This window comes from Sciurus vulgaris, assembly GCF_902686455.1.
Source record: "Sciurus vulgaris genome assembly, chromosome: 12".
In the NCBI taxonomy this organism is placed as follows: Eukaryota; Metazoa; Chordata; class Mammalia; order Rodentia; family Sciuridae; genus Sciurus; species Sciurus vulgaris.
The window spans coordinates 50,839,579-51,878,607 of record NC_136473.1 but is presented as its reverse complement, the minus strand read 5'-3'; the positions used below and the strand labels follow the sequence as shown (position 1 = coordinate 51,878,607).

The window sequence follows — 1,039,029 nt, the reverse complement described above, 5'->3', positions numbered from 1 at the left end:
CTTAGGTCATTAATGTTCAAGGTTGCTATTGAGATTTGATTTGTATTCCTCGTCATTTGGGTTTACTTCTAATTTTTCATTTGAATTAGTTTCTCCTTTGATTGATTATTTAGTTCCTCCCTTTATTGGTTTTCACTTTTGTTCTTTATTTCATCTTCATGGAATATTTTGTGGAGAATATTCTGTAGTGCAGGCTTTCTAGTTGCAAATTTTCAAGTTTTGTTTATCATGGAAGGTTTTTAATTTATCTTCAAAGCTGAAGCTTAATTTTGCTGAATATGGAATTCTTGGTTGGTATCCATTTTCTTCCAGAGCTTGGTATATGTTATTCCAAGACCTCCTAGCTTTGAGGATCTGGGTTGAGAAATCAGCTGAGATCCAAATTGGTTTCCCCCAATATGTTGTCTGATATTTTTCTCTCACAGTCTTTAAAATTCTATCCTTATTCTGTATGCTAGGCATTTTCATTATAATGTACCTTGGTATGAGTCTGTTGTAATTTTGTACATTGGGGGTCCTGTAAGTCTCTTGTATTTTATTTTCCATTTCATTCTTTAGTTTGGGGAAATTTTGGATACTATGTCATTGAAAGATTGTGCATTCCTTTGGTTTGTATCTCCATGTCTTCATCTATCCTGTTAAATCTTAAATTTGATCTTTTCATGTTATCCCACAATTCTTGGAAGTTCTGTTCATGGCTTTTTAACCTCTTCTCTCCACTTTTCAAGATTTTATATTTTGTCTTCATTGCCTGAGGTTTTCTCTTCCAAGTGATCTAGTGTGTTGGTGATGCTTTCTATGGAATTTTTAATTTGGTTTAATGTTTCTTCATTTCAAGGATTTCTCTTGGTTTTTGTTTTGTTTTCTTTCAGAATCTCTGCCTCTTGATTGAAGTGATCTTTCACTTCCTGCATTTTCTCTCTGATTTCATTTCTTATACCACCCTTTATTTCGCACACCAGTTTATATACATTCTTAACTCCTTACCTGACATTTCTTCCCCTGTGGTGTCAATGGATTCTGTTATTGGAGTATATTTGTTTGCTTGGGGCAATTTGTTCCCTTGCTTTTTCACATTGTTTATGTCTCTACCCATATAACAGTATGGATCTGAGGCAGTAGAGTTACCCTGTGGACTAATCGTGTCCCTGAAGATTTTCCAGCACCTGTTTAGGAGGAGACAAATAATAACAATAACCAATGCAAACAATGTATAGTATTAAACCAAATAGTTCCTACTATGATACCTACAATGTTAATTATCACAATAAACAGAAATGATATGCTCCATTATTGCCTACAATAAAAACAGCAAGTTTGCAAAAGAGTTTATAATTTCAAATGGTGGACAGGGAGAGAATAAAACTGATATAGAATGTGATGATTATGAGGGAGGAGGAGAGAAGAAGTAAAAAATTCAAGGAAAAGTGAAAGAGAGAACAATAGAGATTGGTTGTTAGCAAAAGAAAAGAATCAAGGGAAATGAGTAGGAGGAAAAATATATTTATAAAGTAAAAATTTTAACAAATTAAAAAGAAGGGTAAAAGAATACAAAACAAAACTTAAATATACTAATCAAATATTCTATTTCACAAAAAAACTAATCCATGAAAAATAACTGGCTTCAGAAGTGCTAGAAATAAGAAAAAAATATGAATACATATGAATATGACCATTAATGTCACAATTAAACAGAGAAAATGAATAAAAAACTGATCTTTGAAGAAAAGTTAAGGAAGTCTTTCTGTTGGAGTTCAAAGCATTCTCAGTTTCTCTTCTCAGCAGATTGAGGTGGGGTGGTCTGGAGCATGACGTTCCACCCTCTGGATTGCCACAGTGAGAGAGGTAGTCTCATAGGTGGAATTTCTGGAGACACATTTTAGGCGTAGATGGGCTCCAGGCTCTTTGCTGAGGGCCATTGGGTCCTGAGTTTAAATCAGAGCACATCCAACACCCAGTACTTGCTGGTCCACACTGGAACCCTGTACCCCAGGGACCTGCCCTGGGTTCCACTTATGTGGTGGGAGAGTCAATTCTTAGTCCCCTACATCACCTTTGGACCCATGTTTCCTGGTCTTGGGTGCAGTCTCCAAGCAGTTTCTCCTGCCCCCACCAGATAGATGTGTCTCTCCCAGCTAGTCCTGCAAGCTGTTGGATTGGAGGGAGATGGGTGAAGCTGGGTGGGTTTCCATACCAGTTGTCCCCTGTGTAAACCTCTCTCCATGTTTGATTTTCTCTTGATTACTTAAACATGCTGTATGTTGTGCAGTGTGTGTTTACTAGGCCTGTATTTCAGGTCAAACTCAGGTTTGCCATGAATTAGCCCCATCATCTGCCGGTCTCCATGCAGCAGCTGCAGAAATGTTCCTTCCTATGTCCTCCACACACCCCTGGAGAGATGGCAGTTTCTTTTTCTGCACAGGGATATTGTACAGCATGTCTTTCAGGTTTGCCAGGCAATGCCCTTGCTCTCTATATGATCTGTACCCAGAGGGGCCTTGGGCCTCCCCAAAATGCGGGTTCCTTTAATTCCCTTTATCCTCCACTATGCTCACAGAGGGACTACTCTGGCTGGTGCTTCCACCCCAGCTGCTGCAGTGATTTTTTTCCTTATTTTAATATATCCAACCTCCTGAGTCCCTAGTATGCTTTGAATGTCCAGTTTTAAATTCCAGTAAAGCCCCCCTCCTTTTTTTGTTCACCCACCTTGCTGAGAAGCTGCCTGCCTGTTTTCTTGGTTTCATTCCATGGAGCAGACAGAAAAGCAATCTCCTCTATTCCACCATCTTGAAAACTTCTATAGAATGATTTAGCTTTTGCCAGACAAACCAATCATCCTTCCTAACCAGTGATGTAATCACCGTCTTGCAGTTTAAAGCTATAAATATAGCTCCACTTTGTAAAGCCTTGAAGCACATTTTCAAGACTGCTTGGACCTGTGTTTTCCCAAATTGCGATCTTAATTAACTCCAAACATGTAATTTTCTTTGTGATCTACTAGATTTATTTTATTTTATTTATTTGCAGTGCTGAGGATCGAATCCAAGGCCTTGTGCTTGACAGGCAAGCACTCTATAAACTGAGCTATATCCCCAGCCCCTTAATTTTATTCTTGAATGACAATCTGGAAACACCAAAGGTAGAACACAGTGAAGATATCACATAAAATCATTCTTTATAACTCTTCTTGGTAATTGACACCTTTGTAAAAAATGCATTCTTTTTAGTTGGCAATTTACTTCTTTCTTGTTACATTATGATAGTAATAAACAGTGTGGGCAGTTAAGCCTCAGTGGAAAATTAGGATGTTTGTGTCTAGGTTGCTTTGGTTAAATTATGGAATTTTATGTTTCTCATCTTTTTTAACTTCAAAAACTGGATCAAAGACTTTCTGTTACCTAGCTTCAGTTCATTTTTCCCAGCTGTGAGACTGGCATCCTAGTGTTTGCCACACTGACCACCTGCTGTTTTTATTTTGCTTTATTTTATTAAGCTTTTTACTTTGAACTATTTTAGACATATAGCAAGGTTGAGAAAATAATGGACAGATTCCTGTAAATCTCTCACCCAGCTTCCCCCAATGTTAACATCTTACATAACCATAGTACAATGGTCAAGAACAGGAAATTCACCTCTGTATGGCAGTTTTAGCTAAACTATAGATTTTTTTCTCAAATTTCACAAAATTTTCCACTGTTATTCTTTCTTTGTTCCAGGATCCTATCCAGCACCCTGGATTACATTCAGTTGTAAATTTTCCTTTGATCCTTCTTGTAACAATTTCTCAGCTCCTTGTTATTTTTTTTAAATCATGTGATAGTTATACAGGATGCATATCAGGTATTTTATAGATTGTCTTTCAATTGAATTTTGATTTTCTCACAATTGGAGTGAAGTTATGCATTCTGGGAAGAATACCACAGGGATGATATTGTAATATCCTCTGTGTATCCTAGTAAGGGGCTTGTGCTCTTCATATCTTGTTACAGATGATATTTACCTCCATCATTTGGTTAAGAGGGTGTCTGTCATGTTTCTATAGTGTAAAGTTACTATTTCTCTCTTTGTAGTTAATAAGTATCTTGGAAAGATATATTGAAAACACATAAATATTTTCCTCCAATTTTCACCCATTAATATTTGATCCATGGTGAATCTTGTCTGCAGCTGTCACTGTAATAGTTGTCTAAGACTGATTCTCTATGAGTGTTTCCTTTCCTTCTATGTTTTTAAATTGGAATTCTACAATAAGGAAAAGCTGTTTTCTCTCCCCATTTACTTGCTCATTTCATTATTTGTTTATAACAGTATGGAACAATGGATATTTATTTTAATCTGTATGTCCAATACTATCATTACTTTATGACTCAGTTTGCTTTGGTTGTGGACATTCAGGTAGAACTCAGTGTGCTTTTGAGAACCCTCAGAAATTTTATGAGTGTTTCTTTATTTTCCCAGCACCACAAGATGTTCACTTTATATGCTTATGATCTCCAAACACTTTTATAATATAATATGACTGATCCTCTGAGGATATGATATTATCTTTAAAGTAGTAAGATGAGTTAAGGTAACTGGTAGTTATGTATGAATTAGTTCACTTCTATGTCATAAGTTATATAACTCTAAAATAATAATCACCTGTACCTCAGTGATAATACTGTCACATAACACTAGTGCATAATTGGATATTGACCAATAAATGAAAAACAGTAAACTGAATACATGCTTTTTTTGGAGAATTAGATTTTCATTGTGTCTAGTGAACCTTGGAATTGTAGGAGCTTTGGGTCATATGGAGGGCTGATCAAACAAAAAGTGGCAAGAATACACTCAGGCTTTATCAGATGCTACTTTGCAGGTCTGCATGAGGTAGAAGTCCTTCATAGTATGAGACCTCCTAGAGACCAAGACGCAGGGTTCACTCCTCAGAAAGGGAAGAGGTCAATGGAAGTCCCAGGGTTGATGGGAGACAGAGAAGAACACATATGTCAGTTTGCAGCACAGCAGCAATCTCTGCATCAGAGAACTCCAGAGCGCAGCAGCAGCTTCGGGGCTTTATGGACTGAGATTATTTTATCTATTTCTAGCAGATGTTGGCTGCATTTTTACAGGCTACACAGAACAGCAGTGTTTAAATGACTAACAATCTTCTTATTTTGGACGATCTGCTTATTTAGATTGATTTAACAACTGGACGTGTAGAAATTTGAGTTTGGAGCTGGTGGGTTTTTGAGCTCCTGGGTCTCTGCCTGCAGTGAGGAAATAAAGAAACCAACGGCCAATACACAGCCATGACTGGTTTATTTATGTCACACTTTTCATGCAACGTCAACTCTTAATTTCCTGACTATAAGGAACGATGATTGAGGGTGAACTGGAGGGCTGAACAGCCTGTCAACAAAGTGACATAAGAGGAGTGTGAGTAGTGAATGACAGACTGTGCCTACAGCAAAAACACCAGACAGGAAAAGACTAATTGAAATCAACCCTCAGTGACACACTGACATTTTGGGGGGAAAATTAATGAGGCGAAGGGCATAGAGGGTGCTAGCTGATGACTCCAGCCAGTAGTAACACGATAACAGTGATGTGTTATTGAGTGTTATGATTAGCATGGAACTACTGAAATAATATTTTAAAACCTGCATTGCAACTTCATTTTCCTACCATCTGTACACCTAGTTAGATACTGAAGATATCCTGCAGTTCTGATACTCTGTTCCCTACCTATCCAAGGGGACCTTGGGGAGGTTCTGAGATAACACCTGTGGTAGAGCCGGCAGTGCTGCACTTGGAATTCAAAGTGACCTCCAGATTCTGACAATGCTCCTTGCCTGTTCTCTGACCATAGGTGGAAGACTTTCGTAAAGCTAGTTTCTTCTGAAAAATGGGATTAGAGTGCACACATGTAGTTGTTGTTTGTTCTGAAATAAGTCCCAGAATAAATTCTACAGAGGATGACCTTCTAAAGATTGTCTGTAGTTCATATGGTGACAGAGCAAATGGTCTCCCGCTGTGTTATTTAGAGGGTATGAAGACAGCCACTCTAAAATGATGACCTAAAGACATTATAATGCCCCATAAAAATAGTTACCCTGTACAAACTGTCTACCTCTGAATACATAACATTCTACACAATGCCTAAGATATAGGCGATACTGTATGCCTATAGTATGCTCACTTGAAGGACTGGAGATGTAAATTAGTGGCAGTGCATTTACCTAGTATGTGTGAGGTCCTGTGTTCCATACCCAGTACAAAACAAAGACAAACAAACAAAACCCCACATCATTTGAATCACTTTTTGAGAAAACCACCATTTAAGACATTTACGTAAGATGAGGAAGTTCTAGAACTCTACTATACAACTTAATGATAGAGTATTATATAGTTGAAAATCTATTAAAGGGGAAGATTTTATGTTAAGTGTTTGTGTTAGTCAACTTTTCACCAATATAATAAAATACCTGAGTTAGCTAACTTACAAAATCAAAGTGTTTATTTTGGCTCACAGTTTTGGAGGCTTCAGCATGTGACCAATGGACCCTATAACTTTGGTCCTGAGGTAGCACATCATGGCAGGAATGTGCGTAGAGCAAACCTTTTTGCCTCATGACCAGAAAAAAAGCAAAAAGAGGACTGGGCCAGGATCATACCTTCCCTTTCAAGGGCCAATGACCTAAAGACTTCTCACTAGGCTCCACCTATTAAAGTTTCCGGGACATCCCAATAGCTCATCCTGGGGACCAAACCTTTAACACATGGGCTCTTGAATGCATTCAAAATCCAAAGTATAGTGGCAGTCGCAGCACCATAATGAAAATAATAATGAAAAGGGCCTTGATAAACGTAAATATCTATTAAGTCAATAATGTCTTGACTTATAGTGACCAATCAAATTAGCTTCAGGCACTTAGCAGTATCCGAGGGGAACTGGACACAGCAGTCTAGGTCTCGGGATGTTGTGGAGGTAGGAAAGCATGGTATGGAGGTGGGATAGGTGGCAGCTGAGCAGGCAGCAGGGAGTCAGATGAGGTTAAATGCTTTGGCGGAACACTTAAAACTAGAAGAGGGCTCATGAAATGAACATTTAATACAAATATGGACAACTTCCCAGGGATGAGTTTGATGTCTATACAACTTTTGAGTATGTATGATTATCTCACTAAGGATAAGATATTATGAAATTAATTTTATCTTGGACATGGTTAGCAGTTCCTAGAGGAGCGGTAGAAAGGAATAGACACCCACTTTTCACAGGCTGCATAACCCAGTTATCTCCTAGGGCTAAACTTCAGAAGGTTGCTATGCACAAAGAGAAGCACAGGAAAAGGTAGATGGAGGAGAGGAGTGGGAAACAGAAGTGACAGAAACATGGATCAAATGAAGGAAGGGAGCATCAGGGGAACATAAAGAAGAGAGAGAAAAAAAATGAGATGCCAACAATGTAGAGCTGCTGCCTTTGGAACCAGATCTCCTGCTTTACTCAATGATTTCTTGAAATAGGCCAAAGTCCTCAGATATCTTTTTTCCCTTGTCTTTCTCACTCACAAATCTTAACTACAATTGCCTTTGAACTCATCTGCTTCTCACATGTTGTTCCTACAGAAAGAAGTCTTTAGAATCTGAATACTATTGTGTTTCTCAGCCACCAAAAAGAACATTTATGGAGAGTAATTGGGCAAATTGAGGGTATGAACCCCACAAGAAATAATGCATTTTGACAAGAAAAATTGGTTGGCAAATGTTAAGGTTTTTATGAGTAATCATGATGATTCTTTAAGTAATTATAATTTGTTCTGCAGTCTGTCACAATTGTTTTGATTTGTGCCTTTTTGTCAGTGAATAAAGTTATTTAGTTGTTCTTATTTTTAGGAACAGATTCACAGTATTGAAATATTTCTAATACCAGTGATGTTAAATTTCTTGAATAGTTTTCCTTTTTCACGCCGGATGAATCATTGGACTTTCATTCTGTCCCCAGAACATGATGGTGACACCAGTCTTAGTCACAAAATCATCACTGTGGTAGGTGGGGTGGGAAGGATATGGGAGGAAGTCCACACAAGGAGAAGAAACTAGCTTAATCTTAAACTGAAATTGTTATGCATATTTTTAAAGCAAATTTATTTTAAAGTGAGTTTCCAAATTCTCTAATACTCAGCTGTCCTGTTACTAGGCTACCTCAGGCAAATAAAGCATTGTGGCTGCAAAGAGATATTCTGTGAACACTATACCTTCATAATTCAATTTTCACAAGTATGATAAATGAAGATTAAGAATATTATCCTCCAGAAAGTCTAAGTATGGTAATTGAACATAAGCCCAGATGTTCAGAGGCATAACACTAGAGCACATCCAAATGCTCTCTGGTTCAGACCCTGGTTGAAGCATAAAACTCACAGTAATAATGATCTTATGAACTTTCACATGGAGGAGACAGAGACTGAATATTGGCTGACTACTAAAGCATGGGGATTACTAAAGCATTGCATACTGTTGAAAAATCTAAACAAAAGAGCTGTTTGCAAATATGATAAATAGATGGAATAGTTCTTTTGTGAGAATTAAACCAGACAGCTTTCCTAGTTATGTTACAACACATCAAAATATAACACAATATTGTGATTTCCATTTTTGCAATGTGACAGTGAATCACAAATGGAACAAGAAGTAGGATTAACTTCCTTTTTCACTACACCTCAGAACCAGGGTGGTCATGAATTTGAGAATGCACAAGACAGAAGACCTGAAGAGTGAATGCTACAAATTTATCTGCTTTATTAATAAACTCAAACTCTAAGAAACTGGTGAAGAATACCTATGCTATTCAACAAATATTTATGCAAAAATAAGTGTTTAAACTTTACCATGTCCTTGGCTTTTCATTAAGCCTAAGGTTTAAAAGTCAGTCTTTTTTTTTTTTTTTAAATACTGATACTAAGTAGTATTAGCATTAACACTTTTTACTTACCTTTTAATTTTATTTTATTTGTAGTACTTGAGATTGCACCCAGAGCTTCATTCATGCTAGGCAAGTGCTCTACCACTGAGCTATAACCCCAGGCCAAATAAATCAATCTTAACCTAAAACATACGTGATGTCTCAGGGAATCATGGGAGACAAACACAGTGATGGGCAAGTATCCCTAGAAAATATACACTAACAAATATTTCATAATTTCCTTTAGTGGCTTCATTTACTCATGGGAAAATTATGATTTGGAAAAATCTTCAAATAGGTCATCCTTCAGTGGAACCCATATTTAAACCATTCAAAATAATTGGCATTTGTTGAGTTTATTAAACTATCAAGTATCAGATTACTACAGCTTTTGGGCAGAGTCTGATACTTTATTTTGGATGGGACTTGCTTTCTGATTTCGCTCTGAATTGTTTGGGTATTTAAAGTTGTTGACTTTGACTTTGTCACTAAATAATGCCATTTGCTAGAACAAAAAAAGTCATTCTTGAACTATGATTTCTTTTTATTAGTTAAAAGTGTGGTTCTCTTAATTTTTTTTCAGATCTATTTTTCATCCCATTGATTTTCTCTGGACCTTTTCCTTTTTGGAACATGTTATTAAATGGACCTGATCATTGGTAAAAAGAGCATTCAATGATGAACAACAACTATTAAGTATCTACTTTGATAGGGATGGGTTCTGCAAATACAAATTACCTGTGGTTCCTGTTTTGGGGTCTGATGGAATAGTAAAGAGAGATCAATAATCAGACAAATGTTCAAAAATATGTGACAAGATGTTATGGATACCATAATGAATATGAAAGGTCAAAGGTTGGCAAAAAAAAAAAAAAAAAAGACCAGTTTTGCGTCATTGGGCTCCACAGAAGAAGTGACCCTTGAGATTTCTGATGTTTGAAATGGTCAACTAATGACTGGAACAAAGTATAACCTGTCCAAATCTAGCTGTCTACCTTGAGTCCTTCTGAGAGACAGAAAAACAAAGAAGACAAGACAAAAGAAAAATTTGTTTTTCCTCCAATCTTTTATAATTTATGGCTTAGTTTATAGTCAGTTTAGTGAACTTCCATCTGCACTTGAAAAAAAAAAGTATTGTTATTATCAAATGTAGTGTTTTGTAAATGTCGTTAGGTCAACTTAGCTGATAGCACTATTCAGAACTTTTACATCCTTATTGATAATTTCATCTATTTGTTGCTGTCTATCTGTTAATTTGTTGAAGATTTTAATTTCCAACCCAGATGGTGAATTTGTCTATTTCTCCATTTCATTTCATGATTTTTTCTCATGAATTTTAAAACTATATATTATATGCGTTAATGTTATGTCTTCTTGATAAATTTCCCCTGTTGTTATTATCAACATCCCATTTATCTCATAAGATTCCTTGTTTTGAAGCCAGCTTTCTAATTATTTGCATGGCATTTCCCCCCATTCTTACATTTTCAAACTTCTTGAGTTTTATAATGGTGGTAATTGGGAGGGGGTAGTGATGGGTTGTTGTTGGTGATATGGTGCTGTTTTTAAAAAAATGTTACTGATGATATTAGATGATAGTTTGTATTGGTAGTGATGGTAGCAAAAGGGTTCTTGATATATCTAATGTACAAAGTTGTACAATAAGGTGACTAAGAAAATCCATCTTATCAATTTTTTTCATTGCTAAGAAAAGGTAGATAGCATTGTATTTTCTAACTCTGGCCTCTTTCTGATCCCAGTTAGTTAAAATAGTCTTTTTGTGAACTGAAGTTAAGCAAAGAAAAGCAGATAGATGAGATTGGGTCATCTCAATACTAAGTAAACCTTTGTTTTCCAAGATCTTGGTTTTTTTTTTCTTTTGGCAGTCTGGGAATTGAACCCAGGGGCACTTGGTTACATCCTTGAGTTACATCCTTAACCTTGTTATTTATTTGAGACAGAATCTCACAAATTTGTTGAGGCTGGTCTCAAACGAGATCCTCCCACCTGGGCCTCCTGAGTTACTGGGATTACAGGCATGCTGCACTGTGCCTGGCTCCATGATCTAAATCTATTGAAGAATTAACCTTGTTTGTCCTTTGGGGAAGGAAATTGATGTTTACTGCTTTGGGAGGCAAAGACGCCTTACCTCCAATGTAGAGGTGACTGAATCTGCAAAAATTGAGTCAAAGAGAAAGACAACAGTTTCCTGAAAGGATGTAGGCAATGCAGTCAGCTGGAATAATAATCTCTAGAGCTTGGATGAGAATTTTAGTGGCTAAGCTTGGACCAGATGGAGCCTGGAGTCAGAGGGGAGCAGAAGAGGCAACGGCCCGAGGTTGAGGACCAGGGCTCACTACCATTTTTCCAAACTTTAAAAAAGTTAACATAGCTACTATAATTTTGATTCCTTTACTTTTCTCCCTGTATACTAAATTCATTTAATTGCCTTTTGTTAATAATGTGAAGTATGGGCTGGGGAGATAGCTCAGTTGGTAGAGTGCTTGCCTAGTAAGCACAAGGCCCTGAGTTCAATCCCCAGTACTGCCCAAAATAATAATAATAATAATAATAACAATAATAATAATAATGATGATGTGAAATAATCTCAAATAATCTTACTAATATATGCATATATTTGACACAGTGTTTTGATTCAAAGGTTATTTGAAGTAACCTGAGAAATTAATCAGATGTCCTTCATTTTATTTAATAATCAAGAAATAGGTGTAGAGCTAAAACTCATCTCATTCTTCTCTACCTCCATCGACAGGGTGGCTGTGGGAAGAAAAAAGTGGGAACAGCCTGTCTGTTGGAAGCCGTGTATAAATTATGGGTTTGTTTGAGTCAACATAAGGCAGGGAAGCTGCTTTTCTGGGAACTCCTGGGTGAAATTCCCTGATTTGAGAAAGCCCAGATCATGCTGGCACCCTGCCTTAGCTCACAGCCTCAGGAATGGGCGTACCCTGCCAAGTACCCAGCAACCTGTTTCCCCTACTCTTACTCTGTTTACCTCAGAAGTCTGCTGCACTGAAATCTATGATGTATATTCCCCCTTAAATGCAGGATTGGGGCCTTTTTTGGTTTTCAGTTCCAGTTCCTATCAGGGCTGGAAGACCCAGCAGGTGCCTCCCCTTATAAAATCTAACTTCTGTCTTTGTATTTTATTCCTTATTGATTATTTTCAGACTTTTTATTTTCCCAGGCAGCTCACACCTCCAAGCAGGAATCTGCTCTACCAGGGTGCTGATCACTCTGGCCTATCTGCCCTTGACTTTGCTCCATGAAATAGAAGAGCTGTATTGCTACTCCTGCATCTGCAGATGATAGGCTGTCACGAGTCTGGGTGGACATCACACTGGGCTTTGAATTAATCTTATTTTGCGTATATTTTAGTTTTAAGTGGATTAAGAAGCATAGATTCTGTTATTCAGGCATTGGTTTATTAGGGTCTATGTCATTAGAATTAACTAATACTGTAAGTTAATAAAGAGCTTTATAAACTGTTAAGTCCTCACAGAAGCTCTATATATAAAAGTACTATTATTGTTATTGTATACAAATTGTACATAGATTGAAAAAGACCCTCAACAGGGTATGTGGAAAGAAATGGACACTTAACTTAGATTAAAAATTAGTTGTGTTGATCTGTTTTCATTGTTTCTCGAGAAACTGACCAAATCTGCCATTTGCTTTGTCCTTTTATAGGTCTACCATGATGACACACATTATGAAGCTTTCCAAGTGCTTATCTGTAGGTGCTTTTTGTAAGTCTTTCCATTTTTGTGTTTAGATTGACTGTTAATGAGCAAATATATTTTTTACTTGTTTCTGCCTATTAAGCACAGCAGGTAAAGTTGGAAGGAAGAATATCATTTATTTGGCTGGTCAGTGACTCAACATTATAAGAAGCTTTTTAGAGTCTGAGAAAATCATCATTTTATAGAGAAAACTGAAATTTACTTACTTATGAAGAGGTCACTTTATTTCTAATAGAGATTTCTGATTTATTTTTTTCATACTGGGGATTGAATCCAGGGGTGCTTTAACACCAAGCTCCATTCCAGTCATTTTTATTTTTTATTTTGAGACAGGGTCTCACTAAGTTGCTGAGGATGGTCTTGAACTTATGATTCTCCTGCCACAAGCTCCAGAGTTACTAAGATTACAGGTGTGTGCCACTCTGCCCAGCTAGAAGAAAATCCCCGATTCTTATGAAAATCATTTATACTTTTCCATTTGTGAATTATTTAAACCACTTTATTTGTAAATTATTTTTAATAATTTTTACTATGAAATTTTTGAAAAAATACATATAAGGAACTCTTAAAATTCAGCAATAAGAAAACAACTCAAGTAAAATGTGAGCAAATGAACAGACACTTCATCAAAGAAGATATAATGATGGAAAGCTTACTAGCTTTTCTACTGATGGAAAGATGCTACATTACCATCATTAGGACATTGCCAGATGTAACAAGGAAATGCACTATTCACCTGCTAGAATGGTGAATTTCCAAAACATTGACAATCCCAAATGCTGGTGAGAATATGAAGCAAAAGGAACTCTTATTTGCTTGTGGGAATGCAGAAGCACATTGCCAAAATGTACTATTATCATACGATTGAGTAATTGCACTCTTTGATGTTTAAACAAATGGATTGGAAGCATACCTACACAAAACTTGCATGCAAAGCTTATTGCAGCTTTATATATAATTTCCAAAAATTCGAAACAACCAAGGTGTTCATTAATTGGTATCTTTTACTAGGATAAGCAAAATGTAGTAATTTTGTTTGTAGAAATATTACTTAGTGACAAAAAGAAATGATTATCAAGCCACGTAAAAGCACAGAGAAACCTTATATGCACACTGCTAAATGAAAGAAGCTCATCTTAAAAGACTACATACCATATGAATCCAACTATAAGTATATACTTACAGAGTGACATTTCAGTCAACAATTGCCCACATGTACAACAGTGGTCCCAGAAGTTATATTGCCTGGTGGTGTCATAACCATCTTAGTTTGCATAATTACTTTATAAGATGCTCATAAAACATACCCCCATAATTAGCGATGTGTGATTTATCTATGACATTCCAAAAAGGGCAAAACTATGGGGACAGTAAAAAAATTAGTGGTTTACAGGGGTGTGTGTGTATGGGGGGTTGAGGGCTGAGGTGTGAATAGGAATAGGCAGAGCAGAGGCATGTTTAGGACAGTGAGATTATTATGCATGATACTATAACTGTGGATACAGGACATCATGCATCTGTTAATATCCATATAACACAGTGAATGAGCCCAAATGTAAACTATGGGCTTTAGTTAACAATAATGTCTCAATATTGGCTTATTGATTATAACAATCCTCTATATAAATAATGCCTATATGAATAATAAGGAAAACTGTAGACAGGGGTGGAGGATATATGGAAACTTCCTGAACTTTCTACTCTATCTTTCTGTAAACCTAAAACTGCTTTAAAAATAGCTAATTAAAAATATTAAAAATACATGAAAGTGTATAAAATTAAAAGGTATTAAAATACATAAAAGTATATAAAATATAAGCAATCTATATTAATGAATTTTCATGAAGAAAATACCATAGAGTCACTGACTATAAAATAAGTTTACTATAAAACAAGCAGCTGGTTGAAGTTGGTGAACAAACCACCTGGGCCTGGCGTGGTTCTCATTGTTATCTGGGAGTGAAAGTGGAGTATTCAGCCTGCACAAACATCTGATTTATTTGGGAACAGTAGAGATTTCTATTTTATCAACTCTACAATGCTTTAAAAAATTTTAGTATCTCTTAAACTGAATGCATTTTGTAATCAGTGGCACTTCATGATTGATGGGCCTTTTTTTTTCTCTTGGTGGTATGTAAATATGTGACATCCTGAAAATATGGCAGCTTCTTTGTATTTCTCTTAGAAGAAGACTATGTGTCCTAACTTAAAGGGAGCTCTTCAAAGCTCCAGGAGACCAGGGCTCTAGTCTTGACTTTGTTATTAACTAGGTATTGACCTTGGAGGTATCCATTAACTCTTTTGATCTTGAGTTTCATCATCCATAAAATGGTCTGTTAAAAGATTCTTAAGGTTCCCACTAGCTCAACATTTAAACCTAGGCCACCTTGTTAGAATAGGCCAGGGAAGGTGCCAGTGTAATATAAATGAAATTGAAATTGCTCTGCTCTCCTTATGAAGCACCTGGGCTGTTTCCAAATGGAAAATGCAGCTTAGTAATTGTTGTGAGCAAGAAATGTTCTAGCTGAGTTCAGTGAGGAAATAGCAGCAGAATCGTGGGACTCAGGGCATGAAATCACACGTTTTATATATTTGGCACCACCTCGGACTTTCACATGAATAGAAATGAAAAACTTTTTAGTTTTCAAAAATAAAATGCTTCAGATTTAAATTTGATTTGCTTCTGAATTATTCTTAGGAATAGGGGGAAAATAAGCTAAATCTCCAAGTCACCCTCCAACCTTCCATCTGTCAGCTCACCCCCGTGCCTCCCCAACAACTTCTGCACTACTGTTCCACCGCCAGTGCCCACTGTTTATTGTTCCCAGGGCCCCCACCCCACCTTAGGCTGTAGGCTCTGTATATAGGTCTACAGGTGACAAATTGTCTTCAACACCAAAGTTACTTTAGAGTGTGGACTCCATCCTTCTAAACACTCCCTGGCAAGCCTCAAGCCTCAATAACTCTCCAAACACAGTAATACGGCTACTGTCATAAGCCAGTGAGCCAGTGGACCAATTTTGAAATCCTGGATTTTATGTCTCCAATAGTTGCAATTTGGGAGCAAATTAACAAACCCAGAAAGGCTACTAATCTTAGCTACTCTCCTGTGTGAGCGTATTGTTAATAACGAAATTATATTATCTGTTAATCACAATTACATATTTTGTTATTGTAATGATCTATTGTTCTTTCAGGTTAACTTCACACAGGCATTAGTCTGGCTTGTAGTATTGCTTAAATTTATTAGTTAAAAAACAAGGAGAGCTATATAAATCAGTCATTCCACCCACCATGGAACCTAACAGCTGTCTGACACAGAACTGTTGTTTGCTTCCTTGAAAAGCTGTCTCTCTACAGTTCTGGCGGGAAATGAAGATGAGTGACATAATGAACAGGCATCATAAAGGGAAATTCAGGGCAATTTAAATTTAACCATTTTTGCTTTGCTGATTTTTTAAATCATGGAGATGTGAAATCCTACCATTGCTCTTTTATTAGAACTTGAGAATTGATAAAAGGATTTCCTCTCCTTCAGCTTATTCTTATTTATTATTTTTATGAATCTTGTGCTTACAGGTATCTTGGTTTGGGGAGTACAATAGATATTGTTAAAATTCTTTTCTATACCCAGATTTCCTGCACTCCTGGTAGTTTAACTGAATAAAAAAATGATTACTCATCTCGCTTTAATTTTTTTCCTTTCTTCCACATCACCTGGTCCATATCCATCATCATTCCCTTAGATTTAGATAATTATAAAGATTTTGATATACATGGTCATGATGTTTTATGCATTCAAAACAACCAAAATTGATTTAATTTGATACAGTGTTCAATTATATTAAGTGCCAACGAGCAAGTTGGCTAAGAGAATTGTTCCTCAGATATTTTTGTAGCATGCTTACTACTGAGTAAAATACAAAGAAATTACTTTTGAGCAAGATAGTCCCATGAGGGAAAGCAATTTTTGTTCCTCCTTCCAAATTCTATTTAAATTACTGATAAAATGTATAAATGTATTTTGAAAACTAGAGATAAATACCATTCATACACTCTAAACTTTCATTTGGAGGAAAGCTATGATGATTATTTTTGAGAAATCAGTGTCATGGAAGTGCAGACAGAGTAGAAAGCTTTGAAGAGTTCCTCTGGCAAGAGCTGGAGGAAGGACTGAGCTTTGGGGCTGTGGACTTCCCATTCATATTCATGTGCCTAGAAAATAGCACTCCAAAATAATTCCTCTACTGTCTTCCTCTGCAATGGATTTTCTGCCTGATTGAGAAGGGAAATTCTAATTATGAGTCTATTGCATACATGATTTTATGGTGTTTGTGTAGTGAAGACATCTGTAGATCAGAAGAGATTACATGGAGGCAAAAAACAAATATTAAAAATTAGAAGATGGTCAGGTAAGGACATAGGCAAAGTAGTAGTTATTGATTTATTAATTGCAAATAACAGGGAGAGAAAACAAGTTAATCTTTTATCTCTGATAGAATTAGAGAAAACTACAGAACAGTTGAGGGGAAAACAGTTTTCAAAATTCAGTTCATATAAGCTAAATATGAAAAAGACAAGAAGAATATGGACATCTTTAAAAACAAAAAGAAAGAAACAATAATTGGCATAAGTTAAACATTTAAACAATGAAAGTGAATTATATTTTCTGATAAAAGTGAATTTTTTTCACATTGATTATAAATAAAATCAAACAATCCCAGAGTACATACTACAGTGCTTATAAGGAATTTACCTTAAATAAGGAAATGAACTGATACACATAAACACAAAGATTTATTAGATAAATATTAAAATGGAAATATTAAAATGAAACAGATAAAGGCAGATTGAGGTATCCTAAAATACTGGCTGAGAGTACATGAGAGACCAGGCTTCAGTCACATCTGCCTTAAAATAAACTTTTGGTTCTGTGGAGGTAAGCATCCTTTTCCCAACAGATATTGAAACCCCACCAGTCCAAAACTCACATCCTGTAGTTCACATGCTGAGACTTGTAGTTTTCATTAGAACAGAACATTCCATTCTTATATTAGCCACCAGGGTCATCTTGTCCATAATTCCCTTCCTTTCCCCCAAATTTCTTTGTTCTTGTTCTCTCCACTCTCCCTTTTGGAGAACTGCCTCATGTTTATCTTTAAGTTACCCAATTGCTTTCTTAAAAGTCAACTCACTGCCTTGCCTATGCCATTCTAAATTCTTGACAAACAACTGATGTAAATCCCTTCCCTACTTGTGGTGGTTGCCTCTAAAATTTATTTGAACTCCATAAGACCCTGGAGCACATGTTGCAGTCTGCCTGAATCTGTGTCTCCCAGACTATAACTCTGATCAGCCCAAATAAATTCTCTTTGTTATTTAATCAATTTGTGCCTTAGTTTCTCTTAAGTGTCCAATGCACAAGATAAAGGAAAGCGGGAACATTGGCCAGGCATTTTGCTAGGGACTGCGGATGTAACTGAGTAAAACAGAGAAAGTTCCTACCTAGATAAGAGTATGAGCTTGTGGGGAAGATGCTTTGAACAAATAATACATAATATAAAGTTAAATAATAAATGCTACAAAGGAAACCAGAAGATAGTCATTGAAACAGTATTTTAGAAGGGACTGCTTTTTTGAAGAACTGACAATAATTCAGGGACCCTAGAGGAATGAAGGAGATTTGTGCCAATACTTGGGGGATGTTTCAGTGATCTAGAACAGTACTTCTCAAAGGATGGTCCATGAAATATTTGTTTGTAGTTAGTGATAAGAAGATTGCCCTAGAAAGCAAACCAACTACATCACTAAGCCCTTTGTTCACTGCTGCTGACATTTGCAATGTGCGTCATACTTTTTATCTTGTTGCATTTTGAGTAACCTTGGTAGATGGAACAAAGTGCAAAGGCCAGAGGCTAAAGCAAAATTAGCATATCAGACAAGACAGACAGATCCAGCTGACAAAGCTATATTAGTATACTTGGTTTAAATATATTTAACAATTGATTTAAAATTACCTGACTTAGATATTATCTGAATCATTTAAAGAATTAATAAGATTTCTTTCAGAGATATGAAGATCCCAAATCTCCAAAGATCTCCTCTCACCCAAGTTCATTACTTGACTCTGTCCTCCATCTAAATTTTCAACTATGTAGCTCCACTTTAATATCTAATAAGCATATAAAGCATAATGTGTTCCAAATTGAAGTCCTAATTCCAATCCCCCACATTCTGTCTTTTCACACAACAATCTGCCACCACTTGGGTCCAAGCCACTATCTTCCCTTGCAAGTATTATTGCAATGAGTTCCCCAATGGTCTCCATGATTCTGTGATTGCTTTTCCTTAGTCAATTCTTCACTTAGAATCCAGAGTAGTTATTTTTAAATGATAGATCTTGACCCTACTGTTCAACACCCTTATTGATTTTCCATCTTATTAAAGTAAAAGTCAAAAACAAGTCCTTACAATGGTCTATAAGCACTGCGTGATGTAGAACACACCTTTCCTCTAATTTTATCTTCTACCCCTTGCTTACTGTGTTCCAACTACATTGTCTTCCTTGCTCTTCCTTAAACACCCCAAACATCTCAAGGTCTTCACACTTGTCAGTGCTCTCCATAATTTCTTTTAGGTCTACTGGTACCTCTGAAATCTGATCTATCACATATACATCAACCTATTCCCAAGGAAGATATTCTTCTCATTTGCTCAGCCTTAATTTTACTCCAAAGCACTTTGTATCATTTGATAGCTATTTGTTTCTTGTATGTCTCTTATTCATTCCCCCAGGAGAATGGAGAGTTTATTGTTTAAATTTTATCTTCAGCACCAAGGATAACCTGTGCGTGTGTGTGTGTGTGTGTGTGTGTACACATTTGTTTAATAGATGAATATAAGAAAAATATATTTAAAAGAAAAGACCAGGGGCAGAATAGAAAGTGTAACTTTCCATGTCAAATGAAAAAAAAATCTGGACTTTGGTAGGGAGAAAGAGTAAGGACTATTGCAAAAAGAGAAGGGTTACTACTATGTCAGGGAGAATACCAACTCTGACATTAACAAGTGTCTCAGACAGCAATGAACTTCTATAGGAAGGAGTGAAGAAGCCTAGGAAGAACTGGATGTGAGGAAGTGGCATGAACAGGTGGCATTCAATTCGAACAGGAAAGTGCCACCCAGGGGAAGATGGTTTTCAGCCAAGTGCTTGCTTAAGCTTAAGAGAAAGCCAGAATTCAGTGACCTGGTAAGAGAGAAACCTGATAAAGTTCAATCAAGTAAAGTTAGCAGGCAATTTGTTCAGATTAGTCAGTGGGAATCAAAGGATGGAAATTAGGAAGACTGCCTGTTAGGATGCTATAACAGAATACTATAGTCTGATGGCTTATAAACAATAGAAATTTATTCCTCATTGTTTTGGAGGTTGAAATTCCAAGAACAAGGCACTGGTAGATTAGGAGTGTTAAAAGCCCATTTTCTGGTTCATAGATGGCAGCTTTTTACTGTGTCTTCACATGGTCTAAGGAGAAACTGAGCTTCTTTGGGTGTGCATTATAAGGGTGCTGTTATAGTTTGAATATGAGCTGCCCCTGAAAAGTTCATATTGTAGTGCAGGAATTTTTAGAGGTGAAATTTTTAGATTATGAAGGTGTAACCTAATCAATGGATCAATCCATTTGATGGATTTATAATTTGAATGGATTACTGGGTGGTAGTTACAGGCAGGTGGGGCATGGCTGGAGGAAGTAGGTTACTGAGGTCATGTCCTTAGGGATTATATTTTGTCCCTGGCTTCTTATTCTCTCCCTCTCTGCTTTCTGGCTACCCCGAGCTGAGCAGCTTTCCTCCACTATGCTCTTTGACCATGAAGTTCCAGCCTCACCTCATGCCCAGAGCAATGGAGTTAGCTGACTATGGACTGAGACCTTTGAAACCCTGAGCCCCAAATAAACTTTTACTACTCTGATTTGTTCTTATCAGGTTTATTTTTGTCACAGTGAAGAAAACCTGGCTAACATAGGTACTAATCACATTGATCAGGACTCTGTTTTCACGTCCCAATCACTTCCCCAAAGGTCCCACCTCCTAATGCTATCATTTTGGGGATTATGGGTTCCACATCTAGCTTCGTCATAGGTGCACAAGGGAGTCATCCATCCAAAGTCATGTCTAAATCTAAATCATATGAGGAAAGCAGATTTTCTGTAGTCAGTCATTTCTCAAAACACAAAAGCATGGGGGGATTTCTTGAGTGCTCCCGTTTTCCACATTCTTAGCTCACAGAGGTTTGGTCATGTGGAGGTCATAACCAACTTTAAGACTGGAGAGTGGCAGCTGTGGGAATTCTCTCTTAGCCATTCCTTCCACTGCTATGTGCTGCCGATAACAGGCTTAATGGGGTCATTCCTAATGTCCCCCTCATGAATCTTTGCTGTCAACATTACATCCAGGTATGTCTCCACCTACAATCTAACTCATAAACTCTTGAAACTCATTTTGCCACTTTTTCTCTGAGTCATTGAAAGACAGAGATTGAAGGTGTTTCAGTGAAGGAAATTGAAATGTATTTCTTATTTTATTCACTGCTCTACCAGTGTTATATGATATTACTAGAGTTGAACAGTGATGATCTCAGTTATAAATTATTTATTATCCCCAAAGAAAGTTAGAATTAAGTTGTTTATGTTTTCTTCCACTTAAATAGCGTGCTCTGGGAAGCAGCTCTGTTTCCTAGACCTATTTTGGCACTAAATTCCAACATTCTGTAGACCTTATTAAATACATAAATCTTGTTTCCTAAAACACTGCTGTTTATAAACAACCTCAAGCTCTTGCTCTAATTATTTTTTGAGATAGGGTCTTTCTATGTTGCCCAGGCTGGTCTCAAATTTCTGGCCTCATGTGATCCTCCCATCTCAGTCTCCTGAATATCTGGGACTATAGGTGTGTGCCACCGTACCCTCTTAATCTAATTTAAAAGGATAAGAACTTTGGAGAATTCTAGGAACACATTGGTCTAAGTTAAAAATGCAAATGTTCAAAGCATATATACAGCAGAATGGCCTTGGAGAGTTCATGCCCAGCCACCCAGATATTGACCAAGTCTTCTACAACCTCAGGATACCAGTCCCATGAACATTTTTTCCCCATCCCTTCCTATGATAACTTTAAGATCAAAGGAAAGTGGTCACATAAGGGAAGGGTTAAATTTAAACCGTCTTATACTCTGGCACTTGAGAATGGTGGCATTTTTTCAACAAGCAGTGAAAAATGGTGACATACATTTGTCTGGTTTTATACTTTACAAGGTGCTTTTAAATATACCATGGCATTATGTTTCAGAACAACTTGGCAAGAAAGAAATGATAATCTCGGTTTTGTTGATGAGTAATAAAAGCTATTATCTGTATCACACTTATTTCTTGCCAGGCATCATGCTAAGCACTCACTTGATGTTTGCAACAATCTTATGTTATACATGCTATTATTATCCTTGGAATACACACGTTACAAGTGAGGCTTACAAAAATTAAAGCATTTGCCTGGGGTCAGGCAACTAGAAGGGGCAGAGTAGAGATTAGAATGTGTGCTTTTCCTACTCAGGGTGCTATCAACTATTGCTCTCCATATTATTTTGGCTCTATAATTTAAAAATTATCTATGCGTTACTGTACTACCTTTAAAAATATATACAAAAATAAATGTTAGCTGGATACAGTGGCATACACCTGTGATCCCGGAGCTCAGGAGGCTGAGACTGGAGAATTGCAAGTTCAAGGCCAGCCTCAGCAATTCAGTGAGTCCTTAAGCAACTTAGCAAGACCCTGTCTCAAAATAAAAAAAAAAAAAAAAAAAATTAAAATGGCTGGAAGTGTGGTTCAGTGGTAAATTGCCCTTGGGTTAAATTCCCAGTACCAAATAAAATAAAATCAAACAAAATTTTTAAAAAAGAGTAAGAAAAAATGCAACTAGAAATTAAAATCATTTCTCCCATGCTCCAGTAGAAGGTCTGTATATCCCATGAACTTAATCATGATGAACCTACTCCTGTAACTAATTATTCTTTAGGGACTGTGCAGATGAGGAAGCTGTGTCTGAGAAATGTGCCATAACCACACAATCAGCACAGGATTCAGCAAGCTCTCCAACTCTCCTCTCCTAACTCCAGGTCCTTTCCCATCCCAACTCGTTGCTTCTTGGTCAGCCTCTGCCCTCACATTCTCTGTCATGCTCTTGGTTAAAAGACTACAATCCTTATTCTGATTACAAAAGCACACCCTCTCAGTAGTATCGCCCTCAGACTCTGAAGAGTCAGTTAAATCAGCACACTATTATGATTGAATGACTCAGGCCCAAATCTTCTTCAGTCCCAATTCCTCTTGACAGAGAACATCTCTACTTTCATTGGATAATTGCTAACTGTTCCTTCCCCCTTAAACAGGGCAGCCTGTTTAGCATAATTGAAAAAAGATCTAATTTTTTTCTAGGGTTTGTATCGGATTGTGCTCTCATTGGGGGATCCAATGACACTATCCCAAATTTAGTATCCATCATTTTACTTGAGTGTTTTTCACTAATGTACAGTAATTCTGGGAGTTCATGTTAACATGAGCAATAAACATTTGTTGCTCTAGCTACTTACAGATTCACGCAATGTGGTTGTGCTTAGCATTGGTAGAGTCCTTGGTACACAGAATTCATGGTATCTGGCCCCTCAGTGCTCACTTTCACCTCTGAATCTGGGACCCATAGTGGCACAGCAAGGTGGCAAAAGCGGTGGAGATGCTGGGCGTAGGATGAATGGAAGGTGGAAGCCCAGTGTTACTCATTTCCCAGAGGAGAGTCTGAGCTTAAACAAGAAATGTCTCACCACTAAGTATCCTTAGCAAGAGTCCACCAGGGCCACTGTGGAAATACAGGAAAAGGAAAGTGAACCCTGAAGGTGGAAGCCACCGAGGGGAGCAAACGCTTCATGCTGTTTCTCAGTCCAGAGTGGTTTGAAAGTTTATGCAAAGCACAGCATTTACTTAACTGCCTTTATCTCATTTATGTCTCTGATACTAAGACTTTGGATGGGCTAGACATTTTATACAAAGGCAAAAATAAAGACCTGTGGTCATGGTCCCTCAATGAATTCCAAGACTTGAGCCAGTTTACAGACCTTGAGTGAAGAAGAGGCCAGGTCCCTTGGAAGGAGCACAGTATGATACTACAAATTTATATTATTAATCTTTCTTCCTGCCTTCCCCAAGGGAACCTACAGCCTTTTACTAGGGTAAGTATGTATAGGGTAAAGGAAATAGTCAGACCTCTGGGGGACTACTGGATCCTGGCTCTGAATTGGTACTGATTTCAGAACTCCCAAAGCATCACTGTCGTCCTCTTTGTGGAGCAGAGGCTTTTGGAACTCAAATGATCAATGGAGTTTTGCATCTGACACACAGTGAGTCCAGTGGGTCCTTGTCTGAAATGCATGTTTGGAATAAACATGCTTAGCAGCTACTAGTTGTTTCCTTGACCTGTGGAATGAGGGCTATGGTGGTGGGAGAAACCAAATGGAAGCCAGCAGAACTGGCCATACCTAGAAATGTAGTAGATCTAAAGCAATACCACATCCATGGAGGAATTATAGAAATTAGTCCTATCCTTAAAGACTTTAAAGGTGCAGGAATGGTGATATCCACCATAGCCACATTTAACTATTATTTGACCTGTGCAGAGGACAGGTAGGTCAAAATTTAATCAGGGGCTGGGGTTGTAGCTCAGTGGTAGAGCGCTTGCCTAGCACGTGTGAGGCACTGGTTTGATCCTCAGCACCACATACTATAATGGTGGCTATATGCCATTTTGTATCTGTCCAAACCCATATAAGGTAAAACACCAAGAGTGAATCCTAATGTAAACCCTTATGTAAACTATGAACTTTGGGTAATAATGATGTATCAATGTAGGTTCATCAATTTCAACAAATGTAGGGGGATGTTAATCAAAGAGAAGGCTGTTCATATGTGGGGGAAAGGGATAAATGGGAAATCTCTGTACCTTTCTCCCAACTGTACTGTGAATCTCAAACTGCTCTAAAAAAAAACACTGAAAAAAAAATTTAAAGATCTTTGATCATAACAATTCTGTCAATAAAAAAAAGACCAGAAAAAAAAATAAAGGTATTATGTCCATCTACAATTTTTAAAAAATTAGAAAAAAAACTTAATCAGGTGGTAACTAATTGTAGCTGCTCTATCAGATGTATTTTTATTGCTTGAGTAAATTGGCCTATAACCCAGAACCTGGCATATAGCTATTGAAACAGGCCTTTATCTCCATCATTGTCCATAAGCCCCAGCAAAATCAGTTTGCTTTCTAGCAAGGCCAGCACTTCACTGTCCTATCTCAGGAATAGATCAGCTTTCCAGTCCTATGATATAATCTAGTTCTCAAAAATCTTGATCAGCTTTCCCTTACACAAGATATCACAGGGATGACATGTTGCTGACTGGACCCGGGAGCTAGAAGTAGCCACTACTGTAGACTTATTGGTAAGTACTTTGGGTGGGAAATAAGTCTAATTAAAATCTAGGGAATTTTTATATCAGTAAAATTTCTATTTTTTCAGTGATGTGGGGCATACCAAGATATCCTTTTTAAAGTTAGTAATAAGTTGTTGAAACTGTCTCCTCCTATAACAAAGAAAGAAGCGTGACACCTAATGGACTCTGGATTTTGGAGACCACGTATTCATCATTTGAGTGTGTTACTTTGGCTCATCTACTGAGTGACCCAAGAAGTTTTGAGTGGAATTTAGAGCAAACAATACAAGACTCTACAACAGATCCAGGCTACTGCACAAGCTACTCTGCCACGTGGACTATATGATCCAGCAGATCCAGTGGTGCTTGCAATAGAAATGGGAGATAGGGATGCTGTTTAGGGTCCTTGACAGGCCAGCACAGGTGAACAAAAGTGCAGGCCTTTAGGATTCTGAAGCAAAGCTCTGCCTTTATCTACAGATAATTACTCTGTACTTGAAAGATAGCTCTTGATCTACTAATGGACTGAATGTTTAACCATATAGCACCAAGTTACCATGTGACCTGACTGTCCATTATAAACAGAGCATTATCTGGCCTTTAGGCCAGAACATTGAGTATGAATATCAATCTTACATCATCAAATGAAAGTGGTAGATGTGTTATCAGGCCTGATCAGGTCCTGAAGGCACAGATGACTTACATAAGAAGTCGCCCAAATGTTCATGGGCTCCACTACTGCTCTACAGTCTTTTCCCTAGCACATACCTCTGGTCCCAAGAGACGTTCTCTATAATTGGTTGGCAAAAGAATAAAAGACTTGAACCTGGTTTAAAATGGGAGTGGGAGGGAGAACAGGAGAGAAAAGGGGGGATCATGAACTGAAAATAATTTCTATGCGTGTACGAATTTGTCGAGATGAACCCAATTACTATGTATAACTATAAAGCTCTGATAATGAAAAAAATGGTTCTTCTTCATATGTAGGTACCCCTGAAAGTGGACAGCTGTAGCACTTCAGTTCCTCTCTGATATATCCCTGAGGGACATCAGGGAAGGGAAGTCCTTCCAGTGGGCCGAACTCTGGGCATTGCACCTGATCATGCACTTTACTTGGCAAAAGAAATGGCCATATGTAGAATTATACATTGATTCAAGGACTGTGGATGATGGTTTTGTTGGATGGTCAGGAAGTTGGGCGGAACATGATTGGAAAATTGGTGACAAAGACATTTAGGCAAGTGAATAAACTCCTCTACATTAACAAAAAAATGTGATGATGTTTATGTTCCATGTAATGCTCACCAAAGAGTAATCTCAGCATAAGTATTTTAATAATCAAATAGATAAGATGACCCATCTGAAGATACTAGTCAGCCTCTTTCCTTAGCCACCCCTGTAATTGTTCAATGGACTCATGAAAAAAGCAACTATGGTGGAAGGGACAGAGGTCATGCCTGGGCTCAGCAACTTGGGTTTTCACTAAGGTCAACCTAGCTATGGCCACTGTTGAGTGGCCAGTCAGCCAGCAGGAGAGGCTGACACTGAGATGACACCATTTACTGGGGTAATTAGCCAGCTACCTGGTGACTGGGTGGTTATATTGAACAGCTTCCATCATGTGAGGTATATAGAGTTTTGTCCTTACTTAACTAGACACTTCTCTGGATATGGATTTGCCATTCCTGAACACAGTGATCTTGTAAAAGCTACTGTCTGTGGACTTACAGAATGTCCTGTCCACAGTCATGGTGTTCCACCCAGCACTGCTTGTGATCAAGGAACTCACTTCATAGAAGAATAATTGCAGCAGTGGGTCCTGCTTATGGAATCTGCTGGTATTTCTCTGCTCCCCACTATCCTGAAGAATGGTATGATGGTATTTGTGTGTCAGGCGCGTGTATAGTACTAAGGATTGAACCCAGGGTCGTTACTAAGCTACATCTCCAGCCCCTTTTAAAAAATTTTTCATGTGTACCAGGTTGCACTCAAACTTGGCAATCCTGCCCCAGCCTCCTGAGTCTCTGAGATTACAGGTGTGTGCTACTCTGCCCTAGGGTATAAGGCGTTTTTAAAAATGCTTTTATTTGTGCATGATAGTTATATATAATATAGCATATTTATACAACATATAGAGTTATACATAATATAACATATAGTTATACATAAATAGTTATATATTTTATAATATATAATATAATGCTTATTTTGACATAATGCATGGAATTTGATTTATTCCATTTCAGTTATTAGTACCCCTGCCTTTCTCTCTCCTCCTCCCTCTCCCTCTACTCTACTGATCTTTCTCCCACTCATTAATTCATTTATTTATTTTTAATTGGTGCTTTATAGAGATGCATAAAGTGGAATTCTCTGTGGTATATTTATATATGTACACAGCACAATGTTAAGTTCATTTCACATTTCCTCTTCTTTTCTATCCCTTCTCCCTCCCCTTCAAACTACTTCTTCTATTCCACTGATCTTCCCTTTATCTTTATGACATCTCCCTTTTATCCCTTTACTTTGCTCTAGCTTCTGCATATTAAAGAAAACACTTGACCTTGATTTTCTGAGTTTCCTTATTTCACTTAGCATGATGTTCTTCATTTCCATCCATTTACTGGCAAATGACATAATTTCATTCTTTTTTTATGACTGAGTAAAACTCCATTGTGTATGATACCATATTTTCTTAATCCATTCATCTATTAATGGGTACTTCAACTGGTTCCATAACTTGGCTATTGTGAATCAAGATGCTATAAATCTTGATGTGGCTATCATTATAGAATGATGGTTTTAATTCTTTGGGATAAATATTGAGGAAGGGGTAGCTGGGTCATATGGTGGTTCCATTCCTAGTTTTTAAAGAAATCTCCATACTGCTTTCCAAATTGGTCGTACTAATTTCTTATCTCATCAACAATATATGAGTGTACCTTTCCCCCAACATCTTCACCAGCATTTATTATTTGTATTCTTCATAATTGTTATTCTGACTGGAGTGAGATGAAATCCCAGAATAGTTTTGATTTGCATTTCCATGGTTGCTAAGGATGTTAAGCATTTTTTCATGTATTTGTTGGCAATTTGGAGTTCTTCTTTTGAGAAATATCTGTATAGTTATTTTGCCCATTTATTGATTGGGTTATTATTATTGTTATTTTCAGTGTTAAGTTTTTTGAGTTCTTTATATATTCTGAATTTTAATCCCCTGTCAATTGAATAGCTAGCAAAGAGTTTCTCCCATTCTGTAGGTTTGCTATTCATGCTCTTAATAATTTCCTTTGCTATGCAAAAGCTTTTTAATTTGATGCTGTTCCATTTATAGATTCTTGATTTTATTTCTTGAGCTTTGGGGGTCTTGTTTAGTAAGTTGGTGCCTGCACCAATAAGTTGGAGTGTTTACCCTGTTTTCTTCTAGCAATTGAAAGTTTCTGGTCTAATTCCTAAGTCTCTGATCCACTTTGACTTAATTTTTGTGCAGAGTGAGAGATAGGGATCTACTTTCAAACTTCTATGTATGGATATCCAGTTTTTCCAGTACCATTTTTAAAAATAGGCTATCTTTCCCCCTCCATGTATTTTTGGCATCTTTGTCAAGTACAAGATGACTGTTAGTATGTGGGTTTATCTCTGTGTCTTCTGTTCCACTGGTGTTCATCTCTGTTTTGGTGCCAATACCATGCTGTTTTTGTTACTATAGCTCTGTAGCATAATTTGAAATCAGGTATTATGATGCCTCCAGCATTACTCTTCTTGATCAAGATTGCTTTGATGATTTTGGGTCTTTTATTACTCTAAATGAATTTTAGGAGTTTTTCTAATTTGGTGAAGAATGTCTTTGGTATGTTGATGCAGATTGCATTGAATCTATATAGTGCTTTTGGGAACATGGCCATTTTGATAACATCAATTTTGCCTATCTAAGAATATAGGTCTTTCCATCTTTTAAGATCTTCAATTTCTTTCTTCAGCATTCTATAATTATCTGTAATGGAATTTCGGAGACACAGTTATGATGTTAGTAAGGTGACAATACGATTGCAGAGGTGGGGCAAGATTCTCTAGGATGCTGTATATGTTCTGAATTGGCTTCCAATATATGGTGCTATTTCTCTCATATGCAAAATTACAAGTCCAGGAATCAAGGGGTGGAAATGGAAGTGGCACTACCCACTATTAGCCCTAATGACCCACTAGCAAAAGTTTGCTTCTTGTTCCTGTAACTTTATGCTCTGCTGGCCTAAAAGTATCAGTTCTGAGGAGAACACAATGGTTCCTTTAAATTGGAAGCTAAGACCACATCCCAGACACTTTGGGCTTCTCATGTCTCTATCAACAAGGCACAGAAGGGAAACATGATGTTGGCTAAAGTGATTGATCCAGACAATCAAAGGAATTGAACTATTGTTCTACAATGGAGGCAAAGAGGAGTATATCTGGAACATAGGAGGTGTCTTTTAGCATCATCATGCATGTGAGTAAAGTAAATGGAAAACCACAACAACCCAATTAAGCTAGGACTACTATTGGCCCAGACCCTTTGAGGTTTGGGTTACCCTGCCAGGTGAAGGTGTTTGCTAAGGAGTCTTCTGAAGGTAAAAGGCATACAGAATAAATAGTGGAAGAAGGAAGTTATAAATACTAATAGTAAGCGACCAGTTACAAAAATGAGAATTATAATTGTCTCGTGAATTTCCTCCTTTTTTTATGAATACATTTGTATGTATACATATATTAAGCAAACATCTTTTTTCTTTCATTTTTTATTCCCTTATCCTGTAACAAGATGTTTCAATGTTATGTCAATATTTAGGTATGGTTAATTTTACCATACCTAAATATTTTATTTTTATTAACAGTAAATATTTACATAGTAAATGCACAATATTTACATATGGTGAAATTATATACTATGTTACTGTTACACAATATATAAGTTATGAGATAAGAGGGAGAACTTTGCCTTCTCTTTTGGAGAAGAGATTAGTACATTTTTGATTGTGTATTATGTTAGCTGAAACTATGACCTGATTATTTCCTTTATTTGGAGATTGTGATTTAAGATGTGTACAGGTACCAAATTAAGAAAAGTTGGACTTGTGAAGGCTAACTTTATGTTTTAACTTGACTGAGCTAACAGTTGCCCAGGTAACTGGTGGAACATTTTACTTGGTGTGTCTGTGAATGTGTTTCCAGAAAAGATTAGTGTTTGAATCGGTAGACTGAGTAAAGAAGATAACACTCAGCAATGTAAGTGGGCATCATCCAACCCACTGAGGATCTGAATAGAACAAGGATGAATAGAAAAGGATGAATTTGCTCTTTCTGTTGGAGCTGCGACATTCATCTTCTGCCATCTGACATGGGTGTGCCCGGTTCTCAGGACTTTAAACTTAGACAAGCACCCTTACTGCTTTCAAGTGCTTGGGGCTCCGAACTCACACTGAATTACACTACTGTCTTTTCTGGTTCTCAAACTTGTAGATGGCAGACTGTGAGACTTCTTGACCTCCATAATAATGTAAGCCAATTCCTATAATAACTGTGAGTGTGTGTGTGTATGTGTGTATTTGTGGGCACGTGTGTGTCTATATCTATGTCTATATGTATATGGTATAAATGATTTGTTATATATGTTGTTATGTGTATTATGCAATAGATATAGTACATATGTATTCTATTTCTCTGGAGAACCATGACGAATACAGTACTTTAAGAATTTAAATAAAATCATGTTTCTTAGCAGAAAATCCTGAGATTCTTTCCTTCAATGGCACAGATTCAAGGTAGTCAGGCTCCACAGCACAGCTGTGACCACTGAGCTTTGTGAAATGACTCTCTCTAGAGAAACCTCATGCAGTTTCATAAAATTACTTTTGTCTTCAGGATGGAGGCTTATTGATTCTCTGTACAACCAAGAAATTGTCCCTTTTGGACTATGGAGAGTCTTGATTACTCTTTCCAAATTAGTTTTTTCTTTCTCTGTTAGAACTTTTAATCAGTACAGTTTGCCAGGCATGAGGCAGTATATCCAGAAAGTGGAATACCTCCAGGCTTCACAGATTGTTGTTCCCCAAGGGTAGTATTTCTTACTTCATCCTGTAAAGAAATTTGGTAGAGGAATGGAAACAAACTGAGGTTTATTGAGTTCCTGGTCCTATGTGAGGTAATTCATATGGAATATTTCATTGAATACTGACAACCATCTTATGATATAGATGACATTTTTGGAAGACCACCTGAAATCCAAAGCGACTGAGCAATTTACTCATGGTCTACACTGTTTGAAGAGGTGGGTCTTGAATCCGAATCCAAATATTGCTCTTCATATGATAGATGGTTACTATCTATTAGCTCTCAATTAGGCCTGATCCAAAAACAAGGTTGAAATAATGCTAAACTAATAAGGTTAATGCAGTTGAATCACTTCATTGTTGTGTATAGGGAGAGACAAAAAAAGTCTTACAAGTCAGCCCTGCCTCCACCCCACTGCCGCAATCCCCATTTACCCAGTGCGCCACACACTCGGCTCTAATTTTGATCCTGGAGGAAAATAGAGACACCATTTTAAAACATTCCTCTTATGTTTTTCTATTTTATTAATGCAATTTTCTTTCTTTCCCACTCCTTAGACTTTTCTTCCATTAAGGTAAATAAGTGAGATTCATTGCCTTAGTGAAAGGCAGGCAGGTATAGCCAAGTTCACAGGGTAGAAGAGAAGATAATGACTGGGGTTTTCCTCCCATGAAGGATGGGGAAATAAAAACTCTTCCTGGGATATAGGACATAAAGAAAGAGATTTGGAGGAGATGATCTAAGGGTCCAGATGTTACCTGAATCTACCAGTAACCAAGAATGTCCAGACTTCAGGAATTAAACACTGAGATAAAAGGAGGACACACACCAGTGAGAAGGAACAGAGGCTCCCTGTCAATGCCAAGAGACTCCATCAGTTCCTGTGGGCATTCACACCTATGGCAAAAGATGCGGAAGGCAGATACTGTGGAGGAAAGAAACATCGAGGATAGGAAATTGAAATTTAGGTCATTAGACATGAAATGTCTGGGGTTTTTTGTTTGTTTGTGTGTGTGTGTGTGTGTACCGGGGATTGAACTCAGTGGAGCCACATCCCCAGCCCTGTTTTGTGTTTTGCTTAGAGACAGGGTCTTGCTGAGTTGTTTAGTGTCTTGCTTTTGCAGAGGCTCGTTTTGAACTCATGATCCTCCTGCCTCAGCCTCCTTAGCTGCTGGGATTACAGGCATGCACCACCACACCTGGCATGAAATGTCTTTTATCAGAAAAGATAAAGTTATCTTATTCTGGCAAATTCCAGAGTTCTTTACCAACTGCCACTTGTGAGAACAGTGAATTCAGATTAGGATGAAAGCACCTTTTTCTTTTGCAGTATGTTAATTTTGGGCAATACTATGCCTCAATAACTCATTCTTTTGGATGATTAATAATGATTACAATCAAAATACAAAATGATTATCTAGGTGGCACTAAATATCAAGCCATGCTGAGCACCAACATCACAGCATGAATTTGGTTATTGAACCTAGAGAAATCTGCAAGATCCAGAAGATGCTGATACACTGGGACCATGACCCACAGGCTGAGTTCCTGGTGAGAAAATGCATGTCAGGAAAGATCTTACAATGCAGAAACATAAGTCAAGGGCCAATTAGACACCTGGGCCCTGGATACTTGGGAAAGGTTGGAAAGAAAACATGAAAAGGTAGAGTTGAGGGATATTGGGATGGAATAAATGCATTTTATATGTGAGAGGAACATATAAAGCAAACTTCTCTAACTCAGCACAGAACTGTGAAAGAGTGGTAGACATTCCCCAGGCAGATCAGAGAATAGATTTTCCTAACAACTTACTTCTTGGTGCCTTTGGACAGAATCATTTGCATAAGGGAAAAACATTGCTTAAAGTTGTCATGTGAGTTAAATGAGAGAATAATGGTCAAATGTCCAAAGCTGTGTCTGTCATACAGTAGTTACCATGCCTGTATAATTATAGATTTTTAAGTCTGAAAACAAGGGCCACCCTAATATCTTCTGCATGTTTCCTGAAAGGGATAACCAATAAAAAATTTTTAGTAAATGAATGATATGATTTGTGTCCTAGGTGGTTTTGAGTCACTCTAGACACAAAAAGATAACCCCACATAAGCAACTGACTCCATGGTAGTCAACTTAGTGGTTTAGAAAATCAAACAATAGTATCTCCCCAAGTTAAAAAAAATCCCCAAATCTCACACTTCTTTTGAACTTGTTAACTTTCTACCTTTCTATGTGGATTATGTGATTTGTGGTTCTTCCAATTAATTCAACAGTGGTTTTGCCATTGATGTCATTTCCACTAAATTGGAAGAAAGAACATTTCGAGCATCAGCCCAGGAAATCCATGTGTCATTCCGTACAGAAGTTCTGGCAGCACTAATTGGCAGTAAAGAGGAATGGATGCTCCCTTCCTGAGATTATGTCTTAATCCATTCATGCTGCTATAACATGCTATACCTGGGGTTAGCTCATTTATGAAAAACAGAAATATATTTCTCACAGTTCTGGAGACTGGGAAGTCCAAGATTGAGGTGCTGGCATTCAGTTCTGGAGAGGGCTACTCTCTGCTTCCAAGATGGTGCCTTGTTGCTATGGCTTCACATGACAGAAGGTAGGTGGGCAAAAGGAGTCTAAGCTAGTGCCTTCCATCCCTTATAGAGTAATAAATTACTGAGGATGGAGCCCTTATGACTTAACTACTTCCTAAGAGGTCCCACCTCTTAATGGAATTAAGTTTTCATATGAAGCGTGAATTAAATTTTCATATGAAGTTTGAAACTATAGCATTCAACTCTGGTCCCCTAAAATTCATACCCTTCTCACATACAAAATATATTAATTTCATCCTAATATCCACTAAAATATTAACTCATACCAGCATTAACTTTAAAATCTAAGTCCAAAGTCTAGCTAAGTATCATCTGAATCAGGTATGAATGAGACTTGAGGTATGATTTCTCTTGAAAATTCCCACTCCTGCTGAGAGCCTGTGAAATCAAACAAGCTATGTGCTTCCAAAATACACCAGTAGGGCAGGTATATGACAGACATTGTCATTCCAAAAGAGAGCAACAGAAAAGAAGAAAGGAGTAATAGGTTCCATGTGAGTCTAAAATCCAACAAGGCAAACAACAATAAATCTCGATTATTGTGGTCATACTGTTATTTGACTCCATGTCTGACCCTCCACACACACTGGGGCAGAGGTTGAGACTCCAAGCTCTAAGGGTCTTCTCCCACGGCTTTGCTGGGTGCAGCCTTTGCCACATTTCTTAGAGGTTGGAGGCAAATGCTGTGGCTTTCCCAAGCTGGCACTAAATGCTGCTAGATCCAGATCTCTGGGGCCTCAATGACTGTCCTGTCCTTATGACTCCGCTGGTCATTGTTCATGTGGGGGTTCTTTGTGGTGCCCCCGACCTCATGGCTCTGCTGAACATTTACTTAGGGGCTTTGATAGTGGCCCTGCTGCCACAGTTCCAGTAGGCATTGTGCTCATGGAGACTTTCCCATGTAGCAGGGCCACAACAGAGAGCTCTTTCACCTCTGCAGCAGTTTTCTTTTCTTTTCTTTCTTTCTTTCTTTATTTATTTAATTTATTTTTATTGTAAACAAATGCGATACATGTTGTTTCTGTTTGTACATGGAGTAACAGCATACCATTTGCATATTCATATATTTACATAGAGTAATGATGTTTGATCCATTCCGTTATTTTTTCCTTCCCCCCACCCCTCCCACCTCTCTTTTCCCTCTATACAGTCCCTCCTTCCTCCATTCTTGTCCCCCTCCCACCCCCCATTAAGTGTCATCATCCGCTTATCAGTGAGATCATTCGTCTTTTGGATTTTTGAGATTGGCTTATCTCACTTAGCATGATAGTCTCCAATTTCATCCATTTGCCTGCAAATGTCATAATTTTATTATTCTTTATCTGCAGCAGTTTTCTGTCTGGACAGCAAGGCTCTCCAAGGCATCCTTTGACATCTAGATGGAACAGCCGTGGTTCCACAGTTCTTATTGACCTGCCCCTCAGTCACTTAAGACCATGAACACGACAGTCTTTTTCCTCTCTCCTGTACCCAACTCTGCACTCACTGGTGTATCCATCTAGAAAAAAGCACTTCTAGCATGTCCTGGTTTATAAGTGCCTATTTAAATGTTCATGTATATTTCTCTAACATTTCTATGTAAAAATGATAATTTAAAAAAGACAAAACTGGCTGCTACATGGATAAACCAATATAAGAGGCTGAGAAAACTTGTCCTCTACATTAGAAAAAGAAATACTTGAAAAAGTGAGAGCTGTTCTGAGTGACACATTTAGTTCTGTAAAATGATCACTTCACCCTAAAAGATCATGACCCATCTAATCCTGAGAAACCCTGCAGCCAAAGAATAATTGATGCAGTGGAAAGGCTGGGATAGAAGCTTGTCACTGTGGCCTCAAGTCAGGACAATTCTGTGGTGCTGTTCACATGACTGTGCTTCATGGGACTGGGCCAAGGCTAAGCTTCAAGTGAAACCATATCCTTGCTTGGCTTATTCCTCTGCCCAGTCCTGTATCTCTCTCTTTTTTTTTTTTTCTCACAGTCTCCTTTTGAAAGCATTTTTAAAATAAGTCATGGCATGAGAGCCTCCTTCTCAGTTTTCTGGAAGATCCAATCTAAGCCAGGTGCTATGGTTCATATAGGATAATGGAATGGTCTGTAGGGCTGTGAATTTTGGTCAGTGATATCACACCCATTCAACCCTTCCTCTGGGGTTATAGTTTTACTGTTATCTTGGTGGTTACATAAGGTAGATTACCAAAATGGCCACTTACTCTGTCCCTTCCCTTTAAAGAGATGGAGTCAATTTGTCTATTCTTTGAATTGGTGACGGGCATGTGACTTGTTTTGACACAATATGACACAAAGAAAGTTTTGTAATGCCTATGCACACTGAACTTGCTCTTTTGCTGTTCTTGGAGCCCAGGGCTACTAAGTGAGTGATCCCAGACAGACCTGCCAGATGATGAGAGGCATAAGCCCCACTTACTTCTGTTGTTCCCCAGACGCAAAGATGACAAGGTAATCAGCATCACATATTAGATACATGTGTGGATCCAGCTGTTAGCAGCCAAGGAACCACACATCCTGAAATGCTGATCCTTACAATCATGAATTAAATACATTTTTAGCCTATTAAAATATTAAAATATGTTTGCTGTATAGCATAAGCTAATAGATACAGAATAATAAATTGTGATGGCTTATATTCACATATATATTTGCAGATAACATCTATTTTAGGCTCGACTTGCTACCATGAAAATAGAAAATATATAGAACATGATATAGGTGTATAAAATATAAGCACATTAATATGCATGTATATTGAAAAAGCTTTTAAAATCAATGTGATTTTCGAGATCTAGACAGATAAATATTACAAATATCACTAGTTTGCATTCAGGGTAAGCAATCTATGTGGTAGAATGAAGGAAAAGAATCTTACATTTATTGAGTTACTTCTGAATGTCGGGAGCTTTCAGATATGCTATCTCATTAATCTTAACAATTATGTGGTTAGTGAGTTATATCTACTTTTACAAGAGAAGAAACCAATGCTCAGATAGGGAATATAACTTGCCCAAGGTGATTCAATAAGCAGATGGATTTGAAGATTCCTTTTCTTGACTTCAAAGATGCTATAATCAAGTACCTCCTGTAAGGGTAAGAGTTTTCTTTAAGTGGTTATTTGAAAATGCAGAGATTCTTGCTGCAAAATGTAAATTCATAGTAGCACAAGTATAACTGGATGAATCAGTGAATGCTTTTTGATACTTTTTTCATCTTGGCCTCCAAGAATTATATGGAGTTTCATATTTCTAAGAAATATTCCAACAATGTATCATTTAATAGAGTATCTACCAACCTTCCAAGTAAGGGATGCACCTCCAAATGTTTAAATAGGTCCTTCCAATCATATGTGATCTAAACTGTGTCCTTCAGCAGAATATGTATTATGTTTTATATGAATATTCCTCCTCTTTGTCCTAAGCTCTGGAGAGGGAAAGGAGAATACAATATAGTTTATTTTCTTAAGGAGCTCACATCTTAGTGAAGAAAAAAAATGCGCACATAATTATAAAAAACACTAATAAAAGAATGTGGGAGTGTTAAAAGGAGCACTAAAAATAGCATGATAGGTGGAGGGGTGGAGTGGTTCTGAAAAATTTATCAAAGTTAATACTGAATCTAGGTCTCAAAGGAGTTCACCTGGGTGGGTGGGAGGTGGGAGATAATGGCATATAGTTTCTTTAATGAAGAAACCTTGAAATTTCAGTGACCAACATAGTAAAAGTTTATTTGTTGTTCATGTGAAAGTTCAGTGCAGGTGTTCCCATTGATGGGGATGGGTGGGTTCGGATGAAGGGTGACAGGGGGCTCTGCCACTGGAGTCATTGAAGGTCAAGATTGAAGAAGTTCATCAATCTCTAGAAGAGAGAAAGCACAGGGTATGGAAAGTACATTTGTATCTTAACCACTTCAACATGTATTATTTCTAGGAATATTGCATGGTGAGACTAATTACCTTGCCCCACCATGGGACAGGGACTTTGTTTTGTTTATTACTGTGTTCCCTACACAAGGAGGGGTCCCTAACACATACTAAGTATATAACAAGTGTTTATTGAATTATTTGAGATTGCCTGAATCTCTGTACTATGAGCATATCATGCAACACAAATTCCATTCAATAAATACTTGGAGAAATAAAATGTAGTTTCCCATCTCCCACTTTTCCTTATGTTAAAGACTGTCAAAATGTGGTGAGAAACCTAAGATATCAGAATATACAGACTTCTTGAGTAATGAATCTGAGAGCTATGACAAATTGAAAGAATTCTAGAAAATATTTGTCCGTTGAACACCAAAAAGAAACTGTAGCCTTGTAGTCAGACTACCAAAGACATTTCCTCCTCGATCCCTCTCTCTCCCTTCCTTCCTTCTCTCCATTTCTATGATCATGAATATATTCCATGAAGCAGGTGTCCTCCGTGTTTCGGGAGGTGCAAAGATTTATTAGGCGCAACTTTTTCTTTTCAAAGCCCAGACACATCAGCAAAAACAAGAACACAAGGAAAACAGTGGCAAGTACCACATTAGAGGCATGGATAGACTCACTCCTTGCCTGTTCTGTGGGTCTGAAGTGGGGCTAGCTTAAAACAGCTCCCAAATCAGCTTACCCTTTTCCCCATCTGGAGACCCTGGTACCATGTTACTTTCTACTTCCTCATTCCAATGAGAAGAAAGTGTCAGAGAAAATGACTGGTTCTGCTAGTAACATAATTTGCATGTCAAACATGCCTCCAAAGATCATTCTTATCATACACAAGTATTTTAAAGTGGTTCCTGCCATGAAAAATCTTGCTTCTCAGACCCAAAGATTAGAATTTCATGTCAGAAGGACATTTTCACTTAATGTATATAAATAGCAAGCACAAACACACAGAATTCATACAAATAGCTGTTTTTATGAACACAGTTGAGTTTGGAGGAGCCCCCTAATCAACAAGGTAAAGTTGATCCACCATTGTGCTCCCACCATGATTTGTTTCCTTGCTACAGATCCAAAAGCAACAAAGACAGGTGTTTTCGGACTGGGATCTCCATAACTTATGAGTCAAGTTTTCTTTTTATAAGTCAATTATCTCAGGTATTTGTCATGGCAAAAGAAAGCTGAATAACACAAAGAATCTTCAGTACCCTAAAGTAAATTCCCAGTATTTTAATGTGTCTTGAAGTAGGAATTGCTATATTTCTGCATGAAATCAATACAACTGACTTCTAAAAGATGAAAAGAATGAACCTTAATCTATATTACTCTGAATGTGAAATTTACTGAATAGTCACTGATGATTTTACAACATCAGCTAGAATGTGAATTTGGTTGATTAAAGACCAAACTCTTGACAAGGTAGGATAAATAAAAGGTAACATTCTTTACAAATAAGCATTTAATCCCAATGCGATTTTATACCTGCTCATCTCTTTTACTATGAAATGTTAGTTACAGGACTGTAGGGACAAAAGCTCCAACTGGAGGGATCTTTGGTGTACTTTAAATTTGGGTGCAGGCTGTTATATTTTGATGCTTTGGGGAGGATGTGAAAGTGAGCATTGCAAATGACACTGTCTCTCACTTTGAAGCTCGTCATTTACTGCTGATGTATGCATGCAGTCAATGATGAGTCTTCTAGATCACAGAAATATCTTGATTGATACTAGAAGAAATTATTCTCTTTAAACATTTTGGAGAACTAGTTGAGTTTTGTTTTGTTTTAACACATACCATCAATAAGCAACAACGCAATGTCATAAAACACATATTTGCTTCATACTTCATTATTAAAGGTACAACAAAAACTTTTGTTAGAACATGAAAAATATTTAATTTAATCCTTGTGAAAATCTGTATGAAGTTATGTTTATTAGCTCCCAATTCTCATTGAAAGATCAGAAAATTGAGGTATAGAAATTGCAAGTGAGTTTATAGCATTTGTTGTCATATGTTTGTGAGAGTAAATTAATGCAAACACCCAAGTACATGCAAATAATGAGTTGACTGTATCTGACTGCACATAGTAAAATAAGTTCCAAAAGTCAACGTGGCAACTGTAGTGGATTGAAGTGTATTTTCCCCAAATTCAGGTCTACTTGGAAGCCCAGAATATGATCTTATTTGAAAAGAAGTTCTTTCCAAAGATACAATTATTAAGGATCTTGGACTTAGAGTGGGCTCCAATTTCTATCACTGTCATCCTAACAAGACGAGGAGAAGACAAAAGAGAAACATGGAGAAGACCATGTGAAAACAGAGGCAGAGATTGAAGTTATGCTTCTACAAGCCAAGGAATGCTAACAGCTGGAAGAGTCAAGAAATAATTCTTCCCCAGAGGCTTTAGAAGGAGTATGGCTTTGATGTCACCTTAATTATAAATTTATGGTCTCTGAAAGTATGCAAGAATAAATTTATGTGATTTTAGGCCGTGGAGTTTGTGGTAATTTGTTGCAGCAGATCTACAGAACTAATGCTAAAACACAGAGGCAGGACTTGCAGTACAGTAGAGTGAGAACTTTGGTGCTTGCTTTTCTTCCAAAGCAGCAGCCTAAAACAAAACTATTTTAGGACTCTAGAAGTTGATAAAATCATAAAAATTGAGAAGTGATTATTCATCAAAAAAACAAAAAAAAATGTAAAAAATAACATTCTGCTCCCATTCTTCCTCTGATTTAGGTGATCAGAAGTCCAATTTGAGAAGGAGAATCAGTGAATTTGAGGATGGATCAATAGAAATGACCAATCTGGAACCCACAGAAAAGAAAGAACAATGAAAAAAATAAAAACAGATCTTCAGTGGCTTGGGGGACAACCTCAAGAGTACCAACAGTCCCTGTTACTCAGGTTCCACTTTCCATGGTTTCTCTTATCCAGGGCCAAACACAATAAAAGTATATTAAACATAAAATTCCAGAAATCACTAGTTCATAAATTTTAGATAACTGTTATTATAGTGGGTTGTTATAATTGTCCAATTTTATTATTGTTGCTACTTTCACTGTATCTGTTTTAAATTATACTTAATCACAGGTATGTCTATATAGGAGAAAACATAGTATATTATATAGGGTTTGGTACCATCTGCAGTTTCAGGCATCCACTAAGGGTCTGAGACTGTGTCCCTGTTGATAAGGGGGGACTACTCTATACGTATAATAGGAGTTGCAGAAGGTGCAGAGAGAGGGGAAGATCAGGTTAAATTGTTTTTTCAAAAAAGATAGACAAAAATGATCATATTTGACTAAAAGCATTCATTTATGGATCTAGAAATTCAAAGGACTCCAAGTAGCATGCACACTGACAATGGTAGCTGAAAAATAATAATCAAGCTGTCAAAACCCAAACAAGATAAAGAGAAAAATCTTGGACATAGCGTGACAAAAATGGCCCATCATGTAGGGGAGACCAACAATATGATTAAATCACTTGCCTTGTCATTTCTAAAAAAGGAGTCCAGAATGTGATAAGAGGAAAATTATCTCACTTATCTCTAGAGTCTAGACAAGGTGATCTCACTGAAGTTGAGACTAGAATAATGGTTATCAGGATCTGGGGAGACCGGGGTGAGGGGGATGGGAAGAGGTGGGTCAGAGGGTATGATGTTATAGTTAGATGAGGAATAGGTCTCATGCTCAGTAGCATAGCAGGGAGAACACTGTTAAAGTAATGCATTTTATATCTCAAAATTGCCAGAAGACATGATTTTGAATGTATTCATCAAAAAAGAAATGGTAAAAGTTGAAAGTGATGACTCCTAGTTACCCTGATTTGATCACTACCCAACTAATGCATGAAATAAAACATCATATTTCATAAATATGTACAATTTTTATGTCAATCAAAATTTTTATAAAGATTTTGTAAAGTGACAAAATTCAATGCGCTAATAAATATAAGAGAGTTTATGACCAGCAAAACTGTCCTTCAAAAATCAAGAGAGAATAGAGAAATTTGGAGACAAAAAAGACCAAAAAATGTTGTTGGCTTCTGACTAGCCTCACAGAAAACAGTAAAGGAAGTCATTCAGGCAAAACCAAAACAAAACAAAGGAACAAACCAGGAAATTATATCAGATTGTAACTTTACAAGAAAATGAACACCACTGGAAAAGGTAGATATGTTGGTAAATAAAAAATATTGTAAGCCCCGGGGCCCGCGGGGGCACGGCCTGGGCCAGGCGGGGGATCTAGACCGAGGCCGCGGGCCGGCCGCCCGGGGCTGGGCGGTTTTTTTCGCCCCCGCGTGGTGCAGAGTGGAAGCGCAGTAAGACGTCCACTTGGACCCCTTTGCCAACCGGGAATGAAGGAGACGCTGAAAACCACACCTCACATGGAGATGGGCGACAGGAAGTCACCTCCCGCACTGGGCGCTCTGGAGCTCGGTGCAGAAACGCCATAGCTTCCTGTGCTGATGAGCAGCCTCACATCGGAAACTGCCGCCTGTTGAAAACGATCGGCAAGGGGAACTTGGCAAAAGTGTGATTGGCACGACACATCCTTACAGGCAGAGAGGTTGCAATAAAAATAATTGACGAAACTCAGTTGAATCCAACAAGTCTACAAAAGCTCTTCAGAGAAGTAAGAATAATGAAGATTTTAAATCATCCAAACATAGTGAAGTTGTTCGAAGTCATTGAAACTGAAAAAACACTCTACTTAATCATGGAGTATGCAAGTGGAGGTGAAGTATTTGACTATTTGGTTGCACATGGAAGAATGAAGGAAAAAGAAGCAAGAGCTAAATTTAGACAGGCATAAGAAGAGAAAATTATACTTGATGAATTCTATAGTTCTTTCCATTTCTAATATTATTTCATCGGTTGTATATGAAAGGAAACTCAGATATTTATTAGAAAACAAACCAGTATAGCTCTTTCGCTAACTGTGTTCTTGATAGAAATTGGCCACCATAGGGTTATAAGATGGCAGCGTGAAGCAGGGCCAGGCTCTGTTCAACGGGGACATGGAGTTGGAGGCTGGCGCCGCCGCCTCTTTGCGGATCTGGCCATCCCCCAGGAGACATTGATCACAAATATCTAAAAATGGGATCAGATGTTGAGAGTGACCAATCTTCTGGAAGTCATCTGATGAAGTCCAGTCACCGACAGATGTTTGTCTCAGAAATCATAAACATAGATGGATCTCAATGGAGTTTCACTCTTAAAGGATTTAAAACATGCAAACATAGTAACCTTACAAGACATCATTTACACACATAAATCTTTGACTCTGGTCCTTGAGTATCTGATGTTTCTATACCAAATTCTACATGGATTAACTTATCACCACAGAAGAATGGTGTCAATTGGAGACTTGAAACCACAGAACATTCTCATTAATAAAAAAGGGAAGTCTGGTCCTGGGCCGACATGTTGAAGATCTGGACCTACATTTTCTTCTGTAAGATGAAGGGTCTCTGGTCTGATTCCGAGGTCCTTGATCCATTTTGAGTTGATTTTTGTGCATGGTGAGAGATATGGGTTTAGTTTCATTCTGTTGCATATGGTTTTCCAGTTTTCCCAGCACCATTTGTTGAAGAGGCTATCTTTTCTCCAATGCATATTTTTGGCCCCTTTGTCTAGTATGAGAAAATTGTATTTATTTGGGTTTGTGTCCGTGTCCTCTATTCTGTACCATTGATCTATCTGTCTATTTTGGTGCCAATACCATGCCATTTTTGTTAGTATTGCTTTGTAGTAGAGTTGAAGATCTGGTATTGCTATACCCCCTGCTTCGCTCTTCCTGCTAAGGATTGCTTTAGCTATTCTGGGTTTCTTATTTTTCCAGATGAATTTCATGATTGCTTGCTCTATTTCTGTGAGGTACGTCAACTGGGATTTTAATTGGAATTGCATTGAATCTGTATAGCACTTTTGGTAGTATGGCCATAGCCTTCCTTAACAGGACTCCCATAGCACAAGAAATAAAAGCAAGAATCAATAACTGGGATAGATTCAAACTAAAAAGCTTTCTCTCAGTGAAGGAAACTATCAGCAATGTGAAGAGAGAGCCTACAGAGTGGGAGAAAATCTTTGCCACTCATACTTCAGATAGAGCACTATTTCCAGAATATAGAAAGAACTCAAAAAACTCTACACCAAGAATACAAATAATCCAATCAACAAATGAGCTAAGGAAATGAACAGACACTTCACAGAAGATCATCTACAAGAAATCAACAGATATATGAAAAAATGTTCCACATCTCTAGTAATAAGAGAAATGCAAATCAAAACTACCCTAAGAATATAAGCAACAATAGGTGTTGGCGAGGATGTGGGGAAAAAGTTAAACTCATACATTGCTGGTGGGGCTGCAAATTAGTGCAGCCACTCTGGAAAGCAGTGTGGAGATTCCTCAGAAAGGTTGGAATGGAACCACCATTTGACCCAGCTATCCCACTCCTTGGCCTATACCCAAAGGACTTAAAATCAGCATACGACAGAGATGCAGCCACATCAATGTTCATAGCTGCTCAATTCACGATAGCCAGATTGTGGAACCAACCTAGATGTCCTTCAATTGATAAATGGATAAAGAAACTGTGGTATATATACACAATGGAATATTACTCAGCCATAAAGAATAATAAAATTATGGCATTTGCAGGCAAATGGATGAAATTGGAGAATATCATGCTAAGTGAGATAAGCCAATCTCAAAAAACCAAAGGAAGAATGATCTCACTGATAAGCGGATGATGACACATAATGGGGGTGGGAGGGGGCAAGAATGGAGGAAGGAGGGACTGTATAGAGGGAAAAGAGGGGTGAGGGGAGGGAAAAAAATAACAGAATGAATCAAACAACATTACCCTATGTAAATGTATGATTACACAAATGGTATGCATTTACTCCATGTGCAAACAGAGAAACAACATGTATCCCATTTTGTTTACAATAAAAATAAATTTTAAAAAAATTTAAAAAAGAAAAAAATTGTATATTATATGAATTGTATTTTTTCCTTTTTTTCTTCCTTGAAAAATACACAATTGTATAAGACACTACAACAATATATTTTTAGGTTTGTAATATACACATTGTCCAGAAGGGAGAAGGAATAGAGCTATATAGGAACATAGTTCTTATATTTTACAAGAATTAAGGTGTGTAATATGAAATATCCATTTTATGATAGCAATTAGCTAAAGAAGAGTTTAATAACTTACTACAAATGATTTTGTTAAACATTTGTAGTTTTTGTTAAAAAACTACAAAAAAGGCAGGCAGTACCAGAGGAAGAGGGGATCAAAAATAACCGAAACATATAGATATATAGTAGCAAAGTTGCCAATTAAAATCCCACTTTGTAACATTATATTAGATGTGATTAAATATATGATTAAATTGATGTGAACATGCTAAGCACTCCAATCAAAAGAGACATTGAATGCATTACAATATATTACATTGAATTTAAATGACTAAACTCTAATGAAAATGAAATATTATTGAACTGTGTTCAAAAATTAAAATCAAAATCCAATTATAGGATGTCTACATAATAATCCTAAAAAAGTTGACAGTAAAACCTAAAAGACATAACATGCAAATAGTAACCACAACAGAGATAAAGTGGCTACATTAATATAGACTAGATTAATATAGATAGAAGTCACTTGATGACAAGACAAATTACTAGAGATAAAGAGGAACATTTTACAATGATGAAATGGTTAATTTGCCAAGAAGTATAACAAAAATGAAGGTATATGCAACTATCAACAGAACTTCAAAGTCCATGGAAGCAAAAATTGGCAGAATTAAATGGGGAAGTATACAGTTCAATAATAGTTGGAGACTTCAATAACTATTCACAAGAAGAGATAGCACAATACAGGAAATCAGCAGGATTTATAAGATTCGAACAAAACTACCAGTCTACTTGTACTAATTGATACTTACCAAAGTCTTCTTCCAATGACAGCAGAATATACATTCTTTTAAAGTGTATGTGAAGCATTATGTAAAATAGATCAATATACCTGGGTATAATACAAATTTTAATACACTTTAAGAGAAGTGGAATATAAAATACGATTCAGTTAGAATTCATAGAATCGAATTTGGGAAATTGCCAAAATTTGGAAATCATATTTAAATTACCCATTGTTTAAAGAATAATTCATAAGGGGAATTAGAAAATATTTAAACTGAATGTACACAAAAACACAATACATGAAATGCTATCAGAGACTGTAAAATGGTACAGCCACTTTGGAAAACAACTTGGACGTTTCTTAAGAAGTTAAATGTGATCTTACCATATGATACAGTAATTCCACTTTTAGGTGTCTAGAAGAGAAAAGAAAACATATGCCCACATAAAGACTCTACATGAATGTTTTCAGCAGAATTATTCCATAACAGACAAAAACTAGAAACAAATCAAATGTGAATCAATGAGTGAATGAATAAATGAAATGCAGTGTAGCCCTGTAATAGATTATTTGGCAGCGAAAAAAGCCTACTGATTCATGGTATAAAATGGACAAGCCTCAAAAACATGCTAAGTAAAATAAGCTAGATGCAAAATACAGCATACTGTTTGATTCCATTTATATAAAATGTCCAGAAAAGGCAAATCTATAGAGACAGAAAGCAGACTGTGGTTGCCTGGATCTGGGGTTGAAAAGGAGACTTCAAATGAACATGAGGGAATGAATGTTGGGAGGAGGGGAATAAAAATGTTTTAAAATTAGATTTGTATGATAGTTACATGATTCTATACATTGGCTAAAATGTAGTGAACTGTGTAGTGCAGTATGATGGGCAAATGTTATGGTTTATAACTTATACCTTAATAGGTTTTGTCCAAAAAATAACAAATAGCAAAAGGCAGTGGGTGAAGAAATACAGATAAAACAAGATTGACAATGCATTTACAATTGTTGAAGCTGGCTAATTCATAAGAGGGTTCATCACACTCTCTTTTATACTTTTATGTCTGCTTGAATATTTTCATAATTAAAAGGTTTTTAGAAATCAATATTACCAACTGTAGTGGTACATGTCTGTAAATTCAGCTACTTGGGAGGCTGAGGCAGGAGGTTTCCAAATTTGAGGCCAGCCTCTCCAATTTAGTAAGGCTATCTCCTTGCTTAAAAAAGAAAAAAAGAAAAGAAAAAGAAAAGGAAAGGACTGGAGGAAGGCTGGGGCATGTAGTTCAGTGGTAGAGTGCCGCTGGGTTCAATCCCCAGTACTGCAGAAAATAAAAAGAAGTCAATAATACTACAAAATTAATAAAACATAAGCTTGACTTTACAGACTTCTGGTGTTTAACTATCTCTGCTTAAAGAGACACAGTATCAATTCTTCCAAGTCTCATTAGGTAAGTGGATGATTAATTCACTGAGATCAATTCATTTCCAATTAGAAATTTCTATTGAGCTTAAATTATGAGCAGGGTTTATTTAGTCTTATTTTCCTTCCTAACTTTTTGAATCAGATTCATGTTATTCTTACATTCGGTGGGTTTGTTCTTTTTTCACTGAACTTTTATTATTGTTAATAGTAAACATTTAGAAATATTCTACCTCTTTCTCTCTCTCTTGGTTACCTGCTCTTCCCATATTTTGTATGCAAAGTTTCTTTATGAATAATGGAATTTGCCCTCACAATCCAAAACACCTAATTGCTAAAGTAAAATACTTGGCAATGTGGTAAGATAATTGGGTTTTGGAAAAAGTAATTAGCCCCCTTAGGTGATGTCCAGCAGTGACAGTCGTTCAAAGCTATGCTCTGAGTGGCAACAAGGTCTCCCTTTATAAAGGTGATTTACTTTAGAGATGACATGGGTAAATTCCACTTATCAAAGGGCAATGCCATTACTCAGTAGCCACTGATATTTCTAGCTTCATCTATTTGAAAATCTCAAAAGGAATAGAGAGAATAAGGAACCGTTTCAGAATGTTTTACATTACCTGTTTCCCCTGAAAATAGAATCACCTGTAGTAGGACGTTTGAGATACTGCATGCACAAATCTCATGAAAGTGTTTGTATGGTGTGATGGGCTGACAGATCTGGCTCCATGAGAATGTCATAGCCCAGACTCTAAGGGAAATGACTAAACAGACTCCATTTTGCTCTGAGACTCCATGTTATGTAGGAAATAAGATTCTCCCATGGGAACACCCTGCCTCTGTGCCCATCATCAGTTACTTGGTGTGACATGTTTAATAATATACAATGGCAACTCCTAAGTAGTAAAGAATTGCTCTCTTTTGATTCCTGTTGCTCCTAAACAATGTACCATGTGAACAGTGATTGTGTGGATGTTAGTAACCATTCTCTAGTTTGTACCTAGATAAGGATCATTTTGACCACTTCCCCCTCTGTTGATGATCTCATTATGTTAATGTGTAATTTCAAATCATAGCAACAGGCACTTATGATTAATGTGATTTTTGGTATAAGAACCCCTACAACCCTGTGGTCAGGGCTGTTCTGCCAATAACCATTTTTGGGGGCATTGTGTGAGACAGCCAGCCGGTTTAATAAAGACTCTCAAATTTGGACTTCTCAGTGGTGATGGGTCTGTTCTTAACATAACCCATAACAATGGGGGAGGTGATAACGGTCAACAGAAGACTGACTTCTCTCTCTTGATGGTCCCCATGGATCATTAGGTCCCAAACAGTACTAATTTACAGAATTGAGGCACACCATCAGCAAAGTCAATATAAATTAAACATATTAACTTTCTGTAACCAAACATACATGACAAACTTATCAAAGGCATGGGAAAATCTCTGAAATATTATCAAAATATTGAGGTGTTTCTGAAATTCCATCCCTCTCATGGCACCTGCAAAGAGCAGAACTTAGTAAATATGCATTGAACCAAATGTTCTATTTATCACCTTTTGAAGTAATTAACGTAAGATAAACTGTTAAGCCTATTAATGGTGTTATGCCTCAGGTAATAACTATGTAAGACAAAGAAAATTAAATGTATGTACATGTGTAGAGATTAAGGGAAAAATTATCTCAGAGACATAAGAATTTCTGTCACTAGAAAAGTAGATGAAATAGCAAAATCACCACGTTACAACACAATCTAGATGAAATGACTTACAAGACTCTCTTGATTTCTCTGCTCTGTTTCACAACCATCTGATTATTTAATCTGTTTGGGAAAACCTTTCAACTTGGAAGGTACTAGGCAACAGATACAAGTACGTTGGTAACTGGAAAGACAGCTTCCACTGGAAATTAAAATTGAAATTGTTTTGTAGAACAGTATTCAGTCTCAATTTAGCCATCATTAATTGTGTGACCTTGAGAAAATCAATTCACTTCTCTGTGAAGAAAATCAATTTCTTCACTTTTACAATTATCATGTGAGATTAGGTCAGCATTTCCCCAACTGTATGCTTTGGAATGAATGAGAGTCTTAGCAAAGTGCTCCATTTCTAGAACTGGACATCCACATGAGAAAGGAAATGAAACTGTATGACCGTGGGTAAATGGAAGAAACTGCTAAGTGAGATAAACCAAACTCAAAAAGTCGAGGTTCATATGTTTTCTCTCATAGGTGGAACATAGGGAGTAAAAAAAAAAGACCTCAGGGAAATAGAAGAGAGTCCAGAGGAATAGAAAAATGATCTAGAGTGGAATGTAGAGAGGGGTAGAGAGGGATAATACTCGGGAATGAAATAGACCAAATCAAGCTATGTGCATGTACAAATATATCATGACGAATCCCCCTTTTATGTATAATAATAGTGCACCAATAAAAGATTTAAAAACTAACTAAATAAAACTCTTCACACATGGAAAAATGTCTTTCAATCATTAAAAGTCTGAGGCATGGTAAAATGGACTTGGAAGCTCAATAATTGTAAGTACTCCAGGGTAGACTCATAAACTACTAGTAGTGTCTGAATTTATATTAGGGAAACATGACATAATAGTTTAATGTATAGGCTTTTGAGTCTCTACCTGATGTTTGAATCTTGGCGTGTTCTTGGGCAAGTCATTTAATCTCTCTAAGCCTCAGTTTCTTCTACATATATTGGGGAATAAATTTAGTAATGCCTATATCATGTGGTATTTGGGGGGATTAAATAAATTAATTTATGTAATAACTACAGTGCCCCATATTTCAAAGTACTCAATAAATGTTGGTTCTTATCATCAATAAAAAAGAAAGAAAAGGAATCTAGACACAGACCTTATTCTTTTCATGAAAACTAAATAAAATGATTCATAGGTCTAAATATAAAACACGAAATGATAATACTCCTAGAACATAACATGGGAGAAAATCTAGGTTTCCTGGGGTTTGGCAATGACTTTTTAAATAAACACCAAAAGCAAGATTAATGAAAGAAAAAATTGATAAATTGAATTTCATTAAAGTAAAAAATTCTTGCCCTGTGAAAGACTACTCATAACATGAAACAAGCAATAGAAAGGGAAGGAGTATTTGCAAAATACATTATAAAGAATTAATATCCAAAATATACAAATAACTCCTAAAACTCAACAATAAGAAAACAAAACAAAAGTTTAAAATGGACAAAAATCTGAATGGACTCCTCACCATATAAGATATACAGATGGCAAAGAAGCTCATGAAAATATCATATTTCATTAGGAAATTACAAATCAGAACAATAATAGGCACCCATTGGGGTCATAAAATTTTAAAAATTGAACAAATGCTGATGAGGATGTGCACAGCCACAGGGACTCCCATTCATTGCTTTCGGGAATGCAAAACAATACGCCAACTAGGGAAGACAGTTTGATAATTTCTTTAAAAACCAAACATATGTTTAACTATGTGATCAAACAATTGCTCTCCTAGCTATTTATCCAAACGAACTGAATTTTTTTTGTACACACAAAAACCTGTTTATTGCAGCTTTATTCATAATTGTTAAAACTTGGAAGCAACCAACACGATCTTCAAATGGATAAACATTGTGGTAAATCCATAAAATTGAACAATGTTGAGAGGTAAAAAGAAATGAGCTATTAAATCATGAAAAGACATGAATGAAACTTGAATGCATATTACTAAGTGAAAGAAGCCATGACAAGACCACATACTGAATGATTCCAACTATAAAAGGGGAAACCACAGAGACAGTAAAAAGGTCAGTGGTTGCAAAGAGCTCAGGGAGGAGGGTGGGGTGAATATGTGGAGTATAGATTTTTAGACAGTGAGAGGATTCTGTATTATTCTGTAGTGGTGGATACATGTAACTTTGCATTTGTCAAGACCTATAGAATATTCAATCCAAAGAGTGAATCCTGATGCAAACTATGGACTTTTAGTTGATAGTAATGTTATCTGTCTTGTCTCATCAGTTGTAGCAACTGCACTACACTAATGCAAAATGTTAATAATATGGACAACTGAATAGTGGTGGAAGGTTAAGAAGGTAAATGGGAATTCTGTGCTTTCTGCCCAATTTTCTGTAAATCCAAAATAGCACATACACACAGACATCAATTAAGAAAAAATGATGCTTGGTGAAAAAGGATGTTAAGGGCAAGTAATTTTGGGAGATACTTTATGCTATGTGAAATTTTTTGTGATTCATATTAGAGTATTAGGTATAAAAGACTGAAATCTTGCAGGAGAGAATATACTTAATATTTATTTATCCTTGCATTTCCTAAACTTACTTGATCACGGACTGCCCACCCCTTCACCAGGAAAAGCTATTAACATCCCAAGGAGCTAGTGTTTCATGGAACATTCTTTGGGGATTACTAACTTTGATGATCATTGAGATTCCTTCCAAATGTGTAAGTCTGATTTTGCATGTTTACCTTTTTAGCAGAAATCAGACCATCCCCAGATGATTCTATAAAATCAAGTTTCTGAACCCACGAAGTGAGAGCCAAACTCCAGGCCCCCAGTGGTTCCAGGAGAGGATGTTGGTGTTTTGTGAACCCCATCTTTTCAGCTTGCTGACTGAGCTTGCCACCTTTAATAGAGCAAGTTCATTTTTGCATAAATGCCTTTAAGAGGATTTAAGAAGTCAGTCACTTAATTAGAATACAAAATGTGCCATATTCATATCTAAGATCAAAAAATCCAAAAGCATTCCATGTCTTACTGATTGGTTTTATTGAAAGGATTTCTCAATCAAAATCACTCCAAAAGGAGAAGTTGGGAGATTAGAAGCTAAAAAAGGCTGTTTTCATGAAAGGTGTGGGCCACAGTTGCACATTTTGAGGACACTTACTCAGTAAATACTGGTTTACTGACTTGCTGTTGATTTTTCATTGCATCCATGGAAACAGTGGAAAATTGGCTCAAACTTACTCTTATTTTTTAAAAAAATACCATATTTTCACTTCAGTTATCCTTCTGGCTTCAGAATATGAAAAAAAAAAAATATTCACCAGTCCTGCTTTTTTTCCCAATTTTCTCAAGCTGAGAGGCTCCTTTAGGAACGTGAGAAAAGAATGAAGACAAAAGTCCCAGATTGCTAGAGAAAGGTGTGGCATGGCTACAGAGGCTGCTGTCCATTCTGTGCATTGCTTTTCAATGGACTTGGGTCATCCCCTTCTAGAAGTACCATATGTGTCCTCTCCTCCGTCCACCCTCAGGACATGATAACTTGGCACATGTGATGACTTCCCATTTTCCCTCGAGCTGCATCCGACCTTCCTATGCTTGATTCCTTTACCTCTGCAGTCCTGTGACTTAGCAATTAAGCTCTGACTCCAAGGTTGGAATGTTGTCACTTTGATGCTATATTCTGTCAGTTTTCCATGAATCTGAATGACATTCTCTACTATCTGGTCCCTGTTTGATTTCTGTCTCCTTCCACCACATCATGGGTAAGAGGTACTCTGGGTATCTATTTTTATTCTTGAGTATCCCCACTGACCAGGCCCTCCAGTGATGAACTAGAAAAGTTTTGATACCTTCTTTGATATAGAGGTCTGGGGACTCACTATGGCTCTTTGCAAATGCCTTGTCCATCCCTGATGTCCTACCACCTGGGTACTGCTGAGGGGTTAGAGAAAGAAAATGGAAAAACTCTAATTATCATGTGCCTCATGAACCTGGAAATGTGCTAGTTGTTCCCTGAATATTTATAGCACTGTCATTTTACAAAGGAGATCACTAAAGCTCATGAAATTTGCTTAACTTTTCCATAGCTAGCAAGGGACAGACCTATGATTTGAACACAGTTGTAGATGATCCCCAAGCTGATCCATTTCTGTCCATTTCAATGCCTCACTAGAACATTGATGTAAACATATAGATATGTATGACCCAAGTCTTGAGAATCAGATATAATTAGTTCACATTATTTTTTCTGATATGACTTAATGATAATAAATACTCAATATATTCCCTCCTTTTTCATGCATTCATTCAGTAATCATTTATTGAGCAACTACTTTTAACAGGCACTCTTTTTTTTTTTTTTTTTTTTTGTGTGTGTGTGGTTCTGGGGATTGAACCCAGGGCCTTGTGTTTGCAAGGCAAGCACTCTACCAACTGAGCTATATCCCCAGCCCAGGCACTCTTTTAAGTATTTGGAATGCATCAGTTTTTAAAAGTGACAGAAATCCCTATCTGGTAAAGTTTTCATCCTAGTGGGTGGACAAAAATAAGCAATACACAACAATAACTAAGTAAATAATATAGTATATTAAAATGTGATAAATAAACTGAAAAAAATTTAAATGAGCAGAGAAAGAAGGATTTGCATTAGCTGTGAATGGAAGGGTGGTTCTATTTTAAAATACAGTGGCGATTGAGAAGATGGCATTAGAAAAAGACTTGAAGACATACAGGTGATTAATATTTACATGAAAATGTGTTCAGCATCTCTAGTAATTAGAGAAATGCATATTAAAATAACTAAGATTTCATCTTACTCTAATTAGAATGGCTATTATCAAGAACACAAACAATAATAGATGTTGACGTGGATGTAGGGAAAAAGGCACACTTTTACATTGCTGGTGAAGTTGCAAATTGGTGCAGCCACTCTGGAAAGCAGTGTGGAGAATCTTCAGGAAACTTGGAATGAACCCACCTTTTGACCTAGTTATCCCACTCCTCAGTTTATACCCAAAGGACTTAAAATTAGCATATTACAGTAATGCAATCACATTAATGTTTATAGCAGCTCAATTAACAATAGCTAGATTGTGGAACTAATCTAAATGCCCTTCAACAGAGGAATGGATAAAGAAACTGTGGTATGTATACACGATGGAATATTATTCAGCCATAAAGAAGAATTATGGCATTTGCAGATAAATGGATGGAATTGGAGAGTATTATGCTAAGTGAAATGAGCCAAATCTAAAGGACCAAAGGTTGAATGTTTTCCCTGATAAGTGGATGATGATATTTAACGGGGGTGGGGAGGGTGGGAGGTAAGAGAAGAGTGGAGGAACTTGGATTACATAGAGGGAAACAAGAGGGAGGGGGGTATGAAAAATGGTGGAATGAGACTGACATCATTATCCTAAGCACATGTATGATGACACGAATGGTGTGAATCTACATTGTGCACAACCATAGAAATGAAAAGTTGTACCCCATTTGTGTACCATGAATCAAAATGCAGTGTGTAAAAAATAAAAAATTTTAAAAAACAGTAAAGCATAAAATAGAGAAAATTCTCAGTTATACTTCAGTATCTTAATGATGATCACATTCTGCGTCTGTGATTAAAGATTGTTTTACCATTTCAAAAAAAGACCTGAAGGAAACAAGAGAGTGACTGGCTGGTGGAAGATTTTCTGAGGAAACTGGTGTGACTGGAGAGGAGTGAGCCATATGTGCTGAGGACAAGAAGAGGGAGTAATGTGGAGACATGAACACATAAAGGTCATGGGAAAGCCTTGTCATTTTACTTCACTGAAATAGTGAGCCACTGTGGGTATTTAAGCGAAAGAGTGATTAACTTAAGTTTGAAAGATTACTATGCAGAGAATAGACTGAGATAATTTCCACATCTAATATATGGCTGTGTGTTCACAATAACTTATTAGTTTAAGATTAGATTGGATTTAATAAGATTAAAATCATGACAAAAGTTCGCTGTGCCAGATGAACCAGTAAAAGCCGGGTAAAGTCAAGTCCAGAGTTAATACATGGGCATGTGACCCAAGGTACAGAAAAGTAATTAGAAAAGTGTGGCCTCTGATTTGGCAATCCATATTTATAATCTCAGCTCTACTCTTAAATTTGTTTCCTTGCATGCACATCTCTCTTTTCTCTATCTTGTGGAAAGATTTCAATTTCAGAAATGGAATGTGCCCTAAAAGATTCCATTTTTAGTTACACATAAAACTTTCAATTTCAATGTGAGTGTTCAAAAAAAAAAAGACAACTTTGGACCCAATTCATCCTTTCTGAGCATATACCATCAGTTACATGAGAGTCTTTTAACATCTATTGATTGATTCCCTTGTATCCACTGTTTTCCCTCCTTTTTTTTTTTTTTTTTTTTTTTGCCTATCTAGTTCCACTTAAAGAATCTAAGACATGATGAATAGAATAATAGAATAGCTTTCCAAATGAAAGTGGCAATCTTCTCTCTTGTCCTCCTTTGATTGTACCAAAAATTCTCCTTCCCCCAATTTAGAATTTGGACAGTGATACAAGACATTTCTTCTTTCATATAGCCACATGTACTACTTTAATCCTTCTTTCCTTTAGAATCATGAATCTTACTTATATTTACTAATCATAAATTAAAATACATTCACAGAGTACCTCTTATATTTAAGTCTCCATGACGGAGACTGAAATATGGACATGGACAGGTATACCCTGGGTTCAGGGAGCCGAAAAGCTGAGTGAGGGTCAATCACTTCAGTGGGACCCTTCTCATAGCACCCTGTTCAAGGTGGTCTTTATGATTCGACACAGGATGGCCATGCAGAACTCACTGAATATGACTGCAGCATTGACTGCCAGATAAGACTTTAGAAACCCTCATGTTTCTAGACAAAGAATAGCCTAAAGTCACCATTAACTCTTTTTTAAAAAATATTTTTACGTGTACAAAATTTTTACTTTACAAAATAAAGGCATTGGACACATGCCTTTATTTTGTTTATTTAGCTTTTTGTGGTGCTGAGGATCAGTGCCTCAACACATATTAGGCATGCGCTCTCCCACTGAACCTCCACCCCAGCTCCACCATTCAGTCTTGGTGACTTTCTCTGTTCTTTCTGATGTTGTAAAATCACTTTGGGGATTCAGACTTGTGGGATGTATACATCTGAAATATTTATGAATAAATCCAGTACATGTAAATCTGTACTTAAATGATAGGTCAATAGATGACCATTATTTTTATCAACAATTCATAACAAATTAAGAGGAAAGATCTATGCATTTAAAACATGATCCAAACCATTAAATATTCACAATTAACATAGTCCTCTTTAAGGAAGTGAGTATTATATATGTAGAGAGGTTTAATTGTATCTGGGCAATAGTATTGTACAGTGAGAAGATAACAGCACTACAATGGGGAGTTCCTGAAGATAAAAATCCATACCAAAGAATGTTTATTGCATTAAAAAGAGAGAGGGAAGGAGACCGTCTGCTGTCTGCTGTCATTTTTCAAGGACATGCCAAGGAAAAGCAAAAGGAGCTGTGCTTTTCCACTTCTTCTAACAAGAGGGACAGTTTTTAGATGAGACTGGATTTTTAAAATGCTTTTTCTGTTTTTTTGTGTATTCATTTATTCATGCCTATGTTTGCTACATACCTATATGTATATAGTTAGATCTGTCTCATGTTAGTCAACTTTCTGTTATGGTAGCAAATTCTTGAGATAATCAGCTTATTAAATTAAAGGTTGATTTTGGCTCCTGATTTTGGACATTTCAGCCCATGACTGATTGGCACTGCTGCTTTGGGGCCTGTGGTAAGGCATCACATCAGGGCAACTGTGTGCTGCAAAACTATCCATCGCATGTCTGGGACACAAAAGAGAATGGGGAAGAGGAAGAGGTTGGGGTCTCAATAGCCCTTTCAAGGGCACTTCAATGACTGGAAGATTTTCCTCTAAACCTCACCTCAACCAAGCCTTTAACACATAGGCTTTCGAAGGGCATTTATTCAAACCATAGTGTAAGATAAACAACTTAAAAGGAGGAAGGGTTTATTTTGGCTCATGGTTTCAGAGGTTTCGATCCACATTCAGTCATCCTGTTGCCTTTGGGCCTGTTGCAGCACAGTATATCATGGCAGAAGTGCGTGGCAGTGGAACTGCTCCCTCATGATGCCAGGAAGTCCAGGGAGAGACAGGAAGAGGCCTGGATCTCAGTATCCCCTTCTAGGGCACGTCCCCAATGACCTAGCTTTCTTCAACTAGGCCTCGCCTACTCATGTTTCCTTCACCTCCCAAAAGTGCCACAGCCTGCTGAACAAACTTTCAACATGTAAGCTTTAGAGGGACATTCAAGATTTAAAATAGAACACTATCTAATATGTAATTTTATGTATATCTGTCTTTGTATATGTAAAAACTGTTCAATGTAACTATTTTACACAAAAATCTATGTCTAGTTCTAATCCACTGTGGAATCTTGTGTCATAGTGCAAAAATAACTTACAAGTGAAAGATTATTAAGGGTCTTTTCCAATTCTCTATATAACGTATTTCAGGGTACTTTAACAAGTCAGATGGCAAAGCCACCGTTGCTACATTAGAGACTATGGAAAATAACCATAGTCACTTATACATAGCTACAGCCACATGCACGTGCACGTGCATGCACACGTGCACACACACACACACACACACACACACAAACACATACCTTCTTAGTTTATCATCTACTGAAGAGAAAAAAATTAAATGTGTGATCTAATTATGTAGGTTCAGAAAAATCAGCTCTGGGGCAGAAGACATGGGACCATGGGCAGATTCTGTATGCCCAGATGTCCTGTTACATCCTTGATATGAAACCAGCAGCAACATCCCAAAACCTCTTTAATTATTCTCCTCAAGGAGTAAACATTCACCTCTCTTTTTCATGTGTCTACCTCAGTTTGAAATAGCCCTGCTTTCATCTGAAAGATCCAAGAGCCCAAAGGTCCAGTGACCCTCAACTGTCTGTATGGCAGGCACACTCAGCTCTGAGACACCTGCAACTCACATGGGCCATGGCTGAAGGTAGGTGTCCTTACGAACTCCAAGTCTACTGCTGGTATATCCCAGGGTGTGAGAGAACATGAATGTCCATATTAAATGGACTTAATTTATCCACTGCATGCCATACATCACATTTTGATGGAAGGAAGTTGTAGGGGAGTAATAGTATACAATTTCGATCCAAGAGAGTATGCGCCATTTCCAAAGAGAGCACGTGCCATGGTTCAAAGGACCTGGTAACTCAGGCTCCATAGAAGGTACTGCTCAAGAGGCCCCATAGGGGAGGCAAGTGGAAAAACCCTTTGGGTTTACTTGTCAAAACCCTGTCAACCACCTCAGTCAAGCATCTCTTTCTGGTCCCCAGGCCAGAAAGAGCCCAGAAGCCATGATCTTCCTGTGGTGATTTAGTGGCCTGAAGGAGCATTTGGCAGTGATTATACAATGTTGGCTCAGGGAAGAAGCATATGGCTCAGGAGAGCCTGACTCATTATTTTTCTGATAATGTTTATAACTAAGCCGTCTGCCCAGATCAAAAATATCATGCGTTCGGCAGTGGCGTGTTACGTGGCTCTGACTTGCAGTGCAATAGCATTGGCTCCTTTCCGCGCAAGTCAAAGACTCACCTGGTTTCCACAATGCTGCCGTGATGTGGCTACAGTCAACATGACTTGCACTGTGGTTTTCCTTTTTGTCCTCTGTGGTGCAGTTTTGCCTTAATCATCACAAATTACATGACCAAAACGATTACATGATTTTAAAAAGTCAACTTTTGCATCATTCTGTTCTGGGTTCAAATCTCAGCTCCACCCTTCACAAATGGGAACAAGTCACTTAGGCTCTGAGCTTTGGTTTACTCAGCTATAAAATGGGATAATAATAGACCATCCATCACAAAGGGCCAATGTGAGTGATAAATTAGAACATGTGCCTAAGCTGCTCTTCATGGAGGTCGGCATGAAGAGAGTACAAGAAATGCTGGTTGTACCATTGACAGATCTGCATTCTGAATATTTCCATGAGCCAGGTTATGGGTGTCTGGGTTCCTACCAATTTTCTCAGTAGCTACAGAATGCATTCCAGTAGATAAAGAATTTTCTACCTGGAACGGGATGCTGCAAGTAAGATTCTAAAATGTGGAATTGACTGAGTGGAGGAGGTAGGGTTTGGACTGTGACGTCTCAGCTATTTCAGGCTGCAAATCTGGTGGCCTTGATTTGGTGGCCAAACATTTGGTCAGCTTGTTACCTGCTGTTCTTTGGGATACAGACCATGTGCCATGGCAGCTTTGCTATTAGGGTAAGTAGTAGGAGAAATTCAGAACCTTGGCATATGGTCATAGGTTTTTTTTTTTTCTCAAGGAGAGATCTGTACTCAGACTAGAGTTAGCCTGTCTGCAAGCAGAAATGGGAGATGTATTCTTTACCTGCAGCCTATATTCTAAATTGACTGAGAATTCTTTATTTTGGGTCCTACAGAGTTTTAAAAAGAAATTTATTCTTAACAAACTGAGTAGGCAAGGAGAATGACAGCAAGCCTGCCTGCTTAGCAGGTTGGTACCTTAAGAATTTCCCATCAGTCTCTTAAGATTGTTTTTCAGACAGAAACAAATTTGCATTGCACTTGACATATACCCATCATTATTTCTGAATAACCTCAAGGCATTAGCCATTAAGGTGTAAAACAGAGGACTGGGAAAAGGCCAGAGATCAGTAGGTAAGGGAAAGGAATCTCTGTGTTTAATATCATGTCTAGATGAAATCTTCACCTGTGGTTGTTCAACACAGAATTAATTGACCAAGAGCAATTATTCCAAGATTGGAAATTCTGTAAGCTTTTATGCGAATTGTATTGCCAAAGGCTAATAGGAATCTGTAATTGTTAAACCTTCTTATTTTATTTAAAAAATAGAAAGTAAGCCAAAAATACCTGTGGCCCCCAAAGGAAATTATCTTCCACAATATCTGCTTCATATGTGGTCAAGGAAAAGAGTCCCAGAGAGCAGGGCCTAAGGACCCTGGAATAGATAACCAAGGGACAGCTCCTAGTGACACAGCACAAGAATCGTGAGTTTTCTTGCCAAGCAGAGTTTGGTATTTACTCTAGCACTGTCCCTTTCATTATTGTTCCTTCTGAATAGGAGTAATAATAGGGCCCTTTGGCATTATTATATGCTGAAATACCTGAGGTTGAGTGACTATATAAAGAAAAGAGATGATTTAGCTCAATGCTGGGATTCAATCTGAAGAGGCCTTCTTGCTGGCAGAGTGGTGAGGTAGAACAGGGCATCACGTGGCAAGGCACAGACATGTGTGTGCCAAGAAATGTGTGTCTCTTTTGCTCCCAGTCCCTCTTCTTAAAAAGCCACCAGCATTCAGTCACAGGAACTCGACCCTGATGACTTTATCTAGTCCTAATCTCCGCCCAAAAGTCCCACTTCAAAACAACAAAAGTCAAGTTTCCTCTTTCTTCATGCCTCACAATGGTGACTAAATTTCAATATATGAAGCTGTGGAGGATACTCTCAAACCATAAACTAATTATTGCAGGAGTTAATATTTCACTTTCCCTGCTCCTTTAAAAAAATCACTAAATATTGAGTTGGGTTTGGAAAGAGAACTTGTCTTTCTGTTAAGAAATCATTTGTCTATGTGAAGTTCTATCTAGATCTAATGAAAGGACTGCATTTGGAGACCCTGAAGAGTTGAATGAGGCAAATAAATTAGGCTTTGGGCTTGTTGCCATTTGGGACTGATGCTGTTTGTTCTGCTTTGAAAAGAAGGTTGAGTGTGAACAGTGGGCAGTCAACAGTGTTGACAGTGACAGACAGAGCTCATTGTCTACTCTTTCCCCTTCTTATTTAGTGAAGACTCTAACTTTGAAGTGCCCACTTACCAATCACCTCCCCTGACTTCCTTGCAGCTGGAAATGACCAGAGAAGCCACATACCTCAATGAGGTATAAGTATAAATCTATTGGCAGGAATCCAGAACTTTTGCTTTCCTGAAATAAAATAAATAGAAAGATGGAGACATCTTGCCTTTGTTATTTGCCCTTTATCCTTCTTCTCTACTCTTTTTTTGACTGGCATGAAGACTCAGTGCCTGGAGCTAGAAGAGTCATTTGAAGATCATTAAGAAGAAGCCATATGCTAACCATGGAAGAGCAAGTAGCCAGAAGAAACCTAGTTCCAGATGACTTCCCTGAGCTCTGATTGAATTTCATTTTCTAGATTTCTTGGCATAGAAAAAAAGAGCTCTACTTATTTAGTCATTTGAAGTTGACTAAAATAAATGTTATGATCAAATTTTAATAAATTGTGGCTTTGTCACTGCTATATTTTGGATCTTAAGGGTCCTCCAAAAGCCCATGTCCCCAAGCAGGGTCCCCAAGGTGACACTGTTGGGAGGTGGTAGAACCTTTAAGGAATGGGGTTGAGTGGGAGATCTTCAGGTCACTGAGTGACCTTAAAAGGGATTGTGGGACCCTGTCCTTGCCTCATTCTTCCTCTTCTTTCAGACCACAAAGTGAATGACTGCTCCACCACATCCTCCTGCTGCCCCACCATAGGCCCAGATCAATGTAACCAGCTGACCACAAACTGGGATCTCCAAAATACGAGCCTCCAGTGTGAACCTTTTATCTTATAAGTTGATTATCTAATAGTAATGAAAAGCTGACTAACACAGTTGCCAAGAGAAATCAGAGGACACGGAAAGGAGGAAAGTCAAATGTTCTTCTCTTTGGGGAAGTTGACAGAATCAGTAATTGAATTGGTGAGATCGTGGGGCAGTGGGTTATGAAGTGTCTAATCAAGTTGAGGAGACAGGAAAATGTGAAGAATGTGACAGGGCCTGGACCAAAACAGCAGCTGAGGGCCAGGCATGATGGTTAGAGGGATGGTATGGCCAAGGAAGGGCCAGTAATTTCCTCTCCAGGCAGGTTAGGACCTGGGTCCACCATGGTATGCTTTACTTTGGCTCAGGTACATTCTGTCAAGTGTTGCCTGCTGCAAGTTGGAGATCATTGCTGGAAGAGTCTGCAGGACAATTTGCCCAACTTCTTCACCTCTTATGTAGAGACACGTTGGAGTTGATATGTAGCTGCTCATATCATGGGTTTTCCACTCTTCCACCTTTGCACAGCATCTGCCTGAAAGCACTCATTCAGGGAACTAGAGTGTCTGGGGTTAGATGTGAGTGCTGGCTACTCTGAGGATTTGTCTAGGTGTACTGGTTTCTTGCTTCTGGTGAACTAGAGGGAAGTTGGTTTTAGTGAGTCAGGGGAGTCATCATTCAGGCAAGGGGCCTCCAAAATCACCCACAGTTAAGCCTGTTGGACTTTCCACAACCAGAGATGTATACATACATCTTTTAAATATATATATATATACATGTATATATATATGTGTGTATATATATCATATATATGTATATATATATAGTATATATGTACACACATACATATATATGTGTATATATCTGGTTTCCAAGTTTTATTCAAGAACTCATACAAAATATTACAGATAAAAGAGTTTTAACCATCCTCCTCTTCCTCTTCTCCATCCTGATTAATCTGGAAGTAGCATAATTTGTAACTCTCTTTGCTGTTAGTGACTATGTGCGACCAGTCATGTAGATTATTCTTCTTCAAATAATTTTTGGTGAGATATTTCAAATACCTTTTAGAAAAAGTCACCTCAGATGTTACAGTGATCTTGCTGTTGTTCTTCCACCAAGATTCCCAACTTTTAGTTTCCTTTGAATCTCACTTGGAGAAACTGCTGAAATTGGCAGCGTTCATGCTTCCATCTTCTATAAGGTGGTGTAGTCAAGGGTGAAATTGGCTTCAGATTCTGCTTTTTTTGTTTTGCCCCACTTCACAAGTTTTTTCACAGACTCCAGTGGGGTAGTGGATACCAAGAGGGAGGTGGTGCTTTCCACATATTTTTATTTGCTAATTGCATTTCTTTTTTCTTTCTTTGTTTCTTATCTATTTATTTGATTGGGGGTTGAACCACTCTACCACTGAGCTACATCCCCAAACCTTTCTATTTCGAGACAAGTTCTATGTTAATGATGGTCTCATTAAGTGACCGAGGTTGGCCTCAAACTTGTGATGCTTCTGCCACAGCCTCTGAAATCACTAAGATTACAGGCATGGGCCACAACTAATTACATTTCTAACAATGAGATGTGATATTAAAAATAGCATCTCCTTGTCCAATGAAAGTATAACTGAATTGGAAACAAGAAAAGCAACATTTTAACTACCTGCCTAGACATCAAAATCATTGTGTTGCTTTCTCTAATGCTTCCTGATTTCTGTTCTTGTGTTTTAAGAAACTATGAAGAAAGAAGCACTCTCAATCATAAATAGTCTTCCAAGCCCCAAGTGGACCTAAATTTGGAAAGCCTGAAATTGAAAGCATTGATAATGGATTTGCTCAAATCAATCAGAAAAAGTCCTCTCTCCTGACATGAATAAAAATGATTGCAACCTTTGCTTTGAATAGTGTTACTAGGTTTTGTAATTCTCTGCCCCATTTTAATCTACTGAGGAAGAAAATAGAAAATGGTGTTAAGAAGATGGAAAAAAATCTGCCCACCCCTATTACATCATCCTTTTTCTTCTGCATTAGCCAGAGTTCTCCAGAGCAACAGAACCAGTAGAGAAATATAGATATAGATATACAGATATACAAGTATACAGATAAATATATACATGTCATACATATTATGAATGTATATACATACAGAGAGGATGAGGAAGAAAAAGAAACAGAGATATTTATGTAAGAAATTGGCTCATATGATTAAATCAAAGGCCCAGAAGTGTCCAAAACCCATCAGACTTGAGACCTGGGAGACCTGATGTTTTAGTTCGAGTCCAAAGGCAGGAGAAAGTTCAGTGTCCCAGCTGAAGGCAGCTACAAGGAGTATTCTACACTGTAGGTTTTTGTTCAGTTGACTGGATGAGGCCCACCCACTTTACAGAGGGCAATCTGCTGTACTCAGTCTACTGATGTACTAATATCCTCTAAAACACTCTCACAGGCACACCCAAAATTGTTCGATCAAATGTCCAGGCACTTCATGGCTCAGTCACATTGATAGGTAAAATTGATCATTGCAGCTTACCAGAAATTAAAAGGTAGGTATTTATTACCTAGATCTGACTCAGAAGCCAGTGTCCTTTATAAGTACTTCTTAAACTAATGGATCAGACTACCAGGGACACATCTGTAGTGGAAAAGCTGTTTTGTTATATCGTTGCAACAGGAGTGGTTTTATTCTGGGAAAGCCACAGGCATACGCCCAGTAAGGTGTTGTTGGGGGGTGTCTTTTTTTTTTTTTTTTTTTTTTACGAATTGGGCCGTGTTAGATGATTTTCAGGAGCAAAGAAGCTGGGTCAGTTCAGAGAGTGAGTAACATAGATTTTTACCTAGGAAGTAGAGGAATTAAAGTGAGCTTAGAGGTACCATTGTTACAGTGTCCTCTCAATGACAGATCATGCTAGTCAGAAGAGGGGAATGTTTAGTCATATTTGTGCTAAAGAGGGGCCTCATTTATGTCTTTCTCTTAACATGGATGTGGAATGACCTTATCTATGTCTTTTTTGAACATGATTTGTGATCTTTCGGAAACACTGGGTTTGGTTGTCAGTATGGCCATTTTTCACTTTCCAATTATAACTGGGAAATCTTTTGCCTAAAATCCAAGTGTATCTTCTCTTGAAAATAAAATTTGAGAATTTGGACAGTGAGTGGTGGGCTTTTATTTCCAGATGACACTAATTGGCTATTTCATCTCTAGTTTGCCACAATTCCCACCCACTTATTGTTATTTGATGCCAGACACACTTTATTCTTTCTTGCTATCTTTCTGTCCTTCGTAGACATACACAATTTCAATCATGATTTCAATCTCTAGTCTAGATGATTAATCAGAGATTTGCAGTGGCCTAGGTTTTTCCAATTATTGAAAATGTTCACTTCTTAAAATTCCCTCACAGTTATTGAAATGAAAGCATTTATCATCACTTAACTATATCACACTATGTTAAATTTTGGTCTTCCTTACTTTCAGAAAAATAAAATGAAAACTTAGAGACATCATATATCATATTTCAATAAGTGGATCACTCTCTCACTGACCCAGCTGATTTTGATTGGATTTAAAAAGATAGTAACCCAGACCCCTCCTTCTGTCTTTCAATCTAAACCCCATAAGTTGTCTCTATAGGTAGTCCATAAGTAGGATTCTGTGATAGTCAGCTTTTTTTGCTGTGACCAAATTACTTGTTTAAAGCAACTTAGAGAAGGAAAAGTTTATTTTGTTTATGGTTTCATAAGTCTCAGTTTATGGAAGACCAACTCCATTGCTCTGGGCCTGAGGTGAGGCAAAACATCATGGTGGAAGGGCATGGCGGAGGAAAACTGCTTAGCTCACGGCAGCTGGAAAGAAGAGAGAGAGAGGAGCCAGGGGTATTACCAGTGACCTGCCTCCTCCAGCCTCATCCTACCTACCTATAGTTACCATTCAGTAACCCATTCAAATTATTAATTCATCAAATGGACTAATCCACTGATGAGGTTACAGCTTCCATCATCTAATCATTTTAACTCCGAACATTCCTGTATTAACATATGAGTTTTGGAGGGATATCACTTATATAAACAATAGCAGATTCTTTAGTACAAGTGACAGAATAATCTCACTCAAACTGTCTTAAACAAACAAAATCATTGACTTGCATAACTGAAAAGCTAAGGGGAATACTTGTCTCTACAGCTTGATTCGGTCTTTTTTATTTCTTGTCCAGTCTCTGTTGTGTTGGTTTCGATCTCAAACCATACGTGGAAGTGGCATGGCTTCCTCAATCTGCATCCTCACATGCTTAGGAACAGTGGAAAGGAGGACTTTTCTTTACCCAAGAAAGTGAACAAAGTTCTTAATTTGAAATCCATTGATTGAAACTGGTTAAGACATTCATCCTGAACTAATAATTCCACAGAGAATAGAATATAATAATCATCTTAGTCCTAATTCATGTATCTGATGCAAGAAGTAGAGGTGGTCAGTCCCACCCATTGAAATGGAGTGGACCTCAAAAGGAGTGTTGAGGAGAGGTGAATGGTAAGAGGTAGCTTCAAAAAACAAATGTTTGGGAATTTCACACAATAAATATCTACTGCCACGTGATAGGGTTGCTACTCATCCAGTGTCTGATCTTCACCTTGATAAGTTCAGAAATTGGACTTGCAGAGGGAATAGAGCTGGAGTTTTAAATTCATGGAAACCTATTGGAAACTGACTTGTATAATTGCCTCAGGCTTCCTGGGTAGCTGACTCTGAGATGGAGGTTTGTATACAAGAAGTTTATTGAAGAGTTCTCTCAGCGTATATGTGGAAGAATGAAGAAAGGGAGAGAGGGAAGGGAAAAAATTTGAATGTGATGCCTCCTGCTTCACACTTCTTCACACTTCTTGCTAAGGATTACCTTGGCTATTCTGGGTCTCTTATTTTTCCAAATGAATCTCATGATTGATTTTTCTATTTCTATGAAGAATGTCATTGGGATTTTAATAGGAATTGCATTGAATCTGTATAACACTTTTGGTAGTATGGCCATTTTGACAATATTAATTTTGCCTATCCAAGACCATGGGAGATCTTTTCATCTTCTAAGGTCTTCTTCAATTTCTTTCTTTAGTGTTTTGTAGTTTTCCTTGTAGAGGTCTTTCACCTCTTCTGTTAGACTGATTCCCATGTGTTTTATTTTTGTTGAGGCTATTGGAAATAGGGTAGTTTTTCTAATTTCTCTTGCAGTGGATTCATCGCTTATGTATAGAAATGCATTTGATTTATGGGTATTGATTTTACATTCTGCTACTTTGCTAAATTCATTTATTAGTCCTAGAAGTTTTCTAATGGAATTTTTGGATATTCAAAATATAGAATCATGTCATTGGCAAATACTGATAGTTTGAGTTCTTCTTTTCTTATTCTTTTCTTATTCGTTTCATCTATCTGATTGCTCTAGCTAGAGTTTCAAGGACAATATTGAATAGAAGTGGTAAAAGGGCATCCATGTCTTGTTCCAGTTCTTAGAGGGAATTCTTTCAATTTTTCTCCATTTAGAATGATGTTGGCCTTGGGATTAGCTTTTACAATGTTGAGGTAAGTTCGTACTATCCCTAGTTTTTTGAGTGTTTTGAACATGAAGAGGTACTGTATTATGTCAAATGCTTTCTCTGCATCAATTGAGATGATCTTAAGATTATTCTCTTTAAGTCTGTTGATGTGATGTATTATGTTTATTGATTTCCATATGTTGAACCAACCTTGCATCACACTACCAGACTTAAACTAATACTACAGATCAATAGTAATAAAAACAGCATGGTATTGGCACCAAAATAGACATATAGACCAATGGTATAAAATAGAAGACACAGAGACAAACCCACATAAATACAGATATACTAGACAAAGGTGCCAAAAATATACATTGCAGAAAAGATAGCCTATTCAACAAATGGTGCTGGGAAAACTGGAAATCCATATGTAACAAAATGAAATTAAACCGCTATCTCTCACACTGAACAAAAATCAACTCAAAGTGGATCACGGACTTAGACACTAGAACAGAGACTGTGCCTAACAGAAGAAAAAAGTAGACCCAAATCTTCATCATGTCAGCTTAGGACCTGACTTCCTTATCAAGACTCCTAAAGCACAAGAAGTAAAATTAAGACTCAATAAATGGGATGGAGTCAAACTAAAAAAGCTTCTCAGCAAAGGAAACAATCAATAATGTGAAGAGAGAGCCTATAGAATGGGAAAAAATCTTTACCACATGCACCTCAGATACAGCACTAATCTCCAGGATATATAAAGAACTCAAAAAACTTAACACCAAGAAAACAAATGACCCAGTCAATAAATGGGCTAAGGAACTGAACAGACACATCACAGAAGAAGAAATAAATTCAATCAACAAACATATGAAAAAATGTTCATCATCTCTTGCAATTAGAGAAATGTAAATCAAAACTATTTTAGATTTCATCTCACTGCAATCAGAATGGCAATTATCAAGAATCAAGCAATAATAAGTGTTGGCAAAGATGTGGGGAAAAAGTTACACTCATACATTGTTGGTGGGACTGCAGATTGGTGCAACCATTCTGGAAAGCACTATGGAGATTTCTTAGAAAACTTGGAATGGAACTACCATTTGACCCAGCTATCCCAATCCTTAGTTTATACCTAAAGAACTTAAAATCAGCGTACTATGGTGAAGCAGCCACATCAATGTTTATAGCAGGCTCAATTCACAAAACTATGGAACTAACCTTCAACAGACGAATGGATAAAGAAAATGTGGTACATATACACAATAAAATATTACTCAGCCAGACTAAAGGAAGAATAAAATTATGGCATTTGCAGGTAAATGGATGGGAATGGAGAATATCATGCTAAGTGAAATAAGCCAATCCCCCAAAACCAAAAGTAGAATGTTTTCTCTGATAAGTGGATGCTGATCCATAGTGGGGGGTGGGTAAGGAAGAATAAAGAAACTTTGGATTATGCAGAGGGGAGTGAGGGGAGGCCTGGGGTGGTGGGGATGGGAAGGACAGTAGAATGAGACAGACATTATGACCCCATAGACATGTATGAAAAAAAATTTTTTTTAAGTTTGAATGTGAAGAAGTCACATAAAAAGAGGTCAGCTGATTTTAGAGAGAATTCCAGAGCAGGGATGCTACATTATGTATGGGGTGAAGCCTTTATAATCTCCTCTTGACTTTAGGCTGCCACAAAAAAAGAACTTGATATTTGGCGGAGGGACTCTCTGCAGAAGAAGGCAAATCCCAGCAACTGAAGGAATGACAGCTTCAGTCTTGGGGTGGGGAGGCAGATCTTGGCAGCACAACATTGCATTCACTATCATAACATATGACTCTATCCTAGACATTTAATTGGCAAGGGAAAATAAACAGTCTGGTTCATCAAAACATCTTATTCAATGAATGGAAATTTTTCTTGGGAAACAAAATAATTATCAACATGTTGCTTGGGGAATAAATTAGTAAAATAACAAAGTAGAGTGGAAGACGCACTTTAAAAGAGCTACCTTCGTGTGGTCACAGAACATGTTTGCCTCCATCATGGAAATACACCTTCCATGAGGCAGAGCAGAAAGCTCACATTCTGTGAAGGTGGATCAGACCACTTCTTTCTCAGAGCAAGTTTGGGATGGCACAGATTCTTACTCTTCAACTCATCTTATCTAGTATTTCTCATCTGTTACTCCAAACATTGATATTAATCAAGTTTGTCATTTTCATGACAAGGTTCCTATCCTTTCCAAGAGTGCCAGCTTGTCTTCCCTTGACTTATACTAATGGAATGCCTTACTCCTTACAAAGGGAGGAGGCTCCTCACAAGGCCTCAGGAAGCATCTCTTTGCCTCAACAACACTGACAAATTAAGTCTTATTTGAACTAGCTTATGAGGAACAGACATTTATTGGCCACATTTCTGGAGGCTGGGAAGTCCAAGATCAAGGCTTTGGCAGGTCTGGCACCTTCGACACCAATATTGCACCCAGAAAGCTGCATCCTCCAGAGAGGTGGCACGTGTTTAACCAGCTTTCCATTGCTGTGACCAAAATACCTGACCAGGACCATTCCAAGGAGGGAAAGTTTATTTGGGGGTCACAGTTTCAGAGGTCTCAATCTTTAGATGGCAAAGTCCATTGCTCTGGGCCCAAAGTGAAACAGCTCATCATAGCTGAAAGGATGGGTGTAGGAAAGCAGGTCATAGGAAAGCTAGAAAACAGAGAGGAGAGGGAAAAGGCCACAGGAAAAACAACCCAACCACATTCTCAGTGACCTACCCTCTCCAGCCATGCCCCACCTGCCTACAGGTACCACCTATTCAAAATAGAATGAAATAACTAGGTTACAGCTCTCATAATCCAATCACTTAACCTCTGATCATTTCTGAATTAACACAGGAGCTTTTGGATGACATCTCATACCCAAATTGTAACACAGTCAAATTCACCCTTTCATAACAGTGTTAATCCCACCCATGTTTTAAAACTGTTTAAATGGCAAAGTTAGAGGAGTTCTTAGGGCACAAGGCTAATATTTTTGTCTGTTTTGTTGTTGATTTTATTCTAGATGGGGGAAAACTTAGTAGAATTATATGTAGATGAGGTCAAGTCATGAAGAGCGAGTTCTTAGTGAGTGTGTGAGAGGATTCATGGAGCAAGAGCAGAACAAAAGATAGGAAACGTGGAAATTTACAAAACAGCCAAGAGGAACCAGAACCTTGGTGTTCATTAGATGTATCTGGAGAACTTTAACAAAATGCCAATGCCCAGACTGCTACACACCTAGGGTTCTTGGATCCAGAGTTGAAATAAATGAACAATGGACACTGAACACGAACGAGGCTTTTTAAGGACTTCCTCTTGAGCCAGAAAAGAGACAGCACTTGAGGATGGAGACCCCAGGCTGGATCAGCAAAGAACAAAGGGGAGTAACTTTTGCAGCACATATGGGGCAGGCAGGAACTTGGCCTCTGGTTGCCATCAGATATGGAGGTGGGACTTCAGCTGCACCAGCTCTCTTCTTTGTTGTGCTTCTCCATGTGATCTGTGTCTCATTGTCACTCTACCTAGGAGTTTTACTATACTAATAAGGTAAAGGTAGCTGTGGGCTATTTTGGTGAATACTGGAGCATGCATTTGCTTCTCACCACCTGGAAATGCCCTTATCATCTTGGAAAGTCTCTGATACTATAATTTTCAAAATAGTGCAGATCCTGCTTTGTCTGGCCAGAGCTGGCATATCTGCTGACCATAGAGTCTCAGAAAGCTGAGAATGATTTTCCCAGGCTCCCTTCTCCTAGCCTGTTATCTCACACTCATGGCCTTTAAGATTAGTTCACCTTTTAACTACTCCTAAATTTCTTGTATGGTCTTTAATCCTATAAGACTGAGAGCTGGCTCACTTGTCTTATTTCTCCTGAGAGGTTTTATCCCTTGGTCCTAAGTGGGTCCTGCTTTTCAAGGACATCTCGGACTGTGTTAAGACCCTATCCTAGACAACTGAAATCAGAATCTTTGTGAGTGAGACCAGGGTATCAGTATGTTTTCAAAGTTTTCCAGATGAATTAAATGAATAGTCTGTACTTCCAAAAACAAACAAGGCCCGCACAACTTTGTCAGAAACGTTAATTCATAAAAAGTATTTTCAAGGCTAAAACACAAAAGGAGCTTAGAGTGGTTCTCTCCAGTTCTGGGCAATTGCCAAGCCTTTATTTTTATGTTTCTTTCTGGCATCTGACAAGTTACTGAAGTAAAATATGGAGGCTTTAAACAGGGTCCAGATCAGCACAACAGTGAAGCAGAAAGGTTGAAATGTTAGTCCTCTAAGGCCTGCGTCTTAAGCAGTTGAGTTAATTTTGCCAGAAGAAAAGGCTGAAGCAATGCTTAATTATAGTCATTGAGGAGTGATCAGATTTTGTTGGAGGGAGATAGAACATCTGTTCGCCCTGTTCACTGAGGCCAGGACAAAGGGGAAATGACTTATAATTCAGCAAGATGCCAATTAAAGACTAAGAAAAACTCTCTGATGATATATATAGGTTTCATGTTGACAGAAAATATGTCTGAAGAAGACATTTTCTTTAGAAAATACAGTCATAGAAATGAATTACATGAATTCTAGGGATCTTTGGGATCCTTAGGAAACCTTTTACATTGAAATTATCTCATAAACTTGCTATGATGTCTGTGAGAGGAAAAAAGTTTTAAAAATTATCTATAACCTTTGGACAACATTCCACCAACACACACACACACACACACACACACACACACACACACACATGGAGAAAGGAAGCTAAAAATGAAAGCGAAAGACCACTGTTTAGGACTTTTATCAGTTTTGAATGCCTATAGGCAGCAGAACATGTGACTACACAGTGACTTTGCAAATAGGAAATTTTCACATAATAAGACCACTGGAGACAAGTAGCTGTTAGTGTTGGTTCAATAGCTTGACTCTGACAAGGTCAGAAACCTTGTGATTCATTTGCCATTTATCCTTTCGCCTCATGCACATTACTGTATGTTATATAAGGGCCATTCCATCTCTTAGCATCAATTCACATTCCAGGCTGGGAGAAGAGGGAAGGGCAGAGGGCTATGTGGGCTGCAAGTTTTCTATTTTATTAGGACAAGATCTCTCCTGAAATCTTCCTCAGTGGATTCTGCTAAAGGCTCCCTGACAGAAAGCAAGCTGCTGATCCAACATTCATTCTTGCATAGTCTCCAGTAAGAAACCAGTTTTGTTTGGGGTGTCATTGTGCTTTGGCTAAAAGACTGCACTGCCCAGCTTTCTGTCTGCCAGGGGCTGTCAATAGCAAGGCATGGGTTTGTTGAGTGTGGCTTTCAGGACAGTTGCTTAGGGGCTGTTTGGATGACTTTCTTTTCCTCCCCCTGTATCTTTTTTTTTTTTTTTTCCTGTTTTAGTTCCCCCAGTGCTGCCTGTAATGTGGTATCATGGTTGGGGATCCAGCATCTTTTTTTAAAATTAAAGGTAATGATGGATCTCTTTCTGGTCCCTTTCACCTTCTGGCAGAACACAGAGAAGGAATGGTTCCTGCTATAGTCCTATCCCAAAGAGAAACAGAAAAGGACAGTGCTGGACTAACACATTCCTAGGTTCTCACCGACCACCCCAGCTTGGTGTGTCAAAGAAGTCCCAGGAATGACATACAGGAAGCTCACTCCACAGGGAGGAGATACCAAGAGTAGAGAAGTATTCATTCACCCATAGCTTTATACTCTTTAAGCCCACGAGGCTTAATCACCTCTGGGAAGAAAATCAGCAGTTTTTCAGGGCATCTTGTTCTCAACACTGTCCCTTTGCATATCCTAGGGTCCCTAGTCGATGGTATATATCTGACCCTCAAAGGAGTATGAAATGATACGGAACAAGTCATTAACGAAATTAACTCTAAGCCCACACTCTAGAGCAGAACACTCATTCCTATTCTGTCCAACCTACCATCTGTATCTGTGGGTTCCATATCTGCGGATTCAACCAACCATGGATTGCGTATTATGTAGTCAGGCCCATGATGGTTGCATGGTAGTTGTGTCTGTACTGAATGTGTGAAGACGTCTTTCCTTATCATTATTCCCTAAGCAATACATTATAACAGCTATTTACATAACATTTAAATTATATTAGGTGTTCTAAGTAATCTAGAGATTATTTAAATGATGAGAGGGATGTGCACAGGTTTTATGCAAACACTATCCCATTTTATAGAAGAGGCATGAGCACCTGATGATTTTGGTATCCGCAGGGTGCTTCTGGAACCAGTCCTCTGAGGGACAACTATGTTTATTCCCTGTTCTATTTGCTGTCCCAAACCACATGCAGTCATGTCTCCAAACAGACTTTCTGAAGTTCTGCAATGAGACCAGGTGACACATATTAATGATGAAGTGTCAACGAAAGAATATTGTACATATGAATATAATTTCCCTACCATTATCATAGTCACTGAGCATAATTAAGGTTGATAGTTTAATTTTCCTTGCCCATATAAATTAAAGATCAAAGAAAATAAAAGTCCCCCAAACCCATTCTCTTATTCTGCTCTGGCCCAGCTAGAGGGGATTCAGACCAGGTTGGGTGACCTCAGCAGCCGTAAGCTGAGTTGTCACATACTGGAGCATCCCTTCAGGACTTCAGAAACTATACTAGTTAGAAATAAATTCTTTTATGTGCTTACTTATTAAAGAGGCCAAAAAGCTAACAATAATAGCAATATCTAATAATTTATTCTCTTCTGACAATTTTCTTAGTATCTCACTATTTAATTTACTAACTATAACTATATTAACTTTTTAAATGGTATTGTTATTCTCCTTTTCATGTGAAAAAATATTGAGACATGGCAATTAAGGAATTTTCCCAGGGTGATTCAACTGGTTTAGGGAAGAGCTAAGACACAAATGCAGAAAATCTACTATCCTGTTTTACACCTCCAAATTGTGAAACAAACTCATCCCCAATTTTGCAAATAGTAAATCCAGGAAAAATTATTTTGTGAGATCCATTCTAGTTTTTCCAAAGATCAGGAAAAACAAACAAACAAACACATACTTCAATGGTCTCTAATGAAAAGATAAAAGAAGATAAATAAAGGAAATAATTTTGCAGTTAACCTTTTCATAGATATCAGTTGTTTAGAATCCCAATTTGTCAACTCAAAATCAGTTAGGAGAAAGTGCCCACTGTGTTTAATTTTGGCACAATGCATATACTTTAGCTGGAATTTGGATAAGTAACCCTTCCTATGAATATAATTTTTCTCTCTCAGGGAAAGTAATGTTTGAGGCACTGCTGCATGTTATGGTTTGTATATGAGATGCCCCCTCCCCCCACCACAAAGTTCCTGTGTTATGCAGGAATATTCAAAGATGAAATGATTGGATTGTGAGAGCTGTAATCTCTCCTAGTTTGAATGGACTGACTGGGTGGTAGCTGTAATGAGTGGGGTGTGGTTGGAGGAGGTGGGTCACTGGGGGGGTGTTCCTTGGAAGGGTTGTTCTTCCTTGCGTCCCTCCCTCCACCCCTTGCTTCCTGGCCTCCGTGAATTAAACAGCTTCCGTCCACCATACCCTTCCTCCAAAATGTGTGCTGCCTCACCTTGGGCCCAGAGCAATGGAGTCAGTAGAGGGTAAACTGAACCTCTGAGATCCTGAGCCCAAATAAACTTGCCCTCCTCTAAGTGGGTCTTCTCAGTTTATTCTGGTCATGGAAATACAAAGCTGACCAGCACACTACCTTTATACAAAGTGGACAATTTGCCTGCATGACCATCAAGTGCCCAGGTTCTATCTGGGGTGCTTTTATTACTATTTAACACTCTCTATGTCTTAGTTTTAATTCCTTTTTGGAAGTGGTTTAGGGAAGAACCAAGACACAAGTGCAGAATCTACTATTCTAGTCATAGCACTTACCTGGGAGTGGGCTCTGCCCCGTGGTCTGGCCTCCACCATCTTTTGGGGGTATCTTCTAGTCACATTCCACACATCTGCAGCTGCTTCTCTTTTTATGGAGTTGTTTAAATTATGAAACCCTGACCCCGAGGAATAGTTTTTCTCATCCTTACTATTATTTCTGCTAAAGAATTGCTCAGCAGCCGTTGAGATGACTTTGACGCATTGGAACCTAGCAAAGACTGAATTTTCTGCTGTCTTGTGTCAATATTTGAGGGTCAAAGTAGCATTTTCTTCTTCTACACCTTTTTCCTGCAGAAGTGGTACGTGGCTCTGTTTCTTTTTTCATCTTAGAACCATTCTGCTGTGTTTTAAATACTTTAACTTTGCTTTTATCTGCCCCTTTCTTTCTGTAAAATTGTCTGGCCCCTCTCAGCAACAGGGATACCTGAGCATCTCCAAGATAACTACATCTCTTTGGAATTCATCCAGCTACCTTTTAAGTATTTTTAAAACCTTCAACTTTTGGACAAGCTATGAACTCAAGTCTATCCATTCACTGTTTGCTCCTTGGCCCTGAAAGGAGAATAAAATTTGGGCAGTGGATCTAGCACTTTCCACCTAGGCTTGGCATGAATTATTTATAGGGAAATTCTCCCCACTGTCTTCAGCATACCTAGAATGCATCTGCCTTGAAATTTAAAAGGCATAATTATTTTTTATGCCCACCACACCTAAGAGGCCCATGTATAGAAAGGGTTTCTGTATTCTAAAGTGGAATTATTACCTCAGGTACAATTGATTAGAAAAAAATTATACCTTATAGTTCAAGGTCAAGTGCCGTGACTGGCACTACATCAGTTTCTTACCGAGGCGTCTGCACAGTTCTCCAAATCTCTAGCAAAAAATGAGGTTCTAGAGAAACTGCAGCTCACTGTGGACAAAGTTGTCATAAGGTCATGTGAACCACAAATGGGAAAATTTCCATGTGGCTGTGCCTAAGGACTAAAGTCACATACTTTGGTAAGGACAGATAAAGCTAAGTAAATGCAGAGTTGTAAGAAAGAGCCGGATAGCTCAGGTAGCCTCTTCAGGTTGTCAGAGTCAGGGTTATCTGTTAGCTGAAGTCTAGATTCCTATTCCCTGGCATAAACCAAAGATTTATCTCATGTTATTTCAGTCTGTTTTCAGATTTCTGTTTCAACATGATGGATATTATTTTAGTCAGTTTTTTTGCTGCTGTAACTAAAAAAGGCTTGACCAGAACAATTGTAAAGGAGGAACAGTTATTTGGGGGTTCATAGTTTCAGAGATCTCAGTACATAGACAGCCAGCTCCATTCCTCTGGGCTCAAGGTGAGGCTGAACATCATAGCAGAAGAGTGTGGCAGAGGGAAGCAGCTCACATGAAGATCAGAAAGCAGAGAGAGACTTTGCTCACCACATACAAAATATATACCCCAAAGGCACACCCCCAATGACCCACCTTCTCCAGCAATACCCTACCTGCCTTCAGGTACTGCTAGGTTAATTCCATCAGGTGATTAATTCACTGATTGGGTTAAGGCTTTCATAATCCAATAATTTCTCCTCTAAACCGTCTTGCACTGTCTCATACATGAACTTTTGGGGGATACCTCACATCCAAATCATAACAGATGTTGAATAGTAATTTTGTCCCCTGTTCAAATACTGAACCTATTGATAAAAAAGAAAATATGAGTGTATATGGGAAGCACATGTCAGTTTTGTCGTTGATAAAGCTATTACTTAGAATATGACATATCTGTGGGCATGTAGGCTTCTAGTAATGAGTTAAATCAGCCTACCCATTGTAGGCTGTGTTGCTCAGCTGCAGTTCCTTTCTCTGAACTGTAAGGGGCAGACCTCCACCAAGCCGTGGCCAGGGGCAGAGCAAATTGCAGGGTCTTCTGCAGGCAGAACTTAAAGAAAAAATGAAAGAGGAAGGGGCTGGTGCACACACCCACTTTATGTCCCAAATTCACCAATTAGATGAGGGTAGTCTTTTGTTGTGGGGAGTAGTGTTACACAAAGGAAACTCCATCCATGAGGAAGGACATCTTAAGTTTAGAGATATTAGGTAACATGTGCAAGACTGTAGCGTTAAGTAGTATTAAAGTTGGAACTAAATTTGGGCTGAATAACTCCATATCCACTGCTCCCTGATGCCTCTGGGAAACAGCTAACTATCTCTTCACTTGTAGGCCTCTTTTCCTGGTGTTCTTAACTACATCTGTTATTGTACTTTGCTGTAGCTCTTCCCAAGCACGGCTCCCCCATCAGCAGAGACTCTGAGTTCATCATCTAGGAGTCTCCAACTCCTGGTATAGTATATGCCGCACAGTAGGAATTCAATACATGCTTGTGGGCCCCACTGAACTCCACTGCTTTCTTTTTTCCCTCATTTAATTTTTTAAATTGGTGCATTATAATTATGCTTAGTAGTGGAATACATTCTGCCTTACTAGTCCATGTACATGACATAATTTAATCAATCTCATTTCCCAGTACCTTCTCTTTCCCTCCCTTTTCTCTCCCCTAAACTACTTGCTCTACTCTGCTAAACTCCCTTCTATCATCATCATCATCATCATCATCATTATTTTAATAAGTACATTATAATTATATATAAAAGAAGGATTCATTGTGGTATATTCATACATGAACATAGCATAATTTGGTAGATCCAAACTTCTGTCTTTAGAAGGAACTCATTATTGTTCTTATTCTGATTATAATTGCTACATAGAAAATTAACCCCCAGAGTGGGAGCTTAAAACAATCACTTTATTTTCCTTATAATTATGTGAGTCAATCATTCTGGAAGATTCATGAGACTAATCTTGCTTGGAGTCTCATGTCATTGTAGTTGGATGTTGACTATGGTCATTTGAGGGACTAGCTAGGCTGGCCATCCAAGATGGTACTCTCAGGTGTCTGGCAGATATCTTGGTTGTAGGATGGATGGAAACTCAGCTGGTTCTGTCAGCTGAACTGCCTCCTCTCTAGTCTGGTGTTCTCAGGGTAGTTTGATTTTATCTATCCCCAGAAAGCATCCCAAAAGAACCAAGTGAAAACTGGGTGACATTTTTGGACATGGAAGTCACATAGCCTTAGAAGTCACTTCTGTTGTATTTTCTTGGTACAAGTTAGCCACTGAAATCAGCTCAGATTCCAGGTGAAGACAGAGAGAGAGAGTCCTACTTCTCAATGGAAGGAATGTTAATAAATTTGTGGGCAAGTTTTTTTGTTTTGTTTTGTTTTGTTTTGTTTTGTTTTGTTTTGTTTTGGGGGGCGGGCTCTCTTTGTTGCCCAAGATATCCAAACTGGGTCCTGTCTCAGACGCCAAGTAGTTAGGACTACAGGCGTGGACTATTGTAGCTGGCTTTGTTTGAAACTCACACGACATTTCACTTTCAATTTACTACCTCTCTCCTCTTACTCTCTGTAGGCAAGATAAAATTTACTTCCTTTTTGTGCTATTCCTGTCATAACTGAAAAAATTAACTACTTGTTAACCATTTCAGTAAAAATTGACATTGTTTTTCTGAAGTAAAATATTCATTTTAAAGACGGCTTGACTAGCTTGAAATAGTTCTTGATTTTTAAGCATGACGCTTTGTGAAGAATACATTTTTAAGACGATAAGATTTTCACTGGAACTAAAATCATACAGAATTTGTAACTAATTGCACAGAGATGGATCAAAGTATCAGGATTATGTCTTAAGCATACAAAGTCTAATAAAATCTGGTTCCAGAATATCAAGCACAATTCAACTATTGCCAGACTTAGTGGAGATAAAATTTATTAGTTATTTTAGTGTAGTGAATGCCAACCTAGGAAGGTCTTCAGTATCTCAAATGGTATAAAATTCCTCCAAAACATATTTTAACTTGAAAAAAATATGCTATGTGGTACTCTTCAGAAAAATACAAAGAGAGTGCAGTCATAAAATGTGATGATGTGTAGTTCATTAGGTTGTTTGGTGATCAGAATTACAAAGGCCTAAGACTGGGATCACTTTCAATCAAAAAGGCAAAAATCAAGTTGCTATTTTGGAAACTGGAAAAAAAACAATTTAACTTTCCATATACAACAGGTGTCTGTAGGTTTTCCATTGGGGACTATTTAAAAACCAGGTGTTGGGGATGTGGCTCAATGGTAGAATCTGGCAAGTGAAAGACCCTGGGGTTTGATCTCCAGCACTACAAAAATACAAAAAAAAAAAATTTTTTTTTTAAATTTTTTTAAAAGAATAAAAACTAAATATTCTCATGGGAGAAAACACATAACAGTATACCAAAATATCTGTTCTGGGGAAAAATGTTTTTGATTCAAATATTATATGCAGAAAAGATCACAAATTGTAAATCTTCTGTGAATGATATTTTGAATATAATACTTAGATGAAAAATGTTATGAACTTCCTACAGAACTCTCTTATACCTCTTTCAGGCTATATTTCCTCCAGGGTTTACCACTCTTTTGACTTCTATGACCACAGGTTAGTTTTATCTGTTCCCCTCCCCCCCATTTTTTCTTTTCTTTTTCTTCTTCTCCTTTGTCTTCTTCCTTTCTTGCAGTATTGGGGACTGAATCCTGGGGTACTCTACTACTGGGCTACATCCCCAGCACTTTCTGTGTTTATTTTGAGTCAGGGGCCCAGGCTGATCTCAGACTTGGAATCCTCCTGCCTCAGTCTCCTGAGTAACTGGAATTATAGGCATGCCCCACTGTGCCTTACTTTTATCTGTCTTTAAGCTTTATATCTAGAGAGAATGTTATAGTATGAATTCTATTGTGTCTAGTTTCTTTTGTACATGTTAATATAACAGTAATTCGTTCATTTTCATGGCTGTGTAATATTGTTAATAAACTAATGTGATTTTTATTTACTGTTTTATTGTTGCTAGGCCTATTAATCAGCTTTCCATTACTGTAATGAAATGTGTGTGATAAGCTACTTATGAAGTAAAAAAGGTTTGTTTAATTTTCACTTTTAAAGGTTCAAGGGCATGGTACCTTCATCAGCTCTGTTCTGGTGAGGACCTCATGATGAATGGCAGGTGGCAATGGTGGGAACCTGGGTTGGGATGAACAGTCACATCTCGAACAGGGAGCAGAGAGAGAGAGGATGGGGCCAGGCTTAGGACTGTATAACAACTCTCTTGTGAGAAATCAAGGAGTCTTATGAGAACCATCTTCCCAGACATGCTCCCCATGACTTAAAAACCTCCCTCTAGGCCTCACCTTCCAGCACCACCTTGAAGACCAAGTTCCCAGCACACGAATCTCTGGGGAGACATGAGCCAAACCATAGAAATAGATATTTGTATTTATATTATTCCTATTCAGAATAGGAATAATTTTCAACTAGGGATGATTTTGCCACCCATAGTGGTTATTTGGCAAAGTACGGAAACATTTTTTGTTGTTATGACTAAGGGTTGCTATTGGAATTTAGTGAGTAGAGGTCAGGATGTTGATAATCATCCTTCTAAGCACAGGAAAGCCAACAACAAAAATTATCCAATCCAATCCAAAGTGTCAACAGTGCTGCAGCCAAGAAATCCTGGTTTAGGCTTATTACAATAATTTGACCACAAACACTATTGTATGTGTATTTTGGTGAATTATGTATATATTTCTCTTGAGTAAACACTTATAAATTTAATTTCTGAGTCATGGAATAGGCGCATACTCAGTTTTAGAACATGTGATCAAACAGTTTTCTAAAGTTTTACCAATTTATATTCCCAACATCAGTATAGGAGAGTTCCATTTGCTCTACATCCATGCCAACATAAAATTTCTCCAGTGTTTTTATTTTGGCCATTATGATGGTTGCGTAGTCATAGTGCTTTGTGCTTTTGATTTCCATGATGGCTCATGATTATGAATACTTTTTCATACATTTACCAGTCATTTAAATATCCCCTTTTGTGGAATACCTACTCAAGTCTTTTGACAGGGTTGTCTGATGTTCGCTTATTCATTTACAGAATTTCTTTATAAATTTTTGCATATGTAGCCAGACCTAAGTCTCCTCTCTTGGTGTCACAGGGGTTCATAATATATCTGCAACCTGGAAATACAAAATGCTCTTTTAAGATAAAATTTTGAGCACCAGGAAACAGAATTGATGGATTGTTTCTCCTTTTTTATTCCACCCTAGACAAATATCCTATAATATATGTTTACTCAGTCAGTTCCATAGAATTGAGCAACCAGTTGCACATACCAGAGGCAAACTCAGTAATTTCTCCTTAACTTTAAAAATCAGAAGCAGAATTGGATCAGCTGCGCCAGGGCTCCGGGCGGCTATCCGGAGGAGCAGCGTGGGTTCAGGACTCAAGAAAAGGAGATACTGAGAGACTTGGGACCAACTCAAAGAAGCTGGGTGAGTGTTTCCCACTGGGCAGGCGGACGGGGCGGTAGCCCCCGGACAGGGCGGTAGCCCCGAAAGCAGGGATCATTGCAAAGTAGAACTGCCGGCGAGGCGCCCCTCCCCCCACCGGAGCAGTGACCGCAGACAGCTGGGAGCATTGGAGAGGTGGCTGTTCACCACAGCGCTTAGACTCCGCGCAACCCACCCGCGCTCTGGGAGGCTGCCCAAAGGAGAAGGTGCTTGGTGAGCTGTTTGGACTGAACGTGACCACCCCTGAACACAGGGGGCTGCCCAGAGGAGAAGGAGAAATATGGGCTCGGCACGTCGCTTGGAATTGGAACAGCTGCGCCAGGGCTCTGGGCGGCTATCCGGTGGAACAGTGTGGTGAGTGGTTTGGTCCCAGAGCATCCGCTCCTGAACATAGGGGGGTTGTCTGGAGAAGGAGGAGGAGCGCGGCGGGGTGCTTGGGCTCGAAGTGACTGCACCAGGGCTACGGGAGGCAGTCGGGACAAGAAGGTGCACAGTGAGTTCTTGGGACTCGTGACGCACCAGATCTCTGGGTAACTGCCTGGTGGAGAAAGTGGTGCGTGGTGGGTCACTTGGTCTTAGAGCGACGGCACGGAACAACAGGTGGCTGCCGGAGGAAAAGGCGTGTGGCGGGTCACTGGGACTCGGAGCGATTGTAAGGGGCTCCAGGTGGCTGCTCAGAGGAGGGGCCGCATAGCCAGGTGAAAAGTGCAGAGCAGGGTCCTAGACGGCTTCTTGGTGGAAGGGCCCCACAGACAAACTGAGGGGCGGAGCGAAGGCTCCAGGACTGCAGGCAGCTTCTCTGAGGAGAGGCAGCCGAAGGAGATTCGTTTGTGAAGGGTGAGGCTTCCAGGCCCAGGAGGTAGGTCCGGGTCCCTGGGATCATTGCAGAAGAAGGCTGCCCAGCCCAGGCGGTAGTTGTGAATTGAACGGAACCTCTGGGAGGAAAACCGACCAGCGAGACCTCCCCACCAGGTGACTCCTCCCTGTTCGGTGAGGTTCTCCCAAAAGGACCGTAAAATCAGAGACACAGGCCCAAACTGGTCTTGCATCAGCCCACAACCTACTTCCCTTCTGGATGACCATTCATCAGCAAGTGAAGGTACCTCTGCCCACTAGCAGGGAATATACCCCACCAGAAGGCCACCACCCCTAGGGAGTCAGCTCCCTTGTGGAGCACTGCATTATCAACTTCCTCCAAGATTTCAGGCTACTGAAGACTAAGAGGGGATATAATAGAAATCTTCAGGGATATTATAAGACAATAGAGGAAATCTGCAATATCACAGCGGTCAACTGATACCTCAACAATATGAGAAAACAAGGAAAAAAAATGCTGCAAACAAATCTAGATGTTACATCAATGAAACCCAACGACAGCATGGCAGAAGAAATGACAGAAAGGGAGTTCAGAATGTACATAATTAAAATGCTCAGGGAAGCAAATGACGAGATGCAAGAGCAAATGCAGGCACTGAATGATCGCACCAATCGACAGTTAAAAGAGCACATACAGGAAGCAAAAGATCACTTCAATAAAGAGTTAGAGATATTGAAAAAAAACCAAACAGAAATCCTTGAAATGAAGGAAACAATAAACCAAATTAAGAACTCCATAGAAAGCATAACCAATAGAATAGAACACCTGGAAGACAGAACATCAGACATTGAAGATAAAATATTTAACCTTGAAAACAAAGTTGAACAAACAGAGAAGATGGTAAGAAATCATGAACAGAATCTCCAAGAACTATGGGATATCATGAAGAGGCCAAATTTGAGAATTATTGGAATTGAGGAAGGCTTAGAGAAACAGACCAAAGGAATGAACAATCTATTCAATGAAATACTATCAGAAAATTTCCCAAATCTGAAGAATGAAATGGAAGATCAAGTACAAGAGGCTTATAGGACTCCAAATATACAAAATTACAACAGACCCACAACAAGGCACATTATAATGAAAATGCCCAACATACAAAATAAAGACAGAATTTTAAAGGCCGCAAGAGAGAGGAATCAAATTACATTCAGGGGGAAACCAATACGCATATCAGCAGATTTTTCAATCCAGACCCTAAAAGCTAGAAGGGCCTGGAACAACATTTTTCAAGCCCTGAAAGAAAATGGATGCCAACCAAGAATCTTATACCCAGCAAAACTTACCTTCAAATTTGATGATGAAATAAAATCCTTCCATGATAAACAAAAGCTAAAAGAATTTACAAAAAGAAAGCCAGCATTACAGAACATTCTCAGCAAAATATTCCATGAGGAAGAGATGAAAAACAAAGAAACAAATCAGCAATGGGAGGAACCATCCTAAAGGAATTGTCAAATAAAGGAAGAACCAAGTCGTCTCAAAATAAATAAATAAATAAATAAATAAATAAATAAATAAATAAAATGAACCAAAAGACCGGGAATACTAATCATATCTCAATAATAACCCTGAATATTAATGGCCTGAACTCATCAATCAAAAGACATAGACTGGCAGATTGGATCAAAAAGAAAGATCCAACAATATGTTGCCTGCAAGAGACTCACCTCGTAGAAAGAGATACACATAGACTAAAGGTGAAAGGATGGGGGGAAACATATCATGCACATGGACTCAGCAAAAAAGCTGGGGTATCCATCCTCATTACAGATAAGGTGGACTTCAAGTCAAAACTAGTCAAAAGGGATAAAGAAGGACATTACATACTGCTTAAGGGAACCATAAATCAGCAAGACATAACAATCATAAACATCTATGCCCCAAACAGTGGCTCATCCATGTATGTCAAACAAATCCTTCTCAATTTCAGAAACCAAATAGACCATAACACAATAATACTAGGTGATTTTAACACGCCTCTCTCACCACTGGACAGATCTTCCAAACAAAAATTGAACAAAGAAACCATAGATCTCAATAACACAATCAATAATTTAGACTTAACGGACATTTATAGAATATACCATCCAACCAAGAGCGAATACACTTTCTTCTCAGCAGCACATGGATCCTTCTCTAAAATAGACCATATATTATGCCACAAAGCTAATGTAAGCAAATACAAGAAGATAGAGACACTACCTTGTATTCTATCAGATCATAATGGTTTGAAGTTAGAAATAAATGAAAGAGTAAAAAACAGAAGCTACTCCAACACCTGGAGATTAAACAATATGCTATTACATGATGAATGGATAACAGAAGATATTAGGAAGGAAATTAAAAAATTCCTAGAGGTAAATGAGAACAAAGAAACATCATATCAAAATCTTTGGGACACTATGAAAGCAGTACTTAGAGGAAAATTTATTTCATGGAGCGCATTCAATAAAAGAAGTAAAAATCAACAAATAAACAACCTAACACTTCAGCTCAAAGCCCTAGAAAAAGAAGAACAGACCAACACCAAAAGTAGTAGAAGACAGGAAATAGTTAAACTCAGAGCTGAAATCAACGAAATTGAAACAAAAGAAACTATACAAAAAATTGACAAAATAAATAGTTGGTTCTTTGAAAAAATAAACAAAATTGATAAACCCTTAGCCACTCTAACAAAGAGAAGACGAGAGAAAACCCAAATCACCAAAATTCGGAATGAACAAGGAAATATCACAACAGACACGATTGAAATACAAAACATAATTAGAAGCTATTTTGAAAATCTATATTCTAACCAAATAGAAAATTTCGAAGACATCAACAGGTTTCTAGAGACATATGAATTGCCTAAATTGAGCGAGGAGGACATACAAAATTTAAATAGATCAATTTCAAGTAATGAAGTAGAAGAGGTCATCAAAAGCCTACCAACAAAGAAAAGTCCAGGACCAGACGGGTTCTCAGCTGAGTTCTACAAAATCTTTAAAGAAGAGCTCATTCCAATACTTCTCAAAGTATTCCATGAAATAGAAGAGGAGGGTACCCTCCCAAACTCATTCTATGAAACCAATATTACCTTGATACCCAAGCCAGACAGAGATAAATCGAGGAAAGAAAATTTCAGACCAATATCATTAATGAACATTGACGCAAAAATTCTCAATAAAATTTTAGCAAATCGCATACAAAAATATATTAAAAAGATAGTGCACCACGATCAAGTGGGTTTTATCCCAGGGATGCAAGGTTGGTTCAACATCCGGAAATCAATAAATGTAATTCACCATATCAATAGACTTAAAGTCAAGAATCACATGATTATTTCAATAGATGCAGAAAAAGCATTTGATAAAATACAACACCCCTTCATGCTCAAAACACTAGAAAAAATAGGGATAGTGGGAACATTCCTTAACATTGTAAAGGCCATCTATGCTAAGCCCATGGCTAATATCATTCTAAACGGTGAAAAACTGAAAGCATTCCCCCTAAAAACTGGAACAAGACAGGGATGCCCTCTTTCACCACTCCTATTCAATATCGTTCTTGAGACTCTAGCCAGAGCAATTAGACAGACCAAGGAAATTAAAGGAATACGAATAGGAAAAGAAGAACTCAAACTATCCCTATTTGCGGATGATATGATTATATACTTAGAGGAACCAGGAAATTCCACCAGAAAACTGTTAGAACTCATAAGTGAATTCAGTAAAGTGGCAGGTTACAAGATCAATGCTCATAAATCCAATGCATTTTTATACATAAGTGAGGAATCCTCAGAAAGAGAAATTATGAAAACCACCCCATTCACCATAGCATCGAAAAAAATAAAATACTTGGGAATCAATCTCACAAAAGAAGTAAAAGACCTCTACAATGAGAACTACAGAACACTAAAGAAAGAAATCGAAGAAAACCTTAGAAGATGGAAAGATCTCCCATGTTCTTGGATAGGCCGAATTAATATTGTCAAAATGGCCATACTTCCAAAAGTGCTATACAGATTCAATGCAATCCCAATTAAAATTCCAATAACGTACCTTACAGAAATAGAGCAAGCAATCATGAAATTCATCTGGAAGAATAAGAAACCCAGAATAGCTAAAGCAATCCTTCGCAGGAAAAATGAAGCAGGGGGTATCGCAATACCCGAACTTCAACTTTATTACAAAGCAATAGTAACAAAGACGGCATGGTACTGGTACCAAAATAGACAGGTAGATCAATGGTACAGAATAGAGGACACGGACACAAACCCAAATAAATACAACTTTCTAATACTAGACAAAGATGCCAAAAATATGCAATGGAGAAAAGATAGCCTCTTCAACAAATGGTGCTGGGAGAATTGGAAATCCATATGCAACAGAATGAAACTAAACCCATATCTCTCACCCTGCACAAAACTCAACTCAAAATGGATTAAGGACCTTGGAATCAGACCAGAGACTCTGCAGATTATAGAAGAAAAAGTAGGTCCCGATCTTCAACATGTCGGGCTAGGACCAGACTTCCTCAACAGGACTCCCATAGCACAAGAAATAAAAGCAAGAATCAATAACTGGGACAGATTCAAACTAAAAAGCTTTCTCTCAGCAAAGGAAACTATCAGTAATGTGAAGAAAGAGCCTACAGAGTGGGAGAATATCTTTGCCAATCATACTTCAGATAGAGCACTAATCTCCAGAATCTATAAAGAACTCAAAAAACTCTACATCAAGAATACAAATAATCCAATCGACAAATGGGCTAAGGAAATGAACAGACACTTCACAGAAGAAGATGTACAAGCAATCAATAAACATATGAAAAAATGTTCAACATCTCTAGTAATAAGAGAAATGCAAATCAAAACCACCCTAAGATTCCATCTCACCCCAATTAGAATGGCGATTATCAAAAATACAAGCAACAGGTGTTGGCGAGGATGTGGGGAGAAAGGTACACTCATACATTGCTGGTGGGGCTGCAAATTAGTGCAGCCACTCTGGAAAGCAGTGTGGAGATTCCTTAGAAAACTTGGAATGGACCCTCCATTTGACCCAGCTATCCCACTCCTTGGCCTATACCCAAAGGATCTAAAATCAGCATACTACAGAGATACAGCCACATCAATGTTCATAGCTGCTCAATTCACAATAGCCAGACTATGGAACCAACCTAGATGCCCTTCAATTGACGAGTGGATAAAGAAACTGTGGTATATATACACAATGGAATATTACTCAGCCATAAAGAATGACAAAATTATGGCATTTGCTGGCAAATGGATGAAATTGGAGAATATCATGCTAAGTGAGATAAGCCAATCTCAAAAAGACAAGGGACGAATGATATCGCTAATAAGTGAAGGATGACACATAATGGGGGGGAGGGAAGGGTTAGTGTTAGGGTTAGAGTTAGGGTTAGGGAGGGGGGCAAGTATGGAGGAAGAAAGTACTGTATAGAGGGTAAAGAGGGATGGGAGGGGTGGGGGGAAGGGGAAAAAATAACAGAATGAATCAAACAACATTATTGTATGTGGATTTATGATTACACAAATGGTATGCCTTTGCGCCATGTACAAAGAGAGAGACAACATGTATCCCATTTGTTTACAATAAAATAAAATAAAATAAAAAAAATCAGAAGCACCCTTCCAAAACTTTCCTGATAAATGATCTGCTCCGGTTCAGAGTTGGAATACCACAAAACTTATAGGTGCTATTTTTAAGCTGATCTTGATGGATTACTTGAGTGAAAAGGTTTTAGTCCCATGAGAAGAGATCTCAAGAAATCTAACTACATCCACACCTTTGAAAGAAGATAGCACCATTTTTTTAAAAGGAATAGATGCTAATGATGATCTTGCCTCTGTGCAGTGTTCATGTCAGAAGATCTCTAAGAGCGGTCCTCTGCCTGCTGAACTCACCCGTATCCTTTAACTGACTTGCTGTAAATATCACATAGCATTTTTTAATGAAGAGCCCAAATTTATCCACTTGTAATTTTTACACATCAGAAGATAACTTTGGCATGCGTCTGTTATATTTCCAACACTGTGCTAAACCTTTATACATCCGTCAGAAAATCTTAACACTTGAAATAATGATAATAATTATACAATTTCACAAATAAAAGATTGCACAAAGCAGTTTAGCAATTTAGTGAAGATTATTTAGCTAGTATCTGCATAAAGAGAAATTCAAACCCAGATCTTTCCAGTTCAAAAATCCTGTTTGATTAAGCGCAAAGTTCCACTGCTTCACTTTGATCACAGTTCTCAATCCAAAGGTGATACATTTCCTGCTGACATCACATGGCATAATTTCAAGGGCATGGAGACAGTCCCTGTATTGTTTCTTAAGGTTTCTTTGCAGTGTTTTCATACTGCTGATGATGGTGGTGGTGAGCAGAGAGGAGGAGGAAGATAAGGTTTAAGGTTAGGATGATGACAATGAATCACCTAGGCCAGCTTCCCTTATAAAATACAAAGTGGGGAAATCTCTGGGGAAAAAAAAATGTCATCCACCACGACATGAACAGATGGCTCAAGCTTAGAAGGAGCTAGGCAAACATGACTGGGAAACCGGAGCCTGCTCCTAAGCGTACAGCCGGCTAATAAAAGAAAACAAACATTTAGTAACCAGTGCTAAATGAGATAACAAGAAAAAGAACCACAGCCATAATAATAGGGTGTTGTGCAAGCTAGGGAGAGCATAAAGTGAATCTTACCCATATAAGAGTGTGCTTGTATTCCGTTTTCTCATCTTGAGAATGTTAAAATCTCTGTTACTAATGACTCACTGAAGGAGAGGTTGGAGTTAAAGAACATGGGCTTTGGGGCTGCACATTCTTGGGTTTAAATAAAAGCAGACTTTGCCACTCACCAGCCCTTTGTCTTTGGAAATTTTGCTTGATTTGGGAGGTTCAATTTTCCATCCATAAAATGGGATTTATAAAAGGAAACTCTGCAGGGATTTCGTGAAGGTAGGCGCTTGGGATTGGTTCCTGGCAAACAGTACAAGATGACAATTTGCATGTAAAAGTTTTATTGGGCTGTTCTCAGGATCAGCACCTGTGGGGAGGAAAGGAAGCAAGGCAGAAATATTATCTGCTCCTGCTTCTATAAGACCTCTGGAGCTGGGAGGACCCTTCAGAGCTGTCCTAAGGATGGCAAGGATCTTTATATTCTTCCCCATGATCTAGACATTCCCAGGTGAACTGTTTTCCCACGTGGGAGTGTGACCTGGGGATAGATGGTTCTTTAGCTTAAGTAAAATACCTAAGGCCTGGGGGAAGGAGAGTTTCCCTTGTAAAGGGAGATCTGAGTAACGCCCCACAGATCCACTGGAATAGGTATACTCCAAATCCTTGGTTCAGTAAGTATTCCTCATTTGAACAGAACTTTGGGCATTTTCTTAAGAGACTATAATTGGACCTCAAGCTGCCACCACTGGATTCTACCACAGGCTTCTTCTGCCTTGCTGGTTCCGGTCCCAGCTTCTTCCCTGTTCGACCTTATACAAGGCCCCGACACTCAATACAGGAATTGCTACTAGCTTTTCAAGTCCACATTCCAGAAACATTTACCTTGGGCATCTTTGCGTATTTCTACTCAGCTTTGCTTTTGTCCAGTTACTGGAGCTTAATTTCCGAACACAAATCTGTTCCAAGATGAATAGTATCAAAGGAAAAAAAAAAAAAAAAAAAGAAAGAAAGAAAGAAAGAAAAAGAAAAAAAAAAAAAAAAAACTGCCAATAGCCAGATGGATCAGGTTGGAACCCACAAAATAGGTCCCACTGAAAGTATTGATATGGAGGTGAGAGCTTTTCCCATGATAAGGTAGGAAGAATGTGTAACCTGGTTGGGAATAACTAGTCAGCTGCCATATGGCACTTTCGCACAGCCCTGGGAATGATTGTTTTGTTTTGTATAGTATGCAAATCCTTCCAGAGCATCAGTTCTGGCTTTAATAGCAACTAGCATTTATTGAACCTAGCCAGGGGTCTTGTGCTGGGCTAAGTGTGCCACATGGGCTATCTCATTTTACACTCCCCGAGATCCTGTGAGGATCCCATGAAGAGGGTAGTACAGTCTCCATTTTGGAAGTGGGCAAACTGAGGCTTAGAAATGACTTACTTGTCAAGGGTCAATATATTTTGAATCCAATAATTCTGACTTAACACTTACACATAACTTGTAGCCTAAGGCACTGGGAGAGACACAGAATCCACACCTGCTCCCGTAGGCCCATGAATGACTCCTTACCATCAGGGAAGAACTTGGATAGTATGTAGTGGGCAGAGTAGTGCTCCCCCTAAATTTCATATCTCAGAATGTGACCTTATTTGTCTTTGCAGATGTAAGTAGTTAAGGATCTCAGGATGAAATCATCCTGGGTTTAAAATGAGCTCCAAATCTAAAGAGTGCTGTCCAAATAAGATGAGTAGAGAACATAGACACTTGGAAGGAAATCATGTGAAGTCAGAGGCAGAGATTGGAGTGACATGGCCATGGTGCCTGCAGTCACCAGAGGCTGGAAGAGACAAAAAGTATTCTTCCTGAAACTCTTCAGAGAGAGTAGCCCCACTCCTCCTATGATTTCACACTTTTATGCCTCAGAACTACATAAGAATAAATTTCTGTATTAATTTATTACAGCTGTTCTAGAAAATTGATTCAATGGTATAACACAAACAGTGAAACTGGGAACCATTGGCCTTATTCTTTGGACCAGACTTTTACTATAAAATGAAGAGTCTAAATCACCTCCAGGATCCCTTTTCTTTATCAGTGTGTGATCCTAAATCACATCCTTCTCTATAGCTATTTGTAACATTGGTTAGGACTAGCACCCAGAAGCAGCAAATCAGCTCCTTCATCATGTCTTTTTTAAATGCTTTTCTCCTGCAATCCCCTTAAATAAAATGCATTCTAAAATGACTTCGATTTTGGAAATACCCTTCATCTGTTCTTGCCATTTGTTCACCTCCTGAGCCAGACACTTTTGGCGCAGTTGATGGCATCAAAGGTTAATGCAAGCTTTTGGATTTGACTGAATTTGTCACTTTTCAGCAGGCTATGTCACTAATGTTTAGGCTCCAGAGAGAATCGACTCTCAGAAGTAGGCAATCACATTAACCTAAAAAAGGCTACGAAAGGCAACACTTTTTGCAACCCAGATAAAATCTATGTGATTAGCCTTCTTTAAACTTTCATAAGACAGAACTGCGACTCCCCCTCCTCATCACAAGCAGCAAGATCAAAACAATAGCAAAGTAGATTTCTATCCCTAAAACACTGTGATCCTCAGTGATTCCAAAGTCGGAATATTCCAAAGATATAGTTATAGGTCGCACTGTCTCCTTTTAGAGATTCTTCTTAGATTTCCATGCTGCATACTAAAGACAACAGGAAACTGAGGTAAAGACAGGTTATTTTACTTGCTCAAAGTCACCCATCCAATTAAGTAAAGGGGCTAGGTTCAAACTTATTGCATCTGACTCCAGTACGTGTGCCTTTAATCCTTACTCTATTCCTACTACTTCTCCACTTGGAGAGGGTATGAAATGGAAGCAAGTGTGAACACAGAGACTGTTTTGTAATTGTTTTGCTGTAATTGTCAAAGGCCACAAACACACACTTGAATAAAGGTAGAAATAACATTGTAAAGGGAGTGGGTTGCAATGTTAAGGAGGTGAAAGAGCTAGGAATTGATTTGATGGAGAAGATGCAGGCAACAGAGGATGGAGAAGATGGCATCTACATTTGTGTCTTGGTAAAGAAGTAAAGGGTGGTGGGAGTCACGTGAGGAGTCTGGGAGGATGAGGAATATACTCGAGTACAGTTTAAGATAGGACAATTTCATTTCTTTTCTCATGGAGATGTTCATTAGATCGTTGTCTAAATGAGTCTCCCCAGATCTTCATGGCTGTTTCTGCCTCCCACCTGGCCATGCGCTTAATAGAGATCCAGGACTACTGCCGCTGTGACTGTCAACACTGCTGGTAGATTCAGTCACTGCTGAGGAGAACCAGGCATTTGGCAGCTTTCATTGTCCTCAGCACAGTGGGAACCACTGCAGTTCTGGCCTCCAAACCTGACTTGAATGGATCCAAAGTCTTTTTCTACCACTCTGAACTAGATGAAATGTGTGCTGGGAGGTTGCCAATCCCAACAGTTTCCCATAACACAGAAATACAGAGAAGTAAATATTCACTATGGTAAAATTTGACTAATGAGAAATGAAAGGTGGAAATAGCCAGCACACTCATTGTTCCCCTTTCTTCCCTACAACTTCTTGTTCCACCACACAAAGGTCCTAACATCCTGTCTGGATGCGTCCCATGTGCATGAACAAAACAACTGTGTTTCTTGGAGGCTGTTGCCAACTTGGTCATATAAAGCGTTGTTTTTGTTTTCCCTGATTTCCTATTCCCCTCATTCTGGATTTTGCCTCCTACTGGAACCGAGCCATATCTTTGTGCCATTGTCTCAGACTTTTTCCCAGGGAGCATGGGTTGTGACAATGTGGTATGATGCTTTCACATGCATTTAATTGGTGAATTTAAGGTACAAAGTGAAGGAAAGGAGATAAGACATCAAGTGAGTACTAGATTGGTAGTAGGGCAAGAATAATTATAAGATACTCTGAGTACAGAGTAGTTAATTGGCAGCTTAAAGAATGTAGGTGGATCATTTCTAATCCAAAATCCGAATAGTGCCATACTAATTTGCTAAGTTTTTCCTTATTATTGTTATCATTATTATTAATGATTGTTGGCTTTCTGTTTTTCTGAACTTATCAAAATGATCTTTAATTGTTCTTTAACACAATAAATTACTTTTATTGTTCTTTGAATGTTAAAACATTCTTTAATAATCTGAGTAGTTTGGAGATGTATCAATTTTTTTTTTTTTTTTTTTTTTTTTTTTTTTGAGGTGGTGGAGATTGAACCCAGGGCCTTGTTCTTGCAAGGCAAGCATTCTACCAACTGAGCTATATCCCCAGCACCCTCATTTTTAATCATTTGGTTTTGTTTGCCTTTTTAGTTTAGGATTTGTTATCTATCTATAGGAAACATTGATCCTGACTTTACTTTTTCAGTAATGTCATTTTCAAAATTTGATATTGAGCTTGCAATGGCCTCAAAACTAGTTGGGAAAGGTTCCTCTTTTTCTAAACTCTGAAAGGGTTTGTGTGAGGTTGGCATTATTCTTTCTTTGGTATTTAATAAGACCTTAGGATCTGGATATTTTATATGAGGAAATTTGAATAACAAATTCAGCTGCACTAATGGTTTTATGACTATAGTTGTTGTTTCTCCAAGAAATATTTCCAATTCATAGTCAAATCTATAAGTTTTGAGTTATTATTAATGTTATTGATTATTATTGTCTGTTAGGTCTGTAGAGATGTATCTTTTTTATTCATTATATTTGCTTATGCTTTTTCTTTTTTTTCTTGATTAGTCTTGTTAGATGCTCTGGTTTCATTAAACACTTTGTAGATCTTGTTTTTGAATTGTTATTTTATTATTGCACACTTGATTTCATTTCATTGACTTGGGCTCTTACATCTTGAGATAAAAGTGTTGAGGGGAGAGTCTGGGGGGTGTGGTTCAGTGACTAAGTGCTCCTGGGCTCAATCCCTGGTACCAAAATAATAATAATAACAATAATAATAATAATTTTTAAAATCCCTCAATCTGATTAAAAATTCATATTTTAAAAAAATTTTCCTTTCTTATAATGTCAGGGCCTGGTTTTAGCATCAAAGTAATGCTGAACTCATAGAATGAGATAGGAAGTGTTTCTTTGCTGAATTCATTTATTAGTTCTAGAAGTTTTCTGGTAGAATTTTTTGGATCCTCTAAAATATAGGCATGCTCCACTATGCCTGGCAAGAATTAGTATTATTTCTTTTAAAATGTTTTGTAGAATTTACCACTGAAACTGTCTGGACTGGTGCTTTTTGTTTTGAAAGGTAATTAATTATCGATTCAATTTCATTAACAAAGTTAGGCCTATTCAGAATATCTATTTATTCTTGTGTGAGTTTTTGTGTATTGTGTCTTTCAGGAAATTGATCCATGTAAATAGAAAGTCATTCATAATATTTATTGTTCTTTTGCCTATGGCATCAGTAGTGATGACCCCATTTCAATTTCTGATATTAGTAATTCATATCTTTTCTTACATACACATTTAGTGCTACAAATTTTCCTCTAAGCACTGCTTTTGCTGTATTCCACAAATTTTAGTGAGTTGTATTTTCATTTTTACTCAGCTCAAAATACTTTTTAATTTTCATTATGACATTTTCTTTTACTCATGTCATATATAGTAGTATCTTACTTGATTTCCAAATATTTTGGAGTTTTCTAACTCTGCTATTGATTCTATTGTGGTCTGAAAAAATACCTCATATGATTTCAATTCTCATAGCCCAGATGTTTTCTATCTTGGTAAATGTTCTATGTGAGTTTGAGAAGAATGCGTATTCTATAAATGTTAATGAGATACTCTTTGAAGGTGTTGCTTAGTTCTATGCTCTCCTTATTTTCTGTCTGCTGAGTCCATCATTTGTTGATAGAGAGGTCTCCAGCTTGAAAAATGTTTATTTCTCCTGTGCTTCTAGCACTTTCTGTCTAATAGAGTTTCTTGCTTCCTTACCAGGTTTATACCTTTTAAGGATTATCTGTTATGTTTTCACAGAGACTAGATCCCTTTATTTTTACTGGAATGCCCATAATAACTTTTCTTACTCTTAAATCTACTTTGTCTAAAATTAATATAGCTATCCCTGCTTTCTTTTCATTAACATTATCATTAGCATAGAACCTCTTTTTCCATCTCTTTATTTTAAATCTGTGTCTTTATATTTGTGGGTTTCTTGCAGAAAATGGGGTAGTTTTCCTAATTTCTCTTTCAGAGGATTCATCACTTATGAATAGAAATGCATTAGATTTATGAGTGTTGATTTTATATCCTGCTACTTTGCTGAATTCATTTATTAGTTCTAGAAGTTTTATGGGGGAATTTTTCAGATCCTCTAAATATAGTATTATGTTGTCAGCAAATAGTTTGAGTTCTTCTTTTCTTATTCTTATCCCTTGAATTTCTTTCGTCTGTCTAATTGCTCTGGCTAGAGTTTCAAGGACTATGTTGAATAGAAGGAGTGATGTTGGCCTTGGGTTTAGCATAGATAGTTTTTAAAATGTTGAGCTAAGTTCCTTCTATTCCTATTTTTTCTAGTGTTTTGATCATGAAGGGGTGCTATATTTTATCAAATGCTTTTCTGCATATATTGAAATGATCATATGATTCTTAACTTTAAGTCTGTTGATGTAATGAATTACATTTATTGATTTCTGTATATTGAAACAACCTGGCATCCCTGAAATGAACCCCACTTGATCATGGTGCACTATCTTTTAAATATGTTTTTGTATGCAATTTGCCAGAGTTTTTTTTTTTTTAAGAATTTTTGCATCTATGTTCATCAGTGATATTGGTCTGAAGTTTTCTTTCCTTGATGTGTCTTTGTCTATCTTGGCATCAGGGTGATACTTTAGCTTCATAGAATGAGTTTGGAAGGGTTCCCTCCTTTTCTATTTCATGGAATACTTTGAGAAGTATTGGAATTAGTTCTTCTTTGAAGGTCTTATAGAACTTGGCTGAGAATCTGCCTGGTCCCAAGCTTTTCTTGGTTGGTAAGCTTATGATGCCTTCTTCTATTTCATTGCTTGAAATTGGTCTGTTTAAATTGTGTATGTCCTCCTGATTCAGTTTGAGTGGATTGTATGTCCCTAGAAATTTGTCAATGTCTTCAAGATTTTCTATTTGGTTGGAGTGTAGATTTTCAAAACAGCTTCTAATTATCCTTTGTATTTCAATAGTGTCCATCCTGATACTTCATTTTTCATCATGACTTTTAGTAATTTGCATTTTCTCTCTCCTTTTAATTAGTATGGCTAAGAGTTTATTAATTTTGTTAAGTTTTTCATAGAACCAAATTTTTGTTTTGTCAATTTTTTCAATTGTTTCTTTTGTTTCAATTTCATTGATTTCAGCTCTGATTTTAATTATTTCCTGTCTTCTTCTTTTGGTGTTGATCTTTTCTTCTTTTTCTAGGGCTTGTGATGTAATGTTAAGTCATTGATTTGTTGACTTTTTATTCTTTTAATGAGTGAGCTCAGTGCAAAGAATTTTCCTCTTGGTACTTGTTTTATAGTGTACCAGAGATTTTGATATGTTATATTGGTGTTTTCACTCACCTCTAAGAATTTTTTTTATCTTTTCCCTGATTTCTTCTGCTATTCATGGATAATTCAACAGTGTATTATTTAGTCAACAGGTGTTGGAGTAGCTTATATTTTTTATTTTATCATTGATTTCTAACTTCATTCCATTATGATTTAATAGAATGCAGGGTAGTGTCTCTATTTTTTTGTATTTGGTAAAAGATGCTTTGTGGCATAACATATGGTCTATTTTAGAGAAGTATCCATGTGCTTCTGGGAAAAAAGTGTATTCACTCATTGATGGATGAAATATTCTATACATGTCTGTTAAGTCTAAATTATTGATTGTATTATTGAATTCTATGGTTTCTTTGTTCAGGTTCAGTTTGGAAGATCTAGCCAGTGGTGAGAGAGGTGTGTTAAAGTCACCTAGCATTATTGTGTTTTTTTTTTTTTCTATTTGATCCCTGAAATTGAGAAGGGCTTGTTTGACATACACAGATGCTCCATTGCTTGGGGCATAAATATTTACAATTGTTATGTCTTCTTGATTTGTGATAGATAATTAGATAATATGAAATGTCCTTCTTTATCCCTTCTGACTAATTTTGGCTTGAAGTCCACTTTATCTGATATGAGGATGGAAATTCCTGCTCTTTTATGGAGTTCATGTACATGATATGTTTTTTCCCATCCTTTCACCTTCAGTTTGTGAATGTCTTTTCCTATGAGATGAATCTCTTGAAGGCAGCATATTGTTGGGTCTTTTTTAAAAATCCAATCTGCCAATCTATGTCTTTCGATTAATAAGTTTAACCCATTAACATTCAGGGTTATTTTTGAGATATGACTTGTATTCTTGGTCATTTGGGCTTATTTTTGGTTTTTAACTGACTTGGTTTCTCCTTTGATTGGCTTTTCCTTTAGTGTAGTTCCTCTCTTTGCTGACTTTCATTGTTATTTTTCATTTCCTCCTCATGGAATATTTTGCTGAGAATGTTCTGTGGTTCAGGCTTTCTATTTGTAAATTCCTTTAAATTTTGATAGTCATGGAAGGTTCTTATTTTTCATCAAATTTGAAGCTTAGTTTTTCTGAATATAAAATTCTTGGTTGACATCCATTCTCTTTCAGAGTTTGGTATATATTCCAGGACCTCCTAGCTTTTAGGGTCTGGTTTGAGAAATCTGCTAATATCCAAATTGGTTTTCCGCTGTAATCTGATACTTTTCTCAGTAATCTGATACTTTTCTCTTGCAGCTTTTAAAATTCTATCCTTATTTTGCATGCTGGGCATTATCATTATAATGTGCCTTGGCATGGATCTGTTGTCATTTTTTATATTTGGGGTCTTGTAAGCCTCTTGTATTTGAGTTTCCACTTCATCCTTCAGGTTTGGAAAATTTTTTTATATTATTTCATTGAGTAGATTATTCATCTCTTTGGTTTATATCTCTGTGCCTTCCTCTATCCTGATAATTCTTAAATTTGGTCTTTTCATGTTATCCCATAATTCTTGGAAGTTCTGTTCATGATTTCTTACCATCTTCTCTGTGTGGCCAACTTTATTTTCAAGTCTTCCAAGTGCTCTAGTCTGTTGGTGATGTTTTCTATTGAGTTTTAAATTTGGTTCATTATTTCCTTCATTTCAAGGATCTCTATTCTTTTTTTTTCTTCAGAATCTCTATCTCTTTATTGAACTAATCTTTTGCTTTCTGCATTTGCTCTTTTAACTCTTTATTAAAGTGATCTTCCATTGCCTGCATTTGCTCTCTTATACATCCTTTACTTTGCAGATCATTTTAATTATGTGCATTCTGAATTCCTTTACTGACATTTTTTTCTACTGTGCTGTCAATGGATTCTATTAATATAGCATGTTTGTTCATTTGGGGCACTCTCTTCCCTTGTTTTTTTCATTTGGTTCATGTCTTCCCCACTAGCAATGCAGATGCAAGATATTGCAGTTTCGACCCTATAGCTTTATAGTGTCCCTGCAGGTTTTCAATACCTCACCTTTAAAGGGGAGATCAATATTAACAGCACCCAATGCAATCAATATGCAACCTTAAACCAAATAGTGCCTATTAAGACATTAACAGTTTTGTCACAATAAACAGAGATGATGTGTTGGATTATTATCTATAACATAAACTAAGTTTGCAATAAAGTCTACAATTTCTAATGATGGACAAAGATAGAATGGGGAAGGGCTGTAGGATGTGATGTTAATGAGGTAAGAGGTGAGAATATAGAGGTACTAGAACATAGGAAGAGTGAAAGAGGAATCAAAGAAGTTGGTTGTTAGCAGGAGAAAAGAGAGAAAGATACTCCAAGGAAACATTTAAATAAGAGAAAAATAGAGCAAGTAATAAAAAAAGAAAAAAATGTAAAAAAAAAAAAAAAAGAATCTACAACAAAACTGTAATATACTATTCAAACCTCCCAGTTCTTAGTAGCCTGATTCATGAAAAGTACTTGATTTCAAAGATGTTGGGGATATGACAGTGGGAAATGAAAAGAGAAAAAATAGCAAAAAAGAAGTCTTGAAGGAAAAGTGAGCACTTGTTTCTGCTGGAGTTCAATATCTTTTCTGCTTCTCTTCTCTTCTGATAGGTGGGGTTGTCTGGGTAACTCCATCCGCAGGATGGTGAGACTAACTAACATGGGAGGATTAGACTTGGAAGTGGAACTCCTGGAAGCAGGGTATAGCAATTGCCAGTCCCACTGGAAGACTGCATCCCAGGACTCTCTTTTGGGGACCACTTGTATGATGCATGAGCCTGATTTTAGCCCCTAACTTCACTTTGGACCCCACAATTCCTGGTCTCCAATTTAGTCTCTAAATTGTTATCTCTCCTGTCCCAGCCCTTTTGACTTCCCAATCAGGATCCTCTCTCCCCGGAGGCCCTGAGAGCTAAGCTCTGAGGCCTGTGAGCCTATCATGGAAAGCTGTTCTGAACTGAGCAGATCAGGACCAGGCATTGAGCACATGGGTCAACCACATAGTTACAAGAACTGGGCCAGGTTAGTGGCTAGGGGATGGTTGTGAGACTCGGGATTGAGGAGCAGCCTGTTGATTGCCAAAGTGACTGGACCAGGTGATTGATAAGTGCCATATTGGGGAGGAAGTCATGGACCAGGCTGATGTCAGGTCCCAGCAAGTGCTGCCCAAGTTGTCTCTGGGATCCTGGTGGGTGCCAGGCTTGTTGGCTTGATGAATTGGGATCAAGATGCCCTCACATCCTTTTCTAACCTACTGGGCCATTGCAAGACTCTCTCTTGCCTCTGCAGAAATGTGGTGGCTATTAACACACCTAGCAAGGATACCTTAGATGTAACCAAGCCTGCAGGGACCTTGGTGATGTTCTTTCAGGTCCTGGCTGTTATCCCTAGATGGAAGAGGCATGTCCCTGGTTGGTGGTGGCAGTAGTGGCTAACCCGTAGGTACCTTGATATGGGGCTTCTAATATCTGGCAGGTGTCCCAAGATGGAAGATGCCCCAATTAAAGATGGCAGTGGTGGCAGTGAAGGTAACCCAAGATGGCAGCAGAGGTGTCCCAAGACGGAGGCTGGCACGTGTTGGTGGATGGGGAGCTGCAGCGCCGTGATTCCATGTGGGCACCAGGCCAGATCCTTGGGGTGGGCAGTGGGCTTTGTAGCAGCATCAGTAGTGCAAGTGGGTTCAATAGAGCAGAGCAGAAACTTGACTCTGAAGAGAAAGGAGAAGGAAGGCCTTTCACTCTAAAGACAGTTTCTCCATGCCAGCTGGGTGAGGGGCTCCTGCCATGTCTTATTATTAATTTTATTATTGTTTATTATGAAATGATTATCTTTCTCTAACAATGCTGTTTACTTAAAGTGTACTTTTTAAAAATTAAACAGCTATACCATCTCTTGTTAATATTTGCCTGTTTTTATTAAGGTTTCTAATCTTTTATTTTCAGCATTTTTGTATTTATATGTAAGGTGCATTTCTTATAAGTAGCATATAGTTGAGCTATTTTCTTTTTAATCTCCTCAGTATTCACACTCAGCATTTATGGTCTTTATTACTAATGAACATGGATTGATTTTTGCATTGGTACTATTTTTCCTTGTCTTACTGTGGTCTAGAGGTGCTTAACCACTGAGCCATATCCCCAGAATTTTTGTATAGTTTATTCAGATACAAGGTCTTGCTGAGTTGCTTAGGGCCTCACTAAGTCGCTGAGACTAGGTTTGAACTTGCCATCCTTCTGCTTCAGCCTCCCGAGCAGCTGGGATTACAGGCATGTGCTGCTGTGCCCAGCTGTTAGTCTGTTATATATTCTAAATTTCATAAAAGTTTTTCTTAACCCAAATATTTATTTTTACATATGCTCTTTCTTCTTCATTTCTATATTTTCTAACAATAAATTCTTTTTTTTTTCTGAAAAAAAAAATCCTATTTGAAATACTTTAAAAGATACATTCACTGGTTGTAGTTTCTAAGCAGTTATTTTCCTTCATCACCTTAAAACCATCATTCTGTTGTCTCCTGGTTCCTTATTTCTGTTGAGAATGTAGTTTAAGTTTTAAAGTAGCATGTCATTTTCTCTGCCAGGTTTTAGGTTTTTCTTTTATCTTTGGTACTGAAAGCTTCACGATTAAGTGCTCATGTCTTATTTGACTTATTTAGTCTGTGGTTTACAGCACATCTTACATGTCATTTTTCTTTTCTCTGGAGAACTTCTATTATCATTTCTTTACAAGGCAGGTGTCCTGGTAAGAAATTCCCTCCATTATTGTTTATTGGAGGGTCTTTATTTCTCCTTCATTTTTGAAAGATTAAAAGATATTTTTACTGGTACAGAATTCTAGGTTGATGGTTCATCTCAGGATGGATAATTTTGACCAGTTTTGGAAATTCCTCATGCATATTTTCTCTATATATGACTTTTACCCCTCTCCTTCATTTATCTGTGAATTGGAATACATGACTGTACCCCCACAAATATCTTCTACTCTTTTCTGAACTTCCTATTCATTTTACATCTCAGTGTTAATTTCTAATTATTTTGCTGATGTGTTTTTCAGAACAACACTTTTGTTTCTGTGTCAAATATGCTGTTGACACACCTGTTTAGATTCTTAATTTCAGTTATAGTTTATATTTTTAAATGAATTATAATTCTCTGGTGAAGGTTAATCCATTTTTTCCACCGTACCTGTATATTCTTGTACATGCTAACCATAGTGGTGACTTTAAAATCTTTGTTTGCTAACTTATTATCTAGATCAGTTTGTGTTTGTACATTTTCTTTTTTCTCTCCTCTTATTTTAAAATCACATTACATATATACGTTTATATATGTATTGTGTTTATATATATATGTATGTATATTTTAATTAAGAGGTATGTATGGTATACCAAAATCTATAGAGCCTGCAGCTAAGATTTCACTGTAGCCTTTGCCTTTTCTCTGCTGGGCATATAGAATGGGGTTAGTGATTTTACTCCAGAGACTTTGCTGAGTCAAAGCTGTGTTTTAGTTTTTGAAAGGTTCTGTCTACCTCTTATTCATCAAAAGTTCAATGTGTAGATTTTTAGTGCCTTTTTGTAAGAGTCTGGCATATTCACTGTTACCCTTCCATGCTGGCAAATCCTGAACTTCAGTTCTTATATCAATATCACAGTAAGATTACAGAAAGCAAATACTCTGTAATTAGAAGACTTCTACTGAGATTTATAACCTCCCAAGTCTTTCTGCTTCTGAAACACAAAAATTCCTAGAGGGTAAAATGGCTTTCCAAAGGTTTAATTCTCCACCCTTCCCTTCTCATTGTAATCCTGCCTCCTCACATTTCCAATTTGTGTCTCACTAGTCCTATGAGAATTTCATAGTCTTTTCTAGTTTCTATCCTCTAGTTGCAACCCAAGGAAAGTCCAAATGCTCACCCCCTTAGCTTGCACCTGGAATTGACAAATACCTTCATTTACAAAGTAGCTACCCAAACACCAAACATCATCTTACTTTTCTGCAGTTTTTCACTGTTCATATCCTCATCTCTTTTAACCCTTGCTCCTTAGACGACTGCAGGATGCCATTTAACAGATATTTTTAAATTTTACTTGAAAATTCTAATCATTTTCACAAGGACTACAGATCTACAAGCTACTCTACCCTACCCGGCAACAGAAATCCAACTTACCATTGTTTGAAGTGGAAAATATTGATTTAGGAAATCTTTAAGAAGTCCCTTGATTTTCCTAATGACCTATAAGGTACAGAGATATTTGAACTTGAGCATTAGTTTTGACATAGCTGACTTAAAAAGAAAAGTAGTTAGGAATGGTGGCACATGCCTGTAATCCCAGCAGCTTGAGAGATGGAGGCAGGAGGATTGCAAGTTCAAAGCCAGCCTCAGCAAAAGTGAGGCACTAAGCAACTCAGCGAGATCCTGTCTCTAAATAAAATACAAAACAGGGCTGAGGGTGTGGCTCAGTGGCCAAGTGCCCCTTAGTTCAATCCCTGGTACAAAAAAAGAAGAAGAAAAAAATAAAAGGCAATACCAGATTCCAAATCCATGGAATTGAGTGAAAAGAGAAAGTACTAGGTACCACATGGAAGAGATATTAGCATGTTTCAAATTGTGTTAACACTAGATGAATGACATGAGATTATAGGTCCTATGATGACTTCATTATTTTTGCTTGTATTATGAATTATCCTAAAAAGAGTAATAATTGTTGTTTGAATATACACAACTGCTTGGGACTAGAGCTAGGAGATGCACCACAAGATAACATAAAGGATCAGGCATTAAATACTAATGACTAGATCTTATTGACTCCTTTGAGTCTTGTCAGAGAAGTGACATGAATTTACATGGAGAAGACTTCTGTTAGAAAGCTTGCTAAGTTTTCCTGCTTCTCTATAAGTAACTCTTCCTGAGACTGTTTATCTTATAAAGACATTTTATGGTAAGCAGTGTGCTGTGGCTTGGATAAATGCATCCCAAAGTCCCGTGTGGTAAAGAACACCAGTTTGTGGCACTATTGAGAGGTGGTGAAACCTTTAAGAGGTGGGGTCTGGTGGGAGGAAGTTATGTCATTGGAGACAAGCCCTTAAAGGGGCCGTTGGGACTCCAACAACTTCCTGTTTCTGTCATTCACTTCCTGGCTGTCATGAGGTGAGTAGCTTCCTCTGCCATGTGCTCCCACTCTCAGGTACTATTTTGCCACCGGCCCAAAAGCAATGGGTTAATCAACAATGGAATGAAACCTTCAAACTGTGAACTAAATAAACCTTTCTGCTTTTTCAGTTGATTATCTCAGGTATTCTTTTATTGTCATGAAAAGCTGTATAACAGTGCAGGGAAAAAATTCTAAGGATGGAATTCTTAGTACTCTGTAGTCATTCTAATTTCTCTAAAGATATTCAGATTTATACCTACCTATATACCTATTTATATACAGGAGAAATATGTACAAATAGACCTGTGTCTGTCTGTCTATCAATCATCCATCTATCTATGTTTAGTTCTGCTCATTGGTCATGAAGATTTGTGTTTGTGGTTACACACAATGGTAGAGCATAGATTCAATTTGATGCCATACATGGCACCAGATTTCGCTTTCCCTGGGCAGAATGAAGTGAATTTATTTTCTCTGTTGCTCTTCCTTTCCCCTTCTACCTATGTCATCCAACATTCGTGCTGGTTTCCTTCACCAGGGAAAAACTATAGTGCTAGGTGACTAGAACAGCTCTTGGCTTGAGGTCAACATCTGATTGTAATATTACTTACTATTATTGCTTCGTGAAAAAGAAATTTCAATATTCAGGCTATCAAACTCTATGTGAAGATGAGAGCACTACTGGAGATTGAAGAAAAACAGCTGCTTGTGAACTTAACCTTTTTTCAAATGCTGAATGTTTAAACTAGAAGTTTTTAGAAGTGATTCTTATATATAGAAGTCATTCTCAGTGGTTACATTATGTATCAACTGCATGATTTTCATTGGTTTTGTTAATGATTTTTGTGATAATTAGTTTTTGGAAAACTTGGGGAAAAAAATCCCAGTGAAATAAATTATTTTTAGTCCAAGGAAAATACTTCATTTTCATCCTCAGAAAGTGTGTTGTAAAATTACTTACTTCCAACTAGACAGCAATAAGACTAATTTAAAATTTTTGTATGTTGACTTAAGTACTATTTACCTCATTTAAAATGGATTTTATGGTAAATTCCTCCCAATCACTCAATAGAATTTGCTGGAAAGAAAAAAAAATAGCTGATTACTTTCTTGGAAGTCATTTAAGACTCCTGTTCATTTAACAAATGAAGATAGTAGGCCCAAAGCAGTTAAATGGTTTACCAGAAGATACATGCTAGTTTGTGATTGAGAGATTGAGCGTAAGAAAGACAGCTGGCTCTGGGGCTTTCTACCCTTCATGTGGTTGTGACATCAGCATTCATGTGGGTACTTAAGTCTCTACCTCTCATACTAGTTGTTTCTTTTTCCTTTATTTTTGTTGTTAGCTTCTTGGAATAATTCTACCTTATGCTTTGGGTAGTTAAATTGATAACAACTATTTTATTCAGAAGAATTCCTAAACATGACATATGTTTGTCCTTCCTTCTTTCTCTTATTTTCATTTTTTAGTACTGGGGATGGAACCAAAGGTCACACTATATCTGAGCTACATCCCAAGTCCTTTTTTTCTTCTGAGACAGGGTCTCATTAAATTGCTGGGAATGGTCTCCACCTCACAACCCATTGGGATTATAGGAATGCATGACCATAGATGTCCCCCTAATGCTTTCTTTTTTTTATTGTAAACAAATGGGATACATGTTGTTTCTCTGTACATGGCGTAAAGGCATACCATTTGTGTAATCATAAATTTACATAGGGTAATGATGCTTGATTCATTCTGTTATTTTTTCCCTTCCCCCACCCCTCCCAACCCTCTTTTCCCTCTATACAGTCCTTCCTTCCTCCATTCTTGCCCTCCTCCCTAACCCTAACTCTAACCCTAACACTAACCCCTCCCTCCCCCCATTATGTGTCATCATCCAATTATTAGCAATATCATTCGTCCTTTGGTTTTTGAGATTGGCTTACCTCACTTAGCATGATATTCTCCAATTTCATCCATTTGCCTGCAAATGCCATAATTTTATCATTCTTTATGGCTGAGTAATATTCCATTGTATATATATGCCACAGTTTCTTTATCCATTCATCAACTGAAGGGCATCTAGGTTGGTTCCACAATCTGGTTACTGTGAATTGAGCAGCTATGAACGTTGATGTGGCTGTATCTCTGTAGTATGCTGATTTTAAGTTCTTTGGGTATAGGCCGAGGAGTGGGATAGCTGGGTCAAACGGTGGGTCCATTCTAAGTTTTCTAAGGAATCTCCACACTGCTTTCCAGAGTGGCTGCACTAATTTGCAGCCCCACCAGAAATGTATGAGTGTACCTTTCTCCCCACATCCTCGCGAACACCTGTTGTTGCTCATATTCTTGATAATCGCCATTCTAATTGGGGTGAGATGGAATCTTAGGGTGGTTTTGATTTGCATTTCTCTTATTACTAGAGATGTTGAACATTTTTCCATGTTTGCTGATTGCTTGTAGATCTTCTTCTGTGAAGTGTCTATTCATTTCCTTAGCCCATTTGTCGATTGGATTATTTGTATTCTTGGTGTAAAGTTTTTTGAGTTCTTTATAGATTCTGGAAATAGTGCTCTATATGAAGTATGATTGGCAAAGATTTTCTCCCACTCTGTAGGCTCTTTCTTCGCATTGCTGATAGTTTCCTTTGCTGAGAGAAAGCTTTTTAGTTTGAATTGATCCCAGTTATTGATTCTTGCTTTTATTTCCTGTGCTATGGGAGTCCTGTTGAGGAAGTCTGGTCCTAAGCTGACATGTTGAAGATCTGGACCTACTTTGTCTTCTATAATCTTCAGGGCTCTGGTCTGATTCCGAGGTCCTTAATCCATTTTGAGTTTAGTTTCATGCATGGTGAGAGATATGGGTTTAGTTTCATTCTGTTGCATATGGATTTCCAATTCTCCCAGCACCATTTGTTGAAGAGGCTATCTTTTCTCCATTGCATATTTTTGGCACCTTTGTCTAGTATGAGAAAATTGTATTTATTTGGGTTTGTGTCCGTGTCCCCTATTGATCTAACTTTCTATTTTGGTACCAATACCATGCCATTTTTGTTACTATTGCTTTGTAGTAGAGTTGAAGATCTGGTATTGCGATACCTCCTGTTTCACTCTTCCTGCTAAGGATTGCTTTAGCTATTCTGGGTTTCTTATTCTTCCAGATGAATTTCATAATTGCTTGCTCTATTTCTGTAAGGCACGTCATTGGGATTTTAATTGAAATTGCATTGAATCTGTATAGCACTTTAGGTAGTATGACCATTTTGACAATATTAATTCTTCCTAACCAAGAACATGGGAGATCTTTCCATCTTCTCAGGTTTTCTTCAATTTCTTTCTTTACTGTTCTGTAGTTCTCATTGTAGAGGTCTTTCACCTCTTTTGTGAAATTGATTCCCAAGTATTTTATTTTTTTCGATGCTATTGTGAATGGGGTAGTTTTCCTAATTTCTCTTTCTGAAGATTCATCACTTATGTATAAGAATGCGTTGGATTTATGAGCATTGATCTTGTAACCTGCTACTTTACGGAATTCACTTATGAGTTCTAAGAGTTTTCTGGTGGAATTTCCAGGTTCCTCTAAATATATAATCATGTCATCAGCGAACAGGGATAGTTTGAGTTCTTCTTTTCCTATTGGTATCCCTTTAATTTCTTTGGTCTGTCTAATTGCTCTGGATAGAGTCTCAAGGATGATATTGAATAGAAGTGGTGAAAGAGGGCATCCCTGCATTGTTCCAGTTTTTAGGGGGAATGCTTTCAGTTTTTCACCATTTAGAATGATATTAGCCATGGGCTTAGCATAAATGGCCTTTACAATGTTAAGGAATGTTCCCACTATCCCTATTTTTTCTAGTGTTTTCAGCAGGAAGGGGTGCTGTATTTTATCAAATGCTTTTTCTGCATCTATTGAAATAATCATGTGATTCTTGACTTTAAGTCTATTGATATGGTGAATTACATGTATTGATTTCCTGATGTTGAACCAACCTTGCATCCCTGGGATGAGACCAACTTGATCATGGTGCACTATCTTTTTAATATGTTTTTGTATGCGATTTGCTAAAATTTTGTTGAGAATTTTTGCATCGATGTTCATTAAGGATATTGGTCTGAAATTTTCTTTCCTTGATGTGTCTCTGTCTGGTTTAGGTATCAGTCTGATATTGGCTTCACAGAATGAGTTTGGGAGGGTTCCCTCCTCTTTTATTTTATGGAATACTTTGAGAAGTACTGGAATGAGCTCTTCTTTAAAGGTTTTGTAGAACTCGGCTGAGAACCCATCTGGTCCCGGACTTTTCTTTGTTGGTAGGCTTTTGATGACTTCTTCTATTTCAGTACTTGAAATTGGTCTATTTAAATTGTGTATGTCCTCCTCGTTCAGTTTAGGCAAACCATATGTCTCAAGAAACCTGTTGATGTCTTTGAAATTTTCTATTTTGTTGGAGTATAGATTTTCAAAATAGCTTCTAATTTTGTTTTGTATTTCAATCATGTCTGTTGTGATATTTCCTTGTTCATTCTGAATTTTAGTGATTTGCGTTTTCTCTCGTCTTCTCTTTATGTGGCTAAAGGTTTATCAATTTTGTTTGTTTTTTCAAAGAACCAACTATTTATTTTGTCAATTTTTTGTATTGTTTCTTTTGTTTCAATTTCATTGATTTCAGCTCTGAGTTTAACTATTTCCTGTCTTCTACTACTTTTGGTGCTGGTCTGTTCTTCTTTTTCTAGGGCTTTGAGCTGTAGTGTTAGGTCTTTTATTTGTTGAGTTTTACTTCTTTTATTAAATGCGCTCCATGAAATAAATTTTCCTCTAAGTACTGCATTCATAGTGTCCCAGAAATTTTGATATGATGTTTCTTTGTTCTCATTTACCTCTAAGAATTTTTTTTAATTTCCTTCCTAATATCTTCTGTTATCCATTCATCATATAATAGCATATTGTTTAATCTCCAGGTGTTGGAGTAGTTTCTGTTTTTTATTCTTTCATTTATTTCTAACTTCAATCCATTATGATCTGATAGAATACAAGGCAGTGTCTCTATCTTCTTGTATTTGATAACGTTAGCTTTGTGGCATAATATATGGTCTATTTTAGAGAAGGATTCATGTGCTGCTGAGAAGAAAGTGTATTTGCTCTTGGTTGGATGGTATACTCTATAAATGTCTGCTAAGTCTAAATTATTAATTGTGTTATTGAGGTCTATGGTTTCTTTGTTCAATTTTTGTTTGGAAGATCTGTCCAGTGGTGAGAGAAGCATGTTAAAATCACCTAGTATTATTGTGTCATGGTCTGTTTGGTTTCTGGAAATTGAGAAGGATTTGTTTGACATACATGGATGAGCCACTGTTTGGGGCATAGATGTTTATGATTGTTGTATCTTGCTGATTTATGCTTCCCTTAAGCAGTATGAAATGACCTTCTTTATCCCTTCTGACTACCTTTGGCTTGAAGTCCACATTATCTGAAATGAGGATGGATACTCCAGCTTTTTTTGCTGAGTCCATGTGCATGGTATGTTTTTCCCCATCCTTTCACCTTTAGTCTATGAGTATCTTTTTCTATGAGGTGAGTCTCTTGCAGGCAACATATTGTTGGATCTTTCTTTTTAATCCAATCTGCCAGAGTATGTCTTTTGATTGATGAATTCAGGCCAATAACATTCAGGGTTATTATTGAGATATGATTTGTATTCCCGGTCATTTGGTTCATTTTTTTTAAATTTAATTTTATTTATTTTTTTATTCATTTATTTGAAACGAGTTGGTTCCTCCTTTATTTGACAATTCCTTTAGGATAGTTCCTCCCTTTGCTGATTTGCTTCTTTGTTTTTCATCTCTTCCTCATGGAATATTTTGCTGAGAATGTTCTGTAATGCTGGCTTTCTTTTTGTAAATTCTTTTAGCTTTTGTTTATCATGGAAGGATTTTATTTCATCGTCAAATTTGAAGGTAAGTTTTGCTGGGTATAAGATTCTTGGTTGGCATCCATTTTCTTTCAGGGCTTGAAAAATGTTGTTCCAGGCCCTTCTAGCTTTTAGGGTCTGGATTGAAAAATCTGCTGATATTCGTATTGGTTTCCCCCTGAATGTAATTTGGTTCTTTTCTCTCACAGCCTTTAAAATTCTGTCTTTATTTTGTATGTTCGGTATTTTCATTATAATGTGCCTTGGTGTGGGTCTGTTGTAATTTTGTGTATTTGGAGTCCTATAAGCCTCTTGAAGTTGATTTTCCATTTCGTTCTTCAGATTTGGGAAAGTTTCTGATATTATTTCATTGAATAGATTGTTCATTCCTTTGGTTTGTTTCTCTAAGCCTTCCTCAATCCCAATAATTCTTAAATTTGGCCTTTTCATGACATCCCATAGTTCTTGGAGATACTGTTCATGATTTCTTACCATCTTCTCTGTTTGTTCAACTTTGTTTTCATGGTTAAATATTTTTCTTCAATGTCTGAGGTTCTGTCTTCCAGGTGTTCTATCCTATTGGATATGCTTTCTTAATTTGGTTTATTGTTTCCTTCATTTCAAGGATTTCTGTTTGTTTTTTTTTTTTCAATATCTCTAACTCTTTATTGAAATGATCTTTTGTTTACTGTATTTGCTCTTTTAACTGTCGATTGGTGCGATCATTCAATGCTTGCATTTGCTTTTGCATCTCATCATTTAGTGCCTGCATTTGCTCTTTCATCTCCTCGTTTGCTTCCCCGATCATTTTAATTATGTACATTCTGAACTTCCTTTCTGTCATTTCTTCTGCCATGCTGTCATTGGGTTTTATTGATGTAACATCTAGATTTGTTTGGGGCCTTTTCTTCCCTTCTTTTCTCATATTGTTCAGGTATCAGTGGACCGCTGAGATATTGCAGATTTCCTCTATTGACTTATAATGTCCCTGAAGATTTCTAGTATATCCCCTCTTAGCCTTCAGTAGGCTGAAGTCTTGGAGGAAGTTGATAATGTGGTGCTCCACAAGGAAGCTGCCTCTCTAGGGGTTGTGGCCTTCAGGTGGGGTATATTCCCTGCTAGTGGGCAGAGGTGCCTCCACTTGTTGACCAATGGTCATCCAAAGGAGAACTCAGCTGCGGGCTGAGGGAAGGCCTGTTTGGGCCTGTGTCTCTGGTTTTACCGCCCTTGTGGGAAAACCTTACCTGGCAGGGAAGACTCATCCGGTGGGGAGGTCTCGCTGGTCGGTTCCCCTCAATCTACAACTACTGCCTGGGCTGGGCTGCCTTCCTCTGAAATGTTCCCAGGGGCCCGGACCTACCTTCTGGGCCTGGGAGCTTCACCCTTTGCAGACCAGTCTCCTAAGGCTGCCTCTCCTCAGAGAATCTGCCCTCAGTCCTGGAACCTTCGCTCCGCCCCTAAGCGTGTCTCTCTGCGGCTCTTCCACCAAGAAGCCTCCTAGGTCCTGGGACCCTGCTCTGCACCTAATCACCTGGCTATGCGGCCCCTCCTCTGAGCAGCCACTTGGAGCCCCGTACAATTGCTCCGAGTCCCTGCGACCCGCCGCACACCTCTTCCTCTGGACAGCCGCCCGGTGTTCAGGAATGGTCACTTTGAGTCCAAACAACTCACCACTTGCCTCCTCCTCTGAGCAGCACCTGGAGCTCTGATGCAGTCACTTCTAGTCCAAGCAACCCGCCGCGCTTCTCCTCCTCCTCTGGGCAGCCCCTTGGGTGTTCAGAAGCGGTCTCTCTGAGTCCAAACAGCTCACCACACAGCTCCTCCTCTCGCAACCGCCTGTAGCTCTGGTGCAGTCACTCGGAGTCCAAGCGGCCGCGCTCCTCCTCCTCCTCCTCAGGGCAGGCCCCGGCGTTCAGGAACAGTTGCTTTGAGTCCAAACAGCTCTCCGCGCAGCTTCTCCTCTGGCAACCACCTGTAGCTCTGGTACAGTCACTCGGAGTCCAAGCGGCCGCACTCCTCCTCCTCCTCCTCCGGGCAGGCCCTGGTGCTCAGAAGTGGTTGCTCTGAGTCCAAACAGCTAGCTGTGCAGCTCTTCCTCTGGCAACCACCTGTAGCTCTGGTGCAGTCACTCTGAGTTCAAGCAACCCGCTGCGCTCTTCCTCCTCCTGGCAGGCCCCGGTGTTCAGGAGTGGTCGCTCTGAGTCCAAACAGCTCTCCGTGCAGCTCCTCCTCTGGGCAGCCGCCCGGAGCCCAAGCACTGTGCTGAGCCGCCTCCTCTACAATGCTCCCAGTTGTCTAAGTTCACTGCATCAGCGGGGGGAGGGGTGTCTTGCTCTATCAATAAATGGACTAAGGAACTGAACAGACACTTCATAGAAGAAGAAATATAAATGCTCAACAAATACATGATAAAAGGTTCAACATCTCTAGCAATTAGATAAATGTCAATTAAAACTACCCTGAGATTCCATCTCACTCCAGTCAGAATGGCAATTTTCAAGAATACAAGAAACAACAGATGTTGGCAAGGATGTGGAGGAAAAGGTACACTCATACATTTCTGGTGGGACTGCAAATTGGTGCAACCACTCTAGAAAGCAGTATGGAGATTTCTTAGAAAACTTGGAATGGAACCACCATTTAACTCAGTTATCCCACTCCTTGGCCTATACCCAAAGAATTTAAGATCAGCATACTACAGAAGCCACAACAATGTTTATAGAGGCTCAATTCACACTAACTAAGCTATGGAACCAAACTAGGTGCCCTTAACAGATGAATGGATAAAGAAAATGTGGGTACATATACACAATGGTATATTACTCAGCCATAAAGAAGAATGAAACTATGGGATAAATGGAACTGGAGACTATCATGCTAAGTGAAATAAGTCCATTCCAAAAAACCAAAGGCTAAATATTTTCTCTGAGATGTATATCTCAGGATGATAGGAGAAGTGAATATTTAATGACTAATGATGCTAATTATTCACTTAGTATGGTTAGTATACTCATGTTAGTGTTACCTAACATAGAATTCACCCTTTTAAAGTATATAAATCAGTAGGCTTTAGTATACTCTAAGAGTTACATAATCTTCACAGCAATGTAATTTTAGGACATTTTCATCATCCCCAAAGAAACCCTGTACCCATATTAATCATTTTAATCCCCAATCCCCTAGCCTTCAGCTATCATTAATTCATTTTGTCTCTGTAGGTTTGCCTATTCAGTATATTTCATAGAAATGGGATTATACAATAGGTACCTTTTTGTGAGTAGACTTTTTGTACTTGCATACCATACTCAAGATTCATTCATTGAATCTCATTGTGGCACGAGCAGGTCCTTTATTCCTTTTTATTACTGAATACTTTCTCATTATATGGACATACCATATTTTGTTTATCTGTTCATCAGTTGATGGACATTTTTGAGTTGTTTCCACTCTTTTGCTCTTGGGAATTCGGCTTTCATGAACATTTGTGAACAAGTGTTTTTATGTGGACATATTCTTTCATTTTCTTGGGTAGATATCTAGATGTGGAATTGTGGGTCATTTGGTAATTCTATGTTTAACGATTTAAAGAACTGCCAAAGTGTTTTCCAAAGTGGAAGTATAATTTGCAATCCATTTGCAATATATGAAGTTTCCAATTTGCCCATATCCTCACCAACACTTGTCATCTGCCTTTTTATTTTAGGTGTCTCAGTGGATGTAAAGTTTTATCTCATTGTGCTTATGATTTGCATTGTCCTAGTATCAATGATTTTGAGCATCTCTCTATGTGCTTATCAGTCACTGATATAACTTCTTTGGAAAAAAAAATCACTTCTCCACTTTTAAATGAGTTTTTCTTTTATCATTGAATTGTAGTAGATATTTATGTACTCTGGATACCAGACCATTATCAGATATGTGATTATGAAATATTTTCTCCTTTGTGTAGGATGTCTTTTCACTTTGTTGATTTGAAGCACAAAAGTTTTTAATTTTCATGAATTTAAGTATATTTATTTATTTTTTTTGTTGCTTATGGTCTTGCTATCATATCTAAGAAAGCAAAGCCTAAAAAAAGGTCCTGAAGACTTACTTTCAATCTTTTTTCCTAGAATTTTAGAGATTATGTCTTATATTTAAGTCTATCATCCATTTGAGCAACTTTTTATAGTGTGAGATAGGGATCCAATTTCTTTCTGTTACATTTAGATACTAGTTGTCCTGGCACCATTGACTGAAGAAAGTCTTTCTTTCACCATTGAATGGTCTTGCCTACCTTTTTAAAAAACAATTGACTTTTTATTTGAGCTGTCAATTCTAATCCCTTTATCTGTATGTCTATCCTCATGTATCCTTTCTTGATTTCTGTACCTTTGTAGTAAGTTTGAAATAGGAAAGTGTGTGTCCTCTAACTTCTCTTTTTCAAGATTGTTTTGGATATCCTGGGTCCCTTGAAATTCAATGTAAGTTTTATGAACAGCTTGGATCTTGATATGGATTGCATTGAATCTCCACTGATTTATATACTTTAAAAGGGTGTGTTTTGTGGGAAGTGAATTATATCCTAACATAATTGTTATTACAAATAAAACAACAACAAAAAACATTATGTTATTTTCCACCAAATTGAGAAAGGTTCAAAAGTGTAGTAACACAGTGAGTTGGTAAAATATGAGACATCTTTTCAGCTATTGCTGGTGAGGATGTATATGGACACAAGGGGGAAATTTTCAATATCTGCCAAAATTAAACATCTGTTTTGGGTCCAAAAATTCAACTCTAAGGAATTTATCTTGTAGATAGAACTTGTATATATGTGAAATAATGTACATGTGAGATTACTCACTAAAGTCACTAAGGTTTTGAGTTGAATTTATTTAGAAACTAGATAAGACTTTTTTTTGTATTACTAAGTTCACTTGTATTTTTATTTTTTTTGAACTAAGAACCCATATCTTTGATTCTTTTCTTGTAAAGTACCAGTTCCAGTTCCGTTCTTAAATTGCTCAGATTATATTTAGAAACAAGATGGACATGTTTCACAGCTGCAGAGACATGTTTGGGTAGCCCTAGGATGGCGGCTGGCGTTGAGCCAAGAGGTGGCACATAGTTAGTGTTAACCCGGCTTGATCTACTTTTGCCTGATTAGTTAATGTCTCCTCTGTGCTAGTGGTCAACAGATATTCCTCATTCTTTCTTAATTGGTACCGTAGCGCATGCTCCAACCATCCTACTCAATCCTAAGCTGATTGGCTGCCTTAGGGTATATAAGACATTCTCTTTGCCTGGGAGGAGATGGCAGAATGAGCGGGTTGCAGATCGCAGATTGCAGAACGTGGAATTACGAACACACCTCTAGATCACAGGTTGCAGGTCACAGGACGCACCACTAAGAAGCACCTCTGATAGAAAGCACCTCTGATAGCACGCACCTCTAGCACGCACCTTTAGGACGCAGGATGCAGGAGGCACCTCTAAGAAGAAGAAGCAGAACTCTAAGAAATAGCTATGCTGGAATACTCATAAACACTTTTTTTTCATAATCCTCTCAAAAGGAACAGGTGCACTGGCATTGTGGTATAGAACATTCCTGATTAAATCAACCAGACAAAAGAAATTAATGACCTTAAACATGCAAAAAATAAATAAATAAATAAACCCACAAAAATTCCTTACCTTTCCTCAGAGGATCAAGTGTTATTTATTTAAATGTCCAGGGGTTGAAAAATGTTCCAAAATAAGTTTCATCAAACTATTAAGACAACTTACCCTTGGAAGAATATGAATGTCATTTTATAAGATATAGATTTATCCTTAACATGTATTTTTCTAACAGTTTTTTCGGCAGATGTTTTATTTTCCTGTTTTCCATGAAAAGAATTTGCATAACTTATGCCTTTCTTCTGTTTTAAAGGATTTCTTCCAGTTTTGTGTTGTTACTTCTCTCTTCTTCTCTTACCTAGCATTAACTTAATGCTTCTTTTGTATTTTCCAACTATATTTTGTAGATGTTATATTTAACCCAGTCATGCTTCTTGGAATAAAATGGCTTAGGAATATAGCTATGTCTTGGTTCAAGAAACAAATAGATCTCAGATGTGTCAAGACCAGAAATTAAAGTGTCACCATGAAGACAGAACCATGACGAAAGTATAGGGAACATCACCGTCTACACAGATGAAGGATCAGTGGTCAGTGATTTTTCTATTCCCTCAACTATGCTGGGAATGAGATTCTAAGTGCAGGCCTTTGAGGGCTTTAGCTTCAAATACAAAGATCTCTTATTCTATTCTCCAGGAGTGCTGAAAGAGTGCATTTTCATTCACTCCAAACGACATTTCAATGCCAGCAGGCATTAATCAATTCCAGATCACTAACGGGATCTGTAGATTACTAAATGGCTTTGACTGTCCTTGATAACACATTAGAGAAATGAATAAGGCAGTGGCATTATAGTATAATTAAATTCAACTCATGAGCAAGGTAAATGACCATGCTTTCTAAGCAACTTTTCTCTAAGAGCTTACTACTGTCTCTTCACATCTGCTCTTGGGAACAGCTCATGTTCATTATCTGTTCAGTTTCTTTTACCTTTTTAATATAGGCTGTCCTGAAAGGTTTCCCTTTATTATTTTTGGTAATAGAGATGGTGCTGTTAGGTGTGGACCTAGAGACCCCCTGGGCATATAGCATAAAAATAAAAATAAGTATACAAATTCGAATGTCATTAAGTGTGGCAATTCCATTGAAGAATGATATGAATGGAACTTTGCTTGTGTTTATTTAATGTCTATCACCTAAGGAGGATAAAGAACTTTATAAATGTTGCTGTGAATCATCTATGCATCACTCAGAAGTGGTGCCAAATTCCATAAAGTCTTTTAATGGTAACAGTGTTAGCAAAGACAATGACTGATCTTTACCACTTCTGGTTAACCATGTTCCCCAGGTCTTTTTGATCTAGTTGTCTTAGGCAACAAGATTTATTTCATATATGGCTAAAGTTATTTTATCAAGAAATTGAGGAAAGGAAGGAACAAACTTCTATAGAAGTCTTTTTATGTGCTAGACATCATGCCAGATAATTAAAGGTATTATCGCGTTTGATCTCATGACAATGCTACAAGGCAAGTTTTATTTTCTCCACCTATTTCCAAAAGGGCGTCAGTGAGATTAAGGTCATGGCAGAAGCGGGCTGAGTCCTGGTCTTTCCCTTGCATGTTTCTGATTGTCCCCCTTGTAGAAGTGAAATAAGGAGCCTGCACTCAGGATGTCAGGAAAGTGGAATTAGTTTTTCCCCGGTGTCAGGGTCCCTCCTGGTCCATAAAATCACAAATCTGTTACCTTCCAAAGTACTTCCTTCCCCTGTAAGCTTTTAGAATGCATTTCTCAATACCTTTACCTTTTCTAGGACAGAGGTCATCTCACTGGAAAAGGGCTTTCTGTTAGAAGAGGCAAAGTCTGTTATCAGTACGCTTACCAAGGCTGACTCGGGATGGCCTTTCTGGACCATTTCACTCTTCACAAATGGATCTGAGCTTAGCATGTTCATTAGAGGTGAAGCTGTGCTTTCAGTTACTCTATAAGCAGGAGCAGGGATTGCTCTTTCCTTGGTCCCACAATCATGCAATACTAGATAGCTTATAATTTTTCTATTTTCAATATATATACTTACCTTACTAACCTGATTTGTGTGTGTGTGTGTGTGTGTGTGTGTGTGTGTGTGTGTGTGTGGTGCTGGGGATTGAATCCAGGGCCTTGTGCAAGTGAGGCAAGCACTCTAACAACTGAATTATATCCCCAGCCCACTAATCTGATCTTTTTATATTTACCTTACTAACCTGATCTTTTCTTGAGTGAAGAAAAATGTTCTTATTTTAAGACACTGAGATTTGGGGGTGAAGGGGAAATTCAGGAAATCTGTCTGTGCAGACTCTTCTTCACCTTTCTGTACAGCATTCCTTCCTCCTAGGTATAGGGCAGGGCTTCTTCTGGAATGAGAGCCTTATGATCAATTATCAGATGAGGTACTTGAGAGAATGGCCTATTGCCAGCCCCTACACAGAAAAGCAGGGGAAGCTATTTCTAGGTGTTACAGCTGGTATGCGGGGAAAAGAGGTCCTGGTTTCTATGATTGGTCTTGGGGAAGAGAAACTCTGGTTTCTATGAATCACCTTGAGGGAGAAAGGGGATTGGGAAAAAGAAGGGCAGGAAAAGATCAGAGAGGTACTTTGCATCTGGGACCCTTCCAGTGTCCTTCAGTTCAAAGTCCTCAGGCTGCCATACTTTGAGGTATCATTTTTCCAAGCTCCAATAATGTATTTATTGGTATGTTACATTAAAAGTTTTCTGATGTTTAATTATCTTTGCAATCTTGAAATAACCTTGAGAATATGGTGCAGGAATACAGAAGGATGTAATGAAATGTAATGAATTCACATTTTGCCTACTTTTTTAACTTTAACACTATAGAATTGATTGATCATGTGTTTTTCTTGTCCTTGTTCAGTTTTTTTCTAGTTTCAACTCTTTAAAAAATTTTTAAAATTTGTTCTAATTAGTTGTACATAACAGAATACTTGTCTAGATTTTTTACGTTTCAAATTCCTTTGATATTAGTTTATATTAGATTTGCTAGCCGAAAAAAGCTTTCCCTCTTTTTCTATTCTCTAAAACAACTTGCATAAGAGAGATCACTTACCTCTTGGGTTTTGAGCAAAGAAGATTAGCCCCCTCCTCTGTCACTTCATGACAGAGTGGTTATACTCTTCCATATACTTCTGGCATGATATATTGCTTCACCAAGGGTTCGAAAACAAAGGACCAACTAATCATGGATTGGAAACTCCAAAACTGTGAGCCCAAATAAACTCTTTCTTTTTATAAGTTTGAACCCAGGGGCATTTAACAATGGAGCCACATCCTCAGTCCTTTTTATGTTTTCTTTAGAGAAGGGATGTGCTAAGTTACTGAGGCTGACTTTGAACTTGCCATCTTCCCAAGATGCTGGGATTATAGGCGTTTGCCTCTGCACCCAGCTCAGATATTTCTTATAGTGATGGAAAAACTGACTAGCACAGGAATGTAACAGAAGAGGAAGCTGGAGAGATGATGAGGTGACAGATGATTCGGGGCCATTGTAGGCCATAGTAAGAAGTCTGAATTCTACTGTAAGGACAGAGAGAAACAATTACAATTGAAGGATTTAAGCTACTGAACATCTTTATACGATGTATTTAAAAAATGTCACTGAGTCTACAATCTGGAGAATGCATTAAGTGGTTAAAAATGGAAGCAGAAAGACTAGTTAGGAGTCTACTTAAGTAGTTAAGGTAAGAGATGATGATGGCTTGGGCTGGATGGTGGAAAAGGAGGTGCAAGAATTAAGTTATCTTGATGTAATATTTACTTTGAGATATAATACAACTTATTTATGGATTTCATGAAACAGTAAGAAAAAGGTATAACAGTTTACTGGAATGACTCCCAGATTTTTGCCTGAATAATGGTTTAAGAATGACCTACTTACATGGGGAATTCTGGAAAAGGAATAATTTTGGGGATGCAGGCAGGGAAAGCAGTAGTTCTGTTTTAGACCTGTTTCAATAGAAATAGTTATTCAATGTTATGGTGAAAATGCAGCATAAGCAATTGGAAATAATGTGTTCAGAGCTCAGGGGAGAAATTGTGATATCATCCGTGTATTGCTAGTATTTAGAACTATAGAACTGGAAGAGACCACCAAAGGAGAGAGGAGAGATAGAGAATAATGAGTCCCAGAACTGATATCTGGGGCAGCAAAGAAAGAGACTGAGCTCATTCTCCCTGGTACTTCCATAGCTCTCTGGTGGTCCTATTTTGGGTCTGAATGATTCTTCATCTACTTGAGCTGCAAGCATTCAGAAACTTGTCAGGCACGATGTAGGTGCTTAATGAACAAAGCATGGAATGATTCAGTGCTATTTCTGGGACAGGTGCTTTGGAATCAGCGAGAATTCTTATAGGTAGCTTCCCAGGCCTCTGTCTACCTGCAGTGGCTCAATGTCTCTCCTGAAAGAAGAAATGTTCTGCTTTGGACCAGGGTAAAATTATATCAGTCATGTTTAGGAGTGCATCTCTAGCTTCTTTGGGTTGGAGAACTGGATATTCAGGATGGTCACATCTGGTATGCATCATATACACATTCCATTAGGGAGGGACAGCCTTAAGACAGGATAAATCTAAAGGCCTGGAATGAGGGATACCTCACCAGGGGATTGATTGTTAATTGGTCATAACTTCTATCTGCTGATCCCTCAAGTGTATTCAGCTCTTTCTCAATTTCTAGGTAACTGAACAAAACAAAAGCAAAAATTTGTTTTTGACCAGTCAAGGTATAGGATAGACGTTGGATTTAAGAGCTATGGCATTCAGGGAACTCAGAGACATGAATTCAGCAGCTCAAAAGGACAAAAAGAAATGGATCCAGGGCCTTGGCCTACTACTGATTCATTCCCAGATGGTCACAGATTAATCTGAAAACCTTGAAAAACAACCTTGAATACATTTTATTTTCCAAATAGTTAATGTAACTTATTAGTGAAAAATAAATAGCATTGATTTCCATACTAAAAATTTAATCTCTGAGGTTACTCATGATAAGAAAAAAGTTCTCAAAAAGTAGGCTCAAATCTCCATCATGTCAGCTCAGGAACTAAATTCCTAAACAAGACTCCTAAAGCACAAGAAGTAAAATCAAGAATTATCCCATTTGTTTACAATTTAAAAAAAAAAAGAATCAATAAATGGGATTGTATCAAACTGAAAAACTTCTTCACAGCAAAGGAAACAATCAAGGACATGAAGAGAGAGTCTACAGAATGGGAAAAAAATCTTTGCTACCTATACCTCAGAGCATTAATCACCAGGATATATAAACACTCAAAAAACTAAACATAAAAAAACAAATAACCCAATTAATCAATGGGCAAAGGAACTGAATAGACAGTTTACAGAAGAAGAAATACAATTGATGAACAAATATATGGAAAAAATATTCAACATCTCTAGCAATTAGAGAAATGCAAATTAAAACTACACAGATTTCATATCACTCCAGTCAGAATGGCAATTTTCAAGAAGACAAGTAACAATAAATGTTGGCAAAGATGTGAAAAAAAAGGTACACTTATACATTGCTGTTGGGACTGCAAATTGGTGTAACCACTCTGGAAAGCAGTACAGAGATTTCTCAGAAAACTTGGAATGGAACCACCATTTAACCCAGTTATCCCAGTCTTTGGCACATATCCAAAGGACTCAAAATCAGCATACTAGAGTGACACACTCACATCAATGTTCATAGCAGCTCAATTCACAATAGCTAAGCTATGGAACCAACCTAGGTGCCCTTCAACAGATGAATGAATAAATAAAATGTGGTATATATACACAACAAAATATTACTCAGCTGTAAAGAATGAAATAATGGAATTTGCAGGTAAATGGATGGGACTGGAGACCATCATACTAAGTGAAATAAGTCCATCCCCAAAAAACAAAAGGCTGAATATTCTCTCTGATGTGTGGATGCTGACTCACAATACGTAGGTAGAGAGAGAGGTGTGGAGGTTCACCAGATTGGTCAGGGGGAATGGAGGGAATGGGAAAGATAGTATGAAAAATCAGACATAACTTTCCTATGTTCACATATGAATACATGACCAGTGTACCTCCACATCATGTAACAACCACAAGAATGGGAAGTTATATTCCATATATGTATGATATGTCAAAATACATTCTACTGTCATTTATAACTAAAAAGAACAAATTATAAAAGAAAGTAAGTTCTCAGAATCTAATATTTAAAAAGAATTGGAAAAAAATATCCTATGTCAAATGTATTGAAAACTGAAAAATTCATATAATGAAGAGAGACACTTAATTCAGGTTCTAAGTTTTCACAATAGATTAAATAGTCATTTAATCACAATAGTATATTAGTGGTGACTAGTGATAATATTCAGTTAGTAGACATAATTAATTCATTTAGGAATAAGTTTTAAAATATTTTTCCATAATTTATAGAAGTGTATAAAGTAGTTTATGTAAACATTTCACCTCCTCTATTTTTTTGTGCTATTTTTCTTCTTAAAAGCAAAATAAGTTGGTAGAAATTCAGTAGTGCTAATGATTGATTAGTGAGGAGAGATAGGGAATATTGATAATTAGAATTTATAAGTATAAGAAAATCATAGGAAAGGAGAGTAAAATAACTGCAAGTGGGTTTTTGACTTGTGGAGAGCTGGCGCCCTCTTATTCTGGACATGATAGCATTTATATCTTCTGAGAAAGTACAAGGTACTGGAAGATGCATTTAAGACTCATGATAATAGATGCAAAATGTTTCTGGTTTGCAATAATTGACTTAAGATGCTTCTGCCATATTCACCCTTTAGCAAAGATTGTCCTACCTACTTCCTATCTATCTAACATTCAAGGCTAAATAAGTCTGCTCTCCCTGATGAGGTCTTTTCTGGTAGACCACTATTGCCCCAAATGACTCAGTGAGAGAAGTCATCATGGGTATCACTCATCTGTCATTCTTCATGTCAGTGAGATACCAATTTAGATTAAAAACATTTTTAAGCCCTTCTGAGGGAAGAGTAGTGTTTGTTTTCAAGTTGCTTCCTCCAGGTCATCTCATTTAGGTAACATGAGAATTAGAAGTAACTTCTGTGGCCGCTAAGCCAGCATCCTCAGTGTAGCAATGACTCCCCAGCAGCCTTTCCAACCTCAGGCCGTTCAGCTCTCCTCTGGCACCTTCAAGGATGTTGCTCATTTTCTCATTAAGGCCATTTAGACCAGCCCTAATTATTTGAAAGTACTTCCTTTTGTTGAACTAAAAACTGTCTCCCTGAAACTTCTACTGATTAAATTTAAATTTGTCCTCTGGGACTTAAAAGATTATATATGATTATTTTTCAACCTAAGAGTCTTTCAATGTTTTAAGATAATTGTTGAAGATGTCTGAGACCTTTCTTTTATGAGAATATAATTTCTCCCGGTCAGCTAGCGACTTTGAGCACCTGCACCTTACTGCTTTCCTCCTGGTCATTATTCTCTCCTTCAGTGAATACCTGCCTTGCTCCTGCTGTGTGCTTGGCACAGGTATAGGCACTGGGTGGGGAATAGGGTACCATGAGTAGTAAAGACAAGACAAAGTTCTTCTGCTTGTGGATTTCTCATCAGAGAGGTGGAGAAAGAATATGAACAAAAAGTTGGTTCTGGAAGGTTATGTCCTGGGCACTTGACATCCATAACATTCCACCTATGTCTACACGGAACAGTGTTGTGATGGGTCCACTCTCTAACAACCTTGTTCTTTGGTCTAAACTTACCCACCACTGTCTATCTTTTAGGGGAGGAGATCTATGCTCTTTTTGAACAATATTGAGTTTGCTTTCAAGTGCAAACAACAAAACCTAGTGTCTTTTTCACTGAACTAATGTTTAATCATATCTTGCCCATTTTATACTTAGTGCTAATCCAACCCTCACCCATTGTCTTAATCTATTCTGGCTGCTATGACAAAAATACCATAAAACTGAGTAGTAGCTTATAAACACCAATATTTGTTTCTCACAATTCTGGAGAATGAAGTCCAAGATCAAGTTTCTGGCAGATTCAGTGTCTGGTGAGAGCTAGCTTCCTCATATATGGTAATCTTCTCACTGTCATTTCACATGGCAGAGGGAGGAGCAAGAACAAGCTCTCTTAGGCCTTTTAGGCCTCATTTTATAAAGTCACATATTCTACTTGTGAGGCCTCCACACTCATGACCTAATCAGGTCCCAAAGGTGTCATCTCCTAATACCATTATTTGGGGGTCAGGACTTCAATATATGAATTCTGAGGGGACACCACCACTGAGAGCATTTTACACATCTAAGCATGAGATTTAACAAATGTACTTTTAAATTTTTTTCTTATTTGCCTCTCCCAGGTCTTCATGGGTCCTCATGTCATTATCTAGCACATTAGTTACTTATCATGGCTTTGGGCCATTTATGAATTCGATTGGTGGGCTATCTGCTTCTTTCCTTGAGTTCCTGTGCCCAAGCCTAGTCAGAACAGGAAAAGTTTGAGAAGGAAATGCTGAATCTTCTCCATTGAATCTTCATGTCTAGTGTGTCCCTGTAAATTAATCAGCATTCTTTTTGTCTACCTTATTCAGCCTGTTTCAAGTCCAACAAACTGTTATTTGAGTCCTCATTTTACTCTTGTGTTTGCCGAACAAACACAAAGAACCTGTGAAAAGCTTTGCTGAATAGTCTATTGCTTTAATGTAGCCCTCATTTGCCAGGCTAGAGATGGTATTGAAAGAGGAAATGAGGCTCATCTGCCATGATGTGTGGGTGGTGGACTCAGCGTTCCCCACATTTCCCTTTAAGCGTTCAGGACTCATTCCCTTGTCATTTGTTAAGGCCTAGACTTCCCAGAATGACTGTAGGTTCTTCACAATCTGTCTGCAATTTATAGACCAACTTAATTTCCATCAAGTTCACTCCAGCCATACCAAACTTTTGCTGTCCATCAAACTTCACCTTTATTCGTGCTTCTGTAATTTGGAACATGTCATCTTATCTGCCTGAAATACTGCTGTGTTATTCATCTTTGTCCATTTGGAAGATTCCTCACCAGTTTTAAAGACCCATTTAAAACATCACCTTTTTCGTGGAAAATGTACTTGACTCTCATCTCTGTGTTTTCCTGACCCTTCAAAAGTAACTTCCCTTAACATTTTGTACCACAGAGATTTACATGTCTGTTTCTTCTACTACACATTGCTATGGAAAAGGTCTATTCATCATGAGGCTACCATGATGCTTGGTATGCAGTAGGAGAGACTAAATAAATAAACATGTTGACTTTTTTAAAATGAAATTTCCTGTGGATGGGCTTTGGATACCAATTCAGTTAGTGCATTCATATTCTCCCTCATTTCAGCAAATTGGCTTCATTTTTTAATTATCTTCTTTTCTCCATGTTTTAGTCAACTTTCTGTTACTATAGGAAATACTTGAGAAAACAAACTTAAAAAGAGAAAAGGTTCATTTGGGCTCACAATTTTGTAGGTTCCAGTTCATGGTTTGTCAACCTTATTGCTTCTAGGCCTTTGGAGGTGGGTAGAACATGATGGGAAAACATGACATAGAAATATCATTCACCTCATGACCAGGAGATGAAAAAGAAGAAGAGAAAGGGGCTGGAGTCTTACTATCCTCTTTATGGGTATGCTCCCAACAACTAGAAGACCTTCCACTGGGCCCTATCTCTTAACATTTTCACTGTTTCCCAAGAGCACTATGGTCTAGGAACCAAGCCTTTAACAGGCAAACTTATGGGGATATCCTAACTGTAGGACCTCACCCTGCTTTGAAAAGTTGCTGAGAATTTCATTTCCAAATTCTCTCTGTTCCAAGGGTTGGGACTTCTCTGACTCAGAAGGGCACCATCAAGTGCCTTTTTATTATTTCTTCCTTTTCCTGGGTCACATAATGTGGGAAACACCAGCTTTAGAACCTAAAGACTGGGGTTAGAACCTAAGATCTAACTCTCCTAGGTATGTGACCTTGAGAAAGTGAATTCACTTCATTAAGGTCCCAGTTCTTCATTTGTAATTTGAGGGTTAACCCTTTCATTTTTATTATTATGTTTATTATCATGTCTAATCTACAGGTTGTCCCTCTTGGTTAAAAATTTGAAAATCAAATAGAAGATAAATTGCTCTGTGCTTCCCTACCGTTGGGGGTTATGGCCTCATTGACCCCATCATTCAGGTGTTGGAGCTTTGGTTCCATATACTGACTGGTGAGAACTCAAGTGTGGTCTGTTTAAACCATGCTTAGTTCCGCAGGGACATGACTACATCCCTTGCTGTGTCATTCTGATCCAGTCACCTTACCTTCTGTTATGGTTTGGATATGAGGTGTTCCCTCAAAGCTCCTGGGTTAATGCAGGAGGTGAAATGATTGGATTTTGAGAGCTACAAGCTATTCAGTGGAATAATTTATGTGATGGATTTAAAATTTGAATGGATTACTGAGTGATAATTGTAGGCAGGTGGGGTGAGGCTGGAGGAAGTGGGTCACTGGGTCTGTGCCTTGGAGATTATATGTATTTTGTCCCTGGCTTCTCCTGCTCTCTCTCTCTCTGCTTTCCAGTGACCTTGAGCTGAGTAGCTTCCCTCTGCTCTTCCCTTCCCTCATGATGTGCTGCCTTATCTTAAGCCCAAAGCAGTGGAGTTGGCTGCCTATGGACTGAGACCTCTGAAACTACAAGCCAAAATCAACTTTTCCTCCTCTAAGTTGTTCTTGTCAGGTATTTTGGTCATAACAACTAACTGACACATCTTCACCACACCCTGGACACAGCACACTATTTGTTGGCTGTACTATTTTCAATTATTGTATATATTGCAGCTTCCAGTGTCTGCCCAGCAGAAATAATTGTCTATTTCTAAGCCACTGCTTCTTCTGATATGGTCAACATGATTGCTGCCAGGCTGTCTTTCCAGGTATTTGATTTTCCTTGTACTACAGTTTGGATCTTGAGTGTCCCCCCAAAGTTAAAGTTTTGATCCCCAGGATGGGACTATTGGAGGGTGGTCACCCCTTTAAGAAGTAGGTACTAATGAGAGGTCTTTAGTTATTGAGAGTGTCCCCCTGAAGCAGATAGTGAGACCACAGACCTTTCTTCATTGTTTAGAAGTTTTTCACTTCCTTGTCATGGGGTGAGTGGTTTCTCTCTGCCACTCGCTTCCACTAAGACCTATGGTCCCACCCCAGGCCTTAAAAGCAATGGTGGCAACTGAATGTGGACTGGAACCTCCAAAACTGTGAGTCCGAGTAAACTTTTTCTCTTTATAAGTTGGATATCTCAGATATTTGTTACAGAGCTAGAAAGTTGACTAATACACCTTAGAATAAAAAGATTTTCACAGTAGAGCAAAACAAGGCAGATAATATGACTTGTGTTTTATAGTTCAGGAAACAGGCTTAGAGTGGTCAGGTCATTTGCCCAGTGACATTCCCTAGATTTTAATGCTAAAACTTTGCTCTAGTGGTTTTCGCGCATACCAAACAAAGGAACAAATTCTCAGCTCTTTGTGTACTCCTTATTGAGCATTATTCAGAATCTCACCCATCATATGTACTTGATTAATTTGCCAGCAACTTGAGAAGTATACCATACTTAAAAATTGAATTATTTTGGATGTGCTTTAAATCAGAATTCAAACATCTCAACCGGAAAGAGCAAGGAATAAATGCAGATATATAAATCTCATTTTTAATTTTTTTTCTTCTCCAGCTCTCTTACACTGGCATGGACGTTCTAATTAGCGAGGAAATGGCCACAAAATGGACAAAAATATTGTAAATGTGCAGAAAAACACATTAGTGAACATATTGTGCTGTGAATTATTGAAAGTTGACTATGAAAAAGAAAGTGTTTCTTAAAAATCTGTCATTTGGGGGTAAGACTTCTAAAAGTACATTTCATTCTTCATCTTGCTTATATCACCTTTAAATCAATTACCCTGGGAAAGGTTAAGGTAGTAAAGTTACTCCCTTTAACTTTATTCTTGTCTTTGTCACTTACAATTCTTTCACACGATAAAAAGCCTCAAATTAATAAAATGCTTTCTCCCAGAAAATCAAAATGCTTTCTCCATGTTACCATTTAATTAATTCTCAAAGCATTCCTCTGTGACGTGGGTGTGTGGTGGGAAAAGGAATTGTTCTTTCTCTTTATGATGCATAGGAAGCAGGTTTGAAGAGCAGATCATTATTATCCAACGTGGAACATGGTGCTAATTCAGTTCGGTTCAAGGTTGTTGGTTGGGTTCTTCCAGTCTATCCAGTAGTTCAAACAGCATTGTGTTCATAGACTTATTCTTTCAATAAATCAGCAGATCATTACTGAATCCTACAATATGTCAGATCATGTCTTAGTCACCAAGGATGCAGCAGTGAACAGAAGAGGAAATATCCCTGACCTCATGGAACTTAAATTTTTCTAGGAGGTTACAGACAACAAACACAGTCATAGGTAAGTGGTACTGTTTTGTTAGAAGGGATAAATATTTCGAAATGAAAAAAAAAATCAGTATAAGGAGAAAGATGGGGTAGGGAGAACATATCATTTTGTATAAGGTCAATACAGTAGGTCTCATTTGAGTGTCATTTGAATAAAGACCTGAAGAGAGAGAAAGAGAGTGATGTCCTAGGAAATAGCATTTCAGACAGGAGGAGCAGCCAGAGCAAATGTCCTGTGGTGGCAGCAAGCATGAAATGCATCAAGAATTCGGTGACCAGTGTGGCTAGAGCAGAGAAAGGAGAAGGGTAGCACAAACTGAGGTCAGAAATGGTAATAATGTTACTGTAGGGCCTTGCTGGCATTTTAAAGACGTCTTTTACTTTGGATGTCATAGGGTGCCTTGAAAGATTTCTAGTAGAGAAGTGAGATGACTTATTTTGAAATGATCATTCTTGCTGCTGTGTAGGTAATAGACAGATGGGGAGGGATGCAAGTGGAGAAACCAGTTAGAGACCACTCTAATGTGAGTTATGAGAAGAAGATAATTTTATCTTTTAAACTACACAGGAGACTCCTTGAGGACAAGTCACCAATGGCATTTCTTTATGTACTTTAAAAAAACAGAAGAGTGCTTCATGCATAATAAATAAATAAGTAAGTATCTATTGAATGAAAGGAGAGAAAAAGCAAATCTACACCAGTAGGTCATAACTTGAAATTCCTAAAGATTTGCAAAAAAACAGACACAATTTCCTTCATTTCAAAAACACAAATACAATTTATTTTTTTCCAAGGTAAAAGTGCTGAACTTGGAAATAAATATAGTCTTTGAATGCCTTTTTTGGTGGACTGGGATTGCATTTCTTTGGGTTACAGGTCTTTAATCACTACTCAAAAGTTTTATTTGGCTTGAAAAATTATTTATTTAATGAAATAGAATAAAGGGTTCCTAAGGAAAATAATGAAATAGATTTTGGATGATGATGGTTGGGAATCACATCATATTTACATGTTTTCAAAGCAAGAAACAGAAAAAGAAAACCTCCACAATATCCATGCCTTTTTTCTCTTATTTACAATATAAAGTTCCCCACTAAATGGGTAGAAAATGCAAGAGAATATATTAGTCTTAAAATGGGTTTTGAGAGATCTGGTCTGGTTCCCTCCATTTATATTGAGAAAATTGTGAGTCTTTGAAATGTTAAGGCAATGAACATAATTTTTACCAATGCACAGTGACACAAATTATGAGTTGTCTAATGAGGTTTAACAATAATAGTAGAAAAATGGTGAAATATGCTATTGCTCGAATCCTCCTCCTTAACATGTGCCTGGCAACAGTAACCGAATATCAACAATCCTTTAGGCAGTTCCCTTTAGGAGGAAAATGGTCAAGCCTAGTGAGCATGTCCTGTTATTCTCTCCAAATTTATTAGTCCGAACCACATCAACTTCCCAGGAGTAGATTGAACACAGGGAAAGAATGATGGACTGAAAGACAAGAAGCAGGTTTTGGCTAAAGCAAGAATGTTAAGGAAATTCTCAGAGAAGTTGAAAACAGGGAGTTTTGCTGAACAACAGGAAGTTTTGGGGAATTGGCAAGAGCCAGAGAGGGGTCAGAGTGGGTGAAGTCATTTGGGATAATGATCTTCATCTTGTAGTACTTAGAACATTCATCTTGTAGTACTTAGAACAGGGGATGGTTGGATAAACATTTGTTCCTTTGAGTGACAACTGACAGGGCCTGGGGGAAATGCACTGTACACATGGCTGTGTATTTGAAGAGCAGTCCTGATCTGGGGTTAGGTCTACTCTGCTTGGACAAAAGGGTTAAGAAGGCCCATGTTTAATTATCTTCTCCTTCCCTCCTTTTCCCCTGGTCTAGCAGAACATAATAACTATCTCAGGTATTTACAACTCCCAGACCTTCCGCAAAAGTGACTTTTCTCTTTCACATCTTTATCATCCTTACAGAATTAGTGGAAGCATCCTGAAGAATGCTGTGGAGTGGGAGAGCATCAGTAATTCCAGACCCTCTGTGAATGTTGCCAGAGGGTGACTATGGGCAAGAGAAAAGTTCCTCTCTGTTGAAAGAAGCCAGGGGCGTTAGGGATAGTCCTCCAATATTTTTCACCTTAGGCTGGAGTCTCCAAATTCTTTCCCATTTCTCCAACTAAGGAGGCAACTGTGACAGTCTCAGGCAAACTGGGGGGCGGGAGTTGCCCAGTGATCTATTTGGTCCTGGTCGTTCCTTCCAGCTCTAGGATATCTCAATATCTCGCTACTGTTTGGTAAACATAACAATAATCAGTCATCTGCTTCCCTAGTACTGTCAGCGGAGTCGTCAGGCACGTGATGAAACCTGCCAGCTGCACGGAATCTCATCCATCCATCCATCCATCTATCCACCCACCCACCCATCCATCCGTCGCCAAAGCCCTTCCTCCCTTCCGGCTTACACTGGGCGTTAAGCTTGGATCTCCCGGTCCTCAGTGCAGAGGGCGGGGCGAGCGAGAGCGTGGGCTGGCCACGCCGGGGGCAGGGCCGCACCTCTCAGGGGCTACAGGGTAGGGAGGCTGGGGAGGCCCGGCGGCGTGGCAGCGGCGGAGGGAGCCCATCCAAGCCGGCACCTCCGGACGCCCCTGTCCCACGTGACTGTCGCCTCCTCCCTCCTCCTAGTCGCGCGCACGGGCCGGGCGTCTCGACTCCCGCGCGCGCTCGGCTGGTCCCAGTCCCCGGGAGAAGAAGCGGAGGAGGGAGCAAGTCAGCTAGGCGGCCCGGGGGAGCGGGCGCGAGCGGCGGCTGCCGGAGCCGCCTGTGCACGGGCGGCGGCGAGGGTGGCGGTCGCCTGAGTAGTGAGAGCAGCGGCGGCGCGGCATCCGCATCCGCCGAGTGTGATGAAGCTGCCCTGCTTCGCTGCTCCGCTTGCCGCCAGCTGACACCGCCAGCACTCAGCCCGCCCAAGAGAGGAGACGCCGCGGGGCCGTGACCTTGGCCGAGGAGGTAAATAGAGGAGGAGGGCGGGGAGGAGGCGGCACCACCCGGAGTCCTCCTGATACCCGGCCGGTACCCAGCCCTGTCTCTGCGCAGCAGGAGCGTCCGTGGGAACTGGGCGGCCGCCCCTGGGAGCTCCCCGCCCCGGCTGGGCTTCGGGCGCCGAGCGCTCGCCGCGGTGCACGGTGCTGAAACTGCTGCCCAGCTCCGGCAGTGCCTCGCGGCGCGGGGCACAGGCGCGCCTGCCATTTGCAGCTGCTGTGGGAGCCAGGCAAGGGGAGCTGGGGCTTGCCTGTTTCCTCCTCTTTCGCTGGTTGCTTTGAGGCTTCTGCCGTTAGGTTTCTATTCATGGTGATCCAGGTAATTGCCTAAAGGTTTGACTCCTAACAGTTCTTGTTGCTGGGACATATTTTCGATGCGTTCTTACAAAGATTAGGCAAATGACATCCTGACTGACCAGCCGAAGTGGGGTGAGAGGAAAGGAGACAGTGGCTGGCAGGCGAAAAGTAGGCGAAGCATATACACCCTGGCTCTGTGTGGGAGACCCAGGGGAATAACGAGAAAACACATGTGCTGGGGAATGACATGGGGAATGGGCCTCTCTGATGCTCCTGCGTGTGGGAAACTAGAAAGATACCTGGGAGAAAGTGTGCTGCCCTGGGTGTTGCTTTTCCACTCTTGGAAAAACATGAGCAAGTGGAAATGTTAAGTATTGGGAGAGAAGACAACTCCGGGTACTATGGAAATGGTAACCATGGGTTTTTAAGGTGAGCATTTCAAGCTTTATAAAATGAGTACCCAGAAAATGAAGTCAGTTAACACTGTAGCCAAATAACTATTTCTAACTGGACGATTGTAATTTCTACATTCCCTGGGGACACTATTAGGTGTAAATTGTTATTTTCATTTTTAAAATCTGTATCCCGTGTCACTTCCTCCAGCCCACCCTGGCTTTTAAGCATGCTCCATGTGGAAGTGGGTCCTGCAAATATGAAGATATATCAGGGAGTCAACCCCTTTATCACTATCACTAGATCTCACTGAAGCTTCTCTAACCATTTGCAGGGAAGACTGGTAATTCTTCTGTCTAAGAGCTGACCAAGTGTTGGGTGACATGGCCCAGGGAAATAATTATGGACAGACCAGCAACGGGGTCGCAGACGAATCACCCAACATGCTGGTGTACAGAAAGGTAAGAATTTCTTCACTTTCTTGGAAAAAAGGAAACTGGCTTTCTTAATTTTATTTTTCCACCTTACAAAAGAGTACATATCAACTTTGTGGCCTTGTAGATTCTCCAGATCACCAAAGATTGAGATGATCTGACATTCTCAATTGATTCATATGTGTTGGAACACAAGGACATAAATGAGATTTCACACACTCTTGCTGATTTTACATAGCTCAATCTGTCATTAGCAATGACAGCAAGTTTGGGCATTTCATATATTTTGTTTGTTATATATGATTTAATATTATTTATCATGATTTTGGAATCTTTTTTATACTCCTCCTAAATGTTTAGGTTATAGTAATTACATAAGTGTATCACATTTTAGAAATAAAAATAGACCACTTTCAGTTCTGTGGCAAGAGTGAATTGTCTGTGTGAATATATGTGGTTTAATGTAGTTCAATGATTTTACTCCTAAGAAATCAATTCTAGTTTTTTGCCTTAGTCTTATTTTTATTCTGTTTCTATGATTTTGCTTATAGATATTTATATTCTAGTGTCATATGCCCATTAACTAAATATTTATATTCCAGAAGAATTTTTTTTTTTTTTGGCCATGAACAGATCTGACATCTTTACGCAAATAATAGTAATGCTCTCAGCAGCAAACTTCTAGACATTGAGCCACTGTAATTAAGATGCATTTGGATATTGCCTGTGCTTCAGAGTGGTTGCTTAGGTAACTTCATTCTCGTTATAATCAACAAGCTTACTTAAATTAAGGCTGCCGTATTCTTTATGTAACTTTTATACCAATTCTATCTATTGCATTTTATACTGGGATTATTTTTCTTGAGCACATTATTTGGAATCTTGGGCAAAATTCCTTTAGGTAACACAACAATGGTAAAAAGGAAATCATACCTTGAAACCAAGAACATTGTTAAAGGTTTTGATTAGAATAAGCCACTGAAGAGTCTAGGATGAGCTTGCATTTGTTTTTTTCTGTGGCATCAGAGCTGATTATTAGAAAAGATGAAAGACTGTGTGCTACCTTGACCTGCAGGAAATCAAAACTTTTTGTCTGTGTTGCTCACAATCATTAAAAGGTAGTGATGTTTATGTGGTGGAGGGAAGGTTGTTATTGCTATAACGAGAAGATGCCTGGCTCCTGACATAATGCTAGCTGTCTTTTTCTCTAGCCTGTGGACAGTACTATATTGTGCACTTGTGAATGCAGTTAGATGTGTCTGGGACAACACAATATGATGGGGAAGAAAAATAGTTGACAATTTAACTTTTAAAGTATTTCAGTTAAATAAAGCAAGAAAATAATCCACTTGAGGTTAAATTATTACTATGGTATTTCTACTTTGATTGAAATAACTGGATCCTTGCTTAGTTTAGATCTGAGAAAAAACATTTTGGTGGCAGTTAGGTGTTTTGAAATAAGTCACAGTGTTTTCTATTGTTTGATATAACTCTGAATATTGTAGTTATGTGAGAATTTTAAATTTTGTTTTATGGGTACATGCAGCATGGAGACTTGGAGTTCTGGGTAGAAAATTATAGTGGTTAGTTATTTTTGCTAGCTCAAGCAGCTGGACCTTTTCTGTTTCCCTATGCAAGGATGAATTGATTGATGGGAAAAACCCCAGTTATCTTGATTAGAAATAAACAATATAACATCAACCAGTGTGCCTCATTGAACCAATTACCATGAGAACCAAAAAATAAGGCAGAGGTTTTAGAAATATTGATGAATGTACCTGAGCTTTATATTGCTGATTTCAAATTTACTTTATAAATTGTTGTATAGCTTTAAATTGCTATTAGTTCTAACTTCAAGTTAATGATTTGGGATGATTTCAGGGAGAGAATCTAATACATTTTTTAAAGCACTATTGCTGGTTAAGCTTGAAACTTCTTATATTTATTTTACCCTTTTATTAGCTCTTTGTTTAAGATAATGACACATGTCACTTATTTTTCAGGAAAAAGTTTCTCTAATAAGTGATTAGTGGAAAAATTAACTCAGCTCAATAAATTTTACTCATAATGCCTAACTATAGATTGCTTGGTTATCCTTTTATTCTCCGAGCACATATTTTTTTGTTTTTGTTTGTGGTATAAATAATATTATATAAATAAATGCCAAATAACTTACAAAGAAACAGTTTCCTTGGTTATCATTTGTTAGTTACAAAATCAAATGTTCTATGTCTTTGTGAACTTACATCACCATAGTATGAATTTCATGCGACTGTTACACTTCTCTTTCTTATATTTTATATGGACTTTTCATTTAATATCTCCTTAGTAGAGGGCAAATATGAATGTGAAGAACAAAGTGATTGGAGAGGGGTATAGGTTAAATATATATGTATGTCTCAAAATATTTCAACTGCTTCACCTTTATAAAAGAATAGGCTCTATATTACAATGTTTATTAATCAGGAATTCAATCAGAAGCTTAGAAAATAACTTCAGTTTCAAGAGCACACTGCTCAGTAACAGCAGAAAGAATAGATGGAGAAATGGTTGTTTTATTGACTCATGCCAATTTTCCACTTCTGCATCACTATTGAAGCATAGTCTTTGAAAGCATGTTCTGAAGTAACCACATTCATGGTATTCTCCCCATTACCTTCCTTCTGCCTTCTCCCATGCCACCTCTTGTTTACTTACTGCCCAAGATTGTCATCCACACTGAAGATAGGTATGTGTTGTTTCTATTTTATCTTCATAGGCTATGAATGTATTCTTCTAGACCCTCCAGAGAGACAGGAATCAGTGAGTGGTTAGCAAAGTGGAGTAAAGAGAGAAGCTGGGGTGTGTGAATTTCTGTTTTGTCTTCTGTCTCTCTCCATCATGATTATACTCATATAGGTTTTAGAAGTTCCTTCAGATAATGTAAAAATTCCAGGGATTATCTTTCCATGGAGAAGTCCATGGAGATTTTATTGAAAAAAGTGTACAGTCTATAAAACTCTGATCATGTAGGCAGAGTGAGTGGTATCATAGTGAAGGCTTCAGGCCATAGTAATGCTGCCTCAGATCAGGATTGGTACCTGCAGCTCAGCCTCAGATGTTTGCCAGTACCTTTTGGCTTAATATGAAGTCTCTCTTTAGAGTTCATTTGATGTCAGTGGTATTTAAAAAATTGCTGTGAATGAAATATTTGCCTTACCAATTCTTCGATTTGTAATGCTACCCTTTTCATAAGCAGGTGATTAAATTAGAGTGGCTATTTTATGTATTTAAGAACATCTTGCTTAAAAGTGCGTAAGATTATGAGGCTTGAATACTCTTATCCTGGAGCTCCTTAGACTCCCCTGGCAGGCCCTATCTAGATTGGACTGGAAATAATCTACTTCCTTGGTATTCGACTAGCTTCAACTTGTCTTGGATTCAGACCAGCTTCTTGAAGCATTTGTAGAGGTGACAAGACAGAATTGAGGCTTTTTTGTGGGGAAGGGAGTTGATGGATCTTAAGCAGTGCTCCCAGTTTTGATCTGCTTTGAAGGAACTTCATGTTTGTGGGGTAGTAATGGTTATGAAGGATAGTCGAGCTAGAACCCAGAGTACAGGGAGACACTCTAAATTTGGTGTCTGGCCAGCATGCTGCCCACCAGACAGTATATATCACTTTTTTCCTGCAGCTGACATTTGTGTATCAGAAAAACAAAATTTCTAGGGCACTTTGGGGCCGCTAAGTATTTCAAGTTGGCTGTAATGCTGGCTTTTCACTAGCAAGAATGCTCAAACTGTCCGATAATTTCTGATATTATTACAGCAACCATATATGCTCCGGCTGTCAGAAAAGAAAATGAAAATGTTTTCTTCTGTTATCTTACTGGAATGAACATGCTTTTGGAAATAGCAAACCGGTCAATTCACAATGTCCCTCCCCTTTCCTTTCCCCTCTCCCAGTCTTTCCCCCATTCCACTCTCTTCCCTTCCTCTCCTCTGCTTCATATTTGATATAGTTATTTGACTTCCTCTTGCTTTTATTTTATTTTCTCAAAACAGACTTTAACGGTAAAGATATAAAATTCACTAAGATGTTCATTTTAGTTGTAAAAGAGAAAATATCTTTTACAACTGGCAGTATCTTTTGGAGAGGAGAACAGACACCAACCAGCCTTGTTTGGGTGCCAGCCATGCACAGACACTGAGACAAGTACTTTTGAACAGGGCAGCATATTGTGGTAGTGGCACAGGTTAGAATTTAAAGTTGACTACTCCATTCTTGAAGAGCAACGTGCGATTTCTGGCCTTTCTCACAGAAAGGTGTAATGTGAGCCAGTACCCCACTAGGAAGGTTACCTGTGTTGATTGACATGACCTAGAGAGATGTCTTTGAAAGCTGTTTCCTAAATTAGCAGGAGTACATACACCTGTGAGAAAAGGGAGTGGCTTATTTCTTCTTTTAAAGAGACTGAGTTTAAGACATGACTGATTTCATAGAGGTGAGTTAGCTGTCATTTTCTGTGTTATTTCAGTGCATTTGTCTCTATAGGATTGCCAGTCTGGGCAATCTTAGGGAAGTCATTATTTTCTGACTCAACTTCCCTTGCAAAAAGCAAGTGTGAATATTTTTTAACCTTAGTTAAAGGGAATTACTCCATTTTAGTAAAGGGAAAAATACAGATGACAAGACAAAGGCCCATTAAAAAAAGAAGGAATGTGTATAAATAGATAATCACAAAAGACATGGGCCGTTAAGCCCTCAAATTTCTAAATTAGGAGCTCAGGTGGGAGACAGGCAAATAGAAATTGTCTTACCATTTTTTTTTTTTGAAAATTCTGAAATGGAGTGTCCTCTAATCAGTTATTTGAGATGTTGTCTACCATAAATATATTTAGACCTGTCTTTTCCACAGTGACACAAATACTGACGTGTGCCCTGAGTTAGGACAGGATCATCATTTATGACATCTCCACTGGGAGGTAGAGAGGAGCATGTTAGGGGTGACGTTTTAGTGATGAATTTTGGATAATAATTAACTTGAGTTCAGAGCAGGAAAGCCTTCCATGGTTGAGCTCTTTCCTCACCAAGTGCTGCTTGTCAGTGCTATTTGTGGGATTAAGATAAGGATTTGAGGCTTGATTTTATTTCCTTCATTTCCCATCTCCAATCTCTGTGAATCTAATTGATCAAAGAAAAGTGCAGATATACAAAAGAGATGCTATCTAGGGATTTTATTGCCATCTAATAGCCTTTGTGGTTCTATTGAGTGATGGAAAGCAGGATATTTTTAGGTGGTGTGGGTGATAGAATATGATCATTGCAAAGAAAATGAAAATAGTTTGGATTTGGACAGTTTAATGACCTAATAAATGTTAAGTCTCCTTGAAACAGGATTGTGGAAAACAAGCAACCCAAAGAATTGGCCCATGCTCTGCACTTCATAGCAGTGATAAGGAAACATTTGAATGTCATGGTTGCAAAGACTTCTATCCTATGAAATATCAATCTAATTATAAAATAATTGTAAATGATTGAGTGAGTACCTGCTTCCTCAGGAAAAATGAGCCCTGCTTTTCTGCCATTTGCCTAAGGCAAATAAAATTTTTACTTCTTCCCTTTTAATTCCCTTTGTCTTGTGTCTAACTCAATTAACACAAGTCTGAGAACATTGGAATTCTAATAGACAATCATGAACTTGATGCTGTTCCATTGATATTGCCCACCTGGTCTAAAGTAGAAAATGATTTAGCTGTGGGACCTATCTAGAAAGATAAATTGTTATTCAGATTTCTAGGAAAAATGTGTAGGAAAATGGCAACTTTGTGACATTAGTTGGGAAGACTTTCATTCTTGGTCTTTTCTGGTGATTAGCATGTAAAATTTTTCCTAAAGAGACATTGTCCTAAGAAGCATGAGAAGCATCTGCAGTTGGAAAATCTTGGACTTGTTTTTCTTTGTGTGCGTGTGTGTGGTATTGGGAATTGAATGCAGGGACACTATATCAGTGAGCTCCATCTCCAACCTTTTTTATATTTTATTTTGAGAAAGGATCTTGCTTTGTTGCTGAGGCTAGCCTTGAACTTGGCAATTCTCCTTCTAAATTGCTGGGATTACAGGTGTGCACCACTGGACCTACCACGTATTGGTCTTAAAGCTCAGTTCTGCCACTTGTGTGGCTGTGACTTAACTCCTTTCACTTCAGTTTCCTTATCTGTGAAATAATGAAAAAGTAAAAAAAGTTTCCTTTATAGATTTGTTTAATAATAAAACGAGTTACCCTTGGGAAAGCATCTTGCATTGAACCTAACATATTTTTAGGTCTTCACTAAAGCCCATTATCATCATTAATAATATTTTTATTATCTTATTACTATTTATTTGACAAAAATTGCTAAACTCTTTGCACCGGGTAAGTCATGATATGTTGCTATATTTTTTGATTAAGATAAAAAAAGTGAAAAATTTTACCACCTTCAGTTGTTTCTTGTAGGATGCTTTGATAATACCTTTTTATGACTTTTACAGTGTCTTGTCTTTTATTGTTTAGCCCCATTTAGCTAGTTTCTTCTACTTCTTAGCAAGCTCTTTGAAGTTGTCTCTTTCATATCTTTGAAATTGGCAATGTTCCTTGGACATTATGTAAACTAAACAAAACCTTAGGACCTAACAATTTCAAAGATTACAGGGAACTCAGGATTTATCCACTTTTTCATTTTATACCTTATGAATTTTATTTATTATTATTTTTATACATAGTAGGTGGGTTCATCCCAACAAACTATGGAAATCAAATTCAGTTCATGATCCCCCTTTTCTCTCCCATCCTCCCTCCTCTCTCCTATTCTCTGTTCTTTACCTGTCTTCCTTTTGTTCATCTATTAATTTATATTTGATTTTTTTCTTTATATTGTCCATCCCCCTTTCCTTTAGCTCCCACAGATGAAAGGTTTTATTCAACCTTTGAGTTTCTGAGTTTGGCTTATTTCACTGAATATGATACTTCAAAAAACAAGGGATTGAGCCACCGTATGACCCAGATATCCCACTCTTTGGTACTTCCCCAAAAGATATAAAATCAGCATAGTAAAGCAGTACAGGCACCTCAATGTTTATAGCAGCACAATTCCCAGTAGCTAAATTGTGGAATCAACTCAGGTGCCTGTCAATAGATAAATGGATTAAGAAATTGTGGTATATATAACTCAGTAGAGTGCTACTTAGCCATAAAAAGAATGAAATTATGGTATTTTGCAGTAAATGGATGGAAATGGATAATATTATTCTGGATTATGAATTTTGGGGTCAGAGAAGTCACATGATTTGTCTAAGGTCACACAGCTTGAATTCAGGTCTTTATTGTCTTTGTATGTGTTTGCTCATTTCCCTTAATAAATAGATAAATAAATAAATATGTTATGTCTTTGGGTTTGTAGTTTGGTGTTGGAGAGTGATCAGCATGCTGCTTGTTCCATAGACATCCCTGGATGCAGCAGTATGTCTGGTCACTCACTATAAATAGGTCGGATGCTTTTTTCTTTTGACCTATACTTTTGCTCTTACAGCCCCAAGAATAATCAGATTGGGGACTTAGTTTGACCTGTTCATATCATAGTTCTGTTCTTATTTGATTGCAAATTTGGATGTTCTAGGCCAATAAAGACCCAGGATTTGATGCTATGTGCTAGTACTGTTAAATGGAAATTTGTATCATGCTGGAAATATTAAAATATGCACTATGCAATTTGTAGCCACTTCCTCATGGTGTAATTGTACACTTTGAAATGTGTCAAGTGTTAGTGCAGACATGCATTTAAATTGCATTTCATTTTAATTAATTTGATTTTATATTTCCAGGTGGCTAGTGACTACTGGATTAGATAGCACAAAGATATGAAATAAATAACCTTAGAAAAATTGCATCATATGCAGGAGAAGAAATAAAAGAAGATGTTGTATTTAGCCTAATACATGGAATGTAGTCCTTAAGGTTGGGCTGAGGAAATGATTTTTTTTTTTAAGAAATACAACAGAAGTAAAACTTTAAAGGAAGATTATCCTAATATAAGGAAATGGTTATCATTATGATAAATAGTATTGATTATCTACTCAGTTTATGCTTTTTGTTTTTTGTTGAAACCTGTAGTGATCTGAAGTGGGTGACCTTTCTAAGATTGTATGATAGAAGTTATCTTTTAATAAGACGAAAGCATTCATATGCCATGAATATACCATGCAGGGTTCTTTTAGGGTCTGCTCATGTTAAGTATTTTAACTAATTTGTATCTTGTGGGATCTCAGATGTAACTTAGCTATTCTATTTCCTAATAAGACTGAGGAAAAATCTGGAGATAATGGGAAAAGGGAGTTGAAATGACTGACATCCTTTTTGGAAATTTAAAATTGAAGTTTAACTCAGTGACTTGGAAGTCTGAGGGAGGAGGATTGGAAGTTTGAAGCCAGCCTGGACAACTTAGCAAGACCCTGTCTCAAAATGAAAAGTAAAAAAGGCTGGGGATATAGTTCAGTGATAGAGCACCCCTGGTTTCAATTCCCAGTACAAAAAAAAAAAAAAAAAATCTACATATAAAAGAATACATTTTATAAAATTTCCTTCTCTTTTTATGTTTCAAAATTTTTAAAGAAAGCTTATGTGGAATGGTAAACATGGAGGGTCAGAAGGGATAGATGTGAATTCTGAGCCCAGGCCTGAGTGTGTGAGTTTGGGCAAGTTTCTTAACTTCTCCTTTTGTTTTGCAAGAAGAGACTTTGAAAAACACTTCCTGACAAGTCTTCCTCTGCTTTCTGGGTGTCCTCATGGCTGATGGACATTTAGAAACCCAGTTGATATGATTTCCCATTTGGTTTTTTTTTTTTTTTTTTTTATTGTCAAAAAGTGTACATGACCTTTGTTGGCCACACAAGCTCTCAAAGTCTGTCAAAATCACTCAGTGGAAAACTTTTCTCTAGTACAAAAATCTGTGGAAAATTTTTACAATTGATACGTAAAATAAGGTGTGCTAAAGGATTTTGAAGATAGCAAATTCCCGTATAGAGGACTGGTTAGTCCTAATATTATTAACACAATATTCATAATAGTATTACTAATATTTATTTCAACTTTTGTAGGTGCATTTCCTCTGGAAATAAATGTATTTGTCACTTGTTCTAAGTTTTATATATAGCGTTTTGTTCTTAGACTCTTTTGTTAAGTATTGAGTACTTAGTATATGTCAGTTCTTTTACATATATGATCAGATTTCCTTAAAATAATGTTGCTTGTTGGTTATTAGTATTCTATTTTTCAAATAACAAAGCTGAGAACTGCCTCATGAGCTCTCTGAGGTGTCCCTGAATATTGATGCACAAATAAATAATTAAAAAATGAAGGAAAAAAAATGAACTGTTGCCTCTTCACAGTGTTTTTGTTTAGATTAATAGGTGCATGGAGAAGACACTCAGTTTAATTTCCTTTACTACATACACATTCAGTCTTGACCGGTGTCAAGCAGCTATGTATATGGTAAACACAGAACACAGAGTTGTAGACAATTGGGACAGTCTGAGCTATCTCTGAGCTTATTTTACATTGGTGAACGTGAATATCAATCAGTTCATCAGGGTGCGATTTATGCTTTGAAAAGAGAACTGGGTAATGTAAAAATTTGTTTGATTTTGGACATCTGGTTTTTAAAATAAATATTATGTTGATGTCTATCTTTTGTCTGCATTTGTAGTGCCTCACAGACTACCAAAAGTCTTAATAGCTTTTGAAACTTAGTAAGGGCTTATAAAATGAACTAAACTGAGGGAATGCTGAAAATCTTCAGGAGTTTACTGAGACAGATGAGGCAGGAGCATTGATCTTATCTCTTAGAAAACCAAATAACTCTTTTCATAGGCTCTAATCAAGCCTTGTTGGTTTGAATATGAGGTGTTCCTGCAAAACTTTTGTGTTAATGCAGGAAAGCTCAGATTAGACATGATTAGATTACGAGTTCAGTGCTGTAATCTTATCAGTCCATCCTCCTTTGAATGAACTAACTGGATGGTAACTATAGGCAGGCAGGCGGGGTAGGCTGGAGAAGGCAGATCACTGGGACTCCTGAAGGGTTCATCTTCCCTGTGTCCCCCCCACATGCCCCATTTCTGCTTCCTGGCTAACCCAGTGCATCTTCCCTCTGCCATGCTCTTCCACCATGATGCTTTGCCTCAAATCAGGCCCAGAGCAATGGACTTGGCCCACCATGAACTGAAACTCTGAAACCATGAGTCAAAATAAACCTTTCCTCCTCTAATTTGTTCTTATCAGGTGTTTTGGTCACAGTGATGATAACCTAACTAACACAGGCCTCCCTAATTCTGGCAACTCAGAATTGATTGATGAGGCTGTTTAAAATAGCTAGTAATAAAAGTGAGAGAGATACTCTTATAATTAGAGAAACGTACTTGTTTAAATTAGAGGTTTGTAGACAGACTTCCTGGAGTAAAATGTACTTCATCTGAATCAAACTACTTTATTCCTTTGAGTCTCAGTCTCTTCATCTGTAAAATGAGAATGAGAATAATAGATCCTTATTAGGATTACATGAAAAACCTGGATAAGTGGGACTTCTTCCCTAGGTTTATATTAATTATAATTATTACAATTAATTATAATATAATTAATTATAATATAATATAATTAATAATTATATTATATTATTAATATAATTAATAATAAAATTAATTATATTAAATTATTCTTAATTATTTAAAATTATAAGGACTTGGATTTTCCTATAAATGAAAGTGATGGCATCTTAGGAACAATTTCCCTTTAAAATTTTGCTTACATGTATTGTAGAGTTTGCTGCTTTTCATTGGCTCTTGATGTCTTGTTTTAAAATGTTGTATATGACAGATGTACAAGTAATACTAAAAGTTTTTATTTTGGCACAGTTTTAACAAATTAAAAAATAGGGAAAATAATATAAAGAACCTTCATGCATCTGTCAGCATCATGTCATGTCACAAATGATTAACCATGGGCACATATTTTTTCCTGTATACTTCTTCATTTCTTCTATCTCCCAGTTGATTATTTTAAAGCAAATCCTAGAAAATAAATCATTTTGGATACAAATTCTTTGGCATATTTTTATATTATAATTTTTGATATATATTCTTTATATATTATATGTAATAAATATATAAGTCCTTCATATATTTTCAAAGAAATATATATGTTAAAGAATTGATATGTTCTTTGGTACTTCTAAAGAGCATAAAGGTAATAAAATTATAATTTCTGTATTACTTGTCTTGAGTCTTCAGAATAATGACACAGCTTATATTATGAGCTTTTACATTTTTTCATATTTTTCCAAATGTGACTACTGTTCTTTCTCTTTTTGTTTTGGTAAAATATGCATAACATGAAATTTACCATTTTAACCATTTTTTAGTCTACAGTTCAGTAGCATTTAGTATAGTCACATTGCTGTACAACTGTCACCAGCATTCATCTTTAGAATCTTTTCATCGTTCCAACTGAAGCTCTGTACCTGTTAAATAGTAGCTCCCCATTCTCTGCTCTCCCTGCCCACTAGCCTCTGGCAACCATTCTTCTAGTTTCTGGCTCTGTGAATTAAACTACTGTAGGACCCTCACATAAGCAGAAACATACAGTTATTATCCTTTTGTGACTGTCCCTTAGTGCATCCTGAGGTTCATCTAATTTGTAACATGTGCCAAATCTATCATTTTAAAGTCTGAATAATATTCCTTTGTATGTCTGGACCACATTTTGTTTATCAGTACATCCCTCTACGGACACATGGGTTACCTTTGCCTTTAGATATTGTAAATAATACTGCAGTGAACACAGGTATACAGATAGCTGTTCAAGTCCCTGCTCTGAATTTGTCTGATATATAGTCGGAAGTGGAATTGCTGGATCACATGGTAATTGTACTTTTGAGGAACTACAATACTGTTTTCCACAGCAGCTGCATAATTTTACTTTCCTGCAAGCAGTTTTCTAGGGCTTCATTTTCCTACATTCTCAGCAGCACTTTCTATTTTCTATTGTTTTGTTAATAGTCATCCTAATGGATGTGGGGTAGTTTCTTATTGGCGTTCTGACTGAGCATCTTTTCATACTACTCATTGACAATGACAATTTGTTTGCCTTCTTGGGAGAATCCATAAGCTTAATTTTAAAAGGAAGGTTGAATTGTCCTTGGTTAAGAAGGGTTTGAGCTAGTATATGATCACTCCAATTTCTGTCTAACCAAAATTCTGTTATTTTTGTTTGGATTTTTGAGATAGGTTTTTCTTGGGGTGGGGGTGCTGGGGATTGAACCCAGGGGAACTTTTCCATTGAGCCCCATCCCCAGCCCTTTTTATTTTTTATTTTGAGACAGGGTCTCACTAAGTTGCTGAGGCTGGTCTTGATCTTTCATTCTTCCTGCCTCAGCCTCCCGTGTTTCTGAAATTATAGGCATGCACCACCTCACCCCACCTGAGACAGGTTTCTAATAATTAAAAGGTCTTTAAATTCTTTATTAAGTTTTAAAATTGCCTTACATTTACTTATTAGGTCAGTGTCCACTAAGGAAAGATGAACTCTCAGTTATAAGTTACTTCATAATTTCATTAGCAATTGAAATAATTTTATGGAGGGTTTCTGTCTTCTTGCAGCACACTAGTTAACTAATATTACTTTCATTTACTGAAATCTCCTTTATTGCCATTGATCATTAAAATAATATTTTATGGGGACAATTTTTTTTTTTTACCTACTAATGGGCTAATAGGCCTAATATTTTTCTCATTCTGCTTCTGATGAGATTGTGGCAACTTCCACTACTTCCCTAGGACTGTTATTTTTAACGGACCCTTCTCAGGGCATTGTAAGGATTAAGATTTCCTGCCTGTTCAAGGTGGTGTGGCTTTGAATTCAGACTCTGCCGTTAACTAGCTGTATGACTTGGTCAAGTTGCTAAAGCTTTCCAAGACTTACTTTTCTTAGCTGCCAATTGGGGTCGTAACTGTACTTGCCTCGTAGAGCTGTGGTGAGGATTAAGTGAGCAAAGACTTAGCTCAGTGCCCGGCACACAGCATCAGCCATTGTTACTGGGTTTGTCTATTACTTCCTTTTCCTCCATGTCTTCCCCCCCCCCCTTTCTTTTCTTCATTTCTTCTTTTTCTGCTTCTTCTTTGCTTCTTTTTCCTCCTCCTTTTGAAACATTTCCATCCTAATAGTTTAAGGATTAACCAGCACATAAAACTCTGTTGTTATTTTCCTATTCTCAGCTTTCAGGGTTTTAGTCAAAATGTGAAACCTCAATAATTGACCCTTTTTGACTGATGGTGGTGAAGCAACTTAATTAGTAAACACTTGAAAATACTTTTTTTTTTTTTGGTCTTAAATATAACTTTTCCTGGAGTTGTTGGAATGAGGCAGGCAACCTACATTTCTTTTTTTTTTTATTTTTAAATTTTATTTATTTATTTATTTATTTATTTTTTCAACCTACATTTCTTAAGAATCTTGTAAATACTTTGTGGTATTTCCCAGACTCTCAAAATTATTTTAACATTTGTGTCTTTCTTTGGCTTTGTTTGGTATCCTCATCTTTTTATTCTCAATGTCTTTATGCTTGGGCAGTATTTGTGACATTAGAGCTTTATTTATTCTGAAGGTAAGAAGAGTAGGTAACTGATTATTACTATAATTACTACTAGACTAGTGTAGGAAGATTTCATATGGATCTTTCCTTTCATCTTAAATGTTGATCTTATGAAGTCATTTATTCTTTTCATAACATTTCTTTTAGTCGATTTGAAGTACCTTGTAGTAAGTCTTAGTATAGATCATTTGGGAAGAGCATTTTAGTGGCTTCAATCAAAAACAGTTTATCTGTTGGAAGTGGGTTATAACTCTTCTCATTAATTAGCATTATTTATACCATGTGATTTTCTTGCTCCGAAGGTTTATTAGAAGCTAATTAATTTACTTGCTCCATATTGATTTGACTCAAAGCTCATTGTCACTTTATAAAACTGTGGTCAACACCTCTGCCCTTAATATTTCCCTTCTGCTTCCATAACAATAGCACTTGCCATTTTCATCTAAGCATATGGCCACTAGGATTAAGATTGCATTTCCTCAGCTGCCGTGTAACCTCGCACAGCCACATGGTATGTTCTGACCAGTGGAATGCAAACAGATGGGATATATTATGTGTTGTGCTTTTTCTCTTCCCTTTCCCTCCTCTGCCTAGAGTGCAAGTATCTTGCCCAGAAGGTGGAAGCTGAGAGTTCAGCAGAACAGCAAGAGTATGAACCTGGGTCCTTGATGATTATAGAATAACTGTACTGACTTGATCTGTCTACATAACTTTTATGTTAGAGAAAACTTGTGTCTTCTTTAAGATATTGTATTTTGGTTTTTCTGTCATTTGTGATTAAACTGAATTCTAACTAATTCAACAACTAGATCCAATGGCTTTTATTTTTAATCTACAAGATAGTAATAGAACATTTTTTAAATTTTTATTTTAAGAACGGTGTTTGCTTTCTAGGAATAAACTTAGTTTCTTTTACATAATTTAGCTGAAAGACTGACACATTAATTATGCATTTTATTCAATTTAGCAAATATTTATTGAACAATTATTATATATAAGAATTTTCTAGACATGTCAGGGCATACAGAATCAATTATGATAATAATGTGCTCTTTGTCAGAGGACCACACAGTCCCAAGATTGGAGGATCAACAAGTTGCAAGTAATTTTGAGCTTTTTTTGTGTATATCTACATCTATATCTGTGTCTATATGTAGATATATAAAATAACCTCATAAAATTGATGGGATAATCATTAAATTTTTTAAAATCATTTTTATATAAGAAAACTGGATAATGAGGTTATCATTTGCCCATATCAAAAATAAATGTCAATAAAAATATTCTGATTTATTTTACTGCCAATTCAGTATGTTAGGGATAAGAGGAAAAACTTTTATAAGCATGTGAATTTATTTCTTTACCCTGTAAATTGATTGATTTATGACATAGTGATACCAGAGAAGAGAAGTTTCTGGGGCAGGGTCCCCAGGAGTTCTTTGAAGACAGGAGTGGAATCTGACTCAGGACCAGTTTGATTGTTGACGTATGTGATGGAAAAGAGTTTCCATGTGTCAGAAGAGGCACAGACAGATATTTATAGGAGAACAAGGAATGCATATTCAAGGGAGAATATGGGCCATCCTGGGAGTGAGAATCATATTTTGGGGGCTCCTGGCTCTTTTAAAGGAAAATCGGTGAGGGGTGGTTTGGAAACTTATGTGGGGGTGACATTCATTTTGGTGACTTCAAGATATTTCACGGTGGCCTGGTCATTCTCAGGATCCTTAGATTAACCTTGTCTCCATTATCTGATCTAGTAGAAACATTGAAAAGTTCTCTAAATTATAGATTTCTTAAAATGTCCTATCTTTCTCTATTTAATCTGTTTATTGGTGGGCTAAATTAACAGTGCACAAGGTAGATTTACAGATTTCACAGAAATTTGGGACTGACAGGCCTAGCTTGGAAGAGATACTGGCTTGGGGAGTGACAGGCCTGGAAAATTATATGGAACTTTAAATTAAAATTATATTTCCTTGTCCTTCCTTTATGTCTCCTTTCTTCTATTTTTTTAAAAATTTCTTTTATCCTACCTATAGCTACCTATAGCTGAAAACGCTTTTCTTGCAATGTCTTTGCTTGATTTTAAGTTTAGCTGATTTAAAAATGGAATCATTTTACATAGTAAAATGAAACCTTCTTAAAATTGTAGAGAGGACAGCACTGCATAGATGTATGAATACTATATTTGAAAGCTATTTTATATTTAGAATCATTTTATTGAGAATATTTATGAGAAGTAGCATGAATTGCCTTTCTTCCCCCAGGTACTGACTAGAAGAAATTGTACATTTCTAACCAAGGAGATGAGGCACTGAGTTGGATTGTTTTTCCCCCCACATTTTTTAGTGGTACATAATGGTAAGATTTGTTGTTATATATTCATACACTGAGTTGGATTTTGACAAAGAGTCAAATAATTAATAAGTCTATTAATTTGTGGCACCTCAACATACAAAACTTATCCATATAACAAAGCAAAATAGAAGCTTTTCTACATCAGCAAAATTCATGTATTCCTTTAAAAAAGCCACATTATGAAAAAAAAGTCACACATTAAAAATAATTGGCATTTTGAAAGAACTAGAATTGGACTAGATCACTCAAAACGTTTTAGTCACTCAAAACATTAATGTTATAATTAAGCACTAACCCAAACAACAGTGATCTTATTAGAAACAAACCCAGCTGAAAAAACATATTAACTTCCCTACAAGTAAGGAAATAACACAGTAAATATAAGACTTTATGTTTGAAAGGTAAAGGAGACAGCAGCTTCATGGAAGAGTTATGGAAACAAGATTAAAGGGACATTTGCACTTATTGTGGCTTGGATAAGTGTCCCCCAGAGGCCCACTTGTGGAAGGTTTTGTCCGCATCCTGTGGTGGTATTGGGAGGTAGAACCATTAGGAAGTGGGGCCTTGTAAGAATTAGGACAATGAAAGGTATGCTCTTGGAGGGGATATTGGGACCCAGCCCCTTCCTCCCTCTCTTTGCTTCCTAGCTACCATAAGGAGAGCTCTCCCCTCTGCCTGTTCTCACACTATGATATGCTGTCTCACCACAGGCCCCAAACCAACGGGGCTAAGTGATCATGAATGAAACTTCTGAAACCATGAGCCAAAAAAGCCCTTTCCTCTTTATAAATTGTTTGTCTCAGGCATTTTGTCACAATGATGAAAATCTGACTAACATAGCATCAGAATTTGCAGGAGGAGGGCCAGGGACAGCCTTAGCATGAAGTAGTTCTGGCTCTTACTTAGCATTATCTTTTTTATACAGTAGTCCTTCTTTTCCCGCATTTTAACTTTCTATGATTTCAGTTATCCACTATTAATTGCAGTCAGAAAACATTGAATAGGAAGGAAATGATTCGTGATCACCTGAAACAGATGATCTCCTTCTGAGACATTGTCAGAAGATCAGTAAGTAACCAAATGCTACATCACAATTTCTAATCATTCGCATCACCTCATCTCATGAAGTAAGCATTGTGTCACCTCACATCATCATCATAGGAGGGTGGGTACAGTATAATAGGATATTTTGAGAGAGATCCTATTTGTATTACATTTGTTAAATTATATCATAAGTGTTTAATTTTATTATTAATAATTATTTTTAATCTCTGTGCTTAATTCATAAATTAAACTTTTTCATAGATATGTCTGCATCAGAAAAAACAAAGTATATACAGGGTTCAATACCATCCCTGGTTTCAGATGAACTTGGGAGTGTTGGGATGTGTCTCCTGTGTAGGGGGGACTGTACAAGCAACTGAGAGAAAAGTGCAATTAACACCTTTACATCTTTTCCCAAGCATTTAGCCAGATTGAGCCAAGAGGAGGGATGTGGTATAAATGAGCAGTGTGAGCGATGCTGTATTCCTCCATGACTTGCTCAACCACCTGGGTACTTTGTGTGTGTACTTCGTATTTGGTTGCTAAGAAAAACTGCAAGAGCCAGTGGGATTTCTGTGGATTGCTGCAGTTCCCTGCTGTATCAGTTTTGTATGGACTAATTCTGGTTACAGCAGTATACTCTGTAGAAGTCATTGTCCATCAAGCGACTTACATTTCTCACTGCTGGAGTGGGGAGGCTTGCTGCAGCAGGGCAAGAAGCAAAGTGAGTGTGTTTGCATTAAGGCTAGTGCAAGGAAAAGAGGCACGGGCAACAAGGCAGAGAAAGGTAGAAAAAGGGAGCTGAATGTTTTGAGAGCCATTCCTAAGCCAAGTTTTATTTTGTTTGATTTTTCGTAACAGCCCCATGAAGTGGGTGTCATTTCATCATTCTACCAATGACAAAAATGCCTGGAGAGCAGAAGGATGTTGTCCAAGATTGCACAGATGGGAAACGGTGGTTTCAGGATTTGAACTCCATGTTCTATTTTGTCTGAGCTGTCCCAGGCTACTTCCCTATTGGATTGGAATGCGAAAACTGAAACCTGTGTATTCAAGCCACTGGGTGGCTTTGTGAACTTGAGAGAGTTTTTTAAATTCTCTGAGCCTCTTTTGCCTCACTTGGGAGGTACTGGGAATATCTTACTTCAGAGAGTTATTGCTATAACTCTGTATGAAAATTACAACTCATGCAAAAGTGCTTTGCAAATGTTCAAACCTGAGGCAAGCAATAAGGCGTTCTGTTTTCCCTCCTCAAAACTTCCAATTCTTTACATTAAAAGTGATTATAAATATAAATGATTTTTAAGATTACAGGGTTAAGAGTATGTAGTCATGAGGAATAAAAAAGAGAAAGAAGAAGGATTTCAGGGACGAGGCAAAGATGTTTGGTTTCAAGGCAAAATGAATCTTTGTGTTAAAAAAGCTGAAGGAGGAACCATTAATTACAGCTGCAGACACTGTTGAAATTGAATCACAAAACCAAACAGGTGGCACATCATTCAATCCTTTGTAGACATTTCTGCAGAAGCATTAATACTCTTGCCTGGATTCCCTTATTTCAGATATCATCCTTTTCCTCGTTCCCACTTCCCTCCCATTCATCCAATTTTTTGATGGAATATTGAAATCATCAAGAATGTGTGTGGTAGGAGTAGGTTCTGTAAGTAAATTTTGTAAGAGATGGTTATTGAGTTTTGGAGCTCAAGAAGGTTGCTAAATGAAGTCTTATGATGCCTTTAGGAAGTTGGACACTTTATATAGCATTTCCTTTCTTAGTTTTGCTACATCATGTACTAAAGCTAATCCATGTGCCTTCCAAATATTTCAGCCTCTGTACTCCTCAGATAAGTCTGATAATGCCAGGACTATCTAGACAAATGGTTTGGGATAAGATTCTTACTACCAGTACCAATAAAAAATGTTCTTTGGAAAAAATATTGGATGGTAAAAAACTGCGTAAAGAAGAAAAAACAGCCATAATCCCACTAACCTAAGAGAGCAACTATGAATTGTTTGGTTAGTACGTCTACACTCATATCAATAGGACATACACATCAGTCACGTTGCCCTAGAGCTAGTGTAGACAGCCTTGTGTATCTCTTCCCACCTCCACAGTTCCGTGTTCGCTGATGTTAAAGATTGAAATCAGTCACATCATGGAAATTAGAAGATGCCAAAAATCAGAGTTCCTTCTGCTTTTATTGCCTGGTCCCTGAAAAACTAGTTGTTGGCTATCTACCAGCACATTACTCCTGCTGTGTTTATATTTTATCTTTTGATTTCTTTAAACCAGGATCTCTTTGTGATTTCTCTTGGTATCTTTATAGAACCTAACTTATTGCCTGGTAGATTTAGTGGATGTTTAATAAATGTCTGACAGATTAAGGAATATATGAAGGAAAGAGAGGTTAGAGTTGTACTTAAAATAATTATAACAGATTGAAGACATTGGTTGACTAGTATTTTATTAAGTAGTTCTGTAAACACAGACAGAACTGACAAGTTTTATTGTTTGCAATCTTGTGTAACTTGTTGAAGAGATAAAAGTCTCATTTGTTCCACTTCCAGGAGGGTTGAAAATCCACGTAACCCCTCACAAAGTGGCAAGTACAGAGGTCCAGTCCGAAATCCCTTGTCCTGAATTTGCTTGTTGTTACTAGTGGGTTGACTTGGGCAATCAAGTTTAAGTCCTGAATATGTGCATGTGCATGGGGTGTAGTTGATGTAAAGATTTCCATGCACTGCCACATTTATTGTTTAGGGTGCTGGAATATAGCACCTCTATGATCCAGTAACCTGAAAGTTGACATTAATCTCCCATGGTTATGGACTTCCCTTTGCAAGTGGGAATAGTCTTTAGTTTCTTGCTGTGCTGTTATAATTTTATTTGGCTTAGCCTTACTTATTAGTGTGGAGATAGGAATAATCAATGTGCAGGAAATTAATTGCCCCATCGATATTATTTTTGATTGTTTAGAACATCAGACTGGCAAAACCCAGGGTCCCTGCCTGCAGATAGTTAATGACTTCTAATATGTCATAATTTAATAATGCTTGTGAAAGTAAATGCTTGCTTTGTTTTATTTTTTTGTATATTAAAAACATCCATGTGTAACTCAACTAGTAATTGTTGAAGTGATATTTTAACTAGAACTGGTGTTTGGACTTTCTGCCAAGAAGTGTCCCTTTTCAATTGCAGTTTCCTCTTTAGTGATGATACAGAATGGTCATAGAGTTTAAAAAAGTGAAAAATCCATGTATATTTTAATGCTACTTTTTAAAAACTCAAGTATGGAAAAGGAACTTTATGTACTGGGTGGGTACTACTGTTTCAGAGAGTACTGCTCAGTTTTCTCTATAACCCCTGCCCACCATAATACCCTGCAATATAAATAGAGCTTTCTAATTAAGTCTGTTATTCTACTATAGAAAGAGCCCTCCAGGAAAAACCCCATGCTTTCTCTCTTGAGAGCTGCACTAGCTCACTAGCTCAGAGGGACTAGCTCAGCTGCACTAGCTCAGAGGGACAGAGAAGTGACGGTGTCATGGAGATTATTAAGATTATTAAGGAATCCCATGTACTAGAATGATCTTTATGAACCAACCAATCCCATTTCTAAAGAACTGGGAATATCTGAATACCCATTTTCTTCCAGCAACAAGGAAGTGCAAATCTGAGGGTAAATTTTTCTATTTTAACCATTCACCTTATGATTAGTGGAAACCTTGATTACTCTTTAAAGGACAAAATTTTTTAACTTCTTAATTAACCTCCATTTTCATAACTATAGTCCAGAAACCGAGAGCCCTGAAAAACTACTATTCTTATCAATCATCTGCTATTCTGGATAATTTGCTCTCTACCTTACATTATTTTTTTAAGAGTGGGGAAGTAAAACACTTTTCAAGAATATTACATTTCACTAATTTATTCCACAGGTGTCAGAACAAAGTTCTGGAACAAAGGAACAGAACAAAGGAACAGAAGTTCCTTTGTAGTTATGGCTTTTGGTTTGTTTAAACATTTTAGTACCAAACAACATTCATGAAACTATAAGGTTATAATTTCTGCTTATGTGAAATCATTTACCTATCACAGAAATTCACTCAGAGAAAAATTGCCAGAAGCAGTTGGTACACACCTGATACTCTAGTGACTGAGCAAGCTGAGGCAGGAGGATAGCAAGTTCAAGGTCAGTCTCAGCCAACTTAGCAAGACCATCAGCAACTTAGTGAGACCCTGTTTCAAAAAAAAAAAAAAAAAAAGAAAAAGAAAATTAAAAAAGAGTTGGAGATGTAACTCAGTGATAAAGCATCCTTGGTTTGATTCCTGGTAACAACAACAATAATAAAAATGAAGAGAGAAAAAAAATTGAGGGATATTTTTTCTATTAAAAAGATGAGAAAACTAAGTAAGATGCAAAAATTAAAATGATCTAGATGAGAAACATTTGTCCCTCCCTGGATGACTGGTGGCAAATTTCTACATTCGAAGTCTCTTTCATTTTCAATAACCCCATTTTACCAACTGAGCATGTGTCTGTCAGGACTTAGCGCGCTCTCTCAGCAGTAGAGAAAGCAAAGGGAGGCATATGATAATATTTTAGTAGTTGCTGCCTTTAAGAAGCTCCTGAGTCTGTGTCCCTGTTGATATGCTTTGGAAATTCTTTCTAAACTATAACTACTGATTTTTTTTCTCTGTGCAACACCCTTTAAAACAAAAAAGGACCTTATTTTTTCTTATCCTTTTGGGCACAGCCTGACATCACTTTTCATCATTTTGGGATAAACTAGCTCTTGCAGAGACAGTGAAAACAATGAAGAGGAAGGAAATGGGGCTTTCCCTTGCTTTCCTATGGTGTCAGACACCTTTGCAGATGATTCAGAAGTTGAAATTTTAACTTTTCCCCTTTCTTCTGTTCATGTAAATTTGTGTGGAGAATCAACGTTGACTATTACAACTAAACTCTCCAAAGGTTCAATAGTTTCTGCTTTTAGTTTTTTTACAGATAAACAAATAGGAGACATTAAACAGTCAAGTTTCAGAACTGCTTTTTTTGCAATTAATTAGATTTTGTTTAAGAAGAATTTTTTTCTTTGCTTTAGATATTTCATAACCTCTTAGAGTATGTGGGGACCATGGGAGTCATCTCCCCAGCAGGTGAGGTTATTCTCTTTCTAAATATCTTTTACTAGAAAGCAGTCTACACCCCCAGGAGGAAGTCCTGTTTGGACATTCCAAACCATTATGTTAGTTCCTTACATTAACATAAAATCTATTTTTTTCTGGCACTCTTGCCCATGGTTCTAATGTACTTTTCAGGATTTACATAGGTTATCTAATTCTTTGATAGGTGAGCATTTAACCTGTCCCATAACATCAATTGTGGTTCCCTTCTTTTTTCTAGGATTAATGTTTCTATTTGATTTAACTGTGTCCACCTGATGCGGTTCACAGACCCATTATTATTCTTGTCAGTTTTCTGCAGCTAGACTGTAACTGGCTGATGCTTTTTTCTTTTTCTTTTTAAAAATTCTACTCCTATGCTGTCAGTTTCTGTTACTATTCCTCATAGGATTACTTTGGAAAACTACATGGTACTGTTTGAAATAAATGTTTAAAAGTCAGCTTCATAAAAAATGTGAGACTATAATGGAGGTCAAGGGTGCAGTAGGTGAAAGGGAGATTCTGCCATGAAAGTAATCCAAAAACAATTTTAAAGACTAGACTATTCTCTTGGATGATTACAGTTTAAACATTCCTGGGCCAATCAAATTCCTCCTGCATCAGCTGACCCCCCCCCCTCAAATTTTATTGGCACTGGTCATTTCTCATCTTAAATCACCATCAATCTCTTTGTGTTGTGAATGGATAATCACCTTATGACTTCCTACCTTGGGTATCTGAATATAAGCTCTTTTGCTCATTTTGCTTCTGTAAAAATTGCTGGTCACACTTCTAGTCAAGTAATCAATTTTCCTGGAGCTCTTTTCCCTGAATGATTGCTTATTTACATCTCTCCTCTTATAGAGATGGTAGATTAGGTGAAACTAGTAGGTAAATATAGAAATAAAATATTGAACATAATTGTTAGGTCCCAGGTTTTAAAGTTAGTTTCACAGGATGCAAAAGTGAACTAATGTAATAAAAATAATATCAATAGCAGCATAATAGAGAAAATATATTGTTCATTGTGCTAAGAACTTTACAGGTGCTATTTAATATTTAAACTACGTACAGATTTGGAGACGTTAAGGGGTATGCCACAACTAAATTGCATGTGGTAGATCCAGGCTACTAACCCAGATCTTTTTTTTTAAAACTGTGTGATCAATCATTCTATTATCATACTTAAATTCAATACATTCTCAATAAATTTTCATTAGCATTCTTTCTTCCTGAAAACAAAGCTAAAGGTTTTGAAATCTTAGTGATGACTTTCTGTGCAATAACAGTAGCCCAAAGGGTGAGTGTTTAACCCAGAAAAATGCCCTTTTTCTTAAATTAGACTCTTGCATTTTTGATGGAGAGGATCTGTAGTTGGCAGCATATTTGAAATGCCTAATTAGCTGGTTTTTGACATTTTCTGAAGCAGTTTAAAAAATAAAAGGAAAAAATCTACTGAAGAACACATCTAATATAGGAATCTTGGAAAAGCTAAACAAAGGAGAGATGAACTGATGGGCCAGTGACAATGTGTGTTGCATACAAATAGAATCAGAATGTTTCTTAATTGTGTGGTGTGTGAGAGTATGCTTTAGTGTCTAGGGTGAAATGCAGGTGTAAATTATACTACTGGGGTGCCTGACTACTCAGGTGTACAGTGGAATTCTTATCACCTGTTTTCTGAACACAATCATTCACAATTATTCAAGAGCTATTTTTATTTTATCAACCCCATTACATCTTTAGGTTATACTGACCTTGCAATAAAAAAGACTCAGCCGGACCCTCTTCACATTCTCCTTTGGTGACTGATTACTTAAATCCAAACCCTGGCATTTTACATAAACCGGTTTAATTGTGGTATAGAAAATTCAGTTCAGCTTTTCCATAGGCTGGTTTCTTTAATCTGATAGATCACATGATATGTTTAATACCTTTCACCCTCAAATGTATGACATCTGTCACTTAAACATTGCATTAGGAGAGAGAGCCATGGGGCCTTACTTGAGTTAAAAATTGACTCACTGGTCAGTTCTTTGTGGTGCTCAGCTGTAAAAGCTAATTACAACCTCTATGTGTGTTTTATATCTACATCTCATGCACTAGCAACACACAAGACACTTTGTCAGATGTCTCCCAGGATTTCATCTAAATTTCTAAAGCTACAGGATATCTTCCTTTTATCTAGTATTAAGGACAGTACTACATTATTTAGCAATTAACAACCCATGAGAATCTGTTTCTTACATAATTTTTGATGATTATGCTCATATGAAATAACATTAAGAGGACTTAGGGCATGCTGATACAGCAAGTCTCTATGGAAGACTGGCTCTTCATTGCATTTTCACAACCGTGAAGTCTCCAGTGGTTTCTGTTGTGTAGGATAGTGTCAAAGGAGACAAGCTTTTCCCTATTAGGGACGGACATCCCATCTGTGAAGACTTCCAAGCAGCTCTAATTGGCTTCATAAGCATTTGGAAATTTTTAATTCCTTAAGCAACCAAGTGTCTCTTGATCTCTGCTGACAGAATGCTTTTCTTCCATCTGAAATAGGCTTTTCTCTCTTTTCTAATGATAGTATCTTTGTATCCTATCAAAGTAAATTTGGAAAAAAAATCTGTAATTCTATAGATTTCATTTGTAACTCATTGGTGTACTTTGCCTGTAGAAAGTTTTGGTGTGGATACAGGATCTAGTCAAAACCCCTGAAAATAGTGGATAAAGGAGAGCCTTATATGATTGGCCACTGAGGAAGGCCAGAGTGGTTTTTAATGGCATTTTACAGATATGAAGGCCTTTTATTAAATGGAAGCATAACAAATACATAAAAATGTTTATTTCTATCTCTATTGCACATATGGGAAATGAGAAAAGTATTGCTTGTAAAGGTAAATAGTGATGATTTCTTTTTCATGTTTATTGATTTTTAGATGTGAGTCTGTGCCCAGATGCTTTGCAGGGAGAAAAAAAAATCCTTTCATTTCTGATAGACCATTTGCCTGAGCATCAACTTTATTTCAAGGGTGTTTTCATAAAAGAAATCACCCACTGTAGATTTATTTTTGGGTAGTTAGCAAAAGTTCAAGATAGTCTTTTCTAAAATATTCATAGAAGGATCCAAGATTTAATCAACTGAGTGCTATAAGAAGAAAGTATAAGGCATTAAAGCAAAAATCCCAAAAAGTAGCTAAGCCTAGAAGATGAACAAGCATGCTGGAGTGCCTTCAGAGATCAAAACAGATAGCCATCATACAATTTGCTCAAGGGGAAGGTGGAAATTAGAGGTGAGAGCAGGAGGGAGGTTGAGATTCAGACAAATTAAATTAATCTGATTAAAGTACTTGCCACAAGAGTGTGGCTGAGTTTGCACTGGCACAAAGAGTTGATTTACAATTTACCAGGACAGATAGGAATCCCAGGTTGGAAGTGGACCTGGGCCTGCAGTTTCTGGTAGTTAAGTAATTGTGCTTTGATTTGGAGTTGGTGAACAGTGTGTTTTTTTTCAATGAATCAGGTAATTCTTTATTTTATGTATGAGGAGATACAGTTTTCTGGAATTTAAATGATTTGTCCAAGGTTGTAGCTAGGGCAAAGGCAAGACTGAACAGAGTCACCTACCACATGTAAAAAAACTATTAACTAGATTGTTATGAAAAACTCAGGTGGGCTATTTTTTGATTAGTTCTTAAGATGATCCACCTGTAACCAAATATACATTCAAATTTTTTCTATGACCATTCTTCATAAAAATTTCCCCAAAAATCATTAATGACAAAATCAAATGTAATTTCATGTATACACATATTGTAAGCTTTTATAAATGTAACTGCCCAATTCCAATATCATTTTAAGTCATATATCCTTATTTCTACTTCGAGAAATATGGTCAGTTTATCATCTGTACTATAATGAAATAGTTGTACCCTAAGAAACACTTTTTTTCTCTCAAAAATTGAGTTATGAACATAATTTTATTGGGAAAATGATAGTAAGGCGTTTCAGATTCTGAATCACATTTATTTTTTCCTGGAGGAATTTCAGCAATAAGAGCTTCAAAAATGCCTTTAAGTGGATAGCCGTCAAACCTAAATACCTCTAAATAAATTTACTTTTGATTATTTCTGACTTTGGACTAGTGTAACAACCTTTCTTACCCTCACCAGAACTGTTATGGTATAGCATTCTTTCACATTCTCAGCACATTTATCAATGAGTGGCATAGCCTGTCAGACCGTGGGAACTGGGCTTGATGCTGCTGGTTCTATCATTACAATAATAACTCACACAATGTGAACTCAAGTAATTTAAATATTGCTGTTCAGATGCTTGGTTGAATTATGAAAAGTTATGCTATAGGGTTTTCTTCTTGTCTGTTATGTATTATTAAAAAATTATCCTATACCAGTGTTTTTACTCCTCAGACTGTCTAGTTTATCTCCTTTAACATTGCACTATTATGAAGTTTATTTCTGCTACTAGTGTAATTTTGCCTCAGACTCTAGGATACTTATCTATGGTCTATCTCTAACAGACTGTAAGGGACTGTGTGGAAGGTATTCTAACTGTAAGTTGTCTTGGTACTATTTCTACTGCTGCTTTTGCTTCCCTGAGTTTTGCTAAGCATTAATATTTAATGTATCTTTATAGTTGACCTTTCATATCTTTAAAAAGATAAAATGTGATGTAAACAATAATTTAGACAAATCTTCAAGACTTTTCAAAAAAGAATAAATTGAAGTACAAGCAATAAATATACACAGAATTTGGTAGAGCATTTTTGAGCAGACCTATGGACACATAGAGAAACTCTAATAGAGAAATGAAGAAAGGTGATAACTGGAGGATTCTTTACATTTAATGAGCTGACGTGCAAATGAAGAAGTGGCCATGTATACCCACAAAACAGTGTATGGTTTACCCATTCTTTCCAGAGAGTCTTGAGGAACAGCCAGGCTGAGAGGTGGTTCTTCACTCCTCTCTCACACTCGCCAGGAGGGAGTTGTTGAGGGAGTTCTTTCTCTTAGGTGTTTCCATCTAGCAGTGAAACCAGAGATAGGGCTCCTGAAGATACCCTATAGGGGAAAGTGAGGTTTGAAGGGTTTTATTACTTTCTTGAGGAAGCTAATAGTCACTGGGGAAACTGACCTTTGCTGGGTAAAACAGAAAAGAACTTATTTTTTTTTTATCAGTAGATCCTCATTACCCCATATTTTAGTTTAGTTAGCAGCATAACCTCTTGAGTAGAGGGTACTTGGAACATTGTGAAAAAAGAAGAAAAAAGTGATGGGTGTTTGAAGTCATTCTGTTTGCCTTGAGAAGTGAGAAAAATTGCATTTCCATGTAATTGACTTACCAGATGTTCTGTTCTATTTCCTCCTCTTCCTCCTTTTCCCATCTCTCTTGCTCCATTTTGATAAGGATTGGAGAAAACTAATAGCTTCTGAGTAGAATGTTGTCCTAAGGCACAAGGGACACATGCACCGCAAATATCAGATTTGAAATCTGTGCATGATACCATGGAGTCTGCAAAATAGTCTCTATATGAAGATTACCAGTGACCCAAGTGAAGTGAGAACATCTTGCCAATAGGCATATGTTGCTCCTTTTCCACAGGACTGAGTGAAAGGTGGTAAATGTTTCTTTAGAAGCACGTTCAAGAGTGTGAATTTGTGTCTGGCAATGTTTTAAGAGAACATGAAAGATGCCTTAAAGTTGTTCATATCCTTTAATCTTCTACTTGAAAGTCTCTTATTAACAGTGTACCCCTTTTACTGTCCTGTGGTCATTCAGCATTTTTGTATTTACAGCTTTTTGTAACTGTGGAGAGCCATGCTGTGAATTCAATCAGCAAAATAGTACTTAGTATACGACTTCTGTATTACTAGTAGGTACAGAGATCCCCTGCTAGTTTTGATCACGATGATCACTTAGGAAGAATTAATTTAAAAGAGTCTCGTTGGCCCCATGCATCTTATTTTACTTTGTTGTGCTCAAGAGCACCAACTTATTGGAAAAATTTGTCTTGTTGAAATACAGAAAATCTTTGGTGTTTAAATATTTTTTCTAATAGGAATTTTAAAAATCTCTTCACAATTAGTTTGTAAATGGAAACATTTGGACATTAAAATATATCAATAGAATACTTTCAAACATGTTTACCAATATTTTTCCCTATCAGGGTTACTTTCTTTGTTCCTTTCCATTAAAATGTAGCTTCAGCTGTTTTAGAATGATGTAATCATAGTTTTAAGTAGTATATGATGTGTTATAATAGAAGTTGTAGTAGAATTATATGCACAGAATTAGTAAAGGATTCTAGGGAATGAAAAAAGCCAGAAAAAAATGAACAGATATGATTAAGGGTCATGGCAAGTTGGTGGAGAACAGTAAGGGATGAAGCTAGGAACTGAGATCAGATTGTGAAGGCCATAATAATTATTATAAGGGAAACTTGACTTCATTTATCTGACAGTGGTGTACTACAAATAAGTTTTTTTTTTTTTTTTACAATTTATCTCTGATTTTTAAAACCTAATTAATTAATTTTTTTACAGACTACATTTTTATTCATTGTACACAATTGGGATACAACTTTTAATTTCTATGATTGTACATGATGTAGATCCACACCATTTGTGTAATGCGTGTACATAGGGTAATAATGTACAGACAGGTTTTTAATGGAGGAATCTATTTCTTTTGGATTTCACCTATCTCCAATGCATTCTCTGTGTGAGATATTAACTATAATAGTCTACCCAATTTTTAAAAAATATTTTAATATTCTTATTAGTTGTCAATGAACCTGTATTTATTTATTTGTATGAGGTGCTGAGAATTGAACCCAGTGCCTCATATGTGCTAGGCAAGCACTCCCCCAGTGAGCCACAATCCCAGCCCCGCCCCCCACTTTTTAAGTAAGTGAACTGGTTATAAGTTATTAGAAAATTAGCTTAAACTGAAAGCTCCTTTATACCTCTATTGAATCATCATGCCAGGATGAGAAAGAAAACCGCCTCATTGCTGTCATTATCACGTCAGTCACTATCTGACAGCACTGAAATCTGTTTTTGCTAATTGCTGCACATCCTCATCTCATTATTATTCACAATAACACTTTGAAGCACTGTTATGTCCATTTTCCAGATGGGAAATATGAGATTAAAAGGTATTAAACAACAGAGAAGGATAGACAGAAGTTAGGTAGGGTAGCAGAGCACTGTTAAATAAGAGGTATTAATTATGGTTTTCTGTAGCAAACTAGGGTAATTATTGGTTACAACCATCTATGATATATTTCAAGATAACTAGAAAAGAAGGGTAAGAATGTTCCCAGCACATAGAAATGATAAATATTTGAGGATATAGAAATGCTTGTTACTCTCATTTAATCATTACACATTGTACATATGCATCAAATTCTCATACTGTTCCCTATAAAGATGTTCAAAATGTTTAAATATTGTTTATAATTACTGTTAAAAAAGAAATTACTGTTTGCCTGTGCCTCTTTGTCATATTGATTTACCAGTGAGTTAAATGATATGATTGTGTGCTTCAGAAATCTATTCAAATGATTTGGGTGTAGATAAATCATAAGGCTCAGTGGAATTGGAGTTTTGAGTCTATTTTAGAATAATTGTAAGTTCACAGGTCCACTGGAATGAGGAGCGGGGAATGTCAGGACCTCGGACAGCTCTCATGTCTACTTTATTTCTATAGACTTGTCTTTGCCCTCTGCTTGTGTTTTCAATTCCCTGCTAATGTTACTTACACTGGCTCACTCTTCTGATTTTCTAATCCCAAATTTTGAGGTTGGAGCATATCTTTTCAGTTTATCTTTTAATACCTGAGCATAAGTTTGTCACTGCTTAGTCTGTGTATTGGCTGTCTTGGGTTGAAGGCTCACTTCTTATTCCTATAACTAGATCTGGGGTGGGGAAGGCTGTGGTATTAAACCTTTTTCCCCTACCCCTGCCCCATCAGCAAGGGCAATGGCTCAGGTCCTGAAAGGCAGCTTTTTAGTTTAGGGAAAGTGGATGGCATATTTTTGCAAATGCACCATATTGATTAAAAAAAAATTGTCACAACAGATGTTATGACAAAGTTTTGTGTATCAGTCAGAACTTTAGAAATTTACTGGTAACTAATATTATCAAGACATATTGTATTATCATAAAATCCTCACTTTTTCTTCTTTCCAAATGAAAATATCTGAGTAGTTCGAGGGGTTGTAGTATATGAAAACAAGTATGATATTTAGGTGATTAAATGAAATAATCAAAATCCTTTGGTTTTTATTTTATACCTTGATCAAATTTATATTTCTGTTTTTACTGGCAGAAAGATTTAGAAATCATCTTATTTCCTGGCTCCACCCAATTGATTTCTGTCCTTCAGCATATTCTAAGTTTGCAGTATAAAATTGCAAAGTCTGGTTCTATTTTTATTTGTCCATTATATGGGAATTCTTGAATTGCAATATTTTATGTTTATATTTTATAGTATGTTTTGCTTAGAAAAGCTAAAGTATTAGAAATAGGACGGCATGACTCTATCTTGATTCTTAACTACTCCATGATCTAGAAGGATTTCCAGATTAGCATCTTCAGTAGTAACCATGTTGGTATTTATCATTCTATGCTATAGGAACTTTAGAGTTTTCTGCAGTAGATGTGAAAAACATCTGAGGGGTTATTTATCATCACATCTTAGTTTACCCCCAAAGAACAGAACATGGAAGAAATAATTGAATTTAGGGTGTCAGATGCTCTGAACTCCTGTTTAACTTAAATTTGTACAAGTAAGGTATTCAAACAGAATAATTTTCATTTTCTCTCTGTATGAGAAACAAATAAGTGGCAGACATTCTACTGTCAGAGGTTGATTCATTAAAAGAACTTATGTCAGTTACAGGGTGAATGTAGAGTCAGTCAATAACTTAAAACTCTGAACCCATCAAATAATGGTAATGATCATGTGAATTTAAGTGGAGAAAAGAAATAATTCTGAAGTGCCTTCTGAGTTATTATTTCAAGAGATCCAGTGACTCACCTTTAGTTCAGTTTTTTATACCTACTGTGTGTTAATTGCTGTGGGAGGGAATCTAAAGATGTGTAAAATATGGTAGAGGTGGCAAGAGAGAGAAGCCAGAGGTTGAGAGTGTGGAGTACAGAGGCATTAACCTCCCGTGAGACAATCTAGACAGGCTACATGGAAGAGGGCTTTTGGCGAGCTGGGTGTTGACAGGGGAAATGGGAAGGTTAGTCTAGGGAAAAAACAGAGCAGATGTGGAGGTGGGAGAATCATCTGAATACTCAGAGAACGACAGGGTTTTTCTTGCGGGGGAAACAGATTTTACAAGGGACATTGTGACTCAATCAGTAAAAGAGACCTATTGGATCCAGTTGTGAAGAGTTAGAATTTCAGGCCAGCAGTTTGGACCTCATTCCACAAGTAATGAGCAAGAATTTTGTACTGTCAGTCAGAGAAACATTTTTGAGCTCTGTTTTAAGAAGTCTGTCTAGACTATGTGTGGAATGGATTACAGAAATTTATTTGTGTTTGTGGTTATTCTAGGTAGTTTGTTCTTTAAAGTTTGTAGTAAATGTGTATGTGGTAACTCAGGCATAAAAGAAGCAAGCACAGCCTCCTCTCTTCATGTTGTTCTGCTTACATGACAGTGTTCTATGCTTTGAAATGATATTTTGAGAAATTAAAGTTTTGGGGATATTGAAATTGGAGTAGTTAAAAAATCTAGCTTTGCAATCCTGATGAAGATTTTTCATCATACCTTTGAAAAGTGAATCTGATGTGCTCATCCACCTTCATATGTGTGGAACTAACTGCGGGGAGCCAGAGTGAGATAGAAGGGAGATCAGATTTGAATCCAGGTGGGGATGCAGTGGCTTGGAAACATACTGCTGTGGGGACAAAAACGAAAACAAAACAAAAATGCCAAAAAAGCCAAACATTCCTCATGCTTATTAGGGTTTTCAGAAAGATATTTAACAATGGAATCCAAAAGAATGATACCCATGATAGTACAAATGAAGGGGAAATTTATACACCATTCCTTCCTGTTTAACTTTGAACGCACTAATTGAATTTGGGAAATAATAAATTAATACTGGGCTTAAAAGTTTATAAAATCTTCATAGAGCTCTGCATTCCAAATTTACACTTTGTTGTGAATGGCAGTGGAAGTGTTTTCTGGTCTGCCAGCATGAGCCAGTATGAGCCAGCACCTCCCTCCCGCCTTATTAGTGAATTTTACTGCTTCCTTTGACCATTCAAATCACATGACATTGGTTATGTACATTGAGTATACTAGTCAGGCAGTTGTCTAGTCCAATCTCTATTTTGTTTTGTACTGTAAACACAATTACAGTTTCATTTTATAGTTGTTTTAACCAAGAAGTCTTGTCTCCACACCACATGTACTCCTTTTATTGTTGCTACAGGAAGTGCATATCTCAGTACAGCATTTACAACACTCCACCGTGACTGTGGATTTGCCTGTCTCCTAGTCTTTCAGTTTGTTGAAGAAGGAGGCACTGTCTCATGTGTATAATCAGAAAAATGAGAGATTATACTCCATTTATGTATGATCTGTCAAAATGTATAAATGCATTCTCCTCTCCTGTACAACAAATTAGAACAAATTTAAAAAATTTTTAAAACAAGAAAGGAGGTACTGTCTCTCCTTTTTATATTCCAGTGCTTAACATAGAACCTGGCTTTCACTATAAAATTCATGAATGTCTATTGAATGAATACTATTAATTAAATTAATGGATTTTCATAAATAACTGTACCCTTTTTTAAGTTGTCAAAACACCTAGTTGGTTTAATACTATAGTAAAACAGCCAATCACACAAATGAGAGAGAGAGAAAAAAAAGGTCAGCCATTTGTTTAAATTATGGAAATGTCAAAGTTGTGTATTCGTTCATTCCTTTATTCAGTAGGCACTGTGCTAAGTGACTTGGGGAGAACACACTTTCTAGTTAGCACAGTGAGTGTGCTCACTGTTTATGAATGCAGAGAGGGCTCTCTAAAGAATGAGCGTTTGTCATGTACTGGGGAACTCAGAAGGGCTTTCTGTCGAAGGCTTTAAACTAGGAGTTACTTGAGGAACATAGAGAAGGGTACTTAAGAGATAAGAAACAGGCGCTGAGGCACCGAGTTGGAGAGAGCGTGATGATTCAGGGAAGTACAAGTTGTTCAGCATGGTTAGGAAAAAGGCTGGGAAAGTAGATGGATTTTTTTTTTTTTGGACATATAAAAACTTTTTAAAACAAATTAAATTATAAAATATTTTTCTGGGAGATATTTAGTAAGTCATGTAGAATATGATTATGTTCTCTCTCCCTTCATCTATCTTTATTAAAAATAAAGTTTTATTTCTCCATCCATAGTCATTAATGAAACTTGGGTAACATGGAAAAAACAAAATTGAATGAAATACCACCTGTAATCATTCTGTTCAGAGACACTACCACAATTGGTATTGGGTATGTTTTCTTAAAGATTTTTCATGCCAATGCTTAACATTAGATATTATTAACAGTAATACTCTGAAGCATTCTTATATTTTCTTCTTAAAACCAATATTTCCTATCTGCATTTCATGAATGTGCAGCATGGGAAAAATCAAAGTCAAGTTATATATTTGCATTTTTATTTTAAAAAGGAAAAAGAAAGCTAACATTTATTGGTAATTTAGTAGGTTTTTCAGAGAAAATATTATTAGTCAACCAAGTTAAAGTTGCAAGAGGTATCCAGACCACATTCTAGAGGTTGAGAAATACCTGTAGGTGCTATCATTACATGGATTTCCTTTTACAGCTCAAGTGGTTTGTTAATAATTTTTACAAACCAGTGAATCATTTGAAAAATCACAGTTGACCCCGTATCTTATTTGAGGAGTAATTTATAGATCAGTTCTCTTTATTTGATCATCTTTTTCTATATTCTGTATTCTAAAAAAGTCAAATAGCTTGCATTTTTAATGTGTTAAGTCTGTGCAGCTTTTTATAGATGAGGGAATTGAATAATTAAATACTTATTGTTTTATAATGATTATAAATGATAACATAAATATTGATCATTTCTGCTTGAAAAAAAATCCCATATTCAGTCTTCATAATAGAAGTACTTAAATGCTGGCAAATGTACATATGTGCATAAAGTAATGTAAAATGCTATCAAATTTAAGAACTGGGCTTTAAAAGTAAAGCTGTTTGATGCCCTCTGCTTTTAAAGTTTCAACCAAGTCTTATTTTATATTTAATGCAAAAGAACATAGATGTTTATAGTTTTATCATTTTATTATTAAAACTGAGATGATTCCATTGGAGTTGGAAGTTTGGATTTCAATACTGACTTATTTGTTTTTCTTTTGTGGTGGTGGGAATTGAACATAGGGCCTTGCACAGTCAGGCAAGCACTGTATCACTGAGCTACTCCTCAACCCTGACTTGATAATTTTAGTCTTTTGTCTATAAATGTCTTTGCCTGCCCATGTCTATTAAATGATTACTCTTCACCTGTGAACCCCTGAATGGCAGGGGGATATATCTACAATACATAAACAAATGTATTATTTAAGGAATATATATTAAACTCTCAGCAGAGAAGGTAAAGTGAGTTAGGGCCATCAGAATGGTAAGTGATGGTTTTCGTATGTAATATACACAAAATGGTTTAGTTTATGTAGGAAAATCAAGGCCTTTAAAGAAAATCTCATACAACTGGGATGGCATATGATTCAGTGTTTATTGCCAAATGTTATCGCCTTCTTCAGCATAGGAATGATGATATTATTGTCCTCGGAAGATATACTAAGAACCTAAAAATATATCCAACGCAGCAACTGTTGAGGGGTTGAGAAACAGAAATCTAAAACCTTGATAATACAAGGAATCATATCTGTAATGTCAACAATACAGATGTTTATACCATGATGCTTTATGAAGGGTGCATACTTTGTTGTATGGATAGCCACTGAGATCTTCCTCCTCAAACTATCATTAGAATCTGGCCTCGTGTAGCACATGGGTTCCTTGGAAGATCTAAAGAAGCCTGGCTTAGGGTTTAAGGTGTATCTCCTAAGGTGCATGATTGATAGTAGCTTCCCTTGGGCTCATTGGGAGATCAAGGACAAGAAGAAGGCACAAAGTAGGAGACAGTCTTTTCTCCATGTTTGGTTGCAGATCATCCTAATAAGTTGCTTAATGCAGGCCAGGCTATGTGATGTCCAGAACCTGACTGGCACTGTTCCAGAGGAGCCAGTTGGTGATCTCAGGAAGTATATGTTGGGTGTTAAATATGGCCTTTGTTAAATATTAAATTACATAAACTTATGATTCATTAAATTGTATTAAAGGGCAGAAATTCTCAAAATGTATTACTTAATGGTTATTTCATTACATTTTGGCATTTTCTGTGCTTTTTAAAAATATTACTTTTTAATTGAAAAATAATTGTTTGTGGTTGGTAATCTATCAGTTAGTGATCTTAATTCCCTAATCTAACATTCTTTGTGAGACTGAAAGATAATAATATGCTAAGGGAGATCCAGGTGAGGCAAAGTTCACTTTTGAAGCTGTTAATTTTTTAAGGCATCAGATGTTTGCCTTTCTACTGGTAAGGGATGCTCAGAGCAGCTCAGCTTCTGTGTATATGCTCTTTTTGAGTAGCAGGAGCAAAAAGAATCAGCCAATTTAATGATTTTGGAGTTTTATTTTCCATTTTGGGGACACATTCCATGATACAGTCAGTTCTGCCATAATGTTCATTTGAAAACACAAATTTGTTCCAACACAATTGATATATTAGGAAGCAGTTCAAATATAATGTGAATTTCACACTTGTTTATGCATAATTTCATTTGTGAGTAAATGAAGGCAACTGTACCCAGCTGAATGGATTCAAAGAGAAATAGAGTAAAAGTCCATTTCTCAAACATCTACCAGCAACTTCACAGCTCAGGACTGTGATGAGCCACACCTACCTCCCACTCCGGCATGACAGTCCTCTGATTTCAGACCACCTTCTTTCCACCATGTCATAACAACTCACAAGTTGTAGCTCTTGCCATGCCCACTTGCACAAGCTGACATCGCTTTCAAGATAGAAATTATATATTACCTGCAAAACATGGAACTATCTTACTGTTTATGTATTTCTTAACCAATTAACACGTAAAATCCTTCTATAAGTTTTATTAAGTCCCTGTTTGATTTTTGTGTCACACGTGAAGTTTTTAGAATGTTGTATCTCTAAGCTCAGTTTTTTCCCTCATAAGCTCTGTGGTTTTTATTGCACGATTTTGCATGATGTGTGATATTTGGGAATGCCTATGCTATATTACAGCAGTAATAATTTGTTTTCAAAAAGAACCATTGAAATGTCTAATAGTGGTAAGACTTTATGGTTTGCACTCTACAGTGTTTTCTTTCATTATTTTGTTTTTTTAGTCTTTGAGGAAGATATTTATTGAAGAATCAAAACATGAGAGGGCGAGAACCTTGTCAAAGATCAATATTTTGCAAATATTAAAACAGTAGTCAAACCTATATCTTCTCCCAGGGAAATTCTTCTACCCACCAACTCCATGGTCCAAGAAGTGAGGATTCAGACTCATTTCTTTGACCACTGTCTTTCAAGGGTGCAAAGTCTAGCCCTCTGTGGGCAAAATATATCTGTCAGTCCAAGAAACAACTTTAATTGAGCAGTAAATTAAAAAATAACAACATAAGGTTCTTAAGTGAAAGACACTCTATTTGCAGGTAATAACAGGTCATATAATGAGGAGATTTTGGGGGAAAGAAGCCTTTAAAGTCTGAGATTGGGACACTCATTAGTCATTCCTAGAAGCTCCTTTTGTGGATGGTCATTGATCCCCTGGGAATTTTATGATGCCTATGATATTACACTGGATTTTGTTAACTTTCTTGCCTGTAGTGAGTGATAAAATAGGTTCAAAGGGTGCATCCCTGTATTCTTAGGTTGCATATCTTTTCTCCTTTCTCATCACCTCTCCTACCATCCCCTCTTTATTCAGTTCTTACTTTATGATTTTGGATCCTAAGATAAATATATTTATCAGTAAAAGGTTGACTTGAATAATCTAAGATGGGTGTGCTGTCAGCAGTCAATTTCTCAAGCTCTTGTCTTTTTAATAAAGAAAGGAATGAACAAAAGTATTGGTTTCTTATTCTTGTAAAGAAAGTTCTTTGAGGGAAAAAAAGCCTACCTTTTAGACATTAAGAGGAAGCTAATGTGTTGTCTGCCTTGGAAATATGCCTTATTAACTTGTAATGGAATTGCTCACAGGATAGCATTACTGTCGTTCTTCAGCTGACACATCTCTTATCTCGCTCAGGAATGCTAATGTAGTTTTGTGAGTAGCATCGACCATGGTGTTACAACCCTGCTCACTGGAGGTTTTAAAGATACTTATGCCAGTATGACAAATTGATTCTTTTAAATTAAATTAAGAAGAATCTGGGCCCTGTGTGGTGAGCTGTTAAACTGAGGCAATCACAGTGATTGGTGAATCTGTGCTATTTCAACGTACATGCGAAGTGCAGTGTTGTAATATGAGATTAACTCTAACATTTGCATTTTGCCTTGCTTCCTATGCCAGAGAATCAAATGTCACAATCTGTGTTGCTTTCTTAAATTTTCAGTAAATCAGGACTCCTTTATAGGAAAAGACACTGTAAAATCTAATACATACAGCATTCTAGTAATGATTTAAAACAAGCTTATTGTCTAAATCTTCCATATCCAGTGGCAAATGTCAATGCACATGATTTTAAGACCAGAAGCCACAGCACTTAAAAAAATGGTTTTGAAGGGCTAGGGGTGTTGCTCAGTGGTAGAGCACTTGCCAACCATGTGCATGGCCTTGTGTTTCATTCCTAGCACCATAAAAAAATGCTTTTGGTAATGAAATTTCTTTGCAGCAGCCTGTAACGTGACTCCTTAGGTTGTTTCTCCTCATCATCTTCTATTGAGTATTTGCAATCCTTGAATATTACAGGAGAGGTTAATGAGAGATAAACAAATGAAACAAAGTGAGAAGCTTCTGAACTCCTGGCTGGCTCAGCACTCATCCATTAATGTGCCTCTGACGTAGGTGAGCGCTGTCCTCTGTGTAGAGAAGATGATGGAAAACCAAGGACAAAAGACTAGTTGGTACAATTTTAAAAATTCACATAGGGTGATTATAGTCCACAATATTGTATCCCATAATCCAAAGTAGCTAGAAGAGAGGAATGCTGTCATCATAAAGATGTGATCACTGTTTGCGATAATGAATAATCCAAGTATCTTGAGTTGGTCAACATGCAATGTATAAATGTACCAAAAGGTCACACTGTACCCTATAAAGATGTGCAATAATGATCAGTTGATGAAGTTTTTAAAGTAGATTTTTTTTTGGGAAAAATCTACATTGGGTAACTTTTCTTTAATAAATCCGCCTTCCTTTTCCTTGCTGAACTGTCTTTTCTGTGTGCATTAAACTAAAAGGACTCAAAAAACAGTAGACTCACTGTAAGTACTTGTGATGGGAATCAATGAACAGGCCTGGAGAGCATGCTGTTAAAAGCAGCCCACAGTCATGGTCAAGTCTACCAGATTGAGGGCACTTGTATCCAAGCCATGAAAGAAACCTCAAAGAATACTTAGCAGCCATCCTGTGCAGGCCCGCCCGAGTACTCATACAGCTGAGCACAAGCCTTTCTCGGTCTCTCAGGAAAAAGACCAGCTGATAAGAGACAGTTTGCTCTCTTGTCTATTAGGTTTGCTGTCATCCCCCAGGACAGATGTCTAAAGCGCGATGCTTTACCCAGGTGCTTAATTCACACCAGTATAAAAACACGAAGTTGCTTTGTTTTTGCCCTTATGTGTGTTAGTGATCAATAAGTTAAATAAAACTGAAGTATGTATAATATAGCTGTTTTAGGCTGATGTTTTGGTGATTGTAGACTGAATACCAAAGTGTGATCATAGCTGCTTCTATCCATAGACTGCAAGGGATTGGATTGGGAGGCCAGACTGGCCCTCTTTCTCCATTCTGGTCACTGTGCCCTGAGCTGCAGGCTAAAGAAAGCACTCAGTGTCCCCCTCACCCCTGCCTTCTTCTCATCTCCCTAGCAACTGCAAGGGCACTGTTTCTAAGTAGCATCCGTGCCTGAAACAAGCCCTTGAAAAAGATCATTGTCTGCGAAGTTATTCCTGATTTTCCCTCAGGAAGGTTGTGTACATCCATATGCACAAACATTTTAAGTATGAAATCGTAAGAAGGAAATCACTTGTTGAAATGAGGTGAGAGCTGAGTATTACCATGCAGTGGAAATAGCCCTTGAACACATTTCCTTATTTTGTCTCATATTTCTCCACCCTGAGGCAGGAGTAAGGTGATTTTTGCCAAGGACATCCACTCAGTGCTGTTGAGCTTTTGAACCAGCCATTTCTCTGGGAGGACAATCCATTCGTTCAGCCATTCATTCATAACTATTGAGTGAATATCAGTTACATAACAAATACTGCAGGTGCTGGAGACAGCAGAGACACAAATGAATAAAGCTCTCTTATGGAATTTTCTTCCTTCTTTCCTTTTTCTCTCTTTTTTTTTTGAGATAAGAGTCTTGCTATATTGCCTATGCTGGTCTTGGGATCCAGTGATCCTCCTATCTCAACCTCCCTGAAACTACAGTGTGCACCACCATGCTTGGATACTCCTGTGGAATTCAATTCCATATAAAGGCTTTCATGTCTTGATAGACCTCATGCATAGTGTCCAGCAAAAGACCTGCCACGTAAGGGGTGATCAGTGACTGATATCCTTTTTATCTTCTCATTGCCTAGATTTTCATTTTCTAAAGGACATCCTTGTCTTTTAGTTGGCTTAAATGAATACCTAAGGATATTTTAGCAGTTTGTTGGAATCTTCTGTGAACTAAAAGAAGTATATTCAAAAGGTCAACTCACTGCCTTCACATAGTGGGAAACACCACGACCATTGCTGCACTCAGTTTGGTGTTTATTTTTGTATAATGTTCATTTGTTATTTATTTTCCATTTAGTTGGTTATACCAAATTTCCATTATATTTTCTGCATTGTGGTATTATGAATTGGTCAATGAATTTAGTAAGCTTTCCTTCAACCATTTTTAAAATCATTTGGAAGGGGTAGAGAGAATGCACATTTAGGGCCTCTTATAGTATTTTGGATGTTCTAGGGTCCTCCTCTATAAATGACTAATTCAATAAATTGCAAATACATATTGGACAGGAATAAGGGCATTTTCTGTGGTCATATTTATAACTGGAAAAATAATGACTAAACCGTGAGAAACACAGTGGAATTTTTCAATAAAAATCCATTCGAGCAAAACACAGTTAACAGATGAACAAATACTGATTCCCCTTCCAAGGGCTTTTATATTATCTTTACAGCCTTTCTTCCTTACAAACCATCTCATCATCTTGTTGTTAGGAAATGCTGAACAACTAGTCACGTTTTTGTGACTATTTTGCTGGTTAACATCTTCTGTTTCAAAGTAAGTGTCAGAGGAGGGGGATGTACATGCATGTGTGTGTATAGTTACATGTGTGTGTGAAAGACAGAGATGGGGTCATATAGTGACTTGGAAAATATTTATCTGCCTTTTTAATCCAGTCTGAATTCCATGCTTTGAGACTCATAAAACCATTTTCAAATTCATTTCTGCTGGCTGGGTAGAAATGGACACTGCCCTTAGATAAATCCATTTCATTGTCTTACGCCTTTTTCCTTCAGTAAAAAATAAAGCAGGGAGAGTGAACTTTATCAGAAGATCTTTGTGGCCCATCAGCTTTAAGATTATTTTATTCTTTTTTTTATTTTTAAATTTATTCTGATTAGTTATACATGACAATAGAATGCATGTTGGCACATTTACACAAATGAAGCACAACTTCTTATTCTTCTGGCTATACATGGTGCAGTAACTCTGGTAGTATAGTAATATATGTATATAGGGTAATAAAGTCCATCTCATTCCACCGTCCTTCCCACCCCCATACCTCCTCCTCTCCCCTCACTCCCCTCTGCCTAATCCAGAGCTCCTTCATTCTTCCATACTTGCCCCCCCCCCCCCCATTACGGATCAGCATTCACTTATCAGAGAAAATATTTGGACTTTGTTTTTTGTGTTTGGCTTATTTTGCTTACCATGATATTCTCCAGCTCCATCCATTTACCTGCAAATGCCATAATTTCATTCTTCTTTAAGGTTGAGTAATATTCCATTGTATATATATATACCACATTTTCTTTGTCCATTCATCTGTTGAAGGACATCTAGGTTGGTTCCATAGTTTAGCTATTGTGAATTGAGCTACTATAAACATTGATGTGACTGTGTCACTGTAGTATGCTGATTTTAACTTGTTTGGGTATAAACTCAGGAGTGGGATAGCTGGGTCAAATGTTGGTTCCATTTTGAATTTTCTGAGGAATCTCCATACTGCTTTCATAGTGGTTGCACCAAATTGCAGTCCCAGCAGCAATGTATGAGTGTACCTTTTTCCCTGCTTCCTTGCCAACACTTATTGTTGTTCGTATTTTTGATAATTGCCATTCTGACTGGAATGAGATGAAATCTTAGAGTAGTTTTGATTTTCATTTCTGTAATTGTTAGAGATGATGAATATATTTTCATATGTTTGTTGATCTATTGTTATTTCTTCTGTGAAGTGTCTGTTCAGTTCCTTAGCCCATTTATTGATTGGGTTATTTGTTTTTGGTGTGTGTTAAGTTTGAGTTCTTTGGAAATGTGCACTCTGTTCCCCTGCACTCACCCACTAATGCTCAACAGAGACAGTTGTTCTGTCTGAGACTATGAGAGTGTAGATGATCAACGAGGTAGAATTTGATCCCAAAACCTGAGATTTTTGAGGTGAAATTCAGAGCCAGTTTTTCACGAGTGCCTGCTTCTCCTGTTTCATGTTTTTTTATTAGTCTGTTGGAGAAAACTAGTCAATGAGGTTAGAAGTACTGGAATATACATGTTTGTAAATTATTTCATTAAAACTTAGAAAAAGAAATTAAGTGGGGAAAGTCATTTTAAAAATTCTAAAAGAATCTACCTGAGAAAACATGAAATTCTTAAGAGAAATTAAGCAATTTTACCGTTTTTTAACAGAAGGTCTAAAAATTTTTAAAGCCTTTACAAAATATGCCAGATAAGATTTACTATCAATTTTGGATGCTAGATAATAGAACAATTTGTTTTTGACAGATCAAGAAGGTTATAACAGATTATTATTACTTTACTCAATAATTGTGTTAATTCATGAAACATCTAAAGATATAATAAAGAGTACGGATAAGAGTGTGTTGGTAAGTAGGTCTTTGATACTATCTTCCTTCCAGATTTCCTCAAACCTCACCTATTTGCAAATACATGACTTCATTAGCTTGTTCATTTTTTCTTTATTCTCAAGCTCTCATGATAGCTATCTTTCATATTCATCACCATGTTTCAAAGTAAATAACAGTATTAAAAAAAAAAACCTGCATATTTACTGGTACTTTATAATCCAGGGCTTTGATAAGATGGGACGAGTGGATGGTCAGCCTTCTCCACAGTCTCTCCCTCGATGTTCCTGCCTTACCATCCTGCTATGGAATTACTTTAATATCCACCTTTTGGTGCCAGAGCTTCAGTTTCTCTCAGTTGTGTTACACAGTATTTACCATCAGGGGTCTCCTGGACCACCTGCGAGTAGCAGAAACCACCCCTGAAGTCCATTGGGAACTGTTGCTGGATGTGCTAGGATCCAGTACTTCTCCACTTTCTTGACCTTCACTTTCACCTTGGCGCTCCTGGCAGCCGAAACACCCTCTCAACTCATTCCTCTTCTCCCACACTGGCCTCCGCAGTCTTTTCTCCTGACAGCGATCGGAGTGATCCGGCTAATATATAGATCAGTCAAGCAGTGGGGGGCAGAATGTTCTCTGGTAGACATAGTCTAAATACTGAATAAAGGGCTCGTGAAAGAATACAAAACATTATTATTCTGAGATGATCATCAGTAGGCCAATTGCACCACAGAGTGAAACCTACCTGCACTTCTGTTCCTTCTGACGGACTTATATCCCTTCTGTTGATGAACGAGTCAGGTTCCCAAACTAGATCCTGCGTCTGAGCAAGCTGCAGATCTAATGACCAGTTTATAGGAGACAGAGGAAAAGGTGAAGTGAGAGAAACTACAGGCACGCAATTAGCAAAATCCAGACTGTGGAGAAGTCTGTAGCACAAATGACCCGGTTTCTTCAGTAATGAAAAACAAATGCAAGAAAGAACAAAAAAAATAGAAGATATTGGGGATCTGATGGATTAAAAGAAACTTAAGAGATATCAAATAATCAGAGTGTGGATCTTATTTTGATCTCTTTCAAAAACTAAAAAAAAAAAAAAAAAAAAAAAAAGAAAGATTGTAAGTGTACCAAGGAAATAATGACCTTTGACTAAATATGACCATCTGATGATACTAAGTAAGCATTCTTAATTGTTGAATGTGAATCAGAGATGTGATGGTAAATATTTAACACTTGGGGCTCCAGAAACAAAAGTCTTTAGTGTGTGTTGATTTCTATGGAGTTTACACCTTGCGTGGTCAATTTCAAGCCATCCACTTCAAATCATGGGTCCCTAATTGGCAAAAGATGTGCATACTGATTTCTCATAGGCCAAGCAGGTCTGAGATGCTCCAGTCTGCAGGTGTGGCAATTGTAGTAATGTTGTTAAAAGAAAAAAAAATCAATTATAGTTGTTATGGTTTGGATGTGAGGTGTCCCCCAAAAGCTCACATGTGAGACAATGCAGGAAGGTTCAGAGGAGAAATGATTGGGTTGTAAGAGTCTTAACCCAATCAGTGAATTAATCCCTAATGGGATTAATTGAAGTGGTAGGGTGTGACTGGAGAAGTTGGGAAATGGGGTGTGCTATGGGGTATGTATATTGTATCTGAAGGGTGGAGACTCACTCTTTCTGCTTTCTGATGATGCAAGCTGCTTCCTTCTGCCACATTCTTCCGCCCTGAGCCCTGGAGCCCCAAGGAATGAAGCTGGCCTTCTGTGGACTAAGACCTTGAAACCATGAGCCCTCAAATAAACCTTTTTTCTTCTATAATTGTGCTGGTCAGATCATTTAGTCACAGTAGCAAAAAAGCTGACTAAATAGTGCATGTCTTTTAGAGAGCTCTATTAAAATACGGTTGAAATGACATGATGTCTGAGGTTTTCTTCAAAATGGTCTAGTGTGAGTGTGGGATTAAAAAATGAAATATTATTGTCTGTAAGTCAGTGATCTGAGACTCAGTCATAGGTACACTAAAGTTTATTATAGATTTTTCTGTTTCACCTGTGTGTAAAGTCATAAAATAGAAAAGACATACAAAGTAAGTAATTTCTTTCACTGAAGAAGATACTCCATATCTGAGTAGAGGCCGAAGTCTCAATTGTGGCCTAAAATGCCTTCACCTAGGGGGAAGGTATTTTGAGCATAAAAAACAACTGATGCAAAGGCCCTGCAGTGGGAGTAGGCCACTGCAGTGGGAACAGCAAATAAATCAGGAGGAGCCAGTCACACTCTGCTCATTATATGATCCAGCTGTTGTACTGTGAGCTCGAAATTTATTTGCACCCAAAAACCTGTGTACAAATATTTATTCATAATTGCCCAAATTTGAAGGCAACTAAGATGTCTTTCTGTAGGTGAATGAATGAACAAACCGTGGCACATCCAGGCAATGGCATATTATTCAGTGCTACAAAGAAATGCACTATTGGGTCATGAAAAGACATGGGTCAACCTTAGATACATGTTACTAAGTGAAAGAAGTCCATCTAAAAAGGCCACATGCTTTATGATTACAACTGTATGACACTCTGGGAAAGGTAAAACTGTGGACACTGTGAAAAACAAAATCAGTGTTTGCGGATGTAGCTCAGTGGTAGAGACTTGCCTGGCATGCATAAGGCCTTGGGGTTGACCTTCTGTAACACACACACACACACACACACACACAATTATAATAAAAGAAAAGAAAAAGATCAGTGGTTGCCAAGAGTTAAGGAGGGTGGGAAGGATGAATAGGTGGAACACAGAGGAATCTTAGGGCAGTAAAAATACTTTGTATGGTGCTATAAATGTGGATACATACCATTAAATGAGTTTTCCAAGCCAAAAGAATGCATACCAGAAGTGAACCATAATATAAAGTAAGGACTTTGAGTTTTTATGCTGTGCTATTGTAAGTTCATTTGTTGAACTTACAAAGTAATAAATGTGCTGTTTTGATGCAGGATGTTGGTAGTGGGTGAGGTTATATCTGTGTGTATGGGAGTAGGGGATATATGGAAACTCAGTGACTTTCTTTCAATTTTGCTGTGAACCTAAAATTGCTTTTAAAAAGTCTTTTTTTTTTTTTTTTATGGCCTGAAAAACCTGGGAGGAGAGTACCTAAGTGGTTCTTTAGTGTGACTAGTTAAGAAATAAAATGAAGGGCTTCTCCATTGGTACTTCAATGTAATTGTACCAGGTTGTTATCTATTGATTTGCAAATAGGAGCATAAATAGATTTCAGGAGTGAAAACTAATGCTGTATTTTGAAATTTAGAGTGGATTAGATTTTATAGTCGTTTTTGTTTCCTGCAAAAGATGTTGGTTGTATAGTGATACTCGTTTCAAATCACTTCCGAAATATTCTAGTTGCCATAGCAGCCAAAGCTGATGATGGAATTTATATACAAAGCTCTCAGAAATGAGATATACCCAGAAAGTCTTTGGAATTGTTTAAGGTAGTTGGATTCTTAAGTTCTCTGCATTTGTTCTAGCAAGTAAGACAGTAGTGTTTTTGCGCTAAAAATATTTATCATCTGGGTGGCACATGTAATATGGTCAATGTGTGGTAGCAGGACAGAATGGAAAACACTGGAAGTGTCAGAGTTTTGAATGGGTCACTACACAGTTTTCAGAACTCTGCTGGCTAGGTTAATTAGCGCTCTGTCTCATTAAATATAGTATTACTTTGGAACTGATCCCATACTTAAAAGTTTGTACACAATAAAGTTAAAATTAGAATGGATATGGAGTGCTCCTCATGTCTACAAAGTTTAGGACTGACCACCCCCTGAGATGTAGTTCTGCAGTCTGTTCTTTGGGTGCTGAGTTACATAATACAAATGTCCCCAAATGTAATAGGCACAGGTGAGGTGACTTTACTACATTTGTTTTATATTGCTTCTCTAGAAGCTTATATTAAGGTAGTCAAAATATCGTGAAAGGAGTGAAAACAATTTGTTCTAAACTTTTTCTCCATGACCATGTAATTTCCTTGGAAGATTAGGTGGTGAGAGTATTGGAGACTTTGGAAGAGTATTGAACTTCACTGACCTTGTTCTGTCAATTACTATCAGCATTAGCTTCCCCAAACTGGTGCAGGTCAAGTGTTTGCATGATCTTTGAAATATAAAGAAAGAAGGAGACCTATTTGGGGAGGATTGTGTGTGTGTGTGTGTGTGTGTGTGTGTGTGTGTGTGTATGTGTGTGTGTGAGAGAGCGAGCGAGCGAGAGAGAGAGAGAGAGAGAGAGAGACAGAGAGAGAGAGACAGAGAGAGAGAGAGAGAGAGAAAGAGAAGGAGACAGATTCTTCTTTGGTCTGTTCACTGTAGGCTGCAGAATTTTTTCTAAAATTGTACCTTGGGTCCTATTTACGCTAAACATCTCTATAATATTATACAGGTGTACAGATAATTGTGCTGAGTTCTATGAAGCAGCAGTAGAAGATACTGTCAGAGTATATATTGGAAGACCTGAATTAGTTGGAGGTTGAGGTAGGGAAGGGCTGTCTGAAGTGGTGACATCTAAGTGGAGACTTAGGAGCTTGGACTTGCCAATCAGGAAAACTCTAACTTGAATTAACTGATCTTAGTGCTGTATTTCAGACATAATTCAAGCTCTATACTCAAGGTCTTTACCCAGACTACTTCTTTGGCTTGGAATGTTGGTCTCTGCCTAGTTTTAATCACTTCTTCCCATGATTATTTAATATTTGTCTTCCCTGGTAATCCCTAATCAAGGGATTCATTTTTATTCTTTGTCATTCTGATGCTGAGTAGTTTGATCTCATTTGTGATTCTTCTTTTATATTCCATTGGTCACTGTCCAGCCAACTTCTTTGAAGGGAGTGATTTAATGTGCTGGTAGCAGATTCAGTGAGGACAGAGTGAGACTTGGCTTACAAATCTTCATGTGCTTTTCAAATTCCCTTTAATAAATGATTTTGGTGGCTTTCTGATTAACATTTTTCAAAAAGCATTAATATGTTGTTTTGCCATTTATAGTGATAGCACACCTGTGTTTCAATGTTTGGTTTATATGTAGTAGTCATCAAGCTTTGTAACATATTGGAGTTGTCCCTTCACCATTTCACTGGATCTTTTCAGACCACAGTAGTTGTATGGACGTGTTGCCCTTTTGAGACATATGCTTTGATTTTACTTTTTCTGCATATTTTCATTAGAAAATGATTGTATACTTACCTCTTGGGATTAGGATATTTCTAAAACATGATAATTTCTTATATCAACCAGTTATCAAAGACTGGCTTAATGAGAGCCTTGAGGATTTATAAAGCCAAAAGCTATCTATGATTCAGCACTGAAATTTTTCCTGTAGCAATCATAGAAGTTGGAACTCTGTTGTGTCTTAGCACTGGCCAATTAAACTGTTGGGTTTTTACATGGTGCTGATTTTCCTTGTGTCATGGCCATTATTATTTGCTAATAAGTTCCTAAATTTATGAAATGAGATTTATAGGACCCCAGAGTTTATTATGTATTTGCCCCTCAGTAGTGCTTAAGAATCAAATTTATATCCAAGCTACCTATTAAAAGGGCAAGTGATTATATAATACCGTATCTCTTTCACATCTTCTCCCCACAGAGGTGGGACATTCTTGCCATATCCTTTCTGTATACTCCCTATACTCTTGTTCTGTAATTCTGAGAATCCATTTTCATAGTCTGTCTGCCCTTTCTACTCCTCATTCCATAAATCTATTCCATAAGTGTCTACTAGACACATTCCATGGGCCAGATGCAAATCTAGTCTCTCAGAATACAGCAGCCAATCCAAGATCACTTTCTTCATGGAATTCACATTCTAAAGGGATGGGATGATGAATAAGACAAATAAGTAAAATATGCAGCTTGCTAGATGCTAATGAGTGCCAGTGAGGAGGATAAAGGAGGGAAATGGTGCTGTAATGGGCAGACTCAAAATTTACATACATAGTGTCCAGGGGAAGAGCCCCCTGAGAAATGGACATTTGAGTAAAGACATAAAGGAAGCAAGAAATCACTGCCCAGGGAAAGAGTGTCCACACAGAGTAGCAGGAGGTGTCCTCTAGGAGGAACAGTACCTTAGCAAGCCTGGGGAACAACAAGCAGACCAGAGGGGGCTGGAGCGGAATGACCAAGAAAAAGGGGATAAAGCCAAATCTGTAACAGGACAAGTAAGGCTTTGCTGGCCATCACCAGCACATTTTAGCTTTCATGTGATAGAGATAAAAGCCCCTGGAGAGTTTTGAGGGGAGAAGTGTTGTGATCTGATTTGCATATGAACAGATTTATTCTGGATGTTGTTTTGGAAAATAAGCTGATACAATTGGAAGTAGGGAGACTAGTTAGGAGGTCATTGCGGTAATCCCTGCAAGGAATGGTGGTTTGGACGAGGCTGTGGTCACAGAGGTGGGGGATTTGGAGTATATTTGTAAGGTAGACCTAATGGAATTTACTGATCAATTGGATGTTGGATGTGAGAGAAAGCAACAAATCAAGCGTGACTGCAGGGTTTTTAGCCCAGGAAACTGGAAGTTGAAATTTACTATTAAAAGAGCTGGAGAAGACTGCAGGAATACAGATTGGTAGATGTTTTAGCTTTCCATCACTGTTACACATGCCTGAGATAAATCAATTTATAAAGAGAAAAGGTTGTTTTAGACCCATGGGTTTGGAGTTCCCAGTCCATGATGAGGCAGAACCATTACTTTCAGGTTTCTGGTACTGGAGCCTAGGGACATGTAGTTCAGCAGAATTGCTAACCTCATGGTGGGGAAGTGAAAAAGAGTAAAGACCTGGGGTTGCATTATCTCCTTCAGGGGTACACTCCCAGTGACCAGAAGGTCTCTCACTAAGCCCCACCTCTTAAAGGTTCCACCACCTCCCAATAATGCAAACTGAGCCTTTAATACATAGGTCTTTGGGAGATACCAGATCCAAACTATATTAGATCAGAAATGTGAGATAGGATCTCCTTGCTACTCCCTTTGTTGATTGCCAGGGCTGTTCTCACTCATTCCGGAACACACACACACAAACTCTCTCTCTCCCCACTCTCCCCACTCAAGGTAGCTAGAATATTCCCAATAGCTAGAGTCTGAACAGAGATTCCTGGACAGAGAGGTTGTGGGGAGGGAGGATATGTGGAAACACAGTTGCCTTTGTATCTTTTGAATTTTGTACCAAGCCCTGGAGGGCAGGGTCTCCATTAAATAAATTATATCACAATTCTTGTCTCACTTTAAAACAATATAATGTTTGAGAAGAATGAAATAAGGAACTTTAATTGTAAGCTTTCTGATGTGCTTGGTGTGTGTTTTCCTCTTTGAAGTCAGTGTTGAGATCTCCATCTAGAAGCCATTCCTCTGAGATTTTGCAGTTTAATTCCCTTATGCTATCCTAACCTCCTGAGACCCTCCTGTCTGGTTTTCTGTCTTGCTCCCAGGCCAGTTGAGTAGGTCCATATTTTCTTGTTCATTGCTGCACCCCCAGGTTCTCTCATAAGACCTGTGCCTTAAAAAAGCCATCTGATTGTAGCAGGTTGTTCTGTCCTTTTTTAATTGGGTTTTCTTGATACAGAAGCTTTACATTGAGAATGGACTTTGTTGGGAAGGGGGTCATTGAGATATGGGTTCATAATATATCATTCAACGATAGCAGAAAAATAATGTGCCATAAGATCTTGCAATTGTATGTGAAATCCTTATAAGTTTCAGAACTCTCAAAGGTGTTAGAATGTCAGTGATGTGGTGAATTTCATTATATCTGGTCATGTTTCCTTCATATTCTAAGGTTGATTGCATGATTACTTTGAAAGACATTAAGCCACAGAGTTTATTTAAATTAAGTAAATAATAATACACATGGGTCACAGTTGTAGCAAAAACTGTGAAGGTTGGGATGTAAATGTGAGGTTGGAAACACTTCTAATCCAAACATCCAATTGATAACTGTAAATATTCTTCTACATCTTCACTCAGTGGTTCTCCAGTCCACTGTGGTATCTTATGAGGGCTGGAGATTTTGCATGCTACAAAGTCACTGTCAGATGATTAGGAATTATTAGAGTTCTATACTAAACTATTGGTATATTTCTGTTGAATCTAACAATGGAAAAATTAATACATGGATCTTGAACTGAACTGCCTCTCAAGCAAGTTGTATTTGTTCTTTATTTTAGCGTTGTTGTTAGCCATAATTAAATGGATAGTGTAGACTCAAATAATTTCTAAAAATCATGTTGGTTCACAACCTAGATGTCCTTCAGTTGATGAATGGATAAAGAAACCGTGGCATATATATACAATATAATATTACTCTGCCATAAAGAATGATAAAATTATGGCATTTGCAGGCAAATGGATGAAATTGGAGAATATCATGCTAAGTGAGATAAGCCAATCTCAAAAAACTAAAGGACGAATGATCTCGCTGATAAGTGGATGAGGACATATAATGGGGGGTGGGAGGGGTTAGCGTTAGGGTTAGGGTTGGGTTTAGGGTTAGGGTTAAGGAGGATGGTAAGAATGGAGGAAGGAAGGACTGTATAGAGGGAAAAGAGGGGTGGGAGGGAAGAAAAAAATAACAAAACAACAGAATGAATCAAACAACATTACCCTATGTAAATTTATGATTACACAAATGGTATGCCTTGACTCCATGTAGAAACAGAGAAACAACATGTATCCCATTTGTTTACAATTAAAAAAATCATGTTGGTTCTGGATATGAATAAAAGGAGATTAAATTTGTGTGAAAAAGAACATAGACATAACAAGTTATTCTTATCTTCATCCTGAGTTGGCCTTGGTGGACAAAGTGAGACATGAGTAGAGCCAGCAGGTTTGTTTGGCAGGAATATCTTAGGTATGAAAAATGTTCTCTTTAATATTAAGGAAAAGAGTCAGTTTGATAAAGGAGTTGCAAAAACTGTGGCTTAAAAAGAACTAATTAAAACAAATCTGATTGGACTTGATGAATATATATTTTTAGTTCAGGAAGCCAGGAATTAATTTGTCTCTCTTGCCTGCAACCTTAAAGCATGACAGGTTTCATCATTCCAGTAATTATAGAAAACACCCGGAATCAGGCAGTGTTCACAGACACCTGCAGCCAGACTGAGTGCTGCCCAGCCCTGTCTGAAAGCACATCTTCATTCCCATGCAGGCCACAGGCTGGGATGTAGTTAGTGACGGGCAGAGTTGTTCTGTTGGTTGCTGTGGTGACAGCCTCAAACTGTTAGCACTCGAGAGAGAACTTCTCCAGTCCATCTGGAAAAAAAGAAATGACTTGATGCTTAGGGTACTGGACTCCAGATGTGTTTTAAAAATGGCAGTTCTCACAGAGAATTGTCTTTTTCAATTGCAGTGAGACATGTTGATTTGGTTTTTTACTCTGACATTCTTTTTTAATGTCACTTGACTTCCTAATCACTATTTCCAGGAGACATTTCTTCGTGTTCAGCATTTTGCCCGGCACTTGGCATTCTCAGCTCCTCATCTGTGGTGCTGAGATCCATGCTCACCTTTCTGTTTGCTTCTTCTGGCTCCGCAGCGTGGGTCTCTGACTTCTCTCTTCCTTTCCTGTCTCCTCTGCATTCCTTCCTCTTCCTCCTTGCTCTCCTCCTGCTATTCATCTCTCCATCTCCTTGTTTATTGTCGTCTCATGTCTGTGTGATTCCCAAATCCATGTCATTGGCCAGGTTTCTCTCTCAAGTTGCAAATTCACATTTCTACCTCCCAGTTAGAAACTTCTCTGGATATTCCATTGACACTTTAAACCTAACACATTTAGATAAACTTCTAATACTCCCAAGATTTTTGAGAATAATACAGGGCCCTGACCAGCAGCCCAGTATCCAGTCCTTGAATCCTTCTTCAAACCTCTCCTCTCTGAGGCTGTTTACTTTCATCCATTGGTTGAGTCTTTGTACTGGACACTCACACTTACCTCATCTTCTCCTTTGTCATTGAGACCACTTGGTCAGGCTGGTACTGCCTGACCCTTGGACTATTAGAATAGCCTGTCACCTCCAGTCCACTTAAGAAGCTAGTTCTGAGAGTAATCTCCCAGAGCACAGTGCCACCATACCTTGCTGACGTTCGGAATATCTGCTTTGGATGGAAGAAAATCTTTCATCCTAAATGCAACCTTGAAGGCCCTTTACGGTTTGAGTCCAGTTCCTGTTTCCTGCCTCACCATGGCTGTTTGCTCTCGCGTACCCCAGTTTTCTAGATGCTTTTCAGTCATGGCTTATGTTTTCTCATTGACTTGTCTTTGCCAACATTTCCTCTTTGAAAGCTTTTTGCCTCAAACTGTATTATCTGTATATTTGTATATTATCTATTTTAAAACATGACACATTTTAAATTATGAAAGTAGCTTCAGAGAAATTTTGGAAGAAATAGAAAAAAGTAGCCTGAAGGCATAAAAATTCATGAACAATCACGTTATTCAGATGAGCTCACTACCATAACATTTAAATTTATTTTCATTGTTGTGTATGTATCACCGGTGTCAAGTTTTGGAAATTTGACAAGCACTGCACATACAGGTTTGCATCTAGCTCTTTTCACTTAATATTACATTGTAAGAATTTTCTGATGCATTAAATGTTACTTTGACAACATGAGTGCCAACATCTGCAAAATATTAGATCACGTGGATGCATTATAATTTATTCAATATCATCTGGTTTGTGTAGTACATAGTTTTGAAGTGGTGAACTTTTCCTCTGAAACTTTAGGATCATTGTCTCTGTACTATCTTTCAAGACCCCTGGTTTCTTTATTTTTCTGGGTGAAGAATGTTTGAGGTAGATGAAGTGTTTGGCCATGGCAGGGTAAATAGCTTGTCATGAGCCTGCCCATTCTTGGCTTGAGCACTTGCAGCCTCTTTTGTAAGTGGGAGTGCCACAGATAGCTTTGAGCCCCATGTCTTGCTCTGTTTTGTTGCACTAATGGGATCCTCTTCTGCCACACTGTTTGTCTCTCTGGTTGACTAAACAGCAAAGTACGTGAAAATTTGGAACCTCCAATGTCCACTGCTAACAGGGCTCCTCTGCAGAGCTCACTACACAAGCCACCCTTATTTCTCTTTAAGATCATAACTTCTTTCCTAAATGAATCCCCTTTCCAACCTTCCTTTTCTTTTTGGGAATTAGTCCCTAGAAATCTATAGAAAGAGTAGTGTACATTAAAATACAGGTTCTCTCATCAGTTGTGCTTCAGATGGAGAGCTCTTAGTTGAGTGGAATGTTGGGAATTCTCTGAGCTAGAAGGGGAAGGATAAGTCTTGCCCTTCCTTAGGTTGGCAGTAGTAGCTTCGTTTTTTGGCAATAAGTTTTTATCTGCCCCAGTTGTGACCCACGGTTGAAGTATAAAGGTTGGCAACCAATGGCTATTCCTCCCGGGTTTATCAGTGTGTCATTATCATGTCATTATCCATTGTCTCTACTATTACCCTCTTTCTCTGAATGGATTTCAGCAGAGAGGCCCATTAAAAGCTGTGAGCCTCACATCAAGAAGGTTGTTGCCACTTCTGTGAGACTCATCTAAAATGGTCTCTTCATGAAGTTGTTCCAGATGTCTCTAGGGAGCATGGCTTATGGTCTTCCTCCCTTGTGTTCTCATATTGCTTGCGTTTATTTTGTTCTCAAAGTGTATCTTATTTGCTCTAATATGAGTATGTTTTATCTCCTTTATCAGTTTAAGTTCCTTAAGGACAGGCCTTGTTTTCATTATTTTTCTAGTTAGAAGTTGTTAAGTCTGGTAAGGAGGTAGAATAAGTGAGAAAGAGTGAGTGAGTTCTCACTCTGTACTAGGCCCTGTGCTCGATATATTATTTGTGGCATTTTATGCTTCTGTTATATTCTGGTTATTTGTAGACATGGTCACAAATCTCATTTCTTTCAAGTTCTAATGACATATTAAAAGTAAAGTTCACATATACAGGTATTTGAAAATGACAAATTAGTAATCCATCCAGTTATTCCATGAAGTGCCTGTTGTCATCCTTATTAACATTTGAGAAAATTGAGGTTTGGAGAGCTTTAGTAATTTTTTCAGATGTACACAGCTATAAAGTGACAAAACTGGCCTGCAGAATCCAGGTCAAACCAATGCTAAAGCCTCTTTGCTCCATTCTTGCCTAACATATCCCTCCCCTTTATATGTTTATGCTAATGTTGTTCAATTAATGTGCAATTGAGTAGATGATTTATTATTCTAGGAGAGTTCATCCTCTTATTTAATCAATCAAGCAAACTAACTTGAAATGAGACCAGGACAAAATTTCCTTCCTACTTAGCATAAATAAAAACAAAACAAATGATTTTTTATTGTGTATTCTGAGATAGTGGAATAATGAGAGAGAGATTTGGATTTCATGTAAGCGTGCCAATTTTCAAAGTTGATGCTCTATTTTAGTAAACTTTGGTCAGAAAAGTCATTCATATCTTTTGAAAATTCAATCTGTTATCTAGTGGTTCATATCTTATGGAAATTTGCCCAGATTCTTCGGAATGCCACTTAATTTTCAAATCATTTGAATCATACATCTTGGCATCAGCTGTTGATGTTTGATTGTCTTGCCTATAGCAGTTTTGGGTGAGACATTACATATATGTTTCCTAAATTCTGGGCTTCTCATTTATAAACACCTGTACATAAAAACCCAACTTTCTAAAATGTGACATTTGAATTTAAAGAGATTTGCATGCATGGTTGAAACTAACCAGACTACAAAAATTCTAAGATAAAAAGTGCAAATTGCTTGAGCCTTCACATCAATTCTAATGATGCCTTTTCAGGGAAGAAAAGGTTCACAGAGTATTCACTCTGAACTGGAATAAGTGATGGAGCCAAGATCAAGGATGATGTATTTAAGGACCTACAAATGATTTGAATTGACCAGAGAAAGGGGAGAGTTAGATCCTGAGATTTGATAGGGAGGTGGGAGAGGGACCACAGAGGGCTTATGTGCCACACATCTCATGGAAAGACTGATTTGCATTGTCCTGAGTTTGGGGGCTATTTGGAGATCATTATCTCTTGCCAGCAGGAAGAATTAGTATCACAACTTATTTGGCATATTAAGCCTTGTACAGCCAGAGCACAACAATAATGGATGACCAGAGCACTTACAGAGGCTGATTGACTTATATAACCAGTGAACAGGCTGGTTGTTTTGGTCACTGAGAGACAGCCTTGTGATAATTGTGCTCCAGAAAGGCTTATTCCTGTTGAATAACTGGAGGGTCGTTGAGGTGAGATCATCTTCTCTGAATTTCTCATCAAAGATGGAGCATAAATTCTAGACATTGAAGAGAAGTCCTATCCTGCAAGTTCTCAAGGTCTTGACCAGAGGTTTTGGGAAAGGTGAGTGAAGAGAATTTTCAAGACTTCTCAGTAGTTGATTTATTTCCTTATAGGTTTTTGCAATTGTTAGCAGTCTTCAGTTTGAGAATGGGGTCAGACCTTGTGGTTTCCTTTACTTTTGCTTTCCGATGGGTAATTGTGAGCTCTGAAGCAAAGCACCTACCCATCTCCAGTGTGTCTGGGGATCAGAGAGAAGTCTCCGTTTATATCACACCACACACTTCAACACTTCAGCCCTGTTCTGATGAAGTTTGGAGGATGATCTACTGAACTCTTCAGACTGTTGAGATATTCTCCTGCAAGTCTTCTGCAAAGAAAAATAACCAGCTTTCTGGTCTCCCTAACGACTCAGAGATGAAGGAGCAGATAAATGAGAAAGAACCTATGGAGTCAGACAAGACTGGAATCAAATCCAGAATCTTCTCATTACTAGTCTTGTGATCTTGGGCAACTTGCTTACCCTCTCTTAGCCTGGTTTTCTCATATGTAAAATGGGGGTGTTCATTATTCCCTAGATAATGAGATATCAAGTGCTTGGTCACATAAAGTATACATCTGCTGATGATCATTTCTTTTGCATTTTCAAAACTTAACAGTTTTTGTGCTCTAGGAATTTTTCCTATTTTCCCATAAGTTTCCACATCAAGTAAAGTGTATGCAAGTAGGTGCTCACACCTAGTCAATTGATAATGCAATTTTCTAGGACAATCTGACTTTTAAATAATTTATTATATGTCATATACTTTGATTTTTCTATCAGAAAACATGGCCACCACATATTTCTAAATCTGACAGTTGCTAGCTTTAGAACAAGGTAGGAACATGGTTCCTGACAATGCATAGTTACACAAGAGAAGTCTCTCTCTTTCTGTGTGTGTGTGTGTGTGTGTGTATGATAGGTATCTATAGATTAAAGGATAACCAGGAAGCTCATTCTCTGCCCAAGATCATTATATGAAGCAGAACATTTTGTGGGTTACAGAAAAAGAAAACTGGGGAATCTAGAGCCAAGGACTAAATGTCATATGCTCTGTGGATGACCTCACTGCACTTGTCTTTTATGCCCTGAAAAAGGGGTTCTACCTTCACTGACATCCATCATGTTAATGGGCAGAGGCTGCTCCTTTTGTGCTGAGGCTCCTCAGAGATGCATCATATCTTTTCTGGGCCTTGATCAGTTTAGAATAATTTTGTGATTCTACATTTGTCAGTGTCTGGTGGCTTTTTTTTTTTTAATGCTGCAGTCAGCTGGACTTTGAGCTTTAAGGACAGATTATTTCATCATAACACACAGAAATCTATATTGTTTAGGCTTTCATTAAAGTGTTCAGGTAAGGTCTTGGCAGAGACTTGGCACTGAAATCTAGATGACCCTTGTTGATTGTGCTGGGTGGTATAGGTCACCAAATAGGACAAGAGGGCTGCAAGTGGCATGTTATGGGTTTTGAAGTCACTTTAATGATATCGCTCTTCCTTGAGCAATGTGGCATAACCAGAGTCTTCTGGAAAATTACTGTAGTCAGGCTGACAGCAACAAGCCACAGGGGGCCAGTTCTTGTTCAGGAAGCTGAAAAGACCTATGAGAAGGATTCTACTTATGGCCTGATGGAGAGGAGAAGGCACTCAGAGGTTGAATGGGACTGATTCTTGGAGAGGCAGGTTTAATATAATCTCTTCGTGACTGAAGAAGTGGATAGTGTGCATTCAGGCTTGTTGATAGGATGACACCGCTCTCCATCTCTTTCTCCTGGCCTCCCTGCTCCTTCCCTCTTTTATAATTGAAATCTTCTTAGTGGTGTTTCAGAAGTCGGTTCAAATGGAAAGAGTGGAAATGGCATCGTATGTGAATTTTACACTTTTATTAGAGCTGAAGAAGGGAGTTAGTATGTAGCACTGTGTTCTAGTATTAGTTTTGCCACGGTGAAGCAGTGAAACATCAACAGTCACTTAGGTATCACCTGTGCAATGACCCTAAGGCTCTTTCCATTTCAGTTCTTCTGTGATGTTTGGTGGGGGAGAAAGTAATAGAATGGGTGACATTATATTGAAAGGAATGGACATGACTTAGGATGAAGGCTGAGAGAATAGAAGTGTTAAAGAAAAGCCTTCTAAAGAATGGTTACCTTGAAGATCACAGAGCAAGAATTTGCCAGAAAATAAAAAGTATTGAGCTAAAAAAGATATGATCAATAAACAAAAGCATTATGATTACCTCTGTGGCTCTCAATTTGAGTTTTTTTTTTTTCTTAATTTCATTTTGGGGTGAATTAGCTCTTATGATGAAACTTCAACAGTAAGGAAATATGATTGATAATTGATCATTTTTATGTATATAGTCCTGTGTCTTAAATTTGGTGTGTATTTGTAGGTAGGAATAGGGAAAGAGTGGGGCGTGTAACCTGAAGAACTATGTTCTGTTGGGAGTACTCTCAGTTATTATAAAACAATCTGGAATCCAGCCCTTCGGGGATAGGTGGAGCCAGAAAAATGAAGAGTTTCCTCATGACAGTTTATTACTTGAAAGGAGTTCTTGTATACTGCCTGAAAGAATGACTTGAGCCAGGTTTCTTGGTTTGAAACCTGGCTCTACCACTTATAGCTTGACTTTAGACAAGCTAATTAACCTTTCTCTCATTCACTTTCATATGTAAAGTGAAAATGTCAATAATTCCACTTCAGAAGGTCATTATGAAGATTAATTAGTAAATGTAAAATATAAGAGACTCCTGCCTCCAAAAAGATGGGTAGACAGTTTTCTTCATTGGCCCCTCCCTCTGTGTACAATTAAAGACCCCTCATACTACATAAAGCAAACATAAGGAGATGAAAGGAGGAGAGAAGACAGACTGACAGGGACATGAGGAAGGACATGAGAATGAGTTGCCAAGGTTTTCTGTTGTTTGTTTTTGCTTGTATCTCAGACCTGCAGTAGAAAAGGCCAAAAAAACCTCCAAATGATAACAGAGACAAATCCCCAACAAAAGCCAGACCTTTCTGGTCAAAGGACCAGAAATAGGGCAGCTTAGAAATATAGAAAATTTTGATAAGAAGTGTTATTCCAGCCAGATACCATGGAAGAAACTGTAGCCTCTTCCATCTATTCCAGTAAAGGCTGAGAGGGGAGTTTAGATCCCTGTCCCATGAGGCTGTGGTAAGGCCCAGCATGCTCCCAGGGTGGGGTCAGAGGAGACCAGAAAGGAGTTGGGGCTCTCATCCCTGTCAAAATTGTCAAGACTCCCTTCCCACCCACCACAGTGCTGGGGAGACAATGTGGAGAGCTGGACTTGGCCCTCAACTGGCAGTAACAAGTACTCTTTTCTGTCTCTTCTGGGTGCTATGGAGCACAGTTAGCTCTTGCAGCATGGTCAGGGTAAGGAAGACACCTCCACTGTGGTATCAGTGGACACACCCTGGGGATATGGAACAACCACTCTGCTCACTGGTGTTGGGGAGCCCACTCTTCACCTCACCCAAGTGTTCATATAGACCAACTTGTAAGAGTGGATTTCTAACTCCAACTAACAGTGATGAAGTGGTACCCTCACCCCTTCCCTGCCAGAACAGACAAAATAATCACACAACAAAAACTGAAATGTAAGATGTATATATGTTAAAAAATTTCATAATACATTACAAAAATATCTAGAAATGTCTAGCTTTCAATTGAAAATCACACAGTGTACCAAAAATCAGAAACAATTAGTAGATGCCAGCACCAACATGACAGAGATGTTAGAGTTAGCTGATAAAGATTTTAAAGCAATCATGATAAAAAATACTTTAATGAACAATGGAATCACATTTGAAGCAAATTAAAAAAATGGAAAAACAAATTAAAAAAAATGGAGGGCCTTAGCGAAGAAATACAAAATGAAGTGTCAGCCACGAAATATAAGATTCAAAGAAGAACCAAATGCAAATTTTAGAATCGAAAAATACATTAACCAAAAGAGAAAATTCAGTGGGGGGGGGGACTCAATAATAGAATGGAGAAGGCAGAAAATAAAACAACAGAAATGGTTCAATCTAAAAAAACAAAAACAAACAAAAAAAACAGGAAATAGATTGAAATAGATTGAAATGTAATGAACAGATTTGGGGATCTGTGACACTACAGCATGCATATCATCAGAGCCCTATAAAGAGAAGAAAAAGTGTGGGGAGACAAGTGCTCAAAGAAATAATAGCTGAAAACTTCCCACATGCAGCAAAAGGCATCACCTTACAGATTGAAGAAGCTGAGTGACCTCCACACAGAATAAGCTCAAAGAAATCCATTCCAAACACACCATAATTAAACTTTTGACAACTAAAGAAAAAAAATCTTAAAGGCTGCCAGAGAAAAATGACATCTTACTTATGGGAAAAGAGGGGAATTAGATTTTTCAGATTTTTCATCAGAAGCCAGAAGAAAATGACACAATATTTTTCAAGTGCTAATAGAAAAGAATTGTCAACGCTCTTGGCAATAGTGTCCTTCAGTGATGAAGGAAAGGTCAGGGCATTTTCAGGATGAAGTTAAAATATAGAATTTATAGCCAGCAGGCGCTTACCCTAAAAGAATGACTAAAGGAAGTTCTCTGAATGAAAATGAAAGGATGAGTCAAGACCTTGGAACATTAAGAAGGAACAAAGAATATAGTAAGTAAGGAAAGTATAGGTAAAGCAAAGTATAGTAGTGCCTCTTTCACCTCCTGAGTTTTCTATATATGTTTGACAGTTGAACACACACAGTCTGATGTGACTCTTTAAATGTATGTATGTAATGGAAATATTTAAGGCATTTATGTTGTGGAAAGGAGAGCATAAACAGATGTAAAGGGAAATAATATTTCTATACTTCACTCATTCTGGTGAAATGACAACATTAGCAGACTGTGACAGATTGTATATATACAGTATAAAACCTAAATAACAACCATAAAGTCACATAAAGAGGTTGACTCAAAAAGACTACAAAGATACATAAAATGGAAATTCTAAAATATGTTCAGTGTTCAGATAGCCCAGAGGAAGGCAGGAAAAAAGAAATCATAGATAGGAAAAGGAGAGATAGGAAAACAAAAATTACAATGGCAGATCTGAACCAATATATCAATGATTACATTGAAAGTAAGTGGCATAACCCACCAATAAGAAGACAGAACTTAACTGAGTGGATTTACAGACATCACCCAACTCTATGCTGTTCGTATGGTACTGACTTCAAATATAATATAATATTAAACAGATAGAAAGTGAAGGATGGGAAAAGGAATTTCATACAAATGTTGAAGGAAACAAAGTGAACATAATCATATCAGATAGATTTCAAGACAAAGAAATTTACTAGAAATGGAGGGATAGCATACAATGATCCAAATGTCAGTCTACCAAAAAGACAGCAATTCCAAATGTTTAAGCACCAAAAAACAGTTGCAGAATATTTGAAGCAAAACTGGTAGAATAAAAAGGAAAAATAGACATATTCACATTTATAACTGTATACTTTAAATATCCCTCTTTCAAAAGTGGATAGAACAACAGAAAACCAGTAAGAATGTAGAACTCAGCATCACCATCAACCAACAGTATCTAATCAATATTTAAAGAGCATTGCATAAAACAGTAACAGTACACAAATTCTCCTCAACTTACAATGGAGTTACATCCCAAAAAACCCATCATAAGTTGAAAATATTGTAAGTTGAAATGCACTTAATATACCTACACTATCAAACGTCACAACTTAGCCTAACCTATCTTGAATATGCCTGGAACTCTTACATAGGCCTAGAGCTGGGCAAAAATCTTCTCATCCAAAATATGTTATATTGAATCTACTCTATTGAATCCCTGTTGCCCCCAAACACTACAACACTGTGCAGCATAGAGTGTGCGTTGTCTGTGAGCTGCAGCTCTCTTCTGCTGCCCAGCATGAGAGAATATTGCATTGCACATCGCTAGCCCAGAAAAAGATTAAAGTTCAAAGTGTGGTGACTGTGGAATGTGTATTATTTTTGCACCAATATAAAGTAAAAAGATGGCAAGTTTAACCATCATAAGTTGAGGACTGTTGATATGTTTTCTCCAAGGTCCTGTTGAAACTATATCAAGATAGACTACATCCTGGAATGTAAAGCAATCTTCTATAAATTTTAAAGAATTGAACCCATATGAAATGTACTTTCTGATCAAGTAAAAACAAATTAGAAATTGATAGTAGAATGATAACAGGAAAAAAAATCTCCAAATATATGTGGCCATCCAATGACACGTTTCCAAATGAATCAGAAATCAAACAGGAAGACAAACAGGAAACAATTAAAAACTATATCAAACTAAATGAAAAAGAGCATAATATATCAAAATTTGTGGGGCACAGCTAAAGCAGTGCTAAGAGAGAAATTTGTAGCACTGAATGTGTATAGTGGAAAATAAGAAAGATATCAAATCAATAATCTTTCCCAAGAACTTAGACAAAGAAGAATATAATAGTCCTAAAGCAAGCAGAGAGAAAGAAATGATTCAGGGCATATATTAATCACATAAATTAGAAACAATAGCTAAAACAAATGAAACAACTCACAAGTTCTTTGAAAAGTATCTATCAAATTGTAAAATTGGCAAAAATTTAGGAAAATTGACCAAAAAAGAGGTTATTTTATAAATATATAATAGATAATAGAATATTATAATAGATAATAGCATATATGTACATATGTATACACATGTACATGTGTATACATATGTACATATATGTATTTATATATATATATAAAATAGATAACAGGAGCAGACCCTGCAGTTAATAAAGGTAATAAGGGAATACTCTAAACTCTCCATTCATAAATTTGATAATTATAAATTTTATAATGTAGACAAAACAGACTACTTCCTCAAAAATGTTACTATAACTCATTCAATATGAAGTTGTTGATTGTAATGATACCATAACTATTAAGAAAATTAAATTCATAATTTTAGAATTCTCAGAAATCTATAGACTCAGATTATTTTATTGTAGAATTTACCAAATGCTTAAAGAATTGATACCAATTCTATACACTTTCTTCCAGAAAATAGAAAACTTTTTTTTTTTTTATTAAAGAAACTGGTATTACCCTTATACTTGACAAAATAATCACAAATAGAATTCAGCAATATAAAAATAATTGTGTACTATGACCAAGTGAGGTTAACTTCAGGAATGTAAGGCCATTTTATTATGTATTTATTTTTTTGGTACCAGGGATTGAACCCAGGGGTGCTTAACCACTGAGGTCCATCCCTGAACATTTTGCTTTTTTATTTTGAGATGGGATATTGCTAAGTTGCTAAGGCAGATCTTGAAATTTCGATTTTTCTGCCTCAGCCTCCCAAGTCTCTGGGGTTACGGGTATACACTACCACCACACTGGATCAAGACTATTTTAATTCTTGAAAATCAATCATTATGAACCACCATATTAAAAAGTTAAGAGGATAATCTCATAGTCATATCAATCTCTAAAAAAAAAAAAAAAAGCATTTGGCAAATTTCAGCATCTATTTATGATTGGAAAAAAAATCTCAGGAAACTTAGAAGGGAATTTCTTCAGTTTGATAAAGAACAGCCACAAAAACCTTATTGCTAATATTATTAAGGGTACTCAGTAAACATAATCTTTGATAAAAGACCATTTTTTCTTCTAATTTAATCTCTTCAATTACAGAATGCAATCCTTTTATTATTATTATTATTATTTATTTTGAGACATAGTTTCCCTATTTCTATGTTGTTGAAGGTCCCTTTTATGGTCCAGTGAGAAAAATGCTGCTTCCATTTTTCTCAGGAAATAAAAAGATTAGAAATAGAAAGCAGTTCCATTTTCAGTGGAACTTGAAGCTCTATGCCATCTTAAATAACAATATGTGAGCAAAGAAGCCAAGGTAGGGTATGGAGAGAGACTCAGTCAGGATGCTTGAAATGGTAGTTGACAGTGTCAACACAATACAAGTCTTCAAAGTAGTGTCGCAATCTGAGGAGCAAAACCACCATTCATTGTGGGTACGTGGGTAAATGGGAGAGGAGCTAGGCCACAGTGGTAAACTGGGTTTTGAGGGAGGATCTGCACTATGAGCCCCGTGAGGGTGCTGGAACATCCCTCACTGGACCCTGTGACACAGAGAACCTCACTAATCCTTGTAAATAGCTTCTCCATGGAGAACTCCTATGGTTGAAAGCCAAGGTATAAATTAAGGGGTGAAGAGTGGGGAGAAGGAGAGAGCCAAGAACAGGCTTTGAACAGAAGTAATGTAGAAAGGATTAGGAAAAAAATATATAAATGTCAGATGGAAAACATACACCTAAAATAATCTTCCCACGACAATGTTATTTGTTTTAAAACAGTAGCCTGTGTTAAAAAAAAAAAAATGTTTTTTAAAGAAAGCAGTACCTTCCATCAAAACTTAAACCAATCACATAAGAGGTTGTGGAGGATGTGGTGAAGCAATGAAGAAGATGACATGTGAACTAGTTCAACTTAGGAAATGAGTGACAGAAAAAAATGAAGACTGCATGAGCAAAGGGTTAAAATGATTTTTTAAAATGAAAAATATGGAAGACAAAGTGTTTAGCGAACAAATATTTGCTCTTTCTGAAGAAGAAACTCAAATAATGAATTGAAAAAAGATAATCTAAAAAAACAGTTTAAGAAAACTTTTCATACCCCAAAGAAGGCTGAGCCTGATTTGAGTACCAAGAAATATTAACACATAATGAGTAAAATAGAGATACAACCTAGTAAATTTACTAGACTTAAAAATTGAAAAAAGTAATTCTTTGGGATGTAATAAGTTGGAAAGATGATCTTGGTCTTAAACTTTTCCACTGAATAATTTAGAACAAAAATAGAGTTGGCACCATCCATACAATGGCATATAATGAGCAAGTATATAGCTATTAAAAGTGTGGCAATTCTAACAGCAATGATAAAGAGTGATTCTACATTTTAGGTGAAACATAGGTGCCATTTTGCATGTGTATTTCAGAATATATTTTAAAAACTGATAATAGAAATTGTTTCTGGGCCACAGGACAAGAGATACCTCAATCCTCCTCTCTTTCATTTTTTTTTTAAATTGTTGCATGTACTATTAAAATAAACACTGAAGGGAAATGATAGGCTTGTTTATTCAAACTATCTTTTTTATATGAGCTTGAAAATTCACCATTCGATTAGATCCTCAGTTTTATTCATTGCCTTCCATTTTAAGATGTAAATTTTCCTAGACCAGGTAGCAAGTTATGAGTCCCTTAGGAAAGAGGGACAATTACATTTTTTTGTTTTTTCTTCTTCAAAATACTTTTATCTGAGAGAAGATGCTCAGTAAACACTGATTGTCTGGACATTCACTAAGCTAAAATGAAGTGACAAAAGAAGGCACTTAAGATGATTCATACTGTTGTTTAAGTATGCAAATTTTAGCAGATTGTCAGCATTGCTCTTTAAACCCATTTAGCAAAATGAAACAGGGAATTGAGAATTGGAAATAAAATTACCATTTCCAAGCTATCTCTACTCTGCTTTAAAAACTGATTTTTTCCTTTTTTGCCAGAAAGATCTGTGTCTGTGAATGGTTGCATAGATTCATATTCACCTCTCAGACCTTTATTAGAGCTAAATGTACTATTGGCAGGAGTAGCCCATGTAGATTTTGTTTAGATTAACCCATTCATAGACAGTTTTGATCATTGCTCATTATTAGAGCAAAGGACAAATGAGGTCCCAAGGGTCTTCTGTGCAATGATTCATTCTAAACTGATCATCAAGTCTGACTCATTCTTCAGTCATTTCCAAAATTCTTTAGGACAAATATCACTGTAACCTCCACATTCCCACTATCAACTTAAGAGTTAAGATCAGAAAAAAAGCTTTCAAAGGAAGAGGGTGATAATATAATGGGATGCCTTCAGTGTGTCAGAGACAATCGTGCACTCAACCATTAGCCTGGCACCTTTCCATTGTGGTTTAACCCACACAGGCCTGTGTAAGGCACCTGCTTAGACTCATTAAAAGCTTCAAATGACTGAGTCTCATCATGTGAATGATGAGTTTTGCCTCAATGATAAACCTCCTCTAAATAAATACATCTTTTTCTTTCTACTCATTTTGTTTGGAGTGGTGACTCTTTGAGAAATGCATATAAAAATGATTTTCAGAACTGAGAGAAAGATTCCAATCAGAATGTTCTCTGGAATGGCAATGCTTGTACCCAGGCTTGTTAAAAGTGTGTATGCTTGGTTCCTTCCTAGTTGTCAAAGTAGGACTCTGTGAAATCACTGGAAAAAGGAATTCCCTGATAAACTTACATGCACAGATACCTTGCCTGCTCTCAACTCTAGTTTTCCTGTCTGGGGACCATTAGTAAAGATCTGCCAGCTGATCATAATTGCTGTGAGGGAGAGAAAGATGCTCCCAAGGGTCATTAAAGTTACCTACCATGGAGAATTTTAAAGAATCCAGTAAACATCTTAAACTACCATAGGATGCAAACAGGAAGTCAGCATACTCCCAAGGAGACCAAATATCCTGTCAAGGTGTATTATAACAGGTATTTTAAAGATGCAAATGACTCATTGCACAGATTGTTCCTGCCAAATATTACCTTTCCTCAGATTGAGAAAATAGACAGCTTTTTTGGCTCATAATCAGAATTAGTAGGTACTGACTGAGCAATATTTTGTCAGTCCTGGGTCAAAGCATTGTGGCTGGACTGTGGCTATTAATGTGTGGTTATATCCATATCTGAAGTGTCTTCTTAATGATCCACTCTGTTCCTAACCAAAGCTGAATGGAAGCCAGCTATTTTCAGTCTTCGTGGCGAGGGACGTCTGAATAATTGTTCTGCTGAGCCAGTCCCAGCTTGCCAGCAGTATTTGATGCCGTCAGTACACTCATAGTCCACTGACTGTTCTGACCCTTCTTTCTCATTTCTGTCTGTAACACTGAGTTGCTATCCAGATAATATAGGAGTGTGTTCACTGGGCCAAAGTTAATTTGAATAATCAATCCATTCTGTACAAGGAAATGTCTTTTCAGTGCTCTGGTTGTGATATCATCTATTTTCTGGAAGTGTACATTTAGAAGGGGAACAATACAGATAATTCAGTATAACTTCTTAGCTTACTATGAATCTGGGGAAACCAAGGCTTACAATTTTCCATAGTCAACCATGATATTGAGAATAAATGATAAATGTAACTATAGGGCATTTCCATGGGTCATAATGAGGTTTTACTAGTAATATAATTGTATTCCTTTTAAACCTGGAAAAGTCATGAGTAATAAACCAGTTCAACCCTTCCATTTAAAAAGATTTCTAACTTAATTTCTGTATTTTCTTCTTAAATGCATTAGAGTTCACTTTTTCCTTCTCAGTTAATGTCATAATTATATCTGTGTAGATTACATTGATTTTCTTCATCTGAAAAATCTATATTGATGTCAGTGCTACTAGATCATAATAAATTCCAAGTACAAAGTTGCCTTACAATGGTAGCATTGTTAAAAATGACTTAAATAGTTCTGTTATTTGTGTACTCTTTGGCTCTTTAAAAATTTAGGGCAAATTTAGTTTAATCTTTGTCCAGATAAGTGTATGGTTAATATAGCCTATGAATTGTGTAATTCATAGTATTGTTGTTCTTTTTTATGTACTCAACAAAAATTGTATTGAGTAACTATCAAGTACCAGTACCAGTCTAGATGCTAAAAATGTAGAGAGGAAAAAGAAATAGTGGGACTTTTCTCTTCCACAGGAATTTAACAAGAGAGTATCTTGCCTACTCTAATCTTGACATCAAATCAGATACTCAACAGCATTTTGGCATTTGAACCCATCAGAGCAGCACATACACAGACAATTAATTATATTCCTGAAAGCAATAGGTCATTTCCATAGGAGAAGAGACCCACAGTGATGTTAATTCTTGGTGGATTAATAGGAGAAAAATCTACCACAGACAAAGGTGTAAGAGAAACCAGCCCAACTTTTGGTGGTTGCCTTTGAACTGGGATGAAGGTTTGGACTCTTAAGGAACCCCAGACACAGGGAATCTGCATCTATCAGCCAACTTGTTTCCAGGGACCATCTCCAAATGCATAGAGGTACAATGCTAAGTGATGAAGTCAAAAAAGTCTTGCCTAGTTAACTTACCCCTGAGGTATGAAGGACTTTCTTTGGTTATAGAACAAGAGGCTGCTGAAGGTCAGGGGTAGGGCAGGAGAGAGGAGAACATTTCTTCTCAGGCATTTTGGGCTTTTGTCAAGCACTGAAGCCCTGTGAAGGCTGGGAGTAGGATGTGAAAACTGAGACCAATTGCACCAAGGTCATAGGAGTCTTCACATGACGTGTTGCAGAGGCCCTGCCAACTGGGAGTTGGGCAGCAGTTCTGAAAGAGAACACTACTTTCTGAGGCATTCAAAGCCAGAAGTGGGGCGGTACAAAAAGAACTCACCAGGGACACACATGAAGAAACTGGCAGATGGGCTAAAAATAGAGATTTCCCAGAGCATGGAAATTTGGTGGCGAGACTGTAAAGCTTGATGTTTCCAAAGATTTCCCAAAGCTCAGGTATGTGATCTTGCTAAAGAGAAAGGCCTGAACAATCTTCATACTTTTAAAACCAGTGGTTAACCAAGTCTAACTCAAGCTAAATTGAGATCAGACCTATTTCAATTATAGATCAGCCTAACTCAGCCCTGACAGAAGAAAGAATAAATTCTTTTGGGGGGGACTTAATATTATTTTAATATCATTTTGCCTATAATATCTGAACCACAATTAAAATTGAGAAAGTGTGCAAAAAAATCAAATATGACTCAAAGTCAAGAGAGAAAATAGTCAATAGAAACAGATCAAGGGATGGACCAGATAGTGGAATTATCAGATAGATTAAGATATTTATTTGTTTAAAAGATCAGTGGGAAAATGAATAATAAAAATATGGAGGAAATATCAGCAGAGAGAAACTATAAGAAAGAATCAAGTGACTATGCTATAAGTGAAAAGTACAACGTCAGAAATTAACACTTTATTTGATGAGCACCATAGTAGACAGGAGATAGCAGGGGAAAGATCAGTAAACTTGGACAAATGGATAGAAATTATATAAATTGTAAAATACAGAGAAATAGAATGAAAAATGAAACAGGCTACTTGAGACATGGGGATAATACCAAATGCTAAGCATAGTTAATTGGAGTCTAGAGAAGGAGAGGAGAAGGAGAATTGAAAAAAAAATATTTGAAGAGATGATGACTGAAAATTTAAAGCCCTCAACCACTGGAAGAAAAGCTAGAGAAAGACTGTATACAGAATGATTTAGAAACTTCTTTTCAGAATGGGTGTTCAAGGAAAGACCTTATGAGATACAACAATTTGAGCAGAAATCATAAGCCATAATAAAATATAGTTGAGTGTACTTTAGGCTAAAGAAAAAGGGTGGAAGCCTTAAGTGTTTAGTAATCATGACATGTTTATAGACAAAATGGGAATGGGGAATTGTAGGAACTAACTTGGAGAGATTAGCAGGAGTGAGCTCATCATGTTTTCCAGCATTGCTACTCTTGTACTTTGAAGTCATTATTAAGTAAAATAAGGATTACTTGAACATAAGCACTGTGATAGTGAGTTGATCTGATAACTGAGATGTCTGTCAAATGACTAATTGGTAGATTGTGTGTACTACATAGATACAATGGACAGAGGTATGATTCACATCCAGATGGGATGAAATGGTGCAGGATTTCATCATACTACTCAAAGTGGAATGTAATATTAAACATAAATTGTGTATTCTAGAATTTTCCACTGGATACATTTAGACTACAGTTCACTCCAGGTAACTGAAACTTTGGAAGGTGAAACCACAGATAAGGGCGAACTAGTGTACACGCACACACATGCACACATCTTGCATGTTTATTATAAGAACTTGCCTTTCTGGACCCCAGTTGGTTAGATGAGGCTCACCCACACTGGGGGAGAACCTTCTGCTTTACTCAGCCCACCACTTCATATGCTAATCTCTTCTAAAACACCTCACCAACACACCCAGAAATAATGTTTATTCAACTCTCTGGGCACACTGGGATTCAGTCAACTAGACATAGAAGATCAACCATCAGAGAATTGTTGTATCTTCTCAAGGGAAACCCTCAGGAAGTTGGTGTATTTAGTGGGAACCTTCAGATGAATTTTCACATTTGATTTCCTTTTTGTCCTTTTTAAGACATAAAAATTTCGGTTCAGAACAGATTTTTTTTTAATTGGTCCTCATGTGACATCAGTCTCTAGTCAATTACATCAGGAAGCTCTGAGGTCACCCTTGGATAGGATCATAAGAGGTTAAAAGGTAATAAAATCTGTTTATAATTGGAACTTTTTAGTTCACATTATAAAGGAGACATTGTAGCTGTGTAAATTTCCACCAGAGGAAAATGCACAGGTCAGAAATGAGATGGAGAGTGATGCTTAAAATGGGAACTTTGCAAAAGTGAAAAGTGTCAGTAGGTATCTGGGCAGGGAACTTCATTCCTATGAATGCTACTTTATAGTCATTATGAATGTCAGGTCTTCTGTATTTCTCATGACATAGGGCAAGAACCTTCCCTGAATAGAGAGAAGAACTTTCTGGATTGGATACATGGTTGAACCCAGTTGTCTTTTAAGCTCCAACTGGTGCTTAATCTTTTCAAACTAAGGCAGAGTTGATGTCTGAGGTTTTCGTTTTTGTTTTTAATGTGTTGCCAATATTCAAACCCAGGGCCTCACACATGCTAGGTGAGTGTTCTACCACTGAACCACAACCCCAGCCCTTGATGTCTGAGTTTTAAGTGTACTTTCCAAGGCCATGAGGATAGAGAAAATGAATTCAGTTTTCATGTAAGCCATGGGAGTATGGCTTAAATTTTGCCTATTACAAAGAAGATTAAGTAGATTTAGGATGAAGTTTTATTCTTGTAGGATCTGTAATACAAGAAACAAAATGACCCCAAGATCATTAAAAGAGATTATTTCTGCATTCCAAGGTAGATGGAAGAAATATATTTGTATTGTTCCTTGTGTCCAACGTAAAATATGGCCTCTGTCATATCAAGTGCATGGGCTTGCTTGTGTTGTAGAGTAGAGCCCCACTTCATCCTGCCCCACTGAATTACAGATATTCAGTAGGACTTGGCCCCGGGGGAATGGAAAGCCACTCTAAACCCAAGCTTAATAGGAGGAGTTAGGAGGTGCAACAGGCAATAAAAAAATGGAACCGGTAGAGGTGTTGGGGCAGGCACACCAAGCCTCCCATAGGTTTGAGGCTTAAGCAGAGTTCTGAAGAAAATGAGGCAAATTAACTAAGATTTTGTATCATTCAAGGTCCCTGAGTTTATTTTAAAAACATATCTGCTCCTCTGTGCTATTCAACTGATTTCACTTACCAGTAGATACACTGCCAAAAGTAATGAGTCTTAGGAAGAATGAGCTATATTTAATTCAGATTCATAATGCTCTACATTTACCAACCAATTTTGAGTCCACAGCTCTAAAATGGCTAGGATGATGTGTGATACTGCAGGATTTACTCTTGTATTGTGCAGGCACACATAAAACCCATAGATTAAGTTTAAAAAAACAATAGGTCTGCTTGAGGACACCAATGATGCATTTAGATAGAAGAAATGGGACTTAAGGTTCAAAGAGTAGTAGAACATCCACTCATCAGAATCCCCTTTATTTTTCAGTTTCTTTTTTTTTTTTCATTTTTTCCTCTTTCATTTTCCATTTTTATAGTCCTTTTTTTCTCTTCCCCTTTCTTTGCTTTCTAAATCTTACCAGGAACATGTGGACATGCAAGCTGAATTATTATTCACTTCTGGCTATTATTCTTGGGAAATGCATTGGCAAATGAAGTGATAATTGTATTACTGTTTCTTCCACCTAGTAGAACTTATCATGGCAAAAATATGCAATCTGAGCTGGAGAAGCTCAGTGGTATAATGTGTGCTTTGTATACATGAGGCCCTGGGCTCAACTACCAGCACACTGCCCCTCAAAAAAAAAAAAAAAAAAAAAAAAAAGAAAGAGAGAGACAGAGACAGAGACACACACTGAGAGAGAGAACACTTCAGCAGAAGACCTTGTTTGAGGACTTACTGGATTGGACAGATGGTTGAACCCAGTTGTCTTTTAGGTTTATTTCTACTTGCTGGTCTCCTCCAAGCATTGCTTAGTGTGTCCACCAGGAGGAATCTACCCATGTATCCACAAAAATGTGGCCTTGATCTAGAGCATATGTCACCTCTACAATCCTCCTTCCACATTCAGCCAAGGCTTTTAGGCTTATTTTGAAAGAGATGTTAAAACAAAAGACCCAAAGTCTGTCGGTTTTTCCTTTTCCTTCAACTCTTAAAGCTAATTTCCTGAGAACATGAGAGAGTTGTTCTAAATTAGGGGAAAGAATAGTATCGGCAATCAATATTATTCTATAATTGATGAGAATCTCTACTGTGACTACTGAAGAAATCCCTTATGTATTTATTTAAGCAAATAAATGAAGATTTATAAAGTAGTAGTACAAGTTTTTTTTTTTTAATTAAACATGAATTAAACCTGGGTGTTCCTCCCCTCTCCTTTCCAAAAGGCCAAGTAAATGCCAGTAAAAGGCGTAAAAGACCAGATCAACAGTGAAGAGGAGAGAAGTCAGGAGTGGGTTAGAGTTATGCACACATTTTTGGAAAGTGAAAAGTGGTTGGAAGAGTGGAGGCTGATTTAGCAAAGAGAGAAGGCTGTATTTTATAGGCTATGGGTGTCATTGAGCTGCCCTTGGCAGACCCCTGTAATGACATATATTGGAGGTTCCTGGTACCTCAGACAACAGGATAACACATAAGGCAAAATCATAGGGAAATCTACTAACACATAGATCCCCACTAACTCTCTTATATCCCTTACCTCCAGAAAACCACCCCTGTGTTTCTTCCAGAGGAACCTAGAATTTCATAACTGGAGGAATAGTTGTAAATCTCATCCCTTGGGGAGCCCAAGCACACTATAAGGCAGTAGTTTCACCTCCAGGACATTTGGTGATGTGTGGAGACATATTTGGTTGCCATCATTGAGGATGCTCTGGGCATGTGGTGGGTAGAGGTCAGGGTTCTGCTAAACATCCTCCAATGTCCAGAACAGTCTTCTACAGCAAAGGATTAGTCCAGGATGCCACTAGTGTCAGGGCTGAGAAACCCTACTCCAGAATGAGGAGTGGCACAGGGCCGAATGCAGGGAATGAAGCTGATTTTGGCATGCTGAACAGTGGGGGCTCTAGTTCCCTTCCCTGCCTACTCCCCCAAAGCTGAACCGCAGACAGGAGTGTGGCTGCTGCTTTTTCACACAAGAGAACTTGGAAAATCTCAACACCAATTTTGCAGGTGTCCTAATAGAAATGCTCTTACTGGAAAAAGAAGAAGAAGGGGGGGGGGGGGGGGGGGGAGGGAAGGAAGGAAGAAGAAAAGAAAAACTCCTACTGCCCCATCACCCATTATCCCTACCCACCAGCTGATGAGCCGATCCATGTGAACATTGGTCTGGTCAGCTTTGGAAGATCTTCATTTTAAGTATGAGCGCCACGAAAGAATTTTAGAAACATTTTGAACCAGACATTTTGGAATAACCTCTAAGAGGAAAGTCATGTACTAAAATAACTACGTTAAAATTTCAAGGGTAAACAGAGGAAACTAAAAGAGTATGAGATAAGGATACTTCAAAAAAAAAAAAAAAAAAAAACCTCATAGTTAATACCCTTAGAGATATTAGAAGATGTAGTGTATTCTTTGCTAAAGAGAAAAGCTGGAGAACTTGAGTTATTCAAAACTTAAAATGTGTGCAAAAGACTGAATAGAAGAATTAAATCATAAAGTGGAATAAATCTAGAGAGTCAAATAAAAGGCAAGATTTTGACAATAGAGGATAAGAGGTAAGAAAACAAGGGGCTCTGACATGTGGTCACTGGAAGTTCCTTAAAGAAAACAGAAATAATAAGGCAAAGAAATGAGTAGGAACAATAATGGACAACTAATTCCCCAAATCAAGGAACATGGGTCTCCAGAGGAAAGGGCTGCCAAGTCACCAACACCAAAACTGAAAGAGGAAAATTTTTTTAAAAAATTATGAATTTTCAGAATACCAAAGAGAAAAAATAGGCCCAAAGGATTGAAAATAGGAATGCAGCCTGGCTTCTTAGCAGCACCCAGTTACACTGGAGGTCAAGGGAGCCATCCTTTGGTCTCAAAGAACAGTGGAATGATCTGATCACATTCATCTAAACTAGAATTCTAGACCTAGTCAGACCCTCCGTAAAAGATTAGGGTGAAATAAAATTAGGGAAGAGCACTTAAGTCTACCTTTAATATTTCTTTCTGTGAAGAAGACCCTGGAAAATGGGAGAAACTGAGAGAGATGGATCTGGGAACCTACAGGAAAGCACCCATCCTCAGGGCCTGTCTGAGGACAGGTGCAGAACAACTGTTGGTGGCTTGGCAAGTACCCCGTTTAACCAGGAGACAAAACCAGAGGCTCCCAGCAGAGGTCTCCAGGGAAAGAAACAAACTGACGTTCTGATTTGTTGGACTAGTGAGGCACGGGTTTAACTCCAGCAAATTCAGTTTTTATTTACTTAATCATGGCATGTAGAGAGCAAAACTCAGTAACAGGGCCGGTCTCATAAGCATAACCCTAGATCCAAGGTCTGAGGAGATTTCAGATAAAGGAAGAAAGAGAACTTTCTTGGGTTTTTATTTTTGTGTGTGTATTTTACTTTTTTTAAATTAAAAATCATAAATTTACATAGGGCAATGTTGTTTGATTCATTGTTAATTTTTTCCCTTCCCCCCACCCCTCCCACCCCTTTTCCCTCTATACAGTCCTTCCTTCCTCCATTCTTACCCCCCTCCTTATCCCTAACCCTAAACCTAACCCTAACCCTAACACTAACCCCTCCTACCCCCCATTATATGTCCTCATCCGCTTATCAGCGAGATCATTCATCCTTTAGTTTTTTGAGATTGGCTTATCGCACTTAGCATGATATTCTCCATTTTCATCCATTTACCTGCAAATGCCATCATTTTATCATTCCTCACGGCAGAGTAATAGTCCATTGTATATATATGCCACAGTTTCTTTATAGGTCCAAACCTTTAACTTGTTGGCTTAGGATCAGACTTCCTTAACAGGACTCCGCCCAAGAAATAAAAGCAAGAATCAACAACTGGGATAGATTCAAACTAAAAAGCTTTCTCTCAGCAAAGGAAACTATCAGCAATGTGAAGAGAGAGCCTACAGAGAGGGAGAATATCTTTGCCACTCATACTTCAGATAGAGCACTAATTTCCAGAATCTATAAAGAACTCAAAAGACTCTATACCAAGAATACAAATAATCCAATCAACAAATGGGCTAAGGAAATGAACAGACACTTCACAGAAGAAGATGTACAAGCAATCAACAGATATATGAAAGAATGTTCCACATCTCTAGTAATAAGAGAAATGCAAATCAAAACTACCCTAAGATTTCATCTCACCCCAATTAGAATGGCGATTATCAAGAACAAAAGCAACAATAGGTGTTGGCGAGGATGTGGGGAAAAAGGTACACTTATACATTGCTGGTGGGGTTGCAAATTAGTGCAGCCACTCTGGAAAGCAGTATGGAGATTCCTTAGAAAACTTGGAATGGACCCTCCATTTGACCCAGCTATCCCACTCCTTGGCCTATACCCAAAGGACTTAAAATCAGCATACTACAGAGATACAGCCACATCAATGTTCATAGCTGCTCAATTCACGATAACCAGATTGTGGAACCAACCTAGATGTCCTTCAATTGATGAATGGATAAAGAAACTGTGGCATATGTATACAATGGAACTTTCTTGGGTTTTGCTACAGTTTGGATCTTAAGTGTCTCACAAAGTCTTATGTAGTAAAGGCTTCTTTCCTGGTGTGGCGCTATTGGCAGGTGGTGGGAACTTTTAAGAGGTGAGGCCAAGCGGAAGGTTACAGGTTCACCCTTGAGGAGGACTGTGGGACCTTAGCCCCTTCTTTTTTCTTTCTCTCCCCCTTTTGCTTCCCAGCCCTGAGGCGAGTCATTCCGCTTTGTCACATGCTCCTACCACAATGTACTGTCACAGGCCCAAATCACTGAGATCATGGATTAGAGTGACAGATAATAATAGAAAGCTAACTAACACAGCTTTTTTTTTTTTTTTTTTTTGGGTCACATGTTATGTCCAAAGAGAGTACCTGTGTTCTTAAAATTTTATTCTTTACTAGGTTCCTAAAGTCTTTACTTAATGCTTAGCAAGTATTATCTATGCCATGAATAAACACTTTATATATGGATCTTAGTCTTCTAAAGTGTGGGAGGATATATAAGACCTCACGGAGGCCTTTACAAAATACAACTGACCCTCTGTATCTGTGCATGGTGCATTCATGGGTTCAACCAAGGAGAGATCAAAAATATTCAAAACAAAAATTGCATCTCTACTGAACACATACAGACTTTTTCTTATGATTATTCCCTAAACAGTACAATATAACAAATAGCATTTATATTGTATTAGGTATTTTAAGTAATCTATAAATGATTTAAAGTGTATAGGAGACGGTATGCAGGTTATGTGAAATACTTTGTCCTTTTGAATAATGGAGCATCCATGGAGTTTGGTATCCGTGGGGTCCTAGAACCACTACACTGGTTACCAAGGCACAGCTGAACATCGAGGAAAGACAGTGCAAGAGAACGAATTCTGCCTCCAAATGAAAAGGCTCAAGAAGTGAATGAGTAGTGACTACGAATTGGATTCAGCTTTTGAATTAAAATGAAAGGAGATATTTAGCCATTTATTGAGCCAAAATAATCCTGATAAAATCCACTTTCAAAATTAGAGAATGGAGCAAGCAAATGATCTTGACAATAATCAGTTCCCCAGTCACAGAGTTTTAAGCTGACAGATCTAATGGGGAACTTGCAATTATCTTGAAAATTATGGAGGCCTGGCATGATACCAGAATCTGCAAAGAGTTTTTAAAATAGGTGAATAGCAGTCTTGAAAATTTTTGTGTTAATTCTCAGACAATAACATGATTAAAATGAGATAAGAACGGAAGAATGGCAAGTAGCTCTGAGGCTCTCAAATCTCAGGGAGAAGGTCCTGAATTTTTCATGGCTCACAGTTCCTCTTGAGCTCTCCTCAAACTCTCTCTAGCATTCTATTCCAGTCTCTGGAAGTAAGTTTGTCTTGCCTAATGAAAGACATGAGGAGAAAGGAGAAGGTGAATATAAATTGCTCTCATCTACAACACAGATAACTCAGGATCAAGGTGACCTGGTTGCTAATATTCTGCTTCATGATTCAATCTGAGTAATCAGAGTTCTATTTTATCCCTGAGACTGAGTGTCTATTGATTTATTTTTATTTGCCTCCCTATGCTTCAGTCCTTGTCTTGATAACTGGTCAAAGTTCTTTCATTGGTCTGACCTAGACAAATCTCACAACCTGATCTTGCCCTACCCCTCTTGCCTGAACTGTACATCCTGTGGATAGATGTTGATGTCCTAGGACTGGCCCTGGACTCTGCTGCCTTCTACCTACCTAGATTCCCTTTACCACACTGTCTTCCTATACTCAAAAGTCAAATGTGTGTTTTACCTTTGTCCCATGAATGAGTCTTTTTTGATTGCCTCTCTTCACCCCTTTAGTGAGAGGAGGATTCCATCTTAGGGCCAAACACATAGCACCCAATACTGGGCAGGTGATCTCAACAACAGTTTATTAATCAGATATATTTATGGCCTGGGGGAAGAGGATTCTGCATCACACAGAAACACATGGAGGTTGTACCTGGGAACAGTGAGTAGCAGAGGGTGTGAAGAGGCAGGCTTTGTAGTAACAGGGGTTGGGGTGGCTTGTAGATATGAGTGGCTTGTTTGGATAGTTCCATGGGCTAGAAGACAACTGAAGGCCACTATTGCCACTACTCAGGATTAAGTAGGAACCATTCACGCACCTTTTAATCAGGAGGATTGTTTGTTTAGAGGGCTTTATCTTCTAGGGAAAGAACTAAGAATTAGTTCATTAAATCCTCCTGGCTTCCCAGATCTCAAGGCACATATGATACAGAGCCTTAATTTTAGACCTTAGTATCATAAGTTCCTTCCTCTCTCTCCTGCCCTATTTGTGTGTTTATGTCTACTTCATCCTTTCCTGCTGTAGCACTGCTTTTGCCCTTCGGCCTCTTACCAATCCCCACCCACCACATTGCTCTACATATAGCAGAATAGAAATCTCAGGATGTCTGCTGGAATCACTTCATTTACGAGCTTAGGGAACTAAGGTTTTGGAACACCCTGATCATAGTCACATAGCTAACTGTGAACAGAAAGAGGATTCTTAAAAGCATGACTATGATGTTTTAAAATTTTTTCAGGGCTGGGATTGTATAATGGTAGAGAGTTTACCTAGCATGTGCAAGGTCCTGGGTTTGATGCCCAACACCACAAAAATAAACTTTTTTTCATTAGTAAATAGAATTAATATTGTATTTTTAGAAGAAGCTATATTCTTAAGTGAAATTATATGTTCATAGTTCTTGGAAATTAAAAAGTAGTCCACCACAAGTTAAATATTAATAGCTAAGTAAATAATGATATATATTGGATGAGCTCTTAAGACCTCTACAAATTCAGAGTGGCGCCCAGTGACTACTAATAAACAATATGAAAAGCTATCTTTAGGATTATTCTAATTTCTATTTATAATCACAGAGGAATTGTTTGTTTGAATAATCCCTGATGTGATCTTCCATGACTCTGACTTGTTCCTGCTGTTATTTTCCATAGATGTTGAAGTGTTTCTTTTTTCTGGCCCCTGGGGTTTGCAATGTCAGGATTGCAGCAATTTAGGAAATATTGGCTGCAGGGCCTGGTATTTTGGACTTTTTTTTTCTCCACTGCATACTCAGTTCAAGGCATTGGTAAATGCCTCCTAAATAACAAATGTATTAAGATTAATATTATTAATATTAATTCATTAATATTACTAAGGTTTCCACACAGGTCCATTTACTGATAAAGGTTACCTCCTGGGATGTTATAGAGCCCACCTGGTTTAGACCAGTATTGTCTATTCTGTTCTTGTGTATTTGACTGACCCTGGCTAATGGATAGAAATGTTCTTATTTTGTGTTCTTGCACAGTTAAGACAGAGAACTGCCAAGGATCAGCCTTTTTGGTTTTACTATATCTATCTTATACAGATATTGCTATGCCTATACTCTCTGGAGCCATTCCAGTGAAAAATAGAAATTCCTAATTGGTACCTGTTTGCCAGAGACAGGGCTATTGACTGAAACAGGTTGGAGAAGTTACTGGAAGGGTGCCATTATAAGCTATTGATGATATCTTAAATAAATAAGATAAATATTATGATATTTTGGTTTTCTTAGTGAAATGCAAATAGAAACACCCCAAACAGAGGCCACCTATAGCCATAACTGTCTTGAAGAAGTGCAGTATCTCTGCTTAGAAATTGAGAAAGATTGACTCAGGAAGTGTCATTTGGGAATAACTGACACAAATTTTAAACTCTATGATTTTATAATGAAGTTGCTACTAACAATAGTAACTATGTGAAAAGTGGCCACAATTCCAAACTATTGATTAAGAGGTTAACTCATCTTCTTTTTTGTTTCAAAGTTCACAAGTAGGTCTCTATTCCTATAGGATTGTGCATTAAGGGCAGGTAAAACAACCTTTCTCATGAGGCTTATTGAGATTATTGATAATGTCCCTTGAAAGGTATTGTTTCTCTGAATATGAAGCTATTGTGATAAAGTATTAATTTATTTGACAATAAGATATTTTGCAATTTTTATCCAAAAGTCATAGAATGCCTGAATCCCCACTTGCTGAAAAGGAACCCTAAATATTTTAAGAACTATAACACTGGGGTATGAGCAGCAGGCGTGTAACTCTGTAGTGGTTGGAACCCATTCAAAGTGACGTCCTTCCTTCTTCCTTGTCAGGAACACTGTGAATTACCAAGACATTGCAAGGGGTGTGAGGGATGGAGTAAGGTGGAAAGACTCCAACTTTGTATACGAGGGTCTGCAGCTTCCACTTACAGGGCATATGAAATATGTCTTCATATCAATAGTAATTTCATTTCAATTGAAAAGTCCATTTTTTCTGCCTGTCATTTTTTTCAGTCTATTTTTTCTGGTCCACCCACACATATGCAATACCTATTTATTTTAATTTCATTCACAAAAATTCCGCATTTTTCTACCAACAAACAAACCATAAAGAATCAGGGAAAATAACACCTTTTATCTCTTTTTGTACTAACCATTGTGGTTTTTTGTAGATCTAGAATTATAAAGTGGATATTTTTTTCATTAACATCATAGTTGCTAGTCCTTAATTAGCTTCTGGTTTCTAGTTTTAAGGGAATAGAATGGAATGATGGACCTGGAAAGGATTATGGTGACCATCTAAAATCATGGCCTCATTTTTGAGAGGAGCAAATTAAAACTCAGGAAGAGCTCAAACAAGAGCACAGGGTTTCTAGTTCCTATTCTGTGTACTTTCTAAGACATTCTGAGGCTGCTACGTTTGTGGCATGATCTGAGACAATGCCAAGGTCCCCTTCCCAAACCCACTCCTCTGCCTGTCCTTATCCACAAGGATATTAATCCTTTGAGGTTTGAGGAAGTTCTGTGTTACAAGTGTTTTGTAAAACTAGTGTCTTCTGGGGGAGTCCCACCTGAAGCCTTTTTTAACCAGCTTTTTAGATAGCTTCTAGAACCTTCTCAGGAATTATCCTGAGGGGATACCCTTAGGGGATGGGGTACATTGAAGTTGAAGAAAATGGATATTAGTGTGGTTTGTTCTTGACATTGCCAGTTGTCTTCAATCTTTACAAGCTGAGATGAGGAGTTCAAGATTCAGAAAAGTTAAGTACTTTATCCAAGATCTATACACATGTTGGACAAATATCTAAAAAGTAACCATCTCACACTCTACTCTTTCATAAGCTATACTTGAGCTGGGTTTCTTTCAAATTTTGAAGCCAAATGCTTGTTTGGGTTGTCCTGTGTAAAGAGGTATCACTTTGAAGACAGGTGTGGTATTTTCAGGGTCCAGAAGACATCTGGTATACCCATCCCAAATTGACAGAAACGGGATACATGGAATAACAGTTCAGCCTCTGAGCAGCTATTTAGAGTACCTTGCCTGTGTTCAATAGAAACCAGGATCAGATGAGTGATATTAAGCCATCAATTCCTACTCTCCCATCACCTATGGTGTACTTGTGTTGCCCATGAGAAATCATTGAATATTGATAGGATAGTTGCTATGGGTTAACCTGTGAGTGTTGTAGGGGCTCAAAAATGAGTGAGTCTGTGATTAGAAGAGTTCTATGGTAAAGGAAGGTCTTTCCATGGACCAAGCAACGGAAATTTGGTTGGGGAACAAGAGACAGTATAGTGTCAGCAAAACAGCATAGGACTGGATTTCAGAAGACTTACATCCATTCTGGTCTTCACTATTCAACAAATTAATTATGAGAATTATGAACAATATTTTTTAAAATGAGGGAATAAGATGAGATGATCTCTCAGGTCCCTTCCAATACTGATATTTAAAAATTTTAAACTATGCCAATTAAGTAGAGTGGTTTTGGGTGAAACTGGGACGTGTTATGAGGACCAGGGATGCAGACTTCCGCAGATGGCACAGGGGCCTAGGGCCCTGTGTGTTTTGTCCTGGATACTTTCACTCAGACAGTAAAATATATTGTTGCTATTATATTTGTATTTTAGTGGTATATGATTTGTTCCTAATTTTATTCTTTGTGGTTTCTTCTTGGTGCTTCCACTTGTCATACCTTTAAATGTCTCCCCTGAAAATCCATTAAAGGTGAGATTCTTGAAGGGTAATACCTAATTAACACTGTGCTGAAAACAGTGTCTCCAACATATTTGAAGCTCCATAACTGTTTGCCAGAGAGAACTGAACAGAATGTTTAAAGTGTTTGTCAACTTTTGTGGGCATGAGGAAGTTGGAGCAGTCCTTAGAATTCATGATACCAACTGGGAGGTAAGGGGAGTGGGCAAAGAAAGGAAAAGTAGCTGTAATGATGTGGGGGTTGGGGAGAAGGAACTGGGATTTTGCCTGTGTCTGTCTCTACTTCTCCTGCTGTGTAAAAGATGGTCCCCTACTGTAACCTATACTTCTGTGGTCTTGGATGTAATTCCATTTCTGAAGCCACCCTACTCTTACTGAAATCTAGAAATTAAAAAAAAAAAAAAGTAAAGGTGTAGATTTTAGACTAATTGCCTATTTTCTTTGAGGTCCTGTAGACTAGCACTCTGGAAATGTGAATTAGCACATTGCTAGGCAAAGATCATTGGTGTAGAAAATTTCCCCTGTATCTTGCCTCTCATAGAAGATCATTTGAGCACATTTCTTTCTCCCCCTTGAATTTTTGCTTGTTAAAACTGAGGCTTCAGTGATGTTCATGGAGTTTCTAGCCAAAATCAGTTCAATTAAAACCTCCCAAGGGTGTCCCTTCCTTGTTAGGACTGTAAGTGATCTGACTTAACGTGCTTTTTGGTCTTTGCTAATGGAAGTATAGGCTAAGAACAAGTTGTGGCTACCTGGGAAAGGGTGTTACATTTTTTTGATTTCCTTACTTTTTCTACTTAATTCTGTTCCTTAAAAGATGTGGTATGCATGTATAAGTATTGAAAGCCCCACACAGCTCTCCCTGAATATGTAAGTAAATTAATTGCCTTGGAAAGGTCATCGATAGCTTTAAACATGATAAATTATGAGATTCAAGGAAATGAATTCTGCCACTAAAATCCCTCCATTACTTCCTGTGTCTAAAACATACAAGACCTTTGGTGTAGGATGGTTTTCTCATTTCTCACCCACGTTGCCTGTCAATTTGTTTTATCTACATTATGTCTAGGGCTTTTCCTTCATTTTCTCCAGAGAATTTGGATTCACTGTGATTATGGTAGTTCTGCAATGAATTCCATTTCTGTAAGGAATGGAACTTTTTTCCAACTTCCATAAATCTAAATAATGGGATGAAATAAAAATAAATAAATAAATAAATAAATAAATAAAAATCTTGCCAACCCAATACATGGGAATTATTAAAGATAGTCTCAGTACATTGTCAGTAGACTTTACATCTGAGGTTCTCAGGAAATCTACATTATTGGGAGGTTAGAATCTATAATGTCTTCAAATGTACCACTCATACCATTCTACCTACATTGTGTTACAGATTGCTAATTTCATTCACAATAAAGAAACTGTGATTTTTCTACTTACTTAGTATCTAGTCTAGTAGAGGAAAAGCTAATTCTAATTCTAACCACCACTTTCTGCATGAAATTTGACAAGCCATTTCAATTCTTTGTGCATCTTGGTTCCTTATCTATGAGGAAAGTAGAATAGGTATTCTTTTCTTTTTGCGGAACTGCAAGAGAGGTAGGAAAATGAGAGACGAGGAGAGAGCCTCCTTACTTTTAGAATACTGAATTAAAAGTTGGTACTTTACCCACACTTTGGACAGAATTTAATTCCCCAGAGGGAAATACGTTATTTTCTCTTAAAATAAATTACAAGCATTTTAGAGTCAGGGATTGTGTCTTTCCCATATTACCTAAAAATTGTTTAGTACATATCCTCAAAAATTGCAAATTTCTATTTCATAGACTGACTAATTTTGGGACAATCTCACTTTGTCAAATTAATTTTTCTGGATAGTGTTCCAGGGTGTCCATTGGGAGATAGGAATGTTTGCTTCCCTCCAAAATGTATGTGGAAACTTAATCCCCAATGTAATACATATTTAGAGGTGGACCTTTTGAAGGTGATTAGGCAGAGTCCTCATGAAGGGATTAATGCTCTTATGAAGGACTTGAGGAAGTCATTTGGTCCCTTGTTTGCCCCATGATTGTGCCCTTATAAGAAACTACACAAAGCTTCTTGCTCTCTGCGTTCTCGACTACATGAGGACATGGTAAGAAGATAGCTGTCGGAAAGCTTTTGAATGGAGCCTTACCAGAGACACCACACCTTAACAGCACCTTGATCTTGGATTTCCCAGCTTCAGAAGTGTGAAAAAATTAATTTCTACTGTCTCAATCATCCGGTCTATGGTATTTTTGTTAAAGCAGTCTGAACTAAGTTCTTCAAAGGAATAACACAAATTGTAAATAAATGATCAGAAGGAATTCCTCACAGTTACAATGGCCCTTCCTCCTCAATGACTGACTGTTAGGTGTTTAAGTGGATAACAGTTTTGGAGACTTTTTTGTAGAGACAGGCTCTTTGAAATCCAACCAGGTATTGGATAAACATGGTGTTTAGAACACAAAAGTATTTTAAACAATTTTTTTTCTCTTTTAGAGAGAGAATATAAATTTTTACAACCATCTAGAGCCATTCTAGAGATGCATAATTTTAAATTATGCATACAATTTGAAATATTGACACCCTAATTTTCCAAATTTTCTTACATAAGTAGGAAGTTCATGGTTCAGACTTGCTGCCTTGTTAGTTTGCTCATTTGTAATGCTCATGATATAGCATTACAGAACAGGCCTTCCTAACTGGTGAACAGGTATCTTCAAAGATCTCGAAACTCCATTTGGTCCATTTCTAGTCCTATTACTGCTCCCAACTTCTCCTCCTTTTAGTTTCTGCCATTTTTCAGAGACTTGGTGTACTCCTTTCTATACCTTTGATGTCTCAAATTTTCAAGGTATAGAGATTTCTTAAATAAAAAGTATTTTGAAATCCCAGCCAGAACTTTTGTTTTCTCTTGCAGTTGGAATTACCCAGGTTTAAAATTTTTATTTATTTTTTCTTGCAATGCACATTTCCTCAGTGAGCATCCATTTGAGAAATTTAGTAGTGTGCCAAGGCAGAAAATACCTTCTTTCTAGTCAAACATGAATGTAGAGCCCTTTCCTCTCTTCATCTATCTAAAGAAAGAAGTATTTCACAGATCTCTCAGAAACGGAGTCCTGTCTGCTTAAGTTTGGACTGTGGGCTCCTTAATGTTGTTGGCAGTTCCTTCACCCAGTTTAAACATAGTGATTGTTGTCATTTTTGTTCTTCCCTCAAGTTCAGGGTCTGCTCTTCTTTCTGTCTGCCCTAGAATGCCTTTGTCTAGCTAGCAGTTCCTGTCACAGGCAGGCCATTCCTGGAATTTGGTTTGGTCAGGGTTGAACAGCACTGTGAACCAGTCATGGGCATTACTAACTGTACCTGTCAATGATATGGGGGAAGGTGATGATTAATGGCAGTCTCTCTTCTACAAAACCTGGCATCAGGAATGAAGCATTAGATGGGTTTCATTCCCAGGAGGAACTCAAAATACATTTATTTATATCTCATAAAATTGGACTCAGCTGATTCAGAACTGCACTATTCTACTTGTACTCTTTCACATTTATCACCCAGATGAACTGAAAAACAGTAGTTGCTGACTAATAATTATATAATCAGGATCAGGGGAAGGTGTTGTTCACTTATTTAGAAGAATAGTAAGAACTTTAGCAAACTAGTTTCTAAGTTATTCATCCTCAGGCACAGAGAGATGATTTTTAACAGTCCTCTGTCCTCCTTCATCTCTCCAAGGTGTTGGTTGGATGGGATGATCTCATAGTTTTGAAACTTCATGATGTATGTTGTAGGGTTTTCATTCCCAGGAGAAGCTCAAAATACATTTATTTATATCTTATAAAATTGGGCACAGCTGATTCAGAACTGGCGATACTCTGCTTGATTCAGCATGTTTGGTGAGTTTTAGCATCAATCTCGGCAATAAAGTGAATATTTCTTGAGAAATATCAGAAATGTTGGTTTCCAGCACTTTACAGATGGCAAAATGCCAAATGTATAGGATTTACTATATCATTATGGATTTATAATTTACTAAGTTAAAATATAGCCAGCATCCTTTAACTAATTCATAAGAATTACACAACTGAAACCTTAAACAGGTAGATTCCTATGGACTGAATTCACATGTTGTATCCATAATTTCTTACATGCTGTAATTTGGAGTTGGAGCCTTTGAGAGTAATTGGGTTTGTATAAGGTCATCGGATTGGTGCCCTTATAAAAAGAGATAAAGGAACTAGAGCTCATTCTCCATCATGTGAGTCCCTGCCTCAAAGCCACCATCTGCAAACCAGGAAGAGGGCCTTCACCAAAACCTTATCTTGGGCTTTCTGGTCTCCAGAAATGTGATAAATTGTTTTCTGTTGTTTAAGCTACCCAGTCGATGATATTCTGTTGTAGTAGCCCAAATTTACTAAAGTACAACTCAAGAAAACCTCATGTGCTTTCTGGATTCCACTGTTTGCACATGACCTTATCACCTCCTAGACCACTCCCATGTCCTTACCCCTTTATAGCATAGCTTCAGCAGTCATTTCTTACTAGTATCCACCCACCATCAAAATCAGTGATCTCTGCTTAATGCCCTTTTCCTCAGTTTCTTTAAATTTGTTTCACAATAATTATACATAATAGTGGGATTTGTTGTGACATACTTATACATACTTAACCTAATATGGTCAGTTTCATTCCTTAGTAACTTTCTCTCCCTCTTCCCTCCTTCCGTCCCTTGACTACCTTCTTCTATTCTGATTCCCCCAATGTTTTCTTTTCCTTTTTTCTTTCTAGTTCCCATATGTGAGAGAAAACATATGACCCTTGACTTTCTGAGTCTGACTTTGCTTAACATTAGTCTCTCCATTCCATCCATTTTCCTGCAAATGTCATATTTCATTCTTCTCTATAGTCACATAAAACTCCATTGTGTGTGTATCACATTTTATTTATCCATTTATCTATTGATGGACATCTAGACTGACTTCATAACTTGCATATTGTGAATTGTACTGCTGTGGACATGGGCATGCATATATCATTATAGTATGCTTACTTTACCATAGATATTTGCTGAAGTTCTCACTTTAGATTATATGGTGGTTCCATTCCTAGTCTTTTGTTCCCCTCAATTTCCTAATCATATGAGACATTGTCATCCTTGTTTATAGAGTCATGGGCTTTTTCGGTCTTTCTCTGATTTTTCCTTTTTTGTCTCTTTGAAACAAAGAATAGAGGCTTCCTTTATTTCTAACTTCTAAATCATCAGTTTTATATGGGGGAAGAAAAAGGATCCTAAAATCAAAACACCTGGAGATTTTCCACATGCCTATGGCCCACATTTTTCTCAATCTCATGTACCATGGATTAGAATTATAGTGGGAGAGAAACATGTGCTGTGGTCCATGAAAGCAGCTGGCACAATGGTGAATGTAAAGTCATCAGATAGTAATTCTGTTGACAGGTGCTATTTACTAGAGAATCAGAGGAAGCTTGAACAAAGGGATTTACTTTAATTTCCACTGCAACCAGAAAGCAACTCTTCTTGTCTAATGGGAAGAGTCCCTCTTATCATCACAATGCCCAAAAAGATGTTAATGTCATCGAGATCCATAGCCACTATGGATCTTGCAAGAAGCAAGAAGTGGGTAAAAGTTTCCACCAAACAATATGGAAAAAAAACATACAACATGGGAATTCAGGCTAGACCAAAACCATTCTCCTAGCTCCTAGCTACATTGACTTTCACATGTCACCTGTCTCTCTTACTGAAAAGTCCTCTAAAGAACACCAGACACGACTGTTTCTTCTCTTCTTAAAAAAAAAAAAGTTCTTTTAAGTCATTTTCATTAAATATTAAATAGAAAAAGATAGTATGAAATATATATACCATATGAAATAACACTTAAATAAATATCTTGCCATCAAGATTAAGAAATATAACTTTGAAGCCCTCTCAAGTTTATCACTTTCTCCATCCTCTAAAGTTGCTTATCCTGAATTTTGTATTTATAATTCTCTCATTCTTCTTTCAGTTTTATCACATATATATGTTCTCAAAGATCCTGTCACTGGTTTTGCATATTTCTTAATGTAATAGTGGTAGGATGACACTGCATATAATTCTTTTTTAAAAAGAGTTAAGTTTGCTCACTCTCAAAGGACTATTCACATACAGGTGTTACTCAAAATCCAGAGCCATGTATCGTCCAAGTCTCGAGGAAGAGGAAGATTTGTTGGTCTTATCTTCATTCCTTTTAGTTTAAGATATGCCTTCTCTCTCTCTTTCTGTTTGTTTTTGGTTTTCCTTTTTGGCTGCCTTCTTTTTCTTGACTGGAGATTGAACCCAGGGGACTCTAACTGAACTATATCCCCAGCCCCTTTTATTTTTCATTTTGAGACAATGTCTAACTATTTTTCCCAGGCTGACCTTGAGCTTGTGATTCTGCTGCCTGAGTCTCTTGAGTCCCTGGGATTTCAGGTGTGCACCACCATACCCAGCAATACATGCCTTCTTAAACCTTGTTTTGACATCAGAATTGATCTCTCAATTGCAACACAGACAGTAAAAATATCTGCTTTAGAAGAAATTTCACATTCTACCCACAGGCACATGGGCTTTTTCTAGGATTTCAACTACACAATCATTGAAGACCACAATAATGAAGAACTAGTATGATTCTATAAATCTTGAGTTATTTTCCAGAAATCCACAATAAGTAGGAAAAGGTAAGTAAACGTAATTGAACCAGGTTTCATTCCTTCTTACAATCATATCTCACTTTGACACAGACTCTGTCGTCTACATAATCTCATGCTTTTCTTTTTTCTCTTATTAGATGAGAGTCTCACTAAGTCACCTAGGCTGGTTTTAAAAACTCCTAGGTTCAGATAACCTTCCCACCTAAGCCTCTTGAATAACTGGGGCAGTAGGTGCATGCCATCACGCTTGACTCTATCTGTATTTGAGGACATCAATTCCTGGTCTCCTCTGTGATAGTTCATACAATTCTCATTCATATTTCATCACCATGGACCTTTCCAAAAACAAACAAACAAAAAAGCAACTGAATAGGGCAGTTTAAATCATACATGGAAAAGGGAGTCTTGCTCAAAAGAAAATAGTCCACTTCCACTCTGTATACCACAAAGGATTTCTTTTACATCATCACACTCTATTATTTTTAGCTTCTAACACCTCTGTACCCAGAAAAAGGATCTTTGCTGTACATTTGCATATCTCATGGTCCTTCTGAAAAAAAAATGTTCTCTGAATAATAAGATGGTCTGCCTCCAAGGCAAAATCAAGTGTTTACTTCTGCAGTAGAAAATTCTGTGGATGCTCCAAAATGATGGGGTTTCCATGTTCTTGACTTCCCATTAAAATGAGATAACTGTCTTCATTCAGTTCAATTTGCATGTTTAGTAGGCATCTGATACATAATGTGGCCAAAACACAACTCTTGATTTTCTTCTCTTTCCTAGATTTCTCTGACCTCTCTACACTTCATCTCATGAGTGGGCAACCCCTAGGATTTGGTTGGTCAAATAGTAGTCTAGGTATCTTCCTTGGTTCATCCCTTTCCCCCTCCTTCCAAGCCATTAACTATTGTCTTATTAATAAGTTTTCATCCAGAATATATCCTAAATCCATCCATTTCTTTCCCCTCTGGTCATGTGGCCCAATAAGCCTCTATATGTTTTTTTTTTTTTTTTTTTTTTTTTTGCTTCCATTCTTGTATTCCCTAGAAACCTGAGAGATATATTTGAAGTAAAATTCAAGTCATGTCATTTTTCCTTCTAAAAACCAAACAGTGTTTTCTACCACACTTACAATAACATTTAGATTCCTTTCCATGGTTTACATCATGAAAGAAGAATCCTGGATTCTTGGTGGCTTATTGGCTATGGAGGGAGAGTTGGTGTCAAGATGGAGAGCGATGTTTCACAGAATGTCCAGTGTAACACTGTTGACAGTCATCACCTCTGCTTCTTTAGTTCAAGTGCTGGGAACAGACTTCTACTTAAATCACTTGTTGGAGGATAAAGAGAGAAAGCAAGGATGGATTGGGGAATGAGACTGGAAGAAGCATGAACAAAAGACAGGAAGGAAAATGAAAGAGGAGTGAGTGATATTACACATGTTCAGAAAAGAAATTTCAAAGGATAAACATATCCTTACTTGTGAGAAAACAAAACCCTAGGTTGTTGCTTCTCAGATGGTAACCACCTAAAAGAACATGTCTAATGGGAGCATGCCCAAGAGTAGTCTGTTAACGTGTAGACAGGTGTATCAATTTGCCTCCGTATCTGGGTCATGGGTAACAGGGTGGGAGTGTAGGAATTTTATATGGTTTACAAACATGCAAGGTTATAGAGTTCTCAGAGGGCACCAATTTCCCAAAGATGTTTTGACCAGTGTGGTATAGTTCTAAGTGCTCTTCCATGGGGACATCAAGCAATCCTAGGAGATCAAGGTGATGGACAAAGCAACCCCTTTAAAAGGGAGCAGCTCCACAGACACGCTGCCTCATCTCTGTGGCACTGGAGTCCATAGACTGTAAGATGAAACATAAACAGCTCTAATCAATTTATGTCTTAAGCACTTTTAAAGCTGAATTTATCTGCTGAGGCATTTTGGATAGTGTCTATGGAAAAAAGTGACAACCCTACTTAGAAGGAAAAGGCCAGAAGCAGGGCCAGAGGTCAGGAAGGCCTGTTTCCTTTGGTTGATTTGTCAGATGGAAACTGTCTTCTTTTTGGGCAAATAAGTGTGGGGCGGGGCTCTGTCTCTGGCTTCCTCATCACTGGAGCAAAGCAGAGGGTCTTACTGCAGGGAACTCAGAAGGCAGCAAACAGGCTGTTCCAGCTGATGAATGTTAGAAGGGCAAGTAGAGGTTGTCCTGTTAATTAGCTCTGACTTCCTGGGAGGGCAGATGGGCTACCTGTGAAGAAGATGAAGGGGTGACAGCAGCTGTCGGAAGGAACCTGAAGGCATTTTGACGTTAGGCTTTCCTGCAGCCCAGGAGGCCAGCATGAGTCCTCAGAAGACTCCTGAACACGAGGAGAAGAGGCTCAGGGAGCAGGGAAGTGATTTGTTTGCTTTAATATTTGCTCCAAATAATATTATTGTTTCTAATGTTGCAATTTACAATTATGCAATAAAACTCTACAGTGTTTTACTGAACATTGTAATGTTATGATTTCACTATTTTTATATTCCTAATTATATAGAATTCTTAGCTATATGTGATAGAATAGATATACACACACACAAGTACACATACTTTTTTTTGGGTTCACATTCCTGAGGTCTAATCTTTACATGGTTACTCTCTTAGAAGTGGCAGTCTAGTTGGAATCTGATAGGTTTTGTTTTCTTCCAAGGAACATTTCCACACTCACATGCATTTTCCCATGTTTGATATCTGTGATCATGTTTGAGGAACAAATCCTCTAGCTCTATCAGACAAATCTGCTACTTACATTCAGCCCAGGTCACAACCAGGTAGGCCTAACTGAGGCATGGAGTCTACCTGTCCACCTGCTGGCAGGTTGCCTAAACTAGCACCAGCTCCCAGGGTTATTCAGAGCATGCATGCCGTGCTTCTTGTTCTGCCTGGGTGTCCATCGAGGTACTTGACTCTATCAGAGACTGACATCAGATGATGCAACTGTTTTTGCCATGTGGCTTTTTCTTCCTGAAACACTAGTTTTTCCCTGACCATCTGTCTGGCACAGAGAAAGTCATTTCACTTTTTGGGGCCTTGTGTTCATCCTCTGTGAAATGATGAGATTGAACTGTTTGACCTCAGAAGACCAAGTGTTTCTTTTTTATGATATTTATCTAACTCCTCAAACTATGAGGGCCCTTTCCATTATTCATTTACTACTCTCAAAAATTCTGTTCTTGTTCAAGCTAGAACCCAATGGCCTTCATTTCTGCCACATATGTGCCAAACTGCAATCAAGGTAGTGATTGATGATCTGCTAGTTATTTGCCTGTTTCTCTCTAATTCAAGCACAAAAATGCAGGAATAAGCAAGACAGCTTTTATTTACAGATTGATGGTTCCACCCTCAGAGTTTTTGATTCAGGAGGTCTGAAAAAAACCCTGATCCTTTGCATTTCTAACAAGTTCCTTTGCTGCTACTGCTTGTATCCTTTGAGAAGCACTTATTTGGAATAAGAACAGTGGGCTGCCCATCCTTGGCAAGAGAGGTGGCACGTACAAGAGATTGATGGAGACACACAAGATCATGGCATGCTTGGATATTGCATGGTTCATTTATCTGGAATGTACATTGCAAAGTGAGCGAATAATAAGAAAAGATATTATTAATGGCTATAAAAATCGGACTAAAATGGTTGGACTCTATCCTGAAAGGATATTGGGAGAAGATAGTGAAAGATTTGAGGGAGGGGTCATGATTATATTTGCAATTTATGACATTCTGTGTGCTTGGTGGCGGGAATCCTGGATGGGGTACACAGTGGAAGCACGGAGGCTAACCAGCAGGTGGAGTTGTCTAGAGTTGAACAAGAGAGGTGAAGGACATGGAACCAACACAATGGTGATGAAGATTAAGAGTTTGAGACTTTCAGGGCTAAAGGTATAGCTCAGTGGTAGATCATGTACTTAGCCTGTATGTGGCCCTTGTTCAATCCATGACACAAAAAGACAGACAGGGAGAGGGAGAGAGAATGAGAATGAGAGACATACTCAAGACCTATGTGGAGATTTAGTGGCCAATTAAATATGGAAGAAAGTTTAAAAAGTGTTTTATAACAAATTTCAAAAAATTCATTGGACTCTTCAGTGTCTCTTTGTCTTTGTCTTTCCAACTTTTATTATGTCTGGACTTTATATATATATTTACTTTGTGAATTTTTAGTTCTCTTTTTTCATACCTCTTTCTGGATATTTAGTGGGTTTAGTGGATTGACTGAAGAAGGGATTAATACATTTGTCATAAGGGAAAACAATATTTATCAAAATTCTTGGGACAACTGTGTATGCAATAACATTGTCTTTGGGGTCCGTCTTGATAATACAAGGTGGTCTCCAAGTAGTTGGTCCTCAGCGTTGGTTGGTTGAAAATAAGGCCATGGTATTGTCAAAAAAACCTATCTGTGTAAGATTATAGTTCAGAGTGCAGAAGTTGTAGTTACTATTGCTTCCTTTCCTTTTTTCTCTTTCCCACATCTCCACATTCATGCATATAAACCCAAGAACCATACAAGACTGTCTAGGTCACCCAGCTATCTCCCAACTCCCATGACCATATTTCTCTTACAGCACTTTACAAACTGAACTATCAATTTTCTCTGTGTGCATCTGCTTCCCTTCTAGTCTTTGAGGCCCTCCACAGAAGGAACTGTTAAGAGAGAGGAGTACAGGAGGTAAATTACCCCTCAGCTTCCAGGTTTCATCCCAGGACTATCCTGGTGGATGAATTTTTAAATTCATGCAGAGAAAATGATTTATTTCAGGATATCTGCAAAACTCTTGGTAAGTATGGCCTTGCCCAAGCTGGTTGGAATGCCCAGAGTATCCCAAGAAGAACTTTCTTTCCCAGAGGATTCTAGGACAGAGAAAAAGCTGCCTGTACAACTTTCCTGACTCAAATGATGTCTGTGAGTTTGTCTTGAACTAACTTATCCTCCAAGACAGTATTCTGAAATACACTAGGTCCTGGAGGAACTGCTCTGGTTACCTGGTCACCCCTTTCCACCACAGCTTTGGTGTTAGAATGTCTCCATCCAATTGTTTCTCAACAATTGTTTCTAAGTCCCATTTTTTTAATTAAACATTTTAATTAAAAATCTAGGTCACTCAATACAGTTTTTAAATTTACCTTCTGTTATTTCCTCCTGCCAAGAAGGCTTGATGTAGTCCCAGTTTCTGTGGTTTATATTAGAAAATACAAGTTAAAGTACTCTTCTTAAATATACTTGCCCCTATAGACATTCGGATGGCAGCTGTACAGAGTTCCAGCTCTGTGGGGAGAGTTGGAAGCTGCTGACTCCAGGTCATGCACACTTCACCTCAGATGGGTGAAGCTTGGCACCATTTGCCTGCCTGGAGCCATTAACACTATAATTAATCTGAGCAAGAGTGGGTGTGAGCGGAGACCCTAAATTTTAGTTTTCCCTAAATTATGACCTCTACTATAAATTAGTTTTCAATTACATATTCTGACCTTGGATGGAGAATTCAATGACCCAGATTTAATGCCTAATTTTAGAATGTTTTAGGAATAGGGAAAAAAATCTCAAAACTTCTGTTTTGTTGTCCTTATAGGCACAATAACTACAGTTGGATTATTAACTGTTTTTTTTCCATATTTTCTTTTCTTTTCTTCTCTGATTTGTACAATTGCCTTTGACCTAGCCATTGCCTGTGCACTTAAATCACTTTCTCCAAAGAACTTTAACAAGTGCTTGTTGTACATTTTCCTTGTCCTGTTCTTTGTTGGAAATGCTACATAATGAACAAAAACAGGCTAAAAGCTTAGCTTTTGGGGAAAATGAAAACAGTTTTTCTCCTTAGTATTAACAAGCCATCAAAATTGTTCCTTAAATTTATATTCATTGAAGATCAGATAGATTGTATTTGGATCCTTAGAACTATGTTGATCCTTGATGTATGTAAACATTTCTTCCTATAGGTTTTCTGCTCACTTTTATTCAGGATTTAATCTGTATCGGCTGCAAACTCAAATCAATCACATATTTTTTTTTCATGCTATAACTTGGTTGGGATAATGCTGGATCCCTCCACTTGAGTTTTCTTAGTCCTAGAATATTCATATTCTGTCAAATCAAATCATACTCATGACTTAACTCTAGGGTGACAGATAATCGGCACCATTTAAAAGGAGATCTTCCTTGTTCATACCAGTGTGCCTATAAACCATAAATATAAAATCGAGAAATAAATACCATACTAATGTGACAGATGTGCAGAAGTCTATAGACTCTTAGTTGAGGGTGTAGGAGGTTCAAAAGTCTAATCTTATCATTTCACAGAGGATGAACATGAGTCCCCCCAAAGTGAAATGACTTACTCAGTGCCAGACAGATGGTCAGGGAAAAACTAAGTGTTTCAGGAAGAAAAAGCCACATGGCAAAAACAGTTGCATCATCTGATGTCAGTCTCTGATAGAGTCAAGTACCTCGATGGACACCCAGGCAGAACAAGAAGCACGGCATGCATGCTCTGAATAACCCTGGGAGCTGGTGCTAGTTTAGGCAACCTGCCAGCAGGTGGACAGGTAGACTCCATGCCTCAGTTAGGCCTACCTGGTTGTGACCTGGGCTGAATGTAAGTAGCAGATTTGTCTGATAGAGCTAGAGGATTTGTTCCTCAAACATGATCACAGATATCAAACATGGGAAAATGCATGTGAGTGTGGAAATGTTCCTTGGAAGAAAACAAAACCTATCAGATTCCAACTAGACTGCCACTTCTAAGAGAGTAACCATGTAAAGATTAGACCTCAGGAATGTGAACCCAAAAAAAAGTATGTGTACTTGTGTGTGTGTATATCTATTCTATCACATATAGCTAAGAATTCTATATAATTAGGAATATAAAAATAGTGAAATCATAACATTACAATGTTCAGTAAAACACTGTAGAGTTTTATTGCATAATTGTAAATTGCAACACTAGAAACAATAATATTATTTGGAGCAAATATTAAAGCAAACAAATCACTTCCCTGCTCCCTGAGCCTCTTCTCCTCGTGTTCAGGAGTCTTCTGAGGACTCATGCTGGCCTCCTGGGCTGCAGGAAACCTAATGTCAAAATGCCTTCAGGTTCCTTCCGACAGCTGCTGTCACCTCTTCTTCTTTATCACAGGTAGAGATTAGTTAACTAGGTTAAATTTTCTTCTTGGCTAACTACTGTACGTTGAAAAAAAACCCTTGAAATGCAAAATAATATATTGTATAATATAGTCTTATGCATCTTGCTTTCTACCAATTTCCACATGAATACACAAGGTAACTTCTTGTTTCCAAGGGATTGTAGTCCCCAGAGTGGCAATGTAGGGAGGAAGTATGGACCATAACAGATGAGAGCTTGTGTAAGATCCTTAGGTCATTGGAGGTACTGCCTTCAATATTAATCAGCATAGTTCCTGTGAAACCTGAGTTCATCTTTATGTTGTTATAAGAGCAAACTTGACCCTTAAATCACCCTGTGGCTTCCTCTTTTGAGATCTGATCTTTCTCCCATGTGATGCCCTCACCAGAGCCAACCTAATGCCAGAGCCATGCCCTTGATTCTCTAGAACTGTGAGCCCAATAAACCTCTTTTCTTTATGAAGTTAGTCTGTAGTACTCTTAGTTATAGTAACAAAAAATGAATTAGTACACTGATTCCTCTCAAGTGCTTACATATATACTTTCACGTGCTGGCCAATTACTTTATGATAACCATGCATTGAGTTGTTTAATTATGTTTATAAAATGTCAGCAATACAGAATAATATTATATGTATAAATTAGAGATTTATGCTGTTTAGGGATATTCTGCCCCCTTCCCTTTGCTAGCAATACCCTGGTGGGGAGGAAAATCAAGGTGCTTGGTTTCATGCTACATAAAGCCTGAGAGTCCTAGAGGCTGCTTCGGCTGGATCATTTCTCCTAATGTTCCCTTTTTGCTTAGAAGCAGGCCCAGAATCCAAAATTGACTAATCAGCCCATCTGTCCACGGCACCATGTATGGGCTGGGATGCTTTGTGGCTGGAAACAGGAGATGAACGAACTTATTGTGGGTCCAAGCAATTAATATATGGTGCCACATAACAAGGAGATGCTTGAGTGGTGGGGGAGGGGTCACTGGCTGAGAATGTCATACAGGGCTTAATGTATCACTTTCAGCTGTCCTCAAAGGGTTGGCTTTTTGTTCTCCAGTTTGTCACCCTATGGTCCCTAGCAAAAACAAATTTTAAAAAGCATGTAAAAGCAGAAAGTGAGGGAAACTTGAAAACTAATTCTCCTTTTCTCTCCTTTCTGCAACAAACACTTGCCAAGGCGTCTTCAGGAGACTTCCCTTAGTGTCTCACTGCTTACACTGAATTAAGGGAATCAGGAAAAATGGGTGCCTGGCATTCTCAACCAAAATCCCAGGGAGCAGATTCAGTCAGCAAGGAAGAAGGAGAGAGAGGAATGTCCACTGAGTGTTAAAAGTGTCTTCCACAATCAGAATGAATAAAAGAACCATAAACATTGTTGGAATTTATTCATTCATTCCCTTGGTCACATCAGCAGGAGCCCAGTAGCTGATATTGCCATGGAAACAAGGCAGGAACAGAGCTGCCTAGTTCTTGTCTGTTCCAAGCTTTGAATCCTGTAAATTCTCAGATTTTAAAAGGCTTCTTGCTTACGTTGATGGTTTGCTCTTTACAGCCAAAGGCACCCTGATTCCAGGACTACCACGTGGGAAGTCAGATTAAATGGGTTCTGACATCAGTCCTGACATTCAATGTTTTTGTGATCTGGAATCAGCCATGTCACCTCTCTGAACCTCAGCCTTGTTATCTATGGAATCAAATTGTTTAATGGCTGGAATTCTATTGTCAGTATCAATTCTATGATTTTTTTGTGAGATCTATTATTATAGTCAATTACAGGCCTTCTGTCTCTTGAATATCCATGAAATCATTGAATAAATTTGCTTTTTTCTGCTACATTAAAAACCAAACAGCTTATTAATCTCATCATAAATAAATTAAAATAGAAATTAGACTTACAAATCCAAGAGCCTCATGAAGGCCAAATTGTATACCAAAAATATGATGATAGTAGTATCCTGGTGATAAATCTGGTGACAGTATGGAGCAGTATGAAATTAGAAATCAATTAGAAATTAGTGTCTCATAAATCTTTTTTTTTAACTTTTGCTGCTCCTTTGCAGTAAATCAGCAAATACTAATTAAGTACACTATGCACTTAATCAGTACAGGCACCATACCTGTACTGAGGATGAAATCAGATGTGATGTCTGTCTTTGGATTAAATTTGCCAACAGGCAACAAATAACCAAGAAACTACATCTTAAGACAGGGAGAACTGTGTTTCTTTCCCATGAAAATCCCAGAAATAGGCAGTCCAGGATGGTATATGGAGACTCAGGCACTTCCCATAGTGTTGCTTTACCACCTGTGGATCTCTGTTCTCAAGGTCACTTCATGGTCAGGATGGCTTCTCCAGCCTCATCTATCAGGCCTGGTTCTAACCAGCAAAAAGGAGGATGGGTTAAGGAGGGAAGAGAAAAGGTGCACACTGGTTGTTTTTTTAGGAAGGTCTCCAAAGCCGCTTCATGAACTCCTACTCATTGGCCATAAGATAGTCATACTCTTACTTCTAATTGCAAGGGAAGCAGGCAAATACAACCTTTATTTATTTTTCTATATACCCAATAAAAATTTGAGGAAGGTAGATACTATTGAACAGTCAGTATGCTTTGCTATCCCTGATGACTTAGTTTTCTCAAGATGCACATGTAAGAACTTAGTTAGAATGCATTGTAGAAATAACAATACACATACACATGCTTTTCACAATGCAAAGCAGGTGGTAGGGCATATATGGGAAAGGCGTCTAGGATGAGGTTGTGCATAAACTGAAACGTAAGTTAAATTTAAGGAAGAAACACCAGAGTGTTTCAGGGTACTATCAAAAGTTCAGTGCTAAGGGAATATATATTTTAAGTTATGGGAGCTAGGAAGTGAGAGTGAGACATCATAAAAGTGTCAAGGATTGAAGTATCAAGGCAGAGATTGCATCATGGAATTTTTTTGTATCATGGAATTTTTTCATATCATCATACAAATCTTATAAAAAGATTATAAGATTATAAAAAGATTTATTTTATGTAAACCAGTAACCTACAAAACTAATTGTAATTCTGTATATTAACCATGGACAATTTAACAATGAAAATAACATCCCAAATTACAAAACACTTAGAAATTAACAAAAGAAGGGTAAGAAGTATATGCTAAAAACTATAAAATGTAGATATGAGAAATTAAGCAAGACTGAAGTAAATGGAGAGATGTTACTTACATGTTGATGAATCAGAAGACTCAATGTAGTTACGATCAATTATGAAATTGATCTGTAGATTTAATATGATCTTAAGTCACCCCAGACTTTTTCCTCCCATAGAAATTGACAAACTGATCTTAAAATAGGCATGGAAATATAAAGTGTCTAGGTCCAAGCAATTTTGAAAAAGAGAAAATTAGAGAACTTACACTAATCAGTTCAAAACTTATTGTAAGCTTACATTAATCAGACAGTGTGGCATTGGCTTAGAATAGACAAATAGAACAATGGATAAGAATTAATAGGTCCCAAAACAAAACCCTTCTATTTGTGGTCCATTGATTTTAAACAAAGATGTCAAGGCAGTTCAAGTGGGTAACTGAATTCTTATTTTTTAATAAATAGTACTGGGACAATTAGATTTCATATGCAAAATCATGAGTGTAGATCTTACCTTATACCATACATAAGATTAATTCAAAATGATTCATAGACATAATAGCTAAAATTATGTAGAACTTCAGAAAGAAAAGAGAAAAAAAATTTGTGATCTTAGGCAATGAGTTTTTAGATATGACATCAAAAGCACAATGCATAAAAGAAAATGATAAATTGGACTCAGTCAAAAATAAAACTCTTATCCTTCAAAAGACATCATTAACATAAAAAAGCAACAGTGTAAGAGAAAATGTTGGCAATAATTTTTCTGATAAAGACATATTTAGAATGCACAGAGAGATATTACAACATAATAAACAGTTCATTTTTAAAGTAGGAAAAGATTTTAATCAACATTTCACCAAATATGATGTATGAACAGCCATTAAGACAACACCATTTGCCACTAGGTGATCACTGAGTACAACCACAGTGAGGTACTGTTTCATACTCACTAGAATGGCTGTTATCCCAAAGGTAACTAACTGGAAGTGTTGGTAACAATGTGAAGAAATGAAACCATCATGCATTACTGTGCTAATTGAAAATTATGTTCCCATAAAAATCTGTTCCAATTTCTCATGACAGAATTATCATAGTTTCCAAAGATCCAAATAATCCAAATGTCTTATCAAATGGTAAATGACTAAATGAAGTGGAGTATATGCACAAAATGGAATATTATTCAGCAATCAAAAGGAGCACACTACTCATATGTTACAGAATAAAACATCAGAAACATTGTGTTAAGTGAAAGATGCCAAACTTGATAGACTGTTTATTACATATTGTGTTTATATGAAATGATCAGAACAGGCAAATCTGTAGACAGAAAGTAGAAAGTGTTTTCCTGGGAGTGGGAGCTGAAAGCAGACTTCACCACAAATGGGCACAAAGAATCTCTTACAGAATTATAAAAGTATTTTGAAACTGAATTGTCCTAGTTGCCCAACTCTAAATTTACTAAAATGATTTAGCCTGTACATTTAAAATGAGTATTTTATGGTATAAAAATTATACCTCAATAAAGCTATCAACAAAATAAAACAGAACAAAGCACAATTCTGAATCAGAGTGGTTTGTGGATTGAATTAGAAATACTAACCAGAAACCCTAGGAAGAATTCTGTCTATAGACATGTTCCAACTTTACTCTGGCATTTCTGGTTCTTTGGGCTTGGGATGGGCTTGGGCCTTGATTCTATGAAAATGCTACCAGGCGACTTTTACGTGCATTCTTAGAAATTGATGCAGTAGGGAGACACTGAAGACTTGTAAATTGGCATGGGCTGTGATTATATTTACCTTTTAGGTATGAAACAGTGGCAGTGTGATGGGTGGACCTGAGGATGATTTTTCTGCCAAACTAGAGACTCTTAAGAGCTGATGACACCTGTTCAGGGAAAAAATAAAGACCCAACTGAGGGGAGGTAAAGTGGTTGTTGGTTCATCTGTAAAATGAGGATAATAGGCCCATTTTGTATAGTTTCATAAAACTTTGAGGATTAAATGAGTTTATGTAGGTAAGGTACTTAGAACAGCTACTAGCACAGAGTATTATGTAAGTATTTACAGTTTCTATGACTATAATTAACTACAGTTTATAAGACCTAGGGATCTGCAGTATAGATTTGGATGATCAGATGAAAATGGTGATATTGACTCTGTAAAAGAGAAAGGATAGTCAATAGGAAAAGGATCCAGGTGACAGGAGAGGAGGGAGGGATGAAGGTCAGGACTAGGCAGCCCTCACCCCAGTGTTGTGTCGTACCAACACTGGGACAGGTGTGGTCTTAGCAGGTAGGGAGGGAGGGAGGAGATTGGAATCCCAGGATAGAGCAGGCACTTCGACCATCCCCACACTGGGTCTGGTCCCCTCACTGTGCTGAAGGAAGTACAAAGCAAATTTGCTGTCAAGCAGGACAAAGTAGTGGACATGGGGAAGCAAGCTGGAGTTACATAAATTCTTATTTCCTTATCTTCTCAAGTTTTATCTGTCTCCATCATTGACTACTACACATTTTGTCTTTAGGTCAGAAATTGCTCACATAGCCTTTAATGAAACTACATCTGAAATGGTTTCTGGTTTATTAATTTGTCCATACAGCATACTATATGACTTGGGTAAAAGGAAAACTTGGGTAAGAGAATGACATAAATGGCCCTGGAGGCTGGCCAAGGAAGACTCTGCCAGTATTTTTGCATTTTACAAAGTGAAAAAGCATCTATTCATTTATCCCTCAAGGACATAAAATGTAACAGGCAACTTGATCAAAATTAATATAACTCCTTTAGTTCTAATAAAAAATTCATTTATTATGATAATATCTTTGTAAATGTGAAATATCTTCCTCTTAATGACTTTCTAGAACTCTGATGGTAGAATCACATTTTGCTTTATGCTAACCCTGGGAAATAGTTGTGGAGAACAGCCTGATCAGATGATTGTTTGTAGGTACAGACCAAGAATATAACTTCTCAGAGTCGTTTCACATCTTAGGGAGCCAGTAGCATGTGATCTACTTTCATAAATAATAGACTGAATAAGAAAGATGTAAGACAGGGAAATATAATTTCTCCCGCATTATAAAGGAGCAATAAATGAGCAAGAATAGATAATATTTGTATAAATAATTACCTTATTTTATCTAGGATGTCTGGAGAATAGTGAGTCCTAATTACATGATTCTGATCGAGAGATTTCCATGCATATCCGAACCTAACTAATTTTCAAGGAAATGGAATAAAACAAACCATATTTGAAATTAGGACTTTATTAAACATAATTTTATTTAATGATTCAGAAAATGCTCAGGTATTGATCAGGCTTTGGGTTCAGTGTCATCACTTGAGGACAGAACTGTGAAGGTCAAAGACAGACCACAAGTTTATGTGCCCTGTGGCATACCCAGCAATTGCTTCTAGAAAAATGGTCTTGTGTGCCCCCACGTTAGTTGTGTTTAGTGACCGTATGGACCTCCATTGAATAGGAATTTCTAGGAATGACACGGAAGAATGGTCTCGACATTGGAAAAAGGAACCTTGGGCATGCTTGCATAGAGGTTATTGGTTTTGGTGAACTGATGAAGATGATCAGCGTAGAGCCAGAATCCACCCATGAAGCAGCGGTCCTTCATTCTGAACCGTAGAGATTGTGTCTAAAAATATGGTTGAGGATCTAAAACAGAAAGCAATCAACCTCTATGGTTTAGAAGTGGGAGACCAAGTCCATTGCTGTTCCATATGTTCTGCATTTTTATCTTTATAGATAAATTTTTATGAATGTTCCCAGAATTTCATGATCTGCACTGGCAAAATTATTTTAAAATGGTTCTGAGGATTTCCCGGAAATTTCTCCTTCACTCTGCCTGTGATGGTATGGCAGGGTTCCCAGATCAGTCAAGTTCAATTCTGATGATAAAGTGATAAGATGCATATTTCCCCGAGGAGGAAAGAAGGAAGTGGCCTACTAGGCCGTTAGAAAAAAGCTCTCTAAATATTTTATTAAACCATCTTTGGTGCAAGCCCATGTCTGTCTCTTCAAATATTTAGAGCAGCTCAATTAGCTTTGGAAGGCAGTTTCAGAGAGCTTTCAGCTTGCTCATGCCACGGACAGATGGCATGGAGTGACTGGAGCGAGGAGGATGTCTACCCTCTAAATGAGGGCGTGTAGACGTGGAAGCCGCGTCCGTGAAGACTCTTGGCAAGAACACGGCATGTGGCTGCCAAGATTTCAAAGGTCAGAGAGGAGGTTTAGAGATATCAGTACTGTGGGAAGTTTCCCATCGTCTGCTTCCTAAATTCATTTTCTCAGAAATGTTCTGGCTGTGATGTGCTAACCTATAGCTACTGGAGGGGAGGGCTCTTCCTCCGAGAGACAGTGAGGCCTGAGCTCGATGTCAGTGGGCCATCTGTGCTGGCTTTGTTAGTGAGCTGAGGTTGGGTGGCGGGGGGGCAAAGGAAATCTGTGTGCAAGCTTTGTAAGTAGTGTAACAGGGACTGCATTTTCCAACTCAAAAAGTTTACCAGGTGAACATTGTGTTTTCTTTCTTTTATGTTTTAAACTTTTTATTTTGATCTAATGTCAGTCTTAAAAGAAGTTTCATAAATAGTGCAGAGCTCCCATTTACCCCTCACTTAGCTTCCCCTTCTAATACCCTATATACTCACAGTTGAATGATCAAAACCAGGGAATTAACATTAATATGCTATTATTAAGTTACAGACCTTATTCAAATCTCACTGGGTTTTTCACCATTGCCCTTTCTCTGTGTTTTTCCTATTTAAAGATAAGGCCACACAGGAATTAAATAAATTTGCCTAAGGATATAATCAACCCCAGCCTGATTCTAAAGATTTTCTTTTTATTTTTTTAAACTATGTCACGCTTTGTCTACAGTTGTAGAGAGAGCTTGGGATTCTTCTGGAAATCTAAACTCTCTTTCTGGATCTGCCTTTATTAACTCTGTTTCTGGATCCAAGTCATTTTTGTTCCTCTGGGTCTCAGTGTCCTCAAATGTACTTTTATGCTCACTTATTGCTGTGATTATATGATGCTATTTTATGATTCTGTGATCTAATTGGCTTTGTTTCTCTTAGGGTTTCTCATCTGTTCAGTGAGCTCAATGACCATAACAACCTTTGCAGACAAACAATATAACATCTGTTCTTATCATTTATTTTGCAAGAACAAAGCCCTCTGAACCTGGTAGATATTATTTGTATTTATGTAATTATCTCATGCTTACAGTTTCTGTGCATCAGGAATTTAGACAGGCACAGTGGGGCAGCTTATTTCTGCTTCATCATTAGTGGTGGGTGAGGTGAAAAAATTCAAGTGACTTAGGAGGGAATCACTTTTAAAATGCTTTCTCCTACTCATATTTTTTGAGATCTTGGCAGGGTGGATGATAGGCAGGGTTCACCTGTGAATATCAACCAGAACGTCAGCGTGTGGTCTTTTCAGAATGGCCATATCAGGACAGTGTCAGCTGTATGGCTCCCTCTGAGCACAGGTTCTAAGAGAACCAAGCAAAAGCTCCATGGTGTTTCTGACATGGCCTGCGAAGTCCCTCAGTGCCACCCTTACCACATTCTGTTGACTACTAGTACTTCAAAAGCCCAGATTCAAGGGGAAACTAATTAGACTTTATCCCTCACTGGGAAATGACAGGCTCATATTGTAGAAAAGCATGTGGGATGATGAGATTGTGGGGCAACTTTGGAAAGCACACTGGGCCACAACATCAAGTAGAATAACAATAGAGCCCTAAGCCAAAGAAAATATTCCTTCAGTGACCTTCCTTGCACATTAATCAAAGCACTGTTGCTCTTAGAATTGCTTGTAGCTTTGTTTCACAAGTCTTCTATAGATCCTCAAATATGACATTTTACCTAACAAAGACAAATAAGCCTCTGTCCGGGCTTTTAGGCTGCATACCAATGACCTGCTACCTAATGCTACCTTCTCCCTCTAATGTTTGCCATAGGCTTCATTGTATCTGTAGAAGAATTTCATTACATTCCAGTGTGCAGTGGTCTCAGCCTTTATCACTTTCTGACTTGGCAACCTGACCAATGTCTTTACTGTTTATGAACCTTCATCTTAAGTATAGAATTTTGCAGGACAGTTGGTTCCTATGATTCTCCAGAGCTCTCCTGTTGGCTTCTTGTACATGGGTACATTCCTTTACGTGTGATTGGTTTTGCTGTGGTAGGTTTCTCCCTTAGAAAACTCCCCTTTCCCTTTACATTACTGAATTTTACATCCTTGGAATTCCTCATTGAAGCCAACTGACCTTTATATCATCATTCATAATCATTGCTGCCCTCAGATCCCAAGTCTGCAAACCACACAATGTTCTTATATATTTGAACGTCCATATAAATAACATGAAAAGAGAATGACAATTCTTGATGAAGTCATTTGGGCACAATTCACTTTTCGGTTACTGCATGGTTTCTAAAACTTTCCAAACCTCAGAATTAAAAAAATAAAACCTCACCAATCAAATATAAATAAATACCAGTGAAAGGAAGTCTTGTAGAATAGAGGAAGGAGAATGGGGGAAAGCGGGAGGGAAAAGGGGGAATCTAGAACTGAAATAAAATTCCATGCCATGCATGTGTGAGTTTGTCAAGATGAACCAAACTACTATGTATAACCATAAATCTCTAAAAAAAAATTAAAGTAAGAGAAAAAAAAAAGCAAAGCCCTCAATCACCTACATGTAGAATAAATTGTTATATATAGATGTTTGTCTTTCTTTCTTTTTGAGATAGGGTCTTGCTAAGTTGTCTAGACTGACCTTCAACTTGCAATCTGCTTCCTGAATAGCTGGGAGTGCAGGTGTGCACCACCATGCCTGGTCTAACATAAAGAGCTTTGAAAATAGTTAATTTTTAATTTCTTTCTTTTTTTTTTTTTTAATTTCTATCAGAGGTGACTTTGGCTTCCTTCCTCAATTCCTGCTTATTTGTCTGCATTCAGTTCACATGTTATCTGCTCTTGGAGTTAATTTGATCATGTTTTCACACTATATAAATTCCTATTATCTTATTCTTATCCTAACACGTCATAATTGTAATTGAAAAGTTAATTGTTGGCTATCTTTTACCTCTGCTTTTGTATAAACTTGTTGAATGTAGAAGTGTTCTGGCTAACTCACTATATCCTGATGAATAGTACTTTCTTGCCCTCTAATAGGTGCTTAGAAAAGGTTGAAGAATGTGTAGCCCTCTTGATCCTTTGCATTGAGGTAAAGAGATCATCCAGTCACCCTAACCACCAGGCCCTCTGAGACTTGCCTTCTCTATGACATGGCAGGAGCCAATGCTCACAGATAAGGACACTAACTTTCCTTCAGTCTCCTGGGTGGCATACTCTGACAGGAGGACACTTATTGCCCTGTTGCATTTTGCTCATTTTGGAAGAGCATGTAATATTCCCATAAGACTTCTGTGTTTGTCCTTGTTGCCTCTTCCCTTTTCTAAGGCAACATCTTTATTTGGTGAACACTGTTCCCCTTTTTTTTTTTTTTTTTTTTTTTTTTTTACAAATGAGTGTGTTTAAAGGACTTGGAATGCTCTCATTTCCTTTACTCTTGATTTGCTATCTAGCCATAGAATTGCCCTTGTGGATAAAACATGGCCCTCTTGATCACATGTGAACTTGCTCCTGGCTCCCAGCCCAAGTTTGGAGTAGTGTTGCAAATGTCAGCTCTCTTGAGAAGTTCTCAAATGTTTAGTACCAATGGATCAACTTTTTCTTACTCTTACCACTGCTAAATGGCACTCTTTATTCAGTGGCAGCAAAACAGAGCCAACTTAACATGGAAACTGCAATTTGAAAGTTGGCATACAGCTCCTGTTTATATCTAGCTCAGGCTGGACTGTTATCACTGTTGATAACTGTACCTAACAAGTCAGAAATAACCAAGCTCAAGAAAGTGTTCATACTTTCACCCTCTCTGTCAACATGAACTTTAAGATACTAAATAAGTCATTTCCTCAAAGTGAAGCTTAGTGGAAATATCATAGTTACTCAAAGATCTGCAATAGCTCTCTAAAAGGCACATCAAACATTTTGTATCCAAGTCTTCCCATTTATTTATTCATCTATGGAGCTAGTAGTTGTGGTGTAAATAACCTGTGTCAGGTGTATAGCAACGAATATTGAGACTCCTCCCTGCCCTGCTATGTCTCTCTTCATTTATGAGAGAAGAAGCTGAGCACAGAACTTGGAAATTTGCTTGAAGTTTTTATGATATTAATAATGAAGTCAAATATATTATACCTTAAAAATATTGGTATATTTACTGTACGTGTCTTTTTGGAGAATTACTTGAACTCTTTAAGTAATTTGAACCAATTTCTTTGCTTTTTCCGTAATTATAGAGACCTATGTGCAATGTAAAATTTCTCCTAGGAAAATTGTACATTTTCTTTGGCTTCTTACTATGATTTGAGTGTAGGATCACTAACACCTTTTTGGGTTTAGGTTATATTCAAATAAAATTTGTTGACTACTTACTGTGTTGTAGTCTCTGTGCTCAACTGTGTAGGGCATCCATAACTGGGCCTGTATAGAGAAGATTTCCATGGACAAGAGGAAACAAGGCAGATTCAAGACACAAATGGAATGACTGACTGAGGTCGGAGATAAAGACCAGGGACATGAGCCTCCATTTCTATCTCAGGAAGCATCCTAGCCACTGTACGCATTTTGTAGTATTTATCTTTTTGTTATGCCTTTAATGAGCTCTAGTTGGTCAGATTATCGGTGTGATTTTTTTCTAACTTTGGCAAAGGGAAGAGTGTGTACATCCTGCTATATGGCTTTGGAAACCATGCACTACATAAATATACTCTGTATGCTTTGTTCACCAGTCATTAGACAAGGCATTTTTTTTTTTGAACCCAAGATCTATAAGGATGGAATGAGCTTTCATGACCATTTATCTTATTCTCTTCTTAAGCAGAATCAAACTTTTAGTGTGTACTTGAACATTTTAACGGATGCAGTAGCCACCAATGTGCAAATAGAAATATAAAATAACCATTTTTTTATGCTTTTACCAAACATTTTCTCATTACATTCTCCCAGCAACCCTGTTCGTTCTTTTTCAGAACAGCACTAATTATTTAGAACATCTCCATATCAACTAGAACTTTCTTTTGGCAACATCTAATTGATGATCCTGATTTGACTATCTATAAGCAGAATAATCTAATTCTTCTTCCACATGACAATAGTTGAAGGCACTATCATGTTGTCTTTTTTCTAATAATTCTCTCTCCCTTCAGGTACTTCACTTTGCCCTTCTTTTGATCTAGCACTTCCATTCTTTTTACCTCTTCCTTAGATGACTTTCTTGCCAGACCTAGTTCCTTTCTGAGCATAATTTTGCCACCATGTCCTTTAAACTGGGACTTTGGGAATCAATACAGTGTTTCAGGTAACTGGCTAGGGATTGTACAATGAAATTCTTACTTATCTGGATCAGGATATTTTCTTTAGGCTGATGGGAGGCATTATAGCTTAGGGTTCAGAATATGGACTCTACCCCCTAGCTGTGAGACCTTGAATAAGTTACCCAGCCTCTAAGTCTGAGCTTTGTTTCTCTTCTTAAACATAGAAATCTTATTATTTACAAAGTAGTTGTTTTGTGAGGATCAGTTGAGATAGTGAGGTAATGTGCATAATCTTAGTACTACTAACAACAGTAATAAAATAACTGATTTGGGTGATAGTACATAACACTGTACACTCATATTAAACATCTTACAACAAAACCCTCTTGATTTCTTATATATTATTAACTTGTATATCTGGTCTCTGCCATCCTGTAGGGCAGTGTTTTTTCAAATTTACTGAATATTAGAATCATGTGGAGAACATTAGGAATTCTAATGCCCAGGTGATATCTCAGAAATCAATGAAATCATAATTTATAAGACTGAAGACAAAGCAGCAGTATTTTTTGAAGCTTTAAGATTATTGTAATTGCAGCCAAATTTGAGAATCATTACTATAGAACATCAGCAATTAAAGGATACTTAAATGCCATCTAATGCAACATATGCTATATGCTATATGAGTTAATTTAAGCAATGCTAGCATCTATAATGAATAAACCTACAAATCCTAATAGCTTAACACAGTAAGAGTTTATTTATCACTCATGTTAAGTACATAACCCAAATGGACTGATAAGCTAGAGACCCAGAGAAAAGCTGTCTTGCAGTCCAAATCTAAAGTCTATCTGCTACAGATATTTTCCTTTTTCCTGTTTGGAAGTCAGGCCTTCAACTGATTGGATAAGGCCCATTCACATTCTGGAAAGCAATTTATTTTACTTCAATCCTACTGATCTAAATGATAATCTCATCCCATAATACCCTCACAGAAACATACAGAGTAATATTTGTCTAATAAATACATATATATATATTTTTTTTTTTCTGGGCACCATAGCCTGCCAGGTTGACACAAAATTAAACACCACAGCTGTGCATGAATAATCTTCATTAAGAAAAACTGGAAATGGCATTCATTACATCTGGCCCTGTTCCATTGATTAGAAGTCAGGGCATGGCTCACTCTACTCCAGGATAAGGGAAGCTAGGAAACAGCTCAGGTGTGTGCACAGGAAGAGAGGAGGTGGGTTGGGAGCATCTAGCCCCAACCTGAGTATACCACATCTGCTTATTTAAGAAATAAAGAACTAGATATCTCATTGACTGGTAGAAGCTTGTGTACTTGTTTCTTCTTTTTATCACTGAAGTGTGGAACTTTATCTTATTCTTTATGATTTTTTTAGACTTGATATACTTTTTCTTTTTTGTGTAGCAGTTAAGCCTCCATTCTTAATATACTTGTAAAGGAATTGACAATGTTAATAATAATAGTAAGTGCACTTCCACTGAGGAAGAGTCCCCTTGCCACAAGGTTAGAGCAGAACTTCTGTTAACCCATTAGTGTTCATAGAAATTATAACTGCTTTAAATAATTAGAATATAGAATCTCTCAGTATTCTGTTTTCTATGTAAAAAAGGAAGAGGAAAGAAAAATAGTTTTCTTTCAGGGATAGACTCTACTTTCAAAAGTTCTTAACCTGGGCTACACTTAAAAACACCTGGGGAGTGCTGGGGTGGTAGCCCTGTGAAAGAGTGCTTTGCTAGAATGCAGAAGGCCCTGGGTTCAGTTCCCAGCTGCAAGAAGAAACAAAGCTACCTGGGAAGCTTTCAGAAAATTCTATCCATGGAACCTAACTTCAGACGTTTTTACTTAATTAGTCCGCAGTATGGCTAAGGCATGGGTGCAAGATAGTCTATGCTTTTACAATTATGTCAAATGGATACTACTGTCATGTAGAACTAAAAAGAACCAATAAAAAAAAAAAAGAGAGAGATCTTTAGGTAAATGTGAGCAGGGGTAAGGATTTCTTAAGATCATGAAAAGACTATGACAAGTGTAGAAATTATTTCTTTATGTCAGTAGTTACTTCTTTAAGAATTCCTTTTGTTAGCAGGGTTAAAATATGAAGTTGCAAATTTGGATGTTTATTTAAATATCAAGTCTATTTTTTCCTGTGGTCTTTTTAAATAGCAACACAATAGGAAAAAAAAAAAAAAAAAAAAAAAAACCCCGCATAGTAGTTAGGTGATAAAAAAGGTGACAGAAACTCTGAAGTAGATATTATTTGCAAATCAGGTTAGAAATTAATTTAGTATTGTGGGTATAGAACTTAAGGCTTCCTGTAGTTTCATGTACATAAGATAAAGGTAATGTAAATTGTCATGTAAGTAGCAGTTTAGGAGCTTGGTGATTTTAATGAAGAAGCCCAAAGCAAGCCATCCTCTTCCTTTTTTTGGAATGATTATTCTAGCAGTTGGTTTGAGACTCAAGATGAGTCTCAAGAACAAAAACAAAGAAAAATAAAACTATTGAAGCCATTTTTCATAATTTGATTTTTAATATACAAGTAACAGGGAGGGGTGTATGAAAAATCATGGAATGAGACAGACATCATTACCCTATGTGCATGTATGATTATGCGAATGATATGAATCTACATCGTGTATAACCATAGAAACGAAATGATGTACCCCATTTGTGTACAATGAATCAAAATGCAGTCTATAAAATAAAAAAATAATTAACAAAATATACATGTAGCTTTTAAAATAGGGTTATAATATGAATGACATATGTATGTTTTGAGTAAAAGGTCAACAAAAGAATGTTTTTCCCTTTTGCATAAAAATTTGGTCCTCATTTATCTTCCTAGTTCTGTTTGCCTGCAAACAAATAAAGATGGTATGGTCAATTTTGTTACTAGGCAACATTGTAAAATCAACCTCTGATTGCTACCGATGGGCAGTGCTCCTAAATGGAGGGACCTGCAAATACCTGATAGGAAGCTGTAACTCAAACTTTCTGAACTGTGACTCAGGCAACTGACATGCCCTTTTGAGATGCCTGGCAGCTACGTCTGTTGAGTTACTACAAAAGATGGGAGGCATGTGGCTTCTAAATAGGGTGTCATCATTCCTGTTGGATATGGGTCTTGTAGCTGCTGACAACTAGGTGAATCCTGCAGGAAGAGGAGCACTTGACACTTTCCTGCTGCCAAGCTGCTGCTTTTGTCCTAGACTCCTTAGTCAATGGTCCTCACAGTGTGAGTCTCCAGACCAGCAGCACCATCATCCACAGAAAACTAATTAAAAGTTAACATTCTGGAGTTCCACCTCAGGCTTACAGGATCAGAAATCCAGATAGAAGAGGAAGGATCCAGAGCAGCAATCTGTGTCTTCGTCCCTCCAGTTGATTCTGATACAGGCTTCAGTTTGAGAACCATTGCTTCAAGTGAGCTTGGTGTCGAGTACTACTATATAGTTTGGATCTGGAATGTCCCCCAAAGACCCAAAGTCTTTAGCTTGGTACCCATAGCACCATTGATAGGTGGTGGAACCTTTAAGAGGTGAGGCCCAGTTGGAGGAATTTAGGTCCCTGGGGGCATGCTCTGGAAGGGGATTATGGGACCCTCTCCTTTTCTGTCTCTTTCATTGCTTCCTGCCTCCTTGAAGAAAATAGACTTCTATCATACATTCTTATCACAATGTACTGAGGCCCAAAGCATCAATGTCAAGTGACCATGGACTAAAACTTCTGAAACCATGAGCAAAAATAAGCCTTTTTTCCCCTTGTAAGTTGATCTTTCTCAAGTTGTAGCAACAGAAAGCTGAGTCTGAGTGTTTAATTGTGTTCACTATGTTTGTAAGATGTGTGGCGGGACTGCTGTCACCTTCCCAGTAGTTCAGAAGTGTTTTAGCACTTATCGGGGGCTTAGCTTGGCATGGATTTTATATATTCCTAGTATGAGATTAAAAAGTTCCTATTTTGGTGAATTTGACATATTAAATTCTATTTTCCTTAAAGAGAAAAAGGTTCTCGTTGGGACAAAGAATAAGGGAGGATACTTGCATATAACACATTTGTGCTCTTCCTCCAGAGGATTCATTAGAATTCAAGGGTGAGGAAGAACATCATGCAAGTGTACATACTCAAGTCCACATAGACAGACGTGTGTGTCTATTGTATAGATATAACTTTACCAGGTATATGATTTTCATATAAATCTTTCTTTTTATTAATGTCTAAAAACCTGGAAAGGAATACTCCAGCTAAACAGTGTGCTGTGCTCTTTTGAGTTTAGGAGTTTGCAAAATTGAAAACTGCCTGAAAGCTTATCCTGCAGTAGAGAATTCATTACCATTTTCAGTGTTACTTCCTTGTGCCAAATTGAAATAATATTGAATGGCCTGGTCTGAAATGGCTCTGGTTTGGGGGAAGTGTAATTAGCTTAGGCTTAACACATGCATAGTTAAATGAATAATTGGTGCCAATCATGTGATTGAACAGCACTTTAAGTTGAATTGAAACCCTGATTTTTGCCAGTGAACCACTTGAAAAAGGTAAAAAGAAAGTTTAAAAAGTGCATTTGAGAGGCTTTTGTTGTCACAGTCCCTTTTCAGTTTCAGTAGATCTCTTGCTGGCCCTATTATAGGTTCTTTGAAATCATTTGGGTTGTAATTATGGGAAGTGTGCTAATGGAGTGAACTGGCATGACAAGGTCACAGTACAAACCCGCACTTCCTGTATGACTGAAGACCCGTAGTTTTAAGTGGCCCTAACTGTATTAGTCTGTTGGGGCCACCACAAGAACACTTCACAGCTTAAACAACAGACATTTACTTTCTCAGTTTTGGAGGCTGGAAATCCATGATCAGCATGCTAGAAAATGCAGTTTATGTGGAAGTCTCCCCTCCTGACTTAGAAGGTAGTCTGCTCTCTGTGCTCACATGACCTTTCCTTGGTACATGACCTTTCCTTGGTGCATGCCCATGAAAAGAGGAAGTAAGAACAAGTTCTCTGGTGTCTCTTCTCATTAGGACACTGTGGTAACCAGGACTCCACCCTTATAACTTCATCTCACCTTGCTTCCTTAGAGGCCTGTCTCCTAACACAGCTACACTGAGATTTAGGACTTCGATCTAGGAATTTGGGGAGGAGAATCACAAATGTTCATTTGAAAATGTCAACTCAACTGAAATGTCTTAAGGGCAATTGACATTAATTAAGTGATTCAGATAACTAAAAGCTCAGGAATATCCATCAAAACAGCTGCATTTGGGTTCAAGTGAAATTATTAGAATCTTCTATATTTCTCAGCTTTGATTTTCATGCTTAGAGGTGGCAATAAGGTTACAACAGTTCCAAGTACATATGCTACCATCTGCCTCAGTTAAAAGCTCAGTTTACAAATTGTTTGGTTCAGAGTCCCAGGACTTTGTATCTTCCTATTTATTTGGGCCACAAGCTCATTCCTAAGTCAATTACATTGACCAGGAGCCTGAGCCTTCAGACTTGGGCTTTGTGGCCACACAACAGTTGGTGTGAAGATGACTGACAGCGTGAATAGAGAATAAAGGAGGGAAAGTTAGGCAAAGGGAACGATAAGCTTTTGCACATATGTTTCCTTTCCAGAACAGACAATCCTTAGAAAATTGAATCCCTCTTCCCACAAATATGGCTGATGTTGGTATAAAATTGTTATAGTTGGTGGGAATATTTTTCTAAAATAACTAGATTTAAGCTGATCTCATGAATACTATTTGAGGACTTAATGATAGTAATTCACTATCTAATCAGGTGTGTTTTAAATAATTTTAAGTATATAGGATTAAACTGGCTGTGTTACCCTTCCCCTTTCCCATCCCAACATTTTTTTTTAATTTAGTGAAGTTCCTCCTTTTCAAGCAAGATGGACCTTTGCCCATTTTAAATACTATAGTTTTACAATAATCTGCTCTAAAGTCTGTGTCTACCATATATGTAGATACTGAAGATTTTCCTTTCAAGCAGTCCTGTATAGAAGTGCAGTTCAGTTATAGTCTGAATTTTATTTTTATTATATTAGCTTCGCTGAGTCTCTAAATTCATAAATCATACAGCAATTTATCCCTGCAAATAAATGAGTTGAAATTTGGAATACCTTAACAATGTAATTCTTTTGGATGTACTTTTTCTACTAGAGATTTAGAAGCACAGTATCTTCCTCACTTTTATGAGCAATAAGAGGCTTAGACATTGGATATTTACCATCTCATATGGTCGGTAAAATAATGGTAACCACTGAAACACAACTGGATGATTTGCCCTGTAGTTAAAGGCATATCCCAAATAGGCAAATTCTGATAAAATACCAAATCAAATTTCAACAGAATGAACGTGGTTCACCAATAATTTAGTTGTCTGCTAGTACAAAACTTCAAAGGAAAATAGTGAATTCTAAAATTTTTATAAGGAGTCATCCACAATGTCACCACATAATCTAAAGTTATTTTGATCAATAAAGTTCAAAAATTATAGTCAAGAAAAGATAATAACAATAGATCTGTGTATAAACTTGATATGGAATTGATAGACAAGTACTTTAAATAAACTACAAGTAAATATAAAGAATCTACAGAAAAGGAAATATAATGGGTAAAGAAATGCAAATATCATGAAAATAAGAAAAAACATTTAAAAACCCAAGCAAATAGAAATATAAGAACTGAAAAATAGCTAAATTTTTTTTTTAAATTCACAGAATAAGATTAGCTGCATACTAATCACAACAGAAGAGTGAACAGTTTCTTTGGTGAAAAATCAATTGAAATTAAATGAAACCAGGTACAAAGAAAACATTTGAAAAATGAACAGACTTTAAATGATCTAAGAGTCAGGATCAAGTGATGTGATTAAAAAGTGAAGAAAAATATTTTTACTATAGTCATTGATAGAAGAGAGAAAATTAAGAAAAGTTAGTTGAAGAAACATTGGGAAATTGCCAAATTTGGTCTATCACTGTAACCCACAAATTCAAGAATACAAAGGAAACCATTTCTAGGCACATCTGCTGGGGTCCAAAGGTTAAAGGGAAGACTTTTTTTAGAAAAATTGATTTTATTATAACTATTACAATAATAGCAAAAAAATAATCTTATGTTTTCCATCATGTGATATATAAAAATATCTATACACATGTACATGAACTTTAAAAATATGACTGTATTTGTTAAAATAATATATAATTATTCCTACTCAGCTCCTTTTTAATGAACTATATTTTAAATGTTTTTATTAGTGCATTATATTTATACATAATATTGGAGTTCATTTTGATATAATCATACATGCATGAAAGATAATTTCCTCCATTTCTAGTACTTCCTCTTCCTTTCTTTTTGTCCCTCCTCTTGTTCCCCTTGATCCACTTTACTAGTTTTCCTTCTATTTGTTTCTTTTTAAATTGGTGCTTTTGTAGATAAAGGTGAAATTCAGTCTGATATATTCATGTATGTACCTGGCATAATTTGGTCTATTTCATTCTGCAGTTCTTCCTTTTCCCATCCCACCTTCCTTCCCCTCTGTGTTCTTCTCCTTCACTGATCTCCTAAAAGTAAATCATAATGTCAGTCACAGAAAAAAAAATATTGATGAGTGGATAAAGAAAGTGTGGTATATATCCACAATGGAATACCATTTAGCCATAAAAAAATAATGAAATTTTCTCTTTTGTGGAAGCATGAATAGAACTGGAGATTATCATGCTAAGTGAAATAAACTAGGCACAGAAAAACAGGTATTGGATGACCTCACTCATATATGGAATACAAAAAATTTAATCTCATAGAAGGTGAGAGTTGAATATTGGTTACCAGAGGCTGGGGAGAGTTGGGTAGGACGAGGAATGGAGGAAGGTTGGTCAGTGGGTACTGAGTTATGGATGGGAGCAGGAAGTTCTGGGATGCTACTGCTTTGTAGGGTGACTATGGATAAGAAGAATGTACTGTGTATTCAAAAAGTTAGAAGAAATTAATTTGAAGGTTTTCACCATAAAACAAAGACAAATGTTTGAGAAGACAGTTTTATTCTGATTTGAACATTTTGCAATGCATACCCATATCAAAACATTGCACAATGTCTCACTAATATGTATAATTTTTGTTTTTTATGCATCAGTTATAAATAACAAAAATGACACATCACAAACACTATGGCAACAACTAAATGGCTAGGACCAAAAATTGTACCTCAAAACGCCATGGAGATGTCAAATGAAACTGTAAGCAAGGAGGTGAGTATTATACAGGCTTCAATGCAGTTTTTCCATTTCCACTCCTATGGCTGACTTTCACTTCCTGCTGTATCTGGTTCATTTTTGCATGAGTTCTGATGGCCTGAATCAGCTAACTTGGAAGATGATTTGCATTCAGAATTTGTTCTGATTTGTATGCGATGAACATAACATAATGATTGGAGCAGAAGGCATTTCAAATGCTTTGCCGCTGCTGCCTCTGATACCAAGGACATGCTTGTAAACAAGACATTATCTATCAATGAGTCCTCATCCTTTGGAAACATTTTAATAGATAGATGACACAACACCCCAAATGTGTTCTGAATCAGCACCATCAATGCAGAGCGTATTGTGTTTGGTGGAAGGTTATTATCAGGTGCATTTCATGAGCATCCTGGCCATAATTCAGAATAAATAGTAAAAACCCAAAAACAAACAAACAAAAATCCCACCAAAAACATACCCACTAAAACACTCAGATGGATATAATGGATCATCCCATTTTCTGGTGATTGATTTCATGGGCTTTGGGAAGAGATGAAAGTGTTACCATATAAATGGAGGTGTGGCCCACAGGGCAGTAGAAAAGGGGGTGCTGATTATAAAAGTGATAGACAAAGCAGTCCTGTACAACATCTGCTTGTGTTCAGAGCAGCTCCTTCCTTAGAATATGGGGAACACAGTGCTGGTGAGCTAGGTACCTCGGACAGATAGCTGAAACTCTGGGGGCCTTGATCTCTATAGTTGAAATGAGAGGGTGGGACTATATGATATCCACGGTCCCTAAATTTCTGCTTTAGACACCTCCTTGCAAAGAATACCAGGAGAGCTTCCTCCTCTAATCCCACCCTTTCCTCAAATTTCCTCACCCCTAGAAGTCTCAGACTCAAACTTTATTGACCCTGGGGCAGGACTGGCCATATAATTAGTAAAGTCCAGCACAAAACATAAATGTCTGACCCTTTATTCAATACTGATGAGAGTTTCAAGATTGAGACAGTAGGGCACTGAGCAAGCACAAGGCCCTTCTATACTCAGAACCCTGTGGACCACCCAGGTCCCACACCCACAAAGCCAACTCTGCTCCCTGGACCTTGCTCTTAAACCCTGGAACTGTGATACAGGTTATTCTAAATGTCAAAAAGGCAAATATTACATATTAGCTGTTGGAATGTTTATAAGACCATAATTGTATGTACCTCCTCCATGTAGTACAAAGTTGATATTTGACATGAGGGAGAAATAATGATAATGGTTAATTATAATTTTTATTGATCAGCATAGTTAGTGTAATTACCAGTAGCAACTGCTACCCTTTTTACATTTGCATAACTTGTCACCATATACAGAATGCTTTTCACCAGACCCAAGTATATTTTGTTATCCAGGGCTTATAAAAAATGGAATTATTTTCCAGATTAAAAAACTGAGACATGGAGACAGACCACTATTCTGATTTACTCATTTTATTCTTGGTCCAGTTTTGTTTGCATGACAGAATGATACCCTGATACCTCTATAGACATTTTCATTTAGAAAGTTCAAACTGCTTTAGGTGCAATTCCTAGAAGACCGGTTTTATTCTTTTGTGTAAAAAAGAGTACAGTGGAGTGTAGAGTAGTAGGAGAATAGTTAGGAAACCACATTTATAGATTCAACCAACTACAATAGACAATATTCAGAAAAAATCCATCCGTACTAAACATGGACAGATTTTTTTTCCTTAAATAATATAGCATAAAAACTGTTTACACTTATATTGTATTAGGGATTACAAGTAATCTAGAGGTGATTTGAAGTATACAATAGGATATCCTTATTTTATATGCAAACACTACACCGTTTTATATAACTGATTTGCATATGCATGGATTTTGGTGTCCATGTGGTGGGGGAGGTTTAGGAACCACTCTCGGGGATATTGAGAGGGATTTTATGTGCCAGAGTAGACTTGACTACATAGTTCTTGGTTGTTCTTTTGTGTCAAATAGAGAACAGGCCTACAGGAGTGATTTTGTTCCCCACCATATCGTGTCTTTTGCCACTTGAGCAGGTGTGATAGGTCTTCAGTTATCATGAAGGTCAGAGATTTCTAAAGGTCACAATGAAGTTGTTCTTACAGGAATAAGATTGCGTGGTTCCCATTTAATACTGAAACCATTATCTGCCTTATAATAACCATGCCTGCCTTTCATTTCTTGGTGGGGTCATGGTGGGAGACCAGGATAGCCTGCTGAATAAATATAGCAACTCTGGAGGTCAAATTCAAGCTTATTAACCTTGTGATCTTAGGAAAGTTCCTGAATCTCTCTGTGCCTCTAAAGTATGGAGAAATATTTTAACCCCATTGTTTGTTCCCTAAAATATAGACAGTTATAGTTCATTTCCATAGAAGGAGGTAAGGTGAAGGGTTGATAGAAGAATGAAGAAGAATTTTGTTAACAGTTTGATGACTAATTGAGGATTCCAGGAATGGGGAATAAATTAGGGTGAACATTATTTAAAGTGGTGATATAGTGAGATGGCAAAAATAGAGGGAAAATGGCAAAAACTGAATTCAGGAAGCAATGACAATAATAATGGAATTAATGGAAAATTTAAAAAAACAAAACACTGAACAACTGAAATAAACTTCACAAAAACAAATTACCTTAATCAGATTATACAAAACAATAAAATACATCTTCAATTAATTAATTAATTTCCCCAAACATGCATGATACTGAAAGGTGATTAAAACAAATGCAAAAGGTAGTTTAGTAATTGCTGAAAATAAGTAAGATTAAGGTCATATTTAAATTCAAGTGGTTATAGTTTTGCTTCATGTCAACTAATTCTTGAAATAACTATATATAGCATGTTCCAAAATAATAGGTGATACGTCATTTCACATAGCTGTTTCTAATCCGGGGGAAAGAAGCTGTAAGTACATGATTTAGACAGGGTTTCTGCCTTTGAATAGTCTGGCATATAAAAATCAATAAATATTTGTTGAATTTAATTAAAATACTCGAAAGCGCAGGTAGTTCAGTTACTGTATGTGTCCTAGCCTTGAACTTTCTCCTGCTGGTCTGTTATCAAGATAGTGTCTGTCTTTCTTCCTCCTAGACTCATGGAGTAGAGATCCTTGGAGGTACCAGGCTCCATTTTGCCCGAGTCAGCCACCACCTGTCCACCCTCAGCAAGGCTCCATTGCTGTCTCACAAAGCAGACCATCTAGAAAGCTTTGTATGGAACCCATGTTTGTTCTTGTTCACATCTGCTCCTGGTTCTTTGTAATTTGAGAAAGTCAGTCAGTGGTCAGTCAAGCAGAATGTGCTTGCTGTGGTTCCCATGACTGGGCTCGGGGGCAACATTGTAGAGTCTCTTCATACCCAAACTGGATCATCCCCAACAGTCAGAAACTCCCTCACCACCATCATTTCTCCCCCTTTTCTGTTCTTTAGGCATAAATCCAACTACCTTTTGCATTTATTGTTCCTCTTTAGAAATGACTGTGCTCTCATCATCTCAGCTTCTCTCCTCAAGGCTTCATTTTCCCCGGAACAAAGGACACGATAATTTAAATGTAGTCTGATGTGGATAAATGAGAGAAGTGTTATTAATCCTTGTTCTATACACTATTCTCAGGCAATATCTGAGATTACATTCATATGTTTGACAATCACATTACATTATTTATTCATTTTGTTACTTAACATTCTTGTGCCTCAGTTTCTTTGTGTGTAGAAAGGAGATGCCAATAATGTACTTCAAGGGTTCAATGAATTAATGATACTTACTAAACGATTAGAGCAGTCCCTGGTACATGGCAAGCTCCCAGTAAATATTAGCTATCATCCTCATCATTATTACTATTATTATCACTTCAAACTTCCAAGTCTTAATTGTATTGATGTTCAATCATATTCTCCCTATCCGTTCTCATGGAGTTTGTTTTTATTTTCAAGGCAAGTTTGGTTTTATTAAATATCATCTTGTTAAATTTCCATTAAAACATTTTACCTGGATAATGATCCTCTTATCCAATGCATCCTGTGTTCCTCTAGGCTATTACTGCACATCAATAAGGATGTCATCTGTGTGTCTCTGGCTGTCACATCACTGTTGAAAGTGTCAGAGTGGACAGTGCCTCAGACAGTGTCCTGAAGTCCTAGACATCTCTCTAGATTGACCCTGATTTAATAATTAGTTTTCTTTTGGGAATAGACGGTCTACCAGTAAAAGCCCTTTAGAATTCACTATCATTCTGCCTGTACTTCATGAGAAGATAGCTTGTGCCTTGAGGGATATGGTGTTCATGAGGGCATGGTCCCTGCCTGCCTTAAAGGAGCTCCTTTCTGCTGGAGTGCTCACAGGTTTTCATCTGTCCCTCTGTGACCTCTTCAGCAGGTTCTTTCAGCACCCGTTGGTAGTTAAAAGAAGCAAGAGTTCTTTTCCCTCACCTGTTAATTGTATTTCTTAATCTCTTAAGGCTTCTTACTCTTGTTTGCCAGACCACATGGGCAGTTTTGAAAGAACCCAAAGAGTGGCTGAAAGAAAAGAGTTTCTTTTGAAAGAACCCAAAGTCTGCGGTGAGGCTGAGGACATTTGAAATCTTACTTCTGATTCTGACGTGGGCTTGGGGGTGGCGGGGGAGACCAGCAGGACAGTGAAGCTACAATGTGCTCTGCGCCTGGGGTATTCCTCTTTGTCATGGGGGAAGCAACTGCTGAGGGATGGAGCTGAATGGAGAGGCTGAGAGGTAAAATTAGACCAGCTCAGCTTATTGTCACTGAGGCAACAAATCTGAGACGGGTGCTGAGTGGAAATTCAATCTGCCAGGTAAAGCACACACACAGGAGAGCATACAGAACTGGTGCCATTTTCCATTCTTTTTTGCCAACAGAATCCTGCTGTGTCTCCCAAAGGCCTCCTGCCCCATGGGTATCATAACTGGAGCCCGTTCATTCCTCCCATACCTATGATTAAGACTTGACTGAGACATGGGCATAATAGGTGTGATGCGAAGAAAAGGCCACATTAGAAGGATGAGATCCTGTACCCAATGGAAAAATCACCACTTCTTATTTTAGAGAAAATAACAGATGACAAAACCCCAAAACAAGTAAGGCAAAAAGTTATCAGTCTTCATTTTCATCTTGAGCATTGAGTCTTTTTTTTTTCTCCAGTGGCACCAATTCAGTGAAACTTCCATTTGAGGTTGTCTATGGATGACTGCTTCTAAATGTATCAAAGATCTTGGAGAATAAGATATGAAAAATTATAGAACAGTTTTGATTGAAAATTTTACTTGGTTATTTCAGTGTCTTTAATTAATGAACCTTTTTGAATAAGCCCATCATAACTCTGTTTGATATTACCTTTTTAAATTTCATCCCAGCAGTTATTCATAGCCTGAAGTTTTTGGTTGTTCATATGCTTATTTGTTCTCTGTCTCCCCAGGATAAATGTAGACGGTGACCTTGTCTGCGTGTTCCAGTGCTTAGAATATATTGGTGCTTAATACATATTCACTGAGTGAATAATCACATTTTGTATCTCTCTCTATAAAACATCAGTATGTAAAATGTATATATATATACATGCACATTCCTGGAACAGCAGTGAGCAAAGAATGCATGGTTCTTAATCTTTAGAAGGAGAAATTAGTTTAAAAAGGAAAGGAAAAATAAGAAATTTCTAATTTACTGTCACAGCAATGGAAGCCAGTGAGAAATTTTTAGAAAAGAATGAAACCATCTGATTGAGTATTTAAAAGTTCACCCTTAGGATCATGTGGAAAATGGATCATAACTGGGTAATTGTGGCAGGTAAGAGACAGTTAAGAAGTTGTTGCTGCCTCACATGCCATATCTATTTATAGTAGCTAAGATCTGGAATCAACTTTGGTGTCCATTAGTGAATGAGTGGATAAAGAAAATAAGGTATATATACATAATGGAGTGTTTTTCAGTCATAAAGAAGAATGAAATCTAGTCATATGCCGCAAATGGATGGAAATGGAGGGCATTGTGTTAATAAGTGACACAGAAAGACAAGTATGAGATATTTTTTGACATCCTGTAGGAGCTAAAAAATGTCACCTTAAAAGCAGAATAGTGATTATTACAAGTTGGGAAGGATGGGTGGGAAAGCTTTATAAAGAAAGGTTGGATTTGATTAGTGCACACTGTAGGCATATGTTGAAAAATCATGTAGAACCCCAGTAATATGTATAATTAATAAGTGATAAATGTGAGACTAGGCATATTATAATGAGGATGAAAAGAAATAGATATATCCCAGGGTTGTTTGGGAGCCTGAGTTAACTGAATTTGCTAATAAGTTAAACATAGGGACATGAATTTGTAAAAATAAATTACTGCCTAAAATTTTTACTTGATTACCTACTTGGAAAGTTGTGAGAAGAAATCAGCAAACTTCTTAGCTTTCCACAGTTCTAGTCATCCAGGGTGGGAATTATCAAGGATCTTTACCAGTTGTTCTTATTACCTGTTATCCTATAATAAATACTGTTTATGAGAGGTTCTTCAAAGTGGGATTATCAAATATTGAGATAGTCAAGTCTGTACATACTGAATGTTCTTCCTCCATCAGCTCATTAGTTTAAGAATTAGAAAAGAGGTTAAAAAATAATGACTGAAATGATTTTAGAAACTTACCTATGGATTCTACTAGTGATTCTTGAATTTCATGATCATATGCAGAAAAGGATGAATCTAATAATAAATCATTTGACTCCTGTGTATCTATATATGTGCTATTTGTGCATGTGAGTATATATGTGTGTGTGTGTGTACCATTTCAATATCTATATTAGTTAACTTTTCATACTTGTGACCAAAATACCTGATGAGAACAACTTAGAGGAGGAAAAGTTTATTTTGACTTATGGTTTCCGAGATCTCAGTTCATTGTTGGCTGGCTCTAAGCCTGAGGTGAGGCAGAAGTATGTGGCAGAGGAAGGCTATTTACAAAGCAGCCAGAAAGCAGAGAACAAGAAAAGTTAATTAAGTAGCCAGAGAAAAGATATAGTTCTCAAGGGCATGTCTCCAGTGACTTACTTCCTCTAGTCATGCCCTACCTGCTACAGTTACCATCCAGTAGTCCATTCAGCTATCATTGGATTAATCCAACAAATTTAGTAATTCCCTGGTGAGGTCAGAGCTCAACTCACTGCCTAAAAGCCCCACCTCCAAATCTTGGTACACTCATGATTTTAAAATAATGAGCTTTCAGGAGACATTCCAGTTCTAAACCATAAGAATATCCAAATATGCGTTTTTGTGAAAGGTATTTAAAATCCTCTAATGGAGTATATCATTACCGATACTGTTTAACTGTATTATCTCTTTTATGGTTCACATTTTTGCTGCTGTATAAAAAGCCTATTTAGAGCATTAGCGAAGACTTCAGAGTTTGCCATCATTAACATTCCTTTTAATATATTCGTCCTTTTCTGTCGTGGATAAGAAGAAGAATAAAACAACAAAAAGACACTTGAGACAATAGTCTCTTCTCTTTTGTTGATAAATCTAGCTGACTTTTAAAGAGAACACTCTAAATTGGAGTCTTTGTTTTTAAACATTTCTATTCCAAATTGGCAGACATCACAATTATTAGCTTTCCAGACAGAAGGTAAAAGAGAGCTATAGTTAACTGAACTTTTTTTTTTTTCTATTTTGCTAAATGAATCTCTTCTTTAATTGGCAAGAAATTCTATAGCACCCAGTTGTATTTGTGATAAATGCATGATAAACGCATTGTACATCTCAACCCCATGGCCTAGAGAAAAAATAGCACTGCAGAGTGTGCAGTGGGCAAATACAGCAACGGTTTGGCCTTTTGTTCTGCAACTTCCTCTGGTATCCTTTTCAACACGGTGGTTTATCCTCCTCCTTATGTGTTGACTATGATTTTTGAGTTCCTTTCTTTGTGCCATTTCTAAAAATAATTATACTATATATGGTTCCATCTTCCTCCTCTACATGTATGTAAATTGTTCCCATCATTTTAGACTCCTTTTTTCTAAAGATTTTTTAAAATTACAGTCTAACATACTGGAAAATTTCTATAATCTCTACTTTGGGCAATATTTGACATTTAACCTACATGTTTAGATTGTCAATCATTTGAAAGGGAAACAGTAGCTCCTACGAGGCTTCATCCCTAGGGAATGTTCCAGAAAGAAAAATTTTAATTGTTTCCAATTAACTTTCTTATCTATACTACACATGTTTTCCTTTGGTTGCCTATAACAAAAATACCAAAAGGATTTTAAATTTCATGAGAGTCAGGGCTATTTTTTTACTGCCACTACTGTATCTTCATTATCTAGAAATATACCTGTCATGAATGAATAAATGAATAAAAACAGAGGAAATGTATTATTTTTAATGAAAAATTAAGAGTTGTGGAGGTAAGACCATGGGTTTGGTTATTGCCATGAATGTGTTTATTAAGAGATTAGGATTATGTCATGCAGAATTCTCAACTTCAAGCCACAAAATTTTACTTTGATTGGTTTAAGCAGAAAAATGTTGGTTGCGAGTATATTGTTTGGGGCATTTGGTGCTTTCAGCATTAGTGTGAGACTGCAGGACCTGTCCTGTAAATAAACAGGAACCTAGGTACCTCACATAGTCACATCAACCAAAAATGCTAACATCATCTATGAGAGGAAGGTATTCAAAATGGAATTATGTCTAAGGTTTGAATGAGAAACATCATAGACAAATGGTAAAGAATGTTCCAGGCAGCAAGGTCATATGCTATAGGTACAGAACAAAGCATTTCAGGATGGGTCCTCTCTTCACTAGATTCCTTCTATTTTTGGTGCTGCAGCTCAAATTAATTGTCCTTATTATTCTTTTTTTTTTTTTTTTTTTTTGCAGTGCTGGGGATTGAACCCAGGGCCTTGTGCTTGGGAGGTAAGCACTGTACCAACTGAGCTACATCCCCAGCTCTGTCCTTATTAGTCTTATGAAGAGACCTATTTTCTTATTAGGAGAAGGGGAAAATATATTAAAACTCTATATTGTGGGGTTGTGGCACAGTGGTAGCGTGGTTGCGAAGCACATGTGAGGCCCTGGGTTCAATCCTCAGCACCACATAAAAATGATGTATTGTAAAGGTATTATGTCCCCTACAACTAAAATATGTATTTAAAAAAGAAAAAAAAAAAAGCCATATTTGCCCTACAAGTGAACTACTAGACTAGTAAATTCTGCCAACTGATGTTAGTGGGTTTTTTTTGTTTGTTTGTTTGTTTTGTTTTGTTTTTCCAGTTTGTGAAGTTCCATAGGGACAGGTATGGAGAAAATTATTTTGTTATTAATAGTTACCATAAGATCTAAATATTGTTTTGTATGAATCTGTGTAGTTTATCCATTCACTCCCTCAAATTGTGGAGGAAGTAACACAACTAGGTTGTGTGTTTTTATGTGTATACACATGTATGTTTGTGTGTTTATTTGTAGGGTTGAAGGGATAGACCAAAGTAGATTATTCACATTATCAACTCTTTAAGAGCCTGCAGTAGTCTGAGGGGGATATGTAAACCACTAACTATAAATTATTTTGTGAAATAAAAAAAATTCACACTGATAGTCCTGGGCTCTGATTGTGACTTCTATATATTTAGTCTGCTGCAGTAAGACCTGGGATAAATCAATCTTAAATTGCCTATATTTCTCATTTCTAAAATAAAAAGTTGCTATGAGGATTAAATTAATTATAGTTTGTAAAGTGCCTGTTAGAATGCCTGGCACAAAGTAGACACAAAGCAGTTTTATTTTTTAAGTTCTTATTTATATATCATATTTTTAAAAAGAGTTGTTGGCTCCGAAGTGAAGGAGTGATTTATTCTGCCTGGGAGGATCGGAGAAGGGATTTAAACTTCCCTGAAGGATATATACTATTTTAGTGAGTAGAGAAGAGGCAGAAAATTAGATGGGATAAAATGTGGATTTATGGTAGTATAGAAACAGTGAACACTCTGAGAAGGCTCTAGTGTAATTTGTGTGGAGTTATTTCATGGTGCACAGGTCTGTAAAGGAGTCTGATTGACAGGCTGAGGAGTTTATTCTTTAATCTGCATCTTCTCTAGGATGACTGCAGCAGGATTCTCATCATTTGGCATACATTTAGGAAAATCAGTCTACTAGAGAATGAAAGATGGATTGTAGTAGTGAGATTGATGAGTAGCAGGCCAGTTAGGAGCTCTGGAAATGGGGAAGGCAGGACGTGCAAAACACCTGGAGTTAGACAACTGGAAGAGGAACAGAGGGAAGGGGTGTTTCAGAGGACATGTGGTGCCGGGGTCCAGCCCTAGCAGGAGTCCATGGGTTCCACACTGGTAAACGGGGCGTGGGGAGACAGCGTCGGCGATGGATGGAGAATGAAAGACACAGACTCTAGTTCTGGTGCAGTCAATCCCACTTTATTCTGGGGAAGGCTGGGTTTATATACATTTTTCTTCAGGCTATGATAACAGGCTTGTGACTAATAAAATCAAAGAAGTTTCCAAAGCATAGGCAGAAATTGTTTTTACCGAAAGATTATGAGAAAACAGTAACCTTACAGATTATCCTTACTTAATCACAATTATTTTAAGCATATCTAACTACGTCAATGAGCTAATAGAATGTTTATTTCCTTAATATCTAAACTCTATATGACCTAAGACTATTTTTATTATTTTTGCGGTAAAGCAATAGACAAATAATGTCATGTGACCATTGCTACTAGGTCCTTCTGGCTAATATCTAAATTGCTGAGTTAAGGGTTACAGGAGCGCAGCGGTCCCAATGGTTATTTTATGTACCAACGTTTATTATAGGGGTGACATGTTCTTTGTAGAAAGGAAGGAATGTTGTGAAACCTTATTTTTTTACCTTACCACCACACATAAACACAACCATCATCTGGATAAAACCACCCTGTAGGAGACAGGGGGAGATCTATATCTACCTTCTCTAAGGGCTTGCCTTTGGGGGGGGTACCAAGGCTTGCCATAGATAAAATAAGCTAGTCCATATCTAGTAGCTACTGTGGGAGGTGCTTTGTGTTTAGAACTTGGGGAAACATTGTTATATATAAATGTCTGTGCCCCAGAAGGTTCTGGCTGTGCCAGTAAATGCAGTGTTTGATTTTTAACATAATAAAAACATTCTCCTGTTAGTGAGGTTAACGTCACAGGGTTTCAACATGTGTTTTGTCTCTGTGTTGTTTTTCTGGAAATTTGTAGAATTATTCCCATCACCTCTAGCAAGATCCTCAGACTGAAGTGAGTAATATATTATTAGGAAAACTCCACAGAATAACATCCAAGCTAGGGAGGCATACATCTGGCTACAATCCTTTTAGGATGAGTCTCTGCAATCATCCTTGAGTGGAACTCTGTCAAGCACTGCAAGGAGAGCCAGGTGCCCCCGCAATGTAGGTGATGGAATTAATAAAACTTGACACATAAATCAGGGAAAACTGAGCACCTCAAGATTTCTTATTTGTGTGACTGGAGAAAAGAAAGACTATAACATGTAGAAAACTTTGGATGAAGATGAATTCCTGCTTTGGTAGATCAAGACTGATTTATCAACAGGACTTGAAGTGGACATGCACAGAAAGCAGTGGAAAAATCTTTGAATTTAGATGGTAATTATAATCCTGGTTGGAATTTTACACCTGATAATTATGGAATTGACACAATCAGATGAACTGACCAGGGAAGAATTGAATGAAAACGTGCGAGTGAGTAGAACCGGTGTCAAGGTGGAATCTTGGGCAAAGTCTGCATTGGAATGGAGGCAGATCCATTGGAGTAAGCAATGATCCAGGGAGAGTGGATGGAGTTCATGAAGGTCCAGAGCCAAAGAAGCCAGAAGAGAAGGGGCTTTTGTAAAAGGGTTATGGTTATGTCTCTGACCTCTGCCATGGAACAAATGGGGAATGGGTTGCTCCTAGTTTTGAGATGAGGAAAATTATGACTCAAGAGAAGCAGGGAGGGGGGTTTCAAGATGGCAGCTTAGAGGGTGGCTGCATTTCATGTTGCTCCAGGACTCAGGATTCAAAAGAGGAGATATTGAGACGCTTGGGACCAACTCAAAGCAGCCGGGTGACTCTCACTCCCTGGGGAGGCATCCCGGATGGGACGGTGGTCCCGGAACGCAGGAAACTTTGTGAAGTAGAACTGCCGGCGAGACGCCCCTCCCCCCGCTGGAGCAGTGAACGCGGACAGCTGGGAGCGCCGTAAAGGAGGCCGCTCGGCACAGCGCTGGGACTCGGAGCAACCACTGGGGCTCCGGCGGCTGCCCAGGGGAAGAGTGGCAAGGAGAGCTGTGTGGACTCAGGACACCGGGGCCTGCCCTGAGGAGGAGGAGGAGGAGCGTGGCCACTTGGATTCGGAGTGACTGCACCAGAGCTACAGGCGATTGCCAGAGGAGAAGCTGCGCGGCGAGCTGTTTGGACTCAGAACGACGCTTCTGAACACCAGGGCCTGCCCTGAAGACGAGGAGGAGGAGGAGGAGCGCGGGCGCTTGGATTCGGGGTGACTACACCAGAGCTACAGGCGGTTGCCAGAGAAGGGGCTGCGTGGCGAGCTGTTTGGGCTCAGACCACTTCTGAACCCCGGGGCCTGCCCGGAGGAGTAGGAGGAGGAGGAGGAGGAGCGTGGTGGGTCCTTTGGACTCGCAGTGACTGCATTAGCGCTCCAGGTGGCTGCTCAGAGGAGGAGGTGATTGGTGAGTTGTTTGGACTTAAAGTGACAGCTCCTGAATACAGGGGGGCTGCCTGGAGGAGAAGCGTGGTGGGACGCTTGGTCTTGAGTGGCCGCACCAGAGCTCCGGGCGGTTGCCCAGAGGACCTGTGCTGCGGGTCACGTGGACTCAGAGCCACTCAGAGCGACCGCTCCTGAACACCCCGGGGGTTATCTGGAGGAGGAGGAGGAACGGGGAGGGTCACTTCGACTCGGAGTGATTGATTGCCCAGGGCTACGGGTGTTTGGTGGAGGTGGAGGCACGCAGTGAGTTTCTTGGACTCCTAGTGACCGCACCGGAATACTGGGCGGCTGTCTGGAGGAAGAGGCGTGTGGCGGGTCTCTGGGATTCAGAGCGATTGTACAGGGCCCCAGGTGGCTGCTCAGAGGAGGGGCCGCATAGCCAGGCGATTAGGTGCAGAGCAGGGTCCCAGGATCTAGGAGGCTTCTTGGTGGAAGAGCCGCACAGAGACAGGCTTAGGGCGGAGCGAAGGTTCCAGGCCTGCGGGCAGATTCTCTGAGGAAGGGCAGCCTAGGGAGAGTCATCTGCGAAGGGTGAGGCTCCCAGGCCCAGGAGGTAGGGCCGGGCCCCTGGGAACTTTGCAGAGGAAGGCAGCCCAGCCCAGGCGGTAGCTGTAAATTGAGGGGAACCTCTAGGAGGGAACTGACCAGCGAGACCTCCCCACCGGGTGAGTCTTCCCTGCTGGGTGAGGTTTCCCCACAAGGACGGTAAAACCAGAGACTCAGGCCCAAACAGGCCTTGCCTCAGCCCACAGCCTAGGTCCCCTTTGGATGACCATTGGTCAGCAAGTGGAGGCACCTCTGCCCACTAGCAGGGATTATACCCCACCTGAAGGCCACCACTCCTACAGAGGCAGCTTCCTTGTGGAGCACCGCATTATCAACTTCCTCCAAGACTTCAGCCTACTGAAGGCTAAGGGGGGATATATATAGAAATCTTCAGGGACATTGTAAGTCAATAGAGGAAATCTGCAATATCTCAGCGGTCCTCTGATACCTGAACAATATGAGAAAACAAGGAAAGAAAATGCTGCAAACAAATCTAGATGTTACATCAATAAAACCCAGGGATAGCATGGCAGAAGAAATGACAGAAAAGGAGTTCAGAATGTACATAATTAAAATGATCACAGAAGCAAACGATGAGATGAAAGAGCAAATGCACACACTGAATGATGAGATGAAAGAGCAAATGCAAGCATTGATTGATCGCACCAATCGAGAGTTAAAAGAGCAAATACAGGAAGCAAAAGATCATTTCAATAAAGAGTTAGAGATATTGAAAAAAAACCAAACAGAAATCCTTGACATGAAGGAAACAATAAACCAAATTAAGAACTCCATAGAAAGCATATCCAATAGGATAGAACACCTGGAAGACAGAACCTCAGACATTGAAGACAAAATATTTAACCTTGAAAACAAAGTTGAACAAACAGAGAAGATGGTAAGAAATCATGAACAGAATCTACAAGAACTATGGGATATCATGAAAAGGCCAAATTTAAGAATTATTGGAATTGAGGAAGGCCTAGAGAAACAAGCCAAAGGAATGAACAACCTATTCAATGAAATAATATCAGAAAATTTCCCAAATCTGAAGAATGAAATGGAAAATCAAGTTCAAGAGGCTTATAGGACTCCAAATACACAAAATTACAACAGACCCACACCAAGGCACGTTATAATGAAAATACCGAACATACAAAATAAAGACAGAATTTTAAAGGCTGTGAGAGAAAAGAACCAAATTACATTCAGGGGGAAACCAATACGCATATCAGCAGATTTTTCAATCCAGACCCTAAAAGCTAGAAGGGCCTAAAACAACATTTTTCAAGCCCTGAAAGAAAATGGATGCCAACCAAGAATCTTATACCCAGCAAAACATACCTTCAAATTTGACGATGAAATAAAATCCTTCCATGATAAACAAAAGCTAAAAGAATTTACAAAAAGAAAGCCAGCATTACAGAACATTCTCAGCAAAATATTCCATGAGGAAGAGATGAAAAACAAAGAAGCAAATCAGAAAAGGGAGGAATTATTCTAAAGGAATTGTCAAATAAAGGAGGAAACAAGTTGTGTCAAACAAATAAATAAATAAAATTTAAAAAATGAACCAAATGACCGGGAAACCAAATCATATCTCTATAATAACCCTGAATGTTAATGGCCTGAATTCATCAATCAAAAGACATAGACTGGCAGATTGGATTAAAAAGAAAGATCCAACAATATGTTGCCTGCAAGAGACTCACCTCATAGAAAAAGATACCCATAGACTAAAGGTGAAAGGATGGGGAAAAACATACCATGCACATGGACTCAGCAAAAAAGCTGGAGTATCCATCCTCATTTCAGATAATTTGGACTTCAAGCCAAAGTTAGTCAGAAGGGATAAAGAAGGTCATTTCATACTGCTTAAGGGAAGCATAAATCAGCAAGATATAACAATCATAAACATCTATGCCCCAAACAGTGGCTCATCCATGTATGTCAAACAAATCCTTCTCAATTTCAGAAACCAAATAGACCACAACACAATAATACTAGGTGATTTTAACACGCCTCTCTCACCACTGGACAGATCTTCCAGACAAAAATTGAACATAGAAACCATAGATCTCAATAACACAATCAATAATTTAGACTTAACGGACATTTACAGAATATACCATCCAACCAAGAGCGAATACACTTTCTTCTCAGCAGCACATGGATCCTTCTCTAAAATAGACCATATATTATGCCACAAAGCTAATGTTAGCAAATACAAGAAGATAGAGACACTAGCATGTATTCTATCAGATCATAATGGATTGAAGTTAGAAATAAATGAAAGAGTAAAACACAGAAACTATTCCAACATCTGGAGATTAAACAATATGCTATTATATGATGAATGGATAACAGAAGATATTAGGAAGGAAATTAAAAAATTCTTAGAGGTAAATGAGAACAAAGAAACATCATATCAAAGTCTCTGGGACACTATGAAAGTAGTACTTAGAGGGAAATTTATTTCATGGAGCGCATTTAATAAAAGAAGTAAAACTCAACAAATAAACGACCTAACACTACAGCTCAAAGCCCTAGAAAAAGAAGAACAGAACAGCACCAAAAGTAGTAGAAGACAGGAAATAGTTAAACTCAGAGCTGAAATCAATGAAATTGAAACAAAAGAAACAATACAAAAAATTGACAAAATAAATAGTTGGTTCTTCGAAAAAATAAACAAAATTGATAAACCTTTAGCCACACTAACAAAGAGAAGACGAGAGAAAACCCAAATCACTAAAATTAGGAATGAACAAGGAAATATCACAACAGACAGGATTGAAATACAAAACATAATTAGAAGCTATTTTGAAAATCTATACTCCAACAAAATAGAAAATTTTGAAGGCATCAACAGGTTTCTAGAGACATATGAATTGCCTAAACTGAACGAGGAGGACATACACAATTTAAATAGACCAATTTCAAGTACTGAAATAGACAAGTCATCAAAAGCCTACCAACAAAGGAAAGTCCGGGACCAGATGGGTTCTCAGCCGAGTTCTACAAAACCTTTAAAGAAGAGCTCATTCCAATACTTCTCAAAGTATTCCATAAAATAGAAGAGGAGGGAACCCTCCCAAACTCATTCTATGAAGCCAATATCACACTGATACCTAAACCAGACAGAGACTCATCAAGGAAAGAAAATTTCAGACCAATATCCTTAATGAACATCGACGCAAAAATTCTCAACAAAATTTTAGCAAATCGCATACAAAAACATATTAAAAAGATAGTGCACCATGATCAAGTTGGTTTCATCCCAGGGATGCAAGGTTGGTTCAACATCAGGAAATCAAAAAACGTAATTCACCACATTAATAGACTTAAAGTCAAGAATCACATGATTATTTCAATAGATGCAGAAAAAGCATTTGATAAAATACAGCACCCCTTCATGCTCAAAACACTAGAAAAAATAGGGATAGTGGGAACATTCCTTAACATTGTAAAGGCCATTTATGCTAAGCCCATGGCTAATATCATTCTAAATGGTGAAAAACTGAAAGCATTCCCCCTAAAAACTGGAACAAGGCAGGGATGCCCTCTTTCACCTCTTCTATTCAACATCGTTCTTGAGACTCTGGCCAGAGCAATTAGACAAACCATAGAGATTAAAGGGATGCGAATAGGAAAAGAAGAACTCAAACTATCCCTGTTCGCTGATGACATGATTATATATTTAGAGGAACCTGGAAATTCCACCAGAAAACTCTTAGAACTCATAAGTGAATTCAGTAAAGTAGCAGGTTACAAGATCAATGCCCATAAATCCAACGCATTTTTATACATAAGTGATGAATCTTCAGAAAGAGAAATTAGGAAAACTACCCCATTCACAATAGCCTCGAAAAAAATAAAATACTTGGGAATCAATCTCACAAAAGAGGTGAAAGACCTCTACAATGAGAACTATACAACACTAAAGAAAGAAATTAAAGAACACCTTAGAAGATGGAAAGATCTTCCATGTTCTTGGATAGGAAGAATTAATATTGTCAAAATGGCCATACTACCTAAAGTGCTATACAAATTCAATGCAATTCCAATTAAAATCCCAATGATGTACCTTACAGAAATAGAGCAATCAATTATGAAATTCATCTGGAAGAATAAGAAACCCAGAATAGCTAAAGCAATCCTTAGCAGGAAGAGTGAAACAGGGGGTATTGCAATACCAGATCTTCAACTCTACTACAAAGCAATAGTAACAAAAACGGCATGGTATTGGTACCAAAATAGAAAGGTAGATCAATGGTATAGAATAGAGGACACGGACACAAACCCAAATAAATACAATTTTCTCATACTAGACAAAGGTGCCAAAAATATGCAATGGAGAAAAGATAGCCTCTTCAACAAATGGTGCTGGGAGAATTGGAAATCCATATGCAACAGAATGAAACTAAACCCATATCTCTCACCATGCACGAAACTAAACTCAAAATGGATTAAGGACCTTGGAATCAGACCAGAGACCCTGCAGATTAGAGAAGAAAAAGTAGGTCCAAATCTTCATCTTGTTGGTCTAGGATCAGACTTCCTTAACAGGACTCCCATAGCACAAGAAATAAAAGCTAGAATCAACCACTGGGATAGATTCAAACTAAAAAGCTTTCTCTCAGCAATGCGAAGAAAGAGCCTACAGAATGGGAGAATATCTTTGCCAATGATACTTCAGATAGAGCACTAATCTCCAGAATCTATAAAGAATTCAAAAAACTTTACTCCAAGAATTCAAATAATCCAGTCGACAAATGGGCTAAGGAAATGAATAGACACTTCACAGAAGAAGATCTACAAGCAATCAACAAACATATGGAAAAATGTTCAACATCTCTAGTAATAAGAGAAATGCAAATCAAAACCACCCTAAGATTCCATCTCACCCCAATTAGAATGGCGATTATCAAGAATACGAGCAACAACAGGTGTTGGCGAGGATGTGGGGAGAAAGGTACACTCATACATTGCTGGTGGGGCTGCAAATTAGTGCAGCCACTCTGGAAAGCAGTGTGGAGATTCCTTAGAAAACTTGGAATGGACCTGCCATTTGACCCAGCTATCCCACTCCTTGGCCTATACCCAAAGGACTTAAAATCAGCATACTACAGAGACACAGCCACATCAATGTTCATAGCTGCTCAATTCACAATAGCCAGACTGTGGAACCAACCTAGATGCCCTTCAATTGATGAGTGGATAAAGAAACTGTGGTATATATATACAATGGAATATTACTCAGCGATAAAGAATGATAAAATGATGGCATTTGCAGGCAAATGGATGAAATTGGAGAATATCATGCTAAGTGAGATAAGCCAATCTCAAAAAGCCAAAGGACGAATGATATCACTAATAAGTGGAGGATGACACATAATGGGGGGGAGGGAAGGGTTAGTGTTAGGGTTAGAGTTAGGGTTAGGGAAGGGGGCAAGTATGGAGGAAGGAAGTACTGTATAGAGGGTAAAGAGGGGTGGGAGGGGTGGGGGGAAGGGAAAAAATAACAGAATGAATCAAACACCACTACCCTATGTAAATTTATGATTACACAAATGGTATGCCTTTACGCCATGTACAAACAGAGAAACAACATGTATCCCATTTGTTTACAATAAAAAAATAAATAAATAAAAAGAAAAAGAGAGAAGCAGGGAAGGGCCAAACTAAAATCAACCAAAGCATCCCAGTTAGAACCAGTATGAGAAACTGCGTTGTCTGACTCCAACTGAGTGTTTATCTGGAAGACTTTCCAAAGTCTTGGGAAGAGTGTGGTATGGATATTGGTCTCATGGATGTATTCACTATGAAAACCCATGGAACTGTCTGTACATTACATTTATAAGTATTTTTGTGCTTACACGCATCAACGAAAAGTTGTTTTAAAAAAAAAAATTCACAGAAGAGAGACAAACGGAATGCCTTATGGAAAGAGTGGTAGCCCAATACTTAAGTAACTTTCTAATGTGAACCTCATTAATTTTTTAAGTTCCATATCACCTCTTAGTACTATAGTAGATTTGAGGTATGATTTATTTACTTCATTGGATAACTTATTGACCTCAGTGGTTTCCCTAAATGAAGGAGCCAAGTTTTTGGAGTTGTTACTAATAATTTCAATAAAACCTATGTAATGTATATTTAATATTTGCATGCTAGGGATTATTACATTGTTTAATTGTATTTAATCTTCATAAATCAGAGGAGGCAAGCCCTTCTACCAACCCTTTTTGACCTTCAAGATCTGATTCCTAGACATGTTACATGACCTGCCTGAGGTCTCACAGCTAGGGGGTAGTCGGCTCCAATTTGGACTCCTGCGTGATAGCAGTGCTATTTCTTAACTGAGGCTCATCAACATTATGACACTGAGTAGTTTTCAGCTAAAAATAGAATAGCTGTATTTATTAATACCTAAGGACTGGGAATCTCCAAGGGAAACACAGTGTATATGTGCTGTTGTCTCGATTGCCATAGTCCTTTCTTTTTTCTTCTTAAAGCAAAAGTCTATTTTCGCTTCTGTCATTCTGTTTGGACTAGCATTGTTTCATTCCATGTGGTTCTCAATTGGGGTTGCCAGTTGGTAACATTTCATACCCTACCCACACTGTAAAATTGCCATGTGGACTTGACCACTTTTAAAAGCACTACCCCCCTGTGGTTTTTAATTCCTTAGTGCCTTAATTTTTTTGTTTAAACTGGTAAGGAAATATTTACATTTTCAGCTTGACTCCCCTGGATTTTCGTAGTGTATAACACCTCGGTTGTTGAAGAGTCATCCACAGAAATCAATCAATTTCAACTTCAATGGATTTCTTTAGTGTAAATGTTTTCCAAAATAATTTTTGTTGAAGTTGCTTGTAAATTGACGTTTCATTCCGAATGTAAGAGGAAACAAGTGTGTAGTTTAAATAAAACAGAGAGCATTGCATTTAAAGGTATCTGTGTATACCTCTGTGCCATGTGGAAGGGGGAAAAAGTACTCAAATTTATGCTCCTCTCTGATACACTCTTTTTGAAGCTGAAATAGATTGAAAAAGTATTTATTGGATAAAAGGCTTGGTGAGCTACCATCTATCGCTCCAAACAAGTATGAGTGTTTCGATGTAATTCCAGCTGCCAGGTGTTCAGCCTTACAGTGCTGCTTCTCAGCAATGAAATCCCCATCCCCTCTGCATTCCTTTTAGCTTTTAAACAAAAATTATAGGTACTTGATTTGTAAAATGTCCCTGTTACTTAAAAATATCCAAGTTGGTTTAAATTATCATTTTGTGATAAATAAAAATAAACTTCAAAAGGTCTGAATCATCATTCAAAGGTAAAATCATTTATATAGGAGAGGATATTTATAAAACCTCTTCAAAGAGAATAAACTTTTAAGTTTAGAAGAGCTGTAAGACATAGTTGTTGAGTTTTATCTGCCTTTTATGTGCCCTCAAACATAGTTGAGTTTTATGTGTCCTTTCCATAAAAAATTTGAGAGGGAAAATTTGATACAAATAGGACTGATAAAAAGCTATTTTTTTTTTTACTATAAAGAGTTCGGTGTTATAAAATTGGCAAATGACAAGAGCAAGCATACTATCAAACAGATAAAAATACATGATTCATAATCATGTGGAAAAAATATAAATTCTGTTTTTTACCTATTAACAAAGATGGGAAACAGTGGCTAACAAGAGTTGAGTGAAATGGCTAAACTTGTACTTTATAGATAGAAATGTAAATTTGTACCAGTTATTTCTAGACAAATTCAGCAGTACACTAGGAGCCTAAAGATCTTAATGCCTCTTGCTAGTAATTCTGTTTTGATATTTACTCTTAATGAAATGTTCTAAATATAGAGATATTGTGGGCACTAACCTGTGCTTTGCAGGATTATTGGCAACTGCAAAATTTCAGATATGCTCTATTACAAGAGAAGTACTTAATTTGTAGTGCAACCTACCTTACATACTACTTTTTAAAAGTTCAGAGAAAAGGATATGTAGATAGAGATCAACTAGACAGAATTGTGAAATCAGAAACAGACTCAATCACTGGGACCCTAGATTTATTACTGTGGTAGTAGAAGAAGGGAAAGGAATATTAATATTATACTATATTGTGGTATTCAGTCCTTTTGTATTTCCATGTGGGCAGTCATATTTTATGCAAATAAGGACAGTATTTTTCCCATTAAAATCCTCAGACTTTTTAATGGCTTTTTCTTATTTTGCTGGCTGGAACTTCCAGTACAAAATGGTACTGGCATCTTTATTTTATTTTTGAATTTATAGGGAAAGTTTTTAATATTTCACTCTTCATTGTGATGTTTGCTGAAAGATTTCTTATACCCTTAAATAAAGGAAATTGCTTTCTATTTTTGGTTTGTTAAGAGTTTTTATCCTGAATAAATGTTGACTTTAACAGATGACTATTTTACATTTCTTGAGACAATTTTCCCTTTTATTCTCTTCAGGTGGTGAAGAGAAAAGTTAATGGATTTTACAGGTTAAGCCAATTTTCTATTTGTGGAAGGAATAAATCTAAACTAGTTTGTGATGTATCATTCTTTTTCTATATTAATGGATTTGGTTAGCAAAAAATATGTTTAGTGTTTTCATCTGTGTTTATAACAATGATTGATCTTTGATTTCTCTTATAAAATCCTTGTCAGGTTTGGTGTGAAGATTATGCTCACTTCATTAAAAGAACTGGAAAATGTTCCCCTTTTTTCCTGCTTGTTTCCTGGAACTTCTTGAGTAAGATTGGTGTTATTGTTTTCGTTACACGTGTGGTAAAATTTACCAGTGAAATAATTTGGGTTGCAAATTTTCTGTTTAAAAGGTTGAAAGTTTTAAAGTACAAATTCAGTTTCTTTCATAAATATCTTTTTTCTTTTTTCTTCCTTCTCTGCATGACCACGCATTTGCCAATTTTCATTAGTTTGTTCAAAGAACCTTATTTTTTTCTTTGTTATGGCAATTTTATGCATAAAGTCTAAAATGGGAAACCATCCAGCTGTTCTTCAGTGGGTAAATAGTTATGTGCTGGCACATCCACACAATGAAAGAACAAATGATTGATTTATACAGCAGTGTGGATATCTCTCCAGAGAGTTGTGCTGAGTGAAAAAAAGAATTCCAAAAGAAAATTGTATGATTCCATTTACATAACATTCTTGAAATGACAAAATTATAGAAATGGATCTGTGGTTGCCAGGAGTTGAACAGGCGGGAAGGGAACTGGGTGTGGTTAAAAATGGACAATGTGTTGATGAAAGTGTTCTGTGCCTTTTCTGTATCAATGATCTCCCACATGTGAGATCATATCATAGTTTTACATATCATAGTTTTGTGGGAGACTGAGGAAAAGATACACAGAATCTGTATCATCTTTTCTTACAACTGCTTGTGAATCAACAAGTACCTCAAAATAAAAATCCTAATTAAAGTGTAAATAAATGAATTGTAGGGGGAGAAACCTGAACTCATGAATAACTTGACTAATTCAATCACTTGCTGACCAGTTCTCTTTACTAAATAGTTTCCACTTAGTTATCACATACCAGTTCCTATTTTTTATGGGAGTTAACTTAGCCTCCCCAGCTAGATTGGGCCACTTGGGCAGGGAGTGTGTGTGTCTTTTTTCCCACATCCTCCACAACATCTAGTATAACACTTAGCCTGTTGAAATGGGCTTCCCTTAATAGTTTTGGCAGTTGGATACATAGCTGATAAAGATGACACAATTCTAAAACCCTACTAGGGGGAATTGAAAATATGAAACGAGGAAATAACAGGTATTTTTGTTTTGTTTCTTTATTCTGGAGAAAACATAGGAGATAGGGATTAGACTTTGTATACGAGGTACATTCTGTACTATTTTGATTAATAAGTTGAATTTCTGTTGAATTTCTAAACCATTCAATGTCTGTTTGTGTACATGTCTTCATTTAATTTCTTTGAGGTAGTAATAGGAAGAGAGTCTTTATTACTTCTTTTCTTAAATAGTTAAGTACTTTTATGGAGTGGTTAATTTATTATTTAAGGTCACAAAATAAATGTTGTCACAGAACTATAAAAGTGAATTAATATCAGTCCTAGGACTTTTCTAAGACTACCATCAAGGTGATTCTTATTATTTTTGTCACCAATTTATAATATTAAATGTGTTTTCTTTATAATACTTGTGAGGATAAATAAATCAATGATCATAAGATTTCTTAAATAAAATTTCCATGGATTAAAAACAGAAAGGTTTATTATTTTTCTGTAACCATATTTTAACACTCTGTTAAAGAGAAAAATGTCATAATTGAAGTTCCATCTTTTTATTCATGTACATATTTCATGTTTATTAAATTAGACATTCTTTTCCCTAAAAGCCTACTCAACTATTAAAAAAGTAGATTGGTGATCAATAATTAACATATTAACTTGTGGGTACTTTTCTGCATAATTGTTTAAGGCCTGCTTGTTTTTTTTTTTAATTTTTTTGAAAGTGAGTGAAAGAAAGGGACTGTAATTGAAATTATGTTATAGAAGTGAGATAAAAATCTAACTTTATCTTCAGATAATGTAATGCAGTGAGTTCAGGAGTTTTTGTTACTTATATCCTGAGTCTAACACTGAATTCAATAATAGAATTAAACTAAATGATCCCTTTATTAGATGAAGGTTAAAAAAAGAAAAAGACATCTAAAGGTAAAGATAGCCACAGAAACTTACTTCAGATTGCTTTTTTGAGAAATGAAGCAAGAGAGATAAATGGTAGTGTACATTTGGCTAATGTTAATTTTGTTGTGAAGTCACTGTCCACCCCTGAACTGGGACAGTCGGTATAGATCTAAAAGATCTGAACTTTGGCATTCCGCCTGTATTGAGTTGTGCCACATATAGAACAGAGACTGAAAAAGAGACGTCGGTTATTCCATACAGTTGAAATTCTTGCTCTAAAGATCTCTTTTCCCCCAAATATAGTTTTACACTAACAATTTTTTCTCCCGAAAGAGGTACCTGTGGAAAATTAGACAATCTCTAAGAGTTTGAATCTTAGCTACCCTACTAGAAATAGTGCCTTGGACAACTCATTAATCACTCCAAACCTCATTTCCCTCCTCTGTAAGTGAGTTCTGCCTCCTAAGATTGTCGTGGCAATGAGCTCAGGGATGGTGTCTGACTTCCAGTAGGATCCTAAATCGAGATCTTATGCCTGTACTATACACTCCCATAGTCTTTCTTTGTTTTCCTCTTGTTCACTTCTTTAAAACATCTACTCTTCCTTTATTCTTTTAAAAAGAAATAAGCATGCAAGTTTATACCAGTTTTTCTTTTGTATTTTAACCTTTTTTCATACTTGCAAACAACTTTGTCACAATTTTCTCATCTCTAAAGTAGACAATTCATTCTCTTTGAGCATTCTGGATAAGTCTGTAGGATGCAGATATAAAAGAAGCTGAAGTTTCCCTGTGAATAATATGAATGAATCATGCTACCTGGCAAATGAAGAGTTGATGCAAAAGATCAGGAGATACATCATCTGTCTGCATTTCTGTCTCATCCAGCAGGAGTTCATAGTCATAGCCACATGCCAGTGCTAGATAAGAAGCCTAATAAGGAAATGGAATTTGAGAAAAAAAGTGGTTTAAGAAGAGACATAATAAGATTAAAATGTTAGGAAAATGTACCTTTAGTGATTGATCATGTGGTATTTTGCATCAGTTGATAAATTAGACTGAATCAAAAAATTTTAAAGTTTCCATTTCTAAAGAAACCATTAAAAAAACAGAAAAGAAAAAAAAAACAAAAATCAAGTTGTATACTGGAAAAAAATACCAGCAAATCATGTATTATCTGATAAAGGATTTATATGTAGAGTCTATAAATGTTATTACAATATAAGAAACAAATTGTAATACAATATAATGAAAAACCAATTCAATAAAATGGGCCAAGTTTGAACAGACTTTTTCACTACAGAGATACAAAAATGGCAAAAATGAAAATGTTCAATATGATTACTCATTAGTAAAATGTAATTAGAAATACAGAGATAATCACTATACACAAATATTTAGAATGGCTATAATAAAAACAGACAATACCAAGTGACGGTGAGGATGTGGAGAAATGATAACTTTCATGTTTGCTGGTGGAAATATAAAATACAGACTTTGAAAAATAATTTGGCAATTTCTTACAAAGTTTATGTAATTAACCATAGGTAAACAATTTTATTCCTAAATATCTGCCCCAGAAAGATGAAGAAAATATATCCACACAAATTGAACTGGAATATTTGCAGTTGTATTATTCATAAAAGGTAAAATTTGTAAACAATTCAAATGTCCATCAACTAGTGAATAGGTAAAGAAACTGTGGCATACTAGTACAGAAATTCTGTTTGAAGAAAAATAAAATGAAATAATACAGATACATGAAAATGTGGGAAAACCTCAGAAAACATTAAGCTAAATGAAAGGAAGTAGATATATAAAATATCACATTTATACAATTCATTTATATGATGCTTTTGGAAAAGGCAAATTTATTGACACAGGAAGCACGCTGGTAGTTTTTTTGAGACTGGGGGAGCGATGGACCAGAGATTGATTGTAGACAGCACAAGGAAACCTGTTATGGTAATGAAAGAGTTCTTAAATTGCACTGTAGGGATGGTTAGATGCTACCTTTTTACTTAAAATAATTGAATCGGAAACTCACACAGGACTAATTTTAAATTTTACCCCAATAAAACTGTCAAACATTTAAAAATATGCTCCCAGTTTTTAATTGAGCAATTTTTCATGGGGTTGGACCGAAAGGCACATCTTTATTCTTTTATTTTCTTCTCTTTGATGTAATAATAAAACTTTATAATTCCTGCATTGTCCTTACAGCTGACTCTAGAGCCTGACCTTTACTAAGATAAAACTCCACTGCTTTATCTACTCTCAAAAGCAATAGACAAATGAAAACTAAACAGTGTTTGTTTTGTAGATGCCTAAGAGATGCCAGATTCTCTGATCTCCTTTGTGTGCCAAATACAGTGGAAACTCCTCTCTCGTTAGTGTTCTCTTTTCCATGTGGTGCCTATGTGATTCTTCTACTCTTTCCAGTGTCTTTCTACATATATTAAAGTCATAGAGACTATTTTGGTTTTTAATTTACATAAAAAGAAGTTGTTGGGTTTTTTTGCATTACGGTTCCATGAGTTTTGTCAAATAAGATACAGTTGTGTAACCACCACTACATTCAAGATACGGAACTCTTCTGCCACCCAGAAAAGTTCCTTCATGCCATCCTTTTACAGTAACTACTTTTCCCCAATCTTAGTCCCGAGCAACCTTTGATCTATTTTCTGTCCTTACATCTGTATATTTTTGCCTTTATAGAATATCTTATAAATGGAATCATATAATATGTAGTCTTTGCATCTGATTTCTTACCCTTGGTACATCACTTTCAAAATTCATCCACAATGTTGAATGTATTAATATTCCACCTATTTTTATTGCAGAATGGTATTCTTTTTTTTATTTTATTTTCTTTATTGTAAATAAATGGGATACATGTTGTTTGTCTGTTTGTACATGGGTTAAAGGCATACCATTTGTATAATCATAAATTTACATATGATAATGTTGTTTGATTCATTCTATTATTTTTTCCCTTCCTCCCCACCCCTCCCACCCCTCTTTTCCCTCTATACAGTCCTTCCTTCCTCCATTCTTGCCCCCTCCCTAACCCTAACTCTAACCCCAACAGTAACCCCTCCCACCCCCCCTTATGTGTCATCATCCACTTATCAGCCAGATCATTCTTCCTTTAGTTTTTTGAGACTGGCTTATCTCACTTAGCATGATATTCTCCAGTTTCATCCATTTTCCTGCAAATGACATACTTTTATCATTCTTTATGGCAGAATAATATTCCATTGTATATATATACCACAATTTCTTTATCCACTCATCAACTGAAGGGCATCTAGGTTGGTTCCACAATCTGGCTATTGTGAATTGAGCAGCTATGAACATTGATGTGGCTGTATCTCTGTAGTATGCTGATTTTAAGTCCTATGGGTATAGGCCAAGGAGTGGGATAGCTGGGTCAAATGGTAGGTCCATTCCAAGTTTTCTAAGGAATCTCCACACTGCTTTCCAGAGTAGCTGCACTAATTTGCAGCCCCACCAGCAATGTATGAGTGTACCTTTCTCCCCACATCCTCGCCAACACCTGTTGTTGCTTGTATTTTTGATAATCGCCATTCTAATTGGGGTGAGATGGAATCTTAGGGTGGTTTTGATTTGCATTTCTCTTATTACTAGAGATGTTGAACATTTTTTCATATGTTTGTTGATTGCCTGTACATCTTCTTCTGTGAAGTGTCTATTCATTTCCTTAGCCAATTTGTTGATTGGATTATTTGCATTCTTGGTGTAGAGTTTTTTGAGTTCTTTATAGATTCTGGAAATTAGTGCTCTATCTGAAGTATGAGTGGCAAAGATATTCTCCCACTCTGTAGGCTCTCTCTTCACATTAATGATAGTTTCCTTTGCTGAGAGAAAGCTTTTTAGTTTGAATCGATCCCAGTTATTGATTCTTGCTTTTATTTCTTGTGCTATGGGAGTCCTGTTGAGGAAGTCTGGTCCTAGGCCGACACGTTGAAGATCTGGACCTACTTTTTCTTCTATAATCTGCAGGGTCTCTGGTCTGATTCCAAGGTCCTTAATCCATTTTGAGTTGAGTTTTGTGCAGGGTGAGAGATATGGGTTTAGTTTCATTCTGTTGCATATGGATTTCCAATTTTCCCAACACCATTTGTTGAAGAGGCTATCTTTTCTCCATTGCATATTTTTGGCACCTTGTCTAGTATTAGAAAATTGTATTTATTTGGGTTTTTGTCCATGTCCTCTATTCTGTACCATTGATCTACCTGTCTATTTTGGTACCAATACTATGCCGTCTTTGTTACTATTGCTTTGTAGTAAAGTTGAAGTTCGGGTATTGGGATACCCTCAGCTTCATTCTTCCTGTGAAGGATTGCTTTAGCTATTCTGGGTTTCTTATTCTTCCATATGAATTTCATAATTGATTGCTCTATTTCTGTAAGGTACATCATTGGGATTTTAATTGGAATTGCATTTAATCTGTATAGCACTTTTGATAGTATGGCCATTTTGACAATATTAATTCTGCCTATCCAAGAACATGGGACATCTTTCCATCTTCTCAGGTTTTCCTTAATGTCTTTCTTTAGTGTTCTGTAGTTCTCATTGTAGAGGTCTTTCACCTCTTTTATGAGATTGATTCCCAAGTATTTTATTTTTTTCGATGCTATTGTGAATGGGGTAGTTTTCCTAATTTCTCTTTCTGAAGATTCATCACTTATGTATAAAAATGCTTTGGATTTATGAGCATTGATCTTGTAACCTGCTACTTTACTGAATTCACTTATGAGTTCTAAAAGTTTTCTGGTGGAATTTCCTGGTTCCTCTAAGTATATAATCATATCATCAGCAAATAGGGATAGTTTGAGTTCTTCTTTTCCTATTCGTATTCCTTAATTTCTTTGGTCTGTCTAATTGCTCTGGTTAGCGTTTCAAGGGTGATGTTGAATAGAAGTGGTGAAAGGGAGCAACCCTGCCTTGTACCAGTTTTTAGGGGAAATGCTTTCAGTTTTTCACCATTTAGAATGATATTAGCCATGGGCTTAGCATAAATGGCCTTTACAATGTTAAGGAATGTTCCCACTATCCCTATTTTTTCTAGTGTTTTGAGCAGGAAGGGGTGCTATATTTTATCAAATGCTTTTTCTGCATCTATTGAAATAATCATGTGATTCTTGACTTTAAGTCTATTGATATGGTGAATGACATTTATTGATTTCCTGATGTTGAACCAACCTTGCATCCCTGGGATGAAACCCACTTGATCATGGTGCACTATCTTTTCAATATGTTTTTGTATGCGATTTGCTAAAATTTTGTGGAGAATTTTTGCGTCAATGTTCATTAAGGATATTGGTCTGAAATTTTCTTTCCTCGATGTGTCTCTGTCTGGTTTGGGTATCAGGGTGATATTGGCTTCATAGAATGAGTTTGGGAGGGTTCCCTCCTCTTCTATTTTATGGAATACTTTGAGAAGTATTGGGATGAGCTCTTCTTTAAAGGTTTTGTAGAACTCGGCTGAGAACCCATCTGGTCCTGGACTTTTCTTTGTTGGTAGGCTTTTGATGACTTCTTCTATTTTATTACTTGAAATTGGTCTATTTAAATTGTGTATGTCCTCCTCCTTCAGTTTAGGTAATTCATATGTCTCTAGAAACCTGTCAATGTCTTCGAAATTTTCTATTTTGTTGGAATATAGATTTTCAAAATAGCTTTTAATTATGTTTTGTATTTCAGTCGTGTCTGTTGTGATATTTCCTTGTTCATTCCAAATTTTAGTGATTTGGGTTTTCTCTCATCTTCTCTTTGTTAGAGTGGCTAAGGGTTTATCAATTTTGTTTATTTTTTCAAAGAACCAACTGTTTATTTTGTCAATTTTTTGTATTGTTTCTTTTGTTTCAGTTTCATTGATTTCAGCTCTGAGTTTAACTATTTCCTGTCTTCTACTACTTTTGGTGTTGGTCTGTTCTTTTTCTAGGGCTTTGAGCTGTAGTGTTAGGTCTTTTATTTGTTGATTTTTACTTCTTTTATTGAATGTGCTCCATGAAATAAATTTTCCTCTAAGTACTGCTTTCATAGTGTCCCAGAGATTTTGATATGTTTCTTTGTTCTCATTTACCTCTAAGAACATTTTAATTTCCTTCCTAATATCTTCTGTTATCCATTCATCATATAATAGCATATTGTTTAATCTCCAGGTGTTGGAGTAGTTTCTGTTTCTTACTCTTTCATTTATTTCTAATTTCAATCCATTACGATCTGATAGAATACAAGGTAGTGTCTCTATCTTCTTGTATTTGCTAACATTAGCTTTGTGGCATAACATATGGTCTATTTTAGAGAAGGATCCATGTGCTGCTGAGAAGAAAGTGTATTCGCTCTTGGTTGGATGGTATATTCTATAAATGTCTGTTATGTCTAAATTATTAATTGTGTTATTGAGGTCTGTGGTTTCTTTGTTCAATTTTTGTTTGGAAGATCTGTCCAGTGGTGATAGAGGTGTGTTAAAATCACCTAGTATTATTGTGTTATGGTCTATTTGGTTTCTGAAATTGAGAAGGATTTGTTTGACATACATGGATGAGCCACTGTTTGGGGCATAGATGTTTATGGTTGTTATGTCTTGCTGATTTATGGTTGCCTTAAGCAATATGTAATGTCTTTCTTTATCCTTTCTGACTAACTTTGGCTTGAAGTCCACATTATCTGAAATGAGGATGGATACTCCAGCTTTTTGCTGAGTCCATGTGCATGGTATGTTTTTCCCCATCCTTTCACCTTTAGTCTATGGGTATCTCTTTCTATGAGGTGAGTCTCTTGCAGGCAACATATTGTTGGATCTTTCTTTTTAATCCAATCTGCCAGTCTATGTCTTTTGATTGATGAGTTCAGGCCATTAATATTCAGGGTTATTATTGAGATATGATTTGTATTCCCGGTCCTTTGGCTCATTTTATTTATTTATTTATTTATTTATTTATTTATTTTGACATGACTTGGTTCCTCCTTTATTTGACAATTCCTTTAGGATAGTTCCTCCCTTTTCTGATTTGCTTCTTTGTTTTTCATCTCTTCCTCATGGAATATTTTGCTGAGAATGTTCTGTAATGCTGGCTTTCTTTTTGTAAATTCTTTTAGCTTTTGTTTATCATGGAAGGATTTTATTTCATTGTCAAATTTGAAGGTAAGTTTTGCTCTGTATAAGATTTTTGGTTGGCATCCATTTTCTTTCAGGGCTTGAAAAATGTTGTTTTAGGCCCTTCTAGCTTTTAGGGTCTAGATTGAAAAATCTGCTGATATCCGTATTGGTTTCCCCCTGAATGTAATTTGGTTCTTTTCACTCACAGCCTTTAAAATTCTGTCTTTGTTTTGTATGTTAGGTATTTTCATTATAATGTGCCTTGGTGTGGGTCTGTTGTAATTTTGTATATTTGTAGTCCTATAAGCCTCTTGTACTTGATCTTCCATTTCATTCTTCAGATTTGGGAAATTTTCTGATAGTATTTCATTGAATAGATTGTTCATTCCTTTGGTTTGTTCCTCTAAGCCTTCCTCAGTGCCAATAATTCTTAAATTTGGCCTTTTCATGCTATCCCATAGTTCTTGGAGATTCTGTTCATGATTTCTTACCATCGTCTCTGTTTGGTCCACTTTGTTTTCAAGGTTAAATATTTTTTCTTCTGTATCTGAGGTTCTGTTTTTCAGGTGTTCTATCCTATTGGTTATGCTTTCTATGGAGTTCTTTATTTGGTTTATTGTTTCCTTCATTTCAAGGATTTCTGTTTGTTTTTTTTTTTCAATATCTCTAACTCTTTATTGAAATGATCTTTTACTTCCTGTATTTGCTCTTTTAACTGTCGATTGGTGCGATCATTCAATGCTTGCATTTGCTCTTTCATCTCGTCATTCAGTGCCTGCATTTGCTCTTTCATCTCATCATTTGCTTCCCTGATCATTTTAATTATGTACATTCTGAACTCCCTTTCTGTCATTTCTTCTGCCATGCTGTCATTGGATTTTATTGATGTAGCATCTAGATTTGTTTGGAACATTTTCTTCCCTTGTTTTCTCATACTGTTCAGGTATCAATGGACTGCTGAGATATTGCAGAATTCTTCTATTGACTTACAATGTCCCTGAAGATTTCTAGTATATCCCCTCTTAGCCTTCAGTAGCCTGAAGTCTTGGAGGAAGTTGATAGTGCGGTGCTCCACAAGGAAGCTGCCTCTCTAGGGGTGGTGGCCTTCCAGTGGGGTATATTCCTTGCTAGTGGGCAGAGGTACCTCCACTTGCTGACAAATGGTCATCCAAAGTGGAACTAGGCTGCGGGCTGAAGCAAGGCCTATTTGGGCCTGTGTCTCTGGCTTTACTGTCCTTGTGGGAAAACCTCTCCCAGCATGGAAGACTCACCTGGTGGGGAGTTTCGCTGGTCAGTTTCCATCCTAGAGGTTCCCCTCAACCCACAACTACCGCCTGGGCTGGTCAGCCTTCTTCTGCAATGTTCCCAGGGGCCCCGACCTATCTCCTGGTTCTGAAAGCCTCGCCCTTCGCAGACGAGTCTCCTTAGGCTACCTCTCCTCAGAGAATCTGCCCGCAGTCCTGGAGCCTTCGCTCCACCCCTCAGTTTGTCATGCGGCTCTTCCACCAAAAAGCCTCCTAGGTCCTGGGACCCTCCTCTGCACCTAATCGCCTGGTTGTGCAGCCCCTCCTCTGAGCAGCCACCTGGAGCCCTTTACAGTCGCTCCGAGTCCCAGTGACCCGCTCACGCCTCTTCCTCTGGCAGCCGCCTGGTGTTCCGTGTGGTCGCTCTGAGTCCAAGTGACCCACCACGCACCTCCTTCTCCTCCAGGCATTCACCCAGAGTTCTGGTGCGTTCGCCACGAGTCCCAACAACTCACTGTGCACCTCCTCCTCCCGACAGCCACCCGTAGCCCTGGTGCAGTCACTCCGAGCCCAAGCGACCCGCAGCGCTCCTCCTCCTCCTCCAGGCAGCCCCCTGGTGTTCAGGAGTCCAAACACCTCACCACGTACCTCCTCCTCCAGACAGCCGTCTGGAGGTCTGGTGTGGCCGCTCCAAGTCCAAGTGACCCTCCGCTCTCCTCCTCCTCCTGCCCAGATACTCCCTCATGAACACATCCAGAAGCTTCTTAATCATTGGCATCTCTTAATCCAATCAACTTGACAATTCAAATTAACCGTTGCACTGACCTTCTCTTCCTTCTCAGCTTTCCCTATTTTGGTAAATGACACTTTCATTCTGTCAGTTGCTTAAGCTTAGGATTGAGCTCTGCTTATCTCTACACATGGTCCTAGGTGTCCTGTTCAGTTTGATGAGATGGTGATATGACAGCTTTACTCCTGGCAATTTTAGAACTTGAAAGGCAGAGCCACGTGGATTTTTGTTGTTGTTGGAGAGGTGCCTCCCCACCAGTTTCAGTATTTCTGAGGAAGAAATGAGCACAGTAGGTTTGAGGAACCTTCAATAAGACTTTACTCTTCTGGTTTTCCATCGTTCTGTCAAAACATAAGTCTTTAGAGTATAATCACTTTTTCCATATAAAGTTGATACAATGTCCACCCACATCAAGGCCTATAATTTCCTATAGTGGGAAGCCTGCAGAATGTGTGAACTTTGATGACTCCAAGTACAGTCCCTTACCTCTTTGTGTGAAATGTAAACCCCAACACCTGTTTACTGTCTTGTTGGTTGAACTGAGACCTTGGTCCCCCACTAACTGCTTCTGGGTTTAGGATCTTCAGTTAGAAAAGTTCATTTGAATTTTATGGGTGACTAAAAGGATTCTGGAGGTATCGGGATGAAATGAGCTCAGAAATAGCTAAGCACATTTTCCTCCACCCTTTTGGTGCGTGAATCAAGTAAATAAATGAAAAACCTAATTTTAAAAAGTTTCCTGTGCAGCTTTAGTCTTTCCAAAACCCAGCTTTGGTAGTATTTATCCCCTATGGCTCCTGTATCTTATCCTTAGATTCAGGTTCCTGATTTCAACCTTCAGCTGTCCTTTACAACCTCATCTCCAATGATATTCTTCAAAAGAAGGCTGCCAGGATATCTACTTTAGTTCTGTTACTTTCAAGGCACATCAGCCAGTTGATTACAGTAAACCTGTACTTCCATTTGAAAAGTAACTCTGGTGATTATTCTTGACTTATTCTGATAAGTACTTACTTTATAACAAAGCTGAATAAGATGTTGCATGTAAATTAGGGTAATTCCTGTTGGATGATCACTAGTCTTTAAATCACTGTTTTTCATCCAGTTTCTCTTTGTTGAGTCTCTGAACTCGCCCCATACATTTCTGCCCTGATGTGATGGATCAGGGCTGTTCCCTTCCCTTGCAACAAACACCCTTTTCCTCCTCCTCAACCATTATGTATGCCCTATCATGAAATAAGGTTCTATCTTAGGTAGATACTTCAGCAATCTTTCCAGGTTTAACTTTTACTGACAGCTTACGCTCCTTTTCCTCTTCTGTAGGTTCTCTGCTACCACACAGCTTTGCACACTCCTTCCTTCCTCTGATCTCTCATACTTGTGTACCACATTCTTATGGTACTTTAGTACATTCTGTCTAGCATTCTGGCATTTACATTCCTAGTCCACTTCCATTCCTAGTCTCTAAGCCCTTGAGATCTGTGAAAACTCATCAACCTTGGAGGAAAGCATTTGGAGAGGTTGATCTGTTCTGGGAGGCTACTCAGGTAGCAGTGAATGAGGAAGGTGACATTCAGAGAGCCAGACAAGTTTCATCCAAACTAGTGGCTGAAGTGATTGCTGACTATACTGTAGTTGCTGACTAATGTCCCATTACTCCAGTCTATGTTCTTTGATATAAAAATGCTAGAGAATCTCAACATACTGCTAATGTGTAATAGGAGGCAAACTTGGCCTCTTTTTACTCACATACTCCCTTCTACTATTTTCTGTGAATTGGAGTCTAGGAACACATGGAAAATATCTTCCCCCTTAAATACACAAAAAGTCTCCATCATTTGCTTATAAGTGTTCTTCACAGGCTCATAGAGCCACACCTTATAGGAGTGCTCTTCCTACAGACCAGAGGGCATAAGGGAGAAGGAGTTGCCCCAATGTGACTACTTTGCTAAATTTTAAAAACTCTGTGTGTGTGTGTATGTGTGTGTGTGTGTGTGTGTGTGTGTATGTGTTTACCTTGGACTTTGTAGTGCTTGGAAACTGCTTTAGAGGAGTGTAATTAAAAACAGAAGAACTTTTCTGTATCCAATTTTCAATTTTCTCAATATAGTATAACATCAAAGAAGGCCTTAAGCTCAAAATTGCATTCCGTCTTAGGACCATTAAAAATGTTGGAAAAGTCTGTTGTCATCAGATTAGTCCAGGGACCTTGCCTGGATACTGGCTGGCTGGATTTGACTGCCCACCCACATAAGAAATAGGCAGATGTTGGAAAATGGAAAAATGAATTTTATGTAGCTTGATCAAACTGGGGAGAAAGAGTAACAAGTCCTCATCCTATCCACAAAAAAGATAGACCTGAGCTCCTGGTTTTCTTTGGCTTGCTTCCAGTAGACCTCAAGGTGCGTGGCAAGTCCTGGAACTCCTATTGATCATATGAAGTCATTGCACTTGGGAATAATTTGCAACTTTGATTGTTCAATGTCTGAGAGTATTATTAGTGTTAGGAAAAAACTGACTCAGAAGTATGAACAGTGTTTTCTCACTTATCCTTCCTCTGGCTTAAATGAGTAGGTGTGTGGCTGAGTGTGTCTTGGGAGGATGAGAATGTGGGCCTCACAGCTGCATGTTTTACTATAAATCTTCGGGATTCTCCAGATTGACTAGGGGAGGGCAGTGTTTGGAGGTAGAGGACAGGGAACAAAGTTTCGTTATTTTCAGATTACCATAAAAATAGCTATTCTAAACCTAAATAAGCACTATTCTCTCAGACCAATCTGATACTTTTTATAGATGTTAAAATAAAAACATTTGAAAATAAAATGCCTAAACCATGTTTACATACATTATATTTAATACTCATATCACCCCCATGGTCTCATAAGGCAGGCCTCTTCATTTGTATAGGAACAGAAAGGAAAGTTCAGGTAATGACATTATCAAGTGTCACTGGAAGAAGAGAACTAACATACAGGCTCAGGGATGAAGGTCACAGCCTGGAGCACAAATCCTAGACTTTCACTTTACAAATTAGAGACTTGGACAAGTGTTATAAAACCTCTCTGGGCCTTAGTTCATGCATCTGAAAAATTAGGATGACAATATTCATCTTGCATAATTTGTTACAAGGGAAATAATATAAAAGTTGTATTTCAGATACCAAAATGGTCTAATAATCACTGAAGGAAAAATCTGTGACAGGTAATCTATGTTTTCCTTCCTGGGGCTACCTAGTTATACCAATCAAATTCCTTGGCTTCTTCTTATGGCAAAAGTTTCAGAGAAAAAAAAGACCTGATGGCTATATAGATCCTTAAAATTTCTTATCTTTCATTTTATTTAAGGGCTGTGTTGCTCAAATTTATATTACTATAATACTTGAGATAAATATATTTTATGAAAGAAAAGGTTGATTTTGAATCACATTCTGAGGTTTCAGTACATGGTCAGTTGAACCTGTTGCTTTGGGCCCATGGCAAGGGCCCTCATGGAGAGAAAGCTGTTTACCTATGGTGACCAGAAAGCCAAGAGAGGCACAGAAGGGACTGGGGTTCCAGAGCTCCCTTCATATGCATGTCCCCTGTGCCTTAACTTCCTTCTCGTTGGTTCCATCTCATGATGGTCCTACTGGCTCCCAATAGCACTATCCTGGTGATCAAGCCTTTTAACACATGGGGCTTTGGGAGACATTCTGAATTCAGAGTGTAGTAGGGAGCCCTAAAAATTCTGGAAAAATAAAATAACATGTTTCCTGGTAAATAATCTCCCTGTTTGTTGCATTCCATCTGAAGTCTGAAAATAAAATTTTCTTCCCTGTTGATTCTGTCCTTTTTCCACTTGACAGAAACAGATGACTCATTTCTCAAGGTTTGATCATGGCAATGATTTAAGGTTTTCAAATTCACCAGCAAATCAACTAACCTATCCAAAACTAAGGCTGAATTTAGACACAGAACCAGATTTTCTTTGTCCCTGATTTGTTAAACCAAACCCTGAATAATTCTTTGGAACGTAAGTCTCACTTGCTGTCTCCGTGCCCTTAAGCTGTAGATTGTCCCCTAACATTAGTCACTTATTTTTTTTTTTAGGCACAAATTCCAAGAATATACTATTCTTTGCCATCCTCTTCCTGTTAGGTATTTGATTTTAAGACAGTATGTTTTTTTTCTGCCAGTGAATGTAATTATCTCAAATCATGAACATAATACCTTTGTTTTATTTTACCATTTCGCTAATTTTGCATTTTTCTCATCAAAATCAGTGTGTTCATTCATCCAAAAGCACAACCAGCAATGCGAAGAAAGACTCTGGAATTTAGACTGCCATAGGTGCTTTAAAAAATTTTTTTTTTAAATAACTTGGCAGTATTCGAAAACAGAATACAAGATCAACAAGTGCCTTGACAACAGAGAACCAACTGTATAAGCATTAGGGACAATGGAAAGCAACTTCCAGTACACATTGGTTCCTGGTAGAGAAACCCTATGTTGCTAAGGCCCTGGGGTAATAACCCCTTCGTGCATCCCATGATCTTTTGTTTATTAAACTGTGATGGCAGTTCTCTTCTTCTGGACTATTAAGTGGACATTTTAAGAAGAGTACAAATGGTAAACCTATAGAACATTATAATAGGCCAAGTAAAAAGGAATCATAGTTAGTCCGTTCATCTGTTTATAAGGATGCATTAGTTTTTATTTGTTTTAGGTTTTATTTTGTATTTCACCTACTGAACTCAACTCCAAAGTTGTTGAAATTGGCTAATTGTCTGAGGAACACACTATAATGCTGAAATTCTTCCCATTTTGTGTGCCTGTCTCACTGATGATGGGTTTGGTACATGTTTAATCCATTGCTCCAAATGCCTGAGGTATTCTCATGTGTCATTCAATGATAGATTGCATTGCATTAGATGGTAATTTAAAATCCTCTAGGATTCACTTATTACCCTAAGACCAAATTGGAGAGGATTTTGGAAACATGTTATAATTATAGATCAACATTCATATTTAAACTTTCTGGCATTTTATTTCATGATGCTGGGTCATATTAATGTTCAGTAGATGAGTGTAGTGAATAAAAAGATGGATAAAGTGGGAAAACACTTATGAAAATAAAAAACCTAAGTTGTTGACATGACTAAGAATAGGTGGCCCAGCCTTACTTTCATTGGCACAATGGGAACAATGTCTGTCTCATGGGATTGTTTTGAGAAATGAGAGAGAGAGAGAGAGAGAGAGAGAGAAACAACTTTGGGAGCCACTAATAACTCTATTCAAATGTAATGTGATGGTTTCTTTTTAGTAATATGATTTTCTAACATTATGAGAAAATAATATATTTGATGAATGAATTTTGAAGGTTTTACCTATTTAGGTAATATTAACAATAACTAATTTGACAGAAGCATTTTGAAAATATGGAACAGTTCTTTCCTTCATTAAATAAAGCATAATGAACATAATTTAACCTTATTTTAATGACTCGTGGTTATTATTGTAAAGTGTGAGGCAAGGCAATGATTTTTTGTTGATGATTAAGGAGGACTGATGGCTCCTTCATTAAATCATTAAGTGGCTTTAGAGCACTTTGCTTGCCTAATTAGGTTATTCCCATCACCAGTCACTTCTCAGTAGCCTAAAAATATGGCATTATTGTTTCTAATATTAAGTCCTGAGAACTTGGATAAAATACAATTTAAAAGAGAAATAGAAATCTAAGCCATTAAGAGTAATCTGGGTTTACTGAAAATGAAGGTAAATGTTTTTTAACACTGAAAGTGGAGTGATTGTCTGTGCTACAAAAGTGGTGAAACCTTCCCTGCTGCTCAGTAAGCCACTTCTTTGCTCCTCCCTGTCTTCAGGAGCCTTTCGTACATCAGCCCATATTTATAATTGCGTAATGGCTCTGCCAGTTGCCTCTTCTGTGACAGTGTGGTAACCTTGAGGGTAAAAATGATAAACTTCTGCCTTATGTATATAAAAATATACACATAAGGGATTTGCAGGTTCTCTTTCTCTGACTCTGTCTCCAAACAGGTCTGTTATGAGTCTTTTCAGAATGACTGCGAAGTTGTGAAGTCAAAACATATTAAATGATAATCTTACCTGGTCATAAAATTCAGGATTGATTAATCCAGGTTTCTCTTTTAAGATAAATGTTTTTATTTTAGAGAGTTTTTATCCTCTTGGCAAATAAAAGGAGGGAGGCAGGAGAGAAGGGCATATATATGAAAATTCATTTTTTTTCCTACTCCAAACCTTTGGAAACTAATTAGCAACAAAAGCCTGAGTGGCGATTGGAGCACCTTGTACAGAAACTGGTAAACTGGATAATGATAATGAATGTAAGCAGATTCTAGACAACCAGAAACTGAATATGCTGTGTTGTCCGTGTCACGGTGGTTTCCCACCCTGCCGATGGATGATGGCTCTTCTGAAAGGAACCCACAGAGTGAGTGTCGCAGTCCTGGGAGGTTTCCCTTAGGGATACAACCAAGAGATCCATTGAGATTAGGGCATATTTTTTTATGCCTACAGCTACCTCTTCTCAGCTGAGGTAATGTGAGAAACAGGCTAGTTGAGAACCATCCTAGGCACTGGAGATGCCAACTGTAAATACACACACACACACATACACACACACACACACACAAACTAACCCTCATGGGAGGAAACCAAACTATAAAGAAACCATGTATATATCACACCCACATTTACTTGTGTTTGACATGTAAGTGCCTAATTTAATAACTAACAAGAGGTGAAGTCATATTGCATTAGCCATAAGAAAAATGTAAACAATGGGTTCAACAATGCTCTGTTTTTTATTATTGACTAAAGAAATACAAATACATTATCACATTCACATAGCAGTAAGGAAGGAACCAACACTTGAGTTTCTTGAAAAGCAAAACTTATGGAACATATGCATGTATATACATGTATGTTTTCTATATATTTATATAAAATATACAGCACCATATATATGTATATATATGTATATACATACATACACACACACAGTTTCCTATTGCTACAGAACAGATTACCAAAAACTTCCTAGTGACTTAAAACAACACCTGCTTATTATCTCAAATTTTTTATGGGTTGGAAACTTAACTGGACCCTCTGCTCAGAGCCTTGCAGGGTAGAAATCATGATGTCTCCTAGGAAAGTTTTGTTCAATTTATTCTACTGCCTTTCCTACTCTCATCCTCTTACCCTTCTCTTCATTCCCTTTTGTCTACTCCAATGACTTCTATTTTCTTGAAGCTTTCTTTAGGTTTGAAATTGTTTCCAAATAAAAAATATTTTTTATGGAAGATGTCTGCCAGGCCGCTTTCTTATCTGAAGACCCTAATAAGGGAAGTGAAAGGAAGGAAGGGACAGGGGTCCCAGTATCCTCTTCAAGGGCACACCTCCAGTGACCCGAAGGTACCCCAGTAGGCTCCACCTTTTAAAGGTACCATTACCTTTCATTAGCACCATCTTGGGACCAAGCCTTTACTACATGGACCTTTAGGGGATACTTAAGGTCCAAACTATAGCACAATGGCACAGGAAACTATAATGAAAACTTTCAGAGAGGAGGAAAATGGGAACACAAGCCAGGAAGTCTTCTACAGCAATCAGGTTTACCTGTGATGAAAAGTGAAGATTCCTTTCCCTGACCATAGGGCGTTTTTCTTGCAGAGTTCAGCACGTGGGCCCTGATCCTGTGCTCACTGTCTTCACACCCTGTCTGCTCTTCATAAGGTTGTTCTTAGAGCCTTATCCATAACCTCATGAAAGGGAAGGCACAGAGAGTATGCTTTTTGGGGGGCTGCTTGGTTGTTGTAAATTGTGGGGCCCAGAGTTCTTTTGGAGTATGAATATTGACAGTCTTTTTTTTTTTTTTTTCCCGCCTATCCTTCAGTGACTGATTCCATCTCATCCCTCTGTTCCTGTTTGAATGTCATCTATTGTGAGTGGTTTCTCTGGCTACTATCTATGAATTAGTCCTCCATTATTATTTTTTATTTGACTTTTTATCCTTATTTGACTACTTGTTTTTTTTTTTTTTTTTTTTTCATGTTTACCTCTACTGGGTGATTTTTGATTTTACAATTTTCTTTCCACAGTGGGTTGAGTGTGCCCCTTAAAATTCATGTCTCCACCAATGTCCAAATATAAACTTGTTTGTAAATAGGGTCTTTGCAGATGTAATTGATTAAGTAGAGATAACATCATGCTGGATTTAGTGTAAGTCCTAAATCCAACGACTTATATCCTCAAAATAAGAGGAGAGGGATAACTGGGCATAGTACAGTAAAGCAGCCACATTAGTGGAATGGGTGTTATCTAAAATTATAAACTGCTGTGCCCCAAAATCAAGTCCCATACAAATTTAGTACTTACCTCATACTGTAGTGTTAATAGCTAGATCTCCTAGCTCTTTACAAAAATAAGTTCATCAAATGAAGAGAATTCCCATAAATAAGGAGTAAGCCCTTTATCCAGAGGCATCTGCAGATTTGAATGGGATGAAATAGAACTTTGACCCACAGGATGGTATGTGGATGGCATTGTGTAAGCCTATGTTTATGGTTATGGTCACTTGAATAAGATGCTTCCTAGTGAAGTTCATATTATGTAAGACCTTATTGGTAACCATTAGAATAGTTCCTTCAGTTAAGACTATCAAGAAAAAAAAAAAAAAGTGTCATTATTAGAATGAACTGATCCCAAGTACGCCACTGCGATCTGATGGCCAATGGGCAGAATCTGGTTAGTGGATGTATTTTGTTTGGTTTGTACAGTATATTTTAAATGTGGAAAATTTCACATTAATAGTTACTGTTTTCACTAGAAAAATTAGTGTGTGAGGTCAAGCTGGCAGTCCTTGGCACAGTCTTCCAGATTCTCTCTGTTTGGATGGATCACGGGATCCTCAGACAGACAGTCACCTTACTCCTCATTTCACATAGCTGGCGATGTTCCTTTCTGGGCCTTCCTGTAGATGATTGAGTTTTCAACCTGTCATCTTGTATAAAAAACCTTAGTGAACATTTGGTACCTATTGGGAACTGAAACTGGATATGAAAAGATGATTAAGACAGTCCTACCCCCTCTGCCCACTTAGGTGGTCTATTGGGAGAGACAGGCACTGAAGCAAATAATTATAATGTTAAAGTGCTACAGTGGAGGTTTGCATAAAGCATTATAGGAGTTACTGCTAATTATAACAAAATATCAGGAGAGGAAAATAAACAAAAAGATTTAAAAGTTTTTTGTCCCTTCTTGTATGAGATGCCATAGATGTGGGGGAAGATTAAAAACAATGCAGAATGAGTCTCAACAAAGTACATATTTCCACTGGGCTTTTTCTTCATTTTTTATATGTAACTCTTTTGCTTACAGAGAACATTTAGTCCGTGCTCCTCTTATCTGTGCTACTGAGTATAGCAATATAATAACAAGGCAGTAGATTTCATTTTTTCCCTTTCTTCATGGTGTTAAGCACATGATAAGGTATTAGAATGCTGCTTTTTCAGTGTCATAGAAACAAGTGTTAATAAAAAAATTAAACAAAGGGTTACTACTACCACCATCAATGTGCACTCTATTTGGCCAACATTATTTTGATCCTATCAGACTCTGGCCTACATGACACCCTGTGTCAGCTAGTGTCAACTATTTGCTTCACTTTTCAGAACCATACTTTCTATTCAGGATGTATGAAACATGACAATTGCTTGGGTAATTATCACAAAAATCCTATTTCATATAAGATTTGGTATAGTTACAAGCAGGAGAACCATCTCTACAATTTGACATTTATACTTCTTTCTGCTGCTGGACTCTGCCCAAAGGAATTTTCATTACTTCCCAGGATAATGCACCAAATTATCTATATTAGTTTCTGGTGGGAAATAATGAAGCATCAGGACCATGATGTGGAAAGCAGAGATAGTCAAACTCCTTGAAATCTTTGGATGTTATGCAGATTGATTTTTCTATATGAGAATACTTTGAACAATGTGATAGGGCCCACCAACAAAGAAGTTTCATCAAAATGAAAGCAAGATATTGGGCATAATTATTATTATCCAGGCATTTCAACATGACAGTCTAATGACTCTTCACACCAACCATTTAACTCTGTCTGAGCCTTATTTCTTGACCACAAACGCCTGTCTCTAATCTCTCCTTACTTCCCTTCATCTCTAACCACTCTGTCTACCTTTGTATCCTTTTAGTCCATGTGTTACACATGGTTGACAAGCTATCTGTTTTATGTAGCTTTTTTCTCTAATATTTTTTTCTCTCCTGTAAGAAGACTATGGTAAGATTTAAACTGATAAATCCCAGTAAAGAATTAAATACATATTGTTATGTGGTTATCACAGTCAAGTGGAATTCATCCTTAAAACTTCTCAGAAGTATGGCAAATATTTCTTGAAAGCCAAGATCTTGAATGAAGAGTACCCAGCATTATTTTGTATTAAATGTGTTCAGAGCAATGGGAATTCATTTGGTGTGAAATCTTTCTTTAAAACTGAGTGATGTCTGGGGTGTCAGTCTGCACTGAGAACTGGGAACGTGCCCATCTGTTAAGGAGATCCCACTGAGCTTGTTGTTAAAAATCCTGCTGTGCTTTTCATTCTTTTACTTCTCCCTGGTCCTGGCCTTCAGGTTCAGCCCTCTGGAAGGATTGTTGTGACTAGCATTGACCATCATGTTTAAATCTCCAACAGAGCCAGTGTTCTTTGATTTTCTGCTGTCCAGTCCATGTGTTACTTGTACCTGACCAAAATGACATTTTATTTGAAGAGTGTTAAGTCTCAATCACACTCCAGAAAAATAATAGGAAAGTAATGGGGGGAAATCATTGACCTTCAAGGTATCTGTTCTGGCAGGTTGGAATAAAAGTTCCAAATTCATTTTACTTGACTATAGGAGTTCTCAGCAGGAGGCACAAAGGGAGCTCTTGGAGTTGCCAGGGACTGACATCTTTCTCTTTCTCTGAAAGAGTCACTGAATTTGGCTTCATGTAAGTCAGCCCACTGTGCAGCATGAACTGGCCCTGCCTTGAAGACTTGGGGGTTCCTGATTTGGTTAGCACGTGGAGAGTCAACTCATCCTGCAGCATGGAAATGCACATCCTCATAGCTTGTGCTATTGGCACATAAATCAGGGCAGAATTTATTAATTTTCACTAAAAACGTAATTATCAAGGATGCTGGAAACCTGTGTTTTCTTGTTAAAAGTAAACTGTCTTTTCAGATAAAATAAGAAGATATTGTGTTGGTGACCATGTTTTTGAAAAAAAGGGGCACACACAGTCCTTTCCACAGGACTGGGTTAAATGTAGGGTGGGCTAAGTTGCCCTCTCTACTCTGATGTAAGGTCACTGCTAAAGCTCTCTCAGGCCCCTATTTTCCTGCCTCCCTCTAATTAAAACTTTTTCTGACACATAGCTGTGTTAAGCCACAAGTGTTTATGTCTTTCTGGCCATGGAGCCAGTGTCTAATCTGACTTTGCACCTATGTGCTCCTATTATATAGCTTTTGTACTGGTCAATCGGAAGACAGTCTAACACCTATCTTTTACGTGGTTTTTTTTTTTTTTTTTTAAATTTATACTGTCATTTCAAATGTGCCAACTCCAAGTCTGCATTGTAAATATGAGACAGACTTTTTACAAAGGTGGCACTGTTCATGGACTGGAAGTTTTAGTTTACAAGCAGAGTTAGATTGCTTTAGTACAAACTCTGCTCTTCTATTTATTAGCTGTGTGGACTAGGGAAAGAACCTTACAACTTTGAAGTCTCAGTTTTTCCATCTATGTTACTAATGGCTACTTGATGGAACAGTTATAATTAAATGAGATGATATACATACAGTGTCAAGCCAATTTCCTGGCATTTGCTGAAATGAGCATTAGATTATTAATTATTATTATTAATATGGTTATAGTCCATGCTATTTGTATAAATATTTGAAATCATGTTTTAAAAACACCCATCAGATAACAATTAGCAGATCTGAGTGGAGAGTGAGTTTGTACAATCATCATTCCTATGTCAGTGGAAGAACCTGAGGACACTGTGACTGCCAATTATGGACACACTGGTAGCTGTGATTCCTTCTCATGGCCAAAGTTCATCAAATATTATATTTAAGTTATTCCCATAGAGCTGGATAGGACACATACAGGCAAAACCTTGGAATAAGGTAGCTTCTATTTTGAAATGTCTCCTGAAGGAGGGTGTTTTTTTTTGATGAGTAGTTCATAAGAGTTTCTGTAGATTGCTATTATTTCATGCCTAACCAAATTCAAAATGCATCATGCACCATGTACCTTCTGATCCCAAAGCAGCAAAATGTGACCAATAATATGAATCCACTTTGAAAAGACCAGCTACCAACAGCAAGGCCTGGGTAATTTGATAAGGTCAGGAAAAGAGAAAACTTCAGTGAAAAGTTTTATTAGGGTAGAACTGAGCCACAAACATGCAACTCCTCCATAATGGTGGACTATTTGATATCAAATTGGCTGATCATCATTTTAACTCTAAATTGAGTGGTTACCATGATAAATAGTGTATAAATGAAAATATGTGTTAAGAGCCACTATGTAAAAACTGACAAGGAATTCTGTGAGCAAGAATTACAACAGCACACAATTTTTAATTTAAACACACATTCTGTGCCCCAGTTCTTGATTTCCACTCGTTTCACCTTGTTCCATTTACCGTTCAGGTGATGACTCACTCACTTCGTCTTGCTTGGAAGAGGAACTGAATAATGTCTGTCATTCAATGTCTGATGCAAATTTTGTACAGAGGGTGAAATCTTACGCAGTTTTCTTTAGACTTTCAGAATAAAGGTGCTTTATTGATATCACAGGCCAAGGTATGGTCTGCACCACAAGGTGATCAGGTAAGAGTGATGGAAATTCCTTTTCCCAAGTACCTTTTATGACAATGCTGAGCCCTAAATGTTTCCAGTTTGAAATTCTTTGTGTAAGAGGTAGAGGGAACTGGTCCATATTAGTTAATTCAGCAACCTCAGATCCAAATTACTTATGGATAAGATGAAATTGTAAGTGCCCTACAGAAGTATGACAAAAATGGCCCAAGGAGCAGATTTTCTTCCTGCCATATTGATTTACCTTTCCCAGAGGTACCCTGGTTTCACGCCTGCTGGACCTTTGGCCCAGAATACTTCCTCTTCTCCCTTTCTATCCCTCATGTACTCTCCTACATACTGCTTGGTCTGCATAAACATAACATTATGTGTTTCTTAGCACTAGTCACCTCTTAGAAATTCTTTTCCAAACTGATGTCTTCCCAGTCTGATTTAGTTGTCCTTCTATGGTATTATTCTTGATCCCATAGTACTTGGCTCATGTCTTTGTCCCAATTTAACCACATAACTTATTTTCCAAACATTTTTGAGTATCCAGTAGATGCCATATATGTTTACTCAATAAGTAGTAAATGAATGAATGGGTGGGTAATGGATCAGTGGAAAAATGGTTCTTTCTGCTTGGAACATCTGGAAGGTATCTACAATTGAGCTGTTCTAGAAGCATATGTAAGTTTTATCAATAGGAGAAGGATTCTGGGTAGGAGAAAGGGTATATGCAGAAGACACAGAGTTAATGAAAACAAATGGTGAATAGAATAAGGAATAAATATTTTTGTGAGACAGATGGAAGACACAGAGTGAAAGCAGGTGGGTAATAGAATCTGATATTGAACAGATCAGGTGGGATTAAATTATGAAAGGCTTTTAAGGCCAGAATAAGCAGAAGAGGAAGCATAATTTCTTAGGCAGGCAACTGATATAATAAAAATGGATTATGTGTTCACAAATAACATAAAAGATAAAAAAATTATTATTCCTTTGTGAACTCCATATGGTGTTTGTAGAATTTGTAAACTCCTTAAAGCTCCATGTATCTGGGAAAATAATAGACATAAACTCCTGGGTGCTATTTTAGAAATATTGCATAAATCCTGCATGGAAAGGCAGATAAATGGCTTCATAGAAGGATTTGTAGCAAAATTGATTTTTATGATTTTTCAGTGCATTTGGGAACTCTAGGCATTTGTTTAATTGACCTTTTAAGTGGTCTTTGGGATTGAAAATTATACTTTAATCTCCATTTGACCCTATAATTTCAGGTATCTGAAGACTAAGTGTTATTGTATCAAAGTCACTGACTCAGGGCTTATATAAAAACCTGAACTCCTAAGGAAAAGATCAGGGAAATATTTTGTGCCTTATTTTTTGGTGCGGGTCTAAACTACTCTTCACACTAAACCAGGTATCGTGATTGGTACATTTTCCTTGATACTTGTATGTTAAAAGATGAATGTTCACTCATTCATCAGTTTGACATTGAAATGACTCCATTTATTTGACAATTTTTTTTCCAGTTTTATACTTAAGGCAGATATTTTGAACTAAATAGATGTGAAGAAAGATGGTTCTTGTCTTGAGTCTAAGTGGGGGTCTATAGATCATTATGTACTATAGATCATTATTCCCTAAATAACACATTATTTAGTGTTTTGTGAGAGGCTTAATAGGCATATGTAGCAAGTCTAGCTATGGGAATATCCAAATTGAGATGTTCATCAATAAATAGACATGTGGTACTATGCCTGTGGAACCCTAAATCACACAGCTCCAGGGTCAGCAAACTTTTTCTGCAAAGGCTCACATAGTGAACATGTTTGACTTGGTAAGCCATCTGGTATCCCTGCACTGTTGTAGGGCAACAGCAGCCATAGGCGATATGTAAATAAACGATCGTGGCTGTGTTCTAATAAAAGTGTACTGATAGGCATTAAAATTTAGATTTCAGATCATTTTCACATATCACGAAATACTATGCTTTTATTTCAACGATTGAGAAGCATAAAATCATTCTTAGCTTGTGGGCCATATATAAACAGGTGGCAGCAAGATTTGACCCACAGGCCAATAGTTTCTGACCCCTGACAAAGGTGCTCGTGTCTGCATCTGGAATAGCTGCCTGGATTTCTCTGATGGATCTGCTTCCAAGCTGCATGGATGAGGGGTGTGGATGGGATGATCCTCACACCAGCAAAAGGCTGCTTTTTACATTGAGTTTTTTTAATCACTTGAAGCAAAATTAGGGATGTGCTCTGAATCATGGGGGGAAGGCTGTGTAGGTGGTCCCGCTGCCTACCTCTGAAGATTTCCCCTCCTCAACTCCTCTCCTCTTTTACTGGCACATGTCAGAGCATCTGCCCTTTCAGGAGCTGATCCCAAATAGCACTCCTGTAGGTAGGTAGAAGCAATAGAATGGGATGCTCAGTAGGAGCAGAATGACAATGACACTTATTTCCAGGTTCCATTTTGCCTGTCTTTCCCTTCCCTCCAAGAATTTCCGGTAGCACAGGGATGCAAACTATAACCAGTGAAAGCGCCAGTCTTAAGTGGGAGTCTTAACGACTGACTGATAACATGTTTATCCTTGGTAGGAATTTTTTAAAATATGTGTATATATATTATGTATGGATGGAAGTACAGGAAGCAGACCGTAGTTGAGTTTGGATATAGGGTCTAATGAAAAAGGATCTTTGGAACTAACATCTGGAAGGGAGAAAAAGGAGCAGGGCTGAGGGAAGGGAGCAGTTTTACTTCAATGCTGCCCAGTGATGCAGAGTCCATGGGGAGCTTCAGCATTTTCCCAAGTAGAGTTGAAAGGGGAAGGTCTTTATGCCTTTGCTTTGGCTGTTATTAGGTTGTGAGACCCCCTGGAAGGGTGTGACCTTTCGTAAAGCAGTTCTGTGAAGCTGGGACAATCCTTTCCATCACTGACTGCTAACGGCTGTCTACTGACTGTGCTCTCAGACCTGGGCTACCCAAAGTCATTCATTGATGCTGTTATCATCTCTCTATCCAAAGTGTGTATGTAGATTTAGAAATTATAATATTATAGGTCCTAGAACTGTGCCTGACATTTAAAATACTTTGTTGGTAAGATTGTCTGCGATCCATATCTGATTAGAAATCATACTCCCTGTGGTAGTTACTGTAGTTTTATTTAGTTATATAAGAAAGACTAAGATGTAATTGAGGCGTAGAGAGAAAAGAGAACTCAAAAGAAGAAGCCTATGATTCATTTGTTCTTTTCTATAAACTAAATGGTGTCTAAATATTATATTTGGAGAATCACTCCACTTGAAACCCAGTACTCAGTTGTAAAAGTCAGTTTCTTCATGTATTTTTGTTTTTCTTATCTTTAAAAAATAAAGTACTGGAAATCTCATTTTGAGACTGGGAAAATTCATTTTACTTCAAATATACTTATTTTTAACAGTCTTCTTGTGAAGATTCTTGATCTGTGTTTAGTTTTCTTCAATTGATTGAGCCATCTGGATCATCACATTTTTCCTTCAAGTGAGCATATATTTTGGACAATGAACTTCTGGGGCTTTCTTATAGTTTTAAGTTGCTTCACCTTTCCTTAGTACCTGAAAAAAAAAAAAGATTTCTATTTCTTTCTTTCTTCTACCAGACTAATTTATATACATCTTCATCTTTATTTCTTAAGGTGCATAATCAAAATGGTGGTATTGCAGTATCAATTGGTTGAAAGGACTCATTTTGTTCTTGTTTACTAAGTATGGAATTTGCCTTTTTTGTAGTTTATCTTGGGAATAATGAATTCATGGTAAAGTTCTGTTACCTTTATTTTGGCTTTCTTTCTCATATTTGGACTATAGTCTTTTTTTTTTTTTTTGAAAAGCACAACAGCTTGAACAAAGTCTGAATTTTTCACAAGTCACTGTCATCTTTGCATGCCCCTCAGCATGACGATTCATCACAGAGCCTCCTGTTCCCCCTCTGCTGTCACTGACGGTGATTGCTGGTCAGCGACCTCAAATTGTCTGTCATTTCTCTCTCCTCTTTGCCCTTGTCATGCACTGTGTCTCCCAGCCCCGCCAACCTAAGTAGGAGCCTTCAGATTTGGGCACCTGCAATAACCTCCAAATGCTCAGATCTAATGATCTCACACCTGAAATACTTCAGTGACCTCTGGCCAGTTTTCCTGACCTTCCTGGAGTTCCCCAGACCCGGCAGCAGATTGATTGTAAAGAGTGTTCTAACAACTTCCCTTTTCTGTGCCCCGCCCAGCTTCCCACTGATGTTTTCTTTCATTTCAAAGCCCCTGACCTTAGCTTTTAGGGTCTTCACCCTGCTGCTGTGAGCCCATTATCATTTTGCTCCCCAGGTTCACCATTTCTTCTCCTTGTGAGCCCCATGGCCTCCTGGAATGCCAAAGCTCTTTCCTTCAGGAAGCTGCCTCTTCTCTCTGTCGAGATTCTTCTCTTCCCATGTATCCTCTTTCCCTTCCTGTACATAAAATTCCACTCAAAGACCACATTTGCAGACCAGCCGTCCCTCACCACCTGCCTGGAAGAGCCAGCCCCCACCCTCCTGTCTTGTCACTCTCATTTCTTTTTATTCATGGCATAGATCAATATCTGAGGATATGCGTGCTGTTCTCTAAGAGAAGGACCTGTGCCTCTCTCCTTTATATGACTCTAGTGTCCATACACAGAAGAGGATACAGGATCTTACAGTGACCGTCTGTGTAATTAAAAATTATTCATTTTCATCATATATGTGAAAGCACTTAACAGAATTCAAAATATACACAGATAAGAATATCAGTTCTTGGGGCTGCAGTTGTGGCTCAGTGGTGGAGTGCTTGCCTGGCACGTGTGAGGCACTGGGTTCGATTCTTAGCACCACATATAAATAAGTGAATAAAATAAAGGTCTACCAACATCTAAAAAATATTTTTAAAAAAAGGAATATTAGTTCTTGCTTTTTTGTAGCAATACTGTATCCTAGAATTCTTCTCACTTCCCTAATTTCTGATCCCTGTTTCTTCCTTCCTTCTAAGCTCATCTTAAACCTGGGCTTCTCCATTAAACTTTTCTGCTTCTGTATTTGAGGAGGTCAATAAAAAGCACCCAATTCCCTACTCGGACCTTGATCAAATTAGAACAAAACAGCAAAGTCAAGAGATGAAGTTACCACCTCTGTTACTGATCCAGGCTACACCCTGTGGTAGACGTGTGCTCTGCATGGCTGAACACCCAGAGTAAACAGACTTATCATTGGACACTAGCAGCACTTATCTGGGGCAGAGGGAAAGCCTCCTTGAAGCAGGAGCAAAGAACATTCCCTTGATTTATTTTCTCTTTAAACCCTTTATGAATCTAACCACTCCCCCACCTAAATCATCTGAACCTATAAGTATAACTTGTATAACTCTCTTTCACCAAGTCTTAAACCTCATTACCCATGTTACAGTGTGATACCCATAATAAACACTGAGTGCTTATTACTAATTTTAAAGTGGATTGGACTGAAATGCTTTGAACCTGAAGGCAGGGTTTGGTCTCAGGCACCTGCACAAATGCTGTGCTCTTGCTGCCATAGTCAAAGCTTCTGAGTTGACTCTACATGATGCTACTGCTCAGCCATTGGCCTGAAATACCTTTCAAGGTATCTAATTTATTTCTTACAAAATGAACAAAACTCTCTGTGCCTTCTCATAATCAGTTGATGTTTATTCTGAGTGACACTTAAGTGAGAAATGTATTATCTACATTACTCTTAAGTATTAATTAAACACCTCATAGATTTTTATAAATAAAAATATGCACTGAGTTGCACTCAAGCATATTCAGTAAGTGGCCTGATTAACAAATATCAGTAAGGAGATAAGTAGTAAGCATTTGTATCAGTCAGGATAGTTTAAGACACAGAAACAAATGACCCCCAAATCTCTTAAAGCAAGGTTTTCTTGCTCACTGGGATCACATGGCTGTCTTGGGGATCTAGGGACTATGCCCTCATGGTTCTCAGCCACTGGAGCACTTTTAGCCCCTTTGGGAAGAGAAGGAGAGTGACCTCAGACCTGCAAATATATGAAATATATTGGTTGGCAAAAATGACACATCTCTCCCACTCACAACTCATTGGTGAGAACAAGCCTTCTAGAGCCATTCAACACATGGCTCTAGGAATACAAATGGCATCTTTCTACCATCTTACCAGATGGTGGAGAGCAGAAAATACTTGGTGAGGAGCAGGAGTGACTATTTCAACATTGGCCACACTGAGTCAGAAAAACAAAATGAGAGGCTTAAAAGTTTCATTCAGTGAAAAAAAATTGCTATTGATGAAGCTGTCAGTCTTTTTTCAGTAACTTAAAGGAATATTCTCTAGGGTACCACTGTTCTGTAGTTAATGAATAATTGTATTTTCAGTAGTGTCATAAAAGATACTGTTTTCCTGTTTTTAAATAAAGTACATGAAATGATAGTATGGTATGATGTTTTGTTGACAGTTTTTAACTGACAGATTTTTTTTTCAGAGTTAGTTGAAAGTATCAAGCCCAGCTTTTCATTTCCCTTTCTTCTTTGGCTTCTCCTAAAGTCTTTTCTTGGCTTTCAGTGAGCTAGTGTGATCAGCACCTTCTGTTTTCTTTTTTCCATAAGTCACTTGTTGGAACTGATGAGGATACTGCTTATGGGACCTGAGACTATAAACAAGAAGCAAGTACATAGAATGTTCAGGAATCACTCTGTTGATGAGATATATGTGACATTAGCATAGTTTTCTAAGGAGAAAACAATGGGCCACAGCTGGAGAGGAAATGTTTTTAAAGATGAACACATGCATCAAGAATTGGTATTCTATTCACAGTACCTATAGAAACCAGTGTGAAAGTATGTCTCTCTCTCTCTGAGATCAAGTTGTTTAATACTAATTGAAGAGAAGTTCTACCTGACATTTTCCTGTATCCTCTAGTGAAGACATTATATTAAAATGTATCATTATATTAAAATGTAACTAGAATATCAAAATAATGTAAATGGGGTCATCTCATTAGATATAAAGCAAGTTTTGTCAGCCCGAAGTCTACACTCAAAAGGATTCTTAGTCTATCCCCTCTGATCACTTGATGTGTCTTGTCTATAGTGTCCTCAACAAAGTTGAACTTATTTTTCTCTGGTAGTTGCTTACTTTATTCCTTAAACACTAGGTGACACTCATTTTCCTTTTGGTGAAGTCTCCTTACATGGCTGGGTAGCATTCATGGACAGAGTCTAAAGAGCTTAGTCTTTCCTTGTTTTGAAGCTCTGGGTCCATAGGTCCACCCCGCACCACCACCACCAAATCAGGTCACTGTAAGATTTGCTTGCCAGCTACCATCTCTCTTCATGGATTGTTCAGGAATGAATCAGATTTTAGTATCTGTGATGGTTAATTTTAGGTGTCAGCTTGACTGGATTGAGGGCTACCTAGGTGGCTGGTGAAGCATCGTTTCTAGGTATATTGTGAGGGTGTTTTTGGAACAGATTGACATATGAGTTGGTGGACTGAGCGGGGAAGATTTACACTTACTGTGGGCAGAAACCATTCAATTGGCTGGGAGCCAAGATGGAACAAAAATGCAGAAGGGTAAATTTTTGCATGTGTGTTCTCTCTTCCAAAGCTAAGATGCTCTTCTCCTATCCTTGAATGTTAGAACTCCAGCTTCTCTGGCTCATCGATTCCAGAACTTACACCAGTAGTTCCCTGGGTTCTTCTGCCTTTAACCTCAGACTGAGAGTTATACCTTTGTCTTCCTTGGTTCTCAACCTGGACTTCTCTGGTACTCTATCTTGCAGATACCCTATTATGAAACTCCTCAGTCCTCTGAATTGAGTAAACCAATTCCTTCTGCAAATCCCCTCACATGTATCTATGGCTGCAGATCTATCTGTCGTATCTATCTATCAATCTATCTACCTACCTCTTCTTGGTTCTTTCTCTCTGGAGAACCCTAATACAGTTTCTAAGCCATCAGTAATACATATCAAAAGTTCCAAATCCTTTCTCTAGACTTGAGGTAAGAGGCAAACTCTTCCAAACTCCCTATGTGAAAGTGTTTATGGTATAACTTATCCAAATAAACTCTATTATAGTTTACAAACCATTTTCAACCTGAATATGGATGTATTACTTTTATATTCTCATTATAGCTGAGGGATTAACTGTCATATTTTTTTCCCTGAATATCACGTTTTTGAATCCTGGAAGGTAAGCAGTTGGGGCCTCAGATTAAACTAAGAATGAAATAATTCCTTCTTAATGTTGACCGTACACATATTTCACAGATAATTAAAAAATGTATCACTGAAAATGGGTTTAATTTGTACCAAATATTTTATTGTTCACTGTTCCCAAACAGGTTGCAACCATTTTACAATCTGTCTTCATTGTATAATCCACAATAGTTTCAAATACATTGGTATGTGACTCAAGGACTAGGGAGAATAGTTTCTCTCTTAGTTTACCTTTGGTCTATGCATTCCTCATGTGCAGGGAGTAGACTGGTTCAGAAGAAAAGTCTATCATCCCGTCCTCCATTATCAATCTCTGTTGAACGTGGAGTAGATGTCCTCACCAGCCTCATTATTCATTCCCCCAAAACATGTACTTGTTTGGCATTATGGGTATGAGTATGGTTAACTGAGAGTTTAGTTAACTTCTGGTATGCAGGATACTACTGTTGACCATACAAAGGGAAAAGGGTCATTTGTATGCAAAAGTTACTCTGGATACCGCAGGTGGGGGTCCACAGTGTGGCAGTGGGTCATGGCAGAGAAAATACTTACATTATCCACTTACGAAGCTAATTGGTTGGATTTTCCACTTTCCGTTTCATATTTTGTTGCCTGCACAGCTACAATAAACACTTGAGGGATATTTTCTGGTTCTTATTCAATTCAAACCGTAAATCTTTGTGCTACTTTCCATCTAGCACGATCCCATAGATAGACATGACACATAGACGTGACAAGTACACTATTCAGTCTTTACATAAAACTTAGGATGTATATGGCTTTTCAGATTTTTACAATAACTTCAATATTGATCCATCTGGTTGGGATTGCCCTCATCTATCTCTCATTCATGAAAGGAGAAAACATCAAATGAAGTAATTTGCCTTAGGTCAGACCATAGTGGAAGACCTGTTTGTCCTTTAGTATTAGATAATTACTTATATTTCAGCAGATTCTTTTTAGAGCCTATTTTGTGTCAGGCACTAGAGCCCTGAGCTAAATGCTAGGAGTAAAGTAATGAAACAGAGTCCAACAGAAATTAAAAGACATACTTACACAGGGAAACAAAGGGGTTTCTAATTTTTAATAATTATAAATAGAATCCATTCATTATTATCTAGCCATGTTAGTTACCTGTATGTTATTGTAACAAACCAACTTGTAAGGAGGAAAGGTTTATGGTTTCAAATGTTCCAGTATGTGGTTGCTTGGTAACATTGCTTTTGGACCAGTAGCAAGGCAGCACATCATGGCAGGGAGCACATGATAGAGCAAGCTGCGGACATCATGGCAGCCTTGGAAGCCAGAAAGAAAAGAGACTGCTGTCCCACAATCCCCTTCAAGGAAGTCTTCACCAACTGACTAGAAAACCTCCCACTATAGTAGAATGAAATTTAACCCCTATCTCTCACCCTGCACAAAATTCAACTCAAAATGAATCAAAGATCTAGGTATTAGGCCAAAAACCCTGCACCTAATAGAAGAAAATATAGGCCCAATACTCCAACATGTTGACTTAAACCAAATTCCTTAACAAGACTCCTAAAGCACAAGAAGTAAAATCAAAATTCAATAAATGGATGGCATAAAACTAAAAAGCTGCTTCCCAGCAAAGGAAACAGTCAAGAGTGTGAAGAGAGAGTCAACAGAATGGGAGAAAATGTTTGCCACCTGCACATCAGATAGGGCATTAATTTCCAGGATATACAAAGAACTCAAAAAAAATCAAGACTCCCAAAAACCACGTAAAACAAAGAGTAAATGTGCAAAGGAACTAAGCACTTCTCAAAAGAAGAAATATGAATGGTCAACAAATATATGAAAAATGTTCAACACTTCTAGTAATTAGAGAAATGCAAATTAAAACTACACTGAGATTTCATCTCACTCCAACCAGAATGGCAATTATCAAGAATATAAGTAACAATAAATGTTGACGAGTATGTGGAGAAAAAGGTACACTCATATATTGCTGGTGGGACTGTAAATTAATGCAGCCACTCTGGAAAGCAGTATGGAAATTCCTCAAAAAAGTAGAAATGGAACCACCATTTGACCCAGTATCCCACTCTTTGGTATATATCCAAAGTATTTAAAATCAACATATTATGATTACACAGGCACATCAATGTTTATCACAGCACAATTCATAATCGTTAAGCTATGGAACCAACCTAGATGCCCATAAACAAATGAATGGATAAAGAAATTGTGGTATATATACACAATGGAATATTACTTAGTCATAAAGAAGAATGACTTTATGATATTTGATGGTAATTGGATGGACCTGGAACCTATCATGCTAAGTGAAATATTTCCCCCAAAACCAAAGCGTGAATGTTTTTCTGATATGTGGAAGATAACCCACAATATGGGCAGTGGTAGGAGGGAAGAATAGAAGTTCAGAGGATTAGACAAAGGGGAATGAAGGGAAAGGAGGGGATTAGAAATAGGAAAGACAGTGGAAAATATCTAACTTAACTTTTCTATGTACACATATAATACTCCAGAGTGAATTCCACCATTGTGTACATCCACTGGGACCTTAATTAAAATAAGATATATTCCATGCTTATATAATCATATCAGAATGGACTCCACTGTAATGTATAACTAAGAAAAAACAATTTAAAAAGAACCTCTCACTACGTTCTACCACCTTTCAATAGTGGGGTAAGGATGCTAGCCCATAACACTGAGCCTTGGAGTAACACTCCGGATTCAAACTGTTGTACTGGCTAAATAGAAGCGAAGTCAATAGAAAATCTGAAACAATCATTAGATCAGGTAAGCTATTTTGTCAATATATTTATAGTTGTAGCCTGTGATGCCTAACAGACTTCCTGGGAAATAGTAATCATTCAGTAAATGTTTGATGCATGAACAGATGAATGAATGAGAAAATGTAAAGGAGTCCCTTTTTGAGTCTCTTTATGGTTTTTTAAATTCTTTTAAAAAATTTTATTTTTATAGCCTGTATTTTGATTCATTGTACACAAATGGGGTACAACTTTTCGTTTTTATGGTTGTGCACGATATAGATTCATACCATTTGTGTAACCATACATGTTCACAGGGTAATGACGTCTGTCTCATTCCACCGTCTTTCATACCCCGCCCCCTCCACCCTCTCATTTCCCTCTATGTAATCTAAAGTTCCTCCTTTCTTTTCTTACCCACCCCCCACCCACTCCCATTATGTATAATCATCCACTTATCAGAGAAAACATTTGGCCTTTGCTTTTTTGGGATTGGCTTATTTCACTTAGCACGATATTCTCCAACTCTATTCATTTACCTGCAAATGCCATAATTTTATTCTTCTTTATGACTGAAAAATAATCCTTTGTGTATATATACCAGTTTCTTTATCCATTCATCTGTTGAAGGGCATCAAGCTAGCTATTGTAAATTGAGCTGCTATAAACATTGATGTGGCTGAGTTATTGTAGTTTGCTGATTTTAAGTCCTTTGGGTATAGACCGAGGAGTGGGATAACTGGGTCAAATGGTGGGTCCATTCCAAATTTTCTGAGGAATCTCCATACTGCTTTCCAGAGTGACTGTACCAATTTGCAACTCCACCAGCAATGTAAAAGTGTGCCTTTTTCCCCACATCCATGCCAACATCTGTTATTGCTTGTGTTCTTGATAATAGCCATTCTAATTGGAGTAAGATGAAATCTTAGAGTTGTTTTAATTTGCATTTCATTAATTACTAGCGATGTTGAACACTTTTTCATATATTTATTAATCACCTGTATATCTTCTCCTGTAAAGTGTCTGTTCAGGTCCTTGGCCCATTTATTGATTGGGTTCTTTGTATTTTTGGTGTAAAGGTTTGTAAGTTCTTTATAAATTTTGGAGATTAGAACTCTATCTGAAGCACGTGTTGGTAAAGATTTTCTCCCACTCTGCAGGCTCTCTTTTCACATTATTGATTGTATCCTTCACCGAGAAAAAGCTTTTTAGTTTGAATCCATCACATTTATTGATTCTTGCTTTAATTGCTTGTGCAGAACACTAAAGAAAGAAATTAATGAAAACCTTAGAAGATGGAAAGATCTCCCATGTTCTTGGATGGGCAAAATTAATATTGTCAAAATGGTCATTCTACCAAAGGCACTATACAGATTCAATGCAATTCCAATTAAAATCCCAATGACATTCCTCATAGAAATAGAGAAAATAATCATGAACTTCATTTGGAAGAGTACAAGACCTCAAATAGCCAAAACAATCCTGAGCAGAAAAAGTGAAGCAGGAGGTATCACAATACCAGGCCTTAAACTATAGTACAGTTTAACTATATACAAAACTATATACAAAAATGGCATGGTATTGACACCAAAATAGACAGGCAGACCAATGGTACAGAATAGAGGACACAGACAAACCCACATAAATAGTTACCTCATACTAAACAAAGGAGCCAAAATTATACAACAGAGAAAAGATAGCCTCTTCAACAAATGGTGCTGGGAAAACTGGAAATCCATATGTAGTAAAATGAAATTTAACCTCTGTCTCTCACCTTGCACAAAACTAAACTCAAAGTGAATTGAGGATGTAGAAATTAGACCAGAGACTCTGCACCAAATAGAAAACAAAGTAGGACTGAATATTCATCATGTTGGCTTAGGATCTGACTTCCTTAACAAGACTCCCAAAGCACAAAAAATTAACACAAAAATCAATAAATGAGTTGGATTCAAAAATTTTTTTCATTCTTTAAAATTTTTTTTTTAATTTATTCTATTTAGTTTTACATGACAGTAGAATGCATTTATACATTTTGATAGATCTTACATAAATGGAGTGTACTTTCTTATTTTTCTGATCATATATATTGTAGGATCACATCAGTCATGCAGTCATATATGTACATGAGATAATAATGTGTGTTCACTCTACTATCCTTCCTACCCCCCATACCCCTTCCCCTGCTCACTCCCCTATACCGAATATAAAATAACTCTATTCTTCTCTACCACCCTCCTTATTGTGAATTAGCATCTGCATATCAGAGAAAACATTCAGTCTTTGGTTTCTTGGGTTTGGCTTATTTCGCTTAACATGGTATTCTCCAACTCCGTCCATTTACCAGCAAATGCTATAATTTCATTCTTCTTTAAAGGTGAGTAGTATTCCATCATATACATATACCACATTTTCTTTATCCATTCATCTGTCAAAGGGCATCTAGATTGGTTCCGTAGTTTAGCTATTGTGAGTTGAGCTGCTATAAACATTGATGTGGCTGCATCACTGTAGTATGCTGATTTTAAGTTCTTTGGGTGTAAACCAAGGAGTGGAATAACTAGGTCAAATGGTGGTTCCATTTCAAGTTTTCTGAGGAACTACATCATGCTTTCCATAGTGTTTGCATAAATTTGCATTCCCAGTAGCAATGTATGAGTGTACCTTTTTCCCTACATCCTTGTCAACACTTATTGTTGCTTCCATTGTTAATAATTGCCATCTGACTGGTGTGAGATGAAATCTTAGTTTTGATTTGCATTTCTCTAATTACTAGAGATGTTGAACATTTTTCATATATTTGTTGATTGATTGTATATCTTTTTCTGTGAAGTGTCTGTTCATTTCCTTAGCCTATTTATTGATTGGGGTTTTTTTGTGTGTGTTAAGTTTTTTGAGTTTTTTGTATATCCTAGAGATTAATGCTTTATCTGAGGTGGATGTGGTAAAGATTTTCTCCCAATCTGTAGGCTCTCTCTTCACACTATTGATTGTTTCTTTTGTGAGAAGAAGCTTTTTAGTTTGAATACATTCCATTTATTGATTCTTTTGATTTAATTTCTTGCACTTTAGGGGTCTTATTAAGGAAGTCAGATCATAGGTCAACATGAAGGTTTGCGTTTTCTTCTAGTAGCTACAGGGTCTCTATTTTAGTGCCTAAGTGCCTGCCTAAGTCTTTAATCCACTTTGAGTTTCATGGAGGATGAGAGAGAAAGGTTTAATTTCATTTTGTTACATGTGGCTTTCCATTTTCCAAAGCAACATTTGTTGAATAGGTTATCTTTTCTCCAGTGAATGTTTTGGCACCTTTTCACATACAATAAATATATAGATTAATTTATATAGAGTATTTAATCTGCCAAGAAAAGTCAAAATTCTGTTTCCTTGTGGATTGATTTTCAAAATGTTTTGAATTTGTAATTTGCTGGTAGCTTACATAGAAATTACAGCTTAAGGCTATGTGATTTACTAAAATACTGCCATGATTACCCACATTGTTTATGCCTATGGTTATCAACCCTTTTCCTATTTTTCCTTAATCATAAGAAAACATTTACTATATATTAAAGGTGGTAGAATATCAAGATAAAGCAAGGTAATGTGAGTTACCCAAGGTCATATTCAACCAAACTGAAAAAATAATCCTGCTTCCAGGTGACGTTCCAGGTTAATATTTGCTAATCAGAGCAAACCATGCACCACACTGAGATTAATTTGGATTATGCTTTGGAGCACATGACAAAAATGAGTGGGGAGGAAAAATAGTCTGTGGGGCATTAATTTTTTCACATTATTCATTGACCATTTTTTAAAGTAGTAATCTCTGGATCTTTTTCTGAGTAGCCAGAGAGTAATTTCTTTCTGGAGGATGCTCTTGATGGAAAGTGGAATTGTGTATGTGTTCTTAGTTCCATGTAGCTGACTGGAGGTGGTGATCCTAAACACCAGGGATGCTTCAAGTGTGAAATGAATGTGCAAGCAGAGTGGCAAAACCTGGGTGCCAGTCAGCAAAAGAAAAAGGACATAACTGTGGTCTGTGTGTTTTTGTGGTCTCAAGATCTACATGTTGAAATCCTCACTCTTCGTGTGATAGTATTACCAAGAAGGCTTGCTGCCTGACTCCCCACCCTGAGAAGCTAGTACTATGGCAACCAGTTTTGCAAAAAAGAAAGGCGGGCCTACCATCAGGGCGTTAGAAGATTAAAAAAAAAAAAAAAAGTTCAAATCTGTCTCTCTAATCACCTGGTAGTGGGGGACTTTATGGAGAAACTGTTTATTGGTGGCATGAAGAGGAAGTATTTGGGTTCTTTTGTCCAGGTGTAGACGGTCATCATGCCTCTTTACAAGTTGCACTTTTCTTTTGGGAGGGGAGTTATCCTGTTCTCTGTGGAAGATACCGTGCTTGTAAGACCAAAAGATCCTTGACCAGATCAGCTGGCTGCTCCTGTACGTTGTTCATTCTTTGAAAGTTGGTTTTGAACTGTCCTTGAGTGGATTCTGTAAAAACAACCTAAGCATTTCTTATTTAAGGAATTTATGCCCAGGTGTTAGCTGATTTTAGAGGTATAAGAAGATGGGATCTTTGAGAAGTGAGTAGGTCATGAGTATGGAGCCCTTATGAATAGGCCCTGGGAAGTCTGCTGAGTGCTTCCACCACTTATGGAAACAGCAAGAAAACACGAACCAGAAAGTGAGTCCTCACAAGATACCAAATCTGTCAGCACCTTGATCTGGCCTGTTGGCCTCCAGAAGTATGAGAAATAAATTTCTGTTGTTTATGAAGTCTCCCAGGATGTGGTATTTTGTTACAGCAGCCTGGATGAACTAATATAAGCATTATTTTTGTTGGTGATGAGGAGACATGAGTGACATCTTGGGAGCAAGAAGAGAATTTCTTATTTTCTAGCTTTGGGCATAGAGTGTAGGTTGGCAATCTTGTCCTTAAATCTCTTGTGTCAGAAGTCAGCTATTGTGGCAAGACTTGTCTTTTTCAGATGTTTCTTCTGATGCTGACATTATATTGAGCAAGGACAGAGAGCAATTATGTGGTGCTCTGCTCCTCCATCCGTGGCTTCTGTAAGTGCTTCAGCCCAGAGTACTTTATCTTCTTTTCTCCGTCTTCCTTGGCTACCACCCCACCCCAATGGAATTTAGCTGTGGTCCCTCTTCACTTTGTTTTCTGCCCACCGATAAAAGTGTTTTTGTTGTTCCCAAACTGTGAGATCTGGTGCTTTTGCGTTTTAACAGGAGAACTTAAGTGAGAAATATCTTACTTGTAACTTCCTTAGTATGGAGAAGGAATATTGGGGAATATGCAAGGTAGAAAACGCTCAAGGAAAATGAGAATTTCATTCTAATCTCACCATTAGAGCTGCTAATTAAAATTGAGAGTGGGATCATGGCATCATAGAATTATTTTATTTTATTTTATTATTTTATTTTATTTTATTTTTTGCAATCTGGTGATCAAACTTTTGGCCTTGCACATATGAGGAAAGCATTGTGCCACTGAACTACACCGCAACCCATTATAGAATTATAAAATCGGAAAGAATCTTGGAAGCTCTCTACTTCAGCCTTGATCTAGGAAAATTCTCCTGTTCAAAATTCTGCTTAAATGCTTTCAGTGGTCATGGTGAAGACTTCTTTCATTTACCTCATTCCCTGAATGAGTTGGAGGTTCCTTGCCCAACAGGTGGCTGTGGGATTGACTGGTTGGCTGGCTGTCAGCTCTGTGCCGTCGGCTTCTTGCTTCCATGGGGGACAGCAGATTTCAAAAACCAAGTTTAGCATCCCTCTGTGGGTTTCTTGCAAATACAGCCAGATAAACAGCACTTATCTAGGCAGGCTCAGGACAGCACATCCGCAGAGATGATTAGATTTCTGCTGTGGAGTGCTGGCTCTTTGAAAGCAGTCACCCAGCAGGTTAATGCCCTGCTTTGGGGTGGTTCGGCAAAACATTGCCTTTATGGTTTCCCAAGGAAGGTGGTATTTTTAAGTAGGTTCATAAAGCTGCCTCTGTGATTAATCTTCTGGGCCTCACTAAATTATAGTAATGTCTACAAGTTCTTTATCAATAAGGCTTCTTGCCAAACATCACTGTAAGGTGTGAGACTGATAAAGAGTAATGGGTCCTACCTTTGGCATGTGTGTAGGAAAGTGCACACACACTTTTGCATGTGATGGATGTGTTTGCTGGAAAGCTTTGGTATAAAGAGCAGAAAAATAAACAACATATGCAGTAGCAAGGGGATGTCAATTTGGATGAGAATTTGAATTTTTTAACAGTAATCACTGTGGTTTATTTTCTAAAAGTAGTCAGAAAAATGCTTTTATTTTTCTATACAATATAAGAACAACTTGGGAAACTTAGTAAAACCTGTGTATTATTTTCTTAGTCCATTCAGGTTGCTATGACAAAATACCATAGATTGGGTGACTTATAAACAACAGAAATTCCATTCTCACATTTCTTTTTTTTTTTTTTTTTTTTTTTTAAGTAGTTACTTTTTTTTTTTTTTTTTTTATTGTAAACAAATGGGATACATGTTGTTTCTCTGTTTGTACATGGCGTAAAGGCATACCATTTGTGTAATCATAAATTTACAAAGAGCAATGTTGTTTGATTCATTCTGTTATTTTTTTCCCTTCCCCCCACCCCTCCCACCCCTCTTTACCCTCTATACAGTAGTTCCTTCCTCCATACTTGCCCCCCTCCCTAACCCTAACTCTAACCCTTCCCTCCCCCCCATTATGTGTCAACCTCCACTTATTAGCGATATCATTCGTCCTTTGGCTTTTTGAGATTGGCTTATCTCACTTAGCATGATATTCTCCAATTTCATCCATTTGCCTGCAAATGTCATAATTTTATCATTCTTTATGGCTGAGTAATATTCCATAGTATATATATACCACAGTTTCTTTATCCACTCATCAATTGAAGGGCATCTAGGTTGGTTCCACAGTCTGGCTATTGTGAATTGAGCAGCTATGAACATTGATGTGGCTGTATCTCTGTAGTATGCTGATTTTAAGTCCTTTGGGTATAGGCCAAGGAGTGGGATAGCTGGGTCAAATGGTGGTTCCATTCCAAGTTTTCTAAGGAATCTCCACACTGCTTTCCATAGCGGCTGCACTAATTTGCAGCCCCACCAGCAGTGTATGAGTGTACCTTTCTCCCCACATCCTCGCCAACACCTGTTGTTGCTCGTATTCTTGATAATCGCCATTCTAATTGGGGTGAGATGGAACCTTAGGGTGGTTTTGATTTGCATTTCTCTTATTACTAGAGATGTTGAACATTTTTCCATATGTTTGTTGATTGCTTGTAGATCTTCTTCTGTGAAGTGTCTATTCATTTCCTTAGCCCATTTGTTGACTGGACTGTTTGAATTCTTGGAGTAGAGTTTTTTGAGTTCTTTATAGATTCTGGAGATTAGTGCTCTATCTGAAGTATGATTGGCAAAGATATTTTCCCACTCTGTAGGCTCTTTCTTCGCATTGCTGATAGTTTCCTTTGCTGAGAGAAAGCTTTTTAGTTTGAATCTATCCCAGTGGTTGATTCTAGCTTTTATTTCTTGTGCTATGGGAGTCCTGTTAAGGAAGTCTGGTCCTAGACCAACAAGATGAAGATTTGGACCTACTTTTTCTTCTATAATCTGCAGGGTCTCTGGTCTGATTCCGAGGTCCTTAATCCATTTTGAGTTTAGTTTCGTGCATGGTGAGAGATATGGGTTTAGTTTCATTCTGTTACATATGGATTTCCAATTCTCCCAGCACCATTTGTTGAAGAGGCTATCTTTTCTCCATTGCATATTTTTGGCCCCTTTGTCTAGTATGAGAAAATTGTATTTATTTGGGTTTGTGTCCGTGTCCTCTATTCTGTACCATTGATCTACCTTTCTATTTTGGTACCAATACCATGCCGTTTTTGTTACTATTGCTTTGTAGTAGAGTTGAAGATCTGGTATTGCAATACCCCCTGTTTCACTCTTCCTGCTAAGGATTGCTTTAGCTATTCTGGGTTTCTTATTCTTCCAGATGAATTTCATAATTGCCTGCTCTATTTCTGTAAGGTACGTCATTGGGATTTTAATTGGAATTGCATTGAATTTGTATAGCACTTTAGGTAGTATGGCCATTTTGACAATATTAATTCTTCCTATCCAAGAACATGGAAGATCTTTCCATCTTCTAAGGTGTTCTTTAATTTCTTTCTTTAGTGTTGTATAGTTCTCATTGTAGAGGTCTTTCACCTCTTTTGTGAGATTGATTCCCAAGTATTTTATTTTTTTCGAGGCTATTGTGAATGGGGTAGTTTTCCTAATTTCTCTCTCTGAAGATTCATCACTTATGTATAAAAATGCGTTGGATTTATGGGCATTGATCTTGTAACCTGCTACTTTACTGAAATCACTTATGAGTTCTAAGAGTTTTCTGGTGGAATTTCCAGGTTCCTCTAAATATATAATCATGTCATCAGCGAACAGGGATAGTTTGAGTTCTTCTTTTCCAATTCGTATCCCTTTGATTTCTTTGGTTTGTCTAATTGCTCTGGCCAGAGTCTCAAGAACGATGTTGAATAGAAGTGGTGAAAGAGGGCATCTCTGCCTTGTTCCAGTTTTTAGGGGGAATGCTTTCAGTTTTTCACCATTTAGAATGATATTAGCCATGGGCTTAGCATAAATGGCCTTTACAATATTAAGGAATGTTCCCACTATCCCTATTTTTTCTAGTGTTTTGAGCATGAAGGGGTGCTGTATTTTATCAAATGCTTTTTCTGCATCTATTGAAATAATCATGTGATTCTTGACTTTAAGTCTATTAATATGGTGAATTACGTTTATTGATTTCCTGATGTTGAACCAACCTTGCATCCCTGGGATGAAACCCACTTGATCATGGTGCACTATCTTTTTAATATGTTTTTGTATGCGATTTGCTAAAATTTTGTTGAGAATTTTTGCGTCGATGTTCATTAAGGATATTGGTCTGAAATTTTCTTTCCTTGATGAGTCTCTGTCTGGTTTAGGTATCAGTGTGATATTGGCTTCATAGAATGAGTTTGGGAGGGTTCCCTCCTCTTCTATTTTATGGAATACTTTGAGAAGTATTGGAATGAGCTCTTCCTTAAAGGTTTTGTAGAACTCGGCTGAGAACCCATCTGGTCCCGGACTTTCCTTTGTTGGTAGGCTTTTGATGACTTGTCTATTTCAGTACTTGAAATTGGTCTATTTAAATTGTGTATGTCCTCCTCGTTCAGTTTAGGCAATTCATATGTCTCTAGAAACCTGTTGATGCCTTCAAAATTTTCTATTTTGTTGGAGTATAGATTTTCAAAATAGCTTCTAATTATGTTTTGTATTTCCATCCTGTCTGTAGTGATATTTCCTTGTTCATTCCGAATTTTAGTGATTTGGGTTTTCTCTCGTCTTCTCTTTGTTAGTGTGGCTAAAGGTTTATCAATTTTGTTTATTTTTTCGAAGAACCAACTATTTATTTTGTCAATTTTTTGTATTGTTTCTTTTGTTTCAATTTCATTGATTTCAGCTCTGAGTTTAACAATTTCCTGTCTTCTACTACTTTTGGTGCTGTTCTGTTCTTCTTTTTCTAAGGCTTTGAGCTGTAGTGTTAGGTTGTTTATTTGTTGAGTTTTACTTCTTTTATTAAATGCGCTCCATGAAATAAATTTCCCTCTAAGTACTGCTTTCATAGTGTCCCAGAGGTTTTGATATGATGTTTCTTTGTTCTCATTTACCTCTAAGAATTTTTTAATTTCCTTCCTAATATCTTCTGTTATCCATTCATCATATAATAGCATATTGTTTAATCTCCAGATGTTGGAATAGTTTCTGTGTTTTACTCTTTCAGGCCATTAACATTCAGGGTTATTATAGAGAAATGATTTGGTTTCCCGGTCATTTGGTTCATTTTTAAAATTTTGTTTATTTATTTGTTTGACACAACTTGTTTCCTCCTTTATTTGACAATTCCTTTAGGATAGTTCCTCCCTTTGCTGATTTGCTTCTTTGTTTTTCATCTCTTCCTCATGGAATATTTTGTTGAGAATGTTCTGTAATGCTGGCTTTCTTTTTGTAAATTCTTTTAGCTTTTGTTTATCATGGAAGGATTTTATTTCATCGTCAAATTTGAAGGTAAGTTTTGCTGGGTATAAGATTCTTGGTTGGCATCCATTTTCTTTCAGGGCTTGAAAAATGTTGTTCCAGGACCTTCTAGCTTTTAGGGTCTGGATTGAAAAATCTGCTGATATGCGTATTGGTTTCCCCCTGAATGTAATTTGGTTCTTTTCTCTCACAGCCTTTAAAATTCTGTCTTTATTTTGCATGTTAGGTATTTTCATTATAATGTGCCTTGGTGTGGGTCTGTTGTAATTTTGTGTATTTGGAGTCCTATAAGCCTCTTGAACTTGATTTTCCATTTCATTCTTCAGATTTGGGAAATTTTCTGATATTATTTCATTGAATAGGTTGTTCATTCCTTTGGCTTGTTTCTCTAGGCCTTCCTCAATCCCAATAATTCTTAAATTTGGCCTTTTCATGATATCCCATAGTTCTTGTAGATTCTGTTCATGATTTCTTACCATCTTCTCTGTTTGTTCAGCTTTGTTTTCAAGGTTAAATATTTTGTCTTCAATGTCTGAGGTTCTGTCTTCCAGGTGTTCTATCCTATTGGATATGCTTTCTATGGAGTTCTTAATTTGGTTTATTGTTTCCTTCATGTCAAGGATTTCTGTTTGGTTTTTTTTCAATATCTCTAACTCTTTATTGACATGATCTTTTGCTTCCTGTATTTGCTCTTTTAACTGTCGATTGGTGCGATCAATCAATGCTTGCATTTGCTCTTTCATCTCATCATTCAATGCTTGCATTTGCTCTTTCATCTCCTCGTTTGCTTCTCTGATCATTTTAATTATGTACATTCTGAACTCCTTTTCTGTCATTTCTTCTGCCATGCTGTCATTGGGTTTTATTGATGTAACATCTAGATTTGTTTGCAGCATTTTCTTTCCTTGTTTTCTCATGTTGTTCAGATATCAGTGTACCGCTGAGATATTGCAGATTTCCTCTGTTGATTTACAATGACCCTGAAGATTTCTATATATATATCCCCTCTTAGCCTTCAGTAGGCTGAAGTCTTGGAGGAGGTTGATAATGCGGTGCTCCACAAGGAAGCTGCCTCTCTAGGAGTGGTGGCCTTCAGGTGGGGTATATTCCCTGCTAGTGGGCAGAGGTGCCTCCACTTGTTGACCTATGGTCATCCAAAGGGGACCTAGGCTGTGGGCTGAGGCAAGGCCTGTTTGGGCCTGAGCCTCTGGTTTTACCGTCCTTGTGGGAAACCTCACCCAGCAGGGAAGACTCACCCGGTGGGGAGGTCTCGCTGGTCAGTTTCCTCCTAGAGGTTCCCCTCAATTTACAGCTACTGCCTGGGCTGGGCTGCCTTCCTCTGCAAAGTTTCCAGGGGCCCGGCCCTACCTCCTGGGCCTGGGAGCCTCACCCTTCGCAGATGAATCTCCTTAGGCTGCCCCTCCTCAGAGAATTTGCCCATAGGCCTGGAACCTTCGCTCCGCCCTAAGCCTGTCTCTGTGCGGCTCTTCCACCCAGAAGCCTCCTAGATCCTGGGACCCTGTTCTGCACCTAATCGCCTGGCTGCGTGGCCCCTCCTCTGAGCAGCCACCTGTGGCCCCGAACAATCGCTCTGAGTCCCAGAGACCCGCCACAGGTCTCTTCCTCCAGACAGCCGCCCAGTATGCCGGTGCGGTCACTAGGAGTCCAAGAAACTCACTTCGTGCCTCCTCCTCCCACCAACCACCCGTAGCCCGGGGCAATCAATCACTCCGAGTCGAAGTGACCCTGCCCGTTCCTCCTCCTTCTCCAGATAACCCCCCGGGTGTTCAGGAGCAGTCCCTCTGAGTGGCTCTGAATCCACGTGACCCGCTGCACGGGTCCTCTGGGCAACTGCCCGGAGCTCTGGTGTGGTCCCTCAAGACCAAGCGTCCCACCACGCTTCTCCTCCAGGCAGCCCCCCTGTGTTCAGGAGCTGTCACTTTAAGACCAAACAACTCACCACTCGCCTTCTCCTCTGAGCAGCCGCCTGGAGCGCTAATGCAGTCACTGCGAGTCCAAAGGACCCGCCGCGCTCCTTCTCCTCCTTCTCCTACTCCTCCGGGCAGGCCCCGGGGTTCAGAAGTGGTCAGGGTCCAAACAGCTCGCCACGCAGCCCCTTCTCTGGCAACCGCCTGTAGTTCCCGTATAGTCACCCGAATCCAAGCGGCTGCTCCTCTTCCTCCTTGTCCTCAGGGCAGGCCCCGGGGTTCAGAAGCGTCGTTCTGATTCCAAACAGCTCGCCGCGCGGCTTCTCCTCTGGCAACCGCCTGCAGCTCTGGCGCAGTCTCTCCGAATCCAAGTGGCCACGCTCCTCTCCTCCTCCTCAGGGCAGGCCCTGGTGTCCTGAGTCCACACAGTTCTCCCCGCCTCTCCTCCCCCGGGCAGCCGCCGGAGCCCCAGTGGCTGCTCCGAGTCCCAGCGCTGTGCCGAGCGGCCTCCTCTATGGCGCTCCAGCGGGGGGAGGGGCGTCTCGCCGGCAGTTCTACTTCACAAAGTTTCCTGCGTTCCGGGACCCCCGTCCCATCCGGGATGCCCCCCCAGGGGGTGAGAGTCACCCGGCTACTTTGAGTTGGTCCCAAGCGTCTCAATATCTCCTCTCTTGAATCCTGAGTTCTGGAGCAACACGTAATGCAGCCACCCTCTAGGCCGCCATCTTGAAAACCCCCCCCATTCTCACATTTCTAGAGGCTGGAGAACTCTAGCCTCAAGGTGTCGGCAATTCAATGTCAGGTGAGGGACATTTTCTGGTTCACAGATGGCACCTTCTTGCTGTGACCTATTCCATTCATGAGGGCTCTTGTGATCTAATCATAAGGAAGCCCAGTTTCCTAAGATCATCACATGGGGATTAGAAGTGAACACTGAATTTTAATGGGAGTATAACCATTCAGACCATAGCAGTAGCAGTGTTACAATAGATGAGTGATTTTATTCTGTGGAAGATGCATCCCTCCTTTGCTGACCCTAATAATCCTATTCAGAACTTCCTGTGTAGACCTTGAGGGCTTGCAACAATGCAAATTTCTCAATCTGTCTCAAGAGATTCAAATTCAGTGAGTCTAGGGTGGGCCTAGGGACTTGAGTGTGGTAATTGAGGCAGCTATAGGACTGGGAGTTCCTGGCCCCTTGTCCAGGCTTGGCCAGGCAGATTTATACTGTCTAAAGATGCTACCTCTAGGGCTTCCCCTCCTGGGGATTTGTTTAGGGCTTTATTCTTCTCCTCCCCCCACCCCTCCTCTCATCCTTCCATCAGTAGAGAATTTAGACAATCTACATTTCCAATTTGGGTAAAGAACATCTATCATAAAAATGCAGTGGCTCTTAGAATAATTACACTCTTTTGAATGGAGAAAGCTGCTCAGATGATATTAAGGAAACTGAAAAATTGTGACTTTTACATTTTGATGCTGTTTAGAATGAATATGGCCAGAATTATCTTTTACTGCAAGTGAGTACAAAACACAGTAGAACGTGACACATCCTCATTCTTGAAGCCCAAGATGCTACGAGATCAGAGGGGAACAGATGCTAACAGCCAACTTGTGTCAAATATGTTTAAAGAAACCACTTCAAGATAATCATTACTGCTAACCTTTTGTTGTTATGCATATATGTACTAGTCTTGAATTTTGAAATAGGAGTTTGGTTAATCATGAGACTCAAGTTACAATTGACCCTGAGGCAGATTCACCCAACTTTGGTTTTTGTTCTTTCGAAAATACTGGGGTTGAACGGGGTGCTTTATGCATGATAGGCAAGCTCTTTACCACTGAGCTACATGCCCAGAGGATTCACCCACATAAGCCTGTGAAATCAACACAGGTTATCTCCTTTCAAAATATAGTGATGGTGTCACCAGAGAAGGTCTGAGGAGTTCCCAGAGAAGGGGGTCTCTACCTAGGATGAGTGGGGTTCTTGACAGATTTCACATAAATGAATATAAGGATGTATCAGAGGCACAGAGATTTATTTAGGAAAGCAAGGAATACACATTCAAGGGAGAATGTGGGCCATTTCCAGGATGAGAGTTGCTTTTATAGTTCTCAGGCTCTTCTTTTAAAGAAAACTTGGTAAGGGTTGGGGTGGGAAAGTATGTGGGGAGTAACATCAGTCTGGTGATAACAGTAACGTCCCATACCTGGCAGCTGTCCCAGGCTGGCATTGCAGTGCTGTCTCCACAGTTCTGTGGTTTGGGGAGTGGCCCCACTTCCATGGCTCCGCTAGGTGTTGTCCTCAACCAAGACTCTATGGCAGCTGTGCTGCTATGACACAGTTCTGCATGAGCCTCCCCAAACTAGCTGGTTGTCTTTTGAAATCTAGCTGGTGACAGCCATGCTCCCTCAACTTCTGCAGCACTTGAATGTACACAACACCACATGGATGCCACCAAGGTTTACTGCTTAGGTCCTGTGCGTTGGCAGCCAGAGGCTTGGATGGCATGGCCAAGGGCAACCACACAGGAACTCAGTGAGCACTGTTTCCCTTTTTATTATAAATTCCATGTTTCAGTAATTTCTTTCCAATCACATCTGACTGTATGTGGTTAAAAGTAGTCATGAAACAGCCTTAGAGCTTTGCTACTTAGATATTTCTTCTACCAGATTATCATAGTTCATTACTCTTAAATTCTGCATTCCATAAAGTACTAACATGATTCCACAAAATTCTTTGAAGCCATATAACAAGAATGATCTTTACTCTAATTTTCAATATCTTGTTCTTCATTTCTACCTCACACCTTATCAGAACTTTATTGTCCTTATTTCTGCCAGTATTCTGGTCCTGACCATTTAAGAAATAATTGAGAAGATGTAGAATTTCTCTACAGGTATTCTCATCTTAACTCTCATTAGAGGTTCCTTACTGCTCTGTTTTTGGCAATCTGGGCTTTTTTTTTAGCATGCTCCTCCAAACTTTTCCAGGCTCTCCTCATTACCCAGTTTCATAACCATTTCCATTTTCTGGAGTATTTTTTAGAGCAATAGTTGTGCTTCTCAGTGCCAATGTTCTTTTTAGTTCATTTTGTGCCATTATAACAGAATACCAGAGACTGGGTCATTTATAAACAATAGAAATTTATTTGGCTCAAGTTCTGGAGCATGGGAATTCTACAACCCATGTGCTGGGTCATATCCTGGTGGATGGCATCACACAATAAGAGAGAGAAAACTAGAAAACACTGGAACCCACTTCTGTGATAAGGACATTAATCCATTTATAAGGAAAGAGACCTGATGACCTAATCACTTCTTAAAGGCTCTTCCTCTTAATGCAATAGTAAGAGTAATTAAATTTCAATGTGAATTTCTCCAATTTCTTGGAGAATATATGCAAACTAGAGCAGAGAGCTGGGGGAAAGGAGAGAGGAAACAATCTACTGACTTACAATAACATGGGTAAACCAAGAAAACATTATTCAAAGTAAAATAAACCTATGCAAAATAGAAAGCTCAATAAGTATTATACGATTCCATTTATATGAAATGTCCAGAAATGACAAATCTATAGAGAGACAGAATTTTAGAGCATTCAAAATCTCTGATGATATTTTGCTTCTCTTTGGTCTGAGTTGAGTGTTATTGATGGTTTGCATCATGTATTACAGAAAAATCCTGGAGTTGGTACTTTGTTTAATGTCAGGTGCATTTGTTTAGTTCTAATCTGGATTATGGAGATTTGTTATTTTTAAAAAGCATATTATAGGGGGAAAAAACCCTGCAAGGCTGTCCAAAGGAAATGAAAATAACCCCTGAAGCATTTAAAGAACTATTTATGATGAGATCTTCATGCAAATGGAAAAGGTGAGGATGACTTTCTTAAATGGAAGATACAGAAATAGCAAGACAAGGGAAATGAAGAGGAGACGCAATCAATGTGATTGTAGTAGTGGTCTAGCGCCACATATTCATGACTTGATTTTGGCTGAATCAAGACCACAGACGTGACATTTCCAATAACCAAGTTTCACAGAAGCAGGGTATGTTTGAATTGGAACTCTCCCTCCATGCTGTGTGCTGTTTCATTTGCATTACTCCCTGTACCTTCTCCTGTGCACAGGTGAGGGATTCAACTCCAGTAGCCCAACTGTAAAGAGTCAGTTTCACATTCTTAAATTTCTTCTCTCTCTCCTGGTCTCTCTCTTCTTTGATGCTGCCCTCTAAAATGTTGATACCTCCTAACACTTGTATTACTTTTTACTAGTGTTCTAACTTCTGGTTCTTATTTTAGAGCTTGACTATTTCGAATTCACTATTCTCAGTTTTCTTTTGTGTTTATTTATATAATCTTTCCAAATAATAGTCTTCAAATTACTTTTGGGTAGCCTAGAAACACATTTCTTTGTGACTCTTTAGAAGCAGTGATATGAAGGAAAACTCTTGAAAAAAGACTCAGATTGGAAGCATTTGCCAATTTCTGTGGTATAAATGCTCCTGCCACTACTGATTACACGCTGTCAATTAATATCAATTAACAGCTATTTACACAATTCCTGAGAATTTAATAATTATTGCTTTTAAGTAGGTGTATGCCAGTTCCAGCACACACAGCATCTGGAATTGAGCCTAATATATTGTCCTCCACTCTGCCTGGACAGTCTGATTGGCCTGTGATGGAAGTCAAGCAAGTTGAATTTTTATCATCTGATTTGAATACAAAATTTGGAATCTCAAGGTCATATAAAACCTCATACATCCTGGCAAATTTATAGTCCCTAAAACACAATAAAGGATGCAATACATAAAGATATTAGGAACATTCTACAAATCTGCAGTTAATTGTACAGGCTCAATGATTTTAATTTGGTTAGCCCTCATCGAAATTATATATTTAGTGTAGACTCCGAGTTGCTCTGTAACTTAAGCCCTAGAAATTTGAAGATTGAGGAAACATACCCACTACCTTCAAGGAGCTCATGGTAGAAAAGAATAAAAGGGGAAAAGTGCCAGTAACGTAAATCTTTGATGGTGGAGCATTAAGAAATACATTTCACAGACTTGGAAGGAGGAGGAGGAGGGCCTAGGATGAGGAGAAGCCTTCTGAAGAAATGATGCCTGAATGAGCCTCAGGGACCATATAACAATTAGAAACTGCCTTTCTTAGCTAAGCAGGCAGAAGCAGTTAAATGCAATATGTTACATGAATTAATCTTATAGGAAATTTTACATTTGCTTCAGTATACATCATCTAAGAATGATCCAGGCAACCAATGGATTAACAAAAGCCTCTTCTCCACAGTTTCTTTGGGGCCCTCCCAGTTCTAAGACGTGAAAATTATACATTTTAATGCAAACTGTCTGGATGCCAAAGCATTGTAAAAACTAAATGAGAATAGTAGGATTCCCATTTGTACTTTTTTTTTACATGCGCATTTCTAAATGCACTTGAGCTAGAACTCCAGGCTTCCTCAAACTAGCTAAAAATGAACGCAAGTTAGAAACAAAGTATTTTCTTTGTTCTCTAAAACTATAGGGAATGACACTTTTTAGGCAATCAGATGGTTGTGTTCCCTCTTCACCCCAGCCTTAGTGGTTGCTGCACACTGGGCTTTGTGACTGGAGTTCCTAGGCAGGTGCCCCATGTGTCACACGGCCCCTCACTGTGAGACAGAGCAGTGGCCCTCAGAGAAAGGGCAGTGTGCCAGGGTATTGTCCACCTGTACACTATGAATCTCCCCACTTGCCTGCAGAACAACAGAACTGGTTTCCACAAGGTGCTCTCCAGCAGAAGTCTCCACTGTGATCACTGTGGAGAGGAAGGAGATCAATGCGGAATAATGAGGATCCCCACATCCCACCTCAGACTGGCTGTTGGAGCCTCTGGGACCCGGGCTTTGAAATCTGTACTTTTATCAAGCTTCTGAAGTAGTTGTTTATGCTCTTTAGAAGTTAGCACAAGGTCTGGCACTACAAACTCTCAATAAATGTTTTTGTAATTAAACAAAACTCCTTTACTTTCCTCCATTATCCACTCTCACTGGACAATGCTCCAGTGACTGATGGTAGACTAAGAAGGGATCTGGTAGAATGATAAATCTTATTTGATGCGTTTTGTTTATCTTGAAGGAGATTCATATTTTGTTGTTAATATTATTTCCTTGACTTTTGTTACCTACAGTCAGTAAATCTCTCATTTTTGCATAACACACACACACACACACACACACACACACACACACACACACACACAGGTCAGTATAGACATTTTGGTGATGGAGATTGAACTCAGGAAATCAGAAATGCCAAGCATGTGCTATACCACTGACCTGCATCAGTAACCACAAATATATCTCAAAACAACAACAAAAACTAGAAAGCCCAGCACAATGACACAAGCCTGTAATTTCAGTTACTTAGGAGGCTGAGGCAGGAGATTCACAAGATCAAGGCCAACCTGGGAAACGTAGAGAGAACCCGTCTCAAGATGAAATAAAAACAAAAGGGCTGCAGATGAAGTTCAGTGGCAAACACTTGCCTAGCATGTGTGAGGTCCTGGGTTCCATTCCCAGGACCACAAAAACAAACAAGCACACACACACACACACACACACACACACACACACACACACACATTATGGTGATTGTTTTCATTATTACTAGAAAACCAGTATACAAAAATATTTATTAAAATGCCAATCAAAACAGAGTGACATAAATGTTTACCACTGGTCAATCTCTCCCAGGTGTTGATTACTGATTCCCCATTGTTCTCTTATTGATTTTCCAAGACTTTATGTCCAGGGAACATGCTTATGAATTTCGTGGACTGTTGAAGAGGTTTTCATGTTAGGCGTTTCATTGGAATATGCAAGTGAACTTCTTACTCTGGGCAATGTTTATGTGACCTGAAATGCACATTTGAGTTGTAGCAGCCTGGGGGTGCCATCTCAGCTTCCGTACAAATCCCATCATAACTCCTAGAATGTGGTCAGTGGAATTCTCCGACCACCTTGCAGTCCTTCCTCAACTTCTTTCCACAGGAGTTTTCTTGGAAATCTGGGAGCCTTGGAGCTTTGGCCCCTCCTCCCTTGGCAACACAGTGCCATTATTGCCAGAAAAGTACATTGCATGAAAGGGGAGCAGGCATCCCAGAACTGGGGATCAGATTAGGTGACCAGTCTTCTCTTTTCTAATTCTGGTTATTCTCTTCCTCCACTTATCACCCTGCTTCCGTGCTTTCCCATCCATTTGCCAGCTGCCTCCAGTCACAGACACCATTCCCCTGGGCACCCTCTCTGTGAAAATGTAGGCCGTTTTCCCCTCCAGGTCCTATGAACAAAATGACGACTTCTGTTTCTAAGGAGGGGCCATGGGATAGGCATCTAGTATTTATTCCATTTTCAAATTTCTCTAAATTTCCTCCTAAACTCCGTGTTCAATCAAGGTTCTCCCATTACATTCAGTTGCTCTTAAGTCATTTGAAATCTAGAACAATCTAAAATCCTACCTAGAATGAGATATATTCCATGCTCGTACAATTGTGTCAGGATGAATTCTACTGTCATGTATAACTAAAATAAAAACCATTAAAAATACAACACACACACATACACACACATTTGTTTATTAAGGAGTTTGAGTCAGTATTATGGAAGATGTCCCACATCATTCTATCATGCTGCCTTTGTTTTCTCATGGTGTCATTTATCTTGTTTCCCTATTTTCTGTTTTCTCTGTAAATTGAAAGTTCCTTCTAGAACAGCATAGTCCATATATCTCAGTGTGAGGATGATGGTCGTCTCTACGACCACTGTCCAAGACACTAGCCATATGTAAAAACTTGAAATATGGGTAGGATGATTGAGGAATAGAAAATTTCATTTATTTTCTTTGAACTATTTAAAATTTAAAGCAAAATAGCCACATGTGGCTGGTGACTATCCTATTAGATGAGGCAGGACAGGATGCTTCGTTACATTCACAATACAGATTTTTGGCAAGAAGAGTTGCAGACTGGGCCTGGGGATGTAACTCAAAGAAATAGTACTTATTATGTAAAGACTCTGGATTGGATTCTCCAAACACCTTTAAAAAAGGTAGAAGAAAACTTTAAAAAATGAAGAAAAGAAGAAGAATAGTTCTGGACTTGCTCTTTTCCTGTGATTGCCTGCATCGCTGCTTCTCAGTCTCTCATTCACATTCTCTCTCTCTTCTTTCTTTTCCCTCCTCCTTATTGTGAACTCGTGGACACTCTTTCAAGCTAGTGTGAGCCTTGGTGTGACTCAGGATGGTCTTTGGTACAGTTGATTGTCATTGGTTCACCTTGTTTTAACCTAGAAAAGGAATCAGCTGGTCCTACTTCTGATCAGAGAACTCAATTCGCTCATTGCTACTGTGTCAATGGTTCAGCCCTTTCACTAGAAAGAACCATGGAGGAAAATATAGAAAATTTTTAGTCACACTTTTTTTTCTAATAAATTTTAATATGACAAAAGATTGAATGGGAGAAAATTAACATTATGAATACTCTTTTTAAAATATATTTTCTTTTATATTTATAAATCCTTTAGAGCATACACCATAATGGCTATATCATTCACACATCTCTTTTGTTTTCTATTATACAATAAGCATTAAACAGTGTTAAAATTAGGATACTGAAATTACTACTGATTTTATTACTGCATTTATTAATAAGGATATGTTTTCAGAATTTTTTTTGCCTTTAGACATATATATCCCACTAATACTTGGTTAAAGAACTGTGTTCAAAAGTTATTTGACATAATTATTTTTTTCTCTGTGATTATTTATCCATTTTATATATAATCAATTGCACTTACTTCTATTTATATTGAATTCTGTGCAAATTCTTTTTTATTGAATATTACTACCTTAATTATATTTTCTACTTTTCAGTGTAGAGAGTATTTCAATTATACTACAATTTTTTGCAGTAAATTATTTTTTGCTATAACATGTTGTAACACAATTACAAATGTGTGTCATGGACTTTTCTGATAGTTGGTGTCCTACAGTCCTGACAGTTGTATTTATTTAATTGTATAACTAGTTCTCCTTTGATTGAACAAACGTTGATCTAACTTCACTGTTTCCCAGGCACTGGGGTTTCATTACTGGCTGTTAGACTTTCCTTCATGAGGGCAGGGTCTCATCAATCATCTCAATTCTTCTTGCCTACTCATAGCACATGTGACCTGATGGAAGTGACCACTCCACCAGTAGTGACTACTCTCCAGAAGTGACTACTGAGCAGATACACGAATAAACATTTATCTGGGCTCCATTCTACATGAGGAATGAGGAAATCATTCAATCAAGTCCGTGTGACAGTCCAACCAAATAATTAAGCATTTAACTTGAAAATCCTGTTAAAATCCCTTCCCCAATCTTTCACATATTCTTGATCTCTGTGTGTAACACACAAGAGTAAGTGTAATACTGTGCTCAGGCTTTACAAGAGGTTTAAATTGTGTTCATGGGAGCTTATTAATGGAAGGATGATCAGAATTCCTGGCTCATGGATTTTGGCAGTCCTTAGAGAGATGTACAACACTAATAGTTGTCATTTCTTTCCTTTTTTTTTTTTTGTTGTCCATCACATTTTTCAGTTATGAAAAATGATGATGATACCATATTTAGTTTGCCAGATTTTTAAGTGTCATCTATTCTTAACAGGATATGTGATGTGATTCAAGCTGAAGTAATGAGGCAGACCATTAACAAAATATCTTCCATCCTTTGCTTCATTAATATTTCCTCTGTATTTTATTATGGGGCAGCTAGCCAAGAGAGCGAAGGTATTTTTCCTTTTTCTTTTTAATCAGTGACGTAGCATTAAATATTATGCATGACCAATTCTAGCCTGCACATTTATTGTACTGCTTAAATTTGGGATAGGAAAAAAGGAAAGTGAATATTACAATGTTATCAGAGAAAATTCCCATTTATGTATCTTTTAATTTTACTTACTTTATTTACTTATTTTTTTTTAGGACCTTGCACATGCTGAGTAAGTACTCTACTACTGATCTACATCGTAAGCCCTGTTTTTAGAGTATTTTTATACTCTGCCCCAACTCATATACACACACACACGTACGTACTCTTCCACATACCCATCAACTTGTACTAGTGTTTTAGAATATAGTTATCAAAATACACACACACACACACACACACACACACACACACACACACACACACTCTTCTGTACACCCACTGAATTTTACCAAACTTTTAGAACCCTAATTCTCAATTTGTGGTCCCCACCAGCAACATTAGCCAGTGAAACCCACAAATGGTTAAAACTGCTGATCTTTCAGGCCCTACCCTAGACCTAGAAACTTGAAAACTCTGGGTGTGTTGTCCAACAATTTGTGTTTTTAACTAGCTCTGCAGGTAATGCTGATGTAGGCTCAAGTTTGGGAATTATTGTTTTAGAAAAAGTGAAGTAACATCCTGATTTTGTTAATTAGATTCAAGAGAATAAGCAGAGATTCAAATTCCCTACATTTCCAAATAATCATCTGGCTTTTTCCCTTATGGGTTGTAAGTGTTTAATTTAATTTGAGAATCAGTATGACTCATGCGTGACTCTGGAAAGGTGATTTTATTTTCCAGGGACAGAGAGTAAAGTTTAAAAGTGAAAAAAACATAATTTACTCAATTTCTTAAAAATGCGACTCATGCCATTAGCATAAAGACATCCTTCTTCAACCTGGCTTTAAAAAAATCTCTGTAATTGAGTTAATGTTGCTTTCACAATTGCTGCCATCACTATCATGTGAAGGTCAATTCTGTAAGAGTTGAATTATCTGGCCTCTTATTTTCTTTCATTTTGTAATTAAATCTTTTTTCTGCTATTATTTCACGTTTAACTACTATTAACACCTGTCCTCAAAGATGAATGGGACAGAGAAAGGAGTTGTTACCTTAAATTATATCTAAAAGTAATGTCGAAAACAAAACCCCAAATACCCGATCTCAACCCTTAAGATTCAGGAAAGGAAAACATTGCTCAAGGAAGTGATTTGCAAAAATCACATCTTTTATGTTTTAGTTCAGTGTGTTTTCCACTGTTTCTCCTTAGCAATTAGGTACATAATAAGGAAAAATCTTGAGTTATTGACTCAATTTTTCCTTTTTTTTGAGCATGAAGTCATTACTGACTTTCGTCTTAGCATTTTTCTTATTGTGCCTCTTCTTAGAAACAGACATCAACAATTGAAAGCTGCCCACAGGACTTGTAGAAGTAATTACCTGCTCAAGTGTTGCCAAGCAGACAAGCAGATTCATTCCAGGACTTTTTTTTTTACTTGTCAAAATGATTCTAGTTCTTAAAAGTGGAAGTGAACAATGATCCATAATACAATTAAACACATTGGTTCTGAGCCTCGTGCTTTTTTGCTGCTGTTGTTAATCACTTAAAATGGATAATTAACTCTCAAATTAATCCCTGAAAATTAAAGGAACATCTGGTGAAGTGTATTATTTCAGGGCTTTTTATATAAAAGTGGTTACCAAGTGGGTTCTTGTTGGGCTAGAAAAATTTCAACCTCTACCTCCATTATTTTTCTCCTTTTAAAAGTCTGCCAAACAATATGCATTCCACATAGAAATTTAATAGCTTCATCTGTAAGGACACACTGACAATCTGAAGGATGCAGGTGCTGAGCAGTGATAGGAGCTTTATATTAAATTTGCCCTAGCAGTATCTTCAGAAAATGGATCAGAGTGATAACCTATCTAACAGTGCTGGGGTCTCGAACTCTGGTCTGGAGCATGGGAGGCAGGCTCTCTACGTGATGGGCTATATCGCCAGCACGAGTGATAACCTATCAAAAACTTACCAATAGCCAGAATAAATCTGGTTACATGTTTATTTTACCATAATATCATTATACAGTAAAATTGCAATAAATCTAGTTTTACAGATCTTAATTGGCTTTATTTGTGATTATAGAAATTTTCCAGCAGAGTGGACCAAAAATGGTTCAGAATGTTCCACCCTACCACATGGGCAGGTACTATTTATAGACAGGAAAAGGTAAATGAAATACAGTAAATGGAAATGAGGTACAGAGATAGTTTGACTGGTGACAGCTTGCCCCTTTTTTATTTGAATATGGTTTGAATAGCCTATGATTGGCTGAGACTCAGCTATTTACTACAAGAGCAGGTTGCAGTCTGTTTACACATCAAGTTAGGTTGCAGTTCACTGAGTACACAGAAACCTTTAGGCCAAACTTAGAATCTGTTCAGAGGAAACTTTAGGCCAAACTAAATTCTGGTTAGCAGTATGTTCTTAGCAATTTTTAAATCATACTAAGAGATTCAAGATGAACTTTGGTTGATTACCTAAAAGTCATTTCCCTCTGCTCTTTTACTCAGACCCCCCCCCCCCCCCCAATTTTGTGTCAGGATTCATGTACTCACATGCTTTAGGGAAATGCAAGGAGTGCTCAGAAGAACAATCAGCATCAACATCAGTTGCATATCTGTCAAAAATGCAAACATGTGGGCCCCAGTTTCTATCTACTGATTTCTGTTTGAACCCTGGAAATTGGTCTTAATAAACTCCATAAGTAACTTAGGAACACACAAGTTTGAGAACCACAAGTTTGAGAACCACCACTTTTTGTGAGGGTGAGAGGGGAGGGTATTAATTATATCTATTCCATCCTCTTTGCCTGTGATTGGCTTGTGACATGCACCTAAACCAATTCTGGCTGATTGTGACTTAAAATAATTTCTTCTGAGGGTGCTGGGAAAACGTTTTTTTTTTTTTTTTTTTTTTTTCTATTTAAAAGGAGGAAAAGTAAGAGATAGATACCATTTTTGTCTTTGCTATTTGTATGTGCAAATATGATGCCTGGAACCCACGTAGCCATATTGTGACCCTGAAGGTCACATGTTGTTGATATAGAGTGTTATGGTTTAGAATGAGTGTCCTCCCAAAGCTTATGTGTGAGACAATGAGACAATGCAAGAATTTTTGGAAGTGAAATTGTTGGATTATGAGAGATGTTCCCTAATCAGTGAATTAATCCACTGATATGAATTAACTGGATAGTAACTGAAGGCAGGTAGGGTGTGGTTGGAGGAGAGAGGTCACCAGGGTATGACTTTGGGGTTTATATTTTGTTCATGGTAAGCAGAGGTCTCTCTGCTTCCTGGTTGCCATGTCCTTGGTTGCTCTTCTCCACTATGCCCTTCTGCCATGATATTCTGCCCTACTTTTGGCCCACAGCCAAGAGTCACTGTCCAGGGACTGAACCTTTGAAACCAAGAGCCAAAATAAACTTTTCCTCTCCTAAAATTTTTTTGTTAGGTATTTTGATCACAGCCATGCAAAGCTGACAAAAACATAGAGTAAAACTATGGAAAGAACCTGGTTTAACCACACCTGAAGTTACCCAACTTCAGAACTTCTAATCTTATGGAATTTTGGAATAAACTAAAAACCTTTAACTACTTAAAGCATTTAGAGTTCAGGATTTTTTGTTTGTTTTTTGTTTCTAAAAGCCAATAGTGCCTTAGTGGTATACTTCAACATGCAAGAACATTATGATACTTTGCAAGTAAATCTTAAGGTATCTGTGGATGTAATTTATCATGGAGATTGAGGATTAAAAGCTCACTTCTTTTCATATCACTTCTGTTTTCAAAACTCTTTTTCAGAATGTTGGAAAATTTTTGAGAAATTCTTTATGTTTAATTACCCATTACTAATTGGCATATAAATAGTAGCTTTACTTCTGATAACATTTCTGAGTAGGAATATCAACATAAAAAAGCCTATCAGTACATGGAGAAAATGTATATTAACCCATACCTAAAAAAATTTAAGAATTAGCGCCTCTTTATATGAATTCCCTACCTGTTTCTCTGAAGAGCTTATTGTTTTATTTATTCTGTATTTAAATAATGAGTTGCTGAGAAATTTTATCATTGAATAATTTTGAGATATTTCAGAGATGTAATAATTCATAAATGCATGCATATATACATATATTCCAAAGTTTATGTTTTTTGATATTATGAAGTGTTCCCAAACATTTTTTCTGTCATACCTTTCTATATTTACTGTTATGGGGCACAATTTAAGAACAGACCTATCACAACTGTGAAGTCTAAATTTGAGAGTCTTATTAAGCTGGCTGACTGTCTCACACAATGCCCCAAAAATGGCTGTTGGGGAGAACAGCCCTGACCACAGGGTTGCAGGGGTTCTTATACCAAAAATCACATCAATCATGTGTCTGTTGCTATGATTCAAAATTACAAAGTTACATCATGAAATCATCAGCAGAGAGGGAAGTGGGTCAAAACAACCTTACTTAGGTACAGGGTTAAAGAATGGTCACTAACTTCTAGACAATCACTGTTGACCTGGTACATTAGTGAAGATAAAGAGAACAATTTTTCATCATATAAGAATTGTCCAGCTGGGGAGATAGCTCAGCTGGTAGAGTGCTTGCTTCGCAAGCACAAGGCCCTAAGTTCGATCCCCAGTACCGCAAAAAAAAAAAAAAAAAAATTGTCATTTTGCATTGTTAAACATGTCGTGCTAAGTAACTGGTGATGGGTACAGAGGCAGGTTGTTCCTGTGGGAGAAGCTAAGCAACTGTTGATGGGTACAGAGGCAGGGTGTTCCCATGGGAGAAGCATTTCCTACATAACATGGAGTCTCAGAGCAAAATGGAGTCTGTTTAGTCATTGCCCATATAGCCTGGCCTGTAGCATTTCCATAAGCAGAATCTGTCATCCCTTCACATTTACCCTTCAGATTTATTCATCTGTACCTTTTCTAGCTCAGTTTTTAACTTTCAGTTAGAATTTATCACCCTATGTGTTTATGAAATAAGTTAAATCACTTGCAGAGAAAAAAGTCTCTTAAGATTGTTTTACCATATTTGAAAACATAATCATATATGTAACAGAATATGATATCATATATATGTAAATATCATATGTGTGTGTGTGTGTATATATATATCTGTATTTGTCAAATTTCTATTATAAGAAAGTACCTGCAATAATCAACTTAAAATAGAAGAAGGGATTGTTTTACTCCCTGGTTAAGTTTTAGTCCATGGTCAGTTGATCCATTGCTTCTGAGCCTGGATGAGGCAGCATGTCAGGAGTGGAGCAGTTGGTGTAGCGCACTAATTACCTCACGGCAGTCAGGAGGCAAAAAGACAGAGGAAGAAAGAGCAAGGTCCCATAATTCCTTGTGTTTTTTGTTTGCTTGTGGTGCTGGAATCAAACCCAGGGCCTTGCACATACCAGGTCAATATTGTACCACTGAGCTATATACCCCCAGGTCCTACCCAAAGAAAACAAAAAAAACCCTTCAAGTACATGCCCTCAATGACTTCCCACTAAGCTCATCTTTTAAAGTTTCCATCATCTTTCAATAGCACCAAGCTGAAGACCAAACCTTTAGCACCTGGGCCTTTTTAAGACAGTCCAGATTCAATCTATAGTAATACCTTTATACTTCAATTTGTAGTCAACACTATTTTAACATTTATTTCCATTTTAATTTCTCGCTTAGTAGATTTCATTTCTGTATGATTTCAATTCTTGAAATGTGTTGAGACAAGCTTTATGATGAGTATGTGGCTATATGTTATAATTGTTCCATGTAAACTTAAAACAATATGTGCCTCTTAAAGACTGCTCGAACATTGCACATATTCCTTATTTGGCAAACTCTTATTTATGCTTCATGACTCAGCTACCATATCACCTCAGGAAAGGCTCTTCTGATACTCTCAGACAGGATTAGATGTTCTTTCTTCCAGTTTCCCTCTACAGGATTACTTTGACATTGAATTGAGATTTAAATTTTATGTGTATATCCGTTTTTAGGATATAAGGGCCTAAGGTCAAAATTATCCTTCAAATTATTTTTAGTATTGTACCTAAAATAGTCTATTGGTATAGAAAGTACTTCAGGGAGGAAGGAAGCAGGGGTGAGATGGAAGGAGAAAGAAAGGGAAGGAAGAAGGGAGGGAGGAAGGACAAAGCACAACAGAATGTTGGATTAATTAATATTTATAAATCCAATATATAAATATCTTGGGTTTGATTGTATACCTAGGACTGGTTTCTATTGTTAGGCACTGCTGTCACCCAGACCACCCTGCCCCGCAAACATCAACTTAGAGTTGCTACGTAAAGAATGCACAATTTGAACAGAAGAAATAATTGTGGTCAACATTTAATGTGGTCTTTCTGTATCCCAGTCCTTTTCCCAAGCTCTCTGGTGAGTGTGTGGAGACCTGGGGGTTGGAGAGTATAAACTCATTTTATCCTCATGATAACTTTGTGAGGTGGGTACTATTATTTATTAATTCCATCTTTCAGATGCTGAGCTTGAGACACCCAAATGCTGAATGTCTTCCCCTAGGTCAGAAGCTAGAGTAGCACAGCTGTGGTTTTAGCCTGAGCAGACTCACTAAGCACCTACTCTTTGAACTTCCGTGTCACATTACCTCTTGAGCAGCACAGATGGGAAATCTCAGTTATTCGAGTTTTAATCTTAAAGGCGACAAAATTTGAAAACTCTGTGGGATGACACAATCCGCAAATTTTAGAATAGGGTCACTAAGACTCTAGGTGTCAGGTTTGGCCTGGTACTTCCTGTGGGCAACCATGAGAGACATTTAACTGAGATCTTTCTTTGCCACATTTATGCATTAGACATAGGGCTTTTTTTTTTTTTTTTTTTTTTTTTTTTTCCCCTTCCTTAGAGAGAAACTGAGGATTAGTGAAATAATGTCTGAAAGCACTTTAGGTTCCTAAGAGGGAATAAGATCTGTGTAGTAAAATGGATGGAATGTATGTCTGCCCTAATCCTCTATAAATTAGATGGGAATATAAACTCTCCCTCAGCCCTAGAATGCTTCCGTTATGTAAGGTCACAGAGAAGAGGATCTTGCTTAGAGCAATAAATATTTATATGCTTATTGATTTTCAATTATCTACTACATGTCTAAATTGCTTTAATTTGAAAAAATAAGGGAATCATTTTTTTCCTTTAATAGCTATCATGAAAAATATTTTTTTTAAAAAAAGAACTGCCTTTTTTGGGAAAAATAATTTCTCACTGAGCATACTTGGGAAAGATGCTGAAAGCATCTTTGTGAAGGAAGCTGTTCTGCAGGAGAGCAGAGGAGGAAGCCTTGGTTTTGTGCTTATAAAAGGGAAGATGATGTGTGTGTCAGGGAAGAAGGTTATCTGGACAGTGGAGGAAGGAGAGGCAGAGAAATTGAAATACCACACAATGGAATATAACTTTCCTGTCATCTTCTCAAATATTAAATTAATTCCAGAAAACTTCATAAGTGCTTAGAGTGAGTAACATTTCTTGTGGGCCCCAGAGGAAGGTTGAGTGAGTCTGCTCAGGCTCCAGGCTCAGTATGGTGCGGGTACAGAGTAACCACCATGTGTTTATATCAAAGTGAGCCATGAAAAGAAATAGCAGAGCTGGCCACTGTGGCACATGCCTGTAATCCCAGCTGCTCAGAAGGCTGACGCAGGAGGATCGTGAGTTCAAAGCCAGCCTTAGCAAAAGCGAGGTCCTAAGCAACTCAGTGACACCCTGTCTCTAAATAAAATACGAAATTGGGCTGGGGATGTGACTCAGTGGTCAAGTACCCCTGAGTTCATTCCCTCATACCTTGTCCCCCCAAAAAGAAATAACAGCAATCTCCAGGTGGTTTTAAGTCTTCTTCAGATTGTCCATTTGGAGGGTTCAAGCAATCCTACATAGACCACCAGGACATAGAGTCCTCAACTAACATCTAGTTTATATTTCATGGGGCAAAAAAAGCATGACCATGCCAAATAATTTGGAGTAACCAGAAGTATTTTCTACCTAATGTCATGGGAGGAAGTAAATGCTTTCGTTTCTGGTGAAGGCCTCACCCTTCATTATATAACCAGTTTCTTCAGGCTCACCAGGCTATTGCTACAGGGAGGATTAACTGATTAGTAACAATCCAGTTTCACTGGTCCCCACCCCGACCTGAAGTTCCCTGTAGTCCTCTGAGTGACCCATTAGTTCTTGCCTAGCTTGCGGTGGACCTTCTGAGGTGCGTCTCATGTGTCTGCACAGTCGGCTCCCCTCCCTGGGGGTCCAAGGTCTAATTCCGCTGGGAACACATTGAGCTATTCCTTGTCCACCAGGCATCTCTTGACCCAGCCCAGCCAGGCTCCACAGTTCTTAGAGATCACACTCTAGGGCAAGCAGAGATTGGCTCCAAAGTATTACTGCTGGTTCCCACCTAATGTTCCTACAGTTTTAAAGGAACAGCCTTTTTATTTTGTTTTCCTTTAAGCTCCTTCCTTACCCCTGTACCTCAACCTTGCCTAGGAGTGAGACACAAATCCAAAGGGAAAACAGGGCTGTCCTGAAAACCACTCTTCCTTCATTTGACTAATGCTTTGATAAAGCTTGTTGGAGGAAAGCGCCTTTCTTCACTTTTGGTTCTTACAGTATGTCCCTGTCTTACCTCCACCCCTGTATTAACTCTAAGCCTGGGACATAGGAGCGGCTCCTCTGATCAGGACCTGCTAAGGAAATAACTGAGCATACTCCAGCTCTTTTTCTTCTTCCTCTGGGAGTCAAGCTTCCCCCAAAGGGTCACACGATCTCCTGCTTTTTTCCAGGGGTAAGTGTTATCAAGCCTTTCTGTTTTCAGAACCTCAAGCCATGCTCTATTCTCTGGCCCCTACATTTTTGGCTGGTTATTTTTAAGGAGAAGTACACTTTCCAGGGTGTGGGACATAGACTGGAGGGAAGGATAGCCTTCCCTCTACCTAGTTCAGTCAGGATTGTGTAAACCAAGTCAGTGGTTTTAGAGACAGAAAAGAGCAGCTGGTTTTGAGAGGCACTGATGACATAAAATAGCATGTGAAGACATTCTGAGGGTGCAGGAGTGATGAAGAAGGAGCAGCTTTTGATTTGGGACCCTTCATCTTACAGCCTAGGGTATTATTGCTCAGGCTATGCGTAGGGTTTCTACGGAACAGGCAGTGGGGCAAGTCGTCGTAGAACCCTGTGTGAGGTCACCCAAAAAGCCTCTAGAGTTCACGTGAGTAGTTACACTGACTTCCAGAAGCCTCTGAGATTGGACCAAAGCAAGAGGTTTTCTCCATTTCTTTTTTCCTTTGACAGCATCTATGGTGCTTACACACCAGGCATTTGGCTGGCAGAGTGAAAATGCTAAATAGAGGGTACAAGTGCTAACAAAACACATACTCATTCAATTTTCTACTCTTTATTCTTTCAATTCGCCAACAGGGTGAATGAAGTGCCAGGTGGATGAATTACTTTGGTGTGATCCCAGGGAACAACTTCACTGAAGGTGGAGCCTGTATCTGCATAACAAAGAACTTACTAAAAGCAGTGCTGTAAGAAATTTTCAAAAGTGAAAAAGCAGTGCTGGAGCAGAACTTAATAATTATCTCAAGGAAAAGAATGAGCAATTATAATACAAAGAACCAGCATATAATCTTTATTCTTTAATGTACAAAGCTTCAAACCGACCAGGACTAGAAATTTAGAGTAGTGTGGTCTCCTATAAACTCCCAAACCATCCCTCCCTTACCCTACCTGATGTATTGTACTGGCAGCCATAGCTTATCACATTTTATGTATGGCAGCACCATTTTAGGGTATAATTTTGAAGAAATTGTTCATATGACAGTTTTACTTTTGCTGATCTTTAGGGACTTATTTTTGTTCCCCTTTTCTTTCGTTGTTCTTTGATTCCTGTAACCTAGACCCATACAGACCTCTGGGTCCCTCTCAAACTGTATTCCATTGAACCTTAGCCTTTGTCATTCTCCTCCAAAACAAGATTCTATTGCTATACTCTTTTAGAAGCCCTGCAAACCATAATTCAGTTTTAGAGATCTTTAGTGCAAGTTAGAAAAGTAAGACGCTTGGAAGCCTTGTATTGGAAATACAGGTTTGAAACTATTTTTTCTCTCAAAATTTCACAAACGATTTGGCCACTGAATTTGTTTTCCCAATATAATCTATTAACTGTCTAAATCTGACTCTGGGTATCTGACAGAGTCAAGAGAAATACATGGGGCCTAGACCATAGTATAAAGAGGAGTAGGGAATGCAGCTTACAGTGAGATCGTAATCCAAAGAGAAATATTCATGTACAATTGATACATTCAACCTGGGACAGCCTTCTACAGAGGTCCAAGTATGTGTGAGTGTATACACACACACACACACACACACTCCTTCTCCAAGGTTCAAAATGTGTAGGAAGTTCACTGGGCTTGCTTAAAATACCCCTGCCGTATTCACTCTGCTAAATCCTCACGCTCCATTTCCTAAACTATGGACACCAAACGCCACGACCTGCTGCTGTCCTATTGGGAGCAGCCTATTTCTCACCCAGTTAGATGTCCCTTTTTGCCTCTTTCTGCAGTCCCTGGATTTTACAAGCCTGAGGCCAGTTCTGCCCATGAATAGGAAATGTAAGGATCCTCAGGGCATCTCTAGCCCACTCACTCATCAATTCAAGTGTATTTTGAACATGGATATATGTTATGTAAAAAGACTGTGCAAAACAAAATTTCCACCTCTAAGATGTTCACACAAGAAAGTCACAGTGTCAAGTGATAAGTGATGAATAGGGGTACGTAGAGAATGAGAGTGAGAGAAGACTCCTCTAACTCTAAGCCATTGATGCGTGTGTGGAATCTTGCAGGATAAGCCAGTGTTCGCTGGGTAGTTGGGCTTTGTCCAGGTCAAGGCATGAGCATGGTACACTTGGGGAAATGACTGAAAATTCCTGTGTGGGAAGGAAAGCGGTGCATGGAGATTGCACTGGGGGTGAGGAGAAACTCTATAATATGTCAAGCATCGAATTTTATCCTGAAGACAAAAGAGAAATACCAAGCTAATTTTCAAGGAGAGGAAAGTGATTATATTTATAATACTTGCAACACATCTCTTGACCACAGTGGATGGCATTGTAGAGGTCAAGACCACAGATGGAAGTGTAAAGTATGTCTCTAGAAAAAATACTGTGCTGTCATTTGTGTTGCAAAGCTGGCAAACCTGAGTGAGTCCCCCTTTTTTCCTGGAAGACCATCATTATTTGAAAGAATAAGTGAAAGACTAGCTCTACTGTTTCAAACATGGATATTTGGCAAACTTTTTTTTTCTTTTTTTAATGAGAACATTGAGTGAGTCTGTCACTTCAAAGAAAGCTGATAGTAGTAGTTGCAAATGACAAAGTTCAGAATTTTGAGTGAAAGTTAGATTTTTGGAAAACTTGTAATTGTCATGGTGAGCCTAACAACTTCTCAACAGTGAAAGACGTTTCTCATGGGATCAATGTGATATTAACAAGTGTCATTTTTGATTTTGTATAATGAAATGTATCAGCATTTGGGACATCCGAATATCTCAGTGAGTCAATATTTCTAAATGACCAATGCATGCTATTACTGGGTAAAAGAGACATTCAGAGTCCAAAAAAGACAAATGGATTTTAAACATATGAAAAGTTCTTTGATGAAGGTTTCAGATTCCACAACTCAGCTTACCATGAAGCAGTTGCTACTTGTGGAGTCTTGGTGCAGTTCTCCTGCAATTCTCTCTGTACTAGCTGGGATTACCAAAGTATGCCACTAAGTCCAGCTTCAGTGTACTAATTAGTATATGTTAATGTTGCTCAGTTGTAATTTCAAAAATGGTAAATATCAACATATAACCCTTTTGATTAAAAAAAAAAAAAAAAAAACCTCTTTGGAGTTCTCTACACTTTTAAAAAATGTATAGCGGTCCTGAGGTTAAAAACTTTGAGAACTGCAAGATTAGACAATTCTTTGTAGAAAACAAGAGGTTTGGCTTTAAATGAGATGCATAAGATAGTGCTGGAAGAAGGTAGGAAGAATTCTTTGTCTGTTTAATGGTTTGATTGCATGAATCTTTAAGGATGAGAACTATTTGCATGTTTATTTCCTTATAGAATGTACCTAACAGAGTAGTTTTTAGAAATTACCAGTTGAATCATAGTGGGTTGGGAAACCAGTTGAGAAGGTTGTAAGTGGTATTTTTATTTTAATATAGTAGAATAGAATGGGAAATACCTTGGTTCACTCTATATGGTATACATATATATATTGTTTAGTAAAATTTTTATTTCAATTAAATCTGTGTGTGTAGGAAAACATATGAATGTGCTGGGTCAAAGTGAAAAGTATTCATCTTACTGTGGATTGCCATGAAAATTTAGAAATCCCTTTCAGGAGAAAATTGTGTCAATCCAGACTCTGCCTGGACTCTGACCTTATGTGCCTTGATTCTCTGCAGGACTGGCTCTTCTCAGCATCATTTTTTGATGTCTTACACAGGGGACTTTTTTCTTTGTTGGCTTCTCCACTCCAACTTCAGGTTAATCTGATTTGAGTTCCGTCATGGTTTTTCCTTCTCCTATGGTTGCTTCCTACTCTTTACACCTGTTCCATTTTCATTCATTGGTGCATCACATTCTTCCACTCTGTCCTACTGATGTCACTTTACAAACTATCTGTTCTGGTCACATCAGTTGATTTTCTTACATCTCTCCTGTCAGTTGATTTGATTTGTGCGTGTTGTTCAAAGCATCACAGAAAGATCTGTTCCTCTGGGAAGTCATTCTTCCTCCTTTCCTGTCACCACCATGGACCCCCACAGGCATTCAACATTGCTACCTGGTAGACTCACAATAGATGCTAGCTACTTTAATGAGGCATTTAGAATCATTAAACATTTATTTCAGTAACTGCTGGGTGGGTTGAATGATGTAAGTCTTGTTAGAGTTTCAAAAATTTTGTAAACCCAACCAGAAATTCCCAGGGAATACATGAGGATATGCAGAACTTGATGTGGGAACTTTTCAAAGTCTTGGTTGAAATGCAGAGGATTGTTATCATTGCAGGCAATCAAGTAGAACAGTTTCAGTATGTTACAAGTTTTTCCCGAAATTTCCCCGAGAGGAGACTGTGTTCAGGAATATTTATATTTTATTTGAAGAGAATATTGACATGTTTTGGCAGCATATGTGTTTGTGTGTATGTGTGTTTATATGTGCACACTCATATATTTAAATATCATCCTCCATGCTGTGCTCTGCAGGTATGCCCCTATGCCCCACCTCACTAGCACATTCCCATCCCATCAAGCGTGCAACCTTGAGTCTATTGCTTTGATTTTCAGAACCCTAATCTATCATGTCTTAAAAAGTTGTTAATAATGACATTAACTATATTACGTGGTTGTTATGAACAAATCTAAAAATTATAAAAAAGCAGGTTAATCTTTATTAGTATATGAAATATTATTTTTGCTTACTTTTTCCATAAGTTTGGATTCTTGCTAGAAATTTAAAAAATGTTCAAAAAAACATGAAATAAAGTCAGATTTGTTGCTAAAATATCCATACCTGAGGACAGGCCAGGAGACCAGTAGCCAAAGCCTGCAAGATAAGACCAGGCACAAATTGAAAAATCAGTAGCATTTTCCTAAATATTTTGTTGTTGTTATTGTTGTTGTTGTTGAAGGAGCTTGTGTTCCTTTTAAAAGACAAGTTGGCATGATGAATTGATGATTTTTCCAGCTGGGTGATGAGAATATGGGGGTCCAGTGTATTCTGACTATTTCTGCATCTATTTAAAATTTGCTATCACAAACATTTTTAAAATGGCACACTTAGTGCTAATTCTAGATGAGTCTAAGTCACATAAGAGTCAGTTTTACTTGACTCCACTTTCTAACTTCACAGATTTCCTGGGTAGGATATATTCACTGTATCCCATGTTAACCAAAAACTAGCACCAGGTAGAAAGACACAGGATAGTCCTTTACAAGGCAAAGTGAAGAAAGTTTCTACTCCCTAAGGAAAATTGATTCCAAACAAGTAAATGCACAGGGCTGCCAGGAAGTGGGGCAGAAGCCATCTCCCCAACATGTAGCATATTAATACTGATACGCTGAGGGGAGGTGGCCATTTTTTCCCCATTGATAATTCTTAGTTTTCAGGGCCTACAGTGGATGGCAAGGGCATATTTTTAAAAAAGTGATTTCCTGTTTATCATAAAGATAAATGTCTTCTGGAAGAAATCAGATAACTTTATGCCCTTGACCCTGAACTAAGCAGTGCAGTATTGCTGAGTATTAAGTGGTTGGTTTTAATTTGGTCTTGGAGAACTTCTCAGCTATAAAGATGTAAACCAACTACGTATCACAGGAAACCATTCTTATACATTGGAATAATGTGTTTCTGATCAGGTGTTCAATTACTTATCAAATCACTTTTGTCTGACCTTAACACCTATTAGTCATAGAGTGTTATAACTGGAAGTGGACTTTGCTTATGTAAAAGACATCATTTAAGACACAGATCAACCCTAAATCCTTCCTGGGAATGTACATGTGTGTATTTATATGTATATTATATGTATATGTATGTCTATATCTATGGATATAAATGGTGCCCACCTAAATGAGAACAAACAAAGGATCCATATTTGGAGTTTGCAAGGGAGTCATCCACCATCATTTGTGTTTGGCAAAGACTCACATGTAGGTAGGAGAATGTAAAAGATTTATAATAGAAAGAGGGAGAGAGCAAGATAGGGATGGCTTCAAGTATGCTTGGGCTGTTGGCATGGGGAAGCTAAGTTTTACATTTTATGTGACTGGTGTGGGGAACATTTTTAGCTTTCTCTGCTAGTTCCCAATTTGGAAGCAAGGGTAAAAATGAGGGGAGTTACAGTCTAGTCTACTGACCAATATGGGCTCCTTGCTATACAGCTCATGATTTGTCTTCTGGAGCTGGTTGCAGTGATTGTGGGTCAGAATTCTAGGGTGATATGTAGTCTCACTGTTGTCTTTGTACAAACCTCTCAAAAGTTACTGTTATTATAATAGACACAATTAAACCAGTATTCATCTGCCAGAATATTCTAGCAAAAGAGAACAGAAGAAATAAGATGTACACATAGACAACTATAATGTAATACAGAGTGTGTCATAAGAAAGGAGTAAAAAAATCATAGTAGTCTCTCAGAAAATAGGATAGTCTCAGAGAGAGACTGAGAGAAGTGTTCTCTTGGAAAGAATCTCATCTCAGTCTGTACAGGAACAGGAAAAGGGCGCAGATGCTCTGAAGCACATATTTCAACAAGGAAGGAGCATTCTCATTTTAAAGGGAAGGAGTGCAAAGATGCAGAAAGGTTCAGTTACTTTCCCAAAATCATTCAGCAAATGACAGACTTGAGATGTACACATGGTTCTGTGAGGCAAGAAAGGCAACATTCTTCCCTCTCTTAATTGTCCGAATTGTATATCCACAAGCTTAACAAGCACCGAAATGTTAAGGGAGCAGGTGTGGTTTAAAAAATATATATTTGGCATTTTTATTTTTTATCGAAGACAGTAAAAAAAAAGTTATTATTATTTTTTTTTAATATTCCAACTGTGTACTATAAAGACTCACGAGGTCCTCTTGGTTGGGAAACATGCAGCAATTGTTGACTCTCATTCCAGAGCGTTTCAAACCATTGAGGAGTCTCTCTGGGATTTAACACTTATCAAGTGGGAAAATAGTTTTGAATAATTCAAAACTAATTTCTATGACCATTCTGATGCCCATGTTCAAATTTAAGATAATGGTTACAGATGCCTGGCAAGAAGTAAGGTACACTTCTTTCTTTTTTTCTTTCCCCATTTCATTTTCTCATGGAATCACTGAGAAATGTTGTCAGGGAGCAGGCAGCCAGGCACTCCAACTCCCTTGGCATCCATGGAGAAAACAAAGTCATGGGGGATATAAAACAGGCAGTTATTGGATCAGAAGTTAAGTATATGTGTGTGTTAGGTTTGAATCTGCTTTGCTTTGGGATTTTGAATAAATTCATGCACCACTGGCCTTAATTTCTCCTTGATAGTAGAGTGAAATGAATAAATAGTTGCAACTAGGTCTTATGCAGAGAGCTTTCTTTCATAGGTGAACAAGAAGGAGAAGGTGATTTTGCCAAATCCCAGTCTCTAGCCTTCTGGATAAAAAGGGTGAATCAGAAAAGTCACATTAAATTTTCTTTTCTTTAAAGCTCACTGTTCAGTGAACTGGAAAGATCAATATGACTCTTCAAAAGCTTCTGAAAAATAAAATCTATTTTAACGTTGTAGTGCCTTGAATTGGCAGCACTAGCAAGGGTGCAATTAGAGTGGAAATTCTTTTCCTTTCGTATTTCTACAGTTTACTTACTGATCTCTAAAGAATTCTAGGAATCGGAAATTTTAAAAAATCAATGTACGAGATAAGTAAACCAGAAATGTCATACAGAGGAAAAGGTCAGACTCAGCAACAGCAGATACCAATTTAAAACTTTGAAAAGCATGAAACATATAAGACAAATAATGAAATCACTATACACATACAGCCATGAATCACTGAACAATTGAAATATGTTCTTAAAACTGAGTTATTTGGCTAGTTCACTGTCATGTGAGCATCATGGTGTACACTTACACGGACCTGAATGGTACAACCTACCAAACACCGAGGCTCTGTTTAAGGTAGCCTATTGCTCCTATGGCCAGGATATACGAAGCCATATGAAGTTAAATCCAGCACAAAAGAAAATAATCCAATCAAAAGATGAGGCAAAGGTGAGATGTATGAGGCTGCAGCTAAAGGCAGATAGTTTTATAATAAATATTTTTTCTATACATTATATTGCCCTTCCTGTCCTAAGATGTTATGAAAGCTACAGTGTCACTAGGCAATAGGAATCTTTCAGCTTCCTTTGATCTTAGGACCGTTGCCACATATAGAGAATGTTACTGACCTATACATCTTTTTTGTGGTGTTTGACTATATTTATTTTAGTGTGTGCACCTGAAATTAATCTCCCTCTTTGGCATGATTATGCTTTTGTTCTTTTTAAGTGCTTTTGCCTTATCTTCAGATTATAATACACACCTGTTATTCTTCTTCTGTTTTTTTTTTTTTTTTTTTTTTTTTTCATGAGAATCACAGACAAGATCTTCATTCTTGGACTAAGCCATCTGAATGGACCCAGGCTAACACTACTTATGTATAAGGTGACAATACCTGTAACATCATCCTTTTGGTCACTCCTGATAGAACTATTCTAAAATTATCCCAGACGTATTCTTAGGCCTCATTTTACAAAGAAATCATCATGAAAGAACTATTTCTTGATACTACATCATTAAAAACATGTAATTTTAGCCCTTCTTCCTGCACTTAATCCAAATCCCTCATTTTCCTCTCAATGGAAACAGTAGAGCTTCAGCCTGTGGCTTCAAAAATAACAGTCCATGCCTTGATAGGTAGGTCCTGCCCAGAACAGCTTTGTCCACCTAAGTTTCTGGACACTAATAAGTCCTAATAGAATTGTATATAACAAATTAACTTCTCTCCTGTACATTTGATATGAGAATAGTCTGTATCAGCCTTGAAAGCATTGAATATCTGTTGCTCTGAAGGGCTTGATTCTCACAGGGAATCCCTCTTGAGAAAGGGGCTGGGCAGGACAGTCATTTGGCATTGTCCTTTGTGTTTTCTACAAAGAGGAGTCTAGCCCAAGTGAGCCATTTTATTAGTGAGACCACTAGATAAATCTTTTTTCCTAGTCCTTGGAAAGGACCTCACACCTCTGTCTTCTTCAATTATTCTCTAAGAATCTCTGTCTCAGCTAGTAGAAATAATGGAAGTGGGTGATGGTTATCTTTCACAAAGTGATGAAACATGACATCCATATTCTTATGTTTATTGTTACTGGGTTGATGTCTACCCACCTTATTTTCTAACTCAAAAATATAATATAAATAGGCTTGATGGTATGAGATATTTTAAATTAGGCACAGAGTAAACAAATTCTGGGTTTCATTATCTTTTTTTTTTGTAGTGCTGGAGTATATTATCTTTATTGATTTTAAGCATAAATGTTCAACTTGAGTGTGATATATTAATGGTATTCGTGGCCACAAATGTGAGTGTTTATGAATATATGGGTGAGTGAATTTGTACATTTTATGGTTTGTAGCTAATTGTCTGTGACAGACACCAAATTACAAGTTAAGTAAGTTTTGTACTTCCATGTAACAGCTGAAATTATGCACGTAAAGCCTCTTGACTTAAATCTCATCTTCTTATATCCATTTCTGTCTTTGTTCTCACAAATTCATTCAAACCTTTTTAAAGTCATTTAGATTTTTCTGTAATCAAAGTAGATAATGATTGTTCTAATGTATCTAATGTATCAGATGACATAATCATTGCCCTAAGAGCTCAAAAATATTTCTCAGGTAACACCAACCATTGTGAGAAGGATATATAAATGTTTTTAAATTATATTATTTTTAAATAGAATGATACCTGAGAGCATAGGTACCCAGGAAATAATGGCAAACTTCCAGAGAAAGAAATAAAAGGAAAAGTGAAGAGTTCTTAGCTGATGAGGAAAGAATGAAGGACAAAGTCTCCAAAAGCCAATAGAAGCATCATTTTTTTTCAGAGTTCCCACCAAAAAAAAAAAAAAAAAAAGGGTTTGCATCTTTGTTTACAGAATCATGGGCATGTTACAAGTCTTCAAAAAACATGGCATTCTCTGAATTGGAAAACACCATGATGACAGAGCTTTGTTTTTGCCACTGATTAAGTTTCTTGTTTTTAATAAGTTTATGGAGACAACAGAAGTTCTTTTCCTCCATAGTGTATGTTTAGTCTTTTTCTCTGGTTTTCAGCATAGGCATGAGCAGGAAGTCAGCATGTACATTATTGTGCTCATCCCAGGTCCTGGAAAAATATGAAGGTGTTGAAGGAAGGGAGAAGATGGGTTTCACAGGTGTCTGGAAGTGGATCAGTATGGTCCAGTGGCCAGCAGTCCACCTGGCTTTCTTCACAACTATCAAGCAGGATGGATAATTGTAGAGACAAGTGTTCTATGCTTCAGGCTGTGCCTGCCAATCAAGGAAAGGAGGATGCTGTGGCATTCAGAATCAGAATATGGCTTGATGAAGACAATGAATTTGAGAAACATGATGTTGTTGACTTTTTCTGAAATCTTGAAATGGTGGGGTGTATTTTAAGCTTGAGTGAGACAAGTAATAAATAATAGGTAACAATTTACATACAGAAAGTATTATCCAAGAATTTGGGATGTGTAAATGCTTTTGGAAGGATTGGTTTGAATTTATGAGCAGCAGACATAAAATGGCTACAAAGAGAAGCTGGGATTTAAATCAAAGAATTGAAACATTAGAGTAATTCTTCCATCCCAAAGCTATCATAAATTTACTATTCTCTCGGAATGTATTGTGAGGCACCTTTCCTTGGGTGAGATGTTTTGAAGTGACAAAGAGCCCCTTGACATCTCTTATTGGTCATTCCTGTCAAAACCTCAAGAGGACCTGCTGAATCTAGGGCATGTTCTGTATTATCTGTCTTTCTCTTATCAAAATCAGTGACTGTTTGTCAAGCATGGTAGCACATGCCTTTAATCCCAGAAACTTGGGAGACTGAGGCAGGAGGATTGCAAGTTAAAAGCCAGCCTCAGCAATTTAGCAAAGCCCTAAGCAACTTAGTGAGACCCTGTTTCAAAATTAAAAAGGGCTGATGATGTGGCTCAGTGGTTAAGCACCCCTGGGTTCAATCTGCATACCCAACCCCTTCAAAAATGTCAACAACTGCTTTAAAATGTTTTGTTTCTTAATATTCATTGATGGTATTATTTTAATGAATGATTAATCTGTATTAAGCTCTAGATGTTGACTGAATTTCAAGTTGATTTCAGAAATTAAAATAGGAGAAGAAAGAAAAGGTCATCTAAAATCAAGCACTTGTATCAATAAAAAGTTCACAAGAGCTGGCCCCCTGGTGCACACCTATAATCCCAACTATTTGGGAGGCGGAGGCAGGAGGATCACAAGTTGGAAGCCAGCCTCAGCAGCTTAGCGAGACACTGTCTCAAAATAAAAAAAAAATAAAAAGATCTGTAGGTGTAGCTCAGTGATAAAGTTCCCCTGGATTCAATCACTAGCACCATTAAAAAAAAAATTGGATACCCTTTATCTATCAGGAATTCTGCTCTTTCCTTCTGAGGGTTGATTTGATAAGACTGCTGATTTTTTCTTTTAGGGTTATAACAAACTAATAAAAAATGAATATAAACAATTTAGTCCATTAGTTCTGAATTTAAAAGATTTAAAAAAGAGATAATTTCAACCAATTTTTTGTTGAAGGTCATTGGCAATTGTACAAGGTGTTTACAGACAGTGTAACAGGCAGTTGGATATATTTGACCTCAAAATGCATGACAACGATGTCTGAATAAGGACTTACAGTTTAATATTTTATTTTCATTAAGTGAGAATTCTTAAATAATACAAATAGAGAAAAGTTGAGCTATTATAGGTAATACTGTATATACTTGTGGTAAAACAAGACAAAACAAAACAAAAAAAAAACCATAAAAACAGTACAGAACTATATAAAGCAAAAGCTATCAGTCCTCCAGAATTTCTCATGGCTTATGCCTCCAAGAGCAAAATTGTACAAATCACCAAAGCATTTATAATCTAAATACAATGATATGTATGTATATAAAAAAAAACAAGTGGTGGGGGAAAAGGGTGGCAGTGGACGGCAGAAAAGAACTGCAATAAAGGCCTTAATGAGTTCAAAAGGAGCCATTATTACCGTCAGTCTGGATGAGAGAGGTAGTGAGAAGGGATCAGGAAGGACGTCCGTAAGAAAGCGGAGTCAGAAGAGGTTCCTAGAAACAGAGTTGGATTCCCCCAGGCACAGATGGAAAAAAGGATGCAGCTGCCGAAGTCATGGTATTTGAGAAGTCAAGGCACTGATCAGCTGCTGGTCATGTTCAAAACCCGAGAACATCAAAATTGTGAGGATGGAGGGGCAGAAAGAGAAGGATTCCAACACAATTCATTTGAAATAGCAAGTTACAAGGCTGAAATGACAGACTTCACCAGTAACTGTGGTGAGATTGGAGTAGTCACTTAATTTGCAGAGAGTTCGTGAGATTGTCAATTCTAAGGAAGTTTTAAATAAGCAGTGAAATATTCAGACTTATTTCCCATTTAATTTTGGGATTTTTCTATGGAGCAGATTAATGTGGGTGAAAAGGGGACTATCAAGTCCATTTAAGAGAGAACTTCAAGCTAAGTTGATGGTGTCAAAAAAAAATTACAACAGATTTAATTTAAAGATTTTAATTGTCTTTTGTTTGTGCATCTACAACTGGGCACCACTTCGTTCTATAAAATAAAAGGAATGTCTTGGTGAGCTAAGCGGATGAGGCTTACCTTTATAAGCAGAAAATGACTGAAGGAAGCAGAAACAGCAAAATGCAGGTTGACTGATTCAGAGGTCCTTTCCTTGTAAAGGTTAAAGCAGAGGGGACTTCCTTATGCTGGCTAAAACTGATCTTTGGGGGCATTTGGGTGTTCTCTCTCTCTCTTCTCTGTCTCCTCATTTCTTGAAAGGTCAGATAAATAACTTAGTTTTGACTCCATGGTATGGAACTTCAGCATGAGAATTCCACTTTGAATTGGCCTGTTGGACCTAGTGCAGGAACTCTGTCCAAACCAATGCCTCCTATAAACATTAACAAATGTAGAAATAAGTTTGAGAATCTCTACACAGACACTTTCAGAGAGATTAAAATCGTGAAGGTGGAGGGGAAGAAGAAGGATTCCAACACCATTCATCCTCATACACAAAAGGGTTACTCATTGCCATCTTGAAGCCAAGAATGAAGCAAGGGACCAAGATATTCCTATGTTCTGCCTCTTCCTTCCCTCTCCATCTCCTTATCCTTCCTACCCTCCAGCTTAATCATCTCATCCTTATCTTCCCCAGGAGTCTTTTCCCAACATTGCAGGAGATGTTGATCACTCTCCTACCTGAACTCTGACTGCAGCAGAGATTAACTCTACTGCATGATCCTCCTTTTGAAAGTTAAAGAAATGACACCACCTAGCAACAAGAAAATTCTGAGAACTCAAGTTACTCTTTCACATATATTTAACACCTTTGGCATTTTCTACCTCTTGGCAAACACTACACAGCAAAGATTACCTGTAATTAGCCAGGTAGTGTGTTTGGCCACATTATTTCCTTCTTTCTCTCTTTTATAGCTGTGAAAACTCCTCCAGTTGTTCATTTGTCTGCCTAAAGCCCTTTTCTGCTTTAATTTTTATCTTTCTCTGGCTCTCATTGCTCAGTGCACTTCCTGTGTGCTCTCTCAAACTCCCCCTCCCCCACCATGTCCCACTCTCCCCCCAACCCCAGGCAGTTTTTCTTACGTTTTTTTCCACTCTACCTCTCTCTTTGTCTTTTATTCTTTGATCTGCTCAGCACCACCTTCAACTCCTCCCCTCTCCAGCATTGTTAGAGTTTTTGTCCCAAAATTCAGGTATGGAAATGAGGAGAAACTGAAAGAATGAACATTTTTTTATCTTAACTCCCTAAGGTCTCCTGCCCATTGTCTTAACTCTCTGATGTCACCCTCCTGGTTATCTTAACTCCCTGAGGTCACCCTCCCAGTGATGGGAGCAAAAGCCCCTAAAAGCTGTTCCAGGAAATAGCCCCAAACAGAGGGTAAAAGAGTAAATTGGGCTAGATGACTAAATAGTGCTCAAACAGTAGGATTACCAGAAACTATTGACCAGAATCTACGCCCTGTTGTAAAACATTGTGAAACATGTTGTATGTTATCAGCAAACCCAGACCCCCTTTGAAATTTCCCGGCAGCTTTGTCCCCCTTTTCCCTTTCATGTGCGACCCCTCCCGATGTATGGTTTCTGCCTTTATAAACCTACAAGATTTTCTGCTAGGGACTCGACTCCTGGAGTTGGGTCCCAGCGCGCTGGAATAAACACCTCTTGCGGTTTGCATCAAGTGACGCCTCCTGCGGTTGATTGGGGTTGCCGTCCATCCATGGGACAGAGTTGGGGTTTCCTTTTTGGGGGCCTTACAAAACCACATCTCCTTAGGTTCCTGGACTTTAAAGATCAGACAGGAAAACCATGTTTGCTTGGAGACCAAAGAGAAGAATCTGGATGAAGAAAAGAGCCATCAAAACGAGGAGGCAGGGGCTGGGGAGTTAGCTCAGTTGGTAGAGTGCTTGCCTTGGAAGCACAAGGCCCTGGGTTCAATGCCTACCACACCCCCCCCCCCCCCCCAAAAAAAAAATGAGGAGGCAGTGATAATGTCCGGAAGGTGGGCTGTACCTGGGGCTGCCCGTATGCTCCTCTTTGAGTTCTCTAAGCACATTTCTTTATTTGTAATGATTGAAATTTAACTTTAGATTCTGCCACCTGTAACCCAAGTAATACTAACACAATGATCATGGTTTTTCTTTTATTTATCTATTGTATTTCTCTTGATTAGAGGTTATATTCCTCAAGATGGGTGAAAGAAATACTTTGAAAAACAAAACAAAAAGAACATACATACATTATAAAAAGAATCTACTTCTATTTTCTGTAAAATCATAAAAAGATAAAATCTCTAAGATCTCAAATTAGTTTTTGTTTTGGAAAAAAAAAAAACTATGACCAAAATGAACCAGGAAAAATTTACATGTACCTATATTTTACCAGTTTATTTTTTGTCAAACTTATTCATGAAGATGACAGCTTTTCCATATGAAAAGAGTAATTAATTCTGAGTTAAGATACTGACTGCCACCAGCTGTAATGTGGAGAGAAATCATGTGAATTAGAAGCAGCCTTAATTGAATTATTGCAGCAAAAACAGTTTGTGTTGCAAATTTTAATTTCATTATTCTTATTTAACTTTCATTAGAGCCTAACTTGTGCTTTCTCTGCTTTCCTGCTTTCACTGCTCAATTCCAACGTGCAAATCAGTTTCTTCCTTAGAATGGCTTGCTGAAGGAAAAAAAAATTACAGGCAGATTTAAAATATGTAATACCTGCCACCACCTAATTGCCTAAGAAAGCCAAGAAGCACTTGAGTGATCATTTCTCCCATTTCATAGCAAGCACTTAAAATGATGTTACACACAATAAATTGAAATTATGTTCACCTAGGAAAAAGCCCATTCAATATGCCCATTTAGGCTTTCATTTATACCTCCAGATGCCTGTACTTAATGGTGGGTTACAATGAGAAGTTGGAAAACTTCCTTTGAAATTTTGACTGATTCATTTCTCTTTCAGAACTATAGAGTACAAAATGTTTTAGCTTTACTTCAGCGTTTTCCCCTGCAGTCTGAGTGTCTCAGCAAAGCTATTGGCTTAATGAAATCAGTAGAAATGATATTGTGATAAAGTTCTGGCAAATATAGCTACAAGTAAATTGAATTACACTTCCATTGTTGCTTAGAACATTAGAGAAGTAGAAAGTTTCAAGGCAATGATTTTGTTTTCATCAGTATGTGGTGAGGCCCCCTTGAATAATTAGTAACTCTTTGAAGATGTGCCTGCATAATGTGTTCCCTCTTTCCTTCCACCAAGGGTGCGGGGAAGGGACTATTGAACCTGAGCAGGGTTTGAAATACATCACCAGCACAGAAGTGACATGTGAGCTATCCTAAAGGAAAGGCTAATTATGAATTCCTGGAAAAAGAATTCCTGTTGGAGTTCAATTGAGCCTTTCATCTTGAGAGCTTACCCACATCAGTGAACTTGAGTGTCACATCTATAAGCAGGAAGACAGTTTCATAAACAGATTTACTCAGATGCGTTGAAGGAAGAAATTCCTTTAATATAAGCTGAAGAATTTCTGCATTAAATGGAACAGACAGAATGAGAGTGTTTTAGTGTACAACAGGCTGAGCTCTTCAGTCGCACTATTTCTGGTGTAACTTGTTTTTGCACCAAATGTTAGACAAAAAGAAAAAAAAAAACATTTCAAATATCTCAAGGCCAAATCTTAAATTAATTAACCATTAACTTTTGCTTTGGGTCTCTCAGAAAAATCAAAATTGAATGTGAGCCTTTAACAAAACTGTAGCATATCCCCCCATTTGTTTATTTATTTTTTTACTTTATATATTAGCAATATGAAAATAAGAAAGGTCAGATTTGTTTCCTCAATAAGTTCACATCTTAGAGAAAGCTATGTTTTCCCTACTAAGTTTACTAGTAACTCATGAAAGATTCTGTAATGCAAGCATAAAAAATGATTTTTTTCTTTCATTTCTCCTCCTCCTACTCCTCTTCCTCCTCATTTCTCTCCTCGCCCCCTCCACCTTATCCCTCTCCCCACATCCCCTCAATTTTTTTTTTTCCATCTTGAAACAGATTTCATTAAGTTGTCCAAGATAACTCAGAATCCTCTCACATCAGCCTCCCAAATTACTGGGATTACAGGCCTGTGCCATCAGCCCAGCTACAAAATAGTTTGAACACACAGTGCCATAGATATTCTCAAAGCTACTTTGCAAAAGACAGCTGTTGTACTTTTATCACACATAGTGAGTTAGTTTATGTAGAATAAAAGATTAGTTCTGCAAAGAAAACTCAGTTCAGTTCAATTCTTTGTTCTTTTAAAGAACTTTAAGAGGCAAATTTGTCAAGAAAATATGAGAGCAAAGACATTTTCATTTTCCCAGAAGTGAATGCAATCTCATTTCCCATTTCTTCTAAATATAACTGTTTCATAGTTTACATAGTTCTTAGTTCTTTCTTACATGCACCTATATTTCTCCTGGCTTTTCTTCTAATCAAATTCTGCAGCTTTCCAGGGTCAACATAAACTCAGTCTTCTACAAGGAATCTAAGTTAGTAGAACTCATGCATCTCTGTCTACTTAGTATTTGACAAATTCTAATAGGTATTTGGCACTTAACTATAGCTGTTTGTCTTGGCATCTGGGTTACAAAAGGGCCTGGGTCTTCCTAATACAGTAAAGGGAAGACTATTATGAGGATAAGATGAGAATGCTTTTTTGTAAGTATTACATTAGCACTGTTTCATTAATCCTCATCCCTTGTAAGATGTATACTATTATTATCACCATTTTACAGATGGGAAAAATGAGTCTGAGAGTGATTATCTTACTTGTTCATGTAGCTTATGAGTATCCCAGACGAGATTAAACTCAGGTCAGTTCTAAGGTCTCACTGGCACGCGTCATGCACGCTCTCATTTTCATTGTAATTAAAATGTGATGGCAATTGAAAGCAAATGCATGTGTGGAGGTCCTGTTTAATTTAATTTCTTCACCTGTGTGTCTCTGACAGAGGGTTGACTCTAGCTTAGTGAGGACACTTACCCACTTCTACACATGAATAATTATTTCTAGACTTCAGTAGTTTTGTGGATATAAGAAATCTTATAGACTATCTACTTCTCTTGTAACTTCTTTTAAGGATAAGATTCATACCAAACCTCAGTGAGCCAAGGCATGGCAGCTCCTGTCCGCAGTCCTGCGTTGCGTTATCCCACGCTCATGCCTCAGAAACCAGCTTATGAGAATGAAAATGTAGAATACCTCATTACCACACAGTGACTTCTTATGAACACATATCTATGTAGTCCATCCTCTGTACCTGTGGGTTCCATATCCATGGATTCAACCAACTGTTGATCAAGAATATTCTAAGAAATTCCATGTTAATTGAGCATGTACAGACTTTTCCTTGCCATTATTCCCTAAACCAACACAGTGTGTCAACTATATACATAATATTTATATTTTATTAGGTTATTAGGTATGTAAGTGACCTAGGGATGATTTAGAGTATATGGGACTGAGGACTGTGCATCTAAGTTATATACAAATACTGGGCCATTTTACATGAGGGACTTCAGCTTCTGTGAATCTTCATGTCTTCAGGGAGACCTGGGACCAAACCTCCAAAGACACCAAGGGACAACTATGTGTGTGTATAATATATAATGTGTGGTTATGTGTGTGCATCCATGTGTATGTATAGGATATGTCTGTGTGTGTACACACATTATGCATGTGTATCCTCTTCATCCTTTGTTTTTTTTGGATTGACTTATTTCACTTAGCATGATATTCTCCAACTCCATTCATTTACCTGCAAATGCCATAATTTTATTCTTCTTTATGACTAAATAATATTCCATTGTGTACATATACCCCAGTTTCTTTATCCATTCATCTATTGAATAGCCTGTAGGTTGGTTTCACAGTCTAACTATTGTGAATTGAGAGTCTATAAACATTGATATGGCTGAGTTATTGTAGTTTACCTTTGGGTATAGACCAAAGAGTGGGATAACTGGGTCAAATGGTGGGTTCATTCCAAATTTTCTGAGGAATCTCCATACTGCTTTCCAGAATGGCTGCACCAGTTTGCAATTCTACGAGCAATGTGAGTGTGCCTTTTTCCTCACATCCATGCCAACACCTATTATTGCTAGTGTTCTTGATAATAGCCATTCTAATTGGAGTTAGATGAAATCTTAGAGTGGTTTTGATTTGCATTTCTCTACTTACTAGAGACGTTGAATGCTTTTTCATATATTTGTTGATGGCTTGTGTATTTTCTTCTGTGAAGTGTCTGCCCAATTCCTTAGCCCATTTATTGATTGAGTTCATTGTATTTTTGGTGTAAAGTTTTTAAAGTTCTTCATAAATTTTGGAGATTAATGCTGTATCTGAAGTGTGAATGGAAAAGATTTTCTCCTACTCTGTAGGCTCTCTTTTCACATTATTGATTGTTTCCTTTGCTGAGAAAAAGCTTTGGATTTGTTTTTTACAGTTTCATATCCCTCTTGTCTTGTCTGCTCTACTAGTTTGCCTACTTTTGGCATTGTCTCTCACCCAGTTACCAGTGATGGGAAAGCAGATAATCAGACATGTTAAGGCCATGAGTAACATAAAAATTAATAGACTATGAGTAAATGTGTCATGTACCATCAGTGGATAGGATGGATTTATATTTTATATGTGACCTTTGCGAATGATTTTTGTTTTTAGAAAACCAGATTTTTTTTTTTTGTCTTTGTCTTTGCTTTTGGTTTTTGTTGCTGTTGCTGTTGGTTGTTTGTTTGTTTTTGCTTATTTTAGGTCATGGCAAGTTTCATGGATAAATCACATCTGAACAAAAATAGAAGCAGTTGAATCCATTTCCATGATCACATTTTCAGTTGAGAACACAAATTCTATTTTTATATTAGAGTTTTTTGGTTTATTTTTCCCCTACTGTAGAAATTTTGACTCAGGAAAAAAATGGTAAGTTTTCAAATACAACCACAGAAGGCACTTTCTGTTTTCTGCCTCCTGGTTTTGACTCATTGGGATCCAGTGAACTGAGGGGTGATGTGGCTTTACAGAGAAAGCACCTCTACCATTGCTGTGCTCTGTAATTCAGCCCCTAAGCAGAGGTGATTATTGCCACAGCCTTGGGCACTGAGGTGATTAAAGCGGGAGCCAGAGAGGTCTCCATATCTGTCTAATCCGGCCTGGTTTAAACCATTAAGCAGATAATACAGGGCTTAAGGCCTGATACCAAGCAAGGCAAAGCAGCTTATTCTTTATTTCAGAATATTGTGTCAGGTGAATCAAGGGCAAATAGTAACAACATAAAGAGTCATGATAGAATATCTATTTTCATTTTTCTTTATATAGATATCTTTATTACACAAGAAGTAGGACATTTGATCATAGCTGGGGCCTTGAGAAGCCTCATAAGAAATACCTTCTTTTCCTGCTGGAACTGAGAACCACAACCAAAGAGAAAGGCACATATAGGTATCACCAAATCACCTTGATTGCTGATAAAGCTTTTGTTAAAGTACACAAATAACCTTTAATTTTGAAATCCAGTCCTGAACACACTTGGCTTGCTCACCAGAGCAAGTTGCTCTCCATTGCAGATTTGGATGTGGACTTCCAGCCAAGAGAAAAGGAGTGGGTCTCACTACCTGCTGATCTCTCATTCCCAGCTCATCCCTGACCATCTGATAAGTCACCCAGCTCCCCTAGAGTAAGTTAGGAGGCAGAAGGAAGATGAGGCTTTGTGCTAATGATGCTCTCTCCACATTCAGAGAAACATGGAAATGGAGAGTACACATGCCCAGCTGTCAGGGTGTACGCAAACATTCTAAGTCCAATATCTGTTTTCCTAACTTTGTACTAGGCTTTATATATGTTGTTTCATTTAACCATAAAATATTTTACCCTACTTTCACACCAACACCAGATCCACAAAAAACATTGTGAAGGAGTTATTTTAAATAGTATTATCGCTCTTATATGGATGGGGAAACTGAGTCTTAGAGAAGTTAGAGGAAGTCTTACTCAAAGTTACATGGATAATAATTAGAAGAGATAAGAGTCAAATACAGATCCATTTTATGTTAAAACTGCATTTCCAGTTGTTTCTCACTTATGACTCTGATGACCCTTTTCCAAGCAAATTAGATTTATGAGTTGAAAATCATTTTGAAGCTGTGTTGATGGGAATTGGATAATTCATTGTTGTGAAATTTAGAGTTTGACTTTTTAAAAAACGTTTTACTTTGACATTTTATAATTACAGAAAGGGGTAGAAAGGAAACAAAAACAACACAGAGAAGTCCCTAACGGTTGTCTCTTATATAACCAGGACATGATTATCAAAACAGGAAATTGGCACTAGTTCAATGCTACTAACACCAAACTTCACTCAAATTTTACCTTGATTTTCATTCTGGACTGTGAAGACTTTGTAGGATGGAATGAATTATATTCATTTTGATGTCCTGAGAAGCCATCAGTAAATCTGACCTAGAGTTAGTGGTCACTGACTAATTCTGAAATGAGTAAGTTGGATGAATGGGTTTAAGTTTTATCCTACATCATGGATATTTTTGTGTGTATGTGTGTCTCACAGGTACAGGAACACATGAGGAAAGTCTGGAGCTATGTTCTGAATGCATGTTATTTAGAACTAAGTGCTGCAGTAGACTTTGTAAAGTATAGCCTTTTAGAACTGTGAAAAAATTTCAAAGCAAAAGAACGTATACTAACAAGATCGAAAGAAAGATATAGTAGAATACACTAACTGGGCAGGAGCCTCTGCTATGGCTTTCACTTTTTATTGTGTGTGTATGTGTGTGTTCATGCATGTGTGATTCATCTCATACCAGTAAGTGCCTAGGTAAGAGAAACAGCAGTTGCTGGCAATCTGTTCTGGATTTCCAGGCAGGTTGTAGAACTTTAATGTTAAACTAAATCATGGAAACACTGGCTTGAAGAGGAATCCAAGCAGATACTTGTGAGGTTTCTATTTTCTTTTATTTCAGTAGAGATAACATTAATAAAGTATAAACTTGCTGTGACAGTGGTTTCTGACTTAAAACTGAAATACTGTTTTATCTCAACTTTAATAACCAAAGAACGTGAAGCCAGGAGAAAGGCGATATTCAAAGCACATTGCTGTTAGTAGCTTAATGTACCCCCAAATGGCCATTTTTCTTATTATTTTCTCCATCTCCTGTTAACCAAATTTAAAATATTAATGAGACAAAGTCTAGAAAGGTGAGAAAATGGCACTGTTCTTAGTTGGGCAAAACTAGTGTACAAAATTGATATGAGAATTGGTTTTTCTCAAAAAGTTCACCTTTCTGAAGGTTTTCATTATTTTATTATTGTTGTTTAGATGGAAGACGTCATAGCACGCATGCAAGATGAAAAAAATGGAATTCCTATTCGTACTGTCAAAAGCTTTCTTTCCAAGATACCTAGTGTCTTCTCTGGTAAGTTTGCATTCAGCATAGTTCTTTTTTATACAGCACCTTTTACATAAGTGTCCTACAAAGCCTGTTCCAAACCATTCATTTTTTCCCTCTCTAGCTCATTATTCAATAACTACTTATAAAATACCCACGGCTTGTTTATCATCACGTTAGACACTTGAAATCAGAGTGAAAGCCAAAAAACATGACCCTACTTTGTAAAGACAGAATGAGTGAATGTGAAATAACAGAAAAAAAATTTAAAATAGGTGCATAAAATAATGTCACATGGATTATGTAGGGAAGGTAAAAAAAAAAAAAAAATCAAGAAGTTAGGAAAGTGTTCCAGAAGCACAGTGGGGCACTGGATTTGACAGGTAAGGAGGAATCGTTATCACTATGGGATGGCCACCACGGCTCTGCTTGCAGTGGACAATGACTAAACTACAGAGAGCAGGGAGTCAAGAGAGGGGAAAATGGAGTTGGATCAAATTGTGAGGATCTTCAAATGTCAATCAAAAAAATTTGCTTCTGATATCTGAGGAAATAAATGTGAAGACATTTAAAATTTTTGCATTGAAAGTTATGATGAGCACGCTTAGGATTAATTGGCATTCAACACGGGCTAGTCACTGTGGTAAGGCTCTTGCAGAAATAGTTAGGACACCAAGGTTCTGACATGCGGAGACTGAAGGACTAAAAAGGCAAAAGCCTGGGAATTTGATGAATGACTCGGCATTCAGGATAAAAGAGAACATGGCCTAACATTTTCACTTCTAATTGGATGCCTGAGAGATAAAGAAATCATTATAGGAAATAGGGAAACTAGAGGTATGATTGGAACTGACTAGAGAAAAATGGAATAATAATAAGTTAATGGTCTGTGCTCTGACTCGTGAGGCAATGGAGGCCACTGGTATGAAGACTGGGGCATGCTGAGGCATGGCCCGGCACAGTTGGAGATACGTCGAGGTCAGATTGACAAAGCCTTGGTGATAAGTGACAAGAAGGACTGCAGATGCTGAGCACGAGTGGGGAAGATGCTTGAGGAGATGCCAGTGTAAAGGTCGTGGGGTGCTTCCTCATGAACCAGGGTCAAGGGAGGACCATGATCAGAATGCTTCGGCCTTGTGAAGAGGTTAAACATCAGAAACTGGAGTGTTGGAGTTTGAGGCTGTGCTGCTCTGAGAGAGAGGAGGTGGAGTTGAGCTGGGCAGCCAAAACAGAAAGACACTGTGCTGTAACACAGCATGTCCCCATTTCCCCCTCCCGTTCCCTCTCATGCCCACCTTGTTCCAATTTCTTGCTCTTCCTTGACGACACCCTGTATTTTCTATATCTGTAGATTTGTTTCATCTCTTCTTTCATCACCATCCTACTTCCAGGCCATTCTGACATTAAATTTATTGTTAACTTGAATATTTAGTTCTGAGAACTCTTTGGTGTAGTCTTAAGCTTTTTTCTCCGTACCTTCAAAACTTAGTTTTTTCCCTTTATTATGGCAATTATTATTCTCCACTTTTCCTTAAAGTTAATTTCTTTGCTGAGAAAAAGGTTTTTAGTTTGAATCTATCCCAATTATTGATTCCTGCTTTTATTTTTGTGCTTTGGGAGTCATGTTAAGGAAGTCTGGTCCTAAGCTGACATGATCAAGATTTGGACCTACTTTTTCTTCTGTAAGGTGCAGGGTCTCTGGTCTGATTCCAAGGTCCTTGGTCCATTTTGAGTTGAGTTTTGTGCAGGGTGAGAGATAGGACTTTAGTTTCATTCTGTTGCATATGGATTTCCAGTTTTCCCAACACCATTTGTTCAACAGGCTATCTTTTCTCCATTGTGTGTTTTTGGCACCTTTGTCAAGTATGAGAAAACTGTATTTATTTGGGTTTATCTCTGTGTCCTCTATTCTGTACCATTGATCTACCTGTCTATTTTGGTGCCAGTACTATGCTGTTTTTGTTACTATTGCTTTGTAGTATAGTTGGAGTTCTGGTATTTGTGATACCCCCTGCTTCATTCTTCCTGCTAAGGATTGCTTTAGCTATTCTGGATCTCTTATTTTTCCAAATGAATTTCATGATTGCTTGCTCTGTTTCTATGAGGTACATCATTGGGATTGTTTACAATGAATCAAAATAAATAAATTTTGAAAAAAGTAAAGCATCCTGAATATTTTTCATTAATGCATTATAATTATATATATACATATATATATATGTATATATGTTGATTGCTTGTAGATCTTCTTCTGTGAAGTGTCTGTTCATTTCCTTAGCCCATTTGTTGATTGGGTTATTTGTATTCTTGGTGTAGAGTTTTTTGAGTTCTTTATATATTCTTGAAATTAGTGCTCTATCTGAAGTATGAGTGGCAAAGATTTTCTCCCACTCTGTAGGCTCTCTCTTCACATTGCTGATAGTTTCCTTTGATGAGAGAAAGCTTTTTAGTTTGAATCTGTCCCAGTTATTGATTCTTGCTTTTATTTCTTGTGCTATGGGAGTCCTGTTAAGGAAATCTGATCCTAAGCCGACATGTTGAAGATTTGGACCTACTTTTTCTTCTGTATGAAGAAGGGTCTCTCGTCTGATTTTAAGGTCTTTGATCCATTTCGAGTTGAGTTTTGTGCAGGATGAGAGACATCTCACCCCAGTTAGAATGGTGATTATCAAGAATACAAGCAACAATAGGTGTTGGAGAGGATGTGGGGAAAAAGGTATACTCATACATTGCTAGTGGGGTTGCAAATTAGTGTAGCCACTCTGGAAAGCAGTGTGGAGATTCCTTAGAAAACGTGGAATGGAACCACCATTTGACCCAGCTATCCCACTCCTAGGCCTATACTCAAAGGACTTAAAATCAGCCTACTACGGAGATGCAACCACATCAATGTTCATAGCTGCTCAATTCACAATAGCCAGATTGTGGAACCAACCTGGATGCCCTTCAGTGGATGAATGGATAAAAAAAAACTGTGGTATATATATACAATGGGATATTACTCAGCCATAAAGAATAATAAAATTATGGCATTTGCAAGCAAATGGATGAAACTGGAGAATATCATGCTAAATGAGATAAGCCAATCTCAAAAAACCAAAGGTCGAATGATCTCGCTGATAAGTGGATGATGACACATAGTGGGGGGTGGGAGGGGGGGCAAGAATGGAGGAAGGAGGGACTGTATAGAGGGAAAAGGGGGGAAAGCAGGGGAGGAAAAAATAACAGAATGAATCAAACACTATTACCCTGTGTAAATGTATGATTACACAAATGGTATGCCTTTACTTCATGTACAGAGAAACAATATGTATCCCATTTGTTTACAATAAAAATAAATTTAAAAAAAAGAAACAGTAAAGAAAAAAAAGAATTATACATAATATTCAGGTTGATTTTTATATAGTCATACAAACATGAAAAATAATTTGCAGCACTCCATCCCCTGTACTTTCCTTTTTCCTCTCTTCCTACCTTCCGTCTTTCTTCTATTTATTTATTTTTTTTTAAATTACTGCTTTATAGATACACATAAAGGTAAAATTCACTGTGAAACATTCATATATGTACATAGCAATTTGGTTGGAAAAATATTGCAGGTTAATTTGGGGGAAAATTGTCATCTTTATAATGATGAGTTTTATCATCTACATGTGGGATTAGTAATTGAGTCTTTTATGTGCTTCTGATGATTTTATGTTCTCATAAGTTCTGTATATTTTCTTTTTAAACAAAGAAACACCACATGCATATGGCACCTATTTAAAACTTAAACATGGTATTTTGTACTGTTTTTTAAACTGAATATACTATAACCAAAAAATGTGGTGTTATCATGGTCACATGTGCTGTAATTTCACTAAGTGTCTGTTTCTGGTAGGGGAGTATCATGATTGTTAATAGCACAAAGAGTTAATAATAACTTAAACTCCTTGAGTTAATGAGAATTCATTTATTTTATATCTTCATCAATACCATTTAATTTTATCTATAATGTAATTTTATTTTACATTTCTCTAATTACTAAAGATATTGAATGTTTTAAATTATTGATTATATAGATATCTCCTGTATACATTGGCAGTTCAAATCTCTTCCCTACATTTGTTTTGTGGTGTCTGGCTTCAAAGATAAGAAAATTGATCTTAAGAGGCAGATGGAGTTTGATTTCAGGGAAAATGGTTTTAATTTTAATTGTTGAAAGGTATATATTTGCCTTTATTTTCCCCTGTGTTTGCATTGCAGGTTTCTTATCTATTTTATTTTTGGAGGTTATTTCAAAGGGGATTATAGGATTTTTATTGGAAATTTTAACAGTAAAAATAAATTTTTAAAAATCTCTCTTCCAAAAAAAAAAAAAAAGTTATTTTCTATATGTCCTATGTCCCAGGTAAAGTTTAAACTCCCTATGGTCAAAAGTTTACATCTAAACACAGTATGAAAATATTGTTCACATTTGATTGAGCCAATAAAAGGGATGAACTTATCTTCTTCAGACATGAGTGGATAAATGCATTAAGTTGCGTACCTGAGCTGAGACCGTGGTCACTTTGCCCATGCATGACCTCTCAAAAGACATTCAAATTCAGGAATTTTTATGTCAATATACAGGTGAAACCAAAAAATTTGTTCATCATATTAAGTAAGCTGGGCTTCATGTTTGAGTTATCTACTCTGTTTGAGTTCAAAGTTTTTGATTGAGTTCTTCAGATATCTATACCTTAACAACCTGTTGGGAAAATTCTTTATTGACAACATTAAGATCTCATGTAAAAAGTGGAGTGGGCACGGAGATTGAGAGTAAACCTGAAAATCCCTTTTCATTATTTTAATATTCACTGGTCTAAAACAACAGTGACTGTTCTTAAATAAAGATGGTATCAATGTTCAATTTATCATCAAATTAAATTCTTATTCCATTTCCTAGAACATTTGTGTGTGAGTGTGTGTGTCTGTTAAGTACTTGACATTGACCCAGGGCCTCATGCCTACTAGGCAAATTCTCTGTCACTAAGCCTTTTAATGTTTTGTTTGGTTTGGTTTTGAGAGTAGGTCTTACTAAAGTACCCAGGCTGGCCTTGAGCTTGATCCTCCTGCCTCCACCTCCCCAGTAGCTGAGCTTTCTGCTTCCCATATCAGTTAGATTCCTTGCTATAAATATGATCATATGTCTACTATTATGTCTAGTATTTATCAACCTCTGCATAATAATATCTTCAAACTGAAGTGTCCTCAAATCCTATCCACTTTACTGGAATTTTTCAATCATTTTGAATAATTTCCCTCCCCAGATCTTTACTATGGTCCCTGGGTATTGTTAATTCCTCTTTTTGCGGCTCAACTTGCTGCCTGCTGCTTGCTTTCCTGACTCTTGCTTCTCCTTTCTCTCTCTCTGAGCCTCCCTCACATTCTTTTGCAGAGCTACTAATGAAGCAAGAGATCTTCTAACTTCATCACCCTTAGTAGTCTCAAAACTAACTGTGATGAGACCTGTGGTGTGTGAAATGACACAGGCCAATCACTTGGGACAGGAGTTTACCTTTCTGTGAACTATTTCCAAGGAGGAAAAAGGGTCTCAAATATCATTCATCCCACTCTTTCAGCTAACCCCATTTATGCCTTCTAAAGTCTTTGTGCTCCAAGCATGGCTCATGGATCATTAATGTTAGCACCACCTAGAAATTTGTTACAAGTACAATGTTTGGGCCTAGTTCAGATCTACTAAGCCAGAACCTCAATTTTAACCCTGAAGTTTAAGAAGGATTTCCTTAAAGTTCACCCACAGAAGCCAGGCCTCAGAGCTGGAGTGAGTTACAGGTAGCACTTGTATTTTACCCAGGCTCTGGGCACAGTGGCCAGATGACATGTCCAGCTCTTCCTGTTCCCTTTCAAGGATTCTGATCATCTTTCTGTAATCTGGTCTCAGTCATGGCACCCTACTTCATCTAATAGCTTTTTATTTTTCACTTGGGGGAAGGAAGAAGGGCAGGAAGAAGAATCTAGTTCTTCCTATTTTCTTTACCCCCTAAATCAAGAGCTTTTTCAACCCCTAGAATTGATGGAATTGATGGACGTCAATAGGTTTGTGGAGGATGGGCACTTTCCAAACCCACGGGCAGCACCCATGCTTTGAAGGTAAAGATGTCATGATGATGAAGTTATACTTTCCGCTGCCTAAACCTGAAGAAAGCTCTGTTGAGAAAGGGATGATGTGATCTATCCCCTGTTACATCTGGGATCGAGACCCAGAATCATGTCAGTGAGTCCCATGACAAATATCAAATATCTAAGAGTAGGTTGGATCTTTATTTCATGCTAAGTGTGTGTTTTTTTTCCAGCTAAACATCTATGAATTCTAATTTTTTTGATTTTAGAGTTGTTAATCAAAACCTTCTGATTTCCATGGTCTAAAGACCAGAAGAAAACTCTTTGGACAGACCGGTACACTAATCAGGAAGGGAAACATTCTTGGGTATACCCAATAACAACATTATTTTTTTTTTCCCCCTAGAACTGTCTTCTCAGCTGTAAAAATAGCTTAGGCATGTGACTTGATGTCTCCAAGCCAGGGGTTGAGATCAGTTGTAGAGCTGACCAGAGCTTGGACCATTAGCTCTCTCCCTGGAATTCTGTTAAGATTTACAGCACTTCCATGGAGAATCTGGGAATGTGCACATTCTCAGATTGAAGTGATATAATCCTAGAGGCTGCATAATGGTCATGTGCAGAGAGAATCAGAAGAAGCCTGTCTTCAGATTGAGAACTATACAATACATGAAGAAAGGGAAGGCTGAGAACCGAGGAAAATGATGTTCAGTTCCTAGTGACTTTGCAGCACTTACCCCAGTTCTCAGGGGCACAGACCTGCTATGTGAATGAATAATGGGTTTCCTCAACTCTCCACCATAAACCTTCTACTTTTTGTTTTACTGGGTACTGTACTTTTTTTTTTTTTTTTTTTTGTATTTTTAAAATTTCCCCATCTCAATCTTCAGATTATACCCAGGAGTGATTCCCCATTGCATATATATCAGACATAAAGTCTTAATGATTGTAAAATAATAATAATGATAATGAAGTATACATAGAAATTTTTATGAAGGGGGAATTTACATTTGGGGCTGGACCAAATGCTGATATGGTTATAGTGTGTGAATGCAACAGATTCACTGGAGGGATAAGGATTTACAGATTTCCAAATTCAAGCTGCAGACATTCAAATTCATTAGAACTGAGATGGAACCAGGGGATCAGTATTTTAAAACTGATTTTAAAAAATATTATAAATTGTTTCAAGTCCTCTTTAGGAGATATATAAGGAGTAAACCCTGATGAATTACTGAGAAATGTGTTCAGGAGTGATTTTGCCCAGAACCTTCCCCATTCAAGTGTGGCTACATCTGGGCTTTGAATGGAAGTGCTCCATCACAATATAAAGTGAAAGATGAAGTTCAAATATTACTGCATAAGATTTTCATAAATGTGCTCATGCAATTTTTACACAATTGTGTCTTCAAATAGGAAAAAATAACTGTAAAGTTAAAAATATATTTGCACATTTGACTGAGAATTTTCTCTAAATGAATCCCCTAAGTCTTATTCTTGCATGATAACTATTTCCCTAGGATTCATATCCTGCAACTTACAGAGTTTATTCATCTTTTCATCTGAGAATCTTTGGTAAAGCAAACTATGCTGCTCATATCAGCTAAAAATCCTTTGTATTTAAACTTCGAATGTAAGCAAAAAAGAGATCCAAATCAAGATAGATCACAAAAGTTTGTGAATAAAAGAAGAAATGATTAATTTTACATTTTAAGGGTATTTGGCTTATTTTTTTATAGTGTTTTATAACTATCCTATTTATCTTGGCTTCATTCAGCATAGGTTTTCAGTTGTTTAGCAAGATGTTGCAATAGTGGGTTTTTTTTTTTTTTTTTTTTTTTTTGTTTTTTTTTTTTTTTTGGCAATGCTGGGGATTGAACCCAGGGCCTAGTGAGGCAAGCACTCTACCAACTGAGCTATATCCCCAGCCCACAATAGTGCTTTTTTGTGTTTTATTTCTAGGTAATATATTACATTATAATAAGATTGAATATTATTTGGATGTAGATTTTTAATAATCATATAGTTGCTTTTTAGAATTTAAGGGTGTTATACCATATAATAGTCTTTAAAGCTGACAAGAGGAATCCTTACATTTTTGATATTTCAGTGTTATAATAGTTTGAATGAACCCTTGAGCTTTTGGTAAAAATTTAAAAAAAGATTTTTTATTTCCATGACATCTTTGGAGGAAATTATTAGTTAATAATTGGAAATCTATTATGCAGTTGGTGTCTTTAAATGCATTAGTTTTTTTTTTTTTATATACATCATTTCAAAGTAATTTTTATTTATCTCTCCTCAAAGAGAAGGAAATGGAGAGTTCAAGCGCTTGGCCCCATGTTGCAGAGTTTACTAATATCAAACCACGGTAGGTCCAATTCAAAGTTCTGCTCCCTTTTTTACCACTACCATGGGTGGTCCTTTTGCACAAGTCCCTATGTTTGTGACAAAAAAACACATCAGTATTTGTAGTATCAGGGATTCTTACATTTGTCTTCCAGTATTTCCAGATGGAATCCCTTTGGAGTACTTGGCAAAAAAGACCTCAGCTTTTGTTTCCTCAGAAGATCAGCACAACCTTGCATGACCTACAGTTTCTTTCCCTCTAAAATTTGGAGATTAGACCTAATGATCTCCAAATGTTCTTTCCATACAAATTCATAATTCAGAGAAACCACTGAAGGGGAGTGAGTAGAAGACAGGTTAATAGAAGAAGAGAACATGATGGACTAGACCATGGCGGGGGGGTAATTGATGCAGCAGCACATGGATGGAGAATCTCACTCTCCTCTTTCTCAAGGCAATGTCACTCATGTTGTGGCTTTCGTGACAGACTGTATGCACTCCTCTGAATGTATATCTCTAGTTTATACCTTTCCTCTGAAATCCACCAAATTCAGCTTTTCATACAATATTTCCACTTGGATATGTCAAAGGAGTCTCAAATTCCACATGTCCAAAATGTGATTCTCCATCTTACCCTTGGTCCCTTTCCTGTTCTCCGTCTCAGTAAACCTTGCACGTGCCGGGAATGCTGGAGTGACCTGGACGCTGTAGCCTCCTCTTCTCACATCTGTTCCATCTCTAAGTGCTGTCAATATTTTCTTCTAAGTAGCCATCAAATATCTTGACTTAAGACCACCTACTCATCTTGCTCTTGTTCAAAATATCATGTCCATTCTCTGAAGTATGTGATTGAGTCCTAATAGTCTCTTCATCCACTCATTCTCTCCTTCTCTCCAGGGATTTTGCATTGGTATTTTCAAGCTGCAAATTTGACCAGTTAAAATCCTTCTCCCATTTTAGAATGAAACTCAAAAAATCTTCAATAAGATCCCTTAGGGAAAGAAAAACTTTCCCTCCATCTTATAATCTATGGGGACTGCAAATTAAAGTAACAAAAGGCAGGTTAACAGGAGAAAAGAATATACATTTTATTTGATGTTAATATTATTTTGTGTCATGAAGAAGAAACTCCAAAGAAATGATTAGATTGGAGATTTATATAGCCTTTTAACAAAGGAAGCTAACGTGGAGAAGTGACAAGAATAAGTAAAAGGGTTTGGATTTTTAGAGTCTGTAAATTTTTGGCAAATGACTAGGAAATTAATGGGAGAAACCGATGGAAGATAACAGTTGTTTTAATAAAATTTGTTTATGCGAACTCATCTTGGTATGGACTCTAGCTCCAGAAATAAGAATATTCTCTTATTCCTGGTAACAGGAGGTACCTTTCTCAGAGGACTTTCTCTCTTATTTTTAGGTAGAAGGCAGCAGGGGTGGGGGGTGCGGGGGGAAGAGCCCTTCCTGTATCTTCTGTTTCTCACCTTCAACTCAAAAAAATCAGTATGCCCAAATGATATTTTTTGGGATGGTGTGTGCTGATGCTCTTCACCCCTGGACAGGAATGTGGTTCAGAAACCCCTGCTTCACAGACCTCCATTCATTTTTTAGTTCCTGCCTTTACTATATGCCCTCTTGCAAGGGGGGCTTCCCACCCTCATAAAATCACATTATTTTCTTTTGAGTATTTTATTCCATTTCATAATCATGAACTCTGTCATGGTAGTATTTGATTAGTGCCTGTTTTCCTGACAATAGTTTAAACAACAAGAAGGTTCCATATATCCACTCCTGTAACCCCAGTACCAAAAATAGCATTTTGACACAGGAGGTGTTCAATTGAATAAATTATTTCTCTGAAAAATTGTTTCACAGAATATAAAACGAGGACATTAATTCATTGGTTTCTTTGAAGTAGGTGTCTAAAGCTGGCTACACCTAAGGATTGTAGAATCTTATTTTCGGTAATACATTAAAAATGCCTCAGGTGTTTTCTGTGCCGTGAGCATCTTGTCAGGTCTGGAGATAAAGAAAGAGGTGAACTCTATCTGCCCTTGAGGAGGATCACTCTCTAGTGACCATAGACAAATAAATAGAGATCATTTTCCATAATTGAGGTAAAACCACAGTGCTACAGCACTGTGTGGAATCTCACCCAGGCTTCTGGGATCAAAGATGATTCAAGGTGATATGTAAGATTTAGCCAGACATGTTTATGTGACATAATATTTGAATTCAAGAAGTAGATAAGATACCTTTTGAAGTTCTGTATAGAATGAGAAAATCAGAGGACCAGAGAGGAGGCACTTCTGTGGAGCAGGAACACATAGGGCAGAGCAGAAGCTATGGTTCTTCTGTACTTGCCCTAAGTCCAGAATGGCAGGATTGTTTGACTTGGTTCACTGGAGCAGCAGGGAAGGCAGGATTAAGATGTTCTGGGGGCTCATGAGGACCTTCTGTTAAGTGTCTAGGAACCACACCGTGCTATCTTGAGATCTAGTACTCAGGGGATAAGGGATACCATGGTTTTTGAGTATCAACAAAGAGAACCAGTCAGTTCATGAAGTCCAAACTTTTTTCTACCCTTATTTATTCAAAATGGGTCATGATCTTTGCACTGAGAGACAGTATAAGGGAGAAGTTATTACCATATTCCTGATGTATATACTTAAAGTTGACACTTGACCAGATTACAGGGAATATCTCTAGAAACACCCACTACCATCACTACCCTCCTGCTCCAAATTACCCCAGCTGAAATTGAAATGCATTTATTGACTGAATGTTCTATTATGTTCTAATATTCTTGACATTCAATAAATCTATTATTCTAGTGTGGAGAAAATAAGGTTTCACCAGTTGAAAGAGTTCCACTTTCTTCTATGTTTAACTAGGAAGTTACTGTGTTCCCAATGTAAGTCACAGCAGGAAACAGACCAGAGTTCTCTTCTCAGTTCCTTGTAAACGGTGTAGGTTTTCATTAAACTTGAATTTGACCATGCTTGTGAAGCTGCCCACTGAGATCATAAAGGTCTGTAGGACTGCCTGTTGACAGCTAACAAATAAAAAGGCCCTTATTAAACCAGGTCACTGAACATGTCTGAGAGTAAACTTACTGAATGAATTCTCAGGAGCCAAAAAGACAGGTGACCTGCTCCAAATCATCACACAGTATAAATAGGGAAGAAAATGGTCAAAAAAGACTAAGGAGTTCTAGGAGCCATTTCTGTGTTTCATTTGTTTCTGTCCTCTTTTTTTTTTTTCATCTTGAGAATGTTCCCCATCACAGACATGTTCATAATTAAGGAGCAGAGTTGCTTTGAGCAGAGTTGCTTTGCCACTTTTGCATTTCATCTTAACTTCCTTTTCTTATCTCAGTTGGTCACATTTAACATGCTTGTCTTAAGAGATGGCCTGCCACCAACCGGCAAGAACAAAATCTGTGGTCAGCAGAATTTTCTAATATTCTTTGTGCCATAGGGGTGTGGCTTTGCCCTTAAAAACACCCATGATGAAAATTGACCTAAGGGCTTAGCATGTGCTTTCCCATTAAGCTACTACTGTCCCCAAAGCGTTCACATTCAGAGAAGCTGTAGATGTTCAGAGATGGGTTCACTGAGGGTGAGGACAAACGATGCCTACCCTACCTATCCTTACCCAGCACACTTACTCAGTCATCGGAGATCGAGCTCTGAAGCATGGATCTAATTTTATTTAGGGTTGCACAGGACACGTATAGGCACATTATCCAATCAGGTTATCATGCTTGTTAAAGTATAACAGAGCCTAAAGGTGAACTATACGTCGAGGGTCCAGGTGGCATGAATAAACCAAGTATGCCTAAGCAATTCTGCCCAGCAACAGGTCTGAGACAAAGGACTGGGGGAATGGAAAGCTCCTGCACACAGCATGAGGCAAGGCAGCGAGGGCGAGCTCACATCACAGCTTTCTGGGATGCTTGACAGAACGAGGCCTCCCCTCAGTTCAAACTCAGCCTCAACAGCTGCAAAGACCTTCATTCCATGTCGAGTCTTTACCATTACCTCGGTTCCTCTGTCCAGACTGTTTGGCTTACTTAGACCATGGTGTCAGTGACTGCTGTAGATAAGCTTGAGGAATGTTCCCTACAAGAAGCATCTTTAATTGAGCCCATTTCAACAATTTTTTTTTTCTCACTATTCTATTCTTTCTTTCAGCAAGTTTGGTAATAAAGCCCTAACTTTTTTGCAACATTTTGACTTACTACAATTGCATAAAAATAGAAGCTGTTGTATTTCATATTATTGGATATGAAATAATTATTCACATTTATTTCCATCCTCTAACAGTATGCACACTTTTCCTTGATGACTTGTTTTCAGCCATGTACAATAAACTGGGCAGTATATGAGCTTAAAAAAACAAGTCAGCTTTAAATGTAGCAATTTAAATATGTTCTGTTTCTTATCCTCCTACTCTCTCGGGGTTCTATGAATATTTATCAGTGTCATGGAGAGATGATTAATGTAGGCTTAAACTTGTCATATGGGCAGCTGCACAGGTAAGCAGTACAAGAAGCAAGCTTAGTAAAAGCCTGTGCAAATTTTACAGAGGACACATTTTGCATTTAAATGGGTAATTGCCCCTCCTCCCCCCCCCCCCCATATTGGGGATGGACCTCAAGGCTTCCCACATTCTAGGCAAGTACTCTACCTCTGAGCTGGATGGCCAGCCCTTTTTCTTTGCACATTCTAGGCAAGCACTTGTTTTAGTCAGTTTTTTCACTGCTGTGATGAAAAGCCTAACCAGCACAGTTTTAGGGGAGGAAGAGTTTATTGAGGGGCTCTCAGACGTCTTGATCCATAGACAGCTGGCTCTATTCCTGGGGACTTGAGGTGAGGCTGAACATCATGGTGGAAGAGTGTGGAGGAGGGAAGCAACTCACATGATGATCAGGAAGCAGACAGAGACTCCATTGTCAGATACAAAATATATACCCCAAAGTCACACCCCAAAGGACCCACCTCCTCCAGCCACACCCTACCCATCTTTAGTTACCACTCTGTTAATTCTATCAGGGGATTAATTCACTGAATTCAAACTCTCATAACCCAATCATTTCTCCTCTAAACCTTGCATTGTCTTACACATGAGTTCTTGGGGAACACAATACTTCCAAACCATAATACACTCTACTTACTACTGAGCCCATCCCCAGCCCTCCTTTTTAATTCTGAGACAGGGTCATACTAAGTTGCTGAAGGTCTTGCGAAATTGCTGAGGCTGGCCTTGAACTTGGGATCCTCCTGCCTCAGCCTCCCAAGTCACTGGAAATACTGCACCTGGCTGCATATAAATATTTTTATAGCAACTTTTAAGATGTCTTAAATGACTTAACCCTGTTATCTTAAGTCAATTTGAAAATGCAAAGAATAAATAATGTGTGCTATTTCTGTCTGCCTAGCTAATTCTAAAATGCTTCTAAGTCTAAGATGCTTCTTTCCAAAGCTGATAACTTGCTCCGAGACTTTTTCCAAGCATCATAGGAATGTGTCACAGAAATTCAGAGGGAAATGAATTAATACATTTTCTTGAAATTAATCTTAATTTTTTTCTAAAATTATGCTGGTAGTGTTTTTCTTTTATAATACCCCAAAGATAACTTAAAAGATACCAAAAAAATTTACAAGAAGTAAATACAGAAGAAAAAATATACTAAAAATATTGACAATAAAGTTCAATGCTGAAAAACAGTAATTCTTAAAAAAAATGAAATCGTTGACTACATCTGCAACAGACAGAAATATTTGCAAAATGCTGATCATTTCTTTTATATATTCTTGAGATATCCTCTCTGACAGATCTATGTCAAAGCAACTTACACAAAGTAACTATGTAGTCTTTCAAGCTGAGAAGAAAGGGGAGAAGCTGAGATGTCACAGAATCAAATATATACATTTTTTTTTTTTTTGCTATGAAAGATTCTTCACCCCATTGGATACTCTATCCTTAATATAAAGTAGCACCATGAACATGGTTAGAAATACTAAATTTTAATCTCAGCCATTGGCATTCTCTGCCATGTTCTAGTTAATTTTCTTTCTTTTTATTGGTTCATTATAATTACATGTAATAGTGGGATTCATTATGCCATATTTTGTACATACACGTAACATAATTTGATCAATTTCATTTCCCATTACCTTCCCTTTCCCTCCCCTAGATCCACTTGCTTTACTCTACTGATCTCCTTTCTTTATTATTCTAATTAGCCCATCATAATTGTACACGGATGGATTCATTGTAGTATACTTGCATGGACAGAGCATAACTTGGTAGATTTCATTCCCCAATCCTTCCCCTTGCCTTTCCCTCCTCACTCTGAATCTGCTTCCTGGATTTTATTGTTCTCCCTTTTTTCCTGAGATCTACATTTTAGTTTTTTCCTCTAGTTTTCACATATGACAGAAAACTTCTGACCCTTGACTTTGAGTCTGACTTATTTCATTTGGCATGATGTTCTCTAGTTCTGTCCATTTACCAGCAAATGACATACTCTCATTTTTTTTTATGGCTGAGTAAAACTCCATTGTGTTTATATACCACTTTTTCTTTATCCATTCATCTGTTGATGAGCACCTGGACTGGTTTTTTGACTTGGAAATTATAAACTGTGCTGCTATAAATATTGGTATGCATGTTTCACCATAGTTCTTTTGATTTTTAGTTTTTTTGAATAAATGCCAAGGAGTGGAATACCTAGATCATATGGCAGTTCCATTTCTAGCCTTTTGAGGCATCTCTGTACTGATTTCCAAAGTGGCTGTACGAACTTGCAGTCCCACCAACAATGTATAAGTGTACATTTAGTCTCCACATACTTCCAAGAAATAATTGCTATTTGCATACTCAATGAGAGCCATACTAATGCATAATTATCTTTCTAATAACTAATTCCTACCAGGAAGTGGAAAGGTTAGCCATTTACAGGTTTCTCACTGTATTTGTAGAGAAAATATTTATATTAAAATGTGGTTGGGTTAATTTCATGTGATCAATATGATAAGCAAGCTCTGATTTATCTTACTTCCTCCAGAATGTTCAAAGGAATATCCATATGCTTTCATTTTAACTTTAGCTTTCTTTATGACTTTCAGTACAACTAGATCCAGGGATTGTTTTCCCTTTCTGGGTAATAGTACATAATAGTGGTGCTTTCCTGTAGTGTTTTCTAAACATCTGAATTTGGTATTTTATATTTTAAGTGAGTAGTGTCAGAACTAGGAATGGTATTAGAAAGGAAAAACAAATATTAGACACTTTTGAGGCTTCTATTGAGCTATTATGTGAACTACAACAATGCCCTTGAGTTCTTTCAAACTCAGACAAACAGGCATATTCCCAAACTCATGAACTCATTGTCTTTCAAAGAATGGGAAAATTCCAAGATGAGAAAATTCTTTCCAAATACAAAAATATGTTCATCAAGGCCTACAAATAAGACCCTGAGAATCAACTGTCCTGTTTATCTAGGATAGTTCTATTCTACTGTCCTTTACTTAAAATATTATGGCATCTCCCTGATTTGGTGGAGTATAGATTTTCAAAATAGCTTCTAATTATTTTTTGTATTTCACTAGTGTCTGTAGTGATATTTCCTTGTTCATTCTGAATTTTAGTACTTTGAGATTTCTCTGTCTTTCTCTTTGTTAGTGTGGCTAAGGGTTTATCAATTTTGTTTATTTTTTCAAAGAACCAACTCTTTATTTTGTTAATTTTTTCGATTGTTTCTTTTGTTTCAATTTCCTTGATTTCGGCTCTGATTTTAACTATTTCTTGTCTTCCACTACTTCTGGTGTTCGTCTGCTCTTCTTTTTCTAGGGCTTTGAGCTGTAGTGTTAAGTAATTTATTTGTTAATTTTTACTTCTTTTGTTGAATGCGCTTCATGAAATAAATCTTCTTCTAAGTACTGCTTTCGTAGTGTCCCAGAGGTTTTGATGATGTGTCTTTGTTCTCGTTTATATCTAAGAATTTTTTTATTTCCCTCCTGATGTCTTCTGTTATCCATTCATCATATAATAGCATATTATTTAATCTCCAGGTATTGGAGAAGTTTCTGTTTTTTATTGTCATTTATTTCTAATTTCAATCCATTATGATCTGATAGAATACAGTAGTATCTCTATCTTCTTGTATTTGCTAAAAGTAGCTTTGTGGCATAAAATATGGTCTATTTTAGAGAAGGATCCATGTGCTGCTGAGAAGAAAATGTATTTGTTCTTCGTTGGATGGTATATTTTATATAAGTCGGTTAAGTCTAAATTGTTGATTGTGTTATTGAGATCTATGGTTTCTTTATTCAACTGTTGTCTGGAAGATCTATCCAGTGGTGAGAGAGGTGTGTTAAAATCGCCTAGTATTATTGTGTTGTGGTCTATTTGATTTTTGGAATTGAGAAGGATTTGTTTGACGTACATGGATGAGCCAATGTTCGGGGCATAGATATTTATGATTGTTATGTCTTGCTGATTTATGCTTCCCTTAAGTAGTATGTAATGCCCTTCTTTATCCCTTCTGACTAGTTTTGGCTTGAAGTCCACATTATCTGAAATGAGGATGGATACTTCAGCTTTTTTGCTGTGTCCTTGTGCATGGTATGTTTTTTCCCATCCTTTCACCTTTAGTCTGTGGGTATCTTTTTCTATGAGATGAGTCTCTTGCAGGCAGCATATTGTTGGATTTTTCTTTTTAATCCAATCTGCCAGTCTATGTCTTTTGATTGATGAGTTCAGGCCATTAACATTCAGGGTTATTATTGAGATATGATTTGTATTCACAGTCATTTAGCTTTTGTTTATCATGGAAGGATTTTATTTCGTCGTCAAATCTGAAAGTAAGTTTTGCTGGGTATAATTCTTGGTTGGCATCCATTTTCTTTCAGGGCTTGAAAAATGTTGTTCCAGGCCCTTCTAGCTTTTAGGGTCTGGATTGAAAAATCTGCTGATATTCTTATTGGTTTCCCCCTGAATGTAATTTGATTCTTTATCTTCACAGCCTTTAAAATTATGTCTTTATTTTTTATGTTAGGTATTTTCATAATAATGTGCCTTATGTGGGTCTGTTGTAATTTTGTATATTTGGAGTCCTATAAGCCTTTTGTACCTGGTTTTCCATTTCATTCTTCAGATTTGGTAAATTTTCTGATATTATTGCATTGAATAGATTGTTCATTCCTTTGGTTTGTTTCTTTAAGCCTTCCTTAATCCCAATAATTCTTAAATTTGGCCTTTTCATGATATCCCATAATTCATCTGTTCATGATTTCTTACCATCTTCTCTGTTTGGCCAATTTTGTTTTCAAGATTAAATATTTTGTCTTCAATGTCTGATGTTCTGTCTTCCAGGTGTTCTATCCTATTGGTTATGCTTTCTGTGGAGTTTTTAACTTGGTTTATTGTTTCCTTCATTTCAAGAATTTCTGTTTGTTTTTTTCAGTATCTCTAACTCTTTATTGAAATGATCTTTTGCTTCCCGTATTTGCTCTTTTAACTGTTGATTGGTGTGATCATTTAATGCCTGCATTTGCTCTTTCATCTCTTCCTTCAATGCCTGCATTTCTCTTTCATCTCCTCATTTGCTTCCCTGTTTGTTTTAATTATGTACATTCTGAACTCCCTTTCTGACATTTCTTCTGCTGTGCTGTCCTTGGGTTTTATTGCTATAGTATCTAGGTTTGTTTGGAACATTTTCTTCCCTTGTTTTCTCATATTGATCAGATATCAATGGGACTCTGAGATATTGCAGATTTCCTCTATTGGCTTATAGTGTCCCTGTAGATTTCCAGTATATCACCTCCCAGCCTTCAGTAGCCTGAAGTCTTAGAGGAACTTCATAATGCAGTGCTTCCAAAGAAAGCTGCCCCTAGCCTGCTACTGGGTCCAGGGCTGGGGGGTGGTTCTGTGTGGAAATTCTCTCACTGGGCGGTCCTGCTCCTAGAAGCTGGCTATAGACAGGGCCTGCCCCGGCCTGAGGGAGCCAGGCTGCTCGGGGAAAGCCTCTCCCTGTCCTGCCTTGGTCCCAGAAGCTGCCTACGGGCCAGGGCCCGAAGCTGGGTCCGGGGCTTGGGTTGGCTCTGTGTAGAAAAGCTCTCACTGGGCAGTTCTGCTCCAAAAAGCTGGCTATGGACCCCGCCTGCCGCCAGAGGGAACCGGGCTGCCTGGGAAAGCTTCTCGCTGCCCTGCCCTGGTCCCAGAAGCCGCTTACTGGCCGGGGCCCACCACTAGGTTCAGGACTTGGGGTTGGCTCTGTGCAGAAAAGCTCTCACTGGGCGGCCTGCTCCGAGAAGCTGACTGTGGTTCGCGCCTGCCACTGGGAAGAGCAGGGCTGCTTGGGGAAGACTCCTGCTGCCCTGCCCTGCTCCAAGAAGCTGCCCCCGTCCAAGCCTGTCACCCCGCTTAGCTTCACCCGGTGGGAGAGACTCACCCCACGGCTCTATGTTGGACTGAGTCTCTCAATACCTCCCCTTCTTGAATCTTGAGTTCTGGAGCAATGGGAGATGCAATCACCCTCTAGTCCGCCATCTTGGATCTCCCTCCCTGTGATGTCCTTAGTAGAGCACAGAGTCCAACACAACCAAATCATTGCATTCCTATATGACCAACAACTATAAATAAATTTCTCAAGATGAATTGTTACTACTTCAGATTATATATGGAATTTAAGAGTAAATCTTAAATTTACTCATTAATGCTAAAATGCAAAATTTTCTGTGATAAATATCACTGTGCCTACAGGATACTGGATTACTATTCTTCAGGACCTTTCTGGAAAAAGCTCCACAACCACACAAGAAACTTCTAGTTCTCTCATCCCTATGTGGGAATCTGATGTGATCCATCTAATATGTGAGCACATAGCCATAATACTGTGAAGAAGTTATTCAGCTTCCCTAAGATTATAACTTCTCTTTTGGACTTTGTGGAAAAAGCATATGGATATACTTTATTTGGCATTTCCCAAAACCATTAATGAATTTCTTTAAAAAAAAAAAAAAAAAGCTCTCATGTGATAATACCTGAGACTATTTTGGCATCTTTAAAGAGCAATATTAAAGGCAGAAAACATAGTGCATATTATAAACAAACAACTTTCTAAAAGTTCATGGATTCTCAGCTGTGGTGACTTCGGTCCTAATCAGTATTTAACTGTTATCTTTATAGGAACCTGGAATCTTCAGATTTATAGATGTTGTCAAATTTGACTGAAAAGTGGAAAAAAAAAATAGATGAGAACAGTGGCATATATGAAGGCCCAGAGAGTCATCAAGAGAGATCCTATTTAGCCATGAATAAAGTAATACATTTATAAGAAAAAATAGTATAGAGTTTCAGAAGAACAGGTTCAGCACTAATATTGAAGACCCATGAAAAGGACCAGAGAGTCACTGATAGTCTAGCCCCAAAAGTGACTGCTCCAATGTGCTCCTCTGATCAACAAGACCACATGAGGGCTTGAGTAAGGTGGATGGATAAGACAGAAAGAGAAAGGTGACTTACCCACCTTTATGAATATGGGCTTGTCTACCCTTAAGTTAAATTAGGGCTTTGCATGCCATTTTTTAATTCAATCTCAAGGCACACTTTACAGAGCTTGAAAAAGTTCAGCAGAGGGCCTCCCTTGAAAAAGCCCCTTTGGATATGAAACAGTGTTAGTCATTTATATAACCTAAATACTTCAAAGGTAGAACATGTTACCAGTCATGTGTTAAAAATAGAAATAGTCCAAAAAACCTTAGAAAACTACTCAATATGTACACAAAGATAAACAAGAAAAACATGTATTTGAGTTTTATCCTTATTTTTTAAGGTAATGTCACAAGAGAATTAAGTATTTCTAAGTAGCACTGAAAGAAAACACTATTATAGTTATTGCCATTTTTATTGGTGATTATGTTACCATCTCCAGAGGCTTAGATTACACCAGTATTTGGACATTTTCTTTCTTATTAAATAGCTAATTGGTTATAAATTCTTAATTGTGACTTTACTTAAATAATAATCATCCCTATATTTTCAAGGTACCTCCTATCCTTTAACACTCTTTGATATGTCCTTTGAGTCCTATACATAACAAATTGAATCTTCTAGAGGGATAAAAGGCTTCCTAATTGTGTTTTTTAAAAAAAAAAAACCTCATCATTTGAACTCATATGATTACATACCAATATTACATACTGAGTTTTGTCCTTAAATAAATCATATTTTGACTATGTTAAATCATTTCTTTATTATAATGATGTCAATACTCCATAGATTGTGCTGGACTCTTACTGAAATAATGAAATATTGAAAGTCAGAGGCAGTATTATAAATTTTTTGGGAGAGATTGAACTGATGTTGACATAATAAATTTTCATTTTGTAGTGTCTACTCTGAAATTGTTTCTCACAAATGTTCCCTTTTCTTTAAAGCAGCAGACCTGGAAAGCTTAATTCTGACCATTGGTGTGATTAAATTCTAGAAATGATGCTAATGAAAAACCTATAGGTGCTGGGCACATGGTGCAAGCTGGTAATCCCAGTCACTCAGGAGGCTGAGGCAGGAGATCATGAGTTCAAAGCCAGCTTCAGCAAATTAGTGAGACCCTAAGCAACTTTGTGAGGCCCTGTCTCTAAATAAAATATTAAAAGGGCTAGAGATTGAGCACTTCTGGGTTAAATCCCAGGTACCAAAAGCAAAACAAAAACAAAAACAAAAAATAGAAAAAAGAAAGAAAAACGTTTGGGACAGGGCTGGTGGGGGCCCTGCTTTACTTCTTTGAATTAATGCTTTAACATTACTTTCTTTTGAGAGATCAAAATTAGCCCTAGACATAGAAACTTAGAATGACAGTTAAGTCTTCATTGTCTCATAGAAGATGGTTTTATGAAATGGTGAATGGGTACACAGCTCATGTAAAGTGCAGGTATAACCTTACTGCTCTGTATTTTCCTTTATCCAATGACACTATCTGGTTTTCTCTTCATACCTCTCTCTTGTCTTTGAACACATATAGAAGGGCTGCAAATTTTCACCTTCTAATAATTCTAGGAGAGAACTTCCCATCCACAGGCAGTCTGCGTTTAGCATTCTCTTTGGGGATTTTCCTACCACTGTCTTGTTCTTCATGGAATTTATTGTATCTGACATTTTATCCTCAGTGGATAAGTGATAGGTTTTTTTTACTTTTATTAGAGGTTCTAAGCACCTTGAAAACAAGAATAAGCTTTCAATTTGCACTCAGTGCTGGACAGATAGTAGATTCTCAGCAAATGCTAATGACTTAAAGGACAGCTGGTGTCCTCAGCATTCAGGTGCATGCACAACAAATTTCACTTTCCAATTCACTGACAGTGGAAAGAGCACTCAGTCTAATTATTTGCTCTGTTGGCATCCAGTGGTGATGCAGGATGCTTTCTTCTCAGCAGGGAACACCAGAGAGATTGCTCTGCTTTGCTCTTTATTATTACTTTATGTGGACTTCAGAATGGAGAATCAGGAAATTAAAAGTAATTTTCAAATTTCTTCAGAACCCCCAAACACTCCCAGTTTAAATTTTATTGTTTGCTTTACAGTTAATTTCAGAACATTGAATAGTCTCATATTGAAATGCAAATGTTCCTCAAAGCCTGTCTATAATAGTGGAAAGAGTACATACCTGTGGTAAAGAGACCTGGGTTTTTAGTCCTGTTTTATGTGTTGCAAATGAGAAGAGTCTATTTTAAATGACAATTCCGACTCTGAGGCATGATGATTGTGAATTTGCTTTGGTCATAGCAGCTATCAGGGCAACTATCAGCATTCATTAAGGACTTACACTCTGCTCAGCATTTGGCAAATATTAACTTTTAAAATGTATTATTTTATGTATTTGTGGCCTGATAAATAAAGAGAAGTAGCTTGCCCCAGGTTTTACCATTAGTAAGTAATAGAGCAGACATTTGAGGCTAGGTTAATTTAATGTATATGGAAAAAGAAAGAATAAAGAATACAGACTATGTTATGGTCCCAGAATAGATTCTGTGTGTGTGTGTATGTTTGTATGTATATATTCAGAAGTACAAAACAGCTATTATGTAATAAAGGTCATATATAATATTTCAATGAGAAATAATGTATATTATATGTAATAGTTTGATGATAGGCATTTTATGGCATCAGATTATATATATATGTGTTATGTATATATATGTAGTCTGATATATATATACACACATATGTTATATACACACACACACACATATATATATATATAATACGCACATATACATTATATATACACACAGAGAGACCAGAAGCACAACACAAATCACAGTCTTCCTCTGGCCTCTCTCTCTCTCTCTCTTTCTCTCTCTCTCTCTCTCTGGCTCTCTCTTTCTCTGTCTATATCTCACAATATATATGTATATATACAATATATATTTAGTAATCTGATTCTTTAAAAACAGATCATCATATATGTGTATTATTTTAATTGTATAATATATATTTACTTAAACACGTCTAAAATGTTGTATATGTCGTATCATATGATTAAACATGTTTCTGTATGTGATATGATTTTATATATTAAATCTTAATACAGATTTTATCTATTTCAGTGGTGTGTGTTTCTGGTACTTTCCACTTAGAAAAATAGCAAAATCTAGCATAATATTATGCATAAAATAATCTGAAAATTTTATTGTTCTCTATTTCATTGTGCACTTAACTTGGAAAATGCTCTTCTCTTTAGAGAAACCAGTTCGGTAAGAGATTTCTCAAGGTAAGGTGACACAAATAGTGATTGAGGCTGTTTTTAATTTTGAAACCTGATGACTTTAGAGCCATCAGTTTATTCATTTCATCAAGTGACAAGATGGCTTGCTTGTATAGCAGCTGTCAGTGAAGGAGAGGCAGACAGCATTCTGGGCTGTGCTGAAAGAGGATGCTGTGGTGGATTCAATCAGTGCAGCTCCTAAGAACAGGACAAGCATGGAGAACAATGGCTGGTGGGCTACAGAAGGCTCTGTCCCTGATTAATTGTAGTTTAAAGGGGCCCCATCACTGTGCCAACTGCATTAGGTCACAATCCCTCTCCTCCCCTTCCCTGACCCCAAAGAGCAAAGAGAAGAACAAAAAGATCAAGTGTTTTCAGAACTTGGACCCCATCTTGACATGTCCAGAATTCCATAGCAGCATGTCCATTGCTTCTTTCTAAATGCCACAATCTGAGGAACTGTTAATATTGATCCCCACAGAACATCCCTGCATCCCAATTAGCCATATTTGTCTCTTTCATTTGTTCTTAATTCTTTTGGGAGGGGGAGGGGGAGGCTACCGGTGATTGAACTCAGGGGCACTCCAACCACTGAACAACATCTTCAGCCCTATTTTGTCTTTTATTTAGAGACAGGGTCTCACTGAGTTGCTTAGCGCCTCACTTTTCCTGAGATTGGCTTTGAAATCTGAAAACACATTTGAAAGGAGTTGTGTTGATCGTGCAAAATGTTTGGGAAACGTAGCTTTATGTAACTTGATGTGCAGAATTGTTGGCCACTAGCCACTTTTGCTCATCCACATCTTGACACATTAAGATGACAAGTTACTTTGGTAGCTCTTTCTAGAAGGACAGTTTTCATAACCCATACATCTCCATGAGATCCTGTGTTTTCACTGAACTTTCTCCTTCAGAACAAATTCCCTTTTAGAAATCTTCCAAGGTCTGTATGCAGAAAATTCTGAGATTGCTGAGACCTGAATTGCTAGGGAGGCTTTGCTTTCTCTATCTTCTTCCCCTTGTCAAAAACTTGTTAATAAGGGGTTAATGATACCCAAGTATAATTTTTTTTTATTTTAAGGCTTTTGCTGCTTGACCTATTTCTCCTTATCTCAGTCTAAGCCTTAGAAAACCCAAAAGGGAGTTAAAAATAGAACTAACATTTTCTTTAAAAATTTAAAAAATCCTCCTCTTTTGACTGTGCGAGGAGGTTTTTTTTAATATTTGACTTGTTCCCCCTTCTCTTTTTGGCAGCCTTCAAATGTACAAATCTCACTATAGTCATTCCAGTCTGAAAGCAATTAAGATCAAATACCAGAAAGCTAAAAATAAGAATTCTTTCCTTTCAATAGAGGTTATTGGATATTTTTCTCAACCTCTCTAGTCAGGTGGCCTTTTAGTAAGAGATGGACGCTAATAGTTGCTGTGGGCAAAGGTGGTGGAAGAACAGTAAATAATTCAAAAATAGCTACAGTCAAGTGCTAAGCAATTTGGCTTGTCTCAGAATTCAAAAGTATTTTTTTTTAAATGGTGATGTAGCCAAACTCCACCAGTATTATCTTATACCAGTTGTAGCTGGTATAGATAGGGGTTTACTGTTTTAGAATCTCTCCCCACTTTCCTGGCCCCATTTCCTTGTACTAACAACCTCATTCCACCTTATTCCAGGCAGTTGAGTGGGGCAATTCAGTCCTCTAGAGTAAGGGTATGAGAAAGGGGCGTGACTCAGGCTTGGCAAATTAAAGACTCATGATTGGTACTTTTACTAGAATCATCAAAGAAAGTCTTTCTGCATGGGTCACACTAAGCTGGTAGAAGTGCACTCGAAGGTAAAATCTGTCTGAAAGTGAAGTCAGTGCAGAAGAGAGCAGAGTAATAGAGTCAACTTTGGCTCTATCAATGGTCTTTGCACACCTGTGCTACTGAGACCAGAAGTTTCCACTTATTTCTATTAACATAACTTGGTCTTTTGGTAAGTGAATTTCAAATAATACATCCCTTTTATATTTTCTTTTCTCCATTCCTCACCTGTGTCTTAAGGATTGTTCGCATCTGACCCATTTTGGTTATTTGTATTTTTTTTTAAACTTTGACTGAAATTTTCCTTTTAAATCATATGTTTTTATTTCTCTGGCTTGCAAAACAGAACATCACCTTTCTTCTTAAAATGAAAGCAAGCTTGATGGGGGAGGGAGAAAGGAAGGGGAAAGGAAGGAAATGTGGAATGAATTTGACAAAATGACACTATGTGCATGTATAAATATACATGGAGAATGCCACCTTTATGCATATCTATAAAGCAGCCGTTAAAAAAGAGTAGATAAATGAGTGGAGGTAGATCAGTAGAGCAGAGGAAGGGGAACAGGGACAGGAAGGAAGGGAGGGAAAGGGAGGAGTACTGGGGACTGAAATGGAGTAAATTAAATTCCATGCATGTGTGATTATGTCAAAACAAACCCAACTATTATGTATAACTATACTTACTAATAAAAGCATAAAAAAAGAGTGAAAACAAGCTCAGAGACAAAGAGTTAATCATCTACTTTTATCATTGAGGTGTATGGCATAGAGGACTCATCTCAATTTCATGGATTCAAAGGAAAATGGCATTTATAAAGAATGATAAAGGATAAATTAATTCCATAGGATATTGCCCATTAACTTCTTAATTATATGGTTATAATCATGTTTCAGTGACTTTTTCTTCTTCCCAGAACCTAGAAAGTCTAGGACACAAGTCTGACTAATGTGTACTCTTATCCCCAAATAAGCCAATTAGCCCCATGGAAATTAACACCATGAGCTACTTAGTTGAGGAATAGGGATGGAAAGAGATGGAGTTCTTTTTTTTTAATTTGTTCTATTTAGTTTTACAAGACAGCAGAATGCATTTTGATTCATTGTACACAAATGGAGTACAACTTTTCGTTTCTCTGGTTGTACATGATGTAGTTATACCATTCATTCAATCATACATGTACAAAGGATAATGATGTCCATCTCATTACACTGTATTTCCTACCCCCCTCTCCCCTCCCCTCTCCTCATTCTCCTCTGCACAATCCAAAGTTCCTTTATTCTTCCCTTACCCCCTCTCCTCCATTATGTATCAGCATCCACTTATCAGAGAAAACATTTAGCCTTTGGATTTTTGGGACTGTTTTATCTCACTTAGCATGATATTCTTCAACTCTGTCCCTTTACCTGCAAATGCCATAATTTATTCTTCTTTAAGGTTGAGTAGTATTCCACTGTGAACATATACCAAAGTTTCCTTATTCATTCATCTATTGAAGTGCATCTAAGTTAGTTCTACAGTTTAGCTATTGTGAATTGAGCTGCTATAAACATTGATGTGGCTGCATCACTGTAATATGCTGATTTTAAGTCCTTTAGGTATGGCCCCGACTGCATTTGAGATTTGCTTACGTGGCCCAAGTACAGGCATGGGAGGCCACTAGGCACTTTGGGCCATCCCCTACATTTACTACTTCTCAAGCTCTTCCCAAAATTTCTAGCGCTATGATATTTTAATGAAAGGTTTAGCTTTTACCTCTACCCAGTTTAATGTATCAGACATGCCACATATTTATCGGCAGTATGCCGCAGCATAGCTATCAGACTGTGGATCTATAATGAGAGATTTCATAAATACTGCTTTCTCAACTAATATTTCTTAAATTAATATTCCAACTTTTACTTTAGTAACATTGAATGTGATTATAAATGCTTCAGTAAGTCAAAAGAAGATATAAGAAAGGGTCCCACAGTACTTTGTTTTCAAAGCCAAGGTGTTTCTACCCTCCTTCCTTCCCTCTTTTCTTCCTCCTCTGTTTTCTCCTTCCCTTCCTCTTCCATGTCACCTTCAGCTGGGAAGGTGATGTGGTTCCTTTTTCATCTATGCATGGGACATGATTGGTGGTATGCCAGAAAACAGAGGGTGAGAGCCAGAGCTCAGACTTGAACATCCATCCATCCTGTATTTCTTGATTTAACCTTTGATTATTAATTGTTCTTTGCCTCTTTCTGGTGAGTTTAATCATGTAAGAAAATTAAAGTTTGCATAGAAAGTCAAGTGATGACATGATTTGATAAAGTACAGTATTCTTAGTAAGTTTAGACATTAACTTACCACCTAATAGTTACAAAGATTGGAGCCTTTCAAAAGCCTTGTGAGGTAATGGAGGCTATTTTTATCCCCATTTTACAGCAAACTAGCTAGAGGTCACAGATCATAAAATGTTTTGACTAAAATTTTACTGCTAATGAAAATGGAAACAAAACTTGGACACAAGTCTGGCATACTTTTACTTAGTTGTAATTATGTTTAATCTTGTGTATGTTCTAAAAAGCACAAAAAAAGAAGAGTAAATTTGGTAATTAAACCCTCTTCTACATTTTTCTTAAACAAATCCAAACTTCTGTTCAGGATTCTTTCCTAATAGAGATCATAGACGTCTACTAAATTAATTCTATGAAAAGTGTGAATGAATATACTTTTCTTTTTTGTGACGAGTCTCCAGCAAAACATGGTGGGTCTTAGAAATATCCTATTAACTAAGAGGACTTAATGTTTGGTCCCAAACCACTGACTCAGGAAGGAGACAGAAAACTTAAATGAAGAGTATATTCCCCCATCTATGAGCTAAGGTGAAATCCCTATGGAAGATAGGAAAATTTTTTAAAACATGGTCATGAGCACTAGATTTTTATAGAAAATATACTTCTCAGGAAAATTTTTAAATGGTCACAAATGCTAGATTTTTATAGAAAATAAGACTTCTGCAAACCAGAGAACACATATTTAGTAAATATCAGTAAAAGAACAAACTCTTTTAATTCAGAATATCCTATAAATAGTCACAATATCCACTTGTCCTGAAAACCCATTCCTCATGGCAAGCTTTCTGACACTCAATGGATATTTCTTTTCTTCAGTTATGTGTTCATGGTAGGTTCTTTCCCATTTTCTTTTCCAAACAGGGAGCTCCTCATATGGCACTTGATGGCTAGCTACTCAAACATGACCTTCTATAAGGCTGTCATAGAATTTTCATGAGGTGCTGTGCCAAATTCCTTGCCTCATAGAAACACTTGCCGGTTGCCAGCCCACCCTGCAGGTCCTCTAGGTTTGCTCTTGTACCCACAGGCAGTTCAGCTCAGCCCATGGTACAGACACCCTCTTTCGCAGGCTTGGCTCAGGACAGCCCTGTCAGAGCCTGAAGGCCCATCATCATATGGCACTCAGAGGCATGTATAAAACGGAATTTTTCACAGCTTTGTAAAGCATTTTGTGAGGTCATGTTTAGGTTAAGTTGAACTTCAAAAGCAGTTTGGCAGTGAGACCAATAAACAGTTGCTTGACTAACATTAAGAAAGCCTCTAATTCCCCAGCTTCTAAAGTGACAAGTCATAAACGAATTGATTTTGTTTGGCCTACTCTAATGACTTCTTGACTGGAGTCTTTTTTTACATTTCTGCCCAGCTGTGGAGAATTCCACAGTTTTGTTTGGATTGCTGGGCACTCTGGAATAGCATTGCAAGCTATCAACAAGCAACTGATCAATTCATCTTTTATAAATGTGGCCAGCTCAGCTGTTCTGGTGAACTTTCTTCTCCTCCTTAACATTTCCAGACATTCCATTCTGTCTTCATGCACCCGCCCCGGCTCTGTCCCTTCTGTTCTGTCCACCTCATCTTTATTCAATCCAGGTGTCAAGAAGCAGATGTTTGGTCACCCTGTGAGCAAGATGACCACTGTCCTTTGGATGGGCCTGTATTACTGTGGCAGACGCTTTGTCATCTTAGCCTTTTTGAAAACTACCTAATTTTTGTGTGCCGTGGGGCAAAGGACCTAGCATATCCCAAACCCAATTTTCTCATCAGTAAAGTGTGGAAAATATTATCTTTCTCAAAATACTGTTGCAAGCATTAAATGATCAAAATATAATGCATGCATGATATAAATTCCTTCTTATAGAGGCTCTAATTGGTTTTCTTCTGACATTTACTTCCATTTCAATGGAATTGTCTGGAGTCCTATTCCTGTCTATGGCACTTTTGATTAGCATACTTTCTGATGTCTTGATAATAAATCAGCATGTTGGGTATGGTGACCCATACCTATAATCTCATTGACTGGAGAGGCTGAGGTAGGAGGATGGCAAGTTTGAGGTCAGCTTTAGCAACTTAAGGAAACTATGTCCCAAAATAAACATTCAAATAGTCTCAGGTAGTACTCAGTGGTAAAGTGACCCTGGGTTCAATCCCCAGTACCAAAAGAAAGAAAAGAGGTCAACTAGTATTTAGTACACCCCTCATATCCTTTTTAGCCATGTTTTCAAGGATGATGGTTTATTTCAGTAGTGCAAAAAAAAATACAAAAAAGTAGGTAAATAGGAAAGATGATATCCTATTCCTCCTCTCCAAAAAGATCTGTTGTTATTGTCTAGTTTCTTCCCTTCTCTAGGATTGCCATTCATATAATGCCTTTTTATCTTATTGACTTATCAAAGAAAGATTTAACAAAATGTAAATGGCTGTACTTGCTATTTAAATTTGTACATTTTTTCTGGTTACTGTCCATTGTTTTAAGTTGTTGGTGTATTTATGGGTTTGTTGTTGTTTTTTCTGATGATGGGGATGGGGTCCAGGTCTCATGCCAACAAGTGCCTTACCACAGAGCTGCATCCTTAATCAGCAATGCTTTCAAATTAAACAAGGTCAACAAGAGAAATGGAATCAGGGAGAATCAGAATTATTAATTCATTATACAAAAATATACTACTAATTGGAAAACACCTAATCCCTAAAGGGTTTTCTGTATTTCAAACATTTTTTCTCCCATTTGCCAAGACTTTAAAGTATACTACTTTACTCTGTCTTCCATTTCCAGTCCCCTTGGAGGAGAGAAAATACAGGGAATAATTCAGAGAATAGACATTGAAACCATACTGTTTGGATTATATTCAGCTCTTCCATTCATGAATTTTGTGACTTTATATAGTTTACCCCGTTTTACTGTGCCTCTGTTTTCCCATCTGCAAAAAAGAAGTAGTAGTACTTATTGTAAACATTAAGATAGTTAATGTGTATGATGTATTACCCCAGTACTTGGTCAACTGTTAAATGCTAAGGAAGTCTGAGCTATGACTATTTAGCTATCATCAAGCACAAGAAGAAAAAACTATAGGAAATATACAGTATCGAAATTTTCTTAGCTTTGGTTGTTTAATACAATATGAATTTTTAAAAAAGATTATTAGTTTTGCAAATAACATTTGATTAATTCATATAATCTATGGATAGAACCAGAGGCAAAGTAAACTTTCTTTCTTTGGTATAAGTACATGCTCACTCAATGCCCCTGAATGCCCTGTTAGCTTCTCAATTAGCTATGCCCACCCCTGGGTGCTGGGGAACTGTGGTTAACAAAAAAAAAAAAAAAGAAAAAAAAGAAAACCTCAGGAGTTCCTGTCAAGTCTGCTCAATTCTGTATGCTGCTTTTAAAAACCCTAAACGTAGGACTTTTCTCTTATGATTTCATCTTCTTGGACTTAGCTCATCAGTATTATTCTTGTCCACATTTGATGGCACCAACTAAATATGCATTCAGATCATTAAGCCAGAAACTAGTTTTAAAACATACATTTTTTTCCTATTAAACTTCTCTGTAACTGTTAACCTGTTTGTGAATATTATTCTTAGAAAAAAAAATCTCATTTCTCAATAGGTTTCTGGTTTTCTGTTTGGTTTAGTGGTGCTGGGGATCAAACCCAGGGCCTTGCACATGTTAAGCAGGCTCTCTGCTGCTCAGCTTACAACTCTGACCTGGTTTCAGGTTTTTCGTGAGTGTTCACTGCCCAGGTGTCTAGGTGTTTAGATCCCTGGAATGATAGTTCTTAGTAATCTTCATGCCATCCCCACTTACCTGACAAACACTGATTGCCTACTAAGTGTCAAGGTAGGATTCTGGAATACAAAATTCAATCAAGTACGATCCTTATATTTAAGGAGTTTTCATTTTGGTGGAAACTCCTTAGATGATCTTCATAGCACAGTGTCCTAAGTGTTAATAAAAATAGAAAGGAGGGCACACTCAATCAAACCCCAATACATGGCAGAGATAATTTCTTCTGTTTCATCCAACTCTTGCAGCAGTTTACCAGAAATGGGAACATTAAAGTTTAACAGCACACAACTGGCAACTTTGTGCAGCTAATTAGCAGTTAAGCCCTTTAGAAAATCCAAATTTCTAAATGATGATGATCTAAGTAAAGTAGGACACACTATATTTCAGTTCAGGAAGGAAATTTTTTTTTCCTTCTTTCCACTACAAAATAGTTAATTAATTGTTTTTCTGGACCCAGAGATTCCTTCCTTAACAACCAAGTTCATCTAAAGATTCTTATTTCCTCCCACATCAAACCAACGGGGTTTGGTCTCACCTCAACATCTAGGACCTCTTACAATAATGTTTCCCACAGCACATCTAAATACATTTCAGTTTTGTTGTTCTTGTTCCCAAGTCAATCATGTACCTTAATTTAAAAGCCTCAATTGAATGTTTTTATGTGCATCTTAAATGTGACAGTGATCATGATTTGAGGAGTAAGAGAAGAAAATCAGACATTTGGGCTCATCTAAAGAGATGAGAATCCTAGGAAAAAAGAAAGAAGTCTATGAGAATGATGTGTCGAGGTTACATTGTTGCTAGCAGTAAATATTAAGATCACTTATTGTATTATTATTAATAGGTGAACCTGGAATATAGGTAGTAAGAAGGAAACACAAATGAGGTCTTCAACTAACTATTCAACAGGAGTCCTACTTGTGTTGTTACTTCATTTGCATTGCTTATTCTGGGAAAATCAGAGCAAACTTCAACTGAAAGTGTGTCATTTTCCTTAGTGTGATTTGTTTGAGTGGGAACCATGTTATAATGGTCCGGATGCTTCAGAGAACTCTATCCAGCATGTATCAATGCAGATGCGCTTCTAGCTGCTCATCCACTCATGCATGAGACAGTCTCGAGGAAGGGAAATGAGCAATGCCTTCCCGGGTAATGGAAATGAATGGAGTTATGAGTGAAATCAAAGTCATGATCATATAAAGTTGGTAGTTGAGTATTCTTCTGTAAGATTAGATAAATGAGAATCTCATTAATTTCACTATTAATTGTTAAGATATACATTATAAGGTACACTTGTATGTTATTGATGGGACTGAAGACTAATACAACCACTCTGGAAAGTGGTATAGAGATTACTTTAAAAACTATGGATGAAACCATCATATGACCCTGTTATACCCCTCTTTTTTCCCTAAAGTCAGCATACTATAATGATTCAGCCATCTCAGTGTTTATTGCAGAACATTTTATAATAGCCAAATTATGGAATCAACCCAGATATGTGTATACACACACACACACACACACACACACACATGGAGTTCAACTCAGCCATCAAAAAGAATGAATGATGGCATTTGCTGATAATATAATGGGAATGCAGAATATCATGGTAAGTTAAACCAGACTCAGAAACTTAAAAGTAGAATGTTTTCTTTCATATGTGGAAGCTAGAGTAGTATAAAGGAAAGGGCTAGGGAAATCATAAAGATAAAGGGAAGATCGGTAATATAGGAGATGGAGAGGCAAAGTGGAGGGATAGGAGAGGGCAGGCAAGGCAGAATGAATTCTTTAAAAATCATGTTATGTGCATGTATAAGTATATCACAGGGAATTTCACCTTTATGCATAAGTAAAAAGAACCAATCAAATATAAATAAGTAGACATGTGCAAGGAAGTCTAGTAGAATAGACGAAGGAGAAGTGGGGGAGGATGGGAGGAAAGGGGGGATCATGTACTGAAATCAAATTCCATGTATGTATGAATTTGTCAGAATAAACTTAATACTATGTATAACTATAAAGCTTTAAGTTTTAAAAAAGATTTACTTTATAATGTGCTTCTACATGGTTTATTTACATGCCTCTTTTTTTTAAACCTATATAAGATATTTTTATCATGTATCTTCAATAATTAATCTTCCTCTGGTAAATAACACTAAATAGCAGGACTAGAGTTGCTAGAGTCCATGTCAAATGCCAGCTCTTATTCTCAATACTATGTATGATTTAGCTTATTTAATCTCTACAACAATCCTATGAGAACTATTATTAATCTAATTTAATACTTGAGAAGTCTGAGTCTAATAAATAGTTTACTCAACACCTCTCAGCTAATAAATGAAGATTATTTACATCCAGGCAGTCAAGCTTGGCTCTTCTCCTTGACAATATACCCTCTCAATAAATTTATTGGGTGTCTAAAAAAATATTTTGTTGAATAAATTAAGGATCTGTTTTTCCAAAATATAATCTAAAAAGATTGACAATTATGTTCTGTTACTGAGCATTATTTTTTTCATTCAAACTTTCTGGTTACAGAAGCTGATAGGAAACATAGTGGTTTAAGTAATTTACATTGCTATAAAATGGGAAAATAATGTTTTAACCCAAGAAATGAACTTGATTATGGCAACAATTTTTAGTTAATTTACAACATAAAGGTCTTCAAAAACAGCATTTCAGAAAACATACACACACAAAAATTAGTTCTGGTATGGTTACTCCATAAAGGCATGCAAAATTAGGGAGGGATGAAGGCATAACGTAAGCCAGCTCCTTTGCCAGATGTTTATATCTTTTAGTCTGAACAACCATCTTGTCACTAATTCCTACTATTACCCCAGTTTTACAGATGAGAAAACCAAGACCCATGGAGATTAGTTAGCTTTTCAAGCTTATAAAACTAGTAAGTAGGGAAGGTATAGCTTGCTGATTTCAAAATCCTGGTTTTCTCTGCTATGCCATGTTTAAAATGCAATGATGGGATGCCTAAGCAGTGTCATATGTGTGACTTTCCAGTGATGCTACACTTGAAGTAAGAGCCTTACACTTCTCAAATTGTTCAGGGATTTTAGCACTGGAACCTTCCCCCCCCCCCCCCCCCCCCCCCCCCCCCCAGAAGACATCATACAGAAAACCCAATAAATGAAAAGACTTGAAAGTCAAGATGTTCTTGTTGAAAAGAGTATGTGTTCCTAAGCTTTTTGTTACTATAATGAAGTGACTGAGATGATTAAATCATACAGAAAATAAACCTTTTATTTTGGCTTACAGTTTGGATGTTACACAACATGAATGGTGGACCTCACAGTTTTGGGCCTGTGATGAGGTATCACATCATGTTGGAATTTGTGGCAGAGCAAAACTGCTTACATCAGAAGCCAGAGAACAGGGACTGGCAAAGGAGAGGAAGGGCTGGAGTCCCACATTCCCCTTCAGGAGTCTTCCCCAGTGAACCAAAGATATCCCACTGGGTCCCACCTCTTCAAGTTTCCAACACCTCCCAAAAATGCCTCCCTGAGAACTAAGCCTTTAACATATGGGCCTTTGGGACACAGTCACGATTCAAATTATTTATGTATAAGGAGCACCTGGAGTACTTGTTAAAAATGCAGATTCCTGTGTCTTGAATCAGGGCCTATGGGGCTGCTTTTTTTTTTAATTTATTTTTATTGTAAACAAATAGGATACATCTTGTTTCTTTGTACATGAAGTAGAGGCATACCTTTTGTGTAATCATACATTTACATAGGGTAATGGTGTTTGACTTATTCTGTTATTTTTTCCCTTCTCCCCCACCCCTCCCACCCCTCCCACCCCTATTTTCCCTCTGTACAGTCCCTCCTTCCTCCATTCTTGCCCCCCTCCTACCCCCATTATGTGTCATCATCCATTTATCAGTGAGATCATTCGTTCTTTGGTTTTTTGAGATTGGCTTATCTCACTTTGCATGATATTCTCCAGTTTCATCCATTTGCCTGAAAATGCCATAATTTTATTCTTCTTTATGGCTGAGTAATATCCCATTGTATATATATGCCACTGTTTCTTTATCCATTCATCAACTGAAGGGCATCTAGGTTGGTTCCACAATCTGGCTATTGTGAATTGAGCAGCTATGAACATTGATGTGGCTGTATCTCTGTAGTATGCTGATTTTAAGTCCTTTGGGTATAGGCCAAGGAGTGGGATAGCTGGGTCAAATGGTGGTTCCATTCCAAGTTTTCTAAGGAATCTCCACACTGCTTTCCAAAGTGGCCGCACCAGTTTGCAACTCCTCCAGCAATGTGAGCGTGGCCTTTTTCCTCACATCCATGCCAACACCTATTATTGCTAGTGTTCTCGATAATAGCCATTCTGATTGGGGTGAGGTGGAATCTTAGGGTAGTTTTGATTTGCATTTCTCTTATTACTAAAGATGTTGAACATATTTTCATATATCTCTTGATTGCTTGTAGATCTTCTTCTGTGAAGTGTCTGTTCATTTCCTTAGCCCATTTGTTGATTGGGTTATTTGCATTCTTGGTGTAGAGTTTTTTGAATTTTTTATATATTCTGGAAGTTAGTGCTCTATCTGAAGTATGAGTGGCAAAGATTTTCTCCCATGGGGCTGCTTTTTAGATAAACACTTTTTAGGTGATTCTGATATTTCTTAAGAAACAGTGGTCTACAAAAGCCACAGCCTGTCCCTTACCTAATTTTCTTCAAGTATCAGTGGCCTACACTTTTTGATAAAATCTAGATTCTTCAATACAGATAAACTTTACTTGGGTTGCAAAGCCAAATGCTGATTTTATTTATCATAATATTGCCATCATTTGTAAAATAATTTAGGAAAAACAGAAGTGCCTGACATATAATAGGTTGTCAGTAATATTATATAGATGGATGGATGGATGGATGGATGGATAAGTGAATATTATAATCGCAATGAATTGTTCCATATCAGAAAATGTAACAAGGGACAAAACATGAATCCTGTGCAAAAGAACCATTAAATAGGTTCACAGTGCTAAGATTCTCATAAAAACTAAAGGGTGATATGGATTAACATCTAAGTTCATTATGCCTATGACTTCTTGTTAGTGGCTTATTAAAAGTTTTTGAATATTTCCAATAGTTTACAGTGAAATTAATTAACCAGCTTTGAAAGTAGTTAAGCAGTAATGTTGAAGTCGTATGGATTCTTTATGCACTTGGTACTTGAAAGCAGCATCTTAGAAATATAAACTAGGATGAAAAGAAAAAGAAAGCAGGTGAAAGAAAACATTTTAAAAGACTGTGAAATAAATAAGTTTTGTGCTTTTAAAGAGAGCAGGCCCTGTGTTTAAAATAGCTGCTTTCGGGCTGATTGACTAAGTCACCTGCCTCCTGGGATTTACTTGCTGAGAAGCTATAATTCTGCTCCGAATCATTGTGTGGAAACCTGCAGACCACCTGGCAGTTGATGGAGCCCTCATCCAAGCCAAAGACAAGACTTTTACTGCCTTTTTAAGAGGAGAACATGCAGTGTGTGGCAATGGAATTCATCAGTAGTGGAATATCTGCTTAGCCTGCGGCATTATGGTTCAGTGCTAATGGTTTTATTCTTTGGAATTTCTATTTTTATTTTTGCTTCCTTTGCATCCCAGTAGTAACTGCTACATTGATAAAAGCTGGCAAAAGCCACACTAGATTTATAGAAGTAAAGGACTAATATTGGAGAAGTGCCTACACTTTTTAACTGCCACCAAATACAACAAACATTAAAAAAGATGTGCTCGCTTTCAGTTACTATATAAGATCAAAGTAAATGGCATGGACCACACAGCATTCATATCTGTGAAGTATGAAGTCAGTGGAAGGACTTTCCCAACCCAGTGTTGTATGGAGTGGTGGGGATAATGATATTGTAGAGGGGGACCTGTTCTGGACTCAAATACACTTGTGAAGTGAGGGTTTAACAAAGTAAAACCAGGATGTTTACCAGAACAATATGGTGTATACATGCCAGTGTCATTGTCAATCTCCAAACCAAGAGTCTGTGATATTAATGCATCCCAAAGTTATACCCCAAAGAAGCCTTTTTTAGAGCTTTTTAAACCAGAGGCTAAGTGGCCTAATGGACATACTTCATGAAATATCACCTTGGCATTTATAGGAGAGCAAAGAGCTTTGAGGAAAAACAGGGACTCAATTTGTTTGTTTTTCTCTTCAGAAAGAACTGAAAATATTAGCAACCCCAGGAGAAAATTCAGTAAGTGCAGATTCTGGGGAAATGACTTTAGTTTTAGGTCATCTATTTTGATATTGCTCCCACATGAAATGCTCTAATTTTTCAAAACTATTAAATTCCATTAAAATATTTAAGTAATTTAGAGTTCTCCTACTTCACTCACTCTGAAAAAGTTTTCACCAGTGATAAATTGTGAGGTAATAAGGCTAAATACAAACTACACAAAGAATCAAGGAAGCTTGATGACTGTGCAGTGTAGGTGTTTTGTAAGCATTTGAAATGATAAGGGCCATTGCAAAGCAAAGAGATGGAATTCAGTCAGCTGAGACGATGCCATCATAGTAAAATGGCTTTAGTTATGACTTGCTAAACAGATGGCTGTTTCCATTGGATCTATGTTTATGAAAGTTCATTCTAAAAAATGAGAAGGAAGCCCTTTCCATGCACATTTTTATCCATTAGGAAAGATTTCTTACAGAAGAAATCTTTTCTTTTGAATAAAGTATTGAGATGGTTATTGCAAACCGTGTCTAACTGAAGTACAGATGATTATTGATGGAAGAGCAAAAGTAGGAAGTATGAGCAAAGTGACCTTACCAAAATGGAGCAAACAGGCTATGAATCTAGAATGTTGGGATGTAATCAAGCCTGGGACTTGGAGCTAGCTATACCTCTTAAGTAATACAGGACAGTATCAGGCAGAGTGTGAAGGCTCAGTGCAACAGATTTACTAGGTAACAGGGAGATAACAGATGATGGTCTAGGCTAGCAGGAAGTATTGGGAACCTAACCCTAGATGATGGATGCATCCCACCAAAGGGATGGTTTACTTCCCACCTTCCAAAGCCTTCACCTGATTAATTTTCTTTTGACACTTAACCGAGGCACTGCTCCCTCTGAAATGCCTTCTCTTTTCCTGTCTCCTACAGTGACCTGCCTCTATTGTTTTAATTATCCTCCTGCATGCTCCCATAGCATCTTACCTATGTCTCTGACTAGCACTTATTAGGAATAGAGTAAATCTGTAGAGAGTTCTTTCCTTGGGGGCACAATGCTATTCTGTAACTCACATCCAATATAAATTAAAATAAGGTTATAATATATTTAATATAAAATAAGGACAACATAAGGTTATAAAAGTCAATAAAGCTCTTTGTCCACTGGTTATTGTTTTGTTTCTCCTTTATATCAACTCTTTTAGTCTCTTCTCATTTTTTAATTTGATGTCCTGTATTGCCCTGCTATGCTGAGTTTAGGCTGCCTTTGGACAACAAAGCTTCAGCACTTATTTACTTAAATGACTCATCTGAGTGTTATCTTCACCAATATAAAGTGAGCTTTCAAAGAGAATGAGAGTGTGACTCATACATTATTCCATTCCAAGAGTTTGCCAAAAGACATTTGTTGAATTAGGAAATCAAAAAGTCAGTTACACCAAGTGTGGGATATCAATTTATAGGCTTTAGGGAAACTTCCCAGTCTCTGTGTTTGGGGGCATACTTTTTTTTTTTTTTTATGTTATTTGAGTTAGAGTTTTTTTTTTTTTTTTTTTTTTTTTTTTTTTTTCTTCAAATTTTAATTGTCCTGGGCAGATCTTTTTTTTTTTTTTTTTTTTTTTTTTTTACTGTTTCTTCTTTTTTTTATTGTAAACAAATGGGATACATGTTGTTTCTCTTTAATCCTTAAAAAAGAAACTGGAGGGTGGAGGTAGAGTAGGAGGGGAAGAAAGGGAATCACTCCCTTTCCTAAGGATGCAAAAGAATGACTAAGATGAGAATTTGGGGTTCAATATCAGGACTAAAAAAGCAACAAATATGATTTAATGCTGAACTAAAAAGTGTTAGATTACTCTTCCTTAAATTTCACACTGCTCCCAACTTAGGTTAAAAAGCAGTTCTGAAAACCAGGATACTAGAAATCAGGTAAAAACAATATTGGCTTATTGATTAATTGATTTTCCCATTCATATTCACTTACATATTCAATAAGAGGCTGCTTTGTGTCAAGTACTACTAAGGTGCAAAGGATACAGTGATTTACACTGACATACCCAATCTACAGCATAACAGCCTTGGCAGATCAGGAGCAGGTACAATGGCAGAAATAACCTGGCTTGTTCCAAGTAATGTTTGTTTGTTTTTGTTTTTTTTTCATAAAGAAAGCTGATTTAATCTTTTATTTATTTATTTTTTATTTTTACAGACTGCATTTTGATTCATTGTACACAAATGGGGTACATCTTTTTGTTTCTATGGTTGTGCATGATTCAGATTCATACCCTTAGTGTAATCGTACATGTTCATAGGGTAATGATGTCTGTAATGTTTATAACTGTTTTTCTTTGGAAGTGGGTTTGGCATTTGTTCTTTCAGGTTGCTGCCTATGCTATTAGCAGTTAACAGGTGTTTCCCATGTCACCTTTATTTTTGCCATATAATTGGTTACCAAATAATCAGAAATACAGATTTCCATCAACCAAATTATAAAATATGTATGACTATATCACAATGAATAGTACTTTTATGCATAATTATAATATACCAATTAAAAATAGAAGAAAGACCAGTAGAGGAAGGAGAGAAGGAATAGAAAGAGAAAGGGGAAGCATTGACAAATGAAATGGAGCAAATTGTTATGTGCATGTTGTGAATATGTCACAATTAACCCTACTGTTACTATAATTATAACAGACTAATAAAAGCATAATAATAAAAAGTACAGATTTCCATTTTATAGAAGTCATTTTGACTGAGATGTAAAGAGTGAAAGAGGCAAGGCTAAGGACAGGTCATTATGAAAGCTGGGGGCACTGGAGATGGAGAGAAATATATGAATTTGAGAATTATTTAAGTGGTGGCAATTGGTAATTGATTGACTATGACATATGATGAGAGTTTGAGAAGTTAAAACTATTGTCAGATTTCCGGCTTGGAACATTAAGTGAATGTGGGTCCATCCATTGAGTAAAAGAACAGAGATGGAGTAGCAAGTTTGTGCAAAATGATCACCTCAGTTTTGCATTTGTTGAACTTAATATATAAAACACTTTCCAAAGAATGTTCAGGATTAATAAGATTTATTTTGAATTTTGGTCTGGTAATATTCATCAACCATAGAGTTGTATTGGGTGACAAGTTATTAAAAAGTAGGAGACAGAGGTCTCTGGTGCTTGAAAAATACTTCAAACGTACAGGATGTTGGGCTTTCTGGATCTTTACACAGTCCTTCTTATAGTCAAACATATAAACCACTCATTTCACAAACAAACAAAAAATATTCTAGCATTGCTACCTAAGTAAGCACTCTGGGGAGAGACTGATATCAGAATATGAAGCATTTATAAAACCGCCTGTGGAATATGGATAATCCAAATGTTAGCTATCCATCTCCACTTGCATACTTTGAATACTATCTGATCCAATTTACCTGTATCATACCATTTTTGGAAGTACTTTTAAAGAAAGTTTTTACTTTGCATCACTGTACTAGATCTGAAGGTCATAAGTAAGGTCTCAGCTAGAGGTATGGATTTGAAAATTCTTAGGAATTGGTGGTAGAACAAAACCAAGGGAAGAAATAAGGCCTTCAGAGTGTGTAAAGTGAGAAGGGAAGGGCCTGTGACAAACTCTTGGGAGATGCCAACATTGTAGGTATAGGTAGGAAAGTGGATTCTAAAATGAGCATGAAGCATCGCACCCTAGTGGGAGCAAGTAGGCCAGGACTGTGCTCCCAATTCAAGGGTGGCTGGGGTGCTAAGAAGGATAGGCACCTAGCATGATACCAATGACAGATATTCAAGAGACACAATAAACTAGTATGAGAAATGTCTCTTGAAGTTCATTGTTGACATTAGCAGAAATAGTTTCAAGGCATCGATGGGGAGTGAACATCAGGTTGCTCTGGGTTGAGGAGTAAATCAAAGGTGAATTTATGCAGGCACAACCAACTCTTTCAAGAATAATATTCTTGAACTATTGAAAATATTCACAAAGGATTTCATATGTCATCTACTTTATCCTAAAACCACTGCCTGAATCTTCTCAAGTCCTGGCCATTTTTAAATTAGATATCGAATACTTAACTGGATGCAAGTCACTGAGCTAATTGTCCAGAGTATTCAAAGATGGGCATCGTGTCTGCATTTAAGTAGTTTCCAAGCTGCTGGAAGAAGGGGATGAATATACAGATTGACTAATATGTGATTCAAGATTCACAAGATGATAATTTAACTCTTAGAAACGAGCAGAGCAGTGATCCACAGTAGTAACACCAGTGCATACGAGTGTGGATTTTGGAGTTAAATCAGCTAGGTTAAAAGTGTCTCCACCACTTACTCTCTATGTTATTTATTCTCTCTCTCCCTCATTCTCCTCAATACATATAATGGTAGAAATAATACTACCCACTTCATAAGGTTTTTGTGAGGTTTAGCTGAGGATTAATTTAAAATAGTGCTTGTATTATAATAAGTTCCAATAAATTGTAGACATTTTTATCTGCACTGGCCCACTTATTGTACAAATGAGAAATCTGAGGTTCAAGGAATTTAAATGACTCATCCAAACATTTCAACTAGTTAAAGTGAGAGCTAAGACCAGGACATTAAATAACTGACTTCTAGTCCTGCATTCCTATGTTTAACAAACCACCTTCAATTTTCAATGAAATTTTAGAGAATGCAATACATATACAGTATAGGTAATGCAAAATTATCAATTTGACAAATTCTTTTCTGCTCTAAAATTGCTTTATGTCTACAATAAGGTTAACTAAATCAGCAGTGTCATAAAAAATTCACTATCTTGTAATTAATTTGCTAGATTGAAGAGTTATTTTAACCATAGCAATGGTGTGCATGTTGGCATGAGCTAGGAAATCATTGAGAAGGACAGAAAAAGACTCTGTATTCTAAGCAGGTAGCGCACATGATGGTGAGAAGAGAAATGGAATCTATTAAGTCAGTCTGTCCTAGTTTTAAATAAATGACTTTACTTATGTATGTGTTTGTGCAACTTTAATAATGGTTGACCTGAAAGAAACCACTACCTATTAAATGACTATTTAATAATGACTATTTATTCTTTCCACATAAAGAAAAGAAAAGCCAGACCTCATAATTAACACTTTAATGTGCTGGAATGAATGGCCGCTTGGACTGAACACAAAGCCAAAGGGAGGAATTTTGAATACTAATTCTACTGCTTGGATTTTTCTAAATGGACCTTGAGAAACCCAAGAGAAACCACAGACCTCCCCAGTTAGGCCTCCACAGAGGGGAATTCTCAACAAATGCTTATTGAACACCTAGTTATGATAAACACCATTCTTTGCACTGAAGGTACACTAGTAAACCAGACAGCTGCGGTTCATGAACTCACGGAGGTTTATATTCTAATAGAGAAAAGCAGTAACAAATAAGTAAATGAATGAGATGATAAGGATACATTGCTAAGAGGAAGCTTAACAGTATGATGGGATAAACCATGGCAAGGAATGAAGATGCTACTTTACATTTAGGCTGCCTCTATGTAAAGGAGGTGATACTTGAATTGAATATTAATAGCAAGAGATAATCTGCATGAAAAACCTAAGGACAAATCATTCTAAACAGAGGGAGATAAATACAAATGCCCTGAGGCAGTGGTGAGCTTGCTTGCTAGCAATTTAACTGTACCAAAAGGAGCTGGGAAAGATCATATGTCTCATGAACCAGATGATATGGGTAAGGGTTGGCAAAGATTTTTTTTTATCACAATTTAACATGGAAAAATACCTTTCATGTTGCAAACACATGTACACATCACGTGTACAATATTGTGATTGCATGTAGGTTATATATTTTGACCTTTACCTTGTCTCCTGGCACACAATTCCCAAAATCCTTGCAATCACCAAAGTGATGTGTTTTTTCATAGGCTAATGAGATAACTGATAGCTGATGGCTCCTAGAGAGCCTGAGGTTCTGGTGCCAGGGGACATAGCCAGATTATTGGAGGGTTGAAACTTTCAGCCCTACGCTTCATCTCTGAGGAGATGTTTATTACATGTTGATTAGATGTTGGATGTAATCAACTGTGTCTGTGCAATGAAGCCTCCATAAACCCCCCAAAGAACTGTATTTGATGAATTCTGGATAGCTGAACATGTGGTGGTTCCTGAAAGGTGGAGCACCCAGAGAGGGCACAGAAGCTCAGCACCCCTTCTCACATGCCTTGCCCTATGCGCCTCTTACATTTGGCTGTTCATTTGTATCCTTTTTGTAATATCTTTTATAATAAATGGGTAAATTTAAGTATTTTTCGGAGTTCTACAAGCAGGAAGTAATGAGAATCTTGATTTATAATTAGTGGGTCAGAAGCCCAGGTCATATCATCTGGGGCTTGTAATTGGCAAGAAGTGGTGGTGGAGAGGAGTCTTTTGGGCTGAAACCTTACCCTGCCTGTGGGATCTAACACCATCTTCAGGCATAACTGAGTTACACACCCAGCTTGAGTTTTTCCTTTTACATCTAAATATACAAAATTAAAACTGTCACAAAATAATTCTTATCAAATAACACTATCACAAAATAATGTCGTTTTTATGAACACTATTGGTTTTTCAAATGTGGGTCACAGTCTACCAATCACTCATATGATTAATGGTTCATGATTTACTGGAGTGGGATCTTGTAGTGCATAGAAAGAAAAATTAGATTTTATTCCATTATCTTGGAAACCACTGGAGTGTTTTAAGAATAGTAATTATCTAAGTTTTTGAAAAGATAACTGCTTTTTAAATAGTAGGTATCTAAAAGTGGAAATAAGGAGACCAGGTAAGAGACCATGACCTTTGGTGAAGAGAAAGGGGATAATAGCTTGGACCAAAGGGGAGACAATGAAGATGGTAAGACATGATTGTTGGTCAATTGGATGTGGGCAATAAGTTAATAGGAGTCACAGATGATACTTAGGTTTTGGTGCAAGTAACTGGATGTATAGTATCATCTTTAATGGAATTATGGAATATTGGGAACATTGCAAATCAAGGAGTAGGGTTTAAGGGTTCTGTTTTGGACATGTTATACTTTTGAATTACCCACTAGGCACAGAAATGGAGCTGTTGAGTATGTAGTTGAATCTTTCTATCAGGTACTCAAAGGGAAAATTGACATCAGACCTCAACTGAGAACGATGTACTCTGTGAAACTGGAGATTGTTCCCTAAGGAGACAGTGAGATGGAGGTGAGAAGAGGAATGAGGAACAAGTTATGGTAACTCCAGCATTTAAAGACTGCCAGAGAAAAAGTGCACAAGAGTTTAGCTACCTTTTGTGTGAGAGGCTGTGCATGTTACACAGTTATCCCTCAGTGAAGCTCTGTGACTCCGCTGCTGTTGCACACTGGTGCCCTTATTTGCTGAACTAGAACACTTTACCACCTAGTTTCATGATACATTGTTCTGGGTTGTTTATGAATCCTCAGTTTTGTATCTCTTTATAAATTTATCATAAACCTAGTGAGATTCATGACTGTATTTTACCACTTTTACTCTTGTCATACCACTGACTGAATGTGTATTTATTGAGTATGAGAGCCATAGGTCACGGAACAATTCTGAATATAGAGGAATAGATACTCAGTACATATTTTTTTGCATCAAATGTCATTACTATAATGTTGGGGGCTGTGCCATGTTGGCGGCGCCAGGATGGCGCCTGATCACATCAGCAGCGAGGAGGTTAATTGACATAAGCACACTCAGGTGATTTTCTCATCCACACACACAATGTATGCGCATGTGTTCTCGAGCACTAATTGCCTGCTCGGAGCCTCTCGCCTAATCTTTGCGTAAGAGGCGTGGCCCTGCTCTCCGCCTCCTGTAGGTGATATAAGCGTAGGCGGAGTGAGACAGAGACACAGCAGCCATTAGCAGAAAAGCAGGAGAAGAAAGATACATGCGCAGTAGCAGCCAGAGGGAAAAACACGTGGAAGTAGCCAGTAAGGACATACGCAACAGCAGCCAGAAGAAAGGAAAAACACGCGCGACAGCAGCGAGTAGGGGCAGTGGAGGAAGGCAGATTGCAGAACGGAGAACTGAGACGCATCACTAGGGCACCTTAGGTAGACATACCCTTAGTTCACAGGATGCAGGACTTTAAGGCATAGCAAGTTTCTCTCTTAAGCAAAGTCTCTCTCTCTCTCTCTCTCCTCTCAAAGCAAGTAAACCTCATTTCCTCTATCCTCTATAAACAAACAAGCAAGAAAGCAGTGCACTAAAGAGAAAGATAGAAGTGCCTCAGTTTCCACTCCACCACCCATAAGACCCATGCAAGTTGTTGCTGCAAGCGGTGACAAATATCCATGGATTTTGGAACCGCAAAGAGCCAGTGACACTATAACATCGAACACCTCATGCTGTTTTCTAAGTAAGATTCTCACAATAGGAGTATTTGTTTATTCATTCATTTACTTATTTACCTTTTTTGAAACAGGATATTACTGAGTTGCTTAACACGGACCTTGAACTTGGATCCTCCTACTTCAGCCTCCTGGGTAGCTAGGATTATAGGATATGCTACTGTGCCTGGCCAAAATAGAATTACTTAAATAAGTCATCCCCCAATGTCTACTGGAGATTAGTTCCAAGGTACCAAAATCTGCAGATGTAGTGGTAGAGCTGTGTTTAGCTTGGGTTCTGTCTCCAGCACACACACACAAATCTGCAAATGTTCAAATCCCTTGTATAGAATAGCATAGTGTTTGCATAAAACCTATGCACATTTTCCATGTATTTTAAGTCAATCTAGTAACTTATAATGCAAATGCTGTGTAGTTATACTGCTTAGGGAATATTAAGAACAAACATTCTGTACATGTTCAGTAGAGACATAATTTTTAAAAAATATTTTCAATCTCCTGATTGAAACCCAAATGTATGTTCACAATCTAGAATTAATAGACGATCAAAAGGTATGGTGTAATGTCATTGAATTTGAATTTGCTGTGTTCTTTGTTGTCAATAGTGATGAAAATTTTGTTTTTAAATTGTCAAAATTATCTCGGTAACTTACTCCTTAGGGGAAATCCTGGGAAAGTCTTCAATTTCTAGGGTTAAGACTATTTACTAAAGCCAGTTCAGCAAGGATACACAGGCCACAAGAAAGCACATCTTGCAGTAACTGAACAAGTACTTTTTCATCTTGTAAGGTGTCTGTCCAGAATAACCTCACTAGGGTATTTGATATAACAACAAATGTGATTTTGTTTTATATACTCAAACAATGAGATAGATCTAAGAACCAAAAGGACTTGGTTGGGAAGTTGACCCAGCCCCAAGTTGCCCTGAGTTGTGAACTATTTCACTGACATCAGTCTTGATCAAATTCCTAAAAGTTTAAATGTATGTCAATTGTATGTTTAGTGTTGATGCTTTCTCATAAGGTATTCCTCTTCCATGTTCATATCCTTTAGGAAGGAACAGTCAACATTTTTAAACAGTTGAAATTTAATCAATTATATGTTGGTGTCTTTCAAATTAAGCAGAGGATAGTGAGAATTAGGGTAAAAAATATGCTCTGGCAAACAGATGACATGATTAGGCTATATCTAAACTCAGCTATGCAGCTGCTTTCTACTCTCATTTTTAGATATCAGAGTTCTGGGGGGAAATAAAACTGGGACTGTAGTTCAGTGTTAGAGCCTAGGTTGCAGGAGTTCCTGAGTCAATCTGTAGAACACACATGCTCACACCAAAAATAAATCCACACTGTGAGGTAAAATTTAAACTTTCAGGATCATTTCCTCTGAGAAAATTGCTTTGCATCAGGGAATAGCTATTAGTTTAATACTTTTTCTTGGAAATTGCTATGAATTAAATTAGTGTTATTGGAATATCCCTAAGGCAAAATCAACTCAGCAAATTTTGAAATAAAGTAGATCATTTTCCAACCTTGACATGGAGCATCAGAGTGAGGAGTGATTTCACCATTTATATAAAAAGAAAAGGTCAAGCTCAGACAGGTTACCTTCCAGAGAGTGCATGCCAAATGACCCAAAGTAGCATGCTTAGTATTAATACCTAGCTCCATATATGGGCCTTAACACTGGGTCCTTATGTCCTTGTTAACCCCTCCTGGAATTAAACTGGAAGATCTTCAAGGATATAGACATGTTCTTATTGTATTTGTATACGTAGCATCTAATACAGGTCCTGGACTATGTTATGCTTTAGGGACATGTTCAACTTAATGTGAACCACCTGTGGTCATGCCTGATGGGTATAATATGTTTAGGGGAGGTGTTTGTTTCCCTGGGGAAGCTTAGTGAGGATTCCAAGAAAAGATCATGATGGTAGAGGGGTTCCATGAGGGTCTAGAGGGTTGTTTCTAGGACTGGCTCCTTACTTGTGTATGGTAGTGGACAAGTTATTTAACCTTCTCAAGCTTCAGTTTCCTCATATGTGAAACGAGCTTGTAATAATAACATTGCCTACCAAATAATGCAATTATAAGGACTGAATGAGAAAACTCATAAAGTGTTTAGTACAGTGTCTAAAGGAGAGTAAATACTCAATGCATGCTAGCCAGTTTCTGTTATTCCCTAAGCAAAGGCATGCATCTTGGTTCCACCTCTCTGTCTCTGTCTCTCTCTCTCTCAGTTTATGTGACAAACAAAATCTATTTAGTGTTTGCATTTCAAGTTCTTTCTGCCCACAGAAACTGTTTAAATACTGTGAAATGGTTTCCAGTTAAGCAAAAGGGAGGAAGGGAAAGGAAGATAAGAGAGACAAAGAGAGAGACTGAGGCAGAGAGAGATTAGTTGACCAAGCAAAGAAGTAAAAGGCAAATGCATGAAGTCTTTGTTTCACTTTTGTTCTGTTGACTTCTTCAGTCTCCCTCGCTCTCTGCAGGGTTCCTTTCAATGTAACTACAGGGTGTAATTAATTACACAACTATCTGATGAAGCATCTAAAGGGGTACCCACAAACAAATTGCAGGTGATTACAGCCTGTAGTAGACAGAATAATTATACCAAAAATGTCTATTTTCTAATTTTAAGAACCTGTGAATCTGTTAGGTCATATGGCAAAGGGGGAATTAAGGTTTCAGGTGGACAAATTACCTGTTGAACTTCCGTTTTCTCATCTCACCTGCTGCTCTTCTGTTCTCTTCCTGAAACCTCCAAGTGCTGTCTCCCTCCCTCTTGGTCTCTGAAGGTCCACTCCAATGTAGGGACATCTAGGCTAACCCCTAACATTTGTGAGGCAACAGCGTAAACAGAGACCCTCATAACCTAGGCTTTGGCACTTCAAAGCAACAAGCTCAGAAAATGTCCCCTATTATATGCTGTATCCTCACACCTTGGCGAGGTTACCTTCATAGTGCCCAGGAATGTCAGAGTCACATCTCGCACTTCATGATGAGATGCAGTGACATGGGGGGAAGCAGCCTCTGGTGCCCGCCGCTCCTCTGTTCCCACTTCTGTGTTTTCCTCTCTGCCACGCAGCCTTGTGGCATTCCAGCCTGCATGTCCAAGCTCTTTTTGTCCTCAGGGTGGATATACATGTACTGGGGGAGCAATCTGTTCTTGGAATGAAAAACATGGGGAATTTAAAAAGTTCTCTCTATAGATGAGGTATATAGTTAAAAAGCATAAAAACTTTGTTCTACAGATATCTAGAGATGAACTGTAGACCATTCAAGTTACCCTCTAGAGAGAATTAATCTGTGCACATAGCACCTGTGTTCCACCAGTGCAAAGGTCAGGAGGGAGCTGTCCTGCCACAAGTGAGCCACATATATGTGCAGGTAGTTTCAAATAATGTGGTCAGTACTAAGACAGAATTATGCATAGGATACACAATGGATATCCAAAGGAGCTGGCATAGCCCAAGTGGTCTGGAAAAACTTCTTAGAAGAAATTATTTTTCAGCTAAGTCTTCAAAGAATTCAAAATTTTATTTTTTCACTCAGTGATTTACTGTATTATTATTAATCTATTTCTATTTTTCCCTTTTTAAAGCTCAAAGCTCCTTAAGCATCTTCCTGTGGTGAATTTTAAATATTCACTAAATAGCGTTTGGAAGGTCCCAAATTGCCACACCCTTCCTGTAATGGAAGAATTTTTGTTAAGTGGACAAAGTGAGGCTGGTGAGGTGACCAATAAGGAACAATTAATAAAAATGAAGCATTTTAAAAGGTAGTGCCAGCTCTTTATAAAAGTGATGTGTTCTACAAGATTCATGTGGATAATTAAAAAAGGTAAGAAATTTTCTTCTTTCAAAAGGTTTATAACTTCCCCCAACAGGAAGACCAAGCAAAAAGCTTACAACTTATAAGAGAGAAATAAATATGCAAGGAACTCTAACATAATACAGAGAAGTGCTGAATGATAGACAGATCTTATTTCAAAGGTTATCTTGTCAGTGTGTTGGATATAATACATTTTTCCATAATGACAGTATTATTAATAGCATTTCATTTTGTATGATAGCCTGCAAAATGATATAAGGCAGCTTAAAATTTAGCACTAATAATCCCAGGCAGTCATTATTCCAAAGTCCTGGCTTTAAGTTTATGCTGACACTAAGCCCGTGGACTTGAATGCTTGTCAGGCACATAAAAGACTTAAGGTCAAGAGAAAAAACTTTCCAGAGAAGGCAGACTATAAGTTTGAGACTGTTCATCTGTTGGGGTGACGCCAAGTTGGTAAGCTCTATTAGTGGGACAATCGAGGGCTGATGAAAAGATTCAGGAGAGGAAAGGTGGTGAGTCCATAGAGCCCTGAGGGATTTCAGTAATCATAGATACCTGGACCTTACCTAGGTTTCATTTATTGCAAAATGTAGCCCAGGAATGGAAAAAATGGAATCAAACATGCCAAAGGTTGATTTAAGAACACATTTTGGAAGGTATCATGGTATCACTCTTTAGGAATTATAAGAAAATTTTACACAAGTGTTTGACAATGTGAAGGAATTTAATAAAATTTAAAATGTATCATCTAATAGTCTGAGTAATGAGTTAGAAGATGAGATAATAATGCAAGTAAAAATTAGATATAAAAGGGATTTAGCCATATTAAGGAAAGATTGCAGAAATGAAATTGTCATTCAGAAATAAAAGACATTTGTTCAGTCATGGACTGAAATCTCCCAAACTGAGTCAGTTGTCAATGCAGAAATGGAAGACTCTTTAGAAACATAAGACCTTGGGTTCAAATCCCAATAATGCTAAAGAACAAAAAAGAAACTCAAAGTGTAAAGAATCAGCACTATAGAAGCTGAGTCTGTGATGGGTCAAGGAAGACAGAAAATCAACCAGAGTTTAGAAGAAAAAGAAGAGGTTAGAGCAAAAGTAATCATAATAATTATTAACATTTTGAGCATTAATTTTGTGTAAGTTCTTGTGTTAATAAGAGAGAAGATCATAGATATGGAGGCAATAAATTAATAATAAACTTTTGGATCATTCTTATGCCCAACAACATCACAATGGAAGCACCAATAATCACTTTCTAGACATGAATTGGGACCCAGATATACAGTCCAACATGAAATCATGATGTTCCAGGCATGTGCATTATAAAGCAACTAAATTCAGGACAACTGGTGTAGGCTAATGAAATGCAAAGATCTATAAATATGTCTACAAGCATATATGGAAAAGAAATTAGTATAAAGGAAAAATTAGCCTGAATTCAGACTTTTTTCTTAATAGCACTGTATCTCAAAAGATAATGCAGCAACATCTACAAAACTTACAGCACAGTAGTGTAACTGAAATTGTTGCTCACATACAAAGAAAATAGAACTATGTCACTAAACATGGAAGAATTCAAAACATTTCAAAGATTTAGGAACAATACTAGAACAATGACCTGAAAATGGATGATAATTATTTAAACTTATTTATAGAATGAGTGGAGTAGTAATTAGCATGGAAGATACTGCAGCCACCCTCCTTTTCTTCCTAAGCTCCTAAGAGTATTCTGTCTCTGCATCATGTGGGAGATTCAAATCTTTTTAGTTAAATTAGGAACAGCAGGTGTTCCACTAAAGTGTCTTAGTCCCTATGGTTGGTCGAGGATCTTTTATCTCCTTCCTCATTCACTCCCTTATCCCACAGACTTTCAAAGACAGCTCACCACACTCCACTATTTAGTGCCTTTTAGGGAGACAACAATGAATAAGTTATGCTCTCAGTCCTCAAAAAATGTTAAAAGTCTAACAGGGCAGTTAATTCCCAAGATGGTTGAAAACTTGAAACTTCAGTCTCTTGCCATTCTTGTGGTAGAGAATTTAACGTGACTTAAGTCAGATTTGGGGTGTGATGCATGCTGGTCATATCAATTATCTTTTCATTAGTGTAATAAATACCTAAGATAAGCCAACTTGTAGAGAAAAAACTTCATTTGGCTCAGGATTCAGTCCATGGTTGGACAGGCCCATATCTTCTAGGCCTCTGGTGGGGGTTGCAGGAGGCAGCACAACATGGCTGAAGTTTGTAGTATATCTTAACCATTCACTTCATGGCCAGGATGCAGAAAGTAGAAGAGGAAGGAACTGGGGTCTCACTATCCCTTTCAAGGACATATAATATTTTCAGAGCTTCTCACAATTTAAACTTTGAGTCCATAAATCCTAGCACAATTTTTATCTACTTTTGCCTCTGAACTACATATTTAATTGAATTCCACATACACACAATCTTGGATAACCTAGTAAATTTTCTCTAAAGGAAGTTGTAGATACATGGTTCTGTGGAAGAGTAATATATTCCGTTGGATAAATAGAACAAGAGTGACTTATAACAGGCCAAGAATTTCTGAGAATAAGAAAACTTTTTTAAAAAAAGAAAAGTGAAAATGTGATCTACATATTTTTCCATAATCATCTACACATGTCAAGCTGCTTATAAAAGAACCTTGGAAAAAATGACATCCAGTAGAAAAATCTGCTCAATAAATACCCATGCCTATGCATGTCAAATATATTTAGAAACATATTTGTCAAAATCAATAAAACTCTTTGGAAAGAACCTTAGTCTAGTGGTAAGGGCATAAATTATTTCTTCTGATTTTCCTGGTGATTATGTCACAGCAAGGGTTAGTTGGAGCTTTGCTAAAGAATGGATTTTATTTACAGCAAATACTAAAAAGCCAAGAATAGTTCTAAAGGAGATGTAGCCACCTTAGGCTTTCCATTAGTTTTTCTGCACAAACTGTCTTACTGAGTCCACATGACAAATCTTCATTGTTCTTAGTGTATTATCCTAATGAGGTTTGGGGTAGTACTACAGTTTGGATCTTAAATATTCCCTGAAGGTTGCTGTGGTAAAGGCTTGATTCCCAGGGTGGTGCTGTTGGGAGGTGGTAGACATAGAAGAGGTAGGGCCTCGTTGGAGGCTTTCGGATCATTGAGGGTGTGTCCTTGAAGGGGACAGTGGGAGCCCAGCCCCTTCCTCTTCCTCTTCCTTTCTCTTGTGAGCAATTTTGCTTCCCAACACACTCTCACCATGGTGTGCCACTACCAGCCCATAATAGAAATTCACTGTTACACATGTAAATACTAAAGCAGGTCTTCACGATTGACAGTCATTTCCCCTCCAAGTGGTGATTCATGGACCAAAAGTCCAGTGACACTGCCATTGTCTCCAGGTCTCTGAGTTGTTTACATCAAGTTAAAAGAGGAAAAATTATAGAGAAGTAGGTGCAGGAGACTTGACTGCCCGGTCCTAGAAAGAAGCACACATCACTTCACTCATTTCCAAGGGTGAGAACTCTACTACGTATCACAACCTACTGTAAAGGACTGTGAGAAATCTTATCTCACTTCATGCTGAGAAAAAAGAAGAAATGACTTCTGTGATCAACAAACCAGTCTCTTCCACAGTTTACTTTCTGGTTTCCAAATACTTGTTTCCTTTTTCTTCTCAGATAGAGAACAAGCTTGTAACACACCCACAGACCAAATATAACCCCAAATTCCATTCTGTCTCTGAGTCTAACTCAAAGAATAGGATCCCTCCAGTGATGTGCAACCATCTGTCAGAACTAGAAATGGTTCCTTGTGGGTTGTCTATGAACAGAAAGACAAGTTAGTTATTCTCTCCCCACAACCCACCACCTACACCCAATGTTCAATCCCACAGTTGAGAAAGAATAAGCTCTCTAATAAATTCCATCATGAAAGCAAAGAACTGGAGGCAGAAAACATTCCCTGGACCACAGTAGCTAGATTCTTGCCGAGCCCCTATTGTGAATGCTCCAAGTTTAGAAGTTGTACAAGTGTGATGATTATATCCTTGGTCTACAGATATATTCCTTTGTCTATCATCTCTTTAGTTACATCGGAAGTGGACATTGTGGTTCATTCTCTCCATGAGGGACCACCTGACTTGTTGCCCTCTTCTTCCTGGTATAGGGGTCTGAGTGTTGTCTTAGGGTTCAAGCAGTCAAATGCTTTCAACGATCAGGCTCAGTCAGACACAATGGCATGAACTTATAGTGCCAGCTACTCAGAGGCTGAGGCAGGAGGATTATTTGTACCCAGGAGTTTGAGGCAAGCTTGGGCCTTTCCTTAACTTGGAAGTTTAGGCTCAAGGTTTGCTGGCAGCATAATTCCCTCAAGAACTTTGGAGCTTCTGATGTTGTTCTTCCAGTCACTTCCATATGCCAGCCATCATACCCCCATTTTTTTTTTTTTCTAAATATACTTGTCAAATCTGCTTTCTTAGTTTCCTTGGCCCAGTGCCTCTCTTTCTCAGCTTAACTGTGGATGTGCCCTGGCCTTGTGAAAGCATAGCTTGAGTGGGAAGGTGACATCTTTAAACTGATCTTTGCTGCATGGCTGAATCACTACTTTCAGCTGAAAATTTTTTTATTCAAAGATATTTTTCAGTCTCACTTGTTGCTATGTGGTATATGTAAACAGTCTAGATTTTTTAAACCTATGAAGTACTGGATCGCCAATTGCTTCTAAGTCCAGCCAATTCCTGAGTAAGAATACTTTTGTTTTTTACTTTTATCATGGAAATATAACAATGGCCAATAAGAGTAGCAGATACACACCAATTTTCTGACCTTCCCTAAAGGTACAGGCTAATTGGGCATTTAGTTGATTTTCCAACTTACTGCTGATGACAGACTTATCAAATGATTTGTCCCCCAATAACACAGATACCACTTTTCAGCTTCTGATATATATTCCCTCACTATGTGCCCCATGACTAGTAAGCTGATTTAAGACTTCTATTAGAGCAGTATCCACTTTGAGATACTAATTTATGTGTTAGTTAAGATACTTGAACTGCTTTAATAGATAAACCCTCAGATCTTTGTGATTGATTATATTTCTTGTCCATATAAGGTCTAAACATGTGTCCCTTGTCAGCTCTCTTCCACATGGTCACTCAGTGGATCAGGATTCTTCCGTATTATGCTTTTTGTTTTTTTGTTATTGTTTTTCTCAACTTAACCATGTGGTTTCCACAGTCACCATAGTTGTCAGTGGAGTACAACAGGAAAATAGCTGGAGGTTCACATGAGGGAAGTCTTTATGAACCAGGACTAGAAATCTCTGCTTACCTTATACTGGCTAGTACTCAAATGTCATTGGCACATCCAGCTGTAAGGAGAGCTAGGCATATGTGGTTTGATGTATCTAAGAAGATTATTTTAGCTAGTCTGTACTATGATGTACTTAGACAAGCCATCTAAATCCTGTTCCTAATTGTCCATATTTGTCAAATGAAGCTATAAATTCCTTATTATTTAGCAAGCTTCTTTGGGCCATTGTTGGATACTCAGAGCTAGACATTTCAGAATGAGAAGTATATTAATTTTGTGAACGTAGAGCTTAAAGGTAGAGCTTGACACTGCTGCATAGTTTGGATGCCATATATGTTGCTAAAGGTCCTACCACCACAGCAAACGCAGTTCCTATATGACACAAAGATGTGTCATCACTGATGATGTACCAGTAATGGCATGACTTATGAATAAATATCTGTTGCAAATCAAGAACTTATTATATAAATGTGCAATAGTATATTTAATTTGTATTCATGTTTATTTTAACGTGCTCATGATTATTCGATATTTTTGTATCACAACTAACAAGATTTTTGTGTAACTTGTCACTCATTTTCTGGGAATTTTTAAGACATGAGTTTGACATAGATATGTGAAATTAATTAATTGAACTTTAAGAAAGATACAACAAAGCACATATTTGTATTCAAAATGAGGTCAATCTTAAAAATTTATCCTTCAACACTATCTTTTTATTTGCTCATTTACCAAGATAAACAAATAAATAAGTAAACTTTTTTAGCAGCTACTAGTAAGACAATGGGTTGGGTTGAGTACTTGGGGAAGTCTAAAGTGGAATGAGGCGTAATCTGCCCATGAAGGAGGCACACAAAGAAGCAATGTGTACCATTACTACAATGTGAAAAGTAATTTTTGCACCAAAGACCTGAACAGAGGAAGAGAAAACCTCATTGAAGGGAGGAGGATATATTCAAGGGAAGTGGTTTCAGCTGAAATTGTGAAGAAAGTTTAAAGAGTTTATTGATGTAAAGGTTTTAGAATAATGATAGGCCTATAGTAGCCTTCAAAAAATGTTAGCTATTGTGATGATAACGATGATAATGATGGTGGTGTTGGTGGTGGTGGCGATGGCAATGGTGAGGATAAGGAGGGTAGAAGTGGTTGGAGGTGTGATTGTGGCAATCTGCTGCTGAAGGCAGTGATGGAATTGGTGGTGTTGGTGGTAATGGGGATTGTATGAGTTGATTTGGCTATCATTTCTTGTGCATCCTTAAAAAATTTTTTTTGTTCTAATTAGTTGTAATATGGCAGTAGAATGCATTTTGACATATAATACATAAGGAAGTAGACTTCTTATTCTTCTAGTTGAACATGATGTAGAATCAGGTCACGTAATCATATATGCATATAGGGTAATGATGCTCGATTCGTTCTACTGTTTTTCCTACCTCCTCCTCTCCCATCCCTCCCCTCTGCCAAATCCAAAGTACCTCTGTTCTTCCCTAGCCCCTCACCTTATTGTGAATAAGCATCCACATATCAGAGAAAACATTCAGCCTTCGGTTTTTTGGGATTGGCTTATTTCACTCAGCATGATATTCTCCAGCTCCATCCATTTACCACCAAATGCCATAATTTCATTCTTATTTAAGACTGAATAATATTCCATTGTGTATATATACCACAGTTTCTTGATCCATTCATCCGTTGAAGGGCATCTAGGTTGGTTCCATTGTTTGTCTATTGTGAATTGAGCTGCTATAAACATTGATTTGGCTGTATTACTGTAATATGCTGATTTTAAGTCCTTTAGATATAAACCAAAAGTGGGATAGCTGGGTCAAATGGTGGTTCCATTCCAAGTTTTTGAAGAAATCTCCATTCTGCTTTCCAGAGTAATTCCACCAATTTGCAGTCCCACCAGCAATGTATGAGTATACCTTTTTACCCACATCCTCGCCAACATTTATTGTTACTTGTATTGTTGATAATTGCCATTCTGACTGGAGTGAAATGAAATCTTAGTTTTTATTTGCATTCCTCTAATTGCTAGAGATATTGAAAATTTTTTCATATATTTTTGACCATTCATATTTGATTTGGCTATAATTTTAATAAAATATTTTAATACGCTGAGAATTTTCAATCACTCTGAAAGGTGTCATTAAGAAAGAAGAATGCAGACTACATAATTAATTTGCATGTATTTTAACTCATACTCCATTTCTAAAATTTTTCATTATTTTCTCCATGAGGAATGATGTTCCCTTCTCTGAATTTGTAAGAATGTTTCCTTAAAATGATCCTTGAAGGTTTTTTTTTTTTTTTTCAATTTCCTCTGTCTGATCACTGCACTCAAGTGCCAAATATAGCTATACTGTTTGTATACTTAGAGCAATCCTGCATCCCGGCTTTATCCATATCTTAAGGAATTCTCTAACCTGGAAATTCCAGGGAATGATTTAGACATTCCCTTGACACCACTTTCCTTGATTTCAGAGGAAGTATTGAACTTCACTTCCCTGATGCCTGTGGTCTGTGCCCTCGGCTTGCTTCTCCAGCTTCCTGTTACCAATCACTACTTTAAAAAAGGATATCTTTCCTCCTTATTTCCTCATTATGAGCTCTTGAGCCCTTCTTGCATACTGAGTCTGTGGTATAAACAGCCTCCACAAAAATCACCTCTTCTGTGCTTTCTCAAGAAAGCCCACCCTACCATGATTATCTACTAATGTTAAGGATAAGAAGAGCTGGAGGATGAGCTCACCTCAATGAGTGTTACTCCATACTAAGTCATTTTCTCTCAATAATATGATGCTCACGAATTAGTCTATCATTGTGCTGGGTTTAATTATTTACCCATTGTTCAGTCTATTTACCATTATAGATTGGCTCTCTCATTACTCCATATGGCCTCAATAACTTCTATTTGAATGACTAAATCACAACCTCTTTTGTTCCCCCAGGCATAACACAATATATGACATCTATAAACAAGTGCTAATTATAAAACTACTTATCTTCTGTTATATAACCAGCATACTTTTGCAGCAAGAAGCATAGTGTTATTCAGTATTTTTTAAAAAAGTATTATTGTTTCCTCTTGAAGAGAAGCTATATAACTGTTTCCTGACTCTTTGTCATCAAATGGACCTTGTTACTTTGAATTTACAGGTACAGGAACAATAGTTTTGTAACATCCTGTTCCATCCATCACAGATTTCCAAGCCTCTTGCTTTATTCAATGCTTGATATGGGAGGAGATAGTTTCTGTCTTCCCTTGCCCTGTGATACTTGATAGTTACTCTGGCAACAGTAATATAACTTCAGTAAAGGTCTAAAGTTGGTGTTTCAAATTTACACAATGGTTTGACATTTCAAAGTCATTTGGGAAAGTACTAGCATGTGAATGGGGATTATTTTTCACAAATGTGCAGATAAAGCTAAGAAAAGACTATTTTGAAAATACTAAGGTTATAGTTCAGAATGACGTGTCACAAATGTTTATATTTGCATCTTAATTTCTCTTGTGCCTCTTGGTTTTCTCTTTCTATAAAAAGTGTAAAAATGCATTTATATTTACCAGCATACATCAAGTGTGAATTGAAGTGTTTCATAAGTGAATGGGTTGACATTTTCCCAAACAAGTCTCTAAGATAGTTCTTCTCAAAGAGTTCTGTGGTCAAATAATCATAGAATATGCTATAAACAATGTCTTCCTTTTAGAGATTCACAATGTTCATTTCCACTTTTAAGGCTGCAATAAGTCCACTGGAAATGGTACTTTTGAAAAAAATTCCAAAATTCCTTAGACCAGCACTTCTGCCTTTTGTTTTGTTTTTTGTTTTTGTTTTGTTTTGTTTTGTTTAGGTAACCCCAAGCATAGTTTAGAAAGCACTTTGGAAATACATGCTCTCTATATTAAGGATTTCCAAAGGTTCCAATAAAAACAAGTATAACCAAATGAGAGATTAAGAACTGCTGACCTTATTTTGCCAAGTAGACATAAAAAGAAAACTGTAATCCACTATCCCTGTAATCTCTTTAAAAGGAAGGATAGTTTATCACCAAAACCAGAAAAATCAAAAAGGCCATAAAAAAAGGAAGCTTTGAAAAATTGAGCACATTTGGCTTTATATGTATACATATATAAAGCTGATATATATTATATATAAAAAATATATATACACACATTTACATATATATATATATATATATATATATCATTTTTCCAGTGCTAGGGATGGAACCCAAAGCCTTGCCCATGCTAGGTAAATGCTCTACTATTGAGCCACATCCTCAGCCCTTTAAACAATTTTTATTATATCATTTTTGGTTTTCTGATTTCATTTTGGACTAATTGGAATTTAAACATGAGCATTTAATACATATCTGTTGTTTTTGCTTATGGGGCATTTTTTCCATTCTTATTTTATATCAGAATCCCCACTCTTCCATATGGATAAGTCATTCAACTTGGTTTGTTTGAGAAGTTATGGGGCAGGAGTGCTCCTTATGCTCCTCAGTCCCGGGATGCTGTGTCATTTGGGCTAACCCAGTAAGCCCCCAATTCCATGATCACAACCTTGGACTGTCAGTTTCATCTTTATTACCATATGGGGAGGATTTTTTAAAGAGGGACTTTTTAAAAAGTGATTATTTTGCTATGTGGACAAGGAATTGAAGAGAAAAAATGGAAGCCAGGGGAACCAAAGAAGAGATGAGAATGAGTCAGGTTTTGAGATTCTGTTTAATGACAGAGACAATAGGACTTGATGGGAGGAAAAGAGATAGATCAAGGGCACTCTATGTTTGGGTTTGAGTAATTGTATGGCAACTAGAGGCACCTATTAGATGAGGTGTGAATGTGTGCATGTGTTTGTACACCTATGTACATGTGTATGTATAGTTGTTCCTATGTGTTCATGGGGGATTTCCAGAACCCTCCATGGATAATAAAATTCAAATATCCTTAAGTCCTTTAAACAAAATGGCATAGTATTTGCATATAACCTATGCACATCCTCCTGTGTATTTTCAATCTCTCTAGATGACTTGTAATGCCTAATACAATTTAAACACTATGAAAATAGATGCTATAGCGGATTGCTTAGGTAATAATGATAAGGAAAAAAATCTATTCATGTTCAATACAGATGTAATTTTTTCTGAATATTTTCTATTCAAGAGTTCGTTGAATCCACAGATGTGGAACCCATGGATACTGAATACTGATTATATGAATATTATGTATATACATTTGTACATTTCACATAAATGTATATTTATATATACACATACACACATATACATGTATAAGTTGTCACAAAACCAGACTGATTTTATTTTATTCTCTAGAAGAGTAGACACACACATCTATCTATCCATATTGGATTCACCTGTTGTGTCTCAACAAATCCTAGCAGGTGCAAAAGGAAAAAGGAAACACCCTTATGCCTCACAGTCAGCGTTCTGCCAATGCCTTGATAGAGTAAGAAGTAAACTCTACCCGTAGATTGCTTCTTTAAATAAGTTGCCAAACATCAATGGGAAAGTGATAATTTAAGAAGAATAAAAGTTAATCTCAGTGTAAGAGCTTTATCATATGGTCTTAAACTAACATGGAAACTGTAGCATTGCCTAGTGTATTATTCAAGAAATTATTTGGGAAAAAACAGCAGAACCATCATCAGTATAATGGAGTTATGTGTCATTTGTGCCTGTTTCACATATTGCCACAACCAAATGTATTTGAAAGAGGGAATATTACCAAAGAGAAATGTAATAAGAAGAGAAATGAAATAAGCTCAGGCTTATGCAGTCTGCTTGGCAGCTGTTATTTGTATCAGATCTGGTGCATATAAGCAACTATTTCTTTATAGTTCCTATTTATCCATTTCTATATTTGCGTATCAATGCTATGAAATCAGGAATTCAGGAACAAGCTGTCAGTAAGAGTATGTTATCCCCTTTAGGGGGAATTATTCAATTTAACAGTAAATAGATGAGCATGCTGGGAAAGCTGGTGGTAAATAAGAACCTGGGATGCAAGGTAATTGAATAATCATGGCATTTATTCTTGCTCAGATGTTGTAACATTCATCTCGAAGGCTTAAAATATTAAATTTCTTATTTTGCATATGTCATTGCACTCAGAATATTCTGCTCAAATGGAAACAACAGGTTCTTTAGCAGATGTGTGTTAAGTCATTTCCAAAATTATTGACTTGCCACCAGAGTCATTTTTAACCGTGATTCTAAGCCCCATGTCAAACTTTTTTTTAAATTAAAAAGCTAAGGAGTTCTTTTTGATTATTTAAAAAATGCATATAATTATAGGAGTCTTTAAAAAATCATAAAAGAGCAATGAAATAAATATTGATGACTGCCTGGAGCTAAAAGAAATTGGGTGTGATGTATTTTGCTGGATTGTTACTTTTTTACCCCTGGTAATTTTAGGTCAGGAAATTGATTTATACCACCTTCTAGAATGTCTTCCTCTGGCTTCTGTTTTTCTTTTTATTGTTTGTTTGTTTTGTTTTGTTTTTTTCAGCAACTTAATCCTACAGCTCTAGAGTTATCCTCCAGGAATCTTTTTTTTTAATACACTTTAAATTGGAAATCTAGTTCCCAAAACTGATTTACATGAATCATTTGTGGGATACCATTATAAGAATATATATATGATACACACTATGGAACCAGTACTTACTCAATCATAATATAATTGATAGAAACATGAAAACAAAGCTGTTATCTATAGATAAAGACAAGAAAGAATATATAGAAATCTGGGCTGTTAACTGAAGCATCTAGAGAAAATAGTATTGGGACAAATCTCTTTCTATCCAACTAATTAACTGATTAACTGATAACTTCCACCTGCCTAACTTGGCCAAACCCCTTGATTGGAACATCCTTTCTCGTTCTCTCCACTCATTGTATTCCTAATTTCTTTAAAATACAGAAACAGTATCTCTTGAAGTCTCTCCACTCAGCTTCCTGCTGGCTACCTCAGTTCACCTATCTCTTTGGTTCCTCTGTATCTTAGCACTTGACAGTAATCACCAGGGGGGTTTTATGAAATATCTCATTATGAATATGTTTTATCTCACTACCCAGATTTTGAGCCCTCAAAAATAATATTGCTATTGCTTCATAAGTCTCTTCACTCATTCTTTGCTTTCCAACCTATCCAAATATATCTGTACCCTCAACACCATTCACTGTGCTTGTCCAGGCCCTTGCTAGTCTACCTTTTTCTGCCATCTTGTTCACCTCTTCAGTAGCATCTCTTGATTGAAACACTCTGTGGTTGACTTCTGTGTTTCCCTATTTTCCTATCTCCTTCTTTCTTTCTCCCTGGTATCACAGTCTCAGTCTCCAACAAAATCTCATACTGCAGTGGATCTAGTGAAATGGGACTTTTACTGTGCTCTTTATCTGTCCTCTAACTATCCCTCATATCTAGCTGCATAACCGGTGTAGCATTGCAATGGGAAAGCCTTGGGTTAGCACCATCCATACATGCATTCGTTTCTATAAACTGAACATGCGTTCCAAACTCTCTCTGAGCAAACAACTTAATATTGACACTTTCTGGTGTATTCACTTCAGCAAGGTGATTCCTTGGTTAAAGTGATTAACGTATTCCCAATACCAATCAAAACTCACTCCACCAGCATCCTGTTCAGAACAGTCTGTGGTTGAGTCTATATGGTGAAATTTATGTAACCATAGCAACCAGGAACTGAAATGGAGGGAAGGTTTCTGAACTACTTTTTAAGCATCACAGGCTCCTTGCCCCTATGCTATCTTTATCTTGACTTTCTGACAGTTAGCATTCAACATGACCAATGCTTATTAGGCTCACAGGTGATATTTCTCTTATGGTACTCTCACAAAGGAAAGCCATTTCCTCTCATCTGATTTGAGCCAGTTAGCATAGGTTTGCACTAAATTAATAAATCATATATCTCCTATTATATATAATACAATCCCATGGCTTCAAGTGCAATGAATATGTTGATTATTTTAAAATTTCAGAAATTGACAACTCTAATTGGATATCTAACTGGTCTCAAATTTAAGTTTAAAAGCCAATTCTTGACTCCTGCCCATCATCCTCATCCTCATCCCCAAATCCCTTTCCCTTGGTCCATTCATGAATATCTTCTTATGATCATTCAAAGAGATGTCTTCTATGTCCATTCAACTTAATATTGCACCCACAGAAATCATATATATATATTCTCTATTAAAGAATAACATTCTAGAATTTTCTATGTTTGTACATACTTAATATCTGGTTCTGTAGGCATAGAGAAGAAAGACAATCCTCACTCCCCAAATTGATTTTATTGACATTGAGCAACGTAAACCATGGGAAGCTCCATACACAGCTCAAAGGGCCCCAGGCACTCCAGCTGGTTACATCATGAACCCATGTTCAGACTGATCTCAACTTTCGAGCTGTGTAATCTTAGACGATTGGTTGAACTTCCCTTTGTTTTACTTTAGACAATTGGTTGAACTTCTCTTTGTTTTACTTTCTTGGCTGTTTATGAGATAAGGATAGTATCTAAAAGATTGTTGCAAAGATTAAAATACAGAATACATGTAAGGCCCTTGGATCAGTCATGCATACCTAGTAAGCATACAATAAGGTTTAGATAGCGCTGTGTAATTACTACCACTACTTCTGTATTTTGCTGCTGCTACTGGTACTTCTGCTGCTGCTACTAAACCCTGGCTATCTCTTCAATACCACTGTGTATTTGCATTCTCTTAAAAGCTAGGACTTCAGAAATATGTTAAAGGTTTGCTCCATAGCTAGTGATGCTATTGGGAGGTGATGAAAATTTTAGGAGGTGGGGCCTAATAGTAGGAATTAGGTAATTGGGGGTTTGCCCTTGAAGGAGATATTAGGACCCCAGCCCCTTCTGTTTCTCTTTGCTTCCTGGCTGCCATAAGGTTAGAAGCTTCCTCTTCTACCACATGGGCCCTCCACCAGGTGCTGCTTTACCACAGGCCCCGGAGCAAGAGGGCCAACCAACCATAAACTGAAACCTCCCAAACTGTAAGCCAAAATAAATTCTTCTTCTTTTTGAAGTTAATTATTCCAAGAATTTTTTTAGAGTAACCTAAAGCTGACTAACATAGCTAGTATTCCCAATAACTTGTTTCCATTTTAGAGCACAATTATATGACCTAAAATACCTTGTCTTGTATAAATTAAAAGTTGTCTTCTCTAACAGGGGGTAGCATTTACTCAAACTGATGGCATTTTAGATTAACACATAAGAGAGGTTGAAACAAATTGGCCCCAGAGGCAAACTCCCAGAGACTCAATAGACTGAAAGCTATTGTAGTACTTGAAAGTTTCTAAAATCAGTAGCTCTCAATAGGAATTTATCAAAAATTAAAATGGAACAAAATTAGCATTTTAATTTGCAATCAGCAGTCTCTTTGACTTATTCTAGTTCTTGATAAAAGGGTGAGAGTAACACATTTGCCTTTCTAATATGGGCACAATACAAAACAGGCCTAAATTAGCCACAGTTAAAATTAATACATGAGCATTTCAAATCAATGAGCTGCAAGATCTTTTTGAGCATTGATACACATCTCTCTCCACAATTTCCTTTGTTCTCTATGTGCATGTGTTACTTTCTATGACCAACCTTGACTTTCTGTTCTACAATATAGCCACCTCTTTGGCATCCTTAAGCCTATTTAATGACATTTAGATTTGATTTTGTCTTTCAAATAGTCCATTCACATTCCTTTTTGCCCTTAATCATAACAGAATAAGATCATTCAGAAATGTCCCTGACCTACCAGCCCATCATACTTCAAAGGGCTTGTGTTTTCTGTTGGATTGTTAAGAGTACAGGCAATGAGAGCATTCTACTTCCATTCAGCCGCAGGGAAACAGTAAATGAGAACCTCAGGTACTATACAGTGATCTCCCAAGTTTGCAGGATTATTAGGAGTTACTGCCTTGTTCCATATCTTCTTGACCTGTGTTGTCCATGAGTATCTGCATAATCACAGTTTTTGGCTTCTGAACACCTATTCCAATTATGGTGAAAGTTCTGGGCTTAACATACTTCCTATATCCCTGCAGATTTGCCATTTCCCTTTGAAGTAGAATGATTCAGATGGGGGACCTCTAAAATGAGACTGCTTAGAGTCTAGTCAAGGCTCTACCAGTTCTATTGGGTAAATTATTTCATCTCTTTGAGCTTGAGTTTTCTCATATTTGAAATAGTTACTTAAAAAGCACTGTTGGGTTTGAGAAGATGGCTGAGTAGATTTGGCCTCAACCTTCAATTCCTCCATGCCCCAGAATCATAGCAGTGATAGAATATCTGAGCAAAGATGTGGGTGACAGAGTAAATACTTCAAAACTCAATAGTGGATGGCTTGAGACTTGGGGAGACTTGGAATTTGGTTAATGAAGAAGAACATAAGAATTCCTTGAACTTCAACGCTGACCAGGATGGGTCACAGGAGGAAGTGACAAAGAGAAAGAGGAAGAGGCAAAACCCACAACCTGACTTTTGTAACAGATTAAGAGAAAAGGCACACTGAGTTAAAATGGGACAGGAACAGTAAAGGTAGTGAAGTAGATCTCATAATTCAGCTCAAATTTTCAGTTCAGTTTTGATCTTACAGCTATCACTTTTCATATTGAATTGATATGTTACCTTATTATATGATATTGCAGCCTTCAACCCAATTGATTGTATTTCTTCTTTTTAAAGCATGAATTGGAATCATTATTGCTCTGTTTCTCTTCAAGCTCAGGTTTACATTTGCTCTTCTTATTCTCTTTTCCTTCTTGCATTACCTGATCCTGTCTCTACCCCACCCCCATTTTCTTCTTTGTATCTTAGTTTCCTTTTTTAAAAGTTTATTTATTTTATTTTTAAATTTGTTCTAATTAGTTATATATGACAGTAGAAAGCCTTTTGACACATTGTACACAAATGGAGCACAAAGTCTCATTCCTCTGTCTATGCATGGTGCAGAGTTACACTGGTAGTGTAGTTATACATGTATATAGGGTAATAATATCCATTAATTCCATCATCCTTCCCAGCCCCTCCCCTCCCCTTACTCCCCTCTGAACAATCCAAAGACCCTTCATTCTTCCCACTCCCCCACCCCCCATTATGGATCTGCATCTGCTTATCAGAGAAAACATTTGGCCTTCAGTTATTTGGGTTTGGCATATTCCCCTTAGCATGATATTCTCCAGCTTCATCCATTTACCTTCAAATGCCATAATTTTATTCTTCTTTAAGGCTGAGTAATATTCCATTGTGTATATATACCACAGTTTCTTGATCCATTCATCTGTTGAAGGGCATCTAGGTTGGTTCCATAGTATAGCTATTGTGAATTGAGCTGCTATAAACATTGATGTGGCTGTATCTCTGTAGTATGCTGATTTTAAGTCCTTTGGGTATAGGCCAAGGAGTGGGATAGCTGGGTCAAATGGTAGTTCCATTCCAAGTTTTCTAAGGAATCTCCACACTGCTTTCCAGAGTGGCTGCACTAATTTGCAGCCCCACCAGCAATGTATGAGTGTACCTTTCTCCCCACATCCTCTCCAACACCTATTGTTGCTTGTATTTTTGATAATTGCCCTTCTAATTGGGGTGAGATGGAATCTTAGTGTAGTTTTGATTTGCATTTTGCTTATTACTAAAGATGGTGAACGTTTTTTCATATGTTTGTTGATTGCTTGTAGATCTTGTACTGTGAAGTGTCTGTTCATATCCTTAGCCCATTTGTTGACTGGATTGTTTGTATTCTTGGTGTAGAATTTTTTGAGTTCTTTATAGATTCTGGAAATTAGTGCTCTACCTGAAGTATGAGTGGCAAAGATATTCTCCCACTCTGTAGGCTCTTTCTTCGCATTGCTGATAGTTTCCTTTGCTGAGAGAAAGCTATTTAGTTTGAATCTATCCCAGTTATTGATTCTTGCTTTCTCTGGTATGATTCTTAACTTTAAGTTTACTGATGTGATGTATTACATTTATTGATTTCTGGATGTTGAAACAACATGCAACTCTGGGATGAACCCCACTTGATCATGGTGCACTATCTTTTTAATATGTTTTTGTATGCAGTTTGCCAGACTTTCATTAAGAATTTTTGCATCTATGTTCATAAGGGATATTGTTCTGAAGTTTTCTTTCCTTGATGTGTCTTTGGTTTTGATGTCAGGGTGATACTAGCTTTATAGAATGAACTTGGAAGGGTTTCCTCCTTTTCTATTTCATGGAATACTCTGAGAAGTATTGCCATTAGTTCTTCTTTGAAGGTCTTGTAGAACTCAGTTGAAGTTACCTGCACATCTTAAAGGCTGTACATGACAAACCCAAAGCCAGGATCATACCGAACAGGAAAAAACTAAGAGCATTTCCTCTATTATCAGGAGCTTGACTATGTTCAGTCTCATAACTCCAATTCAGTATAGTTTTTGAAACTCTACCCAGAGTAGTCAGACAAGAGAAGCTAATTAAAAGTATACAAATAGTATACAAATTAAAAGTATAGAAATAGAAAGAGGAGAAATCAAATTATCTCTGATCCTATATTTAGAAACCCCACAACTCTACCAGAAGACTACTAGAAGTGATAAATTCAGCAAAGTAGCTGGTTATAAGATCAACATACAAAAAATCAATAGCTTTTCTATATCCCAATAATTAATCTTCTGAGAAATAAATCAGAAAAAACAATTTCATTTACAATAGCCTCAAAAATTAAAATACTTGGGAATGAATAAAACCAAGGAAGTAAAAGACCTCTACAATGAAAATTACAGAATACTAAAGAAGGAAATCAAGATTCCTAAAGATGGAAAGACTTCCCATGTTCTTGGATAGGCAGAATTAATATTGTCGAAATGGCTGTATTACCTAAAGAGTTATACAGATTCAAAGGAATCCTCATTGAAATACCAATGACCTTCTTCACAGAAGTTAGAGAAATAGTCCTAATATTCACATGGAAGTATAAAAGATGCAGAACAGCCACAGCAATATTGAGCACTATAAATGATGCTGGTGGCTTCACAATATCTTATCTCAAATCATTCTACAGAGTTATTTTAAGAAAAACAGCAAGGTATTGGCATAGAAACACACATGAAGACCTATGGAATACAAGACACAGAGACAGATCCACACAGGCAGTCATTTGATTCTTGATAGTGGTGCTGAAAACATCATTGGAGAAAAGAGTATCTTTTTAACAAGTAGTGCTGGGAAAGCTGGATATACACGTGTAGAAACAATAAAACTAGATCTGTATCTCTCATCCCACAGAAAAAACAACTCAAAGTGTGTCAAGACTTAGCTAGACATTAGACCAGAAGTTCTGCAACAGCTAGAAGAAAACATGGGGTCAGCATTCCATCATATTAGCACAGGTTGGACTGGGGATATAGCTCAGTTGGTAGAGTGCTTGCCTCGGAAGCACAAGGCCCTGGGTTCAATCCCCAGCACTGCAAAAAAAAAAAAAAAAAAAAAAAATCGTATAAGCACAGGTACTAACTTCCTAAATGTGACTCCTAAACCTCAAGAAATAAAACCAAAATCATTAGGTATGATGGCTTCAAATTAAAAAGGTTATGTGGGCTGGCGATATAACTCAGTTGGTAGAGTGCTTGCCTTGTATGCAAAAGGCACTTGGTTCAATCCCCAGCACCACCAAAAAAAAAAAAAAAAAAAGATTACATATGGCAAATAATCAAGATCAAGAGTATGCTAAGAGAGCAAACAGAGTGGGAGAAATTCTTTGCCAACTACTTTTCTGACAGGAGATTAGTAACCAAAATATAGAAAGAACTCAAAAAAAAAAAAAAAAAAAAAAAAACACACACCAAAAAAACCCAAATAACCCAATCAGTAAATGGAGAAATGAACTAAACAGACGTTTCTCAAAAGAAATTCATATAATCAACAAATATGTGAAAAAAAGGTTTGACATCCTTAGCAATAAGGGAAATGAAAACCAAAACTACACTAAGATTTCATCTCACTCCAGTCAGAATGGCAATTATCAAGGGTACAAATAATGCTGGCCCGGATGTGGGGAAAGGGGTTTACTCATGACTTCTTGGTGGGCCTGCAAATTAATACAACCACTTTGGAAAACAGTATGGAGATTTCTTAGAAGACTAAAAATGAACCCACCATATGACCCAGCCACCCTGCTCCTTAGTACTCCTTAGAACTAAAATCAGCCTACTGTAGTGATACATGCATTGCTTATAACAGCATAATTCACAATAGCTAAATAATGGAACTAGCCTCAGTGTCTCTCAATAGATGAATGGAGGGGCTGGGGAGATAGCTCAATTTGTAGAGTGCTTGCCTTGCAAGCACAAGGCTCTGGGTTCAATCCCCAGCACCACAAAAACAAACAAACAAACAAAAAAAAACTTCATGATCCTCCTACTTCAGCCTCCCGAGTGGCTGGGATTACAGGCATAGGTCACTGTGCTCAATAGATGAATGGATAAAGAAAATGTGGTATATATATTCTTTATAAAGAATAAAATTATGTCATTTGCTGGTAAATGGATAGAACAGGAGAACATCATTGCTAAGTTAAATCAGCCATACTCAGAAAGGCAAGAGTCAGATGTTTTCTCTCATATGCAAAAGGGAGAAATAATGATTGTTTTTTTTTAAAAAGGGGGTCTCATGCAAATAGAGGGGAGGAAAATGGAGTGGAGGAAAGAGATCAAGGGAAAGGGGTGAGGTATGCAAAATACGAAGAAATGTGGAATAAAAGTGACCGAAGTGTGTGTATGTGTGAGTGTACACAATGAATTCCATTTTATATGTGACCATAATGCTCCAATTAAAAAAAATAATAGAAGGCAGACCAATAGAGCAGAGGAAGAAGGGAAGGGAAGGGGGTAGTACTGGGAATTGAAATGGATCAAATTATGTTACATGTGTTTATGAATATATCAAAATTTTTGAAAAGCACTGTCAACCCCAAAATGATGTAAAATAAGACAGATTTTATTCAAGGCTATTGTAACAGGGGAGGGAAACCAGAATGTATTCAGAACTCTCCTCCACTGAAACGAAGACTAGGAGAGATTTTTAGAGCTGAGGGTGAGAATATCATAGTCTGTCAGTGTCGGCAAATCGGCCATACCTGAAAGAAAGAACAGTGGAAATTTTTCATATCTTTGTGATGGGAGGTAGTTTTATAACTGCGTACAAGCTAGGAATGTACACAAACTTCCTTAGAAATTAGGAAGCACTAACCTCACAGATGACTACTTTTCAAATAGATGGCACTCAAGTCCTTGAGCCAGACAGTTGTAGGTTGCAAAACTGGTAAAAGACTTTCCAGAAAAGGCTTACAGCTCAAAGGAGTAGAGACAGAATTTACAATTATAAGTCTTCTAAAGTAAATTGTCTACAATAAGAGAGGTCAGGGGCTCAGAGTCAGGAAGAAGTCTGTAAAGTTTGGTCAGGCTGAGGAAAATGTTAAGGCCATCTTGGTCAGCTCTCATATCTCATAATTGTTGTAATGTTTAAATGAGTAAAACTCTGAAAATTGTTAAAAACAATGCTCAAAAAGTATGAGTATCATTAAGGAATGGGAGCATATCCATGGTTTAGTGTTAAATCTGAATTCTTAAAATCTAAACTTCCCTGAAATATAAGGGTTTGTTTCACTACTACAGAAGCTAGCCAGAAAAGGACCAGGTCCTGGGACAAGTTCTGTGCCTAACAACTAGAAGACTGGATTTCAGTTTGAAATATGTCCTGCTGGTTCTAAACACCAGGACCATTTTTATAACAAGAACTTGGGTAATGAAGCATAAATAGTTTGTACTAAACCAACATCGACTGTAGATAAGAGGGTGGGATAATACAGTGTTAAGATAGCAGGACAGCCCATAAGGAAAGGTACTTGCTGCTTCTGGATTAGTGGGTGTTTGTAGTATGGAAAGTTCATACATAAACAGGAGGTGGTGGCACCTGGGGGTCGACCTTAGGGTTGTAAGTTAAGGTTTTAAACTCATGAAGGAATTATGAAATGATGTTTTGTTGGTTTCAGCCAGTGATGTTAACTTACCTTATCTTCCCCCACCCCCACTCCATCCTCCTGCCTTTGTAATTAAATTTAGAACACCTCTTTTATCAAGAGCATAGAGTTTGGAGTCAGACCTACCCATAAATTCTTGTTTGGTGAGACCACCAAAAAGTTACTTAACCTTTAAAGCCTCAATCTGAGTATGTGTGAGCTTAAAAATACCACCAAGTATAGCTGTTGTGGATTAGTTAAGTCTTGACTATTAAAGGTCTTGCATATGAGTTCTCAATCCATGGTATTTTCATCCTAGATGCCTGATCTTCTTTTAAGTCTGCTCCCTTTACAGCACAGCAGAACATGCAGCAATCAGAAGTTACCCAAGAGGCAACTGACTACCTTCCCTATGACTTTCACCCGCTTCCACCTTAGGTGAGCCAGGTGATCAGTGGTTGATCCTTTTCCACCACTTTTCTCACCTTGCACAGAGACCGTGCTTGTGTTTTGAAAAGAAAGTAGGGATATCAGGGTGGACCAGCAAGTGGTTAGTATTTATTTGGTAATGGAAACTAATGAAATGGTCCTTTATGAGAAACAATAATGGAATCTTACCAGACCGGTTAGGAATGTTTCCACACACATTTTTAATAGCAAGTAAGAATAGTTAGATCTCAGTCAATAGTTCACCTTCCTGATTCCTTTCTTTCTAAGTTATGAATAATCTAAATGTGTCCACATATCCCTCAGTCAGTGAAGATCTGGTTCTTATTCTGACTCTGAATAAATAGTTTTGTGCATCCATCTTTTGGCACACAGTGCAATACACCACAGCTGTGCACCAGCCAGAGGTGTGCTTGCCGTCAAAATGCTCTGCATATGTTTAGAAGCAGAGCATTAAGTCCAAGAGAGTATCCAAACATTTTGAAAATGAATTATAGATCTTTGAAGCAAAATCAGAAAGCTGAATTTTTGAAACAACCTTTTTTGTTTATTTAGAAATGGACTGTTTTTGTCTCTTTGCTCTCCTCTGTACCCAACCCTTCACCCACCCCTGGCATGTGCACTGAACCAGTGATGAATGAAACAGCAAGCCTGCTTTTCACAGTAGAATGAGGACCCAGACAGCTGCTGCTGCTACAGAGGGTAGCTAAATGTAAACTGCTCATTGTTACTGATGCATGCAAAATAGAACTTCTTTGGCTCTAGAGACTGAAATTTGAGAAAGAAAATATGAAGACGAGGCAACACAGCCATGTTGCCAGCACTAATAAGGAGCTCTACCGACACTGTGAGTCTTTCTGTCAGCATTTCTAATTAAACTCTAAACATTAACTAGATTACCCTTCAGTCTTAATTTCCCACTTACCACACAGGAACCACAGTATTCACTTCTTCTCTATGGAATGATCCAAAATTGCCTCTGTGGATAAAATATTGTCTTTTGATCTATTTGAAAGGAAAATAGTAAGTTGATGCAGTTAATCATGTCCCCTTGTGTAGCCTGGATGGTTATATCATGGAATCTATTATATTTGACAAAGAAATAAAAATACTTCTCTGTGGTCTTCTAAGGTTATCTAGAACTTTATGCAAACTTTAAGATTAATCCTTTGACCAGACCATAAGTTTGGTCCAGTTTAACAACTTATTTAGTTCATGCATTTTAGAGGGTTGAATGGCACTCCTCCCCTGAATAATATATTCATACTGTTCCCCCAGAACTGGTAAATATGACCTTATTTGAACAAAGGGTCTTCTGAGATGGAATTAAAGATCTCAATGAGATCACCCTGGATTATATGGTTGGGTCATAAATCTCAAAAGTACAAATGTCCTTGTAAGAGATAAGAAAAAATTGGGAAAAGACTGGGAAAGCCATGTGAAGACTGAGATAAAGATTGGAGAGATGCAGCCAACAAGGAAGAAAATAGTAGAACCCAGAAGGCATAAGGATTTTCCCTGAGAGCCTATGGAAAAAGTGAGACCTTAACGACAGCTTGATTTTTCCTTCTGTCCTCCAAAACTGTGAGAAAATAAATTCCTATTTATTTAAGCGATCAAGTTTACAGTAATTTTCATCATAACCCAGGAAACTAACACATGCATATTATATTGATTAGGTAGACCATATCACTGGAAAGTTCAATTCAGTGGATTATTCTATTTTGTTTATGTATAGCCTGTGAGGCAGACGGTTGACACGTTATTATAAAATAAAAACCATTTAAGGATAAAAATATGCCAGGCTTATATTATGCTCAGTCAAATGGGTAAATAAATAATTCATTTCTTTTAATTGAGTCAAACTGATTAGTTGACACTGTAGCGGATCGGATGACATCAGTTGATTCCCTACTTCATGCCAGGCTCTCCTGGACGACCTTAGAAGTTATCCCTTCACAGCAACTTCATAAGGCAAGCCATTGTACACTCATTTTTTATCATAGTCAAACCAAGACTAAGGAAAAGTCTTGTAGGAAACCAGAGGGACATAAAACCTACCTGATCTACAGAGGAACTTGCGTAAAAAGCACACCAGACTTCTCATCAGAAACGATGCCAGCAGGGGCTGGAGTTGTAGCTCAGTGGTAGAGTGCTTGCCCAGCACATGGGGGCAGTAGGTTCGATCCTCAGTACCACATAAAAATAAAAAACAAATAGTTATTGTGTTCATCTGCAACTGAATTTTTTTAAAAAAGAAATTATGCCATTTAGTGAAATCTTTGAAGCATTCCAAGAAAAATCTGCGCATCTATAGTTCTGTGTCTAGCTAATTTATGCATCACAGGTGACAAAGAAACACTTTCTTAGACACATAAAAAGTGAGGGAGTTCCTAGCCTGGAGACCTGCAAGAAATGCCAAAAGAAGTTTTTGAGGCAGAAATTAAAATTGTATAATCATAGGTCAGAAATTTGCTGTATATAAGCAGTAAGCATCAGAGAAGGAATAAATAAAGGTAAAATATTCTTAATTTGACCCAAAATGCAACTTTTTAAAGGAATAGTAGTAACAGTGTATTGGGTGATACTAGTGTATAGAGTAGTGAATTAAATGACAGCAATGCCACAAGGAAAGGGACATTATCAGGTACCTGCTGTTGGGTACCTGTACTTCTAATAAAGTGTCAAGTATTATTTTAAAGTAGATTTAGATGACTTTAAAATGTATATAATCAGTCCTGGAAAAACACTGAAAATGTTGTAAAAATCAGCATCAATTATACACGAGAGTAGATAAAATACAATCATATAGAAAGCTTGATTTAAAAAACAGAGGGCAGTAAAAGAAGAAGCAATAAAAAGCAAACTCAAAGAGTAATGTTTTCTAGGTGCACTGATGTTAGATTTTGATTTGACTACATCGAATATCACTTTTTCAAGAATACAAACATGCCATGTAAAGATATTGTCAGACTGTATTTAAAAATATGCTCTGCAAATCCTAATTTAAATACAAAGAGCTACATATAAGAAATTCTAGTCCCATTTTTTCCCCCTAGCTTGATATATACCACATTCATGTAAACTTCTGGAGCTCATTTCCTTATTGTTATGACATGTTTGATAATCTTTTTGCTGAGGAATTTACAGCTGGCTTGATATGATGTAGGCTCCAACTTTCTCTGCTCCGTGTTATATCACCCTACAAATGATTTCCACCCAGTCTTGTGATACAAGTCTACCAGATTCTGTGTTAGTCATTTTTAGGTGAGCATTTTTCTAGTAATGAATACACTGGGTTTTGTAGTGAAGGCTGCCAAACTCCACAGTTATTCAACTCAAAGAAAGCTATAACATGGGAAATTAGAATAAGTCAAGTTTGATCTGCCCTGATTCTTATAACAGATATCTCAGCATTGGCAACTGAAAAGAAAAAAAACAATGTTTTTTAAAGGTGAAAATGTCTTAATGAAATTATTCTAAATATATAATTGCCATTTCTTTAATTAGATTTATATAAATTCACTTGATAGTGATGGTTTAAAAAATATGTCAAAACTTTGAGGAAATTAACAACTGGGAAACGACATGTAGTACCATCAATTGGTACAAGATAATCATTTAATCCAAAATTTACAAGGTTGTAAACTTTCTGAGAAGCAAATTCAGCTCAAAGTGTGTGTTCTGGTTATAAATGTCCTTGAAATCATGCTATGTTGGTCACTAGGATAAAGGTTTACTTACATATTAGATTTTTAAGTTGTGCAAGGTACAATCAGGCAAATTAATTATATTTTTCTTCTTTAGCAGTTAAGAAAAGATGTTGAAAACTCTAACCCTGAGAATGAGAAGTTGCATTGAGCAATTTATGCATTATATTTTGTCATCTCAGCTTTGGCAGAATAGTGAGTCTAAGAAGTACTTAGCAGATTAACATAATGAAACAAAATTGAGGTAAAATTAAAATGAGTCATTGAGTCCTGGCTTTTCCCCAGCTTCCAAATGATTGGTTTAGAAGATCTTGAACTTTCTGTGAGCGCCTGAAGATGAAAGAATGTAAAACTCTTTGAAACTATGGAATTTTAGATTTAGAGAGAGCCAAATCATGAATAATGAACATGGGAGAACTTTTCAACTCCTAATTCAATGCTTATGAAAACACAAGAGAATGAAGGGTCTTCTGAAGCTGGCCATTTAAAAAAAACATATTCCACTCCAACTCCCTATATCCAAGCTGAACCAACTGCCTTTCATGTACATATTGGAGACTTCTTTTCTCCATGTGGGTTTCTTCTCAGTCTGCTGAAAACCTCTTTATTCTTCAAGGTCACATGAAATGCCTTTTCTGATCACCAAAGACAGTGATGATTTATTTCTTCTCAAGATCTTCATAGTTGCTTCTACCCTTCATATGGAAACTTAACTGTAGTTATTCATGGGAATGTTTTACTTCCCTCATTTGACCATAGGCATCCAATGTCACTGAACTCCCTGGAACATAATTATTATTCAAAGAATATTGCTGGATGAGTTAAGCGGTTTCCATGTTTAGCAACACTTACATGACTGGCCCAGTATCTTCTGCTGTCTCAACCATCCTGTGACATCATTGAATTTCAGAAAAATGACTGGAGAGGACTTGTGGAAAGTCAATTTTGTAGATAACCTACAGACAAATAATATAGTATACATTGGTCCAGTGGATTTAAAATTTATGAAGTGCCCTTTAAACCATTAATATTTAAAATTAGACTTTTAGGTAACATTACATAAAGGCAAATATCATCATAAATATACATATATACTATTTAGACAATGCTACTTGAGTTTTAGATAAAATCACATTTTATATAGGTGTAAACATAGAGTATACATTGAAAGAGACACTTGATTTTACGGGCTTTCTAGTCTTTGCATTTTATGATGTAATATTTGAAAAACACAAAATGAAAGATTGTGAGAGAAGTTATTTTTGCAAGAGAAGTAAGGTGAACACCTATGCTTGGTGATGTGAATCTGATATTTGACAGCTCAGTCCTTTTTAGAAACAGTGTTTTAAAGTCTCTTATCTGGGGCATACCATCAACACTGTTTCTGAAGTGAATTCCTGATGCTAGAGAAGTTACTAGAGAAGGACATTGTCCTTGTAGCTTCTGCTCATGGGAATTTTACTGAGTAGAATTTAGCAAAGTTAATTACATTGTCAAGCTGAAAGGTCCCATTAATATGCTGACTCTCAGGAGTACCATTACCTTGCTTTGTCCCCTCCTGTCATTATGTCTTTTACTAATATGATGTGGTGGAATCATTTTAATTATGTAGCATGACACCGAGGAATAGGATGTAGGTAACATCTCCATTGTTCCACTTTTAGTTAACAACTTCTTAAATGTGTTGACCAGGGTCATTTCCTTTTGCTCTGTATAGATAGGAAGAGGCATATTTATTGAACTAAATTTTCTCACGAGCAGAGTGGAGGCAATAGTCACGTCTTCTCAGCTATGAGATGGAGTGGAGTGTCCTTTTTAGATTCCCAATGCAGCTTGTTTAACATTGACATAACCCCATGACAAGGGGGAGAGTGCATATCTTTTTATCTCTGAATAACTGATCTGAATGTCTTCAAGAGCTGTGTTTCTTTTAGTGATGAAGAGTCAGGAAGGTGACAGGGAGAAACTTGAGAAATGTGGCTTAATCTTGCCAGTTATGTGTAATTGAACACTTATAGGTTATTCTCTCACTTCCTGATGACTGACTGTCACTTGGGCAGTGTTTCTTCTCAAGTCCACTTCACCTTTTCTTTTCTTGAACAGCATTCTGGTGTGGGAGGTGGGGATGGGGATAAGTTACATGACATTCTTTCTTTGCAGGAAGGAAGGGCCCTGGACTTTGGTTTCCAGTCCTTTATGGTTCTCTGTTTTCAATGGCATTTGCTTAGTTGTGTTATCCTACTGTCTTTGGGTCTTGCTCTGCATACTAGCTATATCCACTGTTCAATTTTTCAGCACTGGTGGTTGCTTGTGGTCTGACTGTTTTAGGGGTGTGGGTTACCACTATTGTCTGTAACTGTACCCTCTTATCTATAGGTCCCTCTATCCACCTTGTAGAGAACCCCCAGCAGACAAGTTAGCATTTAATTTTCACCAGGCTTCCATGTTCAACACTCAAGTGTCCTTAGGAACTTTTAGACCTCTTCCAACTCTTGTAGTTCCTCCTTCAGCTAACGTAGCCAGTTTCCATTGCTTTCCTCTTACTCTTTTCTATGACCTCTTCACTGAAGCCACCATCCTTTCCTGTTGCCATTCCATAAGACTGACCCCTGCCTGATGCCAGGAAGGAATTAGCACATATATCATTCTGCCTTTGGATCCCCAATCTAATCTGGATTATTCTGGAAGGATGGGCACTTGCCAAGTATTTTCTGTGGAAGATTGCAATGCAAGAACTTAATGGAAAAAAAATTTGTTTCATGGAATCACCCAAATAAATTCTCCAGGATCATACTTCTTCAACCCCCTTTTAAATTATTTTGTCAACTTGAGACAAAATAAAATTTCCTTTTATTTCACTAGTAATATGTATTCAGTTTAGCTGAAACAAAACACATAATGGTCCTGGTTATAGGCCAAAACAATCTGTGTGCTGATAACATATGATTTATGAAAATGGTCTCATTATGCGGATTTACCAGGCATAGGGCCACATTGACAGAGGGAAACCCATGTGGGAAGAAAGGTGGTGACAGCGTTTCTGATGAGAAGACCAAGCCTTTGATGGAGCTCACACCTCTCCCACTGGAGACCGTCTGCTGGTTCTCGCTGTTATGACATCCTAGATGCTGAGATTTGCAAATGAGACCCACTGATAGGATCAGCAGGAAACTGGTGCATTGGCCAAGAAAGACATTAACTTGCAAGTCACAAAACCACAAAGTGGCTGGTCTTCTGAATGTTAACTAATTTATGAATGATTTCTAAAAGGGAAGTTAAGCTTTTGATCTATGGGTTTTAATTTGTGCCTCTTGGCCTCTAGGGAGGAGAACAAAATAAAACTATTCTAAAATGCAGTTTAATTCTTCACATATTTATACATGCTCAGCAGTTGTTCCTTTCTAGGTATTGAACCTGTCAGGGAGAGATCATCACAGGGATCTTAATCCATTTGGGACTGTCTCCTGGTTTGTTTGTGTTAGGAACAAGGAAGTATGTGTTGCCATATGTTTGCCTTCTATGTTTAAATCCATGTGTATTTTGTTGGAAATGTTAATCCATAGGAGAATCCCAATTTGTTGGCTCTACAACCAGTGCCCAGGCTGTAGACTTGTACCATTATCAAGTTTTCATTCCCAGAACCAAATGAGTAATTATTTCTGAACAAAGTGACCTTTAGTTACTTGAGTCCATATGATCATATGGACTTATTCCTGTCCTTCCAGGTACTGTTCCAGATGACATCTCATTAACTTAATAACTTTTAGTCCTTTAACTTTCATCTGACCCATAATTTCTGCTTTCCAGTTTTTCCCCATTTGTGACTCTTCCAGCAGTTTAATGCATGCCTTCTGACATACCTATACAAATATGAATCTGACAAAGGTGTCCACCTCCCAATTCTGAGTTTATGGTCATGGGCCAGTCTAACTCTAACCCAAAGGTACCAGCTGACATTACTAATTTTCAATTCAGTAATCACTGGGAAAATTTGTAAATGAACTTAATAAGTTGATTTATAATCATTCAGAGAGGGGGGAATGAGGAGATGGTATGAAGAAATGTAAAAAGCTAGAAGTTTCAAGTGCCTTTCAAAAAAATTCTCTATCATCATTACTATCTTTAAAAGTTATTATTGATGTTGATGTTGTTGTTTTATATTTTTGTGGAATTGAACCCAGGGGCACTTTACCTCTGAACCACATTCCTAGGCCCCCCTTTTCACATTAGACCTATTGTTTATTTATTTGTGTACAAATAATGCCTCAATACACATACATAGCAAAGAGATTACTACAGTCAAGCAAATACTGTGCCCATCATCTCATATATAGATACCCTTTTTTAACATCTTTCCCTATGGTAAGGATATCTAAAATCTACTCTCTTGGATAATTACTGGTATACAGTATTGTTTTAGTCAGCTCTTTTTCTGCTGTGACTAAAAGATTTGACTAGAACATTATAGAGGAGGAAAAGTTTATCTGAGGGCTTGGAGTTTCAGAGGTCTCAATTCATAGACAGCTGGCTCCATCCCTCAGAGCTCAAGGTGAGGCAGAATATCACCAGAAGAAGAGTGTGGTGGAAGAAAGCAGCTCACCTGATGATCAGGAAGCATAGAGAAAGGAGAGATCTCCACTCACCAAATACAAAATATATACCCCATGGCCCAATGACCCACCTCCTCCAGCTACACCCTACCTATCTTCAGTTACCACTCAGTTAATCCTACCAGGATTAACATTATTCTCTCAAATCCCAATCATCTCTTTCTCTAAACCTTCTTGCATTGTCTCAGACATTAGCTTTTGGGGGACAAGTCACATCCAAACCTTAACAACATTATTAACTACAGATCTCTAGGCTTATTCATTTTTTGTTGTTGTTGTTGTTGTTTTGTTTTGAGACAAGGTCTCACTAAGTTGCTCAGGATCTCCTTAATTTTCTGAAACTGGCCTTGAATTTGCAATCCTCCTACCTCAGCCTCCAAATTTGCTGGGATTATAGGCAGGCAGCCACATGAAGGATATGGAAAATAGGTCCCAGGACATTTCCCCTGTCTTCAGTGTTCCCTCACCAGCCTTGTAGGTAGTAAATTAGAGCTTTTGTCATTTAAAGGCAGGAAGGAAAAACAGGAGAACACAAAAGAACTCGCACCTGACTGGCACTTGATCCCCACCCTAATGGATCATCTGACCTAAATACTATAAACCCCAGGAATGTCCCTACCTACCCTTGTGTCCAACCCTAATGAATCAGCTGACCCTAATAAACCCCAGGAATCACCTTCCTGCCCCCGACCCCATGAGACCTATAAAACTGAGACCCATGTCTTGACCCAAAGTTGTTTTCTGCCCTGGAAGATGAGCCTCTCTGGTGTTTGACTGACTCCTCTGCTGAATAAAGAAGAGTTTGCTGATCCCAGGTCAGCTTCCTGCATCCTTTCTTTGTGCTTACATTTTTGGTTCCCTCACCAGGAACCCATTTAAAGCTCCTTTGTGCTTACACCATGCCCAGTATTATCATTGTTTTCTTCATTGTCTACCACCATTGCCTCTCAAAAATGTCTTTGATGTAGCAATCTGATTAAGCAAACAAAGGCTGCCTCTTAGCTTGAAAAGGGAGCTAAACCAAGGCCATGACAGGCTGCATTTAGAGCATGAAAGATTTCAGGCCTAGATAGCCTATTCCAGGAAGGCTACTAGATTAGGACTGGCCTTTGGCAAACAACCAATCGGGAGCTAACAAGCCAATGCCTAACATTCCGAATCATATATGTCAATATGTTAAGACCTGGGTACCCTAAGCCAGTGGTAACATGCCAAACCTCACATGTTGGAAGATCAGCCAACTGTGTACTTTGCTTTGTTCAAATTTCCCGCTCTACTGTGGAGCTCATAAAAATCCCACTGAATCGAGACTCGGGGCTCTCAGTACCTGCTGTGTCAGTGAACTCTGTGAGTCCAAGCTCGAGCTTGCAATAAAGACCCTTTTGCTTTTGCATCGGAGATGGCTCCCTGGTGGTCTTTGGGGATTCTCGATCTGGGCACAACAAGCTCAAAGTAAAATGCCTCTTAGCTCAAAGTAAAATGGCACTAAGCACACTGTGTGATCTGATCCAGTGACCTCTTTGTCCTCATTTCTTATCACTTGCAACTTCCGTAATTCTGTTCCATCTACACTCACTTCCTTGCTGTGTCTCTATATGCCCATCAGGGTTCTGCCTTTGGGCCTTGTAATTTGTTTTCTGGGCCTGAAATATTCTGCCTCAGGCACTCACATAATTTGTTCCAGTGAAATTTCTCCTATCACTACTCAGATCTTAATTTACCAGGGATATCTTATTTTTTTCAACAGCATTTATGACCACCTGATGTGTGATATATTTACATGTTTACATGTTTTGTTTATTGTCCCATCCACTTCCATCAGAATGTAATAACCAGAAATTGTTTTCTGATTCCTTCCCAGCTCCTAGGATAGGATATATCATGCAAACCTCAATCAAAGCAAAGTGGGAATGGGTGTTAATTTCAAACAAAACTGACCTCACTTCAAGAAAAAGTGTAAGTACTCAAGGGAGTCACTGAATAAAGATAGAATTAATTTATTCAACAAGACATAACACACTTATATAGATATGTACCTAACAAGAGAGCATCAAAATATGTGAAGCAAAATGCATAGAACTGAAGGAAGAAATAGACCACTTTTACAGCTGGAAACTTCAGCACTTCTCTGTCAGTAATAGATATATCAAACCGGCAGAGAATTGCTTGTAGATGACTTGAACAACATTATCAAGCAACTTAATCAGATTGGCACTTATAGGATACTCCGAGCAACAGTAGCAAAAGACCTGTTTTACTCAAGCTCACACAGAACATTCATGAACACAGACTGCATTCTTGGCCTTTAAACACATCTTAAGAAATTTTAAAGTACAGAAACCATACAATGTATATTCTCTGAACACTATGAAATCAAACGAATCGCAAAAAGTTGACAGGGAAATCTGCAAACACTTAGAAATTAAACAACATGCTCTAAATAATTAATGCCATTCAAGAATCCTCTTGAAAAACATCAAACTGAACAAAAATATAACAAGTCAAAATTTGTGAAACCCTGCCAAAAATAATACTGAGGGAGAAATTTATAACATAAATATATACACTAAAAATGATGAAAAGTTTCAAATCAATAACCTCAATTCCCAACTGAAGAACCTACAAAAAGAAGAGCAAAATAAACCCAAAGCAAGCACATGTAAGAAAAATAATAAAGATAAAAGCAAAAATCAATAGAACTAAAACTTAAAAACGAGAAAATCAATAAAACAAAGAGCTGGTTCTTTTTTAAAAAAATCAATAAGATTGACAAACATGTAGCATGATATTCAAAGAAAAAAGACTCAAATGACCATGTTGAGGAATGAAAGGGAAAATCACAAGAAACCCTATAGATATCCAGAAGATGAAAGAATTCTACAAACCATTCTACATACAAAATTTGATGATTTAAACAAAATAGATCAATTCCTCAAAAATCACAAACTACCCACAATTCACCCAAGAGGAGATAGATGATTTAAATAGTCCTATAAGTCCTACAACTATTAAGAAAATTAAATTCATAATTTAAAAATTCTTTTAAAAAATTCTCTACTTTCCAAGAGCAGTGTGGAGGCATTGGAAGATGGCAGAATAGAAGAAAGCTGCATTCCAAACCATGCTGTGCTGTCCGATGCTGTCAGGCCAAAGCAGAGGGTGTACAGATTCTGAGCAAGGTGGGCAAAAGAGGGATTTCACTAAAATTACATATTGAACCCTCAAAGTGGCTTAGGGACTCAGAAATTTGGGGACAATAAAGAAGAAAGACAAAGGAAGGGGAGTGAAGGAAGCCACATTCCAAGCTGCACTGTGGGGTATCTTGGTACAGAGAAACCTGAGATCAAACACACTGCCTCAAATATCTGACCCAAGAGGCTGCACCATGCTCTGGTCCTTGCAAAGCTCACGCAGATGCTTAAAAAGTGTGTTCTGTATCTCAGCTGGCAATGGAGAGCTGAGTAGAGCGCCATCTTGGAATGAGTGTGCCCCCTTGGCATCTACAGGACTCAGGAAATCAGAAAGCACACACACAGCCACAATATCCTGGCAAGCACCTATCAAGAGACCTAGGCAGTGAGTGGCTGAACATAAGAGAAACAGGTGCTGAGTAGACTGTACCCAGGGGATTCAAGTCAGAAGGGCGAAGGGCAGCCTTTGTGTCTGGCAGCTCAGGTGACCAGTTGAAGCACGCTGGAAGTCTGAGTTGGCGGGGGTGAATACACTTAGGGAGGGACTAATCCTGGGAAGGCTGTGCTCCTAAGCAGCAGTGAGCTGAGGAAATGCCCCTATACACTATGATTGAATTTCTTGGGAGGCACTTGGGAACCAAACCATGGAAGTGATCAGCTAATGTCTGCCCCTAGGGGTGGGTCCATTTAGTGTCACCAAAGACTGTACCATTCAACAAGCCTCATTAGACCTGAGGCCTGACTAGATCTCAGCATCATCTGCTGGAACTCCCTCTCAGGCCTCTGCAGAAGTGGTACCCTGGGCATGAACTGAATTGGTCAGAAAGAGCACAACACGAACCAACCATACATCTTAACCATTCCATCTCATACTGGTGAGAAGACAAACTGAGTCTAATATCAAAAAGTTTCAATCTTAGGCCACTCCAACTGGTAACTCAGAGAGCAACACAAAAACAGGAAGGGGTGAACATCCCCCATCCCTTGTTCTGTCAGTATACAACTGATAAATTGGAAAGACTATTAGACCTATACAAAGACTACACATTCTGGTCAAATATTTTGACCACCTCAGTGGAGAAGTTTCCTTCAGTCTTCAGCAAAATTTTGGAATTTTAAAATATTTTTTAAAAAGTATTATTATTGTTTCTTATTCCTTGTGTGTGTGTGTGTGTGTATGCGAACATGTGAATTCTGGTTGTCCTGGTTGGTTCAGGGACATATATACATGTATTATTTGTGTCTTTTTCTTATTCAGTATTTTTTAAGTGTAATTATCTTTTCCTAGCATTGTTGTGTGAGGATTTGGGCTCATTAGATTGTATAACCTGGTTTGATTTTGTATTATTTTCATTTATTTCTTGTTTCTCTTTCTATTTTTTCTTTCCCTGCTCATGGCCTAATTCTATTGTTCTTTTTCCCTCTTTTGCAATACCTTGCTTCCTCTATTTTCCCCTCCCTTTGTATAAATATCTCTCACTACAACTCTTCTGCATTCTTTTCTTGTCACTTCCTGAAATTGTGAAGTCTTTCCTTATTTTCTAACATATTTCCTTTTCCCCTAATTAACTATATTTTTTTATCATCACTTAGAACTAATGGATTTGTATAACTCCTGTTCCCACCATTAACATTAATACAATCATTGCCTCTGGATGAAATATTTGACAACTACTATTTGCTTTAAAGCCAGAGTTAGTCCATGGTTGTTATTTTCACTGCTTACAATTTCTGAATCCACCATTCCTCCTTATTAGTGTCAGTTAATATTGAAGATGTTGTAGTAGAATCTGGGTATTTACTTTAACACTTGTTATTAACTATTTGTTATTTACAACAATTGTGACTATTGTTTATTTTGCCTCCATTCTGTGAGGTGCTGGGAACCTACAGGGACATTAAAAGTTTATAGGTTAGAGATTCTGCTGCTGAACTAAACATTCTCTAACATTACTCAAACTTAAAGAAGGGAGGAGATGAAAACCCTGAATCATGAAGAGGGACCAAAGGAGGAAAAACCAGAGAGGGAACTTAGGTTCTACCCCTTGACATCTACCCGTATGTCAAGAACAGAGAAGTCTCAACAAATAAGATAATTACACACAGAAGACATACACACACACAAAAAACAAAAGATGTAGAGAAATCCACTTCAATTGATGCACAAGACCAACACCTCTGAAAACATGAGAAAACAGGCAAACAAATCTCCCACCAAAGTCCACAGTCCACCAACAAAGGATCCCATTGATACTGAGGTAGATGAAAACCCACAAGAAGATTATAAAAAGCTGATTATCAAAATGTTCAGTGAATTAAAAGGAGATCTAAGGAAGGAACTAAGAGAGCAATTACAGGAAATAAAACACAAATTTAATAAAGAAATAGAAATAGTGAAAAGAAACCAAGAAATGAATACGTGACCCATCAAATTAAAAACTTACTTGACAGCATCACCAACAGATTAGATTGCATAGAAAATAGAACCTCAGCCCTTGAAGACAGAACTTTAGGCATTGAAGGCAGGCTATATGACCTTGAGTACACAGAAGGTAGTAAAGGGAAAAAAACTATAGAACATGACCGGAATATACAATAATTCTGGGATAACTTTAAAAGACCAAACCTGAGAATCAACAGGATAGAAGAGAACATTGAGATACAAACTAAAAGCATAAAGAACATTTTTCAATGAGATAGTTGCAGAAAACTATTCCCATTTCAGAAACAATATAGACATCTACATACAGGAGATTCATAAGACCCCAAATAGACCCAGTCAAATGAGAAGCTTGCTGAGTCACATCATTTTCAAAATGCCTAACATTGAAAATAAGGAAAGATTATTAAAATCCACAAGAGAAACATCAAGTCACATTTAGAGACAAACCAATAAGGCTCACTTCTCATTTCTCAGCTCAGACCCTAAAAACCAGGGAGAGCATGGAATAAGATTCCAAGTGCTAAAAGAAAACTATCAGCCAAAGTTGCTATACCCAGCAAAACTCAGTTTCAAATTTTAGGGGAAATAAAAACATTCTGCAACAAGAGTAAGCTAAAAGAATTCATGAGAACCAAGCCAGCACTACGAAGAATACTCAAAGATAAACTGCACACAGAGGAAGTGAAAAAAATTCCCAAAGCCCATAAACAGAGAAAGTTCAATAGAAGAATAATTCACTTAAGTGAGAATCAAGATAGGGTAAAATATAGCCAGAAACCTAAATGGCAAGAAACCACAAACACACTAATACTTAATGTTAATGGTCTCAACTCTTCAATTAAAAGACACATATTAGCAAAATGGACAAAAAAACAGATCCTATATGTTTTCAAGAGACTCATAAGCAGAGGCACCCACAGATTGAAGCTAAAACAATGACAAAAAAAAAAAAATATTCCAGGCATATGGTCTCAGAAAATAAGTAGAAGTAGCTGCTCACATTTCTGACAATACAGATTTCAAGCAAAATATTAATCAAAAGAGACAAGGCCACTACATCCAAGTAAAGGGAACAATTCAACAAGTAGATCTAACCATAGTAAATATTTATGTCCCAAATTTCAATGCACCCAATTACATGGAAAAAACTACTCCATGACATTAAATTACACATAGACCCCAAAACAATAATATCCCAGCCCTACTTTGTATTTTATTTAGAGACAGGGTCTCACTGAGTTGCTTACCACCTTCCCGTTGCTGAGGCTGGCTTTAAACTCTCAGTCCTCCTGGTTCAGCCTAGCTATTAGAAATTTTTGACCACACAATTTCAACCTCAAACTGCTTGCTAGCTGCAGTAGCATAGATGTAAGGATGCAGTAGCATAGATGTAAGCCGGGTGAACTTTTGTGATCTGCTTTAGGGTTGGGGAATAGTAAAGGCTGTCTTATAGAGAGAAATAAAGATGCCTCAGAATGAAGCGAAGTGAAAATAGGAGAGAATATCAGAGTTTCTGTTTCCATTTGTCCTTGAGGCCCAAATGTATCCTTTGCCTTTGGTTCCAGGTACTTTTAGTGAATTTCTTCATTCATAAGTTTGTTTTTATCCTTCCCTCAAATATTGTTATTTATGATCAAAAATGCCTTAAGAAGATATTCAAATTTTGTTATTATTGTATCAATTTGTTTTAGTCAGCTTCTTCATCAATGTGTCAAAAAGACCTGACAAAAATAATTTAGATGAGAAAAAGATTAATTGGGACTCATGGTTTCAGAGGTCTCACTTCACAGGTGGCCAACTTAAGGCTTAAGATGAGGCAGAACATTAAGGTAGAAGAGTGTGGAGAAAGAAATCAGCTCAGGACGTGGTCACCAGGAAGCAGAGGGCCAGAGAGACAGTTCCCCTGACCACAGACAAATATAAACCCTAAAGGCATGCCCCCAGTTACCTACCTCCTCAGCCACACCCCACCTGTCTACAGTTACTACTCAGTTACTCTCTATCAGGAGATTAATGCACTAATTAGTTTAAGACTCTCATGTCCCAATCATTTCACCTCTAATTTTCTTGCATTGTCTCACACATGAGCTGTTCAGGGATACCACATATCCAAAGTGTAACACGATCTTAGATATTAGCTTATTTTTTTTTTTGGTTCCGAGGATTGAACTCAGGGGCATGTAATCACTGAGCAACATCCCCCTCCCTGTTTTGTATTTTATTTAGAGACAGGGTCTTACTGAGTTACTTAGGGCTTTGCTAAGTTGCTGAGGCTGACTTTTAACTCACTATCCTCCTATCTCAGCCTAGTTGTTTGCTGGGATTACAGGTGTGTGCCACCGGGCCTGGATATATCAGCAGTTTTTTATTTGAAACAGTCAGTGTCCTCAGACCACAAGGAACATACCTTGTTGAAATAGTCTAGTTCATTCCTAAGGAGAATGCACACCCTGGATAACAGAGTGCTTTAGTACTCAGGTGTTAGGAAGAATCTATATGGAATTTGGACTTTGATATTTGGGAAAGACTTGAGGAAGTGGGGGATTTGCTCAGATTGGAAGCTCCCAAGACCTTGGGGAAATTCTGATTGAGTATCTTAATATATTTTATCTATAGGAGGACCAAATTAGACAAGGCAGAATATGGAATTGGTAAAGCAACAGTCACTCATATAGCCAGGTTAGGCTGCACTTGATATTTTCTGGTTTGAACCATGTTCCTGCATTGTCTGTGTTTTAACCTGCTTAAGAAGTAGTCCTATTTTCATCTTGATAGATCTGTCTTGTCTTGATAGGGTGGCCTTGCCTGCTGTTAATGTTTGAGAAATTGTTCACGTTAAATGGGAGAACCTCAGACCTCACTGTGAATACCTAGTCTGTTCTGGAAGCCAGAGACTTTCTTTTTCTTCTTGAGTCCCCACTTTTGCCCAAAGGCAGACAGAATAAGGACACAGGTCATTCATCAGTGATTTCCACATTTTTTCCATTGCTGAGATGTATTGGATCAACATGTTGTTTAGAGAACACATACTATGGTTGGGCTGGAATTAGTCTCTTCTTTTCCTTTGGTGGTAAGTTGCTTTGTTGAATCCTAGCTATAGCAATGTTTGTACAATCACATTTAAAAACTCTGAACAGGATATGTTGGCCAGTGGAAACAGTCATTATCAAAACCAAAATTTATTCTTAGATAATTAGTTAACCAATTATTTGAAAGAGTAAGGAGTTTATTTATTATTTTAGCTTTAAAAATGAATTATAGGCTGGGTATTTTTTTAAATCCCTTTATTTCTCAAACCCTAGGGAAATTCCACAAGTTTAAAAATTTAACTGAGTTAAAATTGTTTTTTCATGAATTACTTAAAAAATTATCACAATTAGAGACAGATTGAGTTTCATAAAATGCTAATAGTCACTGATAGGGCTATTTTTGTCATTTTAAGTGTTTTGTGCATAAAATATATGTGTATAAACATTGAGTCATACATTCAATAAGCGTCTGATGACCCATCTACATTGAGTCCTTTTGAAGAGAATGAAGAAATGTGATGAGTCAGACTTTGCTTCTTCCCTGGAGAGACTCACAAATGAGCAAATATGCTTCACTTCACCTTCATTTCTTCTTGGCCCTAAAAGTGCATGCCACAGCCGAACTTGCCCAGAAACCCAATAACTATTCATTATGTTGCTGCTTGATGATGATTAACATTTATTATGCTTATTTTGCGGAACTAAAAATAGTGTTGAAAAATATTCCCTTGATATATAGGATGTATTCTATTTAATGAGAGATTTTACGAATGGTTATCCCTCAAATATGGATTATTTGTGGCATTTTTTAAACAAAAATATTCATATTGCCAGCACTGTGTCTATGTGGATAGAAGTCTTCAGAAAAGTGTGTAAAGACCTGTCTTCAGGTTTCAAAGGACCTGTTTATTTTCCTGAGTGAGATATATCGCAAAGGTCAGCATCTTTACCTCAGGCCTCTTTTGTGATTATAAGTCAAAATTTTCATTAATGGTGTCAGCAGAAATTATGAAAAAGCTTAATTTTGTAAAGCATACAAACCAAATTTCTAAAATTTTTCTTTCTTAGAAAATACTCTTTATCATATTCCAAAAGTTTTGCAGTATTTTTCTTTTTAAGATGTCCTTAAGTTTTTTTCTAAGCCTCTAATTCATGTTTAGTATGTGGACAACTGCAGTTTCTGAAGGTATATGCCAATCTGTGGAGGGGATATGGAGAGTAATAGAGGTCTTATGGGCTCAACACAGAGACAGGTGCAGGTGCTATCAGTCTACACCAGGGCAGAATTGGGGAGGTCCCTTCACGTTGCCGGTCCATAGCATGAGGCAGGAAATAATATTGATGTCCAACTGTCTTTGATCTCTTTGCTTTAGTTATCAATGAAGTAGTAGATTAGCCTTTGAGAAGGAAAGATAAAACATTTATGAGATGATTATGATGCCTGGAAATTACTTGCTGGAAGAATATCCTTTGCATAAGGAATGCCATCCTTAAGAGTAGAATGTTGGGAGGGGAATCGTGTTCATGTATCCATGCTTTCAAAATTTTCTGATGATTTTTTACTTGTAAGGTATTGATCTGAATTTTGGGGATTTGAGAATCAATGATACACCTTCCCTGCCTTCCAGGTACTGTTGGTGCAAAAGGGAAGACAGCTAAAAATAAAGAGAGGATAATGAAACCATTGATAAGTGAATTATGAGGATGTTAACAAACATATGCCTTCCCCAGTTTAGGTGGACTGGTAGTGGCCAGAACAGGCTTCCTGGAGTAGCTAATGTCTGAACCAAATGTCAGTAGGAATTAACCACAGTAAAAAGTTGGAGACAGAATAAGATTAGCAAAGTCATGGAAGATAGAAACACTGTGGCACATCGAGGACCATGAGCAGGTGATGAGGAAGAATTTTGATGGTTTTTGCTCATTTTCATATCAAGTCAAGTATCGCTGGGACTACACAATTAAAAATCTCTACTGCTTCTGCTAAATACAGCAAACACATAGCTTTCTAACTCTAAATGGATGCCTCTAAATACTCAGAATTAGAGGATGAACCCTGACTTGTGCCTAAACTTGCCACAGGCTGTAGTTAAAGCCAACTTTCAAAAAAGCCGGCATAGTCCTTAGAGGTCTCTGGAATAAAGACAGAAAAAACTCTAAAATATTCTTAACATTTACATTCATACTTGAAAAAATATATATACCAGATCTTTTCCTTTATCCATTAAACATATAGCTGGAGAATTGCTGGAGAGGTGGCATTCCTTCCTAAATGTTTCCTCTTCAGGCCACAGTGCCACATTTTAAGTTTGAATACTCTTCTCAAGAGGAATTTATGATAGCATATTTCTCTTTCAATTTTCTGATTCCATTAAGATACTGGCCTTTTCTGCTCTCTGTCTCTACCTGTTTTCTCAGGGGGAAAGGCCTCAACACCATAGGAGCAGAATAGGTGAATATGGAGAACTTGGGTACACATTTCACAATTTTTAAAAATTTAAAAAATAATAATGTTTCAGCTTAAAACTAGGAGTATGTTAAGGTGATCACACAATAGTAAATGCACTTTAGCATCTGCTAGGTAATACTGACAGTTGATTGAATCCCATTAAATTGACTATCACAGCCAAACCAAAAATGCACCTGTGGTACTCAAAACTAGATTAAGAAAGAAAGTTCCCTGTCCCACAAATTAAGTGTGGTTTCCAATTAGGCATTCTGTATTTTCTACTCAGAAAAGAGAGAGAGAATAAGAGGTGGGAAAGAAGGAGAAGAGAAGGAAGGGGGAAAATGAAAAGAAAGAGAAGGGAGGAAAAGAAAAAAAAAAGAGAGACCCTTTTTCTAAAAGCAATTTTAAATCATGTTTCACATTAAAAGTAATTTGTAGTCCTGGAACTAATAATTGATTCTCTTCAAAAGAATGGGAATTTCCCAAGGGCTGCTCACATATATTCTCCAACGAGATGCCTTTAAAAAACTCAGAATATAGGGCTGGGGAGATAGCTCAGTTGGTAGAGTGCTTGCCTTGCAAGCACAAGGCCCTGAGTTCAAATCCCCAGCACCGCGCAAAAAAAAAAAAAAAAAAAAAAAAAAACTCAGGATATGGCTGAACTTTCCATAGACTGTAGTCAAAGTTAAAACTCAGTGGAGTACCTGGAGATAGTAAAGATTTGTGTACCTGGAATTCTAGTCATCAAACATTGCTACATATGTGTTGGGAAAACTAAGTTTCCTTTTTACTTTTCAAAGGGAGGATCTTGCCTTAATATAACTTAAGATATAAAGTACTCTGTAATACATGTACACACATTCTCTCTCTTTTTCCCATTCTCTCCTCCCCCTCCCCCCTCCTTTTCTGGAGGAGAGCTGGAGATAGTACCTGGATCCTCACACGTGCTTAAGCACATGCTCTACTACTGAGCTACCTCCAGCCCCTAATTTCTGCTCTCTTGAGAATGGACTTGTTTCCTTCTTACTTTCAGAAGAGTTTGGCAGAACTGCCTTAACGACCTAAATTAATTGATCTCAAATGCATTTAAATAAAAAGGAGCTTAGGAACAGTTACAACAGAATATGAATTAGATTCAACACTTGAAATTATTTTTAAATGCATGCATATTAAAATTGATGCCAAGTATGAATGTTTCCATATCTTTTAGAATATGATTGTCAAATCTGGTAATCAAGTAGTTTGAACCTGGTTTTGAACTATGCCGATTCAAGCAACTAGAATCACTTTGTCAATGTTAATGTCATTCGTTTGCCATTCCTGAGAGGGTAGTCAGCAATTTCAGCCAGTCTCCAGAAAAGGTTGAAATGGAATCTAATATCATACTGAAATTTCAGACATGTAGCCACATGGCTTACTCTGTATACACAACAATCACATATAATTTTTTTTCTATTTTGTGTAAAAATGAATTGTGCTAAAAATAAAATTAAATACCTTCATATCTAATTAGTCAAAAAGTCCTGAAACAAGTCTCCAGTTTTGTTCTAAGTAATTTGTACACTTTGTTTAGACTTTCTGCCTATAATCCTGGATCACAGAGAGTAGAAATGTTTGTTGAATGCTCTCCTGTGTTTTTGTCTAGTTATAGTATTACACATGTAATGCAGTCAGATTCCTTAAACTTGCTTTGATAGTATCCTTCACCTGCTCAAAATCATTACATGTCTCTTTTTCTACCCTACTGATAGGAAGGAAAAAATCCAAATTCTTTAACCTTAAGTTCTAGACTTGCTGAATGTGCTGTGTACTCTTTTATTGTTTTCAAATTCTTATTATTATCAGAACCTAGTATATGGAAAGTATGCAATAAATGGTTCCTTTGACAGTTTATTGCCTTTAAGGTTTTTCATAGATATTTTCAGAAACTAAATTTTGCTTTTTCATATGCCAAAATATACCCTTAAAAATCAAACTCAAGCATGTTTTTGCAGTTCTTCCTTCATACCTTCTGTAGGGAGTGAAAACATTTTTTTAATTCATCATACACTACTAAGCAATCATTCTAGTTGCTGTGCTTCAAATAATCAAAGATGAATCCCTGCTTCTAGGTACTTCTTGTAAGGCTTTAATCAAATAAACAGCTAGGAAATGATGTGATTCCAACTGCAATAAAAGACCATAGGGATTCTTGTGAGGATCTGTAGCAGGTGTTGTAAACTCAGTGGTCAAAAAGAAGAGCCAAGAAATGTTCTACTGCATCCATGAATCTTGAGGATCTTGAAAAGAGTGACAAAGACATAGCAATCTGAGCAACAAGTGCTATGGAGATAGAGGAGCTTAACACACAGGTATATTCAAGAATTAAAAGTAAATTTGGTTTAGCTTGAGAGTAAATAGAAGGATGAGATGGGGACAACTAGCAATGAGATAGGGCCATCCTAAGAATTTTGCCTAAAACATGGTAGGCACTCAGTAAACATGTACTCAATGAATCATTTTATCTACTACTAGTATATTAAATCTTTACTTATGCTTAAATATATCATATTTAATGATTTACTAGCTTTCACCATGGCTCATTTAAGAAATGTATTCACACTTGTAATTTTCAGTACTCCTTTACAGAAGATCCTTGGACCTGTTGTTATGACAATTAGAAAAGTTCTTACTAATATAAGTGCCAAAGTGGAGTGTTCTTAAAGTTAACATGTATAAACAAAATGTTCACATCTATTTGTGTTTTTCTTTTTTCTTTTTCTAGGGTCAGACATTGTTCAATGGTTAATAAAGAACTTAACTATAGAAGATCCAGGTAAATAAATCATTTTCCCATTGCCAGAATTTGTGTGTGTGTGTGGTTTTAAGAAATATGTTTTCTCAAGGCTATTTAATATGATAAGCAAGTACACCTCTGAAAAATTAGAATTAAATTTGAACTATGCTTTTAGTATTTACACAAATTGTATGACAATGGATATATATTTAACCAGAATTTAGTGTATTTTTACAATTTTCACATACTTAATGCCCCTTTTGTATTATTTGTTTCAAGTTATTGGTGATTATTACAAGGGATGCACTATATACATATCAACAAATAATTATATGTATGATTTATTGGAAGTGATTATGAAATCATGAGATTTCTCTTTATAAACTCAAATGTAAATCTCATTAACAATTTTGCCTTAACTCCATTTTGAAGCAAAGTTTGAAAATTATGTTATTTGAAATTCAGACTTCTTTGTCCTGTCTACATGGTGTCTGTCTATGTGGTGTGTGTGTGTGTGTGTGTGTGTATGTGTGTGTGTGTGTGTTTAAAGTTTTTATTTAAGTCATAAACCCATTTACTATGTTGGACATGTCGATTCTGCAGAAAAACACTAACATCTAGAGTTTGGGGGCAATCTCTACCAGTCCACATCTTATATTGCCTGAAAAAAATTTCCATTCCTACATAGATGTGGCATTTAATGACTCTTAAATAATATAATGTAAAAGCCTTCATGTGGCAAACAATTCACATCACAAAAATGAATATAATAAGGTCTATATTATTTAAAGAAGATGCTAAAAACAGAATATCATAGCTTTTGGCAAAACTTGGATTATTGTGACTGGGAATAATGACAGAGAAGGATAGCAATATATCAGCCTGTTCAACCTCCATTTCTGGATTGGAGAGGATCAATCTGGCATGAATTTTGTTCCTGTCTCTAGAGATTACTACTGTAGGATTATTTAGAATTAATGGTACATGATGATTTAAGGATTTTATGTTTTCCTTATTTTTAGGTAATTTTATACAACCTTGCAATCAGAAATTGCAGTTTGAATTCTGTACATAAAGCCCTATATACACCAAGTCCTCACTTTGTACATATGCTTTTGAAATACTTATCTTAGCATGTTCAATGGGATTAAACAGTTAAGCGAAGATGAAGCAGCTGTTACTAAGTGAAAAGAGTAGATAATAAAAGAAAGGAAACCACACTCTCTCCAAGCTCACATTTCAGTCTCAACTAATAGTATCCCTGATTTTTATCAATGAGAACATTCCACATGAATGATCCCAAGGCTAAAGAACAAATTGGCACAGTCACTGATAACCAGGGAAGTACTGATTTGCAAAGAATTTTATAGACCAAAGTGTTAAGTGAATTCAAAGGACGATTTTTTTTTTTTTTTTAGATTTATGATGAGGGCCTGGGGTTGTGGCTCAGTGGTAGAGCACTTGCCTAGCATGTGTGAGGTACTGGGTTTGATTCTTAGCACCACATACAAATAAATAAATAAGGGATCATCAACAACTAATGAAAATATTTTTTAAAAAGGACCGATGATGAACTTTGGTAAAGCTTGTAAGGAATAATTATTGTTTGTAATTTACACGTGGGATCTCAATTTATCTATAATGTATATGAAAAAGTGATTTTTATTTACTCATTCATCATTTTAAAGAAGCTATAAAGCTTCATTAGAAGGTGTATGAAGAGTAAAACCAGAGACACAGGCCCAAACAGGCCTTACCTCAGCCCGCAGCCTAGTTCCCCTTTGGATGACCATTGGTCAACAAGTGAAGGCACCTCTGCCCACTAGCAGGGAATATACCCACCTGAAGGCCACCACCCCTAGAGAGGCAGCTTCCTTGTGGAGCACCGCATTATCAACTTCCTCCAAGACTTCAGGCTACTGAAGGCTAAGAGGGGATATATTAGAAATCTTCAGGGACATTGTAAGTCAATAGAGGAAATCTGCAATATCTCAGCGGTCTACTGATACCTGAACAATATGAGAAAACAAGGGAAGAAAATGCCCCAAACAAATCTAGATGTTACATCAATAAAACCCAATGACAGCACGGCAGAAGAAATGAAAGAAAGGGAGTTCAGAATGTACATAATTATAATGATCAGGGAAGCAAACGATGAGATGAAAGAGCAAATGCAGGCATTGAATGATGAGATGAAAGAGCAAATGCAGGCATTGAATGATCACACCAATCGACAGTTAAAAGAGCAAATACAGGAAGCAAAAGATCATTTCAATAAAGAGTTAGAGATATTGAAAAAAAGCCAAACAGAAATCCTTGACATGAATGAAACAATAAACCAAATTAAGAACTCCATAGAAAGCACAACCAATAGGATAGAACACCTGGAAGACAGAACCTCAGACATTGAAGACAAAATATTTAACCTTGAAAACAAAGTTGAACAAACAGAGAAGATGGTAAGAAATCATGAACAAATCTCCAAGAACTATGGGATGTCATGAAAAGGCCAAATTTAAGAATTATTGGGATTGAGGAAGGCTTAGAGAAACAAACCAAAGGAATGAACAATCTATTCAATAAAATAATATCAGAAAATTTCCCAAATCTGAAGAATGAAATGGAAAATCAAGTTCAAGAGGCTTATAGGACTCTAAATACACAAAATTACAACAGACCCACACCAAGGCACATTATAATGAAAATACCTAACATACAAAATAAAGATAGGATTTTAAAGGCTATGAGAGAAAAGAACCAAATTACATTCAGGGGGAAACCAATACGGATATCAGCAGATTTTTCAATCCAGACCCTAAAAGCTAGAAGTGCCTGGAACAACATTTTTCAAGCCCTGAAAGAAAATGGATGCCGACCAAGAATCTGATACCCAGCAGAACTTACCTTCAAATTTGACAATGAAATAAAATCCTTCTATGATAAACAAAAGCTAAAAGAATTTACGAAAAGAAAGCCAGCATTACAGAACATTCTCAGCAAAATATTCCATGAGGAAGAAATGAAAAACAAAGAAACAAATCAGCAAAGGGAGGAACTATCCTAAAGGAATTGTCAAATAAAGGAGGAACCAAGTCGTGTGAAAAAAAATAAATAAATAAAATTTAAAAAATGAACCAATGACTGGGAATACAAATCATATCTCAATAATAACCCTGAATGTTAATGGCCTGAACTCATCAATCAAACGACATAGTCTGGCAGATTGGATTAAAAAGAAAGATCCAACAATATGTTGCCTGCAAGAGACTCACCTCATAGAAAGAGATACCCATAGACTAAAGGTGAAAGGATGGGGAAAAACATACCATGCACATGGACTCAGCAAAAAAGCTGGAGTATCCATCCTCATTTCAGATAATGTGGACTTCAAGCCAAAGTAAGTCAAAAGGGATAAAGAAGGACATTTCATACTGCTTAAGGGAAGCATAAATCAGCAAGATATAACAATCATAAACATCTATGTCCCAAACAGTGGCTCATCCATGTATGTCAAACAAATACTTCTCAATTTCTGAAACCAAATAGACCATAACACAATAAGACTAGGTGATTTTAACACACCTCTGTCACCACTGGACAGATCTTCCAAACAAAAATTGAACAAAGAAACCATAGATCTCAATAACACAATCAATAATTTAGACTTAACAGACATTTATAGAATATACCATCCAACCAAGAGTGAATACACTTTCTTCTCAGCAGCACATGGATCCTTCTCTAAAATAGACCATATATTATGCCACAAAGCTAATGTTAGCAAATACAAGAAAATAGAGACACTACCTTGTATTCTATCAGATCATAATGGATTGAGACAGGCTCTCACTGACCCTTAGGGACTTGCTGACTTGCTGAGACCAGCTTTGAATTTTCTGTCCTCCTGCCTCACCCTTTCTGGGATTATGGGCATGTGCCACCCACCCCACCTTTACTCATATTTATGACAGGCTGAAACAATTAGTTTTTAATTTGTTGGTTTGTTACTTTGAATGAGCCAGTTCTTCCTCTGTGGAGTATTAGACTCTATCTAGGTTTTAAGAAGAGTAGAAAGCATTTAAATATATAACAGGTTATGCAAGCAATCTGGTAAGCCATTTTGGATCCAATTATATATGGATACCAATATAGCTGACATTTTGAAAGCTACTTTGATGGGGGCATCTATGGAAATTAGTCATGTTATTTTGGAGCTGCTCAAAGGAAACACCCAGGAGTTGTTATAATGCCTGGTCTAGCTTTCATCCCATGAGCCCTGTGAAGATGCTCAAAAATAAAAGGGAACTCCACTCCTGGTTTCTTCTGTCTGGTTACTAAGTGGTTATTTGAAGACCTTTCAGTGATCATTTGAAGTTCTAGATGTCAGTGATTTGTTGAAAGATTTTATGGCAAGTTGAAAGAAGATTCTGAGTAGGTAAACTGGTTCTGGTGACTCATTTGGAGGAAAGGGGGAGAGTTGCATGATCATCAGGACCTTATCCAAGACCCCTGAGTTCATTACTATTTAGTGTTCAATATTTTATTAACCAACACGATTCACTTCTATTCAGTAATTCAGTGAACATGTGGCTGAATATTTTCCTAGAACCTTTGGTATATTAGGCATTTAGTCATATTGTATGATTCTTTCAGAATTAAGCTGGATTTGAACTTTATTAGAATTTTATTTAGAATTAGAATTTTATTTAGTTATGTTGACATATACACATCTACATTTACACATAGATATAAAGCCTGTTAACAAGAGTAGTTCAGATTGTTTTCTTCTACTCCTTGAGTCCACTTTCATAATATATATTACTCTAGAAAAATTCACTTCTTCATGGATTTATTCATATATTCATTCATTTAGCAAATATTTTTTGAATTCTCACTGTGGGCCAGGTACTAGAAATGTAGGGCGAACACTTCATTCTTTGAATGACTGATTCTTCGGCCTTCCAGATGGCATGTTCCTGTCTCTCCTTCTCTTCCTTGGCCACTGGTTTGATCTCAGTTTCCTGCAGTGGTTCATCACTCTTCACCTGGTCTGTAGATGTAGGATTGTCAATATTTCTGACCCTGTGACTGTGTTTCTTTTTATCTACACACTGGTGCTAAGTGTCAATGCCAAGGAATCCCAAACTCATAGCTTCTGTGCTGACCTGTCCAGGTGCTCATCTTTCATCTCTCCAATGCTCATACAGTCTCTCTCCTGCAGGGTCAAAATCAGCACAGTCAAAATGGAACTCTGGTTTTCTCCAGCTCTCAAAACTTCTTATTCCTGTATTCCCCAGCTCAGTTAACAGAGTTGAGTCTTTTATTAAGAAACAGGTGTCTTCCCATTCATTCAAGTTTCATTTGTAGTCTTTTTGGAGGACTTTAAAGTTTCCCTCATGTGGGTTTTGCACATTTCTTACTAAACTTATTTTATAATTATTTTATTTGTGTTACTATTGTATGTGAGTCTTCTCTTCCAAAACAGATACAGATTGTTTGTATATATATGAAAATGATTGATTTATATATGCTAATTTTATATGCCATCACTTTCCTAAATTAGCCTTCTTCAAAATTATTTTAACTGACTTACTGGAAAGCCATAATAATTTCCCCAGAAGTTCTAAGGATTATTTATGGTTGTTCAATCCCTAAATTTCTGAATATTTGACATTATCTTTTGCTGCCTGTATATATATGTATATTTGTTGACTTGGTAGATATAAAAGTATATGAGATGAACTTGCTTCTTACGGATACTATAGTTATTGATTACTCTAGTATCTTTAATATTCTGGTAAAACGTGAAAAAAAACGTTGATTTTCTTCATATATGACTGTATATGTACATACACACTTTTTAAAACTTGGTTAACTTTCTCTTTGAAAGCCATTTCATTGTTTTTCATAGTGTATTTATAATATTTGATGATTCAATTTTTAAGTGTTGATTCAATAATTTTCAGTTGAAGAAAAATTTTTATTTTGTTATTGAAGCCACATTTTCTTCATTTATAAAATGGTTATAGGAGTGTCTACTAATTAGTGTTATCCTAAGAATTTAATAAGAAATACATGGAATAGTTATTACTGCATCTTTACATGATAGTTTCTAAGAAAATGTTGACAATTGTAGTTGTTTGTAGTTTGTAGCAACTGTAACCAATTATTTGCCTGCTTGTTTTTCTTGCTTTACTTTTTTGAAACATTTACTTATGTGTTTTATTATAAACCTCAATTATAATTTTTTCATTATTTTCTTAACTTTTTTCCCCAAATTTCTCTAGTATAGATTAATAGTTTTTGCATTATAGCATTCACTAATTTTCTTCTGTAGAAACTCAACTCTTTACTGATGCTAACAGAGAATTTATTTATTGCATATTTACCCCTCCATCACCTTTCTGTTTTTTCAATTCTTTTTTTCTACCTACCATTTAGCAAATTATAATCTAATCATAGTGCATTGTTATAAAGGTTTTCTTTTGTCTCTTTTATTACATCTTGTCATTTAACAATTTTAAGTGCACATGGCAGATATAGTCATAAATTTACTTCACATCATTTTAAGTTTCAGAAATATTTGTGGATTTGTTTTGTGAATATTTTTTTCCCATTTACTACCTCTCAAACATGAGAAACTCTATACGGGACTGAAGTTTAGTTATTGGGAGGAAGAGAGGATTCTCCTCCTATAACACAGTGTCATAGTTTGCCCCTTTTGCACCTTGAGTTGGATTACTGATGAATATAAATTTTCATTGGTACATTAGCTTGTTGACTATGTATAGTGGGGAGTTTGCTGGTGCTGTGAGCAATCCTAACCTCAGTCTCCCATCATGATATATTGTCATTCAGTATGATGATTTTACTGGGGCATATTTCTAGCCTATATTGTATTTTTCAGTCGCTCAGATTCCTGCAAGATGTGACCATTCCTGGTATATTCTGTGGTGCTTTCTCTCTACCATGAGAGGGGAAAGCTATGCATACTTGGCAGTTTTACTGTTGGTGTAGCTCAACTCCAGCTGATTTCAGGTGCTGTTGATCTACTGCAGTAAGCTGGATGCCAAGCGATGTGCTGCCTTCCCTCCTGAATTCTACCCTTCCCACCCTGGCTTCAGGGTTTCATTAATAACCCCAAGAGCATTCTCAGTTCTTTCAGGAGGGTGTTGCAATCTGGCCCAACCTTGGGTAAATTGCTTAGTCTTTGGCTGCCTTGGGTAAATTGCTTAGTCTTTGGCTGCCTTGCTTCTGCCCACTTCCCTAATTTTTAGTATCAATACAAGTTTCTATTTATGTGATTCTGTGTGTGTGTGTGTGTGTGTGTGTGATTGATAATTATAAACCTTATGTTGGCATCATACCAAAAGTTGATATTTTTATTAGTACCTTTCAACCACATCACTAAGAATCTAAAAGGGGTGTGTATGGAGAGAGGGGGAGAGAGAGAGAGAGAGAGGGAGGGAGGGAGGGAGAGGGAGAGAGAGGCAGGGAGGGAGGGAGGGAGAGGGAGAGAGAGAGGGAGGGAGGGAGGGAGGGGAGGAGGGAGAGGGAGAGAGAGAGGGAGGGAGGGAGGGAGAGGGGGAGAGAGAGAGGGAGGGAGAGGGAGAGAGAGGAAGGGAGAGGGAGAGAGAGAGAGAGAGAGAAAGAGGGAGGGAGGGAGAGAGAGAGAGAGCACCAGGTTCCCTGTGAGGACACAGCAAGTGATCCTGTCTCATACTGTGCTTCCTAAAATCCTATGCCGGTTTTTTTTTGATTCTCAGTTGCATGAAGGTAGTTCCACTGCTTCCTTACCATTCTGAGGTATGAGATTCAATGAGACTGTCCATACCTTTTACTACCTGGACACCCCATACAGTCCCGTATACATTTTGATCCTACTAGGTCTCCCGGTACTATGTGGGCAAGAAAGAACAGGTAACTTTTTCTCTTGGATGTCACAATTTTTGCTTAGTTTACTAATTGCCTAAAATATTATTCTGTCATATCAATCAGCTTCTGCTATATGAGAAACTACCCCAAAAGCTTAAGTAGTCATTTTAGCTTAAAAAGTAAAAAACATTTCATTTAACACACTATTTTGTATCATGCTAAGTGAGATAAGCCAATCCCATTCATAAGCCCAATGATCTCTCTGATAAGCAGATGATGATACATAATGGGGGGTGGGAGGGAGGCAAGAGGGAGGAAGAGGGGTGGGGGGGGTGGGGAGGAAGGAAAACTAACAGATTGAGACAAACATCTTATGCTATGAACATGTATGATTACACAAATGGAATGACTCTACTTCATGTACAACCAGAGAAATAAGTTTTACTCCATTTATTTACAATGAATCAAAATAAATAAATTTTTAAAAAATGCTATTCTGTGGATCTATGGATATTCTCTTCTGGCGTGGGTCTGTTTGGCCGTTGCCTACTTTGCTCTCTGATATACTATAGCCAGCTGTGAGTGGATGATCCAGATTTTTGGCATATCTGCATGGTAGCCTTTCAGATAGTTATTTCTCATTCATTTTGCAGTCTTCTAGCACTGGCTTGTTACCACAACGTTTTCAGGACTCCAAGCACGTCATGAATTTTTGCTTGTATTGTATTCACTATTGTCTCATATCTGAAAAAGTCCAAAGCTTATGTACAGAAGTATTATATAAGGGTATAGATTCAGGTGTGTGTTTGAGAAAATTGGGGCCATTAATACAAAAACCTCCTGTATCTATATTTCCTTGTCTTTTAAACATGCCTTTCCCTGAAAAGTCCTACTGTCTTCTAAATTGTTTGCAGTATCTGTCTTCCACAACTTGCACAAAATTATCAACAAAAATCAGTTACTTCTTAATGTCACCTGACTCATTTGTGATCCTGACTGCCATTCACTTAAAGGGTCATCCTTACCAAGCTCTGGAAATAATGCTGACCAAATTGAGGCATCTGAGTACCAAGATTGGAAATGAGTCTTACTAGGACCCCAGTGACAATGGAACATTATATACTTTTGTGTTTCTACTTGTTCTACCTTTCTTTCTCTCCATCTTTCACCCCATGCTTCTTAAGTTCCCAGCATGCCTTGAGAAGCATCCTGGAATTGAAGATGCTCGTGGACTTTACAGACACACTTGAACTTGAATCCTTACTCAGGTATATCCTGACTATGGGCCCTGGGTCCTCTGCATTTTTCCTCCTTCATCTGAAAAAAATATTAATAGTATGTTTTATAAGGTTAAATGAGTCAACATGCAAGTAGACCAGAATCTTGCTTTTATTTCAAATTGACCAGATTCTTTTTAACTTTTTACAGGCACATGTAGCTGAATTGTACTCTTTTAAAAGGACATGCAATTTTACACTACCCTTCAAACACCTATTCCATGAAGCTTCATCTCCCATTGGCTTTTCTTTGCCATAAATTATAAGAACATTCTTATAGGATAGGATGTTTGTGTTATTCTTAACAACATGTTTGCTGCTTCATTTAATTATATTTTATTTTTTATTTCACATATTTCTCTTGTCACATTAGTTGCATCCAAAATGCATAATGACAGAAAATAGCCATTCTCTCCAGTTATTGAGTGACATGAAAAAGTCAATAAATTTTCAATAATCACTTTTTACTAATGGGAATTTGCTGAAATGCTATATCAAGGTCATCATAACCAACCATTCAGTCTGCACTCCCCTAAGTAAAAAGGAAAAAGTAAGAAGAAAGAATTTTTAAGTGGATCATTCATTATCTAACTAAATCCAGTGTTAAAAAGTGTGCAGGTAGAAAAATAACAAAAAGTATTAATGTGGATTTATCCAGGATAAAATCTTACTTGCAAATAATTGCAAAATGTCTTCTTCTAGAAGCAATATCTGCTGTAAAAATAGCAGTGAAATTTGAGATTCAGGCAATTCAACTCAGTGTTTCACTTGAGCATTAACAACTGGATTAACTTAATTGTCACTGAAAGAATTAAATCAATCCATGCTTCCATCATTATAGAGAGCTTCTGTTATTTGCCTTTCAAAACTGCCACAAATCTTCTAAAGAAAACAATCTAAATTCTGTTAGTTAATTTAATAAAACTTCATTATAAATGGTCTCTGTATATTATGGACTTGGTTAGACAGTTGGTGAGGTCATAGTTCTAAGAACATCGGTGCATCAGCCCTGAGAAAGGATAGAATGTTTGTGTTATTCTTGACAATGTTTTGAACTTGCTAAGCATTTTATGCTTTGCTAAACCATTTCAAATAGACTATTTTTTTTTTGTTATCACATCAATATCATGCAGTAGCCAGACAAATATTTCATCATTTACAATTGGAAAATCAACAGAGAGACACTTGGGATCATCCAAATTCACACAAAATCCTTGAAGTAGAACCTTGGTATCCAAGTCTCTACCCTGCGTACCTGCTCCCTTTTGAACAGTTATTTCAGGCCTGATTTCTGCTTTTTTATAGATAATTGGCTATCATGAGACAGATAAAGTCCCACCTGACCACCGCAATGTTTTGGAAAAACACAATTGATTTTCTTGGAATTAATGTAATATTTACGTACTGCATTCTGGGAGCATTTAGAGGCATTTAGGGTCATTTTCTGCACACTTCAACACATGTATTATAGGTGAAATTTTAAAATTATTTTCTGTGTGTTCTTCAAATTGTTTCAAACAACAATCTTACTTGGACAGAAAGAATATAGAAGCATTTAAAATACCTTTGCAGAAAGGGAAAAATAGTGGAATGGGAAAAATAGTGGAATGAATCTGAATGAATTTTCATATGTGCATGCATAGATGTAGCCCCGTACGAGTAAACTGTAAGTGGTTTCAAAAGAGAACAGTGAAGGAAGAGAGGGGAATGGAGGGGGAGTGCTAGGGATTGAACTGGTGTGGGTTGAGTTCCAAACCTTGGTGATAATGTCAGGGTGTATCCTGGTGTTGTATATAACAAAAAAAGAATAAAAATTTTAAAATATCCTTGCAAGTAACTTATGAGCCTATAAAAATATACATTTTATTTTCCATTTTGTGGTCTATCATGTCAATAGGAAAGAAATAAAAGTGACTTCATTATTATTGTTGTTCTAGTTCTAACAAACCATTACATTAAAACATTCTGAGTTTTTATAGCATCATTTAACACTGATGATAATATGCAATAAATCATGGATCACAGACTTTAAGTTTACCTCTAAGAAGAGTAATTGATTTACTTTTAAGATAATAGATACTACTATCTCTTGTACATTTAATATCACCAGAAATCTCTCTTTTGTTGGCCCTTGATCCTTGGGAATGCAAGGCACAAAGTGAAAAGTCTACAAATGTTGGTCTATGATGTCTGACACTCAGTGTAATCAATACCAGTGAGTGCTACCCAGTCACATCCAGTCACAGGGAACAACTATCTTAATAAGTTAACTAGTCATACTATTTTCTTTCTCTCCCTCTCTTATTTATTTATTGGTTTGCATTTGCATTTAAATACCATATTTCATCATGAAACAAGTGACTATTATTTTCATGGATTAGTATAATTATGCAGGTGCTCTATATACCTAAAACTCCAAACCCAGAATGTATGGAAAGGTCTTTCTGAAGTTCATACATTGAGGTTTTCATTATGAAAACCGGATATTCCCCCCAACGTGCCTGCCAATGTTTATGGTCATCTTTACTGTTAATAGAGGTTTCTTTCTGGTTTGGACTTAACTATCTTTTCTTCCTACCTCCATTACTCATGTTGATTCAGTTGCAGTAAAAAGAACTATAATACATAATGTTAATTAGTGGGGTGCCAGGAACCATGCTGAATTATTTTTCTCCTACTTCATTTTTGTATGTAGAAAGGGGACAAGAAAGCTCACATTTACTGAATATCAACTATGTGCCAAGCACCATGTTTATGTTATTCAATCTTTTTTATTTGTTCGTTTTAGATATACATGACAGTAGAATATATTTTGACATATTCTACATAGCTTTGAGTATAGCTTTTTCTAAATAGGATACCATTCTTGGGGGTGTACATCATGTGGAGTTACACTTGTCGTGCATATTCATATATGAACATAGGAAAGTCTGCCTTTCCTCTTCCCATCCCCCCTTCCCTTCATTCCCCCTTTGTATGTCATTCAATCTTAAAGATAAAAGGAAATTTCATGAAGTAGGAGTAGATAAAAAAAGCTGAATCTCAGATCATAAAGTTAATAAGAACCAGTATTAAAACCCAGACACATCTTATTTCAAAGCATAAACATTCAGTTCCAGCAAATACCTACTTTACAGTGAAAATTGTAGGCCAAGACTCTGAGCAGAGATGGAGAGTAGATCTGAGATTCATACCTGATGTTCCTGACACAAGGTCAACACAGTATATCTACTAGAGTTGGCAGGAGGTACTCTGACTCTTCTTTTGGTTTGTTCTGGCCAGAAAGTGCACCTATAAACACAAGTCCCAGAATTTTGCACCCCCTTTCATATTAATCTGATGGGGGTTATTTTAAAATTATTTTTTATTTGCGTTATCAACAACTAAGGAAAATACAGAGAGTAGTTGGAAATCTAATTATACTTTCTGCCTTTTCTCTTGTGGAACTTGAGCACTCCTACTGAGGCCAGAGTTCAATGAACTTTTAATTAGCTGAACTCTACTTAGAAACATTTCCTGTTACAGAAGAACTTGATATTTCTTCATTCTCCACTAGGAGAAACAAAAATGAAGATTGTTCCTCAGCTCAAATGAGAAAATGTAAAATCATTTTATGGTATCACCTAAATCCTATAATGTCTGATTGGCCTATTTGATTTTTTTCTTCCTTATAAGCCTTCACTTTCTACATAGTTAACCTTTTTTTATATACATGTTCCTTTTATAAGCCAACTTGCATTTTTTATTTTGAGAAAGAAATAGGGTATAGGCAACTTTTTTTTCTTTTAAGGAAGAAGGAAACAAGGAAGAAAGGAAAAGTATAAAGAAGGAAAGAAGGAAAGAAAAGTAAACAAAATTTGATAAAGCTAATAAGGCCTAGGGACAAGATATTGTCTAGAAATATACATTATTCATCAGGCTCACCAATCAGAAAATGGCAGGGAAATGTAAGTAATTATTCCTGTTCTCTCTAAGGGGCTATAGCCAGTTGTGTAAGAGCTATCTGAAGTCAGTTCTCTTTTTTTGTTATTAAGATAACAAGAACTTTTTATTTCCCAGCTGAGGAATGAGTAGGTTTCTCTCCCTCTGTATTTGTGTTAAGAACAATGCCTCTTGCTCCATTCCTATGTCATATTTCATGAAGTTTTTCCTTTCATTACCACTAAGAATGACAGGAAGTGCTGGCTACAGCAGTTCAGAGAGCGTAAGAGTGCTGAGAGCAGCTTTGTCATCTAAATGTGATCCTACTATGGCACAAACACACCATCTCTGCACTATCATCAGTCATAAAGCACAGATAATAGTTTAATGCTTTAACAGTATAAAGCTCACTCACCCTTTTTTTCAACACTGGGTCTGAGAAAATTATGATCTTTGATTTTTAAATTTGAAAATTCCCCTTGAAGCAAGGACATCTTAAAGTCAACTGAGACTAAGATGCTTTTCTAATTTTGCAGTTTTGTTGTAATTCAAGTGATTGAGGCCACTTGAATTATTCAGAATTCCTGCTTCCTGCTGTGTTCACTAATACCTGTGCTTGGAGACCCATTAGAGTACATTGAGAATGTCATGTAGATTTCTGATTAACTCCCTTCTACAGGAAGCACACATGCTCAGATTGTGGTTTATGTCATTTTCTATCAATAACTGTTCTTTAGATTTGAACCAGATTTTTGGAGGAGGATCTGCCAAGTGTCATCGTTTCCACTGAATGGCCCTGGGTAGAGGAAGTGTCAGGTTTTCAGACTGCCAAGGTCACTCACCTATTTCCACTGACCTGACATATGATACTTCCTTTGCTGACGATCATCTGTGAAAACATTGTATTAGTCAGCTTTTTCACCACTGTGACAGAAAGACCCTACAAGAACAATTTTTGAGAATAAAACGTTTATTTGGGGGCTCTTGCTTTCAGAGATCTAAGTCCATAGATGGCTGGCTCCATTGCTCTACACCCAAGTGTGGCAGAACATTATGGTAGAAGGGTGTGCTGGAGGAAAGTGATTCAGGACATGGCCACCAGAAAGCAGAGAGAGAGAGGGACTAAGCTTAGTTCACAAAATATACACCACAAAGGCACACTCTTAATGACCCACCTCCTCCAGCCACACCCTACCTGCCTACAGTTACCAACCAGTTATCTATCCCTATCAGGGGATTAACACTGATTAGATTAAGGCTCTTGTAACCCAATCATTTCACCGCTAAACTTTCTTGCATCATCTCACACATTAGTTTTTGGAGAACACCTAATATTTAAACCATAACATATATGTGTAGCTGTGGGCTTCTGTGTGAGAAATGATGGGTCGTTTCTGTTCCTGCCTGCCTCACTGGTATGCCCTTGGCTTTCACTGAATGACTTGCTAGGTGTTTCTTCAAATGCCTCTTAATAAGTGCTTGTTAAGAGGTTCAGCAGCCCTTGCTTAGGGATAGATGTCAAGTGTCATAGGTAGGACTTTGTAGTGCAGACATTTTTCTTAAAATATTCTGTATTCTAAGAAGGCAATAGAAGTCCTCCTTAAGTAATTTGGGAAATATAGAAAAATAAAAAGCACTCATAAAAAGCTCTCTGAGGTAGACATTGTTAAAATTATGGTACATCTCTCTAGTCTTTGAAGGCATGAGCCCCCTCTTGCTTTATTATTGGAACTATTCAATGTCTTCCCACCTCCTTGTATCTGGTAGTTTTCACAGGCTAATCTGAACCAGTATCTCAAGTCCCCTTCTCCCTGCCTGCTCGTGAGGCCCACATTCGTACCATGTCCTCCATTGCCCTTTTGAAGATCACTGCTTCTTGTCACGATGACTTTTGACTACCATTGTTCTGACCCCAGTGGAGGTCACTACTCCTACCCAGGTATTATGAAACCTGTGCCGCCTCATAAGTTCCCCCTGTGATCCCCTGAACTTGTGCTTTTCTCAAGATTTACTTGATTCTCAGTAACAGTAGAAGTATCAAGGGCAGAGCAAGTATGACTCCTTTGTAGCCCAGATCAGCTTGTCTATTTTGGGGGCAAGGGGTAATGGGGATTGAATTCAGGGGCATTCAGCCACTGAGCCACATCTCTAGCCTTATATTGTATTTTATTTAGAGACAGGGTCTCACTGAGTTGCTTAGCACCCTGCTTTTGCTGAGGCTGCTTTGAACTCCTGACCCTCTTGCCTCAGCCTCCCAAACTATTGGGATTACAGACGTGTACCACCACACCCAGCTGTACTTAAGTCTTACTAAAGCTACTTCCTATTGGTTTTCACCATCTAGGGACAGGGGCCACCATACCTAACACCAAAAATCCTCTAGAAATATTCGGATTTACAGCCTGGGCTAAAGTGAATTGTAGTCAAAGAGAAAAGAGAACTTGTAGTCACAGTTTCTAAATTCTCATACATGATTCTAAGACTGATCTTTTCCAAGGACATTTTAAGATTGACTCTTCCAAGAACATCTTGACATGACAAACATCACCACTGCTAGTCAAATCATGGGTATGCCCCCACTGGCACAGAATGGTTTGACTTCCAGCATTTCCCAAAGTCTGGAACACATTCACTAGAATATGCACTTTGTAAGTAGAAGGGTTTTATTTTGTTACTACTCTATTTCTGTGTCCTGTATAGTGTCCAGCATATATTCGGTGCACAATAAATGAATTCTAACTCAATGTGCTTAACAAGAAGTATATGAAGATCAAACAGGTTGTTTTTGTCTTTTGTATTTCCCTTAACAACATAGGAAGATCATTTCCATGTTTACAGTACAAGTTCTTATTGCAGGTTTCCTAAAAGTGAAAAATCCTAGATTCCCATGGATCTCCATGATATAAAATGTAGCTATAGAATAGAAAATGAAAGTTCCCAGGGTTATCACCCATAGGTTCCAAATAATCCATTTTTCCTTAAGTAAAAGAAGAAAGAGATGTTAGCCAAATACAGGGAAATGTTCTAAATATTCTAAATAGCCTAAGAAAGTTGCTTTTATTCCATGTAAAATAATGAGCAAATAATGAGTTCCTGTTAGAATAAAACATGATGCGTTGATTGAAATGGCATCACATTCTGGAAAGACCAAGCCCATGCATAGCAAGGTCATCATGAGAATCTCATAAAAATCATTAAAAAAAAATTCTTTAGTTGAAAATTTATCTTTAAGCCTAAAATTATATCACATCAAGTGAAACAACAACTTTGGGTCATGCTTTGATTTTAACCCTGAGAAATGTTTGTTAAAGTCATTAAAAAGTATTCTGATTTCCTGCAGATATTGTCTTCTTAAACATGATTCCAAGTCAAAGCACTTACTTCTAGCTTAAAAAATAGGAGTTCTAGACATTGTTACCTGCAGTTCAGAAAGAAGGAGTAGGTTGGCCTTTGTGGAATGATAGGTTCATGCTGGTTAAAGCAAGAGATAAGGTGAAGATGTTGGGTGGTTGGGTCACACAAAGCCCAGAATTGCTCCATTGTGATTTCTGTTCAGTCTAGTGGGCCATGAAGCCATTAAGGAAGGAGAACATCCTGTCCTTTTGAAATAAGTAAATTTCCTCTGCCTTGTTTTTTATGAACATTCATGCTAAGTTTCATTAATGTGTTCCAGCTCCCAACTGGGCCCCAAAATTTGATAAATATGCCTGATTTACTGACAGATCTAACAGATGTCCAATAACAGCCTAATCAAATCTTGGTCACTGATATGGTACTGAAAACAGGAACAAATTATTGAAAGCCCCAAAATTTTTCTGTCCTATGCTTTGTCAAACCTAGAGCACACCAACTAAAATTTCCTTAATTGGAACTCATGGTATCATACCCCCCTGCAATATTACAAAGCCCTTTAGAGGAGAAGCAGGAGCAGACATGGAGCAGGAAGTGCTTGACAGCTGGTGTTCCCTTCACACCCTGGCAGCTAGGAAGGAGGGACCCAGGGCAGCTACTTCTAATGCCACTGTGCACCTTCAACCTGCACTTTCTGCTCTTTCAAATGCTCACTCCCTTTTCCTGTTCATTAAGTCTAAAAAAGAAAATCCTGGCTTCTAGGGGTTACCACTAAAAGTTAAATAATGCTATGTGATTGGGAATACCCTGTGTAACTAGGCACTGAAATTATACCAAACGATCTATTTTAGACATGTGAAGTCAAGAGAAAAAAGATATAAGCAAATTGGCAGCAAGGTTTCAAAGTAAAGAATGGAACATAAGTGTAGCTATTGCTTAGATGATATCATGCAAATGATGTGAAGATTCTCCCAGCATCTTAAACAGAGCTTTTGTGCAATATTATTTTCTATGAATAATGATGTTAGAAGCCTGGGAGAGCTGACTGAGAGATACTTAAATCATTAAAGAGTTAAGAAACAGGGGTTAGAGACGTAGCTCAGTATTATAGCACTTGCCCAGCACACCCTGGGTTCTCTTCCCAGTATCACCCCTCCCCCTCCAAAGAGTTGTGAAACAAACATATAAGAATAATAAAACTAAAAACAATTTTGTATAAGAAGCAAAAGTAAAGAGCACAATTAAATGTCATAATATTTTCAACTCAGAAGAGTTTTATCTGATGGTTACCAATAAGATGTTCTACACAGAGGACAGAGTTTGGATTTAAACACACATGGGAGACTTAACCAACACAACAGAGGAAGTGTTTGAAAGTGAAAAATTATTAAAATCAAAGGGGTTTCAGGAAAGAGAAAAAGATGTTCTCCTCAGGAGCTCTGTAGAAACAAATATGATATCTCTTTATTTCTGACAGTCAAAATGTTTTGTCTTATGTTCGGATAAAATAACATTTTTAGTCAGTCATAAAGTAAATAATCTCAAAACTCCCCTCGATGTGATATGGTAAAAAATCATAATAAGAGAAACCATATTTGCAGATAGGACCAGTCATGTGTTTAATAAATGCATTTAATTAATGCACACACAGAACATGCCATCCTGGCCTGCATTAGGGGGACAGTGGTAATCAGTACTCCCATGTCTGTTCCTCTCATGGGCAGGACAGGCATTGGAGGAGTCATTACATCAACAGCAAAACATTCAGTTGCTTTAAGTCACAAATACTCTTAATTTCTTCCAGTCTTGTCCTTCTAATGCATTCAGGAAGAGAATATCTCATATAAGATCAATCTGACCTTGTTTCTGTGTCTATCTGAAATTGTGCACACTGCTATTGAAAACACTACTCAGTATTGTAGGTCATTACTACCAAGATGTCATGCCTTCCAACCTAAATCAGGCATTCAAGACTTCCTAGCAATCATATTTTCTTGGTTAATTTTTTCTTTTCTATTCATTGGGAAGGTAAAGTTTTTTCCACCTTCCCTTAATTCTACTTTCAAGCTGTGTTCTCTATCATCCTCGATACAAGAATATCACATTTCAGATTAAATAGAAGATAAAGAGGATACTTCTTTCTAATATTCAAACTCTGTATCTCAAGGACATTTCCTCTGTGTACACACAACTTGCCTCCTTGAACTTTCCTAACCTCTCATTCCATCCCTTATATTTCTTTCTTTTTTTTTCTTATTCTACAGTACCATCTTTTTTGACTTACTTCCCTCAGCTATTCTACTAGAAACATTGACTCATGATTGGTCATACTATTCTCCTTTATTTCTACTATTTTTTTAAAATCCAGGTGATTTATTGTGTCTAATTTCCTCACTAATATATTTCTCAGTTCATTGGAATCTTCCTTGTATCCCTCACATAAACACTGAAACTTTGTTTGCTGTGGTCACTAATATTCTTGTTACTAAATTCAATCATCACTCCTTGTCCTTAATTTGACTGTATTGCCACATTTTTATTCTTTGTCTTCCATTGCTCTATTTCCTGTTGCACTATAATTTTTCACCTCCCATCTTTCACATATTCCTCTGCTTCATAACTTTTGAGAATTGAGGGACTAAGGCATGGGATTTCTTATTTATTGACTTTCTATGTACTTCCTTATTTTGCTCACTATGGGTATAACTGCTACACAGAGATATCTAGATGTCTTTCAGAATTCCTGATCTACAAGTCCAGCTGTCCACTCCAGATCTCTACTTGGATGTTTAACAGATAGTTCTTATTACCAACAATTCCAAAGTTGACTTCATCTTTTTATCCCAAATCTGTGTAAACTTTGCTTTCAAAATATCTTTCCAATCTGACCACACCTCCCCCTTCCACAGTTGGAATATCTCACTAAGAAGTGACATGTTCATGGGTTCTTGATCCATTGATCCAACCAATTGCAAATAGAAAAAAATTTAAATTGCTTTTATTTTGAACATGTACAAACTTTTTTCTTGTCATTTCTTAGACAACATAACAACTTTTTACATAGCATTTGCATTGTTTTAAGTAATTTAGAGATGATTCAAGGTATATGGGAGGATATGCATAACACATGCAAATACTATGTGCCATTTTATATAAGGGGTTTAAGTTGTCCTCAGAATTTTTTATTTGCAGGTTCCTAGAACCTGTCTTCCACAAATACTGAGACTACCTTCTTTGTTTCACATCAGTAAATTCATTTCTCTGCATCAAAAGTGATTTTTTCCAAAACTTAGATCTAATTATGTCTTTTCTAAGATTCAATTCCAGTTGATCCCTCATTGCCCTTGGAAATTTAACAGGTAAAACCAACAAGTAAATAGATACTTAATAAAGTCTTGTGAGAATTTTTAATGGGATAATAAACACAGTGTGTTCTGGGCATGCATTGCCAAACATTTTAGTTTGAACACAAAATCCAGTTTAATGTAGCCATATTTAATATTGCATCTGTTAAGATCTCAATTCCTTCATCTACCTTCTAACCACCTCTGCTGGTTGTTTCTCAAATGATATTACTGTACATTCTTAATCACTACTATCATTTGCATATACTGCTTTCTTTGCTTAGAACCCCCTCTTTCTTACAACTCCTGTTTTTCTTTAGGACTTGAATTAAATATCAGCTCCTCCAGGAAACTTCCATGGGTTCACAGGATTAGATTGGATGTTTCTTTAATGTGGACTTGCCTGTTGAAATTCTTATTAGACTGTGTGGTTAAGTGCTCATTTACTTCACTGGTTTAACCTATTAAATAATCTGCAAGCTTCTCAAGGATGGGCTGGCACTTCATTCAGTGTTTTCACTCTGAATCAAATAAACAGTGATTGAGCTATTCATTTGGTAATCAAACCTCTGAAATTAGGTAAGTTTGACAAACATGAAAAAATGTAGAAAGGAGAAAAGAAAAAGGAGACCAGAGTAGAAACATGTTTTAAGAAACTCTTCACCATAGAAAGTGAAAATAGAAATGTAAGGAAGACAGCTTGGTCGGGACCAGAGATAGAGAGGAGAGAGTGTGGTAGAAGTTGGAGCGTTCCAGGGAAAGGAGTTCAATGGTAGCTTAAGGAGAGAGGATTATGAGGGAGGATCTGTAGGGCTTTACTACTAGGAAACCACTGGTGACCTCTAAGTTTTGGGGATGGAAGACAGTGTGCAGTAAGTTAAGACAGATAATGGGAATTAGAATGAAGAACACACCTGCGTCTTCAAAGGGGGTGAAATTGAAATAGGGCAGTACTTGGAAAGTTAGAAAAATCAAGAACAGGATTTCTTCCTTCCTTCCCTCTTTCTCTCCTTCTTTTCTTCCTCTTTCCTTCTTTCTTCTTTTTTTTTTTTTTTTTTTTTTTTTTTTTTTGTGGGAGGTGGGGTACCTGGAACTCAAAAGGCACTCACCACTGAGCTATATCCCCAGTCCTATTTTGCATTTTATTTAGAGACAGGGTCTTACTGAGTTGCTTAGCGCCTCACTTTTGCTAAGGCTGGCTTTGAACTCATCATCCTCCTGCCTCAGCTTCCAGAGCCACTGGGATTACAGGCATGCGCCTCTGCACCCAGCCCTTTCTTCTTTCTTTCCTTCCTTCCTTTCTTATTCTCTCCGTCTTCCTCTCTTCCCTTTATCCTTTTTCCTTTCTCTCTCCTTCCTCTTTTCTCCCCTCTATTTCTGTCAGTCCTCCTCCTCTTTCTTCTATTTTATTAAGGAAGCTTGGTCTGTCCTTCTAGGGTTGAGGAAAAAAGCAAGTTAGTGGGAATAGTTTGATGATTCTCAAGAAAGAAAATTTTACTTGACGAAACACTGTCTCTGAAATTTTTGAGTGAGCAAAACTCTCATATTAGTAAAGAAAAATGAATTAAAAACACATATAGAGTCGCTTTGTGATGAAGGCAAATGTTGCTTCTTGCAAAAAAGGGACACTTAGGGCAAGGATAAAGCACAATTTGGGTGAGAAAAAATTGATGGAGTTCAAGTCAGATGGATTCTGTCTTTTCAAGCACAGATTTGTAGCAATGAACTTGATACCTGAACTTGAATAAAGTGAAAAGTTCTGGATAATAATATTAATCAACCAAAAATAGAAAATGAAACCTGACTCAAAAAAAGTCTTCTGAGTTTGGAACACCTTGCTGCCTTTTAGTAAACTTGAAAATGTTCTTTCCCCTGTAAACTGTTAACCTCAGAAAGATGATAATTTAGTGCTAAATGCTATTAAAACCATAGGTATACCCCATTACATATTGTCATGATAAGGATCATGAGGGATACTAAAAATCCAAGGTTGGGCAGAGTATGCCAATAGGTGACCTTTTAACAAATTCTTGGTGTCTTTCAGATATATTTAGACACCTCAACAGTTTGATATTAGTTTTTATTTGAAGTAAGTAAAAATAAACATATGAATATTAATAGCAACTTTCTAAAGAACTCTCTTAAAACTTAAGTGAACTCCCAGTTTATAATAGATTATTTTTATGATAAGACTGATAAAATGATGTTCTTCATCCATACATGTAACCTGGCATCAACACATTGATATCAACGTAGCATTATTTGATAGAGAGAAGGAAATAATAGGAGATTAAAAATAGAAGCACAGTATTAGTGTGAAACATTCTTTTCTCTGTTATATTTTCCTATCATTGCATAATCTTTAACTAAAAGAAAGGGTAGTATTTTAACTTCCTTGGTGCCAGAATTTTTCAGCAACTTTTCTTTCTTTATGTTTACATTGGCTGTATTTATATGTAATACTTTGTAGAATATTATTACTTTTACAATTTTAGCCAACAAAAATGAAATAATTCAAGTAATTAGTTGTCTTATTGATCGTTTAAATAAAATATATGAAATTTACAATTGACTATTCATAATTTTTGTCTTCTTATCCCAACTTCAAAGCCTCTCTTAACACTCAAATTCAAATCCTGAAAGTGCCAAAGCATTAAAATAATTAAAATAGATTCTATGATCTATCTTTACTCATGATTGCACTTAGTATGTCATTCTAGTCAGATGTCTTTGTAAATTAGACTGAATATCACTAATAACATTTTGCGTGAAAAAAGATGCTTGCATATCACCATAATTAGGTCTCAGGCCGTTTTGTTTTTATAAATTGTCTCAAAGAATTTATTTCAGTTATTTTCTTCTAAAACTTTGTTTTCAGGCTCCTATTAGGAAAGCTAGCATTTTCTTTCTTAGGAAAGCTAGCATTTCTTAGGTATGTCAGATGATACAAGTTATGTCAGATACCTAAGGTAGGGGGAGGGCAAGTCTCACATTCCATGAGTTTCATCTCAAGTTTCATTAGTATACTGAATTTTTTTACTTGATTTTTATAGTCGGGTTAAAAGACTTCTGGAAGAAAATAAATCTTTTAGCCATTTTCGATTTCAAATGTACCTAAGCATATGCTAGCATTTTAAAATATGGACTGGCAGTTTGAAATAATTTTTGTGCTCACATTAAATTCTAATTGAAAAAAACAGAGATGATGTAACTTAGTATAGCCATTATAGAATTCATAAAATTCCTCAAAAAATTAAAACTAGAACTACAATATTATTCAGCAATTCAGCAGTCCTACCATTGGGTACATATCTAACAGAAATAAAACCACTATGTTAGAGAGACCTCTGCACTCCCATGTTTACAATAGCCAAGAGGTGAAATCATCTTGTGTCTACCTATAGAAGAATGTATAAATAAAATATAGGGCACATCATACACACACACACACACACACACACACACACACACACAGCAATATTTAGCCTTAAAAATAATAAAGTCTTTTCATTTGTAACAAATGAATGAACCTGGAGGACATTGTGCTAAGTGAAATAATCCAGATCCAGAAAGACAAATACCATATGACCTCAGTCCTATGAAGAATCTAAAAAAGCCGGTCTCCTAAAAGTAGAGAATGGAATGGTGATTACCAGAAGTGGGGAAGTTGGGGCAGTGGATGGGAGAGGTTGGTCAAAGAATACAAAATTACAGTTGGGTAGAATAAGTTCAAGAGATCTACTATAAAATATTGTGATTGTTGCCATTGATGATATTTTGTATTCCTTAAAAATGCTGAGTGGATGAAAAGTATTTTCAGCATAACAACAATATAAGTGGTAATGTATATGGTAATTACTAGGTTGACACATTCCACAATGTCTATATATACACTATGTACACGTAGTGTATATACACTTCTAAGTACTCTATTGTGCCAAAGAAATACACATAATTTTATCTGTCAATTTAAAACAAATAATAAAAATTTAATTCTGGAAAAACAGCAGAGAGGATGTCATTTGGAGTCTTCTATCTTGTATTGATTTTGAAATTTAATAAACTCTCAAGATTTCTTAGAGTAAATGAGGTCATATTTTTTAAGGCACAGTATTTCAAATTTAGAATCCTTATATTGAAATGACATATTTCCTTGTTTATTATCAGAACAACTATTACATAAGCACCTTCAATCAAGGCATTAATTCTTTGAATTCATCCATTTAAAAGTAATATGTCAATTCCAATAAAGCAAACTGGACATATCTTGTATCAAAGTAAAATGGGCATTTATTTTAAGTATCAAAGAAACACTAAAGTAAATGTTTCCTTTTAATGTTAAAAATAAATCACTTTCCATTACTTTATTTTCTCTTCAAATGATGTATTTTACACGTGTCAGGTGGAAAGAACATTGTCAGGGAAACAGTTTACAAAGAGTTTTCACCTTTCAAGGTCTTTATGAAATCATAGGAAATACTTTTATCAGCATCCAGTTAGTTATAGGGGAAGATACCAGGCCTTGGCGTCTCACTGGAGGGAGAGGTCTCTCTCTCCTGGTAGTATCCGGTAGGCCTCATCAGGAAGGACTATATTGGAGCAGACCCAGTGGATTAGACAAAATTTCAGCCAGTCAAGATAAACAAGAAGGAAGATTTTCTGGACATATATGAATGCTAGAGTAAAGGCACAGAAGAGAATGCCAGCCTGCTCTATGTCACTAAATGATCCAGTTTGAAAGAACTAGTTCATGTTATAAAGGCAGGGTGAGTCCTGAGGAGCAGCTTCTCTGTGGAGGAACAATGAAAGCTGACCTGCAAGCCCTCATTAAGCAGTGAGCTGGGTGATGGACAGACACCACAGTCAAAGCATGCCTTAGTCAATAATGTAAAGAGCTAGAACAGTTTTCAAGCACAGAATAAAGCCAAGAGACAAGAAGTGATGAAAATTTATGTCTGTTACCTCCCCAAAGAGCCTCCAGCCTCGCTTTGTTCCAATCTGACCTCCAGATTCAGGGAATGATGTTTTAAAGAACAAACTCTAACACTGTGCTTGTTGTAAGGATCAAAAACCATGCAGCTAAAGTATCTAACAGTATTTGGAACACAGCAGAAACAAATGAATATAGCTGTTACTGTTTTATCAGTTTCCAAGGGAAACCTGTTCAAAGGATCCTCCTCAGAGGACTTTGAAGACAGAGCCCTTCCTCCTTCTCTAGCCTGATAGTTCTCATCTTGCCAAATTAACTACATTTCTTCAGGTGTGTCCAGCTACGTGCTACAGGACCTTTGCAGGAATTCTGCTTTTCAATGTCCTCTCCATTATTAGATACTTCATATTCTTCAAGACTAAATTCAAGAAAGGGTCACTATCTTTGTAAAACATTCTGTGACTCCATTCTATTCATTTCTTTAATATCCTGTACAGACCTTCACTACAGGTTATACAGCAAAATATTTTAATTTTTTAAATCTTAGATTAGGCTTAGCTTTACCTAAAAATTATAAAATTGTAGTTTTCCCAAATCTCACCCCCAGTTTTCCCTATTATTAACATCTTGCATTAGTCTGAGTACTTTGTCACAATTAATGAATCAGCATTGACACAGGTTAATACAATATTAACTGAGTTAGTTAATACTAATTACAGAATTTAATATTAATGTTAACTGATGTCTACACTTGATTCAAATTTCCCTTGTTTTTGCATAATGTCTTTTTTTCTGATCCAAGATCCTATCTTTTTTCCTTCCCCTGTACAGGGGATTGAAGCCAGGGCCTTGCACAAGCTAGGCAAGCACTCTACCACTAAGCTCCATCCCCAGTCCCAAGATCCCATCTCTGATAATACAACACATTTAGTGGTCCTGTCTCCTTTGACTCCTCTAGAGTGTGAGAGTTTCTCAGATTTCCCTTATTTTCATGGCCATGTCAATTTGGCAGGATACTGATCATATATTTTATAAAATTTTCCTGAATTGATATTTACTTGATTTTTTTTCCTCATGATTAGACTGTGTTTATGTATTTTGTTTTGTTTTGTTTACCACAGAGGTAAGCGGCATTATCATCGTGCCAGGGAACCATTGATCTTTCTTCTTTCATCTTTTCCAGAATGCTGTGTAAATGCAGTCATATACAGTCTTTTCTAGACTGCCTTCTTTTAGTTAATATGCATTTATGCTTATTGCTCTTGATGTGCCACCCTTTCATAGTGCATTCTTTGGAAAGAAGTTGCTAAGCATAGCCCAAGCTTAATGAGTGAGAAATTATACTCCATCCACAGTGTAGTATCTACATAACTTATTTGGAATTATTTAGCAGGGGAGCTTTGTCTATTCTCCTTGTTTATTTATATATCTATTCATTTATTTATAGCAGCATTAACCTGTGGATTTTTTTAATACTTTGGGTTATGATTCAGTACTACTTAATTTTTTTGCTATAAGTTTCATCTTTGACCTTTGGAAACTTAATTGGCTCCTGTGTCTCTTTGAAATTCCTCAGTGCTTGTGGGAGTTTTTTGTTTGTTCATTTTTCTTAAGTTTTATTTATTTATTTTTTAATCCATTTTTTACTTTCTGGCACTACAAGATGTTCCAGGCCTAGGTACATTTTCTGCCCCAGTCCTAGATTCCATCATTTCTCCAAGAAGCTGTAGTTCCTTTTATTGGAGAATATATTATAACCTGAGGTCTAGGTGTACTCATTTCTGTTGGAATTGTTTCTTCTCTGTCCTCTGTGTTGACACATCAAGGAAATATATGTGCTTGTACTAACCCATGTGGATACCCATCCATAAAAATTTCCATAACATAAACATCTGTTTCTATATCAAGGTGAACATATGCTAATACTTATATGTCCAAATCTAGCCCATTATCATATCGGAAGTTCTATGTTACTTGAGTATAACCTCCCACATGAGCAACAAGAAACATAGTTCACATCACTCACCATCCATTTACTTATTTTTCCCATGGTAGCATCCGTATGATGGTTATCAGAAAGGCTAGCTCATATGCCCCAACTAGAGCACAGTACTTATCAATACTTGTTTTTGCCTTTAGACTTTAAAGACTCACATCCAACATTACTTAAATCAAAGTTTTCTCCCATTGCCTTCTGTAACATTGTTTCACACGTTTTAATATAATTAGACTTTTGTCATATTCTCAATTATTTCTGCAGTTTCCTCAATTCCCTATGTGATATTTTAACCATATACATTAAGGTTCTTTTTTGTGCTGTAATTTTTGTCCTTGACAAATACATAGTGTCATTTTTCCACCTTGAATTTACATAGAATAAATCAATCACCCTAAAATATTCCATGTTTCACCTATTCACTCAACAAATCCCTGGTAACACTAATCTGTTAAACCATCTTTTTTTTTTTTTTTTTTTTTTTTGTGGTGCTGGGGATTGAGCTCTGAGCCTTGTGCTTTCAAGGCAAGCACTCTACCAACTTAGCTATCTCCCTAGCCCGGTTTAACCATCTTTACAGATTTTTTTTTTTTTCTAGACTGTCTTATAATAGAATCTTACAGTATGTAGCTTTTACAGAGTGGTTTTTTTTTTTCAATCACCAAAATACATTTATGATATATGTATGTCTTTGGACCTCTTGATTGATAACTTCATTAACATTTTAAGGAAATTGTATGGATGAATAATTTACTTCCCTGTTCACCTATTGAAGGAAATCTTGGTCACCTTCAGTTTTTTAAGATATCAATAAAACTACTGAAAATTTTCATGTTATGGTTTGTGTAGATATAAATCTCAATTATTTGGGCAAATACCTGGGAGTGTGATGATGGTGACTTTTCTCCCTTGATAAGAAACTAGCAAAATGTCTTTCAATGTGGCTCTATCATTTTTCTTTCCCATTAGTAATGGACAAGAGTTCTTAATGCTTTGCAACCTCAGGTTTTGTACTGAGGTACTGTAATTCATTTTTGTTTTTTACTCATTCTGATGGACTCTGGGGTATTCCATTGTTTTTTAACTTGCATTTCCTTAATGATTGACTGATACTTTTAGCATCTTTTTTTAAAAATTTGTTCGTTTTAGATACACATAACAGTATATTTTGACATATTATACATACATGGAGTATATAACTTATTCTAATTAGGATTCCATTCTTGTGGTTGTATGTGATGTGGAGTTTGGTGATATATTCATATGCGAACATAGAAAAGTTATGTCAGATTCATTCTACTCTCTTTCCTAGTCCCATCCCCCCTTCCTTCCCTTCATTCTTCTTTGTCTAATCCTCTGAAATTCCATTCTCCCCACCCCCTCTACTTATTATGTGTTAGCATCCACATAACAGAGAGAACGTTCAGTTATTGGTTTGGGGGGATGGGCTTATTTCACTTGGCATAATAGTTTCCAGATCCATCCATTAACCAGCAAAAGTCATAAAGTCATTCTTTTATGACTGAGTAATATTCCATTATGTATATATACCACATTTTCTTTATCCATTCGTCTGCTGAAGGGCACCTAGCTTAGTTCCATAGCTTCGTTATTGTGAATTGAGCTGCTATGAGCCTTGATATGGAAGCATCATTGTAGTATGCTGATTTTAAGTGGATTTTATCCAAGGAGTGGGATAAATGGGTCAAATGGTGATTCCATTCCAATTTTTTTGAGGAATCTCCATAGTGCTTTCCATAGTGGTTGCACCAATTTGCAGTCCCACCAGCAGTGTATGAGTGTACTTTTTCCCCCACATCCTTGCCAACATTACTGTTGCTTGTATTCTTGATAATTGCCATTCTGACTGGAGTGAGATGGAGTCTCAGTGCAGTTTTAATATGCATTTCTCTAATTGCTAAAGATGTTGAACATTTTTTCATATATTTGTTGATCATTCATATTTCTTCATCTGTGAAGTGCCTTTTCAGTTCTTTTGCCCATTTATCGATTGGGTCATTTATCTTTTTGGTGTTAAGTTTTCTGAGTTCTTTATCTATCCTAGACCTTAACACTCTGTATGAGGTGCAGGTGACAAAGATATTCTCCCATTCTGCAGGCTCTCACTTCTTGTTTCGTTTGCTGTGAAGAAGTTTTTTATTTTGATATTGCCCTATTTGTTGATTCTTTCTTAAATTGTTTTTTTTTTATTGTAAACAAATGGGGTACAACTTGTTTTTCTGTTTGTACATGAAGTAGAGGCATATGATTTGTGTAATCATACATGTACATAGGGTAATGGTGTTTGATTTATTCTGTTATTTTTCCCTTCCCCCACCCCTCCCACCCCTCTTTTCCCTCTATACAGTCCTTCCTTCCTCCATTCTAGCCCCTCTCCCACCCCCCATTATGTGTCATCATCCAGTTATCAGTGAGATCATTTGTCCTTTGGTTTTTGAGATTGGCTTATCTCACTTAGCATGATATTCTCCAATTTCATCCATTTGCCTACAAATGCCATATTTTATTATTCTTTATAGCTGAGTAATATTCCATTGTATATATATGCCACGGTATCTTTATCCATTCATCAATTGAAGAGCATCTAGTTTGGTTCCACAATCAGGCTACTGTGAATTAAGCACATTGATGTGGCTGCATCTCTGTAGTATGCTGATTTTAAGTCCTTTGGGTATAGGCCAAGGAATGGGGTAGCTGGGTCAAATGGTGGTTCCATTCCAAGTTTTCTAAGGAATCTCCACACTGCATTCCAGAGTGGCTATACTAATATGCAACCCCACCAGCAATGTATGAGTGTATTTTTTTTAATTTTAGTTCTTGTGCTTTATGAGTTTTGTTGAGCAAGTTGGTTCCTAAGCCAACATGATGGAAAGTTAGGTCTACATTTTCTTCTAATAGTCACAGGACCTTGATCCATTTGAGTTGAATTTTGTGAGGGTGAGATATAGGGGTTCAATTTCAGTTTTCCCAGAACCATTTGTTGAGGAAACTATCTTTTCTCCAGTGTATATTTAAGGTGACTTTATCTAATATAACTGTATTTATGTGGATTTGTCTCTGGGTCTTCTGTTCTGTTCCATTGGTCTTCATGTCTGCTTTGGTGCCAATACCATGCCATTTTTGTTACTATAGCTCTGTAGTGTAATTTAAGGTTTGGTATTATGATGCCTCCTGCTTTACTTTTCTTGCCAAAGATTGCTTTGACTATTCTGGGCTTCTTATTTTTCTAAATGAATTTCATGACTGCATTTCTATTTCTACGAAGAATGTCATTGGAATTTTGATGGGAACTGCATTGAATCTGTATAGCACTTTGGGTAGTATGGCCATTTTGACATTATTAATTCTGCCTGTCCAAGAAGATGGGATATATTTTCATCTTCTAAAGTCTTCAATGTCTTTCTTTAGTGTTCTGTAGTTTTCATTTGTAGAAAACTTTCATCTCCTTTGCTAGATTAATTTCCCAGCATTTATTTTTTGAGGATAAAATCATATTGTGAATGAAATAGTTTCCCTAGTTTCTTTTTCAGCTGATTCATCATTGGTGTATAGGACTGCAATTGATTCATTTTTAATTTTTTTGTCATTTGTTTATTTTCTTTAGAATGTTTATTCAGATTTTTTACCCAGATATTTTGTTTAGGTTTTTGGTTCAGGTTTTTAAATCATATTATTAATGGTTAGGTGTTAAGAATTCTTTGTATATTTTGCATGTAAGTCCTTTGTGTTTTGCAGATATTTTCCCCCAGTCAGTGCCCTGTGTCTTTTACAGAGAATATTTAATTTGAATAAAGTCTGACTTACCAAGTGTTTTTCCTGCATCACTAGCCTAGGATCAATCAAAATTCAAAATCTGAAGGATGAAAAATACTTAATCCAGAAAACATTTTGGCCATTGTAAAGTTGAGAAATTCTAAATTGAACCATTGTAAGTATAGGACCATCTGTAACTATTTTTTTAGTTTTGCGTGTTACTTTTAGAACTACAATCCATTCCAAAATAGTTTTTGTGAAATGTCTGTGTCTAGATACTTGGAGTCTTTTTCTTTTGCTTAGGAATTTTAGACCATATTTAATGTGATTATTGATGTACTGGATTATTATCTACCATATTCATTACTGTTTCATATCTACTGCTTTTGCTGTTTATGTCTTTCATCCCTTATTTCCCTTCCATCTATCATTTCAATTGAGCATTTTAAATTATTTCATTTTATCTCCTCCCTTAGCATATCAATTATGCTTAATTTTTAATTTAGTGATTGTCTTAGATTTTAACTAATTTAATTCTACTTTTAAATAACACTATAATGCCAGCTTCTGTGTCCTATACAAGTTTGGTTTTAGTGATTATTTTTGTCTCCTCACATGCCTTTTTGCATGTTTTTGTAATTTTTCACTGAAGGCTGGGCATTTTCTACCAGGTAGTAGAAACTGAGGTCTTTAGTGTGATGAGTCATGGTAATCTGGTTAGTAGTGAAGGTATGCTTAATACTTGTTGCAGCTAAAGATGACAGATTTTGTTTTTGTCCCTCCTCTTGAGTTTAGACTTCTTTTCTCCATTTCACAGAGTATCTGTGATTTACAACTCTTTCAGCTAAACTCTATTGCTAGTATACATATGCCTACAGGTATAATGCTGTGTTGGGGAGCAGGAGCATTCTGTAATCTTCCAATTAAATCTTAGTCTTAGAGTGGGTCTGTTCCTTTGGTCTGTGACCTTCACACGTCTTCCCCTGTGATATACAGCTGTTCTCTCCCACCACTGTCTTCCTTCCCTGACTCTAGCTTTCCCCAAATATTCTTTGGAAACTCTGTACCTATAACAGAAGGAATGACCTCCTTCTGGTGAGAATAATGTTGACCATAGTCTTTTCTCTTGGGTGTAGGCCTTTGTTATAAAGATAGCTCTGAGGATATTTCATAGTGATGATTCTTTCCCTCCTCTTGAGTCAGGAGGGGTCTTTCTTGGATTTTCACCATAGAAATCTGGTGAGATTCCTGGAAGCCTAGTTCGTGAAAGCATGAGGCCTCGCCAGATGATGAGCTTTTAAGAGTTCTTCATGCCCACACAAGTCCACATTCAGCCTCAACCCCTTTGTCAAATACCTATTTTAGTGGTCCTACGTGCTTATGGATATAACAGCTTCTGCTCTAAGTAAATAGATCTTGGGTATCTCTGTGATTGAGCCTTTCTCTGCAGATTTGGGGGTTGGAGTTTGTCCTTAATTTTACTTCTCTATTCTAAGAAAAGCAATGACTTTTCATTTGATCAGCTTTCTCTTGTTTTAACAACTTCTAAGTTCTTTGTGTGTCTCAGGTGAAGTCAGAAATCATTGTTTGCCTTTTGAAAACGTAGTATATTTTACTGCATTATTAGTCTCTTGAACGTAGAGGAAGAGAGACTGTGTTATTCACCTTTATATCTATGGCACTTAGTGAAGAACCTAAAAACCAAGCAGAAAATGAAAAGTTATCTGATACATAACAGAATGGATGGATGAATGATGAACAGATAGATAAATAAATGGGGACTTAGAGTAAATTAATAAAATCTGATATAAATTACACTATAGGAATAAGAGAAATAAGAAGGGAAAGTAATTTTTTGAATTACACAAGATAAGTCTAGGAAACAAATTAAGAATGATGAGAGACTATTTTTTTAGGAGAATTGATGAAAAGTTAAAGGACCTCATTCTTTATCACTACTCCCAAATCCTTCCATGCCAACTCTAATTTGCCTATTCTTGAGAAATTCCTTGACAGTTCTGAATGTTTTCTTCCTTATCCTCATGCTGTGTACAGATGCTCCTCAATCTATCATAAGTTGAAAATATTGTAGAAAGGCATTTAATACATCTAACCTACCATAAACCAAAACTTAGCCTAACCATTGTAAATATGCTGGAACATTCACATCAACCTGTATTTGGTCATTGTGAGAAAGCATTATACCACATATATTGCTAGCCCAGGAAAAGACCAAAATTCAAAATTCGAAGTATAATTTCTACTAAATACAAATTACTTTCACAACATTGTAAAGTTGACAAATCATAAGTTTAACCATCATAAGTCAGTAATTGTCTATTTTCATTTTGTGTAAAATTCAATGTAATATAGCAACTCGAATTAGTTGAAAACAAAGCAAAAGACTATTTTTATTTGTTATTTTAAAAATCGGACAAGAACAGCTTGGAGGAAAAAAGTTTATGTTGGCTCACAGTTTCAGAGGTTCAGTACATGATGGGCTGATTCCATTGCAATGGTAAGTATGCCTAAGTAAGGCAGCACATCACAGCAGAAGGGCATGGTAGAGGAGGGCTGCTCCCATCATGGTAGTCAGGAAGAAGAGAGAAGGAGAAAAAGGCTGCAGGGTAGGCAAACCATCCCACGTCATGCCCCCAGTGACCTACTCCTTCAGCCTTGCCAACCTGTCTATAGTTGCCACCCAGTTAGGCCATTCAAACTAGAATGAGCAGATTAAGTTATGACTCATAATTAATCATTTCACTTCCTACATTAGCACAGAAGCATTTGGGGGTCACCCCATATCTATACCATAATGATATTTTAGATGCTAACTGATTTTAAACCTTTTAATATCTGAGGTTGAAATTCTGCTGTAGAAAAATAGAGAAATTTTGGGGGGTATATGATAATTCTTTGAATAGCTCATACATATTTCTTCATCATGAATTAGGATTCTGTCTTAATGTTACTTCTATGCAATGATCATAGTTGTGGTATTCAAAATTAAGATCAACTTGTCAATAAAATATTGTACTTGGTTTAAAACAGTAAATAAAACAATATTTTAGTATGCCTTATTTAATAAACTCATCAACTCTCATATCCAAAATAACTTTGACAACAATGGTCTCTATCAGTTAGGTCCATGTAATATTGTATATTAGAATCTAGGTATTATTAGAAGTCACTTATTTCCACATTATTTTGTTCTCTAGAATAAACATACACCAACATATAGACACAGAGATAAAAAACTAATGTTTGTGTTTATGCAAACTGGTATTTTTTAAAAGGACACTATGTCAGAAAATTTATTTAAATAGTTGCAGACATCAATCCTGATATCCCACAGTCTTCGGCTAGTTGAAGCATTTATTTTTGCAATATACAGAAAAAAGTGCATTTCATCTGGTTTTATTTTGATCTGATGTTATAACTGATTCAATGATAAGTCTATGACTTCAAATTAACCTTATACTTCATAATCATTAAGGAATAATGATTTTTAAAAAGAAGGACTATTAGCAGGAATTATCAGAAGATTACATTGGTTATTCTTTAGGAATAACATCTGACATTTTAACCAAATACATCCAGGGCATTTTGTCACATGGGATTTGTTATTATGCAATACTCTGTTCTTCATTCCTTTGTTTGGAAAAGTATCCACTCATATTAATTACCTAGTGCATTCCTCAGTGTTAATTGAAATTGTGTACATTTGTATAAGCAGTTTTTGGAAACATATAAGTAGAACACACATAAGTTCAGTTATTGTCTTTCTGAAATTATTATTAAATTTGCTGTGCACACACAAAACTACATACCATAGCAACCTTTAATCAACATAAGGATTGATTTTTAAATAACTGAAATTAAAATTTGCTTGTATTTTATGCTATATATTTTTTCTTCAGTTTTGAAGTACTGGTAGCTGGCCAATGGCAAAAGTGTCTGAAGAAGAAAAAATAAATATATTTTCCTTTGCTGCAAGGAGGGAAAATAAGGGTGGCAACTTCTCTGCCACAACTCCCAGCTTGTGTTTTGATTGCCCACCATGTCATGAAATGACGTTGCCTTTTGAACTAGAGTAGGTGTTACTAGATGTGTCATTTCCTATCAACTGATAATAACTCACATCTCTGGAACACTTTGACATGGTAGTCATTGCTTTACGTGCATTACACATATTATCTCAACAAACCTTTGACATCAGCATTTTATTAATGTCATCTTACATATCAGGGTCCCGAAACTGGACATCTACACAGCTAACAAATTAGGGAGATAGGATTTGAACCTAGACAGTGGATTGGTACAGTGCCCATATTCTGTTCTTTTATCTGGAAAATGTCTTTACTTGTATTAATTACCTAGTACATTCCTTGATGATGATTTAAATCGTGATTCTGTTGTATTTCTCCTAAATAGAAATTGTCTATGTCATCTATTCTCTATACTTTGTTATTATTCACTAATCACCTTGATATCCTGATTCATGATTGCTAACAACCAAATGGACTTGATTTTTCTACATAGAAATTATCTGCTCTTAGCCCAGATATTTATTTCAATATTCCTACTATTGAGAAAATAGATTTATTTCAGAAATTCCTAAATATGGTATTAGTCCATTTTTATTTGGTTTTGTTGCAGAATAAAATGTTTTTCGTATGTGAATTTTCCACACAACTAATTGTACCTTTTCAAATGCCAATTCTAGAAAAAAAAAATGATAATATTTTGAAGGATTTCTGAAATGACTTTCTTAAACAAAGAGTTAGTCCAACAGAATCTTTGCTTTATGACTCAGAATCATCTTGATGAATGCCTGTTATTTTACTATTATGCAATTTACCTTTGTGTACTTTTTAGCATTTCCATTTCCTTAATGTCTTATCATCCACTGTCATTTTTTCTCTTTAGACTTTCTTCTAAAATAATTCTCCCTATATGCCACTTATATTTATGTTGTGTGTTGGAAATAAAACACTCATATTTTTAGATCAATTCACATAAAATAAAAGCAAATAGCATATGTCAAGAATAAAAATTTAGGATTTAGTAATAATTATCTTTTATTATTTTCTTCACTTAAGCCTTTTTTTTTTTTTTTTGTGGTGCTGGGGATTAAACCCAGGACCTTGTGCTTACAAGGCAAGCACTCTACCAACTGAGCTATATCCCCATCCCAACTTGAGCATTTTTTATCACTTCAAAATTATGGACTGTTTAGGGGTGCTGAGGCTACTAAGAGTTGAGTCTCTAGATAAGAAACAGTATTTAGTTTTGAAGTTATGTTATAAATATAGAGCACTTTACACTGAAGTACTCAAACCTATTTTTGATATGCTCTTTATCCTATTTTGAAGTAGTTGTGGTCAAAGCAAGTTATGCTATGTAGAATTCTCTTTGCCTTTAAAGTTGATCATTCTGTTGCTTCAGGGTTTGAAGTGAAATAATGCTATGAATGCTTAGAGCTCAGCAAAGCTGCAGAAGGCTATTTGCATAGTAACTGTTTTCTGGAGATGATTTTTTTTTTCTTGTTATGCATATGTCTTGAATATCCACATAAAAAATAAACTGGAATTTCTTGGTAGATTTGTTGTTGAACTTTAGCTGTGTGGGCAAGGCAGATAACACATGTACATGAAGATTAATTAGTGATTATTTTGCTAGGAAGAATAATGTTGCTGAGTCATCTGGTATACCATTGTTGGGAGGGCGATAATGGATTACTCATTGAAATCTTTAATTTCTTTGTTCCAAGACTGTCAGTGATTTCACAGGTTCTTATTAAATTAAGGCAATGCTAAAGTTTAGGAGTAGTGGGATGACAGGATAGTGTGTCTCCATGTTTATCACTGACAATAAACAAGTCAACCATGAGAATATCATTTCAAGCTACTCTTAAGATCTTACTGTCATATATGCCACTAATATCATCATTATCTTTTCCTACCACAAAATAGCTACAATACTACAATGGCCCCCCTTCAAAAGCTTATAAAAGTATTCTAAAAAGACAATGTGAACATCTATATTGTCTCAAAAGAGTTGAGCAAACTGCTCATAATCACAACACAAAATAATTAGATTGGCATCTTTCCATACAGCACTGTTTTTTGTATTCTTGATGGGCCACTTATTCATAAATATACTTGGTCTTTCATTAAGTAATATTGATTCAGTAGTTATTTTTTCTATTGACAAACTGCCAAGTATATAGTCTTAAACAAAGCAGAAAATTTGCCCCAACCTCCTGATTTTCCACTTAATAGTTTATTCGGCTCTGGAACCCAGGTCTTTTGAAGCTTGTACAGTGGAGCCCCGTACTCCCTGTGATCTCAATCTCTCCAGGTTAATATTTCTCCAAAGACCTTGAAATCATTTTGTAAACTGTGTTAGAAATTAATCTTGTTAAATAGTAAGTCAAGTTGTTTGGCTTTCCCTCAGCATATGAAGTATTGTGTGACTCATGTAGAAAATCAATTTTATTCTTATATATAGACCCCCCTACCAATATAACTCTACTGAATACAAGGCATGATGCCAAATTATCAAAATAGATTACCTTAATCATAAAATTATAAAGCATATGTATTTATTGGAAGGAAGATAAAATGAGAATATGTATAATCAAATAAAAAACAGAGTATTTACCTCAAAAAGGAGATAGAAATTACTAGCTAACTCACTCTGTATCTTTCTCATCACCAAGGATCTGTTAAGGCCTATTCTGGTAGTGCTACATGAAGAAGAACCTGCAAGCATAAACCTTGCCTTTGCAAGTGTATGATCTGTAACAGAGTTAGTATCTAAGGAGATGCCAAGAACATTCTGATGGTCATTAACTTCTCATTTTCTTTTCTGCACCCTCCCTATATTTATTTTCATTATATTTTTCTGATTCTCATTAAAACTTTAACACCCAACGGGTTTTGTTATTGTGTTGTCTTTAAGTTCCATTCTTCCCTATATTTAGACTTCAGAAGCTCTTGACAGTCTTTCTAAGCAACTAAATTTCCCTTTTTCATATCAGTACTCTGCAACCTTCCTTATGTGTTGTGACTTAACTTTTTTTGGAAAGTATGCTAAGACTATTTTCCAAAGCCACAGACTCTGGGACTGAATTCACAAATATGACTATAAGCTGACAAGTGAGTCACCTGAATTTAAAATCCTGCAACAGATGTTATATGTTGCCTTGCCCAGTTTTCCTTGACAGGGTGGTCTAAGGATTCATAACTTGACCACAGTTGTATGCCTCTGCCCATTGTTATGGCCCATTTTAATTGTATGGGCATCCAAAAATAAAATGAGGTGAGTATAGAAGTAAATGGTGTTGTTTGAAACTATCACCATCTTTCAGTCAGTTTAGATGAGGGCAATTTTTGGAAGTGGTTTACCTGAAATTACTTTGGAAAAATTAAAAAAGTATAAAAATTAGTGAGTATATAAATAATGAAGCATAATAGCTACCATACATTTAATAACTATGGCACACAAGGCATTGTTCCAATTTTATTTCATGTGTTCTTATATATTTCTCATGCTGGTCTGGAAAAATGTGTTTATTACATTTATTAATAGGTGGGGAAGGCACAGAGAATTTAAATAACAAGAGTCATTGGTATCTCCAGTTTTTTTATTCTTCCCCTAACATCACATTAGCTTCAGAGTTTTAATAAGACTATATAGGTATTTGGAGAAAGCAGCACGTGCTTTGAGAAGGCTTTGACTTTTATTTGAAAGGATGTAGAAACTAGATATAGATAATATATCTCTTTGTGAAAAAGAACATTCTATGCAAGAAGGTATTTAATTGGGAGTGTGGAGAAGAGGGGGTCATTTAATAAAAAATGTCTGTGTCTTCCAGGGACACAACAAAGAGGAAGATTATCTAGTTAGTCTTTATTATCAGCAGAAACAAGGCATCAACAGGATGAAGGTAGAAGAAGCTGTCAATTAAAATGTTTGCCACGTGTTATACACCAATTCCAAGGGGCACCACAATACCTAATGACAGAGAAAAATTTAAGTTGATTAATTATTAACCAATATAAATGTATGAACAGGGAAGGAGAGAGGGAATGTTTATGGGTCCATTTTCCATTTAAAAAAATTTTTCATTTTAGTTATTTGTATAAGAAACAGATCTATAAATGAATTCTATATAAAGATATGTAAATGAATAAAGCTAACATTTTGGTATTTGCTATGTACATATATTTTATGTTGGACTAGAAAACTATTTTTCTCAATTCCATATTTTCTAGATCTCAAGTTAACAAATACTATGTTGTCTCTCCTTGAATGCAGTAGTAACTCTATTGCCCAAATTTTATTAATGCTTTTGTTGGAATAAATTGTTACTCCCCCTAGAGAGTATGGAATACAATACTGTATGGAATACAAGTATTATAGTGTTATGTTCCGAAATTGTCAAGTAGCCCTCTTCCTAGGCCATATGTTAAGACTGTATAGAATAGTAGAAGTTACCCTAGACACTCCAAGAACTCTGTTGTCCTAATAGTGCAGTGTAAATGGTCCTAGATGCCTTAACATTACCTGTTAGCATCATGTAACAGTGATCCCTATCATTAGAGAAATTGCTGATAGTATTAGATATCTATAAAATAGGCAGGGGAGTGATGCAAGTGGAAACATTTAAAAGTATAAAGTGCTGTATAAATACCAAATGAAATTGTTTGTGGGAGAATATTAACACACATCATCTATATAAATAAAGAAGCCAGATTCCAAAGATTCAGGAGAAATCTTTCTATGGGTGGTAGTCATGGGATGAGGCTGGTCACTGTATAGTCACTACTAGAAACCAAAACCTTGTGTGAAAGAACGGAAAAAGAAGTTCATACAAAGCCAGCTTCTGGACACCAACAATTTCAATGCAAAAACGTGTCCAAAGAGAACCAAACAAAATGTTACACACTTGTAAATAAATGATAAAAATATGTTTTCCAAAGTTTTATATGGTCTTTCTGTTTCATTTTGCTTTCCTGAAACAGTGGAGGCACTCCATTTGGGAACATTAATGGCTGCCCACGGCTACTTCTTTCCAATCTCAGATCACGTCCTCACACTCAAGGATGATGGCACCTTTTACCGGTTTCAAGTAAGTTGAAATGAAAATGTTCTTTTACAGAAAACTAAAACCTGGAATTTTGTTTGTTGCTCTTTTTTTGTTTTTTCCTTAAACAGAACATTTGAGAACTATGACTTAAGTTATCTTGACTTAGGCTTATTAGAAGCTAATTAAAGTCAAGACATGAAAAACAAATGGAGAAAGTTGGGAATATACTTAGTGCAGATAATTTGTGAAAGTTAAGTTGTGTAACAATTGAAGTCACATTTAATGTAAACTTAAGGAAAATTCACAAAATGACTTAATGGAATTCAGGAAGACAGAAGTCTTCATTCCTGTAATGCTCTAATTAGTAGGAAGTAATTTGAGCAATGAAAGTAAATTTATTACACCCTGGCCACTGCCTGTGATCCAGAACCATCCTTTAGTCCAAGCTAGCTCTCAAGGGAATGCTTGAAGCTCCCAGATAGAATTTAGCTAATTATATAAGCTCTGAACTTGTTCATGTCTGAGACCTGTCCACAAGTCTGTGGAGACTGACTTTGTATAAACTCTTTGTGCGTAAACTCACCTGAGACGGGAGGATACCTTAGATAATGCGCAAACTGGCCAGTCACTCTGGCTCATTTCCAAGTGACACAGATGCAGTTTTTCTTTTGGGAAATGGTTGTGGACTCATTTCAGTGGTTGTGCATGCAGTTGACACTTGGTTCACAATGATGTACTGAAAGCGTATTCTATATTTCATTAGATATGATGGTTAATTCATAACCGAAGAGGGGATTCCAGTCTATAAAATGCATATAGTGCCAGAATGCACACTCTAGCTTATTTGCTAAGGTTATTTTCGAAGAGTTCCCCTGATTGTTCAGCTTTCAGAGATTGCAACATTTTCCCCACTTGTTCTGAATATTATTGTTGTTAGAAAAAATGATGGAGTAGTAGTTTAATTGGCTAAAACTTGTTTGGGAAAACAGAACAAAGAGCAAATATGCTTAAAAGTAATTTTCAGAGATCACTGACTTCATGAAACTGTCTTACTGCTATTTCCTTATGACTATTTTATCCCATTGCAAATAAGCATAGAGTGTTTTGCATTAATTGCTAGGCAATGAAGCAATCTCCTGAAACTGCCATACTAACCTTAATAGTCAAGCACTTTATAGTAGCAAATTTTTGTAACTTAAAAAGGTTTTAAAATAATAGTCTTATTCTTTATATGGCTAACCATATTAATGGTAGCTTAAAACAACTTATTGTTAAAGTAACTTGTGGTCTTATGAGTTAACATTTTAATACATAAGAAGTATTTGTTGGTTAGCAAACAAATCGCTTCCATGTGACTATTCTTGGTTTTTAAAGGAGTCTCTTATAATTGTAGAATTAAACATTTCCAAAATTATCTTATTGTTATATAGAATTTTCATATAAAAACTAGAAGTAAACTTTAACAAAATCATCACAAATTCTGAAGGAAAGTTTGGTTTGTGTTTACGAAAATTAAAAATTTTTTATTCATCTTCAAAATCAGTATTAGTATGAAAAATGGTGGAATGAGACAGATATCATTACCCTTTGTAAATGTATGATTATGTGAATGGTATGAATCAACATCGTGTACAACCATGGAAACGAAATGATGTACCCATTTGTGTACAATGAATCAAAATGTAGTCTGTAAAAAATTTAAAAATAAATATATTTTTAAAAATCAGTATTAAAGGTAAAATCATCTACATGTCAAAGCAGCTATCTATACAAAGCATTGAATATATTCCTTCTCTTGAGGATTATCTAATTCAAGAATTTTCTATGAAACAAACTAGGTCAGACATAGCCCAACGTTAGTGATGTTGGCTTGAATTAGCAATAATGTGAGACCTTTATCTCTGCTGTTGTCATCCCAAGCTGAAATTGGTAGGCAGACAAGGTTTAAAGGTCTTAGTCATGCTCATAAGTCAAAGATGCGCAAAGTCGGAGTGCACCACTGTACATTCAGGAGAAAAAGAAAGACATTTTAAAGAGCTTTTCAAATATAGCAAGGGAGTGGATACAAATGATACATTAATTTCATGACTACAAGGTATAGTACAGGGTTTTTCACATTCAATGTGCTGATGAATATATGAAATATGTGTGTGTATATATATATTGTACATCCACATCTGTAGTAGTATCTAAATATGATTTATTTATAAACAATTAATTAACATAGAATTCTAAAACCAAAATTTTAAAAAACCAAAAGCAGAAAACTCAGGGTTAACTGAATTCTTCCTGTAATGTCTATAAAGGCATTAATCAATCTATATTTAGATAGCCTTAATAATAGAAAACACATTTTTGTTTAAAGTGTTCACTTTCATTTTTATGTTGGTTCCAAGCAGCAGAAAGGTCCTTACTACCATTGAACTGAAATTCAAGTCCTCAGAAGTACTTTAAAAGTCATGAATTAAAATGGGAAATATAGGATGCCATGTTTACAATTCATCCAATGAATGATGGATAGTCCAACCATCATTAAGAATCTAATCTCCAGGGCACAAGTTCAAGGGAAACAAAACTCTTAATTTCATTGGCATGCCACAGTGTATATGTCTCAAATTTTCAGTGCTCGTTTTAATCACTTGTAAACCTGCAATTATCTAATCATCCTTTCTTTGCTAATTGGAATTGAGATCTGACATGATTCTCTAGGCAGGTCTGTGTCATGCCTTCCATCACCACAATAGATGTGCCAAAGTTTGAGCAATGACTGAACACTTTTATGATGGCTAAGGAAACCAAGAGTGAAAAACACATTAATGCATTAAAATTTCCTAAAATCTAGTAGTACTATGAAAATATATTTTTAAATTTCAGTTACCTAAAATGGCTTGTTATTCTCGTATGCTATCTATTAGTAGAAGTCAAACCATTTTTCCCTAGGAAAAATCCTCCAGTGTTAGGAATATTGGCTTTATGACATTTCCGTGTAATAGCACAAGACAAAATTCTTTATTTTCACAGTAATGAAATTTTCACTAAAGTCAATGATAGAAGAGTAAAAAGAAAAGTTGAGAACAGATGAAAACATTCCTTTCATTTTGAGGGGAAAAATGTATATATCTCACCATTCTGATTAGAATATATATTTTAAATTTAGATAAGCAGAAAGGTGAGTGTGTACACATGAGCACACACACATACACACACACACACTAAAAGCAGTACAGAAAGATTAATGTACTTTTTAAGGGATATCTCAAAAGCCAGAATCTCAAATGAAAGCATGCTTTTAGTTACTTTTTTCTCCTATGATGCTTTCCTAGAATCCTGATCCAGTTTTTTTAAGAAATCAAATCTTTCAAAGTTCCTCTCCCACAGAGTCAAATGGAATTGAGGGTGATGAGCATGTTCCATACAAGACTTAATATCCCTCTTTATCTCATGGTTCATTTTTTTTTCTTCTAAATCCCTGCTGCAATTTTGTTCATACCTGCACAAAACTACTATTAGCCTTTTTATTATATACTGTAATAATTCCCAAGAAAGAGTAGAGAGTAAGTCAAAATCCCCTTGTGTTCTCAGACAGTTTGGAAAGACTTCCCCTCCCAGAAAATCAAGCAGTTCTTCCCAACTATTCTTCCTAGAGAATCATTCTTTTAAAGAATAGAATGATCAGATAATCAGAGATTACCCCAAATGTGCTCACTGGATGTGAATTCTCAACATATTTAACTAATAAGTGCAATGAACTCCACCATACTGATGTCTGTGCTCACTGGATTCAGTCCTGAAGGCATCATCATTCCAGAAAATAGGGTGAGAGAAGCAGACAGGGGGTCATCATGCCCTCTCCTGGTCTGCAGGTGCAGTGAGTGAGCCAGGAGAGAAAATTTTTTTTAAAATATAAATTTGTTAATATTAGTGATAATAATAGTTTGATCAGACACTGTCTTTATAATTTTGTCAATCACTTCCTAGAATTTTACAGAATCAGAATTCTGCCTATTGTTACAATTAAGACATTATTATTTCAAAAATGATCTCTGGCTTGTGCAGTTTAAAACTTCAGAGCAATGAGTGTCTTTATAAAAGGAATATTTTAAGAGCAAAAGTTAAAAGTTGTTTTAATGGATAATATTGAGAACTTCATTATATAATTAATAGAGCCAAGCAAATGATTGCCAGACCTAAGGGGAAGATTTTTGTCAATTGAGTGTTTTGGATCCAACTGAAGTGTTGAGATACATGGTATATATAGAAAACAATTGGTTATATTTAAATATATTTCACTGCAAGTCTTGCTGAGTATAATAGTCTACTTTCAGTCCTCTCTGTGGATGAAAACTCTTTTTTTAAATGATGAAATCATTTAAACTTTTACTTTTATATCTATTGGCTAGAATTGCAGCAGTGTATGCCATTTAAATGCCTGCTGGTACAGCATATATTTACAGGCTGAGCCCTTGATCAGAAAAATAAAGGTAGATGAAAATCTTATAATGTCTCTCTTAGAAATTATTCTGAATTATAACCATATTAGCAAACTGTTCTAGATAATTGCTGAATATAAATACAACTAATAAATCAGAAACTCACCAAATTTTTATTTATCTAACCTGAATTCCACTTCTCTTTGTTCCACAGACACCCTATTTTTGGCCATCAAATTGTTGGGAGCCAGAAAACACAGACTATGGTTAGTGCAATATCTCATCATTTTATTACTGATTGTCAGTGGTCTGGATTAATGTGTACTTGCATTTTATTGCATTTGTCAACAACAAAGGTATGGGATCAATATTTCTAACATTAAATTTATGAACGGCCTTGTTTTGAAGGTCATCAAACTTCCCCATGTCCTTTTTCCATGTTATAGTGCTATTTGCAACTATTAAAGAAAAGCTTCTAAATAGGTTAAAGAGCTAGCTATAAACAAGTTTTAAAAGGTTGTTATTATTTTTTCATGGTACCCTGGATTAATTGAAGGAGCAGCAAAAGATTCCAGAGAGCAAGAATTCTATTTCAGGTCTCCCACTTTGCTGTGTGGTTTTTGGCAAGTCCTTTGACTTCTCTAGGCTCCACTTTTCTCACTAATATGTGAGGCATTCCTACAATTCTATAAACAAAAGACTGTGGTAAGCATGGAGAAGCCAATTGCAAGCAAAAGAAATGATACAATCACAATTTTAATCCTAATAAATCACATTCAGTGAATTTAGCATAAACTTGATACACCAACTATGATTTCAATTAAACACTATAAGAAAAAAAAGTACTAAAAATAAGTACTGATAAGTACTCACCCTCTTACATCTTCCTAAATGCAATCATTTTCAAAAACAAGATTGAATATTTTTAAGTATCATTTCTACAAATACATACCATGAATTGTCCCTATGCCAATTGCTGTAGTAGGTGCTGAGATAATAAAGGTGACTGATTTCTTCTACAGCATCCAGTAGCTCATAGGCTAGATGAGAAATCTGAAAAGGAGTCGCCATCGAGTGCCAAGAGAATACAGCAGTGTTATGAGCAAATGATGTGGAAATTTAAAAGACTGAGAGATTGACTTTTCTTGTGGGAGGTGGGACAGTTTCAGAATGATTTCACACAATAACTGGAAACATTTCATCTGGATTTTAAAGGAGAAGGGCTTTATCAGGCACAGAGGCAGGAAAAGCCTTTGAGGGAGAGAGCCTAACATAACGTGCAGAGAGCCTTCACAGCAACTTAGCTTTCTTTGGTATTGCTGCTGGAGCAATGTCTTTGGAAGAAAAGGCCTGGGAAAAGCCATGGAAGACCAATGGAGCTATGCTTCACTTCTGTCACTGCAGAAACCTAATAGTTCATCCAAGAGTGGTCAGTTGCTAGTAAAAGGATTTCAACTAATATATGTCATAGAAAAAAAAATCTAAAATTAAAGAGACAAGATGATGCCTTTCCAGTAGTGGAGATGGCAGTTTCTTCATGCAGAGCTCACATTTCTCAAAACTGAAGCCCTTAGAGAAGGAAGTCAAAAGACAACCACTGATTTGTAGGTCTGAGTTGGAGAACTTTCTGGAGCATTTTGTCAGACTTTGCATAATTTCTGGGATCTGACCCACTGAAAAGTATATCATTCTAGTAAAGAGAGCACCTGGGCAGCTACAAAGGAACTTGTGGAAAAAGCCCAGGTACTGAAGGCAGGCTGACCTGACCCAACTATGGTCACAACTGCAGTCATCACATACCAATTATGTGACTTTAGGAAAGGGTGTCTCATTATGAGACAGTTTGCTCGTTTTTCAAACAAGAATAGCAACAGTGACTTTATTTTTTTCCTTTTAATTTTTTTTTTTCTAGTGATAGGGATTGAACCCAGAACCTTGCTGTACCACAGTGCTATGCCCCCCAGCCCATAATGTTGACTTTCTAATGCTGGTGGAATAATTCAAACTTGTATGCCTAAGGAAAGTTGGCATTGTTCTTCTCACATACTCAATAAGTCGAAATATTTGTTTTATGCTCATCATTGTTCTGCCTGTCAGATACACTGCCTCTTCTTGTTTTCAATGCTTCTCTTTTCATATTTTGTGATTTTCATAAATGTGCCACAGTGATCACAATTAAAGCTCGTGTTTTATGACTTTAAGTAGATTGATATTTCAATGGTGAGCCTGAGGAAATGTCATGGCCTACACAGCACATCATTTAGAGAATATCCTTCAAAGTGGGTCATCCAACATGATTAATGTCATTCAGCTTCATACTAATTTATTGATGCCCATTTCAGAGGTGGTCATCTTCTAAACTTTTTCCTAAAATCTGAAATGCCTGTTTGTTAACTAACTGCAGGCATAATCTTTAATTATTGAATTTGTCCCCCCGCCACAAATGTAGTCTTCTTTGTGTTTGTATGTTGCTTATTTGAATTATATACAAGTGAATGACAAAATATTCAATATGAGTTTAAGCAGTGGTGAGGCAAAGAAGAGGCAGAATTGATGATGATTCAGACACTGTAAATCTGAATTAAGGTAATGCTGTTTCATCTTCTGTGATTTTTCTTTTTAGGTACAAATGAATTATAGCAGCAATTTGAATTATCCAAAGTTACATTTCCTACTACCATTTGTTTAAAATATACTTATAAAACCTGAATCCTTCTTTTAAGATGATATTGAAGCCATGATGTACTTAGGCTATGAGGTTCAATGCATGCTGATTACTTTGACTGCATTTTCTAAGATGACTTTGGGCAAAGAAGCTTTTATGGTATAAAACAGGGTTAAAAGCAATTTCTCTCATATTAGCATTCCAAACTATTTTTCCATCACCAATTTGAATTTACTATGTAGATTCTGCAGAACATGAACATCAGTTTATAAGGAAAAAACTTTTCCATGGTTACCTTAGTCTTGTAGCAAAACAGTGTATTTATTATGTCCAATGACTAAGATAAGATTAGCCAATATGGCCTTTAGCATCTACATTTCCATGAACTTCATGCTTTGAAAATCAAGTTGGTGCTGGGGTGTAGTTCACAGGTAAAGCACTTGCCATGTTCTAGGCAAGGTAGATTTGATCCCTAGCACCCCAGGGGGAGTGGCAACGGGGAGCAGGGGAGAACACTGTTGAAAATCAGATTGGGTAAGATATCTGATATCTTTCATGCAAGTACAAAAAAAATCATTCCAAAATGGGATTCCCTAGGTATATTTGCATATAGCACACAACACATATATGAAAAAATAATCAGCATCTTTAGCAGTCAGGAAAATGCAAATCAAAACTACACTGAATTTCATCTCACTCCAGTTAGAATGGCAGTCATCAAGAATGCACATAATAAATGCTGGTGAGCATGCAGGAAAAAGGAACCCTGACACACTGTTAGTGGGATTGTAAATTAGTACAACCGCTATACAAATCAGTATGGAATTTCCTCAAAAGACTAGGAATGGAACTATCACATGACCCACTCATACTACTCCTCAGTTTTTATCCAAAAGAATTGAAGTCAGCATAGTAAGTGACACATGCATACTCATGTTTATAATAGCACAATACACAATAACCAAGGTATGGAAGCAACCTAGGTGTCCACCACCAGATTAATGGATAAAGAAAATGTGGTATATTCACACAATAAGGTTTTATTCAGCCATAAAGAAGAAAGATATTATATCTTTTGCAGCAAAATGAATGAAACTAGAGAACATCATGTTAAGCAAAATAAGCCAGGCTCAGAAAGTCAAAGGTTGTATATTTTTTCTCATATGTGGAAGCTAGAGAGAAAATAAGAAAAAAAATAAAAATAAAAGTATCTCATGAAAACAGAAGGGAGACCAGTAGGGCAGAGAGAGGGGATGAAGGAAGGTAGGAAGAAAGAGCAAAGGAGGTGCTGGGGGATGAAATTGACCAAATTATGTAAACACATATGTACAAATATGTCACAATAAATTCCACTCTTACATATAATTATTGTGCACCAGTAAAAACATTTTTTAAAAAAATCAAAGTACAATTTGGCACAAATAACTTCTAGCAAGGGCTTAGAGGCCAGTGTAAAAGAAAGCTCAAGAGAATTTTGGAAAGAGAGACAGTATCAATGGTAGCACAACTAAAGTGGAAGCCAGCAACAGGGTTTTCACTGGTATCTCTGGACATGCATGTTGCACAGTGAATGTCCTGGAATTGAGCACACATTTAATAACATCTTTAGGCTGACTGCTTCCAACAGTTGAATAGCTAATGTCCAAATAGGTTTAAACCCCAAGAGATTAAATTTCCAGTAAAGAGCTCCTGTATTTGTTTGATTCACCTCACTAATCCCAGCCAAACCCCAACCATTTATATTTAAAATTTTGACATTTTACTCATCATAAAACTAATTTTTTCAAATATTACATTCAAATATTGGTATTTTTCTTTTACTCCCTAGGATTTTGATACGATGTTGAATGGAAGTGGTAAAACCTTGAATTCTTCCTGATCTTAGTGAGAAAACATCTAGATCCTCTGATAGTAGCTGTAGACACTTTGAAGGCATTTATTTTAGTCAGCTTTGCATTGTTATGACCAACATACTTAGAGTAGGAAGAATTTATTTGGGGCTCACAGTTTCAGAGGGTAGAGTTCATAGATGGCCAACTCCCTTGCTCTAGGCTCAAGGTAAATCAGCACATCATGGGGAAAAAGTGGACAGCAGTTGCTCAGATCATGGTAGAGTCAGGAAAACAGGGGAAAGAGGCCACAGGGAAGATGTACCCTTCCATGGCATGCACCTAGAGACCCACCTCCTCCAGCCACACTTCTACCTACAGTTACCACCTAGTCATTCAAAGTATGATAGACTGATTAAGTTATCTCTCTCACAATCTAACCATTTTACCTCTAAACATTCCTTCATTAACTTAGGAACTTTGGAGGGACACCTCATATCTGAACCATAACACTGTTCTTTATCAAACTGAGGAAGTTTCCCTATATTCCTAGTCTGATGAGAGGTTTTTTTTTTTTTTTTTTTTATCATGAATAAGTGCTAGATTTTGCCAAATGCTTTCTCTGCATCTATTGATATGCTCATATGAGTTTTCTTTAGCTGGGTGATGTGATGGGTTATATTAATTGACTTTCAAATGGTCAACTGACCTTGCATACCTGGAATAAATATTTACTTGGATATTATGTATAGTTATGTATGTATAATTATTTATATTATATATGTTATATGCTAAGTTTTGGTGATTTTATATCTGTATTCATGATATTGATCTGTAGTTTTCCTTTCTTGTAATGTCTTTTTATAATTTTTTTATTAGGGTATTGCTGAGTTAGGAAGTATTCCTTCTGCTTATATATTCTGGAAGATTGTACAGAGTATCATTTCTTCCTTAAATGTTTGGTAGAATTCACCAGGAAAGTCAACCGAGCTTAGTGCTCTCTATTTTTATTAAGTTGTTGATTGTTGATTCAATTTCCTTAACAGGTATAGACCTATTTAGATTATCTATTTGGTGAGTTTTAGTAGATTGTGTCTTTCAAAACATTAGTCTGATTCACCTAGGATATCAAATTTGTGGGCTGGAGTTGTTCATCATTCTCCTTTATTATCCTCTTAAAGTCCATTGGATCATGATTTCTAAAGTGGAAGGATAGATTATAAATTTTAGATCTATTTTCTGGTATATGTATTGAAGGCTAAGCACTGTTTTTACTGTCCACAAATTTGGGTAAATTGTATTTTCATTTTTATGTAGCCCAAACACATTTTAATTTCTTTCAAGACTGCTTCTTTGGCCCACACGTTGTTTAGAAGTGTGTTGTTTAATCTACAAGTATTTGGCAATTTTCCAGTTAACTTTCTGTCATTTATTTCTAGTTTCATTTCATTGTTGTCTGAAGTCACATTTTGTACAATTTCTATTATTTTGCATTTTAAGGTGTATTTTATAGTCCAGAATCTGGTCTGGTTTTGTGCATATCTTAGGAACTTGGGAAGACAGTTGCTTTCTGCTACTGTTGCATTAACTGTTCTACAAATGTTCATTGGATCCATGTGACTGATGGTACTATTCAGTTCAACTCTGTCCTTGCTGATTTTCTGCCTGCTGGATTTGTCAACAATAGATATATGTGTTGACGTCTTCAATGGCAGTAGTTATTCATCTCTTTCTCCTCATAGGTTGTCAGCCTTTGTATAAATATTTTGCTATTCTGTTGTTAGGTGTAGTTATGGTTTGGATATTGAGGTATCCCAGAAAATTTGTGTGTTTACAATGCAGAAATGTTCAATAGTGAAACAATTAGATTATGAGAGCCATAATATAATCAGTACATTAATCCTTTTGATGGATTAATAATTTGAATGGACTGAGTGGTACTATAGGCAGGTAAGGCATAGATGGAGGAGTAGGTTACTGGGGTATGTCTTTGGGGTTTATGTCATGTCTCTAGCACTTTCTCTCTGCTTCCTGGTTACCATGAGCTGAGAAACTTTCTCAACTACACCCTTCACCATGACATTCTGCCTCGCCTCAGGTCCACAGCAATGGAATGGTTGGATCATAGACTGAATTTCTAAAACTTAGACCCCAAAATAAACTCCTCAAAATTGTTCTTATAAGGTGGTTTGGTCACAGCCACAAAAGCTAACTAGCATAGGCATACATATTCAATATTAGGATTTTGTGGTGAATTCATCCTATGTAATTCTCCTGTTTATCCCTGAAAACTTTTATTTTTCTGAAGTCTGCTTTGTCTGAAATTAATTTATCTACTCAAGTTCTATTTTGATTTCTAAGAGCATAATCTATCTTTCTCCCTTCCTTTGCTTTTCCTTGTATCTTTGTATTTAAAATGTGTTCACCAGATTGGACAGGGTGGAGTAGGGGAGGAAAGGGGGGATGGGAATGGGAAAGACAGTAGAATGAATCAGACATAACTTCCTATGTCCATATATGAGTATACAACCAGTGTAACTCCACATCATGTACAACCACAAAAATGGGAAGTTACTCTCCATGTATAGGTGTCAAAATACATTCTACTCCCACGTATAACTAAAAAGAACAAATGAAAAATAAGTTTAAAAAAATGTTTCCTGTAGACAAAATATAGTTGATCTTGTTTTATGTACCACACTTTCTGTGTTTTAACTCGTGTGTATAGACCATTCATATTAAATCCAAATATACTAATATATTTGGATTAGTATCTCTAATGGATTATTCCAACAGTATATTTGGATCAATATTTTATATTAGTTTCCTTTTGATTTTGCTTCTCCCCCGCCCCTCTTTCTCTCTCCCCCTCTCCTTCCTTTTTTTTGGTCTATTCTGATTTTAAATGGTCACTTCATATATTCCATTTTACCTTTTCTTCTAGTGTATTATTTATGCTTCTTTTTAATTTGTTAAGGTCTCTTTAGAGTTTACAGTATATTTATACAATTAATCCCAATCTATTTTCAGATACCTTTGTACACTTCATCTGTGACACAAGTACTTCATAACCAAGTACTCCTAGTTTCTCCCTCCTGCCCCTTATGACATTGCTGTCATTTTTTTCATTTAAGCAATCATTACTACATCCAGTGTTGCTCTTATCATTTTGAAAACAACTTTTATCTCTTAAATCAGTTAAGAATGAGAAAAGTTTTAGCTTTCAGGGAATACAAATCAAAACTACACCAAGATTTTATCTCACTCCAGCAAGCATCAAGAATGCCAATACCAATAAATGCTGATAAGGAAGAAGGGGAGAAACTCTTACACACTGTTGGTGGGAAGTAAATTAGTATAGTGTCTATAAAAATCAGTGTGGAAGCTCCTCAAAAAGCTAAAGATAGAATTACCATATGATATAGCTAAACCACTCCTTGTTATTTATTGAAGTCAGCATACTTTAGAGATACTTGCATGCCCATGTTTATTGCAGCATAATTCACACCAGTCAAATCATGAAAACAGCTTGGGTGTCCATCAGCTGATGAATGGATAAAGAAAATGTTGACTGTATAGGCACACAGGAGTTTTATTCAGCCAGAAAAGAATGAAATTATGTCATTTTAAGAAAAATAAACATAATTGGAGATTGTAATACTGAGCTAATTAAGTGAGATGCAGAGATAAAAGTAGGGTGTTTTCTCCCATTATCCTGAAGCTAGAGAGGAAGAATTAAGGACTCTATGAAAGTAGAAGGGAGACCATTAGGGTAAAGGAAGGGGACTAAAGGGAGCAAGGAGGGAAGGGTGGGGGAGAAAGCATGGAGTGAAATTTGTTATGTTTTGTGTATGTATGGGTATGCAACAATGAAACCCACCTTTCTGTATTATTAATATGCACCAATAAAACAGAGTGCCCACTTCTCCAGAATATCCTATTTTTACTATGATTACTTTGCATTTTGAAATCTTTGATAATTTGTATATATTTTTGGATAAATAATAGAGGCAGGCACTTAAAATCTAAAAAGAATTTTAAGAAGAAATTTTATCTTTCATTTATTCTTTTTTAATTTTTTTACTTATTCTAATTAATTATATATGACAGTAGAATGCATTTTGATACAATCATACATAGAGTATAATTTCTCATTTTTCTGATTGTACATATTGTAGGATCACATCAATCATGCATTAATGTATGTTCATGAGGTAATAATGTCTGTTTTACTCTACTCTTCTTTCTACTCCTATATTCCTTCCCCTCCCTTCACTCCCATCTATCTAATCTAAAATAACTATTCTTCCCTAGTGCTTCCCCCTGCTTATTGTATCCACGTATCAGAGAAAAGATTTGACCTTTGGTTTTTTGGGTTTGGCTTATTTTGCTTAGCATGAGATTCTCCAACTGCATCCATTTACCAGCAAATGCCATAATTTCATTCTTATTTAAAGCTGAGTAATATTCCATTATGTGTGTGTGTATACACATATATATACACACAACATTTTCTTTATCCATTTATCTGTTGAAGGGCACCTAGGTTGATTCCATAGTTTAGCTTTCTTCAATAGTTTTTTCTTTATGTAGATTGAAGTTTCAATCTATAATATTTATCATTTTCCTTTTCTCTTTTATTCCTGAAAGGCAGGTCCCCTATCAACCAATTCCCCCAATTTTGGAATATCTGAGAAAATCCTTTTTCGTCTCAATTTTTTAAAGATAATTTCACAGAATATAGTTATAGGTTGTTTTTTCCTTTCAACAGTTTACATACATGACTCCCCTTTCTCTTTACTTAAATGAATTCCATTGAGAAGTTCAATGTAATGTGTGTACTTTGTTCTCTTTAGGTAATATCCCTCTTCCACCTGGCTTTTTCAGAGTTATTTCTTTATCTTTGGTTTTCCCACTTCGGAATGTGTGTCTGGTATAGCCGTTTTAACTATTTGTCCTATTTGGTGTTTTCTGTTTCTGTGTTTCCATCTATTAGTTTGCCAAGGCTGCCATGACAAAATATCACAAACTGTAATTTTAACAGAAATTTGTTCTCTAACAAATAAATGGCAAGCTAGCAATTTTCTGCAATCTATAAATTCAAGAACGATCTATTTGCAGGGTTGTCTTTCTCCTTGACTTTCAGAAGGCCAGATTCTCATTGCATCCTCTCATGGCCTTTCCTGTGTATAGGTGTGTACCTGTCATCTCTTTTCCTTCTTTTTTTTTTTTTTCAGACTGCATTTTGATTCATTGCACACAAATGCGGTACATCATTTCCTTTCTATGGTTGTGCACGATGCAGATTCATACATGTATGTACATAGGGGAATGATGTCTGTCTCATTCCACCATTTTTCATACCCCCTCCCTCATTTCCCTCTACCTAATCTAAAGTTCCTCCATTCTTCTTATAACAACACAAGTCACATTGGACTAGGGCCTCACTCTAACCTTAAGTGCCTCTTTAATGGCTTTATTGCCGAGTAGAATTAAATTCTAAGGTTACTGGGATTTAGAGTTTCAACATATACATTTAGCGGGAGGGACACAGTTCAGTTCATGTTTCTGTCATTGATTTGGGGAAATGTTAAGTCATTGCTTCAAATGTTTTTGTTTCTTTTTCTGGTATTCTCATTACATGTATTTATACTTTTTGTAATTTTCTCACAATTCTTAGATATTCTGTTACCTTGTCTGCTTCTCTCTCTCTCTCTCTCTCTCTCTCTCATTCCTTTTTCTCTTTCCATTTCAGTTTTGGAAATTTCTATTGACATATGTCTAGTCTCCAATAATTCTTTCTTCAATCATGCACTATCTGTCAATTGATACATCAAAAGTATTCTTCATTTTCTGTTACAATAATTTCAAATATTTTTTATATTTTATTTTGTTTTTTTCTTAGCGTTTCCATTTCTCCAATTTCAGTATTCACCTGTTCTTGCATGTTACTTATGTGTTCTATGAGAACCCTCAGTATTTGAGTCATAGTTGTTTTTAGGTCTGTCTGATAATTCTCAAAATTCTTCCATATCAATATGGTTTTCAAGTTTGTTCTGTCTGTTCAAACTGTAGTTTTTTTTTTTTCTTTTAGTATGCATTGTAACTTTCTGTTGAAAGCAGGACATGATGTACTGCACAGAAGAAACAAAGTATATAGGTCATCTGTGTGAAATTTTGTTTTTCTGGCTAGCAGTCAGCTGTCACTAGGGGTTTCAAATGCTAACATTGCATTGGTGTCCTTGTTTAGGTCCCTTCTCCCTATTTTCTTTGGATTTTCCTAGAAAATTCTCCTTAAGTAAAGTCTGCAATGGTTGGTACTTTAAGTTACATTCATCTATAGAAACTCCACCAATATGTTGGTAGGGTTTCGGCGAAGCGGGGATGTATTGTACAATCCTGTAATAAAGGCTAGGATCATAGCTAGTGCCTGACCCTAGGCGGTGATCTTCACATGTGTTTCTTGAGTTTGGGGAACTTTTTTCCCACCTAGGTGCAATAAAAGATTAGAGGAGATTGCACTTGGGTATTTCCCTCCCACCGGCTCTAATATAGCCTCAATGTATAAGGCTCAGTTATTCAGTTTCCCTGGAGGCAGGCCTTCTAAACAATAGAATGTTCTGGGCATGTTTCAAAATGTTACTTTTTGCCCCTCCCCTTGTTGGAAACATGAGAGAATTTTCTCAGATCCTAACTTTGAAAACCTATGGGCTCTTAGAGATAAAAGTCACAAAGTCACAAGTTGGTAGTTCACTGCCCCCCAGGGCTGTTCCCATCCCAGCAAAAGAGTTTTTAGATGCTCAAATTTGTCCACATTGAGCCTCCAGATATTAGCCAGTTGAAGCTTCCTATTCTAGCACTGTTTTCCCCAAAGGTTTCTGTTCCTCTAAATGGTGATTCTCTATATGCCTGTCCATCTCTCCAATCATGGGGTCATTGGTTTGTCCCCTGACCTTAGTCCTCTGAAGAACAGATCTGAAGAAATGGTTGGTTTTTACTTTGTTCAGCTCTTCTTTTCTCTTGTGAGGGTGGAGGGCAATGACCACTTCCAGATTCCCTGCTTGCTACATCAGACACTGCAGGGCAGCAGATTCTTGCCAGATAAAGAAGGGTTAACAAAGTTCAACTGAGAAAGTTGTTTGTATTTGCTTTCTGGTTTCTGCTTTTGTTTTTTACTTTTTAAATATATTTCATCGTGAGACAGTCTCCGAATCAAGATCTCAGAGTAATGGGGACACCTGAAGTGTGTTATTTCTCCTCTGTGTTTCCCCCTGAACTTGGGGAGTGTCTGAAATTCAGCCATTGCATCATGGGAAACCTTTCTTGACAGGTCAATATTTTACCATTGGTTTCCTGTAGCTTTGAGCTGCCCTGTAACAAGCAGAGAAACCTGGCTCTCTCAATTGGAAGTACCAGGAAGTAATAAAAGGGCAAAGAAGTAAAACATAAGTGTTTTTCTAGGCAGAATTCTAGGAAGTGTGGCCTGCTTTTAAATTCTTCATGTGTTCTATCATCAACCTGAAAAAAACATATTTAGTATATTAATGTTCTGACATTTTTCCTAAAGTTAACATGATCAATATATGTTTCTAAATTGGAACAAGACCAGAGGTCGATTCAGGAATAAAAATAAAACATTTTGTCTTTCCAGAAAATAACCTCACAACTTGTGTAAATAATGGACTTCCATATCTCTCAATAAAAAGGAAAAATTTTACTTATTGTATTATTTTGGATTACTATAATTATAAAGCAAAGCATTGGTATTATAATTTGTTCTATAAATATTCACCATGAACTAATCTCAATGAAAATAAACAATAAACTATGTCCTTAAAAATTAAATACACATAATACGCACTCATTGTCTAAGGCATTCATTAGAAGGAATCATATATGTCATTATTCTAAAAAAATCCATATTATAGTCCCAGTTATTCTCCTCCTTCATTATTTTAAGGTTTTTTCATTTCTAAACACAAATGAGATATACAGATCATGAAAGGTTTAACATTTACTTATTTATGCAAAGATTAAAATACTTGATCTTTCTTACTCAAATATTTACATTAATATACATATGTATATGGATATTGCATATGAATATAAATTATTTTATGTATATTTGTGTCGTGCCTATGTACAGTTTACAAAGAGCTATTCAAATGGAAATTTAAATATTCCTAAATGTGATATAAATTAAGACCATATTGATATGTCTGGAATATATTCCTAGTTCATAAACTCAATCTCTGGAGACACTCTGTTTTACAGAATGTAGCTTAGAAGTTAACTGAGCCACCAGCTTGGAATGCCTTGCTGCTTATCCCTCCATGTGCACAGTGGAGCATCTGAGGTTAATGCCTAATGACCTTGGCTAATGGTTTCTGATTTTGCTCCTTCCTTCCTTCCTTTCCTCATGAGTATGCAGATATGTATTGTTTTCTATAAGTCAGTCTATCAGCAAAGATGAAAAGACAAAAACTATTTGCTATTTCATATCAAAAATGGATATTCAACTCTTATGTGTTAGTAGTGTCTGTATTATGTTTTACCTTTACATTATTTTTTACTTATATATTAAGCAGGACAAAGTAATCCTTTAGTGGAATCATTTCTCACATAGTATACTTATGTGTATTGTTTGGAAAGTAAGGGAAAGCTTCAGCAAAAGGAGAGAGTTTGGAGTGAATAAGACAACCAGTGCATCTGGCACAGATGTTTGACCTCTTGCCCAGGACAGAGAGGAATGAGCAGAAGATTCTTAATAGGCTGTACTGTTTGGGTGATATTTTTCATCCATGCCGTAATTTAGAGCTGAGTTTCAAGCACTTCTCATTATGGCATATTTAGGTAGGGGGAGAGACTTTATCTGATAGTGACTAAATTTTATGTAGAAAAGAAAGAATTTAGAAGTAACACTAAAGGGATACATACAGGAAAATTAAGGAATAGCAGTGTGATTATATGAGGAAACAGATGGATCTGTTTCAGAAGGGGAAATGGGGATGAGTCACATTTGTAATGTGTATTTGTTATTTTCATATGAAATTATTGGAAGCTTATAGTCCAGGAGTGCCATTTACTCAAATATGCTTCATTACACTTTATGGGATTAACCAAACAGTTTATAACAAACTAAAGTGATGAGGATTTCAAATTAGTCGTGAACATCAGCCTCTGAAGATCAGAAAATTACTGGAACCCCTGGATCCTGACCAAGTGCACTTACAATTTTATGACAGTACCAAGTGCTACATGACAGTCACATTTCTTGGGAACATTTGAATTAGAGGCCTCAGTACATCTTTTTTAGCAAGCTAATTTCAGTTCATGTATTCCAAATCTGAATGTAACCTTTTTGCTTCATATTTTCCCATATAAACTGAAGGAAACACTTGCATCATTCGGAAACCCTTTGGATCATTTTCAGACTCCTTTGTGGGCTTGCTTTGAGAATTATGGATTTGGAGGTATTTGGAATAATAACTTTTCCAGCCCCAATTCCCTGGTAAATCAAGTATTCCTACTTTTCTTGTGAATTACTGAAACAGCTAAGTATGTGCCTTTTTCAAGTTACAAAGGAAATAATTCTGGTGATCCCAAGTGAGGAAGAAGTTATTTTGGCATCTGGATTAGGATGAAAACATTCTGATAGAAGGCTTTGAAGGTGCCAGTGTACAAGAAAAACTCCCCTTTATGTTACTGTCAGCTAAAGAAGTACAGGAAGTTTATTAATTTATTTATGTAGGCAAATAACTACAGGAAGCATATTTATCTCAAAGTTTATCAAAGAAAAAGAGCTAATCATGGTAGCCATGATAAGAACAAAAACTGTTCTCACTTCTTAGAAAGGCTTTTTTGAACCCTGCATTCAAGCTCAAGTGATTTGCCAAATAAGTTTTCTTCAATTAAAATCTGCTTAAAGAGCAGAAATCTGCTTAAAGATCAGAGTTTATCTTTTCCTTGAGTAAAGAGAAACCAGGGTTATTTTAATATTTCTTTCTCTACATTTTTACAAAAGAGAAATTTGTATGATTTTATGTCACATTAAACAAGGAAGAATCAACTTGAGGACTCCTGGCCAGGTTTTGTTTTTTGTGGGTTTTTGTTTTGCTTTGTTTTGCTTTTGTTTATTTGTTTCTGTAGTTGTAGCAACTGCAGGTACTAAAACTCTCCCATGTCAATATCATGGTTAACCCTGACTTGCTCCAGCCCCAGGAGATGAGAGCTGAAAGGAATCTGAGTGGTCATCCATTCTGCCATCACAGGTAAAGGTGAGGCAGCTAGAAGAGTGCCCAGGATCTGCAGCCACACCAAAGCCATGCCTGTCATTATTGGCCAGGTTTAACCCTGACTAGTTAGATAAGTAGGAAGACATCTGATTCCCTACTTAACTATTCAATAAAGATTTCCTATGATTTATTCTTAAATGATTGCAACTTTTCTCAGGGTATTAAGTATACCAAATGTATTACACTATGGCATTTTCCCAGCATTGTTACAGAACAGATTCTATCAAGCTGTGTTTTATGTGATTAACCCAGGAAATGCTTTCTTGCTAAGTTTGAGGTGCCAGGTTCTTGTTAAAGAAGTTTCTCTTTGAGCCAAGAAATATTTTTCTAAGGCAGTCCAGTGTCCTGCTGTTGCTTTCTGGTTTCTTTGTGAAGCTTTGGACAGCTCCCAGCTGTTATAATAGAAGTATACAGTGATAGCACCTTGTGCTCCAAAAATCACACTGTGCTATTCCTCAAGTTTCAGTATTAATGTAATACCTCAGGCTGGAGTCCCTGGAGGGTGAAGCAAAGGGCAAGGTAACAAAGAATTCTTAGACATATCCTGTTTTAGACATGTTTTGCTAGCTTGGGGAGAACAATGGCTCTGGGTAGGTTAAAGAAGATCCTAGAGTTTCTCTGCCCAGGCAACTCTTCTCATTCTCAGTTCAAATCATCAGATGAAATACGGGGGTTAAGATGTGCCAAGAAGGACTCCTGGAAATGGAAGGACCAGGGCATTGCTTTGCAATAGCTGAGTGCACTTACAAAGGTAAATGCTGTCCAAAGATGGTGCAGTATCCTGAGAGGGCATTCAAGGGGCTATCTGTGCAAGCTCTCCCAGTAAAAGTATCATGAGACTTATGAGGAGCTATCAAACTGAATAGTTCCCACAGTCTCTTTCCAAAGTAAGCAGCACAGCTTTGGGTGAACATCATAGGAATGTCCCAAGAGATCCCAGCTTCCATCTAGTATTTCTATTCTTCAGGCCATTGTAGTGAACATATGACCAGAAGTCTTCCCTACTGAAACTTGAGTAGCAGTATAGGTGATAGGACCATGCAAAGGCTCAGAAAGAACCTGCTAAATTAATGTCTCAAGATTCAAAGTCTAAGCTGGCATGTTCTCTGATTAATTTGACATCATAATTCTGACAATACACCTCTACAAATACTGATGGAGCATCTAGTGGTGTATAAAGCATTGTGCTCATGAATTGGCAGAAGCAAAGAGAGATATGATTCCTGGTCCACGTTATCTTAATAGTCAAGGAGAGAAAAGAGACAGGGTCCCAAAACAGAATTTACCCTTCAAGATATCTCCAGCCTGACGACCCTCCCCTCCATGACAGACATCAACTCAGGACTTGAACTTTACACTCCACTAGGTACCTGGAATGCATTGTATTTTCTCATTCCATCTGCAAAATGCACCATGAAGAGTATGATTTTGGGAATCAAACCATCGGCGCTTCTTATGTTGGCTCAACATTTAATAGCTGTGACCTTTTGTAAATGTCTTAGTTTTCTTGAGCTTCAGTTCCTGCATCTATAAAACTGGTACTTAAACTCAGATCCCATTTCACACCCAACAGAACATCAGTCATGCATGATTACATAATCAATACATTCCTTCCTTTCTCATTCTGCCAACTCCTCACAGATTGCTGATTCTTTCTGGTCCTACTATTCTCTTTATATAAGGTATTTCAAAATCTTCATTTGTAACAAAGGACTCTTTTACACGGTCTTCATTATGTTTGACATATATCATGTTAACAGAGCAGAAAGATAAGAAAATGAGGGTTAATGTTTTAGTTACTGCTGGATTCATAAACATAAGTATTTTTAAGGCTTTCAACAAAAATTTGGCAAGCACCAATGAACACACAGTTCTGTGGCAACAGTCTCAAGTGGATTTCAATTTGCAAATCATATTACTACTGTCTTGGATATCTTCATTGGTTTCCCTGGAAACTATAAACTGATTTAAGGTGTACATTCTTAAGTTTTCAAGGTTCATAACCATAGTGATATGGATCATTTTAGTACCACATGGGCTTTAGTTCTTCTGCATTCTGAACTTGAAAAATTATTAGCTACTGCTAATCTTTAAATGCAGGCACACTGCAACATTTTGGAATCATTCATGATGTGTGTATATTTAGTAGCATGTGAAATTAGAATCCAAATTATCTTTTATTCAATATTTTTAAAATATGTTTATATCCATTTGTCTATATCATTATTCTATATATATTAAGGCTAATGTCCCACATTATCCAGCCTCTTTGACTAGTGGTCAATATTCTGTGTTAAGCAATGAATATAAACTTTTCCAGAACTTCTTTAACCAGCCTGTATTTACCTGCTGAAACCAAATTAGAGAAAATGTGCTCTCATAGAGCACTTTTTCTAAAACTTAAATTTCTATTTCTTAAACCCTCTAGGCAATATGAGAGAAACCATAAGAGAATAAACACTATTCTTTTATTCAAATAAAAATACTCTCAATTTGTGACCATAAATCATTAGATTAATTCCAAAATTACAGAAGAAAATAAGTTTTTGTGTTTGTGTGTGTGTGTGTTGAACAAGAGTTACTACACTTGGACCCCCACCACCGCAAATAAAAAAGCAACAAAGCACACTTGAAGAAATATCAAGTCTGGGAGTGTAGTAATAGAGCACTTGCCTGGCATGCCCAACCACACATCCTCACAACCACAAGGAGAGAGAAAAGAAAGAAAAACAAATGTCAAAGCTATGCACCTCTGCTAGACCTGATCCTTCCTAGGAGAAGATAATACATTGCTTACTTTTAATTCAGGAATTACTTTAATTAAAAAAAAAAAATCAATGGACTCCATTCCATTTCTTTCCTCCCATCAAGAGGGAGTGACTTGTATTATTGAAACTAAGGGAAGCTATGCTTACCTGAAATGAAGATAAGGATTCAGAGTGGTATCAGATGTCATCTTTGTAATTAAAAGATAAATGTTGCATGATCTTTGACTTATCATGGGAAGATTAGCATTGCTATGAGAAAGATAACTAGAACAGTTAGTTCTGTCCACTAACATTATTTATTTTTAGTATATAATTAGCCTATTGTTGATTTAAACTTTTTTTCTTTTTCATAAGTAGATCCCTGCCATCCACTGAGGAAGCCATTATTTACATGTGACTTTTTAAGCATAAATGTTAATTAAATTAAATTGAATTAAACTTCAGCTCTTACTCTCCTTGTCACATTTCAGGTGCTTTCTAACCACATGTAGCTAATGGTTACCATAATGGACAGCACAGAATACTACATTTCCATCAGCACAGAAAGTTCTACCAAACAGCACTGATGAGAAAATATTATGACCCAATTTGGTCTGTTTCCTCTGCTTTTAGACCCAGTTGATTTTTTTTTTTTTTTTTTTTTTTTTTTGCATATCTTAAGTTGTTCTTATTACTCTCCAAATCTATGCAGCATGGGTCTCCTTACTTTAGTCCTTCTCTTGTTGCTATTTTCAGAAAGTTTCCACTTGCATTTGCAATAAAGTTTGCTCTCATTTGCAATAAAGCTGTTTCTTGCATTTTTATTATAAAAATTTTATACCCTGTAGAAAATTTGCAAAGTATGAAAAGTAAGCACAAGATAATATTATAAAACCTAAACCCCTCACCAAGAATGTTTAGCACTCCTGACATTATATTATATTGCATTTTGCTGTTTTTTTAATACATATGCATATTTTTAAAAAGTTTTTGTTCCTTTTTTGGACATTATGTTATCACTAATATCATTTAATTCTCTTTAAAAGTATTATTGTATAAAAGTCAATCATTTAGATATTCGTGAGGATATTTAGCTTTTTTCTCCAGTTTCTCCCTATTATAAACACATTCATAAAGGATAAGCTTGGACCCAACTATTGAATGTATAAGAATTTTTTCTTCTAAGATAAATATCTTGAAGTAAAACTGCTAATTCCAAAACTGTGAATATTTTTAAATCATATAATTGATTTTTAAAGAAATAAATATCTATTTTAATCACATGTGAATATATATGAGTTAAATAGAAGGGACAAGACCGAACCTTGGTCTTTTCTTCCTATTGACCTGTTGAATAGAAGGGACAGGACCGAATCTTGTCTTTCTGTTTCTGTAGTTTAAAATGTGACCCACAGACCCATGACCTATAAATCTTCCTTGTTCGATAAAGATAGAAATATAATAGTATGTTCTGGAAAAAAAGCAAAAGGAAACAATAGTAGCCAAGTAGAATTCATTTTTTTAATTAAGATTTTATTTTAACACTTAGAAAAATATTAGCATGAGATCAGCTCCTCTCAGCAAAGTATATAAGTGAGTAGGGATATGTGCTAGAAGATTTTTTTTTTTTTTTTTTTTTTGTAGTTTAAACTCAACCAATTATTTACAACAACATAGTTTTCTTCATACTTGGTAAGAGGTATTAGACTTTACCTCTCTGGCTGTTTTAATATAGCTTGCATTTGAAATAAGTTTCAACTGAGCCTATCCATCTAACCAATTGATGGAATTAATAGAAGCCATTTTGTGGGACAGCTCTCTGAGGGAATACAGACTCTGATGAATAAGACCTGGGGAAGAAAACATTCTGGGGGTGATACTGGTCTTCACTGGAAGGGATTGTCAGAGCTTAAACAAATGCGTGCTTTCTTCAAATACAAAGAAACAGTGGTAAAATACAACAACACAACTAAGGGAAAAAAAGCTGTATGTAGTGTCAGATATAAATAAAGTGGTAAGTTTGAAATCCTGCAGAAGTCTAGGAGGAGAAGGAATTGAATGTTGGAAAAAAACTAGTGTTGGGGTGGGGATTAATGATCCCAAAGCATCAGTAAACATGATTTGGGACCATATCCGATGAAGAGCAGTGACTGAAATCCCTGAAAAGTCAGGAACTCAATGTGAGGTCATTATAAGGATACCAACCAGCCAGGAAGCAATACAGAAGTTGAAAAGAAGCAATCTCTCAAGTACAATCCCAGGCTTGTGTTATGCATAATTATGAAGTTAGGAATAACCAAGCCAGTAAAGAACCAGAAAATTTGACTTTCAGATTTCTGAGCTACTTGGAATACCTGGAAAAAGTAAACTAAAATCATTACAGAACAGTTTTATAGTTTGGTGCACATACAATTTCTCAGTCCTTTTTATTTATTTATTTATATCTCGCTAAGTTGCTGAGGCTGGCCTTGAACTACTTATCCTCGTGCCTTCTCAGTCACTGGGATTGCAGGCATGCACCTGGGTCTGTTTGGACTCTGTAATATTTTGATGCTTAAAAAGATACAAAGAGAAGCATGAAATATCAGAAAAAATAGGAGCCGTATCTTGAAATTTAGAAGGATTTGTTTGATGTACATAGATGTTCCATTGTTTGGGACATAGATATTTACAATCCTTAAGTCTTGTTGATGTATAATTCCCTTTAGTAGAGTGAAATGTCCTTCTTTGTCCCTTCTGATTAACTTTGGCTTGAAGTTCACTTTCTGTGATATGAGGATGGAAACACCTGCTTATTTAAACTATCCATATGAGTGATATGTTTTCTCCCATTCTTTCACCTTCAGTCTGTGGATATCTTTGTCAATGAGGTGCATCTCTTGGAGACAGAATTTCATTGGATCTTGTGTTTTAATCCAATCTGCCAGTCTGTCTGTTGATTGATGAGTTTAGGCCACTAACATTTAAGGTTATTATTGAGATAAGATTTGTATTCCTGGTCATTTTGGTTTATTTCTGGTTTTTAATTTGATTTAGTTTAATATCGTCATACTAACAAAAGCATTATACAAATTTAATGCAATTCTTATTAAAATCCCAGTGACATTCTTCATAGAACTAAGAAAAAGTAATCATGAAATTCATTGGAAAAGTGAGAGACACAGAATAGCCAAAGCAATTCTTAGCAAGAAAAGAGAAGCAGGAGGCATCACAATACCAGACCTCAAAGTATACTACAGAGCTACAGTAATAAAAACAGCATGGAATTGGTACCAAAATAGACACATAGACCAATGATACAGAATAGAAGACACAGAGACAAACCCACATAAATACCGCTATCTCATACTAAACAAAAACACCAAAAGCATTCACTGGAGAACAGATAGCCTATTCAACAAATGGTGCTGGGAAAAATGGAAAGCCACATGTAGCAAAATGAAATTAAACCTTTCTCTCTCACCCTGCACAAAACTCAACTTGAAGTGAATCAAAGACTTGGGCCTAGAATAGAGACCCTGCACCTAGGAGAAGAAAAAGTAGGCCCAAATCTTCACCATGTTGGCCTAGGATCTGAGTTCTTTAACAAGAACCCTAAAGTCCAAGAAGTTAAATCAAGAATCAATAAATGGGATGGATTCAAACTAAAAAGCTTCTTCTAAGCAAAATAAACAATCAATAACATGAAGAGAGACCTATGTATTGGGAAAAAATCTTTACCATATGCACCTCAGATAAAGCATTAATCTTTAGGATATATAAAGAACTCAGAAAACTTAATACCAAAAAAACCAAAAATAGACTAAGGAACTGAACAGACACTTTACAGAAGAATGATGTGATATCCTGGAGGATATCATAGTGAAGACGTGGTTTAAAAACCAGCACATTAGATGGAAGAAGCAGCAGCAACAAAGGCAGACAAGTCCCTCCCCAGGACCCTCCAACCCCAGCACCCAAATGAAGGAGGAGGAGTCCTGCTTGCCAGTGACCCCCGCCAATGCTGACTCATGGAGGTCTGAAAGCTTATGTAACCAGGACTACCCCTGTCTGTGGGGAAGTCTGGGTTACCATTCTGGAAAGAACTCACTTTCTGTGCTTGCCTCGGCCTTTCCCCCGTGTTCAGACTCCACAGTCTGGGAAAAGCAACGTCTCACTCACAGAGTCGCCCCCGCCAGCCTGGCCGGGCGGCCTGCTGGGGTTCGGGTCTCAGTGAACCTGCAAAACTGCAAAACTCAGACCCGGACTCTGACCAGGGGCCATTTCCTTTCTGGAGTGTGACGCTCCAATGCTTAATAAAGACAGCCTAGCCCAACTCTTAAAAAAAAAAAAAAGGTAATTATCAAGAATACAAGCAATGGATAAATGTTGGTGAGGATATGAGGGAAAAGGTACACTTACACATTGCTGGTGGGAATGCAAGTTGGTGCAACCAAAATGGAAAGCAACATGGAGGTTCCTCAGAACACTTGGAATGGAACCACCATTTGACCCAGCTGTCCCACTCCTCAGTTTATACCCAAAGGACTTAAAATCAGCATATTACTGTGATGTAGCCATATCAATTTTTATATCAGCGCAAATCCCAATAGCTAAACTAAGGAACCTAGGTGCCCTTCAGCAGATGAATGGATAAGGAAAATGTGGTAAATATGCACAATGGAATACTACTCAGCTTTAAAGAAGAATGAAATTATGGCATTTGCTGGTAAATGGATGGAGTTGGAGAATATCATGCTACGCAAAATAAGCAAACCCAAAAAACCAAAGGCCAAATGTTTTCTCTGATATGTGTATGCTAATTCACAATAAAGGGGGTTACTAGGGAAGAATAGAGTTACTTTAGATTAGGTAGAGTAGAATGAAGGAAAGGAAAGGGGCTTTGGGTAAGAAGGATAGCGTGAAACAGGCATTATTACCTCATGTATATATATGACTGCAGAACTGATGTGATCCTACAATAGGTACAATCAGAAAAATGAGAAATTATATTTATGTATGATTCTATAAAAATTCATAAATGCATTCTACTTGTATAATTAGAACAAATTAAAATATAAAAAAGAAAAAAATTGGAATTATTAGATAACAATATCAACTTTGAAAAATTCTAACATTTCATGGTTTATAACTTAAAATCATAGTTTAAAATGATTAGTAAAAATAAAATAAAATGATTAGTATACTCGGAAGAAATCACAATAAAAATTATAAAACAACTGGGTTTCATTTCTTTTGAAATAAGATTTCATTTCTTAAAAATAATTTTTAGAAAATTTTGTAGTATATTTGTGGTATATTACAAATATGTCAGCTATATATTTTATATTTTGAAATTAAAACCAAGTATTCAAGCAGGTTTGGGAGTTTTGGTAGATTTTTGGCATTTTACAATTATGGCTATTAAAATCTCTCTAGGGATTGTAGGACAAGGGCTACATTTGTTTATTTAGTTAAACAAATATATTATAAATGTATCAACTATATATTAATAATTGTAACAATAGCTGAAATAAAGAATTTTTTCATAGGAACCTTGTGATCATGGGAAATTTTAAAATTTTAATTTATTTACAAATATATTAACAGGAAAGGCTGATGGGTTATTGTCAGGATATATTCTATAGAAATGCCATAATGATACAAGAGTTCAAAAAGAGAAGAATCATGCCAAATTCTTCCACAGAACTTATTCACTTGTTTTCTTTGCTATTTAGAATTGGTTGGTCACATTTAAGAGAATGGGACAACAGTTTTATAGATGGCCCTCAGCTTACAGTAGGGTCACATCCTCTACATAAGTTGAAAATACAGTAAAATCAAAACTGCATTTAATATACTTAATATACCAAACATCGTAGCTTAGCCACATACAACATTGTAGAGTGTTGTTTGTCTACCCTCATGCATGCATGGATGACTTGAGCTTTGGCTTACTGTCATTGCTAATAAGCATCACTAGCTCAAGAAAATATCAAAATTCAAAGTAGAATTTTTATTGAATTCATATGACCTCACCATTGCGGTGTCAAAATTTAAGTGAAACCATCATTTAAGGACTGTGTTTTAAAAGTGGGTATTTATAACACTTCAGAATTATATAATTTGCACATTTTAAAATTTATTTTGAAAACATTCAAGGTTAACTTAGAAATATATTCTTTTGAGGTGGGCGCCTGAGCAAACAAGCATTCAAAGGTCATTCTAGATAGGGCATCCTTGAAGTCATGTCGGCTGTGACACATTTCACATAGAAGGGTTAGTAAGATCTGTTCCTAAATAATTTCAAACTATGGTTAAATATTTTTTTAAGTACTATGGGAGAAATATGTGTAGTTTTACATAAACTAAATAAATAAGGAAAAAGAACTCCTTGATGACACCCTATGTGTAAAAAGCTCTCAATAACTTTACCAGAAAGCTAGCTTTTTTTCTTAAAATGTTCATTATTATAAATGTTCATCATAATGGGTCTATGTCTATAGTATGAAGGGTCAGAGAATCAAAGAAAAGCTGAGGCATGTAGAAGATTCAAGGCTAGGGCAACACTTTATGACTCACAGACATATGACCAGTTCAGGATTGGATCCTCGACAGTTCTTGACCTCCATTGGCTATTATAGTCATGAGGGCTGGGTCAGTCTCTTTGTGTGGACTGCAAACCACTTGAGAATTCAAGGACTAAATTCTATTGATCTTTACATTCCCTGTGCCTAGGACAATATCAAATGCTTAAGTAGGTGTCCAATAAAAATATGTTGACTGAATGATAAATAAATGAAAAGTCTCAAGTCTTACAGTTTATACTCATTAATATTAAAGGCATAATATTCAGCTGTAAGCACACCAACTACCTAGAATTAAACTGATAATAAAACAATGTAGGGTTGTGAACTGCAGCATTTTAGATCATCATCTCTGAATTTCACTGAGAAGCGTTATGCTTGTCCCATGAGACTCTTGGCTTCAGAAAATAATGCAAATCACTTACTTACACAGTTTGAGATTACAGTTAAGTAGACATACAAGAATAGCCCTCTTCTTATAACCCCTAGAGGGATTTTAACAGACGTAATTGTAAAATGCCAGAAATCTATCAAAATGGTCAAAATTGATAGAATACTTTGTTTTGATTTCATATTCTAAATGGACATGTAATTGTTATAAGCTTCAAAAGAGAATGGAGGTTAAGTATGTGGAAAAACAAAAGATCTGCTAAGGGGAGTATTAGCATATAATTATGGGATACATTATGCACACTGATTTAATTAACTCTTATAAACACTAAATAGGGAAGCCATATGGGGAATATGGCTACACAAACTCCCACAGGCAATACCTTGCATGGTGATAAGATCATCCCATCTCCTCAGAGTTTCTAGTCTTATAGAAACTTCTCATACTAAAACCTCTATTTGCCCCTGGCTCTGTCACTTTCTAGCTCTGAGAACTGTAGCCAAACTCTTTTTCATTCTGAGCTTTGTATTTCACATCTAATAAAAAAATAATAAAACTAATACTTAACTTACAGCACTGTTGCAAACCTCAAAGGAGATAATATGTAGGAAAGTGAGTTGTACACGAAATTGGTATGTAAAGTAATGGAATTATTCACTCATTTTTGAAATATATAGCAAAAAATTAAAAGTAATTGTTGTTAATATACTCAGTCATCTTTTCCCAATTTAACCTATGAGACTAGGAACGCTGATGCAAAATTTTTATCTGTATCTCAACACCAAGAATACTACCTTACACATTAGATGAATGAAGGAATAAATGAATTCATTTAACTTAATATAAAATTACATCTGATACTGGAAAAAATATGCCTCCATTCCATTTCTTGTTTAATATATTTGACTACAGCTTAAAGAAATTAACATAAATATACTGTCGATCATGCTAAAACATGATGTTATTTTAGCCTCATGAAGCCAAATTCTAATTTATTTCTAAAAAGTACATGTTCTTTTGAATCTGAAGTTACAGATTTATTATACTCAAGTAAAGAGCTGATAATCAGTCATACTGTAGAGACAGTTAATCCCATATTTGCATAAGTTTTCAAAAAGCTATTACATTGATCATTTCCTTTAATTTTCATATCCACCTCCAGTGAGGTCATAAAAAACCATTAAAATGCCCAGGCATCGGCGAGGACACAGGACTTGCCTAACTAGAAACAGGCATCAGTTAACTTACTTCAACTTTGAAGAGTCCGTATCTATTCACCTTTGAAAAGTCCTGACTTCTACTTCTACTTTTCTTCGATTTGTGGAGCAGTTTGGTTCATTTATTTCTTAATAGTCTTAAATAAAATGCTTCTTAGCCAATATGCAATCCTGGAGTGGTTGCTCCAATCATAACTTTCCCTGATAACCTTTAAGCAATAAAGAAACCATGCATGGAACTTCTGTGAAATCTATTCTTCCCTCCTTCCCTCCTTCCCTCCTTCTCTTCTCTCCTTCCCTCCTTCCCTTCCTTCTTTCCTTTCTTCTATCTCTTTCTTTCTCTTTTGCATTGGGGATTAAAGAAGTTAGGGAGACTGATCTTGAACTTGCCATCCTCCTGGGAGGATGGGAACTTTCCAAGTAGCTGGGATTACGGGTGCGCCTCACCTGGCCTTCTGGAGGAACTTGAATGGAGAGGAATCTATTAGAGGTTTCCAGAGGAAAAATATAAAAACATATATTAATATAATATAATAATTAATATAATATAATATATTTATATAATAAATAGGTAAAGTTTAAGGACAGAGATTAAAATTCACCTTCATAAAATCAATACAACTGGTTCTTAGGTTTACAAATCACTATCTCCCCTAATCCCTTTTTTATTTTTTTTAACATTGATCTGGCTACTTTCATAGTTTTTTCTTGTACTCTTTGGAATATCCTGTCTCTCATCTCAATGGAAGGATGGTTTAAAGTGCTCTCCAAGTTATTTTACATTTTAGTTATTCTCTTGATTCAGAGTTCACATGAATATCTCTCCAGATAAGAATGGTTCTTCCCAGACAACTGGGTTCAAATTCCAACTTAATTCTGTTTGAGCTGTGTAACTTGAATAAGTCATGTCAACTTTCTGTGCCTCAATTTCCTGAACTATAAAGAGATGATAACAATAACACACACAGACACCCCTCATAGGTTATTTAAATAATTAATTTGTTAATTTGTATTATAACAGTGCTTGGCACATGGCAAGTGCTACTTAAGTGTTAATTATGGTAATGATTATTTTCATTATCCTCATTATCTTCAAATTGTTTTAGTCAGCTTTCACTACTCTAACTAAAAGACCCAACCAGAACAACTGTAAAGAAGGAAAAGTTTATTTGGAGGCTCATAGTTTCAGAGATCTTAGTCCATAGGCAGACGGCTCCATATCTCGAGGGCTGAGGTAGGGCTGACCATCATGACATAAGAGTGTGGTGGAGGGAAGGAAACAGCTCACATGATGCAGATAAGGAGATTCCACTTGCCAAATGCAATATATATACCCCAAAGGCACACCCCCACCCACCTCCTCCAGTCACACCCCACCTGCCTTTAGTTACCACTCAGTTAATCCCATCAAGGATTCATTCACTGATTGAATTAAGGCTCTCATAACCCAAATATTTCACCTCTAGCTCACTTGGCATTGTCTCACACATGAGCTTTTGGGGGACACATCACATTCAAACCTTAACAAAGCTACCATTAGAATTGTCATAATCTTTTTATAAAAAGAAGGGCTTGCTGGTGGTTTAGCTTAGGGGTAGAATATGTGTTTAGTATGCATTAAGTCCTGGGTTCAAACCCAGCACCAAAGTAAATAAATAATAAAAAATAAATAACATAAGGGCAAAGTCCCCAGAAGTCCGCATAGTTTTTCAGACAGGAAACAAATTTTGTAATTTTTCTTAAGACTACTTTGTGCAAGGGTAGTGAGAGGAGAGCAAAGACTTTGTAAACTAGTTGGTTGTTTTCCTGAAATACCACCAACCTCCTGTGCAAGTTAGAGAGGGGTTCACTTCATAAACAAGCTCAGGACTTTTTTCAGCTCACTATCATCTTAGGGTTGTTCTCTGATCTGGGTTTCAAAATCATATGAGTGAATCAAGGGACCCAGATAATTTAGTCAGTAACTTAGGTCTAACAGTATCATATTTTTTGTTGTACCAGTATTTTTCAGCACTCTTATCTCTCTCCCTTTATATAAGAAACCAAAAATAATTTTCAAAAAACAGAGAAATGGGAAGGAATCATGTTCAGGTATTCAAATGTACCAATGGTGAGTATTTTAATCCAGAGTAAATGAACGTAGATTAATTATTCAGAAGTTGCACACTCATGTTCCACTGGATGGTTTATTGAGTTGCTCTTTAAAAGGCTCATTCTTTCATATGCAGAGGGTAGAGCAAAATAAGGGGGAAAGGTTGTGGGAATCAGATATCATAAAGATATAGGGAAGATCAGTGGAGTAGAAGGAGGAGATTGAAAGGGAAGGAAGAGGGATGGAAAAGAGGAAGGAAATAAGAAAAATTTAACAAAATCACACTGTATGCATGTATAAAATAAATACCACCTTTATGTATATGTATAAAGCATCAATCAATAATTACTGAGTGAAAGGAAGATTAGTAGAGTAGAGGAAGCAGAATAATGGGTAAGGAGGAGAGGAGGAAAAGCAGGGTGTAGGAGGTGGAATCAGGGACTGAAATGGAGTAAATCAAATTCCATGCATATAGGTTTTCAAAATGAACCCAACTATTATGTATAACTATAATGTTCTAATAAAAATAAACAAAATGAATGAATTAATTAAAAGGTGTAAACTGTTGCTTTGCTTGATAAACTTAAAGAACAGATAGAAAAATTATATACTTTGACCAGTATTATGAGAGATTTACTTGAAAGTTAATATTTAAAACATTTTTATTGAAGCAGTAATTCAGAAATGTCATGGTAATAGGTAAAGTACAGTATTTCTCTGTTCTGCTACCTTTGAAAAACAATATGGTATTGGTTTTAAAAATCTAAATACTATAAGCACAAGAGGTAATAACTCTACTGATGAAAGGATGAAGTCAGGGGTTGTTACAGATTACTAGCAGAGACTCTGAGCTTGTACATATTGCTGTTATTACAGAAAAACATCCTTTTTAATCATTGCTCTCCAACTAAGGGACTAAGACTAAGGGACTAACACACAAACACATATAGTTGATTCTCGTTATTTGTGCTAATACTGTTCTGCAAAGTTGCCTTGAATACCAAGTTAGAATACTAAACCACTGATCCCAAAAGAAGCATAGGATTGTGTTTCTACAAGCCTTGGATCAAACCATTTTTATCATTTGATGAACACATGACCTTGTTTTCTATGTATTTCTGCTAAGGGCACCATATTCAATAAATGTTGATTCATTACTACTAAATAGCACTGAACAAAGCTAAATACCTTAGCAAAGCTTAGCTAACATGCATTTTTGTAAGGCATGTCACAGCCTTCTCACACTTAGGAGCACTAGACAGAACACTTCAACACTATTCTTGGGACCATTTTAAACAGCAATAGCACAAACAAGAACACAATAGCAACAAAAAGAACACAAATGCAAAAAATGTATCAATAAGTGTACCCAGAAAAGGATGTTTATGTGTAGCATAAGTTTAAACCAGGCAGCAGCACAAGATCTCAGGCATTTACCAGCAAATGTACCAGCAGAGGGTAGCAACGAGGTTCTGAGTATCACAGCCATGTCCTTAAAGGACTGTTGCAGCTGCTGGTTCATGGATATAAAAGAAAACCCAGGATTATCAGTATTGCTCTCCAGGTCCACTTCATCCATATAGCAACCTGCAAACAAGTGAGCAAACCCCAAAGGAAACCAGAAATAAGACAGGAGTCCAAAAAAAGCAATAGATACTGTTTTGGGAGGATCTGAATCCTAATAGAATCATTTCAACAAATTGGACTTAAAAAGAAAACCATGCTAAGAGTTTTTAATTTTCCAAGATACCAGTTTTCTCTGCATGCCTTTCAGTATCTAAATAATTGTGATAAAAGTGGTTTCTAAACAAAATGTGATACTATAATCAATTTAAAAAACTGTAACAGTTTGCAATTCTTTTCATTAAAAAAAAATCAGGAAGATTAGAGGGAGTGAAGATATGCTAATTTCTTTATCATTTATTCCAGGAAGCATTAGGCAGTGTTTTATTTCTGAGATTAAATTTCAGAGATAAATATTTAAGCATGTATCTAAAGATAAAAGAACGGCTACTAATGGGATGACAAGAAGCCTTATCACTTCTCAATTACTAAGGTAGTATTTAAAGAAAAGTCACTCATGTTAAAAAAAAAAAGTAGAAAATAAAAGATCAATGAGAGAGATGAAGAAATGAGAAAAGAATGTCAAGCATAACTGTTAGTAGAAAGAAGGTGTATTAAAAGAACAAGTATCATTAGGTTATATCATAAATAAAATCTTAGAATATCTGTCTGAAATGAAGATGAGTGCAACAAACCAACTCTGTAAAAATAAGTGGGAGGAAAAGATAAACCAGGCAAATACAAGTATAAATTGAAATTAGCGGTTAGAATATTGGGTGAAATGGAAAGTAACCTTAGGAGAAGAGTGTTAAATGGAAAAGTATTGAATTAGTGAAGGGAAAGTCCATAGAAACCTTTTACATTAGACAGGCACAGTGGCACATGCCTATACTTCCAGCAACTCAGGAGGCTGAGGCAGGAGGTTGCAAGTTCAAGATCTTAGCAAACTAGTGAGGCCTGTCTTAACCTAATGGGTACAGAAAATGTGGTAAACAGCAGAATAGTGTGCAGTCTTTTAAGAAAAGAAGGAAATCCTCTCATTTGCAACAATGTGGATGAACATGGAGGTCATTATGTTTAGTGAAGTAAGCCAGATAAAAAAGACAAACAGCACATCATCTCACTTATATAGTACCTAAAATGTTGCTGTCATGGAAGCAGAGAGTAGAATGAAGCGTAAGAGCAGCTGACAGCTAGAGTCAGGAACTAGGGAAATGTTGGTTACTGGGTACAAATTTTTATTTAGAAGGAATAAATTCTGGAGACCTATTCTACAGCCTGGTGACACTACTTACCAAGTATACTTGAAATTGCTTAGAGAGTAGATTTAAAATATTCTCATCATAAAAAAAGGATAGGGATAAGAAGTGATAGTAATATGTTAATTAGCCTAATTTAGCCATTCAACAATGTATGTACATATAAAAACATCACTTTTGTCTATTTAAAGACTAAATGAAAAATTTTTTAAATTTCCCTTTAAATGCCTATTCTCTTTTAGTTACCTACCAGATTTAACCTTTTATATTGGCAATAAAATTCAAATTCAAAAGATCTATTCCAAGGAAGAAAAAAAATGTCAAGTGCTGTCCCTCACTCTCCTCCTTTCCTGTTCTCCAACCCAGAAAAATTTGAAGTCTGTCAGTAGATCCTGATGGAGAATAGGAGGACATGTGGAGAAACAACCACCCACACTTCTTTCACCCACAAACTGGGGTACAGAGGAAGTCCTCAACTTTAAACCAAGCTTGGACTTTTGTTCAGAGTTCATGACTTGAAATGGACATTATTAATAAATTGGTACTCTTCAAACTACCCAAACATCAGAAGCAAGATTGTAGAAACTACCTGAGTTTTACATTCAAAAATAGGAGATTTTAGCTCACAAAGTCAACATTAATAGATATTTTTTATTGTTTTACTATAATTATACATAATAGTAGGAGTTATTGTGCCATATTAGTACGTGAACAGAGCATCATTTGATCAATCTCACTCCCCATTATCTCCCCTTTCCCTTCCCTCCTCCTTTCTTCTGATCCTCTACTGGTAGTCCATCTGTTATTTTTAATATAGAAGGAATATATATAATTTGGTTAAGTATAATTAACATATATTAATTAAGCACATAATTAATAAAATTAATAAAATTAATTTTATTAATTATGTGTTACTTATGATTAATATAATTTCATATATATAATTTAATATAATTTCATACCTCACTTCAGTTAGAACAGTGATCATCAAGAATACAAATAATAATAAATACTGGTGAGGATTTTTGAAAAATGTATATTCATACATTGTTGGTGGACTGCAAATTAGTCCAAGTACTTTGGAAATAAGTATGGGGGATGCCTCAAAAGATTAGAAATGAAGCCACCATATAACCAGCTATTTTACTCCTTGGTATTTATCCAAAAGAACTAAAATCAGCATACTACAGTGATATGTGCATACCAATATTTCCAGTAGCATAATCCATAATAGCCAAGTCATGGAACCAGCCTAGGTGACTATCAACAGACAAATGATTAAAAGACATACATATTTTTAAACTGAGTTGGGTTATAAGTTGGGAAATTTCCAAGTACTTATCTGGCATTTGTATTTCTAATCTTCATGAATTATATACTTATGCTTGGTGGTCTGTGTGGTGTGATTCTAGACACTTGTCATGGACATGAGTGTTCTACCTCGTAGAGACTTGGGAAACGAAAGGAAAAACTAATTCCAGCATTTATTTTCCATTCCACTCCTTATTAGACACATGATTCAGAAGCTTTTAGCTTTTCCATCTAAATTCTAAGTTGCATTAGGGCCAAATTCTATGCCTTTACCACACAGCTCTCTTAGCCAGAGTAGCACTTCAAGCCTTCTCAAACTTTCACTCTGTGAGAACCTCCATCTCAATTACTTGTTAGTTTAACCTCAGTAAGTCCTCCAAACTATCTCCTTATGGTTTCCCAAAAAATTACTGCAGGAAGATATATTTAAGCTTGGAATTGAAATGAAGTCCTCAATAATATAAATCATTCTAAGTAACCCAGGAAGAATATTTTTTAGTTGATATTTTCAATATTTTGACAGAGTAGAAATATTCTAATAGTTATTTTTTAGAAAGACTCATTCTTTATATCTGGGCCTACAGAACCCCACATGGAATACTTTCATTGCCTTAATAAGTGGGAATCACCACAAAAATACTGTCCTGAGTCTTAGTTTTGTTTTGTGTAAGTATTATCACTTTTTCTGTCTTTGGTGACTTGGGAAATCTCCTGGAATTGAGACCCTCTTTCATCTAATCAGATCTTCACCTTGTCCAGATCTGCCCAATGTTGGCATTCTCTACTGACAAAGTACTGTCTGTACTTGTCATTATACTGAAACTGAGTCTGCACTTGATTGTTGAGGTTTGGGCCTTTCCAGGCATGACCATATTTGCTCCTCCTTCAGAAGTATCCAGATTATTATTTACTCTGCTAACCTAGACTTCAATCTTTCCCGTTCTTCATCTTTATCAAAGAATCCGGCTGGACACTTAGGGAGATTTTTATCACTTTATTTAATTTGACTTCTAAATAGCTCCTGAAAATATCCTATTCATTCACTTATTCAACAGATCTATATGAAACCTTTACTCTGTGCCTGATAATGGCTGTCCATACTTTCATTTTGTTTCCTAGAGAATTTTTAAATTGCATTGTAGGAAACCTTAATGAAGTTATGCAACTTTGTTGTGAGCAGTCATTTGGAAATAACTTATACCACTTCTGCTATAACTTATTAGTTTACCTAATGAGGTTAGAAATATGTTTACCAAAAGTGGACTGATTTTGAAAAAAAACAAAGCTTGAATGACCAGAACCAATAAAGCAGGAAAAAGCTGAGGCCGAATGAGACTTAGAAGAGGTCTGGTTGATGAAGGTCTTAGCTGGGCTTGAAGTTTGATTAAAAGTAATTCTACAGGAAAGTTGAAATTGTTTAATTAGAAATTATTAAGGAGATTTGATCTATTTTCTAATGAAAAGCCACCCTCAGGGGTATTACACATATACTATAATTTCTTTTAACTGCTGCTGGGAATATCCAAGTTATTTTATTAAAGTCACAGTGGCTTCTACAGAAAGAGTTCCTCTGTGAGTTTAAATTATGAAGAATTAACACATCATGTTCCTTTTGGTTTTGAAAATTTAACTTTTGAAAATTACTGACATTAGTAAAAAAAAAATACAATTACCATGAAACATGATGAATGATGTGTTCTAAAATCATGCACTGGATTTTTAGTATTTGTAGCAATGTTCACATGTTCAATAGTTGCCTTGACCTTCACACAGGAAATCTTACAGGACGACATTGAGTAAATAGCATCCATATTTGCAGTGGTTTCAGATTTTCTGTGTAACATTTTTCCTCAGTGATAACAACTGGACTTCCTTTATCCAAAACTAAGGTTAATACAGCTTTTTGCCAAGGTGGTATTTATCAGGCATTCTGCAGAACTAGCCTTATGGAAAGTAATATTGGACAGGCCTCCTCCAGTGCATTTATTCAGAATCTAGTGTAATATAATCTTGAATTTCATGAGACTTAAATATCATACTTAATGGAAAAATTGACAAAGAAAATGCTAGAAATTGGGACTCTACCAGAGGACTACAATGTCTTGATATTATAAGGAGAGTCACCAGAATACCCTAAAATAAGTGAAGAACTTTGCTTGAGGCAACGCTGCTGTCACCATCCTCTCTTCCTTCTGTCACTTATTCTATAAATCTGCTGCCAGAATGGAGTTTACATGGCAGTCCAGGAGACTGAGTCCTCAGGAGCCTGGAGTGAAGTGGTTGCTTATTTTTGGTAGGTAAAATGTTCTACTTTCCTTCCCTTAGCAACAAAACAATTGAATAATGTGAAATGAAGCAACGGAAGTGGCAAGACGCCTTGAGTTGTGTGGGGTTGTGCTCTGTGGCAGAGCCATTGACTTCCATTGAGTTTCAGTCTCGTGTCTGCCTTGCAAAACAAAAAGAATATGAAAAAGTCCTCTTCAGTTTACACTAACAGAGCTTGCAGTTGACAATAGAATCTGGAAATAATTGAATGTGTCCATAATGATTCCCTCTTCATACAGTTTTTTCTGAAATGGTTTTGTTTGTGTGTCTAGATTTTTTTAAGTTCATTTGACGTTGCTTTTAGTTTTTCCCCCCTTCCTTGTTGAGGATAACATTATGACACAATAAAAATAAGGGAATGGTTCCCAGGTTTCTTAACATGTCTCTTCAATTATGGCGTCATAAATCACACTGAACTTCAGTAGTGTTCTATGTTTGTTTATTTTGTCTAGAACAAGATAAGAGAAAATTATAACTTGGGGAAAAAGTGACACGTGTCTGAAATTTTAATGCTATATTTTTATTCGTAGTTCCTCAGTGTTAATAAGCAGCCAAAATATGACTATTTTGTTTGTGTGATTGTTTGTTTGTCTTTCAGCTGTTTACCTCTGCAAGCGAACAATGCAAAATAAAGCAAGACTAGAACTAGCAGATTATGAAGCTGTAAGTACTAAGGACTTTCTGTCAAAAAACAAAAAAGGAACAGGAACAAGACCTATGATCATTTCTGAGTACTCCAGTAACTTTCTACATTCATGGATCTTAAGGATCAGATTTCTGCTGTTCATAAATCCGTTTGCTTGCTTTCTGTCTTCACGCACATTAGGGACAGTGAAATTCGAAATACCCAAATTCAGTGTCGATGAGAGAAACATATCATATTTTCTAAAACTGAATTACTGTAATTATTTCAAATAAATGCTAAAATGAGAACTAAAGACCATTTATACTGGGAACATTTTTTTTTTTGCAAAAAAAAAAGGTTGTTTGTTATCAGCAGATAAAATTAACCTGATATAATTTATCCAAATTGTTGCTGTATTACAATATATGGATTTCAAAGCATTGAGTAGAAATAAGTACTGGGCTGCCAAAGATCTACTTTTATTGTCAGGCTAAGAATAAACTGAATCCATGGTAGGAATGTATTGTTTTCCTGTTCCTCCTAAAATGAACACAGAAAAATCTAGTGGATTCATCTGGAACACTTTTCTCATACAAGGTAATTTCATTATTTTACAGACATATTGTATTTATAGTTTTATTATCTAAAGTCAGTCATTCTCAACAATTAATTTATTATTTTTTCTATTTCCTCTAAGACAATATGAGGATTAGCTGATTTGATGAGCATGACCTGTCATTCAGAATCAGAGTACACATAGAGAAATTCTATATTTGTTTTTTTCACAAACACATATGATAAATAAACTGGGAAGAGTAGTGCAGGTGAGCAGCAAATCATCTTCACCTCTGGGATATTTTTCAGGAGAGCCTGGCCCGGTTACAGAGAGCCTTTGCCCGGAAGTGGGAGTTCATATTTATGCAAGCAGAAGCACAAGCAAAGTGAGTCCTTGTGAGTCTTTTGGAAAATTTGTTCCAGTTGTGGCCTTTTGTCCAGAGAGGGCACTACACTTAATACTACTTATTCTTCATTGTTTCAATGTTGGCAGAGTGGACAAGAAGAGAGACAAAATTGAAAGGAAGATCCTCGATAGCCAAGAAAGAGCATTCTGGGATGTCCACAGACCTGTGGTAAGCAATCAGCAAGGTTCTCACAAATCCACATCCTAAATTTGACAAGTCAGGGGTGCCCTGAGAAACCAAGGAAAAAACTGTGGCACCCCCATCATATGTCCCACAGTATCTGGATGAATTAGTTAAGGAAACATGGCACTTTGGTAAGAAGACCAGATGCAATATTGTAATATTTAATTTCTAAAACTATGCATTCACACACACTTGTAAGTCTGGTTACTTGGGAGGCTGAGGCAGGAGGATCGTAAGTTCAAGGCCAGCCTTGGCAACTTAGAGAACACATCTCAAAAAAAATTTTTTTAAAGCGACAAGACTAGGTGGGCAGGATGTAGCTCATTAAGAGAGCTCTTGCCCAGCATATGCAAAGTCCTGGAGTCAATCCTCAGCACCAGAGGATCAGGGAATAATGCCTGTTAATTTTTCCAAACATGGCATCTCTTTTCCACTCACACTTGACATTTGAGATGCTTCATGCTGCTATAAACACTTGAAGGAAAAAACACTTCAATAAAGCAGTCTTTTTATGGCTTACTGCTTACAATTTTTGGCTTTATAGGAAAAGTATAAGTTAAAATGTTACTCCTGCCCTAATTTTTCTTTTATTAAACATATTAGTAACTTATTATTGACTTTCACAATCTAACATTTTTTATGCCTCAAATTCAAATTAACTGATACTTTTAATGATGGAACACTGGATCAGTATACAGTTACTGTATAGAGTAACTTCTCCCTTAATAATGTTAAACTCTATGCCTCAGAGTAACAAATAATGAATGTCCTTAATTAGTACCAGAAAATTTGTGGAAGGTATTAAACTATGGTTGTAAATATCCATAAGATAGCATGCCTAACCTCATTTATTCTTTTCTATTTTGATGCAGTATCTTTTTCTCCTGAGGATTTAACTTTAGACAAAGTACCAGAAAATAATATTTACCTAAGTATTACTAGACTAAATAACACATTTACGATATGAGTGATAAATCTAGACAGATCATTTAAGGCTATCTTAAAAGTTTTCTCTCAAATATCTTCAGAGTCAGATCAAAATAGAAATAAAATAGGTTTATTTATATAAAGTTAGGTATTTCATCTTCAGATAGAAATGCAGTCAGTAAGTTCTATTTTTAATTTGCTTTCTTTTGATTTCTCAAGGAGAATTGAGAGTTAACTGGTTTCTCTATTAAAAATTCAATTTGAGTATTATCACACTGAAAAAGGATTGTGAGGTTACACACATACTATTGCAAGGAGATGAAGTAGGACTTTGTTCTAAGCAATTCCTGGAAACCAGTCAATACATTATGTGCATTATCCATCTATTTTGTGCCCCTGGGATATCTGGTGGCCAATTTATAACCTTGTTTAGTTTACATGATCTGGATCTTCCTGTTATCCCTAAGACTCACACCAGGCTGGCTCCCCTGCCCTGCTCATATCTGTTCCATGCTCTGAGATGCCCATGGTCTCAGAGCATTGAAGTTGATTCAAATATACTCCCCTACTCCACTGCCTAAAAATCAACTCAAGCCGAACCTGCCCAGAGTTGTTTCCCTTGAAACATGTGAGCTATGCTCACCTCCATGTTTCCGATTAGCAAAGAGCACACTGTGTTGTCCATGTCCCTGCCACATTCAACTAGAAAGTCAAGCCAGGGAGGGTCTGAAGCATGGCCACCCTAAAAGCATTAGCTCTATCTCCCTTATTCAACTTGAAGATGCTTATGAAGAGCTTTATATCACCTACATGGTGATAAGCTCTGAAAGCCTGTATCAGGGATTTAAAGTTAAACCGATATTCCTATAGCTGAGTTTCTGCTTCATACTCTGTCTTGACTGTGGCACAGTGACCCTGTCAGTCCTATTGAAGTCATCTCGTAAACTTTAACTGTCTTCTGGACAGGATAGTTAAAAACAGGTTTTGCTGACACCAATTTTTTTTAATATTATTAGGATTCATACTTTTTTAATTTATTTTTATTGTAAAAAAATGGGACACATGTTATTTCTCTGGTTGTACATGAAGTAAAGTCTTACCATTTGTGTAATCATACATTTACATAGGGTAATGGTGTGTGATTCATTCTGTTATTTTTTCCTTCCCCCCCACCCCTCCCACCCCCTTTTCCCTCTATACAGTCCTTCCTTCCTCCATTCTTGCCCCCCTCCCACCCTCCATTATGTGTCATCATCCGCTTATCAGCAAGATCATTTATCCTTTGGTTTTTTGAGATTGGCTTATCTCACTTAGCATGATATTTTCCAATTTCATCCATTTGCCTGAAAATGCCATAATTTAATTATTCTTTATGGCTGAGTAATATCCCATTGTATTTATATACCACAGTTTCTTTATCCATTCATCAACTGAAGGAAATCTGGGCTGGTTCCACAATCCAGCTATTGTGAATTGAGCAGCTATGAACATTGATCTCTGTAGTATGCTGATTTTAAGTCCTTTGGGTATAGGCCAAGGAGTGGGATAGCTGGGTCAAATGGTGGTTCCATTCCAAGTTTTCTGAGGAATCTCTATACTGCTTTCCAGAGTGGCTGCTCTAATTTGCAGCCCCACCAGCAATGTATGAGTGTACCTTTTCCCCCACATCCTCTCCAACACCTATTGTTGCTTGTAGTCTTGATGATCGCCATTCTAACTGGGGTAAGATGGAATCTTAGGGTAGTTTTGATTTGCATTTCTCTTATTACTAAAGAGGTGGAACATTTTTTCATATGTTTGTTGATTACCTGTAGATCTTCTTCTGCGAAGTGTCTGTTCATTTCCTTAGCTCATTTATCTAACAAAAGAGATGAAAGACCTCTACAATGAGAACTATAGAACACTAAAGAAAGGAATTAAAGAAAACCTTAGAAGATGGAAAGATCTCCCATGTTCTTGGATAGGCAGAATTAATATTGTCAAAATGGCCATACTACCAAAAGTGCTATACAGATTCAATGCAATTCCAATTAAAATCCCAATGACGTACCTTACAGAAATAGAGCAAGCAATCATGAAATTCATCTGGAAGAATAAGAAACCCAGAATAGCTAAAACAATCCTTAGCAGGAATAGTGAAGCAGGAGGTAGCGCAATACCAGAACTTCAGCTATACTACAAAGCAATAGTAACAAAAACGGCATGGTATTGGTACCAAAATAGACAGGTAGATCAGTGGTACAGAATAGAGAACATGGACACAAACCCAAATAAACACAATTTTCTCATACTAGACAAAGGTGCCAAAAATATGCGATGGAGAAAAGATAGCCTCTTCAACAAATGGTGCTGGGAAAACTGGAAATCCATATGCAGCAGAATGAAACTAAAACCCTATCTCTCACCCTGCACAAAACTCAAAATGGATCAAGGACCTCGGAATCAGACCAGAGACCCTGCATCTTATAGAAGAAAAAGTAGGTCCAAACCTTCAACTTGTTGGCTTAGGATCAGACTTCCTTAACAGGACTCCCATAGCACAAGAAATAAAAGCAAGAATCAATAACTGGGATAAATTCAAACTAAAAAGCTTTCTCTCAGCAAAGGAAACTATTAGCAATGTTAAGAGAGAGCCTACAGAGTGGGAGAAAATCTTTGCCACTCATACTTCAGATACAGCACTAATTTTCCGACTCTATAAAGAACTCAAAAAACTCTACACCAAGAGTACAAATAATCCAATCAACAAATGGGTAAGGAAATGAACCAATTTTTTTTAACTGGAGAAACCTGGAACAATCTGTAGGTAAATTCCATACAGGATCTTGACTATCCAGAGGTTAAATCTGGCTTGTTCTGGGACCCACTATTGCATACTACCCTCTGTATTACCATCTGGGAGATGGTCCAGTTGTGTCCACTTCCAGTTTTTATCATGTTGGCCAAAGACTAGTAGCCAAGAGGAATGGGGAGAACTGAGGCAGAGTGGGAAGTAGTGGCCTTTGGGGCAAGGCAGATAATTTATTAGCCCTACTTTGCATAATTATCTGTCTTTTGAGAAAGATGGATAAAATGGAAATATCTTACCTTGCCATGTAGTTGTGAACATTAAATGAGGTTAGATGTGTAAAGGCAACTGGCTTCCTTTGTAATGAAATACAGTGAGTAGTGCAAAAAAGTTATAAAAGAAATGGACTAGAGTAAATATTCCATAATAGCTATACAGATGTGAAACCTACATATCATTGGTTTCACAAATGTCTACCCATGTAGCACAATAGAATTAAAAGGAATCACAACCTTCCTTTTTAGTTCAGAGGTCATTACCAGAATAATTTTTCCATATTTTTATTGGTGCATTATATGTTACATATTCATACATGTACACAATATAACAATATAATTTAGTCAATTCTCCAATATCTCCCTTTTCTCTCTCTCCTCTCTCCCCAGGGTCTTCCTCCTCTGCACTGATAAAAAAAAAAAAAAAAAAAAAAACTGTATTACACTACTGATTTATTCATTTAATATAACTTTCAACTAGCAATTACACAAGCTTGCTGCACTAGAGAGTAAAGATAAAGATAGATAAAGTACTGTCTCTTTGATTGAGACATTCAGAGTCTTGAGTAATTAAGATGGAGACTTAACTAGGTAATTATCATGCAAATACCATCATGGGCTCTATAGCACAGCTATGAATATAGCTACTGAAAAATAGAGGCTTAGCCAGCGAGGTGGCACATACCTATAATACCACGGGGGGCTGAGGCAAGAGGATTGCAAGTTCAAGGCTATCCGAGGCAACACAGAGAGATCCTGTCACAAAATTTTTAAAAAGTGCTGGAGTATAGCTTAGTTGCAAAGTTCCCCTGGATTCAATCCCCTGTAAATTCCACCCCCAACAAAAAGGGGGGGGGTGGCTAGGAAGGTAGCTCAGTGGTAAAGTACTTTCCTGGCACAACTGAGGCCCTGGGTTCAATCCCCAGTACTGCAAAAAATAAATAAGTAAAATAGAAGTTTATGTTTAGCTAATGTTAGAATAGGGGAAACTTTTAGTGCATAGAGGCAATAGAACAAATCTCAAGGACAAATGGCAAATAAATTTTAGTTAAAAATCAGTTTTAATGTTTAAAAATACAAGCAAAAAGCACATAAACACTGGAGCAAGTATGATAAATTTTAGTACTCTTACTGTAAAAATAATTATACTAGTTGTAAACTGTGATTTCACATAAAATAGAAAAAAGGTTTAAACTGACAACTTATCAAAAACATAAATGACTATTGAAATTATTGAAAAATAATCATTCTAGTCATAAAAAACTAAATTAAGCAGAGAAACAAATTTTCTTCAATATATATTATTTTTTTAAATTAAAATTAATTATGTGTAATCCTGGCAAGAACAATAGGAAAATAAGTGCCTCCATTTAACCATGAGGGACAGTTAATAAGATATACCCAGGGCTGGCAGTGTAGCTAAGTGGTAGAGCAACATGCTGAGAACGCCCAAGGAATGGGTTCAATCCTCAACATCACAGAAGATATCGAGAAAGATCCATAAGACATACTTACTGTATAACTCAAAAAGAGAATTTCAAAGAATTTTGAAGATGTGAAGAAAACCTATATTGAAATGTGAAATTCTCTGAATACAAAACTATATGAAAAAAAATCCCAGTTTTAATTTTAAAAAATCAATGCCTCGAGAAACAGGAGAGAATACATGAAATGTTGGTTGTACTTATTGAGAGATATTTGATATCCCATCAGCAACTTAAATTTTCTAATAGGGGCATATGTCACACTTATACCTGAAAAATTATGCATAGCAAAATATTCTTAGACCCTTGTCATTGACCACATAATATCTGGAGGAGGTGGGGATGTGCTTCTGCCATGCGTGGAAGTGGTCAGAACATGCCTGGTGTTTTCCATTCCAGGCACTGCATTTTCAGGGGTAACAAGCAGAAACACTGCCCTCTTTGGAGCAGAGTGAGCAAAGTGACTAGGGAAGCGGGTGGTGATAACATGGATGAGAAGAAGAGAATATGAGAAATTAAGCTTAAGGCAAAGATGTTAGAGACTGTTACTCATCTGTCTTTAAGTATTTGAGCATCTGTTATCGGGAAAGGAAGCAGAATTAGCCTGCTTTGCTTTGGAATAAAGGAGGCAGATTTTGTCTGAATGAACACTTTCATCCTTTCATTATCCAGTATATCACAGAGCAAGGAGATCTCTGTCTTCTCAGTAGTCCAGGGTGGAGAGATAAAGATTGTCTCTTGTGGCTCATTACTTGGACCTCACTCCAAAGATTCAGTGTTTCTCACTGAGAGCAAGAGTGTTACTGACTGGAAGGTCTCAAACTGAAATTTGAGAGCATTGTACTCTAACCAAATTAATGAAAAGAGATGGCACATCATGTTTTTCATCAATTCAAATCTTAAATTTCATTATATTACAGATTTTGTTTGATATTTAGTAAGCTAGGAATGGAGGGGCCAGATGGAAGGAAAATAATTTGAGCTTTAAATGGTAGTTGCTATATTATCAAGCATGACATTTGCTCCTTGATTGACAGGTTTTTTTTTTTCTTGTAACTAAAGTCCATCATTTTGTATGCAAAGTTAATATCTGATATTCTTTTAACTAGTGATGTGGTGTTTAGTAAAACCAGGGTACAATTTTCACACGTGTGAAAGTAATCTAAATTCTCTACTGCAGTCAGCCTCAATGATGCATATATAACCATTCTCTGAAGTAGTTCCAGAAAGGGGATTCTGGATGTGTTCCCACATAAAACATGTCTGAATGGTTTTAGATGTTTCATAATGTCAGTCCTTGAGAGAAACTGAGGCACAAATTGATTAAAAAGCAAAAAAATTATTTGTGTTGGTCTGAGTTGCAACTCACAAGACAGATTCAAAATTAATTAAAAAGCAAAAAAAATTATTTGTGTCGGTCTGAATTACAACTCAAAAGACACAGATTCAAGCATGGCTCTGGGGTCTTACATATTTCAAACAAGTTTTAAAAACAAAAACCAGAGTAGGGAGAGGAGTTACATCAATTTGTCAAGAGACTGGGTAACTTAAAAAAATGTGAAGCAGTTCTCAGAAAGGAGGTGGCAAAGGACAAGGAGAAAGAAAACTTTGGGACAAGAAGTGAGTTAGGGGTGAGATGACCCAGGTGAGTATCTACAGAACCGAAAAGTTCCACTGGAATAAAAACTATGACTCTCTCAGCATGTGATACAAGATGTAATAAGTTTAGGCCTACTGGGGTTTCAGTGCTAGGGAAAGGATATACAGCTCCCAGATCTGTCCTGTCCTCTCAGCCTAGTATGTAGGGGCACCTCAATCTGCCATTGTTAGTTTGATTTTAATGTCTCCACAGTAATCAGCATGTATTTTCATATATTTGTCATTTCTAAAATGGATAACGAGCTTTGAAAACAGGGAGTAGATTGTTTGCTCCCTTTCCTTATCAATTCATCTTTTATTATTTTGAGAAATTCCTCTATAAACAATCTCTCCATTCCACTAGATTAATTCCTAATAAGACCTCTTTATTTGCTATCTTAAGAAAAGTGGTGGGCTGGGGATATAGCTCAGTTGGTAGAGTGCTTGCCTTGCAAGCACAAGGCCCTGGGTTCAATCCCCAGCAACGCAAAAAAAAAAAAAGTGATCATAACTTGGCTACATTCTCTAAGACACATAATATTTTCTTTAGGAAATAATATATTTAGTAATATTTATAAGAAAATCAGGCTTACCAATCCCAAAGAACCAAAGGCCTAATGTGTTCTCTAATATGAGAAGTTATACTCCGTTTATGTATGATGTGTCAAAATGCATTCTACTGTCACGTATGGTTGTGCATGATATAGACTTACACTGTTCGTGTAATCATATATGTACATAGGGTAAGAATGTCTGATACATTATACTATCCTTACCTCCAAACCCTTCTACCCTCACTTCCTTCCCCTCTACCTAATCCAAAATACCCCTATTCTTCCCTAACCCTGTCACCACTTATTTTAAATTAGCATCTGCATATCAGAGAATACATTTGGTCTTTGGTTTTTGAGGTTTGGCTTATTTCACTCAGCAAGATATTCTCCAACTCCATCCATTTACCTTCAGATATCAAAATTTCATTCTTCTTTAAGGCTCAGTAATATTCCATTGTGTATATATACCACATTTTCTTTATGCAGTCATCTGTTGAAGGGATCTACGTCGGTTCCATAGTTTAGCTATTGTGAATTGAGTTGCTATAAACATTGGTGTATGTCACTGTAGTATGTTGATTTTTTGTGTGGTTAGCAGGTACCAGTGATTGAACTCAGTGGCACTTGACCACTGAGCCACATTTCCAGCTCTATTTTGTATTTTTGTTAGAGACAGGGTCTCATTGAGTTACTTAGTGCCTCACCATTGCTGAAACTGGGTTTGCTTGATCCTCCTGCCTCAGCCTCCTGAACCACTGGGATTAAAGGTGTGTGCCACCTATAATCATCAGTATGCTGATTTTAAGTCCTTTGGGTATAAACAGAGGAGTGGGATAGCTAGGTCTAATGGTAGTTCCATTCCAAGTTTTCTGAGGAATATCCATACTGCTTTCCATAATGGTTGCACCAATCTGCAGTCCCAAAAGCAATGTATGAGAATGTATCTTTTTCTCCACATCCTTGCTAACATTTGTGTTGCTTGTATTCTTGATAATTGCCATTCTGACTGGAGATGAAATCTTAAGAGTAGTTTTGATTTGCATTTCTCTAATTTATAGAGATATCAAACATTTTTTTCATATATTTGTTGATTGTATAAATGGAGTTCTTTTCTACTGTATCTTTTAAAATAAACTATATACATAATTAAGAAAGTGGACATTAATTTCTATCTTACATAGCTTCCATTTTCACAGTATTTCTTTTCACTCCTCAAACTTGTGATGTATCACAAAGGGGGTTTATGTTTTTTTTTTAATTATTTTGTACTAATAAGTTATAAATGACAGTAGGAAGTATTTATGCACTTTGATATATCATACTTAAATGGGGTACAATTTCTCCTTTTTCTGATTGTACATATAGAATCACATCAGTCATGCAGTCATATATGTACATAAGGTAATAGCGTATGTTTTATTCTTCCTATTCCCATATCCCCTCCCCTCCCCTCAATCCCCTCTACCTAAACTAAAGTAACTCTGTTCTTCCCTAGTGTCCCCCCACCTTACTGTGAACTAGCATCCACATATCAGAGAAAACATTTGGCCTCCGTTTTTCTGGGATTGACTTACTTCACTTAGCATGATATTCTCCAACCCCATCAATTTACTGGCAAATGTCAAAATTTCATTCTTTAATATTGAATAATATTCCATTATGTATATGTACCATATTTTCTTTATTCATCCATGTGTTGAAGGGCACCTAGGTTGGTTCCATAGTTTAGCTATTTTGAATTGAGCTGCTATAAACACTGACGTGTCCAGGTCACTGTAGCCCACTTCTTGGTTTATAACCAAAGAACTTAAAATCAGCATACTATATGGGGGTTTTGTTTGTTTATTTTTGAGGAATTTTTTTTTGTTGTTTTGATTTGTTTTACTTTGGGATAGGGAAGTTTTTCTGGAAATGCTGTGGATCAGCCAAGGACCTGGTGAATGTTAGGCAAGCACTCTACCACAGAGCCACACTCACAACCCAAATGACTCTATTTTACACTTTTGCTTAAATATTGAACTTACTGGAAGTTCAATACAACAGCCTTCCTGGGTGGTTCTGGCTCAAGACCTCTCCTGATGCATCCGTCAAGCTATGGGCGAAGGATGTAGTCATCCAAGGGCTTGACTTCTCCAGTTCATCCCAGGCTCTATCAAATCTTATAACTGCTAGGAATATCTACTTCATATTCTCAGGAGACTAAAAGTAAAAAAGACAAATAATGCTTTAATATCTTCATGGAAGTAATTTTGATATTGCAGGACTCCAGAAAAAGAGCCACTGTTGCGACATATTTTTTTCGAATTTTCTAAAATATTTAACACTTTCTGTCCTAATATCTTTTAATAATAGGAGAGCTCTATGAGTGGATTTCTTAATGCTGAATGATCCTTGAAATCTCAGAATAAGTAATGATGTGTCATTTTCTAATGTGGTATTGGATTTTGTTTGGTTATATTGATTTAGGGTTTAGATATGCATATTCAAAAGTGAAATTGCCTTTCACTAGATTTTTTTATTGATTTTTATAACAAAAACTTCACTGCAAAGGGTAGAAATGTTGGGTTTTAGCATATTTTTTTTTCCACAACTTAAAAAAACCTTGTGCAGAATTTATTTCTCTAATCTGGACACACACAATAACAAAGAGGGTGGGAAGGGCACCATTTTATCATGAACTAAATGCTCTAATGATGAATTACATCAAGATTCTCATTTCTAGGCCTCCTCCCCTGCCTGTGCGTAAGCTTTACCTACGATGGCTTTTCTCCATTTATATTTTCCCTGTCTCAAATACTGAAAATTTGGGGAAAGCAAGCATAGCTGACAGTTTTACTTAGTACACTGTTCAGTAGATGCAACTGCAGTTAAAACCGTTTGGCTCAATTACCAACTGCTTTTTTTTGGATGAAATTGTACTAAATGTCTCCAAGTCTTAAACTCTTCATTTGAAAAATGGGAATAATAATAACTACTTCCTATGACATTAGTAAATTGCTTAGGACAATACCTGGCACATAGTCATTGTTCAGTAAGTAGAAACAGAAGTTATCTTAGCAGTCATGCTTTTGAAAAAAGACAAGAAGGCAAGAAGCAAGGGAATGTAGAACAGTTTGCAGGTAGCAATGACCAGCTATAATCAAGGAAATACCTTGGGAATCCTTGGATTTGAAGTTTGAAACTTGCCTAAGTATATTAGTTATCTACTGCTGCATAACAAATTATCCCCAACATTTAGCAGCATAAAACAACAGCCTTCCTGGGTGGTTCTGGCTCAAGACCTCTCCTGATGCATCCGTCAAGCTATGGGCCAAGGATGTAGTCATCCAAGGGCTTGATGGTTAGCTTCATTCACTTGGTGAATGGCAGCAGGCTTCAGTTCTTAACCACATGGATACCATCTCCCTAAGGTTATCATGATATGGTCTCCCCCATGTCATCCCAAAATAGACAGCCCCATTTCCAAAATCTCTTTTCTTGGTAACCAATCTCAGAAGCAGCATGTCATAACTTCTGCCATAGTTTACTGGAGACATAACCAGTGTGGGAGGCGATTAATAAAAGTGTGAGTAGCGAAAGGAGGAAGTCATTAAGGACTGTAATGGACGGTAACTTCCTCAGTAGAATTTGGAAATTTGGTGGAAAATTAAAGCTAGGTCCGTCTATAGCATGAATAAACTCGTTGCCATTATAATGGGCAACAAAGGCAAATGCTGATGGAATGCCTTGACTCAAGCAGGGAGTGGAGAAGGTCAACGGGAAGAAGTGACCTTACACACTTCTCACAGCTGTGTCAGGTGATTTTTCTGCTAGATTCTCAGAGGAAGAACATGGAAGTGTAATTCCTAAGACAAAAATGCCTCTCACTACCCTATTAACTTTTAGATGAGTTATTGAGTTTTCTCAACCAATAACTTCCACAAATTTTAAACAGAGCTAAATAATTCCTCTCAAGTATTAAGAAAAGCAAACCTTTCAAGATGAATGTGAAAGTGCATTATATTGTATGATTGGGAATGAGATGATATTTATGAGTTAGTGACTGTCCTGAGAGAGACAGACAGACATAGACTGACTGTGGTTCACCTGTTCCTGACTCTAGATTCAGTCCTCAGTCCAGGGCCAGGCATATGGCAGACACCCAGATACCCAATGCACATACTTTGAATTAGTGATAACTTGCTCTCCTTCATCCCTGCATAGATCCATTTGGATGACTGTAAACACATTGACTTAGTTTTACAAGCACAGAATTTTTTTTTTTTTTTTTTTTTTTTTTTTTTTGCCTAAAAGTTGTGATATCTGTACCAATCATCAGCGACCAGACCTGGGTTAACAGAATTTTTTCAGCTGTCTTGAAGCTGGTTTATTTCTAGCATAGTCACTTCACTGATCAAGTTACTCCTTTGTTCACATGAAACACATGGAAAATATATGCCACCTGAATTTTTTCTCTACAAAACGCAAGAACTATATTACATGTCAGTTTTTATTTAATAATGATAATGTTGATTAGAACTTATCTAAGTAGTATCTGATGACAAAGCCTTTTATGTTTGTATGTTACTTATTCTTTACAGAAAAAAAAAATTTAGGCTAGGTAATGATTGTCCTTGATTTACAAAGAGAAGAAAGCAGGACTCTGAGAAACTGAGTTTTGAAGTACTAACATTCAAATCCTTAGTTATGACTAAATGACTGACATTTGCTCCAAAACGCCGTGCAATCTCCACTGAGTAGTTTGCAATCTTTTTGTCACTTCATAATGCACATTAGGATATTATCTCCTACCAGGTCTGGCTTTGGGCACATTAACTAATTTTTATTTTGGTAGTAGTAAAATGTAGTGAAGTGACTGTTTGACCCTCTCATTTGTTAAGTGGTCTACTGTACTTTGCACGTGTGCTTGATTTCTGAGGCAGGTGGAGTGCACATGTCCATTTGTTATCATAGGGGTGTTCTGTTGGGTACTAGATCCTTGGTATCCCAAACAAAGAACTGAGCAAGACACACACAAGTAACAGGTGAAATAAAGATTTGTTGAAGATAAAGTTAGCACTCCATAAAGTAGATTGGATTGTGCCCAGTGAGAGAGAGACTCAAGCTTTGATGTCTGGAAATTAGTGTCTTATGTGCAAAGCTGTAAAGTGTAGTGTTCTCTTCCCTGTATGAACTGGACTGAAGACCTTGTCCCTTTGGTGACTTTAGAAAACCTAATTAGAATACTGCCTACTTTTCCCCCATTGGTCATTTAAAAATATTGAACTTGTGGCAGGAGTTGTCATGGTAATAAGTCTTCAGTGGCAGGAGTTGTCAAGGTAATGGGACTTATCATAAAACAGGGACATGACTTTTCTCCCTGTCTTGTCGTCCAGTTGCATCTTTCTTATACTCTCTCTTTGCCATCTTGGTGTCCCTGAACTCCTACCTAACACATTGTTACATTGGTTAAGGGTGGGTAAGCATTTTCAGCTCTGCTAGACTGGAGACAGAGTCACAGCACAAAGATAACATATAAATGTAACAGGAATAAATATCCCCTAGAAATTTCCATCCCTGCTTCTAAGCTTGAGTCAGCAGTTAAAATATCCTATAGATTGTGGGGAGGTTGCCTTTTAATTTTGTACCTAATGTGCAATTTACATGTTTAAGTGCTCATTCTAAACCTAAACTGTAGCAGAACTTTGATATTAATCTTCCATAACATTTCCCTTGAAAGTTGTTACTGACATCATAAGCATTGTTTACTGGTGTTCAGGAGAAACAAACCAGGTCAAGGCAAGAGGAATGATGCTCTTTTCTGTTCTTAATAGTCAAATCAAACCCTGATACTCCTCTATCAATAGCCCATGATCTCATGAACTGATGCCTTTAACTGTTTTAGAAAACCCCAAAAATGTGTTAATCCAAATTTAAATCTTTCTTTTGTGTCATGGAAAAAGAATAGCATTTCTATTATTCCCATCTGTTCCTTTGAATTGAAAAAATATTTTGACAATGTGGCTATCATGAGCCTCTATGAGTGAAACTGTTCTTTTTTGCTCCCTGGCTACATCTTTTATCTTCTGTCTGCTCTTTCTATCCATGAATAGATTTGTAGATATAGTGTCCTATTATTATGTAATATTTGATGCTATTTATGTAAGCCATGACCAGAGTGAGAATAAAAACTGCTTCCCCTATTATTAAGTTGGTACTTCTATAGCTTGTGCACTGGCAACTTTTTAAAATCATGCACCCAGATTTCTGGCCTGTTTCTTCTGAAATGGTAAGGATGCAAATAGTGGTTGGGGCTTTGCTTGGAGGAAGATCTCTTCTCAGAGAAAGAAGGTAGAGAAGAGTATTGATCTCAAGCACTGGTTATCACCTGCATAGTCAGGGGGCTTGGGAAAGGGCTAGAAAGGGCAGCTTCTTGCTTCAATGTGCTGTGGAGAAGCCAGTGGAACATTCCTGCTATATATAGCTGAAGTGAAGTTCTCTTTGCCGGTAGAAAGAGTCAACACATAATCTTTTAAGAATAGAATGAATGGTGAAAAATGTTAACAATTAGAGAATTGGGATAAAGAGGCTGGTGGGAGTTCTTTGAACTACTTTGCACTTCTTTTGGTTGGTTTGAAATCATATCAAAGTTAAAAGTTAAAAATGTGCACATATGCACACATGTCAGTACACATTTCTCTGAAGAAATGGCTGGGCAAAAAAAAAAAAAAAAAAAAAATTGGGCTCGATCTGTTAATGCCCTAACAGCCAGCATGAACTCTGATTTCACAGGGAGTAGTAGTTATTATTTGGGCTCAGTTCTTTTCTGTTCATTTGCTTTCCCGAAATGCACAACACTACATTTTTTTAAAGAAAGAAAGAAAGAAAGAAAGAAGAAAAGGACAAGCTGTGTTCTCTTAAGCTGATACCAGGTATCTTCTTCAAATAAACTTTCTCTTTTTATTTTCATCTATTTTATTTAAAAGTGTGTGTGTGTGTGTGTGTGTGTGTGTGTGTGTGTGTGTATTTAGCACTGGTGATTTAACCCATGGGCACTTTACCATTGAGCTACATTCCCAGCAATTTTTTTTTTTTTTTTTTTTTTTTTTTGAAACGTGGTCTTGTTAAGTTGGTTAGCAATCACTATGTTGCTGCAGTTGGCCTCAAATTTCTGATCCTTCTGCCTCAGCCTCTGGAGTCTGTGGGCTTACAGCTATGCATAACCATGCCAGGCCAAATAAACATTCTCTTTCATGAGAAAAACAATTAAATTAAGTTTTAAAACAGTTTAAATTAATGTGAAAAAATCCTCTCCCAATCTAGTCAGTGATAGAAGATTTCTCCTCGGCTCTGCTATTTCCCTTGTAACAATTTCACGTGCCTCCTCACAATCAGAAACTTGACTTTTCAAGCCAAATTTTACTTCATTTTCAGAAATTCCAACATAAAGATGTTTGTCATTATGTATTTTCAAGTGTTGGCAGTTAGTGCTTTGAGAAGCAAACAATGGAAACCGCCTCTAAGAGAAAGAAACTCAAATGTCATTAGCCTGATAATATGTCTGACTTCATATGTTTGAAGAGCTTTGAAGTGAGTTCAGTTCATTCTTTTGTACTCGTGCTCCACTCCCAACAGAGCTTTAATTCCCAAAAGTGCTTGCTTGTTTAATTTCATAGAAGATGGGAAAAAATGGTGGGCGCCACAAAGCCTGGAGAAAGCATAGTGGAGAAAGGGATGGGGAGAGGCGATCATAGGTACAAAATGACAATTAGAGGAGTAGGAAGTTCTGGTGTGCTGTTGCACTGTCACGCAACTACAGAAAACAATAACGTACTATATATTTCAAAAAACTAGAAGAAAGGATTGTATTTTTGCCAAAAGGAAATGATGTTTGAAGAGACGGATATATCTCAACCTGATTTAAAGACTACCCATTAAACATTACTGAACTATCACATGGTACTCAATAAATACATCCAAATTTTATGTTTGTATGTATTAAAAATAAATTTAATTCAAATTTGGAAATATAACTAAGTAAAATCTATATTTGCACTAAAGTTGTTAAGGTTTAGTATTTTATCTTCCTCCATTCAGTGTAGTTTATTTAACTTGTTCATTTTTTTTTTTTTTTTTTTTTTTTTACTTTCCTCTCTCCGCACCTCACTCTTCATCCCTAGAACCTCCGTATACTAACAGCAGGTTTCAACAGAAGGAATGGGAAGTATCAGATAGCAGGAAAAAGAAATCCCTATGGAAAAATTAAAGTCACAACTAAATTAAAAGAAATACACCACAGGCTAACACACCTCAATTCTTTTCTTCTTTTTTTTTTTTTTTTGGAGATATCAATATTATTTTTTTAATTTTTAATTTATTCTAATTAGTTATACATGATGGTAGAATGCATTTGGTACATTGTACACAAACGGAGCACAATTTTTCATCGTTCTGGCTGTACATGGTACAGTCACACTGGTTGTGTAATCCTACATGCATATAGGGTCATAATGTCTCTTTCTACCATCCTTCCCATCCCCACCACCCCACCTCTCCCCTCACTCCCCTCTGCACCACCCAAAGTTCCTTCATTCTTCCCTACCCACCCTCCATTATGGATCAACATCCACTTATCAGAGAAAACATTCGGCCTTTGGTTTTTTGGGATTGGCTTATTTCACTTAGCATGAAGATATCAGTATTGTTTGAAGCTTCCCGAGTAATTCCAGTGTGCAGTAGACTTGAGAAGCAAAGGTTTGGAGTCATCTTCCTGGAGCAGTTCTGGCATGGAAACTGTGAATCTGCATTTTTAATGATTGCTTTCTAGTGATGCTGATTCTGTCGGTCCTTGAACCAACACTGAGTAACAGAGCATAGAGGAAGTTTTATGCATCATTTAAATATTATCACATGGGCTACAGAATAATTTTAAGTTCCTGCTATTATGAAAATGAAGATTTGAGCTGAATGGTCCCCGATCTTACTTTATCTCTCCAAACTTGTGTTGTTCTTAGTAGCATAACTTGTTCATTTTTAATTAGCAACTTCCTCAAATCCTCACAACATTATCTGAAAGCATGTAAGATTCAATCCTTTACTTCTATGTGATTGTTTTCTTTATGTTAAGTTATACTCCTAATGACGATAATGATGATGATAATAGAAGTTAACATAGGCTCAGCATATTGTGTGCATCAAGAATTGTGCTTTCTTTTTTTTTTTTTTTTTTTTTTTTTGGCAGTGCTGGGGCCTGAACCCAGGGCCTTGTGCTTGTGAGGCAAGCACTCTACCAGCTGAGCTATATCTCCAGCCCTGTGCTCTTATTTACACATTATTTGCTATAGTAACAAGGTCAACACTATTATTACTCTCAGTATATAGGAAGAGTAGATACGTTGCTGGCTCTTTCAAGAATCCTAGTATTTTGTGGTCCTGTTGTTTTGTGCTTTTACATATAATGATTAACATTTTAAAAAGTGGCATAGCTTTTTCAATAAGTGACTTAAAAACTCAGCATTCTTAAGTGTGCTATAGATGGGTAAGTTACACAGAAAGCATTAAGATCAAGGTCAAATGACTCTTGTAATAAAAGTTATCAAAAGGAATCATGAACTGGATTTTAGACCTGACCAACTACTGTTTTCCCTTTGATATTGTGCTTCAGTGAAAATTAGATTTATAGTGACTGACCTATGTAGTTTATAGACTGCTCATGAAAATCAAATTAAACAATGACTGTGGTTGGAAAATATCAAAGTATTCTACTCCACAACAGGACAGCTAGTATTGTCATCTGTATTTATTTTACATCTTGAATCAGATTTTTCCATAAGGGATTTTAATCTTCAGTTCCGTAAACAGGCTAGTGGAGGACAGTGGTACTGCAAGCGAGTAAGGCCTGACGGGGGAAGGATGAGGAGCCAACTACACTGCATCTGGGAAAAGGGGTAACAGTTAGTGCAAAGGAAGAACCTGGTATGGATGAAGAGCAGAAAGAATAGCAGTGAGTCTGGAGCAAAGTGAGAGAGAGAGGAGAGGCACCAAAAGGGGCTGGAAAGGTAGAAAACTCAGCCTTTCACATGACACCTTCTGCCATGTTGCCTTTGATCCTAAGTGTGGTTAAGTGTATGGAGGTGTGAAGAGGAGGCTGGCATCATATGGCTGTCATTTTCGAAAATTGCTCTAGGAATCCTCCTAGTCCTCCAAGAACAGAAAAACACTCCCAGCCCCAAGGTTATGCCAACCTCTATCTTAGAATTTCAAGTAAGTTTCCGATGTCATTTAACTCTAACCCCTTAATTAGCTTTTATCATGTTGATGTTAAGTTTTCTAAATGATATTGTGAGAATGCACAATATCCTTGTTGCAGTTTTTATATTTCTTACCTCATATAATCCCCAAATCTAATTTTATCCAAAACTCAGCCAAGAAATAAACTTGAGGTCTTTAAAGTATTTGTTAAAATTCCTGTACTCTAACTCGTGTGCTTTGATTGGTTCATTTGCTTAAATATGAGATCCTATGTTAAAGTACAGATTTGGCTTCCTGACCCAATCAGAACCCAAATAACAAATCAGAGGATGATGGATGTCGCTGGAGGCAAGGATGCCAAGAGCAGCAAAAGCGACAGCTGACTGGGAGAAGGCAGAGGCACTAAAAATGGCATAAAAATGACACAAAAACTCAGAAAACATTAGAAATTAGGACCATCTAGCCTCACAGGCATTGCTATCTTAACAAAATAGTGCTGTTTCCAGTAATGACCTTGAATCATGAAGAAGTTGTTGCATTGTTTGGGGTGTAATTGTATAAGAATGCAGAGATATGTGGGGATTATTTTAGGTTTCCCTCCAGTGGTGAAAATGAAATACAGTTTTAACTCTTAGCAGTAAATAGATGCTCTAATAAAGAAGTTAATATGAAATTCTATTTTTTTAACTTATTTTATAATGATTAATGCATATTGAGTGAACAGATTAATGGATCCCTCTGTAACATGCACATATAGAGCTTTGATCCTATCCACCCTCCTTCTGCCCTTTTTTCCCTCCCTTCTCCCCTCCCACCATCCAGTTCCCTTCCCCTTTCCTAATAGTCCCTCTTCTACTTCCTGGTCTTCATTTTCTTAACCTTTCAGTTTCCACATGACAGAAAACATGGTATTTGTCTGGTTTATTTCCTTTAACATGATGATCTCTGATTCCACCTATTTTCCTATAAGTGACCTAATTTCATTCTTTAGGGCTGAATAATATTCTGTAGTACATATGTACCACATTTTCTTTATCCATTCATCTGTTGATAGTCACTTAAGTTGATGCCATACCTTGGCTATTGTTAATAGTGTCACAATAAATATGTGGAACCTTCTTTTCAAACACCACTAATAGATAAAGTACTTACCTTTTTCTCCTTTTGGAAATCAGATTTAGTGCCACAGAATGTGTCTTTCAAATTAATCTTCTCTTTAGGAGTCTTGCTAAATGGAGGTGTGTGTAACAGAGAGCCTTTGTCTATGTGTTATGTCTAAATGTGGATGCGCCTCCACCATATTCATGTGTTAAAATTCTAACCTCCCAGGGATGGTACTAGGAGATGGAGCCTTTGGGAAGTGATCAGATCATAAGGGCTCTGCCCTTACTCATTGCATTGGTGCTCTTACCAAGCCTTGTGCTGACAAATTAATTTTAGACTTCCCAGAATCTTCTAGAACTGTGAGAAGTAAATGTCTGTGGTTTACAGTCCACCCAATTTGTGGTGTTTTTTGACAGACTAAAACAGATATATCTCTTTTCCATTAGGGAGCATATGATTTGGAGCCTCCCAAACCCTTTGTAATTCAAAATGATTAATTTCAAAGCTGCTATTATAATTCAAGGTTAATTCCAATATATGATGATTTTCAAATATCTCATTTTCTAATTTTCCCTTGGTTATTCACTTTAACAATGATTGTTAGCCTTGTGAACTTACTGAGGGCTATTTATAGAATAAGGAATTTTATTGGGCTATTTAGCTCTTAGCACATACCTTAAATCACCAGTACTAACAGCAACATCTACAAGATTAAAAATCTTGTTTTCCCAGTTAGGAACCAGTCCGTTTTCCTACCCTTTGGTTGTTCACGTTTGCACGTGGCAAAAGAAAATTTTCATTAGAGATGTAGTCTAGGTTTTGTTCTTCAATTTCTACAGTCAATAGACATGTTAACAGTTAAAGTAAAATGTTTAAGGTATTTGATGGTAGTAAGCCCAGACCAGGAGTCCCAAAATTTTGTGTGGCTATTCATCCTACTGTGACTTATAGACCATATGAACAACATATGAATCAAAATACAGCTTCAGTAATGGTTATGAAGAGACTGATATTGCCAATCCAGGATATAGGACAAAGCAGAGTGCACAACACGGTAAGTCTCAAGTCTAAGAGGACCCTTTCTTTCTCTCCAAATTGAAAATCTTTGCATACTGTAGTCAGCTTCGTGTAGGGAAAAAAAAAATAAAAGTCAAAGAAAGGGAAGATCAATCACTCACATGCACAGGAGGCCAGGTGTAATGGAAAGGAAGTATATCCATGTATGCTTGCTAGAGATTTCTTGCTTTTTTTCTTAAAGAACCCCTATTTTAAGACTAATTATGGCAATTTAGCTGCTACCAGGTGACTTTTTTATTTCAAAGTCATTCTGACTGGAACCATTGTAAACATTTTAAAGCTGAACAGTAACCATGGAGAATCCCAGTCACTGCAAAGAGTCTATAGGTGAACTTACTCATTAGCCTCCTTTTAGTAGCTCCTTGGGAACTGTGACAGTCTAATGTTGTACCTGCATAATGATTTTGAGACTCTAAGAAAGGAATATCATTGAAGGATTCACAAATAGCTCATACACGTTAGGCTGCCGTAGTCTGATTTCAAACAGAGTAGAATAAGAATGTGGTAGGACCACTGTAGAGGAATTTAGGGAAGTTAAAAAAAAAAATGCAGAGACTCTCCTGGGACACATCTTCACCAGGCTCTCAGTAATTGACATCTGATATTAGTTGCATGTTCAGTGATGTATTCATATCACCAATGCAAAGGGGCAGTGGCACCAGAGGTTGAGCCAGAATCAGATAATCTGTTCTGCAAATGTTCTAAATCACGAATCCTGAAAGCAACTGCAAAAAGAGCTACATCCCATTTAGAGAATTCAGTAAATACTAATAAAATCCAGGAGTTTTCCTTGATTCCTCTTTGCTTTCACATTTGTTTCTCTCACAGGTTTCAGTCAATGGTACCACTTCACCCATTTGGGGAAAAAAAAAAAAAAAAAAAATACAGGAGTACCCTTCACATATGCTTTCCTCAGCATGCTCAGAAAATTTTATTACAGTTTCACAACATATTCCAAATGCAACCACTGCACATCATCCTTAATGCTAACATGCAAATTCATACCACCATAATGTGGTGCTTCTGTGTTTCCCCTGATCCTACCCTGATAGTTCATTCCCAAAGTACTCACTACTCCTGATTTTTTATTCGTTTAGTTATACATGACAGTATATTTTGATATATTTATACAAACATGGAATACCTTTTATTCCAGTTAGGATTCCAGTCTTGTGGTTGTACACAGTGTGGAGATTTACTGTGCTGTAGTTATATATGTATATAGGAAAGTTTAGTCTGATTCATTCTACTCTCTTTCTTATTCCTGTTGCCTTTCTTATTCCTCCCTTCCCTTCATTCCCCTTTGTCTACTCTACTGAACTTTTATTTTCCCCTCCTGCTTTGCTTGTTGTGTGTTGGCATCCTCATGTCAGAGAGAACATTCAACCTTTGGTTTGGGGAAATTGGCTTATGTTGCTTAGCATAATAGTCTCCAAATCCATCCATCTAGTAGGCAAATTTAGACTTTAGTTATGAGAGCAGTTTTTGGTTCACAGCAAAACCAACCAGGAATTACAGTTTCTCCTGTTCCCTCCCCCACACATATATAGAATCCCATTTCCACATCCCCCACCAGTGGCATGTTTGTCACGGACAATGAACCTACAAGGATACATCATTATCACTCAAAGTCTGTAGTTCACATTAGGGCTCACTATTGGTGCTGTACATTCTATGGGTTTGAGTAAATGTGTAATGACATGTATCTGCTATTAAAGTATCATACAGAGTAGTTTAACTGCCCTGACAATCCTCTGTGCTCTGCCTGTTCATCCCTCCCTCCTACCAACTCCTGATAACCATGGTCTTTTTACTGTCTCTATAGTTTTGCCTTTTCCAGAAAGTTCTATGGTTGGAATCATACAATATGTAGCCTTTTCTGATTGGCTTCTTTCACTTGGCAGCATGCACTTAAAGTGCTTGCATATCTTTGTGACTTGATAGCTCATTTCTTTTTAATGCTGAATAATATTTCATTGTCTGGATTACCAGTTTATTTATCCATTCATCTAAGGAAGGAAATCTTGGTTGCTTTAAAGTTTTGGCAATTATGAATAAAGCTATTGTAAACGTGTACGTACAGGTTTTTGTGTGAAATCAAATTTTCAACTCATTTGCCTAAATATCAAGTAGTATGATTGCTGATCATATGGTAAGAGTGTGTTTAATTTTTTAAGAAACAGCCAAACTGTCTTTCAAAGTTGATGTACCAGCAATGAATGAGAGTTCCTGTTCCACATTTCTGCCAAGTTTTGGTGTTCTGGATTTGGGCCCTTCTAATACATTATAGTAGTATAATTATAGTTTTAATTTGCATTTCCTTGATGACATATATGCATCTTATCTGCAATCTTTATATCTTCTTAAGTGAGCTGCCTGTTCAGATCTTTTGTCCAGTTTCAATTGGATCTTACATTTTCTTTCTGAGCTCTAAGAATTCCTTTCGCAGACATGTTTTTTTGCAAATTTTTTTCCTGGTCTGTGGCTTCTCTTATCATTTGGTAGTGTCTTGTCTGGAATAGAATATTTTAATTTGAACAAAGTTTAGCTTACCAATTATTTCTTTCATGGATCATGCCTTTGGTATTGTATCTAAAAAGTTATCACCAAACCCAAGGTCACCTAGATTTTCTTTTATTATCTTCTAGGAGTTTCATAGTTTATCATTTGACATTTAGGCCTATAGTCCATTTTGAGTTAATTTTTGTGAAGGGTGAAAAGTCCGTTTTAAAAAACATAAATCATATGATATTTAAGTCAGCTTTTTCATCGCTGTGACCAAAAGACTTGACAAAAACAATTAGAAGAGGAAAAGTTTATTTTAGGTCATGATTTCAGAGGTCTCAACCCATGGACAGCCAACTCCATACCTCTGGGCCTGAGGTGGGGCAGACCATCATGGTGGAATTGCATAGAGAAGGAAAGTACAGGACATGGCAATGAGGAAGCAGAGAGAGAGAGCTCCTGTCACCAAGGACAAAATATAAACCCCAAGGCATGCCCCCAGTGACCTATCTCCTCCAATACTTACTGTCTACCGTTATCACCCAGTAAATCCCCATGGATTAATATACTGATTAAGTCCTAACTATCATAATCTGATCTTCATCTGTGAAAATTCTTGCTTTGTCTCACACATGGAGCTTTTGGTGGATGCCACATTATTTAAACCATAATGTATGGAATTATTCCCTTGTTTAAAACCCTTCACTGGTGGTCTAGGGATGTAGCTCAGTGGTAAATTGTTTGTCTAGTATTCATGAAGCCCTGGGTTTAATCCCCAGCCCTACCAAAAAGAAACAAACAAACAAATACCTCCACAACAAAACACCTCCATTGGCTTTCCTTTATGTTTGTAATAAACCTCCTTACTATAACCCATGATTCCTACCTAACCTATTTTCCACCACTCCAAACTGATACATGACTCCCTTCCCTCTGCTGCAGTAGCTTTCCTTCTGCCTCTTGAACACGCACAGCTCGTTCCTAGAGTATGTTGAAGTGGGATTATAGAGCCAAGAATCTGTAGTCAGCAAATGAGCCCAAGCAGGAATCAAATGGCCAAATACTCTGGAAGGTAAATGAAGGGGATTCCAGGGTTACTGCCTCAAATGACATCTCTCCTTTTATGAGTGGGGAACAGGGAGACTAAAAGGGTCAGAAACTAAATTAATTGGTAACTGCCTAAGAACGTAAAGTTTGAATAGAATCTTAAAAATAACAGATTGAACACTTTCAGATCTATCATCATTTATATGCAGATAAAGGATCACTATAATTGAGGTAGAATACATTGCGCATTGAGTTTTTAAAATGTGTACTGTATTACACAGGAATAAATATTCATTAAAATTATATTTGAATCATTCAATACACATATATCTACATAATATATATAAAAATTTAATTTTCCCAGAATCATGATTTTTTAAAATTCAGGAAATGTTTATTTCTTACTATCAGCTCTATTTGCTACCTCATGCTTAAGCCCCCACCCAGGTGTTATTTTGGACATCATCAGTCCAGTTGCACATCAGTTCTAATGATGAAATTTAAAGAGAGCCAGTCTCCGTTCCTGTCTCTCATTTATGCTCCTCAACGGGAGTTTTCTGAATTGTTCTGACACAAGGCTGTCTCGGGCACAACTTACAAAAATGTACTATGTGGGCTGAGGGTGTAGCACAGTGGTAGAGTGTATGTTTAGCATGAGTGAGGCCCTGGGCTCCATCTCCAGAGCCAAAAAAAGGAAAGTATTATACCATGAAAGGAACAAAATGTTATTTAGGTTCTCTTACAGAAGATATCAAAATGGAACTAAGAGTTCCAGCTTTTGTTTTGCACCTTATGAACACACACACAGTTGCAGTAATATTTCTCAATGATGTCCTCGTTACTCCTTCAGGAATGGGTTCCATAATATTAAATGCTACTTTCTAATAAATACTATTATAATAATGTTACAATGCAGCTTAGTTCTGTTGAAAATAAATTTACTATTGAATCACTGGAAATGACTTATGATTCTATTCTGGGCCAATGTAAATAGCACTTTATTATTCCTTAAATCCAACAATATTATGTATTTAATATTATTTCCAGAAAAAAGTACATATTTGAACATTTTTATGGATTGTCTTCTTGATAATGGTAATGTTATTTATATCTTACTGAGAAGATATATCTAGTTCTGTAGAAAACCAGTTTATGCATAACATTTCATGTGAATATGGTGCCAGCTAGTGGCACCTGTTATATATGCTTTATAAAGATAACTGCTTTTTTTTTTTAATAACAAAGAACAACATGGTCTTGTTGGAATAAAGAAAAATTGCTTAAGATAAAATTTGAAACATATTTATCTATTTCTATTGGGAAGAACCTACGGATTGTACATAAGAATGGATATCTGAAACTTTCTGTTATATAATGTCCTGGGTCAACTTCTACTTAGTTGCTCTGTTCCCATATTGTGATTATTTTGTATCTGTCAGTGTTCCTACATTATTGAAATATGGATCATGCCTTCATTTTGGCATATCACCATGCATCATAAGAGCTGACAATTAATTAAAGCATAAAGAAATATTCCTTGAATAATAAAAGAATCATTGTCATATTTCATTCACCACAGTGCCTGACTTTTGAAAAAAGTTATTCAGAGATTATCAGTGCTACATCTTGATGTTAATTATTCAGAAAAATATTAGACAAATTTGGACATCTAAGATTTTTTATTGTTATTTTTCTTTCCTTTTTTCCTGTTTTTTGTTTGTTTGAAGTACTGGGGGTTGAACCAGGGCTTCATGCATGCTTGGAAAGAGCTTTCCCACTGAGCTACACCCTCAGCCCTTTTAATTTTTAAAAATTTTGAGACAGAATCTTGCTCAGTTGCCCACAATGGCCTCAAAATTGTCCTCCTGCTTCAGCCTCCTAAGGAGGCGGGTGTGGCACCACCATACCCAGCCATCTAAGTTTGTTTTTTTTTAATTTTCAAGAATCCCCTAGATAAGTTAGATATCATAGATCTGCTTAACCATTAGCTGTCTCAAGAGTCTTCAGAAATGACAGGCAACTTGAGGACACCAAGACTGGCACCTCAGGTCCAGCTTATCAGTTATATTATCTTAACCATCTAGATATTAATGATCAATTCTGAACTGGAGGATTTGATTTTTCAGGCATGGAACCTGGGTTAGAAAATATAACTGATGGTTCAGTCTGTGATGTTTGCTTTTATAATCAGTTAATTTGTTGACGTGTTAATAGTTGACTTGAGTAGGAATTTTAGATATTATTAATGATTTATTAGATAAAAATATTAATTCTCTTTTGGGCTGCCAAACAGATATTGGAGAGAAAATTCTACTTGTGCCTTTAGTGGTTGACATAATTTACAAGGCCATTTGTTAAATATTCCATTTTGTATGAAGTCAAATTGGATTAGAATCCTAGCTTTTTATGGGAAGAATTTTAGATTTCAATTAATTCAGATTCCTCAAATGTGTAAAAATATAGCACACACACATACATCTTGTGTTGTCTATAATTGATCTGTTTTCCTCTTCAGAAACCTCTATGTGCAGTCATAATTCAGATCCTCAGTTTAGATAACTCAGTCACTTTTGGAAAATCACATTTTCTGTCTTCCTTAGACTTTGCTGGCAGTTATCAAAGAGTAGTTTTGGAGTGGAGCTTCAGGTATTGAGGTTTTGTTTATATGATCTGTGCAGTGGGGAATGAGTGCCATACATCCACAGAAAATTTTCTGGATCCTGGTTGACTTCAGCTTTCGACAGGTCAGCATGATCTGTCCCCAGGACTGGTATAGTACCACCCCTGGTACTCACTGTTGGGAGTTTGTCTTCAGACATTTGCTCTCAGTCTGAAATCCCTGCACATCTGCAGCCTTTGTCTTAACCTCAGGCCTCCAATCACCTACTAGTCTTCTCAGAACCTCTGTGCCCTTGGCTACTGAGACTTGCAGCAAATGCTGCATGCCTTGCCTGCAGCATATGAGCCTTGGGAAATGCTGACTTAGGCTCATCCTTCATGCTAATGGCCACTTGATACTGAAGATTCATGTTGGATGATCATATGTTAGGCTTCTTGGGAGGCCTGGGGCTAGCTACCTCATAGGCTCCCTCTTACTTGTCTGGACATTTCAGTCACTCCCCCTTACCCTCTTGCAGTTTCCCCCCAGAGAAGAAAAACCAGGCACCTGCTGAACTCTGTCATCTTAACATTGTTTCTTTCTCTCCAGGTTACAAAGGAACATGCCTTCCTTTTCTTAAATATCACATCCTAGTTATTCCCACCCTACAACATAAAGAAGAAAATCGCTACAACCTATCTTGCCAAGCTTTGCTTTTGATATACTGATATTGACATATGAATAGGAGCATAAAGTATTTTAGTGTCTTCCCTTCCCGAATGGCTCAGGCTTAGGGAAGGAAGACTGCAATAAAATAGAAATTAAACAGGAAATGAAAACACAATGCTTTAATATTTTCAAAACATTATCTTTGTTACCTCTAGATCAATGATTGTGAACTCTGACTGCTTATTAATATCACTGGGGCCCTTTGAAAATAAAACTAATGCATAGATAGAACACAAAAGATTGAGAGTATCAGGTACTGATCAACTTGATGCTGGAAGAGTTTAAGTGAACTGCTCACTACCACTTAGTAAGTCAGTACCCCTTCCCAGCTTGGTGCTCTGCCTTCCTCCTACACTGCCAAACTGATCATCATGATTAACAACTATTTGAATTCCTAATTAAATATGCAAACCAAACTTGTAGTTTATTTAATACTTATACTGTAATGTGTGTGTGTGTGTGTGTGTGTGTGTGTGTGTGTGTGTGTGTCCACAGTTTACACGTAACCTTTGTGGAAAAAAATTAAGAAATGTAAAGACATGGGCATTACAGAAATGTTTTGCCAAGCATGGTGGTGTGTGCCTGAAATCCAAGTGACTCTGGAGGCTGAAGCAAGAGGACCACAAGTTCAGAGCCAACTTCAGCAACTTAGTGAGGTCTTAAGCAATTTAGCAAGACTGTGTCTCAAAATTAAAAATGAAAAGGGCTGGGGATATGGCTCAGTGTTGAAGTGCCCTTGAGTTCAATCCCTGGTACAAAAAAAAAAAAAAAAAAAAAATGGTGAAGTTCTTTCAGGATGCCTATTTCTAAGGAGAAGATTCTTTTAGGAAAATGTCCCATGTGCTCCTTCTACAAAGAGCTGCTCCCTGCTGTTTGCCAGTGGTTGGGGAAAGCAGCTCATTCCTCTAATCATACCAGCACTGCCTCTTTGCCCTTCCAGCCAACCTTATTCCAACTCCACAAAATACTTCCACACTCACGTTCACAGATATCTCATGCTTTTAATTTTCTTGCAAACTGTGAGAAGAAATAGAATATTTGATCAGAGATGTACAACTTGATATTTTTCCCCACTAATACCAGAGATCCCTAAATCCTATACCAAAAATCTGGAAGCATGGAAACACAATTCGTGTAACCCATCCATTTCTAATTACTTCTAAAGGATGAGTTCCTTTCTTCCTCTAAGATACCATGTCTTTCTGAGTCTCCTTTTTCTCCAATTCATATTCCTCAGCCTTTGCCTACTGCTTCCAGAATTGCTTTGGAGGAAAAGTTTGAGGTATATTCCCATTCATATTCTGTCTTTCCACACTCTCCTCCTTTCTCCTCCTCCTGTTCCTCCTTCCTTCCCCACTCCCTCTCCTTCTCTCTTACTCTCCTTCCCTCCCAATTTTCTTCTCTTCCTCTAAATCCAAAGGGAGCTTACAGCTATTTGTTTCTGTGTGACAGACCAGTAATTCTAGCAAAATGAAACTCAGAAAGCCAGCAGCAGGCAACCTACCCTCTTCCTCCAACTCCCTGTTTAAAGGGGTTCTTCTCCTGCCTGGAAAAGAAGATAAATAGTATATTGACTATCAGTTTCTTTCTTTATCTTCCTCTTTTTAGCTATGAACTCTGTGCTATAAGTAAAAAAAAAAAAAATACACTGTGGGATTTATACTTCCTCAACTGAATACAATTTTAGTTTTCCATCTTGGGAAAAATAAGCAACCATCTAAAAGTAGTGCTGTTGTCTGTCAGTTGTGGTGGAACATGTCTGTAATCCCAGCAATTTGAGAGGCTGAGTAAGGAGGATCACAAGTTCAAGGCCAGCCTCAGCAACTCAGGGAAATCCTAAGTAACTTGGCAAGACCCTGTCTCAAAAAAAAAATGTAAGAAAGTACCGGGTATGTGGCTCAGTTGTTAAAAACCCCTCTGCATTCAGTCTTTAGTACCAGTAAATAAACAAAGTATCATAGTCAATAAAGACCTGTTCTGCAGGATGCTGTGTGCAGCTATCATTGTGGGATATTACCCCATTTTTTTCTGGACACCCCTGTTCTGTCTGTTCCATTAGCAGCTATAAATATCAACATCTATGTTACATGCAAAACACAAGTTTGTTTTTTTTTTTTTTTTTTTCTCATTTCTTAATAGGAGTTGAGAAAGATATCAGAGAAGTAGAAGGCCATCATGTATTTCAGTACTGATCACTGCTGATGGAAGTGGCTGTGGCCTTCTAGGAAGTGCTACTGGTGACTGGGGCCATTACAGCGTGTCTAGGTTCTGGAAAGTGAGTGACTGATGAAGATACTGACTAGATTGTTCACACCCAATTCCTTTGTTTCTCTATTTTTCCATTTCCAGCCTGGATGTGTAAATACTACTGAAGTGGACATTAAGAAGTCATCCAGAATGAGAAACCCACACAAAACAAGGAAGGTAAAATGTTTGTTGTGCTGATATTGGCTGATGATGTGTTGCACTCTTCACATCTGGAACCACAGAACACCTCTGTCCCTTTCAAAGAGCCTTTCCTGTTCCTCCAGGTCTTCAGTCCTCACCTTAGGAATCATCCCCCCATACTGACTGGTTCTAACAGTCAGAGAAACTTCGAACCTCTCCACTCTTGCTAAAGGCTTAGGAAAAGAAGCTGAGGCTGAGAAAAAGGGATAATAGTGAGGGCATTTTTAGATAAAAGAGGAAAGGGAGAGTCTAAAAGGTGTCTAATTAGAGAAAAAGTGTAAGGACCTCCTTTTAGTATCCAAATCGTGCAACACAACCATAAGTTAAGGGTAGTACTTTAGTGTTTGTTCTGAGAATGCCTGAGGGAAAACTGTCTGGAATTCAGTGACATTTCAATAGCCCTTTGAAGCTGGGCACAGTGCAGCATGTCTGTAAATCCAGCTACTCCAGAGGCTGAGACAGGAGGATCATAAGTTCTAGGTAAGCCTGCATAACTTAGCAAGAGCCTGTCTCAAATTAAAATAAAAAGCATTGTGGATATGGTAGAGAACCCGTTGGTTCAGTCTCCAGTACCTGACAAAGTAAATAGCCCTTTGGAAACTTAGCAGTGATATCTGCATAGTTTTTATTAATTCCACTAAAATTTGTGATACACATAAGAATTTCTACCCTGTAACAAGCATTCTGAGGACACAGTCCACAGGTTAGTGTGACCTGAACATCCCCCAAAGGTCAAGACTCTCTTTTCTGTGATTTTTCCTTATATAACGCTAGCATTTTCTAGAATAAGTGCATTTGCAGTAAGCTAAACTAAAATTAAACTAAATGTTTTTTGTAGGTTTATTTCATGCAGTCTTTTTCTTCCATCTCTAGATATACAACATCATGTTCAAAGGTCCTAATGTGGTATAAGTACCTTTTTTTTTTTTTTTTTTTTCTTTCGGGGCAGTTTACCTTGATGTGAGGGAACAGGAAACCACAGGAAAGTGCTGTGCAACCCATTTAGACATGATACCCACTGGGACTCTGAGAGAAAGAGGCAAAGCCTGATGCTTGTCTCCCTTGCAGTTGGCTCTAGACTCAGCTCTTCCATCCTCTGCACACAGAGCATGCTCCCTGTGCCAGGCACTAGTTCAATGGGAGGAGATTCAAAAATGCAATCAACTCCCAGACAAATGCAACAAGCCACCTTCTTCCTCAGTTATGAGGCGTTATCCTTCAAATATCTTTCTGTGTATCATACTTCCCCCAGCAGCCCCCAAATAAGACATGCTTTGATTCAGAAGAGAAAGGGTACAGATTAACAAGACAGAACTTCACCAAGATAAAGTGATCATTCACCCCTTCCTTTTATCCCTATATTCAGTATTGATTGCTTACCTGTGCTTCACTGGGCATCTCTCAAAACTTTGAAAAGTATTCCTATACAAAGTTGCTCTTCATATGCCTTTGGTCCTTATTTAATGATGGAAGAAAACTTGAGGCATCACAAGTTGAAGTGCTATAAAGAGAAGGAGTCCTTGAGTATTAACTGATTGGAGGATGCAGTCTAATTCCCTGTCAATCACTGATGGTAGAACTGCAAGGCCTAACTGCAGAAGTGTATAGCCTCAAAACTGCCACAGAAAAACAGAAGTTCTGAAAAAAATCCAATAGAAAGTAACATGAATATCATTGTTTTCTACATTAGAGAAAAGCTGAGTATCTCATTTCTTGATCATTATAACTTTTTGTGGACATGAGTGTTGAATTTGCTAGAATCTTCACAGATGGTGATGATATTGTACATATAAGGCTGCAGGACTCCAAGCCACATACTGATTTATCTTTTAGAATTATTGAATTATCACCCAGTGGAGATAATTGGACATGTTTATGTCAAATATGTGAAGAGAAGACTTGGTTATATAGCTTTTGCAGATACTTTGTGTTAGGTTATATTTGGTTAGGATCTGGAATGATCCATTCAATTGGAAAAATTAACAAGTCTCCCCTAAATGGCCCACATGTACAGGTCTTTGGATATTTCACAGTACAACAGACAGGTGGGGGGCCTTATTCCCATAACTCATGTCTAGTAAGGGTGCAGACAGTGAACAAGTAGTCAGACAAATGTCTGAACCTAAGTTTAGTTACATATTTTATGTATTAGTCTGCTAGGACTGCCATAACAAAATACCACAGACTGGGTGGCTTATACAGTAAGAATTTATTATTTCCTAGTTCTAGAGACAGGAAGTCCAAGATTAAGGTACCAGAAAATTCATTGCCTGGTAAAGTCTCTGACTTGAAATCAACCACTTTTTTTGCTGTTCTTCAGCAGCCCTTCATCTGTATGTATACAGAGAGCAAAAAAGTTCTGTTTTTCTTCCTCTTCTTACAAGAATGCCAATTCTACTGGATTATGGTGCCACCCTCTGACCTCACTTAATCTTTATTGCCTTCCCACAGGCCCTATCTTTAGTACAGTTATACATATTAATTTGGGAGAACACAGTCCAGTATAACATAAAGGGAATTTAAAAGGTGCAATTCTAACATTGTATCAGTGAATAACTTGACAACAAGCAGCAAATGATTTCACCATCCTCTGAAGCTCCCTGGCTCTGTCTGGGTAGAACAGGCTACACCATGCAATTATAAAGGCAGAGACCTCTGCCCTGGAAGCCACCCTTGCCTTCCACCATGATTGGGATATCTCCTTTGCACATTCTCTTAGCCCTGTGATTGTTCTCAGTCTTACATTGCCACTAATAACAAAGTAGAACCCCTGGACCATATTTAATCTTTTGAAAATAGATAACTACCCTTCGTAGTTCATTTCTTTGAGAGTCAGCTATGATAATATTTCTTATGATTTTATGTCATAACCCAAATAAAGAATCCAATAAGTTCCTGAAGTAATAATCTAGTTTATGTGCCTAAAGAATATCAGGGTTATTTTTACATTTCATTTTGGGATGTGGCATGTAAGTATTGAGTTTCAAAAATGTTTATCAATTATGTAAAGAGAAGGCTTAATGTATAGCTGATTCTAGACATTTCTAAAACCCTGGGATTGGTCAGTTTTCAAATCTCACTTCTTAATTTTAGTATGCTTTACTGAAATCCAACAAAATAGACATATTTCCTCAGTCTCTAAGAAAGAATAATAGCCATAAAAGAAATTAGCCTAATATAGACAAGTTTTAAGGGGCATACTATGCCTGATGATCTTTGATTTAATACAAAAATTTTTACTCTAAGAAGTGTATTAGGGTTCTCCAAAGAAATAGAATTAACAGGGTGTGTGTGTGTGTGTATAGAGAGAGAATAAAATGTTTAAGGAATTGACTTAAGTGATAGTTTGGAGAGGCCAAAATCTGATGAGGGAGAGCAGAGGTCAGAGAAGCACTACAGATCAAATCCAGAGGCGATCTAGAGGTAGAATTTCTTCTTATTCATCGGAAGCCAGTCATTGTTCTATTTAGGCCTTCAACTGATTGATGTGGCCCATCCACATTGTGGAGGGCAATCTGCTTTACTCAGAGTTCACCAAATGAGATGATAGTCATATCCATAACAAAACTCTCACAGCAACATCCAGAACAATGTTTGGCCACATATTTGGTCACAATTTTGGCCACAATGTGGCCCAGCCACGTTGACACATAAAATTAACCACCACAGGCAGAACCTTTTATATGACAACAGCTAGGAAGGTCCAAGAACAAAAGACTGAGGAAAATGACAAAATCATCCGCATATGTGACTGAACCACACTTTGAACTGCCTCTTATGACTTCAGAACTCATCTTCCAAAACAACAGTATGCTTATTCTGTGTCTTTTTTCCCCTGTCAGCTTCATCTGGACTTTAGTGGTACTTACTACTATTGGCCACAGCTCATAGACTGAACCCTTGGGAGGAGGCAGGGGCAGAGCTGGTACTGGGTGTGCCTGGACCCATGAGCCCATTGGAGATCATCAGAGACCATCAGAGCTCTCATGCCCTCTCTCTAGTCTTCTCTCTGATGTGCTGTGTGTGCTGGCTTCCTCCACACAGAGGCAGACCCCGTCACAGTCTGTTCTCTGGTTCAGTTGAACAATCCAGAAAGAAAGAAAATAGTCTCACACCAGCCCCAGCAACACAAATACTAGATATTGCATTTCACACAGTGCACTTTGCACTTTCGAGTTCTATTTTAAAAGTCCATTTGGATAGCTGTTCCAGAATATCTTAGACTGGGCAATTTGTAAACAACATAAATTTATTACTGATGGTCCTGGAGGCTGGTACGTTCAAAGCAAAGCCCAGGTCCTCTTTTGTAAGGATACTAATCCCAGGCCTGATGACAGAATTATCATGGACTCCTCACATCTTAAAGGCTCCAGTTCCAAACATTATCACCTAGAGGGATTAGGATTACAACATATGAATTGTTAGGGGGCACAAATATTCAGACCGTAGCAGTTCCCCACACAAAAAGGAAAAAATAGAATTTTTCTTAGTTATAAAATGTGAAAGAAAATCATATGTGAACAGATTCATGTGCAGTAGAATCTGTTTCATTTAATATATAATTTACATAGCACTATATATGAAAAATGCCTGTTCTAGACACCATGGAGAATAAAAGGACATGTTAATCAAGTTAAAACATCTCAATTAAATAGTTGATTTTGCTCACAAAGTTCAAAATGAATTTCAAGTTATTAATTTAACTTTCACCCATCTATAAACATTAAGACATTACAAAGACTTCACTCCTCTAACTCCCTAACCTTGTCAACTGCTAATTTTATTCTACCTCGCACTCTGTACCACATTGTATTGTAATACATTTCCTTTTTATACAAAATGCAGTCTTTCACATTGCAAATAAGCCTCATAACTTTGCTGTCAAAAAAGGATCAATTTTTTATCTTATTCATAAAGTGATATTCCTTGTGGCTGTTTTCATTATAGCCAAGAATCAAAGTTAAAAGCCCTCATTAGTCACCAGGAAAAGAAGAGCACTCTGACTAATGAAACTGGGACTTCTGATGTTTACCTGCATGTTAGACAAAATAAGAAATCCCATAGTAAGCTCAGCACCAGTAGTGAGTTTCCTTAAGATTTAACACCTCCCAATGATTTGGGCCATGGTCTTACACAGAACTTCATGAGGCTCACATGAAGTGCATGCATGTTGAAATAATTATGGAAATGTACAGATAGCATGTAACTCAATGGATCATTTTAGTATTATGACATCACAAATTGCACCATTTTTCTTTTTAACAGTCTTTTTAATTACTTTTCAACTTAGCCAGAAAGAACTACCGTTATAACTCTCAACTTGTTGGTTATGTTGGCACATGCCTGTAATCCCAGCAGCTTGGGAAACCAAGGCAGAAGAATCAAGAGTTCAAAGCCAGCCTCAGCAATGGAGGCGCTAAGCAACTCAGTGAGACCCTGTCTCTAAATAAATTACAAAATAGGGCTGGGGATGTGGCTCAGTGGTCAAGTGCCCCTGAGTTCAAGCCCTAGTACCCCCAAAAAACAAAACAAAACAAAATCTCTCAGCTTTCTTGTTTTATAAGCACTGATTATGTGACATGTAGATTCTTATTTTTAAAAAATTTAAAATAATTAAACCAAAATCTGGACATGGCATAGGCCAATATTCCCAGCTGCTGCAGAAGCCGATGCAGGAGGATGGCAAGTTTGAGACCACCCTTGGTAACTTAGCAATACCCTATCTCAAGATTTAAAAAAAAAAAAATGGCTAGGATGTATCTCAGTGATAAGGAAATCCCTAGTACTGCAAAAATTTAAAAGAAAAATTAAGGGTAAAAAGAATGGAAAGTTTATATCTTAGAGACTTTATTTTCCTTATCAAAATTTAATGTAATGCAACTGAAAATATAGCAGGCACCAAACATTTGAACTGTTATATAACTGGTGGTCTTTCACTTGTCTAAATAAAAAAAAAAAAAAAATCAACCTCAAATGTTATTTCAGAGTTCTGTTTAATCATGTTCAAATATGGCTAGTATCAGTTTATTTAAGCTTTTCTGTTTTTTTTTTTTTTTTTTTCAATATGTAACCTTTGGTACTCCAGTCCCTATGTCATTTAATTTTTCTTTGTAATTCTTATCACAGTTTTAATCATATACCTATTTGTGTGTTTGTGCAACTTGTTTCCCTGGTACAGGGTTGTAAGTGCCAATGAAGGAAGAAGCATATGTGTTTGTTTTGCTTCTATATCTCTTATGCTTAGCACTATATCAAGCATATCGTAAATGTTCAATAAATGTTGAATGAGTGAATGAATGTGTAAACAAATGAAAGAAAAGAGCAGGACCAAGCCATTTAGCCCAGTGCTATTAATAGCATTTGCTGTGTTAAAGTGGATGGTCAGTGACAGTAAATAGGTTCTAAGGGGTTTGAGCTAGGACGGGAGAGGATATTTAAAGGGGCCTTCCCAAAATAGTCTGGAAATGGATGATCCAGATGATTAGACTCAAGTCAAAGTGTGTTTTAAAAGGGCTAACAAGTAAATAATGGGAGCTATAAAGGGGGAAAAAATCAAGTCCAAAGGGTCCAGGTACAGATCAAAGAAGTAATGTTGACAGAACATTTAGTTTCCGTTCAACTGAAAGTAGGTCAGGAACAAAGCACGTTTGAATTTGGAGATACCAGCAAGTTTGCTGATAGGCCTGAGAGTGGACTCCATTAGGCATTTGAATCTACCCTCATCTAATTTTGACAAATTCTTTGCAAACCTATCTGGAAACTAATTTTGCAGGGCTCGTTCAGTTTTATTAGGCCCTCATCTTTCATTTCCCTGTCCAAAGAAGTGCTCCTGAACACATCTAATGCTTGTTTTAAATTAATAATACTTTGATATTTAGAAAAGCAATGCCATTTGGCTTCTTTCTTGAACTAACATGTTGGGTGACTCACTCTCAGTTGGGGATAATTTTTTATCCCTCAGTCTCTAGATCTTTATACTTACTAAGCAATGGGTCTTTCTCAAAAAAGAGTCTTTAATTACTAGCTCTGACCTTTTGGAAAAATCAATTTAAATAAATAACTGCAGCATCAAGAATTCGAGATGTGTGAAGCCTTAAGGTCACTAATTTTGCTGAGGTACCCAATGGTAAGACTAATATCATAACATAAATAGGCGGTATTGACAGAAAGTCAGGGCATTTTGGGGTGTCTGATCACACCATCAGAAAACAAGGCAGCAGAATCTGCAACATAGTCCTTCTCCTCAGTATTGCACTCCATTTCTACATGAAAATCAGGTTACTTTTATCTTCTCTTAAATTATTAAATTTCTATTTTATTTTATATCTACCGCTATTTTATTCTTAAATCAACACTTATTAAATGTTACTTAGTTTTGTCATTCCCCAACTCAGCACTCCCACCCTGTCCCCAAAATTTTATCACACCTGCCATATTTTCTACAAATCATCAATTATTCCATTCTAATCAATATTCTTAACACATGTTTAAAGACCAGTACCTCTGTTGTACCTGCATGTGATATTTATGACAACAGTGGCTTTTGGACTTTGATAGAAGCTTCATCAAATAAATTTTGAGTTATCTTACTGAATATGTGACACAAATTTACTCTCTAGAAAATCTGTGACTATGAATGGTATTTTGTCTTAACATTCATTTTTCATTTTAATATAGTCTGTCTATGGTTTACAAAATGATATTAGAAGTCACAGTCCTACCCACACACCCACACCAGAAACTAAACCTCCAACAGAAGATGAGCTGCACCAACAGGTGAGTCAGCCTAGAAAATGACCTTCAAATGATTATTTGTCACTATTAATGTTCCCTATCTGGTCGTCAGATCAGATCTATACAATCAGATAGTGAATGTTAATAGTGGATATTTTGAAAGATAATTTGTATGATCACCTATTTCATATAGACTTGCAGGTAAAAGGTGATGAAGTTGCTGATGAGAGGATAAAAGGTTGGGGACATTAAGTAACACGTGTGACGTGATCACAAAAAAGTTCTAATTTTTATTTCTATGGTACTGATTTCTTGAAACCTTTGGAAGTTTTTTCCTTATCAACACTGGTATATAATTATAGTATATATTGCTTCTTTTGGAAAAATCATTGATCAATAGTTTTTCCTTCAATAAATATTTCAAAGCAAACATCAATTTCTAATATCCAATAATAATTAGATTTATTGATTGGTTTAGTCATAGCCGCCCCCACACACACTTCTGACTCTTTTCTCCTAATATTTTACCATATAATGGTTCATTGGTAATGTGACATAGAATTTTCTACTGTATTTAAAATCACCATAAATGAAAAGTAATTCAGAAAAATTTTTGTAGTTTTTTCCACATGTTTACGTCTGTATAAGCATGATAAAAATTATTCTCAAAATACATATTACTGATATTTTCTTGGGATAGTAGTGGGAGATAGGATTTATTTTGAAATTATAGTAAAAATTTAAAAAATATGTTTTCTTAATTAAATATTTCTGGGGAAATGTAATTCTGGATTTGGTTATTCAACATGAATGAATGTTTAACAACTCTGGAAATAAAGTTATATATTGTTAAAGTAAGCAGAAGGTTCAAACTGTGCTGTTCTTAAGTTATATTGGTTATGTTACATTCAAACATAGTTTCATTTTTTGTTAACTATTCAGAGTGCTCTGCTTTTGTCAACTTTGAAATTTTACTGCCAGAACATACACCTGTTTGAAATTACCTATAAGAATTTAGAGTTAAACTGTGGTGTTGCCACTTATGTAACTAATTCTCTAAACTTCTTTTCAGATAAAATATTGGCAAATACAGTTAGACAGACATCGGTTAAAAATGTCAAAAGTAGCTGATAGGTAAGTACTTCAAGATGTCTACATAAATTTAAAAGTTGCACAAGACCACATATTGCAAAATATGTGGTAAGAAATAACTGTTAGAAGGAGAGTTAAGATAAAAAATTGGTTTTTGTATTTTCCTTATACACATAGAAAACTTTCAAAACATTCTTTTTTTGTAGTTTAAAGGGCAGCATGATCATTATTGCCTTAAATCTCAAGAGGTCCTACCTTTGTGCAATCAATAATAAGATACAGAGGATAAAGCCAAGGAGTTAAATATTTTCACTCCTACTCAAATAACTGAATGCTAATATACTGGCCATTTTTTGGCAACTTTGAGACTTTATAAATTCATCTGAACATTCACAATTGACTCTTGTTATTTTATGGTTTCAGAATTTGAATTAATCTGAGTTTAGATTTGTCTTTTCTTTTTAAAAATCTGCTCTTAACGAAACACATATTCTTTACTTTGGGGCATTGCCAAAACCTGTCTCTCCAACTTTTTTTCTTTCTTCTCCCTTCATTCTCCTGGTTAACAAAGGATTGGAATGGACCCTTACTGCTGTCCTTCAACATGCAGACCTTTTCCATGTTGCTTCATTTTAATGGAAGAGTAGTGACTTAATGGCTCAGGTGTGGGATAGATGGAATCTTTATAATTGTCCACCAAAAAGCCCAATGAGTGGTTGCATGCATGTTACTGAAACATGAAAATTGCCATTGGACTTTATTCTGTAAACGTTGGGGCAAGGATTCCTTGGCCCAATATTTTTATACTGCTTCTCTTACTTTAGAATGGGTATAACTTCAGGCAGAAAAACTAAGTAAATGTTTTTTCTCCCTAGCCTACTAAGTTACACGGAACAGTATGTAGAATATGACCCATTTCTTGTGCCACCTGACCCTTCTAATCCATGGCTGTCTGATGATACTACTTTCTGGGAACTTGAAGCAAGGTAAGTGACATTTTCTTTTCCTCCCAAATATGTCACTTATTCCAGGGACTGTGTGAAATAGGACTAATCCTGTCATTTATTAATTGTAATAATGATTTCCTCTTTACATTTGATTCGTGATTTAACATTATTGTTTGAGGTTTTAGAATCTCAGGTATTTGCCTCTGCATTAAGATTTGCATTGTTGATGGAATGCTATTCAGCCTTACAAAAGGATGGAATCTTGTCATTCATGACAACATGGTTGGAAGTGGAGATTATTATGTTAAGCAAAGTAAACCAGGCACAGAAACAAAAGTATTATATGATCTCACTCATATTTGAAATATAAAAAAGATGATCTTATGGAAGTTGAGAAGTTGAGAATGGTGGTTACAAGAGGCTGGGGATAAAAGGAGTGGGGAAAAGTCCACCAATGGGTACTAAGTTACAGTTAGATAGAAGTAAGTTTTGGTGTGCTATTGTACTGTAGTATGATTATATATAACAATTATGTACTATCTCAGAAGCTAGAAGAAAGAATTCTGAATGTATTCACCATAAAGACATGATAAACATTTGAGGAGTTAAATGTTTACCCTGATTTACACATTACATGATATATATATCTTGAAATATCATGTTACTCTTATAAATATATACAATTGTTCATATTTTTATGTGTCAGTTTAAAAGTAAATTTAATTTATAAAATACTTGTACTGCTAGAAAAATTGCTTTAAAATTAGAAGTACAAGTTTCCAGATGGATTAGTCAGGTTTCAGATCTTCAGTTCTTGAAATACAGCTTATTGATATTAGCTTCTTTGAAAATCCACATAGCCAAAAAGGCCCATGTATTCAAGCAAAATGAGTGCTATATCCATACTTACTTAAGCTTAATACAAGTATACCCTTATAAATTCAGTTTTAAAACAAAATTAATTTACAAACACATTAAAATACAAACTAATTTTATGGCATTTGCAGATAAATGGATGGAATTGGATAATATCATGCTAAGTAAAATAAACCAAGCCCAAAAAACGAAAGACCAAATGTTTTCCCTGATAAGTGGATGATGATATATAATGGGGGTGGGAGATGGGGGGGGCAAGAGAAGAATGGAAGAACTTTAGATTAAGTAGAGTGAAATGAGAGGGAGGAGGGAGCAGGGGTATGAAAGATAGTAGACCGAGACAAACATCATTACCCTATGTACCTGTATGATTACATGAATGGTGTGAATCTACATCGTGCACAACCATAGAAATGAAAAGTTGTACCCCATTTGTGTACATTGAGTCAAAATGCAGTCTGTAAAAATAAAAAATAATAGTAAAAAAAGAAAGCTAAAGCACAATTTAAGACTCCAGTTACATAGGGGAAGCATACTATCAATCTGGGTAGGCATGCAAAGATCACTGCACGTCCCTTTATACAGAGAGGATTAGGACTCTAACACTTCTCTAAATTGCATTATGGACCTTCTTTTACTTCTACAGCCAGCCATGGATCTTGAACACTTGACAAGTGTTTAAGATCTTAACACTTGACAAGTCCATACTCCTCAGCCACAAGTTATAGATTTTACAGATGAGGAAGCTGGAAACTCCAAAAGTCATTACTCGCCAGGATTAGGTCACATGTTTAATTGCAGCAGAGTTATTAGTATGGCCTTTTGAACACTGATGCATCTCACCCCCACCACCAGCACATCATTTTTTAGTGGTTAAGAAATGGGGCTCTAGGGCAAGATTGTCTGAATATTTGCCCCTTATTACTTGTCTGACATTGTAAAGTTATAACTCTCTTTGTGCCTCCATTTCCTCATCTATAATATGAGAATAATAATAGTACTTATAGTTACTGAAAAAAAAAACTAAAAGAGATCATTTATGTAGACCACTTAGCACCTAATGCACCTAATATTAGACATTATTATTACTCTAAATTATACCACACAGTGATTTATTAAGAGCCATCAAACAGATATTTATTTTTCTCCTGAATGATCAGTTAAAGGGGAACTTTAAAGCATACATGATTTTGAGGACAAATCTAATAACAAAAAATAGAAATTGTACTGAAAGAACTATATTTGGCTTTATCTCCTATAGCAAAGAACCAAGCCAACAGAGGGTAAAACGATGGGGTTTTGGCATGGATGAGGCATTGAAAGACCCAGTTGGGAGAGAACAGTTCCTTAAATTTCTTGAGTCAGAATTCAGCTCAGAAAACTTAAGGTAAGACACATGCTTGATTCTTACAACATAAGCCAGAGCAACACTCTGATGTTGAGTTATTTTGGATTCATGAAAACAATTATGCTTCTGCCAACATTGTAATGATATTATGAACCTGTTGAATTTCTGCCACTGAATGGAAAGGAAAAGACAAAAGCTGTCCAATATTATCAATTCCTCGCAATAACTGACTTTTACACTGTCTCTGGATTTTTAACTATATAAATTTAGTACTTGTGAAATGAACTCTACAAAGGAGTGTAGCACTTAGAAACATGTTTGGCAAAGTGGAGAAAGGCAATGGTATTTATGGTGTTAAAATATATCACCTATTTATCAATACTGACCTTCTGTGAGTATAACTTCTAAGCAAAATAGAGAAGGGAATTAACACTACATCAAATATTTTGAGACAAAGCTCTAGGGACAGCTCATTTAAATACAGCTTCAGGGCAGGTAAGAGCCCTGAAGAGCTATTAATGAGGCAAGGCATTTTTTCTGCTCATCATTCTTATGTATTTTTAAATTTTCTAATTTAAAAAGCACCTGGAAATACCATTATTTAAAAGGAAACATTAGAATGCATTTTAATAGTTCTATTTAAGATCATTGAAATGAATGATAACTTTTCACTACAAGAAACTTTTTGCATGAGTTCTTTTATTCATTGTTCTTTTGAAACCTGATAATTTATTTTTACTTTTCCATGACTTAGAGAGTCCTATGAAATTTGTCTATTTTCTTTGGAACTAAGCAATGTCAGGCATTGTCACATTTTTTTCAGGAGATTTAACAGATACCAATAACAAACTATTCAGAAATAGTAGAACATTGACACATTTCTCTTGGATGAAACAGAATGGCATGAGCAGAATCTGGAGGAGCTGTATTTTCTAAGCATGCTCGCCTGCACTGTTGGAAAGCACTTTCCTATTCTCTTTCAAGTTTATGGGAAACCTTTCTGGAGGGGCTTTTTTAAGACCTTCAGTTTAGCTACTGTAGTTTTATTAGGCCTACTAATAACACTTTGTATATCTAAGTCATATTACCAGTGAGTGAAGCAAGAATACATAAAAAATAAAGATAAAAGGATTTGTTTTGGAATAATAGAGAATGGGATAGTGGACTCTGCTCTAAGTTTTTGAAAAAATAATGACATTATAATTATTTGTGATGAGAAAATAAGTAATGAGTCTTACCTAGTCACAACACAAAATGATGGATAATTAAATAGGAGAAGTACAAAAGAATGCCTAACCTAGAATTAGACATTTGCAAAGGCATGCTGGGAGAAATGACTTCCAGGCTGGGAGCTGGTGATAAGAATATAACTAAGCAAGAAAGGGGGGGGGTTATGGAGCAAAAAGAGTAGCATGTGAATATTCTACTTCACACATGAATTGAATCACTTCCCATTCCTTAGTTCAATCAGTCTTAACCATTTCAATTCTATGCCTACTGATTTTTTCATGCTAATTATATATAAAAATGTATTTAATATTTTTATACATGTATACACACATATATACTCCCTGAGTATCTACTATATACCTATCATGTTTTCTTTCTAAATATAGATAAATGAATCATAGAATGATATAACTACAGGTAGAATTTTGAACATCTGACATATACAAGAATATGTTTTATATCCACTACTTGTATGAATAATATTATACTACATTTGCCTTTATTATTTATGATCATCACACTTCTAATAATCCCAACAATGTAAGTATTATTGCCTCACTTTAGAGAGAAACAAAATATGTCTGAGCTCAGTTTACGCCTTGTGCAAACTCAGATTCCATGTACGTGGCATTCTTGTTTTTTTAATAAACTATTTCCAAGCTATTATCCACTTATCCCCAAATCTGAGCCCCACCCTGCTTCCACCTACTATCTGAATCACATGCAAGGGAGACAAACAGTCCACTTAGCCAAGAGGACTGTGAATTTTATGTAAGTAAATTATAGTACATCTTATCTAAGCAGCAGCAGCCTTCTAAGGACCTACTCTTCATGGGAACATGCCAGTCACGTGAGCTTTTACTTCGAATATTAGAACATGAAAAAACTGAAGAGAACCTACTTATCCATAACCACTTATTACTCAAATACACCCTCTACTCCCTAAGGATGTGTGTTTTGCTCCTTCCCCTTTTCAGGCAAAGCATAAAGAGAATACTAAATAAATAAACAGCACGAATTTGATCATTGAGGGTCTAAAAATATACCCAGCATTTGTCAGTGGCCTTTACATAAATTTATATCATTTAATCCAATGAAACTTCACTGAGATGGGCATTATCATTCTATTTTATTGATGAAGAAAGCAAGACTTTTCTTAAAGACATTAAAAAGTTTCCTTAGATTCCAGCTACTATTAAATTAAAAGAGTGGGATTTTAAATGAGCCTTTTCCATTCTACTAAGCAATTAAAACAATTACAGCAATGATAAGGATAAGGAAGGCAACGATGCTCTTAGGGAGACAGTGGGAAGGAGTGGTTATGAGCCTGACATCTGCTACAAATTTTCCGGAAACTAAACCCCAATTATGCCACTAATGGAGGACAAACTTAAATAATCTTAATCTTCATATGCTCAGTTCGTCTTCTAACGTGAGGGAAAATAATATAGTTTATGGAGTGTGGAGACTTGACTGTATAGATAGATTGATAGGTATATGATAGACAGATACCTAGTGTCTGTATCTCCTTATCAGTGTGTGTGCTACTATTAACATATCTACACTTTGACAATTTTTCCTTATTTCCAGGTCCATTTCATTTCACGTCACTACATCTCAAATAGCTTCCTTAGGACCCCCCCACACTTTACAACCATGTGCTAGCTTATCACTGGGGCTTATTGCTGGCTCAGCATTCCAAGACTGTCTAGCATGTACTCTTCCTAAGAGATTCTCATGTGCTTCCTGGGATTCTTGCCTTTTTCATGACTAGTTCTTTAAGGACCGAAACTTTCTTTTGATTGATGTTTTCAAAGCATGCTGAAATCAACTTAAATGAGCATCAGTTGCCACCCTCATGCAGTCTCTGATTGTACATCATATTCCTATTAGACTTCACAGTGTGTAAATCTGTGTTTTAGAAAGATAGTCTTGATCCTTCCTTTCTGAAAGTAATAATGGCTGTTTCATATTTAAGGCTTTGTCCACACTGGATTATCTACTATTATGTATCTCTGTAACAAAACAATATCTGGAAATAAAAACTGGAAAATAAGTAGTCTGACTAGTGTTTGATATTCTAATTGTAGTTCAAGTGACTTTTTACTGATTTCTGGCCTTTCATTAATGCCCATACTAAAATTTAGTAGAGGAGAAGGTACTGCTTATCACCTTGTGCTTCTCATGCATGACTCTGCAGCCTAAATTTCCTTCCACCACTGTAGTCAGATTCTCCATTTAATGCTCACATCTACCTGTAGAGTGACATTGTGCCTATTGGGGATACTGAGCCTCACAGTTCCTTTATCATGTATTTTTTTTCCATTTATAAATTATTTCCAAATGAACTTTTATCTTAATATTATATCCAGCTCTAACTAAAATAACCTACAGCAACTTTTTAAAAAATTAAGCCCATCATTCACTGTGGCACCTTCTCATTATACTTTGCTATTTGCTATTTTCAGCCATAACATAAGCCAGTGTTCCTTCAGCATAAATGTTCTCTACATAAGCATACATCAGAAGTAAGCCAGTATATATTTTTCCATGACTTCCGAATTGTTGCGATACCTCTGCAAATTTAAGTCTTTCAAACAATTGCATGTAAAAGCTTATTGCTCTGTCATTCTGTAACTCAATGAAACAGCTTAAAATTAGTTAATTGCCTGATATTTCCTGCTAGAGCACTTTCTGATTTTATGTCCAGGCCTCTTTTAATTCCAGGAAAGCTTTGTGGTAATTCCTTTAACAGGGAGAGCAGAAATGCCTCTCATTGCTCAAGTGGACAAAAGATCCAAAGAATACTGAATGAATAATGTACTACTTTAAACACCACCCCCCATTAGAAGCTTTGTGTCCACACACCCTTATTTCTCTTCTAGTTCCTTTTCCTTTCTAATAAAAGCTTCTCTAGCAGTGCTACTTTGCTTCAATAAAGTTAGAGCTCTGGCAGATTTGGTTCTAATAACAATCAAGAGGTTTCAATATTTCCTTCCAAAGTGACTTTTACCTTTGCATACAACTTACGGGGAAAAGTCAGTACAGCTGTGATATTGGAAGCCCTCAGAAAGTGAGTTTTCTATCAGGAATCAGGATGACGGTTTATGATGAGTAAATACTACAAGAATTTTCTGATTATAAGCCATTGGAGTAAATGCTCAGTGTCACATTTTGCATAGATTCTGGCTAGCAGTGGAGGACCTGAAGAAAAGGCCTATTAGAGAAGTGCCCTCGAGAGTTCAGGAAATATGGCAAGAATTTCTGGCTCCAGGAGCCCCCAGTGCCATTAACCTGGATTCCAAGAGTTACGACAAAACAACACAGAACGTGAAGGAACCTGGACGATACACATTCGAAGATGCTCAGGTTGGTACACAACAGGCCTCACGTCACTGAAGTTCTCCTGGACATGGACACTGGTGAAACTTTTTTATTTTCATTCTTGGTGGCAGCTATTTGTAATATTTTCAATTTAGGTGGTTGGGTGTGAAATAACTCTCACTGATCTAGAAAAGAACAAATGTACTTTAAAGTAACTATTTTTTTTAAAAGCCTGGAAATTTATAAATTTTTATAAATTTTTATAAATTTTTTTATAAATTTAAATATGTTTTTATAAGGAAATTTTATGAAGAAGCATACTTGAATTATTTGAAAAGTATTACTTTATTTTCTTCCTTGTTTGGCACCCAGTATTTCAGCAAACATTAATGGAGACCCTACCTTGGTACCAAAACATTTCTTGTTTGAAATATGGAGATTCTAAGATTCTGACATGCCTATGTTATTCACTGTCATGAATGGTCTTTTTTTTTTTATTTGCAGGCCTTGTGCTTGCGAGGCAAGCACTCTACTATCTGAGCTATCTCCCCAGCCCATGAATGGTCTTTTCCAAATTAGCTTAACCTTCTGTCAAACTCAAACCAGTTTTGTCTCTGTTGAAAAAAATAAAATTATAGATTTGGGCATTTGTTAATTTTTCAAGTTAAATTTTAGTCTACAAAAAAGAAAATAAAAAGGAAATTGATTTTAACTTCCTAAGACAAAGTTTTAGTGTTCTTTTCCCAAACTGAACCTTAATTATCTTCTTAGAAACAATTAGAATTTCTACTTCCTCCAGAAAATTATTGGTGCTTAAGAAGAAAAATGAACTTGTAATGAGGGGATATTATTTCCCAATGATAAGGCTAAAATTGACTTTTAAATCAGAATATAATGCATACTTTGTAACTTTCTTTCCCTCCCTCCCTCCCTCCCTCCCTCCTTCCCTCCTTCCTTCCTTCCTTCCTTCCTTCCTTCCTTCCTTCCTTCCTTCCTTCCTTCCTTCCTTCCTTCCTTCCTTCCTTCCTTCCTTCCTTCCTTCCTTCCTTCCTTCCTTCCTTCCTTCCTTCCTTCCCTCCTTCCTTCCTTCCAGTACTGGGATTCAACCTAGGGCTTTACACTTTCTAGACAAGTGCTCTACCACTGAGTCACACTCCCAGCCCCTAAACTTCTTTTAAAAAGAACATTTGCTCTTTAAAAAAGAATGAAATTATGGCATTTGCTGGTAAATGGATGGAGCAGGAAAATATCATGCTAAGTTAAAGAAGTCAACCCCAAAAAACCAAAGGCTGAATGTTTTCTTTGATATGTGGATGCCAACTCACAATAAGGGCAGGGGCCGGGGGAAGAGTAGAGTTACTTTAGATTAGGTAGAGGGAAGTAAAGGGAGGGAGGAGGCATGGGGGTAGAAAGAATATAGAATGAATCAGACATTATTCCTCTAGGTACATATTATGACTACATGACTGGTGTGATTCTACATCATGTACAACCAGAAAAACAAGAAATTATACTCATTTATGTATGATGTATCATAGTGCATTCTACTGTCATGTATAACTAATTAAAAATTAAAACAAATTTAAAAATAAATTAAAAATTAAATTAAAAAAGAACATTAGCTCTGAAAATCATCTTGTTTTTAATATTACTAACATAAAGTATACATGGTGAAGAATGAGATACACAATTCTTCCTTGCTTCTACTTTTTGTAGAAAATAGCTTTCTTCTTGGCTCTAGTTTAAAGAAATGAACCAATGTGTAGTAAAATAACACAGATTTTAATAACTACCCAGACACCCCTATTTCCCATGTCTCAGCCATGGTCTCCTGTATAGAAATAATTACATTTTACGGAGGCACATGACAGACGGCAGAATGAAAATTCTGATCCCATTGATCACTTCCCTTGTGATTTATCTTTCTTTTGATTCAAGATAAAATGTGGGCATTTTTCTACAGCCTATAATGTGTAAAATGTTCCTGAAGACTTAAACAGAACATTTCTTTGTTGCCTGTGTCATTGAAAAATATTCTCCCTTAATAGTGTCCCCAATAAAATGAAAAGGAATATTTATCTATAGGGAACATTACTACCAGATCTTAGAGTCTACCTTTTTTTCCAATTAAGCTCAGATATGTAACATGTCTGTGTGTGTTTTCCTGTTGGCAAGATGTAATACAAGGAATTCCTGCCATTATTTGAGATGTAATGGTTAGCAATGAAGATTCTGGAGCTAAAATGCCTGAGTTCTGATCTGAGCTCTGTTGGGTAACATCTTAGATATATTGCACTTCTTCATACCTCGGTTTCTTCATATCTTATATGGACATAATATTGGTTACCAACCTCTTTGAGGCTTTTTGAGGATTTAATTAACTAACGTAGGCCAGTGCTTGCTTAGAAGATCCCCTAGCCTATACTCAAGTATATATGAGCATAAATTAGAAAATTAAGAATTGGAGAAATGAATACATTGATCTAAATCGAAACTATTTATAAGTGACTGATCTTAAGAAAGGCAGGATCTGAATTCCAAAATGCCTAACTTCAAAACCAGGAATTATTCTACTTTTATATAAGTTCCAATACACTTCCAAATTTACCATGTTCTAAAAGCTCAACCTTGGGTAGATCATGAGATTTAATTATGAATGTCATTTAGTGGTTTCTGAATAACTTCAAATTATTACTGGTGTGGTTAAGACCAAAAGTCATTTCTTAAAATGTGCATTTTTTCTAAAGTTTGGGACATCCAGGTGACTCTCAAACAGTTTATACCTTTGACTGATATTTCACTAGACTTGGAAGATTAAGGAGCATTTACTCTTTCTTGAACTACAATAGACCAGAGCAGAATCATCCAGGAATGGATCAAGTGTGAATCGGATAAATTCAATTTTTCTTTGTTTGACTTCTTTTTCTACCAACATTCATCACTAAAATAGAATGAGGGCTGTGGATATAGCTGGGTGGTAGAGCACTTGCCTAGCATGCACAAGGCACTGTGTTTACTCCCTAGAACTGCAAAAAGAAAACCAAAATCAAATATTGCAGATGAATGATTTCATATTTACCTAATCTTTCTATGCATGAGTGAAATGAAAGAAAATGAATTTGGAGATTTAGCAATTAAATATCACAAATTTTTTTTTGTACTTGAGCTCTGACCCAAAGTAGATGACAATTTTCCATATAATTTGTACCAAGGAGATGATTCATCTGAACTGTCCGCACCCTCCCAGCAAATGTGGAGGCCAAAGGTATCCAGGATGATTACTCAGGCTTGACTTCACAACATTTGCTTATGGCCTGCAGTAATTCTAAAAAATAGCAGATTTATTTATATTCTCAAATGTGCCATATAAATCAACTACTTGATTCGAAATTATTTCATTACCTCCCATTAACCAAATTCCATCTTTAAAAAAAATAACCAGATGTGATTTTCCTCCTCAGTAACTCCAAAACCAATTTAAACATTGATCCATGAATCAAATAATGACTCAGAAGATCTAAATGTCTGTAAACATAAGGTATTCTCATCAGCATTGCCATCACTATTTTTTAGCTGCTGCTAGATTTGTTCTTTAACCACATTTGATGTTCTTATAATATTTCATTTTTCCTAAAAAAATAATAAGGAAGTGTCTCAACCATTTTTTTTAGGAGCACATTTACAAACTGATGAAAAGTGATTCATATCCACGTTTTATAAGATCCAGTGCCTATCAGGAACTTCTACAGGCGAAGAAAAAGGTATTGGTTCTTTCTTGAACTAATTCTCAGTTATAATTATTTGGACTAATTACCTCTGCTTGGCCCAGGGTTATGAAACAAATGGTAAGTGAACATACTCCAAGACCCTCCCCAATCCTTTCATTTTATAAGGGCCATTTAAGTTGTTTTTGTTTGTTGGTTGCTTATTATATTATTTTTTGTTTATTTGTTTCTGCAGATGTTCTTGCCTTACAAAATTTATGAGAAACTGTTTTCAGGTTTCATGTTAACCTTCTGTATGTCTAGTTTAAGGAAATAAAATACTACAATAAATAAAAGGAACAAGGTCAAAAATTTGAAGAGGGCTTCATTTGGAAAGCTAAAATGTATGTTCATAACTAAAAATAAACCTAGTTTTTCCAATGATAGCTGCCAAAATGTAGCTATGTTTTCATTTTCACTTGGCATTTATCCCAAATTACAAAGTATCCCTGTGATGAATTTTATACACCTAAGATGGTAGCCAAGCACATATAAGAGGGACCTCATTATTCAATTAATGTTTCTAATCAAAGTCTTATTGTCCATAACTCTTTAGGTGATCAATATAGAAGTGTATAAAACAGAAACAGAAACATTATTCATTGCTTTTTAATGTAGAAATAATCCATAGCTTATTGAACTTAAATGAAATTACAGCTTTATGCAATTCATGCATTTAATCTAATGTAATGTAAAGTGTATTGTTTTGCATCTAGAAAGATATTTTGTGATTTTACTATCCAAATACAGCAGACACTAACCACATGAGGTTGTTTAAATTTAAATTTTAATTAATTAAAATTGCACAGTATTCTAGCCAGATATCAATTGTTCAGCAACCAAAGCTAAAGGTTTTAGCACCAGGCAGTGTTTAATGAAATTTACATCCTTACAGAAAGGTCTCTTTTACAGCAATGGTTTAAAGAATTAATAATGTTATCTATAAAAATTTAACCCTGACAGAAAATTATGAGAAAATTTCAAATATATAACATGAGATTTTCAAATACTCAGGCTTTGCAAATGTCTGCATAAAAGCTTCACCTATTTGCTTAATATGATTTTACTTGAGATCATAACATTTTGTTTGCTTAAGAGCTTTTGTTAAAAATAAAAGCACTAATGAAAACAGCACCCAGGTCCTGTGGCCAGAGCCTCCTTTGGCAACTCTCTTACCTTCGTGGGCCTGTGATTTAGAACATAGACCTAACGTTGCATCATTTCATCATTCTGTCTTTTTCTGCTCTGTTTTTCTTGCTGCTTCTTTTTTTTTTTTTTTTTTTTTTTTTTTTTAATGTTCCCTTACTTCCCTTCACCCTACCCCAACCCACACATATAAGTCTGGAAACTCAATGGATCGCAGAACATCTTTTGAGAAATTTGCACAAAATGTGGTAAGTTTTATTTTTTCAGGAGTTACAAATCATTAAGTCCAATGAAATTTTCTTAGTTTCCCCATTTCTAGACCCATTACTGACCTTACATTCTTAGATGTAAAAGCAAAAGTATTGCCTTTCTTCCAATTCAGAACTTCATGCTTACTGTTTATCTTTCTGTCCCAGGCCTTTGTAGAGTAGATAAAGATGTCACATGAACTAACCATGTGTTAAACTAAGATTCAGAAAGAAGTGTGTATTATGATATGTAAAATGAAGGAATTAAGAATTTTTCTTTATACTTTTGTTCCATATATCCTTTCCTGTATTAAAGATAATGCATGTATTTCTATACTCTTACCTTAGCTCTCTCTTAGACTTAAAATATTAAGAACAAGAAGCGTTGCTGGGCACAATGGCTCACACACCTGTAATCCTAATGACTCAGTAGGCTGAGGCAGAAGAAACGCCAAGTTGAAGACCAGCCTCAGCAACTTAGTGAGGCCCTAAAGCAACTTAGTGAGACCCTCTCTGAAAATAAAAAATAAAAAGGGCTGGGGATGTTGCTCAGTGGTTAAGCACCCTCTGGGTTAAATCCCCAGTAACACCTCCTCCCCAATAAAAGAACAAATGTTCTGTGCTTTCTACCTCTGAAGGGAGAAAATGATCTTATACCCATTTTAAAGCCAAAGACTTGACATGAATGTTGGTCAGTGACAAGATAATGCCTCACCACAGACCCTCTAGCATGCCTCTCTTAATATTTATTTTTCACAAAGGTGTTGAAAACTTTTGTATAAATCATGCAGGATACCAGTAGCTTTCCCACTAGAATGTTCTTAGTTCCTTGCCATGTGTTTTGGTGATATATATTTGTTTGTGGGATTCTTTTTTATTTATTTATTTTTGTATTGTGCCAGTGCCTTTGGAACTTTCTGACATTGTGTAAGCTCAAACTAAAGCCTTCAACACATTTATTTTTATAGGGCAGAAACATCCCTATTTTCCCATGCCATAAAAACTGTACACCAACACTGAGGGCCAGCACTAACCTGTTATGAAAAGAGGTAGAAAAATCTTGGTTTATACTCAAGTTTGTCTGCACTGTCTGTTGAGTTGTGTGGTTAGCTCCATGCTGCTGTGTGTGTGTGTGTTGTGGCTTTTGCTGTGATGGCCAGTTAAGTGGAGTTGTGTGTTGAAATATAAGCAAACTGGATTCAACAAAGATGTGGTTTTTGTTTTCTGTTTTCTTCAAGGATCTTTGTGGTGGGGAATGTCAGTTCATTTTACTTTTGAATTATGATTGTGACTATACACAGAGTATTTGAAAGACGTCAAATAGTAATATATATATTGAACATTTGATGTGACTGCATGAATTAAAGGGATGGAGAATGTGAGATTCCAGAAATTAATCATACTATTACCTTCATAAAGTTCTGTCTGGCTTTTTTGGAATCTCTGTCCCTTAATGTAGAATTTTCTTAAATATGCCTTGTAAGTCACCATGCAGAGATAAAGAAAATCCTCAAAAAAATTCCCCCATGATTTTTCTGAAAAAACTAGCTACAACATATTGCAAGGTACTCTGTGTATTGTTTAAGAATTATTTTCATCTTTTCCTAATGTGATGCCGAGAGAATAGTGTTCATGAGATTGGAATGGAGGTTTCTATGATATACTTAAGAATTAGTAATACAACTTGGGGAAGATGGAAAGAGGAAATAAGAGGCTCGTCTTCAACTTCAACCCAAACTTAACCCATTTCCCAACTCTTAAAATAACACCACATTGTCATACACTGAAAACTTTAAGAAAAAAACCTATAGGAAATAAGGGGGAAACAGGGTGAATCAACCACAACTTCAACCAAAATTTGTACAAGTGTCAACTATATTCCAAACATGAGTGCTATATTCCAAACAAGATGTGCTACATCTTGGGAACATGAGGGAGGTATAGAACTTGATTGCAGAGATACCTAATGGAATAACAAAAATACTATGATATACAAGGAAAAGATAGGATGAGGAGAGGGGGCTCCAATGTAATCTGAGAATTCCCAGAAGAGGTAGCATTTAACTGGATGAACAGGAATTCCATGGACCAAGAAGAAGTAAAACTCTATTTAAAAGAAGTTGGGGAAAGGTTAAAAAGAAAAAGAAAAAGAAGTTGATTAACATTCACACACACACACACACACACACACACACACACACACACACACACACACACACCCCTAAGCATGCACATACAACATAGAAGTGACATTCAGAAAACCTTAATCCTTTTTCATCCAGGGAAATAAAAGTGACATTTTTCATTGAATATTGTGTTTTGGTGTTGTTTGGAAGAAATGGAGTTAAGAACATCAAAGAAGCTCTCTGAACTTCCCTGTTAGTGTTCCTCCGTATTAGTGTGACTTTTAGGGTCAGCAGTGGTATCAGGGTACCTAAGCATTTACATAGTAGGTTGAATAGAACTTCTTTGCAGGATAAATAGAATAATTCAAAGACAACATAAAGAATGGATGATTTCATTATAATCAGGTAGACATGAGATAGAGTTTACATTAAAGGACCCCCATGTGCAGATCACCCTGGTAGACACAGGGAGGATACAAGATAGGGACAGTATCCAAGACAGAAATGGAACAGGAAAAATATGGGCAAACAGTATGTGCAAGTATGTATTGAAGGAATTGGGAGAAAATGTGATAACAACACACATTCATTGGCACCTACATTATTAGGCTCTGCTGCAGGCACTCCGTATTATAAATTTAACTTAATCCATACACTGACCCTGCAAGACAGGTATCATTACACTTAGTATTTTATCCTTTTATAGGCAGAAAAACAAAAACTGAAAGTTTAGGCAAGGTACATAATTTGCCCAGAAGAAGCACATACTGACCCAAAATTTATCTTTACTAAATTCCTTCTCATTTCACTCATCCACCCTACTGCTCATTGATATTTTTTCAACCACTAGAAGGTAAATAAATCCTGTCACCCAGTGATAACCTCCTCTCCAGCTTGATTTCATTTCCAGTTCGTGCCTATTTTAGGAAGCTTATTTATGTTTCAGTGTAAGCATTTCTATAACCTGGGGGAAAAAATGTTAATTATTGTTAAACCTGGGAAATAAAAATGACATTCAGAGTCAAAAACATTTTTCTAACCAGTTTTTTCCAATATGCTAGTGTTAACAAATTAATAAACTCTTACCAGCATATTAGAGGATAATGATAGCAAATAGTCAGGAGCTAGACAGCATTTGAATGGTCTAAGGACTTTCATCCCTCCTTGTTTCTTTTGTTGCATTGTTGTTTACATATGCAGCAATCCTGATTGAGGCCAGGGTTCCCTCATTTTCACTGATGAACAAATGGGGTCAGGTCATTTCATGAATAGCATTCAGTCATTGAGTGTTACAGCCAGGACTGGAAGCAAATTTTTCATATTTAAACCCATTACTCCTTGTAGATTACTTTTATTCTTTCCAGTATGCCCAAAACAGGTGAACTAAGAATAACTCACATTTGTATAAGGCCTTCTTCATCTTGGCTTGTTGTTTCAAAAAAAATCTCATTCCTATGACTTACTCCCTTATTTTCCCTATTTTCCTTGCCATTGGAGAAGTCTCTTAAGGTCTGTCTTTCAAAGGTTCCTCTGTCCTTTCATGCCTTGAATGTTATTCACATTAAGTTGACCTAATTCTCTTATAACAAAGGGCATATGCTTTACTATTTGTAAAGTCTATTTTCTTCCTCCATCACCATCATCATATCCAACACCATTTCTTCCATCGCCAAACCATCATAACATCTGTTTGCCATATAAACCTTTTAAAGAAACAGCAAAAAAAAAGGAGATGAAAGGAAAGATGGATCAGCCATGCCTTCTACCATGTGCCAACTGTATGACTCACCTCCTCTCTTTAGTTTGCATAGAGGAAATTAAATCAGCTTGGCTTTGGCTAGAAAACTAGGAGAGTAGAGATGAATACTAGGGAATGTTTATATTGAATTTTCAGGAATTCACTGATCTAACCTTTTGGGGAACAAGTTTCAAAGAAAACTGTGATCTACAGAACCTTTGAAAGAATTAGTATCAAAGCTCTGATGGCCTCCTTGGCTATTCCATGCCCTCTGCATCGGCACACTTCTGAATTGAAGTGCTCTGAGCTTTTTAGGTATGTTCCGGAGACTGCAGTGAATTACCAGAAGTGATGGAGACTCCATGAGAGAACATTAACAGAAAGAGTGGGTTGACATCACAATGAGTCCATCTTTTGGGATCAAATCTGTACATAACTCCATTACCCAATAAGCTAAATATCATAGAAACAAATATAAATCTCATAACTTATTTGAAGTATTAAAAAGATCCAAAACTAAGGTTTTTTTTTTAATATTCTTTTGGGTTAAAGCAAATTAAAGTATTTAAGACCATTGTGGAGTCACTGATAAAAGTACAGACTTATGCTGGATTTTTATAAGTAGTAAAATGTGATAAAATGAACTTGGGCCTGGGAGTTTAATGAGTTTTATTTAAATGTGAATCCAGTACCATATGTTCTTGTCAAATGAATGTTTAGAAATCATTTAAACTGCTGAACCTCTGTTTTTCCATTTTTAATCTTACTACCCAGATATGACTCCAATTTGCACCTAAATATTAAAGAAACAGGATTAAATAAGTATATTTTTGAAACACACTTTTATTCATTTAAAATGTTTTATAAATATTTTCCAATTTCATATTCTCTTATATGATTTTACTTTTTAACCACACAAAATTTCTTTGAATGAATAGATTGCATATTTTTCTAATCCCCTATTGATGGACATGTAGTTTTTCCCTTATTTATTTATTCATTGCTAGTATAGATCTAAGTACAATAAACATTTCTCAAGTTAAATACCAATTTTATTATAATAATATAGTCATAAAAATTCAATTATTTGGTTAAGTGTAATGCACCCTTATAAGGGAAGGGGTATCTATTTTTCATCTCTCTCTCATCTTTTTCAGAAACACAAGAGCATGCATCAGAGGGAGAAAGTGGAAAACAGGCTTTGCTTTCCTGATTTCCAAAACTACCTGTGATACACATTCATGGCAGACTACCTCTACCAACTAATTCTTGATTAGTGAAGAATTATAGTCACATTTTTGGGAGGAGGGGGATTAGATTGTTTATGTTTTTAAACACTTAAACAAATCTGTACTTAACTCTAGGGATTGTTTCTAGTCTCTGATCAAATGATTTTTAACTTGGTTTTTATTAAATGTAAAATCTAGCATAAAACTTCCCTTATAAATTCATAATGACCACCAAGATTATAAACTGGGAGGCACATTTTTCACCCAATATAACCCCCATGCATAATGCAGATACCAATTTGGAAACACAGCCCCAGAGCCGCTCTGGAGCCATGCTAGGAGCAGTGTTCTGCTCTGCTCTGCATAAGTAGTTATGTGGTCATCTGGACTGCCCATCCCTAGCACTCTTGACTGGGTCTTGCTTCTGTCTAGGATTGAGCCATGACCCTCCTGGTAGAGTCTTTTGGACTTTGCTGTGGGCTTATAGGCACATTAGCATAGATAAAGCTATGTTGGAAAGGAGCCTGGAGTATCGAAAAAGAAAATGTATAATCTTACTATTAAATTAGTTCACTATGAATGAAACCAATAGAGAAAATTGATCAGTTAGCCTAGGATTCCACTCACATATTATATCTACATTATTGTTATTTATGTATACCATTGTACTAGTTCCTAGATCATTCACTTATCAACATATATGAAGTTTCGATAATGTGACAGGTTGTACGCTACTCTTACGTACTTAAAAAGACAGCTTGTTGGGCTGGGGGTGTAGCTCAGTGATGGAGCTTTTGCTTAACATGTGTGAGGCCCTGTTTTATTCTAAGATGGAAAAAAAAACTGTTGTTTAAAGGCAGCCTGTGTATTCTTACTTTCATTTCCCATGATATCGGTTTCTACCACAATGAAGTAGAAACAAAACTTAAGAGCATTTAGAAAGGTCGTTTCTTATATTGTACATATACTAATAAAGTCATAGTATGGTAAGCCCTCCATGGGGCTAGTCAGATCCTTGATTTACATAAACATTCATCATAATGAGCAGCTTGTCTGCTTCACATAAACATCCATCATAGCACACAAACATAATTGGGAACCCTGAAAGGGAAGGTCTTGATTTCTCATCTCAACCCCTGTGAATTTACCTTAGAGATGATTTTGTACATATTCTTTTCCAGTGAATTGCTGTGGATGTTATTGCCTGGGATTATAGGTATATTAATATAGACAAGCTATATCTGAAGCTTAAGTAAAAATAATTTATAAACCAGTCATTGGATTTGCCCACCCTAGATATTACCAGCAAACACTGAAAGTCTGATCAAGGATGAAGCATTTTCTCCTCTTTCTTCTCTTATGGACCTGAAACCCATTGCATTTATCATTTTGTTGTTGACAGATATGGATATCCATCTTACTTTATTGAAACTGGTTGTGGTGATAACTTGCCTGAGGAAACAATTTTAGTTTCCCTGCAGCAGGCTATAAATTGATTGGTGTGAAGTATATTAGACTATGTAGCCTAATTTAGTTCAGATAATATGCTACCCCCCCACACAGCATCATTAGTTTTTCAATTGTCACTTCAGTTTTATAAGCTGTGAATTGCATAGTGGATTTTTGTCATGGAGACCCAGTGTGTCCCTGAGGATTCCTAAGAAATGCTGGTGTGATATTATGCAGACAGCTCCTAGTGGGTAATGTCCCCTTTGCTGCTACATATGCCAGAGGCAGAAGCTTTAAACAGCATTTTTCTAAAGTATTCCTCTAATGAATATGAAGCCCTGTGTTTATGGTAGCAGCCATGAGACCTCAGCCATAGACCATCCTGACAATTTATAGACCAGTGGGCACTATTCAGGCACTAGTGGATTCTTTTATCCAACAGAAAACAGTCTGAGCACTGTGGTACATGCCTGTGATCCCAGAGACTCATGAGGCTAAGGCAGGAGGATTACAAAGTCAAAGCCAGCCTGAGCAACTTAGTAAGACCTTGTCTCAAAATGAAAAATAAGGAGCTGGGAAATTCGTAGCTCAGTGGCAGAGTAGTGCTGGGTTTAATCCCTAGTGCCAACAAAAAAATTAATTAAATAAATAAAGCAAGGCAAAAAAAAAAATAAAAGTTATGGAGTAGCTACTATGCATCAGGTACTTCGTATTCTGAGAATATGTAGACAAGAAGACATAGCCCTGCGGTTAGGAAGCTTATGCCCATGAGAGGACAGACGTGAACTTAAGTTACTATTTTGGGGATGCTATTAACTAGTGCACCTAAGTTGGTTCTCTCCTTATGAATGTTAACTGTCCAAGGAAAAGAACTAGTTTCCCATAGTTACATGGTTTAATGTAAACCATGATGACTTATCTTAAGAAACCCAGATTAGTTAGGGATAAACAGAGATAAGGGCTAACCAAGAGACCTGTCTACTAACTAGGCAGGCAGCTGACCCTACAGGAGAGAGAGAGAGCATTAAAGTGACACCAGAAAGAATGTCTGAGAACTCAACAGATTCACCCAGGAGTTCTGTGGAGATTTGCAGTCAGAAGAACAGAGCACAGAAGAAGATAACCCAGGGTCCAGGCTGACTTCTGCATTTACACACATACCATCTTCATATGTGAAGTAGAAGAGAGTGAAAGGTAGGGATAGTAGGGCAAGTTTTCAGGATCAACAGCTGCTGCTGGATGATAGATGGTAAGGACAAAACCATGGGTGGTAAAATAGAAGTGAAAGAGGAAGACTTGGAGCACCCAGGAAATTACTAGAACATTACTAAGTCAGGTTTACTGGAAGAAAATGCAAATATAAACTTCAAATTGTCTCACTTGGTGATCTCAGGAGTTACTTAACAATTAGCACAATGTTTTACATTATCCCTTTGTTTTATTTGAAGATGCTTGAGCTTAAATTATTACTCAAATATGATCTAAACCCCATATTAATGTACAAAACTAACTACATAAAGCAAAAAGATAAAGGGGTATTTTTGCATGCTTATATGATAGCATAAGCATTACCACTTTGGCAAAGTACTTTGCAGATAGTCAACTCTCAATATCAATCTACCTTGGTGAGTTACATGTCACTGAACAAAATTGAATTGAGTTAGAATGTTATCAGTAGTCTAAGAGAAATCCATTCACATATTCTTTTTATAAATTTGTTTTCTATTTCCAGGAAAAAAATGCCAATGGAACTTAGGTAGAAAAAAATTGAGCTTATCATAATGTCAAATTTAGTTTCCACTAAAAGTCATATAATAATTATTTCTAGTTATGAGTTCACTTAGTGTATCACCCCCAAGCCATCTATTTCTCATTTTCTCTTGCTCATTCTAAAGTTACATGTAGCATCTTATATGTTCATCATCACTCCTTTTTGAAATATATTTTCAGAAAAGAAAGCCAATTTTAAACTAATGAGGAGGATGCGATTTTCACTTTTCCATAATCTGTGCTAGTACTTGGAGTAGATAATATCAAAACAGGTGATTGACAGTAGCTAGGAAAAAGTCATCTTTCTCTAAATCACAAAATCTATAAGTATGGGTGTATTGTATGTATATTTACAGACACCCTGCTGCATTTTATATGCCATTAAAAGATACTATACAGCAAACTTGGATGAAGCCAAATTCCATATACTCTGCATTGTGCTTCATATTTTGATGGTTGTTACTATTTTTCAGGGACAGGAATTAAGAATAATAGGAGAAAACGCCAAACAATCCCCTTGTAATAATTATACTTAAATTTTGACCAGCAGAGACCAATATTAAACTAGAGTATGACAGTTATCGAGTTTTTAAAACACAGTCTCTAAACTGCTGTATTATTTCCAGAGAAAAAATGTTCAACTGTTATTTGTTTTGCTTCTTCAAGTCATGCAGATTGTGCTTTGCTCCCCCACCTGACCCCCGTTCCTAAATAGGGATTGAACACCAGGCCTTGCTTGTACTAGGCAAGCACTCTACTGCCAAGCAACATCCTCAGCATTTTGCTTTGGTATTACGGATCTTTTTTTTCCAATATATTTCATCGGCAATTTAAAAAATTACCCAGTAGACATGGCTCAGTTACTACAAAGGCAAATAACAATCACCCATTAGCAAGAGTGTTCACTTGAAATATACATATTAACATCTAGCAAGAACATGTTACAAACTCCAAAAGGAAACGATTACTGGGAAGTCTTTCACTTTTCTGATTGTAAAATTTAAAACTTCATGGTATTTTTGAGGAGATATTGACAATGATAGGATTCTTGGAGTTTTGGAATTGAAAAAACTTAGAGGCTCTATTCCCCTACATCCAGTCCCCAGCCATTGCATCAATCTTTTCTGCAGGCTCAATACCAAGAGGGCATCCAGCATCTGCTGGCTCCTAAGTTCCAGAGATATGACACCCATAGACAGCAGAGTAATCCATTCTTTTAGAAATTCCTTCTTTATTTCAGCAGTTTACTTTTCTGTTAACTTCCCAAGTACTGATCCTAGTTCTGCTTCCTGGAGGCTTGCAGAATAATGCACACCATTCCTTGAGATGACAGCAGGTGAAGTATTTGAAGGTGTGATTTTAATCAGCTCCTACCACATTTTCTTTGTTTCCTTTCTTTAAAATCTCTAGTTCACTGTTTTTTAAAGTGTGTTCCAACTATCCATATCTCTAAATCATCAGGGGTTTGGAAAATGCAGGTTCTGTGTCCTCATAACAAACTGAATTAGAATCAATCTGTTTCTTTCACTCCCTCTGCCCCACCACCCACCCACTCATTGATTATAAGCATCTCACAAGAATACAGTTTAAGGAACATGACTGAGGTAGAAGTATTCCGCTCTGCTCTCTCCTGGACCCCACCTGTCAGAAAGTCCAATTAAGTCATTTTCTGGTGGAATGCAAATATCATTTTTAACCAACTCTCATTGATATTGATGTCATTAGTTTTAAGACCATACTGAAAACTCTCTCCACTGATGGTTGTCAAGGGCACACCCAATGTCACAACTGAAAGGCTGTGCTACTTATGACCACAAAATTCTGCAACTAGTTGAATTGTATGGTATTAAGAGTCAGCTGTGGCTGAGGAGGTAGCTCAGTGGTATAGTGCTTGCCTGGCATGGGTGAAGTCCTGGGTTTGATTCCCCAGCACCACTAAAGAGAAAGAAAGAAAGAAAATGTTCAATTGTGTTTGTTCCTATAACATAACTTTATAATTGAATTTACCCATTTATATAGTTTATTGAAAAATAAGTAAGCTGTTGAAATATGGTATGAAATGAAAAATGTCTGAACATTTGAAAGACTTGATAGAGTGCCTTAAAAATTTCTATCAAGTTAAGTCTGAGTCTTATATTGATTGGGAAAGTTGAATTTCTAATATTTTCTCACTTATTAATTTCCTTCACCATCTTGTTTACTTACATTCTACATTTGTTCTAGGTCATCCATAGTCCTCCTAAATGATAATGGAATACAATACCCTATATGTAACTTAACCAGTATGAAGTAAGAATAGCACTTCCCTGGCTAAGTGTCCTATAACTTTTACACTCTAGCCTGAAAAACTGCATCAGCTTCTCCACCTTATCCTCCCTCCAACTCTAGCAAAATGTGAAGTTATTTGGAGCTTAAATTAAGACATTACTTTAAATCACTAAAGATTTTTTTCTGATGTGCTACAATTACATTTCCCATATCTTGTGGTTTACTTCTAGGTTTTGTTTGTTTGTTGTTTATTCATTTTAGTATAAATTTGGTTCTTTACTCTTCTTCACACTAAATTTTATCTTGTGACTAAGTTTCGCAATTCCTTTTTGTACCTTTACATAAATATTTGGAGTATCTCTCTGCTACCCCGTCTTTTAACCAAGATAATGAAATTTGCATTATGTATGTCTTTGATCAGAATTCCATCAGTGTAATTGTTCAGATTACTGATTAAAATGCCATAAAGTGCAGGGAGGAGGACAGAAATCCACTTCTGGAATAGTTAATGCACCTTGAAGATAGTTATTTAGTTACAAACTGCATCTTTCTCTGTCCTCAAACCTGGTAAACCCTTTTTTAAAAAATGTAAAAGTGCATGTCCATGACAGATAAAGATCTAATACAGTTTAAAGAAGAAAAAAATTGCAAATAAGTAATCAAAAGGGCAAAATACCACTAGAAAAATTAGCAGAGGACTTAGGCAGTTTTAACAGTAGACACACACAAATCACCAATAAGTACACAAGAAAACAAAAAGAAAGCCTATTGTTGTTAATAGACAAGTTTCATTCAGAAACTAACAAAAACATTACTTCAAATATGTTAGTTTTATTTTAAAACAACAACTTAGCATGAGAAAGGAGGAAAGAAAATAGGTGATCTCACACCCTATTCCTGGGAGTATGAATTGCTGTCACTTTTCTGGAATAGAATTTGACAGAATATGCTAAAAGTTCAAAAATCTCTCACTTAAAGTCAGTAATACAACTTCTGGTAATTTAATCCTAAGAAAATCCAGACGTTCCCCCATATACAAGAATGTTCACTGTATCATATAATGGCCAAATATAGTACATACTCTGAATGTTCAATAATTGTGCATTTCTTAAATACATAAAGGCATAGCTACTAGTAGACTAGTATACAGCTATTAAACATCAGATTTTTGAGTAGTGGCTTTCATATTTTTAATGCCACCATATTTGATACACTTGACCAATATATTTTGTTTGTGTGTGCACTTGTATTATATGAAACATATACATATATATGTATAAAACCACATATATATGTGTATATATAGTACTTATGTATGTTATACGTGTCTAGAACGCAACCTTTCATAAGCAACACATTAATACATTCCCTTAGGTGCAATGTACTCTGATATTTTGCAATCTATAATATTTCATTTTTTACTAATTGTTGATTGCATCTCTCTAAATACATTTTCTCACTAATACATTGAGTTTGAAAAACAATACTAACATGTAACAATGATTATATTTTAATCACTTATATATACATGTTATTCATACTAGTCACAGTATAATTTCAATTTGGTTAAAAAACTTTAAGAACATGTATTTTTGTATAAGAAAGTAGAAATATATAAATGATTCTATTTCAGTAAAATTTGTTTATTTGTGTTTTTCCCTATTCTCATTTTCTGTAAAGGAGATACATTTATTTTATTTTATTTTTATTTTTTGGTTCTGGGGATTGACCAAGGGGTGCTCCACCACTGAGCTCCAGCCTCTTTTTTGTTTTATCTTTGGTGACATAGTCTTGCTAAATTGCTGAGGCTGTCCTGGAACTTGAGATCCTCTTGTGTTAGCTTCCTGAGTGGCTAGGATTCCAGGTGTGCACCACTATGCCTGCCTGTGGGAAATATTTTTAACTAAGGAAATCAAAGTGTTTGACTTTGCTTGCTCTTTTCCAGACCATGCAGCAAGCTATTTATGTTCATAAGCTGTTAATTTTACCATGCAATACTAGATTCTTTTCATTACTTAACATTAAATATACAAGTCACAAAACTAGCTGTAGAATTTTTTTTCCTTTTTGTTAAATCTTAAAAATTTGAGCTCATCATTAATATTCTAGGCCCTTATACACTTTCAATAGTTTTGCTAAAATTATTAGTTTCAGTGAACTCACTTGTAAGTTTACCTAGAAGAATCAGTTTCATTTAAATTAGTGAAGAACTTTCCAAACACCTAGCCTAGATTCAATTCTATCTTACCATCTTTCCTGCTGAAAAGACCTAGATTCTGTCAGCCAACTGATTAGCAAGCACATAGGATGTGACCAATGTCACCCATTCCTCATCCTGCCATGTGTCTCCTCCCTGAGGTAAAAGTTACTTGTCCTGAGACATACGAGTTTTATTACACTTGTTTCTAGTTATTTATTATTGAAATAAGATTTCCAATAAAGTAGTTCAACTCATGCAATTAAGTACTTATCTGGGAACTTCTATAATATTAATGTTGTTTAACAGCTTCACCAGGCCAGGTGATACAAAATAATACAAGACATCATGAAAATGCACTAGTGCAGAGAATTCAGAGAAAGCAGCTTCAGAATTTAGGGGGCAGTTGGAAAGCTTCAGCAGGGATATGGGTAAGAAGGTCACCTTTGAAGAGTGAGTAGGATCTGAACAGGTATGAGCACAGATAGGAGACCTTAGTTGAGAGAGCAGCCAGTGCCAAGGTCAACAAGAACCATTTTGTGGAGTGACAGTAGGCAGTTTAGAAGGTCAGAAAACCCAGGTAATGAATGATTTTAAAGTCTACAAGAGTATTTTTCAACATGGTAGCTAAACAACAGAGTACATTCTTGGTTCAGTCTTTTATATGTGTATTTGCTGTCTCTGGTTCAACAGTATCTCATTACCACCAAGTTGTCAGCTCTTATTTCATGGCTATGGGGCTGAGCATCTGGTCAGACCATTGAATCACATTAACAGCAGAAAGGCAATAACAAGACTTTCCCTTTTTTTTTTTTTAATTCAAATTAGTAAAAGTAGATTTATTGAACAAGATCAGGAATTGCTTATCATAATCAAGAGCATTTTAGTGAGGGAGAATCATCATGGGCAGACAGTCTACATAGTCCTGTGCAGTGTGCCCGCCAAACTCTCAAGGTCTATTGAATTGACGATGCCCAAACCAGCTCTAGCTCTATCAAGAAAGGTGTCATACCAAGCTCTTTTCCCTAAATACATTATTCTAAAATAAGGAAAGTCAAGTTAAAATGCAATCGATATTTTTTATAATTTCAAGTTTCATTTACACATGATTTTGGAACTCTATTTGAAGAGGCTTGACATCAGGTGGGGGCTTATAATGCTTTAATGTAGTATCTCCACTTGTTCAGTTATCAATTTGGGTTGCATTGACACAAAATAATACTTCAAAAGCATTCAACACATTACTGAAATTATATCACTGGTTGGTATAATTTCATTTACATTCTCTTTTTAAAGTTAATATTCGTTTCCAGGAATTACTGTGTGGGAGTAATGCAGCATATTATATTTGCAACAAGTAAGGTTGCCAGAGGCAGAAATCTAGAGTAATATATTCATCCTAGTAATAAAATGTCTGCCATATATCTTTGAGACGCCTATCCAGTATTTCATATCATGTCCAGTGAAAATCAAGTTCACAGTAAAACATTCATTGTAAGTATTACACATGAAATTATCCTGTCTTCAGATTATAGTAATTGTTTCTCTATCCTGTGAGAATTGCAAGATAATTTCCATTTGTGGAAAACTCACCAAGGGTCCAAGTTAAAGAATTTTCCCTTTCTTATTCCCAGTCCCTCACCATGACCTTACAGCCTATGAGGCATTCTAATGTACCTGAGTCCACATCTACATAAGGGAAAGACTTGGAGGTATTGAAAGAACAATAAACAATATTTAGGAGTTGTCAGGGAATAGCAAGATTTGGTGGTTAAACTTTTCAAAAAGTCCAAAAGATGATGAAAACCTCAGTTTTTCTCTAGAAGATCTTCCATGGCCATCTTCTAAAAAGCTCTTATTTCTCCTCAGTATGTTCAGTGTCTTATAAACTGGGAGAGACTCTTGTCCATTTTTATGGCAGTAATTAAACCTGGACCTTAATTATCCAAGCAGACATAGCTTCTCTCCATTCCTTTGTGGTACAGGTGTGCAAGAGAGGAATGTGGAAAGCTGCCCCAGGTTCTTGAAATGTAGCTAAGATAGACTCAGAACTCCTTGTCATTTTCTGTTGATATTTTAAGATCAAAAATTATATTTTAAATCAGTTAAAATCCATAACTTATTATAATTCATTAAGAAGAGTTAGGAACAAACACATAGGTTATTATTTTTGTTTGTCCCTGATTATAATGAAATCTCTACACAGTGTTTAGGATAGGAAGGAATTGGTTTGACAGTGAAGTCTAATTGTCAGACACTAGAAAACTCTTTGTTCATATGGTTTTTGTATTATAGATTAGGATACTGGTCTGTATTCACTTGGGTGCCAGCTAAAGTTTCAGGTTTATTTTGTCCTGAGACTAATTATGTGCTTATTTTTCTTACACATTGTTCATTTAACAGGGACTGAAAAATCATAGCATTTGTTTTTGTTTTGTTCTGTATTTATCTTTTCTTATAGATTACTGTTTCCTCTGCAATCTGTTTCCTTTAGACTCTGACAGGAAAGATTTAAATTATACACTTATTCATGTAGTTAAAAATAGTTACTGTTCATTCAGAATTAATTATTGTAAGTAGTTTGGTTTAAAATGCTATTGGTAAGACTTTTGTTTGTTTTAGTCCTTTTACTTTCTAGAATTAAGATGTTAGAATTGAGCTATAAAATTTCCCAGGTTCTTCAACTTGGAAAAATTTCATAAAAATAACTGACTTGCAAGGAAGTGCACTGAAAATGACTGTTCCACAAGGGCTGACGTGCAGACTTGGGACCAGTGACCTGCCTTCCTAGAAGGGTCGGTGTTTTTATTTTAGAACTTTCTAAGAGAGGGCAATGGATAGCATACATGACAATGGTTTCTTTGTGCCCTAGAATATAACTGGGATATTTTTCCTTTCCATACATGAACTAGGCATGATATGCAAATGGTTTGCAATTAGGTCCAGGTGATTTAGCTCTTCGAATCTAGATGACCTACTGAGAATCCATGCTATGTGCTTTGACTCTAGTGGGTCACTTAAGTTTCCTTTTATTATTGGTTATACCCAAGTTTGCTTTTTAATTGTCCCAGTACACAAAATCAATATCCTTATTGCTTAGTTGTTAAGTTCATAGTTTTTTTGTTTGACTCTATTAAAATGTATGCACATGTTTTTCCATTTGTGTTCATTGTCATTCTATTATCACAAACCTCCAGGTTCACTATAGGCCTATGCTTCTGTATGGGCTTCTATGAAAAAGTTAATTTTAAATATTTTCCAGGATAAGAGCCAGTCAACTAAACTTTTACCACATCCCATTTCTAAAGAAGTACATATGAGGCAAGTACTAGTATTTTTCATGACTTGTGGATATTTAAGGAAGAAAACAAAACAGAAAAACATAGAAAGAGAACCCTGTTTCTTTCTTAACAGATTCAGGAGGTAACACTTGCTTTCATAGTTCAAATAAGGAAACAACTGAGTTTCAAATTTTAATGTGACCATTTCCCAATGAATCAAATCACATCAACAAATAGTTTTAAAAGAAATAGTTTTATATTAGTATCTTTCCCCCAGTCTTCTGTGTTCACTCTTTTGCTCCCACCATATGTACTCCCTTTCATCCTACAGATGGCTTAGAGAAAGTAAGCCCTTTTTAAAAGTAAATTATTCAGGTCCGGAAATGTAGCTCAGTGGTAGAGCATTTGCTCCAGCATGTGCCTCTCTCTCTCTCTCTCTCTCTCTCTCTCTCTCTCTCTCTCTCTCTCTCACACACACACACACACACACACACACACACACACAATTAGAAATGAAATAAAAACCAACAACCAACAACCTACATTCTGATCAAAAATGTCAAACAACTTCTTATCTTCCTCGAATATTTATAATTAACAGGAATGATTTGGTTTTCAGTTTCAAAAAAAAAAAAAAAAAAAGAACAAGATGAATATGGACGCAATGTATCAGAACAATATGTGGAATCAGAATTATATTTTTCTGGGGTTAGGACTGGAGGAAGTCAGGTAGGAAAGGACAGAAAAGTGGTGACAGTTTGAAATACGGAATATGTAGACCTCTTGCTCTAGATGTACAATTAGCATCTTTTCCTCCATTAATTATAGAAGATTGGGGATAGATCCAATCTTGAGTTTTCACCAGTCACACCCTCAAAGTACATTTTATTTAATTAAATCATCCCCCCTGAATTTTTCAGTATTTATAAATTCAACACTTAGTTCACAGAATGCATTCACATTATTATCCTTCAGAGCAGCTTACTAAGATTTATTGTAACATGTTCCTAACCAGTTGGGAACCTAGGTATTGCCTCATTGCTAAGCCTCGATGGAATGTTTATGGACATGTTTTATGATTTGCTAATCTGTGCTGTGAAACCATCAGTCTGTTTGCAGTGGAAAGGAGGTGGATGAGGGTGGGGGAGGGAAAGCCACTTTGTGTGATGTGTTGGTGGGAGGAGGGAGGGGAGGAAGATTATCTTGATGTTTGGACTAAGATGTATGTAAAAGGTTCAGTTTTCAGGGCTGGGGATGTAACTCAGTGGTAAAGACATGCTTAGCATGTGTGAGAGCCTGGGCTAGATTCCCAGCCCTGTAGGTAAAAAGGGTTGAGTTTTGACCCTTGCATCCAAAAAAGAAAAAAAGAAAAGGATGCTACTAGTAAGCAGGTTTTCAATTATCATACTTTGGTTTTTTTCTTTCTTTTTTTTTTTTTTTAATACATGTATATTTTTTTCCTCAGGGGAAGTCTCTCACATCAAAGAGGTTAACCAGCCTTGTTCAGTCTTACTAAATGGATCATCTTGTAGCATGGAAGCAGACTGGAGTCATTGCACATACTTTGTAGCTTGTCATTGTTACCTGGATCAGAGGACATTAGACCAAGATGTTGCATGAACGAAGGACCTGAATTGTTCTATTTTGTGTGCACATTAAGGCATTGCTATCTTCAAGGGACCCTTTGCCATCTCAATGCCTCCATTTCAAACTGTTGTCTGCTTTCTTCTTCCTACTAAGCTGGATCTGTGTTTTTTCCTTTTTAACAAGTTCAAGTAAAGTAAAACTTTTTTTTCCCTTTCTTTCTCTTAAAGCTTCTGCTAGACACACAGTTCACTAAATTTCAGTCATTCACAAACTGGAAGAATTATAAAAGAAAAAAGCATATATCAATAATTATACATATGGCTTCACAATTATTAAACAATAAATTAGCACAGAAAGTTTCATGTCACCAATGTATTCACAGTCCAAAACAAGCTCATGTCTTTGTCTGATGTCTGTACATTCTCAGTTAATGTTTCTTGCATTTATTTTTATACCATATTTAAATAAGAAACACCTTTTACTCCAAATGTATCAAAGTTGAATCCTTCTCTGTAAATTTGTGTATGTTTATATTGTTGTTTTATCTTTCATTAAAAGATGCAGAATCTCCTTGCTTCTATAACTTTTTTCTTCCCTACTACAGTAAAAGGATGAGAACACATTCATAGTCATAGGTTTTCAATTTAGACTATCAATTTGAGCTAAATTTCTGAGTTTCAAGACAAACTTGGATGGTTATAGCAGTCAGGAGCAAATTGAAAGTACTTCATTTCCAGGTCAGTCCAAACCAGGTAGACTGTTTTTCTCCCACTGAAAAACACACAAATTGGTCTTCCACATTTTCAGAGCTATTTAAGGATGACTTTCTGCCTTGTTATGAATATACATTTCTATGTTTTACTAATTAATATTTGTTAGAGTTAGACTTGAGTGTGATTTCCCAAACCAGAACTGATTTTTTAAGCACAATTCTACAAAATACCTATGGTCAGTGTTTCTTCACTTTATGACCTTATAGATTCCTTTGAGAATAAGATGTAATTATTAACATTTCATGGTGCCTGTATTGTGGACTTTACATAAATTCTTACATTTCATTCTTACGAAAGTCCTTTAAGATCATTTCTATGGTCTTGAGAATATTTTAAAAAGGAGAGGTTACAAGTATTGTTTGAAGTCACACAGCCAGATGGTTAGGTAGAGATTAAAGTAAATGGAAAATAATCCTTTCCTTCTACTCATTCAAATGATCACATGTTCAAAAATCCCATCAGCAAACATCCAGGAAGTATGACTGCAGGGCCCATTATACAACTATCCATACCTTTTAATGTAGCAGCGGTCTACTTCATGCTTTGAATATAGCCTTTGCTGCTCTGTCCCTGAGGCTTATCTTAAAACAGACAGGTTTTTTCCTCTTCTCTCTCCCAAATTAACAAATGAATCACACACACCCAATACCTGGAATGAATCACTTCTTTAAAAACCCTCTGTTCTCCCTGATGGGCAGAATCATAGCCTCTGGGACAGGAGTCTCCTATGCTTCTCCTTTGCTAGCAAAGCAATAAAACTACTTTGTCCCTTTTCTCAAAATCATGTCCTCATTATTGAATTGGCATCAGGGACAAGGACCCAGCTTTCAGTAACATTATTTCTTTTGGTAAAAATGTACAAATCCACATATACTCTCACATAGGAATCATTGGTGCTGAATGTCAACACATTCTCAGATTTAGTCCTGGAGCTCATTCATGGATCCCAGGTAAGAAACAATTCACTTCAAGGGTTAGATCAGGGACCCAAAATGTTGACCAGCCATGAGATGGGTCTGACCTCTTTCTTCTGCATTTACCAAGATATTGCAGGCTCTGGCTATCTAAAAACAAGAGCTTAAGTTATTAGTGCTCATTACTTACTATACATAAATTCAAATTCTGAAAAAGTTTACCAACATTAGTGAAAAATCAGTAGTGGGGTCTATGAAACTAGTCTATAAAATCGTCACAAAAAGGGGGAGACTTGGTAGGAAAAATTTGTACATAGGCTATAATCTAAACACTGCAAGTGGATTAAGAAAGATTTAATTTTATGTTTATATGACTTTTTTTAAAAAAGTGAATAAAATGAAAATTAAGTTAATGTACTTTCTCCCTCAAAAACAATTCAGAGCAGCCTAGTACAAATGGCACTGAAGCTAGATTAAGATTCTAGTTAATAAAAACATTATTTAAAGGAGAAAAATAACCCTATTAGGAAAATATGATGGGTAAATGAACTTGAACTTGAAAAAATGATTGGCAATTTCAGTAGTTATCTTTCAAAAATTGTCACTCCTTAGAAGTCCATTCTTATTGGCAATTCCAAATTATGAATCCATGCAGAAATGAAAGACAAAAGAATGGTGAAAACCAGTAGAGAAGGGAAACTCTCAGGCAAATATCTCTATGTGAGAAACTCCTAATAAAACATTTACTCAGGTTTCCGGGTTCAAGTACATAATAGCTTTAATGGTCTAATTGACTCCATTTATTTGGGTCTGGTTGGTACTTGAATTTTTTAAAAAAGTAGTTTTGGAGTTCTTGCAGTTAACTTCAATAAGCCCTTGGCATCTATCTCCTACCCCAGTTCAGGATCATTTGATCTAGAAAGCATAGAATAAAAAATCTCTCAAGTGTCTTGAATATAATGGTTGTTCAGAAGTCTTTTTATCTTAAGACCACCTTTAAAGTTATCTTCCAATGACCTGGAGTTTCTATATTGATGCAAAAATACTTAATGCATCATCTAAATTGCATTGAATGGAATTCTCCCCTTTGCAGTATTGCAATAATACTTTTTGTGGATCTGCAAAGGATTTTCTGCTTGAATCAGAATAACAGAAATGTGGTCGGCCACCACATCTAAGCTATATCCTGACAGGTTTCAGGAAAATAAATGAACCCTCCCTTGTTGTTATGACAAGTATGTAACTTGATCTTGTTAACTTAGGACTCACACAGCTTTGTCCTCCATCTTCCTGGATGAGTGCTCACTTCTCTTTATATGATGGCTTGCAAATAATATTGGTGTATTTATTGAAGAAGAAATAAATAATAATTTTGGAGAGGTAAGTCTTGGCTACTACCATGGTTTTATTCCATGTGCCACATGTGTTGATGGTTTCCACAAATAAGCCTGAATTTGAAAAAGCACATTGACTATTCAACAGCTTCACTGTTGCCCATGACTATCTCTTTGCATATTCTAACAGCTCTCTAAGGAGATAACTGAAGATACCAATCCATCCTCTAAGCCATTTTAGGAAACAGTGCATGACACTGTAAAGATTGGAGAAGGAGCTAAACTTACATATCACATACAAGTATCTCATATGTTTTGTTATACGATACATTTGCATCTTTTCTTTGAGAATTTTATACCCTAGAATTCACTTTTACAAAGACACCAAATAATGCATCAAACATACAATGTTGTTATCTAAAAACCCCATTAAAGCAAAAATTTGCATACATCCTGGATGTTTAAGGAAGTTTTCCTGGAGCAGAAATATAATGTGTTCATAACTTCATTTTCAAAATGGTCATTAGTGACTGGATAGACATGAATAGTTCTTGATTAGTAAGTTGATTCATAAATCTTAATGTCTTTAATAGGTTATAGGACCTTAATTATTTCACACTTGTTTGGAAATCCAATAAATCAGAGAGCATTTAATATCATTCTAAAGGTTAATAACATTTAACTCCAGTATTTTAAATAACATATGTAAATCACCAAGTACAATTATTGCTACATAATTGGTAAAGAAATAATGTTCATCTTACTTTCTTCTGCTTCTTTTTCTCCAAAAATTAATCTTTATAAAAAGATAAAAGAAGTTTCCAAATACCCTTCCTACCTGGTATGAGTCAAAGATATAGTTCAGGAAGCCAAAACTGAGTGTGGAATCAGGATATCAGAGCTCAAGAAAGACCAAGAGTGTAGGCAGAAGTGATGGAGGGTTGGGAACAAGATAGTGTCAATAAAGCTTTAGGACCAAGAGGGTTGATAGTAGGCTAAGAGAAGGAGACCATCCTAAAATAGAATCCTCTGGAAATTCCTCACCTGAGTAGAATAAAAAGTCTTGTCAGAACCAAATCAATCTGAGAGTAGTTAGTGGTAATACAGCACGGGTGAATTCACCTGTGTTAATTTGATTTCTGCCAGTATCACAAAATACCTGAGATAAACTACTTATAAGGAGGAATAGTTTATTTTGACTCATGGTTTCAGTCCATGGTCATTTAGCCCTGTCACTTTGGGTTTGTGAGTGCACAGTATATCGTAGTGGAAGTACATGGTGGAAGAGGATTATTTGCCCCATGGTGGCCCAGAAGAAAAAAGAGAGAGGGGCTTGTGTTCCAAAATGCCCCTTCAAGGGCACACTCCCAATGACTTAACTTACTCCCAACAGGCCATACCTCAAAAGGTTCCACCCTCCCAATAGCAGCAAAGATTGGCCATCAAACCTTCAGCAGACAGGTTTTTGGAAAATATTTACAATTCAAACCACAACAAATCCTTTCTTTCTCAGTTCAGGGTGTCCAAAGATATTTTTGTCTGTACCCAAAATATAAGTACAGGAACTTCTTTCTCCTGTACACAAAAGTTACCAGAAATCTCCCTAAGTGCATAGGGAAAAGGGTATTCATAACCCCACAGGAAGACTGAATGAATGATTTGACCTGGGAAGTCTTGCAGACCATAGGCTATTGATTCCAAGATTCAGTGGATGGGGTGTTTGCCTAAGCCCTTGTCACTCCAAAGGAAATTGATTAGACCAATTTGAAAAGTATCTTAAAATAACTGTATTTAAATCCTTAACGTGATAGAAGATGAGCACATGAAACAGAATGGTATGGTTTGGATCTGAACTCTTCCCCCGAAAGCTTCTGTTAATGCAGGAATATCTAGAGATGAAATGATTTTATCGTTGACAGTTGTACAAATCAATCCATCTAGTTTGAATGGATTGGGTGGTAACTGTAGGCAGGTGGGGCATAGTGGGAGGAAGTGGGACATGAGGGCATGCCCAAGAAGAGTGCATCTTCCCTATGGTCTTTTCCCCCTTCCTTCTCTTTGATTCCTGACCCTGGCCAGTAGTCAACTTTCCTCCACTGTGTGATTGATGTGATACTGCAATATGTACCATCAGAAAAATGAGAGATTGTACTCTATGTAAGAGCTATCAAAATGTATAAATGCATTCTACTGTCATGTACAATTAGAATGAAAAATTTTTTAAAAGCAAGCCTATCAGTACTATAAAATCTTGCTTCAAGAAATAATGAAAATTCTTTTGATTTGCGTGTTGTTTTTCTGTTCAAATTTGTCTCTTTTGATGGAGATATACTTCAGGGTGGCAGGTAACTAGGAAACTCTTTAGTACTTCTTGAATATTGTATTACTTATTAAAAAGTTAATGGATTAATGTATTTTGATAAATCATACATAAATGGAGTAAAATTTCTCATTTTTCAGATTGTACATATTGTAGGATCACATCAGTCAAGCAGTCATGTGTACATGAGGTAAAAATGTCCGTTTCACTCTACTATCCTTTCTACCCCCATACCCCTTCCCCTCCTTTCACTTACCTCTACCTAAAGTAACTCTACTCTTCCCTAGCACACCCCTTATTGTGAATTAGCATCCCATATCAGAGATAACATTCAGTCTTTGGTTTTTTGGGTTTGGCTTATTTTGCTTAGCATGATATTATCCAACTCTACTAATTCTTAATTAGGGTATTTTTAATAAATGCTCTTTTTTGGGCTCTATTGGGAAACCATTGTTCAAAGTGTGGTCTCTGGACTGGTGCAGCTTTGCAAATTGTTACTTATTTGCAGTGATACAGAAATTAATAGGAATTTTTTTTAAATTTTATACTAGTTTGGAAGTCATTTTATGACTGACTATGGAATCTAACAATAACAAAATCTGAAGTTATGTCTTTGTTTTCTCCTTTCAGTGTCCTAATAATTCATTTATGGTTTACAAAAGTCTCCCTGAGAGCAAAACAAAGACGAGGTCATGCCCCGAATCAGCGAACCACAATAGAATGCAATTACTAATTTTGTGAAAATGGGCATAAAGTAAAGGAGATATAAGGGTAAATGGGGATAGAGTGAGCTCAAAATTAGGGTTTCCAATTCCTGAAAATTTTCTGAGAACTGGCATTTTTTTGTATGTTTGAAATCTGTTTACGTGACATGTTCACTCATGTTTCTTGTTTACTCTTAATATGCTCTACTTATTCTTTTTTATGGAATAACTAGCTGACTTTTATTATCATCAATGCCAAACAAGAATTTAAATCAATTAAAATATTTTATTAAGAATAAAGTTACGGGCTGGGGACATAGCTCATTTGTATAGTGCCTGCCTCACAAGCACAAGGCCCTGGGTTCAATCCCCAGCACCTACTCCTCCAAAAAAAGAAGTTACTTTCATATTTGCTACAATCATAGTAAATACATTTCTTGGCATAAAGGCAGCCTTTGTTTGAGTTTAAAATATCCCAAACTGCAAGATTACGTATATAAAACTCCGCTGTTGTTTATGTAATAGTGGATTAAACGAATTAAAATTTATACTATGTAGAATAAAATAAAATGGAAATAATTTACTTATAAGATTCATATTAAAGTCATCTTTAATTACAAAGTACCATCTTAAGGATGATAATGCCACTAAACTTCAATTGGACAAAAGTATAGTCACTTAAGTAAAAGCAGTTAAACTAAAAATAAGATAAATCAAATTACTTTTTAAGAAAGATCAAAAATATTGTCAAATTTCTTGCTGTGGTTCTGGATCTTCAACAGCAGGCTCATTTGAAGGTGGAATTGACCCTGAAGGAACCTCTCTTCTACTTTCAGAATGTGGGGGTGGGGGAAAAATCCAGCTCTTGGGAAAAGATAATGAGGAAAACGCCTCATTTCAAATTTGGAACGGAGGGGGTTGTGGGCCATGTGGAAAATAATCTCCAGATGCTCCACACATGTTTCCTGGAGGAGGTGGAGGAAGGAAAGATCCTCTTCTCATGAAATTTCTCCTTGCATTTACTCGAAGTGATGGATTTCTGACTGGAACGAGAGGTACAAAAACAAAGCCAGAACCAGCTGCTTGATTTTCAGCAGGGCGAGATGAATCCGGCACATTTAAATGATCAAGATCATCTTTGACATTATTTCTACTGGATTCCATTTCTGAAGATGTACGCTCATCCTCTTTATCCAAGAAGGAATATTAAGACTTTTGAGTTCTGCTGGTCTGGATAGTCTACCATAATTAGAAAAATATCCATCTTGCCTTTGTAGAGGAACAAGCACAATCAGAATACACTTGGCCTGGTGGAGGGCTTATCATCTTATGGTCTGGTTCCCATGGAGGTGACAGGGTCACAGTGTCAGCAGGTACTCTATGAGGATCAGTTAACCCATCATAGCGTGATTCTCTTCTTTTATTGCTAATCTGATGGTCCAGAGGCTTCTCTGGGCCTCCTGAGCCTCTTCCTCCTTCCCCTGGAAGCAAAGGGGAGAGTGCACCCTTCCTTTCCAAATGAAAAGCTCTCATTTCAGATGAAACTTGACCTGATGGTGAGGGACCATATAGGGCATGCTTTCTGCCAAATACTGTATTTGCAACATCAAGTGTATAAGGATCTTTTTCTAAAGATTTAAATTCAAACTCTTTCAGGTAATTTTTTTCTGTTGTGAGCATTTACTTTCCTTAAATACTCACGGTTTCTTCCAGCAGTCGAAGCTGCCAAATCATCATCACAAGCTTTATTCTCATAGAAAAGAATCTGCCTCTCATAAAAATGAATGGTACTCTCCAATTCTTCCTCCAAATCTTTGGCTTGCTCTCTACAGGTCTCTAGCTGTTTAGCTGCGAGGCTGATCCTTTTATCCACTTTGCAAAGTCTCTCCTCTTCCTCGAACCAGCACTCTTCCTCTGCTATTAATTTCCCGAGGATATTCACTTCATTTTCTTCATACAGTTCAATCATTAATTTAAGTTTCTGCTGAAGCTTCTGGTCCTCATTTTCAAGCTGTGTATCTTCTAACCGCAAAGATTCTCCTTCAGTCTGAAGATTTTTAATAGGTTCTGTAAGATCTCCTTTTCTTTCATCTACTTCAGATAATGAAGTATAAATTTGATTTCTTTCTCCTAAGGTTTTTAAAGAGGCATTTAACTTAACAGCATGAACCAGTTCCTTCGAAGCTCCTTTTGGCTGATTTCCTAAGTGAGCACCACTTTCTGACTCACTCTTCACTTCCAACTTTAAGTTACTGTCATCTGTTAGGTCTTCTCCAGGCACAGGAGCCCCATCCTTCATCTTTAGCACGCGTTCGGTCACAGACTTAATGTGCTTTTCTGTATCACGTCGAACTTCTTCTGCCTGTACCTTAGAGTCTTCCAATGTTATCTTCTGTTTATGAAGGTCACTCACTTTTTCCTTCCATACTTCAGCTTCTTGTAAAAGGAGTTTATGACTTTCCTGAAGCTGGTTATTCTCACTCAAAGCCTCTTTTATTGCTACCTTCAGTTCTTTTTCATTCATTTGAAGTATTCTGAAGGTTGTTTTAGCTTCGACTACTTGTGACTTGAGGGATTTTGATTCTTCTTCTAGGGACTTTACCCTTTTTGCTAGATCCGTAATCAATTCATCCTGTTCAGAATGTTTAGATTTCTCTTCTTTTAGCTCTTTTTCTAGAATGAGTATTTCATCTTCAAGTTTAGATTTGGACCGATTGAGCTTTTCATACGTTGCCTCCAAAATATGTGCTTCTGTTGACTCCTTCACAAAACTCAAATCCTTTAAGGATGACTCCAAGCTGTCATACCCTTTTTGAACAAGGTTAAATTTTTCAAGTAGTTCGCATTTTTCTTCAAGTAGTTCAGAAAGTTTTAGAGCCAGTTCTCTTCCCACGGAAAACCTGCTTCTAAAAGACTGAACATTTCTCCACAAAAACAAGAGAGCAACAAAAAATCCAACAGCTGCACGTATCACCAACGACCAAGGAAAGACACCAGGATTAGGGCCTGCTCTTACATCTTCAGGCAATGCTGATGCAACCCTGAATATTTCTTCCAGACCCAGGCCCAAGCAAGGCTGAGGGGCAGCCCTTGGCCCCTCCATCGCTCCAAAACTCATTTGCCAACTACATCCTGCCCATTCACAAAAACAGGCTGTGGACACTAGGCTTTCTGTTGGAGCCCAAACCTGCGCAGTCTGACCGCGCTGTTCACAGGGAGCCAAGTGACCAGGAACTGGTAGGGAGCTACAGCAACTGGCCACCAGGGACTTTGTGAGCTCATGCTGCCCTGTGAGCTCACAGGCCTGCCCCTCCCCGATGCAGTGCATAGCCCCTCCCACTGGAGGCCAAGACCCACCCACTCCTCCATTTGGTTTAGGCCAGGCTGCAGCTGAGCCTATTATGCAGTAGCTATTCTGTACACTCATATTATCCAGTCTGACATAACTAAAATTCTAGAGCTTAGTATACTTTTTTTAGAACTTTTACACCATATTTTGTTTTAATGACTCATTCCTTTCCATCCCCTCCCCTTTTCTTCCCTCCCCTCCCTTTCCCTTCCCTCCCTGTCCTTTTCTTGCAGTGTTGGGGGTTAAACTCCAAGGCCTTCTGCAAGCTAGGCAAGCTCTCTACCACTGAGCTTCATCCCTGGCCCTGTTGACACTTTCTATGGAAGTAATCTGAATTATGTCTATACAAAAACTCTCATGTTAGATTACTTGAAAGGTAATTTTAGAAGAGTTTCTAACACAGGCAAAAATTAGCTATGACAAGTTAGTTTTTAGAAGTACAGCATATCAAATGTTTCTACAAAGGAGGAGTGTAAAACTTGAGTTGAGGGCTGGAGATAAAACTCAGTTGGTACAGTGCTTGCCTACCATGCAATCCCCAGCACCAAAACAAAAAACAAAAAACAAATGAGTTGTTTTACATGTAATTTTTCCTAGACTACTATTTAAGAGTCGTCAAAATCTTTTTTCAGATGTTCATTTGACTTTTCATACTACTTAAAAAGGTCTAATCTGGCTGGTGGCCCTAAATATATACCAAAGAGAAGCATAAGATAAGATTCTTTGATGTGCTGTTAGCTCCTGAAGGTAAATTATATTAAGGTACATAGTTCATTGCTTCATATAAATAAAAACCATCCCAATATATTTTTTATTCCTGGTTACCCTTTAATTGCTGATGAGCCAGATCTAATGTTTGAAGGAAAACATTCACAGGTAGACACTGGTTTTCTGAATATTTCTAAATACATGACAAGTTCAAAGGCATTATGCCACCACGTGTGATCAAACTGATCATTATTTATACTTCTATAGCCAGAGTTGTATCTGTGTAAACTAAAACTCTTATCCTACTCATTATATTACGAAAGTTTAGGAACTTTTTAACAAATGTAATTATGGAAGGTAAGGATATGTTAATTATTCTGATTGTAGTGAATATTTCACAATGTATATATGTGTATCAGAATCAAATTATCAGCTGGGTATAGTATCGCACACCTGTAATGCCAGGCACTACAGACTACAGAGGCTGAGGCAGGAGGATCACGAGTTCAAAACCAGCTTCAGCAATTTAGTGAGCCACTGTATAATTAATAAAAAAAAAAAAAAAAAATAGACAAAGCCAAGTATCAAGTTTGAAACTTAAGATACTACAATGCTATAATTTTAAACTGTCAATTATAACTCAATAAAGTTTGGAAAAAAGTTTAGAAGTTGTACTTTCCAACTTTTGTATGACAAAATGTGTGAAAGAGATTATAAATATAGACAAATTAGGTAAAACATCTCTAAAAATAGGATAATGGTCCAAATTTTTTGACTGATAATTTTATCTTTAATCAGTGAAAATACTGTGTCTGAGAACATAATTTCAGATATATTTTTGTGAATGTAGCAGAGCAGAAATCAAACCAATTTTATATTCCATTGTGATCCATGTTTGAAAATAAAAATCTTTGGTCTGTCAACTTTAGATAGAGATGCTGACAAGGGAAGGAGTTTTTCAAAATCTGCAAAGGAAAATATTCATTATGGAAGGACAGGAACAAATACTTGAACAGGGCTGCAAGCACTTTCTTTCCACTTGATAAATTTCAGATCCTTTATTTTAAATGTTTATTATTAGTCTTTCTTATAAATGTGAAGTTCCTGTATGTTTGCTTTCTAGTTGTACTGTTATTTCTACATTCTTGCTTTTTAAAAAAATCTCATATTTCAATACTTATTAAGAAGTAAAAAAATTTGTTGTTTTTTTCCTACTGATCTCCTTTAAACAACTTAGTAAAGGAGGAAAATGAGAATATTAACTAGATAACTTTCATAATGATAAAATTTGAAGAGCCACTAAGAGAATTTTTCTAATTTGTTATTCATCCCATTTTTATTTGATGAAGTTATAGTAAGGTAACTTTTAGTTACATTATTTTTAAACTTTTATTTGTAATAAATTTGCCAAATCAGAAATTTAGAAGCCAGGTGTGGTGGTATACACCTATAATCCCAGCTCTCAAGAGGCTAAGGCAGGAGGATCAGATATTTGAGATCAGCCTTGGTCACTTAGTGAGACCCAGTCTCAAAATAAAAAATAAAAAGGGTAGAGATATGGTTCAGTGGTAGAGTACTTGATTAGTATGCACAATGCCCAGGGTTCCAGCCTTAGTATCACAAATTTAAAAAGAAAGAAATTAAGAAACTTAGAAACACTGGTATTCTGAATAGCAAGAAATGCTCATTTTGAAAAATAAAATTGTTAAAAACCTTCATGGTAATAATGATCATTTAAGAAAGTAACTTAAATGACAAATGGTTTTACTTGTTACCTCACCTTTACCACTTGAACATAGGTTAAGATGTAAAGAAAAATTGGGGACGGGGAGTATAGCTTAGTGGTGAAGAACTTGCCTTGGAAAGCTTCAGCACCACAAAAAAAAAAAAAAAAAAGGGAAAAAAATTAATAGCTGGGTAAGTTGGAAATTCAGCAAAAAAGGATTACACTTTCTGAATCTGAAAAAATAGTCAAGAAAATGGCAATGCTGTAAATGGTTTAATCAGTGTTCTCATCAAAATATTCCATGAGGAAGAAATGAAAAACAATAATGTAGGTCAGCAAAGGGAGGAACTACCTTAGAGAAAAACCACTCAAAGGAGAAACCAAGCCAACTTAAAAACCAAAAATAAGCCCAAGTGACTGGGAATACAAATCATATCTCAATAAACCTGAACGTTAATGGCCTAAACTCATCAATCAAAAGACATAAGACTGGTAGAATGGATTAAAAAGAAAGACCCAACAATATGCTGCCTGCAAGAGACTCACCTCATAGAAGAAGACATCTACAGACTAAAGGTGAAAGGATAGGAAAAAACCTACCACGCACATGGACTCAGTAAAAAAGCGGGGGTTTCCATACTTATATCAGATAAAGTGGACTTCAAGCCAACGTTAGTCAGAAGGGACAAAGAAGGACATTTCATACTGCTTAAAGGAACCATAAATCAGGAAGACATAACGATAGTAAATATTTATGCCCCAAACAATGGTGCATCCCTGTACATCAGACAAATCCTTCTCAATTCCAGGAATCAAATAGACCACAACACAATAATTCTGGGTGACTTTAACACACCGCTGTCACCACTAGATAAATCTTCCAAACAAAATCCAACCAAAGAAATCATAGAATTCAATAACACAATCCATAACCTAGACTTAATAGACATATACAGAATATTCCATCCATCAACGAGTGGATTCACTTTCTTCTCAGCAGCACATGGAAACTTCTCAAAATTAGACTTTATGTTATGCCACAAAGCAGCCCTTAGAAAATGCAAAATAATAGAGATACTGCCTTGTGTTCTATCAGATCATAATGGACTGAGAGTAGAAATCAATGACAAAATAAAAAAAACAGAAATTACTCCAACACCTGGAGTCTAAATAATATGCTATTGGATGAAACATGGAAAACAGAAAACATCAGGGAGGAGATTAAAAAATTCTTAGAGGTCAATGAGAACCACAATACAACATATCAAAATCTCTGGGACACTATGAAAGCGGTACTAAGAGGAAAATTCATTGCATGGAGCGCATTCCAGAAAAGAATGAAAAGTCAACAATTAAATGACCTAACATTACAGCTCAAAGTCCTAAAAAAAGAACAACAGAATAACAGCAAAAGTAGTAGAAGACAGGAAATAATTAAAATTAGAGTTGAAATTAATGAAAATGAAACAAAAGAAATAATTCAAAAAATTGACAAAACAAAAAGTTGGTTCTTTGAAAAAGTAAACAAAATAGACAAACCCTTAGCCACACTAACAAAGAGAAGGAGAGAGAGAAAACTCAAATTACTAAAATTCATGATGCAAAAGGAAATATCACGACATGTCTGATACTGAAATACATAACATGAGAAGCTACTTTGTGAAAATCTGTATTCCAACAAAATAGAAACTACCGAAGACATTGACAAATTTCTAGAGACATATGCTCCTCCCAAACTGAACCAGGAGGACATACACAATTTAAACAGACCAATATCAAGCAATGAAATAGAAGAAGCCATTAAAAATCTACCATCCAAGAAAAGCCCAGGACCAGACAGATTCTCAGCCGAGTTCTACAAGACCTTCCAAGAAGAACTCATTCCAATACTTCTCAAAGTATTCCAGGAAATAGAAAAGGAGGGTAGCCTACCAAACTCATTCTATGAAGCTAATATCACCCTCATACCCAAACCAGGAAAAGACACATCAAGGAAAGAAAATTTTAGACCAATATCCTTGATGAATATAGATGCAAAGATCCTTAACAAAATATTGGCAAACCGTATCCAAAAACATATTAAGAAAATTGTGCACCCACAAACAAGTGGGGTTCATCCCTGGAATGCAAGGATGGTTAACATCTATAAATCAGTAAACATAATCCATCATGTCAATAGACTTAAGGGTAAGAATCATGGTTATTTCAATTGACACAGAAAGAGTTCAGTGAAATACAACACCCTTTCATGCTCAAAACACTAGAAAAAATAAGGATAGTAGGAGCGTACCTGAACATTGTAAAGGCCATTTATGCTAAGCCCATGGCCAACATCATTCTTAATGGAGAAAAACTGAAACCATTCCCTTTAAAAATGGAATCAAGACAGGGATGTCCTTTTTCACCACTTCTATTCAACATTGTCCTCGAAACTCTAGCCAGAGCAATTAGGCAGACCAAAGAAATTAAAGGGATATGAATAGGAAAAGAGGAACTTACGCTGTCACTATTTGCTGATGACATGATTCTATAGTTAGAGGATCCAAAAACCTCCTCCAGAAAACTTCTAGACCTCATCAATGAATTCAGCAAAATAGCAGGCTATAAAATCAACACACATATATCTAAAGCATTTTTATATGCAAGCAATGAAACAGCTGAAAGGGAAATGAGGAAAACAACTCCATTTGCAATAGCCTCAAAAAAAAAATAAAATAATTGGGCATCCATCTAACCAAAGAGGTAAAACATCTCTACAATGAAAACTATAAAACATTGAAGAAAGAAATAGAGGAAGACCTTAGAAAGATCTCCCATGTTCTTGGATAGGCAGAATTAATATTGTCACAATGGCCATACTACCAAAAGTGCTATACAGATTCAATGCAATTCCAATTAAAATCCCAATGATGTACCTTACAGAAATAGAGCAAGCAATCACGAAATTCATCTGGAAGAATAAGAAACCCAGAATAGCTAAAGCAATCCTTAGCAGGAAGAATGAAACAGGGGGTATCACAATACCAGATCTTCAACTCCACTACAAAGCAATAGTAACAAAAACGACATGGTATTGGTACCAAAACAGACAGGTAGGTCAATGGTACAGAATAGAGGACACGGACACAAACCCAAATAAATACAATTTTCTCATACTAGACAAATGGGCCAAAAATATGCAATGGAGAAAAGATAGCCTCTTCAACAAATGGTGCTGGGAAAAATGGAAATCCATATGCAAGAGAATGAAACAACCCCTATCTCTCACCCTGCACAAAAATCAACTCACAATGGATAAAGGACCTTGAAATCAGACCAGAGACCCTGCATCTTATAGAAGAAAAAGTAGGTCCAAACCTTCAACTTGTTGGCTTAGGATCAGACTTCCTTAACCGGACTCCCATAGCACAAGAAATAAAAGGAAGAATCAATAACTGGGACAGATTCAAACTAAATAGCTTTCTTTCAGCAAAGGAAACTATCAGCAATGCAAAGAGAGAGCCTACAGAGTGGGAGAAAATCTTTGCCACGCATACTTCAGATAGAGCACTAATTTCCAGGATATACAAATAACCCAATCAACAAATGGGCTAAGGATATGAACAGACACTTCACAGAAGATGATCTACAAGCAATCACCAAACATATGAAAAACTGTTCACCATCTCTAGTAATAAGAGAAATGCAAATCAAAACTACACTAAGATTCCATCTCACCCCAATTAGAATGGCAATTATCAAGAATACAAGCAACAATACGTGTTGGAGAGGATGTGGGGAAATGTGGGGAATGTACACTCATACATTGCTGGCGGGGCTGCAAATTAGTGCAGCCACTCTGGAAAGCAGTGTGGAGATTCCTTATAAGACTTGGAATGGACCCACCATTTGACCCAGCTATCCCACTCCTCGGCCTATACCCAAAGGACTTAAAATCAGCATGCTACAGAGATACAGCCACACCAATGTTCATAGCTGCTCAATTCATAGTAGCCAGATTGTGGAACCAATCTAGATGTCCTCCAATTGATGAATGGATAAAGAAACTGTGGTATATTTACACAATGGAATATTACTCAGCCACAAAGACTAATAAAATTATGGCATTTGCAGGCAAATGGATGAAATTGGAGAATATCATGCTGTGAGATAAGCCAATCTCAAAAAACCAAAGGACGAATGATCTCACTGATAAGTGGATAATAACACATAAGGGGGGTAGGGGGGAAAGAATGGAGGAAGGAGGGACTGTATAGAGGGAAAAGAGGGATGGGAGGGGTGGGGAGGAAGGAAAAAATAACAGAATGAATCAAACACTATTACCCTATGTAAATGTATGATTACACAAATGGTATGCCGTTACTCCAAGTACAAACAGAAACAACATGTATCCCATTTGTTTACAATAAAAATAAATTTTAAAAAATGGGTTAATCATAAGATTGTTTATCCTACAAAATGCATAATGTCTTGGTCAGAATATGGGTTGGGGAAGGATACCAAATTTCTTTGATGTTGTAGTGGAGTTTGATGATAAGGTGTCTTATAGTGAATTAATAAATGTTTTATTATAGCATGTTGTAACATATTTCATATGCTACTTCAAACATACTGCCAAAACTTTTTATCATTTAACATTTTTATAGTTATCAGAACCCTATCACAACTAATGATATATGTTGTATTATTTTTAACCTGTTCATACCTGAAAATGGAAATATATGTGAAATAATTGGTTAAGGAATTGCAAACATTGCTTACATTCAGATTCTCAATGCTTTTGAAGTGCTTTCTGACTCAGTCATCATCGATATTCACCTTTTACACACGGAGTCTTTATGTCATGTTTTTAAGAAGAATCAAGAACCATGAGTGCAGGGTTGTTAAAACAGATTTGCAATTATACCTGTTCCTCTCCTTCCTATGTTGCTGCCTCCTGATACCCCTCATAAGTTGAAAATGAAGTTTAAAAAATGTATTCAGGGCACCTAACATTCCCAAACATGATGGCTTAGCAATGAAAAATTGTCAAGATAAGAAACACAAGAAAGAGTGAGGAATAGTCAAATTGGGAGTATGTACAGAGACACAAAAACTAACTGCAAAGTGGGATCTTGCAAAGGAAAAAGCATTCTATTATAATATCTGGCAAAATTTTAATAAGGTCTGTAATTGGTTTCAATAATTGTAGTATCGTTAACTTTAGAAAAAGCTGAGGCAAATATATGGAGAATCTCTGTATTAATTTTTTCAGTAAGCATAAAAATGTTTTTTAAAAATTCAAATAGACTAGAACCAGATTAGACTCAACTGAAGAAAAAGTGAACTGAAAGAGATCAGAGAAAATTATCTTCAATTTTCTCCAAAGAGACAAAAGAGACTGAGATATGGAAAATTTAAGAGATAAGAGCTATCTAATTAGAATCTCAGAAAGTTAAAATAAAGGGACAACATTAAAGGAGATGATGGCTGAGGTTTGTTTTAATTTTTGAGAATTCTTGAATAATACCAGTACTTTGAAGAAGTGTCATTTTAAACATCTTTAGGATTAGAACTCATTACCATTAAGTACATTCACGATGCTGTGCAACCATCACAGCAATCTATTTCCAAAATATTTTATAACCCCATACTCTCTCTGTCTCCCATTCTCTCTCCTCATAAGGTAGAAACTTCTAATCTATTTTCTATCTATGAATTTGCCTGTTGTAAATATTTCATATGAGTGAAAAGTACAATGTTTGTCCTTTTGTACCGAACTTATTTCACTTAATGTTTTCAAGGTTCATTCATGTGGTAGACTGTACCAGCACTTCAATCTTTTCTATGACTGATGTCTATTTTATGTATATACCACTTTTATTTATTCATTTATCCATTGATAATCATTATGGTTGTTTTCAGTTTTGGCTATTGTGAATAATGCAGCTATGAACACTGATGTACAAGTTTTGCTTCAGTCCTTGCTTTCAAGTCTTTTTTTTTTCCCCCTTAATCTTATTTTTATTTTTCCAGTACTGGAGATTGAACCCAAATCCTCGCATGTCCTAGACAAGTGCTCTATCACTGAACTACATCCCCAGCCCTTTTAAACTTTATTTTGAGACAGGGCCTTGTTAAGTTGCCCAGGGACTTTGAACTAGTGATCCTCCTGCTTCAGCATCCCAAGCAGTGCATGCCAGTGCCCTGGCCTTGCTTTCAGTTCTTTTGGGTATGTACTTAGAATTGGAATTGCTGAATCCTATGCTAATGAAATGTTTTAACCTTTTGAGTAATTCTCCTGCTGTTTTCCACAGCAGTATCATCATTTTATATTTCCACCAGTAAAGTATAAGCATTTCAAATTCTTCCAAATCCTTACAAACATTCGTTATTTTCTACTTTTAAATATAATCATCCTAGCTATGAAGTGGTAGTTTTGGTTTGCATCTTCTTAATGATTAATGTTGAGCGTCTTTTTATATACTTAATAGCCATTTGTGTGTCTTCTTTAAAGAATTGTATTCAAGTCCTTTGCCGGTTTTAAAATTGCATCATTTGTCTTTTTGTTGTTGTGAGAGTTCTTTACATATTCAGGATATTGACTTCTTATACATACTGACATGATTTGCAGATATTTTCACCCTTTTGTACTTGTTTTCTTGACTGTGTCATTTCATGTTGTTTTCTGTATCTTGTGTTTTTGTTCTCAGTACCTCCATTACTGCCTGGTTTTGCATTTACTTGGTTTTTGTTTGCTTGCTTCTGGTGGTGTTGGGGATTGAAGTCAGTGATTTGTTCTACACTCTCAGCCATTTAGTTCTTGTTGTTGTTGTTGTCATCATTTTATAGTATACCATTTTGATTCCATTTTTCTTTCCTGTTTAATATCTATTCTAGTTATATTTTAGGTGGTTAGTAGTGTTATAAGTTAAATTAGGTGGCTATAAGTTGAAGATGTTAATTGTAATTCCCAAGATGCCCCCACTGAGGACTTTAGCTTTTTATCTGAGTAAGATGGAAAACTACTGGAGACTTTTGACTGGATCGGTGTTTCGTTTTAGTCTGGCTGCTATTCTAAAAGCAGACTGCTGAGGGTCGATGCCAAGCTGGAGCTGAAATGTGAAATAGGTTTTATAATGAACCAGGCAAAAAATTATGGTGGCTTAAAACACATTGGTAATGACGTCTGGTATCACTGGGATTTTGTGTTCAGATTCAGAGTGCATTTTCAAGGAAGAATACAGGATTTACTACTGCATTTTTTGTGAACTATGTGAGAAAGATAAGAGTGACACCAAAGATTTTTGGAAGATGAATTTACATTTAGAAATAGAATTCCAAATTTTAGGATATGTGTGTGTATTACATAGACACTAAACACCTAAGAAAAAAGAGAGAGATGAGGCCCTCAATAAAGGCAGTGGTGATAAAGAAGCAGTTAAACACACAAAAAATTTTAGTAATCAGTCTGAAATTCTCACATTACAAATATATGAATCAATCGTATTCCACATTTAGGAGAAACTAAAACATCTCAAGGATATGATATTTTCATATGTTGAATGTCAGGGTAGGTAATGGAGTTGAAACAGGAAAGCACATTCCTCATACCATCCGTGTGTACTATACCCAGAATCTGGTCTATTGAGAGTGAAGGTAACTGAATACTGTAAGAGTGTAAATTTGTGAAAGGAAGAAAGAGAGAGAAGGAAAGAAAAGGAGAAAAGGAGTTCATTATATTCACACTGCCCTTACCAAATTAGCAAAACTTGTTAATAAATTTTAGAAAAAATCTTAACAGCAAAATATTTCTGCTAAAAAAAGAAAGAATTTTTTTGCTATCAATTCTGACACTTGAGTATATCAGAAAAAACTCATCCCTTCTACTTATATGAAGTGTCCAGAACATGCAAAGCTATACAGCCTTCTGGAATTTGATTGATGGAAATATTCTAAAACTGGTTTTGTGTTGATTCTGTGTAACTTTTAAAGCTACTAAATTTACTTAACATTGCTATATACTTCAAACAGGTGACTTATTGTTTATAAATTATACTTCAATAAAGTTATTAAAAATTATATAAATATGCCAGGCATGCTGGCACATACCTGTAATCCCAGCTACTTAGGAGGCTTAGGCAAGGGGATTTCAAGTTCAAGACCAGCCTGGGCAACTTAGCAAGACCCTATCTCAAAATAAAACATAAAAATTGGGCTCAGTGGGAGAGCATCGCTAAGATTAATCTCCAGTACTGCAAAAACATATGTGTACACACACACACACACACACACACACACACACACACACACACCCCAGAAAGATAAAAAGCAAACCTTCATTCCTTAATCATTCTGAATAATATGTTAACACTCATGGATAAATTTTTGTTAAACTTTTAATCCCATTATAATGGGATTCAGTTTCAGTTCTCTATTTCTATATTTTATGTTAAAATAGTATGTGTTTTATACAGTGGTAGTCTCAATTTTAGTTTTTTGATAATAAGGCAAATACTTTGTAAAACTAGTATTAAGAAACCCGTTTGTATGGAAATAGTATAATAAAGCTCAAAAAAATGTGTGTGAATTGACGGAAGCAGGCATTAATTAGGAGTTCTGTTTTAATACTCGGAAAGTACTTTACTTAATGATAGTATAATATGAAGTGGAATATTTCCACATGTATTCATATTAAAGTAAATGAATTTTTTAAAAAGTCTATAAATATATGTACCAAGCTGATAATTAACTTCTGTTGAGAGGATATGGCTTTGAAGAAATTATATTTATTTCTTCATATATTATTTGAACAATTAATAGGAAGCAACATACAGAGAGACTAAAAACCTAAGAAAAAAGAGAGAGATGAGGCCCTCAGTAAAGGCAGTGGTGATAAAGAAGCAGTTAAACACACAAAAAAATTTAGTAATCAGTCTGAAATTCTCACATTACAAATATATGAATCAAAGAATTGCCTATTAAATGTATGTTAGCAATTAGGGGCAATTTTAAAACACAATTATGACTTACTAAGTTAACTCTATATTCCTAAATATATTTCTTATGTATATATATTATTAAATATTTAAAAATTATAGCTTAAATTATGGGGCATCTGGTACAGTCATATTCTTTAGACATTATTTCATTGGTATTTTCTCCTAAGTTCTGTAGTTGAAGTTTTGTTTTTTGAAAAAAAAATAATAAAATTGATAAACCCCTAGTTACACTAATGAATAGAAAAAGAAAACCCAAATTACTAATATACACGATGAAAAAGGAAATATCACAACAGACACAGCTGAAATACAAAAGATAATTGGAAACTATTTTGAAAATTCAGTACTGCAAAAACGTGTATATGTATGTATATACTCCAATAAAGTAGAAAATATTGAAGACATTAACAAATTTGTAGAGAATATGATCTACCTAAACTGAATCAGGAGGTCATACACAATTTAAGTGGAACAAATTTCAAGTAATGAAATAGAAAAATGCCATCAAAAGCCTACCAACCAAGAAAAGCCCAGGACCGGACAGATTCTCAGCTGAGTTCTACAAGATCTTCAAAGAAGAATTAACACCAATACTCCTCAAATTATTCCATGAAATAGAAAAGGAGGGAAACCCTCTAAACTCACTCTGTGAGGCTAATATTACCCTGATACTAAAACCAGACAAAGACCTATCAAGGAAAGAAAACTCCAGACCAATATCCTTGATGAACACAGATGCAAAATTTCTCAATAAAATTCTGGTATATTGCATACAAAAACATATTAAAAAGGTAGTGCACCACAATCAAGTGGGGTTCAGCACAGGGAAGCACAGTTGGTTCGATATATGGAAATCAATAACTGTAATTCATCATATCAATAGACTTAAAAACAAGAATCATATGATCATCTCAATAAATGCAGAAAATGTATTTGACAAAATACAGCACCCCTTTATTTTTAAAACAGGAGAAAAACCAGGGAGAGTAGGAACATACCTCAACATTGTAAAAACCATATATATTAAACCCATGGCCAACATAATTCTAAACAAAGGAAAATTGAAAGTATCCACCCTAAACTGGAACAAGACACTGCAGTCAGAATGGCAAGTATCAAGAATACAAGTAACAATAAATGTTGGCAAGGATGTGGGGAAAAGGTACACTCAAACATCGGTGGGACTGAAAATTAGTACAAACCACTCTGGAAAACAGTATGGAGATTCCTCAAAACACTAGGAATGGAACCACCATGTGACCTAGTTATCCAATTCTGTTATATATCCAAAGAAGTAAAAAGCAGCATACTACACTAAGACAGCCACATCAATGTTTATATCAGTTCAACTCACAATAGCTAAGCTATGGAACCAACCTAGATGCCCATCAACAGATGAATGTATAAAGAATTTATGGTCTATACACAGTGTAGTAATTCTCAGTTATAATGAAGAACGACTTTATGACATTTGCCAACAAATGGATGGATGTGGAGAGTATCATGTTAAGTGAAATAAGCCACTCACAAAAAAACAAATGTCAAATAGTCTTCCTGATATGTGGATGCCAACCCACAACAAAGGGGGGAGATAGGAAATAGTTCAGTGGACTAGACAAAGGGGAATGAAGGAAAGAGAGGGAGGATAGGAATAGGAAAAACAGTGAAATGAATCTGACATACTTTCCTATGTCCATATATGAATACAACACAGTGAATCCTACTTCATGTACATCCAAAAGAATGGGATCCTAATTAGAGTAAGACATAGTCCATGTTTGTATAAATACATCAAAATAGATTCTACTGTCATGTATAACTACAAGGAACAAATAGAAATTTAAAAAGCCAAGAGACATCTAAGATTTGCTATGATTTTATTATTTGAAAACAAATGTTTTCTTTAAATTTATGCCTAGGTTAATGACCAGTTTCTATGACCTTAAAAATCCTTTTATCATTAAAAGTATATTTGTAAAATATATAAATAAGTTGATTAATTAAATGGATTTTTGCTATCTAAAACTGAGACTGTCATGCCAAAGTTCTAGTTATTCTTTTTTATTAGTGCATTATAGTCATACATCATTGTGTGGTTTGTTTCAACGTATTCATAAATGCATGTAACATAATCTGTTCCATTTCAATCCCCAGTACTTTCCATGTCCCTCTGCTCTTCCCTTTTTTCTTACTTATTATTACTTCACTAAAATGTAGATGTCAGATTCCCTATTACTCCTAAAAGTTTCAGTTTCTGACACTCTTCTTATTTTGAAGTATTTTAAAATTACCTGTTTGTCTAGCCTCACATACTGTTATTAAGGGACAAAACACATACAGGCTAGTGAATTTCAAAGTACTTATCTTAGAAAAATTTTTAATGTGGTTGAGTCAATATATTAATAAAAACTATTTCTTCCTTGAAATATTTGTAAAACTTTAGGAGCTGAATTTTTTAGATTCATAAATAGTTGAGTATTAAAATTATTTTACAATGTTAAAAAATAAAATCTAGGATTTTAAAAATTTCATGCCTTTACTTAAGGAAGTTGTGAAAAAAATTGGCAATAATTATGAAAGCTAGGTTTATATTTCTGGAGAACAGAAGTATTATGGAAAAAAAACACAAAGTTAGAAGAACTTGTTCACAATAAAACAGAAGAATCAGATGACAAAAGGAACTGGAAGACTACTGAGGATTCTGTAGGGGTTGTCTGTCTGTCTTTGCCCCCTTTCTTTCACATGTTTAGACACATAGTGTAAGAAACTGACTACATGTGTTACCAGTCACTGACTCCTAGAACTTGCCAAACCTATTTACATTCTCTATTCATCAACATAGTAAACTCAAGGGCAAGTCAAGTCAATCCAATTGAAGGGGTAGAACGACACCATGTGGATCTAAGCACACTCTTCTTTACCGAGTTTCCTTATATATGAAATTGACAGTTTATTCTAATGAGGACTAAAGTCTATTTTGTAAAGGGTTCAGAAACTAGAAAAATAAAAATGTATAATTAATGGGTCCCTTCAAGCCCCAACAACAGGGATGTAAAGTAAATCAATGGAAAGTGAAAGGAAGTAAAACAATATGGGGACTGAGTTGAGTGTAGAACTTGCCAGACACAGTGGTTTTAAATTTCTTGAAACATTCAACATTCTAGACTCCTAAACTTTCCGAAGATTCAGTAAAAATCCTTTGGGGAAAACTAGCTGTGTGTTTGATGACTCTCTACGTTCCAGTCATACTGCTAGACTTGTGATCATCAAAATTCTAATAGTTTTTCTTTCCTTTGGTAGAGTCACATTTCTATAGTAAGCTTGACCCTACAACAGTACTCACAACTGAGTAGATTCCTCAAGGAAAAGGTGACTGTTAGAGCTTCAACTTATATGGACTCTTCTTTATCTGAAATCTCAAATTTGTCTATTTCTCCTTGGTGTCAAAGAGCTGTCTACATTAACATTATGACTATAGTGTATTTTAAGACCGACACAAATATTATGCCACTTATTCCATTGAGAAGTAGACATATGTCCCTCCCCTTCTTTGAATTTGGGTGATCCCTGTTCCTCTTTGACCAACACACACACACACACACACACACACACACACACACACACACACACACACAAACATACATAATGGATTTGACATAAGTGTTTCTGGACCTGGGTCTCAAGACACTAACAGCTTTAACTTCCTATACTCCTATACCCTGGAATACACTGAAAACACTGAACTGCCATTGAAAAGTATGAACTAACTAGATCTGTTGAAAAGGATTTTTTGTTTCATCAATTTTTTCTATTCTCCATTTTATAATTTATTGATTTCTACTTTCTTTTTTTACTACTTACTTTGGGTTTGTTTTACAGTTATGTCTTCCAACTTTAGATGAAAGCTTAGAAAAATTATTTTAGATCTCTCCTTTTCTATCTTAAAGCTATATAATTTCCTCTAAACACCATGAGAAGCCATCTATAAGCCATGTGTGAAATGAGCCATGTCTGAGCCATTAGACAGGGAAGCTCTGCTTTGGGAACTCCCAGGCAGAAACTCTGGTGTGAGAATGCCCAACTCACATTGGCACCCTGATCTAGCTCACAGCTCACAGCCACAAAGATGGTAATGATCTGCAAGAGTCAAATAGCCTGTTTACCCCACCCCTCTCCTGTTTTTCGCAAAGAAGCTCCTACCAACCCCCTTTGATCTATACCACAATCAATAGAACCCATACCTCTCTGGTCAACTCGACCTCTGCTCTTTAAATATATATTTCTGGTCTTTTGTGTTTACTTTATGATACTACTTTCTTAGCTTTTATTTCACAACCAGCCCATTCCCTTGCTCATTCAGGACATGACCAAGATGTTTACATTTTCATTCAGTTCTCACATATTTTCTAATTTTTCTCTTGATTTCTCCCTTATCCATAGTTCAAAGTGAGTTGTTTAATTTCCAAACATTTGAGGGAAAGTTCTAGATATTCTATTGCTATTGATCACTAACTCAAATTAGTTAGAGTGAGGGTACATACTCTGTATAAAGGTTAAATCTTTAAAATCTATTGAAACTGGTCTAACTATCTAGCATGACATACTTTGATAAATATCCCATATGTACTTGAAAAGGATATGTATTTTACTGTTAGCACAGTGTTCTATAACTATCAAATAAGTCCAATAAGTTAAATATATAGTTCCAAATGTCTGCTTTTTACTGATATTCTGCCTATTCATTCTATCAACCGCTGAGCTGCAAGTGTTGAATATGTGAACGATAATGATACATTAATCAATTTCTCCTTCATGTACTGTCAGCTTTTGTTTCAAGTATTTTAAAGCTGTTATTGGGCTCAAATATTTAGGATAATGTCTTTTTGATTAACTGATTGTTTTATCATTATGAAATATCTCTTTATATTGCTAATCATGTTCCCTGTTCTAAATCCTACTTTTTGGGGTATTAATACTGCTGTTTCCTTAAGGATTAATGTATGCAAGGTATAACTTTTTCCATTCTTTCACTTGTAACCTATATGCTTACATTTTAAGAGAAATTTTTAAAAATATTTTTTAGTTGTCAATGGACCTTTATTTTATTTATTTAAGTACATGTGGTGCTGAGAATTGAACCCAGGGCCTCACACATGCCAGGCAAATGCTCTAAAACTGAGCCACAACCCCAACCCTGAAGAGAATTTAATGCAGAATATATCTAGTTGTTCCCCTTTTTTTTTCACAATGTTTCAAATAATATACCATTACACATACCATAAGAACTCTGTAATGAATTTACCTGTTTTCTCTTTCTGTCCTTTGTTCTACTGTCATCATACCTATTTACTGAAGGGTTGTTGTATGGAGAAGCTGTTGGTGGGTACTCTAGTTGACAATCCCAGGTTAATACCAGCCTTTGGGTGATTTTTGTCAAGGTGCCAGGAATGTGACTGGAACTGTCTTGGATCCTCCAAACCTCATTCAGCCTATCCTCCAACTGAATACTTCCAAGTGAACTCAGTTGATGCTACATGAAGAACAAAGACCAGATAACCCTGCCACTCTCCCTGATCCACAACTGTGAATTACAATAAAATGGCTATAATTTATCACAGAATTAGGTACATTGAAATGAGTTTCTATAATAAAAATTTAAAACATGGAGCATTTGGTTTGGCATGAGGTAGATGAGCCCTAAAGATTGTTGGTGAATACTTGAATGACATTAGTGGAAACAATAAAGGAGGATGAAGAAATGACAATTTATTTAGAGATGGCAGATATTCTACTCAACTACTTTTCCTTCTCAGGTTCTCCAACTTTGCTAATGAGATACCAACTGTAACCCTCAACCTTGCTATTAAAAATGGCTCCATATCTACCTTGTAGCTGGTGTAAGTCATACCAATAAAGAGCACAATTCCTGGTCTTGTCCCTCTTACTGCTTTCCTTCCTCTTCACCCAGGAGAATGTTATTTACTAAAGTGTCTTTGATGCTAACCATTAACTATACTGAAGGGAGGCTTAAGAAATAAATATGCAGAAGAGAGTTTTCAGTTCTTTTTTTTTTTTTAATTTAATAGAAAACATTTTTTGGTACTAGGGATTAAACCCAGGGGCACTTTACCACTGAGCTACCTCTCTAGTACTTTTTGAGACAGGGTCTCATTAAGTTGTAAGGTTGGCCTTGAACTGGCAATGCTCCTGCTTTAGCCCCCCCAAGTAAGTGGGATTAAAGGTGTTCACCAACACGTGCAGCAAGATTTTAGTTCTTTATTATAAGAATACTGGTGAGGACGATTTCTTAAATTACACTATGACCAAAAGGACACATTTTCCTTTGAGTTGTAACTATTAGTCTTCTAAAATGCTGATAAATTTTGATCTTGGGAATACCAGAAAACACATCTCTTCTTGTGAAGGGTTTCCTTAGAGAGCTTAGAGCAGAATTTGTGATTCACTTCAAGTAAAAGAGAGGAGCTTTTATAAAAGCTGGCTTTGTGTGACTTGCCCTTACTCCACCAGTCCCATTTTTATCTATTTTATACAGCACTGATATACAACTTATATGCCATAAAACTCATCTGTGTTATATATGGACTGTTCAGTCACGTTTTGGTCAACTTGCAGAGGTGCACCATCATCATTATAACCTAGTTCTAAAATATTTCCATCACCCCCCAAAATTTCCTTTAGTCCATATACATTCAGCCCCTATTTCTACTTACAGACCCCTCTGAACTGCTTTCCATTCCCATCAGTTTCCCTTTTCTAGACATTTTATAAATGTAAAATCATATAATATGTATTATTTTGAGTTAGGCTTCTTTCACACGTATTCTTGAGGGTCTTCATTGCTGAGTAGTGTTGCACTGTATGGACATACCACTTTGATGAGTATTTACACTGTTTCTTGATTTTGTCAGTTACTATGAATAAAGCTGCCATGAACATAAAATTCAAGTCTTTGTAGCAACATACAATTTCATTTCTCTTGAGTAGATTCTAAGAAGTGAAAATGCTGGTTTGATGGTGTGGTCACCCATTTCATTTGTCAACTTGGCTGGACCACAGTGCCTAGTATTTGGCCAAATGTCATTCTAGATGTTTCTGTGAGAGCATTTTTGATTACATTAATACTTAGATTTGAAGACTTTCAGCAAAGCAGAAAACACCATTATCTGAGTAGGCTTTATTCAATCAATTGAAGCTCTGAAGGAAGCAAAGGGCTGACTTCCCTAAGTAAAATGGAATTCCCAAGTAGTCCTCCAATTTGTTCTGCAACATCAGCTCTTGCTGGTTTTCCAGCAGACTGCTTCTGGACTCAGACTTTCCTGAGAGTCTAACTTGCTGATCTCCTTGAGCAGATTAAAAAAGCCTCCACATCTGGGTTGAGTCTATTCCTTAAAATAAATTTCTTCCTATACATGTGAACATCCTATTGATTTTGTTTCTCTGGAGACCCCTGACTAAAACACATGAAAAATTGGTTTAACTTTCAAAGAAACAGTTCAACTATTTTCCAAAATGATTGTGTTATTCTACATTCCTACCAATAATGATTGAGAGTTCCTGTTTCTACGCATCTTAGACACTGTATTTTCATATTTTTTATATTACAACCATCTTAGTGGGTATACAGCACTCTCTCATTTTTAATTTGATTACAACTATCTTAGTGATTATACAGTTGCACACATATGGAGATTCAGAAACATGCACAGGGCCACATAAATTTGCCACTGGCCAAGACTAAAAGAATAAAGTCAGCAGATTGCCTTAAGATTCTGTCTTTACTATGTTAGAAAAATGGATTTCATTTCTGTACTTTGTTATTTTTCCTTTGGCAATAAAATAAGAGACAAAATTTGACTCTAAATACACTAGTGTGTTTGTTTTTTAAAATTAAATGGAACTAAAGATTCTCTATAAATTGCATAGAAATTTAATCTACAAAACCAAAGACTAGGATTAAAATAATCTATGATATTAGTAAAAAATTACTTTATTATAAAAAATCTTTAAGAGGTTAATAAAAACCTGCTATAAAAATTTAGTTTATCTATAGAGCCTACAGATGCCTAGATAGATATGTTCATATAATAGTGAATTTGGAAATATCTTATATGTTAGAATTCAAATCAAGATATAACTTGCCATTGAGATTTGATGAACCTTTGTGTAGTCATGAATGAAAGCTTTTCAACATACTCTCTTCTGTCTTTTGGCTGAAATTTTAATTAGGAGGCAAATTCAGGGCAGCTCCTGTGGAAGTAATCTTATGGTATTCTAAGTGGAAGCTCAAATTCTACTTCAGGAGAATATAAGCATACGGTCTCCACCACACACTTAAGATTTTGCTGTTGTTTCTATATTACTGCTGGAAACAAGAGATGTGAGAATTGTTCCCCTTATTTATAAATGTCAGCCTCCTCACTTCTTATATCCAAACACCAATTACTTGTTTAATATCCTATTTGAGTTTCCTCCACAAGTTATATTCCACTCTCTAATTCAATCCAAAATCATTTCTTCCTTTCCTTAACTATCTGCTTCTGGTTTATGCCTCTCATTTAGCATACAACCACATTTAGTGTATTTTAAATTACTGTTTGACTTCACTGGTATACATAGCCTGATTACTGATAAGTCTAGGAAAACATATATGGCCCAAAAGATCATACACATGCCTGGAGAGCTCACAATTCCAGGTACAATGCTGCCTACATTAGCATTCTGTGTTTGCTGACTGACTGATATTGTTGCTTAGTGCTTTACCTAGTAACAGTTAATCTTTGGGAGAAATATGTTTTTTTTTCCTCTATGAAAACAATGAATTTATTAGTTTTAGGAATGGTGTAACTGATGACTACATATCATTTTTTTCTATGAGAGAGCAATGTCATGGCTAGGCTAGTGAGGTACTTTAGGACTTGGACACAGAAGATCGTCTGTTTAATGACAAAGGGACGTGGAGCGGTATCTATCATTAGAGACTAACAGAAAGGGTATATGTAACATATTTAGACATATACCCAATCATGCAAACATGGAACAATAAAAAATCTACAAAAGTAATTCGGTAGTAACTAAATCAACAGGCTTTATGCTATATTGGAAAACCAAATGTGAATGAGAACTATCAACGAGTCATACTGGCACTCTGAAGATCAAATATAAGAAATTTAAAAATTAATCTATATACCTCCATGTTAAACTGCATTACATTTGGTTAAAGTACATTAAACATGTTTTATCTATCGCTTAGAGCAATGCAAATAGTTTATTTTTCCCAAGCACCAGCAAATTTAACCTAGAAACTCCTTCAAAGAGATGGTTTCATTTCTGTCCCCACAACTCTAGGTTCCCAAGTTGATGATTAAGGACAAAGATATGCTATAAGCAGAAAGGGTAAATGTACATGTGTCTAGAGCCATGTCTAAACACAAGCTTACTACCTGAGATCATGACAGTGTTGGCATAGGTACTTCCTGTCCTCTCAACTGATAAATAGCTGCTGACACATTCTTATACTGCATAGCATAACATTTTCTTCTAAAACCTAAGTGGAAAAGGCAAAAACAGAAACTATTTGCTAACCACAAAAATGTATGTATTTGGGGGCTTGGGTTGTAGCTCAGTGATAGAGCGCTGGCCTGGCATATGTGAGGCACTGGGTTTGAGTCTCAGCACTGCATATAAATAAATGAATAAAATAAAGGTCTATCACCATCCAAAATGTTTTTTTAAAAGTGTATGTATTTTAAATTGTGGAATCAAGATGAATTGCTATATACTTTCAAAACCAGAAAAGTCAGAAGTAAATATCTTTACTATGCCCAAACTAAACTTCTAAATTTACTAAAAAAGAACCAGAAATGTTGCAGTTTCTGCAACAGCTTTGTATCTAAGGCAACTTAAAATAATATACTGATTAAGTAGGCTCAAAGTGAGATGTTAGTGTCAAAAGTTACCACTTTAGAATCAAAACTCATTTATCAAGCATATTTTTAGAAAGAAAAATGTAATCTTCAACCAGAAATTTACTAAACCAGGAATATGAGTAGACTAAAAAAAATCTACTCAAACCAACAACAAACTTGGTAGCTAAATATTAGTTTAAAAACCAATATGATACCCTCTGTTGTTGTTTTAAATGAAAGGGAATTCTTTGCAGATTGCAAAGGAATTCAGCCTATTTCATGGAGAAGTAGCCATTTCTACTCTTAAGAAAAATAGGAGTTTTCGCCTACATAATCACCTGGAACAAACATGGTGGATGCAAGCAGGTCAGAAGGTTAAGGGAGCCTCAGAATGCTTCACATCAAGAAAGGAATTACAGCTCAGTAAGATCAGAGGGAATTACACAGGAAATGTGAACAGTAGCTCTTTCATGCCTTTCTACTTCCTCCTACTGCCTCTGATAAATGTAGTCCTGCCGCCTTCTAGTTATGTGAACATACAAGAGCAGAGAGGGACTGGACAAAACGAAAAAAGACGTTTCACACACATGCAGAACAAAGCAAGAATTCATAATAATATGATAAAATTGGGATGCTCTAGGAAACAGCCTTCTGCTTTTTAAATTGCCACACATGTACTGTATTCAACACATGCCTTATTCAACAGAGCCCTAAGTATACTACTCTACAAAGAAACTTGAAGAAGCAGGCAGGGTGAGTGGATGGAATGGGCGGCAGACTCATAAGTAGGGAATCAGGGCTTCTATAAAGTTGACCAAACAAATGGGACTCCACCCTGGTTTACATTTTTTAACATCTTGTTCCTAGTCATTCTGTAGGGAGAAGATTCTTTCCACAATAAATAATAGGCAATAGAATCAGAAATTCTTATTAAATCCATTATCTAGTTGATATAAAAGTATCTTCAATATTCTAAGTCAGAAACATTATTATATTTAAAGAGTAGCTTAGCTATAGCCAAGGCAAGTTAAAATATTTCTAGTTGCTTATGTGGAAAAGCTGATGTAAATACAGATCTTAGATACCTTCAGAGACCCCTGGCTGGGATCTTAAAAAAACAAACAAACAAACAAACAAAACAAAACAAAAACAAGACATTCTTACCACATGTGTCCAGGAAAGAGGATAAATGCTCAGTTTCCATAGCAGGTGCATTTAAGATATATTAATCAAAATGTGCACACACACAAACAAATACACAGATCTCATAGGTAGGGAAACCAGATACAATGGAGAAAAACAGTGATATCTCCAGTGATTTTTAAGCTTAAAATATGGAATGGACTTTCATAAATCCCCCTGAAACAAGATTTAACTTTTTCCATCAGTATAACTTCAGGATAGAGATGGCTTGCCATGAAGAGTAGGTTAAAAAAAGAAAATGAATATAGAAATGGCAGTGCAAATCACCAATAAATGTCAAAAGGGTTATTAGCACTTCAGAATTATACAGAAGGAGGAACAAAAAAACCTAAAGGATTTTTTTTTTTCCCAGCAAAGTACTTCTTCAAGCAATAGTCTATATACAATAAATGGCACATTCCTGAAAAGAGCAAATTAGATTTACATTGTTGGCATGTTAGTTGCCTTAAACAACTAATGTTTAATTTCTCCAGTACTGACTCAGAGAATGTAGTCTCCGGACTGTAACAAGCTAAAGGTAATCATTCTTTCCATATATTCTAAATTGCTGCAATACTTATACTGGGAAAATATTTGTAGAATGAGAGAGGAAAACAACAACCAAATCCAAATATGCCAGACTTCTGACTGGGCTTCAATTTCCCCATTATAATGTGGACCACAAAGTCCACAAAGTCCATTTGCAAATGCAAATGCCACAGAGTTCAGTTTCTTCATCTGGAAATAAGCACATACTCTGGAAATGGAAACAACTATTTTTAACTCATGTGCTATTCTATTAAACATAAAAACCTATTTCCTCCTTGGGTGCTATTCAAGATTTCAAAATGAATTAAGAATTATAACCAAAAAGAAACCAAAGCAAGACAATTTAATCATTTTTAACAAACAAAATCTACACCAAAATTTGCTGACAAATGGTTTAGTAAGTGTATAGGCAGTATTTTTTTAAAATATTTAAGACCAAAAAAGACTAAAAGTGCCTATGAACACAAATGTATTACTTATAGATGTTATTTATTGAAACCTTCAATATATACCTTCTCCTCTCCTTGAGAGTTACTGTAAGTGATCTTTTCTAGCATTCAGCAAGAAGAAATGCTGATTAATATACATCTGTTAAATTACTCAGCAACAGGGTCTCTTTATTCTGAAAATAACGACCCCAATATGGCTAACCTCTTTCAAGTAATAAAGGATAGAAACAAGCAGGTTAAGTCTTTGGTGTAGAGGAATTAGTAAAAGATGCAAACTGTAGTAGGCCTTAACAATCTTTTTGACAATGAAAATAGTAAGAATACCACCTAAGGTTGACACATTTGTATAGTAATTAGGAATGTATAAAATATTTCATGTAATTTAAATCCCTGGACTATATGAAGTGGATATTATTATCATCATTTGATTAAAACTGGGTAGTGGGTCACTGGGCCGCGCCCTTATCCACTATCAGACTCAACAGAGCCGGAGCCACCGTCACACCAACCCATGGTTGCACATAAGTGAACTCAATGATGGCTATGACTGGGGCCATCTTAATCTTCAGTCTGTGCCTGAACAGAGCTCTCTTGATGCTTTCTTGCAACTTCACAACTTGCAGGAACAGAGTTCATAGCTGAGAAACTTAATATTAAGTTTGCATTCCCTGAGGCTAGGACTGGACTGCTGTCTTTTGGAGAAAGCAAGAAAGTTAAGAAATTCCATGAAGAAAAAAGACAGTTCTTATGTATACCAAGGAGACCAAAATGGGACAAAAAATACTAGCCCAGAAGAACTTAGACAAGCAGAGAAAGATAACCTCCTAAAATGGAGACATCAGCTTGTCCACCAGGCTAGAAGAGGAACAAAAGTTAATAGTGACTCCATTTGAACGAAATTTGGACTTTTGGTGCCAACTCTGGAGGGTCACTGAGAGAAGTGATATTGCGGTCCAGATAGTAGATGCTCGAAACCCACTCCTGTTTAGATGCAAAGATTTGGAATGTTATGTCAAAGAGACTGATGCTGAGGAGAACGTTATTCTGACAAATAAGGCTGACTTGCTGACTGCTGAGCAGCACAGTGCCTGAGCCACATACTTTGAAAAAGAAGATGTGAAGGTTATTTTCTGGTCAGCTTTGGCTGAAACGGCTCAACTGATGGTGACTCTAAGGAATAAGTGAACAGAGATGCTGGAGAAGCCAACACATCTGAGTCTGAAAACTCCAGTTTTGAGGAAAATGATATTCCACACAATGAGACTGACCATCTCCCAGACAGGGATTCTCTCACTTGATCATTCCTCCAGTGATGAAGATGAGAGTGAGTATGAGGACTGTCGGGGGCAGAAGGCGGGGAAGACTGCAGACAAGCTCAGAAGAAGACAGCTTCCCTGATGAGGAAGCCTGTGCTCAGGACTGGAAGGAAAGCTGTACTGTGGATTCTGAGGCTTACGGCAGTTAAAACCATAGAGGGGAGGCAAATATACACTTTTAGCCACCTGTGTCAAAGCAGGAATTACTGGGGCTCTTTAAGCAGCTGCCCACTGGGAATAAGGTGAAAGATGGGCAACTTACCATTGGACTGATGGACTACCATAATGTTGGTAAAAGTTCAACTATCAACACCATCATGGGCAACAAGAAAGTACCTGTGTCTGCCACACTTGGTCACACCAAACCTTTCCAGACTCTCTACCTGAAGCCTGGCCTATGCTTGCATGACTGCCCAGGCCTGGTGATGCTACCTTTTGTTTATACCAAGGTAGAGATGATTTGCAATGGAATTCTCCCAAATGACCAGATGAGAGATCATGTCCCACCTATATCACTAGTATGTCAGAATATTCCACGACATATTTCAGAAGCCACATATGGCATTAATATCAAAAAGTCTAGAGAAAAATCAAGATCCTTATCAACCTCCAACCTCAGAAGAATTGTTGACAGCTTATGAGTATATGTGAGGATTCAAGACAGCACATGGACAGCAGACCAACCTCAGTCTGCATGCTATATTATAAAGGATTATGTCAAAGGGAAACTACCATACTGCCGTCCTCCTCTTGGAAGAGATCCTATGACATTTCAGCATCAACACCAGTGACTCCTAAGGAATGAAACAGACAGTGATGAAATAAAAACACAGCTGGGTGGAAATGAAAAAACAAAGGACATCAAAAATGTAGACGGCAAACTTGTTTTCATCAAGAGAATGTGAGAGTTTTGACAAAGGGGTTCAGGCTGTGATGATTTACAAGCCCGGGAATGGCCTGGTGACTGCAGCTACTCTGACCTCTCAATGGAGCCAGGAAGCCCTGGAAAAAACACAGCAACAGAAATAAAAAAGAGAAAAGTTGTAGATTCAACAAGCACCTGGATATGTGAACCTGGGCTGCAACAGAAGTGGCATCTGCACTGTGCAGATGGAAAAGAACAGAAGCTGCTTGTTGCCTCTGGAATTTTTTCAAGGCTCTGGTGCTGTGGAATGGACCCTGCTCTAGTGGAACGCAGCCACAACCAACAGTCTTGATGTAGAGACAGGAGGGTTCTGGAAACTCCAGCTCTGACTGGAGTAGTCACTGGAACCCCAGAAACATACTCCCATAGGAGGCTGAACTTCAGATGAGGGAATTAATGATGCACGTTCCTGTAAACACATACACAAATGCATATTAATTTGAGTAGGGATGTTTTTGAAAATATATTAAAATTAAATTGTCGCTAAAAAAAAGTATAAAGAGACTTTTTCAAGGTCTGCTGTACTTAAGCAGCTGAGCTGAAACTTAAATTTGTCTGACAGTTATTCCATTCACTAGAAGTTCTTTACTTTGTCATGCGGTGTTGATATTATCCTCATCCAAACTCCAAAATGGTATACATAATAAGCACAACATTTTTCTCCTAACACACCTTTTCATACCAATTCTCACAAAAATTCTCGGAGTTCCCATTTCAGCAGCCTGAATTTCCTCATAACAGTGTGATTAAGGGCACAGTGGAAAGGCATCTTTCAAAGTCAAACCTACTTCAAATTAGGTCTTATATCCCATTACTGTCCTCAAAATAAGAACATCATCACAGGCATGGGCTTTTAAACACATTTATAGTGAGGAAATGTCTGGGGTTGTCTGTTCCTCATTTAGAATGAGTCAAATGTGACACGTACTACATACACCTCTTCATTCCCAAGCTCTTGTCTTCTGGCCCAACAAGGAAATACCTGCCTCCAGGGACTACATAAGGCCAGCAACACAAGAATAAAATTAACATAACTAAGAGTTATACTCTTACCAATTTTAAATATCATTCTAAATAAAGTTATCAAGGAATGCCAAACTACTGGCATTAGTAATTTAATGTAAATGGAGGGTATAAAAAAGGTGGGATTTCATTCATATAAAACCAACATTTTACTCACTTCTGAGGTTATTATGAAGACTATGAGACTAAATTACATAAAAAATACTAAGGATCCTGGCTTGCACATGGTCTATGAGTAGAAATTTATTCTACTCAAAAAATGTCAGCTACCATTAGTAACACTGAAGAAACAGTGAAAACAAAACATACAGTGAAAGCCATATTTAAAATGAACCAATAATCAATATACTCTGTGGTGTTTTAAGACATCTGTGCAACTGTTATATGAATATGTGTATGTTTATATGTGCCTGCACATAAATATTTTAATGATTTACAAGAATAAATGACAAAACTGGTGATCCCTTGGAAGATGGGAGGAGTGTGGTGGTCAAAGGGAACTTTAGTCTGATCTGCAAGGCTTTTTTTCAACAAATAAAAAATATTCATATATTTCTTTGTAAATAATTAAACATATATATATATATATATGCAACAACAAAACATATTATCTTAGAAAGTTTATATCTACTCTTAATTTGGTATACATGAAAAGATCTACTTTTATTTGTAGTTAATGTATCCAAATTTCTAAAACTTCATTTTCTTTATTTAGTAATTCCATTCAAGAGTTAGGTTGCACATTGCTTTTAATAATCTTCCTAATGATATTCCTAATTGCTATATTAAAAATACCTGCCTGAGACAAAACGAGTCCATTCTTCACAATTTTATTAAATTATAAAACCACTGAATGTATTTAATCAAGGCACAAGGGGGCTTTCAAAGTCTAGGAACCATTAATCAAATCATTTTTACATAAAAAGATTACTTTTTCTCTTTAAATTTTGTATGTGTTTACATTTAATAAACGATACACAAAAAGTTGAATCCTTGATTCTTTTGAAGACCAAACGGTTGCCTATTAAAAATCATCTTAACTATTTCAAAATGTCTTGGGGGTTGCTGTAATTAAAAGCCTCTTCTCCTAGGCTCTTCCTTCTTGTTCTGGAATGTGCCATATGATGATTTTAAAACTTCTATTGTTCCTTCTAGTTCACAGTCATTGCTGAATTTTATCCCACTCCTTTTTATCCTTCAGTTCACCTAGATTTTAGCCATAGGGCGTGAGCAAACCAGGTCACAAAAGCTCTTATTAACTTCCTAAGAGCAGCAAATAGTGGGCCTCCTACGGCTCAGGCATGGAGGTAAGCCACGTGCTCCATAGCACAAATTCAGCTTACAAATTAAACTTCTCTCATGTTTTAAAAAGACATCAACATTTCAATGGGTGAGAACTAGAGAACACAGCCTCATACCTGAACATAAGGACACTGAATTGAATAAGAAACCCGCTACTCAAACAGTTGTGGGAAGGTGTTACAATCTCTTTTATATATACTTAAATTTTTTAAAAAAATTTTTATGTAAATTAATGAGAAATAGTAATTGATCAAAATGTATCTTCCTATAATTTCAAGTAACAATTCCTAGGTATAATTCATGGCTAGTATAGGGCAATTCAATCCATCATCATCTTCTTCTTCTTCTTCTTCAACATCATCAGTTTTCTGGAAAATGAAAAGCCCATGTATCAACAATTTTTTTTCCTCCATATGTTAAGTTCCAGCAGATACATTAATATTAAGAAGCTACACCTGCAAAAACATACAACAATGGTTCCTCTAGTTGACTCCCAAAGTTCCACAAAGTAGACTTCAGAAATCTTAAGTATGCTAGGAGTCTGAAGGTAGAGGCACCTTGAGGTTGCTGAGTTCTACAAAAACACTTAGAGTCACCTGAATCATTCTTTCCCACACATTCAACTTATTCTCTCCTGCATGCCTCCATGGACCCTGGTGCTCCAGTTACCTGTTTGTTTACTCATCTTGCTCTGGACTATAAATGCCTTGAAAATTCAAACTTTTCTCTATCTCATGTTGTAGACCTTCATCTAGTACAATGTCTTAAATAAAGTAAATGTTCTACAAAAAAAATGAATGAAACAAATATTTGCTCATTTATCTATTTCCCTCACTCAAGTTAAGTTCCTGAGGACAGAAGCTACTACTAAATGTTCATATCTACATTCCTATTAGGTCCTCCCAAATGTATGCAGGCACTTATAAGCCTGTCATATATATTTTTATCCAAGTTTTAAATTTATTTTGAATTTTATTTGCATTTATTTGTGACTTGTCTTTACTAAAACAGAACACATTTCTGAATTTTTTCTCATAGAAGATCTTAATAGAGAAAAACTCTTTCCAACCACCTTTTAGTCCTCAATGTGATGACTACAGAGAAGATAAGCAACCAATGCCAGCTTTTTCCTGTGCTGCTCTAAATAGATTTCCATTGGTGGCTTTCCCTTCAGAATTTGGCCAGAACACAGCCTTTTTTCAAAAAGAGTCACCCTTGGCCTGCTGTACTAATTTTTCTCAGCACTGTTTCCCAGCTGTTTCGCAACTGTGACATGTCCGTTTTTTGAAAACTCTTTCTGCCTACCCTGCTTGTGACTATGCTCAGTTCAACCTATGACAAGAAATAAGCTCAGGCAGCATCCCATGTGAAACAACTTCAATGCGAGAAGCCTTTTCACCACTCAGAAGCTTGTCAATGAAAAATGTCCAGTATGACTACAGTCTAATGTTAGACTGCTAACCACACAAGGAGTCCACCTCCCAATGTCCTCAATCTAAAGGTACCATATTCCAGGGGAAAAGCTGACAACCTGGTAATCTAAAGGAATATTTTTCTCAGTTTTCTCAGGAAAAAATGGTAAGTTAACATTCCTCTGAGTCATTCTAGTACCAGAATACTTCCAGGTGTTACAACTGAGACTATCAGTATGTGTCACTTACCTAATATTGGGCCAGAACATAAACACAGAAGTCATGTGTGATCCCTTCTACTACTTCTTATTCAGAGTAGTGAGAGAAATGTTTTATTCCTCTTGACTTTACAAGATGAAATTAAGCTGACTCTTTTAACAAAATTAAAAATATAAATGCTGTCAAGTGGAAACCTCCTTGCTATCTCTGTTGCCCTGGTCAGTCACAAAAGTTTTAAGTTAGAATCTTAAGAGAGTTATATTCTTCATCTGAGATCCAGTTTGAGACCCAGAAAAGCTGAATGGCTTGCCATGGTCACAAAGAAAAACAAAACCAAAGTCAGAATAAAGGTCTTCCTACCACTGGAGTCAAGGCTTTTCAAAATACCACAACCAAAATGAATCTCTTGTCAAAAACCTGACTCCAAGGAGGCAAACCAGGAGAGGCTTGTTCTCTGCTTTGCCTTACTCCCTACATCTAGTAATTTAGTTACATAATTACCCATTAAAAATTTGTGAGGAAGACAAGACTTCCATCTCTAAAAGTAACTTAGCAATAGCATTGTTTTCTTAAAATATTACCTGCTATTGACTTCTTCCCCACTGTTTCCAAAAAAGTCTCCATGTCCACCCTGTTTCCCCCAAATGGTCCTCAAGCAAGTTCTGTAAAAAGTAAGAAAGCCCCACTCAAGCACTAATTATAAAGAAAGAAGCCGATGCCCTAGTATAGAGATCACATGACATAACAGTCCATCAGATACTCAAAGCAACAGGAGGCTTCTATCTTGAACAAATATTAAGAATCTAAATGTCAGGCCTGACGTTGTAACCTGATATAGCAATTGACAGACACATCTTACAAAACAAGCGTACAAGCTGACTAAATTAAACCAGCAATGTTTCCCGTAAAATCCACTACCACAAAATCCATTAATACATAATCCCCATGTATTCTAGGTGTTATACTTTGCTATAGAAAATATCAAATGCAAAATTTGAAATATTAATTTAAAATCTGACTTTTTCTATTTCTTCCTCCTGGTCTAATGAGCAAAAAAATGGCCTGAAAAGGGGGCAACAGTGAAAGCAAAATAGTTATCTTTTGATGTTAAATGGGAAAAGATCAAAAAAATAATAAAGATGGGGCTGGGGTTGTGGCTCAGTGGTAGAGTGTTTACCTAGCACAAGTAAGGCACTGGGTTCATTCCTCAGCACCATGTAAATAAATAAATAAATAAATAAATAAATAAATAAATAAAAGTTATTTTAAAAAACAAAATAATGAGGAATACAAAGAACACTACATTTTTAATGACTTTCTTAAGGCTCATTTTGACATATAACTGGAAAAAGTATCAATTTATTTAAGATTGTGACACTCTTAGGGTTTTCAAAACCTGTAAGCCCATAAAAAACTAGTGAAAAAATTATAAATTATTTAAATAGCAATTTAGTAATAATCTGAGATCAGACCTCAGATCATATTAATGAAAAGTGAGGAGATGAGGAGATAAAACTTAAATTTGCTCAGTAGACCAGGAACATTAAGAGATACAATCTGAGTCTTGACTTACCATGAATTCCAGGTACTATACAGACCTATAATCTTTAAAAAATTAAAAATAATCCCTAGCAGATTTTTTTTTTTTATTGTAAACAAATGGGATACATGTTGTTTCTCTGTTTGTACATGGCGTAAAGGCATACCATTTGTGTAATCATAAATTTACATAGAGCAATGTTGTTTGATTCATTCTGTTATTTTTTCCCTTCCCCCCACCCCTCCCACCCCTCTTTACCCTCTATACAGTAGTTCCTTCCTCCATATTGCCCCCCTCCCTAACCCTAACTCTAACCCTTCCCTCCCCCCCATTATGTGTCATCCTCCACTTATCAGCGATATCATTCGTCCTTTGGCTTTTTGAGATCGGCCTATCTCACTTAGCATGATATTCTCCAATTTCATCCATTTGCCTGCAAATGTCATAATTTTATCATTCTTTATGGCTGAGTAATATTCCATAGTATATATATACCACAGTTTCTTTATCCACTCATCAATTGAAGGGCATCTAGGTTGGTTCCACAGTCTGGCTATTGTGAATTGAGCAGCTATGAACATTGATGTGGCTGTATCTCTGTAGTATGCAGATTTTAAGTCCTTTGGGTATAGGCCAAGGAGTGGGATAGCTGGGTCAAATGGTGGTTCCATTCCAAGTTTTCTAAGGAATCTCCACACTGCTTTCCAGAGTGGCTGCACTAATTTGCAGCCCCACCAGCAGTGTATGAGTGTACCTTTCTCCCCACATCCTCGCCAACACCTGTTGTTGCTCGTATTCTTGATAATCGCCATTCTAATTGGGGTGAGATGGAATCTTAGGGTGGTTTTGATTTGCATTTCTCTTATTATTAGAGATGTTGAACATTTTTCCATATGTTTGTTGATTGCTTGTAGATCTTCTTCTGTGAAGTGTCTATTCATTTCCTTAGCCCATTTGTTGACTGGACTATTTGAATTCTTGGAGTAGAGTTTTTTGAGTTCTTTATAGATTCTGGAGATTAGTGCTCTATCTGAAGTATGATTGGCAAAGATATTCTCCCACTCTGTAGGCTCTTTCTTCGCATTGCTGATAGTTTCCTTTGCTGAGAGAAAGCTTTTTAGTTTGAATCTATCCCAGTGGTTGATTCTAGCTTTTATTTCTTGTGCTATGGGAGTCCTGTTAAGGAAGTCTGGTCCTAGACCAACAAGGTAGATTTGGACCTACTTTTTCTTCTATAAGATGCAGGGTCTCTGGTCTGATTCCGAGGTCCTTGATCCATTGTGAGTTGAGTTTTGTGCAGGGTAAGAGATAGGGGTTTAGTTTCATTCTGTTGCATATGGATTTCCAGTTTTCCCAGCACCATTTGTTGAAGAGGCTATCTTTTCTCCATTGCATATTTTTGACACCTTTGTCTAGTATTAGAAAATTGTATTTATTTGGGTTTGTGTCCGTGTCCTCTATTCTGTACCATTGTACCTGTCTATTTTGGTGCCAATACCATGCTGTTTTTGTTACTATTGCTTTGTAGTATAGTTGAAGTTCTGGTATTGCGATATCCCCTGTTTCATTCTTCCTGCTAAGGATTGCTTTAGCTATTCTGGGTTTCTTATTCTTCCAGATGAATTTCATGATTGCTTGCTCTATTTCTGTAAGGTACATCATTGGGATTTTAATTGGAATTGCATTGAATCTGTATAGCACTTTTGGTAGTATGACCATTTTGACAATATTAATTCTGCCTATCCAAGAACATGGGAGATCGTTCCATTTTCTAAGGTCTTCCTTAATTTCCTTCTTCAATGTTTTGTAGTTTTCATCGTAGAGATGTTTTACCTCTTTGGTTAGATGGATGCCCAAGTATTTTATTTTATTTCTTTTTGAGGCTATTGCAAATGGAGTTGTTTTCCTCATTTCCCTTTCAGCTTTTTCGTCGCTTGCATATAAGAATGCTTTAGATTTGTGCGTGTTGATTTTATAGCCTGCTATTTTGCTGAATTCATTGATGAGGTCTAGAAGTTTTCTGGAGGAGGTTTTTGGATCCTCTAACTATAGAATCATGTCATCAGCAAATAGTGACAGTGTAAGTTCCTCTTTTCCTATTCGTATCCCTTTAATTTCTTTGGTCTGCCTAATTGCTCTGGCTAGAGTTTCGAGGACAATGTTGAATAGAAGTGGTGAAAGAGGACATCCCTGTCTTGATCCCATTTTTAAAGGGAATGGTTTCAGTTTTTCTCCATTAAGAATGATGTTGGCCATGGGCTTAGCATAAATAGCCTTTACAATGTTCAGGTACGCTCCTACTATCCTTATTTTTTCTAGTGTTTTGAGCATGAAAGGGTGTTGTATTTCACTGAACTCTTTCTGTGTCAATTGAAATAACCATGATTCTTACCCTTAAGTCTATTGACATGATGGATTATGTTTACTGATTTATAGATGTTAACCATCCTTGCATTCCAGGGATGAACCCCACTTGTTTGTGGGTGCACAATTTTCTTAATATGTTTTTGGATACGGTTTGCCAATATTTTGTTAAGGATCTTTGCATCTATATTCATCAAGGATATTGGTCTAAAATTTTCTTTCCTTGATGTGTCTTTTCCTGGTTTGGGTATGAGGGTGATATTAGCTTCATAGAATGAGTTTGGTAGGCTACCTCCTTTTCGATTTCCTGGAATACTTTGAGAAGTATTGGAATGAGTTCTTCTTGGAAGGTCTTGTAGAATTCGGCTGAGAATCTGTCTGGTCCTGGGCTTTTCTTGGATGGTAGATTTTTAATGGCTTCTTCTATTTCATTCCTTGATATTGTTCTGTTTAAATTGTGTATGTCCTCCTGGTTCAGTTTGGGAGGAGCATATGTCTCTAGAAATTTGTCAATGTCTTCGGTAGTTTCTATTTTGTTGGAATACAGATTTTCACAAAGTAGCTTCTCATTATGTTATGTATTTCAGTGGTGTCTGTCGTGATATTTCCTTTTGCATCATGAATTTTAGTAATTTGAGTCTTCTCTCTCCTTCTCTTTGTTAGTGTGTCTAAGGGTTTGTCTATTTTGTTTACTTTCTCAAAGAACCAACTTTTTGTTTTGTCAATTTTTTGAATAGTTTCTTTTGTTTCAATGTCATTGATTTCAGCTCTGATTTTAATTATTTCCTGTCTTCTACTACTTTTGCTGTTATTCTGTTCTTCTTTTTCTAGGGCTTTGAGCTGTAATGTTAGGTCATTTAGTTGTTGACTTTTCATTCTTTTCTGGAATGCGCTCCATGCAATGAATTTTCCTCTTAGTACCACTTTCATAGTGTCCCAGAGATTTTCATATGTTGTATCATCATTCTCATTGATCTCTAAGAAATTTTTAATCTCCTCCCTGATGTTTTTTGTTATCCATGTTTCATTCAATAGCATATTATTTAGTCTCCAAGTGTTGGAGTAATTTCCCTTTTTTATTTTGTCATTGATTTCTACTCTCAGTCCATTATGATCTGATAGAACACAATGCAGTATCTCTATTTTTTTGCATTTCCTAAGGGCTGCTTTGTGGCATAACATATGGTCTATTTTAGAGAAGGTTCCATGTGCTGCTGAGGAGAAAGTGTATCCGCTCGTTGATGGATGGAATATTCTATATATGTCTATTAAGTCTAGGTTATGGATTGTGTTATTGAGTTCTATGGTTTCTTTGGTTGGATTTTGTTTGGAAGATTTATCTAGTGGTGACAGCGGTGTGTTAAAGTCACCCAGAATTATTGTGTTGTGGTCTATGTGATTCTTGAAATTGAGAAGGATTTGTTTGATGTACAGGGATGCACCATTGTTTGGGGCATAAATATTTACTATCGTTATGTCTTCCTGATTTATGGCTCCCTTAAGCAGTATGAAATGTCCTTCTTTATCCCTTCTGACAAACTTTGGCTTGAAGTCCACTTTATCAGATATAAGGGTGGAAACCCCTGCTTTTTTACTGAGTCCATGTGCGTGGTAGGTTTTTTCCCATCCTTTCACCTTTAGTCTGTGGATGTCTTTTTCTATGAGATGAGTCTCTTGCAGGCTGCATATTGTTGGGTCTTTCTTTTTAATCCATTCTGCCAGTCTATGTCTTTTGATTGAGGAGTAGTTCCTCCCTTTGCTGACCTCCATTGTTGTTTTTCATTTCCTCCTCATGGAGTATTTTGTTGAGAACATTCTGTAGTGCAGGCTTTCTATTTGTAAATTCTTTTGTTTATCATGGAAGGATTTTATTTCATCTTCAAATCTAAAGGTTAGTTTTGCTGGGTATAGGATTCTTGGTTGGCAACCATGTTTTTTCAGAGCTTGAAATACGTTGTTCCCGGCCCTTCTAGCTCTTAGAGTCTGGGTTGAGAAGTCGGCTGCTATCTGTATTGGTCTCCCCCTATATGTAATCTCATGCTTTTCTCTCACGGCCTTCAAAATCCTATCTTTATTTTGAATGTTAGGCATTTTCATTATAATGTGTCTTGGTGTGGATCTGTTGTGATTCTGTGCATTTGGTGTTCTGTAAGCCTCTTGTATTTGATTTTCCATTTCATTCTTCAGGTTTGGGAAATTTTGTGATATTATTTCATTGAATAGGTTGTTCATTCCTTTGGTTTGTATCTCTGTGCCTTCCTCAATCCCAATAATTCTTAAATTTGGTCTTTTCATGATGTCCCATAGTTCTTGGAGATTCTTTCATGATTTCTTACTATCTTTTCTGTTTGGGCAACTTTATTTTCAAGATTAAATATTTTGTCTTCATGTCTGAGCTTCTGTCTTCCAAGTGGTCTAGTCTGTTGGTGATGCTTTCCATTGAGTTTTTTATTTGGTTTATTGTCTCCTTCATTTCAAGGATTTCCGTTTGGTTTTTTTTGAGAATCTCTATCTCTTTGTTGAAATGATCTTTTGCTTCCTGCAGGTGCTCTTTCAGCTTATTGGTATTATCATTCATTGCCTGCATTTGCTCTCTTATCTCATCCTTTGCTTCACAAATCATCTTAATCATGTATAATCTGAGGTCCTTTTCTGACATTTCTTCTACCATACTGTCATTGGATTCTATTACTATAGAATCTAGATTTGTTTGGATCATTTTCTTCCCTTGTTTTTTCATGTTGTTCATGTATCTTCCCCTCTAGCGCTGCAGATCTGGGGTATTGCAGATTTCCCCCTATAGGCTTGTAGTGGCCCTATAGGTTTCCAAAACCCTTTGTTTAAGGGGAGATCAATATTAGCAGTCCCCGAATCAGACACTATCCAATCCTAGACCAAATAGCCCCTATGATGACAATAACAAAATTGTCATAATAAACAAAGTGAGTTCAAATATTATCTTCGGTAAAATAAACAGGTTTGTAATAAGGTCTGCAGTTTCTAATGGAGGACAAAGAGGATGCAGAGTGATGTAGAATGTGGCTGTTAATGGGATCAGAAAAGAATATACAGAAGTTCTAGAAAATAGAAAGGGTGAGAGTGTAATCAAAAGAAATCGGATGTTAGCATGCAAAAAAGGGAGAAAGAGACTCTGAGGGAACAGGTAAACAAAAGGAAAAGAGAGCAAGAAAAGTAAAGAAATAAAAACTTACATTTTTTTAAAAAGGAGAAAAAAGAAAATCTACTGTATAGCAGTCATATACTAATGAAACCTCCCAGTGTTCAGTAGCCTGATGCATGAGAGGTACCTGACAATGAGCTTTAAGCCTCCAGCAGGTGTCTCAGGATGGGATTTGCCCCACCCGAAGATTAGCGCTATGGCTTCCAGGATTACCCAAGATGGCCACTCTGGCTTCGAAATGTGTTGGCAAATTGGGAGCTGCAGCTCAGGGGTGGACGTGGTCAGCTGGAGGTCCTGGAGACAGGATGCAGTTGGTCCGGCAGGGGTCCTGGAGGTCAGGTGTGTTTGGTGTGGTTGTGTGATCCTGGAGGCCAGTTGCAATCAGTCGGTCTGGGGACCCCGTGATAGGGCGCAGTCAGTTGGTCTGGGGGTCGTGGCGGCAGGGAGCAGTCAGTCGATGTGAGGGCCCCAGAGGCAGGGAGTGATCGGTGGGGCTGAGGGATCCTGGAGACGGGGCTCAGTCAGTCCGGCCAGGGGTCCTACGGGGCCTGGCTGTTGTCTGAAAATGGCGACAGCCACGTGTAATCAAACCTGTAGGTACTGTAACAGTGAACTTCCAGGCAACAGCAGGCAGCTGGTGCTCCACTGACGGTTGGCGATCAGTTTGCTGACTGTTGTCGGACGATCAGGAGGTGAACCTCGAGCGTTGGGTGATGGATAGGGGTAAGGCAGGCGATGTACAGGCGAGAGGCAGGCAAATGGCAGATGATAGGCGCCTGACAGTGAGCAATCTGCTCTCAAAAAAGGTGTCGATATGCTGGCAGACTGCAGGTTATCACAGCAGACAAATGGGGTAAACACCAGGGGATCGATAAGCAGCAAAAACTGCCTCACTGAGAAACAGATATCCTCTGCTTGAATCCAGCGTTACGGAGTGACAAGGAATGCAGCCTCCCTCTCCATGGGCATATTTCTGAAAAGATGTAGTAGATAATTCTAAATGTACACTCTTCTCTCTTAAGTTTACCTCCACTAGCTGGGTGCAGTGCAACATGCCTCTAATCCCAGCAGTTTAGGAGACTAAGGCAGGAGGATTATAAATTCAAAGTCAGCCTCAGCAACTTAGCAAGGCCTAAGCAACTCAGTGAGACCCTGTCTCTAAATAAAATATAAAAAAAGGGCTAAGAATGTGGCTCAGAGGTTAAGCATTCCTGGGTTCCATCACCAGTAACAACAAAAACAAAATATCACCATTGGTACTAAGTTAAGAGGCTGAACTGGCTGGAGTGATGTGGGTAAAGCAGAGTAAGCAAGATTGTAGGAGAAACTTGAGACCTGGGTTTTATCTTGAGTGTGGTGAGTAGCCAACTGAGGTGATCTGAAAAGGGGACTGACAGAACTGTTTAACAAGCCAACTCCATTTCTAACTGCTGACCAATTTACTTTGTTTGGAGAGCTGATTTTCACCTGTCAGATGCACAACCACCCTATCCCTGGTCTCTGGCAAGTGTCCTGGTTTCTGGATCCAAGTTCCCATGCCAACTAAAAACTTCTAGTTACCTAAAAACCAAAGGCACATGGTGAGCATGTACCCCAGAGCTGCCAAAAGTTCCTGGCATATGATTAATGAAGCACACAATAAGTGAGTGTTCTACATTAATCAGTTAACAGACTAATCAGGTAACAGAACAGCTGGCAAGTTAGGGTTCTGTAGAATGCCATATCAAGGCTGGAACAAGGACCAGGGGAACTTACGTAAGCTGTTACTCACCCAGCCTCATTTATAAAGGGAATTTCAATCTATCTCACAGGTTTAAGTGAAAATGAAATAAAAGGAAAGGGCCTGGTTCATAAGAAGTGCACAATATATATTAGCTATTCTTTTATTCTCAATTTTATGGTCACAAAATGACAACCAGATAAATGATAAGCATGTCCATGAAACAGCACATTTAATGCTTTTCTAGTATAGAATAATAAAAGTTTCATTTGGTTTGTTTGTGTGAAATATAAAATGATCAACACATTTTAAAATTGGTCTGAAAAAATTACCCTTTTTCCCAAATTTCCCTACCAAAATTGGAGCATTAATGTAATATAATTAAGAAGCAGACTTGTACATTCTATTAACATAAGATTAATAAAAATGATTCTATGAAAAGATTATCAAGCAAAACAGAAATCTCCAAGCCTGACAATTATTCTACAAGAGTCATTCAGGTCTGGTCCTATTGTTTTAAATGTCTATATCCTTTAATTATAATACATTTCTATTTCCTTTATGAATTTTAGCTAAAATTACTAAAGTTGGCAACAGAAGCATTAACCCATTCATAAGATTAACATGGTTATTTTACTAATGAGAAGTTACATAACAGTTTCATCAAACTACAGAATTCCCTTCCTACAGTCTTTTAATATTTATAGAAAATTAAGAGTTGTCATGCTCTCACCCTGCACAAAACTCAACTCCAAATGGATCAAGGACCTTGAAATCAGACCAGAGACCCTGCATCTTATAGAAGAAAAAGTAGGTCCAAACCTTCAACTTGTTGGCTTAGGATCAGACTTTCTTAACAGGACTCCCATAGCACAAGAAATAAAAGCAAGAATCAACAACTGGGATAGATTCAAACTAAATAGCTTTCTCTCAGCAAAGGAAACTATCAGCAATGCGAAGAAAGAGCCTACAGAGTGGAAGAATATCTTTGCCAATCATACTTCAGATAGAGCACTAATCTCCAGAATCTATAAAGAACTCAAAAAACTCTACTCCAAGAATTCAAATAGTCCAATCAACAAATGGGCTAAGGAAATAAACAGACACTTCACAGAAGAAGATGTATAAGCAATCAACAGATATATGAAAAAATGTTCACCATCTCTAGTAATAAGAGAAATGCAAATCAAAACTACACTAAGATTTCATCTCACCCCAATTAGAATGGCGATTATCAAGAACACAAGCAACAATAGGTGTTGGCAAGGATGTGGGGAAAAAGGTACACTCATACATTGCTGGTGGGGTTGCAAATTAGTGCAGCCACTCTGGAAAGCAGTATGGAGATTCCTCAGAAAGCTTGGAATGGAACCACCATTTGACCCAGCTATCCCACTCCTCGGCCTATACCCAAAGGACTTAAAATCAGCATACTACAGACATACAGCCACATCAATGTTCATAGCTGCTCAATTCACAGTAGCCAGATTGTGGAACCAACCTAGATGCCCTTCAGTTGATGAATGGATAAAGAAACTGTGGCATATATATACAATGGAATATTACTCTGCCATGAAGAATGATAAAATTATGGCATTTGCAGGCAAATGGATGAAATTGGAGAATATCATGCTAAGTGAGATAAGCCAATCTCAAAAAAACTAAAGGACAAATGATCTTGCTGATAAGCGGATGAGGACATATAATGGGGGGTAGGAGGGGTTAGCGTTAGGGTTAGGGTTAGGTTTAGGGTTAGGGATAAGGAGGGTGGTAAGAATAGAAGAAGGAAGGACTGTACAGAGGGAAAAGAGGGGTGGGGTTGGGGGAAGGGAAAAAATAACAGAATGAATCAAGCAACACTGCCCTATGTAAATTTGTGATTTTTAATTTAAAAAAAATAGAGTTCTAATTTGAAACAGAATTTCTATTATCTGGCAATAATCAATTCTAAATTATTTAGCTCAATTACAGAAAGGCTATTTAAGTTAAGTTCATCTTTATTAACACTAACAGCAGGTCAAGCATGTCTAGACCCTGACCTAAAAATTCAAGTAACTGAACAAAACTATACTTAACAATGTCTTAATTCCAAACCACTGAGTCACACCATTGACATTTTATCTCTAGTACACTAACAAAGTGGGGGTAGGAAAGGTGGGCAGTACACTAGGAATCATTTAAAGGGTCTGCTTGTATTAAAAGAAAGTGCTATAAAAAATGACCAAAGAGATTTTTTTCTCTTGCTTTTCTCTCCTCACTTTTCCACTCTCTCTAGCACGTGTCCTTTCTCTTTCCTTTCTCTTTTCCTCTCATTCTCTCTTACCCTGCAGGGAGACACTCTGTTTGCTTAATAAACTCCCTTATGCGAAAAAAAAAAAGAAAACGAGCAAAGAATACACAAATGCCTTAAAGGAATCAAAGAGATAAGCCTATAACTAAGTATCAGGACAAGATTATGAACAGCATGTCAATTTTCAAAAAATGAAATTGCACACTTCCTATGACCATGTTATTTCCCTGCATCTCTATTTCATGGAGTCTGGATTTTTAAAGGTAATTAATAATTTTGATTTTTTCTAAACCATTACACAGAAAATCTACTTCCAAATTATAATTCTCAAATCAATACAGTTTGACATTTTTGCCTTAAGCTTATTTTGGAATAAGTTTAGATTTACAAAATAGATTTATAAACACAGTTCAGAGTTTCTGTACACCCTTCACCCAGTTTTCCCTAAAGTTCACATCTTACAAAATCATGATGGCATTTGTCAAATCTAAGAAATTAAAATGGATTTATTATTTTGAACTATACTAGATTTTACCTGTTTTTTCATTAACATCTTTTTTCAGTCTCTAGGAACAATCCAAGGTACCTCATTGCACTTAATGATTTTTTTAAAATGTAATAACTTTTGGTACATGATACACTTCTATGACTTATTAATGATATCTTTATTATGGTTATTATAGAAAATAAACCTGAAATTTCCTGGAAAACATGATTATTGGATACTAGAGAAAAGTTACACAAAGTCATGTAAACATGGTATTTCAACTAAAGTATTATTTAAGAGAAAAAGAATTAAATCACTAAGATATGGCCCATTGGCCTATTTGCCAAGAACCTCTGAGATCAAATGACTTAATGTTCTAGAAATAGCTCTTCAAAGGAGCCTTGTCACTTACCTATTTCCAAGGCTCTTGTAGTCATTAAGATATAGGGTGAATATTTTCAATTAATTCTGTAATAAAATATGAAGTAGTACTAAAATCATAGATAATCCAGTTTTATCAAATATACATAAAAATTCCTTTCATTTTTAATTACTGTGTATTTGTATAAAAGAACTAATTTCAGGGAAAATAATTGCATGATTTATTACTATTAACTTTAAAAGTGAAAGCATGCAAAATTTAATAGAAGTTTTAAGATGAATAGAAAATGTTGCAGAAATAAAAGAAATGACAAAATGAATAAAACTAAGTACAGTGCTTCACATTCTTTTTTGAATGCATAATGCTGTGGAAATTACTAAATAGTCACAAAGAAGTGGATTATACTGGGGGCATAGTCTTTTTGATGGGAAAACAATCAAAAATTTGGTGTTAGGGCTGGGGTTATAGCTCAGTGGTAGAGTGCTTGCCTAACAGGTGTGAGGCACTGGGTTTGATTCTCAGCATCATATATAAACAATTTTTTTTTTAAAAAAGATCCACTGACAATTAAAAAATTTTTTTTTAAAAAGAATTCAAGAGATTTTTGAAAGGACATGTTTGGTAAAATGTCCATGTGTATCAGTTTCCCCAAGACAATCCCAATTTATGCCCACTGTCTCAGTGCCCCAACCAATTTATCATATATCCTAGATTCTTATTTCTCAATTTTTTTATGGGACCATTGAAATAAGCTGGAACACATTGGTAATTTTCATTCATCCCCTGGCATGAGCTCATAGAGTCATGTATGCGATGAACAGGCGGTGAAGCCAGTTTAACATGTAGTTACATCTGAAAGACATCTAGCAGTAACTTACTTCTTATAAGTATCACAACTTACACCTGACTCTCAAAGAGTGTACCCAGAAGAAATACCCAATGCTGCTGCACCTGCTTATGACTTGCTTAGACATACCAACAGAATAAAAGCAGGGAAAGTATTTTATATGTTATTCTATATAATTCATCTAGATCAAGAAACTTTTTTACAAAATCTCAATTTTGATTCAAAATCGTTTTACATAGTCAAGGTAAAGTGATGAATGTAATTTTGTTTGCTCCATTTACAGAAGAAATTCACAGTTTAATGATTTCAGCTATCAGCATCAAATAAAAAAATTGATTCCAATAATGGCTTTAATGCTCCATCTAATTCATGAAATCAAAGCAAAGGTGTTGAATGTTCATCCTGTACAATTTGAAACACCTGACATTGCTATAATTGCTATTTCAGTTCAGTTAAAAAGTTCAATAAGGATAAAATTTTAGTTTTCATTATTCAGAATAGTTAAGTTTTATGATGTTACCATGAACACTTAATTAATGAATACCAAACTACTGCACCTAAGAAATACAAGGTTAGGCTGACAATCTCTGGTCACATTTCCATTAACTGATTAAATGTACCCTTGTTTCACATATGTTTATGTTTCAAGATATTTAATACACATTGTTCATTCACTAGTAACTCAGTTAATAGCAGCATTGTAACACGGGTCTGAATGAAGCTTTTCTAACACATAAATTTTTTTCTGTAGGTACATCACAGCCTTCTTGCAGTTAGCAAAACTACACAGCACTCCAATCCTATATTTGATAGTTAAAATTTTAAAGAGCAAAATTACTAACAAGAAGCACCAAAAACTAAAAATAAAAACAACCCCAAAACAGCATAGATCACATAAAGGCCACTTATTTATAGTATCAGAGCTAAAAGAAGGTAGAACATAAGTGTTCAGCTAAAAATGTACATTGTACAATCCAAATTTTATCACTATACTGTTGTTTGTAGTCACTGATTCCACTGAATGACTACAAAAGCTCCATGAGTACTGATTTTGAAGTTATAAGTAAATTTACAAGAATGGAAAAATTCACAAAAATAAAATCTGTTAATAAGAGTCAACTCTATTTTTGGGATCACAATACAACTATAATTTGGTGGAGCACAGAGAGCATCATAGTAAAAATAACTTTTTCACTACAATAAAAGCAATTATGAAACAGAAACAAACTTGGACTTGGGTTGTGGTTCACATATAATTCATAATTGTGCCCACATAAACTCTAATATACCACTACCAATAAAAATGGAAGCAGGGGCTGGGGCTGTAGCTCAGTGGTAGAGCACTTGCCTGGAATTTGTGAGGCACTGAGTTCAATCCTCAGCACCACAGAAAATGGAAAAATAAAACAAAGGTAGTGTGTCCATCAAAAAACTTCAAACATTTTTAAAAAAATAAATGGAAGCAGCGCTGTGGGGGTTGTGGCTCAGTGGTAGAGCGCTTACCTGGCATGTGTGAGGCACTGAGTTCAAGTCTCAGCACCACATATAAATAAATAAATAGTTCAAAATGTTAAAAAAAAGGAAGCAATTTCACAGTCCATTCACAGAAGCTGTGATAGTCTACCAAATTTTATGAAAATTTATACACACATAAAAAAAGTGAATTAAAATATTTTCTGACAAAAATGATATCAAATTAAAACAAATTCTTCATCCTAATAATACATGTTTGTTTTTTGTTACCTGTCTTGGAATTCTTTGAATCTTCTATGAGCCACTTCGCAAAATAAATAGCACTGATGATTTTCAAGCACTTTCTAAATCTTGGTTTCATTTTGTTCAAAGTCAGTTGGAAACAGCTATGGATTAAAAATGTGTCCCCCTGAAAAATTCTTATGTTGAAGTCCTAATACCTAAGGTGATGGTATTTGGCTTCGATATTAGGTGCTCCCAAAAGCTCATGTGTAAGACACTGCAAGAAACTTTAGCGGTGAAATGACTGGGTTATGAGAAGTTTAAACTAATCCATGCATTAATCCCCTGGTAGGAATTAACTTGGTGGTAACCATAGGCCAGTAGGGTACAGCTGAAGGAGGTGGGTTCCTAGGGGCATGCATGTCTTTGGGGATTATATTTTGTTCTTATTGAGCAGAGCTCACTCTCTGCTTCTCAGTGCAATGTTCTGAGTTGTTTTCCTCCACCACAGTCTTCTGCCATGATATCTGCCTAAGGCCCTGAAGAATGGAGTTGGCCACCTATGGATTGAGACCTCTAAACTGTGAGCAACAAGTAAGTTTTTCCTCCTCTAAATTTGTTCTTGTCAGGTCCTTTGATCTCAGCAGAAGAAAGCTGACTAAAACATATACATATTTCTAACCTCTTTCAGAAAGCACATACAATAACTAAACTGATATCACACTTTAGGGCTTCTAAAATAAATGACTGATTTTAGGACTCAGGAATCAACATCAAGAGTCTCCCACTGGCCAAAGATGTAATAATTTCAGCTTCAATAATGATAATACTTGAAATGGATTAGACCCATCAAATACACTTAATGCTAAGAATTAATAATAATATATTTTTATAAATGGTTACCTTCAATAGATAGGGAATCACCTCATTACATTAAAATCAGTAAATCAAAGGGAAATATATCAAGAAATTATCCCACCTTTCCTTAGTTAACTGTACAATGGATAACCAAGAAGTCGGTAAGGGTAGGTGTCTCTTTATAAAAATATTCCAAAGAAAAAATTAGAATATTGTCACTTTCTCAAATAAATAAATGAACAAATAGTATGATACAAATAATTACTAGAATTCAAAAAGAGATGCCATCAAGACACTCAAAATATGTTTTCTAGCAGGCTGAGCATCACTTGGGTACTTGCCAGAAATGCAAATTCTCAGACCCTGATTAAGAATTAATGAATCAGAAAGTGTGGGCCTAGCACTGAGTAATATTTGCTTTAGTAAGCCCAGCAGGTGATTCAGAGGGATGCTGTATTTGCTAAATTCCACATACAGTACTGCCAAAGGGATCCATCCTGAGTCTGATCCAGTTTTGGGACAGCTGCCAATCTGTAGGAACCATAGAGATCAAAGGAACATGCTGATAAACACCACAAGTATGCAAGCACCAAACCCCAGAATGTAGGAAAATCTCCAGGAAAAACCTCCCAGGTTCTTCAGCAGGTAAAGTACATGGATACTAAAGGGATGGAGAAGATGACTAAAGATTAGAAATCTGCAAATTAATATATACACTAAAAGAGATAAAATTTATCAATTTTTTAAATAGGTAAAACCAGGAGACTGAATTTTGGAATGGAAGAATAAAGAGTGTTACAAAATCTCTCCCCCAACAAATAGCAACTTAACCAGGAAAAATTATTTCAAACAATCATTTAATGTCACTGGAAACTGTGCTAAGAGCATATAACAATTAGAAAACATAGCTCCTCTGCTGTGATGGAACTCTGTATTTGCAAGAGACCTTCAGGAAATAAATACCTGAATACAATGCTGAAGACAAGGAGATCTTCATGGAAAGCAATTAAGAAGGTATTCACAGCTCCATACAAGCATCAAAGAAAACCTACTCAATCTACAGCCAAAGGATTGAGAAGTTATGCTCCATTTGTGTACAATGTGTCCGAATGTGTACTGACGTGTACAATTAGAACAAATTAAAAAATTAAAATAAATAAAAACTAAAATCTACTAAATCATAGTAAGTGCTATTTGGTGACATCAAAGCCACAACCTGCTCTCTCCTTACACTCCTCCCCCCAACACACATTTCCAAGTTCTGACTTAGAAAATGACTCCATCAGCTTTAGTTCAGGCAGATCTAGTTAAAAAAAGGTGGGGGGTACTTTTTCCCTCAGTTCCCAGTCTATGGCTAAAATTTCGCTCTGGAAAGGGAGAGCACTGGCGCTTCTCACTTCCCCCACAGCTTTATGGCAGAATCTCTGTTCTGGACAGACACAGTTGAGAGGATTAGAGTTCTCTTCCTCTAGCCCACTTCCTCATTTGAGTGGAAGCTCTACCCTAGGTTCAACAGCCTAATACTGGCCCTAGCCCAGCTTGCTGCTAAAGAACAGGTTCCACACTCAGAGGGGCAATCCAAGAAGACGTGGATGCCCTGGCTCCCAACCAGTCTGATAGAAGTGAGCCACTATCCTTGTTCTTATGCAGTGGTACAAGGTTCTGCCTGGAAGGAGAGATGACTAGAGAAGCAAGACTCAAGGGCAAACAGCTCCTTTGCTGTGATGGAACTAAGTATTTGCAAGAGAGTTTACAAAAATAAATACCTGACTATAATGCTGAAAACAATGAGACCTTCATGGAAAGCAACTGAGAAGGTGTTCATAGCTCCATGATACAAGCAGCAACCGACAAAATGGTAGAGTAATGAGAAGTTTAACAGAGAGAACCAGAAAAGGAAGAGCCAGACCATAGTAAAATCTGGGTGTTGGGAAGGTTATATGCAAGTGGTAGGCTGAACTAACTCAAGGACAATCAAAGCAGTTTGTGGGGCACATGAAAATATTCCCAAATCGCACACAGATCATCAACAAAAGGAGGACACATCACTGTCACAAGGGGCTGAAGAAAAACCTTTGATCAAATAGTGGCTGAACAATAAGCTATTCTGCCCCAAGGCTAATTCCTAGGAACCTAGGCTTTAAACCTAAAGCACACACATCCCTGGCAATCTAGAGGATTATGGGTATACCTGCCAAGGCTGCTCTCTCAGGCATAACTGGAAATGAAAAATCCAAGTTACTATTTTCCATCTAAGCATGGGGCCAAACAAAAATTACTTCAATTCTGATAATATGCCTGAGCAACACACATGTCCAACAGTAAAAGAGTAAAAAATATAACTGAAAAGAGGGTATAAGCACAGACTTTGACCAATAAGTGGCTTATGCTAATCAAGGGGTAAGCATGGGATAGTAAAGCTAAAAAATAAAAAAAACCTGAACAATAAAATAAATCTGAACACGAACATCACAGATTGTATACTGTGGGGAAAGAGACTTCACAAAGTCAGTTCAGTCAACTGACTGGTGAGTGGTCAACCAAAGAACATCAATACCCCTCCATTTCCAGAAGGGCATCAATCAGTACCGTCACTAACTGTACTATGTTATCTAAAATGTCAAATTTTCAACATACATTGAGAAATGTGCAAAGAAATAGTAAACTGCAAAAAGGGAGGCAATAAAAACTGATTTTAAAGGGGTCCAGATGTTGGACTTAACAGATACAGATTTCAAAGTAGTTGAAATAGAGATATAGACGGTCTAAAAATAGAGATCTAGATGGTCTAAATAGAGATATAGATGGTCTAAAAATAGAAATTTTAGAATTGAAAAGTACAATAAATTTTGAAATGGAAAATTAGTTGGAGAAAACCAATAATAGATTTGAAATGACAGAAGAATGCATCAAGCCAGGCCCAGTGATACACTCCTATAACCCCAGTTATTTGGGAGTGTGAGGTTAGAGGATTACAAATTTAAAGTCAGCCTGGGCAACACAGTGAATATCCATCAAATTAAAAAAAAAAAAAAAGAAAGAAAAGAAAAACAGAGAAGAACACAAGAAGAAAGAATCAGAGGTCTTAAAGACAGATTAACAGATTAAAATTTGAAGAACAAAAATAAAAACAATGAATTAAAAATGCGCTGAAACCTCAGAGAAAAGTAGAATACCATTAGGAAAAAAGAGAAAGGAGTGAAGAAATTATTACAGCATTTTGGCTAAAACCTTCCAAAATTTGAAGAAAAACATTATTAACTTATATATCCAAGAAGCTCAAAAAAACCTCAAACAAGATAAATACAGAGATACATACACAGAGACATTTTAAGTAAAAATATTGAAAGGCAAAGAAAAAATCAGAAAGTACCAAGAAAAACATGACTTCTCAAACACCCACACACAAAATTAACAGCAGACTTGTAAGAAACAAAGGTCAGAAGACAATGGAATTAAATATTCAACATGCTGAAATTAAGAAACTATGAAAAATCTTACACACAGCAATATGATCTTTAAAAAATGAAGATGAAATCAAGACTTCACAAAAAACCAAAAACTAATAATTTTTCTTCACAGAAGATCTATTTTACAACAAATACTAAAGGGAGCACATTAGGCTGAAAACAACACTAAAAAGTAATTCAAATCCAAAAAAATACGAGTGTACCAGTAAAGGTAACTATGTATATAATTATAAAAATTCTCCAAATACATATTTCTTCCCTTTTCTTCTATTAATCAATTTAAAGAGTAACCTGGTAAAAATATATAATTGTATAATATATATTATATTATTATATTATACAATTAATATATAATTATATATTATACAATTATAATATATACTAAATGCTAATGCCAATCATTGTTATATACTTGACAATGCGTAAGTATGCAGAAAAAGTGTGAATAAGTTCTATGGGAGTAAGGAAATGATACCACAGCTAACTCAAATCTGCAGGAATAAATGAAAAGAATGAAAAATAAGAAGGTCAATATAACTAACTATAAATATGATCATGCTCTCCTTTCTTCTCCCAGTTCCTTTGAAAGGTATGATTATATAAAGTGAAAATCATATGTACTGTTGAGTTACTAACATAAATATGTAGAAAAATAGCACAAAAAAAGGGATGAAATGAAGCTATATAAATGAAGGAAAAATATTTTGTCAAAAAGTAAATATAAATCAGAAGTGAGTTCTTATAAAATGTACAGGAAGTCCTCTGTATCCACAGGTTTCTATGTCCATGGATTCAACAAAATGAGCATTAAAAAATATTTGGAAAAAAAAAGAGGATTCATTTTGGTTCATGGTTTCAGAAGTTTCAGTTCATGGTTGCACGGCCTGATTGCTTTAAGCCTGTAGTAAGGCACTGTATAATCAGAGAAGCACTTGGTGGAGGAAACCTGCTGATCTCATCGTGGCTAGGACACAGAGAGAGCTCACTATTATAACAAAGCCATTCTCCTAAAATCCATTAAGGCATGAATCCAAATGTATTCATCCATTCATAAGCACAGAACCCTCACATCCAATCACCTCCCAAAGGCCCCACCTCTGAACTCTGCTGTATTGGGGACGATCCTTTAACTCATGAATTTTGGGGGGCATTTAAAAATCAAGTCACATCAACAATTAAAAATACATTCACACCTAACATCAGAGGGGCAAGAAAGGTAAATGGACAAATAAATAATTCAAAAGTATTAATTAGAGACTTCAACTTCCCCTTTCAATATTAGAAAAATCAATAAGGACACAAGAACACAGAAGTTTTAACACTATAAGACAACAGACCTACAGACTCTTCCCAAAAAACCATTAGATATTCTTCTTAAATGCACATTAAATATTATCCAAAATAGACCATGTGGTAGGCCACAAACAACCCTAAGTAACTTAATGAACAACCCTAAATAATATACAACAATGGAATGTAATGGAATGACTTCCTTCTGGAAATCAATACCAAAAGGAATTTGGGGAAATTCACAAATAAGGGGAAATAAAACAGCATATTCCTAAATAATCAATTTTTTAAAGATGAAATTCAGAAAACTGGGAAAATATCCTGCAAAAATGAAAACTAAAACACAACATACCAAAATCTGTAGGATACAGCTAAATAAAACAGTGCATAGAGGCAAAATAACAGCAATAAAAAAAGGTTTACATCAACAACCTAATCTTCTAAGGAAGAGAAAACCCTAGAAAAAGAACAAATTAACCCTAAGCAAGCAGAAGACAGAAAATAACGTAAATAGTACAAACAAGTGAAATAGAGAACAAAGAAACAAAAGTGAAAAAATAAAGTGGCAAAGGATTAGGCAAACAGATGGTCATTGAAAATGACAGTAAAGGAGGCTTTTATTAGGAAGAGCAGAATCCTAATTTCAGGGAATTTAAGGAAAAAATGGGAGGGAAAAATGGAGAGAGCATCTAAAAATTCTTCTTTCAATAAACTTGAATTAAAAGGGAGAAAGAAGCCGTCAGCCCATGCCGGCAGGGCATGGCATCCGGCGCTGCGGGCGTCTGCGGGCGTCCAGTGCTGGGTCCCTGGCCAGGGCCAGGGGATCAGAGGCGCCCCGGGCAGGGGACCGGGACGGGTGGGGCCGCTCGCTGCCTTCTGGTAGCAGCGGCGGGGGTCGGTGGCCGGCCCGCGGGCAGAGGAGGTGCGGCGCGCTGGGAGGGGTCAGCGTGGCCGGCAGGCGCGATGCTCTTCTCGCCGTGGGAGTTGGTTCAGTGGCTGGGCTTCGCCACCTTCCAGATCTTCGTGCACCTGCTGGCGGTGCTGCGCCTCTTCTGGGTTCTCACGGTTCTTAGCCTCAAGTTCCTCTCTGAGATGCTGCTGTGCCAGAAGCTGGTACAGCTGGGCAGACAAATGAGCTCTGTTCAGCCTAATCACATCTCCAGTCTTCATTCTCCTGCAGCTGCTCATGATCTGCGCCTGTCGTGTCCACTAGTCTCTCAGGGATTGGAGGAGAGCTACACAACTGAACCGCTGGACCTCAGGCTGAGGCCCTACTTGCATCAAGCTGGAGAAAAGTCCTGGTCTGAAGGCATGGTCTGCTTGTGCCCGGCTGAAAGTCCACTTTTCTCAATGCCAGTGATATCTAACATTGTTTCTTCAGCGGGGTTAAAAAAAGAGCAGGCTCCATCCTTGAAATGTATTTCCTATTATTCATGCTTCGAGTAGCTAATCCCAAATTGAGATCCTAAAAAGGGACCCAGCCCAGGCAGCCCTGAACTCCTCTTACAGTAGTAAACTGCACATAAATAAATAGCTTGGCTTCCTATTCCAGCAGATTGCAATTTCAAGACTTTCCCACCACCTTGTGGCCAGCACCATTAGTGCATCTGAGACAGATTTAGGCCTTTCTAAGGGACCAAAGATACAAACAGGTGCTCTGATGTTTATGACATGGAGACCTATTTTGGGGGGCTTGTGAGCAGCCCAGGTTTGTTGGCCTCAAGTTTTTGATTTGATGCCAGTTAAGTGCCAAATGAGAACATTTGCTGAGATAAAAAAAAAAAAAGGTGGAGGGCCATGATTTGTGACAGTCTCAGCTAAATAGGACTCGTAGGCCCCTGAGATGCAATTGATGCCTATGAGATGCAACTTTGGCTAGGGAGGTCAGGTCTTCCCTATCCAGTTACCTATTACTAATAGAGAAGTAATCTTTGCTATCTATGACCACCAGCACAGCCAATACAAAATGGTTAAATACAAATGAGATGAATTCTATTACGTGTTACATTCAGAAAAGAATATCATATATCTATTTTATCAATAATAAAATACTACTGGAAAAGAACTACAAAGTATCCATGCTCCAGCAGAAAGTAAGTTTTTTGGTTAAGTTAAAGTTCTGGACCCTGACGGGAATTCCCTTGTCTATTTGTCTGTGGAAGTCCTGTCTTGGCCTCTGGAAGATTCTTTCTTTTCTATTATTCTTTCTGGCCATATATGAAGTGGACATAGAAGACAACATGCTTCAACAGGGAAAGCAAAGACCTAACTGCCTACTTCCTGCTGGTGTAAATTTGGGAGCTAAGAGTTACTCAACCACTTAAGTGTCAAATAACATCAAATCATCAAAGGCTTTTGCAAGCCGAACTTTTTGGATTTTTGACAACATGATCCTCTCAAAAACTCCAAATGTCTTTTGTTTTCCGTCAGTGCCACAAGAGAGTAACCACAACTAAAGATTTTGTTTTAGATATTAAACTTGTCAACTGAGTTCTTTATTTTCTGGCACCAGTGGCAGGCAGATCCAACCCTCTCTCTCTTGATTTATGGCTGGCTACCCTGAGGTCACCTGATTCACACGAGGAGGATTTTTTTCCACCTCAGTGACATCAGTGACTTGAGATGTTCCTTCTTACCTGACAGATTTCAGGTTCAGTCACTTACTTGGCTTGCTATGGCTAATAAAATATAAACGAAAGTAGTAAGTCACTTTCAAAAAGCTGGTTCTGCCACTTCGTTTTTCCTTCTGTCACAAAAATGGCAATGTCCCATCCCACCCCACCCCAAAATGACAGTGTTTCTTCAGCTTAAATCTTGGATATGACTGAGGATGTGGAACACAGCCACAGCCAACATATCATGAGTAAGGAATAAACCTTTATTTTACAGGGAATTGAGACTTCATATTTGAAACTGTACATTTTACTTTGTTCAACTGACTGGTTCAGGTAACAAAACAAATCCTTAATTTAATTCTTGCCTGGGCTAGCTTCCACAGTTGAGCCAAGAAAATCTAGTAGGAGGTTCTTGAGAATGACAAGCTCAACTCTTACTGTCTGGCACATGGGAGCAATTTTTTCCAACCTTACAATGCCCCACATTACTGTAAGTTCAGACAAGGAAAAAAAAAAAAGAACCTTCAATAGCTATAAACTATAGACTCCCTTTGAACTCTAAATACAAACTAACTTGCCCCTTATATTAGCAATCAGATTCTTTCTAACCACTTCCCTGGAGATATAGACTGGATAGAGAAATTGATGCCATATAAAAATTGTCACAGAGGACAGTTTTACCAAATATTATACCACTGTATAATTAAGAATCACTGGTTTTTTAGCATATATATATATTTTTTTTTTTTTAATATGCCAGACAACCACCTAACCAATGTCATGCATTTAAGCTTTTCATTATAGAATATCCCATTTCAGGCACTAAATTTTGGCATTTTATAGGGTATGGGTTAAACAATTGTAATGAAGTAAAGCCAAAATATAATGGCTCAAACAAGAAAAAAAATATATATTCTCTTCTATGAAATAACATGGAGCTACACAGGTGGCTGGGGGCAGAGCAAGTAGTAGTTTTCTCCACAAGGTCGTCCAGGGCTGATATCCTCAGGACAGAACTTCTATATGAATTCAAGGCAATTGCTGCCATTCCAGTCAGTGGGAGGGAAAAGAGGATGGGCAAGTGAAACCCAGGACAAGAACCTTTAAAAAGACAATCCAGAATGAGGTATATTTCACTTCTGGTCATATATGCCTGGCCCAAACCTACGCACACAGCCACACTAACATCAGAAGATAAAACCTAGAATGAGTGTCTAAGTGGGTAGCCACATGGTCACAGTGGAGAGAAACAGCCTCAAACATGACATAAACAATGGATACACAATTTATCTCATTATCTATATGGATTCAAATTAGAAAATGAGATAAATGTGAGGCATAACACTTGCACAAATCCCTCGGTATCAGAATGGCAACATACATCCTACCATGCTGGCCAAATGCCAACTATGGTCAAAAACAGCTGAGAGCTATCTCTTGGCCTACTTTGCATTCAGTGGCCTCAAAAAATGTATTCTAAGTAACAAACAGTGCTACCTTGTGGTTAAAACTCAGTGAACTTCCAATGAGTTTCAAGTCTGAGCAGTATTACAATTTACTAATGAATTCAAGTCACAAAGTTAGTCTATATGCCAAGAGACTTATTTAGTCATTTAAGCATAGATTAGTGAATTTATACAGAAATTGTCAATTTTATTTTTGAAGATACCTCAAGAGGCAGCATAGCTCAATGAAAATCGTCAAAATTACATTATGAGTTGGGTGACCTTGAACACACAATTTAATCTCCCTAAACCAACTTTCTTATCTATAAAGTAGGAATAATTACTCTACTACATAGGGGTTTTAGGAAGATTAAATGGGATAACCAATAATTAGTGACTTTAAAAGGGTCCCAGGCATCAAGACCCATCTTCAAACCCTAGATTTGCTCATCATTAACTTGCTCTAACAATATGCATTTGACCTATGACTGGTTCCTTATCTGTCAAATAATGAAGATAATGTAAGCCCTACGTATTTCACAGGGTGTTTATGACAATAACTTCTGAAAACTAATGTAAAAGGAATCTTTGAACTACAACCAAGTAACTGTAAGATTGCTAATTGCAGGTACAAAAAAATGAAGGAAATTCATACTAGCCAACCTGTTATAATTCAGGACTGTATGTCTAAATGAGAAAAAAATTTTTCGTATTTAAAAACAAACACAAAAGCACTACATTCAGTGATAACCAAAAATATTTAAGGTTAAGATAAATAGTTTCAATAATTCCTTTCTATGCAATAAATGAACCAAATTAGATCAGCTATCCAACAAACTAAATGCAACAAAACAAAACCTTTTGATCCAGTGCAGGCATTTGCCACTTAAAACGACCACCTCTACTGGAGAAAGTCAAAAGAATAAAGGGAGAAAGGGAAGGAAGGAGTGAGACAGGCAGGAGAAAGAAATAAAAAGAGAAAGAATTGGAAGAGAAGAAGAGAAGAATTGAAAAAGAAAGGAGAGGAGGAGAACAGAGCAAATTAGAACAGAATAGGGTTTTGATCTTAACTGTCCTACAAGGTTCATGTGCTAAAATGCCAATCAGTGGCCTTTCTGGGAGGTGGTGGAAACTTGAGGTGATGGGGCCTGGTGGAAGAAAGTCTGGTCACTGCAAGGAACTTAAAGGAATATTGGGGTCCCATTCCCTTCCTCCTGCTCCCTCTCTGTCTCTGGCTCTGCTCCCCAGACTCCATGATGTATACAGACCTCTTCTGCTATATCCTCCCCACCATGATGTACTGTGACTCCACAGACCCAAAGCAATGGGCCAAGCAACCACAGACTGAAACTACACTGAAACCTTAGGCCAAAAGAAATATTTCCTAATTTTAAGTTTATCTCAGACATTCTGTCCCAGAGATACAAACATAACACAGGAAGGGATGGGATATGAGGGGAGAGGACAGGAGAGGAGACGAAAGGAGGGATGAAATAAAATGAAGTGATAAGAAAGATTATATAATTTTTCAACATCAGCAGCACTGACATTTTAAATTGATTTTTATTGTTTTGGGGAGGTTGTCCAATGAATCATAGAATGCTTTGGGCATCAACCCACTAGATACCCCAGGGTTGTGACAACCACATATGTCTCTAAACACTGCAAAATATCCCCAGGGTGGATTGGATGAGACAAAATTATCCTTCTACTGGTCTAAATTCACAGTACCATACTCCAATATGTATCTCACATTTACCTCTCTACAGACTGGTGGCTCAGGATGGAGCTTGAAACTACCAGCTTTGAAACATAAGAACCAAATGAACAAATTCTGCCTGTAGGATGGTAACAACTTAAGGAGAACTACAGTTATAGTGGGAAGCTTTGGTTAAGCTATACCTGCCACCATTAGCAAAGGAATAACTTGTTTGTGTTTAATACTAAGAATTTGTTTTGATCATTCTTTTGGGGTGACAACTTGGTTGACTTGTCATTTACCTAAACTTACTAATTATTAGCCATTAGTGTTTATGTGAAAAAAATCAAGCTAGAGATTTTAATTTCTAAGAATCTATGAATCACAATTCACAAATTATTTAAGTTATTCAAACAATCAGTGTCAAAACTAGTATTTAGTTATCACTCCTAATATACATGAGCAAAAAGGTAATATGCAAAAATAAATGTAACTACAAGAAGTGGAATTTTATTTAAATGTCTGGAATGTTGCATCACTGGCTATACAGTTTTCTATGAAAAAGTTTCCATATATTTATATTAGCACTCTTATATTAAAGGAGCTTTAAAATTTGCTTGTACAAGTATAAATTTTAAAAGAAATTACAATTTTATTCAACTGAAATTTGTAATTTATCTAGGATGCTATATTTCACATATTCAATGTTAGAGTGGGTTCTCTCATATTCAAGTAGGACTTACTATCACATCTGCCCTTCTGGGAGCCACCTGATACAATCAAATAATCATCAATATGCAACTCACTAAGCCTGAATTAAAATTCCACAAAACCTGTGCAATAAACAGGCCAATAGTTAATTCTACTTTATATCATATATGGGTATCTGATGTTCTTAGGGTAGCTAACTACAAAAGTGATATAAAGAAATACCAATCATTTCAAGTCCATTAAATTAGGAAAGCTAAGGAGATTTAAAATTTTGTGAACGGCAAAATGAGATGGCACACTTCTACATTTATTTGTAGAGCTTTCCTGTTGGAGCAATGATGAACTTAGCTATTCAGATCAACTGTCCCAATAAAAACTTGAAAAGTTAAACAAAATATAATTTTATGTATTACAAGAAAAAACTCTGAAATTAATTATAAAATTTACATTAGTGCAATTTTAAATAATTTTTAATGGTTCAAATTTGAAATACTGAAGTTGATAAGTGTTAAATTTGCAACAACTGTGTTCGGGCATGCCTGAAACTGATCTACAGAAACAAGACACATTTGTGAGGATGGGGGATCTCTAGTCTAGGCTAGTTCTGTAATGTTCTCGATATAAGATAGGCAAACTATAACTCTACCTATGACATATATTACCATTTTCCCTTTCTTTAACAAAAAATACATCTCAATGTTAAAGAGTAGATTAGATGGGCTGGAGTTGTGGCTCAGTGGTAGAGCACTTGCTTGGCATGTGTGAGGCCCTGGATTTGATCCTGAGCACTACATATAAATAAATAAATAAATAAACAAATAAATAAATAAATAATCGATCCACTGACAACTAAAAAAGCATTTTAAAGAATGAGTGGATGAGAGAAATTCAAACTTATTCCAGTATGTGGAAATTTGGTGTGATACATTTAAACTAGTGGAATCCTGCCCAATTACTTCACACACAGCCTTTCCATTATCCTCTAATATGCAAGCTGCAACAGTTCAAGCCAACTCCCTTGTTTCACTAGTGAGTGGTGTCAACAGATAATATAATTGGAAAAACTCATAGCTCCATAATGATAGGCAAATATCATAACTTGTTTCATTTTGGTAAAAATCTTATCAGTTAAAAATAAAACTAATGCAAATGTAGTAAAATATGCAAGATTTTGAGTAATTCTTTAGTTAAAGAACTCCTGGCAACCTTAAATTCTTCCTGCAATTGCTTAGGCATTCTTTTGCTTCTTTGCTCTTTTCTTGCCCCATCTAGAAAGTCACAGGGTAGGGGAAGGGGTGTGTGGAAAACCAGAATGAGCTAATCATGTATTTATGCATTTAATCTACTCTAAGTTTATCCCCACAGGTTTTTCCTCATACTCTGCTCCTGCAGGAAGAGAACTGTTTATTGATCTCTGAAATCCCAAAACCTATCTAAATGCCCTTTATTTAAAGTCGTCCTTAACAACTAAGACATGAGTGTCAATGTATAAGAACTAGAGATATAGAAATTAGAGAGAGAGAATCCTTGCCCTCCTGGAACCTACAGTGGGGGGATGAGTGGGCAAAGACTGAACTCTACATGAACCCAATCAAATAAGGAAAAAACTTTCAGTACAGCCCCACTCCTTATGTTCTTTTCTCCTACTGCCAACCCAGGTTTAGATGAGGAATAAAGGCAGGTTTTCTCTTCAGAAATATAAATGTGTATTTCCAACCCTGACCATTCCCAAGCTCCACATTCATATTTAGTTGCATTCACCACATCCACACAGAGGCAGCCACAGGGATTAACTGCATATACTACAAAGCCAGAGAATGCTTGGGTGTGAATCTTAGTTTTCCCACTCACAAATGGGGTGAGTTAAGGAGGTATTCTGTACCTTCTTTCCTCATCTTTAAAATGGGGACAAAAACAGCTCCTACAATATACAACCGTCTTGAGGATTAAATGAATATATGCAAAAGTACTTAAAACCCTGTCTAGAACACAGTTTACATTACATTGTGCTTACTATCATTACAAGCATTTATATGATTATCACTATGTTTAATAAACATCTAAAATGTATACAAAACTGAATTCATACTTTTCCTCCCAAATCATGCTCTCCATGTCCTCTCATTTTAGTACACTGCACCACTACTCTCCTGGTTGTTCTAGCTTAAATTAAGAATTTATTACTTCTCCCTGTTCCTCACACTCCACACCAACAAGTCCTATCCAAATGTGACATATTCTAATACTTACATCATCTCCACAAACTACCTGTTCCAACCTAAGCCTCCTATCTCCACATGACTCTAAAACTTAAATTAAACGCCAGTTCCTTGATGCAAACTTGCCAGTAATTTTCCATTAAATTCAGAATAATATCTTCACTTCAACACAGCCTAGAAGGGCCCCACTAGCCTAGCAGGCCCTCCACCCCCATCTGCCACCACTTTCCCCCTTCCTTACTCTGCTCTGAACACTCTTACCTTGCTGTTTTGTGACCACTTCAGGCATGTTTCCATCTCAGAACCCTATCCTGAGGTCTGGGGGAGAAAATATAGTCACATGAAACATGAACTCTGATTGCCCAAATTCACAGTCTCTACCACATCTCAGTTGAGCAAATCCCTAATCTTTGTAAGTTTCCTCCTCTATAAAAATTAAGATAGTGTTACTTACTTCATGTGATTCTTTTAAGAATTGGGAGTTTAGAACAGTGCTTATATATGTAACCCCTACTTAAGTGTTAACTGTTATGATCCCTCCCTGAGACGTTCTTATTCAAGTTCTTTCCCTCACTAAAATAGATTAAACTGCCACTCCTTTAAACAGCTTCTCCTGACAGATCCTACCTCAAACAACCTTCCCCGTTCCCCACTTTCATCTTCCTCTATTTCACTGTATTTATTCCCATATGAAATTATTTTATGAACTTATTCTTTGTTGTCTATTTCCCAACTGTAACATGAACTCTGCTAAGTTGGAAACTGTCTTCTTTGTTGCTGTATTTCTAGTTCTGACTTAGAACCTGACTTTTGAATGGACACTTCTCATTCAGGGTAGGAACTGATGCAAATACCTTATAACAGTATCATACTTAGATAGTCTTTCGTTATCATACTAATGATCTCATCTGACCCTTGAGAAAGGAAGAAACAGCTATACCATCATCTTACATTTTAGATATAAGAAAGTCCCAGGTTTGAGTGACTTGTCTGTGGACACAAAGCTAGTAAATGCTAGAACAAAATGAGAAGCCCTGCTTTCTGATTCTAAGGAGTCTCTCAACAGGATGGAAGGATATTACACCCTTGAACTGAATTTATAGAAATGTGAGCTCTTAATTTCCTGTATAAATACCCCCTGATGTGTGTGCAATATTCTTCCCTTTGATACTTGGCAAATATTTGTCCCAGGGTCTGAGAAGTATTAGAGAATAGTACTAACTCACCCGTAATGTACTAATCCTTGACAATAGCCAAACTATTCAAGTAGTCAGATGGGATAACTGAATATTCCAAGTCAGACACAGCAACAACTCTTAAAATTCAGTGTATGTGTGTTGAGTATAATATGCTAGTTCCAGTATACTAATAGCTTTCTCTGCAAAACCCAGACAAGGAGAGCACTGTATTACCAAGATCACTATGATAATACCAGTTATTTTTTAATTACTAACCCATCAAATTCCAATATAATAGTTCAAATAACCCATCAGACGCAAGTGTCATAGTTAGATGGGGTGTGGTTCAGGGTGTGAGGAGGTGGCAAAACTGAGAAAGCACTCTACCTACAAATGGCCAATGACCACCACATATCTCAAAATAACCAAATGTTTTTATAAGCCTTCTATACCATTTTACCTGCTTATGTTCTCTCTCGTGTTCTCATAAGGCTCCCCATCCTGTGCGAGAAAATTAGGAGGACAGAGGCTGCTTTCCAACCCCTGGACACAAAAAGTAAACTGCAGCAGCAGCAGCAGGTGGTTGTCTTATAACTCGTCCTCAGCGATTTAGGCCCTTGCGGGATCCCACAGGAAAACCAGACATAAGGATTCCTAGTCTCTGAAGGCAATCTCCACCCCAGACTTAATATGTCCAATTGCAGGACTGAGGGGATGAAGAACAGAAAGCTAAATCCCTTCACCAAGGAATTTTAAAAGGGCTGTCCATTTGAATGTCCCCCTTGTTCCAGGCTCTCTCCTCCCCTGGGGATAAAGGTGCGGACCGTGCATCGCTGGATGAGGGCTCACCCACCTGCACCTTGGTCCGTCCCTTCCAGAAGGGCTTGCTCTGGCTCTGAAAGGGCACTTGTCCCTTCTCCACGTCCAGCGGCTCCCCTGATCTTCCAAGGCTCAAATGCCCACAGCAGACACGCCCACAGGCCTGCCAGAGGCCAGGGAGGACCCCAAAACCAGGGAGCTGCAAGGATCCTTGCAAACATACGGTTTCCCACCGCATGGGTATCAAGGCGGAGTGAAGCCACTGACCCTGGGTTCATCCCGGAAGTCAGGAGGTCAGGCAGCCTGAAGTAGGTGCTGGCCCCCAAGGCTCCACCCCCAGCGCCAGAGCAGGAGAGACGCCTGAAGCTCCAGGCCCCTGGCCGCTCGCTGGTCCCTGGTGCACCGCCTCCAACATGAGCCCTGAGCGCGGGTGCAGACTGCACTGCTACTCCGAGGGTTTGAGGGCCCGGATCCCCAATAGAAGCACAGTTCTAAAGAGAGCCTGTTCCTCCTTCAGTCTATACTTTCAAAATATCTAATTTATTTATTTATTGGTGAAAATAGCATCAATATGTTTATACAACCAAACAAAAATCAAACTAGCAAATATTTTTTAAAGTAAAACTATACAGAATACACAAAAAGGTGGCTGCATAATATACAGCAACAACAGATGTGTAGTTTCTGATTTCATCCTTTGGTTCTCATTCCTCAGGTCAATTTTAGAGAATTTTAAACTTGTTACATAATTGATGTGAGAAAATTTGTAAGTCTTAATAAACTCACTTTGAAAGAAAAACAAATCCCCTCAAGTCCCATTTTGACTCCCTGAAATGGACCCCTTAGCTCTGTCACTTACCCTGCAAACTCATTTTGTATTTCCTTATGTTTAAATCATCACCCAGCCTGGGATCTCCTTGCAACGCCTCTATCTGCAGTCTTTAATGAATGGTAGATTTGGAAGTAAGATATAACAACTTAATAAATGGCATATTTACTATTGTCATTATTATTCAAAATTGTTTTGGAAACTTGTATTACTACGGAAGAAAAAAAATCAATAAAAATAAGGACTGTTTCCTTTCCTGGTAAATGAGTTACTTTCAGTATAGAAAACCATAGGCAATTTACATTATTTGCAGATGCTGTAATACCTAGGAAACCCAAAAAACTATATTAAAGCACATTTTTTAAATAAGAAAATTAGATAAAGTGGCAAAATGTAAGATAAATACATAAATATCAATGGACTTCTGTATTAGCTGCAATTTTGTTGTATAACAAACAACTGTAAATGTCGTAGCAACTTAGAATAGCCATACTTTATTTCTTATTAACTATGCGAAAGCTGAGGACACTCCTACAAGGGTCTCTCACATCTCACAAGTCTTGCTAGATATGCTAAATATGCAAGAACTTGATCTTTTCTTCCCATCATTTTATCAGGGTTGTTTTCACAATGAACAACCTTGAGAGATGAGTTGATTTCTACCTCTGAGAGACAAAAAACAGACTTGCTCACTGTATGCTATAAAATAATGGGATCTCAAGCTCTGTGTTCTTTTCTTATAATGCAACCCAATGTTTGTCCAAGTATACATCTGGACCCATTCACATCGCCACTGCAGGAATGGAGATTTAGGGACCTGATCCAAACATACTGATATTCTGGCTGCTGCTTTTTCTGTACAAAACTCAGCTGGTGCTCCACCATGTCCTTAACCTCCAAAACTGTGACCTAAATAAACTTATCTTCTTCATAAGTTGCCTGCCTCCAGTATTTAATTATAGTGACAAAATGTTGACTAATAACACAAATTATATACAATAAGCATGAATGTATATCTTACCAAGGAGGGAAGAGATAATGGCCAATGATAAAGTCAAACATGCTAATGACAACCAGATATAAATAGAAAACAAAAGCTTTTTTTTTTTTTTTTTTTTGGATAAAATAATTATGACTCAATCTCCCACTGAAAAGGCAAGCCCAGAAAGTTCTGAAATGACTGAGAGGTGCTAGCCCAGCATTCAGCTTCAGAACCAGCTGGGTGGGCAGAGGGGCAGGACTGCAGGGCTCAGTGGGGGACAGGGAAGGCATGGACAGTGCTTCCTACAGGGCCTGGACCTCTGGTCTGTGCAAGGAGAGGGGCATTACTGCATGGGCAGTTCAGAGGGCAGGATCCCTATCACACATGGAGGAGCTCCGAGGCCTTGGGGGCACATAGAGGTTGAGGAGTGGAGAGGGCAGGGCTCGGGAAGCAAGCGAGAGTGGCTGGTCTTTCAGGCCACTGCAGGCCCAGGTGCCTGGCTGTGCACGGGGCGCGCATGCCTTCCTTCAATGCACTCAGCCTGCTGCCTCCCAGGTCAGACCTCCTCCCTGCTGCAGCCCTGTGATCCAAAACCTGCAGGCCCTCTGCTCGGGTCCTCTGGGCATGAGAGAACTGGGTTCTGGTCACAGAGAAGCACAGGGCCGTCCTGGCAGCACAGTCCTCAACAAATGCCTGCTTTACTAGAAACCCATGTGCACACCCACCATGCAGCGTGAGTTGCCTGGCTCCCGGGCCCTTCACCACCCCACGCAGGAGGGGGTCCTGAAGAAGCAAGGAAGACAGCCCAAGGGACGCCGGGCCCCCTGGGTTGCTGCTCGCCACTACCGCTAGCTGGGAACCTGGTGCTGGGAACCTCCTGCTGACCAGGCCCCGGGGCAGATGGCCGCCTGGCAGTCCCTGCTCAGCAGGAGGAGAGTGGGTGGCGCCGGTGATCGTGGGCTCCCTCCTCCAGGCAGGGCCACGGGGCCGGCTTTGAAGAAGTCTGGAACATACAGGGCAGGGAGACCAGCCACCAGGCCCCCTGCAGGAGGCCGACGAGGACATGGCTCCGGGGGTGCTGGACACGCAGGCGTAGCTCACGTACAGGGCGAAGGCCCCGGGAAGAACCGCCCCGAGGCTGCGGCAGCCGCGCCCCCTTCCCGCGAAGCCTGGCAGGAGCGGTGCCGAGAACAGCGCGCAGCACAGCCCGAGGGAGGAGCGTCCAGAGCAGAGCGCCCGGCCGCGGCGACGTCGGCAGGGCCCCCTGCACACCCTCCCCGGTGGCACGAAGACCAGCAGTTGACCCGGCTCCAGTCTGGGTCGCGGGCGGCCAGGAAGCCGGGCGCAGACGACCCCTCGTGAGGTTGGCCGGGTCTGTCAAGAACAGGCAGGTGCCCAGCAGCGTGTGGCGGCAGCCTCGCGGGTGTCCGGGCGGGAGTGGAGGCCGTCGGTGCACCAGGTGGGCTTCCCGCCAGCCCAGGAGGAGGTGGACGTGACGGTGACCCGTCATGAGCCCGTGGGTGCTGGTGTCGGGCGGCAGGGGACTGGGCGGGGCCATCTCGGGGACCCTCTCCCGTGTGGGGCCTTCACCAGGGTCAGGACGGGAAGGGCAGAGGCTTCGCTCCGGGTCCCGCTCCCTGCGGTGCCCGCGACCCGGGCCTGTGTCCCAGCGCGTCCCGTGGCGTCCCATGGCCGCAGGGGCACAAGATGCTTTTAGTGTTAGGAAAAACAAAAACTGAACTATAAAAGGTGCATTTAATAAACAATCAGAATGTCCATACTGTAAACTTCCTTAAGTACCAACACCTCAGTAAGTGACACGGATGCCATGTTACTGCGTGGAAATACAGTTCCATGAAAAGTCCTTTTCTGCTTTAACACACTTTAATATAAATTAAATTAGAATCTCAGCTTATGATGTTCTTTAAATAGAAAATGAGTTATATGTCTGTGTGTGGACCATATGGATCACCTAGGAAAACTGTTCAGTGATAAAGCAAGCTGCAGGAAACTGCAACATAATGCTATCTCATAATTGAAAACACCACTTGTTTTTGTAAATTTAAAAAAAAAATTTTTTTTTCAGTTGTAGGTGAACACAATGTCTATTTTTTTTAATGTGGTGCTGAGGATCGAACCCAGTGCCTCACACATGGGAGGCAAGCGCTCCTAGCAGTGAGCTACCACCCAGCACCTGGATATGTTAATATAAATGTAAATATATATATATATCTTTGTAGTTGAAGGAAGATTTTGTAGGGAAACTGAGGCAATGATTATTTTCTTTGTAACATCTTGGTATTGTTTGACAGTAGAGTTCAGTCCAATAGTAACTAAGAAATCAGAGATACATAAAAAACATTTTAAACCCTATCTAAATTTCCACTAAAAAGTGGCATACTTTAGACTGCTGACATACGTGTGTGCACACATAGAAGGAACAAATATTTTTCTAATTGGGCTCAAATATGAAGGGAAGGTAGGCAGTCATGGTCCATGCCGTCAGCATTGCCTGTTACTTTTCAAATCCAGCTTGATATTTTTCAAAAGATTCCTCATTAATTTTCTTTTCTATAAGGCAGTTGCTATAGTTTTGATCTGAAATGTCCCCCTAAAACCCGTATGGTAAATGCTGAGTCCCCAGACCATGGAACTATTGGAAGGTGGTGGAACCTACCCACGCTGTGAGGTGAGCAACCGCTTTCACTGCACTTTCCCATCATAAGGCACTGCTGCACCCCAGGCCCAAAGCAGTCGAGCCAAGTGATCATGGACTGAAACCTCTGAAGCCACGAGCCCAAAGCATAACTTTCCTCCTTACAAGTTATCTCAGGTATTTTGTCACAGTGATGAAAAGCTGACTAGCAGTGGCTGAAGGTGCTCTGAAACACAAATTCGAAGAGACTTCCTTATGTATCAAGGTAGATCCAGCTATATTGCAAGCAAGATGGGTTCAACTTCTTCAATGTGCTTTATGTCTAAAAAAAAATCTAATGAAAATGACTAGGTAGCCCATATCTCAGCTTTAATGACATTTAAGTCAAATTTGAGTCAAATTCATAAATTTATTATCTTTAGGTACACTTTATTACTACACAGTGCAATTCTCTGTAGCTCATGATATTAAATACCAAAGGAAATATGAAGAAGAACTCCGGGGCTGGGGCTGTAGCTCAGTGGTAGAGTGCCTGCCTAGCATGTGTGAGGCACTGGGTTCCATCCTCAGCACCACATAAATATAAAGTAAAGACATTGTGTCCATATACAACAACAACAACAACAACAAAAGACTATATTAAGAAGTACTCTAAAGATTGAAATGATTTTGTGTATCATAGCCCATTATTTTTACAATTTTTCATCAATTTATTTATTTATGCAGTGCTGAGATTTGAAACCAGGTTCCTATGTGTGCTAGGCAAGCGCTCTACCTGTGAGTTACACCCAGTAGCCCTTTAAATCACTGGAGGACAAAACTTCACAAGACTGGTGAAATTCTCAGGTAACATGCATTCTGGGTGTTGCCAATAGTTTATCTGAGAGGATATTTAGAAGCTATTCCAGAATTTTTCTATCTTGGATTATACAGTCATGCATGGAAATATTTTGCCTGATGTTATCATATTTTGAGTTTTGCAAAAGATCAAAATCAGTCTGTTTTCAAATTAGTAGTTTGATGATCTTATGATTACCTCTATGAACTTGGTGCTACCCCATACGTTTCTGCTTGGTCTGTGCATAAAGATGGAGTGGAAGAAAAGGAGCTGTGTTCCCAAACCTAAACCCAACTAAACCCAATAGTATCTTTGAAACCCTTTCAAAATTCTTCTAAACAAATGAACTAAAAGACAATAATAAGAACGAACATTTAATAGTGTTCCAGCAACATGTAATTCACAGCAAGGAATTTGGCAGAAAAAAAGTCAGTTATTCACTGCTAAGCATCCGAACCCTGCCCAGTAATTTATGAGAATGATTTCTGTCGTTACCAAGATGTCAATCCCATGGGAAATCCTGGAGTGTTTGCCTTACTTTGTGAGGATTTGAATGCTCATGACAAAGTTCTTATGTTCTATACTGCAGTTTGTTAGTTACCAAAATGAAAGCTATTTGGCTGAAGAATGCAGGGGGCTCATTTTCATAACACCAAAGAGAATACCAGTTACTTCAGCTTTCAGAACCAATATCTTTCATTGGTACTTGTCATATTTGGCAGATATAGTTGAAATTTTGTATATGAAAACTGAAATTTTAAGAGGCAAACACCAATATGAATGTGTATTAAGTATACTCCAGGTGGTTATGACTAAAATGCAGCTACAAGGAGAACAAATTGCTGCTAAAACTGGTCTCTGCTCTTCATGATTTAAATCTTGATATGTTTTCAGGGGGAAAATGTAAAATATTGTCTAGTCTTCTTGCCAGATAAATTCAGGCAATATTTTTCTGACATTGAAGCAGAAAATTCCACTGGGAAGATGGGGAGGAAATTTTAACTCAGTTACACTTTATATTTGCCAAACAATCCCCAAGAAGAGATGTGGGGAATCAGATTTGATTAACACACAACTGCCAGAATATTCTTTGGCAAATTTTGGATAAAATTGGTTCTTGTTTTCCTGAGACACATGAGCAAGACTTTGATTCCCATTGACTATGTTTGTAAAAGCTTTTCCTTTAGTTTTTACATTCCTGGTCATGGAAACAAAGGCAGAAGATAGAATTGATGTAAAAGATGGCCTGTATTATATTCTTGCTTCCACACTCAGTTCAAACTCTGGCTTCTACAGAAAGTTTAGTGGTGAGCTAAATATGTGCATAGTATCATATAACTGAAGTTAAAAATGCAGTCTCATGGTAAAAGTTAAATCTTCTAAGATAGATTTCCTTTTATTTATTTTAGTGATATTTAATGAACTGTACAATTCCATTTGGGATCCAAGGAACCAAAGGTTTTGAAGAAAGGGAGTAAGTTAAAATGATTCCTGGCTCATTTTTTACGCTTCAGGGAATGTACCCTTTTCTGTAGCAATATGGAGCTGATTGCAATTTCCTGTACACACTGTGCGTTTATGTTTCCTTTTCAGATACTGCCTCCTTCCCTGAAATTCACTTTTCATCAACTTATTACTTAAGCTAATTCCTCCTTGTCCTTCAAATCACACAACAGGAAGCCTGGTTGCAATGAAGTGACCTTTCTTCTGTGCTTCCATAGTACCTTACTCAACCTGTTACCCTAGAATTTTCCACAAATTATCTACTCCTTGCTGCCTGAACCATGTTTTGTTTGATTTTCTATGTGAAGCCCCTTAAAGAGTGTCTGCTGCATGCTAGTCTCTCAATATTCATTGTGTGTCAATGTTTATTGATAAATACATGCAGGTATACATGTCACAAAGAGGAAGTGCAGAGAAGTTGGTAACTAACTTGGAAGTGTTGACAGTGACTGGTTGGGAGAGGCTATATAGAGAAGAGCTGACACCAAGTGAACTGAGGAGGATTTGCTGCCCACAGAGGTGAACTGAAGGAAGCATGAAGGGAGAGAATCTCAGCCAGGGAATAAATATGCATAGGAAGGAAGGGGAAGAGAGAGGGAAGGGTATCAAAGAAAGAGGTAAAGAGGTATGAAGGTCATGGCAATGGGGACTAGTGAGGACTGCAGCAAACTGGAGGGTGCGAAGGGGCCAGTAGTTTGCTGTATGGGAATTTGGAAGCTAACATTATCAAATCTTTTTTTTTTTTTTTAAAGAGAATTTAGAAGTTGGACATCAACTCTTTCAGTTCTAGACTTTAGCAAGTACTTTCAAGTCTCAACAGGCGAAAAATAAATACCCTAGGGCTGAATTTGTCTGACAACTCCTGTCTTATATTCCTATACTTTAGAAAACAAGCTCTCTTGACACTGTAGACTAGTGGTCTGGGAATTATATAGAAACATCCATTTTATCTCAGTGATATTTCCTACTTAATGGTGCTTATCCCAATATGTCCCCAATATGAATGTAATGAACTTGTGGGGAACCCTGAGGAATCTCACACTCTGAATGAAATAGAAAGATCTGGAAAAGTAACTGTGGATTGTTTAATCTCACTTTGAAAAGCCACCAAGGAGCATGGAAAGGAGAAATATCAAAAGACCCAAGGATAGAAATGTGGGAAACACCTACCTTTAAAGTACTTAAAGAGGAAGAAAGGGACAAAGGGAGAGAGGGGAACGCTAGAACAAGGGGTAGTTTACCATGGAGCTGAGGGACTAAGGCCAAGGAGGTCATTTATCACAATTATGTTTAGGCTGCTTACTTAGCACATTTGTTTTTATTAATAAATGGGGGTTAAATTAAGTCAAATGACTATTGAATTATTTCTTCAGCCTTCTTATATAGGTATGTTCAAGAGTTAAAATTCCCTGACAAATTAGTCAGTACAAGAAAAGAGATTTCAGGCTAGTTTCACATCTGCTTTATTTTAACCTTTTTACACAGTAAAAAATAGACCTGATGACTTTGCCCAGTTTTTCAACTTGGAATTATCTTTCATGGAAATGAAAAGCCCTCACATACATTTCAATTAATCTCATGGTATTGAAACTTCTGGAAATCTGTTGTGGAATTTTTTTCTTAGATCGGAAATTCACATAAAATAAGTGCAATCAGTAGACTAGTAGGGGGAAATCTTCAACCTCATTAGCAATCCAAGACACACGAATAAAAGCAGGAATAACATAACCTTACTAGTTGGGACTAAAGATGCTTTCTAGGGCTGGCTGCCTTGCTGTAACTCGTAGTCTAAAATATTGCTGCAAACAGAACAATTGGGATGATCCCTGTAGAAAAATAACTTGGCGATGCATTTCAAGACCACAAGATATCCTGACTCTGTTTTTTGGAGTTCAATTTTTAATCTGTAAAACAAGAACAACTATGTGCATAAAGGTTTTTATGTTATCTTTATTTATAAGATACTAAGTACACCTAGAATGGGCATTCATTTGGTACATTTTCTTAGGTGTGCATCCTGAGATGGGGTTTCTTGTGCTGTGATTTAGTGAGACAGAAATTGCACATTAAAACACATAGGGAGCAAGGGATGCAGCACCAGGCTTAGAAGGCTGAATGACTATGTGGGTTCGGCTGAAGTCCAGTCTCAGCTTAAGCCCACAGTGGGCTCTGGAGTGTGAACAGTCCCACACTATTGTCCCATCTTCAAGCAAGCTTTTTGCACAGTATTGGTCACTGGCTCAGGATCATTTCTGAGGAGTGGGACACATAATTTTCCCTTCATTTCTAGCTGAGACCACACCTCTCAGCTCTAAAGAAGAGTTGGAAGCACTGGCTTGGGAAGGGATCTGAATATTGTCCCTTTCCTACCCAGGTTGGAGGATAAGATTGATAAAAGGAATCCGGTTCAATTTGTGCCTAAGCCTAGCATTCAGATCCCCCTTTGTGAATGACTTCTTCCAGTGAGAGCTACTAATTATTTCTGCCATACCTTCCACCCCACCTTCTACTACCAGTATGGCCAGAGATGAATAACTGAAGAGATTGACAAAAAAAAAAAGTAGTTACTGACTAGTGCATAGGAAGGAGAAATCTGGCTTTTACTAGTAATGAAGTTGGGGAATAGGTCTGCTTTTCTGGTTAGTGCTACTCTGGTGTATCACAGTAATAAAATGGGCAAGTCAGAAGATGGTTCTGTCTCCTTTGTGAGCATCTATTCTGTTCTAGTTCAGATGGTGAGTGTGTGACTTTTAATCCAAAAAATATGTTCTTCTGTACAATCCTTTGAATAACTCAGGGTGTGGAGAATCAGTCTGGTCTTTTGCATATGAGCTTCTTAGCTTTATTTTTCCATTTGTAATGTTATTGTTTATTTCCCCAGGGAATTTTAAAGAAAAACTGGGAGGAATCTCAAAGTTATCAGGAATGGCCAGTCTTCTGCCAAGTTCATTCACGAGTGTTTTAAAATAAATTTAAAAAATAATACTTGCACGTTTGCAAACTTTTTTTGATTATTATTTTTATCTAGCTTTTAATTTTTTACAGTTGCATTTTGATTCATTGTACACAAATGGGGTACATAATTTAATTTCTATGGTTGTACACAATGTAGATTCATACAATTTGTGTGATCATACATGTACATAGGGTAATGATGTATGTCTCATTCCACCATTTTTCATACCCCCCCTCATTTCCTTCTACATATTCTAAAGTTCCCCCATTATTCGCTCATTCCCCACTCCCCACCCCCATTATATATCATTCTCCACTTATCAGGGAAAACATTCGACCTTTGGTTTTTCTGGCTTGGCTTATTTCACTTAGCATGATATTCTCCAATTCCATCCACTTATTTGCAAATGCCATAATATTATTATTCTTTATGGCTGAATAGTATTCCATTGTGTATAAACCAGAGTTTCTTTATCCATTCATCTGTTGAAGGGCATCTGGGTTGGTTCCACAATCTAGCTATTATGAACTGAGCTGCTATAAACATTGATGTGTCTGTGTTACTATAGTTTGCTGATTTTAGGTCCTTTGGGTATAAACTGAGAAGTGGGATAACTGGGTCAAAAGCTGGGTCCATTCCAAGTTTTCTTAGGATTCTCCATACTGCTTTCCAGAGTGTCTGCACCAATTTGCAACTCCACCAGCAATGTAAAAGTGTGCCTTTTTCCCCACATCCATGCCAACATGTATTATTGTTTGTGTTCTTGATAAAAGTCATTCTAATTGGAGTAAGATGAAACCTTAAAGTTCTTTTAATTTGCATTTCTTTAATTACTAGAGATGTTGAACACTTTTTCATATATTTATTAATTGCCTGTGTGTCTTCTGTAAAGTGTCTGTCCAGTTTCTTGGCCCATTTATTGATTGAGTTCTTTGTATTTTTGATGTAAAGTTTTGTAAGTTCTTTATAAATTTTGGAGATAAGTGCTCTATCTGAAGTGCATGTGGAAAAGATTTTCTCCCACTCTATAGGCTCTCTCTTCACATTCTTGATTGTATTCTTTGCTGAGAAAAAGCTTTTTAGTTTGAGTCCATCACATTTATTGAGTCTTGCTTTGATTTTCTTGTGCTTTGGGAGTCTTATTGAGGAAGTCTGATGCTAAGCCAACATGATGAAGATTCGGGCCTACTTTGTCTTCTATTAGGTGAAGGGTCTCTGGTCTTTTTCCTATGTCTTTGATCCATTTTGAGTTGAAAAGATAGTGCACCATGATCAAGTGGGGTTTATCCCAGGGATGCAAGGTTGGTTCAACATCCGGAAATCAATAACTGTAATTTGCCACATCAATACACTTAAAGTTAAGAATCACATGATTATTTCAATTGATGCTGAGAAAGCATTTGATAAAATACAGCACCCCTTCATGCTTAAAACACTAGAAAAAATAGGAATAGTAGGAACATACCTCAAACATTGTAAAGGCTATCTATGCTAAGCCCACAGCCAACATCATTCTTAATGGAGAAAAACTGAAAGCATTTCCTCTAAAAACTGGAATAAGACAGGGATGCCCTCTTTCACCACTTCTATTCAACATCATCCTTGAAACACTTGCCAGAGCAATTAGACAGACCAAAGAAATTAAAGGGATACAAATAGGAAAAGAAGAACTAAAGCTGTCACTATTTGCTGATGACATGTTTCTATATTTAGAAGATCCAAAAAACTCCACTAGAAAACTTCTAGAACTAATAAATGAATTCAGCGAAGTATCAGGATATAAAATCAATACACATAAATCTAATGCATTTCTATTCATAAGTGATGAATCCTCTGAAAGAGAAATTAAGAAAACCACTCCATTCACAGTAGCCTCAAAAAAATAAAATAAAATAAAATAAAATACTTGGGAATTAATCTAACAAAAGAGGTGAAAGGCCTCTACAATGAAAACTACAGAACATTAAAGAAAGAAATTGAAGAAAACCTTAGAAGATGGAAAGATCTCCCATGTTCTTGGAGAGGCAGAATTAACATTGTCAAAATGACCATTCTACCAAAGGCGCTATACAGATACAATGCAATTCCAATTAAAATCCCAATGACATTCCTCATAGAAATAGAGAAAGCAATCATGAGCTTCATCTGGAAGAGCAAGAGACCTCAAATAGCCAATACAATCCTGAATAGAAAAAGTGAAATGAGGTATCATAATACCAGACATTAAAATATACTACAGAGCAATAGTAACAAAAAACAGCATGGTATTGGCACCAAAATAGACAGGCAGACCAATGGTACAGAATAGAAGACACAGAGACAAAACCACATAAATACAGTCACCTCACACTAGACAAAGGAGCCAAAAACATACAATGGAGAAAAGATAGCCTGTTCAACAAATGGTGCTGGCAAAACCAGAAATCCATATGCAGTAAAATGAGAACTTTTTTTTGAGAATCCTTTTAAATAGATGTCCTGTGCAAACTAGATATTCTTATTTCTATATACACCTTAGAAGTAAATGATAAACATGCAAATGCAAAAGTAATAAATAAAAATTATTGAGATTTTTCTACCTGGAATCTCAAGAGTATTTTGAGAGACAAAGGGGACATGATGGAGTTTTTGGAGCCTGTAAGGTCAGGGAAGTGTAAAAATTCAGGAGGGACCCAAGAGGCTAACTGCTTGTTTTTACTTTCAGTCCCTGTTCCACTGCTTGACATCTATGACTTTGAACAAGGTATTTAAGCTCTCAAGCCTCAATTTCTTCAACAATACAATGGGAATATTTCTTTCCTCCTTGGGGCAGTCTGGTGGTAGTGAGGGGCCAAGATACTTAAACCACACTGACTTCTAATGTTGGTTTCAGCCAGAAACAGTGGTGTGTGCCAGTAATCCCAGTGACCTGGGAGGCTGAGGCAGGAAGTTTACAAGTTTGAGATCAACCTCAGCAATTTAGCAAAGCCTTATGCAACTTAGTGAGACCATGTCTCAAAATAAAAATAGGAAAGGCTGGGAATTTGCCTCAGTGGTTAAGTGTCCCTGGATCAATCGCTGATACCAAAAGAAAAAAAAAAAAAAAAGAAATCAGTGTTGGCTTCATTATGCGCTAGCTATGTGTCCTTAGGCACATTACTTCTTCTGTTCCTCAATTTTCATTCCTAAAAAAAAAAAGCATAATAAAAGTAATTATATTTTAGGGATTAATTTGAGGATTAATGAGTTAATACCACTGAAATACATAGAAAAGTGCTTAACACACAGGAAGCTTTCAACATTGGATACTCATTTTTTATATCTCTTTGTGATTTTTAAATAATATGTGTAGGGAAATTGATAAGTATGTAACAAATGCTATAACAATGATTTGAACATATGCATCTGAAAATGTATGTTCTATATGTGAGATTTTTAAAACAATTGATAATCATTTTTAAAATTTATTTCATTTTTTAACTTTTTTAAAAAATATTTTTTAGTTGTTGAGTCTTTTAATTAATTAATTAATTAATTTATATGCACTGCTGGAGATCAAATCCAGGGCCTCACACATTCCAGGCAAGTGCTTATCACTGAGTCACAACTCTAGCCCATTAAAAAAAATTGATATCATTTTAGGTAAATGTATCAACAGCACATGACAAAGAAATGGAAGTTTTATATGAGATATTCAAACAAACATCTAGATGATCTCTCTAAATTCATATTATGATATACTTTTTCAAGGACTATAAATTGTTCTGTTATCTTAGGAATGATGAATCAAATTGATAACACTGAAAACAAAAGTCACTGAGAAACAAGTTTTGAGAGAGAATGAGAGTGAATGTATAGGTTATGAAAATAAAATTGTTTCACAAAAATACCCATGTTGCTATAGTTTACATTTAAAAATATTTTTTTAGTTGTAGATGTACATAATACCTTTGTTTTATTTATTTGTTTTTATGTGGTGCTGAGGATGGAGCTAGGCAAGAATTCTACCACTGAGCCACAACCCCAGCCCCACCCCCGCTTTCTTTTGTGGAGCTGGGGATTGAACCCAGGGTCTTGTGCATGTGAGGCAAGCACTCTACCAACTGAGCTATGTCCCCAACCCTAGACTTTCTAATGTCTCCCAAAGGCCCATGATTTAGTCTGCAAAGTGGCACTATTGGAAGGCGGTGGAACATTTAGGAAGTGGGGCCTAGTGGTAGGTTTTAAGTCTGTTGGGGCATGCCCTTGAAGAAGAGTATCTTCCTCTCCCTTTTGTGCTTTCTGGTCATGAGGTGAGCATTGCTACTCTATCATGTGTTACCTGCCATGATGTTCTTCCTTGTCATCGGCCCAAAAGAAATGGGGCCAATCAATCACAAACTGAATCTCCAAAACTGTGAGCCATACTAGATCTTTTCTCTTCATAAATTTATTATCTCAAGTGTTTGTCACAGCAAACCTAAATATAAATATTTAGGTCAAAAACTGAAGCCTAAATGGTATCTTCAGTTGTTCTTAGAACACAGTCAACTCTAGATCCATGGGACCTAGGACACTGAACACTCACTCTCATTTCCAAACAAAAAATTTTTTTTATAATTTCATAACTAAACTGCAAGAAGGACAATGTAAATACATTGAGATATGTTTTCAAGGTAATGATAATAATACATGTGTTTCTGCTCTAATGTCATGTATATTTTCTTAAAAATGTGTTCTGTAAAAAAAAGGACAATAGAAGTGCATGCACAAGCATGCACACACTCAGTTACTTTAGTAACTAAATTGAGAAAAAATAAGGTTGGAACAGGTCACTCAAAACTATGCAGCTTCTGTAACCAGAGCAATATAAAAACAAAAATTGGTTCCTGGAACAATAACCTCAAAAGCCCAGTTAGGCAGCTCAGTGCTGCTAGAAAATGCCACAGTGGAACAGCAGAGAGGCAGCGCTGGCAAGGTTTCCATGAGAGCAGAGCTGGCGGGCGGAGAGGGCTGTGGGGGCTGCTGAGGTGGGCGCTGGAGCAAGCCATCAGCCAAAGGTGAGAGCCACCCAGGCTGGGCTTCGCTTCACAAAGGAGGGTACCCAGAGACCAGAAGTGTGCATTTTCTTAAAAATATAACCTTTGGGGGCCAGTCCAGTAATCAACTTCAGTTTTCTTTTCCCTGGGAGATGAAGGCTATAATTCTGTTGCAGAGAAAATAGCAGCACCTCCCTTGCCTAGGAAAAGACCAACTTCATGGTCCTACTAACCTCATTCTCTATTGATCAATTGTGTATGAGTTCATTTGCAGTTTAGGTTATCTAGTGTGATGAAAATGGAATTAAATTTTTCATACATGTTTAGAAAAATTACAGCTCACTACAACTTATTAAGAAACATCCTGCTAGATTGTGGACACCATCCTTATCTAGCAGAGTCAGATGGGGTTGAGCCATGGGACACAGAGGCCTGGCTTCCAGGAGCTAGCAGCCAGGATGTGGTGCTGTGTGCGAGTGGTTCCCTGTCTAGTTTCCCTGAGAAGACGGCCCCCTACCTCTACCCCATCCTGATCGTCACAGAAGAAGCCCCTCCTGGTCAGGGCCCCTCACCTGTGTGACTATAAAATAAAGGAGAGTTGGGCTACTCCATGTTGTTAGAGGCAAAACTGGTAATGCCCGATCTGTCACGCCCTCTCACTTGAAAGGAGTATTGGCTCTTGCGTTTTTATTGATGAGGATTAGATAAGTTTATGGGTAGTTGATTGATTTACAGCCAACATCGTCCTCTGGCAGTTAACCCTTTTCTCATCCACGCGGGACTGGCTGAGACACCCCCACACTAGATGTGGTGGGGCATACATGTAGTCCTAGCGACTTGGGAGACTGCAGCAGAAGGATAGCAAGTCTCAGACCAGCCTAAGCAGATTACTGAGACGCTGTCTCCAAATTAAGTAAAAAATTTGCTTTTGACTGTCTAAGAGAGTTGTGATTTAAAAACTATTGGGGATCTTCAGGGAACTGAGAAATCAGCCAAGAAATTAGATGGATTACAAAAAGTTATTAGGGCGAGTTATTATTAAACAACACTAAACATTTAATATGTTGCTGGCACTGTTTTAAGTGTTTTATGTGATACACCAACTTATCTCACAGCAATATGAATTATCTTATAAATGAGGTAATTTTCCCAACCTCACTTTTACAGATGAGGAAACTGAGGCACAGAAAATTTAAATCATTTGACAAGCGTCATGGAAGTGGGAAACCCAGGCTTGCAGCTCCCAAGGCTGTGGGTGGAACTGCCGCATGTTGCCTTTGGGCTGCTTAAGTGGACATGGCCTCTCTTTGGGGCTTGTGGTGAACCCATAATTGAGGAAGATGAACCTCCCTCCCGGGCCTCAACACAGTTCATCATGTGAGTGATGAACTATCAGCTATGAAAAAAAAAAAAATGTAACCAGAAGTAAAGAAGAAGGACAAGTATGCTGGACAAAGAAAAATGTGGCTTTCTGATTCAGTGCACATGTCGGCCATCATCTACCACTTTCCTTGTTCCCTTCAGGCACCAGCCCGTGTCCTGTGGCTTTCATAACAACCTTGGTTTCTGGGAGGAAGACAGGTGGCCTTTTATTGTTTTAAAACAAAACCCAGGTGATGCTGGAAGTCTGTGTCTCCAAGTTATAAAGGGATCTTCCTGTGGATATTTGGGAGGCTTCCAATCCATCATTAGCATCATTCCAATTTCCTTCTCTCCTGAGGAGGTGGGGTTGGGATCGTGACATGAAATGAATTAAAGTAGGAGGAAGGACAATGCCGTGGGGGCACAAAAGACCTAGGATAATGGATTTCAGAGGGGCTCCTAAGAACATGGCTTGTCCTGGGAAGCATCAGTTCTCAGCTCTGGTTACATGTGCATGAGCCAATGGACTCAAGGCCAGGGGGACTTTGGACTTAACATCCATCAGTCACTCTGATCTTCTCACCTTCAGCCTGTTTCCACCTGTTCCCTACTTCAGAATATTAGAGGATTGTGGCTTACTTTAGGAATCAGAGAGTAGGAGGGTATTTATGTCTGATCCCAAGGCTGTAGGAGACAGGAAAGGAAGGAAACCTTGATCCTAAGAAATAGTTGAGTACAGTGAAAATCAAAGCAATGGGAGAAACCCAAGAATTCTTGGAAGAAAATGAATGAATGAATTAATTGATCCAAGGCAAAGAAACAACCTGGGGGCTTGGAGGAGGCCACCTGGAGGCTGAGCCCCTGCATTGGGGAGATGGAGGTCTCCCCACCCCTCCTAGACAATGGAAGGAGGAACTTCTCACTCCCAGTCCCTAATGAGCAGGTCCTAGAGAAGGGACTTACCCAGGGATAAGGGCAGGGTCACTGGAGGGGCTCAGCCTCCAGTGCAGACTCCTGGGCTCCTCCCAGACCTGCTAACCCAGAATTTCTAGTGGCATGTCTAAGAATCACTCCAAAACTTCAAGTCTCCTCTTCATATTAAACATGGAGAATCATTGGTTTAGGTCTTGTTATTTATTATCTAGAAATTTTGGTTCCTGGATGATAAAGGAGAACAATGATCAAATTATTTTCATGAACTGTGTAGACTGAATACCCATGACCATGCCATAGTGTTATTACAAATACGATATCCCTAACACATATTTGCCACCTAGTAACTTGGCATATATGTAAATCTGATATGTAAATCTGTTTACCTATGTGGTTGTATTCCTGATACTTTAAAGAAATTTAACCCAGAATTTCTGTGACCAGAGAACAAAAAAGGCAGAGTCCAGGAGGGTGTTTTAAGGACAGAGCTAAAAACCACCAGCTCTTCCCTGGTATAGGATCTGTGTGGTTAGCGATGCTGTTTCCTGCAGCTGGTTTGCTGGAGAAATGAGATGTTACAACTAGTGTCTTCGTTTTCTGGGTGTCAAATGGAGCCAGTCACTGCTCTGAGCTTTCCTGCTCCATGTTAGTGTCTTCTTCAAAGCCCTGACTTCTAGATTCTTTTCCAGAAGTCCCACATACTTTTCATGGAACTTGCCAGGTCCCTGTTACCCCTGTCCCATGACCTGCCTGGACTGGGCTGGACAGTTATGCCGGCCATCATAACCAGTGTGGATACATGCAGAAGGTTACACTCTGGGAATCAAGAGCCACATGCTGGCTAGTCCAGACCTCTCATTTTGCTAGGGAGAAATGACGCTCTGAGAATGAAAATGAGTGCCTTATAGGCACAGGACTCTCTCAAGGCAGCTCTGCACCTTGAACTTGGGTTACCTCACTCTTCACCTTCTGCTCAACACACATATAAATAAATGAATAAAATAAATGTCCATCAACATCTAAAACAAATTGAAAAAATACTCTGAGATTTCATCTTACACCAGTCAGAATGGTAGCCATCAAGAATTCAAATAACAATGCCTGAGAGGATACGGGGCGAGTAAACGTTTATATTTTTGGCGGGATTGTAAATTAGAACGACCACTATGGATATCCCTGTGGATGTCCCCCAGAAGACTAGGCATGGAAACACCATAAATGCCACTCTTTGGTATTTGCCCTGAATTGCTAAAGTCATCATACTACAGCGATACATGCACACACATGTTTATAGCAGCACAATTCACACTAGCCCAATTGTTGAACCAGACTAGGTGTCCATCAACTGATGAATGGATAAAGAAAATGTGGTATATGTATGTAACCATGGAGTTTTATTCAGCTATAAAAGGAATGAAATTATATCACTTGCTGGTAAGTGGATGAAACTGGATAACAGCATGCAAAGTGAATTAAGCCAGAATCAGAAAGCCAAAGTCGTATTTTTTTTTCTCACGTGTGGAGACTAGAGAAGAAAAGGGAAACAAAAGATGAGTGTGTGAGGGGGGTATCTCCTGAAAATGGGGAGGCAACCAGCATAGAAGGCAGCAACTGGGGGGGGGAGGAGAGTAGGAAAGGGGAGGTACTGGGGTATAAATCGACCAATACACTGGCCTACTGTGTGCGTGTGTGAATATGCAGCACTGAATCTTACTATTACATGTAATTACAATGTACCAATACAAAGGAAAAGAACAGGAAAGGAAAGCATCCTGCCCTTGTTTTCCAACCTACGCCTGCATTGGGTGAGTGCTGGTTGGACACAGAAGGTGAGCAGGCGACTTAGGGAGATATTGTGCCAGGCACCACAAGGCCTGTGAAGAGCTTCCTGCGCTTTCCTGTTTCCCCAATCACTGCACAGCCTCCTAGGGATCACACCTCGCTTTCCTCAATCACAGTCACTTAGCTTCAGTGGCAGGGTATGAAGCCCTTGTGAGAGCCCCATGGCATATCTCTTACCCTATCAGTTTCATAAGCCACTGACTGTTGAACACCACTTCCCATTGCTTTTAGCAAACAGTGTCACCCACTGTGGCCAAGGGGACCAAAACCTAATTTCCATTATTGCTCATGGTAGCTTTGAAAAGTCGAGGTAATGGAGATGTAGAAATAAGGCAAGGTTTCTGGGGACAGAAGTGACTACCCTTGGGCCAGCCCAGTTCAGCTTCCATGTGTTCAGATAACTGGCAAGGGCTGGAAATTTCCTGTTAGACTAAATTTAGGGCCTCCCATCAGGAATATTTTCCCAGACAAGGCTGTGGACTGTAAAGGTCCATCCAAACCTTTGCACTTAAGAATAGTGAGGGGGCTATTGGGGTTGTGGCTCTATGGTAGAGCACTTGTCTAGCACGTGTGAGGCACTGGGTTCAATTCTCAGAAAACAAAGGTCCATGAACAACTAAAACAGAAAAGAATAGAGATTTCCTTGATTTCCTCTAAGAGTCTGATGGAGAATTTGGGCAAAAATGTAGCCAAAGCCTTGTTACTTCTCCATCCAGTTGCCAAGAAGCTCAGAAAACCATGAGAATGTGTTAACAAAGGCAGATGTCTTCTTCTCCAGAGGTGACCACCATTTTAGCATTACTAGGTGTATGTGAAGGTGGCTAGTTGTCAGTTGTAACAGGTCCTTTACCACAGTTTATCTTCAGACATCGTCAGTATGCTTAGCTCCTCAGTGATCCTCTGTCCCTCTGCAGGGGAAAGATAGACCTTCAAGTGCCCAGGGTTCCTTGCCAAGTGTGAACAGTTTGGAAGTTTATCAAGGGAGACTGCTAGATCATTATTTTAAAAGTTGTCCTAGAATGGTGAAAATTTTGACTCTAAATGTCTTATCTCAAAAAAATCCCGAAAGTCCCATGCCATTGTGAGTTGTACATTTTTCTTACGGAACAGATAGATGATCCTGTCAAGAATAGACACTGTGGTTTGCAAGAAGAAGAGAACAAAAATTTTAGTAGAAATTCAGTCATTAATTGACTCCTTCAAAAGAATGAAGGGGGAAAGGTGTTAGTGGTACATAACCAAATATAATAGCTGCAGGAATGTGAAACTCTACATCTTAAAATGTTTGAATCTGAAGTTGTCTAAGCCAAGATACACTTGGGTTATATAACCTGAGAAAAATAAGTTTTTTTTCTATTGTAAACAAATGGGGTACAACTTGTTTCTCTGTTCGTACATGAAGTAGAGGCGTACCATTTGTGTAATCATACATTTACATAGGGTAATGTTGTTTGATTCATTCTGTTATTTTTTCCTTTCCCTCCACCCCTCCCACCACTCTTTTTCCTCTATACAGTCCCTCCTTCCTCCATTCTCACCTCCCTCCCACCCCCCATTATGTATCATCATCTGCTTATCAGCGAGTTCATTCTTCCTTTGGTTTTTTGAGATTGGTTTATCTCACTTAGCATGATATTCTCCAATTTCATCCCTTTGACTGCAAATGCCATAATTTTATTATTCTTTATGGCTCAGTAATATTCCACTGTGTGTGTGTGTGTGTGTGTGTGTGTGTGTGTGTGTGTGTGTGTGTGTATCACGGTTTCTTTATCCATTCATCAATTGAAGGACATCTAGGTTTGTTCCACAATCTGGCTACTGTGAATTGAGCTGTTATAAACATTGATGTGGCTGTATCACTATAGTATGCTGATTTTAAGTCCTTTGGGTATAGGCCAAGGATTGGGGTAGCTGGGTCAAATGGTGGTTCCATTCCAAGTTTTCTAAGGAATCTCCACACTGCTTTCCAGAGTGGCTGCACCAATTTGCTACCCTACCAGCAATGTATGAGTGTACCTTTTTCCCCACATCCTTGCCAACACCTATTGTTGCTTGTATTCTTGATAATCTCCATTCTAGTTGGGGTGAGATGGAATCTTAGGGTAGTTTTGATTTGCATTTCTCTTATTACTAGAGATGTTGAACATTTTTTCATATATCTGTTGATTACTTGTAGATCTTCTTCTGTGAAGTGTCTGTTCATTTCCTGAGCCCATTTGTTGATTGGGTTATTTGTATTCTTGGTGTAGAGTTTTTTGAGTTCTTTATAGATTCTGGAAATTAGTGCTCTATCTGAAGTATGAGTGGCAAAGATATTCTCCCACTCTGTAGGCTCTCTCTTTGCATTGCTGATAGTTTCCTTTGCTGAGAGAAAGCTTTTTAGTTTGAATCTATCCCAGTTATTGATTCTTGCTTTTATTTCTTGTGCTATTGGAGTCCTGTTAAAGAGGTCTGATCCTAAGCTGACATGTTGAAGATTTGGACCTACTTTTTCTTCTACAAGATGCAGGGTCTCTGGTCTGATTTCAAGGTCCTTTATCCATTGTGAGTTGATTTTTGTGCAGGGTGAGAGATAGGAGTTTAGTTTCATTCAGTTGCATATGGATTTCCAGTTTTCCCAGCACCATTTGTTAAAGAGGCTATCTTTTCTCCATTGCATATTTTTGGCACCTTTGTCTAGTATGAGAAAATTGTATTTATTTGGGTTTGTGTCTGTGTCCTCTATTCTGTACCATTGATCTATCTGTCCATTTTGGTACCAATACCATGCCATTTTTGTTACTGTTGCTTTGTAGTAGAGTTGAAGATCTGGTATTGCAATACCCCCTGCTTTGCTCTTCCTAGCTAAGGATTGCTTTAGCTATTCTGGGTTTCTTATTCTTCCAGGTGAATTTCATAATTGATTGCTCTATTTCTGTAAGGTACATCATTGGGATTTTAATTGGATGCACTGAATCTGTATAGCACTTTTGGTAGTATGGCCATTTTGACTATTAATTCTGCCTATCCGAGAACATGGGAGATCTTTCCATCTTCTAATGTTTTCTTTAATTTCTTTCTTTACTGTTCTGTAGTTCTCATTGTAGAGGTCTTTCACTTCTTTTGTTAGATTGACCCCCAAGTATTTTATTTTATTTTTTGAAGCTATTGTGAATGGGGTAGTTTTCCTAACTTCTCTTTCTAAGGATTCATCACTGATGTATAAAAGTGCATTAGATTTATGGGCATTGATCTTGTAACCTGCTACTTTACTGAATTCACTTATGAGTTCTAAAAGTTTTCTGGTGGAATTTCCCAGTTCTTCTAAATATATAATCATGTCATCAGCAAATAGGGATAGTTTGAATTCTTCTTTTCCTATTCATATCCCTTTAATTTCTTTGGCTTTGAATAGAGGTGGTGAAAGAGGGCATCCCTGCCTTGTTCCAGTTTTTAGGGGCAGTGCTTTCAGTTTTTTACCATTTAGAATGATATTAGTCATGGGCTTAGCATAGATAGCGTCTACAATAGAAAAATAAGTTTTAAATAAGGCTTTCTGACATCTTTTTCTAATGACAAATGAAATTTTATAATATTCCAAACTTACATCTTTGCTTCCAACTTGGGAGTGTGGAACACCATATGTGTCTGTCCCCAAACCAGGAAAAAAGTTGGGCTTGGCCTTACCCCCAGATTCACTGTGGTAGCTGATTGAAGGGGCTTAGGCAGAGACAGAAAATTCATGCACCATCCCCCTGAACTAAGAGTTTTGGGAGACATGTTCCCATTCTCTTAGTTTTAAGGTGCAAATGTGTCCAAAGACAGGCTGAGAAAGGGCAATACTGTTGTGAAGTCATTCTGTACCCAAATGAAGGTGGGTTTTGAAGGAAGTTGTCCAGAAAACTTTGTAGGCTGATCACAGTAAAACCTCCGGTTTAGTTAGAACAATCAAACTCAAAGTTAATATGATTTTCTACACTTTAAACTTTCTATAAATTCCTGAATTTATTTTTTGGAGGAAGGAAAGCAGAACATTTATTTCAGTTATAGAAATAACCATATCTTTGGCTTGTATTAAGGACTATTGATTGGTCTACTAAGCTCTGCTCGAAATTCATAATATGGGAATTTACAGAATTTTCATAAAAGCAGTTGAAATTATAGTGTTTTCATGAGCTCCCAGGGTGTACCTCTATTAACAAAAGATGTGTTGCTTTACTCATACCTGCTCAGCTCTCCATGGGGGCTCAAGCGATACACATTTCAATAGAGCAGAGCCAATAAAATAAAAAAAATTAAGTTCCAAGAAAAAGAATGGAGATATAAAATATGTTCACAGAAAGTGCTTTTGAGAAGGAGCAGATATTGGAACTAGCTGTTTAAGGAGAAAATTGGTACAAAAAGTAGATTTTCAATAATGAATTATATAATTTAGACCATCGAATACTCTATCAGACAATTTTAAAAGACCTATACTATGTTCCTCTCTGTGTTGGGGCCATAAGAAAGGGTCAGGGATTGAGAAAGTTGATAAGAGATAATAAAAAAGAGCAAAATAGAATATTTTTCCCTTTTTGCATGCTACTGAAAAGAATTAGAGAACTTTCACAAAGTTTTCCTAAATTACTGTGTTTATACTTGCTAGATTATTGTTTTAAGAAAACTCATTTTTTCTCTACTGTACATCCTCCTCTTCTCAGAAGTTTTCTATGGGAAAACAAGGTCATTACTTAATTCATATTTAATACACAGTTGCCAACATATTCATAGACACAATTTTATTATTTCTAAAGTTTTGTTATTCTGAGAGTCACAAAGGATCTAAGAGCCTTCTTAATGCAGATTATTAATTTAATAATTTTCCCCTACAATGGTTTGAATATAGTTTATCCTTCTAAAACTCATACTGAAATTTAAACCCATCATGAAATATTAAGTAGGGGGACCAATAATCCCAGTGACTCCAGAGACTGAAGCAGGAGGATTGCAAGTTCAAGGGCAACCTCAGTAGCTTAGCAAGACCCTAAGCAACTAAGTGAGACCCTGTCCGGAAGTAAAAAAATAAAAAATAAAAAATAGAGGGGCTGGGATGTAGCTCAGTTGTTCAATCCCCTGTACAAAAAAAATGAACCAAAACAAAACAAACAAAACGGGTGGGGGGAGAACTGAGAGGAATTTTTAAGAAGAGATTGGGGCTCTGCCTTCATGGATGATTAATTCATTCCTTCAAGTAAGGGGTTATCTCAAGGCTGAGTCTGAGATTTGGCTAGGTCTCTCACATACTCCCTGTCTCTCACTTTGCACCACCCTAGGACTCTGCCAGCAAGACCATCCCCAGGTTTGACCCCTGGAATTGAACTAGAACCATAAGCTTAAATCTCTTTCTTTACAACTCATCCAATGATGGCTATTAATGATGACCAACAGAAAATGGGCTCAGAGCTCCTCCCTCCATAAGCACAAACCCACACAGACCGGGTTGGATCACAAGTAAAAAGGAGGTCCCTTGCCCTTACTTAAAGAGATTACATTTTATTGAGAGCAGGAATATCATATTTGTGAGGCAGAAACATTCTTTGTTATTTGTAATATCTTGCTGCTTCTGAATGAAGGAGGATCCTAAAGGGGATCCTTTGCAGAGTGAAATGACTGGTAGGAAGCTGGTGGATTGGGGAACCTCTGGGAGAGGGGCCAGTAGCTTGGCAAAAAAGGGATGTACAGGATGGTGGGGCCATGAGGAAAGTTGATTTAGAGAAGTTATGACAGAAGAAAAGTGAGGTGATGTTGTCCATGGCTGAAGAGAAGCTCTGGATGGGGAACATAATTTTTATACCTTCATTCAAACATGATTACCAAGCACCTGCTGTGTGCCAGGCTCTGGGCTAGGTGCTGGAGAGAAGGTACACAGCGACCCTAAGGAATCTTCAGTGAGGTATCCCACTTCTCCCTTACGCCTCATGGAATGGATTTTCTGAAGATGGTACAGAAATGCTCAGAGATTTACCAAGACTGGCAGAGGGTGAGAACACAGGAGGCTACCAGCAGGGACAGCCACACCTCACATGTCAGAAGGGGCATTCATAAAGGAAAAACCCAACGTGTTGGCTCTCACTTCTCATAATTGATCCACAACCAGGAATTGTAAGCATTTAAGTGCAGGAAGAACATGCCTAGCTGCTCAGGAAAGTGGAGGGAAGGAAATACTTTGGTTTGAATTGAGTTGGTCCATTCTCAATATGTTATGGTGGTTTTTATTTAGATAGTTCATTCTTTCACCTCGGTATGGAACAATCTTGAAAGGAACAGTTCTCATATGTGTCCCAACAAACTGTAGTGTTGGCATGAGTTATGAGGGATGTAGTAATTTCTTACTAATAATAAATATCCAAAAGTGTGCAAATTGAACCAAGGTAATGTTTAAAGAAATAATATGAAAAGGTTGATACATAATAAATACCCCTCACAAAAAAATCTCATTTTTTCCAATGCTATAACATATGTGATGGTTGTTGTTTGTATTTACATGTATGGTCCAATGGGTACTCCCAGCTTGGCAGCTGTAACTGCACTCCTTCCTGTCTCATTAAGAAAGAAAATGCAAGGACTCAGGTAGAGCTCAGTGGTATAGTGCATGCTTATCATGTAGCAAGGTCCTGGGTTCAACCCTCAGTACTTCCTCCCCACCCAAAGGGAAATGCAAGTGAATAAGCAAGATGTGATTATAGGCATTATTATTCCTCAAAACCAACTCTGTTCTCAGGAGAAAGCACATGATTGATTGATAATGTCTTCCCTGGGTATGGAAGGGGTGTGGCAGTGCACTGCACGGATTTATCATTCCTGAGTAGATAATTTCTGAGTTCTCTGCTATGGTAGCTCTTTAGTTTGCTTTATGTTGTACCTTATGTAGTTCTGATTTGCTCATATTGCCAACTCAATCAGATTTTTTATTAAAGGGGATTCAGTAGAGGTTAAAATTAAATTGACTATACAGCATTTAGCTGAATGCTCTTAATCTGTGTGACCTCCTAATAGTTACTGAATAGTTCATGAAGGTGACACCTGTGGCAATCTGACTTCACATAACACTCAATATAGAGAAGGTATGTAAAATATTTTCATTACTTGTACTAATATAATATTATACATTTGGAGCAACAGTAAAACTGTATTTGACAGAAATTTCTGAGCATGCTGTGTTCTTGATTCTTGTTTATTTGGAGCCAATCCTTTTGGGAAGCCATCATGACAACACGTGTCCTTCTCCCACTTGGACAACAGAGTCCAAAGGACAAACTGGAAGTTATGGGAGCATCTCATAATTCTCACTCTAAGATCATTTGGTCATGAAATATTGAGTCAAAATTATACTAACTGTATAATTCTAGGCAGCTACTAGCAGTTGCTGTTAAAATAAAAAAGAACTCAGGTACTTGGAGTGTTTTGTTGTTAGGGAACTATGAAGTCAATAAGAATCCAGTGGGGGAGCAGCTCGGGCGGTAGCCGGCGGACAACGGGACCGCCGAACAGTCACTTCACCAGTGCTGGATAGCAAACCCCACAAGGACTGGAACTCGTGTGTGTTCCATTGGCTGCCATATAGTGGAAGAAGATGAGCCTGAAGTCTGAGCGCTGAGGGATCCACGTGGACCAGTCAGAGCTCCTGTGCAAGAAGGGATGCGCCTAGTTAGGCAGCCCTGCCTGGCAGGGCTTCTGCTCCACGTGCTGCTGGGAGGAGTAGCACAGAGCCCGGCAGAAACAGAGCCAGGAGGACTGGGAGCTGGCCCAGCGACTTCAGCGGGAGGAGGAAGAGGCCTTTGCCAGCAGTCAGAGCAGCCAGGGGCCCCCATCCCTCGCATTTTCCAAATTTGAAGAACAGAAAACCAATGAGAAGACCCGCAAGGTTACCACAGTGAAGACATTCTTCAGTGCTTCTTCCAGAGATGGATCAGAAAGGAAATTCAGGAAGCAAAAGCTCCCAGTCCTTCCATAAACCAGCAAACCAGCATTGAAACAGACAGTGTCTAAGGAGTTCCTAGAGTTTCTCAAGACCTTCCACAAGGCCAGACAAGAGAGCTATAAACAGATGGAGATTTTTTGGGAAGGAATGCACTACAAAAGGGATTTGAGCATTGAGGAACAGTCAGAGTGTGCTCAGGAGTTTTACCAGAATGTGGCAGAAAGAATGCAGACTCGTGGAAAAGCGCCTCCAGAAAGAGTTGAGAGGAAAATGGATCAGATTGAAAAGTACATCATGACGCGCCTCTACAAATATATGTTCTGTCCAGAAACCACTGATGATGAGGAGAAGGACCTCACCATTCACAAGAGGATCAGAAGAGGACCTCCCTGGGTTTCACCTCAGATGCTTTGTGTCCCTTCAATGAAGAAATTCCAGGAGTGTCTGACATGTTGGTAAAAGCAATGACAGATATTGAGATGGATTCGAATCATGTGCCTCGAGATAGTTGCCTGCATCACCCGGTGCAGCGAGCACATCTTCAACGCCATCAAGATCACCAAGAATGAATCCCTTATGCAGACATCTTCCTGCCCACACTCATCTACCTTGTGTTGAAGGGCAACCCCCCACGCCTCAGTCCAACATCCAGGACAACCCCAGCCGGCTGATGACAGGGCAGGATGGCTACTATTTCACCAACCTGTGCTGTACTGTGACTTTCATTGAGAAATTAGATGGCCAGTCATTGAATCTAAGCCAGGAGGATTTTGATCACTTCATGTCTGGCCAGACCTCTCCCAGGAAGCAAGAACTCAAGAGTTGGTCTCCTGAAGCAGATGTGTAAGAACTTGGATCTCCCGTCTCAATTGAATGAAAGACAGAAAAGAATCATGAATGAAACCAAGAAACTTGAAAAAGTTCTAATTGATTGGATGGATGGAATTACAAAAGAAGTTCAAGACATTGTGGAGAAATATCCACTTGAAATTAAGCCCTAGAGTCAACTGTTAGCAGCTATTGACTGAAAATGTTGAAAATGACAAGCTTCCTCCACCCTTGCAACCTCAGGTTATGCAGGATGATGGACATTACGTGGTAGCATTACTGGAGCCTGCGTTGTAGGCAGCCTTACTGCAGCCTGCCAGTGGGATCTGGATGTAGCTTAACTGCTTATAAATGGCAGAGCATTTTTAAGGTACAGTTTGTGGGGGTTGTTTTGTTTTCTTTTTCCTGGTAGGGAAAGCTTAGTTAATCATAAAGTACTATTTATTTGAGTTATTGAAATAGAAAAAAAAGAATCCAGTGATTGAGAATTCTGGTAAATCAGGGATAGATAATTTTGGGTTTTTCTAAATCTATTTGCTCAAACATGGATGAGGTTAAAATCCTGAAACCCTTGAATATTAGATATAATTTATGCTCTTTCTTGGCTTGCAGGCACTAGACTTTGATTAATTGGTGAGGAGAGCTCACTTCCTTGTGTTTCTGGTTCCTTAACATTGATTCTTTCAGCATTTGAAACTGTCCTCAGTCACATTGAATAGGCAGCTCCACTAGTCCAGTAACTCATCTCCAGCTTGAAGAATCCTATAAAGCAAGAAAATGTGTAAAAATGATCACAATGGAAAGACACTTGAATGAAATTCTTTCTTTTGAGAGGTGCCATTATACAGGGTAGGTGTTCAAAGCATGGAATTAGGAGTAAGATTACCAAGGTTCAAATTCCAGCACCAACATTTACAAGCTGTGACCTTGGGTGAGTATTTAATGTCTGTGCTTCAATTCCCTCATCTGCAAAAAAGAACAACATTCATTTTCATCATCTATAAAAGAAGGCAAATTGTTGTATACTTTAATATGTGGACAGGGTGCCTGGAAAGACAGCACAGGGCATGAAGGGAACACCATGTCACCTGACTTAAAGTTGTTAATATCATCTTTGTGTTTCCCTTTTCTTTTTTTAAAATATATTTTTAATTTTTAGTTGTTGATGGACTATTTATTTATTTATTTATTTATGTATTTATATGAGAATCAAACCCAGCACATCGCACATGCTAGGCAAGCACTCTATCACTGAGCTACAACCCCAGGCCTCTGCTCCCTTATCTAATCGACCAATTACAATGATGTTCTCTCTGAATACTAGACTGTTTTCTGTGCACACAAAGCTCTACTTTGTATTACTATTTTTTAATTCTATATGAGTCAAGTTCCAGTTTTTGCCATTACACAATTAGAGAAGGTCAAGTCATAGACAAACAGCCGTTCAAGCTCCCTGATCCATATTTAACATAAATATGGAGATGACCACATTCTAAGTCTTAATGTTGGCTAGATTTTGTTGTTCTTTGTGCTTTGTTTGTTTTAAGACAAGTCTCATTGCTCCCCAGGTTGGCCTCAAACTCTAACTCTCCCTGCCTCAGTTTTGTGAGTAGCTGGGATGACAGGCACGCAACACCACATCCAGCTCCCAGGGTTTTATAATAGCTCAAAATTTATTTCTTACACGATAAAGGATGTTGTGGTAGTGGGGTGAGCCTCAAGGGCACTCTTGTATGAGATCTGGTACCAGAGAGAGGCCCAGAAACACCTGCTGGAAAGAGAAAGCAAGTGCAGTCTCCTGCCAGATCCTGGTGTCTCCATGCCCCTGAACCCCCAAGTCGCTGGATGCCAGCTGGTTTTACTTGGAACATTGCAGCTGGTACATGCTTGACCATCGTTTCTCAGGAGCATTGTTAACACAGGCATTTCACTGAACAAGATCAAAACCAGGGTAGGAGGATTTCCATTGGAAGTGAAGGATGGGAAGTTCAATGGAAGTGACTTTCTGGAAGCTAATCTCAGTGCCATGATTCCCGAGGGGAACTGTGGTAAACAGAACCATGGGCCAAGGGTGTGAGGGGCACAGTGGTGGTGTTTGCTTGTTTGTTTTGTTTCTCTCAGCACATTGAATCCCAGGGCATGGATCCTCTGAGCCCTTTCCTCTGCCCTTTGTATATTTCTATTTATAGACAGGGTCTGCCTAAGTGGCTTAGTGCCTCTCTAATTTGGGGAGGCTGGCTTTGAACTTGAGATCCTCCTGCCTCAGCCTCCCCAGTCTCTCAGATGACAGATGAGAGCCAGCACTATCTGTGACCCTTTCCTTTTGGACAGATAGCTGCTGGCTAGTATTTTGGACAGTAAATGTCTAGGAGGAGGCAGAGAGGGTCCAAAATGAATTGTTTGTTGTTTTCAAGGCTGGGGTTTCTGATTTGAAACAGACTTCTTACATGAAAATGACCTGAGAATTTTATGTATCCAAGGTGTCCCTGCCTCTCCTGTGGCCCCAGGCCACCATGGATCTCTCAGGATTTTCTCCAGTCAGAGCTCAGCCACAATCTTCTTTTGGCTTACCGAGACTGGGCTCAATTTCTCTATGATGACACACCCAGGACTGAGGCTCTTGAAATGCAACTAAATCTTCTGGCAGTACTATTTTCCAATGTGAAAGTAAAAGTTCTTCAGACAGTAGAAGATTTTGACTTGGCTGCTTTTCCTGCAAAGTGCTCCACAGAGGTTACACTGGAAGAGGATCCAGTCACCTGACATAATGACCCTCTTCAGAGTGTCCAGATGCTCATCTGTCAACATGTTCTTCTCTGTTGAATCCAGTCAGCGGAAGGTGATGGGGAAAGCAGCAGGTTCTAATGGAAGCTTGTCACAAGTTCAGTGTTCAGCAAGAAGCCTGGGTAGGGGTCCTCAGTGCTACCCAATGACCTTGGCTTTTGAAGAGTAGGCATCCCTGGACATGGGGCAACTATCAGACACAGAGAGGTAACTGCATTCCCATGAAGCAGCTGATGTGGGATGTTAATCAACCTAATTGGAAGAAGAAAGAATTTCCCCAAGGAGTCTTTGAATGACACTCAAAGGAGCACCTGCACTTGTCTTGTGAATGCAGCAGCCTTCTGGGGCAGGCTCCCTGTCTCCTTCAAAGGAAGTGGTTGGTGCACATGGGAAGGGTAGAGGTCAAATTCAATGTCAGCTGGGGACCCTAGAGTGGATGGCAAAAGAGCTGCTCCTTGGCACTGGGTTTTCTCCCTCTGTTGTGTTTACATTAGGAAGATTTTTTTTTTTTTTCTTGATGGAAATGAGGGAATAGGTGCTGAATCAGTATCTTAGGTTCCTCTGATGTCACTCAGGGGTCACAGCGGGGTTTAAAATGCTGACTTCTGTGGACCCTTGTATGTGCAGTCACAACTCAAATGAAGCATTGTCATCATCTATTGCTGATTCAATCAAGGTTTTTCAGCCGTGCTGTGTAGAGTTGGGTGTAGAGGCAGTGTTCTCTTCTTATCCCTGGTTCTGGGAAATGTGCGATAGGGCTGCTTAGGTGAAGGACTCAAACATGAACACCTGTTTGAAAAAAATCACACTGAAACGAAGGAAATCAAAGTCCTTCAGGATGCGTCATCTTTGTCCTGGATATAAACAGTTGAAAGAAGGAAAAGGATGTTGCAATTTAGCAATGCCTTAGGTTATGTTTCTGTGGAATTAATCACCCTCATCACATTCTTAGTTTTTTTTATTAATTTTTTTGTTTTCTTTTTTTTAATTTTATTTTTGATCAATTAAAATCTACATTTTTGCATTCTAGAGGAGTTTACCTTGCTATAATCTTTGTTGATGAGCAGCAATATTGATTTTGAGAGACATCATTCAGTGCTGCCCTTTCAAAATGTGCACTTGTGTACATTCAGATGCCTGGTGATGAAGGTAGTTGAGGGACCCACTGTGGAAGAAGGTGGCACTGCAGCAAATGGAAATCTACTGGTTTCTTCCGATGGACAGTTTCCTCAGCAAGCGGTGTCAGCCCAAAGCCATGTGGCTGCAGTATGTCCAAACATCCAGTCCTCTACGCTGGGGTGGGTGTTCTCAGGCCTGAACTGCTGGTGAAGCCTGCCTGGACCAATGGTTCCTTGGCCACGTGGACTTCAGAGCAGCCAGGGAAGAGATAATCATTGCCCGGTATAAGATCTGGGTCCTCTTCACAAACATCCATTCATCTGGTTCTGAGTCCTTCAAATGAAGATCTTTTCCTGAGCCAAGGTTCTTTGAGCCTCAAATTACTAGGAATGCCCTGGACCAAGCTGATGATGGGGAAGTTCTGTTGAGGGAGAAAGAGAAGCAAGTGCATCCCTTCTTGATGTTCAACGCAGTGGACCACTGTGCGCCCCACCCTCCTTTGGCACACTGAGGAAAAACAAGAGCTGTGAAAATATCTTGCAGGATGCTTAGGCTGCAAATAAAAGTGTGGTTAAAGTACCTCCTCCTCTTCCAAGAAAACCAAAACTGGTTAATTTGCCTTATTTGGACAAACCTATTAATCACCTCTGACATTAAGCCATGGAAATCCTCAGCAGTTGCCCACAGCTGTTACATCCATTGGAAGGGAACTCAAACCAGCAGGGCAGCAGCCAAGGGTGCTGCAACCCCTCAGATACCTTCAGTTGGCCAAGACCAAACCCTTTCTCCAGGATCTAAGTCATAAAGTTTACCTGCTGCTGCAGTCCAGCCCTTTACTCCCCAGCCTTCCAAAGATACCCTTCATGCAGCCTTTAGAAAACCTCAGACCATGGCAGCCAGCTCTATGTATTCCATGTATGCGCAGCATCAGGCTCCAGGCCAAAACTTCCAGCAGGCTGTGCAGAGTACACTAAGACACATTTGAGAGGCCTACACTTTGCAAGTGTATATGGCAATCCTGTCATAGCTACTTCCCAAATCCACAGCAGCACCCAGAGAATATTTACTCCAACAGCCAGGGCAAGTCCAGAAAGAACCTGAAATAGAACCATTAAAGTGAAAGAATCCTCAACCACTCAGCCCAACCAAATTATTGCCTTTCTTATCTTTCTTATCTAACCCACCATAGTGATGCTGACTTAGAAGCCTTATGAAAGAAACTGTCTAAAGCACCCAGACCACTAAAGAAATGTGGTTCTAATACAGAGTCAGAGGGTCCAAATGGACCAAATATTCAGACTTTTTTACAAGAGCCCACAATAGCTGCAGCGGAGACCATATTTGTCACATCATACTCACCTCAGTGACTGCTGGCTCAGAAATCCCCACAGGAATTCCAAATCCACATTAACATATGGAACCAGAGAAGGGGGTGGTCCCTTTAGTTCCTGAGCCAGAGGATGTGGGGAGTGCCAGTTCACAAACAATGACATACCAGCTCCTTCTCCTGGCCTCAATTATATGCTGGAAGGTGTCCCAGACAGGAGCCCGAATCTCCAGAACAACACAGAGGAACGAAACCCAAATGCTCCACATGTACGTGAAGTGTATCTGAAGGAGTGTCCCCCATACCCACCTTCGCCCTACCCATTTGGGGAGCCAGAAGGTCCTGGAGAAGACTGTGTGAGCATGTGCCCACCTGAGATCACTGGGCAGGACTCTCTGCCTCCTGACAAAAGGACAAACTTGCTTAAACTGGCTCAGAGAGGGTAACTCAAGGAGTGAGGGTGAAATTCAAAGTTCCTGCTTTACTCCTAGATTCATCTTTGGTGGGAGAGTTTGACCTTATACAGAGAATTATTTCTAAGTTGATGACCCAAGCTTGCCCAATGATGACGGCATGAGAGTGCCCCACACTGCTGTGTGCAGGCCACACAGAAGTCATTAAGTTCCTGGTGCAGTTTGGTGTGGATGTAAATGCTGCTGATAGTGTGGGTGGACCCCTTTGCACTGTACTGCCTCATGTAAAAACGTCCAGGGTGTAAGCTTTGGGTGGAGGCAGGAGCAGCTGTGTTCACCACGACCTACAGTGACATGCAGACTGCCACACATGATCGTGAGGAGGTGGACAAAGGCTACACACAGTGCCTTCAGTTTCTTTATGGAGGTTCAGGAGAAAATGGGCATAATGAATTCAGGAGTCACCTGTGCACTTTGGGATGATGACCCTCAGATTGATGATGAACTGCCCCTGAAAATAGGAGACAGCATGACAGTCATCCACAGAAAGGCAAATGAAATTGAGCCATGGTGGGCATACCTTGATGAGGAGGAGGTACGTGTTCCATGCAGCTTTCTGGGGCTGTACCCAAGATCTCCAACCAAGGTGAAAGAGCTCGGCCTGAAACTTGACACAATATTGTTAATGAATTAATCTTATTTATCACCAAGAAGAAATAACAAAATTTTGTTATTTTGTTGGCAAAATTTTCACAATTCTTATTTTGATGACAGTGTAGTTTGAAAGCAATGCAGAATGTGCTCTGGAAGAAAATGAAGGATTGAAGAACTCACTCCTACTGCGGGACACTCAGCTTGAGGAAATGGAACTTGTAACTCAGCAAACCTTTCTGAGCTGGGCACAGCTGCTCCACAGAGCACTCAGGAGGCACTCAGTGACAATCCAGTTTTCTGCAAGAAAGAGGACCATCCTTGGGCTGTAGGGATACTGGCTTTCTGTCAAGGTCTTTTTGCACTGCTCTGTACCAGTCCTCCTCTCAGAAGGACCAGTGCCATTGAGGCAGCATCCCTAATCCTCCAGTGCCAGCAGGACTGGACTGGTGCGGGGTCATGAAGGGGCCATGAACTTGCATATTGCCAGCAAAATCTGCTAGTTGTTGTTCAATGAGCAATAACTATTTATATGAATTCTTCTAGCATTTTGTGAATTATACATAGATTAAAATATTGAAACTTAACTACACTACCTAATCTAGATTAGATTTAGAATTTTGTCAGGGTGAATGTGAATCTATATTTATTGTTTTTTGTATAATTTGTCTAATTTTTTGAAAATTAGAGAATTGTAGATTTATTCATAATACTTGTCAAGATTATATCTAATATTAAAAACAATTGTAATAAAATTAAACTAACTCTAAAAAATTACTGTGTACAAAAAGGCTGAATAACAAAGACAACAAAAAAACTTTCCTCTGGTTTTCAGGAAACATTATGGCCAAGAAAATTTGGGATTCAAATGAAGAAATATGACTCAACTTATTTGACATTTAGATTTACTGAATATGAGAAAATTTGATATCGTAAACTCAATATCAGTCTTCAATAATGTTATGAATTACCAAAATGTCAATTTATTTTTCACAATTTTATAAATTTATAAATGCCTTTTTTTAAAGGAGAAATGAAACCAGAAGTGCAATTGAGTTCTTTTCCTTCACTTTAATATCTCTCACTTTGCTGGACTGTGCAGGGTAACATGATAGTTTTAATGATAGAAAAGTCCTCAGAAACAGGACAATAGGTCTGCTACTTAATCAGGTGATGTCTGCTAAATAAATAGATAGAAAGAAATCATAAGAGAATATGGGAGAATTGTTTGTTTTTGATGAAAAATACTTTAAAGTAAAACTTTAGAACTAATAATGAACATTTATATTTGTCATCTACTTTCATACAAATCCACATAAAATAAAATGATTAATATATTATTGTTTATAGATGTGTATTAAATTGGTAGAGAATAAAAGCATACATATATTCCAGTGAATATGTGGTGCTGTGCCCTTCATTCATGCTTATTTTGGGAAAAAAAAAACTTTCTCATAATGAATTCTTTTAATGATATAGCCTATATAATAAACATGCTGCGCTGGCTCATGGTCATTCCACTCCATGAGAGTATAATATCCACTGGGTCCCAGCATTTTTTTTTTTTCTCATTGTGTGTGTCTGTATTTTCTAATCCCCCACCTCCCCTCATCTGTTTTCCTGAATTAACCAGCATACAGGTCACAGTAGTTGGTGCCCAAACAGGGTCTGGCTACAGGGCAACTCCACTAGTCAGATGAGGAGGATGCTCCTGGAAGACCCTGTAATGAAGAAGAGGCGAGGAGAACAGTGTAGCCTGGTGTAAGCATGGGACATACAGTATCCAAGGAAAGGGATGCTGTGTTACTAAGCTTACGACTGTTCTTAAATCACAGGGATATCAGCCAGATTAAATAGGGTCCTGATGAGTCTTATGCAGAATTAGTTGTGCAAGTGTATCAGGCTTTTGACTGAGTGATTGAGGACCCAGAGTCTGGTGATTTATTGACTAAACCATTTTTGAAAATGTAAACAGAGCTTGGCAGGAGGCAATATGTCCTTATTAAAAGAAGGGAACTGTTTCTGATTTTATCCATCTCTTTGCTGACATTTGGTAGTGCATATGTTCAGGGAGTAACTCTGGCCATGGCTTTAAAAGAAGCTTTGCAGCCTCTCTGGAAAAATAAAAATTCCAAAAGGGAGTGTTTTAACTGTGGCAAGCCTGCTGTAAGCACATTTGCTGAGGGAATGTCAGCAGCTGCCTGGTCAAAAGAAAATTCAGAGCCAGTCTTCAGTGGTGCTGGTACCTATCCCAGAGCTGTGTCCATGCTGGCACTGTGGTAAACACTGGACCGATGAGTGTGAATAACAGCAGATGTGAATGGACTTCCTCTGCTGGGAAACACTCCCGCCAAACAATAAGGATACTTTCCTGCACTCCAGAGAAGATATATAACCCAGCCAATCCCATGTTCCACCTTTCATGACCTATAGAGAGTCACAGCAAGAAATGCAGGATCACCTCTGTGCCACTGCCAGGTGTGTATTAACTTTGGAAATGGGGCCGCGGGCTTTACCTGCTGGTGTTTATGGCCCTTTGCCCTCTGGCACAGAGGGGCTTATATTGGAACAAAGTAGTCTAATGAAGGGATTTTAAGTGTCACCAGGACTGATAAAGCCAGCTTTTACAGTGGAAATAAATTGGCTCAGACCAACAGTTCTATTGTCCAAGTACTTCCAGAAAATAACAGGTCAAAATCTTCTTCTGTCTTATCATTCAACAGAAAACATCTTGTCAAATAAACCCAGAGGTGAAAAGGGCTTTGGGGTCTCAAACAGGTCATTCTGGGCTCAGTTAGTCAGGCAGAGTGAACTCGACTGGTGCTTAAAATAAATGGATCTTTCAAGGTGTCACAGCCACTGGGGCAGATGTGGTTGTTATGTCTACACTGCACTGGCCTAAAGTTTGCTAGATCTCTGCGCAATTAATCAGACCATGGAATTAATGGATGCATTACATCCTGGACTTTCTTTTCCTACAGCTATTCCTTTTATTATTTAATCATAATAGACTTAAGGGATTGTTTTTCACTATACCTTTACATCCAGCTGATTGTAAGCACTTTGCATTTAGTGTTCCAGTCATTAACTTTAAAGAGCCAGTTAAAAGATACTGTTGGAAGGTTTTGCCACAGGCAATGGCTAATAGTACTAGCTTAGGTCAGACTTTTGTAGATCAAGCCATTGCTCTGGTGCAAGAGCAAGATCCCTATTCGTATTTTATTCATTACATGGATGACCTATTTTTTGGCACATCCTAATTCAGATATGCTTTAGAATGTTTTGGATATTTGGAAACCTCTCTTACCACAGTGGGCTTGTGCACAGAACCTGAAAAAGTTTACAAAAGTTTTCTCCTTTTTGGTATTTAGGCAGCTTAATTGAAGGACACATGATTTGTCCACAGAATTTACAAATTGAACTGATGCTTTTCATACTCTCAATGATTTTCAAAAGTTGCTGGGGAATATTAACTGGATACTGCCTGGCCTACAAAATTGTCCACTGTGGATTTTGGCCTTTTATTTGATATATGATTTGGAGAGCCCTCTCTGGCCTTTCCTTGACAGCTCACAGCAGAAGCAAGAGCTGCATTGTAACGGTTGAAGCTGCTCTTAAGAGCAGTTTCTTACTAGAATTAATTCCCAGGAGCCTGTATGTGTTGATATTTCCTAAATCTCTTACCCCTAAAGGGGCTATATGGCTATCTTCAGGAGTTATTGAGTGCCTCAATCTTGCTCACTCTCCTCCAAAACCTTAACCCCATTTCATGATTTTGTCACTCAGTTTATTATTAAAGGCAGAAATTGAGTCATGCAATTGGTGAAAACTGAGCCTTCTTTTATTGTGGTAAATTTTTCAGTTCAACAACAAAATTGGATTTGGCAATCCTCATGTGAATGTCAAGTAGTTTTTTCTAATTTTCTTGGCCAAGTAAAAAATCATTACCCTCATGAGAAACTTATTTGGTTTGCAATTATAACCTCATTTATCTTCCCCCAAATTGTAGGCACTCAGCCGATAGGTGAGGCACTCACAGTACTTACTGATGGCTCCAGCTTGTACTGAACTGGTGCAGACTCCGTATACCTCTGCTCTCATTTGTGCTTCACTGCATTTTGCTAATAAGTCAGTTAATGCCTACAGTGGTGGTGACTCTACAGTAGGAGCCACTATGCGTATTGAATCGCCACCACTGGATACATGCAGTTAGAAGAGTTATTTCACTTACTCCACACTTTATAAAAATCAGTTCAAATGAGTCAGCATCCTTGTTTTATTGGACACATCAGCGTTCACTCCAAACTTCCAGGCCCCTTAACCAAGGGCACTGCTATGGCTGATCATCTTGTTGCAGCTTGTCAGAAGTTGTCTCCTTATGACTGTGTTCAAACCTCTCATACATTACACCATCAGAATGCTCCAGCTTATTCAAGGAATTTCATGTTACCCAAGAACAGTCTCACCAAATTGTTCATCAATGTCCTCACTGTGTAATACACACTCCAGTTTTACCTACTGTGGTTAATCATGTGGTTTGTGGCTTAATCAGTTGTGGCAGATGGATGTAACTCACATCCCTGAATTTGGCAGAGTGTTATTCACCACCACCATGGAGGATCTGGAACCACAGTTCAGAAGACTGAAGGTTGAACGGAGGTGCTGATCCTGATCTCTACTGGGAAGAAGCAGCTGAGAAAGAAGAGGAAGAATGCAGAGAAAATTCCACAGAATGCCAAACGGCCAATGTGGGGACAACTGAAGAATCTGACACATCACATGGAGCAGATAATCAAACAGCAGGGAGGCACTAAGTCCCTAGCCACCATGTTTGTGGCTATGATGGCTTTTCTAAGCTGCCAAGTAGGTTTATGGGGAAACTTACTGGACTTAATTCCCAGATCCACATTTAGTACACCAGCTGTGTGGACTGGAGAATCCATTCCAGGATTTACTAAATGATACTCAAATGATGGAAGGTTTTCAGATAAAGCTATTACAACTTTTCATTCAACTGGATTTAATTATACATGATATAGGGAAGTTTATCTATCTATACATTGATCCCCTATAAACAGGCTGGTTGTTTAAAGGTAAACCAGAGGAAGAGCATTATGGGGGAGCCAGGGGTGTCAATTTCACTGGCCCCTGGGACTTAAAGTGGTATGTCCAGACAGTTACAGAAATGGGACTCTCCAATGACAAAACCGTGTTTCCTATGGAGCATCCACCAGTAGCTTATTGCCCTAGTCCTACTACAGAATTGAGTACATTCCCTAAGTGCATGGAATGTGCTAATATTTTGCCCCTGTGACATAAAGTCCCTGGAAGAAGTGGATATATTTTGGATTGTTCTCACAGAATTGATGAGACAACCATGTCATGGATCTATGACTTCTGGAGGATTTTTTAGTAATGTGCTGACTTTCAGTGGTGGTGGCATGCAAAAGGACCCATGGCATTTGATAGCTGCCTTAGATTTCATTAATTATACCAGCATCTCCCTAAATAACCTCCCTGTACTGCTTAGGAGCTGTAAAGTGGCTTCGTGCTATTGCCTGCAAGCCTGTGTTTAACCTCCTTATGTTTTAATTTCTAGAAATAGAAAAGTGAAAAGAACTGGACAAAAATATCAAGCGACTTGCCATGGATGTAATCTAATTGCATTACTAGGTATAATAGAGGATAAGGAATGCCTGTGTTATCTCAACCCTCCTTTGTTTGAATCCCAGCTAACATTTCTGATTCCTGGTATTTTGATGCTGGAGTTCAAGTGTGACATGCCCAGCTAAATAGATCCCGGTGTGCTACTACTGATCGTATTGCACTTGTAGTAGTCACTTTGATATCTGTTTCTGTCTCTGCCATGACATTGTGATATCCTTATCCAAAATCATTCAAAAATGCTCATTTTCTTAACAATTTAGCTCAAAATACTTCCAAAGCCCTACACAATCAGGAAAACGTTGATGAAAAGCTCAAGATTAAATTAAATGCTTTGTAAGTTACAGTCATTAGTATATGAACTTGCCACACTTATGTTTAGACAAAAGTCTTCATTGTCCTACTGTCTATAAATGTGTAACAACTGCAAATTACCCTTCCCAATGGGATTGGTTAAAAATCATGTAATGGACATTGGTCAAAGATATGATGACAGTTTAGATCTTATGGAGTTACATCATATGACCCAGGATATTCAGGAAGGCAGGAATGATCTTGTGGATCCTACTGAACAAATACTTAATGACTTAAATGATTCTAATCCTGAAGATATGTTAAAACATTCAATATGTCACATTTTAGAATCATGTGTTTACTACCAATTATTGTGTTATAACAATAGGATGCCGTGTCTTCTGAGAAGAAATCTGAGAACATCAAATAATAGCACATCACTGGCACTGAAAACATTAAAAAAAAGGGGGGGGGGAGATGTCAGGAGAGGTGACTGAACTATGGTTCTTGAACATCCTGTGACATGAGGTGATGCCTCACCCAGGAGCATTCAGTGCTAAGGTGCTGTTTAAGATTGCCCTGTTGCTATGGTGGCACCCTGTTCAAAAGGAAGTTTTGGAGCTATCAAGTTCTTGACCTTGAAGTTCCAATGCCAGCTTCCTGGTGGTAGAAAATTATGAGCACAAGCCAATAGTAATAATACTTGTACATATGACCTTCATTCTGCTTGTTTTGAAGAAACTTTCTCACACCATATCCTTCAATGATATATCCTATATAATAAATGTACTGAGCTGATTCATGGTCATTACACTCCTCCAGACTGTAATACCCACTGGGTCCCAGATTTTTTGTGTGTGTCTTTTCTAATCCATTACCCCTCATTTGGTTTCTTGAACTAACCATCATGCAGACTGCAGCAATATAGCCTTCCACTGCTGCTCTAAATTATAAATTTTTCTAAAAGTGGATTTTTATAATTATTTTTAAATTGTTTTGTATGTGGTGCTGAGGATTGAGCACAGTGCTTCATGCATGCAAGGCAAATGCTCCACCACTGAGCCACAATCTCATCCCAACATGAAATATTTTGAAAGCACTTTGATTTAGCTGAATTTTCATGGTATACAGGGTATTTTGATTTTTATTTTGGTAAACTGAACTTCAGAATACTTGCCCTTATCCTGAGAGTGTAGCTCCACATATGGATTTAGCATGCCAGTTCCTGGGTTCAATCCTCCATTTCCCAAAAAGAAGACAGAAACACAATGGCCAACTTGCTTCTCAGGTCCTGTTACCAAAGGTTTTGCTAACAAAACTTTTGTGATTGCCTCTGGCACTTTTCTCCTTTCCCTTACTGAAAATTTCAGTCTGTATTTCATCAAGCACTTTGGATTTGTGATATAGAAAGTCAGGTGGCTTGTGGGCATGGTGGCGCAGATCTGTGATCCCAGACACCGGGATGCTGATGCAGGAGGTTGCCAAGTTCCAGGCAGCCTGTCTCAAAAAGGGCTGGGATGTTCTGAAGTGGTAAAGGGCCACATTGGTCAGTCCTGAAAAAAGCATCTGAATATTAAGAGAATCAACTGAGGACAGAAAAGGGAGCCCATAATTAAGTAGATGGGAAGCAAATTTTACATAAACAAACATAAGCTTCCCAGAGATCTTGTAAATTCCACAGTGAACAACATATATACATGGGTGTACTCTAAGAGATATTGGTTTTAATCATGGAAATTATAGTCATGAACTTGCTGTATTATGGAAAATATTTTTTCAGACACTTTTCTGCTATAAATAGAGCATGATTTTGTAAATGAGGACATGGAGAGAGGCTGTGTGTGCTTCATTTTACTAGGTAGCATACTTTCAAGTATCAATGACGTGCCCTATCAGGTGAATGATCAGTAGGTGGGAACCCAGTTTTTATTTGGTTCATCAAGATGGGCTAGGCACTAACCCCTTCCAAGCTTTTTATCTCCTACGAATCAGGCTGTTCTGAAGGCACTAAAGCAAGTACCTTGGTGAGGGGAGACCCACCCTCTGTGTGTCCTCTGCTGGGCACAGCATGGAAGTTGCTTGCTTCTCCCACATCCCCCCTGCCAGCATCTCAGGCCCCTTGCCTCTAGGTCTAGGCCTGTTGCCTTTCTCCCATCTCTGTTGTTCATGCCACTCTTGCCAGGAGTGTGCAAATGCTGACCTTTGACTACATTACCCTCCTTACAGCTTTCCGGATATTGTGAGCAATATCCAGATACCAGCTGGTGTAGCTACTGGAGTTGGACCTGTAAGACCTCCCCTGCCCAACGCACAGCAACTGCAGCCTCAGGCCAGGGGAGGATCCCAAGGGCTCCTGGTCCTCGATCCACACACCAAAAATGTCCTCTTGGCAGAGGCCAGAGCCTCAGAGGCACCTTCCCTCCCGCTTCCCTAAGTCCACCTCTGCAAGGCAATGATAAAGGTGAAAGAAGAATGAAAAACATGCATGTTTGAAAAAATGCAATATTCTGATTAAAAATAATTTGCCCGTGTTTGCACACTGGATTTGCACCATTCTGGCTCTGTATCAGAGCTTCTGGTTCCCCATTCTTAGTACATTAATTCAACAAGCATGTGCGAAGGCAGTGTGACAGGTGCTGGAGTGACTACAGGGAGGAGATAGGGTCCACTGCTCAAGAATCCATATGACAACAGAAGTGTCCTACCAGCAAATGTCACAGTCATAGACACTATGGAAATATCTGAAAAGAGCAGAACAGGAACACTCAGATGAAACCTGGAAACCGTTTCCCATCAATATTGCAGCCTTTTTTGGTGGAGGTGATGTGTATGTGGATACCGCAAGGGTAAGGAGACAGCAGCCAGAAGAACAAAGAAGCACATGCCAACAGCCAGAGGCAAGGAGAACTCTTAAGGAACTGTAAGTGGTGAAGGTGGCGAGAAGCCAGAGCAAGGGGCTGAGGAGGGTAGGTGGTAAGAGGAGAGGATGAACTAATTCATGATAATCCAAACAGGCAAAAATTTTTTATTCTAGGAGAAGTTATTTGGAGTATTCCTGAGAATAAAAGGTAGTCCCTTGGCATAGTAAATGACAACATGTTAAACTGGCACAAGTCAGGAGACAAATGACGAAGTGCATTGGCTTGACTCTACTAAAAAATGCAGGACCTGTGCATTTTGGTGCCACAGAACAGAATTGGAGGACACCTTTGTTTTCTAACACCACACGCAGGTGGACGACATATAGCAACAGCAGAAGGAATGAGACCATGGAGCCACGTTAGAGAGCATAAGGAAATAACGATGTTTATTTCACTAAGAATGTTTATATTGTCCTATTTCTCATTTGATGAAATGAGCAAAACATATTTAACAAAATGTATTTAACATAAAATATATTAACCAAAAAAGGGACATTTTTTATTATTATTTATTATTTCAGGAAATGATACATTAATACATTAATCTAAATTTGCTCCACTGTGTTTACAAACTACCTTGGTTTCAGTTCTCTGACTATACCTCATTGTAACACCTGTCATAGTGTAAGGAATAAAAATATTATTTGTAATGCTAAATTTAAAAGGGAGTTCTAACTTTGAGAGTATCATTTTAAAATGTGGCCTTAAAAGAATTGAGTTTCAGAGCCTAGAACTAGTTATATTTAGTAACAGAATAGACATGTAATATGGAAAGCTACTAAGATAATTTTGATTCAATGGACAACTCTAATTGATCTATTAAATGCTAACAATGAAATCTACACTGAGCTATACACACTATTTAGATAATAGAACAGACACAGAATATGGAGAGATACTAAGATAATTTTGATTCAATGGACAACTCTAATTGATCTATTAAGTGCTAACTATGAAATCTACGCTGACCTATAGACACCCTCAACCCTGGAGTAAGCAGGGAGCGGGGACAGGCTAAGGGAGGGTCTGCTCTGCCAAGGGACACCCAAGAGCCTATCTGAAGGTCCTGGGCACTGAAGGCTGTAGTTTTCTCCTGCTTGGTGGCAGCGTAGAGTGGTTTGTCTCACCAGGGCAATTTAAAAACATGAAGAGAGTATTTGAAAGTCCCTTTCATCCAATTTTTGCTATCCCATTGAATCAAACTATTTCTTTAACAGAAATTCAGAAGTTTTCCCTCTGGAATGGTTTAATACAGTTCCTAGAACAGATTAGGCAGGAAAAAATGAGAAAAATGTGTCACAACATTCATCACTGTCCTATTCTGTTACATAAAGATCTCACCAAAGCATGAGTAGTGAAAAACACACAAGCGTTAAGGGACACTCAACGTTGTAAAAAGGAATAAACATTTTTAGCAAACTGCTGAACTTCATTCTCATGCTATCAAAACACTGAAAGCACTGTTTTATTTGTTGATTTAGAAAGGTATCAAAGTCAGAGTGCCTCTTTTTTTCACATAAGCAAGCACATATTTCAGGTTTAACATGAAATACAAATAAAATTTGTCTAAACACAAATCCATATTGAGCTATAACACAGATAAGAAAGTAAAAACGAAGAAAACTGGCTACTATACACAGGTGGACACTGCTGTGTCTTATACACTAGAAAGTCTTTTTATAAAATAATCATCTTATATAATCAGAAGACCAATCTTCAATATCATCCTGCAAGATGGGTTTCTTTACTGTCTCCTAAAAGCAAAAACAAAAGGGCAATTAAATTGGTGCCACTGTGACAAGTTTTCAAATGTCCACTTTCATGAATTGTTTCAAGTCCTAACTTTATGCTTTTCTTCAAGTAATTAAGCATCACATGCATACTCATCAGCAAAATGCAGCTTGTGTAATTGATAAACTCACCCTGGAGTTCCCAAATGATATTAAATTTATATATACTCAGAATAGAATATGTGAGCACAATCTTCCCATTTTGAAAGGTTGATCTTACTAAGGCCTACGAGAAGTACCTCTAGAGGAAGCCAAATAAAAGGCTACTACAAATGTGAATTTCCAATAGGCTCATTATATAACAAGAAAAGAGATGGTTTTGTGTATATGATCTTAAACTTATATCCCAGATTTAAATGTTCTTGTTTTGGAGATTTCACTATTACCTATCAAAAGAAAAAACAAGCATTAAATCTTAAAGAACAAACACTTAAAATGAGACTGCACAATTGAAATACAGCACTAATTAGAATGCCAGAATGATTAAGCTGTAAAAAAGCATTTTGCTCAGCATCTCTTTTCATACAAGAGCCAATGGAGTTGAATTTTGTGCAGGGTGAGAGAGAGGGGTTTAGTTTCATTCTGCTGCATATAGTTTTCCAGTTTTCCCAGCACCATTTGTCGAAGAGGTTATCTTTTCTCCTTTGCATGTTTTCGGCACCTTTGTCTAGTATGAGAAAATTTTACTTATTTGGGTTGTGTCCATGTCCTCTATTCTGTACCATTGATCTATCTGTCTATTTTGGTACCAATACCAGGCTGTTTTTGTTACTATTGCTTTGTAGTATAGGTGAAGTTCTGGAGTTGCGATACCTCCTGCTTCACTCTTCCTGCTAAGGATTGCTTTAGCTATTCTGGGTTTCTTATTCTTCCAGATGAATTTCATGATTGCTTGCTCTATTTCTGAGACCTTAGAATCTGACAAGAGACCCTGCATCTTATAGAAAAAAAAGTAGGTCCAAATCTTCAACATGTCTGCTGAGGATCAGACATCCTTAACAGGACTCCAACAGCAAAAGAAATAAAAGCAAGAATCAATAACTGGGATAGATTCAAATTAAAAAATTTTCTCTCAGCAAAGGCAACTATCAGCAATGTGAAGAGAGAGCCTACAGAATGGGAGAAAATCTTTGTCACTCATATTTCAGATAGAGCACTAATTTTCAGAATATATAAAGAACTCAAACTTTACACCAAGAATACAAATAACTCAATCAACAAATGGGCTAAGAGAATGAACAGACACTTCACAGAAAAAGATGTAAAAGCAATCAACAGATATATAAAAAGTTCAACATCTCTAGTAATAAGAGAAATGCAAATCAAAACTACCCTAAGATTCCATCTCACCCCAATTAGAATGGCGATTATCAAGAATACAAGCAACAACAGGTGTTGGCGAGGATGTGGGGAAAAAGGTACACTCATACATTGCTGGTGGGGTTGCAAATTAGTGCAGCCACTCTGGAAAGCAGTGTGGAGATTCCTTAGAAAACTTGGAATGGACCCATCATTTGACCCAGCTATCCCACTCCTTGGCCTATACCCAAAGGACATAAAATTAGCATACTACAGAGATGCAGCCACATCAATGTTCATAGCTACTCAATTCACAATAGCCAGATTGTGGAGCCAACTTAAGATACCCCTCAATTGATGAATGGATAAAGAAACTGGTATATTTATACAATGGTATATTTATACAATGTTACTCAGTCATAAATAATAATAAAATTATGGCATTTGCAGGCAAATGGATGAAACTGAAGAATATCATGCTAAGTGAGAAGTCAATCTCAAAAAATCAAAGAATGAATAATCTTGTTGATAAGCGGATGATGACACATAATGGGGGTACAGGGGGAAGAATGGAGGAAGGAGGAACTGTATAGAGGGAAAAGGGGGTGGGAGGGGATGGAAGGGTGAAGGGGTAGAAAAAAATAACAGAATAAATTAAACAGCATTGCCCTATGTAAATGTATGACTACACAAATGGTACACCTCTACTTCAAGTACAACCAGAGAAAAAAGTTGTACCCATTTGTTTACAATAAAAAAAAAGTGTGGATAAAAAAAATATAAGAGCGCCAATGGATACTCAGGGAGATGACAGCTTGAGAGGTCACAAGGCCAAATGGCTCTAGACTGTTAGTGAGCCTGGAGTTCCAGGGTGTCACTAATATACTCAGTGAACAAAAAGGATTTTTAAACATATTTGCAAGAAAATGTATATGCAAAACTTTGTCTTGAGGATCAAAATGTTCAGTCATGACATATACAAGGGTAACTCTCCAATGTAAGATGCTTTAATATTATGAATAAAATAAAGGAATACAAATAAATACCATGAACTCTAGTAGCAGCAATCATTTATTCCCTATTTATCAAGCACAGATACTTTAAGGTATCTCTTGAAGGATGAACCCCTATTGTTGAACCATACAAGCTTAAGATGAGAAAGCTCTCTTTTTAAACAACTTCTTTATTTATTCAAGGTCAGACTTAGTTTCCTAAAAGGAATCCACAAAGGAATTGTCCATGTGGTGAAATCAATGATAGCAAAATTCAAAGCACAAAAGAAATTTCTCTTTACCATCTACCATACTTGCAGTCATGTTTTCAGATACAAACAGACAAGGCCTTCATTTCAAGCATAATTTAAATCCAGGCAGAAATCATAGCAGAAAATTCATTTCCCTGGCCTCAAGCTTCCAGTAAGGACTTGGACTCTCCACCTTCTTCAGGAGAGGAGAGATTTACCTAGTGGCTGGATGGATCACAATGCCCTGGCTTGCCTCTCCATCTCTCTTTGAAAGATATATCTGCCTATGGAAATGTGTGGCTCTGCTCCCATGTCTGCAGCGAGCATCCTGTTTCTGGGACACCAGTCAAGTAGTGGCTTCTTCCACTGGAAATTGAGTAAGAGTGCAATCTGAGATGGAGGATCTGGAAGCTCACTGTGGCTTCATGGCTAAGCTCATCTTCCTCTTAAGTATTAGGTTTGAGCAGTGCAGCTAGGAGGCTGGTCTCTATCCCTCTGCCTTTTGGCTTCTGATGGGGGGTGGGAGGGAATAAAGTGTCCTTTGCTGCCTACCACACCACACCACAAACCAGCAAATGGATGGTTGATCGCAGAGACTTACGGGAAGGTTTTCTTCTCCCTTGACTTTATGATGTTTCTTCTTCAAAATACTGCTCACTTGGAAGAGAGGTAGAGCTGAAAAGGACATGTTAAAAACAGAAATACAGTGAAATCAACAAGAGTAAGGCCTAAAAAATACAAATATGATCTCACTTCAAGAGGGTACACTGAATATCCACTGGATCTCACTCTAAATGATGGGTTGGAAAAGCATCAAGAAATTTTAACTAATACATAACACACTTTCCATATATTTGGTAACTCTTTATGGTATAAAGAAAAATTTGATATCATTGTCTCTTTTTCTGGAGCACTCAATTGTTATAAGGAAATAAATATACACTCAGATATAATAAAATTAAGGAAGTTTGTCATGTGTGAATTTCAATGTTAAACTGCAAATGGCTTATGCATGAAAGAACCCTACACCAGTTAGCATATAATTATAAAATATATGTATTTTATCCCAAAGGCCCAAGGAACAGTTTGTGGAACAAGAACCCAAAAAATGATGTGTATATTTAAACAACTTGTGACAATACTGAATGAAAATGAAAAGAATTGGAGGAAGTTGAGATTTACCTCCAACTTACAGAAGACAGAAGGAACAACTTGAATATTGAAGATCATTTCACTTGGAGAATGGAAAGCTTTTCAGATCAATCTTTGATGTCTGAGTCATAAGCATTATGCTAGGATAATGTGGTAAGAATTACAATTCAGATAAGACAGGCACTGCCTTGGAGATGCAAACCAGTCTGCTCAGTTGAGGAAAAGTACCAATCAATAGTGTGTTGTATACAATGTTTCATCGTGAAAATTGGTAGAGTTTGTGGCATCTGGCTTTGAGTGTGTTGCACCTACTTTGTCACATTTAGGGTAGAAAATATGAACCAAAAATAATATTTGAGAATAAGGAAAAAATTACTGAAATGAAACACCAAAATTTTTGTGAGTGTGTGTAATGCCATTCCAAAAATGACGACTATCAAATGTACTCGTGGGCCTGGGATGTGTCTCAGCACTTGAGAGCTTCACTACGCAGCTTGAGGACCTGTGCTCCGTCCCCAGCACAAAGAACACGAGTTAAACATTGACTTCATCTGTTCTGCTGTTAGGCACAAAGCACTGGAACACAAAATTAGTTAAACCATCAAATGTTATCTTTCATGAAATTGGAGTACTTTTATAAAGATTTGAGTTATCAGAGTATGGCATGTATATCGGTGTCAGCCTGTGCACACAACACCCCGGGTTCAGTTCTCAACTTTACACAACCATTTCCAAAACAGTGTATTATCAGAAAACAATTCTATGTACAATAAAATTATGAGAGATATATCTTCCTGCTAATTTTTATTTTTACATATTATCATAAAAATCAACAAGGCACCAAACAAGCTCTAAAATACCTCCCCATCAATAAAACAGAGCATCCCTGAATTATTCAATAACGTACATCCTTATAGTACCAATGAACAAAACCTATATTTGGTGATCTAGTAATACAAAAAAGTTGCTAAATGACAGGAGTAAATTTCAGGTAATGCTAAGAGATGAAATAAATACTTCATGCTATGAACATGGAGAAAAACTGCTTAAAAAACAGTGGGGTTGAAATCACAGACTAGAAAAATAATCATTATACTCATTTTCCTTAATATTACAACAAAATGATTTTAAGCTAGCACTTCATAATGGAAGTAGTCCAGAATGATTAACCTTGAAAAAAAAGGAGATGGTAAACGCATTCTCTACTCATACTATTGGGAATATTTTGCTTTCTGGAATCATGGCTAAAAATCTTTACAAGTCTCTTGTTTTATAACATCTCACCCTAAAATCCACCCTTCTCTATCTTTTTACACAGTATATGGGCACACCTGACAAATTTCTGTTTTCTTTATTCACACGGATTATTGTGAACTTCACTTCACATGCACAAGTCAATGGAATGACTCTGTAATTTACCAAATGAAACAAAAAGAATTCGATCACAAACCTGAGACCTGAAGGAAAATAGAGAATGCCACTCACCTTGCAGCCACGGTTCTGCATGCAGTTATTTCAACACGGGTGGTGTGCAGTAGGATCATTGATGTTTCCTGAACATTACAACGTCTTGCAAGTTCGTTACTAACTTCCGCTAGCCTTTCCTTCGTCCTGCAATGATTGGAAAACAAAATCATTAGTTTCTCATTTTCCTTAAATGAAGTGCATTCTTCAGAAAGTACCATGACAGTAAATGGAGTTTTCCACTCAACAGTATTTCAATCCTAAACGTGTCAGAGCAGACCTACCACATACAGCTAATTTTAAGTTTCAAATTGCTCAAATGAGCTACATATATTCCTAGGGGGGGAAAACTAATAGTTCAAACTAACTCACAGCTCAAACAGAGGGGGAGGGAGAAATAACTATCAATGAAGTGTGGTCAACAGGTGACACCTCTGCCCTCTGGAAGTTCTCCACTCCTAAGACCCTGCAAGATGCTGTTAGCAGTACACTATTCACAGGGAACTGTGAGATGATGCATATGCTGATTCAGGTGATTCTAATGGCCTATTCAAATACTATGTTCATTAAAACACCATGATATGCTGCCTAAATACATGCATATACATTACTCAAAAAGCCAAGGCAGTAATACTTGTATTTAGTGAAAACAGTTTATGCCTTTGAAGATGTACCCCTCAAAGACATTGTCAAACACATGCTCTCACGATCTGCAGAGGCCACACATCAGATGGAAGAAAACGAGCACTGCGTCCTCCAGGATAATTCGAGCAGCATCCTCCAGGGGAGAACCACATAACTCACTTGGTGGTCAGAGGAACTCAAGCAGCCTGGAAGACAGTTAGCTTAAAACATCGTTAGCAAGGCACTGGAGGGGGACCAACCCTTTGTCTTCCACTCAGACCCTTTCACTGGGCCAAGGAATTTGTTTCAACCACTTTGTGATGTATCCTTTTCTTCATCACATGCTAACCATTTCCTGTATCACAAGTATGAGTTTATGTAGACTTGAAAAACTCGAAAGGATAGATGGTCTCCAGCGACCCTCTAGGGATAATAGGAAAGATCTCAAATAAGGAAAATTCATTGACCAAGTACCGGAATGCACCCAGAGGAGGAGGATTACAGACAGCAACTCTTTGGGTTTCAGTTATAATCTTTCTCATGCAGTTATTTACTGAGAGAGTTCTTGGACGGAATGCTATTAAGAGAATTTGTAACTATGTCACTCAGAAGATGTTAAACATGACATCAGATAAATACTTAAAGATTAAGTGATCACTTTAGCAATAAAACTACATTACTGAGAAAGATGGAAATGACATAAACCCCAAAAGGGGGGAGATATAGAAAGTGCCCTGCACTCATATTCTAAAAGTCAGTTTATTTACCACCAATATGGTTCCAACTCAGGCTGCCGAGGTGCACGTTCTAATCATCTCATGACTGTGACTCATGAAATGTTATTCTTTAGAGACAAATATATAAGCTTAATGTATTTCCTATGATACTAATTTCACTCACATGCTAAGTTCATCAGACAATGACATTTTCCTGTCCATTTCTTGTAAATAGAGCTGCTTATACTGTTCCAGCTCCATTTTATAAGCGTAAACTTGATTGTTCATGTCAAAAAGGGTGGCCTTCATATCTTGAATGTTCAGTTTCATCTCACTTCTCATGTGCGCATCGTGATGTTCTCTTAATTGGTGTAAGTAAATCTTTGCCTAAAGCCATTTAAAAGGATATATTTTAGACATAAGTATCATACAAAAATTTATTGTGCATTTTTTCTTTTGGCAGTGAATAAGTATTTTTTTTTAATGTGAAAAAAGATTTTTTTAAATAAGCCATTTGTATCAACTGCAGTAAATGTGCAAAATTAAATGATTTAAACTATTCTTCTAGTCTTCTTTTAGTTGTTTCATTTATGTTGTTATATTGTGTGGTGCTTGGGATCAAACACAGGTCTTTCCTTGCTCCCGATAGGCAAGTAAGTACTACCTGAGTTACATCCTCAGCTGTGAATCACTTTGTAATCAGAAGAGTCAGAGAATAACACGATTGGTTCAAAATTTTAACAACATAAGGTTGTTAGCAAATACCTATTCTATATCACTCTCCTTCCTTTTCATTGTACTATTCTTGCTTTATGCCACCAATGATTTTCTTGAAAGAAAATCATTTTTCTGAAGGATCAACTTAGTTCTAGTAATGATGAGCTCTGCACTATTTCTATTTCTCTGCACTATTTCTGGGGAAAACCCATGACCTCTTGTTTTCTAGAGACCTTGAAAACAAATTTCTGTAAGGGAACAGAGGAACCACATACCACACAGGCATCCAAGATACACACTTTGCAGTGAATGAAATAAAGCACATCACAGAAAAATTCACCTGTAAAGACTGCACCGTTTCCTCCAATGTTTTCTCCCTCCCTGTCTTTTCACTTGCTGCTTCGTACTGTCCTCGTGGATCAATTTCCACCGAATCTTTCTCTCTGGATTGAAGGGTTGACATTTTTTCTTCTAACTGGTTTTTCTCTTCCTCCAGTTTTTCAAATGTGCTTTTTAATTCTTCCATAGACAGAACCTCCTGTCTCAGGAATTGATTTTCCACATTTAGATAAGCACACTGGGAAGATGAATGTTCAAGTTGTTCCTTAAGATCATCCAGCTGCATAAATAAAATAATGTGTAAACACAGTAGTCTGAGAACAGTCTCACAAAAATCGAATAACAAAGTTTGACTTGCACTCAGTTGCAATGAAATACAATGTAATCTAGTCTCTGAAAATGTGTTCCAGTCAATCACTCTGAAAATCAGTAAAGTGAAAACCATATGCAGGCACAGAAACCAGTTCCTAACATGCACCACTTTTTCACAACCCATCACAGTTGACCATGGACTTTTATTTTTCTAGGACTGGTTTTGATTTTTCTTCATTCAAAACTGAATGTCACCTCTTAGTGGAAGACCTTTGCCTCTTAAGTCCATCTTCACTTCTCTTACTTTCTAAAGTCATTTTATGGACATCCCACTGACTTATTCAGACCTGCACCAATAAATGGTTCCCATGAGTCTGAACAGAACACTCTCATTTTTGTAAATATGGATGCAAACATCATAAGCCATATTCTGAGCACAGGGAACCTCTTATAACATGTTCTAGGTGACAACCATGCTGAGGGACCAGACCAGAGCCAGCTTCAACAGAGAGACGTGTGGATTTAGGAGACGATAGAATGTTCTGGTCCCCAAAGCCAACTTGCACTCACACAGTTTCTAGAAGAGAAGACTTTGACTGACGTCACTCACGCATGCCTAAACTGCAGATCGTGAGCAAAATAATCACTGGAGCAAAATAATCACTGCTTTCAAAGAATAGATTTTTCAAGTGGTTCCTCATACAGAAATACTGTTTGTGGTATTGTTAGAAATATATATTTGCTGACATTCTATTACAAAATATACAACCATCTTTAGGATACCTTCAGACTACAGTTAAGAGGAAGCCAAATAATTTTGATTAAATAAAATCAAAAGGCATTCAATGCAACTCAGAGGAATCTGGGTGGTCCTTAACTAGACTGACAGGAAGGGTTTCAAGGTCTGTGATCTAAATGATATCGTAATGTGGAGAAAAGGGGGCCCCTGCTATGGAGCAGCAGGAAGTACCACTGGAGTCAGAGCTAAGGGGAAAAGAGAGTCTAAAATTTAAAGAAACTAGCATTTACGGGATTCAAGGGCCTGTTTCCCATTGGCATCCACTCTACTTCTCAATTTGCCAAATATTGCTGAAGAAAAGCATTCTAGGATAAGATCAAATCCAGGAACTTCTTGGAGCATGGTCTGCAGTTGAAGCTGACATTGTGACTCTAAAACCTTCAGAAAAAATGAGGTGTTGCCTCAAATTCCTTCAAGGTCTTCAAGGGTATAAAAACATAAAAAAAAAATATCTTCTATAATAATTAGAAACTCACATTCATTTTACAAGTTAATGACTCACTCTTAACATTTCTGTACATGCATATAAACTGTGCTAATCATAACAACCATCCCTTCTACTCACTCTCTTTTCCGCTTCCCCTAGTCTCATTCCCATCGCATAATACTACTTCTACTTTTAGGTCACCTTTCTATTTTCTATCATCCTTTAAACTTTCACAGATGAGGATAAACATTCAATCATTTTCTTCCTTTATCTTCCTATTTTTCTTACAATAATCTTGAGTTTAACCACAGGCTTGAAAATGACACAATTTCATCCATTTGTATGGCTGCATAATACTCCATGGGTGCATATGTTACACTCAGTCTTATCCATTTGTTTTTTCTCTGTCTCCTGGTCTCATTTCTTTACTTGGCTAATGTGAACAGTGCCACAATAGTGAAAGTACTGCAGGGATCTCCTTTGTATGCTGAATTTCTTTCTTTCAGGTGTCCATTTGGAAGTGCTACAGCTGAATCACATTCCCATTTTGATTTTTTCAGGAATCACCTATAATTTTGCACAGTGGTTGTATCACTTGATATTTATACCAACAGTGTCCAAACTCCATTGTCTCCAAAGTTTTTGGCTTTTTCAAAAAGAGCCATTCTGACTGGGGTGAGGGGGAAATCAACCTAATTTTGAGTGACATTTCCCTGAGGGTAAAGATACTGAGCCTTCCTTCCTGAATTTACTGTACATTTGTAATTCTTCTTGGGAGAAGTGTCTGCTCAGATCATACCCCCCGTTTTTTTATTGGATTACTTGTTCACTTGATTTAAGTTGTTTTCCGTATTTCATATATTCTGGATAGTAATCATCAGGAGATGATTACCTGCAAATATTTTCTCCCATTCTGAGTCTTCTCTTCACTCGTGAGATCCAACACAGAGCTTTGTTGTGCTGAAGTTTTCAATTGACGTACTCCCACTTTACAAACTCTTCCTGTTATTTCGTGAGCTATTGGAGTACGCTTCAAAAACTGTTGCAACATTTCAAAGTCTTCAGTCTTCCTTTAATATCTCTGATGCCTTTTGTCTTGAGTTTTTTCAAAGTGAGATAAAAGGATAATTGTTCCAGTTATTTCAATTTGCATGTCCAGATTCCCAGCACCATTTGTTCACAAAGCTCTCTTTCAGCCAGCTAATGTTTTCAGCACCTTTATTCAATATCTGTGTATGTAGGAGTCTCTTTCTGGCTCCATTCTTCTATTCCTCTGCCACACGCTTTCTAGTTTTTAGCATATTTGTGTAATATAATGTGAAGTCAGTCAGGTGTTGTGATGCCTCTCTCATAGTAATTTTGTTCTAGATGGCTTGAACTCTTCAGGGTCCTTTGTGGTCCGAAGTTTTTTTGAGCATTGTTTTCTCCAGGTCAGGGGAACATGACATTGATGCTTTGTGGAGGATTGCACGGAATCTGTAATTGATTTTGACTTTGATACAACTGTGTGTTGTACATTGTCCGCCTCACAATTCATGCACATGGGAGTTCTGTCCAAGTTCAGTGTCTTATTTCTCTCCAGTGATTTCCAATTTTCATCCTAGATATCTTTCACTTCTTAGTTAAGATTATTCCTTGGTAATTCATTTCTTTCATTTTTTTTTGTGATATTAATGTGAATGGGATGGTTTTCCTTATTTGTTGCTAAGGGAGTTCATTTTTGGTGTACAGAAAAGCTATTCACTGAGTATCCTGCTGTTTGTTGAATTTGCTTATCAATTCTGAGTATTTTGGTGGCGTCTCTCTGGTTTTCCAAGTATGGAAAAATTTAACCTGCAAGTCGGGCACTTGTGACTACTTTCCCAACTGCATTACATTATTTCTCTAAACTCTGGAGCTGTAAGTTGAATAGTAGTGTGCAGAGTGGACACCCCATTCTGTTCTCATTGTGCAGGAAATACTCTCAATTTGTGCACCTTCAGTATGATGCTGGCTATAAGTCTGTTGGGTGTAGTGTTTATGATGTTGATGCTCATTCCTCTATGCCTACTTTCTTCAAGAAATTCTTTCATGAAGCTCATGTGGATTCTTATCACACACTGCTTCTGTACCTACTGAGACATCATGTGACTCTTTTTGTGATTCTTTGTTCTTTATTACCCGTACTGATTTGCCTAGGTTGTAGAAAACAGAAAAAAAATTCCTCCTCCATGACATGTTTGGATTTAGGATACTTCTTTCCATGCACGTGCACACTCAGGCATGTGCAAATACAAGTACACATCTGTACCACGTTAGAAAGCACTGCTATCAAGTTAAGAGAAAAGGAAAAATGAGAAGCAAAAAATTTATGATGAGAAGCATCACTGTTTGTGAAATACTGGAACTATATTTTTTAGTGATCCAAGTCAAATATTTTTATGTGATTTTCTTTGGCTGATTCTAAGGGAGAGGGGCAGCTTTGAATATTCATTAGTCAACCTAGTATTGAATCTTCCTTTTGTTTTCTCAAAGAGGAGAAAATTAGAAGTCTTCTCAAAATTATATTATACCACAAAGTCACTACAGAGCATAGCATGTGTATTCTACACTTGGAAATTCAAATTACTATTTTGATTTTATCTTTCACAGGTGGATTGAACAATACCTGATTTTTAAGGGCTACGCCCTGAAATATTTTTCTCTGTAAGTGATGGCATATTTACCTAATGAATGCTATCTAAAAACAAATGCAAAAAAATGAAAAAGTTTCTTTGGAATGCAGTGTAATGAAAGAAAAAACAAGCTCAGAGTAAGAGACAATACTTATGTAGCCTATGTCTGACAAAGGAGTCACATCAAGAAAAAATATTTAAACTCAGTAATAAGACAACTCAACAAAGAAGGGTAAAGGATTTGGATTGGCAGTCACAGACACATGAATGGCTATTGAAAATATGGTCAGTCTTGTTACGGAAGTCTGGTCCTAAGCCAACATGGACCAAATCTTCATTTGGTCCTACCTTCTCCTTCTATTTGGTGCAGGGTATCTGGTCTAATTCCTAGGTCCTTGATCCATTTTGAGTTGAGTTTTGTACCACGTGAGAGATAGGGGTTCAATTTCATTTTATTGCATATGAATTTCCAGTTTCACCAGCACAATTTGTTGAAGAGACTATCTTTCTCCACTGTATGCTTTTTGCACCTTTGTCTAGTCTGTGATAACTGTGTGCACGTGGATTTGTCTCTGTGTCCTCTATTCTGTACCACTGCTCTATCTGTCTAGTTTGGTGCCAGTAGCACGCCATTTTTGTTACTATGGCTCTGTAATATTGCTGAAGTTCTGGTATTGTGATACCTCCTGCATCACTCTTCCTGCTAAGGACTGCTTTGTGCGGGGGCACCTGGCTCTCCCTGCAGTGCTTGACAGAGTTCCACTCAGGATGATTGCAGAGACTCATCCTAAAAGGATTGTAGCCAGATGTATGCCTCCCTAACTTGGATGTTATTCTGTGGAGTTTTCCTAATAATATATTACTCACTTCAGTCTGAGGATCTTGCTAGAGGTGATGGGAATAATTCTACAAATTCCCAGAAAAACATCACGGAGACAAAACACATGCTGAAACCCTGTGATGTTAACCTCACTACAGGAGAATGTTTTTATTATGTTAAAAATCAAACACTGCATTTACTGGCACAGCCAGAACCTTCTGGGGCACAGAAATTTATATATAACAATGTTTCCCCAAGTTCTAAACACAAAGCATCTCCCACAGTAGCTACTAGATATGACTAGCTTATTTTATCAATGGCAAGCCTTGGTACCCCCCTAAAGGCTTGTCTCCCCCTGTCTCCTTCGGGGTGGTTTAATTCAGATGATGGTTGTGTTTATGTGTGGTGGTAAGGTAAAAGCATAAGGTTTCACAACATTCCTTCCTTCCTACAAAGAATATGTCACCCCTATAATAAACGTTGGTACATAATAACCATTGGGACCGCTGCCCTCCTGTAACTCTTAATTCAGCAATTTTAGATATTAACCAGATGGACCTAGTAGAAATGGTCACATGACATTATTTGTCTATCGCTTTACTGCAAAAATAATAAAAATAGTCTTAGGTCATATAGAGTTTAGATATTAAGGAAATAAACATTATAATAGCTCATTGACGTAGTTAGAAATGCTTAAAATAATTGTGATCAAGTAAGGATAATCTGTAAGGTTACTGTTTTCTCAATCTTTCGGTAAAAACAATTTCTGCCTATGCTTTGGAAACTTCTTTGATTTTATTAGTCACAAGCCTGTTATTATAGCCTGAAGAAAAATGTATATAAACCCAGCCTTCCCCAGAATAAAGTGGGATTGACTGCACCAGAACTAGAGTCTGTGTCTTTCATTCTCCATCCATCGCCGACGCTGTCTCCCGCATCCCGTTTACCAGTGTGGAACCCATGAAATCCTGCTAGGGCTGGACCCCGGCAGCTTTGGCTATTCTGGGTCTCGTATTCTTCCAAATGAATTTCATGAGTACTTTCTCTATTTCTACTAGGTATGTCATTGGGATTTTAATTGGAATTGCACTGAATCTGTACAGCACTTTCAGCAGTATGGCCATTTTGACAATATTAATTTTGCCTATTGAAGGTCAAGGGAGATCATTCTGTCTTCTAAGGTTTAATTTCTTTAGTGTTCTGTGGTAAGACATAAGAGCAAGAATCAATAAATGGGATGGGTTCAAACTAAAAAGCTTGATCTCAGCAAAGGGTGCGATTGAAAATGTGAAAAGAGTTACAGAGTGGGAGAAAATCTTTTCCACATGCACTTCAGATATAGCACTAATCTCCATAATTTATAAAGAACTTAAAAAACTTTACACCAAGAATAAAAATAACCCAATCAATAAATAGGCTAACGACTTCACAGAAGATATACAAGTGATCAACAGATATATGAAAAAATGTAAAACATCTCTAGTAACAAGAGAAATGCAAATCAAAAGTACCTAAGATTTCATCTCACTCCAATTACAATGGCTATTATAAAGAATAAAAGCAACGAAAGGTCTTGGCGAGGATGTGGGGGGAAAGGTACACTCATACATTGCTGGTGGAACTGCAAATTGGTGCAGCCACTCTGGAAAGCAGTATGGAGATTCCTTAGAAAACTTGGAATGGAACACCATTAGACCCTCCTACCCCACTCCTTGGGCTTATACCCAAAGGACTTGAAATCAGTATAATACAGTGACACAGCCACATCAATGTTTATAGCAGCTTAATTCACAATAGGTAGATTGTGGAACCAACCTAGATTCCCTTCAGTAGATGAATGGATAAAGAAACTGTGGTGTACATACAAAATGGAATATTATTCAGCCATAAAGAATAAGATGACAGTATGTGCAGGTAAATGGATGGAGCTGGAGAACATCATGCTGAGGAGATAAGCTAAAAGACAAATGCCAAATGTTTTCTCTGATAAGTGGATGATGACACATAATGAGGCAGAGGGAGTAAGGGAAGAATGGAGGAAGGATGGATTGTGTAGAGGGAAATGAGAGGTGAGGAGGGGTGGGGGAGGGAAAGATGGTGAAATGAGACAAACATCATTACCCTATGTGCATGTATGATTACACAAACCATGTGACTACTTTGTTTACAACCAGAGAAATGAAAAGTTAGACCTCATTTCCATAGAACGGATAAAAAAAATTAAAAAAATTTAAAAAAATTTTGAAAAAAATATCGTCAGCATTACTAATCACCAGGGAAATGCCAATTAAAGCGACAAAGAGACTAGGAAAAGATGTAGAGAGCAGACAGAATTCTCTGCTATTGCTAAGGAGAATGTAAACTAGCACAACAATTTTAGAACATAGGCATGAACATACTGTTAAATATTGAGCTACCCAAGATATTTACCCCAGGGATCAGAAAACATTGATGGACACAGAAACTTGTACACAAATGTTTATGGCTTTCTACATATGAGCTTGAACTGGAAAGATCTCAAATGTCCACAAACAGGACAATAACCAAATTTTGGTATATCCGAATAAGCAATTTATGAACAATAATGAAAAGAAATTAACCACTGATAAATGCAACAGCATGAATGGATGTTCCAAGGGAAAGAAATCAGACACGGAGCATACATACTTTATGATTTGTTGATACATTCTTGAACAAGAAAAACTATTTATAAAAAGAAAATCAATGCTTGCCTGGGCCTAGAAGGAAATGTGGGAATTGATGGCAAATGACCAGGTTGAAATCTTTGAAGAGTAAGGAAAATGTTGTATGTTTTGTGGTGACAGTTATATGACATAATATTTTGTGACATTCTGAATTGTACTGTGAATATCAAAGACATTATGTGTAAATCAATAAAAGGCATCTCATAAAAGGTTATATTTCTTTAAAAACAATAAAGTACCATGACAATAATCTTTTGTGAGAAATATAGCTCTCAAAGAGATGGCCATTTGAGTTGATGGGTTCTCTTAATTAACATCTCAATTTATTCAGTTAATGCCATCCATTAGGATACAACAGAAGACAGTTTGGGTGGGGGACTCTTTCTCTTAGAATATTGTTGTATATCACATTTCAAACATTAATTACTCATGTCATTGTTAGAAATTTTGAGTATAAGTTTATTTATCCTATTCTGCCTTTGGGGAATCATGAATTGTTCTACTGCCCATTTGCGTACCTTTATCTGGGTGAAAAGCAATTTGATGTCTTCCCTTTTGATTGAGACCCATTTTTCTTTGATTTTATATTTCTAATTAGCATAAACAGAAGTGAATCTATCTCATATGTACAGTTAGATAAGGAAAACAAAAGCAGTCCTTCTGGGCACCTTAAAGTATAGAACAGGCTGAAATTTTTTTTATGTCCCTTTTGTGCCCCCATGTGTGCATTCCCTTCTTGACCCCCACACACTGAATGATAACTACGAATCTTGTGGTAATTTACCTCCTCTATGTCTAGGTCTTCATATATGTTTTGTATATTGAAGTATATGTTTCTTCATATATAGTATACCACAAATGTAATTCTAAATTATACACATTTGTATGTTTTAGAGATAACTTTTTCTTCATATATGTATATGTTATTCTGTCCATAGTTTTATAACTTATTTTTCCCTCAATAATATTCATAGATGTAAAGATACCATATCTGTCCACTCAAAGAAAAGAATGAAATTAGATCTTTCATCCCACACAAAATTCAATTCAAAGTGGATGGAAGACCTAGGAATTAAGAGAGGAACTTTGCAATTGCTGGGACTATATATAAGTTCCACATTCCAGCATACTGGTGAAGACTCTGATTTCCTCATAAAGACTAATAAATCTCAAGACGTAAAACAAAAGAATTATTAAATCCAACTCAGATCTCTCCCCAAACTCTGCAGGAGCTCAGTATAGGAGGGAATCACTGGCATGCTATCCCCAATCATGGTGACTGGAAAATCCATGGAGGGATGTCCTAGTCAGGGTAGAGGTTTCTGTGACATCCACAGCCCACAGACATTGCAAAGCCAGGCGTTCCACAGAAGCAGAAATCCAGCAAGCAATTTTACCAACTCTACACAAGTCCCAGCAAAAGCGACTTGGCTCCAAAATATTACCACCAGATGCAACAGGAGCTCAAACACAGACAGACAAATGGGTGCTCTGCCCCAGACTCAAGGGTGGTACCCCTGTGTTCTGCATCAACCAGGTTGGAGCCTGCTGTGCCACAGATCACACACAAAAAGCCTTCAAACACAAGTCCCACACTTGAGTACAGCCACAACGGCCTGTGCTATTTGAAAGACGACCCTGTGCAGAGGAGTGGGTGCTCAGCATTCCACACCATCAGTGGAGACATGAACCTGCATCCTGCACTCCTGCTTCCAAGAGAAGCAGCCAGATGATGCAGCATAACACACTCCAAGCACCCAGGCTCAGGTCCCTGGGCTGAACAACAACAAAGAGCTGGTGAGAAAAACATAGGGACCTGGAAAATAGTGCATGTGCCCCACCAGCACAAGGAGGATACAAAGTTCTAAGTCCCAGAGCTGCCAGTTAACTCAACTCTCATTCAGACTCACAGAAGACAGCTCCTGAGGATAACACCAAGCAGTCAGCAGAGAACCGGGGGCATACGTAGTGCCAGTGAAAACCACAGTGGCTTATAAAGTTGAACCCCATGTGTGTTAGCTACCTCCCAGTGAACCCTAATAGAAACCCACTGACCTGTGACCTGATTGCAGCAGATCCTTATGTACCCACCATGAGACACCCAGCACCACAGCAAAGAGGCTGATATGCCTCTAACTTAGACTACCACAACCCCCACACACATCAAAATAGGCATGGGGAGCCCATTCTGGATGTGACAGCACTGGACTCACAGGACTCACACAGCTCTTCTTCAGGAGAGCTCACACAAATACACTCCCTTACAGAAAAAATCAAACAGGCTGTGAAGTCCCAGAAAATCAGGCACCATCCCTGTAACTGAGCAGAAACACAGTAGGTATGCAGATACACCAAGGACAAGAGAGAGGGCCTCCTAGACTGTTACCTCTCCTTGAAATAACTCTGTTTTACTAGCTCAGGTCTATTACACTTTCTCCTCACTCCCTCTTTTTCTTCTTGAGTTAGCTGCTACTGCCTCACATCCACCCTTCCCATCTTTTCCTTTTTTATACCTTGATTTCTATTACACTTTTCCATCTTTTCTCTTTCTCTGCTTTCTTTTCCAAATTATTTCCTGTCCTTTTCAGCACCTGTATTACAAAAGTAATTTTACTATCTTTAATAACATATTTATTGACTTATTGCAGACTACTACTACAACTTTAGACCTGGATGAAAGGAAGCATGGAAGCATTTTCTACATGTTCCCCCCAAAGTTCTGCTGGTACATTGTGCTGATCTGATGTGACTGTAGTAATAAGAGTTTAATGTCTGATCACAAAGTGTGATACTGGGAACAGCTAAGTACACACATGGTACAGGAGAACAATACCTGGCTATTTGCCCTGTCCGGGGCACTTAAGAGGAAGGAGCTCACTAAATCATCCCTTGCATAAAAGTAAAAGAGAGAATCATCCCAGAATATGGAGAGACACGCAGACCAGAGGAAAAGGGGAGCAAGCTTCCCTAACAGTCCAGAAATTTCAACGACTGACCTTGCTGACAACAATGAGAAGGAAATGCTGGAGAAGGAATTTTAAAATTTATATTTAAAATGATCAATGAACTATGAAAGAAGAAGTAAGAAATGAACTATAGAGAAAAATATGGAATGAGAAATATTTCAATCAGTAGAGAGTCAGTCTAAGAAAGAAACAGAGTATTCCTAGAAAAGGAAGATAAGTTCACACAGAAAACACATTCTCAAGCCCTGAAGGTAAAATTTATTATGTGCAAAGTAATGTGTTCAACATGGAATAGACATTAAGATACCATGCACACAACACAATAGTAATCTGGGAAAACATTAAGAGAACACATCTAAGAATGCCTGGTGTAGACGAAGGCACCCAAGCACATGAACACTAAGGGAACACTAAGGGAGTGAACAAGGTTTTTAATAAAATAGCAGAAAATTGCCTAAACCTTAGGGACACAATGCTCTCCAAAATACATCAAAATGAAAACGTCTAATGTACACAATGAGGATGGAAGTTTGAAAACCTGGAAGGCAACAGGAGGTTGCCTTTTGAGGTAAGCCAATTAGAATTTCAACTAATTTCTTAGTGCTGACATTAAAAGACAGGAGGGCTTCGACACATCTCTCTACTGTCCTCAAAAAAATCAGGTGAAAACCAAGCTTATTGTATCCACCCAATCCTACATAACTCAGTATGAGATAAAAAACCTTCCATGATGAACAGAAAGTCAAATAATTCAATATGCGATATCCCTGGAAAAGAGTTCCCATTGGGAATTCAATCTTATTTAGAAAACGCCACCACCACTTCCCAAATGCATGTACACTCAATCTGAGTATATTAAAATGTCGAATGCATACATATACATATTAAAACTCATCTCCTCAATACTTTTCATGAAATATATACTGAAATTTCAAAATATGTATTCATGTAAATACAGACTTCCAAATATTTGAAGAGGAACAGAGAAAATATCTGAGAATTCATTTTCTCTGTTGCCATACTCACCTCTTTTTCATAGAAAATTTGATTGCGCAGAATCTCTTCGACAATGTCCCTCTCATTGTCCATATCCATTTTTGCCCTGTGAAGTGACAGAATTTAAGTTGGTAATTGCAAAACTTCCCTTCAGTATCACCAGTAGAAAGTAAGCACTTCAAAGTGTTTTTCAAAATTAGGATATTCTGCCAGACATGGTGGCAACACACCTGTTATCCAAGTAACTTGGGAGGCTGAGGCAGGAGAATTGCAAGTTCCAGACCAGACTCAGCACTTCTGTGAGGCCCTAAGGAATGTAGTGAGACCAAACTAAGAAGTGCTGGGGATGTGGCTTAGTGGGTACTGGATCCAATCCCCAAAACAAAAATCATGACACCAACTCATACTGATAGGCAAGTCAACAAGGCTCACTTCTGACTTCTCAACTAAACCCCTAAAATGAAGGAGGGCCTGGAATGAGATATTTCAAAATCTAAAAGAAAACAATTCCCAGCCAAGATTCCTATGCCCAACAAATCTCTTCTTCATAATGTCACAACCTAAGTCTCAGCTGACACAAAAAGTCAATATAATCCCGCACATCCTATTGGATCTTAATGAAATTAACTTAGAATTCAACAACCAAGAAAAATAATTAAAACCATATGAACATAAGGATTTTGAACAATACTCTTTGAAGTAAAGAATGGATCAAAGGAGAAAGATATATTCTGAAGAAATAAGAGAAAACATAAAACAAATCAGTATTTCCAGAGTGTTCTTATTTTTTTCATTTATTTATTTTCTTTGGTGCTGGGGGATTTGAACCCAGGGCCTCATGCTTGCCAGGCAAGCATTTGACCTAACTGAGCCACATCTCCAACCCCAATCACTACATCTCAGAAAGTATAAAAACAATTAGTACAAAGTATTTACCACTGAGTACCTACATTTTTAAAAGTAAGTCCAAATATGTAAATTCATACACTACACCTCAACACCTTAGGAAAGGAAAAACTAACTGCAAAACCAGTGGAAGACAGGGGTCAAAAATGACTGGAGCAAAAATTAATGAAATTGGAAAAAATATGAAGAAATGAAAAAACAGGGAGTTGGACACTTGAAATGATAAAGAGGATTGGTAAACACATAGCCAAACTAACCAAAGGAAGAGAGAGAAGTATGAATCCACAACACCAGAGATGAGAAAGGGAATACTAGCACAGATGCTTTTGAAATCCAGAGGATCATTAGAAACTATTGTGGAAATGTTGACTAACAAACTGGAAAATCTAGAACACATTGACGAATTTCTAGACACATATGACCTGCCCATGTTGAGCCACGAAGAGGTAGAAAACCTCAACAGACCAATATTGACTAATGAGCTTGAAACCACATTTAAATGCCTAACAGCTAAGAAATGACAGGACCAGTGGATTTTCAGATGAATTCTACCAGATCTTTGAAAGAGTAATAGCATCACTCTTTCTCAAATTATTCCATGGAAATTCAAAGGAAGGCTACACTCCCAGATACACTGCATGAACACATAATCTGATACCACAACCTGACAAAGACACACCAACGAGAGACAACTACACATCAAAATCCCTGATAAAGAAGATAGATGTAAAAATTCATATTTTCAATGCAAAATGCATTCAAAAGCACAGTAAGAAGATAATACACCATGTTCAAGTGAGCTTCCTCCCAGAGATGCAAGGATGGTTTGACCTAAGGAAAATCAATAAAAGTGATTCATCACTTAAACAGAATTAAGAACAGGAATCATATGACCATCTCAATAGAGGATAGGGGTCAAGAAACTACTGTCTGTGGGCCAAATGCAGCACACTGCCTATATAGGTAAAAATTTGTGGTTGGGGAGAGGGTTTTGTTGTGCTTGTGATCCAACTAGGGGCAATCTGTATGCTGTCCAAGCACTCTGCTGCTGAGGAATGGCCTAGCCTCTAAACATGCAGGTTGGGAGGAATGTAGCCACACCCATAGGACCCAATTATCCACAGAGCAGAAAATAGCAACTACCTGAGATTTTGCCAAAGAAGGTTTTCCAATTTCTGATTTACACTATGACACACCCTTTATGAAATGTTGATAGTTTCCCCCCAACATGTTTATATAAATATCCTTAGCATTTATATTATCCTTCATGGACATATGGTATATCATTATGCAGTCACCCTTTGTAGTATATAATACATAATAATCTCCCTTATCATATGCATGCATATAATGATTTGAAGTCACATTTATCTGACCTGGAAGGCTTCAGTTCTAGAAATGAAGCTTCTAAAAGAAAAAACGATATACTTGAGATTTTGATACATGCTCCAAAATCACCCTTCAAACAGGTTTTTCAAATTCCACTTACCAATAGTGGGTAAGAACATCATTTTCCTCACATTTGCCAACATGCGAGACAACTACATGAATGACATACTTATTAATGTAGTTGAACTATGTGTTAGTATAATTAAAGCACTGGTACCTCCCTGTTTGGATACCTTGTTCTGAGACTCATGCAAGGATGAATAGCCCTAATGAAGGTGTAACATTTCACAATCATAAATATAGCCCAATTTAGAATTCATTTTAAAAATTAGTAACTATTATCTACTAGGAAATATTTCCATCGTCTTACTGATCATGATGTTCCTTCTCAAGAGCCAACTGCTGTTTATTGGGTTTTTGAAGTTCATCATGACTAGAGGCAGAAGCAGCAGCACTACCTTCCCACATTGCTGGGGTTTCAATTTTCTCTATTTCAGGTCCCCGGCAATGTTGTTCATCCTTTTAGGAAAGATTGATAGTGAGAGAGATGATACTTTTCAACAAAAGGCACATTTTTGTTTTCCTTGAGATTATAATCTGGCTTTGATGAATTGCCATGTCTTCGTTATGCAGAAGGAAAATAGGTGCTTACTTTAATTTTCTAAATACCCTCCAATTAAATATTTATAGATTCTGCTTCATTTCTCTTTGAGTGAAAGAAACCATGTTCCAAAAGGTAAAAAAGGACATTGTTCATACTATGCTTTAATTTCATCCTTTCTTGGCCACCTAGTGTTTTTAATCCCCAAGTGACTGGCAGGAGGAAAAAGAGAGAGACTGTTGTCCTCTTCTGTCTTTATTACCTGATCTCACATTCAACAGGCAGATTAGAGAACAGACTTCATGGGGCTTCAGGAGCTACAGGCAGCTTTCCCGTTTCCGCACTAAGCTACTCTTTCCACCGCTGCCTTTAACACTTTTCTCATATGGAGTCTGGGGTTTTAAAAATGGGAATGGTTGTCACTGAAGTTAAGGCCAAAGTTACCACAGAATGAGGGACAGAGTGAAACTGCGGAGTTGCGAATATACAACACTGGAAAATGAACTTGTTTTCTGATTTCACAATCAATAACCATCAGTTAAGTTGCACAGCCTGAGGAAGTGGAAATATTTACCGCTCTAGCCTGATATTCTGCTTAGAATATGGGAACACTCTTCAAGGAAGTGTAAAGGATCCCATCCACACACCTAGTCTTGTGACCTAGCATTTTATGGGAAAAAAACCTAAGGCAATGGTTCCATCAATTCCATTATGCTGGATCATAAATTTCATCAAATCAGTCAGATGAATTTTATCCCATCAGATACATTACATGTGTAATTTAGTTAAAGTAATTGAATGTATTGGAGAACAATAGGAAGCCTCATCTAGTTGTCTCTTACATAATATCTCTGAATGGTTGTTCTTTGTTTTTGTGTTTCAATCTATAAAACTCAGTGTACCTTAAACCTTGTCTTCTAACTTGGGAGTCAGGTACCAAATGTTTGGCTGGGGGTGTGTGCTCCTAATGTGATGAAACCACACATGTCTAAACTTACCCATCTTTTGATAACACCACCATGTAAACAGCTGATTCAAAAAATGCAGGAGGGGCTGGGGAGATAGCTCAGTTGATAGAGTGCCCTGGGTTCGATCCCCAGCACAACCACCAAAAAAAAAAAAAAAAAAAAAAATTTGCAGGACACTGTTTTTTTGTTTTTTTTTTTTTTTTAAATGTGCGGAGGGATACACAGTTGTTTCTAAATATTTACAGTCATGTTGGAACTATGCTTTCAAAATTTTGACAATGAAAAAATCTGTAACTTTGAAAGCACAACAAATGTATACAATGTGAGTTGCAATGCTCAAATGGAAATACAATTTTGTATTACATGATGTAACAAAATCATGTAAACAGATGAATCAAAAAAAAAAAAAAAGAAAAACAAATAACAAAACTCATGAGACTGGTGATTTTTGAAAAATGTGACAGCATGATCATTTGTTTCCCTGACTCCCACCAAAGTCCAATACCCACTGATCCCAGGGTCTTCAGGACCTACCAATTTCATCACCAGTATGCCACTCCCTCGCTATTCTCCCAACCCTCCAAGTCCCCCAACCAAGCCCACTGCTCTGCCTACTAGACCCTTAGCTTCACTATCAGCCCACAACTCTGCATGTCAAGCTGTCACTTGGCCAAGAGAACCACCTGGTGTGGCACAAAGGTTCAGCATCAACCCGTAGGACCCAGCACCTGGCCCTGATCCACCTGGCCCAGGAAAGCTGGGTCTGGTGGACATGGTCAGCCAGGTCCCCCGACTTGACAAATAGCTTAGCCACCTTCCCCCAATCCACCTTGCCCCGCATGCTACTTTACTACCAACCCCAGCACCTTCACACCTGGCCCACAGAACCCCCACTAGCTTTTAAATATCTAAAGTCATCCTGGAACTATGCTTTCAATATTTTGACAAAAAATTTAAAAAAACTTATAACCTTGAAAGCACAACAAACATTCAGAATATTAGCTCGCATGCTCAAGCTGAATTACATTTTTGTATCCCTACTCACTCTTGTCTCACTTTCTCACTCTCTTCCCAATATTCTCTTGATTGTTCACTTGAATGAAAAGTGTTTTTCTCTAAATCAACACAGCAAGATACTTTGAGCAAGTAACAACTCTTTAACAACCACCTCTCCTGCATTAGTTTCCCTGTTCACAGTCCACTTGGACAAATGACAGAAAGTCTTCAGATGATTAAGGAGCAAAGATTATGAGATTATGAGAATATTTCCCACAACCTGAGACTCAAATTCCCAGGGGCCCTCTGCAGTTGGTAACAATGTTACACAAATGGAAGTCCATCCAATATACAGAGAAATTAATGCCTCCATTCCAAGGATGGACTTTGGCTACAAGTTATTTAGGTTTTAAGAATAGTTTAAATTGACAACCAGCTAAACGTATTTTAATATTAAATATCAAAATATGATGTTTTGATTCTAAAGGGCAACGCTCAAACAGTAATTTCCCTTGGCCTTATATTCATTATGAAAACAAAGAGAACATGATTAAAGCAGAATGATCATTGAAAATATACCTTTAGTTCATTAACTTCACAGACATGAAGTCTTGTCTGCTCTTCCTCTGATGTCATTCCTGCAAGTATTTCTGCTGACGAATCCATATACATTTAGTTTAAATAAGCAACGTAGAATACTTATAAACTGAATCTTTATAAAACTTTAAAAACAAAAACAATTTCAAGACAAATGTCTACTTTTATTTTCTCAAACAATGTAACTTTAACCATCACCTACATTTTTGATGCTTGAGATACACAAAGAAGTATTTAATTTTTAAAAGACACCTACTGATGCTAAAGTCACTGTATATTACAGCAAGGCCTAGATGCCATAACATCAGAAACAGCTAAAGTTGAATTCAACAGGATATGTATATTAGGTTCCTAATTTAAACATCCTTGAAAATACACTAAACAAAGTTTGATTCTATTCTGAAGAGAATAATCCCTAAGATTCATAGAATACTTCATCCTGTTGTGATGACACAAATCACTTGGCCTGTGGCACAAATGGCGTCATACTATCTATTCACTGATTTTAATAATACATATACTATGAAAACTAAAAGAAACACTTGATATTCCATGGACTATAACTGGCTAAAATGAAACTAATGAGAAAACACAACTCAAAACTCTTTCTTATTGATCTGAAAACATACAGGATTTCAGAACTAGAATTAAAATTTGGATATTTACTATAGAAAATATTCTTTCATCTTACAAATTGTAAACCTTATATTCTTAGATCATACTGAATTAAAAACCATTGAAAAAAAATCACTGGTTCATATTTACAAGAATATAATCCATTTTTTGATATTTTAGTTTGCTCTTTTGTGGTTTAAATATTGCTACACTTCCATTTTTATCTAGATCAGTAGAACCAAGAGTAACTCACGGGGTAGGATTGTGGCTAAGGGGCACAGTGCTTCCCTCACACATGTGAGGTACTGGGTTCATAATCCTCATCTCCACATACACACAAACATACATACATAAAAGTTATTAAGAGTAATTCCTGATCAGAGTCTTACCTGGGTATTTATTTTGAAACATTTCACATTGCTTTGCTTCATATGCAACAGTTATTTCTTTACTGACATGTGAAAAAAGGAATAAATAAAATTACTATTTTAATACTGATCTGGAAAACATTTAGCAAATATATCAAATAAGACCAGATCACATAGTCAGCTCTATTAACAGAACTTTAGCACTCACACTTCAAGTTTGTAAAATCAACAAATATTTTTGAAGATAGTAATGAAAGGACAAAAAGGGAAAGTGAGGCAGACATGAATCAAAGACCTCACGGTTTGGCACATGATACTGGCACTTTCAATGAGGTCATGCTATCCCTGACTTCCCGGGCCAGAAGGTACCCTGAACTTTGAAGAAGTTCCAGCTTCTAAGCACCAGCCTATTGTTGTTCAACAAGTCATTTCCCTAAGTTTTCTTTTAACAATATGCATTTTACTGCTTCAGTTCACTGGGCTGGAGATTTAATGGGATGTTATAAAACCATGCTCAGAGAAAGAGGAAAGCAATGTAATAATTTGTTCCCTATTCTGAAGTATTCAGGAATTGCAAACACCAATCAAGCTGTGTTTTCCCTCATTTTCCAATATTGAAGTACTCAGAAAAGATCAAGTCCTAACTTGGGTCATTAGCTAGTATTTGAATCTATAATTTCAGAGAAGTCAGCCAAGTAATGGTTGGTTAAACCAATTTATAAATATATCATCCCATTAAATTAAATACTATAACTGTCACCTATGATTGAACCAATCAGTCTCATCCAGGCAGAAAAATAATGAAAGCTGGAAGACATGACTTGGACTATTCCTACTCTTTCCCGACCTATCGAAACTCTTAACCAGGAGCTCTTTGTCAGAATAATGCTTAATCTTCGCATTTATCTCCAGTGACCAGGAATGCAAAACCCTGCTTTATATGGAAAGAGTACTGAAACAGGATGAAGTTTAGCTCTCTTAAATCCAAGTTTTCTTCAATTTCATAAAATTGTACTCCATGTCCTCCTAAGGCTAATTTTAAAATATCTATAAAAATTTGAGGGATATACACTATTGGGAGAGTTTCATTACTACAGGAAAATGATCACTTGAGGGACAATGGAATGATGGAACCCACCCAAGGGAAAGAGGATATTGCTCCTCCCATGACTTAAGAAAAAGTTCTTTACACATGGAAAGGCTCATTGGGTACAGATCTGGGACCACAGAAGAATCAGAAGTGATCACCTCCTGAAACATTTCTGGAACCTATCCGAAGGTTTAGAGTGATGCCTTATAGCCTAACTCACCATGAAAGTCCCAAACAATATGTCAGCTCCACGAAACTCTGACACTAAGTGGAAAGGTCAGGTTCCTCACTATATGTGGCTAAAATAAGAGGTCCAGATGCCAATGCCTGTGATTCCACTTTGGGAATGATGAGTAAGCACAAATGAACATGAATTCATAAAGTGTCTACCTTACAAGTCTGTGCATGCATTACCATGAACAGTGAGGGGGTCTGGATCAGTTAGTGCAACCTGGCAGTAGACGTTATTTATTAGCTAAATGCAAGAGGAAATTTCAAGAGCATCATTGTAACAGTAGTATCAAAGGAGTGATAATGATGTCCTTTTCTTCTACTCTACCTGTGAAAGAAAGAGTGTTCTTTTCCTTGACTAAAGAACAGCCTTAGTTTCTTGAAAAAATTAGGGGGTATGGTTGAAGGTACTAGCTCTTAACAGGAAATTAATTTCCTCTTCATAGGAAATTCACAAGATTATTTGCTAAATTTAACTAATTTAACATCAAACAGGTGACACTCTTGGAACCCCATGCACAGGGATTCTGGATGATACTGATATTCATAACTATAAGCTGTTCAATGTCCTTAGGTAGGGCTTGGGTGTTCTGCACAGAAGAAGAGGAGAACCTGCCTAACATGCCCGAGTCCCTAGTGTCAAACCCCAACTCTTGGATGGAACAAAGTTCTGAAAGAAAACCACAACCTTTGCAACATCTGACTTCTCTAACTTTGTTTAGTGATCTTGGTTTCATGGCTGCTTTGCCAAATTACCAGAACTACCAGAATTCAGCTGAAACCTGATATAGAAGGTGCAATTCTTGTAATGACTTCGATCCTCCTTTCAATATAAAGTAGCATTTCATGTAAACACTTACAGGTTATCACTGCAATTGACTGCATAGGACAATGCGGTCCTACCAGAGTGATCTTTCAAACATACGTCAACACCTTTTTGCAGCAGCAGCCTGATTGTTCCTTTGCTTTTGTGTCCTGCTGCAAGCATCAATGATGTTCTGAAAGAGCAGAGAAAGAACTTCACCTCAGGAACCCTAATGAAGTTATTCCAACAGCTCACCTGATCTATACTACCAGTTTCATATCTTGCCTGTCCCTGTAACATTAACCATTTGCACATGCAAACAAACCTCTAGAGCACTTCAGGGTTCATGTATGTACAAGAACTTCAGGGATAAAAGGAGGAGACAGGAAGTGTCTTGACCCACTCGGGTCACACAGTGTAGAATTTACTAATTTAATGCCCTTTGGTGCACTAGGCTGAAGTCATTTATTTGAATTAGGGATGAACTGAAGTGAATGAGTCTCTACTATTTGCCTAAAATAGAGTCTTGTGCTGTAATTCATAAACAGCTGAAAATCTAAGAAATAAAACAGCTTTCAGGATTAAAATTGGAATAGTAATGATAGTAGTAATACACTGATAATGTTTATAAGGATAATCAGAATATGCTTATTAAAAATATAGTATTACAATATTCATGTGAAAATAGTCTTCATAATGCTGGTCATAGGTGTTTCACGTATGATGTTGATAAAAATATTGTAAGCTACAAACAAATGTGCTGTTGTATAAAACTTACAACCACTTCATCCTTTTCACAACAGGAAACGTGTTTGTTGAAAGGTACTATTACCAAGGTAGTACAATTCTCATGTAAAAACAAACCCAGTCTTGTGTAAATTGAATAGTCCACCATAACTTTTCCCTTTGTCAAAAAAGTATGACTTTTCTTGAGGGAAGCAAAAGATTAACCAGTTCAGGCTGCTTTTCTTAAATCTCACCATTCCAATTAAGAAGAACATCAAAATTTGTTAAGACTCAAAAAAGAAAAACAGGAACACCAACAAATAACAGCAATCAAGTGTCCTATATAGATACCCGAGTATCAATCTTTTTCATGAAAAGCAATTTAATTCAAACAGCATCCAAAAGACAAAATGATTTGGAACACTGCTTTCAACTTCAGAATTCTAAAGGCAAGTATTAAAGAAGCAGATGTTTAAAAATCAGATGACAAGGATGGGAAATTCGATACTCAAATGCCAATGAATAGGACCAATTTTCAAAGCTAATCAAAATACTATGAAATTCCATTAACTAATTAGAAAAGCACAGTTGCAACAAAATCTGATGATAAATAACAAAACATCACTCTTCACTGCAATGGTAAAAGAACAATGTTGTGTACTGCTGTTGTGCTGCCCACCCTTAATAACTGATGACTGATGGTTTATGCTGAAAGTGCTTATGATGTCCCAAACATTGTAAGAGAATCCACTTCTTCCCATTAACCGAACATTTCTGACTCATGTATTCTTACCATTTTACACCACACTAAGGTCAAAAGGAACAGAGGAAAAGTAAAAGGCTGTACCGTCCATGATGATCTGTCGCGTGGATGCTTGCTCCCATGTCCACTAGGAATTCTGCCATTTGCTGATTGTTTTCATTCAACGCAAGTAATAGTGGAGTGAGGCTGTCCTGTAAGAAAACACAGGACACTTCAGATTCACACAGGTATATACTGTAACAACTGCACTGGAAATCGTATAAAGGACCATATGAAAATGAATTTATAATAAAGAAAGAAAACACACAGTAGCTCTTCGTCCTTAGATCACTGCTGCTCCTTCCCTTTGAGATGGGCCTCCCCTGCCTATGGTGCCAAAGGGACATTCAGCCATCTCCACAACTCACTGGAAACACAGACTGACTCCAGGAAACTTCCTTTTACCATGGTACTATGCACTAATAGGATTGCTCCACACTTGAACCAAGACCTGTTTGAGGGCAGGGGCTCTATGTTTGACTCGGAAAGACAAGAACCTTAACATTTAGTAATAAAATATTGAAGTATTTCTCATTGAATGGGTGAGTTAGATGCTCATCTGCACAGCATGGCTTCTCATTCTATACTCTGAAGCATACTTACTTTCCCAGGAGTACTGTACCAGAACAGAAAAATTATTTGATCATCTGCTTCTGAAATATTATAAAAACAGTATATTCTACGTCCAGTGAGAAAGGAATCTAACATTTCTTAATGCTTATGGGGCAACAATCATTGGTGGGAATCACTAATACTTTAGGAATTAGAGTTTCAAGGAGCTCTAATTTCAGGGAGCTCTGAATTAAGTTTCATTTCAGTTATGTATAAGATAGTCATGTACAGAAAATACTCCATGACTTTCCCAGGCAGGGGAAAAATGGGAGACCTGTCCAGTAATAATGCCATTATCTGAAATGCTATCAAAAATAAAAGTGAAAATCTCTCCTACCTCCCAGTAAGGCATTACAGATTTCAGAGAAGGGCTTAAACCCTTCTTCAGGTAGCTCCCTCCGCCAGAAATGGACAATTTGACAGTCAATTATCTATCCATTCCTCTTCTGTAGCACCTCCTCAACCTAACATCTGACTCCTCCTAAAATGAATCTCTGTGCACGTTTCCAAGTCTGAAAGTTTCATTCACAAACAAGGAATTCTTATTTTCCACAAATGTGAAAAGACCCTGTTCATACGCAAATGGAAATGGTTTTCAGAAGTCACCCTGACCTTTTTTTCTCCTTTTCCCTAACTACATAACTTTCATATAGGTCTATTTATTTCTCATTTCTTTTACTTGCCATTTTCCCTAATTGAGACTAACCACTGAGAGATAAGTCATGTTTATAGAACTCGTCAACAGTAATGAAATTCTGCTTGCTTATCAAAATCTTTTTTTTTGGTTTGCATTTTAAGATCAAGCCCAATTCCTGACTGGGCGCAGGACTACACTCCTGAAGTACCAGCTGCTGAGTAGCTGAGGGTAGGAGAATAAAAACTTGAAAATCTCTCTGGTCATTTTAGCAAGACTCTGTCTCAAATAAAACAAAAAGAGGACTGCTCTCCAGTATGTATGATATGTCAAAATACATTTCACGAGGTTTTCAAGATGGCGGCCTAGAGGGTGGCTGCATTTCGTGTTGCTCCAGGACTCAGGATTCAAGAGAGGAGATATTGGGACGCTTGGGACCAACTCAAAGTAGCCGGGTGACTCTCACCCCCTGGGGGGGCATCCCGGATGGGACGGGGGTCCCGGAACGCAGGAAACTTTGTGAAGTAGAACTGCCGGGGAGACGCCCCTCCCCCCGCTGGAGCAGTGAACTCGGATAGCTGGGAGCGCCCTAGAGGAGGCCGCTCGGCACAGCGCTGGGACTCGGAGCAGCCACTGGGGCTCCGGCGGCTGCCCGGGGGAGGAGTGACGGGGAGAACTGTGTGGACTCAGGACACCGGGGCCTGCCCTGAGGAGGAGGAGAGGAGCGTGGCCACTTGGATTCGGAGAGACTGCGCCAGAGCTGCAGGCGGTTGCCAGAGGAGAAGCCGCGCGGCGAGCTGTTTGGAATCAGAACGACGCTTCTGAACACCGGGGCCTGCCCTGAGGACGAGGAGGAAGAGGAGCGGCCGCTTGGATTCGGGTGACTACACGGGAGCTACAGGCGGTTGCCAGAGAAGGGGCTGCGTGGCGAGCTGTTTGGACTCTGACCACTTCTGAACCCTGGGGCCTGCCCGGAGGAGTAGGAGAAGGAGGAGAAGGAGCGCGGCGGGTCCTTTGGACTCGCAGTGACAGCATTAGCGCTCCAGGCGGCTGCTCAGAGGAGAAGGCGAGTGGTGAGTTGTTTGGTCTTAAAGTGACAGCTCCTGAACACAGGGGGGCTGCCTGGAGGAGAAGCGTGGTGGGACGCTTGGTCTTGAGTGGCCGCACCAGAGCTCCGGGCGGTGCCCAGAGGACCCATGCAGCGGGTCACGTGGATTCAGAGCCACTCAGAGGGACTGCTCCTGAACACCCGGGGGGTTATCTGGAGAAGGAGGAGGAACGGGGAGGGTCACTTCGACTCGGAGTGATTGATTGCCCCGGGCTACGGGTGGTTGGTGGGAGGAGGAGGCACGAAGTGAGTTTCTTGGACTCCTAGTGACCGCACCGGCATACTGGGCGGCTGTCTGGAGGAAGAGGCCTGTGGCGGGTCTCTGGGACTCAGAGCGATTGTTCGGGGCCACAGGTGGCTGCTCAGAGGAGGGGCCACGCAGCCAGGTGATTAGGTGCAGAACAGGGTCCCAGGATCTAGGAGGCTTCTGGGTGGAAGAGCCGCACAGAGACAGGCTTAGGACGGAGCGAAGGTTCCAGGCCTATGGGCAAATTCTCTGAGGAGGGGCAGCCTAAGGAGATTCATCTGCGAAGGGTGAGGCTCCCAGGCCCAGGAGGTAGGGCCGGGCCCCTGGAAACTTTGCAGAGGAAGGCAGCCCAGCCCAGGCAGTAGCTGTAAATTGAGGGGAACCTCTAGGAGGAAACTGACCAGCGAGACCTCCCCACTGGGTGAGTCTTCCCTGCCTGGTGAGGTTTCCCCACAAGGACGGTAAAACCAGAGACACAGGCCCAAACAGGCCTTGCCTCAGCCCACAGCCTAGGTCCCCTTTGGATGACCATTGGTCAACAAGTGGAGGCACCTCTGCCCACTAGCAGGGAATATACCCCACCTGAAGGCCACCACTCCTAGAGAGGCAGCTTCCTTGTGCAGCACCGCATTATCAACTTCCTCCAAGACTTCAGCCTACTGAAGGCTAAGAGGGGATATATATAGAAATCTTCAGGGACATTGTAAATCAACAGAGGAAATCTGCAATATCTCAGCGGTCCACTGATATCTGAACAATATGAGAAAACACGGAAAGAAAATGCTGCAAACAAATCTAGATGTTACATCAATAAAACCCAATGACAGCATGGCACAAGAAATGACAGAAAAGGAGTTCAGAATGTACATAATTAAAATGATCAGAGAAGCAAACGAGGAGATGAAAGAGCAAATGAAAGCATTGAATGATCGCACCAATCGACAGTTAAAAGAGCAAATACAGGAAGCAAAAGATCATTTCAATAAAGAGTTAGAGATATTGAAAAAAAACCAAACAGAAATCCTTGACATGAAGGAAACAATAAACCAAATTAAGAACTCCATAGAAAGCATATCCAATAGGATAGAACACCTGGAAGACAGAACCTCAGACATTGAAGACAAAATATTTAACCTTGAAAACAAAGCTGAACAAACAGAGAAGATGGTAAGAAATCATGAACAGAATCTACAAGAACTATGGGATATCATGAAAAGGCCAAATTTAAGAATTATTGGGATTGAGGAAGGCCTAGAGAAACAAGCCAAAGGAATGAACAACCTATTCAATGAAATAATATCAGAAAATTTCCCAAATCTGAAGAATGAAATGGAAAATCAAGTTCAAGAGGCTTACAGGACTCCAAATACACAAAATTACAACAGACCCACACCAAGGCACATTATAATGAAAATACCTAACATACAAAATAAAGACAGAATTTTAAAGGCTGTGAGAGAAAAGAACCAAATTACATTCAGGGGGAAACCAATACGCATATCAGCAGATTTTTCAATCCAGACCCTAAAAGCTAGAAGGTCCTGGAACAACATTTTTCAAGCCCTGAAAGAAAATGGATGCCAACCAAGAATCTTATACCCAGCAAAACTTACCTTCAAATTTGACGATGAAATAAAATCCTTCCATGATAAACAAAAGCTAAAAGAATTTACAAAAAGAAAGCCAGCATTACAGAACATTCTCAACAAAATATTCCATGAGGAAGAGATGAAAAACAAAGAAGCAAATCAGCAAAGGGAGGAATTATCCTAAAGGAATTGTCAAATAAAGGAGGAGCCAAGTTGTGTCAAACAAATAAATAAACAAAATTTTAAAAATGAACCAAATGACCGGGAAACCAAATCATTTCTCTATAATAACCCTGAATGTTAATGGCCTGAATTCATCAATCAAAAGACATAGACTGGCAGACTGGATTAAAAAGAAAGATCCAACAATATGTTGCCTGCAAGAGACTCACCTCATAGAAAAAGATACCCATAGATTAAAGGTGAAAGGATGGGGAAAAACATCATGCACATGGACTCAGCAAAAAAGCTGGAGTATCCATCCTCATTTCCGATAATGTGGACTTCAAGCCAAAGTTAGAAGGGATAAAGAAGGTCATTTCATACTGCTTAAGGGAAGCATAAATCAGCAAGATATAACAATCATAAACATCTATGCCCCAAACAGTGGCTCATCTATGTATGTCAAATTCTTCTCAATTTCAGAAACCAAATAGACCACAACACAATAACACTAGGTGATTTTAACACGCCGCTCTCACCACTGGACAGATCTTCCAGACAAAAATTGAACAAAGAAACCATAGATCTCAACAACACAATCAATAATTTAGACTTAACGGACATTTATAGAATATTCCATCCAACCAAGAGTGAATACACTTTCTTCTCAGCAGCACATGGATCCTTCTCTAAAATAGACCATATATTATGCCACAAAGCTAATGTTAGCAAATACAAGAAGATAGAGACACTAGCATGTATTCTATCAGATCATAATGGATTGAAGTTAGAAATAAATGAAAGAGTAAAACACAGAAACTATTCCAACATCTGGAGATTAAACAATATGCTATTATATGATGAATGGATAACAGAAGATATTAGGAAGGAAATTAAAAAATTCTTAGAGGTAAATGAGAACAAAGAAACATCATATCAAAATCTCTGGGACACTATGAAAGCAGTACTTAGAGGGAAATTTATTTCATGGAGCGCATTTAATAAAAGAAGTAAAACTCAACAAATAAACAACCTAACACTACAGCTCAAAGCCTTAGAAAAAGAAGAACAGAACAGCACCAAAAGTAGTAGAAGACAGGAAATAGTTAAACTCAGAGCTGAAATCAATGAAATTGAAACAAAAGAAACAATACAAAAAATTGACAAAATAAATAGTTGGTTCTTCGAAAAAATAAACAAAATTGATAAACCTTTAGCCACACTAACAAAGAGAAGACGAGAGAAAACCCAAATCACTAAAATTCGGAATGAACAAGGAAATATCACAACAGACAGGATGGAAATACAAAACATAATTAGAAGCTATTTTGAAAATCTATACTCCAACAAAATAGAAAATTTCGAAGACATCAACAGGTTTCTAGAGACATATGAATTGCCTAAACTGAATGAGGAGGACATAAACAATTTAAATAGACCAATTTCAAGTACTGAAATAGAAGAAGTCATCAAAAGCCTACCAACAAAGAAAAGTCCGGGACCAGATGGGTTCTCAGCCGAGTTCTACAAAACCTTTAAGGAAGAGCTCATTCCAATACTTCTCAAAGTATTCCATAAAATAGAAGAGGAGGGAACCCTCCCAAACTCATTCTATGAAGCCAATATCACACTGATACCTAAACCAGACAGAGACTCATCAAGGAAAGAAAATTTCAGACCAATATCCTTAATGAACATCGACGCAAAAATTCTCCACAAAATTTTAGCAAATCGCATACAAAAACATATTAAAAAGATAGTGCACCATGATCAAGTGGGTTTCATCCCAGGGATGCAAGGTTGGTTCAACATCCGGAAATCAATAAACATAATTCACCATATTAATAGACTTAAAGTCAAGAATCACATGATTATTTCAATCGATGCAGAAAAAGCATTTGATAAAATACAGCACCCCTTCATGCTCAAAACACTAGAAAAAATAGGGATAGTGGGAACATTCCTTAACATTGTAAAGGCCATTTATGCTAAGCCCATGGCTAATATCATTCTAAATGGTGAAAAACTGAAAGCATTCCCCCTAAAAACTGGAACAAGGCAGGGATGCCCTCTTTCACCACTTCTATTCAACATCGTTCTTGAGACTCTGGCCAGAGCAATTAGACAAACCAAAGAAATTAAAGGGATACGAATTGGAAAAGAAGAACTCAAACTATCCCTGTTCGCTGATGACATGATTATATATTTAGAGGAACCTGGAAATTCCACCAGAAGACTCTTAGAACTCATAAGTGATTTCAGTAAAGTAGCAGGTTACAAGATCAATGCCCATAAATCCAACGCATTTTTATACATAAGTGATGAATCTTCAGAAAGAGAAATTAGGAAAACTACCCCATTCACAATAGCCTCGAAAAAAATAAAATACTTGGGAATCAATCTCACAAAAGAGGTGAAAGACCTCTACAATGAGAGCTATACAACACTAAAGAAAGAAATTAAAGAACACCTTAGAAGATGGAAAGATCTTCCATGTTCTTGGAGAGGAAGAATTAATATTGTCAAAATGGCCATACTACCTAAAGTGCTATACAAATTCAATGCAATTCCAATTAAAATGCCAATTGTGTACCTTACAGAAATAGAGCAAGCAATTATGAAATTCATCTGGAAGAATAAGAAACCCAGAATAGCTAAAGCAATCCTTAGCAGGAAGAGTGAAACGGGGGTATTGCAATACCAGATCTTCAACTCTACTATAAAGCAATAGTAACAAAAACGGCATGGTATTGGTACCAAAATAGAAAGGTAGATCAATGGTACAGAATAGAGGACACGGACACAAACCCAAATAAATACAATTTTCTCATACTAGACAAAGGGGCCAAAAATATGCAATGGAGAAAAGATAGCCTCTTCAACAAATGGTGCTGGGAGAATTGGAAATCCATATGCAACAGAATGAAACTAAACCCATATCTCTCACCATGCACGAAACTAAACTCAAAATGGATTAAGGACCTCGGAATCAGACCAGAGACCCTGCAGATTATAGAAGAAAAAGTAGGTCCAAATCTTCACCTTGTTGGTCTAGGATCAGACTTCCTTAACAGGACTCCCATAGCACAAGAAATAAAAGCTAGAATCAACCACTGGGATAGATTCAAACTAAAAAGCTTTCTCTCAGCAAAGGAAACTATCAGCAATGCGAAGAAAGAGCCTACAGAGTGGGAGAATATCTTTGCCAATCATACTTCAGATAGAGCACTAATCTCCAGAATCTATAAAGAACTCAAAAAACTCTACTCCAAGAATTCAAATAGTCCAGTCAACAAATGGGCTAAGGAAATGAATAGACACTTCACAGAAGAAGATCTACAAGCAATCAACAAACATATGGAAAAATGTTCAACATCTCTAGTAATAAGAGAAATGCAAATCAAAACCACCCTAAGATTCCATCTCACCCCAATTAGAATGGCGATTATCAAGAATACGAGCAACAACAGGTGTTGGCGAGGATGTGGGGAGAAAGGTACACTCATACACTGCTGGTGGGGCTGCAAATTAGTGCAGCCACTCTGGAAAGCAGTGTGGAGATTCCTTAGAAAACTTGGAATGGAACCACCATTTGACCCAGCTATCCCACTCCTTGGCCTATACCCAAAGGACTTAAAATCTGCATACTTCAGAAATACAGCCACATCAATGTTCATAGCTGCTCAATTCACAATAGCCAGACTGTGGAACCAACCTAGATGCCCTTCAATTGATGAGTGGATAAAGAAACTGTGGTATATATATACTATGGAATATTACTCAGCCATAAAGAATGATAAAATTATGACATTTGCAGGCAAATGGATGAAATTGGAGAATATCATGCTAAGTGAGATAAGCCAATCTCAAAAAGCCAAAGGACGAATGATATCGCTAATAAGTGGAGGATGACACATAATGGGGGGGAGGGAAGGGTTAGAGTTAGGGTTAGGGAGGGGGGCAAGTATGGAGGAAGGAACTACTGTATAGAGGGTAAAGAGGGGTGGGGGGAAGGGAAAAAATAACAGAATGAATCAAACAACATTGCTCTATGTAAATTTATGATTACACAAATGGTATGCCTTTACGCCATGTACAAACAGAGAAACAACATGTATCCCATTTGTTTACAATAAAAAAAAAAAAAAGAAAAAAAAATACATTTCACTCTCATGTACCACTACAAAGAACAAATTTAAAAAGCAAATACAAAAAGAATTACAAACAAGGAAAAAAAATGACTGGTCATGTGGGCAGTGGTAACAACACCCCTGTGTTCTATCCCCAGCACCACACACACACGCAGAGTTGAAGCATATTTCCAAGGCACATTCTGCTCTCCTGCACTGTTTTACACTTATTGGAAAAAATTGGTTCATAAAGTTATTGGAAAAAATTACATCTAAAATTTCTCTTCTTTTAATAAATATTTACTTTACCTTAAAGGAAACTGTATCTTCTAGTACTCTTTGAAAGGATAAATATTGAAATTGCCCATATCTATCACTGTTCAAAGAAATAGATGTCAAATAATTGTAAATAAAGTTGATCTAAACATACCTTGTTTTTTGCTTCAATCATCGCCTTGTGCATAAGCAGGTTTGCTGCCATGCACGTGCTCTTACTGTAGACAGCATAGTGCAGGGCAGTGTTGCCACTGGCGTCCGTCACATTTGGATCTGCACTAGACTGCAGCAAAATCATGGCACACTCCTCCGCCTGGAATTGTACAGCCTGTCAGGATTGCACCAAGGAAAGGATCATCAGTTCCAGGAATTCAAGTTTAACAGGCCACAGGTTTATCAACTAACCATTTTGAGTTAAAAAAAAAAAAAAATGCACCTTCATTCTAGAATTCTATTCAAACCCATCTTCAGCTACTATCTACCTTAATGAGTGCTGTGCTGTTGTCATCGTCACAGATGTTGACATCACAATGCATCTTTATCAGGAATGTCACCACTTTGGGCTGGTCATAGACACAGGCATAATGCAGAGCAGTCCTATGAAAATGAAAGGAATTTTCAGGAAGATATACAACACAGGAGTGAGGAAACACTTCAAGTGCAATTGAGTTATATCACTTCACTTTAGTATCTCACTTTGCTAGACTGGGGAGAGTGACATGATGGAAGGGTCCTAGAAACAGGACAATATGTCTGCTACCTAACAAATGGTCAGATTGTGTCTGGTGAATAAATGGATTGAAAGAAATCAAAGAGAATATGTGAGCTCAATATTTTTTGACAAAAAAATTTTTAGAGTAAAATGTTTGAAATACTAATGAACATTTACTTGTATTTGTTTTCTTCAATGTCCATAGTGATGCACGTAAGTGGTTCATATATTATCATCTTCACGTGTGTATTAAAGTGGTACAAAGAAAAAGCAAACACATAGGATAAAATGTACTCAGACTAAAATATGGAAGTACAGATAAGGAGATTTCTTTTATTTCAGAGAAGGTTAAAAGTTGGTAGAACATACCAAAGACCAACCACACGTGCAAACACAAAAGTCAGAAAGCAGAATCTGATACATGCAAGATATATATACTTGCTCTTCCTGAGGGTAATTTCATTAGTAATATTCTTCTACTACAGCTTGTGGAGTAAGTAGAAGTGCCCAGAAACCTTTGATCACAGTTTAGCATAGGGAAAGACCAAAAACAAGATCTCCAAAAATGTCAACATGCTGAATCACTATAATTTCTGGAGGCAAAAAACAAATTGTAAAACAGATACCGAATACCCACATATTATGTCAAGAAGCCTTTCACTATTATGAAAAGGAAACGAAATTTTGTTATAATTCAAATGTCTTCAAATGATGATTCTTTAAACATTTTGTATGTATTTTTGGTAACATGAGACCACAATCAATTAGCATGTATATGAAAAAAACTGGCTTTTTTCTCAATTGATACACAAAAATACATCTTCCCACTTCAGTCCATATCGATGGCACCTTCAATCATCAACAATTTTTGCTTCTGACAGATGCATTCCAAATAGCTTATTAAGTCTAATGGGTTTTTCAAAATACATTGGTATTTGAAACTGTGTAGACAATGGAAAAGGTTACCTAATTATTTACCAAAAATCTTCTGGCATCATGAAAGTGATGACTGAGGACACAGGTATTTTAAACTGCCACATAGTATTTACCATCATATTAATTATTGGAAAAAGCATAAGCAAATTACACTTTAAAGAAGCAGTGTAAGAATCAATACTCTTCGTTTTCACTTGAATTTTAACTGCAAAACAGTACTTCAGCACTGCAAGGTGGCAGATGCCTTTAAACTCAGCCACACTGGAGTCTGAGGCTGCAGGACTCCAGGTTCAAAGGCACCCTCAACAACATACTGAATTCTCAAGACACTTAGCCAGACCCTGCCTCAAAATATTACAACAAAAAGTAATTGAAAAACAATGAAAAAGTGGCTCAGAGGTTGAGTGCACCCCAGTTCCCAATGAAAGTTTTTAAAAGAAAAAAACTTAAAATTCATTCTATGAAGAATGCTAATAAACACTTTTAAATATGTTCATGTGTCACTTGGAGATCTGATGGAATGCACTTTAGTCAAGGATGCTTGCTTAGCGTGCATGAGGCCCATTGGTCTGATACCCAACAAGCATGAAATGATACAGAATTCACTCTTCCAGATTTTCCTTAATGATTTGAAAGAAACATTAATAAATGGAAGGTTTATTTTTAATGCCTATATACACTATAAATATTTTGAAAGCACATTGATTTAGCTGAAATTTGCTGATATACAGGGCATTTTGATTTTTATTTTGGTAAACAACTTCAGAACGCTTCCTCTTAGCCTTGAGGTTTGGCTTCACCTGTGAGTCTAGAACACACTCCCTTGGTTCAATCCTCCCCTTCCCAAAAAGAAGAAAAAACAAAGGATTTGGCTACTCAATAGCGTGGCTAGGCACTACCCCTTCCAAAAATTGCTGGACCCAGAGGCTGGGGAGATTCAAAGGGCAGGAAAGTCAAATATCTTGGGGAGGGGAGACCCGAACTCTCGGTGTTCTCCCCCTCCACAAAGCCTGGAGGTTGCTCACTTCGCCCACATGTGGTCTGCCAGCTTGTCTGGCCCCTTGCCAGCGGGTTCCAGCTCAATTACCTACCTGTTCTTCTCATCCCTCTCATTGATTCCACCGTCTCCACGACGGACCATTCGCTCCACTTTTGACACATTACCGACAGTCACAGCCTTGAGAACACTATTTCCAGGGACATACCCAGACTGGTACCTCCTGGAATGACCTCTGTGACACCGCCTGAGCCCAAAGCCCAGGCACTCCATTGTAGTGCCAGGAGAGGAGCCCGAGGGCCCCTGCTCCCGAGTCTGCCCGGGCCAGGGAGGGACTCAGAGGTGAGACGCACTTCCTCCCGACTCAACAAAAATCTCCCCTTCAATCTACTACACTTCCAAAGGAGCCAGTCAATTGGGTCTGCTCACAGCGCCCCAAAAGCAAAAGCTCTACAGTTCGCCAGCTGGCCACTAGGAAACTGTTGTTGCCAGGCGTCCTTCCAAACGCCAGAGCGCGCCCATACACCATTCTGATTGGCTGGGCCGTGGAGGGTTCCTCAGAGCGCGCAGGGGCGAGGCCGTGGGCGGGGCCAACACCCGCCCACAGTTTTCTTTCAAATGTGAAACCCTATTGGCAGTTGTCCTGAGTGTTCCAGACATGCTCAGGACAAGCTCGCACCTGGGGGAAAGCAGGCTTTGTGCCTGGGTGGGAACTTCAGAATGCTGAACAGGTCCTGTCACTCCCCAATCCAACTTTTTCTACGTGCTCAATCCTGGCTTTGTTCCTCTGCCACAAGCCACTGTGCCTTTCCCTGTCTCCACTGGAATTGAACTGAGGTAGCAATAGAAGGCTCTTTAGGTGAATTCAGAGGCACGTGCAAAATACATGGTCTGGAGAGTGAACTTTGATGGGTAACCAGCAAATACCCTCAGAAGAACTTTACAGCATATATGCAGGTCTCCCACCTCTCGTCTGCAGACCAGACTCACCTTAATTTTACCTTTAATAGAAAACTATATATTGGAATTCTTTCCATTATTTAATTGAAGCATCATTTCAGAACATTTCTGTGTTTACTTTTTAAACAGGAACAGGTCATTGACTTGTCCCACCATTCCTACAGTTATGGCTATGTTAAAATGACCCCTTAGCAGCTATCAGGATACCAGAGACTGAGCAAAAGTTTTTAAGATCTCTTCCCCCATTTCTCTACCTCCTGCTCCAGGGCTTCCTGCTCTTCCTCAGCAGCTAGTTGTCTGGGGCAGCGGTAGGTTCCTCAACTTGGCCACAGCCCCAACTCTCAGAACTCACTACTTGGACATATATCTTTGCCCATTCATAGAGCCCTGGTGTTACCCCTGGTTGTCTGGGACTGCATCCAGGTTGTGAGCACCCAGATCCTGCTCAACCTCTCGAGTCCTGGAAGCAAAGAGTCACTGTCCAAAAGAGATGTAGCTTGAGGCACAGCTACCCAGGCTCCGGCCCCAGCAGGCTGGAAGTGGAGCCCCTGGCCTGCATACGCAGCAGTGTCCCCTATCCTTGCCAGGTGAAGAACCACCTGGAAGATGAACATCTGCAGCTATGTGGAACAAGAGAAGCATCCTCAATCTCCTTCAACAGGGGGAGTCTGGACACTGCTATGGTACTTTGCAAGTATGTTTTGACTGAGTGCATGTATGTATGGGTGGGTGGGTGGGTAGATGAATGGGTATGCGACTACCTGAATGGAGGAATGTTGGGTAGGCTATTTCTTTATCCCTATTTCCACTGATTCTGCTTTTTGGGAGATCACCATCATCATTTACATTTTTACAATGGTCTCAGCATAAATATTATTGTCAACAATCTTTGTTCTCCTTCTTAAGTCTTTCTCTGTATTGATATCAGTCTCTTCTAAAATTCATATTAAATCACAGCATCACCCCCTGTTCTTTTTTAAAAATCAGTTTATACCATTTTTTTAAAATTAAAGTCCTTCATATGATATTCAAGATTCTTCACAAACTGGTTCAGAACATACACCTTTGCCCACCACTGATTGCTCACATTAATTACCTTGCAATAGTGGACTATTTGTTATTCCCTGAGAAGGGTTTCCATCCCACACCTATGACCCTTAGAATTTTCTTTCGCTTTTGTGTCTAAGACATTCACACCATTGTTGTTTCCTCTGTGATGCCTTTTTAACGGAATTGATTATTGCATCCTATGTTCTCCTGTTATGCTTGACACATGCGAAAAAACAAGCAGAAAAAAAAAAAAAAAACAAAACAAAACAACCTGCAGCCAAGATAATAATCTACTTGAGTATAAAACAAGGGAACTGGGAAAAGGGTTCTCTAGGTTTGTATGTGTATCTATTAGAATGTGGTTTCTTGAGACCACAGGTCATATTTGACTCCATTACAATAGTGCATTACACATGGTAAGCACTCATTCATTCTCCCATTCAACAGATTCTATTGAGTGCCAAATAGGAGCCAGACAAAGAACAAGATGTTAACATTTGTAGAAATGAATTAAAATCCTGGGTGGGGTTCTATTCACACAGAGCCCTTTTGTCACTTCCAGAGCAGACAATATCATGGCTCATGACAGTTCCATATAAAGCACCATCTGAATACTGCTCTTATTATTTAATATATGAACTCATTCTTCTGCACATACACACTAGAAAAGAGTCCTCAGAGGATATGCAGGACAGATTTTTAGAACACCCTACCAAAACCTGTAATACAATGAAACAATCCTTGCTTTCTTCTTGGCAATTCTAAACTATGGCTATTAATACTGAACTAAACTGCATTAGCAAAGGGTTAAAAGTGAACTGATTTAAATCATTTTTTAAAGGTATTATTCTAAAGGAAACGGGTTTTTATACCACCTTACAAATCTATCAACTTAAATATTTAATGAATACCAATTCTAATGTGTTTCTCTTTAGGAAAAAATCACTTAGTAATTATTGCTGATATGTTTAGATATAGATGATGAAGGTGGACTTTGGGAAAACACAGGTTTACCCCCATAATGAATGGAAATGGCTCTTCTGAAGTACTGGCTGAGCAGGAGAGATGGCCAATATCTCATCAGAGAGGTGATCGCTCACCATGGACTCTTCTGGAAGGTCAGCCCCTCCTTTCCCCTGCAGATTCAACGTGGTACTGAGCCACTCCCCAAGAGACAGGCCTAATTCTGCAGCTGTGCATCATGGAGTAAAACCTACTCCAAGCACTCCACCAACTGAGCTATATCCCCAGCCCATCCTCAGCATTTTCAATGCAGCTAGTTTTCCTTGCCTTGTATGAGGGTTATGGCATTTTTGTTTTGTCTTTTACTTGATTGTTTCTCATTTCTCTCTTCTTCCTTCTCCCACTAACAGCTGAATTCCCTTATTCTCTCCCTCTTCCACTTTTGTTTTTTGCTATTTTTTCTCCTCATCTTGATAACCTTCACATGCTTCATCTGTATTCTCTCCTTTTGAGCATTCTGAACTTATTTTTACCTTCCTATCACATTTCCTTTTCTCTTAATGAACTGTATTTCTACCATCTTTTAGAACTATTTGGTCCATGTCACTGCTTCCCCACCATTCGTGCTGTTGCAGTAATTAATTACATAGATGGCATAGTTGACACCTGCTGCTTCCTATGGTGTCAGTTCTTGTTCACAGCTCTTTATTGTTTTGCTGCTGGCAACTGCTGACCTTGCCATTTCTGTTTTGGGGTAATTAGTGGAATAGATGTCATCATAGGCACTGGGAATTTATTTTAATGCTTCAGTTGTTGCTTTTTAATTTTGTTCCTGCCTTTTCTTTGACGTGCTAAGAATCTGCAGGGAAACTACAAGTTCACAGGAGTAAACTCTGCTACTAAACTAAACCCAGCCAAGAGAAAGCTCACCTGGATCTACACCCAAATTAGCCATACTCAAAACTTCAGCAACACTGTTTTACAAATCACAGAAAAGTCAAACCCCTGGAACAAATGATCAGGCCCCAAAAGGAAAAGCTGACAGAACCCTCAATTTTCATTCATGGACATTCATATATACAAAACAAAACAAAAAACACCAGAGAGAAAACAACTTGGCAAGAGGTGGTCATGCCCTAAAAAAACCCACACGTAATACTGGAAGAGAAATGAATTCCAAAAGATACATAAAATCCAAACCAAGGAATACATAAAATAAGAATAAACCAGGTAACAAAATGCCTTCTCAAGTTCTTAATCTCCCAGCCACTGACCCCAAGGATATTGAAATGAAAGAAATATCAAAGAATTCATAAGAATTGTAAAAAATGATCAATGACTTCCAAGAGAACACAAACAACACCTGAATGAATTAGGAAGTTAATAAAGGATATGGGTGAGAAATTCAATAAGGAGTTACACATATTGCAAAAGAACCAAACATAAATCCTGGAAATGAAAGACACAATAAATCAAAATACAATATTCACTTGAAAGTCTCTCTGCTAGAGTAGACCATGCTGCAGACAGAATCTCAGAGGTAGAAGGCAAGTTGCCTTGAACATTCACACGCTATTTAAGGAAAGAAAATAGGGAGCCGTGATAGGGATAACAAGAATTCTGGGACAACACTAGGAGGCCAAATTTAAGAATCATTGGAATTAAAGTGGGTTATGAGATACAGCTAATGGCATGGAAAACCTCTTCAGGGAAAAGAACAGAAAATTTTCCAAACCTTGACAATGAGATGGACATCCAAATACAGAACCCCAAATAGACAAGATCAAAAAGGAACTTCTCCACGATGCAGTGTACTTAAAATTCCTAAGAGAAAGACTAGAATCATAAAAAGCCTCAAGAGGACAATTACAGGCAATGTTTAGAGGCAAGCCAATCAGAATTATTTCTGAATTCTCAGTACAAACTCTAAAATCCAGGAATGCTTAAAATGATGTGTCCCAAGTCCTGAAAGAAAAATAACTTATCAAACAAGATTGCTATAACAGCAAAACTATCCCTCAGAATCAGAAAAGAAAAACCTTCTAAGATAAGCAGAAACTAAAAGAATTCATGACTAAGCCATCACTACAGAAAATACTTAATACAAAAATATTCCACACAGCGGAAATAAAAAAACTACCCTAGAGCTCACAAATGACCAAATCTCATTTAAAGAATAGTTAAGCAAATGAGAAATAGGACCAAATTAAGCATAAGAAATAAATCAAAATGGCAAATCAATAAACATCTCTCTGTAATAACATTAAATGTAAATGGTCTCAACTCTCCAATTAAAAGATGTAGGCTGGTAGAATGGTTTAAAAACAAAAACTAACTATGTGCTCTTTGCAAGAGACTTAACTTACAGGCAAGGACAGCCACAGGCTTAAAGTGAAAGGACGAAAATTGATATACCATGCGCAGAGAGTCTGAAAACCAGCAGAACTAGCCATTTTCATATCCAATAAAGCAGCATTCAAGTCAAAATTAATCAAAGAGATCAGAAAGGTCACTTCATACTGGTAAAGGGAACAATCCTGCAAGATGATATAACAGTAATAATTATTTATGCCCCAAACATTGGTCAACCTAATTACATAAAACAGATACTACTCCAACTAAAGCCTCTGATAGATCCCAGTACAATATTAGGTGATAACAACACACCCCTCTCACAGATAGTCATTCAAACTCAGTAAAGACTCTTCAAACCTAAAAAATATTATAAAAAAGATCTTAATGGACATCTATAGAATGTTTCCTTCAACAATAGTCAAAAATACTTTCTTTTCACCTGCTCATGAAACCTTCTCCAAAGAAGACCATATTTTAGGTCACAAAACAACATTTATCAGACAACACACACACAAAGAAAACCATATAATTCTAAATATAATGGAATAAAATTAAAAATCAACACCAAAAGCCCTACACAAATTATATAAATATATATAGGCATTGAACAATACACTCTTGAATAATGAATAGGTAATAGAAGAAATCAGGGAAGAAATTAAAAAGCTCCTGGAATCAAATGAGAATAATGACACAACATGCCAGAAGCTCTGGGACACTATACACTATAAAGTCAGCTCTAAAAGGAAATTTATAGCTGTGAGCACATAAGTAAGAAAATCAGAAAGGTCCAACAAACAAACAAACAAACAATCCATCTCAAGGCCCTTGAAAAACAAAACAAACAAGAGCAACAACAACAAAATTCCAAAACCAGTAAAATGAAGGAAATGATTAAGATTAGATTTAAAAATTGGTGTATTTGAGAATAAACATACAAAAAAAAAATGAAGCAAAGAGTTGGTTTTTCAAAAAGATAACCAAGATTGATAAGCCCTAAGGCAAACTAACCAAAAGAAAAAAACACAAATAAATAAAATTAGACAAGGAAAATCACCACAAACACACAGAAATCCAGAGGGTCATTAGAAACTATTTTGGAAACTTATACTCCAATAAAATAGAAAAATCTAGAAGAAATGGAACTGTTTTTAGACACATATTACCTACCAAAATTGAATAAGGATGACACACAAAATTTAAGCAGACCAATAACTAGAAATGAAACAGAAGCAGTAATAAAAAGCCTTCCAATGAAGAAAAGACCTGGACCAGAGAGATTCTCGAATGAATCTACCAGACCTTTCATGAAAAACCAATTCCAGTGGTCCTCAAATTATTCCATAAACAGAAAGGGACTGAACACTTTAAATTCATTCTATAAAGCCAGTATCTCACCCCTACCAAAATCAGATAAAGCACACAAAGGATAAAAAAAACAAAAACAAAAAAAAACTACCAACATCCCCAATAAACTTACATGCAAAAATTATTAATAAAATATTAGCAAATTGTACTTAACAACAGCATGTTAAGATTGTACAACGTGACCAAGTTGGTGTTATCCCAGGGATGGAAGGATGGTATAACATATGCAAATCAACAAATGAAAATTCACCACATAAATACAATTAAGGAGAAAAATCACAGTCATATCAATATATGCAGAGAAAACCTTCAATAAAATTCAGCACTCAATCATGATAAAAACACAGAGGAAACTAAAGATTGAAGGAACCTACTTCAACAGCATATAGGCTATATATGATAAACCCAAAGCTAACATCATAACAAATGGAGGAAAACAAAGCATTTAATTTGAAACCCAGAACAAGACAAGGATGTTCACTCTCAACACTCCTATTCAATACAGTATTAGAAATTTTAGCCAGAGCAATTAGGAAGAGAAGGAAATAAAAGAGATAAAAATAAGAAAGAAAAATTTGTAGATATCATCTATACTTAGAAGGATCCTATACTTAAAAAGCTTCACCAGAAGATTGCTAGAGTCAAAACAAAATCAGTAAAGTTGCAAGTTACAGAATCAATATAAAATCAACAGCTTTCCTATGTATCAGAAATAAATCAGCAAAACAATCAAGTAGCCTCAAAAATTTAAAATACCTAGGATTAAATCTGAAGAGGTGAAAAACCTCTACAATTAAAACTCAGAACATAGAAGAAACCAAAGACGACTTTAGAAGATGGAGCGTCCTCCCATGTTCATGAATTGGCAGAACTGGTATTGTTAAAATGACCATACTACCAAAAGCAACAGACAGATCCAATGCAATGCCCATCAAAATACCAAAAATATTTTTCATAAAACTAGAGAAAAAAAATCCTACAATTCATTTGGAAGAATAAAAGGCCCAGAAGAACCCAGAGCCACAGCAATTCTAAGCCAAAAGAGCAATGCTGGAGGCATCACAATACCTGAATTCAAATTATTCTACAGAGATAAAATACCCAAAACTGCATGGTACTAGTATAAAAACAGGCATATAGACCAAAGGAACAGAATAGAAAACGAGAGACAAACCCATACGTCTTTGACAGAGGTGCCAAAAACACACACTGGAGAAAAGACAACCTTTTTAAAAAAGGATTCTCAGAAAACCAGTTATTCTTCTGTAAAAAAATGAGACTAGACCCTTATCTCTCACCCTGCAAAAAAGTCAACTCAAAATGGATCAAAGACATACAAATAGAACCAGAAATTATGGAACTTCTAAAAGAAAATATAGGCTCAACACTCCAACATTTATAGACATAGGCAATCATTTTCTCCACAGTACCCCAAAGCTCAGGAAATGAGTTAATAAATTAAGATGGCATCAAACTGAAAAGATTCTGCAAAGCAAAAAAGAATGTGAAAAGAAAGCCTACTGAATCATGGAAGAGATTTGCCACCTGGTCCTTAGGGGATTAATATTCAGAATACTTTTAACTCAAAAAACTTAGAACACCAAAAAACAAAACACCCAATTAATAAACATGCAAATGAATTAAACAGACTTTTTTCAAAAGAAGAAACAAAGGATCAACAAATATATGAAAAAAGTGTTCAGTATCTTTAGCAATTAGAGAAATGCAAATCAATTACACTGAGATTTCATCTCCAGGTAGAATAGCAGCCATTAAAAACACAATAATAAATGCTATCTGGCTGATAAGCAGATGATGACACATAATGGGGGGGGAGGCAAGAATGGAGGAAGGAGGGACTGTATAGAGGGACAAGAGGGGTGGGAGGGGTGAGGGGAAGAAAAAAAAAATAACAATGAATCAAAAACTATTACCCTAGGTAAATGTATGATTACAAAAACGGTATGCCTCTACTTCATGTATGGAGAAACAAGATGTATCCCATTTGTTTACAATAAAAGTGAATTTAAAAATAATAATAAATGCCGCAAAGGATTTGGAAAAAAATGAACACATTTACACTGTTGGTGGGATCAGAAATTAGTATATCCATGGAAGTCAACATAGAGGCTTGTCAAAATATTAGGACTAGAATCACTTTATAACGCAGTTAAACCACTACTTCGTATTTACCCTAAAAATTCAGAGTCAGCGCAGTGTAGCAAACTGATGTTTACAGCAGCACAATTCATAATAGCCAAACCAGGGTACGAGCCTAGGTGTTCATCAATGAATTAATGGATAAAGAAAATGTGATATTCTCTCTCTCTCTCTCTCTCTCACACACACATACACACAGATGGAGTTTTATTTATCCATAAAGAAAAAATAAAGTATGTCATTTGCAGGAAAATGGATGACACTTGAGAAAATTGTGTTAAATGAAATGTCAATTCAGAAAGCCAAGGGTAGTTAGTAGGTTTTCTCTCATATGTGGGAGCTAAAGAATAAAAATGAAAAGAAACATGGGGGGACTCTTATTAGAATCAAAGGGACATCAGTATAGTAGAAATATACGAGTGTCTGTATTTATTATATATGATCCAGGGGCAGGGAAGAAGAGAGGGAAGGGAGAAATACTGGGGAATTATACTGGTCAAATTATATGATTTAACTGTGTGCATGTATGAATAAGTAAAAAAAATCCCACCATTAAGTAAAACTATAATGCACCAATTAAAAAGAAAAAAGTACCATAGTAATTTCATTATACAATTCCATAGGAAGAAACCTAAATTTGAAAATATGTTATTATTATTCCTAGACCAAGGTTTTCAAAATGGGGTGAATGAAAGGACAAGCAATAAAGGACTAATTGAATTAGTTTTATTCATGCAGAGAGTTCAAGAGGTGCCATGCACCTAAAAACATTTCTAGGTTCTATCCAGACTGTCTTAAATGAGAAACTGAAAAAGGAAAGCAAAAATAACCTAATCCAATGAGGTCAATAATATTTAAATCAACATTTAAAATCTAGGTTTAATTCTTCAAGGAACTAAACAATGACTTGGCATATGTAAAGTTAAAAGCTCCCAATACATCACTCCACAATGTTACTAGTTTATTTGACATTTTCTTTGTTTTCATGGCTTTGTGGTCTCCATTACATTGTATATTTTGTCTTTTCATTTCTAGTAGGAAAAAAAATCTCAAAAATTCATGTCAATTTCAAAGGTATCAGAAAACAGCTTTAAAACTCAACAACAGCTTTAGGGATTATGGGCTCTCAGCAATGTCCTCAAAATCTTTGTTCTTAGATACTTTAGCAAACATACTTTTAGTCGTAAGAAGAAAATACTGTTCCCCATCCAGGGAACACGGAGAAGAACTTCCAATCTTTCTGACCCCAGGTCTTCCTATGAACCCTGAAAGCCTCCCCTGAAACTCTGGAATATGTGGTACCAGGATGACAGCATTGGAACATCTGCCCTATCACTTGGTGCTTCTTTTACTCTGTTTATAAAGTATAGCTCGCAAACTCTTTATAACAGTGGAAGTTTGGTGAAATAAAATTAGCCAGAGAAATGTAATTTATGCCACTAAAACCAAAAGTCTGGGTGTGCCCTGTTCCCATAGGGAACACAGAACTCAGCCTCCTCCTGGGGGTACGGGCCATCTCCAGTGCAGATCCCCTCTGCACACAAAGCTCCTGTGGTCCTGAACTATCACTTGCAAGCTGTGAGAAAGCTCTAATGCTTTCCAATGCCTCTATTTTCTTTAAGGTTCTGTTATTTATGTAACCAACATGAAGCAAACCACAGTGCTCACAAATGGCCTGGTGAGAGCTGAGGTAACAGTACATGCCCCTGCCCAGGGGAATGGCAAGTTTCATCCTGTAAAATTGACACTCAATGACAGAAATGAAAGTAACGACTATGTACCTCCCAGGTGTGTTTCCCAGTGCAGTGGCATACCTGCTGTCCTCTACCTCAAAGTGCAAAGATGGAGAATTAAAGGAGAATTTTCCCCACCGAGAAATTTTCTTCCCAAGAAAACAAAGGAGAAGAAATGGGCAGACTCACCTCTTCCTGGAGGAGGTTCTGCCAATTCTTCAGGACACGCACCCTGTTCTCCTTGTCCTCATGCTCCAAGTGCTCATTGGGTGGGTGGAAGTAGCCAATGAGGTCCTGCAGACTCAGGCTCACTGACTCAAAGGGCACGTCAGCCAAGGGAGACTTAGCCTTCTTGCTGAGATTCATCCAGGCCCCTGAAATCACAGCAAACAACTTTCTGTCACTGACCCATGATTTAATGTTACTGCTTTTGATTTACAGATAACTTTACAGAGTTATGCATTTCCTCTAACATTGTGAAAGGCATATGGAAGAAAGGGCCTCCTGTCCTCCAGCAACAATGATGAGGAACACATCCATTGGCAACTGCATTGCCACATGTAGGTGCCACGTCATCTTATAGAAGCCCCTGTCAGGAGCCCCTCACCTAGAGGCACAGGATCAATGCTGACAAAACTGGTTATTTAGAAACCAACACACTTCATTTTAAAGTACTGCATACTTTAACGGCTGGAAGCCACATCTTTCCAGATTCATAATTTTGAAATGTGCTTGTAGTTTATTTCTGAAGAGGAATTCTTATACTGTTTAATTTCTAGTAGTTAAAAAATACATTCTGTTGATGTAAATTCAAACCACATGCATGTTGATTGGTAAATAACTTATTAAGGTGCTTTTCTATTATTCAAAATAATTCCTTTTAAATGCTTTCAAATCTAAAAATTAGATTAAGAAAGAAGACTAAGATGCATTTTCTCACCTTTGAAGCAAGACACTAGTGGATAGAAATGTGATAATTTGTTGAGTCTGCTGAGATTTTCAGTTTTAAACCTCAGAGTTTTGAATGTGTTTGGAAAGCACATTAAAACATGATGCTTTTAAATCAAAATTATTGCAAGGTTAAAAATTCATTAAGGAAACACACAAAACAGATACCATAAAGAAATAGGAGAACAGCATTGCTCTAATTGATACAGTAGTATACATTAGTCATGACAATACAATGTGCAAAAATATTCAAATTCTTGATCTCTGCATTGACAAAATTGTATGGCAATATTTTAGCTCCAAGAAATACTTTTGATTAAGGTTTTCTGACTACATCAAAACTCATTTTAGGAGCAATAAATGGCTAATTAGTAAGAATTAGCTTTGCAATTGGTGAGGATTCGGGGAAAAAGGTACACTCATACATTGTTGGTGGGACTGCAGACTGGTGCAACCACTTTGGAAAGAAGTATGGAGATTCCTCAGAAAACTCTACAGTGGACCCACCATTGGACCCCGTTATCCCACTCTTCCGTGTATACGCAAAGGACTTACAATCAGCATACTACAATGATGCAGCCATGTCGATGTTTATAGCAGCTCAATTCACAACAACAAAACTATGGAATCAGTCAAAATGCTGTTCAACAGATGAATGGATAAAGAAAATGTGGTACATATATACAATGGAATGTTACTCAGCACTAAAGAAGAATGAAATCATCGCATTTGCAGGTAAATGGATGGAATTGGAGAAGATCAAGCTAAGTGAAATGAGCCAATCCCAATTAACCAAAGGCTGAACACTTTCTCTGATAAACAGCTGCTGATCCATGGGGGGCAGGAATGAAGGAACTTTGGACTGTACAGAGCTGAGGGATGAGAAGGGTGGAGCACATGGGGTTGGGAAGGACAGTAGATTGAGACAGACATTACCCTAGATACATGTATGAAAAAGTTTTTAAAAAATAAAAATAACCCCACCTGAAGGCCACCACTCCTAGAGAGGCAGCTTCCTTGTGGAGCACCGCATTATCAACCTCCTCCAAGACTTCAGCCTACTGAAGGCTAAGAGGGGATATATATAGAAATCTTCAGGGTCATTGTAAATCAACAGAGGAAATCTGCAATATCTCAGCGGTCCACTGATATCTGAACAACATGAGAAAACAAGGAAAGAAAATGCTGCAAACAAATCTAGATGTTACATCAATAAAACCCAATGACAGCATGGCACAAGAAATGACAGAAAAGGAGTTCAGAATGTACATAATTAAAATGATCAGAGAAGCAAACGAGGAGATGAAAGAGCAAATGCAAGCATTGAATGAGATGAAAGAGCAAATGCAAGCATTGATTGATCGCACCAATCGACAGTTAAAAGAGCAAATACAGGAAGCAAAAGATCATTTCAATAAAGAGTTAGAGATATTGAAAAAAAACCAAACAGAAATCCTTGACATGAAGGAAACAATAAACCAAATTAAGAACTCCATAGAAAGCATATCCAATAGGATAGAACACCTGGAAGACAGAACCTCAGACATTGAAGACAAAATATTTAACCTTGAAAACAAAGCTGAACAAACAGAGAAGATGGTAAGAAATCATGAACAGAATCTACAAGAACTATGGGAAGTCATGAAAAGGCCAAATTTAAGAATTATTGGGATTGAGGAAGGCCTAGAGAAACAAGCCAAAGGAATGAACAACCTATTCAATGAAATAATATCAGAAAATTTCCCAAATCTGAAGAATGAAATGGAAAATCAAGTTCAAGAGGCTTACAGGACTCCAAATACACAAAATTACAACAGACCCACACCAAGGCACATTATAATGAAAATACCTAACATACAAAATAAAGACAGAATTTTAAAGGCTGTGAGAGAAAAGAACCAAATTACATTCAGGGGGAAACCAATACGCATATCAGCAGATTTTTCAATCCAGACCCTAAAAGCTAGAAGGTCCTGGAACAACATTTTTCAAGCCCTGAAAGAAAATGGATGCCAACCAAGAATCTTATACCCAGCAAAACTTACCTTCAAATTTGACGATGAAATAAAATCCTTCCATGATAAACAAAAGCTAAAAGAATTTACAAAAAGAAAGCCAGCATTACAGAACATTCTCAACAAAATATTCCATGAGGAAGAGATGAAAAACAAAGAAGCAAATCAGCAAAGGGAGGAATTATCCTAAAGGAATTGTCAAATAAAGGAGGAGCCAAGTTGTGTCAAACAAATAAATAAACAAAATTTTAAAAATGAACCAAATGACCGGGAAACCAAATCATTTCTCTATAATAACCCTGAATGTTAATGGCCTGAATTCATCAATCAAAAGACATAGACTGGCAGACTGGATTAAAAAGAAAGATCCAACAATATGTTGCCTGCAAGAGACTCACCTCATAGAAAAAGATACCCATAGATTAAAGGTGAAAGGATGGGGAAAAACATCATGCACATGGACTCAGCAAAAAAGCTGGAGTATCCATCCTCATTTCCGATAATGTGGACTTCAAGCCAAAGTTAGAAGGGATAAAGAAGGTCATTTCATACTGCTTAAGGGAAGCATAAATCAGCAAGATATAACAATCATAAACATCTATGCCCCAAACAGTGGCTCATCTATGTATGTCAAATTCTTCTCAATTTCAGAAACCAAATAGACCACAACACAATAACACTAGGTGATTTTAACACGCCGCTCTCACCACTGGACAGATCTTCCAGACAAAAATTGAACAAAGAAACCATAGATCTCAACAACACAATCAATAATTTAGACTTAACGGACATTTATAGAATATTCCATCCAACCAAGAGTGAATACACTTTCTTCTCAGCAGCACATGGATCCTTCTCTAAAATAGACCATATATTATGCCACAAAGCTAATGTTAGCAAATACAAGAAGATAGAGACACTAGCATGTATTCTATCAGATCATAATGGATTGAAGTTAGAAATAAATGAAAGAGTAAAACACAGAAACTATTCCAACATCTGGAGATTAAACAATATGCTATTATATGATGAATGGATAACAGAAGATATTAGGAAGGAAATTAAAAAATTCTTAGAGGTAAATGAGAACAAAGAAACATCATATCAAAATCTCTGGGACACTATGAAAGCAGTACTTAGAGGGAAATTTATTTCATGGAGCGCATTTAATAAAAGAAGTAAAACTCAACAAATAAACAACCTAACACTACAGCTCAAAGCCTTAGAAAAAGAAGAACAGAACAGCACCAAAAGTAGTAGAAGACAGGAAATAGTTAAACTCAGAGCTGAAATCAATGAAATTGAAACAAAAGAAACAATACAAAAAATTGACAAAATAAATAGTTGGTTCTTCGAAAAAATAAACAAAATTGATAAACCTTTAGCCACACTAACAAAGAGAAGACGAGAGAAAACCCAAATCACTAAAATTCGGAATGAACAAGGAAATATCACAACAGACAGGATGGAAATACAAAACATAATTAGAAGCTATTTTGAAAATCTATACTCCAACAAAATAGAAAATTTCGAAGACATCAACAGGTTTATAGAGACATATGAATTGCCTAAACTGAATGAGGAGGACATAAACAATTTAAATAGACCAATTTCAAGTACTGAAATAGAAGAAGTCATCAAAAGCCTACCAACAAAGAAAAGTCCGGGACCAGATGGGTTCTCAGCCGAGTTCTACAAAACCTTTAAGGAAGAGCTCATTCCAATACTTCTCAAAGTATTCCATAAAATAGAAGAGGAGGGAACCCTCCCAAACTCATTCTATGAAGCCAATATCACACTGATACCTAAACCAGACAGAGACTCATCAAGGAAAGAAAATTTCAGACCAATATCCTTAATGAACATCGACGCAAAAATTCTCAACAAAATTTTAGCAAATCGCATACAAAAACATATTAAAAAGATAGTGCACCATGATCAAGTGGGTTTCATCCCAGGGATGCAAGGTTGGTTCAACATCAGGAAATCAATAAACGTAATTCACCATATTAATAGACTTAAAGTCAAGAATCACATGATTATTTCAATCGATGCAGAAAAAGCATTTGATAAAATACAGCACCCCTTTATGCTCAAAACACTAGAAAAAATAGGGATAGTGGGAACATTCCTTAATATTGTAAAGGCCATTTATGCTAAGCCCATGGCTAATATCATTCTAAATGGTGAAAAACTGAAAGCATTCCCCCTAAAAACTGGAACAAGGCAGGGATGCCCTCTTTCACCACTTCTATTCAACATCGTTCTTGAGACTCTGGCCAGAGCAATTAGACAAACCAAAGAAATTAAAGGGATACGAATTGGAAAAGAAGAACTCAAACTATCCCTGTTCGCTGATGACATGATTATATATTTAGAGGAACCTGGAAATTCCACCAGAAGACTCTTAGAACTCATAAGTGATTTCAGTAAAGTAGCAGGTTACAAGATCAATGCCCATAAATCCAACGCATTTTTATACATAAGTGATGAATCTTCAGAAAGAGAAATTAGGAAAACTACCCCATTCACAATAGCCTCGAAAAAAATAAAATACTTGGGAATCAATCTCACAAAAGAGGTGAAAGACCTCTACAATGAGAGCTATACAACACTAAAGAAAGAAATTAAAGAACACCTTAGAAGATGGAAAGATCTTCCATGTTCTTGGAGAGGAAGAATTAATATTGTCAAAATGGCCATACTACCTAAAGTGCTATACAAATTCAATGCAATTCCAATTAAAATCCCAATGACGTACCTTACAGAAATAGAGCAGGCAATTATGAAATTCATCTGGAAGAATAAGAAACCCAGAATAGCTAAAGCAATCCTTAGCAGGAAGAGTGAAACAGGGGGTATTGCAATACCAGATCTTCAACTCTACTACAAAGCAATAGTAACAAAAACGGCATGGTATTGGTACCAAAATAGAAAGGTAGATCAATGGTACAGAATAGAGGACACGGACACAAACCCAAATAAATACAATTTTCTCATACTAGACAAAGGGGCCAAAAATATGCAATGGAGAAAAGATAGCCTCTTCAACAAATGGTGCTGGGAGAATTGGAAATCCATATGCAACAGAATGAAACTAAACCCATATCTCTCATCATGCACGAAACTAAACTCAAAATGGATTAAGGACCTCGGAATCAGACCAGAGACCCTGCAGATTATAGAAGAAAAAGTAGGTCCAAATCTTCACCTTGTTGGTCTAGGATCAGACTTCCTTAACAGGACTCCCATAGCACAAGAAATAAAAGCTAGAATCAACCACTGGGATAGATTCAAACTAAAAAGCTTTCTCTCAGCAAAGGAAACTATCAGCAATGCGAAGAAAGAGCCTACAGAGTGGGAGAATATCTTTGCCAATCATACTTCAGATAGAGCATTAATCTCCAGAATCTATAAAGAACTCAAAAAACTCTACTCCAAGAATTCAAACAGTCCAGTCAACAAATGGGCTAAGGAAATGAATAGACACTTCACAGAAGAAGATCTACAAGCAATCAACAAACATATGGAAAAATGTTCAACATCTCTAGTAATAAGAGAAATGCAAATCAAAACCACCCTAAGATTCCATCTCACCCCAATTAGAATGGCGATTATCAAGAATACGAGCAACAACAGGTGTTGGCGAGGATGTGGGGAGAAAGGTACACTCATACACTGCTGGTGGGGCTGCAAATTAGTGCAGCCACTCTGGAAAGCAGTGTGGAGATTCCTTAGAAAACTTGGAATGGAACCACCATTTGACCCAGCTATCCCACTCCTTGGCCTATACCCAAAGGACTTAAAATCTGCATACTACAGAAATACAGCCACATCAATGTTCATAGCTGCTCAATTCACAATAGCCAGACTGTGGAACCAACCTAGATGCCCTTCAATTGATGAGTGGATAAAGAAACTGTGGTATATATATACTATGGAATATTACTCAGCCATAAAGAATGATAAAATTATGACATTTGCAGGCAAATGGATGAAATTGGAGGATATCATGCTAAGTGAGATAAGCCAATCTCAAAAAGCCAAAGGACGAATGATATCGCTAATAAGTGGAGGTTGACACATAATGGGGGGGAGGGAAGGGTTAGAGTTAGGGTTAGGGAGGGGGGCAAGTATGGAGGAAGGAACTACTGTATAGAGGGTAAAGAGGGGTGGGAGGGGTGGGGGGAAGGGAAAAAATAACAGAATGAATCAAACAACATTGCTCTATGTAAATTTATGATTACACAAATGGTATGCCTTTACGCCATGTACAAGCAGAGAAACAACATGTATCCCATTTGTTTACAATAAAATAAATAAATAAATAAAAAAAAATAAAAATAAAAATAAAAAAATAAGAATTAGCTTTGAACTTTATGCTCAAAAACATTTAAAATGTATCATGGTTTACATGAAGATAACTTATTTTAGAATACCAAACTTCCCCTTCATCAGTCCATAAAAATAATAGAACGGCAACTATTCTACAGTTTTTGAGTGAAATCTCATTAATTTTGTCAAAAGAATTCATCTACTCCTGAGTTTCATCATTTCTATAGATTTTTCTATTTATTATAAGAAGTACCATATAGAATAATACAATTAATGTAAGTAATACAAATACAATACAATATGAAAATGACACCGACTCACCTCTAAGTCTCTAAGCCTTACTCCATAAAATGAAGTTTAAGGTTTAAATGAGGCAGAGAAATGGGACAAAAACACTAGGGATTCTATCAAGCTGCATGTTATGCACATTCTTCAAATCACATAAAAGCCCTCCCAACACACACACACACACACACCCCGAGTGGTTTATGAAAGAAGCAGATAATGATTAAGTGGATAAAAATATTGGGTAGGGAAAAACTTTCTTACATTAGAAAGCCAAAATGGTTTATAAATTTAGCTACCCTTCTGAGAAAATATTGTGGGAAGTATTTGCAATTTATAGATGATGATAATAACATAAAAGATCACTAAAAGCCTCTTAGAAATATTAATAGAATAAATCAACAAAAATGGAGAAATACAATCAACATAAAACATATTCATTCCCAAAATTTACAAAGGCAAATTTTAAAAAACCAGATATGTGTGCAAATTCGTAAAAATATATACCTTACTTTTAACATCTTATGTATACTGATTTATCTGTATATATAAAACCTGGATATTTCAAGAAAATTTTCCTCTCATCAAATTTGCAAATTTCAGGAGAGAGGTAGCCATCCTGTACAGGTCACATGGTGTACTGATATAATGTTATCAGAAAACACATTGGTCACCAGGTTTGATTATTGTGTGAATATGCAACTGTTTCAATCATTAGGTGGAAAAATCAGTTATTACAAGGGCCACTGTTTTTTTTAATGTAGCGCAAAACTCATCAAGCATCTAGGCTTCATTATTCCTCTGAAAAGGAAAGTCACCCAGTCTAGCACAAAAACAATTTGCAGAGAAATCCAGACCTGTACCTCTCAATTACAAATTACATGTACAACTTCTAAAAGCACATTCCTTTATCCTTCATTTAAATGAGAGCTTTAAAGATAAAAGGGATTAATAATCTAGAAACAAAGTACTATGAAGGATGAATACACAAAATTTGATTCTTTGAGAAGATAAATAAAATAGCAAAACTGAAGATGAGAAAATAACAATATAATACTGTGCAATTCTACAGCAGGACAAAATAAATAAAAGATGGCAACAACTGGGTATTCCAGAGGAAAAGGATGGATTCATAGCATATCACAATGCCCTAGGATGAGCTGTTACAATGCCATATCAGCTTCCACAATCAGAGTGCCTGAGTGGAAACCACAGAGGGAACTAGACAGTAAAGAGAATTAGAATGCAAACTCTAAAACTGACAGGATATTAGGCAAGAGAGTCAGAGAAGAATGAGTCAAACGTGACTGCTTTGGGAAAAATAGATGAAGAGGTACCAAATATTCATAGTTCTTCAGTCAGTATTTTCATTTATAGGAATCCATCCTAGAAAAATAAAAAAGTGCATAAAACTTGTGCCCCAGAATGTTAGAGCAATAGTAGTGCTTCTCCAATTGGTTTTGATAATAAAAGAAACCTATCCATCATAATGCAGAAAATAATATGGGGCTTACTTTTTCAAAGTTAAACAACAAAAGAAAAGTCTTATTCTCAAATTCCTATGCACTATCCCTTTTGATCCATCTCAAGTACTTGAAGTTAAGATGGTACATCTCTCCAACAGCTGTTGTATAAGCATGTACCAACATGTGGAAGGATTTCTTTTCTATTAAAATAAGATTTGAAATACCCATATTACATTACAACTTGCTTTCATTCCACAGTATTTTCATGGATATCTTTCCTTATCAATATATTCTGGCAGCTAATTCCAGTTAATGATATAACAATTTTGTTAAATATTTGAATCTTCTCTAGTTTTGGGTTATGACAAAGAATGATAAAATTAATCTGCCCATGCATTTCTTCCTACATGTTTTACTTTATTTATGTAAGATAAAAACCACGTATCATATTTGAAAAAAAGCCTAGTCTCTCAAAGGCTATCTATAGCAAGAATATTTTGAAGTGTGTTAATATACCCTTCTCTCTTGTATTTGTATTTGTATTTATAGAACCTAGCTCCTGTTTTTCCAAAGGTATCCATTTTCATCAGGGAGGATTCAGATTATACTAGAAAAAAATGAAGAAAGATGAACTCAGTATTCAACTTTTTACAGCAAAAGAAGAATTTTGGGAGGCCACAGCTGGACGGTATCATCGTGCGGCAACTGAGAGTCCATGGAGAGGAGGGGTGGCACTTCGGTTGTCTGACACCCTGAGAGGACAAGAACACACCTCTGGGCTCCTATGACAGCCCTTTCATCCTGGGATGAATGAATGTACCAGCCTGCCCAGGAGTCCAGGCTGGGAACTATAGACTGGTCCCACCCTGGCTGGGTGTGTGGGGGCAGAGATAACTGTGTATTCACTCTCTGTGGGTTAGATATTTTCTTTCTGGACTGGGGTGCTATCTGAATAAACTAGCAAAATCTCACCACTCTTAGGCTGAGGAACAATGCCCCTGGGGTAAGGATTTCCTAGCAATATCAACTGTGCTTTCCTATTACTAAAATAACGAGAAACTTGGCCCCACACTCCTGTCTACCTCCAATCCACTGAAGCACCATATTGGAGATGCCCTGAATGGGCCTGCAGGGAAAATACAGATGCATATCCCTTTTGCGGTTGCCCACTGCACTCCACCAACTTCACCCTGGAAAATAAAGACCTACACAGGTCATCTTTTCTAGAGACCTCCAGTGAACTCAGAATGAGAGGCATCTTCTGGCACCCTGAGGGCTCCAGAGAAGGAGAAGTAAGAGAAAAGCACAAGTGAAGGGCAAGCGGGCTGCCATCTTTTCAGAGTTACTTCTGGTCTCCCCACGACTTACCCATCTTTTACTATTACTTATGAGAGTTAACATACATGTACCAACACATATAAATCTACAAATGACTATATGAACCGTAGAAACAAGCTAGGTGTACAATAAAGGATAATAAATTGTACAACATACCTACACATTTAAGTAGTATGGGGTCATCAAAAATATGAAACAGAAAAATATCAATTATAAAATGTCAAATGAAGAAAGTAGGATATAAAACTACATTTTATAAATGTGCATGAATTCAAAATAAAAAACACCAATACTTTCATAATTATAGATTTCTTAGAACAATGCATTTTTCTGTATTTTCTAACACAAACTTGCATTGCTTTCAAAATTAGAACAAACGAAATACTATTAAAAGACTAATATGTATGTTGAACATAAGCAATCATAAATGACCAAGTCTTGTTCGTTATAATTAACATGTTTTCTTCTAAGTTTAATATTAATATGAAATAAATTATGAAGAGTTTAGTAAAACAACTTTCCCTAATCAGCAAAATTAATGTTTTCTCTTGTCTGCACCCATGGGAGACCTCTGTACCACACAGATTAATGTACAAAAAAAAAAAAAAACACACACACACACACAAGTTCCATAGAAAACCCCCAAATGTCAATAAATATTTAATTTATGCTATCAACCCTATGCCATGAAAAGATGCAATTATAAGATCAATAAAATGTAATTGAACTTGGAAAAATTGTATTTATTTATTCTCACAAAATACTTAGAAAATAATTACCTAACATGTAGATCTCTACAAAGAGGAGAAGTATAAAAATAAAATCTAATCCAAAATCTTACAAGAAACGTTTTAGGAAATAGAATCCTACTAACCCAAACCTTGACCTAATATGTCATACACAGGACTTTTTTATCTTTTCCTCATCCTGTAACTCTACTATCATAGAGGCAACTTGAATGCAGGCATAATTCAAAACATGCAGAAGGAGGATAGAATTCTTAGTTTTCTATTAGTGCAACAGAAGTAAGTTAAAAAGGCAGGTGCAGGAGCTGGGCAGCATTCTGAAGGTGCCTGTGCAAACTAATCTCAGAAACACAAAAGCAAATCCTTAGTTATGACAGGAGCATGAAGTCTTAAACTAGCCAGCAGCTCAGTATTATTCCTATCATTGTGCCAAATTTCAACACTTTCATTACAGACATAATCATGCAATTATCATAAAATGATCCAAAGGAGCTCAGAAGAAAAGTTTGCATAGAAAATTAGAGAAGTAATGTACATTAGAGAAAAATTCTACTATGCTCCATCTTCATGATGTTATGCAATGTGACAAGGTTTGTGATAACTGTCATTGCACATGCCTGGGAAACCAGGAAGGAGCCTGATGGGTGGGTGGTATCCAAGTAACCAAAGAACTATACACACAGAGAAACTTCTGGGTGGGTTTCAGCACTTCAGGAAATTGAGGTAATGGAGAAGAAAGAATGGAAGAGAAATTGGAAATTTAGAAACACATGGAAAACCTGTCAGCCTTTTTACATGTGTTTCTAACATCAAAGAAAATGAGATTTACAGGGAGTCCAAAATTTTATTTTCCTCCTTACCTTAGAAGACCAGAAGGTAAATAGTTGATTTTACATCTGCCTTTTCTTGTCCATGAGTAGAAGGCTTTTCTCTTCCATGAGACTTAAGTATTTTCCTGTTGTGATGTGGCATAGTTGGACAGCTGGCCCCATCTTATGTTGCTCCCACTCCACCTAAGGAAACAGCAGAACTTGGTCCAACAGCATCATAGGAGCAGCAGAAATTAAAACATGTGGGTTGCACTATATTAAATACAAGTGTACACATATATAATTAAGCTGCCATCTTTATAACACATGAGAAAAAGGAAATACACCTATATACTATACCTATTTCTAAATTTTCTGAATTGCGAAGTTTTGTAAAAACCATGAGTTTACTCCATCTGCTCCAGTCTACTGCTTCCTTTTCCACTGGATGAAAAAAAGAATAATGTACACCAGGAGCAGAGGATTCTGGGGGCCAAGAGTGGCAAGGGTTTCTGTGTGATCTCTAGAGGGTGTTCATCAGACCTGGCCAAAGTGAGCTATGAGAGGCTAATACCTTATCTTCCTTATGCAGGTGGGACAGGAAAGGAAAGCCAGGGTCAGAGTCAGCAGCACGTGGAGCACCAGAGCTGTGGGCAGGGTGGGGCCTGTGGAGCTCTCTGAGTGCCATGGAGAAAACTGCAAGAAGGGAGCTTTGCCTATATATAGCTTAAGTGGGCCCGGGTCCTCTCACCCACAAATCCCGCACCAGAGCAAAGACGAGAGTTCCTCGTGAACATCCAAGGGCACACTCCCGGAATACCAAATCACGAGGTGTGCTGGACCAAGCAGCAGAAAACCCTGTTTCTCCCTCTCTGGACACAGCCTGTACCCTTTATGAAAATCAAGAGACAGCATAAAAGATGACATGGCAGCCAGGCTGACTTTTGAACCTGCAAGAGGTGGAAGAGGAAAAGAAGAAGGTGATTTGAGCCAACTCTCAAAGCAGTATTCAAGCAGAGATCTTCCCTCTTATACAAAGATAAATCACAGACAGACTACTCAGGATGCCCCTAAAAGAGGTTCCTAACACCTGACTCCAGGAGGGACTCAAGAAAAAGAAAGCTGCTTGCAAGGGATAAAAAATAGGGTTCATCCAACCTTAGAACAATCAAGATCCTCTTCAGTGTCAAAGAAGCCTCTGTAGATCAGTTTCCTGCTGCCAAACTCGATGCAGATGATTCTTCAACAGATGAGGAAGATGAAGATTTTTGAAGAGAAGAGTGATGGTGTTGATACTGCTGTTCTTGCAGAACTGGGGGGGGGGGGGGGGGGGGGAAGAAAGGGCAGAAGAGCCTGCAGGCCAGGAAGGAACAAGAACAAAAAACTGAAGAGAAAATTCATATGGAGAACATTCCGAGTGGAAATCCTCTTCTTAATGTCACTGGCCCATCCCAGCTTCAAGAAATTTCAAAATTCAAAGAAGGTGGGCTGATGATACTGTGTTGGAGAACTGCGCAAAATGTTAAGATGATCAAAAGAAAGACAAAAGGGTGGTAAATGATACCCTGCCATCTGAATTTCACAAAAGGTCATGGAAAAAGTATATTTAGTAATACAGTATTGTGTGCTTAATTAAATACTGTAAAAGGTTAAAAAAAAGTATGCCTGAAATTTTTTTTTTTTGCAGTGCTGGGGATGGAACCCAGGGCCTTGTGCTTGCAAGACAAGCACTCGACCAACTGAGCTATTTCCCTAGCCCAAAATTTTACCTTTAAACTCAATATTTATCAAGTTTTAATATTTAGGTGGATTTGATCAACTGTATATTCATAGTCAATGAAGTAATATTATTATCATTAATAATTAACACTAAAAGAAAAACTTCAAATTATAAACTAAGAAATTATATAAATGTATAAAAACATTTTGTTGCAAAGGGTATGGTGAGGAGGAAAAGTCTTCCAGCACAAAAATATACTACCTTGGGTTAGCATTCTATAATGAGAGGGTAACTGAAATGAGAAGAGGATTCATACACATTGGTTTTTCTTACTGTTAAATGAGATAAGGTCAAATATTTTTAAAATGAAGTGAGAATGAAATCACAACAGCAGTTTCCAATGAATACTTTGAAAGGAGTGGTGGTGCCATTGTAAAATGTCACTCCTTTAGTACACTGGAAATTAACTTCCATGAACCTATCTAAACTAAACACGGAAAAATTCCTGTCCACCTTCCAATGTTCAAAAGAGGTACAAATGTCTACAAAATTACCATGTGGGATATCTAACCAAAACCAACAAAAGACCCCGAAACTATTTTAATCGTCATTCCACAGGCTCTAATCTCACAGGAAAAAAAATCTATAAAGGCAGCAATTGGAGGAAGATACTGCCCATGGGGAGGAAGAGCCCCTGGGGACTGTGATCCTCAGTACTTTCCTCAGAGTGTGATACACCTTAACTTGACGGGCTGGGGTTGTGGCTCAACGGCAGAGCACTCAACTAGTACCTGTGAGGCCCTGTGTTTGATCCTCAGCACCACATAAAAAGAAAGGTATTGTACCCATTAACAACTAAAAATATATATATATATATATATATATATAATTTTTAAAAACGAATGGTTTTCAAAGGACTGAACCTTCTAATTTTTAAAAAAAGTTCTGATACTTTAATTCTATTTAACACAGCTCAACACCACACCTTTATCATACTGTATTTAAAGGACTTAAAGGCAATCTTCAGACAGCCTTTGAACTGACCAGAACTGTGTATGTCTTTATCAATTCTTATTAGTATAATGAGTATTTGTGACTTTTATTACAGTCTAGATTTCTTACTCAGCTATTGAGCTCTCTGTAAATAAAGACAGTGACCACCAGACACACCTCTTGTCCTGCCACTCAGGCTGTTTCTTGTTGCACAGGAGCCTGGGTCTGGGTTGAGACATTCTACTTATGAAACTCTCAGCATCTCTAGTCTCCAGAGGGACCAGAGAAAACACTGCTTTCATAGTGAACAGTTCAGGTGAAACAAAAAGGGTCTATTTTCACTCTTGCCATGTTACATTCTTTGGACTCTTTTTCAAGTGAATTAAAAGAGCAACACAAATGGGACAGCTTGAGAGTAAACGGACATACTTTTTGACAGAAGAAAACATAGATGGAAATAAAAATGGCCAAAATAACAATAAACACTGACTTAAGCATATTCCCTAATTTCTTCCATCCAATCTCATTTGTTGTTTTTTCCTTCCATCCTGCAAAGAGTAGATTCACCTTATTCTTCTAACTTATGTCCACCAGGGAGAGCACCCCACAGACACACTCCCTTTAATCCTTATGGCATAAAATCATTTTACCAAACTTTCTCATCTCAGTCAAAACATCTCAGAATTTTCACTAACAGGAATTAAACCTGAGAAATATAAAAATAGTTACTGATTAACATTTAATGGTATCTTTGAAAGTGGAGTTCTGTGATGAAACTCAGTTTGCTGCTCTGCATGCAGGTGAGGGTCTGCACAAGTTGCAACACTTCTCTTGGCTGCAGAGGCCTGCATCTCCACCTCCTAATGTCGGTCCATCCCATCAAGCGCTGCACATCCATTTCTCCTTCTTTCTGAATTCTTGTCTTATGAAGTTGAAGAATTTACTCTGCAGAGCGGAACCCTAGCATTGTAACACCAGACTCCATGGCACGTTTCCCTCATTAGGTCACTCTGCTAGGGGTTTATATAGATCTTGGTTCACTGCTTTTGGTCCAGATTTATGCTAATTAGGACTTGGACCATACTAACTGCTATTGGTCAGTTCTTTTGCTTTTTCTTTGTTTTTTTTTTAGTACTTATAGATTTATGCATAGCAGCCCAAAGCTGAAAATAACCCAACCTTAATCAACACATGAGCAAACGTGCTGGGATATAGCTCAGGGTCAAAGCACTTGCCTCGGAGTGGCCAAGCTCTGGCAAATTTTATCAATACATAAACCCATATTGATGGAGAGACACCCAACTCAACTAAGCTCTCTGTTCTTAGCTTACTACTAAATTCACCTTAGGCTTTGAGATTTCATAAAAGCTATCATGAATATTGTTCTAGAAAACAAAAAATGTAGCCCACTGCTTTTCACCTTATAGGCTACACCCTTGGCCTAACATTTTTATGTATAATTCTTGTGCTTGCTCAAAGGCCTTGTTAGGATTTGCTGAAGATGGCGGTATATAGATTGATATTGCAAAAGGTGGTAAGGTTTATCAATTATAGAACAGGATCCTCTGGAGGAATGTAAGGCACCACCAAGTCCTTTGAGTTTTAAGCAGTTGCTAGTAGATATCTATGGTAGACAGTCTTGTTAACTGAATATTTATGTTTAGGGCTAAGCATAGTGAGGTATCTCATCCCAGTTTGGGACTTAGCTATAGTGAATTCAGGTGTTCTAAGACTACTTTCTTATGTTATTTTTATTATGATTAAGGCTTTCTACAGCTCAGAGCTCAGTCTTATTTAATGATTATCTTAATCACACTTTATATCACATTGTATTAACTAGGTTTCATTATATGACTGCTGTGGTGGGCACAAAATTTACCAGTCCTGTTGTAGTATAACAGTCTAACTTTCATTTATATGTCAATTTTAATCATTGCTGCATGTGTGAGCAATCACTGGGGTGTAGTTAAGCAAAGCCTTGTGAGCTACTTCTTATTAGTGAACTTAATACCTGCACCTATTGATCATATCTTGATATAGAGGGCATTCTCACTGGGGGCAGAGATGCTTGCATATATAAATTTACTATAAGCTAATAAAGAGATCAGGACCAAACCTTTGTGTTTATGAAGTATACTCATCTAAGCATTGTCAGTGTTTAAGCTACATCAACTGATTATAAACTTATATAACTGTGCATTGACTTGAAATAAGACATATCTTACATAGGGTGGGTAAAATAAAGTACTATGTAAGTATTATGTTAATTAGTAAGGGTATAGGAAGATTTCTAGTTGCTTGTGTTCATTAGCGGGACTTTAGTATAAAAGAAGATTAAATTTTTATATATTAGTACGGACATCCTGGGATAAAAGTTAATAAATTTTAGATCACATAAGAACAACATTATCCAGGGGTAGGGATAAGGGGCCAAACATTGTGTAGGTAATGTGAGGGGTTCTCGTGAAATTCTGTACTTTTTTTCTGTCCACCAAGCATAACCATATTAACACCCTATGGTTAATATGCTAAATGAGAATACTGACATTAAAGTCCAGCTACAACTGAATTGATTGTGTCAAGGCTGACAGCCAGTGGTGAGTGGAAGCATACCTAAAAAATAAAAACCATTAAAGGCATGAGAGTTCTGTTGGATCACCTTCAAATATGACACTAATCCATTGTGATGCCTTATTTAAGGGGAACTTGAGAGTGAGTTATAAGTTATGCCCCTGAGGTAGGAACCAAATGCCAGATAACATTTCAGATTAGCTAACCCCGAGTTTCATGGGATCAGAGCAAGAAGAGGGACACATACTGGGCTGGCTGATGGTTTCATGGAGGACAGTGGACTAAGAGACCTCTGCTGGAAGGGACTATCCATTTGGACTGTGAAAAAACTATGACCGAAATGGGATATGTGCCGCCAGTAAATTGGATGTGCTGTACAATACTAGAATTTGTGTCAGTGAAGAATATCCATATCCTCAAAGAATTAGCTATGTGGGATAATTAATATGATGTTTTATGTGTACTATGTGAGATTGATGTGTTGCTTATATGCACAGGGATGGGATTTAATGTTGATTAAACATAGAAGGTACTAGGTACTTATTAAAAGTTTTTATGGATATATATTATTGTATGGGAGCAAGCATTCATGCACACTATACACAGAGGTAATTTTGTAAACAGTAAAGCAATTAATAGTGACAGAAGTCAAATTGGAGGAACTGGTCGAGTGTTAGTGCAGGGAATAGTTTAAGTTAGTAATATCAGCTTTGGGAGCTGAAGGTAGAATTTGTTTCTTCCCTGAATTTTTCTCTAAGAAGTTAGGTAAGTTTAAGACTTCTCTTTTGGTTTACAAGATCAAGGTAATATTTACATTATTAGGGCTCTTCACTTAAGGAGCTTGTTTTCGAGTAAGCTGACAGCTAGAAGAATAAGGAAAATAACAGTGAAGTGAAGGATGGATACTAGCTGGCCAATGATGAAAAATGGGCATTCTACTGGCTGGCCTCCAACCTCATCCCTCTACTCTGAATGACATGTCACAAGTCCATCTGGTGTGATGGCAACAACCGGTGAGAAAGGAATGTGTGGTCACCTCAGCTCCATGACAGGCACTGCAACACAACCACATAGCACTGTGGCTGGCTCTGTTATCCTTGCTACCAGTACCTCTCATGCCACCATGAGCTCTACAAGAACAGGCACCATACCCTGGCCACCACTGTCCTTCAACACCTGGGTCAGGGCCTCTCCCATGGCAGGCATTCAATTCATCTTAGATGAATGGATTAAGATTCTATTATAGTCTCAAAGTCTGGGTTCCCCACTGTAAGATTTATATGCTGAAATCCTATTCACCCAGCCTTGGGAGGTGGGGGCTTTGAGAGAGGATTAGGTCTTAAGAGCAGGGACTTCAGCAATGCAGCTAAAGCCCTTTAATAGTCATCCTCTCCCCTTTTGCCATGGGAGGACATAGTGAAAAGGTGCCACCTAACCAGACAGGTAGTGCTGGAGTTTTGAACTTGGACATCCCAAGCTTCAGAATGAAGAGAATCAAACATCTGTGATTATAAGACACATGTATTATGGCCTTCTGTTATAGATATCCAAATAGAAAAAGAGCTTCTAGCAATACCAAGATTCTTGAGTTCCCAAGTTCATGTGTCCCCAGCAAGACAGCCTCTATTACATAAAGACGTCCCACCAAGAAACCACGCAAGGAATTATGATGCTTAAGAGAGTGGACAGAAGGGAAAAGGAAGCTTTCTTGAGGTGAGGTATTTAAATACACGAACATTCTGAATTACCTGGAAGAACCAGGAGTGGGATGGGCAATTAACCAAAACTGCAGAGAATAGCAATGTGCAAATGTAAAGGCAAAATGTATTCACATACTGCAGCATTTTCATCTTGGGGGAAGTACGCTTCAAATTAATCTCTTGTTCCATAAAACAATTACTTTAAAAGTAAAAAAAATTGTGTGCCTGAAATCATTGTGTTCTTATAGACATACATGGTTATTATAGTACTATCATCTCTTAAGTTTCAGGGAATTCTAACTATATCAAGATTAAATAATAGTAACATCAAATCCTTTCTTAATCAAATGAGATGTAAACAGTTAAGGGAATAAACATTTTTAATAAATGTTCAGGTTCATTAACATTTATTGTTTTAATAAATTTTTATACAGAATAAAACCAGATATTCTGAAGGTGCAATTCTGGATTGCAAGGAAGACACAGGCAGAGCAGCCCAATAGTGAGCAAGGGAGGAAATGTTGGGAAAAGGCCAGATGTGGGCTGGGGTGCTCTAGATGCCAGACTCAGAGGTGAGCAGACAGGCATCAGAGGCCATGGACTTTAGTGGGGAAGAGTGTGAGGCTCTCTGCAGTCTGAAATTAAGATTGAAGGAGAGAAGGAAGAAGGCAGAGAGAGCATCCAGAGACCTTACGGAACTACACATCACTCAAGGTCTCAAACACAGCTCCCTCCCTCCATATCCAGTGTGGACAAAATGACAGGAACAAAAACCCTCAGATGCTAAAGCCCCCTGTGTAAAATGGCATCACTTTTGCATATTATCTACAAATGTCTTCCCTCAGACTTTAAATCTTTGCCAGATTACTTATAATGCACAACGCAAGGAGAATATCATATAGATAGTTGACCTGCTGTATCATTCAGGGTTTGGCACAGATGCTAAGCTTCTGAATGTTTCAGTCCATGTCTAGTTGAGTCCACAGAGACAGATCCTATGACTGTGGTGAGATGACTGTATTTAGAGTACGTCGGGTGCATAATTGTGAAATGGAGATGGTGTCTTCAGGGAAGGGGTATGATTACAGAATGTAAAAGTTTCAGACTGGAGACAACTCTACAGAAAGCTGTACTTCCTCATATGGACCAACCAGACTCATGATCCAATGTCTACGAGGTAATCCAGAACTTACATTGTTGTATCCACTAGTTCTATTTGAAATTTGTTATTTAAAACTTTATTTTGAAAGAAAATAATGAGAAAAATAAAAGTAGAATTTGGAGAAGGAAATAATATCAACAGGGAAAAAATAATGACATAAGCATCCAAAGAAATGGGCATAATGGTTAGAAGAGCAAAATAATGGGATGTGAAGCATTTGACAACTTTATCAAATTTAAAGCACCTGATGACAAGGGGAATCACTATGGCCACTTTATATAATTTGTTATGAATACAGGTGTCACTGGCTACCTGGCCTAGTATGTTTCCAAGTGCCTTACGTTAAGTCAAGGAATCAGCACTACTACCCTAAAAGAATATACTTTTACTCCCTTCACTTTGCAGATCAGGAAATGGGACACTAACCTGTTACCATGTCCACTAGTAGTGAACCTGGACAGCTGGGGGTTTGAGTGCAGTTTCAGGAATGGGTCCCTGGCCAGATCAACCCAGTAGTGGGAAAATTCCCTCCCCTGCCAGAATGACTGGTTTCAAGGTCAGGCACTTTCTGGCTAATGAAATATGAACAGTAGTTTATCAGGTGGTTTGGGAACTTGCATGCTCTTTCTCAAAAGACAGCTACTTGAAGCAGCCTTCTTCCACTTCCCCCTCCCACATCAGGGGAAGCACACAGCCTCAGGAATTAACAAAAGACAGCAGAGGCCATACAAGTGAGCTGGCACTGCAGAAGGCAGAATGCCAGTCACATAAGCCCATAAGCCCCCTCTGTGGCTAAAGGCAACTAGGGTCAGGGTACTCAGTTGCTGCAGACTGAACACACCCTAACAGAAACACCATCCCAACTGCAGCTGTTCCCTCTCTACTTTCTGAGCCATTTTAAAATCACATCTCTAACCATGTTCCATAAAAGCAAACCACAAAACTAGTCACAGTGAGGAGCTGGGCTCACACCCTAGCCACAGCACTTGGTAGAGTACATTAACACTACTTCTGTAGGTTCTAAAATGATTACAATAAATCCCAAGTAACTCTGTTGAGTTTTGAGGGGCACACGCTGTAGGGATAAGTAGCTTAGAAGGATAAGACTGAAGTGTGGACTTAGCTGAATGGACTTTTCTATGACCACATGAAAAATCATCATAAATTCTTCTGCTCAAGTTCGTTGATCATGGACACAGGAGCACAGGACCTGCTGAAGGGACCAACAGAGACTGTGGGACTAGGTGACAGGAAAAGGTAAGATGCATATTACTTCAGTTTACCCACAACAACCTTCTCTCTGAACATGACCCACAGATGACATACCTCTGCACAAACCACCTCCTTTGAGGAATTCATCTGGTGTCACACCAGGCCAAGTTACACTGTGCTGTTTAAAAAAAATTACCCAATCCAGTCTGTCCCTCATTCAGAAATTCAGTGCTATAACTTCTGCACTCAGAAAAAAATTCTATTTAGTATTTTGGCACCACAACAACATTCTCATCCTAATGATGCTGTGGGTAAAATAATGAATGCAGACTCCTATAAAGCTTCAGTGTCCTTGATTGTGCTCACAGAAATTCTAGCCACATGTTACCCCCTATGTCTAAGAGGCACAAGAGTTTTATTTGCTAAGTAGTGTTGTGACTTTATAAAGTTTAACAAAGGTCAAAGACATTACAAAGAAGTTTCAAATATTCTGAGTGCTCTACATTCTTCATAGTAAAAATGCCTTCTTTTCTCTGCTCTGGTACACCTTCCTATTCCATCAGAATCCAGTCATTTCATCAATGCACATGTACGGGATATTCTGTCTATGCCAGATGCTAAGTTAGATGACAGAGCTGCAAAAACCAGGAAGGAGCTGTTCTTGCCTTCAAAACCAGGACCATACAACGAAGTAAGAAATGTGGTAAGTGCTACAGTACAGATGAAGGCCCACTACCCAGACAGCTGCTTACTCACTTGTAAACAGGGTAAAATCTGAGGCCCCTCCAGTTCTGAGTAAGAGCTAAGTAGAAGCTACTGCAATACTTCAAGCCCATAATAATTTTTATAATGGTCCAACAGGAACATGGCAGAAACCACCCCAAGCATCACAACTTAGTTTGAGCACACTTAAAAACTGAGAAAAGCTGATCCCATCAAGACCACAGGAGATTAGAGTAGATTCCCACCTCGATGGGACTGTGAAAAGAGGGGGACTTATGACACTGACTTTAGAACAAAATGGAAATATTTAATCCACATCCACAAAGAGACCTCTCACCTCACAAACGACAGCGTGGACAGCCTCTGCCTTTACACAAACCCATCTGTTACTCCAGCTACTTTCCTCACTCAGACAGATTTAGATTAACACCGTTATTAGTAAATTAGTAAAGATTTAGTCCTGATCAGGAACATGTTATAAAACAGCTCTTAGCCTGTTAAACATACTAATTCAATTGTGTTGGGAATTTCAAGGTCCTTACCCAGCAACTCATACAAACAATTTGGGATGGTTTTCCAAAACTCATTGGCTTCTTGCCCAGTGGTGTTACACCAGACAAGAACGTGGCACTGCTGCAGACGTGCAGTTGGTTGATGCACTCCAGCACGAGGCTTATTATTTCCTGGAAGGTAAAGAATCCCCATCAGATACCACCAGCTGTCATACAGAATATGCTAACCTGACTTAAGGAAGTAAGTCTGGCTCACAGTGTTGTCTGTTAATCATAAAGAAAATTGAGATGGCTTATTTAAAGGACTGGAAGATAGATAATCGCACAGGAAATAAAATGTTCTTCAAATAATTCAAGTGACTTCAAATACTGAGTGCCATTTTCAAAGGGGAAGGGAAGAATTACATAAAAATACTCATTGTACAATTGTGTTTGTATGATTTAATGCTAGGCTAAATGAGTCCATCATAAATGGCAGTCTATTGTTAAGTAACCATGTTTTCTGGACAGTTTTAACTAACTTAATAGGTAACAATTCTTTCATTTTATATTATGAAATCTTTTTTCCCGTCTTTTTTTCTTGGTGTTCCTGCTGTGCTCATTGATTCACGGTGTGTGTGTGTGTGTGTGTATCACACACACACACACACACACAATTTCTTGTTTCTCATCCTTAGCATTTTTAATGCAGTTTTTTTTCCGTGCCTTGTTTGAGGGTTATGACATTTTTGTTTTGTTTTATTTTGTTTGCTTGTTTCTCATTTCTTGCTCTCTTCTTCCTTCTCCCATTAACAAGTAAGTTTCTTTGTTCTTTCCTCCACTTTTTCTTTTTTCTCCTTATTGATAACCTTCAGTTGCTATATTTATGTTCTCTCAAATCAAGTTTTAAGCATTCTCAACTTTTTTTTACCCTTCCTATCACATTTTCTTTTTTTTCTTAATGAACTATATTTCTACTATCTTTTAGAACTATTTGGTCCATGTCACTGCTGCCCCTACCATTCATGCTATTGTGGTTATTAATTATATGGATGGCATAGTTGACACCTGCCACTCACTATAATGTCACTTCTTGTTCCCAGAGTTATTTATTGTTTTTGCTGCTGGCAATTGCTGACCTTGCCATTTCTGTTTTTGGGTAATTAGTGTTGTAGATGTCACAGTAGGTACTGGGTTATTTATTATAATGCTGTATGCAGTTTGCTTCAGATGTTTTTTTAATTTTTTTCCTGCCTCTTCTGTGAAGTGCTAGTAATCTACAGAGAAACTACAAGTTCACAGGGAATTAATTCTGCTACTAAACTAAATCAAACCCAGTCAAAAGACAGTTCACCTTGATCTATACCCAAATTAACGGTCCACAAACTTCGCAACACTGTACCTAAAAATCACAGAAAAGTCAAACCCCTAGAACAAATGATTAGGTCCCAATAGGAACAATTCACAGGACCCTTAGTTTCCATTCATGGACCTTTACTTCTACAGAAAAACAGAAGACACTGTAGCAAGAGAAGGCCATGCCCTAAAAAATCCCACATGTAAGTCAATCCCAAAAGATACATAAAACCCAACCCAGAAAAACATGAAATATGAATAAACAAGGTAATACAATACCTCCTCAAGTTCATGATTCACCAGCAACTGACCCTAAAGATACTGAAAGAAAAATCACAAAAAATTCAAAAGAATGACTAGAAAAGTGATCAATGAATTCCAAGAAAAAACAAATATCATCTGAGCAAATTAGGAAGTTAATAAAGGATATGGGTGAGAAATTCAATAAGGAGTTGTACATAATGAAAAACAACCAATCATAAATCTTAGAAATGAAAGACAATAAATCCTATAATATTCATCTGAATGTCTGTTAGTGTAGACCGTGCTGCAGACACAATGTCAGAGCTGGAAGACAAAGTGCCAGCATTGAACATTCAGACACTATTTAAGGTAAGAAAATAAACATAATAGGAATAACAAGAAGTCTGGGATATTAAGGGATAAAATTTAAGAATCATTGGAATTAAAATGGGTTATGAGATACAACTAATGGCATGGATAACTTCTTCAGGGAGATAACAACAGAAAAACTTCCAAACCTTGACAATGAGATGGACATCCAAATACAGAACCCCAAATAGGCAAGATAAAAAAAAATTCTCCATAATGCATTGTAATTAAAACACCTAACAAAAAAAAAAAAATAGAATTTTAAAAGCTTCAAGAGGAAGATGTCATGCCACATTTAGAGGCAAGCCAATCAGCATTACTTCTGACTTCTCAGCATGAAATTTAAAATCCAGGAATGCTTAGAACGATGTGTCCTAAGCCCTGAAACAAAATAACTGTCAAACAAGACTGCTATATCCAGCAAAGCTATCTCTCAGAATCAGAAAAGAAATAAGAACCTTCTAAGATAAGCAGCAAGTCAAAGAATTTATAACAACTAAGCCATCACTATAAAAAAAATTACAAAAATATTCCACATGGTAAAAATTTTAGAAAACTCTAGCACTTGCAAATGAAAAAAATCTCATTTGAAGAGTAGTTAAGAAAATGAGAAACAGGACCAAATTTAACATAATAAATCAAAATGGCAAAAACTAATAAACATCTCCTTGTAATAACATTGAATGTAAATGGTCTCAACTCTCTAATTAAAAGATGTAGGCTGATAGAATGGTTTAAAAAACAAGAACTAACTGTGCTATTTGCAACAGACACACTTTACAGGCAAACACAGGCACAGGCTGACAATGAAAGGATGGAAATTGATATACCATGCAAAAGAGCCTGAAAACCAGCAAACTAGCCATTTTCATTTCCAAAGAAGCAGAAATCAAGCCTAAATTAACCAAAAGAGATCAGAAAGGTCACTTCACACTGGCAAAGGGGACAGTCCAGCAAAATGATAAAATAAAACCATATTTATGCCCCAAACATTGGTTAGCCTAACTGCATAAAACTGGTAACACTGTGATTAGAACCTCAGATAGCTCTCAGTACAAATAAAGGTGATTACAACACACCCCTCTCACCAGTCACACAGAAACTCAGTAAAGACTCTTCAAACCTAAAAAGTATTTTAAAAAAGAATTTAATAGGCATCTATAGGATATTTCCTTCAATAATATTTGAATATAATTACTTCTCAGCTGCTCATGAAAGCTTCTCCAAAACAGACCATACTTTAGGTCACAAAGCAACATTTACCAAACATGCGCACGCGCGCACACATACACAAGATGTAATTCATTACATAAATTCTGATCACAATGGAATAAAATTAAATACCAAAAGACCTAAAGAAACAATATAAACAGAGATTGAACAATACAATTTTGAATAATCAATGGGTAATAGAATAAATCAGAGGAGAAATTAAAAATTTCCTGGAATCAAATGAGAATAATGATACAACATACCAGGACCTCAAGGACACTATAAAGCCAACTGTAAAAAGAAAGTTTACAGCTATAAGCACATACATAAGAAAACCAGAAATGTCAAAAAAATAAAAAACTGAAAATCAACATAACAATGCATCTCAAGACCCTTGAAAACAGAGACAATTAAAAAAACTCCAAAACCAGTAAAAAGAAAGATATAATTGATTAGATTTGAAATCAATGTATTCAAGAATAAAAACAGAATCAATAAAAAAGAATCAATGAAACAAAGTGTTGGTTTTTCAAAAGGTTAATCAAGACTGAGAAGCCCTAAACCAAACTAACCAAAGGAAAGGAGGCAAAGTAATAAAATTACAGAAGAAAAATCACCACAGACATCACAGAAATCCAGAGGACCATTGGGAACTATTTCAGAAACTTACACTCCAACAAACTGGAAAATCTAAAAGAAATGGAAATGTTTCCAGACACATGTGGCTTGACTAAATTGAGTAAGGAGGACACAGAAAACATAAGCACCCCAGTAACTAGAAATGAAATAGAAGCAGTAGTAAAAACTCTTCCAATGAGGAAAAGACAGGACCAGAGAGATTCTCACCTGAATCTCCCAGAAATTTCAAGAACTAATTCCAAAGCTCCTCAAGTTACTCCATGAAAAAGGACTGAACACTTTAAATTCATTCTATAAACCCAGTATCTCACTCATATCAAAAACAGATAAACAGATAAAGCACATGAACTAAGGAAAACTACCAACCAACATCCCTAATGAACTCAGAAGAAAGTACTCTTAATATTAGCAAATTGTATTTAACAACAGCATGTTAAGACTGTACATCATGACCAACTTGTTTCTATCCAAGATGAAAGGCTGGTTTAACCTATGCAAATCAAAAAGTGCACCACAGAGGCCAGTCTCATACTCTGTCAAATTCATAATGACGGTGCTGGTCTTGAGTGCCTGTCTCAGTAGACAGCCTGTGAGCTGCAGGCTGTATTCCCCCAACAATCCCAGGCCATCTGAGAGAAGGGCTGCACATGCCTTCCCCCCTTTCTCCTTTGCAGTAGGACCTCACGGTTGTGCAGGTCTTTCCCACACAGCCAGGTGCCCCAGGGGGAGCCATCCCACTCCAAGCTGCAGTGGTTATTTTTCCTCTTAATCATTATATTAGGAGTGGGCATTTGACCAAACTCTGGTTAATGAGGCAAATACTCTGGTGTGGAGAGAGGTTCTGGAAACATATTCTCTCCTAAGAAAGGGCTGAGGGAAAAAGTGGTCTCCCTTCTTTCTCTGGACACTGTCCTATCTCCTATCTGGACAGAATAACTAGAGCCCTGCAGCCATCTCGCTATGGTGGCTGGCAGCCAGCCAAGAGATGGACAGTGAAGGTCCGTGACTCTGGGTCCACTCTATCTCTGGATTAACACACTGGCTTTGGAGTTTCACGAATGTGGCTCCAAAAGTAAAGGAAGTCAAAGTGAAGAGTGCGGAGGCCCACAAAGCAGTGCTGAAAACCACCAGAGCCACACGTGCTGGGCACATGCTCTGCCACTGAGCTCCTCGTCCAGTCCCCCAGCTTGTTCTCTTGAACGCATTCCTCGGGGCCACAAAAGGTTTCAGTCAGCAATGCACAGAAATATTTAGACACAAAAATGTTTTAACCAGAAAAAAATAAGCTAAAAACTCCAACATTAAATGGCTCAACTGATTATCAGTAATCCTTATAACGGAATATTAAACTATGGTCAAAATTCTATGAAGAAAATGTAGTAGTACATCAGACTTTATTAAATGAAAATTACATCCAACACAGTAGTAGTTGACCCTACTTGGCATTAACAAAATACAAATATGCTGTCAGTTCCAGTGCACACGCACACACACACAGTGTATCTGAACGGTGGACTGTAAACTATTTAAATTATCCTACTTTCACATCGCAGTACCCTCTTGTAACCTTTTCTATAACATCTATTAAATATAGAACAAATAACGTAATCTTTTAAATAGGTACTACATCATGAAAAAAACTTACTACCTAATCTGCCAGAGATACTAAAAATAAAAGTCCACTAATTTTTACAGGAAAACATCTTTCTCAATTTCCTCCCCACCCTCTCTACTCTTAGCCTGTCCTCACGTGCAGTCACCTTCACCCACTGAGGAGACCTACTGGCACCAGGGACAAGTCGGGAAAGCAGTGCCAGGCAGGAAACAAGCTCAAGGACACAAGGGATGCGTGGTCGTTGTTCTCTTGGCCCTAAGCGTGAGCTGTGACATGACGTCACATCAGCGTCCAGAATCACAGTCCCCGAGTGGAAACTACAGAGAAACCTGGACAGTAAGGGAATTAAGAGTGCAAACTCCGAACACCCACAGAAGATCAGGCGAGAGTCAAGTGCAGAATGTGTGAAACGCCCATGCGTTAGGAAAAACGTATTAAGAGGTAGGGTGCTAGCTACCAGGAGTTAAAACTGAGAAATTTAGAAAGTTTCAAGTTATCTAACGTAACAATACCTGTGTTACGGAATTCCGCGATGAAACACCATTCACTGCTTCGGCAGGCGAGTGGAGGGATCTGCGCAAGCTGCATGTCGCAGGTCCTAACGACGGTCCACGCCTTCAAGCGGAGGACACCCCGGCAGCTCACCAGCCACCGTTCCATTCGAAAACAGTAACTCCGACAGGAAAGAACAGACCGAACAGCACCACACACCCCACCGTGCTTAGGGGTTTATATAGCCCTTGACTCCCTGCTATTGGTCCAACCTTATGCTAATTAGGGTTTAGAAGAAGGACCAATGATATTGGTCCAAATTTATGTTAACTAGTGCGTGGAAACGTACTAACGCTATTGGCCCAAATTTATGCTAATTAGTGCGTGGAAACGTACTAACGCTATTGGTCCAAATTTATGCTAATTAGTGCGTGGAAACGTACTAACGCGATTGGTCCAAATTTATGCTAATTAGTGCGTGGAGACGTACTAACGCTATTGGTCAGTTTTTGTGAATATTTATTGCAGATTCATTCATAACAGTTCATCAACACAAGCATGAATGGGCTGGATGTGCTCAGCTTCAAAGCCTCGAACTCATCAAGTCTTGGGTTCCATTCCCAGTTCCAAAAGAGAAAAGACAAAAAAGATAACATCATCAAGAAACAATAAGTAAAGGAGAACGCGTGAAAAAGCAATATTTATCAATACATAAAACCTTACTCAAGACACTCTGCGGGTCTACTAGCCCCCCCCCCCCCCACCTTAGTTCATCTTACTTCTTGTGCCACCACCACCAGGAGGGAGATCTTGCATCTGCAGGGTGGGCAGTGTGGCAACCAGATCGGTGTCAACTTCTAGGAGGTGATCAGCCAGGAGGATGGCATTGATCCTACCAGCGTAAACCACGGGGACAGTCATCTGCACTTGGAGCGCATGGACATGTACTACAGCAGGGACACCAATGGCAAGTATGTGCACCTTGCTGTGCTCATGGACCTGGAGACCAGCTCTATGGACTTGATGCGCTTGGACCCTTTGGGCAGATCTTCAGGCCAGACAACTTCGTCTTTGTTCTGAGTGGTGCTGGGAACGACTGAGCCAAGGGGCACTACACAGGAAGCATGGAGCAGGTGGACTTTGCGCTGCTTGTCGTGAGAAGGAGGCAGAGAGCTCTGACTGCCTGCCGGATTTCCAAATGGCCCTCTGCCTTGGTGGAGGGACAGAGTCTGGGACTGGGAGCCTCCTCATCAGCAAGATCCAGGAGGAGTACCCAACAGGATCACGAACTCATTCAGTGTGGTGCCCTCTCCCAACTGTCAGACACAGTGGTCGAGCCCTAGTCCACCAGCATGCTTCTATTTGCAAGATATTTCATAAGTCAATACTTAAAAAAAAAAAAAAGTAAGGCTTGTAAGGGATTTAGAATGGTTGGAGGAAACTGAACAGGTGCATGTGGAAATATGTTAGGGTAACCAAATGCTTTTACATCTTATTTTTCATAGTCATACAACATGCATGGTTTGTAAAAATCTGGAGAACAATACAACTAAAAATAATAAACAATATATTATGCTCGTTAAATTTCAATATAACTGAACATTTTCTTTAAAATATTTAGATTCTAAAAAATGTTGGTAAATGCCAGTGCTACTCTATCCATAATGGTCTTGTCTCCAATTCTAGTATGTTTTCCATGTGTCTTGAAAACCCTTGTTGGGATTTTGATTTTAAAAGCATCTTTATATTCTATGCATTAATTTGGCAGCAATTCATTTTTTGAGTGAACTTTTCTTTCTATCCATGAACACTGCATAAATAACTCATGTTGTATGCTGAGCTTTGTAAAATTTTTATTGGTTGTTTTTACTTATATATGACAGCAGAATTGATTTTGATATAATTACAGAAGCATGGAATATATCTTATTCTAATTAGAGTGCCAGTCTTACATGTAGCTAGTGGTGGGATTCACTGTGTTGTTTTCATGTATGTATATGGGAAAACTATATCAGATTCATTCCATGCTCTTTCCTTTGCTTACCCCCCCCCATCCTTTCTCTTCATTCCCATTGTCTAATCTACACATTTCTATTCTCCTCTCCCCACTCCTCTTATTGTGGGTTAGCGTCCACCTTTCAGAGAAAACATTCGACCTATGGGGTCTTTGGAATGGCTTACTTCACTTAGCATGTCCATCCACATGCTGACAAATGTCATAAAGCCATTCTTCTTTACGGCTGAGTAATACTCCATTGTCTATACATATACACATTTTCTTTATCCACTCTTCTATTGAAGGGCACCTAGGTTGGTTGCATATCTCAGCTATTGTCAATTGAGTTGCTCTCCACATGGGTGTGGTGTGTTACTGAGGGATGCTGATTTTATAAGCATCAACATATACCGAGGTGTGAGACAACTGTGTGAAAAAGTGGTTCCTTTCCAAGTTTTCTGAGGATTCTCCATACTGCTTTCCAGAGTGTTTGTACCAATCTGCATTCGTGCCAGCGATGTATAAGTGCATATTGGTCAGTTCTTGAAGCCCAATTTTCATCAAGTTGTCCCCCATTTTTATTTTCCCATGGAAGGTCAGAAAGTGGGAGGTTGAGGTGGTGGGATGGGGCTGCAGCAATGAGTGGACTGCGCATCTGTAGCAGATGTCCATATCGTGTCTGGACCCGGCCTCCAAAGGATGACAGGTTGGTGCACCGTGACTCTCCTGGGCACTGTGGCTGCACCTGTACGGCAGGCTCCACCAGGCTGCAGGCTGTGCTTGCCACTTGCCATCTGAACCACCCAGGCCACAATCTGGGCTGACACTCTGCCACTCCATTGTTGGCTGCCACTTTTTGACAGGGACCAAGAGGCCAGCTGCATGGCTTAGCAGACAAGGTGAGCATGTCACCTTTACTTTACACTGGCAACTAGATGCTTTTTAAATTGAAAACGATTTCATGAAGAATATAATTTGACATATTCACAAAAGCTCTCAAATGTATGACTGAAAAGAAAAAAGGTGAACGATCAATATTTGCTTCTGCCTGTGATCAACTGAGATATCACAGATCATGGAGCCTCTGGAAGGTTCCACCATGTACTCATGTGAGAATGAGAAGGAACCAGGCAAATATATTCTTGGTCTTATTGTACAGAATAGATTTACCTTTCAGATCCACGAGACTGGCTGGTACAGGTGTAGCAGTTAGGACTGTAGTAGTCATTGAGAACTTTGGCTCCAGTATCACACTGGCCTGGATCAAGATGCAGCTCAGCACTTGCTCGTTGTGTCTGTCTCTTGCCTCAGTTTCTTCATTCATTCCTTTGTTCAGGACATGCATACTGGGAGCCTGTCCTAGGCCAGGTACAGTTCTGGGTTCTAAGAATACTTCGCCTGGTGTTGGTGTTCTCCTATAATTCTTACCTTGGAATCCTGTCCCCTGATGCAGGGTCTTGGAGGGGATCACATCAGAGCGTGGAGCCCTCAGATGGAATTAATGCCCCTATAAAATGGATCCAGAGAGCTCCCTCACTTTCCTTCCAGCCAAACTGAAGGACTTTACATAAAACTCCTGATAGATATTTTTTAACACTGTCAAGGTCATGAGAAACAGAAGACGGGAAACCAGAAGCAGACAAGAGGAAGCTAAGGAACCATAATGACCGAGCACACTGTGGGAGCCTAGATTAGTCCCTGGATCAGAAAAAGGACAGTAAAGACAAAAGAAAGCCTGGAGTTAGGTTAACAGTGATGTGCCAAAGTTGATTCTGTGGTTTGCAAAGAAATACCACAGCGATATAAAATATCACTAGAGGAAACTGAAATGGAAACTGAAGTGGGTACAGGATATACAGGAATTCTCTGCAGCAACTTCGCTGTAAACCTAAATTTATTACAAAATAAAATGGTTACTTAAACAATAATTAACACCCACACCCTCAACTCCACCCCCACCAAAACCAAAAACCTTGAATTTTCCTTTCAAAAGCAACACACTGCATTTACATATACACACACATATTTATACATTCTCCTCAGAGACTTGTTGCACTCCCCCATCAACAGAAGCCTCCACCCTCCACGGCCTCTGGGTCCCCTGAGGCCCAATGACTGGATCTTGACTCCAGAGTCTTCTACAGATGAGCCAGCATGAAATGTGCCTCCCTGGAACCTCCCGGCTGGCTGTTCTCGCCCCCTTCATCCCTATGGGGACTGATTTCCCATCAGCTCAGGGTCTCTTGAGGCAACTGCAGCAGCTGCCATGCAGGGAAGGGTGCACCTGAGCTGAATGTCGAGACAGATGTGGAAGCGAAGGGAGGGCTCATGCCCTTCCCAGTTGGTTCTCTGCACAGTCGGCAACAGGGCTAAGCCATTACCATGGGGCACTGTGTCCATAAGGCCCAGAAGGAGAGGGTGTCCCCATATTCCTAGGGAATGAAGCCTCTGGTGCCCTGTGGTTACATGAGCATCACTCTATCATAGTCCAGAAAAGTAAGATAAAGGGGTGCTGGGTGTGGGTGGCTGAGAAGGCAGGACAGGAAAGAAATGGCATGGAGGGGCATCACATCGATCTCTTCCTGCCTTCTTACAGTATGGGTGCATTGGGCATCTCAACCAAGTTCAGTGGTGGCGCAAGGCTTAGATAAACACAGTGTGGGGAGTGGACCAGATGCCTGAGTCCCCATTAAACACACACAGTCCCACAGTCCTTGGTTCTGCAGAATACTAGCTGAGTTTATAGTCCTGCTACATACTTGCTGGCTCTGGCCTCATTTCTTCCTGCTTTAAACCTCAGTTTTGTTCCTTAAAGTGGTGATGTTGGTTGGCATCTTAACAGGGTGCACCATCTGAAGGTGTACAAGGACAACATGAGTGGGCCATCATTTGGCCATGCCATGGCAGTATTGCTTGTATTTATTGAATCTTCCTATTCATGTCCTGTGAATAGCCATCTAGGGGTCACAGAGTGTTACCAGGAAGTTCATCCTGGAAGCTTGCATAAATCAATTCTCTTGCACTTCCAGGTTTCTCCATCCAGTCAGCTTTTTGGAACTGCAAGAATTGATTGGACGGACAATGACGGAAAAACTTGTAAATTTTTATGGAAGTGCAAGTAAAGAAAGCAGGGAGAATGAGCTTCAAGAAAGGCCTCGTCTGGTTTTGGGGGATGTTGGCAGGAATAACCTCTCCTGAACCAAATACTGTTTCTGAGTGGTTATGATTCTCTGGAGAGCTCTGCTTTCAGGGTGACAGAATGGGCACCAAATTTCTCTGCAAACCTCCCCCATGAATCCAGCTCTGAGACCTCACCTATGAAACTCTGATATGTCACAGACAAGCAAAGTGGCCTGGGAGAACTGCATCTGCAAATAGGACACATTGCAGTCATGTGACTCATATATAAGAGAAGCCTTGGAAGCAGCTGACCCTGTTTCCAGGTGGGGATCCTGCCAGGCAGGGGAGCAGGCTTCAGGGTGGAGATACCACAACCTCTGTTCATGTTTCCTGGGCTGTGCTCTCTCACACCATCCTTCTAAACTCCAGTCCTCTATTCAAAGAGGGATTCCTGACAGAAAGTCTTTTCCTTCCATGTCCATTTCCCTAAAAAATGTAGTAAGGCCTCCTGTGTGAGTATGAACCTGGGGTTTGCTCCTGGCTTCTGGGCCTGCTCCTTGTGTTATATTTCAGTCAATATTCAGTCAACAGACATTCAGTGAACACCTGCTATGTGGCAGGCCCTGGATTGATCCTGCATCCAGGCATCACCAGGTGTGATGCAGGAACATTCCCCCAGGAGGGCAGGAACTGAGACTCTAGGGAGAATCCTGAAAAATTGGGAAGACAAGGCAGGTGGGTAGCTCCCAGGAAAAATGTGAAATGCATTAAATGGATCTGAGAAGGTTCATAGAGTTGCAGGGAGGTGGACAGAGACAGACCCTATGAGGATGTCATAATTGGTAATAAGGGACAGGTCACATGTCATCAGAGGGAGGGTGAACCAGCAGAGGGCAGCTATTGCAGGGCTCCTGAAGTGGAAACAAACATGCCCTTCCCATTCAACAGGGTGTCAACCCTTTCTTGTTCAAACCAAGAGAGTTAGTACCGCAGCTATTGAGGGCCACAGGCCCCTTGCTGAGACTGCTCCACTTTGTTACATTCATAGCAGAGGAGGCCTTAACAAGCCCTCAATGACCAGGTGCAGGTATGCTCCAATAATGATTTTTAATGAACACTGAAATAGAAATTTCACAGTTTCTCAGTCCTTCTGCAGTGTTATGTTTTTGGCAGTTTTAAGTAGAAAATCTGAGCTGGAAGGCTTGAAAACACAAGTGGAAGGCCTCTGTGGGTCCAAAGTCTGTGATGTGCACACCCTTGTGTGCAGAGGTTGAGCAAGGCTGCTAGTGAGGGAGCAGGGCAGTGGGGTGGAAGGCAGCTGGAGATCATCAGCCAGAGGAACAGGGCCCATCCTCTCAGCTTTGGGGGCCATGCTAGGGCTGTGGGTGTTACAACATGCCCTGGAAATGACTGCCCGCACTTTGTGAAGTTATGGTGATTCTGGCCAGTAGGTGTCACCCAGGGAGTCTTGCAGGCAGGGAGCTGGTATGAGGATGTGCGTGCAGGCTGCTTCAGTTCCCTTTGTAAAAGTCGCTGTGTGATCTTGCCTGAATTCCTTTCCTTCTCTGGGCTTCTGCACTGACCTACCCTGCAGGTGATGTCTGGGCAAGGCCTGGGCTTCCGAGTCCCGCCAAAATCGCGGGTGGCCCTAGGCGGCCACGCCCCTCTCCTGCCCCTCCCTCGCCATTCCTGGAGCTCTAGGTCTCTAACCCACAGCCCAGCCTGTGACAGCACTGAACCAGCTGGAAGGGAGAGATTCAAGCTCCTTGCAAAAGGGCACAGCCCAGGTCCCAGGTTCCCAGCGCAGGAGCGGGGACAGCATGGCGCCTGCCCTGCATCGCTACTGACAGCCCTGACTGCAGAGCAGTCCTGCAAGCGATGAACACCCTCTAGGGCTGCCTGAGGGACGCGGGCCCCCTCCACCATAGCCACATGCAACCACGGTGACTGTCATTCCCGGAAATCCACCCAAGGAGCAGCAATAGGGAAGGCTCCCTGGTGTGGGGCAGTGGCAGATGCAGATGGACTGGCAGGTGCAGTGTGTGCAGGCAACCAGATGATGGCTGGCTTGCTGGCTCCTTGCCTCCCACCCTCACTAGGGAGCACAGCCGCACCCAGCTCCCCTTAGTGTTCATACTTGACAGGATCCAGATGTCACCCGTAGTGGCTTTCTAGGAATAGAGGGGCACCCCACCAGAGTGTGTGTGATGTTTTCCAACTCCAACTTATCCTAACACCACCTAGCTGCATGGGATTATCCACCACCATCAGATGTCCCTCACTCCATGTGGGTGGTTGGGCCCTAACCAGTGCCTTGACTGGAGGATACCTTGGCCTAGCCAGGGCCTGGAGGAGTGGGGCTGGAGGGCAGTGCCGCTGGGGCTGGTGCTATGCGGGGATATTTATTCCACTTTTTTCCCTGCCTGATTGTGATTATAGCTTCATTCTACTAAGACCCTTGTCCTTTGTCAGACACCTCTGTCCCATGTGTGAAGACCTTGCAGGGTTCCAGAAACTTCTCATTCCCTTTGTGCCTTCAGGTCTATGTATGATAACGGTTGGATGCTTTATCATTCCTTTCCTTGAAACCTGCCCAGACCTTTGTAAATAGTCTCTTCATTATACCTTCTTCAGTTCCCCTTTGAGTGTGTCATCTGCTTCCCACCAGGGCCCTAAGTAACACATAAATATACATTAAAATTATTTTTAACCCTATTATCACCCAAGAATTCTGCTCACATGAATTATACCCTTAAAGTTTGAATATGATGTGTCTTCTGTCATTCGTTGAACGTGTACATTTGCATGTTCTAATGTATGTGTACATGCAAAGTCTAGTAAAAACAGTTACATAGCAATTGTTCAATAACTGGGTAGAATGCAGACCTCGGTCCTAATGGATCCAAAATCTAGTTGGGTTAACTTTAGGTTCTAAAAACAATGAGAGGAAAGAAGACCAAAATACCACAGTATTAAGGTAGAGATCCTAGCTAGTTGTCCCCAAGATGTTTCCTACTCTTGAATGATAGAACTATTTACTTATATCACATAGCTCCTTGATATAATGTCTCTCTTTCCCTCTCTCCATGTACCTAGGTGCTACTAGATATGACCGATGAGATATAAAAGTGGAAATGGTGTGTGCAACATTGAGGATGTTCTTCAAAAGATGATTTGCCATTCTTTCTTTTCTTCCTGCTGGCTGAAATTAGACCTGCTGTTCAAGCTCCTTAAGGAAGGCAGAGCAACAAGACTGGAAGAGCAGAGTCCTTGACACTGGAAAGCCATGATCCCCCATTTTCACAGACAGAAATAAACTTCTACCTTATTTCAGTTACAGTTAACTTAGGTTATCTGAGATATATATAGCTAAAACTATCTCATTCACTGTGGGTATTTGTATTAGCTTCCTATTGCTAATGTAAAAAAGTTACCCCAAATTTAATGGATTAAAGCAAATGTATTGTAATTCTGCACATGAAAGCACAAAATGGGTCTCATGAGACTAAAATCAAGGTTTGGGCAAGATGGGTCTACACCAGAAGACTGTAGGGGAGAGTCTGGTTCTTTGCCTTTTCCAGCCCCTAGGCTGCTCCCATTCCTTGGCTCTTTAGAGTCTTCTTCCATCTTCAAAGCCAGCAACATCTGGCACTCATTCTTATATTGCCAGCTCACTGGTTCTTTTTATTCTGCCTCCCTCTTCCACATAAAAAGGACTTTGCTCTTCAGTTGAACCCACCCAGATAATCAGAACATCTTTCTGTTTGAAGATCAACTGATTAGCAAGCTTATTTCCATCTGCAATTTTAATTCCCCTCTGTGATATGACCTAACATTCACAGGTTTGGGTAATTAGGACATGAACACTTTTGGGGGGCCCACTGTTCTACCTACACAGTGTAAAAATTTTAAGTTTTGTAATTTATAAATGTTTTTACTTGATTTATCTTTAATACATATGCAAGTTTACAGCATTATGCTAATTGGTCATTACTCTTCACAGAACATTTAGTATTGTGCCCCATAGTTTAAAATAATTATTCATTGGCTAATTTATTCAAGTAATATTCTTGAGAATATTCTATAATATTCTTGAAAATGTTCTATGTGACAGACCCTGCATACAGTGCCTGGCCTCAAGAAGCTTACAGGTTTGTGGGAGAAGCATTTCCAAAAAGGCTGTTATACAAATGTTTAAGGGAGGCAAGGTATATGAAAGAGAGATAGCTAAACTGATAGGAAGTCTTTCTGAAAGTGCTCCTACTAAGCACTGTGATTATATATGTGAAGAAAAGTTATTCTACAAATGAATTATAATCTTTTCAAAATTTACTGGAAGTGTAAATGGGTAGAATATTTTCATTATTGAGTTTTTTCTTTATATTTTTCATAATTTGCACTTATTTACTTTTCATACAAGATTCATGTATAAATTAAGATAAAATTCAACATATTTTCAAGTTTAAATTGCACAAATTCCCTGGTGTTCCTCACTTTCCAAACACATTTGAGTACAGTAATTTATGATTCTCTAAAATCAAAAATTTTAAATTGGTTAATTTCCTGGTTAATGTCATGTTGGTGTTCCTCCTTCATTCAATGCCTATTTTCAATCCTAGAGCTTTGATGGGATGAGGTGAGAGAATTCAAAGATAGAAGTCACAGTGCATGTAAATCCTAAGATGAAGGTATAGTGCTTTGGGGATGCATATCTGGTAGAATTAAACCCCACATAGCTTATAATTCCCCATATACTCTGGAGTAGTTTGTCCATGTCCCTGGTATAGCATTTATCACTTAAATATATGTGCTTTTTGTTTGGTTTCGTTTATGTCTGACCCCACTCCTAGTCATCTTTGTGTTTTTGATACTGAAAGCAGTACCTGTCTGAAGTGTTCTTTTTTTTTTTTTTTTTTTCTGTGGGTGCTGGGGATTGAACCCAGGGCCTTGTGCTTACAAGGCAAGCACTCTACCGACTGAGCTATCTCCCCAGCCCCGTGAAGTATTCTTAATAATTATGGAAAAGGTGGAAAGTTCTCATCATTGGTAAGTCATTCCAGCACAGGGGTTTTGTGAAGAGCAAATAGAATAATGTATGTGGACTATTTCACATGGTATCTGGCATTTGATAAAGAGTACATAAAACGTAACAAAAAAATAGGGGATTCTCAGGCAAAGATTAAAGTCAGATGTCAAGGGCATAATCCACTAGAATTCTTACACCGTGCCTTTATCTTCAAGGGTAAAAGATAATTTTCATCCCTGAAATTGTCATTACAAACATATGTATAACTAAAGAGCAAACGGAGGAGAGAATGTTAACATGTTTTGCTTAGCATTAATTGGAATATTATATTTTCTAGAAAGGTTGTTGGCTTACTTTAGCTATCTTGTTGAAGGAACTGCCTCTACGACAAGTACACTTCCTACCCTAGGATAAACAACACTATTTGCAATGCCATTAGCTAGCCTGTGGCACTTGCTACACTAATTCAGGTTCATTTTAAAAATGCAAGTTAAAGATTATGAAAGAAATATAAAAATTACCTTAGTTTCTTGGTTTACATGTTACAGACACCTATTTGAACTATAGAAGCAAAAGTAGAAATTTATCATAAAGATATTAATGATTCTTTTTTCACAGAATCCAAAAGTAGGAGTGAAGTCAGGTCTCACAAATCAAGAATCAGAAACCTCTAAATGTACAGGGGTGCCTTTCCATCACTTGCCTCTGCATCTCCGTGTTTCTGTTTCATTTTGTTGCAGGGCCTACTTCTGTGCATGAAGGTGGTCTGGACTCAGAAGAGATATGAGGAGACAGATAAGCACCTGCCACAACCATTCCATTCCGTAGTGCTCAGAGAAAAAATCCTACCCCCAAAGTGTTATTCAATAAAGATTGTATTGTTCAATGTTTCTTCACATGTATAGTTAAGATAGTTACAACTGTTAATTTTTCCATGTATATAAGAACATATAATTTAGTATTATGCTGTTTTCACTTAACATATATCCATTTTCCTACATAGCTGCATAACCATTACATTTGTTTTACATGATTGTAACATTCAAGCTGATAAGTGTAATTTACTAAACCAGTTTCATATTGTTGAAAGTTTTACTTATCATTTTTGTTTTATAAAGAATAAACAACACTATATAATACAGTATTGTTTTGTTTGATTTTTGATAATTTCCTCAAGAATACTCTCAAACCTGGAAATGCTTAGTAGATGGAAATGACAATATTTATCTTTTTTTGTAAAGTTAACACAAGTCTTTTATTCTAAGGTAGAAACGTATAATTTTTCAGAGGGAGGGATAACTTGAAATAAATCAGAAAACATCTTCACATTAATCATTTTTTTCATATATTTCAAATTTGTAATTAATGCCTTTTCCTCCTGGACCTCAGAGAGAACACCTGGGTATTCTGGAAGAAGTTTATATTTCTCCAAATCAATTTCTGGAAAAAATGTGTCACTTTCAAATTCCTGCATGATCCTTGTCACAAACAGTTTAATATGACCTGGTTGATTCATGGCTTCCTTATAAACACAACTGCCTTCTACTATCCAAACCGTGTCTATTTTACTTGCTAATTCTGGCTGCTCAGTAAGTTTTAAGGCATCCTTCAGACTGTTGGCAAGAAAATGAGCTCCGTATAGAAGTTCCTTGAGTTCTCTACTGAGAACTGTATTAATTCTGTCCTTTAAAGGTCAATTCTTCTGAGGAATAGAGAGGCAAGTCTTCCTACCCTTAACCACCAGATTCTGTTTACCTTCTACTGAAGGGTTGGTGGTCATCCTTTGGAAATACTTGAATTCATTCCTGAGTGGGGGCAGGGCAGATCCCCATTTTTGCCCATGCCCATCTTCTGGGACACGGCTACGACGCAGTTTAGGGGACGAACCACAGCAGGAGCAGTGATCCCTCCCAGCTCGCCTGCTGCAGCCGGACACTGTTTGGAATTTGGCGCGAAATTGTCAATATTTGTCTTTTTAAAGAGATTGTCAGCTTACTTTTGAAAAGGACTGAAGAAACATGATGTCACTAGAGATTTATGAGTTTGACCATGATTTAAAATTTTCCAAAATTGGTAGTTTATTCACACACACTGAAAACATTTGAATTCCTTGCCATTTTAGGATAACTATATAGGAAAACACTTAAATGCAACAAGAACAACTATAAACATATAATAAGTTCCATACTGGATGAAATCAGCGATCACTCCAGCTCTGAATCAGGCTCTTTCATGTTAAATTCACCTTGATCTGGTTTTGAAAAACATTACTTTTTTTTTCCTGAAGAGTTTGGCAAAGGACTGGCTTTGGGTTTATAACCAGTTTTGTCTCTGAAATTATCTACCTAGACTTTGTCCAAGGTGCTCCATTAATGTAAATGCAATTGAACTTAATTACATTTTTCTTTCAAAATCAATTTATAAGATGTTCCTAGATCATAAAAATGCCCACAAAGAGCCAAATTGTTTTATTTCTAGCTTTGATCTTTTTATTTTTTTTTTAAATAAAGGTTTAGGTACTTACATTGTTTTACTTCAGTAGCTATATTTTAATTGACAGTAAAGTCATTCCTAGTTAAAATTGTAAAATGCACACATTTGGAATCAACACTTTTCAACATTTTTTGGTGTTAACAACTAACAGTGTTGCAAATATTTGTGGAATTTTGTTATTTCTTTTCATATAATTAGTCATTAAATAAGTTCCTTCTCTCTTTAGTACCTCAACTTATTTCCTGAATCTACTCATTGATACTGTGTTTTTGATTTATAAAATCACCAATAAATATGCTTTTAAAAAATGTCCATTTTCCATATAAAATATATAAAATCTTCCAGCAGACATTTTCATTAGCTAACTGGTGATATTTACAGTGAATGCCAAAAAGTAACTTATGAATATATAAAACATCAAATGTTTAGCATAAACTATAGCAGAAATGGTTCACAGAATGATTCATATGTTGTCTGCTAACAAAAGATCAAAAAATTGCTATTATAAGAAATTATAATTAGTATTTTGAGCTGATCAAGTAAATTTATTTCAGTTCTGTTTTATTTTCTATGTCCATGGAAGACCTAGTAAATTAAGAAAATATATAGTTTTGAATTCTGTTTGAATTTCTCTTTTTTTCCTTAGTACCTAGTTTACTTATATTTTTGTCTTTCCTTGAACTCAGTTTCTCCAGATTTTAGGTATGTTATGGGCATAAATAAAACCACTAGAATCCACTTTTGATATTGGTTTCAAAGCATGTCCTTCTTCCATCTGCTCCCCTCTGATTGCTACAAAGCTGACCAAAGGGCTATCAACTGGACAAAAGCATTTGATACAAAGAATTTGACAACCCAATAGCAAAAAACTATTCCCTGAATAATTTAAAATTGTTTGAAGCCTTTCTCCTATATATATAACTGTTCTACATTTCTATTCATTTTTGCATTCCTCCTTTGTATAGCCTTGGAAAACACAGACCAGTGTTTACAGCAGCAAAGGACATCAGGATGCCAAACAGGAAACAAGGACTTGGAAGATGCTTTGGACCTCTTAATTCCAGGCCACTTGAGAGCAGACACAGTTCATTACACAGGAAAATTGCTTGATCTTGGGAAGAGAGGGTGCTGTAGGTGAGGGAAAATGAGATAGTCACCAATACAGTTCACCTTGCAATTCAGTCGTTTTACATCTAACTAGAGAATGATTGCTGCCATGTTCCACTCTCAGATGGCAAATCATATCTCATCTCTGTTTAGCTTCTAGGGAAAAGAGTAAAGGGAAAAAAGGAGGATCCTTTACCCACTCCTTTCACCCCTCCCAATCTGCCCTTTATTCTTCATCACAACAAATCCTTTGTTTAAATTCTTTTGAACTTGATAAACAAAATCATACCCAGGGATTTTCCAGGACAAGATTGTAAAGCATAAAAAATATGTAAATATTCACAAAAATAGAAGTGGAAGTATTTCAGTGAATATTTTGTTATAAGTTCAATATCTATAAATATTTTCATAATATGCAAAATTTTAAATGACATGATTCTATACTCACTCTTCTGTAGTTGAGCAGTTTCATGAACATGAAATATTTCCCCTGTTCTAATGATTCACTTTCTGAGAAGACTCCCAACTCCCCACACCACCCACATCTTCCCCTTCTGCCATTTATTTATTTTTCATTGATTGCCCTGGTCTCTCACCACCCACCCCAAGTTTTTAACATATTTATTTCATAGTCAAGTGTTTCATGCCATATGTCCCATGCTATATTATAAACACTTTTATGACCAAAAGCTTGGATAACTCCTGTTACAGTTATGAACATATTTTGAATATATATTTTTAAATATATGTATTATAGCGATTCTATCGATGTCAGGTATAGGAAGAGGGTCTGAGTGGAATCTGATATAGAAGGAGATCAGAGTTTTATCTTGGAGAAATTAATAACCTGAACCTAAGTTGATAGGAGGCACAAAAACTGAAAAATGGTACCCTTTCAAATGGACTACCCATCATATGTGTTAATCACTCATTACACTTTAGTTTCATTACATATATTAGTATATTATGAGTTCTGTGCATCGAGGAAGAAAAGATTGATTTTTGGAGCAAGAATCTTTAAAATGACTATGTAAAATCAAAAGTAAAAAAGAAAGAAATGAAAAATGACAGAAGTTGATAGTCTTTCATTATCCGAAACAGCTTGAATTCTGAGTTAGAATTTAGAAGCCCTGGAATAGAAAGAGATCTAGATTGTCATTGAACATGAAGACATATGACAATATATCTTTAGAATTTTGACAAAGAAAACATCAAAAATATGTCTTCTAAAGTAAATGCCTCTATTGAGGAAAACTAAGAACTGGGAGAAATGCTAATATTGCATTGCCGATAGCATAAACCACAAACATAATAAAAATATTATTTTGAAACAAGAAAGGTCTTTATTATGTTAACATAGTATACGAAGCCAAGAACTGATAACTATTGTCATTCCTTTTAGACTAAAGCAAGGTGTCATGCAGCCCCATAATTAATTAGTAGAACTCTGAAAGTATTGTATCTCCAATATACACAAATTAGATAGAAGAGTTAAAACATGGTAGAAACACAGATGAAGGAAAAAGTTCTTAAGATATCTCAAGGTGATGTTGTGGAAGGAAATCTAAAACAGCAACCTTTCTCAGTAAGTTGTATCACAGGACTGTCTTGAGTCAAAAATTACTTCCGAGTTGGAAGAAATCTTAGAAGTGTATCAAAAAGATAATGTAGAGTAAAAAAGAATTACCTTCTACTACCTAAAACAGTTTTAGGAGATGTTAGAGAATGAAAACCAAGATTTAGAACTAAGATTGATTTCTGCAACACTATGATTTCATGCGCGTGCACACACACACACACAGATAACAGTGACTGAGAATTTTATAAGGTACAATGGAATAAGTGTGTGTTAATTGGGTAAATGAGAAAATGATGATTATAACAAAACAGTAGGGGCCTAGTCATACTATTAAAGGAAGAGGATTACTGGAAAGAATGTAGTTACAGATACAAGAAGTATTTTTTCTAGAAAGAAATGTCCACAGAGAAAGAATATCTTTTAAAAGTCTTTCAAGTTCTGAGAAAACTGGAATCCACATGGAGAAGTATAAAATTAGATATTCACCTCACACACTACACAAAAATCAACTCAAAATGGATTAAAGATTAAACATGAAAAATAAAACTATAAAAGTAGCAGAATTAAACATAAGGGAAAATCTCTAAGACATTGGTCTGGGCAGCGATTATTTTAGACATGATCAAAAAAACATAAGCAACAAAAGCAAAAATAGACAAACAGGATTATAACAAACTAAAAAACAAAGGAAATAACAGAGTGAAGAAACAACCTACAAAACAGAAGAAAATATTTGCCAACTAGACATCTGACAAAGGATGAATATCCAGGATATATAAGACTCTGGAAGAACTTAACAAGAAAATAAGTAATCCAATATAAAAATGTGCAAATGGCCTGAATAGACCCTCCTCAAAAGAGGAAATACAAATGACCAACAGGTATATTTAAAAATTGTTTAATGTCACTAATAAGGTAAATGCAAATTAAAACTACAATTATTACCTCACACCTGTTATCAAAAAGGTGAAAGGGAAGTGTTGGCAAGGATATGGAGAAAAGGAAACCCTTATAAACTGTTGATAGGATTGTAGACTAATACAACACAGAATTTCCTCAAATAATTTAAAAAGAACTACCATATGATCCAGTAATTCCACTAGTAGGGACGCATACAAAGAAAATGGAATTAGTTTATTGAAGAGATTTCTTCATTTCTATGTTCATTATAGCACTATTCACAATAGCCAAGATAGAGAATCAGCCTAATTTCTATCAACAGATTGATACATAAAGAAAATGTGGTACATATATACAGTGGAGGGCTCTTGAGTCTTAAAAACAAAGGGATCAGGTCATTTGCAACAACTGGATGAACCTGGAGCACATTGTGTTAAGGGATGTAAGCGAGGAACAGAAGGAAGAAATACTGTCTGATCTCACACGTGGAATCCAAACAAGTCAAACATGGAAGCAGCGACCAGAGACTGGGTGCGGAGAAGGTTTGGGAGATTTGGGCCAGGTCATTCAAAATCTTAGATAAGAGGAAGAAGTTAAATCTACTATGTACTATAGTAATTATATAACAATACAATGTATACTTGAACATTGCCAAGAGTAGATTTTAAGTGTTCTTGCCACAAAAAAAAGTCTGTGAGGTAATGCAAATGATAACTAGCTTGATTTAGCCAATCCACATGTATATGTATATCAAAACATCATGCTGTATACCGTAAACATACACAAGGTTTACTTAACAATTTAATAAAACAACTCATTCAAGCAATTAACAAAAATCTTGGAACAAAAGGAATTACAGTAAAATTGAGTATTTAAAGGCTTCTAGGTTGAGCTTACTATTGGTTTGACGCAAAAATTTACTGTTCCTTCAGTAGTAGGGAAGGTCAACTTGGTTAGTCATTCCAGGAAATCTTGTGGGATTGCTTTTAGAAGACTGCAGCACCGTGTACCTAAGTAAGATAAAACAGAAACCAGGTATGAAGCCAAAGATATCAAAAGATGCCATTGAAACTTATAACCTAATGTGGATCAAAGGAAGAATACTTGAGTCTTTTAAAAAGAGGGAGAAAAGAATTTATTAATTCATTCCATTCATTCATTCATTCACTCAGCAAAAGCATTTATCTGCTTTTATATGCCAAGGCACTGTTCTAAGTTCTTGGCAGACTTAAAGGAAACAGAAACAAAAATCCCTGCCAAGCAGCACATATGTTCTTATAGAATGAAACATAAAATAAGCAATAAAAAGGTAAATTATATAGCATATTAGAAAAAGATTAAATACTACAGAGTAATAAAGCAGAGTGATGGTGATTGGAGATGTGGAGGCATCATGGTTTCCTTTTAAGTGACAAAATCTAAAAACTCAGTTTTCTGTGATCTGTAACATTCTCGGAAAGGTGCAGATTAGTATATTAAGAAAGAAGTCAGTGGAAGCAGGCACGTGGGGCCTGCTCAGTCTGATTTTTAACTACTCAATAATTCACTTTCATTTCAAAGCAGGTGTCAGAGCAGAAAGTAAGTTGCAGAATTCCTGTAGAAGAAATGCTCTAATAAAATGTGATGTTTCCCATTAATTGAATCCCTAACACCTGATCCTTTTATTTACCTTACTTTTGTTTTTCACTTTGGTAAATACTATTTTTCCACTATTTTAAAGACAAAATAATTGAACACATGTGCAGTTTTACTTATAAAACATTTATATTTCTCATCAGTGTTAATGAAGACATAATTGTCTATGTCTATATGCCTGAGAGAACAGGAATAATTTATTTAACTGCCACAGATGAATATGTGTAGCTCATCTGTTTAAGAAGAGGCTAAAGAGAACCAAGCTGGGTGAGCAGGGCCCCTGGTGGCCCCACGGTCTTGCTAGGCGAAATGAGTTTGGCTGGGGGCTGGGCCCCCCCCCCCCAGGAAGACCCAGGGAACAGGCTTTCTGGGCTTCTGGAGGCAGAGGAAGAAGAGTTCTACCAGATGACTTGCATAAGTTCACCAAGGAATCTGGAGATGATGAGTGTCAAGGGGACCAGTCAGACACAGAGGACGAGGTGGACTCTGACTTTGACACTGATGACGGGGATGAACCAGCCAGTGATGGAGAAACAGAAGAGCCAAGAAGGAAGCGCCGAGTAGTCACTAAAGCCTATAAGGAGCCTCTAGAGAGCTTGAGACCTTGAAAGGTCAGTACCCCAGCTGGTAGCTCTCAAAAGGCCCGAGAAGGCACTGCTGTTACTAGAACTACAGGACGATGGCTCTGACAGCTGGAAATCCATGCATCAATCTACAGCTGAACACCCTCCACAAACATTTCTTTAGGTACAGGAGAGGCAGGGCCAGTCCCGGCGGTGAAAGGGGCCCCACTGTGAGAGACCACTGACCCAAGAACCTCTCAGGGAAGCCAAGATCACAGAAGAGCTCAACTTGCGTTCACTGGAGACACATGAGCGACTTGAGGCTGACAAAAAGAAGCAGGTTCACGAGAAACGAAGTGCCCAGGGCCCATGATCACCTCTCATTCAATGACAGTGCCGCTTGTTGGGGAGCTGGGCCCCGAGGAAGAGAATGTGGAGGTAGAAGGACTTGATCCTGCTCCCATGGCTTCTGCATTGACTCCCCATGCTGGGGCTGCACCTGTGGTACTGCTCATGTGCCTTCTTCACATTTAGTGATGATGCGACATTTGAGGAATAGTTCCCCCAAGGTCAACCCCCAAAAGTCAGTGTTCGGGAAATCTGCCCAGTGATCCATCCTCCAGCTCGATATCGTGACCCAGGTACAGACATACCCCGTGCCACTGCTTGAAACTTCAAACCATCCGTGAGGCCTAAAGAAGCACATCACTGCCCATGGATGGCGTCCTACTGCTCAGCTGTGGGCCCTGGTCCTCCACCTCCTGAGCCCCTCCCTGGCTCTGGGCCCCGAGCCTTATGCCAGAAAATTGTCATCAAAGGAAGAGATGTTTAGTCCTTAGAAACCTCTGTCCTGCCAGGACATGGGCTCTTGACCTTCCCTCTCTACTTCACCCCTTTATATCTCTGATCTTTGCCCGCTCCTCTTCTATGTCTTCCCCCTTCTTTGCCCCTGGTTCTGACTCGTTTTGTTAGGTTTTTTTTAATCCAATAAAATGGAAAGATCCTTTAAAAAAAAAAAAAAGTCTAAAGAATTATAAAGGAATTTACTAGCTTAGGGATAAGATAGGGACCTTGCATCTTTTGCTTAGCTCTTTTAATTTAATAAATGATGTTACTGCTCCAATAGTTCTACTAGAGGTCATTGTTAATGATACTTAATTTCAAGACCATATAGATACTTCATAGATAATTTCAAGACCATATAGATACTTCTGCCTCCTTTTCTCTGTCCTTGAAAGATCACTACAATTAGGAAGACAATATATTATTATTAAACTACAATAGTAATGGTTTAAGGAGCTTTGTGCTCTTTACTAGTTACGACCTCACTTGACCCTCAGAATAATGTTATGATGTCAGAAACATTCACTGGAACAGGCTTACAGAGGTTACTTGCCAAAGGCACCATGTCCTGGGCTGAGATGAATTCTACAAACATTTAAGCTATTTCTGTTTAAGTGGCATGGTTTTGTTGTCAAAACTGAGACAACTGAATAGGACTGACCAAATCTAGATATTGTTATTATCTAGGTGAGCACATCATTTAATGACTAAGCACCTCTCCTCTTGCTCCACTTGCTCTTCCTGTTTCTCTTCCCCGGCCATGGGCTCGGCTCACCTCCTGTCACCTTTCCTTTTCATCTTTGGGATAGGGACTGAACTATTATAATCTCACCAGGTATGTACGAGAATTTCAATTGGCTTGTTTAATGTTATGTTCACTTAGTCTATGAACTTTAAATTTTTTAAAAAGTGAAACAATATCTCATATAATAATTGTTAATAAGTCATGATTTTTAATATGAAAAAATTCAAACTGGATATTATAAAATGAAAATTTCAAAGCCAGTTTTTTTTTTTACTATTTTGTATATAATTTATGAATCAAGCTAAAATCTTAGAATTCAACCTTGTGAAATGTTTAGTCTCAATACTCATTATTACAGAAGTAGAACTGTTAAATGCTGGGTCATGTTAGTCTTTTACTATAAATTAATGAATCTCTGGAACATTGACTGCCATAGGCTTTGCCTCAGGTTTCTTTTTCCAACTTGTTCTTTGACTAGATTTATAAGAGAATAACCTATTGCATTTTGTTTTATAAAAGTGACAATAAAAAATGACTAGAAATCCCAAGTGTGTGTTTTATTGGTGTTCAAAAATTTTATTTTTGGAATTTGTTTTGCACTGTACCAAGAGATGGTAAACAAGCTACTTGGATACTAAATAATGAGATGAAATTTAGCATTACCACAGGAGTGTCCCACCTGGTGATCAAGTGAAAAGCATCCTATTATTTACAGAGTATCTCTAAAGATTGAAATAACTTCCCAGGTAAGGAGATTTACAGTCTCATTCTAGAATTTTACAGGTTCACTAGGATATTCTTCCTTATTGGTCAAATGGCTTACTACTTTTGGATTTGAGGATTTTCTACCTGACTTGCTTTTTAACTGGAAATAAGGCAAAGCAAGTCTTATGCTGAATCCCACAGCATCTTATCCACTCAAGGACATTGATCCTGAAATGACCTCGTTTCTCCTGTGCCAGTGTTCCCTTCAGTAACACAATGTGCTGTATGTTGTTAAATCCAGTGGTTAGTTCTCAGCCTTCATATACCTCAAGAGAGTAAATGCCCGCTCTTCTTTTAGCTTCAAGGACACCATACTTGCTCAGTTTCCCCAAAGCTACTCCTTTCAGTTCCTCTTACTTGTTTTGTCCTCTCCCTTTACTAAATATCAAAATGCCAGCGCTCAGTACTTAGGTACCTTTCCTTCTCCTTTTACATGTCTCCCCTTACTAATTATATCTACTTTCTTGATTTTAATTTTCATCCATCTGCCAGTGTTTTCTTCATAGTATTTCCAGCTGGAACTCTGGGCTTATTTGGCCTTTCAATTTGGATGGCTAATAGACATTGCAGACTTAAACTGTTCCCAATCGAGCCTCTTGTATCAACTCTCTCCTCCAAACCTACATACTCTTTGTGAAATCTCTGTTATTTCATACAGTAGTAAGTCCATCCTTCTAAAGGCTCAGGCTGAAACCTTGGAGTTCCCCTTGACTCCTCTTTTTCTGAATCCCCCATTCAAATTTTTAGAACATTCATATGTTTGATTTTCAAAATACAGCCAAAATTTGACTATTTTTAGCTACTTTCCCTGCTACAACCTGGATCTAGTCAACATCATCACTACTTGGACTATCACAATCTTTCCCTCTGGATTTCCCTGTCTCTACCTTTATCAACTTTCAATATGTTTCTACAGAACAGCCATGGTTCTGTTAAAATACAAGTCAGATCATGGTCTTGGAAAAACTCATTTAAACAATAATCAAAATTCATATAGTGCTCTTCAAGGTCTATATGATCTGTCCGCACCCTAACTCTCCAGCCTTAGCTTCTCCATCCTTCACTATGCTAAGCCACACCAGCGTCCTCAATATTTCTTGATATGCCAGGCATGCTCCTGCCTTAAAGCAGAGGTTAGAACCCAGAGTCTCTCAGATTCCAAATCCAGGTCTTCAATCCAAATAACCTAATAGAGACTCTGGAAATCCCAATCAGAATATTCTCATAAAAACCTAGTACCTTAACCATATACTAGTTTTTAAGTGCCCTAATCAACACTAGTTTTTAAATGCTCTACTAATAGGAATTGTAAACATGGTACTTAATTTTTTAGGTGAAATGGGGGGGCTTTACGTGGATTTAACACAGGACTTTCAGACTGGAGACTAAGGAGGTTGGATATAATTTAAAAAAAAAAAAAAAAAAAAAGGGAAGAGATCCCCACTTCCACTGCTGCCCCAGAGGCACCAGCCAGAGCAAAGGGGAGGAATAAGGGAAGTAAATGAGCCCACTTTTTTAGGAGACCTGAGCCATGTCTTGGTATGGAGAGATCAGAGATCAAAGACACTGCCTGACTAAACTGAAAGGCATGCTACACAACATTCTTGTGTAGAAAAGAAGCCACATCTCTCCTGGCTGCCCACAGAAGACAGAGGAAGGAAAATTTTGCATCCTAGGCATGGGGGCCAGCAGCTGGGGAGCCAAGTTCTGTACACCCAAGTTTGACCCAAAATATAGGCCTGGCAAGCCCAGAACAATTATGCAAAGGAGAGAAATTAAAGGAATATGAATATGAAAAGAAGAGCTCAAACTATCCCTACTTGCTGATGACATGATTCTATATGTAGAAACAACAACAAAAAAATTCCACCAGAAAACTTCTAGAGCTCATAAATAAATTCAGCAAGGCAGCAGGATATAAAATTAAGAACCATAAATCAATTGTGTTCCTATAAACCAATGGTAAATCAGCTGAAAGAGAAATTAGGAAAATTATCCCATTCACAATAGCATAAAAATAATATAAAACACTTGGAATCAATGTAACAAAAGAGTTGAAAGACCTCTACAATGAAAACTACAGAACACTAAAGAAAGAAATTGAAGAAGACCTCAGAAGATGGAAATATCTCCCATGTTCTAGAATAGGCAGAACAAATACTGCCAAAAGGACTATACCACCAAAAGTGCTATGCAGATTTAATGCAATTCCTATTAAAATTCCAGTGACATTCTTCATAGAAGTAGGAAAAGCTGTCTTGAAATTCATTTGGAAATACAGGATGCTTAGAATAGCCAAAGCAATCTTTAGCGAGAAATGTGAAGCAAGATCAAAATGCCAAACCTTAAATTTTACTACGAGCTACAGTACCAAAAACAGCATGGTATTGGCACCAAAACAGACATGAAGATCAATAGAACAAAACAGAAGACATAGAGACAAACCCACAAAAATATAATTATACTAGACAAAGGTGCCATAATACACATTGGAGAAAAGATAGCCTTTCAGCAAATGGTGCTGGGAAAACTGGAAATCCATATGTAGCAGAATTAAACTGAATCCCTATCTCTCCCCCTGCACAAACCTAATCTCAAAGTGAATTAAGGACCTAGGTATTTTACCAGAGACCCTGCACCTACCAGAATAAAATATAGGTCAAATTCTCCATCATGTCAGCTTAGGACCTGACTTCCTCAACAAGCCTCCTAAAGAGCAAGAAATAAAATCACAAATCAATAAATGGGATGTTATTAAACTAAAAAGCTTCTTCACAGCAAAGGAAACAATCAAGAGTGTGAAGAGAGAGCCTAGAGTACTGAAGGAAATTTTCATCACCTGCATCTCACAGCATAATTCTCCAAGATATATTAAGAACTCAAAAAACTTAATACAAAAACCATAAATATCCCAATCAATAAATGGGTAAATAAACTCAGAACAGACACTTCATAGAAGAAGAAATATGAATTGTCAACAAATATATGAAAAAATGTTCAGCATCATTTGCAATCAGAGCAATGCAAATTAAAACTATGAAGAGATTCCATCTCACTCCAGTCAGAAAGGCAATTATCAAGAATATAAGTAACGATAAATGTTGGTGAGGATGTGGGAAAAAAGGTACACTCATACATTGCTGGTGGGAGTCCAAATGGTGTGACCACTCTGGAAAGCAGTGTGGAGATTCCTCAGAAAACTTGGAAGGGAACCACCATTTGACCCACTCCTTGGCAAATACCCAAAAGACTTAAAATGAGCATACTACAGTGATGTAGTCACATCAATATTCATAGCAGCTCTCTTCACAATAGCTAAGCTATGGATCCAACCTGGGTGCCTGTCAACAGATGAATGGATAAGGAAAATGTGGTTTATATACACAATGGAATATTGCTCAGCCTTAAAGAAGAATGAAATTATGGCATTTGCACGCAAATGAATGGAGCTGGAGAATATCATACTAAGCAAAATTAAGCAATCCCAAAAAACAAAAGGCCAAAAATGAAGGAAACATTTTGAACTGAATGAAAATGAAAACACATCAAGATTTGTGGAATGTAACTAGAGAATGCTTGGAAATTTATAGCATAAATTTTATGAGTACTCCAATCTTACTGTATTACTTGAAGTCACTAATTAGTAGATAAATTATCCTTGGTTTCCCCAAATAATTCTTCCTATGGCGGAAATTATAGCTACTGAATAAGAATAATATTTAATTTGTAAGATGGTGCTAGAAAGCAATTGATGTGTAAAAATCATATTCTATATTTTGAATTTCTTAATTTTTACATTTAGACTTTTATTAGTTATTATTTTCTAATGCTGCTGAATAGTCAGAATATTGGTTGGTTACTTTCTACACTATTTCATAGAAGTTGAATATGAATTGCAGAAAAACTGTCTTCTGTTACTAAGTTCATACTATCATCATAAATAACAAATGGCACATCAGTAAATGTTTGATTTAACATTAAACAACAACAAAAAAGAATAAAATTATGGCATTGCTTGTAAATGGATGGAACTGGAGACTATCATGCTCAGTGAAATAAGCCAATCCCCCAAAAACAAAGGCCAAATGTTCTCTCTGTTATGCAGATGCTGCCACACAAGGGTGGGGTGGGGGAGACCAGAAGTTTATTGGATTAGACAAAAGGGAAAGAAGGGAAGTGAGGGGGAATGGGAATAGCAAAGATACTAAAATAAATAACTTTCCCATGTTCATGTGTGAACACAGGACCAGTAAAACTCCATGTCATATCCAACCACAACTGGATCCTAATTAGAATAAGTTATATTCCATGTATTTATAATATGTCAAAATGTGTTCTACTGTCATGTATATCTAAAAATAATTTTTAAAATCCACACCCCAAATTATAGAGGCTTACAATGGTGTAGAAATTTGGGGGCTTTTGTTGTTGCTTAGCACATAATAAAATAGTCCAAGTTATAAAATAAAAATCAGAATATTGGTTCCTTTTTAAAAGAATATCACAAAAAGACCAAGAAGGGGATTTGTGAATGCTAGTAATGTTATATTTCAAGGTGGGTAGTGATTATAAAAGTGTTTCCTTTGTGATAAGTCATTGAGCTAGATACTTAAAATTTATATTTCAACATAAGTCAGTTAATAAAAATTTTAAAAAGCAATATAGCAGCTCATACTTCGCGGGTGCCATTTTTACCTATTTTATTAATTGATTTATTTCTCATGCTACACTTGTTGGAAAAAAGCAGTGCGTGTGCTAATAAAAGTAGTAGAACTCTTGGTTCTAAAAATTAGTGGATATTCTCAGTTACCAAGCATGGGAATAAATAAAATTTTGAGATATTTTATCAAGTAAATACTTGTTTAAAATATTATTTTAATTCCAAATGAATACATTCTTCTGTGGTCCAGACATTAGTCTATGTCTTCCTTTTACTAAGACATGTAAAAAAAAAAATTTATATATATATATAATTTTTAAAAATGAACTGTGATCATATCTAACATATTATTTTGTAACTTATTTTTACACCTAGAATGTATGTTTGAAAACTACTAATTTAAAAAACCCAACAACTTTCTTTATTTTTATAAAAAGTACTTACTGTTGTAATTAGAAGTATTAGCTTTTTTTGTATATGGAATTGAACCCAGGGTCACTTATCCACTGAGCCACAACCCCAGCACCCCCCCCTTTTTGGGGGGTTCTTTTTAGTTATACATGACAATAGAACTAATTTTGATATAATTATATAAGGATGTAATACATCATTCTAATTAAGACCCTATTCTCTTTTTAATTTTTTTTTTTTAGATTTGTAGATGGGCAGAATGTCTTTATTTTATTTGTTTTATTTTTATGTGGCACTAAGGATTGATCCTAGTGCCTCACACATGCTGGGCAAGCGCTCTGCCACTGAGCTATAGCCCCAGCTCAGGACCTCATTCTTTATGGATTTACATGATGGTGGGATTCACTATGGTGTATTTGTATATGTACATAGGAAAATTATTTCAGATTAATTCCACTGTCTTTCCTTTTCCTATGCTCCATCCCTTCCTTTCGTTCCCTTTTGTCTAATCTAATAAATATCTATTCTTCCCATTTCCCTCCTTATTGTGGGCTAGCTTCCACAGATCAGTGAAGACATTCAATCTTTGCTAGCCCTATTTTTAGGTTTTATTTTGAGATAGGGTCTCATTAAGTCCTTAGGACCTTGCTAAGTTTATGAGGCTGGCCTCAGGCTTGGAATCCTCATGCCTTAGCCTCCCAAGTTGCTGAGATTACAGGTGTGCACCACCATATATGGCTAAAAGCATTTACTTTTTATCAAGTAAATACTAACATATTCAAACCAAAAGATCATAGAGTAGAAATTAAATTCCCCTTTATCTCTACATGTTAACAGCCTTTTTATATCCTTCCATAAACTATATATGCCAGTGTGAGATTTTGTGTGTTATGGAATTTGAAGTCACACTCTTTTCCCACAAGCTTTTTTTTTCATCAATATATTTTAGCATATTTACATACTAGCACATAAACATTTATATCTTTTTAAAAATGTGAATAATATCTATAGCATTCTTTTTAATGGTTGCCTAATCTCCCAAGATGGGGAAATTTTATAATTTATTTAGTCTTTCTACTAATAGGTGTTTAAATTTTTTTCAGGTTTTTAAAATTACAAAAATGCTATAATAAACAATTTCTGTGTGTATGTATGTATGTGTATCTTTATATATTTGAAAGTAATATGTTTTAGGTACTGCTGTGCCAAGGTTATAAATATTTTTAATATTTGAAACAACTCAAACAATACTATACTTCTGTGAATAGTCCTTGAGAATTGTATATATCATCAGAGAAAGAAAAATAATTTCATTAGGAATTAAAGTAAGGCACCAAAATGGGAGCCAATGAGTCTTTGAAAGCAGGCTGAATACATTAAATGATGATAATGTGAGACTTTAGTGGAATGAAATACATAAGAGAAATAATTTACCACTGCCCCAAGCCTCTAGCCATAGAACCCATTTCCTCTTAAGTAACTGTTTAAAATGTTACCATGCTAAGTGAAGTAAAACAGTTCCAAAAAACCAAAGATCAAATGTTTTCTCTGATAGATGGAAGCTAAATCACAATAAGGCCAGCAGAGTGAGAGGAAGAATAGGAGCCCAATAGATTAGACAATGGGGAATGGAGGGAAGGGGGCATAGGAATAGGAAAGACAGTGGAATGAATCTGACATGGTTTTCTCACATACATATATAAAAACAACACAGAGAATGCCACCACCATGTACATCCATTAGAATGGGACTCTAAGTAGAACAAGATATAGTCCATGCTTGTATAATTATACCAAAATGAATTCTGGTGTCATGTCAAAGAACCAACAAATTTTAAACATATTATGTCAAATATCAGATGGACAAACAACTTATAGATTGCATTTACTAATAAGAATTATGACACTATATAATTTAATCATCCATTTATAATGCTAATAGTCAAGTAAAATATTTCTCCTTGATCACTTAAAACAAGAAAATTTCACACCAGAATTAGACCACATTTACTCTGAAAAGCCATCATCCTTGAGTCATGCTGTTTTGAGAATTGAGTATTTCTTCTAATGGAGGGTTGTTGATCATTTAAGTCTATACCTACTGCTGATAGTGGTTTTTAGTTTAACACCAGGTTATGAAGGCATCTAAACAGAAATAAAGTAGTAGGTTCTCAGCAAATATCTGGACACTAACAGTACCAATTTAAGGCAAACCTCTTTCTTTCTTTTCGTGCAAGGGATTAAGGATAGAGAAAAACACAGCAAGCCTAAACCCACATGCCCATGTGCACATCCACACACACAGAGACATACCCTAGTTTGAGTAGTTCTAAAAAGGCACAGTGTTATGGTTTGATGTGTCCCCTAGGTCTCCTGTGTGAGACAATTCAGTAATATTAAGAGGTGAAATGATTAGATTACAAGAGTTGTAAGCTAACTGGTGGATGAATCCATCTGATGGGTTAATAATTTAAATGGATAAATGGGTGGTAACTATAATGAGGAATGGCATGATTGGTGAAAATAGGTCACTGGGTGTGTGCCCTTCAGTATTACATTATCCCTGAATCCTTGAGCTCAGGTTTTCTCTGCTTCCTGACTGTCATAAACTGAGCAACTTTCCTCTGCCACACCTTTCTGCCATGATGTTCTGCTTCACCTCAGGCAAGAGCAAGAATCTACATAACCTGGACTGCATCTCTGATGCAGTGAAGCAAAACAAACTTGTCCTCCTTTAAGTTGTTCATATCATGTCTTTTGGTCACAGCCACAAAAAGCTAACACAAATGGTAAGAAATGCATACAGGAAGATGAAAGAGGAGAAAAATCATAGTCAATAAGAATTTATTTTCCAGGTAAGAGTATCAGACCACTAGGCCTGAAGTGTTTGGTCAGTGCCAGCAGGTCATAGGGAATAAAGGTTAGTTGAGGCATCAAGAATAGAGGGAATAATTTTTCAGCTCTGGAATAATTTGTCATAAAGCAACCTAAGAGCACAGTAATACTGTCAATTGTATTTTTAATGTTCCATAAAGGTACCACTCTTTTTCTATTATCAACATATCTAGGATATAGGGAAGAGGATTAGAGGTTGACAATTAGAGGAAGGAGATGCTGAATATTAACTTTGAAAAGTAATGGCTTTTTGGTAAAGTCAATTTCATCACTTAGGTACATATTTGATTTCTTTAAACCAGCCTCAATCAAGCAATGAAGACTTATTATTCATTTTAAGTTTTCTCTGCAATCAGGATTATGATGTTACAAATTTATTATTATCACAATAAACAGTAATACTTGGAAGTCAGATACCCAATATAAATGGTGGAAAAGCTATTTTACATATTTTAACAGTGGGAAAATGCCTTCACAAAGCAAACTATTTTCCTGTGTTGCATTCACTCAAAATTAAATTTATGGACCATTCATACATTCCAACAATGCAGGGTCACTGTAATGCCTAAGTATATCATATGACTTCAGGAATTCAGACATGGAAAGTCTTCCTACTGATGCACTCACAGCATAATTGGAAAGTTTAACTACTATATCTAAAAAATCAGTACTTTTATCTGTATTTATGAATTCATGTGGAATTATTTGCTGATAATTATACTGTTTCATGTAGAAAAGGATAGAAATGTTTGTTACAGATATTGGAACCAAAAGCCAAAATCAGTTTGAACAGTTACCAAAAGGGATAGCTGTTTGGTATGAGACGTCAGTTTCCTGGCTCCAAATGGTCTAAGTGTGAAGAATAAAAAAGAAAAAGCTCACACAGATATTGCCTAAAAGGAAAATAGTCCTGGTGCTGCTCTTAGCTGAACATTGGATTTTCTGCAAATCAGTTCAGTTGCTCTGTCTGAAATTTAATATCCTCATATCATATCTGTTCTACCTACCTGAAACAATACATTTGAAAACACATTGGAAACATATATAAAAGTATACTGAGAATGAAAAAGAGTTCTACTATTGAAAGTTCTATTATTATCATTTGCTTTAGTGACTTATATGAATGGTGCTCATAGTGGCTTCACTGGCAGATTTGTAACAGTTTTTCGGTTCTAAGCCCACTTTCACTTGAATTCTTTACAGTCTGGGTTTTTATGGAGGAGACATCCTGACTCTAGGTGAAGTGAGATGTGAACTTGAATTTTTAACAGTTTTCCACAGAAGAAAATTGACCTCTCCCAAACATTAGTCCAGTTATTTTAGAAGATAGATGATATTTCTTCTGTTATTGGATTCAGTCACCTTAATAGGCAACTAAAGAAGTGTAACATGAAGACACTTCAGTAAGAGAGGAGGCTAACTCTCTTGATTTTCTCAGTTGACAAAAAACTGAAAAGAATCAAGTGACTTTGTAAAATATATTTGGTCAAGGATACAAGAGCAAAGTTAGGCCGCTTTGGGCCTATCAGAGGCTTGCTGATTTGGCAAACAAAAGGAGACAATGAACCACTCTAACAAATGAAACAACATGGAACACGGCAAAATAATTAAGGTTACTTTCTTCTTCATCTCTTTTTATCCTTGTGGGCAATGTCCCCTCATCCCTATTCAACTTTCCATTATGATTGACCTTTTTGATGGTGAGCAATGTCTCTGTCTTGGGTGAGCCAAGAAGCTGAGGCCTCAGCAGAAGTTGTGTGACTGGAAGGAGTGGCTGAGGAAATTGGAGACAGGACTATGATGTTACCCAGCCCCTCTCCTTTCCTCACTGAGGTTCTGATGTCCTCCCTGGACTCCATTTACCATTTAAAAATTCACTATTGGAAAAGTGTGAGATGAGTCACAAATGAATATAAGTACTTTGAAGAGCTCAGACTGCATTTCAGTGGATGCTCTGATACATTCACTAAATAAATGAAGTACTTTGTATATCAGGGATCTGAGAAAATATAGAACAGAATGATAATGACAGAAGGATACTGACATTATTCTGTTTAGAGCTTCACTGTTCATTCAAAGGAAAATAAATAATTTGTTCTGACAAGTATTTCAGGCTCTCAGAATAAGCCAATTCAGAACTTATTTAAAGTACCAGGTTTTATGGGTCTTTAAAAGTCATACAGAAGGAATAAAGTAATTCTTCCTACCATTTTCTCAGTTTTCAACTTGGGATTTCCCTAGAAATTGTAACCAAACAACAAATCTTAGGTTGTCCAACACAGTTTATTCCTCTTCTAGTTTGGTCAATAGAAATGGTTTGAAATGCATGCTTATAAGAATTATTGTCAATTCACCAATAGCCTGTGATCACTGTAGAGCAGGTGATTTTTTATTAGGACAGAAACTTTTAGTTCCAGGAATTGTGGATGAACAACAGGTCAAATTTGAACATTCTATTTGAAAGAGGGAAAAAAAAAGAAAAAAAAGAAATGTATCACTCATGTAGAAGTTTCTAGAATGAGCAAAAGTTGCACATAAGCAGTTATGACTTTTAACATTTTGTTACACAGAAAGATATATCCTGCTGTACATCTTGTTGGTGGGAATTGTGGAAGAAAAGCACAACCTACTATCACTCACACAAGTTAAGCAGCATCACTTATGGCATTTTTGTTTTATGTTCTAGCCCCCCAGCTGAAATGCTCTGACGGTACTACTCTATCCTTCGTTCCAGCTCTTTATCTTACGAAACACTCACATTACTTCAGGCCTGGAACCATGTAGTCAGTTGACCAAGGACTGAATCTCAGAAACTGAGCTAAATCAACTTTCTTCTAAATTGTTCTTGTCAAGTCTATTGGTCACAGTGATACAAAGCTGACTACAACAGAATTTATGATAAATTAATAAATTATATGAAGTGATTATTTTTGAAAATTCTTTACAAATCAATGTAATGAGGCAATTATATGGATACTAATTTTACTTTTTTAGACTTAGGATCAATTTCAAAATTAAAAATACTAAACAGGGCTAAAAAGACCTATGATTGGGTATATACCTATTTTATAGGCAAAGAAAAGGCATAGTGTAGCATCAAGGAACTTACAATGCAGGTTGAGATATAAGACATATTTGTATGACATACCTAAAGCAAACAGATCAATATAAGTTACATATCATTTGATACCAGAAAAAAAAATCACTGTGATCTGCAATTCATCTGATAAAGCTTTCTGGATAAGTACTGATCTAGGTCTTGAAAATATAGGACTTCAATAAAACCCAAGTAATGAGGAGATTTGTAATAGATTTTGATATAAGAAAGTACTATCACAAAATGGGAAAACATAATACTTTTGAAAGGGAAAAACTCTTGGTATTTAAGATGTATTTAGAAAGCATCAGGGAATAGTCTGGTTTGGAAGAGGAGGATGAGGAAGAAGTTTCCTCAGGAAGTTGTCAACTACCCATGTGTGAAGACAGCAGCTTAAGGATGGGTATAGTGCTGAATCTAAATCAACTTCATAAGAAGTATCAGCATAACATCAGACACTGACTCTCCCGACAACTCAAAAGGGAACTAGTCAATAGACAATTCTCAAAAGCATTTAATAGACTACATAAGGAAAGGAAATATTAATAAATGTGAGGAGTTGACAAGATTTTTGGTATGCATGTTGTTTCTGAGGAGACAGTTATTAAAGTAAATACATCATTTGATCTTTAGAACTCGCATGCAAGCTCCTGGAAGCCATGATGTAGATTTTATATTTCTTTTGTACTCCCACAATCACAGCATATGTTCTGTAAATATTTAATGATGTCTGTAAATGGGGGAAAACAAATAAAAGCTTAAGTATATATAAATTGTTCATCATAATTATAAAAGGAAGAATTAAATATATGAAATTGAATCTTCAAAAAAAGAGTATATATATCCAGGGAGGAGAAAAAAGGATTGAAGCCATACCTTTGGAGGAACAGGATCAGGCAATCGAGCTGACATTTAAAGGAAGCATCAACCATTGAGGTAAGAGGGAGAAAAGTAAGGGAAGAATCACTGCCATCAAGAGAATGTTTAAAAGGGTAGCACACAAAGCAAAAAATGACCTAAAAAGGTATTTACCATTAAGGGATGACAGACGATTTTTAATTGTTTGAAAATAAGTGAGAACAAATCAACAGTTTTGAGAAGTCTGGCTACAGAGTCCAGAGTGGTCTACGGGTAGTACAGCTGGGTATTCAACTGTGTTAGTTCAACTGCACTACTTCTAAGCTGGTCTTATGTACAATTTTCTCCTTCCAAACAAGTCAATGCGGCTAATTACAGGGCTAGACTAAAACATGTTAGATGTTCAGAATCATCTGCTATTTTGATACCATAACTAGAATGGAGAAAAAAATTAATGGTTGAATCAAGGGCCTTGAAAACATCATGAAAACATTGACCTCCATTTTCTGGAAAACTAAAGATACCACTAGGTTTAGGATTAATCTTATTCTCTTTCCCTTATTGTAGTCCTAGTTTCTTAAAAATAACTTTATATTAAATAAAAATATTTGAACATTTAAAAATAAATTATGAAGGTTGTGCAATTTTAAGGCATAATAGTACCTATAGTAGTATTTGCAATGGTAGTGCGGTTTTAGATAGGTAATATAGCATTAGGTTAGAGAAATGTATTGGTAATATATACAATGTCCGTATTACCAAAGATCCATTATAGTCTGGAGCATTCTTTGTGTCAACTCATACTCATGAATTATGGCATTTGCCAGTAAGTGAACGGAACTGGATAATATAATGCTACGTGAAATAAGCCCAATCTCAAAAATCTAAAGGCCAAATGCTCTCTCCAATGTGTGGATGCTAACCCATAACAAGGGAGGATGGGGAGGGGAAGAAGTCCATTGGATTAGCCAAAGGGAAATGAAGGGAAGGGAGTAGGGAGGGGAACAGGAAAGAATTAATTGGTCATAACTTTCCTAGCTTTGTACTTGTATACACCACCAGAGTAACTCTACATCAGGTACAACCAGAAGAGAGGGAACCTAAATAGAGTAAGCTATACTCTATGTATGTATATTCTGCTAAAATAATTCTACTGTCATGTATAACTAAAAATTAAAAAAATATGCACACCAAAAAAACTCATTCTCATAGAACCCCCTAACATAGTGTGAAAACCATAGCCTGGTTTCATTTTATAGATAATATTTACCTTTAAACATAATAAATAGGAATACTAACTGGATTATGTTCTTGAGTATTACTGAATAATTATGAATATGCAAATGTTTATAAATAAAAATAAATATAATAAAATGTGCATTTAATGCAAAAAGTATAAACTATATTCTAATAAGTAAATATGTATATATATGTGTATGTATGTTTATGTGGGTGTGTGTATATATATTTATATATATTTTTATATATATATTTATATAATAAATATATATATTTTATATATATATATATTTTTAAAACACCATTATAGTGGAGGATGGGATGGGGTGTTGAATCTTGGCAAGCATCAGAAAGTCTGATTCTTAAAAAAAAATTATTTTTCTTGAAAGCTCAAGATTTATATCAATTAACAGCCTTTGAAGATTATAGAATCTCTAGGCTTAACCTGCCTTTACCCACATGTTAATATTATGAGTTTGATAAGTTCATTGAATTCAAATTGAAATTGCCTGGGAAAGGAATAAGTAAGAAGAGAGAATGGAAAGAATGAGAAAAGAAAAGTACAGATAACCATGAGTGAAGGTCTGACAAAGGCCTAAACTCTCCCTTTAATATCAGGAACATCCAGAAAGTGTTTTTGAATGGGCTTAAGTCCATGATCCTTTTGGTTCTCTGTAACAATCTCAGATGCATAGGATTTTGTGAAATTTTCTCTTGGTTCCTAAGGGAGCTGGGAAGCAGAGATTAGTTTACTCCTCCCCAATCATATTCTCACCAGGCCTGTAGATTTTGTATAGTTTTACATTGTATACTAGTTTATGAAAATAATAGTTTAAAGAGAATTTACAAATGTTCTGAATTTACAGTAATAGTTTCTCTAATTAAAAGACACAAAAGAAAAAAAAAAGGTAAATAGAAATATAACCTGGCAAGGTGAAGGTGATAACGGCAATCCAGAGGAAACATCTGGAAAATAAGTGATGGGTGATCCTAGGCCACTCTTTCTGGGGACTGGCTTGATTCTTGCTACTGAGATTTACAACCTCAGGCAAGACAAGCCTCATCTGTTTATGTATTCTCAGATGGTACATGCAGCTTATGAGCGACTACTGTAGGAACGTTGTAGGCAGTTCCTTCAAATGTATAGATATTCTTCATGCCCAAATGGAACTGCTATGGAGGAAGTCCTATATGGACAATTTCCAGGTTCATTTAAGAATTTCACTTACTGTTAGGTCCCCCATTGTCGTCTACTGAAAGATGAAATAAAATAGAACCATTAGAAACCTTCATTAGTACTGAGGTTTCTGTGGTTATTAAAAATATTTAGGATGATCCCAACTGAATTCATTCTCTATTAAGTTATGAAAATATTTTGATAAAGCAATATTATATACCAAAATCAAATTCGTATGTTATGAGATGCTAGTTTTTGTTTTCCATAATACACATACTAAAATTTAAAAAGACAGAAAAATGCTTCACTAGCCAATAAATAATTGAGCAGAAAATTTCCTGTACATTTGCTCTAATTTTCTGATTTAATGTATATAATTAAAAAGATCGCTATCATTAGCCTTCATTTTCTTAATGCAAAATAAGCCACAATGTAAGACCACTGACATGTTGTTAAACTATTGGCCCACCTACTCCTTTTATGTGGCTTTTCGTACTAGTTAAATGTGATTAGTTTGAAGTTAAAAAGTCACTTAGAACAGAGATAAAACATTAGAGTACAGCTGCCTCTTCTTCTTTCTAGCTGTTAAAGTGTGATCAGTAACTTGATTCACATGTAAATTTTTGATAGATTTCATTTTGTTTATCTGTCCTTACCTGATGTCAGAGGTGTTCACTGATTATTTTTAGAATGCACCTGGTTACTTAACTGAAGCTTTCTACTGTATACTCATGTTAAAAAAAATCTATTATTTTTATGTTTATAGACTGCATTTTGATTCATTGTACACAAATGGGGTACAACGTTTCATTTCTATGGTTATACATGATGTACATTCACACCATTCATGTCATCATACATGTACAAAGGGGAATGATGTCTGTCTCATTCACTGTCTTTTATGTCCCTGCCCCCTACCCTCTCTCAAAGTTGCCCCATCCCCAAAGTTCCTCCATCCTTCTCTTACCCCCTACCCTCACTATGTATCATCATCCACTTATCAGGGAAAACATTCAGCTTTTGGTTTTTTTGGGATTGGTTTATTTCACTTAGCATAATATTCTCCAATTCCATCCATTTACCTGCACAATGCCATAATTTTATTCTTCTGAATAATATTCCACTGTGTATAAATACCACAGTTTCTTTATACATTCATCTGTTGAAAGGCATCTAGGTTGGTTCTACAATCCAGCTATTGTGAACTGAGTTGTTATGAACATTGATGTGGCTGCATTACTGTAGTATGCTGATTATAAGTCCTTTGGGTATAAACTGAGGAGTGGGATAACTGGGTCAAAAGGTAATCTTAATTCTATATTCCTATGACTCAGAAATGGGCCAACTTCTCTAGGAGATTTTATTTTGGAAAAAATTTTCAGTTTAAAATGTTGGGTGAACATTCACTTTTATTGGTTAGTATGTCTCAGAAGGCTTCTTAGGCTTGTTAGGATATTTTTAAATAGTTAAATGTTTAATTGGGTTTGGGCACAAATTCTGAATAACAGATGTATGGCTTTGAACTGAGTACTTTATGTCAAATAGAACCATTTTTAAGTTATTTTATCTCTTTTTATGTAACCTTTTATAATCTCCTATTTTACTTGATGGGATACTCTATAATATACCAAAATTAATCCCAAAATATCAATGATTTAATAAATAAAAAAATTTTATTCATTTTGTCATAGTCCATTCCATGCTGTTAGAATATAACAGACAGGGTCATTTATAATGAACAAAAATTCATTGGTTTATGGATCTGGATATCCCTGGTGGGAGCCTTCTTGTTGAATCCTCCCATGATGGAAGGAGGAAGGGCAAAAGACGGAGAAATACAGGGTGGGGAAAAGCATGAGATATCAAACAGGAACTAAATTCATCCTTTTATAAGGAACCACTTCTATTATAACTAATCCATTCGGTAGTAGCAGCATTAATCCATTTATGGACAAATTGTTCCATTCATGGACTAATTGCCTCTTAATACTGGGTTACATTTCCAATACATGATTTTTTGAGGACACATTCAAACCATAGTGTCTATTATAATCTTAAATATTTACTTGATGGAGTAGTCTATTTTATACTGTGTTAACAAATCAAACCCAGAATCTCAGATTAATAAACAAAATTTCTTGTCCATTTACCCAGAATGTGCCTCAGGTTCAAGTGTTCTCTTGGGTTGCTTTGAGACTCAAAGATTGAATCTGTTCTACCTTGTGGTACCATAACATCAACACAATCCCTTGGTAGGGAATAAGAGAGAAAGAAAATTCACTCTCCCACTTCAAAACATGCATCACTTCTATCCATTAGCCCAAACTGATCACATGGTTTCAAAGTAACTCTAAGGATCTGGGAAAGAAAGTCTTTCTGACTAGGACAATGAAATGATATTTAGAGGAACAGAAAAATCCTCAACAATATACTAGCAAATTGAATCCAGCAACACATAAAAAATAAGCATATTCCAACCAGAGTTTATCTAGGAAATGGAGTCTAATTCAATATTCAAAACAGAGGGATTCTCCTATCAACATGATGAACAAAATCATGTTAGTATTTCCTAGGTATGGAAATTGATAGAATTCAACATCTGATATTTGTGACAAAAACTGTCAATAACCTGAAAATAGATGGATACTTCTTCAAGTACAGATAAGGAATCCACAAAACATAAACAAATAAAAACATTACGGCCATTATCACACTTAATGGAAAAAGACTGAATTAAAAATAAAGCGGTTTGCTCTTATTACTCCCATTTACATATGTTGGAAGTCTTAGCTAGTGCAATAAGGAAAAAATATAAATGCATATAATTGAAATATTTGCAAATGACACAATTATGTAGAACATTTTATAATAACTGTAGCTATGACTAAGCTAAGAGAACTAATTATGAGCTACATATGAGCTAATTATGACCTATGAGGTCAAAATACTAATTTCAATCATATTTACATCTACTAGCAACAGAAAAAATGGAAAATTCAAAATTTTAAAATATCAAAAATAATGAAGTTTTCAGGTACACACCTAAAAAATATACTCAAAATACATTTGGTACAATTTATAAAATACTGATGAAGGAAATTAAAAGATGAAAAAATAAATGATATGTGTGTGTGTGTGTGTGTGTGTGTGTGTGTAGAAAGAGATAACATATTAATTGCTAGAAAACCTCAAATTTGATAAGATGTCAATTGGCTCTGAACTGATTTTTAGATTCAACACAATTACATTAAAAATGCCAGAGGGGTTTATTGTACAAACCAACAAAATCAACCTTTATCTAATATTCATGTAGAAAGATGAATAGTTAAGCAGTGTTCAAAATAAAATTAGAGGCTCCTTCTACCTAATTTCATGACTTACTCTAAACCTTAAGAAAAAGTCAAGATATGATTGTATTAGCGAGAGAACAAATAACTAAATGGATCACAACCAAGCAAAGACCAGCAACCTCTAGCCCCCAAGACCAAGGTCAGTCCACAATCTGTTTTTGTAAATATAATTTACTGCAGCACAGCAATATTTATTTATTTTTGTATTATCTGTGGCTATTTTCACACACTAAAATGATAGAACTGACCAGTGCAACAAATTGCATGTCCCACAAACCTATAATATTTATTTTCTGGACTGCTTACAAAGAAGCTTGCTAAGTCCTGGAACAAAATATCCAGAAAGAGATTCACACATATTCTATGATCAATTGGTTTTTGACAAAGGTAAAAGACTATTAAATGACACAGACTTCTACTTGTTAAGAAAATTAACCAATAATGCTGTAACAATTGCACATTCATATGCAAAACAAACACTTTGCACTTCAATCAATGCATTGCATTACTATTTTTAAAGAAACACTTAAAATGAATAATAAATGTCAATGGGAAAACTAAACAAAAAATTTTAAAACAGTTAATCTAAAAGAAAAAATGACAATGCTAAATAGCAGCAACAGCAGCAAGGATTTAGAGATACACATTTCTGGTCAAAATGAAAAATAATACAGAGAATTGCTTGGCAGTGCTCATAGAGATAGCTAGCGAATCTCCTGTGGCCCAGTGTAGTCTTTTTTGTGTTCAAAATACAAATATTCAAGAGTGAATAATTTATGAAGAACAGAGATATTTTCTCACAGTTCTGAGGCTGAGGAATCCAAGGCCACGGTGCCAGCGGGATTGTTGTCCAGTGCCAGTTTGGTCTCTGCTTCCAAGATGGCATCCTCCAGAAGGGAAGAATGTGGTGTCCTCAGAGGGCAAAGGGAAGAAGGGCAAAAGCTGTGAACTTTCCTTGACAAGTCCTTTCATAAGGACACCCAATCCCATTCAAAAGGGAGGAGGTCTCATGGTAAAATCACCTGTTAAAGGCCCCACCTCTTAATACTGACATACTGGCAACACCTGAAGTTTAAGGGAATACATTCAAATCATAGCACTGAGCTATCTTGCTCCTTATTCCGAGTGTAACAAAATTTATGTTAACACAAAACCTCTATGCAAATATTTATACAATAAATATTCATAATTGCCCCAAACTGAAAATAACCAATTACCTTTCAACCAGTGGATACATAAACTCTGTTGTGTCTATAAAATAGAATACTATTCATTATTGAAAGGGAACAGATGATTAAAAAAAAAAAAAAACTATATCATGGATAAATCTTAAAAGCTTTACTTGAAGTGGAAGGATTCAGACTCAAATGGCCACATACTATGAGATTCCATTCTGAAAAATGCAAAATCCTAAGATTAGAAAGAAGATGAAGTGGTGGCCCGGGTCTGGAGGTGGGAGGAAGGTTTGACTTTAATGACACATGGTGAATATTTTTGAAGAAAGAACTATTTTATATCCATTTTTTTGGTGGTTACATGAATATACACATTTGTCAAACTCATATAACTATGCCCTAAAGAGGAAAAATTTTTCTGTGTATAAAGTTTAATTTAATAAACATACACAATATTTTCAAGTCATAAAGGACATAAGTTACCTAGAATATTAATGGATAATGGTTTAATCATAGAGTCAGACTTCTTGGGTGCAGTACCAGCTCTACAGTTCTGAGTAGGTGAACTTAGACAAATTACTTCATTGCATTTGAATTATCTTGCCTCTAAATAGAAATAATAATTATACCTATATCATAATAGGAGAAATGATTAAATGAGGTAATGAATGAAAACTACCAGAGGTACTGTCTGACAAGTAATATATATTCAGCCAGTGTTGTTAGTATGTTGTGATAGCAGGATGCCAGCATATGCTTCACACAGATTCTTACCCACTGTGATTGTTTGTCTGTTTTTACCTGATCCATATTTATTTTAAATATCTACCATTTTTCAAGTACCACAGGGATTCAAATGCATAGTTCTTACTGTTTATGATCTTATTGAAAGGTGAGTTAGGAACATGAAACTTTTAATTAACCAAGACCTCATCCGTTCTGCAGTATATGCTAGAGTGATATTACGTAAGGACATTGGGTTGAGTCTGCATGTAGAAAGGAACAAAGGCCTGCTTTCTGCTGTGGCATCTATCCTAAAGGGCACAGCAACCTAGCTGCAGACATAAACATGAACACAGAATCACAAATCATGAGTATAAAAAAATTTAAAGGGAAATAAGAGAAGTAAAATTTAAAGGCTGAAGGACCTGAATTGATAGATAAAGGAAAAGGCATTTCCTACAAAAGACTCTGTGTGTGTGTGTGTGTGTGTGTGTGTGTGTGTGTGAATGTTCTACACAGGCTAAATTGTAACAGGAGAAAGGAAATTGATATTAAAGATTGCTTAAATTATTGGAGGAATTCTAGACCAGTAGGATCTTAAATTGACCTACAAGAGATAGAAATATTGTGGATAATTTAGAAAAATGGACCAAAAATTGTGAATTATTTGCAATAGAAATGAATTTCTTAATCCCAAAGAATACTAGGAAATATAGTAAGTTGCTATGTCTATGGGATCATGTGGGTAGAAACTATTTTTCCAGGATGCTTCATTTTTATTGTTTTGAAAACAGAAAGGCTCAAAAGGAATTTGAGAAGACATTCTGCCCCTCCTCTCTCCACCAGGAGTCTAGAAGCATCTGTCTCAAAATAGCGTCAGGGTCCCTGTGTTCATACCACTGAATTTTGTTCAACAGTTTCTCACATATTTTCTTGAAAGCAATCCAATATTTCTTCCCATGGATTCACACAGTTCCCTTTGGTTCACTGAGTAGTGGCCAGACTCAAGTGACTTTCACACTGTCTGACATTCAGGTCACCTCCCACACTATCTCAGAGGAGCCTTGACCAGGGGGCAGAAAACAGATTGGAATCTGTATTATTCTAAATAGTGTCTCTACTCACAGTTTAGAGAATTCTAATACTAAATATGCTTGGTTGTGTGTGTTTAGGGGGGATGGGGAAATGGCACTGAGATAGGATTTTATGTTTTTATTTAGTAAGACATTATGCATGTACCTTTACAGGGGGAACAACTTGATTTCTATTGAGAAAAAAATAGAATTTGGTTTATTGCAACTAAGAAATGTGTCTGCAATTACACAAACATTTGTTCTCTCAGAGGAACAGGTTGTTTTGATTGTACCTATGATGATGGTTTCATTTTTTTCAGTTTTACTCCCTACTCCCACTAAGCTTCACTAAAGGTGAGTTAATCATTTCACCTCCCTCGGCCCCTTGAATAAAACAAAATAATTGGGTTATACTGTGGTTATGTGTCTTTCTAGCTCCAGATTTCCTAGGTCTAAAGACCCTAGGGCAAGGAACTTACCTAGAATACCTGTAAAGAGCCTGGCTCATTGTCATTACTTAGCAAATGTTAGGTCCTTTTTTCCAAGGCAGCTTCTCAAATTCCTTGTTAGTCTGCAGAGTTCATGGGAGGTGCTAGGAAAACATTGACAAGGGGCATAATTAACTACAAAGAAGAAAAGAAAAAATGTTATAATGGGAAAAGGACGCTACTTACCCTCCCCTCAGTACCAGCTTGGTTTGGATAGAGAATAAAAAAAATAGGAGTCATTAAGAAAAATTAAGTAAAATTAAGAAAAATGATCAGGAAGCAGAAAAGCTGGCTTCTGAGTACCCAAGGACTGAAGAGAACACGGAGATTCATATCCCTTCTCTGTCCTGTCATCGAGCCCTGGAAGTGTCATTGCGAGTCCAAACCATTCCCTCCAACTGGGAAACCTCATGTCAGGTATTCAGGATTACACAAAGTACCAGATATTGCAATCTTGGCCTATTATTTATGCACATAATTAGTTACATATACTTCGATTTTGAACACTGCTAATATATTTTCAACTAAATGGTCCAACAAACACATTGTGTGTATAGAAAAATAAAAACTCAAATTTCCCACAGAATCTAGCAATATGTTGTTATGCATTAATTTTCTCTGTGGTGCCATTTATTCAAATAAAAGCACCACAGCTCTAAGGGCTGTTAGGTTCACCAAGGCATGAGGGAAGCCCTAAGAACGAAGTTACTTCTTGTACACAGGGCCGAATGACTGGTCTGAAGTTTTGAGAAAGATCCCCTTTAATCTGATCCCTGGGATAAAAGCAACCAAATAGGGTTTAAGTCTTTTTGAAAACAAAAGTAACTCTTGCTCTAAAATAGCCCTTATTGTTTTGAAGAAAAAAACAAAAAGAATAAAAAATTAAAATTATTTCTAAAGACACAATTAAAAGATTGAAATTCAAAAGGTAATTCAACTGCAAAAAAGAAACAACCATCAAATCTTAAGATCTGTCCTACTGTTAATCTAACCTAAGTATTAATTATTATATGCAAACAGGATGATAAACAGAGGATATTGTCAGGACAAAGAAAATTGTCCATGAAGTGGCTTTGAACTCTGAAGGGGCTTATGTTATTCCTAATACAAGGGAAGTGAATTGTGGGAAGATGAATTAGATCGAATACACCTTAAATAAGAACATACTTTTAAAAATTAAGTTGCTTGCTCATCTCCAAACTTCCAGACTGTCACTATGTTTTGTCCTGGTGTGTGTGTGTGTGTGTGTGTGTGTGTGTGTGTGTGTGTGTGTGTGTGTGTGTGTGTGTTGTGTTAAAACTTTTAAGTTCAAAGAAGCAATGACTTTACACCAAGAATATATTTTCATTCTCTATCTTCTTAGAAAAGAAATCCAAGGAGAACAAGAGAATAAACAAACCTAATATGTTAAAGTCCAAGTTCTTTTCGGAATATCTCATGGAAATAAACCATTACTATGTCAATTAAAAAGAGAGGCCAGAAAAAGGAGGTGGGGAAAAAAAATGGTTGCTAGGAAGAGAGGTACTTGCAAGAACCTCAGGCTTCTGCACCAGCATTAGGATGATGAATTCTGTGTTTTCATAGTGAACAAGAAGAAATGCAGAGCATTTGTTTTATTTTGTTTTTGACATGTGCTGTGTTGCTTCCCCATTTTACAGCAGAGCAGAATCAGCAATGTGCTGTGAATGAAAACACAGAGCCAAGACCCTACCGTGGCCAAATATTTATGGTTGTAGAAAGCATTAGCAAACCAGGCCAAAAAACACTCTGACTTTGATTTAATACAAAATTAAACAATGCATTTCCAACTATTTCCATCATTACAATAATTATTTGGCTTATTTCTATTTTCAGGCTGACTGTAAAATTTCCATTTTTTTTTTTCAGAAAAGCAATGGTGCTTTATAAATAAACACAGCTACGATATAAATAAACACATTTGTCAATAGTACATTCTTAAGTGGAAGTATGATAATAACTTTTTTATATGACTCAGTGTTATTTTATCCATTAAATTTCCTCTAGTATTTAATGTAAATTGGATTTCTCTCATCTCTGAAGGAGTTAAACCACCTTTTCTCTCTTCCAATATTTTAGATGATCTCTGTTGTATATGACATATTAATATGTATTATGTATACAACATATTAATCTTATAACATGAATTAAATATTATGAACAAAATTGCTGCTACTTAAGTGGAAATATCAAGGTAATTGCCAGATATCTGCACCCTGTTATTATTAAAATGAATTCTATATAACATCTCTTAATTTCAAAATATATATTTTTACTGTGATCACTACATAACAAAAAACTTATCCACATATTTGTAACTGTGATCTTATAAATTATGCAATGATAATTTAAATAGTGTTATCAAAATATATCCTACTTTATGAGGCTAATGTTTGTTTTTCTGTGATTTACATATTTTTTTCTTTCTGGTAATCCCTAATTCCATTAATTTTCTTTTATGTTCCATGTGTCAAAGCAATATATATCCTTTAAAAAAAATGAGACTTCAGGCGCATGAAGTCACTAAATATTCTCTTTCCAAAGAAAATCAGCTTATCTATTTCTGCAGGTTTTCATATTGAATGTCTCCCAAAGGCCCAGGTGGTAAAGCAATCATCCTTGTGTGGTGCCATTATAAGGTGCTGGAACCTTTGAGAGATAGGGCCTGTGGGAGGGCATCAGGTCAGTGGGAGTGTGCCCTGGAGGGGAACTGACAGACCCTGGTCACCTTCTCATGCCCTTTTATTTATTGGCTATGAGAATACTATTTTTCTCCACTACAATCTCTCTCCATGATTTGCTGCCTCATGACAGGCATAAAGCTATGGGGTCAACTGATCATGGATTGAAACTTCCAAAATTGTGAGCCAAAATAAACCTTTTCTCTTTATAAGTTGATTTTCTTAGGCATTTTTGTTATAGCAATGGAAAAATGATTAACAAATCTGTGAATCTCCTGTCGAAGCAGAAAAGTAAAATACAAAGACAGAAACCACTAGAGAACCACAGAGGGCATTCCACAGTTCACTTCAAAAGCAACTAAAGGAATTCTTATGACATGACTGATTGTGTCCCCACAATCCTGGAGTGCCATGTAATGGAGTCTGTTTTAGAGATAAAATTATTCTCAATCAGAATATCCTTCATAATCACCTGATTCTGGGATTTAGGATTGTGTGATTTTTCAGCAGTTATTAGAAACCAACTTTCTGACTCTAAATATATAATGATACAATTGTAAAGGTAAAGTTCCAAACTCCTATTTAAGTAAAAGCGTTAAAGAAACCCATAGTTCACACTGTATTATTGGGTCAGTGGAATACTGCTTTTTAATTCAGCCAAAACTTACTGCTGAGGAACATTTTACTAGGACATATTAAGCTGAAATCTAAATTAAATTGTGGGAATTTCAAACCAGATGATATCAAAGATTTTTCTAAGAAAAATATGAGAACAAGAATTGTGATTCTTAGTGAACATAACATGTAGAACTTCCCTATATTACTTTACAAAGACAGTATTTTCTTGGGAGATAAGCAAGTGTTGGCATTGGAGAGAATGAGGGCTAATCTCAGAAATGCTCAATAGAGTTCACAGGACCATAAGGCTTTGAAATTTCAGAGATGAGTTAACAGGAAGAGTGGTAGTTACACCAAATGACCTGTAAGATATCTTCAATCACTTCAGTGATTACCTAGAATAGCATTTCATAAACTGTTTTCCTGTCCCATGATCAAATACATCTAAAAATGGTACATAATTTTTTCCTGGTTGGATAATTTTAGAATCTTTATATGAAAATTTAGTGCTCAAGGAAGGTACACAGTAAAGAAGTCTGCCCAACATTGTCTAACCCAACATTTCCAAGACAAGTTACTTTTCACAAAACATTAATATTATGCCATTTAGCATCAGTATTCTGACGAGCTCCATAGGGCTATGTCAAACTGGAAGGCTTTTCTTCTTAAATCTAGCTTGCATGTTTTTGTGAAACTGATCTTCCTTAAATAAGTTTAATTTGCTATTGCTTTTGAACAAACCCCAATTCCTTAGACTGTCATTCAAAGCCAACACACTAATTTCTTCTTGACGAACCTCCATTCCCTAAAAAGAATATTTTTCAGTGTCTCCCAAATGCATTATGCTTTTTCCCTTCCATAGCTATTGCTTATATTTTCCTACTTTCAAATGGCATCCATTCAATTCTACATTAATCAAGTCTCAATGCACACGTCAACATATTTTTTGAAGACCCTTTCCCCACCCCAATAACTTCAGGCTGTACTTCCAGAGTGCAGAATCTATACTACACATCTTAATATGTAAATCCCATTCCTTGAGATTCTGTCTCTGTCTTTTCCTCCCTCCTTCCCTCTTTTTCTTTTTCCTTCCCTCCCTTCCATCTTTATCTGCTCCTTCCTCCTTTGCTCCTTTCATTCTTTTTTTTTAAGTTTGCACTAATCTTACCTACCTAAACTTATTTTACACTTCTTTCAAAGTCATGTCTTGTATTCATGTATTTCCTGGAATAGTAAAATCATGAGTTATATAAAATGTATTTTATTTCATCATGAAATTTACAATCATGAATATATAAGTTGTACAAAGAAAACTATCACTTCAATTAAAAAGACAATGATTAAGAAGACTTTACTATTATAATATATATTAGGTCCTATATTAATAATATGAAATTCCAGGCATATAGTAAGTATCCAATAAATATGTTCAATAAATGAATGAGTGACTTAATAAACAAACCTATTTTATTTCTTGTCTTTCTTTTTTATATTTTACCATCAATTTAGTCTATGCAGTTTTCAGTGTAGAAAGAGAAACAGTGCAAAAACTGTTTTAACACCATATGTGAAATGATTGAAATCTGGATAGTCATGGAACTATAAGGGTTTTAATGAAAACCTTACTTTCATTTATGGGTGTGTGTGTGGGTTCTTTCATAATTTCATGCTCTATATTATTTCGTTCTGTTTTCAATAAAAATCTAAACTGTCTTTATTTTGATAGGTCTGTTAACTTTGCTGCGCCTCTGCCTAATATTTTCAGTCATTAAAAATTGAAAACTCAGTGTGTGTGTGTGTGTGTGTTGCTGTATTCCTTTTTAATCTCAGGGTTTCTTCATATCATTAAATAAAATGTTAGTCAAATTTTCATTGGGCATATTTTCATGTACCTGGTTCTTAGAGAGACATTTAGTTCTATTTTTAGACTGTGAAGTAACTTTCTGAAACATTTCAAAATAAAGACTTTTTAATAACTCATCCAATTATTCAAATACAAATTTATAGTTATCACTCATTAACCTTACAGTTTTTAGTTTTAATAAATCTTACTCAAGATTTAGGACTGTAGCAAAACCAGATGAGCCTATCAGATATATATCTATAAGAAATAATATGACCTATTATGAAATAATGGTTGTCACTGTCTGCCTACCATATCAATTCCAAAAATAATTTTTGTATAAAATAATCTTTAACAGACAGAAATGCTGCATTTTTTCCTGTGCTAATTTGCTACTCTAATATCAATTAGAAACTGTCAGTCTGGACACAAGACACTAATATATGATTTTAGTAAGAGGAACATTTTAAATGTATGTGTACCATTACATTAAAAGTACAATGATGGATAAAGATACACCAGGCAAACCTCAACCATTAAGAAAGAAGTGGCTTGAAAATACATGCTGAAGTATGAAGTTTTACCTGAGAAAAGGACATTTCATAATGATAAAAGGTCAGTTCTTCAAGGAAACATATGAGTGCACCTTATAATAGAAAAGCAAAACAATGCAAAATGGAGGTAATTAAAAGAGAAATAGTCAAATCTACGATTATATTTGTAGATACTAACTCTTCTATTTCAATTGTTAATAGAAACAGTGTGAAAAGTAAAAAAAAAAATAGGATATAGATGATTTGATCAACATTCTCATCACACTTTACATAACTGACATTTGTAAAAAAAGTTCATTGTCCTGCAGCAGAAAACACTTTCTCATCGGGTACATTTGTTGAATATTCAACAAGATGCACCATATGATGAGACATACCATCAGTTTCCTTGATTTAGGATTACTGGACTAGTACAGAATATATTTTATGACCAAGTAAAATTAAAATAAAAATAAAAAACAGAAAGACATCTATAGAATTCCCCCAAATGTGTGAAATTAAAAATTACCGTTTTAAAATAACTCAAGAAACAAAGAGAAGATCATGAGGGAACTAGAAATTTATTTAAACTGAATGAAAATGAAAATGTGACCTATCAAAATGTGTCAGATTCAGCTAAAATAATGTTTATATACCAAAGTATAACTTCAAATGTTTATTTTAGGCAAGAAGAAAGATCTCAGATTAGACTTCCATCTTAAGTTAGGAATAAAGTGTATTAAAGTAATTACATGGGCCGGAGTCATGGCTCAGTGATAGATCACTTGCTTAGCATGTGTGAGGCACTGGGTTTGATTCTCAGCACCACATATAAATAAATAAAATAAAGATCATTGACAACTAAAAAAAAAAAAATCTAACTCTTTAAAAGAAAAAGTAATTATAAGGACTGAAATAATAAATAGAGAACAATGCTACAGAAAATAAACTATAGAAAAACAAAAGATCAATAAAATAATAATCCTACAGACTGATAAAAAGTAAAACAATAATCAGCAATTTTAATAATTGAAAAGGGGATATTAGCAAGATGTGGTGGCACACACCTATAATCTTAGTAGCTTGGGCAGAGGGATCTCAAGTTCAAAGCCAGCCTCAGCAACAGTGAGACACTAAGCAACTCAGTGAGATCCAGTATCTAAATAAAATACAAAAAGGGGCTCAGTGGTTGAGTGCCTCACCCCCACCAATAAAGAAAAGGGGACATTGTTATAAACCTACTGAGATTAAGACAATAAGAGAATATTATAAACAAATTTTGCCACAAAATCTCAGTTGAAATGGACCAATCTCTTAAAGACACAAATGATCAAGACTGATAGAAGAAACAAACAAAAAGCTTAATGTTTGCTAAATAAAACAAATTGCTATTTGAAAATCACTAATGAGAAGAAGTTCAAGCCCAGATGACTTCCTTGTTGAAGTCTATCAGACATTTAAGGAAATAATATCAAACTTATATAAGCTACTTCAAAAAAATAAAGAGTAAAAGTATTTCTCAAATAATTTATCAGAACCGTACACTCATAATCCCAAAAACTAATGATGATGATGAAAATGACAGATCAATATTTCCCATCATAAAAAAAATATTTACAAACTATTATCAAGTAAATCTATTTTCTTTTCTACACGAAAAGGAAATGAATCATAAATCAGCAAGATCTAACCCAGGAATAAAGTTAGTTTAACATTCACATATCAATCAAAGTAATTTAGTGCATATGACACATTATATTTTGGAAAGAAGCCTTCACTGTATATGCTATTCCACGTTTTTCTCCTAGTTAAGTACCTATTCCCTCCACTTGAAGCATTGTTATAACTGAATAACAGAATACATTAGAAGAGATGCTAAATGACCTTGGATTCTACGTCACAAATAACAATATGAATTCTTTCTGGCTTTCTCATTTTCAGAAAATATACCTGAGGAGCCTTTAGATAAGATGTTATGAACACTGGCTACATGGATACCTTGATGCTCCTGTGTGGGAGACTGGACAAATAGATACAGCCCAGATGTTACAACATCTTGCTGTCTCAGCTCAGGTATGTTGAGAATAGTAGTTTTTTAGATAACCCTGACCATAGTAATTAACTGCAACTTCATGTGAGACCTTGAGTAAAAGACACTGAGCTGAGCTGCTGCAGAATTCCTGACTCACAGGAATTGTGAGCGATAATAGATGTTTATCCTTGATTTAAACCTCTAAATTTGGGTGACTTTTTGATGCAGTATTATATAATTACTGAAGATTTTGGTACCTGAAATTGGGGTGCAGTTATAACAAAAATCTAAAATTTTGGTGGTGTCTTCAGGACCAGGTGGCAGGCAAAACTCAGAAAATCTTGAACAGATTATTAGTGGAAGCCTGATGGTCCCTGAGAAGACTGTCATTTACAGCATACAGAAAAGCAAGGTGAAGGCTATCAAAAACAGAAGGGAAATCAAATATGTTCATATTATGTGGCAACGGGAAGATGAGCAGCACTGTCTTCTGTTGTCACACAGGAAAGAGAAAATACACTAAAAAATCTAGTTCAGGAGATTTCTAGAATCCTCATGGTAGCACCTGGCTTCCTTCTAATTGCCTATTGGAAAATGTGAAAGAAAGAAAAAAAAAAAAAAAGAAATATGAAGGAGTCAAGACATCATTCCAGCCTCGCCACGATTCTCAAGTTAAAAGAGAAAAACCAAGCAATGATCCAATACAGAATTCTGAAGAAAACATTGCATAAGATGAAGCAAAGGATATCTGTGTAACCTTGTTAAGACTTCAAAAAGAGTTGAGGTGGTAATGTTGTAGCACAAGGGCCTGCTGCAGAGCTGAGGGAGCCATAGCAGTACTCTCTCACCAAGTCTTGCAATCAAACGGAAAATATTTCTGACATGTTGCTCAGAGTAGCAGGCATGAGTTTATTGGAAAGGTCAGGAAAAGGGAAAAGAGGGCACTCTCAAGGCAGAGAATGGGTCCTTTCATAGAGGAGAAGGATGGTATACCTCTTCTACACTCCACTTTTATTGAAGATCCCAGGGAAGTTTCCAGAGAATCTTACCCAGGTCCCCTCTTTTTTATTATTAATATTTTTTCAGTTTTATATTTATACATATTAGCTGGGTTCATCCTGACAAACTCATACATGCATGAAATTGCAGTTAATGATCCCCCTCTTTCCCCTGCCACTTTCCCTCATATCCTCCCTCCCCTCTCCCATTCTTGACTTTTGATTGATAGTAGGATTGCCCAGACTTCCAATCTCCACTGAGCATGGTAAAGAACCTAGGCTATTCTGGACCACACTGACTAGTTCTAATCAGAATTTATCTCACAGATTTATAGTTAGGGCAAATTATCATTATCTCACTGAGTTCTAGAATTTGGTCTGTGCAGAGTCACAAAAGTCTCCAGGGTAACTTGTGTTCTTATTGAAATGGAGGAGACTTTTTTGGCCCTGAATTTCTCCTGCAGATAACAGGTTTGTTTGCTGAGAAATGTAACATATCCTATTGACTTAAGTCAGGCAGTGCAAGAAAACTGCTTTTTAAAAGAAAAAAAAATGAGGTTAGCACAGTGTGTCCCCTGTATAGAATTATCTCTTTAACCCCATGTTTCCACAGCTTACATCTGTCACATCTGTCAGTACCTGTCAGTACCGTGAAAACAAGAGAAAGTCCCCACAAGGTTCTGATGAGCATATCCCGAATATCTTTTGCAATTTACATCAGAGATTCTATCATCGGGATATTGCCTCACATCTGCTTTATAGGAAGCCTTATATCCAAAAGCAATGGTACTGAGATCGATGTGTAGAGCTTTTATATTTAAAAAAGTCAAGCAATAAAAGATGCACAGGAATCCGAAAAACTTTCAGGAGAATAGTACTGGGAAAGTGTCACCACTTTTTTGGGAGGGCGGGGGAAGCCAATATAAAATAGAGACCCTAAACTTCTACTTGTAAGAAGTAGACTGAGGAAAGCACTCAGGTGCAAACACTGGCTGGTGACACAGAAGAGAGGAACTGAGAATCCAGAGAGGAGACCAAATGACAGTGATGAATTGTTCTAACTAAACTCGATTCAAAGAGATGGCAGTATTTCAAAATTGTCATGTATCAGTGATTCCTATGTGCCTCTTGTTACTTCTCAAATATGAAATCTATAATCTATAGTGGTTTTCTTCTATCTTATAGCTATCCATTGAAAGCCTGGGAGCAAATAACATGTCACTCTAGCTCAAAGATTTAACTAGAGAGAGTATATTTGGAGAAAGTCACTTGTGAGCACTTATGTATATCTGCATGTTATTTTAAATGAGATTTCTGAATTTAGGTTTGATAAATTATTCATAGTCAAGATTAGAACTTGTACTTATCAAAAATTACTATTTAGAACAGGCATATCCAAGACTCAAATTGAGAGAAAACCAATAAATATACCTGACGAAGGATTTGTGTTCTGAATATATTTTTTAAAAAACCTACAGCTCAATAATGAACAGGCAAATAATATGTGGGAGAAGGACGCATAAAATATGGTTAATGGGCATAAGAAAGCAGTTGAATCAGAGGAATTACTTTTGCTGTTCTAAATACCCTACAATAACTAGAGTTGATAATGATTAATAGAATATTTCAAAATTCCTCTAGAAGTTTGTTCTTAACACAAAGATGATACATGTTTGACAGACATGCCAATTACCCTGCTGATTTTTTACATTATATATGATATAAAATTATTAATTATAGGTATGTACACATTTATTTTTCTCATAAATATGCACAGTTACTATGTCAACTAAAAATAAAATATTTTAAAAGTCGAACAATAAAAACTGTAAAATCAGACCAAAATGGTAGATACTTCACTAAAAACTCTGAGGAAGTGTTTGAAAAAGAGTTCAACTTTTTTCATCATTGAAGTAATGAAAATTTTCACTGTGATGACTTAAATTATAATCCCACGAGATGGCTAAAATTAAAGACTACTGATGTTGATGGAAAGGAAGATAACTAAAACCTCATATACTGCTGGTTGCAATATAACATGTTTAAAGTCTTTGGCTTATGATTTGGCAATTCCTTAGAAAATTAAACATACATGTAATGTTACCCAGCAAGTTTAATAACATTTTTATTCATGAGAAATGAAAATGTCTATCCACAAAAAGAATAATCATGACAAATTTTGTCATAAGAGCCAAAAAGCTGGCAATAACCAAAATATTTAATAATACATGAACAATTTGTTGTGTATTCATTTAATGGGGTACTACTGTGTTCATCAGTTTTTCTTCATTGTGACTGAAATATTGGACACAAACAACTTGGACAAGGAAAGTACTATTTGGCTTATGGTTTCAGAGATTTCAGTTCAATCAGCTGTTTCCATTGCTCTGGACCTGAGGTGAGGCAAACTATCATGGCAGGAGGACATGGTGGAGGAAAGTTACTTAGCTTATGGCAGACAGAAAACAGAAAGAGGAGAGAGGAATAGCCCAGGGACATGATAAAGTCCCCAAGGTCATACTTTCTCTCACCATGCCCACCTGACTACAGTTTCCTTCTCCCAATCATCCATTCAAGTTTTTCATTATCAAGTAGATTAATCCACTGATGGGTTACAGTCCTCATGATCCAGTCACTTCCCAGAAGTCCCACCTCTGGATACTACTGCACTGGGGACTAAGACTTCAACACATGAGCTTTTGGGGAACATTCCATATACAAATCATAATAACAATTGAGCCCTGAAAAGAATTAACTATTGATACCTTAGAAAAAACATGGTTGAATCTCAAATGTAGTTTAAGAGAAAGAACATACTATTCTAAAAAAGACAGTATAATACCAAATAGTTCACTTTATATGAAATTCTGGAAATGGGAAAAATAATCTGGGATCAAACACATTAAAACAATAGCTGCATTTGGCAGAGAATGGTAGTAGAAACTGGCTATATAAAGGCACTTGGATATTTTATGAAATAATGGATACAATCTTTCTTTATACATATGTGTGTGCCTTTGTTAGAACACATTAAAATATATTACAAAGAATTGTGCACTTAATTGTATATAACTTTTTTCTCAAAAACTATTAACAGGCAAAAGGAGTTTAACAAATACAGTCACAGTATTAGGGAAGTTTTGGGAGAAACGAAAAAGATTATGTTTATCTTGTGAGTGCGATTCAGTAAACATTTTTCCCCCTGTGACCAAAAGACCAGGCATAAGCAATTTTAAAGGAGGAAACGTTCATTTGGGATCCATGGGTTCTGAAGTTTCAGTCCATAGATGGCTGACTTCATTCCTTGGGGCCTGAGGAGAGGCAGAACATCATGTTTCAAGTGGTGGCAGGAAAAACAGCTTAGAACTTGGCAATTGGGAAGTAGAGTCTCCTCATCTACCAGGAATAAAATAAATACCCCAAAGGCATAAACTCAGTGACCCACCTTCTCCAGGAATTTTCCTACCTGCCTACAGTTACCACCCAGTTAATCTCTATCAATGAACTCATCAGTGAAAAGTTCTCATAACCCAATCATTTCACATCTAAACTATCTTGCATTGTCTCACACATAAGTTTCTGGGGGACACCTGCTATCTAAACCATAACACTGTATCTAACAGGAAGTTTTCATTTCTCCTGGCCCTTGAATATCGTATAGAATTTTGCACCTAGAGCCCGAGGGAAGGCTATTCACTCCAATAGGATAAAGGCATGAGGGTAAAAGCAAAGGCAGAGTAGCAGAGGTGTGGAGGCTAGTCAGTGGGAGCAGTAACTCAATCTTTTTAGACAATAAATAAAAGGAAAAGATGGAACTATGCTATTTATGAACATGAATGCCAAGGAAAGAAGATTAGATTTCATTCTATAGTAACTGGGAGACATGAATGCCTTTACAAAAATGAGTGAGATGATCAAAACTATGGTTTTTGAAAAGATAATATTTATTATAATGTACATGAATCAGAGGACACAAGAAATTATGAGGCTACTGAAACATTCCATCTAGATTCAATGAATAAAACTGCAATGGGAACAGAAAGGAGGGATCCAAGCAAGAACCAAAAAAATATTGATTTAGATCAGAAAAACTCAATATATACTTGACCTAAATAGCAAAGAAAGAATAAGGCCAAATAAAAATGACTTTTTAGGCTGAGTATGTAGTTCAGTGGTAGAACATTTGTCTACTTATATGCAGTGACCTAGGTTCCATCCCTAGCATCATAAAAAAGGAAAAAGATAAATTTGCATTCTCAAGTTATAATTGCCCAGGTAGCTGCTGGCAACAGAAATGGAATTTCTTGAGTTTATTTCTAAATTTGCTTTAAATAACTTCATTGAGACTAGATGAATTTATAAAGAGAAGAAGATTGTTTCACTCACAATTTTAGAGCTTGCAAGTCCAAACAGCCTGGCACAGGTTCTGGTGAGGATTCCATGGTTGATGGACAGGAGTGTGTAAGGGAGAAAAAGATCTCCAACAGAATGCCAGAGGAAGACTGGAGTTCTGCAATCCCATGGAAGTTCTGCAATGCCCCTCATTGACCTAGGGACCTCCTATTAGGCCCCATCTCTTAAGAGCCCCACTACTCTACTGCACACTAGAGTCCAAGCTCCCCAAACATGAAACTTTGGGGTACTCACTCAAACCATACCCAAACCATAAGAGTGACAAATACTTTTTTTCCAGATAATATATTTTTAAATATAGTAATGGCTTAATTTTTTTTCATGTATCAGTGTCTAGAACTTTAACAAAGACCAGTTTTATGTTTACACAGGAGTTCTTATAGTCTCCTTATAAGAACTCTCTTAATTGCCACCACCTTCCTTCACCCCAGTCAGATATGTCTCTTACACTACTTTCATTCCTTTTCATTAGTACTCTGTTGCCTTTAAAAATAAAAATACCCCATAGAAAGTGTCACATAAAAATCTATTGCTATTTTAGTCTGAATGCATGTATCAAAAAATAACTTGGTGGCCATCTGTAAGGCCATAGTGTCATGAGATAAAGATCAAGTAGGTTTCAAAGAGGGAGAAAAAGCAAAGGGAAAAAAAAATCACTTTACGGATCACTGAAGTGGAGAAGTCTGGAGAGCCAGGATAAGACAGCATCATGAGAACATAAACTGTGTGACCAAAACTACAATGAAGGGAGGGGAGAGAAATAAAGCAGAGGGAGGCAAGGATGTGGAGAATAATTTCTATCTACTTTGCAATTCTAAAACTTTGATTAATGATACAAAGTAGCAACAAAAGCTCTGATTCCTGTATTAGAGGCAAGGGCATTCAACAACAGTCAAGTACATGAAAGAGGATGAGAAATTGTCTTAGTCCATTCAGACTGCAATGACAAATTATGCTGGATTAAGTCAATCACAAACAACAGAAATTTATTGCTTACTGTCCTGAAGGCTAGGAAATCCAAGACCAACAAGCCAGGAGATCTAGTTTCCAATGAAGGCTCATTCCTCACATGACAGTCAACTCCCTTGGGCCTCTCATTCAAAAGGAGGGAATCCTCATGACCTAATCACTTCCCATAGGTCTCACCTCTTAAATACCACCATCTTAGTGAGTAGGTTCCAACATACAAAGTTTGGGGGAACAAAGACATTCACAGTATAGTAAGAAGTGAATTTGTGCAGAATCAGTGGGTTTGACCTGCATGCTGGTAAATATGAAAAATAAAAAGATTGAATTTGTACCCAGCATTATCACCACCATTCAGGAAAACTGAGAAATAAACACACAATACAAGTATATCTTCAGGTTTCTTCCTCTTCCCCAAATCACCATGAAAATCAACTTTCCTTCTCAGGGAGGGATGAGTGAGTGGCACCTGAAAAGGTTGCTTTCTTGCAGTAAAAACATCAGTAGTGTGCTTCACCAACCTTCAACATTTCGACCCAAGGAAAAACTTTTTGCAGCATGTTGGTATAAGCACAAATACACCAAATGGAGACAACAATGACATCCCATCCTGTCCCACCCTGTCCCATCTTTTCCACTGCACTGCACTCCACACCATTCCGTTCCACTCTATTCCACTTCATTCCAGTCTAGTTTTTTCTTCTTTGTTTCATTAAAAATGTTGATTTAAATCACTGGAGGATCAAGACTACCAATTAAAAAACACAAGCATATTATCTCAGAGTTCACACGTTTAAGTGCATATTTAGCAAGAAAAATGACCCAGTCCTCCAGACATGTATCTTTCACTCTCAATCCTATCAGTTTAATTACCCACTTTTTCAGAGTTAATAGTTTAGGCAAACTATTAATTCTTTTCGAAAAATGAACTTGTAATTAAGCACAAAGTTCTATGCAGTTATTACAGTGTTCCAATGTAAAATAGGGATGAGTTTTATAATAAAGCCATATATTTCATGCATGGGCACAATGACCCCATAAGATTTTATAAAATGCTGTGTTGTGCACCTATACCAGATCTCTTTGAAATTGACCACTCCAAATTTTGAAGGGTATAGGTATATTGTGCTGGGACTCACGTACTGTAGTGGTGACCTGAGTTTCCAAGATGCTGAACAACTCTTGGTAAAGTTCTGAAAAATCCAAATCTGTATTCAGGTATATATCCTCACTTGGGTAAATTTTGCATATGTAGTAAATTAATTTTGTATTAAAACCCTGTAAAAGTTATTCACATTGATGTCTAAAAGAGATTTAACTTTTAGACTTGAAAAACTACACAATTTCTTACATGAATATCTAGCAAGATATTGTGAAGTCACATGAACGATCTTATTCATTGCAGGATATTTAACATCCTTGAACCTTCTTCTCAAAATATGTCACCTTCCCATTCTGTGTGAAAATTAAAACTGTCTATCATTTCCAAACTGCATCACCCTTTTGAAAACCAATCCTAGAATAAATCAACTCCCCCACTTAGTAACTATTGGCTTTGCACAAACTTTTCAAACTAAGTACCAGTGTCCTTATCAGTAAGATTGAAATGCTATAAAAAGCAACTTGACAATGTTTTACTGAAGATTAAATGAAACAATGTATAATAGCACAGTACCTACAATCCTGTAAGAAATACAATAGATTACAATTTTAATTATTGTTATGTTGAAGGTACATACATTATTACTGTAGTAAAATGATAAACATTAAATAATTTAAATTTTAACATGCAATTACCCTATGGCATACAACTTTTACTCTATTAAGAGAAAAATCAAATAGTGTGCAAAGATTCTCATATGAATATAATTACTACATTGTTTAACATGGAAGAAAAATCAAAAATAATTTTAAATGTTCAATGATAGAAGTTCAAATACATGAAAATATTTTATGGATGAACAGTATGGAACCAACAAGAACAATCTAATAAAAGAATAAATATGATGGGGAAGATGGCAGAGTAGAGGAGTTTGCTTTCCAAGCTGCTCTGCAGCAAGAGACCAAGAAAATGGATAAACAGCTTCTCAGTGAAGTGGGTGAAAGAGGGAGCGTTCTGGGAATTAACTGTGGACTCGGAACAGCTTGGGGACTCAGAAGGTTGGATACAATAAAATAAAGAAAAAAGCCCACTACTAACACCAGCAGCTTCCAGAACTGATCCACTGATGGCAAAGTGGGAACAGGGAAGAAGGGAATCCACATTTCAGGTGATCCCACGAATGGATTGGTAAGAAGAAATCATAGATCAAGGACAATGCAGCTGATCCAGAGGCTGAGCTACACTATATCCTCAAGTTGGAAAAACACCGTGCGTCTCCTGGTTGTCCACAGAAAGAAAAGGCAGAAGCCATCTTAAATATAGTGTACCATGACCAAGTGTGTTTCCTACTAGGGATGCAAGGTTAGTTCAACATTTGGAAATCAATAAATGTAATTCACTACATCAAAAGACGTAAGGACAAGAATCACACGATCATCTCAATAGATGCAGAAAAAGAATTTGACAAAATAAAGAACTCATTCATGTTTAAAACACAAGAAAAAATAGGGATAGAAGGAACATACCTCAACATTGCAAATCTATATATGAGAAAACCAAAGCCAAAATCATTCCAAGTGGGGAAACACTGAGAGCATTCCCTGTAAGAACTAGAACAAGATAGGGATGACCTCTTTTATCACTCTATTCAACATAGTCCTTGAACTCTAGTCAGAGCAATTAGGCGAAATTTAAAAATTAAAGGGATAAGAACGGGAAAAGAAGAACTCAAATTATCTATTTGCCAATGACATGATCCTATGTTTAGAATACCAAAAAGACTCCACCAGAAGAAACTTCTATAACTCATGAATGAATTCGGCAAAGTAGAAGGATACAAAATAGCTATAAATCAATTGTTTCTATACTCCAATGATGAATCAGAGAAACTAGGAAAACCATTTCACTTAACAGTAGCCTCAAATAATATACTTGGGAGTCAATCTAACAAAATTGGTGAAAGACCTCTATAATAGAAACTACAGAACACTAAAGAAACCAATTGAAGAGGACCTTAGAAGATGGAAAGATCACCCATGTTCATAAACAGGCAGAATTAATAATATTTTCAAAATAGACATACTACCAAAAGAACTATACAAATTTAATGCAATTCCTCTTAAAATTCCAATGATGTTCTTCATAGAAATAGAAAAGGCAGTCATGAAATTCATTTGGAAAACCAAGAGGTCTAGAATGGACTAATCAATACTTACCAAGAAAAGGAAAGTAGGAGGATCATAATACCAGACTTTAAATAACACTACAGAGTTATGGGGGCAAAAAGAGCATGGTGTTGGCAACAAAACAGACATAAAGACTAATGGAACAGAACTGAAGACAGAGAGACAAACCCACATAAACAGCTGTCTCATACTAAACAAATGCACCAAAAGCATACGCTGGAGAAAAGACAGCTACATCAACAAATTGTGCCGGTCAAACTGGAAATCCACACAGAGCAGAATGAAATTTAACCCTTATCTCTCACCCTGCACAAAACTCAACTCAAGGCATAGGTATTAGGCCAGAAACCCTTCACCTACTAGAAGAAAATGAAGGCCCAATGCTCCCACATGTTGGCTTTGGAACTGAATTTCTCAACAAGACACCAAAAGCCAAGAAGTAAAATTAAAAAAAAAAAAAATCAATAAATGGGATAGTATCAAATTAAAAAGCTTCTTTACAGCAAAAAAAAAAACATCAAGAGTGTGAAGTGAGAGCCTACAGAATGAATTTAATCTTTGCCACCTGCACCTCAGATAAGGTGTTAATTTCCAGGATATACAAAGCACTCAAAAAGCTTAACACACACACACACACACACACACACACACACACACAACCTAATAACCTAATCAATAAATGGGCATAGAACTAAGCAGATACTTCCCAAAAGAAGAAATGCAAATGGTCAATAAATATATGAAAACATGTTTAACATCTCTAGCAATTAGAGAAATCCGAATTAAAAGTACACTGACATTTCACCTCACACCAGTGACAATGGCAACTGTCAAGAAAACAAGTATCAACAAGTACTGGCAACAATGGGATACACTCAAACATTGCTGGCAGGATTGCAAATTGGGAAACCACCCTGGAAACAGTAGGAATGGAACCACCATTTCACCCAACTGTCCCACTCCTTGGTGTATACGCAAAGAAGATAATATCAGCATACTATAGTGACACAGTCATATCAATATTGATAGCAGCTCAATGCATAACAGCTAAGCTGTGGAACCAATCTACATGCCCTTCAGCAGATGAATGAATATAGAAATTGTGTTACAGATTCCCAAGGGAATATTACTCTGCCATATAAAAGAATATTTTATGACATTTGCAGGTAAATGGATGGATCTGGAGACTATCTTGCTGAGTGAAATTAGACAATCCCCCAAAGTAAAGATCTCATGCTCTTTCTGATGTAAGACGCTAACTCACAACAAGGCAGGGATAAAACTGAAGTTCAGTGGACTAGACAAAGGGGAATGAAGGGAAGGGAGGGGGGGATAGGAATAGGAAAGACAGAATGAATCTGACATAACTTCCCTATTTATATATATGAATACACTACAGCAAATCTCAAGATTGTGTATCTCCACAAGACTGGTCTCCTAATTAGAATAAGATATATTTCATGTTGTATAAATATATCAAACTAGATTCTACTGTCATGTATAACTAAAGAGCAAATCAAAATTTAAAGAAAAAGAATGATAATGCCTAGATGAATAAAAAATTCCAAATGGCATGTACAGTATAATTCATAATTTATTAAATATAAACATTAAAATAATTCATGATTCATTAAATATATTTAGTATATGTATGTATATATTATGTATTTATATATACACACAAGTATTGACAATATATTGAAACGATAGCCAATCTATTAATGTGGTTATAACTATTGTTTATGTTACAGTGATACTTTATAATATTTTCATATTTCCAGTTGTCTGAGTAGCCTGAATTAACTAATAATGTTAATACATGTGCACATCTGTTTACCTTTATTTATATTCATTTTTACATAAAGCAAACAAAATAATATTGTCCATTTTTGGAATATGAAGATCCACATAAACCAAAATGATTATTTGTGGCAAAATTCTGACTCATTCCACGTGAAAGATCTTGGCATGTTGGGCAATGGTGAGGTAGGTGAGGAAAAGCATGGATTTTCATAATTTTTATGATTTTAGGTAATCATCTGCTCCACCAATGAAAAGTTCCTGCATTCTATGAAGAGTACACACCACATTAAATCTTAATCAAATTTCTACACTTCTTACTCTGCCACAAGAAGAATGTGCCTGATCCCTATCAGTCCTCAACTGCTGGTCTTCACCTACTGTGAGAAAAGTCCATGTCATGAAATTTATTGGGGACACCATAGTGAGGGACTGAGAAGACAAGAAGTTCATTGCAAAGTACAACACTGATGATCGTCATCTAAATTACTTACTATTCTACTAAACTATGCATATAAGCATACATAATAACAATATTATTAAGTTTTGGTGGAGAAACAATTTACAAAATGAGTCTGGTGAAAGCTAAATCTAAAAGTGGATGATACATGAAGTAAGATAATAAATTACTATCTAAAAGCTATTTTCAAACTACATTTCTGGGAGTTTTAATTTTCCTTCATGTGCAATCATACCAGAAATGTGTTTTCTTCCTAAGCCAACTTCTTACTCCATCTGGTCTCTAAACCCCTGAGGTGCACATTGAAGACTGGGAAGCAGGTTTAGCTAAGCCAAAGGTTGAAGAAAACTGCATAAGACTGAATCTGGTCCATTTCAAATTGGAATTTATTATTCTTCCAATACATAAAATTACATAATTTGTTTTTAAACAATGAACTTTAAGTCATAGAAACCAAGCTTTTGAATTCATTAAATATGATGTAAAAATATTAGAAGGAGGCTTCAAATATTAATCACTTCTGTATGTTCTGTTAATTAAAGCTCAAACTTGAGAGTAAGTAAATAATTTGAGTTCTTTTTATGCTTGGAACAAAATCTCTGTGGAATCTTTCCTATCCTAGAAGAAAATGTTTGTTTTATGGTAACTCCAGGCTTCTTTAGTTTTTTTTAGCTAATAAAGACAGTTTGTTGTTGTTTTAGTTTCTCATTTCCTCTTATATCACCCACTCTCCAGTTTAAATGCTAATTGGTCATTCTGGCTGAGGAATTCCTTGTTAAAAGGTTGGCCATTTAATCCCAAAGTGTCTTTTGATTTTTTGAGAATGATTAAATGGAAATTCAGCCCTGGTTCAATATCATAGAAACCCACATGCTCTCCTCTGGTGAATTTCCATGGCTTGAGCATCCTACTGGGAAACTCAGGCTGAGATTTTATTGAATCAGGCCCTTGTATTCAGACTCAAAATAACCTCCAGCACACAGATAAAAATAATGTCCCTTTTGCAGTTGTAAAACTTAAAACTATTCCTTGAATGTTAACTAATACGGAAAAGCTGTTTCTGCAAATGAAATGAAGGCGTTGGAGCAAAGAAATCACTCCCAATAAAGACCTAGAAATGACATTTCACTTTCTCTTTCAGTAACTATAAAATTGTGAATCGTCCCTACAACCTTGTAAAGTCTTCATTCTAGATTCCAATACATGGTGATGATGATGCTGGGCAGCTCCAAGGATGAGCAGACACCTCTGCCTACATAATTCATCGAGAACAATTTCCTGGTCCCCAGCACTAATGGCTTCTACAATAATGACATTATTTAGTTGTTGGAAAATAAAAGACACAAACTTCAAATGTTAAGAAATGCTGATAACTTGCAGTAGTTGACATCTATTTCCCAAAGTCCTCAACATTAGAAACACTTTCAGGTAAAAGGACTCAGTTCTCTCCTCTTACCAATATTTTCTCACAAGCCAGGAGGTCTTTTATTCAGAGCCAGTGTAATAGGCAAAGGAAAATAGCCCTATTAGCTAAGTTTATTTATGTTGACACAAAGAAAACCATGAAAAATCAAAGTTCTAAACTGTAATTTATTCCTGATAAGTAGTAAATCAAGCAGGATTCCTCTGCCTATGTAGGAACTGCCATTAAAGAAGAAATGAAACATAATGAGCCTCATAAATGATCACAGTGTTATGGAGCTATTATTTATACATGAGCTCATTCAACAAACTCTCCTGTTGGTCTGGTTGTGACAACCTAGTGTCCCCAAGATAGTGTACGACGTACAAGAATAACGACGACCAAATTCTGGAGTAAAGTTCAAGGATTTGTAAAAGCATATTTTCCATATTTTGCTAGGTCAGCGTTTTTACTACTTCCAAGATTTTTTGGACACTCAGGCTAATTTCTCAGTTTCAAGACCTTCACTTCTGTTGTTCATCATGTTTTTGGTAAAGGTAGTCATCGTCTAAATATATTATGAAATGCAATTAGACAAATGTTTGATTATTTTTCTTGTGGGGTTGGCCCAATAAGAGAGGGTATAGAATAAGATCATAGTTTTCTTATTGCCAAAGTAACTTATGGTTCAATACAGTGCATACAGCAAACATAGAAACGGAAGAAATCATATCACGCCTAGGGCATGATGAATGCTTGGGCCTTTCAGAATCACTAGGGTGGAATATCATGTGCAAATGATCAAAATGGAGTAAGAGAAAGAAGGCCTAAATTTTAATCCTAGAACCTCAACTTTCCAGTCATAAAACCACATTAACTTGCATAACCTCAGTCATATAAGTTTTATCAGTAAGAGAAGGAACAGGAGTAAATGAATATAGGTTGACATCCTTAATCTGAAAATTTAAAATCCAAAACTTGGTGAACATCAGTATAATGCCACAAGTGGAAAACTTCACACCTGACTTCACAGGACATGTCACAGCCAACACACAGGTGCATGACAAATAGGATTTTGAGTGTTGCCACAGTTAAAAAAAAAAAAAACAAAAAAACAAAAAAACAACAACTCTCCTAGCTTCTATGATCTGTTGCATCTTTTTCATGCACACCCATATACCCCATGTAAGCAAACCCACAAAAGGTAATAAAATATAACATAGGTAAATTATATGTGTCAATGGCAACAAGAGGCTGTGGAGTCAAGTCTATGTGCATAACTGTGATTCTTTTGTTGTTGAAAATGTCCAAAAAGTCTGCAGGTACCCCTAGGGGTAAAAGTAATAAGAAAAGATAAAATATTTATGTTTAGAGCACAAAAAAACAAACTCAGAGTAACTGGTAGTGACATGAGTGTGAAATATCTTACGGAAGAGTATGGTATTGAAATGCCCACCATATAAAACCTAAAGAAAAAGACTGACACATTGTTGGTTGTTGAATGTTAAAAATGATGAACAGAAGTTGATAAAAAATAGAAAATCACTAAATAAAGCTAAAAATGAATATCTTCAACTGTTTTATTAAAGAATGGATCTATCAATGTAGTAGTGAACGCATGCCAATTAATGGTATGCTGATGATCAAAGACCACAATGAACTGAAAATTGAAGAAAACTAACTAGTCAACAAAGAAGTTGTTGCAAAGAAGTTTAAGACAAGACATGATTTTTAAAGACTTGTGATGATAAAGCATCTTCTGGGTATGAAGCAGCAGAGAAATCCACTGGTAAGTTTGCCACAAAGTTATTGCTGATGAAAAGTAGATAACAGAAGAAATCTATAATGCTAAAGAAACACCACTGCATTGGCATTATTGGCTCAGAAAGACACTAACTACAGCTTACCAGGCAATCCCTACAGGAACCAACGATGATAAAGACAAAAAGACAGACCTGGGATGTGCTAACGAAACAGGCACACAGAAATGTAAACTTGCTCTGATAGATAAATTTGTGTCCTCATTTTAAAGGAGTGAACTTCTTTCCAGTTCACTATTATGTGAATGAAAAGGCATGGATCAACAGGGCTATCTTCTCTCAGTAGTTTCACATTACCAGTTGCCTAGGCTCACAGCCCAGAAACTATACTAGATGAGGACTGCATGGCAACTTTATTCATAATAGCTCAAAACTTAAGAGAACCCAAATGTTTACCAACAGCACAATGAATGAAAATTTTACAGTGTGAAAAAATTGTCATATATAAGATTACTATAAGGAAGAGGAATGAACAATAGGTATACACAACATGGATCAATCTCACAAAATTATGTTAAGCAAAATAAGACAAAAATATACTTTATGTGACACCACTGACATGAATTTAAACAACAGACATAACTATTCTGTAGTGTGAAAAAATCAGAATAACACTTATCATTTTGGCATTGTTGCTGAAAAGGAGCACAAAAAGGGCTTTCTGGAATGTTGGCAGTATTTTCTATACTGATCTGGGTAATGATTCCAAGAGTATATGTAAGCATTTAAATTTTGTATATTTTGCCTCATTTTTCTTAGACTTTAAATATTAAAAAAAAAAAAAAAAGTTCAAACAAACAATTTTGTTTTCCTTCAAGAAGTCACTCCTGCTTCAGCCAGCAGGGGAAAAACATGAATCTCAAGGTAAAGACAACTCCAAAAGAATTGAGCTATGTTAAAATTACCTCATGCAATTAGAACTAGTTTAGATTCAAGCAATTAGAAAAGTTTTCCCATTGCCTAATGAGAAGGTATAAACAACCATATTCATCTAATACAGGTAATCATTAATTACATCTGTTTCTAAGATAAAGTTCCTCATTTAAGAGTTATGACTCTCAACTAATATAGTTTTTTAATGTTCTAAATTCAAGAATCCTACTCAGGAATTTTAATCTGGCTGTAAGATCTTGCTGATTAATTTGATGATTCTGTACATGTTAGTGCTGAAATTCTAATTGCTTTACATTTTCAGAGGTGCTGGTCTCTCAATTAAAAAATAGAAACTTTGTCCAAATCATTTAAGTAAGTAGTTAAATATGTTAAACCTTTTCCAGAAATGGAAACCAAACAACCAAATCAAATCACTTATTCAATGTCCAAAATGGCTCATTAGCAATGATTACAATTAGGTAACTTTAGGTGGCCTAGGCAGGTTAGACACAGTGCATTGTTAAGCCATGACTCCAACTGTTTTACCTCTTTTTGTGAAATTGCCACTAGTGGCTTGTAATTCCAAACTGTAATTTCTTTAAGATCAGAAACCATCTCTCACTCTATACGTTATTCCTCTCAGTTTCTAGCTTAGCTAATAAATCTTGTGTTTGATATCCCAGACGTGACTTAATATGATGTAGAAGATACTGTTAATTTTAAAAAAAGAAAAACTAGGAAGAAAATGCAAGAATGAGTACAAAAAATTGAATCAATATGAAATTTAAAAGGCAGATGCTAAGTATTTTCTAGGAATGGTTCTAAATTTGGCTCTCAGTTTTCTAGCAGCCACTCCTGATGCTGGGCATATTATTAGTGCCTAATCCATGTTGAGTACTGTTGGATGAAAATTAGAATGGAAAAATCATCAGGTGTAGCTGGAAATCTGCAGTCTTTTCCCTTTCTAAGTGCCTTTTCTTTTATAGGCTATTTTGATTTGTCGGCTTCAGCTGATCTGATTCCAGAAGCCCTTTTTATTACTGGTCCTATGGCTTTTTGCTTCCAATTTATCCAGAGTTCCCACTTGCATTTATGGTTTATTTTATTATTTGTATTAATAATTAGGTTTTGAAAATTTGACCCTGATAATAAATATTAATTTTAAAATAACACACAACACTCTGTCCCTTAGCAAATGAACTATAATTTTATGTTTATAGCAAACATATATTTCAATGTTGATGTTGGATGCCTTGCCAAAGTAACTTTTAAAATAATGGTTAAAAAAAACTAAAACTGCTAAAATAATTTATGACCTGGTCTCTGTTAATTTGTACAAATTATGTAAGGATTTACCATAATATTCTGTATAATTTTTACCCCAAATAAGGTGGGCTAATTATTTAGGGGGATAAATAATAGACAATGATTTTGGGAGCTGTGCAAACCAAGATTTTAACAATTCACCAGTTATCTGACAAGTAGGAGTAGGGACAATTAGTATTTCATTCTACTCATGTACTTATATATATTTTTTTTGCAAAGACTGTATTTCTTTTCTAACAGCAAACACATATTAAACAAAGGCCTATTGTTGAGCAGAACTAACCAAAAAATCTACTTTTATGAATCATCAAGAAACCAACTTTATTTTATTGTTAATGCTTTGTGATAGGTCAGAAAGGATAATTAAGATGTGATAAAAGAATAGATCAGCCAGCATGTCTTTGCTTATTTTCAGTACAATGCCAACAATTGGACAAATGTACATGCACGTGAATACATACCCACAACTGAATTACTCTCTCTGTCTACATGTATAATAAGATTAACCTATGTTTGGCACATTAGGGGTTAGCACTCAAGAGCAACAATGACAATGTGGCTGCCATTAATTTTTTATTCTAGACAATACAGCTCAGATTTAAAAAGAAAAAAAGGAAGGAAGAAAGGAAAAAAGAAATCTAAGGCCCCTCTTCTCCTATTGATACAGCAGGCTTTAGAAGACAAATCCCTATTAGTGTCAATGGTAGTTATATGTCCGAATTTCCCCCCATGTTCACTAGGCTAAATGGGAAAATTTGACAGCCTACTCCCTAAAACCATGTACAACAGCAATAATCTTGTCTTTTCAGAATTTTCTACATGCAAGCTCCCCAAAATCTTGCGCTTAATGTATTTCACATTAAATTTGATTAGAGCAGATTTGAATGATTTTTTTAAAACCCTCAACTAATTGTTCCTTAATTAAGTTGGGTGATTTGTGATTGAAAAAGGATGTTAGATTTCTAGTCAGATAGGGCTCAGTTCACAGTTACTGATGGAAGAAATATAAGATACAGAATTGAGTTTCAGAAATCAATGCAAAATAATAAAAAATTAAAAGGGAGGAGCAGTCTATCAATAGCACTGCTGTAACAAAGGGGAGGCTTGTTTTATATTGATTAGCTGCTGTTAAATAAGGTGTCACTGCTTCTCAACAGTGCAGGGTCTTGCAGGGTTTTTTAATGCAAGGCAGGGCAGGGGGTGGTGGTTTGGACAGAACCAGAGCATCAATATTAGAGCTGTAAAAACACTTGTAAATGCAATTCTGCAGCTCACCATCAGAATAGCTCTCTAACCAGTAAGCCATGGTAGTCTGGAAGTAAGAAAGTAGATTGCTGCTGCACAAAATTCCTCATTGGACCTTCTAGAGAGTACTAGGATTTGGCTCCTGTTAAGATGGAATGAACTTGAGAGGTTATTTCTAAATGCTGTCTAATGCAGGCATTTACCACCTCACATCTATAGATTTCACAGCTTAAATAAGTTATGCAGAACTTAACAGCCCCTTAGAAGATAGCTATCAGATACTCAAATCTGGTATTCAACAATAGTGGCAGTTATTTTCTTGAAAAATTGTCCTGCAATAGAACAGAATCTCTACAATTATCATCCATTTCATTATTTCATAATTTAAAAGCAAAGATATACAATAGGAGATGAAGATGAAGGTGCATTATTATTATCTTCAGGATTCAAAATCATAGTAATGCTTAAAATTTAGCAGCAATAATGTTCTCACATGCAAGGAAAAATTATCATATCCTAAAACAATATCTAACATACTCTAATCTCCTAAAGAAGAGTAATAGGAATTATACTTTCTTCTTTAGGGTCTTGATAGCAAAAAAGCAGGGTGAGAAAATCTACTTCATATAAAATTTATGTTTTTAGTCTTCGGGGTCATCATCTAAAAATTGGGGATGGTAGAATCTTCCCTTTCTAACTCATTGGGCTTTAGGGCAATAGACAAGCTAATGCCCATAGTAACATGATAAATTGTAAAGCGATATACTACTTAAAATATTGCATTATTCTTTTCTGAAGAATAAGCTGAACAAAAGGAATAGGGAATCCTTCATGGGAACTAATATCTTCTAGTGGTTACTGCCAAGGAAACCAGACAGGTGTCATACTTAGGACAAGAGCCCCAGAAATCATTTATTAAAAGGAGCCTTCTACTAATCAGTTAATTTTTTAAAAATTTTTTTTCTTATTCCAGGGAATTTCAGCTATCTTAAACATGTGACAACCAAACAGGGTAACATTCGAAAAATTGTGGTGAACAAGTGGGGTGGAGACAAAAAAAGTTTGGGAACAGGAAAATGGATGAAAGGCACATGATTAAGTCATAAATATATTGGAGCTGCTACATACCAGCTTACAAACATTAACTGTGCACACTTCTTCAACTTCACTTCTTGTGATGTTATGTGGGTAGACTGAAAGCAGCCAAGGTACGATAGTTTGCAACTCAGAAATTAGCAAGTATTAAACTCAAAACTTCTGTTTTTCCTCTAAGAGCTGTGAAATATTTGTCAACACCACAGATGACCCCAAAACTTTGCCATAAACTTCATAGTACCCAAAGAAAAAGGGAAGTGTTGTTTGTTATAGTCCAATGTCTGCAGAGTAATTTGTATCTAAGTTCTAGGAGAAATTTGTAACTACTATTTTTACAAAGCACAGGAATATCTTGCCTCAGTTTCTCACAAAGTAAGTACTATATGATGGAGTAGATAACCCTCTCCAATTTTCCCATCTCCACAATATTGAGCAAAAACAACTGTTTTAAAAGCAGAAATATTTCAGCATCCCATATTTATACTGCCATTGTACCACAAGTCAAGAGGAAGTAAGTAACGTTTTTGTTTCTTTTTTTTATTAATGAAAGAACAAAAGTTACTATATTTTCAAAAGCACACTGTTAGTCCGCTTTCCATCACTGACAAAAGACCTGAGATAATCAGCTTATAAGGTCCAAAGATTTATTTTGGCTCACAGTTACTGGTGTTTCAGTCTACAGTTGGTTGACTCTTGCTTTTGAGACTGAGAGGAGGCAAAACAAGATGAACTGGGAGTAGGTGCTCCAGCAGAGTCTCTCACCTCACTGTGGTCATCTCATGATGGGCTGGAGAGCAATGAGAGGAGGAAGGAATGGGAATCCAATATCCCCTTCAAGGGTCCGCCCTCACTGACCTAACTTTCTCCCACTATGCTCCACCTCTTAAGTGATCCACCCCCAATAGTGCCATGGTGGATGACCAGGCCTTTAGCATATAGACGGGCCTTTGGGAGACATTTAAGACCCAAACTAGCATACACTGTTATCAAAATAAAGTTTAATGATATTAGAATTCTGAATCATCTACATATAGAGAGGAACTACCAGAGAGGTAGAGAAAAACAGGAGATATTAATTCTATGAATACTACCATTTCTCACAAGCAGGTCACAGTTCCTAAATGAATGGATAATTCTAGATTATTAATTTGATATATATTATTTCTGGTTAGCCTCTACTTTTATCTTCTTTTACTGTCAGAAAATTTCAATGTAATTTACATTTGTTCTATATATACTAGTTTTAATACATTGATATAAATTTTAAAGAACAGGCTTTTTCTTCTTACTAGAAATATTAGTCTGCGTTCAAAAATCTTCATTTTAGCTGTATAGGTATATGTGTATCTTAAGATTTATCTCCTCCTATTGAGCAATATTTTATGTCTTTTTCCCTGAAATGATTCTCATAAAAGTATAGTGAAAGAAGGAAAAATACATTTCATAATATTGGTAAATTGCCACCCTGTCTTCTAAGCTGGTTTATTTTAGCCCGTTTTCTCTATTCTTCTTTCATCTGCTATTAATACAAGTGCTATTTGCTCAGACAAGGATGTCAGCATCACTGGAATTTCAGAAAAGAAAAAACACATGTCAACACTTTCACTTTCCTTCATTCTCACTCCTTTGTGCATTACAAAAGCACCTTTCAGAACACAAACACAGACACAGGTACCTTTCCTGCCACTCACATGTAACATTCAATCTCCAACTGCATCCTTTACAATGCTAACTGTTAAACTACAATCCATTCACACTCCTGATGAAAGAGCACTGCTTAAAATATTGGACATCATCAACTCTACCTCTTTTACATTACAAAGAATAATGGGCAAGGGAAGAGATTATCTTTCAGGAGTTTGGCAAGTACTTTACTAATTAAAATAATACAATATACATTGGAATAGCCTTATTGGCTCTGGAAAAACTATATATACTCATTACAAGAAATTTAAAATAGAAAAATGTACAAGAAATAGCTATGAACTAAAATTACACAACTTTACCAGACAATAATCATTAATACTTCAAACCCCAGTACCCAAGTAGCTCTGTATGTATGCAAAGAAGGATACCTTCAATTTCCAAAGATTAAAAAAAGATAAAATTGTCAATGATGAATTTCTACAGGGCAGAATGAGTGCCACAATTACCCTTTTCTATATGTACGCAAGAATTTAACAAATGGTTGAATAGTGACACAAGTGTAAGAGATGTAACTAAGTGTGGAAGACTGAAAAATAAAACACAGTCTCTGCCACAGGATCAGGGAGAGGTATGTAAAAACAGAATTACAAAATAGTATGATAGAAAAAAACTGAATCAAGACCCTCAAAATAAAATTGGGGAAAAAAAAATTAACGGTTGATTAGGTTAAAAAAAAAAAAGTTTGTCAAACTTAAACTTGAGGTATTCTGTTTTAGAGACTCAATGGATGAATAAATAATGTGGGTAGTAATACAATGGATTTTGCAGCAAACAAAAATCTTTGGCCAATGTAAGATGCCTTTGGTAAATTCAAGAAGTGTAAGTAATGCAGTATTTAGCAATATAATTCTATATTTCAGGAAAAAGCTCAGACCTGGAGTTATAAATACACAGATGATACATATGCATTGTTTTTGAAGTCACAGCAGTGAATTCTGTATATAGATGGATAGATATGTCTTTATATACAGAATATATACTATAGAAATGTATATATAGGGACAACTGGGAGCATCATAGAGGAGGCCGCTCAGCACAGTGCTGGGACTCGGAGCAACCACTGGGGCTCCGGTGGCTGCCCAGGGGAGGAGCGGCGAGGAGAGCTGTGTGGATTCAGAACACTGGGGCCTGCCCTGAGGAGGAGGAGGAGGAGGAGGAGCGTGGCCGCTTGGATTCGGAATGACTACACCAGAGCTACGGGCGGTTGCCAGAGGAGGAGCGGCGCGGCAAGCTGTTTGGACTCAGAGCGACTGCTTCTGAGCACCGGGGTCTGCCCTGAGGAGGAGGAGGAGGAGGAGCATGGCCATGTGGATTCGGAGTGACTATACCAGAGCTACAGGCGGTTGCCAGAGGAGGAGCGGCAGCGTGGTGAGCTGTTTGGACTCAGACCACTTCTAAACACCAGGGCCTGCCCTGAGGAGTAGGAGGAGGAGGAGGAGGAGCACGGCGGGTCGTCTGGACTCGCAGTGACTGCATTAGAGCTCCAGGCAGCTGCTCAGAGGAGGAGGCGACTGGTGAGTTGTTTAGACTTAAAGCGACCACTCCTGAACACAGGGGGACTGCCTGGAGGAGGAGCGCGGTGGGTCGCTTGGTCTCGAGTGGCCACACCAGAGCTCTGGGCGGCTGCCCAGAGGAGGCATGCAGCGGGTCACGTGGATTCAGAGCCACTCAGAGCGACCGCTCCTGATCACCCGGGGGGTTACCTGGAGGAGGAGGAGGAACGGGGCGGGTCACTTCGACTCGGAGTGATTGCCCAGGCTACGGGCAGTTGGTGGAAAGAGGAGGCATGCAGTGAGCTGCTTGGACTCCTAGTGACCACACCGGAACACCGGGCGGTTGTCTGGAGGAAGAGGCCTGCGGCGGGTCTCTGGGACTCAGAGCGATTGTACGGGGCCCCAGGTGGCTGCTCACAGGAGGGGTCGCATAGCCAGGCGATTAGGTGCAGAGCAGGGTCCCAGGATCTAGGAGGCTTCTTGGTGGAAGAGCCACACAGACACACGCTTAGGGGCAGAGTGAAAGTTCCAGGCCTGCGGGCAGATTCTCTGAGGAGGGGCAGCCTAAGGAGATTCATCTGCGAAGGGTGAGGCTCCCAGGCCCAGGAGGTAGGGCCGGGCCCCTGGGAACTTTGCAGAGGAAGGCAGCCCAGCCCAGGCGGTAGCTGTAAATTGAGGGAAACATCTAGGAGGGGAACTGACCAGCGAGACCTCCTCACCGGGTGAGTCTTCCCTGCCGGGTGAAGATTCCCCACAAGGACGGTAAAACCAGAGACACAGGCCCAAACAGGCCTTGCCTTAGCCTGCAGCCTAGTACCCCTTTGGATGACCATTGGTCAACAAGTGGAGGCACCTCTGCCCACTAGCAGGGAATATACCCCACCTGAAGGCGACCACTCCTAGTGAGGCAGCTTCCTTGTGGACATTGGCATTATCAACTTCCTCTAAGACTTCAGCCTACTGAAGGCCAAGAGGGGATATATTAGAAATCTTCAGGGACATTGTAAGTCAATAGAGGAAATCTGCAATATCTCAGCGGTCCACTGATACCTGAACAATATGAGAAAACAAGGAAAGAAAATGCCGCAAACAAATCTAGATGTTACATCAATAAAACCGAATGACAGCATGACAGAAGAAATGGCAGAAAAGAAGTTCACAATGGACATAATTAAAATGATCAGGGAAGCAAACGATGAGATGAAAGAGCAAATGCACACACTGAATGGTGAGATGAAAGAGCAAATGCAGGCATTGAATGATCGCACCAATCGATAGTTAAAAGAGCAAATACAGGAAGCAAAAGATCATTTCAATAAAGAGTTAGAGATATTGAAAAAAAAAACAAACAGAAATCCTTGACATGAAGGAAACAATAAACCAAATTAAGAACTCCATAGAAAGCATATCCAGTAGGATAGAACACCTGGAAGACAGAACCTCAGACATTGAAGACAAAATATTGAACAAACAGAGAAGATGGTAAGAAATCATGAACAGAATCTACAAGAACTATGGGATATCATGAAAAGGCCAAATTTAAGAATTATTGGGACTGAGGAAGGCCTAGAGAAACAAACCAAAGGAATGAACAATCTATTCAATGAAATAATATCAGAAAATTTCCCAAATCTGAAGAATGAAATGGAAAATCAAGTTCGAGAGGCTTATAGGAAACCAAATACACAAAATTACAACAGACCCACACCAAGGCATGTTATAATGAAAATACCTAATATACAAAATAAAGACAGAATTTTAAAGGCTGTGAGAGAAAAGAACCAAATTACATTCAGGGGGAAACCAATACAGATATCAGCAGATTTTTCAAACCAGACCCTAAAAGCTAGAAGGGCCTGGAACAACATTTTTCAAGCCCTGAAAGAAAATGGATGCCAACCAAGAACCTTATCCCAGCAAAACTTTCCTTCAAATTTGATGATGAAATAAAATCCTTCCACGATAAACAAAAGCTAAAAGAATTTACAAAAAGAAAGCCAGCATTACAGAACATTCTCAGCAAAATATTCCATGAGGAAGAGATGAAAAACAAAGAAGCAAATCAGCAAAGGGAGGAATTATCCTAAAGGAATTGTCAAATAAAGGAGGAACCAAGTCATGTCAAATAAATAAATAAATAAAATTTAAAAAATGAACCAAATGACCGGGAAACCAAATCATATCTCAATAATAACCCTGAATGTTAATGGCCTGAATTCATCAATCAAAAGACATAGACTAGCAGACTGAATTAAAAAGAAAGATCCAATAATATGTTGCCTACAAGAGACTCACCTCATAGAAAAACATACCCATAGACTAAAGGTGAAAAGATGGGGAAAAACATACCATGCACATGGACTCAGGAAAAAAGCTGGAGTACCCATCCTCATTTCAGATAATGTGGACTTCAAGCCAAAGTTAGTCAGAAGGGATAAAGAAGGTCATTTCATACTGCTTAAGGGAAGCATAAATCAGCAAGACATAACAATCATAAACATCTATGCCCCAAACAGTGGCTCATCCATGTATGTCAAACAAATCCTTCTCAATTTCAGAAACCAAATAGACCATAACACAATAATACTAGGTGATTTTAACACACCTCTCTCACCACTGGACAGATCTTCCAGACAAAAATTGAACAAAGAAACCATAGATCTCAATAGCACAATCATTAATTTAGACTTAACGGACATTTATAGAATATACCATCCAACCAAGAGCGAATACACTTTCTTCTCAGCAGCACATGGATCCTTTTCTAAAATAGACCATATATTATGCCACAAAGCTAATGTTAGCAAATACAAGAAGATAGAGACACTACCTTGTATTCTATCAGATCATAATGGATTGAAGTTAGAAATAAATGAAAGAGTAAAACTCAGAAACTATTCCAACATCTGGAGATTAAACAATATGCTATTATATGATGAATGGATAACAGAACATATTAGGAAGGAAATTAAAAAATTCTTAGAGGTAAATGAGAACAAAGAAACATCATATCAAAATCTCTGGGACACTATGAAAGCAGTACTGAGAGGGAAATTTATTTCATGGAGTGCATTTAATAAAAGAAGTAAAATTCAACAAATAAACGACCTAACACTACAACTCAAAGCCCTAGAAAAAGAAGAACAGACCAGCACCAAAAGTAGTAGAAGACAGGAAATAGTTAAACTCAGAGTTGAAATCAATGAAATTGAAACAAAAGAAACAATACAAAAAATTGACAAAATAAATAGTTGGTTCTTCGAAAAAATAAACAAAATTGATAAACCTTTAGCCACACTAACAAATAGACGACGAGAGAAAACGCAGTCACTAAAATTCGGAATGAACAAGGAAATATCACAACAGACAGGATTGAAATACAAAACATAATTAGAAGCTATTTTGAAAATCTATACTCCAACAAAATAGAAAATTTCAAAGACATCAACAGGTTTCTAGAGACATATGAATTGCCTAAACTGAACGAGGAGGACATGCACAATTTAAATAGACCAATTTCAAGTACTGAAATAGAAGAAGTCATCAAAAGCCTACCAACAAAGAAAACTCCAGGACCAGATGGGTTCTCAGCCGAGTTCTACAAAACCTTTAAAGAAGAGCTCATTCCAATACTTCTCAAAGTATTCCATGAAATAGAAGAGGAGGGAACCCTCCCAAACTCATTCTATGAAGCCAATATCACACTGATACCTAAACCAGACAGAGACTCATCAAGGAAAGAAAATTTCAGACCAATATCCTTAATGAACATCGACACAATAGTTCTCAACAAAATTTTAGCAAATCGCATACAAAAACATATTAAAAAGATAGTGCACCAGGATCAAGTGGGTTTCATCGCAGGGATGCAAGGTTGGTTCAACATCCGGAAATCAATAAATGTAATTCACCATATCAATAGACTTAAAGTCAAGAATCACATGATTATTTCAATCGATGCAGAAAAAGCATTTGATAAAATACAGCACCCCTTCATGCTCAAAACACTAGAAAAAATAGGGATACTGGGAACATTCCTTAACATTGTAAAGGCCATTTATGCTACGCCCATGGCCAATATCATTCTAAATGGTGAAAAACTGAAAGCATTCCCCCTAAAAACTAGAACAAGGCAGGGATGCCCTCTTTCACCACTTCTATTCAACATCGTTCTTGAGACTCTAGCCAGAGCAATTAGACAAACCAAAGAAATTAAAGGAATACGAATTGGAAAAGAAGAACTCAAACTATCCCTGTTCGCTGATGACATGATTATATATTTAGAGGAACCTGGAAATTCCACCAGAAAACTCTTAGAACTCATAAGTGAATTCAGTAAAGTAACAGGTTATAAGATCAATGCTCATAAATCCAACACATTTATATACATAAGTGATGAATCTTCAGAAAGAGAAATTAGGAAAACTACCCCATTCCCAATAGCCTCAAAAAAAATAAAATACTTGGGAATCAATCTCACAAAAGAGGTGAAAGACCTCTACAATGAGAACTATACAACACTAAAGAAAGAAATTAAAGAACACCTTAGAAGATGGAAAGATCTTCCATGTTCTTGGATAGGAAGAATTAATATTGTCAAAATGGCCATACTACCTAAAGTGCTATACAAATTCAATGCAATTCCAATTAAAATCCCAATGACGTACCTTACAGAAATAGAGCAAGCAATTATGAAATTCATCTGGAAGAATAAGAAACCCAGAATAGCTAAAGCAATCCTTAGCAGGAAGAGTGAAACAGGGGGTACTGCAATACCAGATCATCAACTCTACTACAAAGCAATAGTAACAAAAACGGCATGGTATTGGTACCAAAATAGAAAGGTAGATCAATGGTACAGAATAGAGGACACGGACACAAACCCAAATAAATACAATTTTCTCATATTAGACAAAGGTGCCAAAAATATGCAATGGAGAAAAGATAGCCTCTTCAACAAATGGTGTTGGGAGAATTGGAAATCCATATGCAACAGAATGAAACTAAACCCATATCTCTCACCATGCCCGAAACTAAACTCAAAATGGATTAAGGATCTCGGAATCAGACCAGAGACTCTGCAGATTATAGAAGAAAAATAGGTCTAGATCTTCAACATGTCGGCTTAGGACCAGACTTCCTTAACAGGACTCCCATAGCACAAGAAATAAAAGCAAGAATCAATAACTGGGATAGATTCAAACTAAAAAGCTTTCTCTCAGCAAAGGAAACTATCAGCAATGTGAAGAAAGAGCCTACAGAGTGGGAGAATATCTTTGCCAATCATACTTCAGATAGAGCACTAATCTCCAGAATCTATAAAGAACTCAAAAAACTCTACTCCAAGAATTCAAATAATCCAGTCGACAAATGGGCTAAGGAAATGAATAGACACTTCACAGAAGATCTACAAGCAATCAACAAACATATGGAAAAATGTTCAACATCTCTAGTAATAAGAGAAATGCAAATCAAAACCACCCTAAGATTTCATCTCACCCCAATTAGAATGGCAATTATCAAGAATACGAGCAACAACAGGTGTTCGCGAGGATGTGTGGAGAAAGGTACACTCATACATTGCTGGTGGGGCTGCAAATTAGTGCAGCCACTCTGGAAAGCAGTGTGGAGATTCCTTAGAAAACTTGGAATGGAACCACCATTTGACCCAGCTATCCCACTCCTTGGCCTATACCCAAAGGACTTAAAATCAGCATACTACAGAGATACAGCCACATCAATGTTCATAGCTGCTCAATTCACAATAGCCAGACTGTGGAACCAACCTAGATGTCCTTCAATTGATGAATGGATAAAGAAGCTGTGGTATATATATACAATGGAATATTACTCAGCCATAAAGAATGATAAAATGATGGCATTTGCAGGCAAATGGATGAAATTGGAGAATATCATGCTAAGTGAGATAAGCCAATCTCAAAAAGCCAAAGGACGAATGATATCACTAATAAGTGGATGATGACTCAAAATGGGGGGAGGGAAAGGTTAGTGTTAGGGTTAGAGTTAGGGTTAGGGAGGGGGGCAAGTATGGAGGAAGGAAGCACTGCATAGAAGGAAAAGAGGGGTGGGAGGGGTGGGGGGAAGGGAAAAAATAACAGAATGAATCAAACAACATTACTCTATGTAAATTTATGATTATACAAATGGCATGCCTTTACGCCATGTACAGAGAAACAACATGTATCCCATTTGTTTACAATTAAAAAAAAAATGTGTATATATATATATATATATATACACAGAATATACACTGTATATATACATATTTCCCTATATTCTCTATGGTAATTAATGCCACTCAAAATTCATGTATTAAAACTTAATTGCTAATATCGTACTATTAAAAGGCTGGACTTTTCAAAAGTAATTAGATCATGATGATACAGTCCTCAGGAATGGTTAGCAACGACATAAAAAGACTAGAAAAACTAGTCTAGACTCTTTCTGGCTTCATGCCTTTAACTAGGTGAGGCATCATCTTGGAAGAAGAGACTAGTCCTACCAGACACTGAACATGCTGGTACCTTGTAGCTGGACTTCCCAGCTCTATGAGAAACAAATTTCTATTCCATATAAATTAACCAGCCTCAGGAATGCTGTTATATAATAGTATTAATGGAATACACACAACCCCCAACACTCACTCACACAGACACCTCCAGAATTTTAAAAACTTTTAACCATATATTTTATACTTCACTGGAGGAGAAAATATGCTATTTCTAAAACTTCAGAATGTAAAACTCTTCTGGGTGTAAATTAAAAGATACAAAATTCTTTTAAAAGATCGAAGTTTTCGATCATGAAATGGATTATTATCAAAGACAGTGAGGAGGGCCGGGGAGATAGCTCAGCTGGTAGAATGCTTGCCTCGCAAGCACAAGGTTCGATACCCAGTACCACAAAAAAAAAAAAAAAAAAAAAAAAAAAGTGAGGTCCCTGTCACTAGAAGTGTTCAACTAGTTTTTGTGACATCTCCACCACAGAATTATGAAAAATAGACAAGATTTTAAACAACCATGGATTTTAGAGTCTGATGTATTTTCTGAACATTCTAAACCATAAATTTGTTCTCCTTATTTTGGACTTGTTCTTTATGGCTCAGTAATGAATGAAGGCATGCTATGAAGAAATACTACAAAGGGGATACATATAAGGTTTCACTTTCTTTAAATAAACAGATCTCTAGACTCTAAATGTACCAACGAAAACTATACACTAAGTTTCCACTCTGCTCTCTTCCCCAAAGTCATACTCAACCTACAAAGCTACCTTCATGAAACAAACATATAGCCTAGTATGACATAAAGTTAAATGATTATGGAAAAAAAGAAGTGATACAATAGTAATGCTGTGAAAACACAGGTCATATAACTCCTAATTGGATTTGGGAGGTCAGTGCATTCCTGCAGGATATGAGGCATAAACTAGCATGTGAATAGTGGAATTGGATCAATGAATTTGGAAGGAGAGAAAGCAGCCAGTAGAAGCAGGATGTGCAGAGGGTAGGACATTGGCCCTGGAAGATCAGTTAATGCGTAGTACACTGATTAGAAGCAAGTAGCTAGGGATGAAGAACAGACTTGCACAGAGTCAGATCATGACTACACCGGACTTTATCTGAGGCAAATAGAAACTCTGAAATACTACAACCCAATGACTGAAATGAACAAATGTTAGAGAAATTGCCTGACTTCTCTCTGGAGAATCTATAGAGCAAAGACAAGAAGGTGTGAAGTCAGTTAGGAGACTGACACTTTGATGTGGGAGAACATGAATTATTATTTTTATTGGTTCTTTTTAGTTATACATAATATTAGGATTCATTCTGACATAACTATAAAAGCATGAAATATAGTTTATTCTAATTCACTCCCCAGTACTTCCAATTCCATCCCCTTCTCCCTTCCCCTGTTCCCTACCCTCTACTCTACTGTCTTTCTGCTATTTGCTAATTTTTTTTAAATTAATGTCTTGTGGATATACATATGGTGAGATTCACTGTGGTATATTCATATATGTACATAAGAAAGGTCAGATTCATATTCTATCCCCACTCCCTTCCCTTCATTCCCCTTTGTCCATTCCACTGATCAGAAAGATGAATTATGACTAGTGAAGTAATTAGTGGGAAACAGAAAGGAGTGAACTAATCCCAAAGGCAGTTAATAGCTGAAAAAAAAAAAGCCATGGATTCCATTAAGTTCATAACATTTAACCAGTTCCAAGATTGGGCCCAATATGTTTTCTAGATAAAAATATATGCCTGCCTGAGAATATTTATCAACTAATTTACTAATCATAGCAACAGTTACTGCTAGCATTGATTATGAACCATATCTCCAAGGGCACTGGAAAAGCATGAAAACCAATGTGTGGTGGGCCCGATCCCAGGACACACCCAAAACAGGAACCTGAGACACTCAGGATGTTTACATTCAGGCTTTTCCAACAGTGCCACATATTTACTGTAATGCCTCTTGTGCTCATGTGCAGAATTTGGGGAGGGGGTCCTTGCTTCTTTAAGTAGTGAATTCCTAGACCACTGGGGAAATCATATGTAACCCAAAGAATCACATGATCTCCACATACTTTTTGGTAAAGAACAGGTAAATCTTGTGGCTGACATACTTCAGCACCACATGGAGTAAGGTTAACAACATTTTAAACAACTTTACAACAGCAGGTTTCAGGGAGCCTGGAAATTGTTGAATTTATAAACCTAAGATTGTGGAATTAATTTCATTCTCAAACTGTGAAGAGGCAAAAGTTGAAACCTGTTAGAATACTTTGACAATTATAAATTTGGTGGAACGTCAGTAAAAATAAAATTATGGCTTTTCTAAATGATACTCAAAATTGTTATTTTGATTCTGGCTCCACCTCTCTGCGTTACTCACAGTCTTTCTGAATCCTTTGGAACTGTCTTCTAGAACTGCTCATAGCAACCTCCTTTCTCATATAGCTGTCTTTTCTTGCTTTTTACCTTGCAATTTGTTTTCTCACCTGAGAGCGTTTCACACTGAGTGGGGAGACAACTGGTAGCTCTCTTTGGAACCTTTGCATTAGGCATAGGGCCACTTTATTTTCTAAAGCAAGCACACTGGAAAAAGTCATTTATTGGAGAACATACGTGAAACCCTCAAACACAGGGTTCCCCTTGAAAATCAGAATAGATTCTGATTTTCACAATATTCTATTTAGAATAGTTGAAAAATATGGACATAATAGAGAGTTTCATGTTTTCTTACAATAATGGACTTACAGCCAGGCATGGTGACACACCTCTGTAATTTTAGGGACTCAAGGATGAAGTAGGAGGTCAGCTACTTAAGAAAAGGGTTGGAGATGTAGCTCACTGGTAATGTGCTCCTATACTTCCCACTACCAAATAATAATAATAATAATAATAATAATAATAATAGATTAATTCAAGGAATTATTTAATAATAGTATTTCAGGATGTGTGGGAGGGGATCTTATCAAGGTTCACAGAATAGTTCAGTTGTTACTATATGCCATGTGCACACAGATCATCTGATTTAGACACATGCATACAAAAACACACTCCAACTTTATGTCCTAATTAGGAACGACTTACTGATATCCCAGGAATTTAAAGATAAAACATGTCTAGTGCACAATGGAAATAAGAAGTATGGATTGTATATGTTAAACAGGTTATTAAGTGTTAAAACAATATGGAATTTTTTAAAGGGTACGAGAGAACTGACTACTGACTGGGAACTTAAAATGCACACTTGTTTTTTACAAATAAATTTTCCTAATGTATGTGTGTTTATGCATTTTCTTTTAGGCCACCAAGAATTTAATTGTACATTCTGTAATGAAAAAGGAAGCAAACCAAAGTTCTGATGACAACATCTTTATCTATCAATCAACAAAGAAACTTTCTTTATGTATATTTCTATTTAAAGACACTTTATTTCACGTATGTCATGGATTCATTAACATTAAACTAGAGGTCAGCAATAATCTAACTCATGCCTAAATGAAGTTCATCTAACACACGTTTTATCCTGAAGGCACATGAGGGGCTTCCTGTACTTAGCAACACCAGACAGAATTTCAGCACCATGATCAGGGGTCATTATAAATAGTTAAAATCATCAAATAAACAAAACCGCCCAAAATGGAAAAAAAAAAAAAAAACTCAAAAAACTATTAGCGCAAAGAACACTTGTTTACTATAAGAGTGAAATAAAAAGGCAGAGCATCTCTTCATTTGGTCTTAGCTGGGAGTACAGGTTGTCTACTCAAAATTGTCCCTACTCTGTGAAGGACTACAAATGACAGAATAGTATCATGAGTATTGATTTTGTGACAAATATATTTTAGCAAATAACAAAGTGAAATTTCCAAATAATGAGTTTTGACCGTATACGAAAAAAATCTCAGGTGAAGTACTGGATGTCATATAAAACAGGAGGAAAGAATTAAGAAAACAAGTTTACTTCCTAGAAGCAGTTCAAGTCTGGGAGAGATAAGTCAAGCAGAGCTGGGGTAGTTTGCTAAATTGTTAAAGCAGAGACCATAGCTCAGTGACGCTGTTCCACATATACGTTATGGATAGATACCAGAGAAAGGAGAGACAAATCCAGAGAATTCAAGAGAGAAACTCGACTGACAAATCCCCTAAGCGTTTGGTTGAGAAATTATTTAGTACGTGAGAGGGGAATCTCCATGAAGTAGGAAAGAATATGTAGATAATAGCTGACCAAATAATTCTCCAAGCTAACACAAGGTTTGGAAAAAATTGTGCTTCCTTGGCCACAGTAAAGAGATTTATAATACTCAGGACATTAAAAAGATGTCAAAAGGTGTAGCTATCACAAAAGACATGGCTGACCTAAGAGTAGCAAATGTTATAGATTTACCCTTTCCAAGCTGCAAAGCCTTGACAAAGCTCAAAGCAATCTGCAAACAACTGCATGCTCATACAAAAACCCAATGATTCTTATTAAAATGAAACAAAATATAACACTCAATACATAAAATATACTATGTCTAGTATCAGTGTGAATTTGCCAGGCACAAAAAGAAGGAAATATGGAATAACTAATAAGAGAAAACAGTCACAAGAACAGACATTAAGGGGAAAGATGATGTAATTAATAGGCAAAAATCTAAAATAGCTATTAGAAATAGTATAAATATTCTCAAGGATGGAGATGAAAATACAAAGCTATGAGGGAAAAAATATGAAATATAATAATGATTTAAACAGAGTCACATCAATGTCTACAACAGCTTAATTCACAATAGCTAGATTGTGGAACCAACCTAGATGCCCTTCAATAGATGAATGGATAGAGAAACTGTGGTATATACACACAATGGAATATTATTCAGTTATAAAGAAGAATAAAATTATGGCATTTGCAGGTAAATGGATGGAATTAGAGAATATTATGCTAAATGAAAGAAGCCAATCCCCAAAAAACAAAGGTTAAATGTTTTCTCTGATAAGTGGATAATGATACATAATGGGAGTGGGGGGTGAGAGAAGAATGAAGGAACTTTGGATTAGGTAGAGGGAAATGAGAGGGGGGGAAGGGGCAAGGGCAGGAAAGATAGTGGAATGAGACAGACATCATTACCCTGTGTACAAGTATGATTACACGAATGTTGTGACTCTACATCATGTACAACCATAGAAACAAAAATTTGCACCTCATTTGTGTACAGTGAATCAAAATGCAGTCTGTAAAAATGAAAAAAAAATAAATAGAGCTTTTAGAGAGTTAAGAAAAAAAAGATACACTGGGTCTATAAACATGTTTTTAGAAATGGATTCACAGGGAACACTTACCAACTTATTTAGTGCAGCTAATGGTACCCTATCAGGAAAATCAGAAAAAAGGCACAACAGATAGAAAAATGTGTGATAAAATATTGACAAGTTAAATACTGTAATATATCAAACAAAATATAGCAAGATTAAGGGGGCATCGGGATAAAAGCATAGCTTAACAAAACAGCAATTAGCTATATTAGTAGAATAAAATAAATACCATGTAATTATCTAATTAGATACATGAAAGTATTTGACAAAATTCTAACACCTAATATTCACAGAAAGTCAACTACTCAAACAGGCAAAGGATAGTTATGTAAAGTCTGCAGCTAATATCATAACTTAATCACTCTTAATCACCATTATATCTTCTACTCTGTTCAAATTGTGCTTCAGGGTTCAAGCAGTGCAATGAAGCTGTGGAAAGAAACCCAAATATAGAGGTGGAGCAGGAAGAAGTATAATTTCTATAATAGCCAATGACATGATTGTCTGTCTAGAAAACATTAGGAATCTACAAATCAACTACAAGACTGATAGGTGAGTTTAGGAAGGTCACCAGATACAAAAACCAATTTATTTCCAACTATTAGGGGGAAAACACTCAAAGTTAAATAAATGATGCAATTTACAATAACATAAAAATGAAATGCATAAATATAAATCTAATAAGATTTATGTAAGACTGTGACAGTGGGAACTACAAATCATTCCAGAAAGGAATTTTAAAAGTCTCAACTAAGTAGAATGAAACAAGATGTTAGACAAAGGACTCAGTATCAATATGATTTCAGAAATATTAGCACAATACTGCAAAGATGTCTTTAAAATTGATCCAACACAACTGCAATCATAATATCATCAGGGAATATGACAAGCTGTTTTTAAATTTTTATGGCAACTCATTGAACACAAAGTGGCTGAAAAGAAGTGAGAAATACCAATGTTGAATGACTTCTAAAACTAAGTTATAGTAACTCTAATTTGTGAGGCACTAGAAAGCTATGTGTAATTTTCCAAATCAAACCAATAGACCAAATCCTGCCACAAGATCTTGGCCTCTTTCAATACAGTACAAACTCTCCAGCACATGACTCCATTTGAGGTAACACTTAAAATGAGAAGTGTCAAATTCCAGAGATGGAGTATCTCCAGAAGAAAACCTATGCTATGATTGGATGGCAGTGGCTTGAATCTCTGCCTCTGAATTTTTTCATTTATATACAGAATGGCAACATAGTCTCTTGAGAAACGTACATGGGCGGAACACTGTAAGCACTGAGTGCTGGAAGTGGCTTACCTCCCATCTAGCTATGGGCTCTGCAGGTGGCTACGCTTTTCCTGATCTTGTTTTCCTCATTTGAAGACATAGATAGTTAGATTAGATAATGCCTAAGTACATTTTCAATGTGAAAATTCCAAGGTGAAAAATAAAAATCAGTGATTTCATTTAATCACTTACTCTCTCTCCCTTAAGATAATAAATTTTCCCTTAAAATAATAATTATTTATTATATTTTTCCCCTAAATTTGTGGTCAACAATTTATAGAATATTATTCTGATGATTCAGAGGTTGAAATAGCTTATTTAAGAATAATATCAAACCCTGTAAGCCAGTGATCATTCCAGTATTTACATACACAAATGCATTTAACACTCAGGAACATCCTACAAAAGTAGGCATTATTATTATAATTTTACAGATAAGAATAAATATAACAATATAATTTCCACTTAAAAAGTTATCCTGCCAAACCTATGAATTTGATTATGTTACCTTGGAACCTCCCAATTCCTCTCTTGCCTACGGCTAATTCAGCCTCATCAATCTCCCTTACTTTTCCACATGGCCAAACGGTAATTATCCTGGACACTGCTGAATTCACAAGAAAGTACTTAGACAAAGTGACTTATTCAGAAGAGAGATTAAAATTGTTCATAGAGAGTTTGGAATCTTCAGTTTCCAGGAGGATTTTGATCCTGGTTATTACACACACACACACACACACACACACACACATACACACACACACACACAATGCTTTATGATTTATGAAATAGGAAGGTCAAGGTCAAGGCAGGAACCACCAACACGTAGCAGGTGAGCAAAAGGAGACAGTGGATATGGTAGTATTAATCACCAATGTCCACTTTTCCAACACTCCTGGGAAGAGTACCTTATATCCCTACAACATGGGAGTCAGACTTGGGCATATGACTTGCATTGGCCAATGGAACAAAGTGGCAAAAACCTTAGGAACATACTTGTTCTTTGTTGAACTCTCTTTTTCCCCTCTGCCACATATTTCAGAGACGCTTCCCTGGTTGTGGGGATAAAAGAGTAAGAAACACAATCTAAAGTGCAACAGAAACATGTCTTTGATCTCTTCAGGCACTGAGACATTAATACAATGAGGAAAATAAGGAGGGTCCAGAAAGGTACGTGTTGAAAGTAAAATAAAGGAAAGTAGAGGGAAGGAAAATATTACATAAAGGACAATCAAATACAAATGAATAGACTAGGGAAAGAAAGTCTAGTAGAGTAGAGAGAGGATGGGAGAAGGGAAAGCAGACAAGAGGCAATGGGGGAGAGAAGAGCATGAGATCAAAAACCAAAATCCTTAGCAAATACAAAAAAATAGAGATACTACCCCATGTTCTACCACATCATAATGGAATGAAATCAGAAATCAATAATAAAATAAAAAATAGAAATTACTCCAATACCTGGAAACTAAATAATACATTACTGAGTGATGCATGGATAGCACAAGACATCAGGGAAGAGAGAAAAAAAATTCTTAGAGGTAAAAAACATCAACACAACATATCAAAATCTCTGGGACACTATGAAATCAGTACTAAGAGGGAAATTCATTGTATTGAACTCATGCATTAAAAGTATAAAAAGTGAACATGTAAATGACCTAACATATATCAAAGCCCTAGAAAAAGAACAGGTCAACACCAAAAATAGGAAAAGAAAGGAAATAATTAAAATAAGAGCTGAAACAAAAGAAACAATTCAAAAAATTGACAAAACAAAATGTTGGTTCCTAGGAAAAAATAAACAAAATTGGTAAACCCTTAGCCACATTAACAAAAAGGATAGAGAACACTCAAATTACTAAAATTTGTGATGAAAAAGAAAATATCAGGATGGACACTACTGAAGTACAAAACATAATTAGAACCTATTTTGAAAATTTATACTCCAACAAAAATAAAACATTTCAAAGGCACAAATTTCTAGAGACGTAGGATCCACTCAAACTGAATCAGGAGGACATACAGAATTCAAACAGACCAATTTCAAGCACTGAAATAGAAGGCATCAAAAGTCTACCAACCAAGAAAAGCCCAGGACCAGATGGATTCTCGGCCCAGGTCTACAAGACCTTCAAAGAAGAACTAATTCCAATACTCCTCAAAGTACTCCATAAAATGGAAAAGGAGGGAACCCTTCCAAACTCATTCTATGAAGCTAGTATCACCCTGATACTATCTATACTATACTAGTATCACCCAAACCAGACAAGGACATTAAGGAAAGAAAACTTTAGACCAATATCCATGATGAACACAGATGCAAAAATTCTTAACAAAATTCTGGCAAATTGCATACAAAAACATATTTAAAAGATAGTGCACCATGACCAAATAGGTTTCATCCCAGGGATGCAAGGTTAGTTCAACATCTGGAAATCAATAAGTATAATTCACCACATCAACAGACTTAAAGTTAAGAATCATGTGATTATTTCAATAGATGCAGAAAAAGCATTTGATAAAATACAGAACCTCTTCATGCTTAAAACACTAGAAAAACTAGGGATAGTAGGAACACACCTCAACATTGTAAAGGCTATCTATGCTAAGCTCAAGACCAACATCATTCTAAATTGAGAAAAACTGAAAGCATTCCCTACAAAAATTGGAACAGGAGAGGTATGCCCTCTTTCCCCACCTCTATTCAACATCATCCTTGAAACTCTAGTTATGGCCATTGGACACACCAAAGAATTAAAGGGATACAAATAGGAAAAGAAGAACTCCAGTTATCACTATTTGCTAATGACATGATTCTGTATTTAGAGGATCCAAAAAACTCTACCAGAAAACTTCTAGAACTAATAAGTGAATTCAGCAAAGGAACATACAAAATCAACACTCATGAATCTAATGCATTTCTATTCATGTGACAAATCCTCTGCAAGAGAAACTAGGAAAACTACCCATTCACAATAGCCACACACACACACACAAAATAATATAGTTGGGAATCAATGTAACAAAAAAGAGGTAAAAGACCTCTACAGTGAAAACTACAGAACACTAAAGAAAGAAATTAACAATAACTTTAGAAGATGGAAAGATCTCCCATGTTCTTGGATTGGCAGAATTAATACTGTCAAAATGGACATACTACCAAAAGTGTTGTACAGATTCAAGGCAATTCCAATTGAAATCCCAATGACCTTCATAGAAATGGAGAAACCAACAGTGAAATTCATTTGTAAAAATAAGAGACCCAGAATAACCAAAGCAATACTTAGCAGGAGGCATCACAATACCAGACCTTAAACTATAATACAAAGTCACAGTAACAAAAACGGCATGGCATTGGCACCAAAATAGACAGGTAGACCAATGGTAAAGAAGAGAAGACAGAGACAAACCCACATAAGTACAGTCATCTCATATTAGACAAAGGTGCCAAAAACATACAATGGAGAAAAGATAGCCTCTTCAGCAAATTTATTTGCTTCATCATGCAGCAAAATAAAAACATGTATCAGAAGGAACACACAAGTAACATAGGTGGCAACGTTCTCCTGTCTCTACTATCCTTAACAAAAACTTTTTTATCATAAGTGGTTGAAATATGTTTGTATAGAGAGCACCACGCCACATTTAATCCCTGTACCCCATAAAAACACTTTCAGAAGTAGTCAGTGAACACTGATAATGGATATGACAAATCATCCTAATTTACTGAAAAAGATATAACAAGTTTTATATAATCCTGTTTCATCTAGTTTGAGTTGATGAGATGCTTGAAAGTCATGAAGCTGTATTTCTCTAGAACTAGTCTAGAACTTTAATTTATAATAGACCATTACCTAGGTAGCAAAGTGAGCGCATATTTAAAAAGACTATATCCTATGAGAAAAAAATCAGTAAAATCCATCTGCTTTTATAACTTACTCAATTGCATTTCATTTCCTTTTATTTTTTTCTAAAGAAGCCTTAGAAAAAAAATGATTTGGAGCTGGGGTGTGGCTCAGGGGCAAAGTGCTCACTTAGCATGTGGGAGGCCCTGGGTTCCATCCTCAGCACAACATAAAAACAAATAAATAAAATACAGGGATTGGTCTATCTACAACTGTGCAACACTTCCTGCCTGCACCACTGCCTAATTTTCAGGACAGGTATCTAAATTTAAAGGGCTGTTACACAATCTATCAAAAATGTGTAGGAAAGCACCATTTGGAAGAAACAAAATTACCAATTCTTTGTGTCTTTAGATATTAGAAGAAAAACTTAACAGAAAAAAGAAATCTGTTTAGTATTTTACAGAAGCATTTTATACTTAATCTGCTACTTTAAAACATTTATTTCAGAATTACCTTTATACTTCCAGGCAAAGTAACTTCTGTTGCTCTACAATGCTGGACAAGATCTTGAGCCTCTGCCTGTACTTTCAAATGATCTGCCCAGGTAAAGGGTTGAGAAGAGGTGACAAGGAGTTGGGTTTTAATACTCCAGTCCACAGGTAACTCAGTATTTTCTGAGGACAGACTATCCGATTCAGAGAATGATAGGGGTAAAGCCTTTTAAAAGAAAAAAGAAAACAACACAAAAAATCAGAGTTTCCGAGTTTCCAGAAAAACCCTTCAATCTAAAGATTTTATTAACTAACATATTCACAGTCTCTGAATAGCAAAATTACATGAACTATACACTAAATATCATTAAAAAATCATACCTCCTGAAAAATTCTGGAAGGAGCTAAATTAATCTATTCATAGTCGTTTCCACTAAGAGGCAAAAACTTGTTGTTGGAATGGAGCATATTTCACTTTTTAGGTTTTACTAAAAAGAACTAACACTTTATAGAGTACTACAGATGTTGTTATCAAAGTAGAAATCTTCCCAATGTCTGAAAAAGTACCTAAAGCCTTTGAAACTGGAACTTGGGCTAAGCTGCTCTTCCTGCATGTAACCTTAGGAACCCTTAAAGGCCATTTTTAAGAAACATTTTCTGATCTCAAAAATCTGCCATTAACCCACTTTGCTGTCTTTTCAAGTCAATATTATTCACATTACAAGAATTCTCGGGCTGGGGAGATAGCTCAGTCGGTAAAGAGCTTGCCTTGAAAGCACAAGGCCCTGGGTTCCATCCCCAGGGCCGCAAAAAGAAAAAAAAAAAAAAAAAAAGAAGTCTTTTAGGTAAGGCAGTCTTAGGCAAAGAGGGGAGATTGAGTCTTGTGGCATTTTGATAACCTGCACCCATTAGGTACAATCATACATTTACCAAATGATCCCAACATAAGTACTTGTAGGTGTTGTGGAAGTGGACAGCAAGGTTCGGTGCTATGTCATAACTTGTGGAGGTAACTGGAGAATTTGTTTTGAAGATTTAATAAAGGATCAAGTTGAAGAAGTACCTTAGTATGGAGGGGTTCCTCTGAGTGATGAGCTCAAAAAAGAAGTGTGTTAAAAAAACTGATGAGGGTAAAGGGCAACCAACAACTCTCATCTACTATGCCTACTTTCCTGCTGGTGACCATTACAGCAATTCTTACTGTAACACACCAAATCCTTTATTTTGGCTGATGCCATCTATTCAACTCTGGTAAAGATAACCACTTTCAAGCGTCTCTGCAAAACTATTTTTCAAGCAGAATGCTTCTGAGAAGCATACGAATACACACGCTAATGATATTTAAAAAGTATTACCTGGGGTAGTTCAGTAACTGATGTTCTTTCAGATGACATCTCTTCCCATGGCAAATCATTTTCTTGATTAGTATCTAAAAACAGGTTAAGAAAATCGTCCTTTTAAAACGTAAATGATGCTGAAGTTTGCTTTAAATGTGTAGACAGGCTCACCTGGCAAACTACCTTCTCAGTAAATGCCAGTGCACACAAACTTATACACACCCAAATCAATCCTAGCAGTTTTTCACTTTGGGTCTGAACTTTAATATTAAAACTAAGAGGGGAAAAAGGTCAGTTTTTGCGCATTGAGTAACTGACCATACAAACCTTAAGCCGAAAGACCCAAAAGGCAAGAAAAATGCTGGTGATGTCCGAACAGATTTATCCTCAACACTCCTCCACTCCGCGCAGCTTTGCGCGAGAAGCACGGGAGGCGGTCGGGGCTTGGTCCGTCCACGCTGCCCTCGGGATGCCTTCCGCGGAGGGACGTCCGCGCAGACCTGCAGTCACGTCTCCCGAGCGGAGGCGGCGCACAGCGGCAGCACAGCCGCAGCCGGGCAGCCTCGGCAAACCCCGCCCTTCAGGAGCAGCCGTCCCCAGGGCTCGGGGCTCCCTCAGGCCGCGGCGACAGGAACGCTTCGCGCCCATTTCCCTGCCCCGAGCCCTAACTTTCCATCCCTAACTCGCAGCTGGCCCCGCCATGAAGGACGAAAGCCCTTCGCCCGGCAGGCACGAAGACACTCACCGAGCCCGGCGCCGCCTGCTGGCCGCGGGGCAGCCCGTCCCGAGTGTCCATGGCGACCCGCAGCCGCTTGTCCAGGCGGGCGAAGGGGTTCCTGCCGGCCGCGGTCGGACCGCCCACTCTGCCGCCGGCGGCCAGGAGGGACCTGAGGGGCAGCACGGCCGCCAGGGCGGCACGGCGAGGCGTCGGCTCCGCAGCTCGGGAGACCGGGAGGCGGCGACTTCTTGGCTCCGGGACCTTTTCCGTCGGAGCCGCACTGTGTCCAGCGGCCTCTTGAAGGTGGGCGAGTAGCCGGCCACCGACAGGGCCACGAAGCGAAGCGGCTGAGGCCGACCGCCCGCCCCGCAGCACTTCCCGCGCGCCAGGGCCCCGCCCCCGCGCGGCGTGCGTGGCAGGCACGCGGCCCGCGAGGTCCCGCCCCCGGCTGCGTTCCTCCGGGCCGGGCGGTCCTGCGCTCCTGCCAAGCTTTCGGCCGCGATTCTGCCATGAGATGAGGCGGCTGTGGGCAGCACTTGGCCCGGCGGGTGTGCACTACCCCGTTGGGCATCGAAATGGTTGAACGCTGCTAGGCCTGCAGTAGGGATGTCATCACCGCGGGTACAGCGTCTGGACTCGCGGTGCTGGACTGCTGCTTAGAGCTTTCGGGGAGCAGTGGTGACATCTAGAGGTGGTGACAGCACCAGAGCAGACCCCAACCCCGCCTTCCCCAAGAGAGAACTCAGAAGATAGCACCCTTCAAGCTCAGTCCCCCTTTCCCAATGCAGGCAGTCCCAGCCCTTCACGCAAATGCTCTGCAGCTCCCACAGGACAAGATACTGTGATCTTTGTTCCTGAAGAAACTCGAAGTAAATGGATAAATTGAAGTGTGTATGAGTTAGGTACTTTGGGACCTGAAAATAAATTCAAATGCTTAAATTCTGAAAGCAAAGACTCATTAAGATGTTCACAATGGAATTGACAAGTAACTAATAACATTATTTTGACAGTATACCAAGGCCTGTAACAGACTTATGATTAGAATGGTGTGGATTTTGCTGAAAGCAGTTTTCCTCATGGGAAGAGAGGCAAATGTGTAGAAAAAATTTACTAAAAATGGCTTTCAGAATACCCCTTCAAATGTTACAGAATTATCTTGCTCATTTGCACAGTAATCTGGAAAACATTTTTCAAGTATGTCAAATAACTGAACATTTTGTAAGTCAGAAAACATGCTTAAAAACTGAACAACTTGCTTTTTATCTTCCTTGATTTTTTCCAATTCCCAAGGAAAACTCTGGCTTCAAATACTGGGATTGGGTTATCCAGCTGAGGTTTGAGAAAGAAGATTAAATTGAACAACTTGATTTTTCTTCCTTGATTTTTCTGAACAACTTCCTTGGAAATTTTTGCCTCATATAGTGGAATAGATTCATCCAACTGAGATGGAGAGAAAAAATGATTACAAATGTCTCAGATGTTTAGAACACACTGGGCAGTAGTTGACAGTTGCCATAGTTCAGCCATATTACTTTAAAATAAGTCAAACTTGTCCATTAGATCTCCACTGTTAAAAGTGGTTAAGTTTTCAAGGGGAAAAAAAAATACATACTTTATCCATTCTAAGTAATCACCATATTGGATTTTCTGCTCTTTCCAAGCCATGGATCTTTTTGGGAGGGGAGATGAGAAAAAGCAAAGATCAAAGCACAGAAAGGAATGGAGGGCAGGAAACTCACAGGACACTTCTGGGGGTATACCACAAGATGCACTTTGAGAAACATTAAACAGCAGCTATTTATCTAAACTAAATAAGATATGGTGGCAACAGGTATACTGTAAAAACTGAAACAAAAATGGAAATGCTCACATTATTTCCTTGAGAATAGAAAATAAAGAAAAATGATTTGGTTACTTTAGCATACCTAAAACCACCAGCTGATCACTTCTCCATCACATCTTTTAAAATGCATAGCTGGAAGGATTGTTAAGGTGACAATATTAAAGAGAAAGGATTAAACACATTCAATAGGCAGAAGATACTAGGCAGGTCAATTTTCGTTCAAGTTTTGTACTCTCAGAGAGTCAAACTGTTGTTACAGAAATTCTGTAACCTGTCAAGTTTACCTGTAAAACGGGAATGATTTGAGACAGTTGATATAACTAAGCCTAAACTTCTAAACACAAGTGATAAGAGCAGCAACTAACGGATGACCACTTTTAACCCAATGAATGAAGGCAGAATGACGTATTTAGCACTTACTTTACATCTCTTACATCTGGTTGGTAACAGAACAAAATATGTGCATGGTATGTGTCAGTACCAGAATCAAAATTACGTGAAATCAAAAAATTTTTGTGAGAATGTAAGGAGGAAATGTCCATATTAAGTTCAGTGAACATTACTTCTCTTCCTGCCTCCCTTCACTTACACTCTGCTCATTCTCTTTGATCTTTTTCAGTTAGTTTCTCTGTTCCTATTTTCTTCCTTCTCTCAGTAGGCACTGCTGTTTGGAGAGGTTCAACTTTTATACACTTACACACACATGCACACACACACACACACACATATATATATATATATATATATATATATATTTGGTTATTTATTTGTTTATATTTGCTAGGTTGAACCTTCTTAAGAGCTGACAAGAGACTCATCAGAGTCCACCATGTCCTGCTCACTTTAAACTATATCTGACTTGTGTTTCTGTGTGCATGGGTCATTTGTCTTCCTAGGGACTCACAGAAAACAGAACTTTAAGGTTATATGATGGGGTAAAAGAGGTTGAGAAACAGAGTGGTACAAAAATATATTGATTTATTGAGTGAAACCAAAGAAACAACAGGAATTTCTAAAGTGTGTCAGGTTCAGTTAAAGCAAACTTGGGTAAATTGGTAAGACAAAGTTAAAAAAAAGAAAGATGTAAGTTTGAAAAATTTAAATAATTAAAGCTATCACTTAAGTAAATTTGGAATCAGCACAGATTTTTTTTAGCTGTTAGTGAATTTTAAAATTAACTTTCATTTGGGATTTTGTACTTCACTTTATCAGTGCCATTTGGGATTGTTATTTCCCTGAAAAATTTCATGTTCTCAATTTGTGCTGAGTAATATAACCCACCTATAGAAGGCCTAAGTCTTTCAAGGCACCACTTGACTTCCAAGCTGCATGCTATTGAAATCACTTTGGCTCCTCTGTTCTGTGCTTACTGAATAACTATTATACCAAATACCTGTGTGGAAACACATGTACAAGGGGTTAACAAATGCAAGGGACAGGCTATATCCAATCTATTTTGTAGACTATATAAAATATACAGCATATATATATCTTGTGTGTGTATGTATGTATATATATAGTATATGTGTGTATCTGCACATATACATACACGTTCATATGTGCATATAGGTATGTGCATGTGCACTTTTTTTGGTACTAGGAATTGAACCTGGAATGTTTCATATTGAGCCATATCAACAGCCCTTTTTGTTTTTTAGTTTGAGACGGGGTCTTGCTAAGTTGCTGAGCCTCCCAAGTCACTGAGATTACAGGCATGCACCATTGCACCTGGATTACTTTAATATATTTTTAAAAATAAAGAAACAAATAAAAAATAAAAACGTCTGGGGATGTAGTTCCATGGTAGACTTCCTGTGAATTCTCCCTAGTGACACAAAGAAACAAAAAAAACCAAAACCCCCCAAAAAATGTTATAATAAAAAAGGAAAAAAGTACAGATAAATTTAGCAGGGTAAATGTGTGATTGGCTTCTTCAGAAGGGGGAGTAGAAAAGCTGCACACTTCACATGCTCAGGTCTGAGCATCATTTCCAGGATGGAGGCCACATTCAGAAACGTGACCTTAGAAAGAGAAAGGCGGCTTAAGGGCACTGTTTAAGTACTTCAGGAACCTAGCTGCCTCTCTTTGGAGACTGGAGCACTTCAAACACTCCATCTGTTGGACCTGTAGGGTGAGCACAGGGAAACACTACTACCCTGATGTTGGACATCAGAGGACGTCAATGCTGAAGACAGCTCTGCCTTTTTCCAGAGAAAAGGAAAGGAAAATAATTTTCATCAATAGCCAAATAGGAAACTACAAATTCACCTCAAGTTTTGCAATGATTTTAGATTATAATATTTTACATATTCTTTTGTTTTTTGTTTGTTTTTGTACTGTTAATTAAACCAGTGGTATTTAACCACTCAGTCACATCCCCAACACCTTTTTTTTTTTGAGACAGGGTTTGTTAAGTTCCTTAGGGCCTCGCTAATTATGCCGAGACTGGTCTCAAACTTGTGATCCTCCTGCCTCAGCCTCCAGAGTTACTGGAATTACAGATGTGTGCCACCAAGACCAGCTGTTTTACATAGTCTTTTAGTGTCTATTATTGCAATAGTCTATTTCTGGATGCTATATGGAATACATTTAATTTAGTACATTTTGACCTCCTTTGTGATCTAGCTATAAAATACCACCACTTTATTAACCTGAGTAAGTGTCAGTGATATTATACAAAACCAGTAAGGAATTCCAGGGATGAATAAAAATGGTTTGGCTGGGGGTACAGCTCAGTGGTAGAGAGCTTACTTACCAACCCTGGGTCCCCTCCCCAGCATGGGATGTGGGCGGGGGAGACTTGTTTTCTTTTTAAGGTACTGGTAAACTTAAAGTAATTAGAAACTAATTACACTAAATCTAACTTTTACCTCCTATTGATAAAACCTGCTTATGATAACAAAATGGGAGGCTGGTAAAGATGTCAGTTATTAATCAATTGGCAAAGAATTCTATTAGCTTGTTTCTAAATTCCCTAGGTTGACTGCATGTTAATCTATTTCTTAAAAACACACATTAATACTTACACTTGCTCCATCCATTATCAGTACTGATTTTCCAGGAGAGAGATGAGAAAGAATATGCAGGACTGTATAAACTCATACTCCATCCCGAATAGTTCCAGCTGCTTCTGTCCATGTAACCTTTTCTGGTTTATGAACTATCACAAGGAATAAGAGGAAACCATCCATTAGCAAGTCCTAGTAATACTGCCTGATGGATCTATTTCTTTCCATCTCTTTGTCCCTGGACCATGGCCCTGGTCCAAGCCCCTGCTCCTGTTAATCTCTCCCCCACATTATGGTTTCCTTGGTCCACTCTTGCCCACATATAATCCATTCTCAAACTAGGAGAAAGTGTGTACTGAGTGAGTATGTTTCCTAAACACATTCAGGAGAGAACGTGAAACATAAGAAACATAAACACAACTGCATTAATAAATAAAAAGCAGAAGGTAAATAACCACCATCAGAGAGGAGAAACAGTGCTTAAGGATCATCCCCGCAGCCTCCTCTCTCCCCACCAGGGGCCACCATTCTCACTTGATTTCTGATTCCCCTTTAGAGTTTATCAAGTGTGCACTCCTCAACCATCATTCAGTTTTGCCTGGTTTTGAACGTTTATCTAAATAGAACCATACCCTAAGTATTCTTTGCTATTCTTTTATGTTGAACATTGTTTTTAAGAGACACATTTTTGTGCCCTTTCACTTGGGAGGATGCTGTTACATTATGCATGGTTTTCATTAGGATATTTACTTTGGCGTGGAAATCCCAGGTCGCAGAGTATATTACTTTTGACTTAGTTACACACTTTTCAGTGTGCTTGTATAAATTTACTCTCCCACATCATTGTCTTAGTACATTTTGCCAGTCGTGTGTATAATGGTATAATGGTTTCTTACTGTGACTTAAAATTGCTTTTCCCCTACTACTGAAAAGGCTGAGCCCCTACATTTGCAGGCCTTTTGGAATTCTTTTCATGAAGTGACTGTTCAAGTCTTTGTCAAACTTTCTTTCATCCTGTCTTTTTCTTATTTATTGACCTAGAGGAATTCTTATAGTCATTTGTGCTGTAAATATTACAAGTTGAGTCATTTGTCTACATGCTACAAATATTACGAGTGAGTATCTCTTATCTGCAATTACAACTCCCATCTGGAAAAATTAAACTGAAGATAAATTCTGACTTTAAGTACAGTTATGATAAAGTCAGATGTAAGAATTTATATGTCAAAAGCTTAGCATGTTATTGTTGAATGCATCTTAATCTTATAGCCTCACAGTAAACCTTTCTCTGATTTAATTTGAAATATTTCTGTGTAAGAACTGTGAAAAATAAATTACCAGAGAAGAATAAGAATTAAACCACTAGTAGCAACAATTGCAACAGTAAAAACATTGATAGTACTCCTCTCTGTGGAAAATAAACATGTTCAGGTTTGAGATTAAGAAATAGAAGAGCTATCCAAAGATATTCTCTGGCCACACTTTGGAGAAATATCTTTTGGATGCTGTTGTACCTGTGATGACATCATATCATACTGGAGAAAAAAGGTACACTATGCAAAAAAGAATAATTAAGGTTGGCACAGTCAAAGAACATGCTAAAATTGGAAAAATACTATATACATAAATTGTATTTTTTAATTTTTGTGTGGGGATTTTCAAATATACTTTGTGTTGTTTAGATGAGGAAATCTGTGCAAATTTGGTGATTGAGCTTAAACAAGTACCTTGTCAAATTTGCTGGTGATTAACATATGCATGAAATCCAACTAAAAGTTACTTTCAGTGCAAATTGGTTCTACTGCAGCAGTCAGTGCCTGCTTTTTGCCAGAAGAAACAAGTGTGGATATTAACACTCCACAAACAGCTTTCTACATTCCAGTTGGTATCCCCCTCATTCATTTAATCACCTTAATTTAGAACCATAACTTGTCTCACAGGGTAATGTCAAAATTTGAATGACTCTTGTTCTACTATCTCTCAACATTCATGAAGGCAAGATGTTGAATAATGTATAAATAATTAAGAACCGATTGACCATAATTAATAACAATTGTCCTATGGCTTTCCTCAATTAATATCCTAAGTCATCAATTTCTAAAAACAAAACACAAAAAATAGTAAAATAAACTGACTTAACCTTTTATCTTTCTACTGCTTCAAAAACTGATATATGAATAAATTGGTAAAAATCAAAATATGGATAATGAAAGGACAGAAGAAGAAATCAGTAAGAAAACTGGATTTCACAGGCACAGATATAAGGACCTGGAGGAATTTGTTATGTGTAACCCACACTGAAATTAAGTGGATCCTAGAATTACCCTTCATGTGGAAAATTTTGCTAGACCAAGGACGGTCTACCATCCTGGCAAAGAATAAGGGGGACAGGGGCTAATAAGGAAAAGGCTGATTAAATTTTTTTTTTTTTTAATATCGAGAAGTTCTTGCAAGCAGTGCTTTGATGATTTAAGAATAACCTCATGGATGTCGTCGTCGGCCACGGCGGCGGTGACGCGACCCGCCTCGCGGGTCCCCTCCTCCGGGAGGGTGTGCCCGCGAGGCGGTCCGGTCCCCGCCATCGCCGCCGCCTCCGCCGCCTCCGCCGCCTCCGCCGCCGCCGGCCTCCTGACGCCCCGCTGGACGGTGTTCTTCCGTCGCGGACGGGTAGCGCCGCGGTCCCTCGCGTCCCTCCGCCCGGCCGGGCCGGCGTCAGGCTCTCCCGGCGCGGCTGCGGGCGCCGCCGGCCACCCCGTTCGCGCGTGCGCGCTCGTCCGCCCGCCACCTCCAGACAATTGCTCGCGCTGACGTGGAACTTGACATCCTCGTCTCTCAGCCCGCGGGGAACGCCAGGACATTCGGCTCTCTCTCCTTCCTTCTGCAAAGGCCTGGCGTGAATAGGTGATGCTGTTGGAGAAGTGGAACGTTTTTTCTCCTGGACCGCTGCCAAATGTCACACCTGTAGTGCGACACATCTGTTCATCTCACAGTGGAGCATTCCTGAAGGGTCTTCCAGGAACCACGGAATAGGAGGGAGTCCCAGAGACCCTTCCGATGAGACAATCCCCCCCCTCTCTCGACCCTTCCCTCCCTCCCCCCCCCTTTTTCTTTTCTCCCCATTCTTTTCTTCTGGGAAATGAGAACCCCGCCCCCCCCCCGTAGTTTAAATAAAGAATAACAAACAGGGAGAGAAAAAAAATAGAATAACCTCATTAAATATCATGTTTGTACTTTTCCTTGAAGGCATTTACATTTAAGAATTAATGGCACTTGGAAAATAAAATTGGTTTTTCCTAACCAATATATTTAGATAATAAATAAAAAGATTACGCCTAATATAACTTTTTACTACAAAAAAGGAAACGAAAGTTCAGATGAAGTAAGAATATTTTCTATCTCTACTCAAAATTATTTTAACATTTTACATATTTTTCCTAATTAACCATTCTCTTTATGATGTTCACTAGCACAACAAAAATCTATAACTGAATAATGCATTACTTTTATTACTCATTAACAAGTGAGCTTCTATTTGGATTTTGTAAGGCTTTCTCAGGGTTCCTTGTGTATCTATTATAGAATTATTTTAACATTTATAGTTTATTTTGAGAAATTTAAAGTTAAAGATGCATTTTGGAAATTGATATTTAATTGAAACCAATATTAAGTACTCACAGAAATTCAAAAAAGTAAGGGAAAGGAGAAAATGGGGGAAGAAACTGAGGTATTAAATTTATTTTCCACTTATCAGGAAAACATTCGGCCTTTGGTTTTTTTGGGATTGACTTATTTCACTTAGCATTATAGTCTCCAATTCCACCCATTTATCTACAAATGCCATAATATTATTCCTCTTTATGGCTGAATAATATCACATTGTGTATATACACCACAGTTTCTTTATCCATTCATCTGTTGGGGCATCTAGTTTGGTTCCACAATCTACCCATCGTGAATTGAGCTGCTATAAATGAAAAACTAAAGGCCCAATGTTTTCCCGGATAAGTGAATGACCATATAGAAAGGGGGTGGGAGGGTGGGGGGTGAGAGCAGAATGGAGGAACTTTAGATTACATGGAGGGAAGTAAGAGGGAGGAGGGGACGGGGTATGTAAGATGGTGGACTGAGACAGACATCCTTACCCTATGTACATGTATGAGTACAAGAATGGTATAAATCTACATCGTGCACAACCATAGAAACGAAAAGATGTACCCCATTTGTGCACAATGAATCAAAATGTGGTCTGTAAAAATGAAAAAAAAAGAAGAAAAAATTTTCTATTCCCCAATAATCTGTTAAGAAAACAGATTATTTACAATATAAAATAGGTCAGCAAAGAAAAGACAATGCTTCCCTCAAACTGCCACAAGTCATAGTGCAGAAATACATACATTATGCCTCACTCTTTCTACCCAGATCTGATGCTGGTTTGTACTATATGCTTAAAATAAAATGGATTGAGAAAATGATATTCTCACTGGTTGGTTTAACTTTAAGCAGACTGCCTACTTCTATGGAAGTGTCAAATGAATACTGAATCAAGCCAATAAATTTCACACTCCTTATCAGTTTCAATTAAATTACAACACTCTTTCTCTGAAGAGTTCAGTTAGTGTGCTTCTCCATTCTGACAGATGTTTTCTGTTTCACACAGGACCATAATTTCTGATTTGCATTTTAAGAAAATTCTGTTTCAGAAAAATCTCACTTGAATTTTTGTTTCCTACCATCTGAGGCACATCTACCTCTTTTTATATTTGTCATTGACTGACATGCTATATTTTAAGAAGAGATGAAGTATGCAGAGATTAAAGACTTACACTTGGGAGTAACGTGTCCTCAGAGTGCTACCAGTATTGTTCACCTTGTACAATTTATTGAATTCCCTAGTTCTCAGTTCACAAAATTGCTATGAGCATTTAATCAAATTATTTATTTAAAACATTTAGCACCTTTTCAGGAACAAGGCAGTCAATAAATGTTATTGTTGTTATTAACTTACAGTGAAGAAAATATGTAAATAAGTGCATCAAACAAACAAATTTTAAATCCCACCCACAGAATAAGAGATGGTTCAGGAATCCACACAGTTTGTAGGCCAGACTGGCTCATTGTTTGCCTGTGTAAATAAATGCTTCTTAAAATACATTATCTGTAACTACTTTTGCAAAATTGAGAAATCGCATCAGAGTGCTATAATTCCACAAAAATATTTACTATCTGACTTAGGAGAAATTTGCTGATATTTGGTATAGTTCATTACTAATTAAAAGAGTCAAAAACATCCAAACCATAAGCCATGAACATTGATCACACCAGAACTATTCTTTGTACATCTTAAACTCTTCTTATTTTTGTATTAGTGTTTATCCTAATGAGACAACTCACCCCACCTGTATGGAATAAGTGAAGGATTAACTAGAGATTAGGAAGGTTACACTAATTACATACTTTCTAAACAGAAGCATACATCTGGAATTGAGAAAAAGTAATCCCAACAATATATTGAAAATGTTTCCAAGAGCTTAATGAAGAGATCACAAATTTTCACTACTTCCAAATATTTTTCAGAAAAATTTTATCTCCTGATGTCGACAAGGATGAGTATATAAAAATATGACTACACAAAAATGAAATATGATGGAAAATTTGGATACTACATCTTTATAAACTGTTCAAAACTATTCAATAGTTTATTATTGATTACTAAATCATATTCACACATTAGCAAAATAGTAGAGATATTCTTATATCAAGTAATGACTTGAATGTCAGAGCAAGGTGGTCAAGTAGAACTCTTCGGTTAGTAGCAGGAAGGGAATAATAAATATCAGAGAAGAAATAAATGAATCAGAGACTATAAAAAGTAGAAAATATCATTGAAAGTAAAAGTTGGTGTTTATTTCTATAAATCAAATTGACAAGCATTAGGTAGACTAAGAAAAACTGAGACAAGGCTCAAAGAAATAAAATTAGAAATGAAAAGGGGGACATTATAACTGATACAATAAAATGCAAAGTATAATAAGAGACTATTATAAACATTTATATGTCAAAAATTGTATAACCTAGAAGAGGTGGATAAATTCCTTAATGCATAGAAGCTACTAAAATGAAATTATGAAGAAATAGAAAACTATTAGCATTTCATTATTAAGGTTACTGAATCAGTAATAAAGCTTTTACTGATAAATTCTCAACCAAATACTTGCAAATGAAACTCAATAGCATAATAAAAGGAGCGTTCACTTTGATCAAGTGGGATTCATCCCAGGAATGCAAGGTGGTTCACATTGGATGTCAATAATTCAGATAAATCTTACTGACAAAATAAAGTATGAAAAAGACACGAACATTTCAATAAATGCAGATAAAGTATTTGACAAAATTCCACATCCTCTCCTAATGTTTTGTGCTCAACAAAATAGACTTAGAAGGAATGTATCTCAACAAAATTATTCTCATATATGACAAAACCACAACTAACATCATATGCAACAGAGAAATATTGAAAACTCTCACCACTTCCATTTAATATAGTAACAGAGGTCCTACCAGCGAAGTTAGACAAGAGAAAGAAATAAAAGGTATCCTCTACATAAGACATCAAATTGCTCCTCATTACAGACAACAGGCTCCTATTTCTACAAAACTCTAAAATACACAAAAAATAAGAATTAATAAATAAGTTCAGTAAAATTGTAGGATAGAAAATCAACATGTAAAAATCAGTAATGCTTCTATCCACTAATAGTGAACTATCCGAAAAAGAAATAAAGGGAAAAAACCATTTATAATCGTTATAAATATGTACTTGGGAATAAATTTTAAAATGGAAGTAAAAGATATATATATACTGAAAATTATAAAACATTGATCAAAGAAATTGAAGAAGACACAAAAAAACTAGGAAAGTATCACAGGTTCATGGGTTGAAAGATTAATATTTTTTAAACATCCCTAATACCTAAAATGATCTACACATTTAACACAAAACCTTTCAAAAATACAATGTCATTTTTCATAAAAATGGAGAAAATTCTAAAATTCATGTGAAACCACAATAAAATCACAAATAAAGAAAGCAATCTTGATCAAAAAGAATAAAGCTGAAGGCATCACACTGCAAGACTTCAAAATACACCACAGGTCATAATAACAAAATGCATGGTGTTAGCAGAAAACAGCTGGAGTAGGGGAATGACCCAGAACCAAACGCATGCATTTCAAGTCAACTGGTTTTTGACAGAAAGGTACCAAGAACTGACAAACAAAAAAACACAATCTCTTCAATAAATGGTGTTAGAAAAACTGGAAATCCACATGCAGAAGAATGAAGTTAGTCTCTTAATCTCACCTAAGAATCAACTCAAAATGAATTTAAAAACATAGATGGAGGTCATAAATGAAAACCACTAGAAGAAAACATTGTTGGAAAAGCTCCATGACATTAATCTCAGCATTGACTGGGAATACAACCACACAACAGAGAAAACAAAAGCAAAAATAAACAAATGGGATTACATCAAACTAAAAACCTTCTGCACATCAAAGTAAACAATAGACTAAAGAGACAATATACAGAATGGGAGAAAATATTTGTATGTATCTGGCAAGGGGTTAATATCCAAAATATATAAGGTACCAAAAAATCAATAGCAAGAAATCAAACCAAGTTACAAATGTGCAAAAGCACTTAATAGATGTTCCTCAAAAGAAAACATACAAATGGTCAACAGGCATATAAAAAAATGTTAAGCATCACTGATCATCAGAGAAATGCAAATTAAAAACCTGAAATATCCCCTCAGGCCTGTTTGGATGACTATCAAAAAGAGGAGATCCCAAGTGTTAGAAAGAATGTGGAAAGAGTGAACTTTTGTACCATGTTGGTGGGAATGTAAACTAGTATAATCATTATGGAAAACATATGGTGTTTCCACAAAAATAGTCCTTCCACATGATCCAAACTTCTCACTACTGGGTATATTTCCAAAATAAATGAAGGCAGAATGCTGAGGAGATATCTGCACCCCCATGTTTATTGCAGCATTATCCAAAATAGGAAAAACATGGAAGTAACCTATGTGTCCCTGATCAGATGAACCCATAAAGTGTATATATACATTAAATGCAATACTACTTACCCATATAAAAGAAGAAAATCATATAATTTCCAAAAACATGTAGGAATTTTCAGGACATTATACTAAATGATATAAATCAGGCACAGAAAGACAAATATCACATGATCTCAAGTCATTCGTGGAAACTGAAATAGTGGGACTTGGTTATAGATCACTGGTAGAGCACATACTTAGCAAGTGCAAAGATTTGGCTTCAATACCTAGGAAATAAATAAGTAAACCAGTAAAATGAAAAGGCTTATCTCACAGAAGTAGAGAGTAGAATGGTAGGTAGATGCCAGAACTGTGTTGGTTGGAGAGGGTTGGTTAGGAAGATGTTGGTCAAACAATACAAAATTTCATTAGATAAGAGGAATAAATTCAAGAGAGCGATTGTAAAACATGGTGATTATAGTTAATAATGTGTTGTATTCTTGCAAAAAGCTAAGAGAGTTGATATTAAATGTTCTCACCATAAAAATGATAATTATGTGAGGCAATACATGTTCATTGTCTAGATTTAGTCTAGACAATGTGTATTGCAGTGTATATTTATGTGAAAACCTCATTTACACAGTAAATGACTTTATGTGTCAATTTTAAAATGTTTTAAATAAAAATGAATAATGACAAAAGAGTTATTAATATAATAAATACCTTCCTATTCTTGGCTTATTGGAAATTTTAAACTAGAAAAGGATTCAAATTTTAGCACTTGGCTGGGGGCGGGGCGGGGGGGTCAGGCGGCCACGTAGAAGTCCAACCCAGGAGCGCGGGACCCTCCCTGCAGCCTCAGAGCTGGACCTCAGATGCCCGCGGCCCATGCGCTGCCTCGCACGGTCCCGGTCCCGCTGCTGCCGCTGCAGCTCGCCCTGCTCCTGGCCGCAGGAGCCCCGAGGCCAGGGTCAGAGCACCGCGAAGCCTGGCCATGGGGACCTGGGCTGCAGGCGGCCTTCGTTCTGCCCTACCGACCGCTATTTCTACCTGCAGGCGGTCAACTCCGGAGGCCAGAACCTCACACGCTAGCCCCCGGGTGGAACACTAGTCAAAGTAGTAGTCACATCTCTTTCACCTAAAGAATTAGTTCGAATCCCTAAACCTTTGGACAGGAATGCTGGAACATTTTTGGTGAGATATAGGATGTATGAAATGGTCAATGAAGTGTCCAAGATAGAGATCCTCTATGATAATGAACATGTGGCTCAGTCTCCCTATATTTTAAAAGGACCAGTGTACCATGAACACTGTGAGTGTCCCGAACAGGATCCTCAGACCTAGCAGAGAACTCTTTCTTGTCCAACCAAGGAACCACAGATTGAAGAGGATTTTGCTTCCTTCCCCAGCATCAATCTCCCGCAGATGCTAAATGAAGTTCCCAAAAGATTTGGGGATGAGAGGGGTGCTATGGTACATTACACATTCTCAATAACCACATTTACCGGAGATCTTTAGGAAAACACACAGACTTCAAAATGTTCTCTGATTAAATTTTGCTGTCACTGGCAAGAAAGGTCCTTCTCCCAGATTGAGAATTTTATATTAATCTTGGAGATTGGCCCCTGGAGCACCAAAAAGCCCATGACATTCCTGGCCCTATACCTATCATTTCCTGGTGTGACTCTCTGGATTCAAGAGCTGTTATCCTTCCAACCTGTGACATCACCCACTCTACGCTTGAAGCAATGAGGGTGTCACCAATGATCTGCTCTCCATTCAGGGAAATACAGGGCCTTCCTGGATCAGTAAAACAGAGAAAGCTTTATCAGAAGTAGAGATAGTTGTGAGGAGAGGCTGCAGTTGGTACAGCTATTCAAAGAAAACCCACAACTGCTAGATTCAGGAATTGCAGGATATTTCTTTTTCCAGGAGAAGGAAAAGGAGCTTGGAAAAGCCAAGCTGATGGGTTTCTTTGATTTCTTTAAGTACAAGTATCAGGTGAACGTTGATGGGACCGTGGCTGCATATAGGTATCCGTATCTCATGTTGGGAGACAGTCTGGTTCTGAAGCAGGACTTGCCCTATTATGAACATTTCTATGTGGCACTTAGGCCATGGAAACATTATGTTCCAATCAAAAGAAATCTTAGTTATTTACTAGAGGAAGTTAAATGGGCCAAGGAAAATGATGAAGAAGCCAAGAAGATTACAAAAGAAGGGCCATTGACAGCTGGGGACCTGCTACAGCCACACAGGCTTTACTGCCTCTATTACAGAGTTCTATAGAAATATGCAGAGCACCAGTTCAGCAAGCCTGAGCTCCGTGATGGAATGGAACTTGTTCCTCAGATGGATGATAACACGTCCATCTGCCAGTGCCACAGGAAAAGGTCTTCAAGGGAAGAGCTTTAAGGTGGCCCAGATTCCCACTCCTGTGTATGCCAGCTACATCTTTAAGGGAAGACTTAAGATAGATGCTAAACTGTGAAGAAAAATACAAAGATATTTCTCTTGGTGGCTTTATGGAATGTGGATGGATATAGCAATATTTAAGCAAGTAATACCAAATATCTCTGGATGTTAATTTCTTTTTGGTTAAAACTGCTGTTATCGGCATCATAGTTTTCTCATAAAAGAACATTTGCAGATCATAGATTGAGAAGCTGGTCAAAGTACAAATCACCCTCTGTGAATCCGTTGACACCATGCCCATTGACTTATTTCTATCCCTTGTTTACTTTCTGTCTTCTGCTTCTGTTTGAGAAAATATTTGTATAGAGGAAAAACTTTTAGTATTTTAAAAATGTTTTTAAATGAGTACAAAATCTTTCTAATTTTTCAACATCTTTCTATTCTAGAAAAACTTACTAGTTATAGCTTGTTATTACTACTAATATTTTTGCTTTGATTCTTAAATAATTTCTATTCTGCAATAGTTTGCATCTATATCTCTTATACTGTTATTTTCCCCAGTTTTTAATCTGCCTGCATAATACAAGATTTCATATTTCTTATTTTCTGAATTGCTGACCCTGAGCTCCGTTGTCACAACTGATAATGGGATTCAAACAAAATTGTCCTAGCGAGAGTAATAATTCACACTGGCATTCAAACTTTCCACTTAAAGTGGGGATGATGGTGAGGTTGAGGATCTTCCTGACATCTCGCTGAAAAGCCATATCATCTCGCTGAAAAGTCTTCCAACAGGTGACTTTCATGTTGGTCCTCTAGTCGTCAATGCCCCATTAGTTACATGTGTAGGAGAAAATCTCCTAAAATGCTAATATTTCACATTTTTTCTCCAGTGTTTTAGTCAGCTTTTTCACTGCTGTGACTAAAAGACCCAAATAGAGAAAAATTAGAGAAGAAAAAGTTTATTTGGGGACTCCAGGTTTCAGAGGTCTAAGTGAGCTGGTTCCATCCCTTGGATGAACATCATTTCTGAAGAGAGTGGTAGAGAGGAGCATTCACAGGATGAACAGGAATCAGAGAGAAAGAGACTTCACTTGGCAGATACAAAATATATACCTCGAAGTTATGCCCCAGTGACCCACCTCCACAGCCACATCCCTCAGGCCTTTACTGAAGGCATTCAGCTACCTCTCAGTTAATTCCTATTAGAGGACTAACACAATAATTGTGTTAAGGCGCTCGTAACCCAATCATTTCACCTCTGAGCTTTCTTGCATTGTCTCACACATGAGGTTTTGGGGACACCTTATATCCAAACCATAACATTCAGTTTCTAAGACTAATTCTCTCCATTCTTAGGTTTTCAGGCCTGTGTCATAAAGAATAGAGTGGAAGATAAAAAAGTGTGAGTCGAAGGTAATGTCTTCAATTCTTCAGCAGAAAAGGGACTAACATATCTTTTGTCTTTGGATAATTAGCATTTTGTCATCAAGAATGCTCTTGTATTCTTCACCTGTCTTCCTTTTCCAAATAAAAATTGACCTCATTGACTTAGGTCATGCCAGTCTATCCTGAATGCTTCCTGACCATTATATAAAGAAGGATATGGCTGTATGACTGCTGTCCACCAAATGATGATGGACGCAGTTGCCAATCCCTAGGAAAGCTCTTGGTATCCTAAAACATCCCAACACACCAGTTTTTTCCAATTACACTTGGGTGTCCTCTGATAGACAAATAGGATGGGATCTGTGATGAGTAGAAAGATCCAGGTAGGCAAAGTTGTCTTCCTTTACACTTTTTCCTCAGTATCTTTTAATTCCAAGACCTTTGGGCCTGGGTCTTCCTACCATGAGTAGCACTATGGAGTGCTTTGATCTCTACTGCTATGAAAAGACATAAGGCATCATCTATACAAGTCAGAAAAGAGTTCACCAAGGTCCTCTGATTCCCTAGTAGGGAAATAGAAGCTGTGTCCACTATGAAGCTCTTTGTGTATCATATTATTGAAATTGGGGCTGAGATTTAGACTTAACCAAATCACCAGCCACTAGAAAAATGTATTATTCAATGCCAACAAACAAACATGACCTAAAAGGGCCTCAGATCATGCAAAAGAGCAAGCAAGAATGCACCTTCCTGTGAGAACAGAACCCTTTGTGTTCTCTGGAAACTCTTAGAATCATCTATTTTCATGCCTTCAGGTATTTCTTTGATTATTCGGTATTCATGGAGTTGCTACTAGTTTTGTAAAGAGTTTTAAGAGTTTGAAAGAATCTGAGACTTGAAGGCACTTGCAATATAGATCTAACTTACTTGACAGTTGTCTCAGCACTACAAGGAGGCTGATAAAATAAATCATGCCCAATTTTTATGGGATTATTAGTAATTAATGTGAAATTTCTTACACAATGCCTGGCATGTGGTAGGTACTGGAGTCAAGACAACTGCTCCTCTTTCTTCTTTCATTACTACCAGTTTTAATTTTCCACCATGACTGACAAAATTGAGCAAAATGATGCTACTTACAGATCTCACACTATTTTCAAGTGAAAATGAAAAAGCCATTTGACTTGTGGAAGCAACTTCAAATGTAGCAGCAAAGATATGCTTGGTGCATTTCAGTTTACAAATAGGCTCTGAAGTCAGCACTCAACAAAGTGACAAAGCCAAACAGCACTCTTGGATGACTCAGTTGGAAGGATCCATGCACGTGCCTTACTTGTGTAATCACTTGGTGTGAGGTCTGCAGATTGAAGCGCTCTCTTCTGAACCTTACCTGTTGAACATTCCCCAGCACAAAGAGGTGTGGTTTAATTCCAGCATGAGAAATGGGGAAATGGCCTCAGTATAAAGTTTCTGAAATGAATGTGTTAGGATTAGTTTGGATTAATTTACAGGGAAATGGAGTGAACAGAATCTAGTCATTGTCCAGAAATATAAAGATTGATTCTTTGTCAGAACTTATCCTAGGTAAAGATCAGTGTGATTTATACCCTGCCTCAAATTTATCTAGGTTCAATTGATATGATAGATAATGAAGTTTCTTTAATCCTTACACAGGAAAATAAACTGTTGTTAACCAATCAATTATTTATTTAATGTCTTGTCTCTCTATCCCTGCTTTACAATGAAAGTAAGTCTGAAATGGCCAAATCACTTTTTGGTTTTGTTAGTGAGTTTCTGTTTTTCAGCCCTTTTTTGTCTATACAACTAGCCTCTTCTGCTTGGCTCATCAGAACACTTATTCTATTTTATGGGATAAAGTGTTGCTGATTCTAGAATAAAAATAAAGTCAATAAAGATCGAACTAAATTGTTACAACTTTGTCCTTTGACACATTATCTCAGATACTAAGGTGAATACTCAGAGAAGTTCTGGGGATGCAGAAAAGAGGTCACACAGTGCTGCCTGGGGCTTTGGGTGGGAAGCCTGGGGGAAATTTCTGGTAGAGAAAGTGGCCAAGGAAGCTTTCTCCTGAAAACCCATTCTCAGCAGCATGGACTCCAGAGCTCAACTGCCCCCAGCCCACCAACGCTCTTAGCTATGTGACACATTATAATCTTTCTGCACCTCATTTTCTTTATGAAATGGAGGCTATGGTACAGGCATACTTCCAAGACCTTCTGAGAGCCAAATTCTTCATTCATTTGTTGGTATTTACAGTCTATAATAGATACTTCAAATGTGATTTGTGTGTGTGTGTGTGTGTGTGTGTGTGTGTGTGCACACATGTGTGTTGTATTACTGAATACTGAACCCAGAGGGCCTTTATCATTGAACCTCAATCCCAGACTTCAAAAAAATGTTTTATTCTGGCTAAGTTGCCAGTTGACCTTTAACTTGCAATACTTCTACCTTAGCCTCCCAAGTCACTGGGATTACTGGTTTGTACCACCAAACCCATTTGACTATTTGTTTTATTGAGGGAACATTAATTAGTTTGTATGAGAGCTGCTTCGGACTTTCTTGTGGTGTTATGTGATATAAATTATATTCATTATACCTTTCTAAAATCCTAAAAATTCTGAATTCCGAAATGGAGTTTGCTCCAAAGGCTGTAGATAAGGGTGCGGGGGCACCTGGCTCTCCTTGCAGTGCTTGACAGAGTTCCACTCAAGGATGATTGCAGAGACTCATCCTAAAAGGATTGTAGCCAGATGTATGCCTCCCTAGCTTGGATGTTATTCTGTGGAGTTTTCCTAATAATATATTACTCACTTCAGTCTGAGGATCTTGCTAGAGGTGATGGGAATAATTCTACAAATTTCCAGAAAAACATCACGGAGACAAAACACATGTTGAAACCCTGTGATGTTAACCTCAATACAGGAGAATGTTTTTATTATGTTAAAAATCAAACACTGCATTTACTGGCACAGCCAGAACCTGTTGGGGCACAGAAATTTATATATAACAATGTTTCCCCAAGTTCTAAACACAAAGCACCTCCCACAGTAGCTACTAGATATGTACTAGCTTATTTTATCTACGGCAATCCCTCGTACCCCCCTAAAGGCAAGCCCTTAGAGAAGGTACATATAGATCTCCCCCTGTCTCCGACAGAGTGGTTTTATCCAGATGATGGTTGTGTTTATGTGTGGTGGTAAGGTAAAAAATAAGGTTTCACAACATTCCTTCCTTCCTACAAAGAATATGTCACCCCTATAATAAACGTTGGTACATAATAACCATTGGGACCGCTGCCCTCCTGTAACCCTTAACTCAGCAATTTAGATATTAACCACATGGACCTAGTAGTGATGGTCACATGACATTATTTGTCTATCGCTTTACCGCAAAAATAATAAAAATAGTCTTAGGTCATATAGAGTTTAGATATTAAGGAAATAAACATTGTATTAGCTCATTGACGTAGTTAGATATGCTTAAAATAATTGTGATTAAGTAAGGATAATCTGTAAGGTTACTGTTTTCTCTTAATCTTTCGGTAAAAACAGTTTCTGCCTATGCTTTGGAAACTTCTTTGATTTTATTAATCACAAGCCTGTCATCAAAGCCTGAAAAAAATGTATATAAACCCAGCCTTCCTCAGAATAAAGTGGGATTGACTGCACCAGAACTAGAGTCTGTGTCTTTCATTCTCCATCCATCGCCGACGCTGTCTCCCCACGCCCCATTTACCAGTGTGGAACCCATGGACTCCTGCTAGGGCTGGACCCCGGCATAAGGGTTTTGTATCTGTAGCACCTGCTGCCTAAGGACCTGGTGCAGATTAAGGGCATAGCATGCATAAAGCACTAGAGGGAGGCCTGGCACATGGAGTTTGCTGCTTTGATCAATGCTAGTCTCAGAGCCTGAGTAGTCGGCTGGGGGCTTCCACCTTCACACTTCATGAGTAGCTGGATTCTCAGTACAGCTGGGAGAACTGAAATTCCAAATAATTTAGTGCCTCACTGCAGTGGATTTGTGGTAGGTAAATACACATCAGAGTGCTGGGTGTTATTGAGTCATTAATTTATGTATCAAGTTCTTTGTGTTTCTCTCTACCCTGGCCTCCATTTTGAGTTAGTAGCTAGTCCCCTTGTGTTTTCTACCTCAAGGGCATCTGTAGGATTCTGAGCAACAGCTCTTAGAAGAAAAGCTTCTCTTGTCTTTTGAGAAAACCCAACCTCAGTCGGTACATTATCTACCCCACATGTTCTGGAGAGAGAAGGGAGCAGAGCCAGGGTGGAATTGGGGATTTCACAGCAGCGGGAGGGAGACGGGACTCCTTCATCTTGGGGATGGGGAGGGGCTGGTGGTCTCAAGTATATTCAGAACTCACGCTGTTGTCCCTGTTGCACCAGGACAGATGGCGATCTCTTAGGGTGGTACAGCCATATATTGCAAACTTCTCTTTCCCTAGAAGAACGTCCTATTGGATAATGAGGGGATTAGCAATGAGATTGATGAACTGAAAAATAAATGGCCCTTACTTCAATGTGCCCCAAAGCCCTCTGAGGCCTTTTTCAAGTTTCTCATATCTTTATTTAAAAGGCACAGCTAAAGCTACCATTGATACAGCATTTTTCACCTCTTCCCATAAGAATAAAAAAAATGAACATTACAAAAGCAAAGAAGTTTTAGGAAAAAGTAAACCAGTCCAAGTTTTTTTGGAACTGAGAATTTTCCTAGAATGTAAGATTTTCAGCACTAAAACCGGGATGACTCTTGGTCACTGTGTTAGGCAAAAAAAATGCCTTTCCCCTGCCCAATATCTACAGCCTAATCACTGGAACCTATAAATGTTACCTTATATGGAAAAGGGCCTGGGCAGATGTGATTTAGTTAAGGATCTAAAGATGAGGAGATAATCTTGGATTATCCAGATGGACTCACAGTGTCCTCAGAAGAGAGAGGCAGGGGAATTCTGCTTGGAAGAGAAGGAAAGATGATCATGAAGGCAGAGATGAGGTTGCTGTGGCCACAAATCAAGGTGTGCCAGTGAGCATAAGAAGGAGGAAGCAAGGAAGATTCTTAACTAGAGTTTCCAAAGGAGTGTCACCCTGCTGAGCATTTGATGTTGGCCCAGTGATGTTGGTTTTGGGTTCTAGCTTGCAGAACTGTGACAGAATAAATTTCTGTCACTCTAAGCTACCAAGTTTGGGATCATGTGTCATAGCAGCCATAGGGTCACACAACTAAGATTCCCTCACTCCTTTGGTTGCAGCAATAGAAAAGCTCTGACTACCTGAAGCAACAAGTAAGTGAAATGGAAATACAAGTGCTGGGGACTGAATTAGAGCAAATTATATTTTGTGCTTTTGTGATTGTGTCCAAATGTATTCTAATATTACATGTAACTAAAAAGAATCAATAAAAAGTACTTAGGGGAAAAAAGTGAAGAGAAAACAGAAAATTCAGAATAAAAAATCTGGCTAGCCTACTGCAGCTGAGGAAAGGTAAGACTCTTGACTGACAGATCCTCCATGACTGTATTCAATGGTGGAAAAGGAGTTCATTGGAGCCAAAATCAGATATGCAACACACCATGCCTGGTTCTTAAGTGTGGTTTCCGTGATTAGCAACATGAATGCCACCTAGGCACTTGTCATACGTGTAGATTCAGGGGCCTCACCTCAAACCTACAGAATCGGAAACTCTACGCAGGCACGGAAACTCAGAAGGCCTAGGTGAAGTAAAATAGCTCATTGTCTTTGGGTTGAGAACTGTTGATTCAATTAATCAAGGCTTGCTTGTCTTGATCTAGATACATTTATTTTCCCCACTTCTTTGCTTTTCTTCTGCATCCTAATTTAAGGTTAGCCTTAGTGCCTCTTGTCTAAGTGATTTCAATAATGTTCTAATTTATCTGTCTGTTCTGCTCTTAAATGTCACAAATTTCCCAAACATTGTTCAGAGTAAATTATATAAAATACATACATGATCATTTATTCCCTGATGAAAATCATGCCCCATATTTCCAGTCTTGGCAGTGCATCAGATAACCAGGGAACTTTCTATGATTCAAATTTTTTGTGTTTGGGATGGGTACTGGGATTGAACCCAGAGGCACTGTATCACTGTGCCGCATATCCAGCCCTTTTTATTTATTTATTTTTTTGTGTTTCACAACTTTAATAGAATGCTCTAACTATTCTGTACAAATTGAAAACACCGTTTTCAGGTACGAATGTGTGATCAGGTAAGGCTGCACACTCTACACACCTGGTCACGGTGCGGACTGGCTGTCCCTGGCTGCCAGAGGCCAATACCACCACATACTCGGAAATCTCACACCAGCTGCCAACTGGTCAACCACACCAGGGCTTTAAGACAGGATAAGTGGTAGGTTGCAGAGGGGTGTTACTGAAAAAGCAAGACATGACTTCCACTGCTGCCCAGTTCCCGCCACAGGGGAGGAGGAACCCTGGCCCTCTGGCTGCCACCCGCACCAACAGCAGCACCAGGTCTGAGTGTCCCAGAACCAGCTTCTGCTCTCAGCAGCACAGCAGGAAGCAGTGCTGCTGCTGGCACATCCTCTGGTCAAGCCACCAAGTGGGTCTCACCAATGTAAGGATGAGGGACAGTGTGAGTTCCAAGTCCTCCGAGCATCATTGAATAAATAAACATGAGACTGGCTCTAGCTCCTGCCTCAGAGGCATGCCGCAACCCACCCAACCCCAGGAGACTACGACACAGGAGAACACACTGAAACGGTGGGTGCCAGGGCTGCGGCAGCTCTGAGCAGGCTCACTGGTGGCAACAGTGAGGTTCCTCAGATCAAAGGAGGCACCACAGGCACCACAAGCCCTCCAGCCCACTCCACCCTCATGGTCTGTAGCCTGCAGGGCAGGCCTAGGAAAGCACAGGGCCATGGGTGCCAGAGCCAAACCTCGGGTTCCAGAAGTACATCCTTTTGCCACCATATAAATTAAGCAAAATAAGGAGAAAAAAAAGGAAAAGTCAAAGTCATGCACATGAAAGCATGTTAGATGTTGTAAGCACTGTCCACGTGCTGTAGCAGGACCAGGCCCGTCCTGACAGCGTCCATGTGTGCCATCCACTCGGTCTCTTACTGCTGCTTGTACTTTGCAGCTGGCTGGGTTCTTTTTGGGGGTTAACTTTGGCATCCTCATCTTCTCCCTCCTCGTTATCTTCCAATTCCTCCTCCTCTCCTTCCTTGCCTTCTTCAAAATTGTCGTCATCCTCGACAGTCTCCCCAGTGAAGAAGAGCACAGCCCAGGCCACTATCCACTCATGGAAGAAGTGTCCAATCTCAAAGTCTGAGGCTAACACGAACTCGGAATCTTCATCCAATGATTCTCCATCCCCCAAGGCTCTCAGAAGATTGAAGAAGTTGAAAAATGACTCGTTGGGGACTTGCTTAGTGATGGTCCTGACAGTGCCTGGCCCCTTGTGCTTCAGCTTCTTGATGGTCTTGACCAGGACATTTCTTCTTTTTTCCAGTCAATGGTGCACCCATCGTAGTCCACTATTTCAGGACATTTGAAGGAGAAGGGGTCGGCCTTGTCGGGCTCCAACTTCGTATGTTTTCCTTAGGACTGGGTTGGTGAAGTAGTTGTTGGGCTCAAAGTGGAACTCTAACACAAAAGACAGAGGCTGGCCAGGGTCTGAAAACTTCACTTTAATGTCCTACAGGTGTTTCAAGATTGGTTCATCATATTCCTGCACCAGCTCACTGAGCATGTCCACATTTCTGAGGATGGTGAACCAGAACTCTGGGATTTGGCTGTTCTGCTGCTGCTTTCTCAGCTATGATTACTTTATATTTCATGTCTCCAGCCTCCCTGTCCTCCTCTTCATTTTCACTGTGACTCTGCATCTGTGGGCTCCGAGTTGCCAATGATGAACTCCCTCCTTTTGTCAAACAGAGGCTGGTACAGGGCTGCATACTTCCTCTCCAGGTCGTGCACCTCCTCGTAGAACTTGGCCTCTATTTGTGCACACCACACCTGGAGCTGCTTCAGCGTGTTGACTCTCCTCTTCAATGCTCGGGGTAAAGTTTCGATGTAGCTGGAAGGAGTGTGAGAAACATTGTCAAGTCACTCCTGAAGACAGGTCCTGCCAGGACCTGTGGGTTCTGTATCACCTGATTTGTGAACTTCTCTGCAGGGGAACCCACCAACTATGTTTCACCAGTTGCCAATGACCTGTGCTACCAGCATTCTTAGCAGCTTCCCCAGAATCTGCAGAACACCATAGGAAAAACTGTTATCTGCCATCTGAATGCTCTTATTCCTTCCATGGACAGACACTCCCTCCAGCCTGGTGGACTCCACCAACTTGCATCAATGTGAAGGCACCTTTAACACTGGGTTCCAGCACTCATGAACTAGAAGCAGCACACCTGTGTACTGGGCCGCTGCAACACACATGGATTGTCTCACCCACAGTTTGCCAAAAAACCACCGAATCAAGTGACTTTAAGCACTGCTCCCTATGCAAATTTGGGAAGGTGTAATTCCTATACCTATAAATTGATCCCCCTTTTGTAAATAATTAACTTTTCAAGAGTAGTTTTATGGTCCCAAAATCCAAAACTCCACAATCTTGCTTTTTTTCCCCTTAAGCACTATGTTGGTTTCTGGATTTCCAAATTAGGCAAGCTCTTCTGGCAAATCAGTGCAAATACTCCAAAATCTGAAAAACTACAAGACCTGGAACACCTCTGGCCCCAGCATTTCAGGTAAGGGACACTCAGCCCGTGGTGTGCATCTTGTAAGCCATGACATGGAGGATTCACCGGGCCAGGCGCTTGGGGCTCTCAGAGCACAGCTGTTGCAGGAGGCCATGCCCCGCATGCCCATCTCAATCCAGTTTTAGGATGGCTTCAAGGTTAGACAGTGTGGATAGTGGGCCAGATGCCTGAGTCCCCATCACACAGACACTCCCACTTGATTTGCAGAACACAAGCTGGGTTGACAGTCCTGATCTACACTTGCTGACTCTGGCCTCTTTTGTTCCTTCTCTGAACCTTAGGTTCATTCCCTAAAGTGGTGACCTGAGCTGTATCTTACCAGGGTTAACCACTTGTGGATTCACATGAACAGGCCAGTCAGTAGCCATTCCACAACAGACATTGCTTGAATGTGTTGGGTTCTCTAATGCGAGCCCTGTTCCGATGCATTAGGAGCCTCAGAGTGTTCTTAGGACGTCCATTTTGGAAAAAACCCTAAATCCAAGCTCTTGTAGTTCTGGGTCTCCATTGAGTTACAGAACTTGTAGAACTCTTTGGCTGCACAGTGAGAGAAATTATTTCCAATCATTATCAAGTCAGCAAAAATAGCAGGGAGAATGATCAAAAGGAACAGAGAGGTCCCATGGCAGATGGCCTGAGGCAAGGCCATATCTGGGAGCTGGGTGAGGTCAGCAGGAGTCACCTCTTCTGAGCTGCTTGCTGCACTCTGAACCGGTGTCATTCTTTGAAGGCCCAGCCTTCAGGGTCAGAGAACGGCTACCAACACTTTTTGCAGCCATCCCTCAGGCTTCCAGCTCTGGGGCCTGACCTATGCCGTGTGATTGGATACAAATTGTAGTCAATCAGGGAGGCCAGGGAAGATGCTTTCTGTTGTTTGGCCAGACTGTGGTCACATCACCCCTACCTCACAGTTGCCTTGAGAGCAGTTCACCTCGTTTTCAGGTGAAGAAGCCTATCATGCCCGTGAGCAGGGTTCAGGGTGCAGATGCTGTATACTCTCTGCTGTGCCCATTCATACTGTCCTTGTCACACCCCATACTCTTCTGTTTACAGAGAAATTTACAGCAGCACTTTTCCGTTCCCACACCCATTTCACTACCAGAAGTACAGTAAGATTTCCTGTGTGAAGGCAGAATTTGGGATTTGTTCCTGGCTTCTAGGCCTAATCCTTGTGTCATGTTATGTTAGTTATTCAGTCAATAAACATTCACGGGGCACCTGCTATGTGCAAGGACATCACTAGTTACTGGATCCAGGATCATGAGGAATGATGATATTCCTGCCCTCAAGGAACTGAGACTCTAGGGGCAATACTGAGAAACCGGGAAGTCAAAGGCAGATGAGTGACTTCACATGAAAAAGTTGATGGGGTAAATGGATCTAAGAGCATCCATGGAGATACAGGGTGGTGGACAGGGACCGTCCCCATGAGGAGGTGCCAAAGGGAAGTAAGGTCATGTCCTGTGGCCATCAGAGGAAGAGTGGCCCATTCTGAGGGCAGATGCTTCAAAATTTATGATGTTAGAGCCACCATGGGGTCCCTGAAAAGAGGTTGTCAACACTTGTCAAGAGCCAGATGGTAAATATTTCAGCTTTTGAAAACCATAGCCCTTTGTCACAACTGCTCAATTCTGTCATTTTTGTTTGAAACCAGCATTGGCAACACCTAAATGACCAAGTGTGGATGTGCTCAAAGAATTCTTGGTAAATGGATGTTAAATGGGGGGATTTCATATATTTTCACTTGTCATGAAGCAGTGTGTTCTTTTGATTGTTCTTAGTATACAAACTTAACTGAAAGGCCTGAAAATATCAGAAGGTGTATTTGACTCAAAGTCTGTAGTGTGCACACTCTTTGTCCGCAGAGTTTTGCAAAGGCTATTAGGGAGCAGGGCAGTAGGGCAGAAAGCAAGCTGGAGATGGGATCAGAGAGAGGAACAGGGGCGCACCCATTCAACCCTTGGGACTAACCTGGAGCTGCGTGTTCCAACATCTGCTGGAAATGCCTGTCTGGATTTTCAGAACCAATGTTGATTCTCGCCAGCAGAGGTCACCCAGGGAATCTTTCAGAAAATGAACTGTGTCTGAGGTAGCAGCTACAGGCTGCTTCTAGACCAGTTCTGAAGGTGTGTTTGACCTTGTTTGAATCCCTTTCCTTCTCTGGGCTTCTGCTTTCTCACCAACACTGGGGCACTGGGGGAAAGTCATCTCCATTAACCCTCATGGCTCCCACCAGCTGTCATTGATCTTTGCACATTTCTCTCCAGCTGTTTGACCTTCATCATCACAGACAGCGACCCAACACTGCCAGGATGCTGCAATATTGAGTCTGTACCCTTCCCCCTTGCTGTCTGCAAGAACACAAGGGGGAAGAACATGCAGGACAGAGGATGTAGGCTGTGTCTATTGTAAACTCTGTGTTTCTACAGGGTACCTGAATGCTGTTGCTGCTACTGCCACCAAAAACATTTCTCGAGCTGCTTGTGATTCCCCAGCTCTCCCACCTCTGTCGGTGAAGCCATGCTAAGCAAGCATGCTAGCACTGAACCACAACCCCAGTCCTTTATATAATTCTCGTTCTACAAATGTTTATTATATTACTAGGATTCTTGTGGGTTTGTACTGGAGACAAGAGCCAAGGGGGTGGGAAGCAGTCAGCTATGGGCGGGGCTGAGCCCGGACAGGGAGGGCTGCGGTGGAGCCTGCTCAAGCCGGAGAGCTCATGGGAGAGCTGACTTCTCAGGGTGGAGGACCTGCCTTGAGACCCTAAGCACCTGGTGGAAAGCAAAGGCTCTTCCCACACGTGGACAACTTTCAATGAACACGTGAGGGAAGAAAGGCAGTGTAGAAAAACTAAATCAGAATCGTGGTACCCTGCTCTAACACCCCGGCAGCCCAGGGAACAGGCTCTCCTTAGAGCTGTGCTTCCTATTGGGGGTCCGTGCCCTCAAAGCCCTGGAAGCAGCAGCACAGTCTGCGCCTGCGCTCATGGCCCATGCTGAAGGCTGGGCGCCAAGGAGCGGCGCAGGGCCTGGAGGTTCCGGCGTCTCTCCTGCTGTGGCGCTGGGGGCGGAGCCTTGGGGGCCAGCTAGGTGGTGCTGCCTGACCTCCTGACTTCCGGGATGAATGCAGCGTCTCGTGATTTCTCTCCGCCTGATACCCAGGAGTCGGAAAATCGTAAGTTTGTGGGGTTCCTTGCAGCTCCCTGGTTTTGGGATCCTCTCTGGCCTCTGGCAGGCCTGCGGCCATGTTTGCTGTGGGCGTTTGGGCCTTGGAAGATCAGGGGAGCCGCTGGACACGGAGAAGGGACAGGTGCCCGTTCAGAGCCGCAGCAAGCCCTTCTGGAAGGGACGGACCAAGGTGCAGGTGGGTGAGGCCTCACCCAGTGAGGCAGGTTCCGCACCTTTATCCCCAGGGAAGCCACTCTAACATTGAATATGTGAAATACAGCATCCTATCCTATATAAAGTACAAATTTCAATGGAATAAACTTACAATTTTTTAAAAAATTTATTCTTGCACAAGCAAATTTTAAAGCCCTTTTAATGTAAGAGTGCTAATATAAATATAGGTAAACTTTTTCTTGTAAAAAACAATGTGTATAAACAGTGGTGGAACATACCAGGCATTTAAATATATTTCATAAAATTCTACTTCTTGTGGTTACATGTATTTTGCATATTACCTTTTTGCTCATGTATATTAGCCTTTTTTCTTTTTTGGCGGTGCTGGGGATCGAACCCAGGGCCTCCTCCTTGACAGGCAAGCACTCTGCCAACTGAGCTATCTCCCCAGCCCTGCTCATGTGTATTAGAATTGATAACTAAATACTAGTTAGTTTTGGCACTGTAAATGTTTGAATAATTTAAATAACATGTACATTTAAGTAATTTCTGAATTGTGATTCAGAGTTTCTTAGAAATTAAAATCTCTATCTTGATTTTGTTTCACATAAACACTAGTGGCTAATAATTAGTAGATCTAGGTGAAATTAAGCTTTAATGACAGGTCAACCAAGTTGTCACCCCCAGAGTGATCAAAACAAATTCTTAGCATTAAACACAAACAAGTTATTCCTTTGCTAATGGTGGCAGGTATAGTTTAACCAAAGCTTCCCACTATAAATGTAGTTCTCTTTAAGTTGTTACCATCCTACAGGCAGAATTTGTTCCTTTGGTTCTTAGGTTTCAAGCTCCATCCTGAGCCACCACTCTGTAGAGAAGTAAATGTGAGATACATATTGGAGTATGGTACTATGAATTTAGACCAGTAGGATAATTTTGTCTCATCCAATCCACCCTTGGGATATTTTGCAATGTTTAGAGACATATGTGGTTGTCACAACATTGTGTGGGGTATCTAGTGGGTTGATGCCCGAAGCATTCAATGATTCATTGGACAACCTCCCCAAAACAATAAAAATTAACCAGTTTAAATTGCCAGTGCTGCTGATGTTGAAAAATTGTATAATCTCTCTTATCACTTCATTTTATTTCATCCCTCCTTCCCTCTCCTCTCTTGTCCTCTCCCCTCACATCCCCTCTCTTCCTGTGTTATGTTGTATTGCTGGGACAGAATGTCTGAGATAAACTTAAAATTAGGAAATATTTCTTTTCGCCTAAGGTTTCAGTGTAGTTTCAGTCTGTGGTTGCTTGGCCCATTGCTTTGGGTCTGTGGAGTCACAGTACATCATGGTGGGGAGGATATAGCAGAAGAGGTCTATATACCTCATGGAGTCTGGGGAGCAGAGTCAGAGCCAGAGAGGGAGCAGGAGGAAGGAAATGGGACCCAATATTCCTTTCAGTTCCTTGCAGTGACCAGATTTTCTTCCACCAGACCCCATCACCTCAAGTTTCTACCACCTCTCAGTAAGGCCACAGATTGGCATCAAAATGTTTTAGCACATAAACCTTTGTGGGACATTTAAGGTCAAAACTCTTATTCTGTTCTGCTCTGCTCTGCTGTCCTCCTCTCCTTTTCTTTTCCAGTTCTTCTCTTATGACTTTCTCTTTCTCTTTTTATTTCTCTTTCTCCTGCCTGTCTCACTCCTTCCCTCCCTTTCTCCCTTTATTCTTTTGGCTTACTGCAGTGGAGGTGGTAGTTTTAAGTAGTAAATGCCTGAATGAAATCAAAATTTTTGTTATGCTACTTTTAGTTTGTCAGATGACTGAGCTAATTTGGTTCATTCATTGCATAGAAAGAAATTCTTGAAACTAGGTATCATAACTTTAAATATTTTTGGTTATCACTGAATGTAGTGTTTTTGTGTTTAACTGTGAAATTTTTTTCCTTTAGTTTAAATATTATACAGTCCTGAATTATAACATGTTGGCTAGTATGAATTTCCTTCATTTTTTTTGTACATGCAATTAGCAATCTTACAGTTACTTGGTTATAGTTCAAAGATGCTTTTTTACATTAATTTTCATATGTTTTCATCACAAACACCCTGTGAAATACATAGGGCTTACGTTATCTTCATTATTTGATAGATAAGGAAACAAACATAAGTCAAATGCATATTGTTGGAGCAAGTTAGTGATGAGCAAATCTAGGGTTTGAAGATGGGTCTTGATTAGTTATACATGTCAGTAGAATGCATTTGGACACATTGTGCACAAATGGAGCATAACTTCTCAATCCTTTGGTTGTAGATTGAGATCTTCTTCGATGTTTGTATTATGGAGCTGTGAACACCTTCTTAACTGCTTTCCGTGAAGATCTCATTGTTTTCAGCCTCGTATTCAGGTGTTTATTTCTGTAAATTCTCTTGCAGATACTTATTTCCATCACAGCAGAGGAGCCGTGGTCTCTATTTGTTATATGTTCTTAGCACCAGAGACATTAAATGATTGTTTGAAATAATTTTTCCTGGTTAAGTTGCTGTTTGTTGGGGGAGAGATTCTGTAGCACCCTTTATTCTTCCAGTTGAAATTCAGTCTCCTGGTTTTACCCATTTAAAAAAAAACTGATAAATTTTATATCTCTGTCTACATATTACTTTATAGCCTTCTAATCTTTAGTCATCTTCTCCGTCACTTTAGTATCCATGTACTTTACCTGTTGAAGAACCTGAGAGGATTTTCCTGGAGGTTTTCCTCCATTCTGGGGTTTGGTGCTTGCATACTTGTGGTGTTGATCAGCGTGTTCCTTTGATCTCTGTGATTCCTACAGATTGGAAGCTATCCCCAAACTGGATCAGACTCAGAATTGATCCCTTTGGCAGTACTGTATGTGGAATTTAGCAAATACAGCATCTCTCTGAATCACCTGCTGGGCTTATTACAGCAAATGTTACTCAGTGGTGGGCCCACACTTTCTGATTCATTAAGTCTTAATCAGGTTTTGAGAATTTGCATTTCTGGCAAGTACCCAAGTTATGCTCAGCCTGCTAGAAAACATATTTTGAGTGTCTTATGGCATCTCTTTTTGTATTCTAGTAGCTATTTGTATCCTATTAGCCATTTGCTCATTTATTTTTACTATGATGCTATCTATGCTTCACCAAAATTGTAGTTGTAGTATGACCACAAAAATAGAATTGACTCTCATTCACAGATTTTATTTTTGTGAGTTTTTCCATTCTTGTAAACTTACTTATAACTTCAAAATCAATACTCACGGAGCTTTTGTAGTCATTCAGTGGAATCAGTGACGACAAACAACAAGAGTAGTGATAAAATTTGGATTGCACAATGTATATTTTTAACTGAACACTTAAACGTTCTGCCTTCTTTTAGCTCTGATACTGTAAATAAGTGACCTTTATGTGATCTATGCTGTGTTTTGGGTTTGCTTTTATTTTTAGTTTTTGGTGCTTCTTGTTAGTCATTTTGCTGTTTAAAATTTTAACTATCAAATATAGGATTGGAGTGCTGTGTAGTTTTCCTAAGTGCAAGAAGGCTGTGCTGTACCTACAGAAAAAAATGTTTGTGTTACAAAAGCTTCATTCAGACCCATGTTATAATGCTGCTCTTAACTGAGTTATTAGTGAATCAACACTGCATATTAAATGTCTTGAAACAGAAACATATGTAAAACAAGGGTACATTTAATCAGTTAATGGAAATGTGACCAGAGACCATCAGCCTAACCTTGTATTTCTTAGGTGCAGTAGTTTGGTATTCATTAATTGTTATTGGTAACAGCATAAAACAACTATTCTGAATAATGAAAACTAACTATAATTTTATCTTTATTGAACTTTTTAACTGAATTGAAATAGCAATTACAGCAATATAAGGTGTTTCAGGTTGTGTAGGATGAACATTCAACACCTTTGATTTCATGAATTAGATGGTGCATTCAAACCATTATTAGAATTGATTTTTCTATTTGATACTGATAGAAAGATGAAATCATTAAATCCTGAATTTCTTCTGTTAATGGAGTCAAGAAAGTTACATTCATCACTTTGTCAAACAATTTTGAATCAGAACTGAGAGTTTTTAAGAAAGTTATTTGATCTAGATGAATTATAGAGAGTAACATAAAATACTATCTCTCCCTGCTTTTATTCTGTTGGTATGTTTAAGCAAGTCATAAGTGGGTGCAAGCAGCATTGGGTATTTCTTCTGGGTACACTCTTTGAGAATCAGGTATAAGTTGTGATACTTATAAGAAGGTGCATCTCATCTATGACTCTATGAGCTCATGCCAGAGCGTGAATGAAAATTTCCAGTGTGTTCCAGCTTATTTCAATGGTCTCATAAAAAAAAATCATTTGAGAATAAAGAATCTAGTATATATGACAAATTGGTTGGGGCACTGAGACAGCAGGCATACATTGGGATTGTTTTGGAGAAACTGATACACATGGACATTTTACCAAACATGTCCTTATACATATGGATGGTTTACCAAACGTGTCCTTTCAAAAATCTCCTAATGCTGAATTCTTTTTTAAAAAATATTTTTTAGTTGTCAATGGACTTTTAAAAAAAAATTTGTTTATATATGGTGCTGAGAATCAAACCAAGTGCCTCAAACCTGCTAGGCCTGCACTCTATCACTGAGTTATAATCCCAGCCCTAACACCAAATTCTTGATTAATATTTTCCCATCAAAAAGGCTATGTCCCCAGTATTATCCACTTGTTTGAAACTATTTAGTAACTTCCACAGCATTATACACTCAGAAAAGAATGTGAAGCACTCTTCTTAGTTTTATTCATTATGTCATTTCTTTTATTTCTGGAACATTTTCTATTTATCTTAAAACTTTTATTAAATTTTGCTTGTTTTCACTTTTAAAGATAATAGTAATAAACTATGCGATTATTTTCCCTGAAATTAGTACTTTTATCTTAATGCAAATATACAGTAATTAAAAATGAAAGGAATTTTTATATATATTTGATAAAACTAGATTATCTATGATTTTAATGCTACTTTATATTTTATTACAGAATTAATTGAAAAGATCTACCCTATATCTTAATGACTACAAGAGCCTTGGGAAATAGGTAAGTGACAAGCCTCTTTTGAAGAGCTAATTCTAGAACATTAAGTCATTTGATCTCAGAGGTTCTTGGTAAATAGGCCAAGGGGCCATATCTTAGTGATTTAATTCTTTTTCTCTTAAATAATACTTTAGTAGAAATATCATGTTTACATGACTCTTCATGTAACTTTTCTCTAATATCCAGTAATCATATTTCCAGGAAATTTCAGGTTTATTTTCTATAATAACCATAATAAGAATATCATTAATAAGACATAGAAGTGTACTATGTACCAAAAGTTATTACATTAAAAAAATCATTAAGTGCAATGAGGTACCTTGGATTGTTCCTAGAAACTGAAAAAAGATGTTAATGGAAAAAACAAGTAAAATCTAGTTTAGTTCAAACTAAAAATCAATTTTAATTTCTTAGATTTGACAAATGCCATCATGATTTTGTAAGATGTGAACTTTAGGGAAAACTGGGTGAAGGGTGTACAGAAACTCTGGACTGTGTTTATAATTCTATTTTGTAAATCTAAACTTATTCCAAAAAAAGCTTAAGGCAAAAAAGTCTAAAGTGTGCTGATTTGAGAATTACAGTTTGGAAGTAGATTTTCTGTGTAATGGTTTGGAAAAAATCAAAATTATTAATTACCTTTAAAAATCCAGACTCCATGAAATAGTGATGCAGGGAAATAACATAGTCATAGGAAGTAAGGGGTTTCATTTTTTTGAAAACTGGCATGCTGTTCATGATCTTGTCTTAGTACTTAGTTATAGGCTTTTCTCTTTGATTCCTTTAAGGCATTTGTGTATTCTTTGCCATTTTTCTGTAGCACTTTCTTTTAATACAAACAGACCCTTATATGATTCCCAGTATGCTGCCCACCTTCCCTACCCCCCTTTGTTAGTGTGCTAGAGACCTTATATCAATGGTGTAACTCAGTGGTTTGGAACTGAGACATTGTTAAGTATAGTTTTGTTCAGTTACTTGGACTTTTAGGTCAGGTTCTAGACATGGTTGACCTATTGTTAATTAGTATGTATAAAGATGAAAAGAACTTAAATAGCCTTTCTGTAATTGAGCTAAATAATTTAGAATTGATTACTGCCAGATAATAGAAATTCTCCTTTTCCATAATGGACTCTGGCATGACAACTCTTAAATTTCTATAAATCTTAAAGGACTGTAAGAAGAGAAATCTGTAGTTTGATGAAACTGTTGTGTAACTTCTCATTAGTAAAATAGCCATGTTAATCTTATGAATGGCTTAATGCTTCTGTTGCCAACTTTAGTAATTTTAGTTAAAATTCATAAAGGAAATAGAAATGTATTATACTTAAAGGATATAGACATTTAAAACAATAGGACCAGGCCTGACTGACTCTTGTAGAATAATTGTCAGTCTTGGAGATTTATGCTTTCTTCATAATCTTCACATAGAATTGGTATTATTAATCTTATGTTAACAGAATTTACAAGTCTACTTCTTAGTTATATAGCATTATTGCTCCTACTTTGATAGGGAAGTTTGGAAAAAAGGGTAATTTTTTCAGACCAATTTTAATCACTTAAATTTATATCACTTATATTTGATCACTTATATTTCACATAAAACAAATAAACCAAATGAAACTTTTATTATTCTGTACTAGAAGAGCATTAAAAGTGCTGTTTTAAGGACACGCTTACTATTTATCTGGTTGTCATGTTATGGCCATAAAAGTGAGAATAAAAGAGAATAGCTAATATATATTGTGCACTTCTTATGAAGCAGGCTCTTTCCTTTATTTAGTCTTCACGTCAACCTGTGAGATAGATTAGAATTCACTTTATAAATGAGTCTGGGAGAGTAACAGGTATCTCCATGCTATTCCTGAGGCTATGGGGCAGAAAGAACAAGAGCCCTTTGTATGCATTACCCACACTTTGATTCACATTTTAGCAGCTTCCAGGAAATGCTGACACCTTGAAGGACATATGGTAAACTTCAGATTACTTCCACTTTTTCTGGAAAAGAGTACTAGGTCACACTATGTGACCTAGAGCAGATTCTCTTGTGGAGACCAGCTTACATAAGTTCCCCTGGTCCTTGTTCCAGGCTTGATATGGCATTCTACAGAACCCTAACTTGCCAGCTGTTCTGTTACCTGATTCATCTGTTAACTGATTAATGTAGAACACTCACTTATTGTGTGCTTCATTAATCATATCCCAGGAACTTTTGGCAGCTCTGGGGTACATGCTCACCATGTGCCTTTGGTCATTTAGGTAACTAGAAGTTCTTAGTTGGCATGGGAACTTGAATCCAGAAACCAGGACACTTGCCAGAGACCAGGGATAGGGTGGTTGTGCATCTGACAGGTGAAAATCAGCTTTCCAAACAAAGTAAATTGGTCAGCAGTTAGAAATGGAGTTGGCTTGTTAAACAGTTCTGTCAGTCCCCTTTTCAGATCACCTCAGTTGGCTACTCACCATACTCAAGATAAAACCCCAGGTCTCAAGTTTCTCCTACTGTCTTGCTTACTCTGCTTTACCCACATTACTACAGCCAGTTCAGCCTCTAACTTGGTACCAGTGGTGGTATTTTTTAGCATTGTTACTGGTGATTGAACCCAGAGACGCTTAACCTCTGAGCCACATCCCTTGCCCTTTTAAAATATTTTATTTAGAGATAAGGTCTCACTGAGTTGCTTAGGGTCTTGCTAAGTTGCTGAGACTGGCTTTGAACTTACAGTCCTCCTGCCTCAGCCTCCTAAACTGCTGGGATTACAGGCATGTTCCACTGCACCCAGCTAGTGGAGATAAACTTAAGAGAGAATAGTGCACATTTAGAATTGTCTAGCATATGTAGTAGTAGATGTCTCACTAGAAATTTTATACTTTCTGTCATTTGAATTGCTTTCAAGTGTAATAGGGAGTGGAGTTTTAAAGCTATAGAAAGGCACAGTGAGAACCAAGGAGAAAAGTTAGAGAGATTTCTACTGAATTTAAGTAGCCCTATAATGAACAACTTTATACCAGTTATGTGTGCATAAACACAGCTTGAGCTACTTCATAAGAAGGTGACTTCTCCATCCCTGACAAGTGTATAATGGAGGCTGATCCCCCTCTTGCAGAGACGTCATTGAGGAAATATGTGCTGAGTAGAGTGGGGAATGAGTTCATTTCTAAGTTATTCCCAAATCAGAGATTATATCATCTTTTAGAATCCTCTTATTTTCAGTAGCACTTCTCACAGCCCTCAGGTTCTTCCTCCCATATTTGTATTGGTAAACTTTATCCATTAAGTACACAGCACTTTTTTTTTAAATTTTAATTAAAAATCATAAATTTACATAGGGCAATGTTGATTGATTCATTTTGTTATTTTTTCCCCTTCCCCCTCCCCTCCCACCCCTCTTTTCCCTCTATACATTCCTTTCTTCCTCATTCTTACCACCCTCCTTATCCCTAAACCTAAACCTAACCCTAACCCTAACCCTAACACTAACCCCTCCTACCCCCCCACCCCCGTATGTCCTCATCCGCTTATCAGCGAGATCATTCGTCCTTTAGTTTTTTGAGATTGGCTTATCTCACTTAGCATGATACCCTCCAATTTCATCCATTTGCCTGCGAATGCCATAATTTTGTCATTCCTCATGGCGGAGTAATATTCCATTGTATATATATGCCACAGTTTCTTTATCCATTCATCAACTGAAGGGCATCTGGGTCGGTTCCAAAATCTGGCTATAGTGAATTGAGCAGCTATGAACATTGATGTGGCTGTATCTCTGTAGTATGCTGATTTTAAGTCCTTTGGGTATAGGCCAAGGAGTGGGATAGCTGGGTCAAATGGTGGGTCCATTCCAAGCTTTCTGAGGAATCTCCATACTGCTTTCCAGAGTGGCTGCACTAGTTTGCCACCCTATCAGCAATGTATGAGTGTACCTTTTTCCCCACATCCTCGCCATCACCTGTTGTTGCTTATGTTCTTGATAATCGCCATTCTAATTGGGGTGAGATGAAATCTTAGGGTAGTTTTGATTTGCATTTCTCTTATTACTAGAGATGGTGAACATTTTTTCATATATCTGTTGATTGCTTGTACATCTTCTTCTGTGAAGTGTCTGTTCATTTCCTTAGCCCATTTGTTGATTGGATTATTTGTATTCTTGGTGTAGAGTTTTTTGAGTTCTTTATAGATTCGGGATATTAGCGCTCTATCTGAAGTATGATTGGCAAAGATATTCTTCCACTCTGTAGGCTCTCTCTTCACATTACTGATTGTTTCCTTTGCTGAGAGAAAGCTTTTTAGTTTGAATCTATCCCAGTTGTTGATTCTTGCTTTTCTTTCTTGGGCTATGGGAGTCCTGTTAAGGAAGTCTGCACCTAAGCCAACAAGTTGAAGGTTTGGGCTTACTTTTTCTTCTATAATCTGCAGGGTCTCTGGTCTGATTCCGAGGTTCTTGATCCATTGTGAGTTGAGTTTTGTGCAGGTTGAGAGATAAAGGTTTAATTTCATTCTGTTGCATATGGCTTTCCAGTTTTCCCAGCACCATTTGTTGAAGAGGCTATCTTTTCTCCATTGCATATTTTTAGCCCCTTTGTCTAGTATGAGAAAATTGTATTTATTTGGGTTTGTGTCCGTGTCCTCTATTCTGTACCATTGATCTACCTTTCTATTTTGGTACCAATACCATGCCGTTTTTGTTACTATTGCTTTGTAATAGAGTTGAAGATCTGGTATTGCAATACAACCTGCTTCGCTCTTTCTACTGAGGATTGCTTTAGCTATTCTGGGTTTCTTATTCTTCCAGATGAATTTCATAATTGCTTGCTCTATTTCTGTAAGGTACATCATTGGGATTTTAATTGGAATTGCATTGAATCTATATAGCACTTTTGGTAGTATGGCCATTTTGACAATATTAATTTTTCCTATCCATGAACATGGGAGATCTTTCCATCTTCTAAGGTTTTCTTTAATTTCTTTCTTTAGTGTTCTGTAGTTCTCATTGTAGAGGTCTTTCACCTCTTTTGTGAGATTGATTCCCAAGTATTTTATTTTTTTTTGATGCTATTGTGAATGGGGTAGTTTTCCTAATTTCTCTTTCTGAAGATTCATCACTTATGTATAAAAATGCATTGGATTTATGAACATTGATCTTGTAACCTGCTACTTTACTGAATTCACTTATGAGTTCTAAGAGTTTTCTGGTGGAATTTCCAGGTTCCTCTAAATATATAATCATGTCATCAGCGAACAGGGATAGTTTGAGTTCCTCTTTTCCAATTCGTATCCCTTTAATTTCTTTGGTTTGTCTAATTGCTCTAGCTAGAGTCTCAAGAACAATGTTGAATAGAAGTGGTGAAAGAGGGCATCCTTGCCTTGTTCCAGTTTTTAGGGGGAATGCTTTCAGTTTTTCACCATTTAGAATGATATTAGCCGTGGGCTTAGCATAGATGGCCTTCACAATGTTAAGGAATGATCCCACTACCCCAATTTTTTCTAGTGTTTTGAGCATGAAGGGATGCTGTATTTTATCGAATGCTTTTTCTGCATCTATTGAAATAATCATTTGATTCTTAACTTTTAGTCTGTTGATATGGTGAATGACATTTATTGATTTCTGGATGTTGAACCAACCTTGCATCCCTGGGATAAAACCCACTTGATCCTGGTGCACTATCTTTTTAATATGTTTTTGTATGCGATTTGCTAAAATTTTGTTGAGAATTTTTGGGTCGATATTCATTAAGGATATTGGTCTGAAATTTTCTTTCCTTGATGAGTCTCTGTCTGGTTTAGGTATCAGTGTGATATTGGCTTCATAGAATGAGTTTGGGAGGGTTCCCTCCTCTTCTATTTTATGGAATACTTTGAGAAGTATTGGAATGAGCTCTTCTTTAAAGGTTTTGTAGAACTCGGCTGAGAACCCATCTGGTCCCGGACTTTTCTTTGTTGGTAGGCTTTTGATGACCTCTTCTATTTCATTGCTTGAAATTGATTTATTTAAGTTGTGTATATCTTCCTCGTTCAGTTTAGGCAATTCATATGTCTCTAGAAACTTGTTGATGTCTTCGAGGTTTTCTGTTTTGGTGGAGTATAGATTTTCAAAATAGCTTCTAATTATGTTTTGTATTTCACTCGTGTCTGTTGTGATATTTCCTTGTTCATTCCGAATTTTAGTAATTTGAGTTTTCTCCCTCTTTCTCTTTGTTAGTGTGGCTAAGGGTTTATCAATTTTATTTATTTTTTCAAAGAACCAACTATTTATTTTGTCAATTTTTTGTATTGTTTCTTTTGTTACAATTTTGTTGATTTCGGCTCTGATTTTAACTATTTTCTGTCTTCTACTACTTTTGGTGTTGGTCTGCTCTTGTTTTTCTAGGGCTTTGAGCTGTAGTGTTAAGTCGTTTATTTGTTGATTTCTACTTCTTTTGTTGAATGCGCCCCATGAAATAAATCTTCCTCTCAGTACTGCTTTCATAGTGTCCCAGAGATTTTGATATGATGTGTCTTTGTTCTCATTTACTTCTAAGAATTTTTTAATTTCCCTCCTGATGTCTTCTGTTATCCATTCATCGTATAATAGTGTATTATTTAATCTCCAAGTATTGGAGAAGTTTCTGTTTTTTATTCTGTCATTTATTTCTAATTTCAGTCCATTATGATCTGATAGAGTACAAGGTAGTATCTCTATCTTCTTGTATTTGCTAACAGTAGCTTTGTGGCATAAAACATGGTCTATTTTAGAGAAGGATCCATGTGCTGCTGAGAAGAAAGTGTATTCATTATTTGTTGGATGGTATATTCTATATAAGTCAGTTAAGTCTAAATTGTTGATTGTGTTATTGAGATCTATGGTTTCTTTATTCAATTTTTGTTTGGACGTTCTATCCAGCGGTGAGAGAGGTGTGTTAAAATCGCCTAGTATTAATGTGTTGTGGTCTATTTGATTTCTGGATTTGAGAAGGATTTGTTTGACATACATGGATGAGCCAATGTTCAGGGCATAGATATTTATGATTGTTATGTCTTGCTGATTTATGCTTCCCTTAAGCAGTATGTAATGTCCTTCTTTATCTCTTCTGACTAGTTTTGGCTTAAAGTCCACATTATCTGAAGTGAGGATGGATACTCCAGCTTTTTTGCTGTGTCCGTGTGCATGGTATGTTTTTTCCCATCCTTTCACCTTCAGTCTATGGGTATCTCTTTCTATGAGATGGGTCTCTTGCAGGCAGCATATTGTTGGATTTTTCTTTTTAATCCAATCTGCCAGTCTATGTCTTTTGATTGAGGAGTTCAGGCCATTAACATTCACAGTTATTATTGTGATATGATTTATATTCCCAGTCATTTGACTCATTTTTGTTTTTTGACATGATTTGGTTTCTCCTTTATTTGGCTATTCCTTTAGGCTAGTTCCTCCCGTTGCTGATTTACATCGTTGTTTTTCATCTCTTCCTCATGGAATATTTTGCTGAGAATGTTCTGTAATGCCGGTTTTCTTTTAGTAAATTCCTTTAGCTTTTCTTTATCGTGGAAGGATTTTATCTCATCGTCAAATCTGAAAGTAAGTTTTGCTGGGTATAAAATTCTTGGTTGGCATCCATTTTCTTTCAGGGCTTGGTAAATGTTGTTCTAGGCCCTTCTAGCTTTTAGGGTCTGGACTGAAAAATCTGCTGATATTCTTATTGTTTTTCCCCTGAATGTAATCTGATTCTTTTCTCTCGCAGCCTTTAAAATTCTGTCTTTATTTTGAATGTTAGGTATTTTCATAATAATGTGCCTTGGTGTAGGTCTGTTGTAATTTTGCATATTTGGAGTCCTATAAGCCTCTTGTACTTGGTTTTCCCTTTCATTCTTGAGATTTGGGAAATTTTCTGATATTATTTCATTGAATAGATTGTTCATTCCTTTGGTTTGTTTCTCTAAGCCTTCTTCAATCCCAATTATTCTTAAATTTGGCCTCTTCATGATATCCCATAATTCATGTAGATTCTGTTGATGATTTCTTACCATCTTCTCTGTTTGGTCAACCTTGTTTTCAAGATTAAATATTTTGTCTTCAATATCTGAAGTTCTGTCTTCCAGGTGATCTATCCTATTGTTTATGCTTTCTATGGTGTTTTTAACTTGGTTTATTGTTTCCTTCATTTCAAGGATTTCTGTTTGGTTTTTTTTCAGTATCTCTAACTCTTTATTGAAATGCTCTTTTGCTTCTGTTATTTGCTCTTTTAACTGTTGATTAGTGCGTTCATTTAATGCCTGCATTTGTTCTTTCATCTCCTCGTTTGCTTCCCTGATTGTTTTAATTATGTACATTCTGAACTCCCTTTTGGACATTTCTTCTGCTGTGCTGTCATTGGGTTTTATTGATATAGTATCTAGGTTTGTTTCGGACATTTTCTTCCCTTGTTTTCTCATATTGGTCAGATGTCAATGGGACTCTGTGATATTGTAGATTTCCTCTATTGGCTTATAGTGACCCTGTAGATTTCCAGTGTATCACCTACCAGCCTTCAGTAGCCAGAAGTCTTGGATTAATTTGATAATGCAGTGCTTCCGAAGAATGCTGCCCCTAGCCTGCTACCGGTTCCAGGGAGAGAGACCTGGAGAGGTCTCTTGTTGCACAGCCCTGGTTCCAGAGGCTGGTTGTAGGTTGGAGGTCTCCACTGGATTGGGGACTTGTGGCTGGCTCTGTGTAGACAGGCTCTCACTGGGTGATTTGCCCTGAGAAGCTAGCCTAGAGAGGCGCTTCCCGCTGGAGGGGGGCTGGGCTGCTTGGGGGAGTCCCTGGCGCCCTGTGCTGGTCACTGAAGCAACCTGCGGGCGGGCTGGAGCTGGCAGCAGGGCTGGCCGGAGCCGGCCGCGCTGCTTCTGTGCAGAAGGGCTCTCACTGGGGGGCCTGTTCCGAGAGGCTGGAGGATCTGTCCCTGTGGGCGGAGCCCACCGCCAGACTGCACCGAGCTGCCTGGGGAAGACGCTATCTGCCCTGTCCCACTCTACTAAGCCACTCGAATCCGGGCCTTCCGCCCAGCTGAGCTTCGCTGGGTGAGGGAGACTTACCCCGTGGTTCTATCTTAGTCCGAGTCTCTCAATGCCTCCCCTTCTTGAATCCTAAGTTCTGGGGCGACTGGAGATGCAGTCACCCTCTAGTCCGCCATCTTGGATCACCCCGTGGAAAAAGCCTGCAGCTGGAGGGGGACAATGTTGCCTGGAGAGGTCTCTGGCTGCCCAGCCCTGGTCCCAGAAGCCGCTTGCGTGTTGAATATCTCCACTGGCTTGGGGACTTGTGGCTGGCTCTGCGTCGAGAGGCTCTCACTCCACAGCACTTTTAAGTTACAGTTGTCAGTAGTTGAAAGGAAGAAGAGCTGCTTTGTTCAACGCTGATTTTCAGTTGATAGGCCAAGTAGTGTTCCGAAAACTTTTCTTTGAGACATTTTCACTATTTTGATTGACTTTTTGTCTAAATAAGTAAACATGCATAAATTCTTAATAGATTTTAGTTATTAAACAAAAGTTCCCCTAGTCTGAGAATAAGAGAACATGCTACTTGGAAATAACCTTTGGTTATATAGTTTGGTAGAAATGGAAAATGCACCTCATCCCTACCCTTATACCAGAAATGCCTTGAGAAGTAGCCACTGTGTTTTGAGTGTTTTATGTGAGAATCAGGCATCCCCTTCCCTTCTCTTCAAAGAGGCAAGAAAATGATTTAAATAACAGAACTTTGTAAGTTGCAGGCATTTTTAGTTAGACTTAAGAAGGTAATGACCTACTGTGCAAATTCAAATTTCTTATAACTGCTGAACTGTGGTACTTGGAATTAATGATAAAGGAAAGAATGATTATCAGTGATTTCTTTCACTAATTTTCTATATTTGTCAGTTTTTGTTTTAATGTATATTTTAATGTTATTTATTGCAAGTACCTCAATTGAGGATTTTACCTTTTCTCTGAATAAGATAACTTTCTTCCTCATTTTTAACTTGTGCTTTGGATTTTGTTTCAGTTGATAATGATAGTGCCACCTTTGTTTATATTTCCCTTTAAATCATTGTACTTCTCATTACATTTGCTTTTTTTTTCATTTCTTTTGGGTTTGTTTAGTTGAATTTTACTTTAATAGTTGAATTTTATTTTTATAACCTACTGAGAACCTTTGTCTTTTAACAGATATTTAATGTACTTGTATTTTTTTTGTCAAAATTGATCCCATTGGTTTTATTTCATTGATCTTGGTTTTAAGTTCTTCCTTCTTTCTGTTGTTTTTAAAGATTTTTCTATTTGATATAAAATTTTGTCTTTGTTTAATTTAGTTTTGATTTTTTAAATATAACCTGCTTTAAAATCTGCTAGGGATTATTTTTAATTTTTTAAAAGGTTTTACATATGTATAATACCTAGAATTCATGGTAAGTCAAGACTGAGATGGCATTTCTTAATGTTCCTGGTCTACTGAGCAAATTTAAGTTTTACTTATCTCCTCACTTTTCATTGATATGATCGGAGGTCTGATCTCAGATTATTACTAAATTGCTATTTAAATAATGTATAATATTTTTCATTTTGCTCTGTTATTTTCAGAATAAAGAGACCCTGTTTTTGAGTGATTTAACAAGTATGTCAGTCAGCATTTCTTCTGGCTGAATGCTAGAAAAGATCACTTACAGTAATTTTCAAGGAGAGGAGAAGGTATATATTGAAGGTTTCAATAAATAACATCTATCAGTAATACATTTGTGTTCATAGGCACTTTTGGTCTTTTTTGGTCTTAAATATTTTTAGAAATATTGTCAGTAAATTTGTCAGTAAATTTTGGTGTAGATTTTGTTTGTTAAAATGATCAAATTGTCTTGCTTTGGTTTCTTTTTGGTTATAATTCTTAATTTATTTTGAAATCTTGAGTAGCATCCAAGGAGGAAATAAGGTTTTTATGTTTAATAGAATAGCACATGAGCTAAAAATAGTTGTTTCCATTTCCAGAGTATGTGCTTATTTCCAGATGAAGAAACTGAACTCTGTGGCATTTGCATTTGCTGTACTTTGTGGTCCACATTCTAATGGGGAAATTGAAGCCCAGTCAGAAGTCTGGCATGTTTGGTTTTGGTTGTTGTTTTCCTCTCTCATTCTGCAAATATTTTCCCAGTACAAGTGTTGCAGCAATTTAGAATATATGGAAAGAATGATTACCTTTAGCTTGTTACAGTCGGGAGTCTCCATTCTCTGAGTCAGTACTGGAGAAATTAAACATCAGTTGTTTAAGGCAACTAACATGCCAACAATTTAAATCTAATTTACTCTTTTCAGGAATGTGCCATTTATTATATATAGGCTATTGCTTGAAGAATACTATGTGCTTCAGAGGAAGTACTTTGCTGGGAAGAAAAATCCTTTATGCTTTTTTATTCTTTCTTCTGGATAATTGTGAAGTGCTAACCCTTTTGACACTTATTGGTGATTTGCATTGCCATTTCTGTATTCATTTTCTTTTTTTAACCTACTCTTCATGGCAAACTATCACTATCCTGAAGTTATACTGATGGAAAAAGTTAAATCTTGTTTCAGAGTGATTTATGAAAGTCCATTCCATATTTTAAACTTAATGCATTTGGAAATATCACTGTTTTTCTCCATTGTATATGTTTTCCCCACCTATGAGATCTGAGTATTTGTGTGTGCATGTGTGTGTGCAAGTGCGTGCGCATATTTTAATCAATATATCCTAAATGCTCCTGCTTATGGAAACTGAGCATTTATCCTCTTTCCTAAACACAGATGTGGTAAAACAAGACAAAAATGTCTTGTTTTTTTTTTTGTTTGTTTGTTCTTTTGTTTTTTTCTTAGGATCCCAACCAGGGATCTCAGAAGGTATCTAAAATCTGTATTTACATCAGATTTTCCACATTAGCAACTAGAAATATTTTAACTTACCTTGGCTATAACTAAGCTACTCTTTAAATAGAATAATAAGTTTCTGACTTAGAATATTGAAGATACTTTTATATCAACTAGATAATGGATTTAATAAGAATTTCTGATTCTATTGCCTATTATTTATTGTGGAAAGAATCTTCTCCCTACAGAATGACTAGGAACAAGATGTTAAAAAATATAAGCAGGGTGGAGGCCCATTGGTTTGGTCAACTTTATAGAAGACCTGCTTCCCTACTTATGAATCTGCCACCCATTCCATCCACCCACCCTGCCTGGTTTTTCAAGTTTCTTTGGAGAGTAGTATATTTAGGGCTCTGTTGAATAAAGCATGTGTTGAATACAGTGCATGTGTGGCAATTTAAAAAGCAGAAGGCTGTTTCCTAGAGCATCCCAATTTTACATATTATTATGAATTCTTGCTTTGTTCTGCATGTGTGTGAAACGTCTTTTTTCCTTTTGTCCAGTCCCTCTTTGCTCTTGTATGTTCACATAACTAGAAGGCGGCAGGACTACATTTATCAGAGGCAGTAGGAGGAAGTAGAAAGGCATGAAAGAGTTACTGTTCACTTTTCCTGTGTAATTCCCTCTGATCTTACTGAGCTGTAATTCCTTTTTTGATGTGAAGCATTCCGAGACTCCTTTAACCTCCTGACCTGCTTGCACCACGTTTGTTCCAGGTGGTTACGTAGGCGAAAACTCTTTTTTTTTTAAGAGTAGAAATGGCTACTTCTCCATGAAATAGGCTAAATTCCTTTGCAGTCTGCAAAGAATTCCCTTTCATTTAAAACAACAACAGAAGGTAACATACTGGCTTTCAAATTAATATTTACCAACCAAATTTGTTGTTGGCTTGAGTAGGCTTTTTTTAGTTTACTTGTTCCTGGTTTAGTAAATTTCTGGTTGAAGATTACATATTTCTTTCTAAAAATATGCTTGATAAATGGGTTTTGATTCTAAAATGATAAATTTTGACACTAACATCTCACTTTGAGCCTACTTAATCAGTATATCATTTTAAGTTGCCTTAGATATAAAGCTGTTGCAGAAACTGCAAAGTTTCTGGTTCTTTTTTAGTAAATTTAGAAGGTTAGAGTTAGGCATAGTGAAGATACTTATTTCATACTTTTCTGGTTTTGGAAGTATATAGCAATTCATTTTGATTCCACAATTTTAAATACATACATTTAAAAAAAATTTGGATGTTGAAAGACCTTTATTTCATTCATTTATTTATATGCAGTGCTGAGACTCAAACCCAGTGCCTCACACATGCCAGGCAAGTGCTCTACCACTGAGCTACAACCCAAGCCCCAAAATACATACATTTTTGTGGTTAGCAAATAGTTTCTGTTTTTGCCTCTTCCACTTAAGTTTTAGAAGAAAATGTTATGCTATGCAGTATAAGAATGTGTCAACAGCTGTTTATCAGTTGAGAGGACAGGAAGTACCTATGCCAACACTGTCACGATCTCAGGTAGTAAGCTCGTGTTTAGACATGGCTCTAGACACATGTACATTTACCCCTTCTGCTTATAGCACATCTTTGTCCTTAGTCATCAACTTGGGAACCTAGAGTTGTGGGGACAGAAATGATACCATCTCTTTGAAGGAGTTTCTAGGTTAAGTTTGCCAGTGGTTTCATTCCTAGTTTTTTAAGGAATCTCTATCCTGCTCTCCAGAGTGGTTGTACCAACTTGCAGTCCCACCAGCAATATATGAGTGTACCTTTATTCTCACATCCTCATGGACATTCATTGATATTTGTATTCTTGATAATCGACATTCTGACTGGAATGAGACCAGATCTCAGTGTAGTTTTAATTCACATTTTTAAATTGCTAGATAAGTTGAACATTTTTTCATATATTTGTTGACTGTTCTTATTTTTCCATGAATTGTCTATTACAGTTTTTTTTTTTTTTTGGCCCATTTATTGATTGGGTTGTTTGCATTTTTTTTGTTGTTTTTGTTTTTAGTTTTGAGATGGCCTGTTTTTGTATTTCATACTGAGAGTGAATGTATTAGAAAACAATATTCATAAGATTCTTAGATGTTGTGTCTCTTCAAAGGTCCAGAAATCACACCATCTAGATTCTTAGTGTTAATTTGTCTACAAGAGAGACTCTTAAGGATTTGAAGATTCTTAGAAATGAACTGCATGGAATTCAAATCATTTTGCACTCTGAATAATGTTTTACAATTATACCATAGAGCTTTTAACCCTGAAGAAACCATGTTTTTCTATCAGACTCCCGGCCTTAATAATAGCTATATAGCTCTGAGACTATTTATTACTTTTCTTTCTTGGTGAAATGGGGATAAGAAACTTACTTCTTTAAGAGCATTTTATTTTTGAGAAGCTAAAATCCTAGCTCCTCTGAAGTTCCTCTGAATTCTGCTTGAAAATGAAAGTTCGTTAGTTAATCTTTCCCCATATATAACTTACACATGGCTGAAAGACACCAACACTTTTAACCTTTTGCCTAGATATCTCCAGAGCCAAATCTGCTATTTTATTAGGGATGTATATGTGTGTGTGTGTGTGTGTGTGTGTGTGTGTGTGTGTGCGCGCGCATGTGTATGTGTATAAATAATTTTTTCGGTTATAGATGTCTCATCCCAAACCAAATGCTCCATGTTTTAAAATTTTATTATAGAAGCTCATTTCAATGTACCTAATTCTATGATAAATTACAGCCATTTTATTATAATTCACAGTTGTGGATTAGGGAGAGTGGCAGGGTTATCTGGTCTTTGTTCTTCATGTAGCATCAACTGAGTTCACTTGGAAGTATTCAGTTGGAGGATAGGCTGAATGAGGTTTGGAGGATCCAAGACAGTTCCAGTCACATTCCTGGCACCTTGACAAAGATCACCCAAAGGCTGGTATTAACCTGGGATTGTCACCACCAATAGCTTCTCCATACAACAACCCTTCAGTAATTAGGTATGATGACAAAAGAACATAGGACAGGAATGAGAAAATAGATACATTCCTTTACAGAGTTCTTATGTTGTATGTGTAATGGTATAGTATCATTTGAGACATTGTGATATTAAAATATATTTTAAACACTGAAGCAACTCATGAAACTATAAAGTATACAAATATATAAAATAAGCCAGCAATAAGATGAAATGCTGAAAAATATTCAGTTCCAAATATGGCAAGGAAAAAGGAAAACAGAAACAAGAGGAGATTGGGACACATTAAAAAAATGACAAGGTGGTTAATTCAAACCTAACAATAAAAATAATTCTATTAAGTTTAAATGGTCTAAATAAAGGTGGACATTATGAGGCTCAATATTTTAGTAAGGCTTAACGACAGTCCTTTCATATCCATAGGGATACTTAATATAGCAGATAGTACCAATCCTGTATATAACGTTTTTTCCTATATATGTATACCTATGATTAAACTTCCATTTATAAATTAGGCCCAGTAAGAGATAAATAGCAATAGGTATTAATAAAATAGAACACTATAGCAATATACTATAATAAAATTGCCAGCTTCACTACTCATGCACTTTGGAGCCATGTAGTAAAATAATGATTAAACACAAACACTCCAGTACCACGACAGTTGATCTGATAACCAAGATGGCTACTAAGTGGCTAATGTTGAGGTAGCAAATCAGAACAGATAGAGTAAAAAAGGAATGATCCTCTTCCCAGGTGGGATGGAATGGGACTACAAGAGATTTCATCTTGCTGCTTAAAACAGTGTACTACTTAAAAGTTATGAATTGTTTATCTCTGGAATTTTCTGTTTGACATATAAAATCAAGTATTTGAAATCGTGGAAAGTGAAAAAAACAATGGGAACAACTGTATATAATCTGCATTAAATATTCTTCAAATATAAGCATATAGGTTACAAGTGAAAGAATGGAAAAAGATATACTTTGCATACATTAATCCTTAAGGAAACAGCAGTATTTTTTTAGTATTTTTTTTGTTGTTGATGGACCTATATTTTATTCATTCATTTATATGGGGTGCTGAGAATTGAACCCAGTGCCTCACACACACTAGGCAAGTGCTCTACCACTAAGCCACAACCCCAGCCTGAAACAGCAGTATTAACAGTTCAAAAAGGATTTAGAACAGGGAACATTATTAGCAATATCGAGAGATATTTCATAATGACAAAAGAATCAGTTAATCAAAAAAAATTATCCCAAATATTTGTGAAACCAGTTACAGCTTTAAAATACTTGAAACAAAAGCTGACAGTACATGAAGGAGAAATTGATTAATGTATCATTATCGTTCACATATTCAACACTTGCAGCTCAGCAGTTGATAGAATGAGTAGGCAAAATATCAGTAAAAAACAGACATTTGGAACTATATATTTAACTTATTGGACTTATTTGATAGTTATAGAACAATGTGCTAATAGTAAAATACATATCCTTTTCAAGTACATGTGGGAAATTTATCAAAGTATGTCATGCTAGATCGTTAGACCAGTTTCAATAGATTTTAAAGATTTAAACATACAGAGTATGTGCTCTCACTCTAAATTGAATTAGTGATCAATAGCAATAGATATCTAGAACTCTCTCTCAAATGTTTGGAAATTAAACAACTCACTTTTAACCATGGATAAGGGACAGATCAGGAGAAAAATTAGAAAATATGTGAGAACTGAATGAAAATGTAAACATCTTGCTCATGTCCTGCATGAGCAAGGGAATGGGCTGGTTGTGAAATAAAAGCTAAGAAAGTAGTATCATAAAGTAAACACAAAAGACCAGAAATATATAGTTAAAGAGCAGAGGCAGTGACAGGTTGAGTTGACCAGAGAGGTACGGGTTCTAACAAAGACATAGCTCCTACTTGCTGTATTTATTGTGGTATAGATCAAAGGGGGTTTGTAGGAACTTCTTCACAAAAAACAGGAGAGGGGTGGGGTAAACAGGCTGTTTGACTCTTGGCAGGTTATTACCACCTTTGGGGCTGTGTTTGAACTTGAGCTGTGAGCTAGATCAGGGTGCCAACGTGAGTTGGGCATTCTCACACCAGAGGTTTCTGCCTGGGAGATCCCAAAACAGAGCTTCCCTGTCTAATGGCTCAGACATTGCTCATTTCACACATGGCTCATACATGGCTTCCTGCATAAACATATTTATGGAGTACAACTGAAGTGGTGTTCAGAGGAAATTATATAGCTTTAAAATAGAAAAGGAGAGATCTAAAATATTTTTTCTAAACTTTCATCTAAAGTTGGAAGACATAACAGTAAAACAACCCCAAAGTAAGTAGTAAAAAAAGAAAGTAGAAATCAATAAATTGTAAAATGGAGAATAGGAAAAATTGATGAAACCAAATATCCTTTTTAACAGATCTAGTTAGTTCACCTTTTTCAATGGCAGTTCAGTGCTTTCAGTGTATTCCAGGGTATAAGAAGATAAGCTGTTAGTGTCTTGAGACCCAGGTCCAGAAACACTTATCATGTCAAATCCATTATATATGTTTGTGTGTGTGTTTGTTGGTCAAAGAGGAACAGGGATCACCCAAATTCAAGGAAGGGGATGGATATAGGTCTGCTTCTCAATGGAATAAGTGGCATAATATTTGTGTCAGTCTTAAAATACACCATGATCATAATGATAATGTAGATAGCTTTGACAGCAAGGAGAAATAGACAAATTTGAGATTTCAGATAAAGAAGATTCCATACAAGTTGAAGCTCTATCAGTCACCTTTTTCTTGAGGAATCTGCTCAGCTGTGAGTACTGTTGGAGGGTCAAGATTACTATAGAAGGAAAGAAAAACGCTTAGGAATTTTGATGATCACAAATCTAGCAGTGTGACTGGAACTTAGAGAGTCATTAAACACACAGCTAGTTTTCCCCAAAAGATTTTTACTGAGTCTTCAGGAAGTTTAGGAGACTAGAATGTTGAATGTTTCAAGAAATTTAAAACCTCTGTGTCTGGAAAGTTCTACACTCAACTCAGTCCCCATATTGTTTACTTCCTTTCACTTTCCAATGATGTACTTTACATCCCTGTTGTTGGAGCTTGAAGGGACCCATTAATTATACATTCTTATTTTTCTAGTTTCTGAATGCTTTGCAAAATAGACTTTAGTCCTCATTAGAATAAACTGTCAATTTCATATATAAGAAAACTTGGTAAAAAGAGTGCACTTAGATCTGCATGGTGTCGTTCTACCCCTTCGATTGGATTGACTTGACTTGCCCTTGAATTTACTATGTTGATGAATAGAGAATGTATGTAGGTTTGGCAAGTTTTAGGAGTTAGTGACTGGTAACACATGTAGTCAGTTTCTTACACTATGTGTCTAAACGTGAAAGAAAGGGGATAAAGACAGACAGACAACCTCAGTAGTCTTCCAGTTCCTTTTGTCATCTGATTCTTTTGTTTTATTGTGAACAAGTTCTTCTGATTTTTTTCCCCATAATACTTCTGTTCTTCAGAAATGTAAACCTAGCTTTCATAATCATTGACATTTTTGTCACAACTATTTTAAGAAAAGGCATGAAAATTTTAAAATTCTAGATTTTACTTTTTAACATTATAAAATAATTTTAATACTCAACTATTTATGAATCTAAAAAAATTCAGCTCCAAAAGTTTTACAAATATTTCAAGGAAGAAACAGTTTTCATTAATATATTGCACTCAACCACATTAAAAATTTTTCTAAGATAAGTAGTTTGAAATCCATTAGCCTATATGTGTTTTGTCACTTAATAACAGTATATGAGACTGGACAAACAGGGAATTTTAAAATATTTCAAAATAAGAGTGTCAGAAACTGAAACTTTTAGGAGTAAAAGAGAATATGACATCTACATTTTAGTGAGGTAGTAATAAGTAAGAAAAACGGAAGAGCAGAGGGACATGGAAAGTACTGGGGATTGAAATGGAACAGATTATGTTACATGCATTTATGAATATGTTGAAACGAACCACACAATGATGTATGACTACAATGCACTAGTGAAAAAGAATAACTAGGGAGCACGCTGCTGTCCTTCATTGTGAGCGCTGTCTTTCTGGCTGGCCCGAAGCGGGGCTGAAGAGGCAATTGCTAAAGCTGCTGAGTGAAGTGAGAATTCTACTAGAAGAGATGGCAGCCTCTTTTTCCTCCTCTTCAGCTGGTGGGGTCAGTGGAAGTTCTGTTACTGCATCAGGTTTCAGTGCCTCAGACCTTGCCCCACCATGGAAAGCCCTTTTCATCTACCCCCAAGGAGCTGGAGAGATGTTCGAAGATGGCTCTGAGAGATTCCTTTGTGAATCCGTTCAGTTATCAGGCGGCACCCACGCTCAAACAGGAGAAACATGATCAGCAGGTTGCTCGGATGGAAAAACTAGCTGACTTGGTAGAAGAGCTGGAGGCTGATGAGCAGCTGCTGGGGTTCACACCCTCCTCAGGTTGATGGTGCCCGGATGGTCCCCTCTGGAGCCTATCCAGAGCAGAGCTGGCAAGAGACTCTGTCACAGCTTATACAGCCACTCAGATTCACGGCTTTATCACCAAACTGCTAATTCACATCTACTTGGTTTCCCTGTATCTGTCCACAGCCAACAAATTCTTAAATATGTGATCTTGCAGGGAAAATGTTTGTTTAGAAAAGTATTGGGAATCACATTAAGACAATTTCAGTGAAGCAGGAGGTTTGGGTTAAAGAGATAGTTATAAAATTATCACAAGCCAAGAAGGATTTGTGCCAGAATTAGCCAACTAAATGGCATGCACTTGTCCATCACACAGTGCCTAGAAATTTTCATCAGTGCAGTCCAAGGTGAGGATCTATATATAGTTACACCTTTCTGACCTAAAATTTCTTTTCACAGATGAATGTGGTTTCTCTGCTCTCCTCTTACTATTTTCTCTGCATCTCAAAATCTTGTGCAAATCTCTTCACAGAGTCTTCCCAGTTACTCCAGCTAGAAGTACTAACTCTTTCCACTTCTCTGCTGACTGCATCTAATGTTTTGTTTTTGTCACTGTAACAGCAGCTTTATTGTGTTTGTGTCTGTCATAGCTGCCATCCTAGGTTGTAAGATTATATAAGGTCAAAGATCATGTCTGATGAATTTTTGTCTCCCACAACACTCAGGATAGCCTTTAAGGTGCTCAGGAAATATTTACTTAGAAAATTAAGAATGTACTTGGTTTTCTTCCCATTATCCCCTCTGTCTTTCATCCTATAGATATGTAATGTCCATTTTAATGCCAGTTATTCATTCTTGTAAGTGCACTCCTGGCTGCCATTAATAAGATACAGTCATTCCCCAGCCTAAGAATAAGCTGTATTCCAGAAGTTCATGTCTAATTCTATTGTTCAGACTGCAGAAAGCATTTTTCCACATAAACAACATTATAAATAGTGGTTTGATTCTCAACATCTCTCCCAAGACTGTTTAACTCATGAGTACCAGTGCAATTTCGACTATAGGCAGCTCCCATGTACATCAATGTTTTGTGGGGTTCTGGATATGGAAGTATGTCTCCCATGCCCCAGAAACAGGACATGAACTTGCTGGGCTGAGCCAGAGCTCTGGTAGTGACTCATATTAGATACACCAGTTGCTTTTTAGTTTTCAGCATTTGCATTATAAACATTTACCTACAGGTTACTAGTACATTTATGTCATCTAAATTGAGAGGAAAAGAACAGTTGCTCTGCTGGTCCTCCTCATAGTGAGTTAGGGTGGGGCTTCAGCTGTCCTATCACTTGGGCGGGTCTTTTGTAAGTCAGGTTTTGACTGATCAGTAGCTCTTTTACTATATCCCCTTTCCTGCTCTTCTTCAAACAAGAGATTGCATATTCATGGAATATATATAAACATGGAAAGTATGTAAACAAGGAAAAATAATTTCTATCTTTTTAGGGAAAACACATTTATAGGTATCACCCCATTTGACATCAAATCAATTTTTGTGAACAAGTGATTATCTTTTCTACATGGGCATAATGATGCCTCTGGTGAAAAAAAAATCATGTCAGCGTGCATAAACAACCCTTGAGTGTGACAGTTTAGGTCATTTGGCTATAAGAAAAAACACTGCGTAAATTTCAGATAATTTAATTTATTCAGTCATATATACTTAAGATGTGTGGGAGTTGGTGATGTCAACTTTGACCTCAGCATGATTTGTTTTATAAACTGATTATACAACTACACCCTCATTAATTTGATCTCCTTTCTCTTAGGTTCTGGCGACTTAAACAGTAATTTCAGTCACTTTGCATTTAATGGACAGAGACCATTTTTTACTCATGTGCATGTGTAATTCATAATAGTAAGTAAAGTTATGTTTATGAGGAATATGACCTGAAACAAAATCATTATAAAGCACTTAATAACCTCCCACAGATGCAATAACACAACCCCAGTCCTGCAGGATTGTGCCAAGAACCAGAGTCACATATATAAGATAGTTGTTGGCTCACAGTTCCCTAGCATAAAGGTGAAATTTGAAGAAATGTTCTGAATCATCCTATGCATTTTAATATTTTTATTCAATAATAAAAAAACATTAATTGCTTAATTTTCTGCTGGCAGATTATGTGAGGCCCCTGACTAAAACACCAATCCTCTTTCTAAGCTTACAATTCTTTCCCTGTCCATTTCTGTAAAGAGAGCAAATAGCCTCTGGTCTCCCATTTAGTTCCATCCCCTGCCATGGTGGATCCATAAGTGCTTCCAACTCATCCTCATTCAGGGGGATAACTGAATCAGCAGAGTGGAATCAGAGTCAGAATTTCAGTTCTTTTGCAGCATTGACAGCCAGATAATTCTGGCAACTCTTTTGCGTCTGACCAAAAGTGGCACATGATAGCTCCTAAGGTATACAAACTCAAACCACAGAACAGGTTAGAAACATGTGTTCTGAATTTTTTATTTGAAGATAATTAGCCATATTCATTAGACAGCAGAAAATAAGTTCAAAGCATGAAGTTTTGATGTGACCTACCTTCCTCTGAAAAAGACTCAACATCATGAATTTTTAAAAATAACTACTTTCTCTGTTACTCTATAATAATATAGTCAATAGTTTCTATGGCCTTTTTGTCTTAACATTGAATTTATTATTGTTTTATCAATATCTTTTTACCCTTGAAGTTACTTTTTTAATAGATAGGTGGTTTTCACTAATCACTCAAATGTTTAAACAGAGAATGGATGGTTTGCTTAGAGTTGATAGATTCAGTAGGAGAGAGGAATGAGAAGGCAGCTAATATTTAAAATTATCTTGTTCTATACATATATTTTATCATTCTAATTCCATTTCACAAATGGGGAAATTGGGATTTAGAGAAGTTTAAAAAACTTAATCTGAGCCCAAAAGTCAAGTCAGAAATTGGCTTTGCTTATAGGTCTGGCTGTCTGTAGAAGGAACCTAGTCTTGTAAGTTTTCATGACTTATTTGTGGGAGAAATCATTGAACTCAGAATGAGGAGGTTTGAGTACTTGTCACTAATAACCCTGAACAAATTATTTAATGCTTCAGAGCATCATTTTCCTTCTCTATCATATGGGTTAACACTTGCTCTAGTGGCCATTTTGGCTTGTTGTGAGAAAAATGAGCGAGTGAGATTCAGTATGATCTTATTAGTATAAAAACCAGTGAAAGTGTGAGAAATTCTTAATTCAAGCAAATTAATAAACAGAACAAACATGAAATGAGATTACTTGGACTGTCTTTGTGGTTTTTCATTTCTTAGTATTGGTATGAATTTTCCAAAAATAATGTTCATCAATTTTGCAAGTCACAAGCAATGTGGTGTGCCAAACTTCATCACTGTTCATTTAATATTTCAGTGTAGCAGAGAGTATCTTGGGAGTGTATCAGTCCCTCCTTTCACTTGCCAGGAGCAAACATTATCTTCTATTCTCTATCAATAAGGTTTGACTCCCAGTAGATGCTTGTTACCAGTGAGGATTGTTAGGCAATGTGACTTACTGGACTAGAGTTGACGTTAACATTCTCAGAACGTTTTTCCCCATACTTGTGATGTTTTAGGACAAATCAGAATAAAGTCACATTTTATAAAACTGTTTTCACAAAACTGCTTTTCAAAAATGTTTTCATTGCCAGGCTTGGTGATGAGAACCTATCATCCCAGTTACTTGGGAGGCTTTGGCAGGAGAATTACATGTTTGATGCCAGGCTTGGCAACTTAGTTAGACCCTGTCTGAAGATCATTAACTGTTTTAAAAAGACCTGGGACTATGTAGCTCACTGGCAGAACACCCCTGGATCCAATCCCCAATGCCATCTCCCCCCAAAAATTTTCCCCAGTTTATGGGCAGTTTATAGATTATAATTATAAACTATTATAATCCACTTATGACTCCTTCAAGTATACATGTAAAAGATAAGAATTTGAGGAACACATTTAATTATAAGGACAGTGCTATGAATGATGTCACAGGAATATGAGAAGAACCAATGTCATTTCCTAGGCTTAAGAAAACCCTTACCTCAGTTAAAACTCTTTGACATTGGCTATCAGCTGGCAGAATAGGGAACAGTTTTAAAGACTTCAGATGTGGATCCAGAAAAGTGTACCCACACAGTCTTAGGTTCTGGAGTGTGTGTGACTCCTCTGCATCGATACATCTCGGGCTCAGTACATCATATAGAGGGTGTTTTAAGTCTTAAGATACTGATATGGTTTCCAGTGCCAGTGTTTTGCCTGCTTCCTAGATCTGGTGGATGGATGCTCCAGTTAGGGCCAAGGGAATAGACATAGAAATACAAGGGAAATAGACATAGAAAGCAAAGAAAATGGACAAAGTAGAGATTGCAAAAATCTGGACCTATAGCCAGACTTGGTCTGTAAATGTGTTTAGTTTGATCAGCATAATATTTTTTATTTTGTTTTGAATACATCTGTTATTAGGTATTATTATTTTTTCTAGTAACTAATTTATTGTTAACTACTTTAATGCATAAAATCTAGGCTGTTGGATTCTCATGCAAACTGGAAGATCTGGAAACTTTGGTCCTGTGTTTTCATGTGGTAGTCATCAACTAGGGCTGAATAGAATCTGCCTCTATTAGATGGAACACTGTGTTTTTTGGTTATTACAGTCCCACCCCTCGCTAATTTTTTTTCTTTAAATAGAAATAAGAGGAGAGCTAAATCTTACTTATACTGCCATTCGTGTTAAAATTGCAAATAGTAGGTTATTCCAGTATAAGTGAGAGGTGATATTAATTTCCTACAGCTGCCTTAGCTAAGTACCACAAATTGAGTGACTTTAAACAACCGAAATTTCTCTTACAGTTTTGGAGGCCAAAATTATGAAATCTTTTAGCAAGGCCAGCCTCCCTCTGAGGCTCATAGGAGAGGATCCTGCCTCTTCTAGTTTCTGAAGCCCCAGGCATTTCTTACTGTATGGCAGCATGAATCTAATCTCTGAGATACCTTCTCATGATTATCTTCCACTCTGTCTGGCAGTGTCCAGATTTTCTCCTCATGAGGATACTGGTCACATTGGATTAAAACCTAGCCTAATCTGGTAGGACCTCATCTTGACTAGATTCCATTTGCAAAGACTATTTTCAAATAAAGTCACTTTCACATATACCAGGGTTAGTTCTTTAGCTTGTCATTTTGGGGGACATAATTTAACCCATAACAGAAGTCATATGTCTTTGTGGAAAGAGTAACAATTAAGAGTAGAGATCTTTTAATCAGAGGGCTCACATTCAAGTTTACAACTTATTTGCTTTGTGATTTTAGACAAGTTGATTTCTCAGTGCCTCAGTGTCCTCATCTGTAAAATGGGGATAATGGCACCTGCCTCATAGGTTTTCATTGAGGAAAAATATGTTAATATTTATACACAGCATTTAAAACAGTGCCTGGCACATACTATAAGCTCAATAAATCAAAATTTTTATCATCATTATAATTAGCTCATTTATACATAATTTAAATATATACATGGAGTATCAGTGCCACAGAAACTATTATTAGGGTAGTATAATGAAAGAAATCATGGATAAACTCAGGGTAGTAGGTAGAAGTTGTGTATGGAAACAAAACTTGAACCAGAGAGAGAGGCTGGAATTTTAATAAAATTTTAATTTTGACACAAATAATTGCAATATGTCAAAAACATTTAGTCTGCTCCCTGTTTTAGATTGCCTGCCTGGCCCTCATATGCACTTGAAACTGCCCGAAGTCTCAGGAAAGAACTTTCAGCTCAGAAGTATAGATGTGGACTGTCGAATTGGTGAGCATAAATGACCTGTAGATGATAATGAGGAAGCCCCTCCCTGGAGAATGCCTAGGGAACAGACATCTAAGCATTCCTGCCTGTCTCCCGGGAAGCATGATCTTACCCTCTACCTCCTACCCACAAATCTTTAGGTTGAAGTTATTCTGGTCTCTAATTTTTGGCTCAGAGATTGAGGTTGAATAATATTTTAAATTTAAATCATTTTTAGTTTGAGGTGTATTCTTTGACATAGACTTTATATAAGAGAGTCATACAATTTGCACTTTATTAAAAACCAAGAGCACTGATAAAATTTAAAGCAATTGCAAGAATGTTTGAAGCACCAGAAAGAAAGATGTTCTGTAGGTGATTGATTGTTGGATTTATACTACTACAGAAAGAATGAGGAAACATGCAAATATCAAATAAAGTCAAAGTATCTTAGCTAAATGGTGGAAGGGACATGTATGTGAGTGTTATTTGTGATTTGTGATTTTATTTGAATAAAATAAATTAAGCTATTTAATTTTTGGCAAATAAGTAGAGTTTTACAGTTTAGTATTAATAATTGGAACATTTAGATTCAATGACGTATCCAGCAGGACTCCTCCATCAGTGAAAGAAAGACTGCTTAAGCTAGCTTATGAAAATGAGGGAACTTAACTGTTTATGTGCATCTGGCTTCAGGCATGCTTTCAGCCAGGATCTCAAATGATTTCATTTGCACTCTTTTCAGCTCAGCTGGTTTTTTATTTATCATTCTTCATAGGCATATGGTCACTAAGCTGATCACTAGCAGCTTAAGATTCTCATCTTTGTAAAAAATTTTTTTAGTTGTAGATGAACACAATACCCTTATTTTATTTATTTATGTGGTGCTGAGGTTCAAACCCAGCACCTCACTCATGCGAGGCAAGCACTCTACCCACTGAGCTACAACCCCAGATTACAACCCTAGCCCGAGATGGTCATCTTTCTGGTTTAGTAATTCTAACCTAAAGAGAACTTGTCAGGCCAAATATCCAGCTACCTGTCTCAAAGAAGTACACTGACTGTATTTGATCACTTGTGTGACCATTTGAACAATCAGTGTGACCTAGGAATGGTGTAATACTGGTGGGCCAGCCTGGTCTGTTTTCCCAGTGCCGTAGTAGAGGGACACTGCCAGTGACTGTAAGCCTCACTGGGATCTCATGGAGTGGGAGAGGCTTTCTCCAAAGGATTAGGTAAAGGGGGTGAGAGTGTGTTTTCAGTAGACCAAAACTGGTGTGACTTCAAATCATTAAAAATGTTATGTGAAATAATTCACAGTAATTTTTGGTTTTATGATGACAGTGAAATGACTTCCTGCTACCTTCTATGAAAGAAATTTCTATAAAAACAAAGAGGGCTGGGGATATAGCTCAGTTAGTAGAGTGCTTGCCTTGCAAGCACAAGGCCCTGGGTTCAATCCCCAGCACTGGGGGAAAAAAAGAATAAAAATAATAAAAATAAAGGGAATAGAAGCAAAAAATCTAACTCTTCATTTGATGAGAGGTGGGTGATATCAGTTACTCTAATCTGTAAACTTTGAAGACAGAATGAAAGCAGAATTTGCAAAATCTTGTTATTTTTTTCCTTGTCCTGACATAGAATGATTTGAAGTGACAGTTTGGGTTGTATTCTCTTAAAATGTGTGGTTCTTATTTTTAAGTGTGTAAAGCTGGATAATTATGAATAACAAGGTATTAATATAGAATATTAGCTTTTATCATATCTTTCACCAATGATGAATAAAGAGTTCTGAATGCTGTTTTCTTCTAAAAAGTTGAGGAGATATCAAAGGTTGAACTTTAGCAGACATGTTTGGGATTTTTGAATATTCCAAATTTTTGTCTGTAATATTATTTAAAAAATTGAAATTTTGAAGTAAGAGTTGAGTTGCCTTCTTTTTGAATTAGTTTCTAAAACAATGAAATGGAAGGCAAATGTCTTTCCCTATTTAACAGATTTATTTTATTCCTTGTTATACTATAATGATTTCAAAATAATGTGAAAAACTAAAAATGAAAGTGCACCAGAATTTTATTTGCCAATATTAACATTTTAAAAATTGTGCTGGATTCTTTTGCTGAAAAACCGTATCAACTAGTCCATACAGATTCTCTAAGTAGAGGATTTTTGTTGTTTTCTTTTGGCTTGGTGAGGTCAAGATTGTTAAATTAGAATTACAGAATTGGAAGGCATCCCTATTATTCATTTTACAAATGAAGGAACTGAAGTCTTGAGAAGTCTCAATTTATCCAGGGTCACAGCTAATAGTGGAGGTCAGATGAGAATCAGGGCCTCCTGGCCATCAGTTTAGTGATTTTTGTAAAAGATTTCTTGGGTTTATTTTTACCACCATCACTTTATGTGCAGTGACCATAGTTGATTTCATTAGGCCCAGTTAACAAATTACAAGTCTGTGTTTCCTTTCTAGAGATGAGGGAATTTCTATAATTAGGAATGCTGACAGTGACAAAAAGCATGAATAGCAGGAAGCATTTTTAAGACTCTTTGGTTGGGGTGGGGGATGTCCCTTGATTAGACTCTGATCTGGCTCTGTAGAGGGAACTCCTATGTTTTTTGTTCTCTAGGACCTGGTTCTGCCTTCTGGAAGGTTCTTCCTTGACCATTTTTTCACTCAGGGTCACACTCATGTGGGCATTGGAGAATATGTCCTCTGTTTCGTTTCCTACATTTTGCCCATGCATATCAAGGTCTTAAAAATTATTTTAAGGGTCATTCAAAGGCCCCCCAAGATATGAAAATCCACAGATATTCAAATCCCTTATATAAAATGACATAGCCCATTTGTTGATTGGATTATTTGTATTCTTGGTGTAGAGTTTTTTGAGTTCTTTATAGATTCTGGAAATTAGCGCTCTATCTGAAGTATGAGTGGCAAAGATATTCTCCCACTCTGTAGGCTCTCTCTTCACATTACTGATAGTTTCCTTTGCTGAGAGAAAGCTTTTTAGTTTGAATCTATCCCAGTGGTTGATTCTAGCGTTTATTTCTTGTGCTATGGGAGTCCTGTTAAGGAAGTCTGATCCTGAGCCAACAAGATGTACAAGCAATCAACAGATATATGAAAAAATGTTCAACATCTCTAGTAATAAGAGAAATGCAAATCAAAACTACCCTAAGATTTCATCTCACCCCAATTAGAATGGCGATTATCAAGAACACAAGCAACAATAGGTGTTGGTGAGGATGTGGGGAAAAAGGTACACTCATATATTGCTGGTGGGGTTGCAAATTAGTGCAGCCACTCTGGAAAGCAGGAGATTCCTCAGAAAACTTGGAATGGAACCACCATTTGACCCAGCTATCCCACTCCTTGGCCTATACCCAAAGGACTTAAAATCAGCATACTACAGAGATACAGCCACATCAATGTTCATAGCTGCTCAATTCACTATAGCCAGATTGTGGAACCAACCTAGATGCCCTTCAGTTGATGAATGGATAAAGAAACTGTGGCATATATATATACAATGGAATATTACTCCACCATGAAGAATGATAAAATTATGGCATTTGCAGGCAAATGGATGAAATTGGAGGATATCATGCTAAGTGAGATAAGCCAATCTCAAAAATCTAAAGGATGAATGATCTCGCTGATAAGCGGATGAGGACATATAAGGGGGGGTAGGAGGGGTTAACATTAGGGTGTTAGGGTTAGGGTTAGGTTTAGGGTTAGGGATAAGGAGGGCGGTAAGAATGAAGGAAGGAAGGATTGTATAGAGAGAAAAGAGGGGTGGGAGGGGTGGGGGGAAAGGGAAAAAATAATAGAACTAATCAATCTACATTGCCCTATGTAAATTTATGATCTTTAATTAAAATAAATAAATAAATTAAAAAAAATAAAATGACATAGTATTCACATATAACCTATACATACAAGGCATCATTTCTGGGGCTTTTGGAAATGTTATTCCCCAAAAAACTTAGCTGGTTTTTGATCTGTCTTCCTGCAGTAAATTCCATGTGTTAGTAAGAGAATGACTACATGGCCAAAGTGGCAGGGACAGTCTTAGTTTATATTCCTTGTCTTGGAAATAATAATGCCCTTTTCTACTCTCTGAGCTGTCCCAGTTTGGACAATGAATTGTATAGTCACTCTAGGCAATAAGCATACCAAGAAATCCCAAGCATGATTTCTGCCTTTGCTTCCTTCGTCCTGTTTCTCTCTCTCAATCTATTGTAGGTTCTTAAAATGTGTTTTATCTGAAAATAGCATACTTAACCTAATCTGCAGCAAAGCTAAGTTTACCAGAGAAAGTGTAAGGAATCATTTTTGTTCAGAACTTTTTATAGTCTTATCTTTCATTGTGTGAAAGCCAGAAGTGATCAGCTTTTCTAATTCTGGGAGTCCCTCAGATTTCTAGATTCTCAATTTCCTTTTATTGCTACTCTCAAGTCTTTCAGTGCTTGTCTGTTTACATTTCTTTCTTATAAATCTTTGGTAAAAGCAGCAAATAGTACTTTGTAATTAAAACATTGTTTTCCATTTCTTTTCTCTATAGACAAGGACTTGGTAGACAATTGCATTTGTAAAAATTGAGGTATACAGTCATCCCTAGGAATCCTCAGGGAATTGGTTTCAAGACCCCCCAAGATAACAAAATCCACAGCTATTCCAATCCCTTATATAAAATGGCATAGTATTCACATATAACCTACACATATCTTCCTGTGTACTTTAAATAATCTCTAGATTACTTATAATACCTAATACAATGTAAATGTTGTATAAATTGTTAAAACAATAAAAACAAGGAAAAGTCTGTACATCTTCAGGGCATATACAGGTTTTTTTCAAATAGTTTGACTCCATGGTTGGTTGAACCCAAAGATCAGAAATTCAAAAATACAAGAACTGACTATAATTTGCAGGCAATACATACACAGCTTTTAGGTGCTCAGTTCAGTTAGTTTTTACAACTGTAACCACTACCCAAAATAAGATATAGAACATTTCCAGTGCCAGATGGATGCCCCTTTCCAGTTAATTTCCCCCTGTTTGCCTCTGGAGGCAACAACTTTACTACTTCTGTCACTAAGGTCTACTAGTTTGGCAAGCAGTATTTTAATAAGTATTTGGCAAGCAGTCTTTTTATTAAATGTTTTGTGACCATATGGCACAACTACCTTTCTACCTTTTATTCTGTTTCTTTATCTCCTGCTACCTAGCTACTAAGGAATGACTACATATTTTCAAGTTTTTCATCAGTACCTTCCTTAAATGTTCTGTAGTTGTTTTTTTTTTTTTGTATTAATTGGGTAAAGCTAACTACTATAATAAATAGACCCCAAATGTATTAATAGTTTAACCTCAATTAAAGTGTATTTGCTGCTAATGAAATAAGGTACTGAAGGCATTCCTGATCAGTAGGTGACCTTCTGTAACCCCAGCCTTTGAGCCCTTATAGCAACTGGGGAAAGAACATGAACACACCTTTTCTGCTTTTGAAAAACTGCAACCCAAGAGCTGATACTCAGTTCCTTCCACTGATGTTTTTCTGGAGAGTACTATTCACAAAGCCACATCTGGTACAAGGGATGAAGACCTGGAAATGTCTGCTCTGGCATAGTAGACATCTCTTAGTGACAGCCCCCACGCTGTAACTGGAAAAAGTGATGTCTGTCTAGGTAATGTCCCAGCCTTTATTTTATTTTCATGATGTAATACCATATTGCATTTCTTTTTTGTCTTTTTTTGTCTGTTCTTTTTTTGTTATATGTTTTTTCAAAACAAAATTTTTTGACAAAATTTCAGCATGTAAAGATAAAATAAAACAATATTCCTGTCTCTATGGTAAAAATGTTAAAAACCAAAAACAAATTATTTTCCCTAGATTACTCTAATAAAATTAAAATTAGTTCTGGGCATCAACAGATATAAATTTAACTCTAAATAAACATAAAAGCCCAATCTCACCATTTTTAACGAATATTGTACCAGAAAGACTAGTCAGCAGAGTAAGTCAAAGGGAGGCAGAGACCAGTCTAAGAGAAAAGGTGTAGGAACGAAAAGGAAGAAAAAAAAAGGTCATAATCAGCAAGATATAATTGTCTATGTGGAACACTTTCGGAACACTACGACTAAATTATTAGGGTTAATTAATGAATTTAGCAAGGTTTTTGAAAATACACACTCAACATAAGAAAAACAGTTGCTTTTGTATAAAACAACAAACAACAAAATAAAAAGTAATGATGATAATTAATATCTTACATAGCCATAGATTATTTATCAAAACTAAGAAATTAACATTGATAGAGTAATGTTCACTTAAGTATAAGCTTTCATTCTCGTGTCTCCAGGTTGTCTGTTCATCCCTTTTTTTTCAGGATCATTTAGGATACCACTTTGCATTCAACGGCCGTATTTCTTCATCTACTCCCATTTATACAGTTTGTTCTTGTTTCTGTTGTTTTCCTTCTCTTTTGGGGCTTTATACTTTTGAAGAGTAGTGTTCATGTCTTTTGTATAATGGGAGCTCAACTTCATTTTGTCTGTTTTCTCATGATTATGTCACTTCCTACCAGGGAGTAAATTATATCAACATGTCTTATTGCTGGTGGTGTTAACTTTGTTCACCTGGGAGAACTTTGTTCTCCGCAGTAAAGTTACTCCTGTGTCCCCCTTTCTTCCACTGGGAACATGTTCCAAGACCTCCACTGGATGCTGAAACTGCAGATAGTACCAAACCCTATAGATACTGTTTTCTCCTGTACATTATCTATGAGAAAGTGTAATTTACAAATTAGGAACAGTAAGAGATTAACACTAATAACTATAATAAAGTGGAATAATTGTTATTGTAATAAAATTTATGTGTGATCCCTCTCAAAATGTAATGTCTTTAATTTTTGAGAGTATATTGTTCTTTGTACTCGGTGTCACATTTTATTATATGCCTTGCAGTATTGCCACACAGTACTAGGGTTAATCTGTTCTTCCCTGTTGTTGCCCCGATGCTTCTTGAGCACTTATGAATATAGATCTTGTTGGGTATCTTCTTCCAGAGAAGCCTGGTTTCATCACTTCTTTTGAATGGTATCTTGCTTCCTTCATCAACTTCAACTCTGCTCAAAATGCAGCAGCAACCCCACAGGCTTCTTTCTGTTTTTCCTCAAGCACCTGCTCCTCTGATCTTCACTTCCTCAGCAGCTGGTCATGTGTGGAAGCAGCAGGAGCCACAATGTGCCCACATCCCCAAATCTCAGGGCTCACTAGTGGGACCTAAGTCCTGGCCCATCCTTAGGGTCCTAGTGTTATTGTTGGTTGTCTGGGACTATATCCAGAAGCTATATCCCAGCTGTCTTTCAGCCTCACTCCTATTGAATCCTGGAAGGATCTGGGTTCCTGTCATAGGTTAGCCATGATGGGGCACAGCTGCCCAGGCTTCATCCCCAGCAACAAGAAAGGGGCCCCATACCTGGGTAGGCAACATTGGCCCCATCCTTGCATAGGGTGTAACCAACTGGAAGATGAACAACTGTGGCTAAGTGGATGAGGGAAAGCACCCTCAGTGACCTTAAGAGAAGGGGGTCTGGACACTGCTTGTTAGTGTTTAGATATCAGTACTCAGCAGCTCCCAAGGACAAGGACCAAGTACTAATAAGGAACTGGCAATCCTCCATGGTTTCAAAGCTGCTGTAGCCTTCCATTGGTGCCCCCATTTCCCCTATTTTGAAAGGAAGCGTCTATGGCAGTCACAATATTCCTGTCCTACCATTGTGTCTTTGGTGTGTTCTTGGGAGATAAGTTGTCTCTTTGTTTCACAGGTCTTTAGATCATTGTAACTCAAACTCCAAAATCCTCATCAGTCTTTGTATCTCATCTAGATGCTGAAATTCTAGATGTGGAGCTGCCATTGATGGTATAATAAAGTGAGATATTGTGAGTCCTTGGAGCGGGGAGGCAGGTGTTGCAAATGGGGAGAGGTTGGGCAATCTGTGACCCACAATAGAGGTAATGATTGAAAATGTCTGAGAAAATTTTTAAAGCTCCTTCCATGAAGAGGTGGTTTATAGGACCCACCCCTGGAATCTGGGTTGCACTTGGTGGCTTTTATCATAACCAATAAAAGATTGTAATAAAAGTATTTAACCTATAGGAATGGGTTATAAAGGTGATGCAGCATTATCTTTGCTTGCTGGAACAGTTTTTAAAATTCCTCAACTGTTATATAACTGTTTGGGGCTACTTCACCAAGTAGCAGCTTAGACCCTATGGAGGAACAATGTGTAGCAGTTCCTGTCAGCAGTTTCTAATCAGCAGGCAGGCATAGGTGTGATAACATGCCCCTAGCCAGAGATAACATGTCTATAACCTACCCCCCAGCCATGCAGCTCTTCCCAGCTGAGACCCTAAAAATCATAAAGCAGAGAAGAGGTAGCCCTATGTGCCTTCCCAAATTCTGGATCTTAATCATGTCTCTAAGCATGAGAAAGTGCTGATATTATTAAGTTTTGGGTGATATCACTGTTTTAGCACATTTGGGTTATGTTTTAGTCAGTTTTTTTTTTTTTTTTCCTGTGACCAAAAGACCTGAAAAGAGCAATTAGGGGAGAAAAAGTTCATTTTGGGGCTTATGCTTTTAGAATTTTATCCATATAAGGTCAACTCTGTTCCTCAGGGCCCAAGGTGAGGTAGAACACCAGAGCATGGCAGAGGAAAGAGGCTCAGGACATCACATCAGAAAACAGAGACAGAGAGACTCCACCGGCCAGGAATAAAATATATATCCCAAAGACATGTCCCCAGCTACCCATCTCCTCCAGCCACTCCCTACTCACCTATAGTCACCACCCAGTTAATCAGTGGATTAACACACTGATTGAGTTCAGGCCCTCATCATCCAATCATTTCACCTCTAAATCTTCTTGCATTGTCTCACACATGAGCTTTTGGGAACACCTCCCATCTAAACCATAACAGTATAATATGTTATGCAGCAGTAGTAACTTGGGCACATCCAAAGAGAATGAATCAGAATGAAATTAGACTTCTCTAGCAACACTAGAAGCCCAAATTCCTCATGTTTCTGAGGGAGAACCATCTTCAACAAAAAACTCTGTGCCCAGCCAAACAACTACAGCAGGAAAAGATGGAGACATCTTCAAATGCTAGGTCTAAAAATAATATTTTCATATGTCATCTTTTAGAATTTTTCACCCAGCAAGGGAATAAATGAAGTTAGAGAAATGAGGAGGAAACGGTAGATCCAATCTAGGTGAAGTAAATAAAGTACATTTTCCTGATGGGAAAAGGAGATCTCAAAATGAGAGCTTTGCAGCTGCTCTTCATAGGAACTTTGTAGACTTCTCCTGAAGTCTAAAGTTTTAAAGCAAATGAATGAAACTTTTGTCTCTTTCATAAAGAAACATATAGCAAATTTATTTACATCTTATGGAAATTCTAAAGATAAATTAATGATGGATACATCATAAAATACATACCTTCTCAAAGGGAATTTTTTTAACTCCAGGGAGAAAAAATAAGTAAAAACAGATAACAATTCGTAATATAAAATAATATGATAATAATATACTTTGCTTATAAGATTAATGTTCTGAGTCATATTAAAAGAAACACTGATAATGCAAGTTGGGACAGAAATATAATCATTTTAAAGGCAAACATTATCTTTAGTACCTTTAGAACCAGGTATTTATGAATTTGCTTTTGCAAAAAGTAGCAACTCTAAATAATGAATGTTTGAGACACGCACACTTACCTGGCATGCCAAGAAATTTTTTTTTGCAGATATGCTCAACTTAAATAGCTAGTGAAAGAACACTAATGCCAGTTGAATTTGCAGTATCATTAAATTTTGTGCACGTAGGTGTGTGTGAATAAGAAAAAGCTGTTACTGCCAGTATCCCTGTGAAAACATTCAAATACTGAATAACTTGCTCTTTTAAATATGAGGGATGAGTAATTTGGGAATAACATATTGTTTCAAATATTGCTCTTCCAAAGACTAATAGCACTGTTTGCTACTGAGTTTTCATTTTTATTTCCTGTTTAGTCACTTCTCTTTGTGACTTTTTCTATGTCTCTCTGTGCATTTTTCATACTAATGCTAATTATATCCTCACTCTATCGAGAAATAACACTGTTCCTAACTTCAAATTGTAGAATCTGAAACTTCTTAAAACCACTACTGTTGAACCCTTTTATCTAAATCAGCATTCATCTCAGGAGCTTCTTGGTAACACATATCCTCATATCTTCTGCCCTCACATGCTTCAATCACGGCAGCATGACCTTTAATATCCAAGTCATGATATGTGACTCTTTTCATCAAATCTCAACAGTGAATCCCCATTTCACCTATGGCAAAAGCCAAAATCTTCAACATACTTCATACCAGTCCCAAAGATCCTGTCATCTTTGGGACCTCATCCCACCTGTCTCTCACTTTCTTGGAAGTTCAGCAGGTCCTTGCTGTTCCTCAAGCATGTCAGACCTGCCTCACCTTAGATTTGCTCTCGTTTTTCATTTCTTCTTGACTTATATTTTCTTGCCAGATATTTTTAATCTTCACTGATTGATTTCATGTCCTTATTAGAATAATGTTGGATACATGCGCATCACCCCAAGAAATGTTTCTTGTGAACATAAAGGGCATTGGTATTGCTATGTTAGCCAGGGTAAGGGGGTAAGGAAGAGGACAATCTATGGCATTTTTTCTTACTTTAAAATTTATCATTTACTTTCTACTTCTCCATCCTGCCTTGCCAATTTTTCTTTTTCTCACACTTTATTATATTCTTTCCAAGTTTCTGTATTTCAGATACTTATGGAAAGTTAGTTTATTTATGCATATCTCAAGTAAAATCCAGTTTCCAAATAGGGGGAGGTCAGAAAGAAAAACATTTACTGAACTTTTATGCTCCCAGAACTCAGAAAAACACCACCATACCATTAGATCATAATTTCCTTATGCCAGCATCCCCTAGAGAATGATGGCACAGAATGGACCACGGGATGACTCGCTTTCCTCATGAAGTTTAGAGCAGAGATTTCTAAGTAGACGACTAAATGGGCTAGCATGTCTACTGTAACAAAGGGGATCAGTTATAGAATTCACATTTTCCAGGTCCTTGAGAACGATGGAGAAAAGAACCAAATAAAATAGACTCCCAGAGAAAGAAATTATGTTTAAGTAACTGGTAATTTTGGGCCATGTTTTCTATTGGGGAGCCTTTGGCTGGCTCTTCGTGTGAATTAGGCTCAGACTGAACAAAGATAGTCCTTTGAAGGGAGGAGGTAAAAAAGTTCAAGTAAGTACAAAAAGGACAAATTAACAAGAAAACCACATGAAATAACAGGATGAGAAAAAGTACCTACAACCTAAAAGAAAGAGGAAATCTTAGAAGGAGCTGAAGAAAAATGTAACCACACACACACACACACACACACACACACACACACACACACACACTATTCAATTGAATGATGAGATTAAATTTGAATACGTACTTGAATCTCTGGATTGATGTCTTTCATTTATGTTTAAATGATCTTGACAATTACCTTTTACAATGTTCTTTTTGTATCACTTTCTTTTCTGTTTCTGGGACTATATGGTTGTGTTAATTTTTAAAATTGTATTCTATACTTGGTATTCTCCCCCTGCATATATTCCTTTAACCCTCTGAGCTTTAATTTTTGTATTTTTCCTGTTCAAGAATCTTTGTCTTTTATGTGTTTAATGTATTTTATTTCATTTTATTTTTTTAATATTTTTTACTTGTAGATGGACACAGTATCTTTATTTACTTTATTATTATGTGGTGCTGAGGATCGAACCCAGTGCCTCACACTTGGGAGGCAAACGCTCTACCATTGAGCTACAGCCCCAGCCCTGTTTAATGTATTTTAAAGCTATCAATCCCATTCAGTATTAATTTCAGAAATATTTTTAATTAGTTTGAATAGTTGAAATTCTCTGATTTGTAAATATCATCTCTCATCTTCTGTATTTTTCAATATATTAATCATGCTTTTTAAAGGCTCTTCCTAAAATTTGCATATCTGGGTAATCTGTGATTGTTTTTATTTTCTTTATTGGTCTTCATGTTTTCAGTCCTATAGTTCTGACTTTCATAATACCTAGTAATTTTTTGATTGTATATACCAAGTTTGATATAAAAACTTCTCAAGATTATATTTTTTTGTTAGATGAGTGCTAAGTGAGATGATCACATGAGCTGAGTGATTTATTGTAACAGTATTGGTGAGGTTTAATATGTCTCTGGTCCAATGTTGTTCCTGGACCACAGTCACATTTATTTTTAACATGCCACCTCCATAGGTCCTGGATGTCTTCATATAGATGAATTTTGGTCTCCTTTTATCTTGCAAGTCTTACAACTTCAGAATTCAGCTAATTTACTTAAGGGAGAATTAGGCATGTGTTCACAGGAAAGGTTTAAAATCTGATTGTTCCATCATCACATGACAATCCAAGGTTTTACTGTTTCTCCTCACTTAGAGGTGACTATTGGTGCAATCCTTAGGTTCTCAGTTTTTATGACAATGAAGATAATTGTCAGTTGAACTAGAGAAAAAGCTGCTACTGGTCCCTAACTATATTTTTCAAGGATGTCTTATTTTTTTATATTTAAATTTTTTTTAAAATGCAAGATATTTTATTAAGTGGAAAGGCAGAGTGTCTGCTCACAGGGTGAGAAAGAGAGAAGGAGGAGAGAGATTGAGAGAGAGAGAGACTGAGGGGGAGAGAGAGAGTGCGCGCACCCATGTAAGTTCAAGAGCGAGGGAGAGCTCATGGCTCTTTTATTTACATTCTTTTCAATATAGTTAATCCTGGGAGACTTGTTCTTCCATGGAATAGTCTCTTCTACCTGGAAAAAAAAAAAAGGATTGGACTTGCACATATTAAATATATTTTTCTGAAATTAAAAACCTTTGAAAGAATTGATACCTATGTGTCCTCCAAGGAAAGCACAAGTAAACAATGTCAGGAAAATTAAAGAGGGAATCACTACCAATTAATCTTGATACCATAAGGACAAAAAGGAAATAAATTTAAAATCTAAACAAATTTATGCCAACAAATTCAAAAAATTAGGTAAAATTAATTCCCAGAAAACTATCAATTGCTAACAATGACACAAATAAAATATATGAGGAATCATATATGCTAAATTAAACTGGATGATTTCAAATAATTCTAACAAAAAAAGTTAAATAAATGATGTCAATTCTACACCAGTTTTTCAGATTAATGAAAGTGGGGGCTATCCCAACACATCTTATCAGTCCAGCATAATGTGAAACAAATTCTACTGAAGACACTCTAAGATTAAAAAAGTGAAACCTAACCTCTCATGAACACAAATATTCCTAAGAAAAAAGTTAAACATACTCAATCTGTATATAAGGATCAAATTGTATAAATACATGGGTTATATTCTGTGAATTGGTTCATTTAACAATGAATCAATTGCAATTACCATATTAAAAGAATGAAAAATCACTGATATGATCTTAATAGAAACAAAAATCCATTTGCTGAAATTTTACACTTATTTTGATTTTTTATTACTAGAAAAATTGGAGTGGAAATTTTCATAATCTCATAAATAATACCTGACAAAACATACAGCTCACACTATACTTTGTAGTAAAATCAAAAAGGTTGGAAATCAGATAAATATGCCTATTTTACTTCAGCATTGCACTAATGAGCCTGTCTAGTGCAATATGTCAAGAGAAAGAAATAAAACACAAAGACTGGGAAGAAAATGAGAAAGCAGAGTTTTTTTCAAGAAAACATGAACCCCTCATATAGGAACACAATAGCATCTACAAATAAAAGATAGCAGATTAATTAGGGTTTGTTGACCCATGAAAAATACTCTTGTTTTCTAGTAATTATAAAATAAAACCAACAACACACACCATTTCTAATAGAGTAAAACATTAAGTATATCAAAATAAATCTATAGAATGAATTACTTTACAAACATGTGCAATACAATTTATATAAATTTTAAAAATACCCAAATAAAGGTTGGGATATATCATGTGCATGGCTTAGATGACTGTTTTGCAAAGCCATCATTTATTCACAAATTGATCAAATATAATTAAATCCCAATAAAAATTCTAGGAGAAATTTTATTATTTTTGGCAATCGTGGCCAGACAATTGAGTCCGAATTTACATGCAGATAGAAAGGCATAGGAATGGCTATGATGAACTTGATTAAAATTTCCATATTAGAAAAAAAATATTCCTTCCAGTTGTCAAAACATTGTAAAGTGATAGTAACTAAATTACTGGGTTAGAATAACAGATCCACAGGTTCTGAAAAGTAGGACTTGGTATCTTGGGAGGAGCCAAAGGTCAAATGGAAACTCCTTTAGAGAAAGGAATGATAACTAATCCATACCACATATAAAAATCAACTACACCTGGAATGTAAATAGAACTGAAAGGTTTAAACACACATTTTGTAGATTATCTTTATTACTTGGGTTTAGGAAATATTTCTTGAACGTCATAAAAAAAATGCAGTTACCAAGCTGGACGGACTACCTTAAATTTAATGGCTGAAAGATTCTATTAGGAGAATAAAAATGCAAGATGAAGATGAAGGGGTGGGAAGTTTTGTACTTTACAATACATAAACTCGACAATTACGATAGCACAGCTGTGATCACATCAGCCTCCATTCTCTTTAGTTCAATAGCGTCACTTCCAAAGTCCTCATGAATCCAGCATCTATTTTTATTTATAGATTTATTTCATTTTATATTATCCCTTTCCATTCTTAAAACTTTTAATAACTCATGCTTCCCTGAACACAAAATGCACCATTATATTGCTTATGCTTTGTAGTATTTTGCTTTTCGTATTGCTCAGGACACTTTTGTCTTCCTTTCTTTTATCAAAGTACAGTAACATGCCATTTTATAAAGGACAAGCCAAGCTCCATCTCCACTGGAAGAGATGATAAGATGGAAAGTCTTAGTTGTCTACTCCATGGCTTTCTCCTATCTGAGGACAAGCCATTCCCTCTACCTGCAGTCAAGGAAGAATTGGTGTTCTTCATGGGATCACTTTCCCATTTCTCTCAAATTAATATTTGTTTCTTTTATTGTACATATTTTTTCTTTTCTGCTTGTGTGCCCGCCTTCCTTCCTTCCTTCCTTCCATCCTTCCCTCCTTCTTCCCTGTTTTTTCTCTACTAATTTCCCAAGGACTTCAGATAGTTTCATCCTCTACCATTGAGTAAAACTTCCCCTTCATTAACCATACACACTTCCATAGTTATATTTATCTTCCCCAGTGCACAGCATCCATGTCCACCAACATACTTACCCTTAGGCCCATTACAACCTTTTCATGGTTCCATAAGTGTTCTGAAGAGAAGCCTATAATGCCTTTCTTACTTTTAAAATCATTCACTATTTTAAAGTCTGTTTTGTAGCCATTGACACTCTCTACCTCTTGCTTCCTCAAATTCTCTATTATTTGGCCAACATAAATCCTTGGTCTCTGGATTCTGTTTCTTATTAACAGAGATCCTGGAGTCTTATGAATGAATGCCCTCCCAGATATGTTATTCAAGATAAAGATGCAGAGTGAAAAATGTCATTGCAGAGGGAAAGGAGAGTTCATGTGTTAAATTTTGGAAATTGTGAATGCATTGAATATATGAATATAGATTTATGTCTATATTATAGCCCAAGGAACAAAAAAGTTGTGTCCATAGGCTATCAAAAATGGGCATGTTTTACTTTGGTTGTCCTCTGAAGAAAAACTGTTAAGATCCTGCCTTACTAATTGAGGACATATCATAACAAATTGCTGCTATCAAATAATAACAAATCCTCTGTTGGGTTCTAGGTGCCTGTTATGCTTTTGGATTATTTTGATTATCATTTATACAATAAAGATGATCATATTAGAGCATGCACTTGATTCCAGACCTGTTTATGGGCTATGTGTGTATGTTACGTCAAACCTCAGTAACACCATGAGGCAGGACACGTTGTTCCTTTTTTACAGATGAGAAAACTGAGAAACAGAAAAGAATCAAGTAGTTCACAAACTGGGGTTTGAACCCACTCATTCTGGCTCAGTAGCCTTCAGTCAACCATGTCATATATGGGCTTTCACTGTGGTAGTGACAGTAGCACTTGGATATCATTCGTGACTTCCCCTTGTTAATTTAACTTGGAAAAATATCTCGATTCATCTGGTGAAGCATTCTTTCATTTTGCTAAATATCCCAAAACAGTTGTGGTGCTCAAGGTTTATGAATTTGCTAGTTTAAAAAATAGATATATTTTCACTCTGGTTTTCATTTAGAAATACTGCTTAAATATTCCTCAATTTTATCCATTAGTCACATTTATGAAGCATAGATAATATGGGTGTATAAAGAATGACAACTTAGTCCCTTGTAAAATGAATTCTCTTTATTATTTATTAGAAATGTTCATTTAAAAATTTTGGTTTTCTTTTATTTTCATGAGAGTTCCTTTTTCAAATAGTGAAAGGGATTCCTGAATGTCACACACAGAGGTTGTCCATTATGTAGACAAAAATGAGTACAAATTGACATATTCAAGAAAGAGCAAAGTGCTGTGAGGTTGTTTTGGTATTTGTAGAGCACTGTGTATGAGTCAGGCTAATGGCTGAATCAAAACTTCCTTGATAGATGAATAGATAGATGTGGATTTATACTGAATATTTAAAACTACTACTGGAAACTGTTTTATGTTAACTTTGTTGTCTTTCCCATTAACCAAACTGAAGTTGTAAAGGCTTAACTGCTTAATTATAAAGCAATGGGTTATGCTATTTCAAAAATGTACATGTTTTCATGATGCATTCTTGCTACTAATTCAGAGGTAGAACATATACAGGAATATGAAGTACTTTTGTCAGTTGAGTTTCCATGATCACAATAAAGTAGAAAACTGAGGATTTTCTGGTAATCGACTCAATTTTTCATTTTAGTGAAAGGAATTTATACTGGATAATATTTTAGTTCCATTATGTAAGAGGAGGGAGAAAATACAGAGGGGAAATATGTAGAATATTTATATTTATACATATATTCCCTATATATGTAAATAATTTCATACATGCATGTAACTAAAAGAAACCTTGAGTCTAAAGGCTTTCTAATAAGGTATTGATACTTAATAAAAAGGTGTATCTTTTTGCAACTAGCTTGGAGGTACAGGTACTGCAAGTGGTAATTTTCAAAAATAGGTTTTATGTTAATGGTATTAACATAAAACATGTTCAGGTTTTAATGGGCAAATTTTTAATATGAAATCAATTACATGAAGTAAAAGATAGCACTCAGTTCATATGCATCAACTTTTTCTTGTGAATGAATCTATGATAAATTAATCATAGCATTTTGAAATCATAATATAGCCTAACTGTGATGTGGATTATAATTCATAAAGAGTTTCCAGGGTTGGGATGGGGGAATAGAATCTATAACATGAAAAATTACTTGTCAGTGTCGGAACACAATGAGCCATAGCTTTGCAAAAAGTGGGAAAAGAGTTGAATTCTTTTTTTGGGGTGGGGGCGGGGTAATCAGGGGTTGAACTCAGGGGCACTCAACCAGCGAACCACATCCCCATCCCTATTTTGTATTTTATTTAGAGAATGGTTCCCATGAACAACTGAACAAAATCCTAAAGAGGTTTATTTGAGATTTTTAAATAATCACTTGTCTGTTGTGCAAGATGCATGGCCTTCATATCTAAGTAGAAATTTTTATCCTCATCAAGGTATAAACAGTGGCAAATAAATAATAGAGCTGTAATCATTTTTGCATCTGGCACAGAGGAATGAAGCATTTTGTATATTCACAAACTTCCCAGAGTATGTCCTAAGAACTATCAAAGGTTATAATATTCAGGTTTTAATTATTTTCTAAAGACATACTTCTGTTTTCCATTCTTTGATGAATATTTTTGTTGATGTCCTTGTGTTCTGGAGGACTGGTCTCCTCTTTTCCACAGTCTAAATATTCTTGAAGATGGGGAAGTAGACCACTGGCATTTTGTTTTGATGGTCTTTATTTGTGGAAGTAACCCACATACTGCAGGACATTTAGATCTCTGGTTTCTAGGCCTAGAAGTTCTTGGCATTTCTCAGTAATTGCAACACAAACACAAACAAAGCAAAACAAACCCAAAACATTCCCTGTATATTTCCAACCATAGTTAGGTTGGGAGCTCATGAGATGTTTCAAGTGAAGAAAAGATCTCTTTGTGTTCTCTCAAACAACAAGCAATAAATAATAAATAGGAACAAATGTTTACAAGTTGTCTTTTTCATCAAACCCTGAGCCTTGTGCTGGATTTTACCAGTGTCTCGAATCATGTTTCCATTATGCAGGTGAAAATCAACCAATGTGTATGATTCATGTAGAGGTCAATGCGTGCCCATCCCTTTCCAGTTCCACCATCGGCCCATCAGCCCTCCTACATTTTAGTGGTGAACCTCTATCTACTCTTCTTTCTTAAACATCTGTGTATCTAATCCTCAAATTGCTTCTGATCATCCTTCCAAGTAAGTTGAACAATTTTCTTTGTTTTTTCCATTCTTCTTTCCTCCTTCTTCCCCTCTTTTCTCCTCTTTTCCACTAAAAATTTGTAGCCACTGTAACACTTACCTTTGCCGTCTTGCAACTCAGGAAACAGATATTATGCATGCCTATGTACACCTTCACACACACACACACACACACACACACACACACACACACACACACACACGTTTTCAGAGGGTTGAGTTGGGGTTAGTGTTCCAGGTAGACTGTGTCCAAATACACTTAGGGGAAAAGACTAATCCATTCCAGAATCTGAAGTAGGTCCTCCAGGATGCAGAGGCAAGAGAAAGAAACAGATGGGAAAATATTAGAGGCTGGATCTCTAAAAGTCCTCCAGAAAATGGTAGGTGTTTGTATTTTATCTTGGGGCCTGGAATGCATATTTAAAAGATTTTCCACTTAGATTAGCCCATTGCAAATTACAAGGCCTTGTTTTGGCCATTTATCTGGCCAGAGATGTCACTGGTGGATCCTCTCCTTATTCTAAATGCTTGGGTGTGATGTGTTGTACCTGGTTGGCAGCTCGTTAACCTCAAGGAGCTAAGTGTCCTTTTGTCTTGCCTTGGGTTTCCTAGAGACTAATCTGAGAGGGAGATTTTCACACAGGTAATTTCTTGAGGGCGGGCTCAACAGAAACACAGGATGCACTGGATCCCCAAGGCACCCCAGGCTTGTTCTTGCTTGGGTCTGGGCTCCAAACAGTCAGCACTTGTCAGTGGGCACTCCCAGGAAGAGAGCATGACCTCCTAAATGTTTCCAGAAAGAATGTACCTGTAGGCCACAGAAGCTTTCAGAAGGGTGAAACTGCAATCTCCTTACACTGACTGTGATACTCAGGCACTTGTCAGTCATCAGCCTTACAGTTAACATATTATAATAGTAACGTGTCGGAGCCCTTTTTCTCTGTGACACTCACTTGATAGAATCCTCCTGCAGGGCTATTAAATTTATGACTTTGAAGTTTCTCATCTAATACTCAAGGTCAAGTTACTACTTTGCAATTCTGCAGCAAATGAGCATGAACGTTGACTTTTGAAGAATATTCAGTGCCATAGGATTGCTATGATAGACTTGTTGAATCACATTTTCTGCTTACTATAATTATATTATGTATAACATTGCATAAAGTTGTTATCCATATAGCATATTACCTTTAGTATATCACAACTATATAATTACACATTCTATTTATTATACATATTTATTGTATTGTATTTAATATAAAAATTAGTAAAATTAGTGTAACACCATATTTTTTAATCTTATTCATTTTTATTCTTATAGACTGCATTTTGATTCATTGTACACAAATGGGGTACAACTTTTCATTTCTATGGTTGTACACAATATAGATTCACTCTGTTCATGTAATCATACATGATCATAGAGTAATGATGTCCGTCTTAGTCCACTGTCTTTCCTGTCCCCAACCCCTTCTGCCCTCATTTCCTTCTACAGAGTCCAAAGTTCCTGCATTCTTTTCTTACCCCCAGTATGTATCATCATCCACTCATCAGAGAAAACATTCAGCCTTTGTTTTTTTGGAATTGGTTTATTTACTTAGCATGACAGATTCACACACAGGAAGAATATTATATGAAATCAGTGGCAGGGGTTAGAATGTATTAGCAAGTCATGGCAGCAAGATGTTGGAAGAGATAAGAAAGCATTCTCCTCTCTCCACTTCAGAGGGAACTGACACAGTAAACACTTTGATTTTGGATTTCTAGACTTCTGCTCATGAGAAAATATATTTTTTGTTTTATTTCTCTGAATTTGTGGTATTTTGTTAATGGCAACCTAAGCAGATTAATATAGATTTAGTACTCACAAGGGGTGCTCTATTACAAATATTTCAAAATGTACAAGTGGCTTTGTAATTGAGTAATGAAATAAACATTTTAAAATGAATCTCAAAACTCCTTGAGATTCATGTTGGTAAAAGCTCAGATTCTTTCGAGGATAATTTGGTTAGAAATAGGGATGTGAAAGGTGATTCTGCTGAGGGCTCAGATGGAAATGAGTATGTTACTGGAAAAAAGAGGAAAGATGATCCTTGTTATAAACTTGGTAGAGAGCTTGGCTCAGTTGTGTTCTGTTGTGTGGAAAGTAGAACCATGAATAATATGATTGGATATTTAGCTAAGGAGATATGTGAGCCAAGTGCTGAAGAAGCAGCATGATTATTTTATTTTACTTTTTATTTTTACAGACTGCATTTTGATTCATTGTACACAAATGGGGTACGACTTTTCATTTCTATGGTTGTACACAATGTAGATTCATACCATTTGTATAATCATACATGTACATAGGGTAATGATGTCTGTCTCAGTCCACTATATTTCCTTCCCCCAACCCCTTCTGCCCTCATTTTCCTCTACCTAATCCAGAGTTCCACCATTCTTCCTCACCTCCCTGCCCCCCAAATCCCCCATTACATATCATCAATCACTTATCAGAGAAAATGTTCCGCCTTTGGTTTGTTGGGATTGACTTTTTTCACTTAACATGATATCCTACAACTCCATCCATTTACCTGCAAATGCCATAATTTTATTCTTTTAGACTGCATAATATTCCATTGTATATATATACCACAGTTTATCCATTCATCTATTAGAAGGGCATCTAGATTGGATCCACAATTTAGCTATTGTGAGTTGAGCTGCTATAAACATTGATGTGGCTGCATTACTATAATATGCTGATTTTAAGTCCTTTGGGTATAAACCCAGGAGTGGGATAGCTGGGACAAATGGTGGATCCATTCCAACTTTCTGAGGAATCTCCATACTGCTTTCCAGAGTGGCTGCACCAATTTGCAACTCCACCAGCAATGTATGAATGTGCCTTTCCCCCACATCCATGCCAACACTTATTATTACTGTTTTTTGATAATAGCCATTCTAATTAGAGATGAAATCTTAGAGTGGTTTTGATTTGCATTTCTCTAATTACTAGAGATAATGAGCACTTTTTCATATATTTGATAATTGCATGTATATCATCTTCTGTGAAGTGTTTGCCCAGTTCCTTAAACCATTTATTAATTGGGTTCTTTGTATTTTTCGTGTAAAATTGTTTAAGTTCTTTATAAATTTTGAAGATTAGTGCTCTATCTGAAGTGCATGTGGAAAAAATTTTCTCCCATTCTCTAGGCTCCCTTTTCCCATTATTGGTTGTTCCCTTTGCTGAGAAAAAACTTTTTAGTTTGAATCCATCCCATTTATTGATTCTTGCTTTTATTTCTTGTGCTCTGGGAGTCTTGTTAAGGAAGTCTGGTCATAAGCCAGTGTGATGGAGATTTGGCTCATCTTTTCCTTCTATTTGGTTCATCATCTCAGGTCTTAATTCCTAGGTCCTTGATCCATTTTGAGTTGAGTTTTGTGCAGGATGAGAGATAGGGGTTTAATTTCATTTTACTGCCTATGGGTTTCCAGTATTCCCAGCACCATTTGTTGAAGAGGCTATCTTTTCTCCATTGTATGTACTTGGCACCTTTGCCTAATGTGAGATAACTGTATTTATGTGGGCTTGTCTCTATGTCTTCTATCCTGTACCATTGGTCTGCCTGTCTCTCTTGTTGCCAATCCCATGCCATTTTTGTTACTATCCCCCTATAGTAGAGTTTAAAGTCTGGTATTGTAATACCTCTTGCACCACAATTCCTGCTCCAGATTACTTTGGCTGTTCTGAGTCTTTCATTCTTCCAGATTAATTTCATGATTTCCTTCTCTGTTTCTATGAGGAACGTCATTGGGACTTTAATTGGAATTGCATTAAATCTGTATAGCCCCTTTGGAAGTATGGCCATTTTGACAATATTAATTCTACCTACCCAAGAATATGGGAGATCTTTCCATCTTCTAAGGTTTTCATTAATTTGTTTCTTCAGTGTTCTGTAGTTTCCATTGTAGAGGTCTTCTGCCTCTTTTTTTAGATTGATTCCCAAGGTTTTTTTCTTTTTTCTTTTTGAGGCTATTGTGAATGGGGTAGTTTTCCTAATTTCTCTTGCAGAGGATTTGTCACTTATGAATAAAAATGCATTAGATTTATGTGTGTTGATTTTATATCCTGATACTTTGCTGAATTCTTTTATGAGTTCTAGAAGCTTTCTGGTGGAGAGTTTTTTGGATCCTCTAAATATAGAATCATGTCATTGGCAAATGGTGATAGCTTGAGTTCTTCTTTTCCTATTCATATTCCTTTAATTTCGTTGTTCTGTCTGATTGCTCTGGCTAATGTTTCAAGGATGATGTTGAATAGAAGTGGTGAAAGAGGGCATCCCTGTCTTGTTTCAGTTTTTAGAGGGAATGCTTTCAGTTTTTCTCCTTTAAGAATGATGTTGGCCATGGGCTTAGCAGAGAGAGCCTTTACAATGTTGAAGTGTATTCCTATTATCCCTGTATTTTCTAGTTTTTTTTTCAATTTTTAGAAAACAATTTTTTTCTGGGCTCCTTCCATAAATTGTTTATTGTTCAATATGGCTGTGACTTTTCAATGAGGGTACTTTTTTTTTTTTAATTTATTTTTATTGTACACAAATGGGATACATATTCTTTCTCTGTTTGTACATGAAGTAAAGGCATACCATTTGTGTAGTCATACATTTACATAGGGTAATAGTGTTTGATTCATTGCTATTTTCCCCATCCCTGCTATCCCTCCCACCCCTCTTTTCTCTCTATACAGTCCCTCCTTCCTCCATTCTTGCCTCCCTCCCATACCCCACTATGTGTCATCATCTACTTATCAGTGAGATCATTCATCCTTTGGTGTTTTGAGATTGGCTTATCCCACTTATCATGATATTCTCCAATTTCATCCATTTGCCTGCAAATGCCATAATTTTATTATTATTTATGACTAAGTAATATTCCATTGTATATGTATACCACAGTTTCCTTATCCATTCATCAATTGAAGGACATCTAGGTTGGTTCCACAATCTGGCTATAGTGAATTGAGCAGCTATGAACATTGATGTGACTGCATCTCTGTAGTATGCTGATTTTAAATCCTTTGGGTCTAGGCCAAGGAGTGGAATCGCTGGGTCAAATGGTGGTTCCATTCCAAGTTTTCTAAGAAATCTCCACACTGCTTTCCAGAGTGGCTGCACTAATTTGCAACCCCACCAGCAATGTGTGAGTGTACCTTTTTCCCCACATCCTCACCAACACCTCTTGTTGCTTGTATTCTTGATGATTGCCATTCTATTTGGGGTGAGATGGAATCTTAGGGTGGATTTGATTTGCATTCCTCTTATTATTAGAGATGTTGAACATTTTTTCATATATCTGTTGATTGCTTGTAGATCTTCTGTGACATGTCTGTTCATTTCCTTAGCCCTTTTGTAGATTGGGTTATTTGTATTATTGGTGTAGAGTTTTTTGAGTTCTTTATATATTCTGGAAATTAGTGCTGTATCTGAAGTATGAGTGGCAAAGATATTCTCCCACTTTGTAGGCTCTCTCTTCACAATTGCTGATAGTTTCCTTTGCTGAGAGAAAGCTTTTTAGTTTGAATCTATCCCAGTTATTGATTCTTGCTTATATTTCTTGTGCTATGGGAGTTCTGTTAAGGAAGTCTGATCCTAAGTGGATATGTTGAAGATTCAGACCTAGTTTTTCTTCTATAAGATGAAGGGTCTGTGGTCTGATTCCAAGGTCTTTGATCCATTTTGAGTTGATTTTTGTGCAGGGCGAGAGATAGGGGTTTGGTTTTATTCTGCTGCATATGGATTTCCAGTTTTCCCAGCACCATTTGTTGAAGAGGCTATCTTTTCTCCATTGCATATTTTTGGCACCTTTGTCTAGTAGGAGAAAATTGTATTTATTTTGGGACATGGGTTTGTGTCCATGTCTTCTATTCTGTATCATTGATCTACCTGTCTATTTTGGTACCAATACCATGCTGTTTTTGTTACTATTGCTTTGTAGTAGAGTTGATGATCTGGTATTGCGATACCCCCTGCTTCGCTCTTTCTGCTAAGGATTGCTTTGGCTATTCTGGGTTTCTTATTCTTCCAGATGAATTTCATAATTGCTTGCTCTATTTCTGTAAGGTACATCATTGGGATTTTAATTGGAATTGCATTGAATCTGTATACCACTTTTGGGTAGTATGGCCATTTTGACAATATTAATTCTTCCTATCCAAGAACATGGGAGATCTTTCCATCTTCTAAGGTTTTCTTTAATTTCTTTCTTTAGTGTTCTGTAGTTCTCATTGTAGAGGTCTTTCACCTCTTTTGTTAGATTGATTCACAAGTATTTTATTTTATTTTTTGAAGCTTATTGTGAATGGGGTAGTTTTCCTAACTTCTCTTTCAGAGGATCCATGACTTATGAATAAAAATGCATTAGACTTATGAGCATTGATTCTATATCCTGCTACTTTACTGAATTCATTTATGAGTTGTAGAAGTTTTCTGGTGGGATTTTTCGGCTCCTCTAAATATAGAATCATGTCAAATAGGAATCGTTTGAGTTCTTTTCCTATTTGTATCCCTTTAATTTCTTTGGTCTGTCTAATTGCTCTGGCTAGGGTTTCAAGGATGATATTGAATAGAAGTGATGAAAGATGGCACAGAGGATGAAGCATCTCCACCCTTAAGTCTTTTCAGAAGCCTGACAAGAGCCCTACCTGGAAACAGGGTTAGCTGTTACCAGGGTACCTTGGAGATATAGGTCACATGACTGCAATTTGTTCTATTACCAGGACAATCCTCCCAGGCCACTTTGACTAAGGAGTGACCATTCATGGTGCATAGGTGAGGTTTCAGAGCGGAAAGATGATGGAAGGTTGTGGAGAAATTTGGTGCCCATATTTTCACCCTGAAGGTAGAGCCCTCTAGAGAATCATACCCACTCAAAAAACAGTAATTAGGTCAGGAGAAGTTATTCCTGCCAACACCCCCCAACATCCAAATAAAGACATTCGTGACTAAAGACATATGTCACTGGACTTCTTAGTTTCTTCAGTTATTCTCCTTGCTTTCTTTGCTTGCAAAAGAAATCCTAACCCCAAAAGAAACCCTAACCCTAATTATTTTTAGGTGTACACGGACACAATACCTTTATTTTATTTATTTATGTGGTGCTGAGTATCAAACCTAATGCCTCACACATGCTAGGCAAGTGCTCTGCCCTTGAGCTACAATTCCAACCCTGACAAGATATGTTGAAAACCGATGCTAGAATTGGAGTCAAGACCATTTTGGATAGATTAGCACTAGCAGTTACCAACATTATTTTAAACCTACATATTATAAAGCAAATGTTTAGATTAGTTATATTGAAATTTAATTAGCATAAAATAATGCCTATTATTTTCAGGTATAGTAGTCCCTGGATTCTTGACAAACATGTATGTTGTATGACTACTATGAAAAATAAGCTATAGAAGCATTTGATCACCTTAACATGTTTCTACATGCCCCTATTCAGGTTCCTCCAACCATTCTAAACTCCTTACAAACCTTAAGTATTTGAAGTATTGACTCATGAAATGTCTTACAAATGGACGTATACTGGTGGATTGAGAGTGGCATCACAGGGCTCAACCTCTTTGCCTGCCATTTTGGGCAAGGGAGTTCATGATCCTGTCTGGGTACTCCTCCTGGAGTGGGTCAGTTGGAAATTCTGGAGGTAGTCACAGTTCTCTGCCTTCTTCCTCACAGAGTCCAACAGCTCCACATGTTCCATGTAGTGCCCCTTGGCCCAGCTGCTCCCAGCACCACTCTGACCAAAAACGAAGTTGTCGGGCCTGAAGATCTGCCCAAAGGGGTTTTAGCACACTGAGTCCATGGTGGCAGGCTCTAGGTCCACAAGCACAGCATGGGGCACCTACATGGCACTGGACACCTTGTAATGTACTTTGATGTGCTCCACCTGCAGATTGCTGTCCCTGTGGTAGGATTGATGCCATCCTGGTTGCTGATCACCTCCCAGAAGTTGACACCAATATGATTGGTACACTGCCCAGCCTGCAGTTGCAGGTGCAAGAAGTAAGATGAACTGAAGTGCAGAAGAGCAGACCAGCAGAGTGTCTTGAGTAAGTTTTTATGTATTGATGAGTTAAGTTTTTGTGTAGTGATAAAATTTGCTTATTTGCACGTTCCCTGTTCTTATTGTTTCTTCGTGGAGTTCTCTTTTTTTGTCTTTTCTTTTTTGGAACTGCATTGAATTTGCATAAGCCTCAAAAAATAAAATAAAATACTTGGGAATCAATCTCACAAAAGAGGTGAAAGACCTCTACAATGAGAACTATACAACACTAAAGAAAGAAATTAAAGAACACCTTAGAAGATGGAAAGATCTTCCATGTTCTTGGATAGGAAGAATTAATATTGTCAAAATGGCCATACTACCTAAAGTGCTATACAAATTCAATGCAATTCCAATTAAAATCCCAATGACGTACCTTACAGAAATAGAGCAAGCAATTATGAAATTCATCTGGAAGAATAAGAAACCCAGAATAGCTAAAGCAATCCTTAGCAGGAAGAGTGAAACAGGGGGTATCGCAATAACAGAACTTCAACTCTACTACAAAGCAATAGTAACAAAAACAGCGTGGTATTGGTACCAAAATAGAAAGGTAGATCAATGGTACAGAATAGAGGACATGGACACAAACCCAAATAAATACAATTTTCTCCTACTAGACAAAGGTGCCAAAAATATGCAATGGAGAAAAGATAGCCTCTTCAACAAATGGTGCTGGGAGAATTGGAAATCCATATGCAACAGAATGAAACTAAACCCATATCTCTCACCATGCACGAAACTAAACTCAAAATGGATTAAGGACCTTGGAATCAGACCAGAGACCCTGCAGATTATAGAAGAAAAAGTAGGTCCAGATCGTCAACATGTTAGGACCAGACTTCCTTAACAGGACTCCCATAGCACAAGAAATAAAAGCAAGAATCAATAACTGGGATAGATTGAAACTAAAAAGCTTTCTCTCAGCAAAGGAAACTATCAGCAATGCGAAGAAAGAGCCTACAGAGTGGGAGAATATCTTTGCCAATCATACTTCAGATAGAGCACTAATCTCCAGAATCTATGAAGAACTCAAAAAACCCTACTCCAAGAATTCAAATAATCCAGTCGACAAATGGGCTAAGGAAATGAATAGACACTTCACAGAAGAAGATCTACAAGCAACCAACAAACATATGGAAAAATGCTCAACATCTCTAGTAATAAGAGAAATGTAAATCAAAACCACCCTAAGATTCCATCTCACCCCAATTAGAATGGCGATTATCAAGAATACAAGCAACAACAGGTGTTGGTGAGGATGTGGGGAGAAAGGTACACTCATACATTGCTGGTGGGGTTGCAAATTAGTGCAGCCACTCTGGAAAGCAGTGTGGAGATTCCTTAGAAAACTTGGAATGGAACCACCGTTTGACCCAGCTATCCCACTCCTTGGCCTATACCCAAAGGACTTAAAATCAGCATACTACAGAGATACAGCCACATCAATGTTCATAGAAATAGCCAGACTGTGGAACCAACCTAGATGCCCTTCAGTTGATGAGTGGATAAAGAAGCTGTGGTATATATATACAATGGAATATTACTCAGCCATAAAGAATGATAAAATGATGGCATTTGCAGGCAAATGGATGAAATTGGAGAATATCATGCTAAGTGAGATAAGCCAATCTCAAAAAGCCAAAGGAAGAATGATATCGCTAATAAGTGGATGATGACACATAATGTGGGGAGGGAAGGGTTAGTGTTAGGATTAGAGTTAGGGTTAGGGAGCGGGGCAAGTATGGAGGAAGGAAGCTCTGTATAGAAGGAGAAGAGGGGTGGGAGGGGTGGGGGGAAGGAAAAAAACAACAGAATGAATCAAACGACATTACTCTATGTAAATTTATGATTACACAAATGGTATGCCTTTATGCCATGTACAAACAGAGAAACAACATGTATCCCATTTGTTTACAATAAAAAAGAAGAAGAAGAAGAAACGGATGGCGAGCTGGGGGCTGCTGCCACAGCTGAAGGAGTGGAGCACAATTAGGACCTGCAACACTTCTCCCCCATGGAGACGTGCAACTTGCGCAGACCCCCACCTGCCTGTAGAAGCAGTGAGCCGCATTTCATCGCCCAACTCCATAACACAGGTATTGTTATGGTAGATAATTTGAAACTTTTTACATTTGTCCGTTTTGATTTCTGTTAGCTAACACCAACGTATTTTCCCGAAAGCAGTCAGGTTTGACACATTCTTCTCTTGACTCTCGCCTACTATTCAGTTGTGTTCGAGTTTGCATTCTAATTCTCTTTACTGTCCAGGTTCCTGTCATTTCCACTCAGGGACTCTGCTTCTGGAAGCTGATGTGGCGTCATGTCACAGCTCACGCCTGGGGCTGAGAGACCAAGGGCCGAGCATCCGTTAAGTGTGTTGTCAGTGTCCCTGAGCTTCTTTCCTGCCTGGCCCTGCATTCCCGACACGTCTCCCTGCCGCTCACGAGGAACCCGTGGTGTAGTCCTCCTTAGGCGGTGAAGGTGGCTGCCCGTGAGCACAGGCTAAGAGTAGAGAGGGTGGAGACAAAAGTGAGGAAGTGTTTTTTTTACTGTAAAAATTACAGTGGACTTTTATTTATATTATCAGTATAAGATTAGTAATTTTTTTCCATGAGGTAGCCATAACAACTCTTATTTCTTTAAAAAATTAAGTTTATATTTGGTATTGTACATTCTACATTATAGAAAAGTCTTGAAGAGGATACTGTGATGTGAGAGGGTAAAATACCCACCATTCAGATACACGTCTGTGTGTGCACTGGAAGTTATAGCATATTTGTATGTGTGTAATTGCTATGTAGGCTTAACTACATACTGTGTGGGGTCCAATTTTTATTTAATAAAACATGTACTACTATATTCCTTCTTAATAGAATTTTGACCATAATTTAACATTGCATTAGAAAGATTTCTGATAATGGATTGAGTCACCTCCTAATGTTTGAGTGTTTAGCTTACATTTTCTGGTAAAGAGAGCATGTTTATCACTGAATATTTCTGTGTATTGCTGACTACTCTCTTTCTGGAAGTTGAGCTGTTGGATCAGTGTGAAGATGCTAAGGGCCCTTGGTTCGGGGAGCTCCCAGAGGGCAGGGTGTGGGTGTGCTTTGTGATGAAGTCAGGGCACCCTCACTGTTGTGTGTCTGTCATAGGTAAATGCACAGAGCCAGGTACTCTTCAGAATGCATGCAGGATTCATACCAAGCAGCTGGGTAAGAAAGTTGACGCTTTGTGCAAACTCATCAGTAGATAGAGTTAAGTTCTTGTTATTTTTGAAAGCTATAACGCAGTTGCCTCCTGTGCTGTGTTCTGTGGTGAGTAGATCTTTTACCCTTCAACTCATACTATTTTAAAGGTGTGTTATAATGTTTATGATGTTCCAGTGAGTGAAACATTCCACAGGAGGTGCATTTTAGCATTTTGTTCCCTTTGGTTTCCAAGGCCTCACATATTTTCTCTGTGCAGATGAGTGGGAACCACACCTTCCTGCGCTTCTGGCAGAGTCTCCCAGGGCACCAGTTTGGATGCTCTTGTAGAGTGTGATGTTACAGTTTAGAGTACCCCTCAGATGATCTGAGGCATTTCTATATTTTATTTAATTTATTTTTCATTGTTTCTACTTAGTTATCCATGACAGCAAAATGCGTTTTGATTCATGGTACACAAATGGATTATAGCTTTTCATTTCTCTATTTGCACACCATGTAGTCACACCATTCGTGTACGTGTACATAGAGTAATGATGTTTGTCTCATTCCACCATCTTTCATTCCCTGCCGGCCCTCCGCTCACCTCATGTTTTTCTACACAATCTGGTGTTCCTCCATTCTTCTCTTAAGTCCCCCCCAATTAGTTATCAGCATCCACTTATCAGAGAGAAACTTTCGGCCTTTGGTTTTTTTGGATTGGCTTATTTCACTTAGCATGATATTCTCCAGCTCCATCCAGTTACCTGCAAATGCCATAATTTGATTCTTCTTTATGACTGAGTAATATTATTCCATTGTGTATACATATTCTCATTATCCATCCATCTATTGAAGGACATCTAGGTGGGTTCCACAATCTAGCTATTGTGAATTGAGGTGCTATAAACCTTGATGTGGCTTTGTCACTGTAGTATGCTGATTTTAAGTCGTTTGGGTATAAAATGAGGAGTGGGATAGCTGGGTTAAATAGTGGTTCCATTCCAAGTTTTCTAAGGAATCTCCACACTGCTTTCCAGAGTGGCTCCACCAGTCTGCATTCCCTCTAGCAATGTATGAGTGTACCTTTTCCCCCACATCCTCACCAACATTTATTGTGGCTTGTATTCTTGGTAATTGCCATTCTGATTGGACTAAGATGAAATCTTAGATTTGATTGGCATTTCTCTAATTGCTAGAGATGTTGAACTTTTTTTAATATATTTATTGATCAATTTTATATCTTCTGTGAAGTGTCTGTTCATTTCCTTAGCCCATTTATTGATTGGGCTAATTGCTTTTTTGGTGTTGTTTTTTGAGTTCTTTATATATCCTAGAGATAAATGCTTTATTTGAGGTGCAAGTTATAAAGATTTTCTCCCAATCTGTAGTCTCTCTCTTCACATTATTGATTGTTTCTTTGGCTGAGAATAAGCTTTTTACTTTGAATCCACCCCATTAATTGATTCTTGATTTAACTTCTTCCACTTTAGGGGTCTTTTGGAAGTCAGATCCTAGACCATCATGGTGAAGATTTAGGCCTACTTTCTCTTCTAGTGGGAGCAGGTTCTCTGTTCTAGTCCCTAAGTCTTTGATCCACTGTGGGTTGAGTTTTATACAGGGTGAGAGATAAAGGTTTATTATCATTTTGCTACATGTGGCTTTCCATTTTTCCCAGCACCATTTGTTGAAGGGGGGCTATCTTTTCTCCAGTGAACGTTTTTGGTGCCTTTGTCTAGTATAACTGTATTTATGTGGGTTTTTCTCTGTGTCTTCTGTTTTGTACCATTGGTCTACCTGTCTATTTTGGTGTCAGTACCATGCTGTTTTTGTTATTATACCTCTTCTGTTATTATAGTTTGAGATCTGTTATTTTGATGCCTCTTGCTTCACTTTTCTTGCTAAGGATTGCTTTGGCTATTCTTGGTCTCTTATTTTTCCAAATGAATTTCATGATTGCCTTTTCTAGTTTTATGAAGAATGTCATTGGGATTTTAATAGCAATTGCATTAAATTTGTATAATCCTTTTTGTACTATGGCCATTTTGATGATATTAACTCTGCCTATCCAGGAGCATGGGAGGTATTCCCATCTTCTAAGGTCTTCTTCATTTTCCTTCTTTAGTATTCTGTAGTTTTCATTGTGGAGGTCTTTCACCTCTTTTGTTAGAGTGATTCCCAAGGTTTTTAAAATTATTTTATTTTATTTTATTTTTTTGAGGCTTATGTGAATGGTGTAGTTTTCTTTCTCTTTCAGTGGATTCACTGGTGATGTATAGGAATGCATTAGATTTATGGGTATTGCTTGTCCTGCTACTTTGCCGAATTCATATATTCTAGAAATTTTTTTTCATGGAATTTTTTGGATCTTCTAAATATAGAATCAAGTCATCAGCAAATAGTGATAGTTTGAGTTCTTTATCTGTTTGTGTACCTTTAATTTCTTTCTGTCTTATTTGTCTGGCTAGTTTCAAGGACCATGTTGAATAAAAGTGGTGAAAGAGGGCATCCTTGTCTTGTTCCAGTTTAGGGGGAATGCTTTCAATTTTCCTCTGTTTAGAATTATTTGGCCTTGGGTTTAGCATATATGGCTTTTACAATGTTGAGGTATGTTCTTACTCTCCCTAGTTTTTCTCATGTTTTGAACATGAAGGGGTGCTGTATTTTGTCAAATACTTTCTCTACATTTATTGAAATGATCATATGATTGTTTTTAATTCTATTGATATGATGAATTACATTTATTGATTTCCATATATAGAACCAACCCTGCATCCCTGTGCTGAACCCCACTTGATTGTGGTGTACTATCTTTTTAATTCATTTTTGTATGCGATTTGCCAGAATTTTATTGAGAATTTTTTCATCTGTGTTCATCAGGGATATTGGTCTGAAGTTTTCTTTCCTTGATAGGTCTTTGTCTGGTTTTGGTATCAGGTGATATTATCCTCATAGAATGAGTTTGGAGGGGTTCCCACCTTTCTGTTCCATGGAATAATTTGAGGAGTATTGGTGTTAATTCTTCTTTGAAGATCTTGTAGAACTTGGCTGAGAATCTGTCCTGTCTTGGGCTTTTCTTGGTTGGTAGGCTTTTGAAGGTGTTTTTCTATTTCATTACTTGAAATTTTTCTATTTAAATTGTGTGTGACCTCCTGATTGAGTTTAGGTAGGTCATATTCCCTACAAATTTGTTAATGTCTTCAAAATTTTCTACTTCATTGGAATATAAGTTTTCAAAACAGTTTCCAATTATCTTTTGTATTTCAGCTGTGTCTGTTTTGATATTTCATTTTTCATCGCAAACTTTAGTAATTTGGGTTTTTTTTCCTCTTCATTAGTGTGGCTAGGGGTTTATCAGTTTTATTGGTTTTTTTCAAAAAACCAAAGTGTCTAAGGAATATGGCTCTACCCCGTAACTTAAGCTATGATTTTTAAATATTTAAAGAAAAACATACATAAGAAAGATATCTCTAGAAACCTGTTGATGTCTTCAAAATTTTCTATTTTGTTGGAGTATAGATTTTCAAAATAGCTTCTAATTATGTTTTGTATTTCAATCATGTCTGCTGTGATATTTCCTTGTTCATTCCGAATTTTAGTGATTTGGGTTTTCTCTCATCTTCTCTTTGTTAGTGTGGCTAAAGGTTTATCAATTTTGTTTATTTTTTCAAAGAACCAACGATTTATTTTGTCAATTTTTTGTATTTTTTTCTTTTGTTTCAATTTCATTGATTTCAGCTCTGAGTTTAACTATTTCCTGTCTTCTACTACTTTTGGTGCTGGTCTGTTCTGCTTTCTCTAGGGCTTTGAGCTGTAATGTTAGGTCGTTTATTTGTTGAGTTTTACTTCTTTTATTAAATGCGCTCCATGAAATAAATTTCCCTCTAAGTACTGCTTTCATAGTGTCCCAGAGATTTTGATATGATGTTTCTTTGTTCTCATTTACCTCTAAGAATTTTTTAATTTCCTTCCTAATATCTTCTGTTATCCATTCATCATATAATAGCATATTGTTTAATCTCCAGATGTTGGAATAGTTTCTGTTTTTTACTCTTTCATTTATTTCTAACTTCAATCCATTATGATCTGATAGAATACAAGGTAGTGTCTCTATCTTCTTGTATTTGCTAACATTAGCTTTGTGGCATAATATATGGTCTATTTTAGAGAAGGATCCATGTGCTGCAGAGAAGAAAGTGTATTCGCTCTTAGTTGGATGGTATATTCTATAAATGTCCATTAAGTCTAAATTATTGATTGTGTTATTGAGATCTATGGTTTCTTTGTTCAATTTTTTTTTGGAAGATCTGTCCAGTGGTGAGAGAGGCGTGTTAAAATCACCTAGTATTATTGTGTTATGGTCTATTTGGTTTCTGAAATTGAGAAGGATTTGTTTGACATACCTCTACAATGAGAACTACAGTACACTACATAAAGAAATTAAAGAAAACCTTAGAAGATGGAAAGATCTCCCATGTTCTTTGATAGGAAGAATTAATATTGTCAAAATGGCCATACTACCTAAAGTGCTAACAGATTCAATGCAATTCCAATTAAAATTCCAATGACGTACCTTACAGAAATAGAGCAAGCAATTATGAAATTCATCTGGAAGAATAAGAAACCCAGAATAGCTAAAGAAATCCTTAGCAGGAAGAGTGAAGCAGGGGGTATCGCAATACCAGATCTTCAACTCTACTACGAAGCAATGTAACAAAAACAGCATGGTATTGGTACCAAAATAGACAGATAGATCAGTGGTACAGAATAGAGGACATGGACACAAACCCAAATAAATACAATTTTCTTATACTAGACAAAGGGGTCAAAAATATGCAATGAAGAAAAGATAGCCTCTTCAACAAATGGTGCTGGGAGAATTGGAAATCCATGCAACAGAATGAAATTAAACCCATATCTCTCACCATGCACGAAACTAAACTCAAAATGGATTAAGGACCTCAGAATCAGACCAGAGACCCTGCAAATTATAGAAGAAAAAGTAGGTCCAGATCTTCAACATGTCTGCTTAGGACCAGACTTCCTCAACAGGTCTCCCATAGCACAAGAAATAAAAGCAAGAATCAATAACTGGGATAGATTGAAACTAAAAAGCTTTCTCTCAGCAAAGGAAACTATCAGCAATTCGAAGAAAGAGCCTACAGAGTGGGAGAATATCTTTGCCAATCATACTTCAGATAGAGCACTAATCTCCAGAATCCATAAAGAACTCAAAAAACTCTACACCAAGAATGCAAATAATCCAATCAACAAATGGGCTAAGGAAATGAATAGACACTTCACAGAAGAAGATCTACAAGCAATCAACAAACATATGGAAAAATGTTCAACATCTCTAGTAATAAGAGAAATGCAAATCAAAACCACCCTAAGATTCCATCTCACCCCAATTAGAATGGCGATTATCAAGAATACAAGCAACAAGAGGTGTTGGCGAGGATGTGGGGAGAAAGGTACACTCATACATTGCTGGTGGGGTTGCAAATTAGTGCAACCACTCTGGAAAGCAGTGTGGAGATTCCTTAGAAAACTTGGAATGGAACCACCATTTGACCCAGCTATCCCACTCCTTGGCCTATACCCAAAGGACTTAAAATCAGCATACTACAGAGATACAGCCACATCAATGTTCATAGCTGCTCAATTCACAATAGCCAGATTGTGGAACCAACCTTGATGTCCTTCGATTGATGAATGGATAAAGAAACTGTGGTATACATATACAATAGAATATTACTCAGCCATAAGGAATGATAAAATGATGGCATTTGCAGGCAAATGGATGAAATTGGAGAATATCATGCTAAGTGAGATAAGCCAATCTCAAAAAACCAAAGGTCAAATGATATCGCTAATAATTGGATGAGGACACATAATGGGGGGCGGGAGGGGTTAGTGTTAGGGTTAGAGTTAGAGTTAAGGAGGGGGGCAAGAATGGAGGAAGGAAGGTCTGTATAGAGGGAAAATAGGGGTGGGAGGGGTGGGGGGAAGGGAGAAAAATAACAGAATGAATCAAACAACATTACCCTATGTAATTTTATGATTACACAAATGGTATGCCTTGACTCCATGTACAGAGAAACAGCATGTATCCCATTTGTTTACAATAAAAAAAAGATAAAAAAAATAAAAAAAAAGAAATATGTTTAGGAATATAAAGTTAACTTAGTAAGTTATAATTGTGTTTTAAAATTCTCCCCAATTGCTAACTTTGATTCATATGTTACTATCGTGAGAATTTCAGACTTATTCCGTTTTTTTCTTTTGATTACATTTTACTTTTTACAAGAAACTTGTTTATGACAGAAAAAAACTGAAAAATTTGTAGTTTTGATGAGAGGTCTAGATTCCCATGCTAAATTGACAACATAATAACAGCCCAAATCCCTAATATGTGTCAAGCATTATTCTAAGTGTTTCACATGTATGGTTTTATTAATACCTGTCTCAACAACCCTACAGGACAGGTACTACCTTATTATATAGATTAGAAAACCAAAGCATAAAGGGGTTAAGTAACAAAAATAAGCAGTCAGTGTGGGTAGTTCTCTCTAATCTCTTATAAGGGAAGCTTTCTCAGTTCTAGTACTTACTGCTGACATTTTGGACAAGATAATCTTCTGTTGTAGGGAGCTGTTCTGTGCATTGTGGGATGTTTAGCAGAACCTCTCAATTGTAACGCTTGTGCCTAGCATGGCCCGAGTGCTAAGGTCCTCTCCAGTTGAATTAATCAAAAATGTCTCCATTATGACTTTTTTTTTTTTTGTGGTGCTTACGCCATGTCCAGAGAAACAACATGTATCCCATTTGTTTACAATAAAAAAAAATAAAAATAAAGGGGCTTCCGGTGGAAATAAAAAAAAAAAAGAAAATCATCAGAATAAAAAATTATGTCTCAAAAAAAAAAAAAATGTCTGCAGACAAGTGTCTCCTTTGTGAAATATTCATCGGGGAGAGGGAACTGCCCTCAGGTGAGAATCAGTGAGACAAGATAACAATTTTATCACATTGTAGAAGCAAATGATGAATGAACGATTGACCTGAAATCAGTTTTTCTCAATTTAAAATTATTAACTGCAAGCCGGTAATATATTTATACATGGATAGTTCTGAATTGTAATCTCCTAAGTCATGTAATTAAAGGAACCATATATTTTATAATTTGTAACCACAAGTTATTGGGTTGTAGCTCAGTGGTAGAGTGCTTGCCTAACATGTGTGAGGCACTGGATCTCATTCACAGCACCACGTAAAAATAAGTAAATAAAATAATAAAGTCCAATGACAAGTAAAAAAATATATATTAAAAAAACTCACAAGATACAAAGTTGATAATGCACACTTATGTTGTTTAATATGAAAATAATGGAGATCTTTATATTTCATCCAAACTTTAAAAACAGTCACCTCTGGTAAATGGGAGTAAGTGATGAAGTAGGAGAGTATCACCTTTACTTTAAATATTGTTGTATTGTATTTAACATTTTTCTTTTCTGTTTTTTGCCTTTGTTTACACTGCTGGTGGTGGAGCCCCAAACTCTACCACTGAGCTACATCCACAGCCCCAATTTTTGTCTTTTCAAATGTTGTATTAAATTTTTACCAAGCAATCTTTTGGTTTTACTGGTTTTTTTTTTTTTTTTTTCTTGCAGAGGGGTGCTAGGGATTTCCCAGTACCACCCCATCCAAACCGGGGTACTTTACTACTGAGGTACACCCCAGTTCTTTTGGTTTTGAGACAGGATTTCAATAAGTTGCTGAGACTGGCCTTAAACTTGAGATCTGCCTCAGCCTCCTGACTCAGTGGGATTGCCAGCATGTGCCACCATGCCCGGATTTACTATGCTTTTTAAAAACCAAATTTTAGGAAAACTTTTTCTTTTTGACGTGAACATCTCCGTTACAGTGATGAAGTGAGCTGTTTTTCAAGTTTCTCATTATGTTGTTAAATGCTAATACAGGAAATAGAAAAAAAATTCATGATTAAAAATCATGAAAAAAAATCCTCATTACTTATGCATGTGTTTGAAAGCTAGCAAACTGAATAATAATGAAGAGGACACTGGAGGTGACTGTTTTCAAAAATGCTACTTAATGATATATAAAGATGGGGCACAGTTTTCTATTCAAAGAATTCTTTGTAACCAATTTAATCAATATATTTTGTCACCGCCTAATTATAACAAGGTTTCTTTTTTCATATTCTTTTGATTATTTTGTTTTCTGAAAACCTTCAAAGAAAGAACAGAGTAAAAAAGATTCCTCTATTCACTAGACGTTATCATTAATATTCTCATTGTCATCTTTATTTCCTTTTCTCCATTTTCCTACTTGCTTTTTCTGCTTATTGACCAAGATGTACACATCATAGTGTTTGTTCTTCTTTTAGTCAAATCTTCCATTTTGCTTCATAAATTTAATGTTTATAAGATTTATATTCAAGTCATGTTTATAGTTCTGTCAGAATAATCTCATGTAACGTAATATAATTCTTCATTCTTTTTAATCCCACAATGGCTTTGTACCCTATCAATTGGCAACTGAATTTTGCGTGTGTTTAACTGCGTCTTTGTCACCACTGCCTTTATTGAGGGCCTCGTCTGTCTCTTTTTTCCTCAGGTGTTTAGTCTCTCTGTACTTTGCTTCCTTTTAATTGTTCAAGTAATATACGAAGAAATAAATATATTTTCTTCTAAGCCATATCCTTTCAACAGAAGTGAATTAACAGTGTGGTACATATATTTATAGACTATTTAAACAATTTATTTATTTTAATATGAGTACATGTGGAAATGTTATACTTTATATTATACTATCATTTAAGTAATTTCCTTGTATGAAAACAGAACTCCTAATTAATGCCTGCTTCCATCGAGTCACACGCATTGTTGTTGGGCTTCATTGTACTATTTCCAAACAAATAGGTTGCTTAATACTAGTTTTATAAAGTATTTGGCTTATTATTGAAAAAACTAAAATTGAGACTACCACTGTAGAAAACACATACTCTTTTAACATAAAAATACAGAAATAGAGAACTGAAACTAAAATTATAAGGTATTAAAAGTTTAACAAAAATTTGTCCGTGAGTATTAACATATTATTCACAGTGATCAAGGAAACAAGCTTTGCTTTTTAATTTTCTGGTGTGTGTGTGTGTGTGTGTGTGTGTGTGTGTGTGTGTGTGTGTGTGTGTGTGCATACATACAGATACACATGTTTTTGCAGTACTGGAGATTGATCCTAGGGATGCTCTGTGACTGAGCCCTTTTTGTATGTTTTATTTTGAGACAGGGTCTTGTAAATTGCCTAGGCTGACCTTGAACTTGAAATCCCCTTGCCTCAGCTTCCTAAGTAGCTGGGATTACAGGTATATGCCTGCATGCCTGACATATTTATATAATTTTTAATAACTGTATTGATTTATACATAATAAGTCACCTGTTCAAAGTACATGGTGATGCTAAGTAAATTTAGTAAATTTAAGTCAGACATGGTCAATACAAACCAGTTTTAGAATATTTCCATTAATCGAATTTCAGAAGGCTGTATAGATTTGCATTTTCTCGACCCTTTATATAAGTGAAGGGATGAGGTTTTTCTGATAGGCTCAAGTGTCAGAATTGATAGCAAAAAAATTCTTTCATTTTTTTTAGCAGAAATATTTTGCTATTAAAATTCTAAAATCTATTTAACAAATTTTGCTCATTTGTTAAGGGCAGTGTGGACATAACTGAACTCCTTTTCCTCTTTTCTTTCCTTCCTTCTCTCCCTTTCTTCCTTTCACAAATTTACACTCTTAGAGTATTCAGTTATCTTCACTCTCAATAGACCAGTTTCTGGGTATAGTACACACAGGTGGTATGAGGAATGTGCTTTCCTGTTACCATTACCTATCCTGACATTCAACATATGAAAATATCATATCCTTCAGATGTGCTAGTTTCTTCTAAATGTAGAATACATTTCAAAAAATATTGATGAAGGGTCTATTTAATACACACACGTATCCTAAAATTTGGAATTCTGGAATTTGTATTTTTCCAAAATGTTTGAAGTCACTCTTATCTTTCTCTCAAGAGTTCACAAAAAATTTTGTAGTAAATCTTGTTTATTTTTCCTTGAAAAGTACACTTCCAATCTGAACACAAATCGCAGTGATACCATGTGTCACTGCCCATGTTTTAATCCACCATAATTTTTTGCCTGGTTTATTTTAAAACCTATTTTGCATTTCAGCTCCAGCTTGGCATCTACCCTTAGCAGTCTCTTTTTAGCCTAGCAGCCAGACTAAAAGGAAACACAGATCCAGTCAAAAGCCTCCAATAGTTTTCCATTTTACTCAGATCAAAAGCCAAAGTCCTTAGTGGGGGCATCTTGGGAATTACAATTAACATCTTCAACATTTAACTTGTGGCACTACTAACCACTTAAGAATATAACTAAAGTAGATATTAAACAGGAAAGAAAAATGGACTCATATTGGTATACTATAAAACAAGGATGACAGCAACAACAAAAACTAAATGACTGGGAGTGTATTTCAGTGGTAAAGTACCTGCCAAGCAAGTACAAAGCACTGACTTCAATCCCCAACACCACCAGAAGCAAGCAAACAAAAACCAAGTAAGTGCAAAACCAGGCAGTAATGGAGGTACTGAGGAACAAAAACACAAGCTACCGAAAACACGAAAGGACAGTGTCAAGAAAAGAAATACAGAAGGGTGAAAATATGTGCAAATCATATGAGTACGTATAAGAAGTTACTGTCCTGAATATGTAAAGAACTCTCACAACAAAAAGACAAAATAATCCAATTTTAACAGGCAAAGGACTTGAATACAATTTTTTAAAGAAGATACACAAATGGCTATTAAGTATATGAAAAGATGCTCAACTTATTAATCATTAAGAAAATACAAACCAAAACTATCACTTCACAGCTAGAATGGTTATATTTTTAAAAGTAGAAAATAACAAATATTTGTGAGGATGTGGAAAAATCTGAAAAGCTTATACTTTAACGCTGGAAATATAAAATGATACTACTGTGGAAAAACAGCAGGAGATTTACTCAAAAGGTTAAAACATTTCATTAACATAAGATTCAGCAATTCCAATTCTAGGTATATACCCAAAGGAAGTGAAAGCAAGGCCAGGTCTCTGGCATGCACTGCTTAGAAGGCTGAAGCAGGAGGATCACTAGTTCAGAGCTCCTAGGCAACTTAACAAGGCCCTGTCTCAAAATAAAGTTTAAAAAGGGCTGGGGATGTAGCTCAGTGATAGAGCACTTGTCTAGACATGCAAGGATTTGGGTTCAATCTCCAGTACTACAAAAATAAAAATAAGATTAAGGAAAAAAAAAAAAGAATTAAAGCAAGGACTGAAGCAGAAACTTGTACATCAGTGTTCATAGCTGCATTATTCACAATAGGCAAAAGTGAAAACAACCATAATGGTTATCAACAGATAAATGAATAAATAAAAGTGGTATATAGATAAAACAGATGTCAGTCATAGAAAAGATTGAAGTGCTGGTACAGTCTACCACATGAATGAGCCTTAAAAACATTAAGTGAAATAAGCTTGGTACAAAAGAACAAACATTGTACATTTCACTGATATGAAATATCTAGAACAGACAAATTCATAGAAAGAAAGTAGATTAGAAGTTACTACCTTACAAGGAGAGACAATGGGAGACAGACTTTCAGTATGGGGTTATAAAATATTTTGGAATTAGATTGCTGTGATGGTTGCACAACATCGTGAATGTACTTAATGGTAATGAGTTCTAATTCTAAAGATGTTTAAAATGACACTCTCTTGTTTTATACATTTTATCAATTTTTTTAAAGTCAAAGTCCTTACAATCACATTCAAACCCCCAAAGTCTTCAAAACGTCCTATGAAGTCACAGGGACCTGATGTCTCACTGTCTGTGAACTTAACCTCAACCACTATTCCTCTGGCTTTCTCCACATTCATGCCTCCTCCTTGATGTTTCTTGAACACACTGGCCATAGTCCTGCTCACAACCTTTGCATTTGCTGATCCCTCTGCCCGAAATGGTCTTCCAGTTTATCTTCATGACTCATATCCTCTCTCCTTCATGTTTTTGTTCAAATATCAATCACCCTTTCTGCGAGGACTTCCCCATCTACCACCCCTAAAAGTGCAGTCTCTCCCCGAAAACTTCGTATTGCTCTCTTCCACCATGTCTTTGTAGAAGTTGAATTATCTGGTATAATACGTGTTCCAGGAATTGTCTGTCGCTTCCACTAGACTGTAAACACCATAGAGGCAGGAGTTTGGAAATGTCTTGTGTCCCTAAAACAGAGGCAGGCACATACTAAGCAATCACTAAATAATTGTTAGGTTAATGAAAATAATTTATTCTAAATACTATCCGACTATTGATATAAGACTTGTCACTTCTTAAACCTTCAGAATTGGAGAGGGTTCTGTTTTTACTCTGAAGTCTATTCTATCCATTGAAGTGCAATTAAAGTCTTTTACTTTATTACTGACTCTCCCTTTGCTGTGTTTAATTTAGCATTGAAAATCATTCTTATTATTCCTGTAAAGTTTCATTTAAATTCAGGTTTCCTTATTCACTATAATAGATGACAAAATTATGTACTAAAAACATTATATAATGTTAGTTTGTTCCTTTTTTTTTTTTTTTTTTTGGTATTGGGGATTGAGGTAAGGGGTTCTTAACTACTGAGCCACATCCGCAGTCCTTTTTATATTTTATTTAGAGACAGGGTCTCACTGAGTTGCTTCGCACCTCACTTCTACTGAGATTGGCTTTGAACTCCAAATCCTCCTGCTTCTACTTCTGGAACCATTGGGATGACAAGCCTGTGCTCCTGCAGCACCCCATCTCCCTCACTCTGTTGTTTTAAACATGATTTAAACTCCTACAGGAGTTACAATCAGAGGGTCTTTAATTCTGTGTGTCATGAAGAACAATCAGTTGTTTGAAAGATATTTCAGTTTTGTTCAAGTGTCCAAACAATGTCCTACTTGCTCCCAAAACCTATTTCTTTCTGGTTCTTCCTGATTATCATAAGAAAAAAGAACAAAGGGCACATTCACAGGTAAAAGTCAATTTAAACAAAGTATCAAATACACTTACAAGAAGCAAAACACATTGGTGTCTCACTAACTAGAGCTCTTAAAGATAACTATTCCATAAAAATCTGCACATAATTGTGAATTCTGCTATGTGTAAGAAGTGCTATTGAGTAGGACAGTTTGTGCTTTACTTCTAAGTACTGGGTGGGTCCAATCACGTGAGTTTATTTCCATCTATTAACTCCTGTTCTTTTCAAATCTTTATATTTTGAGTATAACTCTTTTAAACAGTGTATATCTTTGCTTTTCCATATTGAATTTTTTAAAATTTTTGTCTTTAACAAGATAATTTTGTACATTTAAGGTGGTTTATTAATACATCTGAACCTGGCCTTTTAATTTATATTTCTTTCCCTTCCTTTCTCATTTTCTTCCTTGTTATTTTTCTTGAATGAGTGTACTGTTTCTTCATACGTTCTTTCCCATTCCTTCTCCCCATCACACTGATGTGAAGTTATAGGTTCTATTCTATTAATGGCTACTCTAGTTAGTTTGAAATACATATTAAATTTGAAAAAGTCTAATGTTAATTATGTTTTTCCTCCTTTTAAAAATATAAGAACCTTAAAACACCTGAACTCTGATCACTTCCTCCAGACTTACATACTGCTGTCACCCAGTGTTTTAGTTTTGTCCTATTTGCCCTTTTCAAAATTAGATATTTCTCTTACACAGTCAAGTCTGCGTAGGATTTACCTACCTAATTATTACACTGATTTTCCATCTTGCCTGTCAGGTTTTCCACATGACAATCATTTTCTTTCTTTCTGAAGTGTAGTCTTAGTATGTGCTTTAAAAAGGAAATGTCTCTTTTTTTATTACCTTTTGTTTGTTGTTTATCTGGAAATCTCTTTATTGTGTTCTTTTTCTTCAAAGACAGGATCACTTTGCATAGAATTCTACAGTCAAGGTTATTTTCCTCCACGCGCTGAAGACACTGCACTCTTCTGAACCATTGTCACTATGGAGGTCTTTTATCATCTACCATTCATTTATAGATGATCTGCCTTTTCTTTTAGGTTGCTTTCATAAATTTCTCTTCCTCTTCTGCAATTTTATGTTGTTTCTATTGATAATTCATTGAGCTTCTTCAATGTATTGGAATTTTTCAAGAATTCTCAAAAATTGAAAGAAGCCTCAGCCATTGTCTCCTTTAATGTTGTTTCATCTTTATTTTAACTTTCTGAGATCTAATTAGCTAGCTCTTATCTTTTACATTTTCCATATCTCAGTCTCTTTTGTCACTTTGGAGAAAATCCAAGATAATTTTCTCTGATCTCTTTCAGTTTACTTTTTCTTCAGTTGAGTTTAATCTGATTCTAGTCTGAGTATTTAAAAATTTCTTATCTTAAAATATTTTTTGCTTACAGAAAAAAAATAGTACAGAGACTCCATATATTTGCCTCAGCTTTCTCTCCTAAATTAACCATACTACAATTATTGAAACCAATTACAGACCTTATTAAAATTCTGGCAGATATTACAATGGAATGCTTTTTCTTTCCCAAGATCCCACATTGCAGTTAGTTTTTGTGTCTCTGTACATACTCCCAATTTGACTATTCTTCACTCTTTCTTTTGTTTCTTAATCTTCACAATTTTTAAGAGTCCCTAGTGAGTTATTTTGTAGAATAGTCCACATTTTGGGTTTGACTGATACTTTCGGATGATTAACCTGAGGGTATGCCTTTCAGGGAGACAAGGCTACGACACAATGTGACTGCACCCTTTTCTGTGAGTCATAAGGGGGCTAAATGATGTTGACATGTGTTCTTATTTGGAATGGTAACATTGATAACTTAGTTAAGGTGGTATTTACCAAGTTTCCCTATATTAAGTTACTATTTTTCTAATATAAGCATTGTGTGAGAAGATATTTTCTGATCATACTTTTGCCAACTGATTTGAGCAACCATTGGTAATTCTTGTCTATAATAATTACTGCTGTGGTATTTATCTAATGGCAGTTTTCTGTTTCCACCATTGCTTCTATATTTGTTAGTTGGAATTCCACTGTTAAAAAGACTTACTTGTTTAATCAGTTATTTACTTTTACCTGCATACAGTCATGGATGTTTTATCATACAGGTTAAACATCTTCGTATCTTCACTTGTTCTGTTTCCCAACTTGTTCCACATTTGGCCATTGGAAGATCCTTCATATTGACTCCGAGTCCTTTTGCCATGCTCCATCATTTTTGTTTTGTTTCTCCACAATATCTCTCAAATATTTTAAAGCATTACTGAAGTGTAATTACATACCATATAATTCATCCATTTTAAGCACATAATCCAATGACTTTTAATAAATGTGTACAGTTATGCAGACTTCACCACGATCCAGTTTTAGAATACTTATATTACTCCCAACGTTCCCTGAGGGCCTCCTGCAATCAATCCCTGCTCTAATATCCAGCCCCCCCCCCCATAAATACTGATTTACTTTCTGTGTCTTTAGTTGCTACCTTGTTTCAAGTTACATACACATGGAATGATGTAATAGGTAGTTTTATGAGTGGTTTCTTTTACTTAGCTTAATGTTTTGAAGCTCATTCATGTTGTTACTTTTATTTCTTTGTAAATTGTTGAACAGCACTCTGATTGTACCATAGCTTAAGCATTTCCTTATATTTTTGTACCACAGAGTTCAAGGTTTCATCTTGTATTTTCCCTTTTCCAAGCCTGGAATCAACCATTCCTCACTGCATCCCTGCTTCTTCTTACTTACTCATTGCATTTTAATTTCACTTCCATTGTTCATATCTAGAAGTACTAATTGGTCCGTTTTCAAATCTCTTTGCTCTTGAAATGTTACTAATTAGGGTCAACACTAAGATCCCATAACAAGAAATCCTGAAATACAGTGGCTTAAATATTATGTTTAGTAAAATGTTATTTTAACACGGTCCCCTTCTTATGTAATAGTGTAGAAAAATTGGCAGTGAACAGCTGGAGAGGCAACTCAATACAGACATTTCAGTTTGTTTAAATTCCGCTGAGTCCATTTTTTTTAACAACTCTCAGTACACAAGTGGGGAGTACACAGGCATTCCTCCTTCATTTTATTTTATTTTTACTGGTGGATGGACATCTCTATTTTACTTACATTTTAGTGGCTCTATGGATGGAACCCAGTGCCTCACATGTGCTAGCTGAGCACTCTACCACTGAGCCACAACCTTAACTCCAGTTATTCTTTTTTTTTTTTGTTAATTTTAATTTTGATTTTTATTTTTTTTTATTGTAAACAAATGGGATACATGTTGTTTCTCTGCACATGGCGTAAAGGCATACCATTTGTGTAATCATAAATTTACATAGAGTAATGTCGTTTCATTCATTCTGTTATTTTTTCCCTTCCCCCCACCCCTCCCACCCCTCTTTACCCTCTATACAGTACTTCCTTCCTCCATACTTGCCCCCCTCCCTAACCCTAACTCTAACCCTAACACTAACCCTTCCCTCCCCCCCATTATGTGTCATCCTCCACTTATTAGCGATATCATTCGTCCTTTGGCTTTTTGAGATTGGCTTATCTCACTTAGCATGATATTCTCCAATTTCATCCATTTGCCTGCAAATGCCATAATTTTATCATTCTTTATGGCTGAGTAATATTCCATTGTATATATATACCACTGTTTCTTTATCCACTCATCAATTGAAGGGCAACTAGGTTGGTTCCACAGTCTGGCTATTGTGAATTGAGCAGCTATGAACATTGATGTGGCTGTATCTCTGTAGTATGCTGATTTTAAGTCCTTTGGGTATAGGCCAAGGAGTGGGATAGCTGGGTCAAATGGAGGGTCCATTCCAAGTTTTCTAAGAAATCTCCACACTGCTTTCCACAGTGGCTGCACTAATTTGCAGCCCCACCAGCAATGTATGAGTGTACCTTTCTCCCCACATCCTCGCCAACACCTGTTGTTGCTCGTATTCTTGATAATCGCCATTCTAATTGGGGGTGAGATGGAATCTTAGGGTGGTTTTGATTTGCATTTCTCTTATTACTAGAGATGTTGAGCATTTTTCCATATGTTTGTTGATTGCTTGTAGATCTTCTTCTGTGAAGTGTCTATTCATTTCCTTAGCCCATTTGTCGACTGGATTATTTGAATTCTTGGAGTAAAGTTTTTTGAGTTCTTTATAGATTCTGGAGATTAGTGCTCTATCTGAACTATGATTGGCAAAGATATTCTCCCACTCTGTAGGTTCTTTCTTCGCATTGCTGATAGTTTCCTTTGCTGAGAGAAAGCTTTTTAGTTTGAATCTATCCCAGTGGTTGATTCTAGCTTTTATTTCTTGTGCTATGGGAGTCCTGTTAAGGAAATCTGATCCTAGACCAACAAGGTGAAGATTTGGACCTACTTTTTCTTCTATAATCTGCAGGGTCTCTGGTCTGATTCCGAGGTCCTTAATCCATTTTGAGTTTAGTTTCGTGCATGGTGAGAGATATGGGTTTAGTTTCATTCTGTTGCATATGGATTTCCAATTGTCCCAGCACCATTTGTTGAAGAGGCTATCTTTTCTCCATTGCATATTTTTGGCCCCTTTGTCTAGTATGAGAAAATTGTATTTACTTGGGTTTGTGTCCATGTCCTCTATTCTGTACCATTGATCTACCTTTCTATTTTGATACCGATACCATGCCGTTTTTGTTACTATTGCTTTGTAGTAGAGTTGAAGATCTGGTATTGCAATAGCCCCTGTTTCACTCTTCCTGCTAAGGATTGCTTTAGCTATTCTGGGTTTCTTATTCTTCCAGATGAATTTCATAATTGCTTGCTCTATTTCTGTAAGGTACGTCATTGGGATTTTAATTGGAATTGCATTGAATTTGTATAGCACTTTAGGTAGTATGGCCATTTTGACAATATTAATTCTTCCTATCCAAGAACATGGAAGATCTTTCCATCTTCTAAGGTGTTCTTTAATTTCTTTCTTTAGTGTTGTATAGTTCTCATTGTAGAGGTCTTTCACCTCTTTTGTGAGATTGATTCCCAAGTATTTTATTTTTTTCGAGGCTATTGTGAATGGGGTAGTTTTCCTAATTTCTCTTTCTGAAGATTCATCACTTATGTATAAAATGCGTTGGCATTGATCTTGTAACCTGCTACTTTACTGAATTCACTTATGAGTTCTAAGAGTTTTCTGGTGGAATTTCCAGGTTCCTCTAAATATATAATCATGTCATCAGCGAACAGGGATAGTTTGAGTTCTTCTTTTCCAATTCGTATCCCTTTAATTTCTTTGGTTTGTCTAATTGCTCTGGCCAGAGTCTCAAGAACGATGTTGAATAGAAGTGGTGAAAGAGGGCATCCCTGCCTTGTTCCAGTTTTTAGGGGGAATGCTTTCAGTTTTTCACCATTTAGAATGATATTAGCCATGGGCTTAGCATAAATGGCCTTTACAATGTTAAGGAATGTTCCCACTATCCCTATTTTTTCTAGTGTTTTGAGCATGAAGGGGTGCTGTATTTTATCAAATGCTTTTTCTGCATCTATTGAAATAATCATGTGATTCTTGACTTTAAGTCTATTAATATGGTGAATTACGTTTATTGATTTCCTGATGTTGAACCAACCTTGCATCCCTGGGATGAAACCCACTTGATCATGGTGCACTATCTTTTTAATATGTTTTTGTATGCGATTTGCTAAAATTTTGTTGAGAATTTTTGCGTCGATGTTCATTAAGGATATTGGTCTGAAATTTTCTTTCCTTGATGAGTCTCTGTCTGGTTTAGGTATCAGTGTGATATTGGCTTCATAGAATGAGTTTGGGAGGGTTCCCTCCTCTTCTATTTTATGGACAGTTATTCTTTTTTAAGGCTAATCCTGAAGTGTTACATGACTTCTGTTCACAATCCACTATCAGGACCTCAACAAAGGCCAAACAACCTTCAAGGGAAGTTAGTAAACACAGTTTCCAGTTTGACAGTCATATTATCTATAATTTAAAACAACTTGTTACCTTCTAAAACAAGAGAAAGGTTTAAAAAATAGTTTAGTGCCAAGTTTCCAAAGCAGTCCATCTGAAACAATACCATCCTTTATTAACAAATGCATACGAATAGTTTCTACATTCAAGTAGAAATATTTTCCAGAATTTCCACTCAGCCGTTTGCTATCTGACTTCATCAGCATCTTTTCCTCTCTACAGGTTACAGCTTTCTTCAAGGGAAATAATATACAAGTAGCTCAATAAAAGTTTATTATTATAAAAAAGTAATAGCTAACATATTAAGCAATATTTTTAACATATGTCATGTCATTGAAGTCTCACAACAACAAAACCTTACAAGGCCTGCTTGTCTCATAGATAAGAAAACTAAGGTTTAGAGAGCTTGTGTTACCCAAAACCATATATTTAATAACCCAGTTCTAAGCTCTAAGTCACTATACATTAAAATGAACATTTTCAGCACACTATATTTTTCAAAATTCAGAGTATCTTAAAATTATTGATTATCACAATAGCTGTAGTAGTAATACTAAGTGACAATAATGAGGCAACTGTCATTCCCTGTGTGTGCATAAAACTTGTAGAAATTGAGTTGTAAGAAAATCGTACAGACATTATTGACACTCTTAACTAAGAACCAAACAATTGCTGAGAGAAAGCAAGCAGGGTAGAAATACTTATCAGCATAATCAAAATGTATATCAAAAGCAGGTCAACAATGATGCCCAACTCAAGATTGTTCAACTTGTGATTTGTTTGAGCTTACAAGTGCAGAAGTGATATGCATTCAGTATGAAGTGTACTTAAAAGTTTGATCTTTTCACAGGCTAATAATAGGTGGGAAGATATTCTCTTGAGATGCTGGGTAGTAGCAGCTATCCACAGCTCCCAGTTAGCCAGAGGATCACAAGGATAAACAGGAAATGTTCTATATTGTACTTTCATTGCCAGGGCATCACGTTTGGGAATGTTAGGTGCCCTGCATACATTTTTTTTTAACTTTATTTTCAACATATAAGGAGGCAACGTCATAGCAAGGAGGAGCAGGTATGATTGCAAATCTGTTTTAAAAACCCTGCCCTCATGGTTCTTGATTCTTCTTAAAAACACAGCATAAAAACTCCATGTGTAGAAGATGAATATCGATGATGACTGAGTCAGAAAGCACTTCAAAAGCATTGAGAATCTGAATGTAAGGAATGTTTGCAATTCCTTAACCAATTATTTCACATATATTTCCATTTTCAAGTATGTACAAGTTATAAATAATATATCATTAGTTGTGATAGGGTTCTGATAAATATAAAAATGTTAAATCATAAACAGTTTTGGCAGTATATTTGAAGTAGTATATGAAATATGCTACAAACATGCTAAACAAAACATTTATTAGTTTACTTAAGACACCTTATTATCAAACTCCACAACAACATCAAAGAAATTTGGTTCCCTTCCCAATTTCAAATGCTGACCAGGAACTTAACGCATTTCGTAGGATAAATAATCTTATGATCAACCCATTATTACAGAACTGCCAATTTCTTGACTTTTTTTCAGATTCAGAAAGTGTAATGTTTTTCTGCTGAATTTCCAACTTACCCAGCTATTGATTTTTTCCCTTCTTTTTTGTGGCGCTAAAGCTTAAACACGTGGCTTCAAGCTTTTTAAGGCAAGTGCTTTACCACTGAGCTGTACTCCCAGTCCTCAATTTTTCTTTACATCTTAACCTATATACAATTGGTTAAGGGTGTATGGTAAGAAGTAAAAATATGTGTCCTTTGTTACTTTCTTAAATGATCATTATTACCATGAAGATTTTTTACAATTTTATTCATCAAAATGAGCATTTCTTGCTATTCCGAATTCTGGTGTTTCTAAGTCCTTAATTTCTTTCTTTTTTTAATTTGTGATACTGGGGATGGAATCCTGGACATTGTGCATGCTAATCAACTGCTCTACCATTGAACACCGCCTCTGATTCTTTTTATTTTTTATTTTGAGACCGGGTCTCACTAAGTGACCAAGGTTGATCTCCAATTTTTGATCCTCTTGTCTTAGCCTCTTGAGAGCTGGGATAATATGTGTATACCACCACACCTGGCTTCTCAATTTCTGATTAGGCAAATTTATTACAAATAAAAAGTTAAAAATAATGTAATTAAAAGTTACCTTAACAAAACTTTATCAAATAAAAATGGGATAAATAACAAATTAGATCAATTCTCTTTGTGGCTCTTCAAATTGTATCATTATGAAAGTTATCTAGTTAATATTCTCATTTTCCTCCTTTACTAAGTTCTTTAAAGGAGATCAGTAGGAAAAAAAACAACAAAAATTTCTTATTTCTTAATAAGTACTGAAATATGAGATTTTTTTTTAAAAGGAAGAATGTAGAAATAGCAGTACAACTAGAAAGCAAAGAATCAGGAAGTTCACATTTATAAGAAAGACTAATAATAAACATTTAAAATAAAGGATCTGAAATTTATCAAGTGGAAAGAAAGTGCTTGCAGCCCTGTTCAAGTATTTGTTCCTGTCCTTCCATAATGAATGTTTTCCTTTGCAGATTTTGAAAAACTCCCTCCTTTCTCAGCATCTCTATCTAAATTTGACAGACCAAAGATTTATTTTCAAACATGGATCACAATGGAATATAAAGTTGATTTGATTTCTGGTCTGCTACTCCCACAAAAATATTTCTGAAATTATTTTCTCAGGCACAGTATGTTCACTGATTAAAAGATAAAATTATCAGTCAAAAAATTTGGACCTCTATCCTGTTTTTAGAGATGTTTTACCTAATTTGTCTATATTTATGACCTCTTTCACACATTTTATGTCATACTAAAGTTGAAAAGTACAACTTTAAACTTTTCTCCCAACCTTATTTAGGTATAATTGACAGTTTAAAATTATGATAGCATTGTAATATCTTAAGTTGCAAACTTGATACTTGGCCTTGTCTTTTTTCTTTTTCTTTTTTAATTATGAAGGGGATCACTGAATTGCTGAGGCTGGCCTCAAACTTGTGATCCTCCTGCCTCAGCCTCCGCAATGCCTGGGATTACAGGCACTGGGATTATGGTACGATACTATACCCAGCTGATAATTTGATTCTGATACACATATATACATTGTGAAATATTCACCACAATCAGTCTAATTAACCTATCCTTACCTTCCATAATTACATTTGTTAAAAAGTTCCTAAACTTGCATACTATACAGAGTAGGAAAGTGTTTTAGTTTACACAGATACAAGTCTGGCTATAGAATTATACATAGGATCAGTTTGATCATACATGGTGGCATAATGCCTTTGAACTTGTCATGTATTTACAGATATTCAGAAAACCAGTGGCTACTAGGGAATGTTTTCCTTCAAACATTAGATCTGTCTCATCAGCAACTCAAGGGTAACCAGGAGTAAAAAGTATATTGGGATTATCTTTTATTTACATGAAGCAATGAACTATTTGTCTTAACATAATTTACTTTCAGGAGCTAAAAGCATATCAAAGAGCCATGTCTTATCCTCTTTGGTATACATTTAGAGCCACCAGCCAGATTAGGCCTTTTTAAGTAGTATGAGAAGTCAAATGAACATCTGAAAAAAATATTTTGAAGACTCTTAAATAGTAGTCTAGAAAAACTGACATGAAAAAGAACTCATTTGTCTTTTGTTTTTTGTTTTTGGTGCTGAGGATTGCATGGTAGGCAAGCACTCTACCAACTGAGACTCATCTCCAGCCCACAACTCAAGTTTTAAGCTCCTCCTTTGTAGAAACATTAGATATGCTGTAGTTTTAAAAACTAAGTTGTCATAGCTAATTTGTGCCCGTGTTAGAAACTCTTCTAAAATTACTTTTCAAGTAATCTAACAGGTGGGTGTCTCTATGGAAGTCATTCAAATTACTTCCATAGAAAGTGTCAACAGGGCCAGGGATGAAGCCTAGTGGTAGCTTGCCTGGCTTGCACAAGCCCTTGGAGTTTAACCCCTAACAGCGCAAGAAAAGGACAGGGAGGGAAGGGAAAGGGAGAGAAGGAAAGAACAGGGGAGGTGATGGAAAGGAATGAGCCATTAAAACAAAATATGGCATAAAAGCTCTAAAAAAAGTTCACTAAGGTCTAGAATTTTAGTCATGTCAAACTGGAAAATAATATGAGAGTACAGAATAACTACTGCATAATCGGGTCAGCTGCAGCCTGGCCTAAACCAAATGGAGGAGTGGGTGGGTCTTGACCTCCAGTGGGAGGGGCTTCATTGCTATGCCCTGTGTGGGGGAGGGGTGGGCCTGTGAGCTCACAAGGACAGCATGAGCTCACAAAGCCCTTGGTGGCCAGTTGCTGTAACTCCCTAGCCTCCTGGTCATTTGGCTCCCTGTGATCTGCGTGGTCAGACCACGCAGGTTTGGGCTCCAACAGAAAGCCTATCGTCTGTAGCCTGTTTTTTTGGCTGGGCAGGATGTAGTTGGCAAATGAGTTTTGGTGCAATGGAGGGGCCAAGGGCTGACCCTCAGCCTTGCTTGGGCCTGGGTCTGGAAGAAATATTCAGGGTTGCGTCAGCATTGCCTGAAGATGTAAGAGCAGGCCCTAACCCTGGTGTCTTTCCTTGGTCGTTGGTGATACGTGCAGCTGTTGGATTTTTTGTTGCTCTCTTGTTTTTGTGGAGAAGTGTTCAGTCTTTTAGAAGCAGGTTTTCCGTGGGAAGCAAACTGGCTCTAAAAGTTTCTGAACTACTTTCCCCAGAAAAATGCAAACTACTTGAAAAATTTAGTCTTGTTCAAAAAGGTTATGACGGCTTGGAGTCATCCTTAAAGGATGCGAGTTTTGTGAAGGAGTCAGTAGAAGCACAAACTTTGGAGGCAACGTATGAAAAGCTGAATCAGTCCAAATCTAAACTTGAAGATGAAATACTCATTCTAGAAAAAGAGCTAAAAGAAGAGAAATCTAAACGTTCTGAACAGGATGAATTGATGGTGGATATAGCAAAAACGATAAAGTCCCTAGAAGAGGAATCAAAATCCCTCAAGTCACAAGTATCTGAAGCTAAAACAACCTTCAGAATACTTCAAATGAATGAAAAAGAACTGAAGGTAGCAATAAAAGAGGCTTCGAGTGAGAATAACCAGCTTCAGGAAAGTCACAAACTCCTTTTACAAGAAGCTGAAGTATGGAAGGAAAAAGTGAGTGACCTTCATAAACAGAAGATAACATTGGAAGACTCTAAAGTACAGGCAGAAGTTGTTCTAAGTGATATAGAAAATCACATTAAGTCTGTGACGGAACGCTTGCTAAAGATGAAGGATGGGGCTCCTGTGCCTGGAGAAGACCTAACAGATGACAGTAACTTAAAGTTGGAAGTGAAGAGTGAGTCAGAAAGTGGTGCTCACTTAGGAAATCAGCCAAAAGGATCTTCAAAGGAACTGGTTCATGCTGTTAAGTTAAATGCCTCTTTAAAAACCTTAGGAGAAAGAAATCAAATTTATACTTCATTATCTGAAGTAGATGAAAGAAAAGATGATCTTACAGAACGTATTAAAAATCTTCAGACTGAAGGAGAATCTTTGCGGTCAGAAAATACACAGTTTGAAAATGAGAACCAGAAGCTTCAGCAGAAACTTAAATTAATGATGGAACTGTATGAAGAAAATGAAATGAAACTCCTCGGGAAATTAATAGCAGAGGAAGAGTGCTGGTTCGAGGAAGAGGAGAGACTTTGCAAAGTGGATAAAAGGATCAGCCTCGCAGCTAAACAGCTAGAGACCTGTAGAGAGCAAGCCAAAGATTTGGAGGAAGAATTGGAGAGTACCATTCATTTTTATAAGAGGCAGATTCTCTTCTATGATTCTCATAGAGCACGTGCTGACACTGTGACCCTGTCATCTCTATGGGAACTGGACCGTAAGATGATGAGCCCTCCACCAGGTCCAAAGTATTCTGATCTACCTGTTCCTCTACAGAGGCAAGATGGATATTTTAATGATTATGGTAGACTATCCGGACCAGCACAACTCAGAAGGCTTAAGATGTCTTCTTTGTATAAATTGGATGGGCGTATGTCTTTAGAAATGGAATCCAGCAGAAATAATATCAAACATGATCTTGATCATTTAAATGTGCTGGATTCATTTCGCCCTGCTGAAAATCAAGCAGCTGGCTCTGGCTTCCTTTTTGTACCTCTCATTCCAGTCAGAAATCCATCCCTTCGAGTAAATGCAAGGAGGAATTTCATGAGAAGAGGATCTTTCCTTCCTCCACCTCCTCCAGGAAACATGTGTGGAGCATCTGGAGATTATTTCCCACGTGGCCCCCACCCCTTCCATTCCCAGTGTGAAACATCTATTCACTGAGGCATTTTCCTCATCTTTTCCCAAGAGCTGGATTTTCCCCCACCCCCACATTCTGAAAGTAGAAGTGAGTTCCCTTCAGGGTCCATTTCACCTTCAAATGAGCCTGCTGTTGAAGATCCAGAACCACAGCAAGAAATTTGACAATATTTTTGATCTTTCTTTCAAAAGTAATTTGACTTATGTTATTTTTAGTTTAACTGCTTTTACTTAAGTGACTCTACTTTTGCTCCGATTGAAGTTTAATGGAATTCTCATCCTTAGGATGGTACTTTGTAAATAAAGATGACTTAAATATGAATCTTATGAGTAAATTATTTCCATTTTATTTTATAATACATAGTATAAATCTTAATTTGGTTAATCCATTATTACATAAACAACAGTGGAGTTTTATATATGTAATGAATATATATATGTAATATATATATGTAATATATATATGTATAATGAATATATATATGTAATCTTGTGGTTTGGGATATTTTAAACTCAAACAAAGGCTGTGCCTTTATGCCAAAAATGTATTTACTATGATTGTAGCAAATGGGAAGTAACTTTATTCTTAATAAGACTTTTAATTGATTTAAATTCTTGTTTGGCATTGATGATTTATTTGACTTTGATGATAATAAAAGTAAGCTAGTTTTTCCATAAAATAGAATAAGTAGAGCATATTAAGAGTAAACAAGAAACATAAATAAACATGTCATGTAAACAGGAGATTTCCAACATACAAAAAAATGCCAGTTCTCAGAACATTTTTAGGAATTACAAACCCCAATTTAAGCTCACTCTGTCCCCATTTTCCCTTATATCTTCTTTACTTTATGCCCATTTTCACAAAATTAATAATTGCATTCTATTGTGGTTCACTGATACGGGGCATGACTTCGTCTTTGTTTTGCTCTTTTGTAAACCATAAATGAATTATTAGGACACTGAAAGGAGAAAACAAAGACATAACTTCTGATTTTGTTATTGTTAGATTCCATCATCATAAAATGACTCAGTCAAACTTCTATAAAATTAAAAAAATTCTTATTCTCAATTTCTATATCATTGCAAATATGTAACAATTTGCAAATCTGCACCAGACCAGATGTAAGGAATCCCACAGAAACCACGCCGGACACGGGAAATCACAAAAGGGAGTTTATTAAGCAAACAGAGCATCTCCCTGCAGGGTAAGAGAGAAAATGAGAGGAAAAGAAACAGAATGAGTGCATGCTAGAGAGAGTGTGAAAGCCAGGAAGATAAAGTGAGGAGGAGAGACAGAAGGATAAGGAAAGATGGCGGGGTAGCTACAGTAAAGCCGTTGAATTGTGCCGAGCTAACAGGGGACCAATATCGGAGAAGGATACTTGCAAGCTGACTGATGAACCAATAGCTAGCTAGGGTGTTCACAGATTGACACGTGGTTGGGAGTGGGGGAAAATGGCTGCAATGGAAAGGGGTGGGGGGAGCAGCTTTGTACTATACACCAGAGACCACACTTTGAATAGTGTTTTCCCAATAAAGAGCAAGAAAGACCATTTATTAAAAATACCCTAATGAAGAATTAGTGGAGTTGGAGAATATCATGCTAAGTGAAATAAGCCAAACCTCCAATACCAATGGCTGAATGTGACTCTGATACGGGATGCTAATTCACAATTAGGGATGTGGTAGGGAAGAGCAGAGTTACTTTAGATTAGGTAGAGGGAAGCGAAAGGAGGGGAAGGTATATGGAGGTAGGAAGCATAGTAGGATGAAACAGACATTATTAATGTGTACATATGACTGCTTGACTGATGTTATCCTACAATATGTACAATCTGAAAAACGAGAAATTATACTGTTTATGTATGATTTATCCAATGTATAAATGCATTAGCTCTTTAGTAAGTAATACAGTAGTCAAGAAGCACTGAAAATTTCCCTAGTTAGCTGCCACCCTGAGATATATCTCCATGAAAAGAGGCAAGTTTGAACAGAAACACAGCACACACACTCTGAATTTTCATTATTTCTTGAAGCAAGATTTTATAGTACTTATAGGCTTCTTGCTTTTAAAATTTTTTTAGTTTTATTCTAATTAGTTGTACATGACAGAAGAATACATTTTGATAGATCATACATAGAGTTTAATCGCTCATTTTTCTGATTGTACATATTGCAGGATCACATCAATCATGTAGTCATACATGTACATGATGCCATATTGTCTGTTTCACTCTACTATCATTTCTTCCCCCATACCCATTCCCCTCCAGTCTCCTCTGCCTAATATGCAGTAACTCACTCCTTCCCTATCCCCACTCCCTTACTGTGAATTAGCTTAGGCATGTCAGAGAAAACATAGGGCCTTTTGTTCTTTGGACTTGGCTTATTTCAATTAGCATGATATTCTCTAAACAATCCATTTACTAGCAAATGCCAAAATTGCATTCTTCTTTAAAACTGTATACTCCCTGTTTTAGTGAGCATTTTCAGTGCTGTGACCAAAAGCCCTGACATGTACAATTAGAGGAGGAACAGTTTATTTTGGGGCTCACAGTTTCAGAGGTCTCAGTTTATAGAAGGCTGCTTCCATTCCTTGGGGCTAGAGTTGAGGCTGAGAACATCATGGCAGATGTGTTCACAGCGTGTGGTGGAGGGAAGGGCCTCAAGACATCACACCAGGAAGGGGAGAGGGAGGGAGAATGGGAGATGGAGAGGGGGGAGAAAGAGAGAGAGCCCAGCTGGAGCTCTCCTCACTTTGGACAAAATATAAACACCAAAGCACACCCCCAGGGTCCCATGGTCTTCCAGCCATACCATACCTGCCTACAGATATCACCAAGTTCATCCCTATCAGGGAACTAATGCACTGAAGAGGTTAAGCTTCTTGTAATCTCTAAACTTTTTTGCATTGTGTCACAACGAGCATTCTGGAGGACATCACATATCTAAATCAGAGATACAGCCACATCAATGTTCATTGCTGCTCAATTCACCATAGCCAGATTGTGGAACCAACCTAGATGCCCTTCAGTTGATGAATGTATAAAGAAACTGTGGCATATATATACAATGGAATATTACTCCGCCATGAAGAATGATAAAATTATGGCATTTGCAGGCAAATGGATGAAATTGGAGAATACCATGCTAAGTGAGATAAGCCAATCTCAACAAACTAAAGGACGAAATCTCGCTGATAAGCTGATGAAGACATATAATGGGGGTGGGAGGGGTTAGCATTAGGGTTAGTGTTTGGTTTAGGGTTTGGGATAAGGAGGGTGGTAAGAATGGAGGAAGGAAGGACTGTATAGAGGGAAAAGAGGGGTGGGAGGGGTGGGGGGTAGGGAAAAAATAACAGAATAAATGAAACATTACCCTATGTAAATTTATGATTACACAAATGGTATGCCTTGACTCCATGTACAAATAGAGAAACAACATGTATCCCATTTGTTTACAATAAAAAAAAAAGAAGAAAAAAAGAGTATTTTGAGAGACAAAGGGGACATGATGGAGTTTTCAGAGCCTGTCAGGACAGGGAAGTGTAAAAATTTAGGAGGGATCCAAGAGGCTAACTGCTTGTTTTTACTTTCAGTCCCTGTTCCACTGCTTGACATCTCTGACATTGAACTAGCTATTTACGCTTTCAAGCCTCAATTTCTTCAACAATACAATGGGAATATTTCTTTCCTCCTTGGGGCAGTCTGGTGGTAGTGAGGGGCCAAGTTACTTAAAACACACTGACTTTTAATGTTGGTTTCAGCCAGAAAAAGTGGTGTGTGCCAGTAATCCCAGTGACCTGGGAGGCTGAGGCAGGAAGTTTACAAGTTTGAGATCAATTTCAGCAATTTAGCAAGGCCCTATGCAACTTAGTGAGACCATGTCTCAAAATAAAAATAGGAAAGGCTGGGAGTTTGCCTCAATGGTTAAGTGTCCCTGGATTAATCGCTGATACCAAAAGGAAAAAAAAAAAAAAAATCAGTGTTGGCTTCATTATGCACTAGCTATGTGTCCTTAGGCACATTACTTCTTCTGTTCCTCAATTTTCATTCCTGAAAAAACAAGCATAATAAAAGTACTTATATTTTAGGGATTAATTTGAAGATTAATGAGTTAATACCACTGAAATACATAGAAAAGTGCTTAGCACACAGGAAGCTTTCAACATTGGATACTCATTTTTTAGATCTCTTTGTGATTTTTAAATAATATGTATAGGGAAATTGATAAGTATGTAACAAATACTATAACAATGATTTGAACATATGCATCTGAAAAGGTATGTTCTATATGTGAGATTTTTAAAATAACTGATAATCATTTTTAAATTTATTTCATTTTTTGACTTTTTTAAAAATATTTTTTAGTTGGTGATGAATCTTTTAATTAATTAATTAATTAATTAATTTATATGCACTGCTGAAGATCAAATCCAGGACCTCAAACATTCCAGGCAAGTGCTTACCACTGAGCCACAACTCTAGCCCATTAAAAAAATTGATATCATTTTGGCTAAATGTATCACACAGCACATGACAAAGAAATGAAAGTTTTATATGAGATATTCAAACAAACATCTAGATGATCTCTCTAAATTCATATTATGATATATATCTTCCTTTTTAAGGACTATAAATTGTTCTGTTATCTTAGGAATGATGAATCAAATTGATAACACTGAGAAATAAGTTTTGAGAGAGAACGAGAGTGAATGTATAGGCTATGAAAATAAAATTGTTTCACAAATATATCCATGTTGCTATAGTTTACATTTAAAAATATTTTTTAAGTTGTAGATGGACACAATACCTTTGTTTTATTTATTTGTTTTTATGTGGTGCTGAGGATGGAGCTAGGCAAGAATTCTACCACTGAGCCACAACCCCAGCCCCACCCCCGCTTTCTTTTGTGGAGCTGGGGATTGAACCCAGGGTCTTGTGCATGTGAGCAAGCACTCTACCAACTGAGCTATGTCCCCAACCCTAGACTTTCTAATGTCTCCCAAAGGCCCATGATTGAGTCTGCAAAGTGGCACTATTGGAAGGCGGTGGAACATTTAGGAAGTGGGGCCTAGTGGTAGGTTTTAAGTCTATTGGGGCATGCCCTTGAAGAAGAGTATCTTCCTTTCCCTTTTGTGCTTTCTGGTCATGAGGTGAGCATCGCTGCTCTATCATGTGTTACCTGCCATGATGTTCTTACTTGTCATCGGCCCAAAAGAAATGGGGCCAATCAATCACAAACTGAATCTCCAAAACTGTGAGCCATACTAGACCTTTTCTCTTCATAAATTTATTATCTCAAGTGTTTGTCACAGCAAACTGGCCAATATAAATATTTAGGTCAAAGACTGAAGCCTAAATGGTATCTTCAGTTGTTCTTAGAACACAGTCAACTCTGGATCGATGTGACCTAGGACACTGAACACTCACTCTCATTTCGAAACAAAAAAAATTTTTATAATTTCATAACTAAACTGTAAGAAGGACAATGTAGATACATTGAGATATGTTTTCAAGGTAATGATAATAATACATGTGTTCCTGCTCTAATGTCATGCATATTTTCTTAAAAAATGTTGTGTTCTGTTAAAAAAAAAAAAGGACAATAAAAGTGCATGCACAAGCATGCACACACTCAGTTACTTTAGTAACTGAATTTAGAAAAAATAAGGTTGGAACAGGTCACTCAAAACTATGCAGCTTGTGTAACCAGAGCAATATAAAAACAAAAATTGGTTCCTGGAACAATAACCTCAAGAGCCCAGTTAGGCAGCTCAGTGCTGCTAGAAAATGCCACAGTGGAACAGCAGAGAGGCAGCGCTGGCAAGGTTTCCATGAGAGCAGAGCTGGCAGGCAGAGAGGGCTGTGCAGGCTGCTGGGGTGGGCGCTGGAGCAAGCCATCAACCGCAGGTGAGAGCCGCCCTGGCCAGGCTTCACTTCGCACAGGAGGGTTCCCAGAAACCACAAGTGTGCATTTTCTTAAAAATATAACCTTTGGGGGCCAGTCTGGTAATCAACTTCAGTTTTCTTTTTCCCTGGCTGATGAAGGCTATAATTCTGTTGCAGAGAAAGTAGCAGCACGTCCCTTGCCTAGGAAAAGATCAATTTCATGGTCCTACTAACCTCATTCTCTATTGATCAATTGTGTATGAGTTCATTTGCAGTTTAGGTTATCTAGTGTGATAAAAATGGAATTAAATTTTTCATACATGTTTAGAAAAATTACAGCTCACTACAACTTATTAAGAAACATCCTGCTAGATTGTGGACACCATCCTTATCTAGCAGAGTCAGATGGGGTTGAGCCATGGGACACAGAGGCCTGGCTTCCAGGAGCTAGCAGCCAGGATGTGGTGCTGTGTGCAAGTGGTTCCCTGTCTAGTTTCCCTGAGAAGACGGCCCCCTACCTCTACCCCATCCTGATCGTCACAGAAGAAGCCCCTCCTGGTCAGGGCCCCTCACCTGTGTGACTATAAAATAAAGGAGAGTTGGGCTACTCCATGATGTTAGAGGCAAAACTGGTAATGCCGGATCTGTCACGCCCTCTCACTTGAAAGGAGTATTGGCTCTTGCGTTTTTATTGATTAGATAAGTTTATGGGTAGCTGATTGATTTACAGCCAACATCGTCCTCTGGCAGTTAACCCTTTTCTCATCCACACGGGACTGGCTGAGACACCCCCACACTAGATGTGGTGGGGCATACATGTAGTCCTAGCGACCTGGGAGACTGCAGCAGAAGGATAGCAAGTCTCAGACCAGCCTAAGCAGATTACTGAGACCCTGTCTCCAAATTAAGTAAAAAATTTGCTTTTGACTGTATAAGAGAGTTATGATTTAAAAACTGTTGGGGATCTTCAGGGAACTGAGAAATCAGCCAAGAAATTAGATGGATTAAAAAAAGTTATTAGGGCGAGTTATTATTAAACAACACTAAACATTTAATATGTTGCTGGCACTATTTTAAGTGTTTTATGTGATCCACCCATTTATCTCACAGCAATATGAATTATCTTATAAATGAGGTAATTTTCCCAACCTCACTTTTACAGATGAGGAAACTGAGGCACAGAAAATTTAAATCATTTGACAAGCATCATGGAAGTGGGAAACCCAGGCTTGCAGCTCCCAAGGCTGTGGGTGGAACTGCCCCATGTTGCCTTTGGGCTGCTTAAGTGGACATGGCCTCTCTTTGGGGCTTGTGGTGAACCCATAATTGAGGAAGATGAACCTCCCTCCCCGGGCCTCAACACAGTTCATCACATGAGTGATGAACTATCAGCTATGAAAAAAAAAAATGTAACCTGAAGTAAAGAAGAAGGACAAGCATGCTGGACAAAGAAAAATGTGGCTTTCTGATCCAGTGCCCATGTCGGCCATCATCTGCCACTTCTCTTGTTCCCCTCAGGCACCAGCCCGTGTCCTGGGGCTTTCATGCCAACCTTGGTTTCTGGGAGGAAGACAGGTGGCCTTTTATTGTTTTAAAACAAAACCCAGGTGATGCTGGAAGTCTGTGTCTCCAAGTTATAAAGGGATCTTCCTGTGGATATTTGGGAGGCTTCCAATCCATCATTAACATCATTCCAATTTCCTTCTCTCCTGAGGAGGTGGGGTTGGGATCGTGACATGAAATGAATTAAAGTAGGAGGAAGGACAACGCCGTGGGGGCACAAAAGACCTAGGATAATGGATTTGAGGAGGGCTCCTAAGAACATGGCTTGTCCTGGGAAGCATCAGGCCTCAGCTCTGGTTACATGTGCATGAGCCAATGGACTCAAGGCCAGGGGGACTTTGGACTTAACATCCATTAGTCACTCTGATCTTCTCACCTTCAGCCTGTTTCCACCTGTTCCCTACTTCAGAATATTAGAGGATTGTGGCTTACTTTAGGAATCAGAGAGTAGGAGGGTATTTATGTCTGATCCCAAGGCTGTAGGAGACAGGAAAGGAAGGAAACCTTGATCCTAAGAAATAGTTGGGTACAGTGAAAATCAAAGCAATGGGAGAACCCCAAGAATTCTTGGAAGAAAATGAATGAATGAATTAATTGATCCAAGGCAAAGAAACAACCTGGGGGCTTGGAGGAGGCCACCTGGAGGCTGAGCCCCTGCATTGGGGAGATGGAGGTCTCCCCACCCCTCCTAGACAATGGAAGGAGGAACTTCTCACTCCCAGTCCCTAGTGAGCAGGTCCTAGAGAAGGGACTTCCCCAGGGATAAGGGCAGGGTCACTGGAGGGGCTCAGCCTCCAGTGCAGATTCTTGGGCTCCTCCCAGACCTGCTAACCCAGAAATTTTAGTGGCATGTCTAGGAATCACTCCAAAACTTCAAGTCTCCTCTTCATATTAATAATGGAGAATCATTGGTTTATGTCTTGTTATTTATTATCTAGAAATTTTGGTTCCTGGATGATAAAGGAGAACAATGATCAAATTATTTTCGTGAACTGTGTAGACTGAATACCCATGACCATGCCATAGTGTTATTACAAATACGATATCCCTAACACATATTTGCCACCTAGTAACTTGGCATATATGTAAATCTGATATGTAAATCTGTTTACCTATGTGGTTGTATTCCTGATACTTTAAAGAAATTTAACCCAGAATTTCTGTGACTAGAAAACAAAAAGGTAGAGTCCAGGAGGGTGTTTTAAGAACAGAGCTAAAAGCCACCAGCTCTTCCCTGGTATAGGATCTGTGTGGTTAGCGATGCTGTTTCCTGCAGCTGGGTTGCTGGAGAAATGAGATGTTACCTAGTGTCTTCATTTTCTGCGTGTCAAGTGGAGCCAGTCACTGCTCTGAGCTTTCCTGCTCCATGGGAGTGTCTTCTTCAAAGCCCTGACTTCTAGATTCTTTTCCAGAAGTCCCAAATACTCCTCATGGAACATGCCAGGTCCCTGTTACCCCTGTCCCATGACCTGCCTGGTCTGGGCAGGACAGTTATGCCGGCCATCATAACCAGTGTAGATACATGCAGAAGGTTACACTCTGGGAATCAAGAGCCACATGCTGGCTAGTCCAGACCTCTCATTTTGCTAGGGAGAAATGACGCTCTGAGAATGAAAATGAGTGCCCTATAGGCATAGGACTCTCTCAAGGCAGCTCTGCACCTTGAACTTGGGTTACCTCACTCTTCACCTTCTGCTCAACACATACAAATAAATGAATAAAATAAATGTCCGTCAACATCTAAAACAAATTGAAAAAATTCTCTGAGATTTCATCTTACACCAGTCAGAATGGTAGCCATCAAGAATTCAAATAACAATGCCTGAGAGGATACGGGGCGAGTAAACGTTTACGTTTTTGGCGGGATTGTAAATTAGAACGACCAGTATGATATCCCTGTGAATGTCCCCCAGAACACTAGGCATGAAAACACCACAAATGCCACTCTTTGGTATTTGCCCTGAATTATTAAAGTTGTCATACTACAGCGATACATGCACACACGTTTATAGCAGCACAATTCACACTAGTCCAATTGTTGAACCAGACTAGGTGTCCATCAACTGATGAATGGATAAATAAAATGTGGTATATGTATGTAACCATGGAGTTTTATTCAGCTATAAAAGGAATGAAATTATATTACTTACTGGTAAGTGGATGAAACTGGATAACAGCATGCAAAGTGAATTAAGCCAGAATAAGGAAGTCAAAGGTCGTATTTTTTTTCTTATGTGTGGAGACTAGAGAAGAAAAGGGAAAACAAAAGATGAGTGTGTGAGGGGGTATCTCATGAAAACAGAGGGAGGCAACCAGCATAGAAGGCAGCAACTGGGGGTAGGAGGAGAGTAGGAAAGGGGAGGTACTGGGGTATAAATCGACCAATACACTGTCCTACTGTGTGCATGTGTGAATATGCAGCACTGAATCTTACTATTACATGTAATTACAATGTACCAATACAAAGGAAAAGAAAAGGAAAGGAAAGCATCCTGCCCTTGTTTTCCAACCTACGCCTGCATTGGGTGAGTGCTGGTTGGACACAGAAGGTGAGCAGGCGACTTAGGGAGATTTTGTGCCAGGCACCACGAGGCCTGTGAAGAGCTTCCTGCTCTTTCCTGTTTCCCCAGTCACTGCACAGCCTCCTAGGGATCACACCTCGCTTTCCTCAATCACAGTCACTTAGCTTCAGTGGCAGGGTATGAAGCCCTTGTGAGAGCCCCATGGCATATCTCTTACCCTATCAGTTTCATAAGCCACTGACTGTTGAACACCACTTCCCATTGCTTTTAGCAAACAGTGTTACCCACTGTGGCCAAGGGGACCAAAACCTAATTTCCATTATTGCTCATGGTAGCTTTGAAAAGTCGAGGTAATGGAGATGTAGAAATAAGGCAAGGTTTCTGGGGACAGAAGTGACTACCCTTGGGCCAGCCCAGTTCAGCTTCCATGTGTTAAGATAACTGGCAAGGGCTGGAAACTTCCTGTTAGACTAAATTTAGGGCCTCCCATCAGGAATATTTTCCCAGACAAGGCTGTGGACTGTAAAGGTCCATCCAAACCTTTGCACTTAAGAATAGCGAGGGGGCTACTGGGGTTGTGGCTCAATGGTAGAGCACTTGTCTAGCACGTGTGAGGCACTGAGTTCAATTCTCAGAAAATAAAGGTCCATGAACAACTAAAACAGAAAAGAATAGAGATTTCCTTGATTTCCTCTAAGAGTCTGATGGAGAGTTTGGGCAAAAATGTAGCCAAAGCCTTGTTACTTCTCCATCCAGTTGCCAAGAAGCTCAGAAAACCATGAGAATGTGTTAACAAAGGCAGATGTCTTCTTCTCCAGAGGTGACCACCATTTTAGCATGACTAGGTGTATGTGAAGGTGGCTAGTTGTCAGTTGTAACAGGTCCTTTACCACAGTTTATTTTCAGACATCGTCAGTATGCTTAGCTCCTCAGTGATCCTCTCTCCCTCTGCAGGGGAAAGATAGACCTTCAAGTGCCCAGGGTTCCTTGCCAAGTGTGAACAGTTTGGAAGTTTATCAAGGGATACTGCTGGATAATTATTTTAAAAGTTGTCTTGGAATGGTGAAAATTTTGACTCTAAATGTCTTATCTAAAAAAAATCCTGAAAGTCCCATGCCACTGTGAATTCTACATTTTTCTTATGGAACAGACAGATGATCCTGTCAAGAATAGACACTGGTTTGCAAGAAGAAGAGAACAAAAATTTTAGTAGAAATTCAGTCATTAATTGACTCCTCCATAAGAATGAAGGGGGAAAGATGTTAGTGGCACATAACCAAATATAATAGCTGCAGGTATGTGAAACTCTACATCTTAAAATGTTTGAATCTGAAGTTGTCTAAGCCAAGATACAGTTAGGTGCTACAACCTGAGAAAAATAAGTTTTAAATAAGGTTTTCTGACATCTTTTTCTAATGACACATGAAATTTTATAATATTCCAAACTTACATCTTTGCTTCCAACTTGGGAGCATGGAACACCATACATGTCTGTCCCCAAACCAGGAAAAAAGTTGGGCTTGGCCTTACCCCCAGATTCACTGTGGTAGCTGATTGTAGGGGCTTAGGCAGAGACAGAAAATTCATGCACCATCCTCTTAAACTAAGAGTTTTGGGGGACATATTCCCATTCTCTTAGTTTTAAGGTGCAAATGTGTCCAAAGACAGGCTGAGAAAGGGCAATACTGTTGTGAAGTCATTCTGTACCCAAATGAAGGTGTGTTGTTGAAGGAAGTTGTCCAGGAAACTCAAAATCATCTCTTTGTAGGTTGATCACAGTAAAACCTCTGGTTTAGTTAGCACAACCAAACTCAAGGTTAATATAATTTTCTACACTTTAAACATTCTATAAATTCCTGAATTTATTTTTTGGAAGAAGAACAGCAGAACATTTATTTCAGTTATAGAAATAACCATATCTTTGGCTTGTATTAAGGACTATTGATTGGTCTCCTAAGCTCCACTCAGAATTCACAACACGGGGATTTACAGAACTTTCATAAAAGCAGTTGAAATTATAGTGTTTTCATGAGCTCCCAGGGTGTACCTCTATTAACAAAAGATGTGTTGCTTTACTCACACCTGCTCAGCTCTCCATGGGGGCTCAAGCGATACACATTTCAAGAGAGCAGAGCCAATAAAATAAAAAAAATTACGTTCCAAGAAAAAGAATGGAGATATAAAATATGTTCACAGAAAGTGCTTTTGGTAAGGAGCTGAGATATTGGAACTGTTTAAGGAGAAAATATGTACAAAAAGTAGATTTTCAATGATGAATTATTAATTTTGACTGTCAAATACTCTACCAGACAATTTTAAAAGTTGTATACTATGTTCCTCTCTGAGTGGGGGCCATAAGAAAGTGTCAGGGATTGAGAAAGTTGAAAAAAGATAGTAAAAAAAAAAAAAAAGCAAAATAGATTTTTTTTCCCTTTGCACACTACTGAAAAGAATTAGAGAACTTTCACAAAGTTTTCCTAAATTAATGTGTTTATACTTGCTAGATTATGTTTTAAGAAAACTCATGCTTTCTTTACTGTACGTCCTTAAAATCCTCTTCTCAGAAGCTTTCTATGGCAAAACAAGGTAATTACTTAATTCATATTTAATATGCAATTGCCAACATATTCATATTTAGACACAATTTCATTATTTCTAAAGTTTTATTCTGAGAGTCACAAAGGATCTAAAGAGCCTTCTTAATGCAGATTATTAATTTAATAATTTTCCCCTACAATGGTTTGAATACGGTTTATCCTTCTAAAACTCATACTGAAATTTAACCCCATTGTGAAATATTAAGTAGGGGAACCAATAATCCCAGTGACTCCAAAGGCTGAAGCAGGAGGAGTGCAAGTTCAACGGCAGCCTCAGTAGCTTAGCAAGACCCTAAGCAACTAAGTGAGACCCTGTCTGGAAGTAAAAAATAAAAATAAAAAATAGAGGGGCTGGGATGTAGCTCAGTTGTTCAATCCCCAGTACAAAATAAAGAACCAAAACAAAACAAACAAAAAGGGTGGGGGGAGAACTGAGAGGAATTTTTAAGAAGAGATTGGGACTCTGCCTTCATGGATGATTAATTCATTCCTTCAAGTAAGGGGTTATCTCAAGGCTGAGTCAGATTTGGCTAGGTCTCTCACATACTCCCTGTCTCTCACTTTGCACCACCCTAGGACTCTGCAGCAGGACCATCCCCAGGTTTGACCCCTGCAATTGAACCAGAACCATAAGCTTAAATCTCTGTCTTTACAACTCATCCAATGATGGCTATTAATGACGACCAATAGAAAATGGGCTCAGAGCTCCTCCCTCCATATGCACAAACTCACACAGAACGGGTCAGGTCACAAGTAAAAAGGAGGTCCGTTGCCCTTACTTAAAGAGATCACATTTTTTTGGGAGCAGGAATATCATATTTGTGAGGCAGAAACATTCTTTATTATTTGTAATATCTTGCTGCTTCTGAATGAAGGAGGATCCTAAAGGGGGTCCTTTGCAGAGTGAAATGACAGGTAGGAAGCTGGTGGATTGGGGAACCTCTGGGAGAGAGCCAGTAGCTTGGCAAAAAAGGGATGTACAGGATGGTGGGGCCATGAGGAAAGTTGATTTAGAGAAGTTATGACAGAAGAAAAGTGAGGTGATGTCCATGAACAGAATTTTTATACCTTCATTCAAACATGATTACCAAGCACCTGCTGTGTGCCCTGGGCTAGGTGCTGAAGAGAAGGTACACAGCGACCCTAAGGAATCTTCAGTGAGGTATCCCACTTCTCCCTGACGCCTCATGGAATGGATTTTCTGAAGATGGTACAGAAATGCTCAGAAATTTGCCAAGACTGGCAGAGGGTGAGAACACAGGAGGCTGCCAGTGGGGACAGCCACACCTCACATCCATAAAGGAAAAACCCAATGTGTTGGCTCTCACTTCTCATAATTGACTCCATGACTAGGAATTGTAAGCATTTAAGTGCAGGAAGAATAGCCTAGCTGCTCAGGAATGTGGAGGGAAGGGAATACTTTGGTTTGAATAGAGTTAGTCCATTCCTTCCACAAGACCGGACAAGAGAGCTATAAACAGACCAAGATTTTTTGGGAAGGAATGCACTACAAAAGGGATTTGAGCATTGAGGAACAGTCAGAGTGCGCTCAGGAGTTTTACCAGAATGTGGCAGAAAGAATGCAGACTCGTGGAAAAGCGCCTCCAGAAAGAGTTGAGAGGAAAATGGATCAGATTGAAAAGTACATCATGACGCGCCTCTACAAATATATGTTCTGTCCAGAAACCACTGATGATGAGGAGAAGGACCTCACCATTCACAAGAGGATCAGAAGAGGACCTCCCTGGGTTTCATCTCAGATGCTTTGTGTCCCTTCAATGAGGATATTCCAGGAGTGTCTGACATGGTGGTAAAAGCGATGACAATATTGAGATGGACTCGAATCACGTGCCTCGAGATAGTTGCCTGCATCACCCAGTGCAGCGAGCACATCTTCAACGCCATCAAGATCACCAAGAACGAGCCCCTTCTGTGGTCATCTTCCTGCCCACACTCATCTACCTCGTGTTGTAGGGCAACCCCCCAGGCTGCAGTCCAACATCCAGGACAACCCCAGCTGGCTGATGATGGGGCAGGATGTTTCTCAGAGCTGCCCAATGACCTTGGCTTTTGAAGAGTAGGCATCCCTGGACATGGGGCAACTATCAGACACAGAGAGGTAACTGCATTCCCATGAAGCAGCTGATGTGGGATGTTAATCAACCTAATTGGAAGAAGAAAGAATTTCCCCAAGGAGTCTTTGAATGACACTCAAAGGAGCACCTGCACTTGTCTTGGGAATGCAGCAGCCTTCTGGGGCAGGCTCCCTGTCTCCTTCAAAGGAAGTGGCCAGTGCACACGGGAAGGGTAGAGGTCAACTTCAATGTCAGCTGGGGACCCTAGAGTGGATGGCAAAAGAGCAGCTCCTTGGCACTGGGTTTTCTCCCTCTGTTGAGTTTCACATTAGGAAGATTTCTCCTTCTTGATGGAAATGAGGGAATAGGTGCTGAATCAGTATCTTAGGTTCCTCTGATGTCACTCAGGGGTCACAGCGGGGTTTAAAATGCTGACTTCTGTGGACCCTTGTATGTGCAGTCACAACTCAAATGAAGCATTGTCATCATCTATTGCTGATTCAATCAAGGTTTTTCAGCTGTGCTGTGTAGAGTTGGGTGTAGAGGCAGTGTTCTCTTCTTATCCCTGGTTCTGGGAAATGTGCGATAGGGCTTCTTAGGTGAAGGACTCAAACATGAACACCTGTTTGAAAAAAATCACACTGAAACGAATGAAATCAAAGTCCTTCAGGATGTGACATCTTTGTCCTGGATATAAACAGTTGAAAGAAGGAAAAGGATGTTATAATTTAGCAATGCCTTAGGTTATGTTTCTGTGGGATTAATCACCCCCATCACGTTCTTAGTTTTTTATTAATTTTTTTATTTTCTTTTGTTATTTTATTTTTGGTCAATTAAGATCTACATTTTTGCATTCTAGAGGAGTTTACCTTGCTATAATCTTTGTTGATGAGCAGCAATATTGATTTTGAGAGACATCATTCAGTGCTGCCTTTCAAAATGTGCACTTGTGTACATTCAGATGCCTGGTGATGAAGGTAGCTGAGGGACCCACTGTGGAAGAAGGTGGCACTGCAGCAAATGGAAATCTACTGGTTTCTTCTGATGGACAGTTTCCTAAGCAAGCGGTGTCAGCCAAAGCCATGTGGCTGCAGTATGTCCAAACATCCAGTCCTCTACCATGGGGTGGGTGTTCTCAGGCCTGAACTGCTGGTGAAGCCTGCCTGGACCAATGGTTCCTTGGCCACGTGGACTTCAGAGCAGCCAGGGAAGAGATAATCATTGCCCGGTATAAGATCTGGATCCTCTTCACAAACATCCATTCATCTGGTTCTGAGTCCTTCAAATGAAGATCTTTTCCTGAGCCAAGGTTCTTTGAGCCTCAAATTACTAGGAATGCCCTGGACCAAGCTGATGATGGGGAAGTTCTGTTGAGGGAGAAAGAGAAGCAAGTGCATCCCTTCTTGATGTTCAACGCAGTGGACCACTGTGCGCCCCACCCTCCTTTGGCACACTGAGGAAAAACAAGAGCCGTGAAAATATCTTGCAGGCTGCAAATAAAAGTGTGGTTAAAGTACCTCCTCCTCTTCCAAGAAAACCAAAACTGGTTAATTTGCCTTATTTGGACAAACCTGTTAATCACCTCTGACATTAAGCCAGATGGAAATCCTCAGCAGTTGCCAACAGCTGTTACATCCATTGGAAGGGAACCCAAACCAGCAGGGCAGCAGCCAAGGGTGCTGCAACCCCTCAGATACCTTCAGTTGGCCAAGACCAAACCCTTTCTCCAGGATCTAAGTCATAAAGTTTACCTGCTGCTGCAGTCCAGCCCTTTACTCCCCAGCCTTCCAAAGATACCCTTCATGCAGCCTTTAGAAAACCTCAGACCATGGCAGCCAGCTCTATGTATTCCATGTATGCGCAGCATCAGGCTCCAGGCCAAAACTTCCAGCAGGCTGTGCAGAGTACACTAAGACACATTTGAGAGGCCTACACTTTGCAAGTGTATATGGCAATCCTGTCATAGCTACTTCCCAAATCCACAGCAGCACCCAGAGAATATTTACTCCAACAGCCAGGGCAAGTCCAGAAAGAACCTGAAACAGAACTATTAAAGTGAAAGAATCCTCAACCACTCAGCCCAACCAAATTATTGCCTTTCTTATCTTTCTTATCTAACCCTCCAAAACCATAATGATGCTGACTTAGAAGCCTTATGAAAGAAACTGTCTAAAGCACCCAGGCCACTAAAGAAATGTGGTTCTAATACAGAGTCAGAGGGTCCAAATGGACCAAATATTCAGGCTTTTTTATAAGAGCCCACAATAGCTGCAGTGGAGACCATATTTGTCACATCATACTCACCTCAGTGACTGCTGGCTCAGAAATCCCCACAGGAATTCCAAATCCACATTAACATATGGAACCAGAGAAGGGGGTGGTCCCTTTAGTTCCTGAGCCAGAGGATGTGGGGAGTGCCAGTTCACAAACAGTGACACACCATCTCCTTCTCCTGGCCTCAATTATGTGCTGGAAGGTGTCCCAGACAGGAGCTCGAATCTCCAGAAGAAGACAGAGAAACCAAACCCAAATGCTCCACATGTACTTGAAGTGTATCTGAGGGAGTGTCCCCCATACTCACCTTCGCCCTACCCATTTGGGGAGCCAGAAGGTCCTGGAGAAGACTGTGTGAGCATGTGCCCACCTGAGATCACTGGGCAGGACTCTCTGCCTCCTGACAAAAGGACAAACTTGCTTAAACTGGCTCAGAGAGGGTAACTCAAGGAGTGAGGGTGAAATTCAAAGTTCCTGCTTTACTCCTAGATTCATCTTTGGTGGGAGAGTTTGACCTCATACAGAGAATTATTTCTAAGTTGATGACCCAAGCTTGCCCAATGATGATGGCAAGAGAGCGCCCAACACTGCTGTGTGCAGGCCACACAGAAGTCATTAAGTTCCTGGTGCAGTTTGGTGTGGATGTAAATGCTGCTGATAGTGTGGGTGGATCCCTTTGCACTGTACTGCCTCATGTAAAAACGTCCAGGGTGTAAGCTTTGGGTGGAGGCAGGAGCAGCTGTGTTCACCACGACCTACAGTGACATGCAGACTGCTACACATGATCGTGAGGAGGTGGACAAAGGCTACACACAGTGCTCTCAGTTTCTTTATGGAGGTTCAGGAGAAAATGGGCATAATGAATTCAGGAGTCACCTGTGCACTTTGGGATTATGACCCTCAGATTGATGATGAACTGCCCCTGAAAATAGGAGACAGCATGACAGTCATCCACAGAAAGGCAAATGAAATTGAGCCATGGTGGGCATACCTTGATGAGGAGGAGGCACATGTTCCATGCAGCTTTCTGGGGCTGTACCCAAGATCTCAACCAAGATGAAAGAGCTCGGCCTGAAACTTGACACAATATTAGTTAATGAATTAATTTTATTTATCACCAAGAAGAAATAACACAGATTTTGTTGGCAAAATTTTCACAATTCTTATTTTGATGACAGTGTAGTTTGAAAGCAATGCAGAATGTGCTCTGGAAGAAAATGGAGGATTGAAGAACTCACTCCTATTGGGGGACACTCAGCTTGAGGAAACGGAACTTGTAACTCAGCAAACCTTTCTGAGCTGGCCACAGCTGCTCCACAGAGCACTCAGGAGGCACTCAGTGACAATCCAGTTTTCTGCAAGAAAGAGGACCATCCTTGGGCTGTAGGGATACTGGCTTTCTGTCAAGGTCTTTTTGCACTGCTCTGTACCAGTCCTCCTCTCAGAAGGACCAGTGCCATTGAGGCAGCATCCCTAATCCTCCAGTGCCAGCAGGACTGCACTGGTGTGGGGGCATGAAGGGGCCATGCATTTGCATATTGCCAGCAAAATCTACTAGTTGTTGTTCAATGAGCAACAACTATTTATATGAATTCTTCTAGCGTTTTGTGAATTATACATAGATTAAAATATTGAAACTTAACTACACTACCTAATCTAGATTAGATTTAGAATTTTGTCAGGGTGAATGTGAATCTATATTTATTGTTTTTTGTATAATTTGTCTAATTTTTTGAAAATTAGAGAATTGTTGTAGATTTACTCATAATACTTGTCAAGATTATATCTAATATTAAAAACAATTAGAATAAAATTAAACTAACACTAAAAAATTACTGTGTACAAAAAGGCTGGATAACAAAGACAACAAAAAAAACTTTCCTCTGGTTTTCAGGAAACATTATGGCCAAGAAAATTTGGGATTTAAATGAAGAAATATGACTCAACTTATTTGACATTTAGATTTACTGAATATGAGAAAATTTGATATAGTAAACTCTTAATATCAGTCTTCAATAATGTTATGAATTACCAAAATGTCAATTTATTTTTCATAATTCTATAAATTTATAAATGCTTTGTTTTACAGGAGAAATGAAACCAGAAGTGCAATTGAGTTCTTTTCCTTCACTTTAATATCTCTCACTTTGCTGGACTGTGCAGGGTAACATGATAGTTTTAATGATAGAAAAGTCCTCAGAAACAGGACAATATGTCTGCTACTTATTCAGGTGATGTCTGCTAAATAAATAGAAAGAAATTATAAGAGATTATGGGACAATTGTTTATTTTTGATGAAAAATACTTTAAAGTAAAACTTTAGAACTAATAATGAACATTTATATTTGCCATCTACTTTCATACAAATCCACATAAAATAAAATGATTAATATATTATTTATAGATGTGTATTAAATTGGTAGAGAATAAAAGCATACATATATTCCAGTGAATATGTGGTGCTGTGCTCTTCATTCATGCTTATTTTGGGCAAAAAAAACTTTCTCATAATGAATTCTTTTAATGATATAGCCTATATAATAAACATGCTGAGCTGGCTCATGGTCATTCCACTCCATGAGAGTGTAATATCCACTGGGTCCCAGCATTTTTTTTTTTCTCATTGTGTGTGTGTCTGTATTTTCTAATCCCCCACCTCCCCTCATCTGTTTTCCTGAATTAACCAGCATACAGGTCACAGTAGTTGGTGCCCAAACAGGGTCTGGCTACAGGGCAACTCCACTAGTCAGATGAGGAGGATGCTCCTGGAAGACCCTGTAATGAAGAAGAGGCGAGGAGAACAGTGTAGCCTGGTGTAAGCATGGGACATACAGTATCCAAGGAAAGGGATGCTGTGTTACTAAGCTTACGACTGTTCTTAAATCACAGGGATATCAGCCAGATTAAATAGGGTCCTGATGAGTCTTATGCAGAATTAGTTGTGCAAGTGTATCAGGCTTTTGACTGAGTGATTGAGGACCCAGAGTCTGGTGATTTATTGACTAAACCATTTTTGAAAATGTAAACAGAGCTTGCCAGGAGGCAATATGTCCTTATTAAAAGAAGGGAACTGTTTCTGATTTTATCCATCTCTTTGCTGACATTTGGTAGTGCATATGTTCAGGGAGTAACTCTGGCCATGGCTTTAAAAGTTTTGCAGCCTCTCTGGAAAAATAAAAATTCCAAAAGGGAGTGTTTTAACTGTGGCAAGCCTGCAAGCACATTTGCTGAGGGAATGTCAGCAGCTGCCTGGTCAAAAGAAAATTCAGAGCCAGTCTTCAGTGGTGCTGGTACCCATCCCAGAGCTGTGTCCATGCTGGCACTGTGATAAACACTGGACCGATGAGTGTGAATAACAGCAGATGTGAATGGACTTCCTCTGCTGGGAAACACTCCCGCCAAACAATAAGGATACTTTCCTGCACTCCAGAGAAGATATATAACCCAGCCAATCCCATGTTCCACCTTTCATGACCTATAGAGAGTCACAGAAAGAAATGCAGGATCACCTCTGTGCCACTGCCAGGTGTGTATTAACTTTGGAAATGGGGCCCCGGGCTTTACCTGCTGGGGTTTATGGCCCTTTGCCCTCTGGCACAGAGGGGCTTATATTGGAACAAAGTAGTCTAATGAAGGGATTTTAAGTGTCACCAGGGTTGATAAAGCCAGCTTTTACAGTGGAAATAAATTGGCTCAGACCAACAGTTCTATTGTTCAAGTACTTCCAGAAAATAACAGGTCAAAATCTTCTTCTGTCTTATCACTCAACAGAAAACATCTTGTCAAATAAACCCAGAGGTGAAAAGGGCTTTGGGGTCTCAAACAGGTCATTCTGGGCTCAGTTAGTCAGGCAGAGTGAACTCCACTGGTGCTTAAAATAAATGGATTTTTCAGGGTGTCACAGCCACTGGGGCAGATGTGGTTGTTATGTCTACACTGCACTGGCCTAAATTAATTGCTGGATCTCTGAGCAATTAATCAGACCATGGAATTAATGGATGCATTACATCCTGGACTTTCTTTTCCTACAGCTATTCCTTTTATTATTTAATCATAATAGACTTAAGGGATTGTTTTTCACTATACGTTTACATCCAGCTGATTGTAAGTGCTTTGCATTTAGTGTTCCAGTCATTAACTTTAAAGAGCCAGTTAAAAGATACTGTTGGAAGGTTTTGCCACAGGCAATGGCTAATAGTACTAGCTTAGGTCAGACTTTTGTAGATCAAGCCATTGCTCTGGTGCAAGAGCAAGATCCCTATTCGTATTTTATTCATTACATGGATGACCTATTTTTTGGCACATCCTAATTCAGATATGCTTTAGAATGTTTTGGATATTTGGAAACCTCTCTTACCACAGTGGGCTTGTGCATAGAACCTGAAAAAGTACAAAAGTTTTCTCCTTTTTGGTATTTAGGCAGCTTAATTGAAGGACACATGATTTGTCCACAGAATTTACAAATTGAACTGATGCTTTTCATACTCTCAATGATTTTCAACAGTTGCTGGGGAATATTAACTGGATACTGCCTGGCCTACAAAATTGTCCACTGTGAATTTTGGCCTTTTATTTGATATATGATTTGGAGAGCCCTCTCTGGCCTTTCCTTGACAGCTCACAGCAGAAGCAAGAGCTGCATTGTAATGGTTGAAGCTGCTCTTAAGAGCAGTTTCTTACTAGAATTAATTCCCAGGAGCCTGTATATGTGTTGATATTTCCTAAATCTCTTACTCCTAAAGAGGCTATATGGCTGACTTCAGGAGTTATTGAGTGCCTCAATCTTGCTCACTCTCCTCCAAAACCTTAACCCCATTTCATGATTTTGTCACTCGGTTTATTGTTAAAGGCAGAAATTGAGTCATGCAATTGGTGAAAACTGAGCCTTCTTTTATTGTGGTAAATTTTTCAGTTCAACAACAAAATTGGATTTGGCAATCCTCATGTGAATGTCAAGTAGTTTTTTCTAATTTTCTTGGCCAAGTAAAAAATCATTACCCTCATGATAAACTTATTTGGGTTGCAATTATAACCTCATTTATCTTCCCCCAAATTGTAGGCACTGAGCCGATAGGTGAGGCAGTCACAGTACTTACTGATGGCTCTAGCTTGTACTGAACTGGTGCAGACTCCGTATACCTCTGCTCTCATTTGTGCTTCACTGCATTTTGCTAATAAGTCAGTTAATGCCTACAGTGGTGGTGACTCTACAGCAGGAGCCACTATGCATATTGAATCAGCCACCACTGGATACATGCAGTTAGAAGAGTTATTTCACTTACTCCACACTTTACAAAAATCAGTTCAAATGAGTCAGCATCCTTGTTTTATTGGACACATCAGCGTTCACTCCAAACTTCCAGGCCCCTTAACCAAGGGCACTGCTATGGCTGATCATCTTGTTGCAGCTTGTCAGAAGTTGTCTCCTTATGACTGTGTTCAAACCTCTCATACATTACACCATCAGAATGCTCCAGCTTATTCAAGTAATTTCATGTTACCCAAGAACAGTCTCATCAAATTGTTCATCAATGTCCTCACTGTGTAATACACACTCCAGTTTTACCTACTGTGGTTAATCATGTGGTTTGTGGCTTAATCAGTTGTGGCAGATGGATGTAACTCACATCCCTGAATTTGGCAGAGTGTTATTCACCACCACCATGGAGGATCTGGAACCACAGTTCAGAAGACTGAAGGTTGAACGGAGGTGCTGATCCTGATCTCTACTGGGAAGAAGCAGCTGAGAAAGAAGAGGAAGAATGCAGAGAAAATTCCACAGAATGCCAAACGGCCAATGTGGGGACAACTGAAGAATCTGACACATCACATGGAGCAGATAATCAAACAGCAGGGAGGCACCAAGTCCCTAGCCACCATGTTTGTGGCTATGATGGCTTTTCTAAGCTGCCAAGTAGGTTTATGGGGAAACTTACTGGACTTAATTCCCAGATCCACATTTAGTACACCAGCTGTGTGGACTGGAGAATCCATTCCAGGATTTACTAAATGATACTCAAATGATGGAAGGTTTTCAGATAAAGCTATTACAACTTTTCATTCAACTGGATTTAATTATACATGATATAGGGAAGTTTATCTATCTATACATTGATCCCCTATAAACAGGCTGGTTGTTTAAAGGTAAACCAGAGGAAGAGCATTATCGGGGAGCCAGGGGTGTCAATTTCACTGGCCCCTGGGACTTAAAATGGTATGTCCAGACAGTTACAAAAATGGGACTCTCCAATGACAAAACCGTGTTTCCTATGGACCATCCACCAGTAGCTTATTGCCCTAGTCCTACTACAGAATTGAGTACATTCCCTAAGTGCATAGAATGTGCTAATATTTTGCCCTGTGACATAAAGTCCCTGGAAGAAGTGGATATATTTTGGATTGTTCTCACAGAATTGATGAGACAACCATGTCATGGATCTATGACTTCTGGAGGATTTTTTAGTAATGTGCTGACTTTCAGTGGTGGTGGCACGCAAAAGGACCCATGGCATTTGATAGCTGCCTTAGATTTCATTAATTATACCAGCATCTCCCTAAATAACCTCCCTATACTGCTTAGGAGCTGTAAAGTGGCTTTGTGCTATTGCCTGCAAGCCTGTGTTTAATCTCCTTATGTTTTAATTTCTAGAAATAGAAAAGTGAAAACTGGAGAAAAATATCAAGCGACTTGCCATGGATGTAATCTAATTGCATTACTAGGTATAATAGAGGATAAGGAATGCCTGTGTTATCTCAACGCTCCTTTGTTTGAATCCCAGCTAACATTTCAGATTCCTGGTATTTTGATGCTGGAGTTCAAGTGTGATATGCCCAGCTAAATAGATCCCGGTGTGCTATTACTGATCATATTGCACTTGTAGTAGTCACTTTGATATCTGTTTCTGTCTCTGCCATGACATTGTGATATCCTTATCCAAAATCATTCAAAAATGCTCATTTTCTTAACAATTTAGCTCAAAATACTTCCAAAGCCCTACACAATCAGGAAAATGTTGATGAAAAGCTCAAGATTAAATTAAATGCTTTGTAAGCTACAGTCATTAGTATATGAACTTGCCACACTTAAGTTTAGACAAAGGCTTCATTGTCCTACTGTCTATAAATGTGTTACAGCTGCAAATTACCCTTCCCAATGGGATTGGTTAAAAATCATTTAATGGACATTGGTCAAAGATATGATGACAGTTTAGATCTTATGGAGTTACATCATATCACCCAGGATATTCAGGAAGGCAGGAATGATTTTGTGGATCCTACGGAACAGATACTTAATGACTTAAATGATTCTAATTCTGAAGATATGTTAAAACATTCAATATGTCACATTTTAGAATCATGTGTTTACTACTAATTATTGTTATAACAATAGGATGCCGTGTCTTCTGAGAAGAAATCTGAGAACATCAAATAATAGCACATCACTTGCACTGAAAACATTAAAAAAAAAGGGGTGGGGGAGATGTCAGGAGAGGTGACTGAATTATGGTTCTTGAACATCCTGTGACATGAGGTGATGCCTCACCCAGGAGCATTCAGTGCTAAGGTGCTGTTTAAGATTGCCCCATTGCTATGGTGGCAACCTGCTCAAAAGGAAGTTTTGGAGCTATCAAGTTCTTGACCTTGAAGTTCCAATGCCAGCTTCCTGGTGGTAGAAAATTATGGGCACAAGCCAATAGTAATAATAATAATACTTGTACATAAGACCTTCATTCTGCTTGTTTTGAAGAAATTTTCTCACACTATATCCTTCAATGATATATTCTATATAATAAATGTTCTGAGCTCATTCATGGTCATTACACTCCTCCAGACTGTAATACCCACTGGGTCCCAGATTTTTTTTGTGTGTCTTTTCTAATCCATTGCCCCTCATTTGGTTTCTTGAACTAACCATCATGCAGATTGCAGCAATATAGCCTTCCACTGCTGCTCTAAATTATAAATTTTTCTAAAAGTGGATTTTTATAATTATTTTTTAATTTTGTTTTGTATGTGGTGCTGAGGATTGAGCACAGTGCTTCATGCATGCAAGGCAAATGCTCCACCACTGAGCCACAATCTCAGCCCAACACGAAATATTTTGAAAGCACTTTGATTTAGCTAAATTTTTGTGGTATACAGGGTATTTTGATTTTTATTTTGGCAAACTGAACTTCAGAATACTTGCCCTTATCCTGAGGGTGCAGCTCCACATATGGATTTAGCATGCCAGTTCCTGGGTTCAATCCTCCATTTCCCAAAAAGAAGAAAGAAACACAATGGCCAACTTGCTTCTCTCAGGTCCTGTTACCAAAGGTTTTGCTAACAAAACTTTTGTGATTGCCTCTGGCACTTTTCTCCTTTCCCTTACTGAAAATTTCAGTCTGTATTTCATCAAGCACTTTGGATTTGTGATATAGACAGTCAGGTGGCTTGTGGGCATGGTGGCGCAGATCTGTGATCCCAGACACCGGGATGCTGATGCAGGAGGTTGCCAAGTTCCAGGCAGCCTGTCTCAAAAAGGGCTGGGATGTTCTGAAGTAGTAAAGGGCCACATTGGTCAGTCCTGAAAAAAGCATCTGAATATTAAAAGAGAATCAACTGAGGACAGAAAAGGGAGCCCATAATTAAGTAGATGGGAAGCAAATTTTACATAAACACAAGCTTCCCAGAGATCTTGTAAATTCCACAGTGAACAACATATATACATGGGTGTACTCTAAGAGATATTGGTTTTAATCATGGAAATTATAGTCATGAATTTGCTGTATTATGGAAAATATTTTTTCAGACACTTTTCTGCTATAAATAGAGCATGATTTTGTAAATGAGGACATGGAGAGAGGCTGTGTGTGCTTCATTTTACTAGGTAGCATACTTTCAAGTATCAATGACGTGCCCTATCAGGTGAATGATCAGTAGGTGGGAACCCAGTTTTTATTTGGTTCATCAAGATGGGCTAGGCACTAACCCCTTCCAAGCTTTTTATCTCCTACGAATCAGGCTGTTCTGAAGGCACTAAAGCAAGTACCTTGGTGAGGAGAGACCCACCCTCTGTGTGTCCTCTGCTGGGCACAGCATGGAAGTTGCTTGCTTCTCCCACATCCCCCCTGCCAGCATCTCAGGCCCCTTGCCTCTAGGTCTAGGCCTGTTGCCTTTCTCCCATCTCTGTTGTTCATGCCACTCTTGCCAGGAGTGTGCAAATGCTGACCTTTGACTACATTACCCCCCTTACAGCTTTCCGGATATTGTGAGCAATATCCAGATACCAGCTGGTGTATCTACTGGAGTTGGACCTGTAAGACCTCCCCTGCCCAACGCACAGCAACTGCAGCCTCAGGCCAGGGGAGGATCCCAAGGGCTCCTGGTCCTTGATCCACACACCAAAAATGCCCTCTTGGCATAGGCCAGAGCCTCAGAGGCACCTTCCCTCCCGCTTCCCTAAGTCCACCTCTGCAAGGCAATGATAAAGGTGAAAGAAGAATGAAAAACATGCATGTCTGAAAAAATGCAATATTTTGATTAAAAATAATTTGCCCGTGTTTGCACACTGGATTTGCACCATTCCGACTCTGTATCAGGAGCTTCTGGTTCCCCATTCTTAGTACATTAATTCAACAAGCATGTGCGAAGGCAGTGTGACAGGTGCTGGAGTGACTACAGGGAGGTGATAGGGTCCACTGCTCAAGAATCCATATGACAACAGAAGTGTCCTACCAGCAAATGTCACAGTCATAGACACTATGGAAATATCTGAAAAGAGCAGAACAGGAACACTCAGATGAAACCTGGAAACCATTTCCCATCAATATTGCAGCCTTTTTTGGTGGAGGTGATGTGTATGTGGATACCGCAAGGGTAAGGAGACAGCAGCCAGAAGAACAAAGAAGCACATGCAAACAGCCAGAGGCAAGGAGAACTCTTAAGGAACTGTAAGTGGTGAAGGTGGTGAGAAGCCAGAGCAAGGGGCTGAGGAGGGTAAGTGGTAAGAGGAGAGGATGAACTAATTCATAATAATCCAAACAGGTAAAAAATTTTTTTATTCTAGGAGAAGTTATTTGGAGTATTCCTGAGGATAAAAGGCAGTCCCTTGGCATAGTAAATGACAACATGTTAAACTGGCACAAGTCAGGAGACAAATGACGAAGTGCATTGGCTTGACTCTACTACAAAATGCAGGAGTGTGCATTTTGGTGCCACAGAACAGAATTGGAGGACACCTTTGTTTTCTAACACCACACGCAGGTGGACGACATACAGCAACAGAAGGAATGAGACCATGGAGCCACGTTAGAGAGCATAAAGAAATAAGGATGTTTATTTCACTAAGAATGTTTATATTGTCCTATTTCGCATTTGATGAAATGAGCAAAACATATTTAACAAAATGTATTTAACATAAAATATATTAACCAAAAAAGGGACATTTTTTATTATTATTTCAGAAAATGATACATTAATACATTAATCTAAATTTGCTCCACTGTGTTTACAAACAACCTTGGTTTCAGTTCTCTGACTATCTCTCATTGCAACACCTGTCACAGTGTAAGGAATAAAAATATTATTTGTAATGCTAAATTTAAAAGGGAGTTCTAACTCTGGGAGTATCATTTTAAAATGTGGCCTTAAAAGAAGAGTTTCAGAGCCTAGAACTAGTTATATTTAGGAAGAGAATAGACATGTACTATGGAAAGCTACTAAGATAATTTTGATTCAATGGACAATTCTAATTGATCTATTAAATGCTAACAATGAAATCTACACTGAGCTATACACACTATTTAGATAATAGAATAGACACATAATATGGAGAGCTACTAAGATAATTTTGATTCAATGTGCAATTCCAATTGATCTATTAAGTGCTAACTATGAAATCTACACTGACCTATAGACACCCTCAACCCTGGAGTAAGCAGGGAGCGGGGACAAGCTAAGGGAGGGTCTGCTCTGCCAAGGGACACCCAAGAGCCTATCTGAAGGTCCTGGGCACTGAAGGCTGTAGTTTTCTCCTGCTTGGTGGCAGTGTAGAGTGGTTTGTCTCACCAGGGCAATTTAAAAACATGAAGAGAGTATTTGAAAGTCCCTTTCATCCAATTTTTGCTATCCCATTGAATCAAACTATTTCTTTAACAGAAATTCAGAAGTTTTCCCTCTGGAATGGTTTAATACAGTTCCTAGAACAGATTAGGCAGGAAAAAATGAGAAAAATGTCTCGCAACATTCATCACTGTCCTATTCTGTTACATAAAGATCTCACCAAAGCATGAGTAGTGAAAAACACACAAGCGTAAGGAACACTCAACGTTGTAAAAAGGAATAAACATTTTTAGCAAACTGCTGAACTTCATTCTCATGCTATCAAAACACTGAAAGCACTGTTTTATTTGTTGATTTAGAAAGGTATCAAAGTCATAGTGCCTCTTTTTTTCACATAAGCAAGCACATATTTCAGGTTTAACATGAAATACAAATAAAATTTGTATAAACACAAATCCACATTGAGCTATAACACAGATAACAAAGTAAAAACGAAGAAAACTGGCTACTATACACAGGTGGACACTGTTGTGTCTTACACACTAGAAAGTCTTTTATAAAATAATCATCTTATATAATCAGAAGACCAATCTTCAATATCATCCTGCAAGATGGGTTTCTTTACTGTCTCCTAAAAGCAAAAACAAAAGGGCAATTAAATTTGTGCCACTGTGACAAGTTTTCAAATGTCCACTTTCATGAATTGTTTCAAGTCCTAACTTTATGCTTTTCTTCAAGTAATTAAGCATCACACGCATATTTATCAGCAAAATGCAGCTTGTGTAATTGATAAACTCACCCTGGAGTTCCCAAATGATATTAAATTTATATATACTCAGAATAGAATATGTGAGCACAATCTTCCCATTTTGAAAGGTTGATCTTACTAAGGCCTACGAGAAGTACCTCTAGAGGAAGCCAAATAAAAGGCTACCACAAATGTGAATTTCCAATAGGCTCATTATATAACAAGAAAAGAGATGGTTTTGTGCATATGATCTTAAACTTATATCCCAGATTTAAATGTTCTTGTTTTGGAGATTTCACTATTACCTATTAAAAGAAGAAAAAAGCATTAAATCTTAAAGAACAAACACTTAAAATGAGACTCCACAATTGAAATACAGCACTAATCAGAACGCCAGAATGATTAAGCTGTAAAAAAGCATTTTGCTCAGCATGTCTTTTCATATAAGAGCCAATGGAGTTGAATTTTGTGCAGGGTGAGAGAGAGGGGTTTAGTTTCATTCTGCTGCATATAGTTTTCCAGTTTTCTCAGCACCATTTGTTGAAGAGGTTATCTTTTCTCCTTTGCATGTTTTTAGCACCTTTGTCTAGTATGAGAAAATTTTACTTATTTGGGTTGTGTCCATGTCCTCTATTCTGTACCATTGATCTGTCTATTTTGGTACCAATACCAGGCTGTTTTTGTTACTATTGCTGTAGTATAGGTGAAGTTCTGGTGTTGCGATACCTCCTGCTTCACTCTTCCTGCTAAGGATTGCTTTAGCTATTCTGGGTTTCTTATTCTTCCAGATGAATTTCATGATTGCTTGCTCTATTTCTGAGACCTTAGAATCTGACAAGAGACTTTGCATCTTATAGAAAAAAAGTAGGTCCAAATCTTCAACGTGTCTGCTGAGGATCAGACGTCCTTAACAGGACTCCAACAGCACAAGAAATAAAAGCAAGAATCAATAACTGGGATAGATTCAAATTAAAAAATTTTCTCTCAGCAAAGACAACTATCAGCAATGTGAAGAGAGAGCCTACAGAATGAGAGAAAATCTTTGCCACTCATATTTCAGATAGAGCACTAATTTTCAGAATATATAAAGAACTCAAACTTTACACCAAGAATACAAATAACTCAATCAACAAATGGGCTAAGAGAATGAACAGACACTTCACAGAAAAAGATGTAAAAGCAATCAACAGATATATAAAAAAAAGTTCAACATCTCTAGTAATAAGAGAAATGCAAATCAAAACTACCCTAAGATTCCATCTCACCCCAATTAGAATGGCGATTATAAGAATACAAGCAACAACAGGTGTTGGCGAGGATGTGGGGAAAAAGGTACACTCATACATTGCTGGTGGGGTTGCAAATTAGTGCAGCCACTCTGGATTCCTTAGAAAACTTGGAATGGACCCATCATTTGACCCAGCTATCCCACTCCTTGGCCTATACCCAAAGGACATAAAATTAGCATACTACAGAGATGCAGCCACATCAATGTTCATAGCTACTCAATTCACAATAGCCAGATTGTGGAGCCAACTTAAGATACCCCTCAATTGATGAATGAATAAAGAAACTGTGGTATATTTATACAATGAAATATTACTCAGTCATAAATAATAATAAAATTATGGCATTTGCAGGCAAATGGATGAAACTGAAGAATATCATGCTAAGTGAGATAAGCCAATCTCAAAAAACCAAAGATTGAATAATCTTGCTGATAAGTGGAGGATGACACATAATGGGGGTGCAGGGGGAAGAATGGAGGAAGGAGGAACTGTATAGAGGGAAAAGGGGGTGGGAGGGGATGGAAGGGTGGATGGGTAGAAAAAATAACAGAATAAATTAAACAGCATTGCCCTATGTATGTAAATGTATGACTACACAAATGGTATACCTCTACTTCAAGTACAACCAGAGAAACAAGTTGTACCCCATTTGTTTACAATAAAAAAAAGTGTGGATAAAAAAAATATAAAAGAGCCAATGGATACTCAGGGAGATGACAGCTTGAGAGGTCACAAGGCCAAATGGCTCTAGACTGTTAGTGAGCCTGGAGTTCCAGGGTGTCACTAATATACTCAGTGAACAAAAAGGATTTTTAAACATATTTGCAAGAAAATGTATATGCAAAACTTTGTCTTGAGGATCAAAATGCTCAGTCATGACATATACAAGGGTAACTCTCCAATGTAAGATGCTTTAATATTATGAATAAAATAAAGGAATACAAATAAATACCATGAACTCTAGTAGCAGCAATCATTTATTCCCTATTTATCAAGCACAGATACTTTAAGGTATCTCTTGAAGGATGAACCCCTATTGTTGAACCATACAAGCTTAAGATGAGAAAGCTCTCTTTTTAAACAACTTCTTTATTTATTCAAGGTCAGACTTAGTTTCCCAAAAGGAATCCACAAAGGAATTGTCCATGTGGTGAAATCAACGATAGCAAAATTTAAAGCACAAAAGAAATTTCTCCTTACCATCTACCATGCTTGTAGTTATGTTTTCAGATACAAACAGACAAGGCCTTCATTTCAAGCATAATTTAAATCCAGGCAGAAATCATAGCAGAAAATTCATTTCCCTGGCCTCAAGCTTCCAGTAAGGACTTGGACTCTCCACCTTCTTCAGGAGAGGAGAGATTTACCTAGTGGCTGGATGGATCACAATGCCCTGGCTTGCCTCTCCATCTCTCTTTGAAAGATATATCTGCCTGTGGTAATGTGTGGCTCTGCTCCCATGTCTGCAGCGAGCATCCTGTTTCTGGGACACCAGTCAAGTAGTGGCTTCTTCCACTGGAAATTGAGTAAGAGTGCAATCTGAGATGGAGGATCTGTGGCTTCATGGCTAAGCCCATCTTCCTCTTAAGTATTAGGTTTGAGCAGTGCAGCTAGGAGGCTGGTCTCTATCCCTGCGCCTTTTGGCTTCTGATGGGGGGTGGGAGGGAATAAAGTGTCCTTTGCTGCCTACCACACCACACCACAAACCAGCAAATGGATGGTTGATGGCAGAGACTTACGGAAAGGTTTTCTTCTCCCTTGACTTTATGATGTTTCTTCTTCAAAATACTGCTCACTTGGAAGAGAGGTAGAGCTGAAAAGGACGTGTTAAAAACAGAAATATAGTGAAATCAACAAGAGTAAGGCCTAACAAATACAAATATGATCTCACTCACTTCAAGAGGGTACACTGAATGTCCACTGGATCTCACTCTAAATGATGTGTTGGAAAAGCATCAAGAAAATTTAATTAATACATACACACTTTCCATATATTTGGTAACTCTTTATGGTATAAAGAAAAATTTGATATCATTGTCTCTTTTTCTGGAGCACTCAATTGTTATAAGGAAATAAATATACACTCAGATATAATAAAATTAAGGAAGTTTGTCATGTGTGAATTTCAATGTTAAACTGCAAATGGCTTATGCATGAAAGAACTCTACACCAGTTAGCATATAATTATAAAATATATGTATTTTATCCCAAAGGCCCAAGGAACAGTTTGTGAAACAAGAACCCAAAGAATGATGTGTATATTTAAACAACTTGTGACAATACTGAATGAAAATGAAAAGAATTGGAGGAAGTTGAGATTTACCTCCAACTTACAGAAGACAGAAGGAACAACTTGAATATTGAAGAGCATTTCACTTGGAGAATGGAAAGCTTTTCAGATCAATCTTTGATGTCTGACTCATAAGCATTATGCTAGGATAATGTGGTAAGAATTACAATTCAGATAAGACAGGCACTGCCTTGGAGATGCAAACCAGTCTGCTCAGTTGAGGAAAAGTACCAATCAATACTGTGTTGTATACAATGTTTCATCATGAAAATTGGTAGAGTTTGTGGCATCTGGCTTTGAGTGTGTTGCACCTACTTTGTCACATTTAGGGTAGAAAATATGAACCAAAAATAATATTTGAGAATAAGGAAAAAATTACTGAAATGAAACACCAAAATTTTTGTGAATGTGTGTAATGCCATTCCAAAAATGACGACTATCAAATGTACTCGTGGGCTTGGGATGTGTCTCAGCACTTGAGAGCTTCACTACCCAGCTTGAGGACCTGTGCTCCGTCCCCAGCACAAAGAACACGAGTTAAACATTGACTTCATCTGTTCTGCTTTTTTTCTTCTAAACTGTTAGGCACAAAGCACTGGAACATAAAATTAGTTAAACCACCAAATGGTATCTTTCATGAAATTGGAGTACTTTTATAAAGATTTGAGTTATCAGAGTATGGCATGTATATCGGTGTCAGCCTGTGCACACAACACCCCGGGTTCAGTTCTCAACTTTACACAACCATTTTCAAAACAGTGTATTATCAGAAAACAATTCTATGTACAATAAAATTATGGGAGATATATCTTTCTGCTAATTTTTATTTTTATATATTATCATAAATATCAACAAAGCACCAAACAAGCTCTAAAATACCTCCCCATCAATAAAACAGAGCATCCCTGAATTATTCAATAACGTACATCCTTATAGTACCAATGAACAAAACCTATATTTGGTAATCTAGTAATACAAAAAAGTTGCTAAATAACAGGAGTAAATTTCAGGTAATGCTAAGAGATGAAATAAATACTTCATGCTATGAACATGGAGAAAAACTGCTTTAAGAAACAGTGGGGTTGAAATCACAGACTAGAACAATAATCATTATACTCATTTTCCTTAATATTACAACAAAATGATTTTAAGATAGCACTTCATAATGGAAGTAGTCCAGAATGATTAACCTTGAAAAAAAAGGAGATGGTAAACGAATTCTCTACTCATACTATTGGGAATATTTTGCTTTCTGGAATCATGGCTAAAAATCTTTACAAGTCTCTTGTTTTGTAACATCTCACCCTAAAACCCACCCTTCTCTATCTTTTTACACAGTATATGGGCACATCTGACAAATTTCTGTTTTCTTTCTTTATTCACATGGATTATTGTGAACTTCACTTCACATGCACAAGTCAATGGAATGACTCTGTAATTTACCAAATGAAACAAAAAGAATTCGATCACAAACCTGAGACCTGAAGGAAAATAGAGAATGCCACTCACCTTGCAGCCACAGTTCTGCGTGCGGTTATTTCAACACGGGTGGTGTGCAGTAGGATCATTGATGTTTCCTGAACATTACAAAGTCTTGCAAGTTCGTTACTAACTTCCGCTAGCCTTTCCTTCGTCCTGCAACGATTGGAAAACAAAATCATTAGTTTCTCATTTTCCTTAAATGAAGTGCATTCTTCAGAAAGTACCATGACAGTAAATGGAGTTTTCCACTCAACAGTGTTTTAATCCTAAACGTGTCAGAGCAGACCTATCGCGTACAGCTAATTTTAAGTTTCAAATTGCTCAAATGAGCTACATATATTCCTAGGGGGGAAAAACTAATAGTTCAAACTAACTCACAGCTCAAACAGAGGGGGAGGGAGAAATAACTATCAATGAAGTGTGGTCAACAGGTGACACCTCTGCCCTCTGAAAGTTCTCCACTCCTAAGACCCTGCAAGATGCTGTTAGCAGTACACTATTCACAGGGAACTGTGAGATGATGCATATGCCGATTCAGGTGATTCTAATGGCCTATTCTAATACTATGTACATTAAAACACCATGATATGCTGCCTAAATACATGCATATACATTACTCAAAAAGTCAAAACCCCTCAAAGGCATTGTCAAACACATGCTCTCACGATCTGCAGAGGCCACACATCAGATGGAAGAAAACGAGCACTGCGTCCTCCAGGATAATTCACAGCAGCATCCTCCAGGGGAGAACCACATAACTCACTTGGTGGTCAGAGGAACTCAAGCAGCCTGGAAGACAGTTAGCTTAAAACATCATTAGCAAGGCACTGGAGGGGGGACCAACCCTTTGTCTTCCACTCAGACCCTTTCACTGGGCCAAGGAATTTGTTTCAACCTCTTTGCAATGTTTCCTTTTCTTCATCACGTGCTAACCATTTCCTGTATCACAAGTATGAGTTTATGTAGACTTGAAAAACTCGAAAGGACAGATGGTCTCCAGCGACCCTCTAGGGATAATAGGAAAGATCTCAAATAAGGAAAATTCATTGACCAAGTCCCGGAATGCACCCAGAGGAGGAGGATTACACACAGCAATTCTGTGGGTTTCAGTTATAATCTTTCTCATGCAGTTATTTACTGAGAGATTTCTTGGACGGAATGCTATTAAGAGAATTTGTAACCATGTCACTCGGAAGATGTTAAACATGACATCAGATAAATACTTAAAGATTAAGTGATCACTTTAGCAATAAAACTACATTACTGAGAAAGATGGAAATGACATAAACCCCAAAAGGGGGAGATATAGAAAGTGCCCTGCACTCATATTCTGAAAGTCAGTTTATTTACACCAATATGGTTCCAACTTAGGCTGCCGAGGTGCACGTTCTAATCATCTCATGACTGTGACTCATGAAATGTTATTCTTTAGAGACAAATATATAAGCTTAATGTATTTCCTATGATACTAATTTCACTCACATGCTCAGTTCATCAGACAAAGACATTTTCCTGTCCATTTCTTGTAAATAGAGCTGCTTATACTGTTCCAGCTCCATTTTATAAGTGTAAACTTGATTGTTCATGTCAAAAAGTGTGGCCTTCATATCTTGAATGTTCAGTTTCATCTCACTTTTCATGGATGCATCGTGATGTTCTCTTAATTGGTGTAAGTAGATCTTTGCCTGAAGCCATTTAAAAGGATATATTTTAGACATAAGTATCCTACAAAAATTTATTGTGCATTTTTTCTTTTGGCAGTGAATAAGTATTTTTTTTAAATGTGAAAAAAGATTTTTTTAAATAAGCCATTTGTATCAACTGCAGTAAATGTGCAAAATTAAATGATTTAAACTATTCTTCTAGTCTTCTTTTAGTTGTTTCATTTATGTTGTTATATTGTGCGGTGCTTGGGATCAAACACAGGTCCTTCCTTGCTCCTGATAGGCAAGTAAGTACTACCTGAGTTACATCCTCAGCTGTGAATCACTTTGTAATCAGATGAGTCAGAGAATAACACGATTGGTTCAAAATTTTAACATAAGGTTGTCAGCAAATACCTATTCTATATCACTCTCCTTCCTTTTCCTCATACTATTCTTCCTTTATGCCATCAATGATTTTCTTGAAAGAAAATCATTTTTCTGAAGGATCAACTTAGTTCTAGTAATGATGAGCTCTGCACTATTTCTGGGGAAAACCCATGACCTCTTGTTTTCTAGAGACCTTGAAAACAAATTTCTGTAAGGGAACAGAGGAACCACATACCACACAGGCATCCAAGATACACACTTTGCAGTGAATGAAATAAAGCACATCACAGAAAAATTCACCTGTAAAGATTGCACCGTTTCCTCCAATGTTTTCTCCCTCCCTGTCTTTTCACTTGCTGCTTCGTACTGTCCTCGTGGATCAATTTCCACCGAATCATTCTCTCTGGATTGAAGGGTTGACATTTTTTCTTCCAACTGGTTTTTCTCTTCCTCCAGTTTTTCAAATGTGCTTTTTAATTCTTCCACAGACAGAACCTCCTGCCTCAGGAATTGATTTTCCACATTTAGATAAGCACACTGGGAAGATGAATGTTCAAGTTGTTCCTTAAGATCATCCAGCTGCATAAATAAAATAATGTGTAAACACAGTAGTCTGAGAATAGTCTCACAAAAATCGAATAACTAAGTTTGACTTGCACTCAGTTGCAATGAAATACAATGTAATCTAGTCTCTGAAAATGTGTTCCAGTCAAACACTCTGAAAATCAGTGAAGTGAAAACCATACACAGGCACAGAAACCAGTTCCTAACATGCACCACTTTTTCACAACCCATCACAGTTGACCATGGACCTTTATTTTTCTAGGACTGGTTTTGATTTTTCTTCATCCAAACTGAATGTCACCTCTTAGTGGAAGACCTTTGCCTCTTAAGTCCATCTTCACTTCTCTTACTTTCTAAAGTCATTTTATGGACATCCCACTGACTTATTCAGACCTGCACCAATAAATGGTTCCCATGAGTCTGAACAGAACACTCTCATTTTTGTAAATATGGATGCAAACATCATAAGCCATATTCTGAGCTCAGGGAACCTCTTATAACATGTTCTAGGTGACAACCATGCTGAGGGACCAGACCAGAGCCAGCTTCAACAGAGAGACGTGTGGATTTAGGAGACGATAGAATGTTCTGGTCCCCAAAGCCAACTTGCACTCACACAGACGATTTCTAGAAGAGAAGACTTTGACTGACCTCACTCACGCATGCCTAAACTGCAGATCATGAGCAAAATAATCACTGCTTTCAAAGAATGGATTTTTCAAGTGGTTCCTCATACAGCAACACTGTTAGTGGTATTGTTAGAAATACTTATTTGCTGACATTCTATTACAAAATATACAACCATCTTTAGGATACCTTCGGACTAGAGTTAAGAGGAAGCCAAATAATTTTGATTAAATAAAATCAAAAGGCATTCAATGGAACTCAGAGGACT

The 1,039,029-nt window shown here is 37.2% G+C and overlaps 6 protein-coding genes, 4 long non-coding RNA genes and 10 pseudogenes across 40 annotated transcripts in view; 12 read left to right on the top strand and 8 right to left on the bottom strand.

Annotated features, from left to right (window-relative positions):
* The first annotated feature begins 130,344 nt into the window (after window positions 1-130,344).
* On the top strand, window positions 130,345-601,527 carry RGS7 (regulator of G protein signaling 7). Of its 4 annotated transcripts, none has more exons than XM_079106140.1 (18): window positions 130,345-130,768; window positions 131,825-131,951; window positions 358,483-358,579; window positions 452,162-452,212; window positions 491,674-491,780; window positions 496,383-496,434; window positions 531,027-531,091; window positions 531,918-531,994; window positions 532,102-532,183; window positions 561,505-561,579; window positions 569,281-569,379; window positions 570,410-570,471; window positions 571,305-571,415; window positions 573,514-573,639; window positions 578,013-578,199; window positions 581,826-581,915; window positions 584,281-584,361; window positions 600,836-601,527. In XM_079106140.1, the coding sequence occupies exons 2-17, from the start codon at window positions 131,874-131,876 to the stop codon at window positions 584,353-584,355; spliced, it is 1,434 nt and encodes a 477-aa protein (XP_078962266.1). In that variant the 5' UTR covers window positions 130,345-130,768; window positions 131,825-131,873; the 3' UTR covers window positions 584,356-584,361; window positions 600,836-601,527. The 4 variants fall into 4 exon arrangements, with proteins under 4 accessions (XP_078962266.1, XP_078962268.1, XP_078962267.1 ...); XM_079106141.1 differs by lacking the exon at window positions 130,345-130,768 and adding an exon at window positions 130,874-131,119; XM_079106142.1 differs by lacking the exon at window positions 584,281-584,361 and having other exon boundaries at window positions 130,346-130,768.
* Window positions 541,992-673,753, bottom strand: LOC306641236. The gene is made up of 3 exons (XR_013758084.1): window positions 673,705-673,753; window positions 652,064-652,119; window positions 541,992-542,063 (listed from the first exon to the last, which is right to left on the bottom strand). It is a non-coding gene; the product is annotated as an uncharacterized lncRNA (long non-coding RNA).
* Window positions 607,768-610,167, bottom strand: LOC306641180 (melanoma inhibitory activity protein 2-like). The gene is given in 4 exon segments (XM_079106105.1): window positions 607,768-608,201; window positions 608,204-608,285; window positions 608,287-608,653; window positions 608,655-610,167. Coding segments are annotated over 4 exon segments (2,217 nt in total). The 5' UTR covers window positions 610,121-610,167; the 3' UTR covers window positions 607,768-607,899.
* LOC306642235 (large subunit GTPase 1 homolog) lies at window positions 634,313-637,257 on the top strand (annotated as a pseudogene). The gene has a single exon. The product of its transcript is annotated as a large subunit GTPase 1 homolog (transcript).
* On the top strand, window positions 673,752-680,655 carry LOC306641232. 2 transcript variants are annotated; one of them, XR_013758079.1, is made up of 3 exons: window positions 673,752-674,081; window positions 675,273-675,379; window positions 680,569-680,655. It is a non-coding gene; the product is annotated as an uncharacterized lncRNA (long non-coding RNA). The 2 variants fall into 2 exon arrangements; XR_013758080.1 differs by having other exon boundaries at window positions 673,753-674,077.
* Window positions 680,656-697,433: 16,778 nt separating this feature from the next.
* LOC306641260 (rab5 GDP/GTP exchange factor-like) lies at window positions 697,434-698,860 on the top strand (annotated as a pseudogene). The gene has a single exon. The product of its transcript is annotated as a rab5 GDP/GTP exchange factor-like (transcript).
* Window positions 698,861-701,311: 2,451 nt separating this feature from the next.
* LOC306641398 (apoptosis-stimulating of p53 protein 2-like) lies at window positions 701,312-704,881 on the top strand (annotated as a pseudogene). Its single transcript has 2 exons — window positions 701,312-701,383; window positions 702,482-704,881. The product of its transcript is annotated as an apoptosis-stimulating of p53 protein 2-like (transcript).
* A 9,199-nt stretch (window positions 704,882-714,080) lies between these two features.
* LOC306641183 (uncharacterized protein) lies at window positions 714,081-756,801 on the bottom strand. 5 transcript variants are annotated; one of them, XM_079106111.1, is made up of 14 exons: window positions 756,332-756,793; window positions 754,075-754,189; window positions 753,747-753,920; window positions 744,880-744,986; window positions 743,362-743,499; window positions 741,202-741,263; window positions 740,180-740,253; window positions 737,406-737,554; window positions 734,771-734,846; window positions 723,063-723,341; window positions 722,190-722,392; window positions 720,687-720,812; window positions 718,651-718,724; window positions 714,081-715,471 (listed from the first exon to the last, which is right to left on the bottom strand). In XM_079106111.1, the coding sequence occupies exons 1-13, from the start codon at window positions 756,508-756,510 to the stop codon at window positions 718,676-718,678; spliced, it is 1,731 nt and encodes a 576-aa protein (XP_078962237.1). In that variant the 5' UTR covers window positions 756,511-756,793; the 3' UTR covers window positions 714,081-715,471; window positions 718,651-718,675. The 5 variants fall into 5 exon arrangements, 3 of the variants coding, with proteins under 3 accessions (XP_078962237.1, XP_078962239.1, XP_078962238.1); XM_079106113.1 differs by lacking the exon at window positions 718,651-718,724 and having other exon boundaries at window positions 756,332-756,801; XM_079106112.1 differs by lacking the exon at window positions 714,081-715,471 and having other exon boundaries at window positions 717,355-718,724; window positions 740,180-740,250; window positions 756,332-756,791.
* Window positions 756,802-767,232: 10,431 nt separating this feature from the next.
* On the bottom strand, window positions 767,233-795,344 carry LOC306641225. The gene is made up of 3 exons (XR_013758068.1): window positions 795,287-795,344; window positions 778,820-778,972; window positions 767,233-767,571 (listed from the first exon to the last, which is right to left on the bottom strand). It is a non-coding gene; the product is annotated as an uncharacterized lncRNA (long non-coding RNA).
* Window positions 779,585-780,294, top strand: LOC306641397 (spliceosome-associated protein CWC15 homolog; annotated as a pseudogene). Its single transcript has one exon. The product of its transcript is annotated as a spliceosome-associated protein CWC15 homolog (transcript).
* LOC306641524 lies at window positions 782,916-783,165 on the top strand. The gene is made up of 2 exons (XR_013758186.1): window positions 782,916-782,988; window positions 783,021-783,165. It is a non-coding gene; the product is annotated as an uncharacterized lncRNA (long non-coding RNA).
* Window positions 795,345-805,386: 10,042 nt separating the features above from the next.
* On the bottom strand, window positions 805,387-807,271 carry LOC306641216 (dihydrofolate reductase-like; annotated as a pseudogene). The gene has a single exon. The product of its transcript is annotated as a dihydrofolate reductase-like (transcript).
* Window positions 807,272-812,270: 4,999 nt separating this feature from the next.
* Window positions 812,271-888,586, bottom strand: LOC306641203 (uncharacterized protein). 8 transcript variants are annotated; one of them, XM_079106170.1, is made up of 5 exons: window positions 887,325-888,586; window positions 886,598-886,671; window positions 885,265-885,468; window positions 852,425-852,478; window positions 812,271-812,497 (listed from the first exon to the last, which is right to left on the bottom strand). In XM_079106170.1, the coding sequence occupies exons 1-5, from the start codon at window positions 887,866-887,868 to the stop codon at window positions 812,474-812,476; spliced, it is 900 nt and encodes a 299-aa protein (XP_078962296.1). In that variant the 5' UTR covers window positions 887,869-888,586; the 3' UTR covers window positions 812,271-812,473. The 8 variants fall into 8 exon arrangements, 7 of the variants coding, with proteins under 7 accessions (XP_078962296.1, XP_078962297.1, XP_078962299.1 ...); XM_079106171.1 differs by lacking the exon at window positions 852,425-852,478 and adding an exon at window positions 842,928-842,989 and having other exon boundaries at window positions 887,325-887,950; XR_013758060.1 differs by lacking the exons at window positions 812,271-812,497; window positions 852,425-852,478 and adding exons at window positions 864,627-864,692; window positions 865,253-865,381 and having other exon boundaries at window positions 887,325-887,949.
* Window positions 813,158-814,723, top strand: LOC306641523 (vacuolar protein sorting-associated protein 72 homolog; annotated as a pseudogene). The gene has a single exon. The product of its transcript is annotated as a vacuolar protein sorting-associated protein 72 homolog (transcript).
* A 12,500-nt stretch (window positions 888,587-901,086) lies between the features above and the next one.
* On the top strand, window positions 901,087-902,708 carry LOC306641947 (protein O-glucosyltransferase 3-like; annotated as a pseudogene). Its single transcript has one exon. The product of its transcript is annotated as a protein O-glucosyltransferase 3-like (transcript).
* Window positions 902,709-911,041: 8,333 nt separating this feature from the next.
* On the bottom strand, window positions 911,042-912,315 carry LOC306641946 (nucleosome assembly protein 1-like 4; annotated as a pseudogene). Its single transcript has one exon. The product of its transcript is annotated as a nucleosome assembly protein 1-like 4 (transcript).
* A 27,911-nt stretch (window positions 912,316-940,226) lies between these two features.
* Window positions 940,227-940,590, top strand: LOC306642065 (anaphase-promoting complex subunit 16-like; annotated as a pseudogene). The gene has a single exon. The product of its transcript is annotated as an anaphase-promoting complex subunit 16-like (transcript).
* Window positions 940,591-999,924: 59,334 nt separating this feature from the next.
* On the top strand, window positions 999,925-1,001,784 carry LOC306641945 (melanoma inhibitory activity protein 2-like; the record flags this gene model as incomplete). The annotated part of the gene is made up of 1 exon (XM_079107278.1): window positions 999,925-1,001,784. The coding sequence occupies one exon, from the start codon at window positions 999,925-999,927 to the stop codon at window positions 1,001,782-1,001,784; it is 1,860 nt and encodes a 619-aa protein (XP_078963404.1).
* A 14,371-nt stretch (window positions 1,001,785-1,016,155) lies between these two features.
* Window positions 1,016,156-1,019,745, top strand: LOC306641944 (apoptosis-stimulating of p53 protein 2-like; annotated as a pseudogene). Its single transcript has 2 exons — window positions 1,016,156-1,016,368; window positions 1,017,393-1,019,745. The product of its transcript is annotated as an apoptosis-stimulating of p53 protein 2-like (transcript).
* Window positions 1,019,746-1,028,979: 9,234 nt separating this feature from the next.
* Window positions 1,028,980-1,039,029, bottom strand: part of LOC306641188 (uncharacterized protein) — a 56,201-nt gene continuing 46,151 nt past the window's right edge. For 3 of the 6 annotated variants that reach the window (XM_079106133.1, XM_079106134.1, XM_079106135.1), the window contains exons 9-12: window positions 1,037,871-1,038,149; window positions 1,037,020-1,037,222; window positions 1,035,565-1,035,690; window positions 1,033,499-1,033,578 (exon numbers count right to left, since the gene is read on the bottom strand). In XM_079106133.1, the coding sequence (XP_078962259.1) occupies window positions 1,033,530-1,033,578; window positions 1,035,565-1,035,690; window positions 1,037,020-1,037,222; window positions 1,037,871-1,038,149 (657 nt within the window). In that variant the 3' untranslated portion in view covers window positions 1,033,499-1,033,529. Of the gene's footprint in view, window positions 1,031,063-1,033,498; window positions 1,033,579-1,035,564; window positions 1,035,691-1,037,019; window positions 1,037,223-1,037,870; window positions 1,038,150-1,039,029 lie in introns of those variants that run through there. The other 3 variants (XM_079106132.1, XM_079106131.1, XR_013758054.1) reach the window with 3 other exon arrangements.

Bases quoted from the DNA above. Each gene is read 5' to 3' on its own strand.
- RGS7 (XM_079106140.1), top strand. From the start codon at position 131,874: ATGGCCCAGGGAAATAATTATGGACAGACCAGCAACGGGGTCGCAGAC. The intron at 531,092-531,917 runs GTAAGTACTAAG...GATATTTTTCAG, and splicing joins AACTAGCAGATTATGAAGCT to GAGAGCCTGGCCCGGTTACA. The intron at 531,995-532,101 runs GTGAGTCCTTGT...CAATGTTGGCAG, and splicing joins CAAGCAGAAGCACAAGCAAA to AGTGGACAAGAAGAGAGACA.
- LOC306641183 (XM_079106111.1), bottom strand. From the start codon at position 756,510: ATGGAGTGCCTGGGCTTTGGGCTCAGGCGGTGTCACAGAGGTCATTCC. The intron at 737,555-740,179 runs GTATATTTTCAA...CTTTCCTAAAAG, and splicing joins GTGAAGTTAATGAACTAAAG to GATGAACAACATTGCCGGGG. The intron at 718,725-720,686 runs GTGAGTGGCATT...TGTCCTTTTCAG, and splicing joins TGCAGAACCGTGGCTGCAAG to CTCTACCTCTCTTCCAAGTG.
- LOC306641203 (XM_079106169.1), bottom strand. From the start codon at position 887,868: ATGCCCAACGGGGTAGTGCACACCCGCCGGGCCAAGTGCTGCCCACAG. The intron at 885,469-886,597 runs GTAATACTTTTT...TTCTTTTAAAAG, and splicing joins CAGTTACTGAACTACCCCAG to GCTTTACCCCTATCATTCTC. The intron at 864,693-885,264 runs GTAATTCTGAAA...GGCTGCTTTCAG, and splicing joins CTTTGCCTGGAAGTATAAAG to TCTACCCACATAACATCACA.